The sequence below is a fragment of the Spermophilus citellus genome (assembly GCF_964194105.1).
Source record: "Spermophilus citellus genome assembly, chromosome: 9".
NCBI lineage: Eukaryota > Metazoa > Chordata > Mammalia > Rodentia > Sciuridae > Spermophilus > Spermophilus citellus.
Window position 1 is genome coordinate 9,650,118 of NC_138191.1, and position 1,153,433 is coordinate 10,803,550.

Sequence of the window (1,153,433 nt, forward strand, 5' to 3'; positions counted from 1 at the left end):
TAATATAAGATGTAAATCTTAGGGTAAACTAGGCGAGAGGTATATGGCAACTCTCTATATTCTCTTTATGCCATTTCTTGAATTCTACAATTAAAAGTAATTAAAAAATAGTAAAGTCTAAGAGAAAAGGAGTGGTGAGGGAGAAGAGAGAAGAGAGATACAGAGACAGAGAGTTCTCAGGCCAGAAGTTTCTAAAGTATATTAACTGATAATGTGACCAACACATTACATGCCAGATGAAGCAACACTTAATCTAGAGAAATTTACTCTAAGATATAAATTCAGATCAATGTAAATAAAAAGCCTTTGAGTGGGAGAAGCAGAAAGAAAAGTTTACGTTACAAAGAGAGGTACATAATGTTCAATTAACCAGATACGAGAAATTTAAAATCTGAAATTCAGTAGTAAATCTGTTTCTGAAATATTTCACACTGGTCAGCTTCATGGACTGCTTGAGGTGGGTCACCTGTGGTGGCTGGAGTTGGCTGGAGTAGTGGCACTCCTGGTAAGGAGAAGCCAGCTTTAGGTGATGGCAACTGCGCCCCCTAGTGTACTTCACTGATAGTGCAAGGAATCAAGGAACAATAATCTTTAGTCATTGAATATAGAATATCACAGGGTGGGTAGTGTGGATGGAAAAGAATAGGACTTTGTGATGGATCCTTCAGAGTCCTCAAATGAAGCACTGCTGTCACTGCACAGGTGTATTTGTCTGTCTTGAGGATTCAGAAATAAGGGGAGGGCCTGGCTGGTTTGATACATATGCTGGGTGCATATGTACCATAGAAAGCCAGGACAATGTGGATAAAAATTCAAAAGATTCCATTTTGAGCTTAAATATTGAAAATGCATTTTCCCAAATTTAGATCAGTTCAATTAATCCAATTCAATTCAATTCTGTACTGATCGTCACAGAACAGTTCAATCATGTTAGTAGATCTATGAGACAGCACTACTGTAAGATATGGTAACATAACTTAAAGCTTAGTTTCTTTAGAACAAAAATGTAACAGAAATAGGAAGAAATGCAGGGACTTCCATTTGGAATTTTAGCTCCAAGGGCCTCCGAGCTCCTTTGGATAATGTGGACCCTGTTCATGTCAATAGCCTTGACTCAGATTATATATTTCAATTGATGACTACAGATGTAGGGATAAGGACAGAGGGACTTGCACGTGGATTTTGAAGAAATGGAAGTTCAGTGGACTCATTAGTAAAATCATGAAAAAATTTCAGAGGTGCTCTTGGAAGTAATTATATAAGGCTTTTGAGAATCTGAAGGTGATATAACAAGAGGTCAGGGAAATTATCCAAGTATTGTGAATTAATACTGCCAAAGAGACATTATTTTAATAACCCTTCACTGTGCTGATCAGGGACATTATTTCATAATTCAAATGTGTGGAATTGCTATTTAAGGGGACATTTCTTATGGAACGTAAAAAAGAGAAGGCCATTGACCTATAGGATTAGGTTTAAAAAAAAAAAAAAAACCTTGAATATGTAAAGCCTCTAGAAATTAATCACAGAAAGGATATTGAGTGTAGACAGAAATTGGAAGGTTAAAGAAATGCCGAGACTAGAATAGAGGTTCTGAAGTGGTCCATTTGTGTGAGCACATAACACAGCACAGGCACTTACCCTCTACATCTTTTTTTTTTTTTTTTTTATTGATTATTTATCGCGTAACATCTTTATCTTAAACTTTTTTCTTTCCCTTTTGTGCTGAAGATTGACCCCAGGGAAGCTCTACCACTGAGCTAAATTTCCAGCCTTTATTTTTGTTTTTTGAGACAGCGTCTTGCTAAGTTTCCCTGGCTGGCCTTGAACACGTCATCCTCTTGCCTCAGCCTCCTGTGTCCCTGGGATTAAGGTGTGCACCACTGCTTCTGGCTTTTTTTTTTTTTTTTTTTTTTTTTTTGTAACCTTAATGAAAAAATAAAAATAGATGTTAAAAAGAAAAGACAGGACTTTATTTAAAAAAATCTTTGACAATTGAAGACTTATAGGTTGATGTTATTTGATATCTTCTGTTGTTAACATTTTGTAGTTTCATTAAATGTATTCTAATGTCATAATTATACTCCTTTGATGGAAATACAGGTTGTCAACAGATGATTATAGCACATTTTCAACAGTAGCTGGTAAAAGATCTTTTCTCTAAGTTTCTTTTTTTCTTCGTTGTTGATGGGCACAATATCTTTATTTTTACTTATGTGGTGCTGAGGATCAAACCCAGGGCCTCCCGCGTGCGAGGCAAGCGCTCTACCACTGAGCTACAACCGCAGCCCTTCTCTAAGTTTTATTCTGGTAGTTTTGCTGTTTTAGTTTTACCATTTAAGTCTTCAGTCAATTTTGAATTAACATTCATATCTAGTTTGAGAAAAGAGTCTAATTTATTTCTTTTGCATATAGAGGTGCAGTATTATCATTATCATTTGTTGAGATGACCCTTTTTTCCTAGTGCATATTCTTAGCATGCTTGTGAAAAGTCAGCTCACCAAGAATGTGTGGACTCATTTTTGGTCTGTTACATTAAATCTTTAGATCACTTAGGAAAGTATGGACATTTTAACAATATTAATTCTTCCAGTTCATGGACTTGGGATGCTGTTTTATTTATCTGTATGTCTATTGTTTTCATCAATATTTTATAATTTTAAGTCTTCCCTTCTTTTGTTAAGTTTAACAAAACTTAAAATAGGTTTGTTCCTTTTGTTGCTGCTATAAATGGGCTTGTTCTTTAAATTTCCCATTCAGAAAATTCATTATTTATATATAGAAACACTACTGATTTTTGTATGTGGATTTTGTATCCTGCATCCTTACTGAATTTGTTTATTTAATGAGATATCATCTTTGCTGAGAGCCACAGCCGAGTTGGAATGGGGATATATACCCCTTCCCACATCTTTGCCTATTAGAATGGCTATTATTACTCTGGCATGGTGGTACACTACTGTAATACTAGTGACTCAGGAGCCTGAGGCAGGAGGATCACAAGTTGAAGGCCAGTTTTAACTTAGTAAGATCCTGTTTCAAATACAGAATTAAAAAAAAAATGAGGTGGGGACATAGCTCAGTGGCATCACACCCATGGGCTTAATACCTAGTACTGAAAAATAAAAGCTACTGTCAAGAAGACAAAAAGATTAAAAAGATGCTGATGATGTGGGGAAGAGGGAAACCCTACATGCTGTTGTTAAGAATGGAAATTGGTACAACCATTAGGAAAAAAGTATGAAGTTTTCTCAAAGTAGTAAAAATAGAAGTGTCTCATGCTCTAGCAGGTTCACTTCTGAATTTATATCCAAAGGGAATAAAATCACTGTCTGAAGTCATATCAGCACTATGAAGCTCATTGTTGGATTATTCAAAATAGCCAGGATAAAAAGTAGTTTTAACTTCCAATAATGGATAAACAAAGAAAATGTGGGAGATATAAATACATAATGCACCTATATAGAATGAAATATTTTTTACCCTTAAGAAAGAAGAAAATTGTGCCATTTGTAGGAACTCAGATGAACCTGGAGGGCCATTAAGCAAAATGAAACAATCCAGAAACAGAAAAATACTGCATGATCCCACTTATATGTGGAGTCTAAAATGTCCGATTCAAATAAACATGGTGGTTTCCAGGGATTGGGGGAAGGTGGAAATGAAGAAATGTTGGTTAAAATTTAGGTTTCTGTTATGTAAGATAAGTTCTGGGTATCTAATATTTGGCATAATTAACAATACAATATTGTGTATTTAAACTTTGCTAATAAAGCAAATTTTAAATGTTCTCATCTTTAAAAAGAAAAGAAAAAAATGATAGGTAACTGTTAGGTGATGAAAATGTCAATTATTTTGGTTGTGGTGATCATTTCATAAAGTATACATATATCAAAACATTATGCTGTATAGGTTAATTATATTTGATTTTATTTGCCAAATGTACCTCAATAAAGCTGAAAAGGAAAAAAATATACAAGAATAAATATTAAAGGAATGTAAACAGACACCAGAAAAGAATTAACTAAGAAATGTTTATCTTTCATGGAAATAAGACAAAAGAGAAAAAAAATCTTAGTTGGATTGTATGAAAAAGTGTCAGAAAGAACATTCCTTTATACTGTTACAAATGTACTAAAATATACTATTTTAAGTTAGTTGTAAGTGATTTTTCTTCCATTATTTCCTTACTTAGGAAGAGTGATTTGTCCAAAGCCACATGTTGTAATGTAGTTCCAGAGAATTTTCCAGTTTGGAGAACACAAGGGATCTGTGAACGAGACTCGGAGGACCCAGAGAATAGGTAGGAGGGGGAATTTGTTTTGAAAGTGTTCTGTGCCTCAACAATACTGTTAGTCAAAAATGTGGGTAGACAAAGATGCAATTTGGCCAAACAAAGAAGAAATAATTGTAGCATGAAATGTTCCAAACATAAAAATTAATGTTACATATTTTTTTCCTTTTGGAATTTATCTTCTGCATGATTTTAGTTAAGAATAAGTCTCACTAATGATTTTGTTAATCACTGTTGGTTTGTTAACAGAGATTATTTCTTTCTACTTAGTTTTTGGCAGAAAGGTGTGGATTCTATAACCTCTAAATTGAAAACAAGGAAGTGGTGGTTGTTAGGGTATCTGGCACATGAGAGACACATCTCTGAGTTCAAGCAAAGGTTTACTGACAGAGATGATCTGTCAGGCTGCCCTTCTGCAAGATGCAGCAGCCCGCAGGGGGAAAAAAAAAAACAACTCCTTAAGTATATAGTCAAGTACAATGGAGTAGTTAAAAAGGAACCTGTCTGCTCCCATGATTGTTACTTGATGTCTTTGCTGTGGTTTCAGTAGTTAGGGATTCTTTCCAAGTGGACCTAATGGGAAAGATAAACCTGGGTGGGCAGGTGCTGATTTTCAAAAATGGAGTTCCTTTGGCAGGGGGACCTAACAGTTATTGTCTTTTCCCACAGGATAGTTACAATTTCTTGTGGAATAATGAAATTGTTTTCTCCTGTAGTTTTTGGTTTTATTTTATTTTGTGAGTCTAAATTTTTTCTAATCACTACAGTTATTTGTAGCATTAATGTTTGGTTTATGCCATTTCAATATATTCACTATATTGTGTTTTTTGTAGATCGGTGTATATATAATCTCTTGAATATATAATCATGTCTACAGATGATAATGATATTATACAATGAAGGTAGAGTTGTGCAGCAGTTTGAAATTTTAAAATCATTTGTAGAAAATCAGAAAGGTGGCAAATAATAATCTGGACATTCAGCCCAAAAAACTAAAAGAAACATGGAGTAAATTAAAAGCTGTAGAAGGAAGAAAACAAGTATGAATGCAATATTACCTGAGTGGATATTAAAGTTAATTATATAACAGAAGTTATCAAATAAGCCATAATTGTTTTTATTTAATTTGTTTTTTTTCTAGATACACACAACAGTAAAGTATATTTTGACGTATTATACATACATAGAATAAGTATAGCTTGTTCCAATTATGATTCCATTATTGTCGTCATATATGACATGGAGTTATGTTGGTATGTATTCATAATATAAGGTTAGGAAACATATGCCCAATTCATCCTACTGTCTTTTCTATTCCCATCCTCGCTCCCTTCCCTTCATTCCCCTTTGTCTAGTCCAATGAACTTCTAATCTTCTCCACCTTGTTATGGGTTAGCATCCATATATCAGAGAGAACATTCTGTCTTTGGATTTGGGGGACTGGCTTATTTCACTTAGCATGGTATTCTCCAGTTCCATCCATTCACCAGCAAATGCCATAATTTCATTACCAAAAAAAATTCTACAATAAAATACAATAAAGTAAATTTTATTTTAAAAAGTTAATAAAATATGAAAGTAAACTCTAGGAGGATGGATAAAAATAATATTCAGAGAAGCCAGTCTCCACATTTCCATCGCTCAAAGCTAGGGGGCGCTCAGCTCCTGTGTGGCAGCGCCCAACAATGTTTATACATTGAAATTTAAAAGGTGGCTTTTAAATAATAATAAAGGGCATAAAGAAAGGAGAAATCATCATTATTAAAAGATAATATGATTTATTTATACAACAAATTAAACCGTGGAAACTTGAAAGAATTTAGCTATCTAGGTGGACAGAAAAGACTGAATACTAAATAAATGTAGGAATGCTATCATGCAGAATTTCCCATTGAGCCTTATTTACTGAAAATGATATCCAGCAGTAAAATAAAATTAAAGAAACACAAAGAAGAAAACCAAAAACCTTTATTAGCATAAATCTAATATTAATATAATTAGCATGTAAAATGAAAGTCATGATGAGTTATTTATAATATATATAGATGTAAAATGAACACAAGTGTCAAATTTTTGTTAATTTGTTCCTTTTATTTTAAAGTTATTACTATTATTAATGCAGGACATGTTTTCTATTCATTTAGATCTTTAATTTATCTTTTGTAATTTTCAGCATACACATCTTACTTTTCTTTCATTGAATTTCTTATGTATTTTATTATTAGTAAAGCTTATGTGAATTAAATCAGTTCCCCAATTTCATTTTTGGAAGATGTATTGTTACTATATAGAAATATAATTAATCTTGGCATATTTATCTTATATCATGGTACAAAGTTATTGGACTATTTCACTCCAGAATTTCCATATAATTTCTGGGTTTTATTAACATAAGATATCTTAATATATATATATATATATATATATATATATATATATATATATATATAGTATAGTGTGATAAATTTGACACATGCATATAAAGTGTAATAAAATGAAAGCAGTTAGCTTTTCTATACCCTAAAACTTTTATCATTTCTTTGTCTTGGGAAACTTTAATTTTTCTCTACTGGTTCTTTGTAAAATACATTGTTGTTACGATGTCCTTTAATTCTTAAACTTGAGCTCTATGTTTGAATGTATTTCATAGGAGCTTTGGAGTCATTCTGGGTGATGTCAAAGGCAGTTTCTATTGAATTCTTTTTCTTCTACCTGTGTATCATCCTATCCCCTCTTTCTTTTAACACCTCTTGTATTGTTGCTGAGAAATACATGTAGGATCATGTACTGTGATCCTTCCATATTATAGCCATGGATCTGTGCATTATTTTGCGTGTTTGGTTTTGTGTGTCGAGTGTGTTTCCTTCATTAATGTTTTATAGAGTGACACCTCTACAATCTTAAGATGCTCTTGTCTCTTAATTAAAAAAAAATTCTGTTTTTCTTTTTAGCCTGATTTCTTACAGATCAACATTTCTTCACATGTCAACATAGGTTTGTGATCACCCTATAATTCGTCAGAGGTTGTGTTCAAGCACTTTGAGCTGCTAAGGCTTCCACCCTTTGCCAGAAAAACTTTGTTTTGGTTGAAGAATCCATTACAAGTGCTGCAAGACATTACCTTTCTGCTCCATTGATATGTGTCTCCTCACAGCATGAGCACAAGCCATACATTCCTGTAGAGGCTTACAGAAAGCAGGGGATGGTCATTTATGGTTTCTTTGAGCATGCATGCAGCCTTGTACCTGTGGACTTCCACACAGACTGTCAGAAACCTGTGGGGGGTAATCAGGTCCCAAATAGCCATCTTAGTCATAGCATGCTCCTCCAGGTTTTCTGGCTACTCTGCAAGGTTGACCATCACTTCATTCAGTGTTACACCCTCAGGCCAGCTGGGAAGCAAACTTCTCTCATTTGTTTGCCCTATAATTTGGTGTTATTTTAATGCTGCTGCTAGGTTTCTTATTTTCCCTCCTGTTCCTCTCTAAATCAAATTCGCCACATCCAGCAGGGAAGCTTCTGCTTTCATGGTTTACCCTGCCCTGGTACAAAGCAGTGAAGATACTGGTTATGGGAAGCAGATGTGCTTACAGTTGTACTTACTCAGGTTTGTTTTTCAAAAACAAACACTTATCAAATTATTGTATGACTTTGATTCCTTTACAGAGCCTCAGTGTGATTGTTTTTGACAATTGTGTCTAGTTTTATCACTGGGGGAAGTTAAGCTCCTCAGTCTGCCAGTCTGAAAGTTTCCCACCTAGGGACATTTAGGGGTCAGATTTCTTGCAGCATTTCTTTATCTGCATGTTCCCAGAGGGTGTTGTGAATATTTCCACAAGGATTTCCCGAGAATTTAGTGTCAATCCCAGATCCAAAAACTTCAGCAGAGGCCTCATTGTATGCTCTGAAGGACCCTGGAGATGTACTGGGTGGCTTTTTGGCACAAGTGAGGTACTTAGCTTTAACTCACATCTACCTAACATGGTAGTGGGGAGAAGGAAGACCCAAGCCACTCATAGGTTACCAAAGAGACTGTCTCTCTAAATATGATGGTTGGCAAACACATAGGACCCCAGCACTCAAGAAATTAATGTAAGTGTTACTGAGTTTGAGAATTGAACATGCTACAGGCTACCACGGATAGATAGCAAATGTGAACTCATTGTTAAACATCATGGAACTTTTAGTAGAATATTTTATATGATTCAATGAATTGTGATATCTAAACTTGTGTTTGCCCCAAATTTTCAACAAAAGACAATTAACACAGAAAAACACATCTTAATAATAGTTTAAAAATTTTGATGTGAAATATGTGCATTGTACCCTTTTCAGTTCCTAAGATGGAAGATACTTTCTGTATTTGCTGATTTTTACCTGGATTGTATTTTCTTTTCCAGATTAACTCTTCATTTTCCCTTGGACAGCTCTGTTACTGTGCTTTCAGAGTAATTTTTTGACCCATATGATCTGATGTATTTTTCTTATCTTTTGTTATCATAGTCATGTGTACTTCTAAATTCATCATTTGAGATAATTTTGTTATATATATATATATATATATATATATATATATATATATATACACACACATGTTATATATTTTACATTTCTCTGTCTATGCTAAATTCTATCAGGACCTCCCCACTCTTCATTTGAAATACCATTATATTTTCAGTTCTTAGTAAAATGCCTGGCATATAGTACATACTTATTTCAATACATACTTATTTAATGATTGAAATAATGAATAAATGACCACATTGCAAGGTACTTGAATATTTTCTAAATAATAATGCTATTAAATTGAATTAAAAATACAATTTGAAAAAGATGGAAAAGTTTATAGAAGTCTACATTACTTTCTCTTATTGTTTTTAAGTTTTTAATTTTTATTTATTCATTTATTTTAATTGATTGGTTCCTTTAAATTATACATGAAAACAGAATCCATTTTGATATAATTACTCAAGTATGGAATATATCTTATTCAAGTTAGAGTCCCTTTCTTATAGCTGTACATGGTGGTGGGATTCACTGTGTTGTCTTCATAGAGTGAAAATTGTGTCAAATTAATTCCACCATCTATCCTTGGCTTACCTTCACTCTTTCCCTCTATTTCCCATTGTCAAAATCTACTGCACTTCTATTCTTCCCTTCACCCCTGATCCACTGTGGGTAAGCTTCCACATATCAAAGAAAACCTTTTTGGGGGGAGCAGGGGGATTGGTTCATTTCCCTTAGCATGATAGTCTCCAGACCCTTCCATTTGCTGGAAAATGTCATAAAGTCATTCTTATTTATGGATGAGTAATACTCCATTGTATATTTTCTTTATTCATTTACATATTGGAGGGCACATTGGTTGGTTTCATAACTTAGCTATTGTGAATTGAACTGCGATAAACATTGATATGGCTGTGTCACTGTAGGATGCTGTTTGTAACTCCTTTGGATATACACCAAGGAGTAGGTTAACTGGGTCAAATAGTGGTTCTATTCCAAGTTTTTTGAGGAATCTCCATACTACTTTTAAGAGTGGTTGAACCAATTTCCCACACTCATACATTGCTGGTGGGACTGCAAATTGGTGCAACCGCTCTGGAAAGCAGTATGGAGTTTCCTCAAAGAACTTGGACTAGAAGTCTACAAGGGAGTTCTAGTTCACAGAACCCTCTTGCAACACCCCTATGCCATGAACCATCCCAAATTTTCCAAATATAGCCTGAATCCCATACAAATGGGATATGGAATATACCTCTATTAATATTCTTTAGCAAATATATGCAGATTCCTATGCTTTCATATTTTTTAGGGAAAGCTTAAAATAAATACATCAAATTATCTTGAATTATGGGATGTCTACTGTCAAAGTGAGAATAGAGTTGGACCGGAAATCCCTTCCCAGAGAATGCATGTCTACATGTGTCTTTGGGATGAGCAAAGTCATAGAGGACATTCATATTTTGACTAATTAGGAAAAGAAAATGGGGTTTAAGGAAAATTTTCATGGCTACAGCCATATCTATGACAATGCATGAAAGTGATATCTAAAAAGTGTCAGCTAAAAAGTGTTATCTAAACAGTGAAGCTATTCATTTTCTTTTCTTTCTTACTTTAGTTGATTATTTTTAAGGTTTACAGTTTGTGTTACCCTCAGTTTTTTTATGTGCTGTATTAAATTACCTAATTAGCTAAACTGAAATAAACTTGAAAAGGAGAATGCTCTTAAGATGTCAAGTTTATACAGAGGTTCAACCAACTTCTTTCCTTGGATGGGAAAACTGAGCAGATTTCTTAGTGAAAGTTAATAACTCCATGTTGGGTATTTTCCAGTTATCCAACAGGGTTTATGATTACTTATCCAGTGATCACTGACGTAAAACTCTTATCTTAAATGAGACATTGAGGCTACCCTTTCTCTGTTGGGTTCCATCTCTTTCTCTATAGTCTGATCATCTAGAGGCAGGCCACTAGAGTACAGAGAGGAAGGTGGATTTTTTTTTATTAGACCATTTTAGTTATGCATAGTATTTGAGTTACTTTTGACAAAATGATATATATGTGAGAAAGGTGGAATTTTAAGGAATTGTTTGAAGCAGTAAATGTTGAAAGTCAAGTTTCTAGTAAACTTTGAAAGTCAAGTCCACAGGGAATGACCTCTGTGAGAATGAAGACATTCAAGTATGGTCCTTCCAATTTCTGGTCCAATGTATTTAGTGAAGGTGTATTTCTCATGTTTCACATTTGAGTGGACTTTCCCCTTGACTCAGTTTTTTTGATCACAGAAATTCTTGAACCCCTGATGTGATTCAAGTTAACTTCTCTAGCCCCCTATCTAATTTTCCCCATAATGCAAATTATGCTTCTCGACTTCAGATTTCTTTCTGTCCCTCAAATATGTTAAGCCTTCTTCATGGCTTGCGTATCATCTCCACAGACAGCCCTTTCCTGATTAGAGTTTAACTTGCCAAAGACCTTTCAGTGGGATCAGGGTGGGGGTGGCTCAGTGGTACAGCATTTGCTTGGCAGGTATGAAGCTCTGGGTTTGATCCTAACACAGACCCACAAAGAATGATATACAAGAATTCTTAGTAACAGTGATCTCTATCCAATGGGCCATAGAAATCCAGGTACTACTATGTCTCCAAAGTGATGCTGTCACTGGAAGATGTAGAAGATAGAGAACATTGATATTGTTCAAAGGTGGTAAAATGTTCACTCCAAGTTCTCTTTTTTATTGAGGTTATTATCTTTCTGTGATAATAAGACCCAAAGATATATACATTAACTTAGGAAGGAGGGAGATTCCTTCAGTACTTTACCCAAGTCTGCAGTACTAAGAGTGGCAAGCTTCATTACCAAAAAGGTGATACTTTGGAGTTCTCTACTTTTCCACTTTTGTGAATTCCAGGAAATCTCCTAGGGAAACAAGATTGTTGTGTTGCGTTTCTGAACATAATAACTTAATGCATTCTAATTTGCCTTCTGACAAGATATTGCAGAGAGAATTGGGTATAGTTTGGGCGAAGCAGAAATATACCTCCTGAGGAGATGGATCTGTGTGTTCTGCATGCATGCATTCTTCCTTTTTGTAAAATTGAACAAAAGGATTAAAATACCCTGAGGACATATGATCATGTTGTAAGAAATACCAGCTTGACAGAATTTGGGAAACTTATTTTTGATCCATGATATTGTCAGAAAAGTCTACATCCTCCCTATACTGTAGACCTTTATGCTGAATAATTTTATTACAACTCCTGAGTGAGGATCTGGTACTTGAGAGCAAAATGTATCGCTAAATCAGTCCAGAAGGGTGGTGTTGCTTAGTATTGTTAAAAATCTCATTATGGTTCCTATCCTGGAACATGGAAATTAATGTTCTAGAGAATCAGGGTGGTTTTAAATAATTATGGATAATAGTTTCCATTCTTTTTAATTTTTTTAGTTATACATGGACACAATATATTTTTTTGTTTTTATTTTTATGTGGTGCTGAGGATCAAACCCAGTGCCTCACATGTGCGAGGCAAGTGCTCTGCTACTGAGCCACAACCACAGCCCAGTTTCCATTCTTATCAGGTGTAAAACCAACATGGTAATGTGTTTTGCCGACTGTATAAAGATCTTACTGTGTTGTGTTGTGAAATATGATAGAAACCACAAAATTTGGCTTTGAAACAAGAAATGGAGTGAGGGTTCATTTGTTGCTGGTAACTTTCTCCTGAAATGGCATAATTGTTGGAGGAGGCTGCAGAAGAACAGGAAGACTGGGGCCAAAACTCAGAAGAACGTGGTAGCCATATTCACTCAGGAGACCAGGGCCCTGGAGGATGCCTGTATGATATTCTCTGACTAATGAATGAGCCAAGCTGAGGATGTGGAAGACCTGATTAAGTGGAGCAGCGTAAACTGAAACTGAGATCTGGGCCTCCCAGTGCACCACCTGCAGATGAGCCAAGATACAGACGCAGCACCTGCCTTTGGAGCCTGTGTTCAAAGGCACCAGCACAGCTAAAGCACAGAGATGCCTTTTCAGATTTCCCACAGAGTGGACCTAGAGATTTGTACAATTTAGACTTTACCCTTTATTGGATAATCAGTTTATCAACCTTTCTCATTCATCATTTTCCCATCCTCATTTCTTCTGGAAACAATCCTGTCAATTTGCTAGTTTATTAGGATCAAATATTTCTTTAGATTGTGTTTTTATTCTTCCTGAATAGCCAGGTACCAGTGCCTCCATATTCTCCCTTTATGATGCTGCTCCAAGTGTGAACACCACTGTCAAAATGTAACTCAAATTACTCACCCGTTTATCAGTAATATAGTGATGACCACATATTGAACATCAGCTCAGTTGTTAAACCAAATAAAAGAAGTATCTTTTTATGATTAAGACTGATCAAATAACAAAGATAATTTGAGAGGTACTTCTGTAGCCCAGTGTTATAGTGTGGATGTGAGGTGTCCCCCAAAACATCATGTGTGAGACAATGCAAGAAGGTTTAGAGGAGAAATGATTGTGTTATATAAGAGCCTTAACCCAATCAATTGGTCAATTAATCCCCTGACAGGTCTAACTGAATGGTAGCCGAAGGCAGGTAGGGTCTGGCTGGAGGAGTGGGTCATTGGAAGCATGACTTTGGGGTGTATATTTTGTATCTGGTGAGTAGAGTCTCTCTCTTTGCTTTCTGATCATCATGTGAGCCACGTTTCTCCACCTCTCTCTTCTGCTAGGATGTTCTGCCTCATCGGAATCTTGAGGAATGGAGCTGACTGCCTAGCGACTGAGGCCTCTGCAACTGTGAGTCCTCACATAAAAATTTTCCTCCTCTAAAATTGCTCTGGTTGGTCTTTTATTCACAGCAGAAAAAAAAAAAGCCAACTAAAACATCCAAACACAATTCGACATATCTTATATATATATTAACTGGTTTAATCCTGACAAGAATTCTGATAATTTACTCTTATCCCCTTTTTATAGATGAGGAGACAATCATACAACTAGCATTGTTCCAAAATTGATGCTTTAAATAGTGTATTACTTAGTCAAGAATAATTACTGGAAGCCTATAATATTAGTCAGCTTCCTATTAGTAGAAGAAAAAACTTGAGAAGTTGAAGAAAATACTTAATATCAATTTACAAAGAGGAAAGTTTTTGGTTTGGCACATAGTTTTTGACATTTCAGTCCATGGCTGGTTGACTTCATTGCTTTTGGGCCTGTGACAAGGCAGAATGTCCTGCCAGGAGCACAGAGTATGGTGGCTCGGAAGCTAAGGGAGAAAGGAAGAGAACAGTATCCCATGATCCCCTTTGAGGGCCTGTTGCCTGTGATTTACGATCTCCCATGAGGCTCTGCCTTTTAAAGCTTCCCACATCTTCCATGAGTGTCAAGCTGAGGACCAACATTTTAACACATAGGCCTTTGGAGGACATTCTTCAACCAAATTGTAGCACTTGCCAAGTTACAGATGCTATTATAAATAATGAAATACAGCAGGGACTCAAGAGAGTATACTCTATGTTCACAGAGCTTACATTGATAGTGGAGGGGTAGGTTAAAAATTTGTAAGTAAAATATTATATGTATGGTGATAACATGGGCAAAAATAAAGAACTGAACCAGAGAAGAAAGGATAATTATTAAAAAGATTGTGGACAGGAATGAAAGATGGCGGCAGGAAGTGAGTAAGCCGCTCAGTGCTCCGTGCCTCCGCGCCCGCAGCTTATGTTGCCACGTCTTAAAAGATGAAGTAAAGATCATTAAAGGAGATCTGTCGACAAAGACTCAGCACCGTGTCAAGAAAGGGGCCTAGGTGGAGTGAATCCGCCACGACTCCAGCCAAGGTGGAGTGAGTCCATCACCACTTCAGCGCGAGCAGTAAGGCTGCAGCCCGAGCTGCCCGGCTCCCTCGGCCCCTTCTCCTTCTCCTCTCCGCCTTTCCGCTTTGCTTCTCCCCCGCCGTCTCTCCTCCCACGCTCAGTCCCTAAATCTAGATCTCAATTTCTTTCCCCCACCCCGCCCGCTCTCCCGCGTGTCCAGTACCCGGCCCGCGTGGGCCCTGAGGTGCTGCCTCCCCTCCCCCAGCCCGCACCCCCCTCCCTGGGGGTCCCGAAGGCCACAGCTGCGCTGCCGCCGCCGCCGCTTCCCGCGGAGCACCATACAGCAGACTCTTCACCGCGCGAGTGAGCTGCCGAGTTAAATGGAACAGCTGATAAGATGAGTGACAATTTAAAATCTAAGTGATCCAACATGGCGGCGGACGCGGAGAGATCAAGTCTCTAACCCCTTCAGCTGCGCGAGCATAGGGAGAAGTAAACTGTCAAAATACTGTTCACTCAGGACCACTAGGCACTGTTGAGCTGAAGGGGATCCCGGGCAAACAGTCTGCCCCTCTCAGAACACACCGAGCCTGGATTGGGCTGCATTCTAGTTCTGGTTCGCCTGCTTCTAGTGACTCAGCACTAATGATCCTGCTGAAATAACTAGTCGGCCCACCTGAACTCACAGAGGTAAAAGCCAACTGAGCATGATAGTCAGACCCAGGGTATCCCTCTGCTGACAACAGAGGTCCCTTGCACCAGCTACCAGGGGAGTTGCTACCTGAGGGCAAACAAATTCGCTGGGGGTCCTCAGCCCCAAGCCCTACAAACTTAGGTTCTGAGGGAGGCAAACAGAAAGGGTGTGACCAGGCATCCATGGAAACAGGGCTCCCAGGAGCAGCAGACCCGGCGTGTAGCCAGTATTGTGGCAAGCTTCACAGGTGAGCGGGGCCTGGCTTGAGGAACCACAAGAGAAGGCCCTAGGCACTCAGGATTGGAGACCCGCACAGTCTGGGAAGAAGAGCTGAGGAACAGTGATTGGTTCCCACCCATCAAGAAGAGAAGCCTGGCCCAGTTCCCACCTACTGGAAGAGAAGTTAGTTGAGCTCTATGACTGCATTTATTATTATTATTATTATTTTTAATGATTATTATTGGTATTTTTTTAAATTTTATTTTCACTTTTTGTTGTTGATGTTGTTGCTCTTCAACTTTCTTATTAATGGTTTCAATTTTTTTAATTCTTTTTATTCTATTATTATTACTATTATTTTTTTAAACTTTGATTTCCATTTGTTTATTATCATTATAACTTTTTTGCTTTTAAATTTTTATTTTTTTCATTTTTTCTTTCTTTCTTTTCACTTTTTTTCTTTTGTCTTTTCATTTCTTTTCAATTTTCTTATTCCCCCTTTCTTGAATTCTACCTGCCTACACTCACTCTCTTTAGTGACTTCTTCCCTTCCCTTCTAATACCTCTCCTCCCAAGCATTAAATATATTTATAAGAGTAAACAGTAACTCAGCAGTCAAACAGAACAAGAAGTATCATGAGCATAAAAAAGCAAGGAAGAAAAGGAGTACAAACAATGAAGGACAGCCTAAATATTCAGGAGGACCTGGAGTCATCAGAAAAATGGCCATATAAAGAACTCAAGGAACACCTTAGACAGATGGAAAGGAACCTTAAAGATCACATTGAAAATGAATTACATAAACAGATAAAAGAAGAAGTTAAGCATCTTTATCAGGAGATAGAGATTATAAAAAAATCAAACAATAATTCTAGAAATGAAGGAAACGATAAACCAAATTAAAAACTCAATCGAGAGTATCACTAACAGAGTGGAGCAAGTAGAAGCCAGAATGTCAGATAATGAAGACAAAATATATCATCTTGAAAAGAGTCTAGCCAACTCAGATAGGCTGGTAAAAAATCACGAGAAAAACATCCAAGAGATTTGGCATAGCTTAAAAAAACCAAACTTACGAGTCATCGGGATAGAGGAAGGCACAGAGATTCATACCAAGGGAATGAGTAACCTGCTGAATGAAATAATTACAGAAAACTTTCCAGAAATAAAAAAGGAAACAGATATACAAATTGTAGATGCATACAGGACACCGAGCACACAAAATCACAGTAGACCAACGCCAAGACACATTGTTATGAAGCTATCCAAGATACAGAACAAAGAGAAAATATTAAAAGCTACAAGAGAAAAGAGACAGATTACATTTAGGGGTAAACCAATAAGGTTAACAATGGATTTTTCATCGCAGACGCTGAAAGCGAGAAGATCCTGGAACAACGTATTTCAAACACTGAAAGACAATGGATGCCAACCAAGAATTCTGTATCCAGCAAAATAAGCTTCAGATACAACAACGAAATAAAAATCTTTCATGACAAACAAAAGCTAAAAGAATTTGTAGCCAGAAAACCAGCATTGCAAAGTGTCTTGAGCAAAACTCTACACGAGGAAGAAATGAAAAACAATAACCAAAACCATCAGCGGGAAGTGCCTCGGTAAAGACAGAGGATGGGGGGAAAGCTAATCATGGAGAAACAAACTAAATTTAAAAAAAAGAGATAAATAATCAAACATGGCAGGAAGTACAAACCATATATCAATAGTAACTCTAAACGTTAATGGCTTAAACTCTCCAATAAAGCGACATAGGCTGGTATCATGGATTAAAAAAATAAATCCAACAATATGCTGCCTCCAGGAGACACATCTGATTGGAAAAGACATACACAGGCTCAAGGTAAAAGGTTGGGAAAAAATATACCACGCACACGGTCCTCGTAAGCAAGCAGGGGTGGCCATTCTCATATCAAATAAAATCGACTTCAAGACTAAGTTAATCAAAAGGGATAAGGAAGGACATTATATACTGTTAAAAGGAAACATTCACCAACAAGACATAACAATTATCAATATTTATGCACCAAATAATGGCGCTGCGACGTTCATAAAACAAACTCTCCTCAAGTTCAAGAATCAAGTAGACCACAACACAATAATCATGGGTGAATTCAACACACCTCTCTCACCATTGGACAGATCCTCCAAACAAAAGTTGAATAAAGAAACTATTGACCTCAATATCACAATCAATAACCTAGACTTAACTGACATATATAGAATATATCAACCATCATCAAGTGGATATACTTTTTTCTCAGCAGCACATGGATCCTTCTCAAAATAGATTATATATTATGCCATAGGGCAACCCTCAGTAAATATAAAGGGGTAGAGATAATACCATGCACTTTATCAGATCATAATGGAATGAAACTGGAAATCAATGATAAAAGAAGGAAGGAAAAATCCTACATCACATGGACAATGAATAATACGTTACTGAATGATCAATGGGTTACAGAAGACATAAAGGAGGAAATCAAAAAATTCTTAGAGATAAATGAAAATACAGACACAACATATCAGAATCTATGGGACACAATGAAAGCAGTTTTAAGAGGGAAATTCATCGCCTGGAGGTCATTCCTCAAAAAAAGGAAAAAACAACAAATAAATGAGCTCACACTTCATCTCAAAGCCCTAGAAAAGGAAGAGCAAAACAACAGCAAATGTAGCAGAAGGCAAGAATTAATTAAAATCAGAGCAGAAATCAATGAAATTGAAACAAAAGAAACTATTGAAAAAATTAAAAAAACAAAAAGTTGGTTCTTTGAAAAAACAAATAAGATCGACAGACCCCTAGCCATACTAATGAAGAGAAGAAGAGAGAGAACTCAAATCACTAACATACGGGATGAAAAAGGCAATATTACAACAGACGCTTCAGAAATACAGAAGACAATTAGAAATTATTTTGAAAACCTATATTCCAATAAAATAAAATATAGTGAAGACATCGATAAATTTCGTAAGTCATATGATTTGCTCAGACTGAGTCAGGAGGATACTCACAACTTAAACAGACCAATATCAATAGATGAAATAGAAGAAGCAATCAAAAGACTTCCAACCAAGAAAAGCCCAGGACCGGATGGGTATACAGCGGAGTTTTACAAAACCTTCAAAGAAGAATAAATACCAATACTTTTCAAGTTATTTCAGGAAATAAAAAAAGAGGGAGCTCTTCCAAATTCATTCTATGAGGCCAACATCACCCTGATTCCGAAACCAGACAAAGATACCTCAAAGAAAGAAAACTACAGACCAATATCTCTGATGAACCTAGATGCAAAAATCCTAAATAAAATTCTGGCGAATCGGATACAAAGGCACATCAAAAAAATTGTACACCATGATCAAGTAGGATTCATCCCTGGGATGCAAGGATGGTTCAATATACGGAAATCAATAAATGTTATTCACCACATCAATAGACTTAAAGATAAGAACCATATGATTATCTCGATAGACGCAGAAAAAGCATTTGACAAAGTACAGCATCCCTTTATGTTCAAAACATTAGAAAAACTAGGGATAACAGGAACTTACCTCGACATTGTAAAAGCTATCTATGCTAAGCCTCAGGCTAGCATCATTCTGAATGGAGAAAAATTGAAGGCATTCCCTCTAAAATCTGGAACAAGACAGGGATGCCCCCTATCACCACTTCTATTCAATATAGTTCTCGAAACACTGGCCAGAGCAATTAGACAGACGAAAGAAATTAAAGGCATAAAAATAGGAAAAGAAGAACTTAAATTATCACTATTTGCGGATGACATGATTCTATACCTAGAAGACCCAGAAGGGTCTACAAAAAAACTACTAGAACTAATAAATGAATTCAGCAAAGTGGCAGGATATAAAATCAACACGCATAAATCAAATGCATTCCTGTATATCAGCGACAAAACTTCTGAAACGGAAATGAGGAAAAACACTCCATTCACAATATCCTCAAAAAAAATAAAATACTTGGGAATCAACCTAACAAAAGAGGTGAAAGACCTATACAATGAAAACTACAGAACCCTAAAGAAAGAAATAGAAGAGGATCTTAGAAGATGGAAAAATATACCTTGTTCATGGATAGGCAGAACTAACATCATCAAAATGGCGATATTACCAAAAGTTCTCTATAGGTTTAATGCAATGCCAATCAAAATCCCAATGGCATTTCTTGTAGAAATAGATAAAGCAATCATGAAATTCATATGGAAAAATAAAAGACCCAGAATAGCAAAAGCAATTCTAAACAGGAAGTGTGAATCAGGTGGAATAGCGATACCAGATTTCAAACTATATTACAGAGCAATAGTGACAAAAACAGCATGGTACTGGTACCAAAACAGGCGAGTGGACCAATGGTACAGAATAGAGGACACAGAGACTAATCCACAAAGCTACAACTATCTTATATTTGATAAAGGAGCTAAAAACATGCAATAGAGAAAGGATAGCATCTTCAACAAATGGTGTTAGGAAAACTGGAAATCCATATGCAACAAAATGAAACTGAATCCCCTCCTCTCGCCATGCACAAAAGTCAACTCAAAGTGGATCAAGGAGCTAGATATCAAATCAGAGACTCTCCGTCTGATAGAAGAAAAAGTTGGCTCCGATCTACATATTGTGGGGTCGGGGTCCAAATTCCTTAATAGGACACCCATAGCACAAGAGTTAATAACAAGAATCAACAAATGGGACTTTCTTAAACTGAAAAGTTTTTTCTCAGCAAGAGAAACAATAAGAGAGGTAAATAGGGAGCCTACATCCTGGGAACAAGTTTTTACTCCTCACACTTCAGATAGAGCCCTAATATCCAGAGTAAACACCTCACCCCAGTAAGATTGGCAGCCATGATGAAGTCAAACAACAATGAGTGCTGGCGAGGATGTGGGGAAAAGGGTACTCTTGTACACTGCTGGTGGGACTGCAAACGGGTGCGGCCAATTTGGAAAGCAGTATGGAGATTCCTGGGAAAGCTGGGAATGGAACCACCATTTGACCCAGCTATTGCCCTTCTCGGACTATTCCCTGAAGACCTTAAAAGAGCACACTACAGGGATACTGCCACATCGATGTTCATAGCAGCACAATTCACAATTGCTAGACTGTGGAATCAACCCAGATGCCCTTCAATAGATGAATGGATAAAAAAAAATGTGGTATTTATACACCATAGAGTATTACGCAGCACTAAAAAATGACAAAATCACGGAATTTGCAGGGAAATGGATGGCACTAGAGCAGATTATGCTTAGTGAAGCTAGCCAATCCCTAAAAAACAAATACTGAATGTCTTCTTTGATATAATGAGAGCAACTATGAACAGAGCAGGGAGGAAGAGCAGGAAGAAAAGATTAACATTAAACAGAGACATGAGGTGGGAGGGAAAGGGAGAAAAAAAGGGAAATCACATGGAAATGGAGAGAGACCCTCATTGTTATATAAAATTACATATAAGAGGTTATGAGGGGAATGGGATAACAAACATGGAGGGAAATGAAGTACAGTAGATGGGGTAGAGAGAGAAGATGGGAGGGGAAGGGAGGGGGGACAGTAGAGGATAGGAAAGGTAGCAGAATACAATAGTCACTAATATGGCAGTATGTAAAAATGTGATGTGTAACCGATGTGATTCTGCAATCTGTATTTGGGGTAAAAATGGGAGTTCATAACCCACTTGATTCTAATGTATGAAATATGATATGTCAAGAGATTTGTAATGTTGTGAACAACCAATGATAAAAAAGAAATTAATGAGCCACAAAAAAAAAAAAAAAAGATTACAAGACCACTCTTCATGTTAAGGATTGCTTTGGCTATTCTGGGTCTCTTGTTTTCCAAATGAAATTCCGCTTCTTTTTTTAGTTCTATGGAGAATTGTGCCCCCAATGACCTACTTTCTCCAGCCACACCCTACCCACCACTCAGTTAATCCTGCCAGGGGACTAATTCACTGATTGGTTTAAGGCTCTCGTCACCCAATCATTTATCCTCTCAGGGTTCTTCCATTGTCTCACATGTGAACTTTTGGGGGATACTTCACACCCAAACCATAGCAGAGCTCTTTATCTCTTAGAAAGGATATGTTTCTGGTCCAAAGATCATTCTGCTAAAGAATGCTTTTATTAGTACATTATAGGTACACAAAATATCAGGGTTCATTTTGATAAAATCATAAATGCATACCACATACTTTGCTCATTTTTATTTCTTGGTACTTCCTTCCCCTTCTTCCTGTTTCTGATTCCTATACTCCGCTGGTCTTCATTTCTGTTTCTATTGGTGCATGATAGTTATATATAACAGCGGAGTTCACCCTGTTGTATCCAGTCGTGCACGCAGCATAATGTGGCTCATTTCACTGTGTAGTTGCTTCCATTTTTCACCCCTCCTCCCTACCCCACAGCCCATATCCTTTCTCTACTTCACTGTTCTCTTTTTTATTTTCATAAAATCCCCCTAATTTATTCCTGATTTCTTTCTAGCTTCTGCATATGGGAGAAAACATTTTGCCCTTGATTTTCTTAGTCTGGCTGATTTCATTTAGCATGATGTTCTCAAGTTCTCCCATTTAACAGAAAGTAACAAAATTTCATTCCTATTTATGGCAGAGTACAATGTCATTGTTTATATATGGTATATATATTTTTTTCTTTATCCATTCATCTGTTCACAGGCACCTAGGTTGGATCCATAACTTGACCATTGTGGATTGCACTGCTATAAACATTGGTGTGCATGTAGAACTATATAGTACACTGCTTTTTGTTCTGTTCAATAAACACCAAGGAGTGGATTATCAGGGTCATATGATGGTTCTATTCCTAGTCTTTTAAAGAATCTCCATATTGCTAAAGCGTATTAATTGGCCAAATGATGCAGTGTAAATACCATGTGTATGAGACTTTCTTTCCTAATGGTCCTCCCTCAATCCTACTCTAGCCACTGAAGCAGAAGATGAAGTATATTAAATCTAGTAGGACCTCTGCCCCTTGAATTTAGAGGTGGATTGGAGTCCTAAGACACCCCCCCAAACAATTTGTATGGATTTCATTTGCTCATAAAACCTCTTTGAGACAGCAGTTAACCTGGGTCACAAAGAGAACCAGACTCAGGATGATGGTCAGTCCTCCCTGGAGGATACTCCTCATCCAGAGACCCAAAGTGCCTGGCACAAGGGAACTAAAGAGGTAACAAATGAGTCTTAAAAGAACCATGAGTATATAACTGAAAACTTTCTGGTCTGAGCATGTATCTTCTTGAGCTTTGTTTCTGAATTATTGTTAAATACAAAACAACAGATTTTGGCATTAAGAAAAATACCACCCTCTTCTTCCAGCATGTTCTACAGTTATACATCAGAGTACTGAATTCTGTTAGTCTTGGAGAGCTCAGGAACAGCAATAAGCTATCTCTGCCAATAGTCAATGACAAGTTGCAAGCCATTTTTCCAGGGCATGTGTGCATATCTCAAGTATGAGGCCACACAGACCACAACAGAACCAGCTTATCTTCTTGGCAGGGTATCCTTGGAAACCCAGCAAAATCAGAAGTCTGGATTCTTCCAAACTTTGCACCCTTTGACCAACATGTCCCTCTGCTCTGTCCACCACCTTCCTCAGTCTCTGGTAGCCATGACCTTGCACACTACTCCAATGAGCTTGATTTTTAGTCTCCACATATAAGTGGTATCATGCAGTATTTGTGTTACTGTGGATGACTTATTTCACTTAGAATTAAAGACTGTGGTCTATATATACCAAAAGAGACTGCTCAATCTTTACAAAGAAGCAGCTTCTGTCATTTGGGACAACATGAATCTTAACCAACTTTTATGACTTTTAAAATATCACTGAAGTAGGGACAGGAAAAGGGAGGAATGGTGGAAAAAATTTACTAAATTATGCTATTTACATATAGAAGTATAGCACAGTGGATTTCACTTTGTGTATACAGTACTAATTTTTTAAATCTATAAATAAATAGAAGACTAGTAGAGTAGAGGAAGGGGAACAGGGAGAAGGAGGAAGGGAGAGAAAGAGGAAATACTGATTACTAATGGAGCAAATTATATTGTATGAATGTACGATTATGTCAAAATGAATTCCAATATTATATATAACTAATGAAAACATAAAACATTAAAATACTATCATTTCCCTTCTGGCGATATTATTTAGGGGAAGCTATCTTGATGAATACAACTTGTTGTAGCTTTTGAAAAATGCCATCCATCTGAGGACATCTGAGAGCTATCAAGACAGTGAGGAATTAGAGGTCCATGAGCTGGAAAAGGAAAGCAGTCCTGAGAGGTAGCACTCAGTGTCCAGAGCCAGATTCGTTCAATCAGAAGTATCTGCAAATTGCAAAGGTATGGCTAAGACACAAGAGGCCAAGCAGTATATTCAGCAGGATCATGAGAACAAGAGGCAAACTTGGAATTTGAGGCCTGCATAGGAAGAGAAGCTGTGGTGAACACAACAGGCTTTTGGATATTATCATAAAACTCTGCATTCTCCATCCCTAGGCCCTAAGTATCAGGTGAAACATAAATGGGGGGAAAAAGAGCAGCCCTCGTAAGTGATTGAAATCCACATTTGAATAATTGCAGTTCCCGATCTGATTAGGATCCGGAAGCATTGCTAGTTTCCAAACCTAACTGTGAAGCAGGGCAATTGAAAGGGGAAATAAATCTTTACCACACTGATTGTGTTCAATCATCCTGAGTTGGCATACAGATTTCTAAATACACAATAACCAGAGCACCTAGTCAGGGAGTAGATAAACCACTGTAAAATGTGTTAGAGTCACTGAACTAGCAGAAAGTGGTAGCATTCAATTAATCTTAGAATGTACTGTTTGTAATCACGTGGAAGTTTATAGGAGGATCATCAAAGGAATAGTAAACAGACCATGAACCCAACAAGTGAATAAATTAAAAAAAAAATAATATAAACAGAAATGTTTGACCCCAGGAGGGAGAAAAGGCAGGGAAAGGGATAAACAGTTGCCTGATGGCAAATGATGGCTTTAAACCTAAGGTTAGCAGTAAATTATATTGAAATAAGTAGCCTAAATGATTAAAAGACAGACATTGTCCAAGTGAATAAAAAAACAACATATGTATACATATTTCTTTTTCAAAAGAGAGAAATAGCAGGTGTAACTAATGGTTTCAAAATTTAAGAGAGTTGAGGGAAGAATATACCATGACTTCATGAACCCCAAAGAAACCTGATACAGCCACATTGACTTCCTACAATCATCTTATGGATAAGGAATCATTATTCAGCTAAATGCAGAAACACAAAACAAGAAACAATAGAAAAATGTACATTCTCTTCAGGTAAACATGGAACATTTATAACGAGAATGAAATTTGTCCATAAAACAACATGAACAAATTTCAAAAAGCCAAAAATATGCAAAAATATTTTTCTGACACAGTGGAATTAAGCTGGATTCGTGATTAAAATTGTAAAAAGAAAATGTTCCCTTGTCTGAAAATTCAGAAACACATACACTAAGTAAAAAATATAATACAACATGCTGGGTATAGTGGTGCATGCCTATAATCTCAATGGCTCAGGAGGCTGAGACAGGCGAATCTCAAGTTCAAAATCAGCCTCAGCAACTTAATGAGGCCTTAAGCAACTTAGGGAAACCCTGTCTCAAAATCTAAAAAGAGGGGTGAGGCTATGGAGATTGCTCAGTGGTAAAATATTGTTGGGTTCAATTCCCAGTACTAAAACAACAAAACAAACACAAAGAAATGGAGAATTAGAAAATAAATTAAAACAGCAAAGTCTGTGAGCACATCAAACATTCTGAGGTAGACTAAAGCCCTGGTTCAAGGAAATATTTAGCTCTTAAAGTAAATATGAGAAAAGAATTGTGAAAATAAGTTATGTGTGAATCTACATCAAGAAATTAGAAATAGGAAAGTCCATGAAACCCAAAGGAAACAGAAATAAGAAAATAACAAAGAAAATTATATGATCATAGAAAGAATGAACAAAGTTACAAGTTAGACCTTTAACCCTACACAAATTGATAAACCTTTGTTGACATGAGAGAATAAATGTTCATTATCAGATAAAAGTTACATAACTAAAAACACTATAGATTTTAAAATAATAAAAGGGAGACATGAGCCAGATGTTATAATGAATTAGGCAATTTGAATGACATCAAAATATCTGAAGCTTACCAAATACACAAATCTGAATACATATTCTGAATAGAGTTAGGTTTATTTTTTAAAAATGGACATAAGATTTAAAACTTTCCTATCAAAAATTTTTTTCTGAAATTTCATTGGTAAATTAAAGCAAATCTTTATAAAAAATAAAAATGAGCACATTCGAACAAATAAAAATTTTATAGCTTCCTTCATATAGTAAAAAAAAAAACCTAACACCAATGTTTGAAAACAGAATTGTAAGAATTAAATGAACAAAGATGTAAGACACTAAAAATATTTTTACAGAATATATTCAATACACTTGCAGAGATTTCACAAAAAAATGTAAGTTACAGAAACAAAATTTTGTTTCATCATTTGAAAATCATTACGTGTAAGTCACAAAATTAACTTGACAAAACTGTCAATTCAACAAGGCAGAATATATACCTAATAAATGATGAAATATGGATAGTTTCTATTTCTGATACAATCTCAAAGTAAATTTACAGTTCTCATTATTTTTCAGATGATATCCAAATAGTGATATTTTCTTGCAAACTATTAGAACTCAGATGTAATGAAAACAATGATTATTTCATGAAATATAACGAAATTGAGGTTGGGCTGACATCTGAAGTTTCTGGGCTTTATGTATTTATCACAGATGGGAGATGACATCATAAGCCTTCCCTAGATGTCCTGATATGACCTGTCCAGAAAACAAGCAAAAAAGAGCTCAATATAAGAGATGTGTGTACATCCATATTCATAGTGACATAATTCACAATAGTCGATGGTAGAGGAACTCAGGAGTCTAGGGGAAAGACATGTTGTGTGCATACAGTGGAATATTACTCAACCTTGAGATGAAAGTAAATTCTGATGTATTCCAAACACAGATAAACCATGTGGTCAAACTGCTAAATACAATAAACCTGTCGCAAAGTGACAAAGACTGCATGATTCCAATTATAAGACCTGAAGAGGGTCGTCAAATTGGTAGAGATGGAAAGTGGAAGGGCCACCAACCAGTAGGGAGGAAGGGAACAGAGAAGAGTTTTTAGGTGGAAAGTGAGTTTCCATTTTGCAAGATGAAAAAGATTGGGGATGTGGGTGATGGTGACGGATGCACAGAATGCGAATGCATTTAACACACTTAAAATGGTACAGATATTAAATCGTAGTATGTGTCATTTACCACATTTTTATATTAGCTCCATGCAGGAGATGGAGTTAAGAAGAAAGGTCTGGTGGAAAATGGAGGTTGACATAATGTAAATAGACACAGGGTAGGAAGAGTGGGAGGGTGGACAGCAAAGGAAGATTAAGGAAATAGAAGCTCACCTGCGTCTCCAGAACCATAACACAAGGCCCAGCAGGAAGATCAGAGTGGGCACTGTAATTGCCAGAATGACCAGGCCAATGGGGATGGAGCGTCCTGCCGTGGGGAGGGAGGACACAGATCATCACTGCGAATCTCATGCATTCATTCCCTGGCCTCCCTGCGTCCAGCTCTGCAGCCTTCATTTTCTAGAGGTCCACTCTCCTCACCTCCCTTTCTTTCCTGCACTTCCCTGGTTATCCCCTCTCTGACCACCACCCCTCCCCCTGCCTTCTTCCTCCTCTTCCCCATCCTTCCCAGTCCCATCCTCTGTGCTGGGGCACCCCCTCTCTCCACCTCCAGCTGGGCCCCAGCCCTTTCTCACCCCAGTAGAGGACAAGGTCCTGTCCCCCTAGGCTGCTGTGCTTCACCCTGCAGGCCAGGCCAGCTGCCTCCCCAGCTGCCACCTCCAGGGTTGTTCGGAGGTTCCAGGTCCCATCTGCGTTGGGCAGGAAGTCACCTTGCTGAGTGCCCTGCTGCTCCTGTTGACCTCGCATCCACATCACCCACACGTGTTTGGGGTAGAAGCCAGACACGTGGCACACCAGCAGCACATGGCCAGGTTCAGGACTGGGACCACTGGACAGCCAGGCCTTGGGCTTCACTAGGGCAACAGGGGCAGGGAGAGTGTGACCTGCTGGTGCTGAGCCAGAGCACATGGACGCAGACTGATGTGCACCTTAAGCCCCTCTGTTCCTTTGGGAATGCAACAGATCCTTGATGAAGCCCTCCTCCTCCCTGGGTGCTTTCCCACTCTTGGATTTAAGGAGAACTGAAAGGGAAACGGCAGGACTCACCTTGTCTCTGGAGGTCCACCTTCCCTGCCTCCAGGACGCTCAAGAGAAACCGGGGACAGGTTTTATAGAGCAGGTGCTCTATTGTGTCAAAGATGCCTTTGTAATTTGCGATTAATTCACAGACTTTCTGTGCCCTGCTGCCACCACTTGGGGAAGGCCAACAGGTAGTGTTGATGCTCAGGAAATCCAGTCCTTTTATAGCCCCGTTCAAGAAACTCCCGATGGCTCCCCCAGACTGTAGCTCACAGCCTGCTATGCCCTGGAATTCAAAAGGATCTGTGCAGAAGGAAAACAGAAATAAAAGTTACTAACCAGCAAACCAGAAGAAAGCAAGGTGGGGAGGACCCAGGACACAGATTCTGGGTGAGGAAAAAGTGTGGAATGTGAATCAATAAGTTATCACAGCATTTAGAGACTTTCAGAGGTAGAGCACGGAGGACACCTGCGCCTCTCCTGAATGGCACAATGATGTGGTAAAGGGGATGTGGTTATAGGGCAGAGGAGAGGCAGAGGGGGAGGAACCGTGCTATGCGGTCACCATCACAGATTTCCCAAGGGAACCAGGAGTCCACAGGGAAATGGACCTCCCTGTGTTTGAAAGGGTGAAAAAGAGGAGGAACCACACTTTAGATCCCTGAGACACAAGTAGGAAAATAAGGAGAAAATATCACCAGAGACACACCAGGGGCTGGTCATGCAGCCAAGCCATTCATGTGTCAAGAGAGGAGCGAGGACGCAGCCAGATCAGAGTTTGTGGAGGAGAGGAGTAGGACAGGGAGCCTGCTCTAGAGAAGTGTGTGCATGCAGCTGGGTAAAGAAGGGAAGAGGGGGAGGGACCAAGGGAGCAGAGAAGCAAGCCGGCAAGCAAGTCACAGGAAGCCCTCAGTTCTGAGGACTGGACTCACACTCCAACTGGAGGTCACTGATTCGTTCCTGCACTTCCCTGGTAATTCCAAAGAAGTAGACTCGGAAGATCTCCTCCAGCTCTGTGACCTCCTCATCAGTGAGATTGCCCTTAGACCAGGGCTTCAGGAATATAGCAGTGCCTGTGTCACTATCCCAGCCATGAATCTGCAGATCTTCCAACCAGCCTGAGCCACGATTCAGGGTCCAGGTGCTGTTGGCAAAGGATGAGGTTTGCATGACATGGAAGGAGGTCGGCCCTTGGTAGGCTGTGAAGAAAACCAGAAAAGACTTAAGGAGAGAAAATAGAGGGAAAGAAAAAACATGGATAGTGGGAAGATGCAGGAACCAAGATCCCAGGGTTTGCAGAAACTTAACACCTGACACATTTGAGAGCCCCAGGGCCTCAGGCTGCAGCCCCACCTCCAGCTGGTGGAAGAGGGCTGGAGACGGGAGAGGGCGGGGCCGCAGAGTCCAGGTGCACCTGGGCAAGGCACCCTGCTTTCCAACAAACCCTCTGTACCACTTTAGGTTGCTGCTTACCTTCCTGATTGTCACCACCTGAGAAGAGAACTGCTAGCAGTAGAAGTAGCCGGAGCAGCATTTCTCTGCCAGAGGACCTCTGACTCTCAGCTGGTGTTTAATCTCTCATGTCAGCAACCCTTTTTCTCAGCACTCAGTAGTGACTTCCTCTCTTTCAACTGGCAAATTTCTTCCTCCTACAAAGTGTATGTCAGAAGAGAAATGTGCCTCCCACGGCTCTGAAACTCCCCCTCCACCTCTCATTTCCCCTGCAGCCCTGAGCTCTCAGACTTAAGTCTCACCTCCAAAGGTTCCACCTTCTCTCCAGGGCCTCAGCTTCTTTCAGATGAGCTCAGAAACAACCCTGTATGATTCTGAAAGGTCACTTCATATCCTTAAGCCTTTATTTACATATCTGTCCATCAGAGGAGGATACTGAATAATTGATCAACTTCCAATCTTCTTTAATCTGGAATGATGCTTTCATCAGACGAACTCAGGCTCTCAGCCTCCCACTGCCTTCTCTCATTGTCATTAGCCCTTTCCAATCTAATTTCTGCTCTCCATATGTCCTTTTCTATTGCCTGGAGTGCTGGTTGCATCAAAGCCAGCCTCTGACCCAATCCTGGGGACAATGCCTCATTGCTTGAACCAGACCTTCTAGACTTGATTATTTTGTCCAAGATAAGTGGTCACATTCTGCACACACTTGACAAGTTACTAGTGTCATCCATGAGAATGCAAGTATCAGCTGTCCCTGGTACCTCAAGAGGACACTTCTAGTCCATGCATCCCCTTTCCCATAAGATATTTAAATGGAAGTCTTGACCCTTTATATCACACTCGTCAAACAGGACAAAGAAAAGGACATAATGAAGTTTTCCTGATATAAGTTTACCAAAGTGGAAAAAATATAATTTTGCATATTAAATGAATAATGTTTTCCTAGCTCTGCATAAGTCCTCACATATGAATCTCTTTTGTGCTCTCTGCAGTGAGTCCAGATTCCTGGCTCTCCTTTCACCCAATCCTCAGGTGACTGACTATTGCTCATTTACAAAGTCTCTGGTTTCTATCTAAAGCTTGTTTAGATGATGTGCATGTGGGGTAAGCTGCAGCAATTGGTCTGTAAACAAAATTATCTTCTCCCTAATGCTGATGTGACATGGTTTCTGTTACGGTTATGAGATGATGCTGAATCTCCTCTCTTCATGTAGGAATAGTTTAAGGTAAATGACTGGATCACGAGAACTGTAACCTAATGGATCCATGTTGGTTTGAATGCATGGGACTGGGTGGTAACTGCAGGCAGGTGGGGCAGGGCTGGAGGAGGTGGGTTTGGAGGCATGTCCTGGAAGGTGCATTCCCCTGTGCCCTGTTTCCCTTTCCTGTCTTTGCTTGGTGACTCCAGTACAAGCTGAGTGGCTTTCATCCACTGGGCCCTTCCGCCATGATGTGCTGCTACCTCACCTTGACCAAGAACAGTGGACTCAGTCAAGCATGGACTAAACCTCTGGAATTGTGAGCCCCAAATAAACTTTCCCTGCTCTAAGTTTTCTTCTCTGTTCTCTTGGTCATGGGAAAGCAAAGCTGACTAAAACTGTCTTTGGCCATCCTGGGTGTGTTAGCTGATGGGGCAGCTGGCCTGTCCAGTGGAGTGAAGCTAGCAGCCCAGCAGGCCAGGACATGACCCTCTGCTGGGGTCATGGAAATGGGAGTTGGAAATGTGAGCAGGTGGTCTTGGTCCTAAGGGGAAAGTTTGGTGATGCCTGATGCAGAAAGAATTGTGAGAAAGGAATGAACATGGATGATTTGAGGTACAGAAAAGTGGAACAAGAGGGACATGTAGAACCATGAGATTTGGAGTTAGACAAGGAACATTTCTTGGAAAAGTAGGAACAGAGTGATTGAAACAGGATGCCTGATTGGCTCATCCCCAGAATGTACATGTTCAGCAAGGAAATTAGAGGATGGAGTAGAATCAGCGGTGGGGTTAAGGTGAAATCCAAGTGTGTGTCCAGTATCCACAGTGAACCCCTTTCCCTGAGTTTTATCCCCTTGGCAGCAATGGTGCCCCTAATACTTTTGATAATCCTTGTAATTTGTTTTAAGAAGGACTCATGGGTTCTTCAAATTTTCTTATCTTTTCCCAATTTCTTTTTTGCCATTCCATTGTCACCTGTCTTGGCTTTTCTCTCTTAATCACTCTGCTTTATTCTCAGTCACCTTCTCCAACATATTAGAGTTTCTCCCATTTCTGTTCCTCACCAACTCATGACAGTGTACCCCATGGGATGCCTCACCATGCCCCCCTCAATGCGATGGGAACCCCCATTGCCTCAGAACTTGGGACAGCTAGAAATTTCCTTCCTCTGTTCTATTCTCCCATTTAATTTTTTTTCCTCCTTCTACCTAATAATTACTTGCACATATAAGGCAATCTGTTTTCTGAAACTCTGAATAGCATTCTTAGATTAACCATTTTTACTGTAGTCAACCCACAAAGCCCTGATGCCAGTTCCTTCAGAGATTTTTCTGGACCCTTGAGTGGGAAGTAGCTTTCCCTCCTCTGTGCCCATAGAGTGTCAACTGGACACTAATGCATGATGCCTCACTTCTTGCCTGTTCTGCAGTTACCGGGGGTCTTCCCTTATTTTTAAGCTCCTTAGGTATATGGACATGGCGTAGGTTGCTTTCTTACATGTAATATTTGCTCAGTGGAAAACACAAATGCCTCATATCTGTGTTAGACTATTGTGCTGGCATTTTTTTTTCCATTATATTTCTTTTAGACTTCGGGGTAGCTTTTGAGTCATTGATGTCTCTGTAGTTGTCTGATGCTTGTTCACTTTGTTGAGAGGTTCCAGCCTCCCTTACTATCCTCTTCTTCTCCTGAAATCTTTAAGAGAAATCACAGCTTACTCTCTTGACACACTACATATAATGAGACAACTGCTTTATGTTTGTTAGGAAGAAAGAAGGAGTGGGGGTGGGGAGACAGAGACAGAGACAGAGAGAGAAATGTGAAATGTGATGTGGGCATAGATACCCCAAAATGGTAAAGTCACATGTGAAATGTGATGTGGGTGGGCATAGATATCCCAAAATGGTAAAGAAAAAGGAGCAATTGAATTTGTTCTCTTGATTGAGATGAGATCAAGGCCACCAAATGTTTATGGAAGACAATTTCCCAACAAGAATGTCCTGAGAGTGCCTTGGCTAGACTGTAGTTCCTTTAGATTTCATTCATTAATTCAACAGCATTTGCTAAGCACTGAATGGGAGAGAGTCACACACAGGTGCTGAACTAGTGGGGGTAAAACTGCTGAGACCTTCTCTCTCTGAAGTGGGATGTTTTCTTTTCCATCGGTCCGGTCCATGTCCTTCTTACTGTGTCTATGATTTTGTTACTTTAAAAATTTTATTAAGTCGACTTTATTAATGTAAAATTTTCAGTAGAATGCATGCATCTTAATTGTATGGTTCCATTCATTTCAGCAAATAGATTTCCTCACATGAACAACACCACCATCAGATGCAGGATCCCATAACTCCTTCTACTTGGTTTTGTTCAGAACCACACCAGTTGGGCCTTTTGCAACCACTCTCCTGCTTTGTGCCTCTGCGAGTATGTATTTCCAGAGCTACTAAGGCGGGAATACATTGTAGGTATTTTTTTTTATATTTGGCTTTTTGTTTTCCATTTATCTTAAGGATATAAGGGATCTATGTTGCTAATTATATCGGAACCTGTTCCTTTCTATTGCTGAATGGAATTTCATGTACCAATATTTGTTATTCATCGTGTCATGAATTCATCTTGTCAAACAAAACTTTAGTTCATTTCTAGTACAGGTCTCTTTATATCAAGTCATTGTTATAGTTTGGATTCTTCTGATTTTTTGTGATTTCTATTTGTTTTTGCTTAGTTACCTGCCTGAATTAACTTTGTAAATTCTTATAGCAATGCAATTTGTAGTTACCAATGTCTCTGCTCAGTATTTTGTTTGTTTGTTTTCAAGTGTTTCCTCAGTCTGTTTCTCCTTCCCTCTCTTTCCTACTCATTGAAAAAATAAGTAGTTATTTACCCAGTCTCCTAGGAGCAGCACTTGGGTCAGTGTAGTTTCGTGGTAGGGAATGAGTGACTGTGCCCAGCACCTTAAGCTAGTAAAGCTTCTGCCTTTTGCTGGTGGTTGGGGCACACATAACACCTGAACAGTTGGCAAATCTGTCCTGGCTTGTGCTTTCTCTTTGTGCAAGTCCTCATGTGTAACCAGGAGAGGCTGATAACTGTCCCTCTTTGGCCCTTCCTCAGCCTGTGTGCAGCCTTCCAGACCCCTGCAAACAAATGGGCACTGATCCAAGTCCACTCTGCCTGTCTCCTCTCCCAGGTGTCTTTGCTCAGCCCTGCCTGGTCCTTCTTTCCCTCCAGTTCTGCAGCCTCTGGCAGCTGTGGGGCTGACCTTTGGCTTTTTAACCACCTGTGGCTATTGTCTCAACAAGCTCTCTGGGCATGGGGCCTGTCTGTGGAGTTCCAAGTGGGGTCTCCCTTCCGTGGCAGCAGGACTGCTGGTCCTCAGCCCAGCTGACTGTCTGGCCAGGGCAAGGGCAGGTACTTCCCCATGTTAAGTTGTGCAGCCCCCACTGTTCTCAGGAGCCTCGGGTCCTTGTTTGTGAGCGAGCTCTTCTCAATTTGTTGTCGCCCTCGCTCATTCCCGGATGCTGAGGTATTTTATTTTGGGAATTTTATCCTGTATTATCGCTGAGTTTGGGGCAAAGGATATTCTGTTCTTTGCCCTGCTATTCTGGAAATGCTGCTCCAAGTGTAAATTTTGTCAAAATTACTGAACAAAACATCAATTTGTAAAAATTGAAGCAAAATATAAATTGAACAAGAATACTACCCAAGTTGATGCCATTCCACGGAGCCAGGGGCTGTCTGAAGTAGATTTAAAGTAGGCTATTTTACTTCACCTTCTAGGGAAATATACTCTAGGGTCAAAAATAATAATTTTCAGTGACTACCAGTTATTGAAATAATAATAGTTTTCAGTAATCACTTTGGTGGTCGTGTTTACCTTTTTTTAAGTCTGACATGTGGGCATTTGTGGGATGTAGTGAGTAGGTTATGACATGTTACTAGGTAAATTCATTGGGAACTAGGAATTTCTGTGTGGGAGAAAAGTAGATGTGAGATGGTTGAGTAAAACTAGGGGATTGATGATGATATTTACCCTAAAAACATCATAGTATTTTCTTTTTTCTTTGAGAAGATCTAGAAAAACAAACTAACCTAGGTCTTGGAATGGGGTTTTGAAATCATAGTATCCTATTTTAAAATGAGAGGAGAAAATAATAGGTTAAAAAGATTCATGAGATATATTAGCTTATATCAAGGCATGGTCTTAATTTTATTCTAGCTCAATAAATAAATTGTAAAAAAAATATTACTCAGTGGAGAAATTTTGTGGTAATTAATGATAATGTGAGAACTTTAATTTTTAGGTACCATAAGGTAATTTTTGTTATATTTAAAAGAATAATCTTTACATTTTAGAAACATGTGTTGAACAATTCATGAATGAAATATGATATATAAAATTTCCTTCAATTATGAGTTGATAATATTCTCAAACCTATGTAGGAGAAGTCAGTTCTTTATACTACTTTCTCTCTCTTTGCATATATGAAATTATTCATTAAGGGGCTGAGGCTGTGGCTCAGTGGTAGAGCACTTGCCTAGCATGTGTGAGGCACTGGGTTCGATTCTCAGCACCACATATAAGTAAATGAATAAAATAAAGGTCTATACATCTAAAAAATATATTTTAAAAAGACTGTATGAAATTATTCATTAAAAATCAATAGTCCCTCTTTACCATGTGGCTTCACATTGGCATGGCACTTGGTAATCACAAACTGATCAAGGGTTGATAAGTCAGAAAATAATAGATATTTTGTATGAATGAAGATGAATTATGAAATTTATTTTTATTTAAAAACTTTTTATCATTTATAGTTAAGGTGTACAACACATTGCTTTAACATATATATGTCTGGCTGTGGAAATGTACAGAACAGCGTTCCTCTGGTGAGCAAACTCCTGGGGGTAACAGGTACCCTATTTCCCAATGATTGGAATATTCTGTAGTTTCCACTAGGAACTAATAAGATGACTAATCCATGTGCAATGCCTAGCCGCTGTGGCAATGCCCTTCCTGAGGAGACTCTAGGCTAGAGTCTTATTTTCCTGGACCTTGATCTCAGGCACACAGTTCCTGGGAATAAAGAAACTCTCTTGTTAGACAACCACATGTTTCACCAAGCTCTACTGTGCCTGGACCTGTCCACATAACAGTAACTTAAATAAAGGACTTTCTTTTTTTTTTTTTAGAGAGAGAGAAAGAGAGAGAGAGAGAGAGAGAGAGAGAGAGAGGAGAGAGAGAATTTTTTAATATTTATTTTTTAGTTTTCGGCGGACACAACATCTTTGTTTGTATGTGGTGCTGGCTGCACGCATGCCAGGTGAGAGCGCTACCGCTTGAGCCACATCCCCAGCCCAAACAAAGGACTTTCTTGAGATCTACACAAGGTTCCTAACAGCACATTGTAACTATAGTAAGTGACTGATCAATAAGCTGCATAATGTTGCTAACTCTGTAACTTGCCTAAATGACACAATGAGCAATAATGTCTTACTGTTGCCAGTGACCTAATGTAACCTATGGATATTAACAAAACCAGCAGCTTGGGCAAGAGGCCATTCTGCCATTCTGTCTCTGCACCTTGCTTCTGTCTCCATTGTTCTCTTACATTTAGAGATATAAAAAGTGAAATTATTACATAGCAAATTACTAAATCAATCATCCCACAATGAATTATTATTGATTGACTGATTTTTGGAAAGAGTATCTAAAATATGCTCTTTTAGCAAATATTCTAAATCTAACAATATTAATAATATTGAGTATAGTCAATATTATATTATAGTATTATAATATTATAATGTGACTATATTGATTATACATAAGATCTTGGCACTTATTCATTCTTCATATTTGATACAGAATGAATCAAACCTACATCTCCCCTTTTCTTTCCCTTCTCTCCTTCCCTGGTCACTGCTCTTTAATTCTCTTTATGTATTCTATATGGTAGCAAATGACATGATCTCCTTTTTCTTCTTCTTTTTCTTTTCTTTAAAGTTGAAGAATATTCAAACACATGCTTCTTTCGCCGTTTTTCTGTTGATGGACACTTTGGTTGTTTCTGTGTTTGTTTTGTTATTTCTGTATCTTGGCTACTGTCAATAATTGTGCAATGAATATGAGACTGCAGATAACTTTATAAGATACTGATTTCATTTCCTTTAGGTATATAGTTGGAAACTGGTCCTCTGGCAATTCCCTTTTAAATTTATCTAGGAATCTCTATACTATATTCCATAGTGGCTGCACCAAGAGACGTTCCTGCCAACCATGCACAGGGCTTCTCATTTTTGCACACCTTCAGTAATGCTTGCTATCCCTTGTGTTTCTGATGATATTCCCCTCGGACAGGTACGAGGTGATATCTCCTTGTAGTTTCAATTTTCACTTCCTTGATGACTAATGATTTTGAGCATCTTGTCATATATCTACTGGCCATTTCTATGCTCTTTGAAAAACAAAATGTCATTCAAGTCTTTTTTTATTTATATATGACAGCGGAATGCATTGCCATTCTTATTAGAGCACAATTTTTCATATCTTTGGTTGTATATAAAGTATATTCACACCAACTCATGTCTTCATACCTGTACTCTGGATAATACTGATCATCACATTCCACCATCATTAATAACCCCATGCTCCTTCCCTTCTCTTCCAACCCCTCTGCCCTATCTAGAGTTTGTCTATGTTTGTCCATTTTTAAAACAGGATATTGGCTTTTCTGTAGTTGAGTTGTGTGAGTGCTTTATATATTTTGGGTGTTAAAAACTTATTAGATATACACTTTGCAAGTATTTTGTGGTTATATAGGTTATATAAGTATTTTGTTGATTGTTTTCTCTCTTGTGGAGAATGTTTTTAGTTTGATATAGTCTTATTTATTTATCTTTTGTGTTGGAGACTGAGTTTTTGTGGTGATTCAAAAACTCACTCCCAACGCCAATGTCAAGGATTCTTCCCCTTTCTTTTCCTGTAGGAATTTTATGGTTTCAGGCATTATTCCTTCAATCTCTTTTGAATGGTGAAATGTGAGTCCAGGTAGCTATTTTGTGTATGGAAATGCAGTTTTCCCAGGACCATTTATTAAAGAGACTATCCTTTCCTAATCATACTCTTGGCACCCTTGTGGAAAATTAATTTAACAAACATGTTTGTGTTATGTTGCTCCTCATTCTGTACCCATGGTATGTGCCTTTTTTATGGTAGTACCTTACTGTTTTGATTAATATATAGCTTTGCCACAATAGTGTATTTATTCATTTAAGTTATATTTATTTTTTCACTGATACATTAAAAGCAGAAAAGTTGTACGTATTAATGGAGTATGATGTGATGTTTCAATGCATACAAACATGGTATAATCAGGTAAAACATATCCATCTCCTCGAACATTTAAAATCAGGTGGAGTGATGACTCTGACTTTATTTTTCTTTCCTGGACTTGATTCTGACTTTTCTAGATCATTTGTTTGATAGGTATTGATTAGAATATATAGATCACTTTGAGTAATATGAAAGTTTTTAACAATATTCTTTTAATCCATGAGCAAGGGATATCTTGCCATTTGCTTGAGTCCTCTTTACTTAATTTTCATGGTGTTCATCCTACGCATCTTTCACATCCTGTTTCTTTTTTTGTAATGTTTTATTTTTAATACTATGATACATGAGATTTTATTTTTCATTTTTTTGTGTGAGTAGGTTTTTGTTTGTGTATAAAATGCTCCTTGTTCTCTGCTTTGTATTCTGCAGTTTCACTGAATTCATTTATTTGTTCTAAATGTTTGGGATCCTCTGTCGACAGGATCCTATGCTAAAGCAGTGCCGTTTTGAAATTTTTCCTTCAGATTTAGGTGCTTTTATTTATTTTTGTTGCCTTATTGCTTTTGCTAGGATTTCTAGTGCTTTGTTGACTAGAAGTGGTGAGTGAGGGCATCCTTGTCTTCTACTAGATCTCTGGAAGCTAAATGTTCAACTTTCCCCAATGAAAATGTGAGATTTCCATAGATGTCTTTTATTATGTTCAGGAAATTCCCTTCTATATCTTACTGTGGAAAGAGTTGTTTTCAAGAAAAAAACTTGGAACTTTGTTAAATGCTCTTCTGCATAAATAGAGATAATCATCTCCTTTGCTTTGGGGGCAGAATTTTAGGATATTTATTGACATATAGTTTATTGGTGACTCAGAAAACAGGGATCCATTTTCACTTATTAATTTCTATTCTCACAGAACTTTTTTTTAAGTTGTATATGGACTCAATGCCTTGATTTGTTTTTATGTGGTTCTACTATAGAACCCAGTGCCTCACACTTGCAAGGCAAGTGCTCTATCACTGAACTACAACTCCAGCTCCTCACAGAAATTTTTATTATTGCAAATGTTTGTGATGGCCCTGTGTCCAGGGCATCCTGGATTAGGAGAGCTACAAATTTGAATTTTGAAATATTTTTCCAACTCAGGTTCTTTTGAAGAGAGGAGTCCTCATGGAATAGAGTAGCCTGGCAAATGTGTTGGCTCCCTGAGCCAACTTTGAAGCCTAGCTGGTATGTTCATGGTGGTAGCAACAGTGGTATGAGTGTGTCTTGGACAGGAAGCGCTGTCCCTCTCCCTGGTACCTCTTGCTTCTCAGAGCGTCTGTGCTTGTGCGTGCACAGACCTTGCAGGCACTCATTCCAATCCCTCTCAGGGCCAAGGACAACACCTTACCCCTTCATTCTTAAAACCTATTCACACAAGTGAACCTGAAGTACACAGAGTAAGCTGAACACTGGGTGCCTGACAATGTTACATGAAACATAAAAACTTTTTTAATTGCTGTGATCTTGACTGAAGGTTTATTTGTCACTCTTCTTCCTTGACTTTGTTCTGATGATCTCATTGCCGGCTCATTGCAGGGTCAACAATGGCACAACTGATTATCAACCACTGGGTCTGGGACAGCTCATGACAACCCTCTGATCTTTTCTCAGGCTTGTGAAAATAAAGGACACTAACCCAGAACTTTCCAATGAAGAACTGGCAAATCACTGTGGGAAACTCATCATTATTCCTTATAGTGATAATAACTAATAGTTAGAAATAAACTAATCTTATTGTAAAACTTTGGGGTTTATGACTGTCCCTCAGAATTCCGAAATTTTGTTTACCACTTGCAAAGGAGCTTCATTGGAAATGTTGGACATGTTATGTGAACCCAATCGGTTGATCATTGGGGACAATGCCACTAAAAACCTCTTCTCTTTTCAATAAATTATGTTTCTCTCTAAAACAGCTATGGTCAAATTTGCATTACCCTCAGATAGGACAAAGTAACTAAAACAGCAGTGAATCCTTAGATAAGCAATCATAAATGATCCTTTGATCACATGCATAAAAGTCACTCAAATTTCTTTTTTTACAGACAAATGGACTGAAAGTAGAATGAGACCAGCTTAAAATAGAACATACTCCATATGTCGGAATAGAGATCCCAGAAATACAAACATACATCTTCAGTAAATTGAGTCTCAACAAAGGTAGCGAAATCACACAATTGAGAAAGGATAGTCTCTTTGATAATCAGTTCTGGGGAAAATGGAGGTCTGTCCATACATAGAAGAAGGAAACCTCACCCAAATCTCATGCCCTAATTAAAAAAAAAAAATCAAAGCGCATTAAAAGCCTAAATATAATACCTGAAACTATGAAACTGCTAGAAGACAATATAGGGGGGACACTTGGGGACATCAGTATAGGCAAGAATTTTTGGATGGGAAGCTGAAAGCCTAGTCACCAAAAACCAAACTTGACACAGAGGATTCCGTCATACTAGGAGGTTGCTACACAGCAAAGGAATAACAGAGTGAAAAGACATCCTACAGAACAGGAGAAAACATTTGCCCACTATCATCTGAAAAAGACTAATATCTAAAATATGTATGAAATTCCCCAAATTCAAGAACACAATTCAAGCTGAGGAAATGATCTGAACAGACATTTCTCATCAGAACACACACAGGGAATGCAGGGTTCAGCATACAAGAGGACAAAGGATTTCAATTGCACTTAGCCTCTTGGTACCTGTGTTCTCACTCATTATTTTCTCTTCCTTCTACTTTCCATTCCTATTGCTGTGCCTCAAAGGCTTAGTGAGCATTGTCTGTTTGCTTTCAAGGACTGGTCCAGGACTGAGGATAGGGTAAAATACACTTGTAGAAAAAGAACCAAAGCAGGGGCTGGGGTTGGGGCTCAGTGGTAGAGCGATCGCTTAGCAAATGTGGGGACCTGGGTTCGATCCTCAGCACCACATAAAAATAAATAAAATAAACGTATTGTGTCCAAATACAACTAACAAAAAAAAAAAAAAAAAAAAAAAAGAACCCAAGCAAGGACTGGAGTGTGTGCAGTTGAAAAACAAACAATAATAAGAAACCCTGAAGGGACACTGTATCAGAGAAAGCCACCCCAGCCTCACAGTGTTTTATATTTTGCTTTGGGCCAGGTGTGCTATATGCTGGAACTCCCATCATTCTGCTGTTTCTGTTGTAGGTTTTCATGAAATTTTTACTTGACTGATCTTTTACTTGACTGACATATTTACTTGAGAGATTTTTCAGTGGTTTAGTGTTCATTTCTTTGTATTCTGTTTGGTGAATAAAAAAGGGAAGATAAGATAAGAGAGATGTTTGTCTTTGTCTTCATTTTTCAGGTTTCTGGTCTAATTGTTGTATATTATGTCTATTGATTTGTTTTTTTCCTCCCAAGACTCTGGTAGATTGGCTGATTTTACAGTTACAGTGGGAAGTTCAAAGAGGTTGACAAAGTTGGAGTCAAGATACGAAAATAGAACATCAGAAATATGGATGTGAACTAGGGCGACCAGACAAGGAGGATGACACGGGGACAAGGAGACACTGATAATACAGGGAAGGAATAATGACAGTCCCAGAGACAGGGACATGGGAGGGAGAGGGGCTGAGTTGGGTGGATAAACCAGAAGGGTGCTTCCCAGCACAGGGGCAACTGAGAAATTCCTTACTGTTACTTCCTCAGTTTACAGACTTACAAATAGACTTAGGGAGAGGAAGCGACCTTTCACAATCACGTAGGGATTTTTCTGAGCTTAGCTCAAGGAAGCTGTGGACCTGAAGAGAAGCAGAAAAGCAGGGAGGTGAGAATAAGGCTAGAAGTCAGGGCTACAGGAGGAAATGAGAGGTGGAGTAGGAGTCCCCAGGGCTGTGGGAGGCACACTTCTTCTCCAATCAATTGGTATAAGGAAGAGATCTGTCAGTTGGAAGAGAGGAAGTCACTACCGAGTGCTGAGAAACAGGGTTTCAGGAATGAGAGATCAAACACCAGCTGCGAGTCAGAGGGCCTCTCTCAGTGAAATGCTGCTCCTGCTACTTGTGTTGCTAGCAGTACTCTTCCCAGGTGGTGGCAATCAGGAAGGTAAGACTAACACTGGCAACTCCGGATCGTCCAGTGTTGGAGGGTCTGGTAGAAACCAGGCTGCACTTGCCCAGGTGCACCTGGATGCTGAGGTCCTGCCCCCTCCTGACTCCAGCCCTGTTCCACCTGCTGGAGGTGGGGCTGCAGCCTGAGGCCCTGGGGCTCTCAAATGTGTCAGGCGATGTGCATCTGCAGACCCTGGGGTCTCCGTTCCTGCTTCTTTTCAGTACACATGCTTTCTCTTTCCCTCCTGCTTCTCCCTTTCTCTTCACTCTCTTTCCTTCCTTTCTTCACAGCCTCCCAGGGGCCGACCTCATTCCATGGCATCCAAATCTCATCCTTTGTCAACAGCACCTGGTCACAGAACCAAGCCTCAGGCTGGTTGGAAGATATGCAGATTCATGGCTGGGATAGTGAGGCAGGCACTGCCATATTCCTAAAGCCCTGGGCCAAGGGCAACTTCAGTGATGAGGCCATTCTGATGCTGGAGGAGATCTTCCGAGTCTACTTCTCTGTTTTCACCAGTGAAGTGCAGGATCATGTCAGTGAGTTCCAGTTGGAGTGTAAGTTCCGTCCTCACACCTGGGGGATGTTAGGGACTTTAGCTCCAGCTCCAAAGGACTGCTCCCTCTGCTCCTTCCCCATTCTCCTTTCTTCACCCAGCTGCATGCACACACCTCTTAGAGTAGGCTCCCTCTCGGACTCCACACCTCCACAAAATATTTCATATCTTGCTGCCTGTGCATCTGTCTCTGCTAGATATGACAGGTCTGCTCTGTGACCAGCCCCAGGTATGTCTCCTGTGAAACTTGCTCCTTCCTTTCCTCTTTGTCCTGAGAGACATAAAGTGTGCCTCCTCTTCCTATCCATCCATTCAAACTTCTCCTCTCCATGTGAAGCTCTGGTTTCCTTTGAAACCTGCGCTGGTGACTGCAGGACACTCTTCCTTACCCTCTGCCTCTCCCCTCTCCTGTACCCACGGTCTACTTTACACAGATGCTTACCCTGTTCACAATATTCTAACTTGTCCTCAGTGCTTTCCTCCTGAAAATCTCCAAATGCTATGATTATTTAGGCTCTTCATTTCACTTTCCAGATTTTTTTTTTCCTCGCCCAGAATCAACATCCTGGGTCCCCCCCACATCCCTTTCCATGTTTGCTACTCAGTAACTTTTCTGTTTTCCTTCTGCACAGACCCTTTTGAGATCCAGGGCTTAGCAGGCTGTGAGCTGCACGGTGGGGGAACCATCATGGGCTTCCTGAGGGGGTCTTTAAAAGGAATGGATTTTCTGAGCTTCAAGACAGGCTGGCCCTCCACAGAAGGTGACCTCAGGGCACAGAAATTCTGCACAGTGATCACGAAGTACAAAGGTATCTGCGAAACAGTGGAGAAGCTGCTGTTAGAAACCTGCCCCCAATATCTCCTGAGTGTCCTGGAAGCAGGGAAGGCAGACCTGCAGAGGCAAGGTAGGTCCTGCTGCGTGTCACTGTCCCTGCCTCTTCAGCCCAGGAGTAGGGGTGTACCCAGAGAAGAAGAGGGGCTTCATGGGTAACTGTTTCCGTTTCTAAATGAGTACAGATAGAAATGGGTGTATGGGTCCCTGTGCTCTGGGTTAGTGTCATAATGTGACACCCTTCCTTCCTTCCCTTTCCTGTCCCAGTGAAGCCTGAGGCCTGGCTGTCCAGAGGTCCCAGTCCTGGGCCTGACCGCGTGCTGCTGGTGTGCCATGTCTCTGGCTTCTACCCCAAACACGTGTGGGTGATGTGGATGCGAGGTGAGCAGGAGCAGGAGGGCACCCAGAGAAGTGACTTCCTGCCCAATGCAGATGGCACATGGTATCTCCAAGCAACCCTGGATGTGGCAGCTGAGGACACAGCTGGCCTGGCCTGCAGGGTGAAGCACAGCAGCCTAGGAGGGCAGGACCTCGTCCTCCACTGGGGTGAGAAAAGGGTGCAGATGGGGGAGGTGGTGCTCAAGTACAGAGGGAGGACTGGAAGGTTGAGGGGAAAAGAGAATGGTTGGTGTAGGGGCTGGGGACAGGGAGCAGGAGAGAAGAGTGGACAAAGGGACTTTAGAGAATGAAGGCTGTGGAGATAACGCAAGGGAAGGGAAGGGGTGAATGTACGGGACTTGAAGGGACATTAATTATCCCCTGTGCTCTCTCCCCATTAACAGGACACCCCCTCTCTGTTGGCTTGATCATTTTGGCAATCATAGTGCCCTGTGCGCTCATTTTTCTGGGGCTTGCATTGTGGTTCTGGAGGCGCAGGTGAGTGTATTTCCTTAGTCTTCCTTCTCTGTGGGTGCTCCCACTGTTTTCTCCTGTCATCTATGTGTAGCACAAAACCTCCTTCTTTCCACCCGAACTTCCTCTTCCCTCCTGCTACCTGCTGAGAATCAATTTTAAAAATTGCGGTAAAAATCACACAAGCTGTACCATCGTTACCATTTTTAAGTGTGTTAAATGCATTTCCATACTTTGCATCCACCACCTTCATTCTTCTCCCAAACCTTTTTCTTCGCATAGTGGAAACTCACTTTGCACTCAGAAATGCTTCTCTGTTCCCTGTCCCGCAACTTGTTGGTGGCCCCTCCACTTTCCATCTCTATGAATTTGACGACCCTGTGTAACTCCTACAATTGGAAGCATGTAGTAATTGTCATTTGTGACTGATTTATCTCACTTAGCAATAAGTGTTCAGTTCTGTTGTAGCCTATCAGAATTCCCTTCTTTCTTTAGGTGGTATAACATTTAATTCCATGAGTACACACCACATTTTTTTAGCCATTTATTCATTACTGGATGTTGGACCATTTCTACTTTTGGCTATGGTGAATAGTTCTCCTATAAGTGAGAAGGTACACATATGTCTTAGACACAACTGGGTTTTTGTTCTGGCTTTCTTGACAGGTCTTATCAGGACATCCAGTGAGCGCTCATCAAGTCTTCTCTCCCATTTGGAATAAGTTCCGAGAAATCTAGAAACTTGGGATGTCATCCCAGGAGTCAACCTTGATACATTTTATCAAGTAATCATTGATGCTGATCAAAGCATTTTCTCCATAGTTTATAAGATAGTCACAATTTATATACTAGCAGCAAAACAATTAAGAACTGTGAATTTATTTTGAGATGCTATCAAAAGTAGTACTCCTCCCGAACTTCATCATTCATTAAAAACATACTATGAAGTGTTGCAGCTCTTTTAGAATTTGTCTAGCAGGCTTTCTGGCAGTTGCTGGAAAGCCCCTCAAAAAAAAAAAACATACTGTGAATTTAATAGGAATTTTAAGATTTTTTTTATTCAGTTAATATGTGCCTCATACTTAATGAACTTGAAAAGGCAAAAAAAAATTATGTGTCTGTAATGTGTCTGTAACCCACTTGTTTTGCATGTAATATATACACATGGATTCACTTTCAGAATGTTTTGTTGTGGATTTTACATCTGTTTATGTTCATTTAACTTTTACAGTGTTCCTATCAGGTATTGGTATTAAGAATTTTTTGACTTAATAAAATAAAATGAAATGGTTGTGCCCCCCCCCCCAGTGTGTGGGACAATTTGGATGTGCCTACTTTTGTTTGAATTATTTGTGTAGATTTAGTGGAATTCACCAGTGCAGTCATGTGCTGGGAGGTTTTTTGGGTTTTGTTTTTTTAATAGAAAAGCATTAAATTTAGTGGCCAGTTTTTCTTTTTTTTCCCCCACCAGGGATTGAGCTCAGGGATGCTTTAAGCACTGAGTCACATCCACTGCACCCTTACCCCCATTTTTTGAGACAGGGTCTTCCTTAATTACCTAAGCGCCTGGTTAAGTTGATGACTCTGGCTTTGAACTTGTGATCCTCTTGTGCCTCAACCTCCTAAGCTGGGTTTTGTGGCCAGTCTTTGAGAATGTTTCTAGCTCTCCTTTATTGTATATTTGTAATTTTCTTTTTCTTCATCTTTGATAAGTTTCAAATATTTTGAACAACTCATCCAAATCATGCAAATTTTTTTCCTTGTACTTCTTTGAGAAGTAATTTGCATTCATTGTTCTAATTTCTGGGTGAAAATTGTTAAGTAACTTATTCTCACATATTTGCTTTATTTAAAGTCTAAGAATTCTATTGAAACAGGGCTTTAGTGCATGTCAGGAGGCTTGAAGTACTGTGTCATCTTGTTCAGTTCAATAAATTTTCTAATTTTTCATTATGAACATGTTATTTAGATATTATATTTCTGAAATTCCAGGTAGTGTGGGGATTTTCCAGGAACATCATTGCTATTGTATCAGCAATAATATTTTGTGAGTTTTCACTCTGAAATTTGCTCATATTGTTTTATAAATAAACATAATTTTCCATAGAAGTGTTCATGTTTATTGGAAGAGAATTCTGGTTCTGGTGTTAAAAAGTTGAATTCTAAATACATCAGTTAGGTCATGTCTATTAATTGTGCTGTGCACATCTAATACATATTCAACAATTTGATTTTTCTATCATTCACACAGGTATGTGAATAAAATTCTCCACCAAAATTATGCATTTTTAATCTCTTTTTTAATATAATATTTTTGGCTTCGTAATTTAGAGAATATCCTATCAATGCCTAAATACTTACAAATGCTACATCTTCCTTGTGATGAGTTTCTTCTTTTAATGTTTCCGTGCCAGTGAGGTGATATTTTCAGGACTTGGTAGGGCCTGACCAGGTTCCTCAGGGTTAGCGTTCTTATTTATGTCCTTTTCCATCTTCTTAACTCTAAGCCTTCTCTTTAGTTACATTTCTTATACTTCTCTTGTGAATACACTACGGGTAATAGAAAGTCATTTCCTACTCACTTTCACAGTATTTGTCATTTAAATATTCAGGATATTTATTTTAACATAATTTACTACTAAATTTGTATTTGTAGCTCAATCTGCTATCTTCATATTGCTTCATTCTTCCTGCCTCTTTCTCTTTCCTGTTTTCTACCTCTTTTAGAGCAAATCTTTTTACTTACACCACCTTCCCAATTATTAACTTGGTTTGATGATCTTCTACTCTTCCTTTGTTGTCTATTCTATAAACCTTCACATTATCCTAAACATTACATCCTAACCTTAGTTAATAATTTACCACTTTGCTAATTGAGTTATTTTGAATATTTTACTATCCTTTTACCACTTCCTGTGTTCTGTGGTTGTTATATATTTGCATTTACAGCACACACATAAATTTAACTTTCAGAATAAATTTTTCACACAATAATTGACTTTGATTCATCTATCCTTTTTATTACTCTAACTAACTTTGATTTGTTTATCCTTTTTATTACTCTACTTCACAGAGTTCAGGACTAGCAATACTTGTTGATCAGCATCAGATCAGTAATACAATATTCAAATCTGGATTTTAACCACAGATGCTCCATTTTCTTTTTCCTATTTATGATTTACTTTATCCTGGGGTAGAGAGATTGACGGTGTAGGCTTTAGAATTGCAAACCAAAGCCTGTGGTGTTTACCAGGACTTCTCTTCCTACGCACCCACAAAATCCTAATTTTTGTTCCCTGGCCCCACAAGCCTGTGCAATGTTCTGCTCAGCCCCTTGTGTCTTTAGAGTTTGTAGGTGTCTGTAGGTGAAGGAAATGTGGTTCCAGACCCTGGGCTCTGCCTCACAAGACTTCTTTCCTTTCCTGGCTTGTAGCCCGCTAATTCCTCACTGTGTTAATAGCTCTCAGATGTCATCACATTGATAGAATTTTTCAGCCTATGACTAGTTGTACTCTGGAGAATAGCTTAGCCTAAATAACATAATCCACCATTCCCATAAGTAAAAGTCCAGTGATATTTTAAAAGTCAATAAAATTGGTTAGGATTCATCTTTTCTCACTTCTTATTTCGTTCTTGTGTCAATTCTTACTTTTTGGTAACATTTTGGAAAAAAGAGAAACTTAGGACTTTTTCAGTCAGTATTAGAATAGGGACGTGTGTACCACAGGAACTAGCCATACGCTCTATGATTTTAAACTAAAAAATATGAAAGATTTTAAAATCCTGAAGTGACGTAGTAGAAAGAGAATATTAAATTTTAAATAAATACTCATCATGTTGAATTGACTGGGAATGAAAATTTAGAGGATGAAATTCAGTATTCTGTTACTCAAATATTTCACATGGTATAGCTTCTTGAACCTGTTGAGTTGTCACCTGTCTTGCCTACAACTACCAGAACAGTCATACTTCTGGTAGTAAGCAAATAGGTTCATGGGCCACTCCATCCTACCATTTACTTCACTAATAGTGCAAGGATTGAGGTAACAATAATCTTTAGTCATTGAATATAAAAATCATAATATGGGTAGTGTAGATGGAGAAGAGTAGTGTGTTTTAGTGATAAATCCCAGAGAGCCCTTAAAAGAATCATTGCAGTCGTCATGCACTTATGTTAGGTTCCTGATTGAGCTCAACCATGTCAGTCTTGAGAATTCAAATATGGGGGCACGTATGGCTGGTTTGTGGGCTGGACTCATGTGCATTATCGAAAATAGAACACTGTGGATACTTGAAAGTTAACTTTTTTTTTATTTGATTACTGTATAATTCAGTTCTACCTTTAAAGTGAAATGCCCAAGTCATTTATACAAGGTAAAGAGGTTATTTAGCTCATAGCTCTGGGCGCTCCAGCTCATAATTGGGCAGTTTCATTGCTTTAGGCTTCTGTGAGACTGCGAGGGTGTCAGAAGCCAATGTTCATGTCATAGCAACCATTTTACATCACGGGCCGGGAAGCAGAGAGGGTGGGGGAGAGAAAAAACAGAGGCCAAGGATGTGCCTGGGTCCCTTGTTCAACATTGGGACACACCTCTAGTTAATAAAGAATCTCCTATAAAGCCCTACCTCCTAAAGAGCAATAGCACCTTCTAATTGAGCCAACCTGGGGACTAAGCCTTTAACATGTGGTCTTTTCAGGGAAAACATCCATATTCAAGCCATAGACTTTGTCCCTGATCCCCAAGGTTTATACATCTCACAAAGCATAATCCACTCATTCCATCACTAAAGTCCCAAAGTCAAATGTTCCCACGTTGCTCAACAAAGTCCAAACTGTCCTCTGAGAGTTAAGGCACATTTAACGTGAGTCCCTGTTTTTTATAAATGTTACATACTTCCAGGATACAATGTGAGGCAGACACAGATCAAACATTTCTATTTGAAAAGGGTAGGATAAGAAAATAGTAATAGGGATCATCCCAGAGCAAGACTGAAACCAAGCGGGGCAACCATGAAATTCGAAAGCTCCCTGTCTGACACACAGAGCACTAGGGTAGACTGTGGGCTGCCAAGGTCTTGGGAAGCCCTGTCCCCAGGGCCTTGCTTATTACAGCACATAGGCAGCTTCCTGGCTGGCTCTGTACCTCTTGTTGGCAGGCATTTCACATTGTGGGTACCGTGACCTTTCTTGGGTTTCAACTGCAGTTTTACATCCATGTCTTCATGTTCCCATTACACATTGCCCAGCTAGGTGCTCCTAGCTGGGACTCTGACCCTAGGGCACACTGTCAGGACTCCAGACATTCCACATGACTCCATAAGCCTTGCATTCTGCACATCTTCCAAATGAGCCTCACACAGTAATGCCAAGGTCCGCCACAGACATAAGCCACACCTGGCACCACTTGAACAATGGTTGTACTGGTCACGGAGTCTTTTCCTAGTTGAGTAGGGGGGAATAAATCCCAAAATGTTTGGAGGCACATTGGTTACTGTGGGTGCTTTCCTGAAATGACTCAGCCTTGAAATATTTGAAACAAATTTATATTTCTACATCTCTGATGCAACTATCATGGGAAGGGAGTCTTGCAGGTTTTTGAGATGCCCTCAAAACATCTTTTCTTTTATCCAGATGCAAAGCACTTAGATTTTTTTTAAATTGACAGTAATCTCTAACAATGGAAACCTCCGTTTTTGTACCTTTACAAATAAATGGACTCTTCCTATCCATGCTCTGAATTTTTCAAATATTTCCAATCTACTCCCTTTCCTTCTGATTTTTAGTATAGATTTGGCTGAAAGGATCCCATGATATTCATGCTTCAGCCTGAATGCTGTGGTTTTTGTAATCTCTGAAAAGGAGATTTCAAACAAATTAGTCTATCACCTTAAAAAGGGAGAATGGCAAGAAGATGAACAATGGGCACAAAATCTTAGATATGAGAATAAAATTCTAGTGTTTTATAGCAAAGTAGGGTGAATTTTGTTCACTATAGCCATTCTATAATTTTTCATTTTTAAATTGATTTTTTAAAAAAGTAATGACAGTGGAATGCATTACAATTCCTATTATACATATACAGCACAATTTTCCATATCTCTGGTTGTATATAAAGTACGTTGACACCAATTCGTGTCTTCATTCATGTACATTAGATAATGATGTCCATCATATTCACCATCCTTGCTAATCCCCTGACCCCTCTCTTCCCCTCCCACCCCTCTTCCCTATCTAGAATTCATTTATTCCTCCCATGCTCCCCCTCCCTATCCCACTATGAATCAGTCTCCTTGTATCAGAGAAAACATTCAGCATTTGGTTTTTTGGGATTGGCTAACTTCACTTAGCATAATCTTCTCCAATGCCATCCATTTACCTGCAAATGCCATGATTTTATTCTCTTTTATTGATGAGTAAAATTCCATTGTGTATATATGCCACATTTTTAATCCATTCATCCACTGAAGGGGCCAGTCTATATTTTATAAAGAACTAAAAGAGAGGCACTTGAAGTCTCACAGCATGATGAAATGGAAAGGAGAGGTATGCTAGTTTTCTTGATTTTTGTCAGTGTACATTGCATATATTTTTTGAAATATCACATTATGACCAATAAATATATAAGTTTATGTCAGAATAATGAAAAGGAGCACCCCTATTCCCAGAGCAGGGTCACCTTTCAACCATTCCCTCTGGCAAAATGCCAGGCATCATTCCAACTTAACTGTGGCTCTCAACAAGGAAAAGTAAAATAAAGTCTATTAATATAATGTCTACATTAAAAGGTTAAAATGAAAAAAATAAAGCACTTGATATCTTCATCTGTTATAAATAGCAGTTAATAAAAATGTCCTAATTGATATATTTACAATCCAACTTTTTAACAACAGAAAAATGTATATTCTTTTGAACTAAACATGGAACATTTATACTGAAAATCAAGTTTGTCTGTAAAACAATATGTACAAATTTCAAAAGGCTGAAAATATACAAAAAATTTTTCTGACACAGTGGGGAATAAAGCTGAATTAGTGATTAAAAAAGTAAACAGAAATGGCTCCTTTATCTGGAAATTCAGAATTACATATTCTAAATAATTAATGTATTACAAAATGCTGGATGTGGTGACACAGTCCTATAATCCCAGCCACTCAGGAGTCTGAAACTGGAGGATCACAAGTTCAAAGCCAGCCTCAGCAAGTTAATGAGTCCCTCAGTCAATTAGGAAGACCCTGTCTCAAAATTTTTTAAAAAGTGGGTGGAGCTGGGGATGTGGATCAGAGTTAAAGTTCTCCTGGGTTCAATCCCTGGTACTAAAAAAAAAAAAAAAAAAAAAAAAAAAGGATAAGAAACAGAAAAGAGAAAGAAAGGAAAAGAAAAGAAAGAAATGGACAATTAGAAAATAGACACAACAAAGGCCACGTGGACCATGTGTAGCACTTCACACATTCTGACTTCGACTAAAGCCCCACTTCCAGAAAACATTTAGGTTTTAAAGCAAATGTGAGAAAAATAATTGTGAAAATAAGATACGTCTGAATCTACATCAAAAAATTAAAAACAGAAAAGTACATTAAAAGAGGTATAAAGAAGAAAAAAATAAAGAAAATGATATGATCATATAAAGAACCAACAAAGTCAAAAGTTGGATCTTTGAAACTTAAACGAATGGATAAATCTTTGTCAAGATGAGATAACAGACATTCATTATCAGACAAAAGGTACATAACTGCAAACCCCTATAGACTTAAGGGAGATATGAGCCAAGTGTTATAATGATTGAGCAATTTGGATGACTTGTACAAAATATTTGAAGCTTAACAAATAAACGAAAAGAAAAATTTGAATACTTGTTCTGAATAGAGTTAGGTTTATTTTTTTAAAACATGACACAAAATTTAAAACTTTTCTGTCAAAAATTTTCCCTGAAGTTTCCCTGGTGAATTCTGTCAAATATTTATAAAAAAAAATATAAAGGAAAAATACAAGGAAAAAAATGAGCACATACAAACTGCCCCATACTGTGGAGAGTAACAAAACGAAATAGAAACATTTTATAACTTCTTTTATATAGTCAAAAAACCCATAATACCAATGTCAGACAAGAAAATTGTAAGAATTACATGAACTAAAATGAAAAACCATAAACAAAATTTAAAATGTATTTTCAATATACTTGCAGACTTTATACAGAAACAAGTAAGTTACAGAGACATAATGTTGTTTTATCATTTGAAAATCCTTACATGTAAGTCACAACATTTACTTAACAAAAGATGTAAAACACTGTCAGCAAGGCAGAAATAAATGATGAAATCTGGGTGGTTTTACTGCTAATATTATCTCAAAATAAGTTCAATGTTCCTTATTTTCTGCTGGTATACAGAGAGTGATTGTTTTCCTGTAAACTATTAGAATCCTGATTTGATAGAAACAATGATTATCATCTCATGAAATATGAGATTCCAGTTGGTCTGACATTTGAAGTTTCTGGGTTTTACATATTTATCACAGATGTGAGGTGACATAATAAGTCCTCCCTAGATGTCCTGATATGACCTATCAAGAAAACAAGAAAAAATAACAGCTCAATATAAGAGATGTGTGTACATCCACATTCATAGTGACATAATTCACAATAGTCGATGGTACAGGAACCCAGGAGTCTAGTAGTGGATACATGGGGAAAGGCACGTTGTGCACATACAGTGGAATATTACTCAACCTTCAGATGAAAGGAAATTCTGATGTATGCTACAACATACATAAACCATGTGATCAAACTGCTAAATACAATAAACCTGTCACAAAGTGACAAAGACTGCATGATTCCAATTATAAGACTTGAAGAGGGTCGTCAAATTGGTAGAGATGGAAAGTGGAAGGGCCACCAACCAGTAGGGAGGAAGGGAACAGAGAAGAGTTTTTAGGTGGAAAGTAAGTTTCCATTTTGCAAGATGAAAAAGATTGGGGATGTGGGTGATGGTGACGGATGCACAGAATGCGAATGCATTTAACACACTTAAAATGGTACAGATATTAAATCGTAGTATGTGTCATTTACCACATTTTTATATTAGCTCCATGCAGGAGATGGAGTTAAGAAGAAAGGTCTGGTGGAAAATGGAGGTTGACATAATGTAAATAGACACAGGGTAGGAAGAGTGGGAGGGTGGACAGCAAAGGAAGATTAAGGAAATAGAAGCTCACCTGCGTCTCCAGAACCATAACACAAGGCCCAGCAGGAAGATCAGAGTGGGCACTGTAATTGCCAGAATGACCAGGCCAATGGGGATGGAGCGTCCTGCCGTGGGGAGGGAGGACACAGATCATCACTGCGAATCTCATGCATTCATTCCCTGGCCTCCCTGCGTCCAGCTCTGCAGCCTTCATTTTCTAGAGGTCCACTCTCCTCACCTCCCTCCCCTCTCTGACCACCACCCCTCCCCCTGCCTTCTTCCTCCTCTTCCCCATCCTTCCCAGTCCCATCCTCTGTGCTGGGGCACCCCCTCTCTCCACCTCCAGCTGGGCCCCAGCCCTTTCTCACCCCAGTAGAGGACGAGGTCCTGTCCCCCTAGGCTGCTGTGCTTCACCCTGCAGGCCAGGCCAGCTGCCTCCCCAGCTGCCACCTCCAGGGTTGTTCGGAGGTTCCAGGTCCCATCACCATTGGGCAGGAAGTCACCTCTCTGAGTGCCCTGATGCTCCTGGTCACCTCGCATCCACATCACCCACATGGGCTTTGGGTAGAAGCCAGACACGTGGCACACCAGCAGCACACGGCCAGGTCCAGGGCTGGGGCCACTGGACAGCCAGGCCTCGGGCTTCACTAGGGCAACAGGGGCAGGGAGAGTGCCACCTGCTGGTGCTGAGCCAGAGCACATGGACGCAGACTGATGTGCACCTTAAGCCCTTGTGTTCCTTTGGGAATGCAACAGATCCTTGATGAAGCCCTCCTCCTCCCTGGGTGCTTGCCCACTCTTGGATTTAAGGAGAACTGAAAGGGAAACGGCAGGACTCACCTTGTCTCTGGAGGTCCACCTTCCCTGCCTCCAGGACGCTCAAGAGAAACCGGGGACAGGTTTCATAGAGCAGGTGCTCTACTGTGTCAAAGATGCCTTTGTAATTTGCAAAGATTTCACAGACCTTCTCTGCCCTGCTGCTGCTGGGTCCTGGGGCAGGCCAACAGGTAGTATTGATGCTCAGGAAATCCAGGCCTCCTACAGCCCCCTTCCAGGAACTTACGATGGCTCCCCCAGACTGTAGCTCACAGCCTCCTATGCTCTGATCTCTAAGGGGTCTGTGCAGAAGGAAAACAGATATAAAAGTTACTAATCATCAAACAAGAAGAAAGGGATGTGGGAAGGACCCAGGATACAGATTCTGGGTGAGGAAAAATTCTGGAATGTGAAACAATAAGTTAATACAGCATTTAGAGACTTTTGGAGGCAGAGTGTTGGGGAGTCTTGTGCCTCTCATGAAGGGAACAGTGCTGTGGTAAAGAGGATGGTGGTTACAGGGCAGAGGAGAGGCAGAGGGAAAAGGCCAGGGACATGCTGTCACCAGCACGGATATCCCAAAGGAAGCAGAAGTCCCCAGGGAAGGAAGAACTCATGGCAATGTTTGAAGGGGTGGATAAGATGATGGGCCACACTATACAGAACTCAGGCACAAGTAGGAACTTAAGGAGAAAGTTTCACAGGAGACATACCAGGGGCTAGTCATACAGCAGACACCTTTATCTGTCAGAGAGGAGTGAGGAGCCACCCAGGTCAGAGATTGTGGAGGAGAGGAGTCAGAGAGGGAGCTTGCTCTAGAGAAGTGTGTGCATGCCTCTGGGTAAAGAAGGGAGGAAGGGGAAGGACCACAGGAGTGAGAACCAAGGGTCACAGAAAGAACCCAGTTTTGAGGACAGAACTCACATTTGAACTGAAGGTCAAGTATGTGTTCCTGCACTTCCCTGGTAAATCCAAAGTAGTAGAATCAAAAGATATTGTCCATCTCTGCAACTTCCACATCACTGAGGTTGCCCTTAGACCAGGGCTTCAGGAATATATCAGTGCCTGTGTCACTATCCCAGCCATGAATTTGCAGATCACCCAACCAGCCTGAGCCACAATGTTTTGTCCAGGTGCTGTTGGCAAAGACTGAGATTTGGATGATATGGAATGAGGTCGGCCCTGGGGAGGCTGTGAAGAAAACCAGAAAAAACTTAAGTGAAGGGGAGAAGTTAGAGAGAAAGAAAAACTATCGACACTTGAAAGATACTAAGATCCCAGGGTCTGCAGAAATATAACACCTGACACATTTGAGAGCCCCAGGGCCTCAGGTTGCCCCCTCCAACATGGTGGAAGAGGGCTGAAAGTCCAGGTGCACCTGGGCAAACGCAACCTACTTTCAACCAGACCCTCTGCACCAGTTCATGAGCTGCCAGCGCTATGCTTACCTTCTTGATTGTCACCACCTGGGAGGAGAACTGCTAGCAATACAAGTAGCAGGAGCAGCATTTCGCTGACAGAGGACTTCTGATGCTCAGCTGGTGTTTGATCTCTCATGTCAGCAAACCCTGTTTCTCTGCACTCTGTAGTGTCTTCCTTCTTTAAACTGGCAAACTGCTTTCTCGTACAACGTGCATGTCGAGAACAAATGTGCTTCCCAAATGCTGGAACTCCCACTCCACCTCTCATTTCCCCTGCAGCCCTGAGCTCTCAGACTTAGTCTCACTTCCAAAGTTTCCAGCCTCTCTCCGGGTCCTCAGCTTTCTTCAGATGAGCTCACAAAAGTCCCTATATGATTTTCAAAGGTCACTTCATGTCCTTAATCCCTTATTTACATATCTGTCAATTATTGGGGAAATACTGAACAATTGATCCAATCTTCTTTAATCTGGAATGGTTCTTTTGGTTTATCTGCCCAATGCAGCCTCCCTCTCTCCCACTGCTTTCTCTGCATTGTCATTAGCCCTTGCCAAGGTCCTCGGTGTCTCTTTCCTGTATCATGCACCTTCTCTGGTTTCCCTAATTTTCATTCTTATTGGTTTTCCAACCATGTTTCTGCTTCCCATATGTCCTTTTCCGTTGCTTGGAGTGCTAGATATCCAGGTATCAAATCTACCTCTGACCCAGTCCTGGGGACACTACTTATCGATGCAATATTTAGCCTCATTGCTTGAACCAGACCTTGTAGACTTGATTATTTTGTCCAAGAAATGTGGTCACATTCTGCAGAAACTTGACAAGTTACTAGTATCATTCATCATAATGCAAGTATCAGCTGTCCCTGGTACCTCAAGAGGATACTTTAGGTCCATGCATCCCCTTTCCCATAAGATATTTAAATGGAAGACTTGACCCTTTATATCACACTGGTTAAACAGGACAAAGAAAAGGACATAATGAAGTTTGCCTGATATAAGTTTACCAGAGAGAAAACAGTATAATTTTGCATATTAAATGCATAATGTCTTCCTAGCTCTGCATAAGTCCTCACATATGAATCTCTTTTGTGCTCTCTGCAGTGAGTCCAGATTCGTGGCTGTCCTTTCACCCAGTCCTCAGGTGACTGACTATTGCTCATTTGCAAAGTATCTGGTTTCTATCCAAAACTTGTTTAGATGATGTGCATGTGGGGTGAACAGCAGCAATTGTTTTTTAAACAAAATTATCTTCTTCCTAATGCTGATGTGCCATGGTTTCTGTTATGGTTATGAGATGATGCTGAATCTCCTCTCTTCATGTAGGAATAGTCTAAGGTAAATGACTGGATCACGAGAACTGTAACCTAATGGATCCATGTTGGTTTGAATGCATGGGACTGGGTGGTAACTGCAGGCAGGTGGGGCAGGGCTGGAGGAGGTGGGTTTGGAGGCATGTCCTGGAAGGTGCATTTCCCTGTGCCCTGTGTCCCTTCCCTGTCTTTGCTTTCTGACTTCAGCACAAGCTGAGTGGCTTTCATCCACTGGGCCCTTCCGCCATGATATGCTGCTGCCTCACCTTGACCAAGAACAGTGGACTCAGTCAAGCATGGACTAAACCTCTGGAATTGTGAGCCCCAAATAAACTTTCCCTGCTCTAAGTTTTCTTCTCTGGTCTCTTGGTCATGGGAAAGCAAAGCTGACTAAAACTGTCTTTGGCCATCCTGGGTGTGTTAGCTGATGGGGCAGCTGGCCTGTCCAGTGGAGTGAAGCTAGCAGCCCAGCAGGCCAGGACATGACCCTCTGCTGGGGTCATGGAAATGGGAGTTGGAAATGTGAGCAGGTGGTCTTGGTCCTAAGAGGAAAGTTTGGTGATGCCTGATGCAGAAAGAATTGTGAGAAAGGAATGAACATGGATGATTTGAGGAACAGAAAAGTGGAACAAGAGGGACATGTAGATCCATGAGATTTGGAGTTAGACAAGGAACATTTCTTGGAAAAGTAGGAACAGAGTGATTGAAACAGGATGCCTGATTGGCTCATCCCCAGAATGTACATGTTCAGTAAGGAAATTAGAGGAGGGAGTAGAATCAGCGGTGGGGTTAAGGTGAAATCCAAGTGTGTGTCCAGTATCCACAGTGAACCCCTTTCCGTGAGTTTCATCCCCTTGGCAGCAATGGTGCCCCTAATACTTTTGAAAGTCTTTGTAATTTGTTTCAAGAAGGACTCATGGGTTCTTCAAATTTTCTTTTCCCAATTTCTTGTTCTACATTCCATTGTCACCTGTCTTAACTTTTCTGTCTTGATCACTCCACTTTATCCTCAGCAACCTTCCCCAACATATTTAGAGTTTCTCTCATTTCTTTTCCTTCCCAGGCCATAATACTATTCGGCATGAGATGCTTCTCCATTCCTCATGCTTCCTCAATGTGATGGGAGCCCCACAGCCTAGGAACTTAGGACAGCATAGGAATGTCCTTCCTCTCTTCTACTCTCCAGATATTTTTCCCCGTTCTACCTAATAATCATTTGCTCATGTAAGGCAATCTATTTTCTGTAACTGGGAAATAGTATTCTTAGATTCACCATTTTCAATGTAGTACTCAGCCTTCAAAGCCCTGATGCCAGTTCCTCCAGAGATTTTTCTTGACCCTTGAAGGGAAGCAGGTTTTTCCTCATCTACACCCAGAGAGCACTTCAACTGGACTTTATTGCATGCATGCCTCACTTCCTGCCTGTACTGATATTACTGGGGTCTGTTTTGTCTTTTATTTTTAAGTGTCTTGGGTGTAGGGACCATGACAATGGACATTTTTTACATGTCATATGTGCTCAGTGGAAAACCAAACAAAACCCAAAAGCCTCACCTGTCCCTGTGTTGGATTATCTATTGTGTTGGTAAATTTTTCTCATTATATACCTTCCAATGATGTTTGTGAGACAACTAGTTTCAGTTGGTAGGGGGAGAGAGAAAGAGAGAGGGGGAGAGAGAGAGAGAGAGAGAGAGAGAGAGAGAGGAGTGAGGGGAGAGAGGAGAGAAGCAAGTCACATGTGAGTTGTATGTGGGCAGAGATGTCCCAAAATATTTTTTTTTAAAAAAAGAGCAATATAATTTGTCCTCTGGGTTGAGATGAGATCAAGGCAACCAGCAGTGTATGGAAGACAAATTTCCAACAAGAATGTCCTGAGAGCACCATGGCTAGACTGTGTAGTCCCTTTAGATTTCATTCATTAATTCAACAGCATTTGCTAAGCACTAAATAGGAGAGAGTCACCCATAGATGCTGAAGTAGTGGGGGTGAAACAGCTGAGACTGTGTCCTGCTGACGTTGAATGTTTGCTTTTTCCATCTGACCATGTCCTATGTACTGTTTCTATGGTTTTGTTACCACAGGTTTTATTAAATCGACTTTATTAATGTATAATTTTCAGTAAAATGCATGTATCTTAAATATCCAGTTCCATTTATTTCAACAAATATGTTTGCCCTGGTAAACAACACTACAATCATGATCCAGAATCCCATAACGCTTAATACTTGGATTTCTTCAAAACCACCCCAACCTGGCCTTTTGCAACTAATCTCCTGCTTTATGCCTCTTAAGGATAGAACTATATTTCCTGAGCTACTTAAAATGGGAATACCTAGTAGGCATATTTTATATTGGGCTTTTTGTTTTCCATTTATATTATGGAAAGGAATCTCTGTTGCTAATTATATAAGGAAAATTGTTCCTTTTTTATTGTTGAATGAAATTTTATTGAATATTTATTATTCATCATCTCATTTAAGAAAATTTTGGTTTGTTTCTAGTACAGGACTCTTTAAATCAAGTCATTGTTTTTGTTTGGATTCTTTTGCATTTTTGTGTTTTCTATTTTGTATTATCCTGCTCTAAGTGTAAGATATATAATGAGAAAAATTTTTGATTGGTTATGTGCCTGGATTAACTTTGTAAATTCTTTTTTTTTTTTTTTTAAGAGAGAGTGAGAGAGGAGAGAGAGAGAGAGTTTTTAATATTTATTTTTTAGTTCTCGGTGGACACAACATCTTTGTTGGTACATGGTGGTGAGGATCAAACCCGGGTCGCACGCATGCCAGGCGAACGCGCTACCGCTTGAGCCACATCCCCAGCCCCACTTTGTAAATTCTTATAGCCATGCAGTTTGTAGTCACTGATGTCTCTGCTCAGTGTTGTTTATTGTTGTTGTTTTTACAATTGTTTCTTCAGTCCCTTTCCCCTTCCCTCCCTTTCCTACCTGGTAGACAATGAGTGGCCAGTGACTGTGCCTAGCACCTTAAGCTAGTTAAGCTTCTGCCTTTTGCTGGTGGTTGGGGCACACATAACACCTGAGCAGTTGGCAAATCTGTCCTGGCTTGTGCTTTCTCTTTGTTCAAGTCCTCGTGTGTAACCAGAAGAGGTTGATAACTGTCGCTCCCTCGCCGTGGCCATTGCAGGCCTGGGAAGCTGGGTTCCCCTTATGTGGAGTGGGCTGGCTGAGAAATATGGTGAAAAATCCCACCACACAGAAAATAGTTTTAAAGAAGCAGGAGCAGGACAGCGCATCGTCCTTAAGGACCGAGCTTCCAGGCTGGAAAGAGAGAGCAAGAGCTGTGCCTGCTTTATGTATCTGGGGGAACTTCAAAGGCTTTCTACAGAACGTTCTTAGCCAGTTAAGACAGGAGGTGGACTGTCCAGTAGCAATGGGTCACGCCCAACTCTGGAGCAAGGAGATTGGTCTTCCTGGCCCAAGGAAGACAGAGGTCACATGCATTGCACAATCCAGTTAGTGGAAGGAGCCACAAAATCGCTGGCAACGCCAGCCCGAAATCTCCTTGGCTCCAAGGCCAGTGAAGAGGCTCAAATAGCTCAGGGGTAGCGCCCCACATCCCTCTTTGGCCCTTCCTCAGCCTGTGTGCAGACTTCCAGACCCCTGCAAACAAATGGGCACCTCTCAGAGTCCACTCTGCCTGTCTCCTCTCCCAGGTATCTTTGCTCAGCCCTGCCTCATCCTTCTCTGCCTCCAGTTCTGCAGCCTCTAGCAGCTGTGGGGCTGACCTTTGGCTTTTTAACCACCTGTGGCTATTGTCTCAACAAGCTCTCTTGGCATGGGGCCTGTCTGTGGAGTTCCAAGTGGGGTCTCCCCTCCGTGGCAGCAGGACTGCTGGTCCTCAGCCCAGCTGACTGTCTGGCCAGGGCAAGGGCAGGCGCTTCCCCATGTTAAGTTGTGCAGCCCCCACTGTTCTCAGGAGCCTGGGGTCCTTGTTTGTGAGCGAGCTCTTCTCAATTTGTTGTCGCCCTCGGTCATTCCGGATGCGGAGGTATTTTATTTTGGGAATTTTATCCTGTATTATCGCTGAGTTTGGGGGGAAAGGATATTCTGTTCTTTGCCCTGCTATTCTGGAAATGCTGCTCCAAGTGTAAATTTTGTCAAAATTACTGAACAAAACATCGATTTGTAAAAATTGAAGCAAAATATAAATTGAACAAGAACACTACCCAAGTTGATGCCATTCCACGGAGCCAGGGGCTATCTGAAGTAGATTTAAAGTAGGCTATTTTACTTTACCTTCTAGGGAAATATACTCTAGGGTCAAAAAAATAAATAAATAAAAAAGTAGTTTTCAGTAATGACATTGGTGGTTTTTAAGTCTGACGTGGGCACTTGGGGGATGTGGTGAGTATGTAGTGATATGTTTTTAGGTAAATTCAGTGGGAACTAGGATTTTCTGTGTGGGAGAAAAGTAGATGTGAGATGGATGAGTAGAACCCTGTTGTTATGATCATGAATTGAAAGCATAAGTATGACTTGAGGATGATATTTACCCTTCAAAAACCATAGTATTTTCCTTTTTTCTTTGAGAAGATCTAGAAAATCAAACTAATCTAGTTCTTGGAATTGGTTTTTGAAACCATATTATCCTATTTTAAAATGAGAGGAGAAAGTGATAGGTTAGAAAGATTCAAGGTAAGGCCTTACTATTATTCTAATTCAATAAATTATAAAAATATAATTCGTGAGACAGTGGGGGAATTTTGAGTGGTAATTAGCTATTTAATGATAGTGAGAAAACTTTGATTTTTAGGTATCATAAGGTAATTTTTGTGACACATTAAAAAAAATAATGTTTATGTTTTAGATATACCTGTTGAAAATTTCATGTAAGGTATATGACATATGAAATTTCCTTCAATAAAGAGTTGAAAATGTTTTTAAACCTATGCAGGAAAATGTCAGTTATTTATATTACTTTCTCTCTCTTTGCATATGTAAAATTATTCATTGAAAATCAATAATCACTCCTTACCACATGGTTTCAAATTGGCATTGCACTTAGTAATCACAGACTCTGACCAAGTTTTCATAGGTCAGAAAATAACAAGGATTTTGTAATGAATGAAAATGGATTATTAAATTTATTTTGTATTAAAAACTTTTCATCATGTATAGTTTAGGTATACAACACATTGCTTTGATGTGTATATATACATATGAAAATTGATATGGTACATAGCAAAGTGACAAATCAATTATCTCACAATGAGTTACTATTGATTGATTTGGGGCAAGAGTATCTAAAAATCTTCTCTTTTAGCAAATATTCTGAATCCAACAATATTAATAATATTTAGTATAGTCAATATTATTGTTATATTATAATGTAACTATACTGATTATATATATGATCTCGGCACTTATTCTTTCTGCATATTTGATATAGAATTAATCAAACCTACATCTCCCCTTTTCCTGCCCTCCCCCACGTCCCTAGCCATTGCTCTTTAATTCTCTTCTTGTATCTATGTGCTTGCAAATGGCAAGATATCCTCCTCCTCCTCCTTCTTCTTTTTCTTTTTTTAAAGCTGAAGAATATTCAAACTCACTTTTCTTTTGCCGTTTGTTGATGGACACTTTGGTTGTTTCTGTGTTTGTTTTGTTATTTCTGTATCTTGGCTACTGTCAACAATTGTGCAATGAATATGAGACTGCAGATAACTTTATAAGATACTGATTTCATCTCCTTTAGGTATATAGTTGGAAGCTGGTCCTATGCCAATTCTCTTTTAAATTTATCTAGGAACCTCCACACTGTATTCCATAATGGCTGCACCAAGAGATATTCCTGCCAGCCATACACAGGGCTTCTCATTTTTGCACACCTTCAATAATGCTTACTGTCCCTTGTGTTTCTGATAATATCCCCTCTAAAAGTTATGAGGTGCTGTCTCCTTGTAGTTTCAATTTTCACTTCCCTGATGACTAGTGATTTGGGTGCATCTTTTCATACATCTACTGGCCATTTCTATGTCCTCTTTGAAAAAAAAAACATCATTCAAGTCTTTGTCCATGTTTAAGTCTGGATATTGGTGTTTCTGTAGTTCTGTGAGTTTGTATAGTTTTGTTCATTTATCTTTGCTCTTGGAAATTGAGTTTTGGGGGTGATATTCACAAATTCCCTTATCTTTTCTTCTAAGAATTTCATGGTTGTAGGCATTATATCTTTAATCGATTTAGAATCGACTTTAGTGTATGGTGAAATATGTGTCCCGTTAACTATTGTGCCTGTGAAAATCCATTTTTTTCAGTGACCATTTATTAAAGAGACTATCATTTCCCCATTACATACTCTTGACACTCATGCTGAAAATTAGTTTAACAAATATGTTTGAGTTCATTTCTGGGCTCCTCATTCTGTCCCTCTGGTGTGTGCCTTTTTTATACTAATTGCACTTTCAATTACTTCGGAGCTTTGCCATATTATTTTATTTATTCATTTAAATTATATTCATTTTTTCACTGATACATTAAAAATAGAAATGTTTTACATATTAATGGAGTACCGTGTGACATTTCAATGCATACAAACATGGTATAATCAGGTGAAACATATCCATCTCCTCAAACATTTAAAATCAGGTGGAGTGATGGCTCTATTTTTTTCTGCACAATTGTTTGTTTTTGCCTATTCTAGGTCATTTGCTTGATAGGTATTAATTAGAATCTGTAGATCACTTTGAGTAATATTGAAGTTTGAACAATATTTTTAAATCCATGAGCAAGGGATATCTTTCCATTTGCTTGAGTCCTCTTTACTTAGTTAACATTCATGGTATTTAGCATACATATCATTTACATGCTGTTTAAATTATTTCCTAAATATTTTATTTTTAATACTATGATACATGAGATTTTATTTTTCATTTTTTTGTGTGTAGACTGTTGTTTGTATATAGAAATGCTCATTTTTTCTATGCTTTGTATTCTGCAGTTTCACTGAATTCATTTATTTGTTATAAATGTTTGAGATCCTCTATCTACAGGATATAACATGTTAAAGCAGCGATGATTTTAGCCTTTCCCTTCAAATAGGTGTTTTTATTTCTTTTCTTTTCTTTTTTTTTTTTTTTTTTTTTTTTGCCTGATTGGTTTTGCTAGGATTTCTAGTGATATGCTCAATAGAAGTGGTAGGTGGGGGCATCCTTGTCTTGTAGTAGATTACTTGGAGTTACATGTTCAATTTTTCCACATTCATGATGGGAGATTTGCATAGTTGTCTTTTATTATGTTGAGGAAATTCCTTTCTCTATCTTACTGTTGAGAGAGTTGCTTTCAAGATAAACTTTGTGACTTTGTTAAATGATCTTTCTACATAAATGGAGATGATCATCTCCTTTGCTTTAGAGGTAGTATTTTAGGATATTTATCAACATATTATTTATTGGGGACTCAGAAAACTGGGTTCCATTTTTACCTATTAATTTGTATTCTCACAGGACATTTTATTAGTGCAAAAGTTTGTTGTGGCCCTGTGTCCTGGGCACCCTTGATTAGGAGAGTTAAGAATGTGAATTTTGAAATATTTTTCCTACTCAGGTTATGTTTGGCAAAAGGGTCATTCATGGAGAGAGGAGTCCTCATGGAACAGAAGGTAGTAATCTGTGAAAAGAAAGTGCCGAGTGTTTCTTTAGCTGATATCATGTTCACATCTTTGCAGATGTGTTGGTTCCCTGAGCCAAGTTTAAAGCCTAGATGGTATGTTCGTGGTGGCAGCAACAGTGGTATGAGTGTGTCTTGGACGGGCAAGCGCTGGGCCTGTCCCTGGTGCCTCTTGCTTGTCATTGCTTCTCTGCTTGAGTGTGCACAGACCTTGCAGGCACTCATACCAATCCCTCTCACGTCCAAGTGCAACCCCTTACCTGGGTTCTTAAAACCTGTTCACACAGTGAACCTGAAGTATACAGAGTAGGCTGAACACTGGGTGCCTGAAAATATTGAATGAAACATAAAAACTTTTTCAACTGCTGTGATCTTGACTGTAGGTTTATTTGTCACTCTTCTTCCTTGACTTTGTTCTGATGATCTCATAGCTGGCTCACAGCAGAATCAACAAAGACACAACTGATCATCAAACCCTGGGTCTGGAACAACTCATGACAGTCTGATCTGTGATCAGGCTTGTGAAAGTAAAGCACATAGACCCAAGTGTTGCAAAATAGAGGACTGGCAAACCATTGCGGGGAATGTATTATTATTCTTTATAGTGATAATAAGTAGAAATTAACTCATGTTGTAGTAAAATCTTTGTGGTTTGTAACTGTCCCTGAGTTCTGACCTTCTGTTCACCACCTGGTAAAAGAGCTTCCTTGGAAATAATAGGACATGTTAAGAGAAGTGGATCTGTTGATCACTGGGGAAAATGCCACTAACAACCTTTTCCCCCTCTTTCCCATAAGTTGTATTTCTCTCTAAACCAAGTCTGGGCAATTTAGCATTATCCTCAGATATGAAATTCTATCTAAAACAACAAATCCTAATGTAACCTCTTATATAAATGATCCTTTGATCATATGCATTAAAGCCCCTCAATTTTTTTTTTCAGACAAAGGGACTGAAAGTAGAATGAGAACTTACCTAAGAGAGGTCACCTTAATAAGGACATACTCCCCGTATGTTGGTGTGGGAAGCCACTCTTGAGCTAATTAGTGTCTTTAATCAGCCTTGAGCCGAGGAGATTTTGGTCTGGCATTGCAAGATATTTTTTGACCCCTCTCACTTAATAGATTATGCAACACAGGTGACTTCAGTCTTCTCTGGGTAGGAAGATTGATCTCCTAGCTCCGGAGTTAGGCCTGACCCATTGGGAACTGGACAGCCCAACTCCTACCTTAATTTTCTAAGAACATTCTGTAGAAAACCTTTGAAGTTCCCCCATAAAAATAAAGCAAACACAGCTCTTGCTCTCTTTCCAGCCTGGAAGCTCAACCCTTAAGGTCGAAGAGCCATCCTGCCCCAGCTCTTTAAAACAATTTTCTGAGTGGTGTGATTTTTCACCATATTTCTCAGCCAGCCCACTCCATGCAGGGAAACCCAGATTCATCACCTGCATGGGCCACGACCAAGATGTGTTGGATAGAGATCCCAGAAGTACAAAGATGTATCTACAGTCAACTGAGTCTCATGAAAGGCAGCAAAACCACACACTTGAGAAAAGACAGCCTCTTTGATAATCAGTATGGGAGAAAATGGAGATTCATATATAGACAATGAAAACTTCACTCAAATCTCACACCTTAATAAAAAGAAATGCACAAAATGCATCAAAAGCCTAAATATAATACCTGAAAGTATGAAACAGCTAGAATAAAATATAGAGGGGGGGGACCATGAAGACATTAGTACAGGCAATAATTTTTTTGCATGGGAAGCCAAAAGCACAGTCAACAAAATCCAAAATTGACACAGAGGATTCTATCATAATAAGAAGTGTCTACACAACAAAGAAAATAACTTGAAGAGCCAACATTTGCCAACTGTTCATCTGAAAGGGACTTAATACCTAAAATATGTATGAAATTCCAACGTGAAAATTCAAGAACATCAATAATCCAATTAAAGCCGGGAAAATGGTCTGAACAAACATTTCTCATAAGAAGACACACAGGATGTGGTATACAAGAGAACAAAGGCTTCCAAATGCACTTAGCCTCTTGGTACATGAGTTCTCCCTCAGTATGTTCTCTTCATTCTCCTCTCACTTGCTACTGCTGTGCCTCCAACACTTAGTGTGTTTGTCTGTCTGCCTTCACGTACAGGTCCAGGACTGAGGATAGGGTAACATACACTTGTAGAGAAAGAACAAAAGCAACCACTGAAGTTCCTAGTGTTCAAGAAGGAAACAATAATACCAACAAACCATTAAGGGACAGAGTAACAGAGAAAGCCTCCCTCGCCTCACAGTGTTTTATGTTTTGCTTTGGTCCAGGGTTTCTATATATTGTTATCACCTGTCGTCTTTCCACTTCCATCATAGGCATTAATGACATTTTTACTTGACTCAACTGAAAGAAATCTTTCAAGATCAGTGGTTTTGTGTTCATTTCTTTGTATTCTATTTTGGTAAATAAAATAGGGAAAGTAAAATAAGAGCGAGATTTTTCTTCATTTTCTCTGTGGTCTTGTCTGGTTATCTATATTATATCTATTGATTTTTCTCCCAGGACTCCGGTAGATTGTCTGATTTTACAGTTACAGTGGAAAATTCAAAGAGTTTGACAAAGTTGAGGTCAAGACTGAAGTAAGAATGTGAACTAGGGGAACCAGACAAGGGAGATGACACAAGAAAAAGGAGACACTAATAATCCTGGGAAGGAATAACAACAATACCAGTGAATACAGGCACATGGAATGGAGAGAGGTTGGGTCAACCAGAAAGACCCTTCCTAACACAGGGGCAGCTGAGAAATGACCTATTGTTACTCCCTTAATTTACAGATAAAGGCTTAGGGAGATGAAGAGACCTTTCAGAATCACATAGGGATTTTTCTGATTTCATCTCAAGGATCCTGAGTACCTAAGGGGCAGCTAGAAACTTTTCTTTTTTTTAAAGAGAGAGTGAGAGAGGAGAGAGAGAATTTTTAATATTTATTTTTAGTTCTCGGCGGACACAACATCTTTGTTGGTATGTGGTGCTGAGGATCGAACCCGGGCCGCACGCATGCCAGGCGAGCGCGCTACCGCTTGAGCCACATCCCCAGCCCCGGCAGCTAGAAACTTTGGAGGTGAGACTAAATCTAGAGTCAGGGGTACAGGGGAAATGGGAGGTGGAGTAGGAGTCCCCAGGGCTGTGGGAGGCACTGTACTTCTCCATGATGCACTTGGTATGAGGAAGAGATTTGTCAGTTGGAAGAGAGGAAGTCACTACCGAGTGCTGACATACAGAGTTTCTGAAATGAGAGTTCAAATATCAGCTGAAAGTCAAGAGTCCTCTCTCAATGCAAAGCTGGTCCTGCTACTTGTATTGCTACCAATTTTCTTCCCAGGTGGTGACAATCAGGAAGGTAAGAAGAGCTCCGGCAGCTCATAAACTGGCGCAGAGTTTCTGATAGAAGGCAGGGTGCCTTGCCCAGGTGCACCTGGACTCTGAGGTCCTGCCCCCTCCTGACTCCAGCCCTGTTCCACCTGCTGGAGATGGGGCTGCAGCCTGAGGTCCTGGGATCTCAGGTGTGTCAGGTATTATGCATGTCAGTACACATGCTTTCTCTTTCCTCCCTGCATCTCCCTTTCTCTTCACTCTCTTTCCTTCCTTCTTCACAGCCTCCCAGGGGCCGACCTCATTCCATGTCATCCAAATCTCATCCTTTGTCAACAGCACCTGGACACAGAACCACTGCTCAGGCTGGTTGGATGATGTGCAGGTTTTTGGCTGGGAGAGTGACACAGGCACTGCCATCTTCCTAAAGCCCTGGGCCAAGGGCAACTTCAGTGATGAGGCCATTCAGATGGTGGAGGAGATCTTCCGAGTCTACTTCTCTGTTTTCACCAGTGAAGTGCAGGATCATGTCAGGGAGTTCAAGTTGAAATGTAAGTGCAGCCTTCAGACCTGAAAGGTCGTTATTGACTTATTCTCTCCTGCTCCAGGGCACTGCTCCCTGAGGTCCTTCCCCCTCCTCCCTTATTTACTAAGCTGCAATCACACTCTTCTCTAGAGTAGGCTCTGGCTCTGACTCCACACCTCCAGATGTTGTTGCATGTGCACCTGATCTGATGGGTATCCTCTCCTCTGTGACCAGCCCTGTGTGTGTCTCCTGTGAAACTTGCTCCTTCCTTTCCTCTTTGTTCCTGAGAGACATAAAAATGTGCCTCCTCTTCTCATCATCCATTCAGCCTTCTCCTCTCCATGTTGAAGCTCTGGTTTCCTTTGAAAGCTGTGCTGGTGACTGCAGGACACTCTTCCTTACCCTCTGCCTCTCCTCTCTCCTATACCCACTCTATACACGGATTCATACCCTGTTCACAATATCCATACCTCCCCTCAGTGCTTTTTTCCTGAAAGTCTCTCAATGCTGTAATTATTCAGGCTGCACAGGGCACCTTCCAGATTTTTATCCTCCCAGGGAATTAACATCCTGGGGTCTCCCCACATCCCTTTCTTTCATGTTTGCTACTCAGTAACTTTTCTGTTTTCCTTCTGCACAGACCCTTTTGAGATCCAGGGCTTAGCAGGCTGTGAGCTGCACGGTGGGGGAACCATCATGGGCTTCCTGAGGGGGTCTTTAAAAGGAATGGATTTTATAAGCTTCAAGTCAGCTTGGCCCTCCCCAAAAGGTGAACTCAGGGCACAGAAATTCTGCACGTTCATCACAAAGTACAAAGGTATCTGCGAAACAGTGGAGAAGCTGCTGTTAGAAACCTGCCCCCAATATCTCCTGAGCGTCCTGGAAGCAGGGAAGGCAGACCTGCAGAGGCAAGGTAGGTCCTGCTGCGTGTCACTGTCCCTGCCTCTTCAGCCCAGGAGTAGGGGTGTACCCAGAGAAGAAGAGGGGCTTCATGGGTAACTGTTTCCGTTTCTAAATGAGTAGAGATAGAAATGGGTGTATGGGTACCTGTGCTCTGGGTTAGTGTCATAATGTGACACCCTTCCTTCCTTCCCTTTCCTGTCCCAGTGAAGCCTGAGGCCTGGCTGTCCAGTGGCCCCAGTCCTGGGCCTGACCGTGTGCTGCTGGTGTGCCATGTCTCTGGCTTCTACCCCAAACACATATGGGTGATGTGGATGCGAGGTAACCAGAAGCAGCTGGGCACCCAGAGAGGTGACATCCTGCCCAATGCAGATGGGACGTGGTATCTCAGAGCAGTCCTAGATGTGGCAGCTGAGGACACAGCTGGCCTGGCCTGCAGGGTGAAGCACAGCAGCCTAGGAGGGCAGGACTTCGTCCTCTATTGGGGTGAGAAAAGGGTGCAGATGGGGGAGGTGGTGCTCAAGCACAGAGGGAGAGATTGGAAGGTTGAGCAGAAAAGAGAATGGTTGGTGTAGGGGCTGGGGACAGGGAGCAGGAGAGAAGAGTGGACAAAGGGACTTTAGAGAATGAAGGCTGTGGAGATAACGCAAGGGAAGGGAAGGGATGAATGTACGGGACTTGAAGGGACATTATCCCCTGTGCTCTCTCCCCGTTAACAGGACACCCCCTCTCTGTTGGCTTGATCATTTTGGCAATCGTAGTGCCCTGTGCGCTCATTTTTCTGGGGCTTGCATTGTGGTTCTGGAGGCACAGGTGAGTTTATTTCCTTAGTCTTCCTTCTCTGTGGGTGCACCCACTGTTTTCTCCTGTCATCTATGTGCAGCACAAAACCTCCTTCTTTCCACCAGAACTTCCTCTTCCCTCCTGCTACCTGCTGAGAATTAATTTTAAAAATTGTGGAAAAGATCACACAAAATGTACCATCTTTACCATTTTTGAGTGTGTTAAACGCATTTCCATTCTTTGCATCCACCACCATCATCCTTCTGCCAAACCTTTTTCATCTTGCAAAGTGGAAACTCACTTTTCACATAAAAAAACACTTCTCTGGGGCTGGTGTTGTGGCTCAGTGGTAGAGGGCTCGCCAACCCATGTGAGGTGCTGTGTTCGATCCTCACCACTACATAAAATTAAAGAAATAAAATAAAGGTGTAAAAAGAAAAAAAAAAAAAAAAGAGAAACCACTTCTCTGTTCCCTTCCTCCCCACTGGTTGGTGGCCCTTCCACTTTCCATCTCTTGGAATTTGACTACCCTGTGTAACTCTTCCAATCTGAAACATACAGTAATTGTCATTTTTTTACTGGTTTATCTCACTTAGCAATAAGTGTTCAATTCTGTTGTAGCCTATCAGAATTTCCTTCTTTCTTTGGGAGGCATAATATTTCATATCATTCCATTCCATGTGTAGACAACACATTTTTTCAGCCATTTATTCATTACTGAATGTTGGACCATTTCCACTTTTGTCTATGGTGAATGGTTCTCCTATAAGTGAGGGCATACACACATGTCTTAGATACAACTGGCTTTTTGTTCTGGCTTTCTTGACAGGTCGTATCAGGACATCCAGTGAGCTCTCACCATGTCTTCTCTCCCATCTGAAATAAGTGCCAAGAAGTTCAGAAACTTAGGATGTCATCCCATGAGTCAACCTTGATACATTTCATCAAGTTAGCATTGATGTTGATCAAAACATTTCCCCATATATATATAATTTATATACAAGCAGAAAAACAATAAGAACTGTGAATTTATTTTGAGATGCTATCAAAGATAGTACCCACCCATATTTCATCATTCATCAGAAACATATTCTGAATTTCTTGAGAGTTTTATATATATTTTTATGTGTTGTACACGTAATGATCTTCAAATGGCAGAACAAAATTATGTGTCCGTAACTTACCTGTTTTGCATGTAATATATACACATGGCTTCAGTTTTTAAATGTTTTGTTTTGGGTTTTACATTTATGCTCACTTAATTCTTAGAGTGTTCTGTTTTGATTTTTTTGACTACACAAAATGAGATTAAAAATGGTTCTTTTTTTCCAGAGTGTGTGACATTTTGTTTGTGCTTATTTTCATTTACATTTTTTTTGTGTGTGTGTGTAGATTTAGCAGCATTCACCAGTGCAGTCATGTGGTGAAGGCATTCCTGCACCGGCTGTCTGACAGGGTCACAGTATGGGGGATGCTGAGGCAGGGCTGTACCAACTGGGAACCGGAACCATAGGGAATGTTAAGTGTTTTGTTTATGATACTCACGATATGGAGAGTAGGGCATACATCAGTGAATAATAAAAGTACGTTTGCCTGGGGTTGCAGGAAAATTCCCAGAATGAGACTAAGGATACAATTAAGACATGCCCCAAGGTGCGTTTCAATATCTCTCAGGATACAAACAATAGTGTTATTATTTTTCAAGAAATTCATGGGGAAAAGATTGCAAATCAAGGTTCCTGAGAAAAGCTTAACAATTTACACTAGCCCCCCCCATTCTAAAGCCACAACCTGTGCAACATACACTCCCCCCACCAAGAGACCCTCCTTTGCCTTACACAGGAATTCATGATGGAAATGGACAACACATAGTTAATATCGATGGCAAATGGGTTGAGGTGCAGAGCCTGCCCTTTAGTTAAAGATTACAAAGACATAAGAATTGGTGTGATTTGACCAAGGATCAAGGAAACTCTGTAAGAAAGCAGTTAAATGGGTCATATGAAAAAAGGAAATTACCTTGGAAATTAATGTAGAATTAATATGGATATATTTTAGAGGCACTTCAGAGTAGTAGCCTTTTAAGTAATAAACTTTCACTATTTTAAGTGTGTTTTATTGGGACTTTAGTTTAGAAGTAAGAAAGCTTTCCAATAACCATAGGAATGCTTTGAAGTTAACATATAATTATAGGGATGCTTTAAAGTTAAAACATTAATAGTAAGTCAGGAGACGTAGTCTAGTTGCATAGTGATTGAGGTGAAAATGTAAAAGCTTAATCATGATTGGCAAAGGTTATAGAAAAATATCTTAAACAATGTACTCAACATCTTACATAATCAATATATGTCAGAAAAGATTGTAACTCTTGAAAATCATGTAAATCAAAGAAGTTTTGGGCTTTGAGGCTATACATTTACTACCTGAAAATACACCTGTAAAAAAGGTATAAAACTAAAGGGCCCTCCTGGGGCAGCAGATCTTTCTGGAGACTGCTCCTAACTTGCAACCTGTCATCCTGTCTCTTCTTTCGCAGATGCCACTCATCCTTCAGGACCCCTGGATCCCTGCTGGGGCTGGACTCCTGACAGTCATGTGTTGGAAGGTTGTTTGTTTCTTTAATAGAAAAGTATCAAATTTTGTGACCATTTTTTTTTCATCAGAGTTTGGACCCAAGAGGCACATCCCCAGCACCCTCCCCCTGCTTTTTGGGTCTGGGCCTCCCTAAATTACTTAGGGCCTCATTAACTTGCTGAAGCTTGCTTGGAACTTGTGATCCTCCTGCCTCAGCTTCCCGAACTGGGGTTTGTGGCCAGTTATATTTTTTATTAATTTAATTTTATTTTTTACCCAAATGGAGCAAAACTTTTCATTTCTCTTGTTGAACATGATGTAGAGTTCCACCATTTGTACAATCATATCCATACATAGGGATAATAATCTCCACCTCATTCCACAATCTTCTCCCCAACACATCCCCTCCCTCTGCTTAATCTAAAGTTTTTCCATTCTTTTCTTGCCCCCCCTCCCCCATTGTGGATCAATATCCACTTATCAGAGAACATATTTGGCCTTTATTTTGGGGGGATTGGCTTACTTCTCTTAGCATAATATTCTCCAACTCGGTCCATTTACCAGTAAATGCCATAATTTAATTCTTTAAGGCTGAGTAAAATTTCACTGTATGTGTGTGTGGTTTTTTTTTTTTTTTTTGTTGTTGTTGTTTTGTGTGTGTGTGTGTGTGTGTGTGTGTGTGTCAAAGGGCATCTAGACTGTTTTGTGACAAGTTTTTAAGAATCTTTCTAGGTCTTCTTATTGTGTATTCAGAATTTACTTTTTGTTAGATTTAATAAGTTTCAAATATTTTGTACAAGTCACCCAAATTGTGCAATTTATTTTCATTTTTTTCTTCTACATATTTCAGGTTTAATTTGCTTTCCTTGTTCTTATGTCTTGGTGGAAATTTATAGGTACCTCATTCTCCCACATTTACTTTATTTAAAGGCTAAAAATTCCATTAAACAGGGCTTTAGTGCTTGTCAGTCAGCTTGATATACTGCATTTTTGTCAATTCAATATATTTTCTAATTGTTCATTGTGACATGGACAATTGTATTTCTAAATTTCCAGGTAGGGTGGGGATTTGCCGGGAATAGCATTGTCTTGACTGAATTCCATTGTGTCAGCAAAAATATTTTGTGTGTTTTCACTCTTTTGAAATTTGTTCACACTGTTTTATGGATAAACATCATTTTCAGTATAAGTGTTCCATGTTTATTGGAAGAGAATTCTGGTTATGGTGTTAAAAATTGAATTCTAAATACATCAATTAGGTCACTTTTTTAATTGTGTTGTGCACATCTAATACATATTCAGCAATTTACTTTTTCTATCCTTCACATAGGTATGTGAATAAAATTCTCCACCAAAATTATACACTTTTAATATCTTTTTTTATATAATATCATTGGATTCATAATTTAGAGAATGTCCTATCACCTGCCTAAATATTTATAAATGCTACATCTTCCTTGTGTTTCTTATTTTAATGTTTCCGTGCCAGTGAGATCATGTTTTCAGGACTGAGTAGGGCCTGATCAGGTTCCTCGGGGGTTAGTGTTTTTATTTGTCTTTTTCCATCATCTTAACGTTATTATTTCCATTGATGCAATGTAAAATTAGTTAATATTTTACCACTTTGCTAGTTTAGTTACTTTGGAATATTTTATTATCATTTATCCACTTCCTGTGTCCTATGATTGTTGTGTATTTGAATTTACAGCACACATAAATTTAACTTTCAAAATAAATTTTGCATACAATGTGGTAATCTTGACTTTGATTCTTTCATCCTTTTTATTACTCCACTTCACAGTTAGAGTTCAGGACTAGCAATGCTTGTTGATCTGAATCGATCAGTAATGCAATATTCAAATCTGGATTTTAACCACAGATGCTCCATTTTCTTTTTCCTATTTATGATTTACTTTATCCTGGGGTAGAGAGATTGACAATGTAGGCTTTAGAATTTCAAACCAAAGCCTGTGGTGTTTACCAGGACTTCTCTTCCTACGCACCCACAAAATCCTAATTTTTGTTCCCTGGCCCCACAAGCCCGTGAAATGTTCTGCTTAGCCTCTTGTGTCGTTAGAATTTGTAGGTGTCTTTGGGTGAAGGAAATGTGCTTTCCAGACCCTGGGATCTGCCTCGAAAGACTTCTTTCCTTTCCTGGCTTGTAGCCCTCTAATTCCTCACTGTGTTAATAGCTCTCAGATGTCATCAGGTAGAATTTTTCAGCCTATGACTAGTTGTACTCTTGAGAATAGCTTAGCCTAAATAACATAATCCACCATTCCCATAAGTAAAAGTCCAGTGGTATTTTAAAAGTTAATAAAATTGGTTAGGAGTCATCTTTTCTTACTTCTTATTTTATTCTTGTTTCAATTCTTATTTTGGGGTAACATTTTGGGAAAATAGAAACTTAGGGCTTTTTACCCACTGTTAGAAAAGGGATGTAGGTACCACGTGAAAGAGGGCACACACTCTATGATTTAAACTAAAAACTCTGCTTATTTAAAAATCCTGGTGTGAAGTAGTAGAATGAAAATTTTAGATTTTGAATCAATATTCATTATGTTGAATTAACTAGGATGGAAAAATTTAAAGTATGAATTTTAGTATTATCTCTGTTACTCAAATATTTCACATTGGGTAGCTTTTTGAACCTGTTGAATTGTGTCGCCTGTCAGAACAGTGGCACTCCTGGTAGTGAGAAACCAGGTTCATGCAATGGCTACTCCATCCTACTGTATACTTCACTAATAGTGCAAAGAATGAGGTAACAATAATCTTTAGCCATTGAATATAATAAATCACAGTGTAGATAGTGTGGATGGACAAGAGTCGTATGTTGTAGTGATCCATCCCAAAAGTCCCTAACAGAAACACTGCAGTCATCATGCAGTTGTGTTGGGTTCCTGATCGAGCTAAATGGTGTCTGTCTTGATGATTTAGATGTGAGGGGGGTGTCTGGCTTGTTTGTGGGCTGGACACGTAACCATTATTGAAAATCAGAACAACATGGATAATAACTGTTTAACATTTTTAATTTGATTACTGTATCATTAAATTTTCTACCACTAAAGTGAAATGCCTAAGACAGCTATAAATATGGTAAAGAGTTTATTTAGTTCATACTTCTGGGGCTCCAGCTCACAATTGGGCAGCTCCTTTGCTTTTTGGCTTCTGTGAGACTGTGAGGGTATCTTAAAGCAATGTTCATGTCATAGCAAACATTTTACATCATGGGTCAGGAAGCAGAAAGAGAGGGGGGCGGGGAGGGAGAACAAGAACAGAGACAGAGGATGGGCATGGATCCCTTGATCAACCTTGGGGTACACCCCAATTAATAAAGAACCCCCTATAAAGCCCTAACTCCTGAAGACTCAGAGCACCTTCTAAAATTGAGCTAATTGAGCCAACCTGGGGACCGATCCTTTAACAGATGATCTTTTGGGGGACAACATTCATATTAAAGCCAGCGTATTTTTGCCCTGATCCCCAAGATTTATACATCTCACAGAGCAAAATCCATTCTTTCTATCACTAAGAGTCCCAAAGTCAACTGTTCTCACATTGCTCAATAGTCCAAGTCCAAACTCTCCTCTGAGACTCAAGGCAAATTTAATATAAGCCCCTGTTTTTTTAAAAAAAGTTACACACTTCCAGGATACAATGTGAGGCAGGCCCCATCAAATGTTTCTATTTTAAAAGGGGAAGATAAGACAATAGAAGTAGGGATCATCCCAGCGCAAGACGGAAACCAAGCAGGGCAACCGTGACATTCTAAACTCCCTGTGTGACATACAGTGGGCACCAAAACTTAGGTAGGGGAATAAAGTTCTAGTGTTCTATAGAAAATAGAGTGACTTTAGTTCACAATAGGCATTACATATTTTACGAAGAAGTAAACGAGAGGAACTTGAAGTCTCACAACATAATGAAATGGAAAGGCGCTAAAAATATTAATTGTCTTCATTTTGATCACTGTATATTGCATAAATTTATTCAAATATTGCACTATACCTCATAAATATGTAGGATTATGGGCATTTTATTTTTTTAAATAAAGTCCATTAATGTAACTGTTTATATTATGAGGTTAAAAGGAAAAAAAATTAACCACTTGGGTTTTTCATCACAAGTTAATAAAGCCCTCAGTATGATTAAGTATCAACTAATGGGTGGGGGGACACTTTATCAACCTGGAATAAAAGGGAGCTGATCATATCATTTGGTGTCACTACAGCCAAAGTATAGAAAACAAAATTCAAGTTGGAAATGAAATTAATTACAAAAAATTTGGAATATTTAACATCAAATTTAGGAATAAGGTGCTACTGGTTTGTCAATGAGTAAATAATATGAATGGTGTAAGAAAGATGGTGTGGGCATGAATTTTGTCTTTTAGAACATATTAAGCAATAGAAATTAAAAATAAAAAATCAAGAGGTTTGTGTAGATAAATCATGCTAAATAAATGTACCAATATTATAATTTAGAATTTTCCTTTGAAACTTATCTATTCAAAATGATATCAAGCAAAAAAAAAAAAAGCTCAGAAAAATCAGCTTTATTTGCACAAATGCAAAATGAGTTGTTTATAATATATGTATATATAAAATGAGTTTAAGTATTATGTGGTTTATTTTATTATCTTTATTTTTTCATGCTGTTAGTGATGTATAATAAGATATCACTATTTATTTAGATCTTTAATTTCTCTTGGCATTATTTTATAGTTTTGAACGTACCAACTTTGCATTTTTTTATTAAATTTGTTCTTAGATATTTTATTATTTTTGGTCATTTAGTGAATAAAATCACTTTCCCATTTCATTTTTGCAAGACTTATTTTATACACACACACACACACACACACACACACATATATATATATGTATATATATAAAACCATTTTTGTATATCTTGTACCTAACAGAAACAGGAGATTTGGGATCTTTCTGCTAAGCTCAACATCTAAGCAACATCAAATGCTGTTTCTATTGACTTCTTCCCTGCCCCCATGTACGGTATTATGTGCCTCTTCATTTTCATGAATCTTTTATTGCTGAAGAAAAAATGCATCTGCAGATCATGTATTTAGTCTGATTCTTCAATAGTATCATCTCCTGTTCAGAATGGTACCAGGTGCTGCTGTTTCTTTTGAGTTGCAGAAATTGTTTTTGTTGTTGTTGTTGTTGTTGTTGTTGTTTTTCTTACTTAAGTCCAATTCCTTACAGGTCACTTGTATGTCAACACAGCATAGTGGTGGCTCTGTGTTTGGTCCAAGACTCTGTTCAAGCATTTTGAGCTGTTAAGGCTCTGCCCTTTGCCACTGGATTTTTCCCCAGGTTGGGAAATCTACTGCAAGCTCTGGAAGTTTGCAAGTCATGCTGACTTTTTCTTTTTGCTCCACTTTATTTCTGTTTCCTCCTACCATGTACACAAGCCTCACACTCCTGCAGGGACCTGCAGAAAGCGAATGATGGTCATTTATGATCTCTTTGAGCATGCTTGCAGCTGTGTACCTGTTGGCTTTCTTCCAGACTGCCAGGAAGATGTGGGGGCTACTCAGGTCCCAAATGATAAGCTTATTCACAGTATGTCTCTCAAATTTTTCTGGCTGGTCTGCAGGTACTCTTCTCACCTCATTCACAGTATGTCTGCTCACCTCGTTCAATGCTACACCTTCAGGCCCAATGGGAAGCAAATTTTTCCCATCTGTTTGCCAAGGAGTTTGTTATTGTTTTTGGTAATAATGTTGGGTTTCTTGTTTTTCCTCCTACTGCACTCTAAATCACGTTAGCCTCATCCAGCAAAGATGCTTTGTGTTTTTTTTTTCCTTTGTTTCTTTCCTTGCCCTGGTACAAAGCAGTGAAGGTACTGTATATGGGAAAGAGATGGGCTTACAACTGTGCTTACCTAGGCTCAATTGTTTTCTAGAATCAGCACTTCTCAACTAGTTGCATTCCTTTGATTCCTTTCCAGATCCTCAAGTGATTGTTTTTTAGTAGTGTGATCACAGTTTTATAGTTTTATCACTGTTTTAGGTGGAGATGGTCAGCCAAGCTCCTTATTCCATCATTCTGGAAATTTTCTACAGTAAAATTATAGCAACGACTCTTCCAACTGCAGGGTCTTAGCATGCATTGTGAATGTTCCCACTCCTCTGAAGATGCAGTGTCGTGCAGAATCAAAGAACTTTAGAAGAGGCTCGTTGGATGTTCAAAGGGACCTCAGGGGCCTAACAGGTGTTGTAGCAGAAGTGAGGTGTTCTACTTGAGCTCACTTCCGCCTAACATGTAGCAGGCAGAAGGAAGACCCAGACCACCCAGGGTTTACCGGAGAAGGTGTCTCTCTGAAAATGATGGTTGACAAGCACAAAGGAAACTTACAACTCAATGAACTGATAGAATAATGAGATCTAAAACGCCTACTACTGATTTTGAAAATTGCAGATGTGGCAGGCCACTGTGGGCAGACTGGGTCAAGATCAGATGATCAGTCTTCTGAACTTGTCACTTGAACGTGAACATGATATAACTGTTGCTAGGGTATGCTCTGAGATCCAGTGGGTGATCATGTATGAATTTATTTTTTTTCCATTTTCTCAAGAAAAGACATGATTAAAACAGAGAAGTACATTTTAATGGGTGAGAAGTTTTGTTGTGAAATACAAGTGAATTGCAACTTTTTCAGTTCCTCAGATGGAAGATATTCCCCATAATTGCATAGTTTTTTCATGTAATAGGTTCTCTTTCCAAGTTAACGTTTAATATTCCCTTGGACCCAGGTCTGTGACTGTGTTCTGGAAACTGTTCCTTGATCTTGTCTATTTCTCTTATCATTTGTTGTAAAAGTACTGCATACTTCCAGATTTGGTGCTTACGCAATTATGGTCCTATATTCCTCTCTATGGTTTCTTCTCTCCATGCTGAACTCTGCCAGCACAAGGACTATATAATCTCCCCACTGTTAATTTGAACTTCCATTATATTTTCAGTTCTAAGTAAAATGCCTGGCAGATAGTAAGCACTCGATGAACATTTATAATGAATCAAAGAATGAATAATTGGACACATTTCAAGATATTTGAATATTTCTCAAAGCATAGATGATGACATTCTTAAAGTAAGTTTAAAATATAATTTGAAAGAGATGAGGAAAGTCTTCTTACTGTATCAACTCATGCTTAGGAGGTTCTAGTTCATAACACCCTTTGCAACAACCCACATAACATGAACCATCTAAATTCTTCCAAGTACAGCCTGAATTTTAACACAACCCACAATAACACAATGCACATTGAACTGTGCATCTGAATTTTGGCCATATAACACCTGTGTTCTCTAGCTGTGTGGCCCCATATCATTTCCTCCCAGTCACAATTCTTAAGTCTGTATCATCTTTGCTATTTTCACTCCTCTCAGTTCTCACTTCTGTTGCCTTTATTCTGATCACGATGGTCCTCTGCCATCTTCGTGTTATCACTCTGATGCATCCTCCAGTAAATCCAACTGAGATCTAGGCAGTTTTCCTAAATGCCATTTTACCACATCACTCTATTTTTAGGATCTTTCACTTTCTTTAAAAAAAAAAAAAGACAATTCTCCAGTGTTGCATGAATAATCTTTCATAGTCAAGATTTACTCATTTCTCTTGTACTGACTCTTTCTTTGTTCCCTAAATTCTAGCACTAACTTCCCTCTACATTTACATCTGTTTTAACATCAGCTTTCTAATAGATTTTATCATGTTGTATGGCATATATCCCTTTTGATATCGTTAGTAAAAATACGTAGGATGGTTCAAATTTTTCTGATGATATTTAAAATAAATATGTCACAGTAACCTGAATTTTCTGCAGAAATAAGAAACTGTCATTCACAACAAGCCCCACTCTTTTGGGAACATGATGTACTTGCTCTTTCAACTTTCAGCAAGAATAAAGGAGTTTCTCGGGCTGGGGTTATAGCTCAGTGGTAGAGCACTTGCCCAGCGTGTGTGAGGAACTGGGTTTGATCCCCACCACCACATTAAAAAAAAAACCCTAAATAAACAAAATAAATCATTGTGTCCATCTACAACTAAAAATATTTTTAAATAAAAGAATAAAGTAGTTTCTCTTGGAAGTTCATCTATCTTAGTTTCTCTTGCAAGCACAGTGCCTATTTTCAGGGTAGGATACCACCCCAGCAAACATGTCATTCTAAGAAAGAAGTTTGTGGATTATTATCGTACAGAATAAAATAAACATACAGAGGCAAAATACAGAGTAAAAATAAACACACATAGGCAAAAAGTAATAGTCAGGTAGAGAAAGACAGAGAGAAGTAATAAAAGGGAGAAAAGGTGAGGAGGAGGAGAAGACCCCAGATAAATAAGCAAAGGGGAGATTGCAGGAAGGTTACTGTGCACCATCTGAGTGACTTCCACCACTTCCTTTTGCAGATGACAACACTCGTGAACTAGATTTCTCTAAGGCCAAATGCCTTTGACTTTTGTAGCCACGTGACAAACTACAGACTTTGTCCAAATCCAAGACTCCAAGATTTGTGCAGTTGGAGCAATAGGGGAGGTCAGGAGAATGCAGGCAAGAGAGGAGAAACTTGGAAGCCAACAGGGGGAGAGAGAGAGGGAAATGAGAGACCTTATGGGAGGCTGTGGCTGAGCAAGGCAAGAGAGGATTTTCTGATAGGGAAGTGGGTAGAAGGAGAGGTTAGTCTCTGCCACAAAGAGAGACAGAGGAGAGTAGGAGAAGGTGTAGGGAGGGCAGCATATATCTGACTTCTGAAGAGAGCTTCCTGGCCAAGACATCAAAGCTCCAAATGCTGCTCTTGCTCCTTCTCCTCTTCGAGGGACTTCTCTGCCATGGGCAAAGCACAACTGGTAAGAAGAGCTCAGGTGAAAAGATATTTGTGGTCAGGCACAGGAGAGAAAGCCCTTGAAGAATCTGCCCAAAGGAGGCAATTCTCTTACAATCTGCCCTTGGAGTCTACAGTCCAGACTGCATCCTGGGAGAGAATTCTTGCTTCTCGTCTCAGTTTCTGTCTCTGATTTTAGCAATAGGGGCCTGGATTAGGGAATTGCTGAGGGCCATTGCCAAGTAGGAATGACGCATCAAAATTTCCTTGCTAGCGTACCCCATGTTAAATGGATTTCGCTGTTGACATTGCATATAAGGTGACCTTGCCCAAGGACCAAGGCGGATCCGGGTTTAGAGCTGATCAGGTTTGAAGAAGTATCCCAGTCCTTGGGTTTAGGGCGTTCCCGGTTTAAGACAATAGGGGTTTTAGGGAAGTTGGAGGTTGAAGATTATTGCTGCCGGGATTAGGGTGTTCCTGCTGCTTGTTCCCGTTGAGTTCTCGTGAGATTCAAAGGGGATATCGGAAAAAAGCCTCGTGGAGTAGGTGAATTGGGCGGCAGCAGAACTGGGATTGCCCCAGAGCGTGTGTGGAGGCCGGTGTGAGTTCGGGAATAAAGAATTGCTGTTTGAATGTACAAAGCTGTGTGGTGGTTCGTGATCTTGTGCCCAGCCAAGACTGCAGCAGGGAATAGAGGGTATTGGGATATTTGCAAACTGTAACTATCTGCATTCTTTCTTTCCACTCTGAACTCTTCTTCTTCCTGCATTATCTCTTCTCTCATCCCTTCTAGACTCTCCACCGGCCACTCTCCTCTCTTTCAGCTCCCCAGGCTCTGGGACCACATCATGTAGCAGCAGAAGAGCCCCTCTCCTTCTGCCTAGTCCACATCTCTTCCTTTGCCAACCACAGCTGGGCCAGCACCCAGGCCTCCGGCTGGCTGGGTGACCTGGAGATTCTTGGCTGGGACAAGGTCTTAGGCTCCCTCAAGGATCTGAAGCCCTGGTCCCTTGGAAACTTCAGCAAGGAGGAGGTGAAGAACCTTCAGTCACTGTTCCAGATGTACTTCCACGGTTTCATCAGGGTCGTGCAGGCCTTTTCTAGTCAGTTCCAGTTTGAATGTGAGTTTGGTGTTCCAAGCTCCTCTTCTGTCTGGGCTCTCTGGCCATCTTCCAAGTGTGTGTGAGGGGGGGAGTGGTGGACCAGATTCTACCATCTTAACCTTTCCTGGCCTTGCTCCCTGCCTCCCTTTGGCTCACACTCACTTCTCTGCTTCACCCTTCACCACCCCCATCCTGCCATATGCACAGCAGGGCCCGCCTGAGCTTCTCTCTTCCCACCCCTGGACACACCCTCCTGTTCTGCCCCTCTGTCATTGGACTGAGTGTTCACATGGCCTGACCTTGACCTCACCGCTCCACGTGAGTTTTCCCAGACCAGTCTCCTGTCTTCTATGCCTTCCCTATCAATTATTCCAATATGATTATTCCAATACACATTTATTAGCTTCCAATTTTCTTCCCACACATCTACTTCCCGTTTTGCATCTCAATTCTAGTTTCTCATAGGATTCCCCAGCAATTTGCTCCTTTGAATTCCGTCGCTCTCTGGATTTTTTTTTTTTTTATGTTCATATTGATTCTCTTTTCTGTCCATTCTCAGACCCCTTTGAGCTCCAGACGTCATCAGGTTGTAGACTGCATGCTGGGCAGGCCTCAGAGAGCTTCTTTAATGGAGCATACCAAGGATCAGACTTCCTGAGCTTCCAAGGAGGTTCCTGGCAGCCATCTTCAAGAGGAGGGAGTCGGGCCCAGAACGTCTGTCGGGTGCTCAATCTCTACGAAGATATCAAGGAGATAGTGCAGAGCCTCCTCGATGACACTTGCCCTCGATTTCTGGCAGGCGTCCTTGCGGCAGGGAAGTCAGAGCTAGAACAGCAAGGTGAGTCCCCTCCTCTTCCTATTGCTCTTACTCCTTTGTTTGGATTCGCCCTTTCTCATCATCTTGTTGAAACAGGCAATAAGAGGTCCCAGGGAGAGATGCCTGGTTTCAGGATTGTTTTCCAAGAAAATACGAAAGAAGTGATAACTCAAACTTCTAAGGCACCCAATACCTGAACTTGAGCTCAAAGTGCTCACAAAACTTCCATTTCTCCCCACTTTCCCCCTGTGTAGTGAAGCCTGAGGTCTGGCTGTCCAGCGGCCCCAGTCCTGGGCCTGGACGTCTGCTGCTGGTGTGCCACGTCTCTGGTTTCTACCCAAAGCCCGTGTGGGTGATGTGGATGCGGGGTGACCAGGAGCAACGGGGCACTCAGCGAGGTGACCTCCTGCCTAATGCTGATGGAACATGGTATCTTCGGGTGACTCTGAATGTGGTCGCTAGGGAGGCAGCTGGCCTGGCCTGCAGGGTGAAGCACAGCAGCCTGGGAAGCCATGATATAATCATTCACTGGGGTGAGAGAACTGAGACCCAGCTGGGAATGACGGAAAATAGCCCTAGGGATTTTCAGTGAGGAACTGGGGAACTAGGTAGAAATCCTAAGTGTGGGAAGGATAAAACTGGGAAAATCCAAATAAAGAAGGGGGAGGGAGTGATAGCAAGTAAATTTAAAGAAATTGGAAATCAGAAATTAGAGGAACTAAAGAAAAAAGAAACTGTTGATTTGGTGGAGGAGGGTTGGGGTGGGTACATGATGGACATAGATGGGGGGATTGAAATACATGTTCTAGAACATAGTGAGACCCCCAGGAAACCCCCTGCCCTCCTGACCAAAGCCTAACCTGTGGGGGATCAGGAGCATTTCATGGGTCCCTCTGCTTGTTTTATCCCAACCAGGTGGATACACCATCCTGCTGCTTCTGATGTGTTTGGCTGCCATTGTCACCTTGGTCCTGCTGTTTGGACTGCACTTGTGGTGTAAAAAGCAGAGGTGTGATTTTTTTTTTTATTCTTTGTTTGTTCATCCTGTGTATCTTTTTTCCCTTTCTCCCTTTCTCTGTTATTCCCCTTCTTTAAGATTAAGGTCCTCTTCTTTTCTCACAGCTCCAATTGGAAAATCCCGTCTCCCTGTAGATCCAAGTCCACCTTTCCCCTGGGAGCCAAAACCCAGGACCCCAGGAATCCAGCATATCAGCTTCACATGACATCAGAGTCCTGGATCAAAAAGAGAATTTTGAAGTGGAAAACAAGTTTAAACCAACTCTGGTGACATTGATTTGCCTTGAACGTAAACTCCTTGTCTACTTCTTACATATGCTTCTTGTCCTCTGAAGAAAATATGATATTATTCAAACAACTTATTGTGGCAGAGATATCGATCCCTTTGGACACCCTTTGCTTTTCATCTTCCGGCAATATCTTTTTTTTTTTTTTTTTGCTTTGTTCATCACCATTGATCCTTCGAGATGGAACTCAGATGCCTTCTTCTCATGGTTGTTTCCCAGGATTGCCCATTTGAAAGCTCTTCTGTACTCCCCAGATGGGACTGGTCTTCCTCAACACACTCACCTCTTCCTGCTCTGATCAATCATCCTTTAGGGTTTTTTGCTCTTCCCTTTCCTCTCAGATGCTTGAAAGTAGGATTTAGGTGTCTGTACTTGTTAGCACATGTTTTCCTGCTCTGAAAGGACCCGTCTTGGTTTAATGCTTCAAAATATCCCAAGAAATATTGCATTTTCATTTGCCACTAGCCTCATAAATGATGTTTATGTTCCTGCTGGATGTAATATATTTTAACCAATGCTGACCAAAATATATTTACTTTCATATAAACCAATATTGTCTTAGTCCATTTCTTCTCTGAAATCTCTGCATCATTTGACTGTGTGCTCACTAAAGCAATTCTTCTTTCCCTCTCACCAGAGGTAAAGGAGGCAGGTAAATGCCTCAGACTTCACTGTAATTAGAGTGTTAATGCATCTTCAGGATATTTAAATAAAATGATATCATGTGGGATATCACCTGTCAAGCCAGGACAGGTTCAAATTATCATTCCTACTTCCAAGAAAACGTGTATGTCTTTGTTGATGTGCATATTCTGGGGGGAAAAATCACACTTTGAGCAATTAGGAAGACAAATAGGATTTGAGGACAATTTGAATGGGTCAAATCAGAGGAAAGAAAACAATGGGAAAGATAGGTTTGATGCCAGTTTAGCTGTGTGCTTACTTTATTTTGGTTCATCATCATCCCAACGTCATCCTCATCACCATCATCATATAGTTTGTTTCCCTTCTTTTTATATAAATTATTAAATTATCTAGTTGAGTTGAGATACATTGGAATGAGCTTGTTGGAATACAAGAAACTATTAGAGCACAGAGTTCATGCAGATGTCCATTCAACTCCTTTCTTTGCATGAGATAATAGAACAGAGTGTGGAGGCTTCTTAGTGTAAGCTTATAACTTCATGTGAAGCATTTTCAAGTTCAGCAGTCACTTATCCAGGGCAGAGTCTTTACCTAAGAAGGAGGCACTGAGGCTGCCTTCCACTGGTGAGAGTCCATCACCCTCTGTATGACGCATTCAGTTAGCTTATCTAGAGGCTTTGCTGAGTCCAGAGAGAAAGGCAGGATTCTGAGGGGTTGTTTGGAGCAGCAAATGTTGGAAGCCAAATGTTCTCTCCATGGTTTAAATCTGTGAGGGTGACCTCTTTGAAAATAAAGACATTCAAGTTCAGACCTTTCATTCTGAGACAAGGTATCTAGTGGAATATCTTTCCTATGTTTCTCATTTAAATATTTTTTGCCATTATTCCAGTCACAATAATTTTTGAAGCCGCCATCTGACACAGGCTAACTTTCATGGTTCCGTGATCTTTCCTCTACCACATCTTGTGTTTCTGTGACACTCAATTTCTTTCTGTCTCTCAATTACATCAAGCTTCTTCTCAGTTCCAAGTGTCACGTGTATAGAAAGAAATTTGCCGATTAGTCTAAGTAACACACTCCACCTCAGTCGTACCCCATTCCAATATTCTGTTTATTTTTTTCTTAGTTTATTTCAAATATCTTTTTATATATTTTTTATTTATATGACAACAGAAGGCATTACAATTCTTACTACACATATAGAGCACAATTTTTTTTGTATCTCTGGTGGTATACACAGTATATTCACACCAATTTGTGTATTCCTACCTGTACTTTGGATAATAATGACCATCCCGTTCCACCATCATTAATTACCCCATGCCCTCTCCTTTACCCTCCCACCCCTCTGCCCTATCTAGAGTTCATCTATTCCTCCCATGCTCCCTCTCCCTATCCCACTAGGAATCAGCCTCCTTATATCAAAGAAAGCATTCAGCATTTGGTTTTTTGGGATTGGCTTACTTCACTTAGCATTATCTTCTCTAACTCCATCCATTTACCTACAAATGCCATGATTTTATTATCTTTTATTGCTGAATAATATTCCATTGTGTATATATGCCACATTTTTTAATCCATTCATCTATTGAAGGGCATCTAGGTTGGTTCCACATTTTAGCTATTGTGAATTGTGCTGCTATAAACATTGATGTGGCTGTGTCCCTGTAGTATGCTGTTTTTAAGTCCTTTGGGTATACACAGAGGAGAGGGACAGCTGGGTCAACTGGTGGTTCCATTCCCAGATTTCCAAGAATTCTCCATACTGCATTGTATTCTGTTTATTTTGAATATTTAATTTAGTTGTAATTACCTCATTGTTTTATGCATGTATTGACTTTTTCATTTAAAGCATAGGAAGTATGTCATCCTAAATTTCATCAAGACATCCTAAATGTCTTGATCACATTGTAGCCTCTTGCTTAGATTATAGCTTGACATTTTGGGCTAATGAATATGTATATTAAAATAAGTATATATTTCAATTGAAAAGTGATACCAACTGTTGACTTTCAAGAAGTGCTTTTAGTGACACCAATCTTTATCTGATGGGTGATATATTTCCAGGTACCAATGAGTTTCCAAAGTGCTGGTGTCACTAAAAGCTATAGGTACATCATTCGTATTGTTCAAAGATGAAAAATTGCTCACTCTAAGTTCTCTCTTTCCTTCAGTTATAATCTTTCTGTATATAACAGCATCTTATGTACAGATGTAGACTTAGAAAGGAGGAAGGCAATCCCAAAGCATCTAATCTGACTCCTATATCTTAAGAGTGAAAAGGCTAGTTGCCCATAACATGATGCTGTGGGTTTTTTTCTGCTGTGCTTTGGTAAATCCCAGGGAGTCTCCTAGGGAAGGATGACTGTTGTGTGCTGTGATTTTGAGGAAACTCTAGGTCCCTGAACGCACTCACTTAATGCAGTCTAGTTCTTTTTGTGAGAAGGTGCTCTAGTTGAGATGTGGGCATAGATTTGAGTGAAGCACATGACATGCTTCCTGGGGAGGTGGATGAAGGCTACTTACTCATGTGCATTCCCAATCCTCATAAAACTGGCACAGATGGGTTTTTTTTAAAAAGTCAGAGGACATATAATCATTTCATAAGAAACACCAGGTCAACGTGATTTGGGGAATTTTTCAATATTGATCCAGGATATGGTCAGAATCATTTTATGCTAACCCTGCCATGTAAGCTTTTAAACTGAGTAATTTCACCATACAAAAAAACTCAAAAAGCTTAATGCCAAAAGACCAAACAACCCAATCAATAAATGGGCAAAGGAGCTAAACAGAGACTTCTTAAATATGAACAGTCAACAAATATTTGAAAATATGTTCAATATCTGTAGCAATTAGAGAAATGCAAACTAAAATTACACTGAAATTTCATCTCACTCCAGTTAGAATGGCAACTATCAAGAATACAAGTAACAATAAATGTTGGTGAAGATGTGGGGGAAAAGGCACACTCATACATTGCACGTGGGACTATAAATTGGTGCAATTTGCAGTCTAGAAAGCAGTATGAGTTTCCTTTAAAAAATTAGGAATGAAATCACTATTTGACCCAATTATTCCACTTTTCTGTATATATCCAAGGGAGTTAACATCAGCCCACTACAGTGACACAGCCTCATCGATGTTTATAGCAGCTCAATATCTGCTATGAAACCAATAGTTAAACTATAAAACCAACCTAGGTGTCCTTCAACAGAGGAACATGATATATATGCACAATGGAATATTACTCAGCCATAAGGCAGAACGACTTTTGCCATTTGTGAGTAAATGGAGGGATCTGGAGACTATCATGCTAAGTGAACTAAGCCAATCCCCAAAACCCAGAGGTCTAATGTTCTCTCTGATATGTGGATGCTAGCACACAATAAGGGGTGGAGAACAGATGTTCAGTGTATTATATAAAGAAGAATGAAGGGAAGGGAGGAGGGACAGGAATAGTAAAGACAGTGGAATAAATCTGACATAACGTTCTGATATACATAGATGAATATATCACAGTGAATCTCCACATCATGTACATGCCCAAGACTGAGATCCAATAATGAGAAATATGCCATGTTGTATAAGTATGTCAAAATTGTCTGTAATAATAATCCTCCTAATAATCCTGTCATGTATAATTAAAATGAACAAAAAAACTAAAATGAATGAAACATGTTCTCAAAAACTGAGATTATATATGTACATATAAGATTCCTGATCTCCTTCCCTAAATATCATAGGTATAAAATAAGTATCCTTGAAAAGTTCATTCAGTGTTTATTATGTCATGAGGATGCAAACAGCATGACTGTGGAAAGTTTAAATAACACAGAACCTGGTTCAACAAACAAATTGTAACAAAAACTAAAGATGGAGAAGAAACTTTCAGATTTAAAAAAAATGTATCTCTTTAAACAAAAATACTGGATCAGGATTCAAAATCTTGTATTGAAAAAGAAATATGACACTAAATCACTTCAGGAGACAGGTGTTTTCTAGTATTGTAAACTATATCATTTTGGCTCAAACATAGAAACTATTTTAAAAAAAAGAGTGAAAGAAAGCACTTTCCATGTCCACCAAAAATAAAACCACTTACTGTGTTCTACTGTGAACACAAATATTCTAGCAATGACAGATGTTGAGCTTGGAACAAGAGATTGAGGGGGTATCCTTGCTCTTGAAATAGCATCCTTGCTGGAGAAGGTCGAAAAAAACATGAAGAATCAAAATATGTGGGGGTCAAAGCCGAGAAGGGCATGGTAGCCATATCCACTCAGGAGACCAGGGCCCTGGAGGATGGCTGTGTGATGTTTTCTGCCTAATGAATGAGCTAAGCTGAGGATGTGGAAGACCTGATGAAGTGGAGCAGCGTAAACTGAAACTTTGACCTGGGCCTCCCAGTGCGCCACCTGCAGATTTGCAAAGATACACGTGCACACCTGCCCTGAAGCCTGTGTTCAAAGGGAGCAGAGTGGTTGAAGCACAGGGCTGTTTCTTCAAATTACTCACAGAAAGTACCTGGAGATTTTTGGAACTTTGACTTTACTTTTAATTTCTGAGAACCAGTTCATCGTCTTTCCTCATTTACCATTTTCCCATTCTCACTTTCTTCCACAAATGATCCCATCAGTTTACTCGTTTATCAAGATCAAATCTTTCTTTGGATTGTGTCGTCATTTTTTCCAATATAGCCAGGCACCAATGCCTCCTTATAAGTTGTCTGACCTCTCACTCCGTTTATGGTGCTGATCCAAGTGTGAACACCACTGTCAAAAATGGATCTCCAATTACTGACTCCTTTATCAATGATATAGTAATGATATAGTGATTATTGAGCATAAACTCAATTATTAAAGCAAATGAGAGGTATCTCTTCTTTGGTTACAGCTGATTGGATAATAAAATTATTTGAATGGAGCCTCTGTTAGGTCAGACACTCTTTGCATACCTATTCATATCAATTCATATTGTCCTTGTAATAATCCTGAGCAGGCACTATTATTCCCATATGAGAGATGGGGAGACAAAGGTCACATTACTACCAAGTATTAAAGGCAATATTGCTCCAAAATTTCTTCTTTCATTACCATATTATACATCCAACAAATATGTATTGGAAAGCTGTTACATGATCAGTGTTATTACAGGTAATGAAATACAGCAGAGACTCAAGAATAATATACCCTATTTTTACAGAGCTTAAATTAATAGTGGAGAAGTATGGGAGACAGATAGTAAGTAAACAAAAATATTACACGTGAGGTAGTGAGATATGCTTCGATTGAGAATTGAATCAAGAGAGAGGAACAGAGAGAAACAAGGGCCATCATTTTAAAGATCATAGACAAGTGGGCACAGAGAGAATATGGTATTTGAGAAGAGACCTCAAGGAAGAACAAGAAGCAATCTGTGCATATCTGGGGGAAACAGAATTCCAAATAAAGGAACAAGAAACGAAGTGTCATTACGTTGGGACTTTTCTAAATGTCATGAGGATTACAGTAGCTGGACTGTAATTGGACTGGCATAAGTGATGAAGAACTTGGTAGCAGATGAGGCTGGTGAGTTGGAGTCAGATTATTTAGGGACCTTAAAGGCCACTGCACAGGTATTGAAAATTGTTGCGGGGCAAAAGAAATGAGTTCTTAGAAACAGAGCAGAATCATGGTTTCCAGGGGTCACAGCAGGGAAGAGATACTACGGGGAAGGATGGTTAAAGGGTGCAAAATTTCAGTTATGTATAAATAACATATTCTGGACATGTATTAGACCTCATAGGGTGTGCAACTAATGAAACTGTAAATTGGCTGAGAGGGTAGATCTTATGTGTTATTACCACACACACACACACACAATACTACTATAAATAATAAAGAAGGAAGAAAGAAATCTTAAGAGGTAATAAATATATGTGTGGCTTTGGTGGTAATTATTTCATAGGTATATCTTCTCAAACTCATTGAGTTTCATACAAGATGTATAGAGTTTTTTTTCATGTCAAGTAGTTAAAAAAAAAAACACTAATTCTTAAACAAAAGTATCACCTGGATTACAAAATGGGGCATGATTATATCTACACCAAAATTACTATGATCCCAATCAGCTTATCTGCACCAGAAGAAATTCAGAACCTCTAAATATTTCCACAACACAGCCTTCCAGCAAGTTACAATTAGCACCTGCTTTGTGTTCTCTCGCCAGTACATACTTCCGTTTGCCAACTCTGTGCTGCCTGCAGTGCTTCTAACAGCAGCCTCACAGCTGCTGTTATCCATGATGAGAAAGTGATATGTATACCAGGGGTTGCTACCACCTACTTCTTTCAAAGCTTCTGAGCAATTATTAGGTGACTTTATGGAGGGATGCTTCATAGGAAGACATGAAATATGTATTACTCCTCAGTTCCTAGCCTCAGTTTGAAAACCAGTTCCAGGAGCTGCCTTGCTTGTGTTTAGTTTTCTGAAGTCTCCTGAGTACAAGAGCATCAGCTTTTGACTCTCACTTATGTCTTGGGATGAAACAAAGTCTTCATCATTGCCCTTTAAGCCGTTGGCTGGCCAAATTAGCTAAATTGTGGTAAGAAATCGCACAGATTTGAAAGGATTTGCATAGACCCATTTGCACATGAACTCGATATGTTAAAAGAACTAAAAAGGGGGCTGGGGATGTGGCTCAAGCGGTAGCGCGCTCGCCTGGCATGCGTGCGGCCCGGGTTCGATCCTCAGCACCACATACCAACAAAGATGTTGTGTCCGCCGAGAACTAAAAATAAATATTAAAAATTCTCTCTCTCTCTCTCCTCTCTCACTCTCTCTTTAAAAAAAAAAAAAAAAAAGAACTAAAAAGTATTTTCAATTTGTTACTTTTAAAGTATTTCCAAAACACTAGGAGTGGCATCTTTGTTTGCCACTAAATGCATAGGTATTACCCCAGCGCGCAGATTTTGCAGTTAAAGGAAAAAGAGAAATTCCTTTTGGGGAGAGAGTTGGTTCCATTATTTGGGGGGGGGGGTCAAAAAAGCATGTAGGCTACCAATAGTTTTCAAATGAAGAACAATAATAATTCTCAAAATATGAAAGCAAAATAAACACTTTTTTAAATACAAAAATTCTAAAATGTTAAAGTTTGTGTTTAATGCTCATCCTTTTTTTATCTTTCTCTTTTCTGTGTGTGTGTGTGTGTGTGTGTGTGTGTGTTTTGTATTAAGAACTGAACCCAGGTCTTTTGCATGCTAGGCTTATACTCTACCACTGAGCTATATCCACAGCCCTTTTTAACTTTTTGCCTTCAGACTTAGTTTTGCTAGATCGCCCAGGCTGACCTTGAAATGCCAATCCTCCTGCTTCAGACCCCAAAGTAGCTGTAATTTCATGTACATCACCATGCCCCAATGATATTTATTAATTTTAATAGGACTTTTGCATAAAATATTCTAGTAATTATAAAGTCATTTATATCTATGTTTGTGTAAGCAGGCAAGACTAAAGAGAGGGAGAAATAAAGTTAGTATTCATAAAAGAGTATGCATTGGATCAAATGCAGGAGTTTTTCCTATTTATTTATCTATTTACTTAATAATTTTTATTAGAGCACTTTAGTTATACACAGAAGTTTGGTGCACTTCAACAAAATCATATGTTCATGGAATTTAGTTTACTCCATTATAGACCTAATTTATCCTCTTCCCTTCCTTCCTGCCTGCCCATATTCTCCTTTCTCTACTAATCTTCCTTTCACTCATTTATTTATTTTTAATCGGTGCTTTCTACACATACATTAAAGTAAATTCCTTATGGCATATGTATGTATGTGAATAATGTGATTTTTGTTAATTTGATTCCACATTTTCTCCCCTTTTCCATCCCTTCTCCCTCCTCCCTCAATCTCCTTCTTCTGCTCCACTGTTCTTCCCTATATATTTATGATATTATGTCCCCTCCTGTCTTCTTTCCCTTATTTTGTTCTAGGTTCCACATGTGAAAGAAAATACCTGGCCCTTAATTTTCGGGTATGACTTATTTCACTTGGAATTATGTTCTCTGTTTCTATTTGTTTACCAGCAAATGCCATAATTTTATTCTTCTTTATGGCTCAGCAAAACTCTATTGTGAATATAAACCACATTTTCTTATTCATTTACTGATGGGCATCTGGGCTGACTTCCAAATTTGGTTATTTTGAATTGTGCTGCAGTAAACATTGAAGTGACTACATTTCTGTAGTGTGTTGATTTTAGTTCTTTTGGATAAATACTGAGGACTGGGATAGCTAGGTCATATGGTGGTTCTATTCCTAATTTTCTGAGGAATCTCCACCCTTCTTTCCAGAGTGGTTGTACTAATTTGCAGTCCCACCAACAGTGCATAAGTGTACTTTTTCCCCCACATCCTCACCAGCATTTCCTATTTTTTATATTCTCGATAATTGCCAATCTAACTGGAGATGAAATCAAAATGCATTTTGATTTGCATTTCCTGGATTGCTAGAGATATTGAAAAATTTTCATATATTTGTTAGACATTTGTGGTTTTTCTTTTGAGAAATGTAGGTTTAATTCTTTCGACTATTTATGGATTGAATTATTCTTTTTTTAATTAGTGCTGTTTCTTGAGTTTTTTAAAGATATTTTGGATATTAATCCACTGTCAGAGGAGTAGCTGGCAAAGATTTTATCCCATTCTGTAGGCTGTCTCTTCACATTCTTAAATACTTGCTTTGCTATGCAGAATCTTTTTAATATGATGTGATTCCACTTATTGATTCTTGGTTTTATTTCTTGATTTTTACTTGTGGAGGAAGTTGATACCTGCACCAATATTATGGAGTGTTGACCCTCTGTTTCCTTCTAGCAGTTGTGATGTTTCTGGTCTAACCCCATTTTGACTTGAATTTGGGACAGGGTGATAGATAAGGATCTAGTTTCATTCCTCTACATATGGATGTTCAATTTTCTCATTTGTTAAAAAGTCTATATTTTTTTGGCATGTATTTTTAGTACCTTTGCCAAGTATCAGATGGCTGTAGTGGGTCTGTCTCTGTGTTGTCTATTCTATTCCATTGGTCTTCATGTGCATTTTGATGTCCATACCATGCTGTTTTTGTTACTACAGCTTTGTAGCATAATTTGAGATCAGGTATTGTGATACCTCCTACATTGCTCTTCTTGCTCAGTATTGCTTTTGACTATTTTTGATCTCTTATTCTTCCAAATAAATTTTAGAACTTTTTTTTTTAGTTCTGTCAATAATGCCATTGGTATTTTGATGGAGATTACATTGAATCTGTATATTGCTTTTGGTAGAATGTCCATTTTGCAATATTGATTTTGCCTATCCAAGAACATAGGAGGTATATTATTTTACCAGTAATAATTATTTTATTTTACAATCAAATAAAAATAAAATAATAAAAATGGACTCATATTGTTTATCATATGTATGGTCTCAATAGAACAGAGCACCATATACCAGTTTCAATAGCCAGGAAAGGGATCTAACTACAATGAGGATATCAAACATCATCACCATGACAACCACAGGGCATAGCAATCCAAACACTGTTGCCCATTGCATCTTGTTATCAGTTGCCAAGGAAAACATAACAGTTAAGCACTGGCTGGAATAATTTTTTCCTTATATAAAATAGAAAGTAAAATTATCTTCAATTGGGTGTGGAAAACCCCTGTGGCCAGTGGGTCCATCTCTTCAATCAGTGCAGAGTGACTGACCTGGACACATTTCTCTTATACTATCCCAGTGGACCCTGTCCTCTCTCTCTTGGAGTTTGAAATACCAAAAGCTGAAGATGTGCTTGAAGACTATTGATGCACATGCTTAAACACAGTGAAGGATCATTTCTTGCTAAGAAAATGTTCTAGGATTAAAGACATTATTCATTGGCCAAGTGGGGTAGTCAAAAGACCATGAGTATGAGATTGTCTTTGCCAAAATCTGGCTACTGAAGCAGGACGTGAAGCATATCAATCCCAGGATAGGACTTTGCCCACCTGGATTTGGAGGTGAAATTGCATATGGTGTTATTTTCAAATAACTCCTATGAATATGGCTTGCTCAAAGAGCCACTACTATTTTGAGTCACACTCTACTGGAGTGACAAAGAGAATAAAACCCAGTAGGATGGGCAGTCCTTCCTAAAGAATGGTTCTCATCCGGGCACCCCAAGTGCCTGTAATTAGGCAACTGACGAGATTAAAAAAATGAGTCTAGGGTGACTATGGGCATAAAGCTGACATCCATCACACCTGAACATAAATTTCAGCTAGATTATTTACCTTCCCTGAATATTGATACATGCACAACAAAAAGTCTTGCCAGCAGGTAATTGAGTACTATTTGATTATCCATCACCATCATGGTTACTGAATTTAATGAATCTTATTGATCTTGAAGAGCTCGGGCAGTAATATTAGCTATCTCTTCCATAGTCAATAACACACAAATAGAATGCAAATAGTTTATCTTTCTGGCAGAGTGTCTTAGGCAACACTGCAATGTGTTAAAAGTTATGCCTTTTCAACTTGGAGTGTAATTTCGAACAGAAACTCAAGCATCCTAAATACCTAAATAGCATACCTCATTTGAGGGTGACAGGAACTCCAGAGCCCAGTATAACCACAGAGGAGCACATAACCCATGCATACCTCTGTAGTCTAAGTGTACAAAGCTTGCATCTGGTTTTACTCTGCATTAGGTGGCCAGGTAAAATCGTACCATGTATGAACATATCATCTACAAAGTTTATATCAGTCTGTTATTTTATATCTAAATTAGAGGTAAATTTGATGTATGGAGTGGTAGGTACTCTATGAATCTTAACCTGCACTGTGTCTCTCTCTTATTAAAACCATTGAGAGTTGTTGGAATGCCTGTCATACTGGTGACAGGCCATGTATGAACTATTGTCATCTGGAAGGAAGTGCTCTGACTACATGTGTGGCAGACCCAGCAAAACTTCAAACCTCCACGTATTGCTACTGCCGTGCCGATCTTTACCAGTGTGTTGTCAATCCAGGCACCACCCAGTATTCAATTTAAGGTACAAAAGTGGGAGGGATTAGTTTCCCTAATGCCTGCCTTCTTACCAAACTTCCAGTGATTGGAGGCAACTGTTTATATTACTTGAGGTGCTATGTCCAATTATCAAAATTTATGCGATTTACCCTGGTTCTGAGGCTACTAATTCTGTGGCCACCAGTTGTCCGTGTGGCTTGACCCAGACCTTTTGGATTTGGTTTTCTAGTTCAGGAAGGTAGTTTATATATTATGGAAATAACATGTTGGTTTATCCATCAGAAAGGAAGAATGAGATATCTCAGGGGACACTGGAGAAATTTTAGAATGATGGTCCTTCTTGTCCCATCCCTCTTCTCTGTGACATCTCAAAGAAGAGAGGTACCTGGGAGAAGAATTTCCTCCAGATAAGAGTTAGAGTTCTCTTTCTGGTACTATTGGTGGCTTGAAGCACAATCCACCCGCAAGACTTGTACTCCAAAGGGGAAAAGAAACTAAATGATTGTGTATTCTCAGATTGGGATATAGAAGGCATAGCCTTTTGAGGTGGCTGCCTGGTCCATCATGCCTACCAAGATAGTATTTCTCAACATGCGTTGCAGTTCTGTGTCCCGTGCTCTCGAGTACAGTTGATGGGTACACTGTGCTGGTCTGATGGGGGCACCATCACCCTACTAGCAGGCTTTCTCGGTGTCTGTTAAATTGTTGTTTGTGTCCACTGCTTTGTTGCTCCGTGTTTCCATTGACTTCCAGATCATAAAGCACATGCAAATCCCATCACTTTTGTGAGAATGTATGCATTGTTTTATGGCTTGGACAGTAAAATATGTATCTATTGTTAAGTTCAGAACAAAGTCCTATAGGGGTCTCTAAAAATGTGGCATAAGTGCTTCTGTGTTCACTTTCTGAACTGAAATAATAATACCTCAGCCTGAGACGGTGTCAATGGAAAGACACCATCAGTGCCCATGGCTAGGGGCCAGGAGTCTGATGTAGTCAATCTGTCAGACTCAGGTCCTAGTCCTCATTAATGTGTACTCAGATTCTTTTTGTATGATTTTGGTCCATTATCAAGAATCACAATTGTCTGCATGCTTAGTCTTAACATTTTTTAAGATCATTCCTTGGGTCTTGGCCTATTTTTATATGAGGTGGATATCCATTCATTGGTGTAGCCATTGATTGTTGCTATCTCTTCAGCATAAGCTGGATCAGCAGAAGTGTTTATATTTTAATTTTGAAACCCCTTTGTTACATGAATATCCACATTAGTGCCATGTATTTGTCTTTCCCAGGTAGCAAGCCGATGCTTTAGTTCTTGCCTTCACAGAGGGAGTCTCTTAATCGTTAACTGATTTGGTTGTCATTATCCTGACAAGTTGGCTAGACCACTAGCAAAGGCTCATGAGTTGATGAAAATGTAGCAAAATATGGTAGTCCAGAGTGACCTGAAAAGTCATCACCAGAGCATGTAGTTTGACCGACAGGCTAGAACATCCAATGCACAATCTCAGTTAAAAGATGACACCTACTAGATGGTGGCCCCAGCACAGTGAACCCTGTCTCCCTTTAGCTTTGCAGAGGAGTCAGTAAAGCATGTCATCAATAAGAATGACATTAAATCTTGGACTCCAGATAGTCAAAAAATGGGCCAATGTATCTTCCATAGTTTTATTGGTTTATTCTGATAGGCTGGATATTTGTTTATGCAGTCTCCTATTCTCCTGGGGTCAGGTCTGATCTTAGATCTACCATTCATTTGATGGCTGAGCTTGTCCAACTTTATTGTTGGTATTTGTGAACGAGAAAGTACTCTAGCCATAAGATATTCAATCCCCACCGTGCTCAATGGCAAGCAAGGAGTTGCTATTTGAAAAGGGTGTATCTGGTATCCACATCAGACAAATCTACTTGTTCAAAATCTTAGAGGCCAGTGCACACCACCGTTGGTTTCCTGTCATCACAAACCCCAATTAGCATGTGTGTGGATTGTGGCTATGTGCAGTAACACGGGGTAAAATCTTCAAACACAGGGTAAAATCTTCAAAGGTGTTCATCTTGGAATTTTCCAAGATCATCTCCTGAGTTTTGGCCAAGAGATTAACATTCATGTTCCATCCACTGATGTATTCAGTGAATGATTTTTGCTACCTATTGTGACCTATCAGGATTCATGCTTGTTGAATGACTGACTTTAAGACCTGTCCCACAAAGTACAGCATCCCTTTATGTTCAAAACATTAGAAAAACTAGGGATAACAGGAACTTACCTCAACATTGTAAAAGCTATTTATGCTAAACCTCAGGCTAGCATCATCCTGAACGGAGAAAAACTGAAGGCATTTCCTCTAAAATCTGGAACAAGACAGGGATGCCCTCTATCACCACTTCTATCCAATTTAGTTCTCAAAGTACTAGCCAGAGCAATTAGACAGACGAAAGAAATTAAAGGCATAAAAATAGGAAAAGAAGAAATTAAACTATCACTATTTGCGGATGACATGATAATATACTTAACAGACCCAAAAGAGTCTACAAAGAAGCTGCTAGAGTTAATAAATGAATTCAGCAAAGTGGCAGGTTATAAAATCAACACGCATAAATCAAAGGCATTCCTGTATATCAGCAACAAAACCTCTGAAATGGAAATAAGGAAAACCACTCCATTCACAATATCCTCAAAGAAAATAAGATACTTGGGAATCAACCTAACAAAAGAGGTGAAAGATTTATACAATGAAAACTACAGAACCCTAAAGAGAGAGATAGAAGAAGATCTCAGAAGATGGAAAAATGTACCCTGTTCATGGATAGGTAGAACTAACATCATCAAAATGGCGATATTACCCAAAGTTCTCTACAGGTTTAATGCGATGCCAATCAAAATTCCAATGGCATATCTTGAAGAAATAGACAAAGCAATCATGAAATTCATATGGAAAAACAAAAGACCCAGAATAGCAAAAGCAATTCTAAGCAGGAAGTGTGAATCTGGAGGTATAGCGATACCGGAGGTCAAACTGTACTACAAAGCAATAGTAACAAAACCAGCATGGTACTGGTACCAAAACAGGCAGGTGGACCAATGGTACAGAATAGAAGACACAGAGACTAATCCACAAAGTTACAACTATCTTATATTTGATAAAGGGGCTAAAAGCATGCAATGGAGGAAGGATAGCATCTTCAACAAATGGTGCTGGGAAAATTGGAAATCCATATGCAACAAAATGAAATTGAATCCCTTTCTCTCGCCATCCACAAAAATTAACTCAAAATGGATCAGGGAGCTAGATATCAAAACAGAGACACTGCGTCTGATAGAAGAAAAAGTTGGATACGATTTATATATTGTGGGGTCGGGCTCCAAATTCCTTAATAGGACACCCATAGCCCAAGAGTTAACAACAAGAATAAACAAATGGAACTTACTTAAACTAAAAAGTTTTTTCTCAGCAAGAGAAACAAGAAAAGAGGTAAATAGAGAGCCTACATCCTGGGAACAAATTTTTACCCCCCACACCTCCGATAGAGCCCTAATATCCAGAATGTACAAAGAACTCAAAAAATTAAACAATAAGATAACAAATAACCCAATTAACAAATGGGCCAAGGACCTGAACAGACACTTCTCAGAGGAGGACATACAATCAATCAACAAGTACATGAAAAAATGCTCACCATCTCTAGCAATCAGAGAAATGCAAATCAAAACCACCCTAAGATACCATCTCACTCCAGTAAGATTGGCAGCCATTATGAAGTCAAACAACAATAAATGTTGGCGGGGATGTGGGGAAAAGGGCACACTTGTACACTGCTGGTGGGGCTGCAAAATGGTGAGGCCAATTTGGAAAGCAGTATGGAGATTCCTGGGAAAGCTGGGAATGGATCCACCATTTGACCCAGCTATCGCCCTTCTCGGACTATTCCCTGAGGACCTTAAAAGAGCGCTCTATAGGGATACGGCTGCATCAATGATTATAGCGGCACAATTCACAATAGCTAGACTGTGGAACCAACCTAGATGCCCCTCAATAGATGAATGGATAAAAAAAAATGTGGCATATATACACAATGGAGTATTATGCAGCACTAAGAAATGACAAAATCATAGAATTTGCAGGGAAATGGATGGCATTAGAACAGATTATGCTAAGTGAAGCTAGCCAAGCCCTAAAAACCAAATGCCAAATGTCTGCTTTGATATAATGAGAACAACTAAGAACAGAACAGGAAGGAAGAGCATGAGGAAAAGACTACAGTAAACAAAGACGAATGGGGGGAGAGAAACGGGGAGAGAAGGGAAAGCACATGGAAATGGTAGGAGACCTTCAATGATACATAAAATTATAAGAGGTTATGAGGGGCAAGGGGGAAGGAAAAAGAGGGAGAGAATTGAACAACAGCAGGGGAGGTAGAGAGGGAAGATGGGAGGGGAGAGGAGGGGAGGGGGGATAGTAGGGGATAGGAAAGGTAGCAGAATACAACAGTCACTAATATGGCATTATGTAAAAATGTGAATATGTAACAGATGTGATTCTGCAATCTGTATTTGGGGTGAAAATGGGAGTTCAAAACACAATTTGAGTCAAATGTATGAAAGATGATATATCATGAACTATGTAATGCTTTAAATAATCAATTAAAAAAAAAAAAAAAAGACCTGTCCCATTTGGAATGGGTAACTTTGAAGGCCACCTTGACAATGAGGACCAAGAGAACACACAAGTGGGGTGTGAGCTGTCTTTAGCACCCAAAGAGGGCCACTAGATTTTGGTCTTCCTTTTTATTAACTGAGTGGAAGGTCAACAATTTTTGCCTTATTACATCGAGAACCCTTTTTTGGCTTCCTGCCCAAGTGACGCTTGGAATTGTAATTTCTGTGCCAGATTCTGGAATTTATCTGCCTTCTTAGCCTTTCTCATCCAAAATATCTTAGACTGGGTAATTTGCAAACAACCAAAATTTATTTCTCACAGTTCTGGAGGCTGGGAATTTCAAGATCATGACACAGCAGATTTGGTATTTGGTGAGCAACTGCTCTTTAGTGTGTTCACATGGTTGAAAGGAGAGGCTTCTTTTTATAAGCGCATTAATCCCATTCCCCAGGGTTCTATTCTCAAACTGAGTCTTCTCCCAAAAGGTCCACTGTTGAGGGCCACAGCCAAGTCAGGATGACGCAGGGCATTTTTGCCAGAAATAGTGGTTGAAAGGTGACGCCAGCGAGCCATGAAGATGATGACTTTTGAGTTCTCGCGGGGAGTTCCTGTTGAATTCCGGTTGAGCTCTCGCGGGGATTCCTGAAGAGTTCGCATTGGTTGGGGAGGTGCCGGAGGGGGGATTTCCTGTTGGTTGTTCCTGGAGGAGCCGTGTGGAGTTCGGGAGAGTTCCTGGGGAGCGTGTGTGGAGTGTGCTGGTGGAGTTCAGAAATAAAGTTTGTTCCTCTTGAGTGGCTTGTGATTTGTGCCCAGCCAGACTGCGGCAGTCCACCTCTTGATATCAACATGTTAGAGATTAGATTTTAAAAACTCAATTTTGGAGGTACACAAACATTTAGACCATGGCATCTATATTTGTTCTCCCTCACCCCCATATTCTTGACCTTCTTACATGCAAAATGCATTCATTTCATTCCAATGGCCTCAAAAGTCTTTGCTTGTTCAATTATTAACTTTAAATTTTTATCCCAAAGTCTCTAAAGATCATCTTAATCAGATATGGATGTAACTTAAGGTATTAACCCCAAAGCAAAATTCTTTATAGTTGCAAAACTGTAAAATCAAACAAGTCCTGTGCTTCCAAAATACAATGTTGAGACAGGTATAGGATAGACATTCCCATTCCAAAAAGGAGAAATGGGAAAGAAGAAAAAGATAATAGTTTCCAGGTAAATCCAAAACACAACAAGAGAAATAATACTGAATCCTGAAGCTTGAGAGTAATCTTTTTAGTTCCATGTGAAACCAAGGGAAAACCCAAATAAACTTCTAGCTTCACTAGCTTTTAGTTACATACTTTTTTTCACCAATGTTAGAGGTCATCTAGCTAAGCAATGTCATAAATAACTACTTTGACATGAGGGTCACAACAGTAACTTCCCTAAGTTGTTTTTTCAGGAGCTCAACAGATTTTTTTCCAACTAAAATTACTTGAAATTGCATGAGCCTGTGCAGGTAACTGAAAAATGACCTGTTTTAAAATTTTTTTTTATTAATGCATTTTAATTATACATATTGGGATTCATTGTGGCATTCATATATGCACATAGTGAAATTTGCTTCCTTTTGGTATCTGAGACCTAAAAACTATACCCTGAGATCACGCTAACACTCCAATATTTTTAATTTGTATCCTATAAATAACAACAAATTTGATTATTAATGTACAGAGCACTGATTATTTCCCTTTTCATTACTTACAGTCGCCTTTCTCCATACCTCATACAATCATTTTTTTAAATGCCATAAATACCTCTAAACCCTATCCTTAGGGAGCCCCATGTGAGACTTGGGTGTTCTGTCTTCTCATATTTGGAAAACATGTGAATCAACTCCTTCTCTATTGCAGTTTTGTTGTTTATGCTTATTACACAGCATGGTTTGGTGACACATGTTCCATCTTCTGTACAGGGAAGGGATATAAGGTCTCCAAGGCTCCAGGAATCCCTGTTCCAATGGCTTTTGGTGGGGGAAGTCCTAGTAGCATTTTTCATGTTTTGGAATCACATGCCAGGGGTGGTGTTCCCAAGCTGAAGGTGATCAGAGGTGACTCTTCCAGTCTTAGGGGTAACCTTGCCCTCATGATTCCCCTGGGCATTACCCTAGTGAGGACTTTGTAGTGGCCCTGTACTTTTGACTATTCTTTGCCTGGGCCCCAAGGTCCTGAAATCTAGGTGGAACAATCCATGCCTCTATAGCTCTTGCACTGTGAGCCTGCAGAGTTAGCACCACATGAATGTCATCAAGGTTTACTACTTATACTCTTTCAAGGGGTAGAATGAGCCACACATGGAGTCGCTGGCACTACAGCTAAATTGGTTGAGAAGCACTGCATTGGAGTATGTGGAATAGGGTCTTGAAATCTGTCTCCACCAAATATCTAGTATACTTGGTCTGCAATGGGGCAGACAGTCCCAAAAGCCTTTAAAGTCATTCTCCCATTGTCTTGATAAATAATAGCACAGAGGATTCTGCCCATCTATACCAATTTTCTTATCAAAGAGGGGGCAATTTCTCTTGGGCCTCAGAGTCTAAAATAGGGAAAGATAATTCCACCAAACATGGTAAACATGGCAGGGGATGTGTTTGCTCTTTACCAGTAAACAACGACTGAAAGCTCATATGCATAAACTTGCCTTTCCCAACAGGTTACAGAAAATAACTAAGCAAAAATTAAGTTCAATAGTGCACTCCAAAATGATGAATTAGTCGAATATTCTACAAGGAATAACTATACAAACTTAAGTCTTTATATTCCAATAACTATACAAACTTAAGTCTTTATATTCCAAGGAGACACACATTTTACTTGATCTTAATAAATATATTAAACTATAAGAATTTTTGTGTAATAACTATAATGAATACTATTATGTACATTATGAATGTACATAATGTATTCATTATAACTATTATGAATACTATTATGTACTAACAATCACAAAGTAATAAGTAAATATAGCATAATTATAGTAGGATAGCTCAGACACTGCTGGATCCTCACATGTTTAATGAAAAATGACCAAAATAACTGGGACTGTAATTCCAGTTGAAGCACAGGATTGCAAATTGAGGCCTCAAACTTACAATCCTATCTCAAAAAATTTGAAGGCCTGGGGATGCAGTTCAGTGGTAGAGTGCTGTGTTAGACAGCTCTAACACATCAGAGTACCTGGATTTGATCCCCAGCACTGTGAAAAAGAAAAAAAAAAGATGATGATTTTTAGAAAAGGCATGGTGTTTAAGAATTAAAATGATATGGAAGATATGTTTAAATTTTCATGACAAAAATTAGAATTTTATTCTCAAACATGCTCAGCTGAATCTTTATTGCTTTAGTTCTTATTCTCAATTTGTATTTTTATTCTTAGTATCTCATAGGAGAAAGTAAAAAGAAAACTTATTTTGTTAAAGCACATACATGTATATAATGTTGTAACATAAAAATAAGCAGAAACATAATTAATAAGCTACATAAATTCCTAGTTTATTTCCCTCTAGAAGTCACCTTTCTAGTGTTTCATTAATTTTACCTGTTTATTTTCTATATTTTATAATTAGTCATGTCTTTTTTATAAAAATGTTTCGAAAAAACGTATTTGATGTTTGAAGAAATTCAGTTTGACATATTTATGTGTTACAAAAAAATCACATGGAGCAAACTCACAAGTATTAGTGAGTTTTCTCATCCACACACACACACAAAACTTTATTGGACAATAAGCGTATGCATCAACAGGTTCAAATTCTGTCCAAGGAAATAGTCAGGAACACATGTGAAGGAGCTGATTCACATGTTGTCCCCTAAACATTCTGTCCAGGAGGAGGGACTGGAATGAGGTTCTGAACATCTGAGCCTTCAGATAACTTACAGTCTTGTAGATTACTCTGAGACATATGCCTTTTTCTTTAAATAGAATGGAGTTATTGGGAGGTTTTGATCTGAGAAGAGATTCATCTGCCTTCATTTTAAAGGATCATTATGACTGCTTTGTCAGGAGTAAATCTGGGAACAAGAATAAGGGTGGAGGCAAATTTACTGTAATGATTCAAGAAGATGATGACAGCAGTAAACCATACAGCTAGAGGTAGAGGTGGTAAAAGGCATTGAGCTGTGTGTGCTTTGAAAACAAGAATCAGCTAGGTTTGGTAGGGTGCACCTGAGGTCTCAGCTACTAGAGAATTTTAGGTAGGAGGATCACTTGTGCCCAGAAATTTGAGGCCAGCCTGGGCAATACAGCAAACCCCTTCTCAAAGCAAAGCAGGGCATGGCACAATATAAGAAAGCAAAACACAGTTAATAGAATTTGGTGATAGATTCCCTTTTCCCTGTTAGATAAAAAGAAGAGCTTAAAATGACTCTTAAGTTTTTGTTCTGAGCAACAGGAGCTATTTGGAATTATAAGGAACTGAGATAACACTGTGGAAGACACAGACTTGGAGGTAGAAGGAACAGAAACAGAATTAGGTTTCTGAGGATTTCATTTGAAATGCCTCTTACGATTTATAGTGGAGAGATAAAGTCGATTTTAGGTGCAGAACTGGGATACATTCATGCAGAAGATGCTTATTTGAAAAATAAAAAAAAGAAGAAGACTGCAAACTATTTTGCAAAGGTGGAGTTAACCATATAAAAAATAACTAGCAGACAAGGTTAGGGTTGCTAGTCAGGAGCAAGTGTTTGGTGAGGCAGGATAGGTAAAAGCCCTATGGCAAGGGGTGGCCATTTCTTCCTGCTTGATTATAAAACAGGCTTCAGATTCAACTGAATCTGACAGTTGACTGGTGATGAGCTAAGCTTACTCATGACAGGTCTCCAAATGGAGGAATTAAAGGCACAGAAGTCAGGTGTGGTACCACACACCTGTAATTCCAGATACTTGGGAGACTGAGACAGGAGGATCTCAAATTTGATGCCAAGCTGGGTAACTTAACAATAATCTTTCTCAAAATAAAAATAAATAAATAAATTAAAAGGTGGGGATATAGCTCAGTAGTAGAGCACCTCTGGGTTCAATCCTCAGTACCACTAAAACTTAATTAATTAATTAAAGATAAAAAAAAAGATTGAGAATTTTCCAATTTTGAATGTTGGGATTCTAAAGATTTGGAAATGCCTACAGCACAAAGTGATGTTTAAGTGTGATCCAAGAAACAGAGCCAGACTAGGAAGCAATAGTTATCCATTTATGACAAGGATAGAAACTGAACGTAAATTGTTAGGAACTTTACAGAATTTCATCAGTATATTTTTTCTTTGCATTTTCTCTTATTTATTTTTACTTTATCAATTGACATAAATTTGTATATATTTACAAAGCAAATGATGATGATGATGATGTTTTGACATATTGTATACAATGAGGAATCATTAATCAAGCTAATTAGCATATGAACTCTCATACTTTGCAATTTTGTGATGAGAACATATAGAATCTACTCAGTAAATTTCAAGTGTAAAATACATTTTTTAAATTTTTTTATGTTTTATACATGACAGTAGAATGTATTTAATTTTAGGTCTGTTAATCTAATAGTCAAACAAGTAAAGGCCATGTAGGTCCTATTTTCTTTCTTCTTAAAAATAATTTGTTTTCATTGTATTTTACCAGGACTATAATGAATTTTAAATGGAAGAAACAAGCAACTCAGTGAGGTTCCACAGAAAAGGGGGGAAAAATGAGGAGGAGGAAGCCAAATATAAGGCTAGAAATAAGGGTTGGACTTATAGGCTTTTTGTATGTCATGCTACATTATTTTGATATTCTCTAATAAGAAACAGAAATCTACATGTTTATAAAATATTTAGAAAACTTTATATAAAGAACATCTTGAAATGTACTAACATGTTAGCAAGGACATCAGCAAGCTGATGCAAACACATTTTTAAAAGTTCAGGTTTCAGAGATTGAATTCAGTATGGAATTGAAATTGTTGTAAATGTTTTTGGAAAGCCACATAAAGTAACAGTGATTATAATTTCACCTCAAAGATTCTTAAAAATATCATGGCCAAGTTATATCATTTTTTCTATTTTTACACACAGAGGGTTTGTAAAAGAACAATCTGAGATGCCAGGTGTACAGACATTAGATAAGAAGGAAAAAATATCGGTGAATAAAGACACAGATACAAATGTATCTAAAATTGAAACAACATCTTTTCATTCCCCAGCAACTAACATGAATCCCAGTTGAACAGAGTTCTGATTTCAAGCATGCCTTTGCTAGATAATTTATTTTTTCTTTGCCTGAACTATACACAAAAAAGCTATTGACTCAGTTTTCCCATTTTTTTTCCTTTTAGTGATATTTTATCATATGTTTTGACACGTGGAAAAGTTTTTCTAGGGAAGCTATAATATTTAAAATTTAGATATACAACCGAGTCTGCAATGCAGAGGATAGGTTTAAGGATGTTAAAAAAGACACATTTGCAGTAATCATGATGCAAATTGAGAAAGTACTGAACTAAAAAATAGTGATGATAAATCCTTGGTGACACAGTTTAAAATGCTAAACACTCTCGAAATTAAATGATACATCATTGAAAAAATGCCACATTACATCAAGATCAAGAAGAATTATTTTCTGTGGATTTTATGTTCTCTCTTTCCTGAAATTTGGCTGAAATCATTCTGAGAGTTGCCATATGCTCACAGCAGTCACTGTGATGGAATTATGGGAAGGCTCTGAGACCGAACTTGGGCCCACTGTAAACTCTGCCTCTGTTTATGGAAACAGCACTACTGAAGAAGAATTTGTCTTCAGGGACCCCAAGATGACAGTTTTGAAAGTACCAACAGAAACAGAAAAAGGTTAAAGATCACTTGGGACTTTGCTTTCATTAAGGAAATAAAAAGGGAAATAAGACTTTGGTGATGTGTTAAAAGTAATTTTCCAGTTACTTCAATTTAAGTCTTGCTTGTGATAAAGGTCAGGGTCCCTATTCTCAAGGAAAGTTTTACAAGGACAATAGTACTATTCCATGAATGGGCTGATAGGAATAGGTGTATCAGGGGAAAATGGAAAAAGAACTAACACGTTTCACATTTTTCACATAGAAATGAAAGAAATACAAAACACCAGAAAAGAACTGGTTACTAAAATGGATGTGGTGGCACGTGCCTATAATCCCAGCTCCTGGAAAAGTGAGGCAGGATAACGAATTGAGGCCAGACTGGATGGTTTAGCAAAACCCTGTCTCAAAAAAATAAACAAACAAACAACAATAACAACAATAAAATCTGGTTTCTGAAATTAACATTGCATATTTGTCAATGGTATGAAGACATGTTAAAGGTGCTAAGGAAGGAGTCTATCTTCATATCTTTAAAGTGGTTCCCATCCAGTTAGTACGCCCTCTCACCCAGAGCTTTTGGTGTCTGGATTAATTCACCTTCTAGAGCTTTTTCTCCAAAGAATTTTTCACCCATGGAAAGTTGCCTGTCATCTTGAAACTGAAGACATTTTTTGCCTCAAGCTTGAAGAAGTTTTGCCTGAAATTCTTGTCTGAAATGACCTACACCAAAATGTGAACTTGGATAGAAAGTCTGTTCTACTCCAGAAACTTCAGAAACATCATTGAAGTTTGCTTAACTTGGAATTGGGGGTGGGGATTTTTAACTTTTCATTTAAAAGGTGGTTATCTAAAATAACAGAAAATCATCTACTGTCTTCACTTTGGTCTTGTTTAGAAAATAGTGTCACTCTCTACAGTTCTTCATTTACTTATTTGTAAAATAAGGCCACCTAGCAAAGTTCAGAAAATGTTTTGGAGGTTAACACATGCATGTGCACACACACACACACACACACACACACACTCACAAAGTGTATGCTCATGTACATATACATACACATGAACCACAAAAAAAATTAAATAAGGCCACATAAGGTAGTCTTTATTTTACAAAAGAGAAAAATAAAGAATCTTTCCTTTTTCTGAGAGTTGACATAAAGGATCTTATGAGTGCGTGGTATTTGTGTGGTGCTGGAGATACGCAATACTTTTTAGTGTCTATTGAGTTAAACTCAGATAATTTACTTGTTACTTGTAGCTGGGTAGGAAAGTTTTGTTACAGGAAGATGTAAACACATCAGAGAGAGGAGATGAAAAGATAACTTTGAGGTCTGAAGAGCTGAGTGACTCAATCAACAACCTTGACCTGGTTGACATAAACCTGGTTGCTCTTCCTCACAGCACAGGGAAAGACAACATCCTGCGTCATTATACCAACCCTAACCTATTTAAAAGAATTGAAATGATATGAAAAATACAAACAAACAAAAAATTATAGAAAATTTCAGGAAAATCCTCATACAGTTCAAAATACAAATAACCTGTGGCCTAAAGAAAATAGGAAGTGAAAGTTGGAAAGCATTTTGGAATGAAAAGATTGAAAAAACAACATATCCAATTTGTGAAATAAAGCTAATGCAGCCCAAAAAGGAAGATTTAAGACTTTAAAATAATTAGGAAAAAGAAGTATCTAAAATCAATAAGCTAAACTGCCAATTTTAGAAACTATAAACAATAAAATCATATTATTGCTAATATTATTTTTCCAGTGCTGGGGATTCAACCCAGAACCTTGTTCAACATTATACTACCAAGTTATTCCTCCAGGCCCAGGAGAACATATTGAACAATTTTAAAAAATGAAAGGAAGAGTATATTAAAGACAGTAGAGGAAATAAATGAATGTAAAAATGTTAGAATTAGTGCTGGTGATTGAACCCAGGGCCTTGTGCATGCAAGGCAAGCACTCTACCAACTGAGCTGTATCCTCAGCTGAGAGAGAATTACATCAAAAGATAACACTTTCAATAGATTAATAAAATTGAAAAATCTCCAGACAGACTGATTTTTTTTTAAGTGAGCTGGCATGGAAGCACATTCCTGTAATCCCATCAACTCAGGAGGCCAAAGCAGGACATTCTCATGTTCAAAGCCGGCCTAAGAAACTTGGCAAGTCTCTGTCTCAAAATAAAATAAATAAAAAGGGCAGGAGTTGTTGTTAGTGGTTAAGCACCAACTTTGGGTTCAATTCCATGGTACCTACTAAAAAAAAAAAAAAAAGAACACACAAAGTTCTAATATTAGGAATGAAAAAAGACTTCATAAAGATGATAAAGAGGGATAACATAAAAAAAAACTTTATGCCAATAATTATGGCAACTCAGGTTAAATAAACAATTCCTTCAGAGAAAACAACCAAGGCTCCATCAAAAACATATACATAACTTGCATAAACTTATATCTACTGAAAAATTGAAGTTCTGATTAAAATACTTAACACAATGAAACTTTATGTAGAGATGAATTTTTTTTTATATACCTGAGAGTAGAATATATTTTGACATATTATACATACATGGAGTATAACTCATTCGAATTAGGATCCCATTCTTGTGGTTGTACATAATGTGGAGTTACATGGGTCGTGTATTCATATATGAACACAGGGAAGTTATGTCCAATCCATTCTACTGTCTTTCCTATTTCCATTCCCCTCCCTTCCATTCATTCTCCTTTACCTAATCCAATGAATTTCAATACTTTCCCTCTCCACCTCCTTTATTGTGTGTTAGCATCCGCATATCAGAGAAAGCATTCAAACTTTGGTTTCTTTGGATTGGTTTCTTTCACTTTGCACAATAGTCTCCAGATCCATCCATTTACCAGCTAAAGTCATAAAGCCATTTTTTTATGGTTTATGTGTATATACACCATATTTTCTTTATCCATTCATCTGTTGAAGGATACCTAGGTTGGTTCCATAGCTTGGCTATTGTGAATTGAGCTGCTATTAAGATTGATGTGGCTGTGTTACTGTAGATTGCTGACTTTAAGTTCTTTGGGTATAAACTGAAGAGTGGGATAACTGGGTCAAATGGTGTTTTCACTTCAAGTTTTTTGAGGAATTTCCATTCTGCTTTTCAGAGTGGCTACATTAGTTTTCAGTCTCACCAGCATTTGTTATTTCTTGTATTCTTGATAATTGTCAATCTTACTGGAGTGAGATTAAATGTCAGTGTAGTTTTGTTTTGCATTTCTCTAACTGCTAGAAAAGTTGAACACTTTTTCATTTCTTGTTGACCATTTTGATTTCCTCTTTTGTGAAGAGTTCTTTTGCTCATTTATTTATCAGATTATTTGGTTTTTGGTGTTGAGTTTTTGAGTTTTTTATACATATGGAGATTAATGCCCTCAGATGCTAGTGGCAAAGATTTTCTCCCATTCTTTAGGATCTCTCTTCATGTTCTTGATTGTTTTCTTTGCTGTGAAGGTTTTTAGTTTGATTCCATCACATTTGTTAATTTTTAAATTTTATTTCTTGTGCTTTAGGAGTCGTGTTAGGAAAGTCAGTTTCTAAGCTGATCTGATGCAGACTTGGGCTTACTTTTCCTTCTATTAGGCATAGGGTCTCTGGTCTAATGCCTAGGTGCTTGATTCCCTTTAGTTGAGTTTTGTGCAGGGTGAGATGGAGGTTTAATTTCATTTTGCTACATATGGATTTTCAGTTTTCCCGGCACCATTTATTGAAGAGGCTATCTTTTCTCTAATGTATATTTTTAGTGCTTTTGTGTAATATGAGATAACTGTATTTATGAGGGTTTGTCTCTGTGTCTTCTATGCTGTACCATTGGCCTATGTATCTGTTTTGGTGCTAGTCCACACTGATTTTGTTACTACGGTTCTGTAGTATAATTTAAGGACTGGTATTTTGATGCCTCCTGCTTCACTTACCTCACTAAGGATTGCTTTGGCTATTCTGGACCTCTTATTTTTCTATATGAATCTCATGGCTGACTTTTGTATTTCTTTGAAGAATGTCATTGGAATTTTAATAGAAATTGCATTAAATCCGTATAGCACTTTTGGTAGTATGGCTATTTTGACAATATTAATTCTGCCTGTCAAGAACATGGAGATCTTTTCATCTTCTAAGGTATTCTTCAATTTCTTTTTTATTGTTTTGTAGTTTTCACTGTAGAGGTCTTTCACCCTTTTGTTAGATTTATCCCCCAGTATTTTTTTGAGGGTAGTATGAATATGCTAGTTTTCCTAATTTCTCTTTCAGCTGCTTTATCTTTGGTGTGTAGAAATTCAATTGATTTATGGGCATTAATTTTGTATCCTGATACTTTGTTGAATTCATTTATGAGTTCTGGAAATTTTCTGGTGAAGTTTTTTAGGTTTTCAAAATATAGGATCATGTGGTCCTCAAATAAAGATAGTCTGAGCTCTTTTTTCCCTATTCATATCCTTTTAATTTCTTACTTTTGCCTAGTAACTCTGGCTAGAGTTTTAAGGACTGTGTTGAATAGAAGTGAAAGAAGGCATCCCTGTTTTCAGTTTTTAGAGAGAATGCTATCAGTTTTTCTCTGTTTTAGAATTATGTTGGTCTTGGGTTTAACTTACATAGCTTTTGCAATATTGAGGTGTGTTTATCCCTAGAATTTCTTGTGTTTTGAACATGAATGGATACACTATTTTATCAAACACTTTTTCTGCATTGATTGAGATAATCATGTGATTTTTGTATTTAATTCTATTAATGTGGTGAATTCTGTTTATTGATTTCCATATGTTGAACCAACCTCGCATCCCTGGGATGAACACCACTTGTTCTTGGTGCACTATCTTTTGAATGTGTTTTTATATGCAATTTGCCAGTATTTTATTAAGAATTTTTCCCCTGGGTTCCACTCATGTTGTTCAGGAGCCAATCCTTAGTCCTCTCTGTCACCCACAGACCCCATGTTTCCCGATCTCTCGTATTCAGTCTCCAAACTCAGTTGTCACACCCCTGTGTAAACCCCTCTCCATGTTTGATTTTTCTCCTGGTCATTTAGGCACACTTTGTACCATGAGTTGTGGGTTTGCCAAGCCTATATTTTGGGCCAAACTTGGTTTCCCAGGAACTGGTTCCCCTAGCTGACAGCCCATCCACTGTGGCTCTGAAATGATTCCTTCCTCTGTCCTCCAAGGGCCGCAGAGGAGATGCAGCTTCTTCCCTCAACAGTACATTGTCCAGCACGCCTGCCTTTCAGTTTAGTTGAGCAGTGCCTTTGATCTCTGATCTCAAGTACTGAGACATGGCTCAGGCCTCCTAAAAATGCAAGTTCCTTTCATTCCCTTATCCTTCCCTTTTTTCTTTTCTTTTCTTTTTCTTTTTTTTTTTCTGTTGGGGTGGGGGAACTCTCTGGCAGGTGTCACTGGTGTTGGTGCTGGGGATTTCTTCTTTATTTTCTTATAACCTATCTCCTGAGTCCCTAATCTGTTTTGAGTGTCCAGAATTAATTCTTAGTAAGTATCTCCACTTTTTCCCCACCCACCACAGAGAAGCTGCCTGTCTGATTTCTTGGTTTCATGCCTTAAAGCAACCAGGAAAGTCATCTCCTTTATTCTGTCATCTTCCAGGATCCTTGAGATGACTTTAATGTTGAGTACCACTAAAGATCTAAGAAAGAAATAATATCACTGGGTGTGGTGGCAAGCACCTGTGATTCCAACAACTTGGGAGGCTGAGGCAGGAGGGTGTCTCTACATAAAAAATAATAAAGGGATTAGGATGTTTTTCAGTGGTTAAGCACCCCAGGGTTCAATCCATACTACTACTACTAATATCACTAATATCAATTCTTCACAATATCTTCCAAAAAGACAAAAAGTGGAGGGAAACTTAACAAGAAATATATCACAAATTTATCATAATGTATAAAATCATAAACATTCTACAGAAAAACGGTTTTAGTAATTTTGAGTTTGACAAAGTTTTTTAGATAAGACACAAAGAATAAGAAAATTTAAAATGTGTTCAATTAGAATTAATCAATATTAAAAATATTTGCTCTCCAAAGGACACTGTTGAAAAATAGAAAATACAAAATACAGATTGGGATAAAATATATGCAAAACATATATCTTACACAAGACTAGTAGCCAGGGTATATAAAAGAACTCTTACAAATCAATAACAGACAAGCAATCCAGTAAAGAAAAGCATGGCAAAAAATTCGAACAGATTTTTTTTTTCCCCAAAGAATGTTGAGAGCCACAGACAAGTCAAGATGGTGCCTGGCACTTTGCCAAGAGGAGTGATTTGAGAAGTAACACCATCGAGCCATTAAGATGCTAGAGATTCCTTAATGACTGACTGCTGTATCTAATGATGTCAATTAAGTTAAGCTGTGTGTAATTATTAAGATGATGAGGATTTCTTATTGGTTGACTCTGTATCTAGTTTATGTAAATTAAGAACAAGCTGTGTATAATCAGTTAAGTGTATATATACCTCTACTGTCCGACAATAAATCGGCTCCCACTCCTGCTGTATCAATCTTCACAAGTTCCTCGTCACTCGCCCCCCTCCCACCCCCAGTTATTTTGCCCAGCCAGCTGGGCTGTGGCAAAAGAAGATATTTAAATGGCTAATAAGTTCATGAGGAAATACTCATCATTAGTCATTAGGTAAAAGTCAATTTAAACATCCACACTAGAATGATTAAAATTAAAAAAAAACAAAGTCTGAGCTCGGGCTGCTATACTATAACAAGGAACTGTAAAATAGATGCTTATAAACAACAGAAATTTATTTATCACAGTTCTGGGTCTGGGAATTCAAATCAAGATGGCAGTTTGATTGCGTCATAGAGAGAGTCCTCTTTCTGGTTGTATCTTCCATGAGAAAGACAAGAATGAGGAGGAGGGAGGAAAAGGAGGAGGAGAAGAAGTGAACTCTGGGCTCTATTATAAAATAATCTCATTCATGAAGACTCTCCCTCATGACCTAATTTCCTGCCAAAGGCCCCACACCTAATATCATCACACTGAGTATGAGAATTTCAACGTGTGAACTCAGAAGGACACACACATCTGACCCATTGTGACTCTTGTAGTACCGCACAGATGGTATAGCTATTTTTGAAAACAGTTTTGAAAAGTGTTTGGTATACCTTCTAGAATTAAACACAAACTTAACATGTGACTGAGTAATCTCAATTCTTGTTACTTATTTAAGTGAAACGAAAACACATGTTCAAAGAAATGTAGGTGAATGTTCTTAGACCTTTGCTCATAAAAGCCTCAAACTGAAGAAAATCCAAATGTCTTCTGTTGGGAGCCACAGACGAGTCAAGATGGCACCTGGCACTTTGCCAGGAGGAGTGGTTTGAGAAGTAACGCCAGCCAGCAAGCCATTAAGATGCTAGAGATTCCTTAATGACTGACTGCTGTATCTAGATTATGTCATTTAAGTTAAGCTGTGTGTAATCATTAAGATGATGAAGATTCCTTATTGGTTGACTGCAGTATCTAGTTTCTGTTAATTAAGAACAAGCTGTGTATTCAGTTATGTATATATACCCCTACTGTCCTACAATAAAGTGGCTCCCGGTCCTGCTGTATCAACCTTCACAAGTTCCTTGTCTCTCTCTCACACACACACACACACACACACACACACCCCGGTTATTTCGCCCAGCCAGACTGCGGCAGTCTTCCTGGAAAATTTATAAATAAGTTAGAGCATATCCATATCACAGAATACTTAGCCATAAAAAAAGAAAAAAGATACCACAAACTACTAATATCCCCAACAAAAATGGATTAATCACAAAAGTATTATGCTAAATGAAAGAACTCAGAGGCAAGAAACTGTACACTCTATACTTTCATTACATAAAGTTAGAAAAGGTCTCAATTGTGACAGCAGATTAATAATATACTGGGACCACCAATGGGAAGAAATCCTAAAGGGTATGTGGGAACTTTAGGACAGTAGAACTGTCAAAAGACAAAATTATAACAAATTTAGTCTAAAAATTTTAATTGACTTCTTCTTGTGATTTTAGAATTGGACATCTCACTGAATACAACAGAATGAGGCGTCAAATATCTTGCAGAGGAGTTAGCTTTATAGACAGAAAAAGCCTGAGGGAAACAGAGAGACCTAAAAGCAGGTTGGTGATTCTGAAGTTATTTTTCCTGTAAAGGCAACAGCAGAGGACTTTTCCTTAATATACTGGTTAAAACTGTCTTGCCTGAGGATTTGGCTTCTATGTCTTACCCTCCTGATTTCTTGGAAAGTCAGATTAACAACTTGACTCTTGGCTTGGTGGCATAGGATTGTATCATGAGTGACTGCATCTGCTAGGCCTGGTGTGGTCCAAATTAGTGACAAAAGCTCTATATTTTGAGTGTGGATTTATTTACACTTGCCAAAATTCAAACTTTACACTTAAAATGAATGAATTCTATGTACTACTGCTATGAACTGAAAAGAGTAAATTTTGAATCTCAAGGTGAATCAACATTTCTTTTCTTTTGAGTAAATTCTAACTTTCTATTTGATCAGTGGATGCTCTTACTAAATATTTGAGTAGGCACAGATGAATACTGATTAACAATAAAAATGCATCTGAAAAAATTAGATATCATTCCCTGTACAATATTTTGAGTTGTTTTTCTTCTCCATTGTGTTTAATGGCTGTGTGATATTAAATTATATGGTTATTATATAATATATTTTAAATATAAACTCTTGGGCATATTTAGTGTAGTATTGTCTGTTATTTACTTTAAAATACTTTTTGCATAGCATATCATATTTGCAAATTAATTTTAGTCTATAGCTTAAAGAGATATTTATCAATTCAATCATTCTAATTAGGAATATCATCAGCACTTATTAGCATTTTGAAAAATCTTATTGAGAAGTTCACATTACAGAGGAAGATTTGGTAATGGCAAGAACTTTATTGTACTGCTACCTAAATCTATAGAAAGCTATTCTATTGTAACTTAAAATAATTTTTTTTTGTAATTGAGAATGTACTCAGGGGTGCTTTATCACTGAGCTACATCTTCATTCCTTTGTATTTTTTATTTCAAGACAGGGTCTTATTAATTTGGTTAGGTTGTCCTTGAACTTGTGGGATTGTCCTGCTTACGGCTCCTAAATTGCTGGGATTTCAGGATTGCACCAATGTGCCTGGCTAAAATAATTTTTAATATGTGAAATAACTTTTGTTCCAAAGTCTGTTTAAAAATGCCTACCCAAATTTGTGGGATGATGCAGGAGAATTAGGAGAGTTTGGAACCGAACATTTTTATGAACTACCATGTCAGGCTTAGGATATCTTCAGTTCCATATTTTACTGTATAACAGAATTTGTTAGATTTATTACACTAGAAGTTTGACTGAGCCTTGAGGTTACTAGATTGTCCCATTTGTCTTGAGAGAACCTTTAAACATAACAGAAAGTTTACATACACAGACTGCAACAACAACAACAAAAAATGTATTTATTTCTCTTTCAAGAAAAAGTCCATCCAGAGGGAGAAAACCCATGACAGTTGGCATAGCTTCTTTTATTTTTTGGAGCTTAGATTCGTGATATTTTATCTTCTGATAGACTTCACACGCACCTTCCTCCTCTTGTTTTAAGAAGACCACTGTGTTTTGACCATCTCGTCCACATGTTAGTTGAAGCAACAAAAGGATACATGAGACTGTGTCCTTCCCACTGAAGACACTTTCTAGTGCACAGGATAATTTGCTTATATTCTACAAGGTGTCACTTAACTTCCTGGGAAATATCTTTATTTGAGTTCATCATTGGAACAATTAAACATCAAAGGGCTTCCTCATTAAGAGAGAGGAGAAATGAGATGTTTATAGACAACAGAAAACTTATCCCACAGTACAGTTATTGAAAAAAGAACTATAGTAAAAGTCATAAAAATAGGACTTCCCTAAAACTGATAAAGCTTAGAACCAAAAAAAATTATAGGAAATGTCATACTTACTGGAGATTCACTAGATGCCTACCATTCAATATTAAGAATTTAAAAAGGATGATACTCTAATATGCTATTGGAAATCCTGTCAAACAATTAATATAAGAAATAAATATATGGAAATAATTCATTATTGTTGGACAGCTTGATCATTTAGAATTGACTAAACATAATCAATAGATAAATGATTAGACTCATCACTTGGCAAATTGGCTAAAAGCTATCAATCAACAGAAATATTATGCATTTTATGTAATAATACCAACTAGAACATAAGATCAAATATCAATATCCCTAGAAAACAGCAACACACTTAATTATCTAGAGTTTAATTTATCAAAGAATTCACAACCATTATTAAATAATTATTGTTAGGCAAGACTATATTAAGTGGAAAGAAATGATTTGTGGTTTTGGATGATTGAGTTTAATAACTGAGTTTAATAAATTCCTCTAGATTTCAAGTGACTAATGTATATGAGTGTGTGTATGTGTGTGTGTGTGTAACTTGACAAATTGAAACTTAATTTACAAAAGAAGATACAAAGTAAGAAATTATTCTACAAGATACAAGATATACTACAAAGACTTCACAATATAAAACAGAGAATGGAACAGCAGACTGGGAAGAACATCACAAATCTGTGATTTATAATTCAAATGATAACCTACCCTAGGGAACCATGCAATACCTAAATTCCTAACAACTTAATTACATTCAAATTTTTGTTTCTAAAGAAAATACTAAACTCAGGGGGTGGCATGTAGTAAAGGAATATCAGTACAATTTTTGGTTATTGCCTTCATATTTACGATAGCCAAGGGGTGATAGCAATCCAAATGTCCATCAATGGTGAGGTGATAAAGAAAACATGGATTTTACATACAATGTTATACTATTTGACTGTAAAAGGAGAAACTCATGTCACATGCATCAACAGGGATCATTCTGGAGGATTTTGTGCAAAGTAAAATAATCCAGTGAACTAAGGACAAGCACTGCACGGTTGCATGTAGTTGGGGATTAAAGTAGTCAAAACTCCAAGAACTAGAGCCGAAGGGTAGTTAACAGGCTGTGGAAGGGGGAGAAATGGGAGTTGCTATTCCACGGGTATAAATTCCAATTTTGGAAGATGAAAAACTTCTAGAGATCTGCTACAGCATTGTGCTTATATTTAATAATAATGAGTTTATCATAAATGTGTCACAGGTAGATCTCATCTCATACATTTTTTTATCACAATTAAGAGAAGACATTCACAAAAGCTGTTTCTAGAAGTGCTCATTATTCATCATATCAAGCCAGTGTTATTGCAGGGAATGAAGGTATTCATCACACTATACTCCACATCATTAATGACATTAAGGGACAAGTACAAAGGAAAAGAAAAAGGGATATGAATATAGATAAATAGTTGGCATAATTTTCATTCTTTTCCTTTTCAGAGTAAATTTAGTCATAAACTTTTCCAAGGACTATAGAAAACTCATTAGAAGAAAACAGAGATGTGAAAACCTTCTCACAGCCTATTTCTTTGAGGTTACAATACTGTATTAACATTCACACACAAGCTCAATATTTAATGCCATGTAAGTGAAGAGAGAGAGAGAGAGAGATTGTGGTGTGTGTGTGTGTGTGTGTGTGTGTGTGTGTGTGTGAAATCACACACACAAAGGAAAGCTGAATGCTCCAAATGACTGCAAAGTAGAGGTTCCCTAAGTGCTTTTTAAGTTCTGAAAAGGTATCTATAATTGCAAGGTTGAGGTACCTTAAAGAAAGAAATGAAAGAACATACAACCCGAGACTAGGGTACTTATACCCAGCATGAGGCAACTGACACTGGCTGAATGATGTATACCCAGAAATTGAATAGATCATTTATTTGCTGGGATATTTATTTATAATTGTGATGACAGTAGTACTTACTGGTGTAATAGAATTATGTGTTAAGATCTCAGAAATGACTTATTTGAAGCCAGAGGGAATGGTTACATCTGTAATCCCAACAACTTGGGAGGCTAAGGCAGAAGGATGGCAAGTTTCAAACTAGTCTCAGCAACATAGTAAGATCTTATCTCAAAATTTAAGAAAATAAAATAAATAAATAAAAATGGCTGGGGATGGAGCTCAGTGGTAGACTGCCCTTGGGTTTAATTTCCAATAATGTAAGTAAAGATGAAATAAATAGCAATAAATACATAAGAGAAATTACTTATGACTTATTTGTATCTTAGTTCTCTATCAGAATATGTAGATACATTATATCAGGATTTAGTGTTAGATTCCCCATCCTGGTGTGCTTAACTGATTCCATAATTGAGATTTATATGCTGACACACAAATGGAAATTAATGACTGAATCCTTGCCAGTGGTAGAACTTGCAGGCTAATTAATTGTTATCTAAGTTTAGATAGCAATTGTTTACTATGTGAACTTAGATAAACAATGGGCTCATAGGAATTTGAGCTTTCTACCTCCTCCTTTTGGATTTTGTGTTACAAGATTTAACAAATGTGAATAGAGAATGTCCAATTATTTTTGCATTTCAAATAGCAACTATTGTAGTATAAGTATTTCCCATACAATATTTGGAGCACACTTACACTAAAACTATTATGTGTTTTTCCCTGAATCCAAAATTAATTGGGCATCTTGTATTTTATCTGGCAATTCTACTTTAGTCCCACTTGGGAGTAAAATTTTTATTTCTATTTATTTACGGTGCTGGGGATTAAACTCAGGCTTCATACATACTAGGCAAACCCTCTACCACTGAGCTACATCCCCAGCCTTGAGGAATACAAATTTGATTGCAGTCATTTTTGCTGGAAGAAAGAGGATGCCTGGCTACAAGCTAGTTCATTGTTTGGACAACACTAATTGAATTCCAGATCTGTTTGAAACAGTATCATTTTAATATCTTTCTTATGGTGTTTCCTTGTGGTTCATCTAGTTATTTAACACTATATAAATTATGATTTTACTGCTTTTTATGTTCATAATGGTTATAACTATTTTGTCTCAATAACCACTTTTATAATTGAATAACTGCCTATAATTTTTATAACACAACAGTAATTAAAAAAAAAAAAATACCCTGAAGCCAGATGCAGTGGTACAAGCTTGTTGTCATCCCAGCAATCAGGAAGCTGGGCCAGGAGGATCCCAAGTTCAAGGCCAGCCTGGGCAATTTAAGGACAACCTGTCTCAAAGTTTTAAAAAGAGGGATTGTGATGTCACTCAGTGGTAGAACACTCCTGGGTCAATTCCCCAGTACCCACCCCCAAAAAACAAACAAACAAACAAAAAAACACACACACAAAAATTAACAACCCTGTAATTCTTTAAGTGCTAGAATAAAACATGAAAAAAAAAAATTCTGACCAAGCCCAGTGTCACAGGCCTGTAATCCCTGCTACTCAGGAGCAGGAAGACTGCAAGTTCAAGGCCAGCCTTGGTAACAAAGTAAGATATTGTCTCAAAATAAATAACATAAAATAAAATAAAATAGTAAAAAGGACTGAGATATAGTTGAGTGGTAAAGCACCCCTGGATTCAATCCTCAGTATTCTACACACACATACAAAATTCTTTGACCTCTTTTCTGGGTTAGAATACTTCTCAATTTACAGTTTACATTACTGTGGAGACTTTATGGTAATACACATGGGGAGCAAATAATTTGTACTGTTTCTTTCAATAATATCAACTTTTTTTTTTTTGAGAGAGAGAGAGAGAGAGAGAGAGAGAGAGAGAGAGAGAATTTTAATATTTATTTATTTTTTAGTTCTCGGCGGACACAACATCTTTGTATGTGATGCTAAGGATCGAACCCGGGCCGCAAGCATGCCAGGCGAGCACGCTACCTCTTGAGCCACATCCCCAGTGCAATATCAACTTTTACTGGGGAGATTTTGGAACATGTTCTTAAACTTTTATGCTCTTAAAAGTTTTTTAAATTTTTTTTCCTTTTATCTTGGAAGAAAATAAACTTTTAATAAAATTCAGGAATAAAAATATGTTTATGCATGGAAACTGATAGAGATATTTAGTACTTTAGTGTTCAAATTGCATATAATTGCATAGCTATTATATAGAACTCTTCAACAATTGGAATAATGTGCAGGATCAAGGTAAAAAGTTTGAGGTTTGAAGACTAAAACAGATCTTGGAGATGTTAAATTACTTTTCAGTACTTAATATAAATAGATGAAAGAGATGGATGTAGCTATGCTGAACTAGTGTGCCAGACATAGAGAAAATAATGAAGTGAACAGAATATAAAAAAGTTTAAAGACCAGATGTAGGGGATGGCAGTTAATAACAATGGTCCACACTGGAGAAGCAAAGGAGAAAACAAATTTTAAATGTTTGATTGTTAAATGAAGATTGAGCTGGGCACAATGGCACATGCCTGTAATCTCAGCTCTGGAGGCTGAGGCAGGAGGATTGTGAGTTCAAAGGCAGCCTCAGCAAAAGCAAGGCACTAAGCAACTCAGTGAGACCCTGTCTCTAAATAAAATACAAAATAGGACTGAGGATGTGGCTCAGTGGTTGAGCGTCCCTGAATTCAATCCCTGGTACCAACTCCCAAAAATACAGAAGTAAATAAAGATAAATATATTCAAAGTATACAAAGTCATGATTCCATATACATATATATTATATAATGATGACCACAATCAAATTAGTTAACACACCCATCATATTGGTGCTGCATATTAGATCTCCAGAACTTGTTCATTTATAAGCTGGAATTTTGGACTTTCTAACCAACATCTCTCCATTTCTGCCACTTCCTATGCCCTAGCAAGAATCTTCTGCTCTTGGCTTCATGAGTTTGGGGATTTTAGATTCCACATGTAAGTGAAATCACACAATATTTGTCTCTCTGTGTCTGGCTTTTTTGGCCTAACATGTGCTCCAGGTACATCCATGTAGTTGCAAGTGGCAGGATTTCCTTCCTTTAATGGTTGGATAACATTCCATTGTGTATATATACATTTTTAATCCATTCATCCATGAATGGACACTTAAGTGGTTTCTGTATGTTTACTATTGTGAACAATGCTGCAATGAATATCTTTGAGATATTGGTTTCGCTTTCTTGGGGTGGGTGCATAGATCCAGATAACAAGAACCCAACTAAAAATGGGCAAAAGAGCTGAACATTTTCTAAAGAAGTTATACAAATGATGTAAAGGTATATGAAAGCTTTTCAACACCAACAAATCAACAGGGAAAGGCAAATCAAAACCAAAGTGAGTTTTCTAGGAATTCTTCTCTCTGATAATGTGGGCCTGAATGGACACTCTTTACTCTATTTCTTCATCCTATCTCATAATAATTATATGAATATGAAGTTCTCTAATTCTGGGAAGTTCTATCATATTGGTGGGGGAGGTGACAATAAGGAAATTACCTTAAATCTATGTAGATTTGGAAGTTGGATGGAAAGTGAACACTGAGATCTTTATCTATGAATCAAGTCTTCAATGGGATGTGATGGAACTAGGCTAGAAGTTAAACAACTGTAATGAGTTTTGGTTTTCCCCTGTCCTTTGTTCTATATCTTTTTCTGAGTAAGTTGTAATTTTAAAAATCTTCAACTGAGTAACCTTAGCTGCATCATTACTACTTTCTTTCATTCTCTTGCCACGTTCTGAGAAAGAGGGGATATGAGTTCATTGGAACTCAGAGTGACATATTCCCCTTGGAAAAACTTAGAGAAGAAACATTTGTTAAGATCCTACAGTTTTAGCTGTTTAGATAAGTGATTCTATGTGACTTTTGCAAGAACCTTTGAGGAAGGTGCTGTATTATCATTTTATAAATTAAAGAGCGGTGCAGCAAAGTTAAGTAAGTTTATGACAGTCACAAAATCGAGATAAGACAGTGCTAGGAAGTGAAGATAGTCTGTGTGAAGCAGAGTACTTGTTCATTTCACATTTGACTGATAACTTAAGTGGAAATGAAATAATTCATATTGTGGAAATTAAAATCCAGTTGTTTACACACACACATACACACACACACACACACACCAATCATCCAGACAAATTTGACTAGCAAGATAAGTTAAATAAGCTAAAATTAGAAAAAATCACCCATTAGTAGGGCCAAAGGTAGATGATGGTCTTTGACTGTTTTTAATCCCCAGGATCCAAAACAAAATGAGTAAATAGATAAAATTTAAGGTGTTGGTTGACAGACAGGAAAAGTTGGTAAATGAGTACTAAGTAATTGATAGAAGACATAAGTTCTGGTGTTTTGCAGGGTTTTACAGGGTAACTATAGAAAACAATAATGTACTACTACTGTTTTTCAAAAAACCTAGAAGAAAGAATTCTGAATATTTTCACTACAAAAACAATAAATGTTTGAGAAGATAGATATGCTTAGCTTGCATAGAACATTAAACAACTTACACATGTATGGAAACATCACATGTTACCCCATAGTATGTATGATTTTCATGTGCCAATTAAAAAGTTTCAACTTAAAGATTTTTATATTAGTGTTCTGTTCTATATTAAATACTTTTTTATGCATTAATACATTTAGCTTTTTTAATAACCTTCAGAGGTTGGTACTTTGTTCCACTTTAGTTCTAAGGAAATGATAAATTTGAAGGGATAAACAAGATCATAATGAAGAAACAAATAAAAAAAAACCAGGCATAATTAGAATGGAAACTCTGCATGAACTCAACTCAAAGTGGATCAAAGACCTAGGCATTAGACCAGAGACCCTGGGCCTAATAAAAAAAAAATTAGTCCCAAATCTTCATCATGTCGGCTTAGAAACCAACTTTCTTAAAAGACTCCTAAAGCATAAGAAGTAAAATCAAGAAACAATAAAAGGGTTTGTATTAAACTGAAAAACTTCTTCAGAGCAAAGGAAACAATCAAAAATTTGAACAGGGAGCCTATAGAAAGGGAGAAAATCTTTGCCACCTGCACCTCAGATAGAGCATTAATCTCCAGGACATATAAAGAACACATAAAAAAAGTTAACACCATAAAAACAAATAATCCAATCAATAAATGGGCAAAGGAACTGAACAGACACTTCATAGAAGAAGAAATACAATAGGTCAATAAATAGATCAAAGAATTCAACTTCTCTAGCAAGTAAAGAATGGAAATTAAAATGAGACTGAGATTTCATCTAACTCCAGTCAGAATGGTAATAATCAATCATAAGAGTAACAATAAATGTTGGTGAGGATGTGGGGAAAAGGTACACTCATACATTGCTGATGGGACTGCAAGCTAGACCAATCATTCTAAAAAGCAGTATGAAGATTTTTCAGAAAATTAGCAATGGAACCACCATTTGACCCAGTTATCCCAGTCCTTGTTTTATACCCAAAGGACTTAAAATCAGCATACTATAGTGACATAGCCTCATCAATTTTTATAGCAGCTGAATTCACAATAGCTAAGCAATGGAACCAACCTAGATACCCTTCAACAGATGAATGGATAAAGAAAATGTGATATATACAAATTGGAGTATTACTGAACCATAACAAAATGAAATTATGACATTCACTGGTAAATGAATGGAACTGGAGACTATCATGCTAACTGAAAAAAGCCAAACTCAAAAACCAAAGGCTGAACGTTCTCTCTGATATGCAGATGCTATAATAAGGCGGGGTGGGGTGGGGTTGAAATTTATTGGATTAGACAAAGGGGAATGAAGGAAGGAGAAATGACAGGAATGGGAAAAACAGTAGAATGAATGAGACATACGTTTCCTACATTCATATATGAATATATGACCAGCTTAACTCCACATCATGTACAACCACAAGAATGGGAAGTTATACTACACATATGTATAATATATCAAAATACACTCTACTGTCATGTATATCTAAAAAGAATGAATTAAGAAAAATTTTAAATAGAAACCCTTCCTGTCTGACTGGAGAGACTGTTTTCTTAATAATCCAAGTATATAAATTATTTTGTTCACTTGGTGCTTGGTAGGAAGCAGAGACTTTGAATTTAAATTTATTCCCACAATACTTGCTTTAGGGAAAACCTTGAACCATCTTGTCTTCAAACTCAAAAATACTCTTTGTAGAGCTTTTTATCTAGATAAATCTGCTTCTCCAAAGGCAATAAAAAATAGTTACTTTTAATAATATAATAGAAAAATATTTTTTTACAAAAGATGTTAGGTTTCCTTGGTTACAAGGTACAGAACAAACTGTTGGGAGACAATTCTCCATGGGTCTTTCGCTTTTCTGCTCACCTGGGGAGAAGAGGCACCTTTGTTCCATGGTGTTTCTGTGGTGATCAGGAATAGAAAAAAGGAGATACTGTCTTTACAGAGACAGCTGCGCTTATGGTCCCTATAAACTCTTGAGACTGCCTGTGTGGAAGCAAAAATTGTGCTACACAATATTAAACAGGAAAGGGAGGCTTCATTTAAAGGTATTACAATAGAGAAAAGGCAGAACTGTCTGAACCAGGCAACTCCATCCAAACAAAGGTTAGAAAGTTTCTTCCTTTCTTTCATTCTTCCTTCTCTCCTTCCTTCCTTTCTTCCCCTCCCCCCACCCCCCAGCACAGGGGATTGAACCCAGGGATGCTATACCACTGAGCTACATCCTCAGACCTTTTTAATTTTCTTTTTTGAGGCAGGGTCTCACTAAGTTGCCCCAGGGTGACCTTAAACTTGCAATCCTTCTGCCTCAGCCTCCTGAGTCACTGAGATCATATGTATATACCAAGAAACACAGCTCAAAAAGTCTTTAAAGACTAGGGTAAGCCCATTGGAAAGTACTGAAAGACATGAAGCCATTTGTCTTTACCAAATGACTTTATGGAAAGGAAAAAATAAATAAATTTTTGATATCTTCATGATAGAAGGTAGCTTTGTAACCGGTAGCAAGCCTTTCGCTGCAAGTTAGGATCCTACCCTGGCAGAGACGGTGAGAGATAAAAGTACTATCTTCCTCGATGGTGACATTTCAAAGGGATGGCTCCTGGGTGTTTGAGGAAGACTCCTTTAATTTTAAAATTAACAAATGGTTTTCAGAAACATTTGCATCTTTCTAAAGATGAGAAAGAATTTACAGGTACAAGTGTTTAAAAGAAAATGTTATGAGAAAAGGGAGATCGGGAGACAAGAATCTGGAAGAAGCCTCTCTCACATTCAGGGAGCTGTTCAGGTTGTCATGGTCACCCACGCTCTGTGTGCCTCTCCTGAGCACACACGACTGGATTTACAAGTGTCACTCAGAACTTTTCGTGTTTCCCTTGAGGAGTTGAGACTCAATCCAAATTTTGACACTCTGGCTACTGCTATTAAATGTCAGAAATAAACCATCCTTTGACTTTGGCTCTAAAGACTTCTACCAATGTGCATGAACTGGTAGCAGAACAATTTCTCAACTTGCAACAAATGTAAAAACTCACACTCTTTATAGTCCTTGACACTAAACATGTTGAATTTATGTAAGCAAACTAGGATACTTTTTGGAAGGTTTCTGGAAAGCTACTGTACTTGAAAAACAGCTTCATAATTGATGGTAACAGAAACAGATCCACTGCAAAAATATCTCAGCTGTAGAATCTTGTTAATTATTTCTTTGGGGAATTAACATTGGATGATTTCCAGTTCTTTCTGTTTCTTCTCCAAATTTTAAATCCTAGGTGAGAGAAAATGATTTGTCTCATTGGAGTTGCAAGCCTGAACCTGTGGTCAAGGTGGTAAGTTCCTATAATTCACTGCCTGGCTTTGGGTTAGTCAGAAAAAAAAAAAAAATTGTCTCTGAAACAGGGATACTGAACAAATTAAAAACAATAGATCTCCTTTAGATTTCATTGATGGGTTTTAAAGCATGTGTACCTATGCTTCAACATACAGAAATACATCTTCCTTTACATGATTCCACCAATGTCCACGCTTAATCTAAGTAAACACTACTTAATTAGTGCCCACACAATATTAGTTATTTTTGCAGTCAAAGGAAACATAGATAAACAGAAGTAAAGAATTCTACCTTTCCTCAGAATTTGGGGGAAGAGGTATACTCATACATTGTGGTGGGACTGCAAATTAGTACAGTCATCCTGGAAATCAGTATGGAGGTTCCTCAGAAGACTAGGAATGGAACCACCATATGACCCAGCTATCCTACTCATTAGTAAAATAAGGAATCCAGATTCAGAAAATCAAGGGTCAAGAGTTTTCTCTCATATGTTCAAACTAGAACAAAGTAAGGGGAAAATGTGGGAGTCAGATTTCATAACAATAGAGAGAGTGGAGTAGAATAAGGAGCTTGGGGGGGATGGAGGGAGAGAAAAGGGGAGAAAACAGAATGAACTTGACAAAATCATACTATGTGCATGTAGAAACATACCACTGTGAATTCCACCTTTATATGTATCCATAGAGTACCAATTAAAAATAAATAAATGGGTGGAAGAAACACCAGTAAAGTAGAGGAAAGGAAACAAGAGGAGGGAGGAAGGGAGGAAAAAGGTGGGGGGGTGGTCTGGGACTGAAATATAGTAAATTAAATATTATGCATGTATGATTATGCAAAAATGAACTCAATTATAATGTATATATATATAATGAATGCACTTATAAAATCATAAAAAAAAAGAATCTGGCTTTGTACCATAGTGCAGAGAAAGGGAAAAATTAGACAGGATAACACAGAATACATTAATAAGTGATGTCTAATATATTAGAAAGGAATATGGGCTATGGAAGGAAGTGGAGCAAGTCAAAGGGAGTCGAGATGATGGAAGAGACAATTCTAAATAGGATATTCAGGGAGGCTGCGCCAAGAAAGGAGGCTTGAAGCATAAAACATGAGCATTAAAGGAACATGAATGAAAAGGTTGGCAGTGGTACACCTATCTGAGAAGAGAGATTTGATTGTATACTGAATAATCAATACAAAGGACCAAAGTCTACCGCATGCCTTAGGTGTTCTCGAAATTCTAAAGAAATGAAGGAGTTAGAAGGTTCTAATCCATGGGGACTTATCCGTGGACTTATCCAAGGTGATCATCAAGGAGGGCGCTGAGCTATAGTAATCTAGGCAATTTGTAGGTTTAGTACAAGACAAGAGTAGAGCATTGACTACTGGCTCAAGTAAAAGGAAGTAAAAAAAAAAACATATTTATTATACCCACTGGGTGATCTTCCTTTTTAGTTTTTGTCATGGTATCATCTCAACATTATAAGTTACTGGATCAGGTGTAAAAATCACAGCCCAACCGTCACACTGTTAAACAAAATAAAGACAATGCAGAAGCAAGGAAAAGGGATTTAAAAAAAAATTGAATTACCATTAGAAGATATAATCCTCAGTTCTGCTATTGATATAGCAACATAACTTCTGCTTATTTATGTTTGATTGATTCACTTGCTTTTGTCATGAATTTTTATTTTATTTAGCTCAGAAGTTATATGGCACTTATTTACAAATCTCATTCTTGAGAAACCAAGAACTCTTGAAGAAACAACCTTTCAGTGTCTTCCTTTATTTCTAGGCATATTGGTGCAAGAAGGCATGAAGAAAAGATCCCCAGAATTTGGTCACATGTTCCCATCTGCATAACATGCCTGATCTCTTGTTTCCCTCAGACAGTGACGCAGGTCAGCCAGAACAATACCATATTCCCATTGTTTTCCTGTTTGTTCAATAGCTTGGGAAAACTGAAGTTGCCAATTGGTCTCATCGATTCCATTATTGAAGAAGTATTCTTAGTTTGGACCCCAAATCCTATAGACCAAATGGAGAGAAAAGATTGGGAAGATGATGGTTTGAACCTGGATATTACATATTGAGAGTTGATCCCTCTAACCTCCGGGGATTTCCACAAGCCCACCACGATGTAGAAATTACACTTCAGGCCCTGTGTTTCTTCCACGAGAGGGTACACTTCTCTTTTACCAAACGCATCACACTGAATTCTCGGAAGGTCATTTCTACAAGTGTATGGCACAACTGGGACAAAGAGAGAAAAACAAATAAAAACTCAGGATTAATGGATAAAGTCAGAATCTATTAGTGAGTGGTAAAAGCCAGTGGGCATTTATGAGGCACATAGACAGCTTCTGCCACAGCCAACGTGACCACTGTGTCCATCAGCCGGCTTCATATAATCTGGGCTGGCTATGATAGTGAGGGAATGGTAGTCTTGTTATAGGGCTAAGGCTGAGAGGAAGCTGAGCAGCCCAAAAGATTTCACAAAGATTTCAGATATGTTGCTCCGAGTCACAGGCATGAGTTTTTGAGGAGGGATGGAAAAAGGTAAAAAGGGACACTCTCAAGAGAGAATAGGTCTTCTCAGAGAGGAGAGGGACAGTGTGCCTCTCACTGTACAGTCTTATTGGGGGGGGGGGTCCCAAGAAACTTCCCAGAGAATCCTGTGGAGGTCCACCTCTTGACTTTTGACTGACAGCAAGGTAACATGAGACTTTCCAGTCTCTACTGCCATGAAACCTCTAGGTCACTTTGGCTCATGTGGACCTGTTATAATTGCAACTTGTTCTTACAGATTTTATGGGTGTGGGGAGGGGTATCTTTATCTCCCTAAGTTGTGCAATCTGGTCTGAGTCAGTGTCACAAAAGTCCCCCCTTCAGGATAACTCATATTCTTTTTATGAACAGCTCAGGCCTGCATTTCTCCTGCAGGTAACAGGTTGTTTGCTGGGGAAGGTAACATATTCTGTTGACTTAAGTCAAGTTAGGCCGGAGGTAAACTGCTGGGGTCTTTTTTGTTTGTTTGTTTTTGTTTTTGTTTTTAAGCCTGTGGGGGTCAGCCCAATGAGCCCAGTTTATAGAATTATTAGAATTATTCCCTTAACCTTATGGGCCCACTGCTTGTGTCTATCTTTTTCCTATTAGCCTCAGAATATGTTACCATAACTACTGCATTATTAAAGTCACTTTGTGCTTTGAGGCCCCACTGAACATGTATGTGGATACAATTAAATTTATATTCAAGGACTGTTCTTACAGGTTTTTCTAACTCTTTTCCAAATGTCCTTGCTACCAATGTCTGATGCTTCCCCCCCCCCCAGGTTTCTGATTGAGAAACTAATGTGACTCCATTTTAAAAAATAAATAAATAACAGCAGCTTCTACCTCAAGGTCTGACTTAAGGAAGGGGGCGTGACCCTTGTCCTTGGAAAAACCCACAGAGCACTCCTAGGCACATACCCACCCTGCTGAGTTGTTTGTCTACAAATAACAGGAGAGATCTGCAGCGCCAGGTGTCTCTGACTCAGTCAGGCTAGGTGGGGACCCATAGCAACCCCCTAGCAACCTCCAATCAGCATGAGACAGGGAAAATACCTGGGATGCCAGATGACCCCCCAGTAGTTTATGGTGGTTGATAACATGTTGGGAAACCATGTAGTTCAGCATGTGCACCCCTAGTGGCCTAAACCAATCGGTTCAAACAAACCCCCTTCTTGTACTAGCCAATCCCCCTACCCAACTTGTTCCTGCCATTGAATGTGCTAATCAATGTTAAGAGTTGTTGTTTGATTTCCCCGTGGTTTGGAATGATTTGCTGTGTGATGTTGTGACGCATAGAGTATCTCCCCCAAACCTATAAAATCTCACTGAACAAAGGACCGGGACTCACTCCTTGGGACCGCTGTGGCAGCAACAGTTGTGAGTCCAGGCTCGAGCTTGCAATGAAGACTCTTGTGTGACTGCATTGGATTCGGCTCTTGGAGGTCTATTGGGGTCCCACGAATCAGGCATAACATGATCATTTGGCAAGACCAGAGGAATTTTCCTGGATTTTCTTCTGTCTGTTTCCTCTGTCTGTTCCTCATCTAAATCAGGTGGAAAAACATATTCTGTTTGAAGGTTTGTCCTCTGATGGTTCAGGCCCCTTTCTGAGCCCTCAGAGTCCGTTTATTGGTACTGATATATCAAGCAGAACTCTCTGTAAAGCAAATTTTGGGTTTTCTTGCCCAGTCATGTGATCATGGGGAACTCCCTTTAAAACTACAGTTGCAGAATGAAAAAAAGAGTGGAGGTACAATCTAAGAAAATGTGCTTTCAGGTATGAGTTCTGTGCTCATATATTGTACTTACTTGAGTTTGGGGGATTTTCTATCCCAGTCAACTATACTTCCCTCAGTTAGTGACTGACAGTTCTCTGGACATCCAGTTTTGTGATTATATCTCTGTTGGTTTCCCTCAGCCATTTAGTCTCTACCCAAAACATAATAAGCCATGATCTTATTCTGACATAAGTGGGTTAGTATGAGCTTTTATATTATTATTTAGATTGTTTAGTTTGCTCATTAGTTGTAAAAACAATTAACTAATTTTACCACACAAAGGGAATGTTTTATTAAAAAAAATAAAAATAAATATACTTTGGGGATAATAAAAAATCTCAAAAGAATCTTTTACATTTCAAACTGTTGGTGAAAACAAATCCACATTTTTAATGAGAATATTATTTAACATTTATCTCAATGTATGATTTCAGGGAAAAACATAAAATTTGAAACCCTTACAACCTCCCTGCTAAGAAAAGCTGATATATACTTCAAGTCAAAAGTAAATAAATAGATAACACAAACTATGACTTTTCTTCTGGAGATGTGTAATAGCTAATTTCTTAGGTTACTTATGAAAGACAGCAAATGTAACATGTTTCCTTTAAAATAATCACCAGATTGCCAGGTCTGGTGGCACATGCCTATAATGTCAGTGGTTCAGGAGGCTGAGGCAAGTTCAAAGTCAGCCTTAGCAACTTAGCAAGGTCGTAAGCAACTTGGCAGGTGCTGCCTCAAAAATAAATAAATAAATAGGGCTGAGCATGTGGCTCTGTGGTTAAACACCCCTGGGTTCAATCCCTGATACCCCCCTCCCAAAAAAAGATCACTCTCATTAAATATAACATTTTATAGAACACTACAAATCATCTTCCTTTTCAAGCTACAGTTTGTTGAATATTGAAAAGATAACAACATATATGAAGAATCCTGCCAGAAGTATACTGACAGTTTTACTTTTCAGACTAATTGAACAGGTTTGGTGGTGCAGGTCTGTAATCCCAGTGACTTAAGAGGAGGCAGTGTAATGCCATATTCGTGGGACCCCAATGGACCTCCAGGATGCAATCACCTAAGAGTCTTTATTGCAAGCTTGAGCCTAGACTCACAACCTACCTTTCCGATGCAGCGGTTCCAGGGAGCAAATCCTGGTTCTTTGTCCAATGAGATTTTATAGGTTTTGGGGGGGTACTCTATGCATCACAACATCACACAGCAAATCATTCCATACCACGGGAAAATCAAACAACAACTCTTAACATTGATTAGCACATTCACTGGTGGGAACAAGATGGGTAGGGGTGATTGGTTAGTACAAGAGGGGGATTCTTTTGAACTGATTGGTTTAAGCCATGAGGGGTGTGAGGGGTGTATGTGCTGAACTACATGGTTTCCCAACATGGCATCAACCACCATAAACTACTGGGGGATCATCGGGCATCCCAGATATTTTCCCTGTCTCATGCTAATTGGTGGTTGCTAGGGGGTTGCTATGGGTCTTTACTTAGCCAGGGACACCTGGCGCAGCAGATCTCTCCTGTTATTTGTAGCAAACAACTCAGCAGGGTGGGTATGTGCTTAGGAGTGCTCTGTGGGTTTTTCCAAGGACAAGGGTCACGTCCCCTTCCTTAGACAGGCTTTGAGGTAGAAGCTGTTTTCAAAAATGGAGTCACATCAGTTTCTCAGCAGGAGGATCAGAAGTTCAAGACCAGCATAGGCAATTTCAGGAAACCCTGTCTCAAAAAATAAAAAGGTCTAGGGATATAGTTAAGTGGCAGAAAAGTGCTCCTGGGTCCAATCCCTAGCACCAAAAATAAACCAAACAAAAAACATAATTTGACTTTCCTACTTTCCTAGTGAGAAAATTGTTACTGCTTGCTTCCTGGAATGCTGAAGTATAACACCAGAGAAGCAGGCCAGGCAAGGGTAGAGTGGAAAGTGAAAGGCTTAATTAAAGGACAGCTTTAGAAAAGACTTCTCCCCTAGGAAGAAGGGGACCCAAAAGGAGGAATCCGTGGAAGGGGGAGGTCTTCCCTTTTTTGTAGCTAAGGTCTTCTTTTAGTTTTCCCACACTCCTGTCCTTTGCAGGTGGGAAGGCCAAAAGGTGGAAGATAGGTGGCCTGAAGGAGTAATCTGGGCAAGCAGGGCCTGGGGTGATTTGATTAGCATTTCCCTGTTTGTTGGGAGCTGTTCCCTTAGTATGGGTTAGGGCCTTGGGTACATTAGCATTTCAATTTCCCCAAGTGCTGCTCTGGCTTCCTGGACTCCATTCTCCACAATGGCCTCTATTATCTTTATCTTGTTGTGGGGACAAACGAAGCAAGGCACCAAAGATAGCAGGAAACAGTTTTATTTGGCTGCAGCCAGGTTCTGAGGGCACAGCTTTTGCTGTAATCAATCAATCCCCTGAACCCCGAGTTCAGGGAGTTTCAGAGTTTTATACCCAGTGTGTAAAGGGAGGGGCTCAGAAGTTCACAGTCTGCAGAAGTTCACATAAAAGCAGCTTTTTCTTTCACTGTTCTGGGCAAGTTAACCCTTCAAGAAAAACACCTGAGAAGGGGGGAGCTTCTTCTCCCCTTTCTTTCCTCCCCTGCCAGCTGTTACCATGGAGCCAAATTGTAACTTATCTTAAAAATGTAGACATTTCTGTGAAGCCCAGCTCAAGTACAGAGGCCTTGTTTGCACATTTCTTCAAAGTACTATACTGGATACATTTGTGAAAAACTAGTAAAGGGGTGTCCAGCACCTGGAGTGCTGGTATCTTCTTGGCCAGTGGCCAAGTAAACAGGGCCACGTGAAAATAGGAAGTTTATCTACAATAGACTCTTGCGGAGACTCTTTTGCTGACAGTGTAAAGGTAAAATTTCTAAGCTGATTTTAAGCTGCAAAAGTCTGAGTTAAAGTGTAAAAGACTAGGACATTGTAAAGCTTCTAGATTACAAGGCCTGGGCTAAAAGGTAAAAGTCTATTGTTACAATTCCTCTGCCATCCCCGGAACCTGTAATCTCTGTAAAGTTGTTAGGACAATGAGGGAACTGCCCAGTAAATATCTCCATTGATTCCCTGGTTGTTTAATACCTAAGGGCTCCAGGTAGCATGGCACGTAAGCATATAGGCCCCAGAACCAATCAGTTTAAATGTGTACCCCGTTTAGAAGTGACCAATCACCCCTGCCCAAACTGTTCCCGCCAATGAATGGACTAATCATGTATCAGAATTGTTGTTCAATTTTCCCGCGCCTCATGATGATTTGTTCTGATATATGCAAAGCCCCCCACCCTCTCCAAAAAGTGTACTTAAGCTCTGCTTGACCTCTGCTCTGGGCTCTGGGCTGCTCTCCCTTCTTGAGTGAGCACGGAGCCCCAGCGCGCTGGAACGGATCCCTAATAAATCCCCCTTGCCATTGCATGGAGCTAGTCTCGTGTGGTCTTTTTCTCCGATGCTTCGCCGGACCCTTACAACAGTCCTAAAATCAGCCATGGTGAAGATGGCTCTTTTGTGGAGAAAGGGGGTGCCACTTCAATCTTACTCGATATTAGACCTGATTTACCTAACTACACTAACTACCTACCTTTAAATCTGGCTTCAAAATCGTCTTGAAATCATTGGAAGAAGTTGTTATAGGTAGACACACTTGAAAAAGATACATAAAGGAAGCCCTTGAGTTGCAAGGGTATTTTGCCTTTGAAGAATGGGGGAAAGGGAAGTAACTTGAGGTCTGAAATCCCTGCACAGCAGAAAAAAATTCTCAGTATTCCTGAAATAGCTGGTGGTTCAGGACAGGGGCTCTGGATGGGAATTAAAGAGGGGCAGGACTTCCATCTGAGGAGTGCCTGTGTGAAGAAATCTCATTTTTTTTTCTGAAAGCAGTAAGTTAACAACCTTCAAAGAACCAGGCCACTTGGGAATGTTGCTGTAGAGAGTGGGTGGAGTGCACTGCCTGCCGGCCCTTAGGGACAGCCCTGCTAGTGACAGGAAGGAACAGCAGCCCAGAGTAACCAGCCCCTTTTTGCTTTGGTGTGGAGGCCACTCTGAATCCCTTTTGAATATGTAAATCCCCAGGGTTTCTGAAAAATTCCAGGATTAAAGAACTTCAGAAGGAAACAGTCAATTTCTTGCTAACCTGGCAAGAGGGATGGAGTGAAAACTTTAAAAAAATAAGAGGTGCCCCTGCACATGCACCTTGAGTGACAAGGCAATTCATAAAATTATAAGACTTCAAATAACTTTTAAGATAGAATTAATCAATGGCACATTCATTGATACTGCCTGTTATCAGTGATGAGTCCTGCTCCCCCACATGTTGAAGTTTGAACAGTAGAGAAGCACCATATGGAAGCAAGCATATAAAGCAGGGTTTATTTTAAAAGGGGTAACATAGGCTTCTCTGGAGAGGGAGAAGGGGGCCATAGCTGGTGTCCTGGTATCCCCAGAAGTGGGGTGTTCTGCCCTTTTTACTTGTCCTAGGCTTCCTTGGTCCTCCTGCCCTCTTCCCCTTATCTTCCTCTTTCCTGCTTCTGTGACTAGGCCCAGGAATGCTCGGTGGGGTGGCCAAAAGGTGGGAAACAGGTGGGCTCAAGGGGGAAGGGCAGGATGGAGCAGCCAAGGACACATTAATTAACAACTTTGTAGCTCCCTGCAGGGAGGGGCAACTCCTGGGCCAGGTTACCTTAGCAACAGGCTGGAGCAGGTGTTGGTTAATTTTAAAAAAATGATTGAGCTGAAAATCAAAAAAGATGACTTTTGTATAATGAAAACGTTTTGCTGCAACTCAAAACACTGAAATACACATGTTAACACATATTGATTGATACTTTTATATACATACAAGGCTTTTACTTTGAGTATTGGACTACTTGACTGGAGTTCTTCAGAGTGGTCCTACTTAAGTCCACCCACAATACATTCCCTAAATTCTGGTAATTTATTTATTTAGCAGCATTGGGAATTGATTTAAAGATGAGCAGGAACTTCAAGACAATTGCAAAATAATTCAAATAAATCACACTTTTAGATTTTTATGATTTTATTTCTTTGGTCCGATTTCATGTTCCCCAAACACTTGCCTTAGGTGAGTAAGTAACAAATAATCTTTGTGCCAGCATAGTAAAAAAAAATTAAATTTCACAAGTAGAATAAATAGAATAATAAATACAATTTGTATAAAGGGTTTTGAAAACAAATGCTATGGCTTGTCAGAGGTGAAATATGCAGGCACATTATCAAGCAATCTATTTGATGTGTGTTCATTACGCTCTGGGAATCAGGCACTTTACAGAGGGAATAGAACATGCTGCTGAATATGTTATGTAACATATTGTCTTGTTTATATGTTGTTTTCACAGTTAAAATATGATACCGCTAGTCATCAGTGATGAATCCTGCTTCCCCACATGTTGAAGTTTTAACATTAGAGAAGCATGTGGAGGCAAGCATATAAAGCAGGGTTTATTTTAAAAGGGGTAACATAGACTTCTCCCGTGAGGGAAGAAGGGGCCATAGCTGGTATCCTGGTATCCCCAGAAATGAGGTGTTCTGCCCTTTTTTTTTTAAATTTTATTTTATTTATTTTTTTTTATTGGTTGTTCACAACATTACAAAGCTCTTGACATATCATATTTCATACTGTTCTGCCCTTTTTATATGTCTTAGGATTCCTTTGTTCTCCTGCTCTCTTTCCCCATCTTTCTCCTTCCTGTGTACCTGACTAGACCCAAGAGGTGCTGGGTGCGATGGCCAAAAGGTGAGAAGCAGATGGAAGGGCAAAGAGAAGGATGGAGCAGCCCAGGACAAACTGACAACTTTAAAGCTTGCTGTAGGGAGGGGCAATTCCTGTGCCAGGTTACCTTAGCAGCAGGTGGGAACAGACACAGTTTATCTAGATGGGTGGAGGACAGGCTCTGAAGGCATTTCAGTCCCTCAGGGGACAGTCTCCAGCTTCCTAACTCACTCAAATAGGCCTTCTGATCTGACCTCACTGGATTTACCCATCTATCCTTACTGCCTGTCTAATTCTGGCTTCAGTTACACAGTCAAACATAATATAGTTTTTTATTTGTGTGATGCAACATCATTTTAACAATTCACAGGGTTTTATTCCAATATGAGTTGGATTGTTGGGCAGGAAAAAAAGGAAAAAAAAAAAAACCAAGCTCTATATTAGCTGGATATTTTACATATTCTCTGAAAAGGAAAACCAAAACAAAATCCAAAGTTCAAGACTCATCTGTTTTAACAGTTTTAAATACCATGTCTCAAATCACACAGCTTGAAGAGAGTAGAGTTAGGATTTAAAATTAATTCTGTTCAATGTTTATATTCAAATTATTGAAAAAAAAAATGCTAGATTCACATGAGTGTTGCATTACTGCCATCACAGTTAAGGTCAGTGGAAAGATGGTGGCCTTGTCTGCCTCCTTAGACTGCTGTGTTCATTTGAGCATCAAGCATGAGGGTGTCATTATGGAGTTTTTAGTTCATTATTAAATACAATTATATTGTCTTGCAGACTTAGACATACCACTACATAAAAATAAAGCACAACTATAAGCAAAAATGTAAAGTTTGCTTTCTAATTAGCATAATAAAAATCTAGGGTAAAGTTTAAAAATCAACAAATCTACAATGTTAACTAATATTTTTTTTCCCACTGGAAAAACTCACTTTGTTAGTATTCAAATATTTTTCTCCCTTTAAGACTCCACTTCAAATTTTCTCTTCTTTCTTCTCATCCCAGTTATCCCAAACCTTTTCACCTTTCAGAAGGAATAAAGATTCATTTTATTTTCATTTTTTGATTCTTAAAACCATTTTTATATCCTATTAATAGATCGGAATATCTTGCATTAACATTTTTTTTTATTATTTATCTTTCAACCTACCTGCTGCTCTCCCACCACCAAAAACTATGGATTTATTTATTTATTTATTTATTTATTTATTTATTTATTTATTTATTTATTTAATGGTAATGAGGATTGAACCCAGGGGTGCTTAACCACTGAGCCATGTCCCCAGCCCTTTTTTTGTATATTTTTTTTAAAACAAAGTCTCCCAGAGTTGCTTAGGGCCTTGATGAGCTGCAGAGGCTGGCTTTGAACTCACAATTCTCCTGCCTCAGCCTCCCAAGCCACCAGTATTACAGGCATGTACCAACACACCTGGCAACTGTGAATTTATTTACCTTGATTTTTCCTATTTGGGGTTGGGGTGTGGCTCAGTGCTAGAGCCTTTGCCTTAGCATGTATGTGGCCTGGATCAACCCCACCTCTCCCCCTGTACTGATAAATAAATAAATAAATAAATAAATAAATAAATAAATAAATAAATAAATAAATAAATATTAAACATTTCAAAGAAGAATTTAGGGATTTTTTTTTTCCTCTTTGCATAGGACCTGGTACAGAGTGAACTTGCTATATAAATGGCCATGTCCTGGCAATGCTTTTAACCATGTCAGATCTTTTTGGTCTTGATTTTCATTTTTGTTTTTCCCTCAAAAGGTTCTCACCTTTTCTCTTTTTGTCAAGTGTGAGTTCCTTTCCTTCTTTTCCCCTTTTGAACGGGGCATTGGACAATGTAGGAAATGGACTTGCTTCCTTCTAGGAGGGGAAGAACTGTTCAACTTGTGTCTAAAAAGTCAGAGAAAGATTTTAAAACTTTCATCTCTTCTGTGACTTTCCTAGTTAATTTTTAAAATTCTGTCCTTAGCTCATCTTGGTAGCGTTAGGCATTGCCATAACTCTTTTCAGGGCACTCTTTACTTCCTGGTTCCTCAGACTGTAGACAAGAGGATTAAGCAAGGGTGTCACCACTGTGTAGCTCACGGCCACCAGCTGATCCTTGTCTGAGGCTGACTTGGACTTGGGCCGGAGGTAGATGATGGATGCACAGCCATAGTGGACAAAGACCACCGTGAGGTGGGACACACACGTGGCAAAAGCCTTTCTCTTGCCCTCGGTGGAGGGAATTTTGAGGATGGTGTTAACAATGAACCCATAGGATATGAGAATTAACAGAAAAGGCACCATGATCACCAGGATGCTGAGGCTGAAGAGAGCCAGCTCTTTGACCTGGGTGTCAGTGCAGGCTAATTTGATCACGGGTGCCATGTCACAGAAATAGTGGTTGACCCTGTTGGGACCACAAAAAGGCATGTCACAAATGAGGTTCGTGGCCACCAAAGCAATAAAAAAGCCAGTGACTCCTGATAGAGAAACCAACCCCAGACCTAGCCTTCTGTTCATCATGAGCAAGTACCTCAGGGGGTGACAGATTGCCACGTAGCGATCGTATCCCATCACAGCGATGAGAAAGCAATTGGTACAGGCAAAGCCAAGGAAGAAGAAGAGCTGGGTGGCACAGGCCACAAAGGAGATGGTCTTGGTGGCTGAGAGCAGGTGGGCCAGCAGCTGAGGGATGATGACCAAAGTGTAGCAGGATTCAGAAAATGAAAGGATGAAGAGGAAACCGTACATGGGAGAGTGTAGAGTCCGGCTGATGCGGATGATGGCCATGATGGTCACATTGACCACCAGGATGGTTAAGTACAGGAGCAGGAAGAGGACAAACAGCAGCAGCTGCAGCTCCCCAAGGCTGGAGAAGCCCACCAGGACAAAGTGGGTCACCACCGTGGTGGTGTTGAAACCTCGCATCGGGACGACTTGGTCCTGTGAGTGGATTTAGGGGAGACAATGACAAAGGTCATCAGAGTACAAACATTTCCCAGTGCCTTGACTTTAAGAATATTGCCAGGCTTGGAAGGTTACTCTCTTTTCTCTCAACCTCTCTAGATAAAAAGATAACCTTTGAGGTAATTTTTTGTTTGTTTTTACAAGAAACTGTTACTCTGTACAATAGGGGAACCAATTCCTGTGTTATATAAATTGTGAAAAGTTAAAGGGAGCCATTTAATATGTTTTTTAAAAACTATTCGATGACTGAAAACATTTCTCTGTTTAACCCATTATGTCCCATCTTCCTATATAGAATTGAAAACTTAGGATTAATAGGTTAAGAAGATTAGCTTCAATAAACAAACTAAAAAATTAAATTATTTTTCTTGTCCTGTATGGTTCTCCAGTATTCTTGCATGTCCATCCTCCTAGCACAATGATTTCTTTCCCTTCCATCACAACCCATTTAGTTATCCCTAGAGTACCATGACGCCAGTCCTGAGCTCAGGAGCTAGAAGATTGGAGTTGGAACCTTGCCTTGATCAACTTTAGACCTATGAACTTCAGTGTGATTGGTTTTTGCCATTTGTAAAACATGAATAATAATAGACTCTCACAAAGAAGAAGAATTAAATTAAGTAAAATGCTTGAAACTGTGCTTCACACATAGTAATCACAGTCCGTTTCTTAACCATTTTTACCTTTATCTCATTTACCCATTACCAAAATATTTGAGAAGAAAATATCTGATCTTTGCTGTTTCAATGCTAGAAGAGCTTCAATCTCTGAATCAGAACAAAGTTGTCCTGCATTTGATTCATGTTTTCTATTTTTTTGCACTTCTTTGTTTTGTGTTGAGTGAAGAAATTTAAATATGTATGGTTAAAAGATTATCATTTTTCACATTTTTAAAAATAAGCTTTATTTTATTTTTAACGGTAAATCATAATTTTATGTATATATGGTCTTCAGTGTGATTTTTTTTTCTTTCTTTTTTTTTTTTTTTTTTTTTTGTGGCACTGGGGATTGAACCCAGGGCCGGACACTTGCTAGGTAAGTGCTGCACCACTGAACTAATACCCAGCCTTTTAAAAACTTTTATTTTGAGTCAGAATTTGTGATCCTTCTGTCTCAGTCTCCTGAGTCCATAGGATTAAAGGCATGTGCCACCTTGTTAGGCTTAGCATGTGATATTTTTGGAACAGGTAGACTTTTTAGAATTGGTCGAATCAATGGCTCTTCAATGTTTCTCTCTGTTTCTCATCCAAGGAGTTCTTGGTTCTCCAGATTTCGACTTTTCTTTCAAGATTTGACTACAGTTGTGCTCTGTGTTTATGGAGTTGGGAAGTAGAGCAGGCATAACATATGGGGCCCGGGGCTAGGGCATTCCTCCCTGTGAAACAAAAGGCATTGAGGATCTTTGGGATGGGAGCAGAGCAGGAAATACTAGGCTAGGATAAAATAAAAAAAGGAAATAGAATGCACTTTGAATTTATGGCAATTAATAGCCAGAAAATGTTAGTGTTCAGGAAACAAAAACAGATTATCTCAGAAACCTCCTATTATCTTACCGTCTAGGACTTCCCTCCCCACAGAGTCCTAAGCATAGTTACTCTCACAATTTTAGTGTAAGAGATTCAGGAGAAACCAGGTGTAGTATGGGTTCTACTCAACATCTCCCAACTTGTTGGCTACTTTATTTTATGTTATTTGATTTTTTTGAGTTTTAATTTTATGTTAACTGATACATAAATTGTACATGCACATAAGTTACATGTATACATTGTACCTGTTTATGGGGTACCTTGTGATGATTTGATGCATAGCTAAAAAATGGAAAGAGTTGCTCCTTGTGCGTGCTCACTTTAATCATGCCTGGCATAGTTCATTTGCTTAGAAAGCTCCCTACACCTGCTACAATACTCTTTCCCTTATATCAGACTTTGCAGAAAATAAAATGCCTTCATGTAAGCTACCTCGTTTTGATCCAAACAATCTGGTAGATGCCACAAGTGTTTTTGTCTTTATTTCTCAGATAAGGCAAGTATACTATGACCTCTCGCCTGAGCATGGGAACCTAAGAGCATCCTCATTGTTTTACTTAACGTGTTAAACTGAATTCATGTCCTTGTATTTTTGGCTTCTTTTACAGAGTATAGGCTTTTTAAGTACAGGAACAAAATATGTATTTTGTTTTCCTTACTGGGTATTGAGCCGAGAGGGGCTTTACCACTGAACTACATCTCCAACCATCATCATCACATCATCATCATTATTATTATTATTATTATTATTATTATTATTATTATTGTTACTTTGAGACAGGGTCTCACTTAGTTGCCCAGGCTGGCCTTGAACATGCAAACTACTCCTACCTCAGCCTCCTGAGTAGCTGGGATTACAGGTGTTTCCCACTGTACCTGGTTGTTATTTCACTGTTTATTTACCTTGAAAGAGCATTATCTGCCCTGTACCTTTTTTAAAGAACAAAAATGTAATTGCATAATGTTTGTTCAGATAAAACTAATCTTACCATTTCTGACTCTTCTGGCTTATATGCTTGATACATTTCTTTGCTATCATCAAATCTTATAATACATGGACAAGCTTTATTCTTTCATACTAAAATTAGGGAGATAAGAAAATAGGACAAAAGAGTAGGAGAGTAGGTAAGTCAACTGTATGGTTGGTGAATGCACTCAAAGGTGAGGAAGACCAAGAGGATATTGTTTAATTGCAACCACAGTTTTATGAATCAAACAGCATTCAACATAATCATCACCTTACTTTTGGTGACTCAAACAAGAATTTGGTGATATCCAAGGTATCCTTTGTTTCAGGTCACAGTCACAGTACTATTTTTATACCTTTTTCAAGCTGTTTCACAATGTGATTTCCACACTCAAATCTGCTTCATGTGTATGTCTCCAGTAAACCTTCCCTGATTGCTAGAACCTGCAGAGATGCTCTTCTTTTCATAACACTTAGAGATGTTAAAACTATGCTTATATGATGAGTAGTGTGGATATTGCCTGGTATTAGTGTATAATTAATTTATCTCTACAGACATCTGTTATAAACTGTTTTATAGGGACAAATGCAATGTACTCTAATGATCTGTGCAACCGTTTTGGGACATAATAGACTCTAATTAAATACTTAAATGATGGCATGGCTTAGTTTTCCTTGCGTTGATGAGTTATCTCACATACCATGATTTTTTATCTATAATGTGCTCTCTGCTTTTCTACTATAGTATTTATCATTCCTAAATTTTCAATTTTTCTCAAAACCCCCCATCTTTCATTAAAAAGAGAAATCTACACTTGAGAAGTTTCCACCCATTTTTTACTTCTTTTCCTTATTCCTCAGCTTTCCTATTCCATGTATTAAGGTGTGGTTTTGGGGTATTTGTCTGTATCTCTAGGTGTATATGGTACTCAGAATAGAGGCTTCTTTCATTACAAGAAAAGAGGAGATAAAGTTTTAGCTTGGTGCAAAATAGTTTTTCATAGCAATAAAAACTATGTGTGCAAATTTTTTCAAATTTGAAATATTTATGAAAAATGTTTCTTTTGTTAGGTAGTAACTGAAAAAGAATATACACTTACCTACTTATGTCCAAAAAATCGAGGATGCTGACATGTGACTTTGAGTTCGATGACTGAGTCTCCTAGGACTTCTGGTTGTTGAAGGAGGCAGCAGAAAGCCAATAATAAAGCAGTGACATCTGTCCTGAAAGATTAAATGACTGGAAAAATATGTTCTGACACATCTCAGAGGGTTCATTTGGACTCTTAGATGTCCACACCTTAACGTTTTAAATAAGAGACCGAAAATAGCCCACACTGTGTTCATATGCCAACTCATATCCTGTAATTGGACTGGAGAGTATGTATAGCCTTTTGGGATTCTAAGGACTAGGGACCTCTGAGATTTAAGGAGAGCTCAAAAAAGTGAAAATTAATGCCTACACTTGGACAAGGGCATCTCATTTACAATCAGAAGAGATACTCAGATTGCAAAGCAAACCAATGCAAAAAAACCTTTCATGTGTAAATGAAACACATAAAATTCAGATAAATATTCTTTTAGCATGAGAGAGTTAAGCTACTATTCTGACAAAAAGGTTACAAATGAGTTTCTTTTCCTACGTATGAGAATCCAGAACCTATGTTCCAAACTGCCTTCTTTGTCAGGCTCTTAGAAGGAGAGACATTATTTCCCTGCCTGAATCACCCCAGAGCTGACATCAGACACTAGGGGTGGCCTTGACGCCCGCTTAAATGATTCCAATGAGTCAACCCTAAATCTGCTTAGCCAGCTTTCTCTGCCTCGCTCGATCATTCCCTGGAAAGCCAGTCTTTCCTGAGTTTCCCTTCATCCTCTCCACCTTTGACCAAACTCTGTTCTGCTGTTCTCTCCCTGATGCTTCCTGGGTGGTGTGGTGTGGGTTGCTCCCCTTCTCCATGTGGGAACTGTGAGTAATAAACCACCTGTCAATGGCAATCTTTTTCTGACCTGTTGGTCTCAGCATTCCTTCATAAATATAAATAAAAAAGGTTGTATATAGTAAGATAGGAGTTCAAATAGGTAAGAAACTTCGAATACAGTTATCAACATAGTCAAAACTTGGATAAAAAAAAAACTAATAAAATTGGTTAATTTGCAATGACACTGATTAGAGAGAGAACCCCCCAAAACATCAAAAATAATAAAGGGGATATAACAATTCATTCACAGTCCAACTCATACCATTACTCTAACCACTGATGCCACAGAGTTACCAGTTGATAAGGACAGACTGGGAAGAATATCTGTATAGGTATGTGAAATTTAGATGACAATCAATAAATGCCAAGTAAAATAGACCTTAACATGATTCATTCTGAAAGAAATTGAGTATTTATATGAACATTATGCAACTTAATAATTTACCATCATGTCATTCAGCAAAGAAATATACTGGTCCCAATAGCTTCAACAAAAATACTGTACATTCAATAATTCATAAGTTGTTCAGAGAACATAAAGAAAGGGAAAATCCCCAGCTCGTTTTTGAGAAAAATAGTGAGATCAAATCTTAATAAGAATTGTGAGAGAAAATTTCATATCATTTCCACTGAGAACACACACACAAATATTAGCTTATAACAAATATTAGCACATATGGCCAAAAGATAACAGAAAATGGAGTAAATTAAGTTCAATTCCCAAAATGAAAGTGATTCTTTGTTTGGCATTATAAAAATTTTACTGTAATTCTTTACCTTAACTGATTAAAGAAGGACAATCTTGATCATTCATATATGTATATATTTTTAACCAATCAAGAATAGAAAGCTACTTTATTAATCTGAGGACATTTGCTTACAAAGAAGCTGGAACAAATATTAAACCTAAAAGTAAAATATTGAAAGTTTTTCCTTTGAGATATAAACAATAACCCATTAATACTCCTTCTTTTCAATATTTTACTTAAGGTCCTGGATACATCATAAGTTGATTTAAAAAATATCCAGAGAAATAAAAGACAAATCAAATTTCTATTTGTTTTTTATGTTATTGTATTTGAAGGCGATTGAAATAATTTTTAAAAATGTATTTGAATTAATCAGTGTTTAGTAATTTTACTAGATACAAAATTTGTAGTAGCTGTTTTTCTAAATATCACAAGAAAATTTTTGAAAAAATATAAAATATACTACTATAAAAGCATTTAAATAGAAATGAATTTAAAAAAATATATCTGAACTCTATAGGAAAAATTTCAAAATTTATTGAAAGAATAGAGAAGATTTACTTGAAGACAGATCTACATATATTACAATACAGAATTGAGTAAAAGTTGTATTTCATATTAGTTGATGAAAGGAGAGATTACAATACAGATGTTGAGGGCAAATGGCTAAGATTTATAGAGTAACACTAGTCATATTTTCATAAAATATATTATATTCTAGGCACTATTGTCTGACAAATTACAGTGAAAATATTAGGTCAATACAATCCTCACTTTTACTCATTATTTACATAATATTACATTACAATTTAAATGATGATGTAAGTGATAGACAAAGAAATTAAGTAACCTACCCAAGGTCACACCACTAAATTAGAGTTTAACTCAGGCAGAAAGTTTATAGAACTCATAGTCTTTTACTATGCACCATTTGTGTAAGTTATGAAAAGTATACTAGAAATATAAACTAAAATAAGATATTTGTGTCTTATTTGATTGGTTCAAAAAATAACAATCTTTTTTTATGTTTGGCAAGAACTGAGAAATATACTATTGTTTATGTTACTGGGAGTGGACAAAACTGATACTTTAAACAAATTATTTTGAAAATTATTTAAAACATGATCTTATTCTTATGTTTATTAATTCCACTTCTAGTATTTACTTCTACAAAATCACTTGTAAAATTATGCAAATGTATACATGCAAAAATTTCTTCATTGCTGTTATATTTATATTGACAAAATGCCCTTAAAGAGTGAGATGATCAACTCATATATTTATTTAGTAACTCTGGAGTCATATACTTTTGATGTCATTATTGGCTCTATTTCTTTCTATTATTTAATCATGGGCAATTTACTGCTCTGTTCCTTAATTTCTTTATCAATAAATAGCAACACCAGAGAAAAGGGTTATAATATGGGGACAAAGATATATCTTGTGAAAAGTGCTCAAAATACATTATCTACTCCTATTATTATCATTATAGGTGTTATACAGAGGTTTAAAGAATTAAGTTCATACTGAGTGTGGAGGCACCTGCCTGTAATCCCAGCTACTGATAAGCTGAGAAGGATGAGTTAGAAGGACCCCGAGTTCTATAGTCGCTAGCCTAAGCAATTCAGTGATATCCTTTTTCAAAATGAAATATAAAAGGCTGGGGATGTAACTCAGGGGTAGAGTTCCCCCTGTTCAATCCTCAGTACTGCAAGAAAAAAAAAGTCAGGTTCATAAAAAGAACCTAAAAATAAAATAGATAAATTAAATGTAATAGTTAAAACTATATGCTTCAAAAGATACTATTAAGAAATGAAAAGACAATCCACAAAATGGGAGAACATATTTGTAACAAATATCTGATAAGTATCTAGGATTCAGAATATACAAAAAACTTTTACAACCACAATAACATATTGCAACACATTTACAAGGTTAATACTACTACTACTACTACTAAGAATAGTAACAATATGGAAAAATATGTTGCCAAGAATGAGGGAAAATCAGAATTCTTATATCCTGCTGGTGGCAGATGCTGGGGACAGCAATTTGATATTTTCTCAAGACCCAGTAGAGATTCAGGGCTGAGAGTGAGAAATGTAGGTTTGTCTGAGGGAACAGGAGACTGGCCATAATTGAAGAAAGATTTGGGAAAAGGTACATGAAAGTGATATTTGGAGTAGAATGTGACATATTCCATGATTATACGTCACTTTAATTCTTAATCTCTTTAATTCTTAGAAAATGACTTTTTAGAAAATTAGAGCATTATCGTTACCTAGAATAGCTGAGTTCATCCCTAAATGACTTTTTAAAAAATAATGATCTCATCGAGGGTCAATATGTTGGTCAGCTTTGTTTCACCATGACCAGAATACCTGATAAGAACAATTTAGAGGAGGGCAAGTTTATTCTGGCCTCACAGTTGAAGAGTTTTGCCCATGGTTGGCCAACTCCGTTGCTCTGGGCCCAGGAACATCATGGCAGAAGGGCTTGGTGGTGGAGTGCTGCTCACCTCTTGGTGGGCCAAGAAGCAGAGAGAGCAAGGAGGAGGGGCCACAGGAAGAACAGCCCTTGCTGTCCCAGGCTCCTCTAGGCATACCCCCACCTTTCTAGAGTTACCACCAAGTACATCCATTCAAACAAAGATGGCTGATTGGGTTGTAGCTGTCATAATCCAAACATGCCTCTGAATACTCCTGCATCCGCACAGGAGCTTTTGGGGGGCACCTGCTATCCAAACCTTAACAGTGTAGATACTGGGTTAAGTAGGGAGCTAGAAACAGCTAATGTGTGGGCTTCCTTCTCCCAGGTACAAGTCGGACTTGCTAATTTACATCAGGCAATTGATGAGCACTGTGCCCTTACTTCAATTGTGATGGGTCTGCTTCATGGTGAGCTTCCTAGGAAATGTGTCCTAATATACAAAGTCAATCTGGTAGGCTAATAGTATTTGTGGCCTAGGTAACAGAATTGTCATCATCCTGCCTTGGTTTAACCTTTTCTTTTTACTACACTGCATTCAAAATACATAATACATATGATGAATGGAAAAGCAAACTAGCAATTTATTATTATTGTTGGAGTTTATGTCTGAAACTCAAGTGCAGATTTCCCTATGAACTTGGCTGGATTATGTGGCCTTTAAAGGACTTCACTGTCTTGGTAAAGCCAACTCCAAATCTCAAAATCGTGTCACTCTTCTACACGTTACATTTAGAGAGGAGAGATGAAATTAACCAAAGTGTGTGTGGGGTGTGTGTGTGTGTGTGCGCATTTGTGTAAGAAAAGAGGAACGGAGTGAGTAGGAAGTCCAGTTTTAACCAATAGGAGAGTGTGTCTGAGGTCAACTTAGTTTTTCAGTCATGACATTAATAACAGGAAGGATAAAATGCCAGGAGAGTCATTCTGACATTCATGACCTTTCCACACAGAGTGATCTCCCCCACTTGCCAGTACTCTGGCATGTGACCCCAAAATAATAGCATCCACAACTCTGAAAAAGAAACAAGACTTGAAGGCCATTTGTCTAATGTTAAGAGTGCATCTTTTCCACTGGTGTCGTACGGCTTAGTCTTGCATTACTAAAATGCATACTTATATATTCTGCTCTTGCAAAGTCACACTCTTTGCAAGGGGTCATATGTGGGTATCGTAGGCGTTAACTAAGGAAGCAACTCATGGGTGCTCAGTATCGGTTCTATTTTTCAGTAGGAAAGTCATTTCATTCTCCGAAGTTTCAGTTTCTCACTTACACATTTGGATCATAATATGTGCTTCCCAAGGCTGCTCTCAAGTGTAAATAAAGTAGTAAATAACAGCACAGTGCAGGTGTAAACAATTAACACATTAAACGGATTCATGTTAGAGGTTATCAGTTAATTTCCCTTTCATGAGACAATCTGATAGGCTAGGGGCCTGAAATAAGCAAGGAAGCCAAAACAAGTGAGAATTTGGTGACTACATAAATGATCTTGCTTTAGTTTTCTTTATCTCCATGTCCTATCCTCCGCAAGTCTCAAGTTTCATAAAAGAAAGGCAGTTGACTAACCTCACTGGGAGACATTTTTGTCATCAACCAAAAACGGGGCCTCTGAATGAGAGGTCCAGCTTTATTCCTTCTTGCTTCATTGGTGAGGAGATTTGTGGAAGAAAAGGAAAAACACCGAGAATCAAAGTTAATCAATCAGGAGACCTTTATTTATAAGTGGATCTTGAAAAGACATGTAATGTGAGGAGGCATCTCTAGCAGAGCTTCCTGTTTGCTCTCACTCCTGCAGGCAGGAGGACTCCTAAAATGTCTCACTAATGTTCTACACACATACACACACACACACACACACACACACACACACACTCCTAAGGTGCATGAATAACAACAGAAGACTGGTTTCTCTTAACACAGTTTCCCATTCGGTGAATGTCTGAAGAAATGGATTTCAGTTTAGCTTGCCTTTCTTGGCCAATCTTTGTGATTTTAGATTTTTTTGTCTTCAACATATACTGCTAGGAATATCTCCAAGGTATGCCCACCAAATTTAGATATGTTCTAGTGCATAAAAAAATTAGAAAAATATCATCTCCTGTTAATCCATTAGAAACAGAGAAAGTGTATAATTTTCTTACTTGAGAATTAATTGAATATATCTTATGCACCAAACTTTGTAACATGCATTTGAAAAATATTATGTCATTTAAAGACTGAGACACAGAAAATATTCAGAAAGAGTGCAAGGGAGAGGCAGGGATTTCCTGGGTTCCTAGAACAGAGTTAGGTATCTGCTTATATTTTCCAGGGTTGGTTTCTAGTTTGGTTGAGATTGTGATAGTATTTGCCATGCCTAGAATTCTGAATGAATGTATGTTTTCTTATAGTTTCCATCTATTATTTTTCATTCAATTGAGAAGAAAAACTTGACATCGGAAATAATTCATGTGATCAAGTCAAGATGTTACTTTTTTTAGAACTTTGTATTTGGAAACAGGGGAGTAATATTCTCTGTCCCAGAACATGGTGCTCAATTGCTTGATCAATTTCACTTTGGGGATTATTTCCTCCCGAATGAGAGGTCCACCTTAATTCTAACCTTGTGCTTCACTGTTTAGAAAGGAAGGATCCACATTAATGTGGCAGAGAAATTGTTCTTCCTACAACTCTACGAAGTGCTGATTTGAACTCTTTATTTCTTAAGCTGTAAATCATTGGGTTGAATAATGGAGTTAGGATAGTGTAAGATACTGATATCAGAGCATCTTGGCTTGATGAGTAGTTGGACTTAGGCCGTAGGTAGATAAAAGAGGCACAGCCATAGTGGACAATGACAATCATAAGGTGTGAAGCACAGGTGGAGAAAGCTTTGTACCTGCCCAGGGTGGAAGGAAACTGGATTATGGCTGAGATGATACGAATGTAGGACACCAAGATTAACAACAGAGGAGCAACCAAGACCAATGCACAGAGCATGAAGATGATAATCTGACTGAAGTGGGTATGATAGGATGCCAGTTTGAGGACAGGAGAAATGTCACAGAAGAAGTGATGCAGTTGGTTGGAGGAGTGGAAGGGCAGGTGAAATACCAAAGGTGTGATGATCTGAGCCACAGTGAAGCCACAGGCACAGGCAGCAGCCACTAATCCCAAGCACACCCCGTGGCCCATGAGCACTGTGTAGCGTAGCGGGTTGCAGATGGCCACGTAGCGATCATAACCCATGGCTGCCAGCAGGAAGGAGTGAGAGCAGCCCAGGAAGAGGAAGGTGAACATCTGGATGGCACAGCCCAGGAAGGAGATGGTCTTCTTCTGAGCCAGCAGGTCCACCAGCATCTTGGGGACAATGACAAAGGTGTAGCAGGTCTCAGAGCAGGAGAGGACTGAGAGGAAGAAGTACATGGGGGTATGAAGGGCTCTGTCCAGCACAATGGTGGAAATGATGATGGCATTGGTACCCAGTGTGAAGAGGTAGACGAGCAGGAAGACCACGAAGAGCAGCTGCTGCAGCCCAGCCAGAGCAGAGAAGCCCAGGAAGACAAACTCTCTCACCACGGTGTCATTGGTCCACTCCATGGAGGGTACATCCTCAGAAAACAGTTCAGGAGAGAGGAAGAGAGAGTGGCAAAAAGCTCCCTGAAAATTATTAGAATCACTGGAAATTAATCATGGCAGAGGAGGTATTCTCATATTTGGGGTTCAAAATACATCATTCGTTCTCCCTTCTAATTTTTCAGTAAATGAAATACCTAAAATTGAGTCAGTTTACATTAGCTTTTAGGTCTCCTTGGTCATTCTAACACCACAGCCAAGAAGTTCTTGCCATTTCAGATTCAACCGTGTCTCCATCCCCACAAGGTGGCTGACATTTCAATTTTTCCACTTGTTCATTTGACACTTGTTCATTTGGTTTTCTTGCATCCACACTATTTTAGGGAAAGATTTCCCACAGTTGCAAAGAAAGTAGACCATCTGAAATTTTTATATATATATCTTCATATTCTTTTTGTTTGTATTTCCTTATATCAAAACTCCTACTTTTAAACTTTTAAATTTAATCTCTCCATAGCTCAAACTATATTCTCTTCCACACTCCTTGCCTTACTTGGCAGGAATCATTATTTCTATTTTCTTATATTCTCTTTATGCTGACTATTGCCTCTGTATTCTTATTCTGCTCCAACAGCTGGAAACATTCACTTCTTATTTAAGTGCCTCTAGCCCAAGATGGAGCAGGCCATACACCCTCCAGTGCAGGTCTGAGAGCCTTTTCTACCACAGCAGAACCACAATCTTTTTTCAGGACTTTTGTGCACATCCATCATTCCCCTTAACCACTACAGAAATTATGTTGTGGCTCTCCTGCCCACTACTACTCACATCTCTTTGATTTATCTTTCCCCTGAAGCTAGATAAACTTTCTGATACATAAATTGCCTGACAGTTCTCCCGTCCTCAAAAATTTTACTCATGCCTGTTGAATAAAGTTCAAACCCTACAGTTTTTCAAAGTCTTTCATCTAGGGAACCAAACTACAATTCTAATGTTCTTCTGTACCATTATGTGTTAGTATTAGGAAAAGAAGTTTGGGCCTTCTTTGTCTTTATTCCTTGCTCAAAATTGTTTATTACCCATTTATACTTGTAGATATTATATAGCTGTTCTGAAGTCACAGCTAGTCCACACTTTCTGGAAGCTTCCATGGTCCTGGTAAGAGAAGTTCTTTCTTCTTCAGAACTCACATAAAACATCAAAAGATAATTTAATAAGACATTCACTTAATTTTAAAGTATTAGATTGAATTGTTCTCATCTCTCTCTTCTCCACTAGATTTTGTACTGTTGATGGAAAGGTGGGAATTTCATGTGTCTTCACCTGATTTCTATTTAGTCACCAGTATTTAATAACCTCTCAATAAATAATTACTAGATAAATAAAAAAAAACTAAGTTGTTAAGCTATTACTGATCTCATTGATAGCATCAAATTCACGAAGTAAGAGAATCCTGAGTGTTACCCTGGGAATGAAGATTGCCCAATATCAAGAATTTTTAAGGATTTATGTACCACATGTCCTAGTGATCATTCATTCAAACCTAAAAAAAAATATTTTTGGTTTAAAATAAGAAAATAGTTCTGAATAGGATAGCTGGTCATTGGAACTCCATACACCTAATATTATTCCCAATTTCTAGTACATTTGCAGCTCTCTAAAGTATATTGGAATATAGACATTATAGAAATAACACTTTATTCATCCCATTTAAAAATATCACTAATTATTACCTTAACTGATAGTAATAACAAAAACTTTGGCAATGTGTTCAACCTTAACACAGAACAATTGACTCAAGAATACCAGACAGTACACAATGAATATTAAGCAGTATGATTATAATCATGTGTGAGGAGTTGTATGTGATAATGATACACATATAAATAAGTCCCAGCCCAAGGCTTCATGTTGACTTTGGTTCAAGAATCAGACATATTCAGAAGAGATTATTATTTAAAATATAGTGATTTACATGATTGATATTCATTTGGAATTATAAGAGTACTACTAAGACAACTCTTGTATATATCCATAGAAAATAATTTTTAATATTTTTATTAATGCTTTATAGCTATACAGAATAGCAATGTTCATTTTGACCTATTCAGATATTTCTCAAAAGAAGAAATAAAATGCCCCATAAATATAGGAAAAAATGTTCACTATTTCTATCCCCAGCAATCAGAGAAATGTAAATCAATTGTATTGAGATTTCATCTCACTCAAATTAGAATAACAATCATCAAGAACAAAAATACTAATAAACGCTGGTGATGTTATGAGGGAAAAGATACAATCTTATACTGCAAATTAGTACAACCACTTTGGAAAACAGTATGGAGATCACTCAAAAAGCTATCCCACTCTTCAACATTTAGAAAAAGAACAAAAATCAGCATTTTATATGTGATACAGACACATCAATATATATCACAGTGCAATTCATAATAGCCAAGTTATTATGGAACCAGCCCAGGTGCCCATCAATAGATGAATGGATAAAGAATTTTTAAAACTTATTCCTGGGTTTCTTTACATCTGTTACGGACAGGATGAACTAAATAATGCTTGGCACAATATCATGAGAATGGTACTATTGAGTTTCTGGGAATTTAAATTCAGATACAAGCACCAATATAGGCAAGCACCATCGATTCTCCTAAAGGGGTGCTGCCTGATCTCTGATGTTTCTATTTCCATAATAGTATTTAAACTTCCCCAGCTCTGTGAAAGGGACAAATATACTCTTCTTGCTCCATGTTGTTCCTGTGGTTATTTGCCAAAAACTAACATAAGACTTTATTGCCCAGTAGGTTCATAGATTTATCAGAGACACACTGTTATCTTTCTCTAATTTTAGATTCCCTAATTATCAATACTACTAATGAGTTTCTACACATGTCATCTGAAATTTTCCCCTAAGAAGCTGGGTAATGCAGGGATCAGATGGGTTTTGAGTTTAGACAGATGTAGGTTTTAATCTGAATCTGGCGTATTATAGTGGTAAGGCCTTACATCTTCATGGCCCATTTCCTCCCTTGTATGATGAGAAGAGTAATTTCTGCTTCCCAAGGCTATTGGAGGGGATTCATTGGGATCGACTATATGAAAGAGACCATTTTGATAATCAGGAAGTGCTTACTAAATACTGCCCTTTCATTACTTTATTATTATGCTTTATGTACTTTCCCAGATAGGGGAAACTTAGGAGGGATCCTTGTTCTCTGAGGTTCTCCACCCTAAGTGTAAATAACTTGGTTTTCCATGAAGTTCTGTTCTGCACTGGGAAGATGCAAGCATTACCAACCTTGAAATACCACACAAATACTTTGGTACCTGGTTGTTCTCTAGGTAAAGTCCTAGATGTAGGATATTTAGACTCTGGTTGAAGTAAAGGAAGTCTCTCGTTTGCTACTTTGGGGGCAGGATGGGAGAAACCACAGAAGTCTAAGTATTCTTAGTCACATACATCAGTTTCCCCTTACAGATGTTTTGTAATTATCGAGCATGCACATTCTACAAAGCTGGTTTTATCTACATTTGTAGACATCAACTTCAACTGTTTATTGAGCTCCCAAAGACTGGAGCAGATTGTCTAGTAATTCACATGTTTTATGATTTCTCTTATGTTCTAAGAACTACAGATATAAAAATAAAATTATTATTAACTTTGCAGGGAAAACAGAAGCAAATGGCTGTCCAGAGTATAAGAAAATTATCATGAATCTTATTTAATATGGTTCAAAGCCAACAAAATGTCCTGGAATTCTTGAGGAAAAAAAACCAGAAAACTTCAGGGAAGGCTTTGAACAACAAGTGATATCTTAATACTACATGTGAGCATTTTGACAAAAGTATAGACTGAATCTAAATGACATCATGGATGTAGACAATTTGATTGAATTGATTAATTTTTTATTAATATTGATTGGCCCTTTGGAACTGAAAAAAAAAACACCCCAATGTTTTACAGCATGTGCACATTTATAAAGGAAAAGCATCACTTCACAGAGGCCTGTGAAAGGCACCCACTTTCTCCCTTTCCCTCTTCTCTTTCCTTACAATAAACTTCATGATGAGGTCACAGATTCACAGATATTGATGATGGATAAAATACAGTAAATAAATGCATTGTATTCTTAGAAAATTCTGAGCGTGAGTGTTAAATATTCTCGCCACAGACAATGATAACTATATGAGTTAGTGCATGTATGGATTAGGGAGCTGTAACCACTCCACATAATATTTATACTTCAAAACATCATGTTGCACATGATGAATACGAACAGTTTTATCTGTTAATATAAAAATAAATAAAGAAAAATGCTTCAGCAACCAAATGAACAAAACAAACCATAAGTAAATTTAACCAAGTTCTCCGAGGAACATTATTCCAGTCTACCAGCCTATTGATATTGTTTTTGATGTTTCCATAAAAAAAAAAAAACAGGGCAAATTTTGTACCATTTTTTCAATCCCAAGATTCAGATTTATTTTATAGACAGGTAACATAAGCTAATATTTATTATATGTTCTTTATGTTCTGAGTAGGGTGAAAATACTGTTATGTATGTTGTCTTAGTTGGTTCTCTCAATGACCTTGTGAGGCAGTTATTTTTTTTTTTTCAGTCTCTCCATCATTAAGATGAAAAACTTGAGACTCAAAGACATCGGGATGCCCTTTGGGTTCCCAGGGCTGGTGGAACCTGAACTAGACTAAGGTGCAATCTGTGTGTGTGAACACACGTTCATGCACACGAGAAAGGGTGGTATCTGCCACCCTCCTTCCATACAAAAAGGTACTTAAAGGAAAAAATTCCAATGCAATATCTTAAGAGTTCAGGTCCCAGCTCCATCATGTTTTAACTTCCAAAAATTCTTTAAAATGGACAAGACAATGTTTTTGCCATGGTTAAATGTCAACACAGCAATTAGTTCTGAAATGATAACTTAAAAGAGTTGAAAGGGATGGGAGAGCTGAGGGTTTTGAGACTAGGATTTTCACACTGTCTCCTGCATCTCCATTGATTTGGGGAAGGATTTAATTAGATAAAGATGGTTTCCCTTTGCAGGACAGGAGAGGTGTGGTGTGCTGCTGCTCATCACTCACCCAGGTGGAGCTGCAGAAAGCCAGTGTGGCAAATGTTACAGCTGTAGATGATCTTAAAGATCTAGCCTAGTAGTCTCCATTGACAGATGAAAAACGTGGGTTCAGAGAATTCTAGGAAGATCCAAGACCAGAAAGCAACTAAATGGATGTTTAGTAAAAAAAAAAAAAAAGAGATTTCTTGTCTTTCAGATGGATGTGGTTCCATGACATGATGCTGCCTTAAAAAACAACTTTCCCTTTTTGCATAGCACTCACACCTGTGTTTCTCCCTGTACCTACATGCTTTCTGTCTGATCTTGCTAGTGGTTTTGCCGGATTCTGATTTTGTGTTCCCACAAGGCAGGGTTTCTTTGTGTCTTTGTATCCATCAACTATATTTACAAAGCAATCACTAAGTTCTCAGCCCTGTATTAGGTAGTATAACTTTGTCTACTTTGTACCTAATAGAGCTCTTTCTAAAAAAAAGGTCATTATTTAAGATTTTGAAATCAAAACATCATTGAATGCCCTGTTGAGTTAGAACCAAAAGCATCTATGTAAGTTTAGGAGAAGCAATGAGTTATTTAATTTGTAATATGCATAAAGTTTATATGGACCATTTTGTGGAAATTCACACTAAAAGTTAACTGATACTTGCTTGGATTCCAGATCTTTAACTGTGGCCCTCTTGTTTGGTTCTGCACCAGCATGGGCCCGTCACCTTCTCTCCTTCTTACCTGAGATGTGAAGGCCTAAGTCCTGCTGGGTGTTTGCAGTTATACTCTGTCCATTGTCCAGTTTCACAGTGTAGGAGGTGCTAGTCCGAGACGCTTGTCCGCTATTCATGAACAGGCTCCCATTTTCCTCTCCTTCTTCCTGAGAGAAGCCAGGGGCAGAGGCTATCAGACAGGAAACAGTAGAAGTACTGAAATGGGTCAGAGGCTGCTGATACCTACTCAGGGGTAGAGATGGAATGATGGTCTGGAGTCTCAGACCCAGACCAAAGCAACTGTCATCAGTATCCCCCACCCATTTTGTAACAATTGACCAAAGACTACACAAGTCACTGCTAATGATGTTGATAAAGCCATTGGCACTTTCTTTTTATTTATTGGGAGAATAGAGTTCTTCCTTGGGTCTCTTGATGCCAAAGCCATTATCATAGAGATGTCACACTGGGTTTAATTAACAGGTGAGTTGATTGTGGAAAATAGAGGCAAGTCACCAAACATCCAATTGCTGAAAATTGGGCCGAACATTAGGGCTTAGGGAGCAGAATGCTCTTAGCCACTCTCAGATGCAGCAAGTTTTAGAAAACTGGATTAACTTTAGGTTCTCAATTTATTATATTATTAGAGGGACAAAAAGGAACATTTACACAGATAATTAATTCATTTCAGTTGGTACATTGCAAAATTGTTTAGCCTTAAATCGGTTTCTCTACTTACAATTGGGTGGTGGGTTGTTGTCAGGCTGGAAGTGTAGACTGAGCAGTGGCTTTTTACAGTGAAGGTTCTGGTCAGGATAATGAGCTCACCCATCTCACCATCCCAAGTTAATTTTTCTTGCTCGACTCCATTGTCCAGAATCTCACGTGGTATTTTCAACATCACTTCCTATCCCTAGGTTAATGGATGTTAAAGACCTCTGACAGTGACTTGATGCCCTACTAAGAACTCATCAAGTATCGAATTAATGAAGAAATACTGACACTGAGAACAAAAGAGCTACTGGGAACAAGACATAATGCCCCTGAAGAAGTAAGAAACCAGAGACGTGGAATTTAACATATTTGAGTCCATATGTTGAACATGTTAGTGGTTATGCCCAGCTCTTGCTCCCATTGAGTACCCCAATTTCACTTTGGTTTTATTTTCCCACTAATCTCACCCAATCACTCACCCCCAAGTTCCAGGATGGAGTGGGTGCTATGCACTAAAGCTGTCAGCATGCTGCATTTTCTCTGGCTCTAATGTTTGGTTCCAGAAGGGCAAATGATCCAACTCTGGATAATCAAGTAAGGTTCAAATTTGTGTCGTGACATTTGATTTCCCTTCAGAATGAATTTGTTCTTCTTCTGGACTGGACTTGGTGAGCTGAAGGTGTCAGAGACTATCATGTTTAGACTAAAAATGGAACAAAGGGAACTGGGGTTATGGCTCAGTGGTAGAGCACTTGCCTAGCACCTGTGAAGTACTGGGTTTGATCCTCAGTACCACATAAAAAAATAAAAAATGAAACAAAGGCAGAAAAAGCAGAAATATAAGATGTCTGCAGGTAATTGTTTGATCTGTGGATCAACTTGTACCTGAAGCCATTGTACCCCTGGGCTTTTCAGCTTACCTAGGTCAATAGATTTAATTTTTGCTAGTGACAGTTTGAGTTGAATTATCTGTAATTTACAGACCAAGGAATTCTAAATGATAAGATCTTATCTCACTCAAGGATGGATCTGAGATGATTTAACAAGATATCCTGTTAAGGCAAGTGTAAACATATTATTTCAATATATTAAGGAATTAGAGTAAAGGTAAAGTAATTTTATATTATCAAGGTAAATTCAGGAGGAATCATGATATAGAAATATATTCTATGAGGCCCAATATATTTATTAAATTTGGGCTAAAAGTTAAGCACCAAAGTTCACATTCACTATTTAAAGAGCCAACATAAATAATTACGAGTCATATTGTTTACAGATATAAAATAATACTTGTGATGTGATTCCTGGTATAGAAGTGCTAATTATATTAATGCATCTCTAAGTAATTGTTGGTTATCTGGACAAAGTGTCTCTAAAACAATGTGACTGTGTCATTCCTTAGAACATCAGATTTACAGCCTGAGAGAAATGTGTAGGTTAATTTATCTATGCTTAACCCACCCAGCTCTCTGGTTTATATGGCCACTACACTGGATTAAGATTGTTCAGACTGTCCTCAAATAAAATTTCCTCTCTACAACATTTTTGGGGCTTCAGGAATTGGAGATGACATACAACAGGCTATGAGAGGTTGCCATGGCCCTTTTCTTAAGCATCCAGACCACTGACTTAGATTTCTTTTCCATCCCATACAATAGACACCAAAGGGTAGCTTCAAAGTCCTGGATATTTTACTTCAGTTTCAAAGAACATTTCAAAATCACCTGCTGTTGCCACACCACCCTCCTTACCTCTCCCTTGTCTTTCCCATAGTTCCCCCTTTTAGCTTTCTCTCACTATTCCTCCACCTCTTTGCAGTTTCCTCCCTCTCAAGGTCTGAGTTTTAGATGTGCATCTCACTTCCTTGGTCTCCAGGCATCTCCTAAGAGGAACTGAAAGGACAGGCCAACTGTGTCCCCTTGTAGTGAGCTGTCCTCCTTCCCCATCCTCCAGATTCTTTCTCCTGTGTGTTCCATAGAACAAACCTCCGTCTATGGTTTAAAGGAAGGGAGAGAGGGAAGTGGGCATGGTAGTTGGTTCTCAGTGTCAGACCTCCTAAGTCCTATGCTGCCTCTGACGTGCGGCCAAGGTGGCCTAGAGCCAGAACCACAGGGTGGTTTTAGGTGGCAGACAGTGAAAATAACAAGGAAAAACTGCCTACAAACAACACACACCTGGATATTGATATAAATTAGCATCTTAAACCAGGAAATAACTGGTACATGGAAACAGGTTACAAAAAACAAACCATCATTAGTAATTTTTATGGTTTAGATATGGTGTCTCCCAAAAGCTCACATGTGAGACAATGCAAGAAGGTTTGGAGGAGAAATGATTGGGTGATAAGTCTTAACCTAATTAATGAAGTAATCCCTGATGGAATGAACTGGGTGGTGACTGGAGGAAGGTGGGATGTGGCTAGAGGAGGCAGGAATTGGGGGCATAGCTTTGGGCTATATATTTGTATCTGGCAAGTGGAGACCTCCCTCCCTCCCCCCTCCCTCTCCCCTCTCTCTCTCTCTCTCTCTCTCTCTCTCTCTCTCTCTCTCTCTCTCTCTCTCTCTCCTTCCCTCCCTCCCTCCTGATCAGCATGTGAGCTGGTTCCCTCTGCCACACTCTTCCACCACGGTGTCCTGCCTCACCGTGAGCCCTGAGGAATGGAACCTGCTGTCTATGGACTCAGACCTCTGAAACCATGAGCCCCTAAGTCAACCTTTCCTTCTCTATGATTGCTCTTGTCAGGTCTTTCAGTTGCAGCAGTGCAAAAGCTGAATAAAATAGTAATATATCTAAAAATGATATTAAGAAAACAATCTCATCGATAGTAACTGCAAAAATACCTAGGAATGCATTTAACTAAGAAGGTAAAAGTTCTGTTCAATGAAAATTATTAAATGTTGATGAAAGAAATTGAAGAGGACAGAGATCAATGGAAAGACATACAGTGTTTATTGATTGGAAGGATTCATTGCTAAAATGTCTATACTACACAAAGTAACCTGCATATTTATTATAATCCTTACAAAAATGCTAATATCATACATCAGTTGCTGAGGCTGGCCTCAAACTTGCAATCCTTTTGTCTCAGCCTCAGGTGGATGCTATTATATTTTATATTTACATTTTTTAAAAAATCATAAAATTTGTATGGAAGAACAAAAGACTCTGAATGGCCAAAGTCATCCTGAGTGTGAGGAACAAAGCTAGAGGCACCATGCTGACCCGAATTCACAATACACTACAAAGCTTCAGTAACCAAAACAGCATGGTGATGGCACAAGAAAAAATATATAGATCAAGAGAGCAGAAGTAAACCCACACACTTTTAGCCAAACAATTTTTAGAAAGGAGCCAAGAACACACATGTGGGCAAGGATATTCCCTTTAATAAATGTTCCTAGGAAACCTGAATGTCTACTTGAATTAAACTAGACTCCTATCTCTCACCATAATAAAAAGCATCAACTCAAAATGGATTGAAAATTTAAATATAAATGTAGTTAGATAGAGTTATGCACTCCTGTAATCCCAGCAATGTGGGAGGCTGAGGCAGGAGGTTTTTAAGTTTGGGGTCAGCCTCAACAACTTAGCAAGACCCTGTCTCAAAAATATAAAAAATAAATAAATAAATAAAAAGGATGAGGAATGTAGTTCAGTGGTAAAAACCCCCCTTGTATTCAATTCCCATGCAAAACAAACAAAACACTTCAAAGTTAAACCCAAAATTATAAAATTACTAGAAGAAAACACTCTATGACATTCATCTAAATGAGGACTTTCTTGACAAAAAAGTAAATGCATCAGCAAAAATAGAAAAAAAAAGTAGACAAAAAAGATCACATTGCATTACAAGGCTTCTGCGTAACTACATGAAGAGACAGTCTATGGAAGGGAAAAAATTGCAAATGAGAACCAGAATAAAATAACATTTTCCCTCAATTATAAATTATAATGACATAATCAAAGTGAGAAAAAATGACCGACCAATGCTGGTAAGGATGTGGAGAAAGGGTAATTGTTGTAAACTATTGACAGGAGTGTAAATTAGGATAGCCACTATAGAAAATAGTAAAGTTCATAAATACAAGAAATAAAACTACCACATGACTCAGCTATTCCATTATCAGGAATTTACCCTAAGGAATACAATAAAAATACCAGATGCCTACACTCCCAATTTTTAAGGCACTGGTTACCAGAAACAACATATGCAATCAACCAAGGTGTCCACTGATAGATAAAGAAGATGTATTATGCATAATGTAATACTCTTCAGTCACAAAAGGACAAAGTCCTGTCCTTTGTAGCAACATGGAAGAAGTGGAGATCATAAGGTTAATTGAATAAGCCAGACACAGAAAACACATACCACAGGATTTGATTAAGATGAGGAATCTGAAAGATCTGAACTCATAGAACTAGTGGGCAGAAGAGTGGTTACCAGAGGCTGGGGAGGGTCGGGAAGAAAGGAGAATGGGGACAGCTTGCCTAACTGGCTCAGTCACGGCCAGATAGGAGGAACACATGTTGGTATTCTATCACACAGAGGTTGATTGTCGTTACACGATTATATCACATAGTCAAAAATAGCTAGAAGAGAGGTGTTTGTTCTCATCCCAAAGAAATGATAAATCTTTGAGATGATGGAAATCTAAAGATTTACAATTCTTATGTTAATTGAAACAAAATTATTGTAGAAATATATTTATTTACCCATTGAACACACTATAGACAATTTTGCTATAAAACATTAAAATTTTTGCTAAATATATATTTTCTGAATCACTATGAATTTCACTATTCTAATATTCTGGGGTTATAAAGATGAATGAAACCGTACACCTTGTCTCATGGAATTGTAATGTATTTATGAAGTTTGAAACAACTGGAAAACCATAATATCTTGTACATTACACTCATAAAGAACTTAAAGTGATATATAATAAATCATTCATTATTCCTTTGAAACTATCCTTTCAAGTTAGAATTCCAACCTGTTTCTTTCCTAAATTTTTAAGCATATTTTATTAAAGCATAATAAAAGCATATAAGTCAAATTCACAAAGGGATGTATACATGTCTATTACCAGATTTAGAAGTAAAACATTCAACAACCCCTTACCTGAGGAGCCATCTTTCTGGCTTCTATGCCCACATGTTGATTTTGCACATCTCAAAATTTATGAATGGAATTGCAGAGTAAATATGGTTGGGGCTTCTTTTCCTTAAATTAGGTTTGTGAGATTTACCTTTGTTATTATTACCCTTGTTATTTACCCTTGTTATTAAATGTAGTAGTACATTTTACTGCTTTATAACATGAGACTATGTGAATGCGTGTTAATTTACTTGTTCTGTAAATGGATAATAGAGATTATTTCCAGGTTTTGGCTATAATGAAAAGTACTGGAAGAACAAACATATGTGCATTTGGTAACAGGATTCTCCTTATCTGGGCTACATTAGTGGTGGAATTGCTGGGTCACAACATACTAGTTGGAGTTTTAGCCATAGCTCTTTCTCCCTCTCTACATCCTTTGTCTGATAAAACCCTGCACTTTGGGTTTGGTATTAGGATTTACATCAACCAAGGAAATGCAGGCCAATTCACTTGGAATTCACTATCATTCCAAGCCTCAACCAAAAGAAGAACTATAGATTTTCTGTCATCACTATCAGAAGAGTTTTCCCCAAGTAACTTCTGTCCCTGTAATCAGGGCTCTAGAACGAACATACATGGATCTGACCACAGTCTACCAAAAAGAAGAGAAGCAGCCTGAAGCAGAGCTATCATTCTAAGCCAAATTTGAACAGCTAGCCCTAGTCCGTGTGCCAACACACAAGCAAGAATTTTTATTTGGCAAAAACTACATAATGTAGAATTTATCAACAACTATTTTTAAAGTTCAGAAACATGAAACATATGCACAATGCTAGGAAACAGATCTTCAGGTTTTCATCTTGCAAATCTGAAAGTCTGTAACCTTTAAATAGCTCTCCTTTTCCTAAGTGAAATAAGTCAGTCACAAAACAAGGCAAGTAAAGATTTTTAACCCACCATGCTTTGAGGTGGCTTAGTGCCCAGGCAAGGTTAGATGAACCTCTACATGTGTTCTATTCTACTAGACTCTGACAAAGAGCTTTGCAAAGAGATTGTACCAATTTACACTCCTCCCAACAGCATATGGGAGTTACAGTTACTGAACATCTAGGGCAACATTTAACTCTGTAGCTCACTTTCACTTGAGACATTTGTGTTTGTATCTATAACAGTATTTGCCTTTTGAGATTAAGCACCTTTTTTAAAACTGTAATGGGTTTCTTGTTTTGCAAATCTTGTTCAATAATTTGTCTACTATAAATCTTGTTTTCTTATTGATTCCTCTGTCACTTATTGATTCACAAGTATCATTTATATTCCAGATATCAGTATTTTATTGGTTTTCCTGCTGATATCAATTAATTTTGTATTATTAACTTTGTATCAGTCAACCTTATAAATATATTTCACTTTTTATTTCTTATATTTATCTGTAGATTCTAATGTAATTCCTATTTTGTATATTTCTGTTATTTATTTTTCTTAGCTTTCTTTTTATTTTTTAAATATTTTTAGTTGTACATTATAGTTCTACACAATGGTGGGACTTGTTATATATTCATATATGCACACAATATAAAAATATAATTTGGCTAACATCACTCCCTAGCCTTTCTTCCTCCCTCCTGCCTCCTGTGCATTTCCTCTTCTGATCACACTTTGATTTTCATGAAATTTACCCCTCCTTTCTTTTCTTTTTTCCTAACTTCCACATATGAGAGAAAACATTATAGGACCCTTGACCTCCTGAGTTTGGTTTATTTCACTTAAAATGGTGATCTCTAGTTTGATCCATTTTCCTACAAATGACATAATTTTATTTTTTATGGCCAAATTAAACTCCATTGTGTATATATACCACATTTTCTTTATTCATCCATTGATGGACACCTAGGCTAGCTCTATAATGTGGCTATTGTGAGTTGTTCTGCCATAAGGGTACATACAAGGGTATGCATGTGTCACTGTAGTATGACGACTTTAATTCTTCAGGATAAATAACCAAGAAGTGGAATCACTGGGTCATTTGGTAGTTCCATGCCTAGTTTTTTGGGGTGCCTCAAATTTCCTTAATGGTTGTACTAATTTACAATCCTATCAATAGTGTAAAAGTGTTCCTTTTTCTTCACATTCTCTCCAGCATTTATTATTATTTGTATTCTTTGTGACTGCCATTCTGACAGATGTGAGATGAAATCAGTGTAGTTTTGCTTTGTGTTTACTAAATGCCAATGTATTGAACATTTTTTTTGTATTTGTTGATCATTTGTATTTATTCTTTTAAGAAGTATGTTTAGTTCATTTGCTCATTTATTAATTGGGTTATTTGAATATTTGGTGTAAAACTTTTTTAGTTCTTTATATAATCTAGATACTAATCCTCTGTAAAGAGAGTAGCTAGCAACGATTTCTCTATTCTTAATGTTTTTCACTTTCCTTATTGCTTCCTTCACTGTTTCCTAGCTTTTTTAATGAATAAAATATTTTATTTTTATTTTTTAAAAATGATATTTGCATGTTAAAATACATATTTTTTATTCATCTTTCATGTGTGTGTGTGTATGTGTGTGTGTGTGTGTGTGTGTGTGTGTGTGTTTGTGTGTGTGTGTTTATAGTTTATGGTCTAGGTCCAGCCAATATTTTTTCTATGTATCTCTCACCCTTTCTGTAAGAAACAATAGTTTTGAAATATAAAAAAAAAATGCTGTTTGTATTATTATGTCAAAATAAACCCCAGTAGCTGGGCTGGGTGATGAGCACCTGTAATCTCAGCAACTCCAGAAGCTAAATCAGGAGCATCACAAGTTCAAAGCCAGCCTCAGCAAAAGCTAGTCATTAAGCAACTTAGTGAGACCCTTTCTCTAAATACAGCTGAGGATGTGGCTCTCTGCCCTGAATTCAATCCTTGGTAAACCACCCCCCCCACACTAAATTAATAAACCCCAATGGTATGTGTAAGTTTAATACACTAAGGAAAAAAAATCAGTTAAAATATGTTAAGCCAAACCACAGTTGACTAAACCCCACTTGCTCATAGCGTGGGATTCATTCTGACTTATTTAATCTACAAAGTCCTTAATGAGATTATGCTTTCTGCCTTATCTCTATCAATTTCTCTCACCCTATAGGTCTATTTTTAGGAACATAGGACACTTAATTTAGTCACTGAAGCTGTGTATTCTTTTGTGTGTGTGTATGTGTGTGTGTGTGTGTGTGTGTGTGTGAGAGAGAGAGAGAGAGAGAGAGAGAGAGAGAGAGAGAGAGAGAGAGAGAGTTCTTTCTGGATATCCATGACAGTAGTGTGTGTTTTGACATACATGGAATATAATTTATTCTTATTTCTCTAAGCCTGTGCACTTTCCCAAGACACTTTTTGCTACTCTTTTCCTTCCTAATTTTACTTACTTTTCCAGATTTCATGTAAACATTATTTACTCTAGGAAATATTTCTTGATTTCTGCAAAATTTGGTTAGGACATTAATTTATATCTCTATCAATAGATAGATATAGATATCCCCAATGTCTCTCAATTAACTTTTTATCATACTGTATTGTAATTGTCTTTTCTACACTGCATTTCACCTCTCTCTGTGCCCAGTGAGTGACAAATGCTAAATAATTATCTGTTAGATAAATGCATTAAAGTAAAAAACACATTCTGGATTGATAATATAAAATACCTTTAATCAACATTTAGTTAAATGAATATTAACAGGACCCCTGGAGATGCAGAAAAAAGACTTGTGGTCATTTATAACTACAAATAAATTAGAAGACTTCAGATGGTCCAAATTTCATCATCATTTGTAATTCTAAAAAAATTTTTGCAACCCAAATATATGCAAGGTCTAGTCTTTGCTGCTATTGCCATCTCCATCATGGTCATCCCAAAATGTCAATTCAGTGCAAGTCATTCCAGTCTGTAAAAAGAGTAGAAATCCAGTGGACCCTTTCTAATCCGCAGCAAGTAGAGATGTGTGTCATATACAAATCAGAGGGAAATAACTTCCATAGATGTAAATGTATGTGTTGGGGAAGGTGGTGTTCTGGAGATTCTGAGACCACAGAGAATGAAATTGAAGGTGACCTCCAACTCCCAAACACCTCTCACCTGTAGGTGGTGTCCACTTTGTCTCACCAAATATAGCTTAAACCTGGAACAAAATAATATTTAAAATATATGTACATGACTCATTCAGCACCTTAATGAAATATGTTTTGAGGGTGTTCTGGACACTATTCTGACTTTATCCTAGTGACACTTGTTGCCAAACCATTGGGTGTAACCTTTATAAAATAGAACTCCACATATTAAAAGAAAATCACTGTTGGCAGAAAGCAAAATTCAACTCAGCCTTCTGTCACTTTTTTTTTTGCAGGGGGAGGAGTTCGTATTCTTCTAATCCTAGTTTTTCTTTCTCTTTTCATCTCTTTGTATTCTGTTCTCTCATGTCTTCTTTTAGCCTCTCGGTATTATAATATAACATATAACAATAATATTATGCCTCTCGGTATTATAATATATTATAACATATAACAATAATACTATCTACAGGTCCTCTAGGTTTGAGAAGCCGATCAAGATCTATCTTTAAATTTGTCCAATGCTCATCATGTTTCAAAACAAGGTGCTAGATACTTTTAGGTGTTTTCTCATTTAATCATTAAAACAAACACGTTTTAATCACTTCCAATTTAATGTGTTTAAGCTGTTGGTTTATGCTTACACAGAAAGTATGGGAGAAAACTTACTGGTGCTGATATAGGTTATAATTCTCCTGAAGAAGATTAATTGAACTGCTTGTCACTAAAGTAAAAGACTGATGAGTAAATACTTATATTAGTGACATCTAATTCTGATTTATCAAAACACATTTTAACAAAAGCCACCATATATTTAGGCAAAAGCATATGATGCATTTGAATAGGTAACTGTCCTGAATTATTTATGAATCAACTACTATGCAAATTATTAAACTAAGTACAGAGAGTATAGTGAAGAGAGAAGTCCCTTCATGTCTCAGTGTAAAAATATCTCCTAGCAGACAAGCATGAAATTGCTTTATATCTATTAATCTATGTAGTTCTTGTAATGAGCCATGAGGAGGTGTTAAAAGTCCATGTTTCATAAAAAAAAACTGAAAATAAGAGTGCTTAAATCTCGCCCAAAGCACTTAACTAGGAACTGTTCTGAATCAACAGTCAAACCCAGCTCTCTCTCTCTCTCTCTTTTTTAAGTTTATACTTTAATTGTACATTATCTTGTGTTATTTGTTGTTCTTCACAAATTTCACCACTTAGTTCAGAAACTTTGACATCAGCCAACATGTTTTCTCTTTCTTTTGAATCTCCCACAGTGCCCAACTGTAGTTCATGTTCAAATAGTATTGACGAAAAGATCATGAGCATGTTACACACTCACCCCTTGCCACTGCAGTAGAGCTAAGGAGAGAAATTCAACTGGATGCTCAGTGAGTAGGCTTAAATCATTCAGATACTTTTTATTGATTTACAAAGTAAACAATAAACAAAGCTAGACATAATCTTACTTATGGGATTTCTCTGCCTCAAAATAAAAATATTCAATGGTGATATAAATGTCTCCCTTCACCATTTTAGTTAAAATCACCCCTTGCAACTTTGAAGTCTGTTTTTTACTCTACCTTTAACCTCTTAAAATTTTAATATCCCCACCTCTTTTTTTTTCCCAAAGTGAATTCATGTTCTTTTTTTTTATTTAGAAATAATTTATTGTAAGTAATCCAGAGACTTAGACAATGTTGTGTATTCTCTATTGTTTCTCTCGGTCTCATCATTGGGAACATTCACAAAGACATACCGCAGCATTGGCAGTGTTGATCCTATAAAACTGACATTTCAGTGCTTGGAAGCAGCGTGGCTTCACTCTTTGAGAGTTTCCATGTTCACATGACATCTGGCAAGTGACTGGTATAACGTCCACACCAGGGACAGTTAACCAGGAAGAAGAAATTTCCAATAAAAAAGAATCAAGATGATCTGAGTCCTTATATTTCCCCTTTGGGGACAAAGAGTCCTAGAACAAAAAAAAAAGGACAGGTATCCCCAAGACACTTGGGTGAACACGGTTTCCTGACGCATCAGCCCATTCACACAGCTTTGGGAAACGAGTATCTGCTCAGAACCTTTCTCAGGGCTGCCTTCACTTCCTTATTTCTCAGTGTGTAGACGACAGGGTTGAGCAGTGGGGTGATGACGGTATAAGTCACTGCCACCAGCGAGTCCTTGTCTGAGGAGTACAGGGAGGTGGGCCTCAGGTAGACAAAGGATGCACAGCCGTAGTGGACGGCCACCACGGTGAGGTGAGAGGCGCAGGTGGCGAAGGCTTTGCACTGCCCCTCCACCGAGGAGATCCTGAGGATGGTGGAGACGATGAAGACGTAGGAGACGAAGATCAAGACGAAGGGGACCAGCAGCACCAGGATGCTGAGGAAGAAGATGGCCATCTCCTTCAGGTTGGTGTCTGTGCAGCCCAGTTTTAGGACGGGGAAGATGTCACAGAAGAAGTGGTCGATCCGATTGGAGGCACAGAAGGGCACGCTGAACACCAGGAGGTTGACGACCACCGAGATCAGGAAACCACAAAGGCTGGAGGCCAGCACCAGGTGCACACAGGTGGCCCGGCTCACGATGAGGGTGTAGTTGAGAGGGTGGCAGATGGCGACGTACCGGTCGTAGCCCATCACCGCAATGAGGAAACAGTTGGTGCAAGCCAAGCCCACAAAGAAATAGAGCTGGGCGGCACAGCCCACGAAGGAAATACTGGGAACGGTGGCCAACAGGTTGCTTAGCATTTTAGGTACGATGACCAAGGTGTAGCAGGTTTCAGAGCAGGAAAGGACAAAGAGGAAGAAATACATGGCCGTGTGCAAAGTCCTGTCCAGGCGAATGAGGGTCATGATGGTGGCATTGGCCATCAGGGTGCTCAGGTAGACTATTAAGAAGATAAAGAAAAGCAGGATCTGCAGGTCCCCCAGGTTGGAGAAGCCTATCAGGATGAACTCCGTGATCACGCTGTGGTTCTGTCTCTTCATCAGTCAATGGAGATCAGATTCAGACCCCTGACATTAAGGACAGAGAGAATTTGACAAAAGTGAAATGCCCTCAAAGAAACCAGGTTTGCCTGTCTGTATAAGGCTGATAATATGAATCTGAAATAATGAGTTAATCACATTGAAAACATGGTGGGAGGGATCAGGAGATGTGTGTAGCAACACATATAACACCCCAATATTTGAATACCTGAAGAGATCTTTTTTTTTAAATTTTTTATATCGCTTCTGTTATTTATGTTCATAGGTCCAAGGAAGGTTCATACCATTAAAATTGTCCACATTGTTAAACCAAGAAATGGTTTAGAGCTCATCTGATTCAATTCTGACATTTTATAGAACAATAAATTGAGGCTCAAAGAGATTAAAGACTTGCTTAACCCACTTTAATGTAGCAGTGGTTCGACATCATTTCTCTCCAAAGTCTTCTTATTAAAATTTGATTCAGAAAACTAAAGCAAAAACAAGTGAAAATCGACATAAACTCTACCTCATATGCTTGACTGAAACTTATTATTTAGGTGGAATTAATTACTTTCATTTATTCAAAAGTGTTCAGTTCTTTTTACACCTGGTCAATTGTGAAGTCTCTGAAATGGCTCAGGCATTAATTAGGATTTCTCTCGTCATGAGTGCATGGGGACCTGGTACTAAGAACCAACTTAAAAAAACAATATTGATTAAATTACAGTGTTGGATTTTGAGCACATACAAGTATGTATCAGTGAATCCCACTATTATGTATAACTATAATGTATCAATAAAAATATGGAAAAGAGCATTAACTGTAAAATATATCTGCTTCAATCTCAATTTACCTTCAGAATATTTTGACGATTGGGCTGAGACCTCTACTTAGCTGGCCTCTCTCTCAACTTCCATTACTCTCATAATGTTCTCAGAATGATCCTTACCATTATTTCTGGGGAGATCCATAGTTTGGGCTGAAGATCACATAATGCTAAAATTTCCAGGGTTAAGCCAGACATGATGGGGCTCGGTGGTAAAGTGCCCCTTGGTTCAATCCCCAATACAAATATAAAAATAAATAAGTAAATGAAATTACTAGGGTTAGGTAATCAGACTATATTTTTACATGGAAAAAAAGAAAAAGATCAGGAATCTCCAACCTAAACTTTCATCCAATTCTGGGAAACTTTTTTACAGCAATCTAGAAAGGATTGTTGAGTCTCCATAGTCATATTCAAGTAATAAGAAACTCATTACTTTACCAAATAGGATGCTCACTTAGCTAGAACCTCCCTACTCTGAGATACATTCTGAAACCTCCTTACCCTTCCTTGGAATCTCCACCCATTGTCCTTATTTGTCCTCTGCACATGCTCACAAGAAGTAACTCCTTTCTATAAATGACAGCTCTTTAATTGTTGCAGTGAATCATCATATCCCTGGATGGGTCATATTTTCCTCCTAATGTTATTAGTTATTTCAAATATTAGCCAAGGCATCATTTCTGGAAACTTCTCTATCTTGGACACCACCTTAGGTGTTGTAGTCCTGAGTGTGGGTCATGCAACTGTCCCTCAGTTGTAGACAAGCCATGCAAGTAACTTCTATACATAGCATTAGAATTATCTTCCCACTCTTCTTTCTCTCTCACAATTAATGGTCACCTTTCCTACAAAACCCCAGCTTGCTACTTCGCTCTTGGCTTCTTGAGTAGCCCCGAAATTACTTTTATTCCTGTTTCCTTTTCTTGGCTATTGGTTGGTTCTGGGATCTTTTGTTTGATTGGCAGCATGGGGAGGTTAGGGAGGATGCAGACCCTGGAGTCAGACTGCCTAGGTTGTGACTATGGCTTTGCTTCTTTATGATCTTAGGGAATTCAAGTCCTGAATTTGTGCCTCATTTTCATGTCTGAAAGGGCAGTAAATAATAACATAAACTGAAAAGCTTTTTGAGTACCAAACACGCATACCCACCATGAAGTTCCTGAATGGTAGTAAGCATTCAATAAGTGTGAACAGTTAGTATCCCGTCTAAACCCCTCATGTGTTACATATGAGGAAACTGAAACCCAGACCAGTGAACCATGAAGATTTAGGTTACTTAATTTACTTAATAGCAGAGGTGAATCTATATCCCAAATGTCCTAAAGTCTCCCTTTCAGGACTTGGTGGTCTGAATGACTCAGGTTTCATTTTTAATATTTCCTTTGCACTTTATTACGTTCACCAGCAATTTAGGGAGCAGATCAGTGTTCTCTTTCCTCAGTATGAACCTCTTGAAGGCTCCCTGCTCCCTCTTCTGTTGACTCCTATTTCCTATTCTTCCACCTTTAATTCATTTTACATTTTTCTTCCTAAGCTACATAGCTGTTCTTCTATTCAGGTAGTTCTCCTAGATTAGATCTGTTTTAGGGGATTTTGCTGTTTTACAATCTCTCAATCCTTTTCCAACTTTTCTTTCTTTCTCATCCTTACATGGTCAGTTTTTCTTCCCTCTGGGCTCTTGCCACGTGCTCTCTGCCCCTATTTTTTACTCTAGATCCGGATGCTATGACCCACCTTAACTTGCATGATTTCTGCCAGTTCTTCTGCCTCTGAATCTCTCTTTGGTATCCAAAATGTCTTTAGAGAGGACCAATAGATGATGTTACTAACAAGAAAGAGCGATCGCATAACTTTAACACAAAGGAGACACCTTACGTTCACAGGCAGTCTTAGCTCAATCCCAGGTTCTTTTCTTCTGAATCCAATCAAAATCTAGAGAGGAGGGAGAAATAAGCAAAATTACAAAGTAATAACTTTCTCAGGTGATATTAGAGAAAGTTCAGGCACTTGAGCCTTAGCAGATGAAAGATAACTCTGCCTAGTTGCTGGGATGTGACTAACTGGACACCCCTTCTCTTAGCAGCTGTGTCCCTGTGGCATACATTCTGGCAAAACCCCTCAGCTTTATAATAGCTGGGGCACTCGGGGGATTGAGGCTTTGGAAGGAGATCCTTCTTTGAAGTCTAGGAACTAAAAAATGTCTATTCAACCCCATTGAAATTAAAAAAAAAAAACATGCATTATCTGTTTATTTGATCTGTGTAAGATAGATAACTATGAATGTTACAATTTTTTGGCATGGATTATTAATTTTGAATCAAGGTTATTCTGGCTAAAATTAACTATATTACTTCCTCAATTATTAGAAAGAAAGAAAAAAAAAACATTAGCTATAGATCCTGCATATAGATGGAATATTTTGAGGGATTAAATAAATGACATCCTTGTCAAATTACCTAAGTTTTAGTTCATTTAGATATTTTTTCTTTAACTTTCCTGTTTTATATATTTTATATATTTAAGTCATGCTTGCATTCACTAATGTTTCCTATATTCATCTACTTTTTTGATGTTTAGAGAGAGAAATAGTTGGAAAATTACAAAATGTAAAGAAGGCTAAGGTAGGCCCAGGCACAGGTCACAACAGTGTCACCAGGAAGGAGCACAGTTCCCCTAATCAGCATTAAGACAGGAGAGTCACCCCCTCAAATTCCCCATAGAACTGTCCCTTTCTGAGAAATAAAAGGTTCTTCACTGAGAGATGCCTGATGTCACGACCTAGCATGGTCTCATCAATCCAATGTTAATTTGATTTCTGAAGAGGAAGAGAGAGACATTTAGGAGTAAGAATCCTTTAACTCAATGAGTCATTTTAGAAAGCAGAGGACTGAAGGACTGTAACAGCAAGCTGTCCTTTCTACCCACTTTTGATGTCACAGCTTTAATATTAATAGCAGCTTGTAGAACACTGATTCAGTAGCCATCATAATCCATCCATTAGCTCATATCCTCTGCCCCCGATGACCTTATCAGGTCAGTGTTATTCATGGAAATCAAGGAGAGTACAGTAGTCCTGCGTAGCAGAGGAGACTGAAATCAGAGGTTTGAGGAGGCTGAAGCAACAATAATTTACTGAGTAAAATGCCAGAGAGGAGAGCTGATTTAGACTCAAAGAAGCATTCATGAAGATACTTTTACATGATCCACTGAGTGTTAAGATGTCTAGGTACAAGACAGTACTCAGGGAGACTGGAGAGAACTACTAGGAGGCTCTTCATAGCACGGATCCTAGAACTCTCACAGCAGAGGGGGATGTCTGAGTTTCAAGTAGCTAGGATGGAAAAATGTCACAGAACACCCGAGACAGTCAGTAGAGATCTCAAAAATTCACACCTAAGTAATACAGATTTACGAGGGCTCCGAAAAGCCATTCTTAAACTGCCCTAACAAAGTTTAAGAGCTCCAGTCTTCCTGCAAAAATAAAACTGCTGCTGTACCAAAAAAATAAAGTAAAAAAATCACATGCTGAGTGAAAGAATTTAGATAAGAAATTATAGGTACTATATTATTCCATTTATATACATCTTATAGGCAGAGGAAAACAGTTAACAAATATCCTAGACATTTCAGGAAAAAAGAGAAAGTTTTCTTTGCCAAGAAAAATGTTTAGAATTTGATATTTAGTGACACCATCGCTCAAAAATAAAGGTGTAAATTTCAGGGGTTATAAGATCTCTTTCAGACACATAAAAGCTGAGAAAATTTTTGCTAATATAATTCACTATGATTAGTTATTTAAGTGTGATAAAATAATTGGAGGTAAAAATCTCCTTGAAGTGACACAAAATTCTGGAAATGGTAAACATTTTGACAATAACTAAAATATTTGATTATCATGAAGATATTTTTCAATCATAATGCTTTTAAAAAATAAATACTAGCTTTAAAACTTCAAAAACTTTATACAACACCTTCAAAACCATTACTCTGCTGAAGAAAGAAAAAAAAGTAAAAAAGTAAGGTAAGCCAAAATATATGAGGAAGTATGCTATGTTTACCGACTAAAAGACACAAAATTATTAATATGTTTATTATTAAACACATTAAAATACAAATCCCAGCATGTTTTTCTCTAGAAATTGACAAATTGACTGTAAAATTTGAATAGACTTTCAAAGCTCATAGAATAAACAAAACAATTTAGAAACAGATGAAAACTTTCAAAATACATTAGTATGACAGATTTTAAGACATACTGTTGAATGATGTTGACTTCGTGACATTTGCATGAAGAAAGACACGTGATCCATGAACCTATGCAATAAAAAACAGAACCGTGTGTGTGTGGTTAATTGTTTTCCAAAGGCAGCCAAGGTATTTTAGTGAGAAAACTACAGTTCTATTCTTTTAATGTATAGTGCTGCTAACATTAGATACACATATGAAAAAAAAATGTAAATAAAAAAGAAGGGAACCATTCCAAACTCATTCTGTAAAGTTAGTGTCACCATAATTGTAAAACCTGACAAAAACAAAACATGGAAATAAAACTTCAGACCAATAACCTTGATGAACATAGAAACAAAAATTATTAATAAAATACTAGTAAATCACATACAAAAACATGCTAAAAAGATTCTGCACTGTGATCAAGTGGGTTTCATTCCATGAATGCAAGGTTGATTTAACATATGGAAATCAATAAATGCAGTTCACCACATTAATAAGACTTAAAGACAAGAATCACATCATTATGTTAATAGATACAGAAAAAGCATTTGACAAAATTCATCATCCATTCATGTTCCAAACACTAGAGAAACTAGGGATGGTAGGAACATACCTTAACATTGTAGAAGTTATATATATGTTAAACCTATGGCCAACATCATTCTAAATGGAGAAAAATTGAAAGGATTTGCTCTAAAAACTGAAATAAGATGTGGATGCCCTCTTTCAAAACTGCCATTCAACATAGTCCTTGAAGTCCTCCCACTAAGGCCAGAGCAATGAGACAAAAGAAAGAAATTAAAGGGACATGAATAGGAAAAGAAGAGCTACCTCTCTTTGCTGATGATATGCTTCTGTATTTAGAAGATCTCAAAAACTCCACAGAAAGCTTCTAGAGTTCCTGAACAAATTAGAAAATGTAGCAGGATATAAAATTAACATCCATAAATCAATTGTGTTCCTATGCACCAATAATGAATCCAGTAAAAGAGAAAATAGGAAAACTATGCCATCCCAATAGCCTAAAAAAGAAAAAAATACTTGGGAATCCATCTCACATAACAGGTGAAATCTTGTACAATGAAAACTGGAGAACACTAAAAAAATAAATTGATGAAGACCTTAGAAGATGGAAAGATCTCCCTTGTGCTTAGTTAGGCAGAATTGATATTGTCAAAACAGACATCCTACTAAAAGTGAGATGCAGATTTAATTCAATTCCTAGTAAAATTCCGATGACATTCTTTATAGAAATAGAAGAAACTGTCATGAAGTTCATTTGGAAAAACCAGAGGCCCAGAGCAAGAAAAGTGAAGCAGAAGTCATCCCAATACCATAACTTAAATTATACCACAGAGCTATCATAACAAAAACAGCATGACATGGAGCAAAATGAGACATGAGGACCAATGGAACAGAAGACACAGAGAAAAACCCACATGAATGTAGTTATCTCATACTAGACAAAGGTACCATGAACACGCATTGGAGAAAAGATAGCCTCTTCAGGGGTACTGGGAAAACTGGAAATCTATATGCAGCAGAATGAAATTGAATTCCTGTCTCTCACCCTGCACAAAACTCAAAGTGGATCAAGGACCTAGGCATTAGACCAGAGACCCTGTGCCTACAAAAGAAAAGGTAGACCACACTCTCCATCATGTTGGCTTAGGAAACAACTGCACAAGAAGTAACATCAAGAATCAATAAGTGGGATGGCGTCAAACTACTAAAAACCTTCTTCACAGGACGTGAAACAATCAAGAACGTGAAGAATGAGAGGAAATCTTTGTCACTTGGGCTCATCTCCAGGATATATAAAGAACTCATCAACATCAAAAAACAACCCAATAAATAAATGGGCAAAAAAAAAAAAAAAAACTGAACAGACACGTCACAGAAGAAGAAATACAAACGGTCAACAAATATATGAAAAAAAATGTTCACCTTCTCTAGGAATTAGACAAATGCAAATCAAGGGACAGTGGAATTCCACCTCACTCCAGTCAGAATGGCAATTATCAAAATACAACAAATAACAAATACTGGTAAGATTGTCAGAAAAAAAGGGTACACTCATACATTGCTGTTGGGACTGCAAATTTCCATTCTGGAAAACAGTATGGCGATTCCTCAGAAAACTTGGAATGGAGCCACAATTCAACCCAATTATCCAACTCCTTGGTATATACCCAAAGAATTTAAAGACAGCATACTATAGTGGCACAGCTACATCAATGTTTATAGCAGCTCAATTTTCAATATCTATGCTATGAAACCAACTTAGGTATCCTTCAATAGATGATTGGATAAAGACAATATTGTATCTATAGACAGTGGAATATTGCTCAGCCATAAAGAAGAGTGAAAATATGGTATTTGCTGGTAAATGGATGCCATTGGAGAATATCATGCTAAATGAAATAAGCCAGTCCCAAAAACACAAATGTACTAACACGTGGATACTAACACACAATAAGGGTCATGGAGGGAAGAATAGAAGTTCATTGGATTACACAAAGTGAAATGAGGGAAAGAAGAGTGGCATGGGAATAGGAAGGACAATAGGAATGAATCAGACATAACTTTCCTATGTTCCTATATGAATACACAACCAGTGAAACTCCACATCATGGACAACCACAAAACTGGGATGCCAATTAGAATAAGTTATATTCCATGCATGTATAATATGTGATAATATACTTTGATGTTATGTTTATCTAAAAAACAATTAAATAAAAGAAAAAAATATTTAAATCTTGACTCAGATTTCACCATATACACAATTACACATTGTATACACACATGATTTAAAATGGTCAAAATATACAAATTTTAAGGAAAACATAAGAGAAAAATCTTTGCAACTTGGAATAGACAAAAATATATTAGGCAGGACATAGAAAACACAGACCAGAAAAAAAGAATATTAGGCAAATTGAATGGTTGAACAATTAAAAACTTCTGCTAAAATTAGGCAATGTTGATAGATAATTACATAACTATATACTAAAAAAATTACATGAAAACAGCAACAACACAAAACTATGCATTTCTAAAGTGTATATGTTATGACGTGCAAATTATAAATCAATAAAACAATCATAAAAGGATGGTTAATCAGATGAAAATGTAATCTGCACAATGAGAACACATTTGCAAAATATAATTCTGATAAGGGATTTGTATCCAAAATATAAAAATACCTACTACAAAAATAAAGGTAAACCACTTAATTAAAACAAGGTTAAAAATTTGAACACACTGCACAATTCAAGATGTACACACATAGCCAATACGAATATGAAATAATGCTGAACATACTTTGTCTTCAAGGAAATACATGATAAATCTATAATGAAATCTAGTGGCACATATAATTATTCAAAAAGACTGATTCCTGAAAGAGTTGGTTAGAATTTGAAACCAGTGAAATTCTCATAGCATTATTCTTGAGAATGATGTTGATATGACTTATTTTCAAAAGTTTAGTGTTCTTGTATAGCTAAATTTAAATCTTAGCACAGCCCTTCTGTCCTTAGGTGTTTACAAAGATAACATGTACCCTACACAGTGATTTAGAAACTAATGTTCATAACGGTTTTATTATTCCTAGCTTTCAATTGGAAATGATCCAAATGTTCTTCAATAGCTTGACAGAAAAATAAATATTAACATATCTATAAAACGGAATAAAATGAATTGATGCAATGAATGAACATATAAATGTCACAACATGAGTAAATATCAAAGATATAATAAAACAAAAGTGAGTGTGCTATATGAATCTATGTATATAAAAGCCTGAAAAAATTCAAGAATTATTTACATAAAATCTTTTAGGGTTTTTCTGGGGTCAGAGATGGGGAGGATTGGAGAAAAGAATAGGAATACATTCAGCAACGTTATGTGACTCAGTTAGTGTAGGTGTTGCTTGGATGTTCGAATCTGTCAAAACTGGCCAGCTGTACATTTCAATTGTGAATGTTGTACAGTGTGTAATTTAAATATTCATTTAAATCATAAAATCATAAAATATCATTTTAAATGCAGAAGAATCTTTTAATAGAAACAAAAGACATAATTTATACCTTTTAAAATCCAAGACCAAATACAGCATTAGAACTAATTAATCTTGCAAGTCTATAAAGAAAAATGGAAAACAAGAAAAGACAAATCCAATGAGAATTTCTGAGGGCAAAAGGATAAATTTGTGATCAAGCATATTTTGAATTTTTGCAAACCCTAAAGTTGAGAGCCACTGTGCCAATGTTCCAGTCTCCTGGCTTAAAATTCAATGAGTATTTTCTACTTGGTCAGCTACTTTACAGTCTTCCTGTGGTGGACTCTTCTCAAAATCCCTGACAGATGGACTCAACTTCCTTTGCATATATGGACTAATGATACTCATGGCTCCTTTTCCCCAGGCTCTTCAACTAAACCCACCACCTTTGAGAAACTGGTGAAATTATTTTTCCAAAATAAGCCTGACTTCTAATTAACCCCAAGACAATGTCTCCAGGGCAGTGGAACTAGTCTCAGGAGCCCAGTGATCACAGTACATGCCTCTAATGACGCTTGCTGGTCAACCCCTCTGAACATAGTGACTTATCTGGAGGAGCCGCAAGTCCTGATGGATGGAGGAGCCTCACTCCCAAGATGCACCTGAGAGCCTCTGTCCTAGGGCAAATTCTCTCTCTTCTGCTCTTCTCTCAGGCTGTATTCTGTGACTTAAATTTTACTTTCCAGAGAATCTCTGATGCTGAATAGCGGCGTGTCTTTGACTTGGGAAGAAAAAGAGCAATGTGGATCCCTGCCGGGCAGTCGGAACACTGGAGAGACTTTGTGAGGCCTGGACACGAGTGATGGGTTGGACATGAGAACACTCATCCTCTGCCCCTTAAAGGAATTTGTGGTGAGTGACGGGGATGAAAAGGAAAATCCGTGCCCACTTTTCATCCTAGGTACCAAGAATGATTGGGAATGGGCTGTGCATGTCTGTGATTTTTTTTCTAGATGATTGTACTGGACCATTTTGCTCCCAACTAGATTTCTTTCATCCCTTTCCTCTTCTATCCTTTCTTTTTTCTCTTCAATGAGTTGAATCATGGATTAAAGGGAACAGATGCCCCGACTCTCTCTCTCTCTCTCTCTCTCTCTCTCTCTCTCTCTCTCTCTCTCTCTCTCTCTTTCACTTTTCTCTGCTGTCTACTCACTGATGTATGTGTTCAGCTATAATTTAAATATGATACTTCAACTCCATTTTAATTAAGCAATTTGGAGAAATTAAAATTTTTCAGGTGAAATTTTAAAAGACAAAAATTGTATTTCATTACTCCTTGAGGCTATCTGAATGATTCATTTTGATTAATTACTTGGTGGTTTGCCTAACAAAAATGTTAGAATTTCTAAAATTTTTCACATGTGAAAGCTCTGTAGATGACTCCTTTTTTGAAGACACACAGCACTCTTATGTATTGAGTTTTTATTTAAATCTAGATTATATAAAATCACAATGGAACATCTGAGGAGTAGGAAATACGGACATGGAATTATCATCTGCAAGGATCGAAGCCTGAATTCTATACACGTGTTCTAGAACATCATAATAAGAGGAATTGTAAGAGCATCTAAACAGAAAATCTTTGAATGTCTGAATCAAAAAATCTCAAGGGTCTTGTTTACTTACCTACTACCTTATGTCAAAATATATCTGCAAACTATTATTCATGGACCCTCTGCTTTGTACCTTCCATTAATCTAACATTTTATTTCAGTTCTTGCTTCTCTTGTTCACTTTAGCTTTAAAACAAGGAGATTGAATATCTGCATTAAGTGCTTCTTCCTGAGTCTCACAAAAAGAAATCTAAAAATCTGGATATTCTCATTCTACACTGAGGAATTTTTTTTTCATATTGAGTGTGTAACCTGTTGGTGTTTGGTTGGAAGAGAACTCTAACTTTTATTCTTGTTATTCTATCTTTCTATCAGAGTACTGATGATAAAACACTATGTGTAGTCCCTGATGTCACCTTGAGTGAATGGGGCTGACTTCTCAGATGAACTGTGATGACAGGGATCTATACATCATGAAAAGGTATAATAAATCAATTAACAATTCATTCAAGCTGGGGGGCTGTATTAATAAATAGGTAAAACTCCACATTGCTGGGACCGGCTGAATGTATGAGCCTGAGTGACAAATAATCAAACCTGATTTTCTTTGGTATTGGTAGATACAGGTACTCTTTCAGAACCAGAGAATTTCAACTTTTGCACTCTACTTATTTACATCATATTCAATAACGAATACAGTGGGCATTAGAAGCGAATTAGTGCTAAGGAGATCAGAGCAAAGTCTTCTGGGACAGCAGTGAGCCAAGAATAGAAAGGATCCTAAGTTTAAGTTTTCCTCAATGTTTTGAGGAAATCCATTGAACAGAAATCCATTGACCTAGGGGGTGAGTGTTATATGGGGAACCTTTTGGTTTTCTTGGTGTAGAAAGTATGTAACTAGTATACACACACAAAAACACACACTCATCTCACTCATTCCCTGACTCTTTTTCTCTTATAAACATGCTTATGTTGGAGTTATAAATTTTATAGACCTTTTAAGACCTTTTTATATTAATATGTAATACTAATAATGATAGGTGTTAATACTAATAGTAGTAGATGGGAAATAGTAAATTATAATAGTAACTAATAAATTACTATTATGATGATCTGTCTTTTCCTTACAAATAACCTCCCAACTGGAGCCACTTATTCTATGGTATATTTAGCATCAATTCTTCATAGAGTTCATAACTATGTTTAGAACCAGGTTGTAGTAAGATAGAAAAATATATTATCTCTAAATTCTAGGAAGAGATGCAACAAGTTTCAGAAATGTTCATAATTTAACTTAGGGTCTAGAAAGCAAAGTATTGCTATTAGTTAAAATAAAAAATTCTGATAGAAGATGACAAAAACTCCTCAGCTCCAAATGATGTAAAGGCCTCAGAGGCAAATAAAAGAAGACTGTATCCAGCTAATATATAGTGGATGATTTTTAAATTTAGAGAAAACTTTCCTATTATTAGGTCAGGCAGTTGGAAAAAAAATATCTCATCTAAGGTCTAAAAATTACTTTAGAAATAATTCTACCTAGCACTTTGCAAACTGGTTTTCATAGCAAAATGTTCAAAAGGATTTGTGTTGGCCTACCCCTACATAAAAGCTGGTGACTTCTAGCTGAGATACAGGACCTGTCAAATGGCAATGGTCATAGTCTTTTTGACATTCTGCAGCAAGAACTGGAGCCGCTTCTGAAAAGCTCTATTTCTATAAGTTTCCCTGTGGAAACTCAGAATGGAAAAACTACCATGTGCAGAAAAATCTCACAAACGTAGAGTCTCTCTTCATCACTTGGTGACTCATGTATCCTGGATAAGAAAAACAATTGCCTTTAATGTTATCTTCTGACTCTTTAATGTTTTCTTTGATTTGATGTATGAGTTTCTGGAAATTCCAGCAGCGTTCCTTATTGGCTTCTCATTAGTCTATTGGAAATAAAGCTAATTTCTTTTCTCTTATTGTTTTGCAGACTGTGCTAAGATAATGGTAGCAAATATGAGATAAAATATATTATATCCTTACCATACATTGTAGCATATTCAGAACTGTTGGGGTTTGAGTCTGCAGAGTTTAGCTCCCTCAGGCCTGACTTTTTGCAAGAGCTGTGGCTGTGATTTAGGTCAGCTGAGGCAAACCTCAGTTAGGAGGAGGAAAAGTTCTCTTCCCCTTATCGCAAGTCACAAGTTCTGCAAGGTTTGGCCACGAGCAAGAAGCTTCCTGCATACTGGACCTGGGAACAGTACATTCGGGGATTAGATAATGTCTGCAAAGAACTTTGGGAGGGTACTTATCAAATGAACAGGAACAATCTGAATTTAGCTCTGTGTACCCGCTGAGGCATGATTTTTGGGCAATGCGGGTAAAGTGTTACTGAAGAATTGCTTGCTTTGTTAGAAGAAGAATATAAAAGGAACTTACAAATAAACCTCAGCATGCAGTTGCAATTGCTGCCTTGGCTCTGCATCCCCTGTGTCCCGGTTATTTTGTGACCCTTACCCAGGGACCCCAATGCTCTAGACGTTCACACAGAACCTCATGTAACAATTTGTTCCCTTTCAATCCCCAGCATTTCCTACATTCTTCTCTTCCTCCGACCTGCTCTACTCCTCTGATGATTCTTCTGTTTCTTTTTTTTCTAATTAATTATTTAGTCAGTTAAATGTGTGCATTATACTTAGACAAAAATAAGATTCCTTCTGAAATATTCATGGCATAATTAATGTAGCATTATCTGATCAGCTTCATAATTCTTTCATTCTACATTCTGATCAGGACCAGATTACTCAAGTTAACAATGTTTTCTTACTGACAGAGAGCTGCTTTCTGTGGGTTTACAATGAGCAAGAAAAATAAAATAGTACACATGAAAGAAAAAAGGGAAATCTTTTAGACATTTTCATCATCCCGGGCTAAAAAGATGATCTGTCTTTCACTTATAAATAGCCTCCCAAATAGAGTCACTTATTCTTTGGAATATTTAGCATCAATTCTTTTTTAGCAGACGTTTTAAAGAGAAAATGAAACAATTCTACCAAATATCCAGAAATACCAGTCACATGCCAGCTTCACATTGAGGATCCTGTACTTTTCTGCTCTTCTTCCTGGGTCCTGGCCTCCACCTCTGTCCCTGACGCTCCTGCATAGAACTGCTGTCTATGGAGTGGGTCAACGAGACCTTGGTGAGAGAATTTATCTTCCTGGGCTTCTCAGCTCTGGCCAGCCTCCAGAGGCTACTGTTCATGGTCTTCCTGCTCGTCTACCTCTTCACACTGGGCACCAATGCCATCATCATGTCCACCATTGTGCTGGACAGAGCCCTTCATACCCCCATGTACTTCTTCCTCTCAGTCCTCTCCTGCTTTGAGACCAGCTACACCTTTGTCATTGTGCCCAAGATGCTGGTGGACCTGCTGGCTCAGAAGAAGACCATCTCCTTCCTGGGCTGTGCCATCCAGATGTTCACCTTCCTCTTCCTGGGCTGCTCTCACTCCTTCCTGCTGGCAGCCATGGGTTATGATCGCTACGTGGCCATCTGTAACCCGCTACGCTACACAGTGCTCATGGGCCATGGGGTGTGCTTGGGATTAGTGGCTGCTGCCTGTGCCTGTGGCTTCACTGTCTCTTTGGTCATTACCTCCCTGGTATTTCACCTGCCCTTCCACTCCTCCAACCAACTGCATCACTTCTTCTGTGACATCTCCCCTGTCCTCAAACTGGCATCTCACCAATCCCGCCTCAGTCAGTTGGTCATCTTCATGCTGGGTGTCTTGGTCTTAGTCATCCCACTGCTCCTCATCCTGGTGTCCTATGTCCGCATCATCTCTGCCATTCTAAAGATCCCATCCTCTGTTGGGAGATACAAAGCCTTCTCCACCTGTGCCTCCCATCTCATTGTGGTAACTGTCCACTATGGCTGTGCCTCCTTCATCTACTTGAGGCCCAAGTCCAACTACTCTTCCAGCCAAGACACCCTTATATCTGTGTCTTATACCATCCTCACCCCATTGTTCAATCCAATGATCTATAGTTTGAGAAACAAGGAATTCATATCAGCCCTTCAAAGAACAATGAGCAAGACTTGGTTTCCTCTTAACTAAAGAATCGATTTTAAACTCTTCATGGCTTTTATTTGCTAGGCAAAATGTGTGCTTTTACCTAATTTCTCATTTAATTATGCCAATACTCTATAACATAAGAACACTTTACACTTTTCTCAATGAAGCGAAACATTCTCCTATTAGTGCTTCTTGAACAAGTTTAAGAGGATATGGAAAGGTATTTTACAGTTTCAGGAAAAATTTAATTGCATGTTAATGTACTACAGATACTGGTCATTCAAAGACTAATATGAGAGAAAAGGTACAAGCTGATAAGAGCAATTGATCAGAGCAAAGATGGTATCTAAACTGTCAACTGCATAGAACAGCAGGTTATCTAGCTGACTCTTCTCTCTCCTGAAGAAAATGCACAACCTTGGCTCCTTCAATTCTGCAACAAACCTTAGTGACTCTTTTTGTGCCCTCGTTCACCACTTTAAATTACACATTAAACTGTTATGTCCTTCCCTTGAGACTGGAGCATCCTGATAGAATTCACCTTCTGTTCATATGTATATCCTTTCTGTTGTTACCTTGTCAGCTCCCCCATAATTTCCTGAATCACATACTAATTTATTCTATATAAAGACACTAGTACCTTTGTATCAACTTTTGTATCAATTGCTAAAATTTCTCAAATAATTCTAAGCAAAGGCTTTGAATTATTATTAATGCAGAAAAGATCAGAAGTCCTAGAATGGCCAGAAAATCCACGGAAAACACCTCCAATAACATCTCTGGTCAAATGGGATCCTTTGTGAGCATGAATTTATCCTGTAGTCTTGCCTGCTCTCCAACATTATTATTGTTGTAGTTATCACTATTCATTTCCCTTAAGTACCTAATGGTGCATTCTGAAGCTCAACAAAACTTTGCTGGGCCCCATATTGTCATGACTACGTATTCTCGAGTACTGCTGCTTCACTTTGGAGAAACTCCTTTTTGTATAACTTGGACATGCCATCTTATGTTTCAAGGCAATCTCAGCCATCCCTCTCTTTCCAAACTTTCCCTTTTACCTGTGGCACCCCAGTGATAGGATTCGGCTCCCCTTTCTTTATGTTTTCATGGCATGAAGGATGTACTTTTTTGTATTTCTTATCATTTTAACAATTTACATTATGTTCTTAATATACTACCTTAGCTCCTGCCTAGTATGAGGAGAGAAAATATATGGTATCTTTGCCATCATAAATATTATGTTCTTCTTCAAAACAATCCCACTAATCAGATGAAGTCAGGAAAACACTTGAGAATCATTGTAAGTTTAGTTAATAAAAGAGAATGCATACATGACTTAACAGAGGGAAGACTAAAGAAATATGATTTAGATTAAATGGTATAGGGCTGTTATAACAGAGCAATTGACACTTAGAGAATTGTTGGTGCATCACATTTATGTGTAGTAGTGGGATTCATTGTGACATATTTGTGTATACACATAATTTGGTCAATTTCAATCCCTAGTGACCCCCTTACCCTTCCCTCTCACTCCCCCTGATGCTCTTCCTTGGCTCTACTGCTGTGACAGTAGGAGCTGGCATTTCACCTATACCCTAAAGTATAAATGAGAATGTCCAATAAAAGGGATTATTGGGGGAAATCCCTTTAGACAAGAGAAACATAATCATATGCCCTTAAATAAGAAATATCTGGGTTATTTAGAGGCAAGTAAATGTCTTTTTTTAAAGAGAGAGAGAGAAAATTTTTTAATATTTATTTTTTAGTTTTTCGGTGGACATAACATCTTTGTTTGTATGTGGTGCTGAGGATCGAACCTGGGCCGCACGCATGCCAGGCGAGCACGCTACCACTTGAGCCACATCCCCAGCTCAACAAGTAAATATCTTTAACTGACAAATTGATAAGAATATTTTTATTGTATATAACATGATGTTTTAATCTAAGTATACATTATATGATTGCTCAATGAATACAATTAGCATATGCATTATCTCATACTTATTTTTTGCTCGTGATGAACAAATCTCAAATTGTCTCTTAGCAATTTTCAAACATGTGATATGCTGTTATTAGCTATAGCCCCTGTTGTGTATAAAAGATCTCTTTAGCATTTTTCTCCCATTAACAAATATTTTGTACCCTTTGACCAATATCCCTCCCCCTCTCTGTACACACAGCACTCTGGTAATCATCATTTTTTTCCTCATCTATTATTTGACTTTTAAAATTCAATATAGATGTTAGATCATGTGGAATTTGTCTTTCTGTACTTGGCTTATTTCATTTACAATAGTTCTTCCTGGGTTGATTCGTGTTGTCAGAAATGACAAAATTTCCTTCTTTTTTCAGGTGAATAGTTTTGTATTGTGTGTATATGCACCCTATTTCTTTACCTATGAATCCATTGATGAACAAATAGATTAAATACATAGTTTAGCTATTGTGAAGAGTTCTAAGATAAACATAGCAGTATAGATATCTCTTCAACATACTGATTTCATATTTTTTGAATATATACTCAATAGTATGAATATATATAGTAAACCCAAGCCAACATCAACTGAACAATGAAAAACTGAAAGCATTTCATGTAAAACAGGAAGAAGACAAAGATGCCATTTCCAGCACTCCTATTCAACATAGTCCTTGAAACTTTAGCCAGAGCAATTAGGCAAGAGAAGAAAATTAAAGGGATAAAAATAGGAAGAGGTCAAATTATCTCTGTTTGGTGATGACATGATCTTATATTTAGAAGACCCCCAAAACTCCACCAGACTTCTAGAGCTTATAAACAAATTTAGTAAAGTAGAAGGATCCAAGATCAACATAAATAAATCAATCACCTTCCTATACTCCAATAATGAATCTGCAAAATAAATAATAATATGAAAAGCATCCCATTCATAATAATATCAAAAAAAGTACTTTGGAATTAATCTAATGAGGGAGACAAAGGGCCTCCTTATAGATCCTGAGGAAGATTCATATGTGGTACTTGCATATAAACTATTGTCAAATGAATAGCAACCTGGTTTTTGCTTCATAAAAGCTCACATAGCATTGAGCAAGAAAGTCAATGTCTAGAATAATGTAAAAGGTGTGAGTTTGTAGAATATGTGCTTCATAAGAGGAGAGTTTCTGTTTTATTTCTTGATGTGTTCTGAACACCTCACGGAGTAGGTAAAGCTTAATGTGTGCCCAATGAATCTGTTAACTTGAAAGAATTCTTGGGAACCTGACTTGGGAGAAAATGACTTGAACCATCAGAGGAACTGCCTAGGCAAGACATTGCTGTTATGACATGGCTCACTGAGTGCTCAGTGAACTACATGAAATTCTATTGATTAAAACATGCGGATCCAATCTGGCAGAAGGAAAGAAGACTGTGGATTGCCACACTAAATTTCTTTTCTTTTCTTTTTTTGCTATGAAATTTGAGACTTATAAAGTTTTCAGGGATCATTATAGAATTCGAGTAAGAAGGTACTTGGTTAAATGTACATTGTAATGTCCCTAAAACTGTCACTTTTCAGCTAAATTGTTTACAAACCAATTCTCAGCTGTTCCTTGTCCTCAACACCATGCCTTCTTGTATCCATGCTGCCCAATTAACTCTGGATAATAATCTCCAATTGCTCTTCCCAGGAACAGGAGAGGAAATTTTAAATATACCTGTAATTTCCTGCCTTAATTTTTCTATTCGGATTTCTCCCTCAGCCTTGATGATTAACAAGAAAATAAAACTGTAAATAAAGAGTGTCATGAAACATTTATTTTTCTTTTCAGAAACACTGATCTTCTTCAGATTCTATAGTTCTGCCTCTAGAGAAGAATCATTTATGACAAAAACACTAGATATGGGAATCAGGGAGCCAGAAGAGGTAAAGAAAGTTCATCATCCATTAAGATGAGGCTGACTCAGTTGTTCAGACCATTGATTTGTATATTCCAGATCCATAGCTCCATTTGCAAGTCAAAGTAATAAATAAATATTAATTGCAATCTAGCGTTTATGTGCACATCTACATACACAAACACAGAAAGATGCTTTTGAAGTAAATACTAGTATAATTTATTACTAACACAGTGGTTCCAGTATAACTGGGCTAGTATCTGCACTTTACCTGTGCTTTTGCATTTTATGCTCATGAAAGCCCACCTTCTAGATGGGAAAATTATATCAGAGAGGTTAATACTGCTCCCAGGTCACCCAATAGAAGAATAAGTACCCAAATGAAAGTCACCTGCCGCTGGTTCATAGTCTTCATCCAGTACAAGTACCACTACCTCTCTTAATCCCCATATTTTCATCTTGTGTATGACTTACAAATTATCTTTATATAAGTACATGTTTGTGTGTAAATCGGTTATAGTGAGGTAATTTCATACAGTGAAATTACTGGGATAAGGTGGATGAATATACTCAAGGAGCACAATATATTTTCAAAAGATTTTCCCCATTTTTTGGTATGGGGGATTGAACTCAGTGGTGCTGTATCACTGAGCTAAACATATATATATATTGTTTTTTTTTTTTGAGGAAGATTTTTGCTAAGTTGTCCAGATAGCCTCAAACTTGTGATCCTTCTGCCTCAACCTCCCAAGCAGCTGAGATTACAGGTGTGTGTTTCTGATCCAGCTTGCTGAATTTCTTTGTGCAAATTTACAACTAATTTATAATCTTGTTCGTGAATATTTTTGTTGGTGGTCATTTAACCCAAATCACTGCTTCTAGTTTGATGAGTGCATATGAACTCAATTTGATTTTAAATTAAGTGAAATGAATTTTTATGTTGGTTATATTTTAATCCATATTTTATAAGCTGTGTGCTTACAACTAGTTTTAGTTTTAGATCCTTAGTGATCTTCTCCATCATTTTGTAATATATTAGTTATTAACATTATAACAATATTTTTTGGTAATTTTCCATTGGTTGTTTGCTTTCTAACAGTGCAGATGGTACTTTTGTTGCAAATATGTGTCCTATTTTATATAGTCAAATTGGTGCTTATTTACTTTTCATGCTATTTCATAACATTTAAGTTTCATTTTTCAAATTTTCTATCAGTGATACTTTTTCAAATCCTTTGAATTTTTTATATTTTAATAACATAAAATAGTTTTTAACATTCTGTGAGTTGAACATTTGATTTTTTAATATTTATTAAAAATGAATTACTAAAGAATGTAAGAAATAGTTTAGATGGTACTGAGATGATATATTTTGAAAACTACCACTAAATTCTTTGCTCATGTAAAAATTAAGGTCAAATGTTCTTTAATCATGCCTTTAAATTTAGCTGTGTATTATAAATTGTGGAGTATAATTGATATTGTTTTCTACAACTCATTTCATTTTACATATTGTTTTCCGTTTGTCTCAATAAGCATATTACAGGTCTTTGGTAGCAAGACCTTTTTATATTATTGTCCAGTATTATAATGTCTATCATATTCAATTAGAAAATCGTATCTACCTTTTCCGCTTTGTGACATGGTTGAAGTTTCTGTTGCAAGTTAAGAGTCAACAATCACAAATATTTCATGTTGTTTGTGAACAGAGTGCATACTCTTTCTGTAAAAAAAAAAATGTTAAGTTTCCATACATAACTAGAAGATATGCATTACTGATTCTGTTGTTCAGGTTTAATGAATCCTTTGTTTTATTTTTTCCTTCAGCCTTTATTTTTACCAAATTTGATATAAGGTAATTTTACTCATTGGAATTCTAAGTGGCTAAAATTATTCTGTGCTAATTATCATCTTTATTTTCTTATGCTAGAAAATCAAAACTAATTTATATTTCCCTGCCCTTTTTCTACAGAAAATATTGTGTCAAGTCCCCAAACTCGTTTCAGTTTATTTTCATACCCTTGTGACCCATTTACCATTTTTTCTTTTAGATTTAATTTGTTTAACAGAAATCAGTGACTCTATAACAGATAGATCCTGTTTGGCTCTAGCTATGGTGAAGTCCCAGTGCATCTGCAGTTAGAGGTGTGAGATGGGTGAAGCAAGTGAAAGAGAAAGAGACAGGACCATTTCAAACACTTCAGAAAATAGTTATTCTGCACATAAATATAGAAAATTAAGCAAAAATTATTTTGCTGATTTTTCTTGAATGTTGATGAATTTCATTTTTCAAGGGGGGTGGGAATTGAACAAGTTATGATTCACAGTGTAATTAAATCCATTTGCATGGAATTTAATAGGACCTATCAGATTTCCCAAAGTGACTGTTTTCCATCATTCTCTGTTCAGGGATGTGAGCTTTTCTTTGAATGTATTTATGGCTACTTTGATTGGGAGTTAGGTATATGAGTGGGCATCACTTTTGTGATAAATGTTATCAGACTGAAAATCAAATAATTAAAAACTTAGTTATTTTACAAATAATTTCTGAAGATCTGTGAGTTTTTTCCCCAGAAAAGTTCCTAGACAAAGACAACTGGGGCAACTTTTAAATGAAAACCATTGTGCCAGTCGTCTCCATTATAGTTTAAAATGAAGATGTATACAAAAATTTAGATAATCAAAAATGTGTATGTGTGTGTGTGTGTGTGTGTGTATCTATGTAGGTGTGGTCAGTTGAGTTTCAAAACATAGCCAAGGTATTTTAGAGATAAAAATACTTTGCTTTCAACATTTAGTGTTTGTAATATTAGATGTGCATATAAAAAATATATTAAAAAAGAAGGAAACCTTTCCAAACTTATTCTGTGATGCTAGCATCACCATAATTCTAAAACCAGACAAAGAAACATCAAGGAAATAAAAATTCAAGCCAATATCCCTTATAAACATAGATGCAAAAATTCTCAATAAAATTCTGGCAAATCACATACTAAAACAGATTAAAAAGATAGCATACATGATCAAGTGGGATTCCACCTGGTAATGCAAACTGGTTCAACATATGGAAATCAATAAATGTAACTCACCACATCAATAGGCTTAAACACAAGAATCACTTGATTCTATCAATAGATGCAGAGTAGAATTTACAAAACTCTGCATCCATTCATGTTCAAAATACTAGAAAACTAGAGAGAGTAGGAACATCCCTCAACATTGTAAAAGCTGTTTATACTAAACCCAAGGCCCACAGCATTCTAAATGAAGAAAAATTGAAACCATTTCCTCTAAAAACTGGAACAAGATAGGAATGTCTTCTTTCACCACTTCTATTCAACACAGTCCTTGAAAACCTAGCCAGAACAATTAGACAAAGGAAAGAAATTAAAGGAGTACAAGTAGGAAAAGAAAAACTCAAACTATCCCTATTTACTGACAACATGATCTATATTTAGAAGACCCTAAAATTCCACCAAAAAGCTTGTTGAAGTCTTAAACAAATTCAGCAAAGTAGAAGAATATAAAACTAACACCCATAAATCAATTGTGTTTCTATACAGCAATGATGAATCCATAGAAAGAAAAATTAGAAAAAGTATCCCATTCACAATAGCCTCAAAAAAGTAAAATACTTGGGAATCAAGTTAATCAAGCAAGTAAAGGACCTCTACAATGAAAACTACAGAACATTAAAGGAAGAAATTGAGGAAGACCTTAGAAGGTGAAAAGACCTCCCATGTTCTTGGATAGGAAGAATTAATATTGTCAAAATGTTCATACTACCAAAAGCACTATATAGATTCAATGCAATTCCTATTAAAATTCCAATGATATTCTTCATAAAAATATAAAAAGGAGTCATGAAATTAATTTGGAAAACCAAGAGTCCCAGAATAGACAATGCAATCCTTAGCAAGGAAAATAAAGCAGAAGGCATCACAATTCCAGGCCTAAAGTATACTACAGAGCTATAGTAACAAACAAAACATGGTATTGGCACCATGACAACCAGTGGAACAGAATAGAAGACAGAGACACACCCACATAAATAACAGTTTTCAAATGCTAGAAAAAGGTGACATGAACATGAATTGAAGAATAGATAGCCCCTTCAACAAAGGATGCTGGGAAAACTGGAAATCCATATGTAGTAGGTGGAAATTGAACCCCTATCTCTCACCCTGCACAAAACTCAACTCAAAGTGGATCAAGGACCTAAGCATTAAGCCAGAGACCCTATGCCTACTAGAAGAAAAAGTAGACCAAAATCTTCATCATGTCAGATCAGGAGCCAGCTTCTTCAATAAGACTCCTAAAATGCAAGAAGTAAAATCAATAATCAATAAATGGGAGGGTATCAAACTAAAAAGCTTCTTCACAGCAAAAGAAACAATCAAGAACGTGAACAGAGAGCCTACAGAATGAGAGAAAGTCTTTGCCAACTACACCTCAGAGCGATCATTAATCTTCAGGATATACAAAGAACTCAAAAAACTTAACATGAAGAAAACAAATGACCCAATCAATAAATGGGCAAAGATATGAACAGACAATTCACAGAAGAAGAAATACAAATGGCCAAAAAATATATGAAAAGACATTCAACATCTCCAGCAATCAAAGAAATGCAAACTAAAACTATACTGAGATTCCATCTCACTCCAGTCAGAATGACAATTATCAAGAATACACAATTATCAAGATACATGCTGGTAAGAATGTGGAGAAAGAGTTTCATTTATACATTTCTGGTGGACACAAACTGGTGCAACCATCTAGAAAGCAAAATGGAGATTCCTTAGAAAATTTGGAATGAAGCCACCATTTGTCCCAGCTATCCCACTCCTCGGTTTGTACCTAAAGGACTTAAAATCAGCCTACTACATTGACATAGCCAAATTAATGATTATAGCAGCTCAGTTAACAATAGCTATGCTATGGAACCAACCTAGGTGCCTTTCAACAGATAAATGGATAAAGAAAATGTGGTATACATACACAATGAAATATCAGCCATAAAAAAATGAAATTATGGCATTTGCTGATAAATGGATGGAACTGGAGACCATTATGCTAAGTGAAATAAGCCAGTCCCCCAAAAAACCAAAGTCCTGACGTTCTTTGTGGCATGTGGATGCTAACACACATGGGAGTTGGGTAGGGAATAATAGAAATTCATTGAGTTAAACAAAGAGTAATGAAGGAAAGGGGGGAGGAAAGAGAATGGGAAAGACTGTAGAATGAATTAGACATAGCTTTCCTTTGTTTGTATATGAATACACAACAAAGAAAAGGAAAAAAAATGATATAAATAGAACATTACCAAAGGATTGGTGTCAGATAAATTTATGTAAAATATTCTCTCACTAACAAAGAAATGGAAAAGAAGTTAATTTTTATCATTTTTCTTGGACTAGAACATAGACAATTAAAAATAGCATTATATATGCCACACAAAAAAATCAGCATCTTCACATAAAATTACTGAGAGTACAAATTTGTCTTGCCTTTGAGGAAACTGTTTGCCAATATAATGAATGTAATAATTTGAAATGTTTTGTGAGTGATGAATTTTTGATCAAAGAACAATTGCATTTTGTTGTTTACAATACTAAAACTCTGGGATATCTAATAAAATGGGATTTATAACATTGTTGCACATATGGACAATACAATAGAAAGTTTCTGATCTATTGCAAAGTTTGAGGTAGGATTAAATAGAATTGCTTTCTGGGAGTAAATCGGAAACCTCTCTAGGTATGTATAGACATAGGAGGTTTCAGGGAAGAATTAGACCTGCATATGTGTTGGAATGCTACCATCATCAATGTCAAGAAGGATGTGCTAGACATTCAGAATTTTGGGAATCATAGGAAGCTCCCAAAGATGGTCTTGGCTATTGTAGCACTGATGGGAGATTCTCATGGAATTTTCACATCAAGGGCAAAAGTTGCATCTGCCACGGGACAAGTGTCAGGCAGAAAACTCTGGTTTTCTTATTCTTCTATCATACAAATGGCTCATGTATGCCCTCAACTGTGAAACTCTCCTGGCAAGGGAATCTGGAGAAATAAACAAACAAGGAAAGACCCATGGATTACTAGGATCTTTATTCCTCCAGAGCAGTTCCAAAAAGGATCTAGAAATATCAATATGATGTGAAAAATAAAAAAAAAAATGGAGAGAGCAGAGTTTTCCTTTTTGGATACCCAGCACCCATATACACCTTTGTTCATGTTTAATTCCTGAGTAATAATAATGAATATAATATAAATATGCCTTTTACAATGAAGTGCCCCCATCCATCTCCAAACCATGGAAGTCACAGAGTTCCACCAGTGAACTGTTTATTCTTCACAAGATTTTTCTTTAAAGAGGGAATTATAATGCTTATTATCAACCAACAACACACATTATTTATACAAAACAGGGATATGGTTAACACATACAAGTATATACAGGATAACAAAAGCAAGAAACTAAAATACAGTCGCTGCCAATCTCATTTCTGTAAGTAATTATATGAATATAATTCATATTTGTGGATTTTTTTCTTCCACCTTTTCAGTATTCCTTGAACTCAGCCAGGGTTCCACATTCTCAAAGGTCTGGGCCATTAGTGATTTTGTCCATATTAGGCTACGTCCATCTCGCATTAAGTTTTGCTTTTTTAGAAAAAGTAACAAGAAATTCTCTAAAATACCTACATTTTAGGTGGACTCTTCTCTGCCCTTGCACTATAGCCATGTCTCTGACTGGTGAAATGAACTCTGTCTGTAGAACAAAATAGATTGAAGTGGCCAAGGCCCAATCTCATTTTCCATTTTTGTGTTTTCTGGTGGAACGTACACATGGAGCAATTTCCAAATTCTCCTTTTTATCACTTTTACACTATTGACACTTTCCTGCACTAAGTTTCCTGACCTTTTCATTATTGAGACATCTCACTACCAGGAAAAGGAGTCCCTGTATCACTTGTCCTTTTTCTAAATGGTGTTTTTCCTTAAAAGTAAATTTATAAAAACAATTGTTGTTTGACTTCACAATTTATTTTGGTATTTTAATAGAATTATACTGACTTTACTGATTAGTTTGGATGGTAGTGACAACTATACTGTATATCATTATCTAAGCAAATATATTCATACAAAAACAAGCATTTAATGATATATCACAACCAGATTTTAGATATTTGATAAAGATTTAGGTTTTTGAAGAATAAATCAAATCCAATGAGAATTTCTGGGGGCAAAATGATAAATTTGTGATAAAGCATATTTTGAATTTTTTTTTTGCAAAACCTGAAGTTGAAAGCCACTGTACAAATCTACCAGTCTCCTGCCTTAAAATTCAACAAGCATTTTCTACTTGGTCAGCTGCTCTACAGTCTTAACTGTGGTTTAGAATCCCTGACAGATGGACTCAACTTCCTTAATTATTCTCATGGCTCCTTGTCCCCAGGCTCTTCAACTAAGGCCACTTTTGAGAAACTGGTGACATTATTTTTCCAAAATAAGCCTGACTTCTAATTAACCCCAAGACAATGTCTCCAGGGCAGTGGAACTAGCCTCAGGAGTCCAGGGATCACAGTACACACCTCTAATAACCACGAAGCATGCTGGTCAACCCCTCTGAAGATAGAGACTCATCTGGAGGAGCCGAGAGTCCCGATGGATGGTGGAACCTCACTCCTGTGATGAATCTGAGAGCCTCTGTCCTAGGGCAGATTCTCTTTGTTCTGCTCTTCTCTCAGGCTCCGATTTGTGGCTTAAATTTTATTTTCCAAAGAATCCCTGATACTGAATAGCTGCTTGTCTTTGAAGGTCCCTGCTGAGCAGTGGGGACATTGGAGGGACTTTGTGAGGCCTGGTCACAAGTGATGGGTTGGACATGAGAACACTCTTCCTCTGCCCCTTAAAGGAATTTCTGGTAAGTGACAGGGATGAAAAGGAAAATCAGTGCCCACTTTTCTAGGTACAAAGAATGATTGGGAATGGGCTGTGCATTTCTCAGAGTTTTTTTTTTTTTTTTTCTAGATGATTACACTGGATCATTTTGGCTCCCAGCTAGATTTTTCCTCCTTGCTTTCCCTCTTCTTTCCTTTCCTTCCTCGCCCCCCATTAAGGGTTGACTCATAGATTGATGCAACAGGTGCCCCAGCTCTCTCCTTTTTATTGCTCTCTGTTGTCTACTCAAGAATGTATACTTTTTCACTATAATTGAAATATGATACTTAAATTCCACTTTAATTAGGCAATTTGAAGAAATTAATTTTTTTCATGTGTATTTTAAAAGACAAAAATTCCACTTCATACACTCTGAGGCTACGTCATAATTTCTTCTACTAATTAGTTGATGGTTTTTTTAAGGTAAATATTAGAATTTCTTAAAATTTTCACATATGAAAGCTCAGTAGATTGCTTCTTTTTTGAGTACATCCAGCTCACTTATGTATTGAGCTTTTATTTAAATTCAGATTACATATAACCCCGTGGAACATCTGAGATTTGGCAACAAAAATAGGGAACTATCATCTGCAAGGATCATAACCTGAATTCTATACATGCCTTCTAGAATATCATAATAAGGGACATTTTAAACATCTAAACAGAGAACCTTAGACTGTCTAAATCAAAAAATCTCAACAGCTTTATATACTTACCTATTACCCTATGTTAAAACATTTCTGCAAACTATTATTCATGGACCCTCTGCTTTGGACTTTCCATGAATCTAACATTTTATTTCAGTTCTTGCTTCTTTTGTTCACTTTAACTTTAACATAAGAAGATTGAATATCTATGTTAAGTCCTTCTTCCTGAGTTACACAAAAACAAATCTAAGAATCTAGACATTCTTACTCTATATTGAAGGATTTTTTTTTCATATTTATGTTATAACTTATAGCTATTTGGCTGAAAGATGATTCTAATTTTTATTCTATCATAGTATTGATGATAAAATACTATGTGTGGTCCCTGATGTCCTCTTGAGCAAATGGGGCTGACTTCTCAGATGAACTGTGATGTTAGGTCTCTATATATCATGAAAAGTGACAATAAATCATTTACACAATTCATTCAAGCTTGGGGGCTGTATTAATAACTATGTAAAAATCCACATCACTGAGATCGGCTGACTGTTTGAGCCTCAGTGACAAATAATCAAACTTGATTTTCTTTGGTAGATACAAGTTCTCTTTCAGAATCAGAGAATGTCAGCTTCTGTGCTCTACTTATTTCCATCATATTCATCACAGGCTCTAGTGGGCATTAGAAGTGTATGAGTGCTTAGGAGACCAGATGAAAGTCTTCTGGGACAGCAGTGAGTCAAAATAAGCAAGGATCATAAGTTTTCCTCAGTGATTTGAAATGGACAGAAATTTGTTGTCCTAGGAGGTGGATGTTATGGGGGAGACCTTTTGATTTTCTTGGTATAGAAAAGACGTGACTACTATGCGTATACAAACACACAATCCTTCACTCTGATCTCTTATACACATTCTTACGTTGAAGTTATAAATGTCACGGACCTTTTTATACTTATATGTATTTCTAAGAATGATAGGTGTTAATAGTGGAACGGTAATGGTAAATAATAACAGTAACTAATAAGTTTTAGTTATGTCCTTACAGATAGAGGTCAGAGACCATGTTTAGGGCCAGTTTTTAGTAAGGAAAAATTATATTATCTTTAAATTCTAAGCAGAGGTGCAATGAGTTTCAGAAATGTTCATAACTTAGGATCTATATATAGAAGTATTGGTTTAAAAGATGCAAAAAAAAAATCCAATAGAAGATGAGAAAGGGGCTGGGGATATAGCTCAGTTGGTAGAGTGCTTGCCTCGCATGCACAAGGCCCTGGGTTCAATTCTCAGCACTGCAAAAAAAAAAAAAAAAAAAAAAAAGAAATAAATAAAATTGACTTGGGGCTGGAGATGTGGCTCAAGCGGTAGCACGCTCGCCTGGCATGTGTGCGACCCGGGTTCGATCCTCAGCACCACATACCAACAAAGATGTTGTGTCCGCCAAAAACTAAAAAATAAATATTAAAAATTCTCTCTCTCTCTCTCTCTTTCTTTAAAAAAAAACTCATAAAATTTAAAAAAATAAGATGAGAAAAATTTCTCAGGATGAAATGATTTAAAAGTCTCATATGAAAATAAATGAAGACTGTATCCAGTTAATATATGGTAGATGATTTTTCTACTCAAAGAAAATTTCTTATTATTAGGTCAAACAGTTGGAAAATGCACACATGGAAAAAAATATCTCATTTAAAGTCTGAAAATTATTTTAGAAAAAAATTCTTTCTGGAACTTTGCAAACTAGTTTTAGTAGCAAAACGTTCCAAAGCATTCTTACTGGCCTATCAGTACATAAGAACTGATGGTTTCAAGCAGGAATGAATAACCTGTCAAACGGCAATTGTCTTTCATATTCTGTGGCAAGATGTGAGCCACTTCTGAAAAGCTCTATTTCTATAAGTTTCTCTGTGGAAACACAGAATGGAAAAACTGACATGTGCAAAAAAAAAAAAAAAAAAAAGTCACCAAGTTAGTCTCTCTCTACCTCCTGGTGACTTAACTTTCCTGAATAAGAAAAAATATATTGCCTTTAATGCTATCTTCTGCCCCACTTTTTATTTGATGTACTAGTTTCTGGAACCTCAAGCAGTGTTTCCAATTGGCTTCTTATTTGTCAGTCTGTTGTAAGTAAAGCTAATTTCTTTTTTCTTATTGTTTTGTAGACTATGTTAAGGTAATTGTAATGAACATATCAGCATATTCATAAAATGCTATATAATTTGTTTCCTTTCAAATGCAAGTACTTCCCATTACCTTTCTTTGAGTCCTTCCTGTTCTAATCCACAGATTTCCCTTCTGTTTGATTCATTGTTTGTTTGTTTGTAATATTTAGTTATTTAAATATGTGCATCATAATTAGAAAAAAGAAGTATAATTCCTTCTGATGCATTCTTAGGTTCGTGTAGCACAATATGATCAGTTTCACAATTCTTTCATTTTGCATTCTGATCAGGATCAGATTGTTCAAGCTAACAATGTTTACTCACAGAGACCTACAGTCCTTGGGTTCATATTAAACAATAAAACAAATAATGCATATAAAAGAAAAACGGAAATCTTTTAGACCTTGGTATAATGGTTGGCAAAAATGAGGAGCTGTTTTTCAAATTACAAAAAGCTTCCAAACTGGAGTCAGTTATTCTTTGGAATATTTAGCACCAATTCTTCTTTTAGCAGACATTTTAAAGAGGGAATGAAAGAACTCTACCAAATATCCAGAAATACCTGTCACCTACAAGCTTCACGCTGAGGATCCTGTACTTTTCTGCTCTTCTTCCTGGGTCCGGGCCTCCACCTCTGTCCCTGACACTCCTGTATAGAACTGCTGACTATGGAGTGGGTCAATGAGACCTTGGTGAGAGAGTTTGTCTTCCTGGGCTTCTCAGCTCTGGCCAGCCTCCAGAGGCTGCTGTTCATGGTCTTCCTGCTCGTCTACCTCTTCACACTGGGCACCAATGCCATCATCATGTCCACCATTGTGCTGGACAGAGCCCTTCATACCCCCATGTACTTCTTCCTCTCAGTTCTCTCCAGCTCTGAGACCAGCTACACCTTTGTCATTGTGCCCAAGATGCTGGTGGACCTGCTGGCTCAGAAGAAGACCATCTCCTTCCTGGGCTGTGCCATCCAGATGTTCACCTTCCTCTTCCTGGGCTGCTCTCACTCCTTCCTGCTGGCAGCCATGGGTTATGATCGCTACGTGGCCATCTGTAACCCGCTACGCTACACAGTGCTCATGGGCCATGGGGTGTGCTTGGGATTAGTGGCTGCTGCTTGTGCCTGTGGCTTCACTGCCTCTTTGGTCACTACCTCCCTGGTATTTCACCTGCCCTTCCACTCCTCCAACCAACTGCATCACTTCTTCTGTGACATCTCTCCCGTCCTCAAACTGGCATCTCACCAATCCCGCCTCAGTCAGTTGGTCATCTTCATGCTGGGTGTCTTGGTCTTAGTCATCCCACTGCTCCTCATCCTGGTGTCCTATGTCCGCATCATCTCTGCCATTCTAAAGATCCCATCCTCTGTTGGGAGATACAAAGCCTTCTCCACTTGTGCCTCCCATCTCATTGTGGTAACTGTCCACTATGGCTGTGCCTCCTTCATCTACTTGAGGCCCAAGTCCAATTACTCTTCCAGCCAAGACACCCTGATATCTGTGTCTTATACCATCCTCACCCCATTGTTCAATCCAATGATTTATAGTCTGAGAAACAAGGAATTTAAATCAGCCCTTCAAAGAACAATGAGCAAGACTTGGTTTTCTCTTAACTAAAGAATCAATTTTAGACTCTTCATGGCTATTGATTGCCAAGAAAATGTGTGCTTGCATCTGTTTTCTCATTTAATTACCCAAATACAGTATAACATAAAAATATTTTCTACATATAAAGAACAATTTACACTTTATCAATGGAGCTAAGACAAGTTTGATTTTCTCGCATTAGTGCTTCTCTAACAAGTTTAAGAATATATGGCATTTGCAGGTAAATGGATAGCATTAGAGAATATCATGGTAAATGAAACAAGCTAATACCCCAAACCAAAGGCCAAATGTTTTTTTCTGATGAATGGATGCTAATCCATAATAAGGAGGGCATGGGATGAGTGGAGGAACTTTGAATTAGGCAAAGGGGAGGGAAGGGATAGGAGGGAACATGGGTATAGGAAAGATAGTGGAATGAGACAGATATAATTACCCTAGGTACATGTATGATGCACGAATGTTAGGATTCTACTTCATGTACAACCAGAGAAGTGAAAAATTATGCTTCATTTGTATACAATGAACCAAAGAACATTCTTTTGTCATGGATAGCTGATTATAACAAATAGATTAAAACATTTAAAAAAATAATATATTAAAAGGGTTTACTCAGTTCCAGGAAAAATTAACTACACATTATTGCATAACATATTGTCAATCAAATGAAAGCAAAGGTAGATTTATGAGAGCAAAGATACATGTAAGTTGTTAAGAGCAATTGAGCAGAGCAAAGATGGTATCTAAACTGTCAATTCCAATGAGCAGAACCAGGTTATCTAACTGACTCCTCCTTTCCTTGAAGGAAATACCCAACATTGGCCCCTTTAATTCTGCAGCAAATATTAGTGACTTCTTTTGCAACGTCATTCACCACCTCAAACTACTCATTGACCTATCTTTGCCTGCACATGGGTCTGTTGTGTCCTTGCTTTGAGACTGGAACTTCCTGATGGAATCGCTGTTCTGTTCATATGTTTTTCCTTCCTGGCTCTCCTTGTCAGCCCCCACATATTCCCTGAATAACATACTTACTTCTTCTACTTAAAGAAGCTACTAGCATTGAATCAATTACTAAAATTTCTCAAATTATTTCAAGGAAATGGTTTAAATTAATATTAATGCGGAGAAAGATTAGGAGTTCTAGAATGGCCAGAGAATCCAGGGACAATATCTCCAATAACTTCTTTGATCAAATGAGATGAAACCAAGCATTCTTCATGAGTCTCAGTTTCTCATGTGATCTCTGCCTACCTCTTCAACATTATTATTTCTGAGGTTATCATTGTGCATTTCTCTTCAGTGCCTAGTTGTGCATTCTGAAGTTCACCAAAATTTTGCTGGGCCTCTAATTGACATGATTGTATTTTCTCAAGTGTTGCTGGTTCTTTCTGGAAAAGCTCCTATTATTTAACTTAGACATACAATCTTACATTTCAAGACTATCTCAACCATTCTTTCTTTCTAAACCTTCTTTATCATCTGCTGCCACCCACTGATGGGATTAAGCTCCACTTTATTTTAAGGCATGCAGGATACCTGTTTTATATGTTTTTTTTGTGTTTCTTATTTCAACAATTTATCTTACTTCCTTAATATACACGAGATGCCCTCTTAGCTACTGGAAATATGTGATGAAAAAAAATGTGTGATCTCTGATCATAAACCTTATGTTCTGTTTCAAACCAGTCTCAATATACAGATAAATTCAGAGAAAACACTTTAGAGCCAGTGTAAGTCTAGTTTATACAGAGAGTGCATGCACAATCTAGAATAGGGGAGACTAAAAGAAAATTTAATTTATTTTGATCATGGGACTGGCTAAAAGACTAAAAGAAAATTTAATTTATTTTGATTATGGGATTATGGGACTTCATTCCTAATCTTGGGGAAAATTCACTCCACCACATACAGTGAAGACACACAGGTGGATGTTGTCTTCACTACTATTGTTAAATCTCTTATACCACAAATCAAATTAGTCATTAATTCCTGATGATTCTATGGGTGGAAATTTCTTTAACCATATTCCCGTTCTATGAAATCATCCTGTATCCATTGCATTACTGCAAGAATGAGCCTGTTTATCCCCAAGCTAGTCTTCTCACTGAGACCCAAAAGGAATGAGAGTTATCCTGAATATTGAATCAGATAAAATATGGTGAGCACTTAGAATAGTATTTTCATATACTAAGCACTATTTAAGTGTTTCATGTTACCCTCATCATCTTTCTAAACTGAAAATGTTGTTGGATAATTTCCCAGATTATAAACTCTTCAATAGTTCCTGAAAGATATGAAGGTAAATTTTAACTTTTATCATCACAATTCACACCAAAGTGCTTGCTTTTCCAAATGATGGCACATTGTTTCATGCCACTTAAACGTTGCACACATTATTCTGAAATGTATTTTTCCTATATTTTGTCTGCATACTATTCAGACTGCAAAGCTCCACACTAGCACAGCTTCTTCTAAGAAGTTGTTAACCTTAATAATCAAATTCATAATTATTTTTCTTTCTCTGATAGTGACAAGATGCATTTTGCACTCTTATAACCCTCTCAGGGCATTCTGCAGTGACTGCTTTCTCTTGCCTCATCCATCAGAGGTTAAATTTATTAAGGTGGAGACTATCAATTCTGGTAACACAATTCATAAGAGAAACTGGCACTCAATATAGGTAGGCTTTGAAATTAAAAGATAAATAAAGTGGTTATGGGTCCTGCAGCTGAGTGTTCCCACGTGATGTTGCATCTCCCAGATTTGCTCTTTGCTGCTCTCAGTGTGGATCTTTCAGGCACCTACAGATCATTGCTCTGTCTTTTCTCAAACCTACTCCTTCCCTTGAAATACAGGATAGAATTCAGAAGTAGAAAAGCAAGAACATCATGCCTCCAGCCAAAGGATAAAAATCAGGAACCAGAGGAGGAAGGCCAGGGAGAGGATTACCAGGACTTTTCTGTTGACACTAAAGAGTAAGTCATTGCTCCAGTGAGTCCCAAGCAGGAATCCAAATAATTCCCTAAGTCCACTCCATAGTTTATCACTTAGCAAATGGAAGTTGATGATATTTCCTTAAAGCTGGGCCCTCAGGCACAGGGGAGTGAAGGAATGCAGGGCGGTGACACGAATAATAGTTGGATAGTGCCCAGGAAGAGGTCTTCAGGTAAAGAAGAAAGAACAACTTTGGAGATGCTGCAGAATGGTCGCAGGAGCTTCCTTATTATCCATATTACAATAAGAGAAGGAAGAAAGAAAACATTTTCAATTTGTTCTAATTAGTTACACATGACAGCAGAATGCATTTTGATTCATTGTACACAAATGGAGCACAACTTTTCATTTCTCTGGTTGTACATGATGTAGTGTCACACCACATGTGCAGTCATACATGTACTTAGGGTAATGATGTTCATCTTGTTCCACCATCTTTCCTGCCCCCATGGCCCCTCCTCAGCCCTCCCTCCCCTTGGCCCAAAGTTCCTCCATCTACCCACACCACCCTCCCAGTATGGATCAGCATCCACTTATCAGAGAGAACATTCAGCCTTTGGTTTTTTTGAGATTAGCTTACTTTGCTTAGCATGATATTCTCCACCCATTTACCTGAAAATACCATAATTTTATTCTCTTTTAATGCTGAGTAATATTCCATAGTGTATATATAAGACAGTTTCTTTATTCATTCATCTGTTGAAGGGCAACTAGGTTGGTTCCACAGTTTAGCTCTTGTGAATTGAGCTACTATAAACATTGATGTGGCTGCATAACTACAGTATGCTGATTTTAAGTCTTTTGTGTATAGACCAAGGAGTAGGATAACTGGATCAAATGGTGGTTCTATTTCAAGTTTTCCAAGGAATCTCTATATTGCTTTCCAGATTGGTTGCACCAATTTGCTTTCCCACCAGCAATGTATGAGAGTGCCTTTCCCCCCACATCCTCACCAACACTTATTATTGCTTATATTCTTGATAAATGCCATTCTGACTGGGGTGAGATGAAATCTTAAAGTAGTTTTGATTTCCATTGAAAGAAAACATTTAATTAGGGCATCTCATGTATCATTTTGGACAATATTTTTTTAAAATTTATGTTGTTCCTTAATCCTTATAATACCTCAAATTTTAAGACAGAAAACTAAGATCCAGGAAAATTAAGTTATTTGCCTAAAGAAAATGCTGAGATAAAAATGTAAATTTATATCTTTTTCTTCTATCTCTAGTGATTCCTTCAGAATATACAACTTTATATTTTATCTGGTCACAGGAAGTACCTTTACCACCAATATGAGAAATGCCTAAAAATCAGTTTAATGATTTAAACCTCATGTATTGATTTGTTTATTCCTTGTTTTGGCAGGTAGACTTTGAGAATTTGCCAGTTAGCATGAAGTGCCCAGAGTCTAACTAGAGAGTAAGTCATCGCTCCATGGTACTTGCACATAAATTTTTGTCAAATGAAAAGTAACTTGTTTTTTTTCTTTTAAGAGCTCAAATAGCATTGAGCAGGAAAGATCAATATCTAGAATGATGCAAAATGTGAGCATTTGTAGAGTATGTGCTTCATGAGGATAAGAGTTTCCGTTTTCTTTCTTGACATGTTCTGAAGGCCAAATGGAGTAGATAAAGCTTAATGTGTGCCCAGTGAATCTTTGTTAACTTGAAAGAATTCTTGGTAACCTGATTTGGAAGAAAATGATTTGAACCATCAGAGGCTCTGCCTAGACAGAGACATTGCTGTCATGATATGGCTCACTGAGGGCTCAGTGAACTACATGAAGTTTCATCCATCAAAACACAGGGATCCAATCTGGCAGCTGGAAGAGAAGGGTGTGGAAGCCTTTGCTTTTCTCCTCATTTCTTGCTTCAGAATTTGGAATCATAAGGATTTCAGAGATTATTTTTGGACTATAAGTAAGAAGGTGCTTGATTAAATGTACATTTTAAGTCTCCAGGACTGCCACTTCTCAGCTGAAAATTTACAACACCCATTTTGCTATTTATTCTATCTCTGCCATCTTCTCAGCTGTTCTTTGACCACAATACCATTCCTTTTTGTGTACCAGCTGCCCAAATAACTCTGGAAAATAATCTCCAATTGCCCTTCTCAGGTCAACCTAAGAAGAGGTTTTAAAATGTTGGTAGCTTCCTGCCTCAATTTTTCTCTTCTAATTTTCTCCCATCAGCCCTGATGATTGAGGAGGAAATACAAACGATATTGAGAATAAAGTGTGTGACATTCCTCATAGAAACACAAAAAGTAGTCATGAACTTCAACTGGAAAAATAAGAGACCCAGAATAGCTAAAGCAATCCTTAGCAGGAAAAATGAAGCAGGTGGCATTGCTATACCAAACCTTAAACTATACTACAGAGCAATAATAACAAAAATAGCATGGTTTTGGCACCAAAACAGACTGGTAGACCAATGGTACAGAATAGAGGACACAGAGACTGACACACAAAATTACAATTATTTTATACTAGACAAAAGGTGCCAAAAAACATGCATTGGAGAAAAGATAACCTCTTAAAACCAATGGTGCTGAGAAAACTGGAAATCCATATGCAACAAAGTGAAATTAAATCCCCTATCTCTCACCATGCACAAAACTCAACTCAAAATGGATTAAAGATTTAGGCATAAAACCAGAGACTCTACGTCTAATAGAAGAAAAAGTAAGTCCTAATCTCCATCATGTGGGATTAGGCCCCAACTTCCTTAATAAGATGCCTTTGGTGCAAGAAGTAAAATCAAGAATCAATAAATGGGATGGACTCAAACTAAAGAGTGTCTTCTCAGCAACAGAAACAATCTGTGAGGTGAATAGAGAGCCTACATCTTAGGAGCAAATTTTTACCCCTCACACATCAGATAGAGTGCTAATCTCTAGAGTATATAAAGAACTCAAAAAGCTAAGCACTAATAATAATAATAATAATAATAATAACCCAATCAATAAATGGGCCAAGGACCAGAACAGACACTGCTCAGAAGGTGATATACAATCAATCAATAAGTATATTAAAATATTTATCATCATTAGCAATTAGAGAAATGAAAATCAAAACTACTCTAGGATTTCATCTCACTCCAGTCAGAATGGCAGCTATTATGAAAAAAAAAAAAACAATAAGTGTTGGCAAGTTTATGGGGAAAAAGGTACACTCATACACTGCTGGTGGGACTGCAAATTGGTGCTGCCAGTATGGAAAGCAGTATGGAGATTTCTTGGAAAATTTTTAAGTCTTATACCAAAAGGACTTAAAACAGCATACGACTGGGACACAGCCACATCAATGTTTACAGCAGTACAATTCACAATAGCTAAACTGTGGAACCAATGTAGCATCATTATACTGTATTTATATATAACTTAAGAATACTATGTATAATATGTATTCCCATGTAGAATAAATTGTTGCACTATTTTCAAAATTACATAAAATTAATTTACCTATAAAGGACCACATGTTATCCCTCTGGCCCAGGAAATGTTATGCAGTATGGTGAGGATAAGAAAAGCAAGCCTCACTCTCTATTTAGATTTCAAAACTGATATTGGCCACTAAGTTGATTCAATAACCCTATGATGGGATAGTGATTAGCTTAAGCAGCACTGACTTGGAATAAAGGATTTGTCTATATGGAAGAGTCTTGCAAGAAAAATAGTAGTGCAGAAAATAATATCACTGACAGAGTGGTTCCTGCATAGCCGGTGCTGTTCTCTACACTTTGCCTGTGCTCATGCATTCAATGCTCATGACAGCTCACCTTCTAGATGGGAAAATTCTAACAGAGAGATTAAAACTGTTGCAAGGTCTACAGTCACCCAATAGAAGAACCAGTGGAAGGACCCAAATGTAGGTTATCTGCCTCTGCTTCCATAGTCTTCATCCAGTGCAAATACAACTGTCTCTCGGAGCACAATATGTTTTGATGACATTTATCCCCATTTTTTTTTTTTTTTTTTTGGTGTTAAGGATTGAACCCAGTGGCATTCTATCATGGAGCTAAACCACCAGCCCTTTTTATTGTTTTTTATTTTGAAACAGGTTCTTCCTGAGTTGTCCAGATAACCACAAACTTGTGATCCTCCTGCCTCAGTCTCAAAAGCAGATGAGATTACGGGTGTAAGCCTCTGCATCCAGCTTGCTGAATTTCTTTGTGCAAATTTACAACTAATTTACAATCTTGTTAGTGAATATTTTTGTTGCTGGTGATTTATCTCAAATTACCAGTTCTAATTTGATGAGTATACGTGATCTCAGTTTGATTTTAAATGAAGTGAAATGAATTTTTATGTTGGGTACGCTTTGTTCATATTTTACAAACAGTGTGCTTATGTGCAGTTTTAGTTTTAGAGCTCCAGTTATCTTCCCCATCAGTTTGTAAAATATTTGTAATTAATATTATAACAATATTTTTGGTACTTTTCTAATTGTTCTTTGCTTTCTAACATTTCTGATTATGTGTTTGTTGCCAATAAATGTTCTACTTAACATTGTCAAATTGTTGCCATATACTACTAATATTTAAGTTTTAAATTTAGATTTTCAGATTTATTATTCAGTGATACTTTTCTTATTCTTTGAATTATTGTATTTTAATAACAAAATAATTTTAACATGTGAGTTGAATATTTGATTTTTTAATTTTTATTAAAATGAGGTACTCTAGTATGTCAGAAATGGTATAGATGGCTTTGAGATGGTTTATATTTTGAAAATTTTACTACATTGTATATATTATAAATTTTCTTCTAATTGCTCCTTTAAACTTAGCTGTGTGTTACAAATTAATGGAGTATAACTGACATTATTTTCTACAACTCATTTTATTTTACTTATCATTTTATCTTTTACCCAACAGGCATTTTCCAATTCTCTAAGTGACGAAACTTCTTATTTTATTACTTAGTATTAATCCACTATATTAAGATTAGGGAGTATTGTTTGTGTCCTTTCCACTTTGTGATGTGGTGAAATTTTTGTTGTGAATTAATAGTCCACAATCACAAGTGTTCTTTGAAAACAAATTGTATACTCTAAAAAAAAAATTCAATACATACCTAGAAGATATGCTTTACTGATTTTGCTGTTCAGCTTTCCTTAAGCCTTTGTTATATTTTTCCTCTTGATCTCTTTTGAGCAGTGGTGCATTGCCATTACCATTAATTAGTAGAGTTGGGAGAATGGAACAGTGGGGGGAGATGGAGGGAAAAGCAAAGTAGTGAAGATTGAAGTAAAGCAAATTACACTTCATACTTTTATTTGTTTATTAAATGTTTCTATTTGTTGTTTTCAGTTATACAGTAAAGGAAAAGACAGTAGAATGTGTTTTAACATACCATACTTGCATGGAGCATAACTTCCCATTCTTGTGGTTGTACATGATGTGGTGTCACACTGGTCGTGTATTCACATATGAACATAGGAAAGGGATGTCCAATTCATTCTACCCTTTTTCCTTTTTCCAGCCCACCACCCTTCTTCATTCCTTTTTCTCTAATATAGTGAAATTCTATTCTTCTCTCCCCTTCCCTCTGCTTATTGTGACGTTCTATGCTATTACAATGATGTCCAAATGAATCCTAACATGATCTATAACCAATAAAATGGAGAAAGAAGAAGAGCAAGGGCATTACTGTCTTTAACCAAGAGATAAAATGCAGGAACTATAGGAAGAACACCGTGGAAGAAGATCACCAGGACTTTTCTGCTGACAGTGTCTCCCAGTCTTACTATACAGTTACAGTTGGTTACCTCTCCAGTGAATTCAAAACAGGAAACAAACTCATTCCCTGAGACCACTCTATGGTGCTTATTTGCCAAACTAGACTTGAGGTCCATTCTCCCCTAGGATTGCAGTTCCTAATTGGGGCGGGGGGGGGGGTAGAATTTGTGCCACTAGCAATATAATAATGGCTCCCTAGGGTGCTGGGTAGTAAAATAATGAAGTAGGGCATTGATGCTAATGCTGGTGGCTAGGGGAGAAAATAAAGCATATTAAGAACAGTCATAGAGTTATAGTTGGCCAGGCCATACAAAGAAGCACAATGACCACTCCATTGAGGAGTGACCTGGTGAGTCTTTTGTTGCTGGTTTGAAATCTTTTCAAAGAAAGGGAGGTAGATGTGCAATAAACTGAGAATGTGAGAAAGTAGGAAATTAATAAGATACTTCCTTGAAGGCCTTGGGTCATGATTAAAAAACGAGACTGCATTCTCCAGAATGGTGTTTTGGGGATTCTGAAACTCTTTCATTTTGATATTTAGTGTTTTTTTAAATGTCATAAGTGGCTCAAAGAAAGTAAATTATTCAAAATCTTAATCTTATGTGACCTCAAAGGTGATAGGAAGCTAAGCCATTTAACTTATGTTCAGTTCTAAAATTGTAGAGACCTTAAAACTAGAGTCCACAAACAGAATAGTGATGGATTGCAGGGCAGCTCTAGGAAGAAAAGAGGTTTTCAGATTAGGATAAAGAAAACACACTTCATATACTTCAACATGGTCATAGGTGTGTTCCTTTTTATAACTTTTGCCAGGAAGGAAGGGAGAAAATATTTAATTAGGGCCTCTTATGTATAATTCTGGAGTAATTTTTTTTTTACATACGCTGTCCATTAATCTTCAACATACCTAAAATTTTAGCATAGAAAACTAAGATTCAGGAAGATTAAATTAAAATGCTGTGATAAAAATGTGAATTCATGTCTTTTTTCTGCATCTGAGTGCTTTCTTCAGCATACAACAGATCTTTGTCTTTCCTCCCTGATCACTGGAATACCCTCTACATGAGAAATGCCTACATATCAGTGTAATGATTAACTCTTGTATTGATTAGTTTATTTCTTGATTTTTGCATATAGACTTGAACATTTACTATTTACCAGAAACTCTGATTCTGGTAGCCTTAGTGAGATATATACAAGTACGGGCACTTGCACATAAACTTTTGTCAAATGAATAACAATCCAGTTTTTGCTTTATACGAGCTCAAATAGCATTGAGCAAAAAAGATTATTTTCTAGAATAATGTAAAATGTGAGAGTTTGTAGAAGATGTGCTTGTCAAGAACAGAGTTTCTGTTTTGTTGCTTGACGTGTTCTAAACACCCAATGGAGCAGATAGAGCTTAATGTGACCCAATGTATCTTTGCTGACTTGAAAGAGTTCTTGGGAACTTGATTTGGGAGAAAATAATTTGAACCATTAGAGAAACTGCCCAAGCACAGGCAGAGGCATTGCTGTCATGACATGGCTCACTGAGTCCTCAGTGAACTACATGAAATTCTGTGGATGAAAATGTAGGGATCCAGTCTGGCAGCTGGGAGAGAAGAGTGTGGGTTGCCACGCATAACTTTTTCTTTTCATTTTTTTGCTATGAAATTTGAAACCTTCTAAAGTTCTCACGGATCATTATAGAATTCAATAAGAAGGTGCTTGGTTAAATGCACATTTGAATGTCCCTAGGACTGCCACATGTCAGCTAAAGTGTTTCAAAAACCAATTCTCAGCTGTTCCTTGTCCACAACACCATGCCTTCTTGTATCCATGGTGCCCAAATAACTCTGGATAATAATCTCCAATCACCCTTCCCAAGTCAACAAGGGAGGATGTTTAAAACATAGCTTCCTGCCTTAATTTTTCTCTTCAAATTTCTCCCTTCAGCCTTGAGAATTAACGAGGAAAGAAAAAAGAATTGTAAATAAAGAGTGTCATGAAACATTTATTTTTTCTTTCCAGAAACACAGATTGTGTTCAGATTCTATAGTTCTGACTCTAGATAAGAATAACTTATGATAAAAACACTAGATATGGGTATCAGGGAGCCAAAAGTGATAAAGAAAGTTCATCCTCTGATATGATGTGGCTGACTCAGTTGTTCAACCCAGTGATTTGTATATTCCAGATCCAGAGCTCCATTTGCAAGACAAAGTAATAAATAATTCTTAATCGCTACCTAGCATCCAAATGCACATCTGCATACACAAACACAGAAAGATGTTCTTTAAATAAATACGAGTATACTATATCACCCACAGAGTGGTTCCTGCATAGCCGGTACTGTTCTCTGCACTTTGCCTGTGCTCTTGCATTTGATGCTCATGAAAGCCCACCTTCTAGATGGGAAAGTTGTATCAGAGAGGTTAATACTGCTCTCAGGTCACACAGTCATCCATTAAAAGAATAAGGACCCAAATGAAAGCCACCTGCCTCTGGTTAATAATCTTCATCCAGTGTAAATACTACTGCCTCTCTTAAACACAGTACTTTTATCTTGTTATGACTTGCTAGTTTTCTTACAATAAATACAGCATTTATATAAATTCATTAGAGTATGGTAAATTTTATAAATGAAATAAATCCCTGGGATAAATGAACAGGATGAATATACTCAAGCAATACAGTCTATTTTGATGATACATTTTCCCCTTTTTTTGGTATTAGGGGTTGAACGCAGCAATGTTCTACCATTGAGCGAAACCATCAGCCCATTTTATTTTATTTTATTTTATTGAGATAGATTTTTGCTAAATTGCCCAGGATGACCTCAAATTGGTTATCCTCAGCATCCAAAGCACCTTAGATTATAGGTGTGGGCCACCGCATCCAACTTGCTGAATTTCATTGCATAAATTTACAATCAATTTATAATCTTATTAGTTAATTTTTTTTATTTAACCCACATGATTGTTGCAAATTTGATGGGCGTACATGATCTCAATTTGATTTTAAATGAAGTGAAATGAATTTTTATGTTGGGGGCTGTGTGATTACAGGTAGTTTTAGTTTTAGATTCTTAGTTATCTTCTCCATCAGTTTGTAATATATTTCTTGTTAACATTATAGCAATATTTTTGGAAATTTTCCATTGGTTGTTTGCTTTCTAACGTTGCAGATTGTCCTTTTGTTGCAAATAAGTGTCCTATCTCACATGGTCAAATTGTTGCTAATTTACTACTCATGATATTTTATCACATTTTCCTTTAGATTTTTGGATTTTCTATTCAGTGATACTTTTTACAAATCCTTTGCATTTTTGTATGTTTTTAATATATGGAATAATTTTTAGCATTATGTGAGTTGAACATTTGATTTTTTTTTTATGTTTATTAAAAGTGAGCCAAGTGTGGTGGCATGTGCCTGTAATCCCAGCAACTTGGGAGGCTGAGGCAGGAGGATCGTGCGTTCACAGCCAGCCTCAGCGAAAGCGAGATGCTAAGCAACTCAGTGAGACTCTGTCTCTAAATAAAATTCAAAATAGGGCTGGGGATGTAGTTCGGTGGTCGTGTGCCCTAGAGTTCAATCCCCAGTACCCATGCCCTCCCAAAAAAGTGAATTACTATAGAATGTAAGAAACAGTTTAAATGGCATTGAGATGATATATTTTGAAAACTGTCACTAAATTTTTTGCTTATGTAAAAATCAAGGTTTAAATTTTCTTCTAATCACTCCTTTAAACTTATCTTTATATTATAAACCATGGAGAATAATTGACACTATTTTCTACAACTCATTTTGTTTTACCTATTATCTCCTCTTTGACCCAACAATTTTACAATTCTCTAGTGGCGGAACATTCTTATGTTATTACCCAGTATTAGTCTACTGTATAAAATTAGGAAACTGTTGGTATCATTTCTGCTTTTGTGTCATGGTTGAAGTTTCTGTTGTGAGTTAATGGTCAAGAATCACAAATATTCCATGTTGTCTGTGAACAGAGTGTATACTCTTTTTTTTTTAAGTAAAGTTCAATACATAATTTGTAAGAAATGCATTACTGATTTTGCTGTTCAGGTTTTCTGAATACTTTGTTTTATTTTTTCTCTTGCTCTGTTTTTAACAGTGGGGTATTGGTATTACCCATTAGTTACTGCACCTGTGTCTTCTGTACATTTGGTATGGTATCTTATGATGGTTGTACTTATCAATTTAATTGTGAATTTTAACTATTAGTCTTTTTTTGTTGTTGTTGATCACTTAATGCTCCTGGCTTGAATTATAAATTGCTAAATATCAAGCAACCTAGATGCCCTTCAATAGATGAATGAATAAAAAATGTGGCATATATACACAATAGAATATTGCTCAGCAATAAAAGAGAACAAAATCATGGCATTTGCAGGTAAAGCTAAGTGAAGTTAGCCAATCCCCAAAAAACAAATACCAAATGTTTTCTTTGATATAAGGAGGCTTATTTATAGTGGGATAGGGAGAGGGAGCATGGGAGAAATAGATGAACTCTAGATAGAGCAGAGCGGTGAGAGGGGAAGGGATGGTGGAATGTGATGATCATTATTATCCAATGTACAGGTATGAAGACACAAATTGTTGTGAATATGCTTTATATACAGCGAGAGATATGAAAAATTGACCTCTATATATGTAATAAGAATTGTAGTGCATTCTGCTGTCATATATAAATAAAAAATGATTTATCTTTTTAGAATAAAATTAATTTTAAAAATAACTGTGGGTAAGTGGCAGAATGATCAGTAGAGCTGAGGGAGGGGTCAGGATCTGAGTGAGGGAAGTGAACGGGAGGTACTGGGGACTGAATTAGAACATGTTATATTCCATGCTTTTATAATCATGTCAAATGGATTCTTTTGTCATTTACAGCTAAACAGAACCAATTAAAAAAGGACTGTAAGTGATGGTTGATTTCTATTTGTTAGAACTTGGATAGGATTAGTGCAATAAGCAGAGCAAATTTGATATAAGCTAATTTTATTCATTGGAATTTTCTGTGGTTAAAATTATTCTTCACTAATTAATCATTATTTTCTTATGCGAGAAAATTAAAACTAGTTTCTATTTCTCTTCCCTTTTTCTACAGAAAATGTCAGTTCAAGTCCCCAACCTCAGTTCGCATTGATTGTTCATGTCCTGTTGACCCAATTACCATGTTGGTTTGTTTATTTGTTTCCCCAGATTCAATCTGTGTAACAGAATTCAGTGACTCTGGAACAGATTGATCATGTTTTGCTCCAGCAGGTGAAGTCCCAGAGCCTCTATAGTTAGAAGTGGATAATGACGGATGGGTGAAGAAAGTGAAGGAGAAAGGAAATAGAACAATTTTGAACACTTCAGAAAATATTTATCCTGAACATAAATATCCAGGCATCACTAGCATGGTAAATGTTATCAGATTGAAAGTGCAATAATTAAAAACTTACATTTATTTTTACAAATAATTTTTGAAGATCTGTAATTTTTTTTCTAGAAACATTCCTAAAGAAAGACAACTGTGGTGACTTTTAAATGAATCCTAATGCACCAAAGACCTCCAATTAGAGTTTAAAACAGACACATATACAAAAATTAGATAATCAAAAATGACCTTTAAAATCCCCCCAAATAATCCTTTAAAAATAGCATGATATCTCATAAAACTAATCCATTTTGATTTTACAAATTGATAGAGGTGGGTAATCATCACTGCAATCCAGTTTTAAATTATTTTATCATTCCCCCAAACACTTTCTGCCTGCTTGCAGTTAAATCCTGATCCCTAAAGTCCAAAGTTATAATTTTTCTGCTCTCAATTGGTGTAGATTATCCTTCTGTGGACATTTCATACAATAGAATTTGCAATGTGGTATTTTGCACTTGCCTACCTTCACTTAGCGTAATGTTTTTGAAGGTTATTTATGTTGTGGTATGTGCCATTAGTTATTTTTATTGCTGAATAGTATCCATTTTTTGGTTATACTAAATTTTGTGTATTCATTAATAAGTTGACAGACATCTGGTTAATTTCATTTTTACTATTATATATTATGCTACTATGAACATTCACAGAAATGGCTTGGTTGGAGGGTCTTCACTTCTCCTTTATAGATTCCTATTGATAATTTTTGTTTTGATTTATTTTACCGCATGGTGAATATAGCTAATAATTGAGTACTCTACATTTCAAAATTACTAAGAAAATATATTTCAAATGATATCATCACAAAATTTTAAATATTTGAGATGATGCTACCTTGATTTAGTAATTCTCTATTGTATTAAAAATAATATCATCTTGAACCTCATAAATACACACAACTAGAATTTGTGAATATGTAATAAAAATAAATTGATGGGTCATGTGATAATTTATTTTACCATTTTAACAAAGTGCCAAACTTTTCTTAAGTGACTGGACTGTGTTACTTTACCTTTCCTCCAGCAATGAGTGAATATTTGTTTTCTATATCCTCAAAAACACCTTTTCTTGTTCATCTGTTTAGTCACAGTTCTTTTGGTGCATGTTTTCCATTGTGCCTTTACTTTGTATCTCCCTAATGACTGGTGATACTTTGTGCTTTTTCAAATGTTCATTTCCTACCCGTTGATACCATTTGGTAAAAATGTCTGTTATTTTTCATCTGGGTGTTATTCTTATTACTTAATTGTAAGAGTTATATATGTGTATTAGTTGCAAATCCTTTATGAGATATATGTTTTGTAAATCGAGTCTTATCATCTCTGATGTGCCTCTTCACTTTCCTAATTATAACTTTTGGAGCATTTAATTTCTGGGCTCCCAATTCTACCCATTGACCTATATGTGTAACTGTATGCCAGTACCATAACATCTTGATCACTGTATCTTTAGAGGAAGTTTGGAAATCTGAAAATATAAAATCTTTCATCTTTTCTTTCCTTATTGACAATATTTTGACTATTCTGGTTTCTACCATGTTGATTTTATAGCCATTTTTATAAGAAAAGCCTGCTCAGATTTGGTAAGAATTATGTTGAATCTATTAATTAGTTGGGTAGGAATTGCCTCTATTATTTTTTGTTTACTTAAATCACCTTTAATTTCTCTCAACAGTGTTGGTCAAAGAATATAAAATTACAGCGTGAGAGGAGGAACGATATTTGGTTGATTTCTGTGTATCTGTCTTGCACTTCTTTTGTTAAATTTAATACTAAGTATTTTTATGTTATTATCAATGAAATTGTTCTCTTCGTTTTATACTTGGATTGTTTATTGCTAGTTGTTAGCAAAATTGTGCACACTTAAAGATGTCTATGACCAATTCCCTAGAATCCAAGAATAAGATATATCATTTTAAATGGAGGGATTAAGTTTGCAGATGGAATCAGCTGATAGTAACCCAGTCCCTAGATTTTTACATGAGGTTCCTAAATAGATTTTACTTCTTTTCTCACTTCGCTGCAGGTTGTGGCTGAAAATTTCACTGCGATCACCCAGTTCCTACTTCTGGGTTTTTCAAGCCTTGGTGACATTCAGCTTGCTCTCTTTGTGGTCTTTCTCTTTTTATATCTAGTCATTCTTAGTGGCAATGCCACCATTATCAGTGTCATCCGCTTGGACCAAAGCCTCCACACGCCCATGTACTTCTTCCTGGGCATCTTGTCGACATCTGAGACCTTCTACACCTTTGTCATTTTACCCAAAATGCTCATCAATCTCCTTTCTGTGGCCCGGACGATCTCCTTTACCTGTTGTGCCATTCAAATGTTCTTCTTCCTCGGTTTTGCTATTACCAACTGCCTGCTGTTAGGCGTGATGGGCTATGATCGCTACGCTGCCATCTGTCACCCTTTGCATTACCCCATCCTTATGCGTTGGCAGGTCTGCAGGAAACTGGCAGCCGCCTGTGGGATTGGAGGCTTCTTGGCCTCACTGACAGTGGTCAATTTAGTCTTCAGCCTCCCTTTCTGCAGTGCCAACAGAGTCAACCATTACTTCTGTGACATCTCACCAGTCATTCGCCTGGCTTGCACCAATACAGACGTTCATGAGTTTGTCATATTCATCTGTGGGGTTCTTGTGCTTGTGGTCCCCTTCTTCTTGATCTGTGTCTCTTATCTCTGCATTCTGAGGACTATTATGAGGATTCCCTCAGCTGAGGGCAAACGGAAAGCCTTCTCCACCTGTGCCTCCCATCTCACCGTCGTTATTGTTCATTACGGCTGTGCCTCCTTCATCTACCTGAGGCCCACAGCGGACTATGTGTCCAACAAGGACAGGCTGGTGACGGTGACGTACACCATTGTCACACCATTACTAAATCCCATGGTATACAGCCTCAGAAACAAGGATGTTCAACTTGCTATCAGAAAAGCACTGGGCAAGAAAGGGTCTCTAAAGCCATAGATAATAATAATATAATAATAAAGTATTAATATATTTTGGATTTCTTAATAAATAATGTTTTCCTTTATTACATGTATATTCTACCTGTAACAAGGCCCTTGAAGTCATAAGACTCTTTAAGATGTATGTCATAAGATGGTTTGCTTCTCATCATCCCTTTAAATCCAATATGTGGGCTAATATTTTTAAAGTTCTCAGATGGAATGTTAGAAAACTTCTCAAATGTAAATGCCCTATAATAACTAAAAGTCTAAGCTGGCAGTTGTGGCACATGCCTGTAATCCCAGCGACTCCGGAAGTGGAGGCAGGAGAATTGCAAGTTTGAGGCCAGTCCAAGGAACTTATCAAGACACTGTCTCAAAATAAAATAATGAGATAAAACAAAATAAGGAAGAAGTGTTGGGGATGTTTTGCTTAGAGGTATAGTGTCATGGGCCAGGCTGTATGGGCAATGACCAAACAGACTCCATTTTGCCCTGAGATTCCACACCATGTAAGAAATGCTTCTCCCATGGAAAGCCCCACCTCTGGTCAAAAGTTCTGGTCAAAGGTTGCTTAGCATAGCATATTTGGCAACACAAAATGGCAATTCTTACACAATGTAAAAGTGTTCTCTCTTTGGTTCCCGTTTTTTCTTGGAGAATGTACTCTGTCAGAGATTGATTGTCTAGAGGTTAGTAACTATTCTTTAACTTGTACTAAACAATGGACGTTTTGGCCCACTTCCTTTTCTGCTTATGATTTTAGATCTCATGATGTTTGTTCATGGTTTTGAATCATAGAAATAGCCACTTATGCTTTAAGATGGTTTTGGACTATAAAAGGTGTATTCAAACCCAGGGAGGGGGTTGAAGGGTGTAGACTTGCAGCCGACCCCTTGGCCTGCCAGCTGGTGGGTCTGGACCACCAACTGGTGAATAAAGTTTCCTAAGATCAAGTTGGTGATTTATTGCAATCTCACCTTAACAATAGCACCCCTGGATCCCATCCCCAGGATCACACATACACACAGCCACCACTTCTCTCTCTTATTGCAGTGACTGGTTCCTCAAGAATTCCACCGGGGAGGGAGAGGAACCAGGAGGAAATTTCTCATGTGGCTCCTCAGGTACTTTCAGGGCCTTGCATATTGCACACTGAGTCTTCCTCTTGTGGAATGGTTTCATGGTTTCTGGAATCGTTTCCTCCTTGAAATTTATACCACATTTCTTGTGATACAGATATAACCACCTCTTCTGACAGTTTCTGAATTTGCTTCTGGGTTCAGAGAGCTCACCACCTTTCTGGGTCACATATCTTCTGGAGAATTTAGTGGGTACATTACTGTTTAACTGATTCTAGAATGATTTTTTTTTCTGCTAGTTTGCTCAAAGATGATCCAGAGTTAAGAACTGAGCATCTCTGACACCCATAGTAAGCAGAACAGAGATCTCTTTCTATGAGTTGGTGTTTCAGGCCAATAGACACAGACTCCTACTTTTAAGTTTCTCGGGTAAACTCAGTTTCATTTTTTAATCTCCAGGAAATACATATCACGGTAATTCCCTACTCTGGCTGCATCAGGAAATGGGAGAATAAGTAAAACATTAAGTAATCCGATGGTGTCCTTGTAAGACTATATTTGGCCTTTTTTTAACTCAACATTTTCTATTTTCTTAAAGTAATTCATTTTCTTCCCTCGACTTTCGCATCTGCATTGAAACTGAGATTAAAAAAACTCCTTTTTTAAAATATGTAACACTCTTGCCTGTTTTTCCTAGAGAATAAGTTATCACGATTGTATTTATCGGTAAATATTGATTTCAGAAAGCTACTGTCTGTAAAAAGAGTCAAATAGTTGGCCCAGTTAATGGTATGACTATAGGTTAATCACATTACCTATTCCAGATCACATATTGCAATTATTTGAGAATCTGTTGAAAACTATGTATCCCTTGCATAAAATTGTCCTCATTCACATAAAGAGAGGGAGAAAAACTCATTATAATTAAAGAGTTTACAGAATGTCCACAATCATTCAGGGATCCAGTTCATAAGCATTCTTTTCTCAGGGCAAACTTATCTAAACCATTTAATTCTATTTTTACTATTTATCTTCATTTTTATTTACCACTTTGTTGTAACGTTTTCTTTTACCAGCTTGACAGATTATTTAAACACTGTCAAAAATTTTATATAGTTTATAATTGATTATGATGACAAGAAAAATTAACTGGCATCTCAGCTGCCATTATCTAGATCTCCTTAATGGATCTAACTATCCCTTCAATACTAAATTTCTGAAACATCATATTGTGTTAAACAGAAATTATCCTGGTTAGGATAGTGCAGACAATTAAATGGAATAGTGCTATTACATTTCACATTCATTAAAAAAATCTTAGGACGAGCTACTGTGTATTTTAAAATCTAAGGTTTCTGGTACAGAATATTGTAGAAATTAGGAAAATTAAATTCTATACTGCAGAAAGTTGCGGTAATTATGAGTCTCCAGATATGAACTTTACAATCAACGCCTTGACAGATTTTAATAAAAAGTGGCTGAGACTAGAGTTTAATAGTAGTATATAGAAAATTTTTTGCAGAATTCTGACATTTATGAGGTTTTAAATTTTCTATTGATTTTTATGTATCCTAATTTCCAATTATCCTTTTGGCCTGCAGATCTCCTGAGTCTCTTTTTATCAGTAGAAATATGGAAGAGTCAAATTATCTTTAAAAATAAATTATAATAGTAATTAGGAAGATAATACTCCTTCAGGAAAATATATATCAGTGATAGAAGGACCCCGCAGCCTTTGTCACACTTAAATATCAGTATGAATAAAGATAGTATAAAATATACTTGAGGTTTCCACACTGGACATCACAATTTTCCCTGGGGGTTGTAAGGAAGAATCCTTTTTTTTGGAAGAATCCTTTTTTTTTATTGGTTGTTCAAAACATTACAAAGCTCTTGACATATCATATTTCATACTTTAGTTTCAAGTGGGTTATGAACTCCCAATTTTACCCCAAATACAGATTGCAGAATCACATCGGTTACACATCCACATTTTTACATAATGCCATATTAGTTACTGTTGTATTCTGCTACCTTTCCTATCCTCTACTATCCCCCCTTCTCTCCCCTCCCATCTTCTCTCTCTATCCCATCTGCTGTAATTTAATTCTCTCCCTTGTTTTTTTTTCCTTTCCCCTCACAATCTCTTATATGTAATTTTGTATAACAGTGAGGGTCTCCTTCCATTTCCATGCAATTTCCCCTTTCTCTCCCTTTCCCTCCCACCTCATGTCTCTGTTTAATGTTAATCTTTTCCTCTTGCTCTTCTTCCCTGCTCTGTTCTTAGTTGCTCTCATTATATCAAAGAAGACATTTGGCATTTGTTTTTTTTTTTTTAGGGATTGGCTAGCTTCACTTAGCATAATCTGCTCTAATGCCATCCATTTCCCTCCAAATTCCATGATTTTGTCATTTTTTAGTGCTGCGTAATGCTCCATTGTTTATAAATGCCAAATTTTTTTATCCATTCATCTATTGAAGGGCATCTGGGTTGGTTCCACAGTCTAGCTATTGTGAATTGTGCTGCTATGAACATCGATGTGGCAGTATCCCTGTAGTACACTCTTTTAAGGTCTTCAGGGAATAGTCGAGAAGGGCAATAGCAGGGTCAAATGGTGGTTCCATTCCCAGCTTTCCCAGTAATCTCCATACTGCTTTCCAAATTGGCCGCACCAATTTGCAGTCCCACTAGCAATGTACAAGAGTACCCCTTTGCTCACATCCTCGCCAGCACTTGTTGTTGTTTGACTTCAGAATGGCTGCCAATCTTACTGGAGTGAGATGGTATCTTAGGGTGGTTTTGATTTGCATTTCCCTGACTGCTAGAGATGGTGAGCATTTTTTCATGTACTTGTTGATTGATTGTATGTCCTCCTCTGAGAAGTGTCTGTTCAGGTCCTTGGCCCATTTGTTGATTGGGTTATTTGTTATCTTATTGTCTAATTTTTTGAGTTCTTTGTTTACTCTGGATATTAGGGCTCTATCTGAAGTGTGAGGGGTAAAAATTTGTTCCCAGGATGTAGGCTCCCTATTTACCTCTCTTATTGTTTCTCTTGCTGAGAATAAACTTTTTAGTTTGAGTAAGTCCCATTTGTTGATTCTAGTTATTAACTCTTGTGCTATGGGTGTCCTATTAAGGAATTTGGAGCCCGACCCCACAATCTGTAGATCGGAGCCAACTTTTTCTTCTATCAGGCGCAGAGTCTCTGATTTGATATCAAGCTCCTTGATCCATTTTGAGTTAACTTTTGTGCATGGCGAGAGAATCCTTGTGGAGACTGATCCTGTGCTGGCCCAGGAACCAGAGTTTGTCATTAGAAAAGTCCATCATCTTTTGTTAGTCAATGTATAACCTAGTCTACCAGCAAATCCCTTTCCCTCTCATCAATTTCATGAAGTACATGTATTTCCTGATTTTTATTAAAAATACTATAGTAATTTAAGCCTCCCTTAGAAGTAATACCGAGCTCTGACAATCAGGTTATTAGGTCCATATGTCATCTCCTCTACCAGACTATTAGCAATGTGAGAAGTATTTTATCCTGTTCATACATTGCCTAATCCCATTGTCATCTATGTCCCTGAGAGAGATCAGTATGCAATCAATGACTAATAAAAATCTTCAAATGAAGAGAGACTCCTCTACCCACTAAATAGAACACATGAAAGTACAATAGTACTTATGTCCTCTAGAACTCAGTGATTTGAAACAATAATGATCATTTATTTTTGCTTATAAATTTGGGTAGTAATTATGAGGATGGATTAACTCTGGTCCATATTGTGTCAACTGCTTGACTAGTTTAAGGAACTATTTCCAAGATGGCTCACTTACATGGCTAGCAAGATGGTACCACTTATGGCTAGGAGACTGAATAAAGCTGTATGCTGTGAGTTTCAATTCCTCTCCACATACTATTTTACAAGGAGTTCCTTGGAATTTCTCACAGTATAGAGACTGGCTTCAAAGATTAAATGTTCCAAGATACAAGAAGTGGAAGCTTCTAGTATTTTTAGGCATAACCCTACTGTAAGAGTTTGGATGTGAGATAACCACAAAAGTTCATATGTGAGACAAAGCAAGAAGGTTTAGAGGAGGAATGATTGGGTATTAGATCCTCAGCCCAATCAGTGAATTAATTCTCAGTCCTGTCAGGGGATTAATTCACTTGAAGGTGTGTAGGGTGTGGCTGGAGGAGGTGGGTCCTGGGGGTGTGTCTCAGGGGGTTGTATTTTGTATCTGGCTAGTGGAGTCTCTCTGCTTCCTGATCATCCTGGGAGCTGCTTCCTTATGCCACACTCTTCCTTCAGGATGTTCAGCCTTAACTCAAGCCCTGAGGAATGAAGCTGCCTGTCTGTGAACTGAAACCTTTGAAACTGTAAGACCTCAAATAAACTTTTCCTCCCCTAAAACTGTTCCTAACAGGTCTTTTAACAGTGAAAAAAGCTGACGGAAACAACCACTGACTTGCTGTTCCTGACACCCCAAAATATAATTGAAAAAAACATAGGGTAAGTGCAACACACACCACTCCTTTTTGAAAAAGAAGGAAGGAGGTACATGGAAGTCACATCCACATTTTTTCTTTATTGTGGGTCAATTGTGAGCCTATGATGTGACAATTTCCTTAATTGTTTTTTTAAAAGACATATGAATTAACCCAAGTTTATGCCTTTAAAATACTTAGAAATCTTACTAGTCGTTGAAGTTCTGACAAAGTATCATATAACCAGATTCTGGAGATCTTTATTTTAGAGGGAAGAGTTTCCTGACAGTTTTGTGAATTTGATCTTTTTCTTGAAACCATTTCTTACTTGAAGAGTCTTTGTTGAGGGTGATTTTTGTATGAGAAACACATCTATTTCTAAACCCAGAAGCTTTTGGACTCTTTATGGTTTCTTTCAACTCTTATCAAAAATTTAAACACCGTCTTTCAATCATCCCTTTATATCCTTTTATCATTGGTGTAATTTTCTTTTATCTCACGAGAAATTTCCCTAAGAAAATCCGAGTTTACTAAAAGTACTATTTTCCAGGCTACAGTTTGGGAGATTCCTGCCTTCCTTCCCAACAATGGACAATAAGCATTTTTAACAAACTCCAACAACATTTTACTCTTTCATTTTTAAACCCTTAAAACTGTTTCCTCAAGGACTTTCCATTTTTTTTCCACTACAAACTCCTTTAAAACCTTGCAGATTCTCCATATCATTAGTTCCAAAAAATTTTTTAAAAGATGCTTTAAGTTTTGATTACAATCACACCATGTGTTTGAATGCCAAATTTTAGTCTTGTCATTTATTGCTGTATATGGAATCTTATCTTCTTAAATTAACAACAATTATTTATTTTGTACATAAATCTGCAAGTTGGCAGGAACTCAGTGGAGTATTTGTTTGTGTCTGCTCTATGTAGGGTCAGCTTAGATTGTTAAACTGGGCTAAAAGTTCCACCTCGAAGATTACTCATTTATGTGGCTGATTGGTTCATGTTGCTATTATTTGTATGCTCAGGGGGAGATTTTTGACCAAGAGTCTTGGTTTCACACCAGAGATTCTCAAAGGTTTGCCATGTCTAACATGGCAGCTAGTGAGCAAGTGGATGCTCCAAGAAACAGGAAATACAAGCTGACAAAATCTATGCAGCAAGTTTTATAGCATCACTTTGGCTATAATCTGTTGATCAATGTAGTTACCCAACTGGCTTAGTTTCAAGGGAATGGGGCATATTTACCACCTCTTCAAGTCAAAAGCGTGGAAGAAAGGTGTGACTATCATTTGTGTACCCAGAGAAAGTTAAAGCCCAAGGATGAATCTTCTCAGTAAAGTATTCCCAAAGATCTACCCATTATCTTAATTTCTGGTAGAACTAAAGAATAAAGGAGTCACCAAAAGTTCCTTTATTAATAACTTGGACTTTCTTCTAATTTTCCATCCTTGCAACATCTCTGACATTGTACATGAGCCCCTGAGAGAGACATCAATGAGTGTCTAGAATTCGCTCCATTTCCAGCTCAGCTCAAATGTCTGGACTCACTGTCATAAAGAAAAATTGTGCAACCTAAAATATGCAGAGAGCTGCTGAAATCTATACCAGCATGCTGTCACATTTTCCTCCATAACCTCAAATTTCTTTTTTAAATTTATTGAAAACATATTTACCAAACTCATATTATATGCCAGACACAAATGAACTTGTTTCCTAAGTGTTGAAAGATTTATGGTGATTCTCCCATTCTAATATTCTGTCCTCTGGTTTGGGTTTTTGTATCTTTTTTTTCCCTCTCTTCCAGATTTCAGAAGTGGACATATGAAATGATCTAATGAAGATCATTTCCTCTAACATAAAAATGAAAATATAGAGGCATTGGGTAGGGAAACTCAAAGGGGACAGTTACACTTGTGTCTGTTTTAACCAATGTGCCTGGGACACTTCAACTCTCTAATGAGCACCCAGAGAATTTCTAAAAGGGAGTCAACAAATCTGCATGGTGTATTAGAAAGGCCCTTCTCTTTGGCCAGCTAATTTTATAGAGTGTATTTACCTATATTTCTACTTGCTAATTAGAAAAAATTATGGACAAATATTGAGCACAGTGTGGTAATCCCCTGTGGAGGAGGGGATCTCCCTTAGCAACCAAGGCATTGAGGTCATGGCTAATGTGAACAGGAAAGACCACAGGTAATATTCATTGAGATTAAACTACCCAAGGAGAAAAGGCTCAGGTGATACTTTTCTGTGGAATTAATAGTGTTCTTATGTGAGTCAGAGATTTCCTGGAAAATGAATAAGGGCTCATGTACATCATAACAGGGATGTACATGAGTCCTTATTTATTGCTATATAAATTTTGGCAAATTTCACCTAGAAACTTGCACAGAAATTTCTTGGAGGTTTCCAAGAATGAAGAAACCTCCTTGCCATAGAACACTAAAACTCTGACTTGATGGAATGTGACATTTTATTTTACTTAGGGACTTGGAATTTCTTAATTGAAAGGAGTAGTAATAATTGTCAAGTAATTCATTTGTGTGTCAAATTTTAAAATCATTGCTTTCCAATAATCTAGCTCTGTTTCCCCCTAGGTACTGGTACTAAAAAGAAGACCAAGAAAGTGGAAAGGTAGAGGTGACTTTTCAGGAAGAACAGTTAAACGCATGATGTGTATGCCTATTTATTTAAAAGTTTAGAACAAGGCAATTAAACTCCTGGTTCTAGTCAAATTTCAAATTTTATTAAAATATTGCTAAGAAAAAGAGCCAATAATGACAATTTATTTATTTGCAAAGGTGTTCAAACTTGAAAGTAAAGTATTTTAAAATGCACATAAAAAAAGCTTAGTGAGATAATGGAGAAGACACCTGGTAATCAAAAATGATAATGAGATAGCTGAATGTTTTAATGGATCTTTTGCTTCTTGATCTGTAAAGTGATGTCAGAAAGATTTTACATCCCAAAATATTAAGACATAAGGTTAATATTGCATGCTAAATTTATATTAAGGAAACAATTTGGGAAATTCCTGAAGTTAAATGCCATGTATCTGGGAGTTTGAAATGATTGTGAGAAATTGGTCATCTAATTTTTCAAAAACTTTCCAAACACTTATTATATGCTGGGGACTATTGTGTTTGTGGAAGATGCAGTTTTGGGTATCTGGCAAATAATAATTCAGAGTCAAAGATAGAATAGTCATAGCAAAGCAAATAAAATTTTGATGATTATTAAGGAAAACTAGAGACAGTAGTCAAGTATGGTTATCAAGTTGCAGGAAAGATTCCATGAGTACAGTCGTTTTTTTACTGAAAATTGAAGGAAGTCTACTATATTGAATGAAAATAACAACAAATAAAGCATGGGATATTTCTAGGTGTTAGAAGTAATATGAAAAATGGCTTGGTTGTTCAAAATTTCTTAAAGAGCATGTAAAGGAATACACACTTGCAGCTATGAGTAGAAAGGTAGATTTGGGAAGAATATGAAAGACCTAGAAGATCTTACAAATAATTGAGGGTCATTTAGTTTTGTTAATATGATTCAATTTATCCTGTAGAAGCATAATTCTTCCTGTATTGTAGAAAAGAGTTCATAGTGACAAGAGAGATTCTAAGGGGTCTATTCATAATGGTCTTGTAATAGTTGAGGCAAGAGCTAATTTCTTTTTGGAAAAAAAAATGGATTTTAGAAGTATTTTTTAAATAGACCGGATGTGAAGGATGAAAAAAAAATAGTGAGTTTAAACATTTCTTTGAAATGTACAGCTTGAATGACTAGGAATATTTTTAAACATTTTATTGAGATACAGGATATAGGGACACATTTGGGCAGGAAGTGAAATAGGAAAAGAATATTTTGATTAAAATTTATAAAAGCTAATGCCAGCCTTGATAACTGTGTCAGAGGTCTTAGGGGAAGTATCTTATACTCTCTTCTTAGAAATATAGAGGCAGATCCTGGGTATGACAATCTGATGGCCCTCCATCTCAGGTATATGAGGGTTAATTCATTAAACGGCCAACCAGTGAATGCTGATGAAGCACTAAATTATTCTAGCAGTGTGTTTTGTAAGGAGAAATCAGGCCTAGTATCTTATAAGAGTTTATAGTGCAATCATAAAGCCAGCTCTAAGACGCTAGCAAATTAATTTAAGGGGATGACTGCATAGAAATGGGGTAGATAATTATTTCTGAATGTGAACTGTTCTCCTTTAAAAACAAACAATACAAAGGTAGATCCATGGAATGTTTCCCTAAGTGAGGGATGCATTAAAAGGAGATGTGTGTGTGTATTGGAGTATAAATCCTCTGATGTTAGTGCTATTGTATATTGACTTAAGTACAAAAAATCAGGATAAAGGTCTGACCCTCTGAAATGGTAATGTAGATAAAGGCTTTTATGAGGATTAATTCATTTAAAAAAATTGGGTGAAATTTTCATAAGTCTCCAAGGAAGGGACTTGGCTTCATTTGAGCCAATGACTACATATTTTACATAAACATTGTCCCCAGATTTATGGCTAAAATCATTGGCAGAAAAATAATGGCTTGAGCTCCTATATTTATACACACATGCATACACACACACACATATATGTGATATGTATGTATAATTATGTATAATTTATATATATAAACACACATTATACCCACTGCCCACTGTTGAACCCCATGGTATATAGTCTCTGGAACAAAGGGTATAGCTAGCCATTGGAAATTGACTAGAAAATCTGGGGTTTCTCTTAAGAGAGTATAATTATTCTCGAATAATTATTCTCAAATAATTCCTGGTTTACAATTTTTTTATGTCCCCCCATATCTGTTTGTCTCTCATTCAAACAAGACTGGCATAGCTACTTTTTGAGGGTAAATTTCTCTGATTCCCAATTTGAAAGGTTTCTGGACCTGATCATATTGGTTTTATTGCATGGGAGCAACTCTTCATGGATAACTCCTCCTCTGTCACCGAGTTCCTACTGCTGGGTTTCTCCAGCCTGGGGGAATTGCAGCTTGTCCTCTTTGCTGTCTTTCTCTGTCTCTACCTGATCATCTTGAGTGGAAACATGACCATCATTTCCGTCATCTTCTTGGATCGCAGCCTCCACACACCCATGTACTTATTTTTAGGCATCCTTTCTACCTCTGAGATCTTCTATACAATTGTCATCCTGCCCAAGATGCTTATCAACCTGCTGTCTGTGCTGAGGACAATCTCCTTCCTGAGTTGTGCCACCCAGATGTTCTTCTTCCTGGGTTTTGCTGTCACCAACTGTCTGCTCCTGGGAGTGATGGGTTATGATCGCTATGCTGCCATCTGCCAGCCTTTGCACTACCCCATTCTCATGAGCTGGAGGGTATGTGGACAACTGGCCGCAACTTGCATTGTTAGCGGGTTCCTGATATCTCTGGTGGGGACATCTTTGGTTTTCATCCTCCCTTTCTGTGGCTCCAACAAGGTCAACCACTACTTTTGTGATATTTCACCCGTCATCCGTCTTGCCTGTGCTGACACCTACATCAATGAACTGGTCATCTTCATCTGTGGGGTCTTGGTGCTGGTCGTACCCTTGATCTTCATCTGCATCTCCTACGGCTTCATTGTTCGCACCATCCTGAGGATCCCATCAGCTGAGGGCAAGCGCAAAGCCTTCTCCACCTGCGCTTCCCATCTCATTGTGGTCATTGTCCACTACGGCTGTGCCTCCTTCGTCTATTTGAGACCTTCATCCAAATATACATCTGGCAAAGACAGGCTGGTGACGGTGACTTATACTATTATCACCCCACTGTTGAACCCCATGGTATACAGCCTCCGGAACAAAGATGTGCAGCGAGCCATTCGGAAAGTGATTGGAAAGACTGGGTTTTCTCTTAAGAAACTATGATAAGAACACTTTTCAACAGTGCACACACATTTGGATCAAGTGTGTTACTAATTTTTAAAGTCATGACAATATCTAGTTTACTCATTGAACTCTATGGCATTGAATGAGTTCTTTGACATCTTGGACTTTTGTGTTTTCCTATGTAAATCAGGGAATTTTTCTTCTCAGCATTAAGGTAAAGATCAAAGGAGATACTTTTTCATATACAGCAATAAAGAATACCCGTCATTCTCTCTCTCTTTTTTTCTTTAGATTTATAGCTTTCATAAAAGTCTTAACCATCATTATCTCTTGCCCTATAATTGTCTTGTTTATCTTAATCTCCAATTTTAGACTTTGTTTATGTCCAGTTTAACATGAGATTTCCAGACCTGAAGGCGGCTTTGGTCTAGTTGCACGGTGTGGCAGAGAGCAACATTACCCTACAGTTAAGTGGATGAGTTAAGAATCAAACATTGGTTCCGTCATGATCTCATCTATGATTCTTCTGCATCTAAATATTAGTACATGGAAAATAGGAAAATGGAATTTTCCTTTTCTGTTTCACAAGGATTTTGTGTCTAATAGATGATGTAAAAGCATATGTAAAACAGAAAACTGCATAGACTGTCAGACTCATATGAAAGGCTTTGCTCATTTCCATGAGGATTCTATTTCATTCAGATTCTTTGAACAGTCAGTTCAGGCTGCCTGTTCTGACTAGGCCTTTGAGCCTCTCTGTAACACAGAAGCGAATGGATAAGAATGATCAACCATCCTGTCCCATCTCAGGCTGAAAATGTCTGCATGACCTGCCACACTGAATTCATTAAGGAAAGGGAGCTTCCAGGCCTCGAATAGATCATGGGACTAGGTAACACTAGAGAAGGAAAGACTTGGGTGTTTGTCTGTTCCTACCTCTCCCCTGTGTAGAAATCCCTTCATCAGTATCTTGGAGGAAAACCAGCAACACTGACCAAAAATCAGCGACTCCACAAAAATGCCCATTCCTGCTGTACTCTGCTCTTATTTCCCCTCATCTCAGCTGACATTCGCCTCTGGGACTTTCATAGATTCTGTATTATATCATAGAGTGAGTAATAATCCAGGTCCACGGCTATTTGAGATAGTTGTGGTGACAATCTGGGCCACTTATTGTACCCACATCCTGAATTTCAGACAGCTCACCCTCTAGGGTACAGTCTTCAGGAGAGGCCGCAGTTCACCAATATTCTTTTTAAAACACGGCGAATGCAACTGAAACACACTTGTCCTGTGTGAATTCTTTTTCCAGGTGTAGTAAAACTGTATCCTCCCCAATAATTAATTGTAGTTAGGTTTTCAAAGTAAAGTGTGAACACAAATCGCAAGTTGTATTTCTTATGTTTTAAAAATTATCACCGCAATTCCTATTTTTGTCTCCTTTGCTTTAATTGGTAGGTAAGTCATTTTATTTATTTTTATTCCTCAGTAGTTAATAAAGGTATCTCAGCACTACCTGTCTCTATAAATAGAGTGGTGGTCACCTCCATTATATTTTTTTCCCTGTAGGCTTCTTGATTCTCATTTATTAACAAAATACTTTCTAGGACTGGAATGTTAATTTATCATGAATATTTTTCTTGCTGGTATTTATGTAACTTCTGCTATTTATTTCCAGTTTTGTCGTGGGTTAATGGGACAATGTGATTGACATTGTTCTATTTTTATAATTTAACAAATTCTATTATTGGCTGTTTTTTAATTATGCCTTGCAAAGAAACTTCACTTAGATTAAAACTTTTGGATGTGTGCCAAGGATGTAATTATGTGATGGATTCGTTTTTATTAATTAAATTCTTTTAGTTACATTACATCATTTATTTGGCACGTATGTAAAATACATGCAGGGATTCATCGTGCTGAATTAAAATATTTTCCTTCACTTGTGCTCATTAGCTTTTTCATTATATTTCTACCATTACCAACTTGTGAATATGTTATAGCATCTTCTTTTTAAAATGCTAACTAGAACTTTTGTGAGTTAACATCTATGTTCTACCCATAAACACACTCACATGATAGTAAGGGCACGAGAAACACATGAAAGTACTCAAGAAGTTCAAAAGGGGAGGATGGCGCATGGGAGATAAACAAGTATACATTTTTTAAAATTTAAAAAAGGATGATTGGCAGGGTTCTTAACAGAAAAGAGACATCTGAAAATGCACCTGCAAAAAGGGGACCCTGGGGCTGGTATTGTGGCTCAGTGGTAGAGCACTCCCCTAGCATGGGAGAGCTCTGGGTTCGACCCTCAGCACCAGATAAAAAGATAAATAAAGAAATTGTGTCCACCTACAACTAAAAAATACTTTTTTTAAAAAAGGGGCGAGGGACACCAAACAAAAGTGGGCCAGTTTACAACACAGTGCACATCTTCACAACGGAGCCACCCAGATGGCACTGAGAAGAGTAATATTGGTTTAATATGTGAATAAAGCAACACAGCTTCTTGATCCGTGCATCTCACACAATCGCTGTGAAGGCACAGTTTTTCTTTTCCCATTTCCTATAAAAAACAATGCTTCGGTAAAATATAACAAAACAAAAATAAACAAAACAAATTGCTCAATACCAAAGAGTGGATATTAAGTGCTCTTGCCACAAAATGATGACTATGTGAGGTCATGTGTACGCTGGATTTAATCATTCCCTATTGCATATATACTTCAAAATATTCTATTGTACATGATACATACAATGCTATCTGTTGATTATAAAAACAAGTGAAAGTGAAAACAAACTTCCAGCAAAATGAAAAAATTGAACTATTGTGTCTTCTATTCCGACAGATTTGTCCGATGATTGTGTACCTGTGTATCTCAGTAATATTCACCTCCAAAAAGGTTGCCTCCCATTTACATTCAACTTCTACACCAATCTCATCTCAAGCTGATAATAGAAATCCCATAGAGTGACAATAAATCGCAGTGCCCCTGGAGTGGCATTGTTCTATGTCTCATTCATGCCCGGGTAAAACTAGAGGTTCAGTTGTATGACAATAAACCAGAGGAGTTTGGGGCTAGAGACACAGGGCAGAATGGAGGCTCACGTGAGAGCCTACATTCAAAGCCAAGGAAAAAGTCAATGCTACTTCAGCCACAAACTAAGCATTTGTTCGTGTGCTCTCAGAGCATGCAGCATCCCCAGCCTCTTTCCCATGCCCAGATGGACACCTGGAATAAACCCCTCAGCCAGAAAGCAGGAGCACCTTTTCTAGAGAAGCAATGGGGGTTAAGGGTTACCTCCGGGAGATAAATAGCATGGTTTTGCCTAACTCTTCTACACAAGCATTTCTCATGTACAAAGAACTTCAAACAAGCTTTTTATGTGCCATGGTCTTGAATATATTTGAACATTCACCTGTTCTTGGATGTTTGAAAAAGGCTTGAACATGAAATACAGAGGAATAAGCATGAAATAAAAATAAACTCAGGAGAAATACAGAAAATTCAGAGTAGAAAATAAGATGATTACTATCCTCATATAAAATATGTTGAATCTATAAAAATATTTCATGTATACCTTTTTAATCAAAACACAAACACACAGAAAAGCATGCAAATCATAATTGACACATGGAAGGATTATCACAAAGTGAACAATGAATAGGTCTAAAGACAGAGCATCACAAACATTTCCTTTTCTCCCTCTCTTTTCCCCAAAATAAACAACTTCATGGCATCTGATATGCCAATCATCATTTATGATTACAAATTATCACAATAGAATCATACAGAAAACATTCTCTAGTATTATTTTTAGAATTGTTTTTCACTTTATATCTCATTTTTTTTCTAATTGGCTTATCTAGTCTATTTATTCAGTATTCTGCTCTTCCAAGTTTGGACTTTATTTATGAAACGATTTTCTTTTCATTTCTGCTTCCTGATCTAGCCTCCACTTTTAAAACATTTCTTTCTCTAATCATTCTTTTAAATTCCAATCTTTGCTATTATTTCAGAGTTTCTATCACTTTAAGTTTATTTTCACTCATTTTGAAATGTTTGCTTCAAGTGTTCATCTTTCATTTTGTTCTCATGTCTTCTGGGCTCTTGCAGGTTGTATTCGGTGGGAAGCAGGGAGCAGGGCATATTGACCAGAGGGAGAAGTCAAATCCAATGCACTTCTAGGGCCAGGCTTGGCTGAGCCAACAGAGAACTGTGTATCTAGAAGAACCATTCAGAGTAGGCCCAGCCTATGCCTTAAGAATAGCTGAGGCTTTGTGGACCTCATGAGTCTGTGCGTAGGTAGAGTTTTCTCCAGAAAAAGGGCTCACTTTGGACAAGGTGTCTATGTATTTGGTAAAATGTGGAAGTCTCCCGACTGAAAACACTACCGAAAACAGGGGTGACAAGGCCCCTTGCCTAAAGGAGTGTCTGGGTACATCAAGGTTTCCACTACACCGACACAGTGATTTTCTAGGAATATTCTACTGATTATATTATAATAACTTCACGAAGACACGTATGTGATCTTTTTCAGAATGCATGCTTATATGAGATTGGTTTTCTACTGTTAGAAGGGAAGGACAGTTTGTGAATTAAACGGACCTGGATTTGTAGCCATGGAGCTCCCTCTTGTGTTATTATGGGAATGTTGACCCGGGAGTGGAGCTTCTCAACTTGGCTCATTTTGAATGTTGGCATATCTAATTTTTTAAAATTCTTTTTAGATATACATGATATTAGAGTGCATTTTGTCATCCTATACATACTTTAAGTATAAGTTATTGTAATTAGGATTCCATTCTTGTGGTCGTATGTGGTGTAGGATTCTGCAAACTAATTTTTAAGTTATCACCCCTGACTGTTGATTTTGTTGTTCTTGCTGTGCACGTTATACTAAGACCATCAAAACATAGTCTTCTCCTCCCCTTTCCTTTTCACAACTTTAATACTATATTTTGAGTTTTTGAGTACAGTTTCTTGATCAGAATTTTTTTTTTTAAATATGGCCATGGGAGATTTACAATTTGCCTTTTGCATTCACTTCTCTCCTTATCTTATTTTCTTACTTTAAATTTTATAATTTGTTCTAATTAGTTATACATGACAGTAGAGGGTATTTTGACACATTGTACACAAATGGAGCACAGCTTCTCATTCCTCTGGCTGTACATGGTGCAGAATCACTCTAGGAGGGAAACCATACATGTATATAGGGTAATAATGTCTGTCTCATTCTACTGCCCTTCCCATTCCCACAGCCCAATCCCTTTCCTAACTCCCCTCTGCACAATCCAAAGTTCCTTCATTCTTCCTACCCACACCCCCGACACACACTATAGATCAATATCCACTTAAGGGAGAAATCATTTGGCCTTTGGTTTGGGGGGATTGTCTTATTTCACTTGGCATGGTATTCTCTAGTTCCATTCATATACCTGCAAATATCATGATTTCATTCTTCTTTAAGGCTGAGTAATATTCCATTATATAAACGTGCCACATTTTCTTTATCCATTCATCTATCGAAGGACATCTAGGTTGGTTCCATAGTTGAGCTATTGTGAATTGAGCTGCTATAAACATTGATGTGGCTGTGTCACTATAGTATGCTGATTTTAAGTCCTTTGGGTAACTAAGGAAAGGGATAGCTGGGTTGAATGGTGGTTCCATCCCAAATTTTCTAAGGAATCTCCATACTGTTTTCCATAATGGTTGCACCAATTTGCAGTTCCAGCAACAATGTTTGAGTGTGCCTTCCCCCCCCATCCTCGCCAACACTTACTATTGCTTGTATTTTTGATAACTGCCATTCTAACTGGAGTGACAAGAAATCTTAGAGTACTTTTAATTTGCATTTCTCTAATTGCTAGAAATGATCACAAAATTAAATTATTTTAAATATAAGTTTTTGAAGTTTCACAAATAAATATACCCACTCAGCTACAATACCAATCAAGATATGCAATATTTCTGTCACCCTCCAAAAATTATTTCATGATACTTTCCAGTTGACTTCTTACTTAGAAAACACACAATATTAATCTTTATCAATGTAGTTGAATTTGCATTCATTTAACTAAATTCATAGGCTATAATGCAGTATGTGTTCTGGTGTGTCTAACTTCCTTCACAAAATATAATTCCAACAGAAATCCTCCATTTTACTGTGCATAGATTGTTCTTCTTATTGCTGCATATTATTGCCATGAATGAATATGCAAAACTGTTATTATTCATTTACCTGCTGAGGGGTATTTTGCTTGCTGCTACCTGTTGGCTTTTATGAACAAACCCGCTAGAAATGTGTTTTGAACAAGTCTTTTACAAACATTTATTTTCATTCTTATCTGTTATGTGTCTAGAAGTAACATTGTGGGTCATAAAGTAGCTACGTATTATATAAACTAACTACCTTATGACCCAAAGTGTTTTCCAGATTGGGTGCAAATTGTCACTCCTACAAGTTGTTTCACAGACTCTTAAAGTTTCAGTCCTGGTAGTTTTGTTGTGTATTTTTAACATATTAATCATTATAGAGGGGTATATAGTAGTAGTATCTCATTTAGTTTTATTTTGTATTACACTTTTTTTTCTAATTATGTTGAACAAGTTTTTCATTTGCCTATTGGCTCTTTCTATGTTTTCTTAGGAAATTGTCTTGGTTCTGCCCATTTTAATAAATTGTTTTTAAATTATTGCATTTAGTAATTTATATTTACTAAATTGAATGCTCATAAACAAACAAAATTCTCTCCAAGTACATGTCTTCATAATTATGTCTTCTCAAGTGTCTTTCTTTCTTTCTTTCTTTCTTTCTTTCTTTCTTTCTTTCTTTCTTTCTTTCTTCTTTCTTTCTTACTTTCTTTCTTTCGTTTTTGGAAATGGGGTCTCTCTGTTTCCCAGGCTGTTCATTAACTTATCATCTTGCCTTAACCTCCTGAGTGCTGGGATCAATAGTGTCCTTTAATATGAGTGAGCTTTTTTTATATTGATTAGATTAAACTTATAATTTTCTTTTATTTAGAATGCATATATAAATATATATGTGTATATGTTTAACTACATGTATGCATAGCTGTCAATATCTATGTGTATATCTATGTGTGTATGTATATATACATACACACACACACACATATCTATATATAACTCTATTATCTGTCCTCCCTCAGAAACATTTTCCTAAGCCAAGTTTAAAGAGATATTCCCTAGCATTAGCTCTTCCTTATGGTGTGTTTATGATTGCTTGTTTCATCTTTTAAGCAGATGTATTTAGACATGAGTCACATGCAATAAAAGGCATCCATTTTAAGTACATGATTTGACATGATTTTGAAGCCAGAATTAGGCAGGCAGTCAGTATAGATAAGTAAACCACCGAGTCAGGTCAGATCCAGTCAGGCCAATTTTGAGTGAGTCCTAGCAAGTTGGAGAGACTGTCCCCTGAGGGACTGAAATGTTAATTCCTTCAGAGCCCTTCCTGCTCCCTTATCAAGGACCTGCCCCTGCTCCAACCTGCTGCTAAAGTAACCTGGCCCAGAATTTCCCCTCCCTACACGGAGCTGTAAGGTGGTTAATATGTGTGCTGGGCTGCTCCAGTCTGCCCTTCCCCCTTCAGCCCACCTGTTACCTACCTTTTGACCCTCCCACTGAGCATTCCCAGGCCTAGTCCTGGGCCTAGTCATGTCTGCAGGAAAGAGAAAGGTAAGGGGAAGAGGGCAGGAAAACCAAGGACGCCTAGGGCAGAACACCTCGCTTCTAGGGATATCAGGATACTAACCATGGCCCCCTTCTCTCTCCGGGGGGAAGCCTATGTTACCCCTTTCTAAATAAACCCTGCTTTATACGCTTGCCTCCGCATGCTTCTCTAATGTTCAAACTTCAACATTTGAGGGAGCAGAACTTGTCACCTGTAACAGGAGGTGTCATAATGACAAGTATGGGCCTACGTGTAACCACCACTATGATCAAGATTCAGAGTATTTCTGTCACTCAAAAAATTCCTCATGCTCATTCCCAATTATTCTCCTCTACCACCCCAAGTCCCAGGAACTAGTGATTTGCTTTTAGTCACCCAAACTTCGTTCAACAAAATCACGCAGGGTGTACTTTTTGTTTTCCACCTTTCTGGTTGACTTTTTTATTCTTTTACTTTTAGCACCTGGAAAATATATCCTCTTACTTCCTTCCAGCTACATGGTTTCTGCAGAGAATTCTATTGACAGTATTATCATTTATGATTTTTTTAGGGATAAAAATTCCTTTATTAAAAGTTCAGAAGAAAACAAGACTTAGTAAGAATTGCAATCACGTGTAAGAAAAGTAATTTTCTTTTGCTGGTGCAGTTAGTAAACCCATCATTCTCTGTAAAACTGTGAGATAGGAATTTGGGGATACAGGATAAAGTAAGATAGACTGAGTATTCAGAGAAGCACCCAATTGTCGTTGCAATGCAGAAAACACCCATGAACACTTCTAACTCCTGAGAAACCCAGCCCACTCCCTAGGCCCATCCCCTTGACCATGCCCTTGACTGCAAAAACTAGCACAAGGGTAATACACAAGCACAGGGAAAACTCGTGTGAGATTGTGTAATTCTGCCCTAGCTCCACCTCTAGGCCAGCCCCTGCTATTGTGTAAATATCAGCCCTCCACACCCAGGGGTTTGCTGCCTCTTCCTCTGTAGATTGCCCACATTTTCCCTTGGAAGTGTATCCCTTGCTTGACCCCCATAGCATCTCACTCTTGAGATAGCACACATTCTCCCCAAGATATGCCTTTGCTTTCCTAAAGAATGTTTTGTCTGTGTTTCTGACCAGCCTGTGCTGAAATTCTTTTCTCTCACATAAATCAAGAACTTCACTTTTGCTTAACCAAGGCCTCCTCTCTGGGATCTCCTTGGACCTCTGGGGACTAGTGGGCACAGTGATCATTATTTTTAAAAAATCATGATCTACTACTCTACATTGAGTTATCACATTAATTTAGAATCGGCCATATGTCATGGTTAGTCTTATAAGAAATAATTTGAGATTTTATCAGGTCTTGGTGAATGTTATGTAAAGATTCTGTTATATTAACTTGGCAAATATTAGTCTTTTTCAGTTTTAACAGGCAAGGAACTTGGTCAGACTCAAATTGAGATCTTGTTTTCTTGGATGGTATTTCTTTTGTTTATTTAACTATTTCATACTTCTGGGTTTCTTTGTACGTATTCTACCCATATGTGGTTCACAGTTCAGCCAGATATTTGGCCAAACTAATAAATAGAATTGGAACTTTGTCTCTCTGTTCCCTTTCTCTCTCTAGCTCTTTCATTTCCAGGATTTTCTCCAGCTCTGGTTTCTTTGAACTCTGTTCCCTGATTTGAAATTTGCTGGTTTTGTATGTTTTAACCTTTTTAAAGAGAGGATTCATTATGACTTTCATTCAGATTAAAACTGTTATCATGGCTACATTCCAGAATCTGCCTGCTTTAATAGTAACTCAAAGGCCTTCAAGTGCCTTGTACAATGCTAGGAGCCACAACCAAATAATATGATGCATGGCACTTTTGGATGTAAGGTGACGCCAGCTAGCCATTGAGATGATATGATTATGTTAAGATTTACATTCATATGGAAATTGGACTCCTGCTGTTCACCTTGGCCTGCTACTGGACTCATGTTACGGGACTCCTGGAGAGTTCCCATTGGTTGGAGAAGGATAGTAGGAGGGAATTCCGGGGGAGGTCCTGGGCCCAGGTTCCGGTAGACCACGTGGGTGGACCGGCTTGCTTGCCGGGCGGCATTTTCAAAAATAAAGTTTTGTTCCTGCTTGAGTGGCTCGTGATTCTGTGCCCAGCCAGACTGCGGCAGTACAATGTGGTTCTTTTCCAGTGTGTAGTCATTATCTTCAAAACTATTAGTATACTAGGGAACTGCTAAGACTTATTCCTGTTTTTCTTTAATTCCTGTTTTCCTTGGTTTAACTTTATAACATTAACAAAATATTATTTTATTTAAATTTTTCCTAATCTTTCTTAATCATTGATTCATTTGGAAATTATTGTAGGAAATGTAATTTTGTAAGTATTTTAGGAAGAAAATTAAATTCAGCCTACCTCCAAATTATTGGATAGTCTGAAAGAGTCAAGATAATTGCAATAATGTGTAAGAATTGCAATAATGTGTAAGAGAAGTAATTTCCTTTTGCCCATATCGGCCCTTTACCTTAGCTGGTGAGCCCATCATTCTCTGTATAACTGTGAGATAGGACTGTTGGTGGAATTATTGATTTGAGATTTGAGAAATGACCATTAACTGCAATCTGTAGGTCAAGGAAACACTGGACATATCTTAACATCACCAGATACCTTTGTGTAACTCATATAAGTCAATGCAATATTTCTGATTTTTTTTCTAAGATTCTTGAGAGCATTTATCTCCTAGAATCCAAAAAAAAAAATGGTAGCTTATGACATTAGAATTTATTTCCTGTAGCAATTGCTAGAAAATACAACTGAAACTTACACTTCATAGTTTTCATATGATATATTTGGGAGGAGTTCCTGGTTACATGGAAAAACCAAAAAAAAAAAAAGTCACTTTCACAGTAGTATGGAACTGATTGATGGCTGGGGGTTGAAGCCATTGGAGATAATGGATAACATCTAAAAAGAAAATGCTAAACATTTTGAGCTAGAATTTAATGTATATATCTTTCTCTGAATGTAGAACTAAATATTATACTTTATTTGCATACATGATCCATATTGGAATACTTGAGATGGAATGTTTCATACCTAGTTTATTAGAAACTTAGGAATCGCGTCATTTGGGCAATTTCTGCTGCTCTGAGGGCAGCCGCTAAGAGCCACTGACAGATAGCAAATAGAGTCAAGTGGAGGAAGAGTTGGTGGCTGTGGGCCTTTAGTTCTCCCTGCCGTCCTCTTGTGACTCACTCATGAAACCTTAAGACAGAGCAGAGGAAGATTAACAATTTCTAGGAACTTGAAGGTCTAAAAATGGTTGCATGACTCCAGCAATAGACAGCTTAACTTTTAACCTAATTTCAAATTCAGGGCAGGCAAACACTAGCACAGACCTATAAATAGGCACTTAGTTTTTCTTTCTCCAACTTCACAGCCCCTCTCATCTATGTTGAGCCAGACTACCAGAGACCTACAGAAAAGAATAAGAATACTTGGAAACAATAGCCAAGCTATCTAGGATATTTTATCCATCATCCTTTACTCCATTCCCTCCTCTTGAGACAGAGTCTTGGAAGGTAATCTTTCCATTTCTAGAAGGTTAGGAAAAAGCAGCGTATCGCCTCTGTGACTTGTACCTAAATACTCCACAACTTTCATGAGCAATCTCCAAACCTAAACTCTACTGTTTGTTCTTCATTATTCTAGCTTTGAAAGTAAAAAATACTCTTTCCCCTGTGCATCTTCCTGTGATCCTATTCTACTCAACTTAGTGCAGCAGTGAATTTGCAGGTTTCTTATAAACCTAGACTAAAAGGGAAAACTCTTGTTTCTTCTTTGGCAATGATAAAGCATGGCTTTATTTGTCCTGGTGAAGCCAAAGGAAGAAAAAAAGTTTCACCTTTGCAAGAAAGACCTGAGAAACAAAGGGAAGGGGAAGGGAATAGCAATAGGAAAAATAGAATGAATGGGACGTTACTATCCTCTGTGCATATATGAATATACAACCAATGTAACTCCACATCATGTACAACCAGAAGAATGGGAAGTTATACTCCATATAGGTATAATATGTCAAAATACATTCTACTGTCATGTATAACTAATAAGAACAAATAAAAAAAAAGAATACTCATGTTAGCATGGTGATTTAATTATCTAAATATGAATTTTATACAAGAAAAACCCCTGATCACTGAACACCTGATGTAGTCCCAGGATTCCAACAATGAGACGTGTTTTAAAATATTCTAAAATCAGATTTGTTTGTAACACATATGTAATAAACATATGAATATAAGATATATTTTTAAGAAAGACCTCAGAAAAGACAGCCTTGTGCTACCTCCTTCATAATGCAGTATTTTCCAAATTCACTTTTCTTTCCTTAGTTTGCATCAGCCTTCAGTTTCTAAAGAGATAGCCAGAAACTTGGAAAACCAACCAACTAATGGCCAATGCCAATTTTTTCCCCCTGTTCCTTTTTCCCCTATTGGACCTGTGAGATTTGGATCCTTGATGTTTTCTGCATCCTTTTTTGCTTATTGTGAGAAAGATGGAACTGTTCCAAAAATAGTGTTGCAATAATGGCTCCCTGGAGTTTTTAAAAAGTATAAATATCTGTGGCGAGCCGCTTCTGCGGACTGTGGTCGCCATTACAAGATGGCGCTGGCCTTGTGGTGGTCTGTGATAAACAACTCCTTCTTTGGGAGAGTTGGCACATGGTTCTTTGACACCCTATGAGAAAGCTCCACGTGGCAGCTTCGCATTGGGTGTTTGGATACTTTATTAGGGCTGGGAGGGGCTTCTGGGAGATTAGAAGAACTCTCGAGAGCTTGAATAAACAGCTGTAAGAAGATTCCCGGTGTTGCGTCTTCCTTGCGGGCAAGGGGGTCGCGACAAGTGGTGCCGAAACCCGGGAAAATCAAAACTTGCAAGTCGTCAGAGGTGGTGCACTGAACAGTCCCGGTAAGTGGGACCCCATAGTCCCGTGGGTGGGACCCGACAGTCCCGGTGAGTGGGACACGATAGTCCCGGTGGGCGGGACCTGATAGTCCCGGTTAGTGGGACCCGCGACCAAAGCGGAATCAGCTCCTCTACAAAGACAGAGAGAGCCTCATATTTTATTGCAGCTGCACTGTGTACTTTTCTTTTGTTTCTGTGTACTTTCGTTTTGTCCTCTGTATCTGTTCTGTTGCTGTGTCATGGGTGTCACATCTTCAAGCCCGCTTCTTCTGGCACTAGACGGCCTGTTACGTTCCAAAGGCCTGAAAGTGAAACATAGTATCTTACAGAGATTTTTGCAGAAAGTAGATGTTGCTGCACCGTGGTTTGCATATTCGGGCAGCCTTACTATGCCTTGTTGGGATAAATTGGGCAAGGATCTTGACTTTGCTTGTGAGCAGGGCATATTGGAGGGTGGGGTGATTCCCCTTTGGAAGATAGTCCGTAGTTGCCTCACAGATGGCAGATGTCATGACGCACTTGCTAAAGGACAGGAGGTTTTAGAAAAGTTACATGAGGAGAAATCGGAGACAGCAGGCAGTGCGATATCTCAGGAGGATGGGAGCGTGCGGAGCGAGAAGCAGGGGAGGAAACGCTTGTATCCAGATCTCAGTGCGCTGCGCACACCCCCATGTGGAAGCGGGTCAGAAGAAGAGGAGGATGAGGAGGAGGAGCTTGGGAGGCTGTCTCGCCAGCTAGGGAGTTTAGCTGCTGGAGAAGGGAACGAAGATAGACCGGGGCTCAAGAAATGTGATCCTCCGGACCCGCCGCCGTATGGTGGGGGTGTTTCGGGGAGGGCTTTCCATGCTCAAACATGGAGGGCTGTTAACGCTGAGATGGGTCTTGCTTATCCAGTTTTTCAGGATGAGAATAGGGGAAGATTTTCGGAGCCTTTAGATTTCAAAATTGTGAAGACCCTGGCAGAGTCTGTACGCACTTATGGGGTGGATGCCGCCTTCACATTAACTCAGGTGGAGAGTCTGTCTAGATTCTGTATGACTCCCTCTGATTGGGCTAGCCTTGTTCGGGCTTGTGTTTCTCCGGGCAAGTATTTGGACTGGAGAGCATTTATGCTAGAGGGCGCAATAGAGCAGGCCGCCCAAAACCATGCAGCAGGACATCCTCATTGGGATAAGGACATGCTTTTGGGGCAAGGTAGATTTGCTAATCAACAGACAGGATTCCCTCCTGAGGTATATGATCAAATTAATAACATTTGCATTCGGGCATGGAAGTCACTTCCAAATAGAGGAGAAGTGTCTGGTAATTTGACCAAGATTTTACAAGGCCCTACAGAACCCTTTTCAGATTTCGTAGCAAGGATGGTGGATGCTGCTGGAAAGATTTTTGGGGATCCTGATAGAGCCATGCCCCTTGTTAAGCAATTGGTCTTTGAGCAATGCACCAAGGAATGTAAAGCAGCAATCGCTCCTTATAAGAACAAAGGCATAGAAGTATGGATGAAAGTGTGTAGAGAGATTGGAGGGCCTTTAACTAATGCAGGTCTTGCAGCTGCTGTCCTTCGGATTGCAAAAGGGGGCAATCCTGCCGCCAGAACATGCTTCCATTGTGGTCAACCCGGTCATATCAGACGTGAGTGTCCCAAAAATGTCAATTTTACTGGACCTCCTCACGGTGGCCCTTCCACTGGCCTTCGATCACCGGGATTGTGTCCAAGGTGCAAAAGGGGGAAGCATTGGGCAAAAGAGTGTACATCAGTGAGGGACATCCATGGACAGCTTATTTCAGCTGGGCCAAAAAACGGCCGACGGGGCCCCCGACCCCAGGGCCCGCAAATATATGGGGCAGTGGAGAATGTCACACCCGAACCCGAGACATGGCCATCTCTACGCCATCCCATGAAACGCGGAGAGCCACTACAGGTGCCGCGGGATTGGACCTCTGTTCCACCTCCAGGCTCGTGTTAACACCTAAGATGGGAGTCCAATTGGTGGAAACTGAGTTCAAAGAGCCTCTACCACCTGGCACTGTAGGTTTGCTAATTGGACGTGCATCTTCCATTTTGCAAGGTCTTCATGTTTTCCCTGGAGTCATAAGTCCTGATACTGTAGGGATAGTAAAGGTTATGGTGGAAGCTCCAAAAGGCATTGTGTCCATCTCCCCAGGAGATCGGATTGCTCAATTACTGGTTTTGCCTAGTTTACATGATCATTTCCCTGCAGACTCAAAGTCACGGACAGGGAATGAGATTGGTACCACCGGAGGGAATTGTGCTTATTTGTCACTAGATATGAGTAATCGCCCTACTTTGGAATTAAGCATAGAAGGTAAATCAATTGTGGGCTTACTTGATACAGGTGCAGATCGTAGCATCATTGCACTTAAGGACTGGTCTAAGGGATGGCCAGTGCAGACTTCTGATCAATCTCTGAGAGGACTTGGATATGCCCAGGCTCCTCAGGTTAGCTGTAGACATCTTTCCTGGAAGGACCCGGAAGGACATCATGGTACTTTTCAGCCTTATGTACTTAATTTACCTATCTCTTTATGGGGCCGTGACCTGATGAAAGACATGGGGTTCACTCTTAGTAATGACTATTCCCCAGTGTCCCAACAAATTATGCACAATATGGGGTATAGGCCAGGTTTAGGACTAGGAAAACATTTACAGGGACGTAAGCATCCTGTACAAGGTCATCAAAAGCTTGACAGATTTGGTCTGGGTTTTTCCTAGGGGCCGCTGAGGCTCAAATACCCATAACATGGCTCACCGAGGAGCCTGTTTGGGTGCCTCAGTGGCCTCTTCCCTCGGTTAAACTGGCAGCAGCCCATGCTCTAGTTAAAGAACAACTTGACTTGGGTCACATCCAACCCTCTACTTCTCCATGGAATACTCCCATATTTGTCATTAGGAAAAAATCAGGGAAGTGGCGCCTACTGCATGATCTACGAGCGGTTAATGCTCAAATGCAACCTATGGGGCCCATTCAGAGAGGGCTGCCTCTGCTCTCTTCTGTTCCTCAAGGCTGGCACATTATTGTTATTGACATTAAAGACTGTTTCTTTTCTATTCCTTTACATCCTAAAGACTCGCAGCGTTTTGCCTTTACCCTTCCCTCGTGTAACCACGAGGAACCAGATCAAAGGTTTGAGTGGATAGTGTTGCCGCAGGGAATGGCTAATAGTCCCACAATGTGTCAGATGTATGTAGGGAAGACACTTGTGCCCCTCAGACAAAAGTACTCCTCCATCAAGATCATTCATTATATGGATGATGTATTATTGGCTGCTAAATCAGAACAAACAGTTCATGAGGCCTATGACGACCTCGTGAAGTTGTTAGCACAATGTGGGCTGCATATAGCACCTGAAAAGGTTCAAACAGGAGATTCTATTAAGTATTTGGGAGCAACAATTGGGTATGACAAATTACAACCACAAAAAATCACCATACGAACTCAGGATCTTCAAACTCTAAATGATTTTCAGAAACTGCTGGGAGATATTAATTGGATACGAGGATATTTACATATTTCTAATGTTGTACTACAGCCTTTGTATGCTACTCTTAAAGGTGATCCAGATCTTACTTCCCCTCGTAGCCTCACCAAAGAGGCTAGAGCGGCCCTTATGACAGTAGAAGAAGCTATACAACATGCCACTTTATGCAGGCTCCAGAGTGATAAACCTTTTCAATTATGTGTGCTTGCCACTATGCGGCAGCCTACTGGAGTACTATGGCAAGATGGACCTTTGCTATGGATACACCCACATGTATCCCCAGGAAAATCCTTAGAATATTATCCTGATGCTGTTGCAGCATTAGCACTTAAAGGGATTCAACAAAGCATTCAATTTTTCGGACAATCACCTTCTTCTCTTATTATACCCTATACTAAAGCTCAACTTAATGTTTTGTGTGCTACTCTAGATAACTGGGCTATTCTATGTTGTTCGTTTCAAGGGGATATTGATAATCATTACCCTTCTCATCCGTTACTCCATTTTGTTAAGGAACATCCTATTATTTTCCCTAAAGTAACTTCATCCAGTCCAATTCCGGGGGCTGTTAATATTTTTACTGATGGTTCCAAGTCTGGAATGGGAGCTTATGTCATTAATGATTCTCCCCCTGTCCAGCATCAATTTGCTCCTGGAAATCCACAATGGGTAGAACTGCAAATTGTTATTGAGGTGTTTAAACAGTGTTCTTTTCCTTTTAATCTCATTTCGGACTCCATCTATGTGGTGCAAGCACTAAAAATCCTAGAGGCTGTGGGAGCTATTAGTGATGCCCGTAATGTATCTGCTTACTTTAATCAGCTTCGACAGCTTATCTGTAGCCGCACTGCTCCCTTTTATCCAATGCACATCCGGGCTCACACCTCTCTCCCTGGTCCATTATCACAGGGTAATGCCTGTGCGGACTCAGCCACTCGAGGTCAGTTGATCTGTTTGGCTTCCTCCTTAGAAGAGGCTAAATTGTTTCACCAAAATTTCCATGTTAATGCTTTAACACTGCGCAGGCGTTTTTCCATTTCTAGAGCAGATGCTCGGCAGATAGTATTGCACTGTCCCCATTGTGTCACATTTCTTCATCCCCCTACTTATGGAGTGAACCCACGGGGGTTGAAGCCACTGGTTGTCTGGCAAATGGATGTGACACATATACCTGACTTTGGTAACCTCAAGTATGTCCATGTTTCTGTTGATACGTACTCTGGAGTTATGCATGCTTCTGCGTTATCAGGAGAAAAGGCACGTAATGTCATCACTCATTGCCTGGAAGCCTGGGCGGCGTGGGGTGCGCCCACGTCCCTTAAGACTGACAATGGACCTGCTTATACTGGCAGACAATTCACGTCCTTTTGTTCTACTATGGGAGTGCAACTTACTCATGGTCTGCCTTACAATCCTCAAGGACAAGGCATTGTTGAGCGTGCTCATCGCACCTTAAAGGAAACTTTACAAAAACAAAAAGGGGGAATAGGAGCTGGACATACTCCTAAAGAATGCTTGTCCTTAGCTCTCTTTACTATTAATTTTTTGAATTTGGATATTCATGGTCGCTCTGCGGCCGATAGACATGTGTTCCCTCAGCCCTCTGTGATTGGCTATGTTAAGTGGAAAGATGTTCTTACGGGCCAATGGAACGGCCCCGACCCCGTGCTGACATGGGCACGAGGATCCGTATGTGTTTTTCCCCAGGATCGCACGGAACCATTGTGGGTCCCTGAACGCCTGACAAGAAGAGTCCTGACGCCAGCTACTCAGCAACAAGAATTACCACAGCAATCCCGTGATGAGGATCTTCATTCTGCTGAGTGCTCTGGCTCTGGTGCTGATGCCGATGACACAGACGACACCAATGCAATGGTGGGCGGTGGCACGGGCTTGGCCAATGCCGATGCCGGTTCACGGTAATTCCAGTGTCCTTCCCACTCTTTTCTCTACCTCGTGTGAGATGTCTGCGCCCTGTGCCTCTCCTAGAGGGGACGTGGAACGCATTTACAATCAATCTCAAGTTAATCTCACAGGAGTGTTTTGTTTTAGCCTTGGGAACGCTCATTGTATCCGTCTTAAGACCAAGAATTTGACTAACTGGGACAATCCATTGCAGTCCAGTCAAGTCTCAGGGAGCATTCTCAGTACTGTATTGGGCCAAGTAGTCTCAGGGGAACAATCAGGCTCAGGAACCTCCGTAAATAGCTCTGCTTTAACCATAACTACCTTGGCTAGTATCTCCGAGGTACTAATTCCAATGCCCCCATATTCTAGTGGACTTCCTTATGCCACTCATTTTAAGGCTTCTCCTTACTGTACCCCTAATCTTGGTTTCCCCCCAACATTCACGCCTTGTCAGGATTATTCTTGGGAGAAACGTCAAGTTGCTAAAGGTTTCTCCCTTTCCCCCTCTCTTAAGAGGTATGTTTATGACTTTAGCAACAGTGCCAACTCCTCTACAGGAGTGGGTTGGTCCTGGTTTCAATGGCTGATTTCCAACACAAAGGGGGCTTCAGCTGATATTTCTGCACTGGCTCAATTGCTGGGAGCCAAAAGTTGGTTGGCTAATGTTTCTGGCACTGTTTACGAGAGTGAGCGAGGTAGTAGACTCACATCTGTTTCGTTCAACTCTCTGTTGGATAATGCCACATTGCCCCCTGCAGCGGTTTGTGTTCAATCTCCGTTCTTACTCCTTTTGGCTAATGACACCTCGTCAGAAATGCTGGATTGTTTTAATGTTAATTGTTTCTTATCTGAATGTTGGGATGGTTCTTCGGCTGTAGCAGTGGTTATGAAAATTCCAACCTTTGTTCCAATCCCAGTTATTGCGGACCCTGATAAATTCCCCATTGTTGAGCTACTTAGAGTCCGCAGGGATTTTGGAATCACAGCTGCTATAGTGACAGCCGTGGCGGTATCTGCTGCTGCAGCGGTCGCGGCCGGAGTGGCCATGGCCAATCAAGTGCAGACTGCTGCCTCCGTTAATCAAGTTGTTCAACAAACTTCTATGATACTTGAGTCCCAAAATGCAATTAATCAACATATTTTGTCAGGGATCTTAGCTGCCAACCAAAGAATAGATTTACTCCAAGCTCAGGTAGAAGAATTGGCTGATTTGGTGCTTTTGGGCTGTGTTGATCAACGTGCACATTTATGCATAACCTCTGTCAGATTTAATGATTCCAGGAATGCCTCCCGTATCATCGGAGAATACTTGGCCGGAAATTGGTCCATGGCAGCGGAAGACATGATCCAGTCTCAACTAACCCAGATAGCTGTCTTGAATAGTACCCACGTTGATCCCATAACGTTGGGTCAATTCACTGATTGGATATCTTCTGCCTTTTCCTTTTTTAAAGAGTGGGTGGGGGTAGGCATTTTTGGCGCAATGTGTTGCTTCGGTATGGTTCTCTGCTTGTGGTTTCTCTGCCGCCTTAAGGCCCGCAATGCTCGCGATAAAGCTATGATTATACAAGCACTTGCAGCTTTGGAAACTGGCAACTCACCTCAAGTTTGGCTTGCACAAATTAAACAGTAAACCTTTGACATGGTCGTTGCACCCCAAGTTTTACGGACATTGCACTGGGAACGACATGTCCTTCCTTGTTATTCTCCTAGTGTTGGAAAGCCCTTGCACTCTGCCGGCTTTACTGCCATTGCACACAGATGGGTTTCCACGCTAGTACTTTTCTATCGCTCTATGACCCGTGCCTTTCTTTTAGGGTGTTGCCAACTTGTTTGTCGTTGTATTTCTATACAGCCACAGTTCAGCCTCAGAGACCTAATCATGACTGGCTGAGTAGATACCATTAAACGCCTTGGCAACAACGAGCTGATCTTGTAGTGCCCAGAGACGGGCAACTTTCACGCTTGCACTGCAACCTAAGACAGGGGAATGGGGCCTCCCCAAAGACGGGTAAGCAATGTAAGGGCAGTGAACGACCTAAGACAGGGGCTACTTGATTCCCTTTGACGTGCTATAAACAGAAGGAAAAAACTGCTGGCAGTGGATTCCCCCCGGCCCCCAGGGCTTGGATCCAGCCCTGATTTGTATGCACGTCAAGGAGGCCAGCTCACAGGGCCTTAACAGCTTTGTGGTGTCTGTTTTCATATTCAGCCAATAACGGTCATGTGGGAACGTCCTGACCTGCTTGGGTCTGATGAGGTTCCTGGTTGAAGGCTTCGTATGAGTAATGGCGATTCACCTCTACTCTTGCCTGTTTTGTTTTTAGTAAACGAAAGGGGGAACTGTGGCGAGCCGCTTCTGCGGACTGTGGTCGCCATTACAAGATGGCGCTGGCCTTGTGGTGGTCTGTGATAAACAACTCCTTCTTTGGGAGAGTTGGCACATGGTTCTTTGACACCCTATGAGAAAGCTCCACGTGGCAGCTTCGCATTGGGTGTTTGGATACTTTATTAGGGCTGGGAGGGGCTTCTGGGAGATTAGAAGAACTCTCGAGAGCTTGAATAAACAGCTGTAAGAAGATTCCCGGTGTTGCGTCTTCCTTGCGGGCAAGGGGGTCGCGACAAATATCTAATAGCATATTGAGGCCATAACTAATAAGAGTCAAAAGAAGAAAATTTTCCATGATGCCTTGGGGGATAATTCTCAGAATTCTCAGCAGAGGAGGTAGGAATACAGGTTGGGGCATGGAGATGTCAGTGGTAGAAAAGAGAGGAATACAGTCTTTTAGAAATAGAAATGATTGTGATACTACTGGACTTCATTGGATTTTACCAGTTAAAGAAACATAGAAAATACACACACTGTGGGGCTTAGGAGGGATATAAAATAGAGCATCACCAATTCGACCAAATTCCACAAAATAAGCTTTCCAGAGACCACAGTCCTGACTCCCTCTATATCAACCATCCCTGAATCCTTTAGGAAATCTTCCCTGGAAAAGAAAAAGAAAAGACCATAGCTCTGTTAAAAATGGGCTTAGGACATTCATCTTCCATTCTTAAATATCACTTGAAAATAGTATTTTTTGACAAAGGAATGGAATGACACATTGTGTCTGACTAAGTAGCCATGAAAACTTCATGTTTCCCCAGAACAATTTAAATTTTAAATATGACAAAAAAGCCTTCCTATGCCAAGGTCCTTTTAACTCCCTTCAAAGGAATATTAGAAAAATCTCATTAGCAAATGAATGTCTAATGGAGCTGCCTTTCTTTACAGACCTTCTGCTTTCCTTGAATCTCACTATTCTAGAGTTCTGTGGACAATAATCTACTGCATAAATCTCAGAAATGGGAGCTGAGGAGGTAAATAAATTGCATTCCTCAAGGATGAACCCAGTGGTGTTAGTATTGTTATTCATCATTTTATGTATAAAGTATTGGGAACAAAGGTAATTGGGGGGAGCAATGGTAGGGGAATTCATGAGCACCAGATCAAGCTGTTTACAAATCATTGATTGTGTGACAGATTATGATGCGCTGGTACAATTATAGCTATGCAATGTGATCTAATAGGCTCTCATACATTAGATCTAATAGGCTGCGGGCTGGATCTCTGGTCTCATGTATCTCCTTCTAAGATTAAAAATACTACCATATCTTTCATGAGCTTGAAGGATACCTTTTACAGATGCCCTTTCTAAAAGACTTAATATCTATTGGAATATTCATCAAATAGTTAATAATTGATTAAACAAATAGCTTTTATGTGGCAATTTGTTTTTCCATTGTTCTGGGGATATAAACTTACCGCCAAGTCATTTACATTCTGGTACATAAAAAAGTAGAGACAACTATGCTTCATGATACAGTCTAGAATACAATAGGAAGTTGTTAAAAGAAAGTTTAAAAGAAAGTTAAGCTTATATCACTCTTATCTTTGGAGACCAGAGTAGCCAGTGGTTGCAATTTTCAGCTGGGTGATTAGGAATGGATTCAAAGTAAATGAAGGTTTTTCAGGTGTAAGAAAAATGATGAGTGAAATCACAGAGGAGAGATGCTGTTAGATTAAAACACATAATGTTGCTGCAGAAAAACCTCCATTAAAAAAAATGGCACATTTTGGGAAAAGAAGAAAAGAGTTTGTGAAGAAGATACATTGACTTAGCATCATTCTTGCCAAAAATGCTGTGTAGTTTAAAAGATTTGTGTACTATAGACAATAAATGCTTATTAAATATGTTCACTCATTAATTTAATGAGCAGAATTAATTAAATGAACACAGTATAAAATGAATAAATTAATTAAAGTAGTGACTTTACTCAGGGAACGTGATTTTACCTATTAGTCTACCGGTCACTATGATTCATTTGAATAGAAAAGCAGAAATGTTATTTCTGTTCCAAACCCTCTCTTATCAGTGAGAAAGACTTAAGTGAAAGCCCTCAGAAATGGTAGTGGGTGAAAGAATTGTACCTCAAATGCATAGGATCAGGTGCCATTTGGTCTCCTAAGTTGAGCTACATTGGTGAAATTGTTTTCATCTTGTAATTCACTTCTGTGCTTTCATTTGATTCAAGACTTCTTATTGATTTATCAAATTCAATTTTGATTTTAGTTAAGCCCATCATGATTGTGCCCACCTGTAATCCCCACAACTCCAGATGCTAAGACAGGAGGATCCCGAGGAGTTGGAGGCCAACATGAACAAGTTAGTGAGACCCAGTCTCAAAATAAAAAAAATAAAGGATTGGTGATATAGGTCTGTGGTAGAGTGCCCCTGGGTTCAAACCCCTGCACCAAAAACAAAACAAACAAACAAAAAGCCTTTGTTGTTGTTGAATCAAAGGGGAAAGAATTTGTCTACCCTTCCACAAGGTGAAATTGGACAAGCTGGAATCCCTTCAAGGTCAGGTGTGGTAAATGCAACTGTGAGTTCTGTTGGAAATCCAGAGAAAAGGTGAGGAGATATAATGGCTCACATTGAGGAGAGGTCTGATAGCTTGGACTTACTCCTTTTTGAATTTAAAGCTATAATTCCATCATAACTTTAAGTCAGGTCCCTCTTAATGGAATGACACATTGTGTCTGACTAAGTAGCCATGTAAACTTCATGTTTCCCCAGAACGATTTAAATTTTAAATATGACAAAAAAGCTTTCCTATGCCAAGGTCCTCTTAACTCCCTTCTATCAAGAGGGTTGTGTCATTAAAGGAAAGGATAAAGTGCAATCAGCCCAATATTATTATCACTAAAAATGTACCCCAATAGGAATTGGGTTTAGATGTTGGTCCAGTTGTTTGGTTAAAATAAAGTAATAGGGTTTAAAAATACAAAATAAAACCTCTGGGTAAATATACATTTATTTACAGGAAACAAGAAACAAGAAAAACTAGTAGTCACTTCATTAAAGTTAAGTAACATACACAGCAGAAACTGACAATTATTAAGAGCTTAGAAGATGCACATACTCCATTAAGTGATTGAATGTTTTTGAAAATCCTAGGAGAGCTACTATTAACATTTACATATTATAGATGAGGAATCTGAGAATTACACTGATAGTAAATGGCAAAGCCAGGGTCATTATACAGAGTATTTCTATTTTGATTCCTTAGTATTTGAATTGGCTGTATGAGAAAGAACAACTAAACTTACACACATTAAAAGATGCAGAAATGTCACTGAAGACAGATGTAATCACAGTGTTTTGAAAGAATACTACGAAGTGATGTGATCAACATAGTATTTCTTTTTAGCACAGGTCCTTATACTTTCTCTGATTTATTGATTGTTACTCAACTTAGAGTGGAACTAACTGCACATCTGAAGGTACACAATCTCTTCTTCTGTTTCTGCTCTCTGCAGGTTAATCTCTGGGACCACGCCAACAGAGCTAATTTCTCCTCTGTCACAGAGTTCCTGCTGTTGGGATTCTCCAGTCTTGGGAAAATCCAACTTATCCTCTTTGCTCTTTTCTTGTGCCTTTATATGCTTATCCTAAGTGGGAACATCACCATTGTTACTGTCATCCGACAAGATCGCAGTCTCCACATCCCTATGTACTTCTTCCTGGGGGTCCTCTCCGTCTCCGAGACATGCTACACCTTAGTCATTCTGCCCAAGATGCTCATAAATCTGCTGTCTCTGCTTAGGACGATCTCATTTACTAACTGTGCCATTCAGATGTTCTTCTTCCTGGGTTTTGCCGTCACTAATTGCATGCTCCTGGGGGTGATGGGTTATGATCGCTATGTTGCCATCTGCCATCCACTGCGGTACCCCGTCCTTATGCGCTGGCAGGTGTGTGGACTACTGGCAGCAGCTTGTGCTGGGGCTGGTTTTCTGTTCTCACTGACGGGCTCCCTCCTAGTCTTTGAACTCCCTTTCTGTGGCCCAAACAAAATCAACCACTACTTCTGTGACATCTCACCGGTTATCCGGCTTGCCTGCACTGACACCTCCGTCAATGAGCTATTAATCTTCATTGGGGGAGTTCTAGCTCTTATGGTCCCCCTGACTTTCATCTGCATCTCCTACGGCTTCATTGTGCGCACCATCCTGAGGATCCCATCAGCTGAGGGCAAGCGCAAAGCCTTCTCCACCTGCGCTTCCCATCTCACAGTGGTCATTGTCCACTACGGCTGTACCTCCTTTGTGTATCTACGACCATCAGCTAAGTACTCGTCTAGCAAAGACCGGCTAGTGACAGTGACGTACACGATTGTGACTCCATTGTTAAACCCCATGGTATATAGCTTTAGGAATAAGGATGTGCAGGTGGCCATTCGGAAAGTGCTTGGCAGAGTAAGATTTTATCCTAAAGCTCTATAATGAGAATATTTCTCACACCTATGGAAACATCCTTTCTGAGGATACAGAAATAATTACAATGCTGATGATCTCTCTCTTCCATTTATTTAGCACTTTACTCACCTCATAATGCAAGCTCCCCATGGCCTTATTTTGATAGACTTTGTGGGGTACAGATTAAACTTGGGTTTCTTGAAAATCAGTTCCAAACTAAAAACACTTTTCAAACTTACACCAATAAGTATTTTGCTTTCTCAGGACACTTAGGGGATGATTTTAGCCTGTTTATTAAAGGATAAGTAAAATATGAAGGGCAGTTTGTATAGAAGATCCAACTATTTCTACACAGTTTAAAAAGATTTCAGAAGGGCCCTTCACAAAATGATCCATATAATAGAAAAGTAGTCATTAACTTTGAGCTATCTTGGAAAGGACCAAGGGTATCACTACCGCGCTGCTCTGTTCTTGTAGGAGTCTCACCTGAAGCAATGCAATCTTGGTTGATTGCTAAATAGGGAGATGCATTAAATATCTCTAAATGATGTAAAGTTCTACTTTTATATGCCTTCCTTCTTTTGTTCCTATTGTCTATAAAGATGTATAGATGTAGCTAATATTTCACTGACACAAAAAAAACAATTAAAATATTTGAAAATGGATAATAAGTGTCTCCATTATAATATGTTTAAAATAGCTAAAGGGTTTTTTGGTGGTGGGTAATGGTTTTTGTTGTTTACTTAATGGTGAATTAAAGTTCACAGAACTCTAATTTTTTTCTGGTTTCTTCACTAGATACTTTCCATTTTGTTTAAGAGTGTTCTTAAAATGTGTCACTAGGTGACTTGGAATGATTACCTTCCTTGTTCTCGAAATCAGTTTTATCTCAATACAACCTAAGGTTCATCACCTCTCTATCAGATCTACCACACGTGGTTGCTTAGACTAGAAGTTTAATGTTATATATCTTCAATCTTATAATTATGAAACATTGTTCTTAGTTTAGCTTAATTTTATTGTTTATACAAATATTTTTGGATTTGGCATTTGTTCCCTTAAACTTCTTCCTTTGATTGAGGTCTATAGTTCTAGAATATCCAGAGTTTTTCTTATCCCATGTATAATGTCCAATTTGCTGATAGTTTTTCTTATGGCTCCTTTCTGACACTTCTTCTAGTCTCGAATAGCAAACAGTATTCTATTGCATGAAAGCACAGCTCATAGTGGCCACATGAATTCCAATACTTATTTATACTCAATGGCAAAGAGCATTGTGATTAAATACTGACTGATGTGAAAGTGATGGTAAGAAGGTCAGATGTTTCTTATCTTTGTCTTAGTTAAAAAAAATGAAGTCACCTGTAAGTGAATCTCTATAAGCTCCATTTGGGAAGAAATTTATGCTGAACTTTTGCTCCATTGCATCATGGGCGGCATGGGAAATATGTTCTTCAATTAGTTACATAAAGCAGCAGGTAACCCCTTTTAAAAGCACATTCGTGGGACTGGACACAGTGGTGTACACCTGAAATCCCAGCAACTTAGGAGGCTGAGGCAGGAGGATAAAAATTTTGAGGCCAGACAGGGCAACTTAGCAAGATCCTGTCTCAAAATAAAAATAAAATAAAAGATAAAAAGGGCTAGGGAGGAAGCTCAGTGATAAAGCTCCTTGGGTTTCATTCCCCACTCCTCCAACCCCAAAAGTGCATTTTTATGGAGATTGTAAGCTTGGTGGATAAAGTAGAACAGATTAATGTGTGATGCCATGCAAATTCCTTGCACTGCAAGAGCACCTAAGCAATTTTATGATAATCAGAGTGGTAGAAGGAGGAACCTCCGGGAAGGTAGGAAGCATTCCCATGAAATGGAATTGAAAAACTCTCTTGAGGTGATTAGAAAAGTCCCTTTTGTTGTCACAGAGACAAATTCTATTTTTTTTTCCTCTGTCAAGTATCTCATGCCTCCTACCATATTCTTCTTACAACCTACATTGTGGTAGAAATACCCTCAGTCATTAGACCATTTATTAACTATTCTTAATGCTTACGTTGTATGTTTCATCGGTTAAGACTTCCTCTTCACTTTAACTAAAATCTGTTCTAAGTAAAATGAAGAAGACAAGAAAATACACGGGGTGCTATTTCTCAGATCCTGAGTTTCCCCGGGGAGTTGGTATTATTCTTATGAGTTATACCTTGGTATTAATATAATTTCACAAAACATCAGTAATAGACATCACTGTCTGAACATAAGGGAAACAAAAATAAGTTAAAATTTTAAAGGGATGAAAATTGGGCATTTAGGGTTTGTTTGTTTGTTTTTGTGTATAGAGAAGGCAAAGGGGTTGTTTTCAAGATAGAAGACTAAAGAGATGGGATTAGCATAAACAGAGGAAACTCTAAATATCTGCAACAGGATACCCTCAAGTCTTTGAAAGAGTACTAATCTGCACATCTGTCAGAACACGGGGAAAGAACTGCTGGAGGAAATAGATCAACCGACCCCTATAACTCATACAAGAAAGAGTTCATGTTCCCAGTAGCCACCAAGTATTACTGTCTGAACTGAAAAAAAAAAAACACTAGATAGCACTGACAGCAGATATTTCAGAAGAAAAGTTCCATTAACTTAAGCACCTAGCAATAGAAATTACCCACAAGATAGCACCTACAGAAAGAAAACAAGGGAAAACCAAACAAGAGGACTGATTGTAGGAACTTGTCAAACTTCCATGTAATAAAAGTCCCAGGAGAGAAGACAAGAAAGAGTAAAGTAAAAAATTAATTAATTAATTAAGGAAATATTGATTAAGATGTTTCCAATTCAGGGTGATGTCATAAACCCATAGATCCAAGAATCTCAACATAACTCAAGCAAAATAAAAACTGAAATCACAACAAAGTATATATAAATCCAATTGTTGAAAATCAGTGATAAGAAGAAAGTGTTAAAAATGGTGGGGGGCAAAAAGAGACATTGATGGACAGAAACACCTTCAAAGGAGTCTTGGAACTCAAGTAGTAATCTCTGAAATCCCACTGGAGACCAAGACCTAGAAGGGACATTTTGGGAATAAAGACCCAATTCAGAAGCATGTTTGCCAACAATAGCCCCAGATCAAGTTCTGGACTTGACAGTGACCCAGTGTTTCTTTTAAACTATCACCAAGACTGTCTGACAATGGACTCCAGAGGAGCCACATAACAGTAGTGCTTCTGGTGAAAAGCCTGGCAAAGATGGCCTCACCTTGAGACTCTGAAACGATCCTGACCCTCAGCTCCAGACTCTCTTAGCTACAGTCTGACAGCCACCTTGCCCACTCTAGGACTGTGTGCTTGGACCTCCGGAGGCAGACCTTCAGCCCTCGGTCTCACAGCAGATCCTGACGTGGCTCTACAATTTGGCTCCAGTCCTCTCAAGTATGATCTGAAAACAGTTCTTCTTGCCAAGAAACCCACAGGGAGACGCGTCAAACCCCTGACCTCTGAGGCAGGGTATAGACCTTGGTATTGCTATAGTCTTGTGACTTATATTTAGACCCTTTTAGCCATGGGCCAGGGCCAGTACTACCAGCAGGGAAATTCAATGACCCATAAGTAGTCCTCCCAGAGACCAGGAAGAAGCTATTTGATACATCCACCCGGTAAGAGACTTTAACATATGGACCCGGAGGCAGACTCTCATTCCAGCACCAAGCTGTGGTTCTGAGATCCTGGAGGTGGACAAGTCAGCTGAGGGAGTACATTGAATTGACACCCACTAGAGGCCCCCAAAACACGTCTGCCAAACACAGACCCCATTGCAGACCCAAAAGGAGCCATGTGACATAGCTTCAATCCCATGCAACCAGGATCCCAGGGTTACTTTCCTAAGCCTGGAGATCAAACAGGATAAAATGTTCTGTATATGTTTGTTAAGTTCATTTGGCAAACATTATTATTCTAGTCTACTATTTTCTCATTGATTTTTCTCTTTGGATGATCTATCAATTGTTGAAAGTAGGATATCGAAGTCCCCTACCATTACTGTATTCCATTTCTCTCTTTGGTTCTCAAACTACTTGCTTTATATGTTAAGGTGTTTCAAAGTTTTATATATATATAAAATATATAAAGGGGCAGAGCCGCCCCCTCCCCCCACACCTGCAAGGTAGGCGGACCTGCGACCCACCGGCAGGTCAGGCCCAGAAACCTGCACAGTGGCAGAGCTGCCCCACGCGCCTGCAGGGTAGGCGGACCTGCGACCCACCAGCAGAACAGGTCTAGCGGCCTGCTGAGGGGCAGAGCTGCCCCCTCCCCCTGCACCTGCAAGGTAGGCGGACTTGCTACCCACCGGCAGGTCAGGCCCAGCAACCTGTGGAGTGGCAGAGCTGCCCCATGCGCCTGCAGGGTAGGCGGACCTGCGACCCACCAACAGAACAGGTCCAGCGGCCTGCTGAGGGGCAGAGCCACCCCCTCCGCCCGTGCCTGCAAGGTAGGTGGAACTGTGACCACCGGCAGATCAGGCCCAGTGGCCTGCTGAGGGGCAGAGCCGCCCCCTCCCCCCGAACCTGCAAGGTAGGCGGACCTGCGACCCACCGGCGGAACAGGCCCAGAGGCCTGCCAGTGTGGTAGACACGTCACACCAATTGGAGTAGGGGCCGAGCAGAGCCGCCACCCGCATCCGGATCAGGCCCAACGACGAGAGGGCGTGGTAGTCACGTCACCACATTTGGAGTGGGGGCAGAGCAGAGCCGCCACCCGCGCCCGCAGGGTGGGCAGACCTGCGACCGACCGGCAGAGCAGACCTAGCGGCCCGCCAACGTGGTAGACAGATCACCCCAATTGCAGGAGGATCACAGCCACTACCTGCCCAGCAAGGGAGATTTTTCAACTATACAAGAGCAATATAAATAAATAGAGGGAAAATTTCAAAAACACAACAGTTTCACCAAGCAGAAAGAAACGCGAGCAGTATGAAAAGACAAGGAAAGAAAGGACCACAAGCAATGCAGGTCAACTCAACTCTAGAAGAGGTAATAGCTGCAACAGATGGAATGTTGGATAAAGAATTCAGGATATACATGCTTCAGATGATCTGGAGTCTCAAGGAAGACATTAGACAGCAAAACCAGACAATGAAAGATAACTTTGACAATGAATTACATAAACAAATCCAAGAAGCAAAAGATCAATTACACAGGGAGATAGAGGTAATAAAAAACAAACAAATAGAAATCCTAGAAATGCAGGAAGCAATAAACAAACTTAAAAACTCAATTGAGAATACTACCAGCAGAGTAGAACACTTAGAAGACAGAACATCAGACAATGAAGACAAAGTATTTCAACTTGAAAAGAACATAGACAGCTCAGCAAGACTGTTAAGAAACCATAAGCAGAACATCCAAGAAATAGGGGATAACATAAAGAGACCAAACTTAAGAGTCATTGGGATACAGGAAGGTATAGAGGTCCAAACCAAAGGAATGAGCAATCTATTCAATGAAATAATACGAGGAAACTTCCCAGACTTGAAGAATGAGACAGAATCCCAAATCCTAGAAGCCTACAGGACGCCGAAAGTGCAAAATCATAAGAGATCCACACCTAGACACATTATAATGAAGATTCCCAACATACAGAATAAGGAGAGAATTTTAATAGCTACATTTAGGGGTAAACCAATCAGGATAACAGCTGATCTTTCAACACAGACTCTGAAAGCTAGAAGATCCTGGAATAACATATTTCAAACACTGAAAGAAAATGGGTTCCAACCAAGAATTGTGTATCCGGCAAAATTAAGCTTCAGGATGGAAGATGAAATTAAAACCTTCCATGATAAACAAAAGTTAAAAGAATTTGCAGCTAGAAAACCATCTCTTCAAAAAATCCTTGGCAAAACATTACAGGAAGAGGAAATGGAAAATAACAATGAAAACCAACAGAGGGAGGTAGGACAGTAAAGGGGGGAAAATAATCAAAGAGGAAAACAAATCAGGTTTAGTAACATTAATAAACAAATATGGCTGGAAGAACAAACCATATCTCAATAATAACCCTAAATGTTAATGGCTTAAACTCACTATTAAGAGACACAGGCTAGTTGAATAGATCACAAAACAAGACCCAACAATATGCTGCCTACAGGAGATGCATTTGATAGGAAAAGATATACATAGACTGAAGGTGAAAGGTTGGGAAAAATCATATCACTCATATGGACTGCGGAAACAAGCAGGAGTGTCCATACTCATATCAAATAAAATAGATTTCAAGCCAAAGTTAATCAAAAGGGATAAAGAGGGACACTACATACTGCTCAAGGGAACCATACACCAACAAGACATAACAATCATAAATATATATGCCCCAAACAATGGTGCAGCTATGTTCATCAAGCAAACTCTTCTCAAGTTCAAGAGTCTAATAGACCACCATACAATAATCATGGGAGACTTCAACACACCTCTCTCACCACTGGACAGATCTTCCAAACAAAAGTTGAATAAGGAAACTATAGAACTCAATAACACAATTAACAACCTAGACTTAATTGACATATATAGATTATACCACCCAACATCAAGCAGTTACACTTTTTTCTCAACAGCACATGGATCCTTCTCAAAAATAAATCATATATTATGTCACAGGGCAACTCTTAGACGATATAAAGGAGTAGAGATAATACCATGCATCTTATCTGATCATAATGGAATGAAACTGAAAATCAACGATAAAAGAAGGAAGGAAAAATCATGCATCACTTGGAGAATGAACAATAGGTTACTGAATAATCAATGGGTTTTAGAAGACATCAAGGAGGAAATTAAAAACTTCTTAGAGTTAAATGAAAACACAGACACAACATATCGGAATCTATGGGACACAATGAAAGCAGTTCTAAGAGGAAAATTCATTGCTTGGAGTTCATTCCTCAAAAAAAGAAAAAACCAACAAATAAATTATCTCATACTTCATCTCAAAATCCTAGAAAAAGAAGAGAAAAACAACAGCAAAAGAAGTAGAAGGCAAGAAATAATTAAAATCAGAGCTGAAATTAATGAAATTGAAACAAAAGAAACAATTGAAAAAATTGACAAAATTAAAAGTTGGTTCTTTGAAAAAATAAATAAAATCGACAGACCCTTAGCCATGCTAATGAAGAGAAGAAGAGAGAGAACTCAAACTACTAGCATACGGGATGAAAAAGGCAATATCACAACAGACACTTCAGAAATACAGAAGATAATCAGAAATTATTTTGAATCCTTATACTCCAATAAAATAGAAGATAGTGAAGGCAAAGATAAATTTCTTAAGTCATATAATCTGCCCAGATTGAGTCAGGAGGATATACACAACCTAAACAGACCAATATCAATTGAGGAAATAGAAGAAACCATCAAAAGATTACCATCTAAGAAAAGCCCAGGACCGGATGGGTATACAGCAGAGTTTTACAAAACCTTTAAAGAGGAACTAATACCAATACTTTTCAAGCTATTTCAGGAAATAGAAAAAGAGGGAGAACTTCCAAATTCATTCTACGAGGCCAACATCACCCTGATTCCTAAACCAGACAAAGACACTTCAAAGAAAGAAAACTACAGACCAATATCTCTAATGAACCTAGATGCAAAAATCCTCAATAAAATTCTGGCAAATCAAATACAAAAACATATCGAAAAAATTGTGCACCATGATCAAGTAGGATTCATCCCTGGGATGCAAGGCTGGTTCAATATACAGAAATCAATAAATGTTATTCACCACATCAATAGACTTAAAAATAAGAACCACATGATCATCTCGATAGATGCAGAAAAAGCATTCGACAAAGTACAGCATCCCTTTATGTTCAAAACTCTTGAAAAACTAGGGATAACAGGAACATACCTCAATATTGTAAAAGCAATCTAACTTGAAGGCATTCCCTCTAAAATCTGGAACAAGACAGGGATGCCCTCTCTCACCACCTCTGTTCAACATAGTTCTGGAAACACTGGCCAGAGCAATTAGACAGGAAAGAACTTAAAGGCACAAAAATAGGAAAAGAAGAACTTAAATTATCACTATTTGCAGATGACATGATTCTATACCTAGCAGACCCAAAAGGGTCTACAAAGAAACTATTAGAGCTAATAAATGAATTCAGCAAAGTGGCAGGATATAAAATTAATACGCATAAATCAAAGGCATTCCTGTATATCAGCGACAAATCCTCTGAAATGGAAATGAGGACAACCACTCCATTCACAATATCCCCCAAAATAATAAAGTACTTGGGAATCAACCTAAAAAAAGAGGTGAAAGACTTATACAATGAAAACTACAGAACCCTAAAGAGAGAAATTGAAGAAGATCTTAGAAGATGGAAAAATATACCCTGTTCATGGATAGGCAGAACTAACATCATCAAAATGGCGATATTACCAAAAGTTCTCTATAGGTTTAATGCAATGCCAATCAAAATCCCAACGGCATTTCTTGTAGAAATAGAGAAAGCAATCATGAAATTCATATGGAAAAATAAAAGACCCAGAATAGCAAAAACAATGCTAAGCAGGAAGTGTGAATCAGGTGGTATAGCAATACCAGATTTCAAACTATACTACAGAGCAATAGTAACAAAAACAGCCTGGTATTGGTACCAAAACAGGCGGGTGGACCAATGGTACAGAATAGAGGACACAGAAACCAACCCACAAAACTACAACTTTCTTATATTTGATAAAGGGGCTAAAAGAATGCAATGGAGGAAGGATAGCATCTTCAACAAATGGTGCTGGGAAAACTGGAAATCCATATGCAACAAAATGAAACTGAATCCCTTTCTCTTGCCATGCACAAAAGTTAACTCAAAATGGATCAAGGAGCTTGATATCAAATCAGAGACACGGCATCTGATAGAAGAAAAAGTTGGCTACGACCTACATACTGTGGGGTCAGGCTCCAAATTCCTCAATAGGACACCCATAGCACAAGAGTTAACATCTAAAATCAACAAATGGGACTTACTCAAACTAAAAAGTTTATTCTAAGCAAAAGAAACAATAAGAGAGGTAAATAGGGAGCCTACATCATGGGAACAAATCTTTACTCCTCACACCTCAGATAGAGCCCTAATATCCAGAGTATATAAAGAACTCAAAAAATTAGACAATAAGATAACAAATAACCCAATCAACAAATGGGCCAAGGACCTGAACAGACACTTCTCAGAAGAGGACATACAATCAATCAACAAGTACATGGAAAAATGCTCACCATCTCTAGCAGTCAGAGAAATGCAAATCAAAACCACCCTAAGATACCATCTCACTCCAGTAAGATTGGCAGCCATTCTGAAGTCAAACAACAACAAGTGCTGGCGAGGATGTGGGGAAAAGGGTACACTTGTACATTGCTAGTGAGACTGCAAATTGGTGCAGCCAATTTGGAAAGCAGTATGGAGATTTCTTGGAAAAGTGGGAATGGAACCACCATTTGACCCAGCTATTCCCCTTCTCGGTCTATTCCCTAAAGACCTAAAAAGAGCATGCTACAGGGACACTGCTACATCGATGTTCATAGCAGCACAATTCACAATAGCAAGACTGTGGAACTAACCTAGATGCCCTTCAATAGACGAATGGATAAAAAAAATGTGGCATTTATACACAATGGAGTATTACTCTGCATTAACAAATGACAAAATCATAGAATTTGGAGGGAAATGGATGGCATTAGAGCAAATTATGCTAAGTGTAGCTAGCCAAGCCCTAAAAAACAAATGCCAAATGTCTTCTTTGATATAAGGGGAGTAACTAAGAACAGACTAGGGAAGAAGAGCACGAGAAGAAGACCAACATTAAACAAGGATGAGACGTGGGAGGGAAAGCGAGAGAGAAGGGAAATTGCATGGAAATGGAAGGAGACCCTCAGGGTGATACAAAATTACGTACAAGAGGAAGTGAGGGGAAAGGGAAAAATATTACAAGGGGGAGGAATGAATTACAGTAGAGGGGGTAGAGAGAGAAGAGGGGAGGGGAGGGGAGGGGGGATAGTAGAGGATAGGAAAGGCAGCAGAATACAACAGACATGAGTATGTCAATATGTAAATCAATGGAAGTGTAACTGATGTGATTCTGCAATCTGTATATGGGGTAAAAATGGGAGTTCATAACCCAATTGAATCAAAGTGTGAAATATGATATATCAAGAACTATGTAATGTTTTGAACAACCAACAATTAAAAAAATAAAATAAAATATATATATAATATATATATTTAGTTAGTTATCATTATTATGTGTACAAGATGATTTGAGAGCTTTATTATTATATAATGACCTTTTTGGTCGCTTGTGACAGTTTTTTAATAAAATCGTATGTTTTCAAGTATAGCTAGCTCTACTGCTTTTTGCTGTATTTGCATTGACTATCTACTCTATCTCTTCAGTTTCAGTGTGTGTATGTCCTTCAGGCTAAATTAAGTCTCTTATAGTCAGCAAACCATTAGATTTCTTTTTTAATTAACCATGCATCTACCCAGTGCCTTTTGATTGAAGAATTTAATCCACTTATATTTTAATAGAGATAGGTGAAGATTTACTAATGCCTTTTTAATTGTTTAGTTATAATTCCACAGTTACTTTGTTCTTTTTAATTTTTTCCTCATTCTTGAGTTTTCCTTTGTGATTTGTTGACTTTGTGATTTGTGCTTTGTTGGGGGTATTCTTCAATTCTTTTTCTTCGTCTTTTGTTATTATACTAGTGGTTTTTTTTATTTGCCAGTCATTACCATGGTTTCTACATAAACTATCTCTTAGTTACAACATTCTAATTTAATGATGACTTAAATTTAAACACATACAAAAACTACGTATTATTACTTCTTTTACACATTTTATGCAATCAGTCACACCTACATCTATTGTGTTCCCATTAACAATGTACTCTTGCTGTAGTTATTTACAGTGCTTCTGTCTTTTGACTTTGGTACTAGAATTAAAAGTGATTTACACAGCACCATGGAAGTGTAGAGTATTTTGGTCTCATGGAATGAGTTGGACATATACTCCCTTCTCTTATATGTTTTAGGGCTCTTTGAAAATTTGTGAAAGTTTGATGCTTATTCTTCTTCAAATGCTTGGTAAAATTTACCCATGAGGTCATCTATGCATGAGTTTTTATTTGTGTATAGTTTTCTGGTTGTATGTCTATTTATATTTTAGATTCCTTATTGAGTCAGTTTCAGTTTGTCTTTTTTAAGAATTTGTCTATTTTATCTATGTTATCCAGTTTTTGACAAAAATTATATATAATATTCCATTATAATCCCCTTTTATTCATCTACATCAAGAGTAATGTCTCCTTTTTATTTCGGATTTTAGCAATTTGAGTTTTTTTTCTTCCTTTTCTTATTTAGTCTAGCTAAAGATCTATCCATTTTGAAGATACTCTCAAAGAATCAACTTTTGGGTTTGCTAATATTCTCTACCTTTTTATTCTTTATTTCATTTGTCTCCTCTCTGATATTTATTATTATCTTCCTTTTGCTTCCTTTGGGCTTAATTTGTTCTTCTTTTGTAATGTCATAAGTTAAAAGAGTAAGTAGAGATCTCTTTCCTTTTTACATGTGTATCTTTACCACCATAAATTTGCCCTTAATCTCTCCATTAGTCGCATGATATATATTGTGGAATTTTTGTTTTCATTTTCACTCATATCCAAGTATTTTTAAATTTTCTGTTTTATTTCCTTTTTGATCCATTAGGTATTTAGTTCTATATAGGTTAATTTCTATATTTAATTACCGCACTCTGTGCATAGTACACAATAATACATAATACTTAATAATTTCATTTTATGTGTGGCAGAGAGCATACTTTGCATGATTTCTGTTCTTTTTAATTTATTGAGGCTTACTTTATGTACTAATAAAAAGTCTATCTTTAAGAATGTACATTTAAGAAAAATGTGTATCCTGCTTGTTGGACAGAGTAGTCTATATATGTTGTTTACTTATTTAGTAATTTTGTTTAAGTTTTATGTGTTCTTCCTGGCTTTCATTTTGCTTTTTCTATCAATTATTGAAAGTGGGATATTGAAGCCTTTGACTATTGTTGAATTATTTATTGTTCTTTTCAGTTTCATCAGTTTTTGACTCACGTGTTTTATGGCTCTGTTGTTTGGTGAATATGTTTATATTGCTCAGTCTTGATGAGCTGTATCTTTTTAAGGTGTCTGATTTCACCTCTAGTAGCCATATTTATCTTAAAGTCTATTTTGTCTGACACTGATAAAGAAAATTCAGCTCTTTTGGTTACCATTTTGCAAAGCTTGGCTTTTTCCCTTCTTTTACTTTTGACTTATGTCTCTGTGTCTAAATACATCTTTTACAGAAACATAAAGTTGGATGTTTGTATCATTCTTATTTACTGCTTGTGGAAGGGGTGTTACCACCATAGGATTATAAGGATGAGCTCACAACATCAAGTATATTCTGTTAATTTCTACCTTCATGTTGTAGTATTTAATATATTATGTTTGCCATCTTTGTGTTTTTTTATGTCTTATGACTTTTTGTTTTTCAATTCATACATTACTACCTTCTGCATTAAATAGCTACTTTATTGTATACACTTTAATTTCTTATTATTTCTTTTACTGCATATATTTTTAGTTTTTCTCATAGTGGTTGCCCTGGGGATTACAATTAGTCCCCTAATTTATACAATCTAATTTGGAATAATAGCAATTTAATTTCAATAGTACATAAACACTTTTGTCTTATTATATTTCCTTTATATCATCTCTATATTATTATTGTCATACAAGTTTTATCTTCATTCATAATAAGGTTATCAACACAGTTTTATAATCATTCTTTTTGCACTGCAAATATTATTGTGTATTATGCACTGAGAAAGTATTTCTCTCCAATTTCTTTGCTTTGCACAAAGCAAGATTTTCCATACTCTGGCCTCTTGCCTCTTCTAAAAAATGGGCCCGTACACATTTCCATTCTCTTTTCCTCTCCTTAAGAATCAACTAGTCATAGGAAATTAAAACAATAGTAAAAGACCTGAACATGTCTGACTACTCTGGTTGATTGAGTGAAGAAGTCTGTACAGTTGGAGGATTCAGTAATATTTTATACTTACTTATTTTATACTTCCAGCCACTTCTTTCAACCTACTCATAATTAGTAAAACACAATATTTAGAATTCCTTTTGCATATTATTTTTCTTATTTCTCAATTGAGTTAAAATCTTGATAAGACATAAGCGTGGCAAACTTTTCCATATCCCTTAATACATTATTATAATCAAGAATTACAATCCACTGATTCTTTAATCTTAAGGCTGTTTAAATGAAAAGAGTGCATTCAAAGAGAACAGCAACACCAGGAAAGATTTTTTTCCTATGTAGTTAGTATGTTATGTGGTATAGTAATTATAAAACTAATATGTTATTATTATAGAACTTTGAGGAAGTATAGGTAATTTTAAAATAAACCATAAACTTGGGAAAAAAAACTCTTTAAAATAGATTTAAATTTTTTTCAGGATTTTTTTTTCATATACATACGTACAAATCTATCTGTATACCCATCAATTATTTATCATTTTCCTAATTTCTTATAAAATTAAATTAATACCATATAACTTTATATTATTTTTCATTTAATATTTTAATTATTGAATGCCATTTTTTTTCTTTGAAAAATGTGACTTCTAATATCTGCATAAAAATTTTCTCATAGATAAATGACAATTAGCCTAAATATTTCTGTTTAGGGATTTTTACATGGTTTTAACATATTATTAAAAGTGCTGGATTTAATATTTTCATCTATATATTTTTCCTAAATTATGTCCCCAATATGGAACCTAGATTTGAAATTACAGAACCAATGGACCTGAATATTTCCATTTAACTTTAAGAGAGTTTGTAATAATTTGTCTAATTATAAGCAGTCATTCTCAAAGTGGTTGCCCTGGGGATTACAATGATTCTTTTAATTTATACAATCTAATATAAATTCAAAATATGTGCTTATGCTATTAACCACAATGGGTAATATATTTATATAAATAACCAATTAAAAATTGAGGTATTTCAATATTGTTCAATATTTTTTTGATATTAAATATTACCAAAGTTTGTTGGTTTCTATGTTAGTTTTCTAGGGCTGATGTTACAAAACACTAAAACGTGGGTGATTTAGAATAATAAAAATTTGTCATCTCTGCTCTGGAGTTAGGTCAGAAACCACAGTGCTAGTGGGACCTATTCTCTCTCATGGCTCAGAAGGACTCTTTTCTTGCCTCTTCTGTCTTCTGGTGTTTAACAGACATACTGCTCATCCCCTGGCTTGCAGATGCTTCACCCAGTCACCTGGTAGTCATCTCCCTGTGTGTCTTCCCTCGGTGGTCATTTGTGCTGGGTCCAGATTTCCCCTTTTTATAATGACTCCAGTCATTCTGTGTCAGGCCCCCCTCCAATGAGCTCATTTTAGTTTGAGCATCACTGCAAAAATCTTACGTCCAAATAAGATCATGTCTTTAGGTACTAAGGGTTAAAACTTGAACACATCTCTTTTTGTAGGACACAACTCAACCCAGAGCATCACTTAATTTTTCTTACACTTGTATTCTTAATCTATTTTTCTACTCAGGGTTCAATTTTTAGAGGTTGATTTGAAAGGACTTTTAATATTTAAGGATGGTGTATATAGGCTGAAAATATTGTCTACTCTGTTATTCTGATTTTTATCTATTATCTGTTATTTGCAAAAACTTAACAGTGAGGAATGAAAGTGATTTCATCTTTATCTTTTATTTCTCCAAGACAAAGAGAGTCTTTTCCTAACCTAAAAACAGAGAGATACTTTTATTCTTTATATTAGCTTATCCTGTCTGGAATTTATTTGGTAAGTTGTATGAAGAAAGTGTCTCCCTCCCTCCCCTCTCCTTTTATCCCATGCATTCTTCTACCCTTGTCCCCTGCCCATATTTCAGATTTTTTAAATGCCTGAAATTTGTCTCTTGACTTGGTGTAATCAAGGCTACTTCTTGGAAATATGGTTCTCCTATCGTAAGTATGTATATATGAGTGTATACCTCTAGGACTGTATATTCATATCTACATGATATACACATATACACATACGAGTGGTATTTGAGTCCTGGAGGTTGATGGATAAATAAAGGTGAGGCTGAAAAGGTGTTATAATCCTCTTCCTATTCAGGCCTAAAAGTAGCCTCTAACTTTTTTAACGACTGCAATCTCCCTCTTCCCTTGGTCCACTTCCTTTGCAAAGTACGGTCTTTTTGAGCGCTGCCTTCACTTCACGGTTCCTCAGACAGTAAATGATGGGGTTTAAAAGTGGGACAATGACTGTGTAGAGAACAGACACCACTTTGTTGGAGTTATAGGCATACATGAGCTTGGGGCGGGCATAGGTGAACAGGGTGGTGGAGTAGAAAAGAGTAACAACCGTCAGGTGAGAGGCACAGGTGGAGAAGGCTTTTTGGCGACCCTGAGCGGAAGGGATCTTGAGGATGGCAGTGAGGATGGTGGCATAAGATGCCACAACCACACCCAGGGGAACAGCAATGACCATGAGTGCCAAGAAGAAGTCCACCAGTTCAGCCTGGGAGGAGTCCTCACAGGAGACATTGAGGAGTGGAGAGATATCACAAAAGTAGTGATTGATCTGAGGTGTGCCACAGTAGTGGAGCCGGGCTATGAAAACCATTTTAACCATGGCTGTCACCAGTCCACACAGCCAGCACCCTCCGGCCAGTGTACCACAAAGCTGGTCGGTCATTATGACCGGGTAACGGAGGGGATTGCAAATGGCCACGTGGCGGTCGAAGGCCATGACAGCGAGGAGTATGTACTCAGTGCAGACAAAGGTCACAAAGAAGTAGAGCTGAGTCATGCAGCCGTTGAAGGAAATGCTCTTGTCGTGGCTGAGGAAGTCCACCAGCATCTTGGGACAGATGACTGTGACATACCACATCTCCAGGAAGGAGAGGTGGCTCAGAAAGAAGTACATGGGCTTGTGCAGCTGCCCATCACTGCGAATGGCTAGGATGATAAGAAGGTTCTCCAGCAGAGTCAGCAGGTAGGCGGCCAGGAAGACAGAGAACAGGAGAAGCTGGAAAGCTGGTCGAGTTGGAAATCCCAGAAGAATGAAATATGTGGTCATGGTACGATTATCCACTTCCAGAATCCTGGTGATCATGACTGGCTGTGGACACAGACAAAGTCAGTTCCTCCCATGTTCTAACCACCAGCCTAGGGTTAATTACACTGAGAGCCCACCACCAGCAAGTTCATCTCAACAGGAGCTTTGCTACCTTTATATATTTCCTCTTGAACTGGGATGAGAAACAGTACTTTTGAGAAAAAGATTAACTATAGGAAGCTTATGTTTTTTTTTTTTTTCAGATTAGTTCACAGTCACACAGACATGAAATTAGAACCTTCTGGTTCTCAGTTCTGTGCTTTGTCCATCTGTCACCACTGGACATAGGAGAGTGGCATTTCTACCACCCTTTTGCTACAAGCAAACCATTGCAGTTCACTGTAAGTGTAAGGAAGGCAGAAGACCCAATATCTCATTTTCTATGTATCATTTATGTGACTCTAGAGTGGTCAGATGACTCACTAATCTGTAAAATGTACGTAATCCTCTTGTTTTTCTCTAACAAGGTTGCAAAGTTTGAATGAAGGAAATAGTTGAGCACACCCATAGGATTAAGAGCAAAAACAACGTTGATATGAATATTCACCATCTTCTCAGAGAACGAAATTGAATGAATAATGTGAAGGTTATTGTTTCCTTTGATCCAATGCATTGTAAAGAATGTTTGATGAGGCGTTTGAAAAAAGAGTACATTCAAATTCCACTCTTGTGTCTCTATACCTAAGTGCATACGTTACATAAGCCTTCAGAATAACTAAATTTATTTCTCAGGTGAGTCTAATGGGTTAATACTCACATTTTGTAAACATCAAATGAGTTTTTGAGTTTAATTCAGTTTCTAAGTGTACCTGCTGTTACCTTTCCAGGCCACTCTACCTACCCACACACAGCACCTCCTCACTGAAAACAACACATACTCTGCCTTGCACAGTCCCCTCCCTAGAGAGACTATGAACCCTAAACAACAAGGAACTAAGTGGTCAACACAAAGTTACAATTAAAGAGAATGGGGGAGGCTATATCAGGACTTTTTCAAGGGTGTTAGAAGAGAGAACTCATAATCTGTTTGAGAAGAATATAGACCATGTAAAATAAATAAATAGATAGATAGATAGATAGATAAAAGGTGATCCTTCCTATTAAGTGACTCTTCTGCATTCCTGTCCAGATAATCATCAAAATGTCTGGTCTCTTTCTTGGGCAGTGTGAGAATCGTTCCAGAACCTACTAGGCATTAAACAGTCTACCATTTCCACCCTTCCCCTGTGTCTTACTGCTTGAGACCTCTTCTGCTTTTCTCCAGAGCTCAAATCATTCTCGCCCTCCATTCCTCAAAAGCTTACTTCTGTGGCCTAAATATGGAGAACAGTTGGAAAATTACTGTCTGACCCATTCATTTCTCTCTTCCCACTTAGATCATAGCTTTTTGATCCTGAAGAAAAGCACAAAAATTAACTCCTAATTATCTATGTTTAGAAAGACAGAGATGAATAACCAAAAAAGGCAATAAAAATTACAATAGAGAAAATTCAACAAATCACAGTTTCCTGTTGGAATACAGTTTCTTAAACACACACACACACACACACACACACACACACACACACACACAATTTGACCTTGTTAATCATAGCCTGGTATTTGCTAGTGGAGCATTGGGACTGTTAGGCTTATAAACAGGTAAAGTTCACGAATCCTCCCTAGTTTTTCTTTCATTCTGGTTTCTTTTAACTTGTTAAGTTCCACATTTTCAGTTCTGCAAATATTTCAATGAAATCAACATAGGTGCATTAAAATGATGGGAAATCATCATATACAGGCTATTCATTGTTATATTAATTAATATTATTATATTATAATGTAATAATAACAATCTTATTACATGCTACATTTGAGTTTTTATAGGTGTCCTACATTTGGGACAAAGTTTAATCTATGAGTCCAAGAGTTAAAACTAACTTGATATTTATTTATGAATACTTTAAGCCAGTCTGCCTTCTGGCTTACTCTCACCATGTCTCCAACAAAAGTTAACATGCTTCTGGCTACCAAGTAGTGGTACTACTATTGGAGATGCAATTTCTTGGCCTATGGTAATAGGAAAAATATCCCTAAAGCCATGTTCTTGGGTTCAGTCCCTGAGTGAAATGGTTATATTCCAGAAAATGATAGGAAAACGATTAGTGTTTCTTCTTCCTAAAACCACCCCCATTTGCCCCTAAAAATTATAGGCTGAAAATATAGTTCTAAGAATGACTTTAGAAAACAGTGCAATATGTTCTCAGTACATTACAAAGTCAGGTACATGCCTCAAATTTGGAAACAAAAACATCTCACTTAATTCTAATAGTAAAAATCAGTAAATGAAGTGGAGATATTGTCACAAGAAATATACATCCATTCATTCTTCCTCTACCTCCAACAGAAGTTTAAAAGTTCCATGTGCAGAACCACAAATCAATTCACACAAAATGAAAGTACCAAAGATATAAAGGAAAGGGAATATGCAGTATTATATCAAGAGCATTTTACTGAGGAGCTGTATTATTTGAGCATGGAACTTACCCTGAGCCTCCTAGTGGTCAAGTAAAACAGGTGGACAATTGGAAATGCAGAATAATTACTTTTGAGTCTCAAAATTCTGTTAAATATATATATATATATATATATATATATATATATATATATATACAATAAAAAATAAACACACACATATATATGCATAAGTATATATATTTATATAAAAATTGGTATTTTATAATAAAGGGGAAAACAAATGAATAAACAGATACAGTGCTTTACCCAAAGGTGCACACAATGTGTACGTAGTGAGGGCAGCAGTTTCTTAGAGTCACATCCTAGCAGCTTCTGAGGCTGCTCAGACAGTGCATCTAGTAAAGTGTGTGGAAGACAGCCAGGCCCACACAGTGAGCAGCCTGCCTTCCAGGGGATGCTCTTTACCACTGGGTCCTGAGGAGGCTGTGCTGACTGACACACAGCAGCAGCATTCCTGCCCAGGGATGCCACAGAGTCATCTATCTGAAAGCACATACACTTTTTCATCTGGTCCTCACAATCAGGGATTGGGATGGGTTGAACATTATCATGCTTACTTGGTAAATATACAAAATACTTAGCTCAAGGGTATACAGCTAATTGCTTAATGACAGAATTTAAATTAAAGTATAAAATTTCTTTTTTATAACCCACTCCTATTTATGTATGAGAAGAGAGAGGGTGATATATGAGTTAGATGTGGGGTTTTTTTGTATTTTATTTTGAGCTTTAAGTTGTACCTTTGGAAATGGTTTTTAGAACCCTCTGGATAAAGAGAAATACAAATTCAAGGAATGAGAAATCAAAGTGTCAGAATAAGAGTCAGGTGAAGATTCCAGAATAATGGTGTTTTAAAACAGTGGGAGTTTAGCTCAAACTTCTTTTTTTTTGTTTCCCAGATAAGAGAACACCAGAATGTTTAAATGATTTTCCTAAAGTTAAAACAGCTGTATATTGACTAAGTTGCCATTTATTAATGATTATATGTTGCTCCTTGGCCAGTTTTAATCCATAGATATCTGCCAGACTCCATTCATTTTAATATTCTTTCTATGATCTAAATAATGTTGGCTCAAGACAAATTGATTTTAACTTAATTTCAATAGAATCACAAGAGTTACAATCATGATTTTTCTTGAAAAAGGTATATTCCACTAGCTTTCAGAATTGATAGTGCCTTCTATTAATTTCAAACACACACACACACACACACACACACACACACACACACACACATAGCTAAAGAACTAGAAAGAAAATGTTCAGCTATAGAAACACAGAGCCATGAAGTTCTAAGGAACAAGATAGGTCATTAGATATAATTCCTCTCCAAATTTATGGGTCACTGATGCATAGAACAAAGTATTCAGCTAATCTTTTCTGGATCCAGGGAAACAAAACTCAATATCTACAAAGAAAAAATTAAACTCAATATATACTTAGAAAAAAATTAACCTGTGATCAATACGTTAGGGTCTCTTCTAGAACCCAAGCTGCTATATCCATGAGTCCTGGTTCTGTTTTCTGGAGTTGCACAGAGAAATCTCATTGCTTTGTCAAAGGATGGCCTTTCACTGCTTGAAATCAGTGATAAGACTCATTCAACCTCTAACCTTTCCGTCACCCATGCCTCATCATATCATTCCTTCTTGAGACTGAATCTTCCACTTCCATATGATCATCATTACCTGACCCAGTTTAACTAGGACAGTTAGTGGGAAGCAAGATCTCAAAACTGTGAAAACACAGGTAGGATCTAAGACTTAGTTTCATTCTGAAAACTGAGAAATAAAATAGCTTCAGTCTCCTGAGCCCTCCACTGGAGAGGAGCAAGAAGCTCTCCCTCGGACTCCCCAGCAGGGTGATGCTGGCCGTCCCCACAGAAAATCAGCAAAGAGCCCTGGATCATGATGGGCTTGGGAAGGGATCTGCTTTATTGTTTGTAGAGAAATTAGGAGCAGAACAGAATCTTTATGTGGATGAAGTGCTCCTGAGACTGCACACATTTTAAAAATCACTATGTGAGCTCTGTGCAGAATGATGTAGCCAAACTCAGGGTCTCAGAAGTCTCCAGACCGGGCCACAGGCAGTGAAAGATGTGACAGAATCATAATCTGTGTGCAAACTCGTCTTCTATCAATTCCTGGCCTTCTAGGATCCTCAATGGCAAGGCATGTTTTTAAAAGGAAGCAATACATGCTTACTTCTTTAAATCAGCTTTATTCTTTGTAAATTTTATTAGTGCATTTTAATTATCATAATTATACATAATAGTAGGATTCACTATGCTGTATTCATAGATATATATAATCTGAGATTCATTGGTGTCTATTCATTTGTACATGGACATAGCATAATTTGGTTGACTTTGTTCACTTTTACAGGGACATGATTCTAGTCCACATCCCTTTTCCCAGAACCTCTTAGGAACAGTTATGTTTCAGGAGTGAATGCCTAGAAGTTCCTAAGTTTGTGCCAGTAAACTCTTCTCTATTTCTTAGTTTCTACTTTGAGTTAGTTTTGAGGACTTTAGGCAAAATATCTATATTCAATATCCCTGATCCTCTACCCCTTTTAAAACTTTCCAAAACTATAGACTATTTTTCAACTATTTCTCTTTCCATTTATGGGAAAGTGGCTTAAATTCTATTGATTTCATTTTGAGCTTGACTAGTCTTTCAATTTATCTCAGATTTCTAGTTGAGGATAAATGCACCCACACACACAAAAAAAAATTAAAATTTATTTCACAGTGAAAAACAGGTCTTACCTTCTTCCTCTTTGGTACTATGAGTAGCAGTGCAATCATCCTTTATCTTCTATGAAGCTTTAAGTCATTAAAACCTCTGCAACCGCCATCCCATTTGCTTGTGGTTGCCCTTATTTAACACAAAAACACATATGCATACTCACATACCTGTATTCTACTGCATTCCTTACAAATACATATTCGTTAGTGTGCTGTTAGAATCACACATTGATTCTATTCTCTCTGCCACTTTTTAAATTTCTGTCTCTTAAATCAGAATAGATTTGGGCTCTGCATATTGCAAGACAGAGAGTTGAGCTGGTACATTAAATTGAGACATCTTCAGTACAACAGGCCTTCCTAGGTAATTTTCAGATTCAGGCTCATATCATCTAGAGTGAGCTCTCATAGTAAAATCTTAAAATAGCACGAGAATTCAAATCACACAGTATATCTGAATGCCTCACATTCTTCATATGGCTTTATACGCATAGGTGATAAAGAAATCTCCATTGAATTGAAATTAATACATACATATAACTGTGTCCTCTCACTCCCTACACCTCCTTGTAACACTGCATATCATATACTCATAGACGACAAACTATTTTCAAAAATCTATGAAATGAAAATCCTGATGCATCAGTAATTTAAATAAAAATTATTTTCAATTTTTCCTTGCTTCCCTTCAAAATAATGAGAAATTAAACACTGGCCAAATCTCCTTTTAGAAATATCTGAGGTTTTTTTTTTTTAACAACTTACCATTTTCTGTGATAAAACTTTTCTCTGCCTCGTCAGGGATAGCCTCCTTGCCCTGAGAGAGGAGAAGAAATCATATAGACTGGAAGGAGGAGAGCAATCTCCCTCAGCCTAAGAGAGTTGTCTGTCTCCACGGAACTTGAAGGAGGTCCTGAATGGACCTATTTGTGCTTCTGTGTGCCTTGGAGTTTCTGAGCAGGAACAAACTCCCTTCCACCCACAGGGAACTTCCCAAGAGACACCACCTTCAGGAAAGTATTTGGCCTTTCCAAGGCTCAAGGGCATCCTAGGGGAAATACTGGAGGAAGAGAAGCAAGCCAAGTGGAATCTAAGGCACAAGAGGGAATTTTGACTGAAACTACACTGCCCCTCCTTCCCAAGCAGACTCTAGGGAAGAGGAAAATGGAGAAAAAAAATGTGTGTGTGTGTGTGTGTGTGTGTGTGTGTGTGTGTCTTTTTTTCTGAGCAAAGAGTCTCACAAATAATAAGGTCCTCTGGGGGAAAATATTAATATAACCCAAGCCATTCAGAAAAGAGAAATGACATTTAGCTATCTCTCTTTGGAGATTCAAGTACGTGAATACACACATGTACTAGCTTCCAACATTCAGATGTTGTGTTTACCAGAATCAACTCCACATGCATAGCCAACTCACGCATCAGTAACTCAGTAGATGTGAAAAATAAATAAGCATTCGGATGATATCTGTATTTTCAAAAAGGAGTAAGAACATGTATATTATAAATAGTAGACATTCAGAAGCATACAAAGGTGTTCAGAGGAACTACAAGGTAGTAAGACTGTATAGAAAATATACATACTGACATGGGAATGGACAATGACATCTTTAGTTAGGTATGTGCTGCTTCATGGGTTAGAATACCTTCACACCCAGGAATCTCAGGGGCAGAAGGACACCAAGACTACGGTAGACCATGAAGAAGATCTGTGGGAACTTGATATTCATGCCCTTGAAGGATGTTGACCAATGTCAAAGCATGTAGTTTTCTGGAGCTGAGAAAGATGAGGTGTAGTCAAGAGATCATGACTTGCCCCAGTATAAAATTAAACTCTATTAAATGACAGAATTTTTTTTAAGGAAAAAATCCTTAGGCTACACAAGCCCTAGTTCATATTTATAGGCGGAACCTCTGGTTACTCCTCATTATTTTCCAACTTGATTAACAATTCCAAAAGGAAGTTTCACCCACAGAAAACTGGGATAATGCTTCTTTCTTCTCTAAGTAGATGCCTAGTTCATTACTCTTTGGTGTTATTCTGCAGGAGCCCCACCATTCGTTCAGTAAACATGTACTGAGTGTCTTCTAAGCATTGGGAACTATTCTGTTCATTTGTCTCTAGTTCTTTCACACAGTTATGTAATCATTTTACAACTTTGAGGCATTTGATGGTACATTTCAAGAACCACAACCAAATAGGAAATAAGGGTTAATGCCATTGACATTAATCCATCCTCCTGACATAGAGAAGGAAAAAGTGATTCAGGTATCTCAAAGAGGAGAAATACAAAATGGACATGAACTTTGAATAAAAATGTGGGTTTTCATTGCCTTTTGCCAAGATCAGGAAACAAATTCTCAAATTTCTTCTCCAAGTATCATGTCCTTAATCTTTAAAAGGACATACCAACATTAACAAAAAGGTTAGTATTGGATAAATAGCTCTGAAGATGGTCTTTGAAGCTAGAGCTTCATTTTATTCAAATATTTGAATACTTGAATAAAATAATGAGGCTATTTCTAGTTAAGTGACCTGTGTTAACTGGCTTCTCTTCTTCATCAAGAGATGGTCTCATCTTTCCAGTCTTTTATTAAAACTAGATGTGGAGCTTACAGTATGCAACCTTCTAAATCAAAGTTCTGTTTATTTAATTTGGAAATTTTGGTGGAACATAGGAAATATGAATCCCTTACAATCAATTACAAAACTCTTGGACTAAGAGTTCTCAGGTAACCAATTCATTGTTTTCTAATACAGTATATAGTATATAGCAGGCAATATTGTTATCTGTTCAAAGAGGAAATATTTTATTTATATGACATAATAAACGTATAACTTTAGAAGAATATATGGAAGAGCAGAAGAACCTGGTGGATTAAATATTATTGTGGAAAGATTTATGGACAAAAGTAATTACTAGCCCAGATGTTATTTTTTAAAAGTCCTCATAGCTGCTATTATGAACTAAGAACTGATGCCAATAGAATGTGGTCTTGTTACGACTACCAAGTACTTAAAGTGAAAGGGAATTCTGTTTGTTCTTTATGATTTCATGATACAAAGGAAAATAATTGTTCATTAAGAGCTATATTCAGGCTGGCAGGGGAAACTCATATACTACACTTTTAAGTTGAGTATGTAAAAGTAAGGTGCATATATACTACAAAATGCATGGCTATGGGGGAAAATATTCTGTATGAATATGTTTACCTTTGGTGAAGAAAAACTAAGCAATTTTTAACTTAATAGGTTGAAGTTTAGTGCAGAAACTCATATTTTTTCTTCCTGTTAGTGTTTTATAATCATTCTTTTTTTAAACTTTTTAAAAAAATTTTATTGCCTCTGCTTTTAATGTTGTACCTATGGAATCAATGCTCAGTCCAATATTATTATGCATTCCCCTTGTTTTCTTTCCTGTAGTTTTATAATTTCAGACCTTACAGTTAAATCTTTAACTCATTTTGAGTTGATTATTTTTAGAAATATTATATATATATTTTTTTACTTTTTAAAAAATTTATGTTTTATTATTGCACATAATAGTGGAATTCATTATGATATATTTGTACATGCACATAAGATACTTTGATCAGTTACATTCTCCATTACCACTCATTTCCCTCTCGAATTGGTGTGAATATACTTTGTATACAACCAGAGATATAAAAAATTGTGCTCTATATGTATAATAAGAATTGTAATGCATTCTGCTATCATATATATATATATATATATATATAATAAACAAACAAAAAAGAATATACATGAAGAAAAGATAGTCTCTTCAATAAATGGTATCAGGACAATTGGATATTCACATGTGAAAGAATTCAGTCACACCATATTTTATGCTTTACAGAAAAACTAAGTAACAGGGAAGGAGTAGTAATGGAAAATGTAATTTTATAATCATTTCTGAAAATCATGTTCTATCTATTTCTTCTCTAATGTCCTAAAATTCTGAGGCAGATAACCATGTCTGTGATTTCTATGAAGTGTTTTGTAAGATAAAATAATCTATGTTTCCTTTTTAAATGCAAGTACGTTCTTAGTCAATTTTGATGGACAGTGCTACTATTTTAAAAGAGTTTGATTTTATTTACAAATCCATGCTTAGTTTGACTGCATTCCACCCTCTTATTTTCCCTGGCTGCACTGAGTATGCATTTAAAACTGAATTGAAGCTGGGTACAGTGGCCCACTCCTGTAATCCCAGGAACTCTGGAGGCTGAGACAGGAGGATAGAAAGTTTGAGACCAATTTAGCAAGGCCCTAAGCAACCCTGTCTCAAAAAAAAAAAAAAAAAATTAAAAGGGCTGGGAATGTTGCTCAGTGGTTAAGCACCCCCTGGGTCCAATTCCTGATACCAAAAAAAAGTTCATAACGGCTATGTCATGACAAGAGTGGTACAAACAGCATTTGTAGCAGATGACACTGTCCAGCTCTCCCTCGAGCAATATGTAGGCCAGTATCTAGAAGAAGAATACGAAGCATGAAAACTAGGCTAAAACGGCAAAGGCAAGCATTAAGACTGGTATTTGACATTCTAGAGGAGATGTCTGATGTGTTTCAATCCTTGTTAAGAGGAAGGACTTTACTGACTCCACCCAATGACACCCCAATACAATATTAAATTATATATTTGAGAATTGTAACTTTCTAATCAGCTTGTGGTTGTCTTCAAATAGTTACATTGATGCTTCACATAGAAAGAATATGATACTACAATGACAAAATGACAATGATGATGGGACTTGAGAGTCATTGGATGCTAAATGCATTATATCCCTGAAGGTCTTCCTAAGTTTCACTGGACAAACACAACTCTATCAAAGGCCATGCCCGGCATCAAATCAACTTAGAGAATCACAGGGTAGGAAACACAACATCCCCTCAAGGCAGCCTCAGCAGTTTCTGTAAAGGGGAAAGAGTCCTGAAAATGGGAATGGGCAAGATCCTGTCGTTTGAGATCACAGCTAAGCTACGAGCACATGAAATTTGTACAGAGGAGGGCAGAATCCACCTTAGCTTGGAATCCTCAAGCCCCCTAAAAGCCAGTCGTATCTCTTGCAACAGTTTCATGGGCATCCATAGCTTCCAGGATTCCCTGCAAAAGAGGCCAAGTTATAAAAGTAGTTGAAACCTTTATTTCTCACTGGGCTTTTATAATATATGTATGCATTATCCTCCCAGTCCAGAGGACACTTACTAGCCACAGGTAACTTGTATCATACACAATGTTGTCTAGCAACATTTCCAAGGTGCCAGAAGTTGGAAGTTCAACCTACTTCAAATTTATTCACAAAGAGAAAAGAGTTTAATAACCTTTTACTAACACCCACATTATCTATTTAGTATTCCTAATAAGCACATGAGGTAGGTGATGTTATTTTCATTATAAAAAGAAGAAATGAAGAGTGGAGAAGTGCAGTTCCTCACCTCCATATAATGTGTTAATATAATATGTTAATGCTAAAGCCAGGAGCAAACTGAAATTGGTTGCTTCTAGGATCTGAACTCATAAACTCCATGCCTTTCATAACTACAAGAAAGGAAAACAATACATGATGTAAACTGAGTCACACTCAAAGAAGTTTCTAAGACTAGAGGTTTTATGAAAATAAAGCAACTAACATTGTTTTAGTGTCAGATTATTTTTGGCTAGTTCATTTTACATACTACAAAAATCTAAAATTATTATTAATCAAATGGTTTTCTTCTCTTTCCAAAGCCTGGCTGAAAATAAGCAACTGTGGACTGACTAATCATCTGAACTTATTGGAATTTGCTCAATTGCATATTTATTTCAGTTTTTATGTATGCCATGTCTAAGTAACCATTGAATTTGGTTCAACGTGCTGAAATTTGGGTAAATGAGCCTAGAGTCTGGATATGACAATATCTATGAATGATTCAAACAACTTTGCAAAACTCAAGGGATCTTGGTAGAATATCTACAATTTAGGCTATGAACCTGACCCATCTCATTCATCACAGAGATATCCTCATCCTATCTATGGTTCTCAAACATTCTCTCTTATCAAGAGACTTTCTGTTCATATGGTCCTTTGCCCAGGGGCAAAATTTTACACAAGTATGGTTGCAGACAACAACTAGTTAAAACAGATGCAACCTATAATGCTGGAGAAGAATCTGTTTAAAAGTTTTCTAACACAATTCAGCTACTACCTATTCGACATCCAATCAGTTAATCAGTTTCACGTCCTCCTGAGATTCAAAGAAAGACAAAGAGGGTATTTAGCCATATACATTGTGCATATATGACTTAATGCCAAGCAGTGTGTGTCTCTCTGTTTACTTTCAGGGGGATATCAAGAATGTCGAAATAAAGGGTATGTATCAGATGGCATGAAATTTTTCTTGGGGATGAATATGTAATTTTGCATTTCCTCACAAAAGTTGGATTTAATAATATGATCTTCAAAATTTACTTTCCCATATGAAACAGCAGCTTCATCACTTGCAAAGTAATAGACTTGTAGGAAAACTCAAACCGTTTGCTAAACAGAAGTTCCTAGGAACTAAGCTAAACCAGACTTAATTTGGAAACTCTTGTACAAAATCAATGGCTTTTTAGGAGATTGCTAGACAGTATTTAGAGAAATGGTAGACTATTGACATTTATATTCCTTTCTAGCACATTCTCTGATTCCTTGGTGAGGTCCTATGAACACTCTGTTACTATTCTCCCATCTCCGTCTGCCACACATCAGTCTGGAACATCCCTCGGATAGGGACATTTGCCCAGGACTGACTTTTGGAAGGCCTCCTTCACCTCCTTGTTCCTCAGGCAGTAGATGGCTGGGTTGAGAAATGGGACAATGACAGTGTAGAGCACGGAAATGACTTTGTTGTAGTTGAAGGTGTACATGGCTCGGGGCCGTGCGTAGGTGAAGAGAGTGGAGGAATAGTAGATGACGACTACTGCCAGGTGAGAGGTGCAAGTGGAGAAAGCCCTGTGACGTCCCTGGGTAGTTGGGATTCTCAGGACGGCTGCGATGATGGCTGCATAGGATGAAATCACAGCCACCAGAGGGAGTAGAATCATCACCAAAGCCAGCAAGAAGTCCACCAGCTCTGCTTGCTCCTTGTCAGAGCAGGTGAGGTTCAGCAGTGGGGAGATATCACAGAAAAAGTGGTTGATGACGTTGGGTCCGCAGTAGTACAGTCGGGAAATGAACAGCAGCTTCATCATGGAGCTGAAAAACCCACTTCCCCAAGAGGCAGCCGCCAGACGAGTGGCCAAGCTGGAAGGCATGAGACTCGGGTAGCGGAGGGGATCACAGATGGCCAGGTAGCGGTCATAGGCCATGACAGCCAGCAGGACGCATTCTGTGCAGGCCAGAGCAATGAAGAAGTAGAGTTGAGTCATGCAACCCATGTAGGAGACTCTTCCATCCTGGGTAAGAAAGGTTCCCAAGAGCCGAGGAATGGTAACGTTGATGTACCATAGCTCCAGGAAGGAGAGGTGACCAAGAAAGAAGTACATGGGGCGATGAAGGCTTGGGGTGAGCCGGATGGTGGAGATGATGAGCACGTTCTCCAGCAGCGTCAACAGATAAATGGCCAAAAAGAAGACAAACAGGAGCAGCTGGAGGGGTGGAGATGTGGGGAAGCCCACCAAGACAAACTCTTCCACGTGGCCTCCACTCAAATTCCCCATGACCTCTGTCCACTTGAGTGTCTGAGAAGGTAACAGGAAGAGAAAAAGGTTGAAAGATAGGTGGATCAAGCCATTACTGTCTCCCCACAGCCTGCAACCACGGAAGAAGGTCAGTGGTGCAACATACCATCAATGATTATTATTATATCATTTTTCCCTTTCTTTTGCTGTTTTATCTTCCATTTCCAGGCAAAGGTCCTCAGGGTTGAGGACTGTACTTAATAACTAGCAATTTTAACTGTGCTTAGTTTTGGATGAATGTCTACCGAGAGATTTCAGAACCAGCCTTGGTGTTTTGATTCTTGGGTTTTTGTTGTTGTTGTTGTTGTTATTGTTGTTGTTTTGATGCTCTCTTTTCCCTTCCTCAAACTTTTAAGCCCTGTAGCATCTTTACTCCATATTTGTGGAAAGAGCAAATATATCAAAGAAAGAGTGACAGCAAACTGGCGACGGAGGGCTTCATTTTCTCACGGGAAATTAAGGACAAGTAGTGGCTCAAGGAGAATTTTTGAGCTGTCGGGAAGGCAACACAGCAGAAAGAAAGTTGGTTTGAAAAGGGTTCATTCACAGCAGGAGAAACAATCCAGTATAGCGATTAGGAAGCTCTGTTTCAGAAAAGAGTACTTTTTTCCTCAATCATTTTACAACTATTTTGTCAGTACATTCTCTGTGCCAGAATTAAACTCTGTAATTTCTGGGCCTGTGTGATAGGTTTAAAAAAATATCCCACAGGCTGTGTACTCTGGTGGTTCCTGTAGTCTCGGCTACCTCACGAGGCTGAGGCAGGAAGATTGCTTGAGCCCAGGAGTTTGGGAGAAGACTGGGCAACATAGTGAGACCCTGGATAGAAAAACAAAAACCAAAAAGGTATGCGTGTTCCAAGTCCTGGAATTCGTAGATAGTATCAGGACTTTTCAGATGTGATTAAATTAAGAATTTTGGAATAGGAAGATCATCCTGGATTATCTAGATGGTCCTTAAATGCAACCAAAGGGCCCTTAAAAGAGAGAGCGAGAGAATTGAAATAGATATACAGAGGATAAGGCAACGTGAAGATGGAGCCAAGAGATTAGAAGAAGAGATTGCAGGGCGTAGAGGTGGGAATGACTTGGCCATAGGTGAGGAATGGCCACATCCATCCGAAGCTAGAAGAGACAAAGCAGGAATTCACCCCCAGAACTTCCAGAGGAAGCACAAGCCTGCCAACACCTTGAATCCAGCCAAGTGGATTCCAGATTTCAGACTCCTGTTCTGCAGGACTATGAGAGTAAAGCTCTGTTGTTTTAAGCCATTAAACTGTGTCAACATTGCCACAGGAAATTGGCAATGCTGCAAAAGAAATGAGGTGGTCCTCTTCCTCCTAATCATTCTGCTCTGCCTTTCCAATTTCCTCTCAATCTTGCCTGTGACCTGGTATTGCCAGAGGACCTCTGGTAAAACTGCAAATCGGACTTGAGCTAGGGTCCTATGTGAGATATCATCATTCATTCCCAGTTTTGTCAACACTTAGCCCTTTACATTTTTCCCCTTTAAGAAACTTTTAAAGGGCTGGGCCCTGTGGCATATGCCTGTAATTGCAAGCAACTCAGGAGGCTAAGACAGGAGGATGGCAAGTTCAAGGCCAGCTTCAGCAACTAGCAAGACCCTTTTTATTTTTATTAAAATAAAAAGTAAAATAACTGGGGGTATAGCTTAGTAGTAGAGCACCCTCCTAGGGTTCAATTCCTATTGCAATAAATAAATAAATAAAATTTAAAATAATATGCCAGCTTGATGACTTCTTTTAATCAGACATTTATATAGTTAAAGGGACTCTAATTCCACTGCATTGGTAATATTGACCTTTCTAAATGAAACTACTATATCACTTTTTTATAGGTTCAGTGAAATCTAAATATCAAGGCTATAATACCCACTAAGACTTATTTCAAAAATTATGCAAATAAATGTCTTTAAAATATGAGAAGTTTTACATCATTTGTCTCATCCTTGTCACAATGTAATGTAATGACTTCTATAATTGCAAGTCTTTTATGGATTTCTCTATATCTGTCTATATTTTTTTCCTGAACTCTAAAAATTGTAAGTGCTTTGTAAAATATTTTCCTCTAGAGATTATATAATTAGCATACATTCAGCCAAAACAACAAAAATAGATGATATATTTTGAAAAACTATATTAGACACAATATTAAAAATTTATTGGAAAACCATCTTCTAATAATGTGGATTGAGCTTTCTCTTTTCAATTCTTATGTGGATTCAAGACTATTTATTACCACCAATGGGAAAGTTTTCGCATCAATTTCATTTTATCGTTTCACTTTGGAGATATAAACACTGAGAAAACTAGTTCATATAGATAAATGACATTGATGTCCTGTCACTCTGGGAATAAACATAGCTCTGTTATAGAAATAAGATAATATTATTTGAACTTTCTGTTAGTTATGTGCAGAAATTTTATAGTACTCCATCATCCAAAATATTTTTGTTGATTTATTAGTGGACGACTCACTTAGCCAATTCAATTGTGTTGAAAGAAATGAATTGGAAACCGCTCACTTGCAGTAGGATGTGTTATCCCTTTATCTGTCCTTCATTTTTTCAGCACCGACATTGTTACTGATACTAACTTACTATTCTCAGCAAAAAGAACATTTCCTAGAACACATGAGTAGCATGAATTTCAGTCTCTTGTTGTGGAATCTTAAATAATCTCCTTTATTCAGATATTTATAGTATAGATTCAGATAACTGAACTTAAATGCAAACTGGGGTTCTATTCTAGTTGAAGTACAGCATAAGATACAGTTAAAATTTCAAATTGACCAGGTTCAATCCTAAAGGACAAGAAAAGGACATTACTGGAGAATGGAGTGAGAATGGGAAGCAGGTTAGGAAAGTCCCTGTCTGCTTCACAAGTTTGTTGAAAGCCAACCTTGCTCTGCAGCCCCAGGTGGGTTAAATTATCTGTCGCCTTCAAGGCCAGCCTGTAAATGGAGACTCTGTGCCTAGAGGTTCCTGTAACTCTAATTTCCTGTCCACTGGTCTGTAATCCTTCATGTTATCATTGTCACTGGTTTTTAACTCAGTTGTTCAAAGTGGAATCCTGTTTATTATTCACATTGGCTTGCTATTGCCAAAGACTTTTCTCCAGCCAAGAAAATGTTGGTCTCTAATCTCTTTCAGTTACATCTCTTCACTTTTTCTGTACCCTGCTTCGAACCTGCCCTCCCTTTTGGACAAGGGCCTCCTACGTGGACTACTTCTGGGTAACTATCCAGAGTCTTCCTACAGCACGGAGCATATCAGTGCATGGTGTGCACTGGACTTGTGTTTAATGCTTCTTTCTTTACCTGATTATTCTAATTTCTGGTCTGTGCCTCTCCCCTCTCATCAGTCTAGAAACCACCTTACTCCTCTGTTAGCACTTCAAGATTTTCATGATATCAGGGCAGGATTCTACCACTAGGGCAACACAAGACAGCAGAGCCTAAAATTCACACATCAACCCCATGATGATCTCTTTAAATGCACCTTACTCGTTTTACAAATAATATTCCTTAAAAGTAATTAATCGGGAAGAGCTTGAGAATTTCTCCCATTGCACTTCCTCTCAGAATCAACAGCAGGTCTCAACTCATACATAGGTCCTCTTGGGACTAAAAGGAAACTAATGGGACTGCACAATCCACCTTCTACCTACTTTGAATGGTCCTTTCGTGGTCAACTTGCCTAATACCTATTGCTCATCCCTCTGATTTAACCTTCCTTCACAACAGAATTTTTCAAGGTGCCACACTGTTTTTTTTAACTTTTGTCTTTTACACATGAATGATTGCAATCAACATTGAGTGTCTCTGTGAAGATTTTATCCAACAGGTCCCTCGCATCTATTACTGTGACCATGACTCTGATCTTTTAGGTAATAATGTATTTACCTGCACTTTTCCTACTCGAGAGCAGAAACTCTTATTTATCTATCCTACTTGAAGTTCAGTTCTTTATTCATGATGTGTGACCAATATATAGTTATCAGATGATTTAAGTAAATTAGGTAATCATTGAGAAATTTGGGAATGTAATGTTTTGTCTTGTCTCAAGAGTAGAAGGCATAACCTGTTAATCTGTCAAATAGTGCTGCTATTGTTGAAATCTGCTATTCCTACATCATTAAACGGTGACAATCAAACAGAAAATTTGGGTGAAGATTATTTGCTTACAAAGTGAAATAAATAGATTTATTATTTTAGAAAACATGGGTGATTTTGTAGATGTGTGGGCCTGAAACCATTCAAACATCATTTGGATCAGTTATTTGGCTATTGACACCAGCAAAGTGCTCTGAATTCCTGGATGTTATATAACTAAAGCTTTAACACTCCATAGTCTGGCCTCCTGGGGTGCTCCCCGGGAGGCAGCACAGACCTTCATAAGAGACACATTGGCCCAGCCTTACACATCATCACATCCTCTTTTAGAAGGAAACTTTTGTTTTTATATATTTTTTCCTTGAATTCTCCCTTGGATCATCACAAATGGAAGACACTCAATGCCCACTGAATTGACTATTGAGAACTGTCTGGAGTTCTAATTATACCCTCCGTCTGTGTCCACAAGGTATGTAAAGAAGGTATAATAAAATGCATGATTGTGTGACAAACACTGAGTGCTTTCTATATGTTCACTTAATCCTCACAATAGCCCAATGGGTCTAATCACCTTTATTTGTAATTGAAACAAAGATGAGTGGTTTTTTTTTTTTCCTCAAGGTAACACATTTAGAAAATCTTCAAACCTGGATAAATGCAGATTATCATGGAATTATTACGGCAAACTTAACCTTTATCCTATTCAGTACTATGGAAAGAAGTATATGTCTTGGGCATAGCCAGATGGGCTCATTTATGTAAAAATAAATTTGTTTGTTTAAGATTGACTCCTGCCTCTCTTGCTACAGCCCTTTGCTTTCTGGGTTTCCCCTTCCCATAAATAATTCCTGCCTTGTCCAACACCATTATAGATCTCCAGAATTTTACCATATTTTCACTTTAAAATATCTCTTATGAAATGCAAATCAAAACCATAAGGAGTACCATCTGGGACCAGTCAGATGGCTATTATTAAAAAAAAAAAGCAAAAACAATAAATGTTGTCAAGGATGCAGAGAAAAAGGGAACTCTTAACACTGTTGGTAGGCATGTAAATTAGCACAGTCATTATAGGGAAAATAAACAAAATATGTCTACAATATGATCCAGGTACCTCACTTCTGAGTAAATAGTCAAAGAAAATGCGATCATCATATCAAAGAGATACCTGCACACCCGTGTTTGTTGACACTCTAGCCACAATCCACCAAGATTTGAAATCAACTTAGGGGCCCATCAAAAGATGAAAGGACGAAGAAAATATAGTATGTGTATTCGATGGGATATCATTTAGCTCTTTACAAAAGAGTGAGATCCTGTCAATCGCAGCAAGATGCGTGTTTCTGAAGGACATTGCATTAAGTAAAATGAACCAGACACAGAATGGCAAGTACCTTAAGTTTTCTTTCCTAGGTGGGAACTAAAAAAGTTGATCCCAAAGTGGAATAAAGGAGAAGAGAGATGAGTAGAGGCTAGAAAGTGTAAAGGAAAAGAAAGACAGAGGGGGGTTGGATAAGGGGGACCTAAACACAGTTAGACAGAAATAATAAGTTCCAATGTTCAACATAACAGGGAGACACTACAGTTTACGATAACCTATTATCTGTTAGGAAGAACTATCAGCGAGAAGCTTAAAGACTCCAAACTCAAAGACACAATGAGGTGGAAATATGAGTCGCCCTAATTTGATCATCACCCATTATAAACCTGTACAGAAATGTCATACTCTATCCCACACAGACTAGAACATGTTCATTAAAAAGAACAAAAATGAAAACATCCCTTATACCTGTGAACATTTCAAGTGTATTTCAAAGGCACCCTCTCCAGAATCATAACTGATGCTTATAAGATTAACATAGCAAGGTACTCACTGTGAGATGTTTAGGTCATGAAGGTTTTTCAAGTTTGAAGCACATTAAACATCTGAGGAAACTTATGAGATTTCCAAGATTAAGAGGCACCCGAAAACCACAGGGAATGCTGGAGGATCTGAGAGTGTGTGTCCATCCTAGATTAGGGCAGCTCTTCCCACTGAGCCTTCCCAAGTCCCTTGCTTGCCATCCTCCACTGTCACTCTCTCTCCCCGTCTTAGGGTACTTGTCGATGGCTGGTGACCTCTTCCTTCTGGGCAGGCATGGTCTGCCTCAGGTAGGTTTCAAGGAAGCTGATACTTCATGGTGGTCTCTGAGTCACTTGTGACTTGACAGGACAGAGGTCGAGCAGATGGGTCCTGAAGCCAACAGGGGCAGCTGAAACCAGCCTTTATCATCAGGACTGTCCCTCATCAGGGACATAGCCCCTTAAGACCTATTGTCATAGTGACCCACCTCCCCCCAACAAGACTGTGTCCAAGTCACCTGAGGGAACATTTGTTCTGGGGCACAAGTGATACACTAAAAGTGCAGGCTGGGAGCCCAGTCCTGTCTGAAACCTTGGCATTCACTGCCTGAATGCCAACCACGTAGTGGTTCCCCAACTCTTTTTTCAGAGATGCTGAAGAGGTGGACAGAAATGATGACGCAAGACTAAAATTCGACTGAGGCAATAAAACAGTGAAGTTAGGAAGTGGTAGACAAGTGGTTTCTGACACTGTTACATTTCTTAAGAAGGTGTCTATCTCTGTGTCATATCCCTGTCTGTGCTTATGTGTGAGGGGGAGAGGCTGTGTCCCCCTTCCCTGTGTCTGGGAGCTCCACCAAGGAAACAACTTTTTCTGCTCACCTGTTTGTGTGTTTGTTTGTTTTTCTCATCCCTTCACAAATAAAACAAGGCTAGGAACGCACACAGGGAATACCCCAGATATTTGGAATGGACAGAAGAGTCATTGCATTTTACTGATCCCTGGCTCAGATTTGAGTCTGTTTCTGAAAGCGATGCTGTCTTCTTTCTCCCACAATTTTAATTCCCTTGACAGGAAAACACTGACAGGACACTGCTTGCTTCTTGTTCTACTGCAACTGTCACAAAAGAAGTGGCTCCCTCCAGGGATATGCAGAGTGACATGTCTACGATACAGTACTAGGGAAGGAGCACACTCAAAGTCCTTGCTGTCTCCTCTCAGCAATAATAAAAAATTATTGTTAGCACAGAATAAAAGAGTCACAAATACAGCTGTGTGCCACAGAAGGACATTTCTATCAGCATCATAATATCAGATCATAATAAAGTTGAAAAAAATCCTATCACCTAGTGAGTACATACCACGATACAACAGGCATGTGATGTCAGTGTAAAAAAAAAAAAACTTACTGCATGGCTAGTTCTATAAAATATGAAAATGTACAGTATATAAACTTGTTAATTATTAATTGACTTTTTAATTATACTATACTTTTTCATTATCTTAGAGTGAGAGTCTACATATATTTGAACATTTTGCAAAGATGATATTGGATGACTATGCTAATGGCTATGTATTTACTATACTACGATTTTCCCTTTACTTTTGTGTTTGTACCAGTGCATTGTAATTACAGGCAATAGTGAGATCCATTGTGATGCATTTGTACATGCACATGCTTGAGTCCATTTAATTCCTCAGTGCCTCCCTTTCCCATTTGTTCCTCCCTCTGCCAATTTCCTTCCTCTACTCCATTGGCCTTTTTCATTTTTTTTAAGTTGTAAACATAAGTGAGCCAGGCTCAATGGTGCACGCCTATCATCCCAGCAGCTTGGAAGGCTGAGACAGGGGGATGGAGAGTTCAAAGCCAGCTTCAGCAATGGCAAGGCGCTAAGCAACTCAGGGAGACCCTGTATCTAGATAAAATACAAAATAGGGCTGGGGATGTGGCTCAGTGGTTGAGTGCCCCTTAGTTCAATCCCAGTACCAAAAAAAAAATAATAATAATAATAAATAAATAAGTAAAAGTAGGATTCATTGTGATGTAGTCACATAAGCACATAGTATAATTTGGTCAATTTAATTCACCAGTACTTCCCCTTTCCTTCGCCTTTCTTCCCTTCAATTTTTTTACTCTACTAGTCTTTTTTTTTTCTTCTTTCTTTCTTTTGTGGTTTTTTTTTTTTTGGTTTATTCTTTAAAAAAAAAAAAACAGGGATTGAACCCAGAGGCCCTAAACCACTTAGACACGTCTTCAGCCATTTTTATTTGTTTATTTATTTTTTATTTTGAGTCAGGCTCTTGCTAAGTTGTTTAGTGTCTTGCTAAGTTGCTGAGGCTGGCCTCAAACTTGCACTTCTCCTGCCTCAGCCTCTGAAGTTACTGACATTAGAGCTTTGTACCACATCACATGGAAAGATCCACTGGACTCCACATGTCTACATGTGGAAGACAATATTCAACTCTTGACTTTTTGGGACTGGCTTATTTCACTTAGCATGATGTTTTCCAGTTCCATCCATTTACCTTCTAATGACATAATTTCATCCTTCTTTGGAGCTAAGTAAAACTCCACTGTGTATAGGCACCACATTTTCTTGATCCACTCATCTGTTGGTCACCTACACTGGTTGCATGAAATCAACAACTATAGTATCCCAATGTTTCTAGCAGTGCAATTCACTATACATTCAGTAATTTTTTTTTCCAGTGCTAAAAATTAAGTCCAGGACTTCGTCCATGAGCTACATCCTCAGCCCTCATGTTTTAGTACTTTAGAATGTACTCCTACATGTGGAAAAAAGAAAGATAGAAATTTACTGTAAACAATCTGCTGTGTTATGCAGGTAGCAAACTCACACCTCTCATATTTTACCTATTAAGAAGATGGGTTGAGTGATCGACCCGTATCAACTAGGTTTGCATAAGAAAATACACTCCATGAAGTTCCCATACATCAAAATACCTTAATGATGCATTGATCAGAGCCTGTCCCCATTGTTAAGCATACAGGTCTTTAAGCAGTTTTCAGAAGATTAGATGGTACCATGAAGAGTTGGAGAATTGCTGTTATGTCTTTGTCATTTTGAGATATATGTATATATATTTTAGTTGGGCTGGGGATGTGGCTCAAGCGGTAGCGCGCTCGCCTGGCATGCGTGTGGCCTGGGTTCGATCCTCAGCACCACATACAAACAAAGTTGTTGTGTCCACCAAAAACTAAAAAATAAATATTAAAAATTCTCTCTCTCTCTTTAAAATATATATATATATTTTAGTTGTCAATGGACCTTTATTTTATATATTTATATGAGGTACTGAGAATCAAACCCAGTGGCTCACACATGCTAGGTAGGCACTTTACCACTTAGCCACCACCCCAGCCCCTCATTTTGATATCTTTATGAAAATTTTCAATCCAAGATGGATTGAATCCATGGACACAGAGTCTGCAGATCTGGAGGGCCCAATATATTATACTGGAAACTTTCCTAAGAACTGTATAAACATCTCATTTAATTATTTTAGCAATACATCTACAATCTGAACTATCAAGACTCCAAAAATTTAGTGGCTTAGCATGATAGAATTTTATTTTTCTTTCACAAAGCACAGTGATGAGCAGCGCAGAGTTGGCATGCTGTTTGGACTTCAGTAATATCCTGGGCACTTGATAAAGAAAATAGATTTATGTAGCTACTGTTTGGGAAGCTAAAAGTCCAAGGTCAGGTGGTTCCATATGTTTGGTCTTTGGTGAGGGCCTCTGGCTACATCACTACCTGCTGGATGACATTTTAATGACAGCATGTATGTGAAAGAGGTCACAGAGCAAGACAGGAAGCAATCTCAAGTTTACTATTTCTATATTCTACTAGTTCAGATCTATTATTGAGTGCCTGCTGTGCATTGCTTTTTTATTTTTGTGGTTGTACTTTCAACTCGTGAGTTTTCCATTTGATTCTAATTAATCATTTTTACTTCATATCTGTAACTCATTTATGATTTATTAGTGTTCTGTGTCAGATGTGACATTTTCATGATACCTTCATTTATTTATGTAATTGTGGTTTCCTTCAGATCTTTGAAAGAATTTGTAATGTATTTATAATGACTACTTTGATGTGCTTTGCCTTTTGAACATAACTTCTAGCCACTCTCACAGGTAATTTCTGTCTCTTGGATTTTTCTAGAAATGAGTCATACTTTCCTCTTAGTATAACATAAATTTTTTGTTAGTAACTGGATATTTTATATAACATACTGTAGATACTCTGCCCAGCCCCTCTGCAAGACACCCCCAGTCTTGATTTTATCCCTTGCTATTTATTTATTGAATGACTGAGTTATATTAGGTAAGTTTTAATTTTTCCACATTCCTGAAGTTTCTGATGTTGTTTCTTAGAAAATAGAGACTTGGGTATGCCCACAGTCACACTGGGATGACAATGCATTTGGCAATTCTCACTTTAGCTGTCTTATTTTTTTTTTTTTTAATTTTGATACAGGGTCTCACTAAACTGCCCAGGCTGGCCTCTAACCTGTGACCCTCCTGACCCACCTTCCAGGGAGCTGGGATTGTAGACATGCATCACCACACCTGGCTAGACTGTCTTTTTAAAAAGTTATCGTTTTGCCTTTTGAGTTTAGTTTTTAACAGTAAGAAATTGCTTTGTTGCAATTTCCCCCATGTGGAGATGTTATTTTATTAGCGCCTGCTACTAAAAGTCTCATTTTTTCCTCAGTGTTTTGTAATTCTGTATTCGTCAAGTCCCCATATGTGAGTAATTCTTTGGGTATTTCCACTTTGCATGTAATTATTTCTAGCTTATCCATGGATATTAAGTAGGTAATTAACAATCCCTACCCACAGTCAATACACCAAGCAAAAACAGGTTAATTCACCTAAATTCAGGTTCAGAAGCCCAAGTCTAGACTTCACTTATTTATGTATTATAATTTTAATCATACATTTTATAGGGTGCAGTGTGGTAATTCAACATATGTATAAAATATATAATGATCAAATCAGGAGAGTTAACATTTTCATCTCCTTGAACATTTTTTTAGGGAGATAAAATCATTTTATATATTTATGGGGTATTTATCTTAGTACATGTGCACAGTGTATCTTGATAAAATATGGGCAGTCAATACCTCCATCTCTTTGATTACTATATGCTGGGAACCTTTGAGCTCTTCTCTTACAGTTATTCATAAAATATATGTTGTTGTGTAGTTACCCACAAAGTTCTGCAGAACACGTGAACTTCTTCCATCTGAGTTTTACTTTTATTGTATTTTATTTTTTGAGGTGCTAGAGGTCAAACCCATGGCCTTGTGCATGCTAGGGAGCTGGTCTCCCACTGAGCTACTGCCCCAACCCTTCCAACTGGTTTGAATACCTCTTACCAACCTCTCTCTATTCCTCCTCCCTTTCTCCTTTCCCAGACTCTAGTAATCACAATTCTACATTGAGATAGATTTCATTAGCTTCCATATATGAGAAAGAATATGCAATATTTGTGTTTTTATGTCTGACTTATTTCACTTAGGATAACATCCTCCCATTTTGAGCCTAGACTTAACATTCTTTGTCCCCACCATGAGACAGTAAATTGTTATAATTTGTTTTCAAGATTGTATCTTCCCCAGATTGAATAACACATTGTCAGGAGTGAGGCCTGAGGAGGAAAAGAAACATTCTTGCTACTGCAAGCAGTGACTACAGATAGATCTATAGCATAAATTCTGGCTGCATTTGTGTCATGAAAAATATCCCAGGTAAGGAAAGAGAGTCACAGTAGGAGGTAAACTTAATCACCTGATACACTTAGCTATTTTCATCTATTATCTTATTGATCTTCATAACAATCCTGTTATACAGTAGAGTTGAAAATTACTCCAATAGTTCTCATTCAAATTTTATTTATACCAAGTCCCAGCACAAAATTTGTAACTTTCATAAAAACCACAGTATTGGTTAACAGCATAACTGATAAAGGATTTGGTAAATTCACTAAGCATTTATGTCTCAATTTTCAGTACAATCACTCACTATTCTGTGATTTAAGCTTCACAACATTTCTGTTTTTGTTTCTGGTAACATGAAAAATTGATGCTGTAATCTTCTGGTTTCCCCTTTTACACATCTTATACCTTGATAAAATCATTTCCAAATACTTTATGAAATAACTCAATATCGTGACAAAGCTCGTTAACAGTTGCTTTTGAATATTGCTGGAGAAAATGGAGACACATTTCTCACATCCCTGGTGCCCTATTTCATTGAACTTGTAGGCATTTGTGTCTTGTTTGCTCAGATGAAACATGCTTCAAGATTTCCCATATACACAGAAGGCAGGCATTGGAAGGCCACAGTCATGATCAGGGTGTTCTTAAAAATGCTTGGTAATCAGTAGAGCATGAACACTTAACAAATATGTGTGCGTGTGTGTATATCTGTTGTCTGTGTATGCATGCAAACATCCAGATAGGTACAAGTAGCCAGTTGATGGTTTTTATATATCTCTCGACAAAAATGATTCATCTCCTGGAAAGTGCAATACAATGCATTACAATTTCCCCCAGAAAAATCCAACATTTACATTTTCAGATATTGAAGAAATCGCTCAGTGCAGAAGTTGTGTTTTTCTTTTTGTATCCCTTCTTTTCTCACTTATGAATGCTGCAAGACACCCAGAAATTGACTGCCAGAATCCTCTTGTGGACAGAGGCATTCTTCCTCTGATAGTGGAAAGTAGAGGGATGGATAATTTCCTTTACAACAGAGGGCCTGCCTGACACGGTGTAGGTTCCATTCTCAATCACTGGTTTTCCATATCCCAATTGCTGAAAAGGGGGCAAAAGGTATAGGCCCCTCTGGGACTTGGTCTGGAGGTCACTTAGTAAATGTCCTGGTATCTTCTGGGGGACATTACGCCATACTTGAAATCAGCAGCAATCGTCAAGGTTACTTTTTCAAGGCATCTGTCTTTCTCATGACCTTTCTAAAAGCCTGCTTCATGTCCTTGTTCCTGAGGCTGAATATGATGGGGCTGAGGAAAGGAGTAATGACCGTGTAAGGGACAGCCATGAGTGTGTCGTCTCCCCCGGAGGCTTCTGGCTTCAGGTAAACAATAGATGCGAAACCAAAGTGGACGATGACCACGGTGAGGTGGGAGGCACAGGTGGAAAACGCTTTCTGCTTGCCCTCAGCAGAGGGGATTCTGAGGACGGTGGAAAGGATGGACACGTACGTCAGGAGGATAAGCAGGAAAGTGCCCAGCAGGCCGGACACTGAGATCACAGTGACGATGAATTCCGTGAGGTCACTGTCTCTACAGGTCAGCCTCACAACTGCCCGCATGTGGCAGAAGAAGTGTCTGATGAGGTTTGGAGAGCAGAAAGAACCCCTGAATATCAGGACAGTCTCTATCAGGGAGACAAAGAAACCTCCCGCCCAAGCAGAGGCCACGAGTTGTGCACATTCAACATTGGTCATCAGCAGGGGATACCTGAGAGGGTTGCAGATGGCCAGGAAGCGGTCGTACCCCATCAGAGTGAGGATGATGCAGTTCGTACCCCCAAGGCCCAAAAAGAAACACATTTGCAAGCCGCATCCTGTCACTGAAATGGCTCTGCTCTTGGACAGCAGATCTGCCAGCATCTTGGGGATGATAGTCAGGGTGTAGCAGGTCTCGGAGAAAGAGAGTGCACTCAGGAAGAGGTACATAGGGGTGTGGAGGAATCTGTCCACCCCAGTTAGTCCCATGATGGTCAGATTACCTGCCAGGGTGAACAGGTAGAGGCAAAAGAAGATCACAAAGAGGAAGGCCTGAACATTCGGGTAAGCAGAAAAGCCAACCAGGATGAATTCCTTCAGGACTGTCTGATTGAACTTCATTGTTTGTCTGAAATTGGAAAAAAAACAAAGCATTCAATTCTCCATTCTTCTTTGATATCCGCAGATGAAAACTGTAATAATGTGAATCAAGCAAATCATCAGAGCTACAATTACCAACTTCTTTTTTATTTAGCAAAAACATGCATATATAGATGATGTGTTTTCCTCTCTGCATTCATTTACTCAGCAACTAATTGTTCAGCACTTTTTATGTGACCAAGGCATACTCTGACTTGTTTTAAGATAATTTTATTTGCTAGTAGTATAATAAGGGAAACAATAGTTGGAATGAAGTTCATTGGGAGAGCCACATTTGGTAAGATTTTTAACACTGGAAAAAAACACTGAGTGGTTACTAGAGTCAAGATCCAACACAGCAACTTACACATAACACCCGGTTTATTGATATCTACTGAGGAAAGATTAATAATTGATTTTTCTAGTCTTTTGAGGACTAAATCTGGATGATGGCTTATAATTGCTGGAGAAACTCAGTCATTAATACCTTTCTGAAGATATTTAATCCCTTCAGTATTAAAATAAATGAAAGAACATGCTCCCTTACTGCTACTCTGAGGAGAGAGAAGGAAGGCAGTTAGGACACATCAGACTCTTAGGATTAACACTGATTAATTAGAGCATGTGATGGTGCTACTAATCAGACTCATTATGCAAATGTGGAACAGGTGGCAAATGAGATTTTGTCCATTTCCTCAATGCCAAGATCAACATCCAAACATGATAAAGGCTATTTGTCATTGTATGAACTCTTCAAGAGTTTACACATGATTTACTCTCGTCCTCCTCTGACTTCTGCAACAAGTTGTCTTAATATTGTACACATCCAGCTTTGTATTACATTGAGCTACTGTTTTACCTTCCCCACAGGACAGTATATTTAATAACTAGTATTTATAGAGTCTATATCATTTTTTTTCTAAATTCTTTCAAATGTTTATTGATTTTTCTTTTCATACCATAAATATGAAGTACCTAGGACAACTGTGAAAATGTGTGGGGGCAGCTGTAATTATTTTCCTTAGTCATATTCGTGGCTAAAATCAAGCTACTTTGTCTTTCATTGAATATTCTTTTCCATTTATCGTGTGCTTTCTCCTTGAGGAAAGAGGCCAAACTATATTTTTTCTGTATTTCTCAAGGTGATAAGACAGTTTAAGAAGATAATAATTCTCAGTAAATGTTGGATGGATGAGGTAATAATCTTCAAAAGTGCTTAATCTGTGCACAGTTTCTGGTTTTCTTTGTTATTCTGCTTTGTAATTTTTGAATATGTGGATGAACAAACTTTCCACTCTGGTTAGGTTCAGTTTTGGCTAAGATCAAGCATTCTCATGGCAGAATCCCACCGATCACCGACAGCCAAGCCGTGTGGGGAAAATGGTGTAAATTATAATGGTTCCAGGGATGATCCACAACCCCATGAACAGTATCTTATAAGTTCCTTTGATTCTCTTGTCCTCTCAGACCTGTCTAGATGCTGTCATAGGCATGCATGAATCACATGGCCTAATTTTTCCTTACCTCCTATCTAGGACTTCTCCTTCCAGTCTCCCTTTCTCCCATGGTAGCCTCCACCCTCTTGTCTGTATCTGTATAATCATCTGGGGGGGGGGGGAGCTCAGAGTATTTTTCTCTTCTCTTGCCTAAAGGTATATTACAGAACTTTGGGCTTCCTCCTGAGGCCATTTAGCATAAACCTCCTTAGCATCCAAATTTAATCTGAGCCTTCCTGGTTTCCAGACCCACTTGCAGATTATTGCACTTTCCCTGGTAATCAGTTTTCTGCAGCATTCTGGGCTTTTTCAAAAGTATCCTTTCCCTCCCGGATATATTAGGTCCCAACAGGTCCCTTCTGTTTTCCCTCAACTGTTGTGAAAAACTCATCTCATCCATAGAAAACTTCACACACCACAGCTTTTAAGCGTGCTCGACTGTAGATAGCAAATCTACCAGAGAGGCGATTATGTGGACTCTAGAACTAAAAGATTAAGTGTATCAAAGGAAAAATAGAACATATTGGCAAAAACGAAGGGCTGTTTTAATCTCTGAAGTCCTTGGAACAAAACCCATGATCTCTCTAACACACTATGTGAAAACAGTCTGATTTCACACAGCATAAACTACCCCTTCCTACACAACTAGGTTGCGGTGGTTGTTTTTCAAAGCCATCAGTAAATTCAGCAGTGTTTTGAAAATGCAAACAATCGTCAATACAAATTCTTTCCTTTTCTTTCTTTTACTGATCACAATTGATTATGACCAGAAGAGAGTCAATCCACCTGGAACAATTTCCTACCTTGTGTATTTTCTTGACCTCCAACACCAAGTCACCATCACAGTTACATTCCTCCAAATGACAGTCTCCACAGTGAGGATGGAAGCATGTTCCCTTTTCCACTCAGAAAGGAGAAAATGACTTGAAGAAAAGAGAAATTGACTTCGTATGAAAAGTGCTGGCCTGAGCCTGAATTCTTACTTTTATCACTGCTTGTTTAGTGACCTTAGGAAAATCACTGCACCTGCTGAATTTGAATTTTACCAGCTGGGAAGTGAGAGAGGATTCAGAGTTTGTAAAAGCTTCAGGATTTGGGCTGGGGATGTGGCTCAAGCGGTAGCGCGCTCGCCTGGCATGCGTGCGGCCCGGGTTCGATCCTCAGCACCACATACCAACAAAAGATGTTGTGTCCGCCGAGAACTAAAAAATAAATATTAAAAAAAAATTCTTAAAAAAAAAAAAGCTTCAGGATTTTATGGTTCTATAAAATCCTTGTGATATGAGGCATGGGGCTTGGCCGTATGTGCAGTGATCAGTCCTAACCACCCACTAAAATAGAATGGGTAGATGGGTTTAGAGATACTGTCTGATTATTATCAGAGCTTAAGTTCCTTTAGCTCTAGAGGGTTGGTTCTGGTTAGGAGATCCCAGGAGACTACTCTTCTCTTTCATCAGAGGGATCAAAAACTTTTTCACCTAACTTTGTAATTTGCTCTCATTATGTGCAGGGCTTTGTATGATATATGGCTTACAAAATGCTTCTGGAAATCTCTGGGGATTTAAACCTTGCAGAGTTCATCCTGCCCATAAACAAGATTTTCTTCTACTTTGGAATTTATGTTTTGGCAGGAAAACCAAATGAAATTGTGATCCTGATGTTCATTCTATTCACTTTCTCACTGAAAAAAAAAAAAAATTGCTCTCCTTGACCAAACTTCAGACAGGCTCCTCTAAGCCTGCTTCTCAAATGACCCTGGGCTTCCGTGTCCACACTTCCTGGGCCTGTATTGGCCCCCTATAGCAAGTTCAGTTTAGAAGAATCCCCACTCTTGACATTTGAGAACCCCCAATATCTGAGCAAATTCCTCTTCCAATGCCATTCCCCAGGTGATGGATGTCTAATTATCCCAGGCTGCCTTCAGCAAGAATCCTGTTGGATCTCTTTAGTGCAACCACCTCCCAATGTTTCCTGTTAATAATGTTTTATCCTGATATTACCCAACTCTGTTTCATGATCATAAGTCCTCACTGTCCCATATTGTATCAAAAATTTAGCCCAAGGCAGGAGTGGTACTACATGTCCACAATTTCTAGTGACTCAGGAAGCTGAAGCAGGGAGAGTGCACGTTTGAAGCCAGCCTCAGCAAGAAAGACCCATGACCCTCAGCAACTCAGCGAGGCCTTGCCTCAAAAATTAAAAAAAAAAAAAATGAGGACTGGGGATATAGCTCAGTGGTAAAGCATCCCTGAGTACCATGTCCAGAATTAAGCCCACTGTTAAACTGAGATGTCTTTCTCTCTATTAAAATATTTCACTAATAAAAACCATTTTACTATTTTAGTTACTTTCTGGCTCTGATTTTCTTTGACACCACTCACTAGTAACACACTTTCTCTAATCACTGACTCCCTTCCTGGATATTTAAGGACCAACGGTGTGTGGTGTGTTAAAGACTACACTAATTATTGTGGGAATACTCAGAAAAATATAAGGAATGGAGTTTTATTTCAAAGGGTTTATGTCTTTGTGGGGGAAGCAAAATGGTGCCCATGAAAAATGAAATACACCTTATCGTGCTGAGCACTTAACAATGATCAGACAAGAAAAATTGAGAACCACTGGACCAGGGTAATCAGTGGAGGGGTGTTTGGAAGAATTTTTGAAAATAGCAGAGTTGGAATGCCAGTTTCTGGTAATACCTTGTGGCAGTATAGTAGCTTCAAATATATAGTGACCAAGGACAAAATATATAGCCCAAAAGGCACATCCTTAATGCCCACCTCCTCCAGCCACACCCTACCTGCTCCAGTGACCACTCTGTCAATCCCTATTAGGGGATGAATTTACAGACTGGGTGAGGATCTAGTAACTCAATCATTTCACCTCTGAATGTTCTTGCATTGTCTCACATAGGAGCTTTTGGAGATCACCTAATATCTAAATCATAACAGACCCTTAAAACTGAGGAAATAATGCCAATAATGGATGGTATCAAATTAAAAAGCTTGTTCACAGCAAACAAGAATATGAAGAGCCCACAGAATGGGAGAAAATCTTTTCTACTCACTCTTTTGACAGAGGATTAATATCCAGAATATATAAAGAACTCAAAATCTTAACACCGTAAAAGCAAATGACCCAATTAATAAAGGAGCAAGTGAACTAAACAGAACCTCTCAAAGAAAGAAATAAAAATGGCCACCACCACACACACCCCAAGTTCAGCATATTTAGCAATTAAGGAGATACAAATCAAAACTACATTAAGTTTTCATCACACACCAGTCAGAATTTTAGTCATCAAAGATACAAATAATAATAAATTCTGGAGAGGTTGTAGAGGGAAAAGAACACTTTTACACTGTTGGTGGGATTGTAAATTAATACAACCACTATGAAAATCAGTATCAGTCCTCTAAAGACTAAAAATGGAACCACCATATGACCCAGCTATACCACTCCTCAGTATTTATCCTAAAGAATTTAAGTCATCATTCTATAATAATACATGCACACCCATGTTTACTATTAGCATCATAATTCACAATAGTCAAATTACAGAACCAGCCTAGATGTCCATCAATTAAAATTTTAATGTAAAACTGTTATTGAATAAAAATATTACTTTAACAAATTACCTTATCTATCCATGACTCATATTTATTTTGGATAAAACAAAACAATTCAGGGTCAATTTTGTTGCAAAATGTTTTAATTCATAGATAGGTCAATTTTCTTGCAAAGTATTTTAGTTTATACATAGAAACACTAAAAACTTTTATTCACAGAAATATAGAAAAATACTGAAAGAGCATTTGTTTATTTATAGCAGTGGCCACTCAATTCTTTGAATTTCTTTCAAGTTGTGTACTAATGTTTATAGCCTATAGGTCTATCATCAAAAATATTTTTAATTATTTCTTAGAAAATAATTTTACTTGTTCCTTTTTCTGCTTTCTCAAAAACAAAATGGAATTTACTTGGCTTGCAAATGTAGTCATTGAATTTCAATATTCAAATTTTCAGGCCAGGCACAGAGGTGCATACCTATAATCTCAGCAGCTAAGGAAGCTGAGTCAGGAGGATCTCAAGTTCAAAGACAGCCTCAGCAAAAGTGAGGTGCTAAGTAACTCAATGAAATCTGTCTCTGACTAAAATATGAAATAGGTTGTGGATGTGGCTCAATAGTCAAGTGCCTATGTGTTCAAACCCCAGTATCCCCGCCCCCCCAAAAAAATATTCAAATTTTCAGTTTCTGAAAATTTTAAGTTTTCTGATTTTTATCAAATGACTGTTTATTATAATTATCCATCTATTGCAAAATCTTTAACTATATATTTTCAGAAATATAAACCAAAATACTATTGTTCTCAATCACCTTCGGCCATTGAGTTTTTAATGAAATCTTTTAGCCTATTACACGCTTTAACTAATTATTTCTCTGTTTACCTAACTGAAAACTTTGAAAGTACAGATTTTACTCATTCCATTTAGAAGACTGTCATAAGACCTAACTGATGGCAATATAACTTCTACTTCTAAGAAGATGGAGTAAATGTATTTTCCCCATTTCTACCAATTAGTACAACCCAAAACTATAGACATTACATAAAAAGCATGTATTAAAAATAATCTATGAATGTGGAGAAAAGTCAAGAGAAGTCCGAAAATTTGCAAGTAAAAGGAAATTACATTTATGAATTCTCTGGATTTTCTTGTTGCAGCAGATATCTTAATCTTATAGCTGATGATGTCAGCAACACTGGAAAGTCAGAAACTAAAAACACTTGGTTTTTCCTTATATTTTCTATTTCTTTGTGGAGATTTTCTACTTCTTTCCTAAGTGAACACCAAACAGGATAAAAAGAAATCCCCACCAATACACATCATAGACAAATTCCTGAAAACATTGAAAGATAATTTAAAAAAACCTTGAAATCAGCAAGAGAAAAATGATATTTTATCTATAAGGGTAAAACAATTTGAATGATAGCAGATTTTTCAGCAGAAAACAGGGATTCCAAAAGGAAGCTTTTTAAAATTTTTATTAGCTATTGATAGACCTTTATTTATTTGTTTATACATGGTGCTGAGAACCCAGTGCTTCACGCATGCTAGGCAAGTGCTCTACCACTGAGCCACAACCACAGGCCCAAGGAAGTGTTTTACAGAAACATATAAATGACTTTAGCAGCTGATGAGTCATATATATTATCAGGACTCCATTAAAGCATGAGCACTAAACAGAAAAAAAAAAAATTCTCAGTTAAATCAACATCTTCAGTTTTAGATCATTTAATTCTTCAAATAGCAGTTATGAATGACCTAACTCTGACCATCACTCAGGTTTTTAATATCAGAAAAAATTACCAACACATAGATGAGAAACAACTGAGGATATAATATGCAGGTTCCTCATCTCAATCTGTCTTATTTTAAGAACTAGAGTATCTAGTATTTTATTTAATTTAAACACATATTCACCATAAAATGGAAATAAGAGTTTTGTTTATGATAGGAATAAAAACAGAGAAATATATGTCTCACCCCCAAAATGAACATCACATTTCATTTTTAAGAAGCATCGTAAGCCAAGGTAATTTTACAATGTACATTTTCTCTAAACTCCAAATATATTTTCATTCTCTCTTCAATGTAAAACCATTACCTAAGAAGATTTGTCAAGCTTTATTATGTGCAATTTACATTATCACATAAATCTATTTAAAAATTGAGGTATTATTTACAGAGAGTAGAATGCATAAAAAGGAGTGTAGCATTCAGTGAGTTTGCCTAAAGTATAGGTCACCACATCTGACTGTGAAGTCTAGAAAATTTTTATCACACAAAATGTAGGGTCTAGAAAGTTCCTTTGTGGGTTTTTCTAAACAAATCCCCCCAAAATCAATAAGATAATTTCTATAACCATCACAAAATTTTCTTGTTCTGTGAACTCATAAATGGGACTGTATTATTGTTTCTCCTATTGTTCAACATAATACTTCTGATATTTATGCATGTATGATTTCATTCTTTATGTTTTTATTAGTGTGTGTTTCTTGTTCTTTATTGCTAGATATTATTTCATTTTATGAGTAGTCTACAACTTTATTGACCTGCTTTTAGACATTTGGACATTTTCTAATTTCTTCTTATTATAAATTAAATGCTAAAACATCCCTACAAATCTTGATGTAGAAATACACATACTAAGTCTGTGTACATTAATAGAAACCAGCATTCTTTCTTACAGGATGGCTGTTTCATTTTTCTTTGCCATTTTGCTCTTTGATAAGATATTTTTTTTATTTTTCATACCTTGATTTATTAATTTATTCTACTTTTATGCTTTGCTAAAGATCTTTTCAGGACAATGAAGACATTCCCTTATGTTTTATTTTGGTTGCTGTATGTTTTTGCTTTTACATTTAGGTCTGTGCTCCCTTTTCTATATGTACATAAAATTAAGCAGTGATTAAGTTATTATTCCTAAATGCAGTTGTTTCAGTATCCTTTGCCTGAAAGATTTTCCTTCCTTCATTGAATTTCACCAACACCTTTGCTGATGTTCAATTAGCTCTACATGTAACTATTTCTGGATTCTATTTTTGCACAGTATACCAGTAGCATACTGTTTTTGTTATATTGCTTCATAGTATTTTTTAAATCAGGGGTTTAAATCCTCCACGTTTCTTTCTCAAAGATTCTTAAGACTTCATATTTCCTTATGAAATTTAGAGTTAGTTTATCAATTTCTATAGTAAAGCCTGCTGGTATTTTTTTTAAATTGAAAATGCATTAACTAGACAGGTAATTTGGGAAACTTGAATACTTACCATATTGAGTATTTTAATTCATAAATTTGCATACATCTCCATTTAAGGATTTTTAAAATTTTTGCCCTTTGTTCTAAACCTGTAGCATTAATTATAGAGCACTTCTCCACTTTTGTTAAGTTTAATTTTAATTGTTTCATTTTTGATCTTATTGAAATTGACATTTAAAAATAACTAGGCAAAAGAACTAAACAGAAACTTCTCAAAAAAGAAACATAAGTGACCAAGAAATTTATGAAAAAATGTTCAGCATCTTTAGCAATTAGGGAAACACAAATCAAAACTACACTAAAATTTCATCTTATTCCAGTCAGAATGGCAATTATCAAGAATACAAGTAATAATAAATGGTGACCAGAAGGTGGGGCAAAGGTACAGTCTTATGTTGTTGGTGGGACTGAATATTAGTACAACCACTCTGGAAGATAGTGCCACAGTCTTGGCTGGGCACAGAATCACGAGCCACTCAAGCAGGAACAAAACTTTATTTTGAAAAAGTCGCCAATACTCTGTCGGCACCGGCAAGCCAAACCCGGTCCTCCCACGCGGGCGTCTACCGGAACCTCGCGTCTCTTGGAACCGGGGGTCCCCCGGACCTCCCCCGGAATTTCCTCCTACTATCCTTCCCCAACCAATGGGAACTCTCCATGAGTCCCGCAACATGAGTCCGGTAGCAGGCCAAGGTGAACAGCTGGAGTCCAATTTGCATATGAATGTAAATCTTAACATAATCATATCTCAGTGGCTAGCTGGCGTCACTTTACAACCAAAGGTGCCATACATCGTATATTTGCTTGTGGCTCCTAGCAAGATAGTGTGGAGATTCCTCAAAATACTAGGAATAAAACCACCACATGACCCAGCTATAGGACTCGTTGGTATTTATACAAAAGATCTAAAGTCAGCAAACTATAGGAATACAGACACTTCAGTGTTTATAGCAGCACAATTCACAGTAGCCAAATTATGGAATCAACTCAGGTACCCTTCAACAAATGAATGGACAATGTGGTATATACACACAATGGCGTTTTACACAGCCATGAAGAAAAATGAAATAATGGTATTTGCCAGTAAATGGATGGAAATAGAAAAAAAATCATGCTAAAAAAATAAGCCAGACTCAAAAAATCAAGGGTCAGATATTTTCTCTCATATGTGGAAGCTACAGAAAACTAAGGGGAAATAAGGCAGTTGGAGAAGGGATCAGATATAAAGATACAGGGAAGATCAGTGGAGTAGGAGACTGAGAATGAAGGAGAAAGGGATGGAAAGGGGAAGGAAAATGGAATGAATTTAACACAATCATGTTATGTTTATATACAAAGCCACCATAGGGAATTTGACCTTTATGTATATGTAGAAGAAAGAAAATTTAGTAAAGTAGAAGAGAAAGAATGGGGAAGGAGGGAGAGGAGTAATGGGGTTTGAAATCAAATTCCTTGCATGCATGATTCTGTCAAAATGAATCTAAATACTATATATAATTACAGTGCTCTAATAAAAAAATATTTCTTATCCTTTATTAATAATTTAAAATAATTCATTTGATCTATCATAAATAACTTAAGATTTTAATAGAACTAATGCATTTATTATTTCTAGTGGCCTTTGTGTATATTTAGTTAGAATATCTAGGTATGCAGTGAGAGCATCTGAAAATGAATAAAGTCTTGTCATTCCTTTCACATAAATATATTTTATGACTGTCTCTTATGTTATTGTACTGGTTTGAACCTCCAGTACAATGCTGTATGTAGTTGGTAAGAGTGGATATCTTAGGGGAAAAAGTTTAATTTTTTACAGCAAAATATGATATTAGCTTTAGGCGTGTCATAGAAACAGATTTGCCCACGAATGAATACTGATTTTTATAATTGTTTTTGACAAATGTTGAGGTGAATAAATTAATGTTTTATCATTTCTTTTATTAATGTAGTAAATTATGCTAATAAATTTCAGTTAGAAAATCAGTCTTGCATACTTAGAATAAGACGCCCTTTTCATGGAATATTAATCTTTTTATGTTTTGTTGCAATGTATTTTCTAATATATCTTTAGGGACATTCAAAACTATGTTAATGTGTTATAGTGGTCTGTAATTTTGTTTTCTTGTAATATACTTGTCAGGTGTCAGTTGTAATGTCATTTTGGGCTCATAAAATGACAAATGTATTGTTCTCCAGCATTTTATTCCCTGAAAGAATTTGTTTAGCATTGTTCATTGTTTACCTTAAGTATTCGATAGAATTAACCAATAAAATGATCTGAACATATTTAAAGGAAATATGTGATAATTCAATACATCTATAGAATGTTTTGTGATAAAATCAGGATAATTAGTATTTTCGTCTCCTCATCATTTCTTCATGTTTGGAGTTTAACTTCCCCTTTGCTAGTCTTCATAAAATATATACAAGATTGTTGTAAACTCAAGTAACACTACTGTGCAGTAGAGCCCTAGAATTTATTCTTCCTGTCTCATGCTATTTTGGTACCCATATCTAACCTCCCTCCTCTCCCCACTCCCCCACCTTTCCCAGCATCTATTAATCACTATTTTACTCACTTTTGTGAGGTCAAAGTTTATAGCTTTCACATATGGAGAGAACATTCAGGATTTATCCTTCTGTGTCTGGCTCATTTCACTTGATATAATGTTGTCCAGTTTCATCTATTTTGCCACAAATTGCAGCACTATTCACAGTAGTTAAATAATGAATCAGCCCAGGTGTCCATCACAATGAATGGATAACGAAAATGTAGTGTGTATATAAACAAGAGGATACTATTCAACCACAAAAATGAATTAAATCCCATTGTAGATAATAAAATGAATTTGTTTTTCTTTCTGAATTCTTTTGTCTATTTTTAAAAACATATTTTGTGCAGGGCACAGTGGTGCATGCTTGTAATGCCAGTGGTTCAGGAAGCTGAGGCAGGAGGATCACGAATCCAAAGCCAACCTCAGCAAGAGTGAGGTACGAAGCAACTCAGTGAGACCTGTCTCTAAATAAAATACAAAATAGGGCTGGGGATGTGGCTCAGTGGTTGATCACCCCTGAGTTCAATCCCTGGTACTCCCCCCTCCAACAACAACAACAAAAGGGGGAGTGTTCAGTTTTTCTCTATATTTTTGCAACCTTTGGAGTTCTTTTAAAAGAATGTTTTTAAGTTCTCTAAAGTTGACACTAACCTGTTCATAATGTTCTTATTCTAATTGCCTATGTAACCTGAATTAATATTCCTTCTCCTTTTTTTTAAAATTCTTCCCTCTTTATTCTGATCAGTCTTAATAAGGATTTATCAATTTCCCTAACAACTTCAAGACCTAGATTTTGGAATTGTTAATTTTCTTTTTTTCCTTATTGGTTATTATTTATATATTTATTATATTTTTGTTCTCCTTAATTTTTGAGTAGGCTTACTTTTTCTCTTAATCACCATTCATTGTTTTAATTCTTCATCTTTCTGAATATGAGAATTTAACACTATAAATTTGTCTTTGAACAATATAGAGTGCATTTCATAAATATTAACAATATTTTTTTATTTTTAAAGTAGAATATTTTCTTTCTAAAATATTTTCTTTCTAAAATATTTTCTTTCTAAAAGTTAGAAGTTATCCAATCCCAAAAAACCAAATGCTGAATGTTTTCTTTGATATAAGAAAGCTGATTCATAGTGGGATAGGGAGAGGGAGCATGGGAGGAATAGATGAACTCTAGATAGGGCAGAGGGATTGGAGGGGAAGGGAGGGAGCATGGGGTTACAAATGATGGTGGAATGTGATGATCATTATTATCCAAAGTACAGGTATGAAGGTATGAATTGGTGTGAATATATTTTATATAGAATAAGAGATATGAAAGATTGTGTTCTATATGTGTAATAGGAATTGTAATACATTCCATTGATATATATATATATATATATATATATAAATATAAATAAATAAATAAATAGAAAAAATATAAACAACCACAAAACAGACAAAACAAGAGAAGTCTGAATGGCTCTTGGTAGTATTTGTGAGTTTGATATGCTTTTGACTAAGTATATCCCTCTACTGCCATGCAAATTGGAAGACCTGAAAATGGGCTGATCTCAAAACCTTACTGGTTTGAAGCAGAACTCAGGAGTGTCAAGGCAACCACCACTTTAGGGTATAGCAGAGAAGAGTCTCAAGATCTGAGAGTAAACTCTGTATCAATATTTCTTACAGCTACATTACACCTACAGACAGCTAGGATGTGCATGAACAGTGGAGATGAAGAAACCAGACTGAAAAGTAAAGACAGAAGAAAAGAAGCAGCTTTTTGAAGTCAAATGGTTTGATCACAGATATCCAGTACTGCAGGTGAGAAGAAGTTGACGTATTTAGTTCAGGAGTGTTAATGACCAACTGAAGAGCAACCTTAAAGAAAGAAAAGAAAACAGATTTCAGAGTTACTGCAATATTTTCTATTCTAAAATGTTCAATTTTCAACCAAAAATATTTACTTAAATACAAAAATTTGTAAATTGCAATCCATGCATATAGCAAAATAGTCTACAAAAATTGATCACAAGTGAACACACAGTTTGAATTTTGTAGTATTCACATCAGGAATTGTAAATATATTCAAGGAATAAAAGAAAAATATAATTTTTAAAAGTACACAGATGTATAACAGTAAATAAATGAAAATTCTTAAAAGGAACCAGTTGAAAATCTAAAGCTATAGAGGTATAATAACTGAACTAAAAGTTTCAGGAAATGAGTTCAACAAAACATTGAATATGACAGAAGAAAGAATAAGTGAATTTAAAGCTAAATCAATAGCAATCACCTAATCTGAAAAATCTAGAGAGAAAAACAAAGATGAAATGGACAAATTATTTTAGTTTTTTGAGACAGCATCAAGCTCCATATTTGTACAATTAAAATTTCAGGAAGGAAAAAAAAGGAAAATAAAAGAAAAAAGAAGAGAAAAATATTTGAAGAAATAACAGCTATAAACATCCCATTTTGGTGAAAAATGCTAAACAATTAATCCAATATATTCAACAAATCAGAAAAAAGAGAGCAACATAAGGTATACCCATGTACATTATAGTCAAATTGCTGATAGTAAAGAGAAACTATTGAAACAAGAGAAAAACGACACATACCATAGATTGGAATAATTATACAATTCATGGCAACATTTGCATCAGAAATTTGGATGATGGAGACATTGAAAAGGACATATTAAACGATGAAAGGAAAACACATGTTGAACCAGATTTTTATTTCCAGCAAAACTAATTAAAGATAAATAAAATTACAGCTAAAAACCTAAAAAGCCAACTATATTTTGCAATTAAAGAAAAAAAATGAAGATATTTTCAAATAAATAAAAATGTAGACATTGTGTTTCAGCAAATCTGTACTATAAGAGATAATAAAGCCAGTCCTTCAAACTGAAGGAAATTAGAACCCATGGTACCTTGGATATATAAAAAAAATGAAGAACGGCACTGAAAATTGTAAATGTTGGTTAAATATAAAAGAATATGCATACACATAATGTTTTCTTAATTTCTTTATAGTGATATATGATGGTTTTAAAATATAACAATATGTAGATTCATATAAATGGGACTATGCCATTGTAAATTTTCTGTATTTTGATGGAAAGTATTCAATATTAAGTTCAAGTAGATTATGTTAAAAGTGAAGTTCAAGTAGATTTTGCTAAAAGTTCACGCTGTAATCCCTAAACCAACAACTAAAAAATGGTGTAAGAAAAATAGGTATAAGCCTAGTATTAATACTTGTTTCTGAATCTCACTTATCTTTCTTTTTTTTTTTTTTTTTTTTGGTGTTGGGGACTACAGGAGATTGAACCCAGGGGGCTCTATCCTAAGATATTTCCCCATTTCTTTTAATTTATTTATTATTTTAATTTTGAAGCAGCATCTTTCTAAGTTGTCCAGGCTGGGCATGAATTTGAGATCAGGCTGTTCCAACTTTCCAAGTTACTGAGAATATAGGCATGGGCCTCCACTCCTAACCACATCTTGCTCATATTTTGATTCTGTATATGATGAAGGAACCAGGAATAGTATGGTAGCTAGGAGAAAAATTCTTGGGTCTACTTGTCACCAATTAGCTTTGTTATCATAGGATATTTAATTTTTTTATGTCTCGGTTATATGTCTGAAAATAATGAAGAAAATGATAATAATCCCTCAATGTTGCGAGTGTTAAATCCACATAATGAAGTTGGTCAATGTCTGGTATGGATTCATGTTACCAATCATTATTACTGTTCCTGTTGAATCAGTGGGTGAGTAGAGATGTAGATTGCAGGTGCAAATATTGGAGAAACACACCCTTTGATAGTGATAAGTCAGGCAAAGTGATTAATGTAGGCCGATTGCAGGGGTTGTTTTGAGGTGTCAAGACAATCTGAGGGGGGATAAAGTAGATTAGAAATTTAGGTGCAGATATTGCGGCAGCATAGGAGAAAGAAAAAGGGAAAGAGAATGAAAAGAAGGCAAAGTTACTTTTAAGAAAAAAGCATCTTAAAAAAGTAGACAGACAAGAATAAAGGGGAAAATGACCTTGAAACAGATCAGGATAGTCTTCAGAATGACTTTGAAACCAGATACTAATGAAATAGCCATATCAACATCTTGAGACGGCGCAGGGGGAGAGCGAATTCCTGTTTTTATTCCACTTTTATGGCATGCATCTAAAAACACAAATCCTGAGCTCTGTGATCTTGGGTTGGTTGCTTCAACTCTATTTTGGACTCAATTTGTTCATCTATAAAATGTAACTAGCTCACTAGGTTGTTAGGTTTTAAGAGGTTTATCATGTCCAAATAATATAATATTTAGCACACAATAGATGTACAAATTGTTGCTTTAATCATGATCTTTTTAGCACCTCCTTGTTCATATTCCCTTTTCTGCTTTCCCCAAAAGGATGTTCCCAACTCATAATAAAAAACAAAATTAGACCTGCTTCCTGAAACATCACCCATTGGGACTGGGAATCCTTAGAGAGATAAGTTGTTTGGATGGAAGCAAATATGGTTCACCACCTGGGGCTAGAAATGTGGAATGAGGTTTTCTGGTATCATTTGGAGACCTTGTTGTGCTCAGAATAGGTGTTTATGGAATGGACCTCAGAACAGGCTGGCTAGCTCGTGGCTGTCGAAAAGTAGGACTTGCTCTCACTGTGAGCCTCCTTGGTGAGTGGAGCATCTTCTCTAGTCAGAGCTCTCCCATGCTTTGGCAGGGAGGCACAGAGCCTAATGGATGATCTTTGGGCTAAGGGATGCTTGATGCACAATCAGCCATCGGCCCCATTCTTCCTTCAGCACTCACATAGTCTTAACATGAAAAAGGAGCCTCCCCTACTCTGCCCAAGGGATTTAGAAAGGATGAAATGACATGGGCAGTGGCTGTATAGACACAGATGTTTAAGTTGAGTAAGATATCTCTTAATCTGCATTAGTACTGGGCTCCTTCAAAATCTGAGGAGAGAAATCATTGTAAGAGGAGAATAATATTAGGTTAGCTACTAACCATACTTGTTCACTAGTCTTGATTCTGTGTGACTTCAAGAAATTAACTTCATCTTTTTTTTAATTTGTTATTTTTAGTTATAAATGACAGTAGAATGTATTTTGACATATCATACATAATTGAATATGACTTCCCATTCTGGTGGTCATACATGATGTGGAGTTACACTAGTTGTGTATTCATTTATGTCCAAATCATTGTACTGTCTTTCCCATTCCCATCCCCCTCCCTTCTCCTGGTTTCTCCCTGTCCAGTCTGGTGAGTCTTCACCCCTTCCTCCCCGAAGTTTATTGTGAGTTAGCTCCTGTATGTCAGAGAGAACATTCAGTCTTTGGTTTGGGGGAATTGACTTATTTCACTTACTATGATAGCATCCAGTTCCATCCATTTACCTACAAATGCCATAATTTCATTTTTCTTTATAGCTAATATTTCATTCTATATATATTCCACATTTTCCTTATCCATTCATTTACTGAATGGATAGTTTGTTCCATAGCTTAGCTATTGTGAATTAAGCTGCTATGAACATTGATGTGGCTGCATCACTATGTTATGCTTATTTTAAATCCATTGGGTATAAGCCAAGGAGTGGGATAACTGGATCAAATGGTGGTTCCATTCCAAGTTTTCTGAGGAATCTCCATGATGCTTTCCAGAGTGCTTGCACCAATTTGCAGTCCTGCCCACAATGTATAAATGTATTGTATTCCCTGAGTCCTTGCAAACATTCATTGTTACTTTGTTCTTGATAATTGACATTCTGACTGAAGTAAAATGAATGTATAGTTTTAACTTGCATTTCTCTAATTGCTAGTGATGTTGAACATTTTTCATTTATTTGTGGACCATTTGTATTTCTTCTTCTGTGAAGTGTCTGTTCATTAACATCACCTTTCTTGACTTTTGTTGCCTGATCTATAAGATAATATCTATTAAGCTGCCCATCTACATTCTAATAAGCAGTGTGTGTGTGTGTGTGTGTGTCTAAAGAAGGGTACATGAATATACATTTGGCACGTGTATCTTCATATTTGCATGTACTCAAATACATATGCATTTATCATGTAGTGGAAAGCCTGATGTATTTGTGGACATGTTCATTATATAATAACACATACTTCTGAATGTGTAAAATGTGCATAATTATGTGTGAGTGCTTTATATGTGCCTACACATATGCAGTCATATATGTATTTGTGTGCAAGTGTGTGTGTGCACATGAATGTCCGTTTTGACTGTGTGTCTGTTTGCAGGCATATGTACATATATGCATGAAAGAATGGATTCATACATGTTTGTGCCTAATATAACAAACACCTTGCTGAAACTTGACTGCAGTCTAAATCAGGCCTTTCTTTTCAGGTTACACAAAGAAAAGCAACTCCATATCAGCGGCCTTTTGATGGAACTAGGCATCTGCTATCAAGGTGTAAGCAATCGGCAAGCCGATCAGGAATATCCCCCAGAATGGTGCTACACAATGTGACTTTCTGGAGGGGCTTTGTTTTCCTGGGATTCTCCAGCTTTGGTGAACTGCAGCTCCTGCTCTTTACCTTATTCCTCTGTCTGTATCTTGTCACCCTGACCAGCAATGTCTTTATCATTGTCGTCATCAGGCTGGATAGCCATCTGCACACCCCCATGTATCTCTTCCTTTCCTTCCTGTCTTTCTCTGAGACCTGCTACACTCTGGGCATCATCCCTCGGATGCTCTCTGGCCTGGTTGTGGGGGGCCAGTCCATCTCCTATGTGGGCTGTGCTGCACAGATGTTCTTCTCCGCCTCATGGGCCTGTAGCAACTGCTTCCTTCTGGCCGTCATGGGCTTTGACAGATACGTGGCCATCTGTACCCCGCTGCACTATGCCAGCCGCATGCACCCTACCCTCTGTGCTCAGCTCATTGGTGCCTCCTTCCTAAGTGGGTACCTCTTTGGGCTGGGAATGACTCTGGACATTTTCCACCTGTCATTCTGCAGCTCCCATGAGATTCAGCACTTTTTCTGCGACACGCCCCCGGTGCTGAGCCTTGCCTGTGGAGATACAGCCCTGAGCGAGTTGGGGATCCTCCTGCTCAGCCTGCTGGTCCTGTTGGCCTCCTTCTTCTTCCTCACCGTCTCCTATGCCTATATCCTGGCAGCCATCCTGAGGATCCCCTCTGCCGAAGGACGGAAGAAAGCTTTTTCCACCTGCGCCTCACACCTCACGGTGGTCATTATTCACTACGGCTGCGCCTCTTTCATGTACTTGAGGCCGAAAGCCAGCTACTCTCTTGAGCGGGATCAGCTTATTGCTGTCACCTATACGGTGGTGACCCCTCTCCTCAATCCTATTGTTTATAGTCTAAGGAACCGGGCTGTGCAGACAGTGAGGAATGCTTTCCAAGGGAGCCTACTGGGCAAAGGATGAAGACTGGCTCAAAGGGATACTCTCCTGTGTGTGTAAGCTGGTCATGGATCAACAGGCCACATTTTCCAGACCTCTGGTCAAAGGTGTCCTACTCAGCAGCCACTGGAAGAGCCCATCCTGCAGGTCTTTCCTCCAAGGCTACTTGAGAAAGCAGAGGGAGGGCTTCTGACTCTGCTCTCAGTGTTCAATTCACAGTGAGCACAAAATATGAATTTTCACTTTCAGCCTCATAGATGCCCCTTTAGTTACTGAAACCCACTAAGAATTAAGGCTTTTCTTAATTCATTAAGATCATGACAATAAATTTGGAGTATTCAAGTTCAGGGCATTGGCTGGCAGAAACCCTAGCAGGGTCACTGTAGAGTTTTACAAAATCATACCATGATTAGAATATTTGACCTCTAATGCTCTTCCAATGTTTGGAATTCAGTGAAAAGCAGTATGACAGAATGATACCTTCCTAAGATGCAAAGAAAGGTTATTCCCCCTCTCACTGGGTATCTTTTATATCATTATATAGTGGAGCTTTCTATCTCTGACTTATTATTAGTTTACTTCCTTCATTTTAATTGTTTATGTAAGATGGGCAGATTCTGTTTCAGAAAATGTATTTATTTCCTATTCTCCTTGGTAAGTGCTGTTGCTCTCTGGTGTCAAGGACAGTCCTTTCTCCCTGACTAGGGTGTTATCTTTTGAATCTGTTGTAGGGCTATCTATTCTACCTATCCAGACTTCCACTTACAATGTTCCACACACACTGCCAGACATGGTTAGGGATAAGTGAAAGTGTAGTGTCTGTGGGCTCTCCCATCCAGCGAGGAGGTCGACGGAACAGGGTAGAGGAGAGTGTGGTTACAGAGTCGCTAATCAAGACCTCCGGAGACCAAGCAGGAAGCAGGTCTGATTTTACTGCACAGTCACCATGTATATATACTCAGGCAGTAGCTAAGCAGGTTACAGGCAGCCACCAATACAATTTCTACTACCTGTCTTTGCAGCGACCAGTCGAGGAGTGGGCCATGGAGCAAGTGCAGGGACTGCCACACATGGCCCCATGCCCAGGGCTGTGCCTATGGGGTAAGCGGTTTTCTGCTCACACGCCTAGCACAGGGGAGTGGCCTGCCACTCAGATGTCCTTAATGTGTGCCATGTATGCAGCACTCCATGCACTTGTCCCCACAGTAGTGAATTCCTAAAGCTGTCTGGTGGGAGCCTGAATGTCAGCCTTTCAACCTAGGTGACTGTATAACCCTGGATAAGTTGCTTAAGCTTCCCTCAGTTTCAAAGCCTTCATCTGAAAAAAAATGGTTGTAACTTCATAGTTTTGTTTTGGTGATTAAAGGGGATCATGAATGTAAAGACTTTAGCCTTAGTGATCGTCTAATAAATTTCAGTTGCTGTTATGAATGTGTTATGGAAAAGTGATGTTGGATTTTTTGTTCAGGGAAATTTTATTCTGGAGGGGGAAGACCAGAGAAGGCTTCAAGTCTAAGGTAGGATGTGACCTTGTTCCTGGAGAAGGAGTGACTCCTGAGTGCACTGACTGAGGACATTCACAGAAGGATGAACAGAATAACCACAGGTTGGGAGGTCAGACAACATAGACCTGGTCCAGAGGAGGGTGAGTTAGTTGTCCAGGAAGCTGAAAATGTCTCACAATTTACTGTGAAGTTCGCTCAAGTTAGGACTCATGTGTTGGGGGTGGGCGGCAATTTGAATACCTTGCTTCAGATATGACCCCTTGGGAACTGGGAGATAGAACACGATAAACCTAGGAGCCGATAGTGAAGTGGCATCGGTGATGAGTTTTGAGATGAACCCAGTGGCAGGGAGGATGATGGATTTCATCAGGGAGAAACCAGAGGCAAGGGTCTAGTAATCACTCCATTTCCATCATCCTCCAGAGAGGCAGAGGCCTGAACAGGGACTGTGACATCAGAAAATGAAGAAAACTACAATCATAAGAGATTTTAAAACAGTGGGATCCAGATCCATAGGATTTAGCCATGAGAGAGAAATGAGGGATGACTTCAGAAATCAAGGAATTTAGTCTGTGATGATATTTTTTTCCCCCAATTGGAATCCATAGTTTTTTATGTTTTCAGAAAAAACACATTTGTAATTAGAATTTGATGAAAATTAAATTTGGGAGAAGGGACCTACATCTTAGAGAAAAGAGCAAGATAGAGAGAAGTAGGTGAGTTATTTAGATAGCAGAAAGGTTGGCATTTGAGGAGAGGGGCCAGCTACCCTAGAGACCTTTTCAGTGTAGGATGGATCTTACCTCATTGCTCTGAGGGACTTGAGAAAATTTATTTCCATAACCTATCAATAAATAACCCAGCATGACAGTCCCTAAACGTCCACTGGCCAGTGGTGAGTAAGGGTGCTCCAAGAATCACTAAGCAATATTTAAAGGTAATTCTAATTTCCAAATGAAGCAGGCAAAAGTATGGAAGGGTTAGGAGTCACTTGGGGGGTTTGTTAGATATTTCTGAGGTCCATGTCTATAGAACTTGACAAAATTGATTTGGGTAGGAAACAACAGAAGTAGGCTATGAAAATTGCCTCTCTTAATTAAGAATTTGACCATGTGCTTTAAAAGGGCAAACATTCCTTCTAGATACAGAGAGAGAGAGAGAGAGAGAGAGAGAGAGAGAGAGAGAGAGATTAGTCCTGATGCCTTTCAGCTGTGTGACCTAGGAAAAATTTCTTAACATTTTGTGTCTCCATTTTCTCAATTGCAAAATGAAATGATAACAATATTCATTTTATAGGAATTTTGGGGGAAGATTAATATAAAATATTTAGAATAAGGCCTGATACACATTATGTACACAATACAACCATCTCTTATTATTTGAAGTTTCTAGCCAGTATCACCTTAGAGGGCCTTATCTTTTTACCAGTTGACATTGGTATAAGCCAGAGACAGATGTGTCCATAATTTTATATATCACAACAGAGCTGGATAGAGTGCTATCGCCCAGTACTATGTCTGACTGGAGAACACAGGAAGATAGATCTAGATCCCAGAGACATGAGAGGATGAAATACTGGGAAAGATTAAGCTATATGTAGGCAGAGTATGGAAACAAGAATTGATGGATGGAATCAGAAAGATTCATAAGAAATGAAGGGATATTCATATAGAAATAATACAATTTTGGAGAGCCAACCAAGCACTAGGTATTAAGAAAGAAAGAAAAAAATCAAGTCTGCAGCCAGAGATCTAGGGCCCAGAATTACAGTTTAAAGTAAGTAAACAGAAGGTCAAAAAAAGAGATGAATATTAATTAGGAGAACTTTGAGATTAAGAAGGATATTTGATACAAATTCTAATTGTTATAATATACAATGAATACTTATAGTTTCCTACTAAATCATGTATACTGATTAAAAACTTATACTTTTTCAATTTTATTTTTCATTTTAATTTGTTATATATAACAGCAAAATTCATTACAATTCATATTACACGTATAGAGCATAGTTTTTCATATCTCTGGTTGTACAAGAAGTAGAGTCATACCATTCTTGTCTTCATATATGTACTTAGGGTAATGATGTCCATCTCATTCCACTGTCTTTCCTACTCCCAAGCCTCCTCCCTTCCTCTCCCTCCCCTTTGCCCTGTCTAAAGTTCCTCTATTCATCCCATGCTCCACCCCCCCTATCCCCATTAAGGATCAGCATCCTCATATCACAGAAAACATTCGGCATTTGATTTTTAGGATTGGCTAACTTCACTTAGCATTGTATCCTCCAACTCCATCCATTTACCTGAAAATGCCATAATTTTATTTCCTTTTAATGCTGAATAATATTCCATTGTGAATATATACCACATTTTCTTTATTCATTCATCTACTGAAGGGCATCAGGTTGGTTCCACAGTTTAACTATTGTGAATTGTGCTGCTATAAACATTGATATGGCTGTGTCCCTGTAGCATGATGTTTTTAAGTCCTTTGGGTATAGACAGAGGAGTGGGATAGTTGAGTCAAATGGTGGTTCCATGCCTGTTTTTCTAAGGATTTTCCATACTGCTTTTCATATTGACTGCACCAACTTGCAGTCCCACCAGCAATAATGTATGAGTGTACCTATTTCACCACATCCTTATTGTTGTTTGTATTCTTAATAGTTGCCTTTCTGACTGGAGTAAGATGAAATCTTAAAGTAGTTTTGATTTGCATTTCTCTAATTGCTAGAGATGTTGAATGTTTTTTTTGTATATTTGTTGATTGATTGTATATCTTCTTCTGAGAAGTGTCTGTTCAGTTCCTTGGCCCATTTCTTGATTGAGTTATTTGTTTTTTGTTGTTAAGATTTTGAGTTCTTTATATATCCTAGAGATTAGTGCTCTATCTAATGTGGATGTGGTACAAATTTGTTTCCAAATTTCACTTCACCTCACTGATTGTTTCTTTTGCTGAGAAGAAGCTTTTTAGTTTGAATCCATTCCATTTATTGATTCTTGATTTTAATTCTTGTGCTATAGGAGTCTTATTAAGGAAGTCAGGGCCTAATCCCACATGATGGAGATTTGGGCCTACTTTTTCTTCTAATAGGTACCATGCCTCTGGTTTAATTCCTAGGTCCTTGATCCACTTTGAGTTGAGTTTTGTGCATGGTGAGAGATAGGGGTTTAATTTCATTATATGGATTTCTATTACACTTTTTTGCACAGATCTGATTTCAGAAGGAACTGTATGTAGGTCTGACCCTTTTATTTTAAAGCATTTTCATTGCTTCTTCAAACAAATATTATATCAGATAAATATTTCATATACATGTTGCTCAATCTCTTTTATAAGATGGCACAAGTTGTCTTTGCATGTAAAGAAGACTTTTTCATCCATCACATGCCTGAAATCTGATTTAGGTCTTAAAAATTCTTGGCAGGAGGGCTGGGGATATACCTTGGTGTTCAAGTGCTTGCCTAGCATGCATAAGACTGTAGCCTTGTTTTCCCATCTTGGGGCAGGGGGTAAAACCATGATTACCTTTTTTTTTGATTATTTTAATGCATGGTCTTAGACTTTCCATACTTGTGTGATACTACACAAAACTGATTTTTGGTGGCTTACTGGACTATACTTTTTTCAACTATAAAATTTTTAGCTACTTATAATTAATTTAGATATTTGTAGACATTCATATTCAAAATGCTTTCTTATTGTTATACTCCATGACATATTATTTGATTGTTCATACAAAAGTCAGTGAAATACTTATTTAATACTTATTTACTTAGTAGCAGAAAAGATAACTTTTTAGTGTTGACCAGACTTCTTTTTATGCGGCTCCTATGATAGGGATTGAGACAAGATGGTAATCAAGTGGCAGTGTGCATGTATTGAGAAGTGAGGGCTATTTATGTGGGATATTAGGAGTTTTATTCGAAGCAAAAAAAGACCTAAGAATTCTCATAACCAAATGACACCATCACCTTTTTACAAATCAGGCCAGAATATAAGCATTTGAACTTCTTTAGAGCAAACCTGTCCTGAAAATTCCTGGTGAGAACACTGCCTCTTGTTTTTTTTTTTTTTCTGTAATTTGTAATTTTATTAAAACTCCATTGACTTTTTAATTGAAGATTAATTAAAAAAATAACACAAATGTTCTTTTTACTACATTAAAACTTACGAAGAAATTCAGGCGATTGGAAAACAAGGAGGGGAGCCCTGCTATACTGGAATTTTGTCCTTTTCATAATGATAACATCAACTATAATGGTAAAGTATGAAAAAGGAACAAGTTAAAAGAAAAAAACTTCTCCATGTTGATCTCCATATGGTTCCATTTTACAGACAAAAATATTGCAGTTCCTCAGAAAATCAAATATCTTCATTTTCAAATGTAAGAATTTAAAGAACTTCTAAAGTTAAAAAGAAATGGCAAATTACCTTGCCATTTGGCAAAAGACCTTGGCAAATTACTCTACTATAGCCATTCTTTACAGTAAAATTAGCTAAGTAATGCACAAGCTCAATTCGGTCAGAAACATTTTATTTTATTTCTCCCTTTAAAAACATACTTTATTTTCTAATTAATCACAAGAAAAATGATAAAGGTATATAGAAACCTAACAAACAAAAAATAAAGCCTGGCACTACTCAGCAGTGACTAGTTGCCTGCAAAATAAGCCCATAGTTTCCTCTCCTCCAACTCTGTTAACTTCTCACGCTTGCCCACAAGCTTGATATATTTTTTAAATCCTGCAATAAATGTAACACACACATACACACACACACACACACACACACCCATCTTTTCACCCTCCACCCTCCCTGTTTCCTTCATTTCCCAATACTTTCTCCCAAACTGAGGTTTTCCATGATCCTCAACAATCTGCTCATCAATTGCCAAAGTAGGAATTGGTGAAGCCAACATAATCATAGCCAGCAGGCTGGCTTCGACCCCGTGGGTCCATATACTGCTGCATATGTATGGTACAGAATGACACCTGTTCTGGGGTTAAGGCCTAAAAAACATAAAAATAGAAAAACAGCGTTACAGAGACTTGAAATGGCTGGTTCCCTGAGGCATTTTGTATGCTCTAAGTGTAGGAGGTGGAGAGCTTTTGGAGGGAGGAGCAAGCTCTGCTCTGATCACAACTTTTATTCATAAATTCATGATTTGTAATGAAAAAGACCACCTCAAATTTGCAGCGTGGCTCTTTCTTCAAGGAAAGAGCTAACTCATTATCACTGTTCGCTCTCATTGCGTAAATTTGACTTGTTAGATACAAGGGAAATGAATCAGCATTAAAAGCTGAGCTGTAGGTTTTGGATTGACTCTGTTAGTCATCAGAGAAGCACTGTAGATTTTTGAGCTTCCTTAAGACCAAATGAAGTGACCAAACAAATGACATATTGTGAAAAAGGAAGTCTGAGGGAAAAGAAAATGTGGGTAGGTGGGTGGGGTTTTCAAAGTAAGGTAACTGAGATGACCATAATCCAGATCATGAAAGAACTGGAATCTGACCTGCTTCAGGTCCTCTTTGGTAATATAGGCCTTGCCCTCTGCCAGGGATTGGAAAGCATTCTCTATCTCATCACTGGTCTTGATGTTCTCCGACTCCTTGTCAATCAGGAATGATGTATAGTCCTCCAGTGAGACATAGCCCTTCCTGCAGGAGAAATGGAAGAGAAGATGGACCTTCCCAAGTCAGAGAAAAAGGCAGGCTCTCTTCCATGCTATTCAGTGTTCAGAAGACAGAGAGCAGCTCTATTCTCCAAGTTCTTCCTTCAAATCAACTCTCTTCGTCTTGATAATCTACCCACCTTACAGACAAATAAACATTGATAAGCTCTAGACTCTGTTCTGCATGGGTTGGTCTCTTTACACAGTTTTGGAATTTCCCATCAGCACCAGTCCCACATATTTAAATAATGGCTTGTCTTCTTTGGTCTTCTGTATTAGAAAGAATTGGTCCCAAACAGTAACTTATTCTGTCTTTGACTATACCACTCTCACAGTGCACACACCTCTACCCTCAAGTGTTAGCTCTTGAATCATCTAACATTCCTTAAGATCTCATATATGTGAAAGGATTCTTCTCTCAAGTTCCATCCTTTGAAATAGCTGAAATCCATAAATCAAACATAAAACATGAATTGGGAAAATTGCAGAATGAGGGACTGAGTTGGAATTAATGCCATTTACTTCTCAGTTATTCATGAAAGAAAATCAAAAGCTTCCCAATTCATTTATGGTCTCTCTCTCTCTCTCTCTCTCTCTCTCTCTCTCTCTCTCTCTCTCTCTCTCTCTCTCCCCTTTCTGATCATCATATGAGCCGCATCCCTCTGCCACATTCTTCCTCCTCTGCCCTATCTCAAGTCCCAAGGAATGGAGCCAGCCTTCTATGAACTAAGACCTCTGAAACCAAGAGCCCTCAAATAAACTTTTCCTCCTTTACAATTGTTCTGATCAGATCTTTTAGTTGCAACAGTGAAAAAAACTGATTAAAACACCATCCAAGCCCCAATCCCTGCCTTGATCTGACTCTTGGTCCTCTTCTTACCTTCCTGGATCCACAGCATCCAGGAACTTCTCAAACTTAGGCTCAGGTTCATCCTCCTCCACCATGGGCAAGTAATAATTGAGTCCTCGCAGGCAGGATCTGAATTCTTTGTGAGTCAAGCGCCCTGTCAAATTCTCATCAAAATGTCTAAAGAATAAAAACATGTTATGAAACTCAAGAGAGAACCAAGACTAAAACAGAAAGGAACAGGTCTTTCTTGTTGCATTAGACAGACATGTCATAGGTCTTGAGAGATTAGAGAGCCTCTCTGTATCTCTGTATTTTTTTAACCTAATGAATAGAGGGAAAATCATAAAGAATTGAGCATAAATGAAACATATTTAGTCCAAGAATCTTATAGGCACTTCATATTAAAAGCTGTAGCTGAAGCAAATTAACATATGTAGATCTTCATTTAAGATCTCATCAAGTCAATCAGAGGGGAAAAAAAGGATTAGTTAGTTTTCAACTAATTCTGAATGGTCTAGGAAACAAAGCACCAGTCAACTAGGAAGTTCTACTCACTTATAGGTGGTGCTAAACTCCTTTAGAGTCTCCTCACTCACACCTATGGTATCCCTGAAAGGAAAGCAGAAATTAATCCATGAAATAAAACAAGAGCAGCAAAAGACATCCCACATGGAAGAGAGAGGAATTTTAAGGGACATATACTATTTGAGTCATCTAGCTCAGAGTTTGACAAACTGTGCTCCAGGGGCCAAATCCAGCCTGCCCTCTGTTTTTACAGTCCATGTGTCAAGAATGGGGTTTCCATATTTCATATAGTTGAAAATAATCCAAAAAAGAGCATTTTATGAAACCTGAAATTTATATAGAATTCAAACTTTAGTGTCCATAAATAAAATTTTGCTGGAACATGTTCATTCCTGTATGAATGATCTATGGCTACCTTGCAACTACATCAGTCAAGCTGAAATGCTACAACTGAAACCACTGGACTCACAAAGACGAAAGTATTCATAACAAGGCATTTACAGGATTCCTTGCCAATTCCTGATATAGATTAAAAAAAACTGCCAAAAATTTATGGAGGCCTAAAAAAGCTGCTTTGAGATAATTTATCTTTAAAAAACATTTTTACTGTTCTGCTCTATTAGGCCATACCTGAATATTTCTCCCATTCTAGATATTATATTTTGAATGACATTTTGCTAAAGGGAATGTATTCTGAATAGATCACACAAGATGGTGAAGGGACTCCAAAAATTGGATTGAGTCACTTGTCGAGGTAGATAATGGGTAGACTCAGGGGAAAAGACATGTGTCTTATTTCGTTATAGATCCCAGTGTAAAGTGAAATAGTCCCTCTGTGGAAATGAGAAAGAGCACGGGCTCTGGAGGTGAGTGCAGTACTTCTGAAGCAGCTCTTCAATCTAGTACCCCACCCCCAGCCCTTGGTTAAGACCTGCACCATCCCTGCCCTGGCTGTCGACCCTCCATACTTGGCTTGGATCTGTTGCTCCAGATTGTGCTGCATTCGCATCCCCAGCTCGTGGAGCTGGTCCCACTGCTGGGCCAGACCAATGGTGCTGTATTTGATGTCGAGGATCAGAGCCTCTTCCATGTTGTCTCCCAGGTCCTCGATCTTGGTCAACTGACGCTTCATGGCCTGGATCTCCTTCTGCTTCCTCTGGATAAAGAGAAGAGAGGTAGTCAGTCAGACTTCCAGCTCCACACCTGGAGACAGGAGAGGAGTGAAGAGGCTGAGGAACTTGAGTTTCACTAAATTGCCCCTTTTCAATTATTTTCAGGAACCTGCTTCTCTTTTATGAAAATCACTTCACTCTGTAGTCCTCGTTTCTGGAATAGTGGCATATTTAGGTGAGATGATGCCTATCATTCTGGTATTCTCTTTTAAATGTTTTTATTGGTGCATAATAATTATACTCTAGTTGTTTTTATTGGGACATATTCATACATGCACTTAGATTTGATCAATTTAATTCCCCAGTTCGTTCCCTTGTCCCCTCCTCCTGCCTTCCCCTGATATCCCTCTCCTACCTTACCAGTCCCCCTTCTATTCTTTAAAATATGAAGTTTAGAGTTAATAGCCATATCTTGGAAATAAAGAAGAGCAGAATTTCTGGGACTCATGCATCATCAACTCCCAGTGATTGCATGTGAATTATCTGCATTATTGATTGTGGCTGAGCTCTAAGTGTTCAATCCTGGACCCTTTCATCATCCTGCAGATGTGCATGGGTTGCTGCTGATACCCAAGCACATTATGGCAAATTTCTGCAAATTGCCTATGGTTTCTCAATGAGGGAATATTGTCCCCCAAGGAGAGGAGGAATGAATTGGATATGATGATGGTGAGGGATGTGTGAGAAAAGTTAGATGTTATAAGGCTTGGGGGTCCTCCAACTATCAACTCTAGTTGACACCTTACTCTTCTGTTGTTATGAAGAAATTAAATTTAATTAAATGTATTTATTTTATTTTCCTCTTGGGAAAAGGCAATTGAAAATAAGATGGAGAAACACTATTCTATGCCCATTGTTTCACTCAATTGTTGGGAGATGATCTAGATTCAGTTATAACATTTTACCACATTAAGTAAGAGCACAGATTCACTGATGTTCCAGGCTATAAGCTAGGAACCTTTCTATCTGCTCCCTTACTTAATTGTTACAGCAACTCTGTAATAGAGATATTAGCTCATTGTATAAATGCAAAACTGAGGTCCACATCTACAGTGTGGTGGCCTGTGGTTAGAGTGCCACTTGATGGCAAGAGGTGGGACTGCATCCTTAGCTTTGGGATTTATGGTGATATGTACCTAAAAACATCACCATGTTGCTGTTAAGTGATTTCCCTTGAGTTCTTTTTTAATTCTGGCAATGTCTTCAGCGAATAAACAATCATTACTTACTTTATTTGCATCCAATTGGGCTTCTAGAGTTCCTGTTTCTTTGAGTAATGATCTAGTTAAGAATCAAAGGAATACATTAGTCATAATATCAGAGGACAATATTTCATGCAGATGTAACAACTTGAAGCCCCTACACAACTCTGCCTCTACTTCTCCCAAGTTATATGGATTCTATAAAATGAAGTTTCACAAAACTAAATTTTCAAACCAAACCTTCTGTTTGTGGCAATCATTCAGATTGATGAGAAGGACACAGGACTGCCTAGTTCTTTCTTCTCTGTGTAGGAAAGACTTGCATGTGTATTTCTAGTTCTATTATTACATACAGTCATCCCTTGGTACCCATGGGGATTGGTTCCAGGATCCCTATGAATACCCAAATTGTGGCTATTCAAGTCCCTTTTATAAAATGGCACATGTTTTCATATAACCCCCCCTCACCTCCCATGAACTTTAAATCATCTCTTGATTACCCGCAATTCCTAATATGATGTAATTATTAAGCAAATAGTTGATATATCATACTGTTTAGGTGATAAGAAAAATACTGTAAATGTTCAGTACAGACAATATTTTTCACAAATATTTTCAATCTACATTTGGTTGAAACCACAGATGCAGACCCGGTGAATATTGGGCTGACTCTGCATACTTAAACAATGTCAACAAGGCTCCACCTACTGGAATATAGGGGTAGAATAAAATAAATTAGCTTCTTTCTCATCCCGCATTTTTATTTATGCATTATCATAATGTAATGGGATCATGATGCCTCAATTCTAAGACCTCCTTATTTTCCAGAATAATATAAGAAAATAATTCTTATTCTTAATTCTTCCAGAATAATATAAGAAAACAAACATGATAGCATGAAATACTGACCCATCCAGAAAATAAGCCCTGGATACGAAGGACCGGAACATGAATTGGAAGAGAGAAAAGAGAGATCATATGTTAACATGGATCACTTCAATCATCTTGTTCCTTCAGATCTAGGAAACATTCTAAATCATTTGTTGCCATAAAATATGAAGCTTTCCACTCTGTTTCCAAAGTCTCCCCCACCCTGAGAAACTCTAAGCTTTTCGTTGAAGCTCCTTGCTTTAGGATAGAGAGCACAGATGTAAAGAGCAGATGTTTAGTGTTGAGCACACACTGCCAGGGCCTGATAAGGGAACCAAACCAGAGACAGAGGAGAATGTGCTATTTCCTATGTATTTTTAGACATGATGCAAGAATTCTTTTTGTTCACCTCATTTTCCTTACCAAGGAGTATATAGAAGTAGCATATGTTATGGCTTCTCCAGCCACTCATTTAAACATCAAAACTCCACAATTCTGACCTACCTAATACATACATTCTACCAACTTGGACCATTTGTTCTAACAACTGTATCCTTTAGATTTTCACTTTTCCAAGTCATTTCCCGAGGAGATGTGATAAATATTATCTTCATGTATAGAACATTTTAGGCTTAACAAGTACAGTTACCCCTTATTAGCTCATTTGATTTTCATTAAAACTCTAGGGGGCAGGCAAAATAAGAGCTTCATGGTAGGTGCCAATAAGTACATATGAGCTTCTTGTTGTGCCAATAAGTACATATGTGACCTTAAGCAAGTGAATTTATTAGGTGAATATCTTCACACACTTAGAAGTAATAATGGTTGTTCCTTGCATTTTTCAATGTTGCTCTGAAAGGTAAGATCAGAGATAGGAAGCAATTTGTAAAGTGCAATGTGTCATGTAAACATAAGGATTGTTATTACTTTGGACTGCAATTATAGGCAACAGGAGGAAACTGAGAATATTAAGGAGAGAATAAAGAAGGGTGAATATGGTGGAAGGATGAAATTCTTATTTTTTGAAGCTATAAGGATTAAAGCAATCAAATCCAAACATATAGCACAGTCAGTATGTGATTTGGGGACATAGTACATGCCATGGAAATCTCTCCACTCCCCTTCAGAATGCATGTCATCAAATAATGTGTGTGGCTTAGGGGTGTGGGGTTGGAGGGAGCCCAGCACACCTGGTCTCCTGAATCCACTGAAGGAAGGCACTGGCATTCTGCTCAAACTCTTGGCACATCTCAAAGTTCTTGACTTGTCTTGCCTCTTCTTTTTGTAGCTCCTGCTCTCGCTCCTAAAACCCAAACCATAGACAGTAAGACTCACATGAAAAACCTGCCTTTGCCGTTAGAGAACCAGTTTGTCAGCTTAGTTGGACATCCCTCTCCAAAATCTAACCTATCTTCCACAGGCACATGTCTATATGTTCCTATTTCTTCTTACCCCACCTCCTCCCATCTCCAAAATGTAGAAAAGGCTTGTGTCGCTCCACGTAAGTACTTACAGGAATGTCTAGTGACAAGTAAATGATTAGTAACAGCAAACTTCCCCTCTTCTCAATCTTTTTTCTTTTTTTGATGTGTGTGTGTGTGGAGGGGGGTAAAATTAAATTTAAAAGACCAGATAATCATCTTTAAATGGAAAGATAGTAATAAGAGTTGCCATTAAAAATGGTGATGGGGTGAGTTTTTATTGGTTAACCTTTTACTTTTTTCACTTTTCATAGTTTCAATAATGCCCATCATCATAGATAACAAAAATTAAAAACAAACTCATAAAAATCAGTTTGGGTGGTATGTATAAAGTAGAGGATGCCTTGGATGGGGGAGAGATAGGACTTATGAATACATACATATGCACACACATATGCCCAATGTTTCTTAGTGTTAGTTTGTGACTCCTTTCTCAGTTTAATTACTAACAATGTTCCTTTTTTTCTTGTAAGACACCGAAGTGGATGACAAATTAAGTGGTCATGCTCACTGCAGGCAAAAGTCACTCTTCTGCCTCAAGTTACCTTGATCATGTCAGGTAGTTGCTTCCAGATCCTTTCCAGCACCTCCACCGTCAGCCAGGTGTAAGGGCTAGAAGGCACATTTAAGGCCTTAATCTGCTTGTCTAGCGCCACCAAATAGTTGAAGTCTTCCTGAGCCCCAGCCAGGGAGGCCAGGAAGGCTTCGTGCTCCTTCTGCAGCTGCCGGACCTCCTGCAGTGACACGCAGTGCACAGGCTGTGACAAGTCCTCTTCCACGTTCTCACACCAGTTGTTGAAAGCTGAAGCCTTGTGTGCGAATTCCATGAAGAGCTCCTCAGCCTGCAGAGGAAAAACCAGACAGACTCATCCCTCCTGATAAAGCTTCTCAGCAGAAGAGAAGATTGAGGATAAAAATAATGACTGTCTTCTGAGAGCCAGCACTCTCAAAGGGATGAACTAAAACCAGGAGGAACCATGTGATCAGATGAACGGACAGGAGAGGAACAGCCCTGGGCTTAGAATTTTCTCACTGTGTGAAAAACTAGTCAAGTCTTTCATCATTTACAAATGAAAATCTGAATGACTCTGAAAGTTATTTCACCTCTTAAGAGTTTGAGAGTGGCAAGGTAGTTTACAACTACATTTCTTATGCTAGTATGAGCTCAGGTTTTATCTGGTGCACACAAGACATGCAGAAATGGATGATGAACAAATACAGGGAAAAATTACTACAAATCAGGCAACTCTTTTATTCTTTATCCACTTCCTCTTTTTTCCCTTCAAGTTTCTGCAGACCACATCCTGCTGACAGTTCTGAGCATACTAAGTCATTTTCCTAGCTTCCCAGTAACCCTTGTTCAGATCTAATCTCACTTCGGAAGCTTCTCAAACCACTGCTTTAAAACATTTCCTACACTTGACCTACATCCTTAGCATGAATCTACGTATTGTCTAAAGTTGCCCATGCTCTTGAAAGACTGAATTACTAAAAGAGTCTTTCCAAAGAAGCACAGATTTTTACAAACGGCAGGTGATCAAAAATAGTTTTAGACTTAAAATGCAACCTAGATTTTGGGTCAGCAGATTGTATTTCTAAGGAGATCTATCTTGAGAAAATATGAAAATGGGTTTCCTCTCCTACTCACCACAGACTTGAAGAAAATTCACCTAAATGGAGTGGAAAGGGATAAAGGTATTATACCATTACTTCTTATCTTGTGAACTTACTTCAACAATATATATGGTTAATTGATTTATTTAATTTTTTTCATTTAAGATTTGTTTCTATAGGCCCTATGTTCTTTTATTAACAGAGATTTGCATTGTATTCTGGGTTCTTGTATTCTTGCAGCAGAGAATTTCAAGAAAGGCATAAAATATAGTAAAATCAGCAAAGTCTGTTAAAAAAAAAGGTACCCCCAAGGGAGAAGAAGGGCCATTTTGAGTGACAACACCTTTTTTTGTGAGCTCAGTTTTATTGGGGTATGAGGACAGAGTTGATAGAAAGTTCCACTCAAGTATCACCTTCAAGCTCTGGATTGACAGACTATATTGATTAGCAGCCTAATGGCAAGTCTCAGTCATCTTGGCCCAGCTGACAGGTTCTACTTAGAACTTGGGTTTACAGAATTTATTGTCAGTATAGGCTGGTCTCAATTATCCTGTTTTCCAAGTTTTCGAATCTCAGGTCTGTATTATTTGAGAGTGATCTTGCTTAGGATGCTGTAGCCATCAGGCCCTTTTAATGCATACACTCACCCTTGATTCTTACCTCCTGAATTTATCTATACTTTGTCCTGTAGTAAGAGGAATAGTTTATAAAGCTGGTGTTAGGCAAGGGTCCTGAAAGAGCTATCTTTGTCAGCCTGTACAACTCCACTAAGGCAGAGCTGTTGATTGACTGGTTTGCTCTGTACTATTTTTTCCAACCCCTGACTGACTGATTATGTCTAACTGCTACCTAACACTTAAGCAGAGTAGAAATTAACTAAGGGTCCAGACTGACTTTCATGTGTGTGTTTGTTTCTCAATTTCTTGAACTCCCGGCCTTAACTTATTGCCAAGTACAATGCTTCTTCTGGTCTGGGGATGCTCAAAAATTTCCCTGACCCTCTTTTATTATTAATATACTTTATAATATATACACAATGCCTTAGTAGCCACCACTGGAAAAAAATTTTAATCACTTATATCCATATAGAATTTAGTGGTTTCTATTTCATTTTCAGATCCATCATCTATTTTAGTAGTAATGACAGAGGAAGTCAGGAGAGGTTGGCAATATTGTCCTTTTTCTTAAATGGGAAAGCAAGTTTCAAAAGAAATGTCACCTGACCTATATAAAGGCTTCCCACCTAGGAAATGTCAATATGAGTTGAGAACATGTTTTACGGCTACTATCCGGTACTCCCTTTATTTGAGTTAGATAAAACTACAAGGTCAGCCTTCACTCCTCCCTGCCAGTTTTAGTTCTAAGTATGTGAAGACCTTCTACCCTTCTGTTCCAACCACCTCTTCTATTAATTACATGTTTCTGACTTCCGTCTCAAGTTGGTTGTATAACCCATCAATCCATTTTTAAAAGCCCACCTTTTAATCTAAGAAAAAAAGAACTCATTTTCATTCAATCAGAATATCTTCTTGATCTTTTTCAATGCCCTAATTTGTCTTTAGATTTTCCAAACAGGGTTTCCAGTGTCTATTTCTAAATTCCATGGTTAATATCCATATGGCTGAGACCTAATCATGCCTCATCCTTTTCCTTACTTTCTGTAGAGGCAGCTGCTTTTCCAGCAATTTCTCTCTGTGGGCTGCAGAGGCTTCCAGCAACTGCTCCCAGCGCCTTTGCAAGGCGTCATGGCGCTCCTCAATGGCTTTGCTCTGGCTGTGCTGAGCAGCTACCAGTTGGTCCTTCAGCTCAGTGATCTCAGCAAGTTGCTCTTGTTGGAAGCTCTGAAGACTGGCATCCAGTGTGTCCTGAGAAAGACCAATAGAGTGGCAATCAGCAGGAAAAATGTATGGGTTCCAGGAGGTCATGCACACCTGGCTTCCTCAGACTTCTATCACTTAAAAGATGAAGGCAAGGCAAGAATTAGGGTGATGGCCAAGAAACAGCAAACATGAATTAGAGGCTTCAGGGAACACTTGGATTTGGAATTTTGGCTATGTCCCACTGTATGTAGACTTCATAATCCGATGTTAGACTAGTTATAAAAATTAATATTAAGGGAATATTGGATCGTAATATTATATTCCAAATTTTCCCCATGAAAATTAAACCTTTCTATAGCATGCACACTTTCCCAGACTCTCTTACATCTCTTACTATACACTCTGTTCTAATTAGTAGCAGTGTCCTACTAAAGACCTTGGATGTGCACAAACTACAAAAAGACCTCATACGGGTGCCAGATACACAAATTAAATTTTAATACCAACATTGCAAAATTCAGGAATTTTACTTCTAGCTTTACATGTTGCCTCATATTAGACCAAATCTCCCTTTGAGAACAATTTTAGCACCTGGATTAAAAAAAAAATCTGGGGAACCAAAGATTGAAAGGGACATAAAAATAAAACTGTAGAAAAGTTGGTCAATATTGGCCTCCCTTCCCTCTCAAGGCATTTTAAATTCCTAAACTGCATAGGAAACACGTCCTAGAAGCCAAACAGAAATAGATAATGATCTAAAATGCCAAGTAGAATTCTTGGTAGTGTTACAATGCTGACTTCAGGATCCATCAAGACAGAGCAGCCCTGATTAGAGGACTTTAGATAGGGAATAGGGGTGGGAGGGAAAGGGAGGAAGAAGGGGAATAGCATGGATAGTGGAAGGAGACCCTCATCATTATACAAAATACATGCATGAAGATGTGAATTTGGTGTCAACATACCTTTTATACAATCACAGATATGATAAATTGTGGTATAAAGGTGTATTAAGAATTGTAATGCAATAATAATAATAATAATGAGAGCTCATGTATAATGGCATAATTTTGTGTAAACATACTTTACATACAGAGTTACAAAAAATGGTGTTGTGAACAGGTTATTATGATTGTAATGCATTCTTCTATTGTCATGTATGTAAGGAAAAAAAGTTAAATAAAAAAAGAATTCTGCAACCTGTACACTCAGAAAAATGAGAAATTATACCCCATCTGATATGTATGATATGTCAAGATCATTGTACTGTCATGTGTAACTAATTAAAACAAATAAAAAAAAGAAGGCAGAAAAAAAAACTTATAAAAGGCCTTAGGAGTAAGAGCAATGTGTTCAAACGCTCAACAAATAAAAATAAAATAAATGCTGAAACTGTGTTTAGAATCACTTTAATCCCTGACCAAAAAATGAGGAAGATGGATGGAGAAGGGTCGTTAAATTACCACTTTAACCCAAAATTTTTGAATTAACGTCTTTAAATATAAATAAAATCAGTTTTTCAATAAAAATTATCAAGTTAGAAAAATAAAGTAATACCCAAAAGTGTGATATTTACAAGAGACACATCTAATATATTATTACACAAAACTTTTAAAATACTCAAAGAATAGAAATAGATACACATTGCAAACATTTAAAAAGAAAATTAGTTTACTATATTACTATGTGAAAAAAATAATTTAAGTTAAGAACTGTTATGGGCTAGAAAGAGGAGCATTTCATAAGCAGAAGTATCAGCATATAAGATGATTTCATGATTCTACCTAAAATTTTAACCTAGACCAAAATATATAAAAATAACAAAATATTTTAAAACATAATGACCACAATCTGGTTGATATTGTAAACCACTGTAAAATGCATAATCTACATGAAATATTCACCAAAACAGAACATTTATTGGATATAAATAAATATTCTGAAATAATATAGAGGATATTTTCAAAACACAATATAATTAAATTATATATAAATCTTAAAAAAAAGATGAGAAAATTCCCCAGTGTTTACAAATTAAATAATATACTAAGAAATAATATATAGGTTAAAAAAGAAACTCTAGATGTAGCAGAAAAGTTTAACTGAAAGATAATGAAAACGACAAAATTTGTGGAATATAGCTAAATCCTTGCTTAGGGAAAATTTGTATACTTACATTCATGTTCCTACATGAGAAAAGAAGAATGGTTAATTTGTTTACTATCTCAAGAAATTTAAGAAAAAAACAAGAGCATCAAGTTTATCTACAAGAAAATGAAAAAGAGATAAAAAGATATTGCCCTAGATTGGATATGGCTTAAACATGTCCCCCGAAGTCTTATGGTTAGAAGCTTAGTCCTCAATGTGATGAGTGTAGGACCTTTAGGGGGTGGGATGAGTTACGCAGGTATGTAGCTCAATTGGAAGTACATCCTCAGCAGGTACTGTGGAACCCCTGACTCTCTCTGGTTTCTTGTCTCTAGCTGTGACTTCTTTCTTTCTTTCTTTATTTCATACATGACAATAGTGGAATGTATTAATTCATAATTATCCATTCACAGCACTATTTTTCATAACTGTGTATATAAAGTCTGTTCACGGCAAAAAACAAATGCCATATGTTTTCTCTGATATAAGGGCAGGTGACTCAAAGTGGGGTAGGGAGGGAGAGCAGGAGAGGAAGATTACCTCTAGATAGGGAAGAGGGGTAGGAGAGAAAGGGAGGAAGAAGGGGAATAGCAAGGATGGTGGAAGGAGACCCTCATCATTATACAAAATACATGTATGAAGATGTGACTTCTTTTTGCACACGTTCCTACGATCCCCTCTGGGGCCCTCATTATGCTGTTTGGACTTCCATCCTCAAACTTTGAATTAAATAAACTTCCCCTGTTGATGAAATTAACCTGCATTATAACAAAAAATGGACTAGTACAGTCATTAGTGCAACAGAATGCACAAATAAACAGAGAAAAAAAAAATTAAAAAGCCAAAAGTTGATTCTCTGCAAGATGATGAATACCAAGGCCACAAAGCTGGTATGTGAGAGAGGTCGGGGGAAACAGAGAGAGGTGGCAAGTTATCAATACCGAGAAGGAAAAAGGGGACACACTACAGATGCTACAGACAATGAAGCCACAGATCCTAGAAATGAAGTCACTGCAGAGGACTGAGTTTCTGTGAGATGTGGGTTTAGGGCTCCCTGGCACCTGTCAACATGGCAGCCTGGTCTCACCTGCTTTGCCAGGAGAGTGAGGAAGGCAGTAAGGTCCTCACCGTTGAACTTGGTCTTCAGGCTCATTTCCTTCTCAGCTAAAAAGGAAAGAAAATGAATAAAAAGAGAACATATGTTGGTCGTCAATGAACCCGTTTTTGACAGAATGATTTTTTTTTTTTTTTACCCACAGATAACATGAAAAACTCCTGATTCTCCAAGGAGGTGTGGTTCATGGGATGGGTGGGGGTTGGGGGGTAAAATGGTTGGTGTTTCTAAACTGATGAAGGATAAAAATGACATGCAGATCTAGGGCTAAGAAAACTTTTGAGTGTTTCATAGAACAAAAGGAAAATTGAAAACTGGATATAAATTATAAGTGTATCAATCATACATTATAGTTTATTTCCTAGAATATTTTGTGATGATTCTACCTTTTTGAAATCGTACATCCCCCTCAAAAAAAAAAAAAAAAAACAGGGTTCTCTGGAATTATCAGTTCCTCTAGCTGTGTATGTGTGTTTGTGTGTGTATGTGTTTGTGTGTGTGTGTGTGTGTATATGTGTGTATACACATGAGTATAACTGTGTCCAGAATGGATAAGTGTGGGTAATAAAGGGAGTACCTTTTGTTTTTTAATAGTGAAAGAAAAATCCCCAGAGACTACACTAAAATGAAATGTATCAGGATTTCTTAAATCTAAGGGATCCCAGCCTTGACACATACCTATCCAGGACTCCACCACATCAGCCTTCCAGTTAAATTGCTGGAAGACATAATTATCTTCCAATTGCAACTTCCAAGCTTCTATTGCGTTCGCCAGAGAAGGGACCTTTTCGCTCAGGACCTGGATCTTGGCAGAAATTTTCTCCTTATTCTGAATTTCTTCCTGCAACACCAAGGTGGAGGGGAGAGGAAAACAGACACATATACTAGTGAGTGCCCAGGCTAGAAATGTGAATTCATGAGCACTATTAAAAATTCTCATCCCTTTTATTCCAAGTATATAACTACTGTCTTCCAAGTCTAGTGTAATCAACCCATTATTCATCCATTCCCAAGAAAGTTATTTCCACTCTAGTATTTGAGGAGCTTGTTATGTTTGTATACATAAGTGTCATTTTCTTAGTTGATGTGAGCTTCTAGAAGGTATAGAGTCACATAGCACTCAGATCAATGAGGTTTTGTAAAAATAATATGTAAGTAAAAGAATAATTCTCTACTTACAAAGAAGTATATGCATGTTTCTGTTCCTTTGTATTCTTAGAATACTCTAGGGCCAAAGCCAGTGACAAGATCTTAGTAGCACAGCAAAAGTGTCAACAAAGGATTTAAGGAAAGGTCAAAGGTATACATATAAGAATTTGAAGAACAAAATTCCAAAAAACAGCCACTGAATAGCTAATTAGTTGTTTGGGAACAAAAAAACAACAAAAGCATAGAAGAGGTTGCTAAAGTTCTGTGTATGATTTCAGCATTACTCCTGACTATGTTTGGGGTACTTTCTTTCTCAAAATAAAAATTAGACATGGAGTCCCTGGGTGAGCTCACCTTACTCAGGATATCTTCTCCTTGTGCACACACATTTTGTACTCGGGTCTCATGTATAGTAAAGTCATTAGTCAAAGCTTCATGCTTCTTTAGAATGTTCTGCATAAATGAAATCAGTGAAAATCAGAATATCCAGGCTGAAAAACCTGTCTCTACCCACATTCAGGCTCATTGTAATATTATTCACCAGGATTGATTCAGGTTAATGGACAGACTGGATGAGTGTCTACACCCTCTGGAAAAACTGTACAAAATTCCTCTCAAAAGTCTTCTGTTGAAGGTAGTCTTCTTGGAAAATAGAACTTGGAATGTAACTGACACCATTTCTAACTTATCATGTGACCTTTACCTTTTTCTGATTTTTTAAATGAGGATAATATGTAAAGTTGTCTCTGTACTGAGATTTATACAATTCTATGAAATGTTGCATCTATCAGAATAATAGTAAGTTTAGGATACCTAAACTAAGAACTTATCCAAAAGTGGTGCAAAGAGGGTTAAGGAAACGGTCTTTGCCATGTCACTGCAAACCTTCTGTGTGTCCAACTGCCCAGTGGAAACATGGCATCTGTTCAGCCGGCAGAGTGGAAAGAGAAGAGAATGAGGCATGAAAAGCACTGCTTTTCCATCTTTTGCTGTATGTTCCTAAGAAATATCTATACCAGTCCTTGTTACCACCACCACTGCTGCCTTTTTGCATTCCTCTTGTCATACAGCATCTCGTTCATATTTTATCTTAAACACCATAGTAACCCAGGCTAAAGGAAGAACAGAATTTCTATGACAGATATACTTTTTCAAAATCACCATTTGAAAACAAAACCTTTTCAATGCACAATGATCTTAAGCATTGCTGTCAGATGGTCACTCCTTTTAAAACAAGATGGGCTGCATTATATTTTATGTTCCTTTTTTCCCCCAGAAGCTGTAAATGGAGTCTGGATGGATGGATTCTTAGAAACATACAACCTACCAAGACTAAGTCATGAAGAAACAGAAAGTCAGAAAACTCTGATAAATAGTACAGAGATTGAATCAGAAATCAGAAACCTCAGAGTAAATCCCTGGACCAGATGGCTTCACTGATGAATTCAGCCAAGCACTTAAAGAACTAATGCTAATCCTTATCAAACTTAAGAAAATTGAAGACTGGGAACATTTCCAAATGTCTTTATGAAACTAGCATTACCTTGATATCATAGTCAGAGAACTCACAGGAGATGAAAAATATAAGCTAATGTTCTTGATGAATATAAATACAAAAATCCTCAAAAAAACAATAGGAAACTAAATCCAACAATACATTAAAAGGATTATATACCATAAGTAAGTGGGATTTATTCCTAGCAGGCAAGGATGGTTCAACATACAAATAAATATCTGTGATACACTCATTGACAGAACAACAGTACCCTTTTACAATAAAAGTTCTCAACAAACTAGAAACAGAAAGAGTACCTCAAAATGATAAATTTCACATACAAAAATCCCACAGCTAATATCATACTCAATGGTGAAAAACTGAAAGCTTTTTCTCTAAGATCAAGAACGAGGTAGAGATGCAATTTTCCTAAGTCCATTCAACCCAGTATTGGGAGTTCTAGCCAGAGCAATTAGGAAATAAAAGAAGAAAAGAAAAGAAAAGAAAAGAAAAGAAAAGAAAAGAAAAGAAAAGGCATCTAAATCAGAAAAGAAGGTGTACATTGTCTCTATTTGCAAATAATGTGATTATATATATATATATATATATATATATATATATATATAGAGAGAGAGAGAGAGAGAGAGAGAGAGAGAGAGAAAATTCCATATAAAACTGTTAGAATTAATAAACCAACCAGGAAAGTTACAGGATAATAATCAATATACAAAATTCAGTTATATTTCTAAATACTAACAATGAATTATCTGAAAACAAAAAAAAAAAAGGTGACAGTCTTACTTGAAAATAAGTTTAACCAAGGAGGTGAAAAACTTAAATGCTAAAAATTACATAAGATTGATGTAAGAAATTAAGAAAAATATGAACAAATGGAGATGTATCTCATGTTCGTAGATTAGAAGGACTTAATGTTGTTAAAATGTCCATACTACCCAAAACAATCCACCGATTCAATATCATTCTTACCACAATTCTAATGGCACTTTTATATAGAAATAGAACAAATCAATTCTAAAAACTCATAATGGAACCAGAAAAAATCACAGATACCCAAACCAGTGATAACAAAGAATAAAAAGCTGGAGGGAATACTCTTTATGATTTCAAAACATATTATGAAGCTATAAATAACAGTATGGCATGGCATAAAGAAAGACACAGACCAGAACAGAACAGAAGAGATATCACCTAAATGAATCCATGCACATACCATCAACTGAAAAGTGTCAAAAATGCACAATGGAGAAAAGACTTTCTCTTTAACAAATGGTTCTAGAAAAAACATTTATTAAAATTTATTAAAGGGCTTGTAGGCCCTTATCTTACATAATACCTCAAAATCAACTCAAAGTGGACTAAAGACTTCAGCTAAGACCTGAAACTATAAAAATCCTGGAAGAAAAAAAGCAGAAAGTTTCAGAGCATTGGTTTTGGCAATGATTGCCTAGATATGACACTAAACTCACAGGCAACAAAAACCAAAATAAATAAGTGGAGCTTCATCAAACTAAAATTCTGTGCACAGCAGAGCAAACAATCAACAGGGTAAAATGGTAACCTACAGAATAAGAGCTAATTCATGCAAACCCTTTGTATACATTCAGAATGTATAAAGAACTGCTCACCCAATTAAAATAAAAAAGAGCTGTTCAAATTCATTACTATAAATAAGTAAATAAATACAAAGTAAATAAATAAATGAACAAATAATAACTTGATCAAAAATGAGCTAAGAACTTGAGTAAAATTTTTGCTAAAGAAAACATAAATGGCCCACTGGTACATGAAAAACTAGTCACTGTTACTAATCACTAAAAAAAATATAAGTTAAATCCCAATGTGAAATCATCTCATACCTGTCAGGCTGTTTATTAGCAAAAACAAAATCAAAAGATGGCAAGTGTTAGTGATGGATTGGAGAAATTGGGCCCCTGGTACCCATTATAATCCCCATTTATAATGGTGCAGTTGCTATGAAAAACACAGTGTGAACGGTCCTCAATAAATTGAAAACAGAACTACCACATGATCTGGAAATCCTGATTCTGGGCATTTATCTAAAGGAATTGAAATCAGGAGCTTGACAAAATATGAGCATTCCTATGTTCAGTGCAGCACTATTCAAAATGGCTGAGATGTCAAAACAGCCAGAGTCCATTCACAGATGAATGGATAAATCAAGTGTGGTCTATACATACAATGGGATTACTGCTCAGCTTTATAAAAGAAGGACGTTATGCAATGTGTGACAACAGAAATAAAACGTGAAATTATGCCGAGTAAAATAAGTCAGTTTCAAACAGAAATATAGCTTGATTGTATTTATGTGAGGTAAACAAATAGAATAAAAAGAGTGAAACAAGGCAGACTCAGAAAGTCAAAGGTTGAATGTTTTCTCCGATAGGTGAAAATAAAATAAAATAGCAAAAACATAAAATGTTAGCAAAGATATGAAGAAACTTTGTCACTAGTGCAATTGGTGATGAGGCTGTAAAACAGTACAGCTGCTTTGGAAAACAGTTTGGCTTTAAAAAATAAATTAATAGATGATTATAGTACAGCAATTAGACTCCTAAACATTTGTCCCCAAGAAATGCAGCATCACATTTGCTTGGAAATCTGTATATGAATATTTATAATAGTTTTTTCCCAAAGTAGCTAGAAAGTAGAAATGACCCAAATGTCCTTCAACAGGTGAGTTATTGAACTGTGTATGCTCATACCATGACACTATACAACACTAAAAAGGAATGAGCTATTGTTGTAATATAAAAAGCTGAATTAATCACCTGCATTCTATGCAGAGTGAAAAAGCCAATCTTCAAAAGTGACATATAGTCTTATTTCATTCACATAACAGCCTTGAAATGACAAAAAAATTTTAGAAATATAGAACAGATTAATGGTTTCCAGTTGGTAGGAATGGGACAGGGTTAGGAAGGAAGTGGGTGTGGCCATAGAAGAGCAACCCTAGAGATATTTGTGGTGATAGTAATGTTCTGAATCTTGGCAGTGGCAATATTCTGGTTATAGTTTTTCTTGACATTATCATTGGAGGAAACTTGGTAAAGGATACATAGGATCTCTCTAGATCATCATCATCATCATTATTATTATTATTTGTACTAGGGATTGAACTCAAGAGCACTCAACCACTGAGCCACATCCCCAGCCCTATTTTGTATTTTATTTAGAGACAGGGTCTCACTGAGTTGCTTAGTGCCTCGCCAGTTGCTGAGGCTGGCTTTGAACCTGTGGTCCTCCTGTCTCAGCCTCCTGAGCTGCTGGGATAACAAGCGTTGTACTACTGCCCCCAGCTCTGCATTATTTTTTTAAAATGCATGTGAATCTATAATTCTCAAAATCAAAGGGCTTAATTTTTTGAAAAGAAAATACTTTGGAGTATTTGATGTGAAACCTTAAAGTGCTTCAACAAGTCCAGGGATGTGCACGAACACTTTCTAAGACATTTTCAAACCACAGGAATTGATCATTTGAACTATATGCTGTTTGGATTTTAAGCTTTCTTTGGCAAACCTAAGTTTTCCTTATGCCATCATATAGTAATGAATTAATCTCCACATAGAGTTTTGGGTAAATTCCCAATTTTTAGAAAGTACAGTTCTCAAGGTTCCTAGAACATTATTGTTTTATAATCACTCTCTCAAAAGCTGTCAAATCTACATTAACTCAAGATCACACTGTAAACTTTATTTCTTAATTGGGAAACCCAGCCCTGTATTTAAAATGGCATCTCATCAGGTGGAGCATGGAGAGAATGGAGGAACTTTGATTGGCAAAGGAGAGGGAGGGAGAGGAGGAGGCATGGGGGGTAGGGAAGATGGTGGAATGAGATTAACATCATAATCCTAGGTACCTGTGTGACTGAACATTTGGTGCAACTTTGTATTGTATACAACCAGAGAAATGAAAAGTTGTGCTCCATTTGTGTACAATGCATCAAAATGCATTCTGCTATCATGTATAACTAATTAGAACAAATAAAAATAATAATAAAAATAAATAAAATAAAATGGCATCTCTTAACTAGAACTGTTTATTTCTAGTAGATACGTTAAAATTCTTTGTCTCCTAAAAATGATATATTCTGAAATTTATGACCAATATCCAGGCATAAGAGAAAACTTTTTTTTCAAATTAGTGTGACATTATGGTTTTAGGAAATCTTTAGAAAATTTATGCCCTGTAAAGAATCTAAACTATCAGAAGCAGCCTAAATTTAGCCATAAAGTCCTTTTGATTTCTAGACCAGAGATTACAGATTAAGATTTGAGTACTGTTTTCATGCCTGATTGGTTCCATTACTTTGAACAATTCACTGATACCTTTAGATATTTACATCTTTATACTTTAAAATTGGTAGAATTATCCATAATCCCTTCTTCTCCTTCTCTCACCAGGAAAAGTTTCTAATGTCATAGGTGAAAACATTGGCTATTTAATGATCCCATTTAGAGAGAGAAAACAGATCCATCCTGCTTGTTCCCAACCTGAGTAGCAGCCAGTGTGTCTCCAGAATCCCCTTGGGCCACCATGGCCGCCTTCTCACTCATCCAGGTTTCCTCTTCCTCCGCATTCTCCATGAACTGCAGGAATTGTAGGGACTCTTCCAACCGAAGCCCTCTGTGACGGGGTAGTTAGCCAGACAAGGAGAAGAAGGAATGGTTAGCAGTAGGATGACAGCCTGGGGGCCCAGTCTCATCCAAGCAGACCTGCTCCCACTCTACAAGTTAGCCACGGTCAACCTGGACCAGGTCACAGTCTGCTAGGGCCTGCTGGTCAGTGGGGCAGATCTCCTGTGAAACAGAGGAGACTCTTGCCCTAGATGTCCATTTTGAGTCATCACCTACTTTCTAGGAAATCTGCTAAAGAAAGGAAACCTTATGGCCCCCAGAACTAAAATGCTAAGACTTCACCGTCAAAGACTATCCACATGAGGAAAGTGTCTCTTTCTACAGTCTATGATTCAGGAACTACAAAGCTAGAAGCTCCCTTTTTCCACAGGAAGAAATGTTTGCCTCTCACCAACAGGATGGGATTATAGTTGGAAGTTGTGCTGATAACCTTCTGTGAAGGACGACACTTGTAAGAAATTAGTGATAAAAGACAGCTGCATGTCAGGGCAGGAAGAAAGGTATTTTCAGAACAGAGGTAGTGATCATTTCTGTCTAGGGTAAATGGTGGACAGCTTCATGGAAGAGTTGGGTTTTGAGCAGGGACTTGTAAGCTAGGCAGTCAGGGAGGGTGGTCAAAGCATCCTCCCAACAGCTGCCTAACAAATGAAGCCCATAGGAAGATAACTGGGCCTCCCACTCACCGGTCCTTGGCCAACTCTTTGAGTTTCTCCCAGTGTTGCACAAACTGAGCCAGCCGCTCCTGGATTTCCTCTTGCCCCACAGCATCCTTGTCTCCCAGCTTCTCGGCCATATCCAGCACATTCTGAAGGACACACCCATCCATTTCACATCACTCCACAATCTCTCCCCATTCATCCACAGTCCTTGGAAAAGTACCCAGGCCTTCCTACCCTTTGGATCATTTATAACTTCCTAGAACTGTCTTCATGCCTGACTGGCTCCATTACTTTGGACAATTGAGAAAACCTGGGAGCATGAAGGGAACTGCAGCAAGGTCTGCCCTGCTAAACGTTTCCAAGTATTTTGGCAAATACCTTGGTGTTTGCATTATGCTTATAAAGCACATGAGCTTTATAGTCACACGTGGACTCTGCTGCCAGGTCAGACCCAGAGTATCCTTCTTCCCATAAGGCTATCATACAGCTTTACCAGATGTCCCAACCTGCATCCCAATTGTCACTGACTTCCCAACACTGCTAAAAATGCTCCTTCCAGGGAACAGCACAACCTCCTGTCTAGAATCCTTCTATTCAGAGAAGATAAAATGTGGTCAAAAAAAGAACACCTGTGAACTGTATTACCAACTTTCTGTGACCTTGGAATAAATTCTGCATTCACATTTTGCATCACCAACATATTTGACTACACCATGAGAGACAGCTAGCTATTAGATTATTTTCTCTCTTCAGGTCTGATCATTCTATGCCCACCTGGATGGCAGGTTCATGTGCCACCAGCTCCCCCTCCAGGCGTTTGTGCTTCTTCAGTAAGTTCTGAACACCCTGCAGATCCCTCCCATAGTCCTGGGAGCTGACTCGTGCCAGTTTCTCCCTGAAACCAAGGAAGAAAGAAAAAAAAATTAAAGTTTAGACGTCCAAGGTCACTCAAGAGCAATAGTTTTCTAAGTGTATGTGGGCAGGGAGGTGGTAAATTCTGGAATATTCTAACGCTAATAGCCAAAAGGTAAGTAGTGGCTGATGTTTTCAGCATAAACAATTGATGGTTCTAGTACAAACTAAAATACTGATGTCCACCGTGGACACACCTGTAAAAAGCCTTCCCATGAATCATTTTGCCTGTCTACCTTTGTATATTTTCTTTGCTTAAGAACATATACTAATGCTACTCTTGTGGGGGGCGGGGAATGAAAATGTGTATGACCTCTATGGCTTTTATTATTTTCATCTATCAATTTCAATAAAAACTTAGTTAGAATAGTTTTTGAAGAGTTGGTATTACAGGGGTCATGAAATTTAAATGGCTCCAAGTATAAAATATTAGAACATCATCATGAAATACAAGATATTAATAAATAAGATGATGCTATTTTAAGGTATCCTCTTTGCTGCCCTATGTACTGTTTACATCTAATTAATTCATTACTCATAAGAATAAGCAGATCTGCAGAATAGAAGCAAGATGCAACAGTGATATGGGCAGAATCTTTTAATTTTCTAAGAGTTCCCCAGTCATATTTTTTACAAGAAAAGTAGAATTAGTAATGAAACCATGGTAGATAGTGTATCGCATTCTCTGTTTTATGTCCAGTTCAGTGTTACTAGGTAACACTGGATATAGACTGAATAGAGCCAACAATCTTAGCTGGGTAATCTATAAATACTCAGCTCAGTGAGTATTACACGTTCTATGAACTATACAGAGCAAACAAAATGGCTTCAAAATTTGGTTCCCTACATGTATGTGAATTGCTCACCACTTCCTCCACACTTCTCCTGTCTAAATCCAGTAAGGGAATTTGGGGAAAAAATAAGACCAATATTAACTTTAAGCAGAGACAAACATGATTAAAATACCATACAAATTTTACACTGAAATTTCATTGGGTGGTTTTCTAGTCTCATCTCTAGGATCATCCACACATTGTGAGTTGGACTGGGGATACGTACTCGATCCAGGATTCCTCATCATCTAGTTCTTGGAAGAACTGGAACAAGGCATAGGCCTCTTTCAGTTTCTCATGATGGGCACTTGCCAAGTTCTGGACATTTTCAAAGCGTGAGTTGATACTGTCCCTTTTCTCCACAATCTGCTCGATGTTGAAAGTTCCACTGGAGAGCAGATCCTCAGCCAAGTTGTTCAGGTCCTTGAGTGCCTCCTAGAAAACCCCAGCATGCTCAGTGAGTGGAATTGTATAGACCCCAGACTTTAACCATCCCTGGTCCTGGTTCAAAGACCAGGTCAAATAGATTGCTTTTAAAAAGTAGTTTGAATTAAGCTGGGCAGGTAACTTATGCCTGTAATCCCAGCAATTCAGGGGGCTAAAGCAGAAGGACTGCAAGTTTGAGGCCAGGCTCAGCAACTTAGTGAGACCCTGACTTATAATAAAAATCAAAAGGGACTTGGGATAGAGCTCAGTCGTAGATAGAGCACCCCCTGGGTTCAATCCCCAATGCCATACACACATAAAAAAAGGTAGTAAAATTGATGTTCTATACTATTTTCTGTTTTACACATATTTGTCTATGTTCAGATTGAATAAGAGTTAGATCACAGAGCGATACAGATAGCATGACTCTATTATTACTCAAACTGTACATTTATTCTGTGTCTCCTGGTTCTTCCTTCTGGTTTTCACCTGTATCCATAGCTAGAAAATGAGATCTTGGGGAACAATCTCACCATGCAGGACTATCTTCCTTTAGAGCACTGATTCATTGTTCAAAATACTAAGCGAGAACAACTGTATTGGTAGAAAGCTTAGTTTGTCCACAGAACACACCCAGACCCTTCCCATCCTAACACAGCCTCCTAGTTATACAACAGGAGATACTACCAAGGACTGAAGACTTTAATCTAGAAAGCCTTTGACTTCTTGTCCTTTCTTCATATCCTTTACTACTAAATAAAAATGACACCATAAATGTCTGTCTGAAATGAACACCTGGTCACTGTTCACAGGGCAAATTTTTGGTTGATATTAGGTTGCAAATGGAATTCTTCATAGGTTTTCTAGAGTGTATATGTATTTCAAATTCATTGTACATGTTCCAACTGATTTTTGTTTTTCTCTCTCTCTCTAATTCTGTAAAATAAAGTTGCATTTTCTTTCAAAGGCCAGATCAAATGTATAGCTATGGAAAAACTCCAGGAAGTGGATCTTAAAAGCTGTCTTGTTTGTCTTTTTACTGATGCATGTATATAAACTAGTGAAAAGATAAACAAGGCAGCTTTTAAGATCCACTGGCTGGAGTTTTAGAGTCTGCAGTTCAGTGATAATTGACAGTGACTGTCACAGTGGCTCTATACCCCATAGATCTGACCTGGTTAAAATAAATGATGGCTGAGCTGTCCTGCTCAGTTTTGCAAGGCTATGTTCTCAAATGGTCTCCTAGAAAATAAGAGAGGAAAATAAAAAATGTTTCATCCTATCCAAAGGGTTTCAGTACTCCTCACCTCTCGAGCCGACATCTCTTTTTCCAACAGCTGATGCTTCTTGAGCAGGTTTTCTGCAGAAGCCAAGTCCTTGGCCTGATCTTTCATGGCCAGAAGTGTCTCTGCCTGGAGACAAAATAATAAGTAATAAAGCTGATAGATGAAAACCGTGTTTCAGGAGAATAAAATTTAGCATCTAGTCTACAGTCTTTTCCCAAGAAGGCTCAAGAAAACCATTTACATATAAATTCTTTTATTTAACAAGTGTTCTTGAAACTACCATGCTCCCACCACCTCCAGGTGCAATTACCTCTGAGAGCCAGAATTCGAAATCCCGGACACCTGTGTTGAACCTCTGCTGGCGACTAGCCTCATCGAGTTTCTCTCCTTTGTCAATGGTTCTCTCAAGGAGGCTGTCCCAATGTTCCTCTAGCAATTGCAGTTGCTCCTAACTCAAAGAAAGGGAGGATTCTGAGCACTGTGACAACTCGGATAATGTAGGGAGTTTCTTTATGTTGGGATTAGCCAAAATTGGCTGACAATTGAATGTCATACATTTCAAAGTAGTTATGCTCAATGTGGAAAAACAAGACGTTTTGGATGACAGGAAACAGTTGAAACAAAGATCCTGCACTGATTGCAATGACTGGCATCCAAATGCAAAAAAAAAAAAAAATTCTCGGCAGAGGGATAGAGAATGCAAAGCAAGCATGAGAAGACTTGGGAATTCAGTTGAAAGCTCTCTTGGAGTTCCAGGAGCTAAGTATGATGGGAGAGGTGATCTGAGCATTACTGCTTTCTTCCTTTCTTGTCTAGAGGGAGGAGTAGTGACCACAGAGCACATGCTGGATCCCTACCCATAGAACAATAAAGAGTAAAAGATTTTTATGCATGTGCCTTTGCAGCCTAAAGCTCATCCCAAGCAGAACTTTTACCTCCATGGTCTCTTCATTGCCATCACATGCCTTCCGCTCAATCAGGGAGTTTCCCAGGTTGATGACTCCTTCCACCTGCTCAGTTCGACCCCGGACCTCATTTTCAAAGGTCTGGTGCTTCAGGTATTTCCTCTGAAGGCAAAGCAAAAACTTATCCTTTCATGTAGGTAAGTGAGATTTTTAAAAAATCAGGTATAAAAGGAAGAGTTAATATTTCTATCACATCCAAGATATTGGTGATTTTAAAGGACTTGCTTCCTGTTAGACTCAGTATGTGGGGGTGCTCATTCAGCCAACAATGTGAGTGAGACGGGTAAAATTTTCCAAGATTCCTATTTTGAACTTGCCTGAATGTTGGTGGGGTCTTTGTAGGATTCATCACAGGCTATGGGCATCATCTCACTGATCCATTCCTCCAGCTCCTCAAGGTCATGGTAGAATTTTTTCAGATCAGCATGGTCTCCAAGTTTTGTCTGTTCAGCCATCATTAGGGCTTTGAGAGCATCCCATCTGTGGGAGGGGGCCAGATGATTTTTTTCCATTTTGCAACCTGCTCTTTTTCCTTTCCTACTGTTTGACTGTTTTCAGATACAAAATGCAGTGGTTAAATCAGGTAATTTCTAGTGTAATTTCCATGTCTTTCATCCCATGAGTCTAGATCCGACAGTGTTATCACTTGCATCTTTAATGCCCTCTGAAAAGCCCATGTGTTAGACAATGCAGCAATGTTCAGAAGTGAAATGATTAGTTTCCATTTAATGGATTTATAATCTGAATGGAATCCTGGGTGGTAAATGTAGACAGGTGGGGTGTGGCTGAAGGAAATAGGTGCCTGAGGATGTGACCTGGGACTATAGCTTGTCTCTAGCTCCTCTCCCTCTCTTTGCTTTATAGTTCTCTAAGCAGCTTTCCTTCACTACACCATTCTGCTATGATGTTCTGCCTCTAGAGCAGTACAGTCAGCCAACCATGCACTGAGAATCTCTGAAACCATGAGCCCCAAATAAACGTTTTCTTTGTCTAAGTTGTTCTTGTCAGGTATTTTGGTCACAGTGATGAAAAGGTAATACAAAGATAGTTTAAGGCATCTAGAAAGGACAAAATCTCAGAGTGTCTTCCCCGTCACAATGCTAGCAAAGAGGTCACTTTGCTACATCTTCCGGTAGCCTCGGGACTGACCTGCTTAGCACTTGTTGGAGCCGAGTGTTAATCTCTTCCTTCGCATAGTGGTCATCATCTATGAGCTGATCAGCAAAATCTTTTAGGTCATTAATTTTCTCTTCCTGAATAAAGGAAAATAAGAGACCAGGTGCCTGAAGATTAGACTTTGGGTACAATCTCAGACTCCCTCCTAAGGAAGAACAGTAATAACCTTTTTGCCTTCAGGAGACAGCTCCAAAGCTAAATGCCTTATAGGAAGGTCTATAGGAAGGTGTATTTTAACTCAACAGGAGGAAAAATATCTAACAATCTTACTGAGGTGAGCTAGCTGTGTGGTAAGTATCTCCCTAAAGAACAGTCATTCTTCATGACTGTTGTCTAGAGTGAGTCCTTCATGGGGCAGGATGTTGAAATAGGTTCTAAGAACACAAAGTCAATTTGAATCCTCAAATTTGGGTTTCAGGATGGCAGACTTAAAGTTCAATTACACATAGGACTAGGATAAGACAGTGCCTCGTGTCGATCCACCTTGCCTGCCTCCAACTTGTCTGTAAGAAGTAAATGTGAGTCAAAACACTCCTGAGTCATGATCCCAGACAAATGTATAAGATTTCTGTTATGCCTACAACCATTATCATTGGAATATTTACATTCCCTGTTTTTACCTGAGCAGTGATTGCTTTCTCCAAATCATCACGTTTCTTCATCAAGGCCTCTAGGCTATGTAAGGAATCTCTGTCATCCGACCTCAGGGAATTCTCACGTGCTGTCATCCAGCTCTCAACCTGCTCACATTTACCTCGGAACAACTACGGAGGATGAAATTAGAGGTATGTTAAATGTTTATTCTGGGTGGACAGAGGAAATGGTCTTACCCCTCTCCTATGACATGAACAGCAAGGATCCTGCACGGAGTATGTATGTTCTTTTAAGAAACATTCATACAATGAATCTTAGCTATATTGAATTTTCTACTCTTTCCTGAATTTTCTACTCTTTCCTTTATGTGTTTAAGCTATAACACCCATATCTTACAACTGGAAGATACTGACTGGTTATTTTCTTTAGGACTCTGCTAAACATTACCCATAGAGTTGGACTGTGACATTCTCATACTCTTCCCTCCAAAGCTGTAATCATTCCTTCCTCCCTACCCTCAAAGCCTTCAAGAATTTTGTTTTATGAAATGATGTCCTATATTAGAATAATCTGTACTGCATGTCTAATTTTACTACTTAAAAACAGAAACATTAATTTACTAATCTTTGTGACACCGGGGCCTGCACACAGTAGATTCTCAATGAAAATCCATCAACCCCTTCATTAATCAATAAATTACAATCATTCTCTGTCATGTCCAGGACTGATCACTTTCTTCCTTATCTCTTCTAACAGGGATAAGAGCAGAGAATAAAACAATAATCAGACTATGGAACATAATGTTACCTAATCAAGAGATGCCCTTGTGTCTACAACATGGGAAGTCTGGGTACTGAGTGACTGTGATATCCAAATAGAACTGCTTACAAGGAACAGAGTAGGGCTTCACTACTGGAAACCTGCTGTACCTGCAATTTCAGGCATTGGTCTAGCATCTTCTTGCGTTTTTCCCAAGACTTCTCCAAATCTTCTCTCTTTAGTTGAATGTCTTGAAGTTTATTTTCAATCTCAGCTCTATTACGGTGCACACTGTCTATAAGTTCTGTGCCAAAATTTTCTAAGTCCTGGAAAGTGGGGGCCTCAGCCTCCATCTCGCCATGATGCTCCTGTTGGAAAATGGGGAAGTAGACTGGTGAAGCTAATCCTTTTGAAATTGTTTTAAATGAAGCGAGGTCATCAGGTCAAGTGATGAGCGGTTGTGGGTTTTTAGCCATACCTGGTGTCGCTCTATCAAGATCTCTGTGCCCGTTAAGTCCTCAGCTAGCTCTGGTGATGATACCATGCCACCAATGGCACTCATCCAATTTTCAAGGTCCCTAGAGAAACAGGTATATTGGGATGGACAAAAGACCTTGCCATATTCTACAGGGTTATCTGTCCAATAACGTTTTAGAAAATATTTCCAGAATAACATTTTCTGTGTCTTCCTATGCTTCCATGTCGTATCATGTTTGGTGTTCTCATTGTGTTAATGATAGCATCGCCTTGCATTTGAAAATCTTGTCTTACATAGTATTTCTTTTAGTTCCTGAAATAATCCTGTAGAGAATTATGAGAACTCTTTTATTTCCATATTGGAGATAAGGAAGTCAGCTTGGAGAAGGTAAGCAATTTGCTAATGTGGTGCAATTAAAACCAGACATATGGACTATGTTCTTAGAACATTTTCTACCTATCATCTGGACTAGAGCCCAGACCTCTGGAGTTATGAACAGAACGTATTCCATGACTGCTGTTGATTCCTGTTCCTTCAACAGTTTTCTGGGCTTTAAAGATACAGCTTATGGAGTCTTGGGGAAGGCGCATCTTTTCTTTTTTCCCCAAAAAATCTAATACATGCTTCTGCTCAGCACACACATATATATACACACATAAACATATATACATGTCATACATTTCCTACATTACTGATTAAATCAAGATTTATTTCTTATTGTTTTAGTAGTCAAGAATTTAGACAAGGCAAGCTAAGATTTATTCTTCCAGAGAGAAAATGTCAACCATGCATTGATTTAAAAGTTATCATGATATTAAAATAATAATCCCATAAAGAATATATTTAGTCTTGTTTGCTAAATATTAATCCTTAAATCTAGGAAAGAGAGGTCTTTTGTTTCTTTATACAATAATTGTTTTCATTTATCCAAACATCTAAGTTTTATTTATTGCTCACTGGGTACCAAATATTTTGAAAAAGATATATCTTTACCTTCTAGGAGATCATACTTTATTTATATTTGGGGTAGGGTAAAATGAGGTGTTAGTGTTTCTCAGAAGGTGAGAACATGACTGTGATTGTGCAATATCAAGGAATAAAAATTTGTAAGAAGGGGCCATCATTTATTCTGGAATCTTAGTAATATATATGGAAATAAATGATTTTGAAGAATGGGTATAGATGTTATTTAATTACACTGTGTGAAAAAGTGCAGCTTTCCAGAGGAGCTAAAGTGGGGGAGGAGTTACCAAAAGCAACTATAATCATCTTGCTCATTTGCTTCCTTTTCTTCTTCAAAAGGACTTCCTTGTGAGTAGCTACTGCCTGGACCTTCAATTCCAAAGACTCCTCCAAGCAGGTTGAAACAATGGGGCAGAGTCATCCCACATAGTGTATATTTGCAAGGTAAATTTCATACTGTGAAAATATTCTGACTGTAGCACAACAATGAAAATTCTCTAGGATTTGATTCCAATGTTTCTAAATTTTTCTTTTGCTACTTGTGCTTAACACCCCCAATATAAAAAAACCTGTTCTCCAGTTTCCCCAGCCTTTCTTATCCTTATAGTTTTTCCCATTCCCATCTGTATGGGATAGCATTCTCTTTTACCAAAATCCTGACTGATATGTAATCAAATGCTACCTCCTCCAGAGTGCAGGGAATCTAATCTGTTTCCTCTATCTCTGAACTTTCACAGCTTTATTTGCTAGGATGTGTGGTTTGTAGTGTTTCACCATTACAAATTCTTCCACATTCTTCTCTGTCTCTCCAGTGTAAGAAAGCCCCCCCCTTGATGTTCATCTCATGATATATAGCTCCTCGTTTGTGCCATATACTTTGCAGAAGGTCATTAGTTGGCCTATATGACCTCACATTTCTTCAAACATCAATCTTTTATGGCCTGAAGTACTGAATTTAACATTTTTGTGCCTCACCAGAGGCAATATTTGGACAGCGTGGTACCTTCCAAACCCATGGGTTGATGGCACCTCTACCCACAGTGTTCCTCCACGCTCTACTTAGGGCCAGATATGAAAATTGCTCACCCACAGGGTGAAAATCCACCGTCTGAACTTTACCTGGCCTTGCTGAGGAACAGGTAGAATTTCTGGGCCTCATTCAGGTTCTCTTTACGATCTTCTGTAAGCACCTGTAGGTCATTCCAGGCCTCGTTCAGCTCTGTTCGCCGTCTCTGCAGGTCCTCAATGGCATCTGGGTGGGATTCACTGAGTCGCTCTGCCGTCTCTCCCAGTATGGTCACCTGGGGAGGTGCAAGAGCTCTGGCAATCACACTATTGTAGAATCTGATTCTTAGCAAATAAGAGTCCTGAGTCCTGGTCTTAATCTCCCCAAGTAGATGCCAGCAATGTACCATCACATCTTACTACTTCATAAAATAATATCAACCTCTCAGTTTACATGATAACTTTTTGAAGTGCTCAAAATTGACCTTACCATTTTTCTTTTAAAAGTAACAAGTTTTAGAGAAAGATGGTTAAATGACTCTTCTGTCTAGTAGCAAAACCAGGGTACCAAAAGGTCCTTATTCTTTAAATGAGGATATTTCCAATATTGATATTTTCTGTTCTTCTTTTTGCTCTGTATAATAAGGCCAAGCTTCGTGTTACCTCCAGTGTATCTGTAAAACTCTACTCTTCTTTTGTGTTTTGAAGTAGGAGTAACCTTATTCAACTCCTGACTGAGAAAACATTGCACAAAGCTCAGGCATAGCCCTATCCATCCTGGGTATGTATAGTTGCTATTTCTCTTAGGCCACTGTCCTGTAACTAATTGCCTCAACTTCTGATCACTTGATACCCACTAAACAGGCAAGAGGACATTAAATACTCAGATGGTGGCAGTTCAATGCATTTTTCTTGATGTTAATGGTCTTGGGGGTATGTCTTTTTATTGGTTTTTGCTTTGGGGACAGAGTGCAAGAACAAGTATCGAGCAAGATAAAGAAACAAAAGCCTAAGACTGGAAAAGAAAGCCAAATAGGGGGTATTGATATGGTTATAAAAACAAAGAGGAAGGTGCTGAAAAAGCTCAGAAGCACACAGCTCACCTTTTCCCCCAAAGGGATGAGGTCTCTCTCAAAGCTCTCATGTTGTCGCTGAAGCGCCTGTACACTGATCAGGTCGGAGCCAGGGTCAGCAGCCCTGAGGGCCTGGCACTTCTTCTCAATCTGTTCCTTTGTGTCATCTATATCTCTGGTCCACAAGAGAATAAAAGACTTTAGGAATAATGATGTGTACCAAAGAGAAACTGACCAGGCTCAGAAGGAAGTCACTACTGCCATGTTACCAAATCTAACACCTCCACCTCCATCACCAATACCACCAGCACCACCAACACCAACACCTCCATCACCACCTCCACCATTTCCACTATCATCGCAACTGCTACTTTTACCACCGTCACAATCACTATCACTATCAATACCACCACCACCAACACCACCTCTACCTCTTCCACTAACACACCATGACTACTACTTCCACCACCTTTACTACCAACATCACATCACCTCTCCCACTGCCATTACCATCACCACCACCACCTCTGTTTACCAGAATAATATCAATGCCAGATGGTGAAGCCTACATTTGAACCAAGAGGTCTAACTTCAGAGCCAAGTGTTTAACAGTTATATTCATGCTTTCTCTTTTTAGCTATTCTAAACAGCCCTACCAACCTGAATCTCTGCTTTCCCCTTCCTTGCATCTTTAAGACACATAGGAAGGTATTTGGTTTATGTTTTGTTCATTTGTTTAATTCTTGTATGTGTGGTTATATTTCTTAGTACAAGTATGAATTTGGTAACCAAAGGCAAAAATGTATTCAACGAACAAAGTCAATGTGATGGTCTGTTTTCCATTACTGTCTGCTTCTAGTCTAGGACTATAATTATTTATACCATTTGTTTATACTTCAAATCAATTCACTATCATGAAAGCATTCATAAAATATTAATTATGTGCCAGGGCCCAAGCCAGACATTAGAAAACTAAAGTTGGAGCTAGGCATGGTGGTACATGCCTATAATCACAGTTACTCTGTAGACTGAGGCAGGAGGTTTGCAAGTCTAAGGCCAGTCTGAGAATTTAGGAAGATCCTGTCTCAAAAGTTTAAAAAAAAAAAAAAAGGCTGGGATTGTGGCTCAGCAGTACAGCACTCGCCTAGTATGGGCAGGACCCGGGTTTGATCCTCAGCAACACATGAGAATAAAGGCATTGTTTGTGTAAATCTACACCTAAAAAATAAATATTTTTTAAAAAGTGGAAAAAAATCTTTTTAAGGGTCTAGGGGAGTAGCTTAATGTAAAAACACCCCTGGATTCAATATTTAGTATCACAAAAAATAAAATAATAATACATTCAATACACAAAAAAATAAAATGAAGTAGGTTTGTCTTGGAGTATTTAATGTGCCAAGTGAGGAATCTATTTCTAAAAAATCCAGATTCCTATTTGCAAACTGTCTCTAGCTCAGAAAAAAAGGGTTACACGAATAGGTATCATTACCATAGTGTTATGGTTTAGATCTGAAATGTCCCCCCCCAAAAAAACTCATATATTAGGCAATGCATCAGTGTTCAGAAGGGAAAAGATAGATTACGATAGTTTTGACTTCATCTGTGCATTAATCCACGTGATGGACTAATCATCTGAATGGACTACTGGTTGGTAACTGTAAGCAGGTAGGGCATGGCTTACAGGAAAGGGCCACTAGGGGCATGGGCTGGGCGACTAGACTGGTCCCTTCCTCTGTTTTTTCCTGCTTCCTTTGCTGTGAGCTAAGTACTTTCCTCCTCCAAGCCCGGTGATGTTCTGCCTCCCCTCAGACCCAGAGAAATGGAGATGGCCAACCATAAGCAGAATCCTCTGTGAAGTCAAACAAACTTCTCCTCCTCTAGTTGTTGTTGGCAGGTATTTTTGCCACAGCAATGAAAAGCTGACTAGCACACATCGTTACTGGACTTGTGAGTTATGTGTTTTCTAGAGTAGCACAGCATTTTAGAATTAATTCTTACCTGTGAAACATCTCCACAGCATGTGCACTGCCTAGCAGCTGCTGCTGTTCATCTGCAAGCCTCTGCAAGGAATCCCAGCGTGTGTTCAATTCCTAAAAGAAGAGCCACATCAGACTTTGGACAAGGAGTTGGTTCGGATAGCTCAATGGCGTCTATGACTAGCTGGATTTAAATCATTGCTTTCATGTTATCTCCTTCAGAAATCGCCTTGCTTTACTTTTTTGTCAGACAGGCTGATCTTGGTCTTATGCTGGTGCAGCAGAGAAAGGGATTTCTTTCCTTCCAAACTGATGATTCCCAGTTGGACTCATCAACCCTAGAGCCATAATTGATGCTTGCTATCACTAGACCATATTATATATAATCTCTGAAAAATGAGTAAAATGTGTTGCCTTGGTATTTAGAATCTGCTACAATTCTCTGGGGCAAGCATAATACCTTTCTGCATTCTGAATTGAATAGACCTAGTGGTCTAAGAGCCTTACTTTCTGTAGAGGGTACACATATTATTTTCATGCACATTACTTTTCCCTCTTATCCATGACAATCACCATGGGATGAAGAAGGGAGTTCTTCTTTACTAGTTTATAACAACTCACAGACTGGACTTTCTATTAAATTTCATTAGTCTTTTATGCAGTCATAGGTCAAGACACAGACCAGATGAAGAATTTTCTCTCTCTCATCTCTATTCCTTCTCTTCTCCTTCTTCATTATGTTTATGAGAACCCAACTCTTCCAGGAAACTTTCTTGATTATTCTCTTCCCCATATCACAGCTTCTTTATCTTCACTTTCTTTGCATTCATGTATTTGAGCAATGGATCTCTTATGTGGGTGGTAATAAAAGGGAAGTGATTGTTATAATTGAAGGATTTCATATCAGTTCAAGTGTATGTATTTCAAAATTTTAATTTAAAAGTTTTTTTGAGATAGGGATGGAAGGCAAAACTTTATGTTCAACTTTATGAAACATAGCATAGAAAATTAAAAGAAAATTTAGAGATTTTGCTATGTGACACTCTTGCTTTTCAGATGTGGACACTGAAGATCTCAGAAATGAAATGAGTTGCCCAAGAACACGTAGTCAGACAGGGATAGGGCCAACCCTTAAGCTCAGTTTTCCTGATGCCCAATGCAATAGTCTCTAAACTTCCTAAAACTGCTTCTTGAAACTAAATCTCAATTTCTGGTCCCAATACTTTTGTCTTCCTCCCTTCACCAAAACAGTACCGATGTCAGAAAACAGAGGACACTCAGCAAATGATAGTAAACAAACATTCTCTAGTTAAGTTCATTTAGACAACAAAAATGGCTGAACTCCTTGGACCTTTGTCAGTTTCACACTGCTGTCCACTCCTGCATATCCTAACTGATCCGTTGACTATTTTACTATTAGAGTAAAATAATGACATCGAGGCCAAATCTCAGTTACCTGCCGAATGTGAGCTCCTTCTGGTGTCAGAAGTTTTTCCCACAGCAGATCATCAGCCACCTTGTTGATGTCCCTTCGCCGAGGCTCATTGGTCTTTAAATCCTGGATGAGAAAATTTGTCCAAAGCAGTGTCAATCCTCTTCTCAAAAATATTCCATATCTGTCTGTTCATCTTCATATCCATTTGGCTAAGTATTATTAAAACATATTGGTAACCTCACTTACATTACACAAGCTGCTTTCTTCTCAGCTGCCACTGAGAAAATACTCTTAAACTCCCTGACACCCCGTAACTATCAAACCTTGCCAAGAGAACTATTATTCATCAGAAGTATGAAGCATATCCATCTTCTTAGATTTCTTAAAATCTTCCCCTATATTGAATTTTGCTGTCAGAGGTATCTGTACCTGAGTTGTGTAATATTATTTTCTATCCTTATAAATACCTCCATCTTTATAGAATTTCATTGACTGAGTTATGATTTTTCTATATTAAAGGATATTATAATCATCACAAAGGAGCACACACACTATCTATATGCATACACACACACATATACACACACATGCACACAATGAGAAATATCATAAGAAAAAGGAAGGAAGGAAGAAATTTATATTCAGTGCTAGGTAAGATAATGTAAAAAAAATAAGAGGAAAAAAGGTGATCACAAGATTTTAGCTAGGTAAATACTCAGACATGTTCTCACTGTAAACTCAGGTTGTTCTTCTCTTCCCACCCCAATCTCTGTCCCATGATTAGACTCTACACACAGTCCCATCTTAACACCCCATTTCACCCTGGGCATGAAGAACGCACTATGATATAAGGCAAGTTTTGAGGAATTCTGGGAGATTGGCACACCCAAGAGGATTTGGGAGTGGCAGAGACTGCGGGCTTGAAAGTTAGAGTAGCTAGTTTCTTCTTCTTTATTTCCTAACCAGTGACTAACAACTACAATAAACTGGGGAAGATCTAAATTGTGGAGTTCTCAGTAGCATTGCAGAGAGCATTTAATAAGTATTAAATCAATTAAAGAGTCATGTAAGAGGAGAAATAGAATAAAAAGAAATGATGATAAGTCTCAAAAGGTGTCTAGAGAAAGCTCTTCTTTCTTTCCTTTTTTTGAGGGATGGGGGAAGAAGGTGGGAAGGGAGGAAGGAAGGAAATAATGTTTTTATTTTTATCAACTTGGTTTTCTTTATACTTTATGACCATAAAGACATTGGTAAAATATTGGGCTGGGATTTTAAATATATTTCTCATCAGCAGTCAAGTAATAAGATACCAGGGATTGAACTCATGGGCACCAACCACTGAGCCACATTCCCAGCCATATTTTGTATTTTATTTAGACACAGGGTCTCACTTAGTTCCTTAGCACCTCACTGTTGCTGAGGCTGGCTTTGAACTCAGGATCCTCCTGCCTCAGCCTCCTGAGCCACTGGGATTATAGGTGTGCACCACCACACCCAGTGATAGCTCCTCTTTCTTACCCTTTGGAATTCATCAAACTTTTTCTGCAGCTCCCAAACATCATCAAGTTCCACTCCAGTGTTTTCTGCTTTTTTCTCTTGAATCCACTCCAGCATGTCCCCTGCCTCATAGGCCAGAAGAAATTCATTATAACGTTGTAGTAGGCGACGTCTGCGTTCCTCTGCCCGATCACAGAGAGAGCGGTACCTGGGTAGAAAAGTTATGGAGATGAGAAAATGGAATAAAAGGTGGAAAAGATACAGAAGAGTAGAGAGTGAAAGAGACAAAAAGGAAATGAAGAATAAAATCAAAAGATCAGTAAAGGAGTGGGTGAAATAAAGATGGCACAAAATAAAGCATTAGGAGCAGAGAGATAAACACAGTATCACATTTAATAACAATGAAAATGTTAGGGACCTGAAAGTATGGCTGGCAACATCCCTTCCTCTTCTATCAAAGTGAAATTCTTATGTGCTGCCTAGATATTAAACAAGTAAACAAAGTCCACATTGGATGTCAGAAGACATTTTATCAACCTTAAAGGAATGAATGGTTTGGGGGATCCCTTTCTTCATATAAAAACTTAAGTGTTTGAAGGATCCTAAGTTTGTTTTCTGTTCTTGAAATCTTTTAATTTGTATCTCTAATCTAACAGATGCAAAATCATGAGAAGAGTGCCTTCATTCAATAGGAACTATTTTGCCAAACATGGTCCATTTCTCCAGCATCCAGAACTCACAGTTCCTCGATCTGCTCCTGGCGCTGGGCGATACTGCCTGGCTCTTCTCGCCGCCGCTTTGGGACCATGGGGAGCTCATCAGAGGCCAGTTTTCTGACATGGTTTGCTGGGACAAAGCCCTGGTGATCATCAGCTTCAACCTTCCACCAGTCCTGAAGGGAGAACAGATTCCCACTCCTTTTTAAGTTCTTGGGAAATCCACAGACAAGAGAGATTGGACTCTCATAACTAAGCCTTTAGGCACAGGCACAAGCTGGTGGCCAAGAGAAGCTAGCCATCACTTATGAATGGACATGTGATTTCCACAGACCACAAAAAAGTTACTGTGGAATTTCAGGAATTGCAGAGGTAAGCCCCTGAAATAAAATAATATTGTATTTTATGTCAGACCCTAAACTCTAGGAGGAATTTCAAAAAGCAAATCTAGCTCTTCAAACGATGATGGTGTACTTTTGTTCACCAGGAATCCAACAAAGTTTCTTGGGGGTGGATCATGTGTAGATAATATTGCATCAAAATTTCTTTTCCCTATCCCACTTCCAGAGGTTCTAACAATTGTCAATTGCCCTGAGATTCATTAATGTAAATTTTTTTCTTTTATTTTTTTATTAGTGGTATTGTACTAACTTCTCTGAAGTTAGTTTTCTCAGAGAAAAACATGGTAAAATAAAGAGGTCTAGGCAAACAGAAAAGGGGGTGGGTGGGCTGGCACACAGTGGTTTTTTGTTTTTAAATTTTTTTTTGGTAGTTGTAGATGGACAACATATCTTTATTTTATTTGTTTACTTTTATGTGGGGCTAAGGATCCAACCCAGCTCCTCACGCATGCTAGGCAAGCACTCTGCCACTGAACCACAGCCCTGGCCTAAGCACGCAGTGTTTTAGATAATGCAGTGTTTTGTCTCGCCAAAAACATTCAGAATAACAATATGCCAAATTCTCTTCTTATCGAGACCTTTTGAAACTTAGTCAGATATTAGAATATAAGAATTACTTGACTGCTGAGGAGAAATATATTTAAAATCCCAGCCCAAAATTTTACCGTTGTCTTTATGGTCATAAAGTCTAAAGAAAACCAAGTTAATAAAAAAAAATCATTTCCTTCCCTCCTCCCTTCCCCCCTTTGTCTTCCTTCCTTCCCTTTTTTACTTTATTCTTTTCTGCCAACCTACCCTGAAAATTTTGAACTTCCAGTACATGAACTAATATCTTAAAATCTCTTTCCTTCCTTCCTTCTTTCCTTCTTTTTTTCTTACAGGTCTTCCTGTGTTGCTCACTCTGGCCTCAAACTGGGAATCACAGGCGCATGCAACCACACCTGGCAAAAGACCCCTCTGTTATCAGGCCTCTCCTGACCCTAGATGTTGCTGTCCATCACTAGGAACGCTGGCACGGAGGGGGAACAAGCAAAGAGGTGGGAAGGAGGGAGAAGTTAGTCCTATAACATCATCCATTTAGGAATTGCCGCCTTAAATATCTGTATGTTAATTATTAACTTCTTTGATTCTTCATTTCTTTCATGATGATAAGATGAGGATTAAAATCCCACAAGGCTTTAGAGGATGATTTACAATATCTGAAGAAAGTATGCTTCTTGGTAAGTTATAAAACAGTTAAAAAACAAAGTGATTAAAAATGTTGAAGCTGGGGCTGGGGCTGGGGCTCAGTGACAGAGTGCTTGCCTAGCACTGGGTTTGAGTCTCAGCACCACATATAAATAAATGAATAAAATAAAGGTCTATCAACAACTTATATATATATATATATATATATATATATATATATATATATATATATATAATTTTAATGTTGAGGCTGGACATGTTGGTGTAAACCTGTAATCCGAATGACTCGGGAGGCTAAGGCAGAAGGATCACAAGTTCAAGGTGAGCCTGGGCTCAATATTAAAAAGAAAAAGGAATGAGAGTGTAGCACAGTGGTAGAGCTTCTGCTTAGCATGCACAAGGCACTGGGTTTAATCCCCAGGATTGAAAAAAAAAAAAAGTTGAGTGGTAAAAATATGATTATCTGGTTATCTGGCAAGGTGAGGAGAACGGCTATGAAAAAGTCACTTCACTGATCGAAATAAGGTTAGGACAAGTCACCTTGTTGATGGAACTGAGCAGAGTTAGCACATCGTTCTTCTTCATGGTGACCTCTCGATGGCTGCGGGCCTGGAAGTCAAATAAAGCCAGAACCCTTGATTCTTGAGCAGCATCCTCCACGGGTGCAGCCTGTTGTTGCTGAGGAAAATAAAAGGGGGTGGGGGTGGGGACAGATGTCAGTCATGCATTGGAAGCATCTCCCTGTGGAACCTCCCAGTGATGGACACTCCCTGGGGCCTCACAGGAGGAGAAAGTCTGGAACCTCTTAGGTGGCTGCCAGAGGTTAAAATATGTGGTTTCCAGAAATACTGTCACACTTATCAGGAGACCAGCAGGTTGGGAAATACGAACTCAGAGTGAACAAGAAAAACATCTAGTCTCAGAAATATTAAATGTTTTAAGCCACGGTTCCTAATGTGCTCCTTGAGTAGACCAGTAGAGGATCAGGAAGGGGGATGGGAAGGAAAGAAGAGGTACTGGGCAATAAAATGGACCAAATTATGTTACCTGCCTATGCCAATGTATCACAATGCATTCCACTATTTTATATATAACTTGAGTGGTAAAAATATGATTATGTGGTTATTAGTGCATTATAGTTATACATAATTGGGTTCATTAATGCATAGAACATAATTTACTCCATTTTATCATGCACCAATTTAAACAGTAAAAAGACAAGAAGACCCCAACGGATTATACACATTGACATTTTAGAAAATTGTGTGACAAAGTTGAAGTCCCACTTCCTGTCACCTGTCTGTTGACCTGATGTGCTGAATCTGTCTTGTGTCTGGTCCCAGTGTGTGAGTCCCAAGCCTCTCATTAGAAGAGATTCTTTGAATGTAAGAAGCGTGCCTCCTTCTTTTTCTCCGGTACCCAGAGGAGACACTGATTCTATCATTCACTTGATTGGAATTCATCACCCTTCACAACACTCCCTTTCACCTCCGCCCTCCCTGTTCACACATTCTCAGCCAATCTCCATTTCCCAAATACACTTAATATAATTGTTTCGCTCCTCAGTGCATCCACCCTCATGGGTTATGAACTAAATGTCATTCGCAGGAAAATGGATGGAATTTGAGGGCTATATTTTTTTTCTCCTATGTGAAAGCTAGAGATAAAATAAGGGGAAAAACGTGGGGGAAGGATCTCATGAAATCAGACAGGAGATGAGTAGAGTAGAAAGGGAACCAGGGAAGGAAGAAGGGAAGGAAAGGTGAGGTACTGAGAAACAAAATTGACCAGATTGTGTTATATGCATATACAAATATGTTGCGATGAATTCCACTAGTTTGTGTAGTCATAATTCGCCAGTTTAAAAAATTCAGAAATATGGTACATACACACATTGGAGTTGGACTTAGCTATGAAAAGAATCAAATTATGACATTTGCTGGTCAATGGATGGAAATGGAAAACGTCATGCTCAATGAAATAAGCCAGACCCAGAAAGCCAAAGGTCAAATATTTTCTCTCATATGGAGAAGTGAGAGTAAAATAAGGATTTTTTTTTAAAGGGATCGCGTGAAAATAGAAAGAAGAATAGTGGAATAGAGGGAAGGGGGTTAAGGGGGAGGGAGGAGGGATTGGAAAGAAGAGGAACTTCAAAATGAAATTGACCAAATTATGTTATGTGCCATGTATGAATATATCACAGGGAATTCCACCTTATAACTATAAGGCACCAATTTAAAAATAATTAATGAAAGGAAGGATAATAGAGTAGAGGAAAGGGATCAGGAAGGGCAGAGGGGAGGAGGAAACTTAGTACTGGGGATTGAAATGGAGCAAATTATGTTCTATGTATTAACGAATATGTCAAAACGAACCCAATTATGTATAACTATAATGCACTAATAAATAACTTAAATAACTTTAAGACTATATTGCCATAAAGGAAAAGTTCTTTTCCTTCTTGTCTGCATAGAAAACCTCCCATTTCATAAAACAAACAAACAAACAAAAATCTCAGATAAAATGGCTCATCTCAGCTACAAAATTCTATCTTCCAGCACTCCTGTTTCAGGAAACAGAAGATTCCTTTCTTTGGGACTGTGTGTGTGTGTGTGTGTGTGTGTGTGTGTGTGTTCCATTTGCACTATGTGCACTTAATTATTTAAATTTCTGGCCTCCTAATGAAGTGTAAATTTCTTGCAAGTCAGTATTACTTTTTGTTCATACTTGCAGATGATAGACATTTAATAAGCATTGTTACAAAAAAACTAATAAAGGAAAGAAAAGAGTTAAGGAGGAAGATAAAAAGGAACAGAGGCAAACAGAAGAAAGGAAGAGAGAGAGGGAGGGAGGAAGGAAAGGAATAATATTAAAAGGAGGAATGAGGAAAGTCAAAACCAGGTATCAATGAACACATAATAAATAAAGTTTATGGAAAGCTTCTTTTGGACTAAACCTCTGTAGATGTTACATTTCCTGCCTAATGGGATTATAGAATTTTTTTTATTTTGTTTGCAACCCCAGGAGGGTTGTGGGAAGTAAAATCAGTGATAAGAAAATCCCTTTGCTTCTGTGGTGAGGAACATGCTTCTTGCCGTCACGAAGTCCTTCTTACCTGGCAGGCTTCTGCCTGATCCCGTAGCGCTTGCATACTATTGTCAAATGCATTGAGATCCACCAAGAAGGCTTCGTGCTTCTTGAGGAGAGCCTGTATTTATTGATGAGAAGATCATCAGAACAAAGGTAGTGGGAACATTAACCACATCAGGAAGATGCATTTACTTCTGTTGTTTTGAATTACACTGATAGCCTTAAATCTTGGGAAGAGCCACTTTCTATTGTGGAGTTCTTTTTAACCCTAAATTTGCAAGACTCAAGAAAATGGGAATTAATAAATAATAATTTCAACATATTTGCTAAATATATTTTTGTGTGCTCCATCTGCACTATGTGCACTTAATTATTTAAATTTCTGGCCTTCTAAATTTGCACATGTATTAACCTACACATCACAGCTGAAAGACAGTGACAATAATTATGTTACCTTGTAGGATAAGCATCAGCATAACTTTAAACTCACATTCCAATTAGTTCTAGGGCTTAGGTTTGTAAAACACTATATTGACTTCCTGTAGGACAATAAACAAAATGGATATAAAGAGTTATTATGATCTTTGAGGTTCTTTTTGTCCCATGTGCCTGTATGACTTTTATATTTAAATAAAGAAATAAAGATGCCTATATCAGAAAACCATGGTTGCTTTATGAAAGTTTGATTTTAGTTATGAGCAGTTTCAGAATAGGACCAAGATAAGTATAGATCTTCGATGGCACCTTTTCGGTTTAGATACTCTCCAAAAAAATCTCTAAATCTCTAGAGTATTAGAAAAATGTGGTACATCTTTTGGGTTCCCTAATAACTCTGAGAGTATCCCAGCAGATGAAAGCCAAAGGTGATCATTCTGGAAAGCCCAAATAATCAAGCAGAACCATTATTTGACCCATGATATGAAAAAAACCCTACATTGGTAATTTGGTAGCGTTAGGTGAGTATTCACTAGATAACGTTCACCCCACCCCTGTCTTACCCCAGCGGCTTCTTCATCAGCTCCATAGTTAGTGTTGTCCACAATAGGCTCCTTCTCTCTGATCCATGCTTCTGCTTCATGCAGGTCAGCCAGGTACTGTTGGAACTGGACACTGGCCTCAAGATCATTCTGCCTTCTCTTAGCTCGAGCATTGAGAGATTCCATATTTTTGTTCAAACTGTCAACCCTAGAGCTGACATCTTCTGCAGCAAAGTGTCCTGTGGAGTAGTTTTAGAAAAGGTGAGGATGACCCTCATCAATGTCTTCCATACTCTAGTCTTTCCCATAATGGGGAAATAAAGGAAGGACTGAGAAGGGTGCTGAATTTAGTCAATGTCACACTTTTCATAAGTTCTCTGGAAAATGGAAAGTCCAAAGTGAGATGAGCAGCTAAGTCTAACAAGTGTGTATACGTGGTAGTAAATGGGTTGGTATAGTCTAACCAATACAGATCTGAAAAGAAAACTCCCATGTGTAGTTTTTACTCAGAGTATCAAAAGTGTGTCTTCTCTCGTCTAAACAGAAAAATCAACAGACTTCTATTTCTGTCCATAAGGGATTTATTATAGGAATTGCACTTCCACCTTAAACAATCAGAAAACAGGAAAAACGTATTATATACAGTGATTTTCATGTAAAGTGTAAAGAAATGAAAGAACGAAGATAGATCTTACCATTGCTGTAGGTTATGCCCTCAGCAGTTTGGGGGCTGGAGTGGTAGGAGAGCTAAAATGGAAACTCATAGTCAAACTGAATTGAGGAGACAGAGATAGGAGTGTGTAAAAGACAAGACAACTAGAATTTGTGAGGCAGAGCACTAAAGAGAAGGGTGCTGCACAGAGATGGAGCTTTGGAATCGTAAAGAAAAGTCCCTCAAGTATCTGACTGATTACTTTTTTGCACACATGTGAAAGGACTTTCCTAAATGGTAGGGAAAGAATGACTTAAAAACCAAACAAATCTTAGAGCTCACATAATGCAGGAAGTAATTAAACTACAAGACAGCAAAGTGAAAAGATATTGTAACACACGAGTTGCATCTTTAGAAGGGTAATATCTTAGTATTAGACTAATCTGTGCGTTAGTCATAAGATAAAGTCTGTCCTGCAAGAACCCCAACAAAGCAGACCTAAGAAGCTCAGTGTTCCCTTCCAAGCCAAGGAAACAAAGAAAACCAAATGAATTTACAATATAACCCAACTGATGAAAACCAGTGAGAAAGAGAAAAACTTCAAAGAATCGGGGGGAAAGGGGGCCATCACATACACAGAAACAGAGATAATGATGACAGCAGATTTATCTCATCAGAAACCACAAGTCAGAAGACAGTGTGGCAGCCTCTTTAAAGAGGCTCTGAAAGAAAGAAATTGTTAGCCAAGAATGTCATGTGGTGAAAATATGTTCCAAAAGGAGAGCAAAATAAATATGTGCAGATGAACAAAAGCCAAGAGATCTCATAGTTAGCAGACCTGCACTACAAGCTCATAAAGCAAAAGAAAATGATACACATGAACTATTTACCTATACAAAGACTGAGGTACACTGGAAACGACAAATACATTAGTAATATTTTTTCACTTTTGAATCTTATACAAAGCTAGTGGCATATCTAAGCAAAATAATGAAAAGCAATGTGGTATTTATAACATAAATAAATTTAAAATGTGTGATACCAGGAGCACCAAGGATAAATGGGGAAATGGAGTATCCATTGAAGGTTCTTGTATTACACATGAAATAATGTGATACGATTTGAAGTGAGGCTATCATAATTTAAAGATCTATATTTTAAATCCTAGAGCAATGACTCTCAAATATTTTCTCTTAGAATGAACAACTTTAAAAATTATTGAGGACACTAAACCACTTTTGATCACACTCCTACTTATTGAAAGTTACCATATGAGAAATCAAAATAGAAAATGTTGAGACTTAAAAATATACAAACATGTATTCTAGTAGATATTTGGGCAATGATATCCATGCATATCTTACATATGCTCTGGAAACTTCATATATGCCAATAAAAGAAGACATGTAAGAAAAAAATAACATCTTAGCATTATTCCAAAGTATCCTGACAATGTGCACTCTCTGAAAGTATCTCCAGCACCACAAACCACAACTAGAAAATATCTGCACTACTCCAATAAACACATCCTCGCACAAAACAGAATTGTACTTACTCCAAAATGGGGATTAAAGTGAACTCATAATAAATACAGAAATAATTCTAGGAGGACAGAAACTGATGGGCAAAGAGGGAAATGATGGCAAGATGCTAGATTTAAACGCAGCCATTATGATAACTGTGAAGTGTATATGTTGTAAACACTTGGATTAAAATGGAGATAATGACAGATTATACAGAATATGCAAGGCCTAGCTAAGCAAAGACATCAAGAAACAGATACCATCCTAAACTAATCAAAAGACATCTCAAGTGTCTTTATTAAAAACACATTAAGTCAATTTCAGAATAAGGAACATCACCAGGAATAAAGATGAACATTTCATAATGTAAAGATTTAAATTAATCAAAAAGGCAGAATGATCCTAAATATATATGATAACAGAGCTTCCAAATACATACATATATAAAACAAACTGACAGAAGAAAAAAATTAGTTTCCAATTACAGTCAGAGATTTAGAGAAATAAAAGGTGAGTTTCTATAGTAACATACAAACCCCAAACCCAAAATTTGTCAATTTTAATCACTCATTTGGGATCTGAATTTGTCTTAGCAAAGTTTCTTTTAACCTATACTTTTGAAAACCAGACACTGGGTGGCAGAAATGGATTCTTCAAGCCCCAAAGGGAAAATCTCAGTTTAATCTGCATTGCTTATACTCTACCTGGCCTATGATGTTCAAGTATGAACATCATATTTCAATAGCAGATGTTTCTGAATATGAAAAAACAGAATGAGGAGAGTCATTAAAAACTATATAAAGTGAAAAGTTCAAAGAAATGTCACTGTTTACCATTAAGATAATAAGACACTGAGAACCTAAATCTTCACAGAACTGGAAGCTAGTACTTGGGAAAAGGTCTTAACATTACAGATTTTGTAACTTAGGTTCTTGAGTTCTGTAACTTTTACAGAGAAGTATATTGATGATTAGGGCTATTTTAATAATTTTGGCTTTACAAAAAGAATGGGGATCAGAGGATGAGGTTGGGATATTTCTAATACTGGCAATATGCAAACAAAGCTGTATATTATCTGTCAGAAATTTCTAAAAGGAATTTCTTCATCAAGTGGGAAAATGGATCAGTTATTTTAAAATGTCCTTGAAGCTCTAAGACTGTATAAGCCTCTTTCCACAGGTCTGGTCCAGTGATATTTCAGCCAACTCCATATGAATCGTGCATACCTTCCTGTACCATTTTGTTTCCCCGCTCTGTTATCACTTGGATGCGTGGCTCATGGATGGCAATGTCTGCCAAGATGACTTGGTGCCTGTTCAGAAGATTTTTGGCTGCAACTAAGTCCTTGCCTATAGGGAAAAACAAAATTAAAGTTGGGGATTATCCTAGCATATGAAAGGAATTTATAAAAAGTGACTCACCTGTTGCCTGACATTAACATTTCACAACAAATACAATTACTGTGAATTTCCTCCATCTTGTGAGATCCCCAATCCCTCCTGCCTGTTTCACTTTCCCTTGTTTCCTAAACATTCTTTACTTCTCTCCCCTACAAACTTTCTTTCCCATGCTTCCTATTCAAAATACCTCTCCAGGAACTCTGTGCTTTTATAATTAGCCTCAAGCTCTTCTGTTCTACGAAGTTTTCCTAGACTAATCTTTCTATTGTCTAGCCCCTCACAGATCTTTCCAATATGTATGTACAAAATCACCCTTTATTTGTATACTGTTTTTTCTGTACTTTAAGAATCCTGGTGCAGCCACTTGTGAACTAATACCTTATAAAGGACAAGACAATTGCACTCTGTCTGCTAACTTTACCTTTTATATCATCATAGTGGGTTCTTCTAGTTTCAAAATTTTTATGCTACGCATAACCTAGACAAAAACTAACTTGATACCTCGAAACATTAGCCATGACTTGTCCGTCAATAACATTCACAACCTGTGAAAAGCTGAGTGCTCTAGATCTTCCCAGAACTGCTGAATTCACAGCATTGTTCATGTCCAGTTTCAGGGGGTGAATGTTTTGGCATTATTTAGATGGAGGTCTGGAAAAATTATCATGGATCTGGAGGTGACTGGAGCCGAGAGTAAACTTTCTACACTAACCCTACTGTCTCCCAGATCTCTCAATCTGCAGCCCTTGGTCCTCTTCCCCAGGCTCAGACTGCTCAGGCTGTACAAACCGAGCTGGGTGGATGCCGCTGAAGGCTCAGTCTCTTGGATCCAGGCCTCCTCATCCTCTGTGTCTCTGCAAATCTGCTGCAGACGGAGTAGATCAAGGAGCTTTTTCTTCCGGGTGGCCAGTGGCTCTTTCAGAGCTTCAAATCGGGACACCAAGGACTCCTGCCTTGCCCGCATGTCCCCCGAATCAGGATGGCCTATTTCTTCAAAATGTGTAGCCAAATCTGTGAGGATATCCACCTGATCCTGAGGGAGAAACAGAAAGTGCATCAGGACGTACCAGCATTTAGGAAGAAGGGACTGGATTTCAATGTGATAAGAGGGGGCCGTGGGAGAGTTCTCCATATGTGGCATGTTAAGACTTCCAATTAAATCCAAGTAAAATAGAGGATCACCTCATGAAGCTAAGACCTCTTTCATAAGAAAGATGGGAAAAGGGAGGACTGGTGGAATGAAATTGACAAAATCATCCTATGTACATCTATGAATATACTACAATGAATTTCACCGTTATGCATATCCATAATGTAGTAATTTTTTAAAAAACTATAAAAAGTAGAAGGAAGACTAGTAGAGGAAATTGAATGGGGGAGGGGGAAGACAGAGGGAAGAGAAAGGGGAGGTACTGGGGATAAAATTGGATCAAATTATATTTCATGCTTGTATAATCATGTCCAAATAAACCACAATATTATATATAACTATAATGCACTAATAAAAAATGAGAGAAAAAAAATAAGGACAATAGTTGTCACACCGCATTCAGAAGGACAAAATGCTCCAAAGAAATCCTACAAATTGAAATTGTAATGTTTTAATTCTGAGTATTGATGAATTGGAGACCCAAGGAAAGAAGTAGGAAGATTTTTTTTCTGTGTTTCCCTTCCACGCTTTCTCTCCCTTTGAAATGAGCTACGTCTTCCAATTAAAAATGAGAACTTCCGAGGCTTCAGTTTGTTACATAAGAAGAACAAAGTCTATAAAATGGAATATAGTGCTCCAAAGCAAAGATCAGAAAACCCCACCAAAACTGATGCATCTGCACTGGCTTTGACAGCAACCTAGTTGTCCCCATTTGGGCCATTTCCATCCTTTCTGAGAAAGGATGGATACAGAAACAGACTGGGACTGATCCTCCTGGACATAAAATTCTAGCTATATGCCTGTGGGTTAAAACAGACATGAGAGGTTAATTTCATGTTTGTTGGTGATATGAGCTATAGCTGGCCTTGTATACAAATGGCACAGTTGCTTATCTACTTCTTTTGTCTATTTTTGTTGTTGTTTTTGAGGAGGAGGGAAGCTTTTTGCATACAAGAAGTTCTTTGAGAAAAGAGGAAGATGAAGCATTGTTCTTAAATATTTGTTTTATCATCCAATGATCAGCCTATCCAAGGATTGATATCTCTCTTTAATTTGGAACAAAACATTGACTGTCAATTGTTTCTTAAAATCCAAACTCACTACTCTGTGAAAAATTAAAGGATCCATAAAGATTTAAAATTAAAATCTCTCACTAGCTAATTTTCCACATTTTCTTGGGATACTTTGGACAACATAATAGTATAATAGAGTGCTTTTCGACATCATCATCATTACGACTAGGGATCCGTTACACTCTGAAAAATCTCTAATGTATTGTAGAATGCCCTCAGGGAGACGGAAGGCCTAGTTTCTATTCCTGGATGACAGTTAATTGAAATTTGATCTTGGGAAAGTTTGTTCACCTGTCTTGATCTCAACTTACTCTCCTATAGGAAACACTGAAGACATTTTCCAATCATAACAATTTATATCTAAAATCAACTTTGCAGAGCTGGGAATATAGTTCAGTGGTTGAGCACTTGCCTAAAATGTGTGAAGCCCTGGATTCAATCCTCAGTACTTTACAAATAAGTGAATAAATAAAATGTATTTAGCCTCTACTAGGAGAACCAATTCCTAGTGATTGGCTACTCTTATTTTTCCCAAATAGTGTGACAGATACCTATTTCTCAAGTGTTTACACATGATATTTATCATTTTCAAGTTGTTCTTTTTCATGTAATTTAAACAAATAAACTTTTAAACAAATCTTTTCTTCCCTCCTTGAAAAAAATCTGTTTCAAACTCTCTCCGACTGTGTAAATTTCAAATTCACCTGTTATAGTTTAGGTCTGGAGTATCCCCAAAAGCTCATGTTTGAGACAATGTAGTGATTTTTAGAGGTGAAATGATTAGATTATGAAACCTTTGACCTTAATAATGGATTGATTCTCTGGTATGGATTAACTAGAGGTAACTCTGGGCAGGTAGGATACAGCTGGAGGAGCTAAGTCACTGGGGGCATATCTTTGAAGTTTACATTTTTTCTCTGGTGAGCAAAGCTCTCTTTGCTTCCTTTTGTCTGTCCTGAGATGCTTTCCTCTGCCATGCCCTTCCACCATGATGTTCTGTCTCACCTTGGGCCCAGAGCTATGGAGTTGCCAACCGTGGACTGAACACTTGAAACTGTAAGTCAAAATAAACTTTTCTTCCTCTATCTTGTTCTTGTCGGGTCTTCTGGAACCAATAAAGAAAAGCTGACTAAAATATCATCTTTGTGTGGTTTTCCTCTCTCTACCCTTTTACCTTATTGAAAGCCTATTGAGCCATCCCTAGAGCTATATAAATGACTGAGTTTTTTTTTTCCTGTTTTCTTTAGGTTTTTCTGTGTTTCCCTATTTAAGACACAAAGAGCAGAATTTTAAGAAGTGTATTATAGGAGTACAGATTTATGTGACTTAGGGGATAGTGGAATCATTTTCAAATGAAAGCTAAGATTCCTAGGATAAGAAATCGAATTAGTTGTGAGTGAATTTTTACTGACTTCTTCCAAAACTCACAATATAAATGTTATGGAAACTAAGTAGATAAATTTCTTTTAAATATTAGTCTAGTGGGATTTTAGAGCCAATATCCCTGAAATTAGGAACTTAGATATCTGTAGAACAGTCCTACCCTTGTTCATTTTCTCAGTGATGCTGGGAAAGTCATTTACATGTATGGATTTTAATTTTATTAACAACAAAAGATTGATAAGATTGACTATACTTTCAAATTTGAAGAATAGAATATCAGAAATGAGAAATTTGAGCCAAATTTTATCCAAAACCCTTATTTTATAAGTGTGAATACAGAAGCAAGAAAAGATGAAATGATCTACCAAAGATCATACAACTAGGAAGTGACAGGTTGTCTAAGACATTTAGGCTTCCTGATTAAGTGAACTGTGTTATGTTTAGAAAAGTTAATAAAGAAAGACAAATGACTCAGGAGAATGACTGGATTGGAGGCGTATTGGGAAAAGGCAGGTGAATAGGTACAATTTCGATTTACCTTTGGTTCCTTATTTGCTTAATAGCAATAATAATTGCTAATAATAATTACTTAATAAATAGTTATTTATTACTTAACAATAATAATAGTGAATATAGTCAGAGGATAGACACCAATTGCCTGCAGTTGGCCAAAGAGCTAACAACAAACCTGACGAGCGACCACAGCGGACTCCAGGAGGCCATGTTTCCTAAGTAGATTCTGAACATCAGCAAGGCCTTTCCCATAATCCTCAGAGGCAACTTGCCCCTCCACCTCCTCCAGCCAGTGCTTCAAGTCTTCTGCATTATTTTCAAATTGTAGCTGCTGGTTAGCTTCATGCAACTGGGTCCCTGGGAGAAGACATTAGGCTTACGCTACTAAGAACTTTGTTCCTTTATACACTATGATACACCTTCCCTCAACTTAAAAGAGAAACATAGTATTTTGATATTCCAAAGAGAAAAATAGGATAACCCTTTTACATGTCATTATACAAAAAGTCACCTTAAATTTGGAGAATTATGATGGTATTTGGTTTTACATACAATAATATTCTCAAAACAAAGATAAACAATAAGTAATAACCCCTGGTGAAATATCATTATTCTGTGTCAGATTTTAACCTTCCTAGATATTTCATTTGTCATATACTATTAAGAATTTTCTTTTAAAGAGATTCAAACCCAAATGTCACACTTTCTGTGACAAACATAAAATGTGGGGTTGGTTCAGTTTGAAATTTTGAAGTTTCTTTGAACTTTGCTACACCCTCTCTTAATGCCTGTCCTTCATCACAAACCATACCCCATATTTTTTTCTCCCCAAAATGTCTTGATTATTCATAGTATTCTTAGATTAAATTTTTATCTCTGCTTTTATATCAATTATTTGCATTATTTCTGTGAAGCAATTACTAAGTGTCATCTTAGTAAACAACTGCTAAATGAGGCTGGCAATGATGTCTTATTGGTATAACCAGGTTGGATTCTTTGACCTCACCAAAAATGAGATGACAGCCAAATAAATAAATAAATCATGTAACATATCTCTTGTGTAACCAGGATGGAGTAATGTCTACAGATGATGTTCATAACAATGGAGGCAGTGATAAAGAAAACTTATTATTCATGTTAATTATTGGTAACTGATTAATTCTCCAAAGTAAGAGTAAGATAAAATATCAGTAAGACTATTCAGGCATACATGTGAGAATTTTTCTAAAAAAGCTTAGAGAATAGCCTGATCAATTTTAGACAGGAGAAAAAAGCAATAAGCAATAAGCGACCAGACCCTAAAAAAATAAAATACTACAGGAAAATCACATGTGATATCAATAATCTGTTCATGTATAATCTCTTAACATCAATGTTTAATGTCTAATATGAACCATTCAAAATGTTACAAATGGGTTCTAACATTCTGTCTAGTTTATAGAACCAAAACATACAACCTAATTTAAGTACACTAGATTCAGATGCAAAGCCAATACTGAACTCATGGTTCATGAATATTTACTCAAGAAAAGAGAAAACACAGGGGGAAAAATGAAGAAAACACAAGTATTTTGGCTTTAAAAAAAACCCACATACGTGAAGAAAATAAAATATTGTTGGTGCACAGAGGGGAAAAATTCAGCTTGTATTTTAAACCATTGACTAACAAAAGGAAGACGTAGAGAAGGAAATGGGTAGCATCCCCACTCATAGAAGTTGCCAGGTGAATTCATGCTCATGAAGGTGAACGTGGTAGGTTTCAGAGTGTAGGAAGCAGCCTTCCACCAAAGCCTCTGCTTCTCACCTTTCTGAGTGGTCATATCCATCAACTCCTTCCAGAGGCTGGTGACTTCCTTCAGACGAGCAGCCACGTTATCAGAGGCGTAGTGATCCTCTTCAATCATTTTTTGGCCTTTTTCCTCCAGCTCCTTGAGTATGATTTCATTATTTGCCAATTCCTTTTCAAAATCCTGCTGCTTTTGAACCCTGCTCTTCAAGTTCTGTGTATCCTGAGAGAAGAGGCCAAAATAAATGACAAAAATCATTGTCTGGAGAATGAGGGGCAGAAATTTTGAGGACAAGGAGTTGCTCTCAATGTAAATCTAACTGTACTAAGAAGACACCATAAGGGAGAAGAGTCCTTGCCCAGTGCTTGGACTCATGCAATCAATCCCTCCTTCTACACACATAGAAGAATGGCTAACCAATACAGCATTTAGTTCTACGGAGTCTGAAGAGGGCCTGAAGATCACATTGAATGTGGCACCCCATGCAAGCAGTAACAATCAATCAGAGCTATCATGAAAGATAAAATTACTTTCCATTCCTCTCATAGTACATAAGCCCTTAAACCCTCCATTTACTGTCTCTCTCTCTCTCTCTCTCTCTCTCTCTCTCTCTCTCTCTCTCTCTCTATATATATATATATATATATATATATATATATATATATATATAAAGATCTGTTTATTCTGAACATATGGGAGCCATTTGGAATGCAAACACTTACTTCCTGGTTTCACAGAATGAAAGATATAAGCAAGATTTATAGTTCCACCAAGATACAAGAACCAATAGAATATTAGAACCCATATATAACATTTTGAAGGGTCATGTTAGATATCAGGAGGCTGAGGCAGGAAGATAGCAAGTTCAAAACCAGCCTCCACAACTTAGTGAGGCCTTAAGCAACTTAGTGAATCTCAAAATAAAAAATTTAACAATGAGCTGGGGATTGAACCACTGATATAGATAGATAGATAGATAGATAGATAGATAGATAGATAGATAGATGATAGATAGATAGATAATAGATAGATAGGATCATAAGGATCACAGATAACTACTTAATATCTGGAAAAATAACTATTGTCAGTAGATATTGGACTAGAAATTGAGAGACTAATTCTAGCCCTGACTGTAAATGTGAAAGTTTACAAATAGTATGCAAAGACATGTGTGTGCATAATAGTTTATATTATATAACTTCTGTGAGCATAAAATATGTGTTTGCCACAACCCCAAGGAAGAAAAATCCATGGCCACAGATCATTTAGCAATCTCTATAGTCACACAAACTTCAACAGTAAAGGGCAAGAATTCAAGCCCAGGTTCACTTTCTCTAGAGTTCATGATTCAACACTTTATGTTAAGTCACCTTCTAAGTAATTAGGTAACTTGGGACCTTTTCCAATTGGATCCTAGGTCTCTTGTATAGAAGAAGTGGTTGTTCCTTCTCAGTGGCAAAACGGAATAAGTCTACATTAGGTCAAACTCTTGGGTTCCTTTTGAGTTGATGGTATTTTTCTTTTAATTTTAAATGTATCACTGGGATTCATTCCATAATATTTTTCTACTATAAGGAGGTTACACAGACTCTCCTTAGGGGAGAGTCAATACCTTTTTCCCAAATCTTGTTACCTCATCTATAAATGGAGATCATCATCCATCTGTTCAGCCCCAAGACTGTAATTCCATGAAGACAACTGCTCATGAGGATATCCAGGACCTGGAAACCCTGCCTACCTTGTAATCTTCATCATCTGCCAACTTTTTCTTCTTGTTAATCCAGTTTTTTAGGTCATCTGAGTCCTGATATAGTTGCTGCAGATCACGTGAATCCTGCAGCATTTTACGACGAGTGGCAGCCTTGCCTCGTAGGGCGTCCCGCCGGCTCAACAACTGCAGAAACCATGAGTAAACTTAATGTCTGCAAAGCCAAATATGGATGCCTGAGATTCACCGCCCACCCTGGCCACCAGGACCCAACTTTCCCCATCCCAGTGCACAGGCAGTTAGAAGTTTTTTGCCTTTGGACTTACCCCATCACGGATAGCAGCAATGTTCTCCGAATCATAATGGTCATTGTCAATCAATTTGTTTGCAGTATTGTCTAAGGTCTGGAAAAAATATAGAGTGATTTTTCTCTTCAGAGACCACTGAGCAAGCAGTCAGTTTGAGTCACTGTATGAAAATGAAACAGCAATGTGGGAAGACAACAAGTTTGAGAGTCAGAAGATCTAGGTCCTAGTTCTTATTTCTGTTATAAATTGTATTTCAAAATACACTTAATCATGTCAATTAGCTTCTCTGTGCCACATTTTTTTATTATAATTATACAGAATTTTATTACACAGAATAGTGGTATTTGTTGTTACATATTCATACACGTGCACCAAAATATTTTTTTTCAATCCAAGCTACAACGAATGAATGAATGCAGATGTCACTAAAAGGTAAATATTTGATCTATTCAAATAGAAAAAAAAATGGCTATTTACATAAAACCACACCCAGTGGCCAGTATCTATATAATCTCTCTCTTTCTGAGTCTTCATCCCCCCAACTCCATTCATTAACCTATAATATATATCTCCAGCTATATAGGGGAGGGGAGTCAGAAATTCTAAGAGTGAATTTTTACCCTTATTCATACATATTCCCCAAATTGCTGTATTTTAAATGGATTAATTGATTAGAATTGGAAAATAACATAAAGCAAATGATAACACTATAAAAAATTATTATATACTATTGGCTTTTGAGAATCAACAGATAAGAATATGGATTAAGAAGGGGCCATATTAATCATCAAATTGATTAGGCAAGGAAATAGGGGGAGGGAGGAAAATAGGGAAAGGGGAAGTACTGGGGATGATCAGAGCACATTATAGTCCAGGCTTATGTAACTATGTCAAAATGAACCCCAACATTATGCATAACTATAATGCACTAACATTTTTAATTGAAAACAAAAATTTAAATAAAATAAATAAAAAGTAATCCATTCATTTAAAAAAGGGAAGACTTAGAATTTGACTGTCATTTTTGATGCTGGTGGTGGCAATGGTGTGTGTGTATGTGTGTGTGTGTGTGTGTGTGTGTGTGTGTGTGTGAGAGAGAGAGAGAGAGAGAGAGAGAGAGAGAGAGAGAGACAAAGAGAGAGAAATAGAGATTATATATTGCTTATATATTGATCAGTTTTCTGAAATGTTATTACCAATGGTTCACCAAATATCTCAATCATAGTATTAGATGAGAAACACAAAGACGAAAACACAGTAGAAAGAATAAATATACCATAAAGGAAAAGAACAGATATTACTTAGATATTACAAAAGAAAATTATAGTAAGATATTACTAGAATGGAGAAACAAAAAAATTCAAATGTTTAAGTGATAATCCTATATTAAATATGGACCCAATAGTTTTTATTTATGCTGCAGAAAAAAATAAGAGCCATCATCCATTTCATCAGAAGAAATAATTGCCTACCATCTTAAAAATCTTTCTAAATATGTTTTTCAGGGAAGAAATGTGCTAGAAAAAAATGTATGATTATTTTTCCTGGATGTTTTTTTTCCTTTTATCTAAAGAAAAATCCTGAATAAGTTTTAGTTTTCAAACTACATAAAAAATTACATTTATAAAATTTAATCAAGGAGTTTTAAAGACATGAGTAAATATTGCTAAAACAAAACAAGGGGTGGCAACTTTTTTTTTCTTTACTTTTTGCTAATTGTACATAACAGTGGAATTTATATGTGCACAAAAATAACAATATATATGATACTATCAGGTTTTTTTCCTCAATACCTTCCCTTTCTCTCCCTACTTCTCTTCTTATCTTTCCTCTGTTCTACTGATCTCCCTTCTATTTTCATGAGAGTCCCTCCCCTCAACTCTTTCCCCCCTTTTCCTCCCCAGCTTCCAGATGAGAGAAATCATATGACCTTTGACTTTCTAAGTTTGGCTTATATCGCTTAACATGATGCTCTCAACTTAGGGATGGAAATTTATGAAGAATCATCCTCATGGTGTGCCTGAGAGTTACAGGCGTGATTCCACCTAGGGACACCTGTTGGTTAAAGTGTTGTATTGCACCAGGAAGCCAAAGCCTCAGTCAGGGCCCATTTCTTACTGTGATCTTCTCTTCTTGGGCAGTGAAGGCTTCCTCAAAGTCCTCGTGCTTCTGCAGAAGAGCATTTACACTGCCCACAGAGTTTCCCAGCTCTTCATTTTTCAGGAATTCCTGTAGAAGACAGAAAGAAACATCCCAGATGTCCTCACTGGTGAAAAAATACTCCTCTTAGCCTATCTAAGGAAGAAAGCAAAGGGAGTTGGAGCGCAAGGTGGGATTTAGTGCAAATCAGGAAGGTATGTGGGAATTAACCTCAAACAGCAGGAGCTGTCGACATCCTTCCTAATGATTTCAATTTTCAATAGAGGATAGACAGACCCTCTCTCACTGGGTCTATCCACATGGAATTCACTCCACCAATCTAGGCATCATCTCAATTCAAGAAAGCTATCTCCAAAGGACCACTTACCTTTTCCAAGAAATCTTATCTGATTAACATTTCTTGACTCATTACAATTTTTTTTCTACCAGACCCCTTAACAATTTGACACTCCTTTAACCTTATATTCCGTTGTGCTCAAGCCTGCGTGCTGTCTTTAAATATTTTTCTATGCATTTGCCCATGAGAGTATTGTAGGGGTCATATAGAGGGGGCTTCTATTTACTTTTTGACATGGGTCACCCTTCAGTTCCCCAGTACAAGTTCGAGCCCAAAGCAGTGGCTGTGAGATGTTAATCACAGCCATGGTGGTAAATGAAGGGTGCAAGAAGTGGTTTAAGATGGACTGGAACCTTCCAGTTACCTCTTGTCTGTTCATCCAACTGTCCACTTGCTCACGGTCCCGGCAGAAGAGATGAAAGTCCAGGCATTGCTGGTATTGTTGTTGACGCTTGGACCACAGCTCCCTCAGGGCAATCCAGTTGTTTTTAAGTGTTGTCATCTTTGGGAAGGAGGAGATAATGTATCAGAAGAACATTTAATCAATTTATTTTATCTTATATTTACTACGAAGCTTATAAATGCAAACCCTTTTGAATGTTACAAAAATGAATAGAAAATGGGATGAGATTACAATCCAACGTCTAAGCAAATAGTTGTGGTACAGAGAAACTGGGATACATGCCACAGAAGAGATTAAATGTACTGTATATGTAAAGAAGGAAGAAAAGATTAATTCGGATTGGATTAATTAGGGAGTAAATGTAGGAAAAAGTATGAGAAGTTTTGTAGGAAATGGAGATTTAAATAACAGAACAGAGGGGTAGTATCAGGATTGTAGGAGGCCATAACACTGGGAATAAGTGGATATTATTAGGATACTAATAATTAGGTTATAGAATGTGCTGTAGAAGACAATGTAATAGGTAGATTAATCGCTAGATAGTTCATGAAGTTGAATTTCACAAAGCACTTAAAATGTCAGACTGAGGAGTTGGCCTTTTACACTGAAAAAGAAATAAGAACAATCCAAGAAAGAAGAAAAGAACACATTTCCAAACACAGAAAAAATAGTCTTTGTTTCTGACCAACCATCTGCCCAAGAAATTCTAGTTTATTACAGTTGCTGCTATAAACTTCATCAAAAAAGCAGCACACATTTTCAGAATCTCAGGATAATGGCTAGGTTTTCATGGATTTAGGGTTGTGCCAAAGAATAAAATCCATATTATAATTTTACCACAGAGTTCTGGGGAAATTGAAAATATCTTTATTTCAACCTTACCCATCACACAGAGCTGGAGGCTGGAGTCTAGTAGGATAAAAAGAGGCATGCAGATCTTATTGTGACTGTCACCTCAAGGACTGTTTGGATTCTGTGACTGGATTAAAATCTCTGGGTCAGGGGGTTAAGACAATTCCCTGTGTTCTGGAATGTTAGAATGATGGCAAATCTGCTTTCCTCAGACTTCTGTGTTGAAAATTTCGAGGTACACAGGATGTAGGAAAATCAGCATGATTTGAGATTGTAAAAAGAAGAGAGGAAAAGGTACAGATAGCAGCCATATGGCAGACACCAAGCTAGGCACTACAGGGGACCTGAACTTTAAGAAGGTACAGACCTCATTGAATTTACAATCTAGATATGAGGAGGAGGATGTGATAAAGTGAAGCGTATAGAAGAGTCTAAATAGTATGAGGTTTTAAGTTAGGGAGAAGTCAGAGAGTGAATGAAATAGACTCAAAGGTAAGCAACCACTCATCATGCTGTCAGGTGACACAGTTTAGGTAAAGCGTATGCAAGAAGATCTCACAAAGCCTGTTCAACTAGGTTACCTTTTCCTGAATTTCATCAGAGGCTTCATGGTTGCCATCCAAGAGCTCCCAACCAGTCATTTCAGCATTTTCAAATCGGTCATCATAAGAATCAATCTCGTGCTGTGGCCACACAAAACAAGCAAACAAACAAACAAAAAACAAAAATGTCTCAAACACAGCCAAAAACCCGGCATTCTTGGTGATGATGCAAACTCCTCCTTCCTCCTTTGACTGGGTAGACCTTTCCTGTCTACCTTATGCTGCAGATGCCTGTCCAGCAGGGCTTCCCCCGCAGCCACGTCTGCGGGCAGCTCATCGGCGTTGATCAGAGCAGTCTTCTCCTTCATCCAGCCTGAGAGCTCATCATAGTCAGATAAGAACCGCTGGTACCTGTGGAAAAGGTGAGGTAACGGAGAGGAAGGAGGAAAACGAAAGTGAAAGGACTTTAAACAGAGTTAGGGTCAGACTGAGTTCAGATGGGTGAGATGTGCCTCAACCTCATCCTTCCCTTCCCTCTCCCTGATGGACTTCCCGTGGTTTGCAGTCAGCAATCCTTTAGTGCTGTAAAGTCCTTCACAGAAGGCTCACTATTCCTAGGTATCGTGGGGATTGCAATGGACAGTCATTAAATCTCTACCACCACGAGGTCACAGAATCCCAGCAGTACTTGAATAAAATGCAATGTAACCAATATATAAATAGATGTCATCTAAATAACAGAAAGCACCATGTGGGAGAGGGGCCAGGATTGAGATGGGATTCCTTGTATCTTAGCTCACATTTAACACTATTAATAAAAAACAAAAACTTCAGGGTAGGTAGTAGGGAATGAATTCTATTGTTATATTGTGTGCACATGTGAACACGTTAACAACGAGAATCCCACTGTTGTGTGTGATTATACTGTACCAATAAAAATAATTCAAAAAACTGAAACAATGGTTACCCATTCAAAAATTTTTGATTTGCAGTCATATCAATAAGATAAGTACTATCTTCTGGTAATTTAATTACTAACCATAAAAATTAACAAAATTACTAAAATAGTGCCTGGTGACCCTGTTTTTTGTTAGCTTTTAACCTGTAGTTCAGGAAATGATTTGGGAGTTATTTCTATGCTCTTTAGCTTGGAAATTTATTCCAGTTCTGCAGCAGGAGCCAGAATTTTGGAATGTCATATCATCTGCCTTTCCAGCTCTATGGGCCACTTTACAATACCTTGCGATGATACACGCAGGTGAAGTCCAGGGTGCAGGTTGGTGGAGGTGTTATGCTGAGTATCACATCACAAATTAAAACTTTATTTGCCCCCACTAAATAGACAGGAGAGCTGAGACCCTCACTATTTTCTTCTTTGGACATTACACTTGACACCTGCGGAGATAAACAGAGCAATAGAAAAGAGGGAATATCTCACCCATAAGAAGCCTGCAGTTTTGCATATCTGGCAGTAGCCAAGTCACGGATGTGCTGCCAGTCGGAGACCAGATCCTCCTTCATCTGCTGGATCTCAGGTTTATTCGAAGGATGGGAAACCATCAGCTTGTCTGCTTTGGCACATAACTCCTTTACCTTTGGAATGAAAAAGAAACCTCGTAGGAGATCAAGCATTCTGACTCCTGGCATAGTGTCATGGCACAAGTGTAACTGATCATATGAGTAATAATAATTTACAAGTATATTTATGTTGATATATGTGAATTGGGGTATTAAGAGATTATAGAAGAGAGTGGAGTGGATCTAGGCTGCAACACTCAAGCCCTCCACAGCCTAGAAAGGAAGCAGCTGAGCAGAGAGCCTCCAGCAAAGTCAGGCCCATGACTTTCTACTCCCACCCCTGTGATGAGCAAAACCACTGTAAACTGAACCAACTGTGATGGAGGGTTCTGTGTCCCAGATGACCCCCAGAAAACCTGCACCTGCAGGCCCCACACTTGCAGACAACCTCCAAGTGCTTAGGTAGCATCCTTCCAAAGAAGTTCTAATGAAAAGAAGTGGGCACCCACAATTCACAACTGCAGACAGTAGGAGTTCAGATATAGGCAGGCCAACTGATTTTCTATCCCAGTCACAAGAGCAGTGCTCTGGCGATCTGCATCAGCCATGGTGGGGACTTCTGTACCACACTCCACCCACAGACAGCCTGCGGTTATAGGACCCACACTTGCAGATACAATTCTCTGTGCTATTTTAAAGAAGGCTGGCATAAATGAAGACATCAAAATGAAAACTAAAGGAATGGATAACCTTTGCAATAAATTAATTTCCAGAAATTTTCCAAGCCTCAGGAATGAGGGAAATTTAATACAAGAGGTATTTAGAACCCCAAGTAGGCAAGATCAAAAAAGATCCTCTCCAAGACAGATTATAATTAAAATGTCTAACAAGCAAAATAGGGAGAGGATCTTAAAAGTCATAAGAAAAGAACAGCAGGTCACATTTAGAGGTAAGCCAAAAAGAATTTTCTCAACCTGGATCCTAAAATCCAAGAAGACATGGAATAATATATAATAAGCTCTGACTAAAAGCAGTTGCCAACCAAAATTAATATACCCAGTGAAACCATTCTTCAGAATTGAAGTTGAAATAAAAACTTTCCATGATAAGCAGAAACTAGAAGAATTCATAACCACTAAGCCTACACTACAACACATACTCAATATTTCATGCAGAAGAAATGACAAATAAAAATCAAAGCCAACATACGGATGAATATCATTAGTAATAATAATGAATTAAAGAAAAATCAAGTCTGAATTAAGCATTAGAAAAAAATCAAAATGGCAAGAAATAAATCACATCTCTTAATAATACTGAAAGTAAATGGTCTAAACTGTTCCATCAAAATACATAAAGGAGCAGAATTGTTTTTTAAAGCAAGACTCAGCCACATTTTCCTTATAAGAGACTCACCTAATAGGCAAAGACATCCATAGGTTGAAGATGAGAGAATGGAAATAGATATACCATGCAAATGAAGACCAAAAGTAAGCAGAAAGGCTACTCCCAGATCAAAGTAGACTACAAGCCCAAATTAATATTTCATCCATTGGCAGTTGAATTCATTTTGTTCTTGGCAGCACATGAAACTTTCTCTAAATAGATCTTATTTTAGAGCAAAACACACTACTTAGAAATTACAAAAATGGAAATAATTCCTTGCATCCTATCAGATCATGATGGAAATTAGAAATCAGCAAGATAAAAAACAGAAATTATTTTAACACCTGGAAATAAAACAAGGCACCTTTAAATGAGGAGTAAATCAGGAAAGAAATTTAAAAGTTCTTAAAATGAGAATAGTGATACAACAATTAAAATCTCTGGGACAATAGGAAGGTAATTGTAAGAAGAAAGTTTATGGCATTAAGTCCCTACTTTAAAAAGAAAAAAAGAAAGATCCCAAATAAATAATTCATAATGTTATGCCTCAAGACCCTAGAAAAAGACCTAAAAAGTGCCAAAAATCCATCAAAGACAGGAAATGATGAGGATCAGAGCTGAAATTAATGAAATTGAGAATGAAACACAGTAAAATGATTGATGCAACAAATAATCAGTTCTTTGAACTGATAAGTGAGATTGATTTAAAAAACAGAGAGAGAGAGAGAGGCACTTCTGAATTCCAGATTATCTTTAGAAACTATTTTGAAGTTTTATATTCTAATACACTGGAAAATCTAGATAATATTGACAAATTTCTAAGACACATATGATCCACCCAAATTGAACCATGTAGATATAGAAAACTGAACAGAACAATGTCAATCAATGAAATTGAGGCAGCAAGTTTTCTGCATTTATTCCTTTATATTGTCTCCCTAAATTTTACTGTGGGAGTCACAAAAACATTTCTGCCCACAAGGCAAAAAAAAAAAACCCAGTAATATTATACCACTTTAATCACAATTCCTGAAGAACAGATTACTATGTCAAAATGTAGATACAGGTGACTTTCCACATATTACCATTAATTCTTTCATCATACTCAAATATAATCAGGTATTTTGTATGGTTTGGCATTTTTTATCATTATTCATCAAATCCTAGGATTTAATTATTTACTATTATTTAAAAAAAAGAACAAAAACAAGAAAACAAATGAGAGAGAATGAAAGAAGATGCATGGTGGATATTTGTAAAAACTGGTCACAGGGACAGAGTTACAATGAAAGAACAGCAATGTGAATCTTTCTGTGGGTCGATTGCTCTGTGGACACTCAGTAGTCATTGGCTTAAGTTGCGGCTAACATTATAAAGGGAGGAAATAAAGGACAAGAAACATTCAAGGAGGTAGGCCTCCTCCAAGTTCTAGTATGCATGTGTCTAGTCTTCCAGATATAGGAACTGGGGCTTTTCAGCTTACAGAAGGAAACCTAAAGGTAGATTTACCCCAAGAGTCTCCGTGTTCATCATAGAATGAAAAGAAGAAGAATGCTTCCCTGATACACTGAGTGAAGAACAGAAAGAAGCAGGATTCGATGCAACAGAAGAAAATGTGGACAGATGATTCTAGCCATAGGGTAGTTTACTGAGAGAGACTAGAGAAATATCCTCAAAGATACCATTTTATTTTTATATTCTGAAATATATAACAGAAGACAACAGAATATAAATCATATAAGTATATTTAAATAAAAATAATTTGAATAAAATTAAAGACTATTCAGTATCCCATGAACTTGGATAAGCAAGAATTCGAATAAAGAAAAATATTCAAATGTCACATAATTTCTCCTTTGTTGAAGATAGTGGATTTAGGGTGTCCTTTGAAGGCATGGAGTTAGGCAAGAGGTCTATCAAGTACATTTTCTAATTGCAGGGGTCAGCCATTCCTTCAACAGTGTCTTACCTTGTCGTCCATGACAGCAAGGTTTCTCTCAAGTCCCTTATGATTGTGAAACAGTGCCTCGGAACTAACAAGATCTTTGCCATAGTCCTCAGAGGTGACTAGAGGCTCCTTCTCTTTGATCCACTGCATGGCTTCAGTCATATCCCTACGAGACATTAACATGAGCTCCAACAAAACAAGATGGCAGGCATTGCAAGACAAAGAGAGCAACAGAGCATGGAGCAGGCACCAGCCTCATTCTCCCAGGTAGCAATTACCTACTTTCCTGCATACTAGCAGAAAGTAATTTAAAATATTTTTTTCTTGTTATTTGTTTCCATTGAGATGTTAAGAAACTATGCCTCCTGATGGTTGAACATCCAGAGATGCTTCCCATATCTGAATCAGCTATTCATGAGAACTTTCCTTCTTCCCAAATCCACTTTCCACCCCCATCTAATTCTTAATCACTTTTCTGAAGAGCTTCCATCACTAATATGCAAGTACTCTTATTTCTGAGGTTATTGTTTTGGTCTCCCCCCACTACAGCATTGGCTATAGACTGGATCACAGTCTCCTTAATTCCTTTGCTGTCCGAAAGGCAAGCACATGATGCACTTTGGTTTGAGTTATTGATCACTAATTGCTAAGAGGAGTAGACAGAGGCCAAATGGCATGTTGCTATTTAATAGTCTTCTATAAGGAAGTGACCAGATCCACACCTTTTGAATCTCTGGAGATCCGCAGCACTGTACAGGTTTTCACGTCGCTGGAGAGCCAGATCACAGAGACGCTGCCAGGCTACGTTCACTTCATCCTGCTTTGTCTTTATCAAAGGCAGCTGAGGATGGCTCTCCTGTGGAAGGAAATCAGCACTGGAGTTATGCAAAGATGAAGTCACATCAAATGTCATTTAAACACATTTTTTTTCATAGCGTTTGTATTTTGTCAGAAGTAGAGAATGACCACCACAAGTAAACACTGAACTTCACCAGAGCCCTGCTCCCTGGCTCTACCCTGATCCCCGTAATCAAACACACAAAACCAACCTGCCAGACTTTGTATCCTTTGCCTACAGTACTGGACTAGACTGCTAACGCAGACTGCCCAGTCGCGATATTATTTTCAGAGCTCCACAATTTTGATGCCTGCCAAATCCCCTGTAAACTAGAAACCAAGGAGAAGAAAAGAAAATCCTCTTTGTGTGGTATGACAATTTTCCAAAATCCTAGGACTTTGATTCTTAACTGTTTTGTGGTCATGACTCAACTTTGATGAGTTCTTATATGCCCAAGTCCTCAACTCCTCCTGTCCCCATTTCTTTCCCATTCCATTCCCATTTCCAAGTTTCTTCATACATAGTTTCTACATCCTCCTTCTAAAGTGTATGGTCCCATCTGCTATATTGTATAGACCCACGCCAAGGAGCAGAAGATCCACTCTAATTGTATTGGATTCATCTTTTCTGTGGTAGACTGGAAAAAAAAATGGGGATCATGCTGTTTTGTCACTTCCCCCTCTAAGAGACGGAGTTTGTTTCCTCACACCTTGGCTTAGGGTCAACCTTTAACCTGCTTACCAACAGAATATGGTACAAGTAATTTTCTATGAGTTCCAGCAGCTAGGTCTCTAGAAACCATTTGTTCTCTTGGGACACTGGCATATAAAGAAGAGTGGCCTCCTGAAGAATGAGAGACCACATTGAGAAAATCTTCCTGGCCAGAGCCCAAACACAGGGTGGAAGCCATCTTAGGTCCTTCACCACTGAGTGGGGCCGCCAAATAACTTGAATCACACGAGAGGACCAGGTGAGATCAGGAGAATGGCCCAGTCCAGCAGCTCAACTATCCGGCCAATGGACTCATGAACAAAAGACATGTTTGTTGTTTTAGATTTCGTGTTGGTTTTTAAAGAAGTAATAGACAAATGGGAAACTTGTACGACAAGAGAAAAAAAAATGGTAGAGAGGGAAAACATAGAGTATTGGCCATGTGGCCTGGAAAAAAATTAGGAAACATTGGCTGGTTTTCCTTCTTCAGAATCCATTCTTCTGAATTCTTGTTAATAAAGAGCTATGAACATTCATACTATGGGTTGTGATCGTCATGAAACTGGAAGTGGATAAGTACAATAGAGCCAACTGTTAAGAGATTGTGTGTGTGTGTGTGTGTGTGTGTGTGTGTGTGTGTGTGTTAGATGAAATCCTAGCTTCCCTCTCTCTATTCTTCTGGAAAGAGAAAGAAGAAAACTGGGAAGACTGATTCTATGCAGACACACACACACAGTGTCTTTGCATATACTAAGATCACTTATTCCCAAACTGACACTTTGCTTAATCAGAGACTAAAAATTTATTTCAGGCATTTCTTTATAAATGATAGTAAAACTAACTCTGTTCTCCTTTCCACCCCCTAAAACTCATGTACAATAGCATTGTATAATATAGCACGTTGTGTCTAAGCACGTGTGTTTGTGTGTGTATGTGTGTGTGGGTGTATAAGCACACATAAATTTTGTATTCCCTGCTAATTTATTCTTGCTTCTTTTCATGAACAAAGACTGCTCTATAAATATGTGTAATTAATGTACTGCATAATACAGCAGTAAATTCATTGCTCCTTATAGACTTAACTCCTTTACACACAGAGACAAACATACACACATATTCACACAGATACATTTCCATGAACTGGCCAGGGGTAGATAGATTCAAAGGGGAGAGGAAAGTGCTCAGGTTATGTTACTACAGGAATATGCTACCCTCTGTTTTATCACAATGTTTGATTGCCCTCCTATCCACCTATTTGTGGCCAGAAATTCTTGGAGGCCAGAATCCTTTCCCTGAAAGGACACTCACTCCCATCTTACCGCAGCACACTCGTCGGCATACTGGTTCACTCTATCCACTCTCTCCTGTCGAGCTTCCAGTTCTTTTTGGAACTCTTCAAACTTCTTATGCAAAATTTCTGTTCTCTCCCAGTCCTCACCCAGCTCTGCAGATGTCACTATAGCCTCCTGTAGATACAGAAAAGTTTACTGACCCACTAATAAACATTTAGGAGTTTCTGCAGGTCAAAAGAATAAAACCTCTGCATTCTGAGATGCAGATACTGGGGGAACCTGGGAAAACAGCCCCCAACCCCAGGAAAAGCCAGAAACCAGAGTGCGCTTCTTGAATGGGCACCTTGGCCAAGGGGACAGGGATCTCTGAAAGAAATCTTCAGTAAGATCAGGTGCACTGTTCGCCCAAGCCTCTGGAAGTACCCTGTTATGTTTTTGAAAGGTGAGGAGTCAATTCATTCTGATTCTACTCCAACACCCTTTTGTAAATACGAAATATCTTACAACACATTGCACTAGATACACGTTTGTGTACATATTCAATCTTAAATATGAGAACATTCCCTAAGCATTTAGAAAAATAAAACCCATGGATATAGGAACTGAGAGGAGATTAGAGAAAGAGCTGGAAATACTCTCAGTCAAGCCCCAGAGTATGAACAGAAGTTAAAGATCCCAGGAGGCAGAACAGGGATAAGCCCAGATCATATTTCAAGTGGTATTCTTCATGTAAGTCTTGTCTGCTCCATATTTGGATGCATAGGTTTAAGCTTATGCCCTACAATGGCAATCTCCAAAATACCTCTCAATCTTTGCCAGAATCCCCCGTCCTCCCATGGAATGAATGCCAAAAACAAACACTCTGACTTCTTTGTGAGCAGTCTGCAGGGAGTTGCTATGAAGTTCCTGGGACAGAAGGAAGGGAGGCCCTGTATGCATTCTGTCCTTTACCTTGTCTCCAATCCATTCCAAGATATCTTCACACTCCTGTAAGTATTGTTGGAACTTCAGGATCTGCAACAGCCGGTTGCCTTTCTCCTGCATCAACTCCATCAGCAGTTCCCACAGGTTGGAGAGTTCTTCCAGATGGGCCTTTGCGAGACAGAGGCAGAATCATTTAGGCACAGAGGATTTGGAGCAGGTACTGACTCAGAGACTTGTGCAGAAAAAAGAGCTGGATTAATGATTCCTCTTCCCATTCATTCATGCATTAATTGGTCAACAAATATCTAAAGAAAGAAATAGGATGCATATGAAAACAGCTCTTACACTAAACCAAATATAATCTTGCATGGGAGAAATTTTTTCAAAAACACCTTGGGGTTTTAAGGTGGAATAATGACAGTAAAATGAACAGGAAGACAGATGCATGGTACAGTGCTTATTTGAACTGAACCTTAGGGATCAGAAAGATTTTTGACAGGTAGATGATAGGTAGAAAATGTTCTAAGAATAGCAAATAACTGTGGTAATGCTAGAGAAGAAACAGCACGGAGTGTTTGACAGAAAGTAGAAAAGCTACAATTTTGCTGAGTTACTGGAAATCAGTAGCACCAAAACAGTAAGAGTATTTGGCGGCTATATAATTTGAGACCATATGGAGTGTTTTGATTGCCACTTTAGCTCAGAACATCATGTAACACATTTCTTGTACAACTGAAGTTGCCATCTTTGTCATACCTTCAAGAATTATATTTTTTCAGCTCCTATGGTGCTCAAGGTAGCATGTGGACTGCATTTCTCTAATAGCCCTAATGATTTTGACAGATAGTAGATGTTTTTATCATTTCTCAAATCAATGTAGAATATTAGTTACCGAATGATATAAAATTGTTTCTATTTTACATAAATTTTGAAATTTTCATTGTGAGTTCTTTCTAATAAGACTCTTTTCTGGTTAAAGTCTATATTCCCTTATCATATTTTATTGATAGTAAAATAGACTAGATTTTTTTTCTTTTTGTATTGGGACTAAACCAGTGCAGTGCTTTACTCTTGAACCACATCCCTAGTCCTTTCTGTTGAGACAGGATCTCCCTAAGTTGCTGAGGCTGGCCTCAAACTTGTGATCCTATTGCCTCGGTCTTTCAAATTACCGGGATTCCAGGCATAGAATTTTATGCCACATCCAAAAGACAATCCCCAATTTGAAAACATGTAATATAAGTTTTTTGACAACTTAAAAGTTCGTAAACAGTAAAACGTTCACTAATAAAATTAAAGATCATAAATGGGTATATTAATGCAAATATCTAGAGTGCACAGGTTAAGTTAGAAAGTGTTATCTTTAGTTCTAGGAATATTTTCTGAAGACGGAACTTTAGGGGTTTTGTAGTAAAAGTAAAGGAGAGTTTGAAAATGTATTATATTAGTCGTGAGGCATGGGGTGAGAAAAGAAAGAACTTTCACAGACAAAGAGGAAAGATTTCAAAGTAGATTCAAATGGGAGACCATCACTTGTTCAAAGAGTTTAGGAGCCAAGGAGACTGAAGTTGAGGAAAAAATAAAAAAGTCATTGGAAAAAGCTATTAGTTATCTGAGAAACGTGGAGCAGGTTGAAATGGTCTTGATCTTGAACCAATAATCCTACAGTGGCATGAAGAAGACTGTAGTACCATTTGATGACATCTACCAATCACAGTTCTCTTCCTACTCCAAGGAACACAAGGAACCCCCCATTAATTCTTCTCCCTCAATCTCAATAGAACACCAGAGGCAGATGCCCTTATTCTTTTTTTTTTTTTAAAGAGAGAGTGAAAGAGGAGAGAGAGAGAGAGAGAGAGAGAGAGAGAGAGAGTTTTTAAATGTTTATTATTTTTTAGTTCTCGGCGGACACAACATCTTTGTTGGTATGTGGTGCTGAGGATCGAACCCGGGCCACACGCATGCCAGGCGAGCGTGCTACCGCTTGAGCCACATCCCCAGCCCAGATGCCCTTATTCTTAGCCAGCTACATCAAGGTTTATATCTGGTATAATCAGTTAAAACCCTAATAACAAATTTAACAATGAGAAACTTCTCCGTGAGACCCCTACCATACATTTACCTTGGTGTCCTCATGGGCAAAGTGATCTTCAGTAAATCGGAGTTTTCTGATTTCTTCCAGTTCAGGAAGGACTCTGGATTTTGCTTGCACTTCTGTGACAACAGATTGGTGCTTCTCATATTTCCCCTGAAGTTTGGAAATCAGAGTTAGTTTATAGATAATGAATCATTGTCTCCCTGGCCATAAAGTGAACTTCATTCTTCTCCTCTTACTTTCAGACAGAATTACTTGCTCCTTATCCTGGATTCGATGACAAGCCGTGGCCATAGTTGCAATTGTCCTATTCTAGAAGAAATAGTCACTTTGGGTAATGCTCCTAAACATAGGTTTTCAAAGGGTCCCAGGGTCCACATCTCTCTACGATCTCTCCATGGAGAGGGTCAGTCCTTTTCTGTCCTCACTGACTTTGGGGAATCTTTAGCAAATTCCTATTATTTTAAAGGCTTCATAGAGTCCTATGAGAATTAAAAGACGTGACACATCTCCTTCAAAGAAAGCTAGGAATAGCTAAGTTCCACTGAGAGGAAAGCAGAATGAAGAAGAGGCCAGTCATAATAATGAACTTTTAAGCATGCATCCTGGACTGTTCTTGCTGTCATGTGTGAACTGATCCATTTAACATACATGTTTTGATATTTTTCCAGGTACTCCCCGTCCTTTCAACATGAGAATTCCCCTCTTCTGATCAAGATGATGGCACGTATTATAATACCACATCAACAGATAGGTGTGGAAGTCTCCACCTAACTTCTTCTCCTGGGACTTTTGATTTGAATTTAACAAGAGCCATAAGTAGCAGTTTGGAGAAAAACTAAGAAAAATCATGATTCTGAAGAGAATGGAAAGCAAATGCTTTAGAAGTATTTACGATTTCTTATCAGGATTCTGTCCTTAATGTCACAAAATATTGAAATCCCATGGTATGTCAGAGATTCCTTGAGCTCTTTTGTCCATGGTTTAATCTCAAATTCTTTCTTGAATGAGTTTCCTTTGTAAATAAGATCCTGAAGGTTAAGAAGTTAAAAACGTATGTCCTTTAAAGACTTAATTACGGTCCTTAACAGGTAATCTAATCTTTCTATTACATCAATCCACTACTATTAACCAGCTAGACACTTAGATCACAAGAATGTGAGTTCTGAGCATAGAAACATTTCTACTTTAAACAACTGACAGACTGCCTTTTTTTGTTTTTCAATTTTTCTTTTCTCAGCCTCATCTCTCCAAATTTATAATGGGAAATGCATCTTTAGGTTTTTCCTAAATTTAGGTTTTTCCTAATTCAATTTTTGAACTTCCCACTCCACTGGCTTACTTACTCTGGTTTTGTCTCTAAATGGAACCAGATTGCACTCACACCTGCACCTCAACAATCATAGAATGAAAGACCTATTTCCCTCCATCGGAAGCCTAGGGTCTGCTGTGGGGGAAATCTGTGGAGCTGAAGTACCTGTATGTTCGTGGGATCTTCATAGCTTCTTTCCTCTGCAATCTTGAGTTTCTCCTTGATCCACTTCTCCAGGTCATCTGCATCTCGCCTGAAAACCTGGTAGTAGTAGGATTCTTCGAGTTTCTGGCCCCTCTCAGCAACCCGTTCCTTGAACCTCTCATACCGATGCAGCACCTCCTGACGCCGCTGCTGGATTTCTTCTGCTGTCTCCAAAACCTTTGGCCCACTGCTCTCCAACATCTGTAAGTTAAAAAGCCCCTACATGATTAAACTATTGCAGTGCATGCTATGAACTTGGAAAATTATTATGCATCAATTAAAATTAAAAATAAATAAATAAAAATGCTTTTATCTGTTGCTAGTTTTTATTTCTTTAGCATGCTGTCCTTCTTATATATCCCAAGGCTTTTATTTACTTATGCTGGATCTATGTTTAGATATCTTTAAGCTTATAAATGCTTATTGCTTGAAGCACTGCAGTTTATTTATATAATTTTAAACCACAGAACCCTTTTCATCCAAAACACTCTCTCAATTTTTCCCATAAATGTCTACCAAGATTTCTTTTTCTGTAGATAGAATGAAAGTGAGCTAAGGGAGCAAGTCCAATGAGCAAAATCATGGAATTTCAGATGGATAGAAAAGAAATGAAATTTTATGGCCTCTAAGAGCAAAAAATGTCACTCACTGGTAAGTGCTGAGCATTCTAAACTTAATTGATTAAATCTTTAGAAATTATTTGCAATTAACTTAATGAATTATATACAATATTGGAATTTTTTTGTTTCTTCATACTTGAAAATGTAGGTCAAGTGTTATTTATTCTTTTTCTTTGCTTTATTCAAAAACATTCAAAGTTTAACTTCAACCTGTCTTATACCCACTTATCATAAATTTCTAATTATTAGTATTTCAGTAATTGTTTTTTGGAACGTAAAATCTTGTACAAACAACATAAAATAACCCTCTCCTTTAAAGGGATCCAACCTATGTGACAATATTCAGCAAAATTTCCATAGGGTCCACTTTCACTCATGTTGACATAAATACTGTTCCCTGGTTTACCTTAGTCAGAACATTCAACGTAGACTTTAAATTTCATTCTCTCATTAGTCTTTCTAAATATAATTGCTTCTTTGCAGATCACAATTACTATTGCAGCTATAAAATTGCACGGGGACTCAAATCTTTATTATTTTTTTCCATGTTACCTGTTTTTTCTCTATGTGAATTGACTTAACAAGTTGTTGCTATATGGGCATAAGTCCTAGGTTATTATTTAAAGTGAAACATTCAAAGAAAGGAGAGAGAGTAAGAACAACTCTTAATGACCCTGTTAAAGATAGTATAGAAAATTCAAAGCAGACAGATTTCTTAATAATATTAGTGACAAATTGCGCTGAGAATTGAATTCTGTACTCACAGTTTCCATTGGAGAGTGTTCCATTTTTCCTGAAGATCTAGAACTTGGCAAGATAAAATGTTTGAAAGAGAAAGAGAGACAGAATTCACATGGAACTGTCTACTCTCATTCAAACAGGGATGTCAGAAACGTTACAAATGTGGCCAAAAAAAAAAAAAAAAAATGTGGCCTGCAGAGACAATCAACATTATCTTCAGGAGACATAACCAGCTGAGGCAGCTGCTAACTTTCACAGATACAATGTTGTGACTCATCAGTTTGGGGAGTCTGTGGTACTCAGTGTCTCAATAGGACTTAAAGGGAAAAAAGTTCAAACAAAATTTCCAGATGAAAAAGTAGGAAGACAGTCATAGACATAAGACAAAAGGCTGTCTTCAGGTTGTGTTTTGTTTCTTTGACTAGTTTTAAGTTTGATAATGTCTGAGAATCATGGATCAGGAAGGGATTCGGGATTGCTCATTCTTGACTCTGTAGTGCAGAACTAAGAGCTCAAGTCATACACATAGGTTCTTGTTCTGATGCATTTCTACAACTCAACAACTTCATCAGGCATTTAGCAGCCTTTAAGTCAACAGATTATCTTGACTTTTTCTGGAAGTTCATTTTTGAAAATAGGGAGACGGTTTTCTCTGTGACCTCATAGATTGGGTTTTTGAAATTGATCATTTAAATAGAAGGAAAAACAGTTGAGTATATGAATGTGTTCATTTTGCATTTAATGAAACAACAATTAGGATCCTACATTTGACAAACTGTGCCTCACAGAACATTTGAAAACAGGACTGACTTCTAATATATGAGATAAAAGTCAAAATTATTTTACATATTGCTTTTAATGAAAAGTAAAGGGGAAATTTATTTATTATTTATTAAAGGGGGAATTAATTTATTTATTTATTCTAAGTAGGCATATATGACAGCAGAATGCATTCTGATTCATTATACACAGTTGCAGCACAACCTTTCATTTCTCTGATTGTACACAACGTAGCATCGAGGTAATGATGTCCATCTCATTCCACCATCTTTCCTGCCCAGTGGCTCCTTCCTTCCCCTCCCTTCCTTTTGCTTAATCACAGTCCCTCCTTTTTTCCCACCCCTCCCCCATTATGGATCAGCATCCACTTATCAGATAAAACATTCAGCCTTTTGTTCTTTGGGATTGGCTTACTTCACTTAGCATGCATGATATTCTCCATGGAGGAAGAAGCTTTTTTCAAAGGCATAGTTCTTTTAGTCTACCTTACTAAAGTGGAGCAAATAAGCAATTAAAAAAAAAAATGCAAGATGGCTTTAAAATCTCCTTACAAAGTAGTGGAACCTTCCAAGCCAAACTTCATTCCATTTGCTTTTGTTGCTTAAGCTTTTGTTCTCACATCCCCCAAATCATCAACAAGACCAATGGCCTGAAGTTTTTCCATGTGTTTTCTTCTAGCAGTTTTGTTTAAGAGCTTATGTTTAGGTCTATAGTCCAATCTGAGCTGATTTGGGGGCTATCGTGCAAGATAAGTACTCTATTGTATGTGAACATGTGATTTTTCCCAACACCATATGTTGAAGACACAATTTTATTTTTATTTCATGGTGGTCAGTCCTATTAACTGGGCCATCCTGTGTCTTTGGCCAAAAGGTTATTATTATATGTTTGGCACTTTTAGTGAGATGAAAGAAACAGGAAAGAAACCAGAAATGCTGATATACTAAGAGAAGTTTAACTGAAAATAAAGGAAAGCAGAAAGTAGTCATGAATTTGATTTCTTATGTGAATATTCATAAGCCAAATAACCACAGAATGAGACTTGACACCAGAGATTACTCTATCATATAAAAGTGGGAATGATAAAACTGCTTTACAGAATCTTCTAAAGATTAGAAACTAATGTAAATGAATCACACCAATATACACGGTAGATCTGCAATGGATGTTTGTTCTTATCTTGGATAAATATAATTTAATTTAATTTAATTTAATTTATAATATAATAAATATAAATATAATTTCCTCTCCTCACGCCAGCTCCAGACTGAGGTTCCCTAAAACATGTGATCCAACAAATTTGCTAAACTTTTGTTTCCACCTTTAGTGTCAAATATGATTTGAATGGAATAAAATCATATTATCCTCCTAGAAGAAAACATGGGGGAAGACTCCATGAAGTTGGCGTTGGCAATAATATCATGGATATGGGGATAAAAGCATAAGTAACCAAAGCAAAGGAAGACAAGTGGGACTAGATATAACTGAAAACTTCTACAAAGGAATCCACCAGCAAATTAAAGGGCAACCTACAAGATAAAGAGGAAAATGATCTTATCTATTAGATAAAAGGTTTAACTATCCAAAATATACAAGGATTCCTTCAGCTCAATGGCAAACACAACAATAATAACAACAAAACAAACAAACACAAAAACAGGTCTGGGGATGGAGCTCAGAGGTAGAATGCTTGTCTAGGAAGCACTCAGCCCTGAGTTTAATCTACAGCACTGAGCCAGGGACTTGAATAGACGTTTCTCCAAAGAGATACAAAGGGCCAAGAGATACATGAAAGGTGTTCAATATCACTAACTTTGGGGAAATGTAAATGAAAACCACAATGAAGATCACCTCATACTTGTGGGTATGGCTATTGTCAGAGAGAGAGAGAAAGAGAAGTTTTGCCAAAGATGTGGAGAAATTGGAATCTTTTTACATGGTTGGTGGAAATATAAATTGGTGAAGCCAGTATTAAAGTTGCTAAAAATAAAAATCTAACTACCTTATGATACAGCAATTCCATTTCTGGGTATATATCCAAAATAATAGAAATCTTTAAGAGATATTTGCACTCCAGTATATATTGCAACACTATGTACAACAGATACAATATGAAAAAAACCAAAATGTCCCTGATAGATGAATAGATTTAAAACAATGTGGTCTATAAAGACATGGCAAGCCAAGCATGATGTACATACCTATAATATCAGTGACTCAGGAGGCTAAGGAAGGAGGATTGCAAGTTTGAGGATAGCCTCCATAACTTAGTGAGACTCTGTCTCAACCATCCACAAGACACTAATTAAAAAAAACAACAACTAAATGCAGAAATATTAATAGAGTAGAGGAAGGAAGGGAGGAAAAGGGGAAATACTGGGAACTGAATTATAACAAATTATATTCCATGCTTTTATAATTATGTCAAAATTAATTCTACTGTCATTTAAAACTAGAAAGAAACAATAAAAAAATAAAGATCTCAGTGTTAGCATGCCTGAGGACTGTGTTTATTCCCCCAGCATTGCAAAACATAAGTACATACATATAGACATACAGTGGAATATATTCTTTAAAAAAAGAAGGAAATTCTGTCATATAGGACAATATGGATGAAACATGAGGAACTTATACTAATCACAGAAGGACAAATGATACAAGTTATGAAAGTATATAAAATAGTTTAAGTAATAGAAGCAGAGAATAGAATGGTTATTGTCAGGGGTTAGTGGAAGAGAAGATGAGGTGTTGCTAGTCAATGGATATAAAGTTTCATATATGCAAACTAGCTGAAGATCTGCTATCCAACCTTGTAAGGGCCTTTATGCAATATCATGTTAATATTTATTGAATAAAAGCCCTTACAAGGTTTTGTACACTTAGAGTACAGTATTGTACACTTAATTTTTTTTAAATGGGCAGATTTCACATTGTTTGGGCTAAAAATTTTTAAATGTGGATAAGAACCACAGTCCTTAGAAAAAAGTAGCAATGTTGAAGTCCACACAAAACATTCAGGGAATAAGTTTGATTTATGAAAGCAGATGAGTTCTTCAGGCTTCAGTCATTATAGCCCGGAGAGATTCATTGTAAAAGTTGCTGATGGCTCTTTGGCTGTTACTCTGGCTACTGTTGACTTTAAATTCAATCTACCCTGTATTTCTATTCTCTTGAATATGATATAGATTCTCCAGTCTCTAAACATTGTTTATTATTATTATTAATACAGTATCAAGACATGTCCTTGGGATGGATGGGGGACAGGATGAGAAAATCTTATGTCTTAGTGGTTTAACACTTAGACCACTGACCTTCTCCTTGTACTTATATCAATTTCCAAGAATGCTCATCAGTCCATATAACCCAAATAATGGCATGGTACTGGCATAAAAACAGATATATAGACCACTGATACAGAAGAGAAGACTCAGAGACAAATCCACACATCTGCAATCATCTGATACTATCAAGAATATCAAGAATGAGCCTATAGAGTAGGAGAAAATCTTTGCTAGCTACACTTCTGACAGAGGATTGGTATCTAGAAAATGTAAAGAACTCAAAACACTTTACACTAAAAAACCAAATAACCCAATTAATAAGTGAGGAAATAGACACTTCTCAAAAGAAGAAATACAGATGGCCAACATCTTACTATCAAAAACTATATTTATATGAAAAAAATGTTTAATTTCACTAGCAATTAGGGAAGCTCAAATCAGAACTACACTGAGATTTCATCTCACGTTAGTCAAAATGGCAGTCCTCGAGAATACAAATAATAATGAGTGCTGGAGAGGGTGTGGAGAAAAAAGAACATTTTTACATTGTTTGTGGCACTGTAATTAGTATAACGACTGTGGAGATCAACATGGAGTTTCCTCAAAAGACTAGACCCTGAACCACCCTAAGACCCAGCTTTACCACTTCCCAGTATCTAAAGTCATCGTACTTCAACAATACTTGCATACCCATATTTAGAACACCACAGTTCACAAGAGCCAAACCATGGAACAGATCAGGTATCCATCAATGGATGAATGGGAAAAGAAAACATGGTATGCATACACCATGGAGTTTAATTCAGCCATAAAGAAAAAAAAAAAGAAGTTATGTTATTTTCAGGAAAATGGATAAACTAGAGATCATTGTGTGAAGCAAAATAAGTCAAACTTGGAAGGTCAAGAGTCACATGTTTTCTTTCACAAGTGGAAGTTAGATAGGAAAAAGTAAAAGAAAGATGGGGTCAGATCTCATAAAAATCCAAGGGAGATCAGTAGGGGAAAGGGACCGGCGGGGTGGGGGCGGTGTAGGGGACAGGGAAGAAAGAGGGGAGTGCTAGGGAGTGAGTGATATCAAACTATATTGTTCTGTTGTGTGCATGTAAAAATATGTAACCACAAACCCATCATCATGTGCAACTCTAATGCACTAATAAAAGATATGAAAAGAGAAGGAGAATGCTCATCAGCTCTGATCACATAGAAATCCTGATGAGTCTCAACTCAGGTAAAGAATATATGGCAGGTTTCATGGAGACACAAAAGTACAAAAAATCTATAAAATTGTGCAATACAATGGACAAAAAAGTTTTGAGAGGTTACAGGAGACATTGGAGTTGGTCCCAGACAGCTTAATTTAAAGAGAAAGTAAGAGCAGGCAATTCTTATGTTGTTGTTGTTGTTGTTGTTATTATTATTATTATTATTATTGCTTTACAAATTTGCAAGGCCACATACATTTACAAATAAAATTGAAGAACAAATAAATTTAGAGGAATTGGTGTTATAAAATATTAAGAGAAGACAGCTGCAAAAAGACCTTTTGACTATCAAATGAAATTATTTTCTGTTCAACTTATTGATAAGTCAGAAAATGCAGAAAGTTTTAAGAGAAAACTAGTTTTTAAAATGGGAGTCCTGTGTACAATTTTAAAAGGGTGGGGCTGGTTTGTAGGGTCGTTGTACTTGGCCATGGTTATCAGCTCTGAGCAGATCTGTACTTCTCACTGTATCATAATCTGCCCTGACCAGCTTGTATCAGCCCCTGCTCAGGCAATACAACAAAGTGATGTGTTTGATCTTCTCCTGGGCTCAGACACTCCTAAATTTATGCCTTCATTTACTGTGAAATTTTTGGAGTCTAACTTCCTTGATTCTTGTACCAACAAAGACTTTTGTGTTACCTTTAATGTTAAACTAATTTTCCACTATCTAATAGAAGTCATTATTAATCTATTATTTTTAAATTTCACTTTTTCTTTCTCCAGAAATAGTTGTTATTTTAAAATTTATCCAGGTTTTGATTACTAAATGATTCAGGACAGTACAAATATTATCTAAAAAATGAAAAGTTTCAATTCTCTATAATAGGCAGATTAATCATTACTAAGCCCATTATATTCTTAATAAAATTTAAATTTACAATAACCAACTGATCATTAAATGCTCAGTAGAACTGGATTGGATTAAGAAAATCCCAAACACTAGCGTATATTTTTTCTTATACAATGAACTATACAGTCAAAACTGGAAGACAGTTTAGGATTATGGAAAGTATGTGGGCTTGAAGTTGAACCACCTACTTTTTATGCTCAGTTTCACCATTTTATAATCAAATGGTTATTGAAAATTTTACTTACATTTTATTAAGCCATTAATGAACAGAGTAATGACTAATCTACCTATTGCAGGTAATTTATATGTGACTAAATTTGGGTAGCAGATGAAAAAGCACTTTACATTTAAGTCCACATAGTAAAAGAAATATTATTGCTAACTGAAATAAATAATGTCAATGGCATGTATTTTAACTACATCAAGTTTTATATTTCATGATCAAATTTTAAAATCTGAATGTAAATGGCAGAGATCTGGTATGGTATAACTTCCAAAAAGCCAAGTATTTTTCCAATTAAAGAATGATTTATAATCTATTAGTACCAAATATTAAGAAAAATTGCTTGATGCTCTTATCCACTAACAGTTATCTCTGAATATAGAGACACTAAAGGAAATCATTTAAGCCTAAATCTTCCAAAGCTTATAAATCCATCATATTCAGTGACATGGTCCCATTCAGGAAAATAAGAACTCAAATATAGTTTCTCTTTAGAGCAGAGGTGAGCAGGAAGGAAATAGAATCCAGTGCTGGAACTAAACAAATATTCCTTTCCAAGCCATGACTGAACTATGACATTTAATTACTATTTTTAAGAGACCAAGGGGCTGGGGATGTGGCTCAAGCGGTGGCGCGCTCGCCTGGCATGCGTGCGGCCCGGGTTCGATCCTCAGCACCACATACCAACAGGGATGTTGTGTCCACCGAGAACTAAAAAATAAATATTAAAAATTCTCTCTCTCTCTCTCTCTCTCTCTCTCTCTCTCTCTCTCTCTCTCTCCTCTCTCACTCTCTCTTTAAAAAAAAAAAAAAAAAAAAAGAGACCAAGTTCCAAGGATACTAAGAAATATCCTACTTACATATGTCAGCCATGGAAGTTTGAGTGGATTATCTTTTCTGTAGATTCATCTTACTATCAAAAACTATATTTACATGCAAATACACTTGTCTTCACCCATTCTCTGCCATTCTCTGTTGCATGTGATAATAGTCTGAGCTCTTTTTCTTTTCTATAGCTTCAAGAAATAAAGACTAGCCAGGTGCAGTGTCCCATGCCTCTATTCCAGCAACTCTGGAGGCTGAGGCAGGAGGATTCCAAGCTGGAGGCCAGCCTCAGCAACTCAGTGAGGTCCTAAACAAATTAGTCAGAGCCTATCTCAAAATAAAACATAAAAAGGTTTGGGGATATGATTCAGTGGTAAAATCCCCAGTACTATATATATATTTTTTTTTCATCTATTCTTTCAGCAAACAATTTTCAAGTATTTCTGTATTTAATGTTCTATGAAACATTGGGAATACACACAGATAAAACATGATATCTATTTTAAAGTAGCTTATAAGTTAGAGGGACACATGGGCCATGTAAATTGTAACATAAGAGGATTAAATCATGCTAAGTAGAGGGGCAAGCAATGTATTACAGAAACAGAGAAAAGTGGGTATATTTCTGTTTTAATAGGTTAGAGACGATGCCAGAGCAGAGAGAATTTTATGTGACTCCCTCTGTGTTTGAAAAATAATAAATGAAGTACCTGATCTCACTGTCTTTGAATTCTATGGTTAATCAACATCTGAGAACATTCATTAAGCTCCTAGAGACAGAAAGAATGGCTAAATATTTGGGGTTGAGGCTCAGTGGTAGAGCGCTCGCCCAGCACGTGCGAGGCCCTGGGTTCAATCCTAAGCACCACATAAAAATAAATAAATAAAGGTATATAAAAAAACATAAGCATAATATATTTAAAAAGGAATGGCTAAATATTCAATTTACTCTGTCTGCACAGAACACATAAGCATAGCTGAGAACGTTAATAAAGATAGTTGCATCGATGGACTTGATTAATCACTAGGTGTGGATTTTGCTTTCTTCAGTAGAATTCATATAATCGGCACATGCTCTTTATGGCTTCCTTTCTCTTTTTATTCCTTAGATTGTAGATAACTGAGTTGAAGAATGGTGACAACAAATGCAAATACAAGGCTGTGTCCCAGAAACAGGAGTAGTTGGCGGTTGCTATTTTAAAAATATTTCCATAGACAATATTTCTAAAATAGCAAGGTGAGGGGCTGGGGATGTGGCTCAAGCGGTGGCGTGCTCGCCTGGCATGCGTGCGGCCCGGGTTCGATTCTCAGCACCACATACCAACAAAGATGTTGTGTCCGCCGAGAACTAAAAAATAAATATTAAAAAAATTCTCTCTCTCTCTCTCACTCACTCACTCAATAAATAAATAAATACCAAGGTGAAAGTGTAAGTAGAATGGTTAGAATTACTGCAGTAAATAAATGCCATATTTTTTTTTATCCATTCATCTATTGAAAGGGCATCTAGGTTGGCTCCACAGTTTAGCTATTGTGAATTGTGCTGCTATAAACATTGATGTGGCTGTGTCCCTGTAGTATGCTGTTTTTAGATCCTTTGGGTATAGACTAAGGAGAGGAATAGCTGGGTCAAATGGGGTTCCATTCCCATCTTCCCAAGGAATCTCCATACTGTTTTCCAAATTGGCTGCACTAATTTGCAGTCCCACCAGCAGTGCTGTGGATAATTATGAATGTAATGCACTCCACTATTTTCATGTATGTAAGAAATAAATTTTTAAAAAGAAAGCAAAAAAAATTACCGCAGTGACTCCACAGCCTTGAGGTACAATGCTGTGCCAGTGTCCATACATGTCCAATCTGCAATGGGATCAAAGTCACGGGAGATATTCTGAATTTCATTTGGCTCACAAAGTGGCAGTACGGATATCCAAAAGATATCAGGGGGTGGTGTGCATAAGCCCCAAAAACAACAACCTAGAGTCAGTGGAGTACAGAGAGCTCTGGCTCGAAATTGAGAGGAAGCAGATGGGGTTATAGATGTTGTGAGCCCTTGATAGTCATGTACAGTGAACAAACAAACCTCAGTGAGACCCAAAGAGGAAACTATAGGGATTCTGACTGTGGAAATATAGAGGGAAGCGTTCCTCCAGTGAGCAAACTCCTGGGGGCTAACAGGTACTCAGTTTCCCACCCTTAGAATGCCCCGCAGTGTCTCCTTGGAGCAAGTATTATAACTAATACAGATGCGGTATCCAGTTGCTATGGTAATGTGCTTTGTGAAGAGGCCCTATGCTAGACTCTTATCAGACTGGACCTTGATCCGAGACACTCAACTCCTGTGAATAAGGGAACACCAAACAATAGAGTAGTTATGGCACTAATGACTTAAAGTAATCTATTGATATAAATGAAGCTTGGCAGTATGGCCTCTCCTACTTCTGCATCTTGTCTCTGTAATCTCTTTTTATTTTCCTTACAGGAAACAAATACATATGCAAGAAGCAACCAGCTAGGGAGTCGGTTTCTTGCTCATTAGCTAGATTGGAGAGCAGCTTGGAGAAGATGGTCTTGGTATCCAGATATCTAGGAAGGAGAGGATAATGAAGAAGAAATACATGGGGGTGTGCAAGCAGGAAGCCATCTAGTTTGATGACTAAGAATATAATAAGTTTACTAATGATGATGACCACCTAAATGAGGAACAAGAGGACAAAAAGCAAGAGCCCACCTTCCTGAAAATGAATAACATTTAGCCAGTGAATAAAATTCAGTCAGTGCTGTCTGATTTTTAATTGTCTTCTTCTCAGATAAAAAAGAAGAATTGGGGCTCCTGGACATCTAGATTTGGAAGTTAATTAGATACCCAATACATTCATTTATTATATATTTTATGGTTTTATGAATTATTATTTGTGGCATGCTTACTATATTCCATGTCCCATGCAGCATCCTAAGATGAAATGAATCACTTGAACAGAGCCAGTATTTCCAGTACATAATGGCTCTATTTTCCCTAGCCAGCACACCGTGAGGGTCAATTGCCTCTGCTAACCACAGACACACTTTCATAATAAGCAGAAAATGTTCCCCTAACATTTCTCTTCTGTTTTAAGAAAATTTATGAATCTGCTATATCTTGCCTATGTTTACATATGGTTAAACACAGTGAATCTCTCCATTGTGTAATCCACTAGAAATTAATTTTAAAAATAACCATGGGTAAATAGCAGAAAGATCCTGAAAGAGAAGGAAATAGCATGGGGAGATGGAAGGGGAAGGAGAAGTACTGGGGTCTGAATTAGAACAAGAGACATCTCATGCTTGTATAATAATGTCAAAATGGATTCTGTCATGTAAAACTATAAAGAACCAATAAAAAGAAGAATTTATATACTTCACCTTGGTTCCTCTATATCAGTGTTTCTACTACTCAGAAAAAGAAGAAGTCAAGATCCAGCTCAAATATTACAACCCCACCCTCCACCTACACATACAATGACAGACTTAAAATGTGTGCCCTGGCTCCACAAAATTCACAAGCTGAAACCTTAATCAGTGTCTCTGTACAGGAGATTGAGCTGGGGAGTAGGTGTTGCTCATAATTAAACTTAATTAAATGTGTTCATAAAAGTGGGTTGGAATCCCAAAGGTACGTACTCTTATGAGAGGAAGACACAGAAGCTCTCTCCCACCAGGTAATACTGAGAAGGTGGCCATCTGCAAGCCAGAAACAGGGCCCCACCAGGAACTCAATCAGCTTGGCACCTTGATCTGCACCTTGATCTTGGCATCACCCACTTGCGCAACTGAAAGAAAACAAATTTCAATTGTTTAAACCCCCATAAACTGTGACATTTTATTATGGCAGACTGAGCACGCTAATACATGCCTGTAAGTGATTCTCCTGGATTAAGTTTTTCTCTCCTAAGTATTCCCATGACAATTAAGTTTTTACTTTAAATATTATGATTAATATTACAATAGCTTGTCTTCTTCCACAGTTAATGTTTATACTTTTGTAAACTTGATGTTTTACTAGTAAACACTCAGTAAATGTGGTTATAAATGATTTTTAAGACAGATAACACATGGTGAACAGGCTGGAATTGTAACTATGGCAACTTCTACCTGAATTCTGAATGAGAGAGTTTGGGGCTCAAAGGATAGACAATGGGCCACTTTTAAGGAATGCTTTACTGTCTTTCATGGCCGATAATAGAGTGAGAGGGATAAAGAGCTCTTCCTAAACTGAGAAGACATTTTGATCAGTTACTTTCAGAATTTTAGGACACTCAGAGGCATTTTTAAGGGACTTTGGAGAGAATTTGTGCTGTTTTATACCTTTTTAAGCAATTGGCCCAGAGATGTGCTCTTTTGTTACAAGATCCACTTAGGTAGGAACACAAGGAATCAAGGATATTAAAATACAGGAAATGATGGTAACAATTCTTCAAAAACAAACCAAACACAAAGATTTTCTGATTTCTTTAACCATTTTCATACCATCATTATCAAGACATCATGATAATATGATAATATATGTAATAATGCCTCCATTTTTGTTTTCAGTGCTGGGGATTGAGCCCAGGGCTTAGCATATGCTCTATCACCAAGCCCCATCCCCAGCCAAAACCAGCCTTTTTTAATAGTCAATAAAGATACTGGAAAATCATTCCTAAGGTAATAAGTGAATAAAAAAATAAATTATATGTATTGCAAATATGAAAAGTTTTATTGTAAGCAATATTTACACCTTACTTGCCCCAAAGCATATTTTCCTTATCCATAAGATATTCTGTTTGTAATATTTTATCATTATATTGTTCTGTGCATGAATAATGGATAATAATAATAGGTAAATACCACATCTCATTTGCATTGCCAAAAGATGTTAGTTATGACTTGGTCACAATACTCTGAATTATTGCCCAACTCATTAAGAGCTGAAATTGGTTACTGAAATTAAAAATTTAATTAAAACATTTAAATGAAGAGACTTAACAATCTCTAAAACTTTTTATCAGTTCTCCAGAGCTAAAGCCATGTCTCACACAAGAGAACACCTCAGCTTCTGGTTACATTAAGAACAAGAGAAAACACTAAATAGGAAGAGTTCTTTATCCCTCCCAGAAAGGTTCTCTCTTTCTATTATTGGGAATGAGTGAAAGCAAAGCATTCCTTAAAAGTGGCTCATTGTCTGCCCTTGGTTTATGCCAAGAACTCTTCCTAAATTACATGGAGATAGATATCTAAAGATCAACATATACTAAATACTTTTGAAGACTCAATGCAAACATTATTTCTCTTTGAAGATTTTCCTGATTCACCAAGCACAATTACTACTTACTCTATTACGAATTTTGTTGTGATTCTTTTTCACATGGTACTTTCATGAGCCTCTCTACAGTTTTTCAATGGAAGATTTTATAGGACAAAGGACCAAGTTTATGTCTTTACTTAAAACTTAACCATATTGCCTGAAAAATAAAAACTGCTCAATGATTATTGGTTTCATAGATTCATAAGATTTCTGATATTCCAAGACTGATAGCAGAGAGTTAACACGGAACATAAAAAGTAACCTTCGGGATTACCGTTTTATCAGTTATGAGGGACTTTCCACATATGATCCTCAAGTTCACATATGAGTCATCTATACAATGCCAAGCACAGTGGCACACACCTCTCATTCGAACAAATCAGGAGGCTGAGGCCAGAGAATCATAAGTTTGAGGCCAGGCTCAGCAACTTAGTAAGACCATCAACAACTTAGGGAAATCTGTCTCACAATAAAAAATAAAACTACCTGGGGATGTATCTCAGTGGTAAAGTGTGCCCCTGGGTGCAATCCCCCATACCAAAAACAGAGAGAGAGAGAGAGAGAGAGAGAGAGAGAGAGAGAGAGAGAGAGAAGAGACAGAGAGACAGAGAAGAGTAAGTCATCCAAATTTTAGACGTGAAAATATTTTGTGTACATAGCATTCTTTTTTTAATTTTTAATTTTTTAATTTATTCTAATTAGTTAGGCATGACAGTAGAATGCATTTTGACATATTTCATACAAATGGAGGACAACTTCTCCTTCCTCTGGCTGAACGTGGTGCAGAGTTATACCAGTAGTGTAATCATACATGTATACAGGGTAATGATGTCCATCTCATTCTCCTGTCCTTATCATCCCCTCACCCGATACCCTCTCCTTACTCTCCTCTGCACAATTCAAAGTCCCTTCATTCTGCCCACCCCCATTATGATCAGCTCTGCTTATCAGAGAAAACATTTGTTTTTTGGTTTGGGGGGGGGGGTTGACTTATTTCACTTAGCATGATACTTTCCAAGTCCATCCATTTACCTGCAAATGCCATCATTTTATTCTTTCTTAAGGCTGTGTAATATTCCACTATGTATAGAACATAACATTCTTATTTCCTTCTTAATTTCTTTATTCTTCAGGCTTTAAGAAATGGAATTAAAAGTGGTGATAAAATGCATACATAAAGCTTATAGTGGTTTTCTAGAAAAAGTGGCTATACATTTGGAGATGTATATAGTCATGGGAATTCTGCATATGTCTCAAAAATATAATAACTTATAATAAGCATAATTGTTTGATGTTATGAGAAGCACAGCGAGAGAACAGATTGCAAAACCCTTAATAATGTGAATTCAAAGGATTGATATAATAAGAAGGCACAGCAGGACAGCACTGTCCTCTCCTGTAAATCCTCTTTGCTGATCATCAGATATTGCTAGGGTACGTCCAAGCCACTCATGAAAGTTTTGCTTTCTACTCCTAGTACTTTATGCTCTGCTAGACTAGAGCTTTGGTTCCAGTGGGAATAATGCTTCCTCCGGGAGACTCAGCACCGATTTCACTAACTGGGAGTGAAGACTGCCACCTGGGCACCTTGGACTCCTGATGCCTGTGTTAATGCACAAAGAAGGAAGTTACAGAGCTGGCCAGGTGGCTCTTTCAGACGACCTAGGGCGGTTTGCTCTATTATTTTATAGAGTAAGGAAGGAGCATGTGCGCAACACAGGAGGTCTTTAGGAGTGTCTCCTAGTGTCACCACACCTGTGATTACAGTGTATGGAAAACTACAGTCCAATTCAGGCAGGACGACTAACGGCCCTGACCCTTCAGGAATGAAGGTTTGGGTAACCCATAGACATATCATTTAACCCTGATAAGCCACAGTTTCTTCCGTTTCAAAACAGAAGTGAGGGACTGGGCATGCAACTCTGCAGTAGAACATTTGCCTAGCATGCTTCAGGCCCTGGGTTCAATCCCCAGAATCACCAAAAATAAATGAATAAGTAACACCAGAAATGATAATGATATCTATTACAATATATTGTTACAAATACAATGCCTTTAATATGAAGAGTTCCCAAAACATGGACACGTGCATTACTATTAATAAATACAATTGTAATTATGCGAATTCATACGGTTATTTTATTATTACAAGTAAAATTTGGTTAATAAAAGCAATATACATTAGGGGAAAATAAATATATTTAAAGTCAACAAAGAATGCCTTAGCATCATTTGCTCTTTACAAGTCAGGACGTGTTTCCTTAATCCTATGCACTGACATTATTGTCAACCTACCACAAACTTCATAATTTAGCATATTTATTTAGGGGTATGGTCACATCTAGGAGGGATTACATATACAAAAAAAAAAAAAAAAGAACAGAGAAGAGAATTGTCCTTTCACACAATAGATGGTCATGTGCAGGGAACCACCATGAATTACTTGAGGGTCTTCACTGGAAATGGCAGCCAGGGAGATTTTAGGTTTGCATTGAGAACTATCCATGGCTCCCCCATGCAATAGATTGCCCAGTGCACATGACCTTTATCTCTGCTCTTCTAGGAAGATCCCTCACAGTAGCTCTGGAGATGGGTGTGATCTGCTGGGAACTGAACAGCCCACCTACTACCTTTTTTGGTGAAAAATATTCTATGAAAAAACTTTGATGTTCTCTGATATAAATAAAGCAAACACGGGCTCCTTTTCACCCATTGTATTGTGGAAGCTCAATCTGTGTGACCAGCTAGCCCATCCTGCCCCCGCTTCCTGAAAACGATTTTCTGTGTCCTGTGGTTGGTTTGTTGGTCTACTTTTCTTAGCTTTTATTCTGCAGCCAACCCATTTCACTGAAGGGAACCCCACTTCCACAGCCCAGGTGGGATGTGGACGGGAGTCATGTGTAGTAACTCTGTAACGATACTAATAAATTTAGAACAGTTACCCAATCTGTAAAGTAATATCATTTCTCATGTCTTTTTTTTAAAACATTTTTTAGTTGTCAATGGGCTTTTATTTTATTTATTTATATGTGGTGCTGAGAATCAAACCCAGGACCTCACAAGTGCTAGGGAAGTACTCTACCACTGAGCCACAACCCCAGCCCTCTGGTGTCTTTTGCAGAACATTAAAATGTGCCATATGAACTCAGCAGTGTTTCTTGATTTCCCTCATTTTTTTAAACTTAGTGTTCTCTGAAGCCTTCCTTCTGTGTGTCTCTCTTTCACATAAGACCTACAGGTGCTCTCTGATTTTCTTTCTCTACTCCATTCCAGCTCATTAGTAGATAGCATTGATCTTTTAAAAACTATCACCTTCTCCTTGACTTCTGTCTTTCCATCCAGCTTTCAGGTATCCACAATTCAGTGGTGAGGGTCAGGGAAGGACTGTGCCACAGAAGCAAGGAAATGAGGCCACCAACTAGAGCGTTTGTGTTGGTGGGCTGGGGACCACTAGAAATCCCAGCCTTTTCACTATTGTAAGTTTTACCCATCCAAACTGAGGCATTGGTCTTTATGAAACACATATAATTAAAAAAGGAAAGAAGGAAGGAAGAAAGGAAGGAAGGAAGGAAGGAAGGAAGGAAGGAAGGAAGGAAGGAAGGAAGGAAGAAAACAGATCAACATAAAGGAGAATCCTCAAAGCCAAGGGAGGAAGGAGCTTGAAAAAAAGAAGAACTGTTGTCCAATGCAATAGATCAATTGCAGGAACATTCAAAATGTAGCATGTGATGCTTATTTATTCATTCAACAGATTTTTCATTTAATATATGCAATACAGCTGGGTGCGGTGGCACACACCTGTCTTCCTCGTGGCTCAGGAGACTGAGGCAGGAGACCATGACGTCAAAGCCAACATCAGCAAAAGGAAGGCACTAAGCAAACCACTGAGACCCTGTGTCTAAATAAAATACAAAACAGGGCTGGGGATGTGGCCCAGTGGCAAAGCTCCCCTGGGTTCAATCCCCATAGTCAATAATAATATTAATAAATACCACTAGGGCAAAAAAAGGACAATGAAAATTGTAATTTAAAAGAAAAAGTATTAAACACTGCCCACTGAAACCTTCTCTATACTTATCCAAAAATTCAATAAAGATAACTCTAGTGCAGATACCAGGGACACCAACTGCCCAACAGGCAACTGAAAATCTCATCTGATTCTTGGACCACTCATTCCTGAAACTTTTCAGAAATCAATCACAATGCTTACCTGAGATCTCAAAGCAATCCTAACAGCTTGGCCTTACTTGCATCTTACCCACTGCTGGAGAAATTTAATAATCAAAGCCTCACTGTGTCCTAACTTCCCTTGTAACACTTTCCCTGCTTCTCAAAACCTTCTCAAAGGCTACCTACCATATCTATAGGCTCATTGACACTCTCCCTTGTGACGTAGGTATGTTGTTCTTCCTCTGGATACCTCCCATTCCCCAAAATTAATTGATTCACTGACCTTGCTGCTGTTGAAATAAATACACAGGAAGTCTCTTTCTTTTCCTACCCTGATATCTTTATTCCCTGAAAAAGCTGAATTTCCTTCATAGATCAGACTCACCCTGTATTAGTCTGTCTGTCTGTCTCTCTCTCTCTCTCCCTCCCTCTCTCCGTATATGTATATCTGTTTCTGAGCATATGTAGAATGCTAGAATGCATATACAGGCTCTCTTGGTAATGGCTCCAATAAGGAAAACAGCTCAGGCTAGAAATTAGGAGAGCCCCAATCCTATGGAACTCCAAACCAATCCCAAATGAGATAGCTTGGGAACTCTATGCATTGGAATAAAATTACTTTTCTCTTTTTTTTTTTCTTCCCTTTCCGGGTACTTCTGGTTGGACTGACTTTTCGATGCATCAAAATTCTGAAAACACAAGATACAGATTTTGGCAATCTTGATACTGTAGAGTGAGGAGTTCCACATAGATGCAGCAGTGGAAGAAGGGAGATTGGCTTACTACTTAGTCTCACTTGACTTTATTTAATTTAGGAAACACAATTGCAAGTTCTGCCTACTGATTTCATATTGAAGTCTAAGGCTATTATTTTAGATAATAATGTTGATTTTCTCCTGTTTTACTTCCATGTGCTTAAAGGTCAGAGAATTCTCCAGGAAAAAAAAAATGATAGGCAGAGAGGTCTCCCAAAGACTAAAGCAAATTAACAGTGTTGTATACCAATCCTATCAAGATCAATTCCATTGTGCTATCAGTTTTCACATAGCTGACTTCCAAGAATCATATTTTTATGAATAAGTTGAAAACACATAAATTAATTATTTAAAGAGAAAAAGTAACTGAATTGCTTTTTTGTTTCTTTATAGATACATGGATTTTATAAGGTTATATTTAATTGACAATTTTTTAAAAAATATTTTTATTAGTTGTTGATGGACATTTACCTTATTTATTTATTTACATGTGGTGTTGAGAATTGAACCTGGTGCATCACACATGCTAGGCAAGAGTTCTACCAATGAGCCACAACCCCAGCCCTAATTGACAATTCTTTTAAAGTTCCTATTTACACTTTTATATTTTACTCCAGAAATTTTGAAATTAAACTTGTTTTAAGGCTACATGATAGTCTTTCCATTCTCTCCTTGAATATCTTTTGCCCTCTAATATGGAATGCACTCTTCCTCAAAAATTCTAGTTCCTTTATAGAAAATAGAAGCCCAAATGTCAATTTTAAAATACATCACATTTTTTTCTTGAATATCATTTCATATGGTAACTGATAGAAATATATTTTTCTAAAACCCACTTATTCATGTTGGCAATTTCAACTTAATGTTCACAATGTGTTGAAACAGACAAAGGTTATTAGTTGCTTTAAATCATTTTTTACATACATGTGAGGTAAGAATGCTCTTATCTCACTTGACCCCAATTGATAAATGATTCTCTTGTTCTTTTCCTAATGGCTCAAAAATGGAACTTCAAATATCACACATTGTTTCCACATTCAAGGCTAAAAATTGTATGAATAGAGGCAATTATCAGTTATCCCAGAAACCACAGGATATCCCTGTGTCCACCTGGAATTATTTATTTCTTTGCATTCATTAGTGTCACCGGATCAAACATTTTTATGATGCTCTGAAAGGTTCACTCAGCATTTGAGTACATACTTTCTCTACAATAGGCCCTTGATTGCTCCAACCTCAAATAGTATCTTCACGCATGTCAACTTACAAACAAAAATGTCTTTTAAACATTTCTTGGAACAGGATTACTGGGAAAGAGGATACTCCTGAGTTCACTTTAGTTTCTGCAGATTTTCCTTGAGAATGACTCTACCAGGGTGTTTTACCCAGCTTTTTCACTGCTGTGACTTTAAGACCACCCAGCAAAATTATGGAGGAGGAAGAGTTTATTTGAGGGCTCATGGTTTCAGAGGTTTAAATTCATAGAAGGCCAGTTCCATTTCTCAGGGCTGGAGATGAGGCTGAACATGAAGGAAGAGTGTGGCAAAGGGAAGCAGCTCACAGCAAGGTGATCAAGATGCAGGGAGAGAGACTCTACTTGCCAGGTACAAATACTTACCCAAGCCAAGCCCCAATTCCCGCCTCCTCCAGCCACACCCTACTACTTCAGTTACCACTCAGTTAATCCCTATCAGGGGATTAAAACACTGATTGGGTAACGACTTTTACAACCTCATCATTTCTCCTCTAAACCTTTTTCCATTGTCTCACACATGAGCTTTGGGAGGACACCTCATATCCAAACCACGACACAGTGTATTTTCCAGTCAGCGCTCAGGTATATTAATTTGATTTCATACTCTGTCTTGCAATTGGTTTTAATAAAGAGCTTAAGCATCTCTCTATGTAGTTCTTAGTCTTTTCAATTTATCATTTTTAAAATTGTGTAGCAATATTGCTTTCCAATCTACTTTCAAATTTTCTATATTTTCTTATGTCTTTAAACGAGTATTTTTAAGTCTAATGATTTTTCACCACTACCTACCCCCTGCTGAGATCTAAATGTATATGCAATAAAAAATTATGATTTTTGGTAAAGACAACTCACCAATTTACCTAACACAACAATATTACATAGAATAATCTGAATGTTGTGCTATGCTGAACTGAACATTTTGTTTATGTACATATGGCAAGCATCAGGGATAACAAAAGTAGAAAATTCTATAGTCTTTTCAATATGTATGCATGTTTGTTATATGCACATTTTTTTCAGAGCTTTTTTAATTTTACCCTTATCTGAAGAATCAGGTAGTAAGAACTAACTAAAATGTCTATAATCTTAGGATGCTATAAGGTCAGTGGAGCCCATATACAGCAGAATGTCATAATTCATCAAGTGTGTTACACAAGGACACCGGCATAGAAATGACAATCATTTAGCTTTGTGCTCCTGTAGGTCAGCTGCATTGGAAGGAGTTAAGCTGAACTGCAGGGTCTGCACTCTGGGTTCTGGTCCCCGGGCACCTTTCTTTCAGCAGGTGGAATTCACATCAGCTCCTTGTGTCTTTCACTCTGTGAACTATGGAACGACTGTCTGGGGCACTGACTTCACAGGGTTCAAGGCTGAAAAGGAACCAACTATCAGGGGACAAACCCAAATACAAAAGGACATATTCAATTTCTCAAATGTCCATTGACATCCCAATAGCCTAGTAAGGAGAAAAAGGCAATCCCATATAGTGAGTCCTGAAAATACACATGACCTACCATGAGTCTTTTCATTACAAGCTTGTGGATCTATAAATCTGTCACAGGGATATGAAGAACTGAGACCTACAACTCAATTTATCACAATTTCTTGTTATAGAAATGCTACAACTTTAACTTGCCTCTGAAAAGAATTGATGTGCTTCACACCACAACTACAGTTCTTCATTTAATCTCTATGCCAGTTGTCATACTATTGAAATTGTGTTGGAAGTGTTAAATTAATGTATTATTTGTATGAGTATTATGAAAAGAATATTTTTATCAAGAGCTATAAACATATTAATAAATTGAAATTTATCTTGAAACAATTCTCATCCAAAGATTTTTATGTAAGAAGATGATTCTTGCAATATTTATAAAAATGATGATAAGCAGAAAACAACATAAAGGTTCAAAGTAGAGAGGTAATTTGTATATCCAATCAATGAGACATGACACTATGATTAAACTAGTGGTTATAAATACTGTGTGGCTTGCAAGGGAGTCAGAATATATGTTTGAGTTTACAGAAATATGGATTATAAAATTGCCAGGCATGGTGGCACAGGACTATCATGCTAATTACTGGGAAGGCTAAGGGAGGAGGATTCAAGTTCAAGGCCATCCTGTGAAACTTAGTGAGACTGTCTCAAAATCAAAAAAGAAGAAGAAAATCATATATTTATCATATTAAAACTAATGTAAAATCATTCAGATGAGCACTGCAATAGAAGGGAAAAGGAACAGAACAATTTTAGATTGATGGATTAAATAGTTAATGAATTTGATTGTATATGTTACTCTTATATTTATTATGTCTTACACATCTTTTGCATAGATTCTATATAGAATAGTAAATTTTCAAAGGTAAAGATATGACCTACTCCATTGTTGTTTGTACAGTATAACCCAACACCAAATATAGCCTATGATCTCAGTGCCTGAGTTATATACCATACTTCTCTCTAGTATTAAGAATAAAATAAAGCACAGTGGCACATGCCTGTAATGTCAGTAGCTTGGGAGGCTGAAGAAGAAAGACTGAGATTTCAAAGCCAAGCCTCAGCAATTTAGCAAGGCTCTAAACAACTTAACGAAACCCTGTCTCTAAATAAAATATAAAAAAGGGTTGGGGATGTAGCTCAGTGGTTAAGTGCCTCTGGGTTCAATCTCCAGTACCAAAAATAAATAAATAAATAAATAAATAAATAAATAAATAAATATAAGAAGAATACAATAAAAACAAACAAAATTAGGGGGACAGAAAATATTTCACTGACCCTAGAGTGTAAGGCATGGAATTGTTATTTTTGTGATCTATATAAACCCTCAGAGGACATTCTGAGGCCATTTCTCAACTCACTGGGGAAGAGAGTTGGATGAATTGTATTTTAACTCCTACTCTTTTTTAAGATCAATATGTTGGGAAGGGTTTTCATTAGGGTCAAGAGAACATTAGCCTAAATTATCTGCCTGATACATTAAAGAGCAAAAGAGCTTGTTAATTCCATGTTTTATGTCCTTATTTCTCAGGCTCCAAATAATGGGATTGAGAGAGGGATCAGAGACAGAGAATGAGTAATAGCGGTGTCCCAGAATGACACATAAGTAGCAAGGAACCTGAGACACCTGAGGACTGCACTGTTGAACATCAGCAGGGAGACAGCAATGTGGGCAGTTATTAGATTGCTTGAGAGCACAGATCCCACCTTGCAATAGGATCTCAGAGGCATCTCTAACAGTCTGAAGCCAATAAAGGAAGGAAATGGTAGATCTGATGATGGGGTTAGGGTCATAGAAAGATAGGGTAGAAACCCACACAGTCTGAGATAGAAGGACTAGGAGGTCAAAGGTACAAGGGCCTGCTGAGTGCTGAGCACACAGTGAGGGGTCTTGATGGTCAGAGCAGGTTGCAGTTGGCAACAGACCTGTCAATAGCCATGACAGTTCACAGCTGTATTCCACTGAACACAGTTCCAAGTGAAAGGAGAAGTACAAATCTGCAAGAGGTGGCCAGTGAAAGAGAGAGAAAAAAATAGAACATACAGACATGGAACTGTGAAATGTCCAACCAGAGGAACGGCAAAGGAGTTCATCGGGTTTCAATCACAATCAAGGCATAGATAAAAAATAAAGGAAGAAAAATACTGTCTTCCCTGGGGGACATAGAGATCAACCCAGTCACCAAATTCTCCCCAGAGCCACCTGGGATTGCATGCCCAACTAACAGAGAAGCTATCTAGTCTGGAGCTTTTCTTTGTTGGAAGACTTTTCATTACTAATTCTGTAACTGAAAGCTTGATCCTCGCCCAACCAATCCAATAACAAAGACAAGGTTTTGAGAAAAATGAAAAGAAAGTTTTATTACTTTGTTAGCAAAAGAGAAACAATGGGACTCTTGTTCCAGAGTGTGTGATTCTCCCCATCATGGGAACGGGGCGGGGGGGGTTGTGTTAAAGTGGTGATTCAGAGGAATCCTGTACCCTGAGATTAGGGAGGACTGACTAGGGAGAAGATCAGGGCAGAGAAGGTCAGGAGGAAGAAGGTCAGGGAGGAGAAGTTCAGGGAGGAAGAAGGTCAGGGAGGAGAAGGTCAGGGAGGAAGAAGGTCAGGGAGGAGAAGGTCAGGGAGGGAGAAGGTCAGGGAGGAAGAAGGTCAGGGAGGAGAAAGTCTGGGAAGGGAAGTTCTGGAAAAAGAAAAAAAATACATCAGTTTTAGAGCAATGAGGGATATAGTCAAAGCATGAAGTGTTCCACTGTCACAATCCAATCTCATCACTTGTTGATTTATTCAGGTTTTTTCTGTCCTGACAGTCTAACTTTGGTAGTTTACATGTGTTCAGAAATTTATCGTTCTTTTCTAGATTTTCCAATTTGTTAGAATAAACTTGTTCATAATAAGCCTTAGTAATCCTTTACATTTCTATGGTACTGGTAATAATATCTGTTTCTTCATCTCTACTTTTATTTAACTCTTCTCTTTCTTTTTCTTGGTTACTTTAGCCAAAAGTTTGTCTCTCATATTTATCTTTTCAAAAGATAAATTGTTTTTGGTTCATTGATTTGTGAGTTGGTTTTGGTTTTGGTTATTGGTTTTAGTTTCTATTTCGTTTATTTAGGCTTTGACTCTAGTAACTTATTTCTTTCTATTAAATTCAGGTTTGGAATTTTCCTTGCATTTCTAATTCATTAAGATGCATTTTACTGAGCATAGTGGTGTGTGCCTATAACTATAATCCCAGCAGCTCAGGAGGGTGAGGCAGGAGGACCACAAGTTCAAAGCCAGCCTCAGAATGGCAAGGCACTAAGTAACTCATTCATATTTACTCATTCATGTGAGACTCTGTCTCTAAATAAAATACAAAATAGGGTTGAAGATGTAGCTCAGTGGTTGAGTGCCCTGAGTTCAATACCTCATACCTTCTCCCCAAAATGCATCTTTACATTATTATTTATTTGAAATATTATAAAACAACCACATATTATACATATGTGCTTGTTGCTATAAACCTCCCTTTGAGTTCTGCTTTTGTTACATCACAACAATTTTGGCAGGTGTGCTTTATAATGTTCCTCTGGTGATGGGGCATGCCCTGTTTTGTTGTTTTGGAAGGTCTTTATTTCTTATTTGTTTCTGAAGGATAACTTTACTGAGTACAGTGTTCTTGGTTGGTAGTCATTTTCTTTCAGGACTTGGAGTATTTTATTCTATTTGTTTTTGGCTTCCAAGGTTTCTGCTGAGAATCCTGCTAATAGTCTACTAGGGGTAACATTAAATGTGACTTGATACTTTTCTCTTGTAACTTTTAGTTACACTTTTGGCCATTTGAATGTAGCATACCTTGGTGAGGACCTCTCATTAATGTCAATTTGGGGCTCTGTAATCCTCCTGTATATGGATACCCATTATCTTTCTCAAGATTAGCAACATTTTAAGATATCCTTTGATAGAATAGAATTTTTTATGCCCTTACCATTTTATTCTCTTTCACGTACTTTAAAAATGTGCATTTTTAAAAATTTATGCTGAAGGTCTTGAATATTATCTTTATTTATTTATTTTTTTTTTGCCTGCTTGCCGGTCTTCCTTCTTTCTCTCCTTTCTTGTGTGACAGGGGAATTTAAAAGACCTCTCTTCAAGTTCAGATATTCCTCCTTTTATTTCTATGATTTCTGTTTGGTTCCTTTCAAAAAAAAATCTCTATCTCTTGGTGAATTTATCATTGATATTGTATCAATATTTACTCATTCATGAGCAGTTCTAAGGATTAGAGACCTAGGAGCACTCTACCACTGAGCTATATACCCAGACCTGGTCTACCACTTGTGATCAGATCCTCCTGCCTCAGCCTCCCATGTAAGCTGAGAATACAGGTCTATGCCAATGGGCCAGTTTTCCAGACCCTCTATTCATAACCAGAAAAACCACAAACACCAGATGCAGGAAAATGTCAGAAGACATTGGCAAGAATCTTCTACAAGAGAAACGCTCCTTAAAATGTGTACCATAACAGTGCCAGACTCTCCCAGCTGCTGCCACTCTTTAAAAGGCTGGGCCACTCATGGGCAGTTTTGACTTCTATTTCAATCAAATCTGTCTCTTCACCTGGAGGTGAAAACCCATTCCTTTTATTTTTCCTGATTAAACCTTTACTTGTAAGAAGAAAAAACAGAATATTAATTTCTGATGGGAATGAATAGAAAGTACTTCAAAGGACACAAAAATGAAAGCAAGTGTCCTACAAAAACACATGGAAAAGTTGTATCTCTGTCTCTATTCCTAATCTATCATCTCTCTCTCTCTCTTGAATGTGTTTGAGACTGTTTCCAAACAAATAGTTTAATTCAATTAAATTACACAAATTCAACCAACATAATCAAAGCAAAATGAAGATTGACTTCTACTTGGGCCTCAGAAAAATAAGCAATGAAAACATTATAAATAACAATCATAGCTCCTTATAGCTATGATTATGATTTCATTTTTAATATATCATTGTTTATTATACAAATCTTTACAACATCAAAAGAATACTAATAAATAAGGGCAAATAATAGATAATATTCATTTTGTACTTTTACTGTTATGCAATATTCTAAGTCCAGCACAAAATAACTTACTTAATATTTTTAAAATGTATGTAGTCCCAATTTTAAAATGTATTACTTTTATGGCAATAGACAATGGAACTAAAATACTGAGAATTTAATAACTTTTAAAGTGACTGTGTGGTATCACTGAAATATGAATCTTGACCTCTTTCATAGATCTTTGTTTTTTCATTTTTTCCTTAGTTGTAGATGGACACAATATATTTGTTTTATTTATTTATTTTTATGTGGTGCTGAGGATCAAACCCAGTGCCTCACACATGCTAGGCAAGTGCTCTACCTCTGAGGCACAACCCCAGCCCCTCTTTCATAGATCGTATCCTTTAACTACTACGTTTTATAATCTGTGGTCGTAATTAATATATTTGTGCTTATAAAATATAATACTTAAGTAATAATAATGTTTATATAAAAGTAAAACAATTGTTCTTTTATTTTAATGGCTTAACCATCATATTTGCTTTTTACATTTTATCCATCTGTGCCAGACTAGACAGTATATGCAATCTTAATAAGTCACACATAAACAAATAAATATGTACATGGGAAGGAGAACTGAAATAAGGAGACAAAATATTAGCATGACACTGAATGTGGTATTTGCTCACTTTATGGGTGTAGGACATTACAGTAACATCTACAGTGATTGATTCCTATGAGCCAGAATTAACTTGAAAATGCAATAAACATCTTCTAAGGGCAGAAAAGCTTCTTAATGGCTACTTTCATGTCCTTATTTCTCAAACTGTAGATGATAGGGTTGAAAAAAGGAGCAAGAACAGCAAACATGAGTGCAATGGCTGTGTCCAAAATTGGTGGGAAAGTGGCTGAGAATCGCAGGTACATGAGGGACACGCTGCCATAGAACATCAGGAAGACCCCAAGATGGGCTGCACAGGTAGAGAAAGCCTTGTGGCGGCCTTCAACAGAGGGGATCCTCAGGATCACAGTGATGATTCTTACATAAGAAATGGCAATAACCAAGACCGAGAAGATGATGGCCACCGCATGGATCACATCCTCAATCAGGATCATGGAGGTGTCTGTGCAGGCCAAACGCAGCACAGGCTCAAAGTCACAGAAGATCTGATGGATGTGGTTGGGACCGCAGAAGGGCAGGGTAGAAATCCACGCAATCTCTGGGAGCAGTACGAGAAAGCCAAAGATGCAGGAAGCTGCAGAGAGCTGAGCACACAGCTGGGGGGTCATGATGGTTGGGTAGCGGAGAGGGTCACAAATGGCAACGTACCTGTCAACAGCCATGGTGGTCAGCAAAATGCCCTCGGAATTGCCCAGCGAGTGGAAGAAGTACATCTGTAGGAGGCAGCCAATCATGGAGATGGTCCTCTGCTTACTGATAAGGTTGGAGAGTATTTTGGGAATCGTGGCACTTGTGTACCAAATCTCCAGAAATGAGAAAATGCTGATGAAATTATACATGGGGTTGTGGAGGTGGGAATCCATCCTGACTGCAAAAAACACAGTGAGGTTCCCAGTTATGATGAATATGTAGATGAGGAACAAAGGAATGAAGAAGAAGATGCCATCTTCAGGTTGGGGAAATCCAGAGAAGAGAAACTCTGTCACCACAGTAGTTTGGTTACTTGGCCCCATGGTCAGCAATCTTAACTGCTGTGGGGAGAAAGGCTCAACTCCTTCCTAGAGAGAATTTTTTTAAAAATCAAATGCATTGGTTAATATACAAGTCAATGAAATGGGTTTTATGTAACATGTATTCCTCTTTACTCATGGATTAATAGTTATTTACTTAGAAACTATTTTATGCCTGGAGCGTCTGTTCATTTGTTGAATTTGCAGTGGAGAAAGCAATCTGATTTTCACAAAGCTTGTATTCTAATGAAGGATACAGTAAAATAACACATCAAAAATGTCTTAGTCTGGCACAGGTGGCACACATGCTTGTACCCCGAAAACTCAGAAGACCACTGCAGGAAGATCACAAGTTCAAGGACAGCCTGGGTAACCTAGCAAGACCCTTTCTCAAAATAAAAAAGATAAAAAGGGCTGGGGATGGAGCTCAGTAATAGAGTACCCCTTGGTTTGATCTCTGCTAGTAAAACAAAATTTAAAAAACTCAGTAGACTAAGTTGTTGAGGATCACCTGACATCTGGCTCAGCCTCCTGAGTCACTGCTACAAGTATTCACCACCATGTACTGCACTTATTGGGTCTGAACAATAAATAATTAAAATATCAAAAATAAAAGAGTGCTTTTACTATACTAAAATAAAATCAATATAGAGGAGTTGTGAAGGAGGGGCAAATTTGGAGAAAGTGAAGAATTGTGTTTAGAGGGGTTGACTCTGGAGTACGCATGAGACCAACAAGGGAAGGCATTCAATAGGCAGATAAACAGACAAGCCTGAAGTTCAGAGAGGTGCTCCCACAGGTGATATGGACTGAGGAGATGCCCATGTGTAAGTGGAGCAAGACAGTCCAGTACAGATGAAGGTCTACATGGAGAGTACACAGATGAGGTAAGAAGTGCAGCAGAGAATTGAGCTGGGAAAACACCAGTATATAACAAAAATGAGGTAAGAGAATCATGAAAAGCAAATTGGGGAAGGAACACTGGAAAGGTAGAGAGGAAAGAAGAAAGTAGCAGGTAACAGTTTCAAATACTGAGGACCATTCAAGAAATACACAGGTGGAAATACAGAGGATCTTCCACATAAACCAACTTGGAAATCATCACTAACCTTATCCAGAGAAACTTCAATGAAAAATTGGGGGGGGGGTGGTAATGGCGCATAGGAATGGATTAATTCATTTAAATACATGATTTACTTATAATAAAAAAGTGCATGGAGAAATAAAATAAGATAGTATTTAAAGAAAGGTAACTTGAGAGCTAGGATATAGCTCAGTTGGTAGAGTGCTTGCCTTGCATGCACAAGGCCCTGGGTTCAATCCCCAGCACCATTAAAAAATAAATATATAATAAAGGCCGGTAATTTGGATAGAGACTGAAGGGTCCAAATCAAAGCTCTAACACTTCTATTTCTGTAATATGAAGTCAGTTGGGTGAATTCTCTGTTATCTCAGTTTTCTCATCTGAAAATGGAAATAAGAACACTTAACTTACAAAGTTACATTAAGAATTATGTCAGGTTATGCAGATAGAATACTTAAAACATGAAAATATTTATTATGGTCACATAAATCAAGGAAACAACTAGAGAGTATAGAAATACATTCCCTCATTCATGGCCAGCCAATTCAATAGAGAAAAGAAAAACTTTTGGCAAGTGGTTCTGGAACAATTGGACATAAACATGCTTAAAGCAAGGTCAATAAAAGAAAAATAACTGTCAAATTGAACCTTGCCAACACGGAAAAGTTTTTCTTCTCAAACTTAAATTTTAAGAGAAATTATGAGAAATTCATATAGAGAAAATATTTGCAAAACATAGATTTAATAAAAGATATATCTAAAATATATAAAAATTCAAAACTCTAATAAGAAAGAGATCCCAACATTTTCTTTTAGAAACTAGCAAAGGATTTGAGCATACGTTTCACCAAAGATATCAAATTAGTGTATAGATATCAAATTAGTGCATAAAAATATGTTCAAAAGACTCATTGGTCAATAGGGTAACATACATTAAGACCATAAAGAATTACCTTATCATTCTTTTCAAATGACTACTGATTTTTTTATTAGCAAAAAGAACCAAAACACCTAATCATACTAAGTCCTTTGCAGAATGTGGAGCAACTAAATGTCACATATTTTGTCGGTGAGAATGTAAAATGTCAGAGATGGTAGGAAAACAAGTTTAAAAGTTTCTTTTAAAGTTAAACACACATTTATTATTTTAAAAAAAATATTTATTTTTATTTATAGGTGGACGTAATGTCTTTATCTTACTTTATGTGGTGCTGAGGACTGAACCCGGTGCCTCCTGCATGCCAGGAGAGCACTCTACCTCTGAGCCATAACCCAGCCCCATACATTTAATATTGATAAAGCAATTATACTCCAACATATTTACCCAACTGAAATGAAAATCTATGTTAAATCTAAAACCTGAAATAAAATACTTATAGCGGCTTTATTTATAAAACTTGAAACAATCAAAATGGTAGTCAGTTGATAAACAGATAAATTGATACATTCTGATAGGGTAATCTGATTCAAAAATAAAAACGAATGAAATATGCATCACAATTTTAAAAACTGAAACAACAGGAACAAATATCACATACATTAGGTTAAGTGCAAGAAATCCAAGTTTACATTTTGCTTGAATCACTTTATCTGACATTCTGAAAAATAAGAAAGCATAGGACAGAAATAGATAATGGCTAGGGATGGAGTGAGAGAAGGTGTCAGTTTTGAAGGGCACAATTAGAGAATTTGGAGAGGGGGATGCAAGCAGTAGTCTCATTATTTACCTTAATTTTTGTTGGTAGCTTTATTATCTCATGCATTGCATCCAGCATTTTCTGTACTGTGTGAGGACCCCACATTTGCTCTGATCCACCTGATCCTCAAATTCATTTCATGGAGAAAATAAAACTGGGGAGAATCAGTTCTCTAATTTAGCCCCTTATCCTACTGTACTAAATTATGAATGCCTTCATTGTTAATTTCATCATTGTTGCTCTGATCAACTTCTCCTGACAGCTCAACACCATCTCTTTCTCTCACCTGAGATCCTGGCAAATCAGGGCAGTTAGCAGAGTAAGCAAATAAGCACAATGCCATTCTGCAAGAGCCAAGAGCAGAAGGATCTCACAGGGTACCTCGGTGGTGCAAGAGGAGTGTGGGGCATACTCCAGGGGGTGCTACCTCATTGTTTGAAGACACTGAAGGTCCCTCTCAGACCCAGCCTGTGGGCCTTGTGAAGAACAGATCTAGTGGGACACTCCATTCATGCTGGTGAGTCTAGGCAAGTTCTTGTAGAACTTAGGGAGCATAGAGGATGCTAGTGAATTGTTTCTCTATATATTTTGTTCTGAGAGAGAACTTGGGTCCTGCTCTTTAGTCCCTGACTCCCCAGCTGAGCCCCACTAGTGGGTCACAATAAGGATCAAACAGCTTGGGAAGAGTGACTGGATTGTATGCAAACCCCTAGAAATCCTGGCCAAAAGTAAAATTTAAAATAATAATAATAATAATTTTAAAAAACTAGGAAAAAAAAACTTAAAACAAACAAACACAAAACAACTGTCCATCAGCCTTCTGCTTCCTTTGTATCTCCACTTTGTGCTTCTGTCTCAGGAAACTTGGAAGCAAATCCTGACCTATGGCTCTTATACCTGACAAGAGCCCTGTTCCTTCTGTCCTTCCTTGTGGGTTTAAAGATATATTAGAGGATCCCACCCATTAGCTTTTGCCCACACTTCTCAGTTTCCATGAGAAATGAGATTAGAAGATAGGCCAATGTTCTTCTGTCCCTAGTAGGGGATCAGATACCTTAAGCCAAAGTTAAAGTTCAATAGAGAAAAGAAAATTGTATTTCTTAAGCATTTTAGCTACCCAGGCACAGGTGACTATGATTCCCACAATCACTGGCACAAAAATGAAGGGAAAACAGATGCATTCTCTTCTGTCACCACCACCCAGATCCTTGCCCATGCCTGACATGGGTGGGTCCCATTGGGGTCTATTAACCTCCACTGTTATGGTTTCTATTACCAAAATATATGATGGGTATTAGTGTGTTGTCCATTTACACATCTCTGCTCCAATCCCTGGGAATTGCTGCAATAAGGGCCATTTTAGTGGGGCCTATGGACTACTGCAAACTTCCCTGATTCAGAGTTTAGCTGTCAGTCCCTAGTGGACATATGTGCAGAGTGCTGATCTAAATCATGGCCTGTCTGGCTCTCATGGCTATGTTTGCCCTGGGAGCTGCTTGTGCACAGGGGCAAATCAATATGCCCCCGTTGCTATGGGTGGCTACCTGCATAGAAAGGCACAAGGCTCCAAAAGTAAGAAGCTTGGGTTCAGATACTAACTCCCCAGGGTAGGGAATTCTGAGCATAACAAGACAACCTCGATGTCTCGAAAGTTTCTCTGCATCCTTCAGACTTCCTGTGTTGCTAAAACTTTCTCACAAACAACCTTTTGATGACAAACCTATATAATAAACATACTGGGCTAGCTCGGGTGTCAGTCTCCCCCAACTACAGCTTGGCTGAACCACCTGGTCCCAGCTTTTCCTATATGTGTGTCTGTTTCTTTTTTCTCCATCTCCCATCATGCCTCTAGTTTCTGAATTAAAGGCCCAGACAGGAGGCCTCTGCAGACATACACAAAGTGATTAAAAGAAGGAGCCAAGAAGATTTACACCATGTCCATTTGCAAATCGGTATAAAGACAACTACTAGAAATTCCTGAGAACTGAGACATTGGATCTCTAAAGCAGTCAAATTATGACCTTACTGTGTTTCAGGCTTTTCTATTTATTTCCCTAAGGTAGTTGGTTTTAACCTTTTAATGGAATAGGGGTGCCTAGGTTTTAGCAAAATCAATGTTCTACTCTCTAGATATTAATATGCCAAATAGAAGTTTGTTCCACACTGGAAGGAGAGAAATAAATTGACACAATTCCACAGGGAAGAAGGAAGGTAGGAATGAAAAATTGATCTATAGGTAGAGATTACATTTTGTTTGAATCAGTATCTATCAATAGTAATAGGTTTCTCTGATATGTCTAATCTCTAACTATGGCAGTAGATCTCACTGGTTTGTTTTTATTTGGCAGGAACTTGAAGCCAGCATGTGAAATGTTGTCTTCCTGTATCATAATTTAGTTTAGAAACCTCTGTGGGTATGAACTTAGAGGAATAATATCATACCATTAAAAACATATTAATTATTTCATCTATCATGCCCCTCAAAATACAATATTATATCTGATGTCTGATCCTGTGTCTCCTCCCTTGATACCAATTCCGTTCAGCCACATGCAATCTGAAGTGTGCTCCCAAATATTGTCATTTAAAATAACAGAAGGAGCACTAGCAAAGTGTGCTTCTTCCTTTATCTAGTAGGCAACTGACCTTCTCCTTGACACATGATTTATCTATATCTTGCACCTCTAGGTATTCTTCTCTTACCTCTAGAAGATCAGAAGTCCCCTCCCTTTTCTGGGTTTATGCAGTTTAAAGACACTTCGATTCAATAGGAAAGACTATTATACCTGTTTCTAACGGTTTCTTGGGAAGACTTCTCTACTGAGGTATTTCCCCAAGATAACCAGGGAAAACAGCAACTTCATTTCCCAAGGGCTTAATTAATTGTAACTTCCTCTGATTTTTTTTCCTCATTATTTCTCCTTAATGTAAAGAACTCCAAGAGTCTTAGCAAAGTGTGCATCTCCATTGATGTATTTACTCTACCCAACAGGATATATGAATACAGTAGTTATAATTTTCATAGCAATAAAATTGACTATATAAAGGCAATGTTATAATAAATTTGTTTACTTTCCTTTAACATATTCCTTTATCACAAATTCTAAATATACATCACTTCCCCACCGTTTTATCCCACACACACATTAGTCTCAATGGTTCCAATGTAGATTTTAACAGAATGTGAAGACACCAATCTCTATGTTCAAAAAAAATGGCTAACACAAACTCTTCCCTCTATCTATGCTCCTTGCAGAGTATACTGACACCTCCTCCCATCAGAGAACAGACTCCCTTCCTTCCCCTCCATTTGCCTGTGTAGGTGAAGGGTTCTTTTCCAGTCCTGAGCCAAGTCCTCAAGAGGTCTTGCACTTTAAACTCAATACCCTAACCAGTCATCAGGTGACCACATGAAGGGAATGTCTTAGCCCCATGTTGTCCCAGCTCAGCCTGTTCCAACCAACCAGCTTCTGACTCCTGATCAAAGAGTTTAGTGATCAACAACTAGAAAAACCACCCATTTCATTCCAGCTCAAATTGCCAACCCATGAAATATGAGACAATTTCTATTTTAAGTTACTAATTTTTAGGGTGTTTTGTTCTATAGGAAAAGATAGCTGATAAAGTCTCTTAAATTATCCTTTCTACCTCCACTATTGTTACAATATAATCTACTATCTCAGGAGGCTGAGGCAGGAGGATCATGAGTTTAAAAGCAGCCTCAGCAAAAAGTGAGGTGCTAAGCAACTCAGTGAGACCTTGACTCTAAATAAACCACAAAATAAGGCTGGGGATTTTGCACACTTGTTGAGGGCCCCTGAGTTCAATCCCTGATTAAAAAAAAAAAGAAAAAAAGAAAAAAAACCCTCTATGTTGCATGTGGCCATTCAAATTCACTTAAAAAAGGTACATGTCAAAACTTATACTGCCTTCTGCATTATAATAATCAAGTTGTAACTGGGCATGATGGTGCACACCTGTAATTGCAGCTATTTGGACTGAGGCTGGTTGATCACGAGTTCAAGGTCAGCCTGGGAAACTTAGTGAGAATCTGTTTTGAAATAAAAGATAAAAAGAGATGGGGTTGTAGCTCAGAAGTGTAGCACTTGCCCAGTATGCACAAGATCCTGGGTACAATCCCTATATGGCAAACAAAAAAAAAAAGAAAAAAAAAACATTTTTTAAAGAATCATATTCCAGAAAAAAAAAAAAACTTGTAACTCATTTCTGACCACAAGATACTAGGTAGTACTTCCCACTCAACTTCCAAGTCTGCAGTGTGCAAGACAATATTTAGTACTAACCTCTGCCTCTTTGAGACCCTCCTCTTGATGCTGAATTCTACCTTCTGCCTCCTTTTCGACCTCTGCCTAGTTCTCTTCTTTTGTTGGGTCCTGCTGAGATGCTGTCATCAGAGTTGTTTGCCATTTGCTCTGCTAGATCTATACTCATGAGGTCATCAGCACTAAAGGCAGATGTGGGTCCTCTGATTGACACCTGAGAGCTCGGGTCCTATTGATGGCCTTTGTAATAGCGGAAGGCACACCTCAGAAAATAGTGCAGCTTCTTGACAATCACTACTTTGGTCATTCAGATGAACAGTTAATATTGTCAAACTGTCCATTTTATTATTTTTCTCTAACTGACGATAAAACTACAAAAATCAGATGTGTTTGATTATATAAAGTATAATCAGATTCAATGCCTATTATATATCAGATCAATTTATAATACTACCTTAGAGTGAAACCTTTTGAAAAGGTTTACCAATCAAAATCGGATTTCAAGAATGAAAACTTGAAGAACTGGATTGAATATTGACTACCATCCCTATTTCAATACCACATGTATGAGCTACTCTTTAGAATGGGCTCTTAATAAATAACAATTTTTTTAATAAAAAACTTACACAAAGTAGCTATTCTTTCTAGGTGTTGAAATTTCAGGGTGCTTATATTTTCTTTTTTACTCTTAACAAAACTTACACAATATGCTTTTTTCTAAAATATTTTTTTGTTTCCATAATCAGACAACAATTAATAATCTCATAACTATAAACATATTAAAAACAGCTGAAGATTTGAAAAAGAATAAAAATCCTGGAACCAACAATATGCCACATTAGTTTTTTTTTATTTTGATAAGAAACCATCTAGAAAAGACAAGTTGCAGATTGAATCAAATATTCTAACTCTAAAATGAATAGATTTTTAAATTAAAAATTGAATAAAAGAAATTCTGCCCTGGTCTCTTTGCTTAAACCATAAAAAAAATGTAAAAGCAGTACAAAAACAAAATGCATTTTTCAATAAAGCTAGAAAAATAAATCCACCCCCAAACACACAATCTATGAAGCAGAGTGAATAAATACAATGAACACTTGAGCTGGCTAAGGGGGAAAACTGAGAAGACTGTAGGCAGTGAAGAGTTCTCCAACACTATGCAGATGTCCCAGAATGCTATGACAACAGTCTTTCTTACTTGGAAAAGCAAGTTCTTAGTCTGAGAAAAGATGCCCAGAGCATTTCTAAGCATCATGGTGCCATACAGGAGAGGTGGGGCTAAAGAAAGAGAAGAGAACAAAGCATGCAGGGTAGAAATGGGAATGAAGTGGGGATAGTACATTTGAAGTAGACTAATTCAGTATTCAAAAAGTTAGGAAAAATTAAGACTTATGACACAACTGTACATAAGTTGGAGAATCAGTAACATAAAGTGAACAAGAAAAAACATGGCATCAACAGATTATTCAATAATACTGTTAAAAGAATTATACTGCCAAAAAGAACAACCAAAATTTTCATGGGTAGATTCATCCAAATTTTCAAAGTGATAACCCACTGGGTATTTCAATAGTTCTAGAACACAAGGAAAGAAATCTTCCAAATGCTTGCAAAGTCAGAGTAACATGATACTGACAAAAGACTACATTCAAAAAAGAAAATTAAAGATGAAAAGATGCAGTAATATATTATGAAGGCAAGGAGGAAGATTAAAAAAAAACATACTCATATATCGTGAGAGGGCAACCCGATGTGATCTTTAGAGCAATGTGGCAGTAACTAGAATTTAAATTTCATATGCCTCATTATAATTATTATTTCTTGAAGTGAATTACCAACCATCATTTCCAAATTTTACATTTTTCTCTTTGCCCAAACACAGTGTCTTCATCTTTATCAAACATTACATTTGAATAGTATTTCAACTCTACCTTTCCTAGGCAGATTTTCATCATCCCAAACTTTACTATTCATATAACATCAAGAATGTTATTCTAAGAATATAATTTCTTTAAATTTCAATGTCTTCACTTGTAGATTGAACCCCAATATCTTGTAAAATGACCTACATGGTTCTTCCCATTCTACCCTTAGCTCTCATCTTAGGATTCTTGCTCACTGAGCCTCATCTGCACAAGTCTCCTTCCTCCTGGTTTCTATGATGCGCTCAATGTTTCCAACCTCAGGACATTTGCAAACATGATTTATCTTACATGTATTCTTGGATGATTTCTTCTGAATCTTCAATTTTCAACTTACTTCATCGAAAAAGTCTTCTCTGTTGCCTACATCCAAATGTATACCCATGTATATAATTCTTTTGATTCAAATTACTAAATTGACTTAGAAAGGATTATACCACTTGAATATCATTCCACCACTGTCAGAGAGTATATGTATTCTTTATCACATTTAAATGATCATGTTTTGAAAATCACAAATTGTCTTTTAATAAAATACAAGGCATTATTATAGATAAATTAAACACCTTGGAAAAATTGGTGAAATCAGTTTCACAAATGTTTTTAATGAACGATTAGGAAAAAATGAATACGATTTGAAATATCACATAAAGTATGTACAACTATTGTTTGTAAAATATTTTTGTTATGAATAGAAATATAAATGTGCAAACCTATGTTTTCATTCTAAATTATGATTTTAATTGTTTTCCTTATTTTGGATCATGATCAACAAAGTATGTTAGTAATCATGCTTGTTTTACATTATGCCAATCCTTTGTTCTCATTTGTTATAAAATTGTATGGAATAGTTGTTTATATATTTAAAATTTCCAGTTTTTCTTTAGCCTTCTACTAAACTACTCGAGTCAGGATTTTGGCTTCACTACTCCACTCAGACGTCTCTTAGTAAATTTAACAATGACCACTTATGCTAAACCCAATGATCACTTTTCACTACTTATCTTACTTGATGATTAGCAGAATTTGACACAGTTGACCACTTTCTCTTCCTTCATGTATTTTATTCATTGACTTTGCGGAGACTTGCTTTCCTTTGTATTTTATCATTCACTCCTGTTGAAGCATAATCTTGGATTTCTTATGTTTTCCCCAAATTGGTAATACTGGAGTGCCCCAGACTTTGGTAGTCTCACCCAGTCTCATGGCTTTAATCCTTAAGATGGGTTCATGATTCACCCATCCATCTCCATGCCAGCCTTCATTTCTGAGTGTCAAACTCATAAAATAGGCCACAAGACATTTTATTAGATGTCTACGAGTCTAGCTAAACTTAAAATATACAAAACGAAACTTTTGATATCCTTCCTCCCCACAGCTGCTTCTTACAATGTTCTCTGTGTTAAATGCACTTCCACCATTTTGGTTGGTCATTCTTGATTTCCCTCTTTTTCACTCTTTCTTTGCAATCTCTCAAGAAATTCTGTCTGCTCTTTAAACTATATCTAAAAGTGGACCACACTTCTCCATCTCCATGGCTGCCCTCCTGATCAGAATCACCATCATCTCTCACCAGGATTATTGCCAGAGCTCCAGATAATTTCTATTATCTGATATGATAATTGCATCAGATAATTTCTATTCTCTTCTTCAAACTCTCCAATGGCTCTTCAATTCTCAAATTAAGAAAATCTAACTCTTAAAATGGCTCTCAATACCTGGCATCATCCCTCTTCCTTTAGTACCCTTGAACTCATCTTCTAGTTTTCTATTCCCGTTTACACTCCATTTCATCCACAGTGGACACTTTGGTATCTTAAACAACCTTAGTACTTTTCACTGTAGGGATTTTTTTTCCCCTATCTTTTATTGTTGCCTGGATTTTTCTTCCTCCATGTATCCTTATGGCTAGCTTTTCTCTTCAAATCTTTGTTCAAATGTGGCCTTCTCAATGAGGTGCAAATGGATTAATCTACTTACTTCTACTCATTTTCTGTTTCCTACAAAACAAGTTTTATGCAATTTGTACTCTTCTAATATTTTGGCTTGTTCCAAATATCTCTCCTCCCTAAAATATCAGCTACATAAAAGCAAAGAATTTCCTGTCAGTAGTATTTCAAGCACCGTAAGTAATCCATAGCACCCTTAGTAAATTCTTGCTGCATGAATTTTAAAAATGAGTCACATGATTATTTCTTCAGTGGGTTAGCATTTTTAAACCCAGCATGATTTTAGAACTAACTATAGAAATATTTAGTACTAACATTTAATATTAGTGTTTAAATATTTAATGATATTTAAATTTATCATTTATATTTTGGAATTAAAATAATTTGTGGAAGTCTACTCTGTATTTTTTTTCCAGTATTGGGAATTGAGCCCAGGCATGCTTCATCACTGAGTTACACCCTTTCTAGTTTTTATTTTGAGACAGGGTCTAATTTGCATGTCATCTTCCTGCATCAGCCTCCTGAGTCCCTGGGATTATAGGCATGGACCACCATTGTAACTCTCTACTTTGTAATTCTAGTTCCATATTTGTAATTAGTATAAAATTTTTAAACCCAACTTTATTGAGGTAAAATTTATACTAAAAAATGTACACATTTAAGGTTTCTTTCAGTTAAAATCTTACTATGTTAATCAGAGTATTGAAACATGGAGAAGGTTTAGGGTCAATCATCTTTTATAATTTTCTTTTTACACTATAAGGGTTATAAAATTTCTATGATATTTAAATTTTATATGAAGAAATTGATATATATTTCTTCATGAAAATGTTTCCCTATATGTAACAAAATGTCCACATACATGTAGGAGGGAATTTTATTTTACAGGAGTGAAAGAGAAAAAAGGAGAGGTGGTCCTCAAAGCCCACCAGGAAACAGAGTCTGAACCTACCCTGAAATTGAGAGTAAGGTCTTTCTTCCACATTAACACTCCTAAGTGTGTCCAAGGATTTATCTACCTGACTGATTGCAACACATTGAGGCATTTTGGAGTCAAATACTACTAAATACTCATTCTTGACACCTCTTTCTTCTTCCCCCACCTCTAACTGAAACCTACTCTTTATGATAGCTCTGGACATTGCCCTGAGTCTTTATTCTTTTATCCCCAAGAGCTAGGCAATTTACTCCACCCCAAAACTGCTAGTGGTGTTTCAGGAGAGGAAGGCAAACACATTTATCATCAACAATTAAATGTGTGTGAACTTTTTAATAGATCAGTACAGGTTACAAAGCAGAGAAGAAAAAAACAAACATTCCAAAGCTGAAATACAATGAAATATAATGAGAACAAAGACATTGAGGTATGAAACTGGCATGACATTTTAACATAAAACATAGTAGGGAACATTAGTAAGTGTACTGATAATAGTATTTTAAAATTTCACAATATAACTTATATCTTTGTGTAATTTGTATGTTTATTTTCTTGGTCTCAAGTGTGTGTGTGTGTGTGTGTGTGTGTGTGTGTGTGTGTGTGTGTTTGCTCTTGAGATGTCCAAGAATGATGTTTGCTCTGGAACCTTTAAAACAATGTGAAAATTAACCCAGAAGGCAGAAGGACATCATTGTGTTATCTTAGAATACAGAGGAGTAAAGATTTTTGGGCTGAATGTTAGGAAGGCAGACTTCTTTCCCAAGCAAAAATTGCTGTGCATCTCATTTACATTTTTAAGTGAAACAAAAATAACCTATATTCACAACAGGGAATAGGATGAAAGAGTGAAAAAAGGAAATATTGAGGAATGTAAATAATTCATATGATTATTGCTTAGGCCAGGAATCTTTATTGACTTTGAGAAGATGACACTACACTATTTGTGGTTGCAAAGCAGAGCAAATATCTATTATAATCTGTGAATGATAAAAGGAGAGGTACATTTGCAGAAGATTTCCTCTATTAGATCCAAAAATAGTTCTTAAGTTGGAAAATTGGAAAGGACACCCAATCAGCAACAGGAAGACAAAACTTGCACTAAAAACCTAAAGTAATTTTAGAAATCAACTTGCTAGCATTTTGAACTTATGTAGATGATTTCTCTGAACAGATCTGGGTGAATTCCCACTAGTTCCCAGAGACACTGAACATGTTTAGAGAACAGAACATTTTTTCAATACCTTCTTTCATGTCTTTGTTTCTCAAACTATAGATTATTGGGTTGAAAAATGGGACAAGAAAAGCAAACAAAATGGGGATTTGAGGAGGAACTGAAGCTGCACTGGAGACCCTCCCAAGATGAAGAAATGTCAGTAACTGTCATTCTAGGGAAGCTGCAGGAATTGAGCAGAGATAAGCCAATAGAAAGGCCACCTGGGCTACAACCCACATGGCCATAGTGGTGGAGCTAAACAAGCTCTTTAGAGAGAAGATTATGTTGCCATGGGCCCCAGATGCTGGTGATGGAGCCACAGGACTTGTTTGCCCAGCTGGATTTCAGTCTTGCTTTGGTCCTATCCCTTATTCTATGTCCCTAGTTTTGTGAATGGAAATATGTTTTCTATTCCTTTATATATTGGATACTTGTAAATTGCTTCTAATTCTACAGGAGCTCACAAGGGGAGGTTGCCTTGCACCTCAAAAAAGACTTTGGACTCAAACTTTGAGCAATCTTGAAACTGTTTAGACTATGGGGACTCTTGGGAATGGACTAAATGTGTTTTGCATTGTCAGATGAGTGTGAGCCTTTGGGGGCCAGGGGCAGAATGTTATGTTTTGGATATGAGATAAAAGCTTACGTGTGAGATAATGCAACAAGGTTCAGAGGAGAAATTATTGGATTGCGAGAGCCTGAACCCAATCAGTGAATTTATCCCCTGATAGACATTAACTGAGTAACTGAGTGGTAACTGAAGGCTGGAAGGGTGCGCCTGGAATGAAGTGGTCATTGGGAGGGTGTGGCTTTGGGGTATATATTTTATATCTGGTTAGTGTAATGTAGTCTGTCTGTCTGTCTGTCTGTCTCTCTCTCGAACTGCTTCCCTCTGCACACTCTTCTGCCGTGACATTCTATCTCACCTTGAGCCCTGAGGACTTGTATGGACTAAGACCTCTGAAACCGTGAGTCCTCAAATAAACCTTTTCCTCCTCTAAAGTTGGTCTGGTCAGGGTCCTTTAATCACAGCAGTGAAAAAGCTGACTAAACCACTCAGGAAGGCCAAGAAGGCCAACAAATACACATGCAAGAGACAGTCAGTGGGGGAGAGGGTCTTCCACTCACTGGCTAGATGGGGGAGCATCTTAGAGATGATGGTCTTGGTATCCAGATATCTAGGAAAGAGAGGATAATGAAGAAGAAATACATGGGGGTGTGCAAGCAGGACTCCTTCTAGTTGGATGGCAAAGAATACCATAAGATTAACAGCGATGAGGACCACGTAAATGAAGAAGAAGATAAAAGTAAGACCCTACCTTCCCATAAGTGCATAAAATTCAGTGCAGATTATTTTTTTGTTTAATTTTCTCTTTTTAATTTGGTCTTTTTTACTATGTCAAAATTCACTCTACATAAAAGTAGAGTGAATTTTGACATACATACATGGAATATAACTTCCCGGTTTTGTGACTGTACATGATACAGAGCTATAATGATCATGTATTCATATATGAACATAGGAAATTTATGTCAAATTCATTCTACTGTCTTTCCCATTTCCAAATGCCTTCCCTTACCTTCAATCACCATTGTCTAATCCAATCAGCTTCTTAATTGTCATCCTCTCAGATAAAAAAAAAAAAAGAGGGCTGGGGATGTGGCTCAAGCGGTAGCGCGCTCGCCTGGCATGCGTGCAGCCCAGGTTCGAACCTCAGCAACACATACAAACACAGATGTTGTGTCCGCCAAAAACTGAAAAATAAATATTAAAAATTCTCTCTCTCTCTACTGCTCTATCTCTCTCGCTCTCTCTTTAAAAAAAAAGAAAAGAAAAGAAAGAAAGAAATGGGGCTCTTACAGGACAGGTCTAGTTTTGCAAGTTACTTACATATTCAATTCATCCATTCATAATATATTTTATATGTTCATTCAAATATTTTGTGAGTACTTACTATATTCTGTGTACCATGCAGCATCCTAACATGAAATGAATCACTAGAATAGAGCCAGCATTTCCAGTACATAATGGCTCTATTTTCCCTAGCCAGCCACACCATGAGGTTCTCCTTAACGGTCAATTGCCTCTGCTAACCACAAACACACTTTCATAATAAGCAGAAAATGTTCCCCTAACATTTCTATCCTGTTTTAAAAGAATTTATGAATCTGCTATATCTTGCCTATGTATACATATGGATAAACACAGTGGATCTCTCCATTGTGTAAATCCACTAGAAATTAATTTTAAAAATAACCATGGGTAAACAGAAGAAAGATCCAGAGAGAGAGGGAAATACAGGGTGGGGAGAGGGAAGAGGAAGGAGAAGTAGTGGGGTCTGAATTAGAACAAGAGACATCTCATGCTTGTATAATAATGTCAAAATGGATTCTGTCATATAAAACTATAAAGAACCAATAAAAAGAAGAATTTATATCATTCACCTTGGTTCCTCTATATCAGTGTTTCTACTACTCAGAAAAAGAAGAAATCAAGATCCAAATCAACTCTTACAACACCACCCTCCACATACACACACAATGACAGGCTTCAAATGTGTGTCCTGGCCCCACAAAATTCACAAGCAGAAACCTTAATCACAGTGTCTCTGTATGGGAGATTGAGCTGGGAAGTAGGTGCTCATAATTAAACATAATTAAATGTGTTCATAAAAGTGGGTTCTACTTCCAAAAGTTTGCACCTTTATCTCTGAGGAAGAGACAGAAGCTTTGTCTCCACCACGAGAGCATACAGTGAGAACATGGCCAGCTGCAAGGCAGAAACGGAGCCCCACCAGGAAACCAATCAACTTGGCACCTGGATCTTGGAATCCTCAACCTGCAGAACTGTAAGAAAATAAAATTCATTTGTTTAAACCTCCAGACTGTGGTATTTTCTTATGGCAGACTGAGCACACTAATATATCCTGTAAGTGATTCTACTGGGATTAAGATATTCTCTCCTAAGTATTCCTATGACAAGGAAGTTTTTACTTTGAATATTATGGTTAATATTACAATAGTATATTTTCTTCATCAGTTAATTTTTATACTTTTGTAAAATTGATGTTTCACTAGTAAATATTCAGTGAATGTGGATGTCAATAATTATCAGGACAGATAATAAAGGGTGAACAGACTGGAGTTGTAACTTTGGCAACTTCTACCTGAATTCGGAATGAGAGAGTTTGGGGCTCAAAGGACAGACAATGGACCACTTTTAAGGAATTCTTCACTGTCTTTCATGGCCAATAATAGAGACAGAGGGATAAAGAGCTCCTCCTAAACCTAGAAGGCACTTTGATCCCATTATTAGATTGTTTTCAGAAGAATTTTAAGACATTCAAAGGCATTTTTAAGGGACTTTGGAGAGAATCATTTGGCCCAGAGATGTGCCTTTTCATTACAAAACCCACTTAGGTAGGAACATGAGGAAGCAAGGACATTAGAATAAAGGAAATGATAGCAACAATCTTCAAAACAAAACCAAACAAAATGATTTTCTGATTTCTAAGACATCATGATAATATGATAATATATGTAATAACACCCCCATTTTTTTGCAGTGCTGGAAATTGAACCCAGGGCCTAGCATATGCTCTATTGCTGAGCTACATCCCCAGCCTTAAATGTCTATTTTTAAAGTGCAAGAACCCACCCTTTCTTAATAGATGTAAAGATATTGGTAAATCTTTCCTAAAGTAATAAATGAATGAAAAATAAATTCTATGTATTGCAACCATCAAAAGTTTCATTGTAAGCAATATTTACACCTTATTTGCCCAAAGGCATATTTTCCTTATCCATGAGACATTGTGATATTTCTAATTTTTTATCATTATACTATTCTGTGCATGAGTAATGGATGATAATAATGACAACAAAGACAACAATGATAATAGATAAATAGCACATCTCATTTGTGTTGCCAAAGGAAGATGTCAGTTATGTTTTGGTCATAAGACTCTGAATTATTGCCCAAATCGTTGAGAGCTGATATTGGTTATTGGAATTGAAAATGTAATGAAAACATTTCAATGGAAGAGACTTAGCTATCTCTTAACTTCTTTCAGAGGTAAAGCCATGTCCTAGATAAGAGAACACTTCAGCTCCTGGTTACATTAGGATCAAGAGAAAATACTAAATAGAGGTGTTCTTTATGTGCTAGGAGCCACAAGCAAATAATATGATGCATGGCACTTTTGGTTGTAAGGTGACATGCCAGCTAGCCACTGAGATGATACGATTATGTTAAGATTTACATTCATATGGAAATTGGACTCCTGCTGTTCACCTTGGCCTGCTACGGACTCCTGGAGAGTTCCCATTGGTTGGGGAAGGATAGTAGGAGGAAATTCCGGGGGAGGTCCGCATGCCCCCAGTTCCGGTAGACGCATGCGTGGGTGGACCGGTTTTTGCTTGCCTGCGCCTACGGAGTATTGGCGGCTTTTTCAAAAATAAAGTTTTGTTCCTGCTTGAGTGGCTCGTGATTCTGTGCCCAGCCAAGACTGCGGCATTTATGCCTTCCAGAAAAGTTCTCTATTATTGGCAAAGCATGAAAGCAAAGCACTCTTTAAAAGTGGCCACGTTGCCCTTAGTTTTTGCCAAGAACTCTTTCTACGTTAAATGGAGATAGATATCTAAAGATAAACATGTGCTAAATACTTTTGAAGACTCAAAGCAATCATAATTTTTCTTTGAAGATTTTCTTGATTCACCAAGCACAATCACTACTTCCTCTATTATGAATTTTGCTGTGATTCTTTTTCATATGGTACTTTCATGAGCCTCTCTACTATTTTTCAATGGAAGCTTTTGTAGGACAAAAGACAAAGTTCATTTCGTTACTTAAAAATTAACTATATTGCCTGAAAGATAAAAAAAAACTGCTCAATGATTAATGGTTTAATAGATTCATAAGATTTCTGATATTCCAAAAATGATAGCAGAGAGTTAACATTGAACATAAATAGTAACCTTCAGATTCCATGTTTTATTGCTTATGGGAGGTTTCCCACAAATGATCCTAAAGTTCACATTTGAGTCATCTATATTTAGCCAAGCACAGTAGCACACACCTCTCATCCAAACAAATCTAGATGCCAAGGCCAGAGGATTATAAGTTTGAGGGCAGCCTTTGCAACTTAGCAAGACCCTCAACAACTTAGGTAGAACCTCTCTCACAATAAAAAATAAAAATGCCTGGGGATGTAGCTCAGTGGTAAGTCTCCCTAGGTACAATTCCCTGTACCAAAAAAAAAAAAGAAAGAAAGAAAAGAAAAAGAAAGAGAAAAAAAAAGAAAGTCATCCAAATTTTTATTAACATATTTTACACATGAAAATATTTTGTGTACATAGCATCCTTATTTCCCTGCTAATTTCTTTATTCCTCGGGCTTTAAATAATGGAATTAAAAGTGGTGATAAAATGCATACATAAAACTGATAATGGTTTCCTAGAAAAAGTGACTACATATTTGAAGATGTATATAGTATCATGGGTATCATGCATATGTCTCAAAAATGTGTTAAATTGTAATGAACATAATTATTTGATGAGATGAGAAGCACAGTGAAAGAATACACTGCAAAATACTTAACAATGTATTTTGTAACAATGTATTTGTAACAATAATTTGTAATAGTATTATCGTTTCTGCTGTTACTTATTTATTTTATTTTTGGTGATTCGGGAGATTGAACCAGGGGCCTGAAGGATTGATATAATAAGACAGCCAGTTCTACCAGCAAGACAGCACTGTCCTCTCCTGTAAATCCTCTTTGCTGATCACCAGATATTGCTAGGGTACACGCAGGCCACTCATGAAAGTTTTGCTTTCTACTCCTAGTACTTTATGCTCTGCTAGACTAGAGCTTTGGTTCCAATGGGAATAATGCTTCCATCGGGAGACTCAGCACTGATTTCACTAACTGGGAGTGAAGTGCCACCTGAGCCCTTGGGACTCCTCATGCTTGTGTTAATGCACAAAGAAGGAAGTTACAGAGCTGGCCAGGTGGCTCTTTCAGACGACCTAGGGCGGTTTGCTCTATTATTTTGTAGAGTAAGGAAGGAGCATGTGTGCAACACAGGAGGTCTTTAGGAGTGTCTCCTAGTGTCACCACACCCTATGATTACAGTGTATGGAAAACTACAGTCCAATTCAGGCAGGACGACTAATAGCCCTGACCCTTCAGGAATGAAGGCTTGGGTAACCCATAGACATATCATTTAACCCTGATAAGCCATATTTTCTTCTCTTCCAAAACAGAACTGAGGGGCTGGGCATGTAGCTCTGCAGTAGAACATTTGCCTAGTGTGCTTCAGGCCCTGGGTTCAATCTCCAGAATCACCAAAAATAAAATAAATAAGTAACAGCAGAAATGATAATATCTATTACAAATTATTGTTACAAATACAATGCCTTTAATATGAAGAGTTCCCAAAACATGGACATATTCATTTTTATCAAGAATCAATAAATGGATGGTTTCAAACTAAAAAGCTTCTTCCTAGCAAAGGAAACACTCAATAATGTGAGGAGAGAGCCTGCAGATTGGGAGAAAATCTTTACCACATGCATCCTGAATAAAGCATTAATCTCTAGGATACACAAAGAATTCAAAAAACTTAACACTGAAAAAAAATAATCCAGTCAATAAATGGGCTAAGGAAGTGTACAAGCACTTCACAGAAGAAGAAATACATTTGATCAACAAATATATGAAAAATTGTTCAACATCTCTAGCAATTAGAGAAATTCAAATTAAAACTGCACTAAAATTCCATCTCACTCCAGTCAGGATGGCAATCTTCAAGAATACAGGCAATGTAAATGTTGGAGAGGATGTGGGGAAAAAGGTACACTCATACATTGCTGGTGGGACTGCAAATTGATACAACCACCCTCTATGGAAAGAAGAATGGAGATTCCTCAGAAAACTCAGAATGGAATCACCATTTGACCCAGCTATACCTCTCTTTAGTTTATACCCAGAGGACTTAAAATCAGCATAGTACAGTGATGCATCCTTGGCAAAGTTTAAAGTAACTCAATTCACAATAGCTAAACTATGGAACCAAACTAGGTGTCCTTCAATAGATGAATAGATAAAGAAAATGTCATATATATATATATATATATATATATATATATATATATATATATATATATGCTTTCAATGGGATATTACTCAGCTTTAAAGAAGAATGAAATTATGATATTTGCCAGTAAAGGGATGGAATTGGAGAATATCACACTAAGCAAAGGCTGAATGTTTTCTCTAATATGCAGATGCAATAAGAGGAGGGTAAATAGAGAAAAACAGAATTACCTTAGATTAGGTAGAGGGGAGTGAAGGGAGAGAATGGTAGGGGATGTGGGGATAAGAAGAATAGCAGAATGAAACAGATATTATTACCTTATGTATATATGTCACTTCATGATCCATGTGATTCTACAATATTTACAATCAGAAAAATGAGAAATTACAGCTCATGTATGTATGACATATAAAAATTCATAAATGCATGGTACTGTATAACTAATTAAAACAAATTAAACATTTTTAAATTGAAACATAAATAAATAAATTACAATTATGTAGATTCATATTGTTTTTTTATTATTACCAATAAAATTCGGTTAAAACTTGGTTAATGAAAGCAACATAATTTGGAGGAAAAGAATATATTTCATGTCAACAAAGAATGAGTTAGCATCATGAGCTCTCTCCAGGTCAGAAGATGTGTTTGTTTCTGTAATCCTCTGCACTCATTAAGGACATCTTTACAAGGTAACATTATCGTCAACTCACCACAAACTTCCTTTTACTATTTTCTTTTCTATTGTTTCCCTCAGTTTAAAATAATTCTTACCCAACACACACACACACACACACACAAATCCACTCTCATGAGCACACACATGCACAGGTTTGCTAGTAAAAGTACTTTAGCTAATCATTTGTAGTGAAATTTGAATTAATCATGGAAGGTTTTAGGCAGAGAGTAGAGTGCTAAGAAGTAACCCAGTCTGCAGAGGGAAAATTAGCTAGAATGTAGACCTGTATGGAAATAAAAGAGGTAATTTTAGCTATATTTATTTACAGGTACCATGTACATCTAGGAAGGTATTATATATACAAAAAAGACAGAGAGAACAAAGAGGATTGCCCTTTTATACAATGGATGGTCATGTGTATTAATTCTGTAAAAATATTAGTAAATTTAGAACAGTTACCCAATCTGTAAAGTAATACCATTTCTCATGTCTTTTAAAATTTTTTTTTAGTTGTCACTGGACTTTTATTTTATTTATTTATATGTGGTGTTGAGAATCAAACCCAGGGCCTCACAAGTGCTAGGGAAGTGCTCTATGACTGAGCCACAACCCCAGCCCTCTCATGTCTTTTGCAGAACATTAAAAATATGCTATGTGAACTCAGCAGTGTTTCTTGATTTCCCTCATTTTTTTTAAACATAGTGTTCTCTGAAGCCTTCCTTCTGTGTATCTCTCTTTCACACCAGACCTACAGCTGCTCTCTTTCTCTGCTCCATTCCACCTCATTAGTAGATAGCACTGATGTTTTTAAAACTATGACCTTCTCCTTGACTTCTGTCTTTCCATCCAGCTTTCAGGTATCCACGATTCAGTGGTGAGGGTCAGGGAAGGACTGTGCCACAGAAGCAAGGAAATGAGGCCACCAACTAGAGAGTTTGTGTTGGTGGGCTGGGGACCGCTAGAAATCCCAGCATTTTCACTATTGTAAGTTTTACCCATCCCAACTGAGGCATTGGTCTTCGTGAAGTTCATATAGTAGAAAGAAAGAGAGAGAGAGAGAGAGAGAGAGAGAGAGAGAGAGAGAGAGAGAGAGAAGGAGGGAGGGAGGGAGGGAGGGAGGAAGATCAGCAGAAAGGAGTGCTTCCTTAACAAGGCAGAATAAAAAAGAATCCAAAATCCTAAAAGCCAAGGGAGAAAGGAGCTTGAAAAAATAATTGTTGTCCAGTACAATAGATCAATTGCCCAGAACAATCAAAATATAGCATGGTGATGCTGACTTGCTCATTCAACAGTTATTCGTTGTTTCATACAATGCAGCAGGCTGCAGTGGCACACACCTGTCATCCTCGCAGCTCCAGAGACTGAGGCGGGAAGATGGTGATGTCAAAGCCAACCTCAGCAAAAGGAAGGAACTAAGCAACTCATTGAGACCCTGTCTCTAAATAAAACACAAAATAGGACTGGGCACATGGCTCAGAGGTTGAATCCCCCTGGCCCCACAAAAAAAAAAAAAAAATGTACAATGCATTAGATCACAGTGAAAACAAAGATTAGGATTTTAACTTATCCTGAGAAACAGATTATTGGATGCACTATTTGAAGCCAATTTGCTTCTTCATCAATACTCGAATACTCAATTTACAACGTGGGGTTATTCTTCAAATATCTCCATGGGAGGCCCCATGGAGAAAACTAGTCTTAGAAAGATGATTTTTTTCAGTTACCCTGTCTTACAAACAAATGTTTCTATTCTACCAGAATTAAACTGTTCACCCAGATCATTTCAACAAAATGAACTGATTTCAACTTGACATGAAGTTTAATAAACAAAGTTAGAATCAAAAGTATGAGGAATTGGACAAAGATTGAAGAGAAGCTGTCAGAATCAGCTATTAGCAAAGTTTGATGACTATTGAGCTTTAGGAGACCAGTTTCACTAAAAGACTTATTTCTGAGAGTTGAGGATAAAAAAAAGAACCAGTTACCATATATAATCACAGCTGAAAGACCTTACTGCAGGTCCCTGGTCTTATGAAAGAAGTTCTTGGCTTGTCCCATGTGCTTTCTGATGGCTTCTTTTATCTCTTTATTCCTCAAGCTGTAGATAATGGGATTAAAGAAGGGGGATAAAACTGCAAAGGACAGAGCAATGGCTGTATCCCAGAAGAGAGAGTAGGTGGCAGAGAAGCGGAGATACATGAGAGCCACGCTGCCAAAGAAGAGCAGAAAGACTGTGAGGTGGGAGACACACGTGGAAAATGCTTTGCGGCGACCTTCAGCTGAACGAATCCGGAGAATCACAGCCACAATACCAACATAGGACAGGACGATGAGGGTCACCGCTGTGATGATCTCCACTGCATGGACAACATCCACCACCTGGATCATGACGATGGCTTGTGTGTTGGTGCAGGCCAGGCGCAGCACTGGGAGGAAGTCACAGAAGATATGCTCCAGGTGATTAGAGCCACAAAATGGCAGGGTGGAGATCCAGGCAATCTCAGGGAGCGGTGTGAGAAAGCCGCAAATGCAGCAACCCAAAGTCAACTGGGCACACAGCTTGGGGGTCATGATGGTGGGATAGTGAAGAGGGCTGCAGATGGCCAGGTAGCGGTCAAAGGCCATCGCTGTCAAGAGGCAGACCTCACTGATGCCTGTGGAGTGGAAGAAATACATCTGTAGGAGGCAGCCATTAAGGGAAATACTCCTTCGTTCACTGAGCAGGCTAGAAAGCATCTTTGGGATGGTGGCCGTGGTATACCAAATCTCCAGGAAAGAAAGGGCGCTGATGAAGAAGTACATGGGGGTGTTCAGGTGAGCGTTCAGCTGCACCACGGTAATGATAACCAGGTTCCCAACAACAATGAAAGCATAGATGAAGAGCAGGGGAACAAAGCAGAGGACAGAATCTCCCCAGGAATGAGGGAAAGCAGAGAAGATAAACTCCTGAGCACTGGTCTGATTGGGGCTCTCCATCTCCAGGGAAAAAGTGAGGGTTTCAACTCCTAGTGCACACAAGGCTTCCAGACAGCGTCTCCTGTTCTGAGAGACAATGCCTCTGGGTAGACCCCTGTATCGGGGATGTAGAGAAATACAATTGAAAAACCAGATGGCTTATACTCCATGCTTGTTTACCATTCTGCAATTGTAGTAAGAAAAAAATGTAGTCAGAAAGCACATCCAATGGTTTGAACCAGTGATTCTCAAATATTAGCATGCATCAGAATCACTTGGAAACTTGTTAAAAGTCAGATTGCTGGTTCTCAACCCAAGAGTTTCTAATTCAATGAAACGGAGTTAGAACACAATGGCTTATAGGTAATGTTGATCCTTCTGGTCAGACCATACTTTTAAAAAACTAGTCTTACGAAGATGATTTTCAGTTACCATATCTTACAAACAAATGTTATGATTCTATCAGAATTAAAGTGTTCACACAGATCATTATAACAAAAATGATCTGATTTCAACTTGACATGAAGTTTAATAAACAAAGTTAGAATCAAAAGCATATGAGGAAAGTAGAGAAAGATTGAAGAGAAGCTGTCAGATTCAGCTATTAGCAAAGTTTGATGACTAGGGAGCTTTAGGAGACCAGATTCACTAAAAAAATTATTTCTGAGAGTTGAGGATAAAAAAGAACCAGTTCAGATATATAATCACAGCTGAAAGATCTTATTGCAGGTAATTTGTTGAAACATAGAAATAATAATTGAAGGAATAGCAAGCAGTTAACATGATGATCTTTAAATCTTACTGATATCTCCCCACAAGTGTTATAAAATTTATACCTCAAGCTATCAGCTCTTCTGATTCTTGACATATGATTTAATTCATCATTATAATGATAAACAGGAGGATATTACTGGTGAATTTTTCTCATTTCCTCTCCTTCCTCCCTCTAAATTACTGTCCTTCTCTGTGCTTGTACAGTCTGTTGACCTTCTTAGTTAATGTGACTCCAAAATGTCTTGATTTGGACCTGTCCCTAAGCCCCACAATTTCTTCACAACTCTTACTTAGAAACCTCACCTTGATCCAACTTTTTACCTGTGTCTGTTAGGTAGGGAATTGAGTCCCTATCTCACATTCATATGCTGAATTTCTAACCCTCATTCCTGTTTATTCCTTGTGATTAATATATGGGTGTGTGTGGGTGTGGGTATAAGTGTATGTGTATGGGTGTGGGTATAAGTGTATGCTACATTGACACACAATGTCTATATCTACACCTATTCCTCCAAATTATATATTCATTTGTTCTTTTTAAATTATTTCTTTTTTAATTGCATTGTATTCTGCTGTTATGAATTTTTAAAATAAAATCAATTAAAAATAAATAAATTACTTCTTTTAATTTAGTTTTCATATACGTACCTGATATATCCTGTAAGTCTTGATGACCCCACCAGTCTCAGTACCTCTCCTAACTATGGCCTTCAGAACAAGGTTCTAAAAACTGAACCATTATTTCAGGAAGGCAACTTCTAAGCAGATCCAGACCTAACTCTCTAATTTACGAAGGATATATTATTAAGTCAGGTGTACTAGTTGCAAAAATGCAACCCCAGCAAATTGGAAGGCTGAGGTATGAAGATTGCAAGCTTTAGGACCCTAAGAAATTTGTGAGACCCAGTCTCCAATTAAAAAAAATACTAAAGAAAGAACTAGGGATGTAGCTCGGGGGCAAAGTTCCCCTGGGTTCAATCTCCAGAATTATTATTAATAATAATAATAATAATAATAATAATAATAATAATAATAATAAAATACAATTAAGCCAAAGAAAGGATTAAGAAAATCATAAACTAAAAGTATTGAACTTTTCCCACTGAAATCTTCTCTAATCCAAAATTTAGTAAAGATAACTCTGAAGTTAACTCTGAAATGCAAATACTAGAGACACTAACTGCCAACAGCCATATGGAAATCTCATCTGATTCTTGGACCACTCATTCCTGAAACATCAGAAATCAATCACAATGCTCACCTGAGACTTCAGAGCAATCCTAACAGCTTGGCCCTCCTTGCATCTCACCCAGCGCTGGAGAAATTTAATAATCAAAGCCTCACGGTGTCTTAACTTCCCTTGTAAAACTCTTTCTCCACTTCTCAAAACCTTCTCATTGGCTACCTACCATATCTACAGGCTCAGTGAAGCTCTCCCTTGTAAGTAGGTATGTTGTTCTTTGTCTGGATACCTCCCATTACCCCCAAATTAATTGATTCACTAACCTTGCTGCTGTTGGAATAAATATAGGGGAAGTCTCTATCTTTCCTACCCTGATGTGGGATATACAGAGCTACTCTACTAAGACAAACTTTCTTTGCTTTTCTGTTATGTTTTTTTTCCCCTGAATCCTCCATCTAAACTAAATTTCCTTCATCCATCAGTAATACATATATCTGACTCTCCCTGTAGAGTCTCTCTCTCTCTCTCTCTCTCTCTCTCTCTCTCTCTCTCTCTCTCTGTCTGTCTCCCTCTGTATATCTTTTTCTGAACATGCATAGAATGCTGGAGTAAATATATAGACTCTCTTGGGATTTCTACACAAATCACTCAAGATAAGTAGAAAAACATCTCCATAATGGCTCCAGTTAGGAAAAGAGCTTGGCTAGTAATTAGGAGAACCCCAATCCCATGGAACTCCAAACCAATCCCAAATGAGATAGCTTGGGAACTCTAGGCACTGGAATAAAATTACTACTCCTCTTGTCTGTTTTTCCTTCCCTTACCAGGTACTTCTGGTTGGACTGACTTTTTGATGCATCACAATTCTGAAAACACAAGATACAGATTTTGGCAATCTTGATACTGTAGTGAGGGAGTTCCACATAGATGCAGTAATGGAAGAAGGGCGCTTGGTTATTACTTGGTCCTACTTGAGTTGGTTTAATTTAGGAAATACAATTGCAATTGCACATTATGCCTACTGATTTCATATAGAAGTCTAAGGCTAATATTTTATTTTATTTTTTTATTGGGTGTTCAAAACATTACAAAGCTCATGACATATCATCTTCCATACATTTGATTCAAGTGGGTTATGAACTCCCATTTTTAACCCAAATACAAGTTGCAGAATCACATCAGTTACACATCCACATTTTTGCATAATACCATATTAATGACTGTTGTATTCTGCTACCTTTCCTACTCCCTACTATCCCCCCTCCCCTTCCCTCTCATTTTCCCTCTCTACCCCATCTACTGTTGTTTAATTATCTCCCTTGTTTTTTTCCCCCTCACAAACTCTTATATTTATTTTTTATTAGCTACACAAGACATTACAATGACCTTGGCAATTCATACATTTTAAACAATTGGGGTATAATTTCTCATTTTTCTGATTGTACAGATTGCAGAATCACACTGATCATAGAGTCACCTATATACATACAGCAATCATAATGTCTGTTATATTCTGCTGCCTTTCCTATCCCCCCTCCCCTTCCCCTCCCATCATTGCTCTCTATCCAATCTAATGTGAAACACTTTTTTTTTCAAATATTCTGTTCTGCGTTCTGCTCCTGATGCCACCAGCAGTGTCCAGAGCCTGAATGCTCTGCGTCCTACACATATCACCCACTAGATAAAGAAGTCTTTTGCTTTTAAAATCAGCCTTACCAAAAAAAAAAAAAATCCTCAAAGAAAGTTTCTAGACATAGGCAAAATGGAAACAGCTTCTTAGCCAGAACATAACACTAATGGCCTTTACTCAAAATTCCAATAGAGTCATTCTTTGAACCTATTTGAGCCCTGTCTTTATTGTCCCCAGTCCTATTGGCCTTCTGGTCTCCTGAGCTCCCACCAGAATTAGCCATGAAGCTTTCCTTGCAACAACCTAAAGCATTTCTAGCTTGCAGTATTAAGCATCTTAAAATTCCTTGCACCAATTCCAAAAAGCTCGAAAAGCTTCTGATACACGTGGTCAGGTTAGTCACAGCAACAACTCCACTGTCAGTACCAATTTCTGTTTTAGTCAGCTTTTTCGTTGCTGGTGCTGTGACTTAAAGACCCACCCAGTACAATTATGGAGGAGGAAGAGTTTATTTGAGGGCTCATGGTTTCAGAGGTCTAAATCCATAGAAGCCCAGCTTCATTTCTCAGGGATGGAGATGAGGCTGAACATGGAGGAAGAATGTGGCAAAGGGAAGCAGCTCACAGAACGATGATCAAGAAGTCTAATGACTTTTCACCACTACCTAACTCTTGTTGAAATCTAAATGTATATGCAATATAAATGATAGTATGATTTTCAACAAAGACAAATTCAGCAATTTACCTGACACAACAATATTACATAGAATAATATGAATGTTGTGCTATGCTGAACTGAACATTTTGTTTATGTACATATGGCAAGCATCAGGGATAAGAAAAGTAGAAAATTCTACAGTCCTTCAATATAGTGTGTATGTGTGTTATATGCACATTGTTTTCAGAGCTTTTTTATTTTACCCTTACCTGAAGAATCAGGTAGTAAGAGCTAACTAAAATGTCTAAAATCTTAGGATGCTATAAGGTCAGTTGAGCCCATATACAGCAGAATGTCATAATTCATCAAGTGTGTTACACATGGACATGGGCACAGAAATGACAATCATTGAGCTTTGTGCTCCTGTAGGTCAGCTGCATTGGAAGGAGTTAAGCTAAACTGCAGGATCTGCACTCTGGGTTCTGTCCCCAGGCACTGTCCTTTCAGCAGGTGGAATTCACATCAGCTCCTTGTGTCTTTCATTCTGTGAACCATTGAATGACTCTCTGGGGCACTAACTTCACATGGGTTCAAGACTGAAAGGGAAGCAGCCTTCAGGGGACAAACCCAAATAAAAAAGGACACACTCACTCTCCCAAATGTCCATTGACATCCTGATAGCAAAATAAGGAGAAAAAGGCCGTCCCATATAGTGAGTTCTGAAAATACATATGACCTACCATGAGTCTTTTCATTACAAGCTTGTGGATCTATAAATCTGTCACAGGGATATGAAGAACTGAGACCTATAACTCAATTTATCATAATTTCTTGTTATAGAAATGCTACATCTTTAACTTGCCAGTGAAAAGAATTGATGTGCTTCACACCACAACTACAGTTCTTCATTTAATCTCTATGCCAGTTGTCATACTATTGAAATTGTGTTGAAAGTGTTAAATTGATTTATTATTGGTATGAGTATTTACCAATAATATTTTTATTAAGACTTGTATACATATTTGCACATTTTTCTTTAATAATTCAATTTCCTGAAGTTTATCTTGAAACAATTTTAATCCAAAGATCTTTATGTAAGAACATGATTCTTGCAATATTTATAAGAATGATGATAAGCAGAAAACAATATAAAGGTTCAAAGTAGAGAGGTAATTTGTATATCCATTCAATGAGACATGTCACTATGATTAAACTAGTGGTTATAAATACTATTTGGATTGCAAGAGACTCAGAATATAACTTTGAGTTAATAGAAATACGGATTATAAAATTGCCAGGCATGGTGGCACAGGACTATCATGCTAATTACAGGGAAGGCTAAGGGAGAAGGATTCAAGTTCAAGGCCATCTCATGAAACTTTGTCTCAAAAACAAAAAAGAAGAAGAAAATTGTGTATTTATCATATTAAAAGTAATGTAATATCATTTAATCAGCCCTGCAATGGAAAAGAAAGAGAAAATAATTTTAGATTAATGGATTAAATGTTACTAATTTGATTATAGATGTAAATATATGCATTTATTTTATCTTAACCATTTTTTGTATTAATTCTACATAGAATAATACATTTTCAAAGGTGAATGTCACCTACTCAATTGTTTGTAAGTAATTAACCCAATACCAAATATAACCTATGATCTCAGCACCTGGAGTGCATGCTTCTCTGTAGTATTAAGAATAAAATAAAGTATGGTGGCACATACCTGTAATCCCAGAGGCTCAGGAGGCTGAGGCAGGAGGACCGAGAGAGTTCAATTCTAGCCTCAGCAATTTAATGAGGCTGTAAGCAACTTAGCAAGATCATTTTTCTAAATAAAATATAAAAAGGTTTGGGTATGTGCCTCAGTGGTTAAATGCCCCTGGGTTCAATCCTCAGTACCCCCAAAAAAAATCAATAAAGAAAAATTAGGGGGACAGAAAATATTTCTTTGAGGCATAGAATTATTATTTTTGTGTGCCGGGTTTCAGTTTTCGCGACTAAAAGGCTCAGGGGTCACTCCAGTTAAACTGGGCTAATTGGGCTGCACGAAATAACCACACAAGAGACACAAATACCTTTTTCTTTGGGGTTGCTGTGACGGCTCCTCTGACCTTAAGGGTCCGCAGGAAGAAAGAGAGCGAGAGCAGGCACTGACCCCTTTTATTGAGGAGAAGCTCTTCAAATGAGGCAAGGGGTCAGTTTTCAGGGGGCTGAGTCTATCTTCATGATGTCCACTGTCAGCAGGTTGACTGACACCTAGGTAGGCCACACCCAAAGGCACAGTAAGAGAAGGGGACACACACAAGGCACTTCCATGGAAGACTCTATCCTAAACAGGGAAAGGAGTTATGTTACAAAGGAACAGGTGAGCATAGCTTCACCCATGGGGCTGTTGCAAGACACACCCATGCAGGAGACACTGACCCTGGAACCCATGAAGGGTGGGGGAAGCTCTTCCACATTTCTGCGACTGAGCACCTCAGCACCCAGACAGGGAGTGTGACTCAGTCACGTGTGAGGTTGGTCTCCCACATATGTGATCTATATAAACCCTCAGAGTCTATTCATAAACTCACCAGGGAAGAGAGTTGGACTAATGTATAATCTTTTAACTTCTACTCTTTTTTGAGATCAATATTTTGGGAAGGTGTTTCATTAGGGTAAAGTAAAATTTAGAAGGACTAGGAGGTCAAAGGTACAAGGGCCTGCTGAGAGCTGAGCACACAGTGAGGGGTCTTGATGGTCAGAGCAGGTTGCAGTTGGCAACAGACCTGTCAATAGCCATGACAGTTCACAGCTGTATTCCACTGAACACAGTTCCAAGTGAAAGGAGAAGTACAAATCTGCAAGAGGTGGCCAGTGAAAGAGAGAGAAAAAAATAGAACATACAGACATGGAACTGTGAAATGTCCAACCAGAGGAACGGCAAAGGAGTTCATCAGGTTTCAATCACAATCAAGGCATAGATGAAAAATAAAGGAAGAAAAATACTGTCTTCCCTGGGGGACATAGAGATCAACCCAGTCACCAAATTCTCCCCAGAGCCACCTGAGAATGGCTACTTTTAATAGAGAAGCTATCTAGACTGAGGCTTTTCTTTGTTGGGAGACTGTTCATTACTAATTCTGTAACTGAAAGCTTGATCCTCGCCCAACCAATCCAATAACAAAGACAAGGTTTTGAGAAAAATGAAAAGGAAGTTTTATTACTTTGTTAGCAAAAGAGCAACACTGGGACTCTTGTTCCAGAGTGTGTGATTCTCCCCATCATGAGGAACAGTGGGGGTTCAAGTGGTGATTCAGAGGAATCCTGTTCCCTGAGAGTAGGGAGGAGTGACTAGGAAGGAGAAGATCAGGGCAGAGAGGGTCAGGAGGAAGAAGGTCAGGATGAAGAAGGTCAGGGAGGAAGAAGGTCAGGGAGGAGAAGGTCAGGGAGGAAGAAGGTCAAGGAGGAGAAGGTTAAGGAGGAGAAAGGGAAGGGAAGTTCTGGGGAAAGAAAAAATACATCAGTTTTAGAGCAATGAGGGATATAGTAAAAGCATGAAGTGCACCATTGTCACAATCCAATCTCATCACTTGTTGACCTATTCAGGTTTCTTCTGTCCTGGCAGTTTGGCTTTGACAGTTTACATGTGTTCAGAAATTTATCCTTTTCTAGATTTTCCAATTTGTTAGCGTTAACTTGTTCATAATAAGCCTTAATACATTTCTATGGTATAGGTTTTAAAGTCTCCTTTTTCATCTCTGCTTTTATTTAAGTCTTCTCTCTGTTTTTCTTGATTACGTTAGCCAAAGGTTTGTCTGTCATATTTATCTTTTCAAAAGGCCAGCTCTTTAGTTCATTGATTTGTGGGTTTGTTTTGGTTCTGGTTATTGGTTTTAGTCTCTATTTCATTTATTTATGCTTTGATTCTAGTTATTTATTTCTTTCTACTAAATTCATAATTGGAGTTTTCCTTGATTTTCTAATTTCTTAAGATCCATTCTTGCTGAGCGCAGCGGTGCACACCTGTAATCCCAGAGGCTCAGGAGGCAGAGGCAGGAGGATTGTGAGTTCAAAGCCAGCCTCAGCAATGGCAAGGCACTAAGCAACTCAGTGAGACCTTGTCTCTAAATAAAATACAAACAGGGCTGAAGATGTAGCTCAGTGGTTGAGTGCCCCTGAATTCAATACCACATACCCTCTCCCCAAAATGCATTTTTACATTATTATTTATTTGAAATATCATAAAACCATCACATATAATATATATGTGCTTATTGCTATAAACCTCCCATTGAGTTCTGCTTTCGTTATATCACAACAGTTTTGGCAGGTGTGCTTTATAATGTTCCTCTGGTGGTGGGGCATGCCCTGCTTTTGTTGTTTTGAAAGGTCTTCATTTCTTCTTTGTTTCTGAAGGACATCCTTACTGAGTACAGTGCTCTTGGTTGGTAGTCATTTTCTTTCAGGACTTGGAGTATTTTATTCTATTTGCTCCTGGCTTCTAAGGTTTCTGCTGAGAAATGTGCTAATAATCTAGTGGGCATAACATTAAATGTGACTTGATACTTTTCTCTTGTACTTTTTAGTAGTTTCTTCTTTGTCTTACACTATTGGTCATTTGACTATAGCATACTTTGGTGAGGACCTCACATTAATGTCAATTTGGGGCCCTGTAGTCCTCCTGTATGTGGATACCCATTATCTTTCTCAAGATGAGCAACATTTTAAGATATCCTTTGATAGAATAGAATTTTTATGCCCTTAACATTTTATTCTCTTTCACGTGCTTTAAAAATGTGCATTTTTAAAAATTTATCTTGAAGGTTGAATTGAATACTATCTTCATTTTTTTTGCCTGCCTGCCTGCCTATCTTCCTTCTTTCTCTCCTTTCTTATGTGACAGGGGCATTTAAAAGACCTCTCTTCAAGTTCAGATATTCCTCCTTTTGCTTGATCTACTCTGTTGTTGAGGCATTCAACTAAATTTTTTATTTCATTTATTGAGCTCTCTATTTCCATGATTTCTGTTTGGTACCTTTCAAAAAAATCTCTATCTCTTGGTGAATTTCTCATTTATATTATATCAATATTTACTCATTCGTGAGCAGTTCTAAGGGTTAGAGATCTAGGAGTACTCCACCACTGAGCTATATACCCAGACCTGATCTACCACTTGTGATCAGATCCTCCTGCCTCAGCCTCCCATGTAAGCTGAGAATACAGGTCTGTGCCAATGGGCCAGTTTTCCAGACCCTCTATTCATAACCAGAAAAACCACAAACACCAGGTGCAGGAAAATGTCAGAAGACATCTGCAAGAGTCTTCTACAAGAGAAATGCTCCTTAAAATTTTTACCATAAGACAGTCAGACCCTCCCAGCTCCTGACACTCTTTAAAAGGCTGGGCCACTCATAGGCAGTTTTGACTTCTATTTCAATCAAATCTGTCCCTTCACCTGGAGGTGAAAACCCAGCCCTTTTCTTTTCATGATAAACCTTTACTGGTAAGAAGAAAGGAATAATTTCTGATGGTAATGCGTAGAAAGCACTTCAGAGGACACAAAAATGAAAGCAAGTGTCATACAAAAACACATGGAAAAGTCATACCTCTATCTCTATTTCTATCATCTTTCTCTCTGGAATGTGTTTGATACTGTTTCCAACTACATAGTTTAGTTCAATTAAATTGCACAAATTCAACCATAATAATTAAAGCAAAATGAAGATTGTCTTCTACTGGGCCTCAGAAAAATAAGCAATGAAAACATTATAAATAACAATCATAGCTAATTAGAGCTAAGCTATGATTTCATTTTTAACATATCATTGTTTATTATACAAATTTTTACAACATCAAAAGAAATACTAACAATTAGTGGCAAATAATACATAATATTCATTTTGTATTTTTACTGTTATGCAATATTCTAAGTCCAGCATAAAAAAACTTACTTAAGTATAGAATCATGTCATCTGCAAATAGTGATAATTTAAGTTCTTCTTTTCCTATTTTTATGCCTTTAATTTCTTTCATCTGTCTAATTGCTCTGGCCAGTGTTTCGAGAACTATGTTGAACAGAAGTGGTGAGAGAGGGCATCCCTGTCTTGTTCCAGATTTTAGAGGGAATGCCTTCAATTTTCCTCCATTCAGAATGATGCTAGCCTGAGGCTTAGCATACATTGCTTTTACAATGTTGAGGTATGTTCCTGTTATCCCTAGTTTTTCTAGAGTTTTGAACATAAAGGGATGCTGTACTTTGTCAAATGCTTTTTCTGCATCTATCAAGATGATCATATGGTTCTTAATTTTAAGTCTATTGATGTGGTGAATAACATTTATTGATTTCCGTATATTGAACCAGCCTTGCATCCCAGGGATGAATCCTACTTGATCATGGTGCACAATTTTTTTGATATGTTTTTGAATCCGATTCGCCAGAATTTTATTGAGGATTTTTACATCTAGGTTCATTAGAGATATTGGTCTGTAGTTTTCTTTCTTTGAAGTGTCTTTGTCTGGTTTAGGAATCAGGGTGATGTTGGCCTCGTAGAATGAATTTGGAAGTTCTCCCTCTTTTTCTATTTCCTGAAATAGCTTGAAAAGTATTGGTATTAGTTCCTCTTTGAAGGTTTTGTAAAACTCTGCTGTATACCCGTTTGGTCTGGGCTTTTCTTAGTTGGTAGTCTTTTGATGGCTTCTTCTATTTCCTCAATTGATATTGGTCTGTTTAGGTTGTCTATATCCTCCTGACTCAATCTGGGCAGGTCGTATGACTTAAGAAATTTATCGATGCCTTCACTATCTTCTATTTTATTGGAGTGTAAGGATTCAAAATAATTTCTGATTATCTTCTGTATTTCTGAAGTGTCTGTTGTGATGTTGCCTTTTTCATCCCGTATGCTAGTAATTTGAGTTCTCTCTCTTCTTCTCTTCGTTAGCATGGCTAAGGGTCTGTCGATTTTATTTATTTTTTCAAAGAACCAACTTTTAGTTTTGTCAATTTTTTCAATTGTTTCTTTTTTTTGATTTTTTTTATTGGTTCTTCAAAACATTACATAGTTCTTGATATATCATATTTCACACTTTGATTCAAGTGGGTTATGAACTCCCATTTTTACCCCGTATACAGATTGCAGAGTCACATCAGTTACACTTCCACTGATTTACATATTGACATACTCATGTCTGTTGTATTCTGCTGCCTTTCCTATACTCTACTATCCCCCCTCCCCTCCCCTCCCCTCTTCTCTCTCTACCCCCTCTATTGTAATTCATTTCTCCCCCTTGTTTTATTTTTCCCTTTCCCCTCACTTCCTCTTGTATGTAATTTTGTATAACCCTAAGGGTCTCCTTCCATTTCCAAGCAATTTCCCTTCTCTCTCCCTGTCCCTCCCACCTCTCATCCCTGTTTAATGTTAGTCATCTTCTCATGCTCTTCTTCCCTACTCTGTTCTTAGTTACTCTCCTTATATCAAAGAAGACATTTGGCATTTGTTTTTTACGGATTGGCTAGCTTCACTTAGCATAATCTGCTCTAATGCCATCCATTTCCCTCCAAATTCTATAATTTTGTCATTTTTTACATATTGTGGGGTCGGGCTCCAAATTCCTTAATAGGACACCCATAGCCCAAGAGTTAATAACAAGAATAAACAAATGGGACTTACTTAAACTAAAAAGTTTTTTCTCAGCAAGAGAAACAATAAAAGAGGTAAATAGAGAGCCTACATCCTGGGAACAAATTTTTACCCCCCACACCTCAGATAGAGCCCTAATATCCAGAATGTACAAAGAACTCAAAAAATTAAACAATAAGATAACAAATAACCCAATCAACAAATGGGCCAAGGACTTGAACAGACACTTCTCAGAGGAGGACATACAATCAATCAACAAGTACATGAAAAAATGCTCTCCATCTCTAGCAATCAGAGAAATGCAAATCAAAACCACCCTAAGATACCATCTCACTCCAGTAAGATTGGCAGCCATTATGAAGTCAAACAACAATAGGTGTTGGTGGGGATATGGGGAAAAGGGTACACTTGTACACTGCTGGTGGGGCTGCAAAATGGTGAGGCCAATTTGGAAAGCAGTATGGAGATTCCTGGGAAAGCTGGGAATGGATCCACCATTTGACCCAGCTGTCGCACTTCTCGGACTATTCCCTGAGAACCTTAAAAGAGCGCACTATAGGGATACGGCTGCATCAATGATTATAGCAGCACAATTCACAATAGCTAGACTGTGGAACCAACCTAGATGCCCCTCAATAGATGAATGGATAAAAAAAATGTGGCATCTATACACAATGGAGTATTATGCAGCACTAAGAAATGACAAAATTATAGAATTTGCAGGGAAATGGATGGCATTAGAGCAGATTATGCTAAGCGAAGCTAGCCAAGCCCTAAAAAACAAATGCCAAATGTCTGTTTTGATATAAAAAGAGCAACTAAGAACAGAACAGGAAGGAAGAGCATGAGGAAAAGACTATAGTAAACAAAGACAAATGGGGGGAGAGAAACGGAGAGAGAAGGGAAAGCATACGGAAATGGTAGGAGACCTTCGATGATACATAAAATTATAAGAGGTCATGAGGGGCAAGGGGGAGGGAAAAAAAAGGGAGAGAATTGAACAACAGCAGGGGAGGTAGAGAGGGAAGATGGGAGGGGAGGGGAAGGGAGGGGGGATAGTAGGGGATAGGAAAGGTAGCAGAATACAACAGTCACTAATATGGCATTATGTAAAAATGTGAATATGTAACAGATGTGATTCTGCAATCTGTATTTGGGGTGAAAATGGGAGTTCAAAACACAATTTGAGTCAAATGTATGAAAGATGATATATCATGAGCTATGTAATGCTTTAAATAATCAATAAAAAAAATAAAAAAATAAAAAAATCTTGGCCTGTTCCAATTTCCTGAATAATTTTCTCTAGTTGTTCTCCTAATAGTTTCATTATTTCTCATTTTATATGTAAGTCTTCAATGCATTTTGAGTTGATTATTTTTTATCTGATGGAAGATAGAAATCTAGTCTCTTATGGTATGTATATACACATTAAATTAATAACTTTTTTTACTTTTTATAAAATCTCCTAAATTTCATTCTAAATACTAAATTATACTTTTATGTTAAATTTTTAAACTATCTGTAGTCAATTTTGTGGAAACGTAATGAAGTTTGGATACAATTTTATTTTATTTTTGACCTCATATGTTAAGAGAAAAATTCCAGCAGTGTTTGTTAAACATTTGTATTAGGCAGGGCTCTCTAGAGGAACAGCATCAACAGTAAGTATGATTACAAAAAGAGGACATACTAGGTGGCCTTACATGACTCTGCAGACTGGAGAGCTGGAAAAATCAGTAGTTGGTAGTCCAAGAGACTGAAGCCTCAGACTAAGAGGGTCCACAGTGCTACCCTAGTCTGAGATTTGAGGCTTCTAGAAAATCACTGGCAGAGTCTGCTTTGGAAAATGAAGAAGGAAAAGTTCAATATCCTCAGACAATTGCAGGAGCAATCAAGAACCCATTCAAGAAGAATCAAGCTTGCATCAGCTGACACTTCCTTTTTCTTCCAATTTTTATTCCATCCAAGCCATCATCCTATTGGACAGTGCTGCTCACACTTAGGGAGGGTAGGGTCTCCATTTCAGTTGGGTATCACACATGCCAATCATTCCTAGACACACCCTTATCAACACACCCATAATACTCAGCATCTTTTAATCCAATCAAGTTAACAATTCAAATTGACCATTACAACCCTGCCTGCTCTCTTTCCCTATAGACCTATTGTTTCACCTATGACCGTCTTTTCCTGGTGTTCTGCTCTATCTCCTCTACCATAGGTCAAATTTCATGTCCCATCAGTTTCTTTCTTCATATACATTGACTAATTTTCTCCAACTGGTATTTTATAATATCACTTTATAATGACATTTGATATACAACTGAAAAACCCTCACCATTTTAAGCTCCCTCAGAATGACCTTTTCTGCTCCTCCCTATCCAAAATGGGAGGTTGACTGAAAATGCACTGAAGTTATAGGTTTGTATGATTGGCATATTTACGTTACTGAGGCATTCTGCTCATTAAAACAGCATCTATCAATTTATTTAGGTTTTAGTTCAATGCTTTGTTTATATTTCAAGTGGTATTATCTTTATTATAATTTCTATTGACTAGAGGCATATTATAGTTGTATTATTAAATATTGGTTTGTATCGATCTACTTGCTAAATCTCTTAAAATTTATTTTTATATTCTTCTGGAAGAGTCTATGTAAAATTTCATACCATCTTTAAATAATGCTATTTCTTTCTTATAATATTAATGCTGTGTATTTTATTTGTGTTTTATTATTTCCAAGAAAATCTGTATTTTATTTTTAGTTTTTGTGGTAGAACATTCTTGTCTTATTCTTTATTTTAAAGGGAGCAATAAGTATGATTTATAACTTTTTAAATATTTGACTTCTTACTATTAGAAGTAATTTTTGCCTTTTCCTAGTATATAAAGATTTTTTTTTCTTTTAAAGCACAAATAGAGGCTAAAGTACATGAAATATTTTCTCTGTATTTATTAATACAACTGTACAGTTTTGCCTTTAATCAGAAAACATGGTGAATAGTATTAATTGATCTTGAATCCTAACCAAATAAACATTTTTTAACAAATTTGATTGAGGATCTGTACTTTGAAATATTTTTAATGCACCATTTAACTTTTTGGAATTTAGAATTTTTTCAGAATATTTTGTTCTTTTACTCTTCACATCTAAACAGAAGCTTTCATTACTAAAATGAGAATAACTCTTTATTGAATACATAACTCATACAAATATTTTTTAATTGTTAAGTATAACAGAAATCATACCATGTTAATGATTTTTAAGGATACAAAAAGATTTTTAAGGGATCAAATGAAGTAGGTTTAAAAACTTCTAAAAATATATTTTTATATAATATATTTCATATGTGTGTGTGTGTGTGTGTGTGTATACACTATCAGTGGGAATAGAAATCATAGTGAAAAACAGAGGGAAGCAATGCATTTACTGGTGTGCATTCCAGAGAAGCAAGACCTGTCTGAAGTCTGTTTTGAACTCCTCAGCTACCCAGGGTGCTGGCATTCAGTTTAATACTCAACTATGAGAGACAAGGCTTTGTATCCCAGGAAGCTTTAGAAACCTGACCCTGGGGAATACACAATTACTGCTGACACTTTTCTCCTAATGTGTCCCTTGGAGGGAAGAGTGAGATGCACCCTTTTCTTTTAGGTATTGCATCATCTAAAGAGAAACTTCCAGGAAAGATTATTTTTCCATTCTAAATAGTCCTTGAAGAGACATCTAATAGTCCTTACAGAGACATCTATTATCCTCATCAACAAACTAGAAGGGACAGGTGGTTACAGAGCTTTTGCGGAGCATTCTCATGGTCCCAGACAGGGTGAGTACTGCAGACTGTTCTTGAAAGAACAATCTCTAACCAAGACTTCTCACCTGCGCCTACCCCTACTGTGCCTGCCCAAGGCTTTCCTGACGTCCTGGCTGCTGCCCTTTGGGGTAACCCCTCGTATTTTCAAAACTTTATTACGTGAGCAATTAAAGTTAGAATACTGAAACACGAAAAATATTCAGCTAACAGAAAACGATACTGATATCTAAGTTCTTTAAGCACTGAAATTCTGAGGGAGTTTCCAAAAGTTATAAGTGCCTGGGGACTTACAGAGCAAATTACTGCATTTTTTTAATGACTAAATTTTAAGTCATGTCTCTTTTCATTATACAAGGAATATTTGGAGACTGAGCTTCTTGGGGACTGCTAAATATCTGTCATTGTAGAAAATCTTGTAAGTCCTTTATATGTTTCAGAAGGAAGAATAATGTTTATAGACCTTTACATAGCCCTTAAACCTATGTTAGTCACAGGCACATAGCAAAGGATCAATTAATATATATGTGTGTTAGGTGGATAAATGTATGAATGATGAATAAAGATGCAACTTTACTAGTGAGAAGGGACCCAAGCTTAGAGTCACTTATGAGCTATTTAGCACTGGACTTTTTAGCTCTTATCCATAGCTCTGCAGCATTCTGCTCTGTGCATTCATGCTTTCTGTAATAACTACTCAATGTGGCCATTCTCTGGTGTTTGGGGCTCAGAAAATGACAGACAGTATAGAGAAATGAATATTTCAGTCAGAGGACACTTCTAGTCTCTAACACCATTCCACTCGCAGTTCTGCCCTTCTGCTGAGCACTGTTGCTTATTTATTTTCAAAGTTTGTCTCTCCTACCTTTCCTCCTCAAAACTTGAGGGAATAGGCAAGAGGTATTTTCTATAAATTGATTTCTCTAATTCACAATGCATTCTGTGACTTTGCTCTTGACTTCTTGAAGAAACCATATCATCTCTCTCTTCATACCTAAGACAGTCCTAAACATACAGAAGTACTCAGAGTTGGAAACCAAGAGAATGGTGTATGAATCCTGATCTGTATTCACCACTAAGGTATAAAAAATGGTAGTGGACTTCTGAGACAAATGGATCTGTCTTCTAAGTTTTTGATTTGAATCCTAGTTATGTGAATTTGGACAAATTACTTCTCTCTAGTTTCCAGTTTCCCTATCTGTAACACAATAGTAATACTCTCTGCCATAGATAGAAATAACTTAGATAAAATATTTAAGTAAAATATATAAAGACCCTAGCATCATGACCATTCCATGGGAACTCTTAGTTCATTTCTCCTGTACAAAAACTCCCTTAAAGAGTTTTCAGTTTACTTGGATGAGATAATGATGGCATATGAATATTTGAAATTCAAATAAGGAAATATTAAATGTAATAAAAGATAAAAAATTAAAGCACTATTAAGATTAGCCATGAGAATTATCACTCCTGGCAGAGGATCTGAGTAAGACTTCCATGATGATGAAAATATTTAGTGGATATTGGCAGCCAGGATTCCAACAGAAGGAGATCACAAGAAAATAGAAGAAATTAATGACATCAGCAAAAACTGAAATGCAGGATCTTGGTCTTATTTAGTCAAGTCATTAAGTACGTAGAAGGATATTTGTTTCTGAAATTTAATTGGAACCACAATAGAGATTACCAGGATGAGAGTTCTGAGTTTTATTATTAAATATTTTTTTTAAAAATAGGCATGAAAACTCCTGTTTGGGAAAATATATTTGAAGAATGATTCCTTTGAGGTAAGAATACCAGTGAAAAGATGTTAAAATAGTCAAGGTACAAGGCAGTGCTTACTGAGGTCACTAACTCAAGTTAGCCTTGCAAAAAGTTTAGTCGTTCTTTCTCCCCAGAAGTAGACGCTACTCTGGTTTCCATTAAAAATGATTTTTGTGACACTTTTTCCTCCCTGTGACAGCCATTGTGGTGCTAGAAATGAGGTTTTTTTTTTTTTTATTCAGAATGGTTTGCATTCTTTTGTTCTTAGGTATGGCTTTTGAAGGAAGGATGGGATGTTCAGGGTAGAGTTCAGTGTCTACCCAGAAAGGCCACAGTCAGGTGCAGGGTGATTCTGGAGAAGAGATTCCTGACTGGAGCAATTATCAAAACAACCAGTGACAGAGGAGGAGAAGGGAAAGTCACAGAGAAAGCAGAGAATGTGAGAAGGAATTCCCTTATGTCGGACACTTACCATGTGATGATAAACAGACATGCTAATATGAAACCAAGGAGAAAAGGCAGGCAGAGGGTTAAAGATGAGCACTTCAGCCAGACTGAGGCTACAGATCAGGGCTGGGAAAGATGGGCAAAGTGAATAGAGAACTATTGGGAGAAGGGCTCCTGATTATGTCTGCATTGTTAATTTAAAATTTTTTTCTTAATATACACACACATACACAAATAAGTATATGTTTCCAGTGCTAGGAGTTGAACCCAGGGTCACTTCACACTGAGCCACATCCCCAGCCCCTTTTACTTTTTATTTTAACATAAAGTATCCCATTATCAGCTTTAAGTAACAGATAACAAAAAGGAGTGATTTTTCTTTTCTAATAATGTTTTGATGCATTATAACTGTACATAATAGTGGGATTCACTGGAGCATATTCATAATGCACACAATTTGGTCAATTTTAATCCCCAGCTCCTTCTCTTTTTCTCCCTTCCTCCCCTCCCCTGGTCCCCTTCCTCTGCTCTACTGATCTCCTTTTTGTTTCCGTGGGATCCATCCCCTACCCTGTTTCACTTCCCTTTTTTAATCTAGCTCCCACACATGAGAGAAAACGTACCAACTTTGACTTTCTGAGACTGGCTTACTTTACTTAACATGATGCTATAGCGCTCCATCTGCTTACCAGCACATCACAGAATTTTATTATTTTTATGGCTAGATAAAACTGTATCGTGTGAACATACCATATTTTCTATATCCATTCATCTCTTATGGAAACTAGGCTCATTGCATAACTTGCTTATTGTGAATTGTGCTGCTATAAAAATCATGGGTATACATGCATCGCTATCATATGCTGACTTTAATTCTTTGGGGTAAATACCAAGAAGGGAAGAAAGCTGGATCATATGGTGATTCCATTCCTAGCCTTTTGAAGAATCTCTGTACCGATCTCCATGGTGGTTGTACTAATTTACAATGGGTAATCAACGTTCCAATCCTAAACGTTTCTTTATTTCTTGTCTTCCCTTTACAGATGACACAATGGATGACCAGTGAGAATCAAACAGTGGTTACAGAGTTCCTCTTCTCTATTTTTCCACATCTGCATGAAGGTGGCCTCTTATTCTTTGTTCCCTTACTTATTGTCTATGTATTTATCATAACTGGGAACCTAGTGATAGTCATTGTTGTCCAGTTGGACACTGCCCTGCGTACCCCCATGTATTTCTTCATCAGCATCCTTTCCTTCCTGGAGATCTGGTATACCACAACCACCATCCCCAAGATGCTCTCCAACCTCGTCAGTGAGCAGAAAACCATCTCTCTGGCTGGCTGCCTCATGCAGATGTACTTCTTCCACTCATTAGGTATCACAGAAGGCTGTGTCCTGACAGCAATGGCCATTGACAGGTACATAGCTATCTGCCATCCTCTCCGGTACCCAACCATCATGACCCCCAGACTCTGTATCCAACTGACAGCTGGATCCTGTCTCTGTGGCTTTCTCCTTGTGCTCCCTGAGATTGCATGGATGGCTACACTCCCTTTCTGTGGTTCCAACCAGATCCATCAGATCTTCTGTGACTTCACACCTGTGCTAAGCTTGGCCTGCACAGATACCTCCCTGGTGGTCATTGTGGATGCCATCCATGCCGTGGAGATCCTGGCCTCCTTCCTGGTCATCGCCCTGTCCTACATCCGGATCATCGTGGTGATTCTGGCAATGCCCTCCGCTGAGGGTCGTCACAAGGCCTTTTCCACCTGTGCCGCCCACCTCGCTGTGTTCTTGCTATTTTTTGGCAGCGTGGCTGTCATGTATTTGCCATTCTCAGCCACCTACTCAGTGTTCTGGGACACAACAATAGCTGCCACTTTTGTTATCCTCGCCCCCTTCCTCAACCCTATTATTTACAGCCTGAGAAACAAGGACATGAAAGATGCTATCGGGAGGCTTTTACGCAGTCAGAAGAAAGCTGATAGGGCTGGGAGATAGAGCCTGGAGACTGTGACAAGTCTCCTGGAAGTTCAGAATTTTGCTCTTCCTTGTCTTGCTCATGGTTATGCTCTTTCTATAATCCACAGGGACTTGTTCTCGTATTATTAATAAAAACCATAAACTGCCACCCCAAGGTCATGGGTGGCAGCTCCACAGTCTGTCTACAGCAATGCACACCAGGCTTATGGTAGCTGAAGGACTATCTGTGGGTCCTCGTGTTTTATAGCACAAGTTGGCCTCTTCCTCATGCCCTTCCAGTTTGTCATTCCACATGCTGGTGAGATCAGGGTGGATCAGGGTGCAGAATAGAAAAGACACCACAGACAGAGTGGATCTGAAAATTGCTTCTGTTAACTTTCTGTCTTTTGCCTTTCCAGCAATGAATCCCCATCACTCAGCATCCCACATAAAGTTTCTTGACACGAGAGAAAACTTTCTCCACTTTGACTTTATTTAATCCACAAGTTCAATCCAGCAACTGTATACTGATCGCTTACATGATGCGCTACACAATTTTAGGTCTGAAGGAGTTTCACAAAAATTAATGACATAAATAGTCTATTTCTCTGTAGTTCACATTACTTATTAAAATATTTCCATGTGTGAAAACTCTTAGAATTTAAAATACACTGAATAATTGTCATTATTTATATGTGTAAAATAAAACTCAAAAAAGTTTAGTTACCTTTGCCTAAGGTTATCCATGAATTTGATGAAAAAAGATGGGGCTTAACCTCATCTCTACTGCATTTACTTACAATAAACATATGGTCTCACTTAATCTACTTGATGTTCAGAAACTAAATTATATGATTTTTTTTCTCAGAAATAATTTCTACAAAATCGATAAGTTCTCAGTGCGTCCTGGGAGTCAAGGTTTTTTTTTTTTTTTTTTTTTTTTCACTGTAGAGTTCCCAGATCCCAGATGATTGTGGACCATAGAAACACTTTCAAACCATTGTGTTCAAGGAACACAATTTATACCCTTTCTGCCACTAAATTGTGCCATTTTGGATTATGTACTTAATCTTCTGGCCTTCAGTTTCCTATTCTGTATTTGTGTTCTTGGATTAAATCAGTGAGTTCCCAATCTGATTGATCATCAGAATTTATGACAGAAAAAATCTAAAAATTATAAGGAGACTGACTCATAGTGGGGTAGGGAGGGGGAGCATGGGAGGAATAGATGAACTCTAGATAGGGCAGAGGGGTGGGAGGGAAAAGGAGGGGGCAGGGGATTAGCAAGGATGGTGGAATGTGATCATCATCCAAAGTACATGTATGAAGACCAGAATTGGGTGTCAAAATACTTTATATACAACCAGAGATATGGAAAATTGTGCTGTATACATGTAATAAGAATTGTAATGCTGTCATTTCTTTCTTTAAAAAACCATTAAAAAATAAATAAAAATAAAAATACTTAAAGGTGAAGCCCAAACATTCACCTTTCTGAAAATCTCCAAAGAAAATTCTGATGTTGGGTAATATTTAGGAACAACTGGATCAGATGATCACTTAATATCATTTCTAGTCCTAATGCTTATTAATATTCATAAGAACTGAAGTTTTTTGACAATATTCGAGTCTGTGCTAAAGAATTATGATGCGTTCTCCCATAGATTATCACAACAATCTCATGAAATAAATATTAACCTCTGTCTTTGTTTTCAAATAAGAAACAGAAAAAAAACAGAATTTCAATAATTAAATCAAATATGCAGAGCTAACTATTAGGAATTCAGGACAGAAACTCAACTATGTCTGGTCCCAGAGCTAGGTAATTACTGACTATGATCTTGTATCTATTCCACAAAACTTGCATTCTGATCACTAAATCTAACAAGAGTTCCAAAGGAAATATGGTCTTCAATGAGTAAATGTGATGACTACTAATTAATAACTAAAATGACAAGAAGAATCTCACTCCTCCAGTCTTCAGCATATATTAATATACTAACTCTCCACCAGTCAGTCTCTCAAGTGTAGAAAATTCATGTGGAAGGTCTCAGATGAGCAGTCTTAGCCTTTGGAGGCATCAGAATTAATAAATCATTATTGCTATTCATAAGAATATCATTGTCCATCAAATTCACTGTCTTCCTGATGGTGAGATGGAAGGGTCCTTATAGATTGTTTTCAATTCTTTTAATTCGAGCCCCTTCCTGTGCTCCCTTCTCTCTCAAAAGCTATGGAAGCATAGAAAACAGAGATAAAGGGGTCAATATACAATGTCAGTAAAGATGTATGGTTCATAAATATTATCTCCCATTCTATAGTTTTTCTCTCTCCTCTCCTCTCCCCTCCTGTCTTTACCCTCTCCTCTCTTCCTCCTTTCCACCCCCTCCTCTTCTTCCTCCTCCTTCCTTCCCTTTCCTCCCCCTCCCCTGCTCTCTCTCCCACTCCTCCTTCTTTTTTTTCTTTCTTTCTTCCCCACACCACTTCCCTTCTTTTTGGTATTAGGGGTTGAACCCAGGAGTGCTTTACTACTGAGTTACATTCTCAGCACTTTTTCCTGTTTTGAGACAGGGTCTCACTAAATTACCCAGACGATCCTCACACTTGTGATTTTCCTGTCTCAGCCTCTCCAGTGCTTGGGATTATAGGTGTGCACCACCACACCTGGCTGAACATTGATTCTTTCCACAAGGATTTCCATAAATGTTAGGGGCTACAACTCAAAAATATTTATTTTGAACACTTTGCCCACTACTTCTCCACCTTGGTCTTAATATGGCAATCTTCAAAATATTTTTGTACTGATGTCAGAACCAATATCAGGCCTTATTTTGATATGACTTATTTTTTTTCCTTGCTGTTAATTTTTTTTTTCAGTTTGTTCATTTATCACTGAAGTAAGAGTCACAGATAGCAGGATTAAGGTTTCTTTAACCTCCTCAATGTCAAGATATTCTGCATAGCATTTTGCAAGTTATCTATATCTAAGCTGTCCTCTTGGTTAGTAGAAGAGCTGACTGACAGACTGGGCTTCCAGGGAGTAAGCTGAGTTAATACCCACGAGAGCAAAGGAAACAGAGAGAAAAGGTACAGACTTTGATGTCAATGTACGATGACAGTAAAGATGCATGGTTTGCAAATGTTCTCTCCCATTCTGTAGAATGTCTCTTTACTGCATCATGGAGATTTTCCCCAATGTTTTCATTCATCTACAGGTTTTATCTTTGCTTCATTTTGGCTGGATTTTTTTTTAATATAGGGCAATATAAGGAAGCAATTTCACTTTTCTGCATATGTAAATCCAGTTTTCCCAGCCCTATTTCTTGTGTGCTTTTGATCCCTTATCAAAGATCAGCTAACCATGAGTGTGTGGATTTATAGCTTACCCAATCTGTCCCATTGATTGACATGTCTGCTTTTCGACATAATTTTCCACATGATATGTCACTACTATGCTATATGAATTATAATAGGTTTGTAGTATATTTTGAAATTGGGCAGTGTGATGTTTCCAGCTTTGTGTTCAAGATTACTTTGGCTATTCAGCATCTTTCATGGTCTATACAAATTTTAAGAGGGATTTTTCTGTTTTTGTGAACAATACCACTGGGATTTTTATAGGATTTACATGGAATTTGTAGATCAAATTGGGTAATATGAACATTTAGCAATATTAATTCTTTCTTACTAGGTATGATGGTGCATACCTGTAATCCTAGAAATTCTGCAGGATGAGGCAGGAGTATAACAAGTTGGAGACCAGCCTCAGCAATTTCATAAGACTCTAAGCAACTGAGACCTTATCTCAAAAAAATAAAAAATAAAAAGAACTGGACCATAGTTTATTATGGCACACATATTCCCATTGCCAGGTTCTGCTATATATTTATATATATGTAAATATAAATTAACAAATATGTATGCATAAATATGTATGTATATAAACACATCATTTTATATTTTTATCTTCTTCAATTCATTTATTAATGAATAAACATAGTTTGCTTATCTGATCCTGCCTTGATGGACAATTGGGTTGCACTTCTGTAAATAACGATGCTATAAACATTCATGTATAAGCTTTTGTGTGGATATATATTTTCATTTTTTAGGCACATACCTAAGGTAGAATTTCTGGATCATTTGATAACTCTATATTTAATATTCTGAGGAACTTGCAGATGATTTTCAAAGTGGCTCTACCACCTTGCATGTACTAGCAGTAGGTGAGGGGTCTAATTTTCTATATCCTCAATAGTATATGTGGTGATTTGGCCTTTTTATTCCAGCTATTCTAGTGGATGTGTAGTGTTATTTCATTGTTGTTTTGACTTGTATTTCTCTGATAAATTATGCCCAGCATTTTTTGTGTGCATATTGGCTATTTGCATATATTCTTTTCTTTTTGTAGGGAGGGGGAGCGCTAGGGATTGAACCCCTGGGGGGCTCGTGCATGCAAGGCAAGCGCTCTACCAGCTGAGCTATATCCCCAGCCCTCTTTTCTATTTTTATTTCTAACTGATGTATAAGAATTGCATATATTTATGAGGTGATACATACATATGTACATATACACACATATATGCCAACCACATTATCTATTTATCCATAGATGAACACCTCTAGTGATTGTTTGTATTACCTCTTTTGAATATTGCTGCAATAAACATGGGAGTGCAGTTTTTTTTCAAATTTAAATATAGGGAAAGATAAGGATTTCCTTTCTTTTGAATATATTCCCAGTACTAGGATTGCTGGATCATACATAATTCCTATTTTTAGTATTTAATGGAACCTCCATACTGATTTCCATAATGACTAGACTCATTTACATTCTACAGTGACAGTGTGTAACAGTTCTCATTCCTCTACATTTTCAGCTATTGCTAAGTTTTTTTTTTTTTTTTTTTTTTTTTTGCTTTTTGATAATAGCCATTCTAACTGGGTTGATATCTTGTTTTCTGTGGTGCACATGTTTTTAAATTTGAAATACAATAATTTAAAATGTCAATAAATCCTTACATATGTCAATGTCCTGAGGTGTCTCTGCCCTCTGTTTCTTCTAGTAGTCTCATAGTTTCAGGTCTTGCATTTAAGTCTTTTATTTATTTTGAATGGATGTTTTAATATGATGATGAATTGGTGTTTCAATATTGCTAGGAGCCACAAGCAAAATATATGATGTATGGCACCTTTGGTTGTAAAGCCAGCTAGCCACTGAGGTATTATTATGCTAAGATTTACATTCATATGCAAATTGGGCTCCTGCTGTTCACCTTGGCCTACTACTGGACTCATGTTACGGGGACTCATGGAGAGTTCCCATTGGTTGGGGAAGGATAGTAGGAGGAAATTCCGGGGGAGGTCCGGGGACCCCGGGTTCCGGGAGACGGCGGTTCCGGTTAGACGCCCGCGTGGGAGGACCGGTTTTTTTGCTTGCTGGCGCTGAGAGTGTTGGCGGCTTTTTCAAAATAAAGTTTTGTTCCTGCTCGAGTGGCTCGTGATTCTGTGCCCAGCCAAGACTGCGGCATTTGGCGGCCCGGACGGGGAACGCCTGAAACTTAGAGGTGAGTAAAACTGCTCGCCCCTGAGGGAAGGCGATAGAATGGGTGAACATTTAGAAAAACAATGTGTTCTTGTTTTGATTTATTTCGTTTTTATTTCAAGCTCCCTAGCCCTAGAATTTTCTCAGGCGAACTGGGAAAAATGGTTGGCTCAAGGTTTGAAGTTATTCGGCCCTGAGAAAGAGAAAATTGATACAACCATTGTCTGTTCCGTTTTTGTTTCATTCTGTTTCGGCTTTGTTTTATCCTATCTTATTGGGTTACGTTACCTTTATAGTAGATTAGAATCCAGTAAAAAACAAACCGAAAAACTGCTAAGTAAATTGTTAGAGGTCCAGACTATGGTAGAAAAAACGCTAGGTCAAGCAAAAGAGAAGGTCTCTCAAGCTAGTCAGACAGAGGAGAATTTAAAAAAAGCAAGCTTAGAGGAAAAGCAGCCATCAGGTGGAGAATTACAACAGGAGGTTGCTACTAACTCCGTTCTATCACCAGAGGGCGTAACTCAACCAACAGCTCCATCTACCGCTGAGCGGCCCTCAACTCCCGTAGTTGATGGACGGAATTCTGAGGCAGGACCCCAAAGATTAGCATGCCCTGTACTTGAGCAGGCAGGAGGGCAACGAATTCACCGTGCTTTAGATTTCAAAACAATAAAGCAATTAAAGGAGGCTGTAACGACCTATGGGCCGCAAGCTCCCTTCACAATAAGCATGGTCGAATCTGTTACCAACTTGGACATGACACCAGCAGATTGGGCTAACATGTGTCGATCTGTGCTAAACGGAGGACAATATTTGTTATGGAAGGTTGCCAATGAGGAATTTTGCATGGAGACAGCTAGGCGAAATGCAGAAGCTGGTTATCCTCAAAGAAATATGGACATGCTATTGGGAAAGGGACCATATGAGGGTCAGAGACAGCAAATTGAATATGACCCTGGCGTATACGCACAAATTGCTGTAGATGCAGTTAGGGCATGGAAAACTTTACAGGGGCATGGAGACTTACAAGGTCAATTATCTAAGGTAATACAAGGAACTAATGAACCTTACGCTGAATTTGTAGATAGACTTATTCAGTCAGCCTCTAGGATATTTGGTAATACAGAACAGGTAATGCCATTTATAAAACAACTGGCTTATGACCAAGCAAATCGTTGCTGCAGAGAGGTCATTAGACCATGGAAACATGAAGATTTAAACACATATATTAAATTATGTAGAGACATTAATGAACAAGGGCAAGTCTTAGCAGCAGTACAACAGGCTTTAGATGCCAGGCCAAAAACATGCTATAATTGTAATCAAACAGGACATTTTAAAAGGAGTTGCCCCGTAAGAGGAGGGTTTAACAAAGCTGGATATCAAAGGAATAGAATACCGGGTATTTGCCCACGATGCCATAGAGGGAAACATTGGGCTAATGAATGCCGTTCTCAAACCACCATAGAGGGTATTCCGTTATCAAAAAACGGACAAGGACCAAGTGTTTACCCACGATATCGTGAAGAAAGGTATCAGGCTCCATTGCCAAAAAACGGACTAGAGGGCCCAATGCCCCGGGGCCCAAAACCACAAATATATGGGGCAATGGAGGAACCCAACAGCACCATCAAGGTAGTGCCCAGGACGCATTATCCATTAAATCCCTCATCAGACAAACTAGAGGGAGCGCAGGGCTGGACATCTGCGCCTCTGCCAGAGCAGTACTAACCCCAGAGATGGGAATTCAAATCATTCCCACAGGAGTAAAAGGACCTCTTCCCCAGGGAACAGTAGGCTTATTATTGGGACGCAGTTCTTCTACACTAAAAGGACTTATGATAAGTCCTGGGGTAATTGATCCCGATTATGAGGGTGAAATAAAAATTATAGCTAGTTCTCCAAGAGGTATATCAGTAATTTCACCAGGAGATAGAATAGCACAGTTATTAATAATACCCAGCCTGCATGATAAATTTTCCAGTTGTAATGTAGAAAGAGGTTCCAAGGGATTAGGCTCCACAGGTGTAGATTGGGCTATGCTGTCTTTAAATTTAGATTCTCGCCCAATGCTAAAATTAAATATTCAAGAACATGACTTTAATGGGCTGCTGGACACAGGTGCTGACCTCAGCATAATATCTCGTCAAGAATGGCCAGAACATTGGCCATTACAACAAGCCACTCAAACGCTTCGAGGCCTAGGAGTGGCAACAAATCCCCATAGAAGTGCTATGGTATTAGATTGGAGGGATCCTGAAGGATGTGAAGGAACTATACAGCCCTATGTATTGGATCATCTTCCTGTAAATTTATGGGGACGAGATGTCCTAGATCAATTAGGATTGACATTAACAAATAACATCAATCCTAACGTGCCCACTACTAGGGCTAAACAAGGCTTTAGGAAAGAAAAAAGATTAAGAGAACAAGAACAAGGTATGACAGCACCTATTCAAATAGATCAAGAAATAAATAGACATGAATTGGGTTTTCAGAAAGGGCCACTGAGACAATCAAAATTACTTGGAAATCAGAAAGACCAGTGTGGGTTCCTCAGTGGCCCCTGACTAAAGAAAAGATACAAGTAGCCCATGACTTGGTCAGACAACAATTAGCGGAAGGACATATACAACCTTCCGTATCCCCCCATAATACTCCCATTTTTGTCATTAAAAAGAAATCTGGTAAATGGAGATTATTACAAGATTTAAGAGCCATTAATAATGAGATGGTTATTATGGGACCTGCTCAATCAGGGATTCCTCAATTGTCTGCTTTACCAAAAACCTGGTATGTTTTAGCTATAGATATTAAAGATTGTTTCTTTTCAATTCCAATTCATCCCGAGGATAGTCCACATTTTGCATTTACTATCCCTGCACTGAATCATGAAGGTCCTGATCAGAGATATGAATGGAAAGTACTCCCTCAAGGGATGGCTAACAGCCCAACTATGTGTCAAATTTATGTTAATAAAGCAATCCAGCCACTTAGAAACCAAAATCCTGAACTACAAATATTTCACTATATGGATGATGTGTTATTGGCACATAAAGATAAAAACACATTGCTAGAATGTTATGCCACACTTACAAACTTATTGAAAAATTATAATCTAGAGATAGCAATAGATAAAGTACAATTAAATCTTCCAATTAATTATTTAGGAGTTCTATTATCCTCAACCATGGTCTGTACACCAAAAATTCAAATACGAGTAGATCAACTCAAATCACTTAATGACTTTCAAAAATTATTGGGAGACATAAATTGGGTAAGGCCTTATCTAGGCATACCAACAGGAGAGTTAGGACCTTTATTTGATATTCTAAAAGGTCCATCAGATCCAAATTCACCCCGCATGTTAACGCCTGAAGCAAGAAAAACATTAAAAATCATTGAAACGTATATGGAAAATATGCATTTGGATAGAATTGATATAAGTTTGCCTTTATTATTTATTGTACTACCAACAAAAAATATTCCTACAGGAGTATTTTGGCAGGAAGGTCCATTATTGTGGATACATTTATCTTATTCTCCTAACACTATTCTTACTAGATATCCTGAGGCTGTAGGACAATTAATACTCAAAGGAATAAAAGCAGCTAAGGGAGTGTTTGGGATTTCTCCCAATAAAATTATCACTCCATATACTATGGATCAAATTGATGAGTTAGCTAATGAGTTAAATACTTGGGCAATAATCATGTGTAAAACTAGTGTTTCATTTGATAATCACTTACCATCTAATCCTTTGTTGTCTTTTTGGTCTAAGCATCCTGTAGTTTTTCCAAAAATGACAAGAAAAACCCCTATCATAAATGCTCCAAATATATTCACTGATGGGTCAAACAATGGTACAGCAGCAGTAGTTACTCCTGATCAAACTTTTACATTTTTAGTACCCAAACAATCAGCTCAAAAGGTAGAGCTTAATGCAGTATTACAAGCTTTTATGATGTTTAAAGATTCTGTATTTAATTTATTTTCTGATAGTCAGTATGTAGTTAATGCTATAGTATCCCTTGAAGATGCTGGTAGGATCTCACCTTCTTCTACTGTTTTCTCTTTGTTTTCCACTATACAAAGTCTAATCTGGGACCGAAAAGATCCATTCTTCATAGGTCATATCAGGGCACATACAGGATTGCCTGGAGCCCTTAGTATGGGCAATGAACTAGCAGATAAATCTACACATGACATACATATTTTCTCCACAATAGAAGAAGCTATAAATTTTCATAAAAGGTTCCATGTCAATGCTAATACTTTACAAAAGCGTTTTAAAATAACTAAAGAACAAGCCAGACATATAATAAAACAATGTCAAAATTGTGTGACATTTTTACCACAAGTTAATCTTGGAGTCAATCCTAGAGGACTGATACCTAACCATATTTGGCAGATGGACGTCACACACTTGCCAGAATTTGGAAAATTAAAATATTTACATGTTACAGTTGATACCTCTTCCGGATTTTTGATGGGCTCCCTTCATGCCGGAGAAAAAACTAAAGATGTTATAGCTCATTGCTTACAAAATTTTGCCACTGTGGGCGTTCCAAAACAGTTAAAAACGGACAACGGTCCTGGTTATACTTCCACCTCTTTTAAACAATTTTGCTCATCATTTGGTATTACTCACATAACAGGAATTCCATACAATCCACAAGGACAAGGCATAGTTGAAAGAGCTCATCAAACTATTAAAATGTACTTATTAAAACAAAAGGAGGGAATTGGAAAGGGGTATATATCCCCCAAAGATAAACTTAAAATAACCCTTTTTACTCTAAACTTTTTAAATTTAGATTCATCGGGACTTAGTGCTGCGGAAAGACATTTGTACCCCAAAAATGTACATAAGCCTAAGGTACTTTGGAAAGATATTCTAACAGGACAATGGAAAGGCCCGGATCCAGTGATAGTCTGGAATCGGGGCGCTGTCTGTGTTTTCCCACAGGATGAACAGCAACCGATTTGGATTCCAGAGAGATTAACTAAAACAATTTCTACAGAAAAAGAAGATGATTTGACTCAAATCCATAACAGCTGACATCCAAAGCTCCAGCTTGGCTATTCTTACATCTGCGACAGTGATTAACCAAGGTGTTTTTTTTCAATATCTATTTTATTATTGCATTTTTCCACATCATAAAGTTCTATTTTATTTTTGAGCTCATACAAACCTAGGTTAATGTTTTCTGATCAGTTTTATTTTTTGACTGTGTTTTATTTTTTGACTGTGGAGTTTTTAAACATTGCAATGGAGATTTCACCTAGGTATAGTTACAAGGCCTTTATTTACTATTGTCTTATGTGTTGTATGTTGTGTGCACACTTCTGTTTTGTGTTGTATGTCTGTATGTGTGTATGTCCATATTTCTTATATGAGGAGCGCTCATGAAAAAATGGATCCGAATTTTTTCTTTATTCACGTGATTTATATAGTTTAATTTAAATTAGGTAAACAGCTGTTAATGATTGTTTTTAAAGATGGTTAACAGATCTGTTTGTTTGCTAATTTAAATTTGGTAAACAGCTGTTAAGGATTGTTTTTAAAGGAGTTTAACAGATCTGTTTGTTTATTTTCACCTTTCCTTTTCATTATATTTAATAATTCTGTTCAGGATAATGTCTCTTTAACATCATTGCCAGAATTTCCATCTCCATCCCAGTGCCGGTGAAGACTGAGATAAAACCAAACTACAGCTTCTATGATAGCAATCACAGTATACTGTATAAACTGATGCATCAATGAATATAACTCAACAAGTAATGCTATCAAGGACTTGATTTACTTTGGGAGAAAATGGACATATTGATAGACTCCTCCAATTTGAACTGCTTGCAGAACTTGCCTGGACTATATATCAGTTACATACATTGTGAAATATCATCTGGTGCACCAAATTGTGGTACTGCTGGCATATCTTTGCTGATGGTGTCACCAGTGATGCAATTTCCTTGCCAGCTCACCCCATGTTTATTGTGGTAATACTGGCATATCTTTGCTGATGGTGTCACCAGTGACGCAATTTTTCCAAGGAGCCATCAATTGGCTTGGTGTCGTGGCATTTCTGTATCCTCCTCCCTTCTACTAGTGATGGTCTAAAATTTGGGGGCCAACAGAGGTGAGGCAAAGAACCTTACCCCCCCACTGGCACCAAGGCAAAATTTGGGGGCCAACAGAGGTGAGGCAAGAACCTCACCCCCCCACTGGTGCATAGGCCTATCCACAAGCATGGCTGAATGCTGGACCGGTAGTCAGCGACGGGTTGCTCTGATTACAGTGGATTCAACCTAAGACAGGAAGCTGACGCCTAAAGGTCAGTTCTCCCATGACGGGTAAGAACCATATGTTAAATTGGACAACCTACCAGGCACGGTCCCTAGCCACATTGCTTGTTACTTAATTAAACAGAAGGGGGCAGATGCTAGGAGCCACAAGCAAAATATATGATGTATGGCACCTTTGGTTGTAAAGCCAGCTAGCCACTGAGGTATTATTATGCTAAGATTTACATTCATATGCAAATTGGGCTCCTGCTGTTCACCTTGGCCTACTACTGGACTCATGTTACGGGGACTCATGGAGAGTTCCCATTGGTTGGGGAAGGATAGTAGGAGGAAATTCCGGGGGAGGTCCGGGGACCCCGGGTTCCGGGAGACGGCGGTTCCGGTTAGACGCCCGCGTGGGAGGACCAGTTTTTTTGCTTGCTGGCGCTGAGAGTGTTGGCGGCTTTTTCAAAATAAAGTTTTGTTCCTGCTCGAGTGGCTCGTGATTCTGTGCCCAGCCAAGACTGCGGCACAATATGATTAAAGAGACGGCTCTAGTTTCATTCTGCATATAGATATCTAGCTTTCCCATCACCATCTACTGAATAGACAGTTCTTTCTCCAATGTATGTTCTTGGTACCTTTGTCAAATCATTTGGCTGCAAATATATATGGCTTTATCTCTGGCTTCTTTATTCTGTTCCATGGTCTATATGTCTATTCTTGTGTGTTTTGGGTTATTATAGCTTTAAAGTATGTTGTGAAGTCAGGCATCATAATACCTCAAGCTTTGTTTTGTTTTGCTCTGAGTTGTTTTGGCTATTCAGGGTCTATTGTAGTAACATATGAAATTTACATTTTTTAAATTTCTGCAAAGAATGCCAATTGTATTTTGGTAGGGAATGCATTAAATATGTAGATTGCTTTGTGTTGGGTGAACATTTTAACATTAATTCGACCAACCCAGGAACACAGATCATCTTTCCACTTCGAGGTCCTCTTCAGTTTCTTTCTTCATTGTTTTAGTTCACATTGTAGAGATATTTCAATATCTTGGCTAAGTTATTTTCAAGGTTTTTTGTTTGTTTTTGTTTTGTTTTTGTAACTATTATAAATAGATTTGCTTTCTTGGTTTGTTTTACAGCTTCTTTTTGTTGGATAGGATCACTTAATTCTTACACGTTAGTTTTGTATCTTACAACTTTAATAAATTTATCAGTTCTAACAAGTTTTTTGTGGAATCTTTAGATTTTTCTCTATAGGAGATCATGCCATCTGCAAACAGGGACAGTCTGACTTCCTCCTTTATTTCTTTCTCTTGCCTAATGCTCTGCTTAGGACTCCCAGTACTATGTTGAGTTAAGAGGGATGTGTGGGGGGGGGCATCCTTATCTTGGTCCAGATCTTAGAGAAAATACTTTCCACTTTTTGCCCATGAATATTTTCTTGAAATAAATATCTGTTCAGATTGTCTATATGTAATTGTCTATATGTCTATTGTAATTGTCTATATGTAATGGGCTATTTGACATTTGACATTTTATTACTGAGTCTAAGAAAGCTTTATATATATATATATATATATATATATATATATATATATATATATATATAGAGAGAGAGAGAGAGAGAGAGAGAGAGAGAGAGTGTCAGTCCAGTATGTATATGTATGTATGTGTATATATGTATGTGTGTGTGTGTGTGTGTGTGTGTGTGTGTGTGTGTACTGGACTTAGTCCCTTATTAGATGTTTGCAAATGTTTCCTCCCATTCTGTGTGTTGTCTTTCACTTTCTTGGAGGTAACACTAACTTTTCTCACCTGCTTTTGCAGCTCCTCAGGAATCCACAACCTGGCTGCCACTACCTGTTTGTTTCCAGAGCCATAATCTATCATCTTTCTGTTACTTCCATCTCTTTCCCTTTTTCCTTTCCTTCTCTATACTGTTTAAAGAGCGTAGGGGGATAAATTCTCTGCTCCCTTCTTGGGAGTCCCGGTCCTTGCCTTGCTCCCTGGTTTTCGCAGGTTGTGCCAACCATCTAGGCCCACGTTTCCAACTTGGTAAAATAGACGTAATAATTGCTACGTTTGCTTTCATAAATGACTAACCGACTTATCCAGTTTTCAGAATAAATGTAATATACTCAAGAAGAGAATGCATGCTTATCTTATTATCAGTTACCACAACTATAATAGATAATTAAGCAGAACTAATCATCAATTGTCATTTCAAAGTCTACATCCTCGACTATTTTAAGGTACCCTAAGGGCAGGAGCTACAGAGTATTTCTTTTGCTCATCGCATTGTTTAGGGCTTACCACTGTATCTGAAAAACAGTGAATCTAAATACACATGTTGAAAGAAAAGAAGAATGGATGGATGGATATCTTTAAGGCAGCAGAAATAAAATTATTTGGAGATCTCATTAAAAGATCAATAGAACTGGAAGTCTTCTTATAGCCCAGTTATGATCCTCTGCTCACAAATAATATTCCCATGCACAAACTGTCCTTAATACTAGTGAATAATTAAATCCCCAGATTCCTATGTGCTAAATTTTAGGGTTTTTTTTTTACATATTATTGGAAATGATAAGCATAAAGTTAAATAAAAATGTGATCCCGTGTAAAGAGTAAACTTAATTTCTGCCACTGTTTCAACTCCTACACTTTCATGCTTTATCGGGTGCATAGATATTAGGACCACTAAGAATGACACATTCAATTCACCAGAACAGATTAGGACAGAGTAATACCCCTCTCACAAGCATTCTCTCTGGCTTGTTTAATTCTTCCCTGGCAGAAATAGTACCTGGGAGTATTTTTGTTTATTTATATTTTACTGGATATTTTTCTGAGACTCAGAAAAAGATAAGAGGCCTGGGCAGAATAAAAGAAAGAAAAATAAGGAAGATTTTTGTTTGTTTTTTATTAAGAGCCATATGCCGGGCACTGTTGTTGACAGATTTTACTATTGATTGTAAAGCAACCTAGAAAGAAAATTACTATCAAATTATGAAATTAAGCCTCAGGTTGATTTACCTTCTAGATTTCAATTAATTGAAAAGTGACTAAATGAACTAGGATCTAAACTCATCACATATATCTATCTGTGATTTCAAAAAAACATGTTTTAGTATGTTTTCTGTATGAAATCATTTAAAGTGGTATGTGAATACTCATTTATTTTTGCTCTAAATTTTATTTAACAAATATTGTTTAGGACATGACCAAATGAATTTATATTAAATCATATCAATTTAAATATATGTATATTGGGGCTGGGGTTGTGCCCCAGGTAGAGCATTCTCCTCTCACGTGCAGGACCCTGGGTTAGATCCTCAGCACCACATAAAAATAAATATGTGAAATAAAGATATTATGCCCAACTAAAAAATAAATATTTAAAAAATAAATAAAAAGAAATTGATATATTATAAATTTGAATATACAATATCTAATTATATTAAATCAAGCCAATCTTACCTATTATGTATTTGAATATTATACATAGTTATATAAAATCAAGTAAATTTAATATACATTATATATTTAAATATATTTTATTAAATTAAATAATTTGACTATATATTATATATTTGAATATGAATTCAAATTATATACATACATATATATGGACAAAAATTTGACAAAAATTATAAATATGGTTCACAAACATTTGAGCTTTGAAAATTACTGCATTACATCTTGTTCAGACAGTGTATCATTTCAGACACACTTTTTAGATAAAGTGTGTTGAATGTGGTTCCAGTAGATAGCATAATGGTGATTGTAATGCAGAAAACCAGGCAGATCTTTTCCAGCTCATTCTCCCAAATAGAAAAGCAAGGAATGGTAGCCAGGTGCAGTGGCACACTCTAGTAATCCCAGTGACTCAGCAGGCTGAGGCAGGAGGATTGTGAGTTCAAAACCAGCCTCAGCAATTTAGTGAGGCACTAAAGCAACTCTATGAGACCCTATCTCTAATAAAATACAAAATAGGGTTCAGTGGTCAAGTGCCCCTGAGTTCAATCCCCAGTACCCTAAAAAAAGAAAAGCAAGGAATGTCCAATTTCACATTTTCATCTGCTGATAACACCCTACGGTCACCACATTCTCATCTCTAGCTGTGTTAGTCATCTTTTTGTAGCTGTGATCAAAATATCTAACAGGAACAACTTGGAGGAGGAAAAGTTTATCAGGGGCTCAGTCCATGGTCATGCACCACCATACCTCTGTGCCTGAGATAAAGCAACACGTCCTGGTGGAACAGAGTGGCAAAGAAAAGCTATTCAGCTCACGGCAATCAGGAAGCAAAGAAAAAAGCCAGGGACAAGATATAGTTGCCCAAAACATGTCCCCAGTGACCTACTTCCTTGAGCTACACCCCACCTGCCTACAGTTGCCACCCAGTAGTCCATTCAGATTATTAATCCATTAAATGAATTAATCCACTGATTAGATTACAACTCTCATAATCCAATCTTTTCACCTTTGAACATTGGTGCAATGCTAACAACTTAGTTTTTCAGGAGACTTTCTTGGATCCAAATCATTAACACCAGCTTTGATCTTCTCCAACTTCTTTATTCACCTCAAGTTCCCTACTCTCCTCATCTGCCTCTTCATGGCCTCCTTGATCTCCTTGTTGCGTAAGCTATAGATGAAGGGGTTGAGGAAAGGGGTAATCACTGAGTAGACCACCGCCAGAGCCCTGTCATAGTCCAACGAGTAGCTCTTCTTCAGCCGCACATACATGAAGAGGATGCTCCCATAGAAGATGAGGACCACGGTGAGGTGCGAGGCACATGTGGAGAAGGCCTTCCTCTTACCAGCAGCTGAGGGAATCCTGAGCACAGTGCAGATGATCTGTACATAGGAGCTGAGGATCAGCAGAAAGGTGGCCAGGATCTTGCAGGAGTTTATAACAAAATCCACCAGGACATTGATAGATGTGTCAGTGCAAGCCAAACTCAGCACAGGAGGAAAATCACAAAAGATATGTTGAATGTGATTGGGGCCACAGAAAGGGAGGCGAGAAACCAGGGAAATCTCGGCCACTGGCCCAGCCAAGCCTCCCAACCAACAGCCAAGAGCAACCTTGGTGCACAGTGTTTGGGTCATGAGGGTAGGATAGTGGAGGGGCTTGCATATGGCCAAGTACCTATCATAAGCCATAGCTGTCAGGAGGTAGCACTCAGTAGCTCCAAGGGAATGAAAGAAATAGATCTGTAGGAGGCATCCGGAGAATGAAATGGTCTTCTTCTCACTGAGCAAGTTTGCCAGCATCTTGGGGATAGTGGAAGCTGTATAGCTCAGCTCCAGAAAGGAGAGTACACTGACAAAACGGTACATGGGTGTGTGGAGCCGGGAGTCCAGGTAGACCACCAAGAATATCAGCAGGTTTCCCAGTATAGTAATGAGGTAAATGACAAGCAACAAGGAAAAGAGGTAAGTCTGTACACCCTGGAGATTAGGGAAGCCCAGGATGATGAATTCTGTGACCTGGCTCCAGTTTCCAGTGCCCATTGTTCACCATTCATGTCCCTATAATGTGAAATATGTAAGGATGAAGAAGAAACTTAAGCCATAGAAGTCTTAGCAAGGTCACCCAGAAAGTACTCTTTTCCCACCCCCAGAGTAAAGCCCCCCGAGTAAATACCTTGAGAATCCAGCATTTCCATTCCATGGCTCCCTAGTCATCCAGCCACCAACCTCCTTCCAGAGAATCCATCTTTATAATTAGACTTAAAATGCCTTTTGTGAATGACACAGCCCAATGCTGTCCCCATAGTTCATCCTATGACCAAACTGTTTTGTTTAATGAAATCAGCATAGGTTTTAGAAATTTCAGTAGTCCTTATCTGAAGTACACATTACCATTTAAATTATTTTCCTATTACTTCTCTATTCATATTACTTGTCTATTCACCTTGTCTATTCCTTATCTAAGGTATAAATCATCACTCATAATGATAAAATATTGCTAACATATTTAGACCAAGGATACATAATATAAATTACATGCTCTGATTTCTGATTCCAACTTACTTTCTTCTTGAACTTTCTTGACTACTGAAGAGTCAATACTTGTATCCCCTTCTATCTCTCACTTTGTCATGGAAACTCAGATCTAACATCATCTTTTAGGAACGTGTAGGTCAGAATTTTAGACCTCTTTTGGACACTAGTGAAAATCCCAGTTGAGACTAAGGGAGTTTGAGTAAATACAAGAGGTCCAGAAAGGAGGTGAATCTCTCTGCATGGCTACTCTAAAGTAAGCACTTCCTGCAAGGGGTGGGGTGCAGAGGTGATACAAGTGTATAGAGGCTGACAGAGAGGATCACGAGTTCAAGGTTAGTCTGAGCAACTTAGCAAGACCCTATCTGAAAAAAATAAAAAGCACTGGAGATGTAGCTCAGTGGTAGAGCCCCTCTGGGTTCAACACGCAGTACAAAATAATAAATAACTAAATAAGTAATTAAAAAACAATCTGGTTTCTTTCTCAATCCTTCTTATTGCTTTTCACCTCCACCAACTTCAAACACCCTTTGATTTGAAAATGAAAAATATTTATAACCTACTATATTGATGTCAATGGAATAAAAAACCTATTGAACATTGTCTTGATGTTAAACTTAGAATACAGATTCAATAAATAAAATATGGCATCTGATGCTAAGAAACCACTATTCCTATTTTTTTTTTCAATTTTTTTATTGTTATTTTTAATTGACACACAAATTTGTGTCTATTTATTATTCACAACATTATATGATCACTACCTTACTTATCATAATTTTGGACTATTTATATATTGAAGAATGACTACAGCTACCTAATTAACATATGCATTACCATACATAGTTACCATTTTTGTGTTGAGAACATTTAACATTGATTCTCTTAGCATTTTGCAAAACTATAATGTGTTGTTATTTACGAGAGTTGCAATGTTGTACAAAGAAAACTAAATAGAGAAAAACAGAGAAACAACCAATTGCTAGGGAGAACTTTACTGAAACATCCCATCAATATAGAAATATGCTATTACTCTCATTAAATACAACAACAACAAAACAAACAAGTCCTTACCTTCTTTCTCTTAATTTCCTTTGAAGTCACAGCCAGTGCTGCAGTTCTTCCTCTATCCCAGGAAAAAAACCCTCCACAAGTTGCCTGTACTCATCGCCTCTAATCTCTCTCTTGCAGTTTCTTCCGAAACACATTCTAATTAGACTTATACTAGTACCACTCCATCAAAATGTCCCTCCTCATAGACACCAGTTACCTAAAATCTGCTAAATTCATTGTTCACTCTTCATTCTTGAGTGCAACGGGCCATGAATAGTCTTGGACAAAGTTGATCTGTCCTTGAGCCTCTTGATACCCGGTCTTCACGTCATTCCTGGGGACTGCACTTTTGGTTTCTTCCCACATTACTAATCATCCCTTCTCCTTTTTTGTTAATTCTTCCTCTTCATCCTATTTTTTATAGATTTTATTGGTGCATGACATATAATAGGATTCATTATGACCAATTCATACATGTTCATAACATCATTTGATCACTAACTCCATTTCCTGCCCCTTCTTCTTCCCTCTTTATTGACTTTATTGGTCTCCCTTCTAATGCTCTATCTTTTTAACCTTACAGTTAACAAAGGTCAGTGTATGTTCTTTTTTCTCCTTAAACTCTGTTGAGAGCCACAGCCAAAGGGGCCCCAGCAAACTCGTAAAAATTAACTTACATACAGGACCGTACGTGCAAATTGATCATAATAGAAATGAACAAAAGAGCATTTCTTTCCTATTTAGCACATCACCAGCAGAACTGCCTTCCCATGTTGAGAGCCGCAGCCAAAGGGGCCCCAGCAAACTTCCAGCTGCCGGCTGATGATTGGCTCACAGCAGCCCCAGCAACATCTAGCTGATTGGCTCCTCTGCGGTGATGTTCATTGGGCTGTTTCCCTGCCCTTCAGACTGCCAGCTGATGATTGGCTCACAGCCCCCCCCCCCCCCCCGCAACATCTAGCTGATTGGCTCCTCCACGGAGCTGCTCATTGGGGGACTTCTTTGGCTCCGCCCACGCGACCCAGCCAATCAGCCTCAAGAGCAGGAGGATTGGGGAGGTGGAGAGGTTTGTGTGGGTGTGAGAGGCTTGTGGGAAGCCGGTGGTGGCAGTTGGGCTCTGAGGGTTTTTTCCTGAGGAGCTGTTTTGTTTGGTGTTTGTAGTTCTAAAAATAAAGTTCATTTCTTTTGACAAGTGGCTCCTGAATTGTGCCCAGCCAGGCTGCGGCAAAACTCCTTTGTCAATACCATCCAATGGCATGGCTTTAGGTACCATATAAGTGCTGCAGAATTCTGAGCTCATTTCTCAGTCAAACGTTCTCCCCTACTTCAAATTCATATATTTGGGGGCTTAGTCACATCTCCACGGTTGCCTAAGTGCCATCTTGACACTTCACCTATATGGGCTTCACCTAGAGCTTCTCCATCCCACATGATGGCAACTGCAATCTTTCAGTTGACAGGCCCAAATCCTCCCACTCATCATTTTTATTTCTTTCATATTTCCAGAATCTGATGAATTCATACCATCTTAGTTTGAATCACTGTCATTTCTAACATCTGTTCCAATAATTGGACTCAAATCTCAGCATCTCACTGGCCTTACCTGGCCACCCAATGTAAGACTGTACTTCTCCTTCATTCCAACATCCATATCTTAGATTGCCATCACCTGTCCCTACTCATCTTTTAATTTTTCATAGGACTTATGAACTTCCAATATGTAAAATATGCACATTTTACCCATATTATTGTTTTTATCCTCTGAGAAAAATTCTGAGAGCAAAATATTTTTTTTTCTATTTTGTTCATGGGTGTATCTTAGGCACTAAGAGCCACATCTGAAACATCAATAATAGTTCAATAAATATTTGTTAAATGAATTTTAAAATTCAGTAAGATAAATGCTAACTTTAACATGCAGTAGGTGTTGGAAGCATAGTAAACAAAACACAGGCTGGATGTGGAGATCAGGAAGACGTCCCAGACATAAATTTTGATGTAAAACAAAACATCAGAATTTTCCAGATGGAAAAATTAAAGTATTTGCAGTAAAGAGGAGTACTTGCATCAAAGAAAATAGTTACCAAAGACAGGACACTCAGAATTCTCTTTGTGCATTTCAAGTTTATCATTTCTTTTTTCTCCAGGATCCTTTAATTTTATCTAAACTAACTTCACTTACTACTTTCTCTACCATAAACTTTCTCCTAAACTCAGACCATATTCTCCTCCCCTTATACCAAAAGCTATTCCTTCAATTAATTAATTACTTTATTTATTTTGTAGTACTGGGGATTAAACCCAGGAAAGAGAAGCATTCCATTACTGACCTATACCCTTGCCCTCTTTATTAATTTTTTTAAATATTTTGTTTTAGTTATAGATGGACACAATACCTTTATTTTAATTTTATATGGTGCTGAGGATCGAACCCAGCTCCCCTCACGTGCTAGGCAAGCGCTTGATCACTGAGCCACAACTCCAGCCCCTAATTTTTATTTTGAGTCATGGCTTTGCTAAATTGTCCAGTCTGGGCTTGAACTTGAGCTCCTTTTGCCTCAAGCTCCCAAGTCACTGGGACTATACTCATGGGCCACCTCATCCATCACAACTTAAGCTTTTCTCAACCTGAGACTTAACACGGATATTTTTCCTAAGATGGCAAAAAAAAAAAAAAAAAAAAAAAAAAATTCTGGGAAGAACACTTGTATGGATGATCTTGCTTTAGTAGAACCATTTCAGTATTCAAGTTCTCCCTCTTCTTGGTTTTCCTCACTTCAAATTCAGCCTGTCAGCTACCTAATTCTGTCTTCTACTCATTCAAATCTACAGTGCATACCTGCTTTCTGTAACTGAATGCTTTAAATTTTTATCCAACTAAAAACTTTTGTTCTCCTACATGTATTACATTCCTTTTCTTCCCAATATAAACATAAAGCACATTCTGAGGCTGTGCCTCTCCATCCCTGGCCTCCATCCCTTATTCACAGATCAGCTATCCAGAACTCTTAACTGAATTCTCAGATCTACATGGGGTAGGGGGGTAGGGAATGGACTGGCCACAAGGTTGAATATTGGAAGCCAATATCTTGGCCTTGCCTTTCTCCGAAGGTAGTTTCTACATAATCCTAGGATTTATTCACAGTCTATGCATTGTATTATTCCACACCAAGGACTCACTATTGTTCACCCCCTGGATACTCTGCCTGGAAAATCATGAGCAGCTATCAGGATGAGCTCAAACATGATTTCCCAGTGGAAACTAGCACCCCACACCCCCTCAACTCCCCAGCTCACAGTCTCAGAGATTTTGACCATTCCCTTTCCCCCTTCACATCCCATTCAATAGAGCAAAACATATTTATAATTTTTCCCTTACTTTATTTTTTTCTAAATTTTTTCTTACTTTATTTTTTCATGATTTCACACCACTATGATAATTTCCAGCACCAATAAATATTGAGTCAGTGTTGGAAGAAGTTTTAGGAACTATCACCTGCCAGTATCCCCATAAATTGTGAATTTTATTGGAATGTTAGAGAATTTTAAATATATCCCTGGGTATAGTGATACACACGTGTAATAGCAGCTACTTAGGAGACTGAGGCAGGAGGATCACAAGGCCAGCCTGGGCAACTCAGCAAGACCCTGCCTCAAAATTTAAAATAAATAATTTATTTAAAAATAAATTAAATAAACCATAAAGGGTTGGGGTTGTAGCTCTATACTAGAGACTGGATTCAGTCTCTAGTGAAGAAAGAGGAGGAGGAGGAGATGGGGAAGAGGGGGAGGAGGAAGGGGGAGAGGATGAGAAGGAGGAAAAGGAAGAAAGCCGAAATAAGATAAATCATCTGTACCAAACATTATATTCTCCTTACCTTTCTCATTTTGACTCTGATAAGGAAAATCTTACAACTCCTTACCCATGAAGTAGTCTATACCCTGGGTGCCCCCCACAAACAGGCATCAAACCTCTGCCGGAATCAATAATGCCAGAAGTTCCTGCCCCCAAAAAACAGTCCTCCCCATTGTTGAAATGCTTCAAAACTGATAAAACTCTTCCTCCTGTTGACGTGAAATCTGATTCTAGTGACTCTTTTTAGTTTTACTCTGTGGAACAACCCTACTGCTTTGTTCCAAAGCCATGCTTTTAAACATTATTATTTTTTGTCCTTATCATATAAACTTCACTGTTTACCAAATGGGTCCCTATTTGAGTTTTGACTCCTTTTAGCTCACCAGAAACATACTTTACCTTAAGTGAGACTGAAAACACTTCAATCACTTTCTAGCTCACGTCTACCATTTTCTCTCCCAGCTGAACACTGATCTTTGTTTCTTTCTTCTTGTGTGTGTGTGTGTGTGTGTGTGTGTGTGTGTGTGTGTGTGTGTTTACTGGGCATAGAACCCAGGGGCACTCTATTACTGAGCTATATCCCCAGCCCTTTATATATATTTTTTTATTTTGAAACAAAGTCCTGTTACGTTGCTGAGGTTGGTCTTAAATTTATGCTCCTTCTGTCTCTGCTTCAGGAGTAGCTGAGATTGCAGGCATGCCCCCCTGTGCCCAGTCAAATTCTGCCCTTTCTTGTCTCTAAATTCTCAGTAGTACTTCCTTACTGTCCCTCTGTATCTGGTCATGTATTACAATTATTTTTATTCATATACACTATCATCCCAAAGCAATTCTGTGAGCCTCTTGAAGTTAATAAATAAATCTCTTACTTCACCTTACCTCCCAGTGTGCTTTCCAGAATCTCTGATGTATTACAGCTGTGGTGGCTGATGAAAAAGATGACAATGATTAAGATGACGTGCATAGCTTCGTCCTGCATCACTTACTCATCGTCTCCAACTGGTCTCCTGATACTAGAGTTGGTGCTCTTATAAATCCTAACATGTGTACAAAGTAGCATTTACCTTCCCCTTTTTAAAATATGTTTTTAGTACTGGGAATTGAACCCGGGGCACTCTATTACTACATCTCAGCCCTTTTTATATTTATTTTGAGACAGGTTCTTGCTAAGTTGCCCAGGCTGGTCTTGAACTTGTGATACTCCTGCCTCAGCCTCCAGAGTCACTGGGATTACAGGCATGTACCACAACATCCGGCCAAGTTAGATTTTCTCTTACTTAGGCCTTTTGTAATCATGTTTCATTCTGCTCACTACAGGAAGCTCTTAGAAGTAATCTCTTGCATTCTGTTCTCTGATTACCACAGTTACATTACCCATAGCCTACATTTATCTGAGCATACGAGCTGTAGTTTAGGAAGGAAATGCAATTTGAGAGATCATCTCACCCATATCTTCATTTTGCAAAATGGAAACTGGGTTTAGAAAAGAGAGAACCCTTCTTCAGGGTCACACAATGGCTTAAAAATATAGCCAGTTTGCTAATTCTGGGAGCAGATTCTTCATTGCAGCAATTTGAAAGCAGAATATCTGTTTATTAAAAAGTACAGTTTTTATGTTCTGAATGGTATGCATAGGGCCCCTAAATATTCAAAACCTTTTTCTATATTTAGATGTTCCATATCTCTTCTTAGTTCTTAGTCTAGAAAAAAAGAAAAAATGATAAAAATGCCTGCCTGGCAAAGTCCTTACCTACCATTTAATAGTGCTGAGGACTGTGGTAGTCTTGAATCTGGGAGCCCCACCACGGCTCAGAGTTTGCAGTAGGAAAAGAGGTCTCTTCTCACTTCCTGCTTCTCATTGTAACAGGACATCCAGCAACTCTTGGGGCCTAGAAGAGGGAATGTTCATCCCTTTGATGGAACCTGTGGGAGAAGTTAAACCATAAAACATTCCTCTCCCATGACCCACGTTTTTGATTGGGCAGAAGCCTCTGGGCCTTCCAATAAGACCTCCTGGGGCTGCTAAAGTGCTCTCTCAGGAGGAGAACTGACATGCAGGAAGTTCATTAACCAGGAGTCCTTCAACAACTATTAGTTCACTACAGCAACAGCTGCCCATCCAAGTTGAGATCGTTTTGCTAACAACCAAGTTGGGGAAATTGATTAGGCCACCCTCTCACATTAAAAACAACAACAACAACAACAACAAAAAACAGCAAATGACATAAAAGTGAAAAAATAATTAATTCAAACAGTTTGAGCAAACTGGGAAGAATCAGCTAGATCTTTTCTCCCAAGGCCCTACAATTTATAGAATTGTTAAATATATATATATATATATAAAGCCAGGTGTTACACCTATGTAGATTTAGCTAGACTATGCTTAGCTAGAGAACATGATGTCAGACGTCAGGTTTACTTTTCTTAGTGCCCATCCTCACATGAGGAAATTTGTATTCTCAACATGAGGAAGCTCAGGAACTCTGTTTCAATATTACATCTCTCATGGCAATGGTTTCCTTCAGTGAGGAAAAAATAACTGGCATGAGAACTTTTAGATTCAAATGGGTTCCAATACTGTGTTCCTCCATTGCAGAAGTTGTCCTTCTGCAACATGATAACAGGGGATTTTTATAAAGTTTTATAAGAAAAATACAAAACAAAGTTAACGAGAGCCAAAGTATTTGGTTTGTATAATTCTGAACCAAGAAACATAATTTCTATAGAATAACAATAAATGGACCTTTGATATCTGTTTTGCCTTTATAAAAATCCATAAATAATTTATCAATTTCACATGCAAAATCTTTTACAAGTTTTCTTTCTTCCTAAAACCCTTTCTCAACTTTTCAGAACTTTAGATGGGCTTAAGTTTAGTCCTTCAGGGGGGCCCATCTAACATGGGGCAGAGCAAGAGGCAGAGCCTTTTCCCAGGGGGGACTAACCTTTGGACCAATCTTAACTAAAGTTTTTACATTTGAAGCTAATTCTTGAACCCTTCATAAATAGGAGTGTAAGAAAACAAAGTTCCCATATTTTTTTTTCTGAGCCTATTTGAAGTTAACATAATGATATCACATCTAAAACATGAATCAAACAGAAAGGCTAAGAGAGCTCTTAATTTTCTTCCCTTGTGGAAAAAGTGGCAAGAGATTTTTGTGTTTTACATTGTCAACCTTTAACTCAGTTAGACTCTCTTTATTATCTTTCCAAAAATACACTTAAATGTCCACACCAGTATGAAGAATACCATAATTCTTCATATATAACTTATCAATGACAGATTAATTTTATCCAATTACAAAATAGTAAATTACACAAATAATTCCCCATCTAAATGTGCCATTTTTATATAAGCCTGAAAACAAAGGCTATTACTACTAATTATTTTAGTTTTGGAGGACACCATGGTAAAGTGCTCTCCTAAGCTTTATATGTTAGAAGGCTTGTATCGTTGGGGAACATAAATACGTGTAACATGCAAAGAAACCAGTAATAATTACTATGAAAGTTACTCAGATGTCACATATGTAGAGATGGATAGGAGATAGCAATATAAATATATAATTGTAGACATCTTAACTTACTTTTAACTTTTGAAGCAAAATTGGATTCCATGTCTCCATAGGATAACTATAATTGCAGGTCTACATAGGTTAACAGCATTAACAAATATCAATGACAGTTTTAGACCTCCTTTAAATTTAAGAAATAGTGCCAATAAGCACAAATATATTTATTGTCTGATGTACAAGTGCATCTCCCGTATACAAAAACAAAATGTTTATTAGTTAAAGCAAGCAAATACAAACTGAAGACAAATAACAGCAATGCCCAAACTTTCATTGACCATATAATTATACATTTAAGGTCCAGATTCAATACATATTGTATAGAGCAGATCACTTATTGGTTAACTTGTATTAAATCTTCATATTTTTAATTCTTTATAGGATAATCCTTTAATCCTTTCCCATCGCAATTAGACAAAGCTCAGACAAACATATTTAGCATTATGATATATCTCTAGTAACAGATTAAATATCTATGATGACAAATATACTAAAATAATAGTTTTTTATTTAGCCAGAGCTGTAAGGTGATCATTTAAAACACTAAAAACAGATACTTAATCCTTAATTCTTTTAAGATTTAGTTTCCCTAAATAATAAAAACCTGACAGAAAAAGAAACCATAAGAAATTATCTTAATAAAATACATCATCTTTGTTCTTTAAGCCAGTTCTTTTAAATGATACTAAAAGAAAATTAAGGTTTTAAGAAAAATCTTGTTGCTTTAAAAATAAGGAATTAGATTCTGATTTTATACCGGTACATTACATTTTGCTCTTTTAAATAGCACTTTAAACTATAGCCATCTCAATAACACATTTTTTTCCTAACACTGGGAATTGAACCCAGTGACATTCTACCACAGCCATATCTCCCCCTTTTAATTTTCAATGTTGAGATGAGTGTTAGGGAACAGATAGATGAGGATAGTGGGAACAAGAGGTTAAGAGAACAATTCTATAAAATGGACCCACTGTGCTAACCCCTGCATGCTTTCTTTGCCAAAAAGCAATGTGTCTGCAGCCCTGCCTGGTCTAAGTGGACAGGATATGGTCACATTCAGCAAATGACCTATTATCTGCAAGGAAATGCAGGCAGGGAACAACACTGATAAGAGAGACTCAAATAACTTTGAAGGGAGAGACTTTTGTGACCACTTCACACACCAGATTCTTTAAGATGAGGATCCTTCCTCCTCACTATAAAATAGGTTAAGAATGTATGGTTAAGAATCCAGCCTCAAGCTACCTATTAAAGTAGCGAGGTTTACTGAAGAGGCCAGCAAGAGAGAGAGAGAACATGCCAGGAAGTGGACTTTTATTGGGGAACAAAAATTCTGGGGAAAATCCCATCCAATGAAGATTAAGGGGGGGCACTGTCCCAAGGTCAGGGGTGACAACTGGGTCTTGGGGTAGTGGCCAGACACACCTCCACATGGACAAGCCCTCGGACTTGAGAAGGGTGGGGGAAGCTCAGGACACAAAGATGTGTCTCAGCGCCTCTCACCCAGCCAGGGAGGTAACGCAAATCACGTGCGAGGATGGCCTCCCACAACACTCTTGCTTCTTGGGATACCAGAATAGCAGCTACGGCCCCCTCCTCCCTCTTGGGAGAAATCTATGTTATCCATTTTTAAATAAACCCTGCTTTATATGCTTGCCTCAGTGTGTTTCTCTAATTTTTTTTTATTGGTTGTTCAAAACATTACATAGTTCTTGATATATCATATTTCACACTTTGATTCAAGTGGGTTATGAACTCCCATTTTTACCCCATATACAGATTGCAGAGTCACATCAGTTACACTTCCACTGATTTACATATTGACATACTCATGTCTGTTGTATTCTGCTGCCTTTCCTATCCTCTACTATCCCCCCTCCCCTCCTCTCTCTCTACACCCTCTACTGTAATTCATTTCTCCCCCTGTATTATTTTTCCCTTTCCCCTCACTTCCTCTTGTATATAATTTTGTATAACCCTAAGGGTCTCCTTCCATTTCCAAGCAATTTCCCTTCTCTCTCCCTGTCCCTCCCACCTCTCATCCCTGTTTAATGTTATTCATCTTCTCATGCTCTTCTTCCCTACTCTGTTCTTAGTTACTCTCCTTATATCAAAGAAGACATTTGGCATTTGTTTTTTAGGGATTGGCTAGCTTCACTTAGCATAAAAATAAGAACCATATGATCATCTGGATAGATGCAGAAAAAGCATTCGACAAAGTACAGCATCCCTTTTTGTTCAAAACTCTCGAAAAAATAGGGATAACCCGAACATACCTCAACATTGTAAAAGCAATCTACGCTAAGCCCCAGGCTAGCATCATTCTGAATGGAGAAAAGTTGAAGGCATTCCCTCTAAAATCTAAAGTGTTTCTCTAATTTTATACCTCAACGTGTGAGGGAGTAGAACTCCTCACCGGTAACCCGTGGTACTATTAATGTTTTAAGTCATTTTGACCTGCCAAAGAACCCCCAAACCATTGGACATTGTATTTTAAACATCTTTAACAGAAATAAATACAGTCCCGATTGACTTGTGATGTAGGCAAAATAAATAATAAATAAATGAATAAATGTCTTAATGATCCTAAAAGACATCTTTACTTTTATCTAAGAAATCAAAATTAACTTATTTGTCAAGGATTTCTGTTAAATCACACAAACTAAAAGGCATTTAGGTTTATATAGTTTTACCTTATGAGTGCTTATTTATTTATAAGTCAAAATGGTACCATGTAGACAACATTCAACACACACAAGCACACAAACACACATAAAATAAACTGAAAACAAAGATTTTATATCTTCCATTTAGAAGCCTCATTTGCCAGTTTTTAAAGTCAAACTGTTGATATGATTCCACAGCCATTAGCAATCCTTAAGCTTACATCTGTACTTCCCAAAGAGTTGCTCAGTAGAGACAGGGTAGAAAATTTACATTTCAAAGAACTTAGTCAAAACCTCCTTGAGCAGGGAGTAGGCAAAGACCAGTGAAAGCAACAGTTTTAAAGCTGAGGTTTGTTATTCAGATTTGTTTATATATATATTTTTTCTATTGTTAACAGCTAACACATAGAGGGAAACACCCTTACAAAGGGAAATTTCTTTAGTAAAGGGTTAGGAAAATTATACTTTGGAGAACTATTAATAAAACTTTCTGACCTACTTGTTTTTTAATCAGATGTAAGACAAAGAGTACTTTCCATGCTAACCCAACCTGGAAAAGACTTCTTTAAGTTTCTCAAAACATTTTCTACTTGCTTTATCGCAGGTTTCAGTCGTTTTAGAAAGTGCTTGCTTTAAATTTTAAAACATTTCTCATTTTATCAGAATTTAAAATGGCCAATCAAAAATTTATACATATTTTGACCTTTTGTTTTATTAACCAAAGACCATAGATCAGCACTGAAGAAAACCAATTTAGGAATATTCAACGTCCCCATTTGTTAAGGACTTGCAAGTTGAGGCACCATAAACATCAAGCATAAAACCAGCTGGGGTGTCAACTGGGGTTTTTCTCCACATACTTTCTCCTTCCTTGAATTTTTTCACCCATTTTAGTGGAAGTGCCTCTTCTTCCCATATTTCAACCTCTGAGCTAACTGGTGAACTTGTGTTTTGGACCAAAGCCCACAAGGTTTCAATACTCAAAAGAAAAAAAAAGAAAAAAGAAAAATTTACATAATAGAGTGACAGGAAAAAAAGACCAAATGCTAATGAATAATGTCCTGAAGTGACAAGGTCTATCTGAATTATCCAGCTCAGAATAAACTGAGAACCATCAACCAAACAAAATTAATTTCCAATAGGAATTGTGTCACTCTCAGCCATCAGATTTTTTTTGTCTTTATCAAGTCAGACATCCTGCACAGACTAACACGATGACATTAAAACAGAATGCACATTCAGAATCATAGGCCATACCATACTATAGTAATAAATCATCATTTTATTAGACATAGGTTTAAAGCTATAAATAGGCCAGACAGCCAAATTCTCCCTAGGGCACAGCAACATAGAATTGGTATGTCTCTTTCTTTTAAAAATCACAACAGATCTCAAACTTACCTGGTTTCTGTGAACAACTTATGCATAGTGGACCTATGTAGGCCACCACTAAATAACTTTAAGTGTCATTTAAAAAAAAATGGAGATAAAATGGAATTACAGCAATCCTAAATTAAAGATCAGAAAAAGGTGATGAATTAAAAGAAAAATGGAACAAGGAGAAAGTGAAAGACCCCAGCCCCATAACCTAAGGCTTGATTATGAAAAGTAGAAAGTATGCAGTAAACAGGTGAGCTCACCACATGACCTGTTAGAAAGGGCAACCTGCCCACATCACAGGACATGCTTGAGCAAACTGGGATCATAAGTGGGAACAGGGAGGAAACAAAATGTAAACCTATGAGATTAATGAGTTTTTCGGGAACCTATAGTGAAAAATAAGTTTATCATAGTGAAAAACAAGTTTATCATAGTGAAAAACAAGTTTACCCTTTAAGTGACGTGTATGCTGGATTCAAAAACACCTGTTATTGTGCTAGGTGGAAAACAACTCCTTTTTCCCTATAAAAGATCTGTACCCCAAAGCCCGGTGTGCCAGTTCACCAAAGCTTCGGCTGAGGTTTTGCTGTGCACCCGCAGGCGCCTGTGTATTAATAAACTTGCCTCTTGCTTTTGCAGCCAGTGTGACGCTAGTTCTTTTGGACGGGGGATTTGAGGGTCTGGGGGTCTTTCAAAAGCAAATAAGTAGGTAGTAAATTTTAGTCTAATTATATTAGTGAAGCAAGAATTAAAGACAGGCAATCAGTGTAGACAGGTAATTAGGTCAGAATGAGAAAATGCAGGCCAGTTTGGGTCCAGAAGTGGAGACTGGAATATTAAGACCTCCAGAGCCCTTTGATTATTAAGATTACCTGCTAGGACAGACAAGAGCTGCTACTGGGCTGCCGCTCTCTTCCTTCCTGAATCTCTCCACCTTGGCCCTGCCAGCCACCTGCTTCTCACCTTTTGGTCATCCTACTCACATCTCCTGGGCCTAGTCATGTACATAGGAAGGAGAGAGATAGGGAGAAGAGGGCAGGAGAACAAAGAAAATCTAAAATGTATGAAAGAGGCAGGAGGCTCTCACTTCTTGGGATACCAGGACACTAGCCATGGCGCCCCCTTTTCCCCCTGGGAGGAGTCTGAGTTACTATTTTTTAAATAAAATTTGTTTTCAATGCTTGCCTGGGCATGCTTCTCTCATGTTCAGACTTCAACATTTGAGGAAGAAGAACTGATCGCTGATAACTGGCGGTATCATTAGTACTTATGAAACTGGATTTAGAGTGAAAAGTGTATTCTCCGTCTCAATTGCAATAATCACTGGGGGGGGGCAGGGGTTGCAGACAGCAGGCAGTAAACTCTCCAGCATTAGTGGCTGGCCTCAGGATGTAGGGGCAGACTCTTCCTCCATGGACAGCAGGATCTACTTGGGCTGCAGCTCTCTGCAGCAGGAAATGCCTGCATTGTGTTGCAGCAGACCCCCGACACCTGGTAATGAGGACTTTCTGGGTTCTTATATGAGAATTCAAATGACTAGTGAGTGTAAAAGAATTGGATTTATTTAAATGAGAAGAAACAGCTCTCTGGGGGCAGAAAGGGGAGAGTTTACATAGAGGTTACAACCTTAGTGTACTAGTCTAGGGGTTAATATAGCTACTGGGTAAGGGTATGGGTCAATCAGGTACTGAGAAAATGCCAAGGCTATTGGTTTGGCCCAGAAACTTCTGATTGGTTGTGTCCTTTTAGCCTTTGAGTTTGTATCTTCACTCAGGTTTGTCCTGCTTCCTTTTTCCTGCTGCTCTAAGACAAAAGAGTTGACTAGAATGCTTTGAATGATTTTACAGACTAATTTCATAGAGTGGCCCTTCCATTTGAAGAACTCTTCTCGAGGTTTGTAGCCCTCACCTGTTTGCCTCTATTTTATGATCTGTCTTATCTATTCAAATATATTCGATGTAAATAGTTAAAACAAAAACCAATTAAAAAGAGATTTTCTTTTCATTTTTTTCCCTTTTTTTTCCTTCTTCCCCCAACCCCCATACTGGGGATTGAACCCAGAAGTATTCTACCACTAAGTTACATCCCCAGCCCTTTTTTTATTTGTATTTTGAGACAGAGTCTCACCAAGTTGTTGTAGTGGTCCTTGATCTTATGATCCTTCTTTCTCAGCCTTCTAAGTCACTGAGATTACATGCACCATGATGCTTTGCGGAGATTTTCAAATTGAATGAAAACTTAGAATATACTCTCTGTTGACTTTTAAATCTACTTTAAATAGAAAGACATAGCTGTATTAAAAGTATAAGGATGAAAAGGTATACCATACAAACACTAATAAAAAAGTTAGAGTCACTACATTAATAAAAGAAAAAGTAGGTTTCAGAAAAAAAGACACAGTCCCAGAAATTATTTTTGAAATGACATTACACAATGATGAAGTGGTTATTTCACCAATGCAACTAATAACAGGTCCTAGAAATACATAAAGTAAAAAATAATAGAATAGAAAAGAAACTAGACAAACCCTCAATTGCATTTGGAGAAATTTACACTCTTTATTCAGTAATCAAGAGGAATAATTAGAGCTAATGAATAGGGATAACGATATAAAGAGTTCTATCAACCATCTGACCTATTAAAATTTACATATGAATGAACTCAACCACTTCAGAATATACACATTTCAACTGTTTAAGCTTAAAACAAATAATAACAGGTTTAAAACAATTGAAATCAAATACAGTATGTTCTTAGAATGTAATAGAATTAAACCAGAATTTAAGAAATTGACATTTAGAATGTCCACAAATTTGAAAAAAAAAAAAGAGGAAATTAAAAACTTCCACATCTCTAAAGAACTTATAGGTCAAAAAAGAAATCATATTTAAAAATTACAATATGTTTTGAAGTAAAATGAAAATACAACTTTTTTAAAATCTGAGATAAAGTTAAAGCAGTGTTTAGAAAGATCAAATGGAGTTAAATGATATAAATGAATAGAGTTTACAAATCCACGAAATAAGTCTTCACTTCATGAACTATAAAAGAGGAATATGTCGCCAGTAATGATGGCACACACCTGTATTCCCAGTGCTTTGGGAGGCTGAGGCAGAAAAATCACAAGTTCAAGGCCAGCCTCAGCAACCCAGGGAGATGCTGTCTCAAAATAAAAAATAAAAAGAATTGGAGATGCAGCTCAGTGATAAAGCTCCTCTAGATTCAATCCTTAGTACCCAAAATTTAAAAAAGAATATACTAAATTCAAAGCAATCAAAAGTAGACAATTTTAATGATATGAGCAGAAATAAGTACTATTGAGAACACTATACAATGAAGAAAACAGTGCAATCAAAGCTAGTTCTTTAGAAAGAAAATTAGCAGTACTCTAATGATACTGACCAAGGTAGGGGTGGGACCAGACAACTAAATAACAAATATCAGCAGAGAGACAAAACACAGTTGTAAATGCTATGGATAAGATGATATCACAGATTATTCAATAAAAGTGAGTAAATAAGACAACCTTGGAATAAATTCAGCAGCATAAATGAAATGGGAAAAAAAATTCTGGTGTTGGGTATGAACCTTAGCTTGAGACATGGTCTAGCTAAAATGCCTGAGTTGGTCTTGATCTTGTGATCTTCCTGCCTCAGTTCCCATTTGCTGGTATTACAGGTGTTTGCATCTGCGCCTAGACAGGTAATTTCTTAAATGACAAAAGTACAAATCTCACAGAATAAGAAATATTTAACAGGAATACTCATACCTATGAGTAGCTTAATATTTAAAATTTCCAACAACTAAAAAGCCATGACTAGGTTGCTTTACTGGAAACTTCTAGCATTTGGAGGAAGAAATAATAATTACATAAAGTTTTACAGAGTGTGGAATAAAAGGGAACACTTCTTAATTTATTAAGTAAAACTAGTATTAACCAACTCAAAAAATCAAAGACATTACAATAGGAAAATATAAACCTACAATCCATTGTCCTTCAAAAGCAAAAATTCAAAAACCCTCAACAAAATATGAGAAATCCATAAAAATGACGATGTATCATGACAAAATAGGGTGTATCATGAGAATCCAAAAGTGAAAATATATATTATCAAAAGATTAAAGAAAAATGTAAAATCCTTTCAACACATACAGAAAAGTCTGACAACATTAAACATTTGTTAATAAATTTTTTTAAAATCCAATATCGGCAATATAAATGAACACCTTCTTTCTGAGAAAGGATTTTTACAAAAAGCCCACACTAATATCATACTTAATAATGAAAGACTGAATGTTATCCCCTGAAGTTTGGGGGAGTGAAGGGAAAAATGGGTCTGCTTTCATCACTCCTGTTGAACATTATAGCATAGGACCTCACTAGTGCAAGAAACAGAGAAAAGAAAATCAAAAGTAGATTCATTGGAAAGGAAAAAATAAAATACAGTTATCTTTTTTCATAAATGGCAAGGCCGACTATGAAAAATCCCAAGGAATCTTTCTTTTAAAAGAAAAATGGTGTGTATATGTGTAATAAGAATTGTAATGCATTCCACTGTCATATATAAATAATAAATAATAAATAAATAAATAAGCTGCTAGAGGACTAGGGTTGTGGCTCAGTGGTAGAGCACTTGCGTAGCATGTGTGAGGCCCTGGGTTTGACTCTCAGCACTGCATATAAATAAATAAAATAAAGGTCCACTGACAACTAAAAAAATATTAAAACAAAAAAAATTTTTTGAAAAAGAATCTGCTAGAACTGCCGGGTGCAGTGGCACACACCTGTAATACCAGAGATTTAGATGATACCTATCTCAAAATAAAATAAAAAATAAAAAAAAAATTAAAAGTCTGGAGATGTAGCTCAGTGCTAGAGCATTCCGGGGTTTAATCCCCAAATTAAATTTGTAGATTATATGGCCAACATACAAAAATCATACTTCTAAATGCTTGTATAAAACAATTAGAAATGGTTTTCACATAAATATTTATTTTAAATGACTTACACTGGAATTGATCGAAATACTCACTAACAATGGAGGGATAAGTAGATTAACCGGATCACACAATGAAATACCTCACCAGAAAGGAACGGACTCTAAGTCCACACAGTAACATGGATGGATCTAAAACCTTGAGGGACAAAAAGCAAAAATTCATAATAGTATGATCCCATTTACATAGAATTTAAGAGCCCAGGCAAAACTAACCCATAATATTATGGACACATATAAGGATTGTAAAAATATAAAGGAAAACAAAGAAGCACTAGCCACAAAATTCATAGACTGCTGACCTCTCCGAAGAGAGGGTACGCTGTGACTGGGGTCTGGAATGAGCCAGCAGCAGCCTGCTAGCCTTGTCTTTGATGGCCAGTGCTTCTATGCATAATTCTGAAGGGTATATGTACACGTAAGAGGGTTTTTTTTTTTAATTCTAAAACCTGATCATATGGTTTCAATACAGTAATACAAATCGGCTCTCTTTTTTTTTTTATTAATATTTACCTTTTTTAATGTGATTTTCCCCATTCCAGTCCTCAATACCTACTCTTTCCCTCCTCTCCTCCCTCCCCGTCCTCTTTCCTCTCTACTTACCTTTCATTATTATTTTATTAATGATTTGTAGATAGACATAAAGATGAAATGCAGTGTGGTATATGCATGAACAATACATAGTAGAACTTGGTCAATTTTGTTCCAATTCCTTCCACTTCCTGTCCCTCCTCCTTCCTTCCGCCTCTATCCCCTTCGTCTACTCCGCTGCTCTCTCATCTATTTGAAAATTATATTTTTAAATTCATTATTTACAACAGCATGACAATTCTATGTCCTACAAACTATGTACACCAACCGCATGGAAAAACCTACAAAACACTGATGGGATCAAAGACAACTTCAATAAGTGAAGATAAAGCCCATATTTATAAATTTAGACTCTACTATTAAGGGTATCTGTTCTCTCAAACTGATCTGTAGCGACAAATCCATTCTTTTTTTTTTTTTTTTTTAAGAATTACAAGGCTGAAATAAAATGTATACAGAACAGCAAAGGGATGTGAACAGTCAGAAATTTTTGAAAAAGCAAAGTTGGAGGACATGAACTTGAGCCCAGACTTGGGATGGACTTAGACTTGTAGCATAGATTTAGAGTAATGAAGACAGTACCATTTTTGAATACATGAGAATCCAGAAATAGACCCTGACATATATCACCCATTGATTTTCAACACACAGGCAAAGGAAATTCAATGAAGAAACAGTCTTCTCAATAAATGATGAGAACAGCTGGATACACATAAGTAGAAAGGAATCTTGGTTTTTCTTATGTTAATAGTATCATACCAATATAGATTTCCTGGTTTTAAAAATGAATTCTGATTTTGCAAGAAGTTATCACTGGACAAAGTCGGTGAAACTTACATGGAAATACCGTATTATATTTGAAAGGTCTGCAATCTGAAAATTCTTCAAAATAAAAGTTTGTGATAAATAAACCTTAAAATATCCTTCACAATATATAAATATGTCAACTCAAATGGATCATAAACTTACTTATAAAAATTAGAACTACAAAATACATAGAAGAAAAGAGTAAGTCTTTATGATCATAAGTTATTGGTTTTTTTAGCTATAATACCAAAAGCATAAATCATAAAAATGAAACAGAAAAAAATAAACCATACTACTTGATACTTCACCCAAATATTTTCTTCCCTGTATACATTTATTAACGTCATATTACTTTTTAATTTTTGTTATAAAACTTCTACTTTGACTCAACTGACTTCTTATCTCTTTCTTGAAAATTTCCTCTTTTCTCAAACTAGTAATGATTTCTCATGGCCCTCCCCCATCTGCACCCTGATACTTTGATCCTTGGTAATAAGAGTGTAAACTGGCACAATCATTTTTAAAGTGTGCCCCAGTGTCAGTAAAGATAAATGTACACATGACCAATGACTCGACAAATCTAATCTTAGAAACATATCCAAATGGAAAGTGAACAAATGTGCATTGAATATTATGTGCAATTGTGCTCATAGTAGTGCTATTTATAATATCCCAAAATTTGAAAATCACTAAAGAGCTTGTCAAGATATACAAATAAATGCTGATATACAAATAAATAAATATACAAATAAATAAGCCCACATAACAGATTTCTATAATCAATGAGAAGGTAGGAGCTACAACTATATGACACAGAAGGGGTGAGTCTCATAAAAAAATGTCATATGAAAGCTTGTAGGCCTGTAATTTAGAGACTCAGGAGGTTTTAGGCAGAAGGTTCACAAGTTAGAGGCCAGTCTGGGCAACTTATTGAGACCCTGTCTAAATTAAAATATAAAAAGAACTGGAGACATGGCTTGGTGGCAAAACATCCCTGGGTTCAATCCCCAATACCAAAATATGAAAATAAAAATCAGACACTAATGAGTATATATTGTATGAACCAGCTTAACTAAAATATGAAGGCAGGACAAGCCGTATCATTAAATATCAAGCTCCTGGTTATACCTGAGGGGAAGAGGAGTAAGATGTAAGAAAGAAAGGAGAAAGATGTAAGAAAGAGAGAGAGAGAGATCATTTGGGATACTTGGAATGTTCTGTTCTGAATGCTCATTACATAACAGAAATTACATTTTAATCTGTGAAAAATTATTGAGTTGCACACTTATGTTAGTTATAGTACTTCATATGTATTATATTCAATAATTTTAAAAACTGATGACTTATCTAGATTGCATATTTTGCCTTCCTTTGGCAAACTGTATGTTCCATATTAAAAAAAAAAAAAAGTTTCAGTGCCTGGATCAGCAATTGGCACATAGTACTGAATTACCAGTGGTATGATGATTAAAACAAACAAACAAAAAAGATTGAATTTAAAATAAACTATAAATATAAAGCAGACTAAAATAGTCTTTTTCTCCTATGATTTTGGGATCCTTTTGCTTTCAGTTTTCCATGGAAATTTAGGTTCTGCTGCATTAAAACAGATGGCAGAATGAAGGCGAGACAGATGAATAACATGCTCTTCCTAAGCCTCAGGAAATAGGAAAGGATAATGTGGAAGGGTTTTGCTCTCCACTTACCTCTAGGAATCAGAAGGAGAATTCATACTAATTATTATACATAATAATATACATATATAGAGAAATGGATACAGGAAAATGGAGAAAAATTGAAATACAGATTTTAAAATATTGGAATATTTTCATCCACAAATGAGTATCATGAGTTTTACCCTTTTGTTCCATGGATGTATGTGTGTACGTGTGTTTGTCTATCTATACAAATTTTACAACTTCAATTATATATATACCATACACAAGAAAAATATTTTCAAATATTCTACTAATCTGTCTGCATGACTAAGAAAATTCTTATATTTAAAATAATTACTTGAATATCTAGAAAATCTGATATACATCCCAATAATATGCAAAAATTCTGGGAAATATGTCACTAAGGGAAAAAAAACTCACATTTTTATGACAAGTTATTAATCTTGGAATTCAAGGGTTACAAAGAGCATACAAGAAAATAAAGGGTTAAATGTACTCTTAGAACCATATAATGTTAACAATGAACACCATCTAGAGATGGCTTACCTACTCACTGAAGTTTTATGAATAAAGAAATACAGATCCAGAAAAGATTACTGAGTGTAATATACAGTGGCTAGGACAGGTTATCAGTGTTATCCATAGAGATTCAAAGGCAGATGTGGGACCTGTTGAAGCTGGTTTGGGAGAAGACAGAGGCAAGTGTAGACCAAAGCACTAAAATGAAGAGTAGGTTCCTTACTGATTAGAATCAGGATGGAATCACTAAGGACCAAACATGATATCAATGAGGGTGGAGAGGATTCATTATATTTTTCATTCATTGCACTTTTATTGAATGCTTAACATGTTTAGACACGTTAAGAATCTACTAGATTTTGAACAGATAGTAAGTAGCAAAATTGAAATGATTTCCAACCAAATGTAGTTTATAGACTTATAGGAAAGAGTGATGATCTCTATGTACAGCTACATATATACAAATGCACATATATACACACTTTGAAGGAAAACAAAATATGACTTAAAGGAAAAAATGAGTGACATAAATAGGCTGGGTATTCAAGGTTCTCTCATAGTGTCATTTGAAAGGGATATTTTTTTTAACAGAAACTTATACAATTAGGAGAAATGATCCAAATGAACTTTCAGGGGGATCTAAAACAGTGGGAAGTTCCTTGTTATGGTTTTGGATTTGAAGTGTCCCCACAAAAGCTCCTGTGTTTGAAACATGATATACAGTAAGAATTCATACCCAATTTGAATCAAATATATGATATGTCAAGATCATTGTATTGTTCTTGAGCAACTAACTAACTAAATAAATAAAACAATATAGCAATGTTCCGAGGAGAATGATTAGACTGTGAGAGCAGTAACCTCCTCAGTGGATTCATCCATTTGATGGATTAATAATTTGAATGGACAACCAGGTGGTACCTCTAGGCAGGTGGAATGTGACTGCAGTAAGTAGGTCAGTGGGTACCTAACCTGGGCCTCTATCTGTTCCTGGTCTCTCTCTTTTTCTGCTTCCTGGCTGCTGTGAGCTGAGAAGCTTTTCTCTCCCAAGCCCTTCTGTCCTGATTCTACCTCTCTTCAGGCCCAGAGCAATGGAGCTGGCCCACTGTGGATTGAACCTCTGAACTGGAGTCCAAAATAAACTTTTCATCCTTTAAGTTATTCTCTTAGGCATTTTGACTACAGAAATAAAAAGTTAAAACAATCCTAATGTAAAAATGAAATGAAAGATGTGGGAGTCAATGTTGGAGAGGAAGGCAGGAAAAAATTTTGTTCAGCCTTATAAAATATGTGGAGGCTTATGATTTTATCTTAAGTGCAACTAGGTGTCTTTCCTGGTTTTAGGAATGACTTATCCAATTTAGGTTTAAAATATATGACTTTGAATTGTGTGTGGGAAAAAAATACAACAGAGTAAGAGTAGGAAGAGCAGGTAATGGGTAGAATATTATTGTATTAATTCAGTCAAGAAAGGTTGGTGATTCACACTAGAGTAGCAACTTGTAAGAAAATAAAAACTAAACAGATTTGCAACTATACTTTGAGGAAAACTGACATATATTAGTAATGAATTGGAAGTAGAAACTGCAGAAGAGGAAGCATAATAGAATAACAATAATTTCTTGGCAAAAACAGAGGGAAATAAGAACACCAAATTTTCAGGGTTGGAAATTTTGAAGATTTCATATTTGATGTTTTTTAAGCTCCTGGGAGACATCCAAATAGGGTTGTTAGGTTGTCTCTTTGATATAGTTTAGTCTACAGCTCAAAAGAGAGTGCTGGATTTGAGATTTAGAAAAAATTATGAGCCCTTGGCATTGATAGTGATGGTATTTGAAGTCATAAGTCTGAATCGAGAGAGAGTTCTACAAAGTAAAGAATACTGAGAAGGACTTATTAGGTGGAAAAAATGGGAAAAATAGTGTCATGGAAAATCAGGATGCAAAAATCATTAAGAAGCTAGGACTGGTCATGTGCCCTAAGATTTCAAGTAAGGGAAGGAAAAGAAAGGTCTAATGGATTTGGCATCATATAGAGATCATTAATAGCCTTGGCAAAATGTTGGTTAAAAGGTCTCAGACAAAACCAGACTGAAACCGGTCAAAATGTGAATAGAAAGTGAACAGGAGAAGGAGATCCACTGAGATGTTTGAGCAGAGAAGGGAGCAGAGATATTGACCTCTAGCTGGATAAAGATATGTGGCAAAGAAATTGTATACTCTTTAGGAAAAAAAAAAAAACGTACTAAGGTGTTCTTAAATGCTGGAAGTATTGATCAAGTGAAAACTAGAAAGGTAAAGAGGTAGGAAATAGAAAAAAGTCTATAAGAAGGTGAGAGGAGATGGGTCCAGAGTACGTGTAACAATGGGACGATTATTCAAGGTCAGGCAGAAGGCACATGAGGTGGGGGCTGGGGATATAGCTCAGTTGGTAGAGTACTTGCCTTGCATGCACAAGGCCCTGGGTTCAATCCCCAGTACCACCAAAATACAGCAACAAAAAAGAAGGCACATGAGGTGAACCTTGAGGTAAGGGAAGGACCTTGGTAGACAGTCAGTGGTGAGTAGGAATAGCTGTCCCCTCCTTCCTGAAGATGGTTCTCTTGATGGCCTTAAGGAGTTCCTTGTTACGAAGGCTGTAGATAATTGGGTTGGCTAGTGGTGTCAAGACAGAGTAGACTACAGCAAGTGTTCGGTCAAGAGTCAGTGAATAGCTCTTCTTTAGCCGCACATACATGAAGATGATGCTCCCAAAGAAGATGAGGACCACGGTGAGATGGGAGGCGCATGTAGAGAAGGCCTTCTTCCTGCCCGCTGCTGTTTTTATCTTCAGCACTGCTCCAATGATTCTCCCGTAAGAAATCATGATAAAGAGAAAGGTGATAAGGATAATAAACGCATTGACAGCAAAGTCCACCAGCACGTTGGTGGATGTGTCCTTGCAAGCCAGGCTCAGAAGAGGTGGAAAATCACAGAAGATGTGCTGGATTTCATTGTAGTCACAGAAGGGGAGCTGCGAGACCAGGATGACCTCAGAAATGGGACACAGGAAGCCACAAGTCCAACAGCCAGCAGCCATCTTGGCACAGAGTGCTGTGCTCATGATGGCAGGATAGTGGAGGGGCCTGCAGATGGCCAGGTAGCGGTCATAGGCCATGGCGGTGAGAAGGTAGCATTCAGAGGCCCCCAGGGAGTGGAAGAAGTAGGTCTGAAGGAGGCATCCTGCAAAAGAAATGGTCTTCTTCTCACTGAGAAGATTAGATAGCATCTTGGGGATGGTGGTGGCTGTGTACCACAACTCCAAGAAGGAGAGAACACTGACAAAGTGATACATGGGCTTGTGGAGGGCTCTGTCCAGTCGTATGACTAAGAAGATGAGAACATTGCCACAAATGGTAAACAGGTAAGCCAACAATAGCAGCCCAAAAAGCCAGCCCCTGACATGTCCCACACTGGGGAAGCCCAGGAGTACAAATTCTTTCAGGCTTGAGTGATTACGTTGCTCCATGAGAGACTGAGGTGAACAAGGAAAGGAGAAAAAAACTGGATTAAGGGGACGGCCAAATCTAAGTCAAAATTCAATTTCTCTCTGTCTCTTAAAATCTAAAGTTAGCACTTTAATTGCTATTATTGTTAATACCACCCTAAAAATAATAATAGCACTGATTCTAAATACATTCATGAGATAAATACCATTGTTATGCTTATTTTACAGATGGAAAACTCAGGAATATAGAGGATGGCAGGATGATGACACTTTCCCATTTTACATAGATCCTATTTCTCAGAAACGTAATTTGAATTTATGCACTTTAACTCCCTGCTATTTAATGTCTCTTTATAAATGTGAGTTTCCCAAACATCCCTTCTCCCCGGGTCACAGTTTTTCTGTAGTCAAGGCTAAAAGGTTTGTTTTGTCTATAAGATTAATATCATATCAAGTTTTTCTCATTGCTCGGTACACTTTTATAACAATCAATTAAACAAATATGTGTCAGGCATAAGAAATTCAAAATTCAAGAAGGTATAATCTCTACCACCAGAAATCTTACAACCTATGCAGTCACATCTGTCAGTATTCTCAATATAAGCTGTGAAGTACAAAACACTGCATTGTACCCAGGGGCACATTTCTCAGACCAGGGTAACTGAAAAGTGTTCTTAAGACAAGTAAGCCCTGAGAGCGAGGCACCGTGGTGCACAACTGTAACTCCAGCCACCCAAGCTGAGGTGGAGGATCATAAGTTTGAGGCCAGTCTGGGCAACTTAGTAAGATCCTGCCTAAAAATAAGAATAAAAAGAGTTGGGAATGTAGTTGAGTAGTAAAGCACTCCTGAGTTTAATCCCCACTACCACGAAAAAAAAGGATAAAATTATAGGTTTGATATTTTTTAATGTTAAATTCACTCAGAGCAATGAGCATTTGTAGGAATTTCTGCTAAACTACTTCTGTTCCACAGAGACTGTACATTCATTTTTTTTCCAATTATGGCAAACAGATATGTTAAAATAACAATCCGTGCTTCTTTATCACTCCTGACCATTTGTTTCTGGTTTATCTTTCTTCCTTTCTGCCCATCTGGAAACCACATCTCATCCTTCAAAAATCAGATCAGATGTCAGATGTTAATGATTCTTTCCTGACTCTCTCTCAAAAAAAAAAAAGTTACTTATTCCACCTTCTGTAGCCTCATAACCTTTACACTGTCTACTGTTTACACTGTTGTTATCTTTATATCAAATCTGTCTTTGTAAATTGGTAAAGTAATTGAGAGTAAATGTAGCACTTTGTTAATTATTGCATATTCCCCTGCTTACAACTACAACAATAAACATAGAACTGTAAACTCAATTCAGTTTTCTTAAATATACTTGAATTATTTTTCTGATGCCAATTTAAGTTACATTTTCCAACTGCACTTGAACATATCCTTCTTGTCCTCCCACATCTCAAGCTCCATATATCCAAATGAACTTAGCATCTCAAATCTGGTCTATTCCCACCTCCCCTAGTCCTGTTTAAGGACTCATTATTGACTCCCACCAATCTACATGAGTTAAAGCAATATTCTTGATCATCTTTTGTGCACAAGGAACTGTTATTGATGATGCTTCCTCTTGCTAAAACTGAGCTTGACTGAAGTTGATTGTATGTGTAAGTCAAGGAAGGTCTAACAAGTATGGAATAGTTTCAGGAGCACTCTGAAGACCTCTCAACCATAAATTCTTGTACCACCAAGTGTCTTTTTTTTTTTTTTTTTAAAGAGAGAGTGAGAGAGGAGAGAGAGTGAGAGAGAGAATTTTTAATATTTATTTTTTAGTTCTCGGCGGACACAACATCTTTGTTGGTATGTGGTGCTGAGGATTGAACCTGGGCCGCACGCATGCCAGGCGAGCGCGCTACCGCTTGAGCCACATCCCCAGCCCCACCAAGTGTCTTTAAGCCTTCACATCCAGAACTTGGGCAAGGCCTTCTCTAATGGAAGTCTTTCCAAATGCATCTGCTCCTGACAGTATCCCTTCCCTTCCCTTCCTTTTCATTGCTGATTTCTTTAGGTCTTAGCCACAGCTCCTATGTCATGCATGATTTTTTTTTTCCAGAAACTTCTACTCTCTACTATCTGTTCTAGAACCTAACCATTCCATAGCAGCACTCAGGGCAACTTTCTGTCTCCTAACATTTTCAAACTAGGTATTAGTCAATCCCTTGATTGTAGATTGAAATTAAATGGAAAGGAAGAAGAACTTTAAAGTCTCTCCTGGATCTGATGCTCTAAGATCTAAAAACTGGGTATTCCAAGACCCAGTTATTGGTCAGCTACCCACTAAACCAATACTCTGATTTAAGAATAATATCTGTTTTCAAATCCCTTGCCCATCCCACCTCTTGGATTCCTGATCAACAGCTAGCGTGGGCCCCAGCTCACCTACAGCTGAGCATCATCTGCTTGGCCTTGTCTGGCTTGGTATATATGTGGGAGATCAAGACTGGATCCAGTAGCCTTTTCTCCTCCTCAGTGATTCTTATCCTGCAGGTAGGGATGCTAGAGTCAACACTGACAGTCTTAGGCCATTAGGGACACAGGGAAGGAAGAGAACCCAGTCCCAGAGGCAGGTGACAATTGGGCTCAGGGATAGGCTCCTGGGACGGCCCTTGGAGGCCGGCCAAGTTTTCCTCCCACCTGGGGAGCTGGGATCAGAGAGTACATGTCATGCTATCCCATTACCCTCCCTGCAAACCGCACCTCCACATCTCTAGTGACTTCTTAGGACAGAAGCCTAACGTTTCCTTTAAAAACAAAAAGCCTCTTTAATAAGAGCTACTTCTTCTGAAATAAATAGATAAATAAATAAATATGGGTGGCGGAGCCTCTATTTCGATTTTTGGTTCCAATACAACACCCATTTATTGAACTTTTGGTAGGCCACACATGGTATCCTAAGCACAATGCACGTATTAACTGATACAATATTCAGTATTACTCTATGAATAATTGAGTAATTATTGGGTTGGGAAGATTGTCAGTCCCATTTTATACCTGAGGAATGGAAGCAAAGAGCATTTAACAATTTGCCCACAGGCACACAAATGGTGCCTCTGTCAGTATCTTAAACCAAAGCATTCTGACCCAGGCGTGTGGTCATCACTTCTAAGTACCATCACCTCCAGAAGCATTGATGGTGGTCAAAGAAACATAACCACATCCACAGGGGCACAAAGTGGCACTTTCCTCCTGGCCTGTGCTCTTGACCACTACATATTACCCATGCGCCTTGAGGAAGTCACTTGTTTATTCAAATGTGCATTTTATCATGTTTAAGTGTGTGTTGTAAAAGTTAAGTGTGATAAAAATCATATCAACTGTAAAATGTGTTATTCTACCTTTCTTGCTTCACTTATTAAGTGCAGGTATTTGACATGCTCCTCCAAATAACTTAGTTGTAAGTAACTTAGCATCTCATGGCCTTATTTTCTCCACCTTGGAAGAGAGCACATTTGAGTTACTTTGAGAATCAAACAGCATGCTAATGCCTTAAAGTCAAAAAGAAGGGACACAGCTGTAGTTTGACAAAATTAGGTTCATTGACTTTTTCAATGAAGAGGATCACACACCACCAGAATTGTGAAGCATTTCAGTAAGAAGATGTGGGGAAAGGATTGTCACAGGATGTGGACGTGTTTCAGGTCACCGTTGAGAATGTCACTGCCTTTGTCTTTCTCAGATAAAATCCATAAAGGCTGAAATATAAAATCTGGTCCATAATTGATGGTCTATAAACTTTAAGTTTCTCCCTATGACCATTATACTATTTTAGTTTTTAATGTTTCCAACATCAATTGAAACTCCCCTCCTTGAGTTCACTATATTACAAAATAACTAAAATAAATGTGTAGTTTGGGATTGTTTAAAATTTAGTTTTCATGAATTAAATCTATCTACTTGTCGCTTCCTCTAATTGATTTCTAACAGAGGATTAATATCCGGAATATATGAAGAGCTCAAAAAAAACACATAAAAATAAAACCCTAAATAAACTAAACACACACTTCTCAGAAGAAGTAATAATGGCTGCTAATTATATAAAAAATGTTCAACATCTTTAGCCATTTGGAAAATGCAAATTAAAAACTACAATGAGCTGTATGTGGTAATTCACACCTGTCATTCCAGCAACTCAGGTGGCTGAGACAGAAGAATCACAAGTTTGAAGCCAGCCTGGACAATTTAGGACACCCTATCTCATAAAAAAATATATATATTAAAAAGGGCTGCAGGCTGGGCACAGTGGTGCATGCCTATAACCCCAGTGGCTCAGGAGGCTGAGTCAGGAGGATTACAAGTTCAAAGCCAGCCCCAGCAACTTAGGGAGGCACTAGGCATGATATTAAAAAAGATCTGGAGCTGTAGTTCGGAGCTGTAGCTCAATGGTAGAGCTTGCAGGATGTGAAGAAAAATAACCCTTATACATTGTTGGTCATCATATAAACTAAGACAGATCTGCAAACACAAGAACACAGTTTTCATGCCTGGTCTTAGTCTCTTCTTCTACAGAACAGCCTTTAACCAACCTACATGTATATTGGAGTCCCCTTGACTTATGGGGGTCACTCTTTCTCAAATTGGCTTTGGTTTGTCACTGTCTCACTCTCTGAAATGAGCAGAAAGGCTACAGACATTTCACATAAAAATAGAAATCTGCTAAGTCGCCTAAGTTTTTAAATCACCCTTCCCTCCACTTGGAATCATCCTTGAAAAAAATCCAGTTCCTGTTCTAGGATCCTGTTTCACTCAGCTTTTTTTTTTTTTTTCCTGCTGCCACGGAAAGACCCGACCAGAACAACTGTAGAAGAGGAAAAGTTTTTAGGGGCTCACGTTTCGTTTCCAAGTTCTCAGTCCATAGAAGACCAGCTCCATTCCTGGGGCTCCAGGTGAGGCTGAACATCATGGCGGAAGAGTGTGGCAGAGGAGAGCATCTCACCTGGTGCTCCGAAAGCAGGAAGAGAGACTTCACTTTCCAGGTACAAAATATATACCCCATGGTCACGCCCCCCAATGAACCACTTCCTCCAGCCATAGCCCACCTGCCTCCAATTACCACTCAATTTATCTCATAACGGATTAATTTATTGATTAGATTTTTCCTCCAAACTTTCTTGCATTGTCTCACATGTGACATTTTTGAGGACACTTCACATTCAAACCACAACAGATACGTTTTACCAAGGTAAATTCTCCTTGTCCTTCACTTCTAGCATCACCTCTTCAAGGAAGTCTGACCTAACCACTGTGTAAATATTTTGGCCCCCAATCCTTATTCTATTTTTTGCATCCCAGTTATTCTTTTTTTTTATAGCCCCAACCATAATTTTAATTACATAGTTATATGTTGCTCTCACCAAAAAAATCAAAAAGTTCGTGAGGTCAGGGACCAATTTTTCCTCAACACCATCATTCAGTACCTGGTATTGTTCCTGGCACATCCAATAACTACTTGTTGGATGAATCAAGGAAAGGCTTGTCTGACTTTCCCCAGTCTACTCTCCACACACACTCATACACAACATTTACACCCAGGTTAGGCCAAATTCTCTGGGCTTAGGTATCCAGAGCACTCTCTATTTCTGAATTCATCCCATTTCTAACAGTTCATTCAGTGTCATTATTTCTGAATTATAAGTGCAGAAACCATTTTTATTTGTTCCATATTTGTTCAGCACCATATCTGTATACAATGTCTGGCAGAGAGAAGGCATAAAATACACTTAATAAATGGCTGTAGTCAACATAGCTTCTCCTATTGGTACTCATTTAAAGGGTTTTGTTATGGTCATTGTATTGCTCTTTTTGTTTTGACACCAAACACAAGACCAATTTCTGCCTCCATTGGAATTCATCTTGTGGAATTTGGTGTATTTTCCCAGTGCTTGAATTTATTAGATTTTGATTCTGCCGGTGCCCTTTTTGTGCCTTCTATTCACTTTAAGTTAACTACAATTTGACAAGAGTGCTGTTTAGCTTCTTGTCTTCTATTAGTTATCACTGTTGATTCAGCAGAGCTCACTGTGGCAGACCCGTGGGTCCTTCTCTTTGAAGTCATGAAATTAACATGCATTAGGACAAGTTATTCATCCAGCTGGTAAACTCTTATAACCATACTCTCATCCAACCAACATTTTCCCTCTCCCCCTCTAGCATATCCACAACGTGTCCACAGGACTGGGATCATGAAGGCAGAATGAGAGGAAAGGTAAGGAGCACTGGTATTAATTAAGCAGAGCTAAGAAAGGCATGATGTAAAATATCTAAGGAAGCCATCTCAGAATTCAGAATCCCCAGTGCAGAGATGTCAAATCGGAAATCAACATGCAGTTGGTATGTGACCACTTATTAATTTATCCTGAGACTATCATTTGTTCTAAGATTTAAAAATCTCTAAGGCTGTAAAGCAAACTTTAAAGTAAAAACAGGTTGTCTTAGTACAATTAGATTAAAAGTCTATATGGCTAAGATAAAAATTCGATCAATGTAAAGTTTACCAGCCTATACTTACAGAATGTCAGGTACGTACTTTAGAGCAATTGTGGGCAAATGTTTCCTTAAAGCGGCAGAAAATAAATATTTTAGACCTTGCAAGTTCTACAGTCTCTGTCACTATTTAACTCTGCTGTTGTAGCACGTATGTAGTCACTAGCAATATGTAAAGGAATGGATGTGACTGTCCTCTCATAGATCTTTATTTACAAAAACAGACAGCAGATTTTATTCGGTCCACAGGCCAGAGTTAGATCCAAGGTCATAATATGGTAATCCATTACATGCATACACCGCACACACACACACACACACACACACACACACACACACACCACACACAAACTCACACACACAAAAAAAACACATTTTATTTTGAATAACATTTCTCTAATTTTAAAATTTTGAAAATGCTTCCATTTGATACAATCCCCGAAAAGATATACCACTCTCCTCCAGAAAGCATTCATCAAAAAGTTCCAAATGCATAAAGAGAAAATGCACATTCTCATACAAGTTTTCTCTTTGGGCTTCAGTGTGCTCTTACAATGTACACATTTGCAGCTCTATATCTACTCATCCTGGCACTTAGAACACATAGGCATTGTCCTTTAGGAGAGTGGGCTATGGTAGAGTCAACTCCAGTAAACCTGGAGACACACTGATAACAGAAGAGATGTCAGATAAGCGTCCTTTGAAGAAGGAAAATTAAAAATAAGAATATCCATCATGAGGAAGGAAATAAACTACAAATGAAAGAAAATCTTTTAAAAAGCACATTATTTGAATATCAGTTTATTCATAATATTTCATAAATCTTTTGATCATTGTTGATAGGAAAGGCATAAAATAAAATTATATAAAATTCTGTAAATTAGACAATTGTGTACACTAACCAAATTGAAGTAAAGTTATTAAATGAGATTGGCATTACCTCCCTCAGTTTGCTAATCTGTCCTAACCACAAAACTCAGGTTTTGTTTCTATGCATTCTAGAAAGAAGTAAAGAATATCGCTGTTAAATTTTGTTGTGCATATAAAATATAAACCGACAGGTTTGTCATCAGCTGTAAAACACTATTTAGTAGATTCTAAGATGTCATAAAGCATTCCAGTATGAAGGATTTAGAATGGTTCATAACATATTTATGATTAATCATTTCAGATGTATCTGAATTTGATGTTTCTGCATCAGAGAAAAACAATTTAGCTATTGCTTTACAAGAGAAAAATTATAAACATTCATAAGAGATTTTAATTTTGAAAGCCATGGTTACATTTTATTGTCTTACTTAACTCGACTTTATAGCAACCTTGAAAAAAATTAAAAATGCTCTGACAATTTTTAAGCTGAACCCAATGTGGAGCTTTTTATTACCTGTAACAGGCACCCTATGACCTTCTGCTCAAATTTTCAAATTCTGAATACTTTTAAGCTTCTTGTTTAGATTAAATACCCTTCCACATGGCCCATTATAGTTCTCTTTCTGAAAAGCTATTAGAGGAAAACTTCAGATTCAAGAAAGCATTGTATCATGTAAACCAAAGCTTCATTTATAATGTCTTCTTATATTATCACCCTCATATTCCACTGAGTCTAACTAACATAATCTTATAAGTCTCAATCACTTGAGGGTTGGTGGAAATACCTATCACTACCATATACCACCTTTTCTCCTTTTCTATTTTCTTAAATGTCATGAATAGGTTTGACTTTGGAAAAAGTTTATCAAATTTCCACAAATATGCATTTTCAGGATTTCATATCAGATTTTATTTCATCAATAGGTTAGAGAAAATAACTTTTTTTCTGATATAAATTTCCCCATCCATGAATGTGCTCTATCACACTTATTTATGAAAGTGGAAATAACTTTAAATATAAATGTATTATTTTCCAAAAAAAGTCTTGAACTTCTCTTAGGATACACACACACACACACACACACACACATGTCGTCCCTATTATAAATGCTGTCTCTTTATTTGCATTTTCTGATTGTAACTGTTTTTCAATAATACAATTAGCTTCATTTTTTTACTATTGCATTGTATCACTGTTGCCCACCATTCTGAATTCTAGTTTACTCGTGATTATGTATGTTTCAATAGATATAAGAACATCCATAATTAATTTTTTTCTTTCTTTTTCTTTTTTATTTGCTACACTAGTTAGTATATCCTGCACAATGTTAAATAGAATTTATATTAGCCATTAATCTTGTTCTGTTTTTGATCTTCAAGGAAAATTTTTTCACACTTTTCTCTTAGGTCTGTTACTTTATTTAAAAGATACTCTTTATCGGAATAAAGAAGTTTCTATTTGTAGTTTTTGTGGGAAGCTATCAGTGAAACCCGTGAGGACCCTTTTCAGCATCATAACCAGTGTGAGGGTAGATCTGGCACAAGGAACTTCTCATGTCACTCCCACTGAGATAGATCGCCCAGTGCCCCTGTGGACTGCCCCTCCACTCTGCCAGAAAGATGCCTTGCAGCAATGGAGATGGGTGTAACTGAGCAGCCTACCTGCCCCCATCTCTATCCTTATTTGGTGAAGAACTTTCTATCAAAAGCCTTTGATGTTTTCTGATATTTAAAAAAAGCCACCGGGCTCTTTTCCTTGTTAGAAGCTGGACCTGTTGGTCAGCTTTGCTGGTCTCTGCCCCCTCTTTGAAACTACCTCTCTGTGTTCTGTGATCATTTCAATTCTACTTTTCTTAGCTTTAATTTCTTAGCCAGCTCCTCCCCACTGAAGGAAACCCATTCCCCTGCCCACACTGGACATGGGTGATAAGTTTTGTTGTGGTTTCTTATTTTTCAATTATGAATGAATATTGAATGTTTTCTTGTTCCTGCATCAAATGATAACTTTTTCCCTATTGTTAGTGTGATAAATTATTGACTTCTATATTGAGTCAACCTTACATTCCTGAGATAAACCAAACTCAATAATAATCATTTAATTCAAATTATTTTAATTGATTAGGAGTGTAATACTTGGAGCAAGAATTTTTTGTATTTGTTAGTGAATTAGTTCTTTTTTGATATTAGTGGTAGGCAAGCTTTCTAAAGCACATATTGCGTTGTGTTTCTGCTCCCTGAAGTATTTGTGTAAAACTACAGATTGTCTTTCTTTAATATTTGCAGAACTCATTTGTTACATGATCTGGATTTGATTCTTTCTAGTTATATTTTTTTACTTCCAATTTAGTATTATAAGATTATTGTATTTCTCCTGAAGTTAATATTGCTAATGTTTAATTTTTCTTGAAATTAATTTAGCCAATTAAAATATTTAATTAATTTGCATACATTGTTAATAATTTCAAATTTTGCTGCAGATCTAACTAACCAATTTTTCATTCTTAACCGGTTTATTTTTTTTTACTCATCTCTCCCTTTTATTTTTATTATTATTGTCAGGACTTTCTTATTTTCCAGGAACTGAGAAGATTTTTAAAAAAATATTAAAAGAATAGACCTGTTAAATGTATTATTTAGTTATTTAGTCTCAATTTAATTATGTCATTATTTGAAGCAAGGATTTACATAAAATTAATATTATTAATTCTCTTGACTGGGTTGAGACTTGTTTTATGGCCTACCATTTAATTTCACTTGTGCTTGATGTAGATCTGTATTCTGTATACTTCTGTTAGGTGGGTCTGGTTAATTATCGCCCTCAAATATTTTATCTTTTTACTTATGATTTATCTGCCTGATATTTTAACTACTCAGTGGGGGTATTTCAAACATTACTATGAGAGTGGGCATGTTATTTTTCCTTTTGTTTCTTCTCTACCCAATTACTATGCAGTACTGAAAACCAAAGATGTTCCGTTCTTGCTGTGGCAAGATGGAGTAATGCACGCAGCCAGGGTTGGATGGCTCCTAGGCAGAGCAGAACCAATAACTGGGCTTTGCATGTGCAATTTCTTCTTTCAGTCTCACCAATCTGATTAGGTACATCCCCAGCCTGGTTCATGACTACATCTAAATCATCTCGGAGCATATTAAAGCACAGATTGCTAGCTGAGCTTGGTGGCATGCACCTGTAATCCCAGTTACTTGGGAGGTTGAGAAAGAAGGATCACAAGATTGAAGCCAGACTCAACAATTTAGTGAGACCCTATCAAAAATAAAAAATAAAATGGACTGGGGATATAACTCAGTGCTAAAGTACCCCTGGGTTCATCCCCCTAATAATAATAATAATAATAATAGTAAATATATCACCCACCTTGAAAGTTTCTAATTCAGCAAATCTGAATTGCATAGTCTCCTTAAAATAAAAATTTTTGTTCATGGTTAAGTTGTTCCTGAGAAGATTTCAGGTGATTTGTTGGGCCGCGTATTTGGAGAAAGTTTAAGAAAGTTTTGCAACTTGTTTCATAAGTGAGTTAAATAACTAAATCAGTGATCTATAAAACACTGGCATTAATTTTAGACTTTCATGACTGTAGACAGCAAAATACCTTTTCAATAATTACTCCACAGGCTCATATAAATCATGTTCAAAAGAAATTTTCTTTAATCGCCTACATTTAAGTAAAAGATTAAGTGAAAGATAGATGTATTCTGATTCTGGATTCATATAGGTTCTGTAAAACCCACATTAACAAAACAATTGTCGGGGGTGGTAGGGAGGGTCAAGCCTAAGTCAGCAGAATTCGATCCTCTGGTTTTAAAAAATGTTCTCCTTCTTTCCTCTTTCTCAGTAGACTGAAATGTTTTGGATGAGTTCAGTATTTACCTACTAACTGATTTTGCAAAGGCATTTGTCCATTTTCCTGCTGTGGAGATTTAATGAGAAACTGAACATGTAATCTTCAATTATAAGTGTATGCCTGCGTAGTCAGGGATCCCCATGTCAGCAGGCATCATGAAATCAGGCAAAAGCAGGGGATGATTCTGTGAAGTATGGAGGTGAGTCCTAATTCCAGAAAGGAAATGGAGAGGCTGGGGGGGGGGGGGGTTGTCAGCAGAAAGGTGACAGGCAAGCCTTGGAAAATCCCATGGCAGGCGACATTCGACACTGGGATGAGGGTTACTCTGTGGAGGGTGCTCTATAGACACACACTCCCACCCAGGTGGGGTTGTGGCTCAGAGGTAAAGTGCTTGCCCAGCATGTATAAGGCACTGGGTTCAATTCTTAGGGCTACCTATAAATAAATAAAGTAAAGGTCCATTGACAACTCAAAAATATTAAAAAAAAAAACAGAGAAAGAAAGAGAAGCTATAGACAAAATATAATCCCCTCCCCCAAAAAATAAAAAAATACAAAATAAAATCCCCTAGGGGTTGACCTCAGTGGCCTACTTCCTCCAGCTGTGCCTGACCTGCCTACAGTTACCACCCAGTAATCTGTTCGCATCATTAGTCCATCAAGTGGGATGGGATTGCAGCTCTCATAACCTAACCCTTTTGCCTCTGAACATTGATTGCCACATTGCCTAACATGAACTTTCGGAGGCTCACGTGATAGCAAAAGAAAGGCAGTAGAAAACCTGGTTGCTACTCCAGTCCCAGTCTGTTTTGAAATTGCTGAGGAACTGTTGTTACTTCCTACCTCTTACCTTAGTTTTCTATTTTGTAGTTATGGAGCCCTTTGAGTCAGATGGTTAAATGAGTCAACATCTTAAATGCTGTCCAAATAAAAAATTCAATGATTCAGTGACTTCCTGGTGGCGTTCAGTAACTATGGAGTTTGCTCAAAGGGAAACTTCAAAAGTAATGTGTCGGTTTAACCTGAGACTTGAACGGAGCCTCTTCTCACCACAAAAGAAAAACTGCTTTCACGTGGGAAAGGAAAGAATCCCAGCTTTCCCATCTACTATTACTGTTTATCTCACCACAAGATTGCTTTTTATTATCTTATAATAGTAAAATTTGTTTCACATTATATAGGACCCAATAGTCCATATTTGGGCTAGATGACAGAAAAAAAACTCAAATTGAGAATTTATTCAGAAATAGGAAACACAAACCTACTCACCATCACTAAAAAGGGTGGCAAAGAAGAAAAAGTACTGTATAGTTTTTACCTCAAATGAGGGTTTTATTTGTTTGTTTGTTTTTTCGTGTTGTATTTTCAGTAGGGTTATAGTCGTGTTATCCAGGGACAATCATAGGAAGATCTTTCAAATCTACCTCTGGTCTGAAGAGACCCTTCAGACAAGTATCACCTGGATGCTCAGGGTTTGAGGATTCCAAAATTTGAGGAAAATGTCTGAGTAAAACTGTGAGACTCACTTTTTCCCCCTCACTCCCTTTCTGCCAATACCTGTTATCGCAGATAAGCATAGAGTAAAAATTAAGTTTATTTCCTGGTGTTAGGCTGATAGACCCAACCTGATCTTTTCTTAAAACTGGGCATCTCGCCATAAAACCATGAAAAGATAATTTCGGCTTTACTATAAATTAATGCAAATTCTGAACCTACTTGGAATGCCTGCCCGTGCCCTGAACTCACCCATGTCCGGTTTTCCCTGACCAGATAACAACCCTTTCCTAAAACTTAGTGATGCCTCATAAATTCTGGCCTTCCCTGGCCGGATAATGACCCTCTCTGAGTCTCTAAGATCTCCATAAATTCTGATGCCGGGGCCAGCAAAAATGTAAACTTGTGTTATGCTCCTCAGAGTGTTGTTATCTGTAACCCCCTTTGTGTAACCTTTTGGGCTATAAAACTGGGCCACAAAGAAGCCTCAGGGCTGTCTTGTTCCCGCTGTTTTGGGAGGGAGAGGCAGCCCGGCTGGTCGAAATAATAAGCTTGCTTTAATTTGATTTTAATTGGAGTCAGTGGTCTTTTCTTGCGTCCTGGTCTAACAAGGCAACATGTTGTGACTGTTGCATACTGGTGTGTGTGTGTGTGTGTGTGTGTGTGTGTGTGTAGGGAAGAAAGTGGGAGATTGGAGAGAGAAAGTGAGATTGTTGCTTCCTTAAAACACAGTGATGATCAGCTCCTTGAAAACAGAAAGTGTTCCTGTTTTTTTTTTTTGTTTTGTTTTGTTTTGTTTTTACATATTCTCTTGGTTCCTCGAGCAATTTTTGCACACAGGGGACTCCATTGATGATATTTCCTGGTTGACTTTAGTTATTTCAAATTCAAAGTACAAGATGGATTTCTGTAGCTCAGTTCAGACCACCAATACACTCAGCATCGTTGTCTTCAGTGTCCTGTTAGACAAATTCTCTCCTCCATTTCAAACGTCTTTTCCTATGAGATCACCCAACAACATATTCTTGTGGGCACTCTTTTCATGTTCAGTCCATTTCTGAACATTTATCCCAGGTGTCCTTATATTTTTCTTTTAGTTAATCTCAGTTACAACCTTCTTGATCCTAAGTATCCAGACTTGATTACAACCACAGAGTCAATGTCAGTTCTTCAAATTTTCTCAGCACAAACTCTGTCTACCTAGAAATTTGGGTTTCTTTTTAATTATTGGTTTTGCTATTTCTTCACTTATGTGGTCTTTCTCCCCTATTAGTAGATCCAGAGACTATGTTTCTCCTCCATCTATATTTCTCAATTTGTCTTAATACAAGAATAAGTCCATTTTAATTGCACATTTCACCGAGTATTTGAATAATAAATTGGTTTCCTTGGCTAATCAATTAAATCCTACAATTACCAAATGGATGAACCATAACCTTAAACGACCTCAGGGTGTCTTCAATACAGTCCTCATCCTCTGGATGACCCTCCTAACTGTGGGGAGCCATTCTGACACGTGATTGGGTGACTCCCGTTAAGGGCCTGAGGCACTCTGGCTGTGTCGGAGTTATCCCGACCCTTTCCTGATGAGAGAGCCCATCCGTGTGGGGGTGTGCGTAACCACTGACCCTGGAGACCCAATCACTGACCCTGACCTTGGAGTACAGCCCCCCCTCAACCTTCATTGGATGGAATTCTCCCCTGAATCTCTTGTTTCCCCCAAATAAAAGGCTGATCCCCGGCGTGTTCGCTCTCTCTCTCTCCTGCTAGCCCAGAGTAATCCTCGCTGCCCTGCTGAGCGGCTGGAGGCAGGGAAACAGGGAGACCGAGCCGTCTCGGACCTAGCATTAAAATAAGGTACTGTCTGTGTGTTTTATTTTGATCTCTTCTAACTAACTGAATGCCAGAACCTCATTAATGAAACCACTGCGCAGGCCGCGTGGTAGAATTGGCGCCCAAGAGGGGGGCATTCTGAATTAGTTAGATTGAGTGGGAGCGCGCGCTAAAAAGATTAAGGAAATAGAAATAAAGAAATAAAGAGAAAATAGAGGAAATAAGGAAGATAAAGAAATAAGAGAAAGGAAGAAGTGACATTTGGGTCACAAAAGTAATAAAGAGGATAAAGAAAATAAAAAATAAGATAAGAGAAAGAAAAAAGTGACATTTGAGTCACAAAAGTACCGGAAAATATTGAAGGAAAGAGACGTTAATTTACTTAAAATGGGAAATTCTACTTCTTCGGATAAGGAAATGTATCTAACTATTTTAGACAGTATAATTAATCAGAAAGGAAAACAGATAAAGAAAACTCAGTTATTGCAATTCTTAAAGATTGTAGGTGAATATTGTCCTTGGTTTTGTGACCAAGAGTCTCCAAATTTACTTACTTGGGAGAAATTAGGAAAAAAGTTACAGAGAGTTTGTCTTTCTACTGAAATACCTGAAGACCTTATAAAAGCCATTCAAGGAGCTGTTAAGTCTATTCAAATGGAAAATCAGCCTGAGGCTAAGTTAACAAAAGCACTAGGGACCAAGGTTAGAAATGTAAACTTAAAGTCGCAACCCCATGCGGAGGATTTAAATGGCGCGGATCAGCCCGCTTTCTCACCGCTGCCGGCATTCCCTCCTAGTGGGAGCCCGGGAATTCCAGGAACGGTCGCACAGTGTGACGTCACTAGCGGCGCCGACCAGGACAGTCCGCGATTTTTACCGGAGCAGAGACATGGATCACAGACAGTTTTCTTAGGACCTTCAGAGACAGTTGAATTAGATCCTGAAACGGGACCAACACAAATCCCTACTGGGATTTTCGGGCCGCTTCCTGAAAATACTGTAGGTTTAATTTTGGGGCGTAATAATTTAAAGGGAGCTATTGAAGTAATACCTGGTGTGATAGATTCAGAATTTAAAGGGCAATTATATGTTACTGTAAGATCCAATTATGCCCTAAGACTCACCCCAAAGGATATTTTTGCTCAATTAATATTATTGCCTTGTGTCTCAGAAAGGCACCTGCCGGCAGATTCAGTTTCTAAACCGCCGGACAGAGTATATTGGTCCCAGTTAGTGCGACAAGAACGCCCTTTATTAAAACTTAGAATTAATAATAAAAATTTCCTAGGAATAATTGACACAGGGGCTGATAGTTCAATATTGTCCAGCCGATTTTGGCCCAGGACATGGCCTCTACATACAGCCTCAGCTAATCTAGAAGGAATAGGAAAAATTTCACAGCCTGCTCAAAGTGCCAACTATCTCCGTTGGGAAGATTCTGATGGGAACAGTGGAATATTTAAGCCTTATGTGTTAGAGTCTTTACCAGCTAATCTATGGGGAAGAAATATACTAGCCAAAATGGGACTGCTACTAGTCACCCCAAATTCTATAAGGTCAGTTGAAGAAATTAATCAAAGGTATTTTCCTGGAGATGATAGGAAAAACTTTCAGGAGAAATATCTGTTTACAAGCCAGTCTACACGGCAAGGATTAGTAAATACTTCAGGACAAAATTTTTATTAGGGGCACTGAGTACTTCCCCGATCCTTAAAACAGCTGAAAAAATTACGTGGCTCACAGAAGAGCCTATTTGGATTTCTCAGTGGCCCATCTCAGGGGAAAAACTTAAAATAATTCATAGATTAGTTGAGGAACAACTTCAAGCTGGTCATATTGAACCAACACTTAGCCCTTGGAATACACCTATTTTTGTTATTAAGAAAAGGTCAGGAAATTGGAGATTACTGCAGGATTTAAGAACAATAAACCAGATAATTCAGCCTATGGGATCATTACAGCCAGGACTTCCCTCCCCCACAGCCATTCCTTTAGATTATAGCTTGATGGTAATAGATTTAAAAGACTGTTTTTTCTCTATAAGGTTACATCCTGAAGATTGTGAAAAATTTGCTTTCACTGTCCCAGCAGTTAATTTTAAGGAATCTGTTAAAAGATACTGCTGGAAAGTCCTTCCTCAGGGAATGCGTAATAGCCCTACACTGTGTCAAAAATATGTTGATCAGGCAATAGATCCCATTAGAAATAGCTTCCCTGATACATACATTATTCATTTTATGGATGATATATTATTGGCTCATGCTAATTCAGAAGTACTTTCAGAAATTTTTACTCAGTTAGAGACCTCACTTACAACTATGGGTTTAAGTGTAACTCCTCAAAAAATTCAAAAGGTATCTCCTTTTCAATATCTAGGTCAGATAATTCAAGGGAGTACAATCCGTCCTCAAAATCTTCAGATAAGAGTTAAAGAGTTACGTACCCTTAATGATTTTCAAAAACTATTAGGAGATATTAACTGGCTAAGACCATCCTTAAAGTTAACTACTTCTGAGTTAAGTCCTTTATTTCAGATATTACAAGGAAATCCTTCTCCAACCTCTCCACGTCAACTAACTTTGGAGGCCAAAGCAGCCTTAAGGAAAGTGGAAATTGCAATTAAAAATGCACAGCTTACTAGAATAGATCCTAAAGAAATAATATATTTATTAATATTTCCAACTGAACATACCCCAACAGGAGCCATATGGCAAAAATTAGGAGTTATTGAATGGATTTACTTATCTCATTCCCCTCAAAAGACATTAACACTTTTTCATGATTCTACAGCTCAATTAGTGATTAAGGGTAGAACTAGGATTTTACAATTAATTGGATCTGAGCCTGATATCATAATTATTCCATTTTCTGTTCAACAGACTAATTGGCTTTTTCAAACTTCTAGTTCATGGCAGATAGCTTTTGCAGATTTCCCTGGCCAGATAGATAGCCATTATCCTCGTGATAAGATTGTACAATTTGCATCATTAACATCACTTATTTTTCCAAAGATTGTACTTTCCCATCCAATAGAGGGAGCTTTATCGGTGTTCACAGATGGTTCCAGCTCTGGTAAGGCAGGTTTCTTCAGCCGTGTTCATACAGAGGTAATACAAACTTCTTATACTTCAGCTCAAAGGGCAGAACTTCAAGCCCTGATTTTGGCCTTAGATTATTTTTCAAATGAGCCTATTAATATCTATTCTGACAGCTTATATGCAGTCAGAGTTACCAAAAATATTGAAACCTCAGTTATTGGGTTTACTTCATCACAGAAGTTATTTGAATTATTTCATAATTTACAAAAGACAGTGCTAATGAGGAAGTACCCATATTTTATTGGACATATCCGAGCACATTCTAGCCTCCCTGGACCTTTGGTTACAGGTAATGATAATATTGATAAATTAGTAGCTTTTTGTCAACAGATGTCTTCATATGACTGTGCCCTAGCTTCCCATTCCTTGCATCATCAAAATGCTTCTAGCTTACGTAAAAAATTTAGTATTACCAGAGAACAGGCTCGTCAGATTGTAAGCCAATGTCCTAAGTGTGTTATTTACACTCCATCTCTACCATCAGGGGTAAATCCCCGTGGATTAAAACCAAATCAAATATGGCAAATGGATGTAACTCATATTCCTCAATTTGGTAAGCAATGTTATGTGCATGTCATAGTGGACACTTATTCTAGATTTATTTTTGCCACAGCACGTACTAAGGAAAATACTCAACATGTAATTTCTCATTGCTTAGCAGCTTTTTCTGTTTTAGGGTGTCCTATGCAGATTAAAACAGATAATGCTCCAGCTTATGTAAGCTCTGCTTTTCAACAATTTTGCCAAGAGTTTCAAATTAATCATAAAACAGGAATTCCTTATAACCCCCAAGGTCAAGCCATTGTAGAACGAGCTCATTTATCTATTAAGCTTCAATTACAAAAATTAAAAAGGGGGAATAAGATAATGACTCCCCAAAATAGCCTTAATCATGCCTTATTTGTTTTAAATTTTTTAAACTGTGACACAAAAGGTCACACTGCTGCTGAGAGGCAAATGTCTCCCTCGGTGACAGGCCCATTAGGCAGAGTTCTGTGGAAAGATTTACAGACTGGTCAGTGGAAGGGCCCAGATCCGGTAATATCATGGGGCCGAGGGCATGCTTGTGTTTTTCCAGAAGGTGCTTTCCGTCCCATCTGGGTGCCTGAACGTGCCATCAGACATGGAGGAAATAGAACCCAGACTCAAGCGACTGAGGATAGACACGGAGGAGCCACAACCCAGAAGGAGGAGATATCAGACGGAGGAGCCACAACCCAGAAGGAGGAGATATCAGAAAAAGATGAAGAAAGACCAGATTGAACCAGCCGAGAAGCTGATTTCGTGGAAAGATGTGAAGAAATTGACAACCCAGGCTTCCCAAATACTTCGACGCCTAGGAAAGAACAGGACACCAGTCTTGATGGTAGCGACAGTAATTGCCCTACTGGGCTGTCAGGTAAAAGGGAATCAAATAGACACTTATTGGACATATTTCCCAGATCCACCCCTGGTACACCCAGCTGTGTGGACTGGAGAATCTATTCCAGTATTTACTAATGACTCATTCATGATGGGAGGATTTACAGATACTCATATTACTCCCAGTCATGTGACTAGATTTAATTATTCTGGCTACAGTGCCCAATTACCTTTATGTTGGTCACATGATAAACATGCTGGCTGTCTGAAAGTATCATTTGAAGAAAAGACAGCGATTGGTAAACCTAGACTGACAAATAATTCTATTTATGGAGACTTAAAACCTAATACTAGATCAGTAATTAAGATGGGACTTTCCCATAACAAGCCAGTCATTTCTGCAAAACCTCCACCGGTACCCCACTGTCCAAATAGTTCTATAATTGAAGTTGGCACCTTTCCTAAATGGATGGATTATGTAAATACCTTTCCTGTACAACATAAGGTGTCTAAAGCTAGTGGGTATATTTTAGATTGGTCTCCAAAAATTGATAAGAGACAATTACGAAGAAATTCTGCTATGACACCTGCAGGATTTGTTAGTAATATTTTGACTTATAGTGAAGGAGGCATTCAAAGAGATATTTGGCGTTTAATTGCTGCCTCAGAGTATTTACATTTTTCAGACAAACCTTTACCAAAATTTGTCGGCAAGAACTGTAAAGAGGGATCTTGCTATGGCCTAAGAGCCTATATCCAATCTCCTTATGTTTTAATTATTGGAAATGTAAAAGTTAGATGGATAGATGATAGATATTTTGTTACTTGTAATAAGTGCAACCTAACCAATTGTATTTCTAGGTATAATGGAGGAAAAAGAGTGCTGATACTTCATCAGCCCTCTTTTGTTTTATTACCTGCTAATATTTCAGAGCCATGGTATGCTGATGCTGGTTTACAAGTTTTACAGCAAATTCATGCCCAGCTAACAAGACCTAAACGTGCTATTGGAGTCATAATTGTTGGTGTCTTAGCACTGGTCTCATTTATTGCCTCAACCGTCTCTGCATCTCTGACATTATCTCAGAATATTCAGCATGCAAAATTTCTTAATAATTTAGCTCAAAATACTTCCAAGGCTCTACGTAATCAAGTAAATATTGATGAAAGGATTGAAACTAAATTAAACGCCTTAGAGGCGACTGTTATTAACATTGGTAATGAACTTTCAGCCTTAAAATTTAAGGAAAGGCTTAAATGCCATGCTAATTATAAGTATGTATGTGTTACAGCTGCCAAGTACAATGCTTCTCTCTGGGATTGGGAGAAGGTTAAAAACCATTTATTAGGTATATGGCAAAATAGTAATAATAGCTTGGATATTCTGGAACTTCATCACCATATCCAAGACATTCAAAATAATAGAGCTGATTTTTCAGATCCTTCTTCTTTGGCTAACCAAATATTGAAGGAGTTAAATGGATTCAACCCTGGAAATATTCTTAAACACTCCGCTTGGTACATTATTGGATTATTCTCTTTGCTGTTAATTCTCTTTTGTATTGTAACTATAGGATGGCGAGTCCTCCAATCAAGAATCCGGGGACTCCAGAGAGTGAACCGCCGCCTCATTGTTAAGAATAAAAAGGGGGAATATGTGGGGAGCCATTCTGACACGTGATTGGGTGACTCCCGTTAAGGGCCTGAGGCACTCTGGCTGTGTCGGAGTTATCCCGACCCTTTCCTGATGAGAGAGCCCATCCGTGTGGGGGTGTGCGTAACCACTGACCCTGGAGACCCAATCACTGACCCTGACCTTGGAGTACAGCCCCCCCTCAACCTTCATTGGATGGAATTCTCCCCTGAATCTCTTGTTTCCCCCAAATAAAAGGCTGATCCCCGGCGTGTTCGCTCTCTCTCTCTCCTGCTAGCCCAGAGTAATCCTCGCTGCCCTGCTGAGCGGCTGGAGGCAGGGAAACAGGGAGACCGAGCCGTCTCGGACCTAGCATTAAAATAAGGTACTGTCTGTGTGTTTTATTTTGATCTCTTCTAACTAACTGAATGCCAGAACCTCATTAATGAAACCACTGCGCAGGCCGCATGGTAGACCTAACAGCCTCTTTCACTTCCTTGTTACGAAGAGTATAAATGATAGGGTTAAGAAAAGGGGTAAGAAAAGTGTACACCAAGGCGATGAGTTTGTCTCTGCCCTCAGCTCGGATCTCAGGTGGCCCAACATACACAATGAAGGCAGAACCAAAGAAGAGTGTTACCACAATTATATGGGAGGAGCAGGTGGAGAAGGCCTTGGCACGACTGGCAGCGGAGGGCAGCTTCAGCACAGCCCTCAGGATGCCCCCATAGAGTCCCAAAATGATAACAAGATTGCATGTGTTGATCATGCCAATCACTGTAATATAGACCCGAGCATGCCAGCTGGTGTCCACACACACCAACCACAATAGCGGAGCCAGGTCACAAAAGTAATGGGCTACCTCCTTCAGGCAGTAGGGCAGAGTGGCAGTGAGGCTGGCTGGCACGAGTGCTGCCGAGAAGCCAGCCACCCAGGTGGCCCCTGCTAGCCACAGCTGTACCTGTCTGCTCATGAGTGCATGGTAGTGCAGTGGGCGGCAGATGGCTAGGTAGCGGTCCAGCGCCATGACTCCCAACAGGTAACACTCAGTCATGCCCAAGGAATGGAAGACATACAGCTGGAGGAAGCAGGCAACCGACGGGATGGGTGAGCGCCCATGGAGCAAGGTGTGCAGCAGTGTGGGCACCGTGGTGCTGACATACCAGAGTTCCAGGAAAGAGAGGACACTGATGAAGAAGTACATGGGTGTGGACAGTCCAGAATCTGCGTGAACCACGACAATGATGAACAAGTTCCCTGCAAGGGTGAGAAGATAAATGCATAGGGTCCCCAAGAAAGCAAGAGGTCCTAGTGTCTCAGAGGTAGTAAAACCAGCAAGGATGAAAGTCTGGGTCCAAGTCAGATTGAGATGATCCATGATTCTCGGAATGAGGGGTAAAGGGTAGAAGATGTAGGACTTTCGGATTCTTCCTTTTGGAAATTTCTTCAGAACCTCAAAAATAGAATATATGTACAGAAAAATAATTTACATATTATCAAAACAATTTCCAACTTTGTAAAAGAGAAACTGAATGCTAGAAATAGAGAAAACTCACTCAATATCCCTTGCTAACAGTACGAAGGGAGTATGGGTCCCTTGATGCACAGTTCAGCACTTGTCCTGTTGAAGAGCTAGGGCACCAGGTCTCTGCCCCAGGATTTTCTCCCACATTCTCTACCAAGAAAAGAGAAAGGGAAAGGGAGAAGGAGAGGGAGGGAGGGAGGGAGGGAGGGAGAGAGAGAGAGAGAGAGAGAGAGAGAGAGAGAGAGAGAGGAAAATTCTCTTGTTTATCATCCTATAGTCCTTAATGAAAATTACCAAGATTCTTTAAGATATCCACCCATTGTATATGCTGTAACCAACATCTGGCCATTCTGAACTGGGGGAAGGAGACAAAAACTTTTTAAGATGTCATTGCTAAGGCTTTTTGGTGGAGGATCTTTCTAGAACTCAACAATGTTCTCATTAAGGCTGAAGGAAGCTGGGTGTGGTGGTGCACGCCTGTAATCCCAGCAGCTGGAGAGGCTGAGGCAGGAGGATCACGAGTTCAAAGCAAAAGCACAACGCTAAGCAATCCAGTGAGACCCTGTGCCTAAATGAAATGCAAAATAGGGCTGGGGATGTGGCTCAGTGGTCAGGTGCCCCTGAGTTCAATCCCCAGTACCCACCCCCACCAAATAAGAAAAGGCTGAAGGAGGAGGAGATTGGAAAGAAAGAAATAGGAGTCTGTGGGATCATTTCAAGTTCAGAACTGCAGAACAGGATGAAGAATCAATGGGCAGACAGGCTATATTTTAAGGAAGGATCTCAAAGGACACATGCATCAAGAATTCTAAAGGGGCTAGGGAGAGCAGAGAATTGATGAGGTAAGACCCATATGGTGTAGGCCTAGAAGGGCTGAAACAAAGCAAGCCTTCTTTTGGGAATTGGCTTTCCAAACTTGTTCTGCCACTGACTCAGAATGAATATTGGGCCTGACCATTTCTCCCCTCTTTATTCAACTTCCTTTAAAATGAAGAAGTTTAAATAGGTATTTTATAAAGCCCTTTTATAACCTGTTAGGTCTGTAATTCTCTGAAGTCATTGAAAAATGCTTATCAGGTTAGCATGGAGATGTGTGGTCTGTGTCAATATCCCTGGAGTTTTACTCCCACACTGTAACAGACCATATGTGGAAAAGGTTAAAACCACCCCCTGGTTCTCTTCCTCAGCTAAGCTCTTATCATCTGCATTTCCATTGCCCATTACCTGACTGTTTTAATGACAATATAACTTGTTGCATGCTCCTTAGCATCCTCTCTACCCCGATGCTTCCCTCATTATATTTCATGTTTCTGGAAATGTGCATCTCCAGGGGCTCCCTACAGACACTAAGGCTACCTCTCAGTATTGGTCCCTCTGGGGCGGGAAGTTGGGCACAGAGAAATGACAGAGATGAACTCTATTTCTCCAATGACTTGTTTCAGCTTCGCAGTTCTCATTTTTGGATTCTGGAATTTAATCCCAGAGACATGGCCTCTTCTGGGCCATTAGAAGCTTTGCAGTCATCATGGAGCTTTTCATTAAAGAGGAAAATCCAGCTTGGTATCCCTGTGCATGTATGGAGAATAACACCTTGGACACCCCAGAAACGATTTCATCTTCTTAAAATTTTTCTTTGCAAGGAGATTTCTCAGCCAACACTACTAATCTCCCTGCACAATTAATTCCCTTAGGTTCCACCATTACTTTTGTGCTGATAGACTCTACCTTCATCTTCTTATCAGCACCCACCTCCACTGGGTTCACATCGTTTATTCATTGTTCTGATCATTGCTTATTGAATAGTTAAAACACTGTTCTAATTGCAGTGTTCAAAGTCTCCATCGGCAAGACTGCTACCATTACTTTTTCCACCACCATCATTATTTTTATCCTGGACGTCCTCGTGAGAATAAGCTACTGTTTCACAATCACTTATATCTATATTTTCAATATCCATAATTCTCAATATTCTCATCAAAAATCTTGGATTAACATGTGAGCTTTCATCTCAGCTGGGTACCATCTCTCAATGCATACTTGAATGAATAGAAAGTCCAGATAAATAATAGAATAATGGCATTTATTTATTAGGATTAGGTATTTGAATCATTTACAGATCCATTTTTTTAAATTTTTAGACACAGATGGGTATAAGGCAGTCACTGAATACATTTGAAGCAAGAAGGTAATTATAAAAGATTAACAAGCAGATCCCATTAAATGGAATGAAAATATTGCATGTCTTGAGATTAAACTGGAAAAGCTTCTTGCAAGAGGTGGAAGTTTTTGAGCCAAAAGAAAGGAGGGTATTTGCTTGTGGAAGTGCAGAAGTAACTTCAGAATAAGAAGAGTCTTTCTTAAGTATTTGGACAATCTGGTTCTCATTCAGCCTTAATCAGCATTGAGCCTGTACCCCACTTCCTCTGAAATACCTGACCATTCTCTGGGATAGATACTTACAAGCACCCACTCACTACATGACTGTCTATCTCGTGGCCCCAAACACCAAGACACCCCTTGATTTTATCATTATATCCTAAATCTGTATAAGATAGCCATCTCGCTAGACTCTACAAATGAATGGTCAGGCTGTGCTCAGAGTAGCCACATTAATATTGCTTTTATTCCTCTATAAACTTTTGTACTTCTACTTTTCTCTTGTGTGAAAGTCTGAGACAGGCTTTTCATATCACTTATATATCTGGATGTAATTCTCCAGTGTCTGGATGGCTTGGTATTAACTGATTAGATTACAATCCCTCAGTAGAATATTAATCTAATACAAATTCCTGACATAGAATCATAGACATGTTCCAGAATCAGTTATATATAGAAATATGTATTTAAGGATTGAGGCTTCCACGTGTACTCCTGGTATAGTTGAGAAAGTTCTTGGTCTCTCTCACGTCTTGCCTATAAGAGTACTTAACTCAGCGTTTACTCTGTATCAGGAATGAAGCAAGCAGAAAGAACGAGTCCTAGCCAGGCACGGTGCACACTTGTAATCCTAGCTACTTGGGAGGGTGAGGCAGGAGGAGTTTCAGTTCAAAACCATTATCAGACGCTTAGCAAGACAATCTCTCAAAACAAGATCTACAGTTCAATCTTCAATACTAAAAGAAAAAAAAAATCCTGATATCTCTATCAGGTAACTCATTCATTATTTGGGGAAAAGATGACATCTTCTATAACATATATTAAAAATGTTAGGGAAGAAAAGCAGGATTTGACATGCTAAAATATGAAAATATAATGTATGTTTATTAGAAATTAGAAAACAATAGACGTGAAATTTTTTCAAGTATGAAGATTATAAGGGGTTTTAAAAATTCACTCATGTAAACATTTTAATGTGCTATATTTATATGTAATACATTATTTTATAACACAACTTAAAGATTAAAAAATGATACAAAGCACCAATAAAATAATGTGAGAAACAGGGAGAATCAGAATCATTCATTTATTTAATATGATATTTTAAATTTTTTTTTCTCTAGGCCTTATTCCTGGGGTAAGATGCATAAAACACTGTACTTTTCCTAAGATATTTACTGTATTGCCACGCAGAGTTGGTGAGGCTGACTCTCAAATTAAGTCAGTAACACGAAAAATAAGTTTTTTTTTAACATAAGACAAAATTTCCACCTCACACATAAGACAGATTTGAAATTTAAAACTACAATGAGATATGATGTATCAATTTTTTATCCATTTTTGATGGAAGAACTAAATTATATAATTGCTTTTGAAGAATATTTATCCAAATTATATGTGCACTATGACCCAGGAATTCCTCTTTTTTTAATATTACTTTTTAGTATTTGGCAGACACAACATCTTTGTTTGTATGTGGTGCTGAGGATCGAACCCGGGCCGCACGCATGCCAGGCGAGCGCGCTACCACTTGAGCCACATCTCCAGCCCCCAGGAGTTCCTCTTTTAGAAATTTCTATGTACATACGTATGAAATGATACACATACAAGGTTATTCTTAACAATGTCGTTTTTAATAGCCAAAGACAGGAAGCAAAACAAGACTTCTTATATAAAGTATTAGTTAAATTAAACACAATGGAGTGCGATGGAGCTATTTTTTCATGTGAAAGGGGGTAATCTCTGAAGAAGAAGAAGGAAGAGGAGGAGGAGGAGGAGGAGGAATAGTTAGAATTATTATTTTTCTTTTTTTTTAGAGAGAGAGAGAGAGAGAGAGAATTTTTTAATATTTATTTTTTAGTTCTCGGCGGACACAACATCTTTGTTGGTATGTGGTGCTGAGGATCAAACCCGGGCCGCACGCATGCCAGGCGAGCGCGCTACCGCTTCAGCCACATCTCCAGCCCTAGAATTATTTCTAATATTTCCTACTAAGAAAAGGAAAAATAAGGATAGAACAAAGTATATATTAAAGAGCCTATGCATAATAATGGAAGATAAATATTCATGTCTTCTGAATTTTGCAAAAGGAAAACAGTAATCATACAGGGAAAGGTGGCCTCTCTCTCAGGGTTAGGTAAGGATACAAAGGAGCAGATAGATGTGAGAGATGAAGCAAGACTTGTGTTTTGTAAATACTGTTGAATTGCTTTGATTTGGAGACCCTTTAGGCATGTAGTTATTTGAACAAATAATTGTGTTTTTAAATAACTTTGTATGAAGTAATGTATCGTCTCCATATGTCATTGTGTGAGACGCTCTGGGACCTGTCTTCCAGGGCACTCATTAATAGCACCTCCTTTTGCTCTTTACATCCTGGGATTTAGACTACAGACTATTTAAATACACTCCATGACAATGTCAGCCTTAAAGCTAGTGCAGAAGGAATGGTGTGATGGTGCCACCGTTTAGTCCTGGCTTCTTATAGTTTTCTGTCCTACCAGAGTCACAATTTGGATGTCACCGTGGGAAAAGTGGCAACTCTGCATGCATGTCATTTATGTATGCTGAGAATCTCTGTGCTAAGGATGACCTAAACTTTCTATTCCAAAGGGAAAAACCTACAAAACCCTTAAGAAATAAAAAGATTATAGAATGAAAGGCAAGAGGACTTTGAGGTTATGAATGGGTTTCTAAAAGAGATCTTGTCCTGGTATTTAAGTTATAGGAGAACTTCATATCTGCCATAGTCATTTCACGCTTAAGAGTTTATCCATCCATTCATTCATTCATTCATTGTTCAGATATGAATGAATGGTAAGCATTGTGCTAGAAACCAACAGTGTGGTACCTGCTGCCCTGAGTTGCTGCATGACACTATGTCCCCACAGTAGAAGTATAAGTGCCCCAGGCTTGCCACACGGTACAGACTCCACAGAGACAGGGCTCACGGAGCTATCAATTACTGTGACCCAAGCCATTGCAAGGGCAGGCAGTTTCCAGCCATTCTTTAGTGCTGCTACCACAGGAAACCACAGAACTCCTGTTGTGCTCACAGCCACTCCTGGAAAACAACAACAACAAAAAAGTCGTTGGAGGAACTTGTGGTGCAAGACAGCCAGAACTGAAGCCCCAAAGCACGAGATTTAGAAGGCAACAGAGTGGAAAACTGCACCTAGCGTTTAGCGAAGTGGCAGAGACTTCATGAAAGCAGGAAGAGACTGAGGGTTACGCAAAAATGATGCTGGACGCTTAAGTCAAAAGGAGAAGCATCATTTGGACTAGTGCCAGGTCTGTCAGCCTCACACATAGCACAAAAGTGAGATATGTGTAAAGCTAAGCATTCTTAAGGAAATAGATCCCACTACAGAAACCTATGTGGAAAACATTTGAATAATGATTGATATTTATATAGCACTTAAAATTCTATTGTTCTGCCTATTTTGCAGATAAGGAAACCTAGACACAGGGAAGTTTAATGTGGTGCTTAAGATCACACAGTTAGTGGTAGAATTACTGTCTGAACCCAGGCAGAAAGGTTTCAATGTCTCTTCTCTAACCACCACACCACTCTGAGAAAAAAATGAGGCTAATTGTTTACTAAACACTTAATATTGCTATTTCAAATAATTTTAGAAGATTTTCTCATAGATGTTTCTAAAGAAAACAAAACTAAGGTCAAAGGAAAGTTATATTGTTTGCTTGTCCAGCATTGAATAGGTAAAATAAATGGCAGTACTGGGGTTTGAAACAACAAATCCTCTCTTGTTCTCAGTACTCAGATCTTCTCCATTTTTCTCACCCTGCTTCCTTTAAGAAGTGTTGCAATCAGAGAACAGAAACTCTCTAAGCTGGAAGGAATGTGAGCAGTCAGCCACAGCCAGCCACTCACATTGCAGACAGAGGCCAAGTGAGGCTTGCCAAGGTCACTCAGCCATCTGGGGTAGATTTAAAGTGGAATCTTTACAGCAATTCCAGTAATATTTCTATTTTCATTATGTAAATGTTGGAATGATTCTTCTTTCTTCAGAGGAATATTATGAAGATTAAATTAAAATGTATTTGAAGCAACAGTTACTGTTTCTGTCTTAGGGCAGGCATTTAAAAAAAAAGAATTGATTTTTTTAAGCAGTGAGATAAATAAGAATGAGAAAAATGAACAACAGTATTCAAGATCCCTACGGCACCCAGTCTCTGCCAAGGTTCTGTTCTGCCTTTCTCATTGATTATCTGAGCATCCTTTGGCAGGTATTTGGTGATTTGAATTCACACATTATTAAAGTATGAAGGTTGAATTTAATCGGTGATTCCCAAACTCTTCTCAGTAGAGGAAAGCTGGAGAAACTGGGGAAACAAAGAAGTAGTGTGTGATCTGAGAATTGGGTCCTTATCTCTGCTTTGCATTTAAGTCTCTTTCTACTTTTTATTCACAGGTAAGACTAGTAAAGCTTTTTGTTGGTTCACTGCTGATCTTAAAATATGGCTCCGAGTGCTGTTTTAATGTGAATTCCCTGACTGTGAAAGAGAACACTGACAACATTCTTCAGTTCCCTACCCTTGCCCCACAACACAGTACGTTATCATCTCTAGCTCCCAGCCATCTGTCCAGATAGTTCTGTCCCCTAGGTAGCTGACCCTGGTCACTCGACATCTCAGGATCACTGGACTCCACCAGCTAAATGGCTTCTGCCCCTGGCTCACCGCTGCACATCAAAACCTTCGTACAAGTTGTAATTTTAGTCTCCTTTTGGCCAAATTGGCTTTGACCCTTTTCATCCTCCTCTAGAACTCTTGTCTTGACTAAACTGGCAACTCCCTGCTTCAGTTGGTCTTCTTTCTTTCAGAATTCCACAACCCTCTAAGTCAATAACTCAGCTTTCAACATTTGCTCCAGGACCCCATGTTTTTTTCCTCCTGCATTTCTTCCCCCATTCAGTTGGGAAGGAATCAGAGACCTTATCTCCTCTCTACCTACATGGGCCACCTTAGATTAGTTCAGAGTTTGCAGTATTTTTTTTTTGACCTAATAATCAGATTGATTATGTTATCATTGTTTACTGACTCAGACCAGATGATTGATTAACCAAACAGCTGATTCGCCCAGTTACCCAGAATCTGGATTATGCCAGATGAAATCATCAGGGTCCACTCAAAACAGTCCTGAGCCTGTCAGTTACCCTCCTCACCGCCTCCTTCACCTCTTTGTTGCGCAGTGTGTAGATGATGGGGTTGAGGAAAGGAGTAAGGAGGGTGTAAACTAAAGCAATGAGCTTGTCCGTTCCCTCAAGACGGCTCCCCGGGGAGCCCACATACACTGTGAAGGCGGAGGCATAGAACAGTGCCACTACAGTCATGTGGGAGGAGCAGGTGGAGAAGGCCTTGGCACGACTGGCAGCGGAGGGCAGCCTCAGCACAGCCCTCAGGATGCCCCCATAGAGTCCTATAATGAGCACAAAGTTGCATCCAGTGGCCACACCAATCACTGCCCCATGGACCCGAGCATGCCAGCTGGTGTCCACACACGCCAAACGCATTAGTGGAGCCAGGTCACAAAAATAATGGGCTACCTCCTTCAGGCAGTAGGGCAGAGTGGCAGTGAGGCTGGCTGGCACGAGTGCTGCTGAGAAGCCAGCCACCCAGGTGGCCCCTGCTAGCCACAGCTGTACCTGTCTGCTCATGAGTGCATGGTAGTGCAGTGGGCGGCAGATGGCTAGGTAGCGGTCCAGCGCCATGACTCCCAACAGGTAACACTCAGTCATGCCCAAGGAATGGAAGACATACAGCTGGAGGAAGCAGGCGACCGACGGGATGGGTGAGCGCCCGTGGAGCAAGGTGTGCAGCAGTGTGGGCACCGTGGCGCTGACATACCAGATTTCCAGGAAAGAGAGGACACTGATGAAGAAGTACATGGGTGTGGACAGTCCAGAATCTGCCTTTACCAAGACAATGATGAACAAGTTCCCTGCAAGGGTGAGGAGGTAAATGCATAGGGTCCCCAAGAAAGCAAGAGGTCGTAGTGTCCCAGTGGTCGTAAAACCGGCAAGGATGAAAGTCTGGGTCCAGCTGTGATTGACATGATCCATGATGCCTAGAAATGAAGGGTCAAGACAGAAAAATGAGTAACGTCTAGCTTCTTCCTTTCTTCAGAAAATATTACTAGTGCCAGGGACAATTGTGAGCACTTGAAAGCACTTGGAAAATATCCAGTAAAGTCATCACTTTGCGATAGAGGAACTGCAGCCCAGAGTTACATGCTTGTCCAGTTTCATAGTGTTTGTAGGTGCCAGGGTTGGAAATAGACACAAAGCCTCCTGATCCCTGTTTCTCCTTTCTGTGTTGTAATATTTAGCTCCAGAGATTTAAGCAACTGTATTTCTCCCCTACATCACTATGAAATAAAAAGAGAGAAAGAGAGGAAACTTCTACTGTTATCCCTCCCATAGTTCCAACAATAAATGAACCTGCAAAATTGGGCTGGGTGAAGGGAGAAAAGTCAGCTAACAGCGACTGTGGAGGCCTCTTTCAGGAAGCCTGTCTTGAGTGTATAGACTATTTTGGTGAGGACTAGGAGAAAATCAAGGAAATGAAAGATTTCCAGAAACTCTGAAGTATCATCCCTGACCTCTCATCTCCATGGTGACTCGTGATGATTCACCCAGAAGTCACATTACACCTTCTAAAAGGTGACTCTCAAAGAACCAGAAATTCTCAAAGAGAAAACCATGAGTTAGCAGCCCCAAACAAGAAAGATCCTTCTCTGAAACTGGAGATTGGCTGCATTGAACTTTCTGACACTAGCAATAAGCATTGAGTTGAGGAACTTCTCACTTAACCTCAGCTTCCTTTCCTCCAAAACAAAACCAAAAAGATTTAATCAATTCCTTTTAAAACTCTTACAACATAGATGACTACTTCTCCTCCTCTTCCTCCTCCTCCTCCTCCTTCCCCTTCTGGCAGTACTAGGGATAGAACTCTGGGGTGCTCTACCACTGTGCTACACATCTCCAGTCCCCTACATTGCCCAGGCTGGTCTTGAACTTAAAATCTTCTTGCCTCAGCTTCCTAAGGACCTGCCACCACACCAGGCACAACACAGATAAATTAATGATCTTTAGGGTAACTGAAAAGTGTGTATTGGCTTTAGGGTAGCATCAACAGCAATGTTTTTTGAATTTCCCTCCCACACGCTAACAAGGCTCACCCAGGACAGCTCAAAGCGCCCTCCTAGTCTTCTTCAGCTGCTCTCATCTCTTCTGCACCCTCCTGCCCATGGCCTGAACACTGGATGGCATTGGGACCTGTGGCATTCTCCTTGCCATCCCTTTTATCCCTCGCTATTGACATTTCAGCTCCTGGAAATGCTCGCTTCCCAAAGGTTCCTTGTCTTATGTTCCCTAGAGTTACCGAGTGTGACTTGCTCTCCCTAAGGGTCCCTCTGGGGCAGGATATGGGGCTCATGGAAGTGAAGCAAACTAGTTGTATTTCTCAAATGACTTTTCTACTTTTCTCCACTCTGCAACAAGGCCTATCGCCTTCCATAAGAGACTTGTGGTTTTCTGAAGACAGTTCTGATCAATGCCTATCGTTCCAGTATAACTATGAACGGTCCTTTTTCAGGCTTAAAAATACTTGAGTTTTACTTGGATGGCAAACTATAGGAAAATCCTAGATGCAAGAATATTACTTTGATGCTACTGCCGAGTTTATGATGTAAATATGTGTCTGTCTGTATATAGAATTATATAGAGATATATAGAATCATAGATATATAGATATGCATATAGATATATAGATATGCATATAGATATATAGATATACATATATATGCATATGCAATCTTTCTTTTTCAGGAGTGATAAATCTGATATCAACATGGAAGAAGGAAAGAGTCACAGAATTAGACCAGGGGCATCTATCCTATCTTCAGGCTTCTATGACAGACTACCGCAGACTGGATACCTTATAAACAGCATAAATTTATTCCTGGAGGCTGTTAAATCAAGGTGCCACCATGGTCCGTGTCTAGCAGGGACCCTTTTCTCCTTCACACATGGCCATCTTCTTGCTGTGACCACATGCAGTGGAGCTCCTTGGAGTCCTCCTGTAGAAGCACCAATTCTGTTCATGATGGCTCAGCCTCACAGCCTTCTCGCCTCCCAAGGACCCACCTCCAAACATCATCCCCCGAGAGGTTAGGTTTCAACAGATGGATTTGGGGGAGACATAAACATTCAGTCCGAGGCACACAGTGTCACACTGACACATGGCTTCCCACTTCTTTTCATCATAACAAATAAAAAAAAAAGGGATGACATTTGTGTGGCACACCGAGCTGAACAGAAAGGCTGCTCGCTTACAAATGGAATCTGCCTCAGAGCTTTTCATTCCCTCCTCAGGCTCTGGACACTCAAAGGGGGAGGGGCAGGGAGATCAGAGGTTCAGCCACCTAACATCTGCATTTGTTGAGAAGCTCTGTCCTGAGGAAGATTTGGGAAAAAAAAAAAGGGGGGGGGTGTGGCTCAGAAGTTTGCAGGAATAAACGAGCCCAAAGGAAAAAAGGAGATGTGTTGGGCAAACTGAAGTGTAAGAAAGGGAATGACCTCTGGTGGGGTTAGAGGAAGGGTGCTTAGTCTCTGTTTGTCCAGACTCTGTCTCTGTTTATCTCTGTAATCCTGGACTCCATTCATTCATAAATGGATAAATACGCTGGACATTGTACTGGGAATCAATGGTGAGGATATTGTGCTGTTAGCTTTTCACTGCTGTGACACACATCTGAGAAAAGCTGGATGCAGTCGAACATGCTTGTAAGCCCCGCTGTATGGGAGGCCCAGGCAGGAGGATCACAAGTTTGAGGTGAGCTTCAGAAGCTTAATGAGGCCATAAGCCACTCAGTGAGACCCTGTCTTAAAATAAATACATAAAAAGACTGGGAATTTAGCTCAGTCGTTAAGTGCCCCTAGGTTTAATTCCCAGTATCAAAAACCCCAAAGCAAAACAAAACAAAAATGCCTGATAAAAGCAACTTACAGGGGGGAAATTCACTTTGGCTCATGGTTTCAGAAGTTTCCGTTGATGGTTGACAGGTTCCATTGTTGGGGGCCTGAGTGAGGCAGAACATCATGGTGGAAGGGAGGGGAGGAAGAAAGCTGATCAGATCATAGAAACCAGAAAGCAGAGAGTGAAAAAGAAAGAGGAAGAGACTGGGGGAAAGAAATATCTTTCCAGATTACACCACCAGAGACCTCCTTCCCCCAACCGTGGCCCACTACCCATAGTTGGGGTCAGCTACAAGTAGTTCCCTCAGTTATGGATAGATAGCCCACTGATGAGTCAGAGCCCTGTGATCCCATCACTCCCCCAAAGCTCCATCTCTGAACAGTGCTGCTGTAGGACCAATATCTTCACACATGAGCCACCTCGATCTAAACCGTAATATACATGTTACCTTGAGCTGTTCGGACTTCTTATGTCTCTGCAGAAGGACTGTGATATTCTGCAGGCTCAGCACGTAGTCCACAGTCCACAGTACTGATTCTTGTGACTCCAACCGTTGCCAGTGCTTTCTTTGGATTGTCATCAGAACATGTGCTGTCAAGTAGTATTATGTTTTCCCCACAACCACACACACATAAAGTCAGGTCGAGCAAACTGCAGTGTAGGAAGACAGAAAGAGGCGAATAGGGGGTCCAAAATCTATGCATTAAGGGATAATAGCAATTTCACAAAGGCAAAAAAAAAAAACACACACACACACAGGATCTCGCAGGGTGACTTTGGACAACTGGCTACAAAGGGGATTTTTTATTGGGATTATTATCAATTCTCCTGACCTGCAGATGACAAAAATGCACAAGGCATGAATTTCTATTGTAGAAAATTTAAATGGAAAAATTTCAAGTAATGTGTATCTGATGTGGAATACTTACTGCTTTTTATGCTTTACATGAATATACTGATTTAACCCTCATGAGATTTCTCTGAAAATGATTTTATTGCCTTTATGTCACACATGAGGAAACTGAAAAGCAGAAAGCTAAGTGAATAATTCAAGGCCTTATAGCAAGAAAGTGATAAAGAGAATGATTGAACCAAGGAGACAGACTTCAAAGTCTCTTTTCTAACCACTAGGCTGTCCTGCCCCAGGAGTAAGAAAGCTTACTACTATTTAGGAGCCATGCTGAGTGTTAGGAACAGAATCAGGAATGTTGTGTGTCTTGTTTCCTTTCATTTTTATAGGACCATGGAGTCCCTGATAACCTTTTTAAATATAAGAAAGAGAATTTAAGATTTTGCTCAGAATCATATAACCAAAAAGTGGCACAACTTGGATTTGGATCCAACAATATAGGATCAGATGATGTCCAGGTTGGTTTTGATCTTTCTGAAAGAAAACTGGGTCTGCTTCTTGCTAGGTTATGCGGTAACGCTGAACCAGTGTGAAGGAAGAAAGCAAGCAGGAGGTCTGTTTGGATTCACATCATACCTATCTGAGTCTAGTCCAAGTTCTGCTCTTTAAGAAGTGTTGCAACCATAGACCAAGCGTCCCTGAGATGGAAGAGTGTGGGCAGTCATCCATGGCTGGCTACTCATGTTGTGGGCATGGAATGAGACTTAAAAAGTCTTGCAAAGGTCATCTCGCCATCTGGAAGGGATTTGTGGTTCAATCCATGTCTCTACAGCAAGACCAGAAATAGTCATTGTGTGCAATTTTAGATGGTCGTCTCTATAAAAAAGGATCAAGGTCAAAATGATATAAAGGTAGCATAAAAATAGAAAGATACATAGGCATAAAAATTGTAAAAGCATAAAGAATTATAAGGACATTAAAGGAGCTGAATATCATTGGCACAAGCCATTAAGAAGTCCAACAACAACAAGTGCTGGCGAGGATGCGGGGAAATGGGTACACTTGTTCATTGTTGGTGGGACTGCAAAATGGTGCAGCCAATTTGGAAAGCAGTATGGAGATTTCTTGGAAAGCTGGGAATGGAACCACCATTTGACCCAGCTATTCCCCTTCTCGGTCTATTCCCTAAAGACCTAACAAGAGCATGCTACAGGGACACTGCTATATCGATGTTCATAGCAGCACAATTCACAATAGCAAGATTGTGGAACCAACCTAGAAGCCCTTCAATAGATGAATGGATTAAAAAAATGTGGCATTTATACACAATGGAGTATTACTCTGCAATAAGAAATGACAAAATCATAGAATTTGGAGGGAAATGGATGGCATTAGAGCAGATTATGCTAAGTGAAGCTAGCCAATCCTTAAAAAACAAATGTCAAATGTCTTCTTTGATATAAGGGGAGTAACCAAGGACAGGGTAGAGACGAAGAGCTGGAGAAGAAGAATAACATTAAACAGAGATGATAGGCGGGAGGGAAAGTGAAAGTTAAGGGAAATTGCATGGAATTGGAAGGTGAGCCTCAGGGTTATACACAATTACATATAAGAGGAAAGGAGGAGTAGGAGAAAAATTATATAAGTGGAAGAAACGATTTATAGTAGAGGGGATGGAGAGAGAGAAGGGGAGGGGAGGGGAGGGGAGGGGTGAGGGGACAGTGGAGAATGGGATAGACAGCAGAATACATCAGTCACTAGAAAGGCAATTTGTAAATCAATGGAAATGTAACTGATGTGACACAGCAATCTGTATACAGGGTAAAAATGGGAGTTCATAACCCACTTGAATCAATCTGTGAAATATGGTATATTAAGAACTATGTAATGTTTTGAACAACCAACAATAAAATTAAAATAAAACAAACAAACAAACAAAAAAGCAAATGTCGGGAGCTGAGCGCCCCCTAGCTTTGAGCAATAGAAATGTGGAGACTGGCTTTCCTGACCTCGAAGCAGGTGGATCCCCATCTCTGCTCCACAGAGGAGCACAGCTTTGGGAGTGGGCGGTACCCAATGGGAGTGGGCTTCCCCTTGTAACATTACCCCTCTGCCTTATATGAATGAAATGTTCTTTCAAACAACCTCCCCCAATAAAACCAGGGTTCGGGGCATGCTCTTTCTCTTTCCAATGGACCCCTAAGGTTGAGAGCTGTCACCAGACCCTAAGAAAAAGATATCGCCTTTCTGTCTGTGTAATTATTTCATTCTACCCAAATTCACCTGGGGTGACCCTGAATGACCTTGTCGCATGTCATAGCAGCAAAAATGGATTGTTGAGCCAATAAATGAAAATTTTAAAAGACACTTTTATCAGTACTAGTTAAGATTCACACAGTGATCTGTCTCTGCCATGTTCTGGTTTGTCTTGGCCACTAACGAGTTGTTCGTCTTTTGGCAGATCATGGTACCCCCAGATCCTCAGTTTATTCCTCAGAAAAGGGAGAGAGTTGTATTAAATCATCTCAGTAGAGAAACTAATGGGTTAGCTGGGAAAGCAAAGAGGACACAGAAACTGATAAGGCTTTAAGTCTCCATTTAAAGTTTCTATTTGTATTTTCTGCCTTGTACTTATCTACGGTACATATTATTCTTGTAATGCTGTTGTTTGTTTCTCATAGATATGGTTTCATTCTGACAGGATAATGCAATCGAGTGCCCCATGGAAAGACTCAACACAACGAGGGCCTTAGGCAGACGGGCTCAGTTCCAGGAACTGAGGATGGGTTCAGAAATCAAAACTTCGCAATTCTTTCTAGTGGCAAGGGGCAGAGAATGGAGAAATTGGGACATGTTCTGAAACCCCCTGCTAGACTGGGTGTTGTTGATTCAGAAACTCAGTACTTCAGCAAACTGAGCATGGAGAGTCCTTTAGTAGATCTGGTTACATCGGGAAGGTAACACCAGGGTGACGATGGGATTCTGACATTTGCTGAGCATAGTGTCTCTGAGCCTCCCGTTTACTGAGCTTTATGTACCTTCTTCACTCTGAGCTATCACTATTATGCACCCATTTTCTACCTTTTCTATATTCCTTGTGTAGAGTCTTCTTTCCACTCCGGTCATCTGGGCTTGAGCAGTAGGGCCATCGTTTTCTCTGTGATACTAGACATGTCGCATTGCTTGGTCTCAGCTTCCTCATTCATATCCCAACTTTAGTGAGTACTCAATAAGTGGTACTACTGCTGGAATGTAAAGTTGTTCATGAAGACTAGATAGATGTTGCCTTCCATTACTGATGATTGGTTTGAATAGTGTGAAAGACTGGACAAATGTGAAAGTCATTTCGCATGATCTCAATTGAGAAGTGCTTAAAACGTCCCCTATCAGGGCGGTCAGTCTCTGTTCTAGGTAATTCTAAAGCCGCAGGCTTCTATTTGAATGAGGAGGAACAATAACATGTACCTTTTCCTTTCTTGCTTCAGTGGAGAGATATCACTAAAATATGAGAGTTCTTGGTGAGCACTAAACATCTGTAATAATACATAGAGTGTGTAGAAAATTTATTCGTGGGGAGGAGAACCTAGAAGAGAAGGTCACCTCTGCTCAAAGGTCCAAGAGTTTGCAATGAGCCTGCAAATCTGTGAGCACTGTGTCCAAAACACAGTTTTCTCCTTCCCAGTTAAACTCAGGCAGTTGCGTTGAACTTCCATGTCCCTAGCCAGCCCAGACGCTCATTTCTATTTCCTTTGAGTCAAGAAGAGAAGCATCGGCCCCATTACTGAACTATCACGGTCACAAATAGCCTGTTTGGAAGATCTGATGCCTTGTGTCTCATGAGGAAGCAGGAGAGCCAGACCTACCCAGCTGAGGAAATCCTCCCACAAAACTTTTCTTCTGAGCAACTCAGGGGAACCGGAGTGAAGTGCTAACAAGTTTGCTAATGAGAAGGCAAACAAGTAGCTTAAGTGCCCAGGGAAGCCAGGGAGAGAGGCGAGGGAACGATTCCCAGGAGGAACCTGGTGCCTGCTAATGACTCACAGCCTCAACTTCAGTAATTATCAGCATTTTCTCTTTGGAGACCATCCGAGCCTTGGAGAGGCTCCTTCAATTACTGCTAATTGGGAACATGGGGATGCAGACCAAGATGGGAAAGAAGCTGCTATAGATATCGTTGTTACAGAATCCCTTCCCCAGGCCTGGTCAGGACAGGGAATTTCATTTCATGTTCATTTCCCACATTCACAGGAGGCCTAAGTTTCCCGTTAGGCTCTGCCACTAACCAGCTCTGGCAGAATGGGTCATATACCTGCTCTGACCTCAACATTTTTTTTAAATTATGCTTTTATTAATGCATTAAAATCATACATAAGGGTGGGCTCTTTGTGACATATTCATAGAGGACATAACACGATTTGCTCCTTTTCATCCCCAGGACTCCTCCCCTCCTCCCTTCTCCTCCCTCCTCTGATCCCTTTCCTCTAGTTTTACTTTTCCCTCCCATTTTCTTTTCTTTTCATATTGGTGCATTATAATTGCACACACAAATGAGACTCACTGTGATATATTTATACAAGCACATAGCAAAATTTGGTCACTTTCTTTTTAATATGCAAAATAGACTGGACTTTATGAATTCTCTGGTGACATTGAACTGCACATTTTTGAACTCTGACAAATGATGTGGAATAGAATACAATTTTGACAAAAATAAGTACATTTTGATATCAGGGTAACAGCCTGACTCCTGCTTAAAAAAAAAAGAAAGAAAAGAAAGAAAAACACATAAAAACAGTGATGTAAATCATATGAATTCAACTTGTTTGTTCTTTAAAACATTTTATAAACTGTCAGTTTTTAGGAAAGCAAAACTCGAGTTTCCTTTTAGAAAATAAAAAAAAAAATATATAGTTCTGATCTTCTGCCTATTTATCTCTGCTTGCTTATACACATATATAATATCTTTTCTTGTGGCTCTCAAAGGATACCAAAAAATAAAAATCACAAATGCAATTTTTTTGTGTTGGTATAATATTACAATTGAACACAGCCGAAAACCTTAGGTTTTAATTCCCATTCTTCAAATTGTCAATTGTAAAGTTTAGTGCATTTAAAAAATTCTATTCATGGGCTGGGGATGTGGCTCAAGCAGTAGCACACTCTCCTGGCATGCCCAGGGCACTGGGTTCGATCCTCAACACCAGGTAAAAATAAAATAAAGATATGTGTCCACCTAAAACTAAAAAATAAATATTTAAAAAATTCTATTCATTCATTTATTTATTTTAGTTATACTTGACAGTAGAATCCATTTGGATACAAGCATGGAATATATCTTATTCTACTTTGGACTTCAGTCTTACTGATATACATGAAGGTGAAATACAATGTGGTGTATTCCCATATTTACATAGAAGTTATATCAGATTCATTCCACTATATTTCCTTTTCCTATCCCGCTTCCCTTCCCTTCATTCTCCTTTGTCTAATCCACTGAACTTCTATTCTTCCCCTCCACCACCCCTTATGGTGAGTTAGCTTCCACATATCAGAGAAAACATTCAGTCTTTGGATTTCGGGATTGGCTTGTTTCACTTAGCATGATATCTCCAGATCCATCCATTTACTGGTAAATGTCACAAAGTCTATCTTCTTAATGGATGAGTAGTACTCCATTATACACACACACACACACACCCCACATTTATTTTCTTTCTTTATTTATCTGTTAAAGGGCACCTAGGTAGGCTTCATAGCTTAGCTCTTGTACTGCTATAAAAACTGATGCATCACAAATGATGCAAATCATTTGTATGTATACCAAGTAGTGGGATAGCTGGGACAAATGATGGTTCCACTCCCAGTTTTTTGGAGGAATCTCTCCATACTGCCTTCCAGAGTGGCTGCATATATTTGCAGTCCCAGCAACAATGTATGAATGTACATTTCTCCCCACATCCTCACCAACATTTACTGTTACTTGTATTCTTAATAATTGCCATTCTACCTGGAGTAAGATGGAATCTCTGTGTTGTTTTAATTTGCACAGTAAAGGCAATTTAACTCTTTTTTTTTTTTATTGGATGTTCACAACTTTACAAAGCTCATGACAAATCAAATTTCATAAATTAGAATCAGTTGGGTTATGAACTCCCATTTTTTCCCAAATACAGATTGCAGAATCACATCGGTTACACATCACATTTTTACATACTGCCATAATAGTGACTGTTGTATTCTGCTACTTTTCCTATCCTCTACTATCCCCCCTCCCCTCCCCTCCCATCTTCTCTCTCTACCCCATCTACTGTAATTCATTTCCCTCCATGTTTGTTATCCCATTCCCCTCGTAAACTCTTAAATGTAATTTTGTATAACAATGAGGGTCTCCCTCCATTTCCATGTGATTTCCCTTTTTTCTCTCTTTCCCTCCCGCCTCATGTCTCTGTTTAATGCTAATCTTTTCTTCCTGCTCATCCTCCCTGTTCTGTTCTTAGTTGCTCTCATTATATCAAGGAAGACATTTGGTATTTGTTTTTTAGGGATTGGCTAGCTTCACTAAGCATAATCTGCTCTAGTGCCATCCATTTCCCTGCAAATTCCGTGATTTTGTCATTTTTTAGTGCTGCGTAATACTCCATGGTGTATAAATGCCACATTTTTTTTATCCATTCATCTATTGAAGGGCATCTGGGTTGATTCCACAGTCTAGCAATTGTGTATTGTGCTGCTATGAACATCGATGTGGCAGTATCCCTGTAGTGTGCTCTTTTAAGGTCTTCAGGAAATAGTCCGAGTAGGGCAATAGCTGGGTCAAATGGTGGTTCCATTCCCAGCTTTCCCAGGAATCTCCATACTGCTTTCCAAATTGGCCGCACCCGTTTGCAGTCCCACCAGCAGTGTACAAGAGTACCCTTTTCCCCACATCCTCGCCAACACTTGTTGTTGTTTGACTTCATCATGGCTGCCAATCTTACTGGGGTGAGGTGGTATCTTAGGGTGGTTTTGATTTGCATTTCCTTGACTGCTAGAGATGGTGAGCATTTTTTCATGTACTTGTTGATTGATTGTATGTCCTCCTCTGAGAAGTGTCTGTTCAGGTCCTTGGCCCATTTGTTAATTGGGTTATTTGTTTTCTTATTGTCTAATTTTTTGAGTTCTTTGTATACTCTGGATATTAGGGCTCTATCTGAAGTGTGAGGAGTAAAAATTTGTTCCCAGGATGTAGGCTCCCTATTTACCTCTCTTATTGTTTCTCTTGCTGAAAAAAAACTTTTCAGTTTAAGAAAGTCCCATTTGTTGATTCTTGTTACTAACTCTTTTTTTAAGAGTAGTTTTCAGTTCATAGCCAAAATTAAACAGAAATGACAGTTTCTATATGCCCTTTGTTGCCATAGACACCACCTCCCGCATCATAAACATCTCCCACCAGAGTGATACATTTGTTACAATCAATGAACATTTGACCAATATTGATTCATTTTTATCACCCCAAATCAATAATTTATGTTGGTATTGCACAGTCTGTGAACTTGGACAAATGTATTGTGACATGAATGCACCATTCTAGTATCTGAATATACTGAGTAGTGTCCCTTCTCTAAAAATCATCTGCTTTCCACCTATTGCTCTCCCTCTAAGTACATGGCAACCACTGATTGGTTCACTGTCTCTGTACTTGTACCTTTGAAGAATAACAGATACTTGGAATCACATAGTACAGAACCTTTTCAGGTTAGTTTCTTTCACTTAATGATGCACATTGAAGGTGCACATCTCTCTATGTCTTTTCATGCCTTGATGGCTCTTTCCTTTTAGAACTGAATAATATTCCATTGTCTGGATGTACTACAGTTTACTTACGCTTTTACCAACTGAAAGATGTTTTGATTGCTTCCAAATTCTGAATAAAGCTTCAATAAGCATTTGTTTACACTTGTTTTTTTTTTTAATGTGGGCATAAGTTTTCAATTTCTTTGTGTAAAACCAAGGAGCACAATTGCTGGAATATGGTTATAATATGTTTAATTCTATAAGAAACTGCCATACTGTCTTCCAAAGAGGATGTACCAGTTTTGCATCTTCACCAGCATTGAATGAGAGTTCCTATTGCCCCATGCTCTCATGAGCATTTGATGATGTTAGTGTTTCAGATTTTGGGGAGTCTATTCAGATCTTTTTCCCCATTTTTTAATCAACTTGTTCATTTTCTTATTGTTGATACTTAATGGTTATTTGCATATTTTGAATATTAATCCTTTATTAGGTATTACTATTGCAAATATTTTCCCCATTCTATGGCTTATCTTCTCATTCTCCTGTCAGTGTCTTTTATGGAATAGAAGTTTTGAGTTTCAATCAAGTCCTGCTTAATCATTTCTTTAATGGGTCATACCCTTCATGTTGTAGTTAAAAAGTAATCATACCCAAGGATATTAATATTTCTTTCTATTGTCATTTAGAACACTATAAGGCCTTTTGCCAAAAAAATTTTAAAAGTAACTCTATGACATGATGGATATGTTACTTGTTGATTGCATAATTACTTAACTCTGAATATATCAAAATATTGTTGTACTCCTTAAATTTATTGAATAAAAAATATGAAAAATATTAACATCCACAAAATAACTTGCTGGTATTTGATTGGGATTGCATTGGATCTACATATCAAGTTAGAAAGCAAGGATACTTGACAACTTGATTCTGTCAATGAACATGGAACACCTTTCTATTTATTTTGTTTATTTACTTCTTTTATGATTTCTCCCATCATATTTTTTTTGGTTCTCTTCATGTAGGTATTATATATATTTTGTTAGATTTAGCCCAAAAGTTCAAAATCAAGATGTCAGCAGGGCTAGGTCCTCACTGGAATCCAAGGGCAAAGTCCATTCCTCATCTTCTTCAAATTCTTGTGGTTGCCGGCATTCTTTGTGACCACATCATTCCAATCTTCTATCCCCAGGGTTGTATTTCTTCTCATTTTGTTTTTTGTGACCATCGCTTACACTGAGGATGGTACGATGTTTTTGATGAGAAAATAACATGTGGAAGCTATAGAGAAAGGTCGTAGGAGAGGGTTGATACTATGGAAGATCTTCCTTCTCCAATTTAGGAATGGGATCTGCGGTAGGTGAAGAACGGTTCCCAGAGGCATGTGCATGTACTAATCCCTAGAACCTGTGAATGTTACCTTATTCTTATAAAAGGATCTTTGTAGATGTAATGAAGCCTAGAGAAATAAAAAATATTTTTAAGTGGCCCCTGCGTGCCATCACAGATGCCCATTTAAGAGGAAGTCAGGGAGAGATTGAAGCACAACTGGAGGAGAAAGTGAAATAAAGACACAATGGAGGCAAATCGAACATGCTGGCTTCCGAGACTGGAGGGATGTGCCTATAAATCATGGGATGCCAACCACCATAAGAGGACAGAAGAGACAAGGAACTGGTTCTGCCCTAAAACCTCCCAAATGAGCTGCCCTAATACAAGATTTAGTGTGATTTAAGATCCTTATACTAATAGAAATTTGAGGCAAAGTAAGGCCCACAGATCAGGAAACAAAAGCCACTAAGAAGATAGTTCGTTGGTTACAGTTCACAAGAGGAGAAGGTGGGTCACACCACACAGGGCCACCTGGGAAAGTGCTGAGGTAGGTCACGAGGTCAAGGGAGAAGGAAGAAACTGCAGGCAAATACCTCTGTTGTGGTTCAGGCAGAAAAGAACAGGCGAGGCGAGTTAAGGGACAGGCTGTGGGCTGGCTGGTTGAATAACTTCAGGGAGGCTCCCAGGCATGAGCTGACCCTTACGGTCTGACGGCTGATTCCAGGGAGATTGCAGCAGGAGTACAGTGGGCCAGGGTGAATGCTCCAAAAAGGAAGTGGTTAGATGTCTGAACTCTGCATCCGTTGGTTTGGATTTGAAAAATGCAACCCTTGGCGGGAGGACTTCTACAGAGAGGACAAGGGAGGCAGAAAGCCAAGAAAAGTGACTCAGTCAGTGATCTCGTCAGGTGGTCCGGAACAAAGTGCCCCTAGCACACGCATGGAGGGTGGGTGTGGAAGCAGCGAGCTCACAGAAGCTGGAAATGGAAATATCTATAGTAATGCCCAGTAACACCGATTTGGGACTTGGGGGCTGTACAATTATGAGAGGACAAACTTCTCTTGTGGAAGCTGTGACATTCATGGTAATTGGTTAACAGCAGCAACAGGAAACTAACAGGAGGATTTTAATCTTGAGAAATAATTTTTGAAAGAATTTGCAGAACTGAAACTTGATTTAAAAAGAGGATTAAAAATAGATTTGAGAGACAGTAGAAGATTTAGCTTAGAATAAATTTCACAATAAAGAAATGATCTATGTTTGAGGAAATAGACATATTTAACCTGATTTCAACAATATGCAATATATACATGTTTCTAAATAAGATAGAGTACCCTGCAAGATGATATCAGGGCAGCTGGAGAAATTTGAATATGGACTATAAATTATGTAATCATTTTATATCAGATTTTTTTAAAATATTTATTTTTTAGTTCTCGGCAGACACAACATCCTTGTTGGTATGTGGTGCTGAGGATCGAACCCGGGCCGCACGCATGCCAGGCGAGCGCTGTACCGCTTGAGCCACATCCCCAGCCCTTATATCAGATTTAAATTTACTGATTTTAATCAATGTACATTTGAATCATTATGTGAATATATTCTTTGATATTAAAGACTGGGGTATTTAGGGATCATGGATCAAAATATCCACAGTTGATTTTGAAATGTGTAAGAAAAAAAATAATAATGCATAGAGAGATTGTTAAAGCAACTACGGCAAAATATTAATTTGCAAATCTAAGTCAAGGGTAGTTTGAATTTCTTTTCTTTTTTTTTTTTTTTTTTTTGGAGGGAGTGGGTACTGGGAATTGAACTCTGGCACTCAGCCACTGAGCCACATCCCCAGATACATCCCATGTCAGGGTCTCACTGAGTTGCTTAGCACATCGCTTTTGCTGAGGCTGGCTTTGAACCCACAATCCTCCTGCCTCAGCCTCCGAGATTATAGGTATGCACTATGGCACCTGGCTAGTTTTAATTTCTTAATATTGTTTTTATTACTTTTCTGTACATTTTGAAATCATTTAAAAATAAAAAGATAAGCACTTCTTAATGAAAAAAAAAGATACAGTATCTCACAAATATGTTTAACATTTGTATGTTTACATATAGGTTAAATATTTAATTGGGAAAAAAAGAAAATAATTTAAAAAGAAGAAAAACACAACTTGAATGAAGCATGGTCTTGCTCATACTTCCAGATAAAAACTATGGATGATCAGAAAAGAAAAAAAAAATCAAATGGATTTTCTTGTGAAGGAAAACTAAAGAGACATATTTATTGGTCCTATGACTAATAGGACAATCTACTCTTAATCTTATTGATAGGAAAACAAACAAAGATCTTTCATTTGAGTATTAATAAAAACCACCCTTTTATTACATTTTCTTTTCTAAGACTGTGGAATTTATTCCTATGTGAACTTTCATTCCTGAGCCTCACATGAACTTTAAAGGAGGTGAGTACTCACTCTTATTGTGACCGCTGGGGGGTGGGGGGGGGATAGGGTGTGAAGAGTACTGGATGTCCTACCACTGAGACACATCTCCAGGCCTTTTTATTCCTGATTTTGAGACAGGGTCTTGCTAAATTGCCCAGGCTGACCTCAAACTGCCTCAGCCTCCTGCCTCACTGAGATTGCAGGTTTGCCACCACACCCAGCACTCCTTATCTTCTTAAGAGACTTTTGGTATCTTTAGACTGGTTTGTTCCTAAATCAACCTGGTGGGACTCTTCCCTCAAGATTTTAAATGATCTTGAAAACCAGAACTTGGGGTACTAGGAGGTGTTGCAAGTTTATCTGAACCTCTTGTGGGGTGTGGGAAGCTTTCCTGTATTCTATTTGAGTTTTCTGAGAATAACCCAGATCACCAATTATTCAGTCACTGCCAATATGTCAGTAAAAATTAATTATCTTGAGCATGACTTTAGTCCATTTATTAAAATTTCAACAACACATTCAATGAAAGCATTGCTGTGAATTATCTTTATTTAGGCCAGAAAGTTCATACATCATCTACTGGGAAATCACCAAAGCATCTCACCACGTTAAGATGGCTTCTGAAATATAACAGGGAGAACCATTTTCTGAATCAGAGTAATTTCTGCCATAGGCACCTTTAGGCCCTAGACACTGAATTGGGATCCTCTATGAACTTTGCTTATGTCACTCCTTCCGTTTCCTCTATAACCAGCTCAATCCATCCAACCACACAAACAGGAAACGAAACTGTATTTAAAAAAAAACATGGAATACATGAATACATGTAGGTGTTTGTCCCAGTCACTCCGAATAAATCCTTGTTGCTTCTTTTCTGATGTACACCTGCTTTGTTGAAGTTATTCAGAGAATAGGTATAAATTCAATTTCCAAATCCAAATTTTGACTCTCTCCTCTGTGCTGCTGGTTTAGAGGAAGACAACCAACTTCTTCCTTGTAGATGGCCTTGGATCATTCGCCTATATTGGCTGTCTTTGGAACCTCTTTTCCTGTCATGACCTCCCTCCGCTTGCAGATTAGCTGGTAGGTTACCACAACACTCTCCACTGCCTGGTGCCTTTTACTTGTCACTTAAGGGTTACAGAACTACAGAGAGCGTCACTATACCTCACAGAGAAAACCTTGTAATGCAAATAATTTATCAGGCCCCCTACCCTCTAGAAGTTCTCTGCTTTTTATAATTTCCAAACTCCCATGGTAATATGAGCTTACTATCCACATGAGATTATTTATAAATAATGCAGAAAACATGAGTCATCATTAAGGACAAGTAGTGCCCAACTTGATTGGTTTGAGTAAGGATTTACATATTCATAATGACCTTCTAAGTATAGCAAGCCTCAGTGTGTCAATAGGATGACATTTATTATTTAAACCAAAAGCAGTTTCATAGCAGACTTCCCCCATCCTGGAGTCCTGGCATCTTAAAATGCTGTCTATAATGTTGAAGTACAGGTAGAAATAGAAACCTCTCTTCAGGCCACTGACACTCTGTAAACAAGAAAGAGAAAGAAATGGCCGGTGACTTGCCTTTCCATTTGGATATTTTCTCTTCAATGAAGGGTCACTTAAGTCTCCCGGATTGATAAACTCCTAATATCAGACCTTCATTCATTTATGGACACGCTATAACGAAAAAGATAACAATCCTGCTATCACTGTTTCAATTGTGCTAAATTACTTACAGGAAAGTCAAAGTTCAGTATCTCTGACGAAAGGCTAAGAACATTGACGGGAGGAGCCTCAGCGTTGTTTCCTAGAGACCAGGTTCACAGTATGAAGAAGCCAGCCTCAGTCAAGTTTCTAAGGGATCCAAATCAATACCATTTTTCATAATTCTCTTTCAAAATACTTCACTATTAGCCTTACATGAGATTCTAACGTCCTACAATTCAGACTTTAGTTTGACTGATTTAGATTTCTATCAAATATTCTTTTTATTTCTTTTTTTAAAAAAAAAAAGGATGTCTCAAAGACTAGACTGCTGTGAAAGAGCTTTCAGTGAAGGGAAATTTCTGTAGAGGAAGATGTGGGCACACCATTTGTAACCACAAGATTACAAGGGAACTTTCTTTTAATTAGTGTCCTTTTTCTTGTTTTCTATTTTTTTCCCATACATTTTTATTGAACACACCAAATAGGGCTCAAACCTTAAAATAACATAATGTCTGCTGATATACCTAAGCATAACTCCAAAAATTATTAGTTCAGATGAATATATTGGTCATGCATACAATGAACCTCTTACGTCCACAAAGATAGACATACATCCATAATGTTTATCAATTTAACGTTATTTCTGACCACTAAAATGTTCTGCCTCATGTTGTTCTGGAGGAAGAGGAAATTATGAAGCATATGTAAGAATAAACAGTGTTTGCATTCTTTGTTGCTGTGTCTCTTTTTATTCCCACTTGTTTATTTACCTGTTAAAATTTCTTCAAACACATCATGTTTCCTTTTTCTTGGAGGTTTCCCTGGTACGTACTCTAACTGGGTACCTCCTAACTTGGTCAGCGCTCACCTCTGTGTCCCAGAGGACATATGTTCTCCTGGGAACCTTGCTCTACATCTCCTCGCAGGCTAGCAGACGTACTTCTGAAGGACTATGTGCATTTGTTTTCTACCACTCACAATACTATGGCTAATGGATGATATATTTATCTTTTTTCTTCCCAGCTATAAGTTTGGAGAATAGGAGACCCTGCCTACACTTTCTACCACTTCTTTCCAGTACATACTTCCAATGCTGAGAAGCTTCCAGAAGAAATGTCCTCTCAAAGAGCCTAAAGATAGAGACAGTTCTTAAAACAAGAGAATAACTTAAAAGCAAATGCAACTTAAAAACATAAACAGTTTTTGCTGAGGACTGTATTTGTGGCATTTTCCCCATTAATATTCTGAATATATCATCCCCTGTTTCCCAGACTGCAAGGTCTCAGCTGAGAAGTTTGGGCACCAGGTATATTGAACAACTTTTATATGTTACTTATCTATTTATTTATTTATGTATTGGTACAGGGGATTGAATTCAGGGGCACTCAACCACTGAGCCACATCCCCAGCCCTTTTTTTCGTATTTTATTTAGAGACAGGGAGGGCCTCACTAAGTTGCTAAGGCTGGCTTTGAACTCACGGACCTCCTGTCTTAGCCTCCCAAACTGCTGGGATTACAGGTGTGCACCAGTGTGCTCTGCCTTTTATATGTTATTTGCTTCTACTTTCTTGCTTTAGAATCCTCTCCTTGTCCATTTGTAACATTTGATCATAATATGCTGAGGGGTAGTAAGGTTTGGATTGAATCTGTTTGGTGATCTTTGACTTCCTGTATCTGGATATTTATCTTTCCCCGGGTTTGGAAGAGCTTTTGCTTTTATTTCCTTGATAGACTTTCTGCCTTTGGTCATTCCTTCACATTTACCTTTTGATGAATGTTATTAACAATCTCATAAGAGAGCCAGGTGCACTGGCCAAAGCTGTAATCCTCGCCACTCAGGAAGCTGAGGCAGAGGAACACACTTTCAAAGCCAGTCTCCGCAATTTAGTGAGACCCTATCTCAAAAAAAAAAAATGGGCTTGGGATGGGGTTGGGGTTATAGCTCAGTGGTAGAGCACTTGCCTCACATGCAAGGCACTGGTTCAATCCTCAGCACTACATAAAAATGAAAAAAGATATTGTGTCCATCTACAATAAATAAATAAATAGATAGATAGATAGATAGATAGATAGATAGATAGATAGATAGATAGATAGATAGATAAAGGGTTGGGGTGTGGATCAGTAATATAATGCTATCCCAGTAGAATTCAATTCTCAGTATCACCAAAAAAAGAAGAAAGAAAGACTGTCACAGAAAAATGTCACTGGATCAAATTAGCACTCTTTCTCTTAAACTTGGAATACATACATGAACATATACAGAGCTCCACTTTGCAGATACCTGGACAGAGAGGAACTAGGCCGGGGTGGCCCACTCACTGCACATTGGGTTGTTCATATGTGAGGGAAATAACATGAGGCCCACCAGGGAGCAGCTGCTATGGGGTTGAGAAGACAACACAGGAACAAGAGAGCAAATGCACACACACACACACACACTGCCCCTGTTATCCAGCGGCATGCCAGAGTACATGGTAGAAATAAGGGCCAAGCAGCAAAGTAGAGACTATCATGAAAGCAAAGCCTAAAATCTGCCTCAACCATGAGTCAGAGCTGAAGTCCTGCAAACAAGTGAGTTTAAGAAAACTTTGGATTTATTCAAATCCTCCTTAGCAAGGCCTCATATCAAGTCCTGACATGAGTCAGAGAATAGTTAGATTTAGACCGATGCCAAAAGGAAATGCCTCAGTGAATTTGTTGCCAAGTCCTAACAATTCATAAAAGCACCTAATGACGAGACTTCCCAATTACAAAGCAAAACCAAATAACATCAGATAGAGTAGAACACAAATCAATGATCATAGTTAAGATATTTAAAACCTGTAACTCAATACTGATAGATAGAATAAGAAGAAAGAAGACTGAAAAATCTTTACACCATCTTCAAAATAGATGACCTGCTTATCATCTGAAAAACGCTATAAAAATAGGTGGGATACTGGGTGCAGTAGTGCATGCCTGTAATCCCAGCAATTGGGGAGGCCTAGGCTGAGGCAGAGGGATCAAGATTTCAAAGCCAGCCTCAGCAATTTAGTGAGGCTGTAAGTAACCCAGCCAGATCCTGTCCCTAAATAAAATATAAAAAAGGTCTGCGGGGTGGCCCAGTGGTTAAGCACCCCTGGGATCAATACCTGGTATCAAAAAATAAATAAATAAATAAGCTGCACATCAAAGTGAAATGTATGCAGGGAACTACAGTGAGTTTCATTAAAGTCCATATTTGTGATTTTAGCATTGATTGCATATTATAAGACCGATTAAGAAGTTAAGACAAATATTTAGAAAATTCTCATATAAATTATATAATATACTTTAAAATCAGCTGTAAGTTAAAAAAAATACATGCCAAAGAATATTAAGGGCAATAAATACACATCCCACAAAACTTAGGGAGCATAGGAAAAAGCAGTGCCAATAAGAAAAATCATTAAGTGTCTTTACTAAAAAAAGATAATAGTAATACAGCTGATGTAAATTTACATTTTATAATATTAAAAAAGAGAACTAAGTAAACAATAGTATTTTAAAATAAAGCTAGGAAAAAAGTCTACACATAGAATATCTGACAAAAATACGAAGAAAATAAATATGTCTCAAAGTTGATTTTTATGAAAGATAACAGTGATTGCATACATCACCTTGGGCAGTTCAGGCTCACATACTAACAGATTTTGTTCTGGGCTTTAGAAAGAGCAGGTGGAAGAGTCTGGTTCAACTACACCCCCCAAGATTTCCCCTCCCATTTTTTTTTCTGTGACATTACAATTGCTCTGCTTGTGCAATTGTTGTCTTAGATCTAGATCCTCTCTTAGAAGAATCTTGGCATTTTCTGGATTAGGGTTTCAACCTGGTGGGAGCTCTTCTCCGGGGACTTTGAGTGACCTTCTGGAAAAGTACTTTGGAGGATGGGGATCCTGCAGGTTCTTTCTGACATTTTGTCTAATATTAGGAGTTCTTTTGTTTCTCAACCGTGAATAAATGGCTTAGATCATTTTAACCATGAAGCCTTGCAAATTTTGGAACAGCACTGACCGCCTAGGAGTGATTAAGAACCCTGATAAACATATTGTAACTCAAGGATGATAAAAATCACTAATTGTCTGGTGACTGCCTAGCAGGGTAAGTGACATCCCATCCCTTTTTCCCTTCCCTTCCGTTCTTTTTTGGCACATCTATAAAACATCACAAGAGCAAGAGACACCTCTATCAAGATCTCTTGCTGCTACTGTCATTCAGGGAGCAGGAGGAGAGGGAGAAGTGACTGGGTCCTTCATGTCCCCTCTGGTATTTGAGCTTCATTTAAGTGAAACTTGTGCCTCCTGCCCCATGTGTTAGTCTGCTAAACCAGAAAGTTCAAATGTCTCTATTCTTTCAACTATAAATATTTGTTTTCCTTCTTTCTTTTTTTTTTAATTTTTTTATTGGTTGTTCAAAACATTACATAGTTCTTGACATATCATATTTCACACTTTGATTCAAGTGGGTTATGAACTCCCATTTTTACCCGGTATACAGATTGCAGAGTCACATCAGTTACACTTCCACTGATTTACATATTGACATACTCCTGTCTGTTGTATTCTGCTGCCTTTCCTTTCCTCTACTATCCCCCCTCCCCTCCCCTCCCCTCCCCTCTTCTCTCTCTACCCCCTCTACTGTAATTCATTTCTCCCCCTTGTATTATTTTTCCCTTTCCCCTCACTTCCTCTTGTATATAATTTTGTATAACCCTGAGGGTCTCCTTCCATTTCCAAGCAATTTCCCTTCTCTCTCCCTTTCCCTCCCACCTCTCATCCCTGTTTAATGTTATTCATCTTCTCATGCTCTTCTTCCCTACTCTGTTCTTAGTTACTCTCCTTATATCAAAGAGGACATTTGGCATTTGTTTTTTAGGGATTGGCTAGCTTCACTTAGCATAATCTGCTCTAATGCCATCCATTTCCCTCTTTTTTTTTTTTTTTTTAAGTAAACATAGCTGAGCTCTGGCTCTCTGTGGTTACTAAGCCGTTACAGGAAGGACACAGTTCAGTTTCTCTGACTGAGGAAATTGAAAGCTATGAGCATTGATAGGAGGAGCCTGGTTGTGCTTCCTCTCCTCTGTCCCGGGCTGTGAGTGCAGTGTGAGACACCCAGTGTTGCTCAAGTGATTCAGTGACTCTCCAGGGCTTTTTTTTTTTTTTTCTCTCCTGGTGACCTTTGTAAACATCTTTATTTCCTTAACATTTCAAGAAATCTTATTTCTCCAGCAAAACAACAGCCGCTGGCTGAAGCTCTCGAGAGGTAGACGATTGCTGAAGACACTTCCAAGGAGGTGAGTCCTGTCGGTGCTTTGTATAGAGACCATCTGGACACCTCCCCCAAATCACAAGATCACCAGAGGAAATCAGTTTGGGCTCTTCCGGGTGGGGTGGGGTGGGGTGAGGGGAGTAGGGGTGGGATCAGTTATGCTGAGAACAGGGACAACTGCAGTAGCTGGATTGATTCTCATGCTTCACTTAGAAAGATAACAGACATCTTTATTCTCCAACACTGAGGCCTGAATAAAGCAAAGTGCATTTTCATTATAACAGATTGTAAAATAATTTTTCTAAGTATTTGTTGGCATAAGTTGATCATTAGAGAGGGCTTTCATTGTCCTGTCAGGACTGAATAAAAGACAAAATAGTGACATGAAAACTTATCATGAAATGATTTTAAGGGAAAAACACATCTCAACATAAAGTTGGATTATATGGTACTAGCCCACTTTTACAAAACATAAGAACAAACAGTAGAAAATGCCTCCATTTCATAACCAGTTATTGCAATGCATACTACCTTCATATTAATAAACATATTTAACTTTTACTTTATCTCTACTCTATCCTGGTATTAAATATAGTATTTTAGTCATATTTGGACTTCTCCCTGCTTTCTTCAGTCAGAGGTGAACTTCAGTTGTGAGAGTTTGTATGAAAGAGGTATGGTTGAAAGCAATTAAATCTTTTATGTACCAAAAGACAGTTGTTAAATAAAAAATGTATATGTAACATTTGGAAAGCATTATCTTTTTTCAGATCCTGGTATATAAACAATTTTGGAAATTCATGTGAAATTTTTAATGTTGGTTTCAGAATTATGTAAATGTTTGTTAAAACTTTATTTAATTTCTTAACTGTATTAATTATTTTTTCTTACTTTTTACTCTTTTCAGTAATAGAGATAAGCTAAAATATCAAACTTCAATTATGATCTATCAATTTTTTTATAGTTGTCTTTTTTTTTGGTACTGTTGAACCCAAATACACTCTGCCTTTTCTTATTTTGCATTTTGAGACCCGGTCTTACTACAGTTGCCCAGGCTGGCTTTGAATCTGTGATCCTCCCAACTCAGCCTTCTGAGTCACTGGGACTATAGACACAGGCCATCATGCTCAGCTTAAATGTCTATTGTTCACTTTGCATATGTAAATACATAGTGAAAAAAAAGAGAGAAATATGCTACATATTACTGTTTATAGTCATAAAAAGAAACACATAGTGACAACAAATAACAACAAATAAAAAACTTTATTACTATTAGGTAAATACGTGATTAGAATTGTTTTATTTTTCTTGGGCTTAAATCTTGTAGCATTAATGAAACTTCGTTCTTACAATCAAGGTCCATTTATAACTACACAAAGAGATATACTGCTTGCTTTAAAAATACTGTTTGCATCATGAAACTTTTTCAACATTTTAAGAATTTTTAAATGATCTTTTGTCTACAATCTATAGATAGATTTTGTTTTTAAAATTCAAGTTTTGAAAGCTCATCTCTTCACAGGTTTAACATTTAATGTGTATTAATTTAAATGATGTATTTTGGCTAGTCAGCCACCATTATTACAAATTATAAGACTTGTTCTATGCCTCCTTCTCCTTTTGTCAATATTTTAAAATTTATATCTGCATTTTCCTTTCATTAGTGAACATTCAAGTCCTTCATTTCACACTAATTTCAATCCACCATTTTAATTTATTTCCTCTTTTTTTTCTCTTTGTTCACAGTCTTATTTTTACACATTGAAAGACCGGATCAAGTTAGTTTTGGGCTCTTATTTTTTAGACTGCATCATTTACTTTTTAAGTTTTCATTACTGCATTATATTTATACATGATACCGGGGTGGGGTTTATTTCAACATAATCATACAGACATGGAATATAATTTGGTCCACTTCAGTCCCCAGTACTTCCTTGCCGTCTACTCCTCCCTCCCTGTTCCCCTGACCTCACTCTACTGGTCTTTCCTCTATTTACTTATAGATTTTTGAATTGGTACTTTATAGAAAATACATGAAGGTGAAATTCACTGTGGTGTGTTCATATAGGTACATAGAACGATTGGGTCAATTGCATTTTGTAGTTAGTTCCTCCTTTGTCCTGTTCCTTCTCCCTCCCTCTCAATGCCGTTCCTCTGCTCCACTGAGCTCCCTTCTATTTTCATGAAATCCCCTTTACTCCCCTGTTTTTCTCTAGCATGTGCATATTTGACTACTTTTTTTTCCCCCTCATATAGTTACTTTCTTAGATATTTATTACAAAAGCATGCTTGGTAGGTGTTTTTGTGTTGCCAATCTTCTGATTGTTAACAGTGTTAGTCAATGTCACTCAAAATTCCATTTTGGCTACCTATGAAGTTACAGTTTCAAAATTATTTTGCCTTCAAGTTAGATTGGCAGCACCTCTCTGAAACTAATACTACTAATAATACTAATAATATTAATACTAATACTAACTAAACTCATGAATACTTAGCAGCTAGATATGTGGCTACTATACTAAAGTGGAATTTTACAATATTACACATGGACTTTTGCTATTTTACATCAGATGTTTTTTAAGTGTTTTTGTTGTTTTGTTTTTAAGTAAACTCACATATTCACAACTTTAAGTTTCACATTTTTTCTGGTATTTCAGACAAGTTCCCAAATATGGAATTTTGGGGAAACACCATTAAAAATTACTTCATGCATTTCTTTTTTCTTTTTTTTTTGGGGGGGGGGGTTGGTTTTGTCTGATTTTTGTCTCTTTATTCTCCTTATTTTAAATAATTTTAAACTTACATAAAAAATGAAGGTGTTGAACAACAACAAATTCCAGAAACATGTTTTAGCTTATCAGTTGCTAACATCATTTAGTTTTTTAAAATTTGGTGCATTATAATTATACATTAAAGTAGAACTTAGGGTTGAGATTGTGGCTCAGTGGTAGAGAGTTTGCCTCACATGTGCAAGGCCCCGGGTTCGATCCTCGGAAACACATAAAAATAAATAAATAAATAAAGGCATTGTGTCCATCTACAACACACACACACATATCTATAAAATAGGACTCATTATATGTAAACATATGCACACAGCATGATTTGGTCAGTTTCATCCCATAGTACCTCCCCTGTCTCCCCCGTCTTCCCTCCCCCTTGATCCCCTTACTTTACTATACTGTTCTTCCCTCTATTTTCATGAGATATATATATTTTCTTGAATTTTCTTTTTTTAATTTATTATTATTTTTTATTGGTTATTCAAAACATTACAAAGATTGCAGAATCACATCGGTTACACATCCACATTTTTACATAATTCCATAATAGTAACTGTTGTATTCTGCTACCTTTCCTATCCTCTACTATCCCCCCTCCCCTCCCCTCCCATCTTCTCTCTCTACCCCATCTACTGTAATTCATTTCTCTCCTTGTTTATTTTCCCATTCCCCTCACAACCTCTTATATGCAATTTTGTATAACAATGAGGGTCTCCTTCTATTTCCATGCAATTTCCCTTTTCTCTCCCTTTCCCTCCCACCTCATGACTCTATTTAATGTTAATCTTTTCCTCCTGCTCTTCCTCCCTGCTCTGTTCTTGGTTGCTCTCATTATATCAAAGAAGACATTTGGCATTTGTTTTTTAGGGATTGGCTAGCTTCACTTAGCATAATCTGCTCTAATGCCATCCATTTCCCTGCAAATTCCATGATTTTGTCATTTTTAGTGCTGCATAGTACTCCATTGTGTATAAATTTCACATTTTTTTAATCCATTCATCTATTGAGGGGCATTGGGGTTGGTTCCACAGTCTAGCTATTGTGAATTGTGCTGCTATGAACATCGATGTGGCAGTATCCCTGTAGCATGCTCTTTTAAGGTCTTCAGGGAATAGTCCGAGAAGGGCAATAGCTGGGTCAAATGGTGGTTCCATTCCCAGCTTTCCCAGGAATCTCCATACTGCTTTCCATATTGGCCGCACCAATTGGCAGTCCCACCAGCAATGTACAAGAGTACCCTTTTCCCCATATCCTCGCCAGCACTTGTTGTTGTTTGACTTCATAATGGCTGCCAATCTTACTGGAGTGAGATGGTATATTAGGGTGGTTTTGATTTGCATTTCTCTGACTGCTAGAGATGGTGAGCATTTTTTCATGTACTTGTTGATTGATTGTATGTCCTCCTCTGAGAAGTATTTGTTCAGGTCTTTGGCCCATTTGTTGATTGGGTTATTTGTTTTCTTATTGTTTAATTTTTTGAGTTCTTTGTATACTCTGGATATTAGGGCTCTATCTGAAGTGTGAGGAGTAAACATTTGTTCCCATGATGTAGGCTCCCTGTTTACCTCTCTTATTGTTTCTCTTGCTGAGAAAAAACTTTTTAGTTTAAGTAAGTCCCATTTGTTGATTCTAGTTATTAACTCTTGTGCTATGGGTGTCCTATTAAGGAATTTGGAGCCCGACCCCACAATATGTAGATTGGAGCCAAACTTTTCTTCTATCAGACACATAGTCTCTGATTTGATATCAAGCTCCTTGATTCATTTTGAGTTAACTTTTGTGCATGGTGAGAGAAAGGGATTCAGTTTCATTTTGTTGCATATGGATTTCCAGTTTTCCCAGCACCATTTGTTGAAGATGCTATCCTTCCTCCATTGCATGCTTTTAGCCCCTTTATCGAATATAAGGTAGTTGTAATTTTGTGGATTGGTCTCTGTGTCCTCTATTCTATACCATTGGTCCACCCGCCTGTTTTGGTACCAGTACCATGCTGTTTTTGTTACTATTGCTCTGTAATATAGTTTGAAATCTGGTATCGCTATACTGCCTGATTCACACTTCCTGCTTAGAATTGCTTTTGCTATTCTGGGTCTTTTATTTTTCCATATGAATTTCATGATTGCTTTCTCTATTTCTACCAGAAATGCCGTTGGGATTTTGATTGGCATTGTATTGAACCTATAGAGAACTTTTGGTAATATCGCCATTTTGATGATGTTAGTTCTGCCTATCCATGAACAGGGTATATTTTTCCATCTTCTAAGATCTTCTTCAATTTCTCTCTTTAGGGTTCTGTAGTTTTCATTGTATAAGTCTTTCACCTCTTTTGTTAGGTTGATTCCCAAGTATTTTATTTTTTTTGAGGATATTGTGAATGGGGTGGTTTTCCTCATTTCCAGTTCAGAAGATTTGTCGCTGATACACAGGAATGCCTTTGATTTATGCATGTTGATTTTATATCCTGCCACTTTGCTGAATTCATTTATTAGCTCTAGTAGTTTCTTTGTAGACCCTTTTGTGTCTTCTAGGTATAGGATCATGTCATCTGCAAATAGTGATAATTTAAGTTCTTCTTTTCCTATTTTTATGCCTTTAATTTCTTTTGTCTGTCTAATTGCTCTGGCCAGTATTTTGAGAACTATATTGAATGGAAGTGGTGAGAGAGGGCATCCCTGTCTTGTTCCAGATTTTAGAGGGAATGCCTTCAGTTTTTTTCCATTTAGAATGATACTAGCCTGAGGCTTACCATAGATAGCTTTTACAATGTTGAGGTAAGTTCCTGTTATCCCTAGATTTTCTAATGTTTTGAACATAAAGGGATACTGTACTTTGTCGAATGCTTTTTCTGCATCTATCAAGATGATCATATGGTTCTTATCTTTAAGTCTATTGATGTGGTCAGTAACGTTTATTGTTTTCCATATATTGAACCAGCCTTGTATCCCAGGGATGAGTCCTACTTGATCATGGTGCACAATCTTTTTGATATGTTTTTGTATACGATTTGCCAGAATTTTATTGAGGATTTTTGCATCTAAATTCATTAGGGATATTAGTCTGTAGTTTTCTTTCTTTGAGGTGTCGTTATCTGGTTTGGGAATCAGGGTGATATTGGCCTCATAGAATGAGTTTGGAAGTTCTCCCTCTTTTTCTATCTCCTGAAATAGATTGTAGAGTAATGGTATTAGTTCTTCTTTAAAGTTCTTGTAAAACTCTGCTGTATATCCATCCGGTCCTGGGCTTTTCTTGGTTGGTAGTCTTTTGATGGCTTCTTCTATTTCCTCACTTGATATTGGTCTGTTTAGGTTGTTTATATCATCCTGACTCAATCTGGGTAGTTCATATGTCTTAAGGAATTTATCAATGCCTTCACTATCTTCTATTTTATTAGAGTATAGGGTTTCAAAATAATTTCTAATTATCTTCTGTATTTCTGAATTTTTTGTTGTGATGTTGCCTTTTTCATCCCGTAAGCTAGTAATTTGGGTTTTCTCTCTTCTTCTCTTTGTTAGCGTGGCTAGTGGTCTATCAATCTTATTTATTTTTTCAAATAACCAACTTTTAGTTTTGTCAATTTTTTCGATTGTTTCTTTTGTTTCGATTTCATTGATTTCAGCTCTAATTTTAATTATTTCTTGCCTTCTACTGTATTTGCTGCTGATTTGTTCTTCTTTTTCTAAGGCTTCAAGGTGTAGTGTGAGGTCATTTATTTGTTGGCTTTTCTTTCTTTTAAGGAATGAACTCCATGAAATGAATTTTCCTCTTAGTACTGCTTTCATAGTGATCCAGAGATTTCGATATGTTGTGTCTGAGTTTTCATTTACCTCTAAGAATTTTTTAATTTCCTCTTTGATGTCTTCTGTAACCCTTTGTTCATTCAGTAGCATATTGTTTAATCTCCATGTGATGTAGGATTTTTCCTTTCTCATTTTATTATTGATTTCCAATTTCATTCCATTATGATCAGATAGAATGCATGGTAGTATCTCAACTCCTTTGTAATTGCTAAGATTTGCCCTGTGACATAATATATGGTCTATTTTTGAGAAGGATCCATGTGCTGCTGAGAAGAAAGTGTATCCGCTTGATGTTGGGTGCTATATTCTGTATATATCAATTAAGTCTAAGTTATTAATTGTATTATTGAACTCTATGGTTTCTTTATTCAACTTTTGTTTGGAAGATCTGTCCATTGGTGAGACAGGTGTGTTAAAATCTCCCATGATTATTGTGTTGTGGTCTATTAGACTCTTGAACTTGAGAAGAGTTTGTTTGATGAACGTAGCTGCACCATTGTTTGGGGCATATATATTAATGATCGTCAAGTCTTGTTGGTGTATGGTTCCCTTGAGCAGTATGTAGTGTCCTTGTTTATCACTTTTGATTAACTTTGGCCTGAAGTCTATTTTATTTGATACAAGTATGGACACCCCTGCTTGCTTACGGGGTCCGTATGAGTGTTATGATTTTTCCCAACCTTTCACCTTCAGTATGTGTATGTCTTTTCCTATCAGATGAGTCTCCTGTAGGCAGCATATTGTTGGATCTTTTTTTTTAATCCATTCTACTAGCCTATGTCTTTTGATTGGTGCATTTAAGCCATTAACATTTAGGGTTACTATTGAGATATGGTTTGTATTTCCAGCCATATTGGTTATGTACGATACTTAACATGATTTGTTTTTCCTCTATGCTTAGTTTTTCCTTTACTGTACTACCTCCCGCTGTTGGTTTTCATTGTTATTTTTCATTTCCTCTTCCTGTAATGTTTTGCCAAGGATGTTTTGAAGAGCTGGTTTTCTAGCTGCAAATTCTTTTAACTTTTGTTTATCGTGGAAGATTTTTATTTCATCTTCAATCCTGAAGCTTAATTTCGCTGGATACATGATTCTTGGTTGGAACCCTTTTTCTTTCAGCGTTTGAAATATGTTGTTCCAGGATCTTCTAGCTTTCAGAGTCTGTGTTGAAAGATCAGCAATTATCCTGATTGGTTTACCCATAAATGTAATCTGCTTCCTCTCTCTTGTGGCTTTTAAGATTCTCTCCTTATTCTGTATGTTGGGCATCTTCATTATTATGTGTCTTGGTGTAGATCTCTTATGATTTTGTATATTCGGTGTCCTGTAGGCTTCTAGTATTTGGATTTCTTTTTCATTCTTGAAGTCTGGGAAGTTTTCTAGTATTATTTCATTGAATAGATTGCTCATTCCCTTGGTTTGGACCTCTGTACCCTCTTGTATCCCAATAACTCTTAGGTTTGGTTTCTTGATGTTATCCCATAATTCTTGGATGTTCTGCTCATAATTTCTTAACATTCTCACTGAGCTGTCTATGTTCTTTTCAAGTTGAAAAACTTTGTCTTTGTTGTCTGAAGTTCTACCCTCTAAGTGTTCTACTCTGCTGGTAATACTCTCATTTGAGTTTTTAATTTGGTTTATTGTTTCCTGCATTTCCAGGATTTCTGTTTGTTTGTTTTTTATATCCTCTATCTCCCTTTAGAGTTGATCTTTTGCTTCTTGGATTTGTTTATGTAATTCATTGTCAAAGTGATTTTTCATTGTCTGAATTTGATGTATAATGTCTTCCTTGAGACTCCAGATCATCTGAAGCATGTATATCCTGAACTTTTTGTCTGACATTCCATCAGCTGTAGATATTACCTCATCTAATGTTGAATTGACCTGTATTGTTTGTGGTCCTTTCTTTCCTTGTCTTTTCATACTGCTCATGATTCTTTCTAGCTTTGTGAAACTGTTGTGCTAATGTTTTTCCCCTTATATATTTGTATTGTTCTTGTGTAGCTCCAAAATCCCTCTTTTGTGAAGAAAGACAATGTTAACAGATCCCAATATCAACAGTACATTATCTAAGCACAAGTTTTCATTATTAATACATTTATAGTTAGATTCTAAGACTATAGATATTGGTTTTAATTATTACTTAAGAATATATTCCTTAGTTTCATAAAAGGCGTACCATATCTGGTGGCATATAGAAAACTTAATTTCAGACGAAGGATGTTATACTTAGAGGGAAAGGAGTGAGGGTATGAGGTTAAACTAACTTAGCACCTTTGGAGAACTCTAACCACTAGACTGGTAATTTATGGAAGAATGTATGGACTCCACCTCCTATCTATTTAGATAGTTACCCTATGTATAGATAGCAAAAGTTAGGAGATTGAAAGTGGGATAGAGAGAATATGAATTTAAAAAAAAAGAAAAAAAATAACAAGGAAGAAAAGAGAAATAAGAAAAGGGAAAGGGAAATAAGATAGAAATAAAGAAAAAAATGGGGAGGGGAGGTGGGGTATATGCAATTCATCTATATTATATTACTTTGGTAATTTGGTTGTTCATGCACAGTTCTTGGTTTCACATATGCTGAAGTTGTGGAAGAGAGAGAAGAAAAGAGAAAGAGAGAGAGAGGAAAAAAAAAGTCTCTCAGAACACTGTTTTCCTTGCTTCCAGTAGGTGGCGTTGTCTATTCCTAGCTTGAGCCTCTGTATTCAGGGTGGTGGGTATCTCCAGTGTGAAAGGAAATGAGCTTCCACCTGTATCTTCCCTGCTCTAGTCTCTGAGGTAGAAACCAGGTGCTTGTACAGTTGTTGTTTTGCATTGATAGCTACAACCCCCAAAAGCTTGTGGGAAATATTTTGAGTTATTGCAGCTAAGGGTGGGGGAGTTGGAAACTGGGTACCTGGATCAGCCGCAGAACCGTGCTGATAGCCACACCCCCTTTGATGGGTTTTAAGGGTTGATGGGCTTCCTCTGGACTAGCACTCAGGGCGCGGCCGGACTTCTTCCTCCGGTCTGGCTGGGCGCCTGTCGCGTCTTCCTCCTCTGGTCTCATGAGATATATTTTTTAATTGACCCTTTTTGCTCTCTAATTTATGCATATGAAAGAAAACATTGGAGCTCCTGACTGTCTGAGTCTGGCCTATTTCACTTAGCGTGATGTTCTCCAATTCCATTCATTTATAAGCAAATGACACAATCTCATTCTTTATCGCCTGAGTAAGACTCCACTGTGTGTGTATCACATTTGTTTTTTCCATTCATCTGTTGACAGACACCTAGCCTGGTTCCTTAGCTGAGCCTGAGTCTAAGACTACACAGCCCATATTCTAAGCATTACAACAATCGACATTTCAAAATACCCATTCACCACAACTACTCTTGACACAACTCAACTATCCCCATTGATAGGAAAGAACTTTTTTAGATTTCCCTAGTGCAGCAAGTCTCAACCAATATCCCAAATGATATATCTGGTGGTTATACTTCTTTTTTGTTATGAATGCACCTGTGGCCATTCCCTCACATAGGCATATCCCATTTTTGAAATTTCTTTTTGAACGTGTAACACTGTTATGCTGATTTTCTCTCGTAGGCTCACCCATAACTTGAGAAATGGTGAACGAATACAAGAAAATTGTTCTCCTGAAAGGACTAGAGGTCATCAGTGATTATCACTTTAGCATGGTTAAGTCCTTACTGGCCAAAGAATTAAAACTGACTAGGAAAATGCAAGATGAGTACAACAGAATTAAGATTGCTGACTTGTTGGAAGACAAGTTTCAAAATGATGCTGGGCTGAACAAGCTGATATCGGTGCTCAAAGACATACCAATGCTTGAAGAACTTGCCGGAGAACTCAAAAAAGAGAAGATGAAAGGTAATTGGAACCCAGCACTTTCTCCCTGACACTGCCCTACTTGTGCTCACCTTGCCTGACCTTGAATGAAACCCCACTTTGGTCTAAGTCGGTACAACCCTTTCTCAGTTTATGTCTCAGAAGCCATAGCGACGCTGGTACTTCAGATGCCAGCAAGTTGACAACTCAGGGCATTCTCTGTCGAGTGAATTTAGAAGAGAATGTATATTTGGGTTACAAATAAAAAACAAAAGCTAAAAGAAGTTCACGAAAGAGGTTTCGGGCATACTAACTGAGAAAGTTTAGAAAATAACAAAAGTATAAAAATCATGGTTTAGATTTTAGATATCACCATTAACCAATTATTGCAACCAGTTTATTAATACTATACCATCATCATTATTCTCTCCTGTAACAAAGATAAGGCAACACTCTTAATGAAGACTGACCGCAAAGCCATGTGAACTTCTTGTCTTGTAAAATTACTTAATTAAATAAAAACGAAAAAGTCAAAGTTCACAATCACCATATCTCGCTTCAAAAATCTATACTATCTTTCCTTTCACTTGTTTCTATAACTTTAATGTATTGTATGAAAAACAGAATCAACCAGTCAGCATCATGAACACTGTGACTTTTTCAAAGGAGATAGGAGGAGGACAGGATTGGATAAGGTTTGACTGCAGTGTGTGGAGATCAGAGGACAGGAAGTAGATTAGCACATGGTACAGGGGATGAGTCAAAAAAGCTTTGAGGAGCAGAAGGGGATATCTGGGTTTCTTTCGATGGCTGGTCTCCTTGAGCCAGGTTGAACTAATGCAGTAGAGATAGACACAAGCTACCTAGCCCCACAGCTGGAACCGAGAGCAAATAGTATGGAAACTGCTTCAGCCATTCTACCCCATCTGCCCTGGGTTTACATGGGTTCCTTTTTAATGTATTTGTTGTGATGAGAATTAATTCTATCCCAGTAAAACCAAAAACCCCAGTGAAAAAGAAGCAAGAAGTAGATCCTGTCGCATGTACATCGATCACCAGCGACACAATGAAGACTCCTGAATCTCAGGTAAGTGTGCTCAAAGTCCCGCAGAAGAACTGGGATGGCTTTTCCATTCAGTCTATCGGACAGTTATTCATTAGTTTCCCATCAAGTTTTTAAAGTTACCGATCTGCCTAATAATTGACCACATGACATAAATATATCTTCATTCCCATTAGAGAGGTGTTAATTTGAAAAACAGATAGAAAAATGCTTTGCCCATGTTTACCAAAAATAAATAAATAAATAAATAAATAAATAAAAAAGTTTCTAATTCCAAGTCAGTCCCATTCTACCACAGAGGTAACTAGAGAAATGGTGTTTATAACTCTTTCTTCTCCCTTTGATGAAAATGTTTATGCCCCTGTCTTACAACTGGACAGGGGATGGACTACACTCTACAGATCCTACAAAAACATTTTTATTTATAATCAACCTACTACTTAATAATGAAAATGTGTTCTACTTCATTTGCTGCTGAGAATCATTAACAGGAAAGAAAATTAAACTTTTTACAGAAAAGAAAAAAAGCAAGCTTAGAAAAGACTGAAACCAAAAAGAATAAGATTTCTGGAAGCAAAACAATGAAGAAGCCTGAGGATCAGACTCATCCTTCCAGTTCTGCACAGGCCAGCGTGACCGAAATGATGGACCATTTTCTGCCTGCCCAGATGGCAGCATCAACTCTATTCAGAGCTCCCTCAACAGAGGTACACTTTTCTTGTTCCACTTTTCCCCAACCTAAATATAGACGTCAGACCTCAAAATTCTGATGGAAACCTCAACTTGGGAATAAATACATATAACCAATGAGATGTAACCAATTACTCTACCACAAGAGTATCTTACAATGATTAGTATTTAGTTACTTTCCTTATTCATTTAACATATCAGGAACATCTTTCTAAGGCATATATATATATATATATATATATATATATATATATATATATATCACATATATTATATATATATATAATTCCATATATTATATTCCATATATTAAATTCCATATATATATCCAATTTATATTTCCATATAAATTACTGCATCTTGATTCTTTGCTCCCGCAGGGATACTTGACAAATCTGAAATTATTGTTGAAGCAAGTTTTCTCTCCTATGCTGATCTCAGGGTGGGGGAGGTGTAAAACCCAGCAGATTTAGGTGTGTGCTTGAGTATGTTCACTTTCCCCTCTTCCAGTCTCTTTCACCTCTCTTCTCTTAGTTGAATAATCTGTTAAATTTTCTTCAACACACACCATGTTCCCATCTTGTTCAGAATTTCTGCGCATCATGTATTTCCTCCACCTGGAAAACCCTTAGGTGCCCAAACCTAATCACCCTCTGAATTCCAATATTGATACCCTGTCCTTGAGAACTCCTGCCTGAGATTCTATCCAGACCAGGGGAAAAAAAATTATGGGGCTCACTTGGATAGGATCTCAATTTTTTCCCTCTCCAGTTATGACCATTATAACAAATGAATGTTCTGATTAAGTTGTGCCACTTTCAAATCAGACTTGTCCATGTTTACAAGGTTTGGTATCAGTGTCAGTTTAATAACACATAAAAAATCTACTTTTATTTTAAAGAGAGGTAGTATTTTTTTTCCAGAATATGCATTGAAGATTCTGGATACAATGAGTAACAGAAGGAAAATCACAACACCATCAACATTCTTTCTTTCTTATTTTTTTTCTACACAAGTAACACATGATTACTTACAACCAGTCAAGCAAAAAATAAATAAATAAATAAATAAAAACCTAATTTTTAATTAGCTATCATCCTACCAACTTTTTTTCGTTGTATCTTTTCAGATATTTTTCTTGGAGCTGGGGATATAGCTCAGTTGGTAGAGTGCTTGCCTCACTTGTACAAGGCCCTGGGTTCAATTCCCAGAACCAAAAAAAAAAAAAAAATCAGATATTTTTCTTCATTCTCTATAGTAAATTTTCCCAGTAGAGTATCCTACAATGATTAGTATTTAGTTACTTTCCTTATTCATTTAACATATCAGGAATACCTTTCTAAGTCCTTAAATAAAAATATAAATGGTTATTTAATTACTATATAATGTTGACATGCATAAATGTAGTTTGTCTTAAAAATAATTTTCTATAGATTGATACTCCACTATCCCAACCACAGTTCCCTTCTCATGGACATGCTTGTACTGTGTCCACTGGAAGTCCTTTATGTCCAGTAGAGTGTTGAATCATTTCTTTTATGCATGCACTACAATTTTCTTGTCAATCTGAATCTTGTTGTTAGTAATGCTTTTCTTATGTCTGAGTCAATACTACTAACAATGTTGCTCTTGGAAAAGCGTTCCTTGTGGGGCTGGGGATGTGGCTCAAGCGGTAGCGCGCTCGCCTGGCATGTGTGCAGCCTGGGTTCGATCCTCAGCCCCACATACAAACAAAGATGTTGTGTCCGCTGAGAACTAAGAAATAAATATTAAGAAAAAAAAAAGAAAAGCATTTCTTGTGCTAGAGTAATTGGTTACACTAATAAAAAGTCAAATCCAAGTCCAATCACCCTCAGGTGAATACTGTGCATAGTGTACTACCAGGACAGAGCATTTGCAGCACTTTGGTAAGTGAGGACAGTTAACATCTCTATATACTTGCACCTGTGAAGTTCAGAGCCTATTATTTCCCCACACACTTTCTCTTACAGATCAGGCAACTTCCTCTCTGTTAAAACACTCTGCTTAAATTCAGTGAGCCCAGACCACTGTGGAGAAAAGAGATAAGGAAAGCTATCTACCTGGTTTAAGGATATGGCTCTGAACAGAATACCTCTGCCTAAGCCTATTTAAAAATAGGAGATTTCAAGCCAGCCAATGCCTTTCTCAGCACTTGTAATAGACAATTATTTCCTGGGAAGAGCTATTACAATTTGAACTCTCAAAATGGCCCTGAGTATTCTAGTGGTAACCAAAAATTTTGAGATTTTTAACGTGATAATCATCCTTCTCCATTTTCAACACTACTCATCAATTTCTTTTTTTCTTTTTTCCTTTTTTTTTTCTTTTTTTTTGTTTTGGGGGGTGTCACTTAAGTACATAAAGAATAGACTTGAATTTGTTACTTATTATATTGCAATCTATAAGTTCAGTGCTTCATAAAAATGTCTTCATCATCTCCCACCTGTACTGTTCATGCTGAGGGTCATGCTTTGCTTTGGAAAGATTATTCTGTTTCAGTGGGAGCATTTTAACTTCCACGCCTGCTGTCGGCTGCTTCTTACTTCCTCTAGATAAACTATACCGATTCATTAACCTTTCCTTCCTCTCGAACATATCTCTAGCTCTAATTATTCATGAAAGTTGCTGGGCCCAATGTTGGGATTGAAATTTTTCTCACGGAAAGGTGATTTTTATATTTCCTCATGAACTTGTAGATTTATTTCCCTGTGTCTGTTCAACCTAGCATCAGAAAAAGGCCCAATGTCATTTGGCTTCCAGAAGAAGTGTCCTCCACAAAGGCCCAATGATCGTGATGGTGCTGAAAGCCACAGACCCATTTGAATATGAGTCTGCCGAAGAGGGGAGAAGTTCCATGTTCCACGCCACAGTGGCTACTGAGAATCAGTTTTTCCAAGTGAAGGTTTTCAACACCAACCTGAAAGAGAAATTTACAAAAAATAAGGTCATTACTATCTCTAATTACCTTGAGTGCAAAGGAATCCTGGAGGTAAATGACGTATCAGTTGTGTCTGAAGCTGGTCTTGACCAAAAGATCGAGGTCCCCAACAGTGTTATCAAGAGAGCAAATGAAACTCCCAAGATCGATCATCTACATAAACAAGCACCAGGAACGTTAGTGTATGGGTTGTTCATGCTACATACGGTAAGTTGTTTTTAGAACTGCTTTTTTATTTTTCTCCACCAACACCTGAAATTAAATGTCTGCTTACTGGCTAAACATTGGATCCTAGGATTCTACCCTGACTACAGACACAGAAGGGGAAATACGACTAGGTGACCTTGTAACCTACTATTTCCCCAAATTCCTCCCAGAAATTTCTTTGCAAAAGTTTCACTAAGAAGTCTCATTTCCCTAGTTATCATTACCTATCCACAGTCACAGTGAGCAAGACAATGCATGGCACAGAACGATATTCTTGGAGTCATTCCTTTGAACTCTATTGCAACTATATAATTCCTCACTGATTTCCTTCCTTCCTTTTTTTCCCCTTTCCTTTTGTTTGACTAATGGATCGCCCAAAAAAGGATGAATTCTGCTTGTAACATGCATTCAGAGGAATAAATGGACTGATTATGTTCTCCTGAGTGCAAAAACATTTAATAGGCAATGATCTAATCGGTCAGTCATATCTGTTGTATTTCACTTATTTCATGGATAATTCATGAAGAGTTTATTGAACAATTTAGAATTGTTGTATGGCATGATATTTGAAAGGTAAGTTAATCTAATCTCCTCATCTAAAAAATAATACAGACATTTCACTCATAGGTCAATGCTCAAATTCAGGGCATCAGTATTCTGCATTCAATCAATAAAAATATTTAACAAACTTTTGTGAAACTCAACTAACATGAAATTAACTGCTTTATAACTGTATATACCTGTCTTTTAATATTGCCTCTTCATTTTATATTGATTACTTTATTACACCCTTTTTTAAGAGACTATCCTTATCTATGCAATTATAAAGTTGATGAATAACAGCTTAATGAGTATGAAGTGGGGAACATAGGTCTGGAATAATGTTATTGGAAAAGAATAAGTCAATGGAGAAGGTTTCAAAAAGCATTAGGAAGTTACTAGAACTTACTTGTTATATAGATCCCTTGTTGAACAGTAGTAACAAATGTCCATTTATATCTGCATATACAGAGGAGCCATAGAAGTTCACCAGACCTATGATCACATTAATTCCAGGTTTTTCTAAAAGGAATCAAATCTATTCCTGAGGAGGAAGCATTAGAGACCAGGAAGAAGATTCATTGTTCTAGAATTGTTAGAAAATGCCTAGAAAAAGAAAAGCAAAAATTAGGAAAACAGGCAAAGAAAAGCAAGTTTATTTGAGAAGATCTTGCCAAGCTACATGTAGATCTATGCCTATAATCGACTTCTTACATTTTGTATTGACTTTGTCTCAAAAGTTTTCTTAAACATATGACGTATTTTCTGAAACTGAATGTTCATTTCATTTTCGCAGAAAAAAGTGAACAAGAAGAACACAATCTATGAAATACAAGACAATACAGGAAAGATAGATGTGCTGGGGAGTGGGAAATGGCACAATATCCAGTGTGATGAAGGGAATAAACTTCGACTCTTCTGCTTTCAACTGAGAACAATCAACAAGAAGTTGACACTGGTGTGTGGAGACCACAGTTTCATTAAGGTAGGAACTAGACAGAACATAAGTTTGCCAAAAGGGAAATCAGGTTTTTTAGCATTTGAGAAACCATCTTCCTAGTGTGCTACGTGAACAGTTCAGTGGGTAAGAGGATTCAAATAATGCCTTTGCCCTCGTTTCTGAGTAGAAGGTTTTTCTTGTTTCACAAGATATTAAGGAAATGGAACCAGGTGCAGTGACTCATGCCGATAATCATAGCAACTGGGGAGGCTAAGGCAGGAGGATCACAAGTTTGAGGCCAGCCTTGGCAACTTGGTGAGACCCTGTGTCAAATAAAAATTAAAATGGCCTGGGGTCGTGGTTCAATGGTAGAGTGCCCCTGGGTTCTATCCCCAGTACCAAAAAATGAAAGAAAAAAAAAAAGATACTAAGGAAATGACATTCGTATGGGTTTCAAAAGAATATTATAATTGTGCTGAATAATAAAATATCTCATGAAATTAAGAAGTCATTTTCAATAATGATCAAGAACAAGGGTTTTAAATAAGACACATCTGATTTGAATCCTGCCTTCAACACTCACTAGTTGACTGATTTGGGGGAAACAGTGTAATTGGTCTGCTAAAATAATGGAGCACTCCACTTTCTTGGGTTGTTTTGAATACTAAGGGAGAAAATGAAGGTATATTCTTTATCTCACTGCTAGGACATGATGAGAATTTAATCTAGATAGGTCTTATTTTTCTAATCCAGGGGAAAATGACTAAGGCAAATTCTCTAAAGTGTAAACTAGCTCTATAAATTCTGTAGAGCTCAAACTCAGTACATGTGGAACACCACAGGAAGACGAGGCCAAATAATTTAAAAAAAAATGCTAGGTAAATGTTTTTTTGTCATAAATATAAAATGGGAAATTAATTGTGAAAATCACTGAAAGGTGTGTAACCGTCTATCCTCAATACCAATAAATGCTGTTTTAATTGTGTGTGACTCTCCCATCAGGAGAGATAAAGGGTTTTAAAGGAACTCTTCAAGGTTACATTCCAGATGTGCTCTGATAGGGGGTCCCAGGGCGCCCCAATAGCATGTGAGAATTCCCTTGTTAATTTGGGAGTCATTCACTTCCAGCTCCTCAGCAGGCACCTCCTGTTCAAGGTCAGTTAAGGAGGGGAAGAAAGGGTAACACTGTCTCCCTAATCTTGTTACAGGAGGGGGAGAGGTTAGAAGAGAGGAGTAAAACAAAACAAAACATGTTCTTTTAAGAAATAAACCTTAGAGCAATAGGGCCATATTCAGAAGGTGAAGATTTGTAAGATTTTAAGAATGCCCGATTCTTCCTATCTCCTCTCACATGGAGATGTATAGATCTGATGGGAAGCTCTGAAACCAAACAGCCTGAGGACTTTGATGTTTTCTCAAAAAGAAAGCATTCTGGTAACCATGTTAGAAAGACACCTTAGAGAGAATCTAGGTTTGGAGACAGGTATTGTAACCAAAAGCTTGGTCCTTGTTCCCGAAGCCAATTCAATAATGAGGACACGATTTTGAGAAAAAGGAAAAAAAAAAAGTTTTATTGCTTTGCTAGTAAAAGGAGAAACACAGGGGACTCCTGTCCCAGAGGCTATGATGCTGCCCATCAGAAGGAATAGGGGGCTTTCAAAGGAGCTACTCAAAGGCTATATTCCAGGTGTACCCTGACAGGGGGTCCCAGGGCACCCTGATGATATGTGAAGATTCACTTGTTACTTTGGGAGATATTCACTTGGTAGACATTCATGACTTTTTGATTTAGTGAATTCAATGACAAGCACAGAATTTCCCCTGTCAACGGAAGTCATCTTGCAAATCTGGGCATTCCCCCTGGTAACCACATGGATCCCAGAAACAGCCCTTTGTCATCCAGGGTTTCACATAGCTCAAGGCAATGATTTATAAACTGCTCAGGACAAAGGGAAAGTCAAATAAGTTTGGAACTCATGGAGGGAAAAAGTGTCTTTTGCAGGAAGATTATGAGTTCGTGACTAAGTGCTGATGGTGAGAAAGAAAAGATTCAAGGAACATTCAAGCCTGATTCCAAGATAATGTTAAATGGTTCTGCAATTCACTAACATGGAGAATGCAGGGGAAAAACATGTGCTGGGAAATGAAAGCATGTTGATTTGAGCTGTCTATATGATAGCCAAGAAATATCCATTGATCAATATGAAGATCTGTAGATCTGGATGTACATCTATAGAACCAAACAGTAATTTTGTGCTAGAGATGTACATATTTTTAAGTTTAGAGATACATGCTAAAATCATTCCTTTGGATAATAATATCAAAAATAAATAATAGTATAATAACATTGCATTTATATTAATAGAAAATACCTGCTGAATATTCATTATGTGCTGAGATTTGAAACCATGATAGAGCTATAGTAATTGTACCCATTTCATAGATGTAGATACTGACACTCAGAAACTGTAACATGCTCTGACATAGCCTATAAATGGAGGAACTGAGATCCAGCCAAGGCTGTCTGGTTCCAGAAGCAAGATTCTTAGGTGAGATGAATGAGACTATCAAACAGTGAAGAAAGAGTCATAAGAAAGACAGGAGTGGCTGGAGATAAAGGATATACTACCAATGAGAGGGAGGTCAAAGGTGAAATGGAAAATAGAAAAATAGGCAATAAAAACAAGTTGAAAGAGGAAGAAGGTCAACATGGCTCATGCCAGACACAGATGACCAAGGGATCCCCAGGGATTTGGAATAACTTCATCTTAAAGCAAAAGGTGCCATCTTTTAGTGAAATGCGTGTCCCGGCAAAATACCTGGTTGATTCCACATGGTATCATGCTGTCTGTCTCAGACCCAAACAAACACAGTCCCACATACCAACCCACACAAGGGTCCACCAGGAGATTCTTGAGAAAACTAATGAGAGCTAAACTCACATATAAACAGTCCAAGTAGAAATATTGATGGATTGTGACACAGAGACATGCCTTGATGCAAGACTCCATGCATTCCACCTCTACCTGCTAATCAGAGGAGACCACTGAGGAAACAGTTCTTTAGGTCGCCTCCTTCCCCTTTTCTGACCCAGTCAGTGCTGCACACTGATTAAAGTAGCTCTTCCTCTTTACTTAGAGTTCCCCTTCACCACTTTTGAGGAACTCCTGTCCTGTTCAAATATACCCACGATGGTCATGAGGCTCCAGATGACGGGAAAGGACTCACTTAATATTGAATAATACCATAAAGAAGAAAAGTGAGCAAAAATTAACAGCCTTTGAGAGAAGGGAAGGGACTGGTGTGGCCCATGAGATGAACAGACATTGACGGGCCACAGAAATGCAGGGCTTTTCCTCAATGGCTGGGATCTCACTGTGTCTTCTTCACCTCTCTTCAAGGTCATCAAGAGCGCAAAGAACAAGAAGAGGGAAAGCAATGCTAATTTAAGCCTGGAACTTGAAGTACAGAACTTCCCTATAAATCAATTCAGTGTCTTCAACAGTGATACGATTAAAGTTGAGACTTTCATGTAAACAATAGCATCAGGGGCAATACCCAACCATATTAAGAGTTTTACGTTTGAATTGTTATTTTCTTTTTATAAAACTTTCTTATTATTTTCCTTTCTCTAAAACTACTTTTTGCTTTTATAATATTCATAATGTAAAAATTCAAATAAAAAAATCTTTAAAAGGATATTATAGTTTCAATCTAAGAGTACCCCCGCCCCCAAATAAAAACCTCATGCTTTGTGAGTATGATCCTCAATACAACAAGGTTCAGAGGAAGGGTTTTAGGTCATGATTAGGGTTTTTACATAAGCAGTGGATTAATCCATTTGCTGAATTAATCCATTGATAGCTGAATAGACTACTGGTTTGTAATCGTAGGTGTGGCTGGAAGAAGTAGGTCACTGGGAATATGACCTTGGAGTATATTTGTCCCTGGCTTCTTCCTGGATGCCATAAGTGGAATAGCCTTCCTTTACCAAGCTCTTCTGCCATGAAGTTCTGTTCATCTCAGGCCCTGAACAATGGAGTTGTCCAGCCATGGACTGAGACAGGTGAAACTATGAGCCCCAAATAAACTTTTTCTCCTCTAAAAAAAAAAAAAAAAAAAAGGATATCTTTCCCACAAACTGCCAGATATGTTCTCTTTAATGCAATAGTGCACTGCTTTGGTGTGGTTGATTTGTGTGCTGTGAGGCATGCGGGTGGAACACAGGTTATCAGCTTTGGGGTCGGCATTCTGATTGTGATTTTCAGGGTTATTCCTAAATCCATCTAAGCGTGGCAAGCTTGTACCCTGAGAAAGGGTTCTGTTGGTCAAGAGAAAAGAATTTAGGTTTTACAATAAAACCTACTCTACATGACAGTAAGTATTGCCTATAGAAATAAAATGTATAAAGTCAATATTTAAAATGTAGCTACTGTCTTTTTTTTTTTCTGGTGATAGAAGAGTAGCATATCCACTGTTTTAGTCACCTTTTTCGCTGCTGTGACTAAAAAATCTGACCGGAACAATTTTAAAGAGGAAAACTTTACTTGGGGGCTCACAGTTTCGGAGGTCTCAGTCCATAAACAGCCAGCTCCATTCCTTGGAGCTTGAGGTGAGGTAGAACATGGTGGCAGAAGAATGTGCTAGAAAGAAGTGCTCACATGATGATCAGGAAGCAGAGGGAGACTCAATTCAGCTCACCAAATGTCTACTCCATTGGCATGCCCCCAGGGGCCCACCCCCTCCAGCCACATCCAGCCTACGGTTACCACTCAGTTAATCCCTATCCCAATCCCTATGCTGATTGTGTTAAGGCTTTCATAACACAGGTACTTCATCTCATCTCTAAGCATCGTCTCACACATGAGCTTTGGGGGGACACCTCACTTCCAAACCATAACACCATAGCAATAGCAATAATATAATTCAATAAAATAACATGAATTGACAGTTTTCATGCTTTGAACAATATACAACTTAAAGATAAGAGACCAAATTCACAAAGCAAGCTCTACAGCTCTCCCAGATGCCTGGGAAGATTTTCTGATTGCAGGCTAATGGGCATTTGGGAAATTGTGGCAGTCACGCTGGGCATAGGAGGAAAGTACCACTTCTCATGACACCTAAGAGCTGGCATCTTGAGAAAAGGAAGAAATACAGAGACGGATCCCACCTATTAGCTGAGTGCTGCAATTGCACATCTAAAGGATGAGAAAATGTGACATCTACAGAGAGCATCTGCTTTGGGTTGAGAAAAGAAAAGAAAGGTAAATGTGAAAATAGTGCGGAAAATACAGGATATTGCTGGAATAGTGACACATCTGGTAAAAACTGGGTGTCAAACTAACAAAACAGGAAAGTTACATTTTAGGATTGACATAACCACATCAATGGTTATAGCAGCTCAGTTCACAATAGAACCCCATAAGAATGGGGTCTTAATTAGAATAAGATATATTCCGTGCTTGTGTAATTGTATCAAAATGGATTTCTACTGCCATGTATACCTAAGAAGAAATAATAAAAAATTTTTTAAAAATAAAAATAAATGTTTTTTTAATTTATTTTTTAGTTGTAGTTGGACACAATACCTATATTTCACTTATTTATTTTTATGTGGTGCTGAGGATCGAACCAGGGTCTTGCACGTGAGAGGCAAGCACTCTACCACTGAGCCACAACCCCAGCCAAAAAAATAAATGTTAACTGTAAACATTTTTAAGGAAAAAATAAAAGAAGAGTAAAGGTTATATAGCAGACTAACAACTGTCTCTGTCCATCCTAACAAAGCCTGAAATTGAGCCTCAATTGATTCAGATAGTCTGAATTCTACTGGAATAATTTTGAGCAAAGAAATTTTTTAGGATTTATATCAATTAATTGTAATAAGAAATAAAAATAAACTTACAGTTGTGAATGCTCAGACAATAATTAAAACAACTATGAAAAAATAGCCAGAACCAGTACCTGAAAAATGGCAGATTTCAAAAATGATCCAAAGTTTTCCTGAGACATTATTAAAAATTTAAATACAAATGTCTTCTTTCATATAAAGAGAGCAACTAAGATCAGAACAGGGAAGAAGAGCATGAGGAAAAGACTAACATTAAACAGAGACGAGTGGGGTGGGAGAAAAGGAGAGAGAAGGGAAAATGTTTGGAAATGGAAGGAGACCCTCATTGTTACACAAAATTACATATAAGAGTTTGTGAGGGGAAAGGGGAAAAAAAAACAAGGGAGAGAATTAAACAACAGCAGATGGGGTAGAGAGGGAAAATGAGAGGGAAGGGGAGGGGGGATAGTAGGGGATAGGAAAGGTAGCAGAATACAACAGTCATTAATATGGTATTATGTAAAAATGTGGATGTGTAACCGATGTGATTCTGCAACTTGTATTTGGGGTAAAAAAGGGGAGTTCATAACCCACTTGAATCAAATGTATGGAAGATGATATGTCATGAGCTTTGTAATGTTTTGAACAACCAATAAAAAAACCAAAAAAAATTTAAATACATAATCTAAAATCACTAGGCCCATCTTTTAGCCAATATAAAATGATACTGGGATGGCCTAGGTATTATGTTTGTCAAAGATTTCCAGCAGATACTGTAAATATGTGCAAAAATGAAAAGTAAGACAGGCTAAAATAATTAGAGTTAAATATGTTGTAACACCAAGTGAACATCTAAACAAGAGAAGTGGAAATTATAAGAGGTGAATAGAAATTCCAGAACAGAACATTTTAGTAACTAAAATTTAAAACTTAACTGAATTAGCTTAAGAGCAAATTGAAGACTGCAGAAGACAGAGTAAGTAAAAATTATTATACTGTCTACTCAGAGTTAAGAGAGAAAAAAGTTGAAGGTGAATGAACTAATCTAAGAGAACATTGCAAAAATAATAGAACTCTCTTATGCCAGTAAGAAAAGAAAAGAAAAGAAAAGGAAAGAAAGAAAGAAAGGAAGGAAGGAAGGAAGGAAGGAAGGAAGGAAGGAAGGAAGGAAGGAAGGAAGGAAGGAAAGAAAGAAAGAAAGATGGGGCTGGAGTTGTGGCTCAGTGGTGGAGCACTTGCCCAGCGTGTGTGAGGCCCTGGGTTCGATTCTCAGCACCACATATAAGTAATAAAATAATAGAAGTCTATCAATAACTAATAAAAATTTTTAAAAAAAGAAAGAGGAATCTCCATATATAACTAAAAAAATTTTAAAAAAAGATAAAACTCACTGAAGCATTTTTAAACTCAAGAAAATGAAAGAAGAAAAAATTTCTAAAAAGATAATGTTAAAAATTACACGTAAAGCCATTGACTTATTAAAAAATGGGAATCAATCAACTCTAAGCAATCAAAATACAAAAAACAAACAAACAAACAACATGTCCTCCTGCCCCATCGCATCAGCAATCTTTCATCTCATACATAGTGGGATCAAGGACATGTTTGTGGATGAATGGGTGAGAAGAAACCCAAAGCTGCAGAGGAGACTCCTGGATTAACAGGTAACAATAAGGTGGAACATAAACCCAGGTAAACCATTGGCTGCAGACAGGGTCAGCCTAAGAGAGGCCATGTGGGCTGCAATCAGCAAGGCCATGGGGTGGACAGCACATGCCCTTCAAAGAACATATCTTGCCATCATGTGACCTAGATGCCAGACATGGAGCTAGAAAACTTATTTGTGCAGTTGAATATCAGTCTTGCTTTGGTCCTAATCCCTTCTTTCTATACTGGTCGCTCTCTCCATTGGAATGGAAATATTTGCTCTATGCCATTACATATTGCATATAAGCACTTACCTTTTATGTTTACAGGCACTCACAAACAAGAGTTTAATTTCAGAGGAGACCTTGAACTTGAACTTTTGAGCAATGCTGGAGCAGTTGAGCCTATGGGGACTCTTGGTGATGAACTAAATGCATTTTTTATTGTAAGATGAATAGGTGCTTTTGGGGACCTGAGTGCAATATCATGGTTTGTATATGAAGTGTTTGTCAAAACTCATGGGTGAAATAGTGAAGTATTATTCCAGGGTAAATTGATTAAATTTTAATTGTCTAAATTAAATGAGAGCTGTAACCTATTCACAGTGAATTAGTCCATTTGGTGAATTAATACTTGGAAAGGATTATTGTTCTGGATGATAGCTATGGGAGTGAGGGCATAGCTTAAGGCAGTAGGTCACTGGAGTTATGCCTTTAGGGTTAATATTTTGTCCCTGTCTCCTTGTACTCATTCTCTGCTTCCTGACTTGCCATGATGTGAATTTTTTCCCCACATCACATCTTTCTTGCATGATGTTCTTCCTCATCTCAGACCCAGAGCAATGGAGTTGGCTGACCATGGACTGACACTTTGGAAACCCAGAGCCCAAAATAAGCTACTCCTCCTCTAAGTTGTTCTTGTCAGGTTTTTAAGTCACACTAGCAAAAGACTGACTTTCTTCTCTTCCTGAAGACTTGGCCATATGCATGGAATTCAACTTCTGGAAGATACAAATGGTCTTCAGATTGCAGACTCCACACCGGCATTTTGAATCAGCAAGTTGGCTAACTGTTCTGTCTGTAACCTGTAGTTTGCCTTTGGTGATCTCACATTCATGTGGAAGAAAAACTAAAACCGATCCAGTTCCTCTTCAGTGAGGTTTTCCAGGCCAGCTAGTAACAGCATTTCTTTATATCTAATCTCTATCTCTCAACATTGGAGTCACCCTATAAGAAATCCAAAGACACAAGATCACACCAGTAAAGGAGATTCAAAATACGGAGAGATGTAAATATCATTTTCAATGAAAAATAAAATGACTCTAGTACAGCAAAGGATATTTGGACAAAAGATAAGCAAAAGCTCCCAACTGAGATGTTCATTATTACTGAAATAGTAAATCTTCAGAGTTCATATGCTGTCTCTGAAATTCTTAGAGAACGGCATCCATTCTTGTTATTTTTAAAACAGGTTTACTGAGGCTTACTGTCATACAACACAGTGCATGCATTTCATACATATCATTTGAAAACGTAAAAATCAGTTGTTTATATATGTGTGTCAGTTTCTGGATTCTTTATTCCATTCCATTAGTTTCCTTCTCTATTTTTATGCTAACAAGACATTGAAAATTGCTTATACACTAAAAAATGACAAAATCATGGAATTTGCAGGGAAATGGATGGCACTAGAGCAGATTATGCTTAGTGAAGCTAGCCAATCCCTAAAAAACAAATACCAAATGTCTTCTTTGATATAATGAGAGCAACTAAGAACAGAGCAGGGAGGAAGGGCAGGAAGAAAAGATTAACATTAAACAGAGACATGAGGTGGGAGGGAAAGGGAGAAAAAAGGGAAATTGCATGGAAATGGAGGGAGACCCTCATTGTTATACAAAATTACATATAAGAGGTTGTGAGGGGAACGGGATAATAAACATGGAGGGAAATGAATTACAGTAGATGGGGTAGAGAGAGAAGATGGGAGGGAAGGGGAGGGGGGATAGTAGAGGATAGGAAAGGTAGCAGAATACAACAATTACTAATAGGGCATTATGTAAAAATGTGGATGTGTAACCGATGTGATTCTGCAATCTGTATTTGGGGTAAAAATGGGAGTTCATAACCCACTTGATTCTAATGTATGAAATATGATATGTCAAGAGCATTGTAATGTTGTGAACAACCAATTAAAAAAAAAACGAATGCCAAATGTCTTCTTTGATATAAGGAGAGCAACTAAGAACAGAGCAGGGAGGAAGAGCATGAGAAGAAGATTAACATTAAACAGGGACAGTAGGAGAGGTGGGAGGAAAAGGGAGAGAGAAGGGAAATTGCATGGAAATGGAGGGAGACCCTCATTGTTATACAAAATTACACATAAGAGGAAGTGAAGGGAAAGGAAAAAAAACAAGGGGGAGAAATGAATTACAGTAGATGGGGTAGAGAGAAAAGATGGGAGGGGAGGGGAGGGGGGATAGTAGAGGATAGGAAAGGCAACATAATACAACAGTATGGCAGTTTGTAAAAACGTGGATGTCTAACCGATGTGATTCTGCAATCTGTATATGGGGAAAAAATGGGAGTTCATAACCCACTTGAATCAAATGTATGAAATATGATATGTCAAGAGCTATGTAATGTTTTGAACAACTAATAATAATAATAAAAAAGAAAATTGCTTATATATAATATCCAAATAATATACAAAATATCAGAAATGTTTCATCAATAATTCTAGGCATAAGATCAACATAAACATCTGCATTTCTTTATTTTGCAGATATACCAATAGAAAACATATTGATAAAAAGTACAAAACCATGATGTACTTAGGGATATCTAGCAAAAAATATGTAAAACCATTATAGACAAAACTATGAAACTTTACTGATGATTGCAAAGAAGACAAATAAATAGGAATATATATGATTTTTTTAAATTTGAAGACTCAATAACATGAATAGGACAATTCTTTTCACACTAATCTATAAACTCCACACAAAACCTCAAAGATCCTTTCAAACACACCCCTTTGGTAAAGGTGTCAATAGTGGGAGAAGTTTTGCATGTGTGTGAAGGAAGTATATGAGAACACCCTGTACTTTCTGCTCAAACTGCTGTAAAATTACAGATTTTTTTCAATTTTTCTCTGTCCGTATATAAATATATCACACTGAATTTCACCCTTATGCCCATCCATAATGCACTAATTTAAAAAACTATAAATAAATAGAAGAAATATCTGTAGAGCAGGAGAAAGGAAAGAGGAGGAGGGGGAATGGGTGGGAAAGGGAAAATCCTAGGGACTGAATTGGAGAAAATCATATTCCATACTCATACACTTGTATCAAAATGAACTTCAGTATTAGGTATGTTTGCCATGAATTAATGAAAAAGAAGTATAAAAGTACAGATTATTCAGTTTAAAAAAAATCTCAAAGACATTGCTGAATAATTTGTTGAGATAAGCCTAAAAGAGTAAGGACAAATCATACTGATGATTTCGGAAGCCCCAGCTCTACAAGAAGCCAATGTCTATTAAAGCCATAATAATTAAGGCAACATGGAATATGACTTAATAGATAGCATGAAGATAGAAGCACATATATGTGAAAACATGGTATTGTAACACAGCCAACAGAAAGGCCAAATATCAAGTGTTGGGCTGATGAGAAATCTCCATAGATGAGAGGCAAACATTGGGTTTGTATCTCACAAAATCACACAAAAATTACATAGCATGAGAGATTGAAGTTCTAATGTGATGAGTGATATCATTTACAGAGAACAGTAAAATCTCATTACATTGAGAGAGGGAAAATATCTTAAAGCACAAAAAAGTACAAGCCAGAAAGTAAAACTTTATTAAATTCAATTGCATGCAAATTCTAAGGTTTTTTTTGTTGTTGTTTTGTTTTTTTTGTTTTTGTTTTTGTTTTTGTTTTTTTTTTTTTTTACAAATAAGACAGGGTATTAGAGTACAAATACAAACCAAACACTGGGAGAACATATCTGCAATATGTAATATGATTAATAGAGAGTTTGTATGCAGAAGATATACAGAACCACACATCCTACTATAAACATCCCACTTATAAAATTGCCAAAAAATATGAGTATCTCTTTTTTTTTTTGAGAGAGAGAGAGAGAGAGAGAGAGAGAATTTTAATATTTATTTTTTAGTTTTCAGTGGACACAACATCTTTCTTTGTATGTAGTGCTGAGGATCGAACCCAGGCGGCACGCATGCCAGGCAAGCGCGCTACCACTTGAGCCACATCCCCAGCCCCCTGAGTATCTTTTAATTGGATTAACAACAATAACCCAATCTCCAATACACATATGGGTAGATGTTTCATCATTGCTAGTGAGCAGTGCCTTCTGACTGAAAATAACTAATGGTGATTTTCAGGGAAGCTTGAACAGACAAGGATAGTAGAAAAATCTACTCCGTCCATACAGTGAGGGTCAGAGAACAATATCTTGGATGAACTGGAAACTCAGTTCATTCATCTATCCAAACACTCCCCGTCGTTCATGCCATGAAGATGAGATTAACGGTGCTCCTTTCCCTTTTCTTCTCATTGTGGGGAAGACTAGGAGGTGTGCATTGCAAGTGACTGGAAGGTGCACCTTTCCTCTTTGATTTTTTAGCATCATGCAAAGGAAGAGAGGTTCCTAAATGCTGGATATGGAGTTCCTGAAATGCTGTATTGTATAGCATATGGTTTTCTTGCTTGGAAATAGTATAAAAAAAAAAAACCTGGTGACTGTAGTGAGGGCCCTCAAGAAAAGTCAATAATGAGACCTGAAAAAAATTATACAATATTAGGTAAAAAACACATCTGGACATGAAGCTGTATTGCGAAGCATTCTGCCAATTTTCCAGTTCTAGACTTCCTTATCTATTGAGATTTGTAAGACAAACATGTAACTACTGCTCTAACTCGTCAGGGTTACTGAGATGTTACAGGAATAGCATTTAGCCTCTCTGGCTGAAGAAATCGAAACCTAGAGGCATCTTGCTCTGTTATGTTGCTTCCTCTCCCCCTGGGCTGAGAGCCCAGCGAGTGAGACACCCAGCATTGTCAGTAAGTGACTCAGAAGGGCACTTTTCCTGTTTTCTTGAGGAAATGCTTCATCTTTTCAGCATTTCAGAACCCAAGATCCTGCTGTTTTCGTTCAGTCTCTGAGAGATCTCACCTATTTTTCTAATGCAAACCAAAAATCCCTGCTTCCTGCACTACTGAAGAGCTGAAGAGCTGGGCCACTGTTGAAGAAATCCCCAGGGAGGTGAGCCCTGCCAGTGCTTTCTGTGGAGAAGATTTTGTGGACACCTCCCACAAATCACAAGGTCAGCCGGGGAAATCAGTGTTGGGTCTTCTGGGTGCTGGGGTGAGGGGATTCGGGCCGGCATCAGCTGCTTTGGAATTGGCGACAACTTCAGTAGCTAGACTGATTCACTTAGAAAGATAACAGACCTCTTTATTCCTCCAACATGGGGGCCTGAAAAGGGGGAAGTGCATTTTGGCTATTTCGGATTGTAAACTCTGAGGAGGAATTGGCAGGAGTTCATATTGCAGAAGAGGACTCTGGTTTTCTTGGTTGGAGAGAGTATAAAAAACTTGGTGACTGTAGTGAGGGGCCTCAGGAAAAGACAAGAATGAGACATGAAAAGAAGCATAAAATAATGTTAATTAAAAACACACACCTGGAATGACGCTGTGTTGTGTAGCATTATCCCAATTTTCCAAAACGTGAGAATAAACGGAAAGGCATCGTAGAAAAATTTAGATTCACAAGCTCAGATATTCAAATATATGATCTTAATATTTTCAGAAGTATTTTGAACTTTCCTTTAATTCCATTTGAAAACAGGACTAGTGGCAGATTTCAATCACTTTTGGATAGCTCTGCCAGCCTGAAAATTCATTATCATACATATACATAGGTTTTGGTGTTCAGAGGTAGAGAAAAAGAAAGAAATTCAAGTACGGGAGAAGAAGGGAAGTCAAGTAGAAATAAGTCTTGTATATCAGAAGGTTTAAAAGACGTTCTGTAGAGCCAATTTCAGTATTTCATGTGCATTCAAATAGAATATGAGATTTTAGTTGTTGATATCAGATTTTTTAGATATAGAAAAATATTGTTAAGTACATCAGGTATGTTGCTCAGATAATCTAAATATTTACATATCTTTTAGCTTTGTTCATTCGGTAATTGAGAAAATTAATAGATTAAAAAATACTTCAGGCTAAAAGATAAGGAGATCTGCCATACCAACTAAAAAATTGTCACTTTTTCTTGTAGTTCCTAGAAATCCATATATGTGTAGCTACACACAGATAGCTACATATATGTAATGATGTATACATCTGTGTATCTGTGTGTGTATATATGGAGAAAAATATATTTATGGTACCAGGAGGACCAAAAAGTTATTATAATAACTGTTATTCGAAACATCCATAATTAAAACTGCTGAGTTTCCTAGGAGTTGAATGTTTTATTATTAGGTGTTACCTGATAACAATGTCTGTTTTTTCCACATTTCAGTGATGTTTTTTTAATGACACTTAGATAGATGTCTTCAATTAATTTTGACAAAAACACAAAATCACCTAACTGATTAGGCCCTTTATGTATATGCTGGTATAAAGTATTTTGTCTTGTTTTTGCTATCTTTACTTCAATCTATGACACTTCTTTATTCTCTTTGTTTTTAACTTATTGTTCTATCTTATGCTTTATGAAAAATACATCAAGAAATTGTTATTTTCTGTTTCTCTCCTACTTTCGCCATGATGATAGGTTTCCTCTATTTTTTCTCTTCAATCATATCTTTATTTTTAAGACATAGTCATACTTAATCAAGTTTATTTTCATTCTCCTGATTTTTTGGCCTGAAGTATTTCTTAATCTATTATTTTCTCATTGAATACTTCTTTCAATAGATATTTCCATGTGGGTTGTTGTCGTTCAAAACTACGTAGGCCTTGAGAAAAACAGAGTAGTTATTGAGGCTTTCCTGCTTAAATATCATTTTTCTAGGTTAAAATTACACTTCCAAAATTATTTTTTCACTCAAGCCAGGTTAGAGCACCTTCTTCTGTACTGAGGGGCTAGATATATTTTGAAATTCAGTTTTTGAAGTTCACAGAAGGCTATTTGAAACATCTGTTCTATACATTGTACTACTACAAGCTCCACTGATAATCTGTATCTTTACTCCAATACCAAAAGCAATAGTATTTCAACAACAACACAAACAAGAGTGTTCAGATTTCAGCATAAAGAATAAAGATTACACATAGCCACCTATCATCTCACATATACTTATATTTTACAAACAAATTGTGTTGCACGCTCTCAAAACTTTCTATTTTAAAGGTATTTGGGTTATGCAATAGATATTTGGTTTTTGCGATATTCAATCTGAGGATGTTCCTGTTCCCTCAAGGAAGAAGCAATTAACAGCCACAGAAATTTGAACATTCCATTTATACAAAAGGTGTACAAAGAAATGATTCCTAAACTAAAAACACTTGTAAAGTAAGCAGAAAACTGGAATCCATACCATGTACCAGTGTCACTAGGATAGAGCACAAAAAGCTACCTAGGTTCAGCAGTGTGACTCTTGTGCATGTGGGAGTTCTAGGGATTCCAGAAGACAAAACCTCAGTTCACACTTAAAGGTTGTAGTGGGAGGTAATCAGAAAAAGAAATACAGAAATGGCTTTTCAGGCCATGAAAGGGAAGTAGCAAAGTCATAAAGCATGAAAAGACAGAGTGTGTTGTGTATATCAGAAGCGTGTGACATGAGGGATATGAAGAGCAAAACAGAAATGAAAAACAGGAGGTCACTCAGGGCCTTCCAGGATCCTTTGAGGAGTCAGGAATATTTCTTACACTATGAAAAATTTTCAGCAGTATTGTGCTGTGGATCCTAGAGAGAAAATGGACTCCATGAAAAACCTAATTAAGGAAATTAAGGCTGAAAGAAGAAAAATCAAGCAACTGTTGAAATTTTTCTACCAATAAATACTGTGACCCTACACCAGAAAGCAGATAGATGTTCAGCCAAGTGACAGAAATGGGGGCAGAGGACACAGAATGCATGCTCCCACACGAGGACAGATGCAGTACTAATGAGAGCTGGGTAGGGAAGAGCCAAGTGGACAAGGTCAATGCCTGAGCCTGGAAGTGGGGTGCAGCAGCAGACAGTCACTCCTGGGGGAAGGGGAGGCCGCGGCCATTGGCCCAGCAGCCACTTCATTCCTAAAAGGTGAGCAGAGAGTCAGGAGCAAGATACACCCAGGGATGGGCCCAGGTCCAAGAGAGAACGGCAAGGGGAGCCAGGGGCTCTGACACTGCACTGCCCCCAGCCTGTTTCCAGACCCCTTCACCACCCACCATTGAATCCACTCAGCTCTCATCACTCAGAGGGAAGAATTTCTTAGAAACGTGTACTGCAGCATTTCTCCCCCCATCTCCACAGCAGCACCTCTGGTAACCCAGCCCTCTTCATCGCACACACGCCTCTGGACGGCACTTGGACAGGGGGCAGTCACTCACATACACATAAGCCATTTTTTAAAGTGTCCGTATGCACGTGTCAGACTCTATGCTGTTTCTGTCTTGTAGGCTCATCCGTAACTTGAGAGATGGTGAACGAATACAAGAAAATTGTCCTGCTGGTGGGGCTAGAGGCCATTAAGGATTATGAATTTAGATTGATTAAGTCCTTATTGGCCAAAGACTTAAAACTGACTAAAAATATGCAAGAAGATTATGACAGAATTAGGATTGCTGACTTGATGGAAGAGAAGTTCCACAGTGATGCTGGGCTGGGAAAACTGATCAAACTCTGCAAAGACATACCAGCACTTGCAGACCTCGCGGAAACTCTTAAAACTCGGAGTTTGAAAGGTAACCAGGAGGCACCCCTGGCTCCCATCCTTTCTGCACCCACTTTCCCCAAAATTGACTAGAGCCCTGACTTGCTCACAGTTGATACATCCATTTCCAAGTCAAAACCTCAGTAGCCATAATAACAGTGGTTCAATTTGACCACTTAGAGAACTCCTTTCCAGTCAAGGGTTCTGATGTTTTTTTGGCAAAGGGGTTATGTCTTTTGAGGGTGGAGATGAAGAAAATAGGTAGAAGGACTCATTGAGAGACTAGTGTTTCCAATACATTACATTGGTAAATAACAATTGGGGCGGGGGGAAGTGTGCATTTTAAAAATATTTAAATCAGTTATTATTATTGCTTTATTAGGATACTAGTTCATCATTAATATCTTCTCTGACAACAAAAGAGAAGCACTATTTAATTAAAAACCTATCTTTCAGCGATGTGAAAACATTCCCTCTTATGAAATACTGGGTTTAAAAACCACGTGTAAGAACTCAAACTCCAATACCACCACTTTTCCATGTTGCAAAGGAGATGATATTTCCTTCTCTATTTTCTCCAATTCGGAGAAATCTTCTACAAAGATGACCTCTCCTTAACATCATGTACAGTGTAAAAGCTTATGAGGCAAATGTACAACAAGAGGGTTAGGAAAGGGATTGACAGAGGTCCCTGAGAGTCCCCGGGATAGGAAGGCTGTGCTCACTGCACACAGGAAGGGTAAGGAAACCGCAGAGGGACAGGCTGGGCCTGGGTGGCTTCTGCCAGGCTGAGCTGATGGGCTAGAGGTGGACGCCCACAGTCAGACACAAAAGCAGGAGCAAAGAGGAAACAGACTGAAACTGCGTCCACTGTTTTCACCCAGGAGCCCTGGTTTATTGTGCTGTCTTTTACTTCATCAGTTAAAAGGAAATCCAAAGGGGAAACAAAACCCACAGGGAAAAAAAAATCTACAGGGAAAAAAGTGGAGCAGGATGAATCTCCTACTGCCCAGTCCAGGTCCACAACAAATACAGATTCGGAACCAGAGTCAGAGGAGGAGATACCTTCGTTGAAGGTAGGACGGCTGAGCCCCCACTGAAAAAGCGTCCACTCCTGATCTTCCACTTCTTGCTTTTTAATCTACCCTCCAGTCTCTGTATAGATCAAGAACGAAGTGAAAACGAGGTTCTGAGCCAGCAAACTCATACCTATTGGTCTCCCGTTTTCTTTCAGTACTGCTGTGTACTTGAACTTAGGTTACATAACCCCCTAGGGCAGAAACAGAAAAATCATGGCACTTTTGTAAGATATGCACTAAAATAGCAATCAGTTTGGGACAATGGCTTGCTAAAGCCTATTGAGAGACACTGAGTCCAAATTTAGCTGTTTCAAATCCAAGTCTCCTGCTCTTCCATCACCAGAGGTGAGTACGGGGCGATATGCAGAAATTACTTTTCCTCTTTCTGTGAAGCAGTCATGTATGGCCAGTGCTTACCTTCTGGCCATCTTTTTAGAGGATGGACTGACTCCCTGGAGTTCCCAAGGGTATTAGTATAATTAGAATCTGCTTATAAATACAGACTTTCTTGTCTAAAGATGCTCTGCTTCAACTGACATTAAACCCCATTACCAAAGGCTGGGAGTGTGGCTTAGAGGTGGAGCACCTGATCAGCATGATTAAGGCCCTGGTTCAATTCGCAGCACCAAAAAAGAAAACCTACCTCTGTCAAGAAAAAAGAAAGACTAAAATTCTCTCAAGAAAACAAAATGAAAAAATCTGAAGACCCTAAGAGGACACAGCTTCCCCCAGAACAGAGTCGGTTTATGGAACCTTCAGCCACCAGCGAAGAACAAACTGAGGTCTGTCCCCAGACTCCTCATGGGGCTCCACCAGAACCACCCAATAGTCCTCCAATCAAGGTACCTTTTCCTGCTCCTAATACTTGTCCCTCCCCACACCATATTTCAGGGGTCATTAAAACCTTGAAAGAGCTTTTCCTAATCCCTTACTGTACCCCATTCCTCCTACAATTAAATCCCATATTGATTTACCAAATGCATGTATCAAAATCTCAGTGCTATTTACAAGGCATACGTTGATGAAACAATTTCTGATCTCCACAGTGTAGTATTCATGTGTTGGTCCAGGAAACATGGGTATGGATAGGGGGTTGGCCAGACAGATAAGGATGCATGAATACAAGTATGTTCACTCTAGATTCCAATTTCTTCTCAACCGTTTATCTTTGCTTACTGAGCAAACTTCTGAATTAATCTTCAGCCACCTGTGCTACTGCTTGCCATGTCTTTTGACCCATGCTCTGTCCCTGCTTTGGAATTCCTTATTACCCATCCGGTGCCAGCAACAATGCATTCCTCAAATAATTCCTCATGGAAAGACCCCCTATGCAAAAGAGCAGACATTGACCCTAAGCTTTTCTGTGCTTTTATCCTACTGTAAAAAAAAAAAAAAATAGATGTCTTTCTTCTCTGCTAAATGATAAACTCATATTGTAGTCCACTCTGCCAGAGGGGAGAAAAGACAGAGGTGGAAAAGTGAATTCACACTTGTATTATCAACTCCATCAAACTCTGCTTTTTGTTTTGCCTTTTCTTTTCCCTGCCTTGATGTGATTCCTGTGGTTACCAGCGACCCAAGATCAAGAAGTCTGTACCGTTGGTGAATAAGCAAGAAAAAATTTCTTCAAGTTTTCAGGAGGGGCAGGTAAGAGCACAAGTTAAGTCACTCTTCTGCACTCTGGTTTCTAACTCAACACCCACACTGCACTTCGACTTAGGGTCCAGCCTCACCACCAAGCCATATGCTGATGTTGAAAACAGACTTCCTATACAGGGAGACTATCGATTTTTGGCTTGATTTTCTGTTGTATTTACTTATTCATTTATTTATGGGCAGGAGGGATTGAATTTAACCAGTGAGCCAAATCCCCAGATCTTGAGAGAGGGTCTTGATAAGTTGCTTAGGGCCTCATTAAGTAGCTGAGGCTTGCTTTGAACTTGAGATCCTCCTGCCTCAGCCTCCTCCTTATAGGAGTGCACCACCATGCCCAGCCTCTGTTGTTAGTATTGTTGTTAGTTCCCAGAATCCACATTTCCCACAATAATCTTTCCTGAAAGGTCAAAGAAATCTGCTTTTTTGTTTGTTTGTTTTTCTTTTTAGGAGCCTGGAGAACAGGTATCAGGGGAAAAAATGTGCATTTCCTTAATGGAAAGTTTTAGTTAATAAACAAAATTCAATTCAAAGGCTACTGACTTTGTTCTGAAATTTCCTCCTTAGAGAAAACAAAAACGTAAACAAAAAAAAAAAAAAGAGGGTTTTTTGTTTATTTGTTTTTTACCCAAACATAACCCTAAAAACTGTGCTTGATCAAGTCAGTTGGCAGCAAATGTAGAACCCAGGTTCATGTACATCATCTCATTTCTTCTTTATAATTACCATATGAAAATGGTCTTGTTAGTCTCATTGCACCCATGAGAAAATAGAGATGGGTGAAATCAGACAGGTCACACAGGTAGTAGACATTCGTGCCAGGATTTAAATCCAGCCATCTTTCAGCTATAAAACTCGAATGTTTAATGAACACAGATGGACTGCAGGGTAGGTGTGAAGATGTTAAAATGTCTCAAGTTTATTTATTTATTTATTTATTTATTTATTTATTTATTTTTTAGAGAGTGAGAGAGGAGAGAGAGAGAGAGAGAGAGAGAGAGAGAATTTTTAATATTTATTTTTTAGTTCTCGGCGGACACAACATCTTTGTTGGTATGTGGTGCTGAGGATCGAACCCGGGCCACACGCATTCCAGGCGAGCCCACTACCGCTTGAGCCACATCCCCAGCCCTCAAGTTTATTTTTAAACCCTTTTATGTTAAGTGCTAGGCTTGGGGTTTGTTACTGTGGCACAAGTGCCTGGGGTGCTCAGAAGCTGTTCTAAGGGGCTCTACTCCAGGTGAGGGCCCTCTAAGCAGTTCTTTCACACATATACACCACTGGCACTTTAAAAGTCAGATTACTGAATGCTGTCAATCCTGTCAAAACTGGTCAGGGGACTGGGGCTGTAGCTCAGTGGCAGAGCATTGCCTTGCACGTGTGAGGCACTTGATACCACATAAAATAAACAAAATAGAGGCATGCTGTCCATCTACAACTACAAAACAGTTAAAAAAAAAACTGGTCAATAGTGTGTTGTGCTGACCCAATTATGATGATGTTTAATGATCTTCCACTAGTGTAATTAAAGATTGTCATGGCATATGATTTTAGAGAGATTTCCCATTACTACTTGAAATTCTCTAACCATGTAGCTAAAGATAATGCTTTGGGTAGTATGTTGAATTGCTGTGAATGCAACTAGGAACCCAGAAAGATTCTGGCTTCCTGGTCCACACCATAGAGGTAGCAGGATCCTTCCTGAGGAACTGTGAATTTGAGGGACCTGTTCTGTTGGAGTTATGATTGGACACCTGAAAGGATGGATACTTGTATATCTTATTTATCAAAGAGCACAGGGCAGGAACTGGTGCATGTATATGCTTGATTGGAAAGGCTTACTTAAGAAATGCCCATAAATGTGAATCTGCTGTTTTGCCCTCCCCAAAAAGTAATCCTAAGAGTTTTATCTAATCAAATGATTTAGAACAGTTGTATAGGATCTGTGGAACCAGTATCACCTCCTAGACCAATGAAATTGCAGTCCTTTCTGATTTTAACATTTAAAAGGAGGTTTGTGGTAGGAGGAGGCAATGCGTTGGAAGTATCTGAATGTATGCTATGATTCCTACTGTGACCCAGAATAAAATTTGCAGGGTCAAAGTGCTATTTAAAAAGGAAAAATTAAAATAAAAGATGAATTTCATTTGATTTTTAAAACCATTAAACAACAACAACCAAGTAAAGAAACCTGTTTTCCTTCAGGAAATGGAAGCCACAAATAGCAAAACAAATAACATGAAGGTCCAGGAATCTCAGGGACAGTGTCAACTTCCACAACTGTCAGAAACTGGCGTAAAACCACCTCAGTGTATTATCCACACTCATCAGATGCCTCCAACAGCACCACCCAGCAGTGTCCACACTCCTCAGAATCCCCCAACAGCACCACCCAGCAGTGTCCACACTCCTCAGAAGCCTCCAACAGCACCACGCAGCAGTGTCCACACTCCTCAGAAGCCTCCAACAGCACCAACCAGTAGTGTCCACATTCCTCAGAAGCCTCCAACAGCACCACCCAGCAGTGTCCACACTCCTCAGAAGCCTCCAACAGCACCACTCAGCAGTGTCCACACTCCTCAGAAGCCTCCAACAGCACCACTCAGTAGTGTCCACATTCCTCAGAAGCCTCCAACAGCACCAACCAGCAGTGTCCACACTCCTCAGAAGCCTCCAACAGCACCAACCATCAGTGTCCACACTCCTCAGAAGCCCCCAACAGCACCAACCAGCAGTGTCCACATTCCTCAGAAGCCTCCAACAGCACCACCCAGCAGTGTCCACACTCCTCAGAAGCCTCCAACAGTACCACTCAGCAGTGTCCACATTCCTCAGAAGCCTCCAACAGCGCCACCCAGTAGTGTCCATGCTTCTCAGAAGCCTCCAACAGCACCACCCAGTAGTGTCCACACTCCTCAGAAGCCTCCAACAGCGCCACCCAGTAGTATCCATGCTTCTCAGAAGCCTCCAACAGCACCACCCAGCAGTGTCCACACTCCTCAGATGCCTCCGACAGCCCCATCTGGCAAAACCAACACCTTTCACTTACTTCTAACATTACCCAGCGGAGTCCAGACCTCACCTATGTCTTCCCCAAATCCATCAGGCAGAATCCAGACTCCTCATTTTTCTCCAACATCATCCAGAGAAATCCAGGGTCCTCACACATCTCCAACATCATGCAGCAAAATCCAGACTCCTCAGATGCCTCCGGCAGCACCAGATAGCAGAACCCCCACTCCACACTTACCTCGAACATCACCCAGTGAGTTCCAGACCACTCACATGTGTCCCGAAGATCCATCAGGCAAAATCCAGACTCCTCATTTTTCTCCAACGTCATCCAGAGGAATCCAGGGTCCTTATTCATCTCCAGCATCATCCAGTAGAATCCAAACTCCTCAGATACATTCCACAGAACCATCCACCATAATCCAGAATCCACAAGTGTGGCCAGCAACACCATCTGCCAGTCTGCAGACTCCTCAGAAGACTGTGACATCTTTCAGCAGTGGCTTACCCACGGTAAGAGTTTTCTGTTCCCACCATATAATGACAGAGATTTACAAACTTGGAAGAGCTTCTCCCACATTTGTTCAGTTCAACTGCTCATTTTATTGAGTACATTTTGAGATCCCATCCTACATTTGAATTCTCATTCACATAATACTCCACTTCATTGAAGTAATATATATGATTGTTAGTGAACACTTACCCTTCCGTCTTCCATAATGAGTTAAAGTAGACACTAGTTTACGAATCTGTGAGGATAGTGCCGGTGAAATGACTACCTAAATCTTCTTATTTATTCTACCACCTAAATTATACTATTTATGCTAGTGTTGTCTAGATTTCCCCCCAGTTCTGCCCAAGTACTGTTTTCTTGAGGATCAACCTTGAGAATCTTCTTGATGTTCCTTGAGAATCAACACTGAGTCAGCTCTCACTAGATAGTGACCCAAGACACCCTATCTTAACGGTGCCTGTTTTTGCTGTGTATTTCCTAAGTAGAATCCAAGATTGAAAACTGTACCTAAAGAAGCCTCTGAAGAATGTGGTCACCAGAAGGGCCCCAAAGAAGTAGTGGTGTTGAAAGTAACAGAACCATTTACTTATGAGTTCAAAGAAGGCGGGAAGAAGATGTTTCATGCTACAGTGGCCACCGAGAGCGAATTCTTCCGAGTGAAAGTTTTCGACATCAACTTGAAGGACAAATTCATCCCAAAGACAGTTATTGCCATATCCGATTATATTGGCCGAAATGGTTTCCTGGAGCTATACAGTGCTTCAACTGTGTCTCACGTGAGCGCAGACAGAAAGATGGAGATCTCAAAGACACTGATTAAAAATGCTAATGCAACTCCTAAAATTGAGTATCTTTGCTCAAGAAGCACAACAAAATACGTGAATGGGGTGTACACGGTGTATAAGGTAAGCCACAGCACTGTTTCATAAAATTTCTTCTGCAAGCCCAGATTTTAAGAGTCTTAACTTGTTGATGGGAGTTGAGTCAATTTACTGAACAGAGGAAATCAAGGCCTGACTGATCAGGGACTGGGAAGTGGAGACTTCATCATCACAGTATGGCACAGTGAGTTTCAGAACAGTTGTCTTTAGAGGATCTCACCAGGAGAGTTCTTCAGAAAGAGATTCACCAAGAATCTTTAGCATTTTAACAGCTATTCTAATACTTTCATAGCCACTCTGGTCTATCACACCGTATAGTTCATCTCAACCCATGTATCCTTAGGATTTTGCTTGAGGTTTCCCCATCGGTATAAAATGACAACTTAATTGTACATGAAGAGTTGGCCTCCCAAATCTGGATCTGGTTGTGGTAAACATAATAAGAAACCAAATAGATGACTCTGCCCCAGGATGTGGTGACATTTAACAGTGACCTCCGATTCTGATCAGCCGGACTCTTGTCCCTTTAAAAGGCTCTCACCTTTTCCCATTCATTACTTTTCATCCAGAGATGGTTGAGCAACTGACCTCTGCATTAGATCATAAGAGAAACATAGAAGCTGAAAGGTCAGAGACCTGTAGTCTCCATCAGAGACCCCTCAATTGGCAAACGACAATGAAGTACAAAGAAGCTTGGTGAATTCTTAGACTTAGGGTCTTTCAGTCCCGATACACCATGCAATTTAGTACCCTTAGCGGAGATAACGGCTTGTTGGAATTGTGTCAATCTGCTATGTATGTCTTTGAGGATGGTCTGTTTTTGCTGCTATTCTCTTTGGTAGTGAAGATTTAAACCAGGGGTAACCAATCACTGAGCTACATTCCTGTCTATCTGTCTGTCTATCTATCAATCATCTATCTACTTAGACAGGGCCTCACCAAGTTGACTAGGCTGGCCTTGAACTTGTAACCCTCTGAGCTCAACCTTTTTCCTTTACCTGGGATGTTTTCGGTACACTCTGTTTGAATAGTGCAAATATATGTGTCTGTAGAACTAATAAATATAGTGAGATATGACCAAAAACATTGGGGCTAGATGACCTGGATTTAATATTTGGAGAAGAGCAAGTCAATGAAGAAGACAAACAATAAATTGTATATTGAGATAACAATCTACTTAATGAGGAAATGTAATAGTTTTCCTCAGCCTCACCCAGGGAGCCTTAAATGACCTTTCTTCTCTTTTCTTGTGGAGGTATCAAAGAAACCTATACAGGTAATCAGACTTTTATAGTGACTATGCCTATGGGGAAACAGTACAGATTAGGAAGATAAGGTTTTCTAGAAAAACCTTACAGATGCAGACATTAAATTAGGAAAGCCTGAGAGATGTTCGGTGGAAAATACCTTAAGTTTTTGTTACCTGTGATTCAGAAACTTCAGATCTATTTACCTTGTCAGAGATAAACATTTTCATTTATAGCCTATATTTGTCAAATATGTAAGAATTCCTGATACATTTCTCAGAAGATGAGTGTTCATAATCTTTTGCAGAAAAATGTGAGGGAAGATTGCACTTATTATGAAATACAAGATGATACAGGGAAGATGGAAGTGGTGGTGTATGGACGGCTGACCTACATCAACTGTGAAGAAGGAGATAAACTTAATCTCTTCTGTTTTGAATTGACCTTGAATGCAGATAAGTGGCAGCTGAGATCTGTATTCCACAGTTACATCAAGGTGGGTGTGCTATGGGAATATCATTCTTCCAAAACAAGTATATATATATATTTTTTTTATGTTGTACTTTCGGGAAAATAAACTCTCTATGCTGTTAGAGTGTTCAACATGTGAGAAGAAAAACTAACCTCTGCCGATTAGGACATATGAACATCATTTTTAAAAGGCTAATTCTATTTTTAAACGTAATAAATAAATTCAGAGACACTTTAAAAATTCATTCTTCCCTAAGCTAAATAATGAAGATATGTTGAATTAACCAAAGGAAGGAAATAATTTAATGAAGGATTTGGATTAGATTAAGGAAGATTTGTTTCAACTTCTGGCTCTGTGATTTTCTAATTGACTAAAGATTTAAAACATGAGGCACTTCTCTGTCACCATCTATAAAGTGGGGAAATATTTTCTAACATAACAGGTCACCAACAAAACCCCTAAGAGATCTAGGTTACCAGTGCTGCCCTGAGCAAATCAGAACACAAGTACTTCCCTTTAGAGAAATGGTAGATGACAGTGTCTGTGCTCTTTGTCACACTAATGCACACATTCATGTGCAAGTCATGGAACACTGCAAAAGGCTGATGCTGGTCAGCAAACAAATAAAATAAAAAGGCTGACCTATTCAAGCCACTGATATGTGCAAATGACCTGTTGAAGCATCCCTGCTGAGATCTCTCTGATCCTCAGGACCATCGGTCAAATATTCCTCCCACCAGTTGCACTAGGAAAGCCTTTTGTAACTTCCTCCCTCCCTTCTGCCCAATGAAAACCTCCACTCAGCTTTGCCATGGGGTCCACCAGCTCTTGTCTCTTGTGCTGTTTCCTGATACCACCTGTGTTCATGCTGGATAAAGTGACTAGCTGATTTTCTAGTCCTAAGCAAGTGGGATAAGGTGTCTCCAACCACAGGAATGGTTACAGGAGATAAGTAGGAGTGAGAAAAGAGATGAGGTTCGTGGGGAGGAGACCCTGTGGGTGAAGAGAGAAATGTGTGGCCAGCTGCATCTCAACTTCTTGCTTTCTTCTTCAAGGTAATCAAGGGCAACAAATCCAAGATATATCCACTCAATCGTGATTCAAATATGGACACTTCACAAGAATCCTCCTTAAAGCCAGGATACCATTGATAACAGTGCTCATGGAGATGAGATCCAAGTACAGAAAAAAATACATGTATATATACTTGAAATATATTACAAACAAAAACCAGCTTTAGTCTGTCACTCAGTGGTGCTGTGCTCCCCTAGCAAGCATAAAGCCCTGGGCTCACTACCCAGCAACACAAAAATAAATGAATAATAAATAAATTTTTAAAAAAGTATGATATTCATTGATTCTAGAAAATGGGATTTAGAAGAGCCTCTACTTTCTACTTGTCTGTATTTCTAAATTCCATATTTTACAGCGATCATTTTTATATTTTTTTTAAAAAATAATAATTTTTCTAGAGCAATGCTAGGCTCTAGTCACAGTTGAATAGGCTATGACCTGCTCAAAAAAAAAAAAAAGTTTGGTGATGAAATGCAGCCTGGGGTATAATTGCAAATCCCTTTGTCCTGGAAGGGGGGATATCTGAGAATCTGTCTCCTAAAAGGGCCACAATCAGGTACTTTGTCCATGTGGAGGTGTTTGTTGTCTGATGATTTGCATGAACATACTAGAATGTTAAAAGAATTTCTGCCCCTCCCTGATGTACTCCCTGTATCTGAAACATGTTCCATTCATCTACCCAAGTACCAACAGGTCTCCATAGCTATCCCCCCACAATTCCTCCTCCTTACATTCCCTGTGTGTGAATCCATCAGGAAGCTGGCCCCGGCACTTCTGCAGTAGGCAATCACTGAAGAGAACTGATTTTCTTTGGAGTAGAATAGCAGGAAGCAGATATCTGCAAAGAAATTTCACTCTTGTATTTTTATCGATCACATATTGGTACCAGGTATTTTGTGATTGTTTTGTGTCCTTTAATCTTCCTATAAGCCCTAAAAGGTGGATGGATAGTTTTCTCCATTTTACTCTGTGTAGTGTGTGGCAGACAAGCAACAGACAGGCACACCCACTCTCCTAAGGACACTTGGATGGGAAAGTAGAGAGCTACATTAAGAATCCAGGGAGCAGTTCCAGTGTGGGGGAGGTGTGAGGGGGAAGAATCCAGAGCTGAGTTGGAAATTTGGAGAGCATGGGGACATTTACCACAATTCGGGTCTGAGACTACGGATGCCCTATTTGTGGCTCAATGCCCAAGGAGTATTATTGTATAGTATTGTTTTGCCATAAAATGCCTCCTTTCTTTTCGTTTCTTTTCTTATAGTTGACTCAGATGCTAATTAAACATTTTCTTGCCTATAACCACAACAATAATATATATATGTGTGTATGTGTATATATATATATGTCTTACATACACACATATTGTTATACATTTATATATAAATGTATAACAGTTCTATCAGTGCAGATGTGCTTACATGGTAATGTATTACATGGTATGGGTATGTATTTCTCATCTACTGTTAGAAAACTAAAGTTCAAAGACATTTAATGAAGTGTCAAAATCAGTTACTCCGCTAATTAGAAACAGAGATCATCCTGGGATGTCACCTGCTAAAACTTCCTCTAAATTCAAACTTGACTTATGGACACGAAGGAAAAAGATTGCTTCATACCCAACTGATATTGTATTCTGAGTTGTCCCGATACTCTGATACTCTATGAAAACTTCCTACAATCTGCTCTTCTTGAGTCTGTAGATGGTGGCAATTAAGAGTAAAGACTTACAGTACCCAGCGTTCCTGCCCTGCTTTCCGTCATGTTGATTCCCCTTTGAACTTGTAAGAACTGGGTCTCCAACAGAGATAATAAAAAAAAAATCACATTCTACACAAGAGTTTGCTTCTTTGTTTTGTTTTCACTTAAAAATCTTCATCTAATTCCACAATCCCACTCTAGTTTACCTCCTTTTGCCATACCACATATCAGAGCTCCTCCTTGGAATTAAAATAAACTAAGAAAAAGCCAAAATCCAGAGCTGCTGCTAGATTTGAAACACGTGGGCCAAAGAGGTCAGCTCAGCTCACAGAGATGCTAATCTGCAGCCATAGACATCTGACAGATTGGGTGGTACCAATTGGTTTTAAGCTGTCCAAGACAGAGAGGTGTCATTGTGAAGGTTTCTGGGGTATCCAAATATGATAGTGATGAAAAGAGTCCTGGTGAGCCCCTGTAGACCCTTCACTACTATAACTCAGAAACTAGCATTAGCTGGGGGAAGACTGCTGCACCACAGATCACCTGTGGAAAGACCAAAACCAGAACTCTAGCACTCACAGACAGCCATCGGGAGCTTCACTAGTCTGAATATGATCCAACTGAAGGGAACAAGTACACAGCGACCCACAAGTCATTCGGGGACACTCCAAAGCCTGCATACTGAACTACTGAAATCAATAGAAGCACCCAACTCACCACATTGAACCCTCTATCAACCAGATGCAGGCCCCTAGCTGACAATTCAGAAATTCCTGGTAGTTTGGCCCCTGTGCCCCTGCAACTCAGGAAAGATCCACAGGCAAGATTCTTTAGTCCAGGGCCAGTGCAGGCAGAATGAATGGTTCGGCCATGTGGAAAAATCCTAAGGGAGTTTAAATTAAAGACTCAGACTCCAGTTATCTTTAAACCAGCTCCAGATGGCTCCTAGAACCCCAGCCTCAAGCTATCCAGGGAAGTAGCGAGGTTTACTGAAGAGGCTAGCGAGAGCAAGAGAGCAGGCCAGGGAGAGGGCTTTTATTGGGGAACAAAAAAATTCTGGGGAAAATCCCATTCAATGAAGGTCAACAGGGGCAGTGTTCCAAGGTCAGGTGAGATGACTGGATCTTCGAGGGCAGTGGTGAGGCAAGTCTCCACACTGACAAGCCCTCAGACCCACGAAGGGTGGGGAACGCTCTAACACCTAGTGTCTGAGCACCTCACACCCAGCAGGGGAGGTAACTCAATCACGTGCAAGGATGGCCTCCCACAAGATTCAACAAGATTTTCTCCATCTGGACATGGTATACTATGAACAGCTCTAATGTCAAATCTGATCATATAAGTAACTGCTTCACTTGAATGATAATTCTTAATGCAATAGCCAACACTGTACCTTCAATGCATTTCTATTTCAAGGAATGAAATTGAAGAAGCCATCAAGTCTACTAAAAAAAAAAAAAAAAAAAAAAGAAAGCCCAAGAACAGATTATTTTTTTAGCCAAATTCAAACAGACACTTAAGAAAGAACTAATACAAATCCTCCTCAAATTATTCCTTGAACTAGAAAAGGAGGGAACTATTCCAAAATCATTCTATGAAGCAAGTGTTGTCCTGATACCAAAACCAGACAAAGACACATCAAGGAAAAAACCTTCAGAAATACCCTTGATGAACATACAGGCAATAATTCTTAATAAAATAACTGGCAGACCACATAAAATAACACATTAAAAAGGTAATGCTTCATGATCAAAGAGTGTTCATCCCAGGAATGCAAGGTCCATTCAACACATGAAAATCAATAAAGAACATAACAGTATGGAGATTCCTGGTAAAGCTGGGAATGGAACCACCATTTGACCCAGCTATTGCCCTTCTTGGACTATTCCCTGAAGACCTTAAAAGAGCATACTACAGGAATACTGCCACATCGATGTTCATAGCAGCACAATTCACAATAGCTAGACTGTGGAACCAACCCAGATGCCCTTCAATAAATGAATGGATTAAAAATGTGGCATTTATACACAATGGAGTATTACTCTGCACTTAAAAATGACAAAATCATAGAATTTGCAGGGAAATGGATGGCATTAGAGCAGATTATGCTAAGTGAAACTAGCCAATCCCTAAAAAACAAATGCCAAATGTCTTCTTTGATATAATGAGAGCAACTAAGAACAGAGCAGGGAGGAAGAGCAGGAGGAAAAGATTAACATTAAACAGAGACATGAGGTGGGAGGGAAAGGGAGAGAAAAGGGAAATTGCATGGAAATGGAGGGAGACCCTCATTGCTATACAAAATTACATATAAGAGGTTGTGAGGGGAATGGGAAAATAAACAAGGAGAGAAATGAATTACAGTAGATGGGGTAGAGAGAGAAGATGGGAGGGGAGGGGAGGGGGGATAGTAGGGGATAGGAAAGGTAGCAGAATACAACAGTTACTAATAGGGCATTATGTAAAATTGTGGATGTGTAACCGATGTGTTTCTGCAATCTGCATTTGGGGTAAAATTGGGAGTTCATAATACATTCAATCTAATGTATGAAATATGATATGTCAAGAGCTTTGTAATGTTGTGAACAACCAATAAAAAAAGAAAAAAAATAAAGATAAGAATCTCATGATTTTTCTCAATAAGCGCAGAAAAGGCATTTGAAAAAATACAGCAGCAATGCATGTTTAAAAGACTAGAAAAAGTATCCCTAGTTTTTCTAGTCACATACCTCAACATTGTAAAGGCTGTGTACAACAAACCCAAGCACAACATCATTTGCTGAGAGCCACAGCTGAGTCAGAATGGCCCCTGGCATTTTGCCAATAGTATTGGTTGAGAGGCAAGCCATTAAGATGATGCTGGATTGACTCGGTTATATATTAGACCTTTACTGTCCGCCTCCACCTGCTACTTTGGAGTTCTCAAGCTACTTTGGAGCTCTCGTGGGGATTCCCAGAGAGTTCCCATTGGTTGGGGAAGTGCGGGAGGAGGGATTTCCGGTTGGTTGTTCCTGGAGGAGCTGTGTGGTGTTTGGGAGAGATCCCCGGGGAGCATGTGTGGAGTGTGCTGGTGGAGTTCAGAAATAAAGTTTGTTCCTGCTTCAGTGGCTCGTGATTTGTGCCCAGCCAGATTGCGGCAATCATTCTGAAAGGAGAAAAAATAAATCATTTCATCTAAAAACATGCAGAAACCAGACGGGGATGCCCACTGTTGTTACTCCTATTTAACATAGTCCTGAAAATCTAGCCTGAGCAATGAAGCAAGAGAAGGAAATTAAAGGGATATGAATAGAAAGATAAGCTAGAACTATATCAATTTACCGATAACATGATCCTATAATATTTAGAAGACCCAAAAACCTCCACCAGAAAACATCTAGAACTCATAAATGAATTCAGCCAAGTAGCAGGATACAAAGATAGATACCCATAAATCAATCACATTCCTCTACTTCAAGAATGAATCTGCTGAAAAATCAGGAAAACTATTTCATTCACAATACTCCAATAAAAAAAATTAAAATATTGGGGAATCATTCTAACAAAAGAGGTGAAGGACCACTACAATGAAAACTACAGAACACTGAAGAGATTCAGGGAAGACCTTAGAAGATGGAAAGATCTCCCATGTTCTTGGGTAGACAGAATTAATATTGTCAACATGGCCCTACTACCCAAAGTGCCGTGTAGATTTCATGTGATTCTCATCAAAATTCCAATGACATTTCTCATAGAAATAGAAAATAATGTCATGAAATTCATTTGAAAAAATATGAGGCCCAGGAAGGTCCAAGAATCCTTAGAAAAAAAAAATGTGAAGCAAGAAGCATCACAACACCAGACTTCAAATTAAACTACAAAGCTATGGTAACAAAAGCAGCATGGTACTAGCTCCAAAATAGGTGTGAAAATAAATGGAATAAAATACAAGACACAGAGACAATTCCATATAAATACAGTTATCTCATACTAGACCAAGGTGCCAAAACCCTATGTTGGAAAAAAAAAAAGTCTCTGTAATAAATAGTGCTGGGAAAACTGAAAATCCATATGGAGTAGAATGAAAGTGAACCCATATCTATCACCCTGCCCCAAACTCACCTTAAAGTGGATTCAAGACTTAGGAATTAGAACAGAAACCCCGCACCTGTGAGAAGAAAGAGTAGGATAACACTCCAACATGTTGTCTCAGGAACTGACTTCCTTAAGACTCCCAAAGAGCAAGAAACAAAATAAAAAAATCCACAAATGGGATGAAAACAAATTAAAAAGCTTCTTTTCAGCAAAGTTAACAACTAACAACATGAAGAGTAAGCCTACAGAATGGGAGAAAATCTTTGACAACTGTTCCTCGAATATGACATTAATTTCCAGGATATAAAAAGATCTCAAAAAATGTAACACCAAGAAAACCCCCAAATAACCCAATCAATAAATGAGCAAAGGAACAGACACTTCTCAAAAGAAGAAATATGAATGTCAACAAATATAAGAAAAAATGTTCAACACCTCTAACAATTAGGGAAATGCAAATTAAAACTACACTGAGATTCCATCTCACTCCAGTCAGAATGGCAATTATCAAGAATAAATGTTGGTTAATTTGCAGGGGAAAGGATACATTCACATTGTTGGTAGGACTGCAAACTGGTGGAGCCACTCTGGAAAGCAGTATAAAATTGCCTCAAAAAATTAGGAATGGAACTATCATTTGACCCAGCTATTCCACCCTTTGGTCTATACCCAAAGAATTTAGAATCAGTATACTACAGTGACACAGCCACATCAAAGTTGATAGCAACACAATTCACAATAGCTAAGCTATGGAGCCAAACTAGGTGTCCTTCAACAGATAAATGGATGAAGATATTTTGTTATATAGACACAATGGAGTATTTCTCATCCATAAAAAAGAAGGGCTTTATGACATTTGCCAGTAAATGGATGGATCTGAGGACTGTTGTGCTAAGTGAAATTAGCCAGTCCCAAAAAACAGAAGTTGAATGTTAGCTAGTCTACAATAAGAGGGTGGAAGGTGGAATAAAAAATAGAAGTCCAGTGGATGAGACGATAGGGAAAGAGGGGGATGGAAAAAGAGACAGGGGAATGAATCTGACATAACTTTCCATGTACAAATATCAATATATTACAGTAAATATCACCATTTTGTGCATCCATAGGAAATGTAAAAGAGAGAGAGAGAGAGAGAGAGAGAGAGAGAGAGAGAGAGAGAGAGAGAGAGAGAGAAAGAGAGAAAATAACTATGGGTAAATAGCAGAAAGATCAGTAGAGGGAAGGGAACAGGCAATGGGGGCAAGGGGCGTGGAAGTATGAGGTGCTGGAGAATGAATTAGAACAAGATACATCCCATTCTTGTATTATATATACACAATAGATTCTAATTGTGTATATATTCTAAATGGATTCTACTGTCATGTGTAACTAAAAAGAACCAATAAAATAAATAAATAAACACATAAATAGGAATTCAAGATCTGAACATTTTAATAACTGAAATTTACAACTTCACTTAGCTTGATAGCAAATTGAAGATCACAAAAGAAAAATTTAAATTGTAATACTGTATACTTCAAAACGAAGAGAGAAAAACAGCTAAAGGTAAATGATCCAGTCTAACGGACCAATTAATTAAACAATAATAGCAAGAACTCTTGTATAAGTAATATGAATCCCAGCCAGAGAAAAGAATAAAAATGGTAGAGAATAAGACATCTTAAAAGGTACTGCAAAATATTATTCATGTTTGAAAACACTGACTTACAGAAGAAAGGGAATCAACCAACTCTAAAAAGTCAAAATACAAAAAATAAATAAATAAATAAAGTATAATGAACTACTGGGATCCCAGTCAAATTGCTGCAAACAAAGACATAGAGAAAGTATTTAGAGTGGCCAGAATGGGATGCTGTTGGAACATAAGACTCAGTAAACTTCACAAGGTTGAAATCTAACACAGTATGCTTTATGATCAACCAGAACTAAATTAATAACCAATAACAATGCCTAGGAAATCCCCAAATTCCAAAAATTTATATTGTGTATTATAAAATAACTCATAGGCCAAATAAGAAATTTCTAGGGAAATTATAAAATATATTGAACAGAAGATAACAGAACTTTATCTAAGGGTGTGGGATACCAGGAAAAGCAGTGTGTGGAGGAAAATAATGTTCATGCAAATCCTATTAGGAAGGAAAAGAGGGGACATCCCAAAATGCTGGCATCAAGACTCCTTAACAAATTTCCATCTTTAAATGTTAATTTAAAAAGGAAAGCAAAGTAAACACTAAGTGAAAAAAAGGATTAAATAAACAGATGTGAGTGAATTACTACAAATCAGACAAAATTAGAACAAATTAACAAAGACAGTTTCCACAAAAATTAATAATAAACCTTGACAAAGATTAATGGATATAATTTCAGTTGTGAAAAACAAAATGTCACTATGGTAACTAAAAATATTAAAACAAAAAATAATATTTTGAAATAATATTTTGAGAAACTACACCAATAAATTTGAAAACTAAGATGAAATAAGAAAATTTCTTCTAAAATACAAGTTACAAAACAGAATTACGAAAATGATCCCATGAACAATTTAAATATCTAAATAGTCCTGTGCCTGTTGAATAAAATTCATCCAATAAAGGAAAATATTTCCAACAAAGGTAATTGTTTATCTAGGTGGTTTCATTAGTGAATCTATCAAAAAAAAATCTTAATGCCCTGTTTAAGACATAAAAGATAAAATAATATATAGCATTACCTTCATATCAAATTTAAATAAAAAATTAGAAGAAAAGGAATGCCTAGCATTCCTCATGAAGACTAATGCAAAATACCTGACAATACACTAACAAATTAAACCCAGTCCTATAGAAGAAATGATCACACTGCTATATGAAGAAAATTAAATTGATGCTAAGACACAAGTTCAGCATTCAAAAGCTCAGTATAGAAAATCTGAATGACGGCAAGACAGCAGAATAGGTTTTTCTGAAACATCAATTTGAATAATTGTCTACACACAAAATATGTTCCAAGTGGTAAGGTGAGAGATTACAGCCCCCAGGTATAGCACAGAAATAAGATTCATTGAATATTAGGGCTCTATCGGAGGTGTGGGGGGTAAAAATTTGTTCCCAGGATGTAGGCTCTCTATTTACCTCTTTTATTGTTTCTCTTGCTGAGAAAAAACTTTTTAGTTTAAGTAAGTCCCATTTGTTTATTCTTGTTGTTAACTCTTGGGCTATGGGTGTCCTATTAAGGAATTTGGAGCCCGACCCCACAATATGTAGATCGTAGCCAACTTTTTCTTCTATCAGACGCAGTGTCTCTGATTTGATATCTAGCTCCCTGATCCATTTGGAGTTAATTTTTGTGGATGGCGAGAGAAAGGGATTCAATTTCATTTTGTTGCATATGGATTTCCAATTTTCCCAGCACCATTTGTTGAAGATGCTATCCTTCCTCCATTGCATGCTTTTAGCCCCTTTATCAAATATAAGATAGTTGTAACTTTGTGGATTAGTCTCTGTGTCTTCTATTCTGTACCATTGGTCCACCTGCCTGTTTTGGTACCAGTACCACGCATCTCTGTATATTTTATCACCACCAAGGGAAACAATAAATTTTAAGTAAACGTCAAAAAAAAAAAAAGATTCATTGAAGAAGAGTAGGAAGGGCTGTTTGGCTGTTCATTTCCCTGCATCATTCATCCCTGTTCTCAGGCACCATAGTAGGGAGAGGGAGAGCCTCCACTTAGGGGAAGGAGAAGAACAGGAGCACTGGACTATATTTTATATAATGGGGTGACCAGCCCCCCACCAGGGTAGGTTTCTGCTCAGGGAGTGTGAGCGGCCTGGGAAATAAAAAGTCTGAAATAATTAGTAAGAAAGAGAGACAGAGCCAGAAATTAGATATAAAGCTAGTGACTGATGGGTCTTTCAGTCCTGATGGGAGTTGAAACTGAACAACTGAACAAAGGGCCCCGATTCTTCATTTAAGGGGGAGTTCATCAAAGGCAGGGATGAGGTTTCGGTGGGAGGCATCTTGCTTCTAGATGAGGTAGAGGTCTTGCAGTGAACAGGTTGATTGGCGTTTTGGCAAGTCACACCCATCTCCAAGAGGCTGTGTGGCTCCAGAGGGTCACCCATCTCCATCTCTGGTACTGTGCTGAACTTGAGATGGAGCTAGGCAGGATGCCACATGGACCAGACATTCTCAAACCAGCGGGGTTACTCCTGGGAATTCTTGATACCAGGCTTTCCTGCCTAATGGCTTCAACATTGCTTTAGTTCACGCACAGTTCATGAATGGCTCCCCAAAATTTCAGACCTCAGTGCCAGGCCTGTCCAATCAAACCATACTGGTGACGAGCCCACAGCCACAGACTTCAGACCTATACCCAGGGTTAAAACACTAGGCCCTGGACAGCCGCTGGCACTACCCGGGGTCCCCACAGCGCCAAGCTTATGACCCAACCCAAAATGAAGCTGTTCCCTGAGCCGTAGCCATCAAGACTGGCACAAATAGGGCCTCTGTTTATGTAGACTCTAGGCATTTTCAGTGCCAAGTCACAGAGAGGAGTCCCAGCCTTTAAGCCCTCACCAAGTTTCAGACCAGTCCAGAGCCAGGTTGGCCCCACGGACACAGACTTCAGACCCAAGCCAGCATCAGATTGGTACCCATAACTTCAGACACCTTTCCTGCAGCCAGGCTAGAGGCTGGTCACTGTAGCCCATGGTCCAGCACACTCAGGACTCAGGCCCACTCCAGAAGACACAGGGTCTGGAGCCATTCCAGTAGACCCAGCACAGGATTGGCTCCCATAGGCCCAAGCAGACCACATCTCTGGACTGAATTCTAGGCCAGCCCCACGGTCCCAAAACCCAGGTAAGACCTCCTAACTACTGGCACCAGATTTGCATCCAAACCTGGATTTCAGACAGCACAGATTGACATATGCTTCATGTCCACCGTGCACCATGCCTACCCTGCACCATGACATCTGCAGGGTCCAGACCCACCCCCGTGGACTCAGGCACTAAGCTGGCCCTTACATGCTGATCCTCTAGTACCACTTCTACACAGCCACACACAGGGTTATTCCCTGTGGACCCAGGACCCACAGTTACCCGTGTGGACTCAAGCTTCGTGACCAGCTTGGCATTAGGCCAGCCTCCAAGAACTCAGGTTTCCAGGCTGATCCAAGTAGACTCAGGCACAGAACCAATAGTGAAGTTTCTATGTGTTGGCCACTGCCTAAGGCTTAGGAAAAATACATATTGGTTTATCTAGTAAACTCCTAAATGTAGAGCATGAACTTGAAAGCATTTTTTTCTGACTTTTTTTTTATTAGGTTATTAAGTTGTGTGTTAATCTGCTGGAAGAAACATCAGAGGGTACACACCACAAACTTTGTTTTCGTATAAAAAGTAAAGAAGATTTAGGAGCCATGATCACGTTTGTCTTTTGTGGATTCTGGACTAGGATGCTCTCTGACCTCTCTCTTCTGCCTCTCTACCTTGGTAAGATCAGCTCATTGCATCACAGAAGCAGCAAAAGCAAATCTGTAATAAACTACCATGAAATTCAGAGTATCTGTGGAAGTCAGACAATAGCAATGTTCTCCCTGATTTGCCCTATATTTTCTATCTGTGGATTGACTCACTTTGGGGACATTTCAATTCCAGTTTTCCAGAGTAAGAGCCAATATCTTTGACAGTTTTTTTTTTTTTTAAATGCCCCCTCTCCCAAATTATATATCAGGTATTTGAGCCTTTGTAGCCTCAATGCTCTTCCAGAAGTTAAAGGCCTCACTCCTGTAGTGTTGAGTCCATGACTCACTTGTGGTAACTGTCTTTAAGCCAGAAAGGCAAGGAAATTAATTATTGAAATCATGGATCTGAGTCACAGGTAAGAGCAACCAGGGCAAAATTCATTTACAGGTATTCCAAGAAGGATTCACAAAATGATTTTGAGTTCATACCCTATTATGTCAGCTAGCAATAACTTTAAAGTGTCACGTACTAAGGAAATTACCTGCAAAGCTGATCTCCTTCTATTCAGGAGGTGCAGTAAAGAATTGGTCATAATAGATGCTTCAACCAATATCCCTTCTCTCCACTGACACTCTGGGAAGAGCAAAGGAGGAAGTCATTGAGCTACTCACCTTTCCCAATTGACATTCTCAGAGGGGGCTTTGGTGTCTAGGGACCCATCTGCTGTACAAGAAACTGCTAATGATGGAACTTCTATCAGTCTTCAACACGATAAAGAGGACAAGAGGATAACTCCACCACCATTCTTCATTACCACTAACATATTTATGAGAAGAAATTCTAGTTTCCCTGCCTAATGGAATAGAAACTTTGAAACTCAATGGGAGGAGTCTCAAAATTGCCATATAACTTCTTGTTCCCTGGGAGGAGGGCAGAAGAGGGACAGAGCTGTCTAAGGACATCATGAAACAGCTGGAACTAATCAAAGATTCAAGTGACCTAAACTTGTACTGTTTTCTTTTTCTTTTTCAAATGATTTCATTTTCTTAGCCTTGCACAACATCCTGCAGTTCAGTCTCTGGAGAGGATTACTAATATGCCTTCCTGCGCTTTACAGACAGTGATTTCTGCAGTTCCCACGCAGATCTAAAATCTACAGTACTGTGGATGAAGTTCCAGTGCGTAAGTATCTGTAAGGTTGTCTGTAGAGAAAGTCCTGGGGACCTAGTTAGTAATCACAAGCTCTCGGGCATTTTCTCTTAACATTGTTTCCTCCGATCCCTCTTTTGCTCCATTTTCTACAACTTAAAGCCTAGAGTCCAACTTTTCCTTTCACAACTCTTGCTAGGTATTAGCAGCTTTCTCTCATACCATGTTCTGCTGCCACTTATATGACCCTGGGACCCTGGAGAGAAAAGAAAATGTAGTTCAGCAAGCCTGATCTACAGTTTTAAATGCTGTCTACTCATGTTGAAATTCTTGTTCTTGAATGAGAATACCCTGGGACCGCTCAAAATTAAGGAACTTGAGGAGGTTGACTAGCACATGTTTTTCGCACTCCTTGTAATAGTACTGCTTCTTGGGAACAGGCATAATGAGTTGGGCTCCCAAAGTAGCCCAGTGTACAACAGTTATAACTGAAAATATTGTGTGTTTGTGGCTTGGGGTGGTCACCAGTGTCCATCTTCATGCTATTCAAGATTTTTCTTGCTATTTTTATTCTCATTGGTCCTTTAACTTCTTAGAAGTATATTTTCTTTTATGACTTATTTTCTAAACAGCAAATAGTATTTAAAGGTTGACATTCTTCACAATACAAGTTACATAAGGTGAATGCTCACATTTTTGTTCAACTTTCTCTCCTAACCCCCGAATTTGTTCTTTCTACTTGTTTCTTTATATTTAGTGCTTTATACGTGTACATAAAGATGGCATGAAGAAAGAACCTACAGAAAAGAAGAAAATCCCCACCAGCTATTCCTCTGACAGGGAATCAATACGTAGAACATATAAAGGACACAAAAAGTTCAACACCAAAACAAACAAACAAACAAACAAACAAAACCCCCCAAGTAACCCAATTAATAAATGGGCAAAAGGACCACACACTTCTTAATAGTTTTTGTTGTTGTTGTTTTGTGGGGTTTTTTTGTTTGTTTGTTTGTTTTTGTACCCAGGATTAAACTCAGGGACACTCAACCACTGAACCAAATTCCCAGCCCCCCCTTTTTTTTTTTAATTTTACTTAGAGACAGGGTCTCACTGATTTGCTTAGCACCTCGCTAAATTGTTGAAGCTGGCATTGAACTTGTAGAGCTCTTGGCTCAGCCTCCCAAGCCACTGAGATTACAGGTGTGTGCCACCACTCTCAGCTAGTTGTTGGTTTTTTGTTTTGTTTTTTTTTTTTTGTTTGTTTGTTTGTTTTTGTTTTTGGTATTAGGGTTTGAACTCAGGAACACTCGACCACTGAGCCACATCCCCAGCCCTATTTTGTATTTTATTTAGAGTCAGAGTCCTACCGAGTTGCTTAGCACCTCTGTGTTGCTGAGGTTGACTCTGAACCTGTGATCCTCCTGCCTCCGCCTCCCTAGCCGCTGAGATTGCAGGCATGCACCACCACTCCCAGACTTAATAGTGTTTTAAATGGAGGAAAAATTATAAACAAAACAGATAAATAACTACTTTTCTAACACTACAGTCATGTGTCACTTAGCAATGGGGATATATATTCTGAGAAATTAGTTATTTGGTGGTGTCATCATTATGAAAACATCATAGGATGTATTTACACACACTAAAATGGCCATAATGTCACTAAGTAACATAATCTCACAATACTACCATCATATATGTGGTTCATCACTGAACCTTTGTTATGCAAGCACATGACTATACTTGTATTAGTTTTCAATTGCAATATAAAATATCACAAATATAGCAGCTTAAAACAGCATAAGTGTATTATCTCAGTTTCCTTAAGTCAGAAATCTGGATATGGGTCCACTTAGTAACTCACCAAACTGATAGCAAGGTATCCACTTGGACTACACTGATCTGAAGTTCGGATTTCTCTTCCAAGTTCATTCAGGTTGTTGGTAGAAGTCTATTCCTTGCTGACTGTAAACCAGGGGTCTCTCTCAGCTCATATGGACCAACCTCACGTCCCAGCATGGGGCTCTCTGACAACATGATAGCTTATATCTTCAGAGCCAGTGGCTCTGAGGTGCTGGTAGCCCAACCTAATCACGGTAGTGATATCTCATCATTTGCTTTGGTCCTTCCCATACTCAAGACAGGATCATAAAGGGCACATGTACTAGGAACGGGAGCCTCAGGGGCCATCATAGAAGTGGGCCAACCTTCCGACTGTTTCTTTTCAACAAATGGAATTAACATATGCTTTTTATACATAAAATATATCTGCATGAGCATAGGAGGAGTTAAAACCAGTTTTGCCTCTAGAGAGCAGAACTAGAGGATTAGGAAGTAAACAGGAATATTTCTATTTCTTTGGACCTGTTTATATGATTTTAGCTTATTTATGCATTACCTCTTCAAATGAAGTCATTAATGAGAATGAGACCAGCTCTTCAATGCTTCCCCATTAAAGGAAGCATAAATGCAAAACAGTCTTTTCTGGATGTATTACTGAAGGTTCAATGCATGGCCATGAGCCTGGCCTTTCCAGGTGAATGTGTGTTTGTGCCTAGTAAGCACCAACCCTAGGCAAGCCAGTTAGTTTAACACCCACATTTTAAATCTTGACTTGCCTTCTTTATGCATCACCTGGTGAACAAATACCAGAAACCAGGAATACCTGGACCAGTGCTTCCTGGGGGAAGTCTTTCCATAGGGCAGGATATGGGACTAAGTGTTCTATTTCCATGCATCCTGCCAAGATGTCTCCCTGGTAGTTCATTAGGAAACGATTCATTCTGTGAGCTTGGCATTTGATTTTTTTTGTTGTTGTTGTTGTTAAATATCTGGGTTTTTCCATAATGATCATTCACATGAGAAGAAAATTATCTTTAATATTTATTCATGTATTTGAGGTATCATCTGTTTAAGCCCCACCACAACTTTTTCAATAATAACAAGCAACGTTTCCAACACACTGTGGATTCTAGTTAGAAAATGTTGTCAGGGTAAGAACTAGATGACCTACTATTTATTTGGATGGCAGGGCATTAACCCATAATCATAAGATTTAAATAATCAATGCTGTATACTCTAATAACAGTTACAGGGAGTATTTCAGTTCTATAAAACTATTTCCATACTGCCATCATGTCAACTGACATCTTATATGACCAACTGCATAATCCCATTATATTTGCCTCCTCATATAGTCCTGTTATTTTACCCTTGCTAATGTTCTATATGTTCTCATACTGAGATCATGTTTTTTTTAAGATAGAACAAAGTAGTAGGATTTACATTATTTTTTTAATTTTTTTGTTTTAATTACTTATACATGACAGTAAAAATGCATTTATTCACTTTGATAGATCATACACAGATGAGATATAATTTCTCATTTTTTCTGAGTGTACATGTTGCAGAATCACATTGGTCATGTAGTCACATATATACATGCAGTAATAATGTCTGTTTTATTCTACTATTTTTCCTATCCCCACATACCCTCTCCTCCCCTCCCATCACTTCCCTCTACCTAATCTAAGGTAACTCTATTCTTCCCTAGTGTCCCTACCTTATTGTGAAATAGCATCTGCATATTAGAGAAAACATTCAGCCTTGGTTTTGTGGGATTGGCTTATTTCACTTATCATGATATTCTCCAACTCCAACCATTTACTGGCAAATGCCATAATTGCACTCTTCTTTAAAGCTGAGTAATATTCCATTGAGTATATATACCACATTTTCTTTATCCATTCATCAATAGATGGGATGGATTTATATTAAAAAGTTCTTCTCAGCAAAGGAAACAATTAATAACGTGAGGAGAGAGCCTACATATTGGGAGAAAATGTTTACCACATGCACCTGCAATAAAGCATTAATCTCTAGGATATATAAAGAACTCAAAAAACTTAACACCAAAAAAAAAAGATAGCCCAATCAATAATGGGCTAAGGAACTGAATAGCCGCTTCACAGAATAAGAAATACTATTGATCAACAAATATATGAAAAAGTGTTCAACATCTCTAGCAATTAGAGAAATGCAAATCAAAACTACTCTAAGATTTCATCTCATTCCTGTTAGAATGGCAATCATCAAGAATACAGGCAACAATAAATACCGGTGAGGATGTGGAGAAAAAGGTACACTCATACGTTGCTGGAGGGACTGTAAATTGGTGCAACCACTATGGAAAGCAGTATGGAGATTCCTCAGAAAACTGGGAATGGAACCACCATTTGATCCAGCTAATCCACTCCTTGATTTATACGCAAACAACTTAAAATCAGCATACTATAGTGTCACAGCCACATGAATGTTTATAGCAGCTCAATTCACAATAGCTAGACTATGGAACCAACCTACGTGTTCCTCAATAGATGAGAGCATGTTTTTAAACACAATGCTAGAATTAATTATAAATAGTCTCACTACCCTTTAATACTAGCTACATATATATCTAAGCATCACTAAATTCTGCAATTTATAATCAGGAAAACCCACAGGTGTATGTGGCCTTCACACCAGTTCCTCCTTGATCTCCCTGACTTACTCTTGCTTTAATAGAATACAGATGACTTTCAAAATTTAGACATCAACATCCATGTTGACCCAAGATTTCCAGAACTGATGACTTCTCCCATTCTTTCCTTTCATGGAACCTCCAGTGGGTGATATTAAACTGCTACATGGCACAGACATGATTAGAAAGCATATTTTTATGAAGAATCTCTCATACCTCCTTGATCTGAGCTTTCTCTTAACAGGGTTGGCATACTACATGATACATCTATAGATCAGAGCAAACATTCAAAACCCAACATTGAAGGTTAAATATCAATGGCAATTTTATTTCAATAATTATATTTATACTTTTTGAGCAGTTACTGTTTTCTAGTTCTAAAGTCTGTGTTCTTTATGTAGTTTATCTCATTCACTTTTCATAACACAGTCATGAGGCTGTTATTCCCCGATCCACTTCACACAAAAGAAAATCAGTGTACACAAGGGGTTAAAAACCTCCAAGTTCTCAGAAATAATGACTGGTAGAGAAAAGATTCAGATCCAGTCTTATGACATCAAAACCTTGATTGATTAATGAGCATATATGGCTTTAGAATAGACACTATGACATGCAAAGGTTAATATTATATTATGAAAATTTCAGAAGCAACAGCATCATGTTTGCTGCTTGTACAGTCCAGGTTCTGCAGAGCATTCTTGTAAAGAAAGAGGTGCCCTGGGTGGCCAGAGGATATTCTAATAAAAAACCTCTCCAGAAGCAGGTACTTCAATCCTTTCATTCTCCTCTCCGTCCGAGAGTGCATTTTATGAATTAGATAACTATTCCAGAATTGCTAAAAGCTGTGAAAATTAACCCAATATTATGAATTTTGCTAATGGTGGAAATAAAGGTACCAAATTACGATTTTTAGGTAAACTCCCTTGCCCTTGGTAAAAGGTACGACAAACCACTAATCGGGACTAGCTTCATTGGTTTCTTGAATATTTCTGAAGATGATTGAGAACTCTGAAGAATTGTGGCTGACTGTCATAAGACCTCCAAAAGCAAACTTCTACATTTGTGTGTTTGAGATAACCCTTCTAGTGAGGTGGTCATCTAAGCACCTAAACCATCATAGAGTTTGGGTTCCTGGAGCCTGAGTAGCAGGTGACAGGAACCCATGTGTATTTGTTTGATGACAAAGGCTTAAGAAATAAACACCCATCAATGAGTCCAAATTTTTGTGAATCCCATTGTATAACTTAGGAGAGGTATCTACTAAAGCATGACCCAAAGAATTGTGCTTTGCTAGCACAATTAGCTGAAGCCAGTTTTAATAACAGGTCAATGCAGAATTCTAGCCCTAACCAATGAAATTCCAATCATCTATATTTTTTATTTTTGCTCAATCTTTTGGTCATTGCAAAATCCAAGGTCCTGGGGACTTATACCTATTTTTTCTGAGAGTTAATAATTTAGTTTTTACATGCAGGATTTTGATTCATTTTGGATTAATTTTTGCATATGGTGTGTGAAAATGGACCAACTTCATTTATGTGCATCCTGTTATCTCGCCAGCAACCCATGCTGATGAGATGAGCTGTGTTCAAAAGAGCTGGTTGCAACATTAAACTAAGAAAGTGGCGAGAAACCATGCAACACAAAGACATACGTTTTTGGACGTATAGGATGGATCTGCTGCCTTAAGGATCAGCTTTCATGCTGGGCACTGGAAAAGAGAGCATATACCCAAACTCTCTTTATTTTTATAGGGGGACTAACAAAGGAGTTTTGATAGAATGTTCTTCACCAAACAAGGCAGGGGATAAGGTTTCAAGGGTGGAGTCTTGTTTCCTAATGTCTTGTGGTCAGCAGATTGATTGACATCTTGGACAGTCACACCCATCTCAGATGCTGTGCGGGATCAGAGGCAGAGCAAGAGAAGAGGAACGCTTGCTTGGCACAACTCAATCAGTGTGCAGTCCAGACCTGTTCCCTCATATGCTTCTGTGCACATAGTCCCCACACACAGCCCATGAATGGCTCCCACAATGCTCCTATCTAGGTATCTTACCACCATTTGATCATGACTAGTCTTTCCCCATTAAATGTGCTAATGGCTTAAATTATACCCCACCTCCCCATGTGTTGAAGTCTTAAATTTGTGAATGCAAACTTACTTGGAAACAGCCTTTGAAGTGAAACAAGATAATCTGAAGTCAGCAGGGAAGCCATAAGTCAATATGACTGTGCCTTAAAAAACATATGCACATGGAAAATACCATGTAATCACAAAGGCAGGGACTGGAGTGATGCATCTAGAAGTCAAAGGAAATAAAACAGAGTTAGCCCACAACCAGAACCAAGTAGGTAAGCACAGGACAGATATTTCCACCAGAACCTCAGAAGGATCAAACCTGCAAATACCTCCATCTTGGATTTGGAGGCTCCAGATATAGGAAACAATGCATCTCTGTTGTTTAAGCCACTCAGTTTGTAATACTGGGCTAAGAAGGCTCTGTACAGGGAATGCAGACATTAGAACTGTTCACAGTAGGATGCTGTTGCAAAAAATACCTAAAATGCAAAAATGGGTTTGGAATTGGATAATGGGTAGAGGCCAGAAGAATTTGAGGTGCATGCTACAAAAAAAGTTCTGGACTGTCTTGAGGACATTAGTGGTAGATATGATCATTAAAGGAGATTCTACTTAGAGCTCAGAAAAGCGGGGTGGGGGGGTAACAAGCATGGAGAAAGTCTCTCTGAGAAAACAGATGATCCCTGACTTATAAATGGTTCAACTGGTGTTTTCTGTACATCACAATGGAGGGGAAAAAAATGATACATGGTCAATAGAAACTACACTTTGAATTCTGAATTTTAATCTTTTCTCAGGCCAGAAATATGTGGTATGATACTTTCTGGAGATTTTGGGTAGTGGTAGTAAGCCATAGTTTCCAGTTGGCCTCGTGATCAAGAGGGTAAATAACTCATATTATGCCATGTACCATGTGAATAGCTGCGATGTTTGGCTACCTTCCATGAAGTGAGGTTGTGAGTAGAATAGTATATCCTATGTGTACACTCATATAACAGTTATACACAAAGAACTCTCAACAGGGAATGAAGGATGACACAAAATAAAACAAAAAGTAATTTCCCCACTTGAATCAATCTGTGAAATATGGTATATTAAGAACTATGTAATGTTTTGAACAACCAACAATAAAATAATAAAAAAAAATTTTAAAAAAAGTAATTTCCTATAATACTTAGGGGAATGATAATAATAAGGGGAAGCATCCGGCAGAAATAACCGTTTTACACCCAAGGCAGGACTAGGAGTGACCTGTGATGGAATTTTAGAACTGTATTTGAACTTGGAGCCACGTTAGTTTGGTGCAACATATGTTTAGTGTCGTCTGGTGGCCACCTCTAAGATTTACATCTTCTAACTTCAGCTAGCCCAGGAAACAAAAAAAAATGTGACACAGTGTCTTTACTAAAATGCTTTAGATACTATCTTATAGTTAATATCTAAGGAGAACTAATTATTTATATCATCGACTAACTGGAGGGTACCATTTAACTTTAGGGAAATCGTAAAAGAAACCATGATCCCCTTTGTATATACAAACACAAAAACATACACACACAAATATTACAAAAAGCTGCGGGCGAGGGGGTTGTGTGTTTTGTTATTCATTACAGTTGAACTTAAAATCTTGAAATTGTTACATTCAGGGGCTCTCATTTTAAGGAGTGTTTGAGTGAGATGCTCCTCTCTTGGCCACTTTTAATCATTCAGAGATTGAAAGAAAATGGGTAAGAGTTGTTTTTAGGGGGAAGATGCACACACTTCCAATGGAAACAATAGTTATTATATAAAAATAGTCTTTGAGATGTAGGTAATTTATGTTTCATACATAAGGAAAAAAAGTGAAAACTAGAAAGAATCCTTGAGCTAAAATCCAGAAGGATAGCGTCAGCCCATAAAATAGGGCCAGTAGTCTGGGGCCATGGCAGGCTGGCCCAGGGGAGAAGTGGATAGCTATGAGGAGGAGATCAAAAGGTGCCTGATACCCAAGTTTATGACTTTTCAGTGTTCTAATTCCTTTTGGTTTTCTTCAAGCCTTCAGTGAAGTGTGAAAATATTTCAAACTGTGTAGATGGTGCCCTGAGCATTCAGATTGACATCTGTCCCGTGTGCGTGGTCATGGCAAGTGGACTGGAGGTAAAGATGGGCAAAGGGAAGATGAGAAGATGAGGAGATGAGGAGTGTCAACTCAGAGGTGGCAAAATAATGCTGGGATGGTTCTGAAGAATTTCTAAAAAAAAATTTTTTTAAGTCACTTATTAGGTATTTTCAGTAAAACAGATCAAAACAGCAGCTCAATTACTAAACAAATCCTAACAATTCACTCGGGAGAACCTACGCCGCTGTCACCATGAAAGGTTGCATTGTGGTTGGGATACAAGGTGCCTCTCAAAATTTCTGTGAGAGACCACAGTAATATTCAGAGACGAATCCATCCGACTGAGAACTGTCATCTAGTCAGTTAAGTCACTTGAGGGATTAATAATTTTAAAGTAACACTGCGGCACTGAGTGGCAGGTATACAGACAAATAGAGTGTGGCTGGAGGAAGTCTCCAGGGGCAAGTCTCTGGGGTCTCTAATTTGTCCCTGGCACCTTGCTCACTCTGCTTCCTGCTGCCGTGCGATGAACAGCTTTTCTACACCATGCCTTGATGTACGGAGAGTATGACAGAGGATGGGAAAGCAGTGTCTGGTTTGGGGTCTCGGATGTCCTCATGGCTGTGGCAAGCCTGGGGGCCTGGGGATGTTCCTGTATAAGGGCCCAGGATGCCTGGCTGCTGTGGTAAAGCCCTGAATGAGGAGGCTCTGTGGAAGAGACTTACCAGCTTCAATCTTGATCTCGGGCAGCACACAGCTCCAGGGACTAGAGGAACTCTCTTGCTAGGAACCACAATGTGTCACCAGCTCCCCTACTGCTGAACCTGCCCCTTTAACAATAACTTTAAACAATGGACCTTCTTGAGAGCTACGCAGAGCTCCTAGCATCACACATTGCAACCGTAGTTGGCAACTGCAGAAAAACTGCATAAGTGTTTCTAGCTCTGTAACTTTCTGAGTACAAAGAATAATCTTGCATAGCCTTTAACTTGTATAAAGAAAGATTGCTGGTGGGTTGAAATAACTTTTGGTTCACAGCTAGCAGCTACGAGCAGCTCAGAGTGCTAGGAAAACCTACACTTGTACAGGCCTGACAGGAACACCTGCAGGAAAGGGTGTTCTGCTCTCAGTGAGCCATCTGTGAAACCACATCCTCAGCTCTTGTGGTTAGCGTTGCCAAGCTACCAGACTACCAGGTCAGGAAACTGAGGGTCAGATGCTTCAGGGCATGAAACCCCCCAACTCATAAAGTCCCCCTCCTTTAGGGACAAAGACCCTTCCAGACTGCCTTCCATCATGACAGCAATATTTAGTGCTTCCTCATAATGCAGTTACATTAAGCATAAGCTGATTGGCTTATAGATGTTAAGGTGCTTATGTGTGATTGGTGGGCACGCACTACCTGAACCCTATAACAGCTGTATGCATTCCAAAAATAAATGAGCTTGCCTGGAGGCTGACTGAGGTTGTCACCTGCCAGCTCTCACCAGCGCCAGGTGCCTATGTGTTGATTTGATAATGCATCTCTACCCCCTGCGACCTAGGTAGGTGAGTGACCATCGAACACACCAGTGACCAGGAACGCATACACTGGTATAACTCTTGAGACCTGCTTCTCCATCAGAGAGCAGCCTTCCCCGCAACTGTAGCTTCATCTTCAAAATCATATGTGTATGTGAGTCTTTCTCTTTCTTACAAGTTTGGCTGTGCTGATTGCGGCAATATGTGATATAACTAATAGGGAGTTGGTATGCAGAAGACATGGAGAACCACATATTCTACCATTTAAACAGCCCACTTGAAAAAAAAACGGGAAATAGATATATATCACCACTTCATTCCAATGTCCAATACACATATGAGTATATTCTCATATTGCTAGTGATTAGTGCCTTCCAGAGCAGCAACCTAAGTGATAGAGGACCTAAGCCAAGAACAAGAGAAGAGGTTTATGAGCTGAAAATAATTGATGGTGACTTTTAGGAAAGCTTGACTACCCAGTGAGTATGATCCATGTAAACAAATTCTGAATTATTACATTTAATATAGACTTGTTATGATTTTTTTTCTATAGACATGTGAGGACTGGAAAAACTTTATTTATGTGAACATTGAAACCACTATCAGGAACATTTTCAAAATAAGGACCACACTTGAAATACTTGAAAGTATTAAGTCACCTGAATTTCCCAGGCTTGACAGTGAAAGAAAAGCATATACCATATGGTGAACAGGCAACCCAGCATGTTCCTACTTGACCATGAAGTTGTAATTTTTCTGTAATTTCATCATGTATTAACAGTCACGAAATATCATATTTTATGCACGAGAATTTAAGACTTAGCTGTTTCTCTGAATTATTTCTTTAAAATGTTTTAAACACCCAAAGAAAACACATTCCTGATCTATTGGATGACTTTCTGACCTCAAGAGCTTACACACTAGTTTGAGAAGCCTTTATACTATACCATGCATAAAAGCTGATCACTGGGTAGAGTATTAGAAGTTACAAAGTACTCTGACATGTATCCTGGAAGACAAGTATCGGGAGCATGCAGGGAACTCCTACATATCTCTAAAGAGGATGACAATCCTAGGTTTCAAGTAGTCAGCATTGGTTTGCCTGACACATGACAGTGGCCCTTTATCATAATCTCCCAATTATCACATTGCACCTTAACTGCAATGAGTCCTGTGATGCCACACAGCTATTAAAAGGCAAATGAGAAGAGCCAAACCCAAGGCCCTTCTGAACCCCTCTGGCTCCAAAGTTCTGCTCTTTCTTTTGCCAACCACCTTCTTATAGTACGGCGTGGAATGAGACCGTTTTAAAACAAAAGCAAGACAAAAGGTTGTTATTGACTGTGATTTAGAAGACGTCAACCCCCAAATGTCTACCCTTGTCATAATCTGAGTATTAGCGATTATGTCTTTTGTCAAATAACTTCTGAATATCTGAGCAGCTCATCCCCTCAATCTAGGTTTCTGCTCATTGTCCCTTCCTAAGGTCAGCCTTCCCTGGGTATATACTATGAAAGAGCAGTAATACCACTATTTTCTATTACCTCACACCATTATCATCTCTCCATGGAACTTATTTACTTGACACTGCACGGTATTTGTGCTGTTGCTATTGGCTTGGTTTTTTTAGTTTGCCAGTCTCTGCTGTGATAGAAGTGACTTGAGTCTAAGGACTTTGCTGTTCTTTGCTGAATGTTGCCTCCCAAAATACTATTTGGCACACAGAAGATATTCAACAAGCATTTGTTTAGACAATATTTGTTGAGTAAACAGTCTAGGCTTCCCTGTCTCAAAATTCAGTCCTGGGCATTGCCACCTACTAGGTTCTATTGACGTCTTTAGTTTGATTCGTCAAGGGCTAGTTACTTGAGCACTCATAGAGTGAATGTGATCACTGAACGTTTTCTAAAGGGGTTTTCCAAGCCCAAAATAGCATAGATAAACAAACAGACAAAAACAAAACAAAACAAAAACAGAACAAATAAACTGTAGTTAAATCACTGTTATACTTGAAGGATGATTTCAAAAGAAAAAAAAAAAGGTTGAGAATGCTTTTCAAAATCCAAAATAGCATGCCAAATATGTAACATCAAATATAATCAAGATAGGGAACTTAGAAACTTCTGTCACCAGAGGGAATAGTCGAGTCTCCTACAGTTTCATTGAACCAGCTAAAGACTTTAAGAAAGTAAAACAGTACACTGTAGGGAAGTGGGTGGCGGGGAATTAAGTCAGTTTGTATAGACTTCTAGAGCAAACTGATAGGTGTAGTTTATTTTTATGCTTCTGCTATTAAATTTTCAACACCATTTAACTGGTTAATAAAATATTAATTTAGGATATGGGTATATTTTTAATCTAGATGTGTCATAATACTCTGCAATTACAAAAATCACACAACACTTAACTTCATGCCAGAAGAGTTAAGAAGCAATAATTTGCCATACTACAAAGACCTGGAAGAATAGATCTATGCTAAGTATTTTTGTCTCTGCTTTGCTGATTGATTATCCCAAAACCAGAATACCTGAGTAAAAAGACCTCTACGTTAGTGTAGGGAACAGTTAGCCGTTTGTCATTTGCTAGGAAACAAGAAAGGACAAAGTAGTAAGGGTTTGCTTCAGTAACTTCTCACCACTAAATACTTCCATATTCCAATTTTCCCCTTTTAACACCCATGAGCTGGTATTTTAAACAACTGAGAAGATGGTAACCTTTATTTCAGTGCATGTGAGTTTCTTCCCTTGGACCAGATTCTAAAGCCCCACATCTAAAACCAAAAAGAAAAGAAAATTCGAACATTGCTTCTTCATTGGTGTAAATTATTTTTCTCTACTCAATATTTCCAATACCCCAAAATTGAGCAAAATAATATTGTGAAATCTAAGTTCCAGTTCCTTTTCCTTCCTTTGTTAAATAAACCTGAATAACTTATAGGTTGTTCTCATTTGAAGTTAGAATTCCTAAACCAAAATGTTTCAGGTAGGAAGTTCACTATTTGCAAAAGTAAGAAATCTCATCGTGAATTCAAGGGAGAAATAATATTAGTAAAAATCTGGAGAGGAAAAAAAAAGTAGTACTGGAATATAGAAGAATAAAGGATTTATAAAAATAATTAAGATTCTCAATGAACACATAGAGGATTGAGATAGAAAAGCAGTGACGGGTAAATTCTACAGTTAAGTGTCCTTGTCCTCTCCAAAACTCATGTTAAACCTGAACCCCCCCCCCCCATGCAATCTTGCTGGAAGGTGGTGTCTAATTGGACATGTTTAGGTCATGAGGTCTCTACCCTCATAAATGAATTAACTACTGTCACCATAAAAAGGGTTTGTGAGAATAAATCCGCTCTTTTTGTCCTTCTGTCATATGAGCATGCAGCAAAATGTTCATCCCAATTGCCAGAGCCTTGATCCTTGACTCCCCAGCCTCTAGAACTATGAGCAATAAACTTCTGTTCTTTACAAATTACCCAGTGTGTGGTATTCTCTTATAGCAATGTAAAGCAGACTGATAGTAGGGAAATCTACCTTGTTCATAATAGTGAGGGTCAGAGAGCAGTATCTGGGCTGAACTGGAAACTTAATTCTTTCATCTATTCACACACTCCCCACTGTGTAATGCCCTGAAGATGAGATTAATGGTGCCCCTTTCCCTTTTCTTCTCATTGTGTGAAAGACTAGGGAAGTGTGCCTGGTAAGTGGCTAGAAGGCGCACATTTTCCCTTTGAAATTTTACTTCATTAAAAGGAATAGAGGTTCCTAAATGTTAGATATGGAAGTTCTTGGAAAGTTTCATCTATTGAGAAAAACACATCAGTACTGCTGAGCTCTAACTTGTCGTGGCCATCACTGTGTTTACAGGAAGCTCTTCCGTTTTCTTCTGACTCAAGAAACCGAAAGCTAGAAGCCTTGATAGGAGGAGCCCTCTCTGTTTCCTCTCCTCTGTGGGCTCTGAGCCCTATGAGACACCCAACATTGCTCAAGTTAGTAACTTTCACCAGTCTACTATTCCTCTGTTATCTTTGGAAATGCTGGAAATCGTTTCATTTATTTATTTATGTTTAGCATTTCAGAACACAATATCCTGCTGTTCATTCTCTGAGAGATTTGCTGATTTATTCTCCTAATGCAAACAAAAAAAAAGCCCTGCTTCCTGCATTACTGAAGCTCTGAAGACCTGGACCACTGTTGAAGAAGTTTCCAGGAAGGTGAGTCCTGCCAGTGCTTTCTGTAGAGAAGATCCGAACACTTAGCCCCAAATCACAAGATCACCAGGGGAAATCAGTCTGGGCTCTGCAGGGTGGTGGCGTGAGGGGAGTCGGGCTGGCACCAGTTATGCTGAGAACAGGGACAGCTGCAGTGATTGATTCTCATGCTTCACTTAGAAAGATAACTGACACCTTTATTCTCCAACACTGAGGCCTGAATAAAGGGAAGTGCATATTGACTATTGCAGATTATAAAGTAAATGCTGAGGAGGAATTGACAGGGGTTCATATTGCAGAAGAGGACTTTGGTACTCTTGTTTGGAGAGAGTATAAAAAACTTGGTGACTGTAGTGAGGGGCCTCAGGAAAAGACAAGAATGGGATATGAAAAAAAGTAATGTTAATTTAAAAACACTTCTGGAATGGCACTGTGTTGTGTAACATTATCCCAATTTTAGAAAACATGAGAACAATTGCAAAGGCATTGTAAAAATATTCAGATTCACAAACACAGTTATTCAAATACATAATCTTAATATCTTCAAAAGTAGGTTTTAGTTTTCTTTAACTCCACTCTAAAACAGGTAAATAGATGTCTTCAATTATTTTTAACAAAAATTTTCCCTTAACTAATTAAACCCTGTATGTCCATGATGGTTATAAGTATTTTGTTTTTGCTATCTTCACTCTAATCTATGACCCTTCTTTACTCTTCTTTTTAACTTATTGCTCTTTCTTAGGCTTTAAAAGACAAATGCATCAGAAACTGTTACCTTCTGTTTCCCCCTTTCATTCACCATATGGATGCACTTCCTATTTCTCTTCTCTCCTACCATGTTTTTATTTTTAAGACATAGTCTACTTAGTCAAGTTTGATTTCATTCTCCAAATATTTTGGCCTGAAGTATTTAGTGTGTTTTTGTTGTTGTTGTTGTTGTTGTTGTTTGTTTGTTTTGGTTTTGGTTTTGTTTTTGGTACCAGGGATTGAACTCAGGGACACTCCACCACTGAGCTACCTGCCCAGCCCTTTTATGTATTTGATTTAGAGACCAGGTCTCACTGAGTTGCTTAGCGCCTCCCTTTGGCTGAGCTGGCTTTGACTCAAGATCCTGCTGCCTCCCTAGCTGCTGGGATTACATGAGTGCACCCCACCCAGCTCCTGAACTATTTCTTAATAAAACTTTTTGAGTTGTGCGATAGATACAGGGATTTTGAACTAGTATTATAGAAACATTATTCCATTATCTTACTGTAGGCAGTTGTGCTGTTCAAAATCAGTTTCGATATGATGCTTGACTCTTTGTAAGTTTCATTCTTTGTTTCTAGAGACTCACAGAGTACTCATTTTTTTGTTTAAATATTCTTCATTTCACTATAATGTTCATTGTGTGAATCTTCTCTTTATTCTATGTGCCTTTTCAATCTTAATGTTTCCTGTTCCCTCAGGAGGAAGCAATTATCGCTCCAGATATTTGAACATTCCAGTCATTTAAAGGTATATACAAAAAAAAAAAAAAACAGAATCCTAAACTAAAAAGACTTGTAAGGTAAGCAGAAAATTGGAATCTATACCATGTACCCAGTGTCACTAGGGAAGAGAATAAGAGGCTACCAAAGTTCAGGGGTGTGAACTTTGTGGGAACTCTGGGGCTTCCAGAAGACAAAACCATAGTTCAGTCTTCAAGGTTGTAGTGGAAGGTAATCAGAGAAAGAAACACAGAAGTGGCTTTTCAGGCCATGAAATGGGAACTAGCAAAGTCTTAAAGGGTGAAAAGACAAGGTGTGTTGTGTATTTCAAAAGTATATGATAGAAAGGTATACAAAGAAAAAACAGAGATGAATGGATGAAGATAAATCAAGGCCTTTCAGACTATACTTAGGGAATCAGGGATATTTTTTTAAAAGAAAATTAAGAAACTATTAATAACTTTAAGCTGTAATATTCTGTGAGTTTTAGAGAGAAAATAGACATTATGATAAAAACTAATGGAGAAAATTAGACCTGAAAGTATATAAATCAAGCAACTGTTGAAATAATTCTACCAATAAATACTATGACCCAATAAATAATTCTACCAATAAATATTGTGACAAAGGACACAGAATGCATGCTCCCACACGAGGACAGACGCAGTACTAATGAGAGCTGGGTAGGGAAGAGCCAAGTGGACAGGGTCAGTGCCTGAGCCTGGAAGTGGGGTGCAGCAGCAGACAGTCACTCCTGGGGGAGGGGGAGGCTGCGGCCATTGGCCCAGCAGCCACTTCATTCCTAACAGATGAGCAGAGAGTCAGGAGCAAGATACACCCAGGGATGGGCCCAGGTCCAAGAGAGAACGGCAAGGGGAGCCAGGGGCTCTGACACTGCACTGCCCCCAGCCTGTTTCCAGACCCCTTCACCACCCACCATTGAATCCACTCAGCTCTCATCACTCAGAGGGAAGAATTTCTTAGAAATGTGTACTGCAGCATTTCTCCCCCCATCTCCACAGCAGCACCTCTGGTAACCCAGCCCTCTTCATCGCACACACGCCTCTGGACGGCACTTGGACAGGGGGCAGTCACTCACATACACATAAGCCATTTTTTAAAGTGTCCGTATGCACGTGTCAGACTCTATGCTGTTTCTGTCTTGTAGGCTCATCCGTAACTTGAGAGATGGTGAACGAATACAAGAAAATTGTCCTGCTGGTGGGGCTAGAGGCCATTAAGGATTATGAATTTAGATTGATTAAGTCCTTATTGGCCAAAGACTTAAAACTGACTAAAAATATGCAAGATGATTATGACAGAATTAGGATTGCTGACTTGATGGAAGAGAAGTTCCACAGAGATGCTGGGCTGGGAAAACTGATCACACTCTGCAAAGACATACCAGCACTTGCAGACCTCGCGGAAACTCTGAAAACTCGGAGGTTGAAAGGTAACCAGGAGGCACCCCTGGCTCCCATCCTTTCTGCCCCCACCTTCCCCAAAATTGACTAGAGCCCTGACTTGCTCACAGTTGATACATCCCAAGTCAAAACCTCAGTTACCATAGCAATCATGGTTCTTGAGATGCCAACCATTTGACAACTTAGAGAACTCCTTTACAACCGAGTGTATTTGGGTTAGTGGAGTATGTCTTTTGAGGGTAGAAACGAAGAAAAAAATCAGGAAAAGCCATTGAGAGACTAGGGCTCCAAATACTTCATATAAGAAAATGAACAGTAAAATTAGAAAAAATGTGCATTTCAAAAATATTTAAATCACAGCTGGCGGTATAACTTAGTTGGTAGAGTGCTTGTCTTGCATGCACAAAGCCCTGGGTTCAATCCCCAGCACCATACACACCAACACAAAAATATTTAAATCAATTATTATTACTGCTCTATTACAATACTTGCTTCATCATTAATATCTTCTCTGGCAACAAAAATAAAAGAATGTTTAATAAAAACATGCCTCTCTGTGATGTGAAGAACTTCCCTCTTATAAAGGGTTTAAAAACCACTTGCAAGAACTCAAAGTCCAATATCACTTCTTTATCATGTGACAAAGCAGATGATAATTTCTTCCTCTATTTTCTCCAATTTGGAGGAATCTTCTACAAAGATGACCTCTCCTTAACATCATGTACAGTGTAAAAGCTTATGAGGCAAATGTACAATAAGAGGGTTAGGAAAGGGATTGACAGAGGTCCCTGGGAGTCCCCGGGATAGGAAGGCTGTGCTCGCTGCACACAGAAAGGGTAAGGAAACCGCCGAGGGACAGGCTGGGCCTGGGTGGCTTCTGCCAGGCTGAGCTGATGGGCTAGAGGTGGACGCCCACAGTCAGACACAAAAGCAGGAGCAGAGAGGAAAAAGACTGAGACTGCGTCCACTGTCTTCACCCAGGAGCCCTGGTTTATTGTGCTTTCTTTCTTTTTTATTGATTTTATTATTTTTAAAAAATACACCACAACAGTGGAAGGCATCACAATCCTTACTACACATATAGAGCACAATTTTTTGTCTCTCTCTATATAAAGTATGTTCACACCAATTTATGCCATTATACATGTATTTTTTGCATTACAATTCTTAATACACAATTATACCACAACTTTTCATATCTCTGTATATAAGGTATTTTCAAGTCTTCATACATGTACTTTGTATAATGATGACCATCACATTCCACCATCCTTGCTACTCCCCTTCTCCCTCTCTTCCCCCCCCCACCCCTCTTCCCTATTTAGAATTTATCTAATCCTTTCATGCTCTCCCTCCCTACCCCACTATGAGTCCCCCCCCCTTATATCAGAGAAAACATTCAGCATTTATTGTGCTGTCTTTTACTTCATCAGTTAAAAGGAAATCCAAAGGGGGAAGAAAATCCACAGGGAAAAAAAAATCTACAGAGAAAAAAGTGGAGCAGGATGAATCTCCTACTGCCCAGTCCAGCTCCACAACAAATACAGATTCGGAACCAGAGTCAGAGGAGGAGATACCTTCGTTGAAGGTAGGACGGCTGAGCCCCCACTGAAAAAGCGTCCACTCTTGATCTTCCACTTCTTGCCTTTTAATCTACCCTCCAGTCTCTGTATAGATCAAGAACGTAGTGAAAGTGAGCTTCTGAGCCAGCAAACTCATATCTATTGGTCTCCCGTTTTCTTTCAGTACTGCTGTGCACTTGAATTTAGGTAATATGACCCCCTAGGGCAGAAACAGAAAATCATCACACTTTTGTAAGATATGCACTAAAATAGCAATCAGTTTGGGACAATGGCTTGCTAAAGCCTATTGAGAGACACTGAGTCCAAATTTAGCTGTTTCAAATCCAAGTCTCCTGCTCTTCCATCACCAGAGGTGAGTACGGGGCGATATGCAGAATTTTTTTTCTCGTCTTTCTTTGAAGCAGTCATATATGCCCAGTGCTTTCCTTCTGGCCATCTCTTCAGAGGATAGACTGTAACTCCCTGGAGTTCCCAAGAATATAAGTATAATTAGTATCTTTTTATACAAAAGGACTTCCTTCTCTGAAAATGTTGTGCTTCGACTAACATTAAATTGCATTACCAAAGGCTGGGACTTTGGCTCAGTGGTAGAGCATCTAATTAACATGTTTAAGGTCCTGGTTGAGTTCACAGCACCAAAAAAGAAAAATTATCTTTACCAAGACTAAAAGGGAAAAAAAAATCTTTTAGGAAAACGAAATCAAGAACTCTGAAGACACTGAGAGAACACAGCTTCCCCCAGAACAGGGTCGGTTTATGGAACCTTCAGCCACCAGCGAAGAACAAACTGCGGTCTGTCCCCAGACTCCTCATGGGCCTCCACCAGAACCATCCAATAGTCCTCCAATCAAGGTACCTCTTCCTGCTCCTAATACTTGTCTCTCCCCACACCATATTTCTGGGGTCATTATAATCATGAAAGAGCTTCTCCTAATCCCTTACTGTACCCCATTTCTTCCTACAATTAAATCACAAATTAATTTATCAAATGCATATATTAAGATCCTCGTGCTATTTACAAGGCATATACTGATGAAACAATTCCTGATCTCCACAGCTCGTGTGTTGGTCCAGGAGAGATGGATATGGGGAGTTTATCATCTACTAGATGATAAACTCACATTATAGTTAGCTGGGCCAGAGGGAAGAAAAGACAAACACCTATCTCATCCACTGCATCACAATCTACTTTTTGTTTTGCTCTTTGTTCCTGCCTTGATGTGATTCCTGTGGTTACCAGCGACCCGACATCGAGAAGTCTGTATCTTTGGTGAATGAGCAAGAAAAAATTGCTTCAAATCTTCAGGACGGGCACGTAGGAGCACAAGTTGAGTCACGCTTTCCTACTATAGTTTCTAACTCAAGACCAAGCTGCATTTTGTCTTAGGTCACAGCCTTACCAACAAGCCACACTCTGATATTGAAGACAGAGTCCCTCTAGAAAGAGACTTTCAATTTTGACCTAGTTTTCTGCTCTGTTTTTTCATTGTATTCATTCATTGTTATGAGGAATTGAACTCAGGGTCACTTAACCACATCCCCAGATCTCTTTATTTTCCATTTGAGACAGGGTCTTGCTAAGTTGCTTCAGGCCTCGTTAGGTTGCTGAGGCTATCTTTGAACTTGTGATCCTCCTTTCTCAGCCTCCCAAGTTGCTGGTATTACAGGCGTGCACCAACATGCCCAACCTCTGTTGCTATTATTGCTATTAGTTCCAAGAACCCATGTTTCCCCAAATCTCTCCTGAAAAGTCATAGAAATAAAAAAAAACAGTGGGGTGGCTGTTTTTTTGTTTTCAGGAGTCTGCAAAACTGGTGTCAGGAACAAATTTGTGCATTCCCTTAATGGAAAGTTTTAGTTAATAAACCAAATTCATAACCACAGCTGACATTGCTCTAAAATTTCCTGCTTTATAGTCCAGGAGGGTTGTTTACCCAAACATACCCTAAAACTGTGCTTGGTCAAGTTGTTTTAAGTCATTTGGCAACAGATGTAGAACCCAGGTTTATGTACATTATCTCATTTATTCTTTATAATACCATATGAAAATGGTATTATTGTTAGTCTCATTGCACACATGAGAAAATGGAGATGCATAAAATCACACAGGTCACACAGGAGTCCATATTAGTGCCAGGATTTAAACGTGGCCATCTTTGATCTTTAAAACTTGAATGTTGAATGATCATAGATGGAATGCAGGGTAAGCAGATGTTAAAATGTCTCCAGTTTATGTTTGAACACTTTTGAATAGACCTTGTTGTCTTTGGGTTTGTTACTGTTGCACAAGTGTCTGGGTGCTCAGAAGCTGTTCTAAGGAGGGGTACTCCAGTTGAAGGCCCTCTAAGCACTTCTCTCCCACCCATCAACAAGTGCTGGGGCTGTCTCAGTGGAAAAGCGTAGCATGAGTGAGGCACGGGGTTAGATCCTCAGCACCACGTAAAAATTAACAAATAAAATAAAGGCACTCTGTCCATCTACAATTACAATTTTTTTTAAAGTCAGATTACTAAATGGTGTCAAAACTGGTCAGTACTGTGTTGTGCTGACCCAATTATGATAATGTTTAATGGACTTCCATTAGTGTAATTGAAGGTTGCAATACCATAAGATTTTAGAGAGGTTTCCCATTGTTACTTGAAATTCTCTAACCATGTAGCTAAAGATAATGCTTTGGGTAGTATGTTGAATTGCTGTGAATGCAACTAGTAACCCAGAAAGATTCTGGCTTCCTGGTCCACATTATAGAGGTAGCAGGATCCTTCCTGAGGAACTGTGAATTTGAGGGACCTGTCCTGTTGCAGTCATGATCAGACACCTGAAAGGATGGAGACCTTCATTTCCTAGATGCCAAAGAGCACAGGACAGGGACTGGGGCATGTAACTGAAAGACTTAGTTAACAAAGGCCCATTAGCCTGTTTTGCACCCCTTCAACAACAACAACAACAAAAAAAAAAACTGTAAGAGTTGTATCTAACTGAATGATTTAGACCAGTTATATAGGATCTGTAGAACCAGTATTACATCCTAGACCAGTGAAATGCCAATCCTTTGAGATTTTTACATTTAAAAGGAGGATTGTGGTAGGAGGAGGCATGGTGTTGGAGGTGCCTGAATGTGTGCTATTATTCCTTCTGTGACCCAGGAGAAAATATGCATGGTATAGGTTCTATGTAAAATAGAAAAAAAAATGAGAATAAAAGATGCATTTCATCTGATTTAAAAAAAAAAAAAACATTAAACAAAAAAAAGTAAAGAAATTTATTTTCCTTCAGGAAATGGACAACACAAACACCCAAACACATGATAACATGAAGGTACAGGAATCTCAGGGACAGCGTCAACTTCCAGAACTGTCATCATTTGCCACACAAACAACTGTGAGTATGTCCCACACTTTTAAGATGGCTCCCAGAACACCATCCTGCAGTTTCCAGACTCTTCAGGTGACTCTAACAGAACCATCCACCAGAATCCAGACTCTGCAGGTGGGTGCATCCATACTGTCTACCAGTCAACAGACTCCTCTGATGACTCAAACCCCATTCAGCAGTTGCTTCCTCACAGTAAAATTTCCTGTTCCCGCAAATATAAGGACAGGGATTAACAGAAACTTGGAAGAACAGAAACTTCTAACTCACTTATTTAGTTCAGTTGTTATTTTTATTAGGTATTTTTTGGGATCCTATCCTAACTTTGAATTCTAATTCATATAATGCCCCACTCCATCAGGATAATCTATGACTATTAGTGAGTACCTAAATCTTCCCTGTTCCATAACCAGTAAAACAAGACATTAGTTTACTTCATTTTATTTTTTTGTTTGGTTTGCATTTTTCATTTTTCCTCACTGCAACATGTAAATGGTATCTTTGGGTAAAATAGTGTGTAGAAATACAGAGCCAACGGGAATATATTGATATTGCTTTTCTTTCATTATTTTTTGTTAACACCAATGACATCATCTTAGAAAATTAATGAAAAAATAGATGTATGGACAAATATAATTAAGATTTAACTGTCTGGAATTTTTTCTCTATCACATGCCAAGCTTAAGTGTATCGTCTTCTCTATCTTTTGTTATGTATATATAAGAAATATCATTTTCTCCCAAGTTGGGCCACACTGCATGTATTCTTATATAACCCAGACTTTAAAAATTCTTTTAGCATATCTTGAAGTGAATGGCTTCAATCAGCCAATATAGACTTAAACAACTTTATTGTATGTAAAAAATTACATGATTATTCTATGCATTATAAAAATAATTTCATATTATCTGGCTTTATGTTACTTTTGGTATTCCCTATACCTGCAATAAATGGAAGAACATGTGTCACTCAGTCCTTCTTTTATCACCTGCAGAGAATGATATAATTTATTTCTCAAGCTCTGTACACTTTCTGTCAGATGTTTTTGTCACCATCATGAGGTGCTGGGAATGAATTTCCTGATGTAGAAAAGTATTTAACCATATTGATGAGAAGGCAGAGCGAAACCCCATCCCTCGAAGGTCGTATTCTGTAGAACTTTCTAGGTCAGATCTCAGTGAGCACTGCTGATCTGTGGAGAATATCCATCTGCTGATTCCTAGAACTCCCATGGTCTCCTCCATACTTCTTCTTCCAGATCAGTAGACTCCCTTTAATTCAAAGTGCTCTGCTGAAATTCAGAAAGAGTGCAGGGCACTGTGGAGAAATGTGATCAGGGTAGAGTTCCTTCATGACTAATTTCCAATGCCATAATTCCCCTCAATGCCTGGTAGCATTCAGCCTGGACCTGTTCAGACTAGGAAAGTCTGGGGGTTCTTTCAATGTCTACCTTATGAACCCTTTTGCAATACATCACTGATTTCTTTAAAAAAGCTTTGTGATTTGAGTCTTTAAAAAGTCCTATTAAGATTAGTATCAGTTGAAATTACTACCTAAATCTTTTCTTTTTTTTTTTTTACTACATAAATTACACTGTGTCTGCCATTATTGTCTAAATTTTCCCCAACTCTGCCCAATTAATGTTTCCTTGAGGATAGCATCGGGAATCTTCTTTACATTCCTTGAGAATCGACCCTGAACCTGAGAGGGGTCTCATTAGACAGTGACTCTGGATTCACTGTCATAACTGTGCTGTGTTTCTGCTGTGTACTTTCTAAGTAGAATCCAGGATTGACAACTATACCTACTGAAGCTTCCGAAGAACGTGGTCACCAGAAGGGCCCCAAAGAAGTAGTGGTGTTGAAAGTAACAGAACCATTTATTTATGAGTTCAAAGAAGGCGGGAAGAAGATGTTTCATGCTACAGTGGCCACCGAGAGCGAATTCTTCCGAGTGAAAGTTTTCGACTTCCACTTGAAGGACAAATTCATCCCAAAGACAGTTATTGCCATATCCGATTATATTGGCTGCAACGGGTTCCTGGAGATATACAGTGCTTCAAGTGTGTCTCACGTGAGCACAGACAGAAAGATGGAGATCTCAAGTAGACTGATTAAAAATGCTAATGCAACTCCTAAAATTGAGTATCTTTGCTCGCAATGTACAGTAAAATATGTGAATGGGGTGTACACAGTGTATAAGGTAAGCCATAGTATTATTTCATAAAATTTCTTCAGCAAACCTAGATTTTTTAAAAGCCTTAACTTGCTAACTGGAGATGGGTCGATTGACTGAGTACAGGAAATCCAGGCCTGACTGACTCACTTTCCACTTTAGAGTACAGCATAGTCGATCTCAGACCTTTTATCTTTTCAGGATCTCACCAGGAAAGTTCTTCAGAAAGAGAATCACCAAGAATCTTTGGCATTCTAACAGTTATTCTGATACTTTCGTAGCCACCCTGGTCTACAGCAGTATACAGTTCCTCTCAACCCATGTATCCTTAGGATTTTGCTTGAGTTTTCCCCATCTGTATCAATGACAACTTAATTGTAAAGGAAGAATTAGCCTCCCAAATCTGGATCTGGTTGTGGTGACCAAAATAAGAAACCTAAATAGGTGGCTCTGCCCCAGGATGTGGTGACATCTAGCAGTGATCTGATCAGTTGGACTGTATGCGCTCACTCTTTCCCATTCATTACTCTTCGTTACTCTTTATTAAGAAATTGTGACACATTTCGTCTGCATTAAATCATAAGAGAAACAGAAGCTGCAGACAAGAAACATGCAATTTAATCTCTCCATTTACAAGGGACAATGAAATGCGAAGAAGCTTGGTGAATTTTTAGACTCCTCAGTCTTCCTAGGCAGTCCCAACACACCATGTAAATAGTACCCTTAACTGAGTTAACTGCTAATGTTGGAAGTGTGTCAATCTGCTATGTATGTCTTTGAGGATGGTCTTTTTTATTTTTTCTTTTTGATGGTGGGGAGTGAAACCAGGGTTACTCCACCACTGAGATACCTTCATAGTCCTATCTATCTATCTATCTATCTATCTATCTATCTATCTATCTATCCATCCATCCATCTATCCAGGGTCTCACCAAGTTGACAAGGCTGGCCTTGAACTTCTGATCCTCTGACCTCAGCCTCCAGAGCATCTGGGATCATAGGCCTGCAACACACCCAGATGAGTGTGGATTTTTCTTTTTCCTGTGCTGTTTTCTGTACACTCTCTTTAAACAATTGTACATGTAAAAGTGGCTGTAGAATTCATTAATATAGTAAAATACCAACCAAAGACAGTGGGACTAAATCCTTTGGATTTAAAATTTGGCACAGAGCAAATCAATGGAGAGGATAGAAAAAGAAATTGTATATTGAAATAACATGCAATACTTAATGAGGACTTCTCATAGTCTCTCAGGCTCCTGGTGAGCCCTAAATGGCTTTTCTTCTTCTCTTTTCATGTGGAAGTAACAAAGAAACCTACCAAGGTAATCAGATTTCTCTCTTTTGAGCTCCTTAGGAAATCCCAACTCTGCCAATTAACTGCTGCTAACTCTTCAATTAATGCTGATATGTAAAAATTACGAAGATAATAAAGTCTCCTAGAAAAATCTACCACATGAAGACACTAAATAAGGAAATCTTGAGAGAAGTTTGATGGAAAATATCTGGACCTGTGGTTCAGATCTATTTACTTTGTCACAGATGAATATTTTCATTTATACCCTTTATTTTTCATAGATCTAAGAGTTCCTGATACATTTCTCATAAAATTGAGTGTTAATTATCTTTTTCAGAAAGACATGAGGGAAGATTGCACTTATTATGGAATACGAGATGACACAGGGAACATGGAAGTGGTGGTGTATGGATGGATGACCTATGTCAACTGTGAGGAAGGAGATAAAATTAATCTCTTCTGTTTTGAATTGGCTTTCAATGAAGATAAGTGGCAGCTTAGATCTGTAAGGCACAGCTATATGAAGGTAGGTGTTCTATGGGAATGTGATTCTTCCAAATGGAAATTATTTTAAAAAATTTTATTTGTTTTTTTTTTAAATTATATGTGACAGTAGAATGTATTTTGACATATCATATGCACATGGAGTATAACTTCTCATTTTCTACATGATAAGAGTTACACTAGTAGTGTGTTCATATATGAATATAGGAAAGCTGTGTCCGTTTCATTCTACTGACTTTCCCATTTCTACTTGGAGTGGAACCACTGTTTGACCCAGTTATCCCAATCCTCAGCATATACCCAAAGGGATGTAAACTCAGTATACTATAGTGACACAGTCACATCAATATTATGGCAACTAGTTTCTTTATACTACACTTTAAGAAAACAAAATAGCAGCAGTTAACACAGATTTCAACAGATGGAAAGAAAAGTAAGCTCTGCCCATTAGTGCATATAAACTTTTTTTCACCGTTTTTTAAAAAATGAAGGATATTTCTAATCAGAGTGAAGAAAGTATATTCAGAGAGACTTTCAAAATTTATTACATCCTAAGCTAAATAATGAAGATATACTGAATTGATCAAAGCAAGAAATAATTTAATAAGAAATTTGGGTTCAATTAAGACAGATATGTTTTAAATTCTGGCTCTGTGATTTTCTAAATGACTAAAGATTTAAAACACAAGGAACTTCTCTGCTACCATCTATAAAGTGGGGAAATATTTTCTAATATAACAGGTCACCAACAAAACCCCTAAGAGATCTAGGTTACCAATGCTGCCCTGAGCAAATCAGAACACAAGTACTTCCCTTTAGAGAAATGGTAGATGACAGTGTCTGTGCTCATTGTCACACTAATGCACACATTCATGTGCAAGTCATGGAACACTGCAAAAGGCTGATGCTGGTCAGCAAACAAATAAAATAAAAAGGCTGACCTGTTCAAGCCACTGATATGTGCAAATGACCTGTTGAAGCATCCCTGCTGAGATCTCTCTGATCCTCAGGACCATCGGTCAAATATTCCTCCCACCAGTTGCACTAGGAAAGCCTTTTGTAACTTCCTCCCTCCCTTCTGCCCAATGAAAACCTCCACTCAGCTTTGCCATGGGGTCCACCAGCTCTTGTCTCTTGTGCTGTTTCCTGATACCACCTGTGTTCATGCTGGATAAAGTGACTAGCTGATTTTCTAGTCCTAAGCAAGTGGGAAAAGGTGTCTCCAACCACAGGAATGGTTACAGGAGATAAGTAGGAGTGAGAAAAGAGATGAGGTTCGTGGGGAGGAGACCCTGTGGGTGAAGAGAGAAAGGTGTGGCCAGCTGCATCTCAACTTCTTGCTTTCTTCTTCAAGGTAATCAAGGCCAGGAGATTCAACAGAGGACAACTCAATTGTAATTCAAATATGAACACTTCACAAGAATCCTCCTAAAAGCCAGGATGCCATTGATAACAGTGCTCATGGAGATAAGAACCAAGTACAGAAAAAAAGATACATATTATAACATCATACATATGAAACCCAGCTTTTGTGCTGACAATATAGTTTAGTGGTACAGTGGTTTCCTAGCAAACATGAGGCCCTGGGTTCAATCCCCAGCACCACAAAAATAAATGAGTAATAAATGAATAAAAACAAAAATAGCACTTAATTTTAGAAAACAGGAATTTAAGAAATTAATTAAAAGTCTTTCTACTTTCTACTGTTTTGTGTGTTCTAAATTCTATATTTTGCCATCTATAACTTCTATAATTGTAACTATAATTATAACCTCTATAATTAATAATTTTTTCTCAATCAATGCTAGGTCTTAGTCACCATTCAATAGGCTATGACCTCCTCAAAAAGAAAAAAAAAAGAATGTTTGGCAATGAAATTCACCCTGGGCTATAATTGCAAACCCCTTTATACTGGGAGGGTTTGCTTTAGCATAGAAGAGGGGATATCTTTGAAAATCTGTTTCCTAGAGAGGCCACAACTGGGGACTATGTGGAGGTGTTGTCTGTTGATTAGCATGAACATACTAGAATGTTAAAAGAATTTCTGCCCCTCCCTGATGTACTCCCTGTATCTGAAATACGTATTTCCATTAATCTACCCAAGTACCAATAGGCCTCCATAGCTATCCCCCCACAATTCCTCCTCCTTACATTCCCTGTGTGTGAATCCATCAGGAAGCTGGCCCGGCACTTCTGCAGTAGGCAATCACTGGAGAGAACTGATTTTCTTTAGAGTAGAATAGCAGGAAGCAGATATCTGCAAAGAAATTTCACTCTTGTATTTTTATTGATCACATATTGGTACCAGGTATTTTGTGATTGTTTTGTGTCCTTTAATCTTCCTATAAGCCCTAAAAGGTGGATGGATAGTTTTCTCCATTTTACTCTGTGTAGTGTGTGGCAGACAAGCAACAGACAGGCACACCCACTCTCCTAAAGACACTTGGATGGGAAAGTAGAGAGCTACATATGGAAATGGTAGGAGACCTTCAATGATACATAAAATTATAAGAGGTTATGAGGGGCAAGGGGGAGGGGAAAAAAAGGGAGAGAATTGAACAACAGCAGGGGAGGTAGAGCGGGAAGATGGGAGGGGAGGGGAGGAGAGGGGGGATAGTAGGGGATAGGAAAGGCAGCAGAATACAACAGTCACTAATATGGCATTATGTAAAAATGTGAATATGTAACAGATGTGATTCTGCAATCTGTATTTGGGGTGAAAATGGGAGTTCAAAACACAATTTGAGTCAAATGTATGAAAGATGATATATCATGAGCTATGTAATGCTTTAAATAATCAATAAAAAAATTAAAAAAAAGAAAAAGAATTTCAGAAAATTTCAAACAATTTGAGAAGGAAAATACTAACCATAGTGAAATAATAATGCTTTGATGAAATACTTTACTTAAAATATGAATTTTGTGGCCATATTAAAAAAAATGGATGACTTGTACTGCCAAATTTTAAACTTGTGAAGTAAATTAAAAACAAATTAAAAAAAAAAAGAATCCAGGGAGCAGTTCCAGTGTGGGGGAGGTGTGATGGGGAAGAATCCGGAGCTGAGTTGGAAATTTGGAGAGCATGGGTACGTTTACCACAATAGGGTTCCAAGAATACAGATGCCCTATTTGTCTAAAGAAAAGAGGCTTTAAAGTTCTACCATGAGGTTCTGGGGCCCAAGGCCAAAGGAATAATTTTGCATTGCTTTGCCATAGACTGCCTTTGTTTTGATTATTTCTTTTCTTATAGTTGACTCGGATGCTAATTAGACATTTTCTTGCCTATAACTACTCTAATAACACACACACACACACACACACACATATACACATAATGTTATATACTTATATACAGTTCTATCACTGCAGATGTGCTTACATGGTAATGTATTACATGGTATGGGTACGTATTCCTCATCGACAGAAACTGAAGTTCAAAGAGATTTAATGAAGTGTCAAATCACTTACTTCGGCACTAATTAGGAACAGAGATCATCCTGGGATGTCACCTGCTAAAACTTCCTCTAAATTCAAACTTGACTTATGGACACGAAGGAAAAAGATTGCTTCATACCCAACTGATATTGTATTCTGAGTTGTCCTGATACTCTGGTACTCTATGAAAACTTCCTACAATCTGCTATTCTTGAGTCTGTAGATGGTGGCAATTAAGAGTAAAGACTTACAGTACCCAGCATCCCTGCCCTGCTTTCCGTCATGCTGATTCCCCTTTGAACTTGTAAGAACTGGGTCTCCAACAGAGATAATCAAAAAAATCACATTCTATACAAGAGTTTGCTTCTTTGTTTTGTTTTCACTTAAATAGCTTCATCATCTAATTCCACAATCCCACTCTAGCTTACATCCTTGTGCCATACCACATATCAGAGCTCCTCCTTGGAATTAAAATAAACTTAAGAAAAAGCCAAAATCCAGAGCTGCTGCTAGTGCATATGGGCCAAAGAGGTCAGGACAGCTCACAGAGATGCTAATCTGCAACCATAGACATCTGACAGATTGGGTGGTTTTAAGGTATCCAAGAAACAGAGAAATGTCATTGTGAAGATCTCTGGAGTATCCCAGTATGACAATGATTGAAAGAGACACACCCAACTGCCTGCCTCCATTTTCTCCACTGTTAAAATAGGGCTAATAACAGAATTAACATCATAGTTATGGCTGGCCTGGATATTAAGTGAAGACATTCTAGATAAAGTACTTAGCAATTAGCTACCATCTATCAAACAATTAAGAAAGCCATTGTAATTAGTTTGTAACTTGCATTTATTTAGTAATTGTCTTAGAAATCTTTTTGTATCAAAACATGTCAATCTAAATCATACTTCTTAACTATTTTTAATAACAAATTCATCATAATTTATTGAACTGTTGTTGATCCCTCCAGGTATTTTGTACAATTTCAGGGGCTGAAGGCTCAGTGTTACGGTGCCTTCCTACCGCAGGTTAGTCCCTGGATTCCATCCAAAAGACACACACACACACACACACACACACACACACACATACATACACACACATATACACACCCACACCCACATACACACACACACAATTATTTAATGCCCATTAACCAACAGATTAGATCTATAAGTAGAATTTCTAAATCAAATAATAGTAGAGTAAATGCAAATGTATAAAATGTATCAATTAATACTTCTGAAGACATTGTTTTTAGTAATTACAAATCATTGACACATTCACAAACCTGGGAATCATTAACCTTATGGATAAGGATTAGTCATTGTTTTAAAAATCCTGATCTAGTCTTTGTGAGATTTTAGTTTCCTCTTATTTATTATTAAGCAATGGGAACTTATTTCAGAGAAATGTTTATAAAAACAACCAAATGAATATTTAAAAGTCCACCATTCTATCTTCCAACTTGATGTGTATTTCCTGTTGATTATTATATAAAATGTACACAGTAACACTAACTATAATTAATGGAAATTCCTATTAGATTTTCTAAATGCATATAATCATAAACCACCAAGATACAGAATAGTCCATTCCAACAAAAGCTAAGATCTACTTTAACTTTTCCTCCAAGTTCAAACTCCAGGCAACTTCTGACTTAGAGTTTACTTACATTTATAACTTTTCCAGAATATCTTAAAATGGAATCCAAAAGAACATAAAATTTTGAATCTGGCTTCTTTCACTTACTAAAATACATTTAATATTTATCCCATGGAGTTGTGTTTGACATTGATTTATTCCTTTTTATTGCTGAATACAGTTAAATAGTGTGAATTGATACAAGTTCATTTATCCATTTCTCAGGTGAGGGTCAATGGTCTCTAAATTTTTTTGCATAATTACACATTAAACTTCCATAAATATTCACATGCAGATTTTTGTCTGAGCATACATTATCATTTCATGTACGGAAAAAACTTATAGTGAAATTGCTGTGCACATTTAAATTTGTAAGGAATCGTCAAACTATTCTCTAAAGTGACTATAACATTTTCTATTTCCTCCAACAATATATGAGAGTTTCAGATCCATTTCATCCCCCCCTCAGAGCTTAGCAATGTAGATGTCCATTAACTTCTTAAAAACTCTTTTGTAAAGTGATTGTAACCACTTGTCAACCCCACCAGATTTTAGGACAATTCCAGATCTGCCATATCCTTGTCAGCAGTTGCTGTGATCAATTTAAATTTTAATCATTCTAATAAGTGTACAGTGGCATCTCACTTTAATCTCTTACTTTTAATTTGTATCTCTCTAAAAATTGAATTAGATTAAGCATCTTTTTATGTGTCTGCCATTCATGTATCGTGTCTTGCCCGTTAAAAAATGTAGTTGGTTTTTCGTCATATTTAATTTTGAGAGGTCTTTATAAATTCTACATGCAAAGTTTTGAGGAACTACATGATTAACAAATATTCAACCTTAATCCATGGTTTGCCTTCCAATGTGTTTAATGATGTTTTTGAAGATTAATTCTTCATTTTGATAAAGTTCACATTGTTAAAAATAGCCCTTGTGTAGATTGTGCTTTTGGTGTCAAATATTAAAAAGTCTTTGTTTAAATCAATATCAAACAGAGTTTTGTCTTGTGTTCTGAAAATTTATAGTTTTGGGTTTTTACCTTTAAGCTAATAGTCTATTTTTAGTTAATTTTATATTGAAAGTGAGGTATTGATAATATTCATTATTTTTTAACAGGGATATCAAATTGTTCCAGTACTATTTGGGGAAAAAATATTCTCTCTCCATGGCTATGTTTTTGTTCTTTTGTAGGAAATTCAACAGATCGTATAAGTGAAGGACTACTTTATCTTCCATTGCTCTATATGCCTGTCATTCCTCCAACATCATAGTCATTTTATTATTTAAATATCCCTTGCAATACTTTTAGTCATTGTCTTAAGATTCACAATATACATCTTTAATTATAAATCCAATCTCAAATAATATTATGTTGTTCATATTGTTGTATAAAGGCCTTTGTAATAGTATGCTGCTAATTCTTCCTGCTCACATTTTGTGCTATTCTTGCCATATATTGTACTTTTAGATGTTATATAAATGCACCATACATTGCTAGTATTTTTGTTTGAGACCAGGAATTAGCAAATTATAAACCATTGTCCAAGTCTGGCTCATTGCCTGTTTTTGAACAGCCTACAAGCTAATTTTTTTTTTAATTTTAAATGTTTGTAAAAGATCAAAAGGATAATACTGCGTGACATAGAAAATTATATACATTTCAAACATCAGAGTCTATAAATAAAGTTTTATTGGAAAACAGATATGCTCACTTATTGAAATATTACCTATGGCTTTGTAGTCTGTGCAGACCTAAGCAGCTGTAGCAGAGGCCATATGTCCTGCACAGCCTAATAGACATAAAAGGTCAGGCCTTGCTTTTTGAACATCAGTCTTCTTTTAGGGCACTTAAAAATAAGAAGAACAAGTGAATTCTTACATTCACTACAGTTATGCCATTTGTCATTGAATTTCCATTATGTAGATCCAAGTTTCTATATTACATTCATTTTCTTAAAACTCTTAACATTTGTTTTAATTTTCACTATAAATGATATGTTTGTTTGAAAATCTCTTCTATTTGCATGTTTGACAGAACTTTAAAGATGTTGATCCATAATTTTTTGGCTTACCTATTTGCAGATAATAACTCTGCTGTAATTTCTACATTTGTTTGTGTTTATATGTGACATTTTTACTGACTCCCTTTAAGGTTTTTGCTTTAGCTGGATGCGGTGGCACATGTCTGTAATCCCAGGGGCTCAGGAGGATGAGGCATGAGGATCCCAAGTTTGAGGCCAGTCGCAGCAACTTACAGAGGCTGTAAGCATCTTAGAGAGACCCTGTCTCAAAAAATAAAAAGGGATAGAGATATGGCTCAGTGGTTAAGCACCCCTCGGTTCAATCCCTGGTACCCCCCCCCAAAAAATATTTTTACTGTATCTGCCTTTTATGAGTTCAAATATGATATATGCATGATATCTATAACTATATAATGGTTTACTTCTATTTTATGCCATTATTATTATTACTTATTCTGCTTGATGTTCTCTAAGATTCTTGGGTCTGTGACAATTTTGGTGTCTATTATATAGTTTTGAATGATATTCAACTTTCATCTCATTTCAAATGCCTCATTTTCTTTCTGTTCTCTTTCCGGGACTCCAAATGCAAGTATCTTAACCTGTGTTATCCTATGTCATTTGGTTGTCATAATCTGTTTTTTTAATTTTCACTTTTTATTTTTATTGATCTATATTTGGTTCATCAATTTATTCCTTGGCCACATAAAGTCCACTGATGATCCTGCTGAGGGCATTCTGCATCTCTGTAGCTGTTTTTTTTTTTTTTTTTCCATTTCTAGCATTTTCATTTCATTCTTTCTCACAGTTTTCATTTTGCTTCTGATATCGTCCTTTGGATGATGTTTTCTGCCCATCGATTTTTAAATACTTTGATAGTTTCAGTACATCTCTATTGTATCTGGAATTTCTCTTGCGATGACTGTACCATGGATGCTGAGTAATTCTAATTGAGAGAGAGGCCATGTTTGCAATTGTTGTTGGTTACACCCCACATGAGGAAAATTCTTCTAGAGCTATACCGTGTCAGTGTCTCAATACCTCCATCAGTATCAGCTTCATGTCTTCCTTTACAACCAAACCTAAGGAAATTTCTCTTTATATGCCCTTAATCACTCCCCTAGCAGTTAGCTCTAGTTACCTGTGATCTGATGATTTTACCTGGTGATAAATTGCACACATTTTCACTACGATGGTGAGCAATCTATTGCCTGTTCAGCCTGTCTTTGGCAGGCACTGTGTCTCTGAATCTTAGGGGTAGGATTTTCTCCCTAATTCTAAATGTCCTCCAGACGTTGGACCTAGAATCTACTTCTTCCTTTCCTCCAGAAGAACAACTTCTTCCATTTCAAAAAAAAGCTTCTGTGCTCTAAAGATGGCAGAGTTTGCTTTTCTTCCCCAAGAAATATTTTTTCTCTATGGAAGGATCTAGTCAAGGCTTCATGTCTTTCCCTCAGTGGCTTATCTTTCCCTCCCCCAGGACTGTCCCCAATCTTTCTAAAGACCATCCTATGATACATGAAGTTCCTGCAAGTGAGTACGAATTCTCAAGATTGCAGTTCCCAGGAGTTCCATACTCTAATGCCAGTCCAACATCAACCTTGATCACCCTCAATTTATTACAAATTTAAGCCAAATTCTTCTATTTGATAGGGTATCTTGAGTCCACCCTCTGCCCGAGGTTGCAAGAATGCTTCTATCTGCTCTCTCCTTGGCAGTATCTTTCGTTAGATTTTTTTTTTTTTAATTAGATGCTTGCTCTGCAACCTCAACTCTCTTGTAGATTCAGAAAACCTTGTGATGTTTCAGAATATCTGGCCTTATTTTTGTTGTTGTAAAAGTGGGAATAATGCCTTTTCCAAATCTCTACATATTCAGTGGAAGCAGAGTCCTTTTTAGTAATTATGAAATTGTATTTCTCAAGTTATCAGTAAAGTTGACAATCTTCATGTCTATGAGCCTTTCATATTTGTTCTTTTGAATTTGATAATTTACGTATTTAGTTTATATATACTTAACTCATATTGACTTATACAATTACATATAGTGAAAAATTCTTATTAATAATTTTATTCATTCAGCAGATATTTATTGAACAACAGCGATATCCTTGAGTATACATATATATATACATAGCAGAATCCTATCCCTTCCCCAAACCAAACCAGGACTCTAATTAATGAGAAAATAACTTTTATTATGATGATATGTTGATATTTTGGAGTTGTTTATCCAGCGATCATCACATCTTCACTAATTTGATGTGGGAAGGAGCCCACAAGTAGCTCACAATCTGGTTGAAGAGTATATATCAGGGATTCTTCAATTAAATGTTGCTTAGACGAACTGAGTTCAATTGATCCTTTTTGTTTATTTATTTATTTATTTTACTTTTTGGCCTTAACAACCTGGATGGAAAAGAATTAAACAGATTGATATGCAGCTGATCAGTGACCCCTCTTCTCTTCCCAGTGACTATGTCCTCCTGACATGGACCTTTCTGGTACCATCTCCCTCCCTCCCTCCTAATACATTATTCCTTCCTGGACTGCTCTCCTCACGAGCATCTGCTCTGAGATACGCACTTCTACTGAACAAGGGCATGCCTGCAGTTTTGTCAAGGCTCCAGCCCAATTCTTACAAAGACAGACAGCAATTAGCCGAGCCACGGAGAAGGGAGCAAAGTGGAGGCAGTAGCACTCCTCTGGTAGATGCAGGGATGGTTGGACTGACTCAGAAATCTGTCTTCAAGGTGTTTACGGTCTGTGACTCCTTCTATCTGCATTTGCCAGGATGATCTGTACAACTCTGGGCAAGCTGTCTGCATTGGACTCATGGTGTTATCAAGGAGCTCTGTGTGGACCTCTGTGAGAACCAGGGTGTCTCTTCCTTGCGAAGCCCGTGACTTTTTAATTGTGTCTAAAATGTGCATTTTCTGGGAGGGAGGTTCCTCCGTTCTGTAAGATGCAGACAAGCTACGTATCAGGATCTTCCTGTTCAATACCACCCACCCAGCTGACTTTCCTTAAAGTTGCTCCTACCGTAATAAAGCTGTGAACTCCAGATTTCAGCTGTAACTTTTCTCCACTTTTTGACAGTTCGAAGAAGGTAAGTCTAAGCTTATCTCCTTCCTCACAGTTTACTTGGTTCTGTTTTTTGAACACCAATACTTCCATGTTCCCCGTGTTGTCACTGACGTCAAACAGTACAAGATCCTTTTTTTCTGTTTTCTGTAAAAAGAAAACCAGCACCCAGTATGATAAGCTGATTAAGGGATGCCATATTAATCAGATGCCAGACATGCCAGAAGCATCTGGCAGAAAGAAATGTAAGGGAAAATTTCAGCTTCACTTTCAGTTGGTTTACATCTAACCGATGTAACAAGTTCAGACATAGGAGGCAGCCATGGCTCAATGGAGCATGTTGCCCCTGAACCCGTTTTTCTAGTCCAAAGCCCTCTTCATTGGTGGGGGGGCAAGGATGACTCCCAGAGGAAAAACTAATGAGTGGAAAGTTGGGGCTTCTCCAAGGCCAGTAGCCAGGACAATAAGGGGAAAGGAAGATCCTGATATTGCAGGGACTCATTTATGATAACAAATCCAGGAAAGGCACGAGCCAATGAGGCAGGACTTAGAAAAAGGGTCTAATTAAGAGTAAGAAACCAAGGGCCAGAAATCATCCACAATCAAGTCTAGATCAAAAGGAAATAGGATGTTGATCAGTCACCCAAAAGACTGATAGTATTTAGGTATAATTTTATGGGCTAAATGGGTATATAGTAGTGAATGGTTGGCCAGAGTAAAAGCCCAAAATTGAGAGAAAGAAAGTGCTTTCCTATCTGAGGTCATTTTGGGCTTGAATTTTCCAGGACAGATTCCTCCTGTCAGCTCGTCTGCAGCTCACCCAGGACAGCCGAGGTTGTGCTATGGTCCCTGGATGAGGGGCTATCGCTTCTCTCCTGTGTTTGTTTCTTCAGGTCCTTCCAGAAAAAAGTGGCCACACAAGGCAAGTTCCCGGAGGCTTAGCACACAATCCTTCATGATTTCTCACTTCTAATACGTCTCTGCACACTCTTCTATTTTCTTCATTTAGTCAGAATTCTTTAATCCTGCCCTAACTTATGGATCTTCCAGGTCAGTGAATCCAGTTTATTGCTCAGTGACTTATTTTGCATTAATATAACTATCACTTAAAATACCAATGGTACATACAAACAAAGCATGAAAATATCCCAAAGGGTAAAAATTATTGTAGCCCTTCTCCAGAGGCAATAAGGATAAAAGAAGTTGAAACAGGCTTATGACAACCTCTTGAGAATGAAAATATTTGGGGGAGGGGGTTGCCTATGAGTTTTGGCACATTAACTCTGCAACTCTCTAGAACTTTGGGTTTATTTGTTTAGATTTTTACTAATAGAGAAAAAAATGGAACTGAATGATTTCTGAAGTCCATTTAAAGGTCAGATTAAAGAACACCTTATTCTTACTAATTAATATGTAAAACTATACGTAGGAACTTACCTTCTGTATTACAAACAGCCCGTTCACTATTGTCCCGAGGGGCTGAGTCTGAAGTTTATTTATCTTTGGTGTCTCCCCAGCTTTCCTGATAATATGCGGTGGTACATTAATCTCTTGATCAGACTTAGCATCAACTATCAGTGAGGCACTATTCACCTCCAGAAAACCACTGTGCCAACAATATTTTGATATGATAATTGTTCTCTTGGGGGCAAATTTATCTTTTAACTGCATATTAAAAACTTTTACAAAAAAGAATTCCTTTTCCGTGGCCACAGTAGCATGAAACATCTCTTGCTTTCTTCCATCTTGGGTCTCAAATTCGAAGGGCTTTGTTGCTTTCAGCACCATGACTATTATGCCGTCTTTCTGCAACCTTTCTTCTCGGGCAGATTCCTGCTGGGCCGTCACCTGCTTCTGCTTAGGCTGAAGACCACAGAAGAAAGATGTGAACCATGAGTAAAGGGGCACTTAGTGTTAGACCTTAGGAAGCCAGCCCGAGAGAGGAGCAACCAAAGGAAGAGATGGAAGGGGGTTAGGAAGAGATTTGAACTCAGAATTATCTGGATAGGAAAGAGAATGCAAAAGAACGATTTCAAGTCCTGTGTTCAAATGGGCCAGCGGAACAAGCTTTGGAGATAGATTCCCTGAATCTGAATCCTCAGCTTTCTCATCTAAAGGGTGTGTAGAGTGCATCAGATTTATGCAGCATTGCCAAGGCAAAGGGGGTAAATCTGTTCTTGTCTTCTTCTGTTGATTGCATTGGGGCATAAGGTGCCCTTGTGCTCTATCCAATATTGTCCTGAATATTCATTTTACTCTGGTATGAAGGTGAGGGAGCTCAGTGGTCTGACAAGTCTCCCCAAATTCCTAGGGATAGTAATAATAAAAGTACACATTAAATTAAATGTGAATAAAGAGAGAGACCTAGGACAGAGATCTTACAAATAAATTAAAGGCTAATTAAAAAGCAGAATCAAGTCTACCTTTATGAATTAACCCCTAGAAATACTGAATGGTACACTACAGTTTACCTTAAAAAATTTATTGTTGTTTTTAATTACAAAAATTTGAAATCATTTAAATGCAAAAAAAAAAAGAGAGAAGACTGATTGGCACACACCGTCTATTTATGTGTAAGTACACTTCATGATGTTCACACAATAATAAAGCCAACTAATGACAGATATGTCTCTCAGAACATATCCCTGTTATTAAACGGCAAGGACTGAACAGTGTTGTTTATTTTTACTACAGTAAAATCTTAAGCATCTCAGAAAAGTAGTAATACTGAAAAGAATGTGATCTTTGGATAGTAGGATCTTACTGTTTATAAACTATCACATTGCATTTTTAAAAAATAAAAATCAATACCAAAAAAGGAATTTGATTAAATAAGTATGTATAGTCACATAATAGATTACTATGCAAATATTAAAAATGCTTTAGAAGAATATTATGCTAAATGGTTATAATTGATTTAACAAAGGACGAAGTCTGAAACAGAATGTACAATGTTTTTCCTATTGGCTAAATCAACAATTAAATAGTACTCACACTCCACAGAGATATTTACCAATATCACATATGTTGTTTTCTAGGTGACATGATCTTGAGTAATTTTATTGTCATCTCTATGGTTTTTGTTTTTTGAAATTAACAGAGATATGAGATTCTTTGTGTCTGTTTTAGAAACAAATGTTACTTTTAAATAGCAATATGCTCTCCAAAGCCAAAGGAAAATGTAGAGGGGGAAAAAGAACTATGTAAGACCAAGTGCAAATGTGTCTAAATTGGATCTCTGGTGGGATTGGGACCTGGAACATGGGTCCATAAGGGGACCTGACCGGACAGTACCCACAGACTCCGTTTGGACCAGTGCAGGAAAACATCAGCTTCCCTGCAGCCCAATACAAAATTTCTTGTCTTTGGTCCGGGTACCTTTAGTTAGATCTTCCAGACTAAGTAATTTTAATGGTCAGTTTCTGAAATGCACTACTTTTATCTTCATATCGTTTCCCTGACAACTTCAGAAGTTTCTAGGCCAAACCCAGAGGAAGTGGCTGCTCTGGACAAAGAGAATGGAAAACATTCCATCAATTTCTATAGCTCACACATCTGTAAAACTACATGATCCTACTTCATAGGAGACAAAACTGCACGTTTGGTAGACTTGGGGGTTTTGTTTTTGTTTTCCTTTGAGCACTTTCTTTGTCTTAAATATGCCAGAAATTGAATTTTATTTTTTTGATTTTATCTGGCTTTCACTGGTGTATAGTAACTGTTCCTAACTGTCTGTGGGCGTCCTCGGCTCCTAAGTGCTCTGTGGGACGGACTGAGACATTTGTCATGAAGGTACTGAACTTGAAATTGTCCCCACTCTATTTCTTTTACTTCTACGTGGGCATGAATACTGAAAGCACTCTAAAATATACTTCCTGGAAATGACTGTCTGAGTTTTCTTCTGATGGGATCTAGTCTAACAAGGGGTTAAAATGTCCAGAGCATGTTAGAGATTAGAAACTCCATAAGTATTTTTGAGTCCAGTTTTCTTTTTGTAACCTAGGAACAATTTTCATGTGATAGACTGTCTTTCCTTAATTGCAAGCTGTGAGATAAAGAACAGAGATCCTTGTGTAGGGACGGACAGGGACAGTGGTAGAGGGTACTCTCATAAGGATGAAGGCCACTCTGCTCACGCCGTCCTACCTTCCCGTGAGGAGAGACTGCTGGTGCCACCCGGTGCTGGCCCGCATCATTGCCGCTGACTGCGGAGGCCACAGAACCCACTTCAGTTAGACTTTTCCTTTTTGTCAGACTTGCTTCTTTGGTCTTTTTATTTCCCATATACTTATCATCAACTATTAAAAAAAAAAATTTAAAAAAGGACATATTAACCAGAAGAGGGACAAAATTGGCTGAGAAATTTAAATAGCATTATCTCTCAAGAACAAAATAAGAAGAAGGACCCTAGCAGGAGGGGTGACCAAGAGCTTCCCAGATCCGGCTGGCCTCACAGAAGTCCGCCTCACAGCCGTCACACACAAGGAGACTTTTGCAACCACCTGGGGGGCCCAGTTAGAAAGAAAGAAGGGGGTGGGTATCACAGGGATCAGCACACAGATCTTGGTGGCCCCACATTCTGGCCAATGGAGGCTCCAAACCGGAGAGATGTCCCAACAGCATTGTTCTGCAGAAAACATGATCAATAGGTCTGTTGGGTTTTTGTTTTGTTTTTTGTTTCTTGTTTGGGGTACTGAGGGTTGAACCCAGGGGTGCTCTCTCTCTCACTAAACCATATCCCCAGCCCTTTTTTTTTTTTTTTTAACTTTGAGATGGGGGTCTCAAAAAGTTGCCCAGCTTGACCTGGAACTTTCGGTTGATTGTCCTTCCTCCCCTCCTGAGTGGCAGGACTTGTCAGTGTGTGCCCCGGTGCCCAGCTGCCCTGATGGTTTTCAGTTCTCTAACCAACTTTCCCACCCAGCCATGGTCTTCCCCACAATATAGGTAAGTGCACATGCATGCACACCTGTGGAGGGAAGCCGCCTAACCTCAGACCTCAGCATAATGCTTCCCCAGGCAAAGACACAAGCCGACTTCTACAGAAACTTCTGCAGGGGAGCATCTGGCCTTGCCAGACACAAGCAGTTGAGCAACTGACCCCACCCACCACCCAGCCTGTGCCCCTGCACATCTGTAGAGGAGAACATCTGGCCTCTCCAGTCCTAGTATATCTTTGGAGCATGGCTTATGGCTTTCCCAGGTGGAGTGACCCAAAAGCAACCCCAACAACTTTTCCCACTTTCTCAGCCTCAAACCCAGCCTGTGGCTCTGCCCAAATACAGATTCCAAGCAGTGAAACAGCAGAACCAACCACATAGAAACCAAAAACCAAAAACATGAAAATAATTTTAGGATATTCAGGAATATGTGGAAATTCTACAACATGTTCCTGAATAAACAACAGCACAACCAAACTTCTCATTTACTTGTTATCTCTCTGCTTTATCACCAGATCTAGAAGGATTCTTGGTGCCTACCAGGAATTCAATCAATATTAGAGAAAGGGTGGATGGATAGACAGGTGGATGGCATGCCAGCTCCTCACAGTGTCACCATCACGCAGCCTTAGAGTCTGGCTTGGATACCCCAGGCCTAGGGTCAGATTATATTTTATTCAGGCAACTTTGGACTCTGGTTTTAAAATGACTCTCTCTCTCTCTCTCTCTCTCTATATATATATATATCAAGATGGTTCCGTTCAATTATTTAAGGCTCTCTCAGGAAGAAGAGGGTATGAGAAATTACTGGATGTTGTTTCTGACAGAACTTGAGCAGTTCTAGGCTGAAGTCGAAAGGTCACTTTGATTTTATGGGAAAGAAGAATAGTTATCAGGGCTCACAGCAGAATGAGCTGTCTTCTGCTGCAGTAAGTTCTCTGTCGCTACATTTCAAACAGCAGGAAGGACTGGACCCTCTGACAGGAAGATCATAGGGGGACCTCTGCCCCAAAAGTTGAAGTGACCTTCCCATGGTAAGTGAGTTCCATGAAACTGGTTTCAGAGAGGTGTGTAGATGAAAGTCCCCCTTTCAAAGTGGACAGTATAGGAGAGAAAGGGGTCAGGAAGGCCAAGGGACTCAACATGTCCTCCTGCCCCACACATCAGCCATCTTTTCTCTCATACATAGGGGACCAAGGAAATGTTTGTCAGAGAACACATCTGCCCACGACACATTTCTGACATCCCTTAATCATCAGGTTCACACTTTCATCTATTTGATTTACCATTTCAACCTCTATTTTAATCTGACATGACTTTTACAGACTTTGATCATGTTCTCTCTCAGCTTCCTTTTATCATGCTTAAGTATCCTTCTTAGTCTTCATCTTTCTTCCCCCCAAAGCCTCTCTATCTCCTAACCATTGACTCTGAGTCTCTAAAGATTCCTTCAGCAAGCCAGGTGCAGCGGTGCATGCCTGTAATCCCAGATACTCAGGAGGCTGAGGCAGGTGTTGGGGATGCAAATCAAGTCAAGATGGCGCCTGGCAGCTTGCCAAGAGGAGTGGTTTGTGAAGCAATGCCAGCGAGCCACTAAGATGATGAGGATTCCTTATTGGCTGACTGCTGTATCTAGATGACGCTAATTGAGTCAAGATGTGTGTAATTAGTTAGGTATATAAACCTCTGCTGTCCGGCAGAGAAGCGGTTCCTGCTATCTCGGGTGCCCGCTACTTTCAGTTCTTGCTCAGTTCCTGCTGAGTTCACTTGCAATAAACTAGTTCCCACTTCAACCTTCAAGTTGCTTGTCACCTCTCGGTTATTTAGCCCAGCCGGACTGCGGCAGGCAGGAGAATCATAAGTTTGAGGTCAGCCCCAGAAACTTAGTGAGATCTTGTTTCAAAATTAAAAAGGATGGGTAGAGTGTTAGTAGAGTGTTCCTGGGTTCAATGCCCAATACCCCCCACACCCACACAATAACAACAAAAATAATAATACTAAGAATCTTTCAAATATCCCCTACCTTCCAAGCAGTAGAAGCATGCAGAAGCATGCAGACCCTTGGTGTAGCATTCAACAAACAAAAACACATAACAGAGGATGAAATTTACAAAGAAAAACACAAAACTGATCCCCAAACATAGGAGAGGTAACATGGGGCACAAATAAATCTGGTACATTTAAAGTAGGCCTAAAGACAACTATGGATAGAATTTTGACTTATAAAGGAACTTAACTGATTTCTCACACAGCATACAAAGCTGCCAGTCATTCCTAGATTTCTAGCCTGGGACCACTGTGGATCATTTTTAGCTAATTGAGGTAATCAAATTTCAGGATCATTAGAAAAGCAAACTGAAGTAAGGAGTAAAGACTGTGGTTAGAGAAATTTGGAGTTCCCTGAGCCAAAGGGAAGAATAAGGGTTCGGAGGAGGGGAGGGTTCTGTCCTTTAATTATTATTTTGACAGACTCAAAGTTGCTGAGGGTGTAACTAAATTGCCCAGGATAACCTCAAAATTGCAATCCTTCTCCTTCAACCTCACAAGTAGATGTATTACAGATGTGTACCACCATGCCAGGCAAGAGGAATGAATTTTTCATTGGGGTGAGATGGAGCGGATGAAAACATACTAACAAGTCTGTTTGTCCACATTCAAAGAAGCAGGGCAATTGGTTTCGCGGAGCAACTGTGTGTCGTTACTGCCACCTAGTGGTCATATCTAAGAAGTACACCTCCAAGTTTCAGCAATCCAAGAAAAATAGAAGGCACGGCCGCACAATCAATCCTTTCTCTAAAGTGCCTTAGATAAAAGTTCATATCTGTACATTTATATCATCACTTAAATGGGCCTCATTTAGCCTTCATAGAAATCACATATGAGAAGCTATGTTATTCACATTGTACACACAAACAAATACTATATTAGAATCTTAAAACTACTACTTTTGGTGTCTTTCATTTTGGAGAGTCTTTGGATGAGATCGTCTTTGGTTGACCTTTTTTTTTCTTAAGTCATTTTGTCAATAAAGCCAGGATGCATCAGTTGTTCTTACGCAACAATCAGGAGCTTAAATGACAAGGAGATATTTCTTACAGACTGATCAATAGTTCACTGAATAATATAAATCATGGTGTCCTGGGAAATGTATCTTGTCATTGGAGATGAAGAGGAGACAGAAGAATCCCTAGACTAGAAGGACAGGGTCTTTCTTGAAGAAAGACAGACAGTCTGGTACCCTGGTAGGCTGGCCCAGGGGAGACGCAGTACCTGTGAGGAGAGGCAGAGGTGCCTGCTACCCCAGTTTATGGCTTTCCAGGGCTATAGTGTGTTTCAGTAAAGTGTGAGACCACGTAACAGAGTCTAAAGCACTACTGCCATCCATCCTGTGTGTTTGGTCACTGCAAATGGACCGGAGGCAAAGATGGGCAAAGGGAAGATGAGAAAATGGTGAACGGCAGTTCTGAGGGCTGGAACCAGAGGTGGCACACTCATGCTGGGCTGCATTGGTGGAATTTCTAAAAACCGCTTCTAGCAATTATCAGTAAAAGGGGTCAAATGGACATCTGAGCTAGCAAACAAATCCCAATGTGCCCCGGGGTCTTCTCCCTCTGATGCCAGAAAAGGTGAAGAACTCCATGTACCTTTTGCCTTCTCGTCCTGAAGACTTTTTGCCACATGCATATAATTCAGCTTCTGGAAGATACGTATGGTCTTAGTCACCGCAGGCACCACACCGGCATTTTGAATCAGCAAGTTGGCTATCTCTGTCCTGTTTGTAGTCTGCAGTTTGCTCTTGGCAATTGTGAATTCATCTGGAATAAAGAACTTAAACCTATCCAGTTCCTCATCAGTGATGTTATCCAGGCCCCTCAGTAACAGCATTTCTCTGTATTTGCTCTCCATCTCCCAACTTTGGGGTCAGCCTATAAGAAACCCAAAACACATAAAGTTACACCACCCAAAGTTAAATAAGCAAGGTGAGAGGTTAATATCTCCTCCCCACCCCCACTCTTTCTTTTTCTATCTATTTATCTATCTATCTATCTATCTATCTATTTATTTTTGGTATTGGGAATTGGACTCCCAGAGTTCTACCACTGAGTTGCATCCCCAGCCCTTTTTATGTTTTATTTTGAGACAGGGTCTCACTAACTTGCTGAGATTGGCCTCAAACTTGCAATCTGTCTGCCTCACCCTCCCCAATCACTGGGATCACAGGTGTGCTGGACCTTACTCAGAGTTAACATCTTTTTAAAGGGAGAGTAAAATGTCTACAGTACAGTTAAGGAGATTTATTAAGGAGGATGCCCACTACTATTGAGAAAGGACATCTTCAGAGGTGTTACAATGAATCTGTAATTCTTAGAGAACAGGATTCACTCTGCAAACGGAATTGTTGAACATACTGACACACAACACAGTGAATTTATTTCAAGCATACAATGTGAAAATCTTGATGTATGCATACAGTAGCTGAAATCCAATTTAATAATTGCTCTTTCATGGATCATGTTTTTAGTGTCGTGTCCAGGAAGTCTTTTCCAAACAAGATCAGAAGACTTTGTCTTATATTTTTCTCTAGAAATTTTATAGTTTGGCCTTTTGGCACTTGTACCTACGACCTCTTTTGAATCATTTTATATATGGTACAAGGTCTGATTCAAAGTTCATATTTTTCACGTGGATATTAGTTTTGCCATAATTATATTCTTTCTCCACTTATTGACCTTTGTGCCTTTGTCAAAAATCCTTTGTTCAAATATGATTTGGTCCATTTTTTAATTCTTTCTTCTGTTCCATTGACTTATTGGGTTTTAGGCCAATACAATATTGTAGTAATATGATTGTCTTTGTATGGTATAAAAAATAATACAAAAACTACTAGAAATAAGAATGAGCATTGATTCTAAATATAAGGTTAACATATACAAAAGCCTCATTTCTTTATTTCAGTAATAATCCAAAGGGAAAAACATTGAATAAAAAAGTATAATTTATAATAATAACAAAACTACAAAGTACTTAGAATATGTAATAAAAATATATAATGCTTTTAAGAACATTATAACTTTAGTGATAGACTTAAAGTACATAATTAATTACGGATATGTATGATATTTTGAATGGAAGAATTCAATAAAATGAAGATGGTGGTTTTGCCAAATTAGTCTATAAACTCCAAGCAAAATCTCAAAGGGCTTTTCCTTGAGAACTTAACAAGATGATCCTAAAATCTACATCAAAGGATAAAGACAAAATTACACAAAATAAGTTTAAAATGTTTATTAGAAAGCACTATTCTTCCTAGTTTACCAATCCTTCACATAAATATATAATGAGTTTATTATGTATGTAATATATTATTATATATGTAATATATTATTATATAATGATATGATAGTGTCACAGAGAAAAATTAACTAATAATAGAGTATGGAAACAGAACCACATATAAATAAAAGCATGGTATCTGATCAAAGTGACATTATACATCACAAGGAAAGGATGGATGACCAGCTACGAAAAGTGTTCAGACACTTATATATGAGAAATTACAATATTAAATCTTTATCTCACATCACACACAATATATATATTTTGTGATGCTGTTGAAGAAAACACAAGACTTCTCATCACATTGAGGTAAAGGCATTTCTTAAATAAGGCTCAAAAAGAGCCAGATAAGAAAAGCCTAAAGTCAAATTTGAGTGTGTGCACATTCTAAACCTCTTTGTAGGAAAAACACACACACAGAGTAAACAAAGTGAAAATAAACTGGGAAGATACTATCTTCAATGTGTGTAACTAACAGAAGATTTGCTTTCCAAATATATGGAGAATCACAAACCAATAAGAAAAATATAAATGGTCTATCTGAAAAGTGGGCAAAATATATAAATAAGCAATGTTTGCTCAAATGTCTAATAAACTTTCAAAAAAAGATGTTTGGCATTACTAGCAATTAGTAACTTCCAGAGAAGCAACATATGAGGTTCAAGAAATATGGCATGTTTATTACTAGAAAATAATGGATCACGAATTTCGGAAGCCTGAAGACTCCATCCATAGAGACAATGTTAATAAAGTTATTATGGTTAAAATGGCCTTATTAATTTTCCAGTAGGTAAGGACTGGAGAAAACTATTCTTCCACATGTAGAGGAGTTAAAAACCAAAACTATTATCAGCACCATTTTCAAAATAAAGAATGCCCCGAAATACCTGGGAAATCAATCTTCTCAAATGTTCCAGTCCTTCCTTACTCAAGAAAGCAGTAAGGAAGATAACTTTGGTTAAATATCCGTAATGTGACAGTCAACTCAACATGCTTCTTACTTGTCTACATGACATTAATCTTGCTAGAACCCTCTTGTAAAATAACATAATCACATTTTAATGAGAAAATTAAGACAGCTATTTCTCTGAAGTTTTATTTTTATCTAATGAATGTAAAATTAGCATTTTACTTCATAATATCTGTCCACTTTTTTAAAAAAATTGTTTTGAAGTACTTGTTGGAATACAGATATAGCTCCCAGGTCGAGTGCTTGCCTAGCGTGCACACGGCCCTGGGTTTGACCTCCAGCACCACAAAACATGAAAAACAATAAGATATTTGTTATTATGTAAAATTTATACAAAAATCAAATGCATTCAGATCAATTTGGTGACTTTGTGGCCCCCAAAGTCCACCGCACTGTGATTTAAGAAGCATGATACTGCATCATGCATAATAACTGATCACTGGAGAATGTTCTGCAATTTACCAAGTGCTTCCACGTGGAATGTGGATGGTACAAAGGAAAGAAAATATTTAGGAAGTGCCCATTTATCTCTAAAATGGGATAATTTCTACCCCTAGGTATAAGTACCCAGCATGATATGTCTGAAAAATACATCCTCATTTATTATAATCTCTCAATTATTACAGGCTAAATTAGCTTTTCAAGATGGAATGGCTTACCTGAGGACCCACAGCTATTGAATGGTAATAAGACGATGTGAACTAAAATTTTTGAATCTAGACCGTTTGTTCCTTCTTTTGCCAACTGCTTTTTTATTGTTCAGAGAATGTGCAATAACGCTTAAAAAAAAAAAAGCCGATGTTATTGGCTGTGATTTGGAGAGCATCATAAATATCTAACCCTCTTATAATTCCAATAATAATATCATAATAACTGGCAATCATTTTCTTAGCCTAAACGACTTATCCCTTTTCACAAGACGGTGGCTAAGACCCTCCAGTGGTCCTCTCCCCACAGAAACACCAATTTGAACAGCTGTTCACACACCCAACTGACTTCTCATTAGCTAAAGAAACCAGGTGACACACCCGAATGTCTGGTTTTAGTACAACAGGAAGAAAAGACACATTGAAGGGCACAGGAAGAAAAGAGTCACCCACATCACTTCTTGCCCAGCTCCAAGTAATATGGAGAGAATGTCTCTTCCTTGTACGGAAGAGAAGGAATTAGGACCACGACTTCAACTGGAACCCCAGTGCCAGGCCTGCCACGGTGAGCCCCGTGCTCCAGAGCCCCAGAATCCCTGCCTCCAGTCTGGACTCTTAAAACCTGTGTAGTCAGGCCACTGAGAACCTCCACCAGACCTCCCCCAACTTAGGGCCAAGAAACCAGGAGCCATGCTCCACCCACTGGGCATCAGGGCATGAAATGTAGCCTAAGACTTTGCCTTTGAGCTCAGAGCCCAGCCTCTTGGGCTGATATCTGGCCTTAGGCAGAAACCAAAAGTGTGTCTACCTATCCAGGAGCTCACAGACAAAGCTTCTAGACCTGCCAGACATCACACAGCAACCTACATGCTGGTGAAAACACAAGTTTGGCCTACATCATTACCAGCCTCAGTGTGGGCCTAGGTACACCCTTGTCCTCCTGAGACTGCATAAGTACCTGTGGCTGTGAGGTCCTGATGTGACCCAGTCTAATACCACCCTTCATGGTCAAGGGGCTGTTTCCACCACCTGTCCCCCAGACTTGGGTAACACAGCTCAGCGCTCATACGTGGAGCCTCTAGACCTGCTCTGGGACTAGGCAGAGACTTATGTCCCAGGGGGATGGGCTGGTGCTTTGGCCTGTGTCCATGACAGCTGTGCTGTAAGGCTTAAGACTGAGCAGGTCCTTGTGGCTGTGAGATTCAGGTGTGACCCAGGTTGGTGTCAGCCTTGGTGGCCAAATTGCCGCACCTTCACAAGCCTAATTCCTCCTTGGAACAACATGGAGTAATGTCAGGAGCTGTGAATACATTACAGGATTCTTTAAGCCATCCCAAGACAGAGACGATGCCCTTCCGAGAACTCTCGGTGGAAATGCACCAATGGAGAATGCTCAGTGGCTGGTGACACCCTGTTCAAAGGGGGTTCAGTGGCTCACAGAATTTATTGGTTCAAACAGTCCTGGGATCAAACACCAGCTGCCGGGAGGTAGTAGAGATCTAAGTGCAAGCTGATAAGCTTTTTTTTTTTTTTTTTTACTTTTACTAGGTATTACAAATTTTCAGGATTTTTTAAAATGAGGTATATATGACAGCAGAATGCATTTTGATTCTGATAAGCTCTTAACTGAGCTGTTCCTGCTCATGACTTTGTTTATCTTGAAGACACTTTCTCACAGTAAATCCATTGCTGTGGGTATCTACGGGACTGCATGACCAATGTGATTCTGCCACCTGTACACTCAGAGAAATGAGAAATTATATCCCATCTGATTCAAATGCATGATGTGTCAAGGTCTTTGTACTGTCATGTGTAACTAATTAAAACAAATAGAAATTAAAAAACCAAAAACCGGTATAATAAACGTGCTGAGCCCGCAATGGGGTCAGTCAAGCCTCATCAGGGCTTGGCTTTCCCACCGGGTCCCACTTTCCTGTATTTGTGGGTTTGTTTGTTTTTACTTCTAATCCTCTCACCTGTCCTCCTTTGGGAAACTGAGGAAACATTGCTCAGGGGGTGACAGTGTAGGACCATTCAGTGAGGTAGGACCAGGTAACAAGTTCTAAGTTTGCCTTGGAACTCAGTGACGGGCTCGAGAAACCGGCAGGTCCTAATGGCTGCCAAACCAGATCAGCACCTGCAAATGGCGCCTCTGGAACAGCCCTGCTAGAGGGCAGAAATAGTGTCTCTCACAACTATATTCCATTTAGCATCCCCTGTGGCTGGCTGTGGCAGTCTTGGGCCCCAAGAACACAAGGAAACCTATATCAATATGGGTCTTCTTCTTTCCCAGTGCTGCATGGTCTCTGTGGGCTGTGATCTCCAGGTAGGACACAGTTCAGGGGCACTGGTGGCCAGAGGCATGGCTTAGCATTCTGGGGCTAGCCCTTCCAGGGTGCTTTTGCCCAGGGCTGTGAAGTACCTGACCACAGGCTGGTGACTGTGAATGAGATGTGTGGGCCTATCCCAGCCCCAGAGAGACTCATGGGGATGGCCTGCCCTTTTTAGCTACCGCCCTACTTCATGCTGGTCAATACAGTAACTGTTGATTTGGAATAAACATGGAATTAGACCACTGTCTAGTACTGAAACAGTTATAGCACATGGATAGCTGATTCCTGGTAAGCCTTGATGCAATAAAGTGTCAAAATAGTGGTAGGGACTATAGGCTCAAAGAAAACAAGCAATTAGAATTTCTATAAAGACAGGCACAAACAAAGCCAGGTTGGGAAGACCGGAACACCTATTCCTTTAATGTTTAGACAACATCACATACCAACAAGCATCAAAAACTTTTTAAGTAAACTATTACCTCACTCAATATTCAAGATAAACTGGAATACACTGACCAGAATGTAACCAGTATGGGCAAACTTTAGCATGGGAAATTTAAAACAGCTAGTTTAGGGAAACTCAATCAGCTTCAAGAGAGCTCAGAGAAATGATTCGATAATATAACATAGAAACTTAACAGAAAGATGGAAGTAATTTTAAAAATCAAACAAATCCTTGAGCTGAAAAATACTCTAAACACAATAGAAAAACACAACAGAAGACATCAGTAACTGAATAGGACCAAACACAAGAAAGAAACAGTAAGCTCAAAATATAGAGTTGGAAGAGAAGAAAGGAAAAAAGAATGAGGAGAAATGAAGAAAGCTTATAGAGACTTTAAGAAAGTTAATATTTGGGTTATTGGGCTACAAAGGGAACTTGAGAATGCCACGGAAGCAGAAAAGATTCAAAGAAATCATAGAAGGCAAGAGAAGAAAACAAATACCTAAGGAACCAGCAGGTCAAAGATGACCTGTCAAATTTAACTCAACCAAGTCCACAGCAACACATACAGTGATCAAGCTAACCAAGTCTAAAGGTAAAGGAGTCAAGGCAGCAAGAGAAAAGAAACAAATAAAAATAAGAGTTTCCCTAATTTACCTGTAAACAGAGACCTCATAGACCAGGAGAGTGGCAAGAGACTTTCACTGTACAGAAGGACAAACTATCAACGGATAATACTGCATCCAGCCAAGACATCCTTTAGAAATTAAGAAGAAACAAAGGTACTCCCTAACAAAAACTGAGAAAATATATTTTCACCAGATTTCTCCTATAAGAAATGATAAAGGGAGCTCTCCAATTAAAGAGAGAGAGAGAGAGAGAGAGAGAGAGAGAGAGAGACTGACTCATGAGTAAGAGGAAAACGGAGCAAGGTGTCCCAAGCTGTCCATGGGTTGCATGTGGGTGACCGTACATGGAAGCCCCTAGTGGTGTCTTCCATGATTGAAACATCTGGTGTCTGGGAATGACCAGTGGACATTTGCCCAGGGACAGTGTGAATTTCTATCCCACTTTGCCATTGCCCATAAAGCACCTGAGATGGGTGTAACCTGTCAAGATGTCAATCAACCTACTGACTGCAAGACATCATGAAACAAGACTCTGCTCTTGAAACCTTATCCCGGCCTTTGATGTACCGCCTTAAATAAACCACTTATGTAGCGCCTTAAATAAACCACTGAAGCCTTCTTTTCTTTGTCTAGTTCTAGCACCCACATGGACTAGATCTATCAGGGGTTTTGCTTTTGTAAATATATGTCTGAATATTTGTGTTTTGTTATTTATTAATTATTTAAGACTTTAAGTTTTAGGGTGGCTTACATCCTCTTGGGCAGGGAGAAGAAACCCACCCCTCCAAAGAGATGCTGGCCATCGCTCCCGTTAGCAAGGTATAAAACTCACTGATAAGAGTAATTATACGATGTTCTAATATTACAAACATGGTGCATAAGCCATTCATATGTAGCCTGAAGAACAAAAAAAATTAAAAATAACAATTGCCTTAATTTTATGAGATAAGGAAAATAGAAAGATAAAAAATAAAATATCAAAAAATCAAAACGTGGGCTGGGGATGTGGCTCAAGCGGTAGCGCGCTCGCCTGGCATGCGTGCGGCCCGGGTTCGATCCTCAGCACCACATACCAACAAAGATGTTGTGTCCGCCGAGAACTAAAAAATAAATATTAAGAATTCTCTCTCTCTCTCTCTCTCCTCTCTCACTCTCTCTTTAAAAAAAAAATCAAAATGTGGAGAAATGGAATGTCTTTGCTGACTTTTTAATTAGTATATTTTCTCTCTTAATTTTTTCTTATTTTTATGATCATGTTATACTGCTATCATTTTTAAAAGTTTGTCCTAATCAAAAGATGTTTTTGTAACTCTCATGAAAACCACACAGCAAATATCTATAATAAACACAAAATAATACACAAATAATCAAAACACACTAGTAGAATAAACCACAAAAGCAGACCATAAGAGAATGAGAAAGAAATAAAAGGGGCTAAACAAAAAATCCCCGGAAAACAAGGTACAAAATGCATACAAAATGCAAACTTATCTGCCAATAATTTCCTTGAATGAATTAAATTCTTCAATTAGAAGATATGAAATGACTGAACGGGTAAAAAATGAAGACCTAACCATACTTACTCACAAGAAACCTCGGAGGAGAGGCCGGATCCATCCCGGAGCTGACCACCACTCAAGAGGAACACCACACCACCTGCTGCCCCAGAGGAACAGATGTTGTGGTTCCCTACTCACCAACGTGTGGCTCCACCTAAGCCACCTCCATTTTGGGACATCACAGCCCCTGCCATGGCCCTCCCCACATGGTAATCTCCACCGCAGGACATCAGACAGGGCCGGGAGGCAGCTGCCCCTGCAGCACCACACACCACACTGCAGCATCGCTGAACAGGCCACCCAATGCCATCGTACAGCCCATTCTTCCAGCCCCATCTCTGAAAGTGATTGCTTCCATCTTGGAACACCTCCACTGCCATCTTAGGGTACCCAGCTGCTATCTCTGCCATCTTTAGCTGGGGCAGTTTCAACCTTGGGACACTGAGTGGGGCCTGGAAACCCAACATCAAGGTATCTACAGGCTTGATGCTGCTGCTGCTGCCACCAACAAGGGACATGACTGCTTCCATCTAGGGACAACAATCAGAGCCTGGAAAAGCCATCACCAAGGTCCCTGTGGGCCCAGTTGCACCAGAGGTATGTTCACTAGTTGTTCTAACAGACACTATCCTGTTGTAGAGGCAACAGGGAGCCCTGCATGGGTTGCCTCTCTCTCTTTTTTCTTCTGCTAATAGCCAAATTCTTTTGATGACCCTTTCACTAGTCCTATAATCTAATACCTCTATGTTCTCACATCCTACCTCATAAACATCACAGCCTACCCTGGCTCCCTGCCCACCATTAAAAACTGTAAACCCTTATTCAAACCTACTGGCTATATGGCAGAAGATAACTGAGCTCATCATTTCTGTTTATAGCCACAAAACTGTAAATGTCAAAATAGAAGCTAATCGATTTATGGCTACTTATTGGTTGCATTAGGTGCTGTAAACATTGATATATCCCTTGAAGGTGAGGTATTGGTAACCTGAAGGGACACTACAAGATTATAGGGTAGAAGCTGCAATACCTCAGATCTGTACTGCAAGAGGGGGAGACACATAGACAACATGAGAAAACAAGGGAGGAAAGAGCCCACAAACAAACTGAGACACTATGACAATAGAATCCATTGAAGGGCAGTAGGTGAAATGTCAGAGAAGGAGTTCAGAATATACATAAATAAAATGACCTGCAAATTAAAGAATGACCTAAGTGAGCAAATACAGGCAAAAATTGATCTCTCCAACAAAGAGATAAGAGAGCAAATTCAGGCAACCATTGATCACACCAACAAAGAGATAAGAAAGCAAATACAGGTAGCAAAAGATCACTTCAAGAAAGAGATAGGGATTCTGAAAAGAAAAATAAAACAATCAGAAATCCTTGAAATGAAGGAAACAATAAACCAAATAAAAAACTCAATAGAAAGCATCACTTGGAAGACAGAACCATACACAATGAAGACAAAATACACAATCTTGAAAATAAAGTTGACCACACAGTGAAGATAGTAAGAAACCATGAACTGAACATCCATGAATTATGGGATAACATCAAAAGACCAAATATAACATTTATTGGGATGGAGGAAGGCACAGAGATTCAAACCAAAGGAATAAACAATCTCTTCAATGAGATAATATCAGAAAATTTCCCAAACATGAAGAATGAATTGGAAAATTAAATACAAGAGGCTTACAGGACACCAAATGTACAAAATTACAACAGATCTACACCAAGGCACATCATAATGAAAATGCCTAGCATACAGAATAAGGATAGAATTTTAAAGGCTTCAAGAGAGAGGAATCAGATAATATATAGGGGAGACCAATTTGGATCTCAGCAGATTTTTCAACCCAGACACTCAAAGCCAGGAGACCCTGTAACAACATATACCAAGCTCTGAAAGAAAATGGGTGCCAACCAAGAATCTTATATCCAGCAAAATTAAGTTTCAGAGTTGATGATGAAATAAAAACCTTCCATGATAAACAAAAATTAACAGAATTCACAACTGCAGAACATTCTTGGCAAAATATACCACGAGGAGGAATGAAAAACAACAATGAAAATCTGAATAGGGAAGAGTTACACAAAAGGAATGGCCAATCAAAGGAAAAACCAAGTCAAGTTAAAAACCAAAAATAAACAAAAATGAGCAGGAATACAAACCATGTCTCAATAATAACTCTGAATGTCAATGGCCTAAAATCATCAATTAAAAGACATAGACTGGCAGATTGGATTTAAAAAGTGACCATCAATATGCTGCCTTCAAGAGCCTCATCTCACAGGAAAAGGCATCCACAGAGCGAAAAGGTGAAACCTTTACTCACATGGACCACATACACAAACAGGGGTTTCCATCCTCTATCAGATAAAGTGGACTTCAAACCAAAGTTAGTGAAAAGGGATGAATAAGGTCATTGCATTCTACTTAAGGGAAAAATACATCAACAAGATATAACAATCATAAATAGCTATGCTCCAAACAATGGAGCCTCTATGTATATCAAACAAACCCTTCTCAACTACAAGATGAAACAGACCAACCCACAATAATACTGGGTGACTTTAACATACGTCTCTCACCACTAGATAGATCTCCCAAATAAAAACTAAACAAAGAAATTATAGAACTCACTAAAACAATCAATAATTTAGACTTAACAGACATATATAGAACATTCCATCCATCAGCAAACCGATACACCTTTTTCTCAGCAGCACATGAGAACCTCGAAGACCCCGACAAATTTCTAGAGGCATATGACCTACCCAAATGGAACCAGGAGGACTTACACACCTTCAACAGATCAATTTCAAGCAAGGAAACAGAAAACGCCTTCATAAGCCTGCCAACCAAGAAAAGTCCAGGACCAGACGGATACTCAGTGGAGTTCCACAAGACCTATAAAGAATTAACACCAACATTCCTCAAATTATTTCATGAAATAGAAAAGGAGGAAACATTTCCAAACTCATTTTATGAGGCTAGTATCACCCTGATACCAAAAATCAGATGGAGAGACATCAAAGAAAGAAAATGTCAGACCAATATACCTGATGAACATAGATGCAAAAATTTTCAATAAAATTTTGGCGAATTGCATACAAAAAGATATTTAAAATGCAGTACACCATGATCAAGTGGGTTCATTGCAGAGATGCAAGTTTGAGTCAACATACAGAAGTCGATAAACATAATCCATCACATCAATAGACTTAAAGAATCATATGTATAATCATATGATTATAATCAATTGATGCAGAGAAAACATTGGACAAAATACAGCACTTTTTTCATGTTCAAAACACTAGAAAAACTAGGGATAGTAGGAACATATCTTGATATTGTAAAAACTATCTATGCTAAACCCAAGGCCAACATCATCCTAAAAGGAGAAAAATTGGGAGCATTCCCTCTAAAAATGGGAATAAGAGAGGGATGCCCTCTCTCACCACTTCACTTCTATTCACATACTCCTTGAAACGCTAGCCAGAGCAATTAGACAGATGAAAGAAATTAAAGGGATACAAATAGGAAAAGAAGAATTCAAACTATCATTATTTGCCAACTGCATGATTCTATATTAGAGGATCAAAAAAAATTCCACAGGAAAACTTTTAGAACTAATAAATGAATTCAGCAAAGTAGCAGGATATAAAACCAATACACATAAGTCAAATGCATTTCCATAAATCAGTGATGAATCCTCTGAAAGAGAAATTAGGAAAATTATCCCATTCACAATAGTCTCGAAAATAAATAAATAAATATATAAAGAACTCAAAAAACTTAACACCAATAAAACTAACAACCCAATCAATAAATGGGCTAAGGAGCTGAACAGACACTTCTCAGAGGATGATATTCAATCAATCAACAATGAAAAAATGTTCAACATCTCTAGTATCTAGAGAAATGCAAATCAAATCACTCTAAAATTTCATCTCACCCCAGTCAGAATGGCAGTTATCAAGAATACAAACAACAATAAGTGTTGACGAGGATGTAGGGGAAAAGGCACACTCACATTGCTGGTGGGACTGCAAATTGGTGCAACCGATCTGGAAAGCAGTGTGGAGATGCCTTAGAAAACTTGGGATGGAAACACCATTTGACACCACTGTCCCACTCCTCAGTCTATACCCTAAAGACTTAAAAACAGCACACACGACAATAACACAACCACTTCAGTGTTTATAGCAGCACAATTCACAATTGCTAGACTATAGAAGCACCCTAGATTCCCTTCAATAGATGAATTGATAAAGAAATTGTGGCATATATACACAATGGAATATTACTCAGCATTTAAAAGAGAATAAAATCATGACATTTGCAGATAAATGGATGGAGTTGGAGAATATCGTGCTAAGTAAAGTAAGCCAATTCCAAAAAAACAAAGGCTGAATATTTTCTCCGATGCATGGATACTGATCCATATTGGCAGGGGGCAAGGGATAAGTGGAGGAACTTTGGATGGGGCAAAGGGGAGGAGAGGAGGGGGCAAAGGGGTAGGAAAGACGGTGGAATGAGACATACATCATTACATGTATGACTGCATGAATGGTGTGACTCTAGTTCATGCACAACCAGAGAAGTGAAAAATTCTGCTCCAACTATGTACAATGGATCAAAGAGCTTTCCACTGTCATGTATAACTGAATAGAATTAATAAATACATAAATTTTTTTAAAAAGAAAGAAAGAAACTTCTGAGGACATGCATAGACTGAAAGTAAAGGAATGGAATAAATGTTGAATGGAAATAAAACCCAGAAGAAAATAGGAGTAGTCACAGTTATATCAGATAAAATAAGACTTTAAATCCAAGAGACAAGATGGACCATTATCTAATGATAAAAGGGTAAATTCAGTAAAAGGAAAGAACAATTCTGAATATATAAGCACTCAATATCAGAACATTCAGATATATAAGCAAATATTAATAGACAGACGCCAATACAAATATAGTAAAGGACTGTAACCACCTACTTTCAGCAATAGAGAGATCATCCAGACAGAAAAATCAACAAAGAAACCAAAGGGTTAAATTGCATTCTAGACCATACGGACCTAAAGAAGCATTCCATCCAACAACTGTAGGATACACATTCTTCTTTGGAGCACATGGGACATTCTCCAAGATAGGCCACATAATAGGCCGAAAAACAAGTCTCAAAATTTGACAAATTTAAAATTATATAATTATCTTTCTGACCACGGTGTAATAAAACCAGAAATCAGTAACAAGAGAACCTTTGGAAACCATAAAAATACATGTAAATTAAACTACTTACTTTTGTACAACCAATGGATTGAGGAAGAAATGGAAAAAAAATGTTAAAAATATTTCTTTAAACAGATAAAAATGGAAACACAGTATGTCAAACCTGTGAGAGACAGCAAAAGAAGTACTAAGACGGAAGGTCACCGCAATCAACACTCACTTCAAAAGAGCAGTAAGATCTACAATAAACATACTGTACCTGCAAGGAATTATTTTTTAAAAATTAAATTGGTAGAATAAAAGAAGTAATAAAGCTGAGAGCCGAAATTAATGCAATAGAGATTTTACAAAGCAAAGAAATAAAGAGCTGTTTCTTCAGAGGGATAAACAAAATAGACAGACTCTTATCTAGACTAGGAAAAAGAGATAAAACTCAAATAATAAAATCAGATGAAAAAAGGAGGCATTATAACTGATACCACATAAATATAAAACATCATTAGAGATAACTGCAAAAAACTATATGACTACAAATTTGATGACCTATAAGAAATAGATAAATTCCTGGAAAAATAAACCTTACCAAGAATGAATCATGCAGAAGCAGAAAACCTGCACAGACCAACAATGAATGAGACTGTATCAGGAATAAAAAGTTTTTTATCAACAAAAGTCCAGGAACTGAAGTCTTTATTTATACCAATTCTTCTAAAAAATTGAAGAGGGGAGAATTCTTCCAAACTCATTCTTGATGCCAGCATTATCCTTATACCCAAAGCAGACAAGGACATAATGAGAGAGAGAGAGAGAGAGAGAGAGAGAGAGAGAGAGAGAGAGAGAGAGAGAGAGAGAGAGAAAAAGAGAGAAAGAGGGAGAGAGAAATAAATTTATGAGCCAATATCCATGATAAACAAAAATCTTCAACAAAATACTAACAAACTGTGTCCAACATAACATTAAAAAGATAATTCACCATGATCAGGTGGGATTCATCCCAAAGATTCAAGAATGGTTCAATATATAAAAGTCAAAAATATAATACAACATTTCAGACCCCATATATGACAAAACAATGATCTCAATAAATGTAGAAAAGGTATTTTATGAAATTCAATTAACACGTCATGATAAAATTTCTGGACAAATTAAGTATAGAAGGAATGAAAGTCAATATAAAAAAGACCTTTTGCAATAAAGAGCTCAATGAGGAACATTATCTTTCTAAGATATGGAACAAGACAAGGATGCCCAAATTCACCACTTCTATTCAACCTAGTCAGAACAATCGGGCAAGAAAAACAAATAAATAAACTGTGTCCAAATTGGAAAAGAGAAAGTCAAACTATCACTGTTGGAAGAGGACATGATCTTATTTATAAAAATCCTGAAGACTCCACCAGAAGACTTTTGGAACTAATAAATGAGTTCAGTCAAGCTGCAGGATACAAGATCAAAATGCAAACATCACTAGCATTATTGTATGCAATGGCAGGTCATCTGGAATAGACATTGAGGAAACAATTCTATTTACAATAGCTAGGAAGAAAGAATAAATTCAACCAAAGAAATGGAAGATCTTTACAATGAAAATCAGAAAAAAAAGATAAAAGAAATTGAAGAGGACACACACACACACACACAGTAAAAAGACACTCCATGATTAAGGATTGGAAGAATTGATGCTGTAAAAATATCCATACCACCCAAAGCAATCTACTGATTTGGTGCAATTCCTTACTAAGACATTCTTCATGGAATTAGGGGGAAAAAATCCTAAAATTCGTATGGAAACACACACATACACAAACTCTGAATAGACAAAGCAGCATTAAACAAACAGAACAAAGCAGGGGGCACCAAATGATTTGAATTTCAATACATAGTACAAAGTTGTAATAGTCAAAAGAGCCAAGTATTGGCATAAAAACTGACATAGAGCAGTGGAGCACAACACAGAGCCTAGAAGTTAACCCATGCGTGTATACCAATTGATTTTTTTACAATGGTATTAAGAACGTGCCATGGAAAAAGGGCAGTCTTCAACATAGTATGCTGGGAAAACTGGATATGGACCTGCAGAAAAATAAACTAGACCTGTATTTCTCACTATATGTAAAAAAAAAAAAAAATCAACTGCAAATAGACTATAGACTTAAACATAGTACTTAAAACTATGAAACTCGTAGAAGAAAAACATAGGGGATATACTTTGGGACATTAGAATGGCCCAACGGACAGGAAAGAGGTGAGAATTACAAATGGGATTACACAAAACTGATATAGCCTCTGCTCATCTAAGGAGACAACGGAGTAAAGAGACAACCTGCAGAATGGGAGGAAATATTTGCAAACTACACATCTGAAAAGGAGTTAATATCCAGAATATGTAAAAAGAAATCAATAGCAAAAATAAATCATGATGTGCCAACAGATGAAAGACCAAAATAGACATTTAAAAAACATACAAATAGCCAACAGGTATATGGAAAAATGTTCAACATTACCAATCATCAGGGAAATGCAAATCAAAGCCACAGTAAAATATCTCCTCACTCCAATAATAATAAGTATTTTAAAAAACACTGAAGGTAAAAAAGTGCTAGCATAGACATGCAAAGAAGGGAACTCTTTGCACACTGTTGGTGGGACCATAAATTAGTATCGCCATTATGGAAAACAGTATGGAGGTTCCTCAAAAGTTAAAGTGATTCAGTGATTCCAGCGTTGAGTATATATATGTTCAGAGGAAATGAGGTCTGCATGTCAACATCTGCATTATTATGTTAACTGCAGGTCTATTCACAATATCCAATAAATGGGAACAACCTAAGTGTCTACAACTGATAAACTGATAAAAGAAAATGTCCATATACGTAATGGGATATTATTCTACTATAAAATTAATGAGAACCTGCCACTTGCAACAACATGGATGGAAATGGAGATAATTATATAAATAAAATAACTCAGGCATGAATGAGTTTCAAAATAATACCCAACACTATCTGCCAGCGGGAAACTCACCTCACCTGCAAAAATATAGACTGAAAGTGCAATGATGCATAATTATATTCCAACCAAATGTAATCCAAATGAAAGCAGGATTAGCTATACATATATCCAAAATTAGACTTTAGGACAAATTAATTATAATAGACAAAGATGATCACTATATATTATGAGTGACTAATGCATTGAGAAATTATAATGATTACAAATACAAAAGCACTGAACATTGGAACACCCAATTTTATAAAACAAACACCACTGGACATAAAAGGAGAGACAGACTCCAATACAATCAGAGTGTGACTTCAACACCCTGCTCTCATTAGATTATCCACATCAAAAAAAAAAAAATCAACAAAGAAATATCAGAGTAAGTTTACACTATATATTAAAAGAGGTAACAAATGTCTATAGATTGTTTTATTCAGTGATTCTAGAATACCTATTATTTTCCCCAGCACAGGGAACTTTTTCCAAAATATATCATAGAGGAAATCACAAAATAATTTATTATATATCATCTTACCACAATAGAATGAAATTGGAAATTAATAGCAAAAGAAACTGCAGGAATTATGCACATTATATAAGCACAGGGTGATTAAATCATACACTTTTTGAATAAACAGTGGGTCATTGAAAAATTCACGAGTGAGGGATTTTAAAATTCCTAAAAACAAAGAAAAATGGAAAAAAAATACTAGATCCTGTGAGCTACAGCAAAAGCAGTACTGAGATAAATTTATAACAATAAGTGTTTACATCAGAGAGAGAGAGAGAAATCTCAAATAAATAACAAATGATCCACCTCACAGTCTAAAGAAAACAAGAACCAGCCAAACCCCAAATCAGTAGAAGGAAATAAATCATAAAGTTGAGAACAGAAATAAATGCATTGGAGACTTAAAAAATGCTACTGAGGATTGAAGAAACAGAGATTTTTTTTCTTTGAAAAGATTAAACAAAATTGACAAATGCTTAGCTAAACTAGCTAAATGAAGAAAGAGATGACCAAATAAATAAAATCAGATGTGCAAAAAAAAATACATTATAATAGATACCCTTGAAATTCAAAGAATCAACAGGGAATATTAAAAAAAAACTGCATGCCAATAAATTGGAAAATGTAGAAGATATTGATAAATTTCTGGGCTCATATTCTCTACCAAAATTAAACAATAGAATATCAAAAACATAAATAAAGCAATAGCATGTAATGAGACTGAAACAGTAATAAAAAGCCTCCCAACATAGAAAAGCCAAGACTGGTGGATTCTCTGCTGAATTTCAGGAGACTTTTAAAAGAGAGCTAACACCAAAGTTTCTCAAACTATTCCACAAAATGGAAAGGAAAGAAACTCTTCCAAACTGAGTCTATGAATCTTGTATTACCCTGCTATCAAAACCTGAGAAGAACACAATAACAGAAAAAAATGTAGACAATATTCCAATATTTGCAAATAGTCTCCATAAAATACTTGCAAATATGATTCGACAGTATATGAAGATAATTATTCACCATATCAAAGTGGTTTCATTCTAAGGATGTGAGGCTTGCTCAACATGTGCAAATCATAAATAAAATATATCACGTAAACCCAACGAAGGATGAAAACCACATTACCATCTTGAAAGATACAGAAAGTCTTTGATAAAATCCACCATCCCTTCATGATAAAAACCCTGAATAAATTAGGTATAGAAGGATCATTTCTCAACATAACAGAGGCTATCTATGACAAAACCATAATCAACATCATAGTGAAAGCATCTCCTCTAAGATCAGGAACAAGAAAAGAGGATCCACTCTTACCACTCTAATTCGGTAGAAATTCTAGCCACAGTAATTAGGTAATAGAAAGAAAGAAAAATGAGGGGGATCCAACATGGCCACCGGCGAGGAAGCAGTGATTCCAATGTCTCCACATTAACGGGATCAGAAAGACCCATTGGAACAGCGGCAGTCTACCTACTGAGGAACTTCTAGCAAAATTCCGTTAAGAGGGGACCTGCCGGGAATTGGTAGGTTTATTAGAAGTGTCAGTTTGTCCCAGACAAGTGGATCTTGGCCGGCCACGCGGGTGCGGAGGTCCACTCCCACAGCCACCGGCCGCTTCTGCAAGCAGCCAGTGGCCTAGAGCCGCGCGGCCCGCCCGAACCCGCAGACGGCACCCGCCATCCCGCCATCTCAGGGAGGACCTGCTCTCGCTCTGCGAACGGCCACCACGCCTGCCAGGCTCGTAGCCACGCGGCCGCAGCTGCCCGGCTCTACAGGCGGCCCCCCGGCAGGTGCAGAGGTACAATCCCGCGGCCAACAGCCGCTTCAGAAAGCAGCCGGCGGCCCCGAGCGGCGCGGCCCGCCCGAACCCACAGATGGCACACGCCATCCCGCCGTCCCGGGAGGCCCCGCTCTTGCTCAGCGAACGGCCACCCCACCCGCCCGGATCTTAGCCACGCGGCCGCAGCTGCCCGTCTCTACAGGCAGCCCCCGGCGGCCCGGCGCAGCGAGAAGTGTCCCCGCCTGGCTCAGCAGACAGCCCGTGCCCTCCCGGCTCTACTAACAGCCCCGCCCACCCGGCGAATGGCTCCCCCCCCCCAGACAGCGTGAAGGGAATCTAACAAACCCTTTATGAAATAGCGAACTAGGAACTAAAACCAGAGATTGTGTCAGCCAGTTCCACCCCTCCCTTCGGACACTCCGGCAAGGAGCCAGGGGCCCGCCATGGCAGAGAGAGGAAGTCACCAAAGTTCGGCCAAAGAGATTCCTTCCCAGCGGAATCTACTTTAGTAGGTGTGTGACTCCCACCCACACCAGATACAAACAACCTGGAAACTTCAAAATCTCTCCGTGGGCATGACCGTAAGGGCCAAAGGACTCTCGATCCCCAACTCCCCCTACTGCCAGTGACGAGGGCGTGACTGTAGGGGCAGAGGGAAGCAGAGAAGACTCCCCACCCCCAAATCCCCCAACCGCGAACTGAGAGGGTGTGACGGTAGGGGCGGAGGGAAACAGAGGACACTCCAGACCCCCAAATCCTCCTACCGCCAGCAGTGTGGTTGTGACTGTAGGGGCTGAGGGAAGTAGAGGGGATCCTCGACCCCCAACTCCTATTATCACCAGCAGTGACACCAATGGTCTTAGCTGCCAGATTCCGAAGGTGTGCCCACCAAAGGGGTCTGGAAAAATTAAACAATTGACTCCCAGACCACAGCTCCACAGCACTGGGGCTTAGATGAATGACAGCGAGAGTGCTCAGTAGTTAGGGAAATAGAGCACTCGGTGGGGCTGAAAGTGTAACCAAATCCTTGGGGAACTGCCTCCGGTGAGCAGGACCTGCCTGGCTGGCAGGAGGAAGGGGAGGAGGAGCCGTAGAAGTGAAACGGCTCTGGACCAACAGGATTGAGAGACTCCCAGGAACCGCCTTACAGGGATTGCTGTTGACACATTGAGGGCAAAACTCAGCCCGGAGGGCCCAGCTTTGCCTATGGGAAGAGAAGAAAATGGATCACTAAGACCGAATTTTATTTCCTATTTCATTTTAATTTTTTCTCTCCCTTTTCCCTCTCTCTCTCCCCTTCCAAGATTTACTGCTCTTTCCATTCTCCTCTATGCTATCTATCTCCCTCTCCTTCTTTCTTTTCAAGAGCACCTACCTTCCCCTTCCCCCCAACTTTCATCCCAAGCATTACGTCCTCCATTTCGCGTAACTGTCTAAATACAAATAGGTGTGCACCCTCCCCCCGCACCTGCAAGGTAGCTGGACCTGCAACCCACCAGCAGGTCAGGCCCAGCAACCTGGGAGTGGCAGAGCCGCCCCACGCGCCTGCAAGGTAGGCGCACCTGCTACCAACCAGCAGAACAGGCCCAGCGGCCTGCCGATGTGGTAGGCACAGTGCCCCAATTGAAGGAGGAGCAGAGCCCCTGCCCTCGCCTGCGTGGGAGACTTTGCAACTATACAAGAGTAATACAAATATATAGGGGGAAAATTCAACAACACAACAGTCTCAGTAAGCAGAAAGAAACATGAACAGTATGAAGAGACAAGGAAAGAAAGGACCACAAGCAATGCAGGTCAACTCAAAGTTAGAAGAGGTAATATCTGCAGCAGATGGAATGTCAGATAAAGAATTCTGGAGATACATGCTTCAGATGATCTGGAATCTCAAGGAAGACATTAGACAGCAAAATCAGACAATGAAAGATCTCTTCAACAATGAAATACATAAACAAATCCAGGAAGCAAAAGATCAACTATACAGGGAGATAGAGGTTATGAAAAACAAACAAAAAGAAATCCTAGAAAGGCAGGAAGCAATAAACCAACTTAAAAACTCAATTGAGAATACTACCAACAGAGTAGAACACTTAGAAGATAGGACATCAGACAATGAAGACAAAGTATTTCAACTTGAAAAGAACATAGACAGCTCAGCAAGACTGTTAAGAAACCATGAGCAGAACATCCAAGAAATATGGGATAACATTAAAAGACCAAACTTAAGAGTCATTGGGATACAGGAAGGCACAGAGCTCCAAACCAAAGGAATGAGCAATCTATTCAATGAAATAATTCGAGAAAACTTCCCAGACTTGAAGAACGAGACAGAATCCCAAATCCTAGAAGCCTACAGGTCGCCGAATGTGCATAATCATAAGAGATCCACACCTAGACACATTATAATGAAGATGCCCAACATACAGAATAAGGAGAGAATTTTAAAAGCTACAAGAGAAAGGAAGCAGATTACATTTAGGGGTAAACCAATCAGGATAACAGCTGATCTCTCAACACAGACTTTGAAAGCTAGAAGATCCTGGAATAACATATTTCAAACACTGAAAGAAAATGGGTTCCAACCAAGAATTGTGTATCCAGCAAAATTAAGCTTCAAGATGGAAGATGAAATTAAAACCTTCCACGATAAACAAAAGTTAAAAGAATTTGCAGCTAGAAAACCATCTCTCCAAAAAATCCTCAGCAAAACATTACAGGAAGAGGAAATGGAAAATAACAATGAAAACCAACAGTGGGAGGTAGGACAGTAAAGGGGGGAAAATAATCAAAGAGGAAAACAAACCATATTCAGTAACATAAATAAACAAATATGGCTGGAAGGATAACCCATATCTCAATAATAACCCTAAATGTTAATGGCTTAAACTCACCAATTAAGAGACACAGGCTAGTAGAATGGATCACAAAACATGACCCAACAATATGCTGCCTACAGGAGACGCATTTGATAGGAAAAGACATACATAGACTGAAGGTGAAAGGTTGGGAAAAATCATATCACACATATGGACTTTGGAAACAAGCAGGAGTGTCCATACTCATATCAAATAAAATAGATTTCAAGCCAAAGTTAATCAAAAGGGATAAAGAGGGACACTACATACTGCTCAAGAGAACCATACACCAACAAGACATAACAATCATAAATATATATGCCCCAAACAATGGTGCAGCTATGTTCATCAAACAAACTCTTCTCAAATTCAAGAGTCTAATAGACCACCATACAATAATCATGGGAGACTTCAACACACCTCTCTCACCACTGGACAGATCTTCCAAACAAAAGTTGAATAAGGAAACTATAGAACGCAATAACACAATTAACAACCTAGACTTAATTGACATATATAGAATATACCACCCAACATCAAGCAGTTACACTTTTTTCTCAGCAGCACATGGATCCTTCTCAAAAACAGATCATATATTATGTCACAGGGCAACTCTTAGACAATATAAAGGAGTAGAGATAATACCATGCATCTTATCTGACCATAATAGAATGAAACTGAAAATCAACGATAAAAGAAGGAAGGAAAAATCATGCATCACTTGGAGAATGAACAATAGGTTACTGAATGATCAATGGGTTATAGAAGACATTAAGGAGGAAATTAAAAATTCTTAGAGATAAATGAAAACACAGACACAACATATTGAAATCTATGGGACACATTGAAAGCAGTTCTAAGAGGAAAATTCATTGCATGGAGTTCATTCCTTAAAAAAAGAAAAAACCAACAAATAAATGATCTCATACTTCATCTCAAAATCCTAGAAAAAGAAGAGCAAAACAACAGCAAAAGAAGTAGAAGGCAAGAAATAATTAAAATCAGAGCTGAAATTAATGAAATCGAAACAAAAGAAACAATTGAAAAAATTGATAAAACTAAAAGTTGGTTCTTTGAAAAAATAAATAAGATCGACAGACCCTTAGCCATGCTAACTAAGAGAAGAAGAGAGAGAACTCAAATTACTAGCATACAGGATGAAAAAGGCAATATCACAACAGACACTTCAGAAATACAGAAGATAATCAGAAATTATTTTGAATCCTTATACTCCAATAAAATAGAAGATAGTGAAGGCATCGATAAATTTCTTAAGTCATATGATCTACCCAGATTGAGACAGGAGGATATAGACAACCTAAACAGAACAATATAAATTGAGGAAATAGAAGAAACCATCAAAGGATTACCAACTAAGAAAAGCCCAGGACCGGATGGGTATACAGCAGAGTTTTACAAAACCTTTAAAGAGGAACTAATACCAATACTTTTCAAGCTATTTCAGGAAATAGAAAAAGAGGGAGAACTTCCAAATTCATTCTACGAGGCCAACATCACCCTGATTCCTAAACCAGACAAAGACACTTCAAAGAAAGAAAACTACAGACCTATATCTCTAATGAACCTAGACGCAAAAATCCTCAATAAAATTCTGGCGAATCGGATACAAAATCATATCAAAAAAATTGTACACCATGATCAAGAAGGATTCATCCCTGGGATGCAAGGCTGGTTCAATATACGGAAATCAATAAATGTTATTCACCACATCAGTAGACTTAAAAGAACCATATGATCATCTCAATAGATGCGGAAAAAGCATTCGACAAAGTACAGCATCACTTTATGTTCAAAACTCTCAAAAAAATAGGGATAACAGGAACATATCTCAACATTGTAAAAGCAATCTACGCTAAGCCCCAGGCTAGCATCATTCTGAATGGAGAAAAATTGAAGGCATTCCCTCTAAAATCTGGAACAAGACAGGGATGCCCTCTCTCACCACTTCTGTTCAACATAGTTCTGGAAACACTGGCCAGAGCAATTAGACAGACGAAAGAAATTAAAGGCATAAAAATAGGAAAAGAAGAACTTAAATTATCACTATTTGCAGATGACATGATTCTATACCTAGCAGACCCAAAAGGGTCTACAAAGAAACTATTAGAGCTAATAAATGAATTCAGCAAAGTGGCAGGATATAAAATCAACACGCATAAATCAAAGGCATTCCTGTATATCAGCGACAAACCCTCTGAAATGGAAATGAGGACAACCACTCCATTCACAATATCCTCAAATATAATAAAATACTTGGGAATCAACCTAACAAAAGAGGTAAAAGACTTATACAATGAAAACTACAGAACCCTAAAGAGAGAAATTGAAGAAGATCTTAGAAGATGGAAAAATATACCCTGTTCATGGATAGGCAGAACTAACATCATCAAAATGGCGATATTACCAAAAGTTCTCTATAAGTTTAATGCAATGCCAATCAAAATCCCAACAGCATTTCTTGTAGAAATAGATAAAACATTCATGAAATTCATATGGAATAATAAAAGACCCAGAATAGCAAAAACAATGCTAAGCAGGAAGTGTGAATCAGGCGTTATAGCGATACCAGACTTCAAACTATACTACAGAGCAATAGTAACAAAAACAGCATGGTACTGGTACCAAAACAGGCGGGTGGACCAATGGTACAGAATAGAGGACACAGTAACCAATCCACAAAACTACAACTATCTTATATTTGATAAAGGGGCTAAAAGCATGCAATGGAGGAAGGATAGCATCTTCAACAAATGGTGCTGGGAAAACTGGAAATCCATTTGCATCAAAATGAAACTGAATCCCTTTCTCTCGCCATGCACAAAAGTTAACTCAAAATGGATCAAGGAGCTTGATATTAAATCAGAGACACGGCGTCTGATAGAAGAAAAAGTTGGCTATGATCTACATACTGTGGGGTCGGGCTCCAAATTCCTCAATAGGACACCCATAGCGCAAGAGTTAATAACTAGAATCAACAAATGGGACTTAGTCAAACTAAAAAAGTTTTTTTCTCAGCAAAAGAAACAATAAGAGAGATAAACAGGGAGCCTACATCCTGGGAACAAATCTTTACTCCACACACTTCAGATAGAGCCCTAATATCCAGAGTATACAAAGAACTCAAAAAATTAGACAATAAGATAACAAATAACCCAATCAACAAATGGGCCAAGGACCTGAAAAGACACTTCTCAGAGGAGGATATACAATCAATCAACAAGTACATGAAAAAATGCTCACCATCGCTAGCAGTCAGAGAAATGCAAATCAAAACCACCCTAAGATACCATCTCACTCCAGTAAGATTGGCAGCCATTATGAAGTCCAACAACAACAAGTGCTGGCGAGGATGCGGGGAAAAGGGTACACTTGTTCATTGTTGGTGGGACTGCAAATTGGTGCAACCAATTTGGAAAGCAGTATGGAGATTTCTTGGAAAGCTGGGAATGGAACCACCATTTGACCCAGCTATTCCCCTTCTCGGTCTATTCCCTAAAGACCTAATAAGAGCATGCTACAGGGACACTGACTGCTACATCGATGTTCATAGCAGCACAATTCACGATAGCAAGATTGTGGAACCAACCTAGATGCCCTTCAATAGATGAATGGATAAAAAAAAAATGTGGCATTTATACACAATGGAGTATTACTCTGCATTAAAAAATGACAAAATCATAGAATTTGGAGGGAAATGGATGGCATTAGAGCAGATTATGCTAAGTGAAGCTAGCCAATCCTTAAAAAACAAATGCCAAATGACTTCTTTGATATAAGGGGAGTAACCAAGGACAGGGTAGGGACAAAGAGCTTGAGAAGAAGATTAACATTAAACACGGATGAGAGGTGGGAGGGAAAGGGAGTGAGAAGGGAAATCGCATGGAAATGGAAGGTGATCCTCAGGGTTTTACAAAATTATATATAAGAGGAAAGGAGGGGTAAGAGAAGAATAATACAAGTGGAAGAAATGATTTACAGTAGAGGGGGTAGAGAGAGAAAAGGGGAGGGGAGGGGAGGGGAGGGGAAGGAGGATAGTCGAGAATAGGATAGACAGCAGAATACATCAGACACTAGAATGGCAATATGTAAATCAATGGAAATGTAACTGATGTGACACAGCAATCTGTATACGGGGTAAAAATGGGAGTTCATAACCCACTTGAATCAAACTGTGAAATATGATATATTAAGAACTATGTAATGTTTTGAACGACCAACAATAAAATAAAAAAGAATACAAAAAAAAATTCAATAAATACTGGAGAAGATGAGGGAGAAAGGAACTCTCATACATTGTTGGCAGAGATATGAATTAGGACAACCATGGTGGAAATTAGTGCAGAGGATCCTCAAAAAACTAAGAATGGAACTACCATATGATTCCACTACCCATTCGTCTTTATACACCCAAAGGAATCAGTCAGCATACCGAGTCAGCGTATCTGCATACCCATGCTTATGACAGCACAACTCACCATAGACATGTTATGGGATCAGCCTAGGCTCTAAGAACAAATAACATGAGTATATATACTCAGTGGAGCATTATTCAGTCAAAAAGAGTGATATTGTGTCATCTGCAGGAAAATGGATGGAACTGGAGATCATCATGTTAAACACAATAAGGCAAACTCAGAAAGACAAGTTATCACATGTTTTTCTCTTATGTACAATCTATGGAGGGAAAAAAAAGCAACGTGAAAGTAAAAGAAAGCCTATTAGAAAAGGGGAAGAAAATCAGGAGAGAGGAGGATAGAGAAGGGCAATGGAGTGTGTTATATGTATGTTCAGAAATGCCACAACGAAACCCATTACTCTGTATAATTCATGTGCAGTAATGAAAATACAAAATGAAAAGAAATAAAAACTAGAGTGATCAGAGAAGATAGAAACCAGAAAATGAAAAGATAAAGTTTAAACAGAGGTTTGTGAGGAGGTGGGGAAGCACCTATTGGAACCAAGAGGTTTCCAAAGAGAGAAGACCCAAAGTGCAAGGGTCCTGAAACATGGGGGAGCCCCGCACATTCAAGGAAGTTAGAGGAATCAACGTGGCTGCAGAGGATGGTCAGAAAGGAAGAGTAGATGGAGATGAAGTCAGAGAGGAAGGACAGACCTTGTGTCTGTAAATCATCTGGAACGCAATCTGCTCTAACTTGATTGAAACAAGAGGATTCTGAGCTGAGAAGTGCAAGACAGGCTTCATTTTTATACATTGTTCTTTGTGCCTAATTGGCAACATGGTAGAGGTGAGAGGGCCAGATAGGAGGCACCTGTAAAAATACAGGAGAGTAATAATACACCTGTAATAATATATATATATAGTAATTATATATATATATAAAATATATATTTTATATATATATATATAGTAATTATATATATATAAAATATATATTTTATATATATATATATAGTAATTATATATATATATAAAATATATATTGTATATATATATATATATATATATATATATATATATATATATATATTATTCATCATATATGTTATAGCCAATGGGATTAACTGATAGAGCAGATGTGGAGTCCTGAAAATAAAAAAGAGTTAAGAAAAACACTTAGATTCTTGGACTGAGTAATATCAAGTGCTGCTACTGATACTGAGAAGCAGAAGGATGTCTAAGGGAAGATTTGGGACATGTTAGAAGAAACAAAAGAAATTTGAATTTGGACATGTTAAGAGGAGACACCACTTAGGGTTTCCAGGGGACTTCAGGTACTCAGATATAGTTCAGGAGAGAGTGCTAGTCCAGAGATGGAAATTTGAGAGTCATTTACATAAAAGTAGTAGTAGTTAAAGCCATAAGGATCAGTGACTTCACCAAAGTAGGAAATGCAGAGAGAAACAAGAAGCCCAAGCTAACCTTCTGGGCATTCCAATATCCATCCCATGTGGAAGAAGGTTGGCCAGCCGTAGAGAGTGGTTAGTGAAAAACATAGAAAACAAGGAAAAGTGGTATTAAGGAAGAGAAAGAGATCAAATATATCGAATGTTTCTGAGATGCTAGGTAAGACAAAGACTGCAGAAAGGACACAAAATTAGCAATGTGGGGGTCACCGATGACAGTGTTGTTATTGTTATTTTATTTGTTCCATTTTGTTTTGTTTTTATTGGTACCAGGGACTGAACCCAGGGGCACTTAACCACTGAGCCATATTCCTAGTCTTTTTTTTTTTTTCTTTCTTTCTTTCTTTTTTTTTTTTTTTTTTTTTTTTTTTTTTTTTTTTTGAGACAGGATCCTATTAAGTTGCTTAAGGCCTCGCTGAGTTGCCAAGGCTGACTTTGAATTTGCAATCCTCCTTCCTTAGCTTCCAAGAGTGTGCCATGGTGATCAGCAACAATGCTAGATTTGATGGCAAATGATAAGGGGGAAAAAGTTTAATTCAAGTAGATGGAGAAGAAAGGAAGAAAGAAAGTAAAACCCTACTCTTTTGCTGTAAAAGAGCTAGAGAAATGTAATGGAGGTTGGAGGGAGGCATACGATTGAGAAGGTTGTTGGATTTTTTTTTTTTTTTTTTTGCCTGTTTCCTTGTTTTTCTAACATGGGAGGAATCACAGACTGCTTCACGTTGATGAGAATGATCTAGGAGAGGAGGAAAGATGGGGGTGTCAAACAAAAGGGAAATTGCTTACGCAAACGAAACCTTAAAAATGAACGCTCTTGAGACTACCTTCTGAAACAAAGGAAGCCAGCCCTGCATTTCCTGCCCTTGACGTCTGTTTGGAAGGAACAACGCCTACCTTCCCCATGTCAGTGATTCTGAATGCCTCTAGGGTTCCCCACTGTGTTGACTTGCTGCTACAGCTGACAGCTCTATAGCCAGAAAGAGATCCTGGTACCGTCATTGGGTAACTGTGTGATAGGCAGCAAATCACAACCTTCCAAAGTGCCTATATCCTCAAGTGTAAAATGAGCCCATTAAAGGGCTACTGTCAGAATAGGGTGATCCCATACAAGTAAGTCAAGAACTTACTACAGCTGTGCAAAGAACGATCGTTCAAAATTACTAAAGTGATAGAAATACAGTAATATTTTATCACAACAGTTTTATCCAAGCTGGGAGGTGATGACTTGTATTGGAAACTGAGAAAAGAAGGTGGATGGGTGTCTTTTTAAAACTGTTTTTAAAAGGACAGATGAGGAAGAGCATGGGAGAGGTGGAGGAGCCCTGCTGGATTGAGAGGCTTTTGTGGCTAGGAGGAAAGCGCTGGAGTGACAGATGTCTAAGAAAGGGTCCTGTGTGAGTCAGCTCTGCCTGAACACTGGTGCCTGACTGTTGAATGAGGATCTCATCTCTTATTCATTGAATCAACAATGACATTCTGAACACTTCCTATGATGTATTAGGTTCTGGGATATAAAATGAAGACAGAGTTCCAGCTGCTGAGTGGCTGTGTCAAGTCAGGGGAACAGACACATAATTTAATAATGACAGTGACACATTATGAAAGCAGTTCTACTAAAGCATGCTGCAGATGCTCTTGAGAGCACACGAAGAGCATCTCACCACACCAGTGATCAGTCAAGAGCTGCAGGGCCTCCTTCATCTCTTGCTGCAAGCCTCATCACCACGCTTCTGCCAGAAGAAGCACCTTATCACCGAGGCCACTGTGACCAGCCTGTTCTCTGCCCTCTCCCTACATGACTTCTCCCAACATATGACTTGACCATTATCTGACACACTGTCTATTTGACTTATCTATCCTCTGACTCCTGCTCCTAAAATGTAAGCCCCCTGAGAGCAGGGATTTCTCCCTGGATCCACTTCACCTGACACAATGCCAGGCACACAGAAGGTACCTAAATAATATGTGTTGAACAAATGCGTGAATCTCATAAAACTACAATGTACCAACAAGGACAGCAGTGAGGAGAGTGATCCATGCATTTCTAGAAGTTAGAAAATGGATGGGTGCAGCATGACCAACTTAGTGAACAAGAAAAGGCCCCCCCATTGGGAGAGCCCAACAAAAATTGTGCTCATACCACGTAACCCCAAAGAGACACAGTAGTTTAAGGGTTCAGTTTCCATAAAAGTGGGCTAAATAAGTGTAAGAAAGCACAGTTATTAAAGGTCTTTGTGAGGATCAGGTGCACTGTGGCACACTGGGCAGCAAGATAAGTCTTCATCCTCAAGTTATGTAATCAGAGATACCCAGTGGGGGACACAGGGCACAGAAGTGTGGAGCAGAGGCAACATGCTCAAGTAAAAGTCTATACAGAAAAAAAATGAGGTCCCCAAGCCCTCTTCTCACTGACTCCCAGAATGCTAACAGGCAGGTGGGAGCAACCAACAGAAGCCTCAAACACCCCACCCTGCTACCCACCATGACTGGCCCAAGAGAGAGAAACGCCGTGGTTACTGACATTTTGGGTCCCCAAAACAGACAAACACTGTCCTGCTAATCCTATAATAAAACTAATTGATACATAAATCTGATTCACACACCAAGAACTCCAATTTGTGTGTGTGTGTGTGTGTGTGTGTGTGTTAAATATGAGCAAACAGATAATCACATGCAGAAAAACCTCTTATTTAAAAGGTGGCTGAGGGAGCAAGAACTTAAAAGAAATAGGCACAAAGTGCAGAGTCGAATAAAACAGAGTCATCACAGAAATAAGAAAAGGCATTCATTGCATCAATGAACCAAAAAAGTCGTGCTGATAAATGTGAAAATGAAACAGTAATAAAAGAGATTTTTAGACATTTACTTTATGAATGTGGTAGCAGAAAAAAATCATAGTTAATAGAGTGGTAGTAGATAAAGTTGAAGATCTCTGTAAAAGTGTAACTGGAAGACAACTGGAATGGGAAAAAAAGAAAGAAAAGGAAGACAGTAAAGGCTTATGCTAGAATGAATGATAACTAGCTACCAAGTGCTCAGAGAAGAGCAAACAGAGAGAATGGAGGAAAGAAAGTTATCTAGGAAATAATATCTCATTTAATAAACAATGGCATAACACAAGGAAAATCAAAAAACCTTATTCCTTTTAAGTTTTTAACAGAATTTATTTATTTATTTCTTGTGGTGCTCGGGATTGAACCCAGGGCCTTGTACATGCAAGGCAAGCACTCTACCAACTGAGCTATAGCCCCAGCTCCAGACCTTTATTTTTAAAAGCAACTCTAGGTTCACAGAAAAACTGAGTCCAAAGTCCAGATTTCCCATGGTCTCTCTTCCCCACACATGCAGAGTCTCCTGTAACTTCAACATTCCTGTCACATTGGCTACCGCTGATGAATCCACACTGTTTTTACCACTGATGAACCTACATGAATACATTAGTACTGGCCAAAGTCCACAGTTCACCTTAGGGCTCCCTTGCTGTTATGTATTCTATAGGTTTGAAAAAAAAATGAATTATACTAAGCTTCCACCTCAGCAAAACATAAACAGTGCTCTGCCTACTCATGCTTGCCCCCACCACCCACCGACCTCTGGCAACCACTGATGTTCTTACTGTCTCCATCGTTTTGCCTTTTCCAGAATGTACTGTAGTTGGCATCACACATCAAGCAGGCTTTTTAGGCTGTCTTTTTCACTTAGTAATATGCATTTAAGTTTTCCCCATGTCTGTTTATGCTTTGATATCTCATTCATTTTTAGTGCTGAATAATATTCCATCATTTGGATGCGCACAGTTTTTTTACCCATTCTCTTAATGAAGGATATTTTGGATGCTTCCAAGTTTGACTATTATGAATAAAGCTGCCATAAATAGCCTTGTGCTGATTTTTATATACACCTAAGTTTTCAGTTCCTTTGTGTAAATACCAAGGAGTGTTATTCCAATATCATAAAGTAAAAGTATGTTTAATTCCATAAGAAACACAGGATGGTCTTCCAAAGTGTCTACCATATTGCATTTCCACTCGCAGCAAAATGGAGTTCCTGTTGTTCCATATCCTTGCAATTCATTTGGTGTTGTCAGTGTTCCAAACTTGGCCAGATGGATATGCACTGGCATCTCATTGCTGCTTTAATTTGCAGGTCCTGATAATGTTGATGTGGACCATTTTTCCCCACATATACATTTGTCATTTGTCTACCTTCTTTGGTGAAGAGTCTGTTAAATATGGCCTATTCCATAATAGTGTTCTTACTTTTCTTTTTATTGAATTTTAAGAGTTTTCTGCATATTCAGGGTACTTATCATATGTGGTTCTTGCAAGTATTTTCTTTCAGTCTGTAGCTTTTCATTTGCTTGATAGTTATTTGCAGAGCAGAAATTTTTAATTTTCATGAAGTCCAGCTTATCAGTTTTTCCTTTCATGGCTCAAGCCCATGCAGTATATCTAAAGAGTCATTCCACTAAAAATGCCAGCCACTCAGGAGGCTGTATATAAAAATATATCTAAAAATCCCAGGCCCCATGAAGGCTGAGGCAGGAGGATCACAGTTTGAGGCCAATATGGACAGCTTAGCACAACATGCCTCAAAAATGAAAAATACAAAGGGCTGGGAATATAGTTCAGTGGTAAGAAGTGCCCCTGGGTTTAATCCCAGTACTGGAAAATAGAGAGATGAGCGATAGATAGATAGACAGATAGATAGATAGATAGATAGAGCAAGCCATACTGAACGTCATCTCATTTTTCTTCTGTTATCATCTAAGAGTTTTATATTTTATGCTTAGATTGTGATCTATTTTGCATTCTTTTTTAATGGAGGATAGAAAGTCTGTTTAAATTATTATTATGTATTGCATGTGGATACCCAGTGTCCAGTATCACTTGCTGAAAAGAGTAGACTTTATCCATTGTATTGCTTTTGTTCCTTTGTCAGAGATCGATTAATTTGGTTTGATGTAGGTCTAATTGATTTCCTCATCTATTCTTTTGCCGCCATCACATTAACTACTGTAGCTTTAGGTTGGGGAGCATCATCTCCTGCAACCTGGTCATTTTTCTCCAGTAGTGTTGGTTCTTCTAGCTCTCTTGCTTCTCCGTATGAAATTTAAAGTCCATTTGTGAATATGCACAAAGTAACTCTCGGGGATTTTGATTGCATTGCATGTATATATGAAGTCGGAAGATGCAACATCTTGAAAATATTGAATCTTTCTCACCATTAACATGGAATATATCTCCCTCTAGTTAGTTCTTCTTCAGTTTATTTTCATTTTTTCAGAGTTCTGCTATTTTACTCATCTATACACGTGTGTGTGTGTGTGTGTGTGTGTTTGTGTGTGGTGTGCACTATTTCTTTCCTTCTGCTTACTACAAATTTAACTTGGTCTTTTAGAATCATAGATAGAATCATTCTAGGAATGATTGATTTTAGATCTTTCTTCTGTTCCAGGCAAATCCTTTAAATTACAAAATACCATATATATATGACATATGGCTAGATTTATACCTAAGTACTTCATTTTTGATGGTGCTAATTCAAATGATACTGTCTTTTTTTTCAATTTTAAATTCCATTTATTGCTTATGTATAGAAAAGCAATTGATTTTTGTATATGAATCCTATATCTTTTGTATATTAATCTTGTGTCCTTACTGTTATAATCACTTACTGGTTCCAGTTCTTTAGTTATTTCAGATTTTCTTCCAAGATGACCATATCATGTGCAAAGGCAGTTTATTTCTTCCTATCTAATCTATACTCCTCTTATTCCATTTTCTTGCATAATTTCCTTCCATTCCTTAGCTAGGACTTCCAATATATGTTCAAAAGAAGTAGTAAGAAAGGTCTTGCCTTGTTCTTGATCTTAGCAGGAAATCTTTGAGTTTTTCACCATTATGATGTTAGCTGTAGGATTTTTTTGTAGACAATTTTGATCAAGTTGAGGAAGACTCCCCTATCCCTAATTTGCCACATTCTCATGAATGGGTATTGGCTTTTGTCAAATGTTTTTCTGCATTTATTAACATGATCATGTGATCTTTCTTTTTTTATAATTGATTTCATTTTTTTTAAATATGACAGCAGAATGCATTACAGTTCTTATTACACATATAGAGCACAATTTTTCATATCTTTGTATATATAAAGTATGTTCACACCAATTCATGTCTTTATATATGTACTTTTTTGCCTTACTGTTCTTATTACACATATATACCACAATTTTTCATATCTCTGTTTGTATATAAAGTATGTTGACACCCAATTCGTGACTTCAGACATGTACTTTGGATAATGATGTCCATCACATTCCACCATCCTTGCTAATCCCCTGCCCCCTCCCTTTCATAGATGAATTCTGGATCTTTCTTCTTTAACCTGTTGATGTAAGAGATTACATTAACTGATTTTCTAATGTTGAACAGCCTTGCGTCTAAGGGCAATTTCCACTTGGTCATGATTTATAATTGTTTTTATATGTTGTTAGATTCAACTGGCTAATATTTTGCTGAGGAATTTTGCATGTATATTCACCAGAGACAGTGGCCTGTGATTTTCTTTCCATGTAATGTCTTTGTTTGGTATAGGTATCAGGATAATTCTACCTTCATTAGATAACTTAGTATTCTCTTTGCTTCTAACTTCTGAAAGAGACTGTAGAAACTTTGTATAATTTCTTGCATCAGTGTTTGGCAGAGCTACCAGAGAACCTGTGTGAACTTGGTGCTTTATGTTATAAAAGGTTATTAATTACTGATTCAAATTCTTTAACAAATAAAGATCTAGTAGGATTCTTTATTCCTTCTTTTAAACTCATAAAAGAAGCAAAACTCACAAAAGAAGAAATAAAGAATTGGTCCATTTCATCTAGGTTATCAAATTTGAAGACATGAATTTGTGATCATATTCACTCATTAGCCTTTCAGTGTCCTGGGATCTGTACTGATACCTCTTCTTTCATGTCTCATATTGGTTATCTGTTTTCAGTCTTCTTCTTCTTTTTTTTTTTTTTTTAGCTAGTCTGGGTTGGTGTATGGTGTATCAATTTTGTTGATCTTTTCAAAGAATTAGCTTTTGGTTTCAATTGACTTACTCTACTGATTCTCTGTTTTCAATGTCATTGATCTCAGCCGTGGTTTGCACTATTTCTTTCTTTCTGCTTACTACAAATTTAATTTGTTCTTCTTTTAGAATCACAGATAGAATCATTCTAGGGATGATTGATTTTAGATCTTTCTTCTGTTCCAGGCAAATCCTTTAAATTACGAAATACCAAAGAGACTGAAGATCCTAAAATATTCCTTAGAGAGAAGACATCCCATTTAACGATTAGGATTACAGATGGCATTAGCCTTCTTGACACCAGCACTGGAAGAAGTGAAAGTGGAACAATTATTTTAGCATTTGAAGGAAAACAAAATTCAGGCTGGTGTTGGATACCTAGCTGGCAATTAATTATCTGTAAATGTAAGGAAGCAACAAAAGTTTTTAGAAATCTCCATGTCTCAGTCCATTTGAGCCTCCATAACAAAAATACTAAGGGTCTTAAAACACAGACATTTATGTCTCACAGTTCTAGAGGCCAAGAAGTCTAAAACCAAGGTGTGAGTAGATTGAGTATCTGGTGCAAACTTGAATCCTGGTTCATAGATGGTCATGATCCGGCTGCATTGTCACATGACAGAATGTAAAAGTGGGTGTTCTGGGGTCCTATTTATTAGGATGTAATCTACCTAGGTCCCAAAGGCCTCCCTTCCTGATACCATCACAGGTGTTTAGAATTGCAACATGATTCTGCAATCTGTATTTGGGGTGAAAATGGGAGTTCAAAACACAATTTGAGTCAAATGTATGAAAGATGATACATCATGAGCTATGTAATACTTTAAATAATCAATAAAAAAATCTAAAAAAAAAAAAAAGAATTGCAACATGAGCTTTAGGAAAACACAAACATTTCTCCATAATACCTCACAATGACACTGCTGAGAAGCCCCTGAACTTTGACTTGTACAGGAATAGTGAGCAATCTGTCCAAATTTAAATAGGAGGTCAGAAATCTCAAGAAAGAATATTTCCAAAGTGGGAAAAAATGTGTGGTGTATGTGTGTGAGAAAATGTAATCATCCTACAGGGCATAACTGTGAGTTATATTTGTGTGGTTATAGAAATGTAAAACACCAGATATTATTTAACTAGAAATTGTGAAATGAATATATTGGAGAAACAGGAAGGGAGAATCACACATACTTAGGAGATGCAAATGTCTTTCAACATAAGAAATTATAGGTGTAACAAAATACAAGTTCAGGGGCTGGGGTTGTGGCTCAGTGGTAGAGCGCTTGCCTAACACATGTGAGGCACTGGGGTCGATCCTCAGCACCACATAAAAAAGTAAATAAACAAAATAAAGGTATTGTGCCCATCTACAACCAAAAAATTTTTTTAAAAAAAGAAAATACAAGTTCATCTTCTATTGAGAAAAATCAATAGATAATAACTAAAATTGAAAAGCAAAGGACTAGATCATAATATTAGAAAAGACTTTTAAAAGTAGGTACTTTCGGTGAGTGAGATTTGGGAGTGGGAAGGTATGGGGCAGAGAGCTACTCTTTATTGTCCTTCTTAATACTGTCTGAATTTTAATCTATAGTAATGTATCAACTTGCCAAAGATAAAGATTAGACGTAAAACTTCAGAGGCTCTGCTTGATGCTCACTGAAGTACCTTTCTACTCTTTCATCCTAAGGATCTATGTACTATGCCATCAATTCCAAATGTGACTTACAAAATAATATTTCAGAGGTGGAATTAAATACTTCCAGCTAAATGAAATTGAGAAGGATCCATTAGGGAACAAAAAGTACTTGGACTGGTCCTTTCAGAATTAGATTTTTATTAAGTGAGAATATAAAATGTGGATTATTAGGCCAATGTAATGGAGAAGTCCATATCTCACAGATCACACCCATGTAGTCAACACTTGGGCCGTTTTCTATAGTACCCGATTGCCTGTAGCACAAAGAGCTGACCTTTATCACTCAGCCACTAAGGGCTAGGTCCCTTCCACAGGTTATTTCATGTAACCTCACAGCTACTCTATGTAGTAAATATATTAATCGTGCCTCATAAATGAGGGTTCTTGCCAGACGTGTGGCACATACCTGTGTTCCCAGCAATTTGGGAGGCTGAAGCAGAAGGATCACAAATTTGAGACCAACCTAAGCAACTTAGCAAGACCCTGTCATAAAATAAAAAATTAAAAGGGATGAGGATGTAGTTCAATAATACACCAGCACCCCAGAAATGCATAAATAAGTAAACAAATAAATAATGTATGTGCTGGGACTTAGAAATCTCAAGGCACTTTTTCATGATTTGTGGTCTAATTCGAATTTTAACCCTACTGTTTTCGGTTAAGATATACATTTATTTTCCCATTGCTCTGCCCTGCCTTCTTAGAATATTTATAGGTTCACTATACAGAAACTGTTTTTTTAGGAGTACAAATACATCAAATAATCAAAGTCTAGAAGTACAGTCCCTGAACTCCTCCAGCCCCTCCCATTTCTAGTTCTTGCTCATCACTTCCTTCCCTGCACTGGTGCACAGCTCAAAACACAGACTTTCTACCAGAAATCAAATATCTGGAATCGGTGAAGATTCTTACTGCAAATAACAAAATATACTCCTCATAATTTAAGGAGAAAGAGACTTTATTGAAAATAAGAACTCGGAGATCACTGGAAAGGCTAAATAAAAAAAAGACTAGTCCAAACTCATAGAAGTCTATCACTATGATCCCCACACCTCCTTGCCCACCACATACAAAACCATGTGCCCCACACCTCCTCCTCTACCACACACCACCATGTTCCCCACAGCTCCTCCCCTTCCACATACACCACTATGTTCCCACTTTCTCCTGACCACACCCACCACCATGTTCCCCACAACTCCTCCTACACCACTTACACCATGTTCCCCACATCTCCTCCCTTACCACATACACCACCATGTGCCCCACACCTCCTCTCACACCACATATACCACCATGTTCCCCACTTCCTCCTGACCACATACACCACCATGTTCCCCATATCTCCTCCCACACCACATACACCACCATGTGCCCCACACCTCCTCCCATACCACACATACCACCATGTGCCCATTTCCTCCTGACCACATACACCACCCTGTTCCCCATACCTCTTCCCACACCACATACATCACCATGTTCCCCATACCTCCTCCCACACCACATACACCACCATGTTCCCCATACCTCCTCCCACACCACACACACCACCATGTTCCCCATACCTCCTCCCCTACCACATACACTATGTGCCCCACACCTCCTCCCTCACCCACATATACCATGTTCTTCACACCTCGTCCCTCACACACTTATACCACGATGCTCCACACACCTCTTCCCTCACCACATACACCATGTGCTCCACACCTCCTCCCACACACATTTATACCAACATGTTCCCCGCACCTCCTCCCCTACCCACTAACACATACCACGCACCACACAGCAAAACTGTTCTGAATGATTTAAGTTCACTGCTTGGACCACCAAACACAGGATGTCAAGACATGATTGCAATGCAACCACTCTATCTGCAGCACTAATGTCAACTGTGTCAGGAATTTTACTTTTCCATTGCCACTATTGCCAAGAGCACAAACTCTTCTGTAGCCAGTTCTATCGGCAAGATGGAAGCTCCACAAGTGCCTGGGTATCATGCTAAGGACTTCCAATTGAAGCCTCACTTGGAGCATCAGACAGGGTAAAACCCAGGTCACCTGCATCCTAGAGAAACTGAGATTGCACTTCTAGTTTGGGAGGTAAAGATCATTGCATGCAAATTATTTAAAAGATGCTGGAAAGTCCCAAATCTGACATATGTGCACTAAAAACCCAATCAAAACAGATGAGGATTCAACTACTCTTAGATTTCTGGGCCAGGAAAGTAGGGGACTGATGGTATCATTACAGAGACTGGGGACACTGGAGGAGGAGGAGGAGGAGGAGGAGGAGGAGGAAGAGGAGGAGGAGGTCAGAGTAGGTGAGAAGATTGTGAGTGAGTGTGGGAAGTGCTGAGTTTGAGGTACTCATGAGATATGTAAATGGAGATGTTTAATTGAATATATGAGCCTGGAGCTTAGATGAAAGGTCAGAGCTCCAGACAATAACGTGTTCGGCGTCAGAATACAGATGGCAACTGATGCTGTGAATAGGATGAGACAGCCGGAGGGGGCAGGTGGAGTGGTAAGAAGGCGGCCGAGGAGCCATGCAGAGTTCAGCCATGAGAGTCAGTAGTGGGGGAGAGGAGAAAGAGGAAAAGGGAGACTTAGAGAGCAAGGTCAGAGCACTAGAGGAAAGAGGCAAGAGCTGGTAGCGTGTTGGAAGGCAAGGCAGACAGTACTTCAAAGGGGATGGGGATCAATAATATAGTGTAGACTCCAAAGCTGCTCGGAGAACAGATCCCCAGTATTCCCACCATGCACACAGCAAAAGGAAAACTGTGTGAGCCCATATAAGTAAATTAGCTTGATTCCAGCCATCGTTTCTAAGAGGTACTACATGAAAGCATCATATACCCTGTAAATATACACAGTTTTTTTTTTTCCCTCAGTTATTTCTCAGTAAAGCTGGGGGGAGGAGATAAAGTTCAGAGGTTTTGTCAGCTCTGTCTCAGATCCAGGAATCATGCTGCAGATCATTCATTATTCACATCCTCCCGATTTTACCCCTCATTCCGAGACTTTTCGTCTGGTTTGCTCTGTTCATGTGGGGCCATGATGTTCTGAAACAAGAAGTCGATGTAAAGGCACCAAGGCGGAGGCCAAAGTGCAGGCCTGGGGGCACATCCTCACATCTCCCTGGCTTCTGAGTCATGTCATTGTCTACATCAACAGAGCCTCCTCTTCCCACCTCAGGAATGTGGGTGACTACTGGCCCGGGGCTGTGTGTTGGTCTCTGGTCTCCTGCTGTGATCTCATCTGCCCTCTGTGCTCAGGCCTTTCCCACACTCCAAGCTACACCTGCCCCCCAAAGATCTTGTCATTCATTTCGTCTTCCCCCTTCCTTTGGTTCATTACTATTCACCTCCAGGTCTCCCTTTACATTTCACTTTCTTCAAAGTCGTTTTAAACCCTCTCTGCATGATCCTGGAGTTAGTGTTCCTACTGTTTATTCCCAGGATACAAAGAGCTGCCTGTCACGGCAACATAAAGCAAGGAAGTGCACAGATCTGGCTCCATACCATATAAGCTGAAATACCTGCTCCATCGATTTGTGTGGCTTTATGCAAGTCCCTCCTTAATCTACTGAAGTATCTATTCCTTGAGAGTTCCTAATAGACCCTGATAGCACCTAATCCATGGGGGTTTTATGAAAATGAAAAGATTTTTTGCACTTAAAACACTAAACAAAGTAATTGAAAGATGAAAAGCACTCAGCACGCAAGGTCCATTACTATTACCATCATCATCATCATGTCGCTTCACGACATAGTTTAGTGTCATCTCTGCCCCTTTTTTTTTTAAAACGCAAACATCACAGGGGCAGAAACTGTATCATGTTTATGAATGAAAAAAAATAATCATCAGAAACTGAAATATATAAGACCTAAATGCATGTTTGTTAAATATGTGTTCCAAACTCAAATCACCAAGACTCAATCTCAACCCAAACCCTAAAACTCAAGGTGTGCATTCAAAACTATGTGCTCCGCATTTCTATCCAGATGTATAATGAAGAGTTCAGTCAACACATCCTAAATCACCGATTGTCAGAGGGTTCAAAGCACCTTCTCAACTAGACTTCCCTTGTACTGTTAATAGAACCATAGCTTTAAAAATGACCTGGCTTCATAGCCTGCAATTCTTCCCTCTTGCTTGACCATGTCTGCTCAATGTCACTCATATTGATAATACAAGTGACAAGCCTGATTCAGGGGTGATGGCAGAGATGATGGCAGTCAGGTGAGTTTATAGTAAAATAAAAATGATCCATCACACCCAAGACTCAGTTAACCTTCAAATATCAATGGGAAGCCTGGCTGAAGGAACCCTCCTTATGTTGACCTGCAAAAGGGTACCTGATGACAAGAACAGGTTTTCTTTTTTAATTTATATCTCAACATTTATATTAATCATTTATTAATGAACTTTTAATGGTAATAATCTATCATGCTATTTGCATGTTAATAAAAGGCAACTCTAGGCTTTTCCTCCATTCTGGCAAGTCTAATTTTTAATTTAACGGTGAGAAGTAGCACAGTGGGGTAGGTTTTTGCAGGGAGTGTCAAAGAGATATTTTGACCCTGAATGTTTTCTGTATAATTAGAAAATTTCTAGTTTACTTTTACCTCTCTTTTTATTTCTCATTTACCAAAGTGGATAAGAGGAAATTACAAAATGATGAAAAGAATTAATGCAACTGGTGATAAGTCAGAATAGCCATCCCAACTTGGAAATCAGATGAGCAGAAAGAAAGAGGGAGAAGAAGAATAAAGAGGCACAGGATTATTCTGATGTTCTCAGGTTAAGTGAGGTCCAGGGGTGATAAGCTGGCTCTGGTGAATGGAAGGATGTGTGCATATATGAAGCATAAAAGCTGTGTCTCTGACACCTGGATCCATCATCTTCCTGAATACTAACTATGATGCTTTATCAATAAGCATGCCTCAGAGCCATAGGATAAAGGAGTTCCAGATACTAGAAGCCTCATCAGTCAGTTGGGCTTGACATTTGTTGGTTCATGACATCAAGGTCATGAGTACAGCTTCAGCCTGGTTTTCCCAATTAAATATCAAATTATGCACTTCCACAATGGTGAAAGATGTTCCTGTTCCAGGGCTCAATATCAATGAAATTGAGGTTTCCAACTATAAATGACAGCTTGTTTTCCTAAATATTGATGGCTTAAAACAACTTTTATACATTCAGTACACACATCTCTAGTCTCACATTTCATCTTAGTCCCTCATGCACCTGACTACACGCACCTTCCTTCCTTTGAGCCACTGACTTAGGGGTTAAAGAAGCATTATTTCAATTTAATATTCCTAGCAAACTTCCAGAGTAAGCATAGCTACTATCTCCATTATATAGACAATCAAATAGAGGCTTACCTATGTTATGTGAAAGGCCCAAGATCATACAACTAACTAAAGGGAGAAATAGTGTTTGAACCTTAGCCTTCTGAAGTCAGAGCACACTCTTAAACATTGACCCCTAGTGGCCAAATGAAGAAGTTCAACTCTGTAACCAAAAGGATGAAAACCCAGTGGATCAGCATGTAGAGGCACAAGAGATGGATACACATTACAGGCCTTGCTCAAAGAGGCCCCTCTGTTGGATTGTTTGTACAACCCCACCATATCCAGCCTTCCCTGCTGGGACTCACTATCGGATTCTTCCTTTACAAGTTCTCCAAATTTCATCAATTTATTCTCAGGCTAGCAGAATGAAAATAAAACACAAGATCACTCTGCTTAGTTCTTTAAATTATATACCAGTCCAAATAAAAATGGTCACTCAAGGACATGATCCCTAAGACACTGAAGCATGAAAATCACAAAAATATACCTATGATTTCCTACGATGAATTTATCCTTCTAGGTTTTCCATAAGTCACTGGTCTTTCATCTGTGCCCTATCAACTCCATTGGCTTTTACTTAAGTCACTAAAGTATTTACTTACAGTAGCTGGACTGTCACCATCCAGATCCCCTGAGCTCACAACCAAAGCATGGCTTCCTCCAGTGTGCAGGAGTACAGGCAGCCAAAAGAGCTGAGTTTGTCTCCCAGAGGTGCCCTTTGCTGAAGGAGCTCCTGGCACATTGTTACACCCCTCCCTGTAGGCAGCCTGAATTCAAGGATTGCCCATTGGTGACATTCAAGGTCCCAGTCTTCTTGCCTTAATGAGGGAGAATTGGAGGCATCCAAGCTCTCTAGTACCTGGGGGATTGGCTGTATCCCCCATTATAAGTGCAATGTAGTTAAACTTCTCCGTCTGCCCAGTCCAGTTTCCCTCTCTCTGTTGGAGGGTTCCTGAGTGCACCCTCCAACAAACCTGCAGGCAAATCTCAGGTCTGTTTCTTGGGAACTCCACCTAAGATAATATTCAACCATATTCATAAATACTGTCATTTAACTAGAGTACAAGAATGCAGTGTAAAGATATACACCAGAAGGAGATTCAAGATGGCAGGCCAGAGGGAGGCAGCATTCTGTGTCGCTCTGTGACCTGCGACTCAAGTAGTGAGAATACTACTTCTCTGCAAGTGACATTCCTGCTCCCATGCAGGAATCATGCTCCAGGCTCCAGAGTCAAGAGTAGGTCTCCCAACGACTCGGCCACACAGGACTACCAGTTACCCCAGTGGGACCGTCAGCACCCACATAGAACTTTCAGCCACCCATACTAGCAGAAATCAGAGACACTGCTCCAATGCAGGATACCTGGTAGCTTCCCGCATGCAAAAACTCTGGCTGCCACTCTCATGTGGATCCCAATCCACCACCAATGGGGCTCCCCAGGTCGATGCCATCTTGGGACTCTGCAGGAGGGGAGACAGTCCCCTACACACAGTGGCCTGCCTGCACCCAGGAACTTCACACAGGCTCTGAACTCAGCCGAAAACCATACACTGCATGCCACAGAGCTCGACTCTGAATTCATCTCCAATGCCATCGCCTGAGTCCCCCTAACCCAATCCAACACCCCATCACTGAAAGCAGGCACTTCCATCTTGGGCCACCTTCATCACCAACTTCAATGGGGACAACTCCCAATTTGGGACTCTGGCTGGCCAGGTACCCAGTTTCTAATTCCCCCTTCTCCCCAGTAGACACTAACCCAGCACAGTGACACCCTGGTTACCTTCATCATCCTGAGGGTGGAGATACCACCTAACAACAGACGACCCCAACTACTGGGTGAGAAGGGAAGCAGGAAAGATACTGATCTCCAACTGAAACTATCCCTGTTTCTTCCTTCAAGGTTTCATTTTTTTTCTCTTTCTATCCTCTCGCCCTCACATCGCCAACATATGTGAAACTAAATACTTTGCATGAATTAGGATTCTGAGGACTGGGACGTCTGAGTAGTACATTACAGTTGTGTTGTATATTCTTTTGGTTGTTTATTTGTTTTCCTTTTCTCTTTTTTTCCACCAATTTCTACTATTTTAACCTTTTTTATTTTTCTTAATATATATGTGTGTTTGTTTTATGTACTCTACTGTCTTCCCACTTACTTGTCTACCCAAAATTACTTCCTCTCTCTTCTCCTGCTACTAATCTTCCTATTTAGATTTCTCTTTCACATTTCCTAAATATACTAACACCATATCCTCACCTCCTACCTCATCACCATATCACCCTACTCCTGATGCCTGGTTCTTTGTCCACCATCAGAAACTGTAAAATCTTTTACAAACCTACTGAATATATCTAGATAATAATTGAATTCACCATTTCTGTACATTGTGACCAAACTGTAAAAGTCTTAATAACAAACATTGGTTTTTAGGGTGTATATTGTTTATACTGGGATCTGCTAACATTCTCCTTCACCTCAAAGGTATTGAACTCTACAGAGGCACTGTAAACCTATAGGCTTAAAAAAAAAAAAGTAATGCCTTGGATCCGCAGAGCTAGAAGAGAAGACACAGAAGCAACATGAAAAGACAAGGGAAGAAAGTGCCCCAAACAAATCAAGATGCCACATTATTAGAATCCATGGCCGGCACAGCAGAAGAAATGAAAGAGAGGAGTTCAGGATGTACATAATTAAAATGTTCTGTGAATTAAAGGAGCAAATACAGGCAGCAAAAGACCATTTTGACAAAGAGCTACATAAACAAATACAGGAAGCAAAAGATTACTTCAATAGGGAGATGGAGGTTCTTAAAAAAAAAAACAGAGATCCTTGAAATAAAAGAAACGATAAACCAAATTTAAAGTTCAATTGAAAGCATCACCAACAGATTAGACCACTTGGAAGACAGGACCTCAGACAATGAAGATAAAATATATAATCTTGAAAAAGATGTAGACCACACAGTGAAAATGGTAAGAAACCATGAGCTGGACATTCAAAAAATATGGTATAGCATAAAAGACCAAATTTAAGGGTTATTTTGGGACAGAGGAAGGCATAGAGTTCCAAACCAAAGGAATGAGCAGTCTATGCAATGAAATAATATTGGAAAATTTTCCAAACATGAAGAATGAATTGGAAAACCAAATTCAAGATACTTACAGGATGCCAAATGTAAAAAATCACAACAGATCCACACCAAGGAACATTATAATGAAAATGCCCATCATACAGAATAAGGAGAGAATATTAATAGCCACGAGAGAAAGGAATCAGATTACATAAAGGGGAAAACCAATTAGATTATGTGCAGATTTTTCAATCCGGACCCTTAAAACTAGAAGATCCTAGAACAATATGTACCAAGCTCTGAAAGAAAATGGATGCCAACCAAGAATACTATATCCAGCAAAATTAAGCTTTAGATTTGATGATGGAATAAAAACCTTCCATGATGGGGCTGGGGATGTGGCTCAAGCGGTAGCGCGCTTGCCTCGCATGCGTGCGGCCCAGGTTCGATCCTCAGCACCACATACCAACAAAGATGTTGTGTCCGCCGAGAACTAAAAAATAAATATTAAAAATTCTCTCTCTCTCTCTCTCTCTCTCCTCTTTCTCTCTCTCTTTAAAAAAAAAAAAAACAAAAAAACCTTCCATGATGAACAAAAGTTAAAAGAATTTACAACTAGAAAGCCTACACTACAGAATATCCTCAGCAAAATATTCCATGAAGAGGAAATGAAAAACAATGATGAAAATCAGAAGAGGGAGGTATTAAACTAAAGGAAAAGCTAGTCAGAGAGGAAACCAAGTCAAGTTAAATACCAAAATTTAACAAAAGTGGCTGGAAATACAAAGTATGTCTCACTAATAACCCTGAATGTTAATAGCCTAAACTCACCAATCAAAAGACATAGGCTGGCAGATTGGATTTAAAAAAGAAGACCCAACAATATATTACCTCCAAGAGACTCATAGGAAAAGACATCCACAGACTAAAGGTGAAAGGTTGGGAAAAATCATACCACTCACATGGGCTGGGGAAGCAAGCAGGGGTTTTCATCCTCATATCATATAAAGTAGACTTCAAGCTGAAGTTAATCAAAAGGGATAAAGAAGGATGTTTCATACTGCTTAAGGGAACCATTCGTCAACAAGACATAACAATAATAAATTTATATGCCTCAAACAATAGACTGTCTACATTCATCAAACAAACTCTTCTCAAGTTCAAGAGTCAAATAGACCACAACACAATAATTCTGGGTGACTTTAATACACCCCTTTCACCACTGGAGAGATCTTACAAACAAAAGCTGAACAAAGAAACTATAGGGGGCTGGGGATGCGGCTCAAGTGGTAGCGCGCTCGCCTGGCATGCGTGTGACCCGGGTTCGATCCTCTGCACCACATACAAACAAAGATATTGTATCCACTGGAAAAAAAAAAACAAAATTAAAAAATTCTCTCTCTCTCTCTCTCCTCTCTCTCTCTCTCTCTCTCTCTCTTAAAAAAAACAAAGAAACTATAGAACTCAATTATCCAATCAAGAACTCAATAATACAATCAATAACTTAGACTTAACTGACATATATAGAATAATTTATTCTTTCCTTCAATGAACAAATACACTTTCTTTTCAGCAGCACATGGATCCTTCTCTAAAATAGACAATATACTATGCCACAAAGCAACTCTCAGCAAATATAACTCTCAGCAAATATTACCTTGCATTCTATCAGATCATAATGGAATGAAATTAGAAATCAAAGATAAAATAAAAATAAAAGATACTCCAACCCCTGGAGACTAAATAATACACTACTGAATGAGCAATGGGTTGCAAAAGACTTCAAGGAGGAGATTAAAAAATTCTTAGAGATGAATGAGAACAGATACAACGTACCAAAATATCTGCAACACTACGAAGGCAGTACCAAGAAGAAAATTCATTGCATGAAATTCATTCCTTAAAAGAAGAAAAAGTCTACAAATAAATGACTTAACATTACATCTCAAAGCCCTAGTAAAAGAAGAACAAATCAACACCCAAATCAGCAGAAGACAGGAAATAATTAAAATCAGAGCTGAAATTAATAAAATTGAAACAAAAGAAACAAGTGAAAAAATTGACAGACCCTTTGCCATGTTATTGAAGAAAAGGAGAAAAAAACTCAAATTGCTAACATATGTGATGAAAAAAGAAATATCACAACAGATTCTATAGAAATACAGAAGATAACTAGAAAAATTATTTTGAAAACTTGTACTCCAATAAAATAGAAAATATTGAAGGCAATGACAAATTTCTAGAGTCATATGATTTGCCTGAAATTGAATCAGGATGATATACACAGTTTAAACAGATCAATTTCAAGAGATAAAATAGAAGACACTATCAGAAGCCTACCAAACCAAGAAAAGCCCAGGACCAGATGGATACAAGTTCTAAAAGACCTTTAAAGAAGAACTAATATCAATGCTCTTCAATTTATTTCAGGAAATACCCAAAGGACTTAAAAACAGCATATTCCAGGGACACAGCTACATCAATGTTTACTGCAGCAAAATTCACAATAGCTAAACTGTGGAACCAACCTAGATGCCCTTCAGTGGATGAATGGATAAAGAAAATGTGGCATATATACACAATGGAATATTACTCAGCAATAAAAGAGAATAAAATCATGGCATTTGCAGGTAAATGGATGGAGTTGGAGAATATGATGCTAAGTGAAGTTAGCTAATCAGAAAAAAACAAATGCCAAATGTTTTCTTTGATATTAAGAGGCTGATTCATAGTGGGGCTGGGAGGGGGAGCATGGGAAGATTAGAGGAATTCTAGATAGGGCAGAGGAGAGGAAGGGGAAAGGAGTAGGAAAGGGGATTTAAAAAATGGTGGAATGAAATGGACCCTAAGTACATGTATGAAGACACAAATGGTGTGAATACACTTTGTATACAACCAGAGATACAAAAAAAATGTGCTTTATATGTGAATATGAATTGTGATGCATTCTGCTGTCATATAGAACAATTTTTTTAGAATTTTTTTTAGAATTAAAAAAAAAGATATACACCAGAAGGTACACGAATATAAAGTTCAGACACATACCAGAAGGTAAAAATATATGATTAAGAAATCTATGAATCAGTCCTTCTCATATGCCGCCAGGAGTTTATGTTCTCTTCACAATTTCATAATTTTGTCATTGTTGATTGTCATCGTGTTACTTAAGTACCTTGCCCTTCAGTTTCAAGTTTGTTTTTAATCTCTGAGTATAGAGGTTTGATCAGTTCCTCTCTATGATCACTTCAGACAGAGTCCAAAACCTCACTTGGAATCTTCCTAGTGAAAACTTTTGCTCTCTTTGCTACAATGTCACATTTGAAGGTTACTTTTGTGTTTTGCTTTATCTTGAACTGCTCACCTAGTTATGGTGACTGGAGACAGATCTGTCTGTGAGAGCCAGCATCAAACGTTATGAAAGTCATGATTCAACTCTGGGAAACCATTAGGACATAACTTTTTGGTTTCTCTTTGCGGTGAGTCTCTCTTAAAGTGATGCTCAAAACTTTCACTGAGAAAACTCACTCTGTTTCACCACATAAGCATGAAGCACCTCGGTCTAGGAGACTGTCTAAAACCACTTCCTTGCCTTCAGCACCAATACTTCCTTCTGGGATCCCTTTTCCCAAGTAAATTCCTATTGACCTTCCTTCCCTTTCAGTCTCTTCTTGGAATGGAGACATGGGAATAAAGGTACAGGCTATAAGTCAGTATCCTTAAACGGAGAAAGCTCAGTCTCCACATTAGATTCACAAAACTTGGTTTGTATGGATGTAAGCATAATAAAAGTAACTTTAAAGGTTAATTAAAGGGAGATACTGGGTAGTGAGATTGATCAAATTATGTTATGTGCAGGTACAAATATGCCACCGTGAAACCCATTACTCTGCATGATTAATATACACCAGTAGAGTTTTAAAAGAAAAAATTACTTAACAAGGTTAATTACATAAACAGAAAACAGACTGGTGAGATAAAGGTCAGATTCTCTATATCTCACAGGGACAGAGGACAAATGGCTTTCCTTTAGTCTGTTAATACCTTCACAGTATGTGTGGCTTTAGGACCACTGAAAACTGAGTGGTCAGTGCACAAGGGCCCTTTGTCACAACTGCTGTGGTGGGCTCTGCCTATCTATTTGCTTCTGTTTGTTTATATTAATGGGCTCTTCTAAGTTATATGATAAAATTACACAAGCATGAAATATATCTCACTCTAATTAGGACCCCATTTTGTGGATGGTTACCGTGGGGATTCACTTACGAAAATTATGTTAGATTTATTCTACTGTCTTTCCTATTCCTATCCCCTCTCCCTCCCTTTTGTTCCCCTTTATTTAATCTAATGAACTTCTCTTCTTCCTCTTACACTCTCCTTTATTGTGGTTTAGATTCCACATATCAGCCAAGATATTCTAACTTTTGTTTTTTAGGATTGGTTTATTTCATGTTTCCAAATCCGTCCATTTACTAGCAAATGTTATATAGTCATTCTTCTTGTGGCTGAGTAATATTCTATTGTGTGTATATATATCAAAATTTCTTTATCCATTCATCTGCTGATGGGCACCTGGATTGGTTCCATAGCTTAGCTATTGTGAATTTTGCTGCTATAAACATTGATGCGCTGTGTTAAGTGTATATCTCTATGCTACAGAGTTACAGTAACAAAAGAGTGAGGTACTGTAGCATGGTGCTTTTAAGTTTGGGGGCTATATACCAAGGAGTGAGATAGCTGGGTCAAATGGTGGTTCCATTCCAAGTTTTCTGAGGAATCTCCATACTGCTTTCCAGAGGGGTTGCACCAATTTGTAGTCCTGCCAACAATGTATGAACATTCCCTATTCCTCATATCCTCATCAAGATTTTTTGTTATTTATATTCTTAATAATTTCTATTGTGACTCAATTAAGATGGAATCTCAGTGTAGTTTTAATTTGCATTACCCTAATTGCTAGAGATGTTGCACATTTTTTCATATATTTGTTAATCATTCCTATTACTTAGGAATCAATTTAACAACAGAGGCAAAGGATCTCTACAGTGAAAACCACAGAACACTAAAGAAAGAAATTGAAACAGATCTTAGAATATGGAAAGACCTCCCATGTTCTTGGATAGGCAGGAGTGATATTTTCAAAATTGACATACTACCAAAAACAATGTACAGATTCAACACAATTCCCATCAAAATTTCAATGATGTTCTTCATAGAAATAGTAAAAAAAAAAGTCATGAAATTTATTTGGAAAAATAAGAGGCCCAAAATACCTAAAACCGTCCTTAGCAAGAAATAGTAAACAGAAGGCATCACAATAGCAGATGTTAAGTTATACTACAGAGTTATAGTAACAAAACAGTGTGGTACTGCTGCCAAAATAGGCAAGAAGACTAACGGAACAGAATAGAAGACACAGAGACAAACCCATATGAACACAGTTATCTCATACTGGATAAAGGTACAAAAAACACACACTGGAGAAAAGATAGCCTCTTCAACAAATGGTGCTGGAAAAATTAGAAGTCCATACGAAGTTGAATGAAAGTTAACCCCTGTCTCTCACCCTGCACAAAAATCAACTCTAAGTGGATTAAAGACTTAGGAAACTGACCAGAAAAGGTAGGTACAGCACTTCAACATATTGACAAAGAACTGACTTCCTGAAAAAGACTCCTAAAGCACAAGAAATAAAACAAAAAAAATCAATAAACGTGATGGCATCAAACTAAAAAGCTTCTTCACAGAAAAAGAAACAATCAAGAGAGTACGAAGAGAGAGCCTACAGAATGGGAGAAAATGTTTACCATCGGCACCTCAAGAGAAGGTGTTAATTTCCAGGATATACAAAGAACTCAAAAAGCTTTACACCAAAGAACCAAAGAACCCAATCAAGGAGTGGGCAAAAGATCTGAACAGACCCTGTCCTATAATCCTTGAGGACAGAAAGCATGTAACTAACGATGATGAATAAAATCACATACTTCTACACTACCATCACTACAAAGGCACTTGTCATCTCTGTATTGAGAGACATCTCACCTACAATGGATCAAGGCAATCAGCTCAGGGTCTGCCTCCCTGGCTGCCCTTTTATTGGGAGGGGAACTCAGGAGGGTGGAGTGTAAAGGAAGTGCTAAAATGGTGAGAGGAGCGGAGAAAGAAGAGGGAGTACCTGTGTACCTGCACATGGGTACCTGCACATGTGTTCATCAAAATGATGGTAATTGTCAAAGCAAAGGAGGTCCCTTTGTCCCCTCTCCATTGAAAAGGCCCACTTTAGGACATGGACATTGAAACTGATATCATGTAGAAAAATGTTCTGGCATGAAGCAGGCTTCAAGGGCCCATAGAATAGAGGATGAATGTCACCCCTGGGCTTACATGATGCATCAGGACCACGGGAAACCAATACACAATCCTGATACAAGGACACGCATCCCCCCAGACAGCCATACTTCTAGTATTCTAATTGAAAAAGGAAATGATTAGATAAATGCTTAGATTAGTCAGTGTTTTGGGTGTGCGGTACTGGGAATTGAACCTGGGGGTGCTCTACCACTGAGCTCCATCCCATCTTCCTGCTTTTTAAAAAATTTTTGAGACGAGGTATCGCCAAATTGTCCAGCTTAACTCAAACTTGCAATGCTCCTGCCTCAGCCACCCAAGTAGGCGGAATTGCAGGTGTGCACCACCATGCCCTGCTAGATCAATAATCTTACAATGAATTAAAAATTCTTGGAAAAAGAAAGTGAATTATTATAACCTAGCAATTCTACTTTTTTTGTATTTACCATAAAATAGAGATATGATATACACCATGAGATATTACTCAACCATAAAGAAAAATGAAATTATGGAATTTGCTGGTAATTGGATGGAACTAGAGATTAACATGCTAAGTGAAATAAGCCAATCCCTAAAATCCAAAGGCCAAATGCTCTCTCTGATATGCAGATGATAAACCACAATAAGGGGGGATGGAATGAAGAAGTTTATTGGATTAGACAATGAAGGGAATGAAGGGAAGGGAGAGAGACTGGGAATAAGAAAGACAGTTGAATGAATCGGACATAATATTTACAAAACACAGCCAGTGTAACTCCACATCATGTACAACCACAAGAATGTGAATGCTGAGGGCCATTACCAAGTAGGAAATTTCCTTGCCAGCGTACCCCATGTTAATTTCGCTGTTGACATTGCATGTTAGGTGACCCTGCCCAAGGACGAGGGTGGATCCAGGATTAGGGTGTATCCTGCAGTTTGAGGAAGTATCCCAGTCCTTGGGTTTAAGGCGTTCCCGGTTTAAGACCTTGGATTTTAGGGAAGTTCGATGTTGAGGATTATTGCTGCTGGAATTAGGGCGTTCCTGCTGCCTGAGCTCTCATTGAGTTCTCGTGAGATTCAGAGAGCATTTTGGGAAAAAAGCCTCGTGTAGTAGGTGAATTGGGCGGCAGCAGAACTGGGATTGCCCCAGAACGTGTGTGGAGGCCGGTGTGAGTTCGGGAATAAAGAATTGCTGTTTGAATCTACAAAGCTGTGTGGTGGCTCGTGATTCTGTGCCCAGCCAAGACTGCGGCATTTGGTGGCCCGTACGGGGAACGAACCCGCGACCTTGGCGTTATCAGCACCAAGCTCTAACCAACTGAGCTAATGGTGTCACCAGTGATGCAATTTCCTTGCCAGCGCACCCCATGTTAATTGTGGTAATGCTGGCATATCTTTGCTGATGGTGTCACCAGTGACGCAATTTTTCCAAAGGAGCCGTCAATTGGCTTGGTGTCGTGGCATTTCTGTATCCTCCTCCCTTCTACTAGTGATGGTCTAAAATTTGGGGGCCAACAGAGGTGAGGCAAGAACCTCACCCCCCCACTGGCACCAAGGATATTTGGGGGCCAGCAGAGGTGAGGCAAGAAACCTCACCCCCCCACTGGTGCATAGGCCTTTCCACAAGCTTGGCTGAATGCTGGACCGGTAGTCAGTGACGGGTTGATCTGATTGCAGTGGATTCAACCTAAGACAGGAGGCTGACGCCTAAAGGTCAGTTTTCCCATGACGGGTAAGAACCATATGTTGAATTGGACAACCTACCAGGCACGGTCCTTAAGCCACATTGCTTGTTGTTTAATTAATCAGAAGGGGGGAGATGCTGAGGGCCATTACCAAGTAGGAAATTTCCTTGCCAGCGTACCCCATGTTAATTTCGCTGTTGACATTGCATGTTAGGTGACCCTGCCCAAGGACGAGGGTGGATCCAGGATTAGGGTGTATCCTGCAGTTTGAGGAAGTATCCCAGTCCTTGGGTTTAAGGCGTTCCCGGTTTAAGACCTTGGATTTTAGGGAAGTTCGATGTTGAGGATTATTGCTGCTGGAATTAGGGCGTTCCTGCTGCCTGAGCTCTCATTGAGTTCTCGTGAGATTCAGAGAGCATTTTGGGAAATAAGCCTCGTGGAGTAGGTGAATTGGGTAGCAGCAGAACTGGGATTGCCCCAGAACGTGTGTGGAGGCCGGTGTGAGTTCGGGAATAAAGAATTGCTGTTTGAATCTACAAAGCTGTGTGGTGGCTCGTGATTCTGTGCCCAGCCAAGACTGCGGCATGTGAAGTTATACTCCAGGTATGTATAATACTTCAAAATACACTCTACAGTCATGTACATCTAAAAAGAACAAATAAAAAGGGGGAAGAAACAGAGATATGACTATTTAAACATCATATTAAAACATATGATTAGATTTACTAACACAATTTTAATGGTAAAATATGCAGATATTATTTGAATATGCAAAACTATGAGACCAACCATCAAAAATGACAGAGAAAATTATTGCATTATCTGAAAACAGTTGAGTGACCACATACTATGTACAAGATGACCTAAACTTTATGACTATAGAGCATCAAGAGTTTCCAATAGCAGATAGTAATTGAGGCACTCAACCCCCAAAACTCAGCCACAATTACATAGAATAGAGACCGTCTCCCAACCTCTGCCCAGCCTCACATCATCAGACTGAAGCAGGCTGGAGTGAATATCTTTGGAAAGGGGAGAACATAGTGAGTGAAGAGGTTAGAGACACACAGGCAGCCCTGTGTCAGGAACCTGCTGGTGAGAAGACAAATCCCCAAATCCCCAGTGTTCTCCAGACCCAACAGAAATCCTATAAAAATTGTGTACCCATGTTCAGACAGAGAAACCCAGGTGCAAAGGGAATAGGTTACTAAGATATAAAAACAGGAGTGGGGAATTGAACTCTGATAATTTGACTCAAGAGCCTGAAATCTTAACCACATGCCAATTAGCTTCTGCATGAATAAACAGTAAAGGGAGATTAACACACGCAGATGCACACAAAATTTCATGATACCTACTAGAGGAAGAAAATATTAGTAATGGTATATACAATTTTACTAGGTCTATCATGCTCCCTTAATTCCTCCTCCCCTTTGTATCACGTTAAAAGGCATCTGAATTTCCTAAGGGTCAAATGGAAGTGATGTAGCCAGAACACACTGAATTCTGTAAGGAAATTGGATTACTATTTACTACAAGTCCACTAAATCGTACTCACTGCTAGTAGTACAGAGAGATGCAACTGGTTTGAAATAAAATGCGGCATTCTCTGTTGATTTTGAAGATACATAGCACTTTAATTCCTGGGGAATTTTTTTCTTTTTTTTTTAAGCAAGCAGAAGTAGGTTTATTGTAAAAGAGACAGAGATACAGATAGACTTCTCTGAAGACAAGAAGGGACCCCAGATCTGGGAATCCCCTGGGGAAATTTTTAACAGCATTGATTGTTAAAGCCAAGAGAGACAGACTGTAAAATGGGCAAATAATTAATGGTTTGTTCACGTAGCGGTATGTAATACAACTGCGAAAAATGAACTAGACATAAAAATGCCCATGAATCTCAGCCACTTACAGAAGAACATACAGGATCTGATTCAATTCTCTAAAGTTATAAAATGTGTAAGAAATTAAATAACATGTGGTTTATTGACACAAAACTTAATAGCAGAGTGGTAACCAGAAAATTCAGTAGGCCCTTGAGCCGGGTGGAAAGAAAATTAGGTGGGCGGGCTGTCCAAGCTTCTAAAGTACTGACACGATTCTATTTCATAAAATAGGTGGGCAGTACATATCTGCTTGACAGGCTGCCACAGCTCCACATCTTACAAATGTACTCATCAGTATTATTTTGTGTAGCTGTGTGGTTTTCAACAAATTTAGGAAGTTAAATGTTCTCTGTGAAGGAGGATTTTTTTTAAATATTAGTAATTCAGCACACCGTTCAGCACTTTTGCCACTGTCTTGAAGGTTTCCAATTTTAAAACTGATTTTCCAAAACTGAGGAATATTTTTACATTATTCTCTGCATCTCTAATATATTTGTAGCTAGTTATTCTTTTTTTTTTTTTGAGAGAGAGAGAGAGAGAGAGAGAGAGAGAGAGAGAGAGAGAGAGAGAATTTTTTAATATTTATGTTTTAGTTCTCGGTGGACACAACATCTTTGTTGGTATGTGGTGCTGAGGATCGAACCCGGGCCGCACGCATGCCAGGCGAGCGCGCTACCACTTGAGCCACATCCCCAGCCCCGCTAGTTATTCTTTTAAAAAAAAATTGTAGTAGTATATGGACAGTATGCTTTTATTTTATTTATTTTTAATCCGGTGCTAAGGATCCAACCCAGTACCTCAGGTATGCTAGGCAAATACTCTGCCACTGAGCTATAGCCCCAGCCCTGCAGGGAGTTATTCTTGTTCTGGGTAGGATAAAAGGTAAAAAAAAAAAAAAAAATGGTATTCTTTTTCTGCTAGCATAAAAGGTAAAAAAAAAATGAAGTCTCAAAAATTATTCTGGTATTTCTTTTATTAATGTCATTTATTTTTGTCATTTGTTGTTATAAAAGCAATGGAAATCATTAGTGAAAAAAATCAGAAAATGTAGTCAAAGTAAAAAAAAAAAAAGACTACAACACTAATCATCCCACCATCCAAAGTGTAAAAATCTTTTCAGATGATTTTTACTCCTGTTTGAGTTAATATAATTGCAGAGAAGTACCAGGGAATGAAAGCTATCAAATTATGCTATGTCCATGTACAAATATACTACAATGATTTCTGTTTATATAAATCATTATAGTGCACTAATTTAAATAATAACAAAAATGATGATGATAATAATAGAAAGGAAATTAATAAACCAAATGGATCAGGGGAGGGAGCAGAAAAGAGAAAGTTTCTCAGGAATGAAACTGATAAAATTATGTTATGTGCATGTACAAACATATCATAATGAATACCACCATTATGTAAATTATATTGCACCAATAAAAAATAAATATATATGGGCTGGGGTTGTATCTCAGCTGTAGAGCGCTCACCTGGCACTTGCGAGGCCCTGGGTTCGATCCTCAGCACCACATAAAAATAAATAAAAATAAAGGTATTGTGTCCAACTACAACTAAAAAATAAATATTTAAATAAATATATGAATATATAATAAAGCACTATATATATATAAAAGATATATACATATAATTATGGGAAGAGTGGTTATTTTTATAATGCATGTTCTATCAGCTTCCATAATTTATTTAGTCAACCTAAATAAAAAAAGGAAGAAAACTTTTAAATCCACCCCCTCTTTTTTTTCTCTGTATCCTAACAGATTTATAAAATAATTCAGTTGGTTCCCCAAGTCAGGAAAAAAATAGAGCCCGGGTAGAGAATAGTTTTGTTAAAAGTGTCAACTCCAATCAATTACTGATTTGGTTGTATGAGCTCTGTTTTGAGGCACTTTATGAAAAGCTGTGACTTCTCAGTGGTCTGGAGATCTCAGGAGACGGAAACTGTGTAGGAGCACTCAAGACCTTCCTCCGGTGTCTGCTATCCCAGTCTCCAGGGCCTCTGCTTATGTGTGACATTCCTCTGATACCTCTTGCTCTCTGGCTGGTGCTCTAGGATACTCACTACCATAGTCTGCACTACTTTTTTGCCTCTGTCCTTCGTAGCCTATTTTGAAAGGTACCTCGATTCCTCTGATCAATAGAGAAAGCTTGTATAACTTGAGATCTTTAAGGCACCAAACTTGCCTGGAAGTGGAAAAACTTACCCTTAAAATATCATAATGGATGCCAGGAAATCTGCTATGGACAGTAGCATCTGAAATTTTAATGACTTAATTGGCATACTGTGCATTGTATCCTATCAAGAATTCCCTAGGAAGAACGTGAAAAAAGAAAGCCTCTGGGCCCCCATTCAGTGCTCATGTAGGTGACTATAGATGTTCATTTTTATGTCAGTTCTATGATGGCGAGAAGAGAAAAACAAACTGGAAAGAAATTACAGAGTATGGAATTGGATCCGCATCTTGCATATTAAATCACAATAAAACAGGAGGCATTGTATCACATGCGCATTTTTATAAACTCTCCCAGTTACTACAAGCCCAATTGTAAATTATAAAGTGTTTCAATAGAGTAGATCTGGGCTCTAGGAAGGCTCCATTACCAAAAGAAAGGTTCCTGAAACAATGTAAACTTTGTTTGAAACTATTTACCTAACTCTGATCCATCCACCTTGTTACCTCAGGCTCCAAAGATTCTCCTTAATTAATTGCCCAAGCCTTCTCATGTGTGCTTCAAGAGGGCAACTTGGTGTAGTAGCAAGAGCAGGAACTTTACAATTTCTATACATCTTTAATTCTTGGTTCTTACATGCACTAGCTACTTGGCCTTGGGCACATGACTTGGCCACTCTGATTCTTGTCTGTAAAATAAAGACATAATAATGCCTACCTTGCAGGAATGCTGTGAGGAGAAACAGGATAACATGTGAATACCACCTTGCACACTAGCAAGCTGGTGGTCTGAGTTTAAGGAATGCCAGCCATGCCACTTTTTCGAGGGAAATAATAATCTAGGATTTCATATGTGAATGGCTAGTTATTTCCACTTCAAAAATTTCTCTGGAATTTTGAGGCTATTTTCCCACAGTCTCCTTTTCCAGCTGTAGGACATATTTTAAATTCATTCCTTTACAAGACTGCCTCTAAGTATTTCATAATCCTCTGGCCCGTTAGCTCTTCCACGCGGTATGATCACAACAAGAGCAGTGAGCACTGATCTCGGACACACCATGGATTGTCCACACAGAGTCAGAACTGAAGCCAACCAAGGAGCTGGGACTATGCATAGTGTTAGTAGTCATTAAAGCAGAAGTAGTTGAGGTTTGGAGGAAATGTTCATTTCTGGGGCATTGGGACAGGTGAGCTAGGCAGAGACTGAAATGGCCCTTCAGTGACCAAAAAAAGAAAAAAAAAAGAAAAAAAATTTAACCTTAAATCTATCACCTGCTTCTGATCTGGGTAACCCTGGGACAGAAGCAATTCAGAGGCAGAGAAAATCTTGGAGTGTCAGAGAGAAGATGGGGAATAGGAGAAGTAGGAAGTCTTTAGGTTTCTCTTTTCATCCTACAAGATGAATCCCTAAAACTTCAGAAGAAAGAAAAGTCAGAAATTCTCCCTCAATCTCAGGCAAACCACTATACTATAAATGGGAAGCCTCTAAGGTGTGACAGTCTTTAATGACCACTGTTCCAATATATTACAGTGTAAGGCAGACACCCGCCCTCACTTAGAATGAAGCCCTTTATATTTTATAAAGTCATTTTGCATACACATTTTATGTCATTTTAATAACCAAATGAGGCAAGTGATATCTCCTCAAATTTCATAAGTCAGAAAGTAAAGACTTCTAATTCCACAGCGAATTCTTTTCTACTGAGCCATAGCTACTTTATCCCACTCCTTATTCATTCCAGTCACCTGACCTCTTGGTCTGCATCTCAAAACTATCATCTTCAGAAAACACCCACCACAAACAGATGTACAACTGGACAACCACAGCAAACCATTTTAGAGTTTTGATGGGCATATAGAAATAGTACAAAGTGACCACACAAGAGACAATACAAATAAACATGAACTTGGAACCAGAATGCTTGGGTTCAAATCCTCATTTCTCCACTTAGCTAAGTAACTGTGGCAAGGCACCTTCCTTCTATATTTAAGTTTCCTTATCTGTCAGATGGAGATATTAGTATCCAAATCACAAAGTTGTTGAGAAAAACCACATAAGTTAATGTGTATAGAATACTTAGATAATGCTTGTTGTTTGGCATAAACTACAAGTGTAAGTTAGCTCATATTACTAAATTGGCAAACCAACTTTCTTTTTTTATTCTTATGTTTTTTTATTAGTGCATTATAATTAAAGATAATGGTGGGGTTTGTAGAGATATGCTCATAAGAGCCTATAAGTGCTCCATTCATTCCTGAGTTTCGACACTTTTTTTACCCTTCTCCCTCCCCCAACCTCTTTCCTCTACTGGTTTCCCTTCTTCTTATTTTTTAATTGATGCATTATAAACGAACATAAAAATGGGATTCATTGTGACATAGTCAAACATGCATATGGCATTGTTTTGGCAAATCAACTTTCTCACTCAAGGATTGCAGGCGCGGCAACAAAGGAGAAATAGAAATACCCACTCCATTCTGAAGTAGTGTTTTATTCCCAGCAGGGATCACCATCATTTTTCTCATTTTGTAGATTTTCAGACAATTTATGAAAATACATTTTTTTAAAAAAATCTCTATGGTATAGCTCATACTTGAAGCAGAATAAGCAATTTCAGCTTCCTTAAGCCGATCATCTATTGCTAGCTCATAGTTAAGACCTTTCACACCCTCCAAAATAATAATTTAAATCTCTTAAACTCATCAGCACAGGTATCCAAATCCTTCTGAAGCAGAATTCTCTCACATTGAACTTTCATCTTAACACAGAAAAGATCAACCTCTAAGAGGCATACAATCTACCAATTATATGCCCATATTTCTTCATAACGAATGTCTATCAAATGCCAGGCACAGTCCTGGCCTTGAGGAATATCATGTTAAACTGTACAGACACAGTCCCTTCTATCATAGAACTTAAAAATTGTGAGAATCGTGTGCTTTTCAATACAGTAACTACTGACCGCATGTGACTATTTGAATGTCAAACTCATTAAAATTAAATGAAAATGAAAAATTTTCCTCATTCCTACAATCCACATTTCCAGTGATTGACAGCTATAAGTTCCTAGTTACTCCTGTACTGGACAGTACAGAGAAGGGAATAGCTCTAACCGTGTAGAAATTTCTCTCTGTTATTGCTGATCTAGAGGAAGACAAAAGTAAATAAACAGGCGACGAGAGCATGGCATGCACATTAGCTTTCTATTACTGTAACAAAATGTCTGAGATGATCACATTATACGAAGGAAAGTTTTATTTTGGCTCACGGTTTTGGAGGTTTCAGTCCACTGATTTGGGCCTGTGGCAGCAAATTATATCATAGCAGGAACATGTGGTAGGGTGAGCCTGTTGGCTTCACGGCGGCTAGGAGGAAAAGAGGGAGGAAGAAGCAGTGGTACCAATATCACCTACAAAGGAACACCCCTAGTGACCAACTTCCTTCCACTTCCACACCCCCGGCCCTTAAAGCTTCCACCACTTTGCAGCAGTGCCACAGGCTGGTGACCAAGCCCTTCATACATGGATTTCTGGGATAACGCTCATCCCGACCACAGCAGTGTGAATGTGACTTGATGCAGAAACACAGGAAGCTAAGAGAAAAAAAAAAAAAAAAAAAAAAAAAAAACCTCTAATGCAGACTCAAGAGGGAGAGGGGGATCGGGGAAAATTTCTTAGTGATATCGAAACCAAGACATAAAACGGCAACTTCCCTGTTGCAAAAGTGGCGCAAGCCATTTTCAGAATGTAGGCATAGAACTCTAGGCCCTGATCTAAAATGACCTTGAGTGCCTGGTGGAACCAAAAGTTCCAGAGGTGGAGAACCTGGGGAATGAGAACAGGACCTCGAGGAATAAGATTCGAGGTGAGGGTTGCTGTCAGGAGTTGCAAGACAAAACAGAATCACAAGTTCTGCCTGCACAGGCACACCACACCGGGTGTGGACTGTTCTACCCAGACTCCTGGTTACATTCAATGAGCCTTCTATTTCCTCTTACCCTGGGAGCTTAAATTCCTTTGCCATTAGTCAAGTGGGAAGACAGATTGCGCATGTCTCCTATCTCCTTGTGAGTGGACCTTTTCATAATTGCTGCATAATAATTATACAAAAGAGTGTGATTCATTGTGATATATTCATATAAGCACAAAACATAATTTGGTTTATTTCATTCCCTAGTACCTTCCCTTTCTCCTCTTCCCTCTCCTCATTCTCTTCTTCTCCTCTATTTTATTTTTATGAAATGTCATGTTTTCCCCTTTTTTATCTGTAGGTTCCACATCTGAGAGAAAACATACAATCCTTGACTTTCTGAATCTGGCTTATTTCACTTAACATGATGTTCCCCCATTCCATCTATTAAACAGCAAATAACATGATTTCATTCTTTCCCATGGCTGAGTGAAACTCCATTGTATATAAATACCACAATTTCTTTATTTATTTGCCTGTGCCAGGCACCTGGGCTGGTTCCATAACTTGGTTACTGGAATTGTGCTGCTATAAACATTGCTATGCATATATCACTACGGTATGATGACTTTAGTTCTTTTAGATTAATACTCAGGAACGGTATTGTTGTGGGGCAGGTAGCTCAGAAAATACATCAACTCCAAGTTACATCCAAATTGAAGAGTCTTTATTTACGTGACTGGCTAGAGACTGCCCCCCACAGGACCCATAACTGTCTCTGCAAGGAACAGCCAGAGCCTGAGCATTTTAGGATATTTAAAGGCAAAAACCGTACCTGGGCTGACACTGCTGCAAGCAAGCAGGTACAGAGCTGAATTGGGCAGTTAGCGAGACAATGCAGTGGGCACCTTGGTATTTCCCACGGGACTTTCCAGGTTGGCACAGCAGCAAGCAAGCAGAAGGGAAGTGAGTCAAAATGACCCTAGTTCAGTACATGTTAGAGAATGGTTACTAACGTCTACACAATCAATCTCTGACAAGGTACATTGCCCAAGAAAAATGGAAACCAAAGAGAACAATTTCACATTATGTAAGAATTGCTATTTTGTGTTGCCAAATATGTTGTGCTAGGTAACTATTAATGGGTACAGAGGTGGGGCTTTCCCACAGGAGAAGCATTTCTTACATGATATGGAGTCTCAGGGTAAAATGGAGTCTGTTTGGTCATTGCCCATATGGCCGGCCCATCAGAGTATAATTGGGTCATATATTGGTTCCATTCCTAGTCTTTAGAAGAACTTCCACACTGATCTCCACAGTGGTTATACTAACTTACAATCCCTCAAACACTGCTTAAATGTTCTTTTCCCCCAACATCCTCACCAACATTTATTATTTGTATTCTTGATGTTTGCCATTCTAACTAGAGATAAACCTTTAATAAAGCTCTTTATTTTGGCAAAAACCCAGTGCCATAGTATTGGCTTTCATGTGAGTCAGGCAGTGAGCCCTGACTCAGTATCAGTCGTCTAACCTGAGACTTGTTTGTCTAATAAACATCTTCTGAGCACTTACAAAGTACCACCTGCCATGTACCACGTCCAGGAAACACAGAAGAATGATATAAGCCAGAGACTCCTACAGGCTCTTCTTCAGAGAGCCTCAACAGAAGAGGACAATAAGCATGCTGTCTCAAGATGATTTGTGGTTAAGGTGAGTGCTACGGAGAGAAAGAATAGGTGACAGAGAGAGAGAGAGACTGCTTCAGCTGGCTTACAAGTCAGAACTCAGTTGAGTTCGGGAATCATAAATAAATAACGACAGGCGCTTCGTGGATTTGTGATTTTCCCCATCAGTGCTCAGTAACCCTGGAGAAGGTTCAAAACAGGCAGACAGTCAAAGTCCTGCAACAGAAGGATGGGTGAACCACGGAATTCAAGATGCAGGGAAGGGTCGTTGAAGTTCTGGACCATGGAATCCAAGTGTAACAGTAAAGCGTGAGGCACCAAGAAAATGGAAGTCAAACAGCAGATCTCAATGAGGCAGGAGAAAAAGGGCTGAGACAACTGGGGAACAGAACTGGAGGGAGAGGTGGAGAAGCAGGTAGGATATGGTCAGAGCAAAATGTTCAAATTTTATTGTTCACATTAAAAAAAAAAAAATTCCTGAAAGTAGCTATAGCACCAGGTGGACAAAATGTTCTACCAGTGAAAGGCAAGGTAGATAAAAACCCCCAGGAGCCAGGCTCTGACTCACACCATAATGCACAATTTGGAACACTTCCCCTGGGTTCTCACAGACCTGCTTGACTTGTTTTTCCTCATAGAGACTACAGACCCATCATGCCTCTCGGTGTCCGATTCTAGAGGCAGCTTCTCTCTTTTTTGTCAGGTCACCTGCTTGAACTGAGTGTAGGACCACAACCACACCTGTCTGGTGTCTGCCTGGATTAGCAGCAAGTCCCAGATTCCCTGGCTGGAACGTGCTCCTTGACCCTCTGGGCAGAGAGCTTTCTACAGCTGGGGCAGCTCTTCTGCAAGAGAAGAACAACTCTCTCCAGGACCTTCCCCTCTTCAGCTGTCTCACCACCCATCTCGCCTCTCCTCTCATTTGCTCTTCAATAGCCTCTCTACAGAACAGATTTGAAGCATTAAAAGGAATTGTAGGTGTAGTTTTCTCCTTTCAATTTCTTACAAATCATTCTCTCTCCCAAATTCGCCCACACCAACAAAAGGAGGATGTGAGAGGATTTCAAAATTAATTGCAGAAGCTATTTTGGAACCTCATTAAGCAATGAGGGCTGGCATAAAATCTGTTCTGGCTACTATTTCTCCCCCAGGATTGGTAACATATAGCTCTTTTCTCATCTTGAATTTTTTTGTTTTTTTAAGCAGAGCTAACGGGAAACCCTACCTGTTTTGTTTTGCAGAGATTTTCACCTTTCTCTGAGTAGGGGTTAGTATCTGTGTGGGTCCGTGTATTTAAATATTAACGCTGCATTGGGAGGATGAAGTGCCAATATTATTGTCTGCCTGTCAGGTGATCTGAAAAGCCCATGAGGAGAAGATAGAAAGAGACTATTCCAGCATAGGGCAACCAAGGCAGAGCCACAGTGACAAGAACAACTGGAGCAATACAGCACCTTACAGGCATGGACTCCATGGGGACTCTACAGCCACACTGCCCATGACTGTGGTCATTGCCAGACATGGCTCTCATGTAGAACTGAATGTGCAGCTGAAGGGTTGAATATGACATTGTATTTAATTCAAAATTAAAACACATAGTTCATTTACTGGAAAATAAATATGATTGAAATAATGAATATATAAACCTACTTCTTTAGCTGTAAATTTTGTGAAATGTAAACACAGATTAAATATTTCTGATTAAATTTCATCATCAGAATTGAGACTAAAATATTCAACATGTTTTGAAGATTTAGCACCAAAAAATTATAAAATGTATTATTAATAATTTTGTGGTGATTGCATGTTGAAGTGATAACATTCTAGGTACAGCGTGTAATCAAACATTTTAAATTGACTTTGTTTGTTTTTACTTTTTTAATGTATCGACTAGAAAATTCACAATTGTATGTGTGCTCACAATATATTTCTGTTGAATAGTACTTTTCCAGAGCATGGACTACATGGGTTCACAATCTCAACCAATTTCTAGCTATGAAATAAGCTGTAATATATTTTCTTGACCTGTTATTTTTTAAAAAAAATGCCTAATAATATCTACTTTATAGAATTAATGTGAGGTATAAGTGAATTACGACTAATGCATATAACTAAAGAATACTCCATAGAACCTAGTGCACTCGTTATATGCTACTATTACATTATTCTGTTTATAGTTGTCATGGTGAGGGGACAGCAAGATGCTAGAAGAGAAAATGATATGTCAGAAAGAAAGAACTTTTCAGTCTGGGTGTGGTGTCTTATGCCTATAATCCCAGTAGTTATGGAGGCTGAGGCAGGAGAATCGTGAGTTCAAAGCCAGCCTCAGCAACTTAGTGAGACCTCTCTCTAAATAAAATATAGGACAGAGGGGCAGGCTGGGGATGTGGCTCAGTGGTTAAGCACCTCTGTGCTCAAACCCCAGTACCAAAAACAAAACACAAACAAACAAAAACCTTTCTCTTTCTTATGGAAGGTTAGTACCAAACATCCACTTGGATCTGAGTGAAAAATACCTCAGCCTTGCTCCCAGGGTGGCCCTTGTATGTTAGGACTCCAATGACATCTTCTCACATTCTGTGGGTCAAAAAGGTCTCTGCATCCCTGGGATGCAAGGCTGGTTCAATATACGGAAATCAATAAATGTTATTCACCACATCAATAGACTTAAAAATAAGAACCATATGATCATCTTGATAGATGCAGAAAAGGCATTCGACAAAGTACAGCATCCCTTTATGTTCAAAACTCTAGAAAAATTAGGGATAACAGGATCATACCTCAACATTGTTAAAGCAATCTATGATAAGCCACAGGCCAGCATCATTCTGAATGGAGAAAAATTGAAGGCATTCCTTCTAAGATCTGGTACAAGACAGGGATGCCCTCTCTCACCACTTCTGTTCAACATAGTCCTCGAAACACTGGCCAGAGCAATTAGACAGACGAAAGAAATTAAAGGCATAAAAATAGGAAAAGAAGAACTTAAATTATCACTATTTGCAGACGATATGATTCTATACCTAACAGACCCAAAAGGGTCTACAAAGAAACTATTAGAGTTAATAAATGAATTCAGCAAAGTGGCGGGATATAAAATCAACACGCATAAATCAAATGCATTCCTGTATATCAGCGACAAATCCTCTGAAACGGAAATGAGGACAACTACTCCATTCACAATATCCCCCCAAAAAATGAAATACCTGGGAATCAACCTAACAAAAGAGGTGAAAGACCTATACAATGAAAACTACAGAACCCTAAAAAGAGACATAGAAGAAGACCTCAGAAGATGGAAAAATATACCCTGTTCATGGATAGGCAGAACTAACATCATCAAAATGGCGATATTACCAAAAGTTCTCTATAAGTTCAATGCTATCCCAATCAAAATCCCAACAGCATTTCTTGTAGAAATAGATAAAACAATCAGGAAATTCATATGGAATAATAAAAGACCCAGAATAGCAAAAACAATGCTAAGCAGGAAGTGTGAATCAGGCGGTATAGCGATACTAGACTTCAAACTATACTACAGAGCAATAGTAACAAAAACAGCATGGTACTGGTACCAAAACAGGCGAGTAGACCAATGGTACAGAATAGAAGACACAGTAACCAATCCGCAAAACTACAACTATCTTATATTTGATAAAGGGGCTAAAAGCATGCAATGGAGGAAGGATAGCATCTTCAACAAATGGTGCTGGGAAAACTGGAAATCCATTTGCATCAAAATGAAACTGAATCCCTTTCTCTCGCCATGCACAAAAGTTAACTCAAAATGGATCAAGGAGCTCGATATTAAATCAGAGACACGGCGTCTGATAGAAGAAAAAGTTGGCTATGATCTACATACTGTGGGGTCAGGCTCCAAATTCCTCAATAGGACACCCTTAGCGCAAGAGTTAACAACCAGAATCAACAAATGGGACTTACTCAAACTAAAAAGTTTTCTCTCAACAAAAGAAACAATAAGAGAGATAAACAGGGAGCCTACATCCTGGGAACAAATCTTTACCCCACACACTTCAGATAGAGCCCTAATATCCAGAGTATACAAAGAACTCAAAAAATTAGATAATAAGATAACAAATAACCCAATCAACAAATGGGCCAAGGACCTGAACAGACACTTCTCAGAGGAGGACATACAATCAATCAACAAGTACATGAAAAAATGCTCAACATCGCTAGCAGTCAGAGAAATGCAAATCAAAACCACCCTAAGATACCATCTCACTCCAGTAAGATTGGCAGCCATTATGAAGTCCAACAACAACAAGTGCTGGCGAGGATGCGGGGAAATGGGTACACTTGTTCATTGTTGGTGGGACTGCAAAATGGTGCAGCCAATTTGGAAAGCAGTATGGCGATTTCTTGGAAAGCTGGGAATGGAACCACCATTTGACCCAGCTATTCCCCTTCTCGGTCTATTCCCTAAAGACCTAACAAGAGCATGCTACAGGGACACTGCTATATCGATGTTCATAGCAGCACAATTCACGATAGCAAGATTGTGGAACCAACCTAGAAGCCCTTCCATAGATGAATGGATTAAAAAATGTGGCATTTATACACAATGGAGTATTACTCTGCAATAAGAAATGACAAAATCATAGAATTTGGAGGGAAATGGATGGCATTAGAGCAGATTATGCTAAGTTAAGCTAGCCAATCCTTAAAAAACAAATGTCAAATGACTTCTTTGATATAAGGGGAGTAACCAAGGACAGGGTAGAGACGAAGAGCTGGAGAAGAAGATTAACATTAAACAGGGATGATAGGCGAGAGGGAAAGTGAGAGTTAAGGGAAATTGCATGGAATTGGAAGGTGAGCCTCAGGGTTTTACACAATTACATATAAGAGGAAAGGAGGAGTAGGAGAAAAATTATATAAGTGGAAGAAACGATTTATAGTAGAGGGGATGGAGAGAGAGAAGGGGAGGGGAGGGGAGGGGAGGGGAGGGGGGACAGTGGAGAATGGGATAGACAGCAGAATACATCAGTCACTAGAAAGGCAATTTGTAAATCAATGGAAATGTAACTGATGTGACACAGCAATCTGTATACGGGGTAAAAATGGGAGTTCATAACCCACTTGAATCAAGCTGTGAAATATGGTATATTAAGAACTATGTAATGTTTTGAACAACCAACAATAAAATAATTTAAAAAAAATTGAAAAAAAAAAGGTCTCTGTCATCAATACTTCTTACAAGAGTCCAAAGGCACAGCTAATGAAGAAGTACCCCAATTTAATTTAGAAAGGATCATTAATAAAGATGCGGCACTGAGCCAGAAGTGTAAAGTTGTTCTGCCACTGAAGGTCATCAGTATCTTGGGGCTCTGAAACCCCACCAATTAAATAGGAATAACAGAAGGTGCTATCAGGAGGATTAAATAAGGTAGCAGGACAGAGAGAGCTCTGCAAACTACACAGCACTCTGCCAATGGCAATGCCTTCTACTTTTAGAAGCACTGTAGGAATAGCTTTCTTCCCAGACAAAACATGCTGCTGTTTCTGTGGGATTTTATAATTTAAGTCAAATTACTCCATCTTTATATCAGTCTAAATTTCCTCCAAATTGTTCTGTTATTGTTTGGTTATGAGATATCCCCCAAAAGCTCTTGTGTAAATGCAGGAGGTGCAATGATTAGATTCTGAGAGCTGGAACCTCATTGGTAGATAGATCCATTTAATGGGTAATTAATTTGAATAAACGAATCGGGTGGTAACTAGAGCAGGTGAGGAATGAATGGCTGGAGGAAGTCACTGGGGGTGTAATCTTGAGGTTCATATTCTATCCTGGCTCCTTGGGAACGCGCTCTCTGTTCCCGGCTGCCGTGAGCCATGTGGCTTTCCTCCACCATGCCCTTTCACTGTGATGTTCTGCCTCATCTTAGACCCAGAGCAATGGCATCACCAACCATGGACTGAACCTCTGAAACCATGAGCTGCAATAAACATTTCCTTCTCTAAGCTGTTCTTTTCGGGTATTTTGACTACAGCATTGAAAATCTAATACATGGTCTTATAATAAAATATTGAAATCTTATGCTATAACACTTCTGATACTCCTTTAGAAAATAAAAATGCAAAAGATATCCACTTGAAGGATAAACTAGTAAAATTACTATAGGCTATTAACATTTCCGCTCTTTATACCTAGCCAGGCACTTGGAAAGTCTTTGAGGAAGTGGGTCAAATATCATGTAAATTTTCACTTGTTCTTATACTCATTCATTCAACAAATATATATGGCCAAGGAGATTACTGAAATAAGGGAGATTAGGATGTAGGGGGAAGTGGATGACTTGACTCAAATTAGGTAGTCAGACTGTGCTTCATTGAGAAGGTAACGTTTAAGCAAAGATGTGAAGAAATTGATTAGGTAGGTATCTGGAAAGAGCATTACAGAAATACAAAACAACTTATATGAAAACTCCAAGCAGCGGCACACCCAAGAGATCAAGGAACCATAGAGAACCTGCTGTGGTTGCAGAAGAGTAAGAGGAAGACCTTCTCTGGCTTCCGGCTTTAACTCTGAAGCAAACGAGAAGTCACACCTACTCAATCTGCATTCAGAAACTGTCAAGTGGTCAGACAGAAAAATCCTTAAGAAAGGGTTATATGCAAGAAAGCAGTGTGCAGTATGGGTGAAAGTGGGTAGAGTTTAGATTTTTAAGTTATTAAATAATTGATAGTTCCTCCAATCTGGATTCCAAAAGCCTCTGCTTTTCCTTCCATACAGATTGTATGGCAGGTTTACTCAACATATGGGTGGAACTGACCACCTATGACACATTTGGTCAACTTGCTGGCTCATGGAATCAAGGAGGGATGAACCAGTAGCAACATCCAAGAGAATACTCTTCAGTTCTTCAGAAGAGGAACAGAGGGAGTGACCATAGATCTTTAACTGAGGTAAAATATATATCACATAAAATTTATATACCACAGGATATTATTTTAGCCATTGGCAGCACTAAGCATGACATATTCACAATTCTGTGTGTTCGCCATTACTGCTTATTCCCAGAATGTCTCATCACTCCCAACTCCCTTGCATTTTAATATTCATTCTGACCCTTGCCTTACCTCTCCCTTACACTTACCCAGTGTGGTCCATGAGGACCACATGGCTGACAAACTTCTGCTCTGGATTCCGTGGCACCTCAGTGTCACCAAATACAACTCCATATTAATCTTCACTTTCTTTTTCTAAAACCTCCCATATGGTCTCAATGTTCCCAGTTTTCAAGCAAACGCAAAGAGAGAAAGATAAAACAAAGCAGTTCCTATACTCCCCATGCTTTCTGATAAATAGTAAATACCACGTAACACAGTACTATAACCAAGCAAGTTGGCAGGGTGGGTCTTACAGGACACTTTGTGAAAGGTGGGGTGGAGGCACAAAAGTCATCCTTCATCTACATTTTTGCATATCTACTTCTACTGCCTTGAAGAGAAGGTGAGAATAGCATTGAGAAAGCCATTTATGGTCCTGGACTGTAAAGCACACACCAAGTATTACTAAGTAGATAGAAGTGTCTGTCTATCCCAGATCTGAAAAATTTTGCAAAGCTATTGTACTAAGCCTGAGTATTTTACATGTAAGAAAAATGAAACATTAGATGGAATGACTGTTTAAGCCAATGCTTTTGCTGTTGTTTCCTGTTCACTCAAGTCTGTTACTGTCCAGTGAATACAAGACATAACGGCCACGGGCCCCCTTCAACCTTGGTTCTCCCCAACCCGCCTCTCCTCCGTGACACACTGGCCCACACCAGCAGGAAGAACAGCTTTGCCTTTGAACTCTAGTTTTCAGTCAGGTTCCTCTCACCTCTAGGAAGCTCCTTAACCCTTTTCTTTCTGGAAAGTGTTACATCCTCTGGAATGGATTAGGAAGCTGCAGAAAGTTATGCTTTTTGTGGTAAAAAGAAATACCAACAAAAGTTCTTCCTACTGAGGATTGAGCCATCTCCTCACTTAGACTTCAGAAGAAAGATGAGGTACATGAAAGACAACGCAGAAAAGCAACAAAGTGTCATGCATAAGTAACTATCCACTTTGTTTGATGGTTCTCCCTTTAACCAGATGCCCACAAAAGTACTTTTCTTTAGCAGCCAAATATCTTTTAGGCATAAAGATAATTAGGCATACCTAATGCTTCTAAAAGTAAGCAAGTGCAGAGAAATCGAAGCAACACTGCTCCTCCTCCATGACAGAATAAGAGTACATTAGATGAAGCACAGATAATGCCATCAGGAAACATTACCAAAGACATTGAAATTAATTAAATTATGATAGTCATTGTTTTAGCAAAGTTAAAAACAACAAATAGATTGCTGGGGATTCTGATAACTTGCAGGACATCCCGGAAAGCAATTCATATGGCATGTCAAGTCGTAATGAATAGTTATAATTTTGACATAATAATTGCACTCAAGGGATGTAGCTTGTGAAATAGAGAAGATGTTCACATTACAGTTAAGTATAAAGAAAACATGAAATGTTAACTCTTTTCTATTTAATATTATATTAAGTATATTTAATATTATATTATTTTTTCTATTTAATATTTATATTTAATATTCTTTTTTCTTTTTTTATTTATGATAGAAAAATGAAAAGGAAACAATCCTAATTCAATAAATAGTAAAGACAACTTGCTAGGTTCCTTACAAAGCAGTGAGATACAATTCCAAAAGGGCAAATAAACTCCATGCTTGAATGGGGCTTAGAGCCTAGTGGGAAAAACAAATAAAAATAGAGGTTAAGTGGTGATAATATCAATGAGAAAAGAAAGACAGGGAAAATAACTAAAATATAAATGATGGAGTCTGGAATTGAATTTAGGTCATTTGAACTGATTGTTTTCTTAATGTTTTACCAACTTGCCTCAAACAGACCTCCAAAGACTCAAGAAATGCACTAAGACCTACTATTCTAAATTGTCCATGGGGTGGGGAAAATTGCTATGTAGAAGTTATGAAGAGGAGAGTGTTTCAGGCACTTGTCCAAGAGGGCAGGTAACTTTGCTAAGCTATGGGACCTACCTGTCACTGACCAGCTTCTAGGACAAAGGTCAACACAGAGCAGGGGACCCTCCCCTCAGCCTCTTCCCTGATCTCTGAGCAGGTAGCTCAGTCAAGACCATGATCCTACCTCTACACAAACCCTATCTCTATCTCAGGAGCTATTCTATGGCATCTTACTCTGAGAACAAGAATCTGAGCTGCCACCAAACTTGGGTGTATAGCCATATGTTTATGTTTATATTAGAAGCACCATTTGTGCACAAAAGGTTTAAATTCTTTGTTCGCTTAGTCCTTCTCACTGTGCCCTTACTATATACCAACTCTGTTGTACTCAAAAGTGCCATTTTTAAAACTACACATATTTCCATAGTTTTTAATGTAGCCCAGCTACTAAACTCAGATGCAGCTGTTTCCAACTTTGAAGCGAATTATCTAGGATGACAAAGATAAATTTAAAGAATATCTTAGAGCACTAGTCAACCTACTGCCAGACCGTGAGAAGCTGCTTGATTAAGAGTAATCTGTTACCTTGATCAACTTTGCTGCCCCAAACCTGTTCACCTAAAATCAAAAAGTTAAAAGGAAACCATGTCTCTCCCCCAATTCCTGCCCCTCCAGATTAGAGAAATGGAGCCTGTACCAAGCAGAAAACTCTGGTAAAGCTCTTCACCAGACATCTGTTGCTTTTTCCATGGAGAAAGCATCACCTGTTCACATTGGTCCTTCTTTTTACACAGGTTCAGAAATTATAGCATCTAGAAAGCATTGAGAAGAGTTGGGGGTTGGGAGGGTGACGGACCCTTGGGGTCACACTCAGTTCCCACCTGGGGAACCAGAGGTCCTCACCATAAAGTGTTCCGGCAGTGGGAGAGGCAGGTAGAATTTTGACAGCAACTCTCACTGGGGATGGTTCTCTTGTAATCTGGTAGTTAGCATCTACAATAAACAGCAGGACAAGGCTCAGCCCAGTTAGCAACCAAGTCACGCTCCTTAAACACACGAGCTCACAACAGTCACCACAGTGAGATCAGGACAACTGGGCACGTTACTCTGCTCTTCAATGTCAGGTTGGACTGATGATCATTCTAATAGAAAAGTAGGCAGGAAATGAGGCCAAGGACAGCCCAGATCTCTCTGGAAGATGCTGGCTAGGTAGAGAATTCTCCTTTTTTGAAGAGGCCAAAACAATCTGGCACAGGGCCTAATAAGATGCATTACACAATAAAGCAAAAGAGACCTTGCTGTGTTTGGGAGCTAGATACAGGTGTTCCTTGTACAACACTGTGAATGTTCTAAACACCACAGAATTGTTCAGTCTGAAGTGGTTAGTTTTGTTATATGTAAAGAATATCATAGAGCACTAGTTAACCTATTGCCAGACTGTGAGAAGCTACTTGATTAAGAGTAATCTGTTACCTTGATCAACTTTGCTCAGACTAAGACCATGATCCTACTTCTACATAAACCCAATCTCTATCTCTGAAATAGAAAAAAAAAATGTAATGTGTGTACCTCAGTTGGAAATGGAAAACTTGCTCCTAAACATTTACTTAAAAAGTGCTACACCTGGAAGCAATTTTCTGGCTTTAAGAAAATAACATGTCCCCACAAAATTCATGACATAAGATATATCTCTATATGTGTGTGTGAGCATTTACATATATATAAATTATATATGTATAGTTAATGCAAGTATGAATATGTCACAATGAATCCTACTATTATATATAATTATAATGCATCAATAAAAATCATTTAAAAAGATTATTACTAATATATTTTCAAAAGAGAAAAGCAATCATAGAAAAATAAATATAATATGAAAATAAACAAGATAGTAACACAAAATCCAAATATATCAATTAACCCAGTACATGTAAACTAAACTCACAAGTTAAAACAGACTGTCAGACTGCATTAAAACACATTGCAGTTTTTGTGCTATTTATGAAAGATAGACCTAAAGCATAAAAATACTGAAGAGCTGAAAAGGAAAAAAATGTGAAGATATATTATATCAGTCAGATGATAACTGAAAACAGCTAGCACAGCTATATTAATATTAGTCAGAGAAGACTTTAAGACAAATAGCATCATTAAGAACAGAGTTGCTATACAATGATTAAATGTTAAAGTCACCAAAGCAAAATAACAATTCTAAACATGTATGCACCTCATTAAATAGACTCAACAGATATAAATAAAAATAGATGGACCTCCATGAACAAATTGACAAATCTGCTATGATAGTGAAGAGACTATAGAACACTTATTTCAATAACTTATGATTCAAGCAGCTAAAAAAAATGTAGGAAAAACATAGTGAAGTTGAACAACACAATTATCGACTCTGACCAAACAGAATACTTTAAAATATTTTTAATATATTCATAGGTATAGAAAAGATATCTCAACAAACTTCATGGAACATTCAGCTAAGAATCTAATTTGTTCTCTTAACCTTAGGAAATTTAGCTATGGCTACAGGAATAGTGGAGTCCAATGTTGAATGAACTGAAATATATTTTCTGACGTAATCAACTGAAGGAAATATAAGTTAAAATATGTAATAGAAAAATGCAAAAGCCATATCTAAGTTTTGGAATGAAATTTTACCTACTAGGTTTTTTTTAAAACTACAAGAATATTGTACAATAGAGTTTTGTACTCTGATGTTTTTAACCTAATGTTATATCATAGGTATTTTGTCATGCCATTATTCTTATCTTTCATCTAGGAACAGCTCTCCAGCTCCTAAGTTTCTCTCTCCTTCAGCCAGAAATCAAAAGCCCTCTTCTAAATATAAAGTCCTATCAATAAGACACCTGCAGACCAACACACCCAGAACATCAGAATTCCTTTTAGACTCCGTCTGGGTCAACCCCCTGAACAATGTATTTTCATTCCTACCTCAGCCAAATGCATTTTCTTTTGTTAAGATCTCAGTTGCAGTAAAATAAAAGATGACTTTTGTTCCTTCGATCAACTGAAGTTTAGAATCAGATTGGCTACAGCTTTCTCTTTTCTGGGATATAGTCAACAGTCTTTCCACCACAGAAATCCATAACTACTACTTCCTCTCAATTTGCTGATTAGCAACTAGAGCTACCCAGAGCTTTTTCTAGAAAACTTCCCTCGGGCCTTACCTCTCTGCAATCTCTTTGCACAGCAGCTCGGTCCTTAAGTCAGAGTTTCAGAGATGAGTAGGCATCTTACACAGTAGAACCATACCTCGGATAGAGCTCATCACTCACTCATTAATGGCGGGACCTCAGGAGAGGTTTCGATAAATTACAAGGAAGAAGTGCCATTGGCTACTTTTGCTTGGAAACTTGACAGCACTTATTCAACTGAGCGCCAAACACTGGGAAAGGGCCCAGTTGTTACGGGATTTAAAGACTCCACCCCAACAAAGTTCATTGCTTTCTGTTTCCTTTTTCACATAAGCCTGAACAATTTTTCTAGTAACTCGAGATCTTGGCCAAAGAGGGTATAGGGAAGTGAAAGCCAAAAGCTCTTTTTTTTTTTATTTTGTTTCTGTTATGTTTTAGATATGAGGTGTCCCCCAAAAATACTCATGTGTGAGACAATGCAAAATGTTCAGAGGTGATGTGATTAGAGTATGAGAGTTTCAACCTAATCAGTGGTTTAATCCAAGGATGTGGATCAACTGGGCCATAACTATAGGCATGCAGAGTGTGGCTGGAGGAGGTGGGTCCCTGGGGGCTCACCTTTGGGGTTTATATGTTGTGCTTCTGCTGATTTCTATGTCCTGAGCTGCTTTCCTCCTCCATGCCCTTCCACCATGAGGCTGTGCCTCACCTTGGGTCCAGAGCTATGGAGCCATCTGACTATGAACTGAACCTCTGAAACCATGAGCTAAATAAACTTTTGCTCCTCTATTTGGTTCTTGTCAGGTCTTTGGGTCCAGTAATTAAAAAAAAAAAAAAGAACTGACTAAAACAATAATTCCATGTTTCAAAGGAGTTGGGCATTAAGAGTAGTGGAAAAAAAGAGAATGCAGTGGTCCCCTTATTTGAAGCCTTGCTCTCCTGGTTTCAGGCACCTTCAGTCAACCATTAACTTGCATCTACCCCCAGAAGATGGGCAAGTACAGTACAAGTAGAAATTCTGAGAAAGAGAACATATTCCCATAACCCTGATGACAATGTATTGTTATGACTATTTTATTTTATGACTAGCTATTGTCTCAGTTAGCTTTGCAGCACTGTGACCAAAATGCCTGATAAGAACAACTAAAGGAGAAAAAAATGACTTAGGGCTCACCGTTTCAGAGGTCTGAGTTCATAGATGGCTGAGTTCATTGCTCTGGGCCCCAGGTGAGGCAGAACATCATGGAAGAAGGGGATGGCAGAGGAAAGCTGCTCATCTCATGGCAGCCAGGAGGCAGAGAGAAAGAGAAGTGAAAAGCAACCAGAGGGAAGATGCACCCTTCCAGGGCACATCCCCAGTGACCCACCTTCTCCCAGGAACACTCCACCTGCCTACAGTTCATTCAAAGTCGGATGGACTGATCAGCTCATAGCTTTCCCAGTCCAGTCATTTCACCTCTGAATATTCCTGCATCAACATATAAGTTTTGAGGGATACCTCATATCCAAAGCAGAACAGTTATTATGATTAGTCTAGTACCATGCCTAATTCATAAGTTAAACTTTATCATAGCTGTGCAAATATAGTGAAAAAAATGTAGTGTATTGAGGGTTCAGTATTATTTGAAATTTCAGGCATACAATCAAGGGTCTTGGAAAATATTGTTATGGGTAAGGAGGAATAACAATTGCATAATGGGAATTCGAGTTAAAGTTAAGAAAACATCCCAAACAGATGGTCAGTATGAGAGACTATGCTAAGTCCAAGTATCAGTCAGTAGAATGGAAAAAATACATGAGCATAAAGGGTTTAAAATGGAGGAGGGAAATTGAGCCTGGGAGAAGGTAGAAGCCTGGGTTAATAGAACCACAGTGGCCTTGGGTTTGGTAGGAAAGGGTTCAAAAAAACCAATAAGGTGACCAGTTCTGCTTAGAGAAGGCCTAAAAACCTCAAGTCTTCCAGACTGAAAGGTATTAGCCAAGTGCAGTAGCAAACACCTGTAATCCCAGTGGCCGGGGAAGCTGAGGCAATAGGATCTCGAGTTCAAAGCCAGCCTCAGCAACTCAGCAAGGCCCTAAGCAACTCAATGAGACTCTATCTCAACATAAAATGTAAAAAAGGGTTGGGGACATGGCTCAGTGGTTGAGATCTCTGGGTTCAATCTCAGTAGAAACACACACACACACACACAAAAATAATAATAACAACAACAACAACAAAAGAAACAGACTCAAAGGTATTAAGTACACCATATGAAACTGTAAAAAGTTCCCTGGATGCTGCAGGGAGAAAATTTAAAAAGGAAGAATTATAGAAAGTTCTTTTAAAATTGCAGAAAGAGAAAGGGATAGATGAATTAAAAAAAAATAGAAATTGGATTTGACTTTAAAGTTACTTTTTGGGGGACTTTCTTGACAGTCATTTCAGAAATAAATTAGAATAATGAGCAAGTGGCCAGAAACATGGCAATAATTTGCATAGACTGTAGTTAAGAGAAATTTACCTGTCAATTGAAGAACACAGGTAAGCCAACACCTCTTGGAAGGTTGAGTGGGTGTCAGAAAAAGGAGTTACTTTTTAAATGAAGGTGACATAAATGCGTGTTTATGTGTGCATAGACAGATCAGAGAGAGTATGTGTATCAGGCTGAATAGTCACCAGAAATTACAGAAAGGGTAAAGGTAAGAGAAGATCAGATAAATATCTGAGAGGCATCCAGAAAAGATGAGCTCTAAGAAAAGTCACCTTCAGTCAACCCTTCTTAGTGAAGAGAAGAAACACCCACTAAGGCAGAAGAGGTAGAAATGCAGGAAATAGAACAGGTCAAGTTCAAAAACACACTTTGCATATAGATAACATCTGTTTCTAAAACTGAGAACCATTAAACTATCTGGTCAGATGCAGATTTTGCAGGTGGACCCTGTAAAATAAAGTATGATTAATGATCTCTTTCCCTAAATCAACGGATTGTTCTTTGTATAAGGGAAAAATTATGAAGGATGCAGATGGTCAAGAGCAACAATTCAGACTCAGACCCCTGAAATAAAACAGCTCAGAAGAAGGGAAACAAATTGAGGTCATGTTCATCTTGCTAGAATGACATTTTCAGCACAGGTTGGAATATTATATGTGTACCATCCCCCACCTCATTCAATGTCTTCCTTCATTTTTTTTCAAACTTTCTTATTATAAAAAAATTCAGATTTAAATTTCAAGAAATCCTGAACACATATATCCTTCCCTTAGATTGAACATTTTGCTTTAATTGCAAATATGATGTGTATGTGTTTGTATCTCTGTATAAACTTATTTCTAAACCACTTAAAACTGGGTTACATATCATATTTAACAAAATATGTCAGCAAGCATATCCTAGACTAGGAACAATCATTTTAGCTTTGATACCTTTATCATACCCAGAAATATCAAATATACATTGATATCATCCAATGTCCAGGCTACACATCCCAAATTGAGCAACAAATCCTCTTCTGGTTGGCTCTTTCAAACTAGAATCCAATCAAGGATCACACATTGCATTTAACTGTTTGCATCTTTGGTTAATTTTAATACCATGGAACAAGCTACATATTGCTATTTGATCCCAATTACTTGGGCATAATATAGAGTCTTGAATAGCAGCCTTATGAAAAACAACCATACCTGACTTACTGTTTCTCATGGTATTATTTAACATGTACCTGTGTCTACTGTAAATGGGAATCTGAATTAAGATCTTTTGTGCGTATGTGGTACCGGGGATTGAATCCAGAGGTGCTCTACCACTAAGCTGCACCCCCAGACTTTTTTGTTTTTCATTTTGAGACAGAGTCTCACTGAGTTGCCCAGGCTGGCCTTGAACTTGGGATCCTCCCGCCTCAGCCTCCTAAGTGAATGAGATTACAGGCATGCACCACCACACCCAGCAGAACTAAGGTCTTGATTAAACACAGATGCAACGTTTTAGGTAAGGTAGACCCAAGGCAGTGCTGTTGCTTTATATGGCATTAGATCAGCAAGCAGACAAGTCAAGCCATCCACTGTCACTTTGGCATGGCTTGATGACAGTTCTCTATATCAAAGGACAATTCACTCTTGCAAAAGAGCCAATAATCTGTAGGGTGTCAGGCCTCCTCCAAACATAATAATTCATAACAACCTTTCATCTAATGATTCCAAAATTCATTGATAATTCTGCCTGCAATCAATTATTTCAGGATGACAAAATGGCAATTTCTACTGGTATTATCCCTTCCACATTTATTAGTTGGCAATCTTTTGCAATACAACAGATCTTTCTTTAAATGACATTGTGCAGCCAGGCATGATAGTGCACTCTTATAATTCCAGGGACTTGGGAGACTGAGGCAGGAGGATGGCAAGTTCGAAGCCAGCCTGGGCCACTTTGTGAGACCCTATCTCAAAATTAAAAAAAAAAAAATAAAGAGGCTGGGGATATAGCTCAGTAGTAAAATGCCTCTGGGTTCAATCCCCAGCACCACAAAAAAAAAGACACTGTAGAAATGATAAATGTTTGAGGAGATGGAAATACTAATTAACTTGATATGATCATTACACACTACATATACATGTATCAAATTATTATACTATATTCCATAGATAGATATAGACATTATATGTTGATTAAAATTTTGAAACAGGAAAATAAAGCAAGGTGGCAGTCATTTGGACTATTCACCCATATCCTGTTTTGACTTGTTTTATTTCTTTCTAAGTATATGATGAGTGAATTAGTCAGCTTTTGCTTCAGTGACAAACAATCCAAAATCTTAGTGTCTTATAACAACAAACATTTCTTGCTCAAAGGTCTGTGACTTTGATGGCTCAGCTGTGGCTCTGCATCAGACATTGCATGTCTCTCAAACCACAACTCTCAAAAAAGAAGCAATGGCTCCCAGGAGTCTGCTCTTTTCTTACTGGAGAGCAGAGAGTGCAAAGAGAGACTGAAAGCTTTGGGATGTCTGTTAAAACCTCTTCTGGGGACCAGCATGCTGACACTTCCACCCACACTGCATTGGACAAAGCGAATCACAAAATCAGTAAAGGGAGAAAGTGTACTTTACCCTTGGGCAAGAGCAGAAGAGAAAGCTATTTCCTAAATTTGGCAATGGTGACGTAACTTGCTTGGGCCTGTGAAACTTCAGCAGACTTGTGGTGTGTTTTCTAGCACCTTCCTTTCCCTTGCCACAGTGACCAATAGCATCCTACATTCTTCTCTTGTCACTTTGCATCTCTAAGCAAGGAAAATGTGGGTCAGAAAATCTGCCAAGCTGGGTGCCATGGTGCACGTCTATAATTCCAGTGACTCAGGAGACTGAGGCAGGAGGATCCCAAATTCAAGGCCAGCCTGGGCAACTTAGTGAGGCCCTATTTCAAGTTTTAAAAAGCGGGGTGGGGGCATTCTGTGGATATGGCTCAGTGATAGAGCACCCCTGGGTTCAATTCTGGTAGCAAAAGTTAAAAAAATAAAAAAGAAAGAAAGAAAAGATGATATGCCACTAAAAGGTGGTGCCACATTTAAATGTCAGAGGACATTTCCATTTAAGCAAAAGCTCAAACAAAAGGAAATGCAGGTACCCCATAAAAGAAAAACCAGCAAGGATAGGTGACATTTCCAGTAGGTACTATTGTAATCCCTCTGGCTAGTCCTGAAATCCCTCTGGAAATTTTATGTGGTAGATCCTCTGCCAATTTTCACTTTACAAATGGGGAAACTGAGGCAGGAAAAAGTTTTTGGTTTTGTTTTTTTCTTTTTTTTTTTTTTATACACTTACCCAAAGTCTTTAGAGATAGTTAAGTTGCAAAGTCAGGACTCAAATCCAAGATTCTCAATTAGAATCCATTACATCATGGAGCCAGGACTCTGTCTGTGGAAAGATAAAGGATTATGCAAGACAACTGAGGTTCTATATTGCCTCTAGAAACTACTGAGGGAGTCCTCAAGCCAGCTGGGTCACTTAACCTAAATGAGTGTGGAGCAATTTTGCCGTTAAGAAGCCATCGTCTTTCCCAATACCACTTCTCCAATAACACACGGTGGCCACTGTACAAGCTCAATGGATCATCTTGTCAGTGTACCTGTGCACACAATCTCTAGAAATGGGAAAATTATGAGATCTCAGATATCCATTCAGTATACTTTTGTAAGCACCTACTGCTTTTATTGCTGTTTTCCAGGTTTTTGCTCGCTTACTTATTTTGGAGATTTAACTTCCTTTACCTTTCCTTCAGCTCTAGGGCTCTATTTTCCCTCCTATCCAAGCATCTCAATCTGGGTTCCAGCCCCACAGCTTGGACTGAGATAGAAACAACTCTCTCAGCTCCCTCTGCCAGTTTTCTTCAACCAGGTAATGACTGCAGGGTGCTCTGTTAACAAAGTCCACATTTCAAGGGCATTCTGCCAACTGGAGAGTAAGAAATGAAAACGAAACTAATTTCATGGAAGTGAAGTATTGAGAAAGCTCTCCTCTTGGCTCTCAATTTAAAACTCATGCCATTAAAACTTACTGTCTTTAGTGTTTAAACCTTTTTTATATCCAGCACACAAGTTTCAGCCAAGAACCTTCAAACATCTGTCCTGGACTTCTGCCAGGCTCTTGAGCTACCACCATGCAGTCAAATGAAGAAGGGAAAAAAATGATAATAAAACTGTCATTATCCCTCTATTTTCTTTGCTTTTTGTTTATTTTTATTATTCATTTGAAGATGCGATCTGAAAGAGAATAAAAAGAACGTGGGGAGAGAGGATAAAGGATCAGGGTGACACCTCAAGAAAAAAAAGGCTAAGCAGACCCGAGTTAGTAGGGAACAGAAAACAGCCAGAAGAAAATCTGCAAACATCAGTCACTGTATTAACCCAAGTGACACTCACTGCTGTTCCAGAAAACTCAAAAATCCCAGTGGCGAAACACTAAAACAAAAAATAAAATTTTGTTCACATACCAGTCAGATGTAACCATTCCTGGTCTGGTGGCTTCACTCCAAGCAGTGACTCAAATGCAATTTCCTTCCACTCAGATGGCCATTCTGTCTTCAAGATTCGATTGCCAGCATTAGCCTTGGCATCAATATCCAGACAGTCAACAAAAGAAAAACGAAGTGGAGAAAGCACATTGTACATTTTGCTTTGTAACCACTGGTGCCGTTAAGAGACCCCATGACATCCACCATGCCAGGTGTCAGGTCCCAACTACAAACTGGGGAGGCCAGAACAAGCGGTTGTTGTTTCTTCAAAGGGAAACACGACTTGTTGTATAAAGTTAGCTGTCTATGCACAAGAGCTCTAAGAGAATTAGTCAGGATACTATCCTGAGAGCCACTTGCTTTAGGGGGAAAAAAATGGCATTGGGAAGGAATTCAAAGGTCAAGATGCACAGGCTGCCATCCCTTGGATCTGTGCAGAACAGCCTAAGTCAAAACGGTGAAGTCATTCACAGAATGACTCTTTCTTAGGGCTTGCTCCCCTCACGTGTTCTCAGGGTCACCCCAGGCTCCTCAAGCCCTGTATTTGGTGGCAATTCTGCTCCATTTGCTCAGGTCATTTCCTAGGAATCCAGCTGGTAAAGAGTTAGGATGTCCGCAGCTGAGTTGAGCCGTGTCTTCAATAACATCTGCATGTTTGTGTTCCTCATTTAATTACCTGAGGACTGGAAAAACTCTGGACCCCACACGAATGGGTTAGTCATTTAATCACAGTCCAATTTAGGAGAAATCTGACAGGCAGCTGATCCTTCGGGCACTCCTTAGATTACAGCAAAGAGCAAGCTACCTGCCATGAACAGGGGAGGTAAACCCACCAAGGAAATGCTAACACAAATAAATTCTCTGTCATTATCACAGTGATTTATAGTTTACAAAGCCCCTTAATATTCACTTACAAATAAAAACACCATTATGAAACAGGGATAGTGTACCATCTGTTTTCCTCATGAGGAAACTGAGACTTGAGGAGTTAAATTACTTTCCCGAAAGCCCAAGGCTAGTAAAGAAGAGGCTAGAGAACACAGCCAAGATACACTGACTCCTAATCCAGTGCTCTCTCCTAATTCTGAGGGGAATGGGGCCCTTCTTGTGATATCTAGTATTTTTTAACTCATATGTTACATTGCCCCGTTTATGAAACATCTAAAAAACTTAAATTGAGCCAGGCATGGTGGTGCACACCTGTAATCCCAGGGGCTCAGGAGGTTGAGGCAGGAGGATCACAAGTTCAAAACCAGCCTCAGCAAAAGCGAGGTACTAAGCACCTCAGTGAGACCCTGTCTCTAAATGAAAAAAAAAAAAAAAAATAGGGCTGGAGGTGTGGCTCAGTGCTCCAATGCCCTTGAGTTCAATCCCCAGTACCAAAAAAAAAAAAAAAAAAAAAGAAAGAAACTTAAATTGAGCCACAAACACACCACTTATGATAATTTTGAAATAAATATTTACGATTTTAGAGTTCTTCTCCTTTGAGAAAATAGATGAAAGATTAGTGAAACTATGTATGATAATATTAATGATAATAAATTATAGAATTATGTTAGCAATCATATTTATGGTAATATTAGTGATTATAAATTTTACAGTGAACTCGAGATTCTAATTCCCAATCTATTTTAATGCACCTGTGATAATTTCATTGAAATAGTCACAGAATTGAGAACTTGGGACTTATGGGGTAAAGAAATTTAGAAGTCTCTGTTCTTCAAATATCTTCCAGCTAAAAAGCAGCCTATTTATCTGTTCTCTAACCTGGTTTCATGTTTGAGACTCTTTTCCTTCTTTTCCCTTTGAGGTCTAGTACCTCCCCGTCCATGTTCAGGTTTTCGTCTTGCCTGTTTTGTGAAGGTCGGTTATCTGTGGGAGAAAAGATGGCATGTTAATTGAAGTTGCACGGCTCATCTTATTGCATATACTTTCCAGCTCACAGGAAGTGTCCCACAGCTGTGGCTGCTGTCCTTGCCACCCACAATTGCCAACCTGCAACCAGGTAGCTTTGGCCCTTGCCCTCCCTTTTATTTTCAATGATGGAAACAGATGGAACAAGCCCTAAGCCACAGCACTGAAAGGTGAAACAAGGCAAGGGAAGGTCTACCACCTGTCATGTGGGCTTAAAGGGGACTGTCCTTACGAGTCCAAAGATGGGAATAAATTCCCTCTCAAATCCCATATGAATCTGCTCTGCTCCATGGCAGGGCTGGGGAGGATTTATCACTAGCTCTGCTTAGGAGGAAAGCTAACTTGTTTGCTTCATGTTCCCAGATTTTTCTTTGTTCAAGATACTGTGCAGCTCTCGTCCCATATCATATCTGCCTCTTTTTTCCTGTCCCCAGTTTCTCCCAACAACTATCTCATAGTCTCTGTCCTTCCTCTCCTTTTCTTAGCTCATTTTGTCCTCCAGAAATTCTTTCCTAATTATTCATGCTTGCTCATTGCTTCCTCTCAAAACTTACCATATTAAGGTTTTTTTTTTTTTCCTATGATATTTTGTTGCTGTAAAATCAAGGATGAGATTATGGAACTGGAAACTATAAGCCAAATCTAGCCTGTGGCCTAGTTCTGCAAGGATTTGAGCTGAGAATGGTTTTTTGCATTTTTAAAGGATTGCAAATCAAACAAAGAATAATAGTCTGCAGAGACGGAGGACCCAGCAAGCTTATAGGACCTTTATGGAAAAAGTTTGCCTGCCCCTCTTCTAGGCTGTGACCTCTACCTCTGGTCTCTTATGGCCATCCTCAACAATCTTTATTATTCTTGAAAATTTCTGCCCAGTTTACTAACAGGAGTGCAACCAATTTAGAAAAAACAAAACTGGGCCCAAGGCCCTAACATGTTTCTTCATATGGTATGACACCACCAAAAAGTCAGGCATTTCCTTTTGTTCTAGTTGCTATTTGAGAGTAAAGTATTGGGGTCCACAAAGAAGAATTCCTCAGACCCTAGCCTTTCTATTCTCTGGGTATCAAGGCTCTACTGAGAGCCAGCACACCTGTCTTCTCAGTGCAGGGGAAAATGGAATCAGGTAAGGTACCCATAGCATGTGAAATAACAAGAAGGCATGCAGGAGAAAGGTGAAAAATTGATCTTCCGGATGCATCTTTGGCGGTGGCGATGGATCCTCCCAAGCCACACCAAGTTAGACACTGGTTTTACTGTTTTCCCACATCGGAACAACACCTTCCCTCTGCTTCTGAATCCCCTGTTAGCAGAGTGAAGTGTGACTGGAGAGGTAAACAGCCTGGGAGGCAGTGATAGCAGCCTCCCGGGGGGAACAGGGTATTGGCATGCTGGTTGTGCCGCCAAGCCTGACTGAGTCTCGGGGACAAATATCAGAGCCATCGTATGCGGTAACAGCGTGCACGGCGAAAGCCTCCACTAAAAATTCTGACCGTTACGACAGGAAATATGCCATCTGCCAGCCAAACAGGTGAAAGCAAAGTGACAGATAAACAATATACTGGAGCAAGTTTTATGGCCAAGACCCACCTAATTGCAGACACATACTGGGCACAGAACAATAACAGTCACACTTAACCAGGGGCTAAGAGAGTAGATTGAGGAGACAAATAGCAAAACAATAAGAGCATCAAGGGGAGAGACCTCTGTAGGCTCACAGTGTTGTTCCTACTAGGACTTAAGAAATCCATACAGTGATTTTTATTGTTTAATAAATATTTACTAAAACTATGTGAACTGGAAGGTAATGGGGAATGAGATGGATCAAACTGTTATGTACATGTATTAATATGGCATAATGAATTCCATGATGATGTGTCACTATAATGCACCAGTAAAAAAAAAAAAAGAATAAAAAGGAAAAGTGGGGAAAAAATATGGAAATTGTTATCTTCCAAAACCTCAGACAGAATAAAACCCTTGTTCAAGATCACATGATTATATACCATAATACAAAGAACGGAGGGGTCAGGGCGTGATCCACAGGGGAGGCAAAGATGGAATCAGACAGAAAAGGCTTTGGTCTCAAATCTGTGACCCAGAAGCTGTGTTGCTCACCTCTCTGAATCTCAGATGGTTTGTTTCTAATGTTGGAACAAGATCTACTTTTCCAGGGGTCTTGTGAGCGCATTAGAGACTCATTCTCTAATGGGAATGGACCATGGATAACCCTCTAGAGGGGAAAGAGGAGAGACAGAAAGGAGTGGAGGTTCCAGATCCCTTGTTTTGGCAAACAGAAAGGCAAGACCAACCTGAGTGTCAAGACACCAGATTTTCAGGCAGAACTATATCCTTCTTTCCGCATCCTTTTGAACAAGAGTAGAAAACATGCAGTTCTCACAGTCAGTCCTACTGTGACTATGGGAATCCCTGACCACAAAAAAGCATTTCAACTCTGAGGCTAAGAATTTTGCAAGTGAACCCCTTCCCCTCCATTCCTTAATGGGTATTCCAGACCCTCACAATTTAAAAAAAAAAATGGGTGCCAGGGAATAAATCCTTCTTTTCTGCCTCTAACTTTGAATTTTCTGTTCTTTTGACATTATCAGTTTCCTTGAAGCTTTCTGAACACATTCATGTGACAAGAAATATTTCCTATCTGAAAATGGGAGTCAGGGAAGAAGGAAAACCAAAACAAAAACACAAAAAGGAAAATGCACTTCTAAAATTTCACTGCCTCTCTCTGCAGGAGCTGCTGGGGAACAGCTCCCGTCTGTGAAGTCTCTGGCATTATCAGTAATGAAAATAAAACCCAAAATTGGCAGAATCACTTTGGAAAGCAATAAAACATGCCTGGTGAAGCAGGACAGAAATATAATCTATGACTCAGCAATCCTTTTCCCAGGTATATAACCTGAAATTATTTGCTCTAGGAGATACGAATGTATTCCAGCAGCATTGTTCATAACAGGAAAAAAAAAAATTCCTGAAAACAAACCACTGGTTGATCAAAGGCAGAATGCATTAATAGACTGTGGTAATCTCCTACCTTGGATCACTATACGTCAATGAACATAAACTGTGGTGCACCTAAGAACACGCGTAAGTCTTAAAAATGTAATGGTGAAGGGAGCAGAAACAACTCATGCAAGACTATATCTTCCTTTATTTAAAGTTAAAAAAAAACAAGCAAAATTAGCTGGGCATGGTGGTGCATGCCTGCAATCCCAGCTATTTGGGAAGTTGAGGCAGGAGGATCACAAGTTCATAGGCCAGCCTGGATAACTTCATGAGACCCTATCTCAAAATAAACCAAAAAAGGGGATGGGGGTGTATTTCAGTGGTAGAGCACCCCTGAGTTCTATCCCCAGTACCACAAAAGATAAAATAAAAAGCAAAATGAAGTGGCATATTATTTGGGGATATATGTGTGTGTGTGTGTGTGTGTGTGTGTGTGTGTGTGTGTGTGTGTGTAAGATAAAACTCATGAAGAAAGCTAATAAAGCTACTGGTTAACCCTGGGGACTAAGAAGCATGTACCATTGAGGAACTTCACTCAAGAGTCTTCAAAGGAATGGAAAATGTTCTCATTTTAAGCTGCTTGTAGGACCCAGAGTGCTCATTTTTGTGGTTGTAATTATATTTTTAAGCAGTTCAGATGCATTGCGTACACCCCTGGGTCTTTATAATTTATTTCACAATTGAAAAAAAATGTAAAGCGAATGTGTATGGGGGCCCTTGGTTAGTATCTGCTCTGACTCCCCGAGTCAAGTAACATCACCAGGGTTGGCCTCAACTAATGCTGTGGTCTGAATGTTGATGCCCTCCTGAATGCAAATGTGGAAAGTGGTGGTGTTTGGAGACAGGAGCTTTGGGGGAGGCAAAATCTCTGGTATTTGCAGTAATAAAAATATACAGAATCATTCTGGAAAACAACAAAGTGTACCCTCATAAAGCTGAGCAGAACTGTCACTCATGACTCATTCCCAATTGGTATCCCTAATGGGACCAGGGATCCTATAAAAGAGAGAGTTAAGAGTTGTTCCCACTTCTGCTACCTGAAGATAGAGCAAGAACGTACCATCTATGAGCCAGGAAGGGAGACCACACTAGACACGGAATCTGCCTTGACCTTGGACGTCCTAACCTCTAGGACCACGAGGAACAAATTTCTGTTCTTCATAAGCCACTCAGCCTATAGTATTTTGTTTATGGCAGCCCAAATAGACCAAGACAACTAGTAACATAATTTTTATTTAAGGTTTTTGGAACATGGAAATGAGTGTTTTATATCGAAAGCCATGACAGAGCTTAAACTTTCCCATTAGTCATCTATATACTGCTTTTAAAAAATGCCCTGGTTCTCCTCTATCCATCTCCTCAACAGCCTTTTGGAGGCCTCTCTATAAACTAGAACCATCAACCTTTCCCACGTTACAGCCTCAACTCTTCTGACCAGCTCTTGTCCTAAAAGCATGATTTGGGATATTTACTGCCACAAAAACGATGAAGCATTTTGAACCTCATCAAAAAACTATTGACTACCACAACAAACTACGTTCCTTTCCTTTTCAGAAAGGAAAAAGCACAGAATAGAAATCCATGCATGCCAAATAGGAGTAAAAAAATTCAAGGAGTACTGGCAAAAACGTAGGTATTGACGACCTTGGTAATCAGAAAAACTGGTTTCCTTCTCATCAGAAGAAGAGTGGATCCCATAGCTGGTTCACCCCACCCCCCCCCCAAGCTAATGATTCCTCCTTGGGTTTCAGTGAGAATATAGAAGGCCTGGATATAAAGCCCCACAGCTTCTGACCTGCAAACTAACCTACTTGTACTCACTCAACTTTTGCTTTCTCCTTCTGTGACAAAAAGGAAAGGGAAACTTTCCCACCCAAAGCTCATCCTCCGCCTCTTATTCTGGACTTTCCTTTTTCTTAAGTTCTAGAGGACGGCAGCTCTTACATCATCCCTTTCCTGAATTATCTTCACGCGCCACAGCATAATCTGCTATTGCCATGAAGAATATAACAACAGCAACAATCCTCCGCTGACTCACAGATCTGCAAAACCACAGGTCCATTTCTGCATTCTCACTTATCAGCACACTTCTTGGAAGGGTCCTTCACACACTCTCTATCTACTTCCGGTTCTCTCACCTTTATCATACCGTAATCTGACTGCAGACCCCACCACTCCCTGAAGCTGTCTTGCCAAAGCACCTACTGACTTCCATGCCATGTAAAAATTCTCTATCTTCATCTTCCTAAGCCTTTGACAATGGCACTTTCTCTTATTTGAAACTTTCTTTTTTGCTTCCCAAAGCTCCCTCCTACTGGATGATTCTCTTCAGTTTTCATTAATTGCTCTTCCTCCTTTTCCTAGATGTCAAATATCAGAGACCCAAAGAGGTGGCTCTGAGCCCTCCTCTCTACATTCTTTTCCTAAATGATCCATCAATCCCAGAGATTTATGCATAATCTTTGGAGATCCCTTTTGTTTACATCTGAAGCCTCTGAGCTAAATCTGAAATGCATATCCAAATGTCCATCTGGAAACTTCTCTTGAATCACTTACACACATTCCAAATACAAATGGAACTCTGAACTTTTTCTCAAGCCTGATTTTTTTTCCTCCCTCTTCCAAACTTCTCCAAATCAGTTACTGGGAATTCATTATTTCAGTGAAACATTCATGTTTCTTTTTTTCCTCTTCATTACCCATATCCAAATCATCAGTGAATCTGATCAATTTGTATCTTTAAAATTTATCTCTAATGCACATTCTTCTTTCACTACTGCTATTAGATTTCCCAAGACAGTAGTATTTCCCTCACTCATGGTATTCCTGCAATGCCTCCGTACTGTCTTCCCAGGTCTTCTCTTCCAAGGTCCTAACTGTCAGGCAATTGCCTTTGCATATCTCACTCCTGCCTCTCCATCTCCTCTGTTCCCATCATCCCCAGCTTACCACCACCCACTTTAACTCAGGCTCTTGGTGCTGCTGTTGCCTCTGCTATAGTATTCACCTCCTTGTTTCTCTCCCATATCAACAGCCAAAAGAAACTTCCTGTCTATCCCAACAAAGCTATCTTCATTGCAATTGCCTCCGTTCCCTCCGTAACAAACCACTTGCTACCACTTCATTTATTTGATTATTTATTCTGTTGCTTTCCTTTGCATCCCGTCTCTCCCACCAGAATACATGCCTCAAGAGAGTCCAGACTTTGCATCATGGTGTCTCCATTTCTTGGGATACTGCCTAAAATAAAACAACTTCTAGATATGGTGATGAGAGCAAGATGATAATAAATGTATCATGAACTCACAATAAAATAATGATTTTCTTATAAATGAATTTGTTGCTTCTTCTGCGCCAACCACAATGTTGATGAGACAGAAATAAAAGTCAAGTAAACACAGCATGGAGCGTGCGTGACACGGTAGAGGATCTGAGGGGTGGATTGGTGGATTCCTGATCTAGATGGGGTGGGTGGAGTAAGTCAAGAAAGGCCACCCAGAGGATGTTTGAAGTCACTAATGAGGAAATAGAGGAAGAGCAGTCCAAGCAGAGTGAAAACATAGTGTGCAAATCCAAGAAGTTGTAGTGTGCAAATCTGAAAAGACCTTCATCCCGTCAACTTCCCTCTACTGACTCTTCCAACCAGAAGTGTTTAAACCAAGGCTCCACTCACTGCTCTGCTCACATTCTTCATTCTTAACCCAAAGCTAGAGAGACACGCCAAATGTCACCTCATCCCCACCCTCTACCTCCAACAAGTACTGCCTATTTATCTGAAGCACACCTGCTTTACAAATCATATGCAACCCACCTTTACAACATGTCTATTTCAAGCAAAAGTAGCATTCTTCCCACCTGCTGTTAAAAGTTGCTCTACTGATGCTGGACATGGTAGTGCATGTCTATAATCCCAGCAACTCCGAAGGTTAAGGCAGGAGGATCACAAGTTTGAGGTCATCCTTAGCACCTTAGTGGGGCCCTAAGCAACCTAGTGAGATCCTGTCTCAAAATAAAAAATAAAAATGGCTGGGGATGTGGCTCAGTGGTTAAGCACCCCTGGGTTCAATCCCAAGTACTACAAGCAATAAATAAATAAACAAACAGTGAAAATCAGGAAGACTTTCAGAAACGATGTGGTTCACCCCTTCATTTTACAGAGACGATATTAATATGTCAGGACCATATGTGTCATGGAAATGCATGTGATGGTTAACTTTTGGTTTCAGCTTGTCTCAAGAACAAGGGGCCCAGATATTAGGCTATACATCACTTTGGGGTGTGTCCATGAGGATACCTTCTGGAAGAGAAAAAACATTCCAATCAGTAGATTCAGTAAAGCACATTGCCCTCCTCAGTGTGTTGGATATCTGAATGGAAAAAGAGCTAAATAAGAAAGAATTCTTTCTCTCTGCCTGACCACCTTTCAAGCTGGCACAGTGGTCTGCTCTCAGCTTCAGATTCATATTTGGGCTAGTACTTACACCATCAGCTCTTCTAGTTCTCAAGGCATCAGTCTCAGACCAGAACTATACCACTGGCTTTCTTGGGTCTGGATTTCTTAGCTTCCATAATCACATGAGCCAATTCCTTATAATAAGTTATATAAGTCTCTCTCTCTCTCTCTCTCTCTCTCTCTCTCTCTCTCTCTCTCTCTCTCTCCATACATATGCCCACATGAGTGCACACCATTAGCAGCTTTCTCCAGCTCAGTCCCTGCCATTTTTCTGTATGACTCTGCATCTACATGGGTGGCCTGTCCATAATCCTGCTTTCTCTTTTCTTCAACTTTTTCAACTCCATTAAACTTACCTTTGCCTCTCCTGCAACCACGAATCCAGATTGTTTTCTTTGTTTAAAATAATAGAATCAAATATTCCGTAACTTAGAGCTCACTAAATTACTCCGACTGTTTTGACTCTATGTGGCTGTGCTTTAGTCCTCCTGACTTGACTTTCACTGAGCTTCACTTCCATGGCCTTCCATAGGAAAATCAGTTGCCAGTGTCCTAAAACTCCTGAGTTCCAAGACCTTCAACCTTCAGCTTTCTCTGTGTTTGTACCCAAGCTGCTAATCGCTGTACAGAAAATCACACAACTATAAACTCATGATTACAGTCTTCATCTAGGTTCTCCACATTAATCCACAAACTGTTTCCGAGTCAGCTGACGCTCCAAATTTCAACAGTGATTACTTCAAGATTTCTTCATTTTCTTCATACATTTGATCCCTCTACATCTGGGCTCACTCTCAGAAAATCACTCAAATTCTTCTTTCAAAAAAATATATAGACTCCACTAGACAGAAACTTCCTCTGTCTCCTAACTATAGTGGGTTGAATAGTGGGCCCCAACAAAGTTCTAATCCTTGAGAGCTGGAAAAAGTATCTTTTCAAATGTAATTTTTTCAAGGATCTCAAGATGGGCCTATGGATTTAAGGTGGGCCTGAAATTGAATGTCAGGTGTCCTTATACAAGAAAGGGAAAAGGAGGTTTGAGAAACAGAGAACAGACATGTTCACAAAGACTGAAGGTTTACAGCCCCAAACCAAAGAACCTATTCAGGGAGAGTGAGATCCTGCTTACACCTTGATTTTGATTTTGGACTTCTGGACTCAAATTCTCTGAGAAAATACATTTCTGTTATTTTTGAGCCACCATGTACTATGGCATTCCTAGGAAGTTAATAAAATTAATCAAGCCATCACTTACCTGTATCCATACCTGTCCTGTCTACCTTCTAACAGTTACAGTATCAAAAGGGAATACCTCTGATTCCAGTCTCTAGCTACACTGTGGATCCCACAATTAGTTACCATGGATAATAGTGCAAGGCCCGTGCTAGACAGTTGGGGTGCAAATCCTAGTTCCCCACTCTGTCTAGTGTTGGTTCTTCTTAGTACCCAGCTGTCACTATTACTACATTAAAAAAAATAGGATAACAGTAATAGCTCCCCTCTCAGAGAGGCTGTGTAATAATGATATGAGATAATGCTCTTCAAATGGTAGCAGCACAAAGAAGGACATAATAATTCATTAATATCATCATCATCATCATCATCATCATCATCATCATCACCACCACCATCTCTAGCTGCCTTTTTAGGGAATAAACTGCTGACTATCCCCTCTCTCGATCCTTCAGCCTTTTCTTTTTTTCCTTTATAGGATAATTTCCATGAGCATGTATGCATTCCAAACCACTCCCTATGCAAAAAAAAAATGAATAAATGCATACAAACATCACTTAACCCTACTTTTCCCTCCATTCCCTACCTTACCCCCAAAATTCCATTTAACAGCAAACATTTTAATTTTATGTACTCCCTACTTTCAACTTCCTCACCTCCCACTCTCTTGTGAACTCACTCTCTTGTGACTTCTGTCCCTCTACTAGGATACACCTTGACAAGCCACATACTACTAAATTCAAAAGAAACCACAGTCCTTCATCAGCTATATTTGATTCTATTGCACTTGCAATAGAAAGGAGAGGCGTTTCTCATTGGCTGCAGCACCAGCCCTCTGGTTTTCTTACTGAATCCCTGGCCAGGCTCAATTCCTGGCTTCTGCCTTCTCTAACAATTTCTTAAATGATGGGTTCCACGGGGCTCCTTCTTAGCCATTCTTCTCTTCTCACCCCACATTCTATGAGATATTGACCACTCCCAAGATATCGATTTACTCTCACCAGACTTATCATTCCTACCTTGTACCTCTGGGCTAGATGTCTCTTAAGAATTCCAGGCTCATCTATTTAGCTGTCTATGAGGTATATCTACTAGCACATCTTAAGACGCCTCTGATTCAATGTGTCCAAAGTGAAAATATTTACCCTTCCTGGCCATTTGGAGAATCTATTTCTTTTGCGGTATTCCTTGTCTCATCAAATGGCCCTTCCTGTTTGCTCAAGCCAGAGAGCTAGGAATCATCTTACACTATGTCCTTCTCTTTACCTCTCTAGCACTTTCCACAGAGTCTTATCCAATCAACATCTCATTCCCCGTCTCCCTCTCCACTCACCTCATACACCCAATGCCAGACTGCACAAGTCCCCACGCTGGCTCTCCTCCAGCCCTTCTCTAAATTCCAGCTGGAACAATCTTTCTAAGCTATAAATCTCACTTGGACACCCCCATCACTCCTCCTATACACACACTTAAAATCTTTGATTGACTGATATTTGTTCTTAGGGAAAAACCCAAGCTCCTTAAAAAGGTTGATTAGCCTTTGCCCCCACCCACCCCACCCCATCTAGCTCTTCACATTAGGCTTCAGTCTCAGAGCCAGCCTGGCATCTCATTGTTCTCTCCTCCCTCCATGGTTTAATGTCACTTCTCCAGGATGACCCCCAGGACTTCCTCTAACAGTGAGTTCACCCTAATGTATCAGGATGACTTCATCAACACCTGTCTCCCACACTGTGCAGAAGCCCAGTAAGGACCAGGGTCATGCTCATCTTGTTCCCTCTGGGTACCCAGAGCTTCCCAAAGCTTCTGACCCACAGCAGGCACTTTGTAAAGACTGGTTGGGTGAATGAACTAATGCTGTTTTTCTTGTACAATGATTTGGTAGACTTTGGACTGTTATGCCTCTAAATCCAGTGAGAATCGTGACTGCATTGATATATGGAAGATGATCATAATTACAAGTGATTGACTGAATTACCGTAGAAGAAGCAGTTAGAATGCTCTCTCCTTGTTCTTATAGCCTGAGGAAATTGGAAAGAAAGAAATGACTTTGTGAACATCTAGAAATCGAGAGAGATAGTAGTGTGGCCTAAAGACCTGAGAAAAAATTCTAATGGCACTGCATACAGGTTAATAGAGACAATTAAAAACTCATTTATAGCAGACTAGCTTACTGAGGGTCAGCTTGGAAACTGGTAAAAAATATATACACATTGTAATTAAGGAACCTACAGGAGAAAAATTAGGGGTAGGAATCAAGTGGACAACCAAATCCAAATTTGAGAGATTGCTAAATAAAACATTGCTTATTCTGTGCAAGGTTGTTCTCTGTACCATTTGTATTTCATATATCCTTACCTGGTAACCTATTTCTTATTCATACCATTTCATATAATGGCCCTTTATTTCTCTTCTTTCACATATTAAGACTGTGCATAAACTTTATAGACAACAAATGATTTTAAGCAAGATAAACATGGTATTTGACTGAATAACCAAAATAAAATCAGAAAAGAACACATTTTAATATCATTGCTTTGACCTACAAATATAGAAAGCAAAGGATGAAAGTCACAACTCATAGGGGAAGAATGCAGTAAGTGAAAAACATTGACTTCCGAGAATACAGAATTTAGAGGTTGCAAAGGGAAAGTCTGGGCTGGTACATATGAGCAAGCAGTCCAGCAGGTGGCGCCCTGGACCTATTAATGAGAAACAAGTGCCTATGGACTCAACACACCTACCTTGTAAGGATGAAAACCACCTCCCTTTTGTGACATAAATATTCTGACCACACACTCAGAAGATTGTGTAAATCACACCCTGTGTAAAACATGCACTTTTATATGCACACGGAAATATTCCTCCATTCGGGAACAGAGTAACAACAGCACTGTTTTGAAGGCTAATAATACTGACAGGCTGGACCTACAGGGGTCCGTGCATGTGAGATGAACCTGCTCCTCAGAGCCAAGCTGACCCCTCCAGATGAGTCCTGAACACTGCCTAGTAAATACTCTGCATCTCTCAGCTAAAGTAGTCTCTTCTCACTCTCCACAAGAGATAGTCCACATGTCTGTGCTCTCAAATATCCAACACCCTCTCTTTGTCCTAGTCTCTACCTTGACAGCTAATTACTATGAGAGAAGCTGCCAGAACCACCACCTCTGGATCAAATTCCACCCTCGCCTCCCTCCTTTCTGGGACTTTCCGCTCCACTTCCAGGGCCTCTGGCAGCTCTACAGTCCATCCTATCCTACCTCAAGCCAACAACAAGAATGGAATTTTCCAAGTTCCAATCTCTAATTTCTCTTTGGCCTGATGAGAAAGGTAGGTGAGGAAGGTAGGTGCCCCTGCCCAACCATCGGATGAAATTTTCTTGCGTTGAACATGCAAGTCTACATCTGCCCATCTCCCTTCTTACAGCCTAATAGCAACAGAGAAGCTGGTCCTCTGGTTACCTACAGTGAATCCCTTCACCAACAGTCTGAATCCTATGCCCCTCCCACCTTCTTAGAAATGTGGGCCATCAATGGGTTTTCATCTGATTTTTGAATATTCAGGACTCTGCTTCCCAATGATTTCATGGATAAATTCATGTCTGTCCCACGAAGAAATAAAAATAGGTGGAGCTGTAGGTAGAAGTTTGGCTCTAAGTGTGTCAGTGGTGGGTACACCAGGGTCTATAATACTATTATGTGTACTTTTATTTATTTTTGAAATTGAAATCAGTTAAAGCAAGAAAAACAAACAAAAAAGAGTCTTGTTAGACTCTTCATCCTTTCCAGCTCATCACTTTCTTCTCATCCTTTCTCAGCCAAACTTCCAAGAGTTGACAGTATGCATTGCCTGAGTTTCCCTACCTCCCACTCCCTCCAATATTGGGAATATTGGTCTTCTAACCAATATTCCATAGAAACCAAAACAACTCTCATCCATGTCACTTACTCTGAGGGACATATTTTAGTTATCATCTTTCTTGACTTCTCAGTAGTATGTGATGCTCAATCAAATCCCTCTTAGACACTTCCTTCCCTCCCTTGGCTTCAAAAATTATAATATTCTGGTATAATTCCTCTCTACCCTGCTAATAAATATTGGAGTTCCTCTTAACTCATTCTTAGGCCCTTCTTCTTCCCCTACAAATACTTTGTCCTAGGTGCTCTCAGATTTTGGCTACAAATTCCTCCAACATGCAGATGAATTCCAAAATTAAATTAGTTCAGACCCTGGCCCAGCTCTCAACTGCATATAAATGTGACGTCCCCTCTTGCATATCTCAAAAGCACCTCACATTTAGAAGCTCAAAACCAAACTCACCCTTTTGTTTCTCAAATCTGGCCACCTTCCATTGTGTACCAAGGCTGAGCACAATCCTAGAACCACCCTTCTTAACTTCTCCCTCTATCTACCATTTCCAATCCATCGGCAAATCTTGCACAGTTTAGCTCACAAATGTTTCTAAAATCATCTCCTTCTCTATTTGCCATTACCACCGCCACCACTGCCATTTTTACCTTACCCCAACCTAACATCAGTTCTCACAACAACTCTTGGTATAAACTTCTGGTTCAGCTCCAGCATCTATCCTGGCAGTCTTCCACCCTTCTGAGTAGCAGCTGGAGTCACTTTTCCAAAATACAAATCTGATCATGTTATCCTTTGGCTTAAATCCCTGCAGTGATCTCCCATTGTTCCAGGGATAAGGACAAAACCCCTTACAGGAACTACAAGGCCCTGTGGGGCCATCCTCCTGATCCTCCATCCAACTTGACTTCAGGCCACCCTTCGCCCTCTTTGTACTCAAACAAAACTTGCTTTTCAGTTCTTCATACCTGACATTTCCCTTCCCACAACACCTCTGTTTATGCTCTAGCTCTGCCTACAAAGCTCTTTTCTGCATTCTTTGCCTAGTTTTTTCCTACTTACCATTTAGTTGCAAATCAAGAGACACATCCTGGAGGAAGGGTGGTTTGACCTCCTTGAAACAGCCCATTCCTCTAGCCACAGACCTTTCCTGCTCCATAGAGCTCTCTTTCATTCAAACTTAAGATTTTGCATATATTTGTGTAATAATCTTTCTCTTTTTTGCTCATCATTGTACCTAGTTCAATGTTTAGCACATAGTAGGTACTAAACTAATCTTTGTAAAAAGAGTAAATGGGTTAATGTTTATTCATTCTTAAATGAATTAATGTTTATTCATTTGACCTTATGGGTTTCCATCTACTTAACCTGCCTTTTCATCTCAGAACAGATCCTCAGGTGTCACAAACTCACTTTTAATATTATTATAATTCTGTGCCTTAATAACTAGGGTATGCCAGGAGTCTATATCTTAGTCCTCTAAGATTTGAGGCCAGCTAATAATTTTTATACCTCAAAAGTGCAGATACAATGAATGAGAACCCAAAATGTATACTAGAATGTAACATCAAGTGTAAGAGTTCAGAGAAATGTGCTTGACACAGGCCACTTTAGACCATGTCCTGAAACCTGGGAGCAAGCAATCACTCTCTTCTGCCATCAGGAACACATTGAAAGAAAGAAAGGGGAGGAAAGCACTGTCAGAAGGTTGGCCATAATTAGAAAAGGAAAATGTTCCGTGTTCTCTCAAAATAAATACAACTGGTTCTAAATGGTCTGCTATTTTGGATGGTACATTTCCCTTCCTGAAAAGTGGTCTATTGATACAGCAAAAGAAAAAAAAAGACAAGATTATTGGGTGGGGGGGGGGGTGTTAGTGATTCCCAGAAGATAGTCCCCTGGGGAGTCATGAGCTAAATCCATGGAAAGGACCTGCCCAGGATTGCAGCAGCCAAGGCCTGATCTCCAATCTCCCCAGGGTTTTGTTTTGAGCCTGTCTACCTGCCTTCTCCAGAGAGGCATGCATGTCAGCATACCTAGCTATAAACCCCTATGTTGCTGCACACACAGGTATCCTGTGACCCTCTCCACAGAGCCTAGGAAACCTTGCTTCCAGAGCTAGACTAAGGATTGCTTCAGGGTTTCTCTACTCAGAGCCCCAGAGAGAAATCCAGAGCTCCCAACATGATCACAGTAGAAGTGCTTTTTGAGTTAACCATCATCTAAAGTACATTATGCATTTGTTTACATCCACCAGGCCTCCATTCAGCCCAACCATTTTCAAGGGATGGAAACATGCGGTTCAAGGCTAAGTCTCTCAAGGCTCACACAAAGAAACTAGCTCGATACATGCAATTTGGAGAAGATGGATTGAAAGAACCATCCATAAACTAAGGAGGCCAGCATTTGCATTAGTTCTTACTGGGTACCTAACTGTCTAATCCAGACACTGTTATATCTTCCCTTGTTTAATTCTAGGTAAGATGTGGATCATTTGCTAGGTGAGGAAATCAAGGCTCAAAGAGACCTAATGTGTGCCCCAAGTCACACAAATAAACAGCAAGACCCCAGATTTGGACCCAGGTCTGTGTCATTCCCATGAAATTGCTTTGGTTTTCAGCTTCCCTTATCATAATATTCCATGTCTCACTATTTATTCTCTCAAAAGAAACACTGCAGAACAGTATTTCTATCACGGGGTGGGTGCGGGGGGGGGGGGGGGGAAGAGCCATCCAAACTCTGCGGAGGACATAGGGAGGTTTAAAGACACTCTGTTCCATGATAATTTATGGGAGCTACTACGGACATAAACACTGCAATACTGTTTTAGGGAGTATGCTCTATTTGCTATGGATTTTAAATACAAGCAAAATGAACATGTTCACCGGTAGGTGACAAGTATGGTAATGACAATAAGTAAAAATAACCAGTTCCCAGACAAAATGTAAGTGATGTGTGCCAGGTCTGCTCTCCAGAGTTAATAAATCACTTTTGTAGGTGGACACTATTATAAAACTCCCCATCTCTGGTGACAGCAGAACCAGCCCTTAGAAACCACAGTGCCATCCCCTGCTGCTTCTGCAAGGCTCTGGGCCTAGCAAAACTGCAAACCTGCCTGCAGCTCCAACCCAGTCTGTTCTCTGACAACAGCCTTTTAACCTGTCAGCCTTCCTCTAAAAACCCACCAGCAGTCCTCACCAACATGCAGGAAAGCCTGAGCTACAAGTCTCACATCCATGGTTGCTGATGGGGCAGCAATAGCCCCTCTGGAGTGGTCTGAAAATTTGGTAGTTTTTGCTGTCCAAATAACTGGAGACCCCCCATTAAAACTGTAGAGAGGAAGGGTATCTGGGATTTTTGTGTCCTGTGACATGCAGGAGCATGTCATGCAAAGAATTGCCTGTGTTATGCACTTTGTTGGACTCATCCACCAAAAACCTATTTGCTGGTATCTGAGTCTTGAGTCTAACTCATTTTTACATACCTAAAAACAAGAGAGGTTTTTTTGCATGGTTTTAGAACTTCCTTAATCTTCCAGAAATGCAAAGTACTGTGTACTGTGTATTTTGCAAGAAGATTTACTTGACTTTGATTAAAAAAATAAGGGGCTGGGGATATGGCTCAAGCGGTAGCGCGCTCGCCTGGTGTGCGTGCGGCCCGGGTTCGATCCTCAGCACCACATACCAACAAAGATGTTGTGTCCGCCGAGAACTAAAAAATAAATATTAAAAAAAAAATTCTCTCTCTCTCTCTCTCTCTCTCCTCTCTCACTCTCTCTTTAAAATAATAATAATAATAATAATAATAATGAAAAGTCTTCACCAGATTTGGAGATGACACTGCTGATGGATGATGTCCCTTTTATTTTTAAAATATATGGCATTTGTTTGTTAGTTAGTTTGTTTGTTTGTTTGTTTATCACAGTATTGGGAATTGAACACAGGGTTTCACACATCAGGCAAGTGCTGTACCACTGAACTATATCCCCAGCCCTCTTTCATGATATTTAAGTCAGCAATGCAGCAATGCCTGCCTTGGTTTGCCTATGAAGCTCCTGTATTCAAGACCATTCTTTATAAAGAAAGAAAAATGCGAACGTAGCATTTATATACTAAAATGCATACTGTTTATTATCAGTTTATTTCCTTTTATTTCTCTCATATGTTATTACAATTACTCTATCATATTGATTTGCTTTAATTAATTTGAGTAGGAAGGTTATGTTAGCTCTGGATTAATTATAGGCGAATAGAGGAGACTTGAGAAAATATTGGACTTAATCAGAGTTGGTTGTGACAGGATTAACACTGCTCTCAAAGGCATGCCCAGTCTTAAACTCTGACCCTAAAATTCTCTCCATCTCCTCTCTACTCACCACACTGATCTTTGGGCTTCCTTTCAAATTGGTCCAAACCTCAGGGTATCCACTCTTGCTGATTCTTTGCATGAAATACCAGTCTTTGGATTTCAACCAAGCCCTCATCTTTCAGGTCTTCATTCCCTGCAAGAGGGCGCCTGGAAGGACCACTCAAGTCACTCTCTATCACCATCATTCAAAAAATTCCCCCACAGTACCGAAGTCCACCTAAAATTCTATTTTGATATTTTACCGATCTAACCAGGCATGGTAGGGCACACCTGTAATCCCCAGCAACGCAGATCAAAAGTTCAAGGTCAGCCTGGGAAATTTAACGAGATCCTGCCTCAAAATGTAAAAAATAAAAATATAAAAGGACTGGGGATGTAGATCATTTGTAAAGTGCCCCTGAGTTCAATCCTAAGTAAAACACACACACACGTTTTAACCTTTCATGTCTCAGTCATAAGAACATGCACTCCTGGGGGTGATGGGGGTTGCTATTTTGGATGCCAGTGTCTGGAACAACGGAAAGTGACACAAAGTGAACATTTGATGAATATTTCTTAAGTGAATGAATTAATGCATGAAGCTATTGCCTGTGTTCCCGCTGCCTAGGAGCTAAGAGAAATTTCTTTCTTTTTCCTATCTACATAATTTATAGGCAATCTAAGTCAGCGTTAATTCTTTCAAATATATCCATCAAATGCCTACCATATTTCAGACACTAAGAATACAATAATAAATAAGACATATCTGCCCACATACTTTGCAATTAATGATCAGCTCCAGCACCTCTGAAGCATTTGAGTCTTACAGTAAAGTGACTTTAAAAAAAAATAAATATTTCTATTTTGTATTCTGAGTATTTTAAAAATATAATAATTATGATATTCATAAATTACGAGTTATCCCTCCTATGTTTAAGAAGAAAATTGCCATCACTTACAGAAGAATTTTACCCATGCGGAAAAACTTCCCTGCAGTCCTGACGATATCCTCTTCAAGTCCCCAAAGCATCACTCCTCAGAGACGGATGTAGACAACCAGATCTGGCTGATGTCTAAGACTATGGAAGCTCCTCATTTCACCCAGTGGGTTGGCCTGCAGACTCTTCTACCTGCCCAGCGGAGATGAGTTTCCCTGAGGTGCAAAGGGACCAGCCATGCTCTGGAGGACCACAGTAACTAGAAATATCCCCTCCACCTTCTCTCTCGGCCTGTTCTGTGCCAGCACCAGCCCTAGCTAATGGGACAAAGTCACCCAGGTAGGAGTTAACCATTCAGACCCTCTCACCTCCCCTCCTGTGTGGCCAGACACCTTTCCTCCATGCTGAAGAGGAAGATGAAAGCAACCAGAAAATTAACAGAGTCCACATTTATGTACAGAACTGTACAATGGGCTTTCTCATCCACTTTTACATGTATAGGAAAGAGAATAAAACCTCATTTCTACAAATAAGTAAATTAAAGTTCGGAGATTGAGCAAATTGGCAAAGATGCAACTTATACCAAAGTACACTGATTCCAAGTTAGGAAACAGAAATGACAGGCTAAAATCAGGGTTGAGTTTTAACTGTCACTGGCATAGAACTTCACATAAGGAACTGGCTATATCAGGTGATGATCAAACGTGAACAAATCTCAACTCAGTGTCTACCTGGGCACATACCCTCTTCCTGTTCCCACCCCTGCCCCCTGACCCCACAATTCCATGAAGTCTGATCATTATTTCCAAAAAGCTTCCAGGCTTGAGCAAATACTAGAGTGAGCCATAATGAACTTGCACCCCTGCCCTGACTTTTAACCATGCACGTGACAACCACCTCCTTTCTCTCCGACATCTTACTGTTGAGCAGGCCCAGTACAATAGCATGAGACGGGGGCATCTCAAAAGACCTATATGAAGCCAGGCGGAGTGGTACTGGCTTGTAATCCCAGCTATTCTGGAAGCTGAGGAAGGAAGATTGCAAGTTCAAGACCAGCCTGTGCAACTTAACAAGACCTCTTCTCAAAATAAAATTAAAAAGGTCAGGAGATGTTGTTCAGTGTCAGAGCACCCCTGGGTCCTTTCTCTAGTACTGGGTGCAGGGGAGAAAAACATACAATGCTTGGATTATTGTTGAAAATATACCATCCCTTTCCTTAACAAAATATATCAAGAATAAAATAAGTTAACAATAATCGAAAGGATCCAAAGGGCATATCTAGAGGGATGTTGGATGATAATTCATAGCTGAGTTGGCATTCCTCTAAGGTAATGCAGAAAAGTAAAATTATGTTGGCTCTTAGGACAAGAATTTTAAGTCCCCTTAAAAGACTACCACTTCCAAAGAATTTTGGGAGTTTCAACTTGTTGCAAATACACACATGTCAAAGGAAAAAGCATCAACCCCCTCCAGGGTCCTCATCTTTCTCCCCACTCTTAGCATGGTTTGGTTAAACTGGTTATTGGGATCCTCTGCCTCTCCAAACCTCAACTTCCTCGGAGTAAATCCATGGCTGTGTTCTCTGGCCCTCCATCCAGAGTCCCACGTGGGAGGGATGCTGATTCTCTGCCAGGCAGAGGAAGCAAGCGGTCCTGTCAGGGTTTCCTGGGTTCACCTGAGGTGGAGGTCAGTCATTGGCACGGGCCCGTCCCTTCCAGCTAATAGGCTAGAGACAGCAATGTGCAAGGGAGAGAGCCAGGCCAGCCCAAAATAGAAACATGAGCTACATCCTGATGTGACCAGGCTCCCAATCTGGCTGAATGTGGCCCATTGGATGAGACAGGGAACAGAAGTGAATGCAGGATGAGAGATGAGGTGATCATCAGCTTGTTGGGGCGGGGGGGTAGAAATTCACAACACAACCCTCAAAGCTTGTCCTGCAAACAGAAAGGGTACAGCAAACTTCACAGTGAAAGCATCTGAGCATAAGAACTTTACCTTTCTGGGGACAAGCTCATCCAACTTACCACTGGTAATTAGTGTGTTGCTGTGAGGTTTATTCCACTGAGACAGAGAGTAATGATTACATTTCACCTCTGAAATGTAAGAGGAAGTGAGTTACCAGCTTTAGTCCCCCCCGAAGCCCTAGGAATACAAAGGATAGCTGACAAAGTGCAAGGAATTATTCTCTGCATGACCCCAACTATCTCCTGCCCCCCAAAAAGAAGAGCTTGGTCAAGGAGGGTATTACCTTAGAGGACAGCTGGACATTTCCTCCTTTGCATAAGAGTCAGTCTGCCTTTTTGTGTTCCCAGAGGGAAAATGGATGAGAACCATAGTGATTCCAGAACCCGTGAGCTGGCGTCTTGGTCGCAATGTATCAATTATCTCATTATGAAGCAAAGGATTCAAAAAAGGCTGTGTGGGTCGGACTGGGCAGAGATGCAGCGGACATCTGAGCCTCCACTGGACAAGGAAAATCAGTCAGGGAGAAACAGAAAGAATGAAGAGGGAGGGAATGGAAAAGGGAAGGAGATCCGGGATTCCCAAGGAAAAGGCTTTCCTTTCTCTCCCCCAAAGCCTCCAGGGAGGAATAAATATAATTATCAACCTAGCAGGACAGCATTCGAAACAAAAGAGGCACCTGCCAGGTGACCATCTCTGCCGGGACTCGAACCCGGAACCTCTGGATTAGAAGTCCAGCGCGCTCGTCCATTGCGCCACAGAGACCTCACCACACACACAGCATCAGCACCAGAACTGAAAAAGCACATACCTTCTGCATCACCGAGCCATCTCAGCATCCTGCTCTCTGAGCGGTGGGGGGGGACAGGGACAGCTGGAAAATCTGGAGTGGAGATCCACCAGCCGGCTCCATGAAAGCCTTCCTCAATATTGTGGGTCCTAGGATTCTCAGAGGATAGGAGGAATGTGACAGTGGTCATTTTGCCAGTCTCAGCATCTTTATTGATAGGGTAGGACAGAGCTAGAGTCTCTGCTCTCCTTTCCTCTCCATCCCTCGGGAAGGATGCGGGGAAAGTCTTCCTATTCTCATGCTAATGAAGTCGAGTGCACCCAGCCTGGCAGAGAAGGCAGAAGCCATCTCTACCTCCACCCCCATTCCTTCACTGTGGTTTCATCCTGGTCGGTCGGTCCAGCTATTCTGAGGCTGGGGCTGGGCAAAGCTGGGGGATTCGGGAAAACCCTAGATCTCAGAAACAAAGGAGCAGCTTCTGTGAAGAAACACTGAATGGCGGCAGAGAGAGAGAGTGGCAGGAAAGAAAGCTGGGCTGCAGGAAACTGGCCCGTTCCTCGGCTGTCAGAATTGTATCTATCAAGCCCAGAGAAGAGGTACCAGGAGTCTGATTCGATGTGCCTTCAGCATCCTCACTAGAATTAAGGTCGGGAGTGGAGATGGAGCAGTATAGTGTGTGTGTGTGTGTGTGTGTGTGAGAGAGAGAGAGACAGACAGACAGAAATTAAGAGTTTGCGTGTGTACACGTGGGGAGGGAGGGTAAGAGTGGCATTTCTTTAATGAAATACAAGTGGGTCTCACAGTTAAGGGACACAGTCTTTGAAAACCTGTGTCCCTTCCCCTGCACCCACCCTATCCCTAAGTCCCTACAATTCTTTCCATTCAGGGAAAAAATTTTCCTAAATTAAGAAAGGAGGATTTCTCAGCTGTCCAAGTTAGCTAGAGGCATCCAAGTACAATTAAACTGATTGTCCCTCCATAACCATATATAAAAGACTCCCATACCTAGCTCAGATCCAAAAAAAAAATCTTTTCCCATTTTCAAAAGCCTCCCAAAGAAGACAATTCTACAATCACTGTTGTTTATAATTTCCACTGTGGCAGTTCTTTGGAATGTCTAATCCAAGTCCTTCTTATCCTACTCTCAGCTCATTTTCTCCTTTCTTGTCCCAGACACACTGGGATAATTGACCTCTATGCTTCCAATGCTAATGCACTGATTTAAAGATTTGATTCAGGGTCTACCACCCCACTCCCTCTCAAAAGGTTACAGGAAAAGCAGAGAGCAGATTCCCCCTCCTCCTCCCTCATGGTGTCTCCACAACCCGCAGCTCGGAACGCCGACAGTAGACTCCAGTCATAATCCAAGGTAGCCCTAACCTGTCAGACCAGGCGTTGGGCAAGTAAGGGACCAATACAAATACCCAGACAGGAAGAGCTTCAAGGACTCTCCACATTCCAAGACAGCACTTGAACTCACACTCTCTACCCATCCTTATGGCCCCAAGAATGAGACCTGGTAGGAAGTTCCACCAAAGTGATTCAGGGCCGGAGTGAAAGCAGGAGACCCTACCACCAGGGGGGAAATCAACACCTGCTTCAACTGAGATGGCCTTCCACATAGGACCTCCAGCCAGGCGCTCAGAAAAGTGAAACCAATGTACATTATAAACTTATAAGAAGGAGGCAAAGAATTGGTCTTTCTTAATATATTTACCCTAGAAACGTTCAAGAACCTGTGACACAAAACTGAATGCCAGCAAACCCTGGAGTACTCCAAGTGGCCTCTAACAAGGGGCTGGTCAGGGAGCAGTTCAAAGAAGCCCAGGTATCTACAAAGGGAAGCTCAATCTCAGAGGCCAGCAAAGAGCTGCTCACATGCAAAGGAAAGGCAACGTCAGCCTGGGAGGACACTTCCTGCCAGGCCCACGATTTTTTAGACACACACACACACACACACACACACACACACACACACACACACAGCCTTTGGTTTGAGCAAAGACACTGCCTTATACCCAAGAAATCTGTCGGTCCCTAGTTAAGCCCAAAGCTGCACAGCCTCTTAGATCATGTGTTCTCCACCACCTCAAGGTAGAGGCCCCCCATCTTCCACTCCCTTGGGAGCTTCATTCATTTGCAATGCTCTCACTGGTTGCTGGGGATGTGACAGAGAAGGACAAATCCCACCCTCAAAGATCCTGCAGGTAAATTCCAATATGGATATGACCCTGAATGATGTATGGCAGAAAACAAGGAATCATTCTATGGCCTAGCAAATAAAGAGTCAAGTTTCCAAGGCCACACAGAGACCCTGTTGCCTGGGTCTCTTCCTTCCCTTGAAATCCCCCTCCTTCAACTTCCTCTCGCTTTCCCACAGAAATCTCTCTATTCTAAGAAAAAAAAAAAAAAAACTTTTTCAGGGACACGCTGTACTTATAATCTGTGTCAACAAAAATACTGGACGACTTTGTCTCTCTGACATCTTTTGTTTTATCCTCTGTAAGATAGACAAGCTCCTCAACAGTATGAATAATGTCTCCTAACTATGTTTTCAATTTAAAAATAAGGTAGGAAACAATCAAATAAAGCTAGAACGTTAAAGGGCAGGAAAGATGAGGTTAAGTCACTCAAAATTGGCTGGGGACAGTACATTTTTTTCTTCTTTTAAAGCAGGTATATGCTATTTGTGATTATGTAAACCCTTAAGAAGAAGATAAGTACATTTCCTTTCCAAAAAAAAAAAAAAAAATACTGATTTAATTCTCCAAAGATCTGTGACTCAAACATTACTCATGCCTCTAATTGAATACCACTCAATGACCCTACAGACACACTGTGATGCTCATGCATTATTTCATTCATAAAGTGTTGCTGGGATACATATGACAAATACAAAAAGAAAAATTTTTTCTCTTTGCTCCAGAGGGGGGGGGGGGGAATCACAATCAAATCCCACATTCTACATGGTCTTAGAGCTTTCCTAAAGGAACCTATATCATCTAGCCCATATTTTAAAAACTTAAGAAGGATATTACCAGAGCAAGACAAAGAGAGGGTTATTTTGGATGGCACCTCCTCAGACATTTCACTTTCATCTTCCAGTCCTGACAACATTCCGAACCCTATTTGTTCAATCCAGTGTAAATGCTTTCCATATACCATCTTCTCACACCTCCACCTGTGGTCCGTCAGCTCCCTCTTACTAGCTCACCCCTGGGAATCCACCTACCTCATTGCTCCTGTGAGCACCTCCCAGGAAGGTTGGAAAAGGTGGTTGGCAATATTGGGCCTCTGGTGCCAGGCCTACTCTGCAGAATTCACAGAGGGTCAGCTCTTAACTCCCTATCCCTTAAAGAAGGATAAAGTGGACATACCTATAACCCAAGGTCCTTCCATTCTTCCATCCTTCTGGAATCCTGTTCCGTGTTCATTGGCCTACTCCTGTCATGCGTGTTCCTAACCCATCATAAGGAAGCACCCATGTTCCCAAAGCCTCCTGTGTCCCTCCTTCCTGCAAATTGTTTGCTTCCTCCTCACCCCGCTTTGCTCTTCCCTGAGAAGGAAGACGGGAGATAATCCAGGTAATAATCAAACCTGAGTATCAAACTCTAAGACCAATGCAGAGCCAATTTTCCTCACTCATCTCCAACTTTCAGAGATCATTCCAGGTTAGCTCAGTCCAGCTAAGTGACACAGTCCTCTCAAGCATTCCAGAAAAGTAGACCCAGGCCACTCTAACCGGTCAATGTGCTGTATCCTGGAGGTAGTCAAGGTCACAGTGACTTCCCCGCAGAGGTCAACCCCCTAAGGAATCAGACAACAGTGGAGCATCTGGAGATAGAATCTTTCTCAGCTTCCTGTCTTTCTCCTGCCTCTGCAGTCTTCTCCAGGAACAGTCTAGACAATTCTGGAGTATGTCTCCAAGGAGAGCAAGTCTCCCTCTGGTCGGGAAGGATGGGGGCGCCAGCAGTTTTGATGGGTGGAAGGGCCATGGCCACCAGATTCCACCTGATCTTTATGGGAATTTAGAAAAAAAAAAAAAAAAAGAACTTTCTGGTTCACCCAGACCCTCCAAAAAATGCGTCAATTTCTGGTGCCAACTCTCCGTGCCAACCCCACTTTTCCTCTTTGGAAGGTGGGCTCTCTATGCCTCTGTTTCCAACCCCCAGCCCATCTCTTTCTAGGGTTCCCACTTCTGTCATCTTCCAGTTCCTCTTCACCATCCCCACCAATGTCTCCTTCTTCCTCAGGACACATAACCCTCAGTCGGTTCCTGCTTTAAAATGTTCCTTTCCCCTCTGTCCACACCTCTCATGACTCATGTCCATCGCACTTCTTCCCACATTCTGCAGCTGGCATTCCCTGATCCTCTTACCACCCTGTCACTCTCTGGAAAAGTTCAATTTCTTGGCCCAGCCCCACTCGGTTCTTAGCTACTCCAAACACTTTTGCCCAGACTCACTGCTCCTGGTCTCTCCCAGCCTCAGCCCACTCACTACCCTTTTCGACCTCTGTGCCTTTTAGCCATCATCCTAAGCCTCCCTGAGTCTCCCCAGCCTCCAGACTCCTCTCTCATGACGCTGGGTTGCTACCCAGAGTCTGAGTCACCATCAGCCCTTCAGCCTCAGGCCCTTTGTTCCTTCCTCTGGATTTCATCCTTCAGACTTCTTTTCTCACCCATCATCCATTTAGTCCTGGTCTCCCCAAAGACAGACTTCTTCTGAAGGCACAACCTATAGTGTCTGTTCCTGAGTCCCCTTCTACTCAGGCCACATGGTGCCAGCTTTCTGAGGATCACAGGTTTAAGGCCAGCCTGGGCAACTTCCGTTCTTCCCCCGGTTCACCTTCAGATACCTGGGGCTCTACGACACACTTGTGCCTTTTTAACTCTTTGCCTAGGACTTCTGTTTATCACAGGATTTACAACTGAAATGTCCTGACCAGGGCTCTGCTAATACCCATGGCACTGAGTTTCCATGGATATGAGCTGGAAACCAGTCTCCTTCGTCTTTATGATTACTGTGGGACCCTGGTCCCGAAAGGTCAGGTACTCTAGGCCAGAGATCAAAGAACAGAAGACAGATCCTTAAAGAGTCAATAATCATATAGAGATTCAAAAGCATTGGTTTTACCTAATATTACAAGTGGACTGGGCTTTCTCTGTCATTTGCTTGCCATAGATGACATTTCACATTCATCCTGGAAGGAACCTTGAGGTGAATCTAGTCAAGTAGTAGGTGTTCCTCTTTCACATTGTGTCAGTTTAATTAAAAAAAAAAAAAAAAAAAAAAAAAAAAAACATGATAGTGGTGGTGCATGCTGTAATCCCAGTGACTCAGAGAGCTGAGGCAGGAGGATTGCAAGTCTGAGACTAGCCTCAGCAATTTAGCAAGACCTTGTCTTAAAATAAAAAATAAAGGATGGGGGACGTAGCTCAATGGTAGAGCATATTTAGGTTCAATTCCCCTACTGCCAAAACACATTACTATGGAAGTTTCAGGATCTAAACAGTCTCAGAGACTAAACTTGTCTCTTTACACAAGAATATTAGGTCTAACAAATCACAAAAGGTCATATGTGTTTCGTCCTTCTATGACAGTCAATGACTACCTAGGTAGGTGCAACCCTCAAAAGTCTGTCCCTAAAGAACATTCCATTTCTGTACTTAAGACAGGGATAAGGGGAAGTGTTCTATCCAGAGTAAATCAGCTCATCTCCTTCAGGCTCAAGTTCTTCTTTAGAAGGTGGGAGTTCAACCAGGTGTGGTGGTGCATACCTGTAATATCACTGATTTAGGAGACTGGGGTAAGGAGGATCGCAGGTTCAAGGCCAGCCTGGGCAACTTAGTGAAACCCTGTCTCAAAATAAAAAAAAAATAAAATAAAAAGGGCTGGCGATAGAATGACCTTGGATTCAATCCTCAGTGATGAAAAACAGTTTGTAAATAATGTGGGAGTTGAATTTCTAATGGTCCTTCTTCATTTTATCTTTCTATGATCATGAGACAGTACTAATAATGATGGTAGTGGCTGGGGCTGGGGGCTTGGTGGCAGAGCACTTGCCAAAACTGTGCACAAGGCCCAAGGTTTAATCTCCAGTACTGGGCAAAGAAGAGGAAGCAAAAGCCAGCAATGATGACAAAAGTGTTCTGAATTCTTTATCTCATTTTATCATCAGAACTATCCCAGACTGTGGGAAGAACATTATTATCATTGTCTTCCTTTTACAAAGGAACCACCTTGATCAAAGACATTAGGAAGTTTTCCCAAAATCATGCTGCAACAGTGCGCATCCTGACCTCTGTCCACTCCAGGCAGCTTCCAGGAAAAGTATCTTCAGAGGAGCATGGTGTTCTCAGATTGGTGTCCTAAGACAGGACAGGAGGGCCTGCCTGGGAATGGCCACCGGGTGGGGTACAATGTTGCCATACTTGGAACACAGAACAAGCAGCCTCAGGTAACTGAGCTCTGGGAGGTCTGCTGTTCAGCAGCCCATTTCCTTCCCAATTACCTTAAGTCAAAACATAAGAAACTCATGTCCAATTGAGTGAACAAGCGATTGGCTCCAAATCAATCAGCTGGTCACTTACACAGCTGTTCTTCAGTTCCAGGTTTTCTGACTCCTCATTCAGTGCTCTTTTTATTTCACTCTAGTGCCACTGATCCCCCAAATAGTCTCCGTTGTGGGGAAGGGCAGGGTAGGAAGAGCAAAAATGCTCTATATTCCGTCTTAACTGATAAACCAGGAAATTAAAAGGATAGAATAACCTCTGCTTAGAATCACAGAATCCTCAAAAATAGAGGAGGGTTTTTAAATAATTAAGCTTCCTTTGACCTTATGCATCAGTTGAAATGTTGGCTTATGCTCTTATTACTTCTATAAATTTTTTTAAAAAAACAAAAAAACAGTTTGAAGATTAAATTGAAAATGCTAAGTCGGTGAATGTTTGCTCCTTACTTTCCATATTTCTGGAGTCTGTAATTTTTATCCACCCTTTCCATCTGTAATTACATAGATTAGCAAACTCAGGCCCATAGAAATTAAATTACTGATCCAATATTACAAAAATACACTAAGCATTATGGTCCAGTTGGAAAACTACAGACTTTAAAGTTGGGGTGAGCAGGGTTTAAATCACACGCTGCGACTTACTGTGTGATGATAGAAACCTTGAGCACCTGAATGACCTTCTCTGAGACGCAGATTACACATTTGCCTTTAAAAATCCACACAAGGAGCAATGCCTTCTTTTTAAGGTCGTAATAAGAAACAAATGAGATAAAAGGTGAGAAAATCCTGAGCAGACTTGTGCCCCACCATCTCTGTTTTTAAAAGAGCATAGGCTCAGGTTCTTTTTCCTTCCCCTCAATGACTCCTCAATTGATTTCAATCCAGCTACTGCTAAAGTGTCCTCGCTAAAGTTACTAATAGCTTCCTAATTGTCAAATTCAATAGTCTCACTTCACCTTCCTGTAGCATTTCACACTTGTGACCACAGCTTCATTCTTAAAAAAGACTCAGTCCAGTGGCTTCGGTGGCACATGCTATTCTCTTCTTAGTGTTTTTGTTGTTGTTGTTGTTGTTGTTTGTTTGTTTGTTTTTGTTTTTGTTTTTATTTTTCAATTCCTTCTTTCCAGATTCCTTCACTGGCCCCTTGTCTTTCTTAAATATTAGCTTTCTGAAGAGCAGTGTTCATCAGACAGCAAAATAGAATGCTGGTTGCATTTTTATAAAAGAGGAGAGAAATGGTAGGTAGGATAGGATAGGACAGGAAAGGACAAGACAGAATGAAAAAAGAAAATACCAGAGGATATTACCCTCTAATAAAACCATGTATTGTTTCATAATCTTATGTATCTTTTAGTTACACCATGAATATGTATGAGCCCACATGTTAGTCAGCTTTCTATCACTGCAACAAAATCCCTGAGATAATTAGCTTATAAAGAGAAAAGGTTCATTTGGCTCACAGGTCTAGAGGTTCCAGAGTAAGATCAGGTGGGCCTATTGCTTTGGGCCTCTAATGGATGTGCTAGATGGCAATGGTAGGGGACATATGATGGCACATCAAAATTGCTTCTAACATGAGCCATGGAGAGAAAGGGAAAAGAAAGAGAGGACAAGGTCCCATATCCCCTTCAAGGGCACACCCCCAATGACCTAAAGACTTGCCCCTAGGCCCCGCCTCCCAATACCTGGGGACCAAGTCTTATACACATACCTCTGGGAGACATTCTACATCCAAGAAGCATGTGTGTTCTAGAGAATAGCAAAATGTAAGTAAAGTTTTCTGTGGTCTGTGGTCAAACATACTGCACTAAGTCTGCCTTGGTTTTCTTCTTTTATATTTTCTCCCTGGGTGAGTTTGAATGGCATATATAGCACACACTATCAGTTAAGAGCTGAAAAACCTCCATATCCATAGCTTAAAAACAGACATCTCACAAGAAATCCAGATTGGTAGACTCAACTGCCCAAAGATTGTCATCTCTCTGACTCTGAGCCATCTCAACTGCAGAATACATCCGTGCTCCTGTCGCCCCATAAATATGTAATCCACTAACTTAGCTAATGGTAATAGCACTCTCCACCCACTAATTTATTAGTTTGTTCATTCCACAAACCTATGAGCCCCGATTGCATGCCAAGAAATGTGTTATGCATTGAAGATAAAGAGATAATGACAACATCATATCTGCCCTTAATAAAGTCACGAACATAAAGGGAGTCATAAAGCAATGTTTCCCAACTGTAGAGATACATCCAGCATGCCGCAAAAATAAAAATGGGCAAAACCAGTCCAGTCTGAGGAGTTTTCTAAAGCTACAGAACTAAACTGAGGTTTAAAAGAAGAACAGCTGCTAACCAGTTCACAAAGAAAAAAAAAAAAAGACAGTGGAGTTGGGAAATAGATTGTGTGTCTGTGTGTGTGCGTGTGTGTGAGGGAAACTGAGGATGAAAGGCACTCTAAAGTTTGAGGACAGCATGCGTAAAAATAAAGCCAAAAAACAATATCTGGGTGAAAAATTACAAGAAATGAGATGTTGCTAAACTTCAAGGGCAGGAAGGGAGAGAGTGGATGGAGGCAGAGATCAGGCCCTGAAGCTCCTCTGATGTCATGTCAAAGGCTTTTGATTTTAATCCTGCAGGAGATGCAAAGGCAGTGGAGAGTTTTAAGGAAGGGAGAACTAGGATTTGATTTGCATTTTAGATGGAGTAGTCGGTCCGGCTGTGCAGTGGATGATTTCAGAAGGGCAAGGAGGAGGCTTTTGTAAGTAGTCAAGGTAAATTATAATGGAGATTGCAACCAGGATAATAGAAAACTGGCTACACACACAACAGTAAACGGAAGGGAGAAAACTGACTTGGTCAAAGCAGAACTGGGAAGACCAAACTGGCCATCCAGTCATTTAAGCCCAAATCCTGGAGTCTTGATCCTCCAAATTTAACCAGCTATTAAGGTCTATCTGTTTTGCCTTCTGCAGGGCTCTCAAATCTGTCCCTCACTTTGCCATTGCCTCTGACTTAGTTCAAACAGTTCATCCTCTGTGACAAGCACTATTTTAATATTTTAATAACTCCTCACTGTCTATGAGCAACTATCTTGCTCCTCCTCCTCTTCCACCCATCTGCCACATCACCAGCAGAGCGACGGAGATTTTTCTTGAAGGCCAAACTCAATATTTCTTACTTCTCTATCACCTAGAGATAAGCTAAAGACCATCCAGGATCAGAGTCTTGCCCATCTTTTCAACTTCGTTTATATTATCTCCATCTTTACCCCTCGCCTTGGTTAGGCATTACCAACGTACTTGCAGTTCCTTAAATGGGAAAAAAATAAATAAAGGTTCTAGTTCCTCGTTAATATGCCTTGGTACGCGGAGAGGTTGCCTCTTTCTGGAATGCTCTTCTTTTCCCCCCACCCTCACATCTGCTTGGAAGACTGCTCTTCCTCCTTGAAGACTCAGCTCAGCCATATCCTCCCTGACATCCAGTACAACTCGGAGCAGATTGGATCCCACCCATCTTCACACCATTACTACAACCAGTGCATATGGCTACTGGAGCACCGAGCCCAGTGTATTATATAATTAACTTGTGCCTGTCTGTCTCACACCAGACGGTAAGCAACTCAAGTTCTTTCTGCTCTTGACAGTCTGAGCAGTGCTTGGCACATGCTGGTTGTTCAGTGTATGTTTACTGAAAAAATAAATAAATAAATAAATTGAATGAACAACCAAAATCACTGGAAGAGGTCTCTGTCCTCTCCCAGCGATCATTTCATAATATCACCATTCTTCATTTTTATTAATTTTTATAACGAAAATAATAATTGAGAAGTCATGAAATGAGACCTGAGAACTTCATGACCTTTCCTCTATTCCACCTCAACATAGAACATTCCATTTTTTCCAGAGCTCGAGTTTTCATATCCAGTCTACTGAGTATTTCCTATTAGATGGGTTGCTATCAGCTTAAACTCAGCACGACTTAAACAAAGCCAACTACTCTGTCTCTCCCAAGTTCATAGGTTGAAACCTTGATCCCCAATGTGATGGCATTTTGAGGTGAGACATAATTAGGTAATAAGAGTGGAACCCTCATTGATGAGATTTGTCTCCTTCCAAGAAGAAACAGAAGAGAGAGGATCTTTTTCTTCACCCTTCAAGGACACATTGAGAAGATGGTCTGCAAACAGGAAGACAGTACATCCCAGACCCTGAGTGAGACAATCCCTTTATCTTGGACTTCCAGCCTCCAAAACCATGAGAAATGAATGAATGCCTGGTGTTGAAGCACCCAGCCTACTGCTGTATTCTGTCACAGCAACTGAACTCAGACACAAATCTTTCCTTCATCCCAAAATACTGCACCCCACAAAAATCTTCTCCTGACTCCACTCTATCTTTCCACGGCTCAGCATTTTCAAGCCACTCACATGCCTAAGCTGGGAGCTGTCTGCTTTCTCCCTCTGGCTTCCCATAACCAACCCCAAACATGAGCCCCTCCTTCCGCTTCCCAGCTCTGAAGGCTATTTTACCTGGACTTGGGATTTCTGTAATCACCTTTTAGCTGATCTTTTTAGAATAAGCCTTTAGATTTTTTATTGTTCGATAGGTAAGCACATAATCATTGCAAAAATATTAAGCATACTATATTAAAAAATTATAGCCCCTTGATGATTTAAAACTCCCACTCTATAAATGATAATTGTCAGAATTCAAGATGCATCCGAATAATAGGGACACTGACCAAGTGCCTACTGTGTGTCAGGCACTATTCAAATAATATTAAATAGGTTCTGTAATCCTCACGTATCATACAACCCTAAGGGCATCTGTATAATTCCTGTATCTGTTATCCATATAAAGAAAATAAAATAGATTTCTTAAAAAACTGGGAATGGAACCACCATTTGACCCAGCAATCCCTCTCCTTGGTCTATACCCAAAGGACTTAAAAACAGCCTACTACAGGGACACAGCCACATCAATGTTTATAGCAGCACAATTCACAATAGCTAAACTGTGGAGCCAACCTAGATGCCCTTTAATAGATGTATGGATAAAAAAAAATGTGGCATATATACACAATGGACTATTACTCAGCAATAAAAAAAATAAAATCATGGCATTTGCAGGTAAATGGATGGAGTTAGAGAAGATAATGCTAAGTGAAGCCAGCCAATCCCAAAAAATCAAATGCCGAATGTTTTCTTTGATATAAGGAAACTAATTCTGAGTGGGATAGGGAGAGGGAGCATGGGAGGAATAGATGACTCTAGATAGGGCAGAGGGGTGGGAGGGGAAGGGAGGGGGCATAGGGTAATTAATGATGGTGGAATGTGAGGATCATTATTATCCTGAGTACAGGCATGAAGACAAGAATTGGTGTGAGTATAGTATGTATATAACCAGAGATATGAAAAATTGAGCTCTATATATGTAATAAGAGTTGTAATGCATTCCGCTGTTCTATATAAATTTTAAAAAATTTAGAAGGCAAAAAAAATAGAAAAGAAAGTATGAAGGGGCCTAAGTATCTTGCCTGAGGTCACATAACCTATAAGCAATCATTCATTTCCTTTAACACATATTTGCATGTATATAAAATTTAACATACACCTATATTGTTTTAAGCTTTTTACTGTTTTATACGAAAGGAGTAATACTATGTGTATGCCTTTGTATTTTCACTTAACAATAATACATCTTGGGTATTTTTCCACCTTGGTACATATAAATTTACCTCATTCTTTTTAACTGTAACCTGTTATTACAAAGTATGATATAGCATTATTTATTTCACCAATTCACTATTGATGGATATCTGGGTTGTTTTCAATTTCTTACCACTGGAAAAAAATGATGTGATGCACACCTCTGTACATAACTCATGGCATTCATGTGTGAATAGATCTATAGCACAATTTGTAGAAATAGCACCTCTGGTATTTCCATTTTTAATTTTGATACATTCTGCCAAAGCATCTCCCAAAAAGCTTTGCCGATTTACATTCTCGCTCATAATATATGAAGGTGCCTATTCCCCAAACAATTGCCAACACTGAATGCTATTTTAATTTTTAACAATCTAATGGGTCTCTTTGTTGCTTTGTAACAACCTAGGGCCTATTTCGTGCTTTAACTTGCATTTCTCAAGATCCAAATGCGGTTGATCATCTTTTTAGATGTTTATAGGCCAATTATATTTTATTCTGATAATTCCTACTCCTATCCTTTGCCCAATTTTCTACTGAATGTTTGCTCCTTCATGTCTAATTACTGGATATTTTGTTTATTATAAACTTTAATATTTTGGTATATGTGTTGTAAATAAAATTTTCCCAGCCTGTAACTTATTTTTAATTTTTTTGTCTATGGTGTTTACAACGATGTCAATGAAAAACTCATGTAGTATCTCTTGCCAATTCTTTCCTTTATGGATTCTGGTGTTTGCTTAAGAAGGCCTGCCCCACTCCAAAATTAAATATTTTTTCTGTAGTTTAAAAAATTTGTATTGTTAGCACCATTCCTTCTGAAATATATTGTTGCAAATGAAATTAGGAAAGGCTAGAGTTATATGTTTGTTACCCCAACAGACAAACATATGACAAATGATTTCAATGCCATCAACTGGTCATTGATCAGAAGTGTATTACACGATGTACTACACGTGTATTATAGGATGAAGACAACACTCTTCTTCATACACTAAATTTGTCAGTTTGTAGATATGCTCTCTCTTATCAATAATTGATATAATTGTAAAATACCTTAAGGCAGGTCAAAACCCCTGTTTCCCCCTTATACCCATGTGTTTAAAAAAAAAATCTTGCCTATTCTTGGTTCTCTCTTCCAAGGGAATGTTAGAATTGTCTGGTCAATTTCATAAAACATCTTATTGAAATTTAACATAGTGTCACACAGAATTTACAAATTAAAAATTAATACAGCTTAACTATACTGAAAATGAGGATTCATATTTAAATACTAATAAACTCACATAATAACCTGCTACAATTCTTTTTTCAACTGATGTTGGATTAAAGATTAAGCTTTTCAACGGCGGGGGATATAGCTCAGTGGTAAAGCATTTGCATTGCACATGGTGGGCACTGGGTTCAATCCCCAGCACAGCATTAGAAAAAGAAGGAAAAAAAATATTTTCAGGGCCAAATTGTCCAATATCACCCTCCCATGTCTGGTTTAAAGCCATCTCACCAAATTTATTTTCCTTTGTTATCCACAAAGTTTTCTTCAACCAAACTCTATGCTAAATAATCCTTCATTCCCTATGTTAGAAACAATATGCAATTAGGAGAGGGGGGGAGCAGACACATCCTTCATCCATCCTCATTCTGAAGCACTGACATTCTGGGTCCACCCTTCCACACCATAAGACACGAGGCAAGAGTAGATGTGTCTTCCTCATTAACTTAAAGAAGGAAAATAAGGGCTTTCTACAGCTACATAACTAAAGAAATTCATGTTCTTTTCAGTATTTGTGGGACAGAGATATTGGTGCCAAGCAAGGCAATGGATGCTGGGAAACCCAAAGAGACTTCACTGGTCCAAACTTGCAAGATGCAGGATGTGTTTCATGCTGCATCTCTGACAGCGAGGTGCGCAGTAGAAAGGTATGAGGAGAGGTTAAAAGAACTGAGATAACACTACCTGAGAAGAGACCAATGAAACTGAAAAATGTTTCAGGTATGCATTCAAAACTCAGAGGAGCTGGGATGCGTCTGCCCAGGGGCTGGGAAGGCGTTGCATTACAGCAAAGTCACCGCAACGAGGGGGCAGAGGATCAGGAATGACAAGGGGTCAGGGTGGCCACACGAGGGTAGCAGAGAGCAGGCTAAACAGAAGAGACCTGGGTTAAAGGGAAGGAGTTACTGAAACTGAAAATCTGGATCCAAGGAGTTCTTTACCTGCACACAATGAGCACAGGACAAGAGTCTATGGCACATCTCCAAGAAGGAGTAGGCACTGAGAAAGGTGACTAGCATGGAGTGAGTTCTAGATGCTGGGAGTTTCACATAAATATCCTCACTTAGTTATCTTCATAACAAGTCTCTGAAATAGGCAATAATTAAAATCTAATCTTATCCAATGAAAAGACGGATCTCAAAATGGCACTGCTGGTATTTAACTCTCAGGCAAGTCCAACATCAAAATCCACACTTCTCCATTAAGTCAGAAGTGTCTCCTTCAAACGGGCCCAAAACCCGGTTAACTTTTTTAGAGTTGGACACACAAGTCATTTTTAGGCCTTCAGGATCCACAGAAAGCTATCTATGGTTTCACATAAAGGCAGCAAGAACGCCTTCAATGTATTCCCTTTTATTTCTAGTGTAATTGTAGGAATAACCATCATCCTTATGTGCACACAGGCACTAGCACACACAGAAGCTCTGGTGGAAAACTTCAACAGGCATCATCTGATGAGGAATTAACTCTTCTAGAAGCAGCAAGCTCTAGAATTTGGGGGTCCTGAAGAGATCTTAGGACTCAAATGGACCACGACCTACCATAAGTTAGCCAGAGAGGACAGTTTAAAAATAAAGAATAGCAAGAAACATACAAGAGGGACTGGAATACCATGTTGTGTTCAACGTATAACCATCAGCCTCACTTATCTACTGGGACCTGTCCTGAACCCAACTATGTAAAAGAAAAGGATCACACAAGAAGTACTGAAATGACAAAGGAACCGGCCGAAGGTTAAGGATTGGGACGTTTTACCTAATGTATAAGAGGTTGAGATACAATTTAATAACAGTCTGAAGGCCCCTAGAGGGACATTATATAGTGGCTAGTAAACAGAATGGGATGTCTTCTTTCACGAACCAGAGGGAAAAGCCTTAAATGGCACTCGGAGGTTTACTTTGGACCTTAGACAAGACTTCTCAATTATAAAATCAAGCTGTAAAAATCAAAGAATTTGAACACTCTTCTCCAAAGATGGTGATGAGTAGCGGATTCTTTCATGCATCCATTCAACCAGTATTTAATAAGAACCTGTTATGTGGCAGGCATTTTTTTTAATGTGTAATATCCTTTAAGTTTCTGGCAATATACCTTTGATCAAAGCAGACAGAGTTTCTTTTCCCGTGGAGCTTATATTTATTAGAAAAAGGAATATATTTTTAAAAATGAGTTACTATGGAATGGGCAGGGCTCTCTGAGAAAGTGAAATTGAAGCTGATATGCAAAAGCAAGAACAGCTCAGCCTAGGGCAGAGGAGAAGCGTTCCAACTCTGATCAACCAGTGCACTTGTTTGGGGTAGACAGGTGCATGGCAGGCTGAAGATATTAAAAAAAAAAAAAAACAGGAAAGCAGATTAAGCAGACTTTTACAATGTTAGGAATCATCAGAGATGAATAGTCAAGAAAACTTGTTGAATGACTCAATGGTGGTTTTTTAATTCGGAACTTTTTTATTTTTTAATTTTTTTTTAGTTGTAATTGGACACAATACCTTTATTTAATCTATTTTTATGTGGTGCTGAAGTTCAAACCCAGGGTCTCACATGTGAGAGGCAAGCACTCTACCATTAAGCCACAACCCCAGCCCTAATTTGGAACCTTAACGCAATTGTGTTCTTAAGAGTATTTACACACAGGGTTCCCTCCACGAGCTCTTGGTCAGAAGATACAGGCTGAAGTTGAGTTGTTTTCTGAGATCCTCAGGGTGTAGGAATCACCTGGGAACACTTGTTGGCATTCCAATCAGGAATCTTCTTTATTAGCATATGAAACAGGAATACTCTAGGTGTCTGTGTGCTTTTTAACAGGTACCCCCAGGTAACTCTTTTCATGGAGCCCAGATGGGAAGGACCAGAGAGTTTAGAGACACACTTAAATTAAGATCTCAGCTTCGCCAATTCATACTGACTTAAAGGAAGTTACCAAACTTCCCTGGCTTCATTTTCCTCATCTATAAATACTACCTGCAAGTTGCAGGGCCCTGCATAAATACTAAGTAATACAGCATACGCAAAGCGTCAGGCACATTGTAGGCACCCTGTAAATGCTGAATGAATAAATCCATGCACAAAATAGGAAACTTATGCATGAATGAAATGTTTTATAAACACACACACACACACATTCACTTCCCTGTTTGTAGTGCTTGTTGTTTGAGCCTACAAAGCTCCTTATCACCAGAAAGTCCAAGAGCTCAGAGAGTGAAGTGGAACCTCCATTGTCTGTCTCTTATTTAGGCTTGCTTCTCTCTCCCTCCCATTCAACTGGCCTCTACCCTCTTCCTTGACAGCAATGTCTACATCATGTATTGGTGTCGGGGTCCTATAACAGTGTCCTGCGTGCTCTCTCTACCCATAGAATCCAAGACAGGACGACACTCAGTGGGTCCTAGTCAACATCATGGCACTGAATTTGTGGTCCCCAGAAGGATCAGGCTTCTGCATCAAATGATGTGTATCCTCCCATCCATCCATCCACCACTGCCAGAGTTATCGCTCTAAAATGCAAATCTGGCCCTGACATTTCTCTGCTTAAACCCTTCAATGCCTCCTTGTCTGCAGAATAAAGAGCAATCTCTAGCACGAATTCCCTTCAGTCCAGCCACAACTATGTGGTTTCCTTCTTTGCTGTTTCTGCATATACTGTTCCCTCTTTCACAAGGTCTTGCATTTCCTTTTATACCTGGACAACTCCTAATCTTAAAGTTTTCCATAAATTTAATCTCTACCTCTTCTCTGCTCCCACTGTGCCCCATGGAAAATTTTACGGTAGCATTTTTCACATGGTATAGTAATTCTGTGCTTGCAAACCTATCTTCCCCACTGGACTATGAGTTCCTTGCAAGTAGGTTTCATTACTTACTCATCGTTGTACTCTCAAGTCACTAGCACCAGACATAGAAATTTTCTCATAGCGTTTTTAACATCCACTCCCACTTTATTTTTTCTGAAAGGCAAAGCATTACTATCAGATTGGTTTTAATTATCAAGTATTTGCATCCTTGAATATTATCCTGTCCTTAACTCTCACAGAGAAAATGAGGCCCCAAAATGTGGGAACTAGGGATGGGATAAGAGAATCCATTGAGTCTTTTATTTTGTAATTTAAAAAATTAAAATCTGAAAGTTAATAAGATATCTTTTGTAGGCTGAGAAAAACAATAATCAGGTCAAGCCACCAATCAATTTCAACTAGCATTCAGCATGACACATAGAAAGTAAACCATAAATAAATGAATGAATGATTAGGGAGCTCTGTTCTTATACGCACCAAGTTTGCTCACCAGGCATGATTATAAAATGAGGAAATTCTTATTTGACTTCATTTATACTTACAAATAGACCAGAATGTTTCTACCCAGAAATTTTCTAGAATACCTCTTTGGGAACCACCTGAAGAACCAACATCTAAGTCAAACTATAATCTATTACTATCACTTTGCAGAAAAATCTTATTTTTGTATTTCCCAGTATGAATACGAACTTATGCATAAAGCTCGGATTTGAAAGATATGTGGCTATTTTCAAAATTAAAAGCTATCTTCCAATGATAAACACTTTCCACAAAGTGAAGTGATGTAAAAGGCTGTGATATGCTCAGGTCAATTCCAAGAATTACAAAATGTATCTTGAGTAAGTGGATGAAAATATTGTATATGTGTATTAGAATCAATCACTTTATCTTACACAGCATGTATTTCTGCGATCAAATGCATACCTACCTGCACGGAGTACACCGGTGAAGTGTGGTTACACACACGCATGTATGTGTTTATGGAAAAAAGTTGATTAAGCCTTTATAAACATTTCATCTTAATCCAGAATTAACTGAGAATCTACTATTTTTTTTTACTATCTACACTGAGCACTGAGAATAATGAGATTCATGAAATATCATTTCTGCCCTTAAAATGTGCACAGTTAGAGAAGAAAAAGTGGACAGATCATTGCGACACACAAAAATGTGTAAGAGTGGAGGTGCATATTCAATACAGTGGTAGCACTTAGCAAGAAGTGATTACCTCTAGGTAGAAGGCTTCACAGAGACAGCAAAAGCTAATCAAAGTTTGGATGGATAAACACAAGCACAATTTTCACCCAATCTAATGAGATGGGCAATCCCAGTATAGGAAATAGTATGTGCAAAGACACTGAGGCATGAAACAACACAGTATGTTCGGGAAATTACAAGCCATTTGCTATTGCTGGAGCGCCGAGTGCAAGTTAGGGAATATGGAGATGTTTTATGGGAGAGGTTACGGATTTCCATGTAACTGAAAATGCGCATTTTTGTTTGCAGATGATTATATGTGTCTACTGTCTTTCCACAATACATCAATCAGCCTGTAGCTGAAGCAATAGTGACACACATATTTATTACATGATTTTGTTTTTGCTTGAAGTTATCACAAAAAATTTGCCTGGTCTCTGCTCACATTTATTCTGTTCCACTCTTACTCTCTCACCTTTTCCTCCTTTCCCTGTGAAATGCAGTTATCCACCTCCCTCCCTCCTTGCCTTGTCTCCTCCTATAGCCATCTGAGTCCATCTACAGTCTTCCAAGTCATCCTCCTGTCCAATATCAAGCAACTCCCCTTCTCGATTTCAGAACCACGCCCAGAGGGCCTCCTGCTAAAAGCCTTCCTGGGTAGGTGGAAAGGTTAAGGATTTGAGGCTAAGTATTTTTTTAAACAAATCTGCATTTGAAGCCAAGGTCTCTCATCCTTCATCTTTGTGCTCCTGGGTCAGTCATCTCACTTCTCCAAACCTCACTGTCCTCCTCCATAAAAGGGATAATGAATACCACAGACAGGGCTTGTGCATATGGTGAGAAGTGTAAGGGGCTTTGTAGCGAGTCTGGCCTCTAAAAGTTTTTGCTAATTATAAATTCAAAGTGTCTGGTGATTTTCATGCCTAAGTTATACACACACACAGGGTGATTTAATTTGGTAGATATTTACCTTGACTTGGTCTGCTTTTCTGGAAAGCTGTGGGAGGCACTGCTGCTGCGCCATAACTCCAATTAGAAGGATGCCCCCTGGGGTTGTGCAATATGGCTACTCTGGGAAGGAGAGGAGGCTTTTCTCTGCAGTTTGTTTCTTTCTACAGTTTGAATATTTTAACTTTACCCATAAATTACCTTAATGTGTTAAAGTGTCAATAGGGTCTCTGGGCAGGGAGATTTGGGACAAGTTTGTTTTGGGGAGCTGGTTTCTATTTGGTGCTACTATTTATTTTTTAAAAAAACGAAGCTAATCACGATAAGCTTTTAAGAAACTCAGAATTTTAGAAATCATTTTAGAAATCATCCCAGTCAGTATTATTTAGGATTTTAGAGGAATTCAGGGAAGGGCGACGGGTACAGGAGAACGCAATTAAATTATGTGGTGCTCATGTACATATATGTAACAGTGATTCCCACTGTTATGTAAAATTATAATGTACCATTTAAAATGAAAACAAAGCCAAATCAAAAAGTATTTCTTAACAGAAAGAGGAGTGACCACAGCTGCTCTGGTCAAGCAGGCCTGAATCTGGATCCACTATTTACAAATTATATAATCGTGTTATTCCTTTGTTTCCTAGTATTGGGAAGGGAGGTTAGAATCACAATCACATCAGTGTCCTTTGAGGTACTAAAATGAGATACTACTGTATATGTGAAGCACCCAGCACAAAGTACTGCACATGATGGTTTCTCAAGAAATGAAACCTAGGGCTGGGGATGTGGCTCAAGCAGTAGCACGCTCGCCTGGCATGCGTGCGGCCCGGGTTCGATCCTCAGCACCACATAAAAAAAAAAAAAAAACAAAGATGCTGTGTCCGCCAATAACTAAAAAAAAAAAAAAAGAAATGGAACCTAGGCTGGAGAGGTGGCTCATGCCTGCCTGTAATCCCAGCCGCTCGGGAGGCTGAGGCAGGAAGATCACAAGTTCAAAGCCAGCCTCAGCAAAAGGGAAGCACTAAGCAACTCAGTGAGACTCTGTCTCTCCATAAAATACAAAACAGGGGGGCTGGGGATGTGGCTCAAGCGGTAGCGCGCCCGTCTAGCATGCGCGCGGCCCGGGTTGGATCCTCAGCACCACATACAAAGAAAGATGTTGTGTCTGCCGAAAACTAAGAAATAAAATGTTAAAATTCATTAAAAAAAATAATAAAAAACAGGGATGGGAATGTGGCTCAGTGGTCGAGTGCCCCTGAGTTCAATCTCCAGTACCTCCACCCCCCCCCCCAAAAAAAGAAAGAAATGCAACTTGTGATAATTTTTTACTATGTGCAAGTTGCTTTCCTGGTGGTTGGCTTTAAACTGGTTAGCAAGAAGATGCGGGTTAAAACTGGCAATTAAATTGGGGTTGGCATTCAGATGAGTAGTTAAAGTCTGTAACAGATTAGGGTTAGGATTGAAATTAGAATTCAATTAAGGTTAGAATTAAAATGCATACGGAGGTTATTATTAAGGATGGTGTTAATTAAAACTGGATAATAGAAGTGAGAAGCAGCATGAGGAGTACTGGATTAGTTGGGTGGAAAGCTGAAGAAGAAAGCAATGTGGAAACCTACGTAGAATTCACTGGTAATGGGAAAATCGGAGCTGGAGCAGGGTTAGAGCGTGATGCAGAATCTGAATGGATATTGAGCCAAGTCCTCTGAGATTTTCCCCTCCAGGTGCTTCCATCCCTTCCCCCAGACGAATATGTAAATTTCCGCCCCCCACGCAGGCTGAGTTCCTTCCCTCTCCCCTCCTGAGCAGGGCAGCAGCGTGGGGAAAGGAATGCCCAGGGCCCACACAGCTGTGTCCAGCCCAGCACTGGTGCCAGCACCACATTCCACACCCCCAGCTACCCAGGCTGTTGCTGAGTGGACAGGGGCATCCAGGAGGCCAAACCAGCCAGCCCTTCCTTCTCTTCACTCCCCTTCCCTGCTCCCCACAATTTTCACTGTGGCTGCCAGTTCTGAAATCCCACAGGCAACCTACTCCAGACTTTGTGCATGTCAGAGCATTTTAGAGCAGGGAGTGACCATAGAGATCCCAATCCAACATGGATGCTTTTACTTTTCTTGTGGGCTAATCTTTCTTCATGGGGAGGGAGGGAGAAGTGAGAAGGTGCCTGGGGCACAGGTGGAAAGAGCACTAAAATGATGATCCTCAAGGAGTTACTTAAATGAGGAAGGAGTAAGTAGCTCATGGAGAAACTACCTGTCCATTCAGACATAGGTAAGAATGAGGAATTCCTCAAATGGGGCATTGCTCTAAAATACTGGGAATGAGATCCTTATCCTTCCAACTCCCCAATCCGATACTGGTTAAGTCCTTTCCTCTTTAGCTCTATGAACCCTGAAAGTCACTTAGCTTCTGAGTTTCATTTTCCTCATCTGTTCAAGTACTATTATTAATTTGATCATCTGTAAGGCCCTTTACAACTCTAATACTCTTTTACTCTAAGATTCTAAAAGCCAATGACTTCTTCCTATTCCCAAGACCTAAACTGCTGCCAAAATGATGCTGATGGTGCAGAAAAGGGAAGAGGAGCCAGTAGGAAAAGAGCATTCCAGAGTCTCATTTGCTAACCTTAATACTTTTCTCTCCAAAACAGCTTCCTTCCTTTCTCCCACCCTTGGTACTCCTCCCATGCCTTTACAGTAAAGGGTGGGGCCCGACCAGCAGCCATCAGAGAATTAAGGAGGGACAGGCAGAAGGAGATCACTGAGGAGCAGCAGATGGAAAAGGCAATTAATTAGAGGACCCAGGGACTTAATCCCACATCCTCCCCTCTCCTTCTCACTCATCTCCACTCTCACCCCCGCCCCCATTACCCTGTCCCCTCTCTTAAGCCCACTTAGATGATCTCTAAGTTTTCTTCCAGCTCCAAAGACAACCTTCTTTATGCATTGGGAGCCTTTAACTAGAACAGCTGGATCCTCTCCCACTGAAGCTGATTCCTTCCGTAACCCCCACCCCCCATACACACACACACAAACACACACACACACACACACACACACACACACACACACACAAACACACACTCTCTCTCCTCTGTCTCAAGGACTAAACCTCCTGCCAACCTGGTCCCACCTCTGTCAGAAAAAATCTGATCTTCCCCTTTTCTCTCCCCATGCCCCACTCCCAGCCCCTTTCTTTTGCACCCAGATCTCTGCATCCCCCTACAACACCACCTCCTCCATCTTCACTTCTCAGAGACTCCAATGTGGCCCAGAAACCCAGGGAGGCAGAATAGCTCGAAGTCACTGAGTAAATCAAGTCAGGCAAGTTCATCCTGCAAGAAATAATAACAACTACCTAAGCACTCAAGAAATGTTGCAGAGGCAGGCAGCGATGTTCTCCAGAAACCATATACTCTAGAAACAGCAAGAGAAAGACAGGAGAGCTGCATCCTGACTATCCAGAGAATATTCCCTGTCTGCTTCTCCCTCATTGACAGTCCTTTATGTAGATGGGACTTTACTGGTTCCAAAGTGCTTTCTACATCCTTGACTCTGAGTTCTGGTATGACAGAGGCATTAACTACATCACAGAAAGTTAGCATACCTTATCTTGGAAAAGGAAAGACTACTCAAACATTAAAGATGAGCCCAAGGAGGCACAGTGATCAGTAGTGAAAGAGAACTGATCCAGGAGTTAGAAAACAGGCACCCAAATCCCTCATCTAGGGACAAAATACTGGCCTCACAGGATTGGAAGACACTGTAATAACATATTGTTCCATATCCTAGCCAGCACCTGCATCTTTTATTAACTCTCAGCTTAACCCTGAATAGGTCAGTTAACCTCCTTCGGGTCTCTGTTATACCAGTATACTTAAGGAGTTAGATCAGATATTTCCTAAGAACTCTTAACATACCTGAAATTATTTGATTCCAGGATCCTAAAACTTAGAAATCTAACTCCCAAAAGCTAAGTTTCAACAAAACTAACTCAGACAGATCCTTTTTCTAAGATGTACCAAAACTCCTCTAGAGATCCTCTCTCACAAAGAACAGCAAACACCAGGGACTCTGAGCAAGTGCAAACACCCTGCCTCTCTCATTCATCTTGTCTCTGGTCTAGGGGACAAGAGCTGCATTAGTCACAGATGCACTGGGTCCTTAAGAGGGTCTGTGGATCAGACATTCACGCAGGCATCTCACTAACTAAAACTTGAGAAGGATCAACAGATCTTCTGAAAGATTAAGAAAGAAGAAAAACACTGAGGGCAAGGGCTGGGAATAAAGGGGTGTAATTGAGTTAAGGGAGAAAATACTGAGTTGGTTTATGCTGCTTTGTTGGACGACAGTCTCAGATGAAATCATGTTTTTTGGAACGTAATTTCCTTGACTGGCATTTGTAGGAGACGTTGACACTCATGGCCTGGGAATCTCCCAGAAGATGTTTTTGGAGCTGGGGCCACAAATTGTTGCTGAACAAATAACTAGAAGCTCTTGGGTAAGAACAAGGGATGTTTGTGTTTAAGAGAATGGGGATGGTAACTAGTTACCCACAAGGGAGAGTTAACCCTGGGCACAGTATAGATAGGGGGAGCCCGGGATTTGGGGGGATCCCCAGTGCGAAAGGAGAAGGCGGGGCTGGAGGACCTCAGGCTAGTGGGCACGCCCTTGCCCAGGCCTGCAGTGGCCGCTCCCGCCAGCTGGCCCACCTCCCTGCCTGACTCCCCTCCCTCCACCCCAAGACTAAGAGGGGTGCGTGCCCAGGGTCCCACTGCTGAGCCAGCTCCCTCCCTCTGCTCCACACCCGAGCAGGGCTGGCGGAGCTCCCGGGGGAGAAGATGGAAGGCACCACCAATGCACGGAGGGGGTGTGGGAGGCGGGGGGAATGGGGAATGCGGCAGCCTGGCCCCCCCGCGACCAGCCCAGCCCCCCGTCACCCCCCCTCCACCTCCAACCGAATGGTTTGCTCCGAGCGCCCTATTTAATCCCCGCGACTGCAGCAGCGCCGGCTCCCTCCCGGTCCCCGCCTCGGCCCCGGGCTTGGCAGCGGCTCGGGGGGCGCCCTTTCGACCAGCGACGTTGTCGGCCCCCTCCCCAGCCCCAGTCCCTGGAGACCCACGATCGCCAGCGCCCAGCCAGGGAGCCGGCCGGGAAGCGCGATGGGGGCCCCCTCCGCCCTGGCCCTGCTCCTGCTCCTCGCCTGCTGCTGGGCGCCCGGCGGGGCCAACCTCTCCCAGGACGGTGAGTGTGGGAGGGGGCGGCGCCAGGGGAGGTGGGGACTGACCCGAAGCCCGGGTTCGGATTGGGAGCCTGTTGGCTTTGTTTGGAACCGGGGGATTGAAGTCGCCAGCCGCTGTAATACCCTTGTGTCTGTCTCTGAGCATCCCTGTCTCCGAGGACCGTGGGGTGTGCCGGCGTGTGCACCCTCCCGTGTACACCGTCGGGTGTCATCTGCGTATGCGCCCGGGGTTTGCATCTCGGGGTTGATGTCTATGAGGAGCAGCCCGGGGTCTGGAGGTGTTGATGTCCGTGTGTGCGTGTGTGTGTGTGTGTGTGTGTGTGTCTGGGTGTGCGCGTCTGTGTTGGTGTCTGGTTTTGCGTTTCTGTGTCAGTATCTGTGTGTATGTCTGTGTCAGTGTGTGTTGGGGGCGGAATGAGATTTGTCGCTGTTTCAGTCAGGGCGTGTGTCGGCTGTTTGTGTATGTATGTCTGTAGGGGTTGGGTGACCAGAGCCATCCCCCAAACTGCTGTGTGCAAACATTTCTGCTCCCCCGCCCGTCCCCCCCCACCACCACCACCCGCGGGCGAGTTCCCAGTGGGCAGGGAAGGGGGCCTGGGTGAGGCTGCCGAGGGGGGCGTGGGCAAGGGAAGGGGGGCTTCTCCTTGGAGCAAAACAACAACACAGGGCGGAGGGGGCCCCAGTTTGGCTGTATCCCTAGCGGTGGCAGAATCGGAAAAGACGCCCAGACAGGAGAGGGGGAAGAAGGTGGAGGGGAGGTTGGGCAGAAGGAAGGATCAAGATGTTTGGGGAGGAAGACACATGGAAAATCTAAAGCTTTCCTGGGCTGAACATTGATTTCCCCCAATTTGGGGTGGGGTAGGGTACCTAGCTCCGTTACCCAAGTCTACAACTCAAACCTTTGGTTTGTAAAGGTAGAAGGAGGAAGGAAGGGAGTCAGGGGAGAAAAGAGGCGGGGCCAGGGATGAGGGGACTTGGGGAAGAGCCCCTCCCGCCCAGGGCCAGGCTATGTAGGTCAGCGCTGTGGGGGCACCTCAGCCTTCTTAAAGGCTGATGGTTAATGGGGTGGCATGGGGGCACTTCGTAGGGAGAGCAGGAAGGGAGCCTCAGCTCCGAGCCTCAAGTCCCCAGAGGAGGGAGGGCGGACTGTGAAGGGACTACAGGAATGTATCCTCCTCCACTCTCCTCCGCCTCGGTCAGAGGTGGGCTGGTGGGGGAGGAGAAGAGGGAACAAGACCTCTGCGGAGCAAAGAGAAGTGAGGAGAGCTGGGGGGAGGGCGGCTCTGCCCGGCCAGATGCCAACGGAAAACAGAAGAACCGCAGGGGAGGAGAAAAGGGGAGGCGGCTCCTGGGCTTTGGACCCAGTGGCCAGCAAGGATGGGCACAGGGCGGGGCGGGGTGGAGAGGGGAGGGATTGAAAGTGGAGAGGATGATGTAGAGAATTTCATCTGAGGAAAACAGGCGAGGAGCCAGGGTGCTGGAGGAATTATAGCTCCACCTTGCCTGACCTCCTCCCCCAGCCCTGTCTCCATCATAGTGCAAGAGCCTCCCCTGGTATGGGGACCCTGGGGATCCCCTCCCTACAGTAGACTGGCTGACCTCTTCCACCCTCTTCAGACTCCCTGAGGGGAGTTCCTGCCCAGTCACCACAGAGACAGGAGCCTCTCCTCTCCCCTACATGGAATCCCCATCTCCAGAGAACTGTTCTGATGACCCTAGTCACAGAGGAGGTGAGCAGAGTCCTGGGGGAGAGCCGGCTAAGTGCAAGGCAAAGAGAGGCTGCTGGCTGTGTGTGCCTCAATAATGACCCTCCTACTGGGCCTGGACTTTCAGCTGCAGCCCCTGGCCTTCCCTTCCTGCTTACTGAGTTAAAGGAGACAAGTGTCACCCAAACTGTCACTGTTTGGCAGTGGGAACTGGTGTCCTCCCCAAAGCCTCAAGCTCTTCTACTTCAGGGTATAAATGTTAGAGACTAGAGTAAATCTGTGCACTAGCCAAGTCTTCCTTCATCAACTGCACTATTCTTTCTTGGTCCTCAACTTGGGCACCCAGCCCCTACTCAGGTTTAGAGTTGAGAGAAAGAGAAATGCTTGATTCTCAAATTCAGAAATAATTCTCAGAGCAGTGGCTTGAGGCAAAGAGTGGAAGGCAGAAACTTCTGAATGGGGACTTTCAAGGGAAGAGGTGGGAGGTAGGGAGATGGGAGATGGGGTCCTTTTCCAAAGAAAAGTCACATTGTGCATGGTTTTTGCTTGTAAAGCATCAGGTCTACAGAAAGTGGGCATCTGTCTAGTGGGCAGTATCTCGGGATATACTGATGTATGAGACATAACCACAAGATCTTCCATCTTTAAGTAACTCTGCCCCTGAGGTTCTGGATCTGAGAAGGCCAGCTGTGATGGTGGGAGGTAGGTGCATGGATTGATTGCTCACAGATAGCAGTCCTGAAGGTCATTCTGACCAGTATCATGTAGGAGGTGTGTCTCATACCCCTGAGTTGTCCTGGAGGCCCTGGGCGTGGGACGAGGTAGTACATATCTTAATGGGTAATGTTTGACCCAAACTAGGAGAGATGTGGTTATGAAGTTTTAAAACGCCCTAATATCCTAATGCTTTTGAATGGTCAGGGGTGTTGTGGGTGGGTGGCTATTTCCATTTAGAATAAGGAAAACAAACTGTATGGACTGCTGGGATAGATAGCTCCCCAGAGTACAGCATGAATTTTTTAAGCTTGCTAAGGTGAAAGAGGGATGGAGATTCGGGAAAAGGCAAGGAACTGATACCTGAACCTGGCCATTAGTGCTCTGGCTAAAAGCTCAGAATTTTGCCACCTGTCCCTCCTTCTTATGTTTCTCCACTGGTATTGGCAGAAGTTGGCACTCCAGGTTTGAGGAATGTAAGGCCTAGGATTGTACAATGCGGTCAGCTCTGGTGCCCAGCTTGACATTCAACATTGTGACCAGCCTCCTTTGGATTCTTCCTCCCCCAGAGTGCTGATTTGACCTAGCACTCTGATTTGACCTAGCAGAGAGACAGATGGACAGACGGCCTTGTTTTGTTTCAGGCCAGGTTATAGCAATTTAACCTTGTGCTTCACTGTCCCATACCTGAAAGTCTTTTTCTTCCCAGTGACCTTCTATCCACTGCCATCTATTCTCTAGCCCCCTGGCCATCTGCCCAGTGTGAAGATCATGCCCAATGTGCTCCAGAAGTCCAGCAGGCCTTCACTCCACTGCTGCCCACGGATCTGCTTGGCAGAGCTATTCCTTCCAGTTTCTGGTCTAGTTGCAGTGGTAACTGTTCTGCTTCTGTTCCTGTTCTCTTCCCAGTGGCTGCTATTAAGAAGGATATGCTCTCCCTTAAGACGCAGGCATCTTCTGGCACAGGAAAGCTGAGACCCGTCACAGAGAAATTATGATAGAGTACAGTTTAGTTAATTCCATGAAGAACCAGGCTGTCTGATGTGGAGCCCAATCTATGGAATACCAACGGCCTTCCAAGCAGTCACGCCAAACGTTGTATCCTCAGCTCTCCCTGGGTCTGACAGCATGGTTGGTTTTAGTAGTTTTCTCTAGGCCTGTGGTTATTTCAGTGAAACTCCTTTTCAAACAAGCAAAACAGATCAAAGGAGAACTATTCTTGTTGAAATAGAGAAGTGAGACCTGTAGCCCTTGCTGCCTTCCCCTTGGCTTCCCGCCCTCTTAGAATCCTCAAGGAACAACCTGGGTTGCAATTCAAAAATCCTCTGCCTGAGGCTGAGAGTAGAAGGAGCCCGGTTTAGACCCTTAGGCTTCCTTCCTTTCCTTCTCCCAACTGGAGAAGAAAGGAGGTCCAGATCTAATTTCAAGAGTGTCTTGTTTGGGATATTCAGTATTCACTTAGAGAGGGTGACTCATAGTTCTGCAGCCATAAGATTCCACAGATGGCATCTTTTTGGTGTTCTGGTCACTTTGAAACAGCAGACTGTGTAGTCGTGCCATTGCTCCGTAAATCTTTAGATTTTTATTTTGGTACTCCTTGCTGCTGTCAACTACTTTCTGGTAGTTCAAACAATATGTATTATGGGATCAAAAGCTGTTTTTCCTTAAGTCACCTGCTAGGAAAACTATCTTCATAGTTATCACCAGAGAAATAAAATGGAAGGAACTGTCTACTCGCTCAGCAATCCCTTTTTGTTATTTAATTCTCAGTCAGTGGAACCTCATCTAAGGATGGCAATCTAGGTTCCAGATTCTCTTTGAAAAGCAAGCTGTGGACTGAAACCAACTCCTTACTGACTAGTGAAATGAAAAAATCCAGGGCATTAGAAAGCTTGGGTAATTATATCTTCTTTTATTTTTAATTTTACAATTTCATATTTCCTGTTTAACCAGTGGGCTATAGGCCAATATACTGGAACATTTCGTTTCCTGTATGGGGTCATGTCCCAGAGGTCCACCCATAAGCTCTGAGAATAGCAATCCTCATGGGAATGCTCCTAAGAGAAAGAGAGAAACAAACCCATCAAAAAGAGAGCCTGGAGAAGCAAGCCATTAGGAAAAGAAACAGGTCTCTAAGAGCTCAAATTAAGAATAAATACTCCATATCATTGTAAAGCAAATAAGAATAAGTCTCTAGGCCCAAAGACACATCTCTACCTCTAAGATCAACAGCAGTGGTGATTCCTTACAAAGTCAGACCAGCTGATACTGGGGGCTCATAACTATGCAAGTAAAAATCCAATCCGATTCTATTATGCATGACAAACCCATCCCTTCTAGTAATAAGAAGCCAAACTCTCAAGAGTCATGAACATCTGAAGCTGTTAAGTTTCACAAAACAGAGGCTCAGTAAAACTACACACTTCTCACTGAAGAAGCAAGTATCGAAGAAAGAATCACTTATTCCTTGAATAAAATTTCCCTTAGGGTTGAAAGAAAGTGACCAACTTTCCCAACTAACATGGAGGTCTCTAAGTCTGGAGGACAATACCCTTCTTAAGAGGCATGACCCCATACCTCCTCTCCATGTGTATCTAGTATGGGCTATTTTTTAGCAGCTTGGGGTGCCAGGGCATTCTGATAACATCTCATAACCTACCTGGTGAGAATACACATTTTTGGCTTCCTCATGTCCTAGTTTTTCACAGGGTCTCTGGACTATTTTCCTTCATTAGAAGATAAGCCAAACTCTGGACTGTTTCCTTTATTATAAGATAAGCCAAACTTTATTCATAGTAAGTTCTTGCAAAGTAAAACCCGCACCATCATTACTAATGCCTAGGTATTTGACATAATTATAAAGTCAGTCATGTGTTCATAAACTAAGTCTGGTGGTATACCCTATATTTTAGTACAATCTTTTGGATATATATCTGGCAGGTTCAAATAAAGTATTTCAGGAGGTCTTTTAGAACAGGCAGTGTTGTAGCATGGTCCTCACAGAAACCCTGATGTCTGTTCAAGGTCTGCGTGCATGACAGCTGGCTGCCCTAACCTCTGATCCCAGTTCCTCTGTTCTCTGTGGAACAAACTACCTGTGCTTTGAGCTCTCCATGGTGCTAGCCACTCACAGTGACACTTCAGGCTCTTCTCGTTGCTCTCCATGGTCCTGCTCTACCTCCAAGCTTCATATTCTCTTTACTCTCCACAGTGCAGCCCTCAGAACAGGGCTAGAATCTCCCTCCCACCCCGACCACAGACACACTCATGATCTTGATTGTGGTCCCTGAGCTGCTCCAAGGGGAACCAAACCCTGAGCTATAGATCGGGTGAGTTCTTATAACCATTCAATCACACATGATTTTAGTTGTGGTTCCTGAGCTGCTCCAGGAGGAACCAATCCCTTAGATATAGATCTGGTGAGTTTTTGTGACCATTTTTTTAATCAACTGTAGGAGATTATAAAAGAGCAAGTAGTTCTCATGTTTAAAAAAAAAAACCTGTATTTTGAGATTCTCAAGAAACTGGGATCAACGGTGACCTCAGATGGCCTCCAAACAACTAAATGTTTTCCTATATCTGGACTCATAGATTAAAAACACAACTACAGTCATATTTTAAATTGAAACATTATTTCTCATACATGAACAGTATGTGTACACCCCAGATGTGGAATGCAAAATGAGTCCTACTGGGTTCATAAGCATGTACCTCTCACCAGCACTCTGAGCCTGACAATCACTCTAAGTGTTCTGACATGGTACTTATTTTCCCTTTCCCCTCAACCTTAGCAAATGCAAAGACAATATGTAATAATGGGTTTTCAAAATAGATAATAGAGGAATCCAATATATGAGAGACACAGAAAACAAATATCAAAACCCTGACTCATTTCCCCCACTTTTATAACCATCTGGCACAGAACTAAATGGTCTTAAGTTTTCCAACCCAAAGTCTAGGTCCTTGGCAGTAATCTCAGTAGACATTTTTTTTTTCTTTCAGTACTGGGGATCAAACCCAGGGGCGTATAACCACTAAGCCAAATCCATAGCCTGTTTTTTTTGTTTGTTTGTTTGTTTGTTTGTTTGTTTGTTTGTTTTTTTTGTTTTTTTTTTTTGAAACAGGGTCTTGCTAAGTTGCTTAGGACCTCTCTGAGTTACTAAGTCTGGCTTTGAACATGCCATCCTCCTGCCTCAGCCTCCCCAGCTGCTGGGATCACAGGCATGCACCACCACACCCAGATTTCAGCATACACATCTTTAAACTGGACTTTGCTACTCTTTGAGAGCATCTGCCAGTAAGCTGATGACGTAACGTATGGCAGAGCGCCGAGAATGCTCAGCCCCTGTCGGTCTTAGACTAGCCAGGCTGTTCCCCACATCACATCAGAATTCTACAAGTTCCTCTTTTCCTAAATGCTAACTGACCCATGTCAATTTCTGCATGATAGTTTATATAGTAGTTATACTGAGGAATGACCTACAGCAAAATCTAGGTAGGGGAGCAGGCTTCCAGAATAAATTTCTAGAGCCCCCCCTTCCTTCCCTCATTTGAATCAAGGAGAAGTTTCATCCTCAAGGACAGGTAACAGAAGTGATTTATCTCTATGAGTAAGCCTTCAGGAAGGCAGAATGGGGGTTACAGTAACATCTGGAGTATCTGGCACCTACTCATCTCCCTAAGACCCAGTTCTCACAAAGAACAGACACGTCTCAGGAAAGACTCAAATGAAGGGAGTCCAACATATTTTTAAATATATACATCATCCCACTGTGTGAACTCCTTTATCTCTGGGATTCTTTAACCCTCTCATCTCTCTTTCTCCCTTTCTCGTGGGGAATCTACAGGAGAAGGAGAAGAAAGCTAAATAATATTTAAAAGAATTAAAATACTGTATGCTCTAAGGATTTCTTTTCCCTTCCCCCCACAAGCTAGACTTATACTAATTGTGTATTGATTGCTAATTATAAGCACCTTTAGCTCATTTACTTCCAGCTCAGGGTCAAGAAGGTCAGGTGCATCACCTTGCCCTAGGGAAAAGAAAAAAGAAAAAGAAATGAAGGCTGATACCATTCATCCCTAGGATGGCCATTACCTGTCTCTCCCCTTTCCGTCATAGACTCCCAAATATTGGCAAGGTAAGATGGAGAACTAGTGCTTCCCATATTGGATTTCACTGGGAATATGCAGTTTCTTGTTTCACATGTTTATTTTTCATCTCCTCGGCCCTGGCTCTTTGCTTCCAATTCTGAATCTAGAATTCCAGCCAAAGCCTCAGACAGGGTGGGTAAAAAGCTCCTGAAGGTGAACTAGTTTATTGAGTCTCTGACTTAAGTATCTGATACTTCTTGGAAACCCAGCAAGACTCTAATAAGTACATCAATGACAGGTAGCTAGGGATCTATCATCATTTTCAGTCTTGAAAGAGCCTGCGGCCAAGTTCTTCCGTTATTATAAAGCGAGGGGCCAGTTTTACCATCTGCTCCTAACCATTTGTCACCCAGCAAAATGCAAAAAATTACAGTGGGACAAGGGCACTCACTAGTTCTTTTATTTCTTAAGAATGAAATCTTTCCAAACATACATTATATGTTTCCCCTCCAATCTCTATCCTATAATCTCACCCAAATATAACAACAACAACAACACCATCACCAAGCCCCTGGGTCTCTCATATTTTCATTTATCCTCAACTGCTGTTTAATGCCAACTCTTTTTTGGTTTCCAAGCCCTGGAGTCCAATGTCAGTGACAGATGGACTGAGCCTCAGCCCTGGGGAGGAGAGGATTTGGCCCTCTCCTGGGGAGTTTGAACAGAAGAAAGAGCCTAAATTCTGCTTTGGGGAGAATCTCTGAGTGTAAGCCATATGGTTTTCTGGAAGTAAGGGTTTCTGATTAATATGGGCATGTGAAAAGGGCTCTGTATCTGGGTCATAATAAAAGCTTGTGAGTTTATGTCAGAAAAAAAAGAATAAAAACAGAGATATGGATAATGAGAATCAAAGTGCATTCTTATGTGTGTTGGAGGAAAAGAGTAAGCAGGTTGGAGAACGCATGCGTCTTAAGAGAGCAAAAATGAGCGTATATCCACATCAAAGATGAGACACTCAGTGAAGGTTTAAGAAGAGCGGAAGATATATTTCTGTCAAAACAGTATTCTTTGCCATTTGGGGGACTGTGAGATCTGTAGACTTGGAGGAATGTTGTCTGTTTCAGGGGAGAGTTCTATTCCCAGGAAGGCACAAAGTAAGGCTCGTGTGCTGTTTTAGAAATACAGTTTGGTTTTGTTTAGTTTTTAAGTGAAAAGAATGGAGGGGGGGGGAGACTAGATCTCGGTGAGGCTTGGGGAAATCGGGGAAATGGGAGTCGTGTGGGTGGGTAGAGCAGAACACATTTTTCTTCATGTAATGCTCCTAACCGTTGCCCTGAACCTGTCATCCGCACCCTGACTCTGATCACCCAGTGAAGGCAAGCAGTAAAAACAAGTCGGGAAAATCAGAACCAGCAGAGATAAATGCTTTCTTGCCTGCCTTCTAACAAATTAAACTTTTTCAAAGCATTGTTAGCCCAACACACCAAGACATCATCCTAAAATATCTGCAGCAAAGCATAAAACTCAGAGGAGAGTGAGATGGAGACCGTTCAGGAAAGGAATCCATTGGTGTATTCAGACAGGTCCTGAGGCCCAGGGACCTAAAGAGGCCGTTCCACTGAGTTAAATGGATCTTTTCCCAAATACTTTCTTCAGATGGGGGATTCCCCCCCCCGTTCTATTACATATGTGTGAAAGCATGGTAAATTCAAGGAAAGGGTACAAAATCCCCCCTTGCATTCAGTTTAACAGGATATCTAAGAACTCAAAGTCCAACCCCTTGACTCTGTTGTATTAGAATGCAGAGCCCAAGTCAGACCCATCCTGATTTCTGAAGTATGTGATCATGGTGGGAAGGAAATGAGGAGATGGGGTAAACAGACACTCCTAAAATGGCTCAAAGCTGTCATCTTCCCAACAAGAGTCAGTACCTGCACAGAACCGGTTCTCCAGAAGTCCTCACTCAGCCCTCCCTTGTGCCTTGCCCCCTCCCACCCTCACAGCCTCTCAGTGCAGAACCACTAGATGCTCCTCCACCACACGGCCCAGCCCTAGAAGGAAGGAGCTAAGCCAAGAAAGGGGCGCTTTGGGGATCAGATCCCCCTCCTTTTCCACCTGACTGCAGTTCTCCTTGTTACGAGTCAATATTGGCGGCAGAGGGGCTTGTTTTGGTTGGGGGCCAGCCCAGGGCTCCCTCCCAGTGCTAATGCACCGAGAACACTGACTCAATAGCAAATCAAAGCAACAGCTGTCCCCACCTCCTTCCCTGCCACCCACTTGCCAGCCTCTGCGCCTCGGAATCTTAACTAAGTCTCCGAGGGCCCCCCCCCCCCAGCCTACCACAAGCCCACTTCTGCCTCCAGATTTTTTTTCTCTTGAGCTTAAGAATAGGACATGTTCCTCTGCTTTTTCTCTCTCTTCTCTTCTAGCCCCTGTCTCCCACTTCAATTCTGCATGGCCATGGCGCTAAACAGTGCATGTGCATGCAGGCAGATATGTGCACAGGTACACGTACACAACACACACACACAAACACACACAACCTCAGAGTCACTCCTTTTAGCTCCTAAGGACATGTCCGTAGCTTCTGCCCTTCAGCCTCCTCTTTTTTGGGAACTAGAACATGCCAGGAAGGCCTGAAATTTGTAAAGATTCCATCTGCTGCATCTTCAGGGACTCCTTCCTCCTCTCCCCCTGGCCCCCAGATTCTCCAACCAACCTCATACTTAGTAGATTTCGTTTCCTTGAGGTTTGAGGTCCTGGGGTTCCTCGCTACCATTAAGGGGAGACAGGGAAGTAGGGAGGGTGAATGTCACTGGGTGTGAAATCACACGTATCAGTAACGTAAGCTTTGAGTAAGCTAGTCCACAAGGATCCTGCTATAAAATGACAACAGGCTCAGGAGACTGGGGTTATAACAACAGCTCCCACTGACTGCTGGTGTGGCCATGCTTGAGCTCCTAAACTTCTCTGAGCCTTGGTTCCTCATTGTTCAAATGAGAAGGCTGAGCTGGGGGATGTGGTTCAGTGGTAGTATGTGCAAGGCCCTGGCTCCAATCCTCAACACTGCCTAAACCAACACACACACACACACACACACACACACACACACACACACACACACGAGGGTCAGAGTGAATACCACTTAGGGTCTAAACAACTCTAAAAGCCTATACTTCTAAAAAATCATAGAGGGGAAACTATTTTAGGTAGAATGAGGTGTAACAGAAAGAGGAAAAGAATTATTGAATTTGGGCAATAAAGAGTCAGAAAGGGCATGAGTTCCATCCTTTCCGGTAGAATCAAAGATCATAAGAATAAAAACCACCTCTGGCCATTAGGAGTCGGTAGAAAATGACCAGATATACAAATTAACTGCAGTCCTTTAGGAAATACATGAAATAAATAAATAAGTTTGATACTTTATTCTTAACATTTGGCTATGGAAAATTTTTGAGTAAGTGATGTGTTTTGGGTTTTTGTTTTGTTTTGTTTTTGGTTTTTGTTTTGGAGTTTTTTGGGTTTGTTTTTGTTTCTTTTTTTTAGTACTAGAGAAACCAAGGCTTCACATATGCTAGGCAAGTGCTCAGCCACTGAGCTGTATCCCCAGCCATATTTTTAATAAGAACCAAGAGTTAACAGAAAAATAAGTGTTATTTTTTTTTTTTAATTTTAACCCCACTCTCACGCCCACCACAACAAGCTAACCAAACTACCCCAGAGACTCTCTCCTCACCCAATCACACACCATTACAAACCCAGGAAATAAAAACCTTTTGTTTTCAACCTGTGGGGGCCAGAACCAAAAGATCTCTGCGAGGTGCACTATAAAATCTGTTTTAGACCAGACTGAGTCCTTCCAGACTCTAAATCTCTTGGATAACCTAATGGTGTGAGACCTCTAGGTCTATAAATCCTAGATGTCTGGTCTAAGCTTTACCAAGTTGAGGGGTTCGCCCACATGCTAGAAACTTGCGAGAGAGAAGATTCTGTCCCCACCCCCATTTACCACCTATTTCCATTCTATCTGGCATGCTTCCTAGGAGAGCACAGCAAAGCCAGGAGGCAGCAGGCACATGGGGCCCAAGAGGCTCCTTGATAAACAAGGCTCCAGGTGGAGAAACCAGACAGCAACAGACATAATAGAGGGAGGAGCAAGGAGGAGCAGGGTAGCCTGGTCAGAAAGAGCAGCAGAGAGCAAGAATCCCCAGGCCCAGATCAGGGAGGGAAGCTCCTAGGGCAGGACTCAGCTGGGAAGTTCTGAAGTGCCTGCTAGCTGGAGCGGGTCAGAACTAAGGAAAGGAGATCCTTGAGAACATTCTGCTGCCGGTGGGCTGACCAAGGCTCATCCCTGAAGAGCAACAGAAAAGAAGGAACATATACACCCGACACCTAAAAACTCAGGAGGTCCCTGAAGACACCCTGGGCCATCTCTTAGGGCCTAGCTTCCATCTGGCTATGCTGGACTATCAGGGATATTAGGGAATAGCAAATTTAGGGGAGGGCAGGCCAAATTAGAGGGGAATGGAGGAATGAAGGAGGGAATATTGTGGAACACAGGCCAACCAAGTCCAAGACTGGTGACTCGACAGTGACTTCAGCAAATGTGATGTAATCGTGGCTACACAGAGTAACTATCAGAAATGAAGTGTCAAGAGAGTTCTTTGTCATCAGGGTAGGTTTTGTTTCTTGCTGGTTTTTTTGTGGGAAGAAGGGAATTTGGTTTTGTTTTTTGTTTTTTTTTTTTTTGTTTTTTTTTTTTGCTTTAAAGTCAAAATGACTCCCCCATATCTTAGAGTTATCAAATCGGGCTTTCAGATGGGTCCCATTTCCTCCAAATGCACCATCAGCCGCTGTCTGCCAAACAGAATTGTGGCTCCAAGCATAAAGCAAAGCCCCAGGAGTCAAGTTGTAAGCCTGATTTTACCACGGCCATTCCCTTCCATGTCCAACTCAAATATACGTAAGAATTCACGGAGACGCTGGGGTGGGAGAGAAATTAGGAGTGGGAACCTCTGGTCAAGGAGCCTAGCAGTGAGCTTCCTAATGGTGGCTACACCCTTCTAAAAGTGGGTCCCTTCAGTATTCTGGGCCACAGCCCCCAATATGTGTTTGCCTTGGAGATAACACTCCTCCACCCACCTGTCATGGTAGTCGTGAGGAATAACAAGTAGGCTGGGAGGAGCAGTATTTTTAACTCTGGAGCTAGAGAAATGCTGAGTCATCACCACCATCATCATCATCCCCATCAACTCCTACTCAGGGAGCAGGTTTTCTCTACCATCAGGGAAGTGGGGCTCCGGCCCCCAGCACTGGTAAGACCATCAGCATTTATGCAGGATGGCTCCTGCCCCCTGGTCCTGCCATCCCGAGTATGCACCCTGTTTACAGCCCTAGGGCCCATGCACTGTAGCTCTCCAAACACACAGGGCAGGAAAGATACATAAACCAAGCAATCAAGGATATTACACTGGCAGACTATCATAGACTTCCCTCCTAGAGTCACTTAAATTGGAGACATAATACATTTTTATTCATTTGAGTCACTAATTTATTTATTCAATAAATATTTATTGAGCACTTACTATGTGTGAGGTCCTGTGCTTGCAGTGAAGAGCTGAATCATAGGTGTCAATGTATGCTTTAAAGAAGCACATTAGTAAGTCTCCAATTCCCACCTCTGCTACTCTTAATATGAACAATCAATCAGAAGGAAACCAGTGGGTGAAAGGGCTACTTTGTCCTTTAAAATGCTGAGAATCCTAAAGATACCAGAACCCATGGGTAAACAAGATGAGAATCAAGAAGCCCCAAAGCAACTGAAGGCAAACAAGAAGATAATCTTTTCGTTTTTAGCCTAAGTGCTACAATGCTACAACAACATGAAAAGATTTTGTTAGTTTTAATTAAACATGTCTGTTGCTTGATTAACTAAAAATCCCACATCGTGAATCACGGAAGGGGTACAAGAAATAGGACCAAAGGTATAGTGAACAATTCAGAAATATAGTTGAAAATGTAATTCAGTGGGCACCAATCATAGCATCACCACCAGCAGAAGCAGCTCTTTCCAACTTGCTGTGCTGTTCTTATCATACCGCAGGTGAGCATCACGAATAGGGTTTAGGGGAGCCGTTCCCGGAGGAAGGCAACACAAAAAAGGGATCTTTCCCCTCTTATCTCTAACAGACCACCACACACACAAAACACATAATTCTGCAAAGGAGAACAGTATATCCAGTGAAAAGATGCAGAAAGCCTGGGCTGTGTGGTCAGTGAAAACTAAGTTCAAAGTCCATCACATCCCAACACTTATTAGATGAATTATATGGACAAGTTTCCTTCACTGAGCTCTAATATGTGCATGATAATGCTTCTCAAAAGCATATACAGTGTGAGGCTGGGGATGTGGCTCAAGCGGTAACGTGCTCGCCTGGCATGTGCGGGGCACTGGGTTTGATCCTCAGCACCATATAAAAATAAAATAAAGGTGTTGTGTCCGGCGAAAACTGAAAAATAAATATTAAAACCATTTTAAAAAGCATATACAGTGGTGCATGCCTATAATCCCAGCTACTTGAGAAGCTGAGGCAGGAGGATTGCAAGTTCAAGGCCAGTCTGGGAAACTCAGTGAGACCCTGTCTCAAAATAAAAAGGGCTGGGGATGTAGATCAGTGGTAAAGCACCCCTGGGTTCAGTACCACACACACACACACACACACACACAAAAAAAAAAAAAAAAAATCTTGTTTGGAATACAGTATATGGAGCAACTTACTGGAATCTTGACATACAGAAAGTACTGATAGATATGAAGTCCCTCTGTCTTGTATATTTCTAGAGCTTCCATTTCCAGGAGGTCTCCCCTCTCCTTGGCCTGATGTTTCCTATTCTGTTGGGTCTGGACAGATTTTGAGCCTATGTCTCACAATAGTAGATGTTCAGCATCTGATTCATTTAATAATTAGATATTTATCGAGCACATGCTATATGCAATATGCTCTATGTATGGGGTCAGTATTGGATACAAAGATGAATCAGATATCAACCCTGCTTGTAGAACTTTTATAATTTAGGAGGGAAGCTAAATGTGAAGCACAAAGTGAAAAATGATTCATCATTTAAGAAAAGCAGATAAAGTGTTGTAACCGAGAGAAATGTGACATTATCCTTATGTGTGACCAACAGGGACTACTTCTTGAAACAGGTGCTTACAAACAGTAGGCTTTAAGGAGAGACAGGGTTTAGACATATGATGCAGAGCATCAGCAACCAAGTTATTATAGAAAGGGGAATAGACACAGGTGAGCAAATGAAATTCTAAATAGCTCCTACGTCTGGAATATGGGATGAGTTTAGTGGAGAAAAGACAAAATTGAAAGGCATTTGACCTCAGACTGTTAAAGGACCTTGAAGGCCAGCTTAGCACATCTGATGTTATCTGGAGAGTCAGTGGAGGTTTCTAAGCATATAAAACGTGACCAATATGACTGAAGGTAAGGCTCCTGCTCTTAACCAGTCTTTTCATCCATCCATTGTTCTACCCAAACAGCAAGGGCCTTCCTTCAGTAATGGTTGTGTGGTCTCAATTGTCTGACTTATGTGACAGAAGCTCCTTCCAAGGTCCTTGATCAGAATTCTTACTAATTCCACTTCAAAGTCCATAACTCCCTTTCAGAACACTCCTGGTCTCCCTTCCCGTCCAATCTGAATTCTTTGGGGGAAATCATGATGATGTCATAAATGACTGATAAAATCTGAAACCAAAGAAGATGCAAGCCTTTCATAAACCAGCTTTTAATTTCTGCTACTTATCCATGCTTCTGTTGATGGCATTATAGTCACTCATTCACTCCCAGGGGAGTGACCATTCAGAATTTATCAGTACAGGTCTACAGTTTCATAAAAACGGCAAGGAAACTTTTGGACACATAAACAGACAATTCTCAAGAGAAGACATGAGATCATAAGTACCTTTTAGTACTAGAGAGAAACATGTCACCCGCAGGAGGGGGGGGGGGAATCCCAGCCACCTCTTAAACATTCTTAAAACACGTGAGTTCTCTGCAAACCTACAGAGGCAATATATATCATAAATATCCCAAATATGCCATTTATTTTAGGTGTTTGCCACCATTCCCCTCATCTGGACAACTCCGGGTGGTTTGAATGACACACATCACCATTGCATTTATTCTTCCTATGCAGACAAAACCAGTGACAACAAAATGCAGGAAGAGGGGAGGGATCAAAGAAATATAAACAAGGAGAAAAGCACATGAGCAGAATGCTGAAAAAAAAAATCACTGATGAGAGAAGAATCAGGAGAACGAAGACTACAGCCAAGCTGTAGGACACAGTGCATACTCTGCCTGATTAACAGTACACCTAGCACAAGACCAACTGTAGCTGAACGCATTACCAGAGCCAATTAAATGTACTGACAGCCCACAATGGGCTAAGTGCTAAAGGTCAAATAGGAAAAAGGTGAGGCTCCGGCTCTTAACCAGCTCAAAATTTAGCAGAGGAGAATGGGAGCTAAATAAGTCCATCACAATGCAATACGCCGAAACAGGAGTTGTTCAAAAAGTTTTGGGGAGGAGCACCACCAGAGAAAGGATTCATAAGAGGTATGCTCTTTGGGTGCACCTTAGATACTCTCTGGACTTCATCTTAAAGATGGCCACCTATCTCTAGAACTGTTTCAAGATTAATGGAATTCATGGTTGAAAAATCCACTCTGCAAACTGAAAGTCCCCTAAGATGGCTATTTCCTCTGCTCAACTGAGCAAGTGCACTGCTTGATGCTGATTTTGTGCACTGGGTACCAGTACTGTGGGACTGAGCAGAGACCCCTTCTCTGGCTTCTCTCTGTCCCTCCACCATCCTACACCTTTGTACAACCCATTTGGGTTTCTACTGTGCGTTGATACAGCTCCCCAGACACACAACCTGGAAAATAATAGGAGACACTCACCGACTTCAAGTTTCCTCCATTCTTGATGTCCAAAGAAGCAGGGCAAAGGCTGGGCATCCAGGGACTGCCTCTCTGCTGGACCCTTCTCTGGCCCCTTTACCTCCTTTCCTCTCCACCTTTTTGGCCTCTCAGGAGGGCAGCCCTCAACTCCCTCCCCTGCCCACTGCTTGCTACTTGCTGCCTGTTAACAGGCTTCTGGTTTCTCGGCCTTACTCCCTCTCCCCAGTTGGGCAGAACAGAGCAATTTCTCAAATTTCCTGGGAGATGTCCGGGAAAGGGGAGCTGCCTCCATGGAGGCAGTGGACCTCTAAAGCTCTCTCTTAGAGCCCTTTCTGATGCAAGACTCCCTGGTACTCACCCTTCCTTCCTGACTCCCACCCCTCTCCCCTGCCCCCTCTTTTCCCCTTCTCTTCTTTCCCCTAGTTTTCTCCCCTATCCCTTGTCCTCCCCCTCCCCCTCTTTCCCTTTTCTTCTGGTTCAACAATTCTCTCCCTGATCCTGGTCCCCGTTTCTTTCCCGGGAACCCAGAGCCTTGGCCCCACTTCTTACTTTGGTCTCTACCCATCCACCTGCCCTACCTGGGTCCCAGCGCTCCTTTCTTGTCCTTTGCCCCCCACCCCCACCCCACCCCGCGCGCCCAGCCGCGGGTCCCCCGCTGGCTCAGGAGCGCAGCGCAGGGTCCACTGGTGAAGTTCTCCCGGGGACTCCTGGGCCGGGGAGGAGCGGCCACCCCAGGCTCTGCTCAGCAGCCGGTGATCTCACGGAGTGTTTAGGCACGCGATTGGCTACTTCGGGGCTCTCTGGCGGGAGATCCTGAAAGGATTTCGCGGGGCCAGTTTCTTTGTCCTTCTGCCTGTTTGGTCTGGGTTGGAGAAGCAGGCCTGCCACACTTCTGTACCCAACACACAGGTTTAGGAGCTGCCTATGAGGAAGAAGAGAGTGACTCAGGCCCAGGATGAAGAAGAAAGGAATTGTGTCGTGCCTGAGGAAGGAGAGGGGGGCGGAAGGTCCAAAAGGAAAACTTAAGACTCAGCACCCCACAAGAGGTGACAATCTGGCAAGGCACGGTTGGGGCTTTTTCAACCCTGACCTTGAACTCGGAGATCATGAGAGTCTCACTTTGAAACCAATAGAGCTTTGTATCTGGAATCTGGACGTTTAATCTCCAGTCTTTGTTCTATTTGTAGGACCTTAGGCAAGTCATTTGTTATGCTTCCAAAACAGGAATAATGCCAGGGTACTTATTTTACAGATTTAGTTAAAGGATTAAATGTGAAAGTGTCTTCTAATTATTAAACCTGTAGTTATTTTGGTAGATAATATGGTGCTGCAAAAAAAAAAAAAAAAATCCTGCTTAAGAACTGAAAAATCTCTGGTTATCTATCATGTTTCTGTACTGCCCTCCACCAACCCACTTATAGTCTCTCTGGGCTTCACTGTCCTTATCTGTGAAATGGAAGAACTGGATGGACCCGGTGATCCTTAAGATCTCTTTGCCTCTAGCATGTGATAAGAGGTAGCATCCTCCTTTAATTTACCCTGTCAAAGGAGAAATCACTTCCTTTTTTCAGGCCTCTAGTTAATGTCTCTCCTTTCTCTTAGGTATCCTGATGAGCCTCCTTTCCGTAGGGGCCTAGCTTCTCCCGCATCCCCACAATGAAAGTATAGACCCAAACTGTAGCAGTATATGCAGGGCTCATCCTTGATGGAGATTCTCTCCCCAGGCTACTGGCAGGAGCAGGATTTGGAGCTGGGAACTCTGGCTCCACTCGACGAGCCCATCAGCTCCACAGTCTGGAGCAGCCCTGACATGCTGGCCAGTCAAGGTGAGAATCCAGGCCCCTCATGTCAACGTCCCTCGGATCCCTGGCTCATCCTCACATCATCAGCCACTCATCTTGCCTGCACACCGTGTCCTCACCACCCCCCTCATTACCACACAACTTTTTCCTCCTTCCCATTTGACATTTAGTTCTTAGTTCTGCACCAGCAAGTTCACGTGCACCTGCTCCTCCTTCTTCCCTCACTCCAGTACAGAGACCTCGGTACCCCTACACCTCTTTCCAAAAATAAAATGATTCCAGAGAAATAGGTTACTCAGAATAGAGAGGTGCTGGGAAGATCCAATCAAGGATGATCAAAAGGAGTCGGAGACAAAGGGATTACTAGCTAAAAAATTGTTCTGTGGCTGTGGTAAATCAAAGGTTTCTCAAACCTTTCACGGAGAGGTTTTAAGAATATATCACTTGCAAATTTACTCAGCCGGCTCAGTCACTGGCAAGCTAATCTCAAAATCATAGTTTTATTTCTCAAGTTAAATAGTTACTTTGAGAAGCATTCCAATAAAAAGAGCACTGCATGGAGAGACAGACAGTAGAGTTCCAGTCCCATCTAGAATTAGAGTGACCTTAGAAAGTCATTTCACCTCCATTTCCTCATTGCCTGTACAATGAAGTAATTAGATTCCATGATTCTTAAAGTCTTCTTCATTGTTGTTCTTTTTATTTTATTTATTTATTTATCTATCTTTCTATTTATTTTTAACATTCTAAATAGTAAAAGTAACTACCAGGCTTTGTACTCTGATTTGGAAACAGACACCCTGACTGGTGGATGCTTGGTATCAACTCCAGCATACATACTTTCCCTGTTCAGGGTTCCTGTCTGCTAGGAACGCTCAGTTTATCTATTTCTTGGAAATAGAGTTCTGGTGACTAAGAAAGGAAGGAGTAAATGGTCAAGGGAAAGGGAAGGTCAGTGGCTATTGTAAGTGGACAAGGGAAGAGGAAGGAACATGGGATTGTTTTGAAAGTGCTTAATAGAGGAATATAGGAAGTAAGTTTCTTGGTTTCCAATCCAGACGCTAAGTAATTTAATGCCTTAGAGAAGATTTTGTGGATGTTTCAAAATCAGAGCTGGAAGGTGTTTATTTTAGATTAGTTCTGTGAAGGTCAGTGTGGTTGGGTCATAGAAAGTCATTCTGGAGATGAGGGAATCAATATTAAGAATCAGAATCCATGCTGTGGGGGACATAAAACAATATTGGGTAGAGGAAGCAGGTGTCCTAGTCACAGGGGCTCCCAGCTGAGCCTGTCTCCAAGGCACATTTGGGGTTAAATGGCTCATCCATAAGACTGTTCATTAGTTTTTTTGTTTGTTTGTTTGTTTTGTTTTGCTTTTTAATTTAACTCAGGACAGAGGGGTTAGAAAAAATGTGCTTTTATCATGTTGAAAGGAAAACTTCAAGTTTTTCTTTTTGTTTGTTTCTTTATACTGGGGATTGAACTCAGAGGCACTTTCCCACTGAACTATATCCTGAGCCTTTTTTTTTTTTAATTTTTTTGTTTTGAGACAGGGTCTCACTAAGTAGCCCAGGCTGGCCTGTAACTTGCAATCCTCCTGCCTCAGCCTCCTGGGTGGCTGGAATTACAGGCCTGCACCACCATGCCCTGTGATTACTTAAACCTTCAACTCTTTATATCAGGATGGTGGTTTGGGTTGGTATGTTGGGAGGTGGGAAGTACTTCTATTAAAGGAAATGTGTTAAGGAACTTGTTGGAAGAAAAATTTTTGTTAGAAATATTGAAAAGTATGTCAAAATGTGTCAGTCTTTTTTTTAAAATATTTTGTTTGTTTGTTTTGCAGTTTTATTAGCTGTTACATAAATGAATGTACATCCCGGGAACTAGTTTGGCCTCTTCCCTGTTTTAGTTTGGGGATTATGAGTCACAACTGCTCCTCCTGTCTTTGCTTTGACATGTAGGTGGTGGCAGGGAGGCAAAATGTAGGATGACGGACATGTATGTGTGTTCTCAAAGACGAATGGTAGAACCTTTTAGAAGAGACACATGTGCCATAGTATGTGCAGGTTCGGGGTGCCTTTATTCCTCTCAACGTTTGTGGCCCTGTCAGTTCATTCAGAAAACATTCCACAAGTGACTGGTTTTTGATGTATTCAAAGGAAAAGAAAATATGATCTGTCTCCCCTCCAACCACCACTGTCACCTCTCTTCCGTCCCCTCTGAAGTCTTAAAGAGGACACAGAGATCTTGGGCACCAAAGCCTGGGATAGTCTGAATTAGATGAGATGGACTTTGGCCCAGAAATGGGTAGAAGTTCTAAGGGTTCCTCAGGTTGCTAATCCAACTCTCCTCTTGCAGATAGTCAGCCGTGGACATCCGATGAAACAGTGGTGGCCGGCGGCACAGTGGTGCTCAAGTGCCAAGTGAAAGATCACGAGGACTCCTCCTTGCAGTGGTCTAATCCTGCCCAGCAGACTCTCTACTTTGGGGAGAAGAGAGGTAGTGTGCCATAAATTCTCTCTCTCCTCGGGAAAGGGGACTGCTGAGCCTGAGGGGTCCTGTCCCTGTGGTCCAGAGACGGGGTAATGTAGAGATGTGCTATCTGGAGAAGCAGCAGACCACAGGCTCCTTCATGGATCCAGAGAAACTTCAGTTCTGCAGCTCTGAACTTGACCATGCAGGGTCCTAGAGGGTCCTAGAGGGGCTTGAGCCCAGAGGGGCCCTACCAGGCAGTTTATATCAGTGTTGTACCAGGCATTTCACAAAGAAGCCGACGAGATCCAACCTCTTTTTCTGAGTCTCTCTTAAGCTACTGGGTCCAGTGGCCCAAAAAAGTCACTGAATGAGCCAAAGACCGCTCAGTCTCAGAAGCAGATTTTTTTTTTTCTGCCATCCCTACCCCACCAAAGATAGCAGACCTGGGATTGCGAGATAAATAACATGAAAGGTGCCAATAGAAAACTGGCTTCCCATTTTCCCCCCATCTTTCCAGCCCTTCGAGATAATCGGATTCAGCTGGTGAGCTCCACGCCCCACGAGCTCAGCATCAGCATCAGCAACGTGGCCCTGGCAGACGAGGGCGAGTACACCTGCTCCATCTTCACGATGCCTGTGCGAACCGCCAAGTCCCTCGTCACTGTGCTGGGTGAGGCCCCCAGCATGCTTCTTTGCAAACAGCGCCCCCTAGGTGGGCCCCTGCAGCAGCCCAGAGCCAGGCTGGCCTCCAAGAATTTTGAAAGTTTGACGTGCGCTTCCCTTGCCATGGGATAAAAATGCAAAGAGCACCTAAGTTCTAATCCTTTCTGCTGTAGTTACTGTTTGATCTGGGACAAACTTCTTATTTTAAGCAGGCATTTCCTTACTTTGAACGAGGGATAATCATGTTTATACCACCTATCTCCCGAAATCAGGTGAGGGAAACAGAAGATGTACATGCATTGTTAATTATCATTTTTAATACAGATATCTCAGTCGTTTATAGACTACCATCTTCATACTGTATTTAGATTTGCGTCTTTGCTTCCTTGAGTCTCACAGTATTTCTGTGGCCACTCAGTTGGGCCCTGGGGTGTCCAGTCACATAGTATTTTCTCAGGTAATCTACCTGCTAGCACGCCTCTTCCCCTATGTCTTCCCTTCTGGTTCTCAGAAAGGAGATCAAAGAGAAAGATGATTTCTCTAGTCTTCTACTCATCTTTCTAAATCAAAATAGCACCCAGATGTACTGACCCCTAGAGAGGCTATCTCCACAGGGAGAGCTGCAGTGTGACCTCATGGTGCCTCTCCTTCCTATCCTGGCCATCCCCTATCCATGGCAGGAATCCCACAGAAGCCCATCATCACTGGTTACAAATCATCATTACGAGAAAAGGACACAATGACGCTCAACTGTCACTCTTCTGGGAGCAAACCTGCAGCCCAGCTTACCTGGAGGAAGGGTGACCAAGAACTCCATGGTGAGTACCTCCCACTCAGACTACGGGAGGAGGAGGGGGTGTAGGGAAGGTGGGCATATGTCTGTGTATGTGCATATGAGCCATGGGATAGAAAGAGAAAGGGAATGGCTGATATTTGGGTATGTGTCAGGGCCTACAGATCCATTTGTCAACTGGTTGAACCCAGGGGTCCTTTGTCAATGAGTTACATCCCCAGACCTTTTTATTTTTTATTTTGAGAAGGACCTGGCCAAGTTGCTGAGGCTGGTCTCGATTTTGCAAACCTCCTGGCTCAGTCTCCTGAGTAACTGGGATTACAAGTAACACCTATCTTCAGTTTGTCTAAGTTGAGACGCACCATCTGTGTCTTCAGGAGGGCCCACGTGACAGCTGTATGTTAGGACTCACATCTGTGTCTGTCTTCCTGTTTCTGTTTTCCAGGAGAACCAACCCGAATACAGGAAGACTCCAATGGGAAGACCTTCACTGTGAGCAGCTCGGTGACATTACAGGTTACCCGGGAGGATGATGGAGCAGACATTGTGTGCTCAGTGAACCACGAATCTCTAAAGGGAGCTGACAGATCCACCTCTCAACATATTGAAGTTTTATGTATGTCATGGGCTTGGGGGTGAAGAAGGACCAGGTATGAGTTGGGGGTTGGGTACAAAGGAAAGAGAGCCCGATGTCCATGAGACACCACACACACAAAAGTGAATACGTAAAAAGGAGCCCACAGGTAGCAGTGCTTTAGCTCTTTCTGTAAAGGTCCCAGCAGTAAATATTGTAGCCTAGGAGAGTCCTACAGTCTCTTTCTCGACCACTTAACTCTGCCTTTGCTGCAGGGGATCAGACATAGACAGTATGCAAACAAATGAGCTGGGCTGTGTTCCAATAAAACTTTATTTACAAAGGTGTGCAACTGGCAGGATTTGGCCCAAGGGTCAGTTTACCAACCCCTGAGTTAAGCCAGTGTACTGTAGGCAATTAGATTGCAAATTACAGCGATAACTGGAGCAAATCAGAAGTCCCAGGATATAGTTTCGAGTCTGTCCTCCACCACTTACTAGCTAAGTGATGTTAAGTTTACCCCACGGAACTTGACTATTTGTGAAACAAGACAGATGGAGAAGGGGGTCACTGAGGTTTCCTTTGGGGCTAACATTCCATGACTTCCGAAAAGTACGAATGCAAGGAAAATACAGTCTTCCTGGCACCCATCACCTCTTCCCAGATCTTTTCCCAACTATTCCCACATCTTTTCCCAACTATCCCCAGATCTTTACTCTTCTGTTTGCCCCAGCTCCATGAATTTTCTTGGTCTGCTGAGCTGAAAGGTCCACCGACCGTCACCATCAGTACTCCCACCCTTTCCAGGGATCTGTATCCCCTCTATGGAATCTGCCTTTAGAATGGACAGAAACTTCTGAGGAAGTTTGGACACTTGCAAGTTTCTCATCTGAAGAAATAAGGAAATTTTCTGAAAGAACTTTCCTTAGGTACGGGGAACCCAGGGGAAAAGAATAGCCAAAATCCAAAGGTAGAGGATTCAAGAGTAACAGAATAGTGGATTTCTTGTCCTAACGTAAAAAAACAGTTGGGCAGCTTTTGCAAATAACTGAAGTCCTTAACCTCTTTATGGAATAATCAGGTGGAGCATTCTTCTTAACTTCAAAGCCATTTCATCAATGGCTAGACCCACTATTCAAACTTGAACATGAAGTAGGTGCAGAGTAGCACCACTGACCATTCGGAGGGTACTCAGTCTGGACACGGATGAGCTGGCCACAGTGCCTCTACTTACTAGCTGTGTTATCTTGACCAAAGCTTCATTTCTCTGTGCCTCCTGCTTGCTTCACTGAGTTATCCTGAGGATTAAATGAAACAATACATATGAAAGAACTCTTATAAACTTCAAAGGACCCCGTAATCACCAGCTCTGAGTGTGAGGCTCCTGGCCTTGGGCATTTCCCCTGAGCCCTGTTCTCTGGCCAGGTAAAGAAGGCCCTTTCCTGTCTTAACTCCTCTGTGAGATACCAGACCATCTGGCAATTACTCTCCAGGGATCTTTTGGCCCAAGCGTGGATCAGCAGTCAGGCAACAAATGTTGTACTCCAGGCACTGTGCTAGAGGTTTCTGTGGCTGTGGGGGCCCCAGAACACCCATTCTCTCACCTGGCCTGACTCTCTTTGGCCTGTTTTATTTGATTGGAACACGTTCATTAACTGGTTGTTAAGGTTGGCTTTTTCCTTAGGGGAAGCACAGTCTCTTTTATCTACCGTTCTAAACCAGCATCTGGTGGTATTGTTCTAAGCCACCATCTGGACCCAGCCTCTTAAGCAGCCCTTTGGCGTCAATGGCAGATGCCATTATTCCTTCCCAGAGCTCATCTATATGGTGCCAGTCCATTTCTGCAGCCAAAATATGACCCCCCATCTCTTGCTGTTTCAAAGCTCTCATTTTGTGTTTGGACTGACCCTTCGAAGTGCTGTTTTGTGTTCAAACGTTGCTGCCAGTTCTAAGCTCCCTTGCAGAGTACACAGAACTAAGAGGTTGTGAACTCCGTCAGTGTCAAGTTCAGGTGCCTTTGTTCCGGTTAAAAATATGCATTAGGTCCTGTCGGTGTGCAAGGCAGTTGGCTAGGCATGAATAAATCACGTATTCCCCTTCTCAGCTCTGTGAAGACCTCCGGTCTGCCCCACCAAGGGCAGACCTTCTGAGACCACCCTATCTCTAGGTGGTTAGTCTAAGGGAAGGAAAGCCTCTCAGGGTTTTGAGACATTGATGGGTAAAAACCATAGTGTGTAACTGGGTGATTTCAAGATTTGGGAGATCTCCTAAGTAGGGTGGGGATTTTGTGTTGACAATATTTCCCTCTTCACAGACACACCGACTGCCATGATCAGGCCGGACCCTCCACATCCCCGTGAAGGCCAGAAGCTGTCGCTGCACTGTGAGGGACGAGGCAATCCCGTGTAAGACCCGCCTGCTGGCCTCTTACACCTCCACACTCTCAGATTGTCACCTTCACTGAATGCCTTCTCCCCATCTCCCCTGCACTGTCTGAGCTGAGCCTCCAACCCTCTGACTCTGTCCAACATCCATCCTTTGAGTGTTTCTTCTGAAAAACATCAGAAGTGGGTGGGGACACCTCTCTAGCTTAGCGTCTTAGCCTCTCCCAAGGAACAAAGTTATAGTAAGATGCGACTTAGGAAATCTCCTCCTCCTTTAGAATTAACCCAAGAGGCCACCTTCCCCCCACCCCCTGCCTCTGGAACCCTCAGAATCCTACCGCTTCTTGAGCCTTATCCGTTTCCGACTTCCCTTCTCCCCATTCATTTTTCTTTCTTCAGCCCCCTGGCTTAGGCTCTCCTAACACTTCTAATTATTCTACTTCAACAGCCCCCAGAAGTACCTGTGGATGAAGGAGGGCAGTGACCCGCCTCTGAAGACCACCCAGGAGAGCGCCCTCATCTTCCCCTTCCTCAACAAGAGTGACAGTGGCATCTACGGCTGCACTGCCATCAGCAACATGGGCAGCTACACGGCCTACTTCACTCTCAATGTCAACGGTGAGCTCTCCAGGTCCCCTCTCCCAGCGTCTCCCTTCTCTATGCATCTCACACTCTTCTTCTTCCCACGTCCGGAGAGCTTTCCCCTCACCTGTGCGAGTGGAGTTAAGGAAAAATAGCTCACTCCTGGGAGGGCTGAGGACTTAGGCTCTAGGTCTACTCTGGGATGTGTGATAAGGGAAAATCAGTGAAAGGGTGGGTTCTCACCTGCCTTTGTCTAGAAACTGTGGCTCTACTGGTACCATCTTCCAACCTCAGGAGAATAATTCTGCACCTAGAGGCCCTGGAGCCTGTCAGGTTCAAGTGTACGTGTATCTCCCAGGCCAACAAGTTGATCTCAGAGTTCCTCCTTCTAGGACTAACTATCAGATGCAGGTTGCTGCTGTCGTTTCCAGATTTTGGGGAGTAGTACTCTACTGGGTCCGGGCTGAAAAACAAGAGAGAAACTTATACTGTGCAGAGAAAGAGTCAGGATCTTTTCTCAGCTGCTGTATTTTCTAGAGGGACCAGTGGATACTCCTTTTCTGAAGTTCTTCTCAAAACTGCAACCACCAAACCCAGCAAAGAGTCTCCTTCTAGGACACTTTGCAAAGAATTCTTTTTAAGATCCCAATGGCAGCAGAGACCTGCCAGAAAGTCTTGCGAACTTTTCTGCAGCATAGGGAAAATGCATCGTCATGGGAACTTCAGAGGCTCCCTGACTTGAAATGCCCATTAATACAGTATGTGTGTGTGTGTGTGTATGTGTGTTGGGCCTGGGGGGATAAGAGCCAAGTTCCGGGAGATAAGAGGCCTGAGTTCTTGGGACCAGAATGTCTAGATGGGTGATTCCAACTTCAGGAGCCAATCACAGCATGGGGGAGCTGCTTCGGCACAACAAACAGGGCTATTGTAAGACGCCAGGAGCAAAGACAAAGAACTGAGGTCTGGTCTCTGCCCCCAGATCACTCCAGACCAAGTCTGACGGTGATTGGCAGTGAGAGAAAGTTCTTGTGTCCTACAGTTGGTATCTTGCTGATCTCCTCTCTCTGCCCAGTGCTTAAAAGCCAGGAGTCCCGTTTGATTCATGTGCTGCCAGTGCTGACGCCTGGTGGCCAACAGAGTTACTGCATTTGGCTTCCAGGAACATCCAAGTGGAAAACTTGCCAAGGATGAAATTAAATATAGAGACAGGGGCTCTACCGAGGTCATTTGGCAGTGGAAACTTGTGCTCTTCTAAGGCATTTCCACATCCATAGCTTCTGGAATAATTATCCAGGATTAATTTTCGATGTGTACACTGTCTCATGTACGATCTCAGAAGGAAATAGTGTGTTAAACTCCTTCGGCTTCCTCCAAGTTATACCATCACATCCACCCGATCCTCTCATGGTGCACAGGGACCCATCCTCTCCCTATCTCTAAAGCACGAGAAACCAGTGAACAAGCTAGGAATGGTGGCATGCCTTTGTAATCCCTGTGACTTGGGAGGCTTGGGCAGGAGGATCACAATTTCAAGGCCAGCCTCAGTAACTTAGCGAGGCCCTGAGCAACTTAGAGAGACCCTGTCTCAAAATAAAAATCAGTCAATAAAAATTAAGGACTGGGGATGTAGCTCAGCAGCCCTGGATTCAATGTTTCCTTTTCAAATAAGTCATGAACAAGCAAGGAACTAAAAACCATGTCTAGTCAATCCTGAGAAGACAGAGATAGGAAAGGGTTTTTTTTTAAAGTATAGAAATGGTCAATGAGACATCCAGACTCAAGCTGAGTTTTGAAAGGCAAAGCAGTAAAACAGTTGCTCTCCCATGGGTGGGAGAACTACAGCTGGGGCTAATGTAATTTTGGATACCTCGGAACATGTCCTGGGCCTGTGTACTGGCCTTTGGATATTTGAGTCCCTGTTTATGGCTGGGGCTGTTTTTGCCACACCCATCCCCTGTTGCTATGGGGATCCAGTGGCAGAGACACCAACTGTCATGGGAGAAAACAAGTCAGTCCTTGTCCCTTGACCCTTGGGTGGTGATCAGTGCAGTTGGAATCCCAGGCCTCCTTGTTGAGACAGGCCAAAAGGCCGTAGGTTTACTGGAGCATTAAGATTTCCTGCCAAGAAGGAACACTCTTCTTTATGCTAAGCAGATAGTTCATTGTTGTTATTGTTGATTTCTGTGCTTGTGGTGCTGGGGATGGAACCTGGGGCCTCCACATACAAGTCAAGGGCTCGACCCCTGAGCTCCATCCCCAGCACTTTTTAGTTTTTATTTTGAGAAAGGGTTTTGCTAAGTCTCCAAGACGGGTCTCAAGCTTTCCATCTTTCGGTTTCAGTCTCCCAAATCGTGGGGTTCCAGGTGTGGGCCACCGCACATGGTTGAAGCGCTTCATTTGGGGCTGCATTAGCTTTTCACTGTTCTTTCCCTGTCTGATCTCAGGGCAGTAGGAAACGAGGCTGAGAAGCCCCCTAAAGAACTAGCTTCGAATCCCATTCAGACCGGAGGGTAAGAGGGCATGGCCTAAGGGGAAGGAACAACTGATCACCCACAAGTGAGAAAGAAAGAGAGGTTGGTAACAGGCATTAAAGCAATGGTCTTTGATCAAGGTCAAGTTTTGGTGCCAAAAAAAAATCAACTTGGGAGATTGAATGTGAGCGGATTTTACGTATTCCCAAATATGTCAAGTTTTTTTTTTTTTTTTTTAACGATTGCTATGTTCCAGATTTGGCGAAGCCATCTTGAGAACACACTATGTCAGCTCCCCTTTGCTGAAGGACTCCCGATGTTAAGGGCCTTTTCTCTGCTGAGTTAGACTCCCCAGGGCTGAGTTCGAATGCTGAGATAATGGTTCCCCCAGATCTGACCGTGTGCCTCCCTCTCTGTAGACCCCAGTCCAGTGCCCTCGTCCAGCAGCACCTACCATGCCATCATCGGCGGGATCGTGGCGTTCATCGTCTTCCTGCTGCTCATCCTGCTCATCTTCCTTGGACACTACTTGATCCGGCACAAAGGTCAGAAGCATTAGGAGAACTTGGGTGGGTTGGGAGATCGGTCAAGGGCATGCAGGGAGAAGAAGCCTACACCAAGGGCCTGCAGGTACTCAGTCGGCCCCTTAGAGAGTTTGAAGGGGAAAAAAAATGCAGTCAGGCCCCTGAGAGCCAACCCTGAGTGATCACTGAGCACCACCAACTCCACAGTGAAGCCCGATGGCTTGGTAATCATCCAAGTAAAATCCAACCTTCCCACTCAGACAGCTGCTCCAGGCTGCCCTGCCTCCAGGGTCTCTGCTGTAAGACTGAGAGCGCCTGAAATGACTCCATCCCACATTTTCCTGTACTCTCATCCTTTCTGGTTAGCCTCTTCTTCCTTCTCTGAGCTCCTCACTCCTCCGCCTCACCCCATCTCTTTTCTCCTCTCTTTTGTGGGTACTGATGTCCGGGGTTTTGTTTTCCCTCCTATATCCACGCCACCTCTTCCATTCCTTCCACTCAGACCTCCTGCCTTGGTATTGTTCCAGCCAGTAGCCTAGCTGCATGGGCTGGTGCCCTGTGAGCCAGCTCTCAACTGCATTGCACACGGAGCTGCTCACAGACAGGGCACAGTGGGCCACGCCTGCAACCCCTTTGGCTTGGGTGGCTGAGGCAGGAAGACTGCAATTTTGACACCAGCCTCTTAATGTAAAGACGTCCTAAGCAACTTGGTGAGACCCTATCCCAAAATACAAACTAAAAAAGTTGGGGATGTAGCTCAGTGGTAAAGCACCTCTGAGTTCCATCTCCAGTATGCAAAAAAAAAAAAAAAAGCTACTCATAAGTTGAGATAGCAGTTCCTCATCACCAGTCTGTACCTGCACATATATATGCTCGTGCACCCACACACACACAGACACACACCTCTTTCTCTTTTTCTGTCTTGTCTGTATTATAGAGGAGATTCTAATTAATCAGGGCAGTATTCGGGATTCATTTGGGTGTGGTCAGGGGAGGGATGCTGGGAGCAAATAAATGCAAAGGAGGTGAGGTAGGGGGAAGAAAGCTCCAGGTGAGAGAAGACATTACAGAAGACTTGTGCAAGTGGGTGGGCGGGAAAGTGGAAGTGGGCAGGGTGGACTGCGGAGGCCGAGAAGCCGCTCCTGAGACGGGGAGCCTCTTTCTCCACACAGGAACCTACCTGACGCACGAGGCCAAGGGCTCCGACGACGCCCCAGATGCGGACACGGCCATCATCAACGCAGAAGGCGGGCAGTCAGGAGGGGATGACAAGAAGGAGTATTTCATCTAGGGGCACCTGCTCACCTCCTGCGCCCCCCAGGGGCCCCGTGGGGACTGCTGGGGCCGTCACCAACCCGGACTTGTACAGAGCGACCCCAGGGCCGCCCCTCCCGCTTGCTCCCCAGCCCACCCACCCCCCTGTACAGAATGTCTGCTTTGGGTGCGGTTTTGTACTCGGTTTGGAATGGGGAGGGAGGAGGGCGGGGGGGAGGGGAGGGTTACCCTCAGCCCTTTCCGTGGCTTCTCTGCGTTTGGGTTATTATTATTTTTGTAACAATCCCAAATCAAATCCGTCTCCAGGCTGGAGAGGCAGGGCTCCTGGGGTGAGGAAAGCAAAAAAAAAAACAAAAACAAAAAACAAACAAACAAAAAAAGCGCAAAATGAAAAAAACAAAATCCAAAAAAAAAAAAAAAAAAATAAGGAAGAAAAGAAAAGAAAACCTGGACCGCTGGAGGAGAATGGAGGTGGAAGGGTAGGAAATGGGTAAGGAATAGGGCTGGTGTGGAGGGTGGGGCTCTCCCCAGCCCTCCTCCCTCCATTCCCCCAGCAGAGGCGTTTCCCAGACTTGAGAAACCCAGGAATGGGAAAGTTGTGAGCAGGGGCTGGCGGTGGCTTTTCCTCTGTGAGCCATGAACAGCCGTGTGTCACCTGGACAGGGAGACAGGTGCCGGTGACCGTGAAGCTCTCCCTTCTGTCACAAAGAGGAAGGGGAGAGCGGAGCGCAATAGGTCTCTGGGAGATGTAGGGACCCAGGGCTTTACCCCTGCGAGGGCATGAGCCCCTGCAAGGAAGGGTAGATCTGCAGAGGAAGGATGGATGGTGGAAAGAGCCCTGTCCACCCCTCTCCTCTCACGATGAAGGAAGCCAGGCCTCGGGGGACAGCAGAGCCCGGCTGCCCTTCCTAGTCCCAGCAGCTGTGGGAGAGGCGCTGCTCTGGGGCCTGAACTGCATCTGCTTCCCGGGCCGAGGGGTCCCTCACTCTTACCTACCACCCTGGACTGTTGCACGGCAACCGCTCCTCTCATGGCATTGCTCAGCAACTCCGCCTCCATCTTGTGCCACCCTGTGCCCCTTCCTGTCCCCTATACCAGCCCTTGGTCCTCCCTCCCTCAGCAGCCAGGCAGACATAACAACAAAAATACTAAAAGGAGCTTCACTGCACTGAGCTGTTTCCTGCCCAGACTAAGGGAATAATGTGAACTCTGTGTGCATGTGTGTGTGTGTAACTGTGTGTAAATGTGTGTGGGTGTGTATGTGCTGTATGTGCCTGTGTGTCTGTGTGCATGAGAAACAGAGAGGGATGGAGGAGGAGGGCCAAGGACCCGGGGTCCTGGGCAGGTGGACGGGGCGTGGAGCTTGGAGAGGAGGGCTTTGGGAGTGGAGGAGACCTGGTCAGGGTTTGTACCTCACCTGGGATGTTGCTCCATCCGGGTCTTTTCCATGCTACCCCCCAATGCCCGTCTGTTTCAGAGAAAGCAGTCCCAGGATGTGTTTTTGCCCAGCTGTTCATCTCATCTCTCCCTGAAACACAGAGCATCCAGCCCCTCCCTCAGCATCCCACCTCCAAGCCATGGAGTCAGTGTCCCAGCCTTTGCTATGCACTCCACAGGCCTCTCCTTGGCACTGACCCTGGATTCCCAGCTGTGGATATCCATAGGTCTGGGTCCCCACCCCTGCTTTGGGTTTTCGGTTTTTCCTCCTGTGGCCAAGCTGGCTGCTGTGGAGATGAGGCTGCTCACCCTCCTTGTGCTGCCAGGCCTGCCCCCCACCCCTCAGACCCCGGATGCTCTTGGCCATTCCCCTCCCCCTCTCCAGCATGTCCTCCCTGCTTTGACAACGGGCGTGCAAAATGGGACATCTGCAATCCAGCAGGTCGACCCACTCCTTCAGTTCAGGTAATACCTTTGTGAATCTTCCAGCCCCTGGTTAGGGCCCTGGGCACAGCAGGCAGCACCCCCCCCCCTCACCTAAGCCAGGGCCCCCTCCTCTTTCAGCAGCAAGGGAGCCTCGGGCCCCAGGTCTCTTGGGCTTCCTGTCTCCCGGCACCCGCTTTTGGGAAAAAATGATTTTTCCTCTTTGAGCTGAACCACTCTGTCCATATAACACAGAAGCCATATTTGTACGGGGGGGCGGGGGGAGCGGGGCTGTTGTGCTGTGTGTGTCTGTCCATGGGGGGGAGGGGGGCAGGGAGCAGGGAGGGGATCGTGTATCTTTATAATCTTTCTAACTCTCCTGTGCTAATCTCAGAGGGATCACCCTCAATATATCTGGATTACCCGTGTCGTCCGGCTGCCTCCTTTCTGCGGCTCTCACCCTGCAGGGCTGCGAGTAGCCAAGGGCTGTTCCGGAATCCCTTGCACCTTGCATCTGCCATTTCCAGGGGCTGCCGTGTCCTTGCCATGTTCTCTCGAGAGCCTCTATGTATGGAAACAAGGGAGACGAGTATCTTCACCCCCTTTTGCTGGGTCCTCCCTTTCCAGAGAGGGTTCGGGGTGGGACATCCGATTGTTCCCCCAGTCCTCTGTCTGGCACTTGGAGGCACCCTCAACACTGTCCAGGAAGGAGAGTGACCCGATCTTGGCCAAACTTTCCAGCCCTCCTCCTGTTAACTGAAACCCTGTATCCTGGGAGATCATGGAGGCATTTCTACAAGGTCTGAGGTGTTTTGCCCCCAGGTACCCCTCTGTGTGACGGAGATAAAGGTCCTTGACAGAACTGGAGTTAAAACCTTCCATGCTTTCTTGAAAAGATGAATCCCAATGTCCCCTGTCCAGCTCCTGTCTCACTGTTCTGACGTGGACGTTCTATGACCCATGCCTCCCCAAATCCAGGCTACAACGCCCACCCTGAAGAAATAAAATGCAGAAAGCGGGTGACGAAATAGCAGAGATCCTGGGAAAGCAGCCGAAGGCGGGCCCACCAAGGAGAGCCATGGGCTCAGGAGCATCTGCCTGCAGGGAAATGCCCTTGGCTCCTGCCAGCCAGAGAACTAGCAGTTCCACTCCCCCCTGTCCCCAGAAGAAACCTTACTTATTGCGAGATGTCAGGCCAATGGAGCAACTCCAGAACCCTTATGTCCCCAACAGAAACATGAGTAGAGATTATCCCATGGGGTAAAAATATGGTGTCTCCTTGTCCCCAAGAGCCTTCCTTGAACATGGCAGACCAAGCGCTCTGCTTGGTGTGGAAGAGATACTCACTGAGCCCATAGGTGGTGAAGCCAACGCTCCGTCAGTCCCCAGAGGAGGGTCATGATTCAGCCTTGACAGCTCCTTCAGTCCTGCTTCCCTCTCACACCTCAGACAGCCATTCACACGCCCCCGACGCCGCCAACACCTAACACACACTCAGATGTGGGGCACATGGCTACATCTCTCTCTCTCTCTCTCTCTCTCTCTCTCTCTCTCTCTCTCTCACACACACACACACACACACACACACAGGTAAATCATTCTACCCCCCCGTAATACACACAAACAGCCCCCACCAAAATGCATACCCCGACCCGAGGCTGGACAGATCCAACCCCAAGCACCATGCACACACCTTCCCACACACCCGTGGCTTTGGAACTCTCTCCTTGGATCCCGTCCAAGGGGCTGGGCAGCACTGAGGTCATCTGCTGCCATGGCTCTCCCGCTTCCCAGCTCTTCTCTTATCTCTGACTCTCACGCCGCCCCTGGCCGTCTCCTTTCTTCCTTCCTTGTGACTCTTCCTTCCAAGAGTCTCCACTTGCTGGAAAGCCCCCAGGTTTCTCCCTTTCCATCTTCGGGAAAATGCCCCTTTTCTGGTCCTGGCCGTGATGCTTTCCTGAGACTGTCTTGACCTGCCAGACCCAACCTCAAAACAGGAAGCCCGGGGCCAGGGCCCCCCATGTGGACCTTGGGCTCAGGCAGGCAGTGGGCGTGGGGGGTAAGGCTTCCTGAGCGCTGCCCCCAGGGCCCTGCCCAGAGCCCGAGGGCCTTCATTAGGCCTCAGCACTTATCTTGGAACCACAGCTGCAGACAGAGTGTCCCAGCCCTGCTCTCAGCCTGCCCTGAGCGCACAGTGCCATGGGGAACTGCCTGCCCCAGGTGAGTGGGAGAGCCCCTCCACACTGCCTGCCTCTTGGCCCCATGGCCCTGGGTGAGCCCCCAGCTCCTTCCTTTTCTCGTGGTCTCTCATCCCCCTCCTCGCTCTGTCTCCTCTTAGCAATCTGCTTCCTTCTCTCCTCCTTACCCCAGTCTCCCCTGACCATCTTTTTCCTTTCCCTTCATTTCTCAGCCAGTTCCATCCAGGTCCTGGATGACCCTGCTGCCCTCTGCCTTCTGTCCCTCCGGTCTTACCCCTTCCCTGGCTTTTCCACACCCTGTCCCTGCACACGCTACTCAGCCTCCCTTCCCAAGTCCTCGAGGTTCCAGGAGGCTCTGGGTGGGGTTCCCGGACGCTCTGATGGCCCCCTCTGCTGCGTGTTACCCTCCAGGTGGAATCCTCACTCGCCGAGAACAGAAGTCAGTTGTTTTCTGAAGACTATGCTTGGAATTATTCCTACGGTGAGGAATCCTACGGGGACATCTACATCCCGGACGCTGTCGCCCCCTGCCACTCCTGTAACCTGCTCGATGACTCCTCGCTGCCCTTCTTCATCCTGGCCAGCGTCCTGGGCATTGTGGCTAGTGGCGCGGTCCTCTTGGCACTTTGCAGATCTCCCTTCCACTGGCAGCTCTGCCCCACTTGGCCCATCCTGGCCCAGCTGGCTGTGGGAAGCACCCTCTTCAGCATGGCGGTGCCCATTCTGGCCCCAGGGCTAAACAGCGCCCACAACCCTACCCTGTGCCGCCTGGGCTACTGGGTCTGGTACAGTTCGGCCTTTGCCCAGGCTCTACTGATAGGGTACCACGCCTGCCTGGACCCTAACCTGGGGACAGGCCACACCTGGGGTCTCACTCTCGGCCTCTCTGTGGGGCTCTGGGGAGCGGCTGCTGTATTAGGGCTGCCAATCACCCTGGCCACGGACACGTCCTATGGCCTGTGCACCCTGGCGTCCAGCAGGGGCCTGGGGACTCTGCAGTCCACACACACTGCAGTCTGCTTTGGCATCTTTGTCTTGCTGCCCCTGGGTTTGTTGGGAGCCAAGGGGCTGCGGAAGGCGTTGTACAGGGGGCCATGTCCCTGGATCAGTGTCCTGTGGGTCTGGTTCGTTTTCTGGTGGCCTCACGGGGTAGTTCTGGGATTCGACTCCCTGGTGAGGTCCAAGGTCCTGCTGCTGCCAACGTGTCTGGCTCAGCAGGTCCTGGACCTGGCCCTGCACCTGGCAGAAGCCCTGGCCATCCTGCACTGTGCCGTGTCTCCCCTGCTGGTGGCCCTGTTCTGCCACAAGGCCACCCACGCCTCCTTGCCCTCCCTGCCGCTTCCTGCAAGACGGTCTTCTCATCTGGACACTTTTGAAAGCAAATCCTCCCTCCCTTCCCACCTGTCAGCCTGAATTAAAGTTTACACGGCTTTTAGGAAGTGAGTAGTTTCTGATTTTGTCTGGGGGTGAAGAGGAGAGGACGGAGAAGGGAGAGAGAGGAGGACATTTCCTGCCAGATTTTCCTGGCAGCATCTGTTTTGCGAGCCGGCCTGGGGAGAAAGGGAATGAGGTCTGAACATCCTCAGGACACACACAGGTCTTTTTGAGGTGTGAGGCTCCTGCCTTCTCAAGGGGGAAGAGAGGAGAAACAGGAGCACGATGGGAGCAGATGAGCCCTGGAAACGAGAAGACATGCTTAATAGGTAAACAAAGAAAAGAAGCCCCTGCAGAGAGCAAAGGGGATAGGAAGAAAAAGTGGAAAAGCCGGGAGCAGTGGTCCATGCCTGCAATCCCATCTACTAGGGAGGCTGAGGCAGGAGGATCACAGTTTGAGGCCAGCCTCTGCAACTTAGTGAGATCCTGTTTCAACAAACAAATGAACAAAAAACTAAAAAGGACTGGGGATGTAGCTCAGTCGTAAAAGGGCCCCTGGTTTAAAAAAAAAAAATGATAGAAACGGAGAGAGAGAAGAACAACAATAAAGCCAGAGGTATATTTCCTCTTTCCTGTTCACCATGTGTAGACTCCCCCTCTGTCTTTTATCTCCTCTCTGGCTTTGTTTAGAGATCAGGGCAGGAGGGGAAGGAGGGAGAAGTATCCTCAGAGACATTCCTCAGTCCAGGGTGAAGTTTATTCTTGATTCCTGTGTGTGTGTGTGTGTGTGAGTGTGTGTGTGTGTGTGTGTGTGTGGTGTACACGGACGTGTCTCAGTCTGTTAGAACCTATATGCATTTTCAATGGTGCCTGTGTGTAATGACACATTTCTTTACATGTGCTTGCGGGTGGGCCGGTATCTGAACCCTACGTCCCCGTATAAGTGCACAGACTTCTCCAGGGTCCCTCTCCCCCCTTACTTCTGTGACCATCCCCATTCTCAGGGAACGGAAACAGGTTGGGAGGATTTACTCCTTAAACAAATGAATTACCCAGTTTGTTTTTTTTTTTTTTTTTTTTTTTTTTTTTTTTCTGGTGTAGAGGGAGGAAAAATCCAGAACGGAGAAAGAACGGAGAAACTTAAAAGGGGAGGCCCTAATCTGATTCATCTATTTGGAATCCCCTAGAATTTCCCTTTCAATCCCCAGTTACTGAATTAACGTTTCTTTCCCACACACACCTTCCCTCCTGCTTCCCACACAATACCCCAAAGTATGAAGCCCTCTCTCTCCCAGATATGCCCCTGATCCTCTTGCTGTTTAAATATGACCTCGGAAGCTTCTGCTCACACGGTATCCAGCCAAGTTTAGGTGGCGATTGGAAGGGGAGCAAGTCCCTCTTCATATGGGGGCACAACCTCCGTTGCCAACAAATTCACCTCTTCCCAGAAAAGCCACAAAGACCTCCCCCCCACAACCCAACTGAAGGCTGGCAACACCTGAGCAGGGCCCTCCCGTCTGTCTGAGCCTAGTTACCATCTTTCCATTCGTTCCCCAGAACAGGCCCTGCCTAGTTGTTCCCTGAAACGTTTCTTGCTTGACTCTGGGTCTGGGGATAAGTAGGAGGTAAGGGAGGGGCAGCAGAGAGGACGGAGAACATGTCCTACAGGAGGGTCCAGAAGGCCCAGAGGATTGTCCTGGGTGGGTGCTGTGACAAGGCCTCTCAATCTCCCACCTCTGGTCTCTTAGCAACCGCCAGGTTTAGCTCCGGATTGGTGCAGCCCAAATTGAGAGGCGGGATCTGGGGACCGCTGGAGACGCGGGGGACATTCTGAAACAGAAAGACAAGAGAGAGAGAGAAATGAAGAAAAAGGAAATAGTTTACAAACCGAGATTCTGCTCAGGTATATTCACCACCGTCGGTGACTCTGTCCTGGTTATTTTTTGGTTTTCTCCTATTCCCTTTCCAGCCTCCTTACAAAACCGCCCCCTCTGTAACCCCTGACCACTCGCTCTCTCAGTCCTGCCAGATGTTGCCCTCCTCCCTGACCAGGGACCGGATTGGAAAGGCTGACCTAGTTGAGGGGAAGGAGAGGCTGTTTGGGATTTCCAGAAGTTTCCAGCCTTAACCTGATGTGAGGAAGGCTTGGTTTCAGACCACCCCCCACCCCAGCCCCACCAGTGCCTACAGACACAAGTCCCTCCTCACTTGTCCAGGTAGAGAGAGCCCAGACTCTTGGGGAGTAGCTTATCAGCTATGGCATCCCTCACCAAAGAAAGGCAGGAGCAGAAGCCGGCCACTGATAAGAGGTCAGAGTGGGTTGGAGACTGGCATCCCCACGATTATCAGCCCCTCATTCCCACCCCTGGCTGGCCTTGCCCTGGTCCCTTCAGGGGCTGCCCTTTCCCTGCCATTATCTATCTATCCTTCTGGATGGTTCTTTCTTACATCTAACTCTGGCCTCAGCCATTTCTTTAAAGCTTTCCGCAGGGGACCGGCTGCCCCTGTCCATTTAACTCACTGCATGCCACCGACCACTCTGAAATTGGTCTGAACCTGGCATCTCTTCTGCGACTCTTCAGGAATACAAATCCTGTTTCCTTAGAACCCTTAAGAATTTAATCTGAGGGTTGGCAGGGACTTTAGCGGTGTAGGAGTTATGGGGCCTCCTGGCTAAGCAAAAAAATCCTCTCAGAAAGATGAGAGCCGTGGAGGCTAGCTCTGGGGAGCAGACAAAGCCCTGGGGAGGGTCAATTTGCATTAAGGAAAGGGACTTGTTTCTTGAGGGAAGTTTAAAAATCATGTCGAGGCTCATAATTCATGTATTTCAGGCTGAGGCTGCTCCTGGAGGATCCAGGAAACGAATGTCTGGTCTCCTCACACCTTTTTATCCATCTTTATTTCCCTATCCTCCATGCCCACCACCGCTGTCTTCCTGCAGCCACTCCCAGAGGAATTCTGATTGAGAACTTCACTGGGATTTCAGACCCAATTCATCGCCAACTCTAATTGCCAGGGATTTGCATGAAAACCATCCTATGCTATCTAATTATTCTGACAACCGCAGCCCGCCGTCTGGGCACAAGGAGAATCGCGGTTTTAATTAACAATAATGCACCTTGCAGATGAATGTGACTGTTTAGGTTAATTAACAAGTCCAAGTCCTTCCAAATCATCTCCAGACATCTAGGTGATTTGGGCAGGAGGGGTGTGGGGCACACAGTAGGGTAAGGAGTATTTAGAAATCAGTTCAGCAAAAATGTCTGTTAGCTGTCATCTCTCCCTTAACAATCGGAGACAGGAAAGAGGGACTCTCCAAGGGGTGGCCTCTGGATAATTGGTTTAGAAGAATTTGGTGCCAACACTTTAGGGGGATACATCAGGTATCCTTGTATTTATTGCACTTAGTTTTAGGACATCTTTTAGACGCACTTTTATTATAATTCTCAAATACCTATAATTCACTGTCTGGTCATTTGCAAACTTGGTTTCTAGCATTAACATCAGCACGTCCTTATCCTGCCATTTCTCCCCTCCCATATCCGGGGGCACTTAAAAGTTGCCTGCCCCTCAAAATTTCTATGATAATGTCTCAAGTCCCACCGACCCCAAGGATAACTGTATTTTTTTCCTTGGTAGTTCTCAGTGTGCTGAAAGAACATATCCTATGTAGCGCCAAACTGTATCTTCTGACTTTTTTAGTTTTTCTAATAGCCTGGGCCTTGTCTTCTGTCTTTAAATCAAGTGTTACTACTATTTAGAAGGAAGAAGGGAGAAGGATCATATACCTCTTAGAAAATCTGGTGATAGTTGTCAGGTGTGGTAGTGCATGCTTGTAATGCAGTGACTCTGGAGGCTGAGGCAGGAGGATTGTAAATTCAAGGCCAGTCTCAGCAATTTAGGGAGATTCTGTGTCAAAATAGAAAATAAAAATAAAAATGGGTTGGGGATGTAGCCCAGTGGTAGAGCATCCCCAGTTCAGCCTCCAATAATTAACACACTCAGGGAGAGAAAGAGAGAGAGAGAGAGAGAGAGAGAGAGAGAGAGAGAAGGAAAAGAAATGAAAAAGAAAAACTGGCAAATGTTTCTCTTTAAGAAAATATACCCAAAATTTGGCATTTAGTTCCTCCCTACTATACTTAAAGGTAATCTCAAGTGCTTTGCTCTCTCTCTCCTAGGACTTCCACAATCAGCTCATGGCTCTTGCTCACTAAGCTTTATGCCTGGTGGAGACTTTTTGGTCTCACAAATGGACAAATTTGTTCTCTGTTCTAAGAGTCTGCACATGACATCTCTTCAATCCAGAACTCTCTTTCCTGTGCCTTCTGTGTGAGTTGCATGGTGTCTCAGTGCAAATCTCAAGTCCTCAAAGACGGAATGTGGCCCCGGTCACCTTGTGCACCCACTTATTCCCTACCAACGCGCTCGGGCGGTGTCCTTTGCAGCATGCACTCCTGTTAGAATCTGTCTTGTTCGTTCCTTTATTGGCTTCCTGATTCACTGCTTGCCTTCACCACTAGAGCGTAAGCTGCATGAGAACAAGACCCTTTTCTCTTTTGTGGCTGGTGCGTAGTCAGAGTTCAGTAAACGTGGGATACATATATTAATGAACTGACTCCCTATGAATAAAGCATGGCACCACCTGCTAGAAGGGCCCCAGTCCAGTGGGGAACAAGAACAAGCAAGCAAATAACTGGTGCAGAAAAATGTTGGAAAGTGACTTTCTTCCCCTAAGTCCTCTAGGGCACCTCTCTCATGTCATTCAGTTGTTTAGGGCAGAAAAGCCTGAAGGACTGTCAGGACAAGGTTTCTGGTCCATGAACCTGCTTTCTGTGTCAATTTATGGCTGGCAGAGCCGGGGGGTAGGGGGTGGGGGGCAGATGGGACTTCCCCACAGTTCCTGAGCATGTGTTGGAGGAAGAGTCCTTTCTCTCCTTTGGGGCCCTGCCGGGCTTGGGACAGCAGGGGAAAACTGGGAAGGGCTGTCATGTTTCATCTGTACTTGAGGAAAAATGAGTCACAGGACACTTCCCCAAATTCCAGGAGACTACTATTGGCCCAGAATCAAATTTAGAGTCCAACCACCTCCTCTGATTTCATCACGCTCAAAAAGAGAACCACACTCCCTTGAAACTAAAGGTCATTTCAGTCTCCATGTTAATTTTTTCCCTTCGGTTTCCCCTTAGCTTGGGCCAGCCTTACCCCTTCCCCACCTCTGAACCCAGTCCCCTTTCACCTCCTGGCCTCTATCGCCCCCCTGTGGCAATCTATCTTCCTGCAGTTCTGGGTACTTGGTTAACCCTTTGAGGCACTTAAGGGTATACAGTTCGTGTCACTTACAGAAATTATTGCCCACTAAGTTGATGATGCTGTGAGAAGTCCTGAAAGGGGGCTGGGGATGTGGCTCAAGCGGTAGCGCGCTCGCTTCGCATGCGTGCGGCCCGGGTTCGATCCTCAGCACCACATACCAACAAAGATGTTGTGTCCACCGAGAACTAAAAAACAAATATTAAAATTCTCTCTCTCTCTCTCTCTCTCTCTCTCTCTCTCTCAAAAAAAAAAAAAGAAGTCCTGAAAGAGGTAGAAATAAGTCAGACGCAATTCTAGATATCAGCATCTCCCTGAACCTATCTTGTGACTCCCAACCCCTCCCTTCTTTCTTCGGTTCTCAAGATGTCCTTGTCTTCTCCAGGACAACCCTGAACATATGTGGGTCCCAGGACATACAGGAGAACCTCAAAGCCCTCAGGTACCCAGACTTTCCAGATGAGTCTTCTATTTCACGGGCAATACTAAAGCTTCGGGGTCTTCCCTGACCCCCACGGTAATGCAGATTGAGCCTAGGACTGCTCTTGCACTGAGCTCCATCTCCCAGAATTTTTTAGTTTATATTATAGCAGCATCTCACCCAGGGTTGCCTTGAACTTGCTATCCTCCTGGCTCAGTCACGGGAGTAGCTAAGGATTATAGTGCCCCACCATGAGCAGTTACAGAATATTTTTTTTCTAGGAATGTTCTTTATGTGCAGGTGCAGAGATGGTGGAAATGTGAAGGAGGATTTCCAAGATGGTTGTGCTACATTCTAGGTACAGATACACTGAAAAAAATTACCCAGAGAAGAGAGAATAGGCATGGAACATTGGAGTAGAAGGTTCTGTTCATCCAGTGCTCAGGACTAGGAATACCCAGTGGGAAGAAATAATAGGGAGATTGGTTTTGGCTGAATGTTAAGAAAAGCTTTTCACAATTGAATCTGTGCCACAAGGATAGGCTGTTACATTCTTGCTAATGGAAGGAAAGAAGGAAGGAAGAAAAGAAGAATGGATGAATGGATGGATAGATAGATCGATCTATCGACAGATAGATAGATCAATAATTGGTTGGTTTACTCCTGTCTGTGATCTGAGAAAAAGCCAAGAAAGAAGTGGACTACCTCTGTCCTCAGCCTGGAAGCTGCCAAAAATACAACGGTGCTTCTCCTCCACCCCATTGTCCCCTTCAAGCCTTAGAACAACACAGCTCTCTTCAGAGGCTTGGTTGATGGATAGGGACTATCCATGAACAGTTTTGGGGAATATGAAAGGAGCAAGGGGTGGGGGGAAGGTCACTGAGCTAGCAAAAACTGCAGAAATTAAATAAAACTTAATAGAGATTAATGCAAAACCTACATTTAAAAAAATCAATTGCACTAAGTGCAATGGAAAAGGCTTGGCTCAACAGAAAGAAGTTCTTGTAAGAGAGACTTAGAGGTTTCAGTTGGCTACAGGCTAATGATGATTCAGTAGTATGTATGGCAGCCAAAAAGCTGATGCAAATTCAATCTGCATTAAGGCACAGCATACGGGACAAGGGAGCGTGCAATACCACCCCTGCCCTGGACAGGACATATTTAGAATGGAGAGCTCAGCTCTGGGACCTGTGTGTTGAAAGAACCACTAACAAATTAAAGCTCTTAATAGGTGGAGGCCAAATTGATGATAAAATAGAGCTCTGCTACTGCTATAAAGCAGGGCTGAAGGAGCAAAGGTGTGTGTACGGGTTGTGGGAGACTTACACTGGAAGAGTGCAGGAAATATTTAGCCGCCTTTAAATAGCTGAATAGTTGTGCTGTGGAAGAAGCATTAGATGTGTATATTTCAGAACTAGATCACTGGATGGAAAGAAATAACAGGGAGACTTGTTTGGGCTGAATGTTAAGAAAAGCTTTTCACAGTTGAATCTGTGCTTCAAGGATGAGCTGTCACATTCCTGTTAATGGAAGAAAGGAAGGAAGGAAAGGAGAGAAGGAGAAAGGTAGAGAGGGAGGAAGAACAGACAGGTAGACAGATAATGCAGATAAGAACACCATTGATCTACACTGATCTATGTTCTTGTTTTACAGTGGCGAACATAACATGTGTACGTCGTGCCCTTGTGGACGTTAGGAACAAATATGAAAGGCACAGATAAACACCAACACACACACACACACACACACACACACACACCACAAATCAGAAATGCTGTTATAAGAAAAAAGAACTGGCGTGACTATGAACAAGAAGAGAATAAGAGTGTTGAAATAATCTGAGTTGCGACTTCACAGTTTTAGAACAGATTCAAGACGTGAGGCTGTAGTAACAGTTCAGAATGCGGTAGAGGACACACTGTGCATTGGGATAGAGCTGGGACCAGTCCAGTGGCTTTCTCCCAAATGGCAGAGCATCAGAACCACCTGGAGAGAGATTTTCAATAGTCTTTTACCAAACCTAAGATACTATGAATCAGAATATTTGGTCCCAGACACTCCGGAGCCCTATGGTAATATATTAAATGAAAAAGCTTGATAAAAATGCATATTCATAGATTCTGGTGTCTGGGTCTCCCTTATGATGATTTTAATTTCTTTGTTTGAGTTCTGGAAATTAAATGTCTCTGATTTAAAGCTTGAATACTTTGGTCTCGTCAGAACCTGGTTTGTAGAACAATGAAGGAATTCTTAGCCAGATGTGCACCTGACCTGAATTTTTCCAAGAGGTGGGTACCATTTCTCTGCACCAATTACTGCAGAAAATGTAGCTGGTGCCTGGGGTCCCTCTAGTGGTCAGAAGCTGTCACTTCAGCTCCCACTTTGCTTCCAGACCCAGGTTTGGCCTGGGAATTTGCTGAAGGGGGCTCTAAGAGAAACGAAGAAGTCCTAGAAAAGAAAGCAAAGAAGTCTAATACATGTTCTGGGAAGTTCTTTCCTAGAATCCATGTTAAAAAATAGAAGTGGCAGATCTCAGAAATTGCTTTCCAAATTCACCCTGTTTCCCTTTTTTTGCCTTGTCTTAGATGATCTAAAATTAGAGAAGGTTGAGGGATACACGACTTTTACTAACCAGATAGGGTTTCCTCAAGGTACCAGGCCATTAATCATGGATTCCCAGAGTCATTTTTATTCCTTGGGGGAAATACGTAACACATCAATCTTGGGTGGTTGGCTAGAGCGCTGGGTTGTGTTGGGAGACCTGGGTCGTGTATCCTGCGCTACCTCGCGTAACCAGCTTTCTGAGTTTTAATGTTCATATCTGTGAGAAATCACGTAATAACACTTGCCCTATTTAGCTCACAGGTCTGATGTACAGATTAAATGAGCTGACAGATGTGGAAACTGTAAAATGAGTTACAGCTGAGAGCAAATACATTGCTATTAGTATTAAAGAAAAATTTACCCTGCAGCCAGTTGGGAAAATGTTCCTTGCTTTTTGGGGCCATTCCACCTAAAGATAAGTTCTTCCAAAGGCAGGAGCATATGGGAACTGGACTGTGGGAATTACCCTTCCACCTCTGTCCCTGCCTCTCCATTCAGCCTTGTGTCCAAAGGGCTAACAGAATCTGCCTGCAACGGTGTTTAATAGGAAGCTCTCGGAAGCAATCCTTTATAGGAGAGGTCAACATGGAGGTGAGGGGAGAAGATGGTAGTGGTAGTAATAGGGGATATTCGTGGACATTTTGCTGGTATTTGGGCTCGCTTGTGCTGCCCTATGGTATTATTTACAGAAGATCATTAAATGCTCATGGACTGTCAGAAAGTAGTGGTCCCTCTGCAGTCTCCTTGATCAAACCTAACCTTATTTGGGGGACCCTCAAACAACCACATTCCAACACTGCTCACAATTCCTCTCCTGTCGTTTCCATTCCTTGGACTCTGATGTCATTTGGAAGCTCCTTGTTGTGAGAGGGTGGAGTCACTGGGAGAATCTGTCTGCTCAGCTTCCCCCAACTCAATGAAAATACGCAAGTGCTACATATTCTACTGTCACTCAAAAGTGTGAGCTGTGATCACAATATCACTATCATATGGGAGTCTGTAGGAAATGCAGACTCTGGGCCCCTCCCCAGACCTGCTGCTGAATCAGAATCTGCACTTGAACAAGAACCTAAGCAATTACTTCACACATTGAAGCTGAAGAAGAATTCCACATGTGGCTGAATATTCAACGTGGCCTTTGTCTTCATCTACAGTCTTCCATTTGTCCTTCCTGCCCAGCTTCGGCAGATAGGTCATTTCTCTAGTCTCCAGACTCCACCTCAAAACTGAAGAATTGCCATGCAGTGGGGACAAGCCCTGAACAGTTTCCATGTTTTAGAAAAAGTGACAAAAAGTCACATCGTCCATTCTTCCCTGGGCTCTCTCTGCCTCGGAAATGTACACGTTCCCCAAACCTCTCCCCACGAAATGGCACAGGTCTTCCTACATTTCTTTCTTTCTTCTACTCTGGCTGGGAGAGGCCTCCAAGGAAAGGTGACTGCAGGAAAGGGTCAGTACATCGGGGATAAAGGGAGAGCAGGGTCAGGGTGGGCACTGCACAGCTGGCCACAGGGTGGAAAAGCAGTGCTTTTGCAAGTTGCAGGAGACCACACAGAGTCCCTTGTCCTGTATCCACAGAAACAAGGGCAACCAAGCATGCTTACACATGATGTGCATAGCCACACACAGTCTCCTGCTCTGGACCCTGCATTTGGGCACCATACCCTTCAAGGCAGAGGCCATGCTATGCCATTCCAGCAGCCAGGTCTTGTATGCATTTGGTGGCACAGAGCCCCTCACAGCTGAATCCCCTCTCTACACACAGCAGGGATGCCTGAAGTGACTGCCATTTGATATTCTCTCTCTCTCTCTCTCTCTCTCTCATTGGTAAACACTGCCTTATCTTATGTCCCTCTTTTCTTTTAGAACTCCAACATGGAAAATGAATTAAATAGACACTGCTTACAAGTTAATGTATTAGAAATGTTACTGGGAGGAGGGTCAAGGCCAATGGAAGATGAAGGAGCTGAGGAGAGATAAGAAATCAAATCAAAGACAAGAGCAGAAACCAAAGACAGACTTAACCTGCCTCCTAACTGTGCAGAGAGCATCTCTGGGCCACAGTGTAGGATGCTGGCTTGGATCACATAGCAGCTTCTCTGGTGCAGATGGGGGAGCTAGCTTTTCCAGCCTCCTGAAGAGCCTCCCAGGCTGCAGCCTGACTCACCCCCAAACAATTCCACCTGCAGCCAAAGAGAGTCTTAAAACATGCCAATTTATGTGTCTCCCTCCCCTGAATGTCATTGGCTTCTCATCATCCCAGAATAAAGCCAAATACTACCATGGTTCCCAAGGTCCACCCTACCTTTCCTAAACCTTCCTTCCCAGTCTTGTCAATCATGCTAAGTTCCAGACATGAGTGACAGATACTCCCTCCAAACCTTCTCTGGGGTTTCTCTGTTTTTGCATGAGGATTCTCTTAGAAAGCTCTCTACAATTCTCCCTTTTTGTGGTCATTGCCTGCTTATTTCTCAAGACATAGCTTAGGTGTCCATTGACCCACAACCACCATCTATGTCCTGCAGGCTGGGTTGTTGACTTAGGTGTGCCTACTCTGTGCTCCAAAAGCATCTTGAGCATCAATATGTAACCTTGACCCTTGTATTTTGTTCTCATGAGACTAACTTTCTAAAGGGCAGAGTTTATGGCTTCATTACCTTTGGATTTCTAGAAATTAGTTCAGTGCTGGATGCATAATAAGTTTTTAAATACCTATTATGAATATTAATGCATAAATCAAGGATAATGTATCGTTCTTGCTGAAGAGAAAAATGGGGCCCTCCAGTCAGAAGTTATGCAACTTTTCCCAGGAACCATAAAAAGCTGAGATCTGAACCCAGGTCTGTGTTTCAGAAACACTTCAAAGCCCTTGCTCTTTCTTTTTCCTATTTCCAGCTGGTGGTGAGTCATAATAGCACATGTTGCTGTATTTCACATCATAAATTCAAGACATTCAGATCTGACCTTCTGGGAGGAAACTTAAAAAGTCAGTCAAGTACAGCCATCTTGTCTTATGGAAGATGGCTAAGGCTCCAGGAAGTGGAAGGCAATCCTAGACATCTTGGTGTAGGCCAGAAAGAGATAATAGCCATTGAAAATCGAAAGGAAAAGGGATCAGACAACTTGACTTCTCTACATTAGACAAAAAGAGGATCAAACACCAGAGCTAACCTAGGTGCCTTAGGCCCCTCAGAGTTATGGGAGGAGAATGGCCAGGAGAACAAAAGGAATATTTCTCTACCTAAACATTGGGCCTAAAAGGAGAACTTGAACAGAATCCATCACTTCCTTCTGGCCTCACCACAAGGGGCCACATCCAGATGGAGAAAATGGTTAAGAGGGTCTCACATTTACATATATTTGCATATGTTTGCATATCCACACAGGAACATGTAGTTCATTCTCAGGCAATTTTCAAGTAAATGTGATTATTGCCACCTTCGGGTTGTCATGGATAGATTTTGCTCTTCTCACTTTCCCTTCTCACCCGCCCACAGTGCCTGAGCCCTGGTTCTGGATGCAGGAGTGTGTGTGAATGTTGTAGGGAGGGCTCTGCGGGAAGGAACCGGGAACGTGAGCGCCTCCAAGAGGTGACGTGGGCAGCTGCAGCCAGGGCAGCTCCAGCAGCCAAGCTGGAGTCCAAACCTTTGTGGCTGCTGCTCAGTCACTTCTGTCCTGTCTGTGCTAAGGAACAACTACAACACCAACTGGGTGTCCTCAGTAGACCACCGTGCCTTTCCCTGCGAAGGTGGCAGAGCAACACCAAACACTCTTCTGGCACACTGGACCATGGGTGGACTTTGAGCATTATATGAATGTAAGTCAAGGAGTCAAACCTCAGGCTTCAAATCTCTTTAGAATCTTTTCCTTATAACTATATTATCCCAAATCTGCTCACCTTGGAGAATCAGCCTGGCCCCCCATTATTGAGCACCAAATGGGTTCTTCCCAACAGGTTTGTTCCCCACCCTCTCTTTGTTATTGGGGATTGAACCCAGGGTGCTCTATCTCAGAGCTGCCTCTGCAGCCCTTCCTCAGCCTCTCCAGTGGGTAGGATCACAGGGGTACACCACTGCACCTAACCCCAATAGCCTTTTAATGATGCAGGGTATCAAAGTAACCCAAAGGGGAGCTTGAACCATGAAAAGTTAAGGCTGAGTTAGATCAAGTACCAGCAGATTCGATGAGGTAAGCACTGATTTCCTGGTTCATAAACACTGTTGTCTTGTTGCATCCTCATGTAGCATCCCTAGCGAAAGGCTCTAGATCTTTGGTGTCTCTTTTATAAGGGAACTAAACCCAAGCCCTCGTGACCTCATTACCTCCCAAGGGCCCCTCCTCCTAATCCTTATATTGGGAGCTGGAATTTCAACATATACATTTAGTTGGGACACAGACGTTCAGTCTGCAGCAGTCATTGAGAGCAAAGGCGCTGAAGTCTGAGCTCAAATCGCAGCTGTATGACTTGGGACAAGTCACAGAATCTCTCTGAGGCTCAGTTTCTACTGAAAGTGGACCAGCAAGTGTCTATTACATCAAGTTATTTGGAGGATTAAATTGATGCACATGTAAAAAACTTTAACACAGTACTTGGCACCAAGTAAGTTTTCAAGGCATGAGATAAAATATAAGAAAGGCATAATTAAGTACCAAAATATGTGATTTAGAGTTGTCCAATTTTTAAAATTAGGGTAAAAATAAAAACCTGAAAAACTCTCTAATCCAATATTTCTCAAAATAATGGTCTGTGGATTGTTGCCAATTTGTGACATTTTTTTTTTTTTAACCAGCCTGCTGTAGCATGTAAAAACAGAAAGCATAAAGGCAGTATACTGGTAGACAATTCTTCTCTGATGTTCAGTTTCCCTTTTTAAAAGAGCTGATGAAAAGCAGGTGGTAAAATTGTTAATCCTACATGAGTCCTCCATTTATTAGAGTTGTTGTTTTGTTCGTGAAGTTTAAAAATGAGAGTACCACTGCTTTAACAAATTAATGCTCCCTTATGCGGCCATTCTCTTGACTCCGTTTGAACTGGGATGCTGGAAATTGTGTGCACTTGAGAACTCAGAGCTAAGCAAACCACTCTAACCCCTCTGGTGCCTGACTGTCCTTCAGGTCTTTGAAGAGGGCAACCATGAAGGAGCTTGGTACAGAGGGCACAGCCTTTGGCTTAGAATCGGTTCCGGTTCTGCTAGCATGTTTCTTTCTTCTGCTAAACTTCTGCTAAATTGGCCAGGAACATGTACCGCTGAAAAATGCGTTGGGACCAAGGATCATAATACAAGTGATCTTAATGCATTTTGCCACCTTCTTTTTACTTCACTCTGGGCATGGTAAAGTCACCTGAAAACATTACACCTATCTAAGCGAGACTGCCTGTGTCCTCTAAGACATCTTTACACAGCATGATGTCTCTTCTGCACCACCAGTTTTTACGCCTCTGAACATGGATGGAATATGATTAGTCAACACTCCCCACAGAATATTTCACCCAGAATTGAACACAATCTTCAGATCTAGTTGATTATATAAATAAAATGGGACGCAGAACTGGATTGGATGTTTTTTTCAGTCTTGGGTTCAATGACACCCTCTGACTCAGACCACTACTCTATGCATGAATTTCAGTACAAATGGATCTCATTTTCTTTCTGGCCGGCTAACAACCTCCATCCCCCACCTCCCCAAATTCCAGGACAGCTAATGTTTTGGAGCAATGAGAAGCTTTGATCTTTTTTAAAATTGGTCTCAAGACTACAAAAGTGTTTAATCTACTTTTTCAACTTTAAAACTTTCTCTCTGGAAAAAGTAACAACAAAACAATTTTAGCAGGGCTTCCTTTTCTTTGACATCTGTTTCCATATTACTATCTTCATTTTTACTCATTATTTCTTTTTCTTCATTTTACATAGAATAGTCCAATAAAAGCTTTTTGAAACTATCATTCTATCAAAAACCTATGTATTCTGCTCTAACGTGCCACACACTGTCCTGAGAAACATCAAGAAGTAAAAAAGAAACTGAATAGAGGGATTAAGAGTATGAGTTTATTAAGAGAACAGTTTATTTGGATTCAAATTTCAACTCTTGCTACTTACTGGCTTTTTGATCTTGGGCCAGTAACTTACCCACTTTATTTCTTAGAACCTTCATTTGTAAAAAGAAGATAAATATTACACTTACTTTATCATGTTCTTCTGAGGAATCAATGAGTTAATATATGCCAAAGTGTTGAGAACAGCACCTGGTAAAACCCTCAGTAAAAATCAAACATTAATATTAATATTGTCATTGTCCTTATAGGGCCGAGTGGACTTCCAAATTTGTTCTGAGTTACGCTCTCCTCTTTATCGTTTGTGCAAGTCTTTATTCAATCTGAGCTCATTGAAGAGCTCTTTATGAATCCCCATGGGTTTTGTTAGCTGCCTTTTCCTTTTTTTGCAAAATAACTCATGATTATTTTATTTGAATTTCATTTCTACCCATCCCATTATTATTTTGCATCACAGGTCACAAGACCGTAATCTTCTATTCTGAACTTTTATGAATATACTCCCCCAGTGTCTGGGGTACACTGACCTGAATATTTTACTTAATTTATTCATATATTACCTATTTACCAAAAGGTATTAAGATGGTTGCCATATTTTATTATCATCAGGGGATACCCTATCATTTATTATTAGTTTTTTTGAAACAATAGGGGCACTTTTCTCCCAGTTTCTTAACACATGCACATCTTATCTAGGTCTTCTTTACTGGTCATAATTAAGTCTTGAGAATCAGTTCTCCCTCATTGCTTTTTCTACCTACAGAGAGATAAAGTTGTCAGCAAGACCAGGCAAGAATTCATCAGATGTTCTGCATGAGACTTCCAGCAGATGTCCTGCTAGTTGAAGTCCCTCATCACCACTAGATCTTGCCTCTCTGCCAATTTTTGCAATTCAGAGAAAAGAGATTAGAGAGATATCTGTGTGCCAATTGCACATGAGCATGCCTCATCTCCTCGGTAAGAATGAACTTTCCTATAAGGACATCCTCTTCTAAATACCCTTCGTATATGCCTCAGACTCCATGAGATTATTATTTAAATCAACTGTTATCCAGACTGTAGGATTTTTTGTTGTTGTTGTTTAACATTAAACTGCTTTGAAAGAAGTATCTGTTAAAGACCTCTTTGGCCTCTGACTCTGTGCATGGAGGGTCAGAGTAGCTGCCACACCCCGACAAAGTATATTTCTCATTCAGAACCCTGGGGAGAATGTAAAATCCCTGGGCTCCTGGTGGACTTTTTATTACAAGACTCTGATTGAAGCTAAATCATCACACCTCTGGCTGGCCACCCAACCTCATCTGAGCTGTTGGTTGTTGGTTTGCTAGAGCTATTTTTATGTATTTTCCATTCTGTAGAATGATTCCTGGTGCCTCATCTTTCTTCACATTAGAAAAAGATGGCTATTTGCAGTCCTAATAATAGAGGTTACATTGGATGTAACTTCCCTGAGGGCAAAGGCCTGCCTTCTGATTTACTCCAAACATCAAAGGGGGTTAATGAAATAGAGTAAAACAATAATATATTGAGCATCTATTCTGTGTCCGAGAGTATTGTTAGGATAAAAAAGTACAAAGATGTATAGGACAGGGTATGTTCTCAAAAAAAATTTATAGATATGGTGAAAATAGGCAGAAAACAGGTCATTGCAACACAGTGTGGTGAGGCTGGTATTGCAGATACTGCCCTGCCTATCGCAGAACACAGAGCGGGAGGCGCCAAGCTCATTCGGAAGGGAGTGGAGGAAATATTGCTTGTCAGGGTAGCTTCTTTCAGTGGTGATGCTGAACTAAATCTTAAAGTTCACTAAGAATGCCCTCTTCTAAATAAATACCATCCCATTTCCCTTTTCTTGGAGTAATAACATTGGGATGCAAAATGAAGCCTTACTTCCCCTCATCAGGAAAATGATCAGTCTTTGGGTTTAAATGGAGAGAGAAAATTGCTTCATTGTCTGTAATCGCTGAATGGCCCAGACAATAACCTGTAAATAGGCTTTTGGGCCAATATCTGGCCCACACTCTTAACACATAAGAGCAGTGGAATCACTTTGTTGGGAAAGGTCTGAGGGAAGAAGTGGGAGGGTTTCATGAAGACACAGGAGGGGAAAATCTCAGAGTCCTGCCTGAGTCCCCGAGGCAGCTATTTAGAGAGCTAGGCAGAAGACTGGGACTGGTGGATAAGAGAGCAGGAGGCCTGGAAGTATTGACTGCCGTAAGGATCGTTCCAGTAGAGCCTTCTGGGGATAATCTTCTGAGTGACAGCTAGCCAGTCCACATCTGAACCCCTGACCACTCTTATTCTCTGGCACCTCAGTCATTGTATGCAGTCTGGTTTTTGCCTCACAGATGGTATCAGTCATAATTCTCCCCACCCTCTCTCCAGGTGCTGAGGATCACACCAGGATCTTGCACAAGCTAAGCAAGTTGCTAAACCACTGAGTTACATGCTCACACTTCTTATCGGCAATGCTTAAGTGAATTTTTCTTCTCTCACCATCCAGAGGGTAAAGAGTTCAAAAATCAATTTTCAGGGGATGGACTGAAGCAACTTGGAGACAGAGGCAAAGGGATATCTCTGTTACCAATCTTTAATAAAATAGACCAGGGAGAGAGTGTAGAATAAGTTAGGGAGCATGCATTTTTATCTGGTAGGCTGCATGGACGTATCATTAGGATTTTAGCAGAGAAATGAGATGATTAGAGTTTAACTTAATTTACTTTTTTTTAAAAAAAAGGTATTTTAGATAAATCAATTTGGAGATTTTAGAGATAACGGGTTTGAGGGAGCAAATTAGGAAGCTGCTGTATTGAGCTGAACAAGAGGTGAAATGGCTTGAACTAGGAAAGGGATGGGAGGGATGGGGGAAGGGATGGGTCAGAGGAGTACCTAGGTAGTAATATCAGCAGGACGGAACCAGGAGATGGGCAGAGGAGGGAGATGTAGCAAGCAAGAAGAATGATACTTTAGTTTGTAGCTTGAGTAAAAGGCATTTTTACAGTACTGGGCATGGGTGGTGCACACCTGTAATCCCAGCTACTCTTGAAGCTAAGGGAGGAGGATCACAAGTTAAAAGCCAGACTGGGCAACTTTTGAGACTCTCTCTCAAAATTATAGTAAAATGAAATAAAAAGGGCTGAAGATATAGCTCAGTGGTGGAACACCCCGAGTTCAATCCCCAGGACCCCCCCCCCCATACACACACAAATGCATTTATTTGCACAGTCATTGCCACACATGGGCATTTGATGAGTACCTAAGAACATGTCACTGTCATGATGATTTTTTTTTAATGTGGTGCTGGGGATTGAACCCAGGGCCTTGTGCATGTGAGGCAGGCACTCTATGAACTGAGCTATATCCCCAGCCCAATTTTTTATTATTATTATTATTATCACTGAGGGCTTTTAAAATCAGAAGTCTTTTCCCAGCTCATGCACAGTGTGATCTTGAGAAAGTCATACCATCTCTTCTACAAAATAAGAGTTTGACCGTATAAACCCTAAAGCTGTTTCTATCTTTGACTTTTCTGGCAAAATATTATAGACCAATACTAGAAACACAGCATAAAATTTATGACAATGTTTCCATAGGTAGATGCTCTTCAAACTTCAAACAACTAACTTAAAATGAATTTTCGGACAAGCATCCTAATTTGAGGATTGCTATTACTCTCTTGTATCATTTCCTTATTTTCCCCTCAGGTATAATTTCTGAATATAAGTTTTGCTTGTCCAAAAATTTTTAAGAGAGTATAATATATATTTTGAATTCTCTATAATATCTAGTAAAGTGCTAGGTACATTTTTGCCACTCAAAGTTTACTTGAACCATATTATATTCTCTGTTTCTGCAGAGGCTTAATATTGATCCCCAAACTTCAAGTATGCATTCATTCATTCATTCACTCATGTATTCTTCCCTTCTACTAACAGAAGTTTATAGCATACATAACAGGTGCAAAATGAACAGACATCAACAGTTCACTAAGGACTGAACAGTGTAGCAGAGTAGATGGTAATTTTTCAGGGTGCTTCAACATTGCCAGGAAGTGAATAATCCTCTAAAAGATATAGAGAAAGTGACGTGGCTGGCAAAAGAAGAGATTAATTACTTTCAGTGAAAAGACAGTAGTAAAGACAGATGTCTTTGGGAGATATGATACTAGCTTGTGCTCCACACAGAAACTTGGGTAGCTCTTAGCCCTGTTTGTAGGTCCTCAAGCACAAAACTTGGAGATGGTTAGCTAGCTGCTGGGGTGAGGTCTAACCTAGAAGGCAGGGTTCTACTGGAGTGAAGTTCATCAGACCAATCCGTGGTCAAACCCAGCTCTTGGCTTCCACAGGGGAAGCATGGTGTATTGAGATATCACTAGAATTGAAATTAGAAAGCCTGGAGTCCACTTTCAGCACTGGATTCTTCTTAACTGGGTGACCTTTGCTAATCAATTTAATTCATCCTCCAGTAGCTTCATTGGAAGGGTTTTGGAAATACCTGTTTATCCTTGTGAAAATCAATAGACATGATTTGGCTGTGCAATTTTCTGAAACACCTCAATGTATTAATTCATTTAATTCTCATAGTAACCCCACAAAGTAGGTACATGTTTATTTCCTTTCTATAGCAAACAAGATCAGAGTACCAATAACCATCCCAAGTCATGCAGCTTTAAGTAGTGGAGAAGGGATCAAATCCAGGCTTTATGATGCCTGAGGCCATGCTCTCTGCTTTTTGGCCTCTCTTTCAGCATAACAGCACTTTTAAAACATAACATGGTATTTACTGTGAATAACAATATTCCCCCAGTGAAATATACCATTTGGTTCAGACTCAGGTAAATAGAGGCAGGAACAGTTAAGTAGTAAAAGGTGCACGTTACATAAACTTTAAGAATTGGAACCAGTTTTTTTACAGTTACTTGTTGGTGGGTTGTCCTGCACAGGAGCTATGATTGCAAATTATATAGTTTACACGAACTTTTAGCACTTCAAAGAAACTTGGTGATTCTCTAGCTCAGATTTTTCATTGTGCTATTAAAGATATACCCTAGAAGCTTAAGTGACTTGACTAAGTTAAACAATTGGCCAAAGTAGGGAACTGAAAACTATTAAATGTTTTTTTTTATTGTTGTTGTTTGTAGAACTTGGAATTAAAAGGGAGAGGGATGCTTTGAAAAGGTAACACTATAAAGTTTCTGTTGATTGATGAATTGACCTTTTCCTGTCAAGATATATTTCTCAATAATGGAACGGCTTCTCTAAGTCAGTGTTAGACACATGCACTCTTGATTTGTAATGCTTCTTGGAGAATACAACAGAAAACAGAAACTCATCGCTCTATTAGTGTTATGTTACTTGCTCTGTGACATAGGATGTCTAAGAACATATCTTCTCACATTCACAAATTTCTCCAAGAATATAAGGAGAAACTTAAAAAAAAAGAAGTTTAGTAAGAAAAAAAATAAGGAGAAACTTCACTGAGTGGATTGTTGATTTTCTGTGTAGTCCTTCAAAGGATACACCTGCTTTTAGATTAGGAAATTTGAGCCACTTACACCCCTTTGAATGCACTTCACCTTGGAGTGTAAGACACTTTTAAAACTTCTACTTAGCACTGTGTTCCAAGGTTCTGTTACTTTGGTCTCTGTTAAGTAGCCGAAGCCAATCTGATAAACTAATTTAAGCTGAGTCCCCAGCTGATAATGGCTTTCTGTGTGATTCAGATAAGATGTGTACTTGGGCTTTTGTGAAAAGAATTTAGGGTGCTGGGACAGAGCCCCTTTGGAGGTAGAAATTTTTAGAGGGAGCATTAAAATAAAACAGTAATAAGTGGAAAATACTAATGGCATTAGAAAATTATTATTTATGGAATGTTAAATCTGAGTCAGAAATATGGATTTTGAATGGGAATTCTCATAAATATTCCTTGAGAGAACCAATAAAAATGATCACACTATTTTCTCCTGGTTTTAGATAAGTGCCTTTAAATGCAAGCTGGTCCCACAGGGCTCCAGGATTTATTGTATTATATTTTCCCAGGGCCTCTTGACTTTGGGAGGAAAAAAAAGAAAAGAAACAGTGACAGGGCCCGGGCCCACAGCGATGATTTAGTCAGGACACGACCCTTTGGCTACCGTTCAGTGCCCAAAAGTTCAGGACGTTGGCACAGACACAAGCAGTGTCCATCTGGGCTGGTAAAAGCACCTGATTTCCATGAACATGCGATGAAGCAGGCGCCCGAAGCATCTTCCGACAGCAGGCAGTTGACCACTTCTGCCAGTGAGCACATTTCCACTAGCATCCCATGAGCAGAGGGGGAGTCTCTCCTCCCCGGATCACACCCTGGGACCCACTTGCTTTCCCCTCGCTTCTTTAGCTCTACCCCTCCCCCACAGCTGTTTCAGAGGACAAAGTCACTTGACTAGAACATGCAAAGCTCTCCGGGTACAGACTATCTCTGGGTGAATAGTTTTAAGTACAGTTTTATTTCTTTAGCTTGGCATTTGCTGACACATAAAGCACATCTTTATCATCATCTCCATCCTGCTTCCCAGTTGTAGCTTTTGTTCCCTCCCCATCCAGACTTGTTTGCACTGGGGAGACAATGTCCTATCTGTTTGTCCTCAGGTCTACACCTCATGCTGAGGCCAAAACCATCCCCCTAATTGCTAGGTTCCAATCTGGTGAGTTCTTGATTTCTACCCCAGGATTTCCCTGAGCAAGTTGATAAGGGACGCACATTTGAGAAAGCCTGAGAGGTCTAGCAAATGCGTAGGACTTAACTCCCAATTAGACGGGAAAGCTGACCTCACAAAAGGGAGGGGGCTGGTCTTTGTGACATCCCATTGATCACATCCCATTTATATATTGTTTGAATGAGCAGAATACTATCAAACGGGTATGGAGGGAGAGTTTCAGGACAGGAATACTAAAGATCTGGAACCTATAAGTAATTCACTAAGAAATATTTATTGAGGATTTAATAATAGTTTTGAGTGCTTAATGTGTGCCAGTCATCTTGCTGAACACTTGGTGGACTACCTAATGTTCACAATGACTATTTAAGACAGGAATGACAGTTATCCCCCATTTAAAGAGAAGGAAATCAAATTTTATGAAAATTTTGTAGCTTGCTGAGGTCATCCTGGATTTGAACCCAAGTAGTCTGACTATAAAGCCTAAGTGCTTCACACCAGGTGTGAAGCCAAGTGCTTTGTACTGAGTATTGAAAAAATAAGACAAATAGTGTCTCCACTCTCATGGAGATGATAGTCTAATAGTAGTGATAGCAAATGAATAATTATCATCCATGAATAAAGGCTGTGATAAACTCATTGATTATTCCTGTAGTGGACTATGACGGGACTGTTTTGCTTCTTGACATTTGTGAGCACCGAATTAATTTTCTTTTTTTTTTTTTTAAAGAGAGAGTGAGAGAGGGGAGAGAGAGAGAGAGAATTTTTAATATTTATTTTTCAGTTCTCAATGGACACAACATCTTTGTTGGTATGTGGTGCTGAGGATCGAACCCGGGCCGCACGCATGCCAGGCGAGCGCGCTACCGCTTGAGCCACATCCCCAGCCCCTTAAATTAATTTTCTTAAGGAACTGTGTCTTCATACCCATCAAGACTATAATAACTGAAACCCTCCTCAGCTGGAACATGTTTATGTGCAGAAGAATTGAAAGGGTTTACTATAGAAAAGGGTCAAGGCAAATACAGTTGCTATTTTTGAGTAGTGAAGTGGCAAATAATCAGTGACTCAAATTGATTCTCCAACATGTGGCCATAGGCCTGCCACCCAGCACACATCAGGGTCTGTACTTGGTGCTGGGAATTCTGAAGAACCTTAAAAACTCTAAGAAGAAATCTGAAAGGCAAATCTGAGTTTCACTAATTGATTTTCAGACCCGAGGGAAAGATCCACGATCTCTTGGGGAGGAGTAAATGGGAAGATGTGGTGGACAAAGAGAAAAGCAACTGAACGAGAACTTCAATCGAGGGCATATGAAGCAAACAACAAATCAACCAACAAACTGGGCTATTTCTTCTTTAAACTGGTGATTCAGCGAGAGAGGGTTAGAAAGTCTAGGTTTTGGAGATAGTCAGTCCAGGTGCTGAATCCTGCCTCAGTTGCTTTCTATCTGTTGATATTGGGCAAGGCAATTGAGCAACTATTTCCTCCTTTGTAACCATGGAGATAATAATACACACATCAAAGAAACAAATGCCAGAGGATGTAGTGAATGCTTCCATATGTGGGAAAACAGTAAACCATTGTTAACTTCATTCACTCTTATTCAGTGTCACAGGGACTTGAATGGAGAAGTCATGTTGAAAATGCCGAGGTACATGAAGTAACAAGACCAAAAGGCAGGTGGGAGGAAGGTCATGTATTATTTGGAACATTTCGATTATAAGTGACACAAATATAACTGAACTAGATAAGAAAGAGAGGGGAGAATGAAAGAATGTAATTAATGTAATTACTTGTTATGGTTTAGATCTGAGGTGTCCCCCATAATGAGACAGTGCAAGATTATTCAGAGGTGAAATGATTAGATGATGAGTATTATCAACACATCAGTGGATGAGTCCACCCACAGGGGTTAACTGGGTGGTGACTGTAGGCAGGTAGAGTGCAGCTGGAGGTGGTGGGTCACTGGGACATGACTTCAGGGTCTATATCTTGTCCCCAGTGATTAGTCTCTGCTTCCTTGTTGCTAATTTTCTCCTCCACACCCTTCTGCCATGATGTTCTGCCTTACTTTGGGCCCAGAGCAATGGAGTTGGGCCTCTAGAGATTGAGACGTCTGAAACTGTGAGCACCAAATACTTTTCCTTGTCTATGTTGTTCTTGTCAGGACTTTTGGTCACATCAGTGAAAAAGCTGGTGAAAACATTATTCATATAACTTAGTGAGGTAAGGTTGGATCCGGGGGCTCACTTTCTCTTAATTTTTTTCCTTCCTCAGATAGGCATTCTCTAAGTTTGTGGCCAACATAGTCTGTGGTATTTCTAGGCCTACATGTTTTTTAGTGCAGGACCATTTTGAGTAAAGAAATCTCAAAGATCATATAATCCCCAGAAAACCTTGTCCTTGTTGGGGCTGTCTTCCCACCTCTGAGCTAATCATCCCATCTAGGGTAAGGAAGGCACCTCTGAAGGACCATCATGTATCACATGACCAGCAGGGACCCCATCTCTCCCAAGACTGACGTAAGTAGATAATCTAGTTTAAGCAATCACAAAATTCCTTTCCCTCGGACACAGCTCAGAATTGGGGCGGTACAATTATTAGAAAAAATATTTTTTGCTTTTTCCTTTCTTTTAATTTCCTTTTTTTTTTTAACTAAAAGAGAAACGGATGAAAAGTAAAAATGTAGCCACTAATGTCTACAACTGGAAAGGAGGAGGTTGAAATTCGAGATATAGAATGAGTCTTGTGGATACATGTGAGAGGTACCAGTAGAGATAAAGCCAAAATTTGTCATGGCTTCTCATCACAAATACATATGCCAATAAACTAAACTTTTGAGATTTTTTATTACCATGAAAATGTTTTAGACAATTGTTAGTGTTAGTAACACTTTTTAATTTGGGCCAAGGGACTTTTGCTATAGGTCCCACCAAAAGGCCAAAAATCAATTTAAAAAAATAAACACAGAGATGCTTCTACCCTTGGGATCCAGTATCCAGTGCTGACACAAAACACTAACATCTGCTCCAGTAACAACTTCCACTCCCCAGGAGAAATATTTTTTCCATGTCTCTTGCCCTTTGTCCTCAAAATTAAAAGCATTTATGTCCAAATACAATCAAGTTGGTGGGTTGTGGCATTATAAAATGGATATTCCCTACCAGGAGGAGAGGTTTGAATGACAGAAGCTCTTAACAGGAAAAAAAAAAACAAATTAATTAACTTGTCAAATTTGTCTTCTCAGATAACATGAATGCAGTGAGCTCTTGTATAAAGGATTATCATTTCCCAGCAGTGTAGATTGTCCATTTTCCGGCTTCTCTTTGCATTCCAATTAGTGGATCCACAGAGACTCACCAACTAGCACAGGTTGCATATGGCAGATGAGAAATGTTTTACAAAGTTAAACATTCACATTACTCTTAAGCTTAGATATTTGTAGTCAGCATAATATACAAAATTTTCAAAACACATAGCCCTGATACTGTCTACTGACAAATACATAGACATTGACATCTATACCTGTGAATAATTTGATTTTGTAATGGTATTTGAGATAGTGTGGGTAAAAATTTAAATATTACATAAAATTTCAACTCAAATTTTGAATTAAAATTTTGATATTTACTAAATATCACTCCTATTTGCCTTTTAATTTGAATAGCTAAGCATTATAAAAGAAAGCTTTCTTAAAAACATAAACATTATTTTATTCATAAAATATTTTACATTTAAACTGAAGTTTTAATAAAAGCATATTCAAATTTTGTACTCTTTGAAAGAAGGAAATTTTAAAATCCTTTAGGCCAATGAGAATGAATATAAGTAAGAATGTAACAGGAAAATTAAAACCCTTGAGCTCCTAAAAAAGCTGTAAAAAAATGATAAAGAGAATGAACTATTTAGGACTGTACACAATGAAAATGAACAACTTCTGACTAAAAGACCTACATAAAATTTGTAATTAAAACATAAATGATTAATTTCATTAAGATTTATGCAGATGATGTATATAATAAGAAAATTAAAACCTGCAATCTAAACAGATGAAAGGAAATGTCTATAACTTCCTATCCTTTACTAAATAAGAATTTACTTATTAATAAAAACAATGAGAATAAAAAAGAGAATTATTCAAATCAAACTTACAATTTGGAAATATGAACTGCAATTTCTTTTGGGCGATGGGTATCTGGGGTTGAATTCAGTGACACTCGACCACTGAGCCACATCCCCAGCCCTATTTTGTATTTTGTTTAGAGACAGGGTTCTCATTGAGTTGCTTAGTGCTTCACCATTGCTGAGGATGGCTTTGAACTCGAGATCTTCCTGCCTCAGCCTCCTGAGCCACTAGGATCACAGGTGTGTGCCACCGTGCCTGGCTTGAACTGCAATTTTGAACTGCCTGTTTTTAGAGGAAGAAAGCCACATTCCCCAAATGGGCAAATTTTATGACTTCTTGAGTGTTATTAGATGAAGATATGAGACTATTGTGTTTTTTGGACATTTATATGAATATTTTGAGCAAAACAGCATTAATCCAAATGAATGTATCTTTGTCAAAAATTGTTTTGTTTTTGGCTATATACATTTAAAAAAATTTTTTTAGTTGTTGATGGACCTTTATTTTATTTCTTTATTTATATTTGGTGCTGAGACTCAACCCAGTGCCTCACACTTGCAAAGCAAGTGCTCTACCACTGAGCCACAATCCCCAGCCCCTGCTATATACATATGCCTAGTTTGAATTGGTCACTTGAAGACATGGCCAGGTGTGTCAGTACATATCGCATTCTCTGAAATAATTCAAAGATTATGTACAGTATATCCTGGATCTATTGAAGTTGGAATATTTTGATTAAGGCATATTTAATTTGACCTTTCAACCATAGTTAGGCATCTAGTGGAAATGCCAACCAAATGCTCTTAAAAACAATTAATTTAATTTAAACATGGTAAGAGAAACAAGAGCATATCCTTACATAAACAGTGAATCATAGTTTGTTGCTGAAAATAGGACTAAGTTTAATTTGTATTATTCACAGTCATCTCAAGAAATGTTGGCTTGTGTTACTAACATTAAAAACAATTTGTGAACAACATCACCAACACCATACAAATAGTTCTTTAAAAAATAGTGCTCAAATTTTGAGAGAAATTGTTTTTCTCTAAGTTAAGGAAATTTGCAGGTTAAACGTAACAAAAATGATACTTCAAGAACATAAAAAGAATTTAAGAAAGGACTAAAGAGTTTCCATAACTCCAAAGGCCAAGATTCATATATAAAAATCCAGGTATTAATTTCTTGCTTTTTTTTTGGGGGGGGGAGTACTGGGGATTGAACTCAGGGGTACTCAATCATTGAGCCACATCCCCATTCCTATTTTGTATTTTATTTATAAACAGCATCTCACTGAGTTGCTTAGCACTTTGCTTTTGCTGAGGCTGGCTTTGAACTGGTGATCTTCCAGTCTCAGCCTCCTGAGCTGCTGGGATTATAGGTATGCGACACCACGCATACCTATATTAATTTCCATCCAAACTTTTTGTAAGTCCACTAGAGATAACAATATGTTGTTCAGAGAGAAAGATAACCAGATATTGCCATTCTTCTTTTTTTAAAAATAATATTCTAGCATCGAAGTTTTGAAAGAACTTCAATAATATTATGTAGATCTAAATATTGCTTCTAGAGATAGTAAAGAATTGATATAAGTGATAGCAATTTATATGATAAAATTTTGAAATTTTATAGCATATTCAGTGATTAAGATAATTCATTATATTGACTCTATTACAACGTTTAAACATGATAAATAGAATTTATGGCTCACTCCCAACTTTAAATATTGCTTTAAACATCTTCTTCTCAGCTTCAGTTGGTTTTGCCTCAGAAAAGCAAATTTTCTACAAATTGAAATTAACAAAAAATATGGGACGACCACAATCATTCAAGAAAAATAGTCTAATTTGGTATTGCTCCAATTAAGACAAATATTATGTGAAAATATTGACTAAAAGAACATAATTAGCGATTTGTCTGGAATGAAGGCAAGAAAAATAAATTTCTTGGAATAAACATGTATTTTAAGAATTATATATCTATTTTATCTTAATCCAAACATAGCCAGTCCATAAAAAGAATACTCAGACATATGAAACAGTAATTTCAGGCATCTTCGGTGTTTTGCCAACTTTTGGTCATATTAAAACCATATCGTTTTACATAATTTTTAGTTTTGATCATATGAAGATATATTTGGCTAGGTAAGATTTTAGAACATATTTTATTTACCATTTTTTTCACGTGATTTACAACTTTCACATATTTATACAAATATATTCTGGTTGTGTTTTCCCATAGCTCACATGTGTTAGGGTCGATCATGGTTGACACAACCAAGTGTTTATTTGGGGTAATGATTCTTCCAAAAAATCCTCATCCTATTTCAGAACATGTTGAAAGTCCAAAGCCTGCTCCACGATCTTTGAAATCCTTAGAGGTTTATATTCTCATATCTGGTTCAGTTTATAGACCAAGCATACTTCCCCATTTATGTGTTCACCTTGGTGTGGAATCCACATTTCTTCTGCTTAAAATTTTCCACATATTATATAAATCTGACTTTATTAAAAATTTTACAAGGTGATAGTGAAGGATATGGGATATAGAAATCATTGCAGAAACAAATGAACATTCGTTACAACTGAGTAAATGTGGTTCTCCTTGCCCTAAATTGTTGTAGCTACACTTCCATGAAAAGTGTTCCCAATTTCTAGCACCTATGTGGAATGTGCAGGGTTTTGACTATCTTATTGTGTCCTTCTCCCTCCCATCTTTCTGCCCATATTTATTTACCACTCTCTCTCCCATATTCATGGCTCCCACTCCACAAACACAAAACAAAGCTGTCTCTATTCCGTACCCCAAAACTTAGGTCCAGGCTCACTTTGGCTGCATCAAAATTCCATTAAGGTGTCTGACAAAGGAGCAAGTTACTAATTCATGGTACCAAAGACTAGCAGAATTCTGAGATTATTTTTTACAAGATTTATCCTCTGCCACTCCTTAGAATGTGGCTAATGTTCTAATTAACTGCATTATTCTATTTGTGCCCTTTTTTTCACCAGAAATAATTTCATTATAGTACAAAGAATATAGGCCTGTGACTCATCGGGGCCTAACCATAACAGCATGGCTGCTGGTGGTGGGTGTTGTATCCACTCTGAATCACACAATAACCAGACTAACGACAGGGCTGTGTTTAGCAGGAAATCTCCTTGCACAGAAGATTGACCAAAGATAAAATGGAAGCATGATTGTGGATTTGAAAAACAGTTTTCATGGACCCGTACATGGGGATTAACCAAACAGGAGGAAGGGTGTTTCCTCAAGTCTTAGGATGTCCTTGTCTTGGAGAGCAGTGTCACCTCTTCCCAGGAAATGGCTAGAGATTAGAATTCTGATGAAGGGGGGGGGGGTAGAGTTAATTGCCTTAGTTTACCAACTGACTCTCAATGAAGGAACAACTACCCTCTGCAGATAGTTCCTTTGGGGAACACAGGTCTCCCCCACCCATTCCTACTATCTGCAGGAAAGCTAAAATTTAACTGGGGACCGCTCATGTGTTCTGCTGCCTCTTCCACCTGCAGAAAGACACTTATTTGTCCATGTATTAAAGTGCTTGCTTGTTCTTGGTGCAGAGAAGGCTCTGCAGAATTCTTTCTGAGATCTTCTAGTTTCTTCTCACCCTCACGAGCCAGGAGTCAGGGCCTATTCAGAAGTTCCTGTGGGGCCTCAGCATGACATAACTACAGCTTCCTTCTGAGAAGTTTCTTACTCATTGCTGCTATGTTTCAGACCCCAGGGCCCTACAGTCCTGAGAACAACTCATTGGGAAAGAGCATCATCCAAAGATTAACCAGTCCCCTCTCACTCTTCACTATACACACAGCCCTGACCCCTGAGCAATACCTTTTCCTAAGTATTTCCCCCTCCATTCTGTTTTCCTCTTCCTCATCACCTCCTCATCTCTAACTTGGATTAGTGGCACAGCTCAATAACCAGTCACCATGTGTCAAGGGTTAATCCTCTTCTTCCAGCTGTTAACAGTGCGATATTTCCAAAATGTCAATGGCAGCATGTCATTTCCATGGTTGAAAGCCTCCAGTGTCTTCCCTCCACAGGCATCTAGGATAAAGTTCACCCTTACTGACATGATTAAAATGTCTTCATAAGTTGGACCCTGTTTACCTTGAAGACATTATATTTCTATATTTCCAGTGATCATTTCCCCTGGTCACCCTCCTGTGCTCTACACACTTTCTGCTACTCCTACTGTTACGACACAAACGACTTTCTCTTTTCCAGACACCATGGTATCTTTTTAGGATTTTATTTGTACTATCCCTTTGGTAACAAAGACTCATCATGCTTGCTCTGCTGGTAATTTCTTCTTTGACTTACTTCTCATTTGGTGTATGACTTCCTATCAGAAGCCTTTCTTGATCCCTTAGACTGGATTAAGTTCTTCTGTGTGTATCCATATTACCTCTTAACTTGTCCCTCTTTCTGGGCTGTAAATATGGTGCATTGGGAACTATATTATTTGCTCCCATTATTCTAAAGCCTTGCCAAATGCCTAGCCAACAGGGAGTCCTCATTAAATCTTTGTTTACTAATTTTTATTGGATACTGACAAATTATAATTACATATGTATATATATATTTATGAGACACAAAGTGATGCTATGATAGATGTATACAATATAGAATAATTAAATCAATCTAATTAAAATATCCATCACCTAGAATTTATTGCTCCAACATCTTTCCATTTCCTCTGGTAACCACTATTCAGCTCTCTGTTTCTGTTTGCTATTTTTTTAACTCCCACATTTAAGTGACAACAGGTAGTATTTCTCTGTGTTTGCCCTATTTCATTTAGCATATTGTCTTCTAGGTCATAGATGTTGCTGCCAATGACAATTTTCTTATTTTAAAAGGTTCAGCTGGGCCTGGTGGTTCATGCCTATAATCTCTGGCTCAGGAGGCTGAGGCAGGAGGATCACAAGTTCAGAGCCAGTCTGAGCAATTGAGCAAAGCCCTAAGCAACTTAGGGATACACTGTCTCAAAAAAAGATGGCGAGGCTTGGGATGTCGCTCAGTGGTTAAGCACCCTGGAATCAATCCCTGATACAATAAACAAACAAATAAATTCAGTAGTATTCCATACATCACATTTTCTTTATCCATTCATTGGTTGATTTCATGATGTGGCTATTGTGAATAGTGCTATAATAAACATTGGATGGCAGTGAAACTGGATTTAGAGACAAACCAGATTCTCCACCTGGGCTGGCAGGGTTACAGCCCTCTGCAACAGAGTATGTTCTCTATGGATAGTAGCTATTCACAGCAGGTGCTGCCCGTTAGCATTAGGGGCTGGTCTTAGCAGACAGGACCTAATTCTTCAGAGATGGTGGAGAGGATATATCCGTGTTGCACCTCTGTGTAGCTGGCTATGCCTGCTAGTATTGCAACGGACCCCAACAGTTGGCCAGCAACTTCCTTCCAGGTTCTTTTCTTGTGAATTAAATACATGGACAGCAGAGAGTGAGCCCGAGAGGGTAGGATTTATTCCAGTGAGAAGAGAAGCAGAGCTCTCACAAAGTGGGAGGGGAGCTGACAGTGGATTGCCAATTAAGTGTACTTGTCCAGGGCGGAAGAGACATTTATCAGTATCTGTGCTAATCAGGTTTTGGAACAATGCCAAGGCTATTGGTTAGGCCCATGACATTCTGATTGGCTGTGCCCTTTCAGCCCTTAAATTTGAAATTTTCTGTAGCCTTCACTCAGGTCTGTCCTGCTTTCCCTTTTCCCGTGTCTCTGGGACAAAGGAATTGGCTGGAATGTTTGGAAGATTAATTTTTATGGGGTATACTGTACAGTTAGAGAAGCCCCTTTTGTGGACCCCATTGCCATAACTGCCTACCTCTCTTTTACTATCTGTCTACACTATCTATTCAGTGTATATCTCTTCAATATGCCACTTTCACATTCTCTAGATATACACACAGACATGTGGATTATATGGTAACTATAGTTTTTTGAGGTCATGTTATACTGTTTTCCACAACGGTTGTATTGGTTGACATTCCCACCAACAGTGTACAGGGTCCTTTTTCCCATTTCTTTGCCAACACTTATCTTTCATTATTTTGATAACAGTCATTTCAACATATGTGAAGTGATATTTTATTGTGGTTTTAATTTGAATTTCCCTAATGATTGGTGAAGTTGAGCAATTTTCTTGTCTCTGTTGACTGTTGTTATGTCTTCTTTTGAGAAATATCTATTAAAGACCTTTGCCCATTTTTAAAACATAGCTATTGGCTTTGTTTTTTATTTTAGTTCCTTTTATATTGTGGATATTATTTGGATACTTGCAAATAACAACTCCAATTCTGCAGGTTGCTTGTTTACCTGTTAATTTGTTTCTTTTTCTGTGCAGTTGAGTTTTAGTTTGATGTAATAACACTTCTCAATTTTGGGTTTTGTTTTTTTTTGCCTAAGCTTTTGGAAAATTTCTTATCTTTTTTATTTATTTTTTTCTTTCTTTCTTAGTCTAACTAATGGTTTGACAATTTTATATTTTCATAAAACCAACTCTTGCTGGCTGTGGTGGTACATACCTGTAATCCCAGCTACCAGGGAGGCTAAGCAGGAGAATCTCAAGTTCCAGGCCAGAGTTAACAACTTAGTGAGGTCCTGTCTCAAAATATAAAATAAAAAGGGGTGGAGATGTAGCTAAGTAGCAGAATGCTGCTAGACATAATCTCCAGCACCAAGAAAACAAAAACAAATAAAACAACTCTTTGTTTTATTGATTTTTTCCTATTTTTCTAATCTCCATTTCATTGATTTTTGCTCTGGTCTCTGTTATTCCCTTCCCTCTGATAATTTGAAGTTGATTTGTTCTTTTTTTCTTCTATCTTCTTAAAGTATAAATTAAATTATAGGAGATCTTTCTTCTTTTTTGGTGTAAGCATTTATTGCTATAAATTTTCCTCTCAGAAATGATTTTAATGCATCCTAGAAGTTTTGGTATGTTGTTTTTGTTATCATTTAACTCAAGATTTGTTTTAATACCAGGGATTGAACTCAGGGACATTTAACCACTGAGCCACATCCCCAGCCTCTTGTTGTATTTTTTCAGAGACAGGGTCTTGCTGAGTTGCTGAGGGCCTTTCTAAATTGCTGAGGCTGACTTAGAATTTGTTATCCTCCTGCCTTATGCTCCCAAGTCACTGGGATTTGAGCTGTGTGCCACCATGTCTGATACTCAGGACACTTTTAAAATTTCTTCTTGGACTAATTGGTTGCATGTTATTTAACTTCCTCATATTTGTCAATTTGTTATTGATTTCTAGTTTCATTCCATTCAAATGAGAAAAGATCATCTATGTAATTTCAATTCATTGAAAGTTGTTCAGACTTGTTTCATGGCCTATTATATGATGCAGCCTGGAGAATGTGCTGTGTGCACTTGAGAAGAAAATGTATAATATACTTTGTTGTCCATTCGTTTGCTTTTGGATGGAATATTTGTATATGTCTGTTAAGACAATTTTGTCTCAGATGCAGTTCAAATCCAGTGTTTTGAAAATTAACTTCCCGTATGGATGATTTGTCCATTAAGGAAAGTAGATATTGAAATCCTCTTCTATTATTATATTGCAATCTATCTCTCCCTTTAGATCCTTCATTATTTCCCTTCATATTTATGTGTTCCAATGTTCAGTGCATACATTTTTTTTCAATTGTTATATCCTCTTCACAAATTGACCCCTTAATATGATATAATGACACTTTATCTCTTTTTACAATTTTTTAGCATTAAGTCACTTTTGTCTGAATATAGATTTCTTTTGATTTGCATTTGCATGGAATATCATTTTCCATCTTCACTTTCAGTCTATGCATGTGAGGTGAGTCTCTTTTAGGAAGCATATAGTTTTTTTCTTCTTTTAAATAATGCATTCTGCCATTCTGTGCCTTTTTGTTAGAGAATTTAATCCAATTATATATGAAGTAACTATTGATAGGTTAAGACTTACTACAAATTTTTGTATTTTTTCCTGATTATTTTACATTTACTTTGTTTCTTCCTTTGTTCTCTTCCTTTATAATGTGATGTTTTTCATAATGGCATGTCTTGAATCTTATTTTTTAAACATAAACTATAGATTTATGCTTTGTGGTTATCATAAGGCATATAAAATAGAGTACAAACAATCTGTTTAAATCAGATAACAACTTAACTCTGATTTGACACAATTCTATATTATCTCTTTACTATTACCATCCATAACATTTTGTTTTTGATGTCAAAATTTACATTATTTTTTGTTTTATACCTCTTGACTACTAATTTTAATAGTAGTCACATTACAGATTTGTCTACTAGACATTGTAATAGAGGTAAAGTACATACCACAATTTCAGTCCAGAGTATCCTGGCACAAAAGTTTTGAGCTTTTATATGTTTTATGTTACTAATTAATAACTACTATGCTTTAGATATGAGGTGTCCCTCAAAAGCTTATGTGTGAGACAATGCAAGAAAGTCTAGAGGTGAAATGATTGGGTTGAGAATATTGACCTAATCACTGCATTAATCCACTGGTACAGATTAACTGGGCAGTAATTCAGTTAATGTCTGTACGTTTGCAGCCATCACTACTTCTGACTATTTTAGGTATTCTTTGATAGGGGTGAACATTCCCTATTTAGTCTCATCTGTGATTCTAGATGGCCCAAGTGGAATTGACCATAAGAAGGCAGATATATTGTTTTTGAGTTCTCCAGATAGCTAGGCTGCCTTCTTTTATCTGATTTTAGGTAGGGTTGCTGTCTGGGCACCACTATAAGGTAAGACCACCGATTGAGCTTTGTTATCAGTCATATCTGCTAAATAGGCACCACAATAAACCTAGAGTTGAGCCGGCCACAGGATGTATTCTATAGCCAGGTGGTATTAAGATCTTCAGTTTAACAGGGTTACAGGCTGGAATCTGACATTAGGCAGAGTTATTGCTTAGAATGGAGAGAACCTGAATATGGCAAAAGTATCTCCTGCTCTTTGCTGAAGTGTGCTGTGATGATTAGCTCTCTCACTAAACGGGGTCTTGAGTAGGCTTTGAGACTGTGTGGAGTACTATTTAAGTTCTCAGGTGTAACAGTACAAGTCTTTACTCTTTGCCAAATTACACTGTGACAAGTATCTCTCCCCTTTTATAGTGCCTTGGGTTAAGGTCTGAGATTGATCCTGAAAGTTGGCCATCTAGGATGTGAAACCAAGTAGTACTAACCTTTCCTTGTGGGAGTGAGCAGCTCAGTTGTGCACATGGGCTATACTGTTCACTGACCCCTCTGATTGGATACCATTACTGGCAGGTACACAGAGCTGCCACAAAGACTTATGCACAATGTGAACACCACCCCCTTGTTTTATTTCTACTTGACTCCGACATCATGTAAAGTGCATGTTAGAAGTCATTACTCCCACTGTGTCAACAACAAAAGAGATAAACAGAGTGAACAGTTTTTTCTGGATTCATAAGTGAACTGAGATTGCTTGACAATCTGCCATCCCCAAATCTAGAGAGACGGGTAAATCCTGATAAAGACAGATAGACTCATTGCTAGAGGAGCCCTAGAATCATAAACTGGAATACTTCAAAGGTAATTCTGAGGAATTGCAGGAAGTTGAGTGAAGACTGTACTGAGAGAAAGAAAGTCCTAGGGGCTGCAGCCTCAGGCAGTCCCTAGGGTTTGTGGGTTTTACCTCCAGGCACCATGCAGGATTCTTATGGTGAAGGGCTGGGACATTAATTCTCTTGGCTCCGGCAGAAGGAGAAAAGAGTAACTGTTGCTTTTCCCACAGCAAAGTCCTACTCTCCAAAATTAAAAATTTACTAGAACCTCATTCCACCTGGAAGAAGAGCATTTATTTCACTTTAGACCACTCTAGTTTTCTTATCTTACCCTGGAAATGGGAGGGAGAATAAAACATACTTGTGAAGATCACATCCCAGGAACATAGGGTCACTAAAAGTAAGAAATTTAAGCCAGATTCACCAACACTGACTGTGTGAGATCAGGCTCACAGTAGGCCCAGGTCTGTCCCACCAGCAGGAGACACCCACCATTCCAACCAGCAGACCACTGCGGGAGCTCAGACTTGACCCAGATTCACCCACACCGACATACGCAAGACCCACCCCAGGGTAGGTCTGAGTTTGCCACCCACCCCCACCTGGGAGCCCAAGCCTAACCCATTTCCATCTTGGGACACTGCAGACATTGCCATATCCTTCCCCATTCAGTAGCCCCTACCTTTTGGACAACAGATAGGGCCTGTTACGGCTGCACTCCAGAGCAGGCATCCCAAAGACAGTGTGAGGCCCAGTCTTCCAGCCATATCTCAGTAAGACATTGCATTCATCTTGGGGCACCTCCACTATTCTCTCGAGTTACCTCTGCTATTGCCGCCACCACCATTAGTTGCAGTAGCATACACTGAGGGACACCAGTAGGATCTGGAAGCCCAATATCAGGTGAGGTATAGACAATCTGATGGATACTACAAGAATATAGGGTAGAAATTGTAATATCAGATCCACACTGCAAAATAGGAAGGCACATAGATAACATGAAAAAACAAGGGAGGAAAGTATCCCAAACAAACCAGGATATTATAATAACAGAACCCATGGACAGCAAGGTTGAAGAAATGTAAGAAGGAGTTCAGAAGTTTCATCATTTAAATGATCTGTGAATTAAAACATGAAATAAATGAACAAATACAGCCAACAAAGAGATAAGAGAACAAATACAGGTAACAAAAATTACTTCAAGAAAGCGATAGAGACTCTGGGAAAAAAGAAAACAACAGTCAGAAATCCTTGAAATGAAGGAAATAATAAACAAAATAAAAAACTCAATAGAAAGCATAAGCAAAAGACTAGACCACTTGGAAGAAAGAACCTCAGATAATGAAGACAAAGTATACAATCTGAAACATAAAGTGGATCACACAGTGAAGACAGTAAGAAACCATGAACAGAATATCCAAGAATTATGGAATAACTTCAAAAGACCAAATCTAAGAGTTATTGGGCTAGAGGAAGGTACAGAGATTCAAATCAAAGCAGTGCACAATCTCTTTGATGAAATAATATCAGATAATTTCCCAAGCATGAAAACTGAATTGGAAAACCAAATACAAGAGGCTTACAGGACAATCAAATGTACAAAATTACAACAGATCTACACCAAGGAACATTATAATGAAAATTCCTAGCATTCAGAACAAGAATAGAAAAAAAAAAAAAAAAAGAACAAGAATAGAATCTTAAAAGCTGCAGGAGAGAGGAATCGGATCACATAAGGGGGAGACCAATTCGTATCTCAGCAGATTTTTCAACCCAGACCCTCAAAGCCAGAAGATCGTGGAGTAACATGTACCAAGCTCTGAAAGAAAATGGATCCCAACAAAGAATCTTATATCCAGCTTTAGATTTGTTGATGAAATAAAAACCTTCCACGATAAACAAAAGTTAAAAGAATTCACAACTAGAAAGCCTACACTACAGAACATCCTCAGCAAACTATTCCATGGAGAGGAAATGAAAAACAATGATGAAAATCAGCAAAGGGAGGTATTACACTAAAGGAAAATCTAATCAGAGAGGAAACCAAGTCAAGTTAAATACCAAAAATTAACAAAAGTGGCTGGGAATACAAATTATGGCTCAATAATAACTGAATGTCAATGGCCTAAACTCACCAATCAAAAGACATAGACTAGCAGATTGAATTAAAAAAAAAGACTCAACAATATGCCGCCTCCAAGAGACTCATCTCATAGGAAAAGACATCCACAGACTGAAGGTGAAAGGTTGGGAAGAATCAGACCACTCACATGGACTGCAGAAGCAAGCAGGGATTTCTATCCTCATATCAAACAAAGTAGACTTCAAGCTAAAATTAATCAAAAGGGATAAAGAAGGACACTACATACTGCTCAAGGGAACCATACACCAACAAGACTTGACAATCTTTATATATTATATTTGGGGCATAATATATATGCCCCAAAGGTGCATCTACATTCATCAAACAAACTCTTCTCAAGTTCAAGAGTCAAATAGACCACAACACAATAATTTTGGGTGACTTTAACACACCTCTTTCTCTACTGGATAGATCTTACAAACAAAAGCTGAACAAAGAAACTATAGAACTCAATTATACCATCAATAACTCAATAATACAGTCAATAACTTAGATTTAACTGACATATATAGAATATTTCATCCTTCAACAAGGGAATATACTTTCTTCTCAGCAGAACATGGATCCTTCTCTAAAATAGACCGTATATTATGCCACAAAACAACTATTATCAAATATAAAAAAAATAGAGATACTACCCTGCATTCTCTCAGATCATAAAGGAATGAAATTAGAAATCAATGAAAAAATAAGAAATAAAAGGTACTCCAACACCTGGAGATCAAATAATATGCTACTAAATAAACAATGAGTTGCAGAAGACATCAAGGAGGAGACTAAAAAATTTCAGAGGTGAATGAGAACACAGATACACGTATTGATATCTCTGGGACACTAAGAAGGAAGTTCTAAGAGGAAAGTTCATTGTATGGAGTTCATTCCTTTAAAGAAGAAAAGTCAACAAATAAATGACTTAACATTACATCTCAAAGCCCTAGAAAAAGAACAAATCAACACCAAAGGCAGAAGACAGGAAATAATTAAAATCAGAGCAGAAATCAATGAAATTGAAAGAAAAGAAACAATTGAAAAAATTGACAAAACAACGAGTTGGTTCTTTGAAAAAATAAATTGACAGACCCTTAGCCATGCTAATGAAGAGATGGAGAGAGAAAACTCAAATCACTAACATATGTGATAAAAAAGGAAATATCACAACAGACACTATAGAAATACAGAAGATAATTAGAAATTATTTTGAAAACTTGTACTCCAATAAAATAGAATAATTGATATATTGAATCGGGACGATATACACAATTTAAACAGATCAATTTCAAATGATAAAATAGAAGACACCACCAGAAACCTACCAACCAAGAAAAGCCCAGGACTGGATGGATACACAGCCGAGTTCTACAAGACCTTTAAAGAAGAACTAATACCAATACTCTTCAATTTATTTCAGGAAATAGAAAAAGAGGCAGCACTTCCAAACTCATTCTATGAGGCCAATATCACCATGATTCCAAAACCAGACAAAGACACATCAAAGAAAGAAAACTTCTGACCAATATCTCTAATGAACATAGATGTAAAAATTCTCAATAAAATTCTGGCAAATCAAATACAAAGACATATCAAAAAGATAGTACACCAGGATCAAGTGGGGTTCATTCTACGGATGCAAGTTTGGTTCAACATATAGAAATAATAAATGTAATTCATCACATTAATAGACTTAAAAATAAGAACCATATGATCATCTCAATAGATGCAGAAAAAGCACTCAAGAAAATTCAGTACCCTTCATGCTCAAAACACTAGAGAAACTAGTGATAACAGGAACATATCTCAACATTGTAAAAGCTATCTATGCTAAGCTCAAGGCAAACATCATCCTACATGAAAAAAAAATTGAAAGCATTTTCTCTAAAAACTGGAACAAGACAGGGATGACCTCTTTCACCACTTCTATTTAACATATTTCTTGAAACACTGGCCAGAGCAATTAGACAAATGAAAGAAGTTAGAGGGATAAGGATAGGTAAAGAAGAACTCAAATTAAACTAATATGATTCTACACCTAGAAGACCTAAAAAATTCCACCAGAAAACTTCTAGAACTAGTAAATGAATTCAGCAAAGTAGAAGGATACAAAGTCAACACCCATATATCAAAGGCATTTCTGTATATCAGTGACAAATCCTCTGAAAGTGAAATGAGGAAAACTACCCCATTCCCAATAACATCAAAAAATAAAATAAAATACTTGGGACTCAACCTAACAAAAGAGGTGAAAGACCTCTACAGTGAAAACTACAGAACACTAAAGAAAGAAGACCTTAGAAGATGGAAAGATCTCCCTTATTCTTGGATAGGCAGAATTAATGTTGTCAAAATAACATTACTACCAAAAGCACTATACAGATTTAATGACAATTCCAATTAAAATCCCAAATGACATTCCTCATAGAAATAGAAAAAATAGTCATGAAATTCATCTGGGAAAATAAGAGACCCAGAAGAGCTAAAGCAATCCTTAGCAAGAAGAGTGAAGCAGGTGGCATCACTATACCAGACCTTAAACTATACTACAGAGCAACAGTAACAGCATGGTATTGGCACCAAAATAGACTGGTAGATCAATGGTACAGAACAGAGATCATAGATATTAACCCACAAAATTATAGTTATCTTATATTTGACAAAGGCACCAAAAACATACATTGAAGAAAAGAGCCTCTCCAACAATAATCTCTAGAATACATAAAGAACTCAAAAGTCTTCACACCAAAAAAACAAATAACCCAATCAATAAAAGGGCCAAGGAACTGAACAGACATACAATGAATCAATAAATATATGAAAAAATGTTCACCATCTCTAGCAATTAGAGAAATGCAAATTAAAACTGCTCTAAGATTTCATCTCACTCCAGTCAGAATGGCAGCTATTAAGAATACAAATGACGGGCTGAGGATGTGGCTCAAGTGGTAGCGCGCTCGCCTGGCATGCGTGTGGCCCAGGTTCGATCCTCAGCACCACATACAAAGATGTTGTGTCCGCCGAAAACTAAAAAATAAATAATAAAAAAAATTCTCTCTCAAAAAAAAAAAAAAAAGAAAAAAAATACAAATGACAATAAGTGTTGGCTAGAATGTTGGGGGGAAAGGTACACTCATACTTTGCTGATGGAACTGCAAATTGGTGCAGTCAATGTGGAAAGTAGTATGAAGAATCCTTGGAAAACGGGGAATGGAACAACCATGTGACCACTATCCCACTCCTTGGTCTATACCCAAAGGACTTAAAAACAGCATACTACAGGGACACAGCCACATCAATATTTATAGCAGTAGAATTCACAATAGCTAAACTGTGGAACCAACCTAGATGCCCTTCAGTAGATGAATGGGTAAAGAAACTGTAGTATATATATGCAATGGAATATTATTCAGCATTAAAAGAGAATAAAGTCATTGCATTTGCAGGTAAATGGATGGAGCTGGAGAAGATAATGCTAAGTGAAGTTAGCCAATCCCCAAAAAACCAAATGCCAAGTGATTTCTCTGATTTAACGATGCTGATCCATAATATGCTGCGGGAGAGTGGGTAGTGATGGAAGGATTAAATGAACTCTAGATAGGGCAAAGGGGAAAAGGGGAGGGAGGGGAAGGGAGGGGGCATAGGGATAGGAAAGATGATGGAATGCGATGGTCATCATTACCCTAAGTACATGTATGAAGACACGAAGGGTGTGACTGTACTTTGTGTACAACCAGAGATATATGAAATACTGTGCTCTATTGTGTGATTCATTCTATTGTCAATATAACAAATTAAAATTTAAAAACAGAATTAAAAAAAGAAAGAAATTTGATAATAAAATTAGATAGTGTTCCCTACCTCCACACCTTTCCACCATATTAACAAGGCTCCTGTATAATAGTGGATCACACTTGAAAGAATTTTTAAGATGTAAACTGTCTTTGAGGAAACGTATTTAATAGATGAGACTAAAATAAGGACACTAGAGGAATTTGATATCTCTGGTCCCTGTAGATAGACAAAATATCAAACACAGTAGGATTCCTAGCCAGAGCAACATAAAATCTCATATTAAATGCTTACTTACCTGAATTACTCAATACATTGTGTTAAGCTTTTTACAAAAAACAGACAAACAAACAAAACTACAAAGTATGCCAACAGATAAGAAAACATCCCCACTCTGAGAAGACAATGCAAGAATCAGAGAAAGACTCAGATATAAGACAGGTTTGGGCATTGATAGAAGGAATTCAAAGAATTATGATGGCTGTGTTTAAGCATTCTAACAGAAAATATAGACAACATTCAAATAAATGGATAATGTAAATGCAGATGGAAACTCTTAAGAAGCAACAAGAAACCCTAGAAATAAAAACAAAACAAGGCAACAACCAACACACACTGTAACCAAGATGAAGAATATCTTTGATGGTCTCATTTGTAGACTGGACTTGAAAAAAACCAGTGAGGTTGGGTGGTACCTGGTATTGGTCATCAGTATGGGTTACCAAAAGCACAAAAATCTTAAAAAAGATTAAAAAAAAGTAAAAACAGAACAGAATGTCTAAGAACTAGGTGGCAGTTTAAAAATATATAATATGTATAATTGGAGAAGAAAGAGGCAGGTCAGAAAAAAAATGTTTGAACTAATAATAGAGACAGTTTTTCAAAAGTAATGTCACCCTCCTAAATAGTGATTTAGTGAGCTCAGAGAACACCGAGAAGGATAAACCAAAAGTCTATTCCCAGATATCATTAAAATTGAGGAATACCAAAGACAAAGAAAAAAATATTGGATAAAAACCAGTGCGTTGTGGGGCAACGTGATATGAATTGCACAGACTTTTTATCAGAAGCCATCAGAAAGCAAGAAGAGAGTGAAGGGACATTTCAGGTTTTGAAAGGAAAAAGTCACCTCTCTACAATTCTGAATCCAGGGGAAAATACGCTTTAAAGATGAGGGGGAAATAAAGACTCTTTCAAACAAAAGAAACTGGGGGAAATCATTGCCAAGAGATTAGCCTTGAAAATAATTTTAGACAGAGTTCTTTTAGTGCAGAGGAAATGACGGGATTTACATAAAGAAGGGAAGAATGACCCAAGGGAATAATAACCAAAGATAAAATAAAGTCTTTTATTTTCCCTTATTTTAAAAATTATCTAAAAGATTACTTTTTAAATAACAATAGTGATAATGTATTTGGGTGATAATAGTATATTACTGAAATAAAGGACAGTGATATCTAAGACGTGGGAAAAAGAGATTGAACGTAAGGTACCAAACTACATGTGAAGTGGTATAGCGTTATTTTCAGGTGAAATTAGATTAGTAAAAGTGTAAATCCAAAACTATTGGCAACCATTAAGATTTTTTTAAGGAAGATTGAAGGTAGAGCTTAATGGTAGAACACTTACTTAGCATGCATGAGGCCCTGGGTTTGATCCCCAGCACTGCAAAAAGAAAAAAAAAATACATTTTTAGAAGAAGCATAATTGATATTCTAAGAGAGGAGATATAATGGACTCCTATAAAATGCTCAGTTAAAACCAGACAAGGTTGAAAAAATGGGATGACTTTAGATATGGTTCTCACTAGGAAATTTCTGGTTGTCATCAGGATTCTTGCTGGGAGGGCTGGTGTTCTTGTTAAGGCAGGACCATCAGGAGTGTAAGCAGCTGAATCTGGGTAAGATCAAGCTATGTGAGGCACACACAGATTCTCTAGACACGTTTATATTATGTAAAAACCCCATAATTGCTAATACTATGAGTTAGATTTTTTTTTTTCAGAAGTCTCTGTGTGGAACCTTCTAACTTTAACTGAGTCTCTCACTTGTTCTGAGAAAGTTATGGGAAGAGTCATGACACAGGAAACATGACCTGAGTCAACTTGGCTTCCCTGTGCATCTTACAGAAAGAAGAAACTCACCTGAACTTGTATGTGTGAAATTCCCCCCAGCCAATCTAAAATCATCAGTGGAATTCTGGATCTTTCATTTAGGTGTGTTCCATTCTTTAACCAGTAAAGTTGTTGCTAGAATATTCCAGAAAGGAAATTCTATTAGTTTTCTAAATTTGTCATAACAAATTATTGCAGTACAGAGACTTAAGACAGTAGAAATTTATTTGCTCATAGTTGTCGAGGCTTGAAGGTGCCTATAATATCTTGCTTCCATGGAAGGCACCGAAGGAGGCTTTCTTTGATGACGACTGGCATCACAACATCAATCTCTACTTTTGCCTTCATACAGCCTTCTCTTGTGGACCTTCTTTTCTGTTTCTTATATGGACACTTGCCATTAGATTAGGTGCTCATCTAAATTCAGGATATAACTCATTCTGAGATCCTTGCTTTAATTATACCTGCAAAGAACTACATGCCAAAGAATGCCTATTCTGAAGTTCTGGATGGACTCATCTTTTAGCCAAGCACCATTTAGACCACCATAGTAATCATTCTAAGTTATGGCTCTTACCTAGTACCCAGGGGATTTTTCCTAGTGAAGACTACTGCATTATTTGTTATGTATCATATGTCCTAAAAGGAATCATATTTTTACATTCTGTAAGATTCATAGGCTAATCATATGTCAAATTTCTTTGCTTTTGCTTAGAATTACTTCAATTAAGTTTGATAGTCCTTGTTCAGAAGCCTCTGATTTCTTTCTTAAAAAATGAAAACTGGAGTTGTTTAAGAAAATAATTCATTTGGAATCTCTGTAGCAGGCTCTCAGTAACAAATAGATTTGACAATGTCTGAAGTTTCATAGCTATTTTTTTGTTAAAGTTTGCTGTTATTTGTTTATATTTATTGTATGTAGGGATAATCATATTATCTTTATAATTAATTTTTAAGGAAAGGGTAAAAAAACGAATTCATTTGGAAAAGAATAAAAACCTTTAAAGACATGTGATTCTAAGAGGAAATAATAAAAAGAACTCTTTTATAAAGGTGATAAACTTAAGATCTCAGGCTGATAAGCATGTCATCTATGTTTTACAACCAGTTCTTAATACCTAACTCTTATCAACATAAACAAACAGAAGGAAATTCCCACTTAAATAAAACCAGCCACCCCAAACAATGGGAGCCACTTTATCTTAACTGAAAACCGGAATGGGAAATGTTTGTCTGATCAGAAATCTCTGTAAGTTTTGTTCTTGCAGATGGGAGGATGTCAGGGGTGGCTAGCCTACATTTACCTCATTTTGATGCTTACTACTACCTCTTTACCCCACAAAACCTAATGAACTCATTTGAAACAAAAAATGGGGTAGGAGTTTCTGGATATTTCAGAGAAATGATCATCTCCAAAATTTAGTATGCCTCTCTGCCAATGGAAGTTGGTGGCCACAGGAATTTTTTAAGACTTAATTAGGATGAAGAATCGGGAAGACCCTGAAGAACGAATACTCTGTCTAGATAGAGTAAAAAGTCATACTGAGGGTAATCAGTATGACTAAAAAATATTCTTCTAGTCGTAGGTGGACACAATATCTTTATTTATTTGTTCTTACTTGGTGCTAAGGATCGAACTCAGTCTCTTACACATGCAAGTTAAGCACTCTACCACTGATCTATAGCCCCAGCCCTCAAAGAACATTTTTTATGGGAAGAAAAAAAATTGTAAGCAAAAATAACCAAAATGATTTCTGCACCATAATGAAAGCACAAATAACTGGGATGGGAGCAGACATCATGGACCAGCAATGCCTTCTATTCTGCAGCGAAGTCAGGCATTGGAGGGTCTCAATTTCTGAGTAGAAAATGGACACAGGTTATAGGAGGGGTCTGGGTTTTTACAGGTCTCAATGAGAGTTGATCATATGGCAGAAAGTTCAGTGTGACTTAATCACTGGAGACTTGGGCAGTCAGTTGTGCAGGTTAAAAAATCTAACCCAGGAAAACAGCTACAAAAGCTTGAAATGTATTGTAACTGGGATAAAAATGTAGATCCCAGAGTTAATTTGTTTGCTTTTCCCCTCAGGACTCAGTGTTACTGAAAAAGGATAAAAGTCCAGAGCTTGGTGCTCATGGCTTATCTCCTTCCTCCAGGATTCATTGTTACCAGAGCTTCACTATTTGCTTTTCTCCTTCCGGGACTGAATGGCAATGGGAAAGGGTGAAAATTCTGGGCCCAGAATTGCCTCTTCCCTTCAGGACCCCTTGTTACTGGGAAGGGATGAATGTCTTCCTTCGTCCCCTTTCCCTCCTCCCGGGCCACACTGTCCTCCTTTCTCCCTGGGGGCTGTGTGTGTGTGTGTGGGGGGATGTTATTTTTCACATCCTTCAACAATATTCTGTGAGTGACAGTGGAATAGAAGGTATTATATGCAGTCGATAATCCATAGCTATGATCAAAACCACTTAATGATTGAGAAATAATAGACCACCCGTCCCAAGTCAAACTAAATGAAACAAAAATGATGTCCTATACAAAAGAGAAATGGAGGGCCCAGTCCCAAGAGGCCCGTCAGCATTTGAGAGACAGTGGTTTGAATGTGTGGCGTGTAAAGAATTTTTAAAAGGTATTGCTTGCCAGAAATTGCTTAGAATGGTTGCAGAGGTGGCACCTGAACCAAAGGTCCCCAGCTTTAGCATCGAGGGAGACGTAGAAGAGTGTAGGCAGCCCAGGTAAGATGGCGAGTGACGAGGTCTGGGGCAGCACACCTTCCACTACCCCTCTGTTTCTCCACTCTGGGCGTCCCTTTCTGTCTTTCCCAAGGGGAACAAGCGTGGGCACCCACGGTTTGAGGATCATTAGCTTCTCCCTCTAATGGTCATTGACTTTCCCTCCAGGCCTCAGGGAAAATAATCTCAACATTTAGTAAACATTCCTGTGGCCAAATGTCTGCTGATTCTTTCACCTACGTAGTGAGGCCAGATGCCAGGTGGGATCTACCTGTCCTTTTGAAAGGGTAAAGTTTCTAAGCTGGAAAGCTTGAATTAAAATGTAAAAGATTAGGTATTATTAAATTCCCCTGTTACACCCAGATTCCTGAGATAGTTAAGACAATGCCCTACTGGCCATTCAGCCTAGGGCCCTGTGCAGTTTGTCACAGGGCCCGAACCAATCAGTTTGAATGTGTACCCAGTTTAGAAGTGACCAATCACCCCTGCCCAGCCTGTTCCCGCCAATGAATGGACTAATCATGTATCAGAGTTGTTGTTCAGTTTTCCCGCGCCTCATGATGATTTGTTCTGATGTATGCAAAGCCCCCCACCCTCTCCAAAAAGTGTACTTAAGCTCTGCTTGACCTCTGCTCTGGGCTCTGGGCTGCTCTCCCTTCTTGAGTGAGCACGGAGCCCCAGCGCGCTGGAACGGATCCCTAATAAATCCCCCTTGCCATTGCATGAAGCTAGTCTCGTGTGGTCTCTTTCTCCGACGTTTCACCGGACCCTTACACTTTGGTATGTATATAATTACTGAAAATTGGTTTAATCCTACTATTCCTTGTCTGATGGATGAGTCCAACCCCCCCATAACTTTTGTAAATTACTTAGAATTTTTATTTTTATGCTTCCTTCTAATTTCAATTTCTGGATTCCACTTCATCTTCATGGCCCTGCTTCCTGGCATATAAAAGGAACCCAGCCCAGTTCCTCTGTTTGCCGCATAGCAGCAGTCAGCCAGATACCTGTTTTAATAACAGACTTTGTAGTAGGAGGGCATGAGAAACCTTATTGCAGCCCACAATGCAAACTGTTTCAACAATTATATCTGATAATTCTTCTTAAAAATCCTTCCGTCATCTCCTTTCATTACAACTGTCCATTGTCCTACGTTTCTCTCTAGGTCAGCATCGATGATGCCTTGTCACCCAGCCTCTCTGTACACGTTCTCCTCTCTTCTCTGTTTGCAGAGGAACACCGTCATCCAGGTCATTTTTTTATGAACAGGAGCTTCAAATGTCTTTGCTTATTTATCCTTCTACAAACAATGAACGACCTGGGGTCTGCCAACATTGTGATTTTGTCACAGGAAATCCTATTGCTCCAGAAAGAACAAGTGGATGGAGAAATTGATTTAAAAGGCATTGTTTTCAGGCCATTATGCTTTATTTGCTATATGTCACACCATAAAATTCCAAGAGAAGAGCCTGAGATGAAATCCTAAAGCCAGAATTTTTTCTCATCAGGTAAAATAGGCAGACCAAAATTTGACTTCAGTTCTCTGTACAGGTACCTAACAAAGAGTGTATTCAGGTTTTGAATACATGAAAATGAATGCTTAGAATGAAAAAACAAAAAAAATGGTTTTTGCACCAAAGATCTGTTCAAATGAGAGAAGCTATAAGCTCTTCCAGGTTCATCTAAGCCAGGTACACAAACTTGATTATAATAGAGAGAAGCCATCTTCTAAGATGGACCATCCCCAAGTTCTCAGATGCTCTATTATAGTTATCATGACTGGAGACAGGAACTTTTGAGTTAGTATTGATAAAAACGAATTCCAAGTCCAAGTGAGCACAAATATACAGGCAAAGTTTTAATGGGTACGGGCAGTAGGGAGAATAATGTGAAGGGGACAGTCATAACAGAAAAAGTGGTTTTAAACAAACAATGGCCCAGCCTTTTACTGAGCAGCTGGGGCAGGGAGGGTGTATAATCTTATGATAATTTCTTTAATGAGTTTCTTTCTTGTGGAAGATACTCTTGGTATCTCTTGGCATGTCCTTGACCTGGTGTTTGTGGTTGATTTGATTGAGAATAGGAGGGTAAGAAAAGGCACATTTTATACTTCTTAAGAGTCAGGGTGTAGAAGCACTTTTAGTAGAGTTGACAGTTAAGATTTTCCGGTTAACAGATGATGAATTAAGGCTGGAGTGTTTATCTGCCATTTTGTCCTTTGTTCTGGTTTCTGTCCGTCTTGCAGAAAACTACCATGTAACTCTGATATGCACTAATTTCAAAAAGATGATAGATTGGAATAGAGGTAATACCAGTGCAAACTTTCTTCTCATTGTGGTTTTTGCTTTTTATCATTTATTTATTTATTTAGTGAGGTGATGGGATTGAACTCAGAAATTTACACAGGAGACGCAAGAACTCAACCATGGGCTAAACTCCCATCCCACAACCGCCCTCACTTTAAAAAACATTGCTTAGTAGAAAATATTCTTGAAAAAATAATAAAGTACTATTTTTTCTTTTTAAAAATTATAATGAAAATACAAGATTTATTAAATTCTTAGTAAATGCTAGGCGCTGAGTTAAGAACATTGCCACATTGGGTACTTACAATAACTCTGCTAAAAAAATTCTGGCTTTAGGATCTCATCTTAGGATCTTGTAGTATACTCCCTTTATTCTCCATTTTAACAGAGAAGGACATGGCAGCTTACAAAGTTTATTTTCCCAAGGGCATAGAGACTGGATTAGCTTCCAACCAAATCGATCTGTAACAACAGAGGTCAAATGCCGGCCATTATACAATACTAGTTTTTGACTAGCAAGAAACTCATCATCTCCCTGGGAAACCTATTTTATCTCCAGTTCTCTGCAAGGGAGAGACTTCTTTACATTGATATTAAATTTGTTTATCAATAGACTTGGCTCAATCTGTTAGGGTTATAAAGACTAAGGCTATCTTTCTTTCAGTACTACCCCTAAGTTTTTTCTTCTATGACCATTTATTTATTGATTGATTGATTGATCCCTTACACGCTCCGCTCTGATCTAGAATGTTAGCTCCACATGGGCAGAGACTTTATGTTTTCTGCTGATTTTCAGTACCTGGTATGGTGTTTCACTCTGAGAGAAGGAGGATGAAAAAAACTGCACTGCCCAAAACATAATTTCTGCCTGAAGATGATCATGACACATCAGATAAATTTAAGATAATAAATATGCTAAAAAACTGGCCTGTGTATATAAAGGAAGACCAAAGAACTGTTCTGGATGGAAAATGATTAGAGAACCATGGTGATAGCATGTGGTGGAAAAACTGGGAATTTTTGTATTTCTTTCTTTCAAATAACTGGTAAAATATAAGAAAAAAAGGTCTGTACATTGTATTAGACTATTATTTCAATGTTGATTTCCTGATTTTGATAATTGTTGCATAATTATATAAGATAACACTTCCCAATTATTTTTTTATTATCATCTTTCCAAGGAAATAAATTAAATTAGTTAATTACATTCATTTTCATGGAATTAATGTCTCCCTAATAAGAGAAATTAAATACTGAGAAATAAGATTTTATTGGGTAAGGTTGAGCTTTGGAGGGTCATAATAGGCCATTGTGATATTTGAAATTTTCTTGTTCTTAGAACCAGTTTTTTTTATTCCCTCAGGGTCAATATTATCCCTATTAAAAATACATGCTATAAGAGAATACCTATCCCTGCTCTTAAGAAAGCATGCTGAAGTATGTAGGGGTAGAGGACTATCATGTCTGCAACTACCTCTAGTGGTGTAAAAAATAATGTATAGAAAGTGTGTGTGTGTGTGTGTGTGTGTGTGTGTGTGTGTGTGTGTGTGTGATGTGTGTGTATGGGGGTAGAGAGGGGAAAGGAAATGGTCACAGAGAGCTAGAATAAAAGAGAGGAGAGATATAAAGCAAACATGGTAAAATATTAACATCTGGGAATTCTAGGTGAAAAGTTTATGAGGTATAAGGACAAACACATACACCAATGAAAAGAAGAAAGAGCCCAGAAATAAACTCTTGCATATCTGGTTAATTCATTTCCTTGTTAACAAGGGTGCCAAGACAATGGGGGAAAGGAAAGTGTCTTCAACAAAAGGAGGAGGGGATACTGGATGTCTACGTAGAAAACATTAAGTTGGATCCTTATACTGGCCATCGTTTGACAGTCTCCTCTGAAATTCATGGTTGAAACTCCATCCCCAAAGGTATATGTTAGTGGTATATGAGAGGTGGGGTCTTTGGGATCAACCCACAGGTTTGTGAGGTAGGAGTTCAGGGACACCAAGATGGCAGAGCCACCGTACAAGAAAAATGCAGCTGGAGGAGAAGACAGCAAGATGAGTCATTGGGTCCCCATTTATAAGTCTCCCTGTTACAGAGGTGGAGTCTTCCAAGAAACGGAGGCAGCTCCCCACCCTTCAAACCCTAATTCTTGTGATCAGGTCAGAAAGATTCAGACATGTTACTCGGAGTGACAGAAATGGGTTTATTGAAGGGACAGGGAAAAGGCAAGGGGATACTCTCAAGGGACAGAGCGGGTCCTCTCAGAGAGGAGAGGGACAATGTGCCTCTCCTGTGCTCCAGTCTTACTGGGGATCCCAGAGAAGTTTCCAGAGAGTCCTTTCCAGGTCCACCTTTTGACTTTCGACTAACAGCAGGGGGACATCAAACTTTCAAGTAACCATTGCCATGGCACCTCTCGATCACCCAAGGTGGCCCATGCTGACCAGTTCTAGCTGGATTCTTAACCATGCATTCTTACAGATTTTATTCTTAGGAGGAATTATCCTTATCTCCCTGCCTTTCAGGATAAGAGGATCAAAGTCTCCTGGGTTCCTCCCATTGACATTATCTGGGACCTGTATTTTTCCTGCAGATAACAGGTAGTTTTTTGAGGAAGGTGACATCCTGTCCAGTAGGTCTGGCAGAGGTGCAAGTAAATTGCTTCTTAGAAAAGAAAGCATGTGGGGGTTCAGCACAGTGGGCCCATTTTATAGAACTACTGTTTTAACCTCGGGTCTGTCCTCTTACACCATTGCCATGACAAACTCCCACTGCTGAGAACTTATCACCCATGACAACTCCCGTCACAGGTTCAGTGTTCTAAAATGACAAGTGAGGAGCAAAGTGGACAGTATTTTAATCAGGTTTTCTAAAGTAACCAATTTGGGGGAAAATTGGACACTATAAGGTACTATACCTCAGGATATTATATAAGGTCACCAGTGGAAGCAATTGAGATAGGTCTTCAATTCGGTTCATATAAGGAAGAAAATATCTCACAGAGCAGCCCTATAAGACATTAATTCCCAGACTTGGGAGCCTGGAGCCTCTCTCCCTCACTCAGTCCACACAGCTCTACCTGACAGAGTGCTACTTTCACCTTCACCTTCAATAAATCTGTACGTTGCTTGTTACTTCTGTGTGTCTTGGTCAATTTTTGTTTGGGTTACTAAGGACCTGGACCCCAGCAGCACTCCCCAGTGATAACAGATTGATGGATTCATGGTTTTAGAGGGAATGACTTTGAATAAAAATGAACTCTCTAGGACATGCTTTTTCTGTCTTCCCATAGGATGCTGTCTGCCATGCTTGACCCAGTAAGAAGGCCCTTACCAGATGCTGGTGGATGCCTGGATCATGCTCTTGGACTTCCCAGCCTCCAGCTACAAGTTAAACAAATCTCTATTCTTATAAATTACTCAGTCTGTGGTATTCAATTATAGCAATAGAAAACAGACTAAGACAACCATCTCCAAAACTTAACTCATAATGGATCAAGAACTCAACTCTAACGGTTAAAAATGTGCAATTCTTTTTTTAAAAAAAAACTTTTATTTATTTATTTTTTTATGTGGTGCTAAGGATTGAACCCAGGGCCTTGCACATGCTAGGTGAGTGCTACACTTCTGAGCCATAACCCCTGCCCCTAAAAATGTACAATTCTTAAAAGACAACATAGGAGAAAATTTTCATGACCCTGGATTTGGCAATCATTTCTTGGTATGCACCCAAAGGACAGGCAACATTATACATTAATTAGACTTCATCAAGATTAAAATCTTTTGTGCATCAAAAGTGAGTGAAAAGACAGTATACAGAATGGGAAAATATTTTTAAATCATATATCTTAATATTTGATAGGGATTTTATATATATACACACACTCTCTCTCTCTCTATCTATATCTATATCTATATATATATTCTTACAATTAAAAACAAAAGCAATTGGAAGGTGATCTAAGAATTTGAATAGATGATACTCCAAACAAAATACACAAATAACCAATATAAACACACAAGAAGATGTTTAACTTCACTAATCATCAGGGATATGAAAATCAAAACCAAGAATTGCATAACACTTCACACCCATTTTAAGAGTAGTTATTATATTAACAACAACAAATAAGTGTTGATGAGAATGTGGAAGAACCCTTGTGAATCAGTTGTAGGTAAAATGGTGCAGAGACGTGAAAAATAGTTTGGTGATTCTTCAAAACAGTAAACAGAAGCCAGGCACCATGGTGTATACCTGGAGTCTCAGAAACTCAGGAGGCTGAGGGAAGAGGATCTAAGTTCAAGGACTCCTGTTCAATACAGCATCCCTTTTTTCATATGGAGTTTCTCTTCTTCCTAAGGGTCTGCACACATGGACGAAGGCAAGGGTATATTAGAGTGGCTTGAGAGTGCCCTCTCTGTACCCAATAGATAGGCTACTGCTCAGTATTATGCAGATATAAAAGAGTTTATAGCATTGGTCTGAGTGCTGCAGAATGAGAGGCATTAGTCACACGTGAGGTTGATGCATAAGATTTCCTTAGAATCAAGACACTTAATTTGTATAGAGAAAAGAGAAAAATTATCCTACTAAATTTATACTGACCATATGTTAATATCAGATTATCTCCACATAGACCTTACTGCATATTGGATTTTTACAGAGAATTTACAATTACATGTTATCTTATTTCCATGTGATAGAGGAATTAAAGGTCTATACATGGTAGATTCTTCTCCTTAACTTACTTGTCTGGTTCTATTGGTTCTATCAACTCAATTCCAGGAACATAAAAAATGGTTCATTTGTTGAGTACAATGAACAAAGTATGTGGAGCGCCATCTATTTTTCTCTCACGCTTGGTCACTGGGTAATTCACCCTCAAGTCCGGAAAATCCCATGGAGAGTTGAATGCAGCTAAGGATGAATGAATCTGTGCTAATTATTTCAGTTCAGGTATGAGTTGGTTCTTATTCATTCCTCTCCAGGTAAGAAGTAGAAAACTTGAATGGACTGATATAAATACTACTTTTGTGCATGCCATACCCGCTCCAGTCCCTAGTGGTCAGCTATTCATAAAGTCCTAACTCCATTAACTCCATTGACTCAGTGTCCCTAAAGCTGTCTCATATGCTGACACTCAGTTCTCAACAACTTACTCCCATTCAGGGCAGAGATAGGGATTAATTATTATGCCCTCATTGCTGAATTTTGTTTAGGAGGTAAGTAGCCAGGATGTCCAACAGTTCACATTGATGTATAATTTACTAATCCCAAACGTTACCTTCCGAATGACGTGTATTCAGTGAGATCAGCTTTTCCTAAAATTATATAATCCACAGTAATGATTTTTGAGGGGGATGGAGTGCCAAGAAAAGAGAGAGAGACAGACAGAGTGGGGGGGGGGGAGAACACAAAGCAGTATTTATTCTCCTATTTTGCAAAGGAAAAAAGTAACACACATATGAAATAAATCACTCAAAGTCACAGTGTAAGTCAGTGTCAAGGTTGGACACAAAATGCAAGTAATAAAAGGATCTGCAATTATTGTCTCTATTTGAGAAAAATTTTTTTTAAGAGAGAGAAGAATTTTTTTAATATTTATTTTTTAGTTTTTGGCAGACACAACATCTTTGTATGTGGTGCTGAGGATGGAACCCAGGCCACACACATGCCAGGAGAGCACTCTACTGCTTGAACCACATCCCCAGCCCTCTACTTGAGAAATTTAAGGTGTACAAATGATGTTTGATAAACATGTACAAGTTATGGGCTGGGAAGCCAGAAAGCCTACAGGATCCCAGTCTGTGGGGTTTGGTGGCCTGCACAGGTAAGAAAGAGACAAATGATGGAAAAAGAAAAAAAAAAAAAAAACGAGTTTTGTACGGGTTCCTAAAGTAGTAGTTAAAATTGATAGAAATAAAAGCCAGGTCATGTACTACGTATGTAGATTCTAGCTAGGATGTTAAGCTGGAGAATATTTAAAATTTTCTTGGCATCTTTCCTCAGCATGAAGTAGTTTTTATTCTCAGCATGAGGAAATAAGGGATGCAAAAATGCAGTCATCATGAAGACACTTTTAATGTTAAAGGGGCTCTGTTTCATATATACTGAATTAATTTCTGTAGGTAAACAATTTAACATATTCATCATCTTTCTATGTTTTCCCTTTTTGTATGTGTCATGTAAGAGCACATAAAATCTATTCTCTTTGCAAATTTTCAGTAAGCATCATACTAATTATAGTCCTTCTGTTGCATGTCAGATCTCTAGATTTAATTTATCATATATAATTGCAATTTGATACTCTTTTGACTTACATATCATCATTCCCTTCCCTTCTTCCTTCCCCAGTAACCATCATTCTTCTTTGTTTCTATGTATTAAACTTTGTCTTAAGATTGCAAATGAGATCATGCAGTATTTTTCTTTCTGTATCAATTTTATTTTACTTTGCATAATGTGTCACAAGTTAATCTATACTGCCAGATATGGTAGTATCTCCTTTTTTAAGGCTGAGTAATATTCATATAACAATTTCTTTATTTATTTATCTGTTAACAGACCATCTAGACTTTTTGCATATCTCGACAATTGTGAATAATGTTGCATTGAACATGAGATGCAGAAATCTCTCTCAGGTATTGATTTCATTTCCCTTGGGTATATATCCAGAAAAGGGATTGCTAGATGATAGATAGTTCTATTTTCTTTCTTTCTTCTTTTTTTTAGTACTGAGGATTGAACTCAGGGGCACTCAACCACTGAGCCACGTCCCCAGCCCTATTTTGTGTTTTATTTAGAGACAGAGTCTCACTGAGTTGCTTAGCGCCTTGCTAAGTTGCTGAGGCTGGCTTTGAACTCATGATCCTCCTGCCTCAGCCTCCTGAGCCACTGGGATTACAGGTGTAGGCCAGTGAGACCGGCCGAGAGTTAATTGTTTTAGGAAATTCCACCATTTCCCGTAATGTATATCTAATTTGTAGTCCCACCAACTGTGCACAAGGGCTGCCTTTTCTTTACAACTTCACCACACTTGTTCTCCTTTTTGTTGCTAACAGTCATCTTAATAGGTGAAAAGTCATATCTCATTGTGTAATCATCTCTGATGATTAGTGATCTTGAGCACGTTTTTATGTCATCTTTGGAAACAATGTCTATTCAAATCCTTTGCACAGTTTTTAATGAGGTTGCTTGTTTTCTTACTATCAAGTTTCATGTATATTTTGGATATTAGACTTTTGTCAGATATATGGTTTGCAAATATTTTCTTTTAGCTGATAGTCTACTTTTTTATTTTGCTGATTTTATTCTTTGCTGGCAGAAGCTTTTTATCTTTTCAGTTTGTTGTAAGCCCACTTGCTTAGTGTTTGCTTTTATTGCCTGTCAGGGCAATATCCAAAAAGAAAAAGAGAAAAAATAATTGCTAAGGCCAATATTAAAGGGCTTTCCCCTTATGCCTCCCCTGCCCCCACCTAGGAGTTTAATGGTGTGGAGTCTGGCTCTGACCTTCAGATCTTTAATCAACTTCGAGTTTATTTTTGTGTATGGTGTAAGATAAGGGTCTAGTGTATCCTTCTGCATGTGGTTTTCCAGTATTCCAAACATCAACCAGAAGACTCTTAAGAACATTCCTCACCTAAAGGTGAAGCCAGGTCTTGTTCTTTATCTCCCTAAGTCATAAATGGAATTTTAAAAATTATTTTTCTATGTTACTAATTGTTCCTCTGCAGAGTTTGTCCTTTGATCAGGACTCACATTTCAAAGAAAGCCAGAAAACGTGGGTGTTTTTTTTTTCTGAGAATTCTACAATGAGGGGGGAAAGTAGCTTATTTCTGAACAAGTTTAAAGTTTTTATTTTTTAATTATTAACGTTTTTATAACATTTTAAATATTTAGCCTCATCATTAATCTCATACAATATTTATGGCAACTCTATGAGGTAGCTGGGTTTTGTCTTGCTTTGAGGAAAAAAGGATAAAGAAGGTTTGTTGCTTTGTTAGTGAGGGAGAAACAGAAGGGACTCCTTCCCAGAGGTTGTGATTCTGCCCATCTGCAGGAGCAGGGGGCTTTTAAGGAGGTAACTCAAAGGCTACATTCCACATGTTCTCTGCCTGGAATTGAAATTCACTTGTAAATTTAGGAGATAGTCAGTTCTGAGATCTTCTGGTACCATCCCCAAAGTCTGGATCACTTTGTTCCTATGGTGGGTGTGTGCGCATGGACAGCTAAATCTGTCTAAAATGGGGAAGAAAGGGAATCCTGTTTCCCCTGAGATTAGGAAAGGTTAGAGAGAAACAACTATTATTTTTTAGGTTATAACAACATAGTTGGCACCCTAAGTATATGTGACTAGATATAAGTACACACCTGAGAACTATATCTGAGTCTGGCTAAGTGTTAGGTAAAAGGTTATAAAATAAAAGTTTATCTAGGTTTACTGGCAAGTTAACCAGTAACTGCTCTCTTTTACACATGGTATCGGCCACACTGTCATCGGAAGACCTGTCGTACCTGTTCGTTTTGACTAAGTCTACTTCTGATCATGAGCCCTGTTTCCTAAATGTGTGAGAGATTGATGGTAGCTAGGGTTTTATCATTCTCATTTTACAAACCAGGAAACGGGTTCATGGCAGTGTGTAACTTCCTGAAGGTCACGTATTTAGAAAGGGCCTCACCAAGGCTGTGTCCCCTGCAGTGCCCCCTCCCCTCTCTTTTGCTGTACTAAGGTTGGAGCCCAGGGACATTCTACCACCGAGCTACATCCTCAGCTGCGTTAGTTAGCTTTTCATCCCTGTGACCAAAACATCTGACAAGAACAACTTTGAGAAGGACAAGTTTATGTTGGGCTCATGGTTTCAGAGGTTCAGTCTGTGGTCAGCCAATACCACTGCTCTGCAGTGAGCAGAGAACCATGGTGGAGGGTCATTGGCACAGAAGAGCAACTCAGTTCACGGCAGCCAAGAGTCAGAGAGCACCCTCAGTGCCAGGGACAATATGGAAACTCCAGTGGCTTACTTCCAGTGGCTCTTATTTTTCTACCACCTTCCCCATCCCCACTGTGTGCCTCTCTCTCCATAAATAACCTACAGTGTACCTCCACTCTGGTTTTCAGGGTTGGGAGCCTCCCCTTGACTGAACTGAGTCCTCCCTGAGCTTCCAAATGAAAATTGAGCGATGAGGGGACTCAGGCCGGAGAGCAGTCCTCGTGGTGAGGCACACTCACCATCTGGCTCTCACACTCTTCTTTGAAGGACGAAGTCTTGGTGCTGGTGACAAGGGTCAAGTTCAGATGATACGAATGTAGAGAAATGAATAATTTTTTTTCTCCTCCCATTTTTATTGGTGTATTGTAATATTGTGTAATGGTGGGATTTGTTGTCATGTTTTAGCACATACGTATAACAATATGACTTGGCCGACATCATTCCCAGCCATCCCCACCACCCCGTCTGAGCCTTTCCTCTACTCTGTTGACCTCCCTGCAGTTTCCACGAGGGTTTTTTCTCCCTGGGCACTTGTTTCAGGATGTGTGACTGCTCCACTTCCCATCACCCAGTTTCTCTTGACGGAGCAGCATTCCATGTCCGGCCAGGAAATGGATTCTGTGTCTTTATCAGGGTTCAGCCTCTCTCATACTTGTGGTCTGTGTTTCCAGTTCTTGGGACAAAGTGAATATGAGAAGAACTGAGCTCTCACCAAAAACTGCCATCAGTCACTGTGTAGATGGGCTATGGGCCTTGAAGTGGAGGCAGCAGTTGGCTGTTTCTTTTTGTTTTGTTTTCTTTCCTCTCTTTTCTCTTGTTTTATTTTTATTTTTTTATTCAATACTGGAGATTGAACCCAGGGGTGCTTAACCACTGAATCACATCCCCTGCCCTTTTTGTTTATTTGTTTGTTTGTTATTTTGTTTATTTTGTTGTTGTTGTTTTGAGACAGGGTCTTGCTAAGTTGCATAGCACCGTGCTGAGGCTGGCCTTGAACTTGAGATCCTCCTGCCTTGGCCTCCCAAGCCACTAGGATTACAAGCCTGTGCCACCATGCCCAGCCAGAAGGTTGTTTCTTAATCTTATTTATTCCTTTACAATGGAACCTTCTGGAGGCCTCTAAGTGAGTGTCAGTTGAGCAGGTCTGTTAGTGGAGATCAGAAGCACTTATTCAGGATTCAGCCACTCGGGAAGTTTATTATCGAAAAATGAGGTGCTGTTTTTAACCATTATACTTTTTTACAAGGTTTTTATTATAAGTCATATTATTTGTTTCATATATATCCCTAACAAGTTGTTGGTTAAACTTATGGAACAGAAGCGGCACTCATATCAAAATGTGATAAGGAACAAAAAAATGATCATTCAGAAAACTCGCATGAGGATGACCTTTAAAATTAAAGGTAATGCTTATGAAGTTTAAATCTACAAAACTGTAGAGAAAGTTACAAAATTAGAAATTAGATGCCATGTATTTATCACATCACTTTTCTCATAACGTTTTCTTATCTCTTGTTTATAGAGAGTAACCTTTGTGGATATCTTAGAAATTTACTCCTTTCTCTTTTCTTATTTCCTCCTTCCTCTGGGTTCCATATATTGAGTGTATATGGATTTTTTTTCTTTGAATATCTGTAATTTGATATATACATATACATACACATATATGTTAAATACATACACACATACATATATATATATATAGAGTATTATTTTAGGTTTTTACATGCTTCCTATTTTTGAAACTTATTCATATTTATTTCAGAAATATTCTAATATAATAAATATTCTATAGTAAGTCAAAATGTCTTTAGGACTTAAACCCTTCAAAAGTAAACACTTGGGAACTAACTATATTACTTAAGAATTATTTTTAGTCTCTAAATATCAGAAACAAAAATCACAACGACGAAAGAAATGTTTGTATGTTTCTGATGCAGCAAAAAGTAGTGGAATTACAATTTTTATTTTAATGCATTTTTAATCCCCAAGCTAAATGTGATATATAAAACATCATTTTTAATCTGTCTATAGTTATGTTTTCTTTCATGATTAATTTAAAGTCAGTTTAGTAATATGAAACACTATATTTGTCTTTTTAGATTTATTATTATTAGGTGCTAGGGATTGAACCCTGGGGTTCTTTACCACTGAGCTAAATCCTAAGAACTTCGTTATCTTTCATTTTGAGACAAGTAACCCCATTTCTGACTCATATGCTAAATTGCGCAGGCTAGCCTTGAACTTGTAAACCTCTTTCCTCAGCCTCCCAAATTGCTAGGATTATAGGTGCCCCACCACTATGCCCTGAGTGTTAAATATGTATTATGAATATTATTAAGATCCATAAAACTAAGTTACAAACTAACATTTAATTGTATATACTGGCACAGTAACATATTTGATGGCAATAACTTATTTATTTTGTATTGTGCAAAAATATGCTGTAAAAAGTTATTTTCAGAATTCTGGGGAGTCTTGTTATATGGGAGTGATTTCAGAGTTACAAGAGAGAAAAATAGAAGATTGATTAGATCAATCTAAAATTATATAAACAAGACACGGATCTTAACATGTTTGAATTCCAGTAACCCCATTTCTGACTCATATGCTATTATTGTCCAACAACTAGCTCAGTTGCTGCTAATCATCTAGTTGGAGGCCAAAAGAATCACTAAGCTCAAATCACCAACCCACAGACTCATCAACTAAATAAATGTTTGTTGTTTTAAAAGCTGAGTTTAAATGTGGTTTGTTACAGAGCAAAATTAAGTAAAAACAGACTGCCACAACTATAGTGGCTTTTGTTGTTTGCAACTGAGAGCCTTAATTCATACAATTTACTTTACTTTTCATTAACCTGGGAACTATGGAGCAATTAGTTCCATAGACAGCTTTAAACTTCTTATATATAAGTTTATTCACAGTGATAGGTGCAGGAGATTTTTCTGTGGGGGAAAAAAACCACACCTGACCTGCCGAAGTCCGGCTGCAACAAAAAAACCCAGGGGGTGACGAGCAACTTGTGTAGATTGATACAGCAGGAGAGGGAGCCGTTTATTGTAGGACTGGAGCTGTATTTATACATTCCACACAGCTTATATTAATTAGCATAAACTAGATACATCAGTCAACCAATAAGAAATCTCCACACTTAATGGCTCACTGGCCTTACTTCACAAACCACTCCCTCTGGCATTTTGCCAGGTGCCATCCAGACTTGTTTACAAACTCTAACATCTGACCTATATGTTCTTGGATTTTAAAGTCATAATGTGTGATGAAAAAAAAAGGGCAAAATCAATAAAGTAACTTTCAACAGATTTTTATTGAAGACAAAGAAACAAATGCTAAGATAAAACATAAATAGATTTATAAATCATGGATTTAGGTCATACAAATTAGATTATTCCTAGAATCTGAACATTAATCCATGCCCTCTTGAGATGAACTCAATTATATCCAAATTCGTGGACACCTTACTTGAGCCCCCAGTGTCCTGATGGTGTCCTGAATCCAGATAAAGGACATAATCTTAGAGCCTAACATCCATAGAGAACTTGGCAACATTATTATTGTGACTACAATAGCTATATCTCTACTCTGCCACAAACAAAGGGGTTTCCATCCCACAACCCTGTTGAATTCCATTGCCACCTGAATCAGTGAATGTCTTCTCCTGGTTATAACCCAGCCCTTAATCAAAGAGTGGAAAGTGATCTCTCCAGCAGGTCCACAAGTATGCTCACTTTATAGTCTTCACACTTATAATGAGTATAAGTCAGTTTTTTCGTTCCTACAACAAAATACCTGAGATAATAAAGCTAAAAAAGAGGACAGGTTTAATTTGGCTCATAGTTTCAGTTTATGACCAGAGACTCCATTACTTTTCAATACCTCATGGCAGAGAGCACATGGTGGAGTAAACTGCTTTATTCATGCTTGTTGGGAAGAATGAAGAGAGAGGAAGAGACTGACTCCTGCAGCTCCCTTCAAGGGCATACCGCAATAACAAAACTTCCCCCTAGACCCCACCTCTTAAAGATTTCCACCACCACCTTCCAAGGTTGCTAAGCTGGGAGACAAGACATGATGGACATTTAAGATCTGGACTATGGCAGGCTGCTGTGACGTTCTTAACACATAAGAACATCAAGAGGACATAGAGCCTCATGGGGTCAGGGGTGGGTAGTGGAGAGATAAACAGGACAGTTTAGAAGGAAATAGGATAATGCAAAAAGAAAGCAAAAGCACAATAGCTCAAAAGAGAAACAGACAAGTTTTAGCCATTGTCTTTGTTCAGCTGATGTTGACCATTTATAACTTTGCTTTTTGTGGCTGGGCACAATAGAAACAGCCAAACCATGAGAACACTGTGCTATTCCTCCCACTACCCCTGGAGCCCAAGGAAGGCATGATGGAGAAACTCCTTCCAGGGGCCCTGCTTCTCTCGGTTCTCTCAGGAGATGCGACACAGTCAGGTCCTCCGCCTGACTCAGAAGTGCCTCGGAGTTCCAGGGTATTCAGGGTACAAGATGTTTTTCGGTTGTTCCTGCTGTTGTCAGGGGGGTGTGAAAGAAAGATGGTGTGTAAGTTACCTTTTGTTGTCTATGAATTTACCTTTAGACCCAGCAGCTTGAGACAGAAAGCCCTTATATCTCATGTTTTTCTGTGGAGCAGAAAATAGAGAGTGGATTAGTGGTGATCCTGATGAGAGGTCTCTGGTAAGTTTGCAGTCCATCGGCCAGGGCTTGAGCCTCCTCTGAAGGCTTCGCTAGGGGAGGATCTTGCAGGGTGCAGTCGGGGTTCAGATCTTTTCAGGAGGTGGAGTTGAGGGCCTCAGTTCCTCCCTGTCTGTTGGCCTGAGGCCCCCTTTTCATTCCTTGCCCCCCCTGGGCGATCCTTTAGAGCAGCCCACATGATGCCCAAGTCTACTCCAATAGTGAGTGATCTGACACACGGAGAGAAAGTGCCTAAATGCAAAAGCGCCAGCCTTTTCATAATCTAATCTTAGAAATCACGTACCTCACTCCTGCTGTTCCTTATTCATTGCAGTGAGTCAGCCCATACCTGATGAGAGGAGAATTATTTTAGGACATATTTTTAAAACCTCCACTGATGCTAATGAAACAGGATATGCCTGGCACAAGGAGAGTCCCTGGGTTGGAGAAAGGAGAACCAGCCCAGCCTGTTACATGGGAGTACCACTGCCCCTCACCCAAGAGAATAAGAAGGAGCGTGTGATTCCTGCTAGAAAAAGAGAAGTAGGTACAGGGGTGGGTTTCGACGCTCTGATCCTTTTCAATCATTGCTATGGTTTGAATATGAGCAGCCCCCCCCCCCCCAAGGCTCACATAGGAGACAATGCAAAAAACGTTCAGAGGGAAAATGATTAAATCAGGAAAACTATAATCCAATTGGTGAATGGACTCACTTGAAAGGATTAATGGGTGGTGACTATACAATGTAGCATGTGGCTAGAGGAAGTCCATTGTTTTGGGCATACCTTTGTGGTTGACATTTTGTCCCTGGTAGATGGACCTCTTTCTGCTTCCTGGTTGCCATGTACTGAGCTGATTTCCTCCACCATGCCCTTCTGCCCTGATGTTTGGCCTCCCCTCAGGCCTACGGTTATGGAGTCAGCCAGCCATGCACTGAATCTCTGAAACCATGAGCCAAAGTAAACTTTTCTTCCCCTAAGTTGTTCTTGTCAGGTCTCTTGATCAAAGCAATGCAAAGTGAAAATAAGCATTTAGCCTGAGTAATGTGAGAGGAAACAGGAACTCTTAGAAGTAGCTTAGACTTTAAATCAGAGAACCCGGTCCTCCCTCACGCCTGAATGGCCTTTGTGAAATTATTGAACTCTTGAGTCTCAGTGTCTTCATCTCTACAATGGCAAATAGAAATGATATCTACGCAATAAAGAATCGTTATGAAGGGTGGGTGAGAGCATTTAAAGGCAACATATACTTTGGGATGTGTAGGTGTTATAAAAATATTAGTTTTGTATTAGCTGTAAAAAAGCTTTAGTATTTCAACACCTTTTTTTTTTTTTTTTACCCCTTTCTATTACTGCCTCTAAGGATAACCTTATCTTCTCAAGTTTGAGACATTTGTTTCTCTATTCTCTTACCATCCGTTATAAGTTATTCAAAATCTCATTCTCTGGCTAACCAGGCTGTTTTTTTTCTCCAGGTTTATATACTGATGATAAGTAAGAAACAGGTATGAGTAGTGGGAACATGAGGTTAAAGGGATAATTCTATAATCTGGGTCAACTGTCTCCCACACGCTTTCTTTTAAGAAGCAATTTACCTGGCAGCCCTGCCTAGCTTGAGTCAATAGGATATGTAACATTCCTCAGCAAACAACCTGTTAGCTGCAAAAGAAATGCAGGCCTGAAAGGGTTATCCCTCCCTGCCTGTAAGAATATAAGTTACCCTGAAGGGGAAGGGGTTTTGTGGCCTTTACACAGACCAGATTTGAGAACTCAGGAAGATAGGATCATTAGAAGCAAACCCCCTAATGATCTGTAAGAGCAAATTTCAGTTATAACAGGTCAGCATGGGCCAAAGTGACCCAGCGTGAGCTCAGATCTTTAGCATGTCATTGTAATAGTAAATCTCCCCTCCATGGGGCAAGAGCATGCACACTAAGGATGTGAAACTCTGAAGCAATCCTGCTGTCAGTCAAACATCAAGGGGTGGACCTGGGCAAGACTCAGTGGAAACTTCCCTGAGACCCCCAATAAAACTGGAAGGCAAGTGGTGAGCCACCCTTCTCTCTAAGATGACCTACTCTCCTTTTCCATTTTCCTATCTCCTCTAATAAACTCAGGCCTCCTGCTTTAGCAACGTGTCAGAAGTCTTTCCGGGGTGATCACAGGAACCAGTGACCAAGGACTGTTACAGATGCCTTGGGTCTGCAGTGGGCCTTTGCTCTGTAGCACTGACAAAGCTGCATATCACAAACAGGGAAAGAATTAAATCAAGGGTATAGATGCATGATTTCCTTTCCTATTCTCCCAGTTCCCACTGGACTGACAGAAATTTGGAATTTTCATTCTTTCTGTGTCCTTCTGTGTCACTCCCTTTCTTTCTCTTATCTAAGATCTCTTCCTAGCTTCTTAAGTGTTCTGTTCTGATTGTTTGCCTAATGTTACCATTTCTTAAAAATCTTCTGTATCTAAGGAAATAGGAATTCAAGACGTTTTTTTTCCATTTCCCTCTTATGAAGCAAAACTAACTCAATTCAAGATTTCCTATTACTTCTAAGCTCTGTGTCCCTTGATTCAGTTAGTCACTATTTTCTCATTTATTTTCCAGACCATAGTCTTTGTTAAATTTATTTTTCCAAGAAAGAAAAGAATAATAATTTTTATGATAATTATACTCTTTTGATGAGTCAATGATAAGTAATTCCATGATCCTGGTGTTGCAGCTATGAGAAATTGTGGAAAACTGACCCCCAACTGACCCACAAGAACTGCCCAGGGAAATGGACAGGGTGTCAAGGGATCACTAAGGTTGGGCCACATGGTTTGCATGCTATCGTATTCCTCAGACTTTGTCCTAACCACAAATGTTGGTCCATCATAGCCAAATCAAGTTTCGCGATGAGCCACCACAGTTATATGTAACCCTAACCACACGTGTCCCTTGGGAGAAATCTCAGAGCCATTATGCTCAGTGAGTCAGCAAGTCATCGGTGGCGGGTCCTTTTCTGTGATTAGTGTTTTCACTGTTATCCAGATGAAAAGACAAAGAGGGGTAGGCTTGATATAGGATATCTTTAATCTCCTTTTCTGACAGGCCAGCTGAACCAAAAACCCGCCTTTTAACACTGACGTTTTGCTTACACTAACAAAAACAATGCACTTGCAGGAACTCCATAAACTTCGGCATGCCACATCAAGACTGTCAGGAGGCCGCCCAGGGCTCACAGAGAGAGCAAATCACACAAGTGAGTCGACAGAGTTTTGCTTCATTGTCTTTTCTCCGCAGATAGGAGAGGAAAGGTGTGTGTTTTCCCTCAAGAATCAGCTACTGCCTCTGTGTACCTGATCCCCCAGGTGAAGAAGCTGCTGCAGGGACTTCACTCTGTTCTGAAGTCCTTCAGCGCCTTCACCTGTCCCTATAGTCTCTTCTCTTTCAACACTCGGGACCAGGACAATGAGCTTCTTTTCTTTGTTGACAGAATAGAAGAGTTCACACTGTCTGTTGGGAATGCTGAGGCCACTCTCCAGGCCCACCAAAGTCCCCTTATTCCCCAATCCATTTGTGCGTGAGCTGGGAACCCTCCTCTGGGATTGCTGAGCTCTGGGTCCAGGGGTAGGAAAGGTTTGAGAAAGGGGTATTCTCTGGGGGCTGAGGCAAAGATTATCCTGGGACAAGAGCAGGATTCCTTTGGGGGACATTTTGATGCAAAACAATCCTTTGTTGGAGAGGTATGGGAGGTGTCTTTAGGGGACCATATACTCCCTCTCAATGAGATGTGTGACTGGTGTTACCAGGACAATATCCTGAATTGCCAGGCCCTGATTCATGAAGATAGTGAGGATGTGGTGACTAAGCCTAAGGTGTGGCCCAGAAGCCTCATTCTTTCCAGTATGATTTGTGTCACATCTCTTTGAAATTAAATCTATTGATTTTTTTTTTCTGGGGTAAACTATATTAAAAAAAAAAACCCACGAAGTCTAGCTAGGCCTTCAATATATATTATTTATTGTTGCAAAAATTACTTTGGATGGTGCTGTAATTTTCTGCAGCATCATATCATAGGAACTCAGGGGAACCAACTGCTTTCAGTACCAGGTACCAATCTCATAGAATCCTCTATAGCTACAGGAGGTCCTACGGGGGCTCTGTGCTCTCCAGTTCAGCAACCTAAAAATATAATGTCTCATGCCAAGTGTGGTGGAGCACACCTGTAATCCCAGCCACTTGGGGGTCTGAGGAGGGAGAATTGTAAGTTCAAGACCATCCTGGGCAACTTAGCAAGACCCTGTTTCAAAATAAAAAAATTTTAAAAAGACCAGGGCTGTAGTTTTTGATAGAGTGCCACTGGGTTTGATGCCCAGTATTGCCAAAAATAAAAATAAAACATGAGTTTAAAATATGTGATGTATCTACTAAGCAAAACTTTTAGGAATCGGCTAGTTTAGTGGGCAGAACCTCCAAAGAGAGGTTCTCAAAAGGGGCTTTCTGAAAGCAAGGTGTTGAAAGTGTCTTCCTGGTACATACCCCAGAAAGGACTTCGGGATGTCCTTAGGGAAACCCAGGGAAAAGCAAAGATAAACCACCCTGGGGGGATCTCGCTTCACACTCACTCTCAAGTTGCTCTCTTGGAAGTAGCTGTTCTGAGGAAGCAAATACTGTATTCTCTTAGGTTCTATAAACATGCAGATTTCCCTTCTTTGCCCTCCTACCATAGAGACTCCCAGGCCTTTTGTTTGACAAGCAGTGTCAAACACATTTTCTATGGGGACACTAAGAAAGTCATGCAGGTGGCAGATACAGACTGATTTTTTTTCCCCCTACATATGCTCTTTATAAAGTAGAAGACATTTGTAAAATTCTGTTTTTTTAAATTCAGATAAAATAATTCTAAAATTGTAAAACTTTCTCACAAATCAAGATAACCTTCCCCTTTAGGAGATGATGACCACAGGAGCTTAGAAATTCCCAGTCTCTTGTTTAGAAAAGTCTTTAAATTTAGACTTTAAACTAGACACTCAATAATTCTCAGAAGAGATCATCAAGGTAAAGGATGACCAAGGAGAAGGTAAAGGTGAGACATGGACCCCAGGTCATGTGGTACCTAGATTAAAAAAAAAAAATCATGGGCTGATTTCCAGATCTGCAGTAAAAACAGTTAGTTGAAAGGGGGCATTAATAAGTTCAACTTCAAAAAAAGATCTCTAGATATCCCTATAGTTGTGAATACAGTGTAATATATTTGTTAACCCACAGAAAGCACATAGTGGGGTAAAATTCAGAGGCCAGATGTGACCAAGTTATTTCCTAACATGGAACATACTGTTGATTCAGACTCATTGAGAGAATTGTTCTAATGTGAGTCTCAACAAAATTGGGGGAAAAAAAAATGCTATGGGTCTTCAAGGCAAGTGAGAATGTTTTGAGCTGACAGTGTTTCTTCTGGAATTGTCAGGATCTGTTACTCCTGTCACTGCCCAAAGGAAAAAGTGATAAGTGGGAAAGGCTGTTTTGACTGTCTCCAGTGCGTTCTGTACGCCAACTACATCTTCTTTGAAGATTTTTGAGCTCAGCGTTTATCTGACATTAAGGTTGATCTTTCCACCCCTCACTTCCAATAGGCATTATGTGGACCACTTTTATGTCATGGACAAACTTTCAATAATCAGCTCTCCCCTTGCTTCCTACCAGCTTCCCATCTCCTGAGCAACATCTGACCATGGTGGTAACCCATAAGATTAATACAGGGTATAGGATGATAAATAGCTTGGTGGTAGAACATTTGCCTAGCATGCACAAGGCACTGGGTTCAATCACCAGCACAACAAAAATAATATACATTTTTTAAACATTTATAAAAGCAATACTCAGGTCAGGGGAACTTTTGATTCTTTTTTTCTTTAATATTTTTTTTTTAGTTGTAGATGGGAACAATACCTTTATTTGATTTATTTATTTTTATGTGGTGCCGAGGATCAAACCCAGGGCCTCACACGTGCTAGGCAAGTGCTCCACCACTGAACTACAGCCCCACCCCTGAACTTTTGATTCTTTAAAGCAACCGTAACCACAAAATTTTGCAACTTTTTCTGGGTAGAGGATGAATGATAGAATCAAATTTCAGGGGCATTACAAAATGACCAAACCAGGCACTGTGAATGCATACCTATAATCCCAGCAGTTTAGGAGGCTGAGGTAGAAGGATCACAAATTCAAAGCCAGGATAAGCAAAAGTGAGGTGCTAAGCAATTCAGTGAGATCCTGTCTCTAAATAAAATACAAAATAGGGCTGGGGATGTGACTCAATGGCCAAGCACCTCTGAGTTCAATCCCCAGTACCCATTCCCCACCCCCCCAAAATGCCCAGACTATGATAGATTATACCATAGTCCCCTCTTATTGTGGGAAATACATTCCAAAACCCCAAGTGGATACCTAAGATTGAGGGTAGTACTGAACCCCACATATACAATTTTTCCTGTTTATACATCTCTATGATAAAGTTTAATTTATAGATTAGGCAAAATAAGAGATTAACAATAATAAATGATAGAATAATTATAACAATATATTATAATAAATGTTATGCAACTATGTTCTTATTCTCTCTCTCAAGATATTACATTGTATTATCATCTTATTACATTGTATTATTATATTAATGTGTGGGTAACATGTATAACATAGATACAGTGAACAAATATTTGATCCATGTCTCAGGTGGGATGGAGCAGGATTGTACTAGATCTCATCACCATTCCGAGCATAGAATGATGCAGTGCAGAGTTTAAAACTTATGAATTCTTCATTTCTTGAATTTTCCATTTAATATCTTGAGACCACAGTTTACCATGAGTAACTGAAACTACAGATAAGGGGGTACATCAAACTGCCAAAGATCCTAGGCAGGAGGTTTTTTGCCAATAGCCCGGCGAAGGGCATCCTTGACCTCTTTATTCCTTAAAGTATACACCACCGGATTGAGGAGTGGAGTAAAAACAGTGTAGGTCACAGAGATCAGCTGGTCCTGATCCCTGGTGTTCTCTGACTTGGGCTTGAGGTAGGCGATGGAGGCACAGCCATAGTGGACGATGACCACCGTGAGGTGGGAGGCACACGTTGCAAAAGCTTTCTTTCGTCCTTCAGCAGAGGCAATCTTGAGGATAGTAGAAATGATGAGAATGTAAGAGATGAAGACCAAGCCCATGGGCACCACAATAACCAGTGAACTGATGATAAAATTAAGTATGTCATGTAGGGTGGTGTCAGCACAGGAGAGTTTCATAACTGGGCGGATGTCACAGAAATAATGGGCCACCTCTCTATCACAAAAAGGCAGCCTGAACACAGATGAAATCTGAATGACAGCCACAAGCAGCCCAATGCCGCAGGCTCCCCATACCAGCTGGGCACATACCCTCTTGTTCATGATGACCGTGTACCTCAAGGGATTGCAGATGGCTACATAGCGGTCATACCCCATGGCTGTGAGCAGAAAGCAGTTGTTGATGGCCAAAGTGATAAAAAAGAACATCTGGGTGGCACAGCCAGCCAAGGAGATGGGCTGGCTTAGACCTCTGAGGCTGGAGAGCATCCGTGGTACGATGACCAATGTGTACACAGTCTCTGAAGTGGAAAGCATACTAAGAAAGAAGTACATAGGTGTGTGAAGGTGACGATCGATGCTGATAATTGTCACAATGATGACATTTCCAGCCAAGGTTAAGAGGTACAAACTAAGAAACACCACAAAGAGGGTAAGCTGGTGTTCATGGAAGCTGGAGAAACCCTGGAAAACAAACTCACTCACCACTGTGCAGTTTTCCTTCTTCATTGAACCAATCCCAGATCCAAAAGATGGAGACGTAGGTCCATCAGCCCTAATTCCTCAGTGCCCACTGCTTTGAAGTGGAGAACCCTCGGAGGAGGAGGTGTTATGGATTCAAGTTAGTGGGGACAACTGTTCATCCGGGAAACTGTTCTAGAAAAGAATAGAAAACACAATCAGGAAACAATTTCATGTGTGATGATTTATGCACAAAGTTGTGGAAAAATAAATAGGGATGCGACAGAGCGGAAGGAAAGGTACCTGGGGCCAATTTGGTAAAGATTTCCTGGTGAGTAGGAACACAAGAGTTAGGAGAAAACCACGTTAATTAAATAGAAAAATGCATAGTTAAACTTGAAAAATAATTTTCTTATAACTTTAGATTTTGTTATTAAAGTTTGTTTGAACTAGAGCTTTGATCACCTTCTTAAAGAACTTTCCTCGGGGCTGCCCAATGCTCTCTGTTCCAGCGTAACACCTGTGTGTGCCTTCTGCCTGTTCCTCTTCTCTGTATTTTTTTGGTGAACCCTTTTTACAAGTCATTCAACTTCTTCAAATCTGACTGTTCTCCACACTTTTTTAGGACAAGAAATGTTCCCCTCTTGATTCAATACTTCCTCCCTTCCTCAGAAAGTCTCCTCAGTATTAAATAGAACTAAATAGAGTAGATTCTCTTTTTTTTTTAAATCACTTTTCTTTCTTTTTTTAATTACTTGGGCCATCAATAAGCTCCTTGTAGTGTTTCTAAGTATTGCCCCCAAACTTGGGCATTTCCACACTTTTTCAAGCTTATGTTTACATGCAAACTTTTACACATTGACTGCCTTGTTACTAGACTAGATTATCTTTTCTAATTTCTTCAAAATTATAAATGGGGTAACTTTGAGGAAACCAAACATTTCCACTTTTATTCTCTGAGAGGTTATTGGGGATCAAAGACCTTTCATTTCCAAAAGAGTTTAACAAAAGTAATAAGTAGTTCCCTGTGACACTTCTTAGTTTTTATGAAATATTTTTCTGTATACTATGCAACAGCATAACAATCTATATATTAGGTAATTATTATGTCCCATATTATAGACAGGAAAATTTTAACATCTAGAATCAGGTGCTTTATCCAAAATAATTCAATATTTTAATTCTAAGGTGAGGGTGATTTTTCATACAGAAAAACTACCACAGAAGCATCATAAAACAGATGTGAGAAAAGATGATTTTTTTTTTGGTGGGGAGAGAACTAAGACATCTTTTCTACTCTGGGGATAAAAATTACATTGAAAATTTGGGAAAACTGGAAATTTGTAGAATGTATTATCTAGACAACTTGATATTAGTATATCAATGGCAATATATGCCCATTTTCTTTGGTTTAATATTTCCACTTCACATTATTTATTTTAAGGAAATTCTCAAAAGTATGTATCATTATGTGTATATGAAGAAATTTTCATGATATTATTTATAGTAGTGAAGACCAGAAACAATGTGAATCAATAAGGGAATAATTAAATTCATTATGACATATTCATCTGGTGGGAATTATGCAGCTATTATAAATCTTAGAAGTGCTGACATGGAAAGATATGGTTGATAGACAGATGACAAGCTACAGTTTTGTAAAAATAAAAAGAAAAGCAACCAAGAAAGGAAGGAAAGAACAACGAAAGGAAACACATTCAATGACACAAATGCCATTGAAAACATAAAAATAACAAAAAGCTAAAAAATAGGGTTTTTTTCCTGGATAACTTATAGAGAATCTGAAATTATTTTCCCCACACTTTCTATATAATCCAGATTTTTGTACTTAGTTATTCTCTTATAAAAACAAGATCACTAAATGCCTTTCCAAAATGGAAATACATCACGAGGTTTCATGGAGAATTAAAGAGAAAAAGTGAAAATAGTGGACTAATTTACCTTGAAGAAGAGAAGATTGACAGTACAATGCATGGCCAATTTAAAGTCCCTAACCAGGCATTTGATAAAAACTTGAATACCCAAGGGCTGAATCCAGAGGAAATTAACTTCAATTTTTAAAGTCTGTAGTTGGTTTTTTGTTTTGTTTTGTTTTGTTTTGTTTTTTAAACACAACAACAATTTTGTGAACAGCACTGGGATTAGAAAGTGGTAAGCTATTTATCACGGGTACAAAACTTAAAGAAACACCAAAAAACAAAACAAACAAACAAACAAAAACCTCAGCAATCCAAATGAATAGCATTTTAAGGTTTTAAGGCAGTATTTAAAAACCAAAAATTAATGCAAAAATGTATGATTAACTAAATGTCATAAGACAGGATCAATGCTATTACCACCCAAGAGAGGAATGAAGGCAGATTTGGGGATGTTCTCACTAAAGGTTTTGAAGAAGAGATAAATCTAAAATTGTTTCAAAATATCAAGGAAAGTATAAAGCCAAATATGTGGTTAGCTTTCCCTGGAGATGTGGGGACAGGATAGCACTTAACCATTCCTGTGGAACTGGGATTGCTGATGTATTATGCAATAAGGTGGAACAAACGTTTATGAACTGGAAAGTCAGTCCTACCCATACTAGAACAATGAAGAAATATAACAGGTTATAGAAAAGAAAAAATCAAATTGAGCCTGTGCTTTCCTGCACTTCACCGCTTCTCTCACCATTCCTCAGGAACAGAACTCAAGATGAAGAGACCCTCTGAGGGATGGAAAGATCATGGTAGCCAAACAGGATGTGCTGGCTTCCTTCTGAGGAACCCGAGTCAACTGAGGAAAGCAACATGGTACTCCAATGTCTGTTCCCTTAGATTCCGGTTATTTGGCCCAAACTATCTCTCTACCTTTGAAAGAATTCAAAAATTTTTCCTTCTAGAGAGATCTTTTTTGTTTTTGCTGGATCTCACAACCAATTCTGAGCAACAGGTTAATCTTATTCATTTCATTGAGTCTTTCCAATTGGAAGCAAGCTGAAAAAACTCATGGGCTCTACTGGCTACTTATGAGTCCATCAAATACAACTAAATCATAGAGTGGGGAGGCAACTTAAAAGGCACAGCACCCCCCGCATTCTGCTTTAGCATCTCCAGTTATTGGAAATTCATTATCATATAAGTTAGCATCCATTTTTTGTAAGAAACTAAGTTTACTTTAAAAAATAAAACTAGTTTTAAAAAAATATATAAAGATATTCATGGTAGGGGCTCTTTGTTCAGGAAGCTGTAAACAGAAAGGTTAGTTTTTGTCTCCATATATCCTGGTCTACAGGTAACCATGATGGGTCAAACTTTTCTACATATAACCATGCACACTTCCGTATCAGTTTAATTTTACACAGATGGGATTAGGTGGCACATACCAACTCACATCTACTTTTTTCATTGAAGATCACATCCTGAGTACTTTCCATTCCAATACTGCAGATGTATCTCACTCTTCTCATTTCCAGTGATGCATACTATTCCATTATATAAACTCACATAGATCTATAGTCATTAATTCTATTCCTTATTAATTCTTAGAAATGTTTACTTTCTATTGATTCAACACTTGCTTATTGCAACCTACCACCTCTCACATCACTCTACATTCCATTTCCTCTTCACATAATACTATTTCATATATAGAAGACTATTTTCATGTCACTGTTAAATTTCAAGTCCTTGAATCCATGACAATAGCAAGATGAACAAGACAAAACATTAATGGACATGAGAGTCAATATAACCAACTGAAGACTGAAAACCATAAAGGGAAAAGAGTAAAAATTTGAAAAATGCCCATAATATTCAATTTTCATTTACTCCTGCCAATAACCACTCATTGCTTCTGACCTTGGTAATAGGAAGAAGAAGACACTTTCCAGACTGTGATGTTTAAATGGCATTAAAGGGGCTGAGTTATTCACAGGCACTGGTGAAAAAAACAACCCTTGTGTTCAAGAGGCATTTACAATGGAAGTAAAACCCCACAAAGTGAGGACAAGCCAGCTCTGCCCAGTATCAAAAGAACCTCAAAGCATTCCCATGTTCATTGAGACTAGGGGCACTGGTTTTGCCTGGGAAGTGGCCCAGGGAGAACAATGCAGTCTCTCAAACTACAGATTTCAGGAGATTTGAATGTTTATTTTCTCCCAAAAGGAGCAAATCCCTCTGTGCAAATTTCCTGGGACCATCATCCATTGGAGAATTCTTTTGGGGTACCAAGAATTAAGGGAGTAGATCCTGAGAGCTGGTCTCAAGAGCTTCATTAGGAAGTTGGTAGCTGACTGAGGAGATGCTTTCATTTGTTTACTGATCTGGGGTATGGTTTGGGTTTCAGATACTAACGCTGCCCTGTATTCTAGTTAAGTAAACCACAAGAATACGGGGTAAAAACTTATGGAGGGAAGACCCTAAAGTTGAGTTTCTCAGCATTAACAAGCACCTTGCTTTTTGAAATTTATTCAAATAAATAGATCAGGGCAAGTAGAGGATTATAGGGGCCAGAATTTTTTTTTCTGGCCCGGTTTCACCCTATAGTCAATTTCCTCCTCTCATTGATAAACATCTGAGCTTGACTGTCCCCTTTAGAGACATCTATCACCCACACTTGGACAGGGCAGAAGACACTGACAATATTATTGCCTTGTTGCTCACTTTGGTTACTCTCTGACCTTACTGGAGAGAGAATGAAACAGCAGTGGATCTCCAAGAATTCAGTTTCTGTGTCAGCCTGACCATCCCCACCAGGATGCTCTCTGTACCTTTGGGAGGGGTGTGAGGAGCCATCTCAACTCTATCTTGTAAAGGGGGATTTGCCATGAAGATCTTTGGTCCAGACTAAGAGCTTTACTTCTGAAATAACCCTATTTCTACTCTGATTTCCAAAATAATGAACATTCATCATAGAAAATACAGGAAAGGTTATATAGGACCACATACATCACCTGTAATCCCTAACTCAGAAATCAGCAGTGCTAGCATTTTGGTGAATAGTTTTAAAATCTTTTTTTCAATGCATTCATCTATGTGTATCTGTCTATAAGCACATAAATTTATGTTTATGGAAAACCTGGGCTGGTTATTATTTTTGTACCTGCTTTGGTTTGAAGGTATCCCTCAAAGCTCATGTGTTGAAAACTTAATCTCCATATTTATATTTAGAGGTGAGACTTTTGAGAATTAATGTTAGATTAGATCATGGTGAAATCAGTCCTTTGTAAAAAGAGGAAAGGAGACCTGGGATAGCATGTCAGTTCTCTCTCCATCTGTCTCTGCCATGTTACTAAGTAAGAAGGTCTTTGCCAAATATTGGTAATGCTCTTGCGCTCAGCCTCCAGAGCCATGAACTAAATAAATCTTTATTCTTTCTAGATTATCTGTAGTAGTTTGTTATAGCAATAAAAAATGAGCTTAAAACAGTAATCTCCCTTCTTTACAAGATTATGCTGTACAAAATTCTTTATGTTCAGTTTAGTTTTTCTCTTAATATATTGTGAGCCATTCCCATATCAAGATGCATTTTTTTCTACATTATAATTTTAAATAACTGCCTTGCCTTCTATTACAAGAATGCTCTTTCTTGTTTGAGTAAAGATTCAGTTGAGCACCACTCACTACAATAAATTATTAAGTCTTTAAAGTCTCTTTTCCTTTAGACTAGGGTGTTTCAACAGTGATACTGTTGACATTCTTGGGCTGATACTTCTTTGTTGTGTGTATAGGTGGATGAGGATAGACACCATCAGTGGGTGGAGACTGTCTTGTGTATTGCAAGGTGTTCAGTAAGATATGTGACGATACTCAGTAGGTGTTGAATGCCAGTAGCATCCTTCCACCTTTCCCCACTGCCTTAGAGGAAATAGAAAATGTCTTTAAATATTACCAAATTCCCCTGAAGAGTATTCCACCACTACCACCACCACCCTTTTTTAAAAATTTCATTGACCTGTTAAAAAACAAATCAAAGCCTCATTTTTGGTTGTCATTTTTCCTTGTATCATTAAATTTGCTCTTTCCCTATATTTCTTATAAATTACAAATTAATCCCAAAGGCTTAATTAGATTTAGGTTAAACTTATTAAAATATATCAAAGTACATATGCTATCAACTATATTGTAATATATTAAACCATTAGCTATGTTAACTGTGTATAAAATACACACAGTCACATGTTGTATGATAATGTTTTGGCCCCAGACAAAATGTTGGTCCCATAAGATTGTGTTGCCTAGGATCTCTCAGCCATCTTAATTTGTATGAGTATTCGGTGATGTTTGCACAATGACAAAAATCATCTAATGACATGTCTTTCAGAATGTATTCCTGTCATTAGGCAATGCATAACTGTAAATAAAATTTGACATATATATCAATTATAAATATTAAAACCAAGCATGTGGGGCTGGGGCTGTAGCTCAGTGGTAGAGTGCCTGCCTTGCCTGTGTGAGGCACTGGGTTCAATCCTCACCACCACATAAAAATCAATAAATAGGGCTGGGGATGTGGCTCAAGCGGTAGCACACTCGCCTGGCATGCATGCAGCTCGGGTTCGATCCTCAGCACCACATACCAACAAAGATATTGTGTCCGCCGAAAACTGAAAAATAAATATTAAAAAATTCTCTCTCTCTCTCTCTCTCTCTCTCTCTCTCACTGTCTCACTTTCTCTTAAAAAAATCAATAAATAACTACAACCAAAAAATATTTTTTAAAAAATTAAAAAACAATAAAACCAAGCATGTTGGCAGATTTAACAAATAAAAGTACAGAATGCCTAGTTAATTTGAATTTTTGAATGTTAATAAATGATAATTTATAAGTATATCCCAAATATTGAATGATACATACACTTATCAAATATTATGAATTATTTATCTGAACTTCAAATTTAATCAGACATCCTGTATTTTATCTGGCAGCCTTAATTAGGAGGTACACATTATCTGATTGTCCTACTCTAAGCAAAGCTAATTTAAAAACATCACCTTGTACCCCATAAATACAACAATTATTGTTTGTTAATTTCAAAAATAAAATTTAAGTATTCACATAAAAGCTTATCCGTGTATCAGCTAGATCTTTATTCAAATTGATCTCATCAAATATTTATTATTTAATCTATTTGATAACCTTTGTCAAAATCAATTTTTGTTAGGGGTTCCAAAATAGTGCTTCTATAATTATTTAATGGAATTCTTTGGTACAGAAGATTCATCAATTAGGTCTCAGGGCCATAAGCTAGGAATGAGTAGAAGTGGAATTCAAAGCTTAGTCTTTTAATTCTGAGTCTAGTCAGAATAGACTAATGAATCTAGTCCCACACTATTATACTCAGTGAAATAAAATTATTCACCTTTGATATATTAATGATACATGACTACAAGTCATCACAATCCCAGCAAGTGGATGTTAGCAGGAATATCCTTTGGAGAGTAGGAGGACCTGCAAACTGCAGCTAATTTATAAGTATTCCCTAAGCAGAAAAAATAAAGACTCTAGAAATAAGGGTTATTTCTAGATGGTACCCAGAATAGAAAAAAAATGATGCCCAATTAAAGAATCTATGATTTCCTTTCATTCTGGCCACAAATTCCAAGTAAAACATTTCCAGATTACCTTTGTAGCCAAGTTCATAGCCATGGGTGTGCCCTATAGAATGAAATTGCTTGGAGTTTCTAGAAGGATTTGAGTTTTATTCACAAAAACATTGGGAAGGGTAGAGCAAATAAATGTCCTCTTTAGTCACACGACTGGGCGGAAGAGCACCTGCAGATTGGAATTTGAGAGCACAAGGAAGTTCACCTTCCTTTTTATTTATTGACTTTTTGTGTGCAATTATTTAAGTTTATAGTGAAATATCCTGTGGTTAGAAGAGTGGAAAGTGAATCACAAAGTCATATCTTTCACATATTTTACCTACTCTGAAAGCATTCTGTGTTATTAATTACCATTGCCATTAACTAAATAATATGTCCTGGGGGCTGTTTTTCCTAAGCACAGAGGCAAAGACAAGATTGGTGATTCTCACAAAGGATAAACAATTGAAGGTAAAGAGCTGTCCAGTATTCTCTAGAGCGTGCATGCGTGCGTGTGTGTATGTAAGAAAGGGAAGAATCGTTTGGTTAGATTATAATATCTTGATAGAATACTCAACAAGTTAATTGCTCATTTATCCCTCTAATGAGTATCTATTGAAAGTCTAAACATGACATTCACTGTTCTAAGCACAAAGTGAAGAGCAATGAATCAAACATACATAGTCACTGACTTTATGAGTTGGTCATGAGAGGCCAGATAGCAAAAGATGGCATTTTCCCAGAATGCCACGGTGCACACCTGTAATCCAAGCTACTCAGGAGGCTGAGGTGGGAGGATTGAAAATTTGAAGGCAGACTGAGAAACTTAGTGAGACCCTGTCTCAAAATAAAAATTTTTTATTCGTAGAACTGGGGATGTACCTCAGTGATAAAGTGCCCCTGGGCTCAATCCCCAGCACTAAAAAAAAGAAAAGAAAAGAAAAGAGATACAATTTTTATATATGGTGATACATGCTATTATAAGATAAGAATGAAGTAATATGGGGGATAACTAACCTTCTGGTATGAATTTTGATCTATTAATTGCTTATTCAGCAGTAAGTAAAAGTCATGTGGAGATGACTGGTCTGGTATATTCACCACTAAAAATGAATGTATTAGCATCCTGAGTTATTCTGAGTGTGGTTAATGCCTCAGACACTGGTCAGCTCCTGTCAGTTGACCATTGAGATCTGGGACTTGCATGGCAGATACAGACAGACCCTGATCAGGGAGTTCACACCAAAACTTTTCTAATGACCAAGTTCATTGGCTGTTCTTGTTTCTTTTCCTACTACTGATAACTGATGCATTCAAAGCAACTATATCACTTTCCATCTTGAAACTCTCCTTAGTCTTGATTGTGTGGCAATGCCATTTCCTAATGTTTTTTCTAGGGAAGAGCTTACCAAGGGTGGTCATTTAGCAAATAGTGTGATTTGCAGTGGGAACAGTGGCTGTCATTTAACCTGATGATTCAATGCATTTGGGATTGTCAAGAGAGCTTTCTTCATGTTATCATTTCAGTACATAATTAGCCTAAACATGTAAATTAGCCACCACTCACTCTGGAACATGAGTCTGATTTAATTCCCTCCTGTTACTATCTGGTATAATTTGCTCATTGATTTTTCCACATTTTTTTTGTTCTTCTTTCCACATCGGACTACATAGTTCTTAAGAGCACTTGGTCCCTTGTCCTTTCCTTAGTCCTAAATCTTCAACCAAAGTGGCAGCAAAAACAACCAATACCACTACCATGACAACAGGAACCTCATAATTTAGTTCTGCATTTGCCACTAAAAAATCGCTTAGATAGATGACTCACACAGACCACACTGTGGGGTTCAGGTTTCTCAGTCCCCAAAAGGAAGGGATTTAAACTGATAGTATCCAAGGGCCCTTTCTCTTTTAACATTTTATGGTATTTTTCTATACTTGAGGACTAAAGACAGAAAGTTATGATTTGGAAAATGGAAATAACACCTCCCTCCCCCACACACAAGTCATTTCTAATAAATGCCCCATCATTGCCTCAATTCTGCCACCCTGCCACTATTCTGCTTTCAACCTTCAACTTCCATTTTTTTCAAATCTATCACTGCCTCCTGCTGCTTTTTCTTTTTACCTCTGCCAGCTATGAGACACAGGCACAGGAGGCAAGGTTTCTATATATCCTGAACTGTCAACCAGGCAAGCCAGATGGGAGAAGGAGGGAGTCATTGACCAGGCTGCAGGGGCCACTGTTCTTTGGGAATCACCACAGGATCATACTGTTCAAGTAACTAGCTGTTGTCCTCCTGAACTTGACTCCTAATTGCCAGACAACGCTGAGAGGCTAGGTCTGCCGTGGACCTAAGGCACGTGGAGTCCAAACTTCTCATTTCATAGACACAACTGTTCTGAAGGGAATATCCACTTATAAGGTATAGACATTAAATCATTAACACTTTCATTTCATAAAACACATTTTAACCATGCCCCAATATCTTCTCAAAAAAAAATCTCTATCCCACATGACTATAGATACATGTATATCTATGTCTATCTATATGCATGTGCATGTGTGTGAGTATACACATAATGCTCATATATATGAAAAGCTCTCTGTTTCAAAAAAATTGTATTTCCAGTTTCATTTGATTGCCTATATATTATATATATTATATATACATATATACATATGTGTGTGTGTGTGTGTATATGTATGTAGGTTCCCTAGCCAAAATAGTTTGATAACTATGCATCACCTTTCAAATACAAGCTTGATACTTGAGAGTTTGTGAAGTTCTACCACACATTCACTATCTGGCTCCTGTATACCTTCTCAATCTCAACTTACCAATTTATGTACCCTGTTTTCACTATGCTTTAGTCTTACTAGTGTTCTCCCAATTTCTAGAATTTTCCAAAGACTCTCTTGTTATGGGGACTACCCAGATTTTGTCTTTACCCATCCTCATGCTTTAACTTCCTCTTTAAAAGTCATTTTCATCAAAAGACCACCCTGTCTAAAATATATTATCCTTCCACTTCTGTATGGAAACATTATTTACTTTTTTACAAACTTTAGTTACAAGCTGTTATTATTTGCTTACTTATTTATTATCTATCTTCTTCAACAGAAGGCTCACCCAAAGGAAAATATCCTGTCTATTTTTTTGATCATTAATAAATAGTAAATATGAAAGAGCTTGGCACATATACACCATATATATTTCTTGTGCTGATATTAAACTTATGTTGGGTTTAATGGTAGCAAGGGTATCGGGTCTGTATCTATATTTAAGCCATTTTACCACTGGCCATGATAATTCAACTTCAAAACTGTTTGAAAAATATGTTGTAAAAATGGCACTAATGAAATTCAAGGCTTAGTTTGTTCATTTGGGGCAGTCACTATATACTTTTAGCCAAAACTCTATCAACAGTGCTAATTTTAATAAGGCAGTGCTTCATAATTCTATATAGTTCTCTTTTTCTCTTAAGATTAGCATCCTGACATTATTGAACTACATAGCAAATTAGTACAAATCCAGTTTAGGAATTGAGGCTATCAAAATTATTTATTTCATATTTACTATTATACATTCCTTCTAATTAACTGTTGCCCCTTGAGTCATACGAAGAGAGGATTTTCTTCCTGGATCTTTCTGTAGCATGACTCTGGTATTTGCTATAATAAAGAAGCCTGTTTTCTCTAGGCAGCCTATTCTATGATGGGCTTTGTGTTGGTTTATTCTCCAATTTTATTGACTTGAACAACCTGAAATTCACATTCACAGTGCAACAAGATTCTTTGACAGCTACTGGATGCAGTTGTAAATTGTAAACAAAAAACTGCAAATGTAGGCACTGAAATCAAGTAGCAGTTTTTGATTATGAAGTGGTCATCTGAATAATCTATAATATTTATGTTAATTAATTTATTTTATTACAATAAAATTACATACTTTCTCATTAAAATGTTTGCAAGTCTTTGATTGTGAGAAACACTGGCTTATAGGAATGGCCATCAAAATGTCCTAATTTTTTTGGTATTGCACCATGTTAGACCATGAGTTTTAATTTTGATTAGACCCTCGATATTCATTTGTTTTTTAAAACCTCTAATAATCTGCAGATATTGCCTGTTTTGCAGGAGGGAAAGAAAAATTTGATGAATATACCTGGGAACTATGTTCAGGGACTCATCCTTCCCTTCTCTGGCCCTTTTTCTATTTTCAAAATCTAGACCAAAGGTTTTTAATCCTATCATAATCCATTTGATGTCCTACATTTTATAGAGCTTTCTTTGTTACCCTGACAGATTATGAACTGACCTAGCCGAGATGAAATTATGGTAAGGTAAGGTTAATGAAAGTTAGACTTCATGTCTCCTCTATTGCAAGGGCCCCTCCAAGATCCTGGGTGAGCCCAATATTTTTGTAAAATTTATGAAAGTAAGATATTTGTCTTAGTCAAATTTCTGTTACTGTTAAAAAAAAATGTCTGAGATAATCAGCTTTAAAAAAGGAAAGATTTATTTTGGCTCACTCTTTTGGGGATTGTAGTTCATAATTGTAGTCCTGTTGCCTCCTGGACTAGGATGGGGCAGCAAATCGTGATAGAAATGTGTGGCAGAGGAAGCTTCTTACCTCATGGTGGTTAGAATGTAAAAAAAAAAAAAAAAAAGAGGAAGAGGAAGGGCAGGATCCCAACATCCCCTCCAATGGCACAGCGCCAGTGACATGAGACCTCTCAGTGGCCCCACCTCTTGAAGTCTCCACTACCTCCTAGTAGCCCCACAGGCTGCGGGAACAAGCCTTTAACATAAGGATCTTTAGGGGATACTCACCCAAACTGTAGCAGTATTTTAGTCACATTTGGGTAAAAACACTATTTTTTCCTACTCAGACTTTTCTCCATTACATTTCCTTTATTGGTGGCCTGAGAACAGCTGGAGGCAGCTTTGGGTTCTAGCTAAGGAGGATTTAAGTTTAGTTCAAGTCCTATTCAGTGCAATAGATGCACGTGGTTCTGAGTCACTTCCAGGTGTATTAATATACCACGAGCCATTCTAGGGTAGGCATGGGCTTCAGGAAAGCTCCTTCATCAAAGAGCCAGTGCCTGGTTCACAACACAAAGGTGGACTGGGCAAGGTCATTTGTTACATGAACACTCTCTCCAGTGCCCGGCACTGGGGATCCGGGGTCAGAGAAGGAGAACCAAGGCTGAAATATCTGAAGCCAGAGCTTATCTTATCAAAAAATTTTCCAATTACCAGATGTGTGTGAAGTTGTTAGCAGAATATTTGGTGTGTTTCCATGTCTAATGAAAATGAAAATTTTCTTCTATTAGAAATCTACTCAATAAGGCAGAATACAAAATTAGACACACACTGGAATGGTTTTGCCTTTTGTGATGAGGATCAAGCACTGCAGAATTCATCAGAATGCCTGCATTTATGAGGCACAGACCTTTAGCACTACTACAGTGACACTATTGTATATGAAACCGCATTTTCTATTTGCTCTAGCTACCAATAGTAGAAAATGCTGATTGATGATGCTAGAAAAATGAATTATTTTGTAGTTTGTCTATAAAAATGGTAATACAATATTTCTGTCGGATAAAAGGAGACCAAATAGTATGTAGCAAAGATATGTAGAAAAATAAAAATATCATAGTGGGATGTCTAAGCAGAAAATTGTCATTTTTTTCTAGATTTCATAATTTTCATGGTTTTTTTTCTGCCAGCTTTTATACCTTGTAACTTGTTGGGATTTATTTTCTTTTTCTAAATATTCATTCTAGTACCTAAGATTGTATCCATAATTTTTCTATATGATTTCTTAAGAAGTGCCCACTAAGTTTGTGTAAGTTTCAGATCCCTGAAACTGGCTCCATCTCCAAGTTACCTACACACGAATGTGTTTTTAAAATAAGCACAATTCCCCCATTCTACTATAAAGAAGTAGTAAAATAAGAAAACTTTATAATAAGAAAAACTGTCCAGGATGAGTAAGTACCACCCAAGCAGCCTGATGTGGGGGTGACAGGAACATCATGAGCAGGATAGATATTATTTATCTGATCTTCTGAAACAGTGAACAATTCAAGGATTTTGTTGCAGGAAAAGCAAAGAATAATCTCCCCTTGATGGACGTGATAGTTTATTTCCTGTGAAACCTGGTATATATGAAAATCCTTTGTCAAAGTCAGGTACAAGGCTCAAATAATTATAAGACATCCAAGTGGACATTCAAAAGATGTGCAGAAGCAGGGCGGTTCGTGAATAAGCAAGGCTGCTACTTCAGGGCTTTGATTGCTTACTATTGCTAAAAACATCTCCCGAGTACCTATCATTGAGACAAACAACCCCCCAACACACACACACACACACACACACACACACACACACACACTAACGACTACGTGTAGGCAATAACACTCTCAGGAAATATGAAGATCAAAAAGATTCAGAACAACTCCCTGCTTCTCCCCATTTCCTCAGCCCCAACTCTGACCCTCCCCCCCCCCCCCTCAAACATACCAGTCATGGTCCTGTCTAGCCAGGGTCCTGAAAAATAAGGGCTTCACAAGTTACCTATTAAAATGCAAATGTTCCAGGCTGGGCTAAGACCTCTTGTCCTTATCTGCTAAAGGCCTAAAGGGATTCCTTTAAGAGAAAGTTGTTTCCATTTTTCAACTGTGTAATTCTGTAAGGAAGCATAAAATAAACCTAGCCTACACTACATTTGCCCCGAGGACTGACTGCAAAAGTAGAATTTTCTGTCTAGAACCATGCCTGGAAATGATCTTCCAGCACCTTGAAGGCCTGTGTTTGTGAGGAGGGGCCTATCTCCGTCTCTGGCAGGAGGAGCCGGAAGGAGTCTCTTTGTTTGCTATTCCCAAGTCTAACCAAAGCCCTTACATACTAATCACTGTATCAGTAATATATACAGGATGGCCATCTGTCCTGTTCTAAGCACTTCACTATGTTAACTTAACACTCACAAGCATCCTTAAGACAGGTACAAGTAATACCTCTATTTTATGACCTGAACTCTTTGTAAATTTTGCATTTAATGTCTTTGAAATATGCATGACTAATACTTATTTCCTTTAACTTAAAAAAAACTTAATATGATATTCTGGCATTAAAAAAAAAACTTGATTATCCTCTATGGTCTAAACCTTTCAAAAACAAAAACAAAAAAAAAACCTTTCCTTACCATCAGGTCCCTTGAGACTATTCCTCTGCAGGCTTATCCTGATGGAAAGATTAGCTCACTTACTGTCTGTATCTATTCGAAGACCAAGGAAAGTATGAAGCGCTTTGGGTCTTGGATGGAAAATGGTGTGTATAGGTAGGTATAAGGCAAAAGTCACAGTCAATTTACTTGATCTCACTTTATGGTTGATACTATTCCCTTAATTACAAGATAGCACAAAGAGGTCTCATTTGCAAAGTCTGAGTGGCTTATTATATAGCCCGAAGACAGGCAGCTTGATTTCACAGATGGTCACACTTACATCACACCTACATACTGTAAAATAGATTATGATATAAAATAGATTATGCTCAGACAGTGGTCAGTGCTGAGAAATTTCAGGGAACCTACAGTTGGATTTTTTTTTCCCAAGAAGTACCCAAGAAGTATGACACTAGATAGAAAACATTTTCCTAATCTATTGAGTTTTCACGTGCATTCGGAAAAGGACCATTTATCTGACCCTTTTTAATCTCTTGGCCTCCTATGACAGGTTCCAATTGGCATATCTGGTAGGACTTGCCTATAAACAATTCAGTTATATCAATCTGTAATCTCAAAATAGGAGGGCCACCTTTAGATTTGAAGGATACAGCATTATTTTGTTACAAAAAATCAAGTGCTTGAAATATATCTTATAGTTACCCTCCATGCAAATACTGTATATGTGTAAAATTCCACCTGGTTCTCCCTTCCACGTGAGAGAGAACTTAGTCTCTAAAAATGGAAGGGAAAGGATCATTGCTGGCATTATTTCTTGAAGTCTCATTTTTCTTTTTCTGGGGGAAGGTCTATCTGTACCCAAGGATGCAGCTTGTATAATCCATGTCTTCATCTCTGTCTGAGTGACATTTACTTTGGGAGTCCCGGGAGTTTCCATTTATTTCTTTCAGATTTATTTCTTTTGGACCCAAAGTGAGTAACCATTCAGGTCAAGACAAGAAGTAAAAAGTATTAAACCACTGACTTTAATGTGAAAATCCACCAGGCAGTTAGCACCTGCTATTGAGTGCTCTCTCCTGGCAGACTCCTGTTCAAGGTGACGGAAATAAGAGGACTGAGCTCACACCCTCCTGGCCCTAAAATTCCAGAGGAAAAAGGCAAATATTTTTCTCCCTTCTCTCTTATTTCTAGAAATATTTGTGAAAAGAAAACAATTAATGTGCCACTAGCACCAACAATACTGTGTGGCTGAGGGTTGAGAAATATCCCCTGAATTGAGGAAAGGAATTCATAGAACAGGAAGATAGACCGATTATATCAATGATTTCCTATGTGGATTTTGGACTCCTGAGAATCCAAGGTGTTTTTGAGTATTATGAATTCACATGCACATCAATCGAGATGTATAGATTAAATTAATAAAATCTCCTCCCCCCTCCTTTCTTTATCTCATTTATCTGTCTCTCTGGTCATGAGTTTGAGCTTTTTTAGCCAGTCTGCCTGAGTTCAACTCCTAACTCTTCACTTAGCCATTACATATCTTTTAATAAGGTACTTAATTTCTTCATGATTTAGTTTTTCTCCTTCCTAACCACAGAGTTGGTAGAAGGAACAAAGGAGAGAAGAGATATTACATACTTAGCCTTGTACTTGGTCTTTAGGTACACATACACTATGAGCAGACATATTTCACTTTTCATATCTAATATTAATGGACTTTGGTTTTATAGAAAACAGGAAAAAAACAGCAGATGGGCCCTTCTTCTTTCTAATTTTGGAGGGCACAAAGGCCAAGCCTCTTGTATAGGCTGATCCCTGATCCCTCCTCTGACAGCCATGTTCCAAAACACAAAAGTCCCTGTCAAAAGCCTCTCACTTAGAAAGCAGCTCTGAGGACATCTCACAGTCCACAGGCCCTGGAGTTCCCATGTGGCCATTTTAATTTTATTTCTCCATTGTTATAAACTGAAATATAGATAAAGACTTCTGAGAATCAGTAAATGGTCAAATTGGGGCACAATGATGTTGTCTGTATTGAGTACATGTGTACCCTCATTCAAAAGCCTGTAGCAAGAAATGAGATTAAGAGATGCTCTGCTGATTTCATGGAGCACATGTTCTTGATGTAGACAAGAAGTCAGAAGCTCACTCCACTCAGTGAAAATAAAATTTGGAGGACATTTTTTTATGCATATACAGGATTAAAAAAACAGCAGGTGCATCAACTGGTTCTGCCAAGGTACTATGGAACTCCTGTTTAGTCTTAGTGTTCATGTGTTCCTTCTGAATTCTTGTTTTGTTCCTTTGGCTTAAGAAATAAGTTTGAAACCAAATAGGAGAAGGAGTTTATACTTTGGGAAATAGAGTAGGGCTTATTCTTTCTCAGGTTCACGTTGTCGATCTTTCTTTAGGGCTGGGCAGGTAAGTGTTTTTAAAGCTTTAATGAATGCTTTTGCTGAGCCTGTTAAGATCTTGTTGTTACTGCTTCCAAAACACTTCAGGGCTGATACTCTTCAAACTAGAACTAGTACCTCTAACTGAGCTCATTCCAACACCAACTAGGGAGGAGATTCCTGGACCGCGTGCAGACTTCAGAGAGAGCCTTTAAATAGGCTGAGTCACAGAAAAGTTAACTCTCTCGGAAGGACATTTTTATTGTAAGACCACTGTACTAAGAAAAAGGAAACCTAAAATTCCTGGAAAAATTCTTATCAAAGTGGTAATGCAGGACCTGTCCAAAACAAATGTCACCATTTGAGGACACCCCAAATCTCTATCTTTCTCAGTTCCCCTTTGTCTCTTTCCATCAAACTTTCCATTTTGTACTCTTTCCTGATCCTGCTCTTTTCTTTTTTTAAGTTGTAGATGGACACAATAATTTTATTTTATTTGTTTTTATTTTTATGTGGTGCCGGGGATCAAACACATGCTAGGCAAGCGCTCTACTACTGAGCCACAACCCCAGCCCCATATTTTATATTTTGAGGTAGAGTCTGGCTAAGTTGCCCATGTTGGATTCACACTCATCAAGACTAACCTCAAACTTGTGATTCTCCTGCCTCAGTCTCTTGAGTCTGAGTCTCCAGGCATGCACCACTGCACCAGGCTCTTGTTTTTTTTTTTTTTTATTATTTAGCCTTTTATTTTTAATTTTTTAAAAATATTTTTTCTTTAGTTGTAAATGAACACAATGATTTTATTTTATTTGTTTATTTATATGCGGCGCTGAGGATCGAACCCAGTGCCTCACATGTGCAAGGCAGGCGCTCTACCACTGAGCCCCAGCCCCAGCCCCCTGCTCTGTTCTTCATAACTACAGAGAGGACTGAGATTACTTAGACAAATTGAACGGACATAAGATACTGATTATGAACAAGGTATCAAAAAAGTAGGTATCTGATTGTCCTTAACCCAGCCAAAATTTGTATTTATCCTGAGACGCAGTCAAAATTTGTATCTATCCTGAGTCCTTACTAAGTAATAATAAGAAAGATGTATTTATTAAACATCTTTTCCATGCCAGAAGCTATGCAACATATTTTATATCCTTATTATCTCATTAAATCTCATAATAAAGCCATAACTAGATACCAGTGTTGTCCCTATTTTACAATTAAATGTCAGTTACGTAAACGCCAGGAGCATTTGAATTCGGCTCTCGAAACACCCACCACTTGTACTTTTCAAAATAACTTTCTGCTCTGTTTCAGATCTTGTCACTAAAACACTGCAAGTCCTGCACCAGGGACACCAATCTTTCTTATCTGACACTTTCTATTTATGAATATTTTTAGCCCCGTTTTCTCTCATTTCACAGAAAGCTGAAAGTTTTGCATAGATCTCTATGCGACTAAAGTGACTTTGCATTTAATTCAAAGACTTATTTCTACACTCTCTAAGGCAGCTCAGGGTGTGAGAGAATGGTGCCTCATTGACTTCAGCTGTGGATACTATTCCTCCTACTTCAGAATTTTGGAAAATATCAAATTAATACTATATGCAAAAAAACTCCTTTGTAAATGGCAATTCACTGTAGATATTTATGGCATTATCTCCAATATTATCAATCCCAGATCCAAGAAGAAATTCACCAGCAATGACCTGAAGCTGAAATGCCAAAAAATTGGTCAGAGGTGTCATGAAAAGGAAAAGAACTGATGTATATTTAAAGGAAAAATGGTGTGCATGCTGGATGATGATAAAATTAAAAATTGACCAAGCCTAGGAAAGAAAAGAAAATGCTCATATCCCTATAAGAGATGGTTAACATCTTCTTCCCTGTGTTATAGGCTACATCAGGAACTCAGTAGAGAATTCTATAAAAATATCTCTAGTTTGACTTGTCAGTTAGTAGATCATCAGTGAATCAGATGAAAATTTGTGGATTAGTAGACAAAAGATCATCAGGAAATTAAGTAACAAGATGAACCCCAAAAGAATTTCAGCAATTACTGGCCAAACTCTGGAACATGCTCAAGCAGTATATTCTAATGATTTAGAGTTTGACTCTGGGGTTAGCTTTTTATGTTTTTGAACCCCAAATTAGTCATTTCCTGGGTGATGGCCTAAAACAAGTTGCTAAAGCTTTCTAACAGCCACTTTTCCTATCTATACAATGTAGAGAGCAGTAGTTCCTAACTCATAAATTTTTGTAAGAAATAGATGAAATATCAGATGTGTTTAGACAGTGCCTGGCATATATCAAGTATGCAGTAATTGTTGTTTGATTCTGTTCTCCCCTGCAACTCGATTACCTAAGTTGCAAACTAGTTATGTATTGATTGATAGTTTCAGGAATCCCAGTGACCCTACCTATGCCCCTCTCCCACCAGATTCCAAGTGTGCTTATGGAGATTTGATGGGGAGTGGAATAAAGGGGTAAGTATAAAATCGCCCAGTTCACAACAACCCTGACTATTATCTCTGGAGAAAGAGACCAGCCCAGGCATCATTGATGAGTTAACTAGATATGATACAGAAAACATTTCCTTCTCCTTTTTAGTTTCAAGCCTATTTCTGAGAACATAGTTCTTACCAGCCCAGCTGGCACCTGGGGGCACAGAGGAGATGCCTGCTGCCATGGGAGGCTGTGCCCCACTGTGCATAGCGTTGCTGCTCTTCTGTAAGTAGAGGTTCAGTTACCCCACCTGGAGGGGCCCAAATGGATCTAGGAGGTAGTGGGGTGGCGGGGGATTTTGATTAGTTTGGTGGTGACTTGTTCAAGGACATGTATAAACCATGAGACCTTTCCCAGGGACTCTGTAATGGAGTCCAACTGGAAAGGATGGGAAACTGGGCTGAGTAACACCTGGGGGGAAAACCAAATTAAGAGCCTAGTTCCTTGCAATTACTCTGGCTTCTCCCAGACGACAAGATTCCTAGCAAAGGAATTGAAAAGTTCCTTCTCCCTCTACATGGCTCAGATTCCTGAGCTGTTTAGCCCTCCATGGATGTAGATCTCATCCCCACACCCAGATCCCAGTACTGTGGAGTCCCAGAAGACTGGGGAGAGATGCTAACTTCTCCTTTCTGGACTTTTGCAGCTCTGGCTGGCACGCTAACAGGTGAGTCCTCTGTCCTGTCCTCAGCATTCCAGTGGTACCACTCTTCCCCTTAGCCTTTGCCTTCATCCCTTCACTTTGGCTAATGCGTGGGAACTTGTCACTCTTTGGCCCACCCACTTCCCATTTCTACGTTGTATTTTCCTTCTTCTCCCTCCTGTAAAATAAAATTCCTTATTCTCTCAAGTCATCTTCTCTGTTCAAGCCAAAATCCATATCAGTTGCCCATCGATGTGTTTCAGCCTCTCTTTTAGGCCTTTTGACATACACTCATTCAATTTTTACATGATTATTATTATTGTTACTTTTTTTTTTTATAATTGAGAATGCTGAAAATCAGAGGGGGTGACTTCCAGAGGTTACACAGCCAACGGAGGACTGGATTCCAAGTCTTCTGGGTCCATGTCCACTTCTTTGACTGTGTCACTCTTTTGTCAATACCGTTTAGCCACTTCCTTAGTCTCTGTTCAAATTTGTACCACACCCCTTTGCTCCTAGAAGCTAAGAATGTCTGTCTTGGAGACTCTCACTACCTTCCAGAATTGACCTATTTTTTGCACTCTATATACACTAGCAATTAAATAGCCATAAAAAGTTAGACCTTGAAAGGACCTTATATTTCATCTACTCTAATATATTTATATATACGTGTGTGTGTGTGTGTGTGTGTGTCTGTACATATATATATTTGATACTGGGGATTGAGCCCAGGGGTGCTTAACCACTGAGCCACATCCCCAGCCCCTTTTGTTTTTATTTTGAAACAGAGTCTCACTTAGTTGTTTAGGACCTCCTTAAGTTGCTGAGGCTGGCTTTCAACTTGTGATCCTCCCGCCTCAGCTTCCCGAGCCACTGGGATTATAGGTATGCACCACCATGCCTGACTGTAATGTTTATCCATCCACTATTCCTGCATTCATTCACTCAATAAATATCTAATGAACCCTGACTATGTAGCAACCATTGTGCTGAGCAATGGTTGAGTATGACAGATATTATCTCTCCCTGAAAAGAGATTGCAATTCTCATCTGTAGATACTGAAATTCAATTTAAGAGAATTAGAGTGAGTTATCCCAAGTCATATAGTAAATTAGCTTGTTTGCTTGTTGTTTTTAAATCTCTTGTGTCCAGTCTCCCTGGGGTCTCTATACTGTTTCCTCCATTTTTTCTCCTAGAAATCAGGACAGAGTCTTACCACTAATAATACAAGGATATACTGACAATTGATTGACTATTGACATGTTTGTGTTTTGAGCCTGGATAGTTTTCAATTTTTTTCTTTCCGCATTTCTTTCCATAATTTTATCTTCTTGAAGGCAATCGAAAATCTATTCTGACCTTGAACCCCCCATGGAATAGAATTTTTAGAGGAGAGAAGGTAACTCTCGAATGTAAAGGGAATAATTTCACCGAGGACAGCCACACTGTGTGGACCCATAATGGCACCATTTCAGAAGTGACAACTTCAAAATGGAGCATCGTGGATGCCACCTATCAACACAGTGGGATATACACATGTCGTGGCCGAAATCTTTACAAGAGTAAACCTGTGTACTTGGAAGTGATCAGTGGTAAGTTCTGGGGATTTGGGAATAGCTATCTCTCACGTGAAGAATGAAATTGGGGAGAAGGGACCCATGGCTTCTCCTTCAATACTACTCCATTTCTCTTCTTCTACTCCCATTCCTTCGCCCACCCTTCTGCCCTCTTTCAGTATTCTGATCACCCCACAATATTATTCTTCTACTTTATTTTCCACTGTCTTTAGTTCTTAGACACAGATATATTATAATTGGTCAAATGGTGTGATGGATATATGAACATTGCAAAGAGCTACGTATGTGGAATAGGATCAAAAGTTTGATTTAAAAATTTTCCCTGAATAATGCATGTGCCATTATTTGAATTATTATGAACGGTATCTGGGTATGTTCCTCATATCTTCTATTGTTACTCAAAAATAACTCTTAGGTTTGCTTCATCTTTGTCTCTACTGCCAAAAATTATCACAACATATGTAGGTATATGGGGGCTAATTAGTAAATGTTTAATGAATAAACTAATGATTTCATTTGGATAGATAAGTTATTGATACACTTTTTATTTTTCTCTGGAGTGAAAATTTTTAACATACTTATACAGTTCCAAATACAAACTAAAACAGTGTGGAATAGCTTATTTCCTTGTTGTTGGTTATAGAGAAGTGGGCTGTGGATGTAGCTCAGTGGTAGAGTACTTGCCTAGCATGTGTAAGGTCCTGGATTCAATCCTCAGATCGTAAGGAAAAAAAAAAAAAAGATTCTAAATAAGTCATCAAAGATTTATCCTAAATAAAATATGTTTGTACAGGTTAGCCATATTCCCATTTCAAATTCTTTCACTTTTAAATTCTTACGATGACATTAGTCATAGAACCTGGTTCTTGTCTTTTACTGACTCATTGTTGACAAATGCAGAATACAACAGTCACTAATATGGCAGTATGTAAAAATGTGATGTGTAACCGATGTGATTCTGCAATCTGTATTTGGGGTAAAAATGGGAGTTCATAACCCACTCGATTCTAATGTATGAAATATGATATGTCAAGAGCTTTGTAATGTTGTGAACAACCAATTAAAAAAAAAAAAAAAGAAGTGCCCACTAACTTCTAGGCACTGTCAGGCACTGGGGATAGAAAATTGAACCAGAAATGGTGCCTGACCTTCCAAAACAGAGCCAAATGGGGGAAGGGACGTTAAATATAGAATTATGCAAATAATTAATTAAAATTGTTATATATGGTTTAAGGAAGTTTTGAGGCCAACTCTGATAGCAACAGAACTGGGAAGTCTCTGTGAGTTCAGAGAGAACAAAATAGAGTCTCCTAAGCTACAAACGTCCTGGGAAGAGTATGTTGAATTTCCCTTTTCTGTCTGGAATTGCCTATAATAGATCTGAAGGGATTCTGGGTTTCAGTCCTTTCATGTATGGGCTCTGCAGGAAGGTATGGCACTTTAGAGCTGCAGTCTGACTTTTCAGGAGGAAAACGTTGAGAAAAACAGTCTGTAAGCCTTATTTTGTGATTACTTTTATTGATCTGACAAACCAAGAAATGGGTGAATAATAATCCAGGGTTTCTGACCCACACTCTACGCAGGACCCCTATTCTCTCTCTCTCTCCTTCTCTCTAAATCTCTTCCCCGCATCCTAATTCCCTTCCTTCCTTCCCTCTGTTCACTGTTAAATAAATGAGATCATGAATGCTTTTCAGACTGGATGCTCCTCCAGGCCTCTGCTGAGGAGGTGTTGGAAGGGGAGTCGCTCTTCCTCAGGTGCCATGGTTGGAGAAACTGGAAGATCAAAAAGGTGATCTACTACAAGGACGACATGGCTCTCAAGTACTCCTACGAGAACCAAGTGTTCTCCATTACAAATGCCTCACTGAATGACAGCGGCAGCTATTTCTGTACGGGCCGACTTCAGAAGCAGCCCTGTGTCTCTGAGCCCCTTCGGATTACAGTAATAACAGGTGAGTTGGTAAAGGAAAAAGAAATAGTCCACAGCAGGGAAGGAAGAGAGGACATCTGAGCCTAAAGTCTTTGCAGCTTTTAGAATGGGATCAGCTGTGGTAGGTGAGAAAGGCTACTAGATTTACCATGAGGAGACATAAGACATAGCATGCATCTCAGTCACAGATTCCTTCGATGTTAAATGATAGTAACTGCCCACACTATGGGATTCGAGTGAATAATGCGATAATGGTTGTTTAAAAGACTTTATAAAAAAAAAGTCTTTGTAACTTGGAATTTGATGTTTATGCTTTTTTTATTGGAATAATCATAATTATGTCTAAAAAATGCATGATGCCAAAAGTTAGAGTTAAACTCTGATGGCAGTTCCGTGTTTAAAAGAGAGCTATCTAATGGCCATGCATCTACTCCAAATCTTTATTTTATCCAGAGGTCGTGCAAGAAATGATAGGTTATTGATTCAGGAATAAGGCAGACTTAACAGGTTATGAAGATTATTTTGGTCTCAAATTCATTTGTTGTTCCTGAGGAAAGAACCTATGTTGAAGATTGAGATTTTTAAATATTTAAAATTTTAAAGAGAGCTCTAGGTTGAAGGAACAAACAAAAGATGTGAAGAGATGGAAGAGTTTATCCTAGCTTACAAGGTCTAGGAAATGAAGCCAACCAGTCAGTAAGCTGTGTGCCTGTATTCTGGGGATGAGGGACTGGGCTGGATGGACACAGAGCTGGCAGGCGGGCTACCTCCATGGCCTGTAAGAGAAACAGCCCTTTCCAGACTTCATATACCAGGAAGGAACTGAAATATTCTCCTTGCAAGGTGGAAATTAGTTTTTTTCCCCCTTGGCATGTTCATAATTACGTCCATAAAACATGAGGCTAAAGGTCAGGTTAAGCCCTTAAGGCAGTTCTCTGCTAACTTGAGATCAAAGTGTTGTCCAGTTGTCCCAGGACTTCCAACATCTTCATGTGTAAGCTGGGGGGTGGGTCTAGACTCCACTAGAATCACTTGAGGAATTTCAAGAGAGATGGATGTCCCTGTCTTATATTTTAACATTCTGGTAGAATTGATTTTGGGTGGGGTCTGGTCATCAGTATTTTCAAAAGTTCTTTCAGGTGTTGGTAATGTCTAGCTAGCATTGAGAAACACTGGTCTAGGTGACCTCCAAGTAATTTCTAGCTATAATATTTTGCAGCTTTTAAATTCTAGAATAATCACAAAATCAGTGTTGTGTAAATAAAATCACAGAGTTGTGAAATAGTAGAATCGGAAGGCAGTATGACTACTCTAGTATCTCCATTTTACCCAGTAATCATGCAAAAAACAATGGTTTATTGATTAAGAAATAAGACACTGGTGAACCCTGGTTTCACTTTGTCTCCTTTCTGCTTTCAAATCATATATGGATGCTGGTCATGTCAGATCCAGGAAAGAGGCCATTTTTCCTAAGACTTTCCCATTAGTCACACTGGCTAGAAGAACGGTGAGATGGGGATTATTAGCAAATACTTAGCCCTCCTTAGTGTTCCAGGGAGTATATCCTGTGGAACTCAATCCCCCAAGTGTTTTCTCTCTGTTCCTTAATATCATATCACACTAAAGATGGGGGAACCATGGTTGGCCCTTCTCTTAAGGAAGTGAAGCTCTGACACAAATTTTGCCAAGATCTAACACAAAATTTGTCTCTTGTTGCATCTCTGTTCTACGTTAGCATACCGAACCAAGTATATGTGGCTGCAAATTATTGTCCCCTTGTTGGTGGCGGCTCTGTTTGCTGTGGACACAGGACTGTTTTTCTTGACGGAGCAGCAGTTTAAATCTCTCTTGAAGATTAAGGAAACTGAAAAAGTCAACAAACCTAGGAAGTCGCTTCCTAAGCCAGATCCTGAAAAGAGCTGATGTCATTTCTTAAGGGAGAATTGGCAACAGCAATATTTTATTGCACCAGCAATTGCTTCTCCATTGTCAGACACAACTCAGGATGTACATAGAAGCCTATGTTTGAGGATTTGCAGAATTATCTCATTAAACCAACTGTACCTGGTTTAAGTGGCATGTAATAGTTAAGTGCTCAATAAATATTATTTGAATAATTGAATAATGGGTATACTCATTTATAGCATTTGTGAAAGAGAAGCACAATTTCATAAAATAACTATGAAGCTAGCTAACATGAGGCTTCTAGGGATCTTTGTTCATTTGCTCATTTATTTTTCTTCTAGAAGCAAGAACCATGAAGATATAGATTAAAAAATTCTCTCTTATTGTAATGCAAAAATAAATAAATAAATAAAAATTTTTAAAAAGATTTAAAAAAATTCTCTCTTGACCATTGTAAGTATGAGCAAGGATTTAGAATATGCTGCTGAGATTGACACTCCCCACCTCCGTTGCTTCTTTCACGGGCTCTTCCATGTATCTAAATTCTTGTTTCAGACCTGTTTCTACCCTCTCTTTCTTCCCATTTTCTTCTTCATGTTAACACTTATTATTTTTCCAAAAGAATGTGAAGCAGAATTAGGACTTGAACATTATGTGGATTTACAAAATGTGCCATTTGCAAAGAGGTCTTCTTACTTTAATGCATAAAATATTTTCTTGCAATGCCAGAGGAGTATGCTAGACAGATGACTAGAAGAATTCATCCCAAATTCTCCCTTGCGCTGTCCTCTGTCACCTCTGATCTTTTACCAAATGGGTCTAGGAAAAAGCATGGAACAACATTTGTTCTCTCACAGGAGGCCGCCACACATCATCATGAGTTCCCAGTTAGGAGTTGGTTTTCTGAAAATCATGGCAGCCATTCTTCTCCTTGTGGACAATGAAAGATAAATTCTATGAGCTGCCTCCAGGATGGAGATTCAGGTGAAAGATCCCCCAGGTGAAAGATCCTCCACGTCAGTGTGTTGGAGAACTGAGGCCTTGAGCAAAAACTGTGTCCTTCCCCTCTCCTTACTAAGTGGGAAATGAAGGGAGCAGGTGCCTCCCTTTGAACCTATAGGTGAACCTTCCTGTTGTGGTAGGCAGAGGCACCTGATAGCCCAGGTTCTAGTGTGACCTCAGAGACTGAAGATATTCTCCAGCCTTGGTTTATCAGACTAGCTCTGTGCAGTTACTTACCAAGTTCATGTCCCCACTGGTGCTTCTTCAACCTCCACAATAGTCATACCCAAAACCCTTAACTCTACACATGCACCCAGGATCTCTTCAGCTTCACTTCAGTTACATCCCCTACAGAACCCAAAACCTTCTCTTTTGCAAATTGGAGAGACATAGGCCCACTTTTAGTCTTTCCCGTTGTCGTTGATTTTCAGCACAGCCCTCAAAGCAGCAGAGGTCTCACTGGGAAGTAGAGGCCCTGGATTGCAAAGAAAATGAAATTTCTCATGAAGAATTTTGGAGAGACAAAAATAAAATGACTCCTTGTGGATTCTGAGAAAAATTCAGATTTTTATTTTTAACCAGTTTCCAAGAACATAATACTGCACTGCTGACAACTAAATTGAGTCCCTGTAAATATAGCTCAATAAACATGATGCAATCATTTTATAAATATCCAAATACAGGAGCCACTGACCTCTGCCTTCACTAGGATATAGAATGGTTAAAAATCTGAGCTCTCACCTTATGTCAGTGGCTGATTCAGAAATGAGATCCTAAAATGTTGCAGGTTGGCAACCCCAGGAAACAGACTCTGAGACACAGATTTAAATGCAGCAAGTTCACTAGACTATGCTCTCAGCAGCTATACCTTTGTGGGAGTGAAGGAAGCAGGATGCAAAAAGAGGAGAAGTTGAGATATCAGGTGAGCACAGCAAAACCCTCAGACCATTTTGTGGATAAGAACCCCTTGGAGTTGGGAGAGCTCTTCTTAATTGTCTCAGGAGATGCAGTAGTTTGAACCAGGCAAATCACTGGTGGCAATATACCCCAAAAGGTTAGTGTGAGTTTGTAGGAGAGAGCTCCTTTGCAAAGATATTTCCTGAAGAGAGGCTCACCGAGATCCCTCAATCCATGGTTCTCCCATCACCTGGAGGGATAAGGCATGTGTGGGATGTGTCAGTCCTGAGGGGTGTGTGTGTGATCCGGGCGGCATGCCACATTATCCACCAAATTCAACTTCAGGAAGGAGACAGACTCAATAGGTTTGACCAGATTAAACAGAATTACTAAGCAAAATTTTTGAATTCTGTTTTGATTAACCTCACAGGAATGAAGTTACTCTATCATTTCTGGAAATCTGGACACAAAAGCAAAGATTATCTTTTATCCTCAGTCAGACTTCGCACGCCAGTGTTTTTGTGCAGAGAGAAATGTTCATTTGAGTTAAAGGATGGGTTCATCTCCATCGACTTGCCCCACTCTCAGCTCTCAGAAGATCTGAAAACACTTTCACAAGTAATAGGTAGCCTCTGCAGGGTCATGCTACAAGATCAGGTGGATTCTGGATGCTACAGGAAGAGTGCTTTACACTGTGCTAGCCTACAAACATTCAGTGCACTGTAAAGCCCAGAATGGAGAGGAAGGATGAGACACAGGATACTTTCTTGCACCAGTGCATCTCACTTTCACCTTCTGTGACTTGAAACGCTGTTTCAAACTCGAGTTTAAAGTTCAGAGTATTCAAGAAGAGACTCCTGAAAAAATCATCAGGTTTAAGAGCTTCCTGTAAAATTTTTTTAAGCCAATGTTAAGATTTCTGTCCATTAATAAATATTTTCCATCGTTGTAGTTAAAGTACTTGTGTTTTTAACACTGTTTCAGAGAGCTTAGTTCTACCCTGCAAAAGGAACACTGCCTTTGCTTGGCTTCTTCTGAACTCTATCCTCTTTATTCCTGTGTTGAAAGGAAGAAAAATGTTAAGATTTTCAGCATGGCCTCTTTTTTTTTTTTTTTTTTTTTTTTTTTTTTTAATACAAGCTTTCTCATCCGGGCACCTGAGGACTAGGAATAACTGCCATCTATGTCATCTGTAGTGTATAGTTTTGTCACTCCTTATTCCCAGGTCAGATAAGGCAGATGTGTCTGCAGCCTTTGAAGACTTCCTAGGTTGTAATGGAATGTTAGCAAGCAGCAAAAAGAGAAGAAAGCCTTCAACAATGTATGTGCATGTGTGTTTCCTCATTTACTTTTTAGGATGACTGCCCAGGTTACTCTGACACCCTTAACAACACGCAAAAACAACAAAGAATTCTTTCTTGAGGTGGTTTGCAAACCGTTTATTCATCAGCTTTTTAGGACCCTGCCGGACTAACTGGAATTGCGTAAGTAACTGAAACTATTCTCAGGATGTGTGTTGCTATGTGCAAGTGTGCATGGGCGCACCTGGGTATGAGTGACATGGGTATGTAAATCCTCCTACTCTATTTTTTATAGGTATGCCAAGTCATTTTCTCATTCCTATAAAGCAGGATGTGGAAAAGCAAGACGACCCCAAGAGGAAGCCCCAAATTTTAGCACCCAGTTCAACTTAGTTCACTCTTTTTGATCTCATATGTATGGATATTTATGAAATAGAATAAAAATTAATACATGATACACTAAAAAGAAAAAAAAGACAAAAAAAAAGCCTTCCCAATCTGTCCTAATTAAGGAGAGAGGGGCTTTCTCCCCACGGCTCTTCGCAAAGCATCTTTGACCTCCTTGTTCCTCAGGCTGTACACCACAGGGTTCAGCAGAGGCGTGATGACGGTGTAGGTCACTGAGATGAGTCTGTCCTGCCCCAGGGAACTCTGGGACTTGGGCTTGAGGTAGACGACGGAGGCACAGCCATAGTGGACGATGACCACTGTGAGGTGGGAGGCACAGGTGGCAAAGGCCTTCTTCCGACCCTCTGCAGAAGCAATCTTGAGAATGGTGGAGATGATGAGGACGTAGGAGACGAAGACCAGGCCCATGGGTAGGACAAGGACACAGACACTGACAGCCAAGTTGACCATCTCATTGAGAGTGGTATCTGCACAGGCCAGCTTCAGGAGGGGTCTCACGTCACAGAAAAAGTGGGAAATAACAAAGCCATCACAGAAGGGCAGGCCAAACACAGACGTCACCTGGACAATGGCCATGCCCAGACCAATCCCCAGTGACCCAGATGACAACTGGGCACAGGCCCTCTTACCCATGATGACCGAATACCTCAGGGGGTTGCAGATGGCCACGTATCGGTCATACCCCATGGCCGTGAGGAGGAAGCAATTGTTGATGCCAAAGGTGAGATAGAAGAAGAGCTGGGTGGCACAGCCTTGGATGTCTATGGTCTGGTGAGGATTCAGGAGGCCAGAAAGCATACGGGGAATGATGGCCACGGTGTAGCAGGTCTCAGAGATGGAGAGCATGCTCAGGAAGAAGTACATGGGCATGTGGAGGTGACGGTCCAGCCGAATAATGGTCACGATAATCATGTTGCCCGACAAAGTCAGCAGGTACAAGGTTAGAAAAACAACGAAGAAGACAAGCCTGTGTCTCCACCCAAAGCTGGAGAAGCCTTCAAAGGCAAATTCAGTCACAAAAGAGGAGTTTGGCTTTGGCATTGGGAAAAGCCTATGAAAGAGCTAGGTAAAAGGAAATAAAGATGTGTAAGTGAACCTCGAAAGAGAGTTGGCTGGGCCCAGGCCTAAAGTGTGTTCAGCCTCCGAGCAAAGCCTCAAACCCCAGGGGCCATCGGTGTTCACCTACTGGCCAACTGCTCAGTGTACCTCGTTGTCCACTTTCTTCTTTGTTACCGTAGAGGGCTTTCCCCTAGTTCCTTGGGATTAAGGGCAGAGATGGAGGCGAGAGGGAAAGTAGATAAATTAAATAAAATTGAATCAAATTAAAAAGGGATTTGTAGCAATAGCTCCCTGATTTCAATTTCTTGACTACACATCCAGAAGCTGGATTGCTGGGTTATGTGACAGTTCTACTTTTAAGTATTTGAGGAATTTCCCTACTGCGTTCCACAGTGGCTGCATCAATTTCCATTCCCACCAATGGTGTCAAAGGATTCCAATATCTACAAATTATTCCCAACACTAGTTATCTATTGAGAATAGTCTTGGGAAGTTTTTAAAAAATATTATCCATGCTAATGGTTGTGAGGCGATATTGTGGTTTCAGTTAGCAATTCCCAGTGATTAGTGGTGTTAATCAGCTTTTCAAATACCCAAGTTGCAATCCAAACATCAAAGAGATATTTGTACGCCCATGTTGATTGCCGCACTGTGCACAATAGTCAACTTACGGAAACAAGTTGTCTAGAGACAAATTAATGAATTGTGAATGAATTAGCTAATGAATAAAAATGTTGTGTCTTTTCAACAGCATTCACTGCAGCATTCACAGCCACATGCCATGCAAGGTCCCCACAATGTGACATCACTTTCCGAAAGCCCAAGTCTAGTCCTGGTTTTCACCTTCCTAAGCCCTGCACCTACATCCCCTGTGATCCTGGAAGATTAGGAAAGGGAGCATTTCCGCTGGCTAGTCTTCCCAGAGACCCTGCAACAAATATCCTCTAAGACCATGAAAAATCATTTCATAAGGCACTGTAGAAATGTAACTTATCTCCTTGAATTCTAAACAAAAGAGGGAAAGGGAATGGAATGAACCCGAGGATGTCTCTTCAAGTAGGAAACAGACTTTCCTGGTGTGACAGCGAAGATAAATTCATTTAACCAGACAAAGTCCACATGCCCACGGTTTTACTCCAATTCTCCATATTCCAAGCTATGTTGGGGACAGAAATGAATTGGCCCATCTGCATTTTGCCTTACCCCAAGCGAACCTAGCATAGGAGAATGTAGTCAGTCGGGCAGCTTTCACCCCGATCCTTAACCAGGTTTAACCATTCAGAAGGCTGAGAGTCAACTGAATGACTTCCCTTCCCTTTTCCGACCCGCAATGGGAGTCCCTCCTGAAACTCTGCTCTCTGTCCCCTTCTCTCTATACTGTTACCAACACCCAACTTTTGATGACCATCATCAAACCCTCTGATAATGTGATGGTCCCCTAACTCACACTTCTCACTTCAGGTATCTTGCTACTGAAGTACTCTTGTCATTGTAATCTTTCAAAAAAAAAATCTATTCATGCAGCAACCCTGAGTAAGTTTCTTCAATAGCTCTTCGAAATTTTAAGCACAATATTAAACTCATTTCTAAATTGATTATAGTAATAAAACACTGAGTTGCCAAGAGAATTAAATAGGTTAATGTATTTAAAGAATCTGACCTGGTGCTTTACATGTTGGAAATCCTTATAAAATAATAAATTTTATGAGTGGTTATTCCTTTTTATTTTTCATAAATGAGCTAGTTTAAATTTGTAATAGGAGCAGAATAGGAGTGGAGTTAGGGGATTCATTCTACACTCTTAGATTGTAAACAATCCTTTGATTACTTGAGCCTTGGTTTTTTAAAATTTCATCATTTACCTTCCACTCTCGCATATGGATTTTTTTCATGACTTTTTAAAAACCTCTCTGAAGTGCATTGATTGGATTCATATACTGTTGCTCACACTTTCTTTGTAACACAGCTATGGATTAGGAAGAATGCAATTTTCAGTTTTGTCTCTAATCCCCTTCTGGATAACAGCCAATATTTTACTTCTCCCGTGGATCAGAATAGCCCATCCAACTAATATACATAGGAAGGACCTAAAGCGATATCCGGATCACTTGCTATCTTGTAATTCAGAGTATATTAATGGTAAATCACAGTTTCCATTACATTTGTATACTTTTAAATTCATGCACAGAATTCTTATAACATGATCTCTCTTCAATAGAGGACCGGCTAATCTTCCCTAGAAGATTCCTTGTGATTAGAAGACCTCATAGCTACTTGTGGCCTGGAATATTTCTGACTCCCTCTACCGCCAGACTATCAGTCATCTCTAAGTTCCCAATATCTCTGAAACTCCAGCAGCACCAATATGTGAGAATTCAGTAAACAGACTAGTCAATAAAGGGGTGCAAAGTGAGGGTGCTACAATCCAAGCATTAGAAAGAAAAGGATTACTAATCTGGGATCTAGGAAATATATGTGAGAAGTAAAAGATAAGAGGAAGAAAATGCAGGGAATATACAGATGGACAGAAATCACACCATTCAGACACTATCTTTGACTTTGGCGATTCTATTGCCTTTCCTATCTTTCAAATAAAAGTGACACAAGGCTGATCCTTGACGCAATCCTCAATGAATATACTGTTTATTATTTTCCCCCGGAGAATAAATCTTATCCTGTTGTTTTCTGAATTTTTAAAATCCACTGTGCAGTGAGCACAGTGGTACATACCTGTAATCTTAGTGACTTGGGAGACGGAGGCAGAAAGATTGCAAGTTCAAGGTCAGTCTTCAGGAAGTTAGTGAGACCCTGTCTCAAATTAAAAATAAGAAGGACTGGGAATCTAATTTAATGGAAGAGTACCCTTGATCAATCCCTAGGACTGAAAACAAAGAACTCCCCCCAACCACCAAAAATATTTTTAAAAAATTACACAGAACTTGCCATGTAGTTTTTATTTGCTTAAACCAATATTTGGCTTGATTTTACTAATCAAAACCATTTCTTCCAGCGTGTCAATGTGTTCCGCAGTCACAAAGTACTGTGCTAGTTGTAAGAAAAGAAAGACTGCCAAGATGGTGCTTGGTCTCATGGGGCTTAGACTACTGAACAATTTTTAGTATAAGACCCAATTTAAGGCCTTTCAAGTGTTTTATGTTCCTCTTCTCTACATTACACTATTCACCACATTTCCAAACTCTTCCCCAGGAGAGATCATGTTTTCCTTCTATACATCACCACTGCTCTGTGACAACTGAGTTTATGCTTTAGTAAACATTCCCCATCCTGGTACATCAGGAAGTGATACTCACCAGGGAGCCTGCTTTTGGGGTCTTCTAGAGAGTTGTGCTCATGTCTGAGTTACATCTACCATTCCGGAAATCTGACTGCTTGAAATAATGGGTTATGCCGATTTTTACTAGGGTGATACAATGTTGCCAAAATTTTTGTCAGTGTCCTTCATAAAATTATTTAAAACTCAGTCCTGACATAGCTTTAGAACACTTTTTGGAGCTATGCTGTTTTACGGAATAGTTTTTCCTTACTAGCCTTACTGAGCAGAGCCATGGTTTTAGAAAAATTCCCCTTTTTGCTGGCCAATCTCTAGGCACCACCCAAAATGTCACAACTAAAAACAACTGTTTAAGAGAGGAAGGAAATGAAGTCTATCTTAGTCTTCCTGTGTCTGAGACGAACGTGAAGGACAGAAAATGTCACATTCAGTTCCTCCAGATTTTCATAGCCCCACCCGCGGAAAGAAGTTTGTCTTTGGGTCACAAAGCAGTAGCTCTGATTGGGGGTTCTTAATAAGGTACGGATCTTCTGTTCCAAACGCTGGGTCTCTCTCTCCAAAAAGCAGTTACTACTCCCAAGTGATTCAATGGCAGAAACCTCAATTCAAACAGCAGAGTGCCAGGAGACCTCATTACCAAGGCAGCTCATTTCCCAACCCTGAGAACACCATTTAGGAGAAGGGAATTGGCTAAGCTATTAGAAACAGTCTGTGGGGTGAACAGGCTCATCTTCCCTCTAAGATGGTCCTGTTAGGACCCAGGTAATGTTTTTTGCCCACTGCTCCTGTGCCAAGGGAGGGGGCTTAAGGTCTTATGGAAGGACTCTTCATATTGAGACAAGAGGAGTGGCAATTGCCCAGTGGGTTTAAGCATGATTTCCTGATGCTGGGTCCATAAAGGGCTGATCTCCAGGTGCTTTGACACTGGAAGTCAGTTTAAAGTCTCTGGGTAGATTCATCAGTTCTCCTCTCTAAATTCTGTTGTATGAGTTTTTATACTTTTAAACTGATATTTCTCATTTTGCTTTGATTTCCAAATAAATACCTTACATTTATTTTGGAGCCTTGAGCTGAGTTTGTCTCCGGGCCTCAGCCTTGGCAGGTCATCCTCCATAAACAAAATCTATCTCATTACCTATAGCTCAAACAAATTGCAATCTGTCCTGAGTCTCAAGGTATGTAAAAGTTGGACTCAGTCATCACGCTTTTTAATCATTTCTTAGTATTGATCTTACTGTATTCCTAACTCAGTTATGAGCACATTTGGGTAGACTCTGTCATTCATCTGCTGTTGTCTCAGTGTACCTACAGCTGGTCATTCTAAACAATAATTGCTATACATATTCCATATTATTATATGGTAGGTACAAAGCTGTGGAATGTACATACATGTACTCATTCATTTTATCCTAACAATAAACTTGAGGCAGTATACTGACCAGTGACATGATTTTTCCCTGGATTTAATTTCATATTTGCTGCTAACTTCGTGAGTGTTTAGATGGAAACTTTTCTTATCTGTGCCTATTTAAAATTCTTTTGGGAGTGATGCTATGATAATTTGGTGGTGGTGGTGAGAAGGAGGAGGAGGATTTGCTAGATTTTGTGTCACATGATGTCATCTCCCAATAACTTGGTGAACTAGATATATATGTGTCTCTCCATTTTACAAACTAACAAACCAAGGCTGTATGAGAAATTAAGCAAGTCCTTACCAGAGTTCTTTCCATCCTGCTACTCTTCATACTATAAAACCAAAGAAGGGAATTAGTTCTCCTCCATTCCTACAATGGTACTATATTGCTTACAAGAAGTGAATTTGTCTACAAAGGCAGGAAGTAGTTGAGAGGCCCAGATTCCAGAGGGAATATCCAGAAATGTCAGCCTGATATTCATTGCTTTGTGTTTTCCTTGAGGAAGTATCATTTGTTCTTTGTAGTTTTTGGTCAAAAGAACTAACAAACTGAGCAGATCAGCTAGCATTCTCCATATGCTTAGGGATACATCCTACTCAAAGAGGTAAATTAGAAATAAATTAATCCTCACAGAGACTGAAACTCACTTCAAATTAGTTTAGTCTCTAGTTAGATAAATATGATCTTGTCCCTAATCTAACTACCTGCCAGGAAGTAAAATAAAATCTTCACTGAGGAAGATAATATAATCTAGGGCCTCAATTTGTCTTTATGATTTTTTTTCTTTTTTAGAACAGGGAGACGCAACCTACAGCCCATCAGCTCATGAGCCCACCACCTGTCTCTGTATAGCCTGAAAACTGTAGAATGGCTTTTACATTTTTAAATGTTTTTAAATGATTAAAAGCAAATCAAAAGAAGATAGCATTTTGTGACATGTAAAAATTTTATGAAATTCAAAAATTTTGGTTCCAAATCTAAAACTTTCTTTTGAAACATAACCCCATTTCTTCGCTTATAAATTATACATGGTTGCTTTCATACTACTGTGACAAGATTTAATAATTATAACAAAGATGATCTAGAAATGATCTAAAAAATCTAAATTATTGATTTTCTGCCTATTTTCAGAAACAGTAAGGACTCCTGATACAGTTTTCAAGATGCAATAATTATGCACTAGGCAGACAAGTGAAAAGACCAAAGGATTAAAAATCAAGAAATGATTTAAAGAAAAAATTTAAATAGAAATAGACTCATAAAACATAATGAATTTATAAGATACAACTAAGGTGATTATAATTGTAGCAGATTCTTCCTAAGATGACCCACAGCTCTATATTGTTCCCTTCCCTTGAGTGTGGCCAGAACTGTGACTTACCTTTATCCAATAGAAGATGGATCATCACGCCTCTTACATTATGTTACACGAATCCATCTCAGCAACTGAAGTTAGTTGTATTCTTATGTAGTAAGAGAGATTCAAGATACCTCCCCACTGCCTTTGAAGAAGTCGCCTTAAGAAGAAGCCTTAAGTGGCTTGTGCAAAAAAAAAAAAAAAAAAAAATGTGGGCAACTTCTAGTAACTGAGAGCAATTATGGTTGCCGGCAAGAGAAAGGAAACAAACTCAGTCCTGAAATCACAGGGAACTCAATTCTCTCAACAACGATGTGAGTTTGGAAGTGGGTGCCAAGCTGCAGGAAGGAACACGCTCCTCTGACAATTTTATTACAGGTCTGTGAGAATCTGAGCAGAGGACCCAGTCAAGCCACACCCAGACACCTGCCCAGAAAATGGAGAGATAATGAATACATGTTGCTTTAAGCTCGTGATCTCATAGTATTTGTTATGCACCACCAGAAAACTACTGTAATCATTATTATGTTGAGAAAATAGATGTGGAATATCTGGAATAAATGCAGAGAATTTTAAAACATTAAATAAAATTAACACCAGAAGTAAAAAGTATAATAACTAGAACTTATGAATTTAATAGAATATTTTAATAACACACTAGAAACCATTGGAATAAAATTTGCTGAATTAGAGGACATGTGGGTGGAAACTATCCAGATTGAAGCATAATGTGATATGTCTAAAAGAGCACCAGAAGCATATAGAACCCCTGTGTAAAGATGTAAGCATATGTGTAATTGGAGTACCAGATTGATAGGAGAGTTAGCATGTTCAGAAGTAATGTGTGAACAAATTATAGCCATGCATTTACAAGTCTGAAATTTTTGAATTTCAACCAAGATATAGATTTAACAATTACTCTGAATTACAAGCCAGATAAATACACACACACACACACAAACACACACACACACACCACATGCAAAATGCATGTACACATCTCTAGGAAAACAGCAAAAAATGATTTTAAAAAAGTAAAGATAGAGGAAAAAGATACATTATTTCCATGGAATAAAAATAAGGTCATTAGTTTGTCTTTTAATAGCAATCATGGAGAACAGCAATCAATGGAATGACATCTTCAAAGAGCTTAAAGAAAATAACTGCCATACTAGAGTTTTCTATGCTCAGAGAAAATGATCTTTAAGAAGGAAAACAAAATAAGAATGGCTTTGTGTGTGTGTGTGTGTGTGTGTGTGTGTGTGTGTAAAAGAGAGAGAGAGAGAGAGAGAGAGAGAGAGAGAGAGAGAGAGAGAGAGAGAGAGAAGAATGTATCACCAGCAGACATGAATTAAGAGAAACATGAATAGGAGATTGTTAAGTAGAAGGAAAATGTATGCTTAGTGGAAACAGAAATAAAAATATATTAAGAGTAACATAAAAGAAGATCATAAGGAAGTATAAATTAATACTACCCACAAATACAACTAATACTCTATAGATAAAAATATAGAATTAAAATATCCAGTGATTATATTTGCACATAATATAAATAAGTAATATTTATATATCCATATGACTATATAATATAAAGATATCTAATATATGATGTAAGTATATCAATATATACAATATATATAGTGTTAATATATCAAATATATAAGTATATATTTACATAATATAAATATATATAAATTTATATACAGTAATGGATACAAATTAAGGTTTTATATAAACATACATTGAACATAGTTTTCCTTAACTCTATGAACATATTTATAAAATGTTATTTTCACTTCTTGGTTTGCTAAATACAATATAAGGGCCCATTCAGAACCAGATTTCTACTGAGTGCTTTTTCCCCTGTACTTTGGGCACAATTTTCTGTTTCTTTACATGAAATATTTGGTTAAAAACTGGAATATTCTGCAGCAACTCTGGATTTTGTTATATATTCTTGAATGTTGTTGTTGTTTTTAGTTTCTTCAACTTAAAAGCAGAAACTGCTGTATGTGAATGCTTATGTGTTCTCAGATTATTATTGTTGTTGATAATGATGTCATGGACATTCTTTAGCCTGGCTTCCCAGGGCTTTCCCCTAGGTTAGCAGTTAGCCAATGGTCTGGGCAGAGATTGTGCACAAACCCCTGGAGCCTGAAATTAACCATTCTCTTTCAAAGGTGGCAGGTCATGGCATTCAAAGTCCCAGCCATTTCTCAGGTGTCACTTTGCTGTCACCTTTAGCAGTCATATTACAGGTCTCCTTCATGTACTCACCGTTTCTTTGCATCCAAGGATGGGTGACTTCAGCCCATCGATGGCTCTCTTATTTTCCAGGATCTTCCAGTTAAATTTATGACTTATTTTCTCCTGGCCCAGAACAAGACCATACATCAGTTAGCAGAGCTGCGGTTTTCCCCTCATTTATCCCTAAATATGTCGGTCACACTGAGCTAACAAATCTGCCAGTTTTCAGTCCACATCCACCCCAAATATAGACTGACCCCTGGGAGAGTAGAGCTGGTTTTTTGTACAGCCAACACCAAGCAGTTAGAACTAAAGGTCCTACCCACTGAACTATGGGGATGAAGAGGAGGATGGGAGCTTTCCCACAAGAGATGGCTGCAGACTCTTGCTTCTAACCTGAAGCTGTAGCTAATTTTTGAGCATAAATGTTTCTTAGTTTGTTATTTGCCTGCAGTCAACGTCCAGTATCTTAAATAGTTGCTTAGGATAATCTAATTCAATTTTACACTTGTTTTTCTTTTGCAAAAGGAAGTTGTTACCTTCATGTTGCATCATTACTAGAAGTTATGTCTGCTCCACCCTCTCTCATTGCCTCCTAATCCACAATTAGAATCAGATCCCCAAATATCCCCAATACATAGCATTAGGAACCCAGACCATGTGCATAGTAATTGATTCTGACTTTGTTGGGCATAATGTTCAGATAGGCAGCATGAATTGATGTGTGTACTTAACCAGAGCTTCCAATTTCAATGTATCTGCTCAAGGAGATTAGAGTAGCTCTTATAGTTTGCTTAGTTGATTAACTGAAATGTGGACTCAACAGTGGGTAAAGTTAATAGTGACTGTTCCCTATAGATTGTGGTTGAATATGTGTGATGTTGCATTGAATGGCTCCCTGATTTCAATAGGGAGAATGAGATCCCAGTGAACCAAGAACCAAATGGCATCATGTATCTTTCAGATGTCAAGAGTAGGTGTGATTAATGAAATGGCTAGCAGTGATAATCAGAATTATTTGTTTGCAGAGGTCTTTGGTGGTTTTTAATTGATCATGGTATTCTTAAGACTAAAACAGGAAGGAAAATAGATATTTATAATAATACTAATATGTTCTAACAGTTTCTAGGATGTTAAACACAATCCTAACTCGAGTTATCATAATAGAGAATTATGACCCCTCACCCAATTCCCACACTAAAGGCAGTTAATATTCTTAGACCTCCTTGAATAGCCATATCCCCTTGAGGATGCCTTCCTTGACACTGAGGTAAAGATGTTTTATAAGTATTGTAATGTTTTAATAATCTTCCCTGAAGGAAACTGTATCCATTCATGAAGGTGACTGATTATAAAGGATACACACACACACACACACACATTGGGATTATTAGGGATACTTAAGCCTGGATACCAAACCCAGCTCACAATGAAGGATCATAAAGGTCAAATAAAATGGAATTTTGACCTGATTTTAGTTTAGAGTGGGCCTGGGGATTCCCAAACACACCTGGGTTTATTTCCCAATTTCCAAATGTATTGTTTGAGATAGACACACATCTGCTACTTCAGCCCATTTCTAGAGTAACCTTTGATATTGCCAGTTCCAACCAAGACCAAGAACAAGAGAAGGCTCTGAAGTTAATACAGAATACGTATAAACACCTCTACCATTAGAGGCTTATGAACCAGTAGCTACATGGTAAAGTTACTCTGAGTACATCTCCACCATTAAAGGCTTATGAACCAGTAGATCCAGTTGACTTAATGGTAGAGTGTACTCAGAGTTCCTTTTTATAAAGATTGATATAAAATCATTATATCACATATAATATATATTTGTGGCATTGTCAAGAGTCTGTTCTCATGGGGATATGGTGACTCCTTTATTCAAGGGCTCTAGTTGGCCCACCAAGTGAAAAGCTATGATGATTCTCCATTATCTTGAATGGAGTCAGCATTCTGTCAAGCTGCAATAAGATCATGGTGCAGAAAACCTTCAGGTTTCTGCAAAAAGCCACCTTTTTTTACTTTTAGATAAACATTTTCTGAGGATTGACTTTTGAGTCCCTGATGAGCCTAGTAAAGACAGGTCTCTTGACGTGATAGGTACACTAAGATGCCTATCACGAATTGGTTTTGTGTTCCAACAAGCCAAAGTTGTCTCCGCATCTACTATCCTAGTTCCAGCTCCCATTATGTTTCCACCAGGAACATAATGTAACCCCTTAATTGGATTTTTTGCTTCCAAACTTGCTGTCCTCCAATTCATTTTCCACAGTTCAATTAGACCTTTTGAAATGCACATCTGATCAAGCTATTCACTTCCTTAAAAGCTTTGTTGGCTCCACATCAGCCTGACAATAAGCTAGAAGTTGTACAAAGTCCTGAGCATCCTCATTTCTTTTCACCTTCTAACATGATCTCTCCCTCAAATTCTCTGTGCACAATTTGGCTTTCTTCCACTTTTTGGAATGGGTTGTTACCAGTAGTTCATTAAATCTTTCACTCATGTTTTATTCTCCACCTCCAATTTTCTTTCCTAACTATACCAGGCCGACCCACATTTATCTTAAACATTCCAGCTCAAACATCATTCCTTAGAAAAATATTTAAAGACGAATAGACAAACTTTTCTTCTGTTATATGCTCTCATACCACCCTTCCTTTTTCCTTGTAGTGTTCATTTTTACTTGTAATAAAGTATTTGTGAGATTATTTGTTTGAAATATACCTGGTGGAGGAGGCTGTGCACTGCGCAAGGACACCTAATCAAGGAGAGCATAGTCAACAAAATTCAGCCCAGAGCCTACTTGACAAGCCATAAATCTTGGTACAGAGCTCCATCTGGTTATAGAAGGGTAAGCCATTTTACATAAATGTATTGTCTGTTTAGCAAGCAGCATGTACATGGGCTGAATCTATCCAGAAGAGGCCCCCTTTTCAAATTTGCATGAAGATACAATGGATTGGCGACAGCTCTGTACGTGTCTCTCCTCTCCATTCTGTGAGAGCAAACACCATGGCTGAATTCATCACGATTGTATCCCCAACACTCATGCCTGGCACATGAGAAGATGTTCTTTAACATTTGTTGATTCAATAAATAAAGGACTGATTCTCGACATAGAAAAATAGAAAATGATTTTTTTTTATCATTTTTCTGTGTTTCTTCTGGATTTTTAACAAAACATATCTCTACAAATTAGTTACCAAAGGCAAAGAGTTTTGTTTTATTAATTGCCCAGATTTCTAATGAGGCCCCTAGGGTAGAGCCTCAAACTCTCTGGTGACCCCTGTGCCTGGGACTGATGCTTGAGGGGAGGTTCTTGGTGTCCTAGAGAGAGTGGATCTGCTCCTCTTTGGGGAGTAAATAGACAGAGTGCCTGGATGTAGGGTTTCCGGGGTTTCGATGCTGCAGGAAGACTCTGAGGCCACAAGAGTCTAAGTTCTAGCCTTGAATCAGCCACTCTGAGCTTCCTCTGACACTCAGGAAATGCCGAACGTCTAGGCTTGAGGTTTTCAATTTCTCCCACATGGGCCTCTTGGAGAGAGTCCATCTCAGTTCTTCTTTTTATCTTTTCAAGTTCAGATGCACCAGCTCCTAAGAGAATTTCTCTTACTTCCTTTGCCAAGTTCGCAAGAAGTAAGTGGTTGTCGGTAGAAACAAAGGGGAGGAGAGCTGCTTGTGATTTTTTTGATTTTTCTTCCTTTTCCCTTTCTGGTTTTCTAAGGATATTCTTGACATTCGAGTTTCATACTTTCCCTGCACCTTGCACAATGGCTGATTGAGATCTCGTGCCTGTAAAGTAAAATGCAGAATATAACGTTCTCACATTTTCCTTTTTAAACAAAGGAAGGATCTGCTGTAAGTTATGGGGGAATACAGTAAATAGGGCAGACTTGATAATCCCAGCACTGTCATCCACTCCTGATATCCCTGGGATCTTTTGAGTCAACAAGGCTGAGAACTGGGCATTGCTCATACAGCTATTCTTTCCTCCTCTAAGTTGAACACCTTGCCTGAATATTCATTCAGTAGGATTTTGATTCAATAGGCATACGTGGGATTTGTAGTCAGAGAGACCTCTTTCACATCTGGTCTTGCCAATTAATAGATATGTGAATCTGACAGGTAGCCTATCCTACTGAGTCTCAAGTTCTCCATCCATAAAAATAGGAGTATTTTATTTCCTTGCAGAGCAATTACTTAACTTTAAATTATGTAGCCTGTCTAAAGAGGATAGAATATAGTATACTTTAACCAAATGTTAGTATCTGCATTTTGTTTTCTAAAAACCTCAGCCTTTTGAGTCTTAGGGCTAACTTCACAGGGTTCCATCAGTTTTTGATGTCTATAGGCTATTTTGACTTTACCTTATTTATTTTATAAGCCTAGCTAGGTGACTTGTCCTGACCTTTTCCAGAAATGTAACATAGAGCATCAGGATCATAACTTCCTCACACTCAGACACACACAAAAAGCAAGCAAGCAAACAGAGAAACCACCATTCTTTCCTGAGCCCCACCCTTCCTTTCCACCAGATGAACTCTTCTGTTTTTTTAATGTCTTCCTAAATTCCAGCCTTCATTCACCTCCTTGTAGCGGTGTTACATCGATGAGGACCTCAGCTGAAATAGAAAGAATTTCTTCTTCCAGTATTGAGATTTTTCAGTAAAAAGGACTCAGGTTTAGGGTCAAGATAAGTGGTTTTCTAAGTTAGATCTGTCATGAACTATATGTGTGATATTAGACTACTCTTTAATCCTTTATGAAATTGTTTCTTCACGTTTCTACCATAGTTATTTTGAATGGTATATGAATTATTACTTTGAAGAATAAAGGAAGCTGTTATATGAAAAAAAAATCACATAACATTCTATTGTCTTTCCTAGAAAAGGAGCTGTTATGCTAAGACTCAGATGGAGGATTAGAAACGAACTCAAGATTAGTCACATATGTTCCTTCTTAATGATAATGGCATGAGGACATTGAGTTCATCTATCCATCTTTTCCTGGACTGTCCTTTTATATCTGTTTTCCCTAGCAGCCTCTCAGCCTCTGCAACTTCATGAGCTCTGTAGATTTTATCCTTTCCTGTTTATCTGTATGACAGTTTTTCTGTCTTTTCCTTGGGTGCTTCATATGCTCCATATGCCTGCAATGTTCCTAAAAAAAGAAACCACATCCTCTACTTCTCACTGCCTGGCATCTTTGGAGTCTAGATTCTCACTTAAGTTCTTTGTCCTGGTTTCTGTGTGCCCAAGTGTTTCTGAGGGTATCTGGCAGAGGTATGGGTCTCTTCCTTTGGAATAGAAGGACCTCTTTCATGGATTCCTTTAACACACACTTATCAAAAGGCTAATAGGCAAAAATTGGGCTGGGCTCTGGGGATGCAGCATTGTGAGTGTGAGCTCTATCATCAAACAAACAAAGTCAGCTAACAAATAATTTCAATTGAATATGACAAGGGCTATCAAAAAAAATGAATCCAACAGAACCAAGGTGAGAGGGACATAGAGAAGGAAAGATAGTAGTGAGGATAGCCTCAAAGGAGAGAGAGAAAGAAAAAAAATCGAACCTATTCTCCACCCCACTTCATAAGCAATATGTATTCATTATTTTCCAGAACTCTCTTTTCTTTCAGTGATGTGATGGCATCTTCCTATGCTGATACCACACTTTCTGAATTACTGTAGCCTTTTAATGTAGCCTTATAATAAGTAATGGTATTCGAAAGGCAAATTCTCTCCTTTTGTTTCTCTTCTTTTAAAGAAGGTTTCGGCATTCCTGAAACAGAGAACCTCTACCTAAATTTTAGCACCATCAATCCAACAAACAAATAATCAAAAAACAACCCATTTGGGATTCTGATCGACGAAGTGCATTGAATCACAGATCAATTTTGGATTCACTGAAATCTTCAAACTATTATCTTCAAATTCAGAAACATAATAATTTATTTCAGTCTTTTCTGGTGATCTTCATTATGATTTTGTAATGGCAACTTTGTATTTTGAAGCTATTAGAAGTGATAATTCCTTTAAGTTTAATTTGCTATCTGTTGAAGTACAAATATGCAATGGATTTTTATGTATAAGTTTTGTGCTAAAGGGTTGCTAAACTCTTAATAATTCTGATAATTTACCAATAGTTTCTTTTGAATTTTCTATGAATACTATCTTTATAGAATGTCAGTTTTATTTTTTTCCTTCTCAATTCATATATATATATATATATATATATATATATATATATATATATATATATTCTTTCTCTTGCCATACTGAGCTGGCTAGAATATTCAATACAAGATTGAAGTGAAGTGGATGAAGCATCCACCCTTATCTTGTCCTTAATCTTAAACAGAATCCTTCAATATCTTACCATTCAGTATGATGTTAGCTGTAGAATTGCTGTATACCAGCTTTATGAGATTAAAGAGAATCTTTTATTCTCCATTTTCCAACGGTTCTTCTTAAAGTAGACATTGAATTTTTAAAAAGCTTTTTTTGAACAGCTTTTGAAATAATCATATGGCTTTTTTTCTTTAAATGGTTTATTTGAATAAATATATAACTGGGCTGTTTTAATTTTAAACAATTTTCCATTCTGAAATAAAACCTGTTTTGTGCCTGTTTTATACATTGCTAGATTTGATTTGGAAATATTTTGTTTAAGAATTTAACATCTGTTATTTGTGAATGGGATTGGTCAAAGTTTGATATCAAGATAATTCTAGCTTCATAAAATGGAGAATAATTTTTCTTTTTCTTTTACCTAAAATAGTTTGTGTAATATTGGAATTAGTTTACTCTTGAATGTTTCATAACAATTTTGGTAAAATTGTCTTGGCCCAGAGATTTATTTCTAGTTTTAAACAACAGTCTTTTATTTCTTTAAATACTTAAAGGGATTTTCAGGTTTTCTAATTCTTGATTAAATATTGGTAGGGAATATTTTTCTATAAATATGTCTACTTATATTACAAAAAAATTATATTGTGATAAAGTTGTTTATAACAGTATTTTTCATCTTTTTTTTTTCTAAAATTTCTGTGATTTTATCCTTTTATTAACTCATAATATAGTTTATATCTTCTGGGTTTTTTGGGTCAATTTCACTTATTGTTAAACTTAAGTTCATAAATTTTTACCTTTTGTAGGTAACCGCACAGAGGTAAAAGAGTTTCTTTTCCAATTTCTATTTTATCGTTGTTTACACTAATTAACATCTGTTTTCTCATTATTATTTTTTCTTCTACTTTCTTTTCGGTTTTGTTTTAATAACATCCTAGGTGGATGCTCAACTTATTAATTTTAAGCCTTGTTTTTTCCAACAAGCAAGCATTTTAAACTACAAATTTACCTCTAATAATGTTCAAGATGCATTGTGTATGATTTGGTATGTGATTCTTTTATTAGTTTGAGATATTTACCAATTATCAATTTAAGTCCCTCTTTTGACAATAGGTTACCAAACATTTACACCTTCCAAAATTACCTTGTGTTTTGACATTTCTAACTTAATCACATTATGGTCTAAGGAGGTGGTTATCTTTTAAGAATATCTAGTTTTAAGAAATTATTAAGACCAACTTCATGGGCCATTAAGTGATCATGTTTTTAAAAGACCCAGGAGGATTTGAAAAGAATGTTGTACATCTGACTTTTAAATAATGTTGCTCAAATTTTGTGTATCTTTATTACCAGTCCATGAGTCTGCCATGTTCCTGAGGAAGGAAGTTGATCCACCCAGTTTTGTTTTGTTTTGGGGAGGGGGTTACTGGGGATTGAACTCAGGGCACTTGACCACTGAGCCACTACCCCAGCCCTTTTTGTATTTTATTTAGAGACAGGATCTCCTGAGTCGCTTAGCATCTTGCTTTTTGCTGAGGCTGGCTTTGAACTTTCGATCCTCCTGCCTCAGCCTCCTAAGCCGCTGGGATTACAGGCATGTGCCATCACTCCCAATGATCCATCCAGGTTTGAAATGGGTTTTTGCTATATTGCATCTTTGCTGTGTGCATGTACTTGAGGTCAGGGCAGCCTCTGATGTTAACAACTGGTATTGACTTTCTCTTTTTGTTTCAGACCTGATATCCTCAATGAGGAGAGCCAACTGTACAGAGGTAAAAGAGTTTCTTTTCCAAGGTTTTTCCAGTTTCCAAGAACACCAGCTCACGCTCTTCGTGGTCTTTTTTGCCCTCTACATGCTGACTCTGGCTGGCAATGTCATCATTGTGACCATTATCCGAATGGACCACCACCTCCACACCCCCATGTACTTCTTCTTAAGTGTCCTCTCCACTTCGGAGACCTTCTACTCCCTGGTCATCATCCCACGCATGCTTTCCAGCCTGGTGGGCCTGAACCAGTCCATCTCGCTGGAGGGCTGTGCAGCTCAGCTCTTCTTCTTCCTTGGTTTTGCCATCACCAACTGTCTGCTGCTGGCAGTCATGGGGTACGATCGCTACGTGGCCATCTGCAACCCACTTCGCTACCCCATCCTCATGCACTGGAGGGTCTGTGCCACGCTGGCATCTTCAGTCTGCACCACAGGCTTCTTGCTTTCCCTGGTTCAGACGGTGGCCATTTTCAGACTGCCCTTCTGCAGCTCACTGATTGAGCATTTCTTCTGTGACGTCCGGCCTGTCCTGGACCTGGCCTGTGCTACCCCAATCATCAACGATATACTGACCTTAATTATCAGCCTTCTGGCCATCACAGCCCCTGCCACCTTCCTGTTCGTCTCCTACGTTCTCATTATTTCCACGATTCTCAAGATTGCCTCGGCTGAGGGCCGGAAGAAGGCCTTCGCCACGTGTGCCTCGCACCTGACAGTGGTCATCGTCCACTACGGCTGTGCCTCCATTGCTTACTTCAAGCCCAAGTCAGAGAACGCCAGGGATGAGGACCAGCTGATCTCTGTGACCTACACTGTCATTACCCCTTTACTAAATCCAGTTGTGTACAGTCTGCGGAACAAAGAAGTCCAGGATGCTCTGCGCAGGGTGGTGGGCAGGAAATCCCTTTTGTAAGATGGTCATCCCTTTCCATATAATCAGGGATGTTTTCCAGAGGGAGTCCTATAAGTACAGCGACAGAGCCAGGGTTTCCTGTGATTAGTGAAGTCTCAAACATCCCCATCAGGGACAGGGTGAAAGTGAAGCTGAGAACTACCTTCTAATAATTCCCACTTCCTCAACTTCTTTGTTAACATAATAAAAACACAGGTCACCGGGGCAAATCTGTTCTCAGATAGCCATTGGCCCTACTCCAGAAGATAATTACAAGGTCAAAGTATGATCCAATGTTCCTTTCAAGCTTAAATTTAAAAGGATTTTTTTGTTGTTACTGGGGATTGAACTCAGGGGCACTTGGTTACTGATCCACATCCCCAGCCCTATTTTATATTTTAGAGACAGGGTCTCACTGAGTTGCTCAGCACCTGGAATTACAAGCATGTACCACCCCACCCCAGTGGGACTGGACTGGTCCATTTTGCTGAAGTATAAGCCACATTAAAAATACTATAAAACAGAGCTACTTTTAACAGTAATCTGATACTTGAACAAGTGATTATTAGGAAGGATATGGGTAGAAATCTAATTGCCTTGTGTTTTAATAAGATAAGCAAAGAAAAAAATACAGATAGCTTTTAAGAAATGTGTTTGGAACAAGCTAAAAACTTTCTAGAGAGAATCCATTTCCCAGCAACCCACTGTACATTTCTATCAGCCAGCTGTGGAACTCCAGATGAAGGGGATCCAGGGGATAGGGGGTAGGGAGGGGAGGGAAGTAGATGGAGAGGACTTGTAATCAACATATGACAGTCACAGGATGCTAGCCAAAGCTCAAGTGACTTGGTCTGATTCTTTGGGGCTCCTAGCTGAAGAGATGCAATATGAAGAAGGTCTTGTGAGTCTGGATTAAAAAAAAAAGAATGCCTTCCTCAAGGACAGGATCAACAGGTCCAGGAAGGAAGGAGAACTCTCAGGGAGAAGACTGATGAAAGACGCTATGAAATTGACTAAAAAGAAGGAAAAATGACAAACATCCAAATTGTACCTTTTATTGATAGGCGAGTAGGAGAAACGGAAGGCAGAAAGACAAGGTCACCGTTGAGCGGAGGAAAAATGATTTAGAAAAAGTTCTTCAGATTAGATCCTCTCCTTCCCTTTGTAAGCCAAGTCATAAAGGCAAAGGAAGAGAATTAAATGGAAATATGAAGAGTCAATGTAACACACCTTTCTAAGAAATTCTATAATTTCATGACTCCTAAAAAGCTAAACAAAGTAAATAGTTAGGGATTTTGACATGAAAACCTTCCAAAATTAAATCAACTTAGTTAGAAATGGAATAATAGGAGATTACTTACTGTTCCTCAGCTCAAAAGAAAAAAAAAAAAAGAATGAGGGTAAATTTCAGGTTCAATTTGTAAGACCAAATAGGTGGTAAGTAAAACTATGGTGATTAACAGTTTTAATTATTGAGAAAATCAGAAATTTATAAAAAATGCACAAGAAATATGAGTACATATTATTCTCTTCATAAAATATTTTCAAAATACAGAAATAGCAAATAAAATGCAAAAGCTAATTATTAATTTCATAGGCTGTGTATGCAGGTGCATCAAATATAAGAAAGTTTCACCGTTTTTTCTACTACGGTAATTCTGAGTTTCTAATTCACTTGATGGAGAAAAGGTCATCTGGACTTCTTTATGTATACTCAGTCAATTAATGGTTAATAAGTCAGATCACGAGTAAAAACAAGGTTCTACTCTACTCCTCTTCACCAAGGTTCTATTCCTCTCCTTCCTCCCACTTTTCCCCACTAATCCTGGAGTGAAGCCAATTCTGGTCACACCATCTTGTTTTCTTACTCAGGATGTAGAAGAAATTGGTTCATGGTAATTCCTACCTCCCCATGTTGGATCCTGTGGAGTTACATGACCACCAATGGTCACCCTTACTGCCATCCATCAAGAGGACTCTGGCATTTCCATGTACTTTAATCAGTGTGGTCCTTGAACTTCACATCTTGCTGGTGACCGTCTGACCCCTTGGGTCCACTGGTACTCTGTTAGCTACTTCTCAAGGCACCTGGGCATTCAGTGACACAGTTGGTCTTATCATGTCACAAGATTCCATTTGATTTCACTGAACCTCACACCAGGTGCTTCACTCATGTACTTCTGATCCACCAGGCCTCACACCCCCTCTGCTTTTATCAAGTCCTTTTCCTTCTTCCCCACATCAGGGTGGGAGCGAGAGTGGACCCCCACGATATCCAATCAACTATGAGGCTGTCTCCTCCTGGGTCTTGAAAGCCGTTGTTTTATTTTGGCAGGAAAACTTCAATTCTTCCCAACTCTATAGTTTACATTATACATTTCATATATAGAATACAGTTAGCACTGAGGCTTTTGATATTCAAAATCATTCTTTGTAAATGAAAAGAGGCTTTCCTGTCTAGAAAAGTTCACTCACCTTAAAAAACTATTTCAGCTTTCAATACAAATGTTTCAGTTATTATTTCTCTTTAAAAAAAGGTCTTTTTGAAATTCAATTGGCTTTTTAAAAATTCTGGATTCTTTTGAGTCTATCCTTCCTCTGGGGCAAATGAATGTCCCCTGGAACACTGTGGAACAATAATAATAATTTTTAAAAAGGGGGAATGTTGGATTATTATCCACAATATTTCTTTGTAGAGTATGTTTTTGTGGAAATTCAGAAAACATTGACTTGTTATTTTGAGACCTTCAAGAAAAAAAAACCTTTGTCATAAATTCATTTCCCCAGAATAGAAAATTCCATTTTAAAAGTACAGCACCCCAGTAATGAGGAAGTGCCCATCAGGATGGAGTTCCGACCTCCCTGGATTAGATGTCACATCTGTCACCAGCATCTCCATCCTACATGTAGGGTGAAGTTTTCCCTCCTCCTGGGACAGGTGCTTTTCCTCTCTTGCACTGGCTGGCTCAGCTCTTCAGAAGGGCCAATAGAGCCGTTGGGTAGAACGAGAATCCTATGTTGCTTAAAGATTGAAGAAGTAAGAAAAAGTCCTGGTTAGAAGGTGCCCAGAGGCCTCCCTAAAGTGCCTGCCTTGGACTCGTTCTATAAGCTCTCTCTGCACACTGGTCTCACTCCATATGCAGAGGCAAATTAATTCCTGTGCCTCTTGAAAGGGTAACTGATTTTTAGGTCTTGTGTCCCTGAGTCTGTACAATCGGAATATCTTCATCTTCCCCAAGGGCTTAGTTTAGAAACCCAAATAAAAAACAGGCACATTTAAGGTAATCTGGCCATTGGTTCCTAGCTCTTCTATAAAGTGGACATTGTAAGTACATTAGCAAACTTAAAGATTTCATTTGTCCCCCCCTTCTATCTATGAAACATCTTCTTTGTATTCAAACAATTAAAAACACTCTTCTAGAGCTTTTAATTTGTGTGTGTGTGTGTGTGCACACGCGCATGCGTGCGCTACTGGGGATTGAACCCCAAAGTGCTTTGCCTCTGAACTACATTCCCAACCCTTTTTTAATTTGTTTATTTTGAGACAGGGTATCCCTAAGTTTCAGAGGCTGGCCTCAATTTACAATCTTCCTGCCTCCCAAGTAGCTGAGTTCACAGGTGTGTTCCACACTTTTAAATTTTTAAATATAGACTTAACTCAGTTAATTTTTCATTGTTGGTTGTCCCTATTTGCCTCAGAACTCAACCCTTTTCTGAAGATGGCATTTTTTTTCTTCTGTGAGTTTTTTAAACATTTGTTTCCACTTCAAATTAAAATGCTGGTGATATCATATATGATATTCTCCTGGGAATTTTGATCTATTCATAGAGTATCTATTCTGTCACATTTAAATATCTATTCCATGTGTCAAGAACATTAATAATCATAATTTTTAATGTTTCATCATCTAATAGAGTTAGTTGTCTGTCATTATTCCTCTTTAGGATATTTTTGGATTTGTTGTTGTTATTGTTAACATTTTTCATATAATTTTTAGAAGCAACTTGTCTAATTTGCTCCCTTTTGCAACAGTTCATACCTGCAGGCAAACCAAATTCCAGTGGTAGTTTATTGAAATCCCATTGCATTTATAAATTAATTCACGGAAAATTGACATCTAAATGAATTTTGAGTCTCCTTCTATTGGTTTCAGTCTCCTTTTGTATCAAGAATGTTTGTATCCTTCTGGGAAATTTTAAACATTTTTTCATAGTTTTATGTTTTTTACATTTAAGTCTATGATCTATTTTCAATTAGCTCGTGTAAGGTGTGAGCTTTAGGTCAAGATTTTATTTTTCTGTAGTAGAAGTTCAGTTGCTTTAGGCCAGTCTTTTATAAAGTTTGTCATCCTTTGAATGGATAAAGAAAATGTGGTCTAGATACACAATGGAGTTTTATTCAGCCATAAAGAAAAATGAAATTATGTCATTTGCAGGAAAACGGTTGGAACTCGAGAACATTATGTTCAGTGAAATAAGCCAAACTCAAAAGGTCAAGGGTCATATGTTCTCTGTCATACTCAGAAAGTACAGAGGAAAAAGAAAAGAAAGATGGAGGTGGATCTCATGAAAATCAAAGGGAGAAAGTTCTGGGGAGTGATATTGGCCAAATTATATTATTACATTGCATATTGTGTGCATGTATGAATATGGAACATCAAATCCTGTCAGTACATACGACTATAATGTACCAATTAAAAATGTGGAATAAAAAAAAGATTGTCATACTTCATTGACCCGTTTGCACCTTTGTCAAGTGTCATTTGAGCATTTTTTCTTTTGTGGATCCATTTCTGGGTTCTCTATCTTGTTCCAGTGATCTAGGTGTCTACTGTTTCATCAATTCTACTCTGTCTTAAGTAATAGAGCTGTGTAGTAAGGTATAAGTGAAGAGATTCCTCTTGCTTTACTTTTCTTTATTAAAATTATTTCAGTTATTCTAAGATCTATGTTTTTCTAGACATTTTAGAATAAGCTTATCTATGTCTTTTAAAAACATTTGCTAGAATTTGGATAGGAATCGCATTAGAGCTACGAATCAATTTGAAAATAATTGACACCTTTATTATTTTGCATCTTCCAGTTCATTAATATATTATTTTTCCTCCTTAGGACTTTATTTTTTCACCAGCATTTTATAATTTTCAGCACATAAACATTGGACATATTTTGTTAAGTGTACACCTAAGGTTTTATTTTCTTTAGCAGAATCTTATATAATACTGTTTTAATTTCAGTTTTCTCATGTTCATTGTTAATAGGTGGAAATGCAATTGATTTCTTATCTTGTTACTGTAGTTATGACCTTGCTGAATTCATTTATTCTAGGAATTTGTCTCTATTTGCAGATAATATGATTACCTACATGGAAAAAATTTGAAGGTATCTGCAAACAGGGACAGTTTTTTTCCCCTAATTTGTGCCTTTTATTGCCTTTGATTGCCTTATCTAAGTGTCTAGAATTTTTAGCACTATATTAAACATGTACGTTGATATCTATAGGGTTTTGGGATATGATTTTTATCAAGCAGTTAATTAATACATAGTCTTAACTAGATGAGCTATTGTTACAAATGGGTATTGGTTTTTGTCAAATGTTTTCCCAATGACAGTTATGTAATTATTTTGTCACATTTAACCTGTTTATAGGGTGAATATTCCTATTCGATTTTTAAATATTAAGCTTTGCATTTCCATAAAAAAACAATTTGCTCAAGGTATATAACTCTTTTTATACATTGTTGCATTTGTAATACTTTTTGTAGATATTTTGTTGAAGATTTTTTCATCTGAATCAAGAGAGATATGGGTCTATAATTTGTTTGATCTACCTTTGTCTATTTTGAGTATCAGTGTAATACTGGCTTCTTAAAGTGTCAATAGGTTTTCTCTTATATTTTCTAGAAGAGATTTTAAACTTGTTATTTCTTCCTTAAATATTCGGTGAAACCATCTGGCATTAGATATTTCTTTTTCAGGAGCTTTTAAATTATAAATTAGATTTTTAAACAGTTATAGGACTACTCTGATCATCTATCTAATAAAAACAAAATTATTCAGTTTATCTGGTTGAGTTTTGGTTGTTTGAATTCTTTTAACATTAGTTCATTTTTTTCAAGTTGTTGAATTTACAAGCACAAAATTGTCGTGTTACTTCCATATTATCTTTTTTATAACTACCTAATCTGTAGGGTATTTCCAATTTAATTTCTGATGATTTTTCTCTTTTTATTATTGTCAGTCTTATTAGACTTATTGATTTTATTGAGCTTTTGGGAAGAACTTGCTTCATTACATTGACTTTTTCTATATTTTCTTTTTTTTAAATTTTCTTTGAGTTTTACTCTTTATTATTTTTCTCTTTTTGCTTGTTTGGATTTATTTTTCTACTGTATTCCTAACTTCTAAAGGTAGGAGCTTAGATTACTGATTTGAGATATTCACTAATAATATACTCACTCAGTGATATGAATTTTTTTAGCATGATTTTAGGTGTATTTATATATTATAATATGTATATTGCATGTTCATTTTCAATTCCTTCCTATGTATTTTTTTAATTTTTTGAGATGTTGTTCTGGACCTATGGATTTTTTTCCACATTTTTTATGGCGCATTATAGTTGTAGATAAAGATGAAATTCATTATGTATATGTACATGCATGCTGACCTGTGGATTTTTTTAAAAAGTGTATTGCTTGGTTTTCATGGGTTTAAAGGTCTCCCTGTTGTCTTCTGTTATTGGTTTATAATTTGTGTCCTAGACTTTTTGTCAATCTGTTAGAAGACTGGATTCTATTTAAGTCTTTTATTTTAGCAGTGTTTCACCCAGTTTTTCTGGCCTACTTTTGTGAGCCGTGGCTCCAGGAACTGTTTAATTTTTTTTTCTTTTTTTTTTTTATTGATTGTTTAAAGCATTACATAGCTCATGATATATCATCTTTCATACATTTGACTCAAATTGTGTTTTGAACTCCCATTTTCACCCCAAATACAGATTGCAGAATCACATCTGTTACATATTCACATTTTTACATAATGCCATATTAGTGACTGTTGTATTCTGCTGCCTTTCCTATCCCTACTATCCCCCCTCCCCTCCCCTCCCCTCCCATCTTCCCTCTCTACCTCCCCTGCTGTTGTTCAGTTCTCTCCCTTTTTTTCCCTCCCCCTTGCCCCTCATGCCCTCTTATAATTTTATGTATCATTGAAGGTCTCCTACTATTTCCATGTGCTTTCCCTTCTCTCTCCGTTTCTCTCCCCCCATTCGTCTTTGTTTACTGTAGTCTTTTCCTCATGCTCTTCCTTCCTGTTCTGTTCTTAGTTGTTCTCTTTATATCAAAGCAGACATTTGGCATTTGTTTTTTAGGGCTTGGCTAGCTTCGCTTAGCATAATCTGCTCTAGTGCCATCCATTTCCCTGCAAATTCCATGATTTTGTCATTTCTTAGTGCTGCATAATACTCCATTGTGTATAGATGCCACACAGAATAGAAGACACAGAGACTAATCCACAAAGTTACAACTACCTTATATTTGATAAAGGGGCTAAAAGCATGCAATGGAGGAAGGATAGCATCTTCAACAAATGGTGCTGGGAAAATTGGAAATCCATATGCAACAAAATGAAATTGAATCCCTTTCTCTCGCCATCCACAAAAATTAACTCCAAATGGATCAGGGAGCTAGATATCAAATCAGAGAAACTGTTTAATTTTTGCAGCACTTTCACTGTGGTTTTGGTCTGCTTTGTTTTTCTGGTGCTGTTGGGACTCCCAGTGTCCCCTGCTGGTAGTGCCTAAGGGGATAAATAGATTGCTGGGGTGCTGACTGGAGTCTCAGCTTCAAGGGACAAAGACGCTTCTTAGCCAGGTGCTCATTAGGATCATATGCCCTCTGCCTCTAGAGGATGCTGAGACTTACCAGGGTCCAGCATTTGTGCTAGTGCCCCACCCCCAACATGGCTCTGTGTCTCTGGACAGGGGAGAGAAGAGTCAGTTCCAAGGGGTAAATAGGCCTCTAGAGCAGGGTTTGTTGGTGAGGTCTCTCTTGCCAGTCCCACCCCACTGCACAGCTGTTTCTGGTAAAGGAGGAGAATTCCAGCAAAGGAACTTCCTGGATGAGGGACAGTCCTCAGTCTAGTTGGTTAATGACACTCTCTCAGCCCACTTGCTCAAATGGATTTTCTCACTCCCTTCTCCACCCTTGAATCTATCAATGCGTTATTAGGCAAAAAGGGAACCAAATGATGTAAGCACCACTAGCACCAGAGTATAAAGCAAAATAAAGTTATATGAACATAATCTTCAGAAAAGTAAGTGTCAAAGTGTGCAAGATTCCCCCAAATCTCATTAATCTCCAACTTAGGTTCTGTATAAGTGGATGGATTATAGCACAAGGATGGCAGATTTATAAAAAGGAGCAGGGGGTGCCCAAGTGATCATGGAACAATAGGTGCTTCCTGATTAAAGCAGTATTGTTAGAAAAAGGGAGCATCAAGATCTCAAAGCCAGTATCAGCTTATTGTTCCATTGAAGAGACTTAGCACCTCTTAGTTTTTTCCCAAACTACTAAAAGAAGAGAGAGAATAAATTTCGAAGGGTGGGGCATCTAGATTGGTACCTCTTGACAAACTGTTGTCAACTCACAAAATGGACTGTGAAATGTCTCATTTCCTTCCATTTCTGCTAAGACTCCTTGTCAGGAAATAACTTTCTTCTCTACTCCACGTGTTTACTTTTGTTCTTTTCCAATCAATGCTTTCCATCACAAAGTTATCTCTTAAATATGAATTCAAATCAAGCCTCTCCCCTAATTAAGACTGTCTAGGGGATTCTCCTTGTTCTTGGAACAAAGCCTGATTTCCTCACAATGGCTTGTGGAGACCTACTAGTTCTCACTATTCAAGCCGTTAAAACTGAACTCATCTCTGATAACTCACCCCCTCCTGGTCAACTTACCAGGTTTATGCCAATGTAGCATCTTCATGTTTGTTAATCCTTCCATTGAGAGAGATTTCCAGATTCTCATTCATTCACTCACTCCCATTCGTTGTTTATCATTTAAGCTTCAACTGAAAAGAGAAGTAATCCTTAGAGATTCCTTTCCTGACCACCTCCATTTATTGGTGGTCTCCACCAATGTCATTCTCCATTAGAAGACATAGTTTTATGGGTTTTATAGCACTTAATCACAATCTGAAACAAAAGGTAAGTTAAAAACAAGGGATGTAAATTAGTATACTAGGCAAAATACTAAAAAAAATGAAGGTATGAATTTACATAAAAAATAAAGGCAATGTTAGAACATATAAAAGAAGGTAAGCATTTCTTTCAAACATTAACTTTGGATAGAAATCTTCCATTTTGCAAAGACTTAAGATGGTGAATTTCCCTAAATTTCTATGAATACAATGAGAAGCCATTCTTCCACAGCAGAATAATGTGGCAGAAATCTAGCATATGGTAGAATAATGTATTAGCATTATAAGATATTCTTACTATTCTGTACATGATGTTGAGACAGTGAGCTAATTATTGGGATTTAAAAAGTCATATTCGGGTTTGTTTTAAGGATAGCCCATTTCATTTCTTATAAAAATTAAATTTCAGATGAATCAAATGTAGAGGCATAAGAAGTATAGAAGACACCATGGGTACTTTTAAAAAATAATCTTGGAGTTAGGAAGGTCCTTTCAAGCATTAATCAAAATGCAAAAGCAATAAAGTCTTATATCAATAGATAAATGCATAAATATATTACGGACAAAATATCAAATCCACAAACCAGTAAAAATGATAAACATTAAAAAATATCTGCAACATGTATAATAATAGGCATATTTTCTTATCATAGAATTCTTATTATGAGAAAGAACAAAATAATAGTTTTAAAAATGAGCAAGATATGTAAATGGACATTCACAGCAAATGATGTACAAAGGCGAATAAGCATATAAAAAGATATACAGCTTCATTCATAATTAAAGGAATAAAATTTCAAAGAAAAATAACACACCATTTTTACTTATCAGTTCGTCAGGTTTTTAAAGAGGTAGTGATGCTTGAGATTGATGGAAGTAGGATGGGGAAGCATCAAACAGTGTCAAGAGAGTATTTAAAGAATACATTCTATTTTGGTTTCCGTTTGGCAGTAACTATTATGTTTTCAAATGAATGAATGGCTGACCAATGAATTTTACTTTCAAAAATGTATCCTATAGACACATGCTCCCAGAAGAGCACAATTATATATGAACGATGATTCTCTTTACTACTAATAAATGCCAAACTACAAACATCCTGAACATTCATTGAAACTTAGGTAGGCCAGATAAATTAAGTTCTATTTGTACCCCATCACACGCACTAATATGAGAAATTTTCATGTACTGATTTGTGAATCCATCCAGAAAGTACTGTTATGTGGAAAAGCAAGTAGGATAACAGTATAGAGAATGCAATTTGAATTACAGAATACGAGGGCACACACTCACACCCACGTAGTTACCCATACAGACGTATGCATGGAACATTTCTAAATTCTGTTTAGTGAGTTGTCTTTTTATATAGCCGGGGTTAGTAACTTAGTTTGTTTTGTTTTTGTTTTCACTGAAAGAGCCTACAAATAATTATACCACAATCGCAATGAGGGAACCTGGCACCCAGATCTTGCTTTCTAAATACGATCTCTGCTAAAAGGTGCTAGAACTCCTTGGAAAAGTGGCTGAGTCCAGAGCCAGGACAGGAAAAGTACAAGAGGAACCTGGAATTCTTGTTGGTATGGAATATAAAGAAATGCTCAAACAATAAGAAGCCATGTCAATCTGTATACGGGGTAAAAATGGGAGTTCATAACCCACTTGAATCAAAATGTGAAATATGATATGTCAAGAACTATGTAATGTTTTGAACAACCAACAATAAAAAAAAAAAAGAAGCCATGTCAAAAGAATGTAGGAGACAGACTAAAGCAATTCTCACTGCCGTATTCTGTGGTGAATTGTGCATCGACATACATAATATTCATAAGTATCAACATTACCTAAATCTACTAGCATCTAAACATCTCTTCTTTATAACTGAATGCCAACCTATTGGAGGAATGATAAAGACTGAAAGTTATCAAGGAGTCAAAAAAATAGAGGGTAAAAGTTTGATGATGAAAGGAGTCTTAATCTCACTATTTCATCTTACAAATTACTTATATGCAAAGGGAATCTCTCTCACCCTATTCTCCTTCCTCTACTCTACAGGGCTTCCTTCCATTTGTGAATTGTTTTTTTTTTTAATTGATCTTCATAGATATACATAAAGGTGGAATCCAATGTGGTATATTTATATACGTACATAGCTTAATTTTTTTCAATTTCAATGCATTTCTTTCCTTTTCCCATCTCCTTCCTCAACTCCATGATCTTCCCTCTATTTTCATGGGATCTTTGCCCACCCATTTTCTCCCCCTCACTTTGCCCTAGCTTCTGCATATGAGAGAAAACAGTCGATCTGTGACTTTTTGAGTCTGGCTTATTTCATTTAGCATGATGGATGCTCTCCAATTCCATCCATCTACCAGCAAATGCCATAATTTCATTTCTCACATTTCTCATTGTGACTGAGTAAAACTTCATTTGTGTTTATACATCACATTTTCTTAATCCATTCATTTATTGACAGGCACCGAGGCTGGTTCCATAACTTGACTCTTACGAATTGTGCTTCTATAAACATTGATGTGCCTGGATCACTATAGTGATACAGATTTCAGATCTTTTGCATAAAGACCAAGGAGTGAGCTAGCCGGATCATATTGTGTTCTAGTCCTAGTCTTGTAAGTAATCTCCATACTTCTTTCTACACTAGTTTTACTAATTTATAGTCCCACCCAAAGTGCATAAGTGTGCCTTTTCCCCCACATCCTCACCCGCACTTATTATTATTTGTATTCTTGATGATTACCATTATAATCAGAGTGAGATTGCTATTCCCTAATTGTTAGGAATATGGAACATTTTAAAATTTATTTGTTGGCCATTTGCATCTCTTATTTTGAGAAATGTCTATACAGTTCTTTTGGCCATTTAATGATTGGATTATTTGTTTTTTAGTGTGTGTGTTAAGTTTTTGAGTTCTTTGTACATTCTGGATATGAATCCCCTGTTGAAAGAGTAGCTAGCAACAATTTTCTCCCATTTTGTAGGCTCTCTCTTCATGCTCTTGTTTCTTTTCTTGTGCAGAAGCTTTTGAATTTTATGCTATACCACTTCTTGATTCTTGATTTTATTTTTTGTGCTTTAGGAGTCTTATTAAGGAAGTCAGTGCCTGGGCCAATATGTTGGAGTGTTAAGCTTATCTTTTCTTCTAGCAGTCGCATACTATCTGGTCTAAATCCTAGGTCTTTAATCCACATCGAGCTGACTTTTGTAAAGGGTGAGAAATAGGAATCTAGTTTCATTCTTTAATATCTATCTATCTATATGTATATATCTATATATGGATATCTAGTTTTTTTTAGCACCATTTGTCAAAAATGCTATCTTCTCTCCAAGGCATTTTTGTCAAGTATCAGATTACTGTAACTATGTGGGTTTGCCTCTGTGTCTTCTATTCTGTTACTCTTCACATCTCTTTTGATGCCAACACCATGCTGTTTTGGTTACTATAGCTCTGTGTTAAAATTTGAGATTAGGGATTATGATGCAATCAGCATTGCCCTTTTTGCTCAGTATTGCTTTGGCTGTTCTGGGTCTTTTGTTATTTCAGATGAATGTTAGTAGTTTTCTAGTTCTGTGAAGAATGTCACTGGTATTTTGTTACATTGAATCTATGTAACACTTTTGGTATTTGGCCATTTTGACAATATTAAATCTACCTACCCAAGAACATGGGAGGTCTTTCCATCTTCTCATATCTTCTTCAACTTCTTCCCTCGGTGTTCTATAATTTTCATTGTAGAGGTCCATCCTTTCCTTGGTTAGATTTATTCCCAAGTTTCTCTTTCTCCCCCTTTCTCTCTTCTTTTGAAGATTATTGTGACTGGGATAATTTTCTTAAGTTCTTTCTCAGCAGATTCATTATTGGAGTATAGAAAAACTATTTTGATACATCAATGTTGTCTTAATCAGCTTTTTCACTGATGTGAACAAAAGACATGACAAGAACAATTTTAAAGGAAGAAAAGTTTACTTGGGGGCTCCTGGTTTCAGAGGTCTCAGTCCATAGACTGCTGGCCATTCCTCAGGGCTTGAGGCAAGACATCATGCCCAAAATGTGTAGCTCAGGAAAGCAGCTGGGGACATGGCACCTAAAGTAGAAAGAGGGGGAGTTCTACTCAAGGACAACAAAATCTATACCCCAAAGTCACAACCACAGGCTCTACTTCCTCTAGCCACACCCTACCTGCCTAGAGTTACCATTTAGTTAATTCCTAACAATGGAATAATGCACTGATTGGGTTTAGGCTGTCATAACCCAATCATTTCATCTCTAAACTTCCTTACATTGTCTCATACATGAGCTTTTGGGGTACACCTCACATCTAAACCATAACAAATGTTCAGCTTTTATCTTACTACATTGCTGAATTTGTTTATTAACTCTGGAAGTCTCCTGGTGAAATCTTTTGGGTCTTCTAGACATGGGATTATGTCATTCACAAATAGCTAATTTGACATCTCCTCCTATTTGTATTCCTTTAATTTCCTGTCTAGAGTTTAAAAAAAAAAACTATGTTGAATAGGAGTGATGAGAGAGGACATCTTTGACTTGTTTCTGATTTTAGAGGAACTATTTTCAGTTTTTCTCTTTTAGTATGATATTAGCTTTGGGTTTGTCATATATAGCCTTTATAATGTTGAGGTTTTTATCCCTATTTTCTCCAGAATTTTTTAAATGAATGAGTGTTCGATTTTGTCAATGGCCTTTTCTGCATCAATTGAGATGGTCATCTGATGCTTGTCCTTAATTCTGTTTATGTGATGAATTATATTTGTTGATGTATACATGTTGAACCAAACTTGTATCCCTGGGATGAAACCCACTTGATCATGTTACAGTATCTTTTTGATGTATAAAATATTAAGATTTAAATAAATTGAGAGCCCTTATCAATTTATCTCAAGTGCGATTTTAATTTAAAGCAATTAAATTTTTTTCTAAAATTAGTATAAAAAAGTGAACTTTCAACTACTAAAAAGTAAAACTGGGTTTGATAACACACACCTGTAATCTCAGCAATTCAATAGGCTAAGGCAGGAGGCTTGCAAGTTCTCAGCCAGTTTTGCTTGGTAACTTGGTGAGACCCTGTCTCAAAATTAAAAAAATAAAAAATAAAAAGGACTGGGAATGTAGTTCAGTGATAGGGTGCCCCTGGGTTCAATCCCTAGTACAAAAATAAATAAATAAATAAATAAATAAATAAATAAATAAATAAATAAACAAACAAACAAACGAATAAATAAATAAACAAACAAATAAAATAAGGAAAGTTTGTCTCCTTGCTAATTAAGATTTATTATAAAATCATGGCTATTAAGGCAGTGTGATTGTGGTACAGGGAGTTAAATTAACCAGTGACATAGAATAGAAAGTGTTCAAACCGATATACAATTGTAGATAGTGGGAAAAAGAGAGGCTCCTCAGGGAAAAAGTGCTGAGCCACATCCCCAACCTGTTTTATTTGTTACTTTGAGATAGTCTTTTTTTTTTTTTTTTGGTACTGAGGATTGAACTCAGGAGCACTTAACTACTGAGGCATGTCCCCAGACCTATTTTGTATTTTAATTAGAGACAGGGTCTCACTGAATTGCTTAGGGGCTTGCTAAGTTATTAAGGTTGGCTTTGAACTCTTGATCCTCCTGCCTCAGCCTCCCAAACTGCTGGGATTATAGGCACTGTGCCCGGAGAGACAAAGTCTTGCTAAGTTGCTTAGGACTGCACTAAATTGCTGAGGCTGGCCTCAAACTTAAAATCCCCTGCCTTAGCCTTCTGCATTGCTAGGATTACAGGTATATGTCACCGTGGTCAGCTGAAAACCTTAATATTTAATCAACAAAGTGGTACATGAATAGGGAACTGTCAATCATACTTCCACCCCCAAAACACTGCGGGTTATAGTGCATATGAAGATATTACTGAGCTGTGAACCACAAGATATTGGGATACTAACTCTGTCAATGATAATTTAATTAAAATATTTGAGTGTTCTAAAAAAACTCCAGTTTGGCTAGTATTTTATTTTCTTATGCCTCTGAAACATATAGAGATAAGAGCAAACGTTATTAGCATTTTTATTTTTGCCATAAACATTTTTCCTTTTATAATTTTCTAAACTTAACAGTCACTACAAATTCTGTAGGAAAAGAAGAATAGGGAATACAAAAAAAAAAAAAAAAAAGAAAGAAAAAGGAAGAGCCCCAGGGGCATTTTTCAAGTTTATCATGATATGAATTCAGGTGCTTGATTTTTTTTTTTTTTTTTTTTTTTGGCCAAGTGTGAGAGAATTAACTTGGAGGAGAACTCGCAGGATCTGGTGAGGAGATAGGTATAAAAGGAAAATTGGAATAAAATACTCTCAGGGAAAATATAGCACCTGCAGTGGGGAAACCTGTATTGAGGAAGAAAAAAACTGATCTCCTGAAGACCATTGTGTTTATAATCATTTGCCTGAGGGTCCTGAGCATGAAGTCCTGGCTCAGTCTGGATATTCAGTGCCCTCTTGGCCTTCTGAAGTTACTATTGCCTTTTGAGCTGGGATCTCCTACCTTTTTTGTTTTGTTTTGTTTTGGTACTAGGGAATTTATTGCAGGGGCACGAAACTACTGAGCCCCATCCCCAGCTCTTTTTTATTTTTTCATTTTGAAAAAACCTCCTTTAGTTATTAAAGCTAGGCTTGAACTTGCATGAATCTCCCACTTCTGATTGCTACAGGACAAAAAAAAAAAAAAAAAAAAAAAAAAAGAGAGAGAAAGAAAAAAGCCAGAATTGACTATTTAATTAAAGGAGAAAGGAACCAACTAACGAAACAAAAGAGCTTCTAGCACAGAGCAGGGAGAGTTGTTGCATGGTTTCCTGGAATCCACAACAGTGATTCTTAGCTGGAGCTCACTTGGGCTTTGTAACCATGGTTTTCCAAGGCTCCACGGTATAAAAATAGAATATTTATTTAAAAAATAAAACCGGACGACTAAGCCACTGCTGTTCCTACTTACAGTGAAAACTGCCTCAAGACTCCCAGAGCACAAACCCATGTAATCTGGTGAATGTGCCCCTCATGTAACAAGGTCCCCTGGCACAGGCTGTTGGCTTCCTAGTCCCAGGGTGACTTGCTCAGTGAATAGCACCTAGAGACCCTGGAAACTGATCCTCAGAGAGCCTTTCTTTAGTGTCAAAAGTTCTTCTGACAACCAGAGAGAGTGTATGTAGTGAACAGAGAGCTTCCTGTATCTTTCCTTCCACCTCCATCCCTTTGGAAGTGGAATGAACACATTCAGCTGACTTTTCTTCATCACCCGGGTTTGTGAATATTTACGATCCATGGGCCACCTCTCTGACCTCTACCTCTATTTTTCTGTTGACTCACAGATTCCCAGGGAGAGAAGTACGTGAGATACGGAGAAAGATGTCAGTGGTTAACAGGGGGTTCCATGTGAGGAATAAAATACACATAGGACTTTTGTTGTTATGAAAGGGTCAAATTATATTAAGCTGGAAAGGATACTGGTGTATGTGAATATTTGTTCTTCTTTTTTTCTTTATTTATTACTTACCAAGATCTCCTGTTAATCCCAATAATTCATGGCTTCCCAGGATTAAAGAGTATCTCAACTGATATGGTAATAAACAATGCAACTCGGCTACATACAAGCTTTGCTCCCTTGTCTTCAGACAATTCATAGTTCACAGAGAAAGTTTATAAAGCTTCATAAAGCATGTTTACAAATACTAACCACACATCAGGGTCAAACAACTTTTCCTATCAAGAAATGGTGTCTGGCGTCTAACATAAAATTTATTTTTTGCAACCCCATCTAATTTCCTCTGAAATGCTCTGCAGTGTTGAAGCACAACTGTATGCTGCTGATTCCTTGTAAATACCTTTTTTTTGTAGATTTTGTTTATGGAAAGTGGTGTATTTCTGAAAATAGATAGATATAATTTTGAAAGTGCAAAATAAGCTTACCTTTGAAATCTACCCAATAGTAAGCCACTTTGTAATGTGATTTATTTGCCTTACTTCTGGCAAAATGCACTTTTGAAGCAACTCCATCCTATTACTGAATTTGGGTTTTTGACAACTAACCAATGATATAATTGTATGCTGGTTAGAAATAGGGTAAAGGCTACTGGAAAAGTTGCACTATCTTTTCCAATTATGTTAATAATGGTATGCTTTCCTTTGGTTACAATGTTATAATTCCAATGTTAAAAATGTAACCCAATTATTTCATCATTTGTTGCTGTCATAGGCATAGCATCAGGAAAAATGAGACAGAGGTTAAAAATAATTTTGCCTTCTGTTCTTTGAAAAAAAAAATTCACTGTGATGCTCCAGCATTTTTGCTTCATGGTGGGTAGTTTGTGTGATGGAGCAACGATGTGTAATGTTTGTGTCCTACGTTGTAGTGGCCACTCTGTGGCCATAAGGATTGGAAATACACAGCCCCTGTCTAGCTGTACTGGGGAAAATTTACACTGTAGTTTTTGTGGAGTGGGAGGAACAATCACAAGGGGTCAGGAGACATGAGTTCTCATCTTGGTTTAGTTCTTTGACAGAGATGACTTCAGTTCCTGTGTAAATTAATCCTTATCTTCCTTGTTTATTAACATTTGGGTGTTAACAGAATTAAATAATGTACATGAATATGTTTTATAACTGTGAAGATACTGTCAGGTGCTTATAATGCTAAAAAGTCAGAAGACAGTTCTATGCTACCTGAATGTGCACAGACATGTAGATCTGAGAGAGAGGAGATGGGTAAGGAGAAAAAAAAAATAAAGAACACTTGGCTTTGGCTTTGAAAACTGAGTGGTATCTAGGGAAGAGGAATGTAGGACAGAGTTGAGAAGAGCAGTCAAAAGATTGGAATGCAAAAGCAGTTTCTCTGTCAGAGTAGAAAAAGCTCCACCCAAACCCTAGAAATTCAAGAATTAGTGTGTTCCTATGGAGCCCGGAATTTAGGATGACACCTGTGAACTTGAATGTATTCCATCTTTAAGTTCAAATATAGGTATACTTAACAGCATAAAATTCTTCTATCAACAATTCTATGATGGTACCATCACTACATCCACGTAAAGATGAGGAAACTGGTCTTAGAGATGCTCAGTCTTTGCCCAAGATAAGCTAGCGCATGAGAGAAGAAGGAAATGAGTTTATAACAGTTGCCTCTAAGGGCCATGTACTTTTGTCTTACTGAGAAAAAAAAAAAAAAGATAACAAGTCTCCAGTCTTCACTCCCCAAAGAAATCAGTAAGAATGTGAATATAAATAAGCAGAAACCCGTGTTGAATTAACCATGGAGTTTACCCAGCCTACTATTTGACATAGATCACCACCCAGATCTTTATATTCTTTTTTTTTTTTTCTTTCTTAGATACCATACAGGACTCAACGAAGAGAGAGAATCACACTTTGGTGAGTGAGTTTATTTTTCAAGGGTTCTCCAGCTTCCGTGAACACCAGCTCACACTCTTTGTCATATTCCTTGCACTGTACATATTAACCCTGGTAGGCAATGTCATCATCCTGACCATAATCAGCCTGGATCGTCATCTCCACACCCCCATGTACTTCTTCCTCAGTATGCTCTCGGCTTCGGAAACAGTGTACACACTTGTCATTATACCAAAGATGCTCTGTGACCTCACAGGTGCCCGTCAGCCCATCTCCCTGGCTGGCTGTGCCACACAGATGTTCTTTTTTGTAACTTTTGGGATCACTAACTGCTTCCTGCTCACAGCCATGGGGTATGACCGCTATGTGGCCATCTGCAATCCCCTGAGATACACAATTATCATGAGCAAGAGGGTGTGCTTCCAGTTGGTGGGGGGGGGCCTGCAGCATTGGCCTAATTGTAGCAGTGACACAGGTGTCAGCTGTGTTCCGACTGCCCTTCTGTGCCACCAAGGTGGCCCACTTCTTCTGTGACATCCGACCCGTGATGGAGCTCTCCTGCATCGACATCACTGTCAATGAGATCCTGACTTTAGTCATCACTGTGCTGGTGCTAGTTGTACCTATGGGCCTGATCTTCATCTCCTATGTTCTCATCATCTCCACCATCCTAAAGATTGCTTCAGCTGAGGGCCGGAAGAAGGCCTTCGCCACCTGTGCCTCCCACCTCACGGTGGTCATCGTCCACTATGGCTGTGCCTCCATCGCCTACCTCAAGCCCAAGTCGGAGAACACCAGGGATGAGGACCAGCTGATCTCTGTGACCTACACTGTCATCACCCCGCTCCTGAACCCTGTGGTCTACACCCTGAGAAATAAAGAGGTCAAGGATGCTCTGTGTAGGGCTATTGGCCGAACACTCTCCTGACAGGATGGATCCATTTCAAATAGCGTCTTGCAAGATTCTCTAGACAGGAAAGGTGGAGCAGTGCCCAGTCACTAGAGTTCAGATTCTGAAGCAGTGGTTTGTTGAGAGGAGGAGAAAACAAAGGCATTAGAAATTCAGACACTTGAGAACAAAGGCAGCTCTCCAAAGCCCAAACAAACCTGCAGCTCACATGAACAAGGATAGAGAGCTCACTGGCACTGGGGAGTGGATGGCTGTCTGGACAGCCAGGGACTGAATGAAATCAGGGCTGCAGATAGAATTAATGAGGGGAGACTGATCTAAGGCAGGGGCAAAGTTTTAAATATATAACACTTTTTTGGAGGGAGGGGAGACATGCAGGTTTAAAAGCTAACTAAAGTCATTTTTTTCATGGACAATTCTAGGTCTTTTGCATCATAGGTGTCATAAATCAAGTGGATTACAGAGACAAGCATCTATAAAATTCAGCAGCATAAAGTTTGGATCTTTTTCCTCTAAGTTCCAGGTTGGCCAAATAGGAAAATAGGTATCTGTGTTTTCAGGATCATATAAAAGAAATATTTTTAGAATGTGATTAAAACCTCTAGGAAATCTGGTTAAAGAGGTAGCAACAGCGATCATATCTTCATTTATATTGTGAGAATGTGCTAATATTGTTGGTGATACTCTATGTAAGGAATTATTTCTGGGGGAGGAGAGAGAATAGACCAGTTTTAGATCTTTGGGCCTTCAGAGATCCTGGAAGAATGAAAAGAATCTATTGGTGAACACAAGTCGTGCATATAATTATAGTGAATATCTCACATAATATATATTTTTTATGTACCAGCAATTGAATCGGGGGCACTTAAGCACTGAGCCACATCCCCAGTCCTTTTTAATTTTTATTTAGAGATGGGGTCTCACTGATTTGTTTCTGGCCTTGCTAAATTGCTGAATCTGGCTTTGAATTCTCCATCTTCCTGCCTTGGCTGGCTGAGCCACTGGGATTACAGGTGCGTGACACTGCACCTGGCTCACCTGGATGACAGTGTGAAATGAGCAGTGAACGGTATCTTGGAGTTAGCTGAAGGGACTATTCTGCCCACTTGTATCAGGTGATGTGTTTTCATAGGACAGATCCTCCTTTATGTTAATTTCAAAAGCTAATATTACATCTAAATATTTAAATTTTTCAAATAACCCACTAAAGTTTATTCTTACATAGATTCAATTACATATTTGAGGGAGTTTCTGGTGAAATCTAAGAGAACCCCAAATAGGAGTCACCCTATACTTTCCAATGGTTGCTTTTACTTTCACTCAATAAATAAATAAATACATTTTATTTTTATTTTTTGGTAGCCTTAAAAATGCTGCCTTATACCTTCAACCTTCTGGATAATAAGTCTAGGTCTGCAAACATTGCTACTTAATGTGTTAGGTAGCAATTTTTAGTTAGTAGAAGTGAGTGGAAATAACATAAACACTGCAATAAAAAGATTTAATTTTGGACTCTACTTCTTATTCACCATATATATTTAAACGGATCTTTAAATTTCTCTGAGCCTCAGTTTCTTTATCTGTGAAACCTATATCCAGAGTTTCTTTTCAAACACAAAAGTCCTTTGGAAATGAAAAAAAAAAGAAAGGATAAATATCCTTTATTCTTGTTAGAGAGAGAAAATAGCTATATTCCCCATAAACTCATCTTCCCTTATCTGCAAAATGGGGTTACCAATCCCCGCTCTGTTCTCCCCACTGAACTGTGGTATGAATCAACTCCACTACAATAAACACAGCAGGCACAGCTGTGGGAACTGCAGGAAGTATTCAGAACGATGATGTATTATTACTGCTATCATCATTAGTATTAGCTATCATAATCCACACACTCTTATCTCCCCGAATTTTTCTAGCCATTTTATATTATTTTACTGATCTCTTTTAACTCTTACCTTCCTCCCATGTACTCTTCAGTCCTAATTGTTCTTCCATTCTGTCATTATGTCTGTGAATCATATGTTTTTGGTCTCTCACAAAAGAATATTTATTTCCAAAACCTTTCATTTCTGTTTTGTTAGCAATCCCAGTAATTAATGCCCGATTTCCTGCTCCACATCAAGCACTTTCCCCTTTGTACTTCAGCGAATTTCAGACTCTTTACCATGACTCATGGCCCCCAGTACAAAATGCACGTTATAGCAACCAGATACATACATATACATCTGTGTCTGTGTACACACCTACAAACCAAAGCACAACAGTCACAGGACAGGAGTTAATCTTAACTTGTGCAGTACATTCTCATGTTTTTCACTTAAGTCTGTTCTGTTTTCTTCTATTTCATTTTATTTAAAAGTTTTTGCTTTTGTTTTTGTTTTCTATGAATAGAGACACGTCTACTATACATTTTGACTAATCACTCAATGGTTGGGAGTTAAAAATCTGTTTTCAACTGAAGTCAATGCCGAAGCCCGGTATCAAACGACTTTATTTCTGGGATACTACAATAAAATTTAAAATGTTATTTTAGAAAATTGGAGTTTTATTATTAAACTCATCATGCTGAAACAGTGGACATTTTAGAAGAGGGACAATTAGGCATTATTTTCAGCTTCTAAATCATTCCAGCCATCACTAAAACACACGTTTGCATTGTTAGGTAGATAATCATTGGTGGAGAAACAAAATATCTTGGGGGAAATATTTCATTATTCCTCAGCATTTTATTCTTTGCTTCATATTCTTTATTACATGTAGATTAAAAAGAATTCACACTGGATATTGTCCTATATGATTTGGGAAGTAAAATTAAAATCAGATTGTAAATTCAGCTATAAAAGTTGTGAGGGTTCATTGCTTAAATGAAATTAAGAAATCAAAATAACACAGTACTTGAAAAAAAATTTTAATTTCTAAATGCTTTACAAAGATTTTTTCCCCAAACCTATCCAATAGCCAACATACTCTTATTATTTAATAATATTAATATGAAATATTAATTTATTTCCTATTTAACTACTTAAAATTCTTAAATTTGTCCAAAAAGTTAACACATCTAACAATTATATTAAATTATTCTTGAACTTTACTCTTACACTAGTAAATACAATGCGTAGTTAAATTGATAAAATTTCAACAGACAAGGCAAAGCTAATTGAGTCACAGATAGAATAACTCATTGCATTTGAAAATGTATATTCAAGTATTATTGTAAATCCAAATAACTTGTTTATTCATTATTAATGTTGTTAGATTGATTAGGGCCAATAACTATTTTAAAAGATGGGAGGAATAAAAGGGTATTAGTTAAACTCCCAATAACACTTAGAGCTCTCAATCAGAGAACGAAGAATTTTCCCCTATGGAACTTGGCATTTTGAGAGAAAAGACTTACAGGTCTGGACAGTTCGGTGCCCTATTTTGGGAAAAAAAAATCAAACTTATCCTAATAAAACTAGCTTTATCATATTACCAAGATTTATCACTCTAGTAAAAAAAGTCCACACTCTACACCCCAGCCACACACACACACACACACACACACACACAAAACTTCTAAAGAACTTGTTAGAGAGTCACTCTTAGCTATGATTCAAGTTACAGGGATCACCAAAAATTTGAAGTCACTAACATAAAAAGAAATATCAATATAATAAAAAATAACAAAGGAAAAAGAAACACAGAAGAATCAGATATAGTGCAGGGTGTATATTAAAGTGTCAAAAGATACACATTTCATATTTTCAGAAGGATGTCAAGATAATATCAGTGAAATAAAGGTGGAGTGCTATATAAAAGCCAAGTTCTGAGAAGTAGGAAGATATTTTACAAATTAAAAATGCATTAGCAGAGACAGAGTGAGGTGAAGGTGGAAGATTCAATAGCGCCAGAACCTGTCTCTCCATCTAAACAACGGAATCTGCCTGATGTGATCTCTCTGGAACCCTAGAGTCTATTGAAGGCTTGCAACTTCCAGGGGAAGTCATGACTGTAAATTGCAGTTGATTCCCATCAATATCAACTCTCAGCACACTAGGAGCTAGCCATTCCTCTCTGCCAGCCACCGAAAGACAGCTACGCACATGTTCCTGGGAGAAACTGCATACAGCTTTCAGAAGCCGGGGTGACCCTGCCCTCCAAATACGAAGGTTCTGTGCTCTGATGGCTTATCGCTGCTTGTGCTCATGCACATGCAGACGAAGAAGTGAACAGCCATTGTTGCCTCCTCTCTCTCCTGTGGCTGCAAGGCCCTGATCTTCCAGCTGACATGGTTTTTAGAGGATTTAAACGGACAACACTCCTTTACCCATTTTATTTATATTTTTCCCTCTTTTTCGGAAACCCAGACATTGAAGACTTGAGTATTGAAAAGCAACTGCATATACAAGGAAAATTAGAAAATTACCATGCTTTCCCAAGGAAAGATGCAGACTCAGAAAACACCTGAGAAAACCTTAATTTTAAGGTCTGAACTTTGGCATAGAACCTACAATAAATAAATAAGCAAATAAATAGATAAAGATGACAAAAAGCAGAAAACTGGGAAAGGAGGAGAATCTGGTTTCCAGAGTTATGACAGTTAGATCCATGTTCAGTGAATCAAATCAAAGGCATACAAAGAAATGGAATCGTACATTCCAATCCAAGGAAAAAAAATAAATTTATTGTCCTTGAAAGGGATATAATAGCAGATTTTTCAGATTAAGACATTAAGAAAATGAACTTAAAGATATTCAGCCTCCCCCTTCAAAAAAAAGTGGACAAAGCCAAGAAAACATGAAAAAAATGAAATATTAATGAAAAAGAGAAAAAATGAAATCTTTGAGCTAAAAAGTAAAATAACTGAAAGGAAAAATTCACTGGAGATATTCAAAGCCAGATACAAGCAGGCAGAGGAATCTGCAAACTTGAAGAGAAAACTACTGAGTCTGAAGGATAGAATGGAAAAGGTTAAGAAAAGTGAACAAAACCTAAAGGAGCCATGGAACACCGTCAAGTAGACCAACATACGCATTGTGAGAGCTCCAGAAGGAGAAGAAAAAGAGAAAGGGTCAAGAGAATATTTTAGTAATAATGACTGAATTTTCCCCAAACTTTATTAAAGATATGAATATACACATCAGGAAGTTCAACAAGTTCCTAGCAAAGTGAACTCAAAGAAATGCACACGAAGACACAATATCATCAAAGTTTTAAAAGACAAACACAGAAAATATTGCAAGCAGCCAGAAAAAAAAAATGTACTTTCTTGTAGTCTTCTCTTAAAAACAGTTTCAGGTATGCCCTCCTTGACCCACCTCCTTCAACCACACCCTACCCACCTACAGTCACCACCCTGTTGATCTTAATCTAATCATTTCACCTCTGAACATTCTTGCGTCATTTTGCACAAAGCTTTTGGGTAATGCCTCATATCTGAACCATGAAAGCATTCAAGGATTGTCTGAAAAATCTTTTTTTTTTTTCCTTTTGTTACTGGGGATTAGACCCGGGTGCTTTCACACTGAGCTAGTTTGCTAGCCTCAAACTTGTGATCTTCCTACCTCAACCTTTCAAGTTGCCAGAATTATAATAGGCATGTGCCACCATGCCTGGCTGGTCTAAACCTCTTAAATGGAAGATTCCAAAAATAATTCAAATGTTTTAAATTGCATTCTGTACTGAGTAGTATGATAAAATATTATACCATCCTGCCCCTTCTCACCTGGGACATAAACCATTGCTTTATCCAGTACACCCATGCTAGATATACTACCCATATGTTAGTCATAGTTTTAGTCCATTTTGTGTTGCTATTACAGAATACCTGAGGTTGGATGCTTTATAAATAAATGAGGTTTATTTATCTCACAGTTTTGGACGGTGAATGTCTATGATTGGGTGGACCTATCTGTTCAGCCTCTGGTGAGTGATCTCTTGATTGCATCACAATACAGCAGAGGAATAGAAAGGGAACTGGCCATATTTAGAAGAGGCCAAGCATATAGAGTGACCTTGCTTTATAACAACTCTCTCAAAAATTAACTTGTTCAGTGAGACGAGCATTGATCCCTTCTGAGGGCTTTGCCCCTGGCTCCACCTCATAAAGGTTCTGTCTCAACATTTTGCCACACTGGAGACCAAGCTTCATAGACCATAGACCTTTGGAAGATACACTCAAACTATATCCAAATCATAGCAGTCATTTAGTATCCATCTCCACTGCCAGATCAACTAAAACATATCACAGCCTGTGTTCATTTAGTAATTGTCCTAAAGCACAAAAGTAGTGATTCTGGGCATTAGAATATGTTAAAAAAAAGCTAAAAAGTGCTTTCTGTATGTGAAAAATTAAAGGTTTGGGACTTAATAAGAACCTGAAGTTGCTAAAATCTTTTATCTATTAAATTGTGAAGATGGTAAAGGAAATCTATGTTACTTTTGCTGTTATATATCAAAGTGCAAAAGTTACTAGGCAATGAGTGAAAATGCTTAGTTAAAATGGGAAAAGTTAAATTTATGTATGTATATATTAGAGAAGATATAGTTGGTAGAGGGTTTGGTATGACCTACAACTTCAGATGTTTGCTGGGGATCTTGCAATGGACCACCTGCAGATAAGGGGGACTATTAGATAAGTTATCCTCAATAAGATTATCATCATATTTCTTATCAGAAACTGGAGGTGGATTAATACAGTCAGTGATAAATGGAAAACAACAAAAGTTAACTTATAATTCTATAGGCAGCCAAGGTATCTCTCCAAAGAAAGGGGAGAATTAAGTTATTCCCAAATAATCAAAAACTGGCAGAACTGAAGATATCAAAATAGACATTTCCACAATAATAGAGACTTTAATACTCCACTCTCAATAATGGATAAAACAACCTGACAAAAGATAAGTAAAGAAATAGATTATTACTTGAACAACATAATAAGCCAACTAAATCTAAGAGACATATACAGAACACTCTACCCAAAAACAACAGCATACATCTTTTTCATCAAGTGCAAATGGGAAGTTTTCTAGAGTTAGATGCTGTTAGCCCACAAATTAGGTCTCAAAAGATTTTAAAAGATAGATGTCATAGAACATACCTTTTCTGAACACAGTGGATAAAGTGAAAAATCAATAACAAAGTAAAACTGGAAAATTCACACGTTTGTGGAAATTAAAGAACACATTCTTAAACAACGGATGAATCAAAAGAGAAATAGCAGCGAAAATTAGAAAAGACTTAGAGGTAATGGAAAATGAAAGAAAAAAAACAACATAACAATTCTGAGGGAAATTTGATACCTATCAACATTTACATCAAAAAATAATTACAAAAGATATCAACCAATAACCTAACTTTATCACTTATGGAACTAGAAAACAAGAACAAATTGAACCTAAAACTAACAGAGGGAAGACAATAGTAAAGATTAGAAGAAGAAAAAGAACGCAACAGAAAAAAAAAATAGAGAAAACCAGTGAAACAAAAATTTGGTTCTTTGAAAACAACTAACAAATTTGACACACTTGGGTGGACTTGGAAAAACAGATGGAAGATTTAAAATACTAAAATCAGAAAGTAAATTGGGGATATTACTCCTGATTTTACAGGAATAAAAAGGATGAAGGGTACTATGAAGAATGTAAGGTATGCAATCCAGATGAAATGAATGAATTCCTTCAAACACACAACCTACCAAAACTAAATTAAGAATAAATAGCAAATCTTTATACACCTATATAACAGCAAGGATATTAAAGTAGCAATCAAAGACCTCCAAACAAAGAAAAGCTCTATACTTGAGACCAGACTCAAATCTAACAATTTCAAATCTAACAACAATCCTTCACAGACATTCCAAACAAATTTTTTTTGAAGAGGAGAGATTTTTCCAAACTCCTTGTATGAGGCCAATACTCTGCTAGCAAAGACAGACACAGACACTATAAAACAATATCCCTTGACAGCATTGGTACAAAAATGTTCAATAAAGTACTATAAAACTGAATTAGTACCACATTAAAAGGACTGCAAACCATGACCTGGTGGAACTTGTTTCTGGAATGCAAGAATGGTTCAGTATGAAAATTTCATCAGTGGAATACATTTTGAAGGGGGGTTACTGGGGATTGAACTCAGGGGCACTCAACCACTGATCCACATTCCCAGACTAATTTTTTTAATATTTTATTAGACACAGGGTCTCACTTAGTTGCTTAGTACCTCACTTTTGCTGAGGCTTGCTTTGAACACATTATCTTCTTGCCTCAGCCTCTTGAGCTGCAGAATACACTTTTAATTAGAGAATTAAGGCCATTTATATTCAGGTTTATTATTTAAATGCTTATATTAGTTCTCATAATCTTTTTTGTTTTTTTTCTTCTAATTGCTTTAAATAATTCATGTTAATTTCTTTCCCTCTTATGCACCTTAGAAGATTAGTGGATTTCTGAATCAATAATGTTTAATTCCACCCTAAGTACATGTATGAAGACACAGATGGTGTGAATATACTTTGTGTACAACCAGAGATATGAAAAATTGTGCTCTATATGTGTAATATGAACTGTAATGCATTCTGCTGTCATACATAACAAGTTAGAATAATAAATAAATTAATAATGTTTAATTCCTTCACAATTGTCATTTTCTTATCTATTTTTCTAATGAGATATCTATCCTTTCCCACCCTCTCTCTGCTGTTTATCTTGCATTCCCTTCTGAGTGTTGAATCCCATTAAGTAGCTTCTGTTTATTGATCATGAATTTCTTTAGCTTATTATGCTTATCTGGGAAGTTCTTTATTTCTTCTTTGATTCTAAATGATAACTTTTCTGGATAAAATAATAATCTACATTGGCAGTTATTTTCTTTCAGGGCTTGAAATACAACCATTCATTCTCTCCTAGCCTTTAGAGTTTCTGCTTAGAAATATACTAGTTTTCTGATGGGTTTGGCTTTATATGTGACTTAGTGTCTCTTTCTTGCAGTTTTTAATATTCTTTCTTTGTTCTATACTTGTGGCAGTAACTATAATGTGTCATGGACAGGTTCTCTTCTGGTAGTGTCTACTTGGGATCATAAAAGTCTCCTATACCTGGATGTTCACATTTTTCCAAATAATAGCAAATCTTTTATTATTTCTCTGATTATGTTTTCCAAGTCTTTAGCCTTTAGCCTTTAGCTCTTTACCCTTGTGTTAAACATACATTTGATCTTTTAATGGTACCCCATACATCTTGTATGTTCAACTCACTCTTATTTTTCCTTTATTACTGACTAAATGTACTAGTTCATCATCCTTGTTTATAGCCCCTAATATTCTTTCTTCTGCTTGATTAATCTATTGATGAGGGTTTCACCTGAGGTTTTTACTTGACTAATTATGGTTTTAATTTTTTTTAAAAAATCTACTTTTTTTCAGGATATTTATCTGTTTTGAACTGATCTTTCGTTCTGCATTGCCTTCCTTAATTCATTCATCTGTTTATTTGTATCCTCTGATCATTGCTGATCATTTTTGAAATTATTCTTTTTGAATTATTTGTCTGGCATTTCATCCATTTCAACATCTTTGGAATCAATTACTAGAGAATGATGAACTTTTGGAGATGTCATGTTGCCTAGTTTTTTTTTTTCATATTTCTTGGGTTTCTATGCTGAGATTTTCTGTTGCTAGATTTTCCACTTTTATGTGAAGGTCTCCTAAGGAACAACCTTCTCTCGACATTGTGCCTTGGCATATTGATCTGTGATGTAATATTGAGTTTAATCACAACTTAACTTTATAATGCAACTTACCTATGGCTTCCTTGGCTAGGATTAGTGAGTTTTGACACAGCATATATTGTGTTGCAAACTTTCTCTGTGGGTCTTACAAGAGTGGGGTCCCTCTGGTAGTTCAGGCAGCTGTGTTGTAGATAGAAGAGCATATGGGGTACATTCTCTGCGGTTAGTCTCCATTCTTGTCAGCAATATGTGGTCTGAAACAGTATGGGGGTGACTGATGCCAGATTTTCATGTAGTTGTAGTGTCCACAACTTTTGTATTATTTCTCTCTGTTGTTACTATGAGGATGAATGTCCAGGAGGTGTTTCAGACCACCCCCCCCCAAGCTGGGTTACTTGTGACTAGGTTGTTGACATGGGATTTTACCTCTGCTAATCTTTATTTTTTTAATTCATTCTAATTAGTTATATGTGATAGTAGAATGCACTTTGACACATCATACATAAATGGAATACAACTTATCACTCTTCTGGTTGTACATGATGTAGAAACGCATCAGTTGTATAATCATATATGCACATAGGGTAATCATGTCCAGTTTATTCTACTTGCCTTCCTATTCCCATATCCCCTCCCCTCCTTTCGCTCCCCTCTGTCTAACTTCAAGTATATCTATTTTTCCCTAACCCCCATTCCCATATTGTGAATTAGCATCCACATATCAGAGAATATATTTGGCCTTTGGTTTTTTGGGATTGGCTTATTTTACTTAGCATGATATGCTTCAGCTCTATTCATTTACTTGCAAATGCCATAATTTTATTTTTCTTTAAAGCTGAGTAATATTTCATTGTGTATATATACCACAGTTTCTTTATCCAGCCATCTGTTGAAGGGCATCTAGGTTGGTTCCATAGTTTGGTTATTGTGAATTGTGCTGCTATAAACATTGATGTGGCATCATCACTGTGGTATGTGGATTTTTAAGTCCTTTGGGTATACACAGAGGAGTGGGAGAGCTGGGTCAAATGGTGGTTCCATTTCAAGTTTTCTGAGGAATATTCATACTGATGATATAAAATCAATACTCAGAAATCAAATGTGTTCCTATAGCATAGCCTCAAAAAATATTAAAATATTTGGGAATCAACTAACAAAAGAGGTGAAAGACCTCTACAATGAAAACTACAGAATACTAAAGAAAGAAGTTGAGGAAGACCTTAGAAGATAGAAAGATCTCCTGTGCTCTTGCATAAGCAGAATTAACATTGTCAAAATGGCCATACTACCAAAAGCATTACACAGATTCAAGGCAATTCCCATTAAAACCCTAATGACATTCTTCATAGAACTAAAATCCCATTGACACTCTTCATAGAACTAGAAAAAGCAATTGTGAGGTTCATTTGGAAAAATAAGAGATCCACAATAGCCAAAGCAATCTATCAAGAAGAATAAAGCAGGAGGCATCAACAATACCAGACCTTCAACTATACTAGAGAGCCATAGTAACCAACAAGGCATGGCACCGGCACCAAAACACACACATACAGAATAGAAGACCCAGAGACAAACCTACATAAATACGGTTATTTCATACTAAACAGAGGTGACAAAACATTAATTGGAGAAAAGATAGCCTCTTCAACAAATGTTGTTGGGAAAACTGGAAGTCCATATGCAGCAAGATGAAATTAAATCCCTGTCTCTCACCCTGCACGAAACTCAACTCAAAGTGGATCGAAGACTTAGGTACTAGAACAGAGACCCTGCACATAATAGAAGGAAAAAGTAGGCCCAAATCTTCACTTAGAAACTGATTTCTTTAAGAAAATTCTTAAAGCACAAGACGTAAAATCAAGAATCAATAAATGGGATGGACTCAAACTAAAAAGCTTCTTCTCAGCAAAGGAAGTAATTAACATGAAGAAAGAGCTTACAGAATAAGAGAAAATCTTTACCACATGCACCTCAGATAGAGCATTGATCTCCAGGATATATATAGCACTCAAAAAACTTACACTAAAAAAAAAAAATACCAAATAACCCAATCAATAAATGGGCTAAGGAACTGAACAGACATTTCACAGAAGAAGAAATACAACTGATCAACAAATATGTGGGAAAAAATGCTCAACATCTCTTGCAATAAGAAAAATGCCAACCCAAACTACTCTAAGATTTCAGCTCACTGCAATCAGAATGGCAATTATCAAGAATACAAGCAATAATAAATGCTGGTGAGGATGTGGGGAGAAAGGTACACTCTCCGGATCTTTAAATCTTGATCTTCCATCAAGGTTCAAGTGGGCGGGGTCATGGATGGCATAAGGTATGTTCCTCTTATCTGGGCTGGGAATGTGGCTCGGTGGCAGAGTATCCGCCCCAATATGCTCAAACCTCAGTACCAGGCTCAGTCTCCAGTATCAGAAAGAAAGACAAGAACAAACAACAGTAACAATGACAAATAAAGGCAAACCAGTGCAGAAACAAAGTAAAAACTGGATAAAAACTACAATTACCACAGCATGAAAGAAAAATGAGGGGTACTTAACTAGGTCTTGAGGTCAGAGAACACTATAAAGAAGGTGTTATCTAATACAATAAGGGAAAGGTAAATAAGGGATGCATGTGCCTCCAAGGTCATCAGCTTAGAGGGTCTAGAATTTATCAGCTCCAGATTAATCCGAAGAGAATAACTTCAGCTCAGGGGTCAAATAGGGAGGCTTTGGAGCAAAAGACCCACGGCCGATTTTTACTTCACTTTGGACAAGCTTCAAACCACTCTGTAGTATACTTTCTTCTTCTCTAAAATTATTAACATTAGTATTTACCTCACAAGAATGTTTCAGGATCAAAATGTAGCAATCGTGGAGCAAAGTGACTGACCCATAGTAACGTATCAAAAAATGCTGGCGATGATCGTCATCGTCATCATTAGGGAAGACCATGTCTTGTTTAGGGCATAAAGAGTGATTCTGAATGGGTCTGTGGCTTTGGGGCTTGTTAACAACTCCACAAAGTCTCAGCCCTTGCGACCTGCTATGAAAAAAGAGAGACCTAGTTGTGACCTTGGAGTTGAAAAGTGCTTTGGCGTGTGGGATTTTCCAAAATACAAACATGGAATTTGATTGAATAGAATGTCATCCTGTACTTCCTGGAATTGTGTGTGCTGTGAGTTGAGGGAGCCTATATTTGTTCTGTTCATACCATGCATGATTTTGTTGAAGTGAATCACATCCCTTCTCTGCTCCTGCCACTGCAGACTTCACAATCTCCTCTTATCAGGCTACTTGCACATGGGAGCCTTTGCCACTCTCACTAGAACATTCCCCCAGCTCTGCTTTGAACCTGCTCTTGTAGCAAAGAGGAATTTATGTACACAGCGTGAAGTTGACCAAGGATTTGCCTGTGAGATCTCACTATTGTTTTTGCAGCTCCCTCATTAAAGCGTATCCTTAAAAAAAATTGTTTAGACGTAGTATGTTAACTTCAAACCCCACTTTCTTTTTCATTAATAATGCAGAACACTTTAAGGACACTCTATGTCTTCTTTTTCTGATGCATAATTCTGCCTTTTATCATGGAAACTCGCCTGCCTTTTCCTGCCAACTGCAAAGAGATCCCAACCATTTATTTCCATTGACTTCATATTTGCACAAAATTCGAAGAATCTATACATTTCCATCGAAACACATAAGAATTTATCTTTTTACTCATTACTTATCTCTGATCTATCAGTGATAGATAAAGGTTTTTCAGTTTTTAATAACTCAAATGTGGGAGACAGAATTTTCCATTTTTTTGAAACGAAGAATATATTTTTCCTTTTACAGCAAGTGAGTCAAATAGCTCTCTTGAAGGTTAAGTCTCTTTTATAAAAGTTATAGAGCTTTTCTTCTTTTAGTGATGTTCAGTGCTTCGACCTTATACTGAAGACACCAATATTTACCCCCACCCACGGCCACACGCAGCATGTCTTCTTTCCCTTTTAGCTTTTATTATACATATTTGAACTGATTGTGACAATTCTCCTTGGGGTCTCTTACATAGCTGTACTTTTGGAAGAGAGGCACTAGCCACCTTTGTTCCAGATGATTATTTCAAGGGTATTTTGTAGCAAAAAGCCTTGGAGGACAGAGACAGCATCTCCCTCTGGAGTAAAGAGCAGGTGGTTTGCAGTACATCATGTAGATTCAGGTTCTGTGAGTGCAGGGTTCCACATTCCTATTGCAACTCACACTAAGGGGAATACAACTCCCAATTCAAGTAAAAGAGTGGAGATTTACATTTTCCAAAGAAATTTGCAAGGTGAAGAAGAAACAATGTACAGAAAATAAGAGAATTTGAAAAAAAAAAAAGCTGAAATCTCCCCACCCCTACCCTTCACCTCCAATCCCCTTTTCCTTTGATTCCCATAATCCTGATAAGAAAGTTTGCAGCCAACCAAGACAACATTAGAGAAATTCTCCCTGGGGAAATAAAGACTACTGACAGAATATGCCCATAGGCGCTGACATCTGGGTCCTTCACAAGGAAAACTACTTGTCACTTTATTGTCCTGTATACCTACCCAGAACTTCCAGTTATTAGAGCTTCTTTCTTAGATACAATAGGGAAGCCAAGGTGGTTTCTACCATAGAAGACCCACCAGAAAAATAAACACTAAAAAAAGAAAGGAAAATTGAAAAATAAAGACAGACAATGCATTAAAAAAGAAAGTTTTAAAAAAGTGTAAACACTGCTGTTGGGACTGCAAATTGGTGCAGCCAATATGGAAAGCAGTATGGAGATTTCTTGGACAATTGGGAATGGAACCACCTTTTGACCCAGCTATCCATCTCCTCGGTCTATACCCAAAGGACTTAAAAACAACAAACTACAGGGACAAAGCCACATCAATGTTTATAGCAGCACAATTCACAATAGCTAAACTGTGGGACCGACCTAGATGCCCTTCAATAGAAGAATGGATAAAAAAATGTGATATATATACACAATGGAATATTACTCAGCAATAAAAGAAAATAAAATCATGGCATTTGCAGGTAAATGGATGGAGTTAGAGAAGATAATGCTAAGTGAAGCCAGCCAATCCCAAAAAATCAAATGCCAAATGTTTTCTTTGATATAAGGAAACTAATTCTGAGTGGGATAGGGAGAGGGAGCATGGGAGGAATAGACAAACTCTAGATAGGGCAGAGGGGTTGGAGGGGAAGGGAGGGGACATGGGGTAATTAATGATGGTGGAATGTGATGGACATTATTATCCAAAGTACAGGCATGAAGACACAAATTGGTGTTATATACTTTGCATACAACCAGAGATATGAAAAACTGTGCTCTATATATGTAATAAGAATTGTAATGCATTCTGCTGTCATATATAAATTTAAAAAAAAGAAAATTAAGGAAAGATTGAGTACTAAAAAAAGTGTAAACATATTTAATATCCTCAAAGAAATGAGAGAAAAGACTGTGTCATGTCTATGAAATAAAATCAGGCTACTATAAGAATAAAATTCAGAAAACAAGACAATGTCTTCCATTAACAAATTCACAATTTGAAATGCCAGGCACTGTGGCACACACCCGCACTCTCAATGACAAAGGAGACTGAGAGGTAGGAGGATCACAAGTTTGAGGCCAGCCTCAACAACTTAATGAGGCCCTAAACTTAGTGAGATCCTGTTTCAAAATATAAAATAAAAAGGGCTTGGGATAGGTGGTGAAGCCCGCTGGGTGTAATCCCCAGTACCAAAATTAATTAACTAATTAATGCACAATTTGGAAAATAATTTGGAAGTCTTACAGAGAGTGCAGTAAAAAATGAAAATGTTAGAAGATAGGAAACAGAATGTGAGGATTCATAGAATAGATGTAATGTCCAATAAGCACGTGTTCGAGAATGTGCAAATAGAGACAATAGAGGAGGTATAACATCAATGAAAAGATATTTCAAAATTCTAAAGAATATGAATTTTAAGATTGAGTGATTAGCATATTGATGGGAAAACAGAAGAAAAGAACATACATTGAAAGCTATCATCATGTGATATGAAAACTCAAAGAGACAAAAATACATATTTCTAAGACTAAAGTTTCAAATGGAATTAGACTTTTAAAAATTTACACTAAAAGTTAGAAAACAGGCAATGATTTCCTATGTATGAGGGGAAATTATTTCTATACTATATCAGTACATCCATCAAACTATTCACAACATAGGTAGACACAAACAACATGTTTTCAGAGAGGTAACATCCTGTGTTCTTATTCTTAGAAAGTTATGAAAGAGATGCATGGTCAAAATGAGAGATCCAGAAAATAAGTTAACAGGTCAGTGGGTTTGTCAGCTTTCATCACTGTGACAAAATACCTGAGAAAAACAACTTAAAAGAGAAAAGATTTATTTTAATTCATGGTTTCAGAGGTTTTGGTCCAAAGTCTGCTGAGTCCACTGCTTTGAGCCTGAGATGAGGCCCAGCATCATGGCTGGGAGGATATAATGGAGCAAAGATGGCTACCTCATGGCTGCTGCAAAGCAAAGCAGGGGATAGCAGGGCAGGACAAGATATAGCGTTCAAGGGCATGCCCCCAATGGCCCGCTCCCTTCAGCTAGATCTACCACGTCCCATCAGTCTGTTAAAATTATAAAACGATCAATGGTTTAATCTACCAATGAGGTCAGAGACCTTATGATCTAATCATTTCCTGAAAAGTCCCACCTTCAAACATTGCTCCAGATCCAAACTACAATGGGAAGGGATAATGAAATCCAAGAACACTAGTAAAGAAAAGCTCCAGGAATCTCCATACTGCTTTAGCAGTCCTAGAGAGAAACCCAATCCAGATTGGAGAAGGAGAGACAAGGTCTCCAGAATGATAGTCTTAAAACAAAGAAGAACTAGATAACTATCAGGCTATATAGACATGACTTGGGGCAATCACCTGATGTTTGGAAAAAAAAAAAGTTTTATACTCCTAGTGGGAGTCTAAGTGTTGATTAATTATAGATAATTGAAAGCTAATCAAATAAAAACATGCAATTATAAAAATTCAGTAAGAAAAAAAAATTGCTCAGGAAGAGTTGTGCACTTCGAGTAAGCTGTGTGGCTCAGTTATGAATAATATTTGCATATCATAATAATGTATGTTCTGAAAATAGATTTAATTTTTACTGAGAGGATGACAGGAGGGGAAGTATGTGGGTGTGTTTGTGTTCATGTGCATGCAAATGAGATTATAAATGAGCTGGGAAGTCAAGAGAGAATGTCTAACATTTAGGAATCAAGAAATATCATTATATGCATATTATCCATAATGTAGCAGAAATATGAAGGTGCATAACATGAGAAACAGTTAAAAGAGTTGAAAGTGGATGCCTCTAGGAAGCAAGATAGAAAACTAATTTTTAAAATTATATAGCAATTTTCACATTCTTAATTCTACATCTAGATTATTTATCAAAAATATAATTTAAATTGTAAAAAAATATGACTGTAAGAAGAACAGAAATGGTGCATGCACAAATTTCTAGACAGAAAATACAGACAAAAAAACAATCAAATAAAAGTCTGACTAGGAAACAAATAAAAATTGGCATATCATAGTAAACAAGATATAAAATGTGATGACAGTAACATCCAAAATTTATTTAATTATAACAAATATGAATGGATTAAGCTAACTAATTAAAATGAAGAAACTCTCAGACTGAATATTAGTAATCTGACAATTCAATTCACTATTTTAAAATGTATACGAAAATAATGTGACACAGAAAAGTTAAAATTAGAGAAACTGACGTGGTATTAAGGCAAATGCAGGGGGGAAAAAAGAAAGCTGATATATCACTAACAGCAGAAAAGGTATTATTCAAAGTGAAAACCACTAAGGGACTTATAATATTGATTAAATATTTCACCAGGAAGATTTTCCATTCATAAATTTATAAGGTTCTAACAGCATAGCTTCAAAATGGATTATGCAAAAAATATGATAAAACTATCAGGAGTAATTGGCAAACAATCACAAAAGTAGATATTAAAACATTTTTTTAGAAACTGACTAATCAAATAATCAAAGGGCCAATAGGGCTTAAATGTGTTATAATGATGATAAACTTGACTTAATTCTACCCTTTATAAAGAAAATATTTATTTCTTTGATCTCAAGAAGATGCCTCATCATTGATACTATACACTCATGCACCACACTGCAATAAAGTAAGAAATTCACCAAAAGAAAAAAGTGACTAAACCCTCCTCCATTATCTTTCTTCATGGATCTAATTATTTATCTAATAAACATTTACATAGAACCTACTATATGCTAGCCATTCTTCTAAGGACTCCCAAGTATTTACTCATCCAATCTTTATCACATTTTACAAATATGGAAATTTGGGGCTCAGAAAAATTGGGTAATGTCTCCAAAGTTATATAGCTGGTAACTCACGGTGCTCAAGCCCAAGGGTCTGAGTTCTTGATTCCCGTATTAAGCTTGTTCTCTTAATACACATATCTAAATAAACTGTGAGTAAATGAAAAAATAAAATTGGCATAGTTTCACATCTTAACAAAAGTTGTACATATCAAAACTAAAAAGGGACATCCAAAGAAGTTTTCAGAAAGAAATATATATATTTACTGAAAAATAATAAATGAAGATTTTAATTCAAGAGTCTTGAAAAATAATAAAATAAACACAGAAAAAAGTAGCAACCAATAATAATGAGAGAAAAATTAATTAAAATGCAAAAGTAAAGAAAACTACAACAATAAAAATGTTATTTTTTTTAATTTGGATTTTTGAGTAAATTCGTATAGAAATGAAATTTTCAGCACTCATGATCAACAAAAATCAGAGGAACACAACCAACAACAACAACAACAAAAAAAAAGTAAGAAGAAAGGATATAAGAACAGGTACAGATAAAACATCCATAAAAGCAGCCCTTTAGCTGGGCACAGTGACTCACGCTGTAATCCCAGTGGCTTGGGAGACTGAGGCAGGAGGATTGGGAGTTCAAAGCCAACCTCAGCAATGGCAAGGCGCTAAGCAACTCAGGGAGACTCTGTCTCTAAATAAAATACAAAATAGGGCTGAGGATATGGCTCAGTGGTTGAGTGCCCCTGAGTTCAATCCCTGGTACTACAAAAAAAAAAAAAAAAAAAGGAAAAAAATATAGCCCTTGAACAACTTTATACCAATCTATTTGAAAAAGTATAAAATGCTGGTCAGCAGATGCATATCACATGTATTTTACACGCATGCATATAACTACATATAGATATAAAAATATAAATTATATACATACATATATATATATATATATATATATATATATATATATATATATGTAGTTACATCAGGAAGAAATAGAAAATTTATTAGAATTATAATCCCCAAAATGGAAATGGTAGTAGTGAAAACAACTTAAGAAGCATAGAAGGGTGTGATCCTTCCCCCAGCATTTAAAGAGATTGCTAATTTCGAACCTCAGGTACCAAAAATAGATAAAGTGGGAAAAGATAATTATCAGCCAATAATGGATAGATGAAAAAATAGCAAATTGAATTCCACAGTGTATAAAAAGACCAACCAGGGTTAGTCTTAAAAACATATGAAGGTGCCAACATTAGAACACTCTATTAATGTAATTCACCCCTAACCAATTAAAGAATAAAGAGCATATAATTATGTCAATGGATGCAGAAAAGGAACTAGCTGAAAGTTTAACAGCTCATTCATGATAAACTTGCAAACAAGCCAGGAATAGAAAGGAGCTTCCTTCATCTGATAAAAGGTATCTGCCAGAGGTCTATAACAAGCGCCACAGCTAATGATGAATGAAATGTGAGAAGCATTTAAATGAAAATCCAGGAAAAGAAAAAAAATACCTCCTTAACTGCTAGCATTCGATATTATACTTCACCAGCAAATGAAAGAAGTCAAAATAAATAAGAGATATAAAAAATCAGTATGGGGGGAAAAAAGAACTGTCAGAATGTACAGACGATGTAATCATCAATTTATTTTCTGCTCTTCAGAGAAAAAAAAGCTCCATTCACTCCAGAGTTTTTCAGTCTTTTTCAGACTAAATCCATCCTATTTCAGAAGAACCTATAATAATAATCACACTTTTAAGAAATAATCAACCATTTTGCAGCTCATGATTTCCCCATCAGGGTTTTCTTTCCCTTGTTACGGATTTCTACTCCATTCTGTGTCCAATTTCAATCGGTTCTATATTTAAATAGGGGGGGAAATAACTGTGAAAAGGAACCAGTTGATAAATCAGGCCCGAAATTAGTGTATGATTTCAAGGTCTGGATAAGTCCTGATGCCCACTTTATACCTTCCTTTGGCTGCTCCCTGAAAGGATTGGAAATGGCTGTAATGAGGTCACTACTGGCCCTTCTCAAACTGTGCATTCATCTCTCAGCAGTGGGACTCTGACTCTTCATGGCTTATGAGCCACTAATCCTTCCAACTTCTTGTGGTCAATGTTGGAGGACCTTGAAAGAGAGTATGTGGAGTGAACTGAATGTCGACTACAACATTGTCACCTTCTCTTGACTTGGCTTGTCAGGATACCACCATGAGCTGCTTGACTCTCATGTTATCTATTTCTCAGAACACTCGGATTTACAAAGGGAACTTTTCCTGCTATTTGAGTCTCTAAGAGAAAGTCATAAACAGGGCACCAGAACTCAGAATCACTGAAGAGCCCAAGTCCCCGGGAACCTGGTGGATTTGATAGCTGATTCTCCTCCTAGGTTTGGAAAGCTCTGTCTTGGGTTCACCTCCGGTAAGGCATGCAAGGCTGCATCTGCTGACTGACTCAAGGCTGGGAGAGAAATACTGGGCCTCAGCTGTTCCTAGGTCATACCTGGTCGTATCCAGGTATGACAAGGTCAGCAGAACTGGCATGCAGCACAGAGGCAGTATCCCTAGTTTCTGTTACATTCTGTGTACTCACCATGGGACACATGATCAATGAACATTTGTTGAAGGAATAAATAAATGAATGAGTCATAGTTCTTAGAGTATTTAAGTTGAAGGGACCTTAGAGATAGATTCTTTTAGTTCTTGGGACAGAGAGACATTGGAGTGTGAGAGACTTGCCTAAGGAGCCTGCGTCCTTACCCATGATTGGGTTTGAAGGCTCTGTCTATAATGGTAATCAAGAGACAAGAAGTCCTCTCCATCCCCTGAACAGGGCAAGGGCATGTCCTGATGATGCAAAAGCTTTGTTCCTTTGGGAAACTCAGAATCTCCGGGGTGATGAGTCCCTGCATAATGAGATCTCCAGACATCATGGTGTCTGAATCTTGCTATTGCTGCCTTGGGGACCATCACTATGGCTTGGGGAAGGGACCCAGAGTCCTGGGACAGAGGAGATTGTTCCCCTCTGGCAGTCTGCAATCCAGACTTAAAGAAACAGGGCTCTGGGGAGGCACAGGGAGCTCGGTTATGCTCTCTCTGTTTGCTATTCCTGGATCTCACTAATAGGGGTAAAGAATTAACTGAAAGACCCAGGTGAGTTCTAGTCCTTCCCTTTGAAAGACTCTCTGTGTGATGGATAGGCCTTCTGGAAATAGTGGGTTTGAGCCTTGTTCTGATCTGGAAGGAGTCTCAGCCCTGCCCAGTGAGCCGGAAGTCCCTTTCATTGACTTGGTGAAGCACGGATTCTCGTTCTGTAACTAGATATGGCCTCATAACCCCTGTCTCATGGAATATCACTTTTTCTTTTTCTTTTCTTTCCTGAGAATATTGACAGGTGGAGAAAATGACTATACTCTTGTACTACAAAAGTTAGAAATCAAAAAACATAAATACTGAAAAAAAATCACACAGAAAAGGTGTAGCCTTAGAGAATGTCAGACAGCTTTCAAATGGCTTAACTGGCCAATTTATCCCAGAATATGATCCTCCTGATGTCACGTTGTCCTGATGTCAATTCCAGGGGAATTGGAAACATCTAGATCTGTCTATATACTATCTCATGCCTAATATGTGGGCCTGCAGGCAAGTAGTGGAATACCCAATTTGGATTAAATGAACCTAATTTTCCCTCTTTGAATGGAAAGGGCATTTTCTCTGAGCAGAGAAGTTCTCTCAATTTTCTCCTTTTCCTGTCCCATACATCAACCAGAAGTCAAGAAGGACAGGTCAATGAATGGCTGGCTGATGTATCATTGTTGTAAAAGTGCAGGGTTGAAGGACCTGGACAAAGGGATCATGCAGGAATTCTGTGGGGCTGGAGGGAAGTCTGGGAATGACTTACCTATGCCCATCACCATCTAGACCCTTCCTCCAATCCTTAGGATTCTCTCCTTTAAATTGTCTTTCTTTCCCTGCTATCTCCTCATGTCTATAAAGGATAGAAAAGCTTACTCCAAACTGCAAGTTGCCCCACCAATGTTAGCTGGATGAAGACTGACTTTTACCCCTGAAGTCAGGCTTGGGAGAAAAGTATCAATTTATCGCTCCATGTGAAGCAATGGAAGTTAAAACAATGCCCTGAAACATTCAGATTTTGTCATGTCCTGGATACCGTTTATCAACAGCACACTCCATGCAGTCTCTGCTCAATGCCTTTCATAGGCATATTCTCGTGGGATTCTCGCACCAGTACTGCCTTCCTCTTACAGGTGAGAAAACTGAGGCCTAAACATTTCCAAGGTCACTGTGATGTAGCTGTGGGTTGATTCAATTCCAGACATCCCCATCCCCATCCCTAAATATTCAGAATCTTTTCAGAATTTCGGAGTTGGATGGGAGACAGATGGGGAAAAATGAGGACTGGACTTTATATTTGCTAGGGATTAGAGAAATTAATAAGAACAATAATCTATGAACATGAGAAAGAGAGAGAAAGAGTGAGAAACACACACACACACACACACACACACACATACACACTCACACACACACTCAAGCAGATTCCAGAGCTGTGAAGAGTTGGGGATGAGGAAGACAGGTGAAGAGGGCGAAGAAATTTAGTGTATTGTCTTCCTGTATGAGTACTGAGTTTAGCAATTTACATACAGTAATTCCTATAATCTCCATAGCAACGGTATGGAGTATGTATTTTTATTCTATTTTATAGGTGAGCAAATGGAGACAAATGAATTGAGCAAAGAAAATCAGGCATCTTCCTACTTACACGGGGGTTAAAGCTAGAGATTACCATGAACTTAAATATTTTGTTGTTTTTAATCACTGTTGTCTTACAGTTGCTAGGACTTCAAAGTTTCAGAGCCTTTATTGTGCTTAATGGGAGATTAGAAAGTAGAAGCAGAAACTCCCCTTAACATAGGAAGGATCTGAGTGATGTATTATGTACAACCAAAAGAATGGGATACTAATTAGAATGTTATACTCCATGAATGTATAATACGCCAAAATACACTCTACTGTCATGTATATCTAAAAAGAACACATAATAAAAAAGAAAACAGTCTTGTTTGGTGATAAGTATCACATGCCATGAATTGTCAAATATGATTAACTCAAATCTTTACATCCAAGTTCCAAAACACCAACTAACCAACCAACCAGCTAACTTACCAATCAACTCCCCCAAAGAAGACTAAATATTCATGTAATTTGAAAGCAATGTCTTAAATAAATTTAATGGTATGAAGTTGAACTTAAATATATTAGGACTTCTTTGTCTAGAAATTGGTGAAGCATGATTCTAATATGTTTACGGAACTTAGTCATTAACATGGACATCTTGTTTGCCCTGTCTAATATGGTTGTCAACTTTAAACTGATTAAAAGTGACAAAACAACTCTTTCTGGGTTAAGTTTTACTCTTTCAACTATTACATTCACCATATATGTAACAGATATAAATTAGTGCTAAATTGGTTCACATAATCCCACTTGCCCAGGAGTTAAACATCTTTTGACATCACCATTATCCATCATGGTAGACAAGTCTCTTTTATCTATAAAATGTGTTTACATATGTCCTATTGGACCATAGCCATTCCAAGAACACCAAATAAATTAGAAAATAATAGAATCATAACCCATTGAATCAAGTCTCTGATTCTAAAACCCATATTTTTCCTTTGTTCTACTCTAATTATTTATTTAAAATACTGATTTTTCTCTGAAGATAAAATTAGAACATATAGAAAAGAAAAAAGATGAAAACAGAAATCACATTCTTGAGGTACACAGCCCAATACATTAGCCAATTATCAGCTGTGTGTGTGCTTAAAGAGCACTTGAAATGTGAATAGTTGGAAATGATATGGGATATATGGGCTATAAGCATAAAATACACACAATATTTCAAAAACTTAGCTTAAAAGAAGAGTACAAAATATCTTATGAATATTTTTTACATTTATTATATATTGAAATAATATTTTATATGTATTGGGTTAGAGTATATTGTTAAAATGAATTTTCATTGCTTTTTTGTTTTTAATGTGGATATTAGAAAATTAGAAATTACATATGTGGCTTAGATCATCTTTTTTTTTTTTTTTTTGATTAGACCATATGTCTGGAAGCCATAAGAAGAAGCAAGATTGAAAAGAAAGTAGATTGTGGACCAGAGAATGTTCTGGGTCTACACATTATGCACTTCTCAAGAGGGATAAAAAAGTAGTGTCTCCTCTCACTGCATTATTACAGACGTTAATACATTTTGAATCTTAACTTTGAGAGGAGGCAGTGTATTGCATGTTGATTTATGGAAGCCCTTTGGAACAGAATCGGAGGTGGTCTTTTGTTCACCAGGAGTGTGCCTCACATAGGATTTGTCCCTGGCTCACACTCACTCTTTAAATGAGTCTCTTTGCAGTGGGCCTCTGATACACAGCTGGTTCAAACCAGAGGAGTTTGGGTGGAGATGCGTGACTGTGCACACGCATTCTAGTTCCTTCTCTCATTCACATCTACTTCTAGCTGAGTTAGTCCAGGGTTTCTAGCACTCCTTTTATGTCTTTACTCCACTGTATGTTTACCAGGACCCCGAGAAACTTCAGAGGTCCTTGAGTGCTTGGCCAGTATCTGAATGTTGAGAATTTCTGTAACCCAGAGATACATTCTTTTGGAGTTATTGCACCTGGTGATGACCCTGGGCCATTTTCCAACCCAGACTCTCAGTCTTCCAACTTTGTCTCTTTCAGATCCAGATTCTCTCCAATGTCAAGACCCAATTTCACGGTTGTGACAGAATTTACTTTTGAAGGCTTCTCCATCTTTGGGTGGCATCACAGACTCATCTTCTTTGTGGTCTTTTTGGTCTTGTACCTGCTCACACTTGCCAGTAATGCTGTCATCCTGACAGTCATCTACATCAGTCATCAGCTTCACACACCCATGTACTTCTTCCTGGGTGTGCTGTCCATGTCTGAGACCTGTTACACGGTGGCCATCATCCCCCGAATGCTGTCCAGCCTTCTCATGCCCCAACAAACCATCTCCATTCCGGGCTGTGCCACCCAGCTCTTTTTCTATCTCACTTTTGGTGTCAACAACTGCTTCCTGCTCGCAGCCATGGGGTATGACCGCTATGTGGCCATCTGTAGCCCCCTACGGTATTCAGTCATCATGGGCAAAAGGGCGTGTACACACCTGGCAAGTGGATCCTGGACCATTGGCCTGAGCACCGCTGTCATTCAGGTGTCTTCTGTCTTCAGCCTGCCCTTCTGCGATGCCAACATCATTTCCCACTTCTTTTGTGACATCCGGCCCCTAATGAAGCTTGCCTGTGCTGACACCACCATCAAAGAGTTTATCACTTTGCTCATCAGCCTCTGTGTCCTTGTTCTGCCCATGGTCTTGATCTTCATCTCCTACGTCCTGATTGTCACCACCATCCTCAAGATGGCATCAGCCGAGGGCCGGAAAAAGGCTTTTGCCACGTGTGCCTCCCACCTCACAGTCATTATCGTCCACTATGGCTGTACCTCCTTCATCTACCTGAAACCCAAATCCCAGAATTCCCTGCAGGACAGACTCATCTCCGTGACCTACACCGTCATCACCCCATTGCTGAACCCCGTTGTATACAGCCTGAGGAACAAGGAGGTCAAGAATGCCTTACTCAGAGCTGTGGGAAGAAAACCCCTTTCTTAGGTGCTGGTCAGTGTCCAGATAGCAATTAAAATGAAGAGTTCAGTGAGGAGTCACGGTGGGGGAGCCAGTTGGAAAAGATAGTGTGGAGGGTACCCGGTGCCTGTCTGGGAAGCATCTAGGAACAAGCAGGGTTGAGCAAAACAAAGAAGAAAAATAATTAAAGAAGAACTGGAGGGATCTGGTCAGATGGGTTTACCAAGCTCCATGAAAATCAAATAAGACAAGGGATACCTATGTATCAAAAATGTTAAACATGATTCCTGTTATTGTTGGCACAAGTCATAGTAAACCAATAGGGAGGGTGGGGGAAATACATAGCATTTCACAGGAACTCATGTGAGTGGAACCTGGCCTCTGTGTGAAAATCAGGGCACTGAAATGACAAGTTCTCCATTGTTGATGCGTGACACCTCCAATGCTACACTTCACACCATGATTAACAACAACAAATTCACTCATTATTGACCTTGTGCCTATGACTATGTGTGTAAACCCTAGAATGCTGTCAGGTAAAGGCTCTCCAGTTTACAAATGGGTTGAAGAGGTTTTGTTTTGAGCAGCTTGAGCAAAAAACCATAAAAATGTCTTCCAGCATCTTTGAGAATTACAAAAGAAGAGCCCCTTTATTTCACTCACCGTTCTCATTCCCCAGATACTCTGAGTAGTAGAGTGGACTCTGTTGAGGCTCTGCCCAGAGCCCCTTTGCTGGACTGGGGGCACCCATCCTTCATTGACATGAATGTTAAATGCTAACCGCTCATAGCTGTCTTCTTCTGCAAAGACTTGACCTTGGCTAACAGAAAGGAGGATACCAACCCCACCTCCACCATGGGCAGCCCATGATGGATGTCTGAATGATTCAGAAGGTACAACAGCCACTTGCCTTGCCTCAAGATGAGACCAATTTTAGCAGTCACTTTGAGAGCCCTCTCTGTTACACCAGGCTCAAGTCAGACTCCAGCTGAGACCCACATCCTTGCTGAGGTCTTCCCTGTCCCACTGTGTTCCTTCTCCCTTCTTTTTCTCTGAGACCAGTGCCTGAATCAACCCCTTGTACTCAAGTCCTTGTCTCAGACTCTGCTTCTAGAGAACCCAATCTCAGCAAGGTGGTATCTGTGTGTTCACACCTGTGGACTCTGGATTCACTCTGAGCGTTCTCTTTACATCTGTTGCACCTTTAACAGTGCCCGGAACATAAATATTTATGGAAAGAAAAAAGGAAAAATGTCGGCTATGGGAAGCTAAAATACAATGAGGACTGGCAGACAGCTCTTCCTTCCTCTTTTACTTCATTATTTTAATATTTTCAGTCTAATTGTTCTACTTTGTGAACCCTGTTTTGGTTACACTTGTTGAAAGTATCTTAGGCAGTAGGCATTATTTTAAGCACTGTATTCATTTAATCCTCACCATAAATCTAAGGGGTAGGTTATTTATTATCCTTATTTTACAGGTGAGAAAACTGAGACCTGAAGAGATAAGTGAATTCCTAAAGGTCACTCAGTTCACATGTGATACAATCAGGATTTAAACATAAGCAATGTAATCCCAGAATCTGTAGTTGCATGACAAGCGCACAATGACAATTTTATTTTTTTTTTTTTTTATTTTTTTTTTTACATTTTTTTTATTGGTTGTTCACAACATTACAAAGCTCTTGACATATTATATTTCATACATTAGATTGACATGGGTTATGAACTCCCAATTTTACCCCAAATGCAGACTGCAGAATCACGTCAGTTACACATCCACAATTTTACATAATGCACTAATAGTAATTGATGTATTCTGCTACCTTTCCTATCCCCTACTATCCCCCCTCCTCTCCCCTCCCATCTTCTCTCTCTACCCCATCTACTGTAATTCATTTCTCTCTTTATTTTCCCATTCCCCTCACAACCTCTTATATGTAATTTTGTTTAGCAATGAGTGTCTCCCTTCATTTCCATGCAATTTCCCTTTTCTCTCCCTTTCCCTCCCATCTCAAGTCTCTGTTTAATGTTACTCTTTTCTTCCTACTCTTCCTCCCTGCTCTGTTCATACTTGCTCTCATTATATCAAAGAAGACATTTGGTATCTGTTTTTTAGGGTTTGGCTAGCTTCACTAAGCATAATCTGCTCTAATGCCATCCATTTCCCTGAAAATTCTATGATTTTGTCATTTTTTATTGCTGCATAGTACTCCATTGTGTATAGATGCTACATTTTTTTTATCCATTCATCTATTGAAGGGCATCTGGGTTGGTTCCACAGTCTAGCTATTGTGAATTGTGCTGCTATGAACATCGATGTGGCAGTGTCCCTGTAGCATGCTCTTTTAAGGTCTTCAGGGAATAGTCCGAGAAGGGCAATAGCAGGGTCAAATGGTGGTTCCATTCCCAGCTTTCCCAGGAATCTCCAAACTGCTTTCCAAATTGGCCGCACCAATTTGCAGTCCCACCAGCAATGTACAAGTGTACCCTTTTCTCCACATCCTCGCCAGCACTTGTTGTTGTTTGAATTCATAGTGGCTGCCAATCTTACTGGAGTGAGATGGTATCTTAGGGTGGTTTTGATTTGCATTTCTCTGACTGCTAGAGATGGAGAGCATTTTTTCATGTACTTGTTGATTGATTGTATATCCTCCTCTGAGAAGTGTCTGTTCAGGTCCTTGGCCCATTTGTTGATTGGGTTATTTGTTATCTTATTGTCTAATTTTTTGAGTTCTCTGTATACTCTGGATATTAGGGCTCTATCTGAAGTGTGAGGCGTAAAAATTAGTTCCCAGGATGTAGGCTCCCTATTTACCTCTCTTATTGTTTCTTTTGCTGAAAAAAAACTTTTAAGTTTAATTAAGTCCCATTTGTTGATTCTAGTTGTTAACTCTTGTGCTATGGGTGTCCTATTAAGGAATTTGGAGCCCGACCCCACAATCTGTAGATCGGAGCCAACTTTATCTTCTATCAGACGCAGAGTTTCTGATTTGATATCAAGCTCCTTGATCCATTTTGAGTTAACTTTTGTGCATGGCGAGAGAAAGGGATTCAGTTTCATTTTGTTGCATATGGATTTCCAGTTTTCCCAACACCATTTGTTAAAGATGCTATCCTTCCTCCATTGCATGCTTATAGCCCCTTTATCAAATATAAGATAGTTGTAACTTTGTGGGTTAGTCTCTGTGTCCTCTATTTTATACCATTGGTCCACCCGCCTGTTTTGGTACCAGTACCATGCTGTTTTTGTCACTATTGCTCTGTAATATAGTTTGAAATCTGGTATCGCTATACCGCCTGATTCACACTTCCTGCTTAGAATTGCTTTTGCTATTCTGGGTCTTTTATTTTTCCATATGAATTTCATGATTGCTTTATCTATTTCTACAAGAAATGCCGTTGGGATTTTGATTGGCATTGCATTAAATCTATAGAGAACTTTTGGTAATATCGCCATTTTGATGATGTTAGTTCTGCCTATCCATGAACAGGGTATATTTTTCCATCTTCTAAGATCTTCTTCTACTTCTCTCTTTAGGGTTCTGTAGTTTTCATTGTATAAATCTTTCACCTCTTTTGTTAGGTTGATTCCCAAGTATCTTATTTTTTTTGAGGATATTGTGAATGGAGTGTTTTTCCTCATTTCCATTTCAGAAGTTTTGTTGCTGATATACAGAAATGCCTTTGATTTATGCGTGTTAATTTTATATCCTGCCACTTTGTTGAATTCATTTATTAGTTCTAGTAGTTTCTTTGTAGACCCTTTTGGGTCTTCTAGGTATAGAATCATGTCATCTGCAAATAGTGATAATTTAAGTTCTTCTTTTCCTATTTTTATGCCTTTAATTTCTTTCGTCTGTCTAATTGCTCTGGCCAGTGTTTCGAGAACTATATTGAATAGAAGTGGAGATAGAGGGCATCCCTGTCTTGTTCCGGATTTTAGAGGGAATGCCTTCAACTTTTGTCCATTCAGAATGATGCTAGCCTGAGGCTTAGCATAGATAGCTTTTACAATGTCAAGGTAAGTTCCTGTTATCCCTAGTTTTTCTAATATTTTGAACATAAAGGGATGCTGTACTTTGTCAAATGCTTTCTCTGCATCTATTGAGATGATCATATGGTTCTTATCTTTAAGTCTATTGATGTGGTGAATAACATTTATTGATTTCCGTATGTTGAACCATCCTTGCATCCCAGGGATGAATCCTACTTGATCATGGTGCACTATTTTTTTGATGTGTTTTTGTATTCGATTCGCCAGAATTTTATTGAGGATTTTTGCATCTAGGTTCATTAGAGATATTGGTCTGTAGTTTTCTTTCTTTGAGGTGTCTTTGTCTGGTTTCGGGATCAGGGTGATGTTGGCCTCATAGAATGAATTTGGAAGAGCTCCCTCTTTTTCTATTTCCTGAAATAACTTGAAAAGTATTGGTATTAATTCTTCTTTAAAGGTTTTGTAAAACTCCGCTGTATACCCATCCGGTCCTGGGCTTTTCTTGGTTGGTAGTCTTTTAATGGCTTCTTCAATTTCATCTATAGATATTGGTCTGTTCAGATTGTCTATATCCTCCTGACTCAGTCTGGGCAAATCATATGACTTAAGAAATTTATCGATGTCTTCACTATCCTCTATTTTATTGGAATATAGATTTTCAAAATAATTTCTAATTGTCTTCTGTATTTCTGTAGCATCTGTTGTGATATTGCCTTTTTCATCCCGTATGTTAGTAATTTGAGTTCTCTCTCTTCTTCTCTTCGTTAGCATGGCTAAAGGTCTGTCGATCTTATTTATTTTTTCGAAGAACCAACTTTTAGTTTTGTTAATTTTTTCAATAGTTTCTTTTGTTTCAATTTCATTAATTTCCACTCTGATTTTAATTATTTCTTGCCTTCTGCTACATTTGCTGTTGTTTTGCTCTTCCTTTTCTAGGGCTTTGAGTTGGAGTGTGAGCTCATTTATTTGTTGGTTTCTTCTTTTTTTGAGGAATGACCACCAGGCGATGAACTTTCCTCTTAAAACTGCTTTCATTGTGTCCCATAGATTCCGATATGTTGTGTCTGTATTTTCGTTTATCTCTAAGAATTTTTTGATTTCCTCCTTTATGTCTTCTGTAACCCATTGATCATTCAGTAACATATTGTTCATTTTCCATGTGATGTAGGATTTTTCCTTCCTTCTTTTATCATTGATTTCCAGTTTCATTCCATTATGATCAGATAAAATGCATGGTATTATCCCCACCCCTTTATATTTACTGAGGGTTGCCCTATGGCATAATATATGGTCTATTTTTGAGAAGGATCCATGTGCTGCTGAGAAGAAAGTATATCCATTTGATGATGGTTGATATATTCTATATAAGTCAGTTAAGTCTAGGTTATTGATTGTGGTATTGAGTTCTATAGTTTCTTTATTTAACTTTTGTTTGGAGGATCTGTCCAATGGTGAGAGAGGTGTGTTGAAGTCTCCCATAATTATTGTGTTGTGGTCTATTTGATTCTTGAATTTGAGGAGAATTTGTTTTGTGAATGTCGCAGTACCATTGTTTGGTGCGTAAATATTGATAATTGTTATGTCTTGTTGGTGAATGGTTCCTTTTAACAGTATATAATGACCTTCTTTATCCCTTTTGATTAACTTAGTCTTGAAGTCGATTTTATTCGATATGAGGATGGCCACCCCTGCTTGCTTACGAGGACCATGTGCGTGGTATATTTTTTCCCATCCTTTCACCTTCAGCCTGTGTATGTCTTTTCCCATCAGATGTGTCTCCTGGAGGCAGCATATTGTTGGATTTGTTTTTTTAATCCATGATACCAGCCTATGTCGCTTTATTGGAGTGTTTAAGCCATTAACATTCAGAGTTACTATTGGTATGTGGTTTGAACTTCCATCCATGTTTGATTGTTTATCCTTTTTTTAAAAAAAAAATTTAGTTTGTCTCTCCATGATTGTCTTTCCCCTTGCCCTCTGTCTTTACTGAGGCACTTCCCACTGATGGTTTTGGTTATTGTTTTTCATTTCCTCCTCGTGTAGTGTTTTGCTCAAAATGCTTTGCAATGCTGGTTTTCTGGCTGCAAATTCTTTTAACTTTTGTTTATCATGAAAGATTTTTATTTCGTTGTCATACCTGAAGCTTAATTTTGCTGGATACAGAATTCTTGGTTGGCATCCATTGTCTTTCAGTGTTTGAAATACATTGTTCCATGACCTTCTTGCTTTCAGTGTCTGTGATGAAAAATCCGTGGTTAACCGTATTGGTTTACCCCTAAATGTAATCTGTCTCCTTTCTCTTGTAGCTTTTAATATTTTCTCTTTGTTCTGTATATTGGATATCTTCATAACAATGTGTCTTGGCGTTGGTCTACTGTGATTTTGTGTGCTCGGTGTCCTGTATGCATCTTCAATTTGTATATCTGTTTCCTTTTTTATTTCTGGAAAGTTTTCTGTAATTATTTCCTTCAGCAAGTTTCTCATTCCCTTGGTTTGAATCTCTGTACCTTCTTCTATCCCGATGACTCGTAAGTTCGGTTTCTTAATGTTATCCCATAATTCTTGGATGTTTTTCTCGTGATTTTTTACCAGCCTTTCTGAGTTGGCTAGACTCTTTTCAAGATGGTATATTTTGTCTTCATTTTCTGATGTTCTGGTTTCTACTTGCTCCACTCTGGTAGTGATACTCTCAATTGAGTTTTTAATTTGGTTTATCGTTTCCTTCATTTCTAGAATTATTGTTTGATTATTTTTTATAGTCTCTATCTCCTGATAAAGATGCTTAACTTCTTCTTTTATCTGTTTGTGAAATGCATTCTCAATGTGTTCTTTCGCTGCTTGAATTTGCTGTCTTGTATCCTCTTTAAGGTTCCATTCCATCTGTCTTAGATGTTCCTTGAGTTCTTTATATGACCATTTTTCTGATGACTCTAGGTCCTCCTGAATATTTAGGCTGTCCTGCGTTGTTTTTACTCCTTTTCTTCCTTGTTTTTTGAAGCTGCTCATGTTGCTTCTTGTTCTGTTTGACTGCTGAGTTACTGTTTACTCCTATAAATTAGTTTGATGCTTGGGAGGAAAGGTATTTGAAGGGAAGGGAAGAAGTCTCTAAAGAGAATGAGAGTAGGCAGGTAGAATTCAAGAAAAAAGGGGGGATAAGAAAAATGAGAAGACTAAAGAAGAAAAAGAATAGGAACTAAAAAAGAAAAAGATTTAAAAAATAATAATAATAATAATTTAAAAAATTTAAGTTAAAATTAGTAGAAAAAAAATTTAAAAAAATATTTTGTAAAAAAAAAATTAATAAAACAACAAGAAAGAAAAAAATGAAAATGAAAGAAAAACCTAAATCAAAAAAAAAAAAGGAGAAAAGAAAAAGAAAAAAAAACCCTAATAAATGCAGTCTTAGAGTTTGATTAACTTCTCTTCCAGTAGGTGGCGCTGTGCCCACCAGGTCAAGTTTCTCCTGTCAATACGCGGGAACCAATCACTGTGCAGCAGCTCTTCCCAGACTGGGCGAGTCTCCAATCCTGAGTGTCTAGGGCCTCCTCTTGTGTCTAGTCACTTCCCACTTTTTCTCTAGCCAGGCCCCTCTCACCACAATACTGGCTACACGCCAAGTCTGCTGCTCCCGGGAGCCCTGTTTTCATGAACGACTGGGCACACTCTTCCAGTTTGCCATTCCCTCAGACCCTAAGCTTGTAGAGTTTGGGGCTGAGAATCCTCAGCGGCTTTTACTTGCCCTCTGGTATCCACTTCCCGTAGGTGGTGCAAGAGACCTCAGCAGTCAGCCCTGGTCGGAGCGGTAGTTCCGCTTGCGGGACCCGCACCACCTCTGATTCCCTCGGGCTGGCTGAAGCACTCACAGGAGAGCTGGGAGGTGCCCTTACGGGAGAGCTGGGAGGGGCTCTTAGAGTTTTCCCGATGTGTGGAGAGGCAAGGCTATGGGATCACACACCTGTTTCAACGCAGTTATCTCCTCTGCAGCAGTCTGATGACACGGTTTCCCTTTGCCGGGCGACCAATTCAACGGGTGGGTCCTTCTCTCCCAAGCCCCGTTTCAAACCTGTGGCCACTACTTATGAAGGCTCGGTAGGCATTTACCTTCGTATGATGAGAAGGGCAGACCAGTTATTTCAGCGGGATGAATTAATGCCGAGTCATAGCTGTTTGTCTGCGGGAAGCAGGTGACCGGGAGTTTGAATTCAGCGGGTCAGAGCTCAGTGCATGTTCTCGGATCACTTGGATTTTAAATTGTCGCTCATCTTATCAGCTGTTTCATATAATTCGGCAGTTCATTCGCGCGGTGAAGAGTCTGCTCTATGGTGCTCCACGGGAGGCGGCGCCAGCAGCGGCGGCGGCCTTCGGGACCCCCGGGGAGGGGGTGCGGGTTGGGGGAGGGGAGGCGGCGCCTCAGGGCCGCGCGGTCCGGGTACCGGACACGCAGGAGAGTGGGCGGGGTGGGGGAAAGAAGTTGAGATCTAAATTTAGAGACTGAGCTTGGGAGGAGAGACGGCTGGGGAGAAAGAAGCAAGGCGGAAAGGCGGAGAGGAGAAGGGGAAGGAGAAGGAGAAGGGGCTGAGGGATCCGGGCGGCTCGGGCTGCAGCCTTACTGCTCGCGCTGAAGTCGTGCTGTACTCCCTTCACCTTGGCTGGATTAGTGGCTGATTCACTCCACCTAGGCCCCTTTCTTGACACGGTGCTGGGTTTTTGTCGACAGATCTCCTTTAATGATCTTTACCTCATCTTTTCAGACGCCGCGGCGCGGGGCTCAGAGCGGCTTACTCACTTCCCGCCGCCATCTTCAATGACAATTTTAAACCAGCCTTCTCCTTTAACAATAAACAACTAAATCGTGCTATTTCATACTTCTAGAAGAAGAGGCCCCCAAACTATGGATATATATATATATATATATATATATATATATATATATATATCTCAAATCCTATTAAGGATGTCTTTAGGTACCAGAAATCAGTCTGCACATTCAGAAATTGTATTTAATAGTATGCTTTTATCCCTTGAATATTTTGGTGCATCCTCTCTCCACTGAGGCAAATCACAAAGAAGAAAGGAGAAAAAAGGAGTCCTAACTGGATCAAAGGCCACTGGGAAATGATAGGGCTCAGGATCTGTCAGATGACTAACCTATATATACCTATCCTCTAGGTATATACCTATACCTATCCTCTCTCCCTTTGTTATTGTTTACACTAACTCTTCCAAGAACTAATAACCTTGGGTAGGATGTACTTGAGCAGTATGATATTGTCTACAGATCACAGGCTTTGGACCCAGAGAGACATGCGTCCCAACCCTAGGTCCTCCATTATACACACATGTCCTAAGAAGAGTGACTTAAATTGCATGGCAATTTTTCTTCTAGCTGTACAGTAAGGCTGACAATATCAGCTTCATAGGGTTACTGTGAGGAGCCAGTAATGTCATGAAATAATATTTCCTAGTACATGGGACACAATGACATTTGTTAATACCTCCTCCATACCCCCGACTCCCTGCAAACACACACACAAAGGTATTGCTCAAGATCCCTCTGAGGTCAACATTAAGCCATGCACTTAATGGAAGAGCCACAGTATGTATGTATGCATGTATGTATGTGTGTGTGTGTGTGTGTGTGTATATATATATATATATATATATATATATATATGTATATATATATATTTGACATACCTTTATTTTTATTTATTTTTATGCGGTGCTGAGAATCAAACCCAGTGCCTCACACATGCCAGGCAAGTGCGCTTCCACTGAGCCCCAGCCCCAGCCCCAAGCCCCAGATTTAACAAGGTAGAGTGAGGGAATTCCCTCAGAACTTTCTAAATGGGCTTCTCCTATGGTCCCTGATCCACATTCCATTGAAAGAAAACTCTTCTCTCATGGTCTTCTAAGAAATACTTCCTGGATACACCTGCCGTATGTTAATAAACCACTCAGCCACCACCTGTCTGCATTTCTCCTCCTGATTCCCAACTCCTATGCTGTGCTCACTACAGCTTACCAAATAACTCTCATATTATTTCTTCTTCCCTACTATCTACCTCAGAGTCACTGCGAGGAGTCCCAGGATTCCTGCGCATCATTCCTCTTATGCAGATGAATGCATCCTTATAAAAGCATATGCAACTCTTTTCAAATGTAGCTTTAATTCATTTGAAAGTACCAATTACTAAATCCATAACTTTCTTTTTCAGACTTTGGGTTTTTTCCTATCAATAGGTATAAAAAGTACGACTGTTATTATTCAGCTATTATTGAGTTGAAGGTTCATGAAATATTTTGAAACTAAAAAGTAGTTTTCACATGCAGAAAAGTTGGACACACCAGCTCTATTTTGCAGGAATAGAATGGGAGAGAGTGCAGAAGGGGACATGACTTTAGGAATGTCAGATTTGTTGTGAGTTCCATTCAGGACCTTGAAAGCCTCCCATTCACAATTCCAAAGTATCATTGGGAAGTTTTTACCTGGGATCCTAAGCTAAATGATATCATGAACAACCACTATAAGAACTACTGGAATCTGGTCCCCAAATAAAGCAATATGCGGAACCAGGAGAGGTTATATCAGGTTCTTTTAGTTGTTTTGCAAGTTTTGTTTCCATAAGCACCAAATCCCAATGTATTTATAGCTGATGGCAAGGCTTCTCACACATCGCTCATGCGCAATTTGAAATGATACTGCCGACTTCACAGGGTCATTTGGAGGATTGAGACAAACTATATGTGAAAGTGTTCAATAAATTTAGTTGCTGTTGAAGCTAAATACCCTTCTTTTTCATCAGGCACCACATTTTTATATCATCAACCCAGTTCCCCATTTCCAAGATCTTTCCAATTGTCCCAAAGCAATAACATTATAAAGCAGTTAGTTGTTTTTCCCAACCATACTCCTTTCTTGTTGAGGTCCCATGGCTACCAATTTTATCTAATGATAGATCATTAATATAGAAATAATTTTTTGATCATCTGCTATAATAGGAAGCTATGTATATTTGCGAATAATCAGGGAGTTGGCATGAATGAACCTGCTAAGAGTAGTTTATAAAATGATTGGTTCTTTGCTCTCTCTTGATCCACACATTGATTCAGGTACAAGCTCTATTGATTTCTTCAAATGTCTCTCACATCCATCCCTTCTCTCTGGGACGACTACCACCCCTCTAGATCAATCCCAATTATCTCTGTTACATCAGCCGCCTAGCCGGTTTCCCTGCCTCTTCTCACCAATCTCAAATCCATTTGCGCGCTGCTGCCAGATCAATCTACCAGATCTCAGTGCTGGCTATGTCTTTTTCAAGGAAGGAAGCAAAATCACTGGATAGATAGCAACAGGGCACAGGGTGACTGTGGTGTAGAAGTTCACTCCCTTAAGAGGCCAACTGCTAAGGAAGCTTGGAGTCCAGGAACGGAAGGGACAAGTGAGAATCACTTAAGAGGTTCTTACAAGTGGTAAGACCCAAATACTCTAAAATGCTTTGTAACCTTGTCTCCCTTTACTGATGCCATATCTTTCCCATAATCAGTCTGAGTCTAATCAAGAACTGACTACGGCCCTCATGTCCATTTATTATGATTTTCTATTACCCTCAACTAAACTGTGAGTTTCTTAAAGGGTTAATACAGCATCTTTTTCATTTCTGCATGTCCAGCAACTTGGACAGGGTCTGGCAAACGCTAATTCCTTAAAGAATGGATGGGCACAGATAAGCACGTCGTGTTAAAGAAATTGCTAAGGAAGCAATTAAACTAACAACTCATGGGGAGTCTTCAATGGAAAGTAAATTTGGTACTGGGTCTTGAGAAACTAGTAGAAGTTTGCTAAGTGGAGGGAAAAAAAGAGAAGGCCGGGTAAAGAGAATAGTATTCAAAGGCTCATCTCTATTTCCTAACACCAAAGAGAGAATCTCTGGGTCTAGATTGTATTTTCAATCCTGAATGACATTGGAAAGCACAAGCAATGTGAATGTCCTCTGTAAGACCCTGACTGTATTTGACTACTTTAACTCCAAAGTTAATTATAACACATAGAATTCCTGCCTAGAAATACAAAGGCCTAAACTTCCTGAGATCCAAGACAGTATAGCTGTAGGCTTGAGCTGCATAGATTTGTCACTATGGATTTCCAAGGCCCATCTGAAACAAACAAAACACAAATGTGCTTATTCAAGTGAGTAAAACTCTAGCAAATTAGCCAGTTTTCTCAAGTGCTTCTTTCCACTTGAAGCAAAAACTTGTAGGGTCTCAAAACACTAACCTGGCAATTGGGTAAACGAGCCTCACACATAATGAGGCCTCCAGGAACCTGCTGCCTGCAACCCCAGGATGACTCTTAGCATGTCTTCAGGGAGTGACTCCCAGAAGCCCAATTGCTGATCCTTAGAGAGCATCTTTCCTGGCTTCAAAGACCCTTCCACACAAGAATGCCTGATTCCCAAGCCTGACCACACTCCTATTAGAGTGTGTTTCTCCCCTGCCTGCCCAGCTCAGCCCCCTTCACAGTCCTCCTGCTCACCTGGCTCTTCCCGGTGCCTTCACACTGTGACTGAGGGAGCCCTGCATTTCAATCTTTCCTCCTTGGTCTCCTCCAGCCAGCCGGCCCTCCTTTTGTGCTTCAGGACCGGGCAGAGTCATGTAAGTGCTCTTAAGAGAATGGGATGAAATAAAGTTTGTGATTCATGAGCTGACTTAGGATGTGTTCCTTTCCTTGATTTCCTCTGAAGAAGCAGAGTCTTCCAAAGGTAGAAGATGCTAATCATGTCATGGTAGCCATTCTTCTACCTCAAGACAGACTTCAGTCAGAGCAGATGACCCTCTAACCCAAGCATCTCTCGATAGGAACTCTAGGGGTGTTTGGGATAGGATAATTCTTCCTTGGGAAGGACCATCACATGTATTGCAGGACATTTAGCATTACCGATTGTCAGTAGCCCCCATAACGGTCATCATAACAGTCATAGCGCTCCCCAGCATTCCAGATATCACTGAGAAGGTGGCATACCACCCCCCAGCTGGACCACTGCCTAATTTTTGTTCAGAGGCCTCACAGAAGATAAAATGTCATGAGTCCATATATTTTAGTGTCAAGTGATTTTTCTCTTTTGGAAAATATTTCCTACTGCAGCTTTACTCTCTTTTAATATTCTCAGTGTAAATGATAAACAGCTGGTCATCAAATCCTGTTAAATAGATTTTTATAAACTTGAAGAAAGTCTCTGTGCCTCCTAACCTTCATCACTGATATGATTTACTTCATGTAAAAAGTCACTTTCTGAATATGCATAAGCAAATCAGAATATAATTTAAATACCCTACAGGAGGTTACTGTTTAAGGAGACAAAAATGTGAAATATTACATAAATGGCACTGAACCCTATCTTTCAACAAAGTGATGTATTCTTATTGTAGCTCTATTTTTTTATATATTCAGAAACTGCTTTTACTTTAGGTAAGGGATACTTGAATTTGCTGCATCTTTCCTGATAACAATTGTTTACCTCTGCAGAGTAGGTGTATGTCTACTCTCAAAGTTGTATTGGCTGTAAATTTGCTCTCCAGTTTGGGGAAGGTAAAGATGTAGCATAGTTTATAACATACGTGAATCAGGGCTGTGAACTGTCAGCAGACTTCCATCATTCAGACAGCAGTTGGGAGAGGTTGGTGATTGGTTAAGTTTTGTCTTTTTCTTCTTAAAAACAAGATGAGCCTTTCTGCATTTTCTTTGCCTCTACTTCCTAAAGGATGTGGATGTGCAAGAGGGATGACTCATAGTCTCAAAAGAAAAAACTCTGTGGTCCATCCCCAAATGATTGTTTCCAAGCATTTAATTCATGCATAATCCTGAGTTAGTGTGATGTGAAAAGATGTAAGAGGTTTTATAAAGTCTCTGTTTGTGTGAGAAGACACTGCAGGGATGGGGTATAAAATAATCCCAATAAACATGAGAACATCTGAGTATCAAATGATTTTAGGGAGGAATGGAAATTTGCACTGATCTATGAAGAATGGAGAAGAATTATGTAAGTGGAGAAAATGAGGAAGGCCTTCCACCTGTAAGGGAGGAAGAGAAGGAGAGAAGTAGGAACGTGCACTTCTATGCCTTGAGAAAAGAGATCACCCAATTCTCACATGTGTAGGAAATCAAAACAGATGACCATAGAGCAGAAAAAAATATATGTTCAGTAAATTCAGGGATTAACTTGAATCCACTATGAAATGTGTCCCCAGATTTATAGCTGAGAACTCAATTCAATCAATTTCAGAAAGGTGCATAAACTCCTGAAACTATAGAACTTTTATTCTTCCACACTTCAGATTTTGTGACTACTTAATGAAGAGAGAAAACTACACTATCATCACTGAGTTTACTTTCCAAGCTTTCTCCAGTTTCCATGAGCACCAGATGACCCTTTTTGTGGTGTTCCTTAAACTCTACATCTTCACGCTAGCAGGCAATGTCATCATTGTGACCATCATCCGAATTGACCGTCATCTTCACACACCCATGTACTTCTTCCTAAGCATGCTGTCCACTTCAGAGACCGTCTACACATTGGTCATTCTCCCAAAGATGCTATCCAGTCTTTCGGGTATGAGCCAGTCCATATCGTTGGCAGGTTGTGCCACACAGATGTTCTTTTTTGTAACTTTTGGGATCGCTAACTGCTTCCTGCTCACGGCCATGGGGTATGACCGCTATGTGGCCATCTGCAATCCCCTGAGATACACAATTATCATGAACAAGAGGGTATGCTTCCAGCTGGTGGGGTGGGGCTGCAGCATTGGCCTAATTGTAGCAGTGACACAGGTGTCAGCTGTGTTCAGACTGCCCTTCTGTGGCACCAAGGTGGCCCACTTCTTCTGTGACATCCGAACCGTGATGAAGCTCTCCTGCATCGACATCACTGTCAATGAGATCCTGACTTTAGTCATCACTGTGCTGGTGCTAGTTGTACCTATGGGCCTGATCTTCATCTCCTATGTTCTCATCATCTCCACCATCCTAAAGATTGCTTCAGCTGAGGGCCGGAAGAAGGCCTTCGCCACCTGTGCCTCCCACCTCACGGTGGTCATCATCCACTATGGCTGTGCCTCCATCGCCTACCTCAAGCCCAAGTCAGAGAGCACCATGGATGAGGACCAGCTGATCTCTGTGACCTACACTGTCATCACCCCGCTCCTGAACCCCGTGGTCTACACCCTGAGGAACAAAGAGGTTAGGGATGCTCTGTACAGGGCTATCTGCAGGAAACACTCCTGACAATCTATGAAGGGTTCTCCTGAGGCTCTTGACATCCACCCTAGGTAGGAACATGAGGGTAAGTGTCACATATACTTGACCCCTAGGGACCTGCTCCTCGAGCAGGAATCAAGAAAAACAGCAGCATCGTGCAAGTGGAAATTTGGAAGCATTTAAATAAAGCCCCTGAATAAAGTATGGACCTGCTGTGGGGATAAATACATAAATAAGGATAAGATCCAACGGAAGGAAAGGTCAGGAAGGAGGAGGGCTGAGGATCTTGAACTTTAGGGCTCCTTGTGAATCTCCACCTAACAGAGGCAATAGAACAGAACCCAGGCCCACTTTAAGTTGTTTCCTACCGTCTTTTCCTTTCTTCTTAAGCTCGTAGGGTTTCTCAAACTGGAGTCCATGTTGGAACCCATTCAGACATGACATATCAAGGAGTAAGTCACAGGGCAGGCCAGGAGGGTGGCCTCGGGATGGCCAAGCCTCGTGTAAATAGATTTCCCGTCCTAGCCGCTTTCGTTCCTCTCAGATTCTAGCATGGCTTGTTAAAGTCGGTGACGAGGGACAGTTTAATTAGAGATTCTAGCCCATCCATGTCTCTTCACCCGTGATGATGGCCTTCTGAGGGCACATTCCAAGACCCTTCAGAGTCAGCTCAGCTGCCATTGTTTCAGAAAGCATATCATGGGCAAGGCTCTGCGTCCTGGGAACATAGCGAGGAGAAGGCCCTATTGTCTGGCTCTAAGAAGCTTAAAGTCCAGTGGCAAAGACACACGTTGAAAAGCATGATTGCAATACTTTGTTTTAAATGCACACACACAAAAGATTAAAAGACAACTAAGAGAGTGATTGGTTTGGGAGGAAAGAAGGAAGAAAAGGAAGGGGTTGGGGCCCGGGGGGTGGAGAATAAGACTGTTGAAGATACCAGGACGTGTTGGGAGAGGAGGTTACCTTTGGTCTGAACTGGTTTTAAAACACTGATAAGAGATTGGCTGAGGATTATCTGAAGTTGCCAGAAAAGACTTCCAAAGAGAAGAAACAATACAGCCTCAGATATGAAAGTAAGAGCAGTGTTCAAGGAGTGAAAAATGACTCTGTGCTTTGACTCCAGGGTGTGAGAAGAGGAAATGGAAGTTGGTGTGACCAGGAAGGTAGTCTGGGGGCAGACTGTGAAGGCTTCGTGAGGATTTTTTTTTTTTTTTTTTTTTTTTTTTACTTTTAGAGAGTGAGAATCACCTAAGACTCGGGAAAACTAAGATTCACATTATGAGGCCTCTCTCTGGATTCTTGACATTCTTGTTATCCTTACTTAGCTCCACTGAGACACTAAGTCGCTGTGTCCTGTGGAGCTACAGACTACAAACCATGAGAATCGCAGGAAAGATTGGAATGTTATGAACTTAAACTGAAGCTGCATAAGATCAGAGAGAGCCTGGAGTACAGACTGATCAAAGGGTATTATGTAGGTTTGTGATTTAAGGTGAAGATGAGCACCCAGCAAAAAGAAAGGACTTGCTGCCTGTCATGTTAGTGGCTCGATTGAACTTCAGACCCTGGGACAGACGGGGACACACCTTTCACTTCCATTCATCAGAAAAGCCTTCAAAACATACAGAGACCTAAAGGACAAAAGTGTCCTGCACTCCAGAGCACAACTAAGCTCTTAGAATTAACAGAGACAATGGAAAAAAAAATCAAACCATACCCCAGGTTCTCTAAGAACATAATAGGTGGCTAAAAGAAACAAAGAGAAGTTGTTAACTGGGAAAGAAAAGAAAACCTGAATAATTAAAAGCAAAGAACCGCAATTAGAGAGTTTAACCATCATTCAATAAACATTCAGGCAAGCTTTACTATATGCCACATGCTGCACTAGACACGGAAAATGTTAAAATAAACCGTGCACTGTCCCCTGAATAGAGGAGTTCCCAGTCTTTCAGGGGGTGATAAATAGAACTATGCAGAACTCACTATAATGCAATTTGATAGAAAATTGACAAAGTATGCTGAATATTTAATGACAAAGATGTAAGCCTTGGGATATTTTTTCCCAATCTATATAAAGCAAAATCTCATCAAGCTGAGAATGGGCTTTGCATGCTGGAATTCAGTGAAATAAATACCTGTTACCTGAACAATAGGACTGTCTTGATCTTTGTGCAGAGCTGTCTCCTGGGGTCCTGGGCTGTGTGGTTCCTGACAGACATCACTCAGAACATTTTACAGCATTTATCACTTGTGTTTTCAGATACCTTGTTTGAACAGATAACAGTCAGACATTGTAGAATCAAATGCTTTTGATACCTTTTCTCACCCCATGAAGATACTAGCCACAAAACTTTTTCTCATCTGTGTAACAGTTTCAGCCGTTCACAGAATATTTGGCAGGTTTAAATAACTGAGAGGAATTCCCCCCCCCCCTCTTTCTTGGAATCATTCTGATCTCTATTCATGACCAGTTTCCCTTATGGGAGCAAATACTTCATACTATCGGTGGTCCCTTGCCCAAGACACCTGAGAAAGGCAGGAATAAGGTTCTCCATTATACAGATAATAAGATAAAATAAAGAACGAAGGCTGACATAAAATTATAAGAGGTTATGAGGGGCAAGGGGGAGGGAAAAAAAAGGGAGAGAATTGAACAACAGCAGGGGAGGTAGAGAGGGAAGATGGGAGGGGAGGGGAGGGGGGATAGTAGGGGATAGGAAAGGTAGCTGAATACAACAGTCACTAATATGGCATTATGTAAAAATGTGAATATGTAACAGATGTGATTCTGCAATCTGTATTTGGGGTGAAAATGGGAGTTCAAAACACAATTTGAGTCAAATGTATGAAAGATGATATATCATGAGCTATGTAATGCTTTAAATAATCAATAAAAAAAATTAAAAAAAAAAAAAGAACGAAGGCTGAATTTGAATTTGCACCTTGGCTCTTTCTGTTTACCCAGAGTGTATTATCACCCAAGGGCAACTCATTGTGGAGATAAGTGATGTAAATAATCAAGGGTTAAAAAAAATTTTCAAATTTTCCAGGTCCTCAAACTTCCCAGATTAAACAGAAATCTCATCCTGAGACTTTTCCTATAGAGTGGAAACCAGGATCCTCAGTCTAGCCCACGGAGACCTAAGTGGACAAGGAACGTCTCCAGCACTGCTCAGGCTGTGAAGTCTAATTCATGCAGAACCGGCTACAATTGTAGGAGCATGAGTTTCCACCTTCTCCATTAACAAAGCAAATCATAGAAAAGCAGTTAGAGTCTCATAAGCACACATGGTCTTTATGAGAAACTGATGTGACTCCGTTTTTGAGAAACCAGCCTCTACCTCTGAGCAAAGCCTGTCCAAGGAAGGGGCGTGACCCTTGTCCTTGGAAAAACCTACAGAGCACTTATAGGTACATACCCATCCTGCTGAATTGTTTATCTACAAATAATAGGAGAGATCTGCGGAGCCAGGTGTCCCTGACTCAGTCAGGTTAGGTGAGGACCCATAGCAACCCCCTAGCAGCCACCAATCAGCATGAGACAGGGAAAAATACCTAGGATGCCAGATGACCCCCCAGTAATTTATGGTGGTTGATAACATGTTGGGAAACCATGTAGTTCAGCACGTACCCCCCTCTTGGCTTAAACCAATTGGTTCAAACGAATCCTCCTCTTGTACTAACCAATCACCCCTACCCAACTTGTTCCCACCAGTGAATGCGCTAATCAATGATAAGAGTTGTTTGATTTTCCCACGGTGTGTGATGACTTGCTAAGAGATGCTATGATGTATGTGAAGTCCCTGCCTTCCCCCAAAAGTGTATAAAACTGCTACAAACCCTGGGCTCGGGGCCTCTCAGCGTCACCAGTTGCTGTGTGTGCGCGCGGGGGACAGAGCTAGCTCGCAATAAACACCTCTTTGCTGCTTACATCGATCTTGGTCTCCGGTGGTCTTTTGGGGTCCCGAACTTGAGCATATCATTTATTGGAATAGACTTGAGAGTTCAGTAGACACTAAGTTGTTAGGTTTAGTGTTAGAAGCTGAGCACACAATGGTGAATTGTTGCTCATTGTTGAACCACTGGAAAGAGAGAAAGAGAGAGATGAATATATAGACTATGCTAATTTTTGTCAGATTGATGAGTGCTAAACTGGAGCTCTAAAGAAGTAATGGAGCATAGAAGGAAGAAAGATTTGTTTCAACTGATGTATGTAAATTATAAATAAAAGAAATTAAATTCAAGTTCTCAGCCAGTCCCTCAGGCTACCTCTTCTCAATCACATACCAAACCCCACTAGCAGTAGAGGGCGAGATGACATAGTACAGATATTTGAGGTCTCCATGGTGGTCCATAACTTCTCTTTGGAAGAAAACTTCTTGAAACTTACGCTGTAGACTTATTTTTGCAGAAGTCACCTGAAATTTTAGATAACATGAGCCCAACAGTGTGAGGCCTGAATGTGTCCAGTGCCCTTCCAACATCCCTGCTGAAAACCTCCTTCCCATAAACCATAAACCTGTATCTATGAGACATCTATAAGTTGTAGGTAGTCAAAGTTCAACAGCTGAAGATGGTCAGAATTCCTATTTAAACCTAGATAGCCACCCCCAATCCACCCTCTCCTCCTGTTCTTCTTTGCTTGAAAGATGTTCCTTTTATTTACTATGTAGCAACTGAGCTTTATCTCCAATATACCTCCATCCTGAGAAGCCAACCCTTCTTTCTGTAGTTTAAAATAACAGAAAGTCATGTCCTGATTCAGGCTGTGTTGTTTCACTATTGTGGCTGGAGAGAGGGGACTTCTCTAGCTGATTCCATAGTGTCCCAGAGGGGCTAAGTATAAAGGTTCCCTTTTCCATCTGATTCTTGTTTTCCAATATATTTTTTTCTTCTTCTATAGCTTCTTCTCCTACTCTAGAGGACTAATGGTTGTCTTTGATCTTTTATAAGAAACTGTCTGCATGGGTGGGAGAAATGCTATACCATTTCTGGTTGGTCAATGAGCTCCCAAATGACTGCTGTCAATCAACCTTGTCAAAGAGAAACAAACAAACAAACAAAAAAAAGCTCTCATCTTATATTAAAGTCTCAGGAAGACCCCTGCATTGATCAGACAAGATTGATCATTGTTTCATTGCTAATTTCACTGCAAGGTTGTTCCTTTTGACCTAAACCAGCTCTAAACCAGATTTGTCTAGTTTGCAACTTTAGAAAGCATGCTCTTCAAGTATGCATGCAAATCTTTTTATCCTGTACCTTTGGGAACTTAAAGGTCAAAATTTTCCATGTTTACATTTCTAGGTCTTTAATATTCTTTCTTTATTCAAAGAAGTTGGAGCAATTGAGTGATTGAAGTTTAACTTTAAACAAGGGAGGTGGAAAGTAGAGGAAAGTCTTTTAGGATGAGAATAAAATATGACATGGGATGGAAGGGTGGAAGGAGAGCATACTGAAATATTCTTCTGATTTATTTCCCTTGTTTTGCAACTTTTTGATTTAGTATGCCTATACCACAGAACAAGTTAGATCTGAGACTTTCTCCTACTGAACAATTTTAGGTAACTTTCTTATTTCTAATCCAGTAGAAATGAATAGATGCTGTAAGTAGTATTCACTATAAATTATTTTGAAGATTTAATCAGTGGAAAAAGAACTAGAAGTTAACATCACATCCTTAAACACAAAAAAGCTAAAAGTTTTAGCAACTTAGGAGGCTGAAATGGGAGGATCACAACTTTGAGGCCAGCTTGGTCACTCAGGAAGACACTGTCTGAGGCAAGGTGTAGAGTAGCTTGAGGCTGCAGTTTTATTGGAACTGCCACAGTTTCATGGGTCTTACATCCAAAAACCCCACAAGTTCACAATGGTAAAGATTCAAGAAGGATCTCCTCAGGGTTCTTGCAGCAGGGATGAAAAATTAATCAATGTCAAATATAACCAGATTCTTCTCCAACAAAGTCCCACCTTTCTAGAAAATAACTTTTCTAGAACCTTATCTTAGCCCAGGAGAAGGAAATTTCTCCTACACCCAGTCATCTCCAGCCTTCCCATCTCATCTAGAGACTGGGGTGGGGGGAAGAGATAGTCAACAAGGACTAGGACATCAAATAAATAAATGAGTAATCATGTGCCGCAGTCTGGCTGGGCACAATTCAGGAGCCACTTGTCAAAAGAAACTAACGCAGTCTGGCTGGGCACAATTCAGGAGCCACTTGTCAAAAGAAACTAACTTTATTTTTAGAACCACACACGCCAAACAAAACAGCTCCTCAGGAAAAACCCTCAAAGCCCAACTGCCACCACCGGCTTCCCACAAGCCTCTCACACCAACACAAGCCTCTCCCACTCCCACAATCCTCCTGCTCTTGAGGCCAATTGGCTGGGTCGTGTGGGCAAAGCCAAAGAAGTCCCCCAATGAGCAGCTCCGTGGTCTGAAAGGGCAGGGAAACAGCCCAATGAGCATCACCGCAGAGGAGCCAATCAGCTAGATGTTGCTGGGGCCGCTGTGAGCCAATCATCAGCCGGCAGCTGGAAGTTTGCTGGCAGCTGGAAGTTTGCTGGCAGCTGGAAGTTTGCTGGGGCCCCTTAGGCTGTGGCTCTCAACAATCATGCAGGCAAGAAAAAGAGTAATGATCTGGAGAAAATAACTATCCTACTAGAGAAATATACATGAAGGTCACAGCCTGAGACACTGGCCAACAGGAAGACTGAGATATAGGAGGAAGATGGTAGAACACTCCCTCCTCCCATTCCTTCCAGTATGATACCCCAGCCAGGAAGTTGGTGTGCCGCACACACTCTGGAGAAGAGTACTTAGGGAGACCCCAAGTCAAGAGGGGAGACAAAAACAAGGACACCCTGGGTTTTTGAAGTCTCTGACCATATTAACATAAATTGTCATACGAAAGGCCTATTTATGTTACTTTATATTAAGATAACATGTATGGCTTTTAACAAAAAATTGTAAGGAATAAAAGCAAAGAAAAGGAGAGTCTGAGAAGACAAAACAAGCATAAAAACAGCTTCGGTTATATCACAGATGTTGAAATTATCAGTCGGGGAAATTTAGTAACATTTGAATTTTAAATACAGGCTAAGGGCTCTGAAGTAAAATGTAGACAACTTATAAAAACGGATAGGTAATCTCCATAGAAAGATAGGAAGGCTAAGAAATAAGAAGAAACGCTAGAAATTCAAACCAAAGTAACAGAAATAAACAGAGCTTTCCATGAACTCATCATTAAGCTCAACATGGCCAAGAAGGGAGTCATTCTCAACAGGAACTCACCAAAACTGAAAGCAAAAAGGAAAACAGAGGGGAAAAAAATGAAAGGAAAAACCCAGTACATCAAAAATAGAAAAAAGAAAAAGAAAAACGTAGGGGACACTATCAAAAGGTACGGCACATGTGAAATCAGAAAAACAGGAATAAAGAACAGGAGAACGGAGCAGGAGATGTTTGAGGAATAACGACCAAGAAATTTCAAAGATTAACGACTGACGTGAAACCACCAATCCAGGAATCTTAGGAAAAAATAGGATAAATGTCCCCATCTAACAAAAACAAAACAACAACGAAGAAAACCCAAACCAAACTTAGGTTACAGAGAACAAAAGAGAAAATTTACAAAATACACACACACAAAAAAATCACTTTACCCGGAGAGAAGCAGAGATAAGAATTAAAACAGACTTCTTGTTAGGTAAAAAAGAAGAAGGTGGAGTGAAATATTTAAAGTGTTCAAAGAAAAAAATCTACCCACCTAGAATTCCATATAGAGCAAAGTTATTCTTCAAATGTGAAAAGAAAATGCTTTCTCCTAAAAAAAAAAAAAAAGAATCAAATCAACCATGAAGGAATTTATGAAGGAATTTATTGCCAACAGACCTGCCATTGAAGAAATGTTAAAAGAGCTTATTCATGAAGAAGAAAAATTATATGGGTCATAAGCTTGAATCAACATAAAGAAAGAAATAGAGAAAAAATAAGTAGACATAAATAAAAACTTTTATTTCTCATTATTAACTAGTCTAAAAGATAATTGTTTTTAAAACAATAATAGTAGCATATACTTGGTCAGTGAAATGTGTAATTGCAATATCAAAAGGAAGAGGAAGGAAGAATCTATGAGAAGATGTATGCACTGTATCTGAAGCAGAACAGTGTCTTTTGAAAGCGGACTTGGATTAATTTAAAGTGTGTATTCAAAATTCCAGGGTAACCACTAATAGTTTTTAAAATAAGGAAAAAAGTATGTTAAAAGAAGTGAAAAATTTAAGTATATAAAATGATTTAAAAGTCACAAAACACACACACAGAAAAGAAGACGGAAAATGCAATGAATAGAAAACAGTTAAAATGTGGTAGATATGAACTCAAGTATATCAATTCACTTTAAAAATGATGGGTCTAAACATACCAATTAACAGACAGATTAGCAGAGTGAATAAAAATTGGGACTCACCTACCAATTGTTTATATATTCTATCTGAATAGAAACTCATTTAGACAGCTTAAAAGTAAAGAGATGGAGAAAGACATACCACATTAACAGTGAGGGAAGGGGAGGGGGGATATAGGGGATAGGAAAGATAGCAGAATACAACAATTACTAATAGGGCATTATGTAAAATTGTGGATGTGTAACCGACGTGATTCTGCAATCTGCATTTGGGGTAAAATTGGGAGTTCATAACCCACTTCAATCTAATGTATGAAATATGATATGTCAAGAGCTTTGTAATGTTGTGAACAACCAATAAAAAAATAAAAAATAAATACCAAATGTCTTCTTTGATATAGTGAGAGCAACTATGAACAGAGCAGGGAGGAAGAGCAGGAAGAAAAGATTAACATTAAACAGAGACATGAGATGGGAGGGAAAGGGAGAGAAAAGGGAAATTGCATGGAAATGAAGGGAGACCCTCATTGCTATACAAAATTACATATAAGAGGTTGTGAGGGGAATGGGAAAATAAACAAGGAGAGAAATTAATTACAGTAGATGGGGTAGAGAGAGAAGATGTGAGGGAAGGGGAGGGGGGATAGTAAGGGATAGGAAAGGTAGCAGAATACAACAATAAAAAAAAAACAGTAATACAAAAAAAGTTGTAGCGACCATATAAATTTTAAACAAAGTAGAATTCAGATCTAAGATTATAAAGGATAAAGAAGGGTATTACATAACGATAAAGGTAGAAATTCCATAAGAAGATAAAAATTATTAAATGTGCATATACCTAACAAAGGATCATCAAAATATATGAGGCAAAACTGTCAGAGCTGAAAGCATAAAGAGACAAATCCATTACAGTTGAACACTTCAATGCCTTTGCATCAGTAAATGATAGATTAAGCGGGCAGAATGTCAGTGACATGTAGAGGAAGTGAACAGAACCATCAATCACTTTATCTAGTTGACGTTTGTAGACTAATCCATCCAATAACAGGGAAATAAACATTCTTCTCAAGTTTGAGTGGCACATTCACCAAGATAATCTTTCTGAGACACAAACATACATTAACAAATCTAAGAGACCAGAAATCACATATCGTGTGTTCTCTGACCATAATTAAATCAGAAATGAACAACACAAAGATAGCTGAAAAAATCCCCAAATATTTGGAAATTTACAAATAATCCGTGGGTTAAAAAATATAACCAAAAAGAATTTTTAAAATTTATTTGAACTGAATGAAAATGGAAATATAGCTTATCAGAATTTTGGAATGCAGAGAAAACAGTAATTGAAATAAAACTTACAGCCTTAATGGCATAATTAGGAAAAAAGAAATCTAGCTTTATTAATCTAATCCTTGTCTTAGGAAACAAAAGAAAGAAGAACAAATTAAGTCTAAAGCAAGCAGAAGAAAAATAAAGAAATATTAGAGCACAAATAAATAAAATTTAAAAGGAAACAACAGAGAAAATCAACAATTAAAAGCTGATTCTTTGAAAAGATGAAAAAAATTAATAAATAACTAAACAGGTTAATCAAGAAGAAGAAAAAGAAAAGAAATAAATTTAAAATGCCATAAAGAGAGGTCCCATCTCACAATATTGAAAAAATTTTGATGTAATATGAAAAATTCCATGCCCAGAAATCTGGTCACTTAGATGAATTAGATAAATTCCATGAAAAACACAAAGTACTACAATTTATCCAAGGAGAAATAGATAAGTTCAATACGATATATATATATATATATATATATATATATATATATATATATATACACACACACACACACACATATATATATGGAAAATATATAAACATATATATTTTATATATAATACAGATATATTATATATTATATATATTTCTTGTATAATATATAACACATATATTAACATATATTTCATATATAAACATATAGTTTTTGTATATATTACAAGAAATAAGGTACAACTATCAGATGCTTCCACTGATAAATCCTGCTAAATCATTACTGAAGAAAATATTAGTTTTCCACAATCTTTTCTAGAAAGTACAAGCAGAGAGAACCCTTCCTATGTGTTTCCATGAGGTCAAGATTACCTTAAAACCAAAACCTGACAGTCTTTAGAAAAACAAGACCACCATATCTCATGAACATTAATCAAAAACATCAACAAAATATGAGCAAATCAAATCCAAGTGTGTGTCCCACAAACAACTGTCAGTTATTTCAGAGATTCCAGATCAATTCAAGATCTGAAATTAAGCAAAAGTAATTTATTAAAATAACAAGCTAATGAATAAAAATCACATGACCAATATCAATTGATACAGGAAAAACATTGACAAGACCCAATATCCATATCTGACTTTGTAAAGTAACATTCTCAGCAAATTAGAAATAGGAAGGTACTTCCTCAACTTGATAAAGAATATTTTAAATATTTTAAAAACCTAACACCTAATATCATGGTGAGAAATTATATGGTCCCTTCCTAAGATCAAGAACAAGGCAAAGATGTCACTTAGCACTCATATTCAATCAAGTCCTAGATTGTGCAAAAAATAAGGAAAAAATAACAGATATGCAGATTGGCAACAAGAAATAATGGTGTCTTTATTCACACAAGTTACATGATTGTTTATTTGGTAAACCCCAAAGAATCTACAGAAACACTTCTAGAATGAATAGTTGAGAATGAGAGAAGGGAAAGCATATGGAAATGGTAGGAGACCTTCAAGGATACATAAAATTATAAGAGGTTATGAGGGGCAAGGGGGAGGGAAAAAAAAGGGAGAGAATTGAACAACAGCAGGGGAGGTAGAGAGGGAAGATGGGAGGGGAGGGGAGGGGAGGGGGGATAGTAGGGGATAGGAAAGGTAGCAGAATACAACAGTCACTAATATGGCATTATGTAAAAATGCGAATATGTAACAGATGTGATTCTGCAATCTGTATTTGGGGTGAAAATGGGAGTTCAAAGCACAATTTGAGTCTAATGTATGAAAGATGATATATCATGAACTATGTAATGCGATAAATAATCAATAAAAAATAAATAAATAAATAAATAAATATTCATCAATTTTCCCAATTAAAAAAAAAAATAGTTGAGAATGGCAGTGTCAATATACAAAAAAAAGTCAATTGCTTTCCTGCATACCAATGATAAAAAATTGAAAGCTGAATTTTTTTTAAAAAAAGCAGTATTTGCAAAATATCAAAATAATGGAATGGATAATGCTGATATGAACATAACACTAATATGAGAAATCAAGATGGTTTAAACAAATTGAGAAACATTCCATGTTCCTGGGTGGAATACTCAATTTATAAGGTATCAATATAAACTGCATAGTGTTGTGTGTTAGGTTACTCAATATGAATATTTTGGTGGGCAAAAATTTTTGAATTGCAATCAAATATAGTAAATTTAAAAAAGTTATTCAACCAACATACATGGGCAAAGAATGCAATATCAACAAATTCATTGCTTTTTAATTCTCACAATGATTCCATAAAGTGGTGATGATTTATAGTTGCTTGCAATGCTTTCCTTTTGTTTATGGTTTTCAAAAGTTTGATTATAATGAGTCTGGATATAAATTTCTATTTATTTTCTTTTGGATCATTTCAGCCCCTTGAATATGTATGTTTATGTCTCTTGACAACTTTGAGGAGTTTTCAATCATTAATTCTTCTAATACTTTTGACCCTTGTTCTCTCTCTTCTTTGGCTGTGGGGTCCAGTTACACAATGATAGCTCTTTTGTGATAGTTCCCCAGGTCCCTGAGGTTCAACTCATCATGTTTAGTCTATTCTCTCTGTTGTGCATATTGGATAATTTCTATTTTCCAGTTCATTGATTGTTTCCTTTGTCGCCTTCATTGTAGATTTGGTCCCATACATTGAAGTTTTTCCAATTCTAAAATTTCCATTTGGCTCTGCCTTTTATCTTCCATTTTGTGTCTGAAACTTTCTATGTCTCTGCTGAGGCTTCTTGTTCCTCCATTTACTTCAAACATGTTCATAATCACTCATGGATATTTTTATGATGGCTAGTTTAAAATCTTTATCAGATAATTTTAACATTTGTGTAATCTCACTATCAGAATTTATTATCTTTCCACATTCACTTTGAGATCTTCCTGTTCTTTGTAAGATGAAGGATTCTTTATTGAAATATGGATATTTTGTATTATGCTGTGAGACTTGGCATCTGATCAAACATTATGGGTTAGCTGGCTTTGTCTGATGTCGTTAGGGCAGAGGATCTCTTTAGTGAAATATCTGTTCATTTTTAACTTAATCCCTTGTTTTTCTACTTTTGAATTTGGAGATTTTAAAATAGATTTGTATATAAGTCTATTGTCAGATGTTATTTAAAAATATTTTATTACGGTATCCTCCTTGTTTTTTTTAATTCTCTTTATACTTGCTTTAATGAAGCGAAAGTTTGCAATTCTGATGAAGTTCAATTTATCATTTTTTTCTTGTCTATTTGTTTTTGTTATTATGTCTGAAATCTGACAAACTTCAGGAAGTTTTTTTACTAAAAAAATTAGGTTTTATATTATATTTGAATAAGCTATGTTTAGGTACAGGTTCATATTTTTAAACATATGGATTTCCACTTGTTATAGCATCCTGGGTGAGGATATTATTCTTCTTCCTCAACTAAATTATGCACTTCCGTCAAAAATCAATTATATATATTTGGGTAAAATTGACTATTCTCATTCAGGAATAGTCAATTCTTTTCAAGACACCCCTCCCCCCATATCTTTGTATTGCTTCATTTAGTCTTCTTTGGGTTCACTGATTTCTAGGAATTTTAACAATGTTGACTTCTACTATGCCTTGGTAATTTTCTCAAGAGTAGAAAATCTCGCCCAAGCCTAATGGCTCTTTGTTATATTATGTAGGAACAGAGACCCATGTGTTATATCTAACATGAAACCAGTTTGTCCCGCAGCCTCTCTTCTTGATGTCACAATTTCAAACAAAAGATAAGTTGTCTTTCTCTAATTCATTCCTTCCCTGTAGGAATCCTTTACAGAAATTCTTTCACATACAAATTATTTTTTGCAAATACATTTCTATGGGCCTCTGACCTTAACAAATCTGAACCCCAGTGGAAGCATAACTTAGCCACAAACAGACACTCCATAGTACATTCAGAATATGTTTCCATTTTTCAAATATTTTGCCAATAATGAGATAACTGGAACCTGAACCAAAGTGAGTGAGTTACCTGGAGTCAATCACAACCTGGAAATATTAAACAGAAAATTCCACAATAAATACGTTTTAAATTTCACACAGCTCCAAGTAACTTGATGAAGTCTTGTGCCATCCTTCTCTGTTTCACATGGGACTTGAGTCCAGTGTATCCATGCTGTATACACTATCCACCCATTAATTACTTAGTAGCCACTTCAGTTGTCAGATCAACTTTTGTGGTATTGCTGTGCTTTGTTCAAGTAATCCTTATTTTAGTTGATAATGGTCCCAAAGTTCAAGGATAGGGATTATAATAATTCAAATATGCCCCAAAGAAGCCATAATGTACTTCCTTTAAGCAAAAAGGTGAAAGTTCTCAAATAATAAGGAAAGAATAAAAATCATAAAATGAGGTTACTAAGATATCTGGTAAGACTGAATCTTGTATCTATGGTCTGAGAAAGCCAGAACAACAGAATTTTATACTGGAAAAATTAGGATAATATAAAAAAGTATAAGGAAATATATAGGAATGATTCAAAATCCAATTAACTGAACAGTATAGTAAGTACATTTCCTGTAGTAATTGTTTTCTTAATTATCAAAATTATATTTTATGTAAAAAGTCCCATTTTGATTTTTCCCCTTTGAATAGTCTGAGTTTTTTCTATAATATTATGGACATTTTATAAGCATATTTAAAGCATACAAAATATTCCTTCATATATATGTCTAATATTTATTTAGTCATTCACAAGTTTTGATATTTGGATTACCATCTAATTTTTCTTCAGTACATAATGTCTACATAAATATTTGTAGAAAATTATAGGTTTTAACTTTTTAAATAATCCATTTTTATTCATTCTCATGTGAAACAGATTAAATATGAACATCAATTTCAGTTAAATGCAAAATGGTGATGTATTGCTAGATTGTAATATGCCCAGTTCTGCATGTGAAATTCCCACCATGCACAAAAATGGCCCAATGACTTTTTTCTGGGTAATGAATACAACTTGGGAGTTAATCTTTTTCCTTCAGTGTATTAACCCCAAATCTCTCGTCTAATAACTGTATTCTCATTCCCTTAAAAAATTATTCTAATTACTTTCAATCATTTTCTGCCATAAAGTTCAGTGGGTTTGGATTATTTACAGGCATGCCACATAGTGATGAGAGAAGAAAGTGGATCTTTATGATAGTTAAGTATCACATCAGTGAGTCTGTTGTTGTAAGGTATTATTTTAAAACTTTTCAGGTGTTTTCTCCTAGGATTTGCTTCTAATGAAATGTGCACACTGAGACTGAGGTCTATAGAATCAAGACAGACAGTTATAATTATGGGTTAAAAATTTGTTGCCCAATAGTTCATAATTTTTTTTCAACCAGGCAATGTTTTAAAAAGTAACCTGAAATTAACATGATTTCAAAACAAAACTCTAGAGTCTCCTCTACAAAAGAACTGCTTCTCTTCCTTTGCCTTACCAAAGTTCTGCTTTTGCTTTCTTTATCTCTCTTGACCTCCAGATTTCTGGGTACAGATAGGCAGTTTGGCCCTTATGTGAAATCGCTGGGCATGAGACACGGGGATGATCTAGCACAAATGTCTCATTTTATATATGAGGTCACCAAGCCTTACAGATTTTAAAGGACCCTATCCAGTATCATGCAGATAGCTAGTTCGTGTGGCTGATTTAAATTAACATATTTTCCAAAATACTACACTGCATAATAAAGATGGATAATCAAAAGTTAGCTAAAAATGTGTTTCCCTGGGGAGGCTAAATAATTCAGTGGGAAAAATTGGGATGACTTTAGGTTTTCATTTTAAAATTGTTTTGAAATGACAAATGCAAAGTCATGAAGAAGACTGAGCAAGAGGAAGAAGGTAAGTCGGATTCCGGACTCATCCATCCTAATCCAGCCCTGTCAATTATCCCTTCAGAGAGGGAGGGAGGGTGAGAGGGGATCTTTCATTCTATCTTACCAGTTGATGGTAGATGATCTCAGTTGAGGCCATTTCAAACTGTTCTGAATATTTTGACAACCTTATCCTCCTCAGAAATCTTCTGGTGCTGCATATTTACACAGGCAATGTGCTGAAAAGTCTTGTCAGGCCATCAAAATCTTCAGACCACAGATGAAACTCTCAATGTGTTTTCAAAAGTAATGATTAGGTGATTCTTCCCAAACCTAAAGACAACTTCTCCCAGGCGATTTTTACCCTGTCAGTACAGATAAGACTTCAAAATGGCAATTTATCATACTAAAATAAAAATGAGAAAAAAATAAAAGTGAAATTATTAGGTTCATATTGTGGGGGGCATTTAACCATACAAATAAATAAAGGTTTATTTTTATTTTTTTAAATTTTTTGATACTAGGGATTAAACTGCAGGGGCACTTTGCCACTGAGTTACATCCCCACCCTACTTCACCCCACCCCCCCTTTTTTTTTGTTCTTGCTATGCTGCTGAGGTTGGCCTAGAACTTGTGATCCTCCTGCCTCAGCCTCCCAAGTTACTAGTATTAAAGTCATGCACCACCATGCTCAAATCAATAAATGTTTAAAACAAAATATCTGTGTGTCCCAGTGTGATTAATGACCAAGAACTGTACTATTGCACATACCTGTTCACTACTAAAATATGGAAGAGAAGAATGAAGACTGTAAGCCTTATTTTATAAAATGGGAATTTTATCCATGCGTAACCTATGAAAGAAATGAAGCTTGAAGTTCATATGTAGTTAGCAAGCGACGGAGAGACAGACTCAAATGTTACCCTACAATTCTCCCTCTCTTCATTACCATATTCTTCTTGGATTAATGTAACCCCTTCTGGAGAGATCTCCTTGCTCTTCCTTTTACTCTCCTCCAAATAGTCACTACTCAGCAAACAGTCTTCATGAATGTATATCAGACTGCATCATTGTCCCCTGATTGGATCATTCTGGTGGCTTCCCTTGAACTCAAAATAAAATGTCAATATTTTTCCAAGTCTACAAAGCCCTGCCTGGCCTGGCCTGTACATCCATCTCCGGTCTCAGTCTATCACTGCCATTTTCACCCACTACCCTCCAGCCATATACCTTCCCTCTGCTCCACAACACAAAGCATAACCCAGGTTTGGCCTCTCAACATGCCACTCCCTCTACCTCCCTTGCTTTCCCCTAAACCAGGGGATGGCCAATCATGACCTATAGGCCAAATGGGATGCCCTGACCCCTGCCTGTTTAGGTGAATAAAGTTTTGTTTTGTTTTGGGTACACAGCAACACCTATTGCTTTATATATTGGTTATGGCTGCTTTTGCACTACAATGTCAGAGCTGAATGATTAAGACAGACACAACATGAACTGTAAATCTTAAAGCATTTACTATCTGGTCTTTTGCAAAAACAGTTTTTCAGTAAAATGGCTTGACTTCGTTTATGGCCTGTCTCTACCTTGTTGTTCATACAAGGTTTTCATCTCCATTGCCACCTCCAAAGAGAAGCCTTCTGCGACCACCTGAATTGTGTCCTTGGCATAAACCACACCCTCCTATATTGTTTTTCTTATAACATATGTATAAGTTATGAATTAATTTATTTGTCTGAGTGTAGTGCACTAACTGCACCCACTGGAGCTCCCAATTTGTTTATTATCTAACTCCCCTCTCTAGAATATGTGTTCCAGGGGAGCATAACATTCTAAGCATAACAACAGCTTCAAGCTACTAACAGAATAATTTCTTGATTTTTTTAGCAAAAAAAAAAAAGGTACATGATGGAGCTTTTGATGTTTATGACTGCAAAACTCAAGATTTTCCATTATAGTACATACGTGTTGCCCATTCCTGAGAGTACCCATCCCAGAACACCAATTGCCTCAGACTAATCCTTTCTAGCAACAAAAGACTGTCTAGCCACAAGAAAGAACAAAGGATGTTTTGCTCAATTCTGCAGATCTATTTTATAATCAATAGAGAAAGGCAACCGACCCACCCTCAGGAAAACCTTAAAAGTCTGTGGGATGCAGAGTATACACTGGAAGAGTGTATGGTATATCAATGTAATTGGCAGTGCCATGTCACAACCTATTTGTAACAACCAGGCAAAATCACTTGGCGGGGGGGGGGGGTGTTCCATGGGGTGAGAAGTTGCTCTGGGCTAGTTCTAGAAAACACTTCAAGGTACACAGTTTTTTCTTGTGAGCTCAGCAACTTTGCTTTTCTCTTTAAAGCATCCCCTCCTTCCACTGATGTGATCACATCTTCCCGTCGATCTATCTTGGTGTATCCAAGATACTCAGTTTAAAGCAGCCATGGTCTGAAAGTTGGTGCCCCCCCCCCAAATTCCTTTGTTCGAACCAAATACTCAATATGATAATAATAGGAGGTGGATCCTTTAGGAAGTGATTTTTATCAGGAGTCTCCACTCTCACGAATTGGATTAGTACCCTTACAAAGAAGCTTTAGTGAACCCTCTTGCCTTTTCTGCCATGGGAGTTCATAGAGAGCCACCTGTGGATGTGTTCATCAAATTTTCATCATTGTGACCAAAATACCTGACAAGAGCAACTTAGAGGAGGCAAACTTCATTTGGAGCTCATGGTTTCAGAGGTTTCAGGCCAGGCTGGTCGACCATTACTCTGGACTTGAGTTGAGGTAGACCACCATGATGGAAGAGCACGGCAAAGGAACACTGCTCAGCTCCAGGCAGCCAAAAAGAGGGGTGGGGATGGGAGAGGGAGGAAGGAACCAGGGACAGATATAGCCACAAAGGTCATGCTCCCAGTGACTTATCTCCTCCAGCTGTGCCCCAACTGCCTACAGTTACCACCCAGTAGTCTATTCAAATTATTAATCCATCAAATGGATTAATCCATCAAGTGAGTGGATTAATCCTTGGATGAAGTGACAGTTATCATAACCTAATCTTTTCACCTGGCTGCATTGCCTAACACATGAGCTTTTCAAGGGACATTCCTAGATCCAAACCATAACAATTAGGAATGAGCCCTCATCAGACACCTAATCTACTAGCACTTTGATTTTGGATTTGTTGATCTCCAGAAATCTGGGCAATAAGTTTGTTCTTTATAAAGTACCCACTGTAAGATATTTTGTTATAGTAGCCCGAGTGTCCATAAGCAAGACATCATTTCCATCTAAAGTTTATTTATCTTAAGGCTCATTTCTTATACATCTTAATCTACTTCTGAAATTTGATGCTAATACACTGATCATGTAAATAAAGAAGTAGTAATTCATTGCATGTGCTGCCCCTCCTTGAAAGTACTCATCCAGAATGTCAATTTCTTTCATTGGACAGTTATTAAGGAGTAAGAAATTTTGGACCTTTTGAAGAGCTAGATTATTGATATAAGCTCCTGAATGTGTAAGGTGCTATTTAGCAAGTCTTGCTTGGGGTCAGACTGGTTATAATGAGTTGGAACATCTGCAATCAATTTATAAAGTTATAAAGTAAGTACAGGGGATTAGATGGTATCTCAGTCTCCTCAATTCCAAGAGCCTGTGGCTGTATGATGGCTCTCAGAGACTTCAGGGCAGTGAGGAAGGGTATGGGTTACAGGTATTGACGTCACATGGATAGGATTAGAGTGTTGTGTAGTTTGGGAGAAATAGCTCAGTTTTTTGAGCCTGTTTCCTGTATATAATACAAAAATAATAATACTCCACTTTCCCTGTAGTTATGAAAATTATAGTGCACTAATTGCATATAAAGCACTTAGAGCTGTATTTTACTAACAAATGGACCCTATCTTTATTACTATTTTTCTAGTATGCTCTAATTTCAGTATATTTATGGTAGAATGATACTATTACGTTGGTTATATCTTTTAATGAAACCGTTATCCTAGGAAATGGCACATACTACAGATAAATTTCAGAGAATTGGAAGAGCAGGAAAGAGTTGAGACTATCAGCTGACAGAATCAGCTTTGGTATCAAAATTCAGGGGATTAATTAGCACATTCCACAAATGATCAATAATCAACTTTTTTTAAAATTGTTGGTTGTTCAAAACATTACATAGTTCTTGACATATCATATTTCACATTTTGATTCAAGTGGGTTATGAACTCCCATTTTTACCCCGTATACAGATTGCAGAATCACATCAGTTACACTTCCATTGATTTACATATTGCCATACTAGAGTCTGTTGTATTCTGCTGCCTTTCCTATCCTCTACTATCCCCCCTCCCCTCCCCTCCCCTCCCCTCTTCTCTCTCTACCCCCACTACTGTAATTCATTTCTCCCCCTTGTATTATTTTTCCCTTTCCCCTCACTTCCTCTTGTATGTAATTTTGTATAACCATGAGGGTCTCCTTCCATTTCCATGCAATTTCCCTTCCCTCTCGCATTCCCTCCCACCTCTTATCCCTGTTTAATGTTAACCTTCTTCTCATGCTCTTCATCCCTACTGGTCTTAGTTACTCTCCTTATATCAAAGAAGACATTTGGCATTTGTTTTTTAGGGATTGGCTGGCTTCACTTAGCATAATCTGCTCTAATGCCATCCATTTCCCTTCAAATTCTATGATTTTGTCATTTTTTAATGCAGAGTAATACTCCATTGTGTATAAATGCCACATTTTTTTTATCCATTCATCTACTGAAGGGCATCTAGGTTGGTTCCACAGTCTTGCTATTGTGAATTGTGCTGCTATGAACATCGATGTAGCAGTGTCCCTGTAGGATGCTCTTTTTAAGTCTTTAGGGAATAGACCAAGAAGGGGAATAGCTGGGTCAAATGGTGGTTCCATTCCCAGCTTTCCAAGAAATCTCCAAATTGCTTTCCAAATTGGCTGCACCAATTTGCAGTCCTACCAACAATACGCAAGTGTACCCTTGTCCTCACATCCTCGCCAGCACTTGTTGTTATTTCACTTCCTAATGGCTGCCAATCTTACTGGAGTGAGATGGTATCTTAGGGTGGTTTTGATTTGCATTTCTCTGACTGCTAGCGATGCTGAGCATTTTTTCATGTGCTTGTTGATTGATAGTATGTCCTCCTCTGAGAAGTGTCTGTTCAGGTCCTTGGGCCATTTGTTGATTGGGTTATTTGTTATCTTATTGTCTAATTTTTGAGTTCTTTGTATACTCTGGATATTAGGGCTCTATCTGAAGTGTGAGGAGTAAAGATTTGTTCCCAGGATGTAGGCTCCCTGTTTACCTCTCTTATTGTTTCTTTTGCTGAGAAAAAACATTTAGTTTGAGTAAGTCCCATTTGTTGATTCTAGTTATTAACTCTTGTGCTATGGGTGTCCTATTGAGGAATTTGGGGCCTGACCCCACAGTATGTAGATCGTAGCCAACTTTTTCTTGTATCAGACGCCGTGTCTCTGATTTAATATCAAGCTCCTTGATCCATTTTTAGTTAACTTTTGTGCATGGCGAGAGAAAGGGATTCAGTTTCATTTTGATGCATATGGATTTCCAGTTTTCCCAGCACCATTTGTTGAAGATGCTATCCTTCCTCCATTGCATGCTTTTAGCCCCTTTATCAAATATAAGATAGTTGTAGTTTTGTGGATTGGTTTCTGTGTCCTCTATTCTGTACCATTGGTCCACCTGCCTGTTTTGGTACCAGTACCATGCTGTTTTTGTTACTATTGCTCTGTAATATAGTTTGAAATCTGGTATCGCTATACCACCTGATTCACACTTCCTGCTTAGAATTCCTTTTGCTATTCTGGGTCTTTTGTTTTTCCATATGAATTTCATGATTGATTTATCTATTTCTACAAGAAATGCCGTTGGGATTTTGATTGGCATTGCATTAAACTTATAGAGAACTTTTGGTAATATCGCCATTTTGATGATGTTAGTTCTGCCTATCCATGAACAGGGTATATTTTTCCATCTTCTAAGATATTCTTCTATTTCTCTCTTTAGGGTTCTGTAGTTTTCATTGTATAAGTCTTTCACCTCTTTTGTTAGGTTGATTCCCAAGTATTTTATTTTTTTGGAGGATATTGTGAATGGAGTGTTTTTCCTCATTTCCATGTCAGAGGATTTGTCGCTGATATGCAGGAATGCCTTTGATTTATGCATGTTGATTTTATATCCTGCCACTTTGCTAAATTCATTTATTAGCTCTAATAGTTTCTTTGTAGACCCTTTTGGGTCTGCTAGGTATAGAATTATGTCATCTGCAAATAGTGACAATTTAAGTTCTTCTTTTCCTATTTTTATGCCTTTAATTTCTTTTGTCTGTCTAATTGCTCTGGCCAGTGTTTCAAGAACTGTGTTGAACAGAAGTGGTGAGAGAGGGCATCCCTGTCTTGTTCCAGATTTTAGAGGGAATGCCTTCAATTTTCCTCCATTCAGAATGATGCTAGCCTGAGGCTTAGCATAGATTGCTTTTACAATGTTGAGGTATGTTCCTGTTATCCCTAGTTTTTCTAGAGTTTTGAACATAAAGGGATGCTGTACTTTGTCGAATGCTTTTTCTGCATCTATCGAGATGATCATATGGTTCTTATTTTTAAGTCTATTGATGTGGTGAATAACATTTATTGATTTCCGTATATTGAACCAGCCTTGCATCCCAGGGATGAATCCTACTTGATCATGGTGCACAATTTTTTTGATATGTTTTTGAATCCGATTCGCCAGAATTTTATTGAGGATTTTTGCATCTAGGTTCATTAGAGATATTGGTCTGTAGTTTTCTTTCTTTGAAGTGTCTTTGTCTGGTTTAGGAATCAGGGTGATATTGGCCTCGTAGAATGAATTTGGAAGTTATCCCTCTTTTTCTATTTCCTGAAATAGCTTGAAGAGTATTGGTATTAGTTCCTCTTTAAAGGTTTTGTAAAACTCTGCTGTATACCCATCCGGTCCTGGGCTTTTCTTAGTTGGTAGTCTTTTGATGGTTTCTTCTATTTCCTCAATTGATATTGGTCTGTTTGTCTATATCCTCCTGACTCAATCTGGGCAGATCATATGACTTAAGGAATTTATCGATGCCTTCTCTATCTTCTATTTTATTGGAGTATAAGGATTCAAAATAATTTCTGATTATCTTCTGTATTTCTGAAGTGTCTGTTGTGATGTTGCCTTTTTCATCCCGTATGCTAGTAATTTGAGTTCTCTCTCTTCTTCTCTCTGTTAGCATGGCTAAGGGTCTGTCGATTTTATTTATTTTTTCAAAGAACCAACTTTTAGTTTTGTCAATTTTTTCAATTGTTTCTTTTGTTTTGATTTCATTAATTTCAGCTCTGATTTTAATTATTTCTTGCCTTCTACTTCTTTTGCTGTTGTTTTGCTCTTCTTTTTCTAGGATTTTGAGATGAAGTATGAGATCATTTATTTGTTGGTTTTTTCTTTTTTAAGGAATGAACTCCAAGCAATGAATTTTCCTCTTAGAACTGCTTTCAATGTGTCCCATAGATTCCGATATGTTGTGTCTGTGTTTTCATTTATCTCTAAGAATTTTTTAATTTCCTCCTTGATGTCTTCTATAACCCACTGAACATTCAGTAACCTATTGTTCATTCTCCAAGTGATGCATCATTTTTCCTGCCTTCTTTTATCGTTCATTTTCAGTTTCATTCCATTATGATCAGATAAGATGCATGGTATTATCTCTACTCCTTTATATTGTCTAAGAGTTGCCCTGTGACATAATATATGATCTATTTTTGAGAAGGATCCATGTGCTGCTGAGAAAAAAGTGTAACTACTTGATGTTGGGTGGTATATTCTATATATGTCAATTAAGTCTAGGTTGTTAATTGTGTTATTGAGTTCTGTAGTTTCCTTATTCAACTTTTGTTTGGAAGATCTGTCCAGTGGTGAGAGAGGTGTGTTGAAGTCTCCCATGATTATTGTATGGTGGTCTATTAGACTCTTGAACTTGAGAAGAGTTTGTTTGATGAACATAGCTGCACCATTGTTTGGGGCTTATATATTTATGATTGTTATGTCTTGTTGGTGTATGGTTCCTTTGAGCAGTATGTAGTGTCCCTCTTTATCCCTTTTGATTAACTTTGGCTTGAAATCTATTTTATTTGATATGAGTATGGACACTCCTGCTTGTTTCCGAAGTCCATATGAGTGATATGATTTTTCCCAACCTTTCACCTTCAGTCTATGTATATCTTTTCCTATCAAATGTGTCTCCTGTAGGCAGCATATTGTTGGGTCTTGTTTTGTGATCCATTCTACTAGCCTGTGTCTCTTAATTGGTGAGTTTAAGCCATTAACATTTAGGGTTATTATTGAGATATGGTTTGTTCTTCCAGCCATATTTGTTTATTTATGTTACTAAACATGGTTTGTTTTCCTCTTTGATTATTTTCCCCCCTTTACTGTCCTACCTCCCACTGTTGGTTTTCATTGTTGTTTTCCATTTCCTCTTCCTGAAATGTTTTGCCAAGGATGTTTTGAAGAGATGGTTTTCTAGCTGCAAATTCTTTTAACTTTTGTTTATCGTGGAAGGTTTTAATTTCATCTTCCATCCTGAAGCTTAATTTCGCTGGATACACGATTCTTGGTTGGAACCCATTTTCTTTCAGAGTTTGAAATATGTTATTCCAGGATCTTCTAGCTTTCAGAGTCTGTGTTGAAAGATCAGCTGTTATCCTGATTGGTTTACCCCTAAATGTAATCTGCTTCCTTTCTCTTGTAGCTTTTAAAATTCTCCCCTTATTCTGTATGCTGGGCATCTTCATTATAATGTGTCTAGGTGTGGATCTCTTATGATTTTGCACATTTGGCATCCTGTAGGCTTCTAGGATTTGGGATTCTGTCTCATTCTTCAAGTCTGGGAAGGTTTCTCGTATTATTTCATTGAACAGATTGCTCATTCCTTTGGTTTGGACCTCTATACCTTCCTGTATCCCAATGACTCTTCAGTTTGGTCTTTTAATGTTATCCCATATTTCTTGAATGTTCTGCTCATGGTTCCTTAACAGTCTTGCTGAGCTGTCTATGTTCTTTTCAAGTTGAAATACTTTGTCTTCATTGTCTGATGTTCTATCTTCTAAGTGTTCTACTCTGCTGGTAGTATTCTCAATTGAGTTTTTAAGTTGGTTTATTGCTTCCTGCATTTCTAGGATTTCTGTTTGTTTGTTTTTTATTACCTCTATCTCCTTGTATAGTTGATCTTTTGCTTCTTGGATTTGTTTATGTACTTCGTTATCGAAGTGATCTTTCATTGACTGATTTTGCTGTCTAATGTCTTCCTTGAGACTCCAGATCATCTGAAGCGTGTATATCCTGAATTCTTTATCTGACATTCCATCTGCTGCAGCTATTACCTCTTCTAAAGTTGAGTTGACCTGCATTGCTTGTGGTCCTTTCTTTCCTTGTCGTTTCATACTGCTCGCATTTCTTTCTGCTTGGTGAAACTTGTGTTTTTGAAATTTTCCCCCTATATATTTATTTATTTTTTTTAGAGAGAGAGAGAGAGAGAGAGAGAGAGAGAGAGAGAGAGAATTTTTAATATTTATTTTTTAGTTTTCGGCGGACACAACATCTTTGTTGGTATGTGGTGCTGAGGATCGAACCCGGGCCGCACGCATGCCAGGCGAGCGCGCTACCGCTTGAGCCACATCCCCAGCCCCCCCCTATATATTTATATTACTCTTGTATAGTTGAAAAGTCTCCCTTGCAGGGCGGGCAGCGGCTGTGCTCCTCCTCCAGTTGGTGTGACGTGTCTACCACACCCGCGGACCCCTGGGGCTGTTCCACCGGTTGGTCGCAGGTCTGCCTACGTTGCAGGCGCGGGCGGCAGCTCTGCTCTGCCCTTACACCAATTGGGGTGACGTGTCTACCACGCCGGGGGGTTGCTGGGCCTGTTCCGAGCGCAGGAGGCGGCTCTGCTCTACCCCTACTCCAATTGGTGTGATGTGTCTACCACGCCAGCAGGCCACTGGGCCTGTTCAGGGTGCAGGCAGCGGCTCTTCTCTGCCCCTACTCCAATTGGGGTGACGTGTCTACCACGCCTGCGGACCGCTGTGCCTGTTGTGCCGGTCAGTCGCAGGTCTGCCTACCTTGCGGGCGCGGGTGGCGGCTCTGCTCTGCCCCTTCTCCAATTGGTGGGACATGTCTACCACGCCAGCGGGTTGCTGGGCCCATTCCGCCGATCAGCCAGTGGTCTGCCTACCTTGCGGGCTCGGGCGGCAGCTCTGCTCAGCCCCCACCGCAGTTGGGGTGAAGTGATACCACGCCGGCAGGTCGCTGGGGCTGTTCCGGACACGGGCTGCAGCTCTGCTCTGCCCCTCTGGCCCCCACAGCACTCAGCAGGATTCGGACCGAGAAGCAGTCTCCGCGGGTTCCTCAGCCCTGGGCCAGAGCAGTTCCGGGAGCCAGAACCCGGCCACTCTGGGCTCCATGCGTGCTCTGATAGGTGCAGGCTCCAAGAAGCAGCCTCCGCGGGCTCCTTAGCCCTGGGCCAGAGCAGTTCTGGGAGCCAGAATTCGGCTGCCCTGGGCTCCGTGTATGTTTTGATAGGAGCAGGCCCCAAGAAGCAGTTTCCACGGGTTCTTTAGCACTGCGCCTGAGTAATTTGTCTGCGAGACGCAGGCGAATGGCAGCCTGAAATTACCTGTTCTATGGTTGAATGAGCTGCGATCAGTCGAAAACAGGGATGATGACGTCAACTCTCCAACATGGTGGCCGCTGGCTTCCTCTGTGGTCTGACCGGTGGAGAACCAAACTGGACCGCTTCCTTCCCCCGTCTCAGACCCAGAATTCAGCACTGTGTACAGTGATTGCACAGCTGGCAGGAGCCCACAGAATCCGCAGCGCTGTATCTTTGCTTTGCTATCTCTTGCTTCCCAGCGCGTGCTGCAGATTCTAGCCACAGGGCGATTTGCTGAATAAGCGGCGTGACCTTCCGTGCGGACAAATCGCTCGCATTTGAGCCCCTGTAGCTGATCCTCGTGCGATGAAAATCCTTCCACTAGGTTTTGGAGCACCCCAGTTTTGCTAGAAATTCCTAACAAGATAGTTTTTAGCTGTTCTAACTCATCATTCTTCTGAACAGTGACGTGGTACACGGGAGTGATGCACTCCCTTCGCCGCCATCTTCCCCCTTCTATAATCTACTTTTTACCTCAAAAATTTTTTTAAAAAATTATTTTCAGGTGGGACTATTATTAAGGATCCCTGTGAGGGTCAGTTAGACCTAAGTACAAAAAAATATGAATTGGCCTTTGTCTTTGAGCTGATAACTGCTCTCAGTAAAACAAAACAAGATGGAACCTGTCTGTTAGAACTGAGCTTTAGAAAGGTACAATCTACAGGTTGGCGGTATCAGCCCAAATGTAGTTAGAGGTGGCTCTCATGTTCTAAGCAGGCATGGGACTTGGTAAAGCTCCTTATTATATTTACAAAATCTCTTAGCATTGGAAAAAAAAACCTTTACTTTTTAAAGTTATCCAATTTATTCTGTGTAATGAAATGAAGAAAATCATATTCCCCCAAATTTCTCTTAGGGAGACTTTATATTTATTCAAAAGTAATGACTTTCTTTGGAGTGTGAGACCCTAAGGAAATGCTCGAGTAACACAATACAGCAATTAAATTGTTCCACCTAATGAAGGAATAAGGAGTTTTTAACAAGAGAGAATCTTGTAGTGGGAAAAAGAGGCCAGTGAGACAGGAAGATCATGGGGAGTGGTGGAAAGTAGGAGGAATAGAGAACCCCTATTGATTGAGTGGCAGAGAATGATTCAAGAAAAGACTAGAAATGCCTAATTAGGGGGGTGTTTAGGATGTTTGCTTTGAGTGTGCAACAGAAATCCCTTCCTCTGTTTTCCCTAAGAGATCACTAAAAATGCCATTTTCATTACTTGTGCTTTTATGATGATTTTGCAAACCCAAAGAGGTGCTGAGTTCTGTGTTCAAGTTAGTATTTGGAGAAAATAGAATGCTCCAGAGATTCATAGCTTAGAGGACAGGGGAAGAGCTAATATCTGAGTCAGACAGTTATATTTCTTTTTGGTTTCTCATAATATTTTTAATGAAGCTTTAAAAATGCTTCATCTATACTAGAATCCAAAAATTAAGGCCAGAGGGATAGGAAAACTCAGATTGGGATAGAAAACTTGCAAGGGGAAGACAGAAATTTAGAAGGTAGCATTCAGAGAGTAGTTCCAGAAATCTAGCTCATTCCTTGGAGAATTTTACCCTGCCCCCCAACCACCACCCAGTACTAGAGATTGAACCTAGGGTACTCTATCACTAAGCTATGTACTAAAAGCCCATTTTTTTTTAATTTTAAGACAGGGTCTCACTAAGTTGCCAAGACTGACCTCAAACTTGAGATACTCCTACCTCAACCTCCAGAGTAGCTGGCAATGACAGGCATGTGCCACTGTGCCTGGTTAGTATTTCTTTATTGAAGGCTGTGATGTTCAAAAGAATTATAATGGGGACTGTATCTCAGTGGTGAAGCACCTGCCTCACATGTGTGAGGCACCACATAAAAAAATAAATAAAATAAAATAAAATAAACGTATTGTGTCCATCTACAACTAAAAACTATTTCTTTAAAAAATAATTATAGTGAAAAATCACATTTGCAATTTTAACCTTTTTAGCAGCTAAATTTTAAAGATGTAGAAATAGAGAAGTAAAATTAATTTTAATATTTTATTCAACTTAATATTTTTAAATATTATCATTTCACCATGCAATTACTATGTTATTTTTATTGACGAGATATTTTACACTTTTTTGTACCAAGGCTTTGAAATCCAACATGTGTTTTATGCTTGAAGCACAAGCTCGATTCATACTAATCACATTTTTAAGTTCTCGATGCAGCCACACCAGATAGTACTGATTTAAATGGTCGATCCTATACGCAGTTGTAACACAGACACATATAGGTAATTTACAACTGAATCCATAGACAAATTGATGATGAATCCATGTTTAGAACATTAATTGCATGGTAATGGAATTCAGAGAATTAATATTCTTGAATTATGAATAAGTAGTTTAATAAAGAGTACCTAGTACTTATTATTATTACATGCAACTACAGAAATAGTTGTCCATATATTTTCACATTTAATGCTTTCAAGAAACACTTGTTGAAAGATATTATTGAAATACAAACAGTGGGTTTGTGCCCAATAACACTTTACCTTTCTAGTTTGCCTTTCTGATGGGCTGAGAACAAGCTAAAATCTGTATTTCCTAGACTCCCTAAAACCAGAGTTCTTAAGGTGATTTAGGTTGAGTCAATCAGATGTACATTTTGAGGCTGAAAATAAGGCAGACACAGCAAATTTCTCTCTCTCTCTCTCTCTCTCTCTCTCTCTCTCTCTCTCTCTCTCTGTCTGTCTCTGTCTCTCTCATTTCTATTTGGTAAGCACAGAGACAGTTTTTCAGCCACAGCATTAAACAGAGATGCCATCATCCAATCTCTGCTTGTGTGAGATTGTAGAGCCCTGGGCATACATGTTGCTGGAGCAGATAGTTTGACTCTAGAGGAAAAGACAGTAGTGGCCACATCTTTCTAAATAGATGGACTTTCAAATTTTGTGGATTCTTGAAGATGGTCTTAATGGTGTACACTGTGGAGCAATCTGCATCTTAATTGTCAATGATTCAGTTCTGCAAGATGAATACGGCAGAGCATGTTCCTCCATGTTCTTGCTACATTCTGTTTCTTTCTTTCAATCATTCCACAGGCCATTCCCACAGAACCTCACACTGATCAATCCTATAGATTATATAAATGCTGCTCAGACAGCATGAGTTCAAGTATTACAGATAAAAGAAAAAAATTCTAAACATTCAGAAATTTCTCACTTCAATTTTAGAGGATCAGTGGTCCAACATGGTATGCCATGATATCTCCTCCAAAGTAAACAGCAAATTGCTGTGTCTTGCATCCCCTAACATTAAAAAAAAAAGGAAACAACAGGTGGCCTTTTTGAGTTCTGGAGGCAATGCAGAAAACACGTAGGTATAATGCTCTGGCCTTTATATTACATGAAAGACTTTCAATTTTGAATAGGACCTGGAACATAAAGGGCTCTGCTGCAGATTCAGAATGCAGTGCAATCAGCCCTTGGGCTGATTTGATTCAGCAGACCATATTTTATTGGAGGTTTCAAGGATAGGAAAGTTGCAGTGTAGATTTTTATGACAGATTCTATGGAGTGATTCACAACACAAGCTTCTAAAGTTCTAGAGTAAAATCCTGCTGTGTAAAGCAAGGAATCACACCTTTCTATATAGGAAGCTCCTGACATGTTACTGAGGCCTAATAGACATAAAAAAATATTTGACAATAATGGGCACCAAGTGACCATGCACCTTGAATTTTTCTTCATGAGTCGGATCCTGTTGGACCATCAAAGTTATAAAGTCAGTTAGGTCTAGTAAAAATACATCATAAGATCCAAATTGTGCATCAGAGATTGAACACATGGAGACCAAAAGGCACAAGCAAGGTGCACAATCACGTAGTCTCAGCCCCATGTCGTCCAGTATGGTTGTATCGGCATTACCCTTTCTCTTTTCACTCCAATGATTCCATGGAAGTTCTGTATAGCCAGCTAGAAAGAAGAAAAGAACCCAAACTAGATTTGTGGATGAGTTGGCTCAATATGTGGGCACAAGTAATAAAAGAGATGATAACTGCATGATAGCCTGACTCAGAGGTGGTCTTCAGAAACAGTGGAGAGGAAAAGTCTTCCCAGTTAGTGACGTTTTGGTGAGTTTACCTGGTTTTCCACTTTGTGTTCAATGAGAATTATCCCAACATTAGAATATATGGGCTCGTAAGCAGAGCAAATACCCTAACTAGTTAGTCAGGGATCTAAAAAGGAAAAATATTGTCAGATTACAGACAAAGAAACCTGGGGTAGAGGCATGTGGATGGTTATGGGGAAGAGCACCCGAAGTATGAAGATCTCCGCATCACCCATACGCCCTCTAGGAAAGTTATCAATCACAGAAGACTCACAAAAAACAAAATAGGCAAAATGACTCACTCAGTTAATAACTAATCTTTTTTTAAAAAAAAATTAGAAATTGGAGTGGTAGCATTTTACCACTTAGCTAGATCCCCAGCCCTTTTTATTCTTTTATCTGGAGACAGGGTCTAGCTAATTTGTTGAGACTGATCAGCCAGCCTTGGTCAGTGGCCACCCCAGTCCTGGCTTAATGGGAGCACATGCCATAGTGGAAAAGGGCAGGCTATGCTTGGCCCCAAAGGCATGTGTTACCACTTACCAAGCCTTCTGTAACTACTGCCACTTCTGATTATCCAGACATGAGCCCCCAATACAGCCCTGTTTATCAATGAGACTGTTATGATTTAGAATGTCTCCCAAAAGTTCAGGAAGACATGGTCCCTAATGCAGACATGTGCAGAGGTGGACCTTTTGGAAAGTGATTCCATCATGAGGGCTCCAACCTCATCAATGGATTAATCCACTGGGTATATTAATAATTCAAACCGACTTCTGAGAGGATGTGGAAATTGTAGGCAGGTAAGATATGGTTGGAGGAAGAAGGGCACTGGGGGACATGACCCTGGTGGTTACATCTTATCCCTGGCCTGTCTCCCCCACACCTCTGTCTCTCTCAACCCCTCTCTCTGCTTCTTGGATGCCATGAGCAGAGAAGCTTTTCTGCACCACTCCCTTCTTGTTCTGCCTCACCTCCAGCCCAAAGCAACGAAACTAGCCAACTATGAACTTCATGAAACTTTTGAAACAGCCAGCCAGAATAAAACCTTTCTCCTTTGTGTTTTTTGTCAGCTATTTTAATCACAGTGAAAATAACCTAACACATAGACTAACCAGTTATTTGGTAGCAAGTTGATTATAATGAATTTCTTTCTTCATGGAAGGCTCAACAGTTTATTCTCACAGGAATACAAATTTACTCTAGGTGAGGTTTTGCTTTTTCTGTTTCCAGAGTCTCACCTTTACCTGGTGAAGTCTCAACACCGACCAGGGGAGTGGCTTTGAAGTTCTAGATCTACTAGCTTAGAATCCTGTTCTATAAAGCAGCTGACCATGGGACCCACCTTGCAGCAAAGGAGGTGTAGGAACGGACCTATGCCTGTGGATTCACTGATGATATCACATGCTGTACAACCCAGAAACAGCCCATGTGACATAGTACTGAAATGGCCTGATAAAGATGTAGCTGAAGTGTAAGCTCAGAATTAACACTGTCCAAGTATAGGATGTTTTCCTCCAGAATACAGTATGTGTCCTGGATCAGATACTTCTATGTGACACTTTGTCCCCAGAGGGAAAAATACATGAAAAAAAACCCTCTCGACATCATTCCCAGGGACCCCTTGGGAATTTGTGCTTACTGTCTGTTTTATTCTGGGCTGTGCATAATTGAAGGTGATGGTCCCCAAAGAAGCACATTATAAAGAGGACACATCAAAGGTAAGATTGAATTACATGATAAGCAGGAAGAGGTAGGGATATTTTACCCAGTGGAAGAAGGAAGTAATACATGCGTTACCCAGTGATCATTGAGATACCTTTAGTAAATCCTTGTCTCATTGTGATAGTGAATGGACAAGTACAGCATCCCCTATCTGCAAAGGATATGATTATCAGGGACTCAGACATCTCAAATTAGCTATCAAAACCTTTAGAGGTGATAGCTAAGGTTGAGAATAACTTAGAATGAATAGATGAATCAGGAAATGATTAGTTTCAGTTGTGCACACAAGCCCAGCTGCAATAATGAAGGCTATAGTTTCCCCCCACCACCAAACTCTGTCCTCTAAGTTTTTCTTCAAGGAAAAGCAGCTCAACAGGTCTGAGTTTCTGAATGTATATTGAAAATGGATCCATGTGATATAATGGGTGGATTGTGAGAAACATGAAGATACCCTGTTCATATTCCCCATTCAACAAGTACTTGTTACTTATATGTAAGGAGTGTAGATCGCTAAGAGTCTTGAGTTGTTAACTCCTTGAGGTCCACCTGGGCTTTTGAGTCAAGGTCACACTCTTGTGTGGTTTCCCTCCCCCAGCCAGGCCATGATATCATGTCCCATCCTTTTCCATCAATACTGGAATTTTTACTAAGAAATCATTCCTCCAATTCTCCCCATGGGAGTGGCAGGGACTTTTGTCACATCTATACCATGAACAGAAGACCCACTCTCCCTAGCCTCATTTCTCACCTTTCCCTTTCATAGGTGACACATCACAATACATCATTTGCACTCTTAACTCCAAGTCAGATTCTGTTTTCTGAAGAACCCAAATGAAACTGAGAATTAGCTTGTTCATGAAGTTTATTCTTAGCCTAAAGAAAGAGCATAAATAAACCCATGCATATCACGTGGAGAATGAACAATAGGTTACTGAATGATCAATGGGTTATAGAAGACATCAAGGAGGAAATTAAAAAAATTCTTAGAGATAAATGTAAACACAGACACGACATATCGGAATCTATGGGACACATTGAAAGAGGTTCTAAGAGGAAAATTCATTGCTTGGAGTTCATTCCTTAAAAAAGAAAAAACCAACAAATAAATGATCTCATACTTCATCTCAAAATCTTAGAAAAAGAAGAGCAAAACAACAGCAAAAGAAGTAGAAGGCAAGAAATAATTAAAATCAGAGCTGAAATTAATGAAATCAAAACAAAAGAAACAATTGAAAAACTTGACAAAACTAAAAGTTGGTTCTTTGAAAAAATAAATAAAATCGACAGACCCTTAGCCATGCTAACGAAGAGAAGAAGAGAGAGAACCCAAATTACTAGCATACGGGATGAAAAAGGCAACATCACAACAGACACTTCAGAAATACAGAAGATAATCAGAAATTATTTTGAATCCTTATACTCCAATAAAATAGAAGATAGTGAAGGCATCGATAAATTCCTTAAGTCATATGATCTTCCCAGATTGAGTCAGGAGGATATAGACAACCTAAACAGACCAATATCAATTGAGGAAATAGAAGAAACCATCAAAAGACTACCAACTAAGAAAAGCCCAGGACCGGATGGGTATACAGCAGAGTTTTACAAAACCTTTAAAGAGGAACTAATACCAATACTCTTCAAGCTATTTCAGGAAATAGAAAAAGAGGGATAACTTCCAAATTCATTCTACGAGGCCAATATCACCCTGATTCCTAAACCAGACAAAGACACTTCAAAGAAAGAAAACTACAGACCAATATCTCTAATGAACCTAGATGCAAAAATCCTCAATAAAATTCTGGCGAATCGGATTCAAAAACATATCAAAAAAAATTGTGCACCATGATCAAGTAGGATTCATCCCTGGGATGCAAGGCTGGTTCAATATACAGAAATCAATAAATGTTATTCACCACATCAATAGACTTAAAAATAAGAACCATATGATCATCTCGATAGATGCAGAAAAAGCATTTGACAAAGTACAGCATCCCTTTATGTTCAAAACTCTCGAAAAACTAGGGATAACAGGAACATACCTCAACATTGTAAAAGCAATCTGTGCTAAGCCTCAGGCTAGCATCATTCTGAATGGAGGAAAATTGAAGGCATTCCCTCTAAAATCTGGAACAAGACAGGGATGCCCTCTCTCACCACTTCTGTTCAACATAGTTCTCGAAACACTGGCCAGAGCAATTAGACAGACGAAAGAAATTAAAGGCATAAAAATAGGAAAAGAAGAACTTAAATTATCACTATTTGCAGATGACATGATTCTATACCTAGCAGACCCAAAAGGGTCTACAAAGAAACTATTAGAGCTAATAAATGAATTTAGCAAAGTGGCAGGATATAAAATCAACATGCATAAATCAAAGGCATTCCTGTATATCAGCGACAAATCCTCTGAAGTGGAAATGAGGAAAAACACTCCATTCACAATATCCTCCAAAAAAATAAAATACTTGGGAATCAATCTAACAAAAGAGATGAAAGACTTATACAATGAAAACTACAGAACCCTAAAGAGAGAAATAGAAGAAGATCTTAGAAGATGGAAAAATATACCCTGTTCATGGATAGGCAGAACTAACATCATCAAAATGGCGATATTACCAAAAGTTCTCTATAGGTTTAATGCAATGCCAATCAAAATCCAAACGGCATTTCATATAGAAATAGAGAAAGCAATCATGAAATTCATATGGAAAAATAAAAGACCCAGAATAGCAAAAGCAATTCTAAGCAGGAAGTGTGAATCAGGTGGTATAGTGATACCAGATTTCAAACTATATTACAGAGCAATAGTGACAAAAACAGCATGGTACTGGTACCAAAACAGGCAGGTGGACCAATGGTACAGAATAGAGGACATAGAGACCAATCCACAAAACTACAACTATCTTATATTTGATAAAGGGGCTAAAAGCATGCAATGGAGGAAGGATAGCATCTTCAACAAATGGTGTTGGGAAAACTGGAAATCCATATGCATCAAAATGAAACTAAATCCCTTTCTCTCGCCATGCACAAAAGTTAACTCAAAATGGATCAAGGAGCTTGATATCAAATCAGAGACACGGCGTCTGATACAAGAAAAAGTTGGCTACGATCTACATACTGTGGGGTCGGGCTCCAAATTCCTCAATAGGACACCCATAGCACAAGAGTTAATAACTAGAATCAACAAATGGGACTTACTCAAACTAAAAAGTTTTTTCTCAGCAAAAGAAACAATAAGAGAGGTAAATAGGGAGCCTACATCCTGGGAACAAATCTTTACTCCTCACACTTCAGATAGAGCCCTAATATCCAGAGTATACAAAGAACTCAAAAAATTAGACAATAAGAAAACAAATAACCCAATCAACAAATGGGCCAAAGACCTGAACAGACACTTCTCAGAGGAGGACATACAATCAATCAACAAGTACATGAAAAAATGCTCACCATCTCTAGCAGTCAGAGAAATGCAAATCAAAACCACCCTAAGATACCATCTCACTCCAGTAAGATTGGCAGCCATTAGGAAGTCAAACAACAACAAGTGCTGGCGAGGATGTGGGGAAAAGGGTACACTTGTTCGTTGTTGGTGGGACTGCAAATTGGTGCAGCCAATTTGGAAAGCAGTTTGGAGATTTCTTGGAAAGCTGGGAATGGAACCACCATTTGACCCAGCTATTCCCCTTCTCGGTCTATTCCCTAAAGACCTAAAAGGAGCATGCTACAGGGACACTGCTACATCGATGTTCATAGCAGCACAATTCACAATAGCTAGACTGTGGAACCAACCTAGATGCCCTTCAATAGATGAATGGATAAAAAAAAATGTGGCATTTATACCCAATGGAGTATTACTCTGCATTAAAAAATGACAAAATCGTAGAATTTGGAGGGAAATGGATGGCATTAGAGCAGATTATGCTAAGTGAAGCCAGCCAATCCCTAAAAAACAAATGCCAAATGTCTTCTTTGATATAAGGAGAGTAACTAAGAACAGAGTAGGGAAGAAGAGCATGAGAAGATGACTAACATTAAAGAGGGATGAGAGGTGGGAGGGAAAGGGAGAGAGAAGGGAAATTGCTTGGAAATGGAAGGAGACCCTCAGGGTTATACAAAATTACATACAAGAGGAAGTGAGGGGAAAGGGAAAAATAATACAAGGGGGAGAAATGAATTACAGTAGAGGGGGTAGAGAGAGAAGAGGGGAGGGGGGAGTGGGGATAGTAGAGGATAGGAAAGGCAGCAGAATACAACAGACATGAGTATGTCAATATGTAAATCAATGGAAGTGTAACTGATGTGATTCTGCAATCTGTATACAGGGTAAAAATGGAAGTTCATAACCCACTTGAATCAAAGTGTGCAATATGATATGTCAAGAACTATGTAATGTTTTGAACAATCAACAATAAAAAAATAAAATAAACCCATGCATATAAAAATATAATGTTTAAAACATAATTTCTAATGAAAATAACACAAAACAAGAGGATGGTAGGCAATAACAGTGTTGTTATTGATGGACTTGGTGTTTGATCTGAATTATTCCAAAGGGCTCATGTGTAGAAGGTTTGAACTCTAATGCTTTGGGAAGTGATTGGATCATGAGAGCTTTGAACTCATCAGTAGATTACTCTATTGATAGCTGATGGACTATTGGGAGGTGGTGGAGGTTGTGGGAGGTGGGACATAATTGGAAGAAGTAGGACTGTGGGGACAGGAGCTGGAAGGGTACTTCTTGTCCTCGGCCCCTTTCTCTCCCTCTCTGCTTCTTGACTGCCCTGATGTGACAATTGCCTCACCCACATCCTTCCACCATGATGTTTCTGCCTTGAAGCCAGCTGACCGTGGACTGAAACCTTTGAAACCACCAGGTAAAACAAACCTTTCCTTTTTTTAAGTTGGTTTTCTCAGGGGATTCGTCATAGCAACAACAAACTGACTACCACACAGGGCTTATAAAGCTTCTTTAAGAGGGTGGCATGTGAGTACAGACTTGAATACAGCAAAAATATATGAGATATAGGAGTAAGTATGTGAAGAGACTAAGAGAGTATATTTTTGTCTTCTCCCATATTCACCACAGTTGCATCTACAAATCACCAAATTTAGTTCTGTTCATTCTAATTCTTTACTTTGCTTGGCTCAGTATCCTACCCAACCAGGAATATCAAGACATTTTGAACATGGATTACTCCACATTCTTCCCTTAGCCTAAATATATCTCCCTGTATCTTTATACCCCCTCTTAGCCTGTGACCCCCTCTTTGGAGAAGAAGAGTCTGCTTTCATGGCCAACACTCATCTTTCCATTTGTAACCGAAGACAAGCAATGTAGTAGTGTTCTCAACTGCCAAGAAAAAAAAATTATGCATTTCTGCCTCCGGGGAACACTACCATTTTCACAGAGTATGAATCAGAAACTGCTGATGCTTCATAAAATAAGACAGATGAATCTCAGTGCCATATTGCCAAAGGACATGTTCAATAGAGTGTTCGTTAATTCATCATTTAGTGAGCACCTGGTTAGGTGCCTGGTGTTAGCAGTGATAATAGAAGGATAGCCAGGACCCCAAAACTTCAGCCAACTGTCTCTGGCTATAGATTCTTAATAGGGCATATTCAGCATAGATGACAAACTAGGAAAATGTACAAATTTGTCCCCCAATAAAGTACGAAGGTCTTACTTCAATGGCCAGGGCTGGTTGACTTGTGCAGACGAGACATCCTTCAACCAGTCCAAGGGAAGCTGAGACTTAAGCCGTGGTATAACCTCTTCAACTTTTTCTAGCAGAACTTCTCCAGGCATTTGACCACTTGGAGTTTTTTTGTTTGTTTGTTTTTGTTTTTCTTATCTTAGTTTTGAATCGTTAATGAAACTGTCAAAGAAGGGACAAAAAGATGATCTTTAATATAAGGATTTAGGTATTCGTACAGCCCACAGTACATTGATCCAAGGAGCTCATTCCAGGCTTTCATCTGTATCTTTCTGAGATTGTTGGCCTTTCCTGGTGTAGGGACACTCTGAGGCTATTGATATTCCAGTCCCAGTGGAAATAAGAGAGAGGAAAAGCAGCAATAATTCCAAAGACCTTTATGACAAAGCATACACAGCCTCTTTGATCCACCTGTTGAAAGATACACCTGCTTCTCCTCTTGTTTCCCAAGGCCAACCATCAATCATAGCTTCCCAAGAAACCCAAGAAGTCCTTTTGTTTTATTTGAAGTGGATAGTTTCTTCCATTGAAAACATTTATCCTGCTTTTCATGACCTGTCACAAAATAAATAGCCACATAATAGATAACTAAGAAATATTATAGATAAAGTCTAGTATTTTTCTATGTCCAAGTACATCAGAATTCGAATCCAGCTAGTTCTCTTGCCTTTGTTGTCTGGATAAATGCTGAAGGGCTGTCTCCACACACATGAACCTCTCACAACTTGCAGTTCTGGTTTCTTACGCAACTTCATCCCCTATTTCAGAAATTGTGATTTCCTGTCATTGTGGAGACAATAAAAAACCCTTAGGAGCCATGGTGATGAACTCTTAGAAACTCTTTATCCACTTCACAATTGGATGAATTATCCTCTTTCTCTCATCAAGATCAAGCCTGCTGCTTGTTCAGAACCCAAATCTAGCACTATAAACTTTAAAATAGTTCTTTGAAGAGTATAATAATACACAATTTGAAATGTGTGCTTAGGAACAATGTATGCTCTCATCCTCAAAAAAAAATGTTTAAAAAAAAACATTGTGAAGTGAACAGAGCAGGAACTATTAACTTCATTTTATAGAAGAGAGATATGGAACACATTTTGGGGAATCTGTTGAAATCCAAATTTTTCTTCACTATAACTGCCTTTCCCCCATTCTGCATTATTTGATCCTCAAAACCGTTTTTCTATAATGCAATCCTGTCTTTGATCAGAGTTGGTTGAATTAGGAAAATTGATCTGATCCCCATGGGATCATTCTGTGTCCCTCCTTTAGGAACCCAGAACTTGAACAAAAATAGAGGTTCGGGGATTGAAAATATAGAGGAGAAAATGAGGGGAGAGACAGGAAGTGGTTGGAAAAATGAAAAGAAGTTATCCACATGGACAAAAGCGTGACATCAAATTTGAGAGCTTTTGTCAGAAAAAAATAGCCATCTGGATGGGAGTAAAACAGAGTTCTATAGATTGCAGAGGAAAAATGCAGGCAAAATTTGGAGAAAAAGTGCTTAAACTTCCCAATTCCATTGTCTAATTTCTTCCCAGGACTGGCTACATTCTTGTCCTTGAGCTTTATAGGATGTTGCTATAACTTAACGATTTTTTTTTTCCTTTTCCTTGAGCTAAGCCTAGTTGGTTTCTATATTTGCAACCAACATGAAAAAAAAAAAGACTCCAAGTGATTAAATGTATCCAAGATCGCATTGTCTGATAATGAAAACAGAAAAATGCAAACCAAAGCCCAGGTCCCTTGACTTTTATTATGATAGGTTATTGCATCCTTTGATCAAGAGGCAGTGAGATAGAAAGGCTTGTGCAGAGAAATCAAAAGGAAGAAGACAACCCCCAAATTTAAAACTCCAAGATGACTGTAGTAGGTGGAATAGTGGTCCCCCAAAGATACATCCACACGGAACCTGGGACTGGGACCTTAATTGGATAAAGAGTGTTTGCAGGTGTAATTAAAGATCTTAAGATGAGACCATCCTGGATTAGGATGGATCTTAAAATCAATGACAAGTGACTTTTAAAGAGAAATAGGGAAGATGTACAAAGGAGAAGTCAATATGGAGACAGAGGCAAGGACTGGAGTGATCCATCTATGAGCCAACAAGCACCAAGAATTGCCAGCAGCCACCAGAAGAAAGGAGATGCATGGAATGGACCAACCCTGTGGGTATCTTGATTTTGGACTTCTGGCCTTCAGAATGGAGAGAATATGTTTCTGCTACTCTATTTCTGATTTGTGGTGAATTATAGTGTCCACAAGAAAACTAATGCCATATTTGCAATACAAATTAATATGAAGGATTTTAAAATTAGAGAATGAGAACTTAAAAATAGTCTGGGTTTTTCAACTATAATATCCACATGAGAAAGTTAAGAAGTAGGAGTCACTGGGTTCTGTTTTGATCATTTAACCTTTACTTAATGCCTAAATTTCAGGTGAGAAACACCTGCTGAGGATAGAAAGAGGAGAAAACATTTGGCCCTAAGGAGCTGAATTGCAATAATTTGTGAGTCTGTATTCGGTTTGGGCTGTTGACAACCCAGCCACTGAAAGTAATTATTATTCTTACGTTTATTATTATTTTTAATTTGTTGGGTAAAGATTTATTGAAAAATTAATTGGGTTTTTTTTCTTGCTATGGTCTCATCAGGGAAGAAATAAAACATCTTCTTTTTCCCTTCCTTGTTAACACCAACAAATATCCTACATTTTCCTAAACTATGCCCATCATCTTAAAAAGTGTTTTTTACCTGGAAAAACTTCAACTGAAAAAGAGAGAGGTAAACAATGTTTTTCTGCAAAAAAAAAAATGCAGAATTATTAAGGCTACCAAATGGAATGGTTTGGAGACAATAACTTCAAAGAAAGAAGTGGGTGTCATGGCTCCAGCCTCTATAATCCCTTAGAAAAGAAACAGGAGAGGATTGGACAGATCTAAAGGACTCCACATCATAGAGATCTGCACACTCTTGCACAACACCCCATAAGAAAAAAGAACTCAGAGAAAAAAGTTGTATGAGTGCCCGTGGAGACCAAATCTTGTAAAATGGAGTAATTATGTATTCTGCTGTAGTTATAATCTGTAAGTGCATATTTTTATTTGTGGTTGAATAAGTAGACCATGGTGCATGAGCTTTTCTTTCCTTCTTTCTCTATCTCTAAAAAAGAACATGTACCATTTACTTGCAACTAGAGTAACATACGGTTGATTGGTTCATTTGCAACTTTAGTGAAAAAATCCATTTTCTATAATGTATATTTTATAGATAAAAATGAACAATATATGCTTTGTATGCTTCCCACGTGATGGCAACATCTCACGGTGATTACATAGCACTTGAGAACTTAATGAAGGGTTATGCTAGGAGCAACATGTAACAAGTAGCTCCAGAGAAACTTTTGAATATCTCAGGAGGCTTCTTGTTTTTCCTTAACAAACAGAAATAGAGCCTCTATGCATTCAAATTGCCTTCTTCAGAAAAGGATTACCATGTGCTTCTAAGTTCATGGGATTATAAAAGTTCTCCAACACTAACCAACAAAAGTCTTCATGTCTCACCTGGCACAGAAATTGAGTGATTTCAAGTTAATCCCCAAGTCTAGGCATGGAACATCATCACTATCTAAAATTTAAGTGCCCACATTTTCCTCAGGTTCCCAGTACAACCCCATAGAAGTAAAGGAACTAACACTGAACTGCACTACTCATGGGCTTTGATGAGTGGGAAATGATGACAGAGTTAATTTGACCTAGAAAAAGAAAGAAAAGTAAATACGGCATTTATTGTCCCAACAGATTTGTGAATTGATTCAAACCTATTGTTATTGCCCGTGGAGAAGCAATGCTTAGAAGAGCTCTTGTGTTTATTACTCAAAAATACAGGTTGAGAAAAGTTGTACAATATCTACTAGAGACTCATAGTTAGAGCTTGGATCTAAGAATGCTGCCTGAAAAGCTCATGTGTTATGCAAGGCGTCAAGTTTCACATGTCAAAATATTGAACATAAGAGCTGTAACCGCATTGGTGGGTTAATCCATTGGATAGATTAAGAATTCCAATTGACTGTTGGATGGTAACTATAGACAGGTGGATGTAGCTGGAGGGGATAGGTCACTGGGAGTGAGATCATGGTCTATATCCGTCCCTGTCCATTTTCTCTCTTCCCTTACCCTGCCTCTCTTCCTAGGTACCATGAGCTAAAAGCTTTTCCTTCACTGCTCAAACCTCTGAAACCAAGATCCCCAAATAAACTTTTCCTCCTCTAAGTTGTTTTTCCCCAGGTACTTGGCTGACAGCAATGAAAAGCTGATTAACACACTCATCTTTAATCTCCTGTCATGATTTTCCATTATACTTAATAGAAACAAAAAGAGTAAAACTCCACATTATCTGCCCATAGCTTTTAAAAAGTACTCTAGCATTACTCTAGATTTTTTTTTTTTGGTTTTAGATCTTCTGAAAGAACACATACTTATTCAACTACCAGCTCAGAAATAAAATCCTCACTAATATACAAACCAATTGAAATTCCTTGTAATTATTTCAAGTTCTCCCAGTCTCTCTCTCCTCACCAACAGCTCACGGGAGCAGCTTCCCATCTTAGGTCTCTGTGTGTTGCAGGGGTGAGCACTGGTCACTCTGACCACAAGCTAAGTCCCTCTGGGGCTTTATGAGTAAAAGCTGGTTCTCTAGCCGGGGCCCTTCTTCTGGTTGCTGAAAACACACCATTGCAGACTTAAAACCATAACATCTCCTATTTCCTTCTATTGCTATTTTCCTCCCCTGTCATCCTAGCAGGTCTCATTTTTATGGTTTAGGAATTCTGGAGCCTTCGATGGATCTAAGATCTCAAGCTTCCAGACCCAAACCCCACCCCAGCCTTTCATCAGATTACAAAATGCAGTTTCTTGATAAAATAGCACTTGCCTTGAACACAGAAAATAGATGACAATAAGATACTGAGAAGTCTCTACTGCCTAGCCCTTTAAAAATATTTATTGGGTATTTATTGATCTGGTTGTAAATAAATTTCCTGGGAATATTTGTTATAAGCAAAGAACAAAATGGACAAAGTCCTTGCTATTATTTTCATAGGTAGAGACAGAAAATAAATATTCAACAGACAAATATATGGTATTTCAGATGTGGAGAAAAGACAAATTAAGGCAAAGAAAGTGAAGAGTGCTAAGAGGGGGATTCATATTTTATACGGACTACTTCAAGAAGGTATTTCAATTAGAACACTTTGCAGCAGAAATTTCAAGGAATGAAGGAGCCAACGATGCAGAATGATCAAAGAACATTCTAGAAGAACCAGAGAATCACTTCAAAGACTTATGGCAGAAGTATACTTAGCACACTGGAGAAACAGCAAAAAAAGCTGCTGTGGGTGGAACCCAGTCATCTGGAAGTGTGGAGGAGTGAATGGAGTAGGGAAGTGGCTCCCAAGTGTGGCTGCACGTTAGAAGCACCAGGGATTTTTTTTTAAAAAAACTAATGTCTAGATCCATCTACTTGCTATCATGATTGAACTTGTCTGGAAACTAGAGCCAGGACATCAAAATTATTTAAAAAGCTCTCCAGGAGATTAACCTGCAACAAATTTTATCTAGAAAAACATGGTAGGTTTGCCTCGCTGTGCTTAAGCCCACAGAGGGTCAGTACCTTTAACACAGGGTGAGATCGATACCTGTGGTTGTTCTGTGGCCACTTCTGCTGTTTGAGATGTAAAGCAGGTACAAAGCTATGAGTATGGCCTTTACTTAGAAATTTGGAATTAGCCTTGGTTAAAGGTTTGCCAGGTGAGTGCAAAAGAAAGAGACACAAGTGAATTGAGACTATGCAAGAGAGTTATTTTTATGAGGGACCATGAGTGTAAGCTGGATAAGGAGAGTTTAGGACCGGAAGGGAGTAGGAACAGTGTTAGGATCAATGAACCCAAGTGTTTTGTGCCATAAAGTCCTTTTCTGGGAGAATGAAGAGAGAGAGAGAGAGAGAGAGAGAGAGAGAGAGAGAGAGAGAGAGAGAGCTGAAAGGACATTCAGTGGTTGTCATGGATATTTCAGAGGGGATATAGTTATTGATAACGGAATGATCTAGTGTCTAATCATAGAAGCAGGAGGTTGCAATAGAGTGAAAACAACAATTATTGGGTGATACAACAAAAGAAGGGGCCAGAGTTTGGGAAGGATGGTGGACACGGTCATCAAAATCACTAAGAATTATGTCACCAGCATTGCCTTACTGGTGGTGGTAATCTCGCAGTTAAAGTTTCCAAGAAATCTAAGAGAGTAACCAGGGGTATCTACAAGTGACTACAAAATAATAAAGTTCAAGCAGTGAGAGCAGGAGCTTCAAAGCTGAAAGGTCTTTAAGAAAGGAGAGAAAACAGACTGCAAACAACAGTGAGGAGCAAAGCGTACCCTAGCCTTGAACCCAGGAGCAAGAGGGGCAACAAGCCACCATTCGAGAAGACTGCAAAGGAAACAGCCTCAGGGGAGAGTGGGGTTTGGTGTGAGCCCAAAGGTGAAGGGAAGGGAAGGGAAGAAGTTAAAGATATTGGAGATCTTGCTAGCATGGGACCACAGATACTCTAGAGAAAGAATTGGGGGATTGAGAGGAGTTGGAGAGTAAGCTTTTCCAATAAAGCATTTCAAATAGTGCCTGGTAGAGAGTCAGTGCTCTGGAAGGGTCAGCTCTTATTATCCACAAGTGGTCTTCCATTTCTAGGAGTTCCACATTCGCTGATTCAACCAACCATAGATTTAAATACTTGGAAAAATACCAGAAGTTCCAAAATGCAAAACTAGAAGTTGCCATGCACCGAGCACAGCACGCTATGGAGCACACACAATGAAGGGATGGGTGGGAACCCTCCTGCCATTTCACAGATGTAACCGTCTCCTGCCTTTTCACAGAATCCTCAGACTCTTTCCCGCACTCTTTGTTTGAGCATTGTTTGCCTTGAATTTTGTTCCTCTTCTGTGTAGTTAGGTCTATGATGGCTGCATCTGCACCGAACATGTGCAAACTTTATTCTCATCATTATTCCCTAAGCAATACAGTGTCAGAACTACTTATACAGCATTTACATTGTATTCAATATTATAAGTAATCTAGAGATGATTTAAATATACAGGAAGATGCACACAGGTTATATGCAAATGCTATGTCATTGAATAAAAGGTACTTGAGCGTCTGAGGATTTTGATATTCACTGGGGTTTTGGAACCAATCTCCTGTGGAAACAAAGGGACAATTGTATTACGGTGACTGATGAGGACAGGGATGTGGACCATTATGAAATTAGTTCCAATGGACTTTGGGGATGATTATACTGATGAATCTGTAGTTTCTGGGGAAAAGGTAAGAGTACAGAGTTTTACAGAAGTCTGTGGAGTTCTGATAAATGAGAGTAAGTGCAGGTCCTTAAAAAGGGAATGAAGAACTCAGCTCACCAAAATCCCATGGAGTTAAAAAAAAAATCTATTAAGAGAAAAGAAGAAGACTTTCACCTGGGCATAGTGGTACTCACCTGTTACTTCAGTGACTCAGGAGACTGAAACAGGAGGACTGCAACCCAGCCTCAGCAACTTAGCAAGACCCTCAGCATCTTAGTAAAATTCTGTTTTTAATAAATAAATAAATAAATAAATAAAAGGACAAGGGATATAAATTGATGGTAAAATAACCCTGGTTTTGGTTCTCGAACTCGGGGCCTTGTGCTTGCAAGGCAAGCACTCTACCAACTGAGCTATATCCCCAGCCCATAACCCTCATTTTAATTCCTAGTACCGGAGAAAGAAATTGAATGAAAAAGAAAAAAAGAGAGAAAAAAATTCACAAATATCGGGGGTGGTGGGGGGTGGAGTGGCATCAGTGAACCTGAAATTTTCGGAAATTCCTGAAATAGAAAATCATAATGCAAAGTGAGTACTGTGTGGTGATTATAACTTTATATTCATGAACTCCAATATTCCTTCCTTCAAAAGATAGGACCTATGTCCCCTCCCTTGGGTATGGCCTTTACTTAGTGACTTGCTCTATGTAAATAGAATATACAAAAGTGGTGACATGTAACTTTCAAGGCTAGGTCATAAAAGGTGTTTTGACTTTCTCCTTGTTTTTTTGGATCACTACAAGTTCTGGGGGAATCAACTCCATGTCATGAGGTCACTAAGCAGCCCTATGAAGAGGCATACCTGGGAGGAATGAAGCGCTCTTGACAATGAACAGCTGTAACTCATCAGCCACGCTGGTGAGTCACCTTATCTGTCAGATAAACCCAGACAAAACTTTGACCTTGTGAGAGACTGAGCCAGAATCACCCAGCAAACCACCCCCCATGTCCTGATCTACATAAACTATAATACATACTAAATATTCACTATTGTTCTGAGATGGTCAGCTTCAGCATCACTAGATGGCTAATGTAATATGTTCAAGGTTTAATGTTGGATTGGATGCACGTATTTTTTTAAATAGAAATTTTTACTCGTCGTCTTAGCTTCCTTTGGGGGGGCATTACTTTTACACCCCTCTTAAGCTGGAGACATGCCAGTTTAGGACAGGATGGAGACAGGATTGGAGTAGACATCTTTCTCTTCACCCACTTACCGAGCCTTGACTGAGAGACATCATATCCTGAAGCAAGCCATGTACTAGGCTCAGACAGCAGAAGGTTTATTTTTTTATAGCATCCCTCGGAGCACAGGAAAGAAACAGATTTCTTGGGATAGTGATACACAAAAGCTATACTAAGAGGCAGTCACTCTTGGCAGTATAAAAGGTCTGATTGTCTATAGATGTTTGACCCTGAGGCCGTATCATCCTGCTTCTCTTTTGTTTTGTTTTATCTCTACTAAAATTTATTGAATTTTCCTTTCAAGCTACAAAAGTAGCACCTACTTGTTGCAACAATAAAAACAAAACAACTTCCAGCACATAAAGAAAAAGCCAGCAATTTCCCCCCTTTTCTTCATTCCCAAGGTAATCAATGTTAACAGCGTGTTCTGTATCCTTTTACCTCCTTCTATCTGCATTGACAAATACAAAAATATGTAGTCTCCTTTCTTTCATTTTTTCCTAGACTGTGCCACATGCACTAGTCAGAAATATACATTTTCCCTTAAAATACATTACAGGCATCACTTCACATTATTACAAATAGATCAAATTGATGGTTTTATGTAGCTGTAGGATATTCTATAGAATGGATCAAAAATAATTTATTTAACTCTTCTGTTAATGGTTGTTTCCAGTGTTTATGATTAAAAATAGGGCTGGGCTGGAGGTGTAGCTCATTAGTAGATCTAGTATGTGAAAGGTCCTGGGTTGGATCCCCAGCACTGCAGAGAAAAAAATATATATGCATATATGCATATATATATATATATATATATATATATATATATATATACACATACATACATAATATGTATAATTATGGTGTTATTAATAAATATATGCATGTATAAATGGTACAATAAACATCATTTTGAATACATTTTCACACAGTGTTATCAACATGTCTTTAGACCTTATTCCTGAGTGAGTCAATGAGTAATTTTTTAAATTTTATAATAATGTTTTAGGTAAGTTAAATGTTTCTAGCCTTTTGCATTATACTACCATTGTATAAGAGTTCCCATTACCCCATTCTTAATATGGTGGAAGAGATCTTAACTTCCACAGTTTGAAGTGAAAATGGTATCCCAATGCTGTTTTGACTTACATCCCTATTAGACGTGGACATTTTTTCCCCCACATATTTTGAGATACTGGCCATTCTTTTGGTTTTCACAACATTTACTGAAAGAAACAAGAGGGTGGATGTTTTATTTCTCTTTCAATTGAGTTGAATAAATGAACTTGATTATTTAGAGCAATTGTAGGTTAACAGCAAAGTTTAGCATCAAGTACAAAGTTCCCATGTACCCTCTCCACACCCAACACAGTCTCCCCCACGTCAACGTACGTGCCACGTGACAAATCCACAGCATTATCAGCCAAAGTTTATAGTTTACATGAGTATTCTTTGTGTTCTATAATACCGTAAGTTTTTTAATTTATTTTTTACATACATGACAATAGTGGAATGCATTACACTCATTATTACCCATTTATAGCACAATTTTTCGTAACTCTGTATATAAAGTATGTTCACACCAAATTATGCCATTTTACATGTACTCTCCTTTTTTGCATTACAATTCTTAATACACATTTATACCACAATTTATCATATCTCTGTTTGTATATAAGGTATGTTGACACCAAATTCAAATCTTCATACATGTATTTTGTATAATGATGACCATCACCTTCCACCATTCTTGCTATTCCCCTTCCCCCTCCTTTCCCTCCCACCCCTCTTCCCTATCTAGAAATAATCTTCCTCCCATGCTCTCCCTCCCAACCTCACTTTGAGTCACCCCCCTTATATCAGAGAAAACATTCCGCATTTGATTTGGGGGGGATTGGCTAACTTCACTTAGCATAATCTTTTCTAACGCCATTCATTTACCTGAAAATGCCATGATCTTGTTCTTTTTCAGTGCTGAGTAATGCTGGTGGGACTGCAAATTGGTGCAGCCAATTTGGAAAGCAGTATGGAGATCCCTTGGAAATCTGGGAATGGAACCACCATTTGACCCAGCTATTCCTCTTCTCAGTCTATACCCAAAGGACCTAAAAACAGCATACTACAGGGACACAGCCACATCAATGTTTACAGCAGCACAATTCACAATAGCTAAACTGTGGAGCCAACCTAGATGCCCTTCAGTGGATGAATGGATAAAAAAATGTGGCGAGTTTGTATATAATACCGTAAATTTTGACAAATTTATAATATGTATCCACCACTCTAGTATCATATAAAATAGTTTCACTGCCCTCAAAAATCACCTGTGCTTGCATTTTTAGATGAAATTAACACTTCAATCAGTAGATTTTTGAGTAGAGTCCCCTCCAGAGTGTGGATGGACTCATCCAGTCAGCTGGAGGTCTTAATAGAAAAAGACTGACCTTCCTGAAAGAAGCAAACCCACTTTGTATTCAAATGACAACTCTTCTCCAGTGCCCAGACTGCTGGCCTACTCTGCAGACTTCAAACTTGCCATTCTTCCCAGCCGTTAGCCAAATTCCTTAAAATAAATTGATGGATACATAGATGGGTAAAAAGATAGACAGGTATAGGTAGACAGAATGCGGGGGTCAGCTGCCTCCCTGGACTAAACCTGTTTTCAGTTTTTATCTAGACATGTGGAGACTTTATATACACATATGCACTGCAGTCTGCGGTCTGTAGCTGGAAAACAGATGATCTACTCTTTTGGTTTGAGCCATGTCTGCATGAATCATTAGCCACATTTTCCTGAGCTCAGCTGTACACCCATCTTTGAGTATGTCCAGCATCTTCATCCAAGTCTCTAGCTGGGCAATCCTCTCCTGCACTCCATCCTCAGTATAGGGCTGGCTTTCCTTACCACAAGTCTTCTGGGTTCCCAAGGCTTTGAAATGCTCTATATGTCTGTTTTCTATCTGACTAAACTGCTTCATTATTTTATTTAGGCTGGGCTGCCTAACCTTGTCGTGAAGACTCCTGTACCTCAGAAACCTGGGATCTTAAATCAGGTTCCAGATGGGAGTGCCTGTCCTTGACACTCCTCTTACTTTCAAATGCTCCCCTCATGCACCCCAAGTTTAATGTCCCCACATTGAATGCCAGGCTCTCTTCTATTCCTAGAGTGTTCTTTCTATCCCTGGAATGGAAAGGGAGTCGAATCTTTTTATACTTCTTCTGACTTCTCTGTTCTTTATATCGGAAATCAATCCTCAAAGAATAGCTACTAAAGGCAGAAATAAATTCTTCTCTGCACTATGGGAAATTTTTAGGATTTACTATTCCCCAAGGCTGATAGGTCACAAGTGAGATGTGTATGTGGGCGCTTCTAACAGAATTTAGTAAATTTGTTCTTAGCGCAATTTGTTCTTTGCAGCCTGGTTTGCAAACTTACTCAATTTTGCATCATCCTGGCACATCAGAAGCTGAATATTGTTGAGTTTCTCTCTTTGCATTCTTTCAATAATATTTATAAGTCTTCTTCCTCATTACCACACTCTCCTAGATGGAGACACAGGCCAATGAGGTGATGGATGTAGTCCTAGCATGTCAAAAGAGAAACAGTTGTATTATGCTCACTCTGTTCTTTTGTAAACAATAACATATAATAACTCACTTAATTCCTGTAGCCCTATGAAGTAGATACTAATACCATTCCCAAAGTTGAGGAAACTGAGGCCCATGGAAATCTAAAACCCTGACCAAAGCCACAGTGATAAGCAGCTGAGTCAGAATACAAATGCAGGCAGCCTGGCTGTAGCATCTATGCTATTAGTCAGTCCTCTAAGCTGCCATTACATTCACTGAATTGTGCTCCCAGAATTTTTGTGTAGCATAGCACTGCTGTGAGAGTCCTAATTCAGAACCATCTGTGCTATCTGAAACTGCAAGCTCATCCCCAAGTGACCACTATAGGTCCAGCCTGAAAGAATGGTTTTTCAGCAACTTCACACTGGTGCGGCTGCCAGGGAAAGTAACAGCACAAATAAATGAAAATCTATGCCAGGTTCCTGGACAGAAGGACACAAATCACCTTTATCTTTCATGTATTGTATGAAAGGCATGCAGGTCCCTTACATAAAACGACCTAATAGAATCAGCCTCTATGACTCAACTACAAAGGCCTACTTTAAACCTGGGGTATATGGTAGTAAACAAGGAGTTTATGGAGCACATGTCAATAAGCTACATGAGGAAAAGAGAAAAAAAAAAGGAGAAACAAGAGAAAGAGAGTGGAGGCTTGGGGTAGGATTCTGAGGAAATAATTTAAGCACCTTCATATTTAGTGATTTACCAGTACATAAGAAATCCAAACACAATTAAAGGAAACTCATCCACCCACGAGAGTCTATTATCCTTACGAGTGCCAGATGAAGAGATCTATGCTTTAAGGAATATTTTACAGAGTACTAGGTCAAGCACAAGAGATGTAACAGGAGGTATTAAAGACCTCTTAATGACAAGTTTGAGACTAGAAGTTCTAATATATTTGCTATTGGAATGATAATAAGAAATCTGGAAGATTTACAGTGTAACTCGACTTATATGAGACCAAACAAATTAACAAATAATGACCCATACATCATATCTCAAGAGCAGAATAACCCAGGGCAACTTGGTAGAAAGTCAGTAGTTTTCAAAGTTAGGCTTAAAGAGTATGACCAGATACACATGCTGAAAAAAAAGACAAGGGAAAAAAAAATTAAAAGCACCATCACATTATTTGTCCCAATTTAAATTTTCATTTAAAAAGTATGCTTCATCTCTAGAGTCCCAACACTTTTCACAAACAGATGGAGGTATTTAGAGATGTAAACTTTTTAATAGAGCTCTCATATGTAGATGATATATTCAGAAGAACTTTGGAGGAGCATCCTAAAACATTCCTTAAGGTGACAAATTGCTTTGGAGAAGCTGGACTGTGTCACCTCTATGAAGATATATAGACACATGTTTCCCAATAAGGGGTAAACATGGCTTCTGAAGGTTTCTGTCTCAGAGGTTTGGGTGGTTCATTATTCTTTGTAAGTACATTGTCAGAGACTGCGCCACAGTGCCAGGCTCTCATCAGTTTGATCTGAGCATGCTCCACTGGCAGAAGGCCCTCTGGAGAGTAGGAGTATGTTCCAGGGGAATTGTGAGAGCTGAAAAAGATGGGTGTCAATCCCTCAACTGATGGGTGGGGGACACATGGGATCGAGCAGGAGGGCTGTGAGCAGGCATTTTGAATGAAGGCAGAAAGTTCAGCACGAAGATACAGCTTGTAAGACTTTTATAATGCACTACAACACCAAAAGAGATGATCAGAATTTTGTGCTCTATCAAGAAAATTAATGAGAAAGGAAAAATGTCATTGGCCAGTTAAAATCTTATCAGATTTAAGAAAAACTTGAAATCTGATTAATGAACAACAGCTTTCAGGACCAAGTCAGCCATCAGGAATACAAGAAAGGGGGGCCCTTTCAGGTGTGTCTTGAATTACTCCTTCCCTCTTATCCTCACCGGTTCTAAGCCAAATGTCATGGGGAAAAGTTGGATGGCAGGTACAGTAGGGGCTTCAGAGTTGAGTTCAACATGAAGTGTTCCTCCCACAAATAGGAGAATATGATGAAAGAAAAAAATACTATATATATAACCAGTGGGCTGGTCACATGACCTCAACTCTTGCAGACAAGCCTTCCCACAGAATAGCCCTCACAGCCCACTGACCAAGGTAAGTCATTGCCCATGTCTGAACGAGGAAATGTCATGGATGAGGACAACAAAATCACTTCCAGACTAATTGGGGCCTCTTGTGGAATCATCTCGGGACATATTTTTGTATGTGGGAGAGGCACATGCCAGAGAGAGAGAGAGAGAGAGAGAGAGAGAGAGAGAGAACACGACTGTCAAGAAATGGGAAGAGTAAGTGTGTGGTGGGCTAGGAATAGAGTCCACTGCATAAGTCACATGGTGTTCACTCTTAGAGCAGAGTCCGCCCAGATAATAATGGATTGAAGAAGACAGAATTTCATCTTCTCCAGGTAGGAGATCTAGTGCTGTTGATGGCTCTGCAATCCTTGGGGACCCTGGGTACTTCTATTTTTTTCCCTCTAGTCTCATAATGAGGCCTGACATGAATGCTCCACCCCCATTCATCTTGAGAACTTTCCAGGCAAAACAAAGGGGTAAACAGCATGTCTCTGCCCTATAAGGGCATGACCTGGAAGTTCACACGTCACTTCCATCTGCATTGACCCCGGGGCCAGAATGTGGTCATTTGGCTACATCTAACTCCAGGAAGCATTCTCTTAATTTAGGGTTTCCAAGTGGATCACTAGAAATCTCTGACATATTCACTAAACTAATGGTAGTTCCCACACACAGTAGGCTGTTTATACCCTAGTGAGCGTGCCAGGTAATTCATTGGACTGAGAAGGAAACATTTTCTGTGTTTTAACATTACATTTATTTTTATTTCTAATATAATAAAAAAAATCCTGTTACTAATATAAACTATAACGTGTAAGTTGGCAATGACACCCTTACTCAGTGCCTACATCAGAAGGCCCCATGTCATATGTAGTAGGTGGTGTCCTGAGTTTGAATCTACGGCCCAGGGCCATCGACAGTGGCAATTTCACTCATTATGCACCTTCAGCACATTGACTTTCAAGACCAGAAATGTACATGTATCCCTCTGTGTGGATTTTAGACGATCTGGTTTAGTTTTGATTCCACGAGCCAACACAAAAGAGATGAGATGCTGAAAAAAAAAATCCCTACAAATAAACTGCAGACTGCAGAGAATCCTCACAAAACAAGCAAAAGCACAACACCAAAAAATAGAAGTCCTGTCCCTTTTATAGCTAGTGTGATCTCTTTATCAACCACATTGTGAGCTGAAACAATTATAATATACATTTACTTCTATTATTATTAATGATGGACTTTGCCTCAAGGGTACATAGTACTTGAAGATATTAGCTAGTAAAAGTAGCTAATCATCATCATTGATAAGGTATCTTAAAATGTTGTATATTTCAAATTTTACTCATTTGTCTAAATGTTCCATTTTCTGTGTTTTAAAATCCATATATCAGTTCAATAATATATGCACAACTTAAAAATAAACGAATATATACCTATTTAAGAGATAAGAGAAAAATGTCAAAGAAAATTTTGAGTATTAACCATGTCTGCAGGCCACCAAATCCCAATCACCCCACCCTCCTTTAGGAATATAATGAGGATTTTGTCATAAAACGCCAGCTCCCTTCAGCCAGGAAAATGGCTAGGACATGAGTTGTTGTTTGTTTTGTTTTGTTTTTTTTCCTAAGAGGAAAAAGAGCTGGTATTTAGTCGAAAATAGTGAAGTAGAGGTACTAGAAAAAAAGAACATAGGAAAAAAATCAATCATGCACCATGAGAATAAATAAGGCGATGTTTCAAGTTGAGTGAGTGAAGACATCACAGTTCCTGTGTTGAGATAAAGGGTACAAAGAAGGGACCACTCAAAGGGAGGAGATGGGCTGCCTCCACTGGAGAACTGGCTTCGAGTTTGATACCAAACATAAGCAAAGCCCTTTTCCCTTGGAGGGTCTTTGCACATGAGCTCTGCACTGCCTGAGCTCAGTGGCACCCCTGGGGGAAGAGTACTGTGCTACAGTGCTACTCCACTGCAGCGGCTCTGGGAACCCTGCCCAGTACTGCCTCCTAAGCCAGAGCAGAACTGCATCTCTCTCCCAGGGCATCCCCAGAACCACAACCCTCCTGAATCCCCCAGAGTTCTTTCCAGGAACAGGAGAAGTTTGCATGAGATATACTGATGCTTTCAGTTTTTACTTTCATCAGAATCCTTGTAGACCTCGTGCCACCAGGCCCTTCCACTGGAACCACTAATTTTCCTCTTGCTCCAGGGGCTAAGGCTTCTAAAATTCAAGGGAATTGGGACTCTTTACTTTCCTGAGACAGAGAAGTGAGTCCACCCCGTGGTCTTAGCCTCCCTTAAGGCAAATACACCGACTGAAGTATGAGGCATGAAGCTCCTTCCCCACAAGTCAGACAAATGTCAGGAGGAAATTACAATGGAGGAGAAATAAAGATAAAATTCAAACTATGACCTGTTCTCTGTACTCTCTCCTGCCACTTGCATGCAGCTAACTATTCAAGTATAATTTCATCTTCTGTCTCAAAAAAATGCCATCTCTCACCCCAACAGCTTTCACGTCTTTCTTATATCTTATAAATTCAAAGCACTCAACTTCTCTGCTTAGTCATTTGGGCTCTGGAGGGGAGGAACCTATAGAGCCAGAAAAAAATTGTGTGTGAGTTCCCATGATTTTAGTTCAGTGTCCCTCTAGTATAACTGTGGCCCGGCTCCTTCCTTTTGACAAGTTAACTCAAAGTAATCACACTTATTGACAATAAATGCTATTTTTCTTAGAAATAATGGTGAAATCAAATATGAGAAAAAGACATTCCTCTTAACTCTATGGAGTTGTCTGCATTACTGGTGAAATCACTCTATCCATCAGTGATTTCCTGAGAAGAATAATGGCAGCCCTGATGGCTCCAGCTTCTATATAATCTTTTAGTCCCTGGGATTTTTCTTATAAAAGTTCATTCCTTATTTCTATTTCCTGCCCACATCTCTCCAGTTTAGCTTCAACTCCCAAAGAGAAGTTCCCTTCTTGGGAGGTGTGGTTAATCCTTCCTTGTTGGAGACCTTCAGGATTAGCATTGGAACAGATCAACCAATCTACCCACAAAGGAGTCTTTAAGGGGATCCTGCTATGACCCTAAAAGACTCCCTAGGGCAGGGAAATGTAACTTTTGTTTCAATAATTACTAAAATTCAGTATTTTTTAATTTAACGAAATAAATATATTTTTTAAAGAATAATATTAGTCAGGTGTGATGACACATGCTTGTAATCTTGGCAACTCAGGAGGCTAAGATGGGAGAATCACAAGTTCCAAGCCAGCCTGGGCAACTTAGTGAGACCTATCCCAAAACACAAAATTGAAAGAACTAGGGATGTAGCTCAGTGGTAGAACACCCCTGGGTTTAATCCCCAGTACCATACACACACACACACACACACACACACACACACACACACACCCCACAAGATTATTATCATTCCTGCTTTGTTAAATTAAAAAAATATTTTTAGACGGGCACAGTGGCACATGTTTTCAACTGCAGTGACTTGAGAGGCTGAGGCAGGAGGATGATAAGTTCAAAGCCAGCCTCAGCAATTCAGTGACGCCCTGAGCAACATAACAAGATCGTGTCTCAAAATAAAAGAAAACATAAGATCGTGTCTCAGTGTTTAAGCAACTCTGGGTTCAAACCCTGATAGTAAACTAAATACACACACACACACACACACACACACACACACACACACAAATAAATATATACATATAATTTTTTATACCACAGAACTACCAAGGCATAGTCTTGGGACAGTCCTTTATTGTTTTACTTAAGTAAATTCATCATTCTTTTAAAAATTCACCATATTGCCCTTTTTTTCTTCTTTTCCTCAGCCCTGTAAAACTTGACAAATACCAGCCTTTGTACCAACCACTGAGCTGGAGGAGAGCATCAAAGAACAAGCAGTTTCCAGGAGGGCCTTCCTAGTTATCTATTAAAGGTCACAGAGAGAAAAACGAAGCTGACAAGATCATCCGGGCTTGAAGGAGACATTTTTACAGGCTTTTAGTCTATAGAATGCAAACTTTTTAAGACAGGATTGTCTTGCATTTCTTCAGATTCCCTAGTATGCACATAGGCACATATGTAAAGGTACCATAATGTTTTTATTTGATTATTTATTATTTGCTATAAGAACTTCTAACTTGTCTCTTATCCAGTGCTTAGTATTTATTTGCACAATTATTTTTATTTGAGTATGCAACCTATTTCTTTTAACTCACGCATAACCCCTTAAAATCTATGATGTTTTCTGTTATATCCCTGGATAGCAGATATGAATCTCAGTCTGTGAAGGTACAAGTACAATAAAAATTTTCCTTTTCTTATTTGGACTTCTCTTTCCCAAGCCCTCATCTAACAGAGCTTTGGGAAATGATAACCTTGTTTTACATGTGTTTCTCTTGTTATTCCCTCAGCTGTTATCAGTTTCCTAGGCTTTTATGAATATTCCAGAGCTCGAATAGAAATGGACCCCTAGGAAATGGGTCATCCATCCATGTAGGTTTTCAACCCAAGGATGTTCATTTTCTTTATCAACTTTATGCTTCAGACTCAATAGTTCTCTTTCTTTCCACACCACACCTGGGATATCAAATCGTAGCAGATTTTGTCACACTTCTTTCAGAAGCTGATAAAACATACAAAGAATCAGTATGGATATAGGAAAAAAATTTTAAAAACTCATTATCAATCTTGTTGATCTTATTTACATGTACCTATAGATATAAATATCCCACAGTCACAGAATTGCAAAACATACATTGTTTTCAACTACATTCAAAACATTTTCCAAAACTGACCATGGGCTGGGCTATAGAGTAAGTCACAAAAAAAAAATTAAAAAAATTAAAAATGTATAGTTTATATTCTCTGATTTACAAAGGAACTCAACTAGAAACTGCAATATGCTTTGAAATAAAAGTATATATTTCTTAACAGCCAATAAGTGATAATCTTTGCCAGTTGAGCTTATAATAATAAAAATAAATACACCGTAAAAAGAGGAAAATAGTATAAATAAATAAGTAATATTGTTTTTTTCTTTAAATAAGGCCCTTATCCTCAAAGGGGTTCTTTGTGTTAGAAATTGCGTTTATATTTCAAAGCCTTACATTTACCAGTAAAACCAACTCCTTAAAACAAAAACCAATAAGTAAAAAATAAATCCCAAAGGAAATTAGAAAATAATATTTTGAATGCCAACAAAAATAGTACATATAAAATTTATCAAATAAAGTCACAGTTGTGATTATAGGGAATTATAAAGCCTTAAATGCATATGTTATAAAAGAAGACTGAAATAAATCAATTATGCATTTGTAACTTGGATCCAATTAGAATTTGTAAATCAATAAATTAGAAAATTCATTTAAACCTGAAGAAAATTAAATTGGTGAAATAATAAGATGAATGCAAATATTTTAAAAAAATAGCACACAAACAAAATAGAGATCAATAAAGCCCAAAATTTCGTTCTTTAGAAAAATTAATCAAGTTGATAAGCCCTTACCTGGACAGATCAAGAAACAAAGAAAGCATGCACAAAAAAAAAACCATTGTGATCGTATGAATACATGAGAAACCATAAGAAGATATTGTAGTGATTTTATATGAAAAACTTGAAATGTTTTAAATAATATAAACCTAGAAAAGTAGAACTCACAAGATGTAATACAAAAATTTAGATAATCTGAACAATCTTATTAAAGAAGTTGAATGCATCCAGGAGTCTCCCCCTTAACTATACCTTAGTTTTCCATTTTTCAGTTACCTGAGATAGACTGTGGTCCAAAAACAGTAAATGGAAAATGCCAGAAATAAACAATTCATATGTTGTAAATTCAACACCATTCTAAGTAACATGATGAAATCTCTCACCCTCACACTCCCTCTGACCCAGGACATGAATCATCCCTCTGTCCGGAGAATCCATGCTGTGTATATGCTATCTACCTGGGAGGCTCCTAAACAGCCAACCTGGTTATCACGTCAATTGTCACATGGCATTGCAGTGTCTGTGTTCATTTGAACCTTATTTTACTTGATAATGGCCCGAAAGCACAATAGTAGTAATGATGGCAATTCAGATATGCCAAACGGTGCTTCCTTTAAGAGAGAAGTTAAAAGTACAACCAAATATTTTGAAAGAGACTGCATTCACAGAACTATTTTCACAGTATAGTGTTATAACTGTTCTATTTTAATATTAGTTATTGTCATTAATCTCTTACTGTACTTAATTTATAAATTAAGCTTTATTATAGGTATTTACATGTAGGGGAAAAAACTATAAGCTTTGGTACTATTGGAGGTTTCAGGTACTCTCTGGAGGTCTTGAAACCTCTCCCCCCACAGGTAAGGAGGGTTACTGTAAGTTGAAGTCTTTCTACAAAGAACATATGTGGCCCAGATGATCACTGTTCAAATACCAATCTTACAAAAACACCGCTTCAGAGAATAAAAATGAGGGAGCTTTTCCCCATTTATTTGTTAAGGGCATAACCTAATAGCAAAATCTGACAAGGACTGAGGCAGAACTGGAACGTGGCTATGCATCACAATCATGTTGGATTTATTCCAGGAATAAAAATGGGGTTAACACTGTAAAATCAATGCAATTCACCACAATTACAGAAACAAAAGGAAACCCGCACCATCATCTCAAGGGACAGAGAACATGCCTTTCGAGAAATTCAGAATTCATTCATGATGAAACTCTTAGCAAACTAACTGCAGAAAATGCATTGTGGACCGTAGATTTATTTTATGGCATCATTTTGGATATTTAAAAGACATTTTGGCTCACTCCTCAATTCTTTACTTCTTGGGGTAATGAAGAGCTGATTAATGAAGAGCTTAATAACGCTACACGAAAGCCCTCCGTTTGTTTATTTTTAATATTTTCACAAGCTCAACAAGGCATTTGAAAATTAGCTGACTCCAGTAGAAGTATCAAGAATAAAAGGAAGAAACTCTGATAACGATGCCATTCAAATGCCAGTCACATTTATTTCCCAGTTTGGGATGGGGCTTGGTGACGTCAAACATTTCATTCTGGATTTCAGAGGGAACTCTTTTCTCCTGTCCTTAAAATATCAGGACTGGAAATATATCTCACAGAGGCACAGACATAGAATCTCAGAGAGCAAATTTAATTCCACAAAGAGCTGGTCCCTATGAGACTCATTTTCATAGGAATCCACCTGGACCCCAGGATAGTCTGGGATAAAGAACCCCCCCCCAAAAAAAAAAAAACTCTCCCTGCTGTTCACCTTCCTCACCAGGCCTTCTCCTGACCCAGAGCCTAGTAATGCTGCAGGAGAACTCCACAGGACAACACCCAGGAGCACTGGCGAAGGCTTTGATGATTTTGGAGGCAAAACCAGACCCAGACAAAAGAAGCCTTCAGGTAAGGTAGAAGTCAATGAAACCTTCAACAACAAATTGTAAAATTTCTGCAGAGGTTTCCCTGGCTATACAGCCAAACTCATGGAGTCAATAGTAGATTCTCCAGAGAACAAAAACCCTTTTTTTTGTGTCTGTCTAAAAGAGAGAAAAGCAGAACAGTATTTATCCAACAAAATATCAGGTAAGAAAACAAAAAAGCAGTCCTTTATATATCCTGGAAATTAATGCCCTATCTAAGATGCAGGTGGCAAAGATTTTCTCTCATTCTGTAGGCTCTCTCTTCACGCACTGGATTGTTTCCTTTGCTGTAAAGAGGCTTTGTAGTTTGATGTCATCCCATTTATTGATTTTTTTTTTTTTTTTTTTTACTTCTCGAAACTTAGGAGTCTTGTTAAAGAAGTCAGTTCCTAAGTCAATGTGTTGAAGTGTTAGGTTAGGTCTTCCTTTTCTGCTAGTGTGCATGGCCTCTGGGTCCGGGTGCAGCAAAATAACCGGGTTGGGGGGGGGGGTGTGACAAGGAACTTGTGTAAATTGATACAGCAGGAGTGGGAGCCGTTTATTGTAGGACTGGAGGGGTATTTATACATTCCACACAGCTTATCTTAATTAACATAAACTAGATACAGCAGTCAACCAATAAGAAATCTCCACACTTAATGGCTCCCTGACACCACCTCACAAACCACGCCCCCTGGCAAAATGCCAGGCGCCACCCTGACTTGTTTACAGACTCTAACAGGTCAACGCCTAGGTCTTTGGTCCACTTTGAGTTTTGTGCAGGGTGAGAAATATGGATTAACTTTTATTGTACTACATATGGATTTCTAGTTTTCCCAGCACTATTTGTTGAAGAGGCTATCTTTTCTCCGAGGTATTTTTGGTGCCTCTGACTAATGTGATGTAACTATATTGATGTGGGTTTGTTTCTCTGTCTTCTAGTCTGTTCTACTGGTCTTCTTACCTGTTTGGGTGCCAGAACCATGCTGTTTTTGTTACTATAGCTCTGTAGTATAATTTAAGGTCTAGCACTGTGATGCCTCCTGCTTCACTTTTCTTGCTAAGGATTGGCTATTCTGGGCCTCTTATGTTTTCCAGATGAATTTCCTGACTGCTTTTTCTATTTCTATGAAGAACGTCATTGGAATTCTGATGGGAATGGCATTGAATCTATGTAGTACTTTTAGTAGTATGGGCATTTTGCCAATATTAATTCTGCCTATCCAAGAACATGGGAATCTTTCCATCTTCTGAGGTCTTCTTCAATTTCTCTGTTTAGTGTTCTGTAGATTACATTATAGAGGTCCTTGGCCTCTTTTGTTAGATTGAGTCACAAGTTTTTTTGTTTTATTGTTTTTTGAGGCTATTGTGAATGAGAGGATTTTCTTAATTTCTGTTTCAGCTGATTCATTGTTGGAGTGTAGAAATGCAATTGGATTATTGGTTTTAATTTCATATCCTGCTACTTTGCTGAATTCATTTCTGAGTGCTAGAAGTTTTCTGGTGGAGTTTTGGGTCTTCTGAATATATAATCATGTGGTTGGCAAACAGAGAATTTGAGTTCTTTTCCTATTTGTATCCCTTAAATTTTTTTTCTTTTGATTAATTGTTCTGACTAGAGTTTCGAGGATTATGTTGAATAGAAGTGACAAAAGTGGGTATGCCTGTCTTGTTCCTGTTTTTAGAGGAACTGCTTTCAGTCATTCTCCATTCAGAATGATATTGGCCTTGAGTTTGTGGTAACTTTTACAATGTTTAAAAAAAAAAAAACCTTAACACACACAAAAAAAAATCTAATCAATAAATGGACAAAGGAACTGAACAAATGCTTCTCAAAAGAGAAAATACAAATGGTCGAAAAATTTATAAATCAATGTTCAACATCTCTAGCAATTAGAGAAATGCAAATTAAAACAACACTGAGATTACATATCACTCCAATCAGAATGGCAATTATCAAGAATACCAGTAACAATAAATGTTGGCAAGGATTTGGGGAATAAGGTACACTCAAACTTTGTTGGTAGGACTGCAAAACTGGTTCAACCACTCTGGAAAGCCATATGGAGATTCCTCAAAAAGGTAGAAATGGAACCAGCATTTGATCCAGCCTTCCAACTTCCGGTATATTTTTAAAGGTTTAAAAGCAGAATATTACAGTGATGCAGCCACATCAATGTTTTATAGCATCTCAATTCACAAAAACTAAGCTATGACGCCAAACTAGATGTCCTTCAACAGACGAATGGATAAAGAAAATGTGGTGTATATATACAATGAACTATTACTCAGCCATAAAGAAGAATGTCTCTATGACATTTGTCAGTAAATGGATCTAGAGATTATTATGGTAAGTGAAATAAATCAGTCCCCAAAAAAGCCAAAAGTTGAATGTTTTCACTGATATGTGGAAGCTAATCTACAATGTGGAGATTGGGGGGAATAGAAATTCAGTAGATTGGGCAAAGGAAAAGAAAGGGAAGGGAGAAGGGATAGGAAAGCCAAATACAGTGGAATGAATCTGACATAATTTTCCTAAGCACATATAGGAATGCGCAGTGAATCCTGCCATCATCTACATCCACAAGAAAGGGGTCCAAATTAGAATAAGATATATTCCATGCTTGTATAATTATATCACAAATAGATTATACTGTCATGTGTAACTAAAAAGAACCAATTAAGAAAGAAAAGATTGGGCCCTTCCATTAGCATTTTCATTCCTTGCTTTATCACATATTTTTCAGCCCACATCACTACTTCTCCTCCCTGTGTGAGCAAAGTGCAAGACCAGTGTCCTCGTGGGCACAGGTGACACCGTATCCCAGGGAGGTGCTAAGTGTCTCACTAGTTAGCAGCAGCTTCTGTCTTAGAACTCGGATCTTGCAGGGTCGACACACACATGGGTGGGAAATGGAGGGGCTTCCAAGTTCAATGATTTGTTAACCATTTTTCACTTCTGTGCACAGGTGCCAGGAGTCTGAGGTTCTGAAAGGTAGAAAAGGAATGACCTTTGGCTAAGGAATCCATTTTAGTTAATTATTAAAAGCCCTGTTACTGCCTGCATCCCCACCTTTGTGACCTAGATTCCAGTCATGAGAAGTCCCAGGATCACCTGAGAGCCTTCATGTCAGGGAAGGGCCAGGGTATAGATGACGATGGCCGACAGCTCAGTGCACTAAGCCAGCCAAGGTTGTAGGACCTTGTGTTCTTTCTGAAAGCTTAGCTCTGCTTGTCCTTAGCACTGTCACTCTGCCAGGCTTTCATTAGCCATGGGAAGGTATCCCTGGCTGTGGCCTTGACAGGCGTGCTTGCTTCTTCATCCTGCTTAGAACAGTCCTTCCTCATCTTCCCTCCCTCCGTCAGGACCTAAGCATTGCTGAGTGCAGAGGTGGCTATGAAGATACACACACAAAGCAGTCTGGTCTCCAGAAGCTTGCGATTTCTCTGCCTGGTCGTAGTTCACTCTAAATTCTCCTTTGAAGTTTCTGCTGTGATCTCCATTCTTCATCACAGTCTTTATAGACACGCAGGAACCCAGAGAGATGTTTGGGTTTTTTTTCTTTTCCAAGGGCTAGAGCATCTGAGTCAGAGTCTTTATTTTTTTCCCCTTTGCCTGACTCATCCTAGTACCAATGGCTATGACTGACTCATCCATGTGTAAAGGGTGATGCTGAGGTCTTGGAGTACACTGGATTCTCAGGGTGGAAATGGAAATTGGTCTCTTTTTCCCACATCACTGGTGCTGGGAGAGACTAAAATGACTCTCTTCTTACTATGCTGCGTGCACCCTTTGACTCGATTTTTTTGTTTGCATATTGCCCATCTCACCTCTCTGTATCATCCACCAGGCTTCCCTGTCTCTTCCATATTTGGGGCCAAACTTATTCTGCAACCTCACTTTCAGCAATGGTATAGAAATCTAAGGGGTCTTGTCACTCAGAACCCGAAGCCCCACACCTTAACCCTCCTTTTCTTGGCTGAGCCTTCTCTGGAGAAAATATGTCCCCTACTGCTGCCCCCAACCTGGAGCTAAGGATAAACAACACCACAAATAATGGCTGCTTCATGGGGTGCATTATGTGGAGGCTGTGGGAACTGCTGATATTTCATGAAAAAAGCTGTGGAGTGAATATCATGTTAGGGGGAGAAATGCACTCAGTAAGCTGCTGCTTCTGGAAATGTTATTCTCTATAATCTTAACTTTAATAGCTTAAATTTAATCAAGTTCTCTTCAGTTGTCAAGTTTAAGATCTTACTATTAATAAACCAACAAAAGTTTCTTGGCGCCTAGCACCAATTTGCATATGGTTAGCGTTCAAAAAAAAATGTCTTAATAGATATTTCCTAAGTGCAACTACGTTTTGATTCTTTTCCAAGGAAAACTTTTGACATCTAAAAATAAAATGCATCATTACTGGTATAGTTGTGTGACCAAAACCACAATGGTTCCTAGCTTATTGTTTCTTCCTCTTTTCATGACATCTGAGGTCTTTCCAGTAAAAGTCACAAAAATCTATAATCTTGGTGAAAAATTTTGAGAGTAACTGTAGTAGATTCTTGGGAACATTTTTTTTTAATTTCTCAAAATACACAGTAAGAAAGCAAGCAATCCAATTAAAATATGCAAAACTATATCCATACTAAGGATTCTTACCCAGTGACAGAAAGGAGCACAGTGTTGATATGTGCAATTGCTTAGTCAGTTCTACTTATAAGGGGTTTATTCTTCATTATCTGCCTTTTTAAGATGGAAAGATAGATCATTGATTTTTACCTCATTTCTCTAGTCTTCTATAAAAATTTAATGTTATGGGTTATCCCGGAGCTCTGCTTTAGCAGCATCACACAAATCCTGATGTGTTTTGTTTTCATTTTTATTCAATTCAAAATATGTTCCAATTTTCCTTCTGATTTCTTCTTTGACCCATGGGTTATTTAGAAGTATGGTGTTTAATTTTCAAACATTCAGGTCTTTTCTACATACCTTTCTGTTGTTCATTTCTAATTAAATTCCGTGATAGCAACAACAGATGCTCTGTGCCATTTTAATCCTTTTAGATGTATACAGGACTTGTTTTAAATTCTAGAAAATAGTCTTTTTTGGTGAATGCCCCACGAATACCTGAAAAGAATGTATGTTCTTCCATTTTAAAATAGTGTTTTTTGAAAATAAGCTGTTGAAATTATGATAAGTTAGTTGGAACTATAGCTTCCTTTTATTCATTAATATTTCCCTTTTTCAATATTTCTTCCATAGTTTCTTTTTTCTCTATTTCTATTGATTGTCTATACAATCAATACAAATAGAGTGATTTGTATTGATTGTATAGAAATCAATACAAATCAATCTAAATCAATTATAGAAAGAAGAGTTGAAATATTAAATCTAGCACAATATCATTGTGGGCTTGTCTCTTTTTTCTTTTAGTTCTATTAATTGGTTTCATTCATTTTGAAACTCTGAAATTAGGTGTGCAGATATTGAAGATGTGATAGCTTCTTGATGAATTGAGTCTCTCATCACTTTGACTTGTTTAAGCTTTTCATAATTAGTTATCTTTTAAAAAAACGTTAATGTATAGTCAAAATAATCCTGAGAAAAGACAAAGTTGGCAGACTAACATTTTTCAATTTTTAAAACTCCCTACAAAGCAACAGTAACCAAGACTGTGTACTATGGAGACTGTGTACTATACGTATAAAGTCTCAGATCCACAGTGGATTAAGCAAAGGGGAATGAAAGGAAGGGAGGGGGGATAGGAAAGACATGAGAAAGAAACTAACATAATTTTCCTATGTACATATATGAAAATATCTAAGTAGATTCCACCATCATGTACAACTACAAGAATGGGGTCCTGATTACAATAAGATATATTCCATGCTTGTATAATTATATCATAATATATTCTACTGGCATGAATAACTAAAAAGAACCAATAAAAAAAGAAAAAAAATAAAGTAGTCATGTAGATCAATGCAATAGAATTGTGAGTATGCAAATAAACCCATACACCGTTTTTTGTCTTTTTTATTTGTTCTTTGTAAATATACATGACATTAGAGTGCATTTTGACATACTATGCATACATGGAGTATAACTTATTCTTGTAATTGTATACCACACACCTTTGACAACTGATCTCAACAGGAGTGACTAGACAACTCAATTAGGGAAGGTTAGTCTGTTTAATATTTGGAATATGGGGCAACTGGATATCCACATGCAGAAGAATAAAGTTCCCCTCCCTTCGTACCATAAACAAAAAAAAATAAATGAAAATAGGTCAAAACCTTAAACATAGGCACTAAAACAAAAATTCTTAGAGAAAACTTAGATGTGAAGCTCTGTGATCTTGGATTAGACAAAGATTTTTTAGATAATGACATCTAACACTCAAGTAAAGAAAAATAAATAAATAAGACAATATCAAGAAAGTGAAAGGGTACACGGGAGCAGGAAAGATGATGGAATGAGATGAACATCATCACCCTAGATGCATGTATGACTGATTACACATATGGTGTGATGCTACATGGTGTACAACCACAGCGTCTAGCCTGCGACCCACGCTGGCTTCATGGAAGAAGGTTTGAAAAGTGAGAAAATGATAGGGAGTTTTAAATTAAAGAGACAAGACTCTAATTACCTTTAAAAACCAGCTCCAGGACGGCTTCTCCTAGCTCCCGCCTCCAGCCACCTAATGCAGTGGCGAGGTTTACAGAAGAGTCTAGTGAGAGAGGGAGAGCACGCCAGGGAGTGGGCTTTTATTGGGGAACAAAAAATTCCAGGGAAAATCCCATCCAATGAAGGTTAAGGGGGGCAGCATCCCAAGGTCAGGGTCAACGATTGGGTCTTCAGGTCAGTGGCCAGACACACCTCTGCACGGACAACCCTCGGACCTGGAGAAGGGTGGGGAAGGCTCTGACACAGCTGTGTCTAAGCACCTCTCACCCAGCCAGGGAGGTGACTCAAATCACATGTGAGGGTGGCCTCCCACAGTAGAAATGTAAAGTTGTGCTGCAAATGCGCACAATGAATCAAGATGTATCCTGCTGTCATATATACGTAATTTAAATAAATTAATTAATTTTATTTTTTTGTCTTTTTTTAAATTCTTTTTTTTTATTGGTTATTCACAACATTACAAAGCACAAAGCTCTTTCCCCCCCACCCCCCTTGGTCAATCATTGTTATTCTGTGACCTTTTTTTTTAACTCTTTTTTAAAATAATCTTTTATTTAATTTTTTAGTTATACATGGACACAGTCTTTATTTTGTTTGTTTCTTTATTTTTAGTGGTACTGAGGATTGAACATGGTTCCTCACATGCTCAAGGCATGAGCTCGGCCCCTGAGCCACAATCCCAGCCCCTAGACCTATTATTCTTTTTTTTTTTATTGGTTGTTCACAACATTACAAAGCTCTTGACAAATCATATTTCATACATTAGATTGAAGTGGGTTATGAACTCCCAATTTTACCCCAAAAGCAGATTGCAGAATCACGTTGGTTACACATCCACAATTTTACATACTGCCCTATTAGTTATTGTTGTATTCTGCTACCTTTCCTATCCTCTACTATCCCCCCTCCCCTCCCCTCCCATCTTCTCTCTCGACCCCATCTACTGTAATTCATTTCTCTCCTTGTTTATTTTCCCATTCCCCTCACAACCTCTTATATGTAATTTTGTATAGCAATGAGGGTCTCCCTTCATTTCCATGCAATTTCCCTTTTCTCTCCCTTTACCTCCCAACTCATGTCTCTGTTTAATGTTAATCTTTTCTTCCTGCTCTTCCTCCCTGCTCTGTTCATACTTGCTCTCATTATATCAAAGAAGACATTTGGTATTTGTTTTTTAGGGATTGGCTAGCTTCACTAAGCATAATCTGCTCTAGTGCCATCCATTTCCCTGCAAATTCCATGATTTTCTCATTTTTTAGTGCTGTGTAATACTCCATGGTGTATAAATGCCACATTTTTTTTATCCATTCATCTATTGAAGGGCATCTGGGTTGGTTCCACAGTCTAGCTATTGTGAATTGTGCTGCTATGAACATCGATGTGGCAGTATCCTATCCTTGTAGTACGCTCTTTTAAGGTCTTCAGGGAATAGTCTGAGAAGGGCAATAGCTGGGTCAAATGGTGGTTCCATTCCCAGCTGTCCCAGGAATCTCCATACTGCTTTCCAAATTGGCCGCACCAATTTGCAGTCCCACCAGCAATGAGCAAGTGTACCCTTTTCTCCACATCCCCGCCAGCACTTCTTGTTGTCTGACTTCACAATGGCTGCCAATCTTACTGGAGTGAGATGGTATCTTAGGGTGGTTTTGATTTGCATTTCTCTGACTGCTATCGATGCTGAGCATTTTTTCATGTGCTTGTTGATTGATAGTATGTCCTCCTCTGAGAATTGTCTGTTCAGGTCCTTGGGCCATTTGTTGATTGGGTTATTTGTTATCTTATTGTCTAATTTTTGAGTTCTTTGTATACTCTGGATATTAGGGCTCTATCTGAAGTGTGAGGAGTAAAAATTTGTTCCCATGATGTAGACTCCCTATTTACCTCTCTTATTGTTTCTCTTGCTGAGAAAAATCTTTTTAGTTTAAGTAAGTCCCATTTGTTGATTCTTGTTATTAACTCTTGTGCTATGAGCGTCCTATTAAGGAATTTGGAGCCCGACCCCACAATATGTAGATCGGAGCCAACTTTTTCTTCTATCAGACGCAGAGTCTCTGATTTGATATCAAGCTCCTTGATCCATTTTGAGTTAACTTTTGTGCATGGCGAGAGAAAGGGATTCAGTTTCATTTTGTTGCATATGGATTTCCAGTTTTTCCAACACCATTTGTTGAAGATGCTATCCTTTCTCCATTGCATGCTTTTAGCCCCTTTATCAAATATAAGATAGTTGTAACTTTGTGGATTAGTCTCTGTGTCCTCTATTCTATACCATTGGTCCACCTGCCTGTTTTGGTACCAGTACCATGCTGTTTTTGTCACTATTGCTCTGTAATATAGTTTGAAATCTGGTATCGCTATACCACCTGATTCACACTTCCTGCTTAGAATTGCTTTTGCTATTCTGGGTCTTTTATTTTTCCATATGAATTTCATGATTGCTTTATCTATTTCTACAAGAAATGCCGTTGGGATTTTGATTGGCATTGCATTAAACCTATAGAGAACTTTTGGTAATATCGCCATTTTGATAATGTTAGTTCTGCCTATCCATGAACTGGGTATATTTTTCCATCTTCTAAGATCTTCTTCAATTTCCCTCTTTAGGGTTCTGTAGTTTTCATTGTATAAATCTTTCACCTTTTTTGTTAGGTTGATTCCCAAGTATTTTATTTTTTTGGAGGATATTGTGAATGGAGTGTTTTTCCTCATTTCCGTTTCAGAAGTTTTGTCGCTGATATACAGAAATGCCTTTGATTTATGTATGTTGATTTTATATCCTGCTACTTTGCTGAATTCATTTATTAGTTCTAGTACTTTCTTTGTAGACCCTTTTGGGTCTTCTAGGTATAGAATAATGTCGTCTGCAAATAGTGATAATTTAAGTTCTTCTTTTCCTATTTTTATGCCTTTAATTTCTTTTGTCTGTCTAATTGCTCTGGCCAGTGTTTCGAGAACTATATTGAATAGAAGTGGTGATAGAGGGCATCCCTGTCTTGTTCCAGATTTTAGAGGGAATGCCTTCAATTTTTCTCCATTCAGAATGATGCTAGCCTGAGGCTTAGCATAGATAGCTTTTACAATGTCGAGGTAAGTTCCTGTTATCCCTAGTTTTTCTAATGTTTTGAACATAAAGGGATGCTGTACTTTGTCGAATGCTTTTTCTGTGTCTATCGAGATGATCATATGGTTCTTATCTTTAAGTCTATTGATGTGGTGAATAACATTTATTGATTTCCATATATTGAACCATCCTTGCATCCCAGGGATGAATCCTACTTGATCATGGTGCACAATTTTTTTGATGTGTTTTTGTATTCGATTTGCCAGAATTTTATTGAGGATTTTTGCATCTAGGTTCATTAGAGATATTGGTCTGTAGTTTTCTTTCTTTGAGGTGTCTTTGTCTGGTTTAGGAATCAGGGTGATGTTGGCCTCATAGAATGAATTTGGAAGAGCTCCCTCTTTTTCTATTTCCTGAAATAACTTGAAAAGTATTGGTATTAATTCTTCTTTAAAGGTTTTGTAAAACTCCGCTGTATACCCATCTGGTCCTGGGATTTTTTTGGTTGGTAGTCTTTTGATTGCTTCTTCAATTTCATCCATTGATATTGGTTTGTTCAAATTGTGTGTATCCTCCTGACTCAGTCTGGGCAAATCATATGGCTTAAGAAATTTATCGATGTCTTCACTATCTTCTATTTTATTGGAATATAGGTTTTCAAAATAATTTCTAATTGTCTTCTGTATTTCGGTAGCATCTGTTGTGATATTGCCTTTTTCATCCCGTATGTTAGTAATTTGAGTTCTCTCTCTTCTTCTCTTTGTTAGCATAGCTAAAGGTCTGTCGATCTTATTTATTTTTTCGAAGAACCAACTTTTAGTTTTGTTAATTTTTTCAATAGTTTCTTTTGTTTCAATTTCATTGATTTCCGCTCTGATTTTAATTATTTCTTGCCTTCTGCTACATTTGCTGTTGTTTTTCTCTTCCTTTTCTAGGGCTTTGAGATGAAGTGTGAGCTCATTTATTTGTTGGTTTTTTTCTTTTTTTGAGGAATGACCTCCAGGCGATGAATTTCCCTCTTAAAACTGCTTTCATTGTGTCCCATAGATTCCGATATGTTGTGTCTGTATTTTCATTTATCTCTAAGAATTTTTTTATTTCCTCCTTTATGTCTTCTGTAACCCATTGATCATTCAGTAACATATTGTTCATTTTTCATGTGATGTAGGATTTTTCCTTCCTTCTTTTAAAAAAGAAAGTGAAAAGACATCTATCTACTCAATAGGGAAATATATATATATACACACATATATATATGAATATAAATATATATAATCTTACTATTCAATAATAAAATGACTAATAACCCAATGTAAGTTTCTTTAAAATATCATTTTCACATTAAAATACCTTGGCTCTATTGCTGAGAAACAGTTTGCTACATATACATGGATTTACTTCTATATTCTTCAGTTTATTAAACTGATTTATACGTGTGTTATTATTTTATAGCCTCACTGACTAGATTAAGTAGTTTTACACCAGCATTAATACCCTACTTTTTTCCTTTAAAATTTTGTTTTGGTTGCTCCAGGTATTTTATATTTCTATATACATTCCAAATTGTTTTTTCAATTCCTATTTTTAAAAGGCTGTTGGCATTTTGATTGAGATTATTTGAATTTATACACTAACTTAGGGAAAATTGATATCCTACTAATAATCTTCTAATGCATGTGCATAATATTTATATCCAGTTATTCCTGTCTAATTTCTCTCAGCAACATTTCATAGTTTTCTGTGTAGAGGTCTTCATATATTTGTGAAAGTTCACACTCTCTGTTTTTAATGAAATTTAATGATATGTTACATAGTTTTCAGATTGTTGCTCATATTTAGAAATACAATTGATTTGTATATATTGATCTTTTACTCTAAAAACTTACTAAATTTATTTACTAATCCTAGAATATTATCCATCAATTTTTTATATACACAACCAAATCTTATGTAAGTAAATAAAATTTATACTTATTATTTTACAATCTTAACCTCTTTAATTTCTGTTTCTTGTCTCATTGCCCTGGTTAAGAACAGTATGGCAATATTGAATGACAGAAGAAGGCACTCTTATTTTTCTCCTGTTCTAAGAGAACAAACATTTTCTTTGACTATCAATTATAACAGCTGGCAGTTGAGAATATTATCTTCAAGTAGTACATATCCATGAGTCTTTCATGAATGAGAACTAAATTTTGCCCATTTTTAAATCAATTTTGAGTTAATCACATATGGGGAACTCATTAATTGATTTTCAAATGTTAAACCAATTTTTTTTTAACTTGGAAAAACCTCACTGGTTCATGGCATATGATCTTTTTAAGGTATTGTTGGCTTTTATTACCAGCATGTTGTAAAGGACTTTTGCAACTATGTTTCAAATGTTTTCTTAAATCTTTGTTAGAATTTACCAGTGATGTCATTGAGAGCTGGTGCATTTCTTGTGAGAAAATTTAATTTAATTTAATTTATAATGCATGGCTATTCCAACTTTCCATTTCTTCTTGAGTTAAATTTGATCACCTGTGACTTTAAAAGAATTTGTCCACTTTATGTAAGTAGTTTAATTTATTGGCACAAGTTTCTATCATATTTCTTTTTTTTTCTTTTTTTATTGGTTGTTCAAAACATTACAAAGCTCTTGACATATCATATTTCATACATTAGATTCAAGTGGGTTATGAACTCCCATTTTTACCCCAAATACAGATTGCAGAATCACGTCGGTTACACATCCACATTTTTACATAATGCCCTATTAGTAACTGTTGTATTCTGCTACCTTTCCTATCCTCTACTATCCTCCCTCCCCACCCCTCCCATCTTCTCTCTCTCTCTACCCCATTATCATATTTCTTAATCTTTTTATAGATATAGGATCTATATAGTAAATGGATCTATACAGTAAAATCCCTCTTTGATTGTTTCTTCCTTTTTTCTCTCAGTTCATCTATCTAAAATATTATCAAATGTATTTATTTTTAAAAATTCAATGTCATTGACATTTTGTTCGTTTTTTTATTCACTGATTTTCTTCTATCCAATTTGAATTTAATTTTCTGTTTTTAGCCTCTTAACCCAGTAAGTCTCAAGTTTTCAATCTGCAAATATTTCAACTAAATTGACAGAAGTGCATTAAAATAGGCTGGAAATCATAATGAAAAACTTATATAGACTATATATTAATTGCCAATATATTAACTATGTTTATTATACTTAATTATTAAGATTGTTTTATTATTAAATATAATTATATATCATGTTTTATATTTAAGTTTTTGTAAATGTTCCACGATTGAGACAAGGGGACAAAATAAATTTTTATGTAATATGGACTTTTCTTCTATACCAATATTAACATTCAAAGCTATAAAATTTTCTCGAAGGACTAATTTAAGTGGATTCATCACTGGTGTATAGGAATGCATGCGATTTATAGGTGTTTATTTTATATCCCGCGACTTTGCTGAATTCATTTATTAGTTCAAGAAGTTTTCTGGCGGAATTTTTTGGATCTTCTAAATATAGAATCATGTCATTGGCAGTTAGTGATAGTTTGAGTTCTTCTATACCTATTTGTATCCCTTTAATTTCTTTATTCTGTCTAATTGCTCTGGCTAGAGTTTCAAGGATGATGTTGAATAAAAGTGGTGAAAGAGAGCATTCTTGTCTTGTTCCAGTTTTTAGGGGGAATGCTTTCAATTTTTCTCTCTTTAGAATGATACTGGCCTTGGGTTTAGCATATAACATTTACGATGTTGAAATATGTTCCTACTGTCCCTAATGGCAATCATCAAGGGTAGTAGCTCAGTGGTACAGTGCTTGCCTAGTATGTGTGAGACCCTGGGTTCAATCCTCATCACCACAGAAAAATAAATAAATAAAATAAAAGGTATTGTGTCCATCTACAACAAGAGCAACAACAACAACAAGAATACAGGCAAATGTAGGCGAGGATGTGGGGAAAAATGTACACTCATACATTGCTGGTGGGAATGCAAATTGGTGCAACCACTATGGAAAGTGATATGGAGATTCCTCAAAAAACTTGGAATGGAACCACCATTTGACCCAGCTATCTCACTCCTTGGTTTATACCCAAAGGACTTAAAATCAGCATATTACTGTGATGTGGCCACGTCAATGTTTATAGCAACTCACAATAACTAAACCATGGAACCAACCTAGGTGCCCTTCAATAGGTGAATGAATAAAGAAAATATAGTATATATATTCGATGGAATATTACTCAGCTTTAATGAAGAATGAAATTATGGCATTTGCCGGTAAATGGATGGAGTTGGAGAATATCATGCTAAGCTAGATAAGCCAATCTTAAAAAACCAAAGGCAAAATATTTTCTTTGATATGCAGATGCTAATTCACAATAAGCAGTGGGTGGGGAGACAGGGAATGACAGAGTTGCTTTAGATAGAGGAGAGTGAAGGGAGGGGAGGGGGATATGGGGATAAGAAGAATAGTAGATTGAAACAGACATTTTTACCTTATGTGCATATACGACTGCATGACTGGTTTGATTCTCCAACATGTACCATCAGAAAAATGAGAAATTTTACCCCCCCCATTTATGTATTATATATCAAAGTGCATAAATGAATTCTACTGCCATGTATAACTAAAACAAATAAAAAATTAATTTAAAAAAAGAACTGCTTTAATTCTGTCACACAAGCTTTCATATCTTGTGTTTTCATTTTCATTCAGTTCAAAATATGTTCCAATGATCATTGTGATTTCTTCTTGGAGCTATGGGATATATAAGAGTGTTGTTTAATATCTAAGTATTTGTGGATTTTCCATATATATTCTGTTGTTGATTTCTAATTTGATTCTATTTCATTATTTAGAAAATATTTTGGATCACTTTAACCTTTTAAAATTTATCGGTGTTTGTTTTAAAGTCCAGAAAATGGTCTTTCTTGGTGAATGTTTCATGATCACGTAAAAAGAACATGTATTATATTGTTAAATAAAATGTTCTGTGATTTGAAAAATTTTCACATTTTTATACTTATTTTCTGTCTACTTGTTGCATAGATTATGTAGAGAGAACTGTCGAAATCTCCAATTATAATTATGGATTTGTGTCTTCTTTCAACTTTGTCAGTTTTTGTATCATGTTTGAAACTGTTATTTGGTATGTGCAAACTTAGAATGCCGCTTCTTCTTGATAGCTTGAGTGCCCTTCTTATCATTATGAAATGCCTCTCTTATGTTTGGTAAGATTTCTTTAATGAGACCTAATAGATATGATATTAATATAGTCAGTATAGTATTCTTATTTGTACTATTTGCACGGTACGCAATGCTCCATCCTTTTTACTCTGATATTCTTCTTTGCATTTGAAGTATGCTTCATGTGGAAGGAAATAATTGTCTTGCTTTTGTTCTGTCTGATGATCTCTCCATTTTGATTGAAGGGTTCACACAATTGAGATTTAATGTAATTATTAGTATGGTGAGGCTCAATCTATCATTTTGCTATTTGTTCTATTTGATCCACTTCTTTGTTGTTCCATTTTCTCACCTTATCCTGCCTTATTTGGATTGTGTATGTTTTATGATTCTATCTGATCACCAATATTGGATTAGTAGCGATACCTATTTGTTCAATGTTAAGTGGTTGCTCAGGAGTTTATACTGTTCATCTTTAACTTGTCATCAGAAAACACGATGCCATCTCACATGCAAGGTAAAATTACATAAGGTACTTTCATTCCCTTCTTCTATTTATGTGCTAATCTTTTCTTACATTTTATTTCATTACGGTTGAGGCTATACCATGTATCTTTTAAAATGGATTTTTTTAAGTGTGCCTTATGTTCACTCATAAATTATTAATTCTTTACTTTCTTCATCCCTGTCTATATATCTATCTGCATTTCTATTTGGTGACACTTCTCTTCCATTTGAAGAAATTTTAATACTTATTGTGGTACAGGTCTGTTAGCAATAAGTTCCCTTAGCTTTTATTCGAAAAATATTTATTTGGACTTATATTTGAATAATATTTTTTTCTGAATGTAAAATTCCAGGTGTACAAATTTTACCTTATCGCACTTTAAAGATATTGTTTCACCGTCTTCTGACTTGCATTATTTTTAATAAGAAGTCTGATTGCTTTTTATAGTTATATATAGTCCTTCTCATATGGTAACTTTTATAATATTTTTCTCTTCATCACTGGTTTTAGCAATATGCTTTTGATATGCCCTGGTATGGGGTGGGATATGTATGTGAAAGTGAGTTTCTCTCACTTGTGTTTCATTGAATTTCTTGTTCTGGGGCTCTAGTGTTTGGATATGGTTTGAGTATGTGCCCTGAAGGTCCTTATGCTGGAAGTTAGATCCCCACCGTGGCAGTGTGGAGAGGTGGAACTTTTAAGAAGGCAGGCTTCATGGAAGGTAATTAGGTCATGGGGTACTACCCTTGGAAGGGATTGATGCAGATTTCATGGGAGTCTATTAGTTACCCTCCCCCCCAAATTTTTTTTTTAATTATGAGTCTGGCCCTCCCCCAATCTCTTGCTTACTCTATCATCCTCCCATGGGCTCCTACCATGATTCCATCCACCATACTGTCATGCCATCTGCCATGAGGCCCTGTCCAAGCCCAGGTGGATGCTCCCACCACACTCTTGGACTTCTGTAACTCTAAGTTAAATAAATGCCTTAGTATTGTTTCTTAATAAATTATCCACTTCCAGGTATTTTGTTATAATAACAAAGCACATTAATAAGGTGAATTTTTAATTTCTAACAAATTTTAAAATAGCACTGCCATTGTTTATTCAAATATTTTCCACTCTGTCCCTGTCTATTTTTTTTCCATAGACTCCAATTACATTTATGTTAGGCTGCTTGATCTTTTTCCACAAGTAGCTGAAGTTCAGTTTATTGTTTTCAATTATTTATTGCTCTTTGTTCCTATTTGGATAATTTCTATCCTTATGTCTTCAAGTTCTGTAATTTCTTCTTCTGCAATTCCTAGCCTATGGTTCATCTTATCCAGAGAAATTTTCATTGCAGTTCTTCTAATTCTACAAGTTACATTTGATTCTTTAGATCTTACACTTCTCTCTTAATTACATCCATGTTTTCTCTTAATCTTTGAACATACTTGAAATTGTGTTAACATCCTTGTCTGCTGATTTCATCATCTGTTTCATTTCTATTTCATCATCTGTTTCATTTCTGTCTCCTTCTTTGGAGTGATTTCTCTTGTGACGATAGGTGAAATTTGTGTTAGTTGGCTTTTCTGCACTGTGATCGAAAACCTGACAAGAACAACTTCAAGAGAAGGAAAATCTTATTTGGGGCTTATCGTTTTAGAGCATTCAGTCTATTGTGGGCCAACTCCATTGCTTTGGGTCTGAGATAAGGCAGAGATTCAGGCAGAAGAGTGTGATAGAAGAAAGCTGTCAGCTCAGGTAGCCAGGAAAGGGAGAGAGGGAGAGAGAGAGAACGAATGAGTGCAGGAAGAGCCAGGGACAAAACATAATCCCCAAGGGCTTGTCCCTATCCATGACCTACTTCCTTCAGTCACGTCCCACCCGCCTACAGCTACCACTCAGTAATCCATTCCAATGATTAATCCAGCAAATAGATTAATCCCCTTCTTAAGTGATAGTTGTCAAGATGTGATCATTTCACCTCTGAACATTCCTGTATTTCCACATGAGCTTTTAGGAAGACATCTCATATCCAAACCATAACAACAGTATTCTGTTTATTCACATATCTAGAAATGCTTTCGTAAATGCTGAAGATTTTTAATTTTATGTATGCAGAGTTTAAATTTTTTATGCCTTTAAAGAGTATCAACCTCTGTTGTGCTATATATTTGGGTTATTAGTGGATCAGTTTGACCCCATTAGGCCTTCTTTCTAAGTCTGATATGGCATACACCTCAGCCTTCATAATCAGGTTGGAGCAGCCTTACCCCAAAGGTCTAACCTTCCTGAGATCCCGGCTGAGGTCTCAGAGTGTCAGCTCAGCTTCTCTGCTCTAGCTTGGTCAAACGCCAGCGTACCACAGCCAAATGGAAACCTCGGAACCTTTGTTTAGCTGCATCTCCCCATCATTGTATTCTGCCAGCTTTATGGTCAAATGTGTGCATAGCCTAATATTTTGTTAAAGACTCTGGGGATGCTTATGCATATTTCTAGAGCTCTTATTTTGTGCATATTCCTCTCTTCTTATACCCCTCTTCATAATTCTCAGCTACATTGCTAGCTTTGGACTTCAATTTTTGCCTCCTTAGCTCAGCAAAACCTTGTGTTCTGCTTAGACTCCATTTCCCTGTGCTATATTTTACAAAGTGTCTTTAGGGGAAAAAAAAAAAGCAATGGTGCAGCTTAATTTTTGTATTTTTCTTCTCTTGAGAATCAGAGTGTTTCATTGCTTATTGTCCTAAATCTGAAAATAGTCAATTCATATGTTTTCCCATTAAAAAATACCTGGTTTTGAAAGGAATAATTAAATAACAGCTATTCCTTCCTGACCAGGAGCAACAGAATACAATTGACTTTGCATCTCTTTTGTATACCATCAATTTACTGCCCTTTAGCTTCAAATTTCCTTTCCTTGCTTACTCTGGAAGGAATGGACCTGGACCCTTGACACCTACCCTAATGTTAAGCATTTTTAACACCAACTGCAATAGAAACATGGCAGTATGAGGGATTTCCCCTCTGAGTTCCAGAGTAATCCACTGGGCATCTCTCTTGAGGATGGATTGACTTCCCCAACACCAAATTCCTGCAACATGGGCAGCTTCACCAGGATCCAACTCCTGAAGTGTGGTGCAGTCAATCATACCAGTTTTCTTCAACATCTCTCTTTGTATAGTGGAGCACGTTCACAAGACGCCTTTCTCTGAATAGCTTTCACGAGCACACCGGAAAGGGGGTTTCTGGCAAACTCCAAAGTGTGGATTTTCAGCCAGGTGTGCTGGCATATGTTTCAGCCAGGTGTGCTGCAATCTCAGTGACTCCAGAGGTTGAGGCAGGAGGACCTCAAGTTTGAGACCAACCAAAGCAACTTGGTGAGATCTCAATTAAACAAACAAACAAAAAAAAAAACTGGGAATGTAGCTCAGAAGGTTTGCCTTTTCCCTGGATGCTTGTTACGTCTTCAGTATTCATATTTATTCAATTTTCCTAAATGCACATATACGATTTCTAGAGCAAAGCCGATCTCTTAATATGATCATTGCACAATCAATACCCAGAATAACATTGCAGCATCTCCACATCCAACACCCTGCAGAGTGACAGGATAAAAACCAATTAGAAAAAAATATCCCACACAAGTGGCAAAATTACCCTGTATGCAAGAATTGAATAAATATGAATGTTTTCCTTTTAAAAAATGGGTAAAAGACTATTTGTCTTTCTTGGTTTCTGAGAGCATCTCCTTGGAACAGGATGGAAAGAATCCTTATTCTGGCACTTTGGTATATAAATGAATTTATCTAGAGAGAAGATAAACCCCACATTTATGGATTTTACATACTAGAAATTTCTTCCTGGCCTCAGGTTTCTCCTGTTTTGAAATTTAAACTCGGGGAGATAATGCTCTAACTTAGGTACTTAGCCCAAAATGTAAAAATGTGGCTCTTGGGGAGATACAAGAAGGCTTACTCTACAGAAACAATCAGCTCCACCATTAGGGTAAAATAGCAATAAATTGAATCCTCAGTATATGTAAGAAGATAAAATATTTATAGAGAAAAATGAAAGCAAGCATTTTGTATTATTATCATGTTCCATTCCATGGGAACACTAAAGTGTGCTTTCTCACACTATTTTAGCCCTAGGAATAGTTACTGTTACTTGTATCTGCTCTGCCTACATTGTTTATAATTACCTTCCCTAATTGCTATCAAATTCCTCATCATTCCAGTCCCTTCTTGTATTTAACAATTCATTCTATTAAACTCTCTATTATAATTCCTGTGTGGCTTTTTGTCTCCTAATTGGGCCCTGACTGGCATACAATTCATTCTCACAAAGACTTCTAAGGCACTTGTTATCTTCTGATCCACAGATCCTATTTGTACATATTTCCTTAAGAGAGTTGATAAGTGTGATGTCGTGGGAAGAGGTATGACAAGCAAGATTTTTGTGATCTACATTATGTCAGAGGGAAGCAAAAAGAGCGTAGTCCTAAGGCAAGACTGTGAAAGTATACTATTGGCTCTACCAGGTAAAAGCCACCAACTCTGGTCATCCTTACAACTGATATGGAAACAAAGTCATGACCAAGGGCCAGGTGCCATCCTCATTTGCTCCAGTAGAGGTTCTTTTTATTTGGGGACAGCCAATGCAGTTAGTGTCATGAGCTGATTAAGTTTATAGTAGTTCACAGTCTTTCTCCAAATTATATTTGACTTTTTCGCAGACCAAACTGTAGAAATTCAATGTGTGTAACCCTTCTTTTTCAAGTTTTTCATTGTGCCATTCATTTTTTCCGTTCTTGCAGTAATGCAGTATTGCTTCTTATTTACAATCCTGGTAAGGAGGTCCAGCTCTAGGGACTTTCACTTGGTACTTGCTATCCTAACGGTACACATCCTATGGGGCAGTCACTTTGAGTATTCTGCCTGTTGCTGTGTATTCTTTGTTGTTGTTGTTGTTGTTGTGTAGATGTATACAACAGTAGGCATATTCTGGTTACACATGCAAGAACTGGGGAAATAATCACAAGATAGGTCCTTGAACCAAATTATCAGACCTGAAATAACACTTTATCTATCACCTGACTTAAGACAACCTAATGAAGTATCAGAGACCTAATGAAGTATCAGGAAGGTCAAGTCTCCTTGAGAAAGTATCCTGCATCACAGATACAAGTACACAGTTGTACATCTTCCACCAAAACTTCCCACCAACGGACGACGTGTGGCCAGACACTAAAGCAACTGCACTGAGCAAAGCAAACTCTAGATGCCCACCAGCCTTTCCTCATTTCTGCTCTGTGGATTAACAAATGCTTCACAACATCACAGTATTTCTCAGAGTTGGAATGGTACCACTTATTGTTAAACCAAAGCATTTCATAACAGTATCTTTACATTTACCTCTTTCTTCATGCTATAATTGCCATGTATATGACATCTATACACATTATAAATATATGCCCATTATAAATTTCAAAATAGCAGGTCATAATACTCTTACCAGGTGATATATTTTTAAAATAAATTAATAGAATAAAAATATATTATTTTATATCTACCCTGATATCTACCATTTCCATGATCTTCATTCCTTTCTGTAAATTTAAAGTTTGCATCTGGTGCTATTTCCCTTCAGCCTGAAACATCTTCCATTAACATTTCTAGTGCTGCATAAATATCTCAATTTTCACTTATCTGAAAGTGTCTTTACTTCTTTTCATTCCTAATGATATTTTTGTAGATATAAATGTGTGGTTTAATACCAAGATGTTCAATTGTCTTCTGGCCTCCATCATTTCTGATTAGAAGTCAAATAAAATTATCATTTTTCTCTGATATGAAATATGTCACTTTAATCTGATGACTTTCAAGATTTTATCTTTAGTTTTAAGATTTAACTCTGATATACATAAATTTGATGTTCTTTTTATTTATACTACATGATATTCACTGAGATTCTTGAATCTATAAGCTTATATTTTTCACTACTTTGGGAAAATTTCAGCCAATGTATCTTTAAATGTTTCTGTGGTACATTCTATTCTTTTTGACTGAGATTCTTAAGTTCATGAATATTAGATTTCTTATTTGTTGTACGGGCCATTGAATCAATGTTCATTTTTTTCCTTTCATTTTTAACTGTTCTTTAGATTCAATAATTCTTATTGATCTATTTTTAAGTTTGTTAACTTTATTCTGCCAACTCATCTATTGTTAAGCATATTAGTAAATTTTTCATTTCAAATATTTTAATTTTCAGGTCTAGATTTCTTGGCTGAAATTCCACGTTTACTCATGGTAGGTATATTTTCCTGGAAGTCCTTGTACCTGTAATACACCAGCCACTTTAAAGTTCCTGAGTCCTAATCAATTATTTATGAGTTGGTTCGTACAGACTGCTTTTCCTTTGGCTATGGGTCACAATTTCCTGTGTGTTGAGCACTTATTGTATGCCAAACACTGCAGGTAAATCACAGAGATTCTGGATTCATAAACCTTCAAGCTCTTGAGTCTCTGAGTAAGCTTGGTATCAGCAATCCTCGGTAAAACACAGTGCTGAGACAGCCTGAACCTATTCACTTTGACTTCTCCTATCAATATGTGCAAGGGTGAAACTCACCAATCCCAAGACAGGCTATTCTCTTTTATGGGGTTCTTCAGTACCCTGTGTTTAGCATTAATTTAGTGCTTGGTTATAATGGGTTGCAAGTAGACTGTTACTCAAATGAAGGATCAGGACTTATTTATCTCTGCATCTCTAGGGCCTAATCCTGTGCCTGACACATAGAGTGGGCATGCATGTCATATTTGTTATATGAACCAGCTAAATAAGAGAAATCACACAATGATAACACAAATTTCATAGAATTCTGAAATATATGGATCATTTAATTAAGAAGAAAGGGTCCTAATATAAACTCAGTTCCAACTTAATATATCAAGTGCCCATGATAAAATATAAAGAATATATTCATGATCATGGATAGACTTTGTTACAAAGACAGGAAAGGAATTATGACATTTCAGAAAAAAGTCTATCAACACTGAAAATAATAGAGATTTAACATCTGAAAAGTAAAGTTTACTTATTCATCCTAGTTTACTCTCTGAGGAGAATTAATAAATTATGCGTGTTCATGGATATGAATGAAGTAACAGAAATCATGGAGTTTAGGCTGAACAGATTTGTAATTGAAGCTCATTTCTATTTTAGTCCTACTTCTCTCTCTAAAGATCTATAAAATCTTGGGAAAATTATTTAAACTATTCACTCTTTGTGGATTTATATAAAAATGGGACACTGATACTTACTTTATGAAAGTTCTAGGAGAATCAAAAGAGATCCTAAATATGATCTCAAAGAGCTATAGAAATATCAGGGACGAAATGATGCAAATGAAGCACTTTTTACCACGATGCCCATCACATCTAAAACTCCCAAATGTTAGCACCCTCCCCACAGAAACACCCAGCTATGCATGTGAACACATGCTTACACACACACATTCATACATGTGCACACACCTCTTTAAATGTGTCTTCTTAAAAATTCAGTTCTGTGTGCCTCCTGCCAGCCATACAACCTGGGCCCAATTTTCTCTCTCCTGCCACTCTCCTCCTCTCTTTTTTTCCCCCAGAAACAAGTGTCCTCATTAATAAAATATTTTATTCTATTTATCATTGGGAGTATTGCAGCTATTTTCTCCTCTAATCCATCATGGGTTGCAATCAGGAAATGTGAAAAAAAATATCAAGTACAACTTGCTTTTCCCTGAAGAAGCTACAGAGTCATCACTGAGAAAATCAGAAGTTTTAATATCCATAATCGTCTTTTAAATAATTTTTTTTTCTAAAAGATAAATTTTGAAATAATTCTGGATTTTTATGAGTCTAGCTATCACGTGGTCAATTTTAAGTCTGTCAAAGTTATTGCCCCGGGTTATGGCTTAAAACATTAATCCAGCATTAATACAGTTTCCTTCCAAAGAGGGACTTTAGGGCTGGAGATGTAGCTCAGGGGTAGAGTACTTGCCTGGCATGTTTGAGGCCTTTGGTTCAATCCTCAGCACGTAAAAACAAAACAAACAAACAAACAAACAAACAAACCAAACCAGATTCTTTTCCTAGTGCAGTCTTAAGTGGCTGATTATTGTAAATATTTGATAAACACTCAACTGAGTTTACGGAGCAAGGGAGCAATGTTTAGACAATTCTATAATGGGAGATGGTTACCTCTACTCTGTTATCCTCTGCTACCTGTCTTTAGATGAAGGAATTCTGTAAGGCAGAGGGAATATGATAGGATGTATCTATCAAAAAATAATAAGCCTTGAGAGCCTTGGACAAGACCTTATACTTAATAGGTCTTTGCATGTTCATTCATCCGAAGGTAAATTTAGCACCTACTTTTGCCGAGCTAATACTCAACATAATAATAGGCAGACAGAGGTGAATAACCCCCTGCCGTCCCAACACTTCTGGCTTCTTCAGGCTGGTGTTTCTACTTAGGCTCTTCCTATTCCCTAGATCACCCTCCCTCACCCACCCCAGACATCAATCAACCCAACACCACACAAAGTTAATTACACATCAAGTCACTATGAATTTTTTTTCCTGACCTCCTAAATAGATGTGACTAATTCTTCTTAAAAAAAAAAAAAATACTCTTGACCCCAAACAACAATTTTGTACATGCACTTAAAACAAATTTTTGTGTTGCTTCTTTGGACTGTCACCCTCCATTGAACTGTGAATAACATTGAAACAGAGTTTCCACATTACTCATCATTGTAACCTCAGAACTAGTGAATTGCTTGACATGTAGTGCTTAAGAAATGAACGTAGACTGAGGCAGGCGGAATAAATAAATTATTACAGGAATTATTTTTCTCCTGATGAACAAAAGAGCTGAACAACAACAACAAAAAAAGTACTAAGTGAATAGATGTACTTGCGATATGCAATGGAAGAAAGAGAAACATGGGTATTGCAAGAAGAAGAAGATGATGATGATGATGATGATGATGATAAAATCAACAAAGATAATAAAACTAGCCCCACATCAGCCAGCAACACAGACATTATGAATAAATTATAGGAGGCAACACCAAGTGACTCACTGTTCCTGACTCATGCTGCTGAGAGGGCCGAGGATCACTGAGACCTACCCACTCTTATACTCTTACACACTCTTATACTGTCACTTTCCAGTTATCTCCTCCTGTGAGTCCAAAGACCTGCAAAGTATGTGAACAACTCACCTATTCCTGCAGGGAGAGGCAGGAATGGTGTTTAAACACTTAGGGAATGAGGAGAAAGAGATGGGAAATGTTCAAAAAAAAAAAAAAAACCAACTTTCCCTCTGATCCCTCAAATTCCCAGCTGGAACCACCCACGTCTTCTCATGTTCTCCAACTTAGTAAAAAAAAATAGCAGTGCCCATGTAGGTGAAAATGGACAGGGTAGTGAGGCCCGGCGGCACATGCAGGTAATCCCAGTGACTCAGAAGGCTGAGGCAGGAGAATTGCAAGTTTGGGGCCAGCCTCAGCCCTTTAATGAGACCTTGTCTCAAAGTGAAAAATAACAACGGGCTAGGGATGTAGCTCAGTGGTAGGATGACCCTCGATTCGATCCCCAGTACCACCAAGAGGGGACAAATGGACAGGGTTCAAATGATGCTTCTTTAAGAGAGTTTAAGGAAATGTGGAAACCAAGTCTATGAAGAGAAGTTGCATCTTGTCTCATTTCTATTTGGATTTGAGGGAAGAAATACTTAGACTATAGTGGGGAAAACACATCCATATTTACATTCAAAATGTAGTGAATAATTTTAAAACATTCAAAACCCTCTAACACTTAAGTCTTAACACCCCAAGGTAACAATGAGCCTCAAACTGAGGCACCTCTTCTAGAAGGATATCAAGAGCTAGTTCAAGTTCATCAGCTATTTGATCTCTCAACTGGCACAGCCTGCCACAAAGGACAATTGCAGAGGACCCTATACCTCCAACTTACGACTTCCTCACATAGGAATCTACAGAACAGACAGGAAAGCACACATCATCTCAAAGATGCTCAGTCCTATTTCTGGGACTCAGAATAGAAAAAATAAAACTGAAAAAAAAAAATAAGGAATCAGAACTGACATGGGAATGGGATAGAAGCGGGTGCCCTGAGTGTGTGAAAACTTTTGTTTTCACTTAAGAAAGTACCTGTGTCACTTGAGAAAGTATCTTTCCATTCAGTCTCAGAGATAAACTCTGGAGGGAATACCACAAAACAAAATGCTCCCACAATCTACCCCATTTGGAATACAAAATAACATAACATGGTTATGTTTACTTTAATATAAACAAGTTCCTGGAGAAGTATAAAGTTTGCACTATTTACTGCATGAATGAAAATTAATGGCATTTAATTTGAACTCTGGAATTAGCACAATCCATACCTAAGACAATGGCATTGCAGGTTCTATATAAAAATTAAAAATCTTTCAAGTGTCCATAGGTTAAAAGGAGGAGTCTTTATGAAAAGTGTATATGGATTTTAAAATGTAGTTATTGAAAACTGTAGTTATGTGCTTTTCCTGCTTAGCCTCTAGGGAATAGCAGAGATTTTTGCCTTTACTGCAGAGAAAAAGAAATACACATAGAAATGGATGTTATTAAAGAGCTAATATTGCTGTATAATAAAAGGGATCTTTTCTTCTCTTTTGGAAAGTTCTTCATTTTTCAATCAACAAGAATTAAGAAAATATTTTCTAAAATGAGTATTACAGAGAGCATTCTTTTAACATTGGACAAGGAAAGCTCTTTCTCAAGCTTTCTCAAGAAAGAAAGCTCTTTCTCATTTCCCTCTTGAGAGGGAAATGAAAGCTGCTATTTTCCTAAGCCCCCTACCACCTACATTCCAATGACCTGTGCTCCATAGCCCTATACCAGACCAGGTCAAGGATGTGACTGTCAGAGACCGAGTGGGAGCCAAAAGAGGTCTCCAAATCAAAATGGAATGACTCTCATACCTGGTAACAAAACATTGGAGCAGAAACCCTGCTTTCTGCCATCCCCAGAATATTAAAAAGAAAAATACGTCTGCTGTCTGACATTATTCTAGCCAGATGCTGTATTTGATGAACATTTGTGCTGCGGCTTATTTGTAAGTAGACACACACCACACTGGGTTGAAGGTCTCCTGCCAAAAAGGTTTCAATCTGTTAAGAAACGCTTCTGCCCACAGCTCTGCGCAGGGCATCCTTGACCTCCTTGTTCCTCAGACTGTACACAACAGGGTTCAGCAGGGGAGTGATGATGGTATAGGTCACAGAGAGAAGAAGGTCTTTTTCTACAGAACTCTCTGACTTGGGCTTGAGGTAGGCTATGGAGGCACAGCCGTAATGGACAACGACCACAGTCAGGTGGGAGGCGCAGGTGGCGAAGGCCTTCTTCCGACCGTCAGCAGTGGCGATTTTAAGAATGGAATAGATAATTAGAATATAGGAGATGGTTATGAGGCCTATGGGCACAAGAATCACAAATGAACTCACACCATAATTAATTATCTCATTGATAGTGGTATCAACGCAAGAAAGTTTCATGACTGGGTGAATGTCACAGAAGAAATGATCCACCACTGTGCCACAGAAGGGCAAATTAAACATGGCTGTCACCTGAAGAGTCGCCATCATCAGGCCAGTGCCAAAGGACCCACATACCAAACTGGTGCACATTCTTTTGCACATGATGACCGTGTACCTCAGCGGCGCACAGATGGCCACATAGCGGTCGTAGCCCATTGCTGTGAGAAGGAAGCAATTATTAATGGCTAAGGTGACGAAAAAGAACATTTGAGTCGCACAACCTGGTAAGGAGATGGGCTGGTTATAAAAAATCAGACTGGAAAGCATCCGTGGGACAATGACCAGTGTGTACACCGTCTCTGAACTCGCCAGCGTGCTCAGGAAGAAGTACATGGGAGTGTGGAGGTGACGGTCAATACAGGTGATGGTCACAATGATGATGTTTCCAGCCAGAGTGAAAATGTAGACGGTTAGGAAGACCACAAAGAGGGTTGTTTGATGTTTTCCGAAGCTAGAGAATCCCAAGAAGGTGAATTCTGTCACTTCCGTGAGGTTCTTTCTCTGCATTCTGCTCTACCAGGGTCTGAAAGCAATAAAACAAATCATCAAGGGGAAACTTCTCATCAGCAACTGGATTTTAAAACAAAGGACAATGATGGCTAAACTGAGAGAGTGAGCTTTTCCCTCCTTTGTGACCGGCAAGTTCTTGTTTAGGGTCCTTGCACAGAGAGAGAGAGAAAATGTTTTCAATGTTTCTTTCGATGTACACATGTGAACGCTATCCCTGCAGAGCAAACTTTCTGCACAGGGAAATTTCTGAGCACATGATCATCTCACAGACACTTCTGATGTCAGAAAGGGAAGGGAAACAGCGAGGAGGAAGTCAGGTTCTGTTCCAAATGCATAACAATATCGAGCACTCAAACCCTCTTAACAAGAACGAATACCACTAAAGTGCATGTCAAGGAAGCCATAAAGATAAGTGTTTGGGAACAAAATGATATAGCAGTATGAAGTATGCAAGCTAGACAGACTTTGCAAAGCGGTTGTTGAATTTGACAATAAGATCCCCAGTAACCTTTTCCACGGTGTTTAGATTGAATTCTGAATGTAAGAACTTGATTTCGGAGAGGTAATAGGGTCCGGATGTTTCATCAGACCCTCAAAGCAGAACAATGACAAAACGTCTTCTGCAATGATCAGTCCACCGAAATTGATCACTCCAGTCCCATCAAAAAAAAAAATCTCTTTTGTTGATTTCAGTAGTCCTTTTGAATGAGTCAGGAAGACAGGGTTGTGATTGAGAACTGAGAAAATATTTAGTTTTCACTGTAAGACAACTTGAGACGTAGACAAGGGAATATAAACTCCACAGTTGAGAGGAGGACAGATTCTGCCAGCAGTCTGGAACCCAACTGACATCTATTTTTAAAAATTTGATGAACAGTTAATTTGATCTAATTATAGGAAGCACCACACACTAGTCCCCTTTGTTTGAAAGTGAGCCCATTTACCCTCCCTTTGGGAGGTTGAGGCAAGATGATCACAACTTCAAGGCCAGACTGGACAGCTTACAGAGACCCCACCTCAAAATTAAAACTAAGAAGTTCTGGGAATGCAGCTCCGTGCCACTGGGACCCTAGGTTCAATCCCCAATGATTAAAAACAAACAAATGAAAAAAAAAGGTAGGGGAAACATATATAAGTTGTATGGAGACCATGCAGCTGATCCTGCGGCTCTCTACAGTGATGGTTTCATTGATCTCTCTTCATTTTCAGAATTATTGAAATAGGCTTTCCTCCCTCATCCTCCATGATTCTTTCCAAGTTGGCGTGAGCATGATCATGCTTGTGAAGTTGTTTGCTCACATGTGGCTGAAGATGTGTCCATTGCTAAAACTGTTAGACTTGCTTTTTCATGCCTCTCTGCATCGTTTGGTGCTTCTGACCCCTGCCTCCTGGAAACATTCTCTGACCTTGGTCTCCATGATGACACATTTTTTTGCCCATCTTTCCAGCACTCACGCAGTTACCTCCACCAACCAGCTCAGTCCACCCACAGCATGATTACCATCTCCTGTCCTCTGGTTGACCCTTGGCCCTTGCTTTTTCTCTTTCCATAATATCCCTCACATTTTTTTCCTGTTATATTTTTATGTTATATTGCTCAACTCTCTAATTTCCATCACCAATCTTTTCCCCATTTCTCCAACTTACCTCTCTCTTGGCTTTTCTATTTGTCTGTCTTGCCATCATAATAAATTTTGTGCTTTTGAAAGTGAACTAAACACCAACACTTTTCGGGTTGTGTGACCCTCCTCAATGATTTCATCAGCAATCCAACCAATCAGTAGTAGTCAGTAGTTTGGAGCTACATCTACTCAACATCACATTCAGTGGATTTTTTTCCTTAAAGTAGATCTCTTTTCTGTCCGAATTCCTAGATCCACAATGACCCACTTCAGATTAGGGGGACCCAGTTCTCTACTCAGGATAATAAAACATGTTCCCATTCTAAAATGCATATGGCTATACAGAGGATTAAGAAATCAAACCAGTTTTGAAAAATAAGTACAAAATGAAGACTCAACCCACTTCACTGAGAGATTCTAGTAATCACGACAATTTGGTATCAGTGCCAGGACAGACAATGAAAGAAAATGTAGAGTCCAAAAATAGAACCAGAATTATATGTTCAATTCATTTTTCCATAAAAATGGAAGGCATCTCAATGGTAGTATTTTCAACAAATGTCGGTAGAACACGTAAACATTCACATGGGGGAAAAAAATCAATCTCAAACTTTACACAAGACAAACACAAAATAACCCGATATGAATCACAGAAATGTATAAGAGAGAAAACTACAAAAGATCTAGATGAAAATAAAGGATGAAATCACCATGACCTTAAAATAAGCAAAGAGTTCTTAGGTAACAGAAAGCATAATTCATAAAGAACAAGATCACAAACTGAACTTTATCAGAACTAAAAGCTTCTACTTTTCAAAAGACATTGTTGAAAACAAACAAACAAACAAAACAAGATAAGCCCAGAGTAGGAAAAACCATTCATCATAAATAAATCAAAAATTGTGGGGCTGAGGATGTGGCTCAAGTGGTAGCGCGCTCGCCTGGCATGCGTGCGGCCCGGGTTCGATCCTCAGCACCACATACCAACAAAGATGTTGTGTCCGCCGAGAACTAAAAAAAAAATAAAATAAATATTAAAAATTCTCTCTCTCTCTCTCTCTCTCTCTCTCTCTCTCTCTCTCTCTCTCCTCTCTCACTAAAAAAAAAAAAAAATTGTATCCAGAAAATATATAAAGAATTCTTGTAACTCAATAATAAGACACATTGGTAAATTGGCAAAATATTTAAATAGCCATTTCACAAAAGAATATATAGAAATAATCATCATGAAAGGATGTTCAACATCATTAGTCATCAAAGGAATGTAAAATAAAACCAGAATGAAACAGAATGAGACATCTCTACAAACCAACTCAAACAACTAAAATTAAAAAGTCTAACAACACCTAATGTCCATAACAAAGTGAAGGAATTGGAGTCTTTCATATTGCTAGAGGGAATGTAAGTAGTATAACTAATTTGGAGAACAATGTTGCCGTTTTTTTTTTTTTAGAAAGTTAAATCTATACTTAATCTATGCTTCAGAAATTTTCCTAAGTATTTACACAAGAGAAATAAAAACATGTTCACATAGAGATATTTGTGTGGATATTCCTAGCATCTCTCTTTCGAAAAGCCAAAGACTGCCAACAACCTACATGTCCAAATTATGATGAATCTATATAATAAAATACTGCTCAGCAATAAAAAGAATAAATCACTAATGCAAACAGCAACATGGCTGGATCTTAAAAACATTATGCCGAATCAAAGAAATCAGACCCCAAAGAGGTAATGCAGTTTAACTCTATTTATAATATAAAACTCTAGAATATACAAATTTAACTTATACCACTAGTAAACAGATCAGTGTTTTCCAGAATTGCTTGGAAATTGATTGGGGAAAAACCACAAGGGAAATAATTGAGGTGAAGGACAATTTTTTAATTGAGGAGATGGTAAGACAAGTGCACAAATTTTGTCAAAACTCACCTAAATTTTTACTTAAAATTGGCATTCAATTGTATTCGTTGTATCCTATCATATCAAATTGTACTATACCATATTTTATTGTACTGTTTTATATTGTGCAACATTAAAGTTAATTTCTAATAAGATTCTTATTTGTCCATGAGTAAGATTTGATTTCTGCAAATCTGTCACTGCGAGACTTACAATTCTTTGAGTGGATTCACTATGGTGTCCTTCACTCCCTGGTACCCACCCAGATTATAAGTCCTCAGTGCTTGGAAGTACATCCTCACCCATCCAAATACATCTCTGGTATACAGCTGCTAAAAATACTATATTCTCATTCTCAGCTTACATAGAAAAATTTTAAATCTATCAAACAAGAATGGGTCTATTTTTAATTTTTAAAATTGTTTCTGAGAAGTATTTTAAGACAGTTCATTTCCTATCAATCACTTCCATGAAATCTACTCATAACAATCCCACCCCTCACTTCCCTGCCTTTCATAAAGCCTGTGCCCAGTGCGGTGCTCGCATCTGCTCACATCAAACCACCAGAACAGATTGCACACATCACTCCCCTTTCCTAACTTCACGGTCAACAATTTCAAGTGAGAGATTGAAATCTTTTATGAAGAAATAGTTTGTATAAATATGTCAAGAGATCTTCAACTGTCATGAATAACGAAAAAGAACAAATTTTAAAAACTGATTGAAAAGAAATTGTTTTAACACAAAAGTTAACAAACACTTAAAAGAATCAAGACTTTTTTTCTTTGAGAGAGTTGGTTGTTAAACATTTACCTAAAAACCACTGCCTTTATCCCAGTACCATATACCATAGCTTAGCCTTTATTATCTGTATTATTGTCTATTATCTTCTTTGTGTTAGTTCCAATCCCCAAATTGGAATGTAAACTCTCTGAAAAAAAAATGCGCCAAGACTTCTATATTATCTGAATCCTTCACATAATGCACTCGGAATAGCCCTCGGTAAGTACTAGCTGATGGAAGAGTAGGAAGAATCTGAATCCCCACGGCCATGCGATTGAAGCAATTCGCCAAGGGGACTGAACTGGCTACCCCTGAAAATAATGGGACCCAAACAATGAAGGATGCTTCTCTACAGTATCCTGGGGTAAATTGCACTGTTTTTCTTCTCGATCCTTCTTTGCATTTTTCCATAGAGACACAGAGAACAGTGAGAGCTTAAAGCAAACTTGGAAAACAAAGTGTTGTATGAGAGAGAGGAGGGGTCAGTGCAGCTAATTTTGACTTAGTGGTCAATCATTTCAGAACTTAGCAGAGACTAGTTTCTGAGCTGTCCATCAGGGTCAGATTCTTATTAACTGACATTTCCAACTTCTTGCCTCTTTCAGGTGGCCAATGTATTTAACTGTCCATATTAGAGTACAGCATAGAGTTAAGCAAAGCACCTTTAAATACCCACATGATCATCCTGGATCCTCTCTTCTTCCAGGTATTCTGTAGATTTCAAGCTCATTAGTTCTTGAATCAAGTTCTTGAATCAATTCTCATTCCTAATACCTAACTGTGAAACTGTGAGACACTTGTCTTGCCGACCCTCGGTCTCGTGAATAAATAGGGTAGTAATAGTACAGACCTTGGGAGACTATTGTGAGGATTAAATGAACTAATCCATTCAAAATGCTTACTTAGCACACATTAGATGCTCAATAATTGGTATCTTTAAAAACTGTCTTTTGTGTGACTCTATTACAGGAAAAAATCATCCAAGATTTTTTGAAAAGTCAACAAAAAACAAACAATAAAAAACAGTGTGAAACAAAGAAAGACGAAAGAGAGAAATAGACACAGAGGTTCAGGTTTTTAGGTTTTCCTCCTGGGAAACTAAGAACACTGAAAGAGACTAAAATAAATAATTAGGGCAGCTTGTGTTTGGGTCATGAAGACTGTGTTCCAAATAAAAGAGGAAATAGCAAAGTTTACCAATGAAAAGAGATGGAAAGACGCTATTACAGAGGATATTGATACTTATAAGAAATCATATATCTGATAATTAAATCTGCAGGAACCTGTGAGAGAAAGTATTTAAAGTCTGCAATTTAGGACCATCTCCTGAAAATTAATGTTACATGTGAATGAGTCTTGCAGAAAACAAACCAAAAAAACAAACAAACAAAAAAAAAAAAAATACATGGCTCTTCTCTAGAGACTTTGAAACATAAGCCAATTCCAAGATGCCAGAGATGGATCAGGTGGCCTTTTTTAAAAAACCTGTGATTAGGATAGCTCTCTGAAGAATCCAGAGAAAGGAAATCACTTAATCAGAAGATGAATGTGGGAAAGAATCTGCAAGGCTGTTCCTTCAGGACTTGAACCCAATTGGCATGACTGTGATGTTTCCCTTCCACAAGTCTGGAACCTGGCCCAGGATGGATGCAAGATCACGTACAACTAGTGTCTGCCTAACTTAAAGATATATAGATATTCTCAATGCCTCTTAAACCTAGTCTGGTAGGATCTAAAAAAAAAGAACAAAAAAACCTCATGCCTCTTCAAGGATATATGATCTTATAATCACACCTCTCCAGACAGGACTGCAGCTTAGAGAGGTGGCACCCGACATACCCACTGGTCCCCTGGCTCTGAAAATTATGCCAATAGGAGAAGGAGAAGCAACTCCTATGAACTCAGAGAGCACGAGGGTACTCCCAGAGGAAAAGCCATGTCGTCTACTTGTGCTCTCCTGAGTCTCCTTTCCTAAAAATTTCCTGTCTATCTCAAGGGAACCAATGGAGTCAGACTCCAAACTGGTGCCAAGGGATTTTATTAAAAGTAGGAATTTTTCCATTGTACCTATATGAATATACAACATTGAATCTCACCATTGTGTACATCCACACACAAAAAAAATAATTTTAAAAATGGCAAAAAGAACTATAGAGGGAAGGAAAGAGTGGGTGAGGGAAGCGGCGGGGGGGGGGGGGAGAAGTAGTACTGGGAACTAAATTAGAACAAAATATATTCCATGCTTTCATAATTATGTCAGAAGGGACTCTACTGTCACATATAACTAAAAAGGAGCAATAAAAATGGGATTTTTTTAAAATTTCCCTGGCATTTGGTGCTTTGTGATTCTGAAGCCCTTCTCTCAGATGCTTTCTCTTTCCCTTATCCTAGACTTTATTGAAGGAGATGTCATGTATATGGAGCAAGAATTGTCTTTAGAAGATAACAGGTTAGTCTCTAGTATTTCCAAGATAGAGGGTACTCATGGAGTAAGTAAAATTCCGTGTTTCTCAAGGACATCCTATTGTTAATAGATTCAACTTCAGCAAGATAGATTTTCTTAGCAAGTCAAAACTTGAATATTGGTAGTTAGACTCCTTCCAAGAGACTTTCCAATGGATATGTCAAATCCTGGCAGCTAGCGATCTCTGTCTTTTCACAATTCCCCATGATTGATGCGGGTGACTTTCCCCAGCATATTTCATAAGGCTCTTGTGAAATTATAGAATGGGAAATTTTTAATTTTTCCATTTGACCTATGTTTCTTGTTCTTTTCTACATGGAAGTTATGAAATGGTATAAAGACTTTTGACATACTTTTAAACCCGGCTTATTCCATTATCCTAGATTGGTCCACTTTTGATTTAGTATATACACACACATGCACACGTGCATACACACACACACACACACACACACACACACACACACACACACCATAATCAAGTAGTCATATCAGCTATGGAACCTATATCCATCCAGTACATGTAAATGTCCCTAAATCTCCATAACATTGCATTAGAAGTCAGAATATAGGATTCTTGACTCACCCCAAATTCTGTTTCACCTCTTATTTCCAATCCAGCAACCTCATAATTCAGTCTTTTCCTTAGTTCATAGTGACTGTGATCTTTCACATAATTCTTAAGACCTTGGAAGTCATTCAAAACATCAATCTGTGCTTTGCTCATAGGATAGGCTTCTAGCAGCTCTCTTACCTGATAGAGGTAATAACATCAATGATTTCTATTCCTCCAACGTTTATTCACATTTTTATTTTAACATGGAAGAGTTGCAAGAATAACACAAGAAATGGCTGGATTTCCTTTCCTTGGATTCACCAACTGTTTACATCTTGCCCTCTTCGTCAACTCAAAATCACATTGAAGCAAATTGGAGGCATCGTACCCCTTTGTTCTTACACACATCAGTGAGTGTTTCCTAAGAAAAAGGAAAGACTAATAAATTTTAAAGATACTGATTCAACAACCTCTATCTCGCCCACACACTGACTGGCCAAAAATAGAAATTAAGACCTAGAGTTTAATTTTCACATCACAGTCTCAATGCTTCCCTCTCTGGAATGGAGGAACCCTACTTCTCTGATTCCTAAATACTATTATTGATTTCCACCCCCTCCCCCAATGCCTTGTGAAAGGACAACTTATTCCATAAAAGAAAGATAAGGAGGAGAACTGGGGCCCTCCCTAATCATTATCCCCTCCACTTCTCCCACCTAATCAAGAACATTGATTCTAAGGAGGCTACTCTTTTCAGAGTGACGGATCACCCAATATGAATGTCCATTTAGAAACCCTACAAATGTTCATCTCCAATCTTTTCCATGACCTGAATAATTTATCTTACTTTTTGCTGGACCACGGCTCATCCATCTTCCCAGGCAAAATCATGTGCTATTTCTCCTCTGTTATTTTATTATTTTTCTCAAACTTAGAGAAAAAAAAAATAACTCTTGAACCATTTGAGAGTAAATTGCTGACCTACAGAGGTCATTATCATCGAACATTTCAGTATATCTTATGAACGAGAACATTCTCCTATGTGACCACAAAGCAATCATCAAAACCAGGAAATTAACATGAATTCATTCCTATCACCTAAACCTCCGATTCCAGGCAGTGTTTTCCAGATGTTAACCTCATTCTTCATAACACAAGAATCCAAGTCAGAATCAAGCTTTGTGTTTATTGGTTTTGTGGTGGTGGTTGTTAATTTCCTCAATCTGGAGAAGTTCTTGAGTTTTTTCCTTGTTCTTCATTATCTGGATATTTCCAAAGATTACAGCCCAGTTATTTTGTTGAATGTGCTTAGATTTTAGTTTTTTGATGTTTAATCATGATTAGATCCTTGTTTTAGTTTGCTGGCAGGACAGAAGTGGTGCTATTTTTTCACTATATACCATTAATAGGCATATGACTTTGAATTGTCCTATTTCTAGTGATGTTTAATCATTTTATTGAGAATGTATAAATCAAGATTCACTACCTTAAAGTCACTCTTTTTCCCTCTTAAATTATTTCATGTTTTGCAGCAAGGTAGTTTGAAACTATGAAAATATCATTTCTTTGGCACACACCTTTCTTTTTTCCTCCTTATTTATTCATCTGTATCATTACAGATTCATGGTTTGCTGTTTTATTCAATGGATTATAATTACTCTCATTAATGTCAAATTATTCCCAACTTGGCCACTGGGATCCCATTTTAGCTGGCTTTGATGTCCTTTTGACAGATCAAAATTATCACTGATCATCAGGGAAATGCAAATCAAAACTAATGGGATATCACCTTGCAACTGTTAGAATAGCTATTAAAAATTAACAAGTATTGGTAAGAATGTGAAGAAATTGGAATCCTTGTACACTGTTGATGAGAATGTGAAATAGTGCAGCCACTTTGAAAAACACTATTAAGTTTCCTCAAAAAAAGAAAAATGGAATTACTATGTGATCAAGTAACCTTGTGTGTGTGTGTGTGTATGTGTGTGTGTGTGTGTGTGTGTTGCTGGGGATTGAACCCAGGGCCTTGTACATGCAAGGCAAGCACTCTACCAACTGAGCTACAGCCCCAGCCCTGATCAAGAAATCTTACTTCTGGGTATATAGCCAAAAGAATTTAAATCAGGATCTTGAGGAAATAGCAGCATACCCTTGTTAACAGCAATATTACTCATAGTAGCCAAGATATGGAAACAAACTCAATGTCCCTCAAGGATGAATGAATGAAGAAATGTGATACCTACATACAACGGAATATTATTCACCCTTAAAAAAGAAAATCCTGCCACATATGAAAGATGTGGATAAACCTGAGGAAATTATGCTAAGTAAAGTAAAATAAAGCAGACATGACTTCAATCTTATGAGGTTTATAAAATGGTTATACTCATAGGAAGAGTAAGCTGGTGATGGCCAGGGGCTGGGGACAGGGAGAAATGGGGAGTTGATGGTCAACTGAAAGATTAAAATATTCTAGAGATAGGCAAGATGAACAAATTTTAGAGATATGCTATCCATCATTATGTCCATAGTAAGCAATGCTCTATTAGGTACTTAAAATTTTGTCAAGAGGGTAAATCTCATGCTAAGTGCATGTACCATAATTTTTTGAAATAATTGTTAACTCAGAAAAATGAGCATACTAAATTGCTTGACTTAGAGTGAAACTTTTCCTTTCTTTTCCCTTAATTATTTCTTTACTTTAAAAAAAAGTCAGCAGAGATTTGCATTACTGCTTATCTAATTCAACAAAATATTTATTAGCCCCTACTATGAGGCAAAGTGCTACGTGCAATAAAGAAGAGAAGGATAAAATATTTCAAGAATTTTTTCAGGTTGTTTAAATAACACCCTTTAACATGCAAATAAAAGGGTGCTTGCACATAAATACCCATAGCATGAAAAAAAACCACTATAATTATCAGAAAATGTCATGGTAATAACAAGGATTTCAAGCACTTACTCTGCACAAAGCACTGTGCAAAGTTTTTAGTGTGTATTTTCCAACCACTTAAACCCATAAACGAGGGCAGTGGTATTCCTGTTTTATACATTAAAAAACAATAGGTTCAGAAAGTCTGAAGGCTTGCCTAAGTTTGCATACTGAGAAAATGAGAGAGCTAGCTCCAGAATCCAGATTCTTCTGATTCCAAAACCTTTGCACTTCGTCACATTCCGAAGAAGGAAGCCTCCCATCTTAGGCCATCTGGAGAGACACAGATGGCTTTTAAGAACCACTGGAGTTTTGAGAAGCCCAGATGTGTCTGAAAACTCCTTTAGTTATAGAGAACACAATGGATCAAAGTACTTAAAAAGGAGAGACTCAGGGCAGGTCTAAGGATCCATATGTAAGAGTTTGCACAATTGGGGTTTGCGAAGAAAATGAGAACAAACCAATAGATTGCAAAACGTTTGTGACTGGCTTCAGATCCCAGGATAACCATGTTGTTCAAGATGCAAAAGGACGCCTAAGCGATCCTCCAGCTCCAAACCTCATTCAGACTCTGAGCTGAATGACAATATGGGGAAATGCTTTGAGAAAGTGGCAGTTAGGATTTACCCTAATGATTAAAATGGGGGGAGGGGAGGATTATAGGTGGCAGTTACTGAATTAGGAAATTCCATTTGAGAAGATTAGAACATAAAATGAAGAAGAGAGGCTAAAATCCTGCCCCCCCCCAAAAAAAAAAAAAAACAGAAAGCAGAGTGGTCAAGAGGAGAGTAATTACTTTGAAGTGATGTTTCATGAACGCATGTGGAATGAATGTCCAGGCAGCATCTCCAGACGGAATATGGCTGTTGGGTTTCACCTTAAATGGCTGGGGGTGTAACAGGGAGTCAGAGAGGCTGCCTTTGCAAAAAGCCATAACTTTACTCAGATAAACCTGCGGATAACCAAGGGGGACCTAAAAGCAGGACAAAGCTTGGCATCTCTGCCTGCATCTTATACCTGTCTCCTTTATCACCTTCAACTTTGTGACCTGCTTCACTCTGCACAGAGCATATTAATCATTTAAGGGGTATTCATCCAAAAACTGGTTAATTTAAGGTTTTTTAACCCTAAATTTGCCTAATTTATCTTGTTCCCCTTCAAGACTGAGGCGAGATTTTCAGGAACATGTACAGCATCCCACTCAACCCCCGGCACGGTACATAAATAGCTCCAATGATTGCCTTACGTCTTTCTAGAACAGCAGACCCTTGCCAGCAGATCACCCTCAAACCATCCCCACAAGCGGGAGGAATCACCTCAAGAGAGCGGAGTCGTCTCTGGGACCACAGGTTTGATAGATAAACCTTCTGAGACACAAGTGAAATCTGCCCGCTCTCGTGATAAGGACTTCTCACAGAGCCACCTCAGAGAGCCAGGGCTGAGATAAGGATAAACCAGACCACAGTTTGACAAAGACGGATTCATCATGATCACCTCTACCCGCGGAACCAATTCTTCCTCTATTTAAACCTAAAACTCCTGTCGGTGCCCCAAAGACAGAGCCAAGGTGCTTTGTCTCCCTTCAGGCTCTCAAGATGGCCATATTGATGAAAGTTCCTTTCCTGCTTTTCACCTTTACTTGCTTTGTTTGGTGACTCGGGCAAGTGGCTCTATCGAGTTTGTTGAACCCACAGGCTCCGGCAGTAAGACTCTGAGAAGGGGGGAGGGGGTGGGGGAAGGGGAGGTCTTGTCCCTGAGCCTCTTCAAGGCTCAAAAGGTCTTGCAAGAGCCCTGGGCTATCCAGTGAAGGGTCCCCAGGTGAGTGGAACAAGACCCTCCTGATGTGATCAGCACAACTCCTCATCACACCCGTAAATCTAAAGTCCCACAATCACCCTCTTCCCAGCAACAAAATCTGGGCCACAGGTTTGGAGCTCTGGAAGTCATTTGTGTTTAATAAGTAACTCCCATTGATTTCCCGGCCCAGGGCCTCGCCATCCCTTTTCCATCGTCAGCTCTGATTGCCAGCACCCAGAGGGGTGTCACTCACTCATTATGGAGGCTCTCCATTCCCCATGGTCACCCGAGGTGGTCACAGAGCTGAGTGCCTTGCAGTCCTAGAGCCTAAGTCTCCATAGGACTGAGTTAACGGGTGAGTAGACATAGCCGCTACCATCTGCTGCCCTCACTCTGGTCACAGTTTGAGTTCCAGGACAAGGGACAAGTTGCTGATTTGGGTCTCTATTTTCACAAGCCTCCTGGAAGATTTTTCTCTAAAAAGGTAGGGAGGTCAGGGGAATATGAATATGCATGACAGGGTAGGTGGGTGTGGTCAGGATAGAAGGTGAGAAAGAATGACCAGAAATGACTGAAAACAAGATTGCGGGTGATTTTTCTGCTCAAATTTTATTAGCGTCTTTCATAAGCCTGAGTGGGAAGGTGTTTATTTTTCCTGAAGAATCTAGTACTGCTCACAGGAGCTTGATCACACAGCGGAAGAAACCTCTACCTATGGATGTTGGGTTTCACCTTAAATGTAAATAGAGCTTTACTGTGTGCCTTCACGCTTACATTGACCTCTCTGCTGCCTACTTTCCGTTCTCCTTTAGCACCCACACCGAGAGCAATGAAGCAATGATTTTTTTAAGCCAGAATCGAATGGTGTAAGTTTATCATTTGGTGTAACAAGATTTCCTCTAAGGTCTACGAGAGGTTCCCTGTTAGAATCCCTCCTCAGGCACGGCGGAATTTGGGGTCAATGAGGAGTCTGGTGGGGAAAGGTCTCTCTTTGTGAGGCAGTTCATCCCAAGATTTTCCTGGGGCAGCAACAGGATTCTTACGGGGGTAAGTTTCATGTTACTAGCAATCTAGCTCAGGGACCCTGCCTGGATCTTGTAAGAAATTGACAAAAGATGAAAAACTTAATAGTGAACTTAATGCAGTTTGATTAAACTGGGGAGAAACAGCTAGATTACTTCTCCCCTTCTAGTCCTCAAAAACAGTGAAAATCTATAGAAACAAAAGCCAGTGATATATATATATATGTAAATTTAGTTGGCCTGAAGAGAGGCAAAATTAACCAAAGGCATGAAACACCCATGCCCATTGAGTTATCCTGTGTTAGACAGAAATGAGTAGGAAGTCTCGGCTCCCATCAACCCACCCCCCAGTCTATACTGTCAATCCAAAGAAGCCGTTCCCAATTTCAGATGGGGGTGCTCCAAAATTCAGTCTGTTTCAATAGGATCCGGTCCATTATGAGAGTGATTTGAGGATTTGTACAGGTAGGAATCTGTGCTGTCTTCAAAAAAGAGAACCGATTTCTACATCAAGGCATCTGCATCAAACCCAATATTCCAGATCAACTGGTGGGCATTAAGCTATGAGGTGAAGGGTTCTGTGGTCACCAAGGCCCATGTGTACAGTTGAAGTTCTACTCCAGCAGGACCAAACTACTGGGAAGGAAGTCACTAACAGGAAAGACCAGGTTGGAAGACCTTTGCACCCTGTGGCAATTGCTATTTCCTTTGAATTTCCAATCTACTGAGCTGTTTATCTTACAACAAAAGCGTGCCCTCTCGTTTGTTCAATATTTCTCATTGTCTAAAACATCTCTCCTTCAGGGGGTCCTGCTTCTGGGTTTTACTCTTATTCATAAAAGAGAGCACAACCAGACACAATAGAAACAACACTTGACAAGTAGAAGCAGCATTTAAATTTTCCACTTAATGGAATTTACCCTCATTTTACTCACCACTGTTTATTTCCGTGGAATTCGGCTGAAGGATGCCAAGTTGGACTTTCGGGTCACAGCTAAACAAACAGAAAGAAGAGTTCCGGAACCGCTCTATTCCTCCTCCCTGTATGGCACATCCCCAGACCTGTTCTAATAAAGCACAAACACAGGACCAGGGAAGCAGTGGCTTTTGAGTGCTTGGGTGGCTGAGCATGGTGAACCAAATCTTGGGAAAACAGCTTCCTACTCACCCCTGTGGGAAACCCATGGTCTCTTCTCAAAGGGGTTTTCCCTTTTATGACCTTGAGCTTGCCATGAGGGTGGTCTTGCTGATTCCTGAGTTGCCCTCAAGGCATCTTTCCTATTGTGTCTGTGCAAAGTACTTAGCTTCTCTTTAGGGACCATAATCTCTTCAGCAAGTACCACTTCCTTGGTCCCAGTTTTACATTTTCTTTTCTGGCCAAACTGCAATTAAAAAAAAAAAAAAACTTTCTCCTCTGTTTTTCATTCCTTATCCTCACAGTAAATCTACCTAAAAGCAGCCAGCAATATGCCTGCCACTGCCTAAATGCTGTTTACTGACTTGAAATTTCCTTCATCAGATTAATTAGTTCATCACTCTAAAATTGTACCTCACACAGTCTCAGGACATGAGTAAGAGAGAGACAAGTTTCTCACCAGAATGTACCACAAATGTCCTCTGATCCAGTTCTCAATAGAGTCCTCACTTTCCTCTGAAATCTCATGGGCACAGTCTGCATTTGCATCCGCATGCTGGTCTTCTGCACGCTCACTGGAATCACCCAGTAAGCACCACTCACACATTTTCAAGTTTCTCTCTCCTTCATCTCCAAACTTTTTTCTAAACTCCGCCCACAATCCAGGTCCAGAGGCCTCTAAATCACATGGTGAGATATTACCATAGCAACAAACTTACTTTTCAGTACCAAGTTCTGCATTAGTCAGCTTGTCATTGCTGTGACCAAAATACCCAAGAACCACCACTTAGAGGAGAAAAAGTTTATTTGGAGCTCATGGTTTCAGTTGGGGGTCTTAGAAATTCAGTCCATAGTCAGCTGACCCCAGTACTCTGGGCCAAAGGTAGACAAAACATCATGTCAGAAGGGCATGGCAAAGGAAAGCTATTCAGCTCCTGGGATCCAGGAAGCAGAGAGAAAGAGGGAAGAGCCAGGGCAACAAGATATAATTCCCCAGGGCACACCCCCCATGACCCCTCTCTTCCAGCCATGCCCTATGTACCTAAAGTTATTACCTTGTACCGTAGTTTCTTTCAAATTATTAATCTATCTAGTAAGTCAATCCACAGATTAGGTTATGACTCTTATGATCTAATCATTTCACTTCTGAGTAGTCCTGCATTGTCTGACACATGACCTTTCAGGGGACACCTAATGTCCAAAGCATAACAATGGTCCAAGGCAAATCTTCTTCACACCTAATACCCTAGGAATGCTGTCTGCTAATTGATGATCATAACAGTACCCCCAAGTCTCTAAAAATATTATGTTCTCAACGGTAGTCATGTCACCTTTGATTAACACCCGTGTAAAGATTCCCAGACACTTACAAGATAGAAGCCAAACATTATCATAGGATACAGGGACCTGAAGGATTTATTACCTGTTCCAAGACCTATATGTAAAATGTTCAGCCTATGGACTGACATGTAATAATGTCTATTACAACAAATGATATAATGTTATTAAGAAATAATATTAATATATAAACATCAGTAATATTAGTACATCATGTAATCAGTAATCAGTGTATTCCTATTTACATTATTTGCTATATCATTCATTTTTGCTCATTTGTTTACTTTTGATTGGTACTTTTCTATATAATGGTGAAAACATCATTTATTCTGTTATTGTTTTTGTGAACAGCATATAGGACACCATTCTAACTTAGAGTATTTTTTAATTTTTTTATTCTTTAATTAATTTTTAAAATTTATATATGACAGCAGAATGCATTACAATTATTATTACATATATAGAACACAATTTTTCATATCTCTGGCCATATACAAAATATATTCACACCAATTCATGTCTTTATACATGTACTTTGGATAATGATGACCACCACCTTCCACTATCGTAAATAACCCCATGCCCTTTCATTTTCCCTCCCACCACTCGGCCCTATCTAGAGTTCATCTATTCCTCCCATGCTCTCCCTTCTACCCCACTATGAATCAGCCTCCTTATATCAGAGAAAACATTCCGCATTTGGTTTTTGGGGTTGGCTAACTTCACTTAGCATTATCTTTTCTAACTCCATCCATTTACCTACAAATGCCATGATTTTATTCTATTTTATTGCTGAGTTATATTCCATTGTGTATACATGCCACATTTTTTAATCCATTCATCTACTGAAGGGCATCTAGGTTGGTTCCACAGTTTAGCTATTGTGAATTGTGCTGCTATAAACATTGATGTGGCTGTGTCCCTGTAGTATGCTGTTTTTAAGTCCTTTGGGTATAGACCAAGCAGAGGGATAGCTGGGTCAAATGGTGGTTCCATTCCCAATTTTCCAAGGGATCTCCATACTCCTTTCCATATTGGCTGCACCAATTTGCAGTCCCACCAACAGTGTATGAGTATACCTTTCCCCTACATCCTCGCCAACACTTATTGCTATCTGTCTTCATAATAGCTGCCATTCTGACTGGAGTGAGATGAAATCTTAGAGTGGTTTTGATTTGCATTTCTCTAATTGCTAGCGATGATGAACTTTTTTTATATATTTGTTGATTGATTGTATATCATCTTCAGAGAAGTGTCTGTTCAGGTCCTTGGCCAATTTATTGATTAGGTAATTTGTTTTTTTGGTATTCAGCTTTTTGAGTTCTTTATATACCCTAGAGATTAGTGCTCTAGCTCATGTGTGAGGGGTAAAAATTTGTTCCCAAGATATAGGCTCTATATTCACTTCAAAGATTGTTTCTTTTGCTGAGAAGAAGCTTTTTAATTTGAGTCCATCCCATTTATTGATTCTTGATTTTAATTCTCATGCTATAGGAATCTTATTAAGGAAGTTGGGGCCTAATCCCACATGATGGGGATCAAGGCCTACTTTTGCTTCTATTAGATGCAGGCTCTCTGATTTTATTCCTAGATCCTTGATCCATTTTGAGCTGAGTTTTGTGCATGTTGAGAGATAGGGGTTTAATTTCATTTTGTTGCATATGGATTTCCAGTTTTCTCAGCACCATTTGTTGAAGAGGCTATCTTTTCTCCAGTGCATGTTTTGGCACCTTTGTCTAATATAAGATAATTGTGATTTTGTGGGTTAGTCTCTGTGGCCTCTATTCCGTAACCATTGGTCTACCAGTCTGTTTTGGTGCCAATACCATGCTGTTTTGTTACTATTGCTCTGTAGTATAGTTTAAGGTCTGGTGTAGTGATGCCACCTGCTTCACTCTTCCTGCTAAGGATTGCTTTAGCTATTCTGGGTCTCTTATTTTTCCAGATGAATTTCATGACTACATTTTCTATTTCTATAAGGAATGCCATTGGGATTTTGATTGGAATTGCAACAGATTTGTACAGTGCATTTGGTGGTATGGTCATTTTGATATTAATTCTGCCTATCCAAGAGCAAGGTAGATCTTTTCATCTTCTAAGGTCTTCTTTGATTTATTCCTTTAGGGTTCTGTAGTTTTCATTGTATAGAACTTTCACCTCTTTCTTTAAGTTGATGCCCAAGTATTTTATTTTATTTTACTTTATTTTTGAGACTATTGTAAATGGAGGACTTTTCCTCATTTAACTGTCTGAGGATTTCTCACTGATATACATAAATGCCTTTGATTATGGCTTTTGATTTTATATCCTGCTACTTTGCTGAATTCATTTATTACTTCTAGAAGTTTGCTGGTAGAATTTTTGGGGGGGTCTTCTAGGTATAGAATCATATCATCAGCAAATAGTGCTAATTTGAGTTCTTCTTTTCCTATGTGAATCCCTTTAATTTCTTTTGTCTGTCTAATTGCTCTGGCCAGTGTTTCAAGAACTATGTTCAATAGAAATGATGAAAGAGGGCATCCCAATCTTGTTCCAGTTTTTAGAGGGAATGCCTTCAGTTTTTCTCTCTTTAGAATGATGTTGGCCTGAGGCTTAGCATAGATAGCCTTTATGATATTGAGATATGTTCCTGTTATCCCTAGTTTTTCTAGGGTTTGAACATGAAGGGGTGCTGTATTTTGTCAAATTCTTTTTCTGCATCTATTGAGATGATCATATGATTCTTCTCTTTAAGTCTATTGATGTGATGAATTACATTTATTGATTTCCTTATGTTGAACGAACCATGCATCCCTGGGATGAATCCCACTTGATCGTGGTCCACGATCTTTTTGATAGGTTTTTGTATTTGATTTGCCAAAATTTTATTGAGAATTTTTGCATCAATATTCATTAGATATATTGTTCTGAAGTTTTCTTTTTTTGATGTGTCTTTGCCTAGTTTTGGAATCATGGTGATATTGGCTTCATAGAATGAGTTTGGAAGTGCTGCCTCTTTTTCTATTCCTGAAATAAATGGAAGAGCATTGGTATTATTTCTTCTTCAAGGGTCTTGTAGAACTTGGCTGTTTATCCATCCAGTCCTGGGCTTTTCTTGGTTGGTAAACTTTTGATGGCATCTGCTATGTCATCATTTGAAATTGATCTGTTTAAATTTTGTATATCAACCTGATTAAATTTGGGCAAATCATATGACTCTAGAATTTGTCAATGCCTTTGATATTTTCTATTTTATTGGAGTACAAGTTTTGAAAATAATATCTAATTATCTTGTGTATTTCTGTAGTGTCTGTTGTGGTATTTCTTTTTTCATCATGTATAAAATAAAATTGATAGACCCTTATCTCTGCTAACAAAGAAAACACTCAAATCACTATTTATTTTTTCTAAGAATCAATTTTTTGTTCTGTCAATTTTTTTAAAATTTTTTTTGCCAAGGATCTTCTGTAGTGCAGGCTTTCTAGTTGTAAATTCTTTGAACTTTTATCATGGAAGGTTTTTATTTAATCATCAAATCCAAAGATTAGTTTTGCTTGATATAAGATTCTTGGTTTGCATCTAATTTCTTTCAGAGCTTGGTGTATGTTGTTCCATGATCTCCTGGCTTTGAGGGTCTTGGTTGAAAAATCTGCTGAGATATTACTTGGTCTCCCCAATATATGATCTGTTTCCTCTCTTTTGCAGCTTTTAAGATTCTACCTTTATTCTGTATGCTAGGCATTTTCATTATAATGTGCCTTGGTGTAGATCTGTTGTAATTTTGTGCATTTGGTGTCCTGTAAGCCTTTTGTATTTGTTTTTCCAATTTGTTCTTCAGCTTGGAAAATTTTCTAATATTATCTCATTGAAGAGATTGTGTATTCTTTGGTTTGAAACTCTGTGCCTTCCTCTATCCCAATAACTCTTAGATTTGGTCTTTTTATGCTGTCCCATAATTCCTGGATGTTCTGTTCATGGTTTCTTACTATCTTAACTGGGTGATCCACTTTATTTTTCAGATTGAATACTTTGTCTTCATTATCTGATGTTCTTTCTTAAAAGTGATCTACTCTGTTGCTGATGCTTTCTATTGGGATTTTTATTTGGTTTATTGTATCCTTCATTTCAAGGATTTCTGACTCTTCCCACCCCCCCCCCCAGAGTCTATCTCTTTCTGAAAGTAATCTTTTGCTACCTGTATTTGCTCTCTCATCTCATTGTTGGAGTGATCAATGTTTGCCTGTGTTTGCTCATTTAGGTCATGCTTTAATTCACAGATCATTTTAATCATGAACCTTCTGAACTCCTCTGATATTTCATCAACTTCCCTGTCCATGGGTTCTGTTCTTATAGTATCCTGGTTTGTTTGGGTCACTTCCCTCCCTTGTTTTTTCATGTTGTCCGTCTTCCTTTCTTGCTGTGTGGATCCTGGACCTGGGTCCTATGCAAGTCAAGGAGGGCAGATCTGGTCCAGGCCTGAGCTCCCAAGGTAGTCTGCTGGTGGGAAGGGGTGGTCCCTGCTGGAGGCTGGACTCCAGCAGGTGTCTGCAGGTGTCGGGATGGACCTGGGCCTACTGTGAGCCTGGGTCCTGTGCAGGCAGGTGTGGGCAGATCTGGGAGAGGACTGCTCTCCTGCAGTAGTCTCTAGATACTTTTTTTTTAAAGATTTTCTTTTTATTCTATTTTTAGTAGTGCCTTATAATTTATACATAATAGTGAAGTTTGTTGTGACATATTGATATAGGCCCACAATATAATTTGCTCCAATACATTCCCCAAGTACTTACTTGATTTCCCCTCTTCCCTCCCATTCTTCCCCCTTCCTCTGCTCTTCTACTCTTTCATTTATTTATGCATATATATTTTTCCAATGATGTATTATACTTTTACATAAAACTTGAATTTATTGTGATATATTCAAATATGCATATGGTATAATTTGATTGAAAGTGGATCAAAGACTTGGAAATTAGATCATAAGCAGTACAAGTGAGAGGAAAAAAAGAGGATCAACACTCTAACATATTGGCACAGGCACTGAATTCCTTAATAAGACCCCAAAAACATGAGAAATGAAACCAAGAATCAATAAGTAGGATGCATTAAATTAAAAAGCTTCTGTACAACAAAGGAAACAATTAAGAATATGAAAAGATAGCCTATAGAATTGGAGAGAAGTCTTTGCAAGTTATTCTTCCAGCAGAGGATTAATACCCAAAATATATAAATAACTTTAAAAAAACACTTAACACTAAAAAAAGGACTTATTAACTCCTTTCCCACAGAAAAGAACAGGTGTGATGGGTTTAGTCCTGGGTAACTATAGCACATAGGCAATTGCCATGGTTTGCTGAGAATAGAGCCCAAGAAGTTCATAAAGTTAGAATTGAGAATGAATCCAGAGTTTTAATTGAAACAGTTGAAACCAACCAAAGAGAACACTTATAAGAGCAGATGATGTGCATAATGTGAATAGGAGACTCCAGAAATGAAGTTGGAGTTGCCTTTTGAGTCTTGAGAGATTTCCTAAATGCTGAGGAGAAACTGTTGCATATGCTTATTGCAGGTCCCCACCAGGCTCCCCACCAAGTGGTAAGAGAAGAGGTGAATGGACCAAGATATTCAGGAAGGCATTCCTTTGAAAAGGGAAAAACTTAGCTTCTATTTCCCATTTCTTGACTTTCCCAAATATCTTCTGTTTATGATACATCTTCCCATAATTTTACAGGGGAAGATGTATCATAAACAGAAATATTTTATATAGATCCCTGAATTGATAGTGAATACTAAAAAGAAGAGACACAATCCTGCCTATTCTATTTGACCAATGTAATGGACATAGTGTTTTCACAAACATTAAATTAATGCATTTTAGTTTCTCCTTTAATACTTCTCCCTCTTCAGTTTTCCACACTGAAACTAAGCTCTGTCATACATTTTTTTCAGGATAAGTACAACTTAGTAAGACAAAAAATTATGAAGCAGACCAAAATTTCCCTCAACAGAAGGTAACCTCAGTGGTCACAAATATCTTGTGCTTGCTCCTCTGGCATGTGGAAGATCATACTTCTAAGCTGTATTGTCCCTAGAGCAAAGGGGGACAGTAAAACTCCATGTCCTTGAATGTCTCTTTTCTTTTTCCAAAAAAAAAAAAAAAAAACCTAGCCAAGTCAAGGAAATAATAAGAGCAAGTCTGGGTTGAAATGTCCAAATACATATTATCTTGAAATATACTCACTTTCTTTTATACACACTGGAAACTTCAACAAGTTAGTGTTGTCCGTAAAAAGCTAATTTCTTGTAGGTACATCAGGACAATTACTCCTTGGGATGCTGATCACATGAGCAAACTAATGCCAGCCATGTCACTGCTTCTGCTGCCTAACAAATAAGACCCCTCTCTGAGTGGAGATGGTTGTGGAACTGAGAGCACTATAACAGGATAAATATCACTTACCCATCCAGCCATAACTGAACACAGCAGCATGAAGGAGAGGAGGCACTGCTCGATAAAGTACCGTGAGAGATGAAGAAGCCATGTGTTTAACCTATCACCACCAAACTCTTCTTGGAGCAGTCACTGATCTCTTGTAAAGTTTTCCCAATCAATCAAATCTCCCATCCAATCTTTGGGCACTTTTTAAATTACTTTATTGCAACTTACCCCACTACCCTGACACAACTAGGCTGTGGATGAGACATAAGCCCTCCCACAGTAAATCAAGACCCTGAAAAGGAACTGAACAGACACTCCACAGAAGAAGAAATACAATTGGTCAACAAATATATATATGAAAAAATGTTCAACATCATTAGCAATTAGAGAAATGCAAATTAAAACTACACTGAGACTTCATCTCACTTGAGTCAAAATGGTAATTATCAAGAATACAAGTAACAATAAATGTTGGCAAGGATGTGGGGGGGGGAAGGTACACTCATACATTGCTGGTGGGACTGCAAATTGGTGCAACCCCTATGGAAAGCAGTATGGACAGTCCTTAGAAAACTTGGAATAAAACCACCATTTGACCCAGCTATCCCACCCCTTGGCTTATACCTAAAGGACCTAAAAGCAACATAGCATAGTGACACAGACATATCAATATACACAGCAGCTCAATTCACAATAGCTAAGCCATGGAACTAACCTAGGAATCCTTCAACAGATGAATAAAAAAGAAAATGTGGGAGACTGCCCTCACCGGCCCATGCAGGATCCAAGATCTCAACTACTGGGCGAGGTCAAGCCCAGTGGCCCAGACCCACCCATATAGGCTTCTGCAGGGCCCAGGCACACAGCTGGCTGGGTACACCCCTTTCCAGGTGGGGCAGACACTCATGAGAGCCTAGCCTCTGGTGCAGAACTGCCCCTTCTGACCATCACACTACCATGAGAGCCAAGATCCAGCCCAGAGGGCCCACACCAGCCCACACAGGATCCAGGATCTCAGTAGACCCGGTTCACCCCTCCCCCGGTGGGGCAGATACAGTTAGAGCCTAGCCTTTGGCACAGGACTGCCCCTTCCTACCAGCAGACTACCACGGGAGGTCAAGCCCAATGTCCTAGATCCACCCACTCCAACTTATGCAGCTCCCAGACCCAGGATGGAGTAGCACCAGGAACACCAGCAGGGTCTGGAAGCCCAACATCAAGGTGAGGTACAGACAATCTGCACAGGTACTACAAGAATATAGGGAAGAAACTGTAATATCTCAGATCCACACTGCAAGAAATGAAGACACATAGACAACATGAAAAAAAAGGGAAGAAAGTGCCCCAAACAAATCAGGACCCTGTAATAACAGAACCCATGGACAGCGAAGTTGACGAAATATCAGAGCAGGAGTTCAGAAGGTTCATAATTAAAATGATCTGTGAATTAAAGCATGACCTAAATGAGCAAATACAGGCAAAAATTGATCACTCCAATAAGGAGATAAGAGAGCAAATACAGGTAGGTAAATATTACTTCAAGAGAGAGATAGAGACCCTGAAAAAAAAAAACAGTCAGAAATCCTTGAAATGAAGGATACAATAAACCAAATAAAAAACTCAATAGAAAGCATAACCAACAGAATAGATCACTTGGAAGAAAAAAAGTCAGATAATGAAGACAAAGTATACAATCTGGAAAATAAAGTGGATCACACAGTGAAGATTGTAAGAAACCATGAACAGAACACCCAAGAATTATGGGACAGCATAAAAATACCAAATCTAAGAGTTACTGGAATAGAGGAAGGCACAGAGATTCAAACCAAAGGAATGCACAATCTCTTCAATGAGATAATATCAGAAAATTTCCCAAGCATAAATAATGAATTAGAAGACCAAATAGAAGAGGCTTACAGGACACCAAATGCACAAAATTACAACAGATCTACACCAAGGCACATTATAATGAAAATGCCTAGCATACAGAATAAGGATAGAGTCTTAAAAGCTGCAAGAGAGAGGAATCCAATCACATATGGGGGAGACCAATTTGTATCTCAACAGATTATTCACCCCAGACTCTCTAAACCAGGAGATCATGGAATAACATATACCAAACTCTGTAAGAAAAAACAATGAAGGAAAGTTCCTCAAACAAACCAGGATATATAATAATAGAACCTACGGACAACAGCAAAGTTGATGAAGATAAAATTCACAGTTGATAATGCCAACCACTTCAAAGTTGATGATGTCAGCCAAGAATCTTATATCCAGCAAAACTGAGCTTTAGATTTGATGATGAAATAAAAACCTTCCATGATTAACAAAAGCTAAAAGAATTTACAACTAGAAAGCCTGCACTACAAAACATCCTTGGCAAAATATTTCACGAAGAGGAAATGAAAAATAAGGATGAAAATCAGCAGAGGTAGGAGATACCTAAAGGGAAACCTAATCAGAAGAGAAACCAAGCCAAGTTACATACCAAAAATAAACAAAAGTGGCTGCAAATACAAGTTATGTTTCAATAATAACCCTGAACGTTAATGGCCTAAACTCACGAAGCAAAAGCCCTTCTCGGACTATTCCCTGAAGAAAGAGCATGCTACAGGGATACTGCCACATTGATGTTCATAGCAGCACAATTCACAATAGCTAGACTGTGGAACCAACCCAGATGCCCTTCAATAGATGAATGGATAAAAAAAATGTGGCATCTATACACAATGGAGTACTATGCAGCAATAAAAAATGACAAAATCATAGAATTTGCAGGGAAATGGATGGCACTAGAGCAGATTATGCTTAGTGAAGCTAGCCAATCCCTAAAAAACAAATACCAAATGTCTTCTTTGATATAATGAGAGAAACTATGAACAGAGCAGGGAGGAAGAGCAGGAAGAAAAGATTAACATTAAACAGAGACATGAGATGGGAGGGAAAGGGAGAGAAAAGGGAAATTGCATGGAAATGAAGGGAGACCCTCATTGCTATACAAAATTACATATAAGAGGTTGTGAGGGGAATGGGAAAATAAACAAGGAGAGAAATGAATTACAGTAGATGGGGTAGAGAGAGAAGATGGGAGGGGAGGGGAGGGGGGATAGTAGGGGATAGGAAAGGTAGCAGAATACAACAATTACTAATAGGGTATTATGTAAAATTGTGGATGTGTAACCGACGTGATTCTGCAATCTGCATTTGGGGTAAAATTGGGGGTTCATAACCCACTTCAATCTAATGTATGAAATATGATACGTCAAGAGCTTTGTAATGTTGTGAACAACCAATAAAAAAAAAAGACATAGACTAGCACACTGGATTCAAAAAAGACCCAACAATATGCTGCCTCCAAGAGACTCATCTCATAGGAAAAGACATCCACAGGCTAAGGGTGAAGTGTTGGGAAACATCATACCACTCACATGGACTGTGGAAGCAAGCAGGGGTTTCCATCCTCATATCAAATAAAGGAGACTTCAAGCTAAAGTTAATTAAAAGGGATAAAGAAGGACACTACATACTGCTCAAGGGAACCATACACCAACAAGACTTGACAATTATATAGGCCTCAATCAATGGTGCATCTATGTTCATCAAACAAACCCTTTACAAGCCCAAGAGTCAAATAGACCACAACAAAATAATCTTGGGTGACTTTAACATACCTCTTTCACCACTGGATAGATCTTCCAAACAAAAGCTAAACAAAGAAACTATAGAACTCAATAACATAATCAATAACTTAAACTTAACTGACATATATAGAATATTTCATCCTTCAACAAGTGATACACTTTCTTATCAGTAGCACATGGGTCCTTCTCTAAGATAGACCATATACTATGCCAAAAAGCCCCTCTTAGCAAATATAAAAAAAAATAGAGATACTACCCTGCATTCTACCAGATTATCATGGAATAAAATTAGAAATCAATGATAAAATAAGAAATTAAAGCTACTCCAACACCTGGAGACTAAACAATATGCTACTGAATAAACAAAGGATTGTAGAAGATATCAATAAGGAGATTAAAAAATTTTAGAGGTGATTGAGAACACAGATACAACATATCAAAATCTCTGGGACACTATAAAGGCGGTCCTAAGAGGAAAGCTCATTGCATGGAGTTCATTCCTTCAAAGAAGAAAAAGTTAATAAATAAATGACTTAACATTACATCTCAAAGCCCTAGAAAAAGAAGAACAAATCTACACCAAAAACAATTGAAGTCAGAAAATAATTAAAATCAGAGCTGAAATCAATGAAATTGAAACAAAAGAAACAATTGAAAAAAATTAACAGAACAAAAAGTTGGTTCTTTTAAAAACAAATATAATTAAGAGACCCTTAGCCATGCTAATGAAGAGAAGGAGAGAGATCACTCAAATCACTAACATACGTGCTGAAAAAGGCAATGTCACAACAGACACTACAGAAATACACAAGATAATTAGAAATTATTTTGAAAATTTGTACTCTAATATAATAGAAAATATCAAAGGCATCAACAAATTATAGAGTCATATGATTTGCCCAAATTGAATCAATATGATATACACAATTTAAACAGATCATTTCAAGTGACGATATAGCAGATGCCATCAAAAGTCTACCAACCAAGAAAAGCCCAGGACTGGATGGATAAACAGCCAAGTTCTACAAGATCTTTGAAGAAGAACTAATACCAATATTCTTCAATTTATTTCAGAAATAGAAAAAGAGGCAGCACTTCCAAACTCATTGTATGAGGCCAATATCACCCTGATTCCAAAACCAGGCAAAGACACATCAAAAAAAAAAAAAAAAAAAAAAAGAAAAGAAAAGAAAACTTCAGAACAATAACTCTAATGAACATAGATGAAAAAATTCTCAATAAAATTTTGGCAAATCAAATACAAAAACCTATCAAATTGATTGTGTACCACTATCAGGGATGCAAGGTTGGTTCAACATATGGAAATCAATAAATGTAATTCACCACACCAATATATTTAAAGATAAGAATCATATGATCATCTCAATAGATGCAGAAAAAGCATTTGACAAAATACAGCACCCCTTCATATTCAAACTCCAGGAAAATTAGGGATAACAGGAACATATCTCAACATCATAAAGACTATCTATGCTAAACCCCAGATCAACATCATTCTAAATGGAGAAAAATTGAAGGCATTCCCTCTAAAAACTGGAACAAGATTGGGATGCCCTCTTTCACCACTTCTACTTAATATAGTTCTTGAAACACTGTCCAGAGCAATTAGATAGACAAAAGAAATTAAAGGGATTCACCTAGGAAAAGAAGAATTCAAATTAGCACTATTTGCTGATGATATGATTCTATACCTAGAAGACCCAAAAAAATTCCACCAGCAAACTTCTAGAACTAATAAATGAATACAGCAGGATATAAAATCAATGTCCATTAATCAAAGGCATTTCTGTATATCAGTGACAAATCCTCAGGGAAATGAGAAAAACTACCCCATTCTCAATAACCTCAAAAACAAAATAAAATAATTGGGAATCAACTTAACGAAAGAGGTGAAAGATCTATACAATGAAAACTACAGAACCCTAAAGAAAGAAATTAAAGAAGACCTTAGAAGATGGAAAGATCTACCTGGATCTTGGATAGGCAGAACTAATATTATCAAAATTACCATACCACCAAAAGCACTGTACAAATTTAATGAAATTCCGATCAAAATTCCAATGACATTCTTCATAGTAATAGAAAAAGCAATCATGAAATTCATTTGGAAAAATAAAAGACCCAGAATGGCTAAAGTAATCCTTAGCAGGAAGAGTGAACCAGATGGCATTACTATACCAGACCTTAAACTATACTACAGGGCCATTCTTTCAATCTTTTTGTAGGCTTTCTGTCCTGGATCCGGAGCCCTGTTTTCTGTGTTATGCAGAAGCTGAAAACAAATCACAGGGAGAACGCTGAGAACCCTGAAAGCCAGGAAATGTCTCACACTTCAGAGTCACAAGTTGTTCTGCTATGCAGGAACTGAGGATCCTAAGTAGCCCTACTCCTGAGAAGCAGGCAATGTTCTCGGCGGACACAACATCTTTGTTGGTATGTGGTGCTGAGGATCGAACCCGGGCCTCACGCATGCCAGCTTTCCTTCACATCTTTTGGGCAAAACACATTGGAAATAAATTGCTCTGGGCTACACCATGGACAGGACAGAGACAGGCAAACCAAGCTGATCCAACATCTGCCCCCTGTTTCCTTGTGGCATCTGTCATTGAAAACTGCCCACCCAGGCTTGGCTCCTCTTCAGCTCATTGTGCACCCACTCACGTGGTGAAATCATCAAATTTCTGTGAATGGAATGAACTCTATTCCTGATGAAGCATCTGGACAGGTCCACACAGTGATATCTCCTAGCTGGGGACCCTCTTCTGAGAATGTGCTCACACATGATCCACACACAGGCAGTTTTCGGTGGACACAACACCTTTGTGTGTATGTGGTGCTGAGGATCGAACCCAGGCCGCACGCATGCCAGATGCCTATGAAGGATGATGCTCTAGAACAGACCCTTTCCAGAAAGAAGCAGAGAACCATACAATCTGCTTTAACCCAGCATCAACCTTTAAAGCATTGAAGCCTCTGACCAGCTTGTGGGAGTGAGCACAGAGAAAAAGAGGTTGGCCATCAGTGGTGGAACACAAAACAAAATTGGGATCTATTCCCACCAGGATGAATTTAATGAGTGGACATGAGAGAACATGACCCACTACCCCCTAACAAAACATCAGAATATGGTAGGAAAGAAGAAGAGTTTTGGCAGGGGCATCTTATTGGGCAGCTTGTGGCCCTAAATCCTGACCAATACCTTGAATGACAGCACAATGGTCTGAGTTGGCTACCTGTGTGCCACCGTGCAGAGGGCTGCCTGACATCCCCACGAGCACACCCAGCAGTTTGTGATGCCAGAGGAGCCCCCACTTCTTAGATGTCCTTCCAGAACCTCTGGCTTCATTCTGAAATTGAAAGTTAGTTCCCTATGCAATGGGCTCACCCGATTTCCATGGAATTCACTTTCTTTCTGGCACAAACAACCTGATAAGGACTCTGATTTAGCAAAGTGATTTGATAAGTGATGGTTTGGCCATTTCCTTACCTGTCCCCCACTTCCTGAGACAGAGGCTTTTCCTGTGTCCTATGTCAGGGGCAGAAGAATTTCAACAGCTGTTCAAGACCATGGCATATTTGTCATGCTGTGTTCCAACCAGCCTCATCAACCAAGGTGGTTTATGGAAATTTATGTCATCTGATATGAGTTGTGCAGAAGAAACAGCACCAGACATCGGCCCTTTATTTTTTTATGCGTGAAGAGTTGTTTATGAACGACTTACATTTTTCACTCATTGTACTGCAGTTTGATGACAAGTGTGGAAAACTGAGTCATTGAAAGACCTCCACAGCCACTAACTATTTTGTGATTTTGCAAAAAATAGCCACTGGAAATGTCCCCAGCTGAAAGGTGTGCAGAATTTTTCACTTGCTTGCCTGATGACACATATGGCACAGTGACTGGCAGGGACAGGCCTATGGCCAGTGCAAGAAAGGTTGGATTGTTAGCTCGGGATATGCTGGGCATCCTGATAGATGTGTGAAGTCCCAGGGTGGGCCAGGACCACACACTTCACCATGACCTGCCTGCCCCTCTGTGGACTCCCAAGGTAGGAAAACCTGTGGGAGGATGCCTTGTCCTCAGGATCACAATGTCTGAACTGTCCCCCTGCAACTTATTTCAGGGAATGTCTAACTTCCAGAACCCAAACATATTGTTGGTACTGAAGAAAGAATTTTTCTCCATTGGCCTGTGTAATAGAGCATATTCTCCAAAGATGGCCCCAAGGATATACCCATTCCACGGGCTCACCTGCAATATTATGGGCAGACTCTCTGGCTGCTTTCTCCAACAGGATGCAGCAGAGAAGATGGCATATCACTTCTCTGTGTAGTTCTTACCTAGATAGCAGACCTTCCTCCCTGTTTTTAGGAAGCTTGGAACTATTAATTAAGTAAGACATCATGGTGCTATGAGTAGTCTGGGCTCCATTCTTAGAGATAAATGAAAACACTGACACAACATATCGGAATCTATGGGACACATTGAAAGCAGTTTTAAGAGGAAAATTCATTGCTTGGAGCGCATTCCTTAAAAAAAGAAAAAAACAACAAATAAACGATCTCATATATCATCTCAAAATCCTAGAAAAAGAAGAGTAAAATAACAGCAAAAGAAGTAGAAGGCAAGAAATAATTAAAATCAGAGCTGAAATTAATGAAATCGAAACAAAAGAAACAATTGAAAAAATTGACAAAACCAAAAGTTGGTTCTTTGAAAAAATAAATAAAATTGACAGACCCTTAGCCATGCTAACGAAGAGAAGAAGAGAGAGAACCCAAATTACTAGCATATGGGATGAAAAAGGCAATATCACAACAGACACTTCAGAAATACAGAAGATAATCAGAAATTACTTTGAATCCTTATACTCCAATAAAATAGAAGATAGTGAAGGCATCGATAAATTTCTTAAGTCATATGATCTGCCCAGATTGAGTCAGGAAGATATAGACAGCCTAAACAGACCAATAACAATAGAGGAAATAGAAGAAACCATCAAAAGACTACCAACTAAGAAAAGCCCAGGACCGGACGGGTATACAGCAGAGTTTTACAAAACCTTTAAAGAGGAACTAACACCAATACTTTTCAAGCTATTTCAGGAAATAGAAAAAGAGGGAGAACTTCCAAAGACATTCTACGAGGCCAACATCACCCTGATACCTAAACCAGACAGAGACACTTCAAAGAAAGAAAACTACAGACCAATATCTCTAATGAACCTAGATGCAAAAATCCTCAATAAAATCCTGGCGAATCGGATTCAAAATCGTATCAAAAAAATTATACACCATGATCAAGTAGGATTCATCCCTGGGATGCAAGTCTGGTTCAATATACGGAAATCAATAGACTTAAAAATAAGAACCATATGATCATCTCGATAGATGCAGAAAAAGCATTCGACAAAGTACAGCATCCCTTTATGTTCAAAACTCTAGAAAAATTAGGGATAACAGGATCATACCTCAACATTGTTAAAGCAATCTATGATAAGCCACAGGCCAGCATCATTCTGAATGGAGAAAAATTGAAGGCATTCCCTCTAAGATCTGGTACAAGACAGGGATGCCCTCTCTCACCACTTCTGTTCAACATAGTCCTCGAAACACTGGCCAGAGCAATTAGACAAACGAAAGAAATTAAAGGTATAAAAATAGGAAAAGAAAAACTTAAATTATCACTATTTGCAGACAATATGATTCTATACCTAACAGACCCAAAAGGGTCTACAAAGAAACTATTAGAGTTAATAAATGAATTCAGCAAAGTGGCAGGATATAAAATCAACACGCATAAATCAAATGCATTCCTGTATATCAGCGACAAATCCTCTGAAACGGAAATGAGGACAACTACTCCATTCACAATATCCCCCCAAAAAATAAAATACCTGGGAATCAACCTAACAAAAGAGGTGAAAGACCTATACAATGAAAACTACAGAACCCTAAAAAGAGACATAGAAGAAGACCTTAGAAGATGGAAAAATATTCCCTGCTCATGGATAGGCAGAACTAACATCATCAAAATGGCGATATTACCAAAAGTTCTCTATAAGTTCAATGCTATCCCAATCAAAATCCCAATAGCATTTCTTGTAGAAATAGATAAAACAATCAGGAAATTCATATGGAATAATAAAAGACCCAGAATAGCAAAAACAATGCTAAGCAGGAAGTGTGAATCAGGCGGTATAGCGATACCAGACTTCAAACTATACTACAGAGCAATAGTAACAAAAACAGCATGGTACTGGTACCAAAACAGGCGAGTGGACCAATGGTACAGAATAGAAGACACAGTAACCAATCCGCAAAACTACAACTATCTTATATTTGATAAAGGGGCTAAAAGCATGCAATGGAGGAAGGATAGCATCTTCAACAAATGGTGCTGGGAAAACTGGAAATCCATTTGCATCAAAATGAAACTGAATCCCTTTCTCTCGCCATGCACAAAAGTTAACTCAAAATGGATCAAGGAGCTCGATATTAAATCAGAGACACAGCATCTGATAGAAGAAAAAGTCGGCTATGATCTACATACTGTGGGGTCAGGCTCCAAATTCCTCAATAGGACACCCATAGCACAAGAGTTAACAACCAGAATCAACAAATGGGACTTACTCAAACTAAAAAGTTTTCTCTCAACAAAAGAAACAATAAGAGAGATAAACAGGGAGCCTACATCCTGGGAACAAATCTTTACCCCACACACTTCAGATAGAGCCCTAATATCCAGAGTATACAAAGAACTCAAAAAATTAGACAATAAGATAACAAATAACCCAATCAACAAATGGGCCAAGGACCTGAACAGACACTTCTCAGAGGAGGACATACAATCAATCAACAAGTACATGAAAAAATGCTCAACATCGCTAGCAGTCAGAGAAATGCAAATCAAAACCACCCTAAGATACCATCTCACTCCAGTAAGATTGGCAGCCATTAAGAAGTCCAACAACAACAAGTGCTGGCGAGGATGCGGGGAAATGGGTACACTTGTTCATTGTTGGTGGGACTGCAAAATGGTGCAGCCAATTTGGAAAGCAGTTTGGAGATTTCTTGGAAAGCTGGGAATGGAACCACCATTTGACCCAGCTATTCCCCTTCTCGGTCTATTCCCTAAAGACCTAACAAGAGCATGCTACAGGGACACTGCTATATCGATGTTCATAGCAGCACAATTCACGATAGCAAGATTGTGGAACCAACCTAGAAGCCCTTCAATAGATGAATGGATAAAAAAATGTGGCATTTATACACAATGGAGTATTACTCTGCAATAAGAAATGACAAAATCATAGAATTTGGAGGGAAATGGATGGCATTAGAGCAGATTATGCTAAGTGAAGCTAGCCAATCCTTAAAAAACAAATGTCAAATGTCTTCTTTGATATAAGGGGAGTAACCAAGGACAGGGTAGAGACGAAGAGCTGGAGAAGAAGATTAACATTAAACAGGTATGATAGGTGGGAGGGAAAGTGAGAGTTAAGGGAAATTGCATGGAATTGGAAGGTGAGCCTCAGGGTTATACACAATTACATATAAGAGGAAAGGAGGAGTAGGAGAAAAATTATATAAGTGGAAGAAACGATTTATAGTAGAGGGGATGGAGAGAGAGAAGGGGAGGGGAGGGGAGGGGAGGGGAGGGGGGACAGTGGAGAATGGGATAGACAGCAGAATACATCAGTCACTAGAAAGGCAATTTGTAAATCAATGGAAATGTAACTGATGTGACACAGCAATCTGTAAACGGGGTAAAAATGGGAGTTCATAACCCACTTGAATCAATCTGTGAAATATGGTATATTAAGAACTATGTAATGTTTTGAACAACCAACAATAAAATAATTTAAAAAAAAACTATACTACAGAGCAATAGTAACGAAAACAGCATGGTATTGGCACCAAAACAGATGGTAGACCAATGGTACAGAATAGAGGACATGGAGACTAACCCACAAAATCACAATTATCTTATATTAGACAAAGGTGCCAAAAACATGCACTGGAGAAAAGATAGCATCTTCAACAAATGGTTCTGGGAAAACTGGAAATCCATATGCAACAAAGTGAAATTAAGCCCCTATCTCTCACCATGCATGAATCTCAGCTCAAAATGGATCAAGGATCATGAATAAAATCAGAGAGCCTGCATCTAATAGAAGAAAAAGTAGGCCTTGATCTCCATCATGTGGGATTAGGTCCCAACTTCCTTAATAAGACTCCTGTGGCACAAGAATTAAGATCAAGAATCAATAAATGGGATGGACTCAAACTAAAAAGTTTCTTCTCAGCAAAAAAAAAAAAAAAAAAACACCTTTGAGGTAAATAGAGAGCCTACATCTTGGAAGCAAATTTTTAACCCTCACACATCAGGTAGATCACTAATCATTAGGGTATATAAAGAACTCAAAAAGCTAAGCACCAAAAAACAAATAAATCAATCAATAAATGGGCCAAGGACCTGAAGAGACACTTCTCTGAAGATGATGTGTAATCCATCAACAAATACATGAAAAAGAGTTCATTATCACTAGAAATTAGAGAAATGCAAATCAAAACCACTCTAAGATTTCATCTCACTCCAGTCAGAATGGCAGCTATTATGAAGACAAACAATAGTACGTATTGGTGAGGATGTGGGGAAAAGGCACACTCATATATTGCTGGTGGGACTGCAAATTGGTGCAGCCCATATGGAAAGCAGTATGGAGATTCCTTGGAAAACTAGGAATGGAACCACCATTTGACCCAGCTATCCCTCTGTTCATTCTATACCCAAAGGACTTAAAAACAGCATACTACAGGGACACAGCCACATCAATGTTTATAGCAGCACAATTCACAATAGCTAAACTGTGGAACCAACCTAGATGCCCTTCAACCAATGAATACATTTTTAAAAATGTGGCATAAAAAATCAAATCAAATCAAATAAAAGAGAATAAAATCATGGCATTTTCCAGAAACGGATGAAATTAAAGAAGATAATACTAAGTGAGGTTAGCCAACCCCAAATAAACAAATGCCGAATGTTTTCTTTGGTATAAGGAGGTTGATTCAAAGTGGGATAGGGAAGGGGAGCATGGGAGAAATAGGCAAACTCTAAATAGGGCAGAGGGGTGGGAGGGTAAGGGAGGGGGGCATGGGGTTATAAGTGACCTTTTAATGTGATGATCGTTATTATCCAAAGTACATGTATGAAAACATGAATTGGTGTGAGTATACTATGTATACAACCAGAGATATGAAAAACTGTGCTCTATATATGTAATAAGAATTGTAATGAATTCTGCAGTCATATATAAATAATAAATTTACATAATAAAAGAAGGAAATTGTGGTACATATACACAATGGAATGTTACTCAGCCATAAAGAAGAATAAAATCATGGCATTTGCCAGTAAATGGATGGAACGGGACACTATCATGCTAAGTGAAATAAGCCAGCCCCCAAACGCTAAAGGCCTGGGTGAGGGAGAAGTGAAGGTTCACTGGATTGGACATCAGGGAGTAAGGGTAAGGAAGCGGGAATGGGAATGGGACAGACAGTAGAATGAATTGGACCTAACTTTCCTATGTTCACATATTAATGCACAACCATTGTAACTCCACATCTTGTGCAATCACAAAAATGGGAAGTTATACTCCATGTTTGTATGACATGTCCAAGTACTTTCTACTGCCATATATAACTAAAAAGAACAAGTAAAATATATTTTTTAAAAAATCAAGGCCCTGATACTAGTTCACTGCCTGTAAGAAGAGCCTTGTGCCACTTCCTCTTTGAGTGTGTGTGTGACAGCCCCATGTGGGTTCTGTATCCCCGCAGGGGGAAAGTCTATATAATCCATTCAGGTTGCAGCTGCAGGTAATGTGTCCCCTCTCGTCAGGCTTGACTCCTGAATTGATGGTGAACAGCAGAGGCCCACAACAGCTTGCAGCGGAGATGTACTATATTACGTTGAGCCACTGAGAATCCAGCTTCAATTTATTACTGAAACAGAATCATGCCTAATCTATCTACTGAATGCTAGATTAGGGACAAAGAATAAGAGTCATGGGGAAATTCATCCCATCTGTTCCTCAAAGGTTATGGAAAGAAAAAGACAAACTGGAGAGAGAGTGGGGAATTAGTCACCAGTGTGTGTCCCGTCCTGTCCCTTGCCTACATCCATCTAGACACTGTCTCATCACAGTGAATTTGAAGTTTCAACTTGGTTAGGCAGAAAGGCCTGGAAAGCAAAGCTTAACTTGCGATGTATTTCCTGACAAGGAAGATGAGACCCAGTCGATTCCCAGACCTTGAGAGACCTTCAGAAAGCAGGTGAGATGAAAGTCTATAAGTCTTTTTATGGGATCCACCTGGTGGCCCCACCATTGGCCTGAATCCGTGAATTGATGGTGAACAGCAGAGGCCCACAACAGCTTGCGGTGGAGATGTACTATATTACGTCGAAGCCCTGAAAAATCAACCTTCAATTTATTACTGACACATAACCCTGCCCAATCTATCTGTTGAATGCCAGATTAAGGACAAAGAATGGAAGTCATGGGAAAATTTGTCCCATCTGTCCCTCGAAGGTTGTTATAAAAGAAAAGGCAAATGAGGACATAAAGAGGAACTGAGAACTTTTCATTGACATTTTCTACACGCAATCACTATCCTTTGGAAGTATAGGGGAAAGGATGTAAATAGGAGACACTGACTAATATCTAAATGGGTGGCTTAAGCTATCAGTCCATACTAACTCTTAAACACCCCCCCATTACCTTCGAAGGAGAAGGTCAAAGATTATACTGTCAATCAAACACTCATGCCCTATACACAGATATTCCCATTGGGAACTGGTGGAAATATGTGTTGATAAGGGTATTCTTAATGTTATAAAGGCGATGTTTGTTTTTAGACCCCCTCTGTTGTAAAACATAGAGAAGTTCTTGGAACTGGGTCATAGAACTTTAATATCACATAATTGTTTTACACATTCATTCACTTACTTAATAACTAACATTCATTTTACCTTGGCTATGCATGGGATCTAAAATAGACAAAAGCAATACAAGGTTGAGCATAACAGACAGAATTCCTGCCCAAGGACTTTTGTTACTGGAACAAATTCCCCCAAGACAACAGTTAACACATATTCTTAACAATGCCTTCTGAATTCTTACTTTTCTCCAGGCTTTAGTTAATGCTATAATTTTCCTCAAAACCTCTCCTTCTGGAGAAGAAATAAACCTTTTTCAGAACTGTTAATTCCCATTGAGAATGTCTATAAGTTAGAATAGTGATAGCAAGTTTTGTTCAGCAATCTAGTAGTGTTCATTGAAATGGAACTTGGATTACCTTCCCTGGGTACTTGTTGTAACTGTCAAATACATTGGCAGTAGGAGCAAAGAAGGGAAAATTCTTAACTAGAGAAAAAAAAAAAGTGAGCCATTAAAACCTCCAGCAGGGAAACAAGGAAGGTTCTAGACAACACATAGGCTCAGACGCATAAATGGAGAAAGAAATCAAGGTAAGAGATCAAGATAACTTCTGATCTTTCTGGCTGTTATGGTTTAGATATGAGGTGTTCCCAAAAAGCTCAAGTCTGAGACAATGCAAGAAAGTAATGAGGTGAAATGTTGGGTCATGAAAACCTTAACCTAATTTGTGTACTAATCCCCTGGAAGGGATCAACTGAATGGTAACTGTAGGCAGGTAGGATATGGCTAGAGGAGGTGGTTTTCTGGGGGTGCCTCTTTAGAGTACATATTTTGTCTCTGGAGAACTGCATCTCTCTTTCTCTCTCTCTGCTTCCTGATATGATATCCTGAGTCACTTTCCTCCACCACATTTATCTACCATGATGTGCTGCCTCATCTAAGGCCCCAAAGAATGGAGTTGGCCCTCTCTGGACTAAGACCTCTGAAACTGTGAGCCCCCAAATAAACTTTCCCTCCTCTGATTGTTCTTGTCAGATCTTTTGGGTCACAGTAGTGAAAAAGCTGACTAAATCAGAAATTGGTGTCAAGAAGTGGGGTTGTTGCTGTGACTAACCTCGCCATGTGGTTCAGAAACTTTCAGAGCTTTTTGGAATTTGTAGGAAGAATTTGGAAAAGCTTAGTGGAACAAGCTTGAAACGCTTTGGATTAATGTAAGCAGAGCTTATTGGGTGATTCTGGTGCGAGCTCAGAAGACTAGAATGCAAATAAAATTGCAAACAGTAAAGACTGGGCTCAGGAGGTTTCTGGTTAAAAAGTCATCTGCATTTTGCCCATGACCTGAGACTTTCTGTGAGGCTTGATTTTAAAGGTAATGGACTTTAATCTGGTGGAAGAAGTTTCTAGGCATAATAGCATTCAGGTGGTGGCATGGATATTGCAGGCAGCTTTTAGCCAAGTTTATTGAGACAATAAGGAACAGAAAACAAAGCAGAAAGACTTGAAAACCTTGGAGTTTGGCCAGAAACCTGAGTATAACTGGTGCTAAGAAAGACATGGTTGCCAAAAACATTAGAGCCACTAATGAAATGCCAAATACTTTACCTGAAGCTTGAAGGCATTTCAGGAATTGGCAAGAGCACACCCATCTCAGGCTCCAGGGTGTAAAAGTAATGATTCTTTTGAAAAAAAGAGACCAGTGGAGCATCCTGTTTGTGGGGGACCTAGGAAGTCCTTTCTCCATGCTCAGATACCTAGGTACCCAGAGGCTGCTGCAGCCATGGTCCCAGGAGGCTTGGTTTCTGTTCCAGATGGCAGCAGACCTTGGTTTCAATCACATGGTGCTAGTTCTGCAAGACTGCAGGATGCTAAAATCAGGGAGTCATGGAGGCTTCTACCAAGATTTCAAAGAAAGACCTGAGGAGACAAGGCAAAGATGCCAAAGATGCAGTAGAGACCCTCAAGGCTGAGAAATGCCAGTACCACGGGAAGTCTGCCAAGTGCAGGAATTGAGCCCAAACAAGCCACCGAGAGAGGCCACGTGGACTATAACCATAAAGCCATAGCGGTGGAGCTACACCAACCCTTTGGAGAGATCATCACTGTGCCATGTGCCCCCAGATGCTGGATGTGGAGCTACAGGACTTATTTGCTCAGCTGCATCTCAGTCTTGCTTTGGTCCCCTCCCTTCTTTCTATGCCCCTATATCATGGTTTGGGAATGGAAATTTTTACTCTGTGCCTTTATATATTGGATAGATTTAGCTTTTTGTTTTTGTTTTTTTTATCAGGGGCTCACCTGAGAGTTTGCCTTGAGTCTCAGTAGAAACGCTAGACTTGGACTTCTGAGCTCTCCTGGAACAGCTGGGACCATGCAGACTCTTGACATGGTTTAAATGTTTTATGACACCTTCCTGGTGTGATGCTGAGTCACTTTCCTCCACCATACTCTTCTACCATGATGTTCAATCCACCTTAGTCCTCGAGGAATGGAGTTGGCCCTCTCTGCACTAAAACCTCTGAAACCCTGAGCCCTCAAATAAACTTTTCCTCCTCTAATTGTTATTGTCACGTCTTTTGGTGAAAGACAGTGAGAAAGCTGACTAAAGCATTGTTCTAGGTCAATGAAGACCTCACGCATATACTCAATGTCTAGAGCAAATGCCCGGAGGGCAGAGTAGTAATCACTAACATCAAAGTCCACCCCCCACCACCTTTTTTTTAATCTCCTACTATTATCTTGGAGCAATGTACTTCCTGTGTCAGTGGCTACTGAAAGAAGGTCCTCCTATGCCATCTACTAAGGAATTCTCCAGAACAAAAGCGTATGGTGATACTCTACCCTATACCACTCTACCCCAAAACTTACTGAGGGAAATTCGATGTTGCTCCTTAAGCCTAGAGTGAATAGTAATCTAGCTGAGGCTATCCTACAATTCAACTTCAGATTGAGTTGGGATGAATATACCGGGAAAGATCTGCCCTGGAAGTACTAACCTGGAATGCAGTTTTAGAGTGTGAGAGTAAACTTTTCAGATGGCCCAAAGATTCCCCTACACTGTCATGGAATGAGAAACCAGACCTGGATTATTGGAGTCACTGACTTGAGGAAGCCCATTGGGTTATAAATTGGCTTCATTTGGTCTTTAGAGTTTTCCATTACCCTCCGATGCTGTGAATCGTAGTTATGTCACATGAAATTAATACTGTTTTAATACTGTTTTTAAATTTAATACTGTTTATAGTCAAAATGCTCAAATCTCAGCAATTTCATCTGATTCAAACTAATAGATTCCCTGAGAAATAACCTCACAGGTGAAGCAGAACAGCATTTATACCTGGGTGGGCTGATATATTCCAGATGACGTGTTGCAAGCGGAGATAAATGCCTTCCAATGGAAACAGAATGTGCTTTAACTTCCATGTGGCCGCTTGGGTATCACCCTCCAGCCCCCCAAGCATGCATAGACAAAAGAAAGAAGAGAGAGAAGGAGAACAGGAAGGTAGAAAAATATAAGAAGGAGAAGGAGGAAGAGGAGGAAGGGAAGAAAGAAGAGAAAATGAGAAAGGAATGCATATGTAGATAGGTAAAGGATGGTATATCAATTTGTAAAGCTTTCAGCCTCCAATATTTGAACTCCTTCTTGCTAAGGGTAGCATAAAATAACAAATATTTTATTTTCTGTCTCTCACACCAAGCAGTTCAGAGTAGGTGGTCCATAAGGATGCATTCAAATGTTTCCTTTGAAAACATGTTGATTCTAAGCTCAAAGTGGCTGCAGCAACTCTAGTTCTCATGTTCACACTAAGGCAGGAAAAAGGAGGAAAGAGGCAGCGCTAGAAATACCTCTTTTTACAGCAAAGCAAATCCTAGAGACCTGCCACCTCTCCCCACTCCTTGAAGAAATCTGGTACGTCTGATACATCCTGTGAACTCTGTCTCATAGACACCTACCTGTATGATAAAGATGCTGGGGTAGTGGGTGTTTCTTGCTAGCAAGGATGTGGCAATGTTGAGTTTCTCTCAAGCATATTCCAGTATCCTGTAACAGGATTCATGGTTTTGGGAGGTGTTATAGTATTAGTGGTAGAGAAAAAACTGTGTTGCAGGATCTGACCACTAGCCACATTGCTACCCAGAGGCTTCTATTGCCTCCGAAGCATCAATGGCTTCCTGAACCCTGAATCACAATTAGAGGAGGGTGTTTGTGAATGCTATGGGCCCCAAGTGGCATCCATATCCCCTCTCCTTTCTGACTTTTGCAGGAAAAGAAACACTCCAAATGGGCTAATTCCTCATTCCTATTCTGTGAGCTGTTCCTGAAGACAGTGCCGACAGCCTACTGGTGCAGTCCTGGGTGGGTTTTGCAAACACTTAATTACATCTCTTAAATATCTTTCTGCTTATATTAGCGAGTAGGGTTTCTGCTTCCTGCAGTCGGACCCTCAGTGATGCACAGGTCTTCTGTTTTGCTACAGGTAGTGAGGTGGAAAGCCAGCTCTGCAGGGCCTCAGCCTCTGCCCAAGCTTGTCAAGAAGAAACTAACAAGAACTAATTTCCTCAGCTTCCCTGAGCCTGCACAAGAGAGCACATATTTACTTTCCAGGCACAGCTTTAATCACAAGGATCTGAATCTTTATAAGTGTCCGTGGCTCTGACATTATTTCTTTCCCGAACAAATGACACTTCTTGTGCATCCTAAGATTTCAGTTTCCTGTTCTCCTTTTTTTTTTTTCCTTTCTATTCGATAAAATGATCTCAGGACTCACACTCTGATGCATGAATACATCCCAGGATATCCACCCTTCAGAATTTATAATCATTTTTGGAAGTTTTTTTTCTCTATAAAACACAATTTGTTTGGAATTTATGAATTTCTCCTCTCACAGAGTCAGTTTTAACAAACAGATGAAGAGATGTACAAAGATTTCTTTGCCGCAACTGTATGTCAGCTGGGGTCAATTGTGGCTGGTCCATGATTTGAACCTTAAAACCATCAGAACAGGAGCTCTCAAGGTGAGGGGATTTATGTACTCAGTGTTGTGTGTCCAGCACCTAAAATCATGTCCAAGACATAGTACATATTTAATAATACCTGTTGAATTAATGGACGTACACTGACAACTCACAGAACACGCACCACATCACGTCCAGCATCATTTCATCACCAAGTCAAAACCATCGGAATCCATGCTAATCTCACTTCTCCATAGTTTAATGGATGGTGATTTTTAAGATCAACTATACCTTTACTGATTATCTGTCTGCTAAATCTGTCAATTACTGATGGGAGCTGTGACAACTGTAACTATGATAGTGGATTTGTCTGTTTTTCAGGTTCAAGTCAGGTCCTTGTTTGCCCAGCCACAAAACATACATGGTTCGCTCCAGACTTCCTCTGGATGAAAACATATGAGTACTCAAGAAAGCAAACATTGTGGCTTACCCCAGGATTCACAGATGTTCATTTCCTGGTTCTGAGATTTACCAACTCTCAGGGTCGGCCTCTAAGGTTGATGATTAAAACCTTAAATCCTACCGCTAAAACAGCATTGTAGTATTCTGCTACCCCAAACAGAGGAATGCATTACCAAAGCAATTGCCCAAATTGACAAATCTTAATAGTTACCAAAATGCAATGAGATGGACAAAATTATATTTTAGAAATTAGATTTGAAGAAAGTCTTGAAAGTCGATAGATATGTGTGTGCATGTATTTGTGTGCACACCTCTGTGATGTTTAGAAAGGCAAGACTGCCATTAAATATGATTAAATCATAAAAGATATTCTTCCATAGCAGCATTAGGTAGCCGTCTAAAACACAAACATTTATATTTCACACATTCTGAGAGTCAGGAACACAAGAGCAGCTTAGCTGGGAGGTTTCTAGGCCAAGAAGTGACGTGACGTTGAAGCCTATTTGACACTAGCAGATCTACTTCTGAGATGGCACAGTCACATGGTTGTTGCCAGGTGCCTACATCCCTTGCCATTTCTTAGCAGAAACTTATGTCATGAGGACACCCAGGAACTGGGGAGGAACTTAAGTAATCCAAGAGCCTGTGGACACAGCACTCAGGAAGCCACAGCACTTTTTATAACCCATTTCTGGTCATCAATGTTCTTCCACATTGTTTTATTCATTAAAGTGATTTATTAATTCCAGTCCACCCTCAAGGGAAGAGGAAGTAGTTTCCACCTCCTGAAAAGAGAAGCAGCAAAGAATTTGCAGGCATTTAAGACCACAGTTGCCTCCAATAAAAAGTAGATTTAGTTAAATAAATAGTGCTTGATAAACTTACCACTCAATTTTATAGCCAAGAATGAAATGTTCAGAACATTTCAATAAGTATTCCTTCCTCTTCCCTTCCCAACAGTGCCTAAATTTTCCTCTAAATAAATTTTATAAGTACTTAAAAAATACTTCCAAACTTTTGAAAGAAAGCATACAGTACAATCGAATAACTGGGCCTTTCTGGATTTAAAAAAAAAAAAAAAGACATTTTAAAATTTCTCTGAAGATCAAGGTGTTTGTTCCACCTCAAAAGACAAAAGCAAAACAGAGATTTAATTATAACATTATATAATGCTTTTCCTTTCTTTTCCTTTATACTAGTAAAAAGAAGTCCAGTACAATAATGGATTACAAGCAAGAGAGCTTTAAGACACGAATTCTATTTAAGAAGGAGTTTCTAGGGAAACCAAATAAAATAAGGAGACAAAACAAAGGACACTAGAGGAAATTGAAGCCTTTGACACCTACAGCTAATGAGAACAATAGTCTAATCCCTAGCCAGATAAACATGTCTATAAACTTACATCTCTAAAACCTATTTTCCTAGGTTCTTTTTTTTTTTTTTTTTTTTTTTTTGGTTGGGGGATTGAACTCAGGGGCATTCAACCACTGTGCCACATCCCCAGCCTTGTTTTGTGTTTTATTTAGAGATAGGGTCTCACTGAGTTGCTTAGTACCTCACTTTTCTGAGGCTGACTTTGAACTCTTGATCCTCCTGTCTCAGCCTCCTGAGCTGCTGGGATTAGAGGCGCGTGCCACAGTGCATGGTTTCCTCAGTTCCTGTTACCTAACACATCATGTCTGCCTGATCAAAGAGGTACAAGGTGTTCTGGAAGACAGGAAGTCTGAAGTGATAAAATCAGCATCAGAGCCAGATATAGACATGGAGACCTTAGAATTACCAGAAGATAGGGAATTTAAAATAAATGTCATTAATATGCTAAAAGTTCTAATGTAAAAGGTTGATTTTTTTTCTTTGTATCAGGTCTACTGATAAGTCCATCAAAGGCTTTTGTCATTTTTGTTATATTTTATTTACAACACCTCTTTTGAGGTGTTTTTTGAACTTTTTTATAGTTCCCATCTCTCTCCTTACCTTAGCCAACTGTTCTTGCATGTTGACTGTTTTAGGTAGTCTCAGTTTGCCTCCCAACATCGTTGAAAGACATGAAGGGGAAAACAGAGAACTACAGGAAAAAAAGAGACAAATCCACACTCATGGTTACAGTCTTTATCATCCCCCTCTCACAAATAATTGACAGACCCAGCAAGCAGAAAATCAATAAAGCTAAAGTTGGAAAATAGCACCTCTGATTATCAGGATCTGATTGACAGCTACAGAATACTTCCCCTGACACCACCAGAGTACACTAATTCTCAAGTTCACGTGGAACATTCACCAAGACTGACCACATTACCATAAAACACAAGTTAACAAATTTAAAATGATAAAAATTATATAAAGTGTGCTCTCAGACCACAATGACATTAAACGGGTAAAAAAAAAAAAAGACAGAAACATAGCAGGAAAAATCCTAAATATGCAAAGAATAACAATATAATTAGAAAAAAACATGGATCAAAGAAAATCTCTCCAGAGAATATTTTCTAATTTGAATGACACAGAAATATGACTTGTTAGGGTTTGTGGGTGCAGCAAAAACAGGGCTGAGTAAAAGAATTTGCAGCCAGAAAACCAGCACTGCAAAGCATTTTGGGCAAAATTCTACAAGAAGAGGAATGGAAAAATAGTGCCCAAAACCAACAGCGGGAGGTTTCTCAGTAAAGGGGGAGGAAAAAAATCAAAAAGTAAAAACTAGCCAAACTAAAATAAATAAATAAATAAACATGACCGGAAGTACAAATCATATTTCAATTGTAACCTTAAATGTTAATGGACTAAACTCACCAATCAAGAGACACAGGCTGGTAACCTGGATCAAAAAAACAAACCCAACAATATGTTGCCTTCAGGAGACTCATATGATAGGAAAAGACATACACAGGCTGAAGGTGAAAGGTTGGGAAAAATCATACCACTCACATGGCCCTCGGAAGCAAGCAGGAGTGGCCATACTCATATCAAATAAAATCAACTTCAAACCTAAGTTAATCAAAAGGCATAAAGAAGGACACTATATCCTGTTAAAAGGAACTATCCACCAACAAGACACAACAATTATCAATTTATATGCACCAAATAATGGTGCAACAACATTCATAAAACAAACTCTCCTCAAGTTCAAGAGTCAAATTGACCAAAACACAATAATTATGGGTGACTTCAACACACCACTCTCACCATTAGACAGATCCTCCAGACAAAAGCTGAATAAAGAAACTATAGAACTCAATGACACAATCAAGAACCTAGACTTAACCGACATATATAGAATATATCAACCATCATCAAGTGGATACACGTTCTTCTCAGCAGCACATGGATCTTACTCAAAGATAGATCATATATTATGCCATAGGGCAACTCTTAGTAAATATAAAGGTGTGGAGATAATACCATGCACCATATCTGATCATAATGGAATGAAACTGGAAATCAATGATAAAAGAAGGAAGGAAAAATCCAGCATCGCATGGAAAATAAACAATATGTTACTGAATGATCAATGGGTTACAGAAGACATAAAGGAGGAAATCAAAAAATTCTTAGAGATAAATGACAATTCAGACACAACATAGCGGAATCTATGGACACAATGAAAGCAGTTCTAAGAGGGAAATTCATTTCCTGGAGTTCATTCCTCAAAAAAAGAAAAAACCAACAAATAAATGAACTCACACTACATCTCAAAACCCTAGAAAAGGAAGAGCAAAACACCAGCAAATATAGCAGAAGACAAGAAATAATTAAAACCAGAGCGGAAATCAACGAAATCGAAACCAAAATAACCATTGAAAACATTGATAAAACTAAAAGTTGGTTCTTTGAAAGAATAAATAAGATCGACAGACCCTTAGCCATGCTAACGAAGAGAAGAAGAGAGAAAACTCAAACTACTAACATACGGGATGAAAAAGGCAATATCACAACAGACACTACAGAAATACAGAAGATAATTAGAAAGTATTTCAAAACCCTCTATTCTAATAAAATAGAAGACAGTGAAGACATCGATAAATTTCTTAAGTCATATGAGCTGCCCAGATTGAGTCAGGAAGACACACACAATTTAAACAGACCAATAACAAAGGAAGAAATAGAAGAAGCCATTAAAAGACTACCAACCAAGAAAAGCCCTGGACCAGATGGGTATACAGCGGAGTATTACAAAACCTCCAAATGAGAATTAATACCAATACTTTTCAACCTATTTCAAGAAATAGAAAAAGAAGGAGCTCTTCCAAATTCATTCTATGAGGCCAACATCACCTTGATCCCAAAACCAGACAAAGACACTTCAAAGAAAGAAAACTTCAGACCAATATCTCTAATGAACATAGATGCAAAAATCCTCAATAAAATCCTGGTGAATCGAATACAAAAGCATATCAAAAAAATACTGCACTCTGATCAAGTAGGATTCATCCCTGGGATGCAAGGTTGGTTCAATATACAGAAATCAATAAATATTATTCACCACATCAATAGACTTAAAGATAAGAACCATATGATCATCTCGATAGATGCAGAAAAAGCATTCGACAAAGTACAGCATCCTTTTATGTTCAAAACACTAGAAAAATTGGGGATAACAGGAACTTACCTCAACATTGTAAAAGCTATATATGCTAAGCCTCAGGCCAGCATCATTCTAAATGGAGAAAAACTGAAGGCATTCCCGCTAAAATCTGGAACAAGACAGGGATGCCCTCTCTCACCACTTCTATTTAATTTAGTCCTTGAAATACTAGCCAGAGCAATTAGACAGACAAAAGAAATTAAAGGCATAAAAATAGGAAAAGAGGAACTCAAAATATCACTATTTGCGGACGATATGATCCTATACCTAGAAGACCCAAAAGGGTCTACAAAGAAACTACTAGAACTAATAAATGAATTCAGCAAAGTGGCAGGATATAAAATCAACATGCATAAATCAAAGGCATTCCTGTATATCAGCAACAAAACTTCTGAAATGGAAATGAGGAAAACCACCCCATTCACAATATCCTCAAAAAAAATTAAATACTTGGGAATCAACCTAACAAAAGAGGTGAAAGATTTATACAATGAAAACTAGAGAACCCTAAAGAGAGAAATAGAAGAAGATCTTAGAAGATGGAAAAATGTACCCTGTTCATGGATAGGCAGAACCAACAACATCAAAATGGCAATATTACCCAAAGTTCTCTACAGGTTTAATGCAATGCCAATCAAAATCCCAACAGCATTTCTTGTAGAAATAGAAAAAGCTATCATGAAATTCATATGAAAAAACAAAAGACCCAGAATAGCAAAAGCAATTCTAAGCAGGAAGTGTGAATCAGGGGGTATAGCGATACCAGATTTCAAACTATATTACAGAGCAATAGTAACAAAAACAGCATGGTACTGGTACCAAAACAGGTAGGTGGACCAATGGTACAGAATAGAGGACACAGAGACCAATCCACAAAATTACAACTTTCTTATATTTGATGAAGGGGCTAAAAGCATGCAATGGAGAAAGGATAGCATCTTCAACAAATGGTGCTGGGAAAACTGGAAATCCATATGCAACAAGATGAAGCTGAACCCCTTTCTCTCGCCATGCACAAAAGTTAATTCAAAATGGATCAAGGAGCTAGATATCAAATTAGAGACTCTGCGCCTGATAGAAGAAAAAGTTGGCTCCGATCTACATATTGTGGGGTCGGGCTCCAAATTCCTTAATAGGACGCCCATAGCCCAAGAGTTAATAACAAGAATCAACAAATGGGACTTACTTAAACTAAAAAGTTTTTTCTCAGCAAGAGAAACAATAAGAGAGGTAAACAGGGAACCTACATCCTGGGAACAAATTTTTACTCCTCACACTTCAGATAGAGCCCTAATATCCAGAATATACAAAGAACTCAAAAAATTAAACAATAAGATAACAAACAACCCTATCAAAAAATGGGCCAAGGACCTGAACAGACACTTTTCAGAGGAGGACATACAATCAATCAATAAGTATATGAAAAAATACTCACCATCGCTAGCAGTCAGAGAAATGCAAATCAAAACCACCCTAAGATACCATCTCACTCCAGTAAGATTGGCAGCCATTAGGAAGTCAAACAACAACAAGTGCTGGCGAGGATGTGGGGAAAAGGGTACACTTGTACATTGCTGGTGGGACTGCAAATTGGTGCAGCCAATATGGAAAGCAGTATGGAGATTCCTAGGAAAGCTGGAATGGAACCACCATTTGACCCAGCTATCACCCTTCTCGGTCTATTCCCTGAGGACCTTAAAAGAGCATACTATAGGGATACTGCCACATCAATGATCATAGCAGCACAATTCACAATAGCTAGACTGTGGAACCAACCTAGATGCCCTTCAATAGATGAATGGATTAAAAAACTGTGGCATTTATACACAATGGAGTTTTACGCAGCACTAAAAAAATGACAAAATCGTGGATTTTGCAGGGAAATGGATGGCATTAGAGCAGATAATGCTAAGTGAAGCTAGCCAATCCTTAAAAAACAAATGCCAAATGTCTTCTTTGATATAAGGAGAGCAACTAAGAACAGAGCAGGGAGGAAGAGCATGAGGAAAAGACTAACATTAAACAGAGATGAGTGGGGGGAGAGAAAGGGGGAGAGAAGGGAAACTGTATGGAAATGGAAGGAGACCCTCATTGTTACACAAAATTACATATAAGAGTTTGTGAGGGGAAAGGGGGAAAAAAACAAGGAAGAGAATTAAAGAACAGCAGATGGGGTAGAGAGGGAAAATGAGAGGGAAGGGGAGGGGGGATAGTAGGGGATAGGAAAGGTAGCAGAATACAACAGTCATTAATATGGTATTGTGTAAAAATGTGGATGTGTAACCAATGTGATTCTGCAACTTGTATTTGGGGTAAAAAATGGGAGTTCATAACCCACTTGAATCAAATGTATGGAAGATGATATGTCATGAGCTTTGTAATGTTTTGAACAACCAATTAAAAAAAAATTGTGTCCCCCTTAAAAAAAAAAAAACAGGGCTGAGGGGTAAACTTTTAGCATTGAACTACATTAACAAAGGAGAAAGAGCCAAAGTCAATAATCCAAATTTCAGCCTCAGAAAACTAAAAAACAATATAAACCTAAAATAGATGAAAAGAAAATAAGAAAAGTGATCACATGGATATTAAAATAATAACAAGAAAATATTATAAATGACTCTATGCCCCCAAATTTGGTTACTTGGAAGAAATGAACAAATTTTTGAAAGACAAGCTAACAAAACTCACACATTGTGTGAGTAGGTCTATGTGTTAAAAAAAAAATTTTTGAATCAGGGCTGGGGCTGTTGCATAGTGACATGGCCTAGCATGTGTGAGTCACTGGGTCTGATCCTTAGCACTACGTAAAAATAAACACAAGAAGGCATTCTGTCCATCTACAACTACAAAAAAAAATTTTTTTTAATTAAATCAATTACTATCTTCCAAAAAAGAAAGCCCCAATCTCAGATAGTTTCATTGGTAAATTTAAGAAAGAAATTATACCAACTGTTTACAGTCTGCTTCAGAAAATAGGACAGAAAACATTCTCTAGTCAATCCTTGAGGTCAGCTTACTCTAGTACCAAAACCATGAAAAGATATTACAAGAAAAAAAGCTAAAGAACAATATTTCTAATACTGAATTTAAAAATTCTCTACATAACAAATCAAAACCAACAATGAAAATAACTACATATCCTGACCAAGTAAGACTTATCTCAGGTATATAAGACTGGCTCAACAATTAAAATCAACTAATGCAACCTATAAAAGAAGAAAACCATACTATCATATCAATGGATGCATAAAAATTATTTGAAAAGTCCAGCAGCCATTCATAATTTTTTTAAGTATCAACTAGGAATAGAGGGGAACATTCTTGACTTGATAACGAATATCTTTTTAAAACATCTTTTAAAAATATGATACTAGAGGAATCCAACATGGCCGCCGGTGAGGAAGCAGCGATTCCAATGTCTCCACATTAACGGGATCAGAAAGACCCATTGGAACAGCGGCAGTCTACCTACTGAGGAACTTCTAGCAAAATTCCGTGAAGAGGGGACCTGCCGGGAATTGGTAGGTTTATTAGAAGTGTCAGTTTGTCCCAGACAAGTGGATCTTGGCCAGCCACGCGGGCGCTGAGGTCCAGTCCCGCAGCCACCAGCCGCTTCTGCAAGCGGCCAGCGGCCAAGAGCGGCGCGGCCCGCCCGAACCCGCAGACGGCACCCGCCATCCCACCGTCCCGGGGAGGCCCTGCTCTCGCTCTGCGAACGGCCACCACGCCTGCCAGGCTCTTAGCCACGCGGCCGCAGCTGCCCAGCTCTACAGGCAGCCCCCCGGCGGGTGCAGAGGTCCAATCCCGCAGCCACCAGCCGCTTCTGGAAGTGGCCGGCAGCCCGGAGCGGCGCGGCCCGCCCGAACCGGCAGACGGCACCCGCCATCCTGGCTCTCCTGGCGGCCCCGCCCACTCTGCGAACGGCCACCCCACCCACCCTGCTCTTGGCCACACCACCGCAGCTGCCCGGCTCTACAGGCGGCCCCTGGCAGCCCGGTGCAGCGAGAAGTGTCCCCGCCTGGCCCAGCAGACAGCCCATGCCCTCCCGGCTCTACTAACAGCCCCGCCCACCCGGTGAATGGCTCCCCCCCCCGAGACAGCGTGAAGGGAATCTAACCAAGCCTTTACGAAATAGCGAACTGGGAACTAAAACCAGAGATTTTGTCAGACCAGAGACAAGCCAGTTCCACCCCTCCCTTCAGACACTCTGGCAAGGAGCCAGGGGCCCGCCATAGCAGAGAGGGGAAGTCACCAAAGTTCGGTCAAAGAGATTCCTTCCCAGTGGAATCCACTTTAGCAGGTGTGTGACTCCCACCCACATCAGATACAAACAACCGGGAAACTTCAAAATCTCTCCGTGGGCGTGACCGTAAGGGCCAAAGGACTCTCGAACCCCAACTCCCCCTATTGCCAGTGATGTGGGCATGACTGTAGGGGCAGAGAGAAGCAGAGAAGACTCCCCACCCCCAAATCCCCCAAGGGCGAACTGAGAGGGTGTGACGGTAGGGGCGGAGGGAAACAGAGGACACTCCAGACCCCCAACTCCTCCTACTGCCAGCAGAGTGGTTGTGACTGTAGGGGCTGAGGGAAGTAGAGGGGATCCTCAACCCCCAACTCCTATTACCACCAGCAGCGACACCAATGGTCTTAGCTGCCAGATTCCGAAGGTGTGTCCACCAAAGAGGTCCGGAAAAATTAAACAATTGACTCTCAGACCACAGCTCCAGAGCACTGGGGCTTAGATGAATGACAGAGAGAGTGCCCAGTAGTTAGGGAAATAGAGCACTCGGTGGGGCTGAAAATGTAACCAAATCCTTGGGGAACTGCCTCCGGTGAGCAGGACCTGGCTGGCTGGCAGGTGGAAGGGGAGGAGGGGCCATAGAAGTGAAACGGCTCTGGACCAACAGGATTGAGAGACTCCCAGGAACCACCTTACAGGGATTGCTGTCGACACATTGAGGGCAAAACTCAGCCCGGAGGGCACAGCTTTGCCTACGGGAAGAGAAGAAAATGGATCTCTAAGACCTAATTTTATTTCCTATTTCATTTTATTTTTTTCTCTCCCTTTTCCCTCTCTCTCTCTCCCCTTCCAAATTTTACTGCTCTTTCCATTCTCCTCTATGCTATCTATCTCCCTCTCCTTCTTTCTTTTCAAGAGCACCTACCTTCCCCTTCCCCCCAACTTTCATCCCAAGCATTACGTCCTCCATTTCACGTAACTGTCTAAATGCAAATAGGTGTGCACCCTCCCCCCGAGCCTGCAAGGTAGGCGGACCTGCAACCCACCTGCAGGTCAGGACCAGCAACCTGGGAGTGGCAGAGCCGCCCCACGTGCCTGCAAGGTAGGCGGACCTGTGACCCACCAGCAGACCAGGCCCAGTGGCCTGCTGAGGGGCAGAGCTGCCCCCTCCCCCCGCGCCAGCAAGGTATGCGGAACTGTGACCACCAACAGAGCAGGCTCAGTGGCCTGCGGAGGGGCAGAGCTGCCAACCACGCCTGTACAGTAGGCGGACCTGCAACCCACCAGCAGAATAGGCCCAGCAACCCGCGGAGGGACAGAGCCGCCCCACGCGCCTGCAAGGTAGGAGGACCTGCGACCCACCAGCAGATTAGGCCCAGCGGCCTGCTGAGGGGCAGAGCCGCACCCTCCACCCGCACCTGCAAGGTAGGCGGACCTGCGACCCACCGGCAGGTCAGGCCCAGCAACCTGCAGAGTGGCAGAGCCGCCCCACGCGCCTGCAAGGTAGGCAGACCTGCGACCCACCAGCAGACCAGACCTAGCGGCCTGCTGAGGGGCAGAGCTACCCCCTCCCCCCACGCCAGCAAGGTAGGCGGAACTGTGACCACCAACAGAGCAGGCTCAGTGGCCTGCGGAGGGGCAGAGCTGCCAACAATGCCTGCAAAGTAGGCGGACCTGCGACCCACCAGCAGAGTAGGCCCACCAACCCGCGGAGGGACAGAGCCGCCCCACGCGCCTGCAAGGTAGGCGGATGTGCGACCCACCAGCAGATCAGGCCCAGCAGCCTGCCAATGTGGTAGGCACATTGCCCCAATTGGAGGAGGAGCACAGCCCCTACTCGCGCCTGCGCGGGAGACTTTGCAACTATACAAGAGTAACACAAATATATAGGGGAAAAATTCAATAACACAACAGTTTCAGTAAGCAGAAAGAAACGCTAACAGTATGAAGAGACAAGGAAAGAAAGGACCACAAGCAATGCAGGTCAACTCAATGTTAGAAGAGGTAATATCTGCAGCAGATGGAATGTCAGATAAAGAATTCAGGAGATACATGCTTCAGATGATCTGGAGTCTCAAGGAAGACATGAGACAGCAAAATCAGACAATGAAAGATCTCTTCAACAATGAATTACATAAACAAATCCAGGAAGCAAAAGATCAACTATACAGGGAGATAGAGGTTATAAAAAACAAACAAACAGAAATCCTAGAAATGCAGGAAGCAATAAAAGAACTTAAAAACTCAATTGAGAATACTACCAGCAGAGTAGAACACTTAGAAGATAGAACATCAGACAATGAAGACAAAGTATTTCAACTTGAAAAGAACATAGACAGCTCAGCAAGACTGTTAAGGAACCATGAGCAGAACATTCAAGAAATATGGGACAACATAAAGAGACCAAACTTAAGAGTCATTGGGATACAGGAAGGTATAGAGGTCCAAACCAAAGGAATGAGCAATCTATTCAATGAAATAATACGAGAAGGGGCTGGGAATGTGGCTCAAGCGGTAGCGCGCTCTCCTGGCATGCGTGCGGCCCAGGTTCAATCCTCAGCACCACATACCAACAAAGATGTTGTGTCCGCCGAGAACTAAAAAATAAACATTAAAATTCTCTCTCTCTCTCTCTCTCTCTCTCTCTCTCTCTCTCTCTCTCTTTAAAAAAAAAAAAAGAAATAATACGAGAAAACTTCCCAGACTTGAAGAATGAGACAGAATCCCAAATCCTAGAAGCTACAGGACACCAAACGTGCAAAATCATAAGAGATCCACACCTAGACACATTATAATGAAGATGCCCAGCATACAGAATAAGGAGAGAATTTTAAAAACTACAAGAGAAAGGAAGCAGATTACATTTAGGGGTAAACCAATCAGGATAACAGCTGATTTTTCAACACAGACTCTGAAAGCTAGAAGATCCTGGAATAACATATTTCAAACTCTGAAAGAAAATGGGTTCCAACCAAGAGTCGTGTATCCAGTGAAATTAAGCTTCAGGATGGAAGATGAAATTAAAACCTTCCACAATAAACAAAAGTTAAAAGAATTTGCAGCTAGAAAATCATCTCTCCAAAAAATCCTCGGCAAAACATTACAGGAAGAGGAAATGGAAAATAACAATGAAAACCAACAGTGGGAGGTAGGAGAGTAAAGGGGGGAAAATAATCAAAGAGGAAAACAAACCATATTCAGTAACATAAATAAACAAATATGGCTGGAAGGATAACCCATATCTCAATAATAACCCATATCTCAATAATAACCCTAAATGTTAATGGCTTAAACTCACCAATTAAGAGACACAGGCTAGTAGAATGGATCACAAAACATGACCCAACAATATGTTGCCTACAGGAGACGCATTTGATAGGAAAAGACATACATAGACTGAAGGTGAAAGGTTGGGAAAAATCATATTACTCATATGGACTTCGGAAACAAGCAGGAGTGTCCATACTCATATCTAATAAAATAGATTTCAAGCCAAAGTTAATCAAAAGGGATAAAGAGGGACACTACATACTACTCAAGGGAACCATATACCAACAAGACATAACAATCATAAATATATATGCCCCAAACAATGGTGCAGCTATGTTCATCAAACAAACTCTTCTCAAGTTCAAGAGTCTAATAGACCACCATACAATAATCATGGGAGACTTCAACACACCTCTCTCACCACTAGACAGATCTTCCAAACAAAAGTTGAATAAGGAAACTATAGAACTCAATAACACAATTAATAACCTAGACTTAATTGACATATATAGAATATACCACCCAACATCAAGCAGTTACACTTTTTTCTCAGCAGCACATGGATCCTTCTCAAAAATAGATCATATATTATGTCACAGGGCAACTCTTAGACAATATAAAGGAGTAGAGATAATACCATGCATCTTATCTGATCATAATGGAATGAAACTGAAAATCAACGATAAAAGAAGGAAGGAAAAATCATGCATCACTTGGAGAATGAACAATAGGTTACTGAATAATCAATGGGTTATAGAAGACAATAAGGAGGAAATTAAAAAATTCTTAGAGATAAATGAAAACACAGACACAACATGTCGGAATCTATGGGACACATTGAAAGCAGTTCTAAGAGGAAAATTCATTGCATGGAGTTCATTCCTTAAAAAAAGAAAAAACCAACAAATAAATGATCTCATACTTCATCTCAAAATCCTAGAAAAAGAAGAGCAAAACAACAGCAAAAGAAGTAGAAGGCAAGAAATAATTAAAATCAGAGCTGAAATTAATAAAATCAAAACAAAAGAAACAATTGAAAAAATTGATAAAACTAAAAGTTGGTTCTTTGAAAAAATACATAAGATCGACAGACCCTTAGCCATGCTAACGAAGAGAAGAAGAGCGAGAACTCAAACTACTAGCATACAGGATGAAAAAGGCAATATCACAACAGACACTTCAGAAATACAGAAGATAATCAGAAATTATTTTGAATCCTTATACTCCAATAAAATAGAAGATAGTGAAGGCATCGATAAATTCCTTAAGTCATATGATCTGCCCAGAGTGAGACAGGAGGATATAGACAACCTAAACAGAACAATATCAATTGAGGAAATAGAAGAAACCATCAAAAGATTACCATCTAAGAAAAGCCCAGGACCGGATGGGTATACAGCAGAGTTTTACAAAACCTTTAAAGAGGAACTAATACCAATACTTTTCAAGCTATTTCAGGAAATAGAAAAAGAGGGAGAACTTCCAAATTCATTCTACGAGGCCAACATCACCCTGATTCCTAAACCAGACAAAGACACTTCAAAGAAAGAAAACTACAGACCTATATCTCTAATGAACCTAGACGCAAAAATCCTCAATAAAATTCTGGCGAATCGGATACAAAATCATATCAAAAAAATTGTACACCATGATCAAGTAGGATTCATCCCTGGGATGCAAGAATGGTTCAATATACGGAAATCAATAAATGTTATTCACCACATCAATAGACTTAAAAATAAAAACCATATGATCATCTTGATAGATGCAGAAAAAGCATTCGACAAAGTACAGCATCCCTTTATGTTCAAAACTCTCAAAAAAATAGGGATAACAGGAACATACCTCAACATTGTAAAAGCTATATATGCTAAGCCTCAGGCTAGCATCATTCTGAATGGAGAAAAATTGAAGGCATTCCCTCTAAAATCTGGAACAAGACAGGGATGCCCTCTCTCACCACTTCTGTTCAACATAGTTCTCGAAACACTGGCCAGAGCAATTAGAGAGACGAAAGAAATTAAAGGCATAAAAATAGGAAAAGAAGAACTTAAATTATCACTATTTGCAGATGACATGATTCTATACCTAGCAGACCCAAAAGGGTCTACAAAGAAACTATTAAGCTAATAAATGAATTCAGCAAAGTGGCAGGATATAAAATCAACACGCATAAATCAAAGGCATTCCTGTATATCAGCGACAAATCCTATGAAATGGAAATGAGGACAACCACTCCATTCACAATATCCTCAAAAATAATAAAATACTTGGGAATCAACCTAACAAAAGAGGTAAAAGACTTATACAATGAAAACTACAGAACCCTAAAGAGAGAAATAGAAGAAGATCTTAGAAGATGGAAAAATATACCCTGTTCATGGGTAGGCAGAACTAACATCATCAAAATGGCGATATTACCAAAAGTTCTCTATAGGTTTAATGCAATGCCAATCAAAATCCCAACAGCATTTCTTGTAGAAATAGAGAAAGCAATCATGAAATTCATATGGAAAAATAAAAGACCCAGAATAGCAAAAACAATGCTAAGCAGGAAGTGTGAATCAGGTGGTATAGCGATACCAGACTTCAAACTATACTACAGAGCAATAGTAACAAAAACAGCACGGTACTGGTACCAAAACAGGCGGGTGGACCAATGGTACAGAATAGAGGACACAGAAACCAACCCACAAAACTACAACTTTCTTATATTTGATAAAGGGGCTAAAAGCATGCAATGAAGGAAGGATAGCATCTTCAACATATGGTGCTGGGAAAACTGGAAATCCATATGCAACAAAATGAAACTGAATCCCTTTCTCTCGCCATGCACAAAAGTTAACTCAAAATGGATCAAGGAGCTTGATATCAAATCAGAGACACGGCATCTGATAGAAGAAAAATTTGGCTATGACCTACATACTGTGGGGTCGGGCTCCAAATTCCTCAATAGGACACCCATAGCACAAGAGTTAATATCTAGAATCAACAAATGGGACTTGCTCAAACTAAAAAGTTTTTTCTCAGCAAAAGAAACAATAAGAGAGGTAAATAGGGAGCCTACATCCTGGGAACAAATCTTTACTCCTCACACTTCAGATAGAGCCCTAATATCCAGCGTATATAAAGAACTCAAAAAATTAGACAATAAGATAACAAATAACCCAATCAACAAATGGGTCAAGGACCTAAACAGACACTTCTCAGAGGAGGACATACAATCAATCAATAAGTACATGAAAAAATGCTCACCATCGCTAGCAGTCAGAGAAATGCAAATAAAAACCACCCTAAGATACCATCTCACTCCAGTAAGATTGGCAACCACTATGAAGTTAAACAACAAGTGCTGGAGAGGATGCGGGGAAATGGGTACACTTGTTCATTGTTGGTGGGACTGCAAATTGGTGCGGCCAATTTGGAAAGCAGTATGGAGATTTCTTGGAAAGCTGGGAATGGAACCACCATTTGACCCAGCTATTCCCCTTCTTGGTCTATTCCCTAAAGACCTAAAAAGAGCATGCTACAGGGACACTGCTACATCGATGTTCATAGCAGCACAATTCACAATAGCAAGACTGTGGAACCAACCTAGATGCCCTTCAATAGACGAATGGATAAAAAAAATGTGGCATTTATACACAATGGAGTATTACTCTGCATTAAAAAATGACAAAATTATAGAATTTGGAGGGAAATGGATGGCATTAGAGCAGATTATGCTAAGTGAAGCTAGCCAATCCCTAAAAAACAAATGCCAAATGTCTTCTTTGATATAAGGAGAGTAACTAAGAACAGAGTAGGGAAGAAGAGCATGAGAAGATGACTAACATTAAACAGGGATGAGAGGTGGGAGGGAAAGGGAGAGAGAAGGGAAATTGCTTGGAAATGGAAGGAGACCCTCAGGGTTATACAAAATTACATACAAGAGGAAATGAGGGGAAAGGGAAAAATAATAGAAGGGGGAGAAATGAATTACAGTAGAGGGGGTTGAGAGAGAAGAGGGGAGGGGAGGGGAGGGGGGATAGTAGAGGATAGGAAAGGCAGCAGAATACAACAGACATGAGTATGTCAATATGTAAATCAGTGGAAGTGTAACTGATGTGATTCTGCAATCTGTATACGGGGTAAAAATGGGAGTTCATAACCCACTTGAATCAAAGTGTGAAATATGATATATCAAGAACGATGTAATATTTTGAACAACCAATAAAAAAAATAAAAATATGATACTATGTAATGATGAGAAACTACATGCTTTTCTCCTAAAACTGAGAAGAGCGATAGCATCCCATATCATCATTTCTATGAGGCTTTGTATTGAAAGTCTTAGTGAGTGCAATATGAAAAGAAAAAAAGATATATATGCACACATATAAACATATATGTGTGCATATATATATACATCTATACATACATACACACACATATCAGGAAAAATATATTTGTTAGCAGATACCAATATTGTCTTCTGCCTATAAAAGGACATTACTGAAATTAATAAGCAATTATAGTAAAGTAACTGAATTCTAAGCAAAAGCGTATAGTAAGTTAACACACAAAAATCAATTGCTTTCTTGTATACCAGCAACAAACAAGAAGAATTTTGAATTTGAAAAAAAATCACAACATCATTTACATTATTACCAAAAAAAAAGTTAAAGTAGGTATAAAAATAAGAGATTACAAAGTTTTTGGTATAAATCAAAGACCTAAATGAATGAAGGCATATTGTTCTTTCCAAATTGACCTATAGACTGAAGGCAATGTCAATCACACTCCTACCAAACTGTTTGTGGATATTGACCTACTGATGCTTAAGTTAATATGGTAAGGAAAAAAACCCAGACTAGCCAACTCAACACTGAAGAAAAACAAGAAAGCCACAAAACTAACATTGATCAACTTCAAGGTTGAAGTTCACTTACCAATAACAAAAATGATGTGGCAATAGAGGGAAATGGGCACACAGATTAATGGAACAGAATAAACACACCCACACAAAGGCAGTCAATTTGATCTTTGACAAAGAAGCAAAGGTAATTGAATGGAAAAAAAAAAGATCATCTTGTCAACAAATGGTGCTGAAGCCACTGGATATCACATACTTAAAAGTGAACCTAGATGGAGTATAAACTTACAAAAATTACATCAAACTAGACTACGGACTCAAATAATGAACAGTAAACTGTAAAACTTCTAGAGCATAACATAAGAAATCTAAGTCATCTTGCATTTAGCAATGACTTTAGATCCAATATCAAATGCATAGTCCATTGAAAAAATCTGATGTTATAGAATTTATTGAAATAAAAAACTTCTGCTCTTGAAAGAAAATAAGAAGACAAGCCACAGATTGAGAAAATACTCACAAAACTCATATCTGATGAAAGACTTTCATCCAAAGTATACAAGAACTCTTAAGTCTCAACAATAAGGGCTGGGGTTGTGGCTCAGTGGTAGAGCTCTTGCCTCACATGTGTGAGGCACAAGGTTCAATTCTCAGCACTGAATATAAAAAAGTGAATAAAATAAAGGTCCATCCATGACTAAAAAAAAATTTAAAAACTCAACAATAAGAAAATAACCTGATTTAAAAATGGATAAAAGCTCTGAACACTTCACCAAAGAAATACTTATTGACAAATAGGCATATGAGAAGATGTTCAATATCACATCTCCTTAGGAAATTGCAAATTGAAACAATAATGTGATACCACTTACACACCTATTTAAATGGTTAATTTTAAAAAAAACTACAAATTCAAAGGCTGCTGAGATTGCAAAGCAACAGGAATGCTCCTTCACTGCAGGCGGGAATGCACAGTGGTACAGCCATGTTAGAGCAAATTTTAGTAGTTTCCTATAAAAAAAAGACATAGTCATCTTATAGGACCCAGCACACATGCTCATAGGGATTTATCATTTACCAAATAAGCAGAAACAAGTCCATACAAAAACCTGCATGGGAATATTTATATAAACTATTTCTAGTTGCCCCAAACCAGAAGCAATCAAGATGATCATCAATGAAATACTATTCAGCAACAGATAGAAAAGGTCTATCATTTCATGCAAAGATATGAAGGAATTTAAATGCATTTTCCTAATGTATATATATTCATATATATATATACATATATATATATATATATATGTCATCCAAATTATACAAAATGTTTACACACACATACACACATATAAGTAAAATATATGTATAAAAAAGGATAAAGTATATGATGTATATGTGTGGGTATATGTATGGTCACTGCTCATTCTATTCTTCTAGAGAATCCTGACTAAAACAATGACATTATGAAAAAGACAAAAACTATAAAAAATGATAAAAAGATCCATGGTTGCTTGGACATGGGTAAGGGCAAAGAGGAAGAAATGAACAGATAAAACATAAGAAATATTTAAGATGGTAAAAGTATTCCGCATGATACTGTAATAGTAGACACATGACACTGTGCATTTGTCATAATCACAGAAGTGCACAAAACAAAGAATATAACCTAATGTGTCCGTGCTCTTCAGTGAATAATGATACAGCAATACCACTTTGTCAACTGTAATAAATGCATCACACTAATGCAAGGACTTAATAATAGGAGAAACTTTGCAGGAGATTGCTCTGTACCCTCCACTTGATTTATCTGGGAACTGAAAACTGTTCCCCCCAAAAAAATAAAACTATTAATTAAAAAATATGTATAATTGCTTAATAAATTTTGAAAGGTATTTAATGAATTTTAACATTCATTCATATTTTTAAAATTCTCAGATCATGAAAAGCGCTCTTCCTTTTATTCATTTCTTAATTTGTTCTCTATCCACACTGCTTGTTTATTTTTTTTTAAGAAGTCATCTTTTGTACTGGAACTGGCAAATACGGAGGGGAATATAAATAATAATGATAGATAACACTTTTAAAGTATTTACTGTATTCTAGGTACTGTTCTGGATTCCACATGGAAAATTAATCTATTTAAGTGCCACATTCAACCCAATGAGATAAGTTCTATAAATATCCCATAACCACAGATATGTACTTGAGACATTAGGAAGTTCAATAACCCATCGAAGTCACTCTCTCAGAGAGTGGCAAAGAGAGGATTGGAAGCCAGAAGTCTGACGTGTGTGGGGGCGGGGCATCCCATGACCTTTATCTCCACAATATAGTCCCCTAACTGGAAATGTGGAACTTGATTTCCTGTATCAGAAATAACAAAAAATTCACCTCCATTACTAAGCAACCTCTTTTTTCTTGAAATTCATGTCATGCACTTTGTCCCTCCCCCAACTCATCCATCTTTATCATAGAGGTCCCAGGAGCCGCCCTTGACTTCCTGGAGAGCTACAGCATTCTATTTGGGCAGGGACCTTTTTTATGTCAACATCTGCTGGATGATCTCACTGAGGCACATCTAAGTCACGGTCCTGAAGACACAAAGTACACCAGATCCTCAATTATCTTGGACACATGTCCAAAATGAGGAAAGTGTAATCAGGATGCACCCTAAACGTGCCAAGTGCCAGTTGATTCCTACAAGTGGCTGTTACTTATCTCTCATTCGCCTGTGTTCTAGAGCCAAACTTTCACCCCCAGCCCTACACCATGTTTTTCACAAATCTGTTTTGATCTCTACTTTTCCCTTATCTGCAAGCTCCCATTTCACCCAGCATTCTTGACAGTTGATCTCACTTTTGAGTTCCTGGGTCAGTCTACCTAAAATGAGTTTCAACTTCTCTCCTTTTACTTTAAAATATCCCCCCTCCTCTTTCTGCTGAACTGAGACAGAGGTGTCCCTTCTCCTGATCAAGAGGCTAATAACAGAAATGGCTAACTAGCCCTCCACCAACTCTTCATTCCCACTTTCTAAGTCAAAGTAGAGTATGGTGGCTGAGAAGCATCTGCCCCGCTGATAATTACACTCCTCAACCCATTTGCTTCCCAGTGTGCCCATGGGAATCAATCTTGCCAAGGCAATGCATGAAGAAATGGTATGAACCACACCCAGACCACCATGGTAAAGAGGCAGGTGAGGTTTTTTGTTTGCCCTTCTCTCATTTTCACCTGGAGACAGAACATCCATCATT

The 1,153,433-nt window shown here is 38.7% G+C and overlaps 36 protein-coding genes, 1 long non-coding RNA gene and 2 pseudogenes across 47 annotated transcripts; 19 read left to right on the forward strand and 20 right to left on the reverse strand.

The window, feature by feature from the left end:
* Positions 1-25,978: 25,978 nt before the first annotated feature.
* LOC308655148 (T-cell surface glycoprotein CD1b-like) lies at positions 25,979-29,517 on the reverse strand. The gene is made up of 6 exons (XM_081304997.1): positions 29,380-29,517; positions 28,839-29,105; positions 27,934-28,209; positions 27,462-27,740; positions 27,100-27,193; positions 25,979-26,464 (listed from the first exon to the last, which is right to left on the reverse strand). The coding sequence occupies exons 1-6, from the start codon at positions 29,438-29,440 to the stop codon at positions 26,446-26,448; spliced, it is 996 nt and encodes a 331-aa protein (XP_081161123.1). The 5' UTR covers positions 29,441-29,517; the 3' UTR covers positions 25,979-26,445.
* A 12,239-nt stretch (positions 29,518-41,756) lies between these two features.
* LOC308655145 (T-cell surface glycoprotein CD1b-like) lies at positions 41,757-45,153 on the forward strand (the record flags this gene model as incomplete). Its single annotated transcript, XM_081304993.1, has 6 exons — positions 41,757-41,997; positions 42,294-42,560; positions 43,192-43,464; positions 43,659-43,937; positions 44,174-44,267; positions 44,910-45,153. 6 exons carry the CDS (start codon positions 41,757-41,759, stop codon positions 44,929-44,931), a joined length of 1,176 nt encoding a protein of 391 aa, XP_081161119.1. The 3' UTR covers positions 44,932-45,153.
* An 8,297-nt stretch (positions 45,154-53,450) lies between these two features.
* Positions 53,451-55,796, reverse strand: LOC308655150 (T-cell surface glycoprotein CD1b-like; annotated as a pseudogene). The gene is made up of 5 exons: positions 55,688-55,796; positions 55,164-55,430; positions 54,264-54,541; positions 53,792-54,070; positions 53,451-53,548 (listed from the first exon to the last, which is right to left on the reverse strand). The product of its transcript is annotated as a T-cell surface glycoprotein CD1b-like (transcript).
* An 11,955-nt stretch (positions 55,797-67,751) lies between these two features.
* Positions 67,752-71,367, forward strand: LOC308655143 (T-cell surface glycoprotein CD1b-like; the record flags this gene model as incomplete). Its single annotated transcript, XM_081304991.1, has 6 exons — positions 67,752-67,995; positions 68,252-68,518; positions 69,134-69,406; positions 69,601-69,879; positions 70,113-70,206; positions 71,006-71,367. 6 exons carry the CDS (start codon positions 67,752-67,754, stop codon positions 71,025-71,027), a joined length of 1,179 nt encoding a protein of 392 aa, XP_081161117.1. The 3' UTR covers positions 71,028-71,367.
* A 10,062-nt stretch (positions 71,368-81,429) lies between these two features.
* On the forward strand, positions 81,430-85,301 carry LOC308655144 (T-cell surface glycoprotein CD1e, membrane-associated-like). Its single transcript, XM_081304992.1, has 6 exons — positions 81,430-81,627; positions 82,427-82,723; positions 83,265-83,543; positions 83,777-84,055; positions 84,438-84,531; positions 84,645-85,301. The coding sequence occupies exons 1-6, from the start codon at positions 81,567-81,569 to the stop codon at positions 84,808-84,810; spliced, it is 1,176 nt and encodes a 391-aa protein (XP_081161118.1). The 5' UTR covers positions 81,430-81,566; the 3' UTR covers positions 84,811-85,301.
* Positions 85,302-139,818: 54,517 nt separating this feature from the next.
* LOC308655786 (olfactory receptor 10T2) lies at positions 139,819-140,766 on the reverse strand (the record flags this gene model as incomplete). Its single annotated transcript, XM_081306067.1, has 1 exon — positions 139,819-140,766. One exon carries the CDS (start codon positions 140,764-140,766, stop codon positions 139,819-139,821), a length of 948 nt encoding a protein of 315 aa, XP_081162193.1.
* Positions 140,767-151,154: 10,388 nt separating this feature from the next.
* On the reverse strand, positions 151,155-152,096 carry OR10K2 (olfactory receptor family 10 subfamily K member 2; the record flags this gene model as incomplete). The annotated part of the gene is made up of 1 exon (XM_081306071.1): positions 151,155-152,096. The coding sequence occupies one exon, from the start codon at positions 152,094-152,096 to the stop codon at positions 151,155-151,157; it is 942 nt and encodes a 313-aa protein (XP_081162197.1).
* Positions 152,097-169,817: 17,721 nt separating this feature from the next.
* LOC308655787 (olfactory receptor 10T2-like) lies at positions 169,818-170,762 on the reverse strand (the record flags this gene model as incomplete). The annotated part of the gene is made up of 1 exon (XM_081306068.1): positions 169,818-170,762. The coding sequence occupies one exon, from the start codon at positions 170,760-170,762 to the stop codon at positions 169,818-169,820; it is 945 nt and encodes a 314-aa protein (XP_081162194.1).
* A 13,822-nt stretch (positions 170,763-184,584) lies between these two features.
* Positions 184,585-185,526, forward strand: LOC308655788 (olfactory receptor 10K1-like; the record flags this gene model as incomplete). The annotated part of the gene is made up of 1 exon (XM_081306069.1): positions 184,585-185,526. One exon carries the CDS (start codon positions 184,585-184,587, stop codon positions 185,524-185,526), a length of 942 nt encoding a protein of 313 aa, XP_081162195.1.
* A 15,237-nt stretch (positions 185,527-200,763) lies between these two features.
* OR10K1 (olfactory receptor family 10 subfamily K member 1) lies at positions 200,764-201,705 on the forward strand (the record flags this gene model as incomplete). Its single annotated transcript, XM_081306070.1, has 1 exon — positions 200,764-201,705. The coding sequence occupies one exon, from the start codon at positions 200,764-200,766 to the stop codon at positions 201,703-201,705; it is 942 nt and encodes a 313-aa protein (XP_081162196.1).
* Positions 201,706-204,411: 2,706 nt separating this feature from the next.
* On the forward strand, positions 204,412-218,826 carry LOC308656862 (olfactory receptor 10R2-like; the record flags this gene model as incomplete). The annotated part of the gene is made up of 3 exons (XM_081308210.1): positions 204,412-204,671; positions 215,545-215,617; positions 217,885-218,826. 3 exons carry the CDS (start codon positions 204,412-204,414, stop codon positions 218,824-218,826), a joined length of 1,275 nt encoding a protein of 424 aa, XP_081164336.1.
* On the forward strand, positions 204,678-645,859 carry LOC308655784 (interferon-activable protein 203-like). 5 transcript variants are annotated; one of them, XM_081306062.1, is made up of 11 exons: positions 204,678-204,687; positions 631,448-631,590; positions 633,036-633,084; positions 634,225-634,509; positions 635,914-636,068; positions 636,754-636,915; positions 637,304-637,390; positions 639,340-639,552; positions 641,218-641,637; positions 643,245-643,433; positions 644,766-645,859. In XM_081306062.1, exons 4-11 carry the CDS (start codon positions 634,245-634,247, stop codon positions 644,841-644,843), a joined length of 1,569 nt encoding a protein of 522 aa, XP_081162188.1. In that variant the 5' UTR covers positions 204,678-204,687; positions 631,448-631,590; positions 633,036-633,084; positions 634,225-634,244; the 3' UTR covers positions 644,844-645,859. The 5 variants fall into 5 exon arrangements, with proteins under 5 accessions (XP_081162188.1, XP_081162189.1, XP_081162190.1 ...); XM_081306063.1 differs by lacking the exon at positions 204,678-204,687 and adding an exon at positions 617,174-617,192; XM_081306064.1 differs by lacking the exon at positions 204,678-204,687 and adding an exon at positions 631,276-631,365 and having other exon boundaries at positions 633,036-633,136.
* LOC308655792 (olfactory receptor 10R2-like) lies at positions 229,330-230,271 on the forward strand (the record flags this gene model as incomplete). The annotated part of the gene is made up of 1 exon (XM_081306072.1): positions 229,330-230,271. The coding sequence occupies one exon, from the start codon at positions 229,330-229,332 to the stop codon at positions 230,269-230,271; it is 942 nt and encodes a 313-aa protein (XP_081162198.1).
* On the forward strand, positions 251,773-255,139 carry LOC308656863 (olfactory receptor 10R2-like; the record flags this gene model as incomplete). The annotated part of the gene is made up of 2 exons (XM_081308211.1): positions 251,773-251,847; positions 254,174-255,139. 2 exons carry the CDS (start codon positions 251,773-251,775, stop codon positions 255,137-255,139), a joined length of 1,041 nt encoding a protein of 346 aa, XP_081164337.1.
* OR6Y1 (olfactory receptor family 6 subfamily Y member 1) lies at positions 270,366-271,343 on the reverse strand (the record flags this gene model as incomplete). The annotated part of the gene is made up of 1 exon (XM_081308212.1): positions 270,366-271,343. The coding sequence occupies one exon, from the start codon at positions 271,341-271,343 to the stop codon at positions 270,366-270,368; it is 978 nt and encodes a 325-aa protein (XP_081164338.1).
* On the reverse strand, positions 283,347-284,300 carry OR6P1 (olfactory receptor family 6 subfamily P member 1; the record flags this gene model as incomplete). The annotated part of the gene is made up of 1 exon (XM_081306066.1): positions 283,347-284,300. One exon carries the CDS (start codon positions 284,298-284,300, stop codon positions 283,347-283,349), a length of 954 nt encoding a protein of 317 aa, XP_081162192.1.
* On the reverse strand, positions 297,268-298,200 carry OR10X1 (olfactory receptor family 10 subfamily X member 1; the record flags this gene model as incomplete). Its single annotated transcript, XM_081306075.1, has 1 exon — positions 297,268-298,200. The coding sequence occupies one exon, from the start codon at positions 298,198-298,200 to the stop codon at positions 297,268-297,270; it is 933 nt and encodes a 310-aa protein (XP_081162201.1).
* Positions 315,587-316,525, forward strand: LOC308655794 (olfactory receptor 10Z1; the record flags this gene model as incomplete). The annotated part of the gene is made up of 1 exon (XM_081306074.1): positions 315,587-316,525. One exon carries the CDS (start codon positions 315,587-315,589, stop codon positions 316,523-316,525), a length of 939 nt encoding a protein of 312 aa, XP_081162200.1.
* Positions 322,557-395,629, reverse strand: SPTA1 (spectrin alpha, erythrocytic 1; the record flags this gene model as incomplete). The annotated part of the gene is made up of 52 exons (XM_081306060.1): positions 322,557-323,018; positions 323,522-323,666; positions 324,561-324,707; positions 325,086-325,139; positions 326,024-326,211; positions 327,457-327,508; positions 328,339-328,356; positions 329,490-329,602; positions 330,326-330,622; positions 333,050-333,259; positions 336,447-336,523; positions 337,152-337,314; positions 337,977-338,075; positions 343,650-343,782; positions 344,477-344,598; positions 345,227-345,347; positions 346,424-346,632; positions 347,931-348,035; positions 348,220-348,357; positions 348,845-348,976; positions 349,192-349,354; positions 350,024-350,127; positions 350,671-350,814; positions 351,574-351,771; positions 351,882-351,981; positions 353,964-354,145; positions 354,953-355,097; positions 356,921-357,012; positions 358,355-358,456; positions 359,852-360,038; positions 360,571-360,722; positions 362,676-362,813; positions 365,251-365,343; positions 366,224-366,441; positions 369,604-369,726; positions 370,567-370,810; positions 374,072-374,253; positions 375,701-375,905; positions 377,422-377,577; positions 377,718-377,795; positions 379,818-379,928; positions 380,561-380,698; positions 382,033-382,134; positions 382,269-382,404; positions 383,432-383,586; positions 386,867-387,011; positions 387,568-387,701; positions 389,714-389,860; positions 390,638-390,778; positions 392,733-392,858; positions 394,183-394,422; positions 395,606-395,629. The coding sequence occupies 52 exons, from the start codon at positions 395,627-395,629 to the stop codon at positions 322,893-322,895; spliced, it is 7,254 nt and encodes a 2,417-aa protein (XP_081162186.1). The 3' UTR covers positions 322,557-322,892.
* OR6K3 (olfactory receptor family 6 subfamily K member 3) lies at positions 421,610-422,530 on the reverse strand (the record flags this gene model as incomplete). Its single annotated transcript, XM_081306076.1, has 1 exon — positions 421,610-422,530. The coding sequence occupies one exon, from the start codon at positions 422,528-422,530 to the stop codon at positions 421,610-421,612; it is 921 nt and encodes a 306-aa protein (XP_081162202.1).
* OR6K2 (olfactory receptor family 6 subfamily K member 2) lies at positions 445,403-446,368 on the reverse strand (the record flags this gene model as incomplete). The annotated part of the gene is made up of 1 exon (XM_081308213.1): positions 445,403-446,368. The coding sequence occupies one exon, from the start codon at positions 446,366-446,368 to the stop codon at positions 445,403-445,405; it is 966 nt and encodes a 321-aa protein (XP_081164339.1).
* Positions 465,258-466,238, forward strand: OR6K6 (olfactory receptor family 6 subfamily K member 6; the record flags this gene model as incomplete). The annotated part of the gene is made up of 1 exon (XM_081306077.1): positions 465,258-466,238. The coding sequence occupies exon 1, from the start codon at positions 465,279-465,281 to the stop codon at positions 466,236-466,238; it is 960 nt and encodes a 319-aa protein (XP_081162203.1). The 5' UTR covers positions 465,258-465,278.
* On the reverse strand, positions 482,619-483,787 carry OR6N1 (olfactory receptor family 6 subfamily N member 1; the record flags this gene model as incomplete). The annotated part of the gene is made up of 2 exons (XM_081306073.1): positions 483,691-483,787; positions 482,619-483,575 (listed from the first exon to the last, which is right to left on the reverse strand). Exon 2 carries the CDS (start codon positions 483,555-483,557, stop codon positions 482,619-482,621), a length of 939 nt encoding a protein of 312 aa, XP_081162199.1. The 5' UTR covers positions 483,558-483,575; positions 483,691-483,787.
* On the reverse strand, positions 507,726-508,679 carry LOC308657029 (olfactory receptor 6N2; the record flags this gene model as incomplete). The annotated part of the gene is made up of 1 exon (XM_081308484.1): positions 507,726-508,679. One exon carries the CDS (start codon positions 508,677-508,679, stop codon positions 507,726-507,728), a length of 954 nt encoding a protein of 317 aa, XP_081164610.1.
* LOC308657083 (olfactory receptor 10C1-like) lies at positions 522,836-530,729 on the reverse strand (the record flags this gene model as incomplete). Its single annotated transcript, XM_081308539.1, has 2 exons — positions 522,836-522,915; positions 529,828-530,729. 2 exons carry the CDS (start codon positions 530,727-530,729, stop codon positions 522,873-522,875), a joined length of 945 nt encoding a protein of 314 aa, XP_081164665.1. The 3' UTR covers positions 522,836-522,872.
* On the reverse strand, positions 538,391-542,716 carry LOC308657116 (olfactory receptor 6N1-like; the record flags this gene model as incomplete). The annotated part of the gene is made up of 3 exons (XM_081308575.1): positions 542,701-542,716; positions 542,283-542,355; positions 538,391-539,340 (listed from the first exon to the last, which is right to left on the reverse strand). The coding sequence occupies exons 2-3, from the start codon at positions 542,305-542,307 to the stop codon at positions 538,391-538,393; spliced, it is 975 nt and encodes a 324-aa protein (XP_081164701.1). The 5' UTR covers positions 542,308-542,355; positions 542,701-542,716.
* LOC308656866 (gamma-interferon-inducible protein 16-like) lies at positions 561,359-606,581 on the forward strand. Its single transcript, XM_081308214.1, has 16 exons — positions 561,359-561,685; positions 571,836-572,120; positions 573,071-573,165; positions 573,657-573,848; positions 576,578-576,997; positions 578,334-578,522; positions 581,879-582,009; positions 585,899-585,929; positions 594,623-594,887; positions 595,778-595,932; positions 596,559-596,777; positions 597,508-597,582; positions 599,794-601,113; positions 601,600-602,019; positions 603,550-603,738; positions 604,770-606,581. Exons 2-16 carry the CDS (start codon positions 571,856-571,858, stop codon positions 604,863-604,865), a joined length of 4,062 nt encoding a protein of 1,353 aa, XP_081164340.1. The 5' UTR covers positions 561,359-561,685; positions 571,836-571,855; the 3' UTR covers positions 604,866-606,581.
* Positions 645,860-652,651: 6,792 nt separating the features above from the next.
* AIM2 (absent in melanoma 2) lies at positions 652,652-722,375 on the reverse strand. Of its 2 annotated transcripts, XM_081308512.1 has the most exons (7): positions 722,286-722,370; positions 663,641-663,771; positions 662,179-662,460; positions 657,744-657,895; positions 655,035-655,460; positions 653,556-653,744; positions 652,652-652,922 (listed from the first exon to the last, which is right to left on the reverse strand). In XM_081308512.1, the coding sequence occupies exons 3-7, from the start codon at positions 662,438-662,440 to the stop codon at positions 652,902-652,904; spliced, it is 1,050 nt and encodes a 349-aa protein (XP_081164638.1). In that variant the 5' UTR covers positions 662,441-662,460; positions 663,641-663,771; positions 722,286-722,370; the 3' UTR covers positions 652,652-652,901. The 2 variants fall into 2 exon arrangements, with proteins under 2 accessions (XP_081164638.1, XP_081164637.1); XM_081308511.1 differs by lacking the exon at positions 663,641-663,771 and having other exon boundaries at positions 722,286-722,375.
* A 68,339-nt stretch (positions 722,376-790,714) lies between these two features.
* Positions 790,715-821,140, forward strand: CADM3 (cell adhesion molecule 3). 2 transcript variants are annotated; one of them, XM_081308602.1, is made up of 10 exons: positions 790,715-790,966; positions 809,177-809,278; positions 811,613-811,753; positions 812,247-812,399; positions 813,073-813,210; positions 813,631-813,801; positions 816,074-816,164; positions 816,592-816,761; positions 819,616-819,741; positions 820,893-821,140. In XM_081308602.1, the coding sequence occupies exons 1-10, from the start codon at positions 790,885-790,887 to the stop codon at positions 821,009-821,011; spliced, it is 1,293 nt and encodes a 430-aa protein (XP_081164728.1). In that variant the 5' UTR covers positions 790,715-790,884; the 3' UTR covers positions 821,012-821,140. The 2 variants fall into 2 exon arrangements, with proteins under 2 accessions (XP_081164728.1, XP_081164729.1); XM_081308603.1 differs by lacking the exon at positions 809,177-809,278 and having other exon boundaries at positions 790,717-790,966.
* Positions 821,141-821,153: 13 nt separating this feature from the next.
* LOC308657138 lies at positions 821,154-824,330 on the reverse strand. The gene is made up of 2 exons (XR_014023851.1): positions 824,203-824,330; positions 821,154-823,419 (listed from the first exon to the last, which is right to left on the reverse strand). It is a non-coding gene; the product is annotated as an uncharacterized lncRNA (long non-coding RNA).
* A 541-nt stretch (positions 824,331-824,871) lies between these two features.
* ACKR1 (atypical chemokine receptor 1 (Duffy blood group)) lies at positions 824,872-826,492 on the forward strand. The gene is made up of 2 exons (XM_081308604.1): positions 824,872-825,075; positions 825,465-826,492. The coding sequence occupies exons 1-2, from the start codon at positions 825,055-825,057 to the stop codon at positions 826,464-826,466; spliced, it is 1,023 nt and encodes a 340-aa protein (XP_081164730.1). The 5' UTR covers positions 824,872-825,054; the 3' UTR covers positions 826,467-826,492.
* Positions 826,493-887,712: 61,220 nt separating this feature from the next.
* LOC308656867 (mucosal pentraxin-like) lies at positions 887,713-893,577 on the forward strand (annotated as a pseudogene). Its single transcript has 3 exons — positions 887,713-887,884; positions 891,299-891,873; positions 893,494-893,577. The product of its transcript is annotated as a mucosal pentraxin-like (transcript).
* Positions 893,578-894,911: 1,334 nt separating this feature from the next.
* On the reverse strand, positions 894,912-895,844 carry LOC308656726 (olfactory receptor 10J1-like; the record flags this gene model as incomplete). The annotated part of the gene is made up of 1 exon (XM_081308105.1): positions 894,912-895,844. One exon carries the CDS (start codon positions 895,842-895,844, stop codon positions 894,912-894,914), a length of 933 nt encoding a protein of 310 aa, XP_081164231.1.
* A 19,759-nt stretch (positions 895,845-915,603) lies between these two features.
* FCER1A (Fc epsilon receptor Ia) lies at positions 915,604-921,775 on the forward strand (the record flags this gene model as incomplete). Of its 3 annotated transcripts, none has more annotated exons than XM_081308230.1 (5): positions 915,604-915,697; positions 916,119-916,139; positions 917,454-917,708; positions 919,391-919,648; positions 921,362-921,775. In XM_081308230.1, the coding sequence occupies 5 exons, from the start codon at positions 915,643-915,645 to the stop codon at positions 921,547-921,549; spliced, it is 777 nt and encodes a 258-aa protein (XP_081164356.1). In that variant the 3' UTR covers positions 921,550-921,775. The 3 variants fall into 3 exon arrangements, with proteins under 3 accessions (XP_081164356.1, XP_081164355.1, XP_081164357.1); XM_081308229.1 differs by having other exon boundaries at positions 915,637-915,697; positions 915,999-916,139; XM_081308231.1 differs by lacking the exon at positions 916,119-916,139 and having other exon boundaries at positions 915,643-915,697.
* A 3,463-nt stretch (positions 921,776-925,238) lies between these two features.
* On the reverse strand, positions 925,239-932,392 carry LOC308655798 (olfactory receptor 10J3-like; the record flags this gene model as incomplete). Its single annotated transcript, XM_081306078.1, has 2 exons — positions 932,287-932,392; positions 925,239-926,201 (listed from the first exon to the last, which is right to left on the reverse strand). Exon 2 carries the CDS (start codon positions 926,178-926,180, stop codon positions 925,239-925,241), a length of 942 nt encoding a protein of 313 aa, XP_081162204.1. The 5' UTR covers positions 926,181-926,201; positions 932,287-932,392.
* A 10,225-nt stretch (positions 932,393-942,617) lies between these two features.
* On the forward strand, positions 942,618-963,068 carry LOC308656868 (uncharacterized protein; the record flags this gene model as incomplete). The annotated part of the gene is given in 4 exon segments (XM_081308215.1): positions 942,618-943,546; positions 955,892-955,956; positions 962,121-962,584; positions 962,586-963,068. Coding segments are annotated over 4 exon segments (1,941 nt in total).
* A 24,873-nt stretch (positions 963,069-987,941) lies between these two features.
* Positions 987,942-988,877, forward strand: LOC308655799 (olfactory receptor 10J4; the record flags this gene model as incomplete). The annotated part of the gene is made up of 1 exon (XM_081306079.1): positions 987,942-988,877. The coding sequence occupies one exon, from the start codon at positions 987,942-987,944 to the stop codon at positions 988,875-988,877; it is 936 nt and encodes a 311-aa protein (XP_081162205.1).
* A 14,320-nt stretch (positions 988,878-1,003,197) lies between these two features.
* LOC308655802 (olfactory receptor 10J1-like) lies at positions 1,003,198-1,004,127 on the forward strand (the record flags this gene model as incomplete). Its single annotated transcript, XM_081306082.1, has 1 exon — positions 1,003,198-1,004,127. The coding sequence occupies one exon, from the start codon at positions 1,003,198-1,003,200 to the stop codon at positions 1,004,125-1,004,127; it is 930 nt and encodes a 309-aa protein (XP_081162208.1).
* Positions 1,004,128-1,090,310: 86,183 nt separating this feature from the next.
* Positions 1,090,311-1,091,240, reverse strand: OR10J5 (olfactory receptor family 10 subfamily J member 5; the record flags this gene model as incomplete). Its single annotated transcript, XM_081306080.1, has 1 exon — positions 1,090,311-1,091,240. One exon carries the CDS (start codon positions 1,091,238-1,091,240, stop codon positions 1,090,311-1,090,313), a length of 930 nt encoding a protein of 309 aa, XP_081162206.1.
* Positions 1,091,241-1,153,433: the final 62,193 nt, after the last annotated feature.

Bases quoted from the DNA above. Each gene is read 5' to 3' on its own strand.
- LOC308655148 (XM_081304997.1), bottom strand. From the start codon at position 29,440: ATGCTGCTCCGGCTACTTCTACTGCTAGCAGTTCTCTTCTCAGGTGGT. The intron at 29,106-29,379 runs GTAAGCAGCAAC...TTTTCTTCACAG, and splicing joins AGGTGGTGACAATCAGGAAG to CCTACCAAGGGCCGACCTCC. The intron at 28,210-28,838 runs GTGAGTCCAGTC...CCTTCTGCACAG, and splicing joins CAGTGACCTCCAGTTGGAGT to ATCCTTTTGAATTCCAGGGC.
- LOC308655144 (XM_081304992.1), top strand. From the start codon at position 81,567: ATGCTGCTCTTGCTCCTTCTCCTCTTCGAGGGACTTCTCTGCCATGGG. The intron at 82,724-83,264 runs GTGAGTTTGGTG...GTCCATTCTCAG, and splicing joins TAGTCAGTTCCAGTTTGAAT to ACCCCTTTGAGCTCCAGACG. The intron at 84,056-84,437 runs GTGAGAGAACTG...TATCCCAACCAG, and splicing joins TGATATAATCATTCACTGGG to GTGGATACACCATCCTGCTG.
- LOC308656866 (XM_081308214.1), top strand. From the start codon at position 571,856: ATGGTGAACGAATACAAGAAAATTGTTCTCCTGAAAGGACTAGAGGTC. The intron at 573,166-573,656 runs GTAAGTGTGCTC...AACTTTTTACAG, and splicing joins TGAAGACTCCTGAATCTCAG to AAAAGAAAAAAAGCAAGCTT. The intron at 576,998-578,333 runs GTAAGTTGTTTT...TCATTTTCGCAG, and splicing joins GGTTGTTCATGCTACATACG to AAAAAAGTGAACAAGAAGAA.
- LOC308655784 (XM_081306062.1), top strand. From the start codon at position 634,245: ATGGTGAACGAATACAAGAAAATTGTCCTGCTGGTGGGGCTAGAGGCC. The intron at 636,069-636,753 runs GTAGGACGGCTG...AAAATCTTTTAG, and splicing joins AGGAGATACCTTCGTTGAAG to GAAAACGAAATCAAGAACTC. The intron at 636,916-637,303 runs GTACCTCTTCCT...TGTGGTTACCAG, and splicing joins CCAATAGTCCTCCAATCAAG to CGACCCGACATCGAGAAGTC.
- AIM2 (XM_081308511.1), bottom strand. From the start codon at position 662,440: ATGGAGAGCAAATACAGAGAAATGCTGTTACTGAGGGGCCTGGATAAC. The intron at 657,896-662,178 runs GTACATGGAGTT...TTTTTTTAATAG, and splicing joins TCAGGACGAGAAGGCAAAAG to TTGATGATAAGTATATGGGA. The intron at 655,461-657,743 runs GTAGGACGGCGT...TGTGGTCTTCAG, and splicing joins CAGTCTCTCCTCACGGGAAG to CCTAAGCAGAAGCAGGTGAC.
- CADM3 (XM_081308602.1), top strand. From the start codon at position 790,885: ATGGGGGCCCCCTCCGCCCTGGCCCTGCTCCTGCTCCTCGCCTGCTGC. The intron at 809,279-811,612 runs GTGAGAATCCAG...CTCCTCTTGCAG, and splicing joins TGACATGCTGGCCAGTCAAG to ATAGTCAGCCGTGGACATCC. The intron at 816,165-816,591 runs GTAAGACCCGCC...CTACTTCAACAG, and splicing joins GAGGGACGAGGCAATCCCGT to CCCCCAGAAGTACCTGTGGA.
- ACKR1 (XM_081308604.1), top strand. From the start codon at position 825,055: ATGGGGAACTGCCTGCCCCAG. The intron at 825,076-825,464 runs GTGAGTGGGAGA...GTTACCCTCCAG, and splicing joins TGGGGAACTGCCTGCCCCAG to GTGGAATCCTCACTCGCCGA.